The sequence below is a fragment of the Meles meles genome, chromosome 3 (genome assembly GCF_922984935.1).
Source record: "Meles meles chromosome 3, mMelMel3.1 paternal haplotype, whole genome shotgun sequence".
Lineage (NCBI taxonomy): Eukaryota > Metazoa > Chordata > Mammalia > Carnivora > Mustelidae > Meles > Meles meles.
In genome coordinates, this window is record NC_060068.1 from 87404933 (window position 1) to 88462534 (window position 1057602).

The window sequence follows — 1057602 nt, forward strand, 5'->3', positions numbered from 1 at the left end:
CCAGGCCTCCCTAGACTTGCCACATCAAGAGAATAGTGTGGTCAGAAGCCAGCAGGATCAGATAAAGCTATCTCCTATGTCTTACAATGCTGCAGCTGGCACGGAGGCAGTTCAACATAATGCATGGAGCAAACTTGCTTCAAATCCTTGCTGAGAGTATTCTCTTGGACAAGCTAGTTAATATACCTAAACCTTGACTTCCTTACTTTTTAACGAAAAAATACAAACACCTTACAGAGATGAGACAAAGGTATAAAGTATATTTAGATACAGTTTCTAAAACGCAGAATTTATTCAGTTAATGGTGACACATAGGAAGGTAGATGAAAAATAGGGACTGTAATCCAAAACTCTTACACAAACACCCTTCTTCCCATTATACCATTATCTCCATTTGTTACTGGCTTTTTCAGGGAAATTAGGGAAGACTGACAGGCTAGATAATAGTTCATATTTTCACCATGTTTCTTTGTGGTTTTGTATGATACTCATATTAGAGAAGTAGGCTTATACACACAGAGGTCAACTTCATGACATATTTGAAGATTTTTTTTTAAGATTTTTTATTTCTTTATGTAACAGAGAGATCACAAGTAGGCAGAGAGGCAGGCAGAGAGAGAGAGGGAAGTAGGCTCCCTGCTGTGCAGAGAGCCCAATGTGGGGCTCGATCCCAGGACCCTGAGATCATGACCTGAGCAGAAGGGAGAGGCTTTAACCCACTGAGCCACCCAGGCGCCCTGACCTATTTGAAGATTAAAGGGGATAAGGAATAAAATATAATATATAAGATTAAAGGGGATAGGGAATAAAATATACATAAGATACATAAAATATAATATATGAAGTTTGAGAACACTCAGAAATAAGTACATAACAATGTGTATCTGGATGGGGAGTGAAACCACATTAACTACTATGAGAACCAAAAACAGATATTGTAAAAAAACTATCTATCAATATCCTTCATGAACAGAGACATAAAAACCCTTAATAAAACATGAACAAACTGCACTAATAATATATAATAGAGTAATATATCATCACCACATGGGATTAACCCCAGGAAGGAAAATGTGGTTCAACATTTGAGAATCAATCAGTATAGTTCACTGTCAGCAAACTAAATAAGAAAAACCATATCATCATCTGAATAGATGCAGAAATAGAACTGATAAAATTTTACATCCATTCATGATAAAAACTCTCAGCAAACTAAGAATTGGAAGGAACTTCCTCATATTCACAAAGGATATCTATGGGAAACCTACAGCTAACAACATACTTAATGTTGAAAGAATGAATGTTTTTTTGACTGATGTTGGGAACAAAGCAAGAAGGTTCACTCTTACTATCCCTATTCAACATTTTACTATAGGTCCTAGCCAGAGCAATAAAGAAAGAACAATAAAACAAAAGAAATAAAAGGCATCCATATTGCAGTGGAATAAAGAAAACTGCCTGTATATCCAGAAAATATGATTCTCTACACAGGAAAATCTTCAGAACTGACACACACAAAAACAGGCTATTAGAACTAATAAGTGAATTTATTTAGCAAGGTCTCAGGAGAAAAGACTAGTATTTTCTAAAAGTTATCATTTCCATACACAAAAAAAAGAATTATAAATTGATATCAATTATAAATTGAAAAAATTTTAAATGGATTTATAAAAAGACCTAAGTAAATGGAGAGCAAAAACATGTTCAGAAAATTGAAGATCCAGTATTGCTAAGATGCCAATTCTCCCCAAATTAAGATACAGCTTCATGACAAACACAGTGAAAATCCAGAAGGACTTTTTTGAAGAAATTGACAAGGCCATTCTAAAAGTTATATATGAAAAAGAAAAAGATCTGAAAAAGCCAAAACATTTTTGAAAATATAAGGGAAAAGGTGGATGTTTTAGCGAATCTAACTTGTCCTTTGTGTCTCCTTTACTCTCACAAGATTACAACACTCCCAACACTTCTGACAAAATATATGTGGGTTTTCTCCACACCGAGCAATTCTTGGCAACACTAGCTGGGTATCGTATAATTTAATTCAATTCCAACACCATCTACTTGGGAGATAGCATCAGATCCCACAGGTTAAGAGCTCAGTCCCACAAGATGACACCACCTCCTGCCTTCCACTTCAGATGTCAATCACAAGTCACCTATATATATTACTGACCAGACATAAAGTAGGTTCCCACAATTAATTCCTTGAGTTCAATAATTTGCTATTAATTATCAAAATCTTGAACAACCCAAGTGAATATCAACTGGAAGGTAGATCAGTTGTGGTACATGTATATATTGGAACACTACTTGGTCATAAAAAAGGAACAAACTATAATACATAAAACAACTTGGATGAATCTCATAAACATTACTTTATGTGAAAGGAGCAAGAGACAAAAGGCTCCTATTTTTATGACATTGTACCAACCTAGCATATAAGAAATTCCACCACCTCTTTTCTCTACACCTCCTCATTTTTGCCCCTTCTTTGCCAACCTGGTCTGTAGCAACAGAATATCCAAGTTCCAACTTCAGACTCTTTGAAGCCAGAAAGACTTACAGTGAGACCCCTTCTCACTTGACCATCTCCATGGAGGCTGAACAAGTGAGTTCTCTCTGGGCTCTCAACATCACACCCAGTGGTAAGCCTGCTGAGAGAGGGAAGCAGATCCACACCAACTGCATTAGAGCCTGCTACTTGCCCACCAAAAGCCATTCTCCCTTCCTCTTAGTAACAGACACCTATGTAGTTAGACACTACGATGTGCCCAGCTCAAAAACCACATTTACAAACCTCCCTTACGGATATAGGCAGGCCGTGAGATTTCAGGAGAAGTTACTGGGGAATGTTTCAGGGAAAGACCCTGAAAAGAAGTTGATTACAAATACTTTTACCTACCTCCTTTCCTTCTTCCTCGTGTTTGCAAGGCAGAAGTGATGGATGGAATTCCAACAGCCATCTCCTGACAGTGAGGTGACCTTGAATACGAAAGGCATGCAATAAGGATGGAGGAACAAAAAAGACAGAAGCAGCCTGGGTTCCTAATGATGATGGAATCACTATATTAGTCCTGGACTGCTTGGTTCTGTTTTACATAAAAGGGACAAAAAGAGTCTTATTTTGTTTAAACCATCATTATTTTGACTCTGTTAATAGCAGTCAAAAGCAATTCCTAAATAACTCAATGATCTACTTAACTTTATAAAATGATACTGAAAACTAGAAAGTTAAAAATAAAAAATTGTTGATAGCTTGATTTTTCCCTTGGTTTAACTTTCTGAGAATAATTTGAAGATTTCATAGATGAATTCTATTACTTTAATTCACTAATGTTTGCTCTTTCTTTCAGTTAAACTGTACATGGATAGAAATGTACAAGTTATAAGTCACACTACTCTGTGTGCCCAGAACTGTAGGAAAATAGTATCCAGCCCTGTTACTCATTCCAAATCAGGACTAAGTTACCTTACCTACCAAATTACTAACTGCCTATCCTCTTATATTAATACTCAATGAACTCAAAGAGCATCAAAACACCTGTGTAATTTTACATTTTGTAGATGCAGATTTATTTGGACTCTAAAGAATTCAGAAAATTCTCTTTTGATAATCAAAAACATCATTAAATGTACAAAACAGGTATAAGAGCTGCGAGTTCTAAAACCTTAATAATAATAATAATAATAATAATAATAATAATAATAATAATAATGTAAAGCCCCAGATGAGAGAAAAGACTAGAGAGAACTGCTGACTAAAATGGTTAAACGCAGGTTTATCGGGGCGCCTGGGTGGCTCAGTGGTTAAACATCAGCTTCCCCCTCAGATCATGATCTCAGGGTCCGGTCCTGGGATCTAGCTCTGTGTCAGGCTCCCTGCTCAATGGGGAGTCTGCTTCTCCATCTCCTTCTGTTCCTTCCCCAGCTCATGTCCTCTTTCTGTCATTCTCTCTCTTAAATAAATTTTTAAAATGTTTAAAAGCAGATTTATAAAAAGAATAGCTAGACTAAATGATAAAATATAAGAATAATAATTATAAAAAACCCTTTTCGGGTTATAAAATAGAAAAGGACCAGCAGCTGGTGTGACTGACTGCCCATGAGTCTAAACCCTTGTGGCCTCATTTCTGTTTAAAACAGCCCCCTTCGCACCAGTTCACAAATCCTCCATTCACACCACCTCATACACCATCTTGGGTGAGCCAACGGGAGACTGCAAGAACTATAAACAGAGGGCATAATAAACAAGATCACAGGCACTGCCAGGTACAGGATTTAAGGCAGAACAGTTCATCTACACTGGGCTCCTAATCTAATCTTACCCTCATTTGAGTTTCCTTCACCCCCACAATGTTTTCTAACAGGGAGTTTCAAACCAGTGTGGGGAAAAACAAAAGTGACAAGTTTTTGTGGGGTACACTTCCAGTTGAAAGGAAGCCACTGTACACTCACACAAAGGATGAGAGATGGAGCACTCCCAAGGGAGCCACATCAAGGATGATCCCCAAACAACTGCACACATCAAGGTGTCTGTGCTGTTTATGCCATTAGGTAACAAAGTTGAGAGGAACAAAGAATCACTTCAATCACACTTGAATTTCAGCTCAGAAACTTAATCTGAGGAAAACTAAAAGCTCATTCACACCATGGAGAGCAGTGACTTTGGCTTGGTAGTGTGCAAAGAATCAAGATTCCAGCATCTGAAGGCTTGGACATGAATCCCTACAATTTTCTTATTCAACCTTAGGTTAGTCACTTAACCTCCTTGAGTTTCAGTTTCTTCATCAGGAAATTATGTTGATAATGCATTTATTCCAGGATGAGGTGAAAAACAATGACCTATAGGAGCTCAGTATATCCTGATTCCTTTATCACTTCTCTATATTCCCATAACCTCAGCCTGTAACCATAACCAAGAAATCACCCCGTAGGGCAAACCTGGCCTAAAAATATGTTTTTGCTGCAAACTGTGTATGTGTATTTTTTTTTAGATTTTTATTTATTTATTTGACAGACAGAGATCACAAGTAGGCAGAGAGGCAGGCAGAGAGAGAGGGAGCAGGGTAGAAGCAGGCTCCCCACTGAGCCGAGAGCCCGACGCGGGACTCGATCCCAGGACCCTGGGATCATGACCCCAGCCTAAGGCAGCGGCTCAACCCACTGAGCCACCCAGGTGCCCCTGTGTATGTGTATGTTTTTAAGGCATCACGATTAAATGCTTTTTCAGATTTTATTTAAAGTTCAGATAGTAAACACATAGTGTTTCAGGTGTATAATGTAGTAATTCAATACTTACATACAGCACCCAGCGCTCATCACAAACACTCTCCTTAATCCCCATCACCTATTTCACCCATCCCCCCCTTTTCTGGTAACCATCAGTTTGTTCTCTGTAGTTAAGACTCTGTTCCTCAGTTTACCTCCCTCTTTTCCCCCCATGATCATTTGTTTTGTTTCTTAAGTTCCACATATGAGTGAAATCAAATGGTATTTGTCTTTCTCTGACTGACTTATTTTGCTTAGCATAATGCTCTATAGCTCCATTCACATCATTGCAAATGAAAAAATTTCATTCTTTTCATGGCTGAGTCATGTTCCATCATGTGTGTGCACATGCACACACACATGCACCACTTCTTCTTTATTCATTTATCAGTCAATGGACATTTGGGCTCTTTCCATAATTTGGTTATTGTTGATAAGGCTGCTATATAAATATTGAGGTGCATGTATCCCTTTGAATTTGAATTTTTTGTCCTTTGAGTAAATACCCAGTAGTGCAATTGCTGGATCATGGGGTCATTCTAACTTTTTGAAGAACCTCCATACTGTTTTCTAGTTCATGACAATATGGTACTGGCACAAGAACAGACGCAGAGATCAATAAAACAGAAAACCCAGAAATGAACCCACAACTAAATATTTTTCTAAAACTACTATTTTAGTTTATCTTAAAAAATCATAATGGTAACACTGGGCCCGCATTCCTCCATGGCCACATGACTGCTGGAGTTGACTGTTTATACAGTGCCTCTACTACACAGCTCATTGACTTCCTAACCCAACCATGTTCATTGCGATGAGTTAACTGCCTGACAATACAAACATCTGAATCTGCCAGAAGTGGTAGCAATCACAAAGGTGTCATTTCAAACCACCATCCTTGCTGCCCTCTACCACATCACAGGCTCCTTTGGTACCCTAGTATGGTAGAGAAATTAAACATGCCATTTGAGCTTATTCTACTCACTGATGGATCAATACACTGCATGTGAAATGGAAAGTTTAGTCAATTACATGAAACCAAGTAATGAGGGAGGGAGGCCAAGAAGACACAGCCAGAGAGACAAAGAGACAGACACAACACAAACACACACACACACACACACACACACACACACACTCCCAACCCAAGATAAACTGACCAGACTCAGTTAAGTTCATTTGTTCCCCTTTATAAATTCAATGAAATGAATTTGTGGGAATATACAAAAGTATAAAGCATGCACTTTAATTCTACAAGTGTTAATGTTTAAATGTATTTCTTTATTCTAAGGTAATTTGAGTCAGCTTACTCTTACATGTAAAGTCAAATATTAAATTACTTATCAAATAACTAGCTAATGGGAACAAACTGAGGAGAGCATGGAGAAAAAGGCACTCTCATATTGCAGGTCAGAGTACAAAATGGTACAATACCTACAAAGGGGAATTTGGGAATACCTACTAAAACTCCAAACGAATTTACCATTTAGATCCCAAAGAACCCACTTCTAGGAATCTATTTTGAAAATACCCCTGTGTGAGTGGGAAATAACATATGCATAGGTGTATTAAGTATCTGTTGCTGCATTATAAATATGGCAACCAACCATCCTGGTTTGTACAGGACTGTGGGGTTTACTGAAACTCAGAACTTTCAGCGCTAAAACTAAAACAGACCCACAAAAACTGGGACTGCTGGTAATCCTGGAAACAAACTACTCTAAAATTTAGAAAACATAGACAATAAGCTCCTTGACAAAGGTCTTGGCAATAATTTTTTTAATCTAACACCAAAAGCAAAAGTAACAAAAGCAAAATAAACAAGCAGGACTACATCACAACATCTTCTGCACAGCAAAAGAAACCATCCACAAAATGAGAAGGCAACCTACCAAATAGGAGAAAATATTTATGAATCATATATCTTATGAGGGATTAATACGCAATCCAAAACATATAAATTCATACAATTCCATAGAGAAAAAAACACAAAAAATCTAATTAAAAAATGAGAAGATCTGAATAGACATTTTCCCAAAGAAGACAGAGAAATGGCCAACAGACATATGAAAAGATGCTCAACATTATTAATCATCAGGGAAATGCAAACCAAAACCACCATGAGATATCACCTCAGACCATGGCCATCCTAAAAAAAAAAAAAAGACATATCAAGCACTGGTGAGACTGTGGAGGAAGGGGAACACTTGTACAATACTTATAGGAAGGCAAACTGGTACAGCCACTGTGCAAAAGAGTATGCAAGTTCCCCAAAAAATTAAAAAAAGAACTAGCATATGATCCGACAATTCCACTTCTAGGTATGTGTACAAAGGAAAAAAAACCACAAACTCAAAAAAGATAGCTGCACCAACCCCCACATGTGCAATGCAGCATTATTTACAACAGTCAAGACATGGATAAATAAAGAAAACGTGGTATATATATACAATAGAAGACTACTCAGCCACAAAAAGAATGAAATCTTGCCATTTGCAATAAAATGGATAGACCTTGAGGGTATTATGCTAAGTAAAATAAGTAAGAGAGAAACAAACACTGTTGTGTAATCCAAAACAAACCAAAAAAAGCAAATGCACAAATAACAACAAAAAATAAGCTCAAGAGGGAGCAGCCAACTATATAAACCAATTAACAAAATCAAAGAAACACATCAACAATAATACAATAATAGTAGGGGACTTTAACACTCCCCTCACTGAAATGGGCAGATCATCCAAGCAAAAGATCAACAAGGAAATAAAGGCCTTAAATGACACACTGGACCAGATGGACATCACTGATATATTCAGAACATTTCATCCCAAAGCAACAGAATACACATTCTTCTCTAGTGCACATGGAACATTCTCCAGAATAGATCACATCCTGGGTCCTAAATCAGGTCTCAACTGGTATCAAAAGATTGGGATCGTTCCCTGCACATTTTCAGACCACAATGCTCTGAAGCTAGAACTCAACCACAAGAGGAAATTCGGAAAGAACCCAAATACATGGAGGCTAAACAGCATCCTGCTAAAAAATGAACGGGTCAACCAGGAAATTAAGGAAGAATTGAAAAAATTCATGGAAACAAATGATAACAAAAACACAATGGTTCAAAATCTATGGGACACAGCAAAGGCAGTCCTGAGAGGAAAATATATAGCTGTACAAGCCTTTCTCAAGAAATAAGAAAGGTCTCAAGTACACAACCTAACCCTACACCTAAAGGAGCTGGAGAAAGAACAAGAAAGAAACCCTAAACCCAGCAGGAGAAGAGAAATCATAAAGATCAGAGCAAAAATCAATGAAATAGAAACAAAAAAGAAAAAAAAGAAAAAATCAATGAAACTAGGAGCTGGTTCTTTGAAAGAATCAATAAGATTGATAAACCCCTGGCCAGACTTATCAAAAAGAAAAAAGAAAGGACCCAAATCAATAAAATCATGAATGAAAGAGGAGAGACCACAACTAACACCAAGGAAATACAGACAATTATAAGAACATACTATGAGCAACTCTATGCCAACAAATTTGACAATCTGGAAGAAATGGATGTATTCCTAGAGACATAGAAACTACCACAACTGAAACAGGAAGAAATAGAAAACCTGAACAGGCCCATAACCAATAAGGAGATTGAAACAGTCATCAAAAATCTCCAAACAAACAAAAGCCCAGGGCCAGACGGCTTCCCAGGGGAATTCTACCAAACATTTAAAGAAGAACTAATTCCTATTCTCCTTAAACTGTTCCACAAAGTAGAAATGGAAGGAACATTTCCAACCTCATTTTATGAGGCAAGCATCACCTTGATCCCAAAACCAGACAAGGATTCCATCAAAAAAGAGAACTACAGACCAAAATCCTTGATGAACACAGATGCAAAAATTCTCACCAAAATACTAGCCAGTAGGATTCAACAGTACATTAAAAGGATTATTCACGACGATCAAGTGGGATTTATTCCAGGGCTGCAAGGTTGGTTCAACATCCGCAAATCCATCAATGTGATACAACACATTAATAAAAAAAAGAACAAGAACCATATGATACTCTCAATAGATGCTGAAAAAGCATTTGACAAAGTACAGCATCCCTTCCTGATCAAAACTCTTCAAAGTGTAGGGATAGAGGGCGCATACCTCAATATTATCAAAGCCATCTATGAAAAACCCACCGCAGATATCATTCTCAATGGAGAAAAACTGAAAGCTTTTCTGCTAAGGTCAGGAACACGGCAGGGATGTCCATTATCACCACTGCTATTCAACATAGTACTAGAAGTCCTAGCCTCAGCAATCAGACAACAAAAACAAATGAAAGGCATCCAAATCGGCAAAGAAGAAGTCAAACCATCACTCTTCGCAGATGATATGATACTATATTGGAAAACCCAAAAGACTCCACTCCAAAACTGCTAGAACTTGTACAGGAATTCAGTAAAGTGTCAGGATATAAAATCAATGCACAGAAATCAGTTGCATTTCTCTACACCAACAACAGGACAGAAGAAAGAGAAATGAAGGAGTCAATCCCATTTACAATTGCACCCAAAACTATAAGATACCTAGGAATAAACCTAACCAAAGAGGCTAAGAATCTATATGCAGAAAACTATAAAGTACTCATGAAAGAAATTGAGGAAGACACAAAGAAATGGAAAAATCTTCCATGCTCCTGGATTGGAAGAATAAATATTGTGAAAATGTCTATGCTACCTAAAGCAATCTACACATTTAATGCAATCTCTATCAAAACACCATCCATTTTTTTCAAAGAAATGGAACAAATAATCCTCAAATTTATATGGAACCAGAAAAGACCTCGAATAGCCAAAGGAATACTGAAAAAGAAAGCCAAAGTTGGTGGCATCACAATTCCGGACTTCAAGCTCTATTACAAAGCTGTCATCATCAAGACAGCATAGTACTGGCACAAAGACAGACACATAGATCAATGGAACAGAATAGAGAGCCCAGAAAAAGACCCTCAACTCTATGGTCAACTCATCTTCGACAAAGCAGGAAAGAATGTCCAATGGAAAAAAGACAGCCTCTTCAATAAATGGTGCTGGGAAAGTTGGACAGCCACTTGCAGAAAAATGAAATTGGACCACTTCCTTACACCACACACAAAAATAGACTTAAAATGGATGAAGGACCTTAATGTGAGATAGGAATCCATCAATATCCTTGAGGAGAATGCAGGCAGCAACCTCTTCGACCTCAGCCGCAGCAACGTCTTCCTAGGAACATCGGCAAAGGCAAGGGAAGCAAGGGCAAAAATGAACTATTGGGATTTCATCAAGATCAAAAGCTTTTGCACAGCAAAGGAAACAGTTAACAAAACCAAAAGACAACTGACAGAATGGGAGAAGATATTTGCAAACGACATATCAGATAAAGGGCTAGTATCCAAAATCTATAAGGAACTTAGCAAACTCAACACCCAAAGAACAATTAATCCAATCAAGAAATGGGCAGAGGATATGAATAGACATTTCTGCAAAGAAGACATCCAGATGGCCAACAGACACAAAAGAAAGTGCTCCACATCACTCGGCATCAGGGAAATACAAATCAAAACCACAATGAGATACCACCTCACACCAGTCAGAATGGCTAAAATTAACAAGTCAGGAAATGACAGATGCTGGCGAGGATGCGGAGAAAGGGGAACCCTCCTACACTGTTGGTGGGAATGCAAGCTGGTGCAACCACTCTGGAAAACAGCATGGAGGTTCCTCAAAATGTTGAAAATAGAACTACCCTATGACCCAGCAATTGCACTACTGGGTATTTACCCTAAAGATACAAACGTAGTGGTCCGAAGGGGCACGTGCACCCGAATGTTTATAGCAGCAATGTCCACAATAGCCAAACTATGGAAAGAACCTAGATGTCCATCAACAGATGAATGGATAAAGAAGATGTGGTATATATACACAATGGAATACTATGCAGCCATCAAATGAAATGAAATCTTGCCATTTGTGATGACATGGATGGGACTAGAGGGTATCATGTTCAGTGAAATAAGTCAATCGGAGAAAGACAACTATCATATGATATCCCTGGAAGTGGAGATGCAACATGGGGGGATTAGGGGGATAGGAGAAGAATAAATGAAACAAGATGGGATTGGGAGGGAGACAAACCATAAGTGACTCTTAACCTCACAAAACAAACTGAGGGTTGCTGGGAGAGGGGGGTTGGGCGAGGGGGGGTTATGGATATTGGGGAGGGTATGTGCTATGGTGAGTGCTGTGAAGTATATAAACCTGGCGATTCACAGACCTGTACCCCTAGGGTAAAAAATACATTATATGTTTATAAAAAAATAAATAAATAAGCTCAAAGATACAGAGTACAGATTGGTGGTTGCCAGAGGCAGGGATGTGGGGGTGGGAGGAATGGGTAAAGGGAGTCAAAAGATACAAACTTCCAGTTACAAAATAAGGAAATCAGGGGCATTTATACACAGCATGGCAACTGTAATGTGTATCTTTAATGTTAGTATTACTGTACTACATATTTGAAAATCGTTAAGAGTATACTGTAAAAGTTCTTATCATAAGAAAAAAATGTGGAACTATGGAGGGTGATGGACATTAACTAAATTTGTTATGTGATCATTTTGCAACCCATACAGATATCAAATCATTACGCTGTACATCTGAAACTAATATAATGTTAGATGTCAGTTTGACCTCAATAAAGAAAGAACAAAGGAACTATCAGGGCTAAAACCAGAACAGCCTCAGGCAAACGAGGCTGTTGGTCATCCTAGTAACAAAATGCCCTAAAACAATATTTTTTTTTCTCTTTTTTGAGCTTGCAGTTCCTGTGCGTCAGGAAACCAGGACCAGTTTCGCTGGACCTCAGCTTCACAGCCTCTCAGAAGGCTGCAATCCAAGTGTCAGAGAGGGGAGAGGTCTCCTCTGAATGTTCAATTACAGGAGGACTCACTTCGAAGCTCACTTGTGTGGTGACAGGCAGAATTCACTTTCTCAGGGCTGTTGGAATAAAGGTTTCAGCTACATGCTGGCTGTGGGCCAAAGACCACCCCCAGTTCCTTTCCACGAGGACCTCTACAGCATGGCAACTTGTTTCATCCAAACCAACAGAAGAGAGTTTTCTAGCAAAACGTGAAGTCAGAAAAAAATTTTTGACCCAGTCACAAAAGTGACAGCCCTTCAACGTTGTCATATTCCAGTGGTTAGAAGGGGAGGGACTTACATAGTACCAGGAGGTAGAAATCACCTGGAACTAGCGAAGACTCTGACCCCTCAACTAAGTGGATCTAACATATCTGTGTTCTATTTCAAATCTTCTCAACTCCCACCCCTTACTCTAGCTAACACCACAGTAGAAGCCCCAGATAGTGATCAACTTGACACAGGTGTAACCTGGCTGTGCTCTGCTTCGAGCCTGTGATGGTGGGCGATACAGATCATGGTATTTTGAGGGTAACAGATGGACAGCAGTAGAATGCTTCCTGACATTAAAAAAAAAAAAAAGGTAAGAGCTGGCAGACAGAAAGTTGAAATCAGAAGCCATAACAGAAAAATCATGGCCCTCCACCAGGGTTCCAGTTCAATCAGTTCATAGACCCAGAGCCCACTGACTGAAGGTGAGGCAGTTTTCCTTGAAAAACAGTCCAAGTTTATTACAAGTATATATAGTAAACATTACCTCCATCCTTCCCCAAAGTGACCTGTGACCACTTCTCAGAGTAACTGTACAGGAGAAAGGAAAACACAGAGATGTTTTGACCTTACATTGCTACCAAGAAATCATAAATGTCACTTACTACTATTCTCTGGTTAGAAAATAAAGTATGGAGGGGCGCCTGGGTGGCTCAGTGGATTAAGCCTCTGCCTTTGGCTCAGGTCATGATCTCAGGGTCCTGGGATCAAGCCCCACATTGGGCTCTCTCATCAGCAGGGAGGCTGCTTCCTCTTCTCTCTCTCTCTCTCTGCCTACTTGTGGTCTCTCTCTCTGTGTCAAATAAGTAAATAAAATCTTAAAAAAAAAAAAAGAAAGTATGGGTAACAGGTGATAAATGAAATTCTGGTCCAAATCCACCTCACAGTAGACTCATTAGTTATTTCTCCAGTAACTGAGTTTATAATTGGGATGAACTTAGAGGATGGAAACCCTCGAACTACTTCCCTGAATTCTGAAGTTAGAGCCTTTATAAGGGCAAAGATCATTGTGACATTTATCATTCTTAACAGCAAAGCACAATCAGGCAACACCCATTTTCTTCCTGGGCATCATTTGAGATGAGGCTGAAAATCCTAAACACAGAATGTGTCCTCTGGGCACACTGGGCAGGTCTCCAGCCCCCTAAGTAAGTCTTCCACCCCTTATTCTATCTTTGAAAAGAAGAGGGGAGATGATTTAACAGGCCATTATACTCTCTAAACCACCCATCAGAGGATTTTTTTTAGCCTGAGCTAGATACTCTCACTCACAAGATGACCATAAACCACAAGTGGTATACCTAGAAGAATGCAGAGCAGGCCCCAGGGTACTAACTAGCAGGACAGAGCCAGGGATTGCCTTCAATGAAAGCCCATTTATTAGCCCACACAGCAATTCAGCACTGACTTTTCCCCAGGGACACTTCAAGTACAAGGGATGAGATCCACAGTAGCCAAGTATGGGAGCTAACCTGGTTTAAAATCCTCAGTCCCCAAAGGAGCCAATATCCCTGTAACAAGTCCCTAGACATAGCTTTCATCACCCCTACAGGACACCCATTACACAAGTCACCACACTTAGGAAAGCCCAAAGCATGGTCTCCCTAGCAGGAATTTATGGTTCTTTGCAGTTCCTCCCACTCCAGATACAATTCCCCACTCAAGGGTCATGTTTATCCTTAGCAATATGGTAGAGTTTGCATAAAGAGGTTGCCGAAGCAACAGAGAGACACAGTTAACCAAAGGGCAAATTCTTCTGCAGAAGAAAAAGGTTTGTTTACCGTTAGCCCACCCATCCTTCCATGAAAGAGTCCATAGATTCTGTTCTTCAGGAAGGAGCTACTGTAGCTACAGGTATTCCAATGTCTTTGGGGGAACTGCACACAGAGTCACAGATGGAGGGAGAGGAATTCCAGAACCAACTTTATTTCCTCCACTTGTTTTTCTGCAACAAGCTCTACTTGAAGTATGAGATCAATTTGGGTTTTTGTTTGGTTTGTTGTGGTTTTCGTTTTTTTTTTTTTGAACTGATGGATTATTTGTTTCAAATAGGAAGGCTACTGTAGCAAACTCCAGCCAAATCTTAGGGCTTCATGGGAAAGCCAGAGACTGAGGTGCTTGGGATTATTAATTCAGGACATCCACATTGCCTACTCTCTACTATGCCTTCAGATCACAGGGCAGGACAGTCTCACATAGGGTCCAGAAAGTCACCTGTCAAGCCACCTGGTAGGTTCACCCTGGGTGGGTAATCAGGAGCAGTTCTCCTTAACCTCTGGGATCTCCACTAGCTCCCATGTGGGCCTGCATGCTTAATGATTCATGTCCCGGGGCTCAAGGACCTCTCACCTGCAGGGGTTCCTCTGTCAGGCCCCTGAGCCCAAAGGCCCCTTCTAACTCTCTGCTCCTTTTTGTAGTGTACCCTCTTTCCCTCTCCCAGATTTTATGACTCGGCTCCATTCCATGTCCCCTGGGATGGAGCTGGAGATAGTTCTGGGTCCATATGGATGAAGGGCAGAATGAAGGTCAAACATTTATTTACACAGCAGTCAAATCATTTTCTTAATGAGAGTGAGTGGCTCCATAAAAATCTCCTGTTCCATTTGGCTCAAAGGATCTCTGTTTTCTCCCCGTTTAAGTTACATTAAGAACAGGTCCTCTTCTGTCCTCTTAGCCTCATGGATGCCATACCCCAGGGGATGGGGGAGAGGCAAAGAATTTATTCCACACATAAATGCTTCCAACTTTCCAGAAGCCTGCTTGGTTTGTCCCAAGAAACTGAACATCCACAGAAAAAGTTTCTGCCTGAAAGAAGATCTCACCTTCTCCCAAGGGTGTACAGCAGGCAAACTCTTCATGGAGACCCATGTTGTCATCTTCAGGCTCTGCTCTGTCCTCCTTGTGGCCAAAATCTCCCCATGCAGCTTGCAGCCTGCCACCAGCCGAATGGAGAAAACTCAGTTCTTTTCTCTTGCAGCAAGTCAATACGTGTCCTTAATGATTCTAGTGGTACTTTGGTCAACTGTCCAGAGAGCCAAAAACAGGCTCTGTGGGGAGAGTGGGGAGCTGGCATCTATGGCCAAGGAGCGTTGTCCAGTGATTCCTTAATGACTTTGTTTAGTGGGAGATGAAATATAGGGCAAAGTCCGAGACAACAGAGGGGGTTGCTAGGGAAAGAGAACAGATGTTGTAGGAGATACTCTTTCATGTTTCCTGTGCACCAGAAATCTGCAGATATATGTTGGCAGGGGTACAATCAGAGAGCAGAGGGAGGCTGGGGTTTACACATCTGGAAGTCATTTGGCAGGGGCAGAGTTCAAACGCTTTCTGCTTCAGCTGCTCTTAGACATACCTTGCCATGCAGGCCATTGCGGAGTGAGGGGCCAGCCGTTCCCAGACTCCCTCTGGCCTCACTATGGTGGAAGTCCTAAGCTGGTGGGTTTTCCTCTGTATCAGTTCATTCACACAGAAAGCTGAAATAATTATAAAAAGAGAGAAGGGGACCAGGGAGGGAGGGAAGCAAAGAAGAGAATGCACCACAACTGAGAGAAGCCTGGCTGGAAATCAAGAAACAAAATGTACTTGGACCAAATCCAGTGCATGAGTTAACTTGAGAGCAAAGAACACCATTAAGGGGGGAAGAAGGGAGGGGCTTCTCTGCAGCATAGTGACACCCAGGGATCATGCTCACACCACATTTACTTTTCTCAGAAATCCCTGTACATTTTTGCCTTCACTGATTTTAGGAATGTACAGGACTCTCTTGATCCTGAAGGAATTACTCCCTTTGAAAGGATTTATGGGATTCTGTAAAAGAGAAAGCAAGGTCTCTGAGGGCTTGGTCATCACCCCCACTGACCTCCAGCCTCCTGCTGCCACCCTGAGATACAGCCCTCCCTCTCAGAAGGGGGCAAGGTCAGCTCGGGTGTTTCGCTTCCCTCAGAGGAGAACATATCTTTGGGGTGAAATTGTGTCCCAGCTCAAAGTTCCTGCCATGTTCAGCTCTGCAGACCATACTGCCTGCAGCTGCTGGCAGGTTTAGCTTGGGACTTCGCACAGCCCTGTGTGGTGAGCAGAACTGGCAAGGGTGGGGGCATGGTAATGAGTTTAAAGGCTCTGGGGCATCCCCAGGTTGGCTAATGCAGCCCAAGACCTCAGAAGGATCAGTCCACCAGGAGAGACAACAGAGTACTTGAAAAGATGAGTAACAAAATACAACCAAATATAATAAATGCCAAGTGTGAGATAAAACGCATTCAGACAGATCTTCTCATAATCCTCACCCCCTCAAACCTGCTTAACTTCCTGTACCCACTAATTTGATGGATATCTCTGTCATCCCCACAGTTCTGCCCAAGACAGAAATGTTCACTTAAACCCCTCCATCATCCTATGTGTCCAATTTGGCCCCAGGTCCTGCTGATGCTATGTTCGTCCCATCTTTCGAACATGTCCACCCCCGAATCCCAGCTACCCTGAACCATGGTAGCTGCCACCAAATTGGTCTTCCTTCTGCCAGTCTTGACCCTTGAGTCTATTCTCTGAATTCCTTCCTGAAATATAAATTTGAGTGTGTCCTTTCTCTAAACAGCTCAGTGATTCTCCACAGCTTTGGGGTCAATGTTCAGCCTCCTAAACGTGAGATATAAAATCTTCACGATCTGGGCGCCTGGGTGGCTCAGTGGGTTAAGCCACTGCCTTCGGCTCAGGTCATGATCTCGGGGTCCTGGGATCGAGTCCCGCGTCGGGCTCTCTGCTCAGCAGGGAGCCTGCTTCCCTCTCTCTCTCTGCCTGCCTCTCTATCTACTTGTGATCTCTCTCTGTCAAATAAATAAATAAAATCTTTTAAAAAAAAAAATCTTCACGATCTGGTTTTTGTCCAGCCTTCCAAACCTCATCTTCAGGGGTTTGCTGGTAAATGTTGAATAACGAGACCTCCAGATACACCATGTGTTATCTTCTAGACACACTTTCCCTAGAACAACAAGGAACTTCTACCAACCTCCTGCTCATACCCTAATCTCTCCTCCACCTGGACTTCTGCATATAATTCTCTCTCTCTGCCCAGAAGGACCTTCTTCCTTCCTCCCTAGTCATCCTTCAAGACATATCTCCTCCCAAGAAGTCACCCCCTAACAAGCACAGTGGCCATGAAAATGCTGCACTGTAATTGTGTGCTGTAGGGGCTGCTGCTTGAGCCAGGCACCAGTGAGAACAGGCACTATCCTTATCTTTGCACCCATACTGCCTTACACTGTGCCTGGCACACAGTAGCTACTTAGGAATCACTGAATCAAAGATTGCAAACAGTGCTAGTTCTTAATTCACTACTTAACTCTACCCTCTTGTACAAAGAACGTAAGTGCTATAGGCCTTCCATGGCTCTGAGGACTACATAATCAGAGTAGCTAGAGAAGACTTCTTAGAGTAGATTTGCCAGATTTAGCAAACTAAAATATAGGATGTCCAGTTAAATTTGAGTTTGACTTCAACAATGAGTAATTTTTTTAGTATAAGTATATCCCATACAATATCTGATAAATATTTACAGTAACAAAATATTTATTTATCTGAAGTGCACATTTAACTGGGTGTCCTGTAGTTTATCTGGCAAGCCTATCTTTTGAGGAAGCTGCATCTGAGCAAGAACTTGATAAATGAGTCAGATTTAGAGAGGACAAAGAGAGGGGGGGGCTGGTTCTTCTCATTGGAGACTGGCAGGAAGGGCCATGTGCAAAGAGCACAGAGAATGGAAAGATGCAAAGAATTTTCAGATTGGTCTGGCAAGAGGATGAGGTCTGTGCTGACGAAGGATGAGAACACAAAAATGGACACTGAAATTGAAGTGACCTGAGAGGGAAGAAATATAATTATTCAGACACTTGTTCAGAGTTTTTAAGTCGTGACCTGGCCCAGAGGTGACTGGAAGAAAGGACGGGAAGAATGGGCAGATTACTAAATGGAGCAGGGGGTTGGAATAAAAGGGAGGATCTAAGGAATCCTCGAAGACTGAGGAATCAGGAGAAGAAAACAGACTAGAATGGGCAAGCAAGGAGGATGAGCTTCATTTACACAAAGTGACTTCAGTGTAACAGTAAAGTGCGCAACAGAGTTGGAGATGGGGTGCTAGGGCCTCGATGTGACAATGACAGTGGAGTGACGGGGATGGTTTGCAAGGGCTCTCCGTCACTTACATGACACAGAAACCTATCCCAGGCAGCACAGGAGAACCCTAACATGCTGCTGTGTTCAAGACTCCACATTCCAGAGCTTCTCAAGAGTCCTCCAGGCCACCGAGGGGATGTCTCACTCTTCGGCTTCCTGACAGAATGATTGATGTCGTTCACCATAAGACATTCCTAAGATGGAAAGGAGCATTTTTCCAGTAAGTCACCTAAATGTGTTGTTAAACCCAAATGTAATTGTGTTCAAATCCAATCCTGAACAGGGCCAAGTACTTACGTACATGAAACTGGCAGAGGCACAGTCTGTAGAAATAATAGATATGAAAGTGCTTTGAAAATTATAATGTACTATACAAGAATATTACTATGCACACAAACAGAATATATCACAGATAACTGAAAATAAATGCCCAGACATTTAAAATTACGTCTTGTACTGCCAAACATCTGGATATCGCAAGACAATCAAATCCAACTCTTTCCTTGACATTCCCTATGTCCTTTCATCTTTTTCATAAATACAAGTTACCACCATCCATCATATTCTATAAGCAATACCTTATTTTGTGTTTTCTCTGACCACCCACCAAAGAGTACAAGCCTGGAGGGCAAAAATTGGTATCTTTACTTTTTTTTTTTTTTTAGAGATTTTATTTATTTATTTGACAGACAGATATCACAAGTAGGCAGAGAGGCAGGCAGAGAGAGAGGAAGGGAAGCAGGCTCCCTGCTGAGCAGAGAGCCCGATCCCAGGACCCTGAGATCATGACCTGAGCTGAAGGCAGCGGCTTAACCAAATTAGCCACCCAGGCGCCCAGTATCTTTACTTTTCAAAGGGATGGCTACATCTGCATACAAACATCTGGGTAGCTCAAAACTGACCTGAAAATACAAATATGGGGAAAAACAAAAACAAAAAAAAAAAACCACTCCAAATAGCAACAGCCATTGTTCCATAAGTGGGCATCCAATGTCATGCAGGCATATTAAGAGACATGGTCCACCTGGGTGGCTCAGTGGGTTAGGCCGCTGCCTTCGGCTCGGGTCGTGATCTCGGGGTCCTGGGATCGAGTCCCTCATCGGGCTCTCTGCTCGGCGGAGAGCCTGTTCCCTTCCTCTCTCTCTGCCTGCCTCTCTTGTGATTTCTCTCTGTCAAATAAATAAAATCTTTAAAAAAAAAAAAAAAAAGAGACATGGTCCATGTGAACAACTTGATTGTCTTCCCAATAAGACAATTGTAGGCCAGTGCCTAGGTCCTTCCTGATAGAGGGTAGTATAGGAATGCTGGGTGACCCACGAGAGTTAATTTCCCTCCTTGCTAAGCTGGGCTCTTTGGTATTTCCTCTCATACCCCAAGAGGCCTCAGAGCCTCACCCCACCCCCACTGAGGATTGACTCATCAAAGATACCATGTGGACCATGCTTTTCTCATCGTCCTGGGATAGTGTGTTTGTCTCCAACAACAGAAAAGAGCTGTATTTGAATTCAGATTCCAGAAACCAGCATGTCTACTTGAGCCTGTGGTTCTTTTTGCACAGTTCAGTCCCTTGTCTCTGGAGCAATCCTAACTGCCATAGAGTATTGACTGAACACCGCCTTGCACATGCTGTTCTACAGAGCAAATGGAAGAGAAAGGATTCCTGCTCAGCTTCCCAGCATGAAGTGGCAACCCCGATGTAGACAAACACAAGAAGTACACAGCAGCTCAAGCTCAGATGAGCCTTGAAAGACATCCAGCTGCACTCTTCAACCCAGCTGGTATGTGTCCTGGTTAAATAACGGAACAGACTGGCAAGTCCTGGAGAACCCAGTGCTAAAGTCCAAAAAACTGTCATGTTTCTTGAGTCTGCTTGCCCTCCCTGGGAAGCAGGAGGCTGGGGGAAAAAGAATTCGGTAGCAGGATGTCAGAAAAGATGGAGGTGTCCTAAGTGAGATAGACCCTACTAAAGAGCTGACTCTTTCTTAGAGTCTAGTGCCAAGGAGATGGATGGAAATTAGCAGGGACAGGAGGGCCCCAAGGCCCACAGGGGGCAAACGAGAGAACCTGAGGAAGTCACGGGAGGGAGCACCTGAACTCCCAACAAGTCACAGTGATAAGAAACCTGCTGCCCTTCGCTCCATTCTTCGATTGACTACTCTGTGTCCTCTCTCATCCGTGTCGGTCATACGGCCACCCACAAGGAGGCTAGAGAGGAGGCTCCCCTGCTGTCTCCTTCTAACACAGGGGACTGCCTCCTGCAAGTCCTCCCCTTCTCTGTAAGGCCACCAGCCTCACAGAGCCTATCAACCCTTCCTCTTTTCCATGTTCGTCCTCAGTTGATTCATTGCAGTATTCCTTGGCCTCCTAATTACTGCCAGACATGAAGCTGATGGGTCAGGCTTTACAGACACTATTACTGCCAGATCCTCTTCCTTTCATTGTCTGGAAGCCTGTCTCCTTTTAAACCCTAATCCTTTTTGCCATGTTTGACCTAGTTTCCATTATTTTATATTTTTCCATATTAAGTTAAATAAGCCACTTGTCAACCTGCATATGTCTTACTGGATCCAGTTTTTCTTTTGTGACTCAAATGAATGCCTGATGGAGGAAAAAAAAAAATTATCCTGGCCAGTACTAGAGATTTATCCACTTTCTTAACTTACAGCATAAAGGACTAGATGGAAACCCCTTTTAAAAATTCTGGTGATATTCCTTAAGAAGGCAAAGCTTTGTTATTATTCATTACCCACCTACTCTCTGCTGTCTTCAGACAGACCAATATGTTTAAATATATAAAAAATATGAAGCATGTGTGGATAAAACCCTCCTTACAACTGTTAAATCTAGCCATTCCTGAATAAAAAGTGCTAACAGTTGATGAATGTGCTTCACGGATAAGGAAGAAGGAGTAAGTGAACAAGAGAAGAAAGAAAGAATGAGGAATGAAGAGTTGAACAACAATAATTAGACACTCATTTAAAAGGCATAATTAATCCCCCTTCTTATCTTAAGCCTCAGATAACTGCATGTGAGGCTAGGCAAAAGCCTAAGAAGCATGTTGTGGAAAATATTTCTTGAAACATACATGGCATGACCACAGGTACGCAGGGAAAAAGACGTGTTTCCTGATAAATAATGCATGGACTGGTCCACTGCCCCTTTCTGGGCGTACTTCACAAGGAATCATACGTACTGGATCTGTACCACAAAACCTTTGCACCAAATCAAACTTTTAAAGGCTCTCAGTATTGCTTTAATATTCTCCATCTTGCTTATCCATCATAGAGGGAGACATTAGGACTACTTAGGGGTGTTCTCAGGTACTATTTTTAGTCTGTTTTTCTTCTCCAAAATCAAACAGTCTTACAGCTGACAAACTGTAACCGGAGAGCAGTGGGATTCTCAGGGATTGTTCCCAGAAATACTCATGTCAGTGTGGCTTTATAATCCTGGTAAGGAGTGATAACTGCCTTGCCCTGAGTCGTGGAACTTGCATTGTGCAATCCAGAGATGACATTTGGGAAAAGTGAGAAATAAGCAAATTGATTAATTTTGACCTGCCGAGATGACAAGCTGATGCTTATCCAAACCTCACTGAATGACAGATTCTATTTTTTTGTGTCTTCCTCAATTTCTTTCATGAGTACTTTATAATTTTCTGTGTATAGATTCTTAGTCTCTTTGGTTAGGTTTATTCCTAGGTATCTTATAGTTTTGGGTGCAATTGTAAATGGGATTGACTCCTTAATTTCTCTTTCTTCAGTCTTGTTGTTGGTGTACAGAAATGCAACTGATTTCTGGGCATTGATTTTATATCCTGACACTTTACTGAATTCCTGTACAAGTTCTAGCAGTTTTGGAGTGGAGTCTTTTGGGTTTTCCACATAGAGTATCATATCATCTGCGAAGAGTGATAGTTTGACTTCTTCTTTACCAATTTGGATGCCTTTAATTTCTTTTTGTTGTCTGATTGCTGAGGCTAGGACTTCTAGTACTATGTTGAATAGCAGTGGTGATAACGGACATCCCTGCCGTGTTCCTGACCTTAGCAGAAAAGCTTTCAGTTTTTCTCCGTTGAGAATGATATTTGCGGTGGGTTTTTCATAGATGGCTTTGATAATATTGAGGTATGTGCCCTCTATCCCTACACTTTGAAGAGTTTTGATCAGGAAGGGATGCTGTACTTTGTCAAATGCTTTTTCAGCATCTATGGAGAGTATGACAGATTCTATTTTAAAAGAATATTTTTATGAATATTCTTTTAAAGATTTATTTATTTTATTTTTTAGAGAGAGAAAGAAAGGGTGGGGGTAGAGGGAAAGAGGGAGAGAGAGAATCTCAAGCAGACTCCCTGCTGAGAGTGGAGCATGATGCTGGGCTTGATCCCGGGACGCAGAGGTAATGACCTAAGCCGGAATCAAGAGTTGGACACTTAACCAACTGAGCCACCCAGGCATCCCTAAAAGAATATTTTTAAATTATTGATAAAATACCAATACTAAAAAATAAAATAAATAACAGGAATAGCTGTGACAAAAATATGCTATGCACTTTTTATGCATTATTTTAACACAGCTATCTATCAGGCAGGTATTATTATGATGTACATTTTATAGATGGAAACCTCAGGTTTAGTTAACTAACCAATGTCAGAGGAAATTAGGTAGATGTGCACAGGTCCATCTGATCCCTGAGCCCATGCTCTTAGGTACAATGCTTTAAAATACATTTACAATAGAATTTTTTCTAATTAGATATGTAAAAAGGATAGCGAAACAAATTACAATCACATTCACTCACAGACAACTTGACAAAATCTCTTCTACATGTATCCTACATATCCCCACAATTTAGCAAAAAAAGGGAGATCATTCTTAACATATTGTTGTATAAGCTTTGTATTTTCATTTGAAATACTGTGTGGAGGTCTTTCATGTCATTATGCTTCTACCACATTGTATCTAACGACTGTTTTTCATTGTTATCCCTATACCATAATGTATAATCAGTCCTCCCTTGGGACATTGTGGTTCTTATACAGAGTGATGAAATAAATATCCTAATAACTGACTTCTTACACATGTTTTTACATCCATAAGATAAATTCCTAGAAACAAAGTATAGGTTTATCACATATTGCCCAATTACCTTCAGAAGTGCAAATTTTCATTCTTACCAGCAATGTATTAAAGAGTGTCCTCTTTCCCATGCCAGCACTGGGTGTTAGCATTTTATATCTCTGCCAATTTTAAATGGGAAATAATAAAATCTCATTGATCTTTTATTTGCTCTGCCTTAATTAGCACTAGGACAGGGCATTTTTCATGTCCTTGGTATTTGTATTAGTGCTTTTGTCAAATATCTACTCCTGTCCATCATGATTTTCTTTCAGGGCTCATTAAATAGTAATCATTTGCCAAAATAATGTATTAAATATATTTCTTCCAATTTTTGCATTTTCTAAATATTTTTCAATTGCAGAGAACTTAAAATTTTTCTTTTCTTCTTTGGTCTTTGTCATCATCATCATTCATAAAAAGAATCTCTACCTTAAGGTTATAAAAATATCTAAGTTTTCTTATACCTCTAAGTATTTTTTTAACATTTCAATATTTAGTTTATCTAGAATTTCTTGGTGTAAGATATATTTTATTTCTTATAATTTATTAAATCAAATGTCCAAGCACCATTTACAAAACAATCTATAAATTCATAATTCATTTGTAATTATTGATTTTATACCAAAACTTTATATATACTTATGTTCATTTCTAGCATTATTGGTCTATTTCATAGACCTATTTCCTTCTAATTCCTATGCTACTATTATCTATTTTAGTTATTACAGATTTAAAGCCATATTAATGTCTCAGGGGGCAATTTTCCCATCATTATTACAACTATTTATTCTTTCAAATGCATTTAATAATTATTCTGTCAGTTCCCCCTCCAAACATAAATGACATTATTGTTAGAACTGTGTTAAATCATTAGAATAATTTGGAAGGAACTGATAGCCTTACAATCTGAGTAAATTGTTCCTTCTAGGAACAAGGAAGGCATGTCCACTTATTCAACTTTTTTTATTTTTATTTTTTTAAAGATTTTTACTTATTTATTTGACAGACAGATATCACAAGTAGGCAGAGAGGCAGGCAGAGAGAGGGGAAAGCAGGCTCCCCGCTGAGCAGAGAGCCCGATGTGGGGCTCTGTCCCAGGACCCTGGGATCATGACCTGAGCTGAAGGCAGAGGCTTTAACCCACTGAGCCACCCAGGTGCCTGTCCTGAGTGGTGGAATTCACCACTCACTTTTATTTTTCTCAATAAAGCATTCACTTTCTTCATATATAACATGTGCCATTTTATGAATAAAACTATCTTCTTCCTGTTATATTTTACAACTATGATGAAACTCATACAACTGGAATCCAAGTGGTCCTCATTTTGACGAGGGTAAAGCTGATACGCAGTCACCCTCTTCATGTGCAACACAACAGGATATATTAGAGGCAGCAGTTAGTCCCCATGACACTGTCTCCAGGCCATATCCCTAAAGATGTGTCCACGATTCCCCATCGCTACCACCACCAACGTGCTCATGGCACTAGTGACTTTGCGGACTTTGCCTAGGCCGTTTGTATAACTTCCAAACTGACACTCCTGATTTCACATTTCACTCTGTAATCTATTCTTTGAATTTCAAAAATAAACAAATCATACCACTCCCCAGCTTAATTCTCTGCAGGGAACTCTTAAATCCAAAATCCAGGGCTCTACAAGACCTTGACCCTATGTGCCTTTCCAACCACACCTCCCTGCGCTCCCTTCTCAGCGTGCTCCACCACTCTTGCCTTCGTTCAGCAGCCACTACCATCCCTCTGCCTCGAGTGCTTCTTCCAGAGGGCTGTTCCTTCTGACCACTCAAAGCTTACCTTAAGGGTCACCTGCTCAACGAGATCTTCCCTGATCATCCAATTTAAAGTAGATGCCATGACTCTTATCATATCTTCCTGCTTTATTTTTGTAAAAACAATGATCATGAAATTTTAATTTGTGTATTATGTATCATATCCTCTCAGTCTGTCTCCCCCATCTCCATCTTGGAGGCAAAGTCTTAAAATAGTCATAATTTCTGTCTTGAACACTACTGGATTGCAAGGGACTAGTTAAGTACCTGGTACATAGCAGATGCTCAATAAAAATCTGTGGAACAAATGAATAATTGAACAAACTCACATTTTTCTGGGTCATGGTGAGCACCATTTGGTGGAAGCAGCATGCATTTTACAACAAAGAAGATCTGTGTTTGCATCTCAGTCCTAGTCCTTGTGAGTTCCTGGGGAAAATACCCAGTCTTAGAATATTGGTTTTTTCAGTCATAAAACAGGGAGATTAGTAATATTCTATGCAAAATCTATACATTATAGAACTTGACAATTTAATAAGAAAACACTAGTATAAACACTAGTACAATTCCTAGCACATAAAATGCACTCAAGATAGGTTTGTTCTTTTGCCCATTCCTGAACTACTTTGACTTACCAACTAGCATGTTAACCTATGTCGTACCTGGGAAACTGAGAAATTTAGTGCCCAGAGAGTCTCAATATTAGGTTAAATCAGACTTTCAAAGTAGGTACAAAACAGGAAGCGCTGACATCTGAGATAGGTCTTTGCTGCAGTTTGCTTTCTGAAATTCAGGAGGAACAGACATTTCAACAAATTATTCCCTAGCCTAAACTACAACATACAATCAAAGACAAGGACAGTCAAACAAGTCAACAACAAATTTCGTTTTGCTACAAATCAGCACAATTAGGGTATTTGATTTTAAAGCCAAATTAGGGGAAAATATTCATTGCTCAGATGCCATATAGCACATGGGAACTATAAAAGGGGGCATTAAATACTCTCCAGAGGAGGATCCAAAATTCAAATAAATCGATGATTATGGTTTCCTAAAGCAATTTCGCTGAATTTCCATGAGCTACCAATATCAGGGGAGTACATAAATTACATAAGACTATAAAGTCTGACACAGTAAAAGTGGTCCATTCTGAAAAAGGAAATGAATTCTTTGACCTTGACTATCAAAACACCACCACTGATTTTTTTTTTTTGCACTTTCCTTTGGAGTTTACACTTGAAAAGCCAGTTCATTCTGTTTCCTCTTTTGTTTATATTTTTGGGGTTTGGCCCCATGGACACAATGTAGTTTCCTAAATCTCGGGAAGTGTAGGCTTGTCATAGAGAAGGCAAACAATCCCTGTTCATGGTACCCTTCCAATCATGAGCAGCCCTTCTTAAAACCAGGACTCACTCCATTTGAAATACTACCTGGAAAGTAGTAGGCACAAAATTATAGGTCATAGCCTATAATGAAGAGGTTATATGAGCCTTAAAACAAACAAACAAACAAACAAACAAAAAAACGCAGCATATGCTTTCCCAAGAAGTTCTAGAAGAGAACCAGCCAGCACCAAGAAAGAGGAGTATCAGCCAAGCATAACAACTGAGAGTGCAGATTCCAGACCATAGTGCTGAGTTTGAATCCCTGTTCTACAGCTTACTAGCTGTGTGAACCTTGGCAAGTTATTTTTCCCTTCTGTGCCTCAGTCTTCTTGTCTGTAAAATGAGGAAGATAATAGTGCCCACATTACACAGTTTTAATGAGTTAGGATTTTCAGGGAACTCGGTAAAGCTAATTAAAGGCCTTCTATACCCAGTTACAACTCAAGGGAGAAGTTTCATGTCTCTGTTCTGTGAATTTGAGTTCTTAGTGAGATGAGAGGAGCCCCTTCCACAGCCTTAGTGGAGTGATAAACAGGGACTCTATTCACATCCCACATTGTTCCTCCTTTGTCCCACAAGGTAGAAGAGGTAAACATGAGTCATCCATTCACTTTTATCAGTGAAAAAATGACATCAGTGAAATGAATAAAAATCCAGTTCCACTCAACTTAAAAATCAAAGAAGGATACAGTAATTAAACCCTGGCCCTTGGGTTTCCAGGCCTCCACATCACTTCCTACAGGTGTCATAATAAACTGTGACCTATTGTCAGGGCAAAGATGCTGAAGGTAAGTATCCACTGCATGGGCAAGTATAAAATATCAAAATTTCCTCCTTCAGAGGGCCCACACAGAGTCAAAAGTAGTAAGACAACACCGTTCTAATACTCCCCAAAATATAAAGCTGGAGCATGAAAAAAAAAAAAAAAAAAAAAAACCTTGAAACTCTTTAGAGGGCCAATCTAACTGTGCCCCATATCTTACTACTCACTACCATGCTGCCTCCTCACCTTTGCCCCCTGAGCACTAGATGATCTCTTTGAAATCTGAAAATAACTTGCGTTCCCTGCCACGAGAGGAGCCCATCTTCTGAGAAAAAAATTTAAGTAAAGGGTTTGTTTGTTTGTTTTTTAAACCATGAAATGGGAGTGATTTTAAAACTAAGGTTTTTAAGGGGAAGAAGAACCTAATCTGGATGCTAACCAAAGAGGGCTCTTCACAGGTATTGGGCAGCCAGATAAGCTATGGGTCTCCCTAAGAACCAGTGCACTCTTCTTAACTAGAGGATAATTCAGGAAAGTGAGAACTAAGACAGCAAGAGCCCATTCATCACAACTATAATAATGAATAGCCATAATGACAATGAAAGGAGAAAGCAGAGAAAATAAAATGTTTCAAGATGGAGAGGTGGTTAGGAAAACTGCATACTGATCATTTTTCTTTCAGAAACACCACTGAGAAAAATTAAGTCTTTAACCTTTGATGGCTTCCTGCAGCTAAGCCACAGAAATCTAATTGAGAGACTCAGGTCCATAGAAATCCACTGTCTGCTCTGGCTTCAGAATCATATTATTATAAGCCTTTGACTTGATTACTGTAAGAAACAGTATTGAATTATTGCTACAGCACCATTATAAAGACTGTACATCCAAATGATGCTTTTCTAGTCTTTGTTTACTAGTCTTTCCCCATTACCTCCAGCAAAGAGATGACGGAGATACCTCAGGGGACACTGTATTCTGTTTGGTTCTGGGTTTTTTCCAAATGTATTTTGTATTTCCATTGTAGAAAAGACACAGAATTGAGTGCCTGTATAATAGACAAGAGGACAATTGCTTTTGGGATAGCACTGTAATATTACCAGTATTACAATACACCTTTTTTTTTTTCCCCTTTTTATTTTTTATTTTTTTTTTTTTTTCAGCGTAACAGTATTCATTCTTTTTGCACAACACCCAGTGCTCCATGCAAAACGTGCCCTCCCCATCACCCACCACCTGTTCCAATACACCTTTTTAATCTTTGGGTTTAGGAAAGATGTTGCAACCATATAGCCTCTCACAATGATGTACTTGCGTGCATCTTATATTGCCCACTGCACATTCAGAGACAGTGCAAGTATATTGTTCCATTGCTCCCAACGTTTGGCTCTAGCAGTATCTGCACAGAACAAGCCCCAGCTAAGAACTGGGTCTCCAGGTAGCTTTATACTTTTTCATTTTCTAGCTAGTGGCAGGTATGAACAATTTGACAAAGCCAACAGGCTTTCAGAGGAGGAAGAGGCAGCTAAGATGTAATCTCAAAACTCCCTCTATACTTTATTCAGTGTTGACTTAAACCTCTGTCTCTTGTTCATCAGGAAAATCCCCATGACAAACATCATCTCATCTGGTGGCCTTCACTAGCTCTCTCAGAACAGAAAGAAGGGCCGCCATCTTCTCCTGCCCAAGCAACTCCCTTTACACAAAGCTTTCTCACATTCATCACTTCCAACTCCAATGACCTCTCTGCAACTCTGCCTTCCCAGTTTGGTTTTGAAAACCTAGCACCAACCCTCGTGCCTGGCTCTCAGGAAATGTTCTCTGAATAAATGAATGGATGAATGAATGAATCAACCAAGGATTACAATTAAATGGTTGGGAAGCCTCAGGAACATGAGATGGTGACATCTGTTAGGAGTACAATTCTCTCTTTAGGTATGCAGTTGACCCTACAATCACAAAAACAGGACTTCCAAGAGAACATGGCAATTTTTGAATAACCAAAATATCCAGTATTGGTTGTATCAGCTTCATCGTTTATAGCATGCAGTTTACATAGCCTGTGGGGATAAAATTTAGTAGCCACTATGTCAGTTCAAGGAAATAATAATGACAGTGCTGCTGATGATAACGAAATCACCAGTAAGGGGCAATACAGATTAATTTACCATAAAGAGTAGCAGTAAGAGTAGGTTTTATTTTTGGTGATGGTCTTGTTTTGGGGTTAGGGAGTAGGTTCACAGGTGTTCATTATCCTATTAAAAATACTGAACTACACATATCTTGAACCAAAGATTATAATCAATAATTAACAAAAATCCTGTGTTAAAACAGAATAAAAAGTAAAGAGAATGAACTTCTTACAATGTATAATTCTCAACCTATTATTATAATTATTTATCTTTGGATAGCACTTCAAGTTAAATAGCACTGAGTGTTCTACTTCATGGAATGATTTAGATTTTTGTCTAAAGTTTAATGAAATCGTTTGTTAATATGGAAAGTGGTAGAGAGTGCTCAATATCCATAAGTGAGTTGAGCATATAAGACTTTAATTATAAGACGATGTTCTGTTTTAGGGGACTCTATAGACTCATGACCTATTTGTATCTACCCAATAAACTATGTTAGAAATAAATTAATAAATAAAAACAACAGGGTTCTATGATATTCAGACACAAAGCTCAAAAGGACTTGTGAAAATCAATTCAATCCTTATATTCCTTCATTCATGAGCAATGCCCTTAGTTGTCATAAAAACTAATCCTGGTTAAAGTTCAATTCAGAGGACAGAATTCAATTAACCAATTTTCCAACAACAATAAAAAGAATAAAAACCAAGTGATAACTTTACACTTGCATAAGGTTTTACTGTTTCCATGATATTTGTTACCAATGCTAGGATCATTCATCACGCAGTCAGGAGAGCAGAGCACCCAGGATGAGGTGGATAAATATACATTAGTTTCAGTAATCATGTTGACAAAGCCATCCACAGTGCTATGCATCATTCACTCAGGACTCTGCATGATATCTGACCAGAAACACTTCATTTTATGGCCTACTTAACACTTACCTTCAGAGAGCAACACAATTAATAGGGATGAAGTTAGAATTGAAGTAGAGGGAACAGTCTACCCTGAGAGGCTATAATGGTGCCTAAGAGCCAACTAGCTCCAGGTACAGAGCCAACCTTGAACACAAGAGGATTTTTAATCATGAAGAAACTCCCATTTTGCTATGTTATTCTAGTGACCTCTGGGTCACTTAAAATGTGAGTTACAAAAGACTATCATTCCTGTTGCCTTTACAACAACTGCTCTAAAGGTGAGTCTCCTGAATTGTAACCTGTCATGCATAGACATTAGAGGAACTGTAATGTCACAGAATATGGGTTAAGGAAAAGGCTTTATCAAAGAAAGTGGCAGCTGGCACAGCCAGGTTCAGCAAGAGAAGAGGAGAGGAGGTGGGATCACCCTTTGCCCTCTGAAGAGTGGCTGGCAGGACACCCTACTAGACAAGCAGTATGGCTTATGGTCCAGTAAAGGAACACAAGGCCCTTTCCTCTGTATCTCTGTTAAGGACATGCAGGAGAAAGGGGCCTTATTATAGGAAATGCAGAGAGATTCCTGTTGCTAGGTGGGCTGTGTTTATTTTTTATTTATTTTTTTACTTTGATATAACTGGTGTTTTGTTTTTTTTTTCAGTCTTCCAAGATTCATTGTTTATGCACCACACCCAATACTCCATGCAATACGTGCCCTCCTTAATACCCACCACCAGGCTCACCCAAACCCCCACAACCCTCCCCTCCAAAACCCTCAGTTTGTCTGTCAGAGTCCACAGTCTCTCATGGTTTGTCTCCCCCTCTGATTTCCCCCAACTCACTTCTCTTCTCCATCTCCCAATGTCCTCTGCGTTATTCCTTATGCTTCACAAGTAAGTGAAACCATATAACTGAGCTGTGTTTAGATGCTGTTACCATATTTGTCCAGAAAAGCCAGCCACCCAGCATCCAGAGATCTTGAGGCCCATGTGGGATTACAGGCCTCCCTGTTGGAAAAAAGCCACCCGTCATATGAGAAGCTGAACTTGGGCACATCTCCTCCTGGCAGAGGGCAGTCCCTAGGACCAGCTGAATCACTGTTGAAGCAACGCAGAGAAGGCATCTATGATTGTTTGCAGATACCTGTTACTTGTATCACAGTATGACCCGTGAGTCTACAAAAGACTGTGAAATAAAATTATGCTAACCTGAATCTTCTGCTTCCCTGTGTCTTGACTTGCCTGTATTAGAATGATTGTTAACACCCAATGCCAAATAAGCATTCTGTATCTTCCTGTAAGAAGAGGACATCCCTACCTAGGTTCCTTTCTTTTCTTAGAAATATTTCTCTACAAAACAATTCTAAATCCTTGGCTTCCTTTAATTTTATAATCCTATTATACTAAGACCAATGAAAGGAAAAAATACAACTAAGGTATCGATCATGTTTGTCATCAGAGCTCCTGAACTGCACACTGCCTCTCCCTCTGCAGGTACCAGATTCTTGGGTTGCCCACCTGGGACTCACCCTCAGGGTGCTTTTGCCAATAAAATGTACTTGTTTCCTGCCCTATCCTGTAACAATAAAGGGTGATTCAATATACAGATAAATCAACCCTCTTAAGGTTTTTCACGATCTAGTGTGCAGTGCAATGAATGATTAAGGAGTGATGGAAATTCTGGGCACTCAGAGAGGATACTCTTGTCAGGGAAGGCTTCCGTGTTCCTTACTTTCTGCCTGTGGTCCTTTTTACACTTGACTTCAGCCTGACTTGCTGTCAGCCAGGAGGCTGGACTGTAATAGCTAATGAGCCTTCAGGTAACATTGTTGGAGTCCTTTGGTTAAGTTCACACCAGCTTTTTGTCTTGATCTCTATATTCCGGTTCCTCCATTTTCTACTTTGTCATTATTAATTGGATATGTTATTGCTGTAGACCAGAAATTTCCTTTATAGAATGAGGTTCTGTGTAAATAAATAAGTAATACACACACATTTTGAGTGTTGCTTCCTAAAAGTTAGTTTTTTGTGTACATGAATCTCCAAAATGGAGCTCCAGTCTCAAGTTCTTGTTGATCAGCTATTAAATACTTGGTTTGCTATTAACAATGCCAAAACAGTGTACTGAACCTGGAACCCAAAAATATGTTTGATTCCTGATCCTGCGTTTGGTTTTCTTCCCTATGTCTCCTCTTTCCTCTATTGTTTCTCCATACTGGAAAAGAGTGGAGTATCATAAGAAAAGAAATGCAAAAGGTGCACACCACAGGAAATCACCACTGTGCTATATTCTTGGCAACCCTTCATGGTCAGGGAAAAAGTTCTTTTAAGAAAAAAGGAAATAGCATACTGAAATAATTTATTAACTGATTAAGTACCAAGATAAGTATGATTCAAGTCTCATTAACAAACCAACTTCTTGCCAACCCTTCAAATCTCTTTTATGAGACCTTTAAATTCCTTACATTAAGTTTCCTAAGGTCTAAAACAGATTGCCTAAACTTGAGACCAAATCAAGAAAATTCTCCCAAGTATTCCCAAGCCCTCTGGGTGATGGCCTGACAGCTGGGCATGGGCAGGACGCAGGAAGTGCAGTGTGTACTACGGGGTACGCACTGAGGAACATCTGCAGCCTTGGAGAACCAAGCAGGTACCTGTCTAGGTTTCCTGTGGTCTCCAGGAGCTGCGAACTGGACTAAATCACACCGTGTTTCAGCTGCAGCAAAAGAAGTAAATGGAAGCGGTACAATTCCAATAACAAGCAGGGGACACTTTTGACATAAAAGAGGTTATCCTGAGAACACCATTAATAGGCTAGAAGACAGATAACAAACCTTTCTCATAGGCGAAGAAGGCTTGAAGCTCTCAGTTCATCTAGGTCTTCTGATTCCCTTCTCTATAGTGGGCATGTGAGACCCCTTCATAATATATATGAATGCATAAATGCACAAAGAAATGGCCAAATAAATGACACTCCTGTTACTGTTTCAGAACCACTAGAGGACACAATTAGAAACTGCAGCATAAACCCCAGGTCTTCTGCTTGTCAAAATGCTTCTCAGTTGCTTTTACTTCTTTGGTTTTTTTTTTTTTGTTTTTTTGGTTTTTGGGGGTTTTTTGCTTTTACTTCTTTGTTGTTTTTTTTTTTTTTAAAGATTTTATTTATTTATTTGACAGACCACAAGTAGGGAGAGAGGCAGGCAGAGAGAGAGGAGGAAGCAGGCTCACTGCTGAGCAGAGAGCCTGATGCGGGGCTTGATCCCAGGACTCTGGGACCATGACCTGAGCCGAAGGCAGAGGCTTAACCCACTGAGCCACCCAGGCGCCCCCTTTTACTTCTTTGTTAATCAGTCTCTGGCTGGTTCAAGATTTGCTATCATAGAATGAGATTCTTTCTTTTGTTTTTTTAAGTATCAAATTAAAAATTCAAATCCTTTGTGATGTCCTTCTCTGAGATCTATAATGATATTTTTTCTTCTCACATACTATGCCATTCAATTCTGATAGAAGATACAGGGGATCTTTTCTCATTTAAAAAAAAATCATCAAAATACCTGAATATTTTAAGTATGACTGTGTGATGAACTGTCCTAAATAAACCACTTAGACTTCCCTTGTGCTATAGGACTTGACACCAAAATCGAATATCCCAGTATACAAAAGTATAATATGTATCAGAAATAGTCCACCTGCCTGTCTCTAGCCTGTCTCCCCCATCACTCTCCCTTCACACACCCCAAACAAAACATTTCCCTTTACACAACTTCTTAGATGGACACACAGGTATCTCTGCAAAAGAGAGGCTAAAAACTACTACCCTAAATATAATTCAATTTTAAAGTCTAATTGTAGATATGTAATTCTTGCAGATACTTAAAAATAATAAAAACGATTGGTTATACTGCTCAGATGGTTAAAAATAAAATGGTTATACTATACGACTATAGGCTCAGATTCTGCCAACATGTTGAGATCATTGTCCTTAGAGTTACATACTCTCATTAAATAATTTTTCCCTAAGCAGGAACCAGTTGCTTTCTCATCACGAATTGTATTTCCAGCTGAGTCAATGTCTCTGTAGCATTAATTAGCTGGGAGAAATCACAGCTACAGTTTTCATACCAACTTGTATTGCTTTCCCCAGCTATGGTAAAAATCTAGTTTTCCCAGGCCTCCTGCCTTGTGGATAGTGGGAAATGTTAGTTATGCTTACATGGAAGTTGATGAAAATTGTATGAGAAGTAGAAAAATATATGTATGTATGTATATACACACGTGTGTTTATTACTCTATCTACAGCCCTCATCTGGTTGTAGAGAAAGCAGGTTTCTTTTCCTTTCAAAATGATCCACATTTTGTTACCAGGCCTTATCTAAATACAAATTACAAGACAACCTAGACCTTCCCTTTTCATTTCCTGTATATCCTCCCTTGAATAATTTCTGAACTCAACTCCTGATCTGCCACACAGTGGCTTTGAGACAATTGACATGTTACTTAACTTCTCAGAACCCCTCTTGAGAATGGAGATATTAACATCATCTGATTTGGAGAGTTGCTATGGGGACAAAATAAGGGAACATCCATGTAAAGTTCTGGATGCTTCTACTCATTTGTGTTAGATAATTTTCCACTCCTGCCTTTATTCAGGAGTAACATTATTTGGACGATTATATGAAACCCTCCCTTCAAAGCACAAGCTTGAAAAAAAATCAGCTTTTCATCTCTCTGTCCATCAGTAAATGATACTCTAGACACACACAGAATGCACAAACATGAAAACATTCACTTTTAATAACAGTACTAGTGGCAGTTAGTGGTATCAAGGGAGTCACATAAAAGACACTATGTTTTAAAGTAAGGGGTTATTTTCCAAGTATTAACTTACCAACTTTCTACACACCAAGTTCCCACAGCAGTCAAGAACATCTGAGACACTGCTAGCCTCAAGTTTCCCCTAATGGGGCACTAACTATTTTCAAATAAAGGCCTCTAGTGTGCAAGCTGTCTATGTAGAATGCGAGTACATTAAGTAATAGTAAACTTAACCCATCATTCTGATGTCTACAATGTCATGCTTCAGAAGAGTCCAGGAAAGATCTGGTTGGGACTAAAAATATTTGAAATCCAATAAAAATATTTAATATTTGAATTACAAGAGTATCAATCACTGAACACCTCCTCTCAAAAAACAAATACAACACAATTCTATCACTGCTCCCCATTACATTTACTTTTCCTGAAATGATTACATCTTTAATACACATGCTCACACAAATAACCATCACACATGTGCACTCCACTCCTGTGATACAAAGTATTTTCTTGTGAAAGGCTCTTTAATTTTGTGTTTCCTTCTTTATTTGCAACCTGTTTTTAGGACTTTAAAATGAGGTGTTTTACCAGCGCCACCTTGTGGTAATCAGCCACTTTTAATTCATCAACCCACTGTCTCTTCCCCCACCTTTTCTGTTTTGTGTTTGTTTTTTGTTTTTTTCATTTGTATTCATTTGTCATTCATCAGCGTTGGTGTTACTGAATATAGGATTTCATCAAAACAAAGTAAGCCATTAAAAATACTAACAAAAAGCATAATGTGAGCAGAACAGCAGAACCCATACACTTAAAAACATGCCACTCTTCAGGGCAAGAAATGTAGCTATAAATCAGAGATTTATGAAGAAGAAGAGGGAGAGATGGAGGAATCCCAAATGGGTTTTAAAGGGAAGGCTAACCTGATTTAAGGTATTTTGGCTACTTCTCTTCATATATCCACCACATTTTTGCCCATTGCCAATCTGAGAGCCAAGCAGCTTAGAACAGCAAGCAAATGCTTCCCAGCCACAAACAATAGAATATTAAAGCCATTGATATTCTTCTCACAGCAGCGGGAGCCAAAGCCAGGTGCTAAAGGAATCAATTGTTTATGAAAAAATAATCAAATATTCCTGCCTTCTTTCCTTCCTCCTCATTTCAGCTTCCTCTCACATAACTACCAGCATCCCTTCTCCCAAGGGCCAGAGTGCTACTTGGGGAAAATAATAATGTATGACTTTTTTTTCCCCCTAAAACACTTCAGCACTAAAAATTTACACCTTTATTAAAGAGCTTTTACACCCAGTAGCAGGTGTGACCAGCTGGCCATCAAAACAGGTAATACATGTACTTTTTGGGGTTTTGATCATTAAATCCAATGAAAACTTCATCCAGCCTCTGAAAGCCCTTGATTCTTTCAACTCTGAAACAGATCATGATGTGGATCCACCTGATGAAAAGGAGTAGAGATAAGACTTGAGAATTATGGCCAGAGAATATCCACTCATGAGTCTACCTAAGGGCATCCAGGCTGCAGAAGGAGCTTCCCTGAGCAGAGAGGCCCAAGGGTGACCTTCTGATTTAAAGGTCAAAGTCAGATATATGCATGTATGTGCACACATAGGCACACACGGGAACACATATGAAGACTCACACACAGGGACAATCACCCAGTCCACTGGCATAATAGGGTTCAACCCCACTCCTTACACGGACCTTCTATGGAAAGTCGTGTCTTTCCTATGGCTTCTAGAGCCTCAGACCTGGAAACAGAGTCCAGGGAGGGAAGCATGCAGTAGGAGACTCAAAAGTCAAGTTGTCAAGTTTGTGTAAAATAAAACTAAAAGAAGAGAAATTTTGTCTACTGGAGATATTAGTTAACAGAAAGAAATCTTAGCATCAGCAGATGCTAAGCCAGGGTGAAATACTGGGAGGAGTCATGGACCGGACTCTGAGGAGGGAGAGATAATTAGAGCAGCGAAAGGAAGCTCTGAGTGGGCCACTGTAATCACCAAATCCAACGTATTATTCCATGAGTGCAGAGCCCTGGAGGCCTGCCAAAATCAGACATGCATCCTAGCTGACCTTTCCAGGTCTCAGTGACTCCCAACCAGACTGAAGACTGTGACTGAGGAATGAATTCCTTTTCCTTCCTGGTGACCCCACATTACTTTCCAGTAAGTTCTCCCACAATACAATTGTTCCTTTATCTGCACAGGAAGGGTATTTGTGATTCCTTCTGGAAACCGGAGCACTGTGGGTGCCAGGCTCACTGTCTTGGCTGCTGGCTCAGAGTCTGACCATACACAGACCTGGAAGGAAGCCCAATCATGTGTGGGCTGTGATGCAACAGCCCAGCTCACCTCCAGGCTAAGTGGGGGTTTTAACTCTCTAGGACCCAGTAGCCTGTTAGTGACCAACAAGTAGAAGTCACTGTAACTCCAATGGTATAAAAATTATAGCCCCAGGCCAAATTAGGTCTGCCACTGTGTTTATAAATAAAGCTTTATTGGAACACAGCTATGTTCATTCATCTCAGTATTTTCTATGGCAGAGCTGAACAGCTACAAGAACAACCACTGGCCTCTAAAACCTACATTACACTATTAGGGCCTCTACAGGGAAAGTTTGCCAACCTCCACTTTAAAAGAAAGATCCTCAAAAGAAGGCAATGTGGTATACCACAGAGATCAGGAGATGGGGACTCCAAAGGCTAGTTCATAGTCCTGGCTCTGCTGAAACTATCTGGGTGTCTAGTTCTCAGTAACCCTGAATGCCTCTGCTAAGCTGAAAAAGACACAACAATTCTGTAATTTATGCATTTAGTAATGCACAGCATTTCAGATGGCCAATTTTACTGCACATTTTCCAAAAAATGTCATTTTTCTATTTGTAATCCAAGGATTGTGATATTTAAAATCATTATGTTGGAATCTATACCTTGTGCTTAAAAGGGAAATATATACACATGAGCACACATATACACACACACCAGGGAAAGCCATCCAGCCCACAGATATAAGAACAGGGTTTCCCACCCAAGCTCCTTAAACTGACCTTCTATGGGAAAGGCATGTGGCTTTCAGGGTCTCATCACTTACTCAAAGAAAGCTGCTGTGTGTCTAGGGCCTCACCATCTGTAAAGCTGTGATCAAAACATCACTATCAGTTACCACCTAAGGCACAGCTGTAGAATTATGGAGAAGTGTTATTACATAACTTAACAACTGTCTGAGTCTGTCTCCTGACTAAAGGAATAAGAATCCCTAATTCACAAAACATTTCATACTTTATAGCACATTTATATAAAATTCAGTTGATGCTATCCTATTTATTTGTACTCCATACCATCTGGCTACTTTGAGACTTGCAAATAGTCTCCAAACACCTCTCAAGCTAAGAAAAACATAATATAGTGAAGCTGGTTTTAAATCAGGGCTCTGACTTAGTCTGGGCTTTCTTCAAAAGCAGAGCATCTGAAATGGCATCTGAAATGCTGTGCATTACTAAAAGACAAGATCATTATTTAGGAAGTGATTCCAAGGTACAGAAGCAAAGGACAAGGCAGACTGAAACAGGGAGGGGAAGGGAAGCCAATCCAAGGACCTTTATTGATATAGTGACTGCTATGGGCAATTATGGCTAATCCACCTCCTGGGATGCTTTGAATTGCCTTGTAGAATGAGCCCCCAGGTGTTCCTGCAGAATATGCAGACTTGGTAGTGTTCATCCAGCAATTACCATCATTGGCACATAGGATTTAGTTCACTCCCACTTCGAGTGTGAGCATGGGGCAGAATGAGTGGCCTGGCCGCTGCAAACAGAATCACTGGAGAAGTCCCAGGTCAGAAAGCAAGACTTATGTGGAGCAGGTGAGACAAGGAGCGGATGGGTCACAAGTATACACAGTTGTCACAGCAACAGCTGGAGTCAAAAGGCAGGCTGGGATGCCTGAGTGGTGTAGCTGATTAAGCATCAGACTCTTGGTTTTGGCTCAGGGCATGATCTCAGGGTGATGAAATCAAGCCCCAGGTCAGGCTCCACACTCAGCATGGAGTCTGCCTAAAACTCTCTCTCTTTCTCCCTCTGCCCCTCCCCACACTGCACACACACTCTCACTCTCTCAGAAAAAAAAAAAAAAAAAAAAAGTAGGCTAAGGGGAAAGAGGCAAGATGGTGGAAGTGTAGAGGACCTCATTTCATCCCTTGACTTCAGCTAGATATCTACCAAAACATTCTGAACACCTATTAATTCAACTCAAAATGTAAGAAAACAATTGCTGGAATTCTACAAATAGAGAAGTGACGACTTTCTGCAAGGTAGAAGAAGCAGAGAAGTGAGTCTGATGGGGTGTATCAGAAGATAAACAGCAGTGGGGGGAGCCTCCAGAACCCAGCTACCAGAAAGTGATAGAGCCCCAGAACTTTTAGAATTCTGCTCCAGTGAAACACATCCCTGACTCAAAGGTGCTCAAGTGGTGAAGTAGGGCAGAATCCTAGGCAGGACATTATGGCCTCAGGATCCCTCAGGTCACAGAAAGAATGGGGGGTTCCTGAGCCAGCAGAGTTCCCAAACATCACAGCAGGGAAGCCAACTGCAAACAGCAAGTCCAGGAGTGGGCTTTCACCTTGGTGTTGCTAGAAACTACAAACCATGGCATAATTGGGTGACCACTCTCCCTGCAGGGGTCCTTCAAAGGGCAGAAACGTGGTGACCCTCCTACCTCCCCTGGGAGGGAGCAACTATATGAGAACAAGCTAAGCAATCTGGAAGAAACGGATGCATTCCTAGAGACTTATAAACTACCAAATTTGAAACAGGAAGAAATAGAAAACCTGAACTGACCCATCACCAGCAAGAAAACTGAAGCAACAATCAAAAATCTCCCAACAAACAAGAGTCAGAGCTGGATAGCATCCCAGGGGAATTCTACCAAACATTAAAGAAACATTAATACCTATTCTTCTGAAACTGTTCCAAAAAATAGAAATGGAATGAAAACTCCCAACCTCATTTTATGAGGCCAGAATTACCTTGATCCCAAAACCAGACAAAGACCCCACCAAAAAGAAAAATTACAGACCAATATTCCTTACAAACATGGATGCCAAAATTCTCACCAAGATACTAGTCAACAAGATCCAACCATACATCAGAAGGATTATTCACCACAACCAGGTGGGATTTATTCCTGGACTGCAAGGCTGGTTCAATATCTGCAAATCAATCAATATGATAAATCACATTAACAAAAGAAAGGACAAGAACCATATATGATCCTTTCAATTGATACAGAAAAATCATTTGACAAAGTACAGCATCCTTTCTTGATTCAAAGTCTCCGCAGTGTAGGCATAGAGGGAACATGCCTCAATATCATAAAAGCCATCTATGAAAAGCCCATAGCAAATATCAGTCTCAATGGGGAAAAACTGAGAGCTTTACTCCCAAGATCAGGAACACAACACAGATGCCCATTCTTACCATGGTTGTTCAATATAGTACTAGATGTCCTCGCCTCAGCAATCAGACAACAAATATTAATAAAAGGCATTCAAATTACCAAAGAAGAAGTCAAACTCTCATTCTTTGCAGACAACATGATACTCTATGTGGAAAACCCAAAAGACTCCACCCCAAAATTGCTAGAATTCATACAGGAATTCAGCAAAGTGGAAGGGTATAAAATCAATGCACAGAAATCAGTTGCATTCCTATACACTAACAATGAGAAAGAAGAAAGAGAAATTAAGGAGTTGATCCCATTTACAACTGCACCCAAACCATACGATACCTAGGCATAACCCTAACCAAAGAGGCAAAGGATCTCAAAAAACTATAGAACACTCACAAAACAAACTGAGAAAGACACAAAGAAATGGGAAACCGTTCCATGCTCAACAAATATTGTTAAAATGTCTACACTACCTAGAGCAATCTATGCATTCAATGCAATCCCTATCAAAATATCATCAACTTTTTTCACAGAGCTGGAACAAATAATCCTAAAGTTTGTATGGAACCAGAAATGACCCCAAATTAGCCAAAGGAATCTTGAAAATGAAAACCAAAGCTGGTAGCATCACAATTCCAGACTTCAAGCTCTGTTACAAAGCTGTCATCATCAAGACAGTATGGTACTGGCATAAAAACAGACACATAGATCAGTGGAACAGAACAGAGAACCCAGAAATGGACCCTCAGCTCTATTGTCAACTGAATTTCGACAAAGCAGGAAAGAATGTCCAATGGAAAAAAGACAGTCTCTTCAACAAATGGTGTTGAGAAAATTGGACAGCCACATGCAGAAGAATGAAACTGGACTATTTCCTTACACCATTCACAAAAATAGACTCAAAATGGATGAAAGACCTAAATGTGAAAAAGGAATCCATCAAAATCCTAGAGGAGAACACAGGCAGCAACCTCTGTGACCTCCGCCTCAACAACTTCTTCCTAAACACATCATCAAAGGGAAGGGAAACAAAGGCAAAAATGAACCACTGGGACTTCATCAAGATAAAAAGCTTTTGCAAGCAAAGGAAACAGTCAATAAAATCAAAGGACAACCATCAGAATAGAAGTATTTGCAATGTCTTATCAGATAAAGGACTAGTATCTAAAATCTACAAAGAACTTATCAAACTGAACACCCAAACAACAAATAATCCAGTTAAGAAATGGGCAGAAGACATGAACAGACATTTCTGCAAAGAAGACAGCCAGATGGCCAACAGACACATAAGAAAGTGCTCCACATCACTCGGCATCAGGGAAATATAAATCAAAACCACAGTGAGATACCACCTCACACCAGTCAGAATGGCTAAAATTAACAAGTCATGAAATGACAGATGCTGGCAAGGATGTGGAGAAAGGGGAACCCTCCTACACTGTTGGTGGGAATGCAAGCTGGTGCAACCACTCTGGAAAACAGCATGGAGGTTCCTCAACAAGTTGAAAATAGAGCTACCTTATGACCCAGGAATCACACTACTGGGTATTTACCCTAAAGATACAAATGCAGCGACCCAAAGGGGCACATGCACCCGAATGTTTATAGCAGCAATGTCCACAATAGCCAAACTATGGGGAAAGAACCTAGATGACCATCAACAGATGAATGGATAAAGAAGAGGTGGTACATATATACAATGGAATACTATGCAGCCATCAAAAGAAATGAAATCTTGCCATTTGTGATGACATGGATGGAACTAGAGGGTATTATGCTTAGCAAAATAAGTCAATCAGAGAAAGAAAACTATCATATGATCTCCCTGATATGAGGAAGTGGAGATGCAATGTGGGAAGTTTGGGGGGTAGGAAAAGAATAAATGAAACAAGATGGGATCAGGAGGGAGACAAACTGTAAGAGACTCTTACTGTCACAAAACAAACTGAGGGTGACCGGGGGGAGGGGGTTAGGAAGAGGGTGCTGGGGTTATGGACATTGGGGAGGGTATGTGATATAATGAGTGCTGTGAAGTGTGTAAACCTGGCGATTCACAGACCTGTACCCCTGGGGCTAATAATACATTATATGTTTATTAAAAAATTTAAAAATTTATATAAAAAAAACACAATGAGATACCACCTCACACCAGTCAGAATGGCTAAAATTAATAAGTCAGGAAAAAACAGATGCTGGAGAGGATATGGAGAAAGGGGAACCCTCCTACACTGCTGGTGGGAATGCAAGAGGGTTCCCCCTCTATTTTCAACTCAAGAAGCTGCAAATAGAGCCACCCTTGATCCAGCATTGCACTACTGGTTACAATATTCCAAAGATACAAACGTAATGATTTGAAGGGCACCTGCATGCCAGTGTTTATAACTGCAATGTCCACAATAGCCAAACTATCAAAAGAGCTGAGATGTCCTTCAAACAGTTGAATAAAGAAAATGTAAGATATGTATGTGTGTGTGTGTGTGTGTGTGTGTGTGTATACATACATACATACACACATACAAAATGGAATATTATTCAGCCATCAGAAAGGATAAATACTATTTACTTTGAGGTGGATGGAACTAGAGGGTATTATGCTGAGTGAAATAAGTCAATCAGAGAAAAACAATTATCATACAGTTTCAGTCATATGTGGAATATAAGAAACAACGAAGATCATAGGGGAAGGGAGGAAAAACTGAATGGGAAGAAATCAGAAAGGGAGACAAACCACAAGAGACTCTTAACTATAGGAAACAAACTGAGGGTTGGTGGAGGGGTGGTGGGTGGGAGGATGGGGTAACTGGGGGATGGGCATTAAGGAAAGCACATGATGTAATGAGCACTAGGTGTTACATGCCACTGATGAATCATTGAACTCTACCTCTGAAACTAATAATACACTACATGTTAAATAATTAAATTTAAATTTTAAAAACTAGTAAGAGGGGCACCTGGGTGGCTCAATGGGTTGGGTCTCTGCCTTCGGCTCAGGTCATGATCCCAAGGTCCTGGGATCAAGCCCCACATCAGGCTCTCTGCTCAGCGGGGAGCCTGCTTCCTCCTCTCTCTCTGCCTGTCTCTCTGCCTACTTGTGCTCTTTGTCTGTCAAATAAATAAATAAAATTAAAAAAAAAACTTTTAAAAACTAGTGAGAAAGAAAAATATGCTATAAAAGTTTCATGGTGAAAACACTTCATATCTCTGTTTTAAAACCTTGATACTGGGGCACCTGGGTGGCTCAGTGGGTTAAAGCCTCTGCCTTCAGCTCAGGTCATGATTCCAGGGTCCTGGGATTGAGCCCCACATCAGGCTCTCTGCTTTGCAGGGAGCCTGCTTCCTCCTCTCTCTCTGGCTGCCTCTGCCTACTTGTGATCTCTGTCTGTGAAATAAATATTTTTTAAAAAAAGAATAAAAGTTATAAAAAGTAGGCCAAGAGGATATAACAGCACAAGAAGTGACCATACAGTATGTAATATTTAAATTCTACTACCCCATCCTCTTAACACACCATCAATTAAGTTAGCATGATCACAATATTCCTTCATGCAAAATCAGAAGAACATCTGCCCCACACTAGACGTGAAATAAAGAGATGAAGACACTATGCTTGTGTTTAAGGAGAGTTCCATTTTAAAGGAGGATATGACTCTGAAAAGAAGTTATTTTAATGCATTCAGATTAATACCACCAGTTAATACGCAAACACAGATCCTCCAACGTCTATTGGATGGGGAGCAAGGAATGGATGTCAATACAAGGGAGGTCTTCTTGGGGATTAAGGAGTGCACTTATGATGAGCCATCGGTGAGGTATGGGATTGTTGAATCACTATACTGTACCCTTGAAACTAACATAACACTATACAGGAATTTAAAATGAATTTTTAAAAAAGGGGGATAAGTCTTCAGAAAGAGGGTGAGGCCCAAGAGATTTCAAAGAACAAATAAGAGTTTTTCAGGAAGTAGAACAAAATTAAAGAATGAATCATCTATGCAGAGTCACAGTAGTTAAAGTGAGAACGAGTGCAGGAAAATAGGAGGACTTTAGAAAGGATGACATCTAGGTAACATGAGGGGAAATGGTCAACCATAAAGAGGCAGCAGGGCCCAGACCACGAAACCCCGGGTCCCATCTTACACACCTTGAACTCCATTCTACTGGCAAGAGTGGGAACATGTTAAGATTGTGAAAAAGGAATGGAGTTATTCAATTTGTTTTTAACGAGAAAGGTAACTCCAATAACATCAAGGAAGGGAGTTTCTATCATCTCAAAGGAACTTCAGCAGTAAATTAAACTCTGTGTATCCTGATGATCCCAGATTAAAATAATTCAGCTCCGTCAAACATGCCAATTCATAGAACACACAATAACTTATTTTTCTGTAAATATACAGAACATTATGGCTAAACTTAACACAAGACTGAATGAAAACAGCTGCAAGCCTTCATCAAAGCAGAGACATTTGTGAGAGGGTAGGTCCATTATTTATTATTTAATGCTCACAGCACTATAATGTAAGCCTAGAAATAATTTAAACTACTGGTCATTTCCCTGGCCCTTAGCTTCGGCAAAGCAACATGAATATTCTAGGAAGATTAATGACAGGACTCAGTGCAGAAATACAGGTTTTTCCCATGGTGTTGACAAGAAAATCAGCCACCATAAACAATGGGCATCTAATACACAAAGTTGACTTCCTCAATTTAAATTCAGCAAAACAGCAGAGTAGTTCTAATGCTCCTTCTCTGAATCTGTATGCCAAATACAAGAGGCAGAGTTATAATAATGAAGAGGAAGACAATGAAAAGGAGATCAAACATGAAGGAACAGACTCAGAGACAAGAGAAAAAAACTTGAGAGGACCAAAGACCGTTCTGTGCTTCAGTTTCCACACTGCCTAGAATGAGCAAGTACCCTATCTCTCTCTCCACCAAACTGTGACAATAAGTGATGTCGATGCTGAGTGGCTACAAATCAGACAATTCCAAAGAGGCATCCAGAGACCATCAGCTTATGTTGAAGCCTCCACCCCTCCTTTAATCAAGCCCTTCAATTCATTTTGGAGTCATGGCCCAAGCCAGCAGTCTGGTAAGACTTACAGACCCTTTCCTATTTCCATTTTCTAATGTAGTTGAAAGCATAAAATTATATTGAAAGGCAATTACCAAAATAGTAAGAACAAATTTTGTGATACACTAGTATATGTGCTTCTCTATCAGTTCATTAAATATCAAGATCTAATGGTGACTCTGACAACTAGCATAACTTCAGTGTAGTTATACCTGTAACACTGTGAGGCGATATCAGTAATTTCTACTGGTGACCAACTTTTATGTGCTGCTAATACTGTTTTGATCGTTGCCTAGTAATAGCTGAGGCATACGCTAAAGTTACGTTGGGGGCTGATAAAACTGAAGATGTAATTCATGAATCCTCAGTTAAGTCTGCTAGCCACACTTCTGATGGTGTGGCCTCTGTTTCAATCCTTTTCCTGGAAAAAAAGCAACTTCAATTTCAAAGAAGTCCTCACACCTCCATACGATAGAAGTTGTGATTTTTTAAACAAATGACTGAAAACAGGTATAATAACTAAAAGCTACCACAACATTAGTTACTTAGGAATATTTGCTTTTGATAAAACACAACCCCATCCTCACATATTTGATCTAGAACAGCACCCGTATACCCATATGTAAAAGACTGTGTATTCAGGCCACAAACAATGCGTTAAGCACATAAGAATTTAGAGAGCTGTGTTTTAACACAACCAACATCTGTTTTGAAAAAATATACTATCCCAAGTACAAGGTACAGACTTTGGCTTCTTTCTACAACCGTGAACAAATGAACTCAGTTCTCTCATCTGTAAGATGGGAGTTAGAATTATACTGATTTGATAGGATTACTGTGAAAGGTGAAATGAGCTAAAGAAGTGTTTTTCTACACAGTGGGTTGTAAATCATTAAGCAAGACATAAAGTCCATTAGCATGTCATAATCAGCATTTTTAAAGTGAAATAGAATAAAATGGGAAATCGCAAAGAGTATCACATATGGTAAAATTGTTTTATGAAAATTTTATTCCAAGTATATAGGTCTAACTCCAGCTATACATCACTTTTTTAATAGTGAATAATAAAGGTTTTTTTTTTAAATTAATTTATTTATTTTTATTTGCTTATTTACAGCATAACAGTGTTTATTGTTTTGGCATCACACCCAGTGCTCCATGCAGTACGTGCCCTCCCTATTACCCACCACCTGGTTCCTCAACCTCCCACCCCACCCCACCCCCTCCCGCCGCCCCTTCATAACCCTCTGGTTGTTTTTCAGAGTCCATAGTCTCTCATGGTTCATCTCCCCTTCCAGTTTCCCTCAACTCCCTCTCCTCTCCATCTCCCCATGTCCTCCATGTTATTTGTTATGCTCCACAAATAAGTGAGACCATATGATACTTGACTCTCTCTGCTTGACTTATTTCGCTCAGCATAATTTCTTCCAGTCCTGTCCATGTTGCTACAAAAGTTGGGTATTCGTCCTTTCTGATGGAGGCATAATACTCCATTGTGTATATGGACCACATCTTTAAAGGTTTTTTTTTAAAGATTTATTTATTTGGCAGAGAGAGATCACAAGTTGGCAGAGAAGCAGGCAGAGAGAGAGAGAGAGAGAAGCAGGCTCCCTGCTGAGCAGAGACCCGATGTGGGGCTCGATCCCAGGACCCTGAGATCATGACCTGAGCCAAAGGCAGAGGCTTTAACCCACTGAGCCACCCAGGCACCCTAAAGGTATTTTTTAATATTAAAATAAAACATAAAAAACATGTAGTAGAAGAAATGGCACTCAGCAAACTACTGCTAGTGGTAACAGTAAATCACCAGTGCCCCAAGGTCCAGAGTCACAAATTGAAAGCCACTCCTTTCAAGAGGCTACTTAAAGACCTGGCTTGCTAGGAACGTATGAGACCATCAATTGGTTGGTCTGCAGAGGGATCAGACAAGCCCTGACAAGGAGAGAGGAAAAAATAAAAACGGGACTCTAGAAAAACAGGATAGAATTTTATTTAGCTTACTTCAAAGATCATTTTACCTTCTCTGGTAATAAGTAACCATATGACCTCACACAAGTTATTTAACTTCTCTGGACCTCAGCTTTCTAAACATAAAGGTAATAGTTGTTATCTCATAGGGTCATCATGAGAATTCAATCAGTTAAATGTAAAAGGTAACATTTTACAAATGTAACATTCACTCAGTGAAAATTAGGTATCATTACATTGCTAGTATTATTACAGGACTCAGAACAGAAAAAACTACAATTTGCAACCATTTTTCTACTCCCTCTCCTTAGCTTGAAATGATTTTTATCTTTTATTGTTATTCCTACAGCAAACAGACTTTTTTTAAACCAAATAAAAGGCTGCAAACAACTTCATTTTTAGGAAGTCTTTTATATACTACCACCTACGTTCTTCTTTTCTCTGAGATCTAAGTTATTTTTCCAGAGTTATTTTTTATTTTTGTCTTGTGTGGCTGACAGAGGGGGTGTGTGTATAAATGTTCAATTTCATCATATGCTGAAATTTTATCAGGAGATCTAAGGTGCTAATCCCAGCTTTCTGGATGCACTACTTCTTGCTTTCACGTGGAAAATACCATATGGAATTCATATGACCCGTGCAAGGGCAGTTGAGCTTCTTTAATATTCACAGATATATTGGCCCCTGGATTAAATCTGGGATTTAATATACCAGACACCAATCCTTTCACGTGGAAAATACCATATGGAATTCATATGACCCGTGCAAGGGCAGTTGAGCTTCTTTAATATTCACAGATATATTGGCCCCTGGATTAAATCTGGGATTTAATATACCAGACACCAATCCCCTGACAGAGGCTGCACCCGACCAGAAACAGACTTTCTAGATGACCATTGAGTTTCTAAATCACTTCACATACTTTTTGTCCAGCCACAGAGCAAGTAAATGGTGGAATAATTCAGAACCTGAGGTATCAGGGGAAAACATGCCCTCCAGAGAGGAAGTAGCTCTCCAAGGCTCCATTTCTTCTTTGCCCTCCCCTTGCCTAGAAGTGTCTTTTAAAATTGTGAGGCATGCACCATCTTTCCACTCCCAATCCTGTCCTTTTCAGAATTGCCAGCCAAAAAGAACACCACTCATGCGACGTCCCATCCAAATCCCTATGCTCTGTGTCTCCTGGAAGTCTCCAGAGGTAAACATTTCGGATCCAAAGTAAATAAATTGCCTATGGGCTGGGCAGAATCTCATGAGAATAAGTAACTGCAAACAAAAGCAGAGCCAAGAAAAATGGACAATAGCAGAAAGGGTTTTTCCCAACTTTTCAATATGAAAATTCTCTGAAATGAAAGCTGACAGACTAGTATAACCAGTATCTGTATGCCTACCACCCAGATGCAACACCTATTTCTATTTTGGCATTTTTTATGGATGTGTGTATCCGCTCAACTGTGTGTGGGGGAGGGGGTGCATTTGTGTGTGTTTTGAATCATTGGAAAGTTCCTGATATCCTGATAATTCACCCCTAAATATTTCGGCATGCCTCTTCTCACAATGGCATTCTCCTCTGTATTCCCCTATTGATAGAATAATAACACCTAAGCAAATCAAGAGGAATACCATAATATTTAATATTAGCCCACATTCCAATCTCCATCCTCATCCTGAGAATTAAAGCACTGCATTTGATTGCTATAGCTCTTTCAGCTCTTTTAATACAGAGCAGTCCTCCTACCTCTTATTTCAATGATGGTGGCTTTTGCATGTGTCCAGCCTATGTCTAGCAGGACAGCAAACAGAACTTTCCGTCACCCTCCGCAGAGTGGAGGACAAAAGTCCCAGCTCCTTTCCCCCACCACACTTCACCCTTAGTCACATCTCTGCGGCCACACCGGCCTCCGTGCTGCTCCCAACATGTTAACATGCCCAGCTCGACATCTGGCTCCTGAAGGGGACTGCTTTCCTCCCACAAATCTCAAGACGTGCTCTCCAACCTTGTGCAGGTCTTTGCTCAATAAAACCTATCTTGAACATCTTAATTACAACTGTAAACCATCTTCCCCACCTTATTTTTTTATTCACAGTGTCTTTCACCATCCAACTTTCTAGGCATTGTGTTTCTTTTGCTGGGTCACTTATCTCACCACCTGGAATGTACCCTCCTCCAAGTGATATGCTCACTGCTGCATCCCTGCTCCTATATGAGGGTTGGGCTCTAGTCGGTCAACAAGTATTTATTAAGACCCGCTACTATGCTCCAGACACTGGCAGAGCAACAGTACCTGCTCAAAGCTGGCCCAGCCTGACTCTCTAGTCCCCGATACCCCAGAGCAGCAGCAAACCCACTGCCCAGCATTCAGAATGGCTTCTGAGAAGTTAGGTGAAGCCCTGGGGCCATGCACAATTCCGGAGCCCTGGCATTTGCTTGAAGGTAGGACTGACCCTACATCTCACTCCTATTGTCCCAGTGACTCCCTCATGAATCCCATGGCTTCCAGTGCAGGTCTCTGACAATTCTCCTGGGCCTAACAACTCCTCAATCTGTTCCAGTAAAAGCGTCCACAGCAAACTTGCTTATACCCACCCCAAAGGACCACTTCACTGGTTCCAGTCACCCACCCTCACACTTATCCTCCTCGAAGCCATTGCAGTGATCTAAGACACAGTCATGGCCGAATCATTACCTCAGCTCAAAATATGTAACTGACATTCCGCCTTGCCCAGGATTAAACATTAGCACCTAGACTGATGTACACACAAGACCCTTCTTATTCCAACTACCACCTCTCCCATCTTGATCTCCTGCCATGCCCTACCTCACATTTGACACCACTAAGTTATTTTTAGTAGTTTCTGGAATATCCACGCTCTGTAGGTGAACGTGAACACTCTCTTCCGTTTATACTCACATGGAGCATTTTGCCTAAAAAGAAAATCACTTTAACGTTAACACCCTCCCATTAGTAGCGTCTGCCTGCCAGCTAGATCTCGCTGCAGGCCTGGAACCCATGCCCCATGAAGGGGTGTTGGCCTTTGCATTTTCCTATCCAGAGAGGTTTTGGTAAAACACTAGGTGTTTAATAAATGTGTACGACTTACTCTAAGGAGCTACTTTGCCCTGGGCAGAGCTGTGTGTTTAGGGCCTCAAGGATCAGAGTTAGTGACCCCGATCTTCCCTATTCTGATTTTATGGCTCAGGCCTAGAGTTAATGGTAAATGTCCTCATTGTTTCCGTTTACTGAAACATTATGTAAACCCAGCATCAGGCGGCTGTTTGGCGACAAACAACTCTGCATTCCAGAGCACGCTGACCCTGTGGCCAGTTTGCATTGTTTGCTTTTCACTAACAAAGAGGCTCTCATTTAAACTTCTGAAAGTTAAACCACATTATGTTCATTCCATCTTGTTCTCCCTCATAAAAATGTATGTGTGTGTGCGCGCCCGCGTGTGTGAAAGAGAGCGACAGACAAAGCTAGAATGCCGTGAAATTAGCGTGGCAGCTATGCTTCAAGCTAACTCTGTGCCCTGACCCGAAAGGACTGAATAAAACACGTGGGATGAGGCGCCAGGTCCAAAGGCACCACGGTCAGTTGTCACTAGACTTAGCAGACTGCCTGCTTCCAAAGTATTAACAAACATGGACCGCTTACCAGTTATCCACTCCATTTTATTTCCCTCTGAGAGTCATTACCTTCTTCACCCACCTGAGTCCACAAAATTGCATGTGCCTAACATTCTGGTCATGGATAATAAAGAGCAGTGTCAGGATTTCTCTAAGGAGATGAGACTAATTTTCCACAAACTAAGAATCTTTTATATGGTAAATATGCTTCTGTCATTTCTATTTACAATATATGCACAAAGCTACAGTATCACTTAATATTATTATTTAGAAATTTGCAACCATTATCCTACTCCACAGAAGAATGGGCATCCCTGGTTCTGTGCGGTGAGGCAGTACACAAGGACTCAAAGTCTCCTCGCATACTCATGCTCAGACTTTACGGACTTCAGGCTGAAGGTGAGTAAGCATTTCCGGCAGGGTCTTGAGACTCCTTCCCCTGGCTGTTAGCATTGTTTCACTTTGTCTGGTTTAAAACAAAACCAGCTGAATCTCCTCCAAGTTCCAGTTTTGGTCAGATCTCAGGAGACAGCCTGTCTGGTTGTTTAAAAACAAATATCTGCCTGCACATCCACCCCAACCTGATATCATGGCAGATTCCTGATGCCTTGTGACCCCACCTGGGTCCCCACTTGTGGTGGAGGGAGGGGTAAGGACATTAAGTGCTGTGATCTCCACAACTGAGGTTACGAAAGTACAAACAAGAAGGCCTGTGAACAGACAGTGAGGCTACAGAGCCAGTTACATTCTTACACAACCTGTCTCTGCCACCACAAACCCATGTTGTCTTCTCCTTTCCCTGGTTTACTCATGAACGTCTCCTTTCATGGCCTCAAAGCACATCCAATTGTCTGCCACTGATCAGGGGGTGCATACAGTAGGCTTGCCCCTGATCAGTTTCCTGAAAAGACAGGAGAGAACAAGATGAGGGGACTCTTCACTCCCAAGGAGTTTATAACACAGAGGTGGAGACAAAAAAACACACCAACATGAGAAACAGAATAGTGATATGGGATTATTGTATTGTAGACACAAAGAAGGGGACTTTTGCTCACTAGGTTTTTCTGCAATGAGTGAGATCATTCTTAGAATGGCATGTAAGACCTGTCCATCAAGGGGACAGAGGAGGGAGGATTGGACTCAGTGCGTGAAATAATCCACTTTCAAAACATTTAGCATTTTGGAATTCAATTACATTGACTTCAAATATTGTTCAAGGAATTACAATTTGACTTTTTTAATTCAGTGAAAAACTCCCTGTCAAATTTACCATTTAAAATCTTTGCTTAAGTGTTTAAGAATATATATATATTATTAACATAAGCTTTTCTCCTCTCAAATCTGTGCCAATCTCCCTAAATCTTCCGAACTATCTTCCTGCATTTCTCTTCTACCAGGAAATACAAATTCTAATGCTAATGCTAATCTCCAAATACTGATGTAACAGGGTTATATGGTAATTAATATTATAAACAACTCAGTAAAGAGGGAATTAGCTGTGGTAGGAAGAGCTTGGGTACCAGAGAAAGGAGGCTTTAATTTGAATGTGCCCCTTTCTCATTATGTGAACTTGGAAAAGAATAATAATCCTTATCTCATAGGTTTTTTTCCTTTGATCTAATAAGTTTTTTAATAGGAAAAAGTATTAATGTACCTAAAAGATCTAGCACAGTGTTACATACACTATTTTATACTGCCTTATATAATCTGGGAATTAGACAGAAATCATTAAAAACCATATAATTTCTGTTTTCAAAAGTCAGTGTTTTCAAAAACACAAGAAACAACAAGTGTTGGTAAAGATGAAGAGAAGGGGAAAAAAAAAAAAGCCCTGTTGCACTGTTGGTGGGAATGCAAACTGGTGCAGCCACTGTGGAAAACAGTATGGAGGTTACTCAAAAAATGAAAAATCAGGGGCACCTGGGTGGCTCAGTGGGTTAAAGCCTCTGCCTTCGGCTCAGGTCATGATCTCAGGGTCCTGGGATCGAGCCCCACATCGGGCTCTCTGCTTGTCAGGGAGCCCGCTTCCTCCTCTCTCTCTGCCTGCCTCTCTGCCTACTTGTGATCTTTGTCTGTCAAATAAATAAATCTTAAAAAAAAAAAAAAGAAAGAAAGAAAAATCAAATTGTCATATGATCCAGTAATTTCACTACTAGGTATTAATCAAAGACTTAAAAAACACTAATTCATTGAGAGATGAATGGATAAAGAAGACGTGGTATAGATACATGATGGAACAGTACTCAACTATAAACAAAAGAATAAAATCTTGTGATTTGCAACAACACAAAAAGATCTAGAGGGTATAATACTAAGCAAAATAAGTCAGTCAGAAAAAGACAAATACAGTATGATTTCATTCAAATGTGGAATTTGAGGAACAAAATACACAAAGAAAAAAAGAGAGAAAAAACAAAAACCAGACTCTTTTTTTTTTAAGATTTTATTTATTTATTTGACAGAGATCAGAAGTAGGCAGAGAAGCAGGGAGAGAGAGAGAGGAGGAAGCAGGCTCCCTGCTGAGCAGAGAGCCCAATGTTGGGCTTGATCCCAGGACCCTGGGATCATGACCTGAGCTGAAGGCAGAGGCTTTAACCCACTGAGCCACCCAGGTACCCCCAAAAACCAGACTCTTAACTATGAGAACAAACTGATGGTTGCCAGAGGGGAGGTAGGTGGGGGGATGGAGGATATAGGTGATGGGAATTAAGAGTATACTTACCCCGATGAGCACTGAGTGATGTACACAATTGCTGAACCACTAGGTTGTACATCAGAAATTAATATAACACTGCAAGTTAACTATACTGGAAATAACATTTTTTAAGACTTTATTTATTTGTTAGAGAGAGAGAGAGAGTGCTTCCAAGCAGGTAGAGTGGCAGGCCAAGACAGAGAGAGAAGCGGGCTCCCCACCAAGCAAGGAGCCCGATGCAGGACTAGATCCCAGGACCTAGGATCATGACCTGAGTCAAAGGCAACAGTTTAACCCACTGAGCCACCCAGGCTCTCTAGAAATAACATTTTTTTAAGTGAATAAGTATTTGTTGATAACTATACTGTCTTTAAAGATGAAACTGTGCTCTCAGGTCTCTCCCAGAGATTTTTGATAACCAGAACACCAGCAATGGAACAGCTTCATCAAAGTTGAGTATGGTTTGCTGAGTAATAGCTTGGAAGAGGAATTTGTGTTTGATGGAGGTTTAAATTAGGAGGATTATGTGCAGACAAAAAATGGAGAGAACATGAGGACAAAATGAGTGAGACTGGAAGAACAGGAAAAAGCTGGAGACAAGAGAAATCAAATCCATCAACTCAAATAAACCCTCGAGTCCCAGTGAAGAGAGCATGGTACAGTGGAAAACTCACAGATTCGTCAATAAGCTGCTTCCAAATTCCTGGTCAGCCTCTGGTAGCTGTGTGGCCCTAGGCAAGGCACATGACCCTTCTGAACTTCTACATCTTCACAGAAAAATCTTTGAATAATACCTAACTAGCATGAAAGATTAGAGATGATCTGTGTAGAAGTGCATGACACAGTACCTTGTCCACAGGTATGTCTAATAAATGCCCTATTGTTACCTCTTAGTCATCATTCGCTATTGTAATCCCCTAGAACCAATGTGAAACAGATCCCTAAGAAATTAAAACCAGCCAACTGTCCAGCCAAAACAGATGCAGATACTGAGCTAGAAACACACACTTGACAAGAATAAAAACTTTTTGTAGCCATAGCAAGATTAAGCAAGGGGAAAAAAAAGATAATATTGGAATATTATGGAAAAATGTTTTTGTTTTGTTTTGTTTTGTTTTAAATATTTTATTGATTTGACAGACAGAAATCACAAGCAGGCAGAGAGGCAGGCAGAGAGAGAGGAGGAAGCAGGCTTCCCGCTGAGCAGAGAGCCCGATGCGGGGCTCGATCCCAGGACCCTGAGATCATGACCTGAGCCGAAGGCAGAGGCTTTAACCCACTGAGCCACCCAGGCGCCCCGGAAAAATGTTTTGATATACCCACAAGGGATAAGTTTTGGTGGACTTGGTAGTATCAGGAAACCAGAGTCCACCAGTTATGTCTTATCACCCTTGGTAAGTGCAGCCATGTTCCAAAGCAGAAGTGTCCAAAGGAACCACAGATAAAAAAAAAAAGCCGGGCTACCAAATTAAAATTACAGACATCCGAGGTGCCTAGGTAGCTCAGTGGGTTAAAGCCTCTGCCTTGGGCTCAGGTCATGATCCCAGGGTCCTGGGATAGAGCCCCACATCGGGCTCTCTGCTCAGCCAGGAGCCTGATTCCTCTACTCTCTCTGACTGCTTCTCTGCCTATTTGTGATCTCTGTCTGTCAAATAAATAAATAAAATCTTAAAAAAAAAAAAAAAGCTTATAAAATTACAGACATCCAATGAAGAAATTCATTATGTACTGGATATAACAGCAGCAGATGACACCCTTTCTATGGAGAAGATTAATATGCTGACTTGAGAGGTGGGATTCTGGCACTGGAAAGGGGTGTCCAGGTGGAGCCAGTGAAATTCTCCTCCTCCCAGAGTTCCTCCATGATGGCCCATGGTACAACAGTGGTCAAGAGCATAAGGACGGCACTCAGAGACTGACTTGAAGACCAGGAAAAGAAGTAAAACTGTAACAACTGGGACCCACAACATTCCTTAAGAATTTCTCTGCAAAAGTTTCACTTCTGCAGTGGCTGAGGAGTGGGATCACTTCAAGAAAGACACCCTGTTCTTGGGTCCTGGATGCCAGATTCTGGACAGCAGCATTACCCTACAACACACAGGAAAACAAGAGCGGAAACCATCAGGTTTAGAATCACTTAAAGTACGAATATCATGTCCTAAATCCTGCAAAATAAGAATAAATATATCATATGTACCAATAATACAAGGCTCCCTGCATTCGCAGAAAAGCTCTACTGTATTCAGCCTACAAATGTATATTCTAGCTATAAGGAGTTTTGAACATGTAACGGACAGTAATTATCTTCTTGGAATTCAGTAGTTTTTTGAGGCAATGTTACAAATGGCCCAGCTCTCATAACACAAACCAAACAAACATGAACTCTAAGCCGAGAACTTCAGTCGGCTGCCTTCTGATTCTGATCACATATGTTAAATTAAACAAGGAAGCCATTAGACTGAGGTGGCTTTAAACCTTTAGTCGCCTAGTGAGCGAACCCAAACCTAAGCCTGTAAATGCCTCAAGGTTAAGAACCTGAAACCTAAGGATAAGCAATCACAACAAACAGCCACGTAGGCCTCCCAAGCAAGGCAACCACTTACGCTACAGCCGAATCAAATCATTCCTTTGCTTACTTCCCAGTCTTCCCTTTGAGAGTCTTTCCTCTGACTCCTAACTACTCTAGCGTGACTCTGCCCAATTAGAAACCCTGTTTACTCAAGCTAACAATTTAATATGTCTCAGTTTATCTTTTAGCACATTCAAACTCAGTCCTGAATACCCTCCTATCTTACGGTCATGTCCTCTGACATTTAAAAAGGGAAATGTCTTAGAGACCATCCGGCCCACCCCACCCACTCTCACCCTGTGACCATTTAAAATAAGGAAACCAAAACTCAGGGAGGCTGAGGGATGTCCAAGATCATAATGATTTTAATGTTTATCCTTCCTTCTGTGAATGCTAAACAAATCATTTTAATGAGACTTAACAGTATCCACATAGATCACTCCTCCCAGCACGTATGAGTGAACAATGTTACCCCATCGTGATTGACAGAAAAAGTGAAATGAAAGTTAAATGACGTGTCATGCTTTCTCACATGAGAAACCTATTTTGTGGAAGGTAGCCACAAACGAACAATGTGGATGTTCATACCAGACCAGGGATAATTCAGAAACAGAAAGTATGTCCAGTTATATGAAGCTTATAATGATAGCCCTCCAAGTAACTCACAGAGAAGCATTTTTTAAATTATCATTTTTATAGAGCTGTATTTTTAAAATAACTTTGAAAATATTTCACCAAAATGATTATTTCACAAAATGTCTGGAAGTCTGAAAATTGAGCAGAGCTTCCTCTAATTCCCCTTCTCCCTCTCTGAGCCACCACCATCAGTCTGCACTCGACTCTGGTTCCACTGGCCCAGCATGAGTCTGCAAAACCCACCATTTTGGTGCTCACCCTGTTGACCTCTGGACAGAATCACTCTGGTCTGTTCTTATGTCCTTTTGCCACAAACAAGTACGTCCCTGTCTGAAGCTCACTGGTCCTTTTGTGTGCCTTGAAAAGACCTACTTTCACATCCTCTATATGCCAACAGCAAATGGACTCCACATTGCAACATAAACCCTACCCAAACCCATACAAAAGAGTGGCCCATCCAAGCCCCTACAAGCATCAATTTATTAAATGGGTGCACGAAACCAACATGGGAATAAATCAGCCTGGGTGCTGTCAGTGAATTCAGCTTTCCATATAAAATTCTTCACACACTGGCCAAATGTAAGCCCACTCCTAGCTCCCACCAACGTATATATTTAAGATCATCCCACGGAGGACCACTTCTTCCATACAATGCACCTCAGAGATTTGGATGATTCACCCACAGCCTGAATAATCCTGGAGATCAGCTGATAGAATAGCAATGGTGGGCTACCTGAGGGGTACCTGGCTGGCTCAGTTGGTAGAGCATGCAACTCTTGATCTCAGGGTTGTGAGTTCCAAGTCCTAGGCTGGAAGTAAAAATTACTTAAAAAATTTTTTTTAAAAATTAATATTTTATTTTTTTGTGAGAGAGAGAATACACGCAGGGAGAAGGAGAAGCAGGCTCCCCACTGAGCCGGGAGCCTGAGGTGGGGCTCAATCCCAGGACCCCAAGATCATGACCGGAGCCAAAGACAGATGCTTATCCAACTGAGCCATCCATGTGCCCCCAGAAGTAAAAAATAAAAATTTTGAAAAAATAAAAAACAGCCACTTGAAGGCTGCCAAATTAGGCCCTGCTCCCAGAATCTTCCCCACATGTGTTGGGTCCTGCCCTGAATTCAGCCCCATGAGTGCAGCCACACAAAACATCAATCCCAACTCTTCTGCTGTTCCTTCCTTACCATCGCAAATTGCCCCGCCCCCTGCTTGCCATTTATGTCTCTTGCTTCTCCTATTTCAGAAGCAGAAAGGTCTCTTTCCTTTCCAAACTGCTTATTCTTCAGCTCCCACACATAATCTTGGTTGTATCAGTCCCTTGCCTCTTCAGTCTACCATTCTGTACTTAAATACTCCCTTCTGAGTATCACCAAATGGTGCTTGTGTCTCCCATTACCCTAACACTCCCATTTACTCCTCCAGAGCACCATGCTTTAGCAGCCTCTTTTCTGTTCTGCACATCATCGCCAAACTTTCAAAGGAACAGTCTAGATTTCCTTACCACTTCCACATGCTTGAACCAAAAAAATGCAACCGAGCAGCAGGTATGGAGACATGTGGCTGAGTGCACCTGAAGCAAACTGATATGGGCAGCACCCCACCTCCCACCATAGCCCTGATACAGGGGCTCCAGCTAACATCCAGCCCAAGAGAAATGAGCGCCCTGGGTGGCCCCATCACTTAGGTTTGGAATTTGGAATTTTCATGTGAAAGCTAATAATGCTGAAATGGTAGCAATTTATTTGAATTTTAAATATTGAGGAACAGGGGTGCCTGGGTGACTCAGTGGATTAAAGCCTCTGCCTTCGGCTCAGGTCATGATCCCAAGGTCCTGGGATTGAGCCCCACATCGGGCTCTCTGCTCAGCAGGGAGCCTGCTTCCCCTCTCTCTCTCTCTCTCTCTCTCTCTCTATCTGCCTCTGCCTACTTGTGATCTCTGTCTGTCAAATAAATAAATAAAATCTTTAATAAATAAATACTGAGGAACAAGTAAAATACCTCTTCAGGTTGCACTCCACCTATGGCCCTGAAATTTGCAAACTATTCTTTGAAACCTTTGGCTTCTTTCACCTGACTTTCCAAAACCAGTTTTCTTAACACTCATCAGCGACCACTCAGCTACCATATACAAGGGCCTTTTCAACCCCCTTTCCTGAACCCTGGGGGAGGGGGGGGTGCGGGCATGTTTTATCACAAACCCCTTGTTAAACTGCCATAACTAAGATTCTTGCCTCCACCGTCTCCTCATTGTTCTGTCTTGTCTCCTCTTGGGCTTATCTTGCTTGATCGTTTTCTTTTTGGCTTTTTCAAAAACCTCTAATTGCAAAGATCTTCTAGCATCTAGGCTTCAACTAATCGCACTACAGAGCTCCCCACAAAAATCTTTAGCTTCTCTCATTAACTCCATTCTCAAACTTCTTTTTTTTTTTTTAAGATTTTATTTTTTATTTATTTATTTGACAGAGAGAGAGATCACAAGTAGACAGAGAGGCAGGCAGAGAGAGAGAGAGAGAGGGAAGCAGGCTCCCTGCTGAGCAGAGAGCCCGATGTGGGACTCGATCCCAGGACCCTGAGATCATGACCTGAGCCGAAGACAGCGGCTTAACCCACTGAGCCACCCAGGGGCCCCCATTCTCAAACTTCTATGTACTGGATTCAAGAACCCCCAAAACACCCTGTGCTGACTGAAACTCTTCTTCAGTACCAATCCACCAAATCCACTGATTCCCTCTCTTCCCTCTTAGCCAGCCAGCCTCAAAACTTCACCCACTGCTTCCTCTCCTCTGACACCCAATCAGCCATCTTTCTCTTCTGTGCCCTTTGCAAAACGTTTCATGCATCTCTCTTCTCCTCCTTCTTTCCTCCTGGACTCTCATTAGCTCTCAGCTGGACGACTAATCCCAGAACCTGAAAACCTACCTCCTTCACTGCTTCACTTCCACTGTGGTGCCAGATTCATGTTCCTGAAGGCCTCCAGTCCTGACACTCCTCTGCTCACAACTAAATGGCTCCCCACCACTGACAGAACTGGAACTCAAGACTCTCTGCCAGCTGACCCTCTCCCCCCACCCACCCTACCCCCACCGGGTCAGCCTCTCTGCCTTCCACTCCCTTTCAAAGGCCAAGCATTTCAACCAAACTGCCTTCTGTTTCCTAAACACACTTCACTCTTTTTGCTTAAGCTGCTCACAGTTCTCCCCTCCATCAAAATCCTAAATGGCAAACAAAGCACTTTTTTTTTAAAGATTTTATTTATTTATTTGACAGAGAGAGATCACAAGTAGATAGAAAGGCAGGCAGAGAGAGAGAAAGAGAGGGAAGCAGGCTCCCTGCCGAGCAGAGAGCCCGATGCGGGACTCGATCCCAGGACCCTGAGATCATGACCTGAGCCCAAGGCAGCGGCTTAACCTACTGAGCCACCCAGGCGCCCACAAACAAAGCACTTTTTAAAGGTCCCAAATGCCTCCTGACTAGTGCAATCCTTCTCTTCTCTGAAACCTTATAATCCTGTATCTATTTCTCTGGTGTGACTTATCACACTACAGCCTCCATTAGTGCTCACGGTTGCAGGTGTTGTTTCCAAGACAGTGGGGTCCTAGATGTGGCAGGCTTCGGTCTAATTGGCCTTGGACTCCTCACCACACTAGCACAGTATTGTCCCTCGATGTATTTGAGGACCAGACGACTGAGCCAATCATCTGTCTGCACTGGTGATAACAATCACACCACAGGTTCGCACCACCTGGGACTGAGTCTAGTCATAGGAGAAAGTGAGGTGGACTTGTCTTGAAGGCTGAGACAATCTTGGAATTAGAGTGATATATTTGTTGCAACGGAGTTACAGGTGCGACACTGCCCATTTAAGCTTGACAATGTTTCACGTCAAATGAACTTTCGCTGCTATTTCCAATCCTCCTTCCAATCTGATATTACAGCTACTGCTTAGTCACCAGGACAGCAAGCTCCTTTGCGTCAAAACCACCCTCCTCAAAAATACCCCCACCCTTCCACCCCTGGTACTCTATCCATTGTATCACGTTACACTTTCCTCCACCAAGATTCAGCCCTAGCATCTGATCCACAATGCTATCTGGCCTACAAAGCTTCATTTCATTCTCCTTCAAAATAACTGTGGTATGTTTTCAACGGAAACCGGAATACAGCACACATGGTTAAAAATAATTCAAGCAAACAAAAGTTCTGAATGAAACGTCTCCTTCCCAAAACCATAGTTCCTTGGCTGAGGAGTTTCTCAGTCTCCTAAAGGGCAGCCACTATATCATTTTTTGAGATACCCTTCCAGAAGTTTTCCCTCTCCTGGAAATACACACAAAATATATAATAACTTTTTTAGAGGAACAGAAGAACACAACGCACACTCTTGTGCAACTTGATTTTTGTTCTTAGCACATTCAGGAGCTTGTAAATCTAAGTTAATACATGCGAAGCCCTTAGAACGGTTCCTGGCCCACAGCAAGGGCTAAATAACTTTCAGGTGGAGTATATCAGGGGCCATCCCAGCACTCAAAGAGTTTCTACCAATAAGACCCCAGAAGCATACAAATAAAGGCTGGGGGTTTCACTGGACAAGAGCTCAGGGGTGCTCTTCCCCCTCACCTCCCCAGAGGCAGGCTCCCTGCAGACTTGGCTATTACCTCTCCCCTTTGTGTGGCATTTGGAGGAAAAGGCCGCCCCAGAGCTCACACTTCCTAACTAAAATCACACCTAACTCTCACTGATCGCTAAGTCTAAACAATACACCGTGGAGTAAAAACAAAACACGTTCTTGCACTTTACTTTGATTACACGGTAAGGAAGGATACATTCAGCCAGATATGATTAGTTTTGTGGCATCAGCTCCCCAAAAATTCTGCCTGAGCTGGCTCAGCTCTGCACTAGGTCCCAGAGTGTTTCTAGAAGGTAAGCTGGAGTCCCTTGCCTTAGGCTCCGGTCCCAACCCTTCCTGTGTCCCCTAATAAGAGCAGAACTCACAGGAGGTGTGAAATCAGACCTTACTCCAGCAAGGGCAAGGCCACGTGTCCCGGCGGCTTTGGGAGATGACCGCAGAGTCCCTGTCACTCCTCATGAGCAGTTTCAGGTCAGAGAGCCTGGAAAGCTCTGACGAACACGCCAGTTTTCGCCATCTTCAGCTCCCTCACCCGCAGGCCCGCAGCACTTCCGGCTCATTTGCATACCTGATGAGCCTTTCACCGCCCAGGATCTTTCCGCAGCCTACCCAGAATGCACCTTGCCGGCCTGGGCACCGAGTGGGGGAGAGGGGCAGGGGCCATGGGAGCTGGACTGGCAAGGGCTCCGTGAATATTGGCGTTTGGGGCAGGGGTGGAATTTGGGAGAGCTTGTGACTGCAATTAAAGGGAAGTTGGCAACTTAAACACTGCTCCTTAACAGTTAGTTGAGTGTCCATTAAATTTAAGCCCTCCCCCCACCAGACTTCTTTGCAAGTACCTGTACACCTGTGGGCTCGTGGACACACGTGCACACATTAACAGGATCCACTCAGAAACTGAAAAGGGGAGAAGGAGAAAGAGAAGGAAAAACAGTGGCATCCTGAGGCGCACAGGGGAAGAAACATGAGAGGCTTGACCCCTTCATGTTACTTTACTGAGAGGCTTATGTGGGGTGAGGGACTGGGTCAAAACAAGGTCTGTCTTAAGACACCTGTTCTTGCCACCGACTCTCCCAAACGTTTCCCAAAGCCTTAGAGCACCCGATACACGTACCCACATAAGTGCACATACATAGGGAAAATGAGCCTTCTTTTTTAACAGCTGCAGCTTCTTAATGGAATGGACTTTCCACTGAGCCTGTCATATAAACTAACCCATGGCCTCTGTCAGAGAGAATATTAAAAATCCTGGAAGAAGTTGAATAAATAGGGCATAGCTTACCTAAAGTGGCACTTGGCCTGGCCACCTGGGTCAATAGAGGTTCAGAGTCTTACTGAGTGACCTCAACTGTTGTGGACCAGAACAAAGAGAAAATTTTCTGAGCAAAATAATAATCAGGTCAGCCTCCTAGAGCCTTAGGAGTGAACACAAAACCAAGGGTCAAAAGGACAGGACAGTGTCAGACCAAACCCAAGAGGAAGGCCCAGGATGCACTTTCACAGTGTGTCAAGGCTGGAATGTAGGCTGAGCCTTGTGCTGAAGGCAAACTGACCTAGTCCCCTGTGCACAGATGTGAGAGAAAGAGGAGTGGGATGTAAGTTTAGGGAAGGGATCAGACACTCTCTCCAGGGAAGGATAGATGACAACTCCATGCAGCTGTCTGGAAAGTTCAGGGCTGTTGAGCTGTTCCAGTGACTTTAGGGAATTAAGATGTTTGGAGTAGGAGTCCCAGACAAAACTCTGAATTTAGTCTGGCTTCCAGTTGCTCAGACCAAAAACCTTCGTGTCATTCTTGACACATATCTGCTCCATTCCCAATGCTCCCGCCAACATCCAGTCTATCAGGAAATTCTATCAGCCTTATTTTCTCAATATATCCATTTCTGCCCATTTCCCACCATGTCTGCTGCTATCTATCACCCCTGGTCCAAGTCATTATTATCTCTCACCTTGATTACTAAAATAACCTTCCTAGGGTTTTTGTTTCTATCCTTGCTCGCCTATAGTCCACACAGCAGCCAGAGCAATAATTTGGTAAGTGATGAATTACTAAGTTCTCCACCTGAAACTAATACTACACTGTATGCTGACTAACTGGAATTGAAATAAAAACTTGGAATAAAGGGAGAGTGCATGATGAGATAGGCGCTAACTAACAAATCATTGAACACTACACCAAATGTATGTAATGATATACTACATGTTGGCTAATTGAATTTCAGCAAAAAAATAAATAAAAACTTGAAGGAAGAAAAATAAATATTTATTTGAGCAGCATAAATAAATTAAATGCAAGTCAACTTCTCTGCTGAAAATCCTGTGCTAGCTTCCCTTCTCACTTACAGGAAAACCAAAGTCCTTCCTCTGCTTTACAAGGACCTCTAGAGAGTGGCCCCATGGCCACGAGGCCCTCAACCTCCTCCTCCTTACAGCCTTACTCAGTGCAGCCACACTGGCCTCCTCATCCACCTGGAACTGACCAGGACCGCTCCCACCTCAGGGACCTGCTCAAATGCAGTTCCCTCTGCCTGGAAATGTCCTCCCCAGATATATTCATGATTCATCCCTTCAGCTCCTTCAGGTTTTTTTTTTTTTTTCAAATATCGACTTCTCATAAAGCTCTACCCCATTTAAAATTATAAGTGCATACAAATTCCCCTTAAGCCATTCTATTTCTTTTCATACAATTTATCATTTTTATGTTCTAATAAGCACATTTTCATATATTGAACATATTTATTACACTTCCTGTCTTTCCCCACACAAAAATGAAAAGTTCCGTGAACACAGTGAGTTTTACATAATTTGTTAACTCATGAATTCTTTGAGCCTACTAGATGGTCAAGATATAGATGATTCTCAACACAAATCTTCTAAATAAACAAATACAGTCATTTAGGTCAAAAGCCACTGAAGGGTTCCTTTGCCAGACCAGGAGCTCCTCTATGAAAAGAAATGTGGCATCCATCCATTCACACGTGTGATAATTATTTATTGAGCACCTAATCTATACCAAGCACTATGCTGGAGAGTCTAAAATACAATGGTGAACAAAACATGTACATGCTCTTGCCTTCATGGAACTTACAAATTAGTGCCTAGAGACAGATACTCAACAAGTAACTGCACAAATGAGATCATTACTACCGACATAGTGTACCATTAAAATAGTCCAGGAAAAGCTTTATGTTTTGTACTAGGTTGGTGGTAGAAGAGGTGGAAAAAGCTAAGCAGATTAAAGATTATTTAGTAAAGAAAACGTAATGGGAGATAGAAATGTATTAGGTGGAGTTGGAGAGAATATATAACAAAGGTAAGTCCCAAAGCTCTGGTTTAAGTAACTGAGTGGATGAAAGTGCCCTTTGCCAGAGTAGTGTAGTCAGCTAAATAATGGTCCACCAAAGATATCCATGTTCTAATCTCCGAAATTTGTAAATGCTATCTTACCTGGAAAAAGGACATTTGCAGGTATGATTAATTTAAGGATCTTAGGAAGAGGAGATTATTCTGGATTATCTGGCTGGGCCCTACATGCACTCACATGTAATCACATGTATCCTTATAACACATGTATTACTATAAGAGGGAGATCAGAAGATATGCAAACACACACACACACACAAGGCAGTATGAAGATGGAACCAAGAGAAATTTGAAGATGCTGACATTGAAGATTGGAGTGATGGGATCACAAGCCTACTGTGATGATTAATTCCATGTGCCCACTTAACTGGGACACAGGGTGTCCACACATTTGGTCACACACCATTGTGGGTGTGTCTGTGAGAGTATTTCTGGATGAGATTAACATTTGAATTGCAAGACTGAGTAAAACAGATTGCTTCCCTAATGTGAGTGAGCCTCAGTCAGTCAACTGAAGACCCGAGGAGAACAAAACGCTTAGTAAGAGGGAATTCCTCCAGCCTGACTGACTGAACTAAGACATTTGTCTTTTCCTGCCCTCACACTGGAGCTGCCATGCCACCACTGGTCCTCCTCAGTCTCTAGCTTGCAGATCTTATAACTTCTCACTCTCCATAGTTGCGTACGCCAGTTCCTTGTTTAAAAAAAAAAAACCCACACACCTAAAAAACCCTAATTAATACACCAAGGAATGCTGGAAGCCATCAGAAACTGGAAGGGTCAAGAAACAGATTCACCTTGATTTCAGCCCAGTGAAACTGGTTTTAGATTTCTGGCCTCCGGGACTCTAAGACTATAAATGGATACTACTTTAAGCCAATCTCACTGCAGTCAGTTGTTACAAAAGCCACAGGACACTGATGCAATGGGAATCACTATAAGAGGAGATGTGGGACGGGAGGGCATCAGAATTAGGTTTGGAACATGAAATCTGGGATGCCAATCACACACCTAGGGGAGAGGCAGGCCAAATCAGGATTTGGAATGCAGGTATGGAACTGATGGAATGGTCTGAGCAGGTGTATAAACCCCGGAGCCCACGGACTGGAAAGCATAAGAAGCCAAGTAAAAGGAAGGACAGCTGAGTGCCACATCCTGAGGCAGTCTCAACAGTGAGAGGTCAGGAAGGAGGATAGCCTGAGAAGGAAGCAGGAGAGCATGGGGCCTTGGAGACCAACAGAGGTGAGAGTTTTTGAATTATATGGTCCTCAGCTCTGGAGCAGAACCCAGTGTGGAGGAGATTTAAGAGTGAATGGTCAATGAGGCAGAAACAGCCTGTGTGGACAATTGATCCTTAAAGTATGCTTGGTTTGGAAAGTAAATAAAGAGAGCAGATGGATGCCAGGAATTTTGGGCCCTGGGACGATTTTTTTGTCCTTATTTTAAATAGGAGAGTTTCGGGCATCAGGGCATCAGGTGTGCCTTGGTAAATTACCTGAGAGAATAGAAACAATTGGAAACGCAAATGAAGGTGAGGTTGCTGGCTGAAGCCTGAGAAAGCTGAAAGGGAAGCACACACAGAGAGCAGGTCTTTTTTTTTTTTTTTTTTTCTTTTCAGCATAACAGTATTCATTGTTTTTGCACCACACCCAGTGCTCCATACAATACGTGCCCTCCCTGTTACCCACCACCTGGTTCCCCCAACCTCCCACCCCCCCCCCCTTCAAAACCCTCAGGTTGTTTTTCAGAGTCCATAGTCCAGAGAGCAGGTCTTAATCTGGGCTGTCATCTAGGATTTCCTGAGGATAATTTTAAAATCTTACTGCCTAGCCTGCACCCAAGACAAACGGCATCAGATTTCCTGAGTTAGGACCCAGACATCAGTTGCTGTGCATGCTTCCCAGGTGATTCCAAGAAGTAGACCAGGGGCTTCAGAGCACACCCGGAAATCAAGGCCTTGAGTCCAAGGAGGATCAGGCACAGGTTGGAGGTTTGCTGGGTGTTAGTGAGGGAGTTGCCAACTTCACCGTTATATTTTCAAAATTCAAGACAAGGTCATGTGCTAAGTATGTCCTAAGCGTATAATGGAATAAGAGAAGACTGAGAGCCAAAGAAAAGGAAAATAAGATGACTTAGTTCATACTGAGAGTGGAAAAGGGAAGATGACCTCTAATTGGGGAAATGTGGCAAGAGCACTGGAAAGGGCTGTGAACTTAGAGCTATACCAATCCATCCACCCATCCATCCATCCGTCATTTGTCGGAAAGACACCAAACTAGGCAGTAAGGATAAAACATAAGCAAGACACTGTCATCACAGATTTTACAATTCAGTGAGAAAGTAGACATATACGTAAAGAGAAGATTCAGGAACTTTACTCCGTCAAAGGGATAGTGGGGACCATAACCCTTATGGGGACAGGAGGCATCTCCTCCCATCACAATACATGGCACACAAGAGGCCCTAAGCCATGTTCATTGTACTCCCAGAACTTGACTGTTGTGGGGAAAGGGAGGGCATGAAATTGACATGAAACGACAATTCAGCTTTTATTCTCCAGACATGACAAAAGCAGCTGCAAAACCTAATGACCTATCAGCAGCATAGTGTCACGTGGCATCTGCAAACAGGAGAAAGTCTCAGAGCTCTCAGAAGGGGCGTCAAAGCAGAAGTCAACACGGAATTTTCTACATGGTAATCTCCATGTGAAATTCAGAAAGTGGTCACTAGGTGGCAGGATTAACATTTGCAAAATAACTTGCCAAGTGTAGGAAATAATCAGATACCAGTTGGTGCCCAAAACCAAACTTCCTGGCCCGCCCAGGGAGTTTCCTCTGCCAGTGTGACCAGAAAGGAGAAGAACAGTAAAAACCGGTTGTTTTGGGTCACTGTTTAATGTAAACTGATTAACCTATGGTTATTTAGTCTCCTGTCTCTTTGGCCTCTAGAACTATGTTGTCCAATAAAGTAGACACTAGTCACATGGACCTCTTTGAGCACCTGAAGAGTGACTAGTGCAAATGAGAAACTAATATTTAATTTTGTTTTCTTTAATTCATGGAAATATAAAAGCTGATATTCTATTTCAATTATTGAAAAACTTTCAATTATGCTTGAAACAACTTGGGTATGTCCATCCCAAGTTGAATCCTTTTCAACTACAAATTTTCCGAAATCTAAATACAGACCAAGAATTTCCAATCAGAATGTACTGTGAAATTGAGATCTGGTATAAGTGTAAAATATACATCATGAAAAATAAAAGGTCTCATAAATAGAAATAAAAATAAAATATCTCATAAATATTTTACACTGACTACAATGATTTTTACATTGCATGGAATTAAATATAATATTTTGATATATTAGATGAAAACGCATGACCAAAATCAACTTCACATAGTATTTATTTTTAATGTAGGTGTCTTAGCCTGCTGTAACAGAATACCATCAACTAACTCGTTTGTTTAAACAACATCTACTTCTCACAGCTCTGGAAGCTGGAAGTCTAAAATCAAGGTGTGACAGATTCAGTGTCTGGTGAGGCTCCTCTTTCTGTATGGAGACAGCTACCTTCTTACTCTATTTTCACCTAGTGCAGAGAGACATCATCTCTCTTGTGTCCCTTAAAAGGGCACAAATCACATCACAGCCTCCACCCTCATGACCTAATGACTTCTCCAAAGCCCCACCTACAAATGCTATCAAATTGGAAATTCAGTCTTTAATACATAAATTTTGAAGAGACATAAACATGCAGTCCATAACAGTGGGCTACAAGAAAATTAAAAATTTCTTAGGTGGTTCCCATTGTTTCTCAGGAGGATGTGTCAAGTTCCCCTATGCAATAGAGCTTTTGTTAACATAACATGGGGGACTGGGAGAACATAGGACAGGAAACTAGGCTAAGGAATGAGGTTGAGCTGGGTGGGGGGCTTCACAAAGCAGTAGGCTGGCATTCCCCTACCTTGACACACTCTTAAGCATGACACCCTGACCAAATGGGGTTTTTGTTTTGTTTTGTTTTTTGTTTTTTGTTTTTTGTTTCATTTCTAGCCCAAAGAGACAGAAGATCCAAGTCCTGGGGAGACAAGGTGGCTGGGAATGGTCTTTCAAAATTCACCCAGAGCTTTTTCTGTATACAGTCCCCCACTTCTAAAGCTAGAGCCCTCTCTGTTCTCAGGGCACTGGTCTCAGTTCAGATCCTGTCCTAAGAGAGGTTTTTCAAAAGGGGTAGGGGGAGCAGAGAAGAGAGTTCAAAGGTTTCTTCAAAGCATTGGGAAAAGCTCGTTGTTCTGATGGTTTTTTCTCTTCTTCAGATTTCCCTGTCACCTTCCCTCTCCTGTTTTATCTCTAGTGTCAGACTCCTTAGGTTCAAACCCTACACATCCCCGAATGACTCTGAACAATTTATTTAGCTTCCTTCTGTTTCTTTACCCAGAAAAGACTACTCAGAGTGTACTCATAAAGATTAAATGAAAAAATATCTGTGAAGTACTTAAAACAGTACCTGGGCATAATAAATACTATGCAGTAGATATTATTATTTTCTCATAGCTTTTTTTCAACTTCCTCATAAAGGTGATAAAGAGTTGGCATTCTAAATCACAATTAAAAAAAAAAAAAAGCCTAAAAAGCAAAAATACTTCCAATCCCAATTTTGCAGTTGAGAGTATAAAGAAAAAAGTTACAAGCCAACAAAAAGTACATCTATTCTGCAACTGTGAACCATGGTCAGGCTGTTTTCCTGGTAGACTTCTAGGTGGAATAGGCCACCTCCAGCCCTGGGAAGCACCCAGATCCTCAGGTATCCAGATTTCTGCTCCATTTCCTGCAGAAAAAAACAGCCTGATGCTCATCATCATCAGCTTGTGCAGAGCAAACCTGTCACAGGTCTTAATGGCGGTGGTAGCTCAGTCATTTGTATTAGCACATTTTGACATGACAGCTGACTTCTCCAGACACTACAAAATTGTACTGCCCCTGCTCAGGCTCTACACCTTTCTCAGAAAAACCACAGCTTGGGATAGCTCTAAGACAATTCCAGCACTGACTCTGACATTATTGGCTCATACGAAGCAAACACTGTTTGTCATTTGTTTGGTTTATTTCTGGCTCCCGAATACTTACCATGCATACGTTTCAAATCTACAAGTCAGCCTCACTTTACACAGCAGATATGGGCATAGTTAAATTTTGAAAAATCAGGTCATCCAAAAATGCACTAGATTTGGCTACAGTTTGAAGGAGGGTGTCCTGCAGTCACAGATAAACTGAGTCCTTTGTTAAAAGAAATCTATTTCATGAGTGTAAGAAATTTCAAAGTGTTACAAATGGTAGATTTTTTAAAAATGAATTAAACTATGTTTAGAAAGTGAAAAGGAAGTTTTAGAATTTCCTCTTTCTCCTTCCTTTTTGGGGGGGAGGGGAGCGCTGTTTTTTAATAGACCTTCAATGCAAGGGAACTGCGTTCCAAAGAGGAAGGCTATGTTAGAACTGAAGCTATAATCACAATTTTCCCATTCCCAGCCACTGTTGATTGCATCTCCATGTAAAGATTTTTTTTTCCCTCTAACCTTGTTGTTTATTTATGGTTGATCTTACCACAATCTATGTTTATCTAGGAATACAAAACTGATTTTCTCTCTCCTGTTGAAAATCCCAAGACCAGTTCTTGGCTTCCTGTTTTCTTCCCCACAGGTTCCACATGCTTGCATCTCATTTGAAATAGGAAAAGCCTAAAAAAGAAAGGAAAAGCCTAAAGCTAAATGGGTACCATCTTGGAGGTAAATTGCCTATCATGTTGATCAATGTCAGGGCTCAGGGACAGGGTGTATCTCAGGTATTCGGGGCCCTCTACTCCCTGACTTCCCTCCAGCTAGGCACAAGCCTCTGGCCAGGCTCAGCTGACCACTGGGTCCCAGCCCTGGAAATGGAGGAAGCTCAAGCCTTTTCCTTTGTCACCATGCTGGCTGCTGACCTGATCAGGCATCTGGGCAACCCCACAGGGGCTTGGAAGAATGCGGACCTAGGGAGAGAAAACACATGGGTGCGGCCTGGGCTTTCCAGAGACAAAGACATGATGATCCTTCAGAAAAAAAGATTCTGAAGAGCAAGGGATACATGGGGTGCTAGGATGATGAAAAGCCGTAACTAAAGACGAGGCTCAAAAATAGAAAGAAAAGATAAAAATCCAAGAGGAAGAAAAGTTTGAGATAAAGATAATTGAAACAAGAACTGAACACCAACAAAACAGACAAACTTTATAAGAAAAAGGTTTTCAGAAAGGAAATACAAGAGAAGTGGAGTGGGAGCCAGGCGTGGAAGTAAGAGCTCCTGTAGGGGACGTAAAGGAAAAGGACCAAGAGGCGTTTCCCTGAGCAGAGTCCAGGGGAACTGCGGGGCTTTGACTCACTCGCTCTCTGCACTGATGAATTCCTGCGACTTGGTTTGGTTTTGTCTGGTTTTGTAGGTCACAGCCCCTGGTAACTTGGTACACACTTAAAAACCTGATTATTTTTCCGCATTTTGAAATAAAGCACTCCAAATGCAAATTGTCCCAGGATAGCAAATCTTCCCTCAAAACCAAAAACCTTCAATATGTTCCAACTATACAAGACCTAAGAGAGACCTACTTGGAGTATAATTAGGGTGTCTATTTGGGACAAACAGTGACTCTCTGGTGAAGTAAAAGGGGACAGAGATTGGTTCCAACCCCACCATGTTCTGTAGCTTTGGGCACTTTTTGGAGAACCAAGCTGTTGCTTTAAAATAGAGAGAAGCTGGTGTGTGAGATTCATGCCATCTCTACAAATGTGTTTGCAAGACATGTGCCAGTGTTCAGATGTTGCCACAAGAAAAGCTCTCTGTGCAGAATTTCAACCTTCTATTTCTAGTCCCTCAGCTCTTCCCCAAAGCCTTTCATCCTCTACCCAGGCCCCCCCCCCCCCAACCCCCATGCTGGCCAATTGCTCAAGAACTCCTGTGACTGGAGAAAGCCTCCTTCACAGGAGGTGGCTGAGTAAGCAGAGATTGGGCAGGCCAATCTGGTGAGCCCCCTTAATTAGCTTCTTTGTATAAATATTTCCCCCTGTCCCTACTTACCAATCAGGAGCCATGATGTGTCCCAATCACAACAATGATTTGGGCCTGGGGCAGCCACCTCCTGCTCCATCATGAAAGAGGACTATTTACAGTCGCCTTTGCAGTCAGTTCATCTCCTTAGCAGTGGAAAGTCACTACAGCTCACAGTAGTCACTGGTTGTGAGCAAGGAAGCCCTTGGTGGTCAATAGCATTGGGCCTTCAGCAGCCCCGGCAGTGGCTCAGAGCTGTAGATTATGCACAATTAAGAAAATGCATCTGTGTGAAGCAAGAAGCAGCCCACAGGCCTGGGGACCAAGTCAGCATGTCCTTGGCATTTACTAGGTCCAGATGTCTTTATCTTCTGGGCAGGAAGTCAGGGTCTGTCCAGATGGCATCTTGATTGCCTTCAGCCCAGCTGATTAAATTTCTAGGGCTGACATCTCTTCCAAATACACTCTCCATCCTCTGAAAATGTGGTTGTCGAATAAGTGCCAGAAGAATCCCTGCACACAGCAGCAAACCGGGAGGCCTTGAATTGGAACCTGAGTGTCTGGAACGCAGACACTGTGCAAACTCCCTGCCACATGGCTGTGGTTCTGGAATTCTTCCTGTTGCGAGCAAGGGAGTTTCTGGAAAGCCAATGTAGTGAGGGGCAAGATCACAACTCTGGGATCAGACAGAGCCCATTAGGAGTCATGGATCCTCCACACTCTGACCTGTGAGCTGGAGCCTATCTCTAAACCACTCTGGCCTCAGTTTATTGGCCTATAAATCTACAATAACAACAAGACCTTCCTTGACAAGTTTTTTTGAAAATTTTTTTGAGATAATGCATGTCAAGTGCCTACAAGATTACCTGGCTTCTTCCTAATAAGGTTTCCTTGCATATATTTTCTAAGAAGCCTTCCTTAGTTTTGTTCCTAGCCTTATTTTGCCTTCAGAGAACCTGCTTCTTAGAAATGGAGAGCTGAATGGGGGTGACGAACCAGCCTGGGCACCACATATGCCTTTTGTTAGAAATAATAAATTATGGGTGCCAGGTGACTCTGTCGATTAAGGGTCTACCTTCAGCTCAGGTCATGATCTCAGGGTCCTGGGACTAAGCCCTATGTTAGGCTCCCTGCTTAGTGGGGAGCCTGTTTCTCCCTTTCCCTCTGTCCTTCTCCCTACTTGTCTTCCTCTCTCTCCCTCTCTCAAATAAATAAATAAAATCTTTTAAAAAAAAACAAATAAATTATTCTCTGTAGTCCTTTACAGGTTACCCTGCATAAGCACACTTGAGAGGTAAGCAGGACAGATGTTAGTTCTCTTTTATAGAAGAAGGCAAGACTCTGAGAGGCTAATGACTTGTCCAAGGTCACATAGGTGCTGAGTCTGAAGACAGAAACCCATAAAGGCTGCTAAACTCCTGTCTGCTGCTAATCACCCCCTGAGGAAGTCAGTGTTCCACATGGTGCAGAGGAACGAACAAAAGCTCCAGGCTCCCCTCAAACCACCACCATTCTGCCCCCAACAAATATCTCCCCTCATACCAATGGGACTTTCCTGGGCTTCACTAGAATGAAGAAAGGGTGCCATCCTGCCATTTACAGAAATTGTCTTGCCTCTCTGCTAGTTCAGCAAGTGCTCTCCTCTTGTACTGCACTGTAAAGGGCTATGAAAATTTAATCTAATATGATGCTCACAGAAAAAAAAACCTGACAAGAGACAGGATGTGAAAAATGTTCCAAAAGGGCTAAAATAAATGGTTTGATAATAATATGAATAATCCCAGCTCTTGGGAATGTCAGGTTCATGTTGTTCTTTTATATTCTTAAATTTCAAAAAAAATGACAGGGTTGGATTAGGTTATTTTAAAGCTTATTATTAGTTTTGAAATTTCTGATATTAATATACCACTGTAAGGACCACTTTATTTCAGAGTTAAGGGTTTATCTCAGAATCCCAATTCCCAGTCCTATTCTCTAGTTCCTGTATCCCAGTGCCTGTTAATATATTCATTTAAAGCTTGAGAGAAAAACCCCAACGACACTTTTAACATTTATGCCCTTATAAAACATACCAGATGAAAAAAAAGTTAGTAAATGGCACTGATCTTATGGTTAATTGGAAGTTAAAACTTGACAAATATTCCTACATGTTACACATATTTCCAGAACCATATATGTGTAACCAGGTGTCCATAGATAATAATGAAGCCTTGATTTGGGGAAACATCCTTTTTAAAAATATCCTTTTTTAAATGGTTATAAACTTCAAATGCTATAATTTTTAAATCCAGTTTAAGTGGTTATAAGTCCAGGGAGTTGCTATTTTTGCTATGAGTCATCTCACAAAGGGGTAAATTCTGGGGCAGGAAACGCAAACTGTCCCTGGATTAGGCAAGAAGAACTCCCCCTTTCTCTGAATACAAAGGCCAAGGAGGCCTGAGCTCTGAGATGTGAAAAGGCCTGGGGTAATTTTGTGGAGGAGAAGGGATGCCCCAAGAACTTGGGTCCACAGGCCATGTGAGGATATGGTGTCTGCTTGGTTAAGATGGTGACAACAGAACCATCAAACACGGAGCAGAGGAACAGGCAGTTCTGGAGCAAGAGAATCAAGGGCAGCATGGCAAAGCCATCAACACAAATGATCTTGAACTTGAGCACATGATAAGAAGAGCCATGTCTCCTCTCCAGGTGGGGAAGGGGCTCTGTTTAGCCTGGGGACATCACACGAGCCACCAATCAAAAGGCAAAGGCATAGAGCGTGACAAGAACTGAGGGCTCTGTTCTAATGTGCCCATAAGGCAGAACACCAGGAAGCCCCGAGAGAGTGGTGGGGAGAATTTTAGGAGGGCTTCACCTCTGAGCTTCATCGCTGTAAACATTAATAGTTTAGTAACAAACAAATATGGAGAAATATAATGATAAGACATTAAATTGATCATAAGGAGCATTAGAATATTCAAGTTGAAGTAGAATTTTAGATGCAAGTTGATTAAGCATCTGGGGGTGGGAGAGGAAACAGGGGGAAGGTCAGGCATGACCCAAAAGCAGAACAAAAACTAAATGTACAAAAGAAAAAAAAAAAGAAAGACAGGACAGTTGTACACCGCCTGGTGCCCATGAGCTGTACATGGAAATTAAACGTCTAGTTCTTTGCTAAAGGTGGAAGACAGAAGCATATTTGGGTTTGCAAATCCCTGAAAAAAGTCATATTAGCCTTTGGGTTGTAGATAAGAAAGGGCTTAAAGAAGCAAACAAGTTATCCTTGGATCCCAAGTCACTCCCCAGACTATCATCAAATGGAAACACAAGAAAGTGAGGTCATGGGCCTCTCAGACATGAAAGAGGACAGTTCTGGGAAGTCACCCATGGGGTGACCTCTGACCCAATGGATGAACACATGGGAACATGGGGGAATAAACGAACAATAATTGCCCTGGTTACTTGTCTGTAGAAATAAATGAGTTTCTAACGCCTTTTCTTACCTTCTCCTTTCTCTTTCAATATCTCTACAAGAACTGGCTCTTAAAATAAGGGACAGCAGTTCCATCCCATAATGGCTCTGTGAATTGGTTGGAATCATAGCAGTCGTGATGTCCACCACTCCAGGCAAACCTCTCTCTGTTTTCTGTTTGCTAAGAAGGCGCAAGCCCACCTGGAGTAAGAAAGAGTCATTTTCAACAAACAGCAAGTGGGAGTCCATTTTATTGGCTCAAGCCAATCAATTATATAAGTAAAATGGAAACCACTGTTTTGAAATAGACAAATTAGATTTTTAGATGAAGAAGTGCCTTACAGATAAGCTAGTCCAACAACTCCATCATTTGACAGATGGGGACATTAAGACACAGAAGTACGTTCCCAGTGACACACGAGTTGATAGCAAAGCTAGAACAAGAATTCAAGTCACTGCTTTCCTTAGGAGATTTGGAAAACATTCAGATAGACCGTAAGGGATTCAGCTGCGTGCAGCTATGGTCAGGTTGGAGGAACTAGAGAGTTTTAAACCTGGGAAGGTTATGATTCAGAGACATCTTAACTACTGTCAAGTAACAAAGGACCAGCAATAAAGGCTTGAACTTACTCTGCTGGCCTGAGGAAAGGAGGAGCATTGGAGGGAAGTCAGAGGGAAGACTTCAGTGCTTTGGTGGTTTAGGTTTTAAACAGTCTAAATTTGCCAAGATAATTTGTTGGGGGATAGTAAATTTTCTGTCACATGAAGCATTTCAGAGTAGACTGGGAGGTAATGTAGTGTCTATGTTTTGTCTATGGAAAGGGGTGGGGCAAGGGGTGTGGAGGGAAGAATTCAGGCATGAAAATCATTTGGATGGGGTGACCTTTAAGAGCCTGTGATTCTTTACAACCTGGTACCAAATAAGGGTTTCATTCTTCCTTTGAACTCTAAAACCTATCTTCCCATTTGTTTGCAATAGTTTAAATTTTAATCTATTTTGTATTTCAGGGTATTATGCCCTGAATATTTGATTTGAATGCTGTGGCAGAAGGTCACTCATATTCATTTATTTTCTTTTACTCTTATACACTTGCAGTGAGTCTTTTGAATCATTATGCAAATGTATGCAAATCGTATGCAAATAGCACGGCCTCAGAAAATGACAAAATCCTATGGCCTTAACTGAGCCATCAAACCTTTCTTTAAAGAGAAAAATAATACACTTTTTCCATGTCTCTGGGCAGGAGACAATTTCCTGATGGTGATATTTACATGACATTGGAATTGGTTAATCAGAGGAGTAACACATTCCTTGTATTTACATAGGAGTTAAAGTTTAAGAAAGTATTTTCACAGCTACGATCCCATTTGATCCTCATAATTAGCCTGTGAAGGCAGGAGAACAGGAACTGGAATTCCTGTTCTATTTTTTAGATGGGAAATAGACACAGACAAGTGACATGACTTGCCCAAGTTCACTTGGTTGGTCATCAGCGGACTCGAGGCCGAAAACTATGCTCCTTCAAAACCAGAGCGCTTGCCATGCACCGAGATACATGCCTTTAAGGTGAGGTGGGCTGTCATCCAGTTTGCTTGCACTGTGTCTTACCAAAACCATCTTCAGAGCCTCTTCTGTCGATGAGAATGGCATTTGAGGCGTGAGATGAGAAAAGCCTAAATATTTGTAGTAGCCCTCGCACGGTGCCTAGGCCACAGTTTCTCCAACCCCCTCTGCTTTTCCTTGTCTGGCCTGACATCTCCGACATTTCCAGATGAAGCACTGTCTTCATCCCAACCAGTCTTCACTCTTTCAGGAAACAAAATTCTTCCTTAAATTACAGAACGTAAGAGCACAGTCTCCACCATGAGACTGTGTGTCTCAAGCCGTCGTCCTCCATTTCCTAGTTACGTGGCCTTGGAGAAGTCATTTAATTTCTCCAAGCATGAGTTTTTACATCTATAAAGAGGAAGAAATAACAGCACCTCTATGGTAGGACATGGGATAAAGATATAAACGCAAAAAAACAGCACCCTGCCTGGAGTCTGACATAGAACAGGGGCTCAATAAATAACAGCTCCTGGGATTCTTGATGAACAGTTGTGATGAAGTAGTGGAAGCAGCCTCTCAAGTCATTCTGAGCTCTGCTGCGAAGAACCGGGCTCTGGGAAATGGACTGGGAGAACCGTAATGCCAAGCAGCCCCTCTAATGTCTGGAGGGAGCTCAATTCGGCCCAGTGAGGAATGGCTGAACTTCGACTTTCTTTAATCACTCCCCCATCTTGTGCCATGATGAGGGCAACTGCAATCCTGCTTGAAGCTATTTCTAAGAAGAGGTAGAACCAAGGCTGACATCCTTAACCCTGGTCTCCCTGCCGGACTGCCCCATTTACAGCAGGGTTCCCTACTTCCCCAGGTTGGAAGGGGAAAAAGGGGGGATTCCGTTCCACCTGAGCTGCTGTATTCAGCCTGAATCACAGGTCAAAGGATGGATGTGTCATCCTCCCATACTGAGACAGGAGCAACCAGGAGGCCTAGGCAGTAGTGGAGAGGGGCCTTGTTCCCTCCTGCCCCAGTGGCCACCTCCAGCAGGCCCCGCCTCAGAACCTGATCCTTCCCTCTGCCCCCCTGGCATGCCGCAGCGCCTCTCCATGGCGCTCACCTAGGACAGCTAATGAAACAGCTTCCTTTGTGAGGCCAGCTTCCTGCTTCTATGGCCTCTCTTGTAGAAAGGGACCAGAAGCTGTTGGAGTTAGCCAAACCATTGAAGCTGGCCTAAGTCAATAAAAACCATCACACTGAGAGTGTGTGACATGCGCCAGAGGGGTGTTCAATTGATTCATGCTTGCCAGGAAATGCCCTGGACCATTTTGGGCTGGGTTCTCAGCTATTTTTGGCAAAGATCGGTGGTATGCAAAAGGAACTTCCTTTTTTTTTTTTAGCACAGACCTAGCAAAAACTGAGCAATCAACAGCATTTCTTGTTCCCTTATCACCCTTCTGAGCATCTCTCAGCCTGCTGAAATACTGAGGCCACTATACTTGGATACCGTTTCTCCACTCCAGGCACTGGATAAGCCCACCAAGCTGGGGTGGCCTCATTCTGATGATGGCTTCCCATGCCAGCTGCTTCCTATTGGCAGTGGTGTTTTCTGCCAGCTGTAAAGCCATCACCTCCTTGAATCAGATGTGCACTGAGGTGAGTCTGAACTGTGTCTTTATCTAGATTAAACTGCCTGGAAATTGTGAGATTCGACAGTCCTATCTGAGCCTTAGCCTCTCAATACCCACTGTCTTTAAAAGGGTGACACAGGGGGCGCCTGGATGGCTCAGTGGATTAAGCCGCTGCCTTTGGCTCAGGTCATGGTCTCGGAGTCCTGGGACCAAGCCCAGCATGAGGCTTTCTGCTTGGCAGGGAGCCTGCTTCCCCCCCTCTCTCTGCCTGCCTCTCTGCCTACTTGTGATCTCTGTCTGTCAAATAAATAAATAAAATCTTTTTAAAAAGGTGGGGGTGGGGTGCCTGGGTGGCTCAGTGGGTTAAGCCTCTGCCTTCGGCTCAGGTCATGATCCCAGAGTCCTGGGATCGAGCCCCGCATCAGGCTCTCTGCTTGGCAGGGAGCCTGCTTCCTCCCTTCTCTCTCTCTGCCTGCCTCTCTGCCTACTTGTGATCTCTGTCTGTCAAATAAATAAATAAATAAATTTTTAAAAAGGTGGGGGGTGACATGGCGGGCAGTGGTTTTTCTTTAGAGTGAAGAAGGAGACATAGAGCTCTGCAAGGGGATGATCTGGGAGCTTCTTCACTGGAAGAAGTAAGGGTTTTCCTCCTCTGCAAACATTTCCCTCAAAAGGATCCTAACTGGAACATAAGATACTAACAGGGGCTCAGAGCAAAGGGCAGCCCTCCAAACGTGCGTCTAGCTTGGAGGTGCTGTTTGTCCTACATCCTAGCATACGGCCACTGCCACAAACCACTTTCTGATGTCCTGGAGATTGGTGAAGATGGCCTGTGCCAGGTTTTAGAGCATATAAAGATCACTCTGAATGAGTCCGGCTTTCTCATCACATCAGACAGCCCTCCATCTGTTTTGTTAACCCACAGGAGTAATACTGGAGAATAGAGCCAGATTGTATCTTCTGTTTTGCTCCATTAGAATATTTACCAACTTGTGGGAAGTTCTTGAAGAAGGTAGTGAGAGACATAAAGGAGAAGGGCCTGTCTCTTGCCAACTTCTAAAGTGCTTCAACCTCTCTCCCCCTGAGGAACTTCTCATGATTCTGGAGACCAGAAGTCAAAGATCCACGTGCTGGCAGGGTTACTTTCTTCTGAGACTTCTCTTATGAGCCTGTAGACAGCCACCTTCTCCCTGTGTCTCCACATCGTCTGGCCTTTGACGTATCTGTGTCCTGCTGTATTCTTTTCCTAAGGACGCAAGTCATATTGTATTAGGGCCTATCCTAAACATTTCATTTTAACTAAATTACTCCTTTAAAGACTTTCTTTCCAAATAAAGTCACATTCTGAGGTACTTGGGTTAAGACATATGAATGTGGGGGCAACACAAATCAGCCCATAAAAGAAGGGGTCAAGGAAGAGGTATTTATCAACCCCAGAAGACTACCTCCTCATCATTCAAGTTGGAAGGCCAATTACACACAGGCACGTAGAGGACATGATAAAAGGGTCGGAGTGGGGACACCACCTCCTCAGTGACAACATCCTCAGGTAGGACAGTATCACAATCAAATTCAAGCTCATGGCGAAGCAAGCTATCTAAAATGTCCCCCTCTTAAGCCTACCAGCTCAACTCTTAAATCCCTGCATTGCTGCAAATCCCATGCAGCCCTCCAGAGGCTTGGCAGCCCTGAAGGGAGCCCTGGGAGATTCTGGAAAGCCTGTGGAAATACTGTACCACTCTCACTTCCTCCTGAGAACACTAGATTTCTGAGTTGTCAGTTTCTTTTTGCAACTGGCCCCGGCTTTGGCAGAGGAGAGGAAAGAGCAGCCGGGCGAACTCCTAGGCCTTGTGTTACCTATTCCATGGGCCCCCGACACTCAGGTGGCACAAGTGTTGCTGAGGGTCCCAGGATCTCCGGGCCTGGCCCTATGCTGCAGCAAGAGCTTTAGCTTTTGGTTAAGTCAGGTGAGGCTGAAACCTTTCGATACAACAACCTCCTGCAACTCTCCCTTCGAAAGGACTGATTTTCAACGCTTTGGAACCAACGCAATTAACACTGGATCTATACCTTCCTTTATATCCTCTCTTACATATGAGTTCTTGGTAAGAGGATTAGCAGGCTGTTTCCTGAGCTGTCACTCTATGAGACTACTGGCAAGTTGCTAGGGTACAAAGATGAAGGAGGGTTTGGTCCCAAGGTAAGGAACTTCTGGACTGCTGGCAAGTGGAATAAAAGTGGGAGTGGTGGGAGAGGAAGCTTTGGGTTGAAGGCTTTGGTTTTTTTCAAGTGCAGGTCACCCAATTTGCCCTGCTCCCCCCCTCACCTTACGTTCCTCTTTTGTTCTCCCCTCCAGTTTAAGCAGAATTAACCATGTCCTGTATATGTACTCCTGTGGTGGCCATTAGCTCATCAGGCCCTAATCTGAAAACAAGGCTTTTGTTTTGCTTTGAGTTTAGTAAACCTCTTATTGGAGTAAAACATACATGCAGAAGGTTCCCCAGTCCTAAGTGTATAGCTCCCTGAGTTTTCACCCAAGAGAGCACATCCATGTGACCAACACATAGATCAAGAAATACATATTCTCTGAAGTCCCTTCATGCCTCTTTTCCAGTCACCAGCCCCCCAGGGGCATCCAGTACTCTAACTTCTATGACCAAAAAATGATTTTGCCTCTTCATGAATTTTATATACAGGAGACCACATGGTATGTACTCTTTCGTGCCTGACTTCTTTTGTTCAGCATTAAACATGTGACATTTACCAAAGATGCTGCATAGAGCATTCATTTGTTTTTTTAATCACATACTGTCTATTTTGTATTAGTGTGTTGTGGTATTCTCTTATATTAGAGAACCACTATTTATTTATTCATTCAGCTGTTAATGGCCATTTGCCTTGTTTTTGATTTCTTGGCTATTGTAAATGCTGCTACCTTGGACATTTATATCTATGTCTCTAGAAAACAGATGTGCAAATCTTGATTAGGTATATACCTGGGTGGGGATGTATTTGGTCATAGGGTATACATGTATTTAATTTCAGTAGATATTGCCAAAAGATTTTCCAAAGGGTTGGTACCCATATATACTCACTGGCAATGTGTATGAGTTCTGATTGCTCTGTATCCCAGGAGCCTCACTATTGTTTAAGAATGTTTACCATTCTGATGGATAGTGAGTAGTGTATTTACTAGGATTTAATTTTCATTTTCCTGATGATTAAAGTCAGTACATTTTCAACTTCATTGGCCAAAGACATATCCTTAAGTATGTGTGTATATGTGTGTGTGGGTGAGAAGTGCTTCTTCTAGTCTTTTGCCCATTTTTCCCTTGGGTTATTGGTCTTCCTTAAATTGATTTGTTAGGGCTCTTTAAGTATTGTAGATTAAGTCCTTCATCAGATTGCAAATATCCTTTCCCACTCCATGGCTTGCCTTTCCACTTTCCTAGTGGTATCTTCTGATGAACAGAAGTTCTCGATTTTAATGTAGGTTAATTTGTTATTGTTCCTTTATTTTCAGTGCATTTCTGTCCTGTTTAAGAAATTTCTGCCTACCCCAAGGCCATAAAGATATATCCTATGTTTTTTAGAAGTATGCCTTGTATTTATTTCTTGTTTTTTTCTTTTTTAATATTTTATTTATTTGACAGAGAGAAATCACAACTAGGCAGAGGCAGGCAGAGAGAGAGGAAGAAGCAGGCTCCCTATGGAGCAGAGAGCCCAATGTGGGGCTCAATCCCAGGACCCTGGGATCATGACCTGAGCTGAAGGCAGAGGCCTTAACCCACTGAGTCACCTAGGCGCCCCGTGCCTTGTATTTATTTCTGTTGCTTGGTTTCATATTTACATCTATGGCCCACACTGAATTAAAATATTTCAAATATTTTATTTCAATGTTTCAAACCTAGACAAGTTCTAAAAATACAATGAACATCCATAAACACTTCATGTGGAATCTTCCATTGTTATATTCTACACGTTCTGTGTGAGTGTGTGAGTGTGTGTGTGTGTGTATGTGTGTGCATATATCATAAGTAACAAAATTAGAGTCATAACCAGGTATTTGGAGGCTGACAAATGTGCAAAGCATAACTAGAATAAGTGTTCTGTGATCTGAATTCTGATAACAGTTTAGATGAACTCTTGAATAATTACTTTGAAGCGTAGACATGCCTCTTCATTTCAAATGAACTCATCTTGGCTACCCTGTCCCCTCAAAACTATGGTAGAAGGCAGTCCTTCCATCCTAGGGAGGGGTGGAGAGTGCTTAGTAGAACTTCTTTTTAGGAGAACTCCAAGTTCACAAGTTCGCACATACAAAGGCTTCTGAAGAGTTGTCAGCAATACCATGATGTTGTGATGACCCAGCGAAAGGACCTCCTCTTGTGAGTGCTCAGCCTACATTATCTCATTAATCCTTATGGCTGCCCGGCAAACAAGGTTATCCCCCATCTATAGCTGGGGAAAAAGAAGGCTCAGAGAACACAATTCAGTGGTTGAGAGCTAGAATTTGTCCACAAGACAAATAGAAAATGAACTGCATATAATTGGGATGCCCTTTGCCTGGAGGTGTCAGGAAGACAACCAAATTTTAGGACTCTGCCCTCCTGGGAATATTTTGTTTTATTTTCAGAGCAACTGTTACCCTGGGATTTGATGCAGTCACACTGCTATCTCTCGGTAGAGGAGTGAAAAATGGAGGGAAGGTCTGCGTTTGGCACCCCAGACTCCTCGTGCAGGGGGAAGCTGGCCACTGTGTGTGCCGAATGCAGACAAGACATTCATTGGAAAGGTGGGAGTTGGCACCTGGGGAAACTCAAAGTGTTCAAAATTAGAATATTTCAACACTTTCGACAAGAGAAAATAAAGTGGGATAGCAGGAAGTTAGAGCTACAGAAGAAGGCAGCAAAATAAGATCTTGATTGAAAAAATGTGTGTGGGTGAGAATACTGGGAGGGAAAGGGATGGCAAACACGGATGTAGCCCTTGGAAGTCCTGCTCTGTGGAAAAGGCCCAGCTCCGACAGGACGCTAGAGGCAGAGTGGGTGGTACAGGTCCCAGTGCACATGGGGTCCTGAGTAAATGCCCCACGTCTGAGTAGCGGGGGAGGCCTGGGACGGCAGCTCTGAAGGCCCCATGGCCTTGCACAGCCCTGCCAGTGGCAGGAGTTCCCAGCAGCAAGCAACCCATCTGCCATGGAACCAGCCATAGCAGGAGTGAGGAGGTCATTTGCCACAGTGACCTCACACTGAGGGCTAGAGAAGGAGAGCTGGTTTCATGAGAAGTGCTCACACAGAACTCAGAGGAACCACAGGGGCTGCACGAGCAATGAGGTGTCTGCCTGGAGAAGCACTGAGCACGTGTCCTTGGTGGCCAGCCCCATCCAGGGGCAGAAGGGCCATAGCCTCACCGTATTCCCTTTCTGCCTCCTGCTCCATCCCTCTCTCTTGCATTGTCCTACAGTCCCGGAATCCTGCGCTCTGCTAATCACACTCTCACAAAGTTTCGACATGGATCCTGACAGCGAAAAAGACACAACTTCATTCACATAGTATTTCTACCAAAAATGTATAACCCGAATCAAATCAGGAGGAAAGATACGACCCCAAGCGAGGGACATTCTGTAAGATACGAGGCTATAAATAAATAAAATAAAGATGAAATAAATAAATTTCATATAAATAAAATAAGATGAAATAAAAATAAAATAAAAAAAAATATATATCTCAATGCTATGAGAGACAACAAAAGGCTAAGGAATTGTCTCGGAACAAAGGAGCCTAAAGAGCCATGAAAACTAAATGCAATTTGTGAACTTGGATTAGAAAAACAAAATTACTCTGAAGGACAATATTAGGACAATTGCCAAAATGTGAATACAAACTCTATGTTGGACAATAATATCGTATCAACGTTCAATAGTCTGAATTTGGTAATGGCACTTTGGTTACAGAAGAGATGTCCTTGTTTTTTTGTGTTCTTTTTGTTTGTTTGTTTGTTTTCCCTAAAGATTTTATTTATTTATTTGGCAGAGATCACAAGTAGACAGAGAGGCAGGCAGAGAGAGAGAGAGAGAGAGAGAGAGGCAGGCTCCCTGCTGAGCAGAGAGCCCGATGCGGGACTCAATCCCAGGGTTCTGGGATCATGACCTGAGCCAAAGGCAGAGGCTTTAACCCACTGAGCCACCCAGGCATCCCAGAGATGTCCTTGTTCTCAGAAAATTTAGGGGTAAAGGGACATGACATCTGCAATTTACTATCAACAAAAAAGAGAATGAGAAAAGTGAGTGTGTGTGTGTGTGTGTGTGTGTACTTCCTGCTTTAAAAAATACAATAGTCCTAGCACCAGGCTTGCTCAGTTGGGAAAGCCTGTGACTCTTGATCTTAGGGTTGTGAGTTTGAGCCCCACTGTGGCTATAGAGACTACTTAAAAATAAAATCTTTAAAAAATATATGATAGATTGCAAATGATTTAACACTGCTTGAGTGATTGCAGAGCATGGGGTGCTCTGAGCCACCATCCATATAGTAACTGTGATCGCACAGTAGTGTGAATATGAAAGCCAAAGGGGGAGGGGTGAGTGTGTGTATGTAGCTTAGGACATTCTCCAAAATGTGCTTGTTTTTTAAATTCTCTTATAAGCTGAGATTCTTGTCATTTGCCTCTTTCTCCCGGGAATCAAAGGCAGAGAGTTCATGGTGGCTCGTACCTAAGTAGAGATTAATGTCTGACACAGACAGGCTCATGCCGGGTTTCTCAATACTCTGTGGTGTGTCATCCATTGGTTCTCAGTTTTTCACTGGGCTGAAACTGAGCTTTTTCATTCATCTGCCTTTGAATTTGCTAGAAGCTCCCTCAGGCCACTGGCTCAGTAGAGCTCCTGCTGGATCCTCAACTTTTTGAATGATATTATTGTAGTCAAGTGCTCAGCAAAGCAAAGAAGTGGACTGATTTAGGTGTCATGGGCCCTTCTATATTCAGGAGAGGGAGGGACATACCAGCATGGCACCTTTTGCTGAAGGAACAGACGAATCAAGGAATGGAGTCCCTTTCTTTAAGTGTTATGTGACATCAGTTATGCCAGTGGAGACCAGAAAAGCTATTCCAAACCTTAGCAGCTACTGGGTCTAGCAACCTGTGTTCTTCCCACCACTCCACTAAATCTAAGTTTTAAATGCAAAATGTGCGTTTCAAGGACATTAGGTGGATCTGTGGCAGTGCCTACAGGACTTTGGGTCTCTAAAATGGGTCTGAAGAATGAATTGCAAGGAAATAGAAATACCAGCATTTTCATCAGTGTCATTTATAACATTATCACTACATAGAAGAAAACTGGTGATTTCCTGTAGATGAGCACGGTCACTCCACATACAAAAATGAGCACCACTACACAGAAGCTGGAATTGAGCAGAAAGCAATGAAAATAGTGACATCTCTACAACATCAGGCTTCACAGTGAAGGAGAATGTGCTCAGTTTTCTGTTTCCAACAAAGTGGGACTGTTTGCAAGTCAGTTTGAGGACAGCTGATGAGCTACAGTCTGCAGACTGGGGCTGTCTCAGGGGGGTCTCTGGTAGGACCACTGTGTGGTGAGGGCACAGGCAGGTGTGAAAGAGTGGGTGGAATTGCATGCAGTCCGACGTGAGGCGAGAGATGCCCCCAGGTACACTTTTCTGCAAATCATTTCTTTCTTTCCCGGGAGCCTCCTCGTGCAAAATAAACTCCATCATAGGTTCAGCCTGCCCCATGTCCCTTCATCCTAAGACATCATCCAGATAAATTATGACCAACCCCTTCCCACTTTCACTTAGTTGTTCCAAGATTTGTGAGGCAGGGCATCTAACAAGCAGCGATGAGCAGAATTCAAAATACTTGGCTCCCATGGAACCTAGGAAGAGGCAATCCTCTGAACTTAACATGCATGGCTGTTCCCCAATGCTGGGGTCTGGTATCTGTAGCTTGTGGTCCAAAGATCCAGAAATGAGTCATGCTTCAAAGTTGCATGGTCTCATGACCTATGGGCTATGCCACACTGCTAGTTTGTTTAAATTGTGTGTTAAAGAAAAAAAATTTTTCTGATGTAGTGCTCAATGATTCATTAGTTGCATATAACACCCAGTGCTCATCACATCACGTGCCCTCCTTAAATATTAAGAAAATTTCTAAGCAGATACAGAAGTCATTAGTTACAAAGAATGTCCATGAATATATATCTACATTCAACAACCATCAATATTTTGCCTACTGATTTCATCTAACCATTCCTCCCTTCCTTTTTGCCCTGAGCATTTTAAAGGAAATCCCCAACATCAAGTCATGTTATCCAGAAATACTTCAAAAGGCTTCTCAAAAGAATGTGAACATTGCACTTATAATTAACAAAATTCACAATTCCTTAAGATCTTCTAATTTCCCAGCCTCAAGATTTTCTTGATAGCCCAAAAAATGTCTTTTCCTAATGCGTTATTTGAATCAGAAAAGGTAGCATAAAATATGCAACATAATACCTACCATATACCATGTACTACGTACCATATATGACCATTCTGTACCTGGCTTTTTACCCTGACAGCATAGCTGGATATCACTCCATGTCCGCATGTGGGGATCTTCCTCATTCTGTCTTCATCTGCAGAAGCTTCCGTCTTGTGAATGTACTGTATTTCATTCAACAAGTCCTGTATTGATGAATAAGCTGGTTACTGCCCATCTTTTAGTATCACAAAAATTACAAAATTACAAAAATGACGAAAGCAAATCATCTTTTGCATGAGCCACGGTGTGTCTTTGCAGGTATCTATTTGGTAAAGGTCACTAGAAGTGAGATTGCTGCTCAAAGGATAAATGTAATTTTGCTAGTCGATCAAATTACCAACTCTGTTAGGGATTTACACTGTTTTTCTCATCAGAAAGAAGCCAACAACACATATAACTGTGAAAATTTAGGTCTCACGGGAGTTCCTGACACGCTACCAAATACAACAGAATTTTTGGAATTTGGCTTTAATTTCTTACCTACACTTGAAAATACAACTTTCAGCAGACTTGTAGATCTGATCTTCTTGGACTTAACCAGGTATGTATCTGAGTTCCTCGTCTGTATTTGATGTTTTACTTATGTAATAACACAACTTGCATTCAAATTGTTTCCAGGATCTTCTTTTGGGAGTGCAGGGACACTCTATCCTTCATGTTTACTCTTTCCCAGGAAATGTTTTTATGCAGGTGAAATGTAATATTTTAAAAAACCCAGTCAGTAGAGAGAAAAGTGGATTATTTTCAAAATAGATTGCATCAGCAGTGTTAAGAAGTTCTAAGGAATACTGATAAAAAAAAAACACTGAAAACAAGTCTGTATTAAATCAGATACCATAGTTTATATTGGGTAATGACATTTTAAGAAAAATTTACAGGAGAAACACATAAGCTACTAACCCCCCCTCCCCCCCCCCCCCCCCCCCCCGCAGATTGAGAAAAGATTTCCATTTAATTTTAGAAGCAGAATCAGGATTCCAAATGCTGAATCAGTGTTCGTGAATCAGTGGGCAGAAGTATCACAAGAAAAAAAGGGAAGAAACCAGAAGGGAAATAGAGCATGCACGAGTGCGCGTGTCCATGCCTGTGTGTTTGTGTGTGCGTGTGTCTGTGTGTGTGTGTAAGATGGGAAAGGGCTTTCCACGTGGATGGGGTCTACACCCCTTGTAGCAGCTCTGTTTCTTTGGTGTCTCAACCCGAGCTTCTCCAGAGTGGCAGAGCCTTCATATCCCCAAGACTATTTCATCTTTATAACCGCCCCTGGAAGGTAGGCATGCTGAATATTACGTAACTCATGTTCAATGAGGAAATGGAGGCTCAGGGAGACTCTGTGAGTTTGCTTAGGGTCACAGAGTAAGTGAACTAGGACTCTGCTCTCCTGACTCCCAGTCTAGATTCCCCCAGAGAACCTCAAGCCACCTCCACGGCCAAGATTCCACCAGCTGCCTTGCAATACCTCACTGATACAAAGCCTTGCCTTTTCAGACAGGGACAGAGATCATTCTACTATCTACCCTTTGTGCCCTTGAGATATTTACTTTCCCTCTACCTTACCATTTCTCAATTTTAGATGAAATGAGTTTGACCACATTTCTGAGGAATGCATGGGGCCAGGACAGTTTGTCCAGCTAGAACACTCTAGGTTTCCTCTTCTGTTATTTTCAAATGGTGATACAGATAGGACCTCATACTTTCTAAACTCCCTCTCTCCGTATCTCCCCAGCCCCTGCCTCTTACGGGGCCACCAGTCAGACACTATTTTTTATTACTTTAAAGAGCCACTTTTTTTTTTTTTTTTTTTAGCTCTATCAACATGTTTTCTGTTTTGTTTTTTTTTCTTTGCTCATTCTTCCATCTCACTTTTCAGACTTTCTCTTGGAACAATTTCCCTTTTTTCCTGAGGTACATAACAATTTCTTTAGTGAAAGTCTGTTAGTAGTCAACTCCCTTGGTTTTTGTTTTTCCAAAATTGTCTTTATTTCACTCTGATTCTTGAAAGACAGTATCTCCTGACAAGATTCCAAGTTGGTAGTTATTTTTTTCAGCCCACTGGTGCTGCCGTTCCATTCTCCCCTGGCTGCTGCTAGATAGTCATCTGTCTGTGTAATCACCGTACACATGCAGGTAATCTTTCCTATCTAGGTGTTTCCAGTAGTTTCTCTTCGTCTTTGGCACTCTGTAATATCAGTGGTACACTGAGTAAATCACTGGGCTTCTTGAATCCGCAAATGGTGTCTTTCATCAATTCTAAAATATTCTGGCTGTTGTTTGTTTGAAACTTGGCCTGCTCCCATTCACTCTTTCATCGTCTCTGGATGTCTGATTTGATTTATACTGCATCTTCTCATCCACCCTTCATATATGTCAATATGGCCTTCTTGTTTTCCACCTCTTTGGTGTTTTGGACTATATTCTAAGTAATTTTCTCACATCTACTTTTAGTCCATTAGTTCTTCCTCAGCTTTGTCTAATCTCTTGGGTAAACTGTCCTTGGTTTTTCAATTTCAGTAACTTCCTACTTCAGCAAATTTCAATGACTTCATTTTATAAATATATCACATCAGTTTTAATAAGTTTTTCCTTCATCATATGATTGGTTTACACTGTTTCCTTTAAACATATCAAACACATGTTTGATAGAAATATATGCATTATATATTCTGATAATATATATCAGGTATATCACATATTCTTTATAAATCATATATATATGTTATGAGATGTACCTCTTAATTCCAGTATCAGCTGTTTGTTTTAACCTGATTCTGTAGAACATTTTTTAAAAGGATTTATTTATTTGCTTAAGAGAGAGAGCATGAGCAGGAGGGACAGAAGGACAGGGAGAGAGAACTTCAAGCAGAGTCATGCTGAGCACAGAGCCTGACACAGGGACTCTATGCCATGACCCTGAGGTCACAACCTGAGCAGAAACCAAGAGTCTGATGCTTAACCGACTGCACCACGCAGGCCCTTCTGTAGAACATTTTTTTTTTAACTGACTTTGACTAACTAATTCCCTTATGTCTTCAGTGAAATGTTACTTTGAGCTCATTTATCAATTGAAACTTGATGCAAATCTTTGTTTAAAATACTTTCCTGGAATTACACAATGGCATTATGGCTATAGAAAATAAGCCTATATTTTTTGGAGATGCATAATAAAATATGTACAGGATATCTAGGATCTGATTTAAAATAATTCAGGAGGGAGAGGTGGAAACAGAAGAAGCAAAGAAGTGTATGTGGCCAAATCTCAAGCACCTTTGCCGCTGTGTGATAGATGTATGAAAGTTTATTGTACTATGATCTTGACTTTTGTGTAAATTTGAAAGTTTTCCATATTAAAAATTAATTAAGTAGGTATATAACTCCCAAAGTAATTTCCATTTACTTCTTCCCATTACCTGAAGTCACTATAATCCTGGAGTCGCTTGAAACTCAATTTTCTACACGGGCTTCTTTTGGGTGGCTCACAGACGGAGCATCAACTCAGGCCACAATCTTCAGGAGTGGAAGCTTGTAGTTCGAGAATCTCAGAAGAGACTTCTCTCATTATTGCTGTTCCATCCAGAGCTATGGCCAAGAAAAACACATATCCTCAAGATCACCCTCTATGAACATTTTTTTTAAGATCATCCACTGAAAGAATCCTTTTTGAGGGTCTTGGTCTTGATAGGTTTTTGATAGGACCTCCTACTCTGCTTGGACCTTTGTCTCCTGCCATGGTGCATGTGGCTTATCACAACTCAGTCTCTAGGCCATCAAAGACTGGCAGACCTTGGCAGATATGACAAAGCTAGCTCCAAGGCTCACTTGCTCCTAGGGATTCCAACTTTTTTTAAGGAAATCAGAATTCTAAGGAATTTCCTTCTTGATCTCCAGGGGAGTTGTGTGTGTGTGTGTGTGTGTACATGCACGTACATGCCCACACCCATGTGTGCATGCATAATCCAGTATTTTCAGGTGTAATACCAGGATGAAAACTCTACTATTCCATATTTCTATGGAGCATTTTCATATGTATCATTTGACTAACAACTGTTCCTCAAAGTACTCACCATTGCTATACTTTATAGGTAAAACAAAAGAGGTTGAGATAAGTTGTGATTTGCCTAGAATGAGATACATATACTACTTATCATGTTTTATATTATACATTATATATAACATACTGTATATTACTTAAAATAGTAAATGGTTGGATTTTGCCTAGAATCAAACCATTAACTCTTCCCTAAAGTCCAAACACAAACCTTGAAGAGTTCCATCCAAAGGGGCAAGGTATCCGGAAAAAAAATTCTAAATCAGAGTTTTCAGAATTGAGGCTAGACATTAATTCACAGATGATCTGTTGGTACTTAAGAAAGTTTTTAATGTTTTATTTCAAGTAACAACATATAGTGTTTTTACTAAACACAAAAGATGGTCCTGTTAATATAGGTCACCGTGACAGAGTTTTTCTTTTTTCCAACTAATTATTGTTAAATACTATTACCTTTTCAAGGTGCCAGATTAACTGGGTACATGAAGATACTTTTCAAAACCATCATCAATTGAACACAATTGTGCTGACTGGAAATCCTCTGATATTCATGGCAGAAACCTCTCTTAACGGGCCCACGTCACTGCAGCATCTTTTCCTAATCCAAACAGGAATATCCAGTCTCGAGTTTATCCCAAGTCAGAATCTGGAAAACTTGGAAAGCTTATATCTTGGAAGCAACCATATTTCCTCCATTAAGTTCCCAGAAAACTTCCCAACCCAGAATCTGAAAGTTCTGGATTTTCAGAATAATGCTATACACTACCTCTCTAGTGAAGACTTGCATGCTCTGGAGAAGACCACCAACCTAAGCCTTAATTTCAATGGCAATGACATTAAAGGCATTGAGACTGGAGCTTTCCGTTCAAAAATCTTCCAAAGTTTGAATTTTGGAGGGACTCTTAACTTGTCTGTTGTATTAAAAGGTCTACAGAACTCTACTACTCAGTCTCTCTGGCTGGGGTCATATGAGGACACGGATGACGAAGACCTTACTTCAGCCATGTTTGACGGACTTTGTGAAATGTCTGTTGAAAGCATCAATCTGCAGAAGCAATATATCTCTGATATCTCATCTGCTACATTTCGGTGCTTCACTCAACTCCAAGAATTGGATCTGACAGCAAATCACTTAAATGAGCTCCCCTCTGGGATCAAGGGGATGAAGGCTCTCAAGAAATTAGTTCTCAATGTAAACGGATTTGACCAATTGTGTCATATCAGGGCTGCTAGTTTTCCATCCCTTCTAGACCTCTCTATCAAAGGCAACAAGAGGAAACTCGACCTCGGTGCCGGCTGTTTGGAAAAACTAGAAAATCTTCAGAAACTTGATTTAAGCCACAGTGATATAGAGGCTTCTGACTGCTGCAATCTTCAACTCAAAAACCTGTCCCACTTACAATACCTAAACCTCAGCTACAATGAGCCTCTTGGACTCCAGAGTCAGGCGTTCAAAGAATGTCCTCGGCTAGAAGGTCTAGATTTGGCATTTACCCGCTGGTATGTTAAGGGTCCACAAAGTCCTTTCCAAAACCTCCATATCCTACAGGTTCTGAATCTTTCTCACTGTCTCCTGGATACCAGCAATCAGCATCTTCTAACAGGTCTGGTGGATCTCCGCCATCTAAATTTACAGGGGAATCACTTTCAAGACGGGAGTATCTCAAAGACCAACCTACTTCAGACTTTGAGGAGCTTGGAGATTCTTATTTTATCCTCCTGTGACCTCCTCTCCATAGACAAGCAAGCATTCCAGAGCCTTGGAAAATTGAGTCATGTTGACTTAAGCTACAACAACCTGATGGGTAATAGTATTGATGCTCTTAGTCATCTTCAGGGAATCTACCTCAATATGGCTGCCAATAACATCCATGTCATCCCATCTCATCTCCTCCCCACCTTGTCCCAGCAGAGCACCATTAATTTAAGTCACAATCCCCTGGACTGCACTTGTTCAAATATTCATTTTATAACATGGTACAAAGAAAACCTACAGAAATTTGAGGCCTCGGAGGACACCAAGTGCATAAACCCCCCATCTTTAAAGGGAGTTAAGCTGTCTGATGTCAAACTGTCTTGTGGGATTACGGCCATGGGCATTTTCTTTCTCGTAGTGTTTTTATTCTTGATTGCCATTCTGCTCATTTTTTCAGTTAAATTCCTTCTGAGGTGGAAATACCAGCACATTTAATGCTGAACGCTTCTAGAGATGTCAAGTCAATATGTTTATGAAAATGCCCTAAGTAATGGAAGAGTTGTCTGTTCCTTTTCAGCCTGGCAGACTTCTCGGACTGGTTCCTATAGCTGAGCAAGGATTCACTGTGCTTCTCTGAGTCCTAGAGCTAATGAACCTTCCTGGAACTTCAACGGACTAGGGCTAGGGGGCCCAACAACAGCTGTGAGAGACCCAGAGCCATTTCTTCACGAGGAAGGTGGTTGGAGGAACTGTGGCAGGGAAAGGCCAGGAGAGGAATGCACAGGAAGCCATCTCCCTTCTGGTTGTGGACACCCCTCGAAGCAGCTCCTACCATAACTCTAAGAGGAAATCAACTCCTCCAATTAGGTAGTGCAGACAGCCCACCCAAACTCTGTCTCCCACAGCTTGGACATTGTGCTTGGCTCAATCCTCAGTAAGGCATATTTACTTGAAAAATGTGTTGAGGATAAAGTCTCGAAGCTTACTTTAAATGGAAAAGGGGATACACAGCGAATTTAAAAGAAGAGGCTGAGAAATGAATCTGACCTAAAATCGACTTCACTGATCTCTTTAATCCTTGGGTCTCTAAGGCCTCTACAAAGCAGCTAGGGTGCAAATAGCTACCAAAAAAAAAAAAAAAAAAAATGCACCCCCTATTAGCCCCCCAGCCCCCAACATCTAGTTTTGCTCCATTGGCTGCCCTCTCTTCAGAACACCAGAGGCTCCTTCTACCTATCTGGGGCGCTTGCTCTTATGTTATAAATCCTACCTTACACATGGGCTGTGGTCCAAATGCTCTTCTCATTCGGATGTCTGATCCTTAGAAGCTTCATTCCCACAGGAGCTATGAAATAAATAGTGCTGGGGCGCCTGGGTGGCTCAGTGGGTTAAAGCCTCTGCCTTCAGCTCAGGTCATGATCCCAGGGTCCTGGGATCGAGCCCCACATTGAGCTCTCTGCCTGGTAGGGAGCCTGCATCCTCCTGTCTCTCTGCCTGCCTCTCTGCCTACTTGTGATCTCTGTCTGTCAAATAAAAAAAATAAAAAATAAATAAAAAAAAAAAAAAAAGAAAGAAAGAAATAGTGCTTCGGTTCCCAGACCAGCTCTCAAAACTATTCACCTGGGACAGCAATCAAGACAGCACATTTACATTGAAAACCAGTGGAAAAAAGTTTAGTTGTAGGCTAGCCTTCCAGAACAATAAGCTGGCTTACTGAGCTTCCGGTGAGGGTTGGGGTGTCAGCAATGGTTATACCAGTGGAAAAGAGAGGACAATACTGTTGAATGTCGAGAGGGAGAGAGGACAGGGAAGAGGAAAGTGTTTTGACTTGAGCCTTACAAGGTACAAAGGGTCATTCTCACGTACGGCTTGATCTTCCGTAGTCTTCCTGGTAGACAAGAGCTGGAACCTGTTGCCCTCAGGTGTTACATTTATATGGTCTTAAGTTCCGTAACTAATTTTAGGCTAGAGATGGTAACATAGAGTTACAAAAATCTGATTGGCTATCAAAATAACATTGATTAACGTTCATATCCAATGGGAATTTATTACCCCTTCAGATGAGGGCACAAGAGTGTGACACAGTAACAGAGTAGAAACTTGGGGAGCAAGCTCTCTTTACCTCTGTATCCCTGAGAACCGCAGGAAAGACAGGAAATGCTGACGAAATGCCACAAACCTTTACTGCAAATGCTCTGTTAGCCGTAGGGGTTTTTTTTTTGGTGCAGTTCTGCATGGGAGGCCCAGGTTTCTCAGAAGTTCTCCTGGGTGCAAAACTTAAGGGGGAAACCAAAAAATTCAGTAAGCAAGACAAAAACATTTTAATGCAGTATTTTAAAAACTTCAATGAAACAAATACATGGTAAATAAAATATCAACATTTTAAAAAACAGGATCCATAATAATAGTCCCATGCTGAACCATATTAGAGCCTGAGGCAAAAGGAAAAATCTGAGCCTGACTTTGTTTAAAATTTTGATATTTTGCTCATGGTTGATATTTTGCATCAGTTTTTTAATTTAATGTTGCATGAAATATTATCTTCATTACTGAGTTCTTTGGTGCCCCCTTAAATTATCACCCAGGGTGGGTGTCTCACTGGCATTACCCTGTTGTCACACTGAGCAATGTTAAGAAGTAGGGATTCCCAACTAACTCCCAGGCCACAGTTTACCCAGGGTCTACGGGTGGGCATGCTATCTCAGTTTTACTCAGAAGTGTCTGTCCCCTGACTTTCTGGAAGTAGGCCAAAGTGTCCAAGAACTTACACCTTGTTCCCCATCCTCAGGTAACTTCCAACTCCTGGGCTCACAGGCATCCTTCCTTCAAAGCCAAGAGAGGTGGCAGAGATGAATGGGTACCTTATCCCCCTGAGCTCTAGGGAACCTTGACCTGACCAGCGAGGGCAGGCTGAGTACCACTCTGCTGATGAAATGAAACATCACACAATTATCTGCTTTAATTATCTCAAATATCAGCGTTTGGGAAAACAGATGCCTGAAAAGGAAGCTTTCCTCAGCGTTCCTGAGGGAGCATTGGAGATGCTGTCATTTAAACATGTGTGTGGAAAGAGAAAGTAAGGGCCAGAAATATGAGGAGATTGGGCCTCAGCTGTCATCTACCTTTCTTTCTTCCCTGGCTAGGATGGTGGGGCACCATTCTTAGAAGACCAGTTCGAGCCACCGTGGGTTGGTATTGATTGGCCTTGAGTTTGGCAGTGACCAAGGCCTTTTTTCACTGAGTCGTGGGCTCAGGAGGGACCTGACACAGAAGTGGATGTGGCTGCCTTGGCCAGGATCCGTTGGTGTGCAGAGTGGGGGCTATTCTGGGGGCTTCCTAACAGCTGCCACAGGGAAGTCTCCTCATTCTAGGGACCTAGAAGCAAGGTTAGTTTAAGAGTTCAGGCAACCAACTTTCTCAAGTCAAGAGAGAGCACCCCTGCCGACTCCAGCAGCCTATGTGGCCCGCTGTCGCGCTGGAGCCATTCACCTTTGACAAGTCAAGCGGGAAGGGAGCAGGACACACAGCCAATTTGTTTCATTGATTGTGTTCATTTGCTTGTAGCAAATTAGCTGATCAGCTCTGGAAACACTGGGAGATTTTCCTGGTAGTCACTGTGAAGATGCAAACAGCATGCTCCCTGTTTCCTCCCTCCCTCCCTTCTTTCTCTTTCCTTTTTCTTTCTTTGTGGTTTCTTACCTTCTTTCCTGTTCTCCTTCCCTCACTTCGCTTCCTTCCTTTTTTGCTGGTTTCATGCTTTCCTTCCTCCCTTCATCCACAACACAGAGTATGGAAGTACAGGCTCTCTGAATCCAGTCTAAGACAGAACCAAGCCACTGAGTTCCCTGTGCATTCTAGCAAATTCGGGCTCTTCAGGATTTAAGCTGCAGACAGGAAATGCTAACTGCTGACTTACCATTCCATAGCCACACTGTCCTCCACAGTAGTTCATGTGGAACAACTAAAACACAGTATTCTGTTTGGGATATCCGTGATGCACATTGCATCACATGAAAGACAGTGGGGTCCTAAGGCCCAGCAAAATGTAATTGCCCATCTTGCTTTCATCTAAATCAGGCACGGGCCCCTTCCATGTCATGCAACTTGCTATTCCATAACTGCACGCTGATCTAAGGCTTTGTGACAGCTCCTCTGTTTTAAGCAACAGTAAATTTATCCTGCAAAGTCAGAAAGGGAGCTTTTTTGATAGCTGCTGTCAATTTTATTGCTTTATCCTGGTTACTAGGATAGAATCTGAAGACATGGTGTGTTTATTGGTTTTATGTATCGCATGTTGTTACTGCTCTGACAAGCTACTCCTATAAAAATGTGTTATTATTGCATGTTGTAGCTCAGTGAGCTGACCCTGCATTTCAAAGTGTACTGAAGCAAATAGCATTGAAGTCCATAAAAGCTGACTGGCCTCCATCACAGAGGGCTCTTTGTGTGAGCTGCAACTCCCACTGTCTGGTGGCAAATTATACCTTTCCCGTGAGCCAGGGGCCATCATTGCTAACCAAACACAGCACAGACCCAAACACAGGCAGTATCTGTAGAATTCCCAGGCAGGAAACTCTCATCTCATTCCTACCCATCCAATTCACCACTAAGTATCATTTGCAATTTTGAAGTTTACAAAGTACAAGATAAATGGCTTTTAAATATTTTTTGTATAAGATGCAAACAGGGCAGCTACCATGGTTTTCTCGCTTGTATGCTGAAGAAAAAGTTAACTTGAGACATAGCAAGAAAGAATGTCATGAGTTCTAAGCAAGTCACAACTAGGATCCTGGGTGTTTAACCAGAATCAATTGCCTAGGAAGTTAAGAGCTAGAATGTTTCATAGGGGGAAGGTGAGGTTACCTTGAAGGCTTCAAAGAATGGGCCAGCCAGGTATGGCTCCCAGATATTTGTTTATGGCCAGAATCATCTGGGGGATTACTTACCAAACAGATTCTTCTGCCTAACCCCTAGATGCTGGAATTGTGTTAGACTGGGTATGACTCTAGACCCTAGGCCAAATGATTTCATGCATGCAATATATCCTTCCCTAATCTTACATTCATCAATAAAGAGCTGAGTCACACGTTAGGCTCCATGAATCAAATGAATTGAAGAATTGCTCAATGTTCTCCAAAAGGAAATTTTGTAACATAACAGGAATAAGGGACTAAGGAGCCTTCAAATCCAAGGGTGAGACATCCCAGGGCATGCAACCCATTATTCTCTTGCTACAATTGCCGGGCCACAAGACTCTGCTGCTAAACTCTGGTGCTCCCCTACTCCCTCCACCCGCACTCCCATTCCATCCCTTCTACTTACAGTATGACATCATTTATTGAATAATGCTGGTCTTGAGAAAAGAAAGAACTAATCTATAGATTATTTTAAAAAGTCATTACTGTTCATGAAAAATTAAACAGGGAATTTCAATGAACTCTCATCTCCCCAAATTGAGATATTCTCTAAGCATGTGACTGTTCAAGACAAGACATTAGATCCCACAAGAGTTGGCAGAGGACAGAGGCCACCAGAGTATCCATCCGTCTCCTCCTTTTTCTTGTATGTTCGTTCAACAGCTTGGGTCTCCCTTTTTTTGCTTTCTCATATCTTTGGAAACAACCTAAATATTCAATAATAGATAAGTGACTTAATAAATCCGATGATGTGAACAAACTGGGAGATGTTATACATTCTTGGGTGGGATAGGAACATTGGAAACTTGTTGGTATGACTAGGAGTTAGAGAAATACAACTTAAAATGAGATAAAGTTTTATATCTATTAGTCAAGCAAAAAGAAAGAGCTGAATAATAGCATCGGTAGGGATGTGGGGTTATAGGAACTATGTGCATGGCTTATGGATATAGATGGGTGAAGTTATTCAAGAACCCTGTGACAACAATTAGTCAAGGTAAATATGTGACCCACACATTCTGCGAGGGTGTATTTCCCAAGAAAATCTCACATTTCCACGATATTTAGTGCGGCATTATTTATGGAGGAGGATGTTCAAAGCAGTTTGAGTGTTCATTACCAGGAGAATGGGTAGGTACACGTGGAAGATTCCCACCATGGGTATTATACAGTCATCGGGAACAGTGGGTTAGATATAGCTATGGCCATGTGTTGGAACCTTAAACACATGGTGTTAGGGGAGGTCATCCATAGGACATGACTACTGGTTGACCCATGAGCTGGACCTGCGCCATCAGAGGCTCCACACACCCTCCCCTTCTTGGAATGGACATTCTACCCATCATTCCCACAATGTGAGCTGGTTTGAAGGAGCAGTCTGGAGGGAGCCACGTGCTGTTGATCTGGACGGTACATGTACCTGAATCCTGTTAAGAGGTCTGTATAGACTTTAAATATTCTGGCACATGGGTGCAGAGATCTGTCTGTGGTCACCCAACACAGGCCTCATATGCAAGTTTCCTTGTTTATTAAACCTGCCACCTACCAACCTGGACTGACCTGCCTCTTCCTTTTGCCTCTCCTTCCTCTTCCGGGACAGGGGCCAGTTTGTGAACCAAGCAGAGAGCTTGACGGGAAAAAAACAAGGCCCAAATGACACATTAACACAATCATTTTTAGACATTAAAAATACATGGATACAAAACCATATCTGTTTTGTAAGAACACAAGAAGATAAACCATTTAATTCACATGGCTGCCTAGGGGGTGAAGGAAGTGTAGGGATAGATTCAATGAACTCTGGCATAAACTGGCTGAGAACTGGAGAACAAGACGACCTCAATCGTCTGCATCTGAGGCTCCCTGCCATGAAGGAAAGCAATACAGCATGTCCATAAAATGAAATGCCATGCAGCCATTGTGAACAATATTGCAGAAGCATATTTATAGATATTGAAATACATTTGTGATTTAATACTCAACCAGAGAGGTCGGGCAACATCATGTCCCCTGTTACTTCAGTTTTTTGAAAAAAATTAAAAGCCTATAGAAATTGAAGAATGACAGAACACCTGGTGGGATTGCAGCAATCCCTTTTTCTTCATCTCTGTACTTCAAATCTGCCTCCTATGACCATGGTAGGCACGGAAAAGGAGTTTTGTCATGAAGAAAGACTTCTGTTGTTTCTACAAACAACAGCAAGAAGAATAGAGAGGTCACTGGTTGTGAGAATTTACGGGAACTAGAAAAGGCTCTGTGTGTTTCCTTGAGGTCAGGGAGCCGTAGTTGTTCTAAGGACGCCCGCGTGGACGGAGCAGGGGCCTGAGGAGCTGGGGCTCGCACTACAGGCCAGCACCACCCTGCAGGATGTGGGCAGGTATCTGCAGGAATCACCCTAGTCCCCCAAAGAGTCAATCTGTCTGCAGCCTGGGAACGGCACTTCACGGCACTGTGTAACATGGTGTATGTATTCCAGAGGGACAGAATTTTCAGGCAAAGGATTTTTACTTAGACAGGTTAGGGCTGGAAGTTATGGTGTTGGCAGGCTGACATAGGAAGCCCCAGTCAATGCATCACGCTTGCTTCAGGCCCCACGATCATCTTCATCCTTTGCCTCCTGGCTACTGACAGCCGTCTCCAGGCAGTGTTAATGAAACAGGAGCTGAGCATTTGTTACAGGCTTTCAGTGGCACCATAGTAATAGACGTTCTGCAAAGCTGTGGGCGGCAAGACCTAGTAACCATAGACAGCAGATCTTTCTTTTCTCAACATCAGAACAGGCTTGACTGGCACATCATGGAGGACAAAGGGAAGTCAAGTTTGGGGAGTTTGGGAAGGCACGGTTCCGGAAACAGGTGGGATGTCGTTGCGTGTTTTTCCTTGAGGACTGGTGCTGAGATCCCAGCCCGTGGCCCAAGGAGTCTGAACTGCCAGAGAACTTGAATCTGAGCCAGACTGACTGACTTTCAAAAGGCAAAAAGGAATGAAACCGAGGTTCAACAAAGCCGTGGTCATTTCTAGCTTTTGTAGATAGACAAGACATGGAGAATATTCATGGGCATACACCTGGGAAAAAAGAGGACTAACACAACTCACTGCTTTTAGAATGGGTTAAAACCATACTGGTAGGTGGGAAATTAAATTTAGAGAGCTGCCCTACCCTTGAGTTGCTTCATTACTGGCCTGTATGGAAGGAAGCAGATTTCTGTAGTTAATATTAAGCTACACTTCTTCATGTTACATTTTGTGTTGTGAACCGAAAATGCTAGATGGGAAATTACCAACTGATTAATTAGAATTAATAAAGGAGCCCTATTACAGAGAATGATTAGTTGCCTTGGCTTGAGGTCTCCCACCAATCACCAAACGTGTAATTTTGCCCCGTATGATTTTTCTGCATGTAGAGAGACAATGAGATGGCTTCGAGCATTCACAGAGGAGCCCAGACCTGAATGCAACCACATGACACCTGGAGATGTTTAGAAAGGTCTGGAGCTTTAGAACCAGGGAAAAAAAAAAAACCCGGATGCTAATATAGACTCTCTTTACAGCGTGATATTAAATGAATGACATCATCCGTCTGGGGCTATTTCCTCATCTGTAAAATAGGGATGCTGCTACCATCTGGGTTGGGGCTCAAATGACACGGAAGATGAAAAGTATCTTGCCCAGCACTATGCATGCACACACACACACACACACACACACACACACACACACACACACAATAAATGTTAGGCTGCTTCTTTCATTTCTGGTGGTTTCAGTGACTTTGATTACGAGGAGGGAGAAAGGAAGAGAGGAAATGAACGAAGACGGCAAAATGAAATTGATGAAGGAAGGTTTCCAGAGAACTGAAGGAGCTGGTGTCCCCGAGAAGGAGACCGTATGGAGACAGTGACTGTGGTGTGGAAGCTGTCAAGTTCTGCAGGCAACAAATAAGGTTGGTAGAAAACATAGGAAGTCGTTATAGGAAGACTTAATCTTTAAGAAGAAAGCATTTGTGTAAGTAAAAAAAAAAAAAAAAATTAGGGGTACTGAGGTGGCTCAGTCAGTTAAATGTCTGCCTTTAGCTCAGGTCATGATCTCAGGGTCCTCGGATCAAGTCCTGCATTAGACTCCCTGCTCAGTGGGGAGTCTACATCTCCCCCTCCCTCTGCCTCTCCACCTGCTTGCTCTTGCTCTCTCCCCCTCCTCAAATAAATAAAATTAAAAAAAAATTAGTAAACCATTTTCCTCCATAAAAAGCCATCTGCAAAGCTGCATACTTCCCATAATATACAATTATATTCAGTAACATTTTAGAGTTGTATGTATACACATAAGGAAAGAACATATTAGTCATTATCTTTTCATGCTAAATTTTTATTTCAATGTTATGCAACTGCATAAGTATAAATATTTGTTCAATATACAACAATTAGGACATCCATAGGGAACTTCTTAGAGAAAATAAGACTGCAAACACTTTATTGCACAGATCCTAACAGACTTTGAAGCTGGTCAACCTACAGCTGGGAGTTCTACTGAGGAGCACATCTTACAATCACAGGAGACTGACCAGAGAGAACACATGAGAATTCCTACCAGCTGATTGGAGAGGTTTACAACAACAAACAGGTATTACATGAATGCAACCTGAAGTACTCTTTACTCATCCAAAATGCAAAAACATATTTGGCAAAAATGATAATACACTATACAAAATATACATAAAAATATCATTTGTAAACGAGCAGCTAGTTGTGCTTTAAAGGAAACTGGACAGTTAAAAAGCAAAGGCTGTAAACCATGAACTACCTCCCCGATAGATCTGTCGAGGTGTCTGGATACAGAAGACTGGGTTATGACAACCACCAAACACAGATATGAATTATAAATGTTGAGACCACTTTGGAAACCCATTTGAGTTCTTTTACAATACTTGTTTCGTCTACAATTTCACGACGGAGCGATGGGGAAGAGCTGAAACTACATGGGGGAAAAATCAGGGGCAAGGAGGAGACTTTTTTATTTATTTTTTTTTCCATTGCCATCTCATTGTACAATAAAGGACAACCAAGCAGTCTGTTAAGTTATGCCTTTGTTTTTGGAGCAGGGTTTACAGCCTTGCTAAATAATTTACAATCCAGAGGCTGTGCTTAGGGGAACAATTTTATAGCTTGAAGATACTAAGACATCCGAGGGGGTTTGGGTGCTGAATTAGTATTTATTGGTAATATTTTTTTCTCTTAAAAAACAAAACAAAACAAAACAAAATCCTGCTATGGATCCCAAACATCTTATAAAGACTTATCTGTGTGTGTTTTCCTTTAGTGCCTTTAGTACTTAGGTCAGCAAATGTCGTCTTACAATACAAAACAAGCCACCAGGACAACTGCAACGAAAACAAACAAAAAACCCCCTCAGCACTAAAATGATTTGACGAATTCTACATATTCCATGGTATACAAAATTTAAATAAGGCTTAGCAAAAGTAAAAAGGACACATTCAAGCACCAAATAGCTCCAACGAGTCTTTTTTTTTAATTAAAAAAATGCTGCTCTTTATTAATACAGTATTTTTTTTTTTTGCATACAAATAAAGAGATCGTGTTATGTAATGTATGGAGCTACTCGATGCATCAGAAATGAATGTGAAACCCAGGAACTTGCTAAAAACAGCAAGCTTCATCTACAACATAAGGCCCCAGCTATGTATTAAAATGTATCTGATGTCCTGATTATTCATTAATATATATGCTATGATGCCAAAATCCACCCCCTTTTTCCCCTCAAAAAAGCAAAATTTAAAACCTCTTCCAATGCCTGATCCTTCTTACTCGATGTAAGCACTGTTAGATTCGTGTGCGGCCAGTAATTTTCCTTTTTGTTCAAGAGCAGGGCTGGTGCAAAAGTCCTATGAAATGTGTGCTTCTTGGACTAGTGACTCATAGCATAAAGGCCTGAGTTTAAGAGCGTGGAAAGAAAAAGAAGGGAAAGTAAGAGCAATAAAGTTGACGTGTGTTTATAGCCCACACTCCAGCGAGGGTGAAGACCCCACACATACACTCACAGACAAGGACAACTGGCCTTTCAGACAGTTGGACCCAGGATCAGAACGTCCACTGGGATGGCTGAGCAGTGACAATGGTTAGCTCCCTTGGTTCCGGCCGTTCCTAACAGAGGAAAGCTTCCAAATGCGGTGATAAGAGTAGTTCTTGCTTTCGGATCTGGAAACACAGGTAGCCAGATACAGTACTACCAAAATCTCTCCTGAAAAGTACACACAAAAACTCACGATCTACTGTATCTAGGACTTTCTTCCATCTTTAACTCTACTTAGAATGCTTTAACTTAGAAAAATGTAGTCTTGAAATATTCTCTTAAACCACAGACCAAAACATGTGGGTGGGTGCGTACATACACAAACAGGAGTGTAGCTCTACTTTTCCATACACCCAATTTTAACCGTTTTGCTTCATTACTATGTTATGATTAAGTGGTAAAGCAAAAATCTTAACTGGGAAAAAAACAAACAAAACAAAGCTGTGGTAAACAACGCAATCACAGCAGCAAGGTACCGACTCAGTCCCAAACCAAACACATCGCTAGGTATTTACAGAGAAAATCTTTTTCCTCAGCAACCCTCAACTGTAAAGGTTATTCCGTTGTTGTTGTTTGTACAAACACTATCTGGTAACAGTTTTACCGGTAACGATCGGGAAGGCAATTGGAAGAAGGTCCCCTCTTTCTTTCCGACTTTCTCTCCCTCTCCCCGTCCGCAGTGAGGCTCCAGGCTCTGCCTGGCGGGCGTGGCCACACAGTGCTGGTTTCGAAAGGTAGTCAAGACTCAGGTACACATTCAGGTCGGGTTTCCCCAGTCCGGCCTGGGGCCTGCCCCACTACAAGGCCTTTTTGTGAGGGCTGCTACGCACACTCTCTTTCCCCCGCCTCTGCCGGACCACAAAGTCCTTCTCGGAAGAAAGGGCAATGGGCCGGTCAGGGTTTGGAGCTGGGGACGCCTTGGTGACTTCTCTGCCCGGGTTCTGTTTCCGAGTCTGAGGGGGCTGGGCTGGGACAGGCTCTTTCCCTTTGGTTTCTCCTACCGTGGCAGTCACTGACAGGGCCCTGTCCCGGTGGCCGGCACCCCCCGCCACACTCGGGCCAGGGTGGTGCAATTCCAGAGTGACGGTGGGGCTCCGAAAAGATGGCAAGGAGTCACTCTTGGTCATGTGGGTTCTACCATCCCCTCCAGGCAGGGCCTTAGCTGCAGCCTTGGCGGAAGACGCGTCACTGCCACTCGTGGTGGCCTCTCGCACCCCCGGTCTGGCTTCGGGAAAGCTGGAGGAGTAACTCAGAGACTTCTCCTGGAGGGTAGTGGATCGCAAAGAGCTCTGCCCAGTGGCCGAGGGTGACCGCTTCATGCCACTGGGCTTGCCTGCCTCACTCAGTGGCTTCTGGGCACTCAGCCCTTTCTCCTTGGCCTCTGGCAAGCCCTTCCCGACAGCAGCTGCTGGCCTCTCTATGCCTTTTGGCCTGGCCTCGCCGGGTGCCAGGGGAAGGCTGGCCTCAGGCTTCCCGCTCTCTGTGGCGACATAAAGTGCTTCAGTGCATTTCTTACCCTCAGACTTCCTGTCAGTGGTAGTGGCGGCCGGTGAACTTGGACTCGCGTCTGTCTGTCTGCACAGAGGTGGGCAATCTTTCACAGTGGATGGTTTGGGGTGCTTTGGAGACAGGTTTTGCTTTTCACTGACAGTGGCGGGTTTCTGGTCTACCAACTCATCACCTCCTGGGCGTCCTTGCCATGGCAGGAGCGTGGGCTTCTCTAGCCCCTCTGGGGGATGCCCACCACTGGTGCGTTTCAGCCTGGTGTCTAGAAGACCCCCTTCGGCCTGCAGCGGGACTGAAGGTCCACCTCCTCCCTGGCCCATCGCATCGCAAGCTGTGTTCTGGGAGCCTGGGAGGGCAGGGAACGCATCCAAGACACCCTTGCTGCAGCCCTTCCCCTCTCGGCTGGGGCCAGCAGGGGGCTGAGCACCAGGCTCTCTGCCCACTGCAGGCCCACTGCTCGGCTTCTGGGAGGAGAGGGCCCTGTCTGGGTGCTTCGACTTTGGAGGGCTCGGGTCAGGGCCAGGCCTGGGCTTGTGGCTGCTGCTTTCACTGTGCGCTGTGGTCGGCTTGGAAGGGCCTTGGAGGCCCAGGCCGGGATCTGCAGCACAGGGCTTGCCACCGGGCTCTCCGCCCAAGCAGTGGCTCAGCGAGCTGCTCTGCGGCCGACCCGCCAGGCCATGCAGTTCTTTGGTGACTGGGACTGGCTGAGAGCTACCGCTGACGGGTTTTTGCGGAGGCTGTTCCTTCCCTTCCAGCTCCTTGGGACTGTCTCTCAGCAAGGCAGGGAAACCAGAGAGGAGGTCTCCTTTCCCATTCTCAGGGCCAGGAGGCGGCTGGGACCGCCGGGCAGGAGGGGCTTCTGGCTGGGGCTCCGTGCCTCCTCTTCCTCTGCCCAGCTCCCTTTCAGAAGTCCCTGCTGAAGGCAAATGAGAGTCCTCCCTCACCAGCGGCCTCACCTCCATGCGGCCATCTCTGTGGCTTGCTTTGCCACAAGGCCCCCATGCTTTCTCTGTGGGGTGGGGCTGTGTGTAGCAGTCAGGGCGGGGCCTTCCCCCAGAGGGGAGGTTTCTGGAATCGTCACTGGTTTTAGCAGCTTCTGGAGGACACAGCTCGGTGGAGGGGTCTCTTCGGGAGTCAACCCTCACAGCAGACCGCTCGCTTCTGGCTGCAGAAGGGCCCCTTTCAGAGGATTCCTTCCCGCTCAGCTTCTCTCTCGAGGGGGTACTTTCAGGGGGCAGCAGGCTGCGGGACCTGGATGGGTCGGTGCTGTGGGGGTTCTGCCCCAGGAAGGGAAGGAGTTTAATGTCGGGGCTGTGGTCTTGGTGTTTGCTGGGGCCCCCCTCCTTCTGCTGGGGATTGCTTTCCATGACCGTCACTGGGCTCCTGGTAGCATGGGAAGCTTTCCTGTCCCGCTTTAGGTCTGGCTCGGGCAAGGAAGCTGCTGGTGAATTCTGGAGAGCCCTGCTAGAGGACGGGAACCGGGACTCCAGCAGGTAGGACTTACTCATCCTGAAGCTGGCAGGGGAAGGCTCCCTCTGACCTGCTGTGTCACCCTTCATGCCCCCGCTGCTGGGGAGAGCTGGTGGCACAGAGGGCCCCACATCACTGGCTGGGCTGGGGCTCTGTGCGGGCTCCGGGGACAGCAGCTCTGTCTTAGAGGCCTGAGGTCCAGACAGGAGCGCAATATCCAAAGTGCCCTCAATTGGCTTCAGGCAGGACACGGACCTACCTTCCATCTTATACTCAGAGGGGCTTTTGCGGACAGGTGACTCGGGAGCGACCAAGCCCGGCTTTTCCCCTCCACCATCCACCCGGCCAGTGAGGGCCTTGAGAGGGACAAAAGAAACAGCACTGATCTGAGCCGGGTGGGCACTGCTGATGAACGCTCGGCTCTCAGAGGCCGGCAGGGCCTCCGGCTGTCCACCCACAGCCCGGACTGGGTTCCCAGGCAGGCTCTCGTGGGCACTAGAGGTCATCTTGGGCTTGAGCACAGAGCACAGGCTGTCATCTTTGTCTTCAAGTGACACTTTCTTTCGGAGGTAATCGATGTTGGCCAGTTTGCTGTCTAACTTTTCACATCGGAGACAATCCTTGGCCTGGGAGGCCTTCTCCACGTTCTCCCCCTTCGTGGAGCTGGACCTGTCCGTGGAGTGACAGAGACTGTCCTGGAGGGTGCTGGCAGCAGAGGTGCGCTTGAAGTCACAGATGCCCTGGCTGTGGTCCCCGGGTGCCAGGACATGGCCCGTTGCTGCCCCTTCTGAGGTCACCCCCTCACTGACCCGAATGCTGGCCTGCTTGTGAAGAGCCCCCTTCAGTAGACTGCCCAGGGACTGGGTCTCCTGCAAGGCCCCTTTGTTTTCAAAATGGTTTGACCTTTCTAAGGCCTTTGGGTATATTTTCTTCTCTCTCTCTTCCAGCCTCAAAGTCGAGAGGTTTTCTAAATCACTACCAAGTCCATGGGATTTCTGGTGGGGTTCCTGTTTCTCCAGGAACCCATCCGGTTTCTTCACTACCACCTTGGCCTTCAGCTTCTCCCGGTCCAGCTCATCCACAGACTCCTGTCTCCCCAGCTTCCGGGAGACAGGGCGCTTCAGGCAGCCTTGCTCAACGGGCCTGGCGCGGCTGAGTGAGGGCGCGTCACACACGTTCTCCTCCAAGCTCTGCAAGGTCACTTCCCGCTGAGGCTGTTCCCGCTGCACTTCCTCCTGGGTCACCTCCAGGCTGTGCTTGCGGGAACACAGGTGCTTTTTGTCACTGCCATAGGAGGGGGAGAGCTTCTCCTCCGACTGCACGCGCTTGAGCAGTGGGGACCTTGGGGGCTCTGCGCTCTTCGGCCTCACAATATGTCTGACGATGGTGGGTGGGGAGTGCATTTTGCTGGGGAAGGCTTGAGCGATCTTGGAATTGCCAAGCGAGTGTCCCAGCAGAGGGGATGGTGACCGCTGGGGGGAGGTGGGCTGTGGCGTTGGAGAGGGGGTCCGGGCCAGTGGGGAGAGGGGGATGCTACCAGCTGACTTGCGCCTTCCTGACCGGTAGCGCTGTCCGCTGAGTTTGGGGGCCAGACCATGAAGGGTACTGGGTCGGATGTGTCCTGACCCTGCTGGGGAATTGGGGGCACTAGAGCTTGGGGAGCTGCTCTGGGAAGAATTAGTACCTGTGGGTAGAAAACAGAAAGCCATGAGCAATGGACTCCTTCCCTTTTCTTGCCATGCTTCCAACCCAAACTCTTTCGATCAGCTCAGATAAAGGTCAGCAAATTGTCTCAGCATTTAACTCGAATGAATACATGCTTTTCAGATAAATCTTCCCCACATCAGGGTCCAGCCCAGTACTTCCTGCCTTAATGTTCTAAACAACCACATCTCACGACTGCCCTATAAATCCTGTTCGCTACCATCCACATCCTCAACCATCTTTCATTAACCTGGAATAAGCCTTCTGTCCCTCAGGAGCTCACATGGTGATTCTGACCACTCCTCTCAACTCTCCCTTGCTGTGTAGGCCAGGAGACTAGCTCACCTGATGGGAAGTCGGGAGTGGAGCGATAGCTGGGTGTGGGGGACCGGGGAGACAAGCTGTGCGTGGGGGAACCCGGGAGGCTCTCCCCTGATGACAGGGACCGGTTCAAGCAGGAGAAACTTCGGCTGGTGTGGAGCAAAGGAGAAGGCTGCTTGGCTAGTTTTTTGAAAAGGGATCTTCTCCTGGAGTGAAAACCGGAGACAACAGGTTAGATTCTACATTTGGGGCCTCGCCGTCCCCCACAACACCTGTGTAGTCAGTTCACACCTCGGCAGCAGGGACGCCGGTCCAGGGGCAGATCCTACCCTAAGGTGCAGGTTCCCACTTTCAAATTAAAAACCTTATGACTTAGAAAGGAAGAGTCTTTGATGGTATACCGTGGAAGCTCTCCCAATTCCAAATACTTCAGGCAGAGCTGAGAAAAAAGGAAAAATATAAAATACATACGACATATACTCATTTCTTTATTTGTCAGGTTTATGAGGAGGGCGTTCTTGACCTGAAAGCTTCTGAGCATGTACCCTCAGATACAATGACACAATTTAATTAAGAGGTAATACCAAGTAAATCTCTGAAAGAAAAACCATTATCTTAGATAGAGAATTCTTTAATGGTGATACGCTGGGCAGCGGCTTTATCTAGGAGAGGCTGTTTGCCGTGCTTATACCACAGTGGGCTCTTGAAAATTCCTAATGACAATGTAGGCTGCACATTAACATAGAAAAAGCGAGAAAGGTGAACTGAAGCTTATTGTGTCAGCAGGGCACCAGACGCTACGCTGTAGCAGAAGCAAATGTGTATTTAGTGCTCAAAAAGCGTATCTTAAAGCAAGGGGGAAAAAAAAGCTTCTAATGGCTTAGAAATGCAAGTGGCTCTAGAAAGTTCTTTTACCTTTGCCATTATGCAAGCTTCACTCACCCCCACGGTGAGCTTAAGCACAAGTTTAAACACCGTTACCCCTTAGAAAAAGTGTGTTCTGTCTGACTTAAAGCACAATCCAGATACAAAGCACACGTTAAAAAATATATAAATCATTCATTTATCTAATATCTAATAGACTACACATCTCAGAACTGGTGTGTTTAATTTTAGTCAAAGCAGTAAATGTAGCTGGGTTAAATAATGACATCATCTCATGCAGTTCATAAGGAAGAACAGCAACCGTGCTCCCCTGTCCTTGCCGCACTTGGCTGAGAAGCCACTTTCTACTCCTTGAGCTGTTTCTTCTATCTGTCTGCACATTGCACCCGGAATCTCTCTTTTTTTTTTTAAAGATTTTATTTATTTATTTGACAGAGAGAGAGAGATCACAAGTAAGCAGAGGGCAGGCAGAAGAAAGGGGGAAGCGTGCTCCCTGCTGAGCAGAGAGCCCAATGTGGGGCTCGATCCCAGGACCCTGAGACCATGACCTGAGCCAAAGGCAGAGGCTTATTAACCCACTAAGCCACCCAGGTGCCCCGCACCCGGAATCTCTTTATACCATGTTTTCGTTTCTCAGTTTTAGAAACTATCTATTGACTTCCCAGCACAAAAGATGAGGATTAAGCTCTTTCCCAAGCACCCTTCCGCCTTCTGACCAAATACACTTCCCTTTTTCTATTCCTCCCTCTACAGCTAAACCAAAACTTTCAGTTAGAGAAAAGGGTGGTCTTTTTTCCTCTCTATTTTTATATTATAAATACTGTCCGCAGCTGGGCTAGGCAAAGCATGATTCCCACTTCCTTTCTTGTATGCTTTTGTCTTTCCTGGAATTAATAAGCATTCTTTTTTCATTTGCTTATTTTCCCACATTTATATCACTAAAAATCCTCTTAATACAATCAGACACATTAGATCTAAGTAGGTAAAGGAGGGATTCTGCTGTGACATCACTCAGGGAGTCCATCCAGAGAGCTGACTAGGGAGAAATGTCCCCACGGCAAGCACACACCATGCTTCCAACCCAAACTCTTTTGCCAGTGTGAGCAGAGGGCACAAAAACACTCACAGTGCCTCCCAGATAGCAAATGTGTACCCCAGTTAGATCTTCAGGCAGTAAAACAAAACCTCTTTATTTTTAGGCTTACTTGGATGCTTTTAAGATATAGTTATTTCCAAATATCTGCCATTTAAAAAATAGCAATTGTATATTTTCAGGTAATGTAAAGGCTATTACTAAATGTAGACTTAATGCTAAAAACTGTCTGAAGATCTAACGCCTTAAATCCAACTTACCTGAAATGAAGTCTAGAGGCTTAAGAAACAGCAAATGGCTTTTCATGGTACTCACACAGTTAAAAAACAAAACAAAACAAAAACCAAACCAATCTGAATTCTCCTACAATGTAACTCTGTAAATCTTTTCATTGTGAAAAATAATGTTATTATTTTCTGTGAACTTTAATATATAAATATCTGAACCACAGCATGAAATTTCTCACAGAGCAATGGATCTTTCTCACATAGAAGTGTTTAAATTAAGTAAGGAGTAACTTTCCTCCAACAAGGGTCTATACCAAAATCACAAAAAATACTGCTTTAACTAACCTTTCTAGACTTTCTTTCTTCTTAGATTTCTTGCTCCGCCTCACCATCCGGCTCTTATAGCTGTTTCTCCTGGCTGGTCCCGTTTTGATTGATGTGTTTTCAAACGGGGTAGTAGTGATTGACACCTTATTTCCACTCTATAAAAAAAAGTCAGGTGGTATTAAAGGGAAATTCTGGGAGGAAACAAGATTTGGAACTGGGCGGAGATTCAAAGACAAATAAAGATACCTAAAGATATACGTCCAAAAGCTTTCCATTTCTAAGTAACCCTTTAATAAAGCAGGGACATCCTAATAGAACACAAAGGGTAGATAGCAAAATGACAGGTTGCTTTAAGAGGGCAGGCTCTGGACTCCACAGATATGAGTTCAAATCCAAGTCCTGTGACTGCAGGAGGTTGCTTCTCCTCTCTGGGCCTCAAACACCTGCCCTATCTACCAGCGGAATCAGACCTATCTCACAGGGGCTCATGTGAGGACTCCACAGGGTGGAGTTAAGAAAGGCTTCAGCACCAAGTGTGACATGTGGAAAGCACTCTATAAATAAGTTACCTTCATCCATAGGGATGGAGTATAAATGTGCCCAGGGGCTGTCTGTTCTTGGTTGATTTATTTTACTTTTTTCTCATTTTTTGTGTTTTTCCTTTGACCTAGAAATCAGAGACTAGAAAAACTGAAAGAGACTTTTATTTTTAAGTATTTTAAAAGATTTCTTTTCTGTCACCCTAAGACTTGGCAGCTTGCAGAACTGGAAAGTTGATGCCAGTGAGTATAAAACGGCCTCTCTTTAACCAGGTAATGCATGCACCAGGTAACTCCTGGTGGATTTCTGGGTATTTCACTCACTGCTGGAACAGAGCTTGCTGGGAAGGCCCTGAGGTTAGAGAGGAGAGTGGAGTCAGAAGCCGGGCTGAGGGGTGCCAAGGGCAGATGGTAGGACTGATTCCCTTCACTCCCACATCAATGACCTCTTCTTGAATTTCTTTATAACTGGGGGAGAACCATACCCTTTCAAAGCCACAGATGGCCCTGATTACCTTGAAAAGACAAGAAGTATAAGGAAAAGGCTCTTTTCCAAGGCCTATGCCTGGGAAACACCTAGCAATTCAGCTCTAAGTGATAGGAGAGTTGAGTATGGTGGGGTCAGGGGACTCAACCAAGGAGGACTGACTGCTTTCATGTTAACATCTACTCCGCCACTCCAATTTGGGAAGTAATACATGATATTATGAGAAGTAATTGTAAAGTATAAGTAAAAATAAAAATCACGGAGAAACCTATCACTCAGATAACACTGATAATATTTCAGCATATTTCTTGATCTCTTTTCAGGCACGTATAAATTATGCATGTATACGGACATACTTCAGAAATGATTTTAATCTTAGTTAATCTAATATTTAGCTTTATGTTGTTTTTCCATCTCACATTATGTAACTTGGAAAATGTTCCCTGCATCATTGAATGTTCATTGAGAACATAATTTTTATTGGCTGTATAAATAATATTCCACGAGATGGGTGAATCAAAACTTATTTCCATACTTTTCTTCTTTTCAATTCTTTTAAGGGTTGTCATAAATACCGCTATCTATAAACCACTTTTTTTTTTTTTTTAAGAATTTATTTGTTTATTTGACAGATAGAAATAACAAGTAGGCAGAGAGGCAGGCAGAGAGAGAGAAGGGGAAGCAAGCTCCCTGCTGAGCAGAGAGTCTGATGTGGGGCTCGATCCCAGGACCCTGGGATCATGACCTGAGCTGAAAGCAGAGGCTTTAACCCACTGAGCCACCCAGGTGCCCCTATAAACCACTTGTTTTAATCTCTGTCATTTTCCTTAGATTACATAATTAGAGTCAATGTAGCAAATCAAAGGGTCTTCCCAAACTTTTTAAAGACTCTTGGTACAAACTAATACACTATTTTCCAGAAAGTTTATTTCAACAGCTATATTTGTGGGCAGCACATATATACCTTTTTTTTTTTTTTTTTTTTTTTTTTCAGATTTATTTGAGAGATAGTCGGATGCTTAACTTACTGAGCCACCCAAGCACCCCCATAAATACATTTCTTACCACAGGTTTGTCAGAACTGAATATTAACATTAAACAAATTCCTAATTTTATACAAATAAGCAGTATCAAGTTTTCATCTTCCTTCTTTGATGGTGTCTCATTTATTTTGGTCATTTCTATCTCTTCAGGAGATAATCTGTCCAGGTCTTATATCCATTTTAGAATGAGCAAGTCTTAGTATTTTGACTGATTTGTAGAGTTTTTGTATATTTAAGACCTGTATTCCCATACCTAATGTCCTAATTTAAACATAAATAAATAAATAAATTATATATATATAGATATATACACACACACGGGAAATAGGATTTGAACTTAAACGAAAGGAAAAAAAATTATTCGGAAAGACTAAACTATATGTTCTGCATGCAAATGCCAAAACTTTAAGAATAGCCCTTTATCTGATGGTAAAGACTGACAGTCTATTTCTTGTTTCCAAAGAGCATTCATCTTCTACGTATGAAAGGCCTACCAATGCAGGTTGTTTAGAACAGGATCTTCCCTTCACAATTGTGGGAGGTCCTGCGAAAATATGAGTCTGTCCTGCATGCCTTAGGTGAATGAAAAGAGCAACCAGGATGGCTGGAGTTCATCTTTCAACCCTTTTCCATATTCACATACAGACAGGACAGAGAGCCTTCGTGACCACTGAGGCTCTCCTAGTACGCAAGTCACTGAACCTGAGTCCAGTTCTACCCTTCCTAACATAATTCACCATCACCTTTCCTATCTTTATCTACAAGCAGTTAACAATGCCATACAGCCTTTTTAAAGTGCATCTTCAGCATTAAAGTGTTTTTCACATAAATTCTCTTGCTTTCTTTTCACCACCAAGCCAGATGGGCTGTTTTTTTTTTTTTTTAAAATAATACATATCATATATTTAAATTATATATATTTAATATATTATATACAACATATATTTGTATATAATAATGCAAATATTTTACAATATTTTACCATTGCACCTGGTGAGGTGGGAAAGAATTATTATCCTTGCATGAAAGATGAGGAAAATAGATTCAGGGAAACTGAGGTTTCTTCTTCCCAAGGTCAAGAGCCTAGCGGAAGAGCTCTGGCTCTCTGACCCTCATCGCCTGTGCCACCCGTCATGGGCATGGCACGCCCTGGTCCTTCACCTCTCTTGCTCCCTGCAGAGCATGGCTTATATTTAATGGATGGTGGTGAGGGAACCAGGTACTGGATTAATACAGGGAATGATCAAGACATCAGACTGCCAAGAAGAAAATAAAGAGATATAAAAATAGCATGAACATTTTAAGAAATAAACATAAGTGATAAGCATATTCATCAGAAAATAGTTATGACCATGGTTTTTAAATCAGAGCACATCACTGAGCTCTCTACAAAATGTTCCCTTCCCCTATAAAAGCCAGCTCTGCTTTTCTCTTCCTTGTTTCTATATATGACTTGTTCCAGGGGACCGTTTGCTTGACTGATGTAAATACACTGAGAGAATTTCCCTAAGGAGGAATTACAGACACAGAAGATACAGACTCCAAATATTTCACCAGGAGCATTAATGACAACAAAAATGGTAAACGAATAGAAAAACATTTTCCGCCAACAAGGTTAGGAATCGTAAAGCCTGCCACCTGGTGGATGCATTGGCCACACGGAGGGCTGTCTAAGCTGAGCGCAATTTGTCTTACTGGGTCAGTTCATCCTCAATACTTTCTTCCGAAGAACGAGTGAACTTTTCTAAGAGAAATTCTGTGGTACTTGTTTAAAAAACAACAAAAAAGGGGCCAGCAGACTGTTAAATGTTCAATTTGTTTACTTTTCCTATTAACTATTTGTGTAATTGTGCATGGTGGGAGGGAAATTGCTTTAAGCTGGCTGAACTCAATACAACAGCAGGCTAAGTGAGCTCTTCCTCTCAGTCTGGCTCCACATGAGCTTATCAGTTGGCCTTGGATAGCTTACTGAGGTAGACTATTTTTATATTCCTTTCTCTGCCTCACACACACGGGGACTGTTGCACGTTCTGTAGGTCAATGTCTTTGCTCTGCTTCACATCCTCTACAATCCAGCTCCAAACAACCTGCACACCCCAACCCATATACAAACCCAGGCTCTTGCCATGCTTGTTTACTCACATACCTCAAGCATGTTGAGTTTTCTTGCCCTTCTGTCTGCACGCACTCCCTTCCCATACACTAACTCTCCACCCGTAACCTCCAACTCTTCCTCCCTGTCTACCCTTGTTTAAGCTATCTCTCCTTTGGACTTTGGGTCATAGTCACAGTCTGTGCTTTTGACTGCAGACTGATATTGGACTGTTTTTCCAGTCTGCATTACTGGCAATCAGAGAATGTCAGGTATAGGGCACTCTGGTTGGACTAATGCGACACGCGTGCTTTGACACCACACGGCAGGATGCAAACCCTCTTCTGCTCCCTCTTCGCAGGTAACCTCGGACTAACATTCTCAGCTGACATTCTCCTGCTTTAATTCCTTCATCTGTGAAGTGGGCACACACTGTTATTTACAGCACCTACCTCCCAGGGTGTAAGGATTATGGGAGTTTGTCTGTTACCTGTTATTCCCACAGCCCTCTGCTGTATGACCCTTCAGGACATAACACAATGCTCTGCACATTTTCCGGGCTCATGAATAGGTAGGGAGGGTAATAATGATGCTATCTGATGGTCTTCATTTTACTATCTAAAAGTTCCCCAGAGTTCATAGAAAAGAAATTTCTGAAGCAGGGGCTGATGAAGTTTTAGGGCTTCTCTTAAGCACTGGGCATTTAAACTAATGCTATCCTGAAAAAGGAACCTGGTTGAATTGGGAGTTTCCTGATTAGGCAGGTAAAGCCAGACACATTGTTATGTGCCTCAACAGGGACTTCACCCAGGACAGCAGCGGATGGAGAAAGATTTTATTGCTTTGGCGAAGTTCTCTGAGAAGGCTAACCTGAAAGCTGAAGGGAGGTGATTAACTCCTGGTGGCAGGAGAGCGGGGGAGGCAAAGGTGAAGGAGCACACTCTAAGGGAGTCAGAGAGCCAGTGGGGCGCTGAACTGGAGAAGCACAGGATTCTGTAATCCCACGGATCTACCATGTGAAATGACTGCCGACCTAAGTCCCTGCTCCCCCAGCAGGTTTGCCTGCAAGTCGTGAGGGGCAATGAGACCAAAGGTAAAGACGTTAAATGGAAAATGCTTCTCGCGTTCGCATTCCAAAAGCTAAGTAAGTACTCTATGAGCATTTCTAAACAGACACATGGCAGCCCCCACCTTTGTCTAAGGGCGCCGCGACATTTCCCGAAGTAGCCTGCAAGTATAAACCGTCAAGGAAGCAGCATCCAAGGGACCAAAACAGAGCTGCTACCCTGGTGCTCCACGAGCGACGGCATGAGGGAGCCCAGCGTGGGTATCCCTCACTTCACGCTTTGTCCAAGAACCGCTGCTTAAATTTGGAAGAAAGCTGCATGATTACACAGTTCACTGGGAAGATAATTAAATCCCTTGTATCCTTTTTGTTTCATTACACTGGTTGCTCCTCTCCAGTGCTTCCTTTATGAACCAGAGGCAGGATCCTCCAGTTGGCTCTGTGACAGAGATGCCAGGGCTCTCCAACACGCTGCGGGTGTGTGTATGCAATTTCAGAGCCACTCTGACTAGATCCAGGAACGAAGGTGCTCCATGACCAGGGGAGGACACACTGTTACAAATGGGACTGGATTCTGCCAAGAGGCTTTGCCAGAGACCTTCAGGAGAAATATATATTCAAATTCCACAGAAACAGGTTTTAAAAATCCTGAATCATATCAAATATAAAACAAATTATGAAAATCATCAAATGTCTCAGCCAAGGAAACAAATGCATATTTTCTAAAGATATATATATACACACACACACATTTATATATATATGTATATGTGCATATACATATTTGTTCATTATTTCTTGTGATTTTATGAGCAGATACATGAAATGATATGAAGATATGCTGTGGCTGGAGCCATGTGGCACATAACACAACGCTGTTATAAAGAAGGCAGAAAGCCAAACTATGTTACCATTTCAAATCCCTTTGACCTTCTTTTAAATGCTAATGCCAAGATCTGAAAAAGCTCTAGCAGGATGAATAACAACTGAGAGAACCTCACCTGTAAAACACAGACTTACTATATGAAACAAAAGGTGAGCTCCTAGAGAAGAGCAACAAGCATTTTAGAGATAGATAAACAACACCTCTGTCTCTGCCTGCCTGCTTCTTCGGTGGAGAGGTTTCTATATGGGATATGTAGACAGTGGGGTGGGGGGGCCCGAAAGAACTTCCCTGGGCTCTTCCTCACAAAGGGTGGATCTGTGAGCCAGCAATGGGGCAGCCTTGGACCACAGGAGCAGGTACTGTGACGGAAGCTGCTGGTCAGACTCAGGAGTCTGTATATCCCTTCTAGAATTTTGCCCTGTAGAGCCCGAAGTCATTTCAGGGGACTTTCACAGCCAAAGGACCTTCAAGTCAGCAACACCGCTGTGCCTCCCATTTCTTGGACATTTATTAGGAGTGAGTTATTGCACACTAGGTGGATAAAGAATATTATCAAGGATAGAGGAAGAAACGAAAAAACTCGGGTCTTACCCGCCATGTCTTCTGTTCTGTTCAGTAGGCACATTTAAAAGTGGAGCCTAACTCGAGCCATTTAATGTTGAATGGTGAACTGAATGGCATGTATACCAAAGACAAGAGTCAAGACATTAACAGGAGCAGAAGTGTGGTACTTGGGTCCTCCCACGGTAACTTTTGGACAGCAGGCAAAGGAGAACCCCGTTGTTCACCTCAACACCACCGTTACTGGGTACCCACCTATATCCAGGTACGGGGTGCATGCTGAGATTATGTGGAAAGCTTTAAGAGTTAAGATCTGCCCTGCAGGGCTCTGTCGGATTTGCTATGTGTTCAGCACGACCTTCAGCTGATTTCCAACACTGCCTATGGCCCTGCAGCGTTCTCTCAATATTGAGTCCTATCTCTCCAGTGATCAATACATGCATTTGTGAGAAAGCTGGCTAGTGTTAGGGGAAAATCTGTAGGAATTTATGACGGCAACGTCAGGCCCCAACCCCTCAGACTTCAGTTTTGAGCCCAAGACCCAAATTTGATTAATAATGTGAATTAATCAAATGGCAATAACTTTCTTAAAATCTGCTACTTTACAACGGACCTTGGGAAATGCCTGCTATTAACTACTCTTAAAACCTAGGCCAGACCCTTAATTTTTTGAAGAATATATTCCTATTAGCTGTGGGAATGACAGGAAAGGAGAAAAGTCATTAAACTGCCCTTATTTTTGGGAGGCTTAGCACACCCACTTCTCTGTAGTGCCTCTTAGATTTCTGATTTTCTTTCATGTTTCAATTCAATGAAATTTCTCTGTGATGTCTCTCTACTCATAGAATATTCTCTGAGAAAGTATGACAGCCCTCCCTCTAAGTTAAACTTTACGTGCTTCCATACATCTCCTGCATCTCCCATACTTCCCAAGGGCAAGGACTATAACAATTCCTGTGTTATCAACAGCTACCATCTACATCCGGCACTGGCCTCAGAGCACGTATTCTGAAAACCGTCTAAATACACATTATTTAAATAGCACATACGAATTTATGCTCTGTCTCTCAACACGCTATAGGTTATTTGAAGCTACGGCTCACACCTCTCTTTTTAGAAGTCCCTTACAGACCCCTTGGTGCTCAAAAAGCAAGAGGTCATCCATAAATCTGTGGATCTGTAAAATAATCCTCCAATTAGAGACTGCATTTCTGATCACAGACTTCTTTTTCTGAACGGATTTTACAGGCAAACACAAACTTCATCTTTGTTTTTATAAGACCCATATTTGGAGCTCTAACTTTATATCCTACAGCCAGCAGGTGACACGGCAAGTAACTCAACAGAAATGAGAGGATCAGTGTAGATTTCCTCCCTCCTCTCATCTCCACGCTTCTTGTGATCTTAACTCTACAAGCTTTATTCAGCTTACATTCGAAACAGAAAATGATTTACGTTCAAATTCATTTGTATGGGGGGGGGGGAGGCCTAATGATTGCTACCACCCCTCCTCCATTACTACCTATTTCTATCATTTATTGTATATGTGCTTATTTTCACAATTCTTTTTTTTAAAGATTTATTTATTTATTTGAGAGTGAGCAAACGTGCACATGGTGGGGGGAGGGGGAGACAGAGAGGGAGAGAGAGAATCTCAGACTCCCTGATGAGCACAGAACCAGACGTGGGGCTCGATCTCGTGACCCTGAGATCACGACCTGAGCTGAAACCAAGTGTGCGATGCTTAACTAACTGAGCCACCCAGAGGTCCCTGTATTCACAATTCCATCTTCCAAAGGAAATTCAACTACTAGAATGAACCTTCGTATCTGACCTCATAGTTTAATACCACTTTATCTTCCATTGTACTAGAATAAAACTTACTTAATGTTCCTGAAGAAAATCACCCTTAGGATAGGTGATTTCCAAACAGATTTTACTATGTGAGGTTCATAAAATGGGAAACAAACAAACAAAAAACCTTTTGTTATCTGTGATTTAGAATAAGAAGTTCAGTTAGGAAGTGACTGGGCAGATATAAGAACATGGTTTTCATGATATAAATAACCAGAGAATTCATATTCTCTTCTCCTTTATCTTAAAACTTAGGCTATTAAATAGCTTTCTCAGTGATAAGACTGAGTGTGTACCACAGAGAAGAACTATAGAACTTAAGGAGAGAATTCTTGGTGCCAGTTCTTTCTGATGACCTGCTTTCCCTGTATGGCATGGACATAAAAAGATAATACCTTTAGCAAGAGCTCTATAACTTCCGTGTGGACAAGTCCATGCACCGGTTCTCCATTGATGTGTGTGATCAGATCCCCAGCCTTCAGTCCTGCCTGGCATGCTGGACTTCCTTCTTCTACATTCTAAAGTCCAAGAACAGAGTACACATTCATAAGCCAACAAATGGCAACCCTAACATCTGCTGTTTCTTTTGGGAGAATATTCTGAGTTTATCAGCAAATGATCCTAAGCTCCTAAGAGGAAATCAAGAAGGCATGGTTATTATTCCTTTTCTGTCATCATCCTAAAATAGGACCATTCCTTACAAAATTTCAGGTGAGTGGAGAAGGTAGTTTTGTTTTAAAATAAAAGAAGACCAGAAAAAAGATTATCAAAACAAAACAAAACAAAACCAAAAAGCCCCAAAAAAGAAAAGTGGCAAGAGGACAATCTTTGACAATTTCCACCAGCTTGTTATGCAGAGTGGACAAACAGGAAAAATGGACAGAATTATGAGAAAGTACTAATTTTTGTTAAATTCAATGCCCCCCACCCCATAAAGGGAAAGGGCATGAACAGGTCCCAAACATCAGTTTAATGGAAAAAAAGCTCGCAGATAGGCGTCCCAACTTATTTGTTTTCCAGGATGGGTGGGAGTGGAAACGAAGGAGGATGAGAGGCTGATGGTCTTACCCAAACAATATGGTGCACCGTGTAGATGTCGCTGTCTCCCACATACACCCGGATGGCTCGGATAGTAAAACCATAGTTCTTCCCGGAACTGTGGATCACAACAGGCTGATGGGGACTGGCAGATGCTGCTGAAGAATCTCGGCTGGGAGAGGAGTCTCGTGAGGAAGAAGGGTCCGAGGAAAGGGAATGGGGGGACATTGGACTTCCCAGTGGAGAAACTGCAAACATATCTGCAACAAAGGAGCCAGGCGTCAAAGCTGACCCTGATCACACAGACGTCCGTGCAGTCAACCCACGACGCACATGCTTCCTGCCACAGTACTCCTGCCATGGCTAAGAGCTTGGCTACAAGACCAACCCATTCATGTCTCATAAAGAAATAATATAAACAGACTTATCTAACTAGCATGGCTTTCTGAACAGAGGCTATAAAGAGAACTTCAAAAGTATCTTTATTTTAACTCATTTTTCAATGAATTCTCTGGTTATAATTCTTAATTCTTTACTCTAATTAAAACACACCCAAAACCTAGCTCCTACCTGGCTGTGATAGTTCTAGTTAGCACGTTTTATTTTAATTATAGAAACAAATCACAGATGCACAAATTTCAAGTATGCCTTTACACAGAGAATATTGTGTGGCCCAGAGTAAGAGATCCTTGGGCTCCAAATCTTGCCCTCAACAACTTGAACGTGGTTCTTCTCAAACATGCATGGTTAGGAAAGCCATTTATCAACGCCCCAGTTGCTTTCTACAGTATTACTGAGCTAGTACTCATGAAGTGATTTTGATCAAGCAACAGGGCAATGTCAATTTCTCAAAAAATCACTCCTTGTTACTCTGACTACAACTGATTATCTTCATGTTACCTACAATTCTAACAACGATTGAGAGGATAATGCAGGTGAAATAGAGAAATTTTAACAACAACTTTGTTCACTTTTCACAATACCAATTCTACTCTGTTCTTGTTTAAGAAGCAAACACACTTCTAATTTAATTGTTGCCATCGCTGTTCCATCTATATGAATCTAAACAGATCTTAACTGGTCACGTGAAACTGGGTGTGTGTTTGACAAGAACAATCTAGAGAAGACACTGAGGTTGCAGGCGTGAGCCCCAAGGGAGCCAGGTGACTAAGCCCCAGGGCTGCTGAAGCCTCACTACATGCTCTGAGTCCCCTGTGGACACAGAGAGCTCAAACTATCCACACTATCATTTCTTCCCGTTCTTAGGTCTGGCCAAAGTAGAACAAAGCTAAGTGCCTCACTACCATGCTCCTTCATTTTGTGACTGCACGTGGCATCTTGCTTCTCTTTTGCTGGCTACCTTTTCTCTAAAGGTCAAAAGACCAGGTGAGGAGACACACACCGGTGGGCAGTGAACTTTGAACCATGCAAGCAGGAATGGGACAGAGTGAACACACACACACATTGAAACTGCTGGAAAGCCAAGTCCCCGATCCCTTCCCTCCCAAATGGAACAGCTGCTCTACTTGACCAAAATTTGGGCCTTCTCAGCACTTTTCGAAAGCGGACTTACCTTCCCCCCGACAGCTGCTCGGGGGCCACTGCCTTTGGGTTATGAACAGTCATTCAAACAAACTAGGTGTTTGTTTTATGGTACTAAAGAGGATGTCTCCCAGCAAAGAGTATGCTAGAGGGAGCAGTACGCCCACGGGAGCATTTGTTTCTGTCAAATTTCTTTCTGCACAAACAGGAAAATTTTGAAACAAGAAATTTTGAAAATATCAATGATTCCTTTTAGACATGGTCTGTATTCTTCCCAATGCAAGCCGTCTGCAACAGAATTCACTTGCTACTTGCACTCCCTTGCCGCCATTGGAACGGTAAGTCACCAACACTAGGGTGTGTATTTCATCTTTTCCAGTGGAATTGCTGTGGACTTGATGATTTGTGGAGGCAAAACCCAGTTATGGAAAAATACTGCAATTCCACAAAACTGTAATTAAGCTCTGTTTTCCAATACACGGAAGAAAATGATTTGACTGCCAGTAGGAGGAAGCATAGCTCAACAGACAGCGTTGGGAAAAAGTAGAACTTCAGTGCTGTCTGTGACTCTCTGCATCCCCGGAAATGAAAAACTTACATCCTCCACGTCTATTTCCTTATTAAGTAGATGAGGAAAAACTATACTTAGCTTTCCAACACAGATGCTATAAGCAGCTCAGTAAAGTATATAAATGATGTCCCATCTCAGAGGAGGTAAATTTACTACTGAACGTGGGGAGAGGGGAGCAGAACAGGAAAGAAAACAAATATAAGAAGGAAGGCATTGTGGGAAGGAAGCCTGCCTCATCTCCCGATGCAGAAAGAAGCCAGAAGAAATCAGCGACACATGCTGTTTTGGAGGCCCGGAGCTCCTGCAGGGAGAAGCTCCCGGGACGGCTGGGTCAACCAGCTACCACTCACTATTGCCTCTAGCCATCTTGCATCCCCATCAGCATTCCGAACCCGAACCCCCGGGAAGGAGGGGCACATGCGCACATCACACAATTTCATGCGAGTAGATGTCTCTCTACCTCCTGGGATCATGAGGGACAGAGCACTGGCAGAAAGGGACTTTGTGACTTTCCCCGAGATTTTCTTTTTTTCTGTGCTTTCTAATCGCTGCCGGGCCACGTGAGAAGCGGGTTCACTGGATGGCTTTGCGGAATTATCTGTACTGTCCACACACTCGCTTCGTCCATTTATCTGATCCAAGTGCTCTGAAAAACTGCCAACTGCACAAAGAAGAAGGGATAAACACATTCAGGGAAATCTGGGACCGGAGAGGTGGGGAAAGGGGAAGAGAGAGGGAAGGAAGAACAAACTGGGAAACGTCCTCCCCTGTGGCTCACGGGCCTTATGGTGTCAGGCAAACATTATAGACATGACCAGTTGGAGAAAGGGGACATGGAAGAGAGGGAGAGGAAAGTGGCGTCCATTCAGGTGTCACCCTACCTGTCCACGAGCCTGCTCATTCTCAGCCCGTGACTCCCCTTACCTAGAAGACTCATTCCTTTCTAGAATCTCTATCTTACAACCCTTGTAGTGACAACTCCTCCTCATTCCCAACCCATGGAAGGCCAGGCTAGAAACCAGCACCACCTTATCAACACCAGGACCGTCCCCTGTCTAATATGATTATCCTGTGATATTAGTGATCAACCTTAGCAATGCTCTTAATAATGTGGACATTGCTGCTTTGTGGTACGTGGACATCACCTCACGTCCTCATGGAGACTTATGCCTGTGTCACCTCGTACCATCTTCCCAGGACACGCCTATATGAGGCCCACACTTTAACTGACAGAAGAGTGTCGGAGCTGTCACCTTGGACTTCTCATGCCATGTGCCCCCTTACACTCTCCACTCTGCAAACCTCACAGGATGACAAAGCCTATGACCCACTATGCTACTTATTCAGTGGCTCACGACATCCTCCTGGCTTTTCCGCTGGGCAGTGTCATTGGGTCTGTCCTGAAGTTAGGGGACCCGTGGTAAGACCCCTTCTCCTCTAAGGTTGCTGTGCCTTCTTTATTTTTGATTATTAACCCTTAAGAGACACTGGAGGTGTTCTTTCTGTCTCCTTGTTTTTAGTTAAAAAATTAGGACTCCCCTCAAGAGGGGATCTCAAGGGAATATAACCATGTAGGAGGCGACAGAAATGGAAAATCACTGATGTCTGTCTGGGCAACCGCACACCAAGAGTAAAAGTTTCTGAGCAAAGTCACATGTGGAGTTCCCGCAGAGAAAAGGTGAACAGCCTCCCCTTCTGGTTCTTCCTACTCTTGCTTTTGCAGACTACCAGTTTTCTTTCTTCTTTAAAAATCACTGGTAGTTTATCTTTGTCTATCCAGAAAAAGCAATGCTTATCTCATTTTGACTTCTAAATGCTGTGTTACAAGGCCTCCCCCACCCTGTGCTTTAAAAACCATCAAGACGATCATCACCTTAAGGTTTGCAATCCATGCAGAGAATCTGACACAAATGACCATTACAAATGACCCTTTGAAAGACCAGTTGACAGGTTTTAAAGGACACGACACTCTTGGCCGAGGAAAGGGTTAGGTTGGATAAGGCTTAGCTCACATTGCTGTTCTGCTGCTGACCGTACCCCTCAAAGGCATAGCTCGAGTTTGGCCTTTGTGCACAGAAGGGGCACCCGCCCTAGAGGTGGGGTCCTCACTAAGGGAAGCTGGGATCTGGCAGAGTGCTGTGGGTGCAGGGAAAGATTCAGCCATCCATGTGACATCCACGTGACCTACAGAGGAGGACAATCCTAAGGGACGGATCAGCAGCCTTCCTGTTCCCATCCACCCAACACAACCTCACTCAAGTCCATCTACTCTGTGCTCTCTAAATAAAGGAATCAACAGCTCAAGGACTTGACAAATACTGTGTCACGAACCAAACACCTCATCTCAAAAACCGTAAGCTTCCTTTCGGGTAAGTCACACGCTCTCCTCCTTGCTAATCTGGGCGGGTGGGATCCCTGACGAATGCAAAATGAAAAGCTGAATCTCTTCACAGCGAATAATACACCCAAGACCTCAGGACTTTTACTTCTCACCCATTCAAAAGCAATGTAGTCACAAAGGAAAACAAAGAGGTGTAAAGCTCTACTTCCCTGAGCGTCTGCAGGTGAATGTATGGCATTCTTTTCTGTCATCCCTCCCTCCTGCATCCACCACCTCATTGCATAGCCCTGGATATAAGCGTGCACTTCTGTTCTGCCAGTGGTGGATAATGTCACCTTAATGTTCTGTAAATGTCAAGGGTTCCTTCTTTTTGATGGTGGAGCAATATAAAAATCAACAAATTTAATTTTACTACAGTCACGGTTTTCAGATTTCCTAATTACCCTTGGCCATGAGCAGATCAGCTCATCTCTCTATTCTGTACAGCCCCCAAGGTCTTTGATTATTTTTAGTGTGTATATGGGGGAGACAGAAAGGTGGTTTGAATCAATTAATCAAAATGCATGGCAGGACCTAGCAGTTTTTTTTTTTTTTTTTAATTATGAAAGTAATCAATCAACTGCTTAGACACCATTTCCCTCCCTTTCCCTCCGACACTGCTGATGGGGACCAGGGCACGGAGACTAAGCGATCTACTGTATTAAAAAAAAAATTTAAATGGAGCTAAGTACACTCTCTTCAGAGCATGATCATAAACTAGGGAACAGAGACCTTAGTAACCAGAAATATAAAATACTGAGATAATTCCATTTGGCTTGACTACCAACACGAACAAAAAAGAATTAAGAATCCTGGACCACTAGGTTGTGTCTACACTACTTCTACATCGCTATTCCCTTGGCTTTATAAAAAGTAAAGATAAGGGGAATTATACTACATGGCAACAGAACTGAGGGGAAGAGGGAGAAAGAAAGAAAAAAAAAACACGTTATTTTTCTCTATGATAAACCAGAAGCACATGAAAAGATCCACAGAAGCAAACTTTTCAGCAAGGCTGAAATAAACCTAAGCTGTAAAATGTGTGTTTTCTTGAAATGATTTTAAAAAGAGTTATGCTGGGAATATTCAGTTAGATTAAAAAGAAGTTCATAAAAATTCTTGGAATCATTCATGGTTATCAATACAGCATATTGAATATAGCTTAATGAAAACATTTATCATAGCAACCCTAAGCCATATCCATGTTTCATTTAAAAAAAAAAGCATAAATGCACACTTCTCTGTGGAAGGATATGCTGTGTAAACAGTTATTGTAAACCAAGTAATATTTTAAGTACTCTTGGCTGGGTCTGAGGGAAATGCAAGTTTGATCACCTAATGACACAGTAAGCCTTTTAAAAAATCCTTTGAAGATACTGTCTCTGCTGTCAGGAATGTTATGTTACACAAAAGTGACACTGTAAAGCACTCTCCGAGAAAAGCCCGATCCCCCTGGACTGCCTCACCAACAGTGACCCATGTCTGTGGAGTTTTGGTAGGACTGGGACAGTAACTTGTACCTGCAGCGGGATCCTTTCATATGTGCATGAAACACCAATTTGAATTGTGTTGGTATTTCTCACTCTCTCCTCCCCTCTTTGTCCTAGATGCATGGAGATCACCTGGGAATCTCACAGCATGAGCATCTTGCTGTGCTAAGAGTCTAGTGTGGATATATGGAAGTTAACTGACACAACATGGCCCCATGACCAAAACCAACTCTTTCCAAGAAACCACCACCCACTGCAACACTGGAAGGAAAGCTGCCTTAGTAGTGTACCTTCTGGGCGACTGAAGCCATGTTTGAGGGTAATTTTGAACATGTCGCTGTCTGGTACAGTTCCTGACTCCCAACTTTGACTTACACACCACTGTGCGAGACCCGCTTTTGCATCAACAGAGAACACAACATGGTCCTAGGGTGTCCTGACTGCCATCCGAGAACCCCATCGAAGCCCAGCTGTGAAAGCGAAGGTGGGCTCTTGGGCCAAACTGAAGTGAGGAGGGTTCACTCTCTGGCCATGTGGTCGGGAGGGGTGACCTCAGTTCATAAGAGCCGATGTCCCCGAGTCCTAGACGTGGGGCCGAGGAGGGAGCAGAGTGGCACAGAACAGCCTTCGTCACCACCTAGGGTGGCCGCCTGGGATTCCGACCCTGGCTCTGACCCCTCCAGCTGGTGGATACTGGCAGGCAGCACGCCCAGGTGCTTACCCGACAGTGTGGAGCTGCTGATGGTACTGGCTGGCGTGGTGACCTCGGGCTCCTCCTGAGTGCACTCTGCAGGAGGAAGGGATGGCTTTTCTGGCTCCTCGTGCAGGTCTCTGGGGCAGGGAGCAGCTTCATCTTTCTCTGCCTCTGTTGAAATAGCCAGTTTGGGAAGTGGGCCAGAACTGAGTTTATGTCTGTTGCTTTCAGTATCTGAAGAGTTGGATGTGGATAACTGTTGCCTTAATTAAAAACAAAACAGAGGCATGTATGCATACACACTAGGAAACTGCGTTCGAGGAGACTCTGGGAAGAAATGAGGTAAAAATGGAACTGAGGGCAGGCTAACCAACGCGCGTCTAGTGCAGTGGTTCTTACAGCATGATCTCTGGACTGGCCGCAACAGCATCCCCTGGACCTTAGGCCGAAGGCACATTCCTGGCCTCCATCCCCAATCTAGGGGAGCAGACATGCTGGGATGGGCCCGGCCATCTGTGTTCTCACAGGGTTTCCAGGAGATTCCGATGCCCACTCAGCCTGAAGAACCACTGCACTAGCAGCGACTGCTTACGACCCCTCTTAACAGGCGTTTCACGTACATTTCAGAATATTCCGAACTCCAGCTGAACGTCTCTGTGGAAGGCAACACAGTGCTTTTGGTCTTGTCTCCGGGGTCTTCCTTCTCTTCTCCGGAATTCTGAGTTATTCGGTCTATGCTGCTGAAAACCTGTGAGGCCAAGCGTTGGGGTTTATCACGACCTTCTCAAAAGAGCTTGTCAGAAAAACCCCAAACTTGGGGAGAAAATCTGAGAGTACGACTAAAGATTCAACTGGGACCGTGTATTCAGAAGGTACTTTCCGATGCTATTTACATGAGTCCTGAGATGAATGGGCCGTGGATCTATTTTTTTCTCCTTGGAGTGGGGAGTTAAGAAGTCATCACCCTTCCGCACTATCTCATTACGGACTTTGCATCTGCAAACACAGTCCACAGATGCTTTGGGGTTTCTAAGCCCCGGGATCAATGCACATCTTAGATGACTTTTTAACCATGAAGTCTATCAGAAAAAGAAAATCACAGAGAAAAAGATTTAACGACCAACAGTCAGGAGCAGGGAGGAGAGAAATGAATTGGAATTGAGTGTGAAGAGAAGAATAAATTACCTGGTTCAAGATGTGTGTGTGGGGGAAGGCAGTGCACGTTTGGTTCTGAGTCAGAGGGGTTTGTCTGGATTATAAATCACATGCATACATGGGCAGCTTCCTAAGATGGGACCAGTGTTTCTGAAGGGGAGCGGAGCTTAGGGAGACCTGAGATCTCTGCTGTCCCACACAAAAGATGGAAAGAAAAATCGGGAGCAGAAAGCCCAGGGCAGGAAGCACTCCCCACCATGCAACACAGCCCCTTGCTGCTTTCATAGGAGTGGCGCTTAGATGGCATATCGTGTACTGTGGTGAGGCCCAGGGTGACTAATGCAAAGGAAACAGCGGGAAGGGAACAGAGTTTAGGGCCCAGCTTCGATGGGCCAGAGCACAGGCACGGGGGAAAGCCTGTCCTCAGGGTAAGCAAAACTTCAGTTCTGGCTCTGGGCAGGCTGGCCAGCAGACCCTGCAAGGAGACCCCTACCTCCCCATGGCCCTCCTTTAAACAGTGAAGGCAGTGCTGGCCCATTTTCAGATATGCTCTATCTAGTAGTCATGTACAAAAACACACAATTCATAAGCCCTACATGGTACAGAAGATTTGAGCAATCATGGCGCAAAACGCCATGGCAACAGGGATTGCATAGTTACTGAAAAGCGCAAAAGGGAGAAGGGGCCCCTCCAGATGCCCTTCCATTTTCCTAGGGTCCTGTCTGGTATCAGGACTGTCTGATTTCTTTGTGAGTGGTAAGAATTTTTTCACGTTACCACTCAGTAAGAAGCATCCTTGTCAGACATTGATTTTATTACCTTCTCCCGTTTCCAAAACTCTAGCTTGGTTTTATCTGGCCTCTGTCATGTAACTTACATTTTCTATTACTGACTACAAGACTTTCCCATTCCACAGCAACTACCCCAAGGGTCCTAGCTGATGTCAAGGACTCTGACTGCTCCCTTGTGTTGTATTCTTGTGATAGTAGGAGGGGGCTGTGTACACAAGGACTCTAGCTCAACGTTCTTCATTGAAGCATCAGAGAAGTGGGGGATTCCTCTACTGCCTGGCACTGCACTAGACTCCGTCCTGCAGGGCGAGGTCTGCATATATATGGCTATGGTGTTCTCTGAAGATAGTACTCCAAGTCCAAATCTGGGCCTCCAAAAAAAACCATACCCATCTCTGGAGAGTGTAACAAGCTGGTAGGAACTCTGGATTATCAGGATGGTGGGGGTCAATCACTTTTCCGAAACTCCAAGGAGTTTTAAGTATAGGAGACCCCAAGCCACAAAACACTGTAGGTGGTTTTTATGATCTTGTCCAGCTGTTTAGGGATGCCCACTATCGGGTCTGAGGGAGATTCTCTGGGAAGACCCCGCATGTTTATGCCACATTTCACTTACTTTTGAAAACCTGTGTGAACAGGAGGAAAACTGCCTTATTTCCACATTAAAGTCTTCATCATTCGTGTCATCCTCTTCCTCTGTCTCCATGTGATGATACTTCTCTGACCGAGCTGCAGGGAAATGTTTGGGCATGGTTCCAATTACTCAGCATTTCAGCTTTTACTTTAGCCTTTACAGTAATTAGGAGCTCCTATATCAAAGAACTCACAGGTTCAAGACTGGAGGGTTCTACCCTAAGTGGAGACAATTTTCTACAAAGTAAAGGTCAAACAATGTTTTATATCAGATAATTCACATACTATCAAAATAACTTGTGTCATCCTCGGATTCCAGCTGGGGAATAAATTCTGCCTTCTGTCTCAGCAAACTGTTCCAGTCTAAAGAGCGGAAGAATCGATGCTGTTTGACTTCATAAGCACCACCTTGGGGCGGGGAGGGAGGGAAAGGACAGAGGGGGAGATGTTAAACTACCCTCCAAGCAAAGCTTTTAAGAACCCCCACTCCACCCCCCAATTTAGCAACAGAAAAATCAAAGAATCATGGAAATCTTACTTTGTCATTCTATAACCAACACGCCCCATAAAAGAATCTCTTCCCCATGATTTCTCAGCAGAGGATTTGATTTTGCTAACAGCAGTTGTTACAGCACACGTTTTCTTTGTTAATTTTTCCATGACTTCCCCCATTTTTCAAAGGTTAATGATGCGGCCACTTTAAACCACATTATGTTGAACCTGGGGATGTGGACGCACATCGGCCCAAAGGAGACTTGCTCAGTACAAAACCAAAGAAATTCTAACAAAGTGCAAAATGTGTTCACAGCAATATTTCCCCTGGAGGCGAGGTTAATACAGATGAATTTTTCCTAAAAAGTATATAATGGTTTCCATTTAATTTTACTGGCTTGTTCGTTAACATAGGCAGGATTTTGATGCTGTGGGTTACAGATTTTTAGGTAAGAAACTGGTAAACCTGTTTGATAGATTTATAAAGGATGGGATGAAAAGCAGGCACAATTCTTTTTTTTTTTTTTTTAAGATTTCATTTATTTATTTGACAGAGAGAGAGAGATCACAAGTAGGCAGAGAGGCAGGTAGACAGGAGGAAGTAGGCTCCCTGCTGAGCAGAGAGCCCCTGTGGGGCTCGATCCCAGGACCCTGAGATCATGACCTGAGCTGAAGGCAGAGGCTTAACCCACTGAGCCACCCAGGCGCCCCAAGCAGGCACAATTCTTAAGTTTAGGCTTTTTTTTTTTTTTCCAAGTCAGCATGACTATGCAATTCAGTAAAATGTTTTTAATTCATTCCACAGTTTTATTTTATTATTTTAAAAAGTATCTCTCTTAAAAAAGCATTTTATTTATTTATTTGAAAGAGAGAGAGAGAGGGAAGGGGAGATAGACCACAAACCATGAAGGGAAGCAGAAGAGGAAGCAGACGCCCTGCTGAGCCGGGAGACCAATGTGGGACTTGATCCCAGGACTCTGGGATCATGACCTGAGCCAAAGGCAGGTGCTTAACCAAATGAGCCACCGGGGCATCCCTCAGTTCATAAAAGAGGATTTGGAAGGGGAAGCCCCACCAAATATCATACCCTACCCCAGGAAAGAGAAGAAGGCCCACAGTCATAGTGTGAGCATCTGGCTCTCGCCTGCCCGTCCGCTCAGCCTCCCGCCCCCCCACACTGTTGAAGAGGGAGGGAAGAAAACTCTATCCTGAAAAAACACCAGGAAGAGAGATTTCACACAAGACTAACAGAGGTTCTAATCGCCTCCCTGCCAGGAGACACCCTGTAGGGGTGACTTAAATGCCTCTTTCATGCCCTTGTCACCATGTTTCCCACCCTGTCCTCTGCGCAGTATGAGAAAAGAAGAGGAAAAATGCAAAGTGAAGGAGAAACGGCTCTGGGTATTGGGATGGGGGAGCTGTCTACGTGGTTCAGAGATGGGGCCGTGTAGCACAGGGGGCAGGTCAGGGCCCCAAACCCAGCCAGGACCAATGAGTGTATGGAGAACAATGGAGAGAAAAAAGCAAAGTGGGAAAATCACCCCAAGAAATGAAGAAGAGATTTTTTTGTTACTAACCATTCCCCGTGTTTCCAACACAACACCGAAGTCTGACCTTCACCACAGCGGCAGTAACGCGAGCAACTCCGGTGGGAGGGCTGACTTGGACAAGGACTGCACTGCATGCTAGAGGCATCTAGTTTCCTTTCATTAAATCACTGAAAGCAACCCCGCAAAGTAGGCATTGTGTCAACTCCATGTGTGGATGGGGAAACAACGTGTAAGGGAGAAAGCACACGGGACCACGAGTGCCTATTAAGTAAAGCGTGGAGAGGCTGAGCTGAAGTCTGTTTAAAAAATGGCCAGGCCCGTCCTCAGGGTCATAATGCCAACACGCCCACACCAAGCTGCCAGACACACTCTCTTCCAGCATTCTTATCTCAGAGAAGCTGAAAGATCTTCAACATCTATCCAGCTCCCTCACTGTGCCTACGACACTAAGGTCCACAGGGTCAAGCCCTACTGAGCGGCGTACCACATACCACGCTGCAAGGACTCTCACTTCCACTCCTGCTCACGGGGACACACTGATGACAGAGGATACTTCGAGGTGGCTCAGCTTTACTAAGAGAAGCACAATTCTCTAGATCCAAGGGCTCACAGGGCACTTCCAGACCGTAGCGGAGGACTGGGGTTCTGATCCCTCTTCCCGGCACTCTTTGGAACCCAAGTTGGGGAGGACACTCACTTCATCTCTGTGGATGACGACAAGGGGTCCTCCCTACAGGTCACAGCCCACAGGTAACCCAGCTCACATTTCTCACCCTTTGGCCTTTGTGCCACACCCCCTACCCCCTCCCCCCCGCGCCCCCCCCCCCCCCCCGCCCAGAAGAGGTTCCCTGACCATGGAGTCCTGTTTCTCGTGCACTTTTGCCGAGATGAGGAACAAAAGAATTAAAAGGACACACTGGAGAGAAATGACCTCTGGTCTAAGCTGCTGGGGCAATGCAGATGATGGCATTGTGAGCCTGAAAAAAATGATCGAGCACCAAAACTCATGCAGGGGACAGTGCTCACTGTAAGGATTCACCATGCAGGGAAGTACAGGGAACAGTTATGTCTGGAGCTCCTGTGATGCACTACATTAATGTACCTGGTCGCTTCATGACCGTGTTCGCCTTCAGTCCTCGCAATCATCCTGCGAGGGGTATGGTAACATGCCCATTTTCTTAGATTAGGAAACTGTGACCTAGATCATGAAGAAACTACTCTAGATCCCTCAGCTGGTACACGGTAGGGAGTCAGTCACCTCTGAGCAGCTATAAAGTCCAACAAAACAGGCTGCCGCTCAATAGCTCACAAGTTCAAAAGTCTAGTTCAAGTAGGACAAGTTTCCAAATTCTAAGTTATGCTTCGCACTAATGTTCTCCTTTGCGTTTTTCTCTCCTTTCATGGAAGTTTCTTAAACATCCATTATGTTCTTCACACTCCTTTTCTTAGCCTCTCTAGTCTCTCGGGCAAATGTGAATTCACACATTTTCACGGTGCATTATTTTGCCCGCTAAATATGCATTAAATCCAAAATGCTGTCACTGGAAGCAGCACGGCAGACCTAGGGGATTCTCAGCCTCATTCTCCGGGCCCTACTGGGATCTGTCATGTTGGACCCGCCTGTTTGGCAAGTGCTTTCTGAAACACTAAGAGCTTGGGCAGGGTCTTTTAAATGTCTCTTTTGAGCTTCTGCTAGGAGATTCGCATCTCTAATTGTCAAGCCTTGAAAAGAACACAAGTAGCTGTCAGGGAGAAAATGCACAGATGATAACTCACAGCAAATAATAAGAAAGATGGGCAAGGGGGCGCCTGGTGGCTCAGTGGGTTAGGCCGCTGCCTTCGGCTCAGGTCATGATCTCGGGGTCCTGGGATCGAGTCCCACGTCGGGCTTTCTGCTCAGTGGGGAGCCTGCTTCCCTCTCTCTCTCTCTCTCTCTCTCTGCCTGCCTCTCTGCCTGCTTGTGATCTCTGTCTGTCAAATAAATAAAATCTTTAAAAAAATAATAATAATAATAAAAAAAAGAAAGATGGGCACGCTGACCAGCATCATAGCCCTGTTTTGTTGAAGTCAAGATTCCCGGTCTTCTCAGAGGAGGGAAACAGGCAGAAGACTCAGTGGGAAAACTCTCCACAACCCAACAACACTGAAGAGAAGCGGGCTCTTGGGAAGGCACGTGTCAATTCTATTGTTATCTTTGGTCATATCTCAGGACAACGCTTCTCCAGGACAGCTGAGTAGGACACGGACATTGATATTTGTGTTGTTGCAGGACAAGATGGAAATGCCACTGCTTCTCCTATTTGGGTCAAGTGAGTAAAAAATCACACCTCAAAACTCTGCCCCCGTGAGAGCTTGACATGGACTCTTTGACTGCTACTCCCCTCCCTGGGGCCAGAAAGCAAATGTGACTGCAGATCACAGCAGGTAGGGAGGAACAACTTTGCTAGTTGCTTCAGACAAAAGGAATACCAAATAGGGTGGAAAGAAATATATTCTGTTCAAAGAGTTCAATCAGCTCAAAGGTAGGGGCAGCACCACCATTGCTGGATCTCAGACATCCACAGGGGAAAGTACCACATTGTACGGGCAGGAAATTAAAATGACAGTACCAGTGGCAGCAGTGTCTGACCTGGTGCCAAGAGCCAGAATGGGTGATCTTTCATCCTCATGGGAATCCTGTTAGGTGGTACTTCTCTAAGCTCCATTTTACAGATGAGGAAATGAGGCACAGAAAGGGAAGCATCCTGCCCACAGTCACACAGCAGGGATTTAAACTCAGGGAATCTGACTGTGGAGTTTGTGCCCTTAATCGCCACTCTTCGCCAAAGACCCTCTCATCCACTGCAAAAGGCATACAGGCACATGGTACTCCAAAAGGAGGCTCAACTCAAAAATGTTTTCCAAAGCGAGGCCAGAGTTTCAGTCTTCTTTGATTCACTAATGCAGTCAACGAGATTTTTCTGTACAAAGCAAAATAGTAAATACTTTGGGCTTTGTGGGTCATACAGTTTGAGGATTCAACTCTGCCACTGTACTATGAAGGCAGCTACAGACAATGTGTGTGAATGGCACTGCTGTGTTTCCATAAAACTTTATTTACAAGGTAAGAATATGATCTATGGGTTTCAATGCATCATCATCAACTCTAGTAGCACAGCATACTTAAGCAAGAATGCAGCCCTCCATCTGGGGGATGCTGTGGGCAAACATGGATAGTAACATGTGTATTTGGAGGAGCTATTGGAAAAATTGAGGGAGAGAATGATTTGTTCAGCATTTTCTGATATTTCTATTATAATGAAGTAGAATGAAACAGCTCAGAATAAATATTCCATTAAGTCAACAATTTTCATTGCTGAAAATTATGGATACTATCCACAGTGTGCGTGCGTGCGTGTGTGTGTGTGTGTGGTGTTTATATTTATATTTTAATATTTAGCCCTATCTAGATAATACTGGGCCAGACTGGAACTCTATATTGGGATCTCTGTCTATTCTGAATATAAGGAAGAGGAGAAGCAGAAAAAAACTCTGAGTAGAACAGTTGGGGAAAAAATAAACAGCAAGAAATAAATCTATATTATCTCCTTAATCTTGAAAGCCAATGGTTTTAATCCTCTTTCTTGGGCTATGGTGCTGATCACCATGATGAGAGAGCATGGTTCAACCCCAGACACTCATTTCTAGTAATTAATTAGTTCAAGTACTGATAACCCATTTCAAAGTCTATAAATAGTTAACGGGCTGGGTCAAATCTTTCTGGGAATATATATGTATTTTTTAAAAAATCCAAACAAAAAAGCTCTACATCTCAAATCCTCTGTTTTAATTTATTTAAGATGCATATTTTTCAGGATAGAAGAGTTCCGTTATGCGCCCTCAGAGTTTTTCTTCCAGACCAATTTTATTTATTGAAACAAATTAAGAATAACTTTTGCGGGTGCCTGGGTGGCTCAGTTGGTTAAGCGACTGCCTTCAGCTCAGGTCACTATCCCAGAGTCCCAGGATCGAGTCCCGTATGGGGCTCCTTGCTTAATAGGGAGTCTGCTTCTCCCGCTGACCTCTCTCCTCTCATGATTTCTCTCATTCTCTCTCTCTCTCAAATAATAACAAAATCTTAAAAAAAAAAAAAAGAATAACTTTTGCTTTGCAAAAAAAAAGACGAAAACAAGAAAAACAAAAATCAAAGACAAAGAACCACCAGCCTTCCTGGTGTACATACTACACTGAATCAGAAAAAAATCCAAAATATTATTGTTATGATGTGTTGTAGTCATGTTCTACATCAACAGATGTTTCTTATGCAAAAAAAAACCAAAAAACCCCCACAAACAAAGACCTCTGAGTGCTCCACAAAGACATTATTTTTTGCATATTAGCACAATTAAAACATATGTGCTCTAACCTGTTCCCAGTCTCTCCAGGGGATTCTGCCTAAGAAGCAAGGTAATCAGATCCTGGGCATCAGGGGGCGGTGCCTCGTCCTTCTCTGGCCAGTTGATCTCATCTGGAAGGGAGATAGGTCATTTACATCTTTATTGTTCAAATGGCAGTCTGGGTCCCAATAGCCTGGAGGTTGCCTGGGAGTCTGTTACAGAAACAGAAGTTCAGGCTCCATCCCAGACTGAATCAGAACCCCCATTTTAACAGGATCGTCAGTTGATTTCTGGGCCCAGTCAAGTTTGAGCAGCATTGTTTCATGAGACATGAACCAGCATAGCTTACAACAAGGGAGAAAAGATTTCAATAAGCAGTATCTTCCATTTATTTGCTTTTTTGAGTCTTCAATTTTTTTTTTCTTTTTAGCAGACTTGGCTCAAAACAAATTATTCCTTCTAGTTATTAAGAGGACTTAATATGGTAAAAACTCTTAACACCTTTGTTTTAGATGGTCGCTCTTCCAGGCAATCAAGAGAGTATGATTTTTCTTTCTTAGTATTCTCAAATGTGAATTTGGCCCTGGCCTTAGAGCTCTACAGCTTCCAGAAGCACAAATTAATTTTGCAAAAATAACTATTTCTAGAGACAAACGAAAGGCCAAAGTGTTAAGCTTGAAGACAAAAAAATCCAAAGTAATCATGGTAATAATGGAAGTATTTAAAGTCTGTCATAAATATTAGAATATGTTTTACATTCCATAGGAGTTTGCCTGAAGATAAGGTGCGCATGCTTGTGTGTATGGAAATGCAATAAAAACATGAGTTATTTCTGTGTGAGCCTGCCTCCAGCTTCCTCCGCTGCAGTTTAAATCTGATTTGGAAAATAAAACATGAATATGCATCTGAGCCGTAAGGCATGGAGAACAAAGCCAGCATTTGCTGCTTGTGTTAATTAAACAGTTGATTCCTCTTGCCATTCAGGCCTTGGTCTATCAGAAAACAACCTAGTTATAAATCCATAACAGCTCAGATATTGTAGAAAAGGGTTATACACTGCAGGCAACCCACAAATCTACTTTGTTAAAGTTTACAAATATGCCTGGCTTGCAAAGTCAACGATAGAGTATAACGCCATGATTAAGGGACTCCTCATACCACCACAAATTTTCTCTCTCTTTCCACTGATAGACCTTGTAGTACAGTCCAAAAGGTGGTTGAGTGGGTGATGCGGGTGTTAGCGATAACTGATAAACTTTGAGGAGGAGAGGCCTTTCTGATCTATGCTTCGGGGAAATTTATAAAAACAGCAGGTAGGGTAGTAATAGAGCCTATTTAATTATCATTTAGTTTTGCCACAAGCTGCATAACAATAGTGAGGGTCAGCATGCAGGTTAAGATCTAAAGGTTATTGAATTTTAAATGAAAGATGAACAGCTGTTACAGAAATAACATTACACCATAACAACCACCAATGAAATCATTAACAATCTGTGGATTAAATTTGCTTCCTTCCCATTCTCATTATTTATTATTTGGTAGACATTTGTTTTAGGGTTTATTACATTTTTGTTAATTTCTTCATTGTGTCATTAGCCATTTTCCCCCATTTATGTAAATGTTACCCACATTAACCTTTTCTTCCCTGGTGCAACTTTTCTATTATAGAAAGGAAGACTGGACGGCAATGAAATAATTTACAAATCCCACGTGAATTTCTTTTGCAGAAAAGCACACATAAAAACTGGTCACACTGCTAGTACACTTCCAAATTCCATGTTAATGAAACTTCCTCAGATCAATTTTCAACACAAATTGATCCCCTGAGATTTGTGAAAGTCAGTTATGTGCTATGATGAGTGAGTTCTTTTAACGTGTTGGCTAAACTGTCTGATAAAGGTTAACATTTTAGTAGTTAAAATGGCAATACTCCACAGAATTGCATGAAATAGCTGTTTCCCAACAGCCGCTTGAAGAGAATGCCTGATGATATTTACCACTGATGACTTGTCCAAATAGCTCTTCTGGAGTATCCCCGAAGAATGGCACGCATCCAACCAGAAATTCATAGAGGATAATCCCCATGGCCCACCAGTCCACTGGCTTCCCATAGCCCTGCCTCAGAATCACTTCTGGTGCAATGTATTCAGGTGTGCCACAGACCTAAAAGATGATTGCAGTATTAGAATAATTGGAATATTAGACATGAATTAAAATGAGCAAGATGGCTACACACCAATTATTTTGCCCAGAGTGCACCTGCTCAACCACAGAGAACCAAACGGACGAAGAACTTAGGAACAGCAATTACAAGTCAGTATCCGTAACACCAAAGGCAATGAAATATTTAAACAGCAAAAAAGGGAAATTTAAAATGCTGCTGCAATGTTAAACTATGTGTAATGAGTAATTTTGAATTGAAGGTTTGATGCTATTTGGTGGTTTCACTTATTTCACAGAATTAAAAACATTTTTAATCCTCAAAGTTAATATAATGATACATGTTTAATCAGTCACCACCACAGACAGTTTTAGTATTTATATGACCAAAATAGAGTCACATCCTGGTTACTTCAGAAAAGCATGACAGTTGAGATGTGTTTACCTTAAGTAACTTTACAATGAACAGATTGTGGGCACATGGTAATGAGGCATGCTTAAAGGGAAATGGGCCATGGCTCGGATTTTAGCACCCGTGATTGTACAATGCATCATGAGTTTCATGAGTACTCTGCTGAGACTCCTGAATTCCTTACAAAAACAGTTTTCCATTTGTCTCTCTCACATTCTCACTTGTATGCAATTACATCGTTCGTCTTGCTAATAGACCATAATGCTGGGGGAGGAATGTGGAGGAACGGACAGTTCAAAGAGGCCCAGGGAGAAAAATGGAAGCAATTTGCACTTTATTAAACGTAAGGCTCAACCAGACATCTAAACGCCCAGTCCTAATGCAGACCTGGCTTACACAAGTTGATTCTGAATGTCAGTGGCAATATCGTACTTTCTCTTTTTCTCTCTCTAGCTGAGTTGCAGCCAAGCCTACCTGTTTGTCCAGGAACTCTCGAGCATCCTTCTCGATATGACCCTCATAAAGATTGGTAGTCATGCTCATTAGTCCCACCTTGGATAATCCAAAATCTGTCAGCTTTATGTGCCCCATGGAGGTGACCAGCAAACTATGAAGCAAAAGGACACATATAACACTTACTTTGAAGTTCTTTCCTTTCTTTTTACATTTTCTCATTTTCTTGGCAATTTGTAAGACTATTTACTGTAGAGGTATCAATCTTATTTATTTAGAAAGAGGGGAAAGGCAGAGGGGCAGAGAGAGAGAGAGGATCTTAAGCGTGGAGCCCAACATGGGGCTCAACCTCACGACCCTGAGATCATGACCCAACTGGAAATCAAGACAATTGGGACACTTAACCGACTGAGCCACCCAGGTGCCAGAGGTATCAGTCTCAATATAAAACCTAGCCTAGGGGATGCCTGGGTGGCTCAGTGGGTTAAGCCTCTGCCTTCCACTCAGGTCATGATCCCAGGGTCCTGGGATCAAGCCCCACATCAGGCTCTCTGCTCTGCGGGGAGTCTGCTTCCTCCTCTCTCTCTCTCTGCCTGCCTCTCTGCCCACTTGTGATCTCTGTCAAATAAATAAAATTTAAAAAAAAAGAGCCCAGCCTGGGAAGAGATGGGGTCCCATTAACATATTACATATGTGTATCTGGCTCATGAGTGTAATTCACAAGGGAGGGCCAGACACCTAGCCTGGCTAATCTTTGTTGAAGTAGCCACATACAATATCATATTATAATAAACTTAGAAAAATTCAAGCATGGGACTCTGATATCCTTCTATTTTCAGAATAATAAAATAGAAAAGTGTTCTCAATAATCCCACGCCATACAACAGAAACTAAGATAAGCAACCATCTGTGATTTAAGTGACACATAAGATAAAGAACTTGGACAGAAAAATGAACTACTGTTCAAGATTTCAACTTGTGGATCAATTATAAATTTCTGCTCATTAAGCACAAAATGCAGATTTCTTATATAATGCAAAGAATTCACATGTGACGGTTTTATGAATTTAATCTTTAAAAATTTTCATTTTCAAAGGAAAAATCAGAATTTTAATTAATTAAAACATTAAAGGAATAGAGGATGTGAAAAGAGAAAAAACAGCTATTAGAAGGAAATAGTCCGTATTCTAACAGTTGTTTTTGTTAGGTAATGCTGTGAATGAATTTTTTCATGTTTTTCTGTACTTCAAAATTTTCTGGAATGAGCATGAGTTAATTGTAAATCATAAAATTTTCAGCACGCTTAGAATCTTTACTTATTAACATGTAATGCCTTTAGAGATGTATGAAATTAGGAGAGAAAGCATAAAACATTTAGTAAATGGTGTCAAGATGAATAACTTAGTCATTTGGGGGGAAAAAGTCTATCTGTATCTCAAATCAGACATTTAAATAAACGTCACAAAGATTAAAAATTAAATTCAGTATTAAATGTGAGATAGAATATAATACCAAGTATATCATTGTGGCATAGGGAAGGAATAGGAATAGGAAGGAATAGGAATAATACCAAAGGCAGAAACTATCCAGAAAAAAACTTGTAGCACATTTCTAGAAGCTATTCAAAACTGAACATAACAAAAAACTTGAAAAATTTTAACTAATCCTGGCTTTGTATCATCTTTTTCTTTTGTTCCTTATAAGCTATTATTATAAGCACCAAAGCCTTTAAATTATTATATAAATATTATCATATAAACTGCCAAAATCTCATTTGGGAACATTACAGGAGAACTTCAAACCGTGCAAAGCAACATTAAAAGAAAACATTTTTAGAGACAGTGGACAACTTTTTGTTTAGTGTGGAAAAAGAGATGTGTTTCCTCAGTGTACATACTTGTCTGGTTTCAAATCCCTGTGTACAATTCCATAATTATGTAGATATTCCAAGGCCAAGACCGTCTCGGCAAAGTACATCCTGGCCATATCAACAGGGAGAGGCCCCATGTTCTTCATTAATGTAGCACAGTCACCTCCTATAATACCCAAGCACAAGATTTAGCAGGTGGAGTTATCAGCTAGGATTGAAGAAGACCATCAGTTCAGATTAAAGACCTTCAAAGCAGAATGCCCTCTATCCCGAGACACAGCATTTCAAATTCCTAAGTGGAGACTGGAGACCATGCACAGAGTAATCACGTCTCTAATTAAGATGTGGTGTGGGGGAAGAAAAACAAAGTTTTGTTTGTTTGTTTGTTTTTTTAAGCAGGAGTCCTCCCAAGAGAGCAGACTTGCTCTGAAGAGGAACTGAAATTTGAAGAACAAAATACACCAGCATAAAGCTTGGGTTCTGGAATCAGGCTACTGAGTTCAAATCCTACCCCTGACTCTTATAGGCAGGTAGATCTTAGTCAAACTAGACCTGGTTCTTTCCTCTAATATTGGGATATAAGACCGTCATCCCTTTTCAGACTATTGTGAGGACTAAATGAGGTAATCTATGTAAAGAACTTAGGATATTGCTAATATTTATTAAACACGTGACAAATGTCAGTTATGGTAAACACAACTAAGGTTAAATAAAGCCCGGTGCTGGTGTGGGGGGGAAAAAAAACTGGGTGGAAATCAGTTAAGCTATGCTTGTGTCCACAAGGAAAGTATCTAGTAAGTCTCCCCCCTTCTCGGGTTTCAGTTCACTCATCTGCAAAATGAAAAGGTTGAACTAAATGATATTTAACCTTTCTTCGAGTTTTATAGTTTTGGGGTTCTGCTCCTATAAGTTTTAGAGCTTAAATTAGATGCTCTGCAGATGGTTTTGGCTCTTTCTGATACATTCCTTTTAATAACCTAGTTTACATCAATAAGTCAGGCCCAAAATGCAGAAATTGAATGTAAAATGGAAGGAAATAAGAATATTTAAAAGGTAAGCCATAAATGTCAAAAAAAAAAAAAGCTAAATTTTCTTGACTTGTATGTTCTTTTCCCCTAATTCATTTTTAATTTCATATCATAGACCAAAAAAGGATGTATTTTTAATTCATCCTTTAAGAAGATCAATTGTAATGAATGATTTTATGCTGTGTGATAAAAGTAAGTAGGAAAAAAATCCCATCACCTACATTCTAACTTTAATGACCAATTGAGAGGAGGTAGTTAGGATTAAAAGCTATTAAAAAAGAAAAACAACCTTCTTCCAAATAGCACTAATTTTCTCTTTGTTATAGTAGAGCAGGCACTTTACAAGCAATTATCAGAAGATGATGACTGGGAATACAGCCATCTCATTGCCTGGCTTCAGTTCCTAGGCGGCTACAACCATTCCGCAGCCCAACAGGGAAGGCCTCCACCGCACAAAGGAGCCAGTGGTTTCTGGGTACAGGTGTCATGTTCTCTGTGTCAGACACTGATTTACCTTCCACGTATTCCATGACCATGCATAAGTGGCGCCTCGTTTCAAAGGAGCAGTACATGCTGACGACAAAGGGGTTCTCTGCGAAAGTCAGGATATCCCGTTCCACGAAGGCCTGCTGGATCTGGTTTCGGAGGATGAGGTTCTGTTTGTTAATCTTCTTCATAGCAAACCTCTGCCGGGATTCCTTATGCCGCACAAAGTAGACTGCCCTGAAAAGGAGCACAAGAGTTGGGGTTCATGGGAAGTGATGATGCTTCTGGATACAGTAAACCATGTGGTGGCCAGCTTTCCTTTTCTTCTTCTTTTTTTTTTTTGCATTCACATGGCCGCTGGAATTCAGCTCACACACACTATCCTAGCAGCTACATACATCCCCCTCCAGACCAAAATCTTATGGCTACATTTATTTATTTCTTAATCTTTCGCTAAATGTCATTGGTCACACATAAGGCATCAAATTCATCTTCACCACAAGGACAGAAATGGACAGTCTCCAGAATGAGCTATTTTCCAAGAGCTAACCGATATTTTCAGTTCTTCCACAAACAAAGCAAAATTCAATATATAAGTCAGAGCAGGAAAAGAATTTTAAAAAGGACATATACAACCATGAGCTATATCCTTTCAAGCATTAGATATATGTTAGGTATTTTTTCTAGACTGACTAAAGCGGTAATTTTCTATATGGTACCCTTGGGATCTGCAAAAAGGACCAAAGCTTCTTAGGGTAGGTGGTTTCCAACTTGAGGGTAATTTACTCCCCATGGAATTCCAGATAAATAAGTATGTAATAGGTCATGTGAGGCTGTCCTGAAATGGAGAGTTGTAGATTTCCTCACTACACACATCAGTATGATTTACACCTATGGCTGTTTCAACAGAAAATGCATTTCCCAACATAAAAGGAAGCCAATAATATACTCGTCCATCCGACCCACGGCCAAGGTGACAGCCAACTTTACTGTAAAATGAGGAGGCTGCACTCACGCACATACTCTAGAGAACCAATTCTGGCTGGGTAAAGACAATGGACTCTTCGAAGCTTGATGTGGAAGAAACCAGTCAAGAGGAGGAGGAGGCTTAAAACCTCACCTGGCAATGATGAGCAACAAGGAAAATATCTTCAACTGGCTCATTTTCTCCTAAGTTACTCCTCACTTGTCATTATTGTGGAACAGATGTGAGCTCTCAGGTTAGGAAATGTTCAAATAAATAATAATTTACCTAAACAGCAATCACTCACAGTAAAGGATGTCTAACGTCTGTATCCCAGAACAAGGGGTTATCTGATCTGAGATGCATATTGCTCTGTTCATTTTCACTGCTCATGAAAACTGAATGCAAGGAGGACTATGACCCTCTAAGTCCCTGCTGAACCAATCCCCCAGAGTAAAATCCACTTACATAAATCTGAAGTATATTCAATCTCAGTTTAACTGATATTCACATGTTCCTCTCAACTGTTCAACTAGAAATTCATTTTTCTTTCAACTCTGTATGTTTGCCTTTTCACTGTATCCATCTTTCTCCTTTACTTGCAAAATCATATTTTTGGGGGTCTCTGTTTAAACATTACCTTTTTTTTGGCCTTTTTTTTTTGCCCCCCTGCCCCAATATTTCTTTGGTCTTCTCTTCTTTCCTTCACTGTATAAAAAAATCTCTTTTACCCACACTTTATATAACCAACTCAAGGAAGAATCTAGTGCTGTTATTTCCACTGTACCACAAACGGACAGGGGAGCTGGCCAGCTGGGTGGCCAACACTTTCCACACAGGCTAGCAGTCTTCTTCAGGATGTCAAACGCTGGGGCTCTCACCACCTGGGTTTATTCCTACACCTGTTTTTCTGGTGAGGCTTGATATCAGGATTAACTAATTTAAACAAATATTTAAACCGATGAAACAGGAATGTGAAAAGGAAAAACTCTGTTGTTTATTAAAAAAAAAAATGGAGGGGCGCCTGGGTGGCTCAGTGGGTTAAGCCGCTGCCTTCGGCTCAGGTCATGGTCTCAGGGTCCTGGGATCGAGTCCCGCATCGGGCTCTCTGCTCCGCAGGGAGCCTGCTTCCCCCTCTCTCTCTGTCTGCTGCTCTACTTGTGATCTCTCTCTCTCTGTGTCAAATAAATAAATAAAATATTTAAAAAAAAAAAAAATGGAATGCTTTGGAAAGTACTGATGGATATGTTAAATGTGAGTTACTAAATAAAAATCCTATTGATTTAGTATGGGTGAGAAGGTTTTCAAAAAGTGGGAAAAATAATAGAGTCTAGATTCCTACATGCAGACTGCTTCAAGTTCCTGCTTCATATTTAAAGTAGCGAAAAGTGGAAACAAAAACAATGTATTAGAAAGATGGTTTATATAGGCTGTCCTGAAAAGGCCTTATATCAGAGGACTACTAAAATTATATATATATATATAGGGGCGCCTGGGTGGCTCAGTGGGTTAAGCCGCTGCCTTCGGCTCAGGTCATGATCTCAGGGTCCTAGGATCGAGTCCCGCATCGGGCTCTCTGCTTGGCAGAGAGCCTGCTGCCCTCTCTCTCTCTGCCTGCCTCTCTGTCTACTTGTGATCTCTCTCTGTCAAATAAATAAATAAAAAAAATCTTGAAAAAAAAATTTAAAATTATATATATACACACACATATGTGTGTTTGTGTGTGTGATTATCATTTCTTTTTTGAAGAGAGAATGTACATGAGTGGTGGGTGGGAGGGGTGGAGAGGGAGGGAGAGAGAGAGAGAAACCCAGCACAGATCCTGACATGGGGCTGGATCTCACAACCTATAAGATTTTGACCTGAGCCAAAATCAAGAGTCGGATGCTTAACTGATTGAGCAACCCAGGCACGTCTGAATTTATATATATATTTAGATTACACTGAAATGTTTAATTTCCAGATGTATCTGAAATTAAAAGTATGTTTAAAGTTAACACCTTTTTTTTTAAATGATTTCTGACTCTGACCAATTTAATTAACCAACCGACTACTACTTCTTTCTGGATCAAAGACTTTTATACTATTTTTCTTTTTCCAAATACTGATTGGATAAAATCAAGATCCCCCGAAAACCTTGAGCTTCTCCTAAATCAGATGTTGGAAGGTGGACAGACAGATATAAAGGGAGCATAGAAAATAACCTGACTTACTCAGAAACAGAAGACAAACACTGGGGAACAAATATTGTTACGAAGAGGAATTTCTGAAACAGAGAATTTACCTTTTAAAATGAAATTTAGAATTTGAAATGTTGAAAAAAACAGTATCTTTACATAAGCGCTTGCCTACTACCCAGTCACATGGAATACAGCTCACATTCTCTCTCTCTCTCTGAATATTTCACACCGAGTAGATGTTGCACTGAGGACCCTCCAGACATGATACTAGGAACCTCACTTGTAGACTGTCAGAGGGCTGCCATGGGATTTTCAATCAACTATCAGTGTTTCTTTCGTAGAAAACTGCTCAGCAGTATGTCTGAGAACAACAGGAAGTGGGGAAGGAAGAACAGCCTTCCGCTATTTAATGAAAGAACAAAGGAGAAAGAGGCTTCGGGCCCAGTTTGACTGGCATCCGGACGAGATTTCCCAGGGGCGCTCTGTGAATGAGGAAGGACCCACACCTTTATTCTCAGACTTGCAATTTATAAAACCTCAAGACTTTTTGCTTTGCCTTACTAGGATGTGCTTAATATCATCAGTCAATGCCTAGGGAAATTTACCTACACCCACAGAAATTAATCCTGTAGGTAGCTTGAGACATCACTGCCCGGGGACGCTCATATCTTCATCAAGTTGCAAGAGTCAACTAGGCTTCTTAATTAGAATCTGCTGTAGCTACTTATCTCTTTGTTTTATGTTCTTGTTTTTACAGTTCTTTACTGCCTTAGGAATAGTCTTCTTAATGCTGAAATCTGGTTGTTGAGCAGTAATTGTCCTCTCTTGTGTACACCTTCCCTTCTCTCCTGAAAGCTGATGTTCCAAACTGACTTAATTCAGCAGAGAGAGGGTGAGAGAGATTGAAACAGAGAGACAGACAGAAGCTGGCTGACAGACATCTAACACTGCTAAGCATAGCTGTACACTATCCAAGGTTATAAAACTGGATTGAACTGACTCAGCCCCTCATTTCTCTGCACTTTGGCCTGAAAGAAAGGCTGCTTTCTTTCAAAAGGCTGCTTCTGTCTCTCTTTTCCTACACTGATCTGCCTGGTAAATAGTAGAACCAAAGGGCGGGGGGATGATGCACGGAGCCGGGTACCTATCCTCTCTCAGTCAAGCTTTTTTTCACTCCAGGCAGAAGTGAGGAGTGGGAGGGTAGAGAGAGATGGAATCAAAAGCTGATGGGATCTAGAACAGAATGAATTGGTCCTTTCTGGAATGTGAGTGTCTCATGCATATAAAATAATGCGTAAACCCGAAAGCCCAGGACACGAATCCGTGCGAGCAAATCTGTACATGCGAACAAGAGTGCACGTGTTAGGGGAAAGGCTGTAGGGAGAGAGCCGTAGCCACCAACCTACACACATGGGCATAAATGACCCCATCTTTTAAGGCGTCAAAGAGAACGATGTGCAGCAAAGCTAGAAACTAAGAGCAAAGTGGGACAGAAATGTTGTGCCTTTCAAATTTAATTTTTTTAAAAAATTAAGTCAGTTTTACTCTTTGACTCTGAAAACATCCAAAGCTGTCGTTTAAAAGTCCAGGTGGAATCAAGAAAAGACGGCTCCAAGTTGCAACAGCAGCACCTGGAGAAGGGAGGAACACTGCTTGGAATCAGCACACCTGTGACCAGCCGTGCCTCTGAGCCCCTCTTGCCCCATGTCTAGGCGGAAATAACATCAACAGCACACGGGGCTCTTTCGAGAAGAAAGCATATATAAACCAGCGCTCCGTGTCCGGAACACGTTCAGCGGAGGAGACTGGATGATATCAAATTAGCAGACTGGGTTTACAACATGAACTGTCACTAAGTATGATGTTGAGAAAACCCTGATATGTTATTTAGCTCCTTCTAATGACAGGGTTAGTTTCCAGCACAGGCAATTTTCACCAAGTTGCAGAATCAAGGTCACTTGAAGCCACCAGGGTGAATGGCGGACTTTATTTTATTTTTTTAACTTTTTAGAGCATTCTTTTTTTTTTTTAAGATTTTTATATTTATTTATTTGAGAGATCGAGAGTGAGAGAGCATGAGAGGAGAGAGGTCGCGGGAGAAGCAGATTCCCTGCTGAGCAGGGAGCCCAGTGTGGGACTCGATCCTGGGACTGTAGGATCATGACCTGAGCAGTTGTCTAACCAACTGAGCCACCCAGGGAATGGCGGACTTTAACGCAAAAGCCAAGGAAACCTCCAACAGCCTCAGTTCATCCATCCAGAGAAGCATCCCCATGTTCAGCTAGGTCCCGTAAGCCTGCCGTCAGCATCCTGACTGGGGAGACCAATGGGTTTAGTGCCATTTGAATTTTAAATTAAAAAGAATTAAAACGAAGGAGAAATCTGTCAGAAATGTAATGGGAGATTAAATCTGAGGAGAGCAAAAGAGGGAAAGAAGTTTTGGCTGCTGGGCAGAAGTTCCCGCAGGCAGCTTGTCAGCCCATTAATGACTTGGCCTGCATCCGGGCTGTTTACCGATTCACAGCTTGTTTAACTTCTTGTATATTCCCAACCAGTCCCCGAAGTGTGATATACCTCATCTACGAGACAGAGCTTTAATTGCACTACAAATGAGTTTACTCAACCAATTAGAACTCCAAATACTGCTAAGATATATGCCCAAATTTGATAAAAGTGGTGCTTCACAGATCATCTTATTCTAGAATTCCACTGCCAATAAAATCTATCAGTGCTCCAGCCCAGAGACCCATTAAATCAAAGCCCCGTTTTTTTTTCCCTAATGAAGGAAGAAATCCTCGGAGGATCTCAAGAACCAATGCGAACTACAACCAAGTAAGAAACAAACAAAACTCACAAACGACTGTATGCTAAATCAATTTTCTTAGGGGATAAAGTTTCCATGAGGCCCTTGAATGAAAGACAATGTTATGAAAACAGGACATCAGAAAACATTTACAAGCCACATCAAGAAATATACCATTTGACATAATCCTGGAAATAAATCAGCGAACCACAGAAAGGACTCACAACTATTTAAGTTCTTCACGAAGTTAATGGTGTGGAAAATATTAGCGACCAAAAAAAAGTCACAAGGAGAAACATCCCTTGTGGCATAACAAAAATCACTTTATCTCATCTGCTCATCTGTGTGATAAATGGCAATAAATGTCTATGGGATTGTTTATTGCTCTCCATATACAGATGGAATTGAGATTAATACTTAATTAAACTAGAGCTCTTGGGCTGTCTAAAACGGATCAGGACATCGGATGTGTATTAATTACCCTTCCTGTTTCTTAGTAACTCAGCAGGATCTTGTCACCACTGACCCTTCCTACGCCCTGAGAGGAAAACCCTGTGTCTCTAAATATGAAGCAAGAAGGGGGCATTGTTAATGTGACCAGATTAGAACACAGACTTCAGCTGAAAAGCAAACCAAAATGCTGGTATAATATAAAGACTGAGGGAAATATACTGCTTTAAATTTTCAAGCAGTCTTCTCATTTAAGTACTTCTCTTACCAGACTGACAGGCGGTCAGAGAGGAAGTACCAGCTAACTCTTAAGTAGTGATGCTATACATGAATTTACATGTTTTCAGAGATACAGATTATATATATGTCCAGATAAAAACGTGTGTATGCATATATCCGACCAAGAATCAGGTATTTCTGCACCCAAAGGGCACAATAAAGGAAGCGGAAACAGGAATATATAAAAATTTACCTTTACTTTATAAAGTCTCCTTCTCCATACCTCTAAAATAACTCCAGGTCACTTGATAGGCTTTCTTGATGAAGTATCTAAATGAAAAACGATTTGGGCTGCATATTATACCCACCAGTGGAGGAGCAGTGAACTGAAAACTCAAGTCCCTAATGACATCTATTTGGCCTAGGATAAATGCGAAGAATATATTACTCAGGTGTGTTAAAATACAATAGAGAGCTTTCTTGAATTACTCACCCATAGGCTCCATTGCTAATCAATTTAATCGTTTCAAAATCACTTTCCCGAGGTTTCCTTTGAAGTTTCAGGGAAGCATTAGAGCTCTTGGAAACAAAATAAGGAAGTTAGAAGAGAGTTGAGAATTCAAGAAAATGGTTTTAATTGTACCACAAATAACATTTGCATTCTATGCTCTGGCGTTGAATCTGTTGAAGGGCAGTATTCGAGCCAAAGGAAGCTGGCACACAGCTTTCAAGTTCAGTTCCGCAGGGCGGTGCTGAGAGACTGCCTCTCATGACGGAGCCTCAGTCTAGTTTAAGTGAACCCCCATTTCTGGGAGACGAAGGCACCAAGCTTTTGAAAATTTCTAATTTGGAGGCGCCAGGGTGGTTCAGTAGGTTAAGCCTCTGCCTTCAGCTAAGGTCATGATCTCATGGTCCTGGGACTGAGCCCCAAATTGGGCTCCCTGCTCAGTGGGGAGCCTGCTTCCCTCCTTCTGTCCCTCTCTCTGCTCATACTCTTTCTCTCTCACTCAAAAAAATAAAATCTTTTTAAAAAATTTCCAACTTGAATGTACCTCTGTAAACTATTCAAGTTAGCCTTATCCTAGTCTTTTCAAGTTTTGAGATTAAGCCCAAAACATCAAACCTTAACTCTAGTTTCATTCAGAACAGAAAGGGGCCACTGTGGCTCTACATGGAAGGACAGATGGTGCAGCATCTCCGTCCCTGATCAGAGGATGTCTGTCCTTCCTGTGGCAGCCCTTCTTATTTGGAAAAGGTAATCAGCAACAATGTAGACAATGTGTGCCTCTCCTGACTTTCACACCATTAGTCTTACCATGGTTTAGATATCTATTCTCAAAAACACATTTCTTTAAAAAGTTGAGTTCAAAGGGTAATAGTAAGTAAAATGGGTTCGTTTTGAAAATATTCTTTCATACTCCACGTATCTTAGGACTGAGAGGATGAGCATGGACAGCCTCTTTGCTCCTTCTGCAGAGCCCAGAGTTCTTTCCTGTAATTGTGGAAGAAACCCCCTGAGTCTGAGGTGTTTGTCACCCTCCCCCACTGGATGCTGTCATCGGTTGACACACTGTCCCATTTATCGAAGGAAGACCTGGGTACCCAGCTTCCCACCTTCCTCTATGCTTCTCTTACTATCCTGGGTGACTTCAGGGGCCATGCAGTGGCCTCTGGGCTACTTGTGTTGCTCAACCAAACCACTCTTCTTCTTCTCTATTTCACCTAGATTTCTGGCCATGGCCCCTGGGTCTAGTCATCACTGCTAATGCCCTATCTCAGAGGACACAATTCAAGACTGGAACCACTCACTTGTTCCACCATTCCATTCTGATGGGGTCCTGCAGCTTTGGGCTCAAAGATCCTGTTCAAGGCCCACCTGTCTCATTAACTCTTCCCCACCCAGGTGACCTCATTCATGCCCATGGATGATTCCTACGCCATTCAAACTCCACCAAAAACCCTCCAAGTGCCGGGAGATCCCACGCCATGTATACGGATGCTAGTGTGATGGCTCTTCTTGAATGTCCCCCAAAAACTTAAGTCTACACTTATTCAAAATTATAATAATTATGATAAAGTTAACAAAACAACTATCATTTATTTAGCATGTAGTAGTGTTGCTGATCTAACCATTTCATATAAATTATCTCATTTACTATTTTGTCACCTTTTATATTTATTTTACAGAAGAGGAAACTGAGGCACAGAGAAGATGCCCACAGCTAGTGAGAGATACAGCCAGCTTTCAAATCCAGACCATCTTACTCTAGAGCCTAGGTTCTTAGCCCCCAAGCTACACAGCTGCCTCTCTTTCCTGACCACCCCCAACTCACTTCAGCCTGGTTCTCCTTCTGGTGTTCACGATTAGGGACAATGGCACCAATATCCCAGAACTCAAGCTTCTTGAGTGGCGTCTCCATGGTCACCCCATCTGCCCCCCTCGCCCCATCTGTGATCTATACTGCCTTTGTAAGATTGTTTTTAAGCTGTAACTCTGACTGGGTCATCTTGCTGTCCATCTGTCTCCACTCCACAAACACATGCATTTCTTCCCAAGTTCAACAGCTTCCCACCATTCTTTGAAACAAAAGATTTGACAAAGATGAACAGTAAGGACCTCTATGTCTGGTTTTTGCTCCCAGCTCTCCAGTCTCTATGCTCTCCTTGCCTTTACCCTCAGATGCACTCTGATCCCTTGTGGCACAGTCTTTCTGCAGGATGTCCCCTGGGCCTGGAATGTTGCCTCCACGCCCTTCTCATCCTAGTAACTTCTCATACCACAGCTCCTGGGCCATTTCCTCAGGAGATCTTTTTGGACTGGCAAGACTAAGGTCACTCTCTGTCAATGTTATGTTTTAGTAGCATAGGGCCCTTTTTCTTTGTACATCTTATTGGAGTTTATCATTCTTATTTTTTATGCATGGTTTCTTTTTATTAAACTCTCTTTGGAAAGAGGGGCTAAATTTATATGCTTACTGCCTTGCACATAGAAGCACAATACATGTTTATGGAAGAAATAAAGTTATTGACACACTGCAAATCTCCAGAAGCTGATAAACAGAAAAACCAACACCATATTTCATCAAGAAAGATACTTACACTCACTGATTCATCTGTTTCTGGTGTTTCTGCTGTCCCACTATCATAGTTTCCCAACTGAGCCATTTCTAAATTAAAAAACAAAACAAAACAAGGTTTAAGAGAATAGGACAATTTCAACCAGACAAGAAGTAACTTCTTCAATACTTAAAAAAAAAAAAAAAAAATTACTCTATACTTCAATGTACCCATGGGAAAATCTTAAATCAAAAACGGCAAGACCTGATAACTGACATTCTGGAAATTGTTCAGAACATGCCCTTCCCTGGAACCCCATTTCTCATGAACACCTAGATCCTAGGTACTTCAGAGCTGGGCCTCTGCTTCAGCTAGCAGGACTGACTGGCCAACACAAACTTAGGGTTGGGGGACAGGGGTGTGTGTGTGTAATGACTGTGCTTATCATTGGGTTCTCAAGAGAGGCACGTCTTCCCAGGCTCAGACAGGCACCGAAGATGCACTGACTCCAGCTCAGAGATGATCCTTAACTTGAGGTTGAATATTCCTCGTTCTGTTCCTTCACAGCCACTGAGCGATATCCCCTGCCTAGTACATGAAGAATTTGCAATTTGTCACAAACGAAGTAGTAGTTGTTGAGAGGGGCTAGACAACAAAAAGACTCAGCACACCACCATGATCAGCACTTCCTAGGGACCTTTTACCCACAGGCTTTCCTCTCTGTAAAATGGGAACAATGTATTCATATCTGAGAGTTTCTTGTAAGTATGATACAGGATATTCATGTAGGGCTCTTAGCATGTTGACTAACAAAAGTGAAGTGTTCTCTTAATATTGATGGTTATTTATGATTATTAGTTACATCCTATAAGTTAGTCAATCCTGGGCTGGAATGCCACATGCCTGACACCAGCTTAAGTACTATCCTGGTGGTCTACTTAAGAGACAAAAGCAAAATAAAATTTAAAAAAAAAAGGAAAAAAGAAAAAACGGCATTTAACTGCTCAGTCTACAATGGAATGCGTCCCTGAGTCTATATAAGTAAACGAAGAAGCCTAATTCATTTAATTGTTCATTTTAATTTTTATTTTTAAAGAAAAAAAAGGTGTTTAATTAAAAAGAACATGAAGGAATTCTCTCCAAAATGTTGACGGGGAGTTAGTTATCTATGAGTGGTAAAATCATAGGAACTTACATTTTCTAATTTTTCAAAATTGAACATGTATACTAAGTTATATATATAGTAACTTATGCAAAAGTTATAGTTTTTAGTTACCTATTTTTGTATGCATCTAAAAGTAGTCCTTAGACTCTCATTTCATGTATTCATATTATTATAAATATTATCATCCTTTTCGGGAGAGATTACCCATAAAAGATATGAAGCAAAACAACACTGGAGTGTTGTCTTTGGATAAAAATGAACAAACCCCAGAATCTAAAATAACTGAAGACTGACACTAACTTTCCTAATTTACCAGTAGGGGAAATTAAAAAATAAAAATGAGCTCAGTACAAACCAGGTGATTTCTTAGTGTCACTCAAGCGATGTCAACTTCCTGTATGATGGGCACTTTAGATTGGGGGAATGGGAGGTGGGCGCAAATGTATTCACTTTCAGGGACTCTCAAGGATAAGATGGATTTTAATATCATTTAAATAAAAGAGCAACAGTACCTAAAATTTATTACGCATTACTGCATCTTGGGGGGAGAGATGAACTCCTATAATCCTAAAAACAACTCTACAAATAGGTCCCATTTCCCTGGTTTTACAGAAAGAATACTGAGGCACAAAGGCTCATCAGCTGTAGGGTCAAAGGTCGTGGCCCACAGGGCTGGGGCCAGGGTATAGACCTGAGCTTTTCCACTCTCCACCCTCACCCCCAACCTTCAAAGGTCTTTTAGTGTATATGTTGACAAGAAGGGGTAATAAATGTAGATGAGAGTCTAAATAATGGCATATTAAGGGGTAACAAAGAGATTAAAAATCACCGTCAGATCGGAATCAAGAATATGAAGCACCAAGAGTTAAAAACATGACTCCCAGCGATAAATCTGTATCACTAAACTAAAAACTTGTCCAAGATCACTATTAAGATTTTTTTTTAGAGTCTCTATAAAGGCATATAAATGGGCCTCAGATGGTTCACCCACCAAAGTTCAGCCCATAGTGATCTTTACTGCCGGGTTAAGAAAACTGCAAAGAGCCCACTCCCTCTACAGTTCAAGGGCTGAACCAACCTCAACTCTACCAGCGTGAACAGTCACTCTAATATACTTTGACAGCCTCCCCACTCCAATTATTTTCATAAAAAAAAAAAACAAATTAAAAGATGGCTGCTTAAAATAGGATTTCTGCTAAATAACTATTATCTGGGAAATACATATTATTTGCAAGCAGTGAGTAGTAATGGAATGGAACCAGGAGTCAGCTTTTGAAGCAGGAAGCTAAGGCATCGTTTTGCAATGCCTGAAGAGATTTTTAAAACTCATCTAAATACCATTAAACATCTGCCCTTTTTATTTCATTGATTTAAACCATTTCTGAAGACTCATGATTCAAAAAGGTAAAGATGGTAATTTAAAAGCCATGGGGAAAAAATCTCTCCCCAGGGAACTTTTCAGGAAAAGCAGCCACCAGCCTCTGATAAGTGATGAATCTGATGTGGTATTGCTTTCAGGACAATATAAATTTATCTGGCATTATCTCCCAGGAATGCATGCATCATTTCACTGGAAGCAAAGATCCGATGGCCGTAAGAGCAAACAAAGCGGGGGAAACAGGAGAGCAGGGCAGAGAGCAGCAGGTTCCCGGGCTTTAGATGGGAAAATATCTGTGCCAACAGTTACCATCATTACAAACAATTTAGCAAGATAAACGCTGTTTGCAAATTCAATTTTATGAACCAGGAAGGGGATTTCGAATGAAGGAGTCTTTGATTGCTTTTGACTCTTTCTAGGCGGTATGTAACTTAAGTGTTTTAAAGGTTAATCCAAATAATAGAGAGCAGGAAAGGGTTGGGGGGCAGAGGAGTAGTTTACTGGTATTAGATTTTTTTTTTAATTTTTATTTATTTATTTGACAGATAGAGATCACAAGTAGAGAGGCAGGCAGAGAGAGAGAGAGGAGGAAGCAGGCTCCCCGCCAAGGAGCCCGATGCGGGGCTTGATCCCAGGACCCTGGGATCATGACCTGAGCGAAAGGCAGAGGTTTTAACCCACTGAGCCACCCAGGCGCCCCTACTGGTATTAGATTTTTAAAAAACCACTAACAAGATGCTTAGTCTTCTGTGTATTTAATAACATCAGACCTATAAGCTTTCAGAAGCATTTCCCCCACACAGGCCTTCCTGTATATTACCATTGTTCACAATTTTTATTACATGCAAAAATCTACCTACCAACACTGTGCCTCATCTAAATCTATCATCAGTTGCATTACTCCCCAATTACTTTAAATGTCACTTTTAAATTAATTATAATTAATTTCTTTAGCAACATCTTCAAAATTAAAAGTACACTTGAGAAGAACCCTACTGAGCTTTGCAAGAGAAAAAGTACTCAGAGAAGGCTGTAATCTGAGCTCTCTCAGGACTCTGTGGCATTGTCAGGCTGACAGGCCTCTGGGATTTCAAGGCTTAGCCCCACGCTCTAGGTAGAACACAAAATGGGTCAGGTTCACCCACTCTTTGGGACTCAGCGTACTGAGTTGTGAACCCCATAGTGAAGGGTTGCTTTCTTTCTTCAAAGCACAACTGGCTCCCCAAATTTGTACTTTTCAACAGACAGAGCTAAATCATGTGGAAAAAGTAAAGACTTGCTTGTCTGATGTCCTAGGGCACAGTCAAGTGAAAGGTCAGCCCAACCAAGGTACGTACCTTCCAAAGGATCCTTATTGAGCCCCAGCTGGCTAATGATGTACCTGGGAATGTCGGTTTTAATACCCTGTCCTTCTTTTGCATGGCCTTCTGCTGCTTCCAATAGGTAGTAAAATTCTTCAGGATCAAATTCCTAGCAGAAGACAAACACAGATGTATACTTATTTGAGCCAAAATTCTCTGAGGTTTTATTACATAAATTCCTCTCACAATAAAATTTGCTCAATATACACAGTTGCGGGTTATTTATGCAGGAAGGAAGCAAATGACTTTTAAAAAGTACACAATTCTTATTTCATATTTGAAGCTTTCATATTCTAAGGCAAAACATGCATGTCCTTGGTAACTCAAAGAGGAACCACTTCCAATTTCCTTATAATGCAACCTTGAAGATATCCTACTGCTATCTTATTGAAAATGAACATGTCTAAAATTCAAATAATGCTTTTTTTAGTAAAATTTTTAAATCCAAAATCTCATCCAGAAGATTCAGTTTCTCTCTTTGCAAAAACAGCCTCAAAAGGAGTAATGCTAGAATCCATTCTCAAAGGTTTTGCAGGAAACTCCAATAGTACAAAAGGGTGCAAAAGTGTTTTTTTAAAATATCAAAATTACCACTTTTTATCAGTATGTTCTAAAATTAAGTTAATATTCATGGAATGTGAAGATTAAGAAAGACAAAATTATAAAATTAATGCTATTACCTGTGTCTATTTTTAAAATTTGGTAGCACATTTTGCCTATGTATTTTATTCTCTTTGGTTGCTACTTCTAGGATGTAATAAAAATCTTTAGAGCTCCATCACTCTAAATGGATGTCATGGGTTTACTTGTTATATACAATTATGTTTGCAGATTTAAACCACAGAGGCTATTTTTAGTTAAATTTCCTAGATTTTATCCCCTCAAGATGTTTCCCGTTTTGATTAATACCCCAACTAGACAACTTTAGAATATCAGCATTTCAGCTAAGAATCACTCAAGGGTTTCTAAAGGCCATGAAAAAAAAAAATCTCGCTGCAAATGGAGGAAAATCAAAACCAACGTATACACTCAGCGCCCTTTTTAGAAACCTACAATGACACAAAGCACAGGCCTGAAACAGCAGGCCTAAGACCACTGGTTGGAAAACAACCTCTCAAACTCTGAAGCTCCAGTTTCATTTGAGCTTTAATAGTGCTGAGAAGAGTAACATTTTCAATTCTACTCTTAAGTTCACCTGTTTCTATCCCTGAGAGGTTATACTTTTACTTTTTCACTTCTGGTAAGGAGGGATTACTGAAAAAATTCATTTCCTCTTTTAAGGCAAGATCTTCTGTTAGCATATCTGTGGCTGTCCAGAGAAACAAGTTTTAATGCTAAATGCTATTTTTTCCCCAAATGAAACAAATGCAGAAAATACAAGCATGTGGTGCATAATTCAAAAAAAGTACAATGGGATACGTAGTACAAAATGAGACTTCCTTCTGCCTGCATTTGCCAGTCACACGGTTCTCCCGGAGTATTTGTTCCCCTTTATCCTTCCAGAGACAATGCCAAATGGTGCTTTTCAATCTGTGGTTCTAAGGGTCCTGGCCACTGATGGAAACACCTACTCCACCATGCCCCTCCCCGTTTCCCAAGATTTCCCCTCTCCCATGACTCCCATTGGTATATATTTATGGGGCTTGTGAACATTTCACTATTATAAAAAGCTATGCATGTTAATCAAAATAAGGTCAAAACCCTAGCAATACCACCCTATATGTATATGTGTGAATGTATAATTGTGAAAAGCCATACTGCATGGAGTGTTACCAAACTTTAATGGCTAGTAGAACTTAAAAGTGAGTACTGATACTATGGTAAGCCCCTTAAAACTAGTCTTATCTTCAAAGCTTCATATTTGTTCATAGCGTGGACTGAAATTTCAGCCAAAATTACGTGAAACAAAAATTTTAAAGTAGGAAAATGACCAAGGACAATATAATGGACAAAATGAACTCATCTCTGAAAGTTCCTCTTCTTCTAGTCTATATGGGACGCTACTATACTCTCCCAAGTGGGTTGCTGCCGAGCATCTGTTTCTAACCTGCCACATTTTAAGAACAAATACTAGTAACTGCAGGTTATGATAAACCCTCTCTCTGATTTCCCTCTCTCTGCATCTTGCCAACTCCAAAAAAGTGAGGCCCAGCAAGTGTTTTAAATGAGCTGTCACACAGTAATGGTGCTGAGATAAGATTAAGCCCATTAGTTCATGATGATATTTCCATTTTGAACAGAATGTGATATGATTATCATTCAATACAGCACAAGTCCTAGAATTTTTACTTAAAACCAGAAAACAAAATCACATGGGGATTTGCTCATAAACATTCACAAGTTGTAGCTCCTGTGGACTCTTTCCATTTAACTCTGGTCTTTGAAGCCAAATGAAGCTGGAGGTTTCTGATGGTCACTGCTTTCCCACAGTTAACAATAAATAATGAAGTTCCCTCTAGGGGCAACTTACCAGGCACTCCAATAACCGAGCTGGGCGGGCAATAACAATTAGGATCTTTCGAACTAGTTGTTTAATAAATGCTAATTCTCCACTTTCTGAACGATCATGAGCCTGTGAGAAAGCAACGAAGAGAAAGGTGAGACAGGGTTGCTCTACGAAATGGAAAAGAAAATCAGCCAAGTACACTAACTAGATAATTGCAAATATTTGAAAATTAAGTGATTTAGAAAATACTTTTCAAGGATTGATAAGCGAACATTATCGCTTCACAAATGGACACCATTAAACTTCTTTATCTACAAAATGGCTATATTATCTAAATTTCAACTGTAAAACTTTGATTTATTCTGTGTTAAAAATCAAACATTGAAAGTCTCAATGTGAACCATGAATGATGGAGAGATTAACAGATTATGACACATTAAGCCCATGGTACACGTGGAGTGAGGGGCAGATAAGGAGCCTTGATTTGCCAGATTTTGCAAAATGAAGTATGAAATGGCTAATATAGTGAAGGTCTGCTTTTGTTATTGTCGGCATTTAACACATCTATGTTATGAAATAGTTTTACATGTGTACCACAATTAGCCTATAAATTCACTATGTTACAATGTGAAAGAAGTGTGCATTGCTTACTTCAAATGTTAGGGGATAACATTTATACTCAGACACACACATACGAATTTGGTTTCATATATTGAATAAATAATACCTTAGGCACTCAACTCAGTAAAATTTAACTGACTTTCCATCTTTTTAAATTTTATGTTACATGCTGTCTCATCAAGCACAAAAAATATCCTGAGACTAAAACTCAGTTTGAATCATTTAAATTTTCAATGATATTTTCTGAAGAAATGAGGTAAATCTGCATCAAGGCAGTCATAAAACCAAAGCTGTACAAGTTTAAACATGTAAACTTTTATGGCGACTCACTTTAAGGCTGTCATAGTTTTTAAATTGTGACGATTTACTTTCCCCTAAGAACTAAAAAAACACACATCGAGAAGATGCTGGTCCAATAGAACATAATTTCACAGACATACTAATAAACATTTAAAATCATTCTTGGAGGTGCTTTATTCTAAGAACCAACCCTCTCATGAAAAGAAGTGGCAGACTAAATCTGTGAAAAATGATTAAACTTAGTGGTAACCGGTCTACGAATTTTAAGCCATCAAATCAAAGGCAACTTTCCAAAATGTAGGTACAGGAAACATATATAGGTTAAAGCAAAAGAACTAACATTTCAAAGAAAAAACAAAACAAAACAACACAGGGGAAAATGACCGCTGGTGAATAATTGTGGAACAGAATGTGTTCAAAGAAAACCAACTTGTAGCAACAACTACAGGTCCTAGCAATCAGTTGGGTTGTTAAGACATGTATAAGGAGTTATACATAATATTTAAACTGCCTTAAGTTTTCTTTCCAATTTTTGTTTTATACCAAAGAAAGATAACGAATGCCAAGAAGCATGGTTATATGCCTTCTTTATAGGTTCTTCTTAATCAAAACTAAACAGATGAAACAAAAAAGCCACCTAACTTCGTGATTGACAATGTGGGCTACATACAGAATTTCCTCTTACTGTACTAATTACTGCTTTACAAATTCAGGAATATAAAGAAAGTCTAAAAAGCCTGAATGTGTTTTGCTGAACTCTTCAAAGAGAAAAAAGAATTCTGTATCTTAAAAAATCTTTATTTAGTTTAGATTACACAAATTCCATTTTAAAAACTGTAAAAATAATCAGTTCATTCCTACTTCTTACTTCTCAGAATTATCACCTGTAACTAAGGCCAAAACACACAATGGGTAATGTTAACTCAAACAACATTTTATCTACTAACAGTATTGGGAAGGGAATTTTGTTAAGACAACACCAAACAAAATCACACAGTTAGCACGAGAAGAGATAGAGTTTCCAGGCTGCCAACAGCAAGCGCCAACACTAATGGATACCCTGTGTTTGTATTTTAAGTGTTGGCTGCTATAAAAAATACTGAGACCCATATTTGAGTAGGTTATAGTTTCCTATGTATAGTATTTTCGTTGGCAAATACACCTAAGAGAGAAAACACAGGGAGACATAAAAGCATTCATCTGGAATTGACCTAGACCTGGGGACTTTAAAAAGACATCAGTTAAATCGAGCTGCCTGGGTCTGCAAAAAACTGACAATGGGGAAAGTGGCCAGGAGATACCCTGCAGGCAAACAATGCCACAGCTGGGAAGTGACAACAATTGCATCCTGGGGAAGGCAAAGGCAATTCCCACAATAAGACTCCATCTAAAAGGCACAAGTTCCACTGTGACTGTTTAGCTCCAAACCCTGGAAGGACACTATTAATGTGATTCTGAAGACTGTTTGAATTTTCCCACAAGGACTGACTGAAGGAAATGTTTATCTGTGAAGATAAATAAGAAATTCCTATTCATAACAAAAACTTGCTCTTCATACCACAAATATACATGCTTCTCTGCTGAAAAGACAATTTTTCCTAATAACCAACAATTAATTAATTAACGAATTACTTTTTTTTTTTTTTTGGAGGAAGAGAGAGAGCGAGCGCATGTGAGGGGCAGGGAGAGGGAGAAAGAATCTTAAGCAGGCTCCCAACCTGCTTGGAGTCCGGCGTGGAGGCCAACACAGGGCTTCATCTCAGGACCCTGAGATCATTACCTTAGCTGAAATTAGGAGTTGGACGCTTAACCAACCGAGCCACCCAGGTAACCTCAAAATCAACAATTTTTGTCTCTTATATGGTGCATTCACATGATTTTTGAAAGTTATGAATTTTTAAAAAAATAACTGCCATGAAACAATCTGCCGGGTCTGTTAAACAGAAATAAAATTCAGTGTGTTTTGGGGGGGGTGTTAAAGATTTTATTTATTTGTTTTAGAGATACAGAGAAAGAGAGATATGAGCAGGAGGGAGGAGCAGAAGGAGATGAACAAGCAGACTCCACGCTGAGGCAGAGCCCAGTGTGGGGCTGACCCCACAACCCCAAGATCAGGATCTGAGCTGAAATCAATAGTTGGATGGCCAACTGACTGAGCCATCCAGGAACCCCACTGGAGGCAGATTTCAAAGCAAATCACTCTGGACATTGATTCTATCCTTTTCAGAGAAAGCCTCTGAAGGATTGAAAAACGCAGGACTGAACTAGTGATTTTAGTAATATTCTGGGACATATATGTAGAATTACAGGAGTATCTCACAGAGGCTGACTATACAGATACTCTTTTACCCGCTTCTTCTGTTTAAAAATGCACTATTTGGGGCACCTGGGTGGTTCAGTTGGTTAAGCATCTGCCTTCAGATCAAGTCATGATTTTAGGGGGTTGGGATCGAGTCCCGCATCGGGCTCCCTGCTCAGCAGGGACTCTGCTTCTCCCTCTGAGCCCCTTCTCCTTTCAAAGAGCCCTCTCATGCTGTTTAAGTGAAACCCCAAAACAGATCATTACAAAATGCATTGTGCTCAATGGGCCATGTTAGGGTTTTCACTTGTAGGCGGAATGGAGCCACTGAAGACTCTTAGATAGATGTTCTTACAGACTCACAGGAGCAAGAATGTGGGGGTTAGGATTACCACCTTGGTGGAGAGATACTCAGCAGCCAGGCAGACATATGAATTTGAAATCTAAGAGAGAGCTGCTGATCTGAGATGCAGAATGGAAGCCATTAGAGTTCATGGGTCTTTAAGATAGCCAACAAGATATCTCCAGAGGGCAGGAGCCGTGGGCCACCAATCAGATATGGGAAAGCTAACTTCTAGAAAACACAACGTGGAAGAGCACGTTGTGCAGAGAAGAAATAGAGTACCAAGAATAAGAATATCTTGAAAGGAGGGGGAGGGGTTAGCAAGAGAGAAAGGGAAACCTTTAGTATTGCTAAATCTAATAATATTCAGTTAAACAGGCTGCTCTGAGAAAATGTGTGGTGGATAGGACAGTAAGGAGGAGAATGGACTTCAGTGAGTTCAGTGAGAGGAGGTCAGAAGCCACTCATTCCAGAAGCGTTCTCCTATGAGCTAGACGTTATTCTAGATGCACAAAACAGACAAAATCCCTGCCCACACAGCCACTATAGCCAATGCTGCAGGCAGTCCCTGAGCCATCAGTCTGCGATGACATGAGTAAAATTATTGAGAGTAAGCACTTAGCAGCTCTTATATTTTTACATTGCTTATACATCCAAATGCACGATCATTTTCCTATAAATTTATTTTCATTTTAATATGCGGAAGAATAGGCGCAAGACAAATTGGAAATGAACGCCAAAACCCAAAAACAACGTAATTACCAGCCCTAAAATATGGTGAGAAACACTGCCTTAATGGACCATGATAGGCTGAAATATGAGGAATGGGAACAGAGTACAGAAAACTCTGTCGGGATGTTGGGATGGGAAAGAAAAGAAAAATAGTGGCTGGCGGTCAGAGAGAGATCTCTCCAGAACTAAACTCAGTCGGGGCAAAGACAGATGAATTTCCAGAAAACTAGGATGCTAGTATTTTCCTTCAGGTCCATGCAATTATTTACATATTCATGCTTAGAGAAAAACACGTACAATCATGCCGACACGGCATAGCTTCTGCCCTATGAGGTAGAGAAATACAAGATACCTGAATATATAGGCTAACCAGGTTTTACTTATAGGTTGTGGCTGATCAATTTCAGTCAGAAGAGCAATATATACACTAATTGCATTCTACCATACACATTCCTTCCTGTCCTGGTTGTTATTGGGAGCTAAGCATTCAAGGGGTTGGCTCAGGCAGGCCCTGTGTTTATCTGTCTTTTGGAAATTGGATATTTCGTTAGAAGAGGAACTGACACTAATGAAAATATAAGTTACCATTTACTACCCAATACCACGTGCAGGTCAATTAATAGGACACAGGCCTGGAAGAAGCCAGCCGTTTTCCATTTAGCTTTTTCAGATATTAGGACTAGATAGCATCCTCAAATAACACATATGAACTCAGGCAATTTATAACTTTGTGGTTGGGGGTAGGGAGAAAAATCACTGTCTCAAAATCCTTCACAATCCACTTATCCCAGAGCCACAGATGGTTGGATCCCGAGGTTCCTATAAAGGTTATTTCATTAAGTTTCTATTACTATAAATGATGGCGACAATCAATTTATAGCAAGTAGCAATCAGTTTTTTCTTCTTTTTCGCTTCCCTCTGAACATGAACTCTATCTCACGGTTGAAACGTGTAAGCAAATGCACTCGTGAAATTTCTCTTTTTTCAGGGGAAAAGCAAAACGAATCAGAAAACTTTACATGGTATGTGGTTCATACCTCTTGTAGCAATTTATCTAATTTGTGCTGTAATTCAAGGAAGTATCGTGAGGTGATGAGACCCTGGTGGGATTTATCCAAGCAATCTCGAGCCAGTTCAATAATCTGGTGGTGAGTGAAACTGAGCACTCCATCTGCTAGAGGAAGAACGTGGTCAGGGGAGTAGCTGGTGATGATTTCCTTCAGACGTTCTTCCATCTGAGCCGTAGCCTAGTTAGAGAAGACGTGCACACACAGATGAAATACAACAAAACACACACACGGACAATCATCACATTTATCTAGCATTTTCAGAGGCCTCCACAAATTATGAAACAGATTTCTCAAAACTAATGGTGTATACACAATATCATTATATATTTGCCAAAACCCACAGAATACACCGCCAGGTATCAACCTTAAATGTTAACTATGGACTTGGGGTGATTATGATGTGTCAAGGCAGGTTCATCGATTGTTAATAAATGGACTGCTCTCATGGGGGATATTCATGGGGGGAGGGTATTTGGATGGGTGTGCTGGAATGGGGACGGTGGTTGGGGGGGACATGGTCGGGGGTATATGGCAATTCTTCGTACTTTCAGTTCAACTGCACTGTGAACCTAAAACTGCTCTAAAAAATAGTCTGTTTTTTAAAAAAAAAATTTTTATTTAAATTCAATTATCAAATACTGTATGTTAGTTTCAGAGGTAGAATTCAGTGATTTATCAGTTGGGTATAACACCTAATGCTCATTTAAAGTTTTTTTTTTTTTTTTTGTTTTTTGTTTTTTTTTTTAAAGCAGCAACAGCAGCCTTATCTCATGGAAGAAAGATGTGAAGTAAAGGGAAACTGACTATCCAAGGGTGATAATGATTTTTTTCCTATCCTATCAAATATAAAATGGTCTATGTCAGCTTCTTCAAATAAGCCAAACAATACTGTGCATTGTTATGTTTTCATTTTAAATCTTGGGCTTTCTTTCACATGGATGTTCAACAATATCCAGTTAAATTTTTACCTATTCAAAACTCAAGGACTGTTGCTGGAATTCCACAGGGTGGGCCAAGAGTCATTTTGTTCAGTAGGTTTAAATGCACCAGGAATATCCTTACCCTTCTCTCAAAAAGCTACATCTTGTACAAGAGGCCACGGAGATTCCTTGGGTACATCTATCAAAAATTTCCTTTGCAACTTTGATTTCATTCTCTGTGATGCCCTAGTGTCTAATCAGTTTCCCCTGGTTATATTAATTGTCTATGCAGAGAGGGCTGCCCTCTGCCTCCTGCTCCTCTCTAAAATCCCAACCAGCACTGACTATGAAGAGTCAGGACCTATTTCCCTGGTGACAAGGGACAGATAATTAATAGCTAAGACGGCTTTAATCAATGACATCAATGTTGGGTTCACTACAAATAATAAGTACTCTACTTGTGATTTATGAAACCAGAGATTTCCTTTCGTTTTCTTGCCTAGGGCTACACCAAGTAGCTGGGGAGGAATAGGAACACAATGGAGAGGTTGTCTTCTCCTGACTGTGCAGGAGCACTAGGGGAAAGGTCGTGCAAGCCAGGGACGGGGAGCGTCAAACAGCAGCTTTCCGCAGCTGGGGCGTCTGTCAGCAACTCTTCAGGAAGTCTTTTCAGGCTCAGTGTGAATTCCCTTTGCCATTCTATTGGGAAACATTGCAATTGCACCTTCCCTTCTAAATTAATAGGGTTAGACATATAATTGCTGAAGACATAGGAAGTCACAGAAAAGAAAAATGAGGTTTTTTGGGGTTGTTTTGTTTTTTAAGGAAAAAAGACGCTCATCACATATCACTCTCCAGGCTTCTTAGGAAGGAAAAGGATTGCCCTTGACGCTATACAGCAGGCCCAGACCATGGGCAGGGGAGCATGTGGGTGCTGAGGCTCCCTCTCCCTGTGGCACCCCACCAGGCCCACCCAGTGGGTTGGGCAGCCATCAGGATTTGCTTTAGAGAGAGTTCAGCACACAGAGAGTGTGGCTAGTGCTCAGCCTTTTAAAGAAAAATTGTTCAGTAATTTTTACCTTTCTTAGAAGCTGTGGTGCTGTTCTATACAGGTCTAACCCATTACTATGGGATTGGCCCATGCCTTCCCATAACAAACCACCTTATGGACGCTATACCCATATTGCCCGTTGGTTTAGATGCTAGGCATCTTCAATTCAGTTCATTACCTTTGGGAACCTCTCTTTGTAGACATGGTTCATCATAATTATTTCATGGTCACAGCAGGCGGGAGAACGTCCAGGGCTGCAAGCAAAGCAAATTACCCTTTGAAACTTGCCTCAGCATGAAATGAAAATAAGCTTTTTATTTATAAACAACTGGTTAGATCAAAGTACTATGCAACCTTTGCAAGAAAAGAATATTAGGTAATAAACTACAAAATCAGTCATTAGTGCATACATAAATACCCACAAACAGTGACACCCTGAATAGGATTCAAAAAGGAAGCTCTAGAAATGGAATACCATGAAATAATGAGAGCTACAATATAAAGGAGTTCAGAAACGTTCTTAAATTGAGATTATATTCTGTATGTAGAATGCATTTCTATTGTTCTGGAAACCAATTAATGAATTGCAATATAAAACAAAACAGATCGTTCCAAACAGCAACACCGAGGACACACTGAACAGTGCAATTTCACACTTTTTCCCGACACCTGCGCTCTGCCACGTGCCACTGAAGAGGTCTGACGGTCCTCCACGGCACAGGTGTCGCCACTGAAATCCATTTTCTAGCCTTGCAAAGATCTCTCTGGGGTGCTGAAGTCAGCACCACGTACAATATGAAACAGAGGCTTGGAACTGTTGTGTGCTCTTCTTCCTTTCAATAGTAGGTTCATGTTTCCTCCTAGTGTTACAGAGTTGGGCAACCTCAGTGAGGATGGTGTTTACCTTCCTGGGAGAATACAGCCTGTACTAGATACCCAAGGAACTCCTCTCATAAAACCATAAAATGGGCACCCATATGGTAAAACACAATGTCCCTAAATGAATTCATAACATTGATCTTTTTTTTTGAAAATGTATTTTTTTTTAAAGGTTTTATTTATTTATTTGACAGAGAGAGATCACAAGTAGGCAGAGAGAGGAGGAAGCAGGCTCCCTGCTGAGCAGAGAGCCCGATGCAGGGCTCGATCCCAGGACCCTGAGATCACGACCTGAGCCAAAGGCAGAGGCTTAACCCACTGAGCCACCCAGGCGCCCCTAACATTGACCTTTTATTCCCTAACTCAAAATAACAACACACTGCCAAATCATTCAGTGTGGGTACATTAACTATCAGTTTATTATCCTAAATATCTCAGCCAGGAGCACCTGGCTGGCTCAGTGAATAGTGCATGAGACTCTTGGGCTTGGGGTCGTGAGTTTGAGCCTCATGTTCGGTATAGAGTTTACTTAAAAAAAAAAAAGAAGTACAAAGGGGAAAACCCTAATCGGTAAACTTTGATATTCAACTGAATACCTGACAAACTATTTTTACAGTAAAATCTTCAACAGGAAAGTATACCAATTCTACAGCTGCAAGATTCATACTGTGGAGATGGACTGCTTCGATCATCCTGCAGAGAAGGGCCTGCTGCCCCAGCATTGGGACTGAAGAAGCCATCAGCCACCAGTCCCTTTAAAGACGGCCTCAGCTGCAGTCACCTCACCCAGGCCAAGTCCTTCCCAGGGTACCGCACTCAGCAACTGAGGTAGGGATAAAAAGTAAGGGCCATTTGGCAGAGAGGGATACCTCTGATGGGTCACGCCACACCCAGAGCTCCCTGTGGAGTCAGCTGTGTGGCACCTAGAGTTCTTTCTGCTCAAGTCAACTTGCTGGCCTTCCTCACATGGGATAAATCCTAAGCACCCCCTAATAAATATCCTGAACACAAATCTGTTTTAGAGTCTACATCCTAAAAAAAAAACCAAAAACAACAAAACCCCCAAACAAAAACCTGTAAAACACATCAATCTATCTCTATATATTTCTGGCCCTACTCAGTGTCAAAATTGAAGGGACATAAATTCCTAATAATTTATTCATTAGCTTGGAAAAAGTAAAAACTTTGAAGGGAAGAAAGATGAAAAATATAAATGAACTTTTATAATGTGGAATCTGAAGGAAAGTCCTTTTTTTTTTTTTTTTTTGCTGTCCTTCCTTTTTAGCCAAGCTTACTCATCTTAAAATAAGAACACTAAGTGCTCCTGCACCACAATTAGATTGACTTGAAATTTCCAATGCAAGAAGGTTTTACAGGAGGTCCCTTTAGTCCATCGTGATTATTGCTACTACCCCAAATTACAAATTGAGAGAAATTAAAAGAAAAACAGAGGGCCGCCTGGGTGGCTCAGTCATTAAGCATCTGCCTTTGGCTCAGGTCATGATCTTAGGGTCTTGGGATCTAGACCTGCATTGGGCTCCCTGCTTAGCGGAGGGCCTGGTTCTCCCTCTCCCACTCCCCCTGCTTATGTTCCCCTCTTGCTGTGTCTCTGTCAAAAAAATAAATAATATCTTTTAAAAAATAGGAAAAAAAAAGAAAAATAGTAAGATGCCTTTCAGTGGTAACTACCAATATCACGTAGAGATTGGAAAAAATCACACGGTATTTGGGGTAGTGCAAAAATCAATTCACACACAGATGAATTAGAGGAACAAACGACTTCCCTCGAAATGGTTAAAAACAGATAATCCAATTAAGTAACAATTTTCAATCAGGTCCACCTACCTCAGACTTCGGGAGCGGGGGCGCATAGGCGTGTTCCTGCATCTGTTTTCTGTGGCAATGCTTTCGGTAGTACAAAAATGTTTCGACAGGAAGTGCAATTCATCTGGCGTTGGTTGGTAGGGTAACTGATGCAGCTTCTCCTGGGAGGAAGAGGAGGACTACAACAAAACCACAGGGAGGTTAGAGGACCAGAGAGAAAGTGAATTTAAATTCAAGTGAATTCACAATCAAAGCAGTGAACCTGGGTGACATCACCATTTTATAGTTTCCCTTTCACATTACAATTATAATAATTAGTGTCTAAATGTGTACCCTAACTGCTTTCTCTGTGAGGTCAAAATGCCTACCATATTTCATCTCATTTGTCTATAAGACCATTTCCCAAAAGATAGTTTCCTCTCTTGCAGAAAATCCAGGCTCTGAAAATGGGGAGGACTTGCTCAAAGCCAAGGCAAGAAAGGGCTACCTGGACAATCTGGGTGCATGAAATGACAGATTAGTTCTCAACTGAGTATGGTACCCTTGCTTGGACCACTGCTCACAATTAAACACTGTGGCTTTCCGGTGAGTAACATAAAATGACTTTTATGATGTGTGATCATAAATAACATAATGAGATCTTCCTTTACAAGGCATGCTGTCTGTCGATACATTGATATGTGCCTTGGGTGAAAAGGGGATGAGATGAAGCTACTTTTCTCACTAATGCCATTGTTTTACAATTTTGAATTTTTTTTCTTCCTTTTTTCCTTTGGTTAAGACTCGCTCTTCTCTCTCTCTCTTTCTCTTTTTATTAACATACAATGTATTATTTGCTTCAGAAGTACAGGTCTGTGAATCATCAGTCTTCCACAATTCACAGCACTCGCCATAGCGTATATCCCCTCCCCTCTTCTCCCTTGTTAAAGCAGCTGCAGTGTTGGTGAGTTTTTTAAATTCCTTGCGTATAGATTTGCTTTTTGAAAACTGTCACTTCATACTTAGAGAAAGGTAACATAGAAAAAATGAATAACTAAATAACACTGTTTTTTAATCAATCTGACAAACAGAACTATAAAGCAAGCAGACTTTTCTTTTTGTTTTTACTGGGAGGTAAGCTCTATAAGCAATTCTAACAAAAGAGACTGAGAAATTTTTGAGCAAGAGAAACATGATTAGAATAAGCAAATTTGTAAAGTTAACACTCATCCAAAATCTCAGTTTTAACAGTTTTTTTTAAAGCTGTCATTAGTTTAACAATAAATGCACTTCATAAACACTGAAGCATCACAATGCAGTAACACTAGAAATTAATGACTAAAGCTTAAAAATACCCTCATACCTTGAAATTATAAAACACCTTATAAGTCCATACAGAGACAAAGAGGAAATTTATAGTGTAATGAGATTGTTTTATAAGCCATAAAAATGAAAACGCTACTGGAAAAACTTATGAGTTAAACCAAATCTCTATTCAGAAGATTATAAGCACAGTCTTAAACATTTTTTGCTGGGGAAAAAAACAAATAAAACACAAATTAATTCAACTCAAGCAATCAGGAAAAGAATAATAAAATCACTGAAAGCAGGAGAGAAGCCTTAATGATCAAAGTGAAGATAAGGAAATTAGCTAATAAAAAAATGTAAGTAAGAATCTGTACACAGGTCTCAGAGGAAAACCAATGTCCACAGTTCTGTATCCAGGACTGCAAAACCCTAAAACTCTGGGCGCCTGGGTGGCTCAGTGGTTTAAGCCGCTGCCTTCGGCTCAGGTCATGATCTCGGGGTCCTGGGATCGAGTCCCGCATCGGGCTCTCTGCTCGGCAGGGAGCCTGCTTCCCTCTCACTCTCTCTGCCTGCCTCTCTGCCTGCTTGTGATCTCTGTCAAATAAATAAATAAAATCTTAAAAAAAAAAAACAAAAACCCTAAAACTCTGAAGTTTATTCCTAAGACTACAGGAATCCCTTCTCTTGGCCCAGCATCAACTGAGCTCATGGAAAGCTATTTAAAATATGCATTCAATCCACTTAGTGGGAATGTTAATTCAGGCTTCTGTAGAAATATTGATATATTTGATTGTGAGCCGCTGGCCCAGGTGTTGCTGGGCTGTCGGGTACGATACAAGGATCCCGTTACCTTTCGAAAATATGAAAATTAATTCCCAAACACACTGGGCTCTAGAGTTTCACGTAAAGTATCAGGGGCCTGCAGTGACATGGAAATGACAGCAAGTGACTTCAGAAGGGTAGCTTCCCTCTCTGGAGGGAAGGAGCAGAAAGGGACTGGGGTGGGGACAGCGTTTTACTTGTACCTTTAACATTTATTAAACAAAATAACAATTTATTTTAAAAACAGCCCTAGCAAATGTCACAAAATGTTATCAAGTGTGGAAAATTCTGTGGTTCTGCCATATATGCAGCCACAGAACAAAACCGCCAGGTTTAGCAACAGGGAATAAGGCAAAATGAATGATGCAATGGTGTTAAATGTTCCAACCTTAACACTAGTAAAGAAGCGAGGAGGCAAGGACTCCTCTGGGGAGAGAGCCTCCTTCATCTCAGTTGGAACAAGCAAGGTACAAATGGGAGGAGGGTGATAACCTATGCAAGTGACAAAGGATGGGTATATGGCATTGGGGACAATTGCAGGCCAGCAAAATGGCCCCAGGGATTCAAAAGGTACCAAAATAGGGCCCCAAAAGGGAGATGATATTGGACAATTGAAAAATCCAAGGTTAGGTTTTAGCAAAGATCAGGGACTCACTCAGTGGAGAACTTTCGAAATCAGTGAGAGAGGCAGGACAGCAGAGGTGCCGGCTTGCCCCAAGACCACACACCATACTTCAAACCACCTCCACTGGTCAAGGCATCCTGGGAGTCCCAGTTGGAGGAGAGCTTCAGTAATTGGTCTGGGAGTTTCCAATAAACTGTGTCTGATTACTTTACACTTCTAGCATATTCTCTACGTGTGGTGTCAGGTCTCCTCACCCAACTGGTCTGCACATAACTTTTGATAGCATCATAAATCAAACCCATATTCACAGAGTAGAGGGTTACATAAAAAAGCTGTACAAGACTTCCCCAAACCTGTTCTGAATAATGATATCATTTAATCTCTCCAGATAACCATTTTGCAACAGACAATACTCACATGAATGCATAATTTCCTACTTCTTATTAAATGTAGTATCATTTAATAGTCATACTTCACATATGTATAGGTATTTATATTCTTATTTCCATTTCCTCAGCAGAAAATAATTAATCTGTTAAGAAATATGGGGGAATGTCCTCCTCCTGCTGCAGTTCCATATTACTTATTTTGAAATTAAAAATTATGACTGCAATATTGTCTTGGAAAAGTTCCCCACTGATTAATCTTAATGGAAAAATCTGGAGTTGAAAGAAGTTGCAAAACCAAATATGTTCTGGAGGGACTGATTAACTTCCTATGACCAAATCTTTTCAATGTTAGAATATAGCATTTTTAACACTTGCCAAAGGTACAGTTGCCATATATCCAAAGGATAAAGATGTGATGTTTACATTTCAGTAGTAGTAGTGCTGGAATTCAGCAAACAACACAATTACCTGCCAAACTTAAGTTGTATGTTCCAAGTGTTTGTAATTTTGTGTTCTGTATGTTTACTTTTAAAAAATAACTAAAATGCATTTTGATTGGCTTCATGACTAACAGTTAACCCACAAAATGAAAACTGGAGAGTGCCTCAGGTAAGATTTAGAAAAGAAGAAAATGAGGGGAGTCTGGCTGGCTTAGTCAGTGGAACACGTGACTCTTGATTTCAGGGTAATGAGTTCAAGCTCCACAGTGGACACAGTGATGAACTTAAAAATAAAATATATCTTTAAAAAAAAAGAAAGAAAAGAAGAAAATGTAACTACTAAGCAGTTTGGGCAAATTTTGCCCCACTATGTAAAGGACAAGAACCCAAAAAGCCTGAGAGAAATGAAAAGTAGCTTTTCAAATTTTCATTCATTATATTTATCGACAATCAATAGGGAGAATAGATAACTGAACTTTTTATATGTGGAGCACCTACACTACACACACTTAGCAGTTCTTTGCATCTTTTGGCACAAAGTAATTTGAAAGCTAAAATTTTAGAGGTGCCTGGATGGCTCAGTTGGTTAAGTGTCTGCCTTTAGCTCCGGTCATGATCCCAGGGTTCTGGGATGGAGCCCTGCGTTGGCTCCCTGCTCAATGGGGAGTTAGCTTCTGCCTGCCACTCTGCCTGCTGTGCTCTCCTTCTCTCTATCCCCCTGTCAGATAAATAAATAAAATCTTGAAAGAAAATTTTATTTTGAAGGAAAAAGTAGGAACATGAGGTCAAAAATTGTATGTACCATCTGCTCCAAGTGCTCCAGAAAATTCACATTATATTGTGTCTGGAATTCTGGAAACACATAATATAAGGCAGCAATGATACCAGTTAGTTTATAAACAATGATAGTGTCCCTTCTTTTTTTAAAAAAGCATTTATTTGAGAGAGAGGGAGCAAGGCAGTGGGGGTGGGGGTGGGGTGGGTGGGAGGAGAAAGAGAATCTCCAGCAGACTCCCTGCTGAGTGAGGAGCCTGCTGCAGGGCTCCATCCCACAACCCTGAGATCCTGAGATCATGACCTGAGCCGAAATCAAGAGTTGGACGCTTAACTTACGGGGCTGTCCAGGTGCCCCAGTTGTAATGTCTTTTCAATATAAGTACGTGCTGAATGTACGTGCTTAGCACAGAGCTGGAGCCTGTGAAAAACTAGCAGCACCAGCCCAGTGAAACAATGGATGAATAACCCTACACAATAAACCACAGACTTTCACAAAATGAAGATGGAAATGGACCAGAAGGAAATCTAAAATCATCAGGTCCACATTTCTGGCTTGTCCAAGGGCATTCAGGCCATTCCATTAGGTATGTATTGAACACCTACAATAGACCTGGGGTTTCTAAATGACCTTCAGCTTCCGAAGCTCTGCAGAGACAGATACCCCACAACACCACTAATTTAAACTGAGAAAGCATCTATCTAAACTTACTGAATTGTTTCCATTCGTTGCTAGAGCTCGTGTTGAAATGTTACAGTTTAGGGCAAGAGCATCCTTTCTTTATCCTATTTCCATGGCTTCATTTTGTCTCTTTGTCTTAACTTACTACAAAATTCTTTTAATCTCTCCTTAAAAAGATGTCTTACCTAGGAGGTACAGATTTAAGGCTTGCCGTTTTTTTTTTTGTTTTTTGTTTTTTTTTATTTGAAGGAAAAAAAGAAAGAAACAAAACAGCAAAAACAAATAAATAAACAAAAAATCCCTGCATCTAAGCCACACAAGAGGAAAAAAAAAGACCCGGGCCATCAAAGTTTAATGGCGTTTTCAGTACTGATATCACTGGTGTGGAACCAAAGCAATAAAACCAGATTGCATTTTCCCCCTCCACCCCCACCCCCCGAACTACGCCAAATGGTATTAAAACAAAAGCTCCCAATCTCCTCCAAACTTGTGATCCTGGGACTTAACTCAATTTATGCACCATAGTTTAAAAGCTTGCAGCAAAGAGTATGTCCTTTTTACATCTGTCAGTTCCTCATGTGATGAGGAACCTATTCAGCGTGACAGACATGCCGAATTTATCTCCCCCTTCCTACCAGGAAACACCCAGAGAAAACACGTGCGGTGCCAGAGAGCCGTGTGATTGTGAGGAAGAGGAGAACAGTTCAGTACTTACAGAGACTGTGGAGCTGGGTGTGTTTGTCCCATAGCCAGAGGAGGGGAGAGAAGCCAAGGACCAGCGGCGTCCATCAGTCCTATTGAGAGAGGGAGATTAGCTTTGGCCAATGCTGGAGCACTGTTACAGGGGAACCCCAGGGAAACCGAGCATTTTTAGTCAAACAAATGATACAAATACGGTCAGTGAAGATGTGGAAATGTTCAGCACGGGCCAGAGTAAACAAACATTATACAGCAGGTTGACTTTTATTTAAACTGAATCGATATAGCCAAACAAGTAGAAAGTGAATGGGTTGATCCATATTATTGATCTCTCCCTAACACACTTTGACAAAATGAATACTGGGGATAATTACAATGGTCAGACTCAGCAGATTCAAATGAATAAAAACAGAAAGGGAGGAGGAAAAAATACTTGTGTCTGGAGGCTGATCACTGAGGTCATGGGTCTCTGGAAGGGCCTGAATTCCAGCAAGGTCTAAGAGCCTGTGGAGACTTCAATTACATCCTAAAAACTCTCCACTTATTTTCAAGGGAGCTGTCCTCCTCCTCACACCTAGGGAGGGGATTAGTGGGGCTCAGGGCTGGTTCAAGTCTTAAGTAGCAAAAAACTTTCACACTAAAATAATGACTGACCGTACGGACAGAATCTCTAAGACTTACTATCTTCTGACAGGACCTGGCTTCAAGTGTTACAACACAAGTCCCTTGCAGAGTTCTGAGTAGGTAGCCCCGCTCTGGCCCAGGACAGCAGGGGCAGAAAGAATATTCTCCACTAGTTAAGAAGCTAATGAGAAGAGTACAAGTGTCTGCTCCAGTCATAGAGGCAAAACTGTCAGGAGTCCTTAAAGAGAGTGATTTTCTCTCCAAATGGTCAAAGGGTAGCTTCCGGAGTAGATTCTGGTTAAGAGTTAGGGTCTTTACAAGGGTCTCCAATGACTGAATGAAATAGTAGAGACAATACTGTTGCAGGGACCAGAAAGCAAACTTTCTGAACTCTTGAGTGTTCCAGAGTCATTATTATTTATCCTGTTTTAAGTAAGACTGTGACTTCAACATCATCTACCCCTGTGAGAACAAATAGATGCGCCTTTGCCAAGGGAAAAACAGGAAAAACACACATTATAAAGGCCTATACTGCATTCTTTAGATGTAGTCTATCCTATATAGACTTCTTATAATTTACCTGTACTCATTTACTATGTGAGAGATAAGAGGGGGCAAATTTACCACAGACACATTCACAGGAAGTTGAGGTCAGGGGATTCAATAGCATTAGACTTGAATTTGAGAAATGTCACAATTAGATGTTTCTGTAAAAAAACTGATATTTGAGACTAAATAACAGTCAAGGGAAAATATAATCACAGGCTACCTTGGATGTTGCCTCCAATAAATGCAAATGGTCCTCAAAGACAAAATGGAGAAATTCAAGTGGACAAATCACAGAAATACTACAATGTTAAAATTTGAGTAAAATTTACCTGTCATTTCTGTGACCATGATTGGAGTACAATTGGATCGTTTGTTTTTTAAAAAAAAGAAGCAAAACAAAATATTTGTAAATATGCCAGATATAAGGAATGGGAACAATTAAGTCATATGTTCTTTAAAAATATTTTTAAACAATTAAAAATGTTAAAGATTTATGATAAAATAATTGTAAGAACATGTTTCTAAAGACATCAATTAAATGGACACAGGTTAGTTTTATTTTATTTGGCTGCTTATTGAAAACTTAAAAATCCATACTGTACTTTACATTTTAAACACCTCCAATTTTTAGAAGTAAAAAAAAAAAAAAAGGGGGTGGGGGATATGATTTTTTCTAAAGGATTATTCAGTCCATTTAATAGCAATTATCAGAAACTAGTCTCTGGAAAGAACGCAGGCACGATTTCCCCCATTGTGACTTTGTTTTGTGATTCATTAACTCTCCTTTCCCTCAGGTATCAATGAATATATTTCACATGAATGAACAATTGCAAGGAAAGACACAATCTTACTAGTTTTGAAACATAAATTACATTTGCTTACTCTGGAAAACACCCAACTAAAAGATGTTTAAACAAGAAAGTGCAGCCATGGACCAGAAGTAATTTATGTCTCATGAAGTTCCCCAAGTTCTTGGTATCTATTTACTCAAATGGAGCACAAAGGACCATTGCATTTTCATTACCATGACAACCACATATCAGAAGTTAGTATACATGCTATATACTGTACTTAAGAGAGAGCATGCCCTTTTTTTCAAGAAAGCTATCACACAAGTGCAATTTAGATCCTGCTAACAATGTTGTCTTTTCTTTGCAGAAGCTACCAATAAAATATTATTGGAAGACAGACTACATTGCAGCCGAAGCAATAAGGCTTTTCTGAAGTGATTTTTTTGGGGTGGGGTGTGGTGGAAATCTCTCAGTGTTAAACTAAGTGAGAAAGAACGAAGAGAAAAACATCTGATGGGAACACAGAATACAAAAGACTTTGCAAAAAACATCATTTCAACACTACTGAAAAAATTCATATTAATACTGTATATAACAAAGAAAAAGTGGAAAGTCCCAGTATCAACCTGGCTCTTGTAATTGTAGAAAGAGGAAGAAGATTGATTTGTTTTGTTGTAACAGTCACTTGGCATGACATCTTCTATATTCTGATTGATACTGGAACATGTTGAACTACACCAGGTGCTCAACCAGTGTCCAATGACCTGAACTCAGCAGCTAAGTCTGTTCTAGTAATTTGCTTGTGGAAATATATTCTGAGGAATATGGAATAAGGAATAAGGAACAATGAAGCCACTAGGAAACACCATGGCATGCAGTCAGGGCTCTGTGTTTTCAATATAAGTAAAAGCAGTAAGTAATGGGTCAATTCCAACAACTTCTGGGAATGGCAGAACGTTATTGCCTCCATCTTAAGCCAAAGAAAAAACGTTAATTCTGTTATCAGACTATAAATCTGTATCACAGTTCTTAGGAAAGTAAAAATATGCTTCTTTGCTCCTGATGAAACTTATTATGCTATAATGCTCATTTTCATCCTTTTTAACTCATTAGTAAAAAATTAGCTTGATAATTTTACTCTTATGGATGTATTAGATAGCAAGTGAGTGCCATCCTATTTTCCAGTCTGAAATTAAACTATTCCATTACAGGGGATGTCTAGTGGGGGGCGTATTATCACATACTGGTATATATAAGGTATATGTGTATACACACACACACACACCCCACACACAAAACGGTATAAGATAAGAAAACATTAATAAGCCTGATCTTTATCCCTTCACTCAAGAATAATTTTAAAAACAGGGCAATCTCTTCTCTGTTGGACTAAATATACAAAATAACAACATGTGAGAGTCTCATAATGATATTACTTCTTAAAGTCTCAAAAATGCACACCAGAATTGAATGGAATAGAGACCCATGAGTGGTCTTTCCATGCTTCCTGAATAAAAATGAACTTTAGAAAGGTGGAGAGAGACACCAGATGTTAAATAAAAACACATCAATTTTAGTTTTTATAGCAAATGCAGGGTTCTGTTTACTTGAATAAAAGTTTAAAAAGATGATCACTCATGCCTCAATCTAAATTAATATTTTTTGAAGAGTGTGGAGGGAGTTCCATCTGGAAATTCATGCAAAATGAACTACAGGTCTCCTGTGATAATCTTCTGTCATGGTTTATGGTTTATTGGTCAAAAATTAACATGCCTGTGGGTTATATACCTTTTTAAATAGCAGGGAAACCAGATTCATCTATCCTCCAGTCACCCACTTAATTATCAGATTCTCTTCATTTTTATAAATCTGGCAGGATTAAGAGACTATGATTTCTGTCATGTTTAAATGCACACTATAATGAGATTTGCATTTTTCTTATTAAAGTAATTAAACACATTCTTTTAAGAGGTGTGTTTTAAAGACTGCGGTGGGTTCTTGTTTATCCATTTTTGTAAGATTTTCATTTCCACTTAGATGAGTAGCACTATCATGAATTAATATTTACTGGGTGAACATAGGCTTTGTGGGACCAGTTAATTTTCACCTTTTCTTTATAGTGCTTAGAACAAGTTCCTAAAAGAAGAGAAGTTGAACTGGGGAAAAAGTCAGGGTGGGAGTCTCAAGTTCCTTAGAGAGCCTGTCTTATGGTTCTGGTGTCCTGGCCACGACGGAGAACAGGTACTTTCCACACACAGGCACCTGCCATATGGTGGGGGATGTGTAATATTTACAAGGGATATCAGTTACAGAGAATTTGGGAAATAGTGCCAACAGGTCCTCTTCTTTGGATGTAGTAATGTAAATACGTTACGTGCTGACAAACAGCAGTGGGGACATTGCAGGTTTTGCTGGTCAGGAACACGTGTTAAAACAAATCTATTTTTTTTTTAACCTACACGTATGTCTTTATTAAGTGCTATGTTAATCCACTTCCTGGTATAGTTAGGTGTGTGAGGAAAATGAGCAAGTGTGCTGGGCATATCCACCATAAATGAATTTACCCTGAATATTCAGCTACCCGGCTGAAGGGGCTTTTTGTTTTCTGTTTTTCCCGGAGCAGGAGGGGCCAGGGTGTATGAGAGGGGTGACAGAACCCAGGAGGGTGAAGGTTGGAATCAGACAGGGAGATGTACACTGATTCCACATATGGAATACAGAAAATGTAGCTGTGTAGACTCCTCTGACTTGGAGAAGTCACAGAAGAAGATCCAGAACCTACAAGATTTGACGTTATGGCACAGGCCTATGGTCCTCCTAATTCACAACAAGATTTCCTTGTGGCTCAATGACCCAGAGAGAACACATGTATCTTCAGCACTTGGTATCAAATTCTAACTAAGATATGAACAGAAAACATAAAATATCCTATAGCCCATGCGTGGCTTTATCTCAAAGGGATCACAAATTGGCGGCTTCATGCTCTCCAGTAAAGACACATCTTAGAGTTCATACCCTCTGATCTCAAGAAGGTCATTAAAAAAAAAAAAAGTATTTCAATAACAACAGTAACAGTTGCACCAGGACACAGACATGAGTCAAGTCCTTGTAACATAAGCTCGGATAGTTCCGTAAAAATCTGCTGAACCTCAAGCATGTACAAGGCAATGCTTACACACACACACACACCACACATAATGGTATAAGTAAGATAAGAAAACATTAATAAGCCTGATCTTTATCCCTTCACTCAAGAATAATTTTAAAAACAGGGCATTCTCTTCCCTGTTGGACTAAATATACAAAATAACAATATGTGAGAGTCTCACACCTTAAGAGAGAAAAAAGGAAACCATCATCTCTCGCTCTCACTGGGAGCCCAGTGTCTAGGGAAGGACCAAGAGAGGTACATGGAACTCTAACCCGAGTCAAAAATTATTATTAAACTGTTAAAGCACGAGTGTTTTCAACAAAGTTGGGTGGCGGTCTGAAGCTATCTTTGGGCAGGGAGCTTCAGAGGCCATATATAATACGCGGGATCTCAGAGGCAGAAGGCAGGGGAACAGGGGGGAATAAGGAAGAGGGGATTCAGGAGACACGATTCTCGACATAACACTTTACTATTTGACCCACAGAAAGTCCTCACCTCCGTGCAAATGAGAAATGGGCTGAGGCACTGGGGGAGAAATTTCTTGGACTATCTTGAGGGCTGTTTCCTGTAAAGAGAAAGAGGGAAAAAAAATCATAACATGATTTTATTTTTGTAACATTATCCACATCCAGGATCGTCTTCTTTCTAGTAATGCGTTTCTGTACATTCTTATCCCACATTCATCTCTTCAAAAACGCTTCAGTTTTCCTTGGAGCGGGGGCTGGGAGTGGGGGGGGGGGGAGTGAGGGAATGGGCTTGAGTCCCAGCACAGTGCTCTGAGGGTGCAAGATATATGAATAAGCACATCCATCCACCACCAAGCAGCAGTCTCCCAGGGATTAATAACCTAAACATTTCAGTCCTAAAGAATAATGTATATATCAATGCCTTGCTTCTCAGTCTTCTAGATGTTAACATCTGAAGTGACAGGATAGCTGTGGAGGTCTATGCTTCACCTGGTGGTGGGGGTGGGGCGTTCTATTGTGGGAAGCAGCCTCAGGATTTTTTATTTATGGAAACCAAGTACACGTCTGAGTTCTCAAAAATACATCCTTGCATTCCAGAATCCATGTTTTAAAAGCGGAAATATCAGTACGCATCATAAAATAACTGGGAAGAACCCAGTCATTTGGACCTATTTCTCCAATGACCCAGATCTAGCTCCTAACACTATTTTCTTCAACACCCCCCCCCCCCACCCCAGTTCGAAGCATCTGGGCTGTGACTGGCCAGGCAGACGTTCAAAGCCACCACCCCACAAAGGCTTTTTTCTCAGAGGGTGTTTTCCTTGCATCCCACGGAGGCGGGTGAGCACAGACCGCTCGCTGCAAAGAGCACAGCTCCTTGGGGGCTTGTTACTTCCTCCATCAGAACACCCAACCTGCTGCTGGTCATTGTGAATGTGTGGTAGGCAGCTGGTGAGGGGCAGCTCAGGACAGCCCAGATTACCCGGCTTCCCTCCGCATGTTTAATTAGACTGGCAGAATTATCTGAGGACCAGAGGGAACTGTATGTAGCTGGTTTAAAGGAGGAGGTGAGGAAAGGTTGCAGGCTAGCCTTATACTGTCTTGAAACATGGAGAATAAATAAGGAAGCTGTGTTTAATTCCTACCAGCCAGCCAGTTCCCACATTACTGATTTCAGAAACGTAAGTGACAACTGTGGTAAGGTGTGAGGAATACAAGACTGCATGTTCAAGTCAGTACCTAGCTGCAAACAATGCATCACCTGCGTGCAAATAAGAAGAGACCAACCCATTAAGGGGATACGTTTAGTGTTACCTTGAGGACTTCTGGGTTGGTTACATCTCTACTGAAATTTTTCGATTAACTTAAGGTTGCAAATTTTATAGAGATGTCTTCAACAGATGCCATTAACTTTATGAGACAGCACAATTAAAGCCATTTGACTAGGAAGCAATGAAAAGCCTGTTTCTTTATGGACAGAGAATCTAGAAGAACTTTTCCCTCTGTTGTAATGAAATTTATCATGTCTCTGCATCTGTTGTTCCTCGGGCCCCTGGAGAAATGGATTCTGCTTTTGCCATCCAGTAATCCAGGACTCTCTTTGTCCATTTATCCACACGGCTAAATTAAGTTCCATCAACTTTTCCCAACAGCCTTCATTCCCACCACCCTGCCTTCTCCCATCTTAGCTTATACATCACTCTTCATAGCCTTAAAAGATCTTGAAAAACTCAAGATAGCTAAAAATTCTTGTTTCTGAAAGGGAGATGAATCTAATGCCAGAAATCTTAGTGTGGATTTTGTTTATTTGGAAAACGTGTTCACTTTGCTCACATCCCATATAGAGCAAACTACCAGTAAGTTATCAGGAAAACCAGAAGAATTGATTGTTGGAAGACACAGTACGATCAGTTTAGCAATTCTTGCTACTGAAATCACTGAGAATAAATAATAAGATCCACGAAACTTAATACCAAATTCTTAGCTCCAAGTTCTTTGTAAAGTGAACAGTGTATCTGGAGATTATAATGAGATCAACTAGAACTAGAGAGAGCTTATTACCTATTTTCATCACTCTGAAGAAGGGAGAAACAGGGAGTTAACTTAAAACCTTTTTCACTTTTAGAGATTTCAATGACTGGTCCCCAAGAAGCCATGCAACATCTTATAATACATGGCAACTGATCCCTTTGAAGATGAACAGGCTGAGACAAAGATATATAGAGGTAGGTTAATTTAACTCTGCTCTTAATGAAAACAAAACAAAACAAAACAAAACCAAGGCTACCATTAACCATTTCTAATCTTTGGGTTTTTGCCTCTCCATTTTGTGCTGCCTTTCTAAGCCCATCGATTAAAAATGTTTCTCATCCACTCCTACATTGCTATAAAATCAAACCCAATTCCCACATTTTTAACTTCAAGACTACAGGGCCATCTGCAAAATCTTGTTCCTAACAGATCTTTCCTCCTGTTTCATGGCAGATCTACAGCCAGGTTTAAACGCCAACGTGTGTATACACGCACACCCCTCCCCCCACCCCTGCCTATCACAAAGGTTCTTCAATGGAGTGGGATATTAGAGAAAATGATGGTGGCCTGAACTAGAATCCCTGAGAATTCATTACAGACAAGAGATTACAGCTTAACTTGAGGACAGTTTTGCAAGCTCAACAGAAGAATGGAAGAACCTCAGGAAGGGGACAGAAACCACCCAAACAGCAGGATGATACAGTAGGGATAGATACTCTGGCAGCAGGAGATTCAGACTGGTATAGCCAGTAAGCTGTGAGCTATGTTTACTGGTATTAAGCAGGGGAGGGCCTTATGAGACATCAGCAGGCAAGAGAGATGCTAGAAATTTTAATCTGGCATGAACCTGTTGGGTGGACAGATGAGTAGCCAAAGAACGGAAGTTTAGGAGCAGAGATTAGGACATGAAAGGCCAATAGAAAAAACATCTTTGTGAGCAAACCAAGCATAATTAGTGATGCAGTAGAAATGAAGTGATGAAAATATTACAGTTTACAAGTGACCAACATTTGGAAATTTTGAGAGAGAAGTGGAATGGTTGTGATAGGACAGGAAAAGGGTGGATGAGTGTAGATTTTTATGTTATTACAGAATATTCCTCCATCTTCCTTAGGGAGAGGAAAAAGATTAGAATATTAGATGGGTGGGAGTTAATCTTCATTTCTGTTTTTGTTGTGTTTTGTTTTTAGAGAGCATGGGACAGAGCGAGAGTGAGAGCAACAGCGAGAAAGAGAGAGAGAGAAGAGAGAGAGAGAGAGAGAATCTTAAGCAGGTTCCACATCCAGCAGGACCCAGGACCCTTGAGATCATGACCTGAGCAGAAATCAAGAGCCAGACGCTTAACCACCTAAGACACCAAGGCACCGCTGGTAGTCAATCTTTGAAGTCTGTGATCTTATTTGAAAGAAAAATTGATTTCTATGTTACCTACTCAAGTCTCTGAGGCCTGAAGGACATACTTTTGTTATACAGTGAAGAAAATACCACTCATTTAGAACAGATTAAATTAAAAAGCACACCTTATATATGTATTCTTAAGAAATGAGGATCAGGGGCGCCTGGGTGGCTCAGTGGGTTAAAGCCTCTGCCTTCAGCTCAGGTCATGATCCCAGAGTCCTGGGATCGAGCCCCGCATCGGGTTCTCTGCTCAGCAGGGAGCCTGCTTCCTCTTCTCTCTCTCTGCCTGCCTCTCTGCCTACTTGAAATCTCTGTCTGTCAAATAAATAAATAAAATCTTTAAAAAAAAAAAAAAAAGAAATGAGGACCAGGCTGCTGTGGACATGCCCAGCAAGCCTCCAGGATGAGAAAGCAAGACGGACTGAAACCAGAGTCCTATACATGACCTTCACTCCTCACAGCACTGCTCCCTGAATTCATCCACCCATCTGCAAAGCAATACCTGAGAGACTTTCCAATGAAAACTGGTGCCAGTTAATTCTCTGCCCATATGTGCAGCCCTTGCTTATAACTCAAATCCTGCTGCTCCCAGGGATTTGCTGGCTCTTGGATCTTTGAGTGCTAGGACACTTCATAGTCCACTGTCTGAAAAACATCACTGCTGATGTTTTTGACCTGGTAAAGCAAACCTTAGCAGTGGTCAGGCATTTGGTAGGTAATTAATGCTAGGGTCCCGGGGGTGGGGTTGGGGGGGGGGAGGACTAGCACAGCCAGTATACAAGCAATATAACAAAATGGGACTTTACCTCACGGCTCTGCACAGGGTGCCTCATTTTCAAGGCAGTTATGGTTTAGAAAGTGATTTCCAGATTAATTAAATTGTTTGATTGCTTTGTAATTAGGTTGGAGAAGTCCTGTGTCTTTACCACAGAGAAACAAGTTGCAAATCTTTTTAAAAGGCATATGCTGTACCCACCACAGATTATTAATGTGCTTTTAATAGCTGTCTGTTCACACAATGATAGTTTCTGGTTGCCTTGATTTTCTATCAGGACTGAGGGAATCCAAGAAATAATGATAATTGCTATCTGAAACTCCTGGTGGATCAAAGAGTAAGCCCCCCATTTGAATCCTTGTTGTCATTACTTGACGATCAGCTTAAATGACTTGTGGCGTTTTACGCTGTAACACTCAATACCATGGTTCCTGTCGCTTTGTAGGAGACTCTGAGTAACATACTGCCATTGCTTTAGAGTTTAAGCCCAAATCTGCAAGGATCAAACCTAGCATCTCCTTCCAAGATGAATTTCAGCAGATAAGATGGGCACAAGAGCAGTTAGGCAGGAACCTCAGGGTGAGTGAGCTTGCAAAGACAGTAGTTCCCAACACCTGACCCTTCTGACTCTACCCTAACAGACCCAGCTAATACAAGAAAAGTTAAGTCTTCCTTTCACTTAGCTGTCTCAGCAACTGGCTCCTCTCCAGATACGATTGTGGAATATTAATTAAAGCTGGGCAGCTGTTTAGAGTCTAAGTGGACACAGAAAAACCTTGATTGGCCTTCTTTGGAATTGTCTCTGGGCAGGCTGTGAGGGGTCTAGAGCAAGCCAATGAGTAGAAGTAGGCTCATCTGCCTGGGTTTTCAAGTAAATACAAGATTACAGACAATGAACCAAAATTGGCATAAAATCTGGGCTCTCTGAACTTGTTTTGGTTTTCCCTGTCCCTCATTGCTTACTGATACTTCCAGCAGCCAGGACCACTGATTCATTCCTTCAACAAATATTTATCAATCCTCCACACCATGTAGAGGGCAATAAGATTTTTTTTTTTTTTTTAAGATTTTATTCATTCATTCGACAGACGGAGATCACAAGTAGACAGAGAGGCAGGCAGAGAGAGAGAGAGTGGGAAGCAGGCTCCCTGCCGAGCAGAGAGCCCGACGCGGGACTCGATCCCAGGACCCTGAGATCACGACCTGAGCCGAAGGCAGCGGCTTAACCCACTGAGCCACCCAGGCGCCCCGGGCAATAAGATTTTACTTACATTTTAGAAAGATCCATCTGGTGTTCTGTGGCCTATTGGCTGTAAGCAGGTGTGAGTGGAAGCAGGGAGATTGGTTAGGAGGCTACGAGCTCAGACAAGCTAAGGAATGATACTCCGGGTGGGGTGACTTAAGAGCTCAGGTACTTTCTGGCACTAGAATGAATAGGATTGGCTAAAAAAACTGGGCTGAGGGGAATGGTAAGGGAAAGAGAAGAAACTAAGAGGACTCCTAGATTCTAAGACTAAGCCAATGAGTAAGATGGTGGCATTAACTGAGACAGGGAAGACCAAGGGGAGGATAGGGTTTGGGAGTGTGAGACAGAACTAAGAACCTAACTCCATTATCTGGGTGGGTATTAGGCTCTTTCACTTACAGAGACACCACCTCAAATAATTTCAAATATATCAAAATGTACTCATATGCCACTTTATATGCAATTATATATAACAATGTTATACTTAGTTGCATTTCTCATGTAACATTTATATTAATTATGTAAAAATTCTTTTATAATTGTTACTGTACTTGAGAGGAGGTAACATTTTTCTGCTCACATTTTTTAATGCCTAACAGACTGAATTATCCTGATCTGAGTCAGACACTCAAACCACTCAAGAGTGCTAGTGAAGGGTTTGTAGAGAAGGAAAATTCTACAGGCTAAATATTGCAGATTGAGTAATGATAATTTCAAACACTCTGTCTGTGTCACCACAGGTAAAACTAAATGGAATTTAACAACACATACTCTCTTCCCTTTCTCTCTTCCTCTAATTGTTATTTCTAAATATTTGATGGGAGGATAAGCCTTAGTTATACATGTAGATACACACAAAGTGTATTTTGAATTCTCAGTGCCCAACCTAGTCCCTAAGATATAGAAAACTAGAAACATACTGTTTTTTAAACCCAATAATTATGTATTAAGATTTTTTTTGTTCGCAGCTTTGAGCTACGTACTACAACAGATTAAGTGCTGAACAAGACCCAAAGAGCTAAAAATCTGATAGAGGCCGCTAACTCTAGATATCATCCAGCTCTAAACTCATCTTGCAAAACCAATTCTGGATCCAAATTCATGTGAAAAAGAACTTTTCTTAAGCCAACGCTCTTAAATGTATCAAAATTACTTACTAAAAATGAACTCTCAATGACAATACCATATGGAGAATGTACTGTGTCACAGCAGACTCTTGACAAATGGACACAGAATGCTTTCTAAGGAATGACGGATGAGGCTGGAGGTGGAAAACATGTAGGGAGTAAAAGAGAGATCCAATAACAGGTCAATTTCTATGTCGTAAGACTCCCAATGATGCCTATTGTCTCCATTTCATGAAGCTGGTCCTCTGGAATTTGTGTACTCTATTTGAAATGCTGTGGCATTGACACGAATCCCTTGGAGATGTGTTATAATGGGTTCTTGAGAATGTTTTAGCTTTTCATTGACCCTTCCTTATTACTCTGAATTGATGTCACATCTCAAGGTGATACCGAGTAAAGACCGGTGAATGTCAAGAATGATGAAGAAAGTTGATTTTTAGTTGTGTATTTTCCTCCCATCTATAGTAATTCATCTCCCCACAATAGAGAAGAGATTATTTTTAGTCTTTGTTTAAAGTTGCTGAGTAGCATTGGTGAGGTCAAGGAAGGGTAAGTTAATAACATAGCCATGGTAACAGATATTCCTAACTTTCATGCAATTTTATGAAACTCGATGCATTCCTTCATCTTAGATAATTAATTAGTATCTGAATCAGGATAAAAGACTAAGTTAAAGAATGTAACCTACGGTGCACACTTTCTTTTTCTGGCATACACGAAGGGATCTCAATTCTTTAACATAATTAGATACAAAGAATTTCCCTTTTAACTTAGAAGAGTAGGGTGGGTGCCATCAGGAAATTGGTTCTTCTCAGACTGTTTGCTTCAAATGCTCAGTAATTTCTAGTCAAAGAGCAAGTATTTAAATGACATGGTGCATATCCATATACCTTGCTAAATATAATCTGAATGTAATCTCTATTATATATAAATCTGAATGTATCTTTATTATAAAAATCTCTATTACTTTTTCCTTTCAGTTCTTCATAGTTTAAAAAAAAATACATTTTCTACTTAAGGTGGTCCCATTTAACAAATACTAAATGTTCCTTTGGCTGCTGGTACACCAGTATTCTGTCTGAAAGAAGCAAAATACATACATTTTTTCTTTTAATAGTTACCTAATCATTTTCAGTGAGTAACTCCAGAAACAGGTTCAGACTTAAAAGAATCAAAGACATTCAATTCTATTGCTTCATTATAAAATAATATGCTATGTGCCAAGTATCTAACAATTCAGAATTGTGACTCTGAGTTCCCATAATCCATACTGATGTTGGAAATTCCCTGGCCCTGAGACTTTGCTCTAATATTTTTCTTTCACTCTTCTCTTTAATGTCCTTATATCAATAAACAGTTCTCATCTGCAGTGCATAAGAGAATCACCTGGGAAGCTTTAAAAATGCTGATATCCAGGCCCTAACATGCCCCTTTTTAAATGAAGTGATTGTAATATGCTAGGACTCAGAAGCATGACCTTAGAATTTGCTTGTATACAATAAATCAAATTCGAAACTTCCACTCGTCCCTCAGACCACTTAACCAGGAAGTCTGGATTTTTTTTTCACTTCCCCATGTCATGCTATAATGCAACTTTCCTCCTTGTCTCAGGTACAATAATAGTTCAATTTTCCTTTTACAAATTCACTTCATGTGACCTCCAAGTATTGTCAAAATAGGACTAATGCTTGAAATTCCTCCCCTATCAATCCAAACAAAGAGTATCCTACCATGTGAACATGCTGGAAATTCCACCTGCCTGCAGGTGTTCTCTAAGGTTAATCAAATAAATGATATACTTCCTTTACCTAGTCCTACTGCTACCCTTCACTTCATTATTCTCACTCTATTATTTCCTCTATACTCACTTCGTTACTTCCACAATTTCTCCCTTTTTTCAAACAGGGTGTAACATCCCACCCAAGCTTAGCTGTGTATCACTCCTATATTCCTAAATTAAGACTAAAAGTCTCTGTAAAAGGAAAACATAAGAAAAAAAATTCATTGGCCATAATCATTGTGGTTTTGTTTTTTTTTTTGTCTTTTAAAGGTTTTATTTATTTATTGGCAGTGAGAGACACAGCGAGAGAGGGAACACATGCAGGGGGAGTGGGAGAGGGAAAAGCAGGTTTCCTACCGAGCAGGGAGCATGATGCCAGGCTCAATCCCAGGACTCTGGGACCATGATCTGAGCTGAAGGCAGATGCTTAACAACTGAGCCACCCAGGCACCTCCATTGACCATAATCTTGCTTACACTTTTACTATTAAGGCTTAATCTTTTGATTATTCAAACTTAAACACCAGTTTTCATTTCAATCACCACCTAACAGTATATGAGTGAAATATTTGCCTTAAGACTGTGTATTCCCTGCTTTCATTTTCTCATAGGCAGAATGCCCAGTATTTGATTCATGTAGTACCGGAATTTTAAAAATTATTAGGACAGTTAAAATCAATTCACGGGGCCTCAAGGCAACATGTGATTATCAGAAGGAAAAATAACATCACTCTAATTATTCCAATTATTCCTTCTTACAAAAAAACAGGACCTGGGTGGCTCAGTTGGTTAAGCATCTGACTCTTGGTTTCAGGTAAGGTCATGATCTTAGGGTCATGAGATCGAGCCCCGTGTGGGGCTCCAGGCTCAGCATAGAGTCTGCTTGAGATTCTATCTTTCCCTCTCCTTCTGCCCGTCACCCATCTCACGGGAGTATGTGCGTGCTTTCTCTCTCTCTCTCTCAAGATAATAAATAAATCTTTAAAAAATTTAGAAAACAAACAAACATGATTTGTTTTTTTCCATGACAGAGATGTGCCCATTCAGGTCCTTATTCTATTTATGTTCTATACATGTCTCCATGGCATTTTCAGCATACAATCCTAAATTATGATGGATGGGGTGAGGGGGCTTGTTTCAAACCACACACAACCCTGAGATTCTCTGCACAAATACCAACTTTTAGAAAATCACTAACTTCAGGAGCCACAACTATTAATTACAATGTGTTGAACCCTTCAGGTATGTTCACGGGTACTGAGGTAGGAAATAAAGTTATGACTACTCTTCCTGAACAGCATGACTAGGTCTCTACGGCCCTCTGAAAGAAAAATTAGGTACATAACAGGTACAAATTTTAATCACATATTAAATCATATGACAAATAGTTATGTAACTAAATTTCAATACCAGAAATTGTAAAGCTCCTAGAAGAAAACAGGGAAAAGCTCCTTGACATGAGTTTGACAACAATTTTTAGAATACGACACAACATCAACAAAATCAAAAAGAAGTAAGACTGCATCAAACTTTTTAAAACACTTCTACAGGGGCGCCTGGGTGGCTCAGTGGGTTAAGCCACTGCCTTTGGCTCAGGTCATGATCTCAGGGTCCTGGGATCGAGTCCCGCATCGGGCTCTCTGCTCAGCAGCGAGCCTGCTTCCCCCTCTCTCTCTCTCTGCCTGCCTCTCTGTCTACTTGTGATCTCTCTCTGTCAAATAAATAAATAAAATCTTAAAAAAAAAATAAAACACTTCTACAAAGCAAAAGAAACAGCACAACGAAAAAGCAACCTCTCAAATGGAAGAAAATATCTGCAAACCACCCATCTGGTAATACATAAGGAGCTCATACAACTCAATAACAAAAATAACAAAAAAAAATTTTTAATGTGCAAATACCTGAGACATTTTTCCAAAAAAGATGTATAGATGATCAAGAGAGAAATGAAAAAAAAAAAATGCTCAACATCACTAATCATCAGAGAAATACAAACCAAAATCATAATGACCAGGGAAATACATACCAAAATCATAATGATATCACCTTACATCTATCAGAATAACTATTATCAAAAAGACAAGAGACCACAAATGTTGGCAAGGATGTGGAGAAAAAGAAACCTTCATGCATAAGTGGTGGGAATGTAAACTGATGCAGCCACTATGGAAAACAGGACAAAGATTCCTCAAAAAATCAAAAATAGAATTATCACATGAAACAAAAATTCCACCTTTGGGTACTTCTCAAAAGATAATGAAATCACTACTTGTAGGTATTTACCCAAAGTTAACGAAATCACTATCTCTGCACCCCATGCTCACTGTAGCTTTACGTACAACAACCAACATATGGTAACAACCTAAGTGTCCCCTGATGAATGAGACAACTGTGGTATATACATAAAGGAATATTATTCAATCATAAAAAAGGATGCCCTGTTGTAATAACACAGATGGAACTTGAGGGTCTTATGCTAGGAGAAATAAGCCAGGGAAAGACAGATACTGTATTTTCTCACTTATATGTCGAGTCTAAAAATCCCGAGTTCATAAGAGCAGAGCGTCGAATGGTGGCTGCCCGGGACTGGGGGAAATGGTGAGATGTTGTTCAAAAGGTACCCATTGTATGTAGCAGGTGAGTTCTGATAATTTAATATAAAGTATAGTGACTGTAATTTACATATTGCAATACAAACTTGAAAGTTTAGGGAACAGATCTTAAATACTACCACGACGCACACAAAAATGATAATTACGTGAGGGGATGACAGTATGAACTAACCTTATTGTGGCAGTCATTTTACAATACATATGTGCATCAAACCAACATGTTGTATATGTCATATATGTTAACGATCAATAATGTCTCCATAAAGCTTGGGGGGGGGGGAGCCATTATATGCTGGGTATGTCATTAGATCCATTAAGTATAAGATAATTGATACTGGTGGCTTCCTTCAAGTGATGTTGGCGGTGATGATGGATGAAATGGAATATTAGCAATTCTGGAGACTGTGTTTGAGACTAGAGCTCTGTGTTCTAGAATACCTGAGGGCCAATCACTTTCTGTGTGAGGTGAAGCGTGACAGTAAGGCAGACCAGTGCCTAGGAGCTCAACAGGAAAATATCGACATGACAGACTCTTGGTAGCCTTTGGAGGAAGTCAGATGAGTCAGACCATCCCTGATCACAATGCTCTCTCCCATTAGACAAGGAAGAAAGATGGAACAGAACATAATAAGATACTGCACTCATGTGGTATAAATAAAACGAGGGAACCATGAATTCAGAAGAGGGATGGATGGCCACACAGAGGCAACCTCTGATCTGAACCTCCAGGGAAAATGGTAGATGAAAGACTGAAAGGAAAGGAGACTTTTAAAGCAGAGGAAACTGAACAAGCAAAGGGACAGAGTAGCAAAAGAGAATAGCCTATTTTTACCTACTTTAGTTTTACTACAAAAGCAATTACACAGACACAGTAAAAAACAAAACAAAACAAACAAATGGTTCAAGAAGGGACACAATAAAGACTAAAAATTTCTCCTAAAGTCTGACTTCCATTCACTGATTCATTCAGACATTTACTATGATCTCATGCATCATGTAAGGCAGCAGGATCTGGGCTCCTGTGCCCACATCCCAATCCCCAATTCTACTCTTCAGGTGCAACCTCTTTCAATAGGGTATGGTTCTATCCAGAGATACATATAGATGTGCAAGCATGTACTATGAATAAAAAAAAAAATCTCAAAAGAATACTATGCCATTTATTTGTGTATGTATAGTTTTAAATTTGCTTTTTTCTTCATCATCTATCTACATCTTTCTGTACCACCACACTGAAATCTGTCATCATCTTTATCATCAAATAAAATTCCAGTATGCCATAATTTACTTCGTTTCCTATTAATGGATATTAGACTGATGTCAATGCTTTGAAGATTCAGTATCTTGTAAATACTTTCTGGAGGAGGTCACTCAGAGGATGTGACCTCCACTTGACCCGGAAGGGACCCAGGTAATCGGAGGCTGCAGACCCCCTCCCTGGTCCATGGAATGTATACTCTGCTCACTGTTCCCATAGGGGAAGGTCTTCCAAGGACGGAGCCTTGAGAGAGAGCTGGGCTAAATACATGACTGAACCCAGTTAAGTCTTCTATGTAAACTTGTAAGATTCTGGTCACGAGGCACAGACCTGCTCCCCTGGAGGCCCCTCAAGGCTTCCTTATAAATAAGTTCCCTTGCTCTTAAAGCTGCTACTGGCCAATCTGGAGTGTGAGTGATCCTGAGGATTTTTTAAAATATGTTAACTCTCTGTTTCATTCTCTACAAACTACCTGGCTCAAACTTTCTTCTTCCGAACTGTTAGGTTAGTCTTTTTTTTTTTTTTTTAATTGATTTGTTCTGTTTTTGTATTTTTACACTGAGGCAATTCTGTCAATGCACTGAAGATGTTCCTTCCATTTGTTCTTATCTTTTTATGTTGGTTATGTTATTTTTCCAAGGAGAAATTTTTGTTTAATCAAATTTATATCAACCATTGTCCTTTATGACTTTAGGTCTTATATCTTGTTTTAGGCCTTCTCCACTTCCAAATTCTTCCCTCAATGCAGCCATGCTTTCTTCTAGTACTTTTATGGTTTCTTGTTAATCAAGTTTTCTTCTGTATCTACACGGGATTTATTTGGTGTATGGATGGAGATAGCAGTCCAGTTTATTTCTTTTCTAAATGACTAATCAGCAGATTCAAGACCATTTATTGGCCTTAATAATCTATGTTTTCCCCAATGATTTAAGCAAGGCACATTTAAGGAATGCCAAGTCACTTGATGTCTTAGAAGCAAAGCTGTAGGAATTAAGGCAGGGCAGGGCGGTGAATGGTGGGAGGCACAAAGAATGAATGAACATCAAACTAGAAAAACCTGCTGGCCAGGTGGGACTATCCTTTAAGACAGTATTCCAGGTGATTCTGCACCTGGCTGGAACCCTGGAGTCCCTATTTTTGTCGAGTACCCCAGGCAATTCTTGGGCACACTAGAGTTTCAGAATCCTAACTTCAGAACAGTGATTCTTAACCTTGGATTCACATTAAAATAGTCCAAGGGATAGTAAAACAAACAAACGAAAACCCTCAGTGACCAAGTCACACCTCAGTCCAATTAAATCAGAATGGGGACCTTGGTTGGGGCAAGATTATTTTTAAAGCTTTCCAGGTGATTCTGATGTGCATTCAAGTCTGAAAAACACTGCTTTAGATTCTGCTAAAGCCAGTGAATTTTACAGATTAAGTTGTTCTCTAACTGTACTAAGTATTAAAAATCCCCTGGGGAGCTTTTAAAAAAGATATATACTGATGCCAGGTCAGATACATGGAGTTTCTTATTTAATTGGTCTGGGACCTGGTATTTTTTTAAGCTCTGCTGGTGATTCGAATGTGCAGCGAGACTTCAGAATTCATAGAACTATAATTCTCAACCGTAGAGTGTATCAGAATCACCTTGAGAATCAGACCACAGATCACTGGGCACCACCCCCACAATTACTTAATTAGTAAGTATGGGTTGGCTCCTTAGACTCTGTATTTATAACTAGTTCCTGGAGCTGCTGATCTGGGATCACACGTGGGTACCACTACACTCATGTATGTCAGGACAAACGATGAACGTTGCTTTAAAGATATAATTACATTTACGTATTTAAAAAAAACACACACAAAACATTTCAACAAAGAGAAATGTGATTGAGGTAGACACAGGCAGTGAGAGCAGGTCAAAAGAGGGAACCTAGTCCTTACTCCGCTGCAGATGCCCTGCACCAGGGCCTGGGGCCAGGATGAAGCACCAGAGGTCAAACAAATTTCAGAGGGAAACTAAGACTTAGCACGGAGGTTGGCACAGAAGATGCTGGGTGGCCAGGTACAATGACATTGCTAAAAGTGAGAATGAACAGAACTGTGATAATCAGCTTGCCTACTGAGTAACAGTTGGAGCTGAGGTGCTGCTGGGACATGTTCAGATGGAGAAAGCTCCGGCAAATAGAAATATGCATCTGTGTTCTGACGAAATGTCCAGGCCCAGGATAGAACTGGAGGAAAAATCAGCACATGCGTGAAGTACCAGGTCTTGGGAAAGGACTGCTTGTCACAGGTAAAAGGGTGACAAAGGATGTAACACAAGGCGAGTCCAGTAGTTAAGATGGATGAGGGCACAGAAAGGAGCCAATGGGAAGGATGGAATATTGAAGAAAGAATTAGACGAAGTAATGGAATGGAAATTACCAAGAGGTAGGAAATGGTTCCTGATATTAAATCCTCCAGGAAGCTCAGGTCGAATAGTAATATTTTACAAAGAAATCACTGATCTGACCACTCGGAGATGATGGTTTTAGTGGAGCAGGACGACGGGAGTAGCGTCATGCTTCTCATTTATGTCATCAGTGAACGCTGGCCAACATTGGACCTGACTAGTTTCCCAAGGGAAATGGAGTAGGACTTGCTGGCTCGACTTCACGGAGACATAAAATAAACATAATAACAACATCTGCACTTGGTTATTAATTTAATCAACTTATAATTTTAAAAGAAATTTTAAATGTTATAATAGCTCATAATTTCACAGAATGATTTAAAAACCTCCTATTAAAAATGTGCTCTCAGGTGGAAAATGGCTGAGATAATGCCTAAGTGAGGGGTAAGCTTTTGCATTTTATGCTATGAAGCTACAGCAGGACAAAACCCTTTCCTCTGTTATAGGCCAGAGGATTTACAATTTTTCAATCTTAGCACAGGCCCATTTTCCTTAGGATATTTCTAATTAACATCTTCTTAACTAGAAAATGGAGGAGTTCTGCTAAATGGTTTTGTAATGTTTTCCAACAGCAATTAACTCAGATCACCCCTCCTCCCCCAAAAAACCCCATTTTTATTTAAAAACACAAGTCATAAAAAAGCATTCTGATATTCATGCAGATTCCAGGCTGCTCTGTGGCAGACGCATGTGTCTCCAGGTGAAGTTAGGTAGAACGCAGAAGCATATGCCCATCACCACGGAGGGGCTGAGTAAGGATAAACCAGACTGAGGGGATAACTTTAGTACTGCTCCTAATATTGGAAAATGCTAAACATAAAACTGTGTAACTGCTTCGAACTGAAGGCAGATGGTGAGGGTGGAAGCAATATGCACGTGGGATTTTGCTGGTGAAATGCTGAAAATCCACAGTAGAGGAACTGCTCCATTTTAAAATAACTTTTAAAAACCTGACTCTAAAGGTAACATGTGTTGATGTTGGAAGAGCTGGAAAACGAACTATAAAAATGAAACTGGTAATCCTTTTAACGTAGTGTGGTATTTTTCTTTAGCCCATTTTTGGATAGTGTGTGCACATACATGCATACTTTTATTTTATTTTCTTAAGTCATCTCTGCACCCCACATGGGGTTTGAACTTGCAAGCCTGAGATCAAGGTGCATGCTCCACTGACTGAGCCAGCCAGGCACCCCGCAAACGTACTTTTAAATAGAATCACAGGGGTGACTAGGTGGCTCAGCTCGTTAAGACGCTGTGTTCAGCAGAGGCTGTGCTCCTGGGGTCCTGGGATGGTCCCCTGCTTCCGGCTCTCTGCTCAGTAGCGAGTCTGCTTCTCCCTCTGACCTCTCCCCCTCATACTTTCCCTCTCTCAAGTAAATAAATAAATAAAATCTTTAAAAACATAGGATCATAAACCATATTCAGTTTTTGTATCCTGTTCCTTACAATTAGGTTGTAATCACAATTTTCCTATGCCATTACATTTTTTTTTGCTATGGTTTTTTAATGGCTACACATTATTCATCACACAGATGGACTACAATTTAAGCATCACTCCTCTTACTGTACAATGTTTCGGCTGTTGCCCATTTTTGTGCTATTATAAATAATGCTGCAATTAATATCCTTAAATATGTATTTCTGAGTACTTTTCTGATTAATTCCTTAAATTATATTTCATGAAGTGCAAATAATAGTTCAAGTGATGGAAACTATTTTTAGTGCTCTTGACAAAATACCACTCTGCTTTCTAAAAAGATTATAAATTTATATTAATATACTGAGCATTACTATCTCACTACACCATCACCAGAAATGAATATTACCATGCGTTGCTTTTTAATATTTGCAAATCAGGTAAAACTGGTATTTCATTATTTCAATTTGCATTTCTTTGATTAGCATGAGGTCGGACTTTTCATTCATTTCTACTTCTTCCTTTGTGAGTGTTCTGTTCATGTCCTTTGCCTATTTAGTGGGACATTAGAATTTTTTCTTTCATTCAAGAGTGTTTCTTATGACTTAATAATACTAAACTTCTGCTCATTATATTTGTTAGACATATATTCTTAGTTACTAGTGTTTTAATTTTTTACGGTGGTTTTAACTTACAGAATTATAAGTTTTTAATATACTCATATTACCCATCTTTTCCTTAGCTATTTCTTCGACTTTTTCATGTGAAGAAATTATTTCCTCATCCTGAATAACTACATATTCTTTTTACTTTTTAGGGTTTGATTTTTACATATCATTTAACAGCGGGATGACAATCCTTTTTGCATATAGCATGAAGGGAGTCCACCTCCTGTATTTCCATACAGATAGCCAATCTTTCCACTACCACTAGCTGGTTAAACTCTGTCTTTCTCAGGGCTGTGTGATGTTTTCCTCACCATATCATTATCAATCCCTGGCAATTTTTATTTCACGTGTGATCAACTGCTTGCACTGTCCTCACCCTAGATGGTGTCTGCTAAACTCAGGTAGTCAGGTCCAACTCCCTGACTTCATGTGGCCAACGGTAACTACACAGTCTTCCGGATATATTTGTCATTATGTCCAGTAACCAGAGTGAGTATTTGCATTCTTATGCTCACCCAGTATCTTCTGACTGGTCTTTCTAGAGAAAAGGAATTTCCCACATCAGGACCACTGCCTCCCCAGGACAGATGCCACCATCCATGTTTCCACTTTCTTTGCAATGAGGGCGTAGCTGAGGCTTTGCCAATTAAGTCTCAACTCAACGTTGGCTTGAAAGAAAACACTATGAGGAAGCAGGCGACTAACTAATTTTCATCGCAAGAGTGGTGGCAGGGGCATACCTCTTGGGAGTGGTGGCAGCAGCGTTTGAGTTTCTGGAATTCAGGGATCAGGGCCAGGAGTTGCTATGCACAGTACCACATGGTCTATGCATTTTTCCAGGCGATGTGGACTTCAATGCTCTCTCTTTCATCCTTCTGAAAATTATCTGAGCTACCTAATACATCTTAATAAATTCCTCCGCTCTTCAACTACAGAGTGAACATGTTGCTTGCCATGAGACAGCTACACACACAATTACACTATCAGGAGCATTTGGATTAGAGTTGCTGTAGAACTGTGATTTAACATGGGGAGATTATAGGTTTTCGCTTTTTCTCCAATGAACAGGACATGTCTTTCCATTATTCAAAAACAGTTTTGCTTTCAAATCAAGTTTTATTGCTTCTACAGAGCCATCTTTTTCAAGTCTCTTTTGGTCACTTCAAAGGCATGGTATTTATGCCATTTCTTTGGTGGAAAAGGGGGTATGGGAAAAGAGTGGAATGCTAACATGAATTGATCCCTTTCTTTCACGATCATTTCTGACTGGTTATAGCTGATAATATCCAATATTAATTTCTACATATTCATCTTGTATATAATCTACTTAGTGAATACTTTCATTAATTTTCGTACTTACACACTTAATTCTCTTGCATATTCTAGGTTATATTTGTCATCTGAATATAACAAACCTTACCAGCTCTTATAGATTTTGTTTTAGTTTTATGTGTTGCTTGACTCTAGAGTAAAGTTAAATAATAATGGGGAGAAATTTTAATAAAATGCTGCTAGTATTTTGGTGAGGTAAGACTGGCTATTTGAATTAGATGTGTCTTCCTGTATTATGCAACTCTGTGTGTTCTCATTTTCTAAAACATTTTCAGCAAGAATAGATGTTTACTTTTATGAAGTGCTCTTTCAACATCTATTCAGATAAACATTTGACCCGCTGCTTTGATGTATTAGTATCACTCACAACATTAAATCAATCAGCATTCTTGGGATGAACCTTAGTAGTTTATAGTAAATAACTCTCACAGAGTTCTATTACAACTCCCACATTTATATTTCAAAGTGAGGTGTGGTGGTAGTTTTCTTACTCTGTGTTAGAGTATTTTCTTCTCTTCCTCTGTGACATACAAGGAAATCACTGCTTTTCATGCTAGTACGTTTATTTTAAATGTTTAAAAAACGTACCTGAAAGTCTATCTTGCTAATGAAGACATTCAAAAGGAGTAAGTATAACACTTGTTCTTTGCCTCACTCCCCAAAGTTAGCCGAGAAACCTGGCGTATGTGTGCTTTGGCCGTATCTCCACCTTTCATTTTGGCTGATGGGAGTTCCAAATCTATCCTGTTGTTAGTGAATCATTATTTACACTGTTACACTTCCAAACTATCTTTTCAAACTTTTAGTATGCTCAACATACTACTTTTATACCCCATCTTTCCAAGTCTTTAGTTCTTTCACTCTTAGATACCTATCTTTAAGTGAGTTCCTCAGAAAAGACTTATGAAAAGTGTATTTTATGTGACCTCCGATGAATGATAATGCGTTCATACATACACACATCAAATAGAGTTCTGTGGCCACAACATCATTATCTGGCAATTTGTGGAAGGAAGTCTGACGCCAGAATAAATTTTATACCTTTGTAAGCAATCGATTTATTCTTTTCTGTTCAGAAGTATACTGGTGTTTTTCTTTCAGTGCTTAAAAAATCAGAAAGTCACAGGACTATATCCAGGGCAGCGATAAATTTTTGTTTCTTGTTTTTGTTACTTGGTCTCTCTTCCAACACAACAAGTCTTCATTAAAGTATCTTTGATTATTGCTTTTGTTTCATTCTTCTGGTTCCCCACCAGAAAAATATATTGTTATAAATTAATTAACAAACCCTCAGTTTATCTGAGGTTGATGTTTAAAACTATTAAGTGTAGTTCCTCAGGTATAATAGACAAAGATAAGGCTGTTGGGAGAACAATGGATGTAAAACAGCTTTCTTGGGGTAGGAGGAGACTGCTAAATATTTTGCTTGTTGGCTGAGGTACAACGTGTCTGACGTCAGGATATGCAGCACAGGAAAGTGAAATTCACCATCTTGTGGAAATGTTCTGTCTCTGCCCATCAGGCTCTTAAGACCATTTCTGAGGTCCAGCCATGTGTTGAATGTATTTGAATCATGAGATTCTATATTATATGTAAGGTTAATTCTTCCTAAGCACGTGACCAGTCTTTGGCAAACACTTACTCCTGTGTTACTGCAGTTTTACAAACTGGGGATGGTGGGACGTTACGGGCGTTTCAGTGAAAAGCACGATTAGCTCACAAACACGGAAGTTTTAAGGCAGCCACTTACTGTGAGGTATGTTCATGTCAAAGATTCAAATTTAGGTCTTGTAACTTCTACCTTTGCTAGTAAAGACTATTTGCGGAAATGAAATGTTAAGCAGGAGTCAGGTAAGACAGGCATATAATCATGACAGAAATAGTTAAGGCCTCACATCACCACAAGAAATGAACATCCATCATTTATGTCAACAATAAGTACGGGAGAAGTGAAATATGCCAGCTTCACAAAGCTCCTGACAAAGCAGACTGCGACTGCTTATGGGAAATTTGTTGCAGGGGAACTATGTACATCTCTTGATGTTAAAAATCTGCCTGGGTCTCCAGAGAAGGGAGAAGAAATTACATTTGGCCTTTCTCTTCTGAAAATCAAAACTGTCAAATGAAATGACTTGTGATAAGCTTCAAACCCACATTTCCTACCGAAATAAGGACACAAAAGCACCGAATATGATCCCACTCAAATTTTTTTTTTCTTTTCAATTTCAAGGATGTTAGAATGTGTCCATTCCCATGCCAAATTACTGATCCTACAAGGAAGAGGGCTTTTATCAATCAAGGAGCTTGCTTCACGTCCTACATTTGGCCAATTTAAAATATTTTACATATGCCAACAATGAAGTGGGGTTTGTTCTTTGCCTGAGATCCATCTATCTCTTTCTCTCACACACACAAACACAGACAACCGTGTACACACGCACATGAGATTGGTCCCTCATTCTCAAATCTTCAAAACTAAATTCATACCCTTAATGATCAGGGGGTCACTTTGGTAACTACCATAGTGTTCCAGAACTTGTCCACATGGGCAAAATAAAGCTTTCCTGAATGCTCTAGTTTACAGACATACCACAAACTGAGATGTAACTGCCACTCCAGTAAACACAGGGATGGCTTTCAGACTGTGACTGGGAGGCCCAGGCCACAGGACAACCAGTTTTCCCAACCAAAGTACTTCCAGATGGAATATCCATCTTCAGATGATATCCATGACCATGTCCAGGACATGCTTGTGGGTCATTCAGGCATGCTGCCCCCTATCTTAAGTCTGTAGGGTCCAGTCTACTCTCTTATCCTAAATCCTTTCCTTATTATTTTAGATGCTGAGAAACCATTTTTCATCAGCCCCTAGAATACTAGAAACATGTATCCAGTGAAAGACATAAGGCCAGTATGAATTAATCTTGATAAATAACATGGTGCAAGGGAAAAAACTCCTTTAAAATGGAAGAACAGGAAATATGGAGTTACAGCCTCCGAATAAATATTAAAAAAGAAAATTAGAATAAATACATATAATCCAATCTCCACCTTTAACAGAAAAGGAAATTAAAGGCAAGTGAAGATAAGAGAACTGTTCAAAGTCATCCATGATTAATAACAACACACCACAGAACTAAAAGAAAATTAATCTGAAATATAACTTCTTTATATCTACTGAAAAAAGGTACATGTAATTAAATGCTGCTTTTTCATTCACTAACAACTGAGACCATAATAGATGGACCAGTCTGGAATGTTTATGCTTTGGGGGAAATTCTCAGGTGTACCTGTATTAGAGATTCTGTGCCAAAAAGGAGGATGTTGACAGGATAGTCAATTAAGATAATTAAGATATGCACAGTTTTTATAAAAAGGAAACCTGCCTTCTCTCAGTCACTTGTTGACTAGGTAGGTGTGATTTTCCTGCTGACCCTCCTTCACTGGGTTTAGTCATGTGGGGTCTTGTTAGGATACTGCTGACACCTTTGTCTCTTGACCAATAGTTACTCTTTCCATGTATTAAAGCAACTTAATTCATTCCTAATATAATCTGAAATTGTTCTCTATCCTCAAAACACACCATACATGGTAACTATAATAACAAGATGCCTATAAATCTACGTGTTTATTGAGAAGTGAGCTTCCCCCACTCCACTTCAGGTGGGAGACCCAAGCTCTTTCACAGAGTAGTACAGAAGAAACATAAATGAAGAAAACTGCTGATCTAGAACCTGTGTCAGGCCCCAGAGAGGAAAATGAATCAAAGCTAACTCTGGGGATGTTCCTGGTCTTCCCCAATCCCTCCAAAAGACAACTTCAGGGTCCTACCACAGGGTCCTGCTGGAAAGGGTGCCAGAGGCAGTAACTGGGAAATTGGGTGTCAGACCTAGCTCTGATACCAACAAGCCACGTGACTTGGAACACACAGCTGCACTTGGTCTCAGTTTCCTACAATGGTTCTAAAATACACACGTGGGCATGCACACACGTATACACAGTAAATCTTCCACTCAGGCAAATGGTGACTCTCCAGCCCAAAATGTGACAAAGGGGAACCTTCTCTGGTTGAAGCAAAGGTGAAGTAGGGGGCTATGAACCTCACTCCTAAATAACTAAATAACCCTTCTACTCCCGATCCCTGAGGCAGGCCCTCTGGAACTGTTGTGGTTCTCATCCACTGGAATTGACTTTTAATTTTTTACTTTTATTTTAATTGATTGATTGATGAGAGAGAGTGTGAGCGTGGCGAGGGGAGGGAGAGGGAGAGAGAATCCCAAGCAGACTCTGCACTGAGCTGACCTGGGGCTCGATCTCATGACTCTGAGATCATGACTGGAGTTGAAACCTAGAGTCAGACACCTAATGGACTGCACCACCCAGGTGCCCCTGGAATGGACTCTTAAAACAAATGCCGTTTGTTTCCCAAAGCAGCTCTAAACCAGACTAAGTACACAGCTGAGGGATCTCCAAAGGCTGGAATGCTGAAAGGGGAACATCACAGACTATGACACCTGTACTGCAATGGGGACTGTGACAATGACGTCACATTCTACTGTCAGCAGCCCACCTGAAGGCTGCAACAAGCCTGTGTTCTAACTTGCTTTGTATTTTCATACCATGGTATCCCATCATTTTAACATTATGGATGCAGATTGGTCACAAAAAACACCTGAAAACTTTGTGAAAACCTCTCACCGCTGGGGCACTTTATAATACTGCAAACAAAGTCACATTTAAGCGATCGTATGAGGTGGCATGGGCAAGTTCTGTTATTTAAACTTTTATATATAAGGAAGTTGAGGTATAGTGATTTGCCCAAGGGAGCAACACTGATACATGGTAGAGATGAGCTAAAATCCTGATCTGAACCCCGAGGCGCAACGTTTATTACACACACCATTTAGTCTTTCATCAGTTGTTAAAGATCTCCAAATAAAAAGGGTTCGGTGGCAGGATCAGGGTGACATAGCAGGTTTCTACACTAGAGTCTAGTAAGTCCTCGGTGTCTGGGAAAGTGGGGGCACGGGGTGAAGTGTGAACAGCTGGGCAGCTTTGTGCTATGGTTCCCCCTTCATTGACTTCCCTAACTTCACCAGGTCACCATGATGTCACTGGGGACAGAGTTCCTGGAAGTTCAGCATGTTAGCTATTGTTTCACCTGGAGAGAACACACTTGAGATGTACTTAGATATGTGTAAAGTTATTCCGGTGCCTACACAACACATTCCTGATGTTTATTAAATGCTGTTTGCAGCAAGCATTAAAGAGCATTTCCTGTAGGGCCTCAAAAATCTACAGCGGACAATAACGAATGGCCGGACAACACAAGCACAAGACAAGAGGAGGCCAGCACTTTAAAGAGGCCCCTCCCAGAGTTGGCTGCGAAACGAATCAGAGTTGGTCACAAAGAATGATGTGTAACGTTATTCACGGTGACATTACTTATAGGAACAAAAAAACAGGAAGCCAGTCGAAATATTCATTAGGGGAAGGCAACTATGGCATGTTCATAAAATGGGAGTATTCTGGACTTTTTGAAACCAAGTATTTGGAAAAAAAACCCCACATTTAACGATACATAAAAATCTCAAAGAAAGAAAAATGATCTAGATACAAAATTGTATCTATGATCCCATGGGTCACACACAGGTCTAGACAAATTATGTGTATATATAAAAATTTATATTTTATGCATGAATTTATGTATATACAAGCGTCATAAAAATTATAATAGATATACATACATAAACTAAACATATTTAGACAAATACACCCAAATGTTAAGAGTAGCGAATTCTGAGTTGTGGCTAAGAACACAGATGATTTTCGTATTCTTCTTAAATTTTCTGGTATTTTACAAATTTTCTACAATAAACATGCACAGCTTTTGCAAACAGGGAGAAAAAGGGTTTTAAAGACATTCTTAAAAAACATAAAATATTTCTTTTTTTAAAAGCAAAGATCATCTCTCTTCCCTAAAACTGTATGACTGTGCTTGTATGTATGCTCTTCTAAATTTTTTCCACCTCTCTCTTCCCGGGCATAGGGATGCCAAATCTGCTATCAACTCCAATGCAAGAGTGTTGATGGGCTCTCCTTCCCCATAGCTGAACCCCCTAAACTTGTGATGGTTGCCAGAGTATACATATCCCTTAACATTTCATGACAAGCTCTATAATTACCCACTGTTACCCCTACCATAAAAGCTTAGAACTTGAAAAGCCTGCAATTTGCCTGGCTTTCTGGAGAAGTACTTGCATACTGCTGTAACAAACACAAAAAATGTTCATTAAAGCATCCTTAAAGCTGAAATTATAATTATGCCAGAGTCAGTAAGTTCAAAGACAGAGATGGCATTACTGTGCATGTTTAAGCAAATGCTCTTTAGCACAGGTACTCAAATTTAAAATGCAGGCTTACAAACCTCCCTTACTTAAGGCTATCTGATAGGTTCAGGCCATTTAGGTTATGCTGAGTGTGCTGCCTTCTACCAAGGGCGCTGCCACTGAGTGCAGATAGCTGGCTCATCCCATACTAAAGGGACCCCAGTCTCAAATTCTTTTGTCTCTACGGAATGGGCTATTTTCCTGTGATACAAATCCAGACACTCTCACTAGCTAATCGGCTGAAGAAGACAGTCTGTCCATACCCATAATGAGGGATTTTAACTGAAGCTCAGAGATCATGTGGGGGTACACTGGTACAGAGCATGCCAGGAACACTGTAGTACAAGAAAAACCCAAGTTACTGTGACAATCACTAAAGCTGTCCAGTCTGAGAGCATCAAGTTCTGAAAATCTGGAGGATGAAGATAGCAGGGATTCAAGCAAGGATTTTAAATGCACCTTTTGACCTTTTTACGTTTTAGGTGATCATTTCTTTACCGTCTGTATGAACATAAAAGCAACCCTAGACCTAAGGCAATCTCTTCTTTTTCAATGGGTACATAAAAAAGACTCTTTTTAGCCTATATATATATATATATATATATATTTTTGTATATATGAATATATAAACTTCTAGACATTTAGAAGACCTAAGGACACATGTCATTTATCTGTTTTCAAATAGTGAAATATGTAATTACCACAGTGTGAGATTTAAATCCAAAAATGTCTAATCCAAAGGTAAACACTGTTGATAATCAGTTATTTTAATTTCTAGTTGTAATATTTATGAAATACGGAATTAAAGACTTTTCTCCCTCACCAACTTTCAAGAAAATAGGCTATTTTGGGACCTTTGTTTCTCAAGAATCCTCTTCCTTCTAAAATTTGCAAAAATCTCTTTTCTTACAGCAAAAATAACTTCAAGAAATTCCAATGTCTATTATCTACAGATTTCCTTCGTTTTTGTGAAACACTGCCTTGTGTGACTGCTCTGTGGATCTGGAAGGTGGGCTAAGAGCCCCTTAGCATCCAAACTATCCAGCAGTTATGAAAGGCGGGAGCTCCCTCTCAGCATTTAGCCAGGGTTGAGACAGATTATATCATGGATGAGGTAAATGAAAGATTTGCTAAAACTACTTTCAAAATAAAATCTGTGGGGATTTCTACCTATTTAGATTATTTCAGAGGACTTTCTCTTTGTGGGGAAAACAAATCTTCCATCTGGAGACTATGCTGCATTTTTGGTCATCAGAGTAAAATGAAGCTTTGTCCATTTCTTTATGAAGATACATTTATTCTTTGAACAAATATTTGTTAAGTGCCTGTTAAAGACGGAGGACTTGCTATTAAAACTTACCATTCCCTCTTTCTGGGCACTCTGTCTTCTCTTAAATTCTGAGATTCTACTTTCTTCTCTTTCCCTCCTTTCTTTCCGGTTGCTGCCTCTCCATTTCCAGCTGGCGACTTGTCCTCTTGGAACCTCTAAATGTTGGCATGGTAGACTCAGCACCCCCACCTTGCCAGGTTTGGTCTTCTTTTCACTCCCAAACTCTTGCCTCACTGATTTCATTCCCTCCCAAGGTTTTACATACCACTAATGAATGAATGGCTTCCAAACTGGTATCGCCAGTACGGACTCAACCTCTGAGTTTCAGACCCATGAAACAACTGCTCCTTTACATCACTTAAATGTATCATGGGCATCTTAAACCCAGTATGCAACAAAGCGAACTCTTCAGGATTAGCTCAGATCTGTTCTTTCCGCCCCCTCCCTCTTGGGAAATGCCCCTTCTGTTCATCCATATCCTCAGCAAGATACCCGCATGCCATCTTTGATCAATTCCCTCTCACCCCACAGCTAACATACCACTAAATAATGTCAGTTCTAACTTGAAAAGCAGGTAATTAAGATCCAGTAGTACTTTAGCAACTAAACCAAGGCAAAGAAAATCCAGTTAATGTGTAAACACCAAAAGTTTTAAAATTTTGATTAAAAAAAGGAAGAGCCGTCCCCAGTGGATGAGAGTGTCAAACCTTCCTAAGTGGCTGCCATGTTCTATTAAAAACAAAAACAGGGGCGCCTGGGTGGCTCAGTGGGTTAAAGCCTCTGCCTTCATCTCAGGTCATGATCCCAGGGTCCTGGGATAGAGCCCCGCATCGGGCTCTCTACTCCACAGGGAGCCTGCTTCCTCCTCTCTCTCTGCCTGCCTCTCTGCCTAGTTGTGATTTCTTTCTGTCAAATAAATAAAATATTTAAAAAAAACAAAAAACAAAAAACAAAAACAAAACCCACAAAAAACTATTATCACTTTTGTTGACACAGGGAAGGTTTAAAATAAATTTAAAAGGGAGCTTCACCAAAGCTTCAATTTATAATTGAAGGAGAAAATAAAAAGCTAAATCAAAGGTCATTCAGATTAAATTCTACATTTAGAGTTTAGGGATACAAGAAAGATGTCAATTGTTAAATTAATGCTAGGAAACGAGTACATATATACATTACAGTCTTCTTAAAGGACCAAAATGACAAACTGAGGTCACAGGGCAGATGATCTGCATGAAGGAATTAAGAAATACTAATGATGCTGATATATACCCCCGACTAGTGATTCAACACAAAGCAATACCCAAAACTAGGAAAATACACTGACTGACGTCAGTCCACCTGATTTTATCATACTTTTCCTTAAGCAGGAAGGGCAGTATGTGTCATTACTCAAGCCAACAATTGACAATTACACAAAGGCTAAGAATTATAAAACTCTGAATGCAGCATGGAATAAGAAAGGTAGTATTCTCTATAACTCAGAGAAACTGATTTTTTAAATACTTGAAGTCACAGAATAGATGCATTGTGATATTATATAGCTTAGACAAACACTCAATTAGGAAATCTGGTCTTGGGCCCTCTGAAGATTTTAATCAAAACAGACAATTCCAATGTGATGTTTCATTTTGAGCTCCACAAAATGAAATTCTGAGGACATCAGATGCTCTGGATTAAACACAAGGTTTTAGAACTTTAAGTTGGTTGAGATCTGCTTATAATTGGAAAAAAAGGCAATGAGTGACCTATCGGAGATTCCTCTTGAGTAAAAAAACAAAAACAAAAACAAAAACACAGTTTCTACCATTTTAAAGAAAACAGTTGGTGCACCTGGGTGGCTCAGTGGGTTAAAGCCTCTGCCTTCAGCTCAGGTCATGACCCCAGGGTCCTGGGATCGAGCCCGACATCGGGCTCTCTGCTCAGTGGGGAGCCTGCTTCCCTTCCTCTCTCTCTGCCTGCCTCTCTATCTACATGTGATCTCTGTCAAATAAATAAAAGTAGTTATAGGGGAGTACCACAAAAGAATTTCCATTAGAGCTCACAATCAATTTGTATGACTCTGTGGGCACATAATTTTGCTCTGTCCTATTCCCCAAATACAAAGAAGCAAGGGAAATATCCATCTTCTATCATCATGTCTGTTTGGCCAAAGGAGGTGAATGCCTTGATGAATGAAAATGTTTACTGGAGATCTACAATGCCAATATAAACAGTTTGGCAAACATCATTCCGAGTATGGGAAATCTGCTGAAGGTTTTTGAATGACAGTAACAAAAGAAATGAAACAGATGTATTATCACACTTGGGGCTGTGTCCCTAGTCTCACCTTACCTAAGGATAAATTTTTCACTGATACCTAAAGATCACTAATCTCTAAGTCGTTCCCACCAGTCAGCTAAAATTCATAAGAAACAATTTTCCCTCTGTCTGTGTGCAACATACAAACCTGGTACCATATATATCAGAGAAGAAATACGTAAGTGTATTCAGAAAAGCTCCTTTTGCTCAAAAACACACTCTGCTTGGGAAAACCATCATCCATAGAATAGAAGGTAAAGAAACATTTGACTGATACTAAATTTGTCAAGCAGGAGAAACTGTGAGGTCAGAGTAGACAATTTTTAGAGCAAGAACAACTTTGTTTAAAAAAAAAAATGATATGGGGCGCCTGGGTGGCTCAGTGGTTTGGGCCTCTGCCTTCGGCTCAGGTCATGATCTCAGGGTCCTGGGATCGAGCCCCACATCCGGCTCTCTGCTCCGCGGAGAGCCTGCTTCCTCCTCTCTCTGCCTGCCTCTCTGCCTACTTGTGACCTCTCTCTCTGTCAAATAAATAAATAAAAATTTAAAAAAAAAATGATATCCTATAGCAACTAGGCACAAGGACAACAAAAATAGAAGAAATCAGAAGGAAAAGACCGGGCCACAGAAAAATTTAAAGTAAGGAAAAAAAAAAAAACACCTTATATTATCAGAGCACTAATAAAAAAAAAGTCAAATCAAGAATGCCTATCAGTGGTAAGAGAAAAAACTAATAAAACATAAAAATATAGGGGCGCCTGGGTGGCTCAGTGGATTTAGCCACTGCCTTCGGCTCAGGTCATGATCTCAGGGTCCTGAGATCGAGCCCCACGTCGGGCTCTCTGCTCCGCAGGGAGCCTGCTTCCTCCTCTCTCTGCCTACCTCTCTGCCTACTTGTGATCTCTCTCTCTGTCAAATAAATAAAATAAAATCTTTAAAAAAAAACCATAAAAACATAAAAGCTAATAAAACATACCCATTAAAAATACCCAAGTAAGATATTCACCTTACACATGTTAGAATGGCTAGTATCAAAAAGAGATAGTCAATATTCCTGTTGGGAGGAATGTAAATTTGTGCAGCCATTATAGAGAACAGAATGGAGGTTCCTCAAAAAAATTAAAATCAGAAATAGTACATGAGGGGAGAAGAGTCAAGATGGCGGAGAAACAGCAGACTAAGATGACATCAGGTCACAGGAGTTCAGCTAGATAATTATCAAACCATTCTGAACACCTACAAACCCAACAGGAGATTGAAGAGAAGAAGAGCAGCAATTCTAGAAACAGAAAATCAATCACTTTCTTAAAGGCAGGATGTGCAGAGAAGTGAATCTGAAGTGACAGGAAGATACTGGGGGAGGGGGGCACAAAATGAGAACTTTTAGAAGTTTGCTCCACTGAGGGACATCACTGCAGAGGCTAAATGGGGGTGGAGCCCTTGCAAGGAGACCTGGTCTCAGGTCCCGTGGGGTCACAGAAGGATCCTTCTCACAGGTCAGGTCTTGACTTGAACAATGAATACCATGAAATGATACCGATCCGCCATCTCCATCCTGCTAGCTCTTAGGTAAAAAATTACTAGAGCTCAATAGATCTATCAAGTCTTCACTATTTCCCATTATTCTCTCCACCCCCCACTAGACATTTCTGTAGTAAAAGCAAAGGCAAATTCTCATCAGCCCAAGTTAAACAGATCAGTCAAAAATTCTAAAAGGCAAAGAAGGAAGCAGGATGGCAGAGTAGCAGCAGACTGAAACAGCATTAGGTCCTAGAAGTTCAGCTAAATAGTTACAAATTATTCTGAACACCTACAAACTCAACAGGAGATAGAAGAGAAGAAGAGCAGCAGTTCTAGGAACAGAAAATCGACCACTTTCTGGAAGGTAGGATATATGGAGAAGTGAATCCAAAGCAACGGGAAGATAGACTGCGGGAGGAGGGGCCAGCTCCTGGCAAGCAGTGTAGCAGCGGAGCACAAAATCAGAACTTTTAGAAGTCTGCTCCACTGAGGGACATCGCTCTAGAGGCTAAGCAGGGGGTGAAGCCCTTGTGGGGACAGTGTGGTCTCAGGTCCCAAGGGGTCACAGAAGGATCGAGGTGTCTGAGTGTAGCAGAGCTCACAGGTATCAAAGCAGGGAAGCCGACTGTAGAGATGGAGCTGAGGAGTGAGCTCTCAGCTTGGGGATACCTTAAACTGTGATCCGTGGCATAGCGGGCCACTGCTCTTTGAGCAGGGACCCCACAAGTGGCAGATCCAGGGAGAAGCCACCTTCTTCTGTGGGAAGAGCAGCTTGGCAGGAATCTGCTGGGTTTGGAGACTCCAAATGGGCCCGTGTGCCAGAGACAGAAACCCTCGGTCACAGGCTGGACCAGCTTGGAGCGTGGCTGGAGACCAGGGAGAAAATAGTGATTGACAGCTTTTCTCCATGGGTGCACTGAAGAATGGGGCCCCAAGCTCTCAGTATCTCCAGGCTGGAGATTGGGAGGTCACGGGTCGCCACTTTCATTCTGGTCCTCCTGAACCCTACGGAAAGCATTCGGGGAACAAAAGGTCCCAGGAACTAACCTGAGCAGATTCTGCAGCCTGGCCCCTGGCAAGGGTGGTGCAATTCCACCTCGGGCAAAGACATTTGAGAATCACTGCAACAGGCCCCTCCCACAGAAAATCAGCAAGAACATCAAGACAAGACCAAGCTCACTGATCAAGGAAAACAGTGGAATTCCATAGGAGGGGAAAGCAAAGCTTGAAATTCATGGCTTTCTCCCCCTGATTCTTTATTCTTGCAAAGTTAATTTTTTTAATTTTATTTTTTTCTTTTCCTAATTTTATTAACTTTTCCTCTTTCCATATTTCTTAACTAGTTTATCTTAACAATACCTTTCTAGAAAAAAATTTTAAGCCTTCATTATTATAGTCAATTTTATCCTTCATTGTATCTAACTTTATTTTTTTGTATACACATAGGGGTTTTCTTTTTTCTAAGGAATTTTGGGATACAATTTCTTCTAATAGACCAAAATACACCCTAAATCTAACACAGGGCTTTGTTCAGTGTCCAGGCTGAGTAAATTCTCTCCACTTTTTTTTCATTCTTGTTCCAACGAATTATCTTATCAATTCCTTTTTAGAATTTTGTTTAATTTTCATCTTTACAGTCATATTTTATCACTTCATCATATTTACCCTTATTTTTGTGTATATATATATATATATATATATATATATATATATATATAAAAGTTTTTCTTTCCTTAAAATTTTGGGAGGTAGTTTCTTCTAGGAGACCAAAATACACCACAAACAAGTGGGTGGCCCTGTTCTATTTACCAGTCTAGTACATACATATATTTTTAAAAATTTTAAAAATTTCTTTTTACCCCCTTTCTTCTCCCACCGATTTGAGGTCTCTTCTGATTTGGTTAGTGTGCATTTTTCTGGGGTCTTTGCCACCCTTTAGTATTTTATTCTCTCATTCATATATTCTTATCTGGATAAAATGACAAGGCTGAAAAAAACTCACCACAAAAAAAAGAACAAGAGGCAGTACTGAAGGCTAGGGACCCAATCGATATGGACATTGGTAATAGGTAAGATCTAGAGTTCAGAATGATGATTTTGAGGTGCTAGCTGGGCTCGAAAAAGGAACGGAAGATATTAGAGAAACCTTGTCCGGAGAAATAAAAGCCCTTTCTGGAGAAATAAAAGAACTAAAATCTAACCAAGCTGAAATTTAAAAAATCTATTAATGAGATGCAATCAGAAATAGAGGCTCTTACTGCAAGGATAAATGAGGCAGAAGAGAGAATTAGTGATACAGAACACCAAATGACAGAGAATAAAAGAGCTGAGCAAAAGAGAGACAAACAACTACTGGACCACGAGGTGAGAATTCGAGAGACAAGTGATACCATAAAACTAAACAATATTAGAATAATTGGGATACCAGAAGAAGAAGAAAGAGAGAGGGGGGCAGAGGTATATTGGAATGAATTGTAGTAGAGAATTTCCCTAATATGGCAAAGGGAACAAGCATCAAAATCCAGGAGGAACAGAGAACCGCCCCCTCAAAATCAATAAAAATAGGTCCACACCGCATCATCTAATAGTAAAACTTACAAGTCTTAGTGACAAAAAGAAAGTCCTGAAAGCTGCGCGGCATAGGAAGTCTGTAACATAATGGTAAAAATATTAGATTGGCAGCAGACTTATCCACAGAGACCTGGCAGGCCAGAAAGAACTGGCATGATATATTCAGAGCACTAAATGAGAAAAACATGCAGCCAAGAATGCTATATCCAGCTAGGCTACTTTGAAAATAGAAGGAGAGGGGTGCCTAGGTGGCTAAGTGGGTTAAGCCTCTGCCTTCAGCTCAGGTCACGGTCTCAGAGTCCTGGGATCTAGTCCCGCATCAGGCTCTCTGCCTAACAGGGAGCCTGCTTCCCCACCCCTCTCTCTCTGCCTGCCTCTCTGCCTACTTGTGCCCTCTCTCTCTGTCAAATAAATAAATAAAATCTTAAAAAGAAAGAAAGAAAGAAAGAAAATAGAAGGAGAGGTAAAAAGCTTCCAGGACAAACAAAAACTAAAAGAATTTGTAAACACCAAACCAGCCCTACAGGAAATATTGAAAGGGGTCCTCTAAGCAAAGAGAGAGCCTAAAAGCAGTAGAACAGAAAGGAACAGAGACAATATACAGTAAGAGTCACTTTACAGGCAATACAATGACACTAAATTCATATCTTTCGATAGTTACTCTGAATGTAAAATGGGCTAAATGCCCCAATCAAAAGACACAGGGTATCAGAATGGAAAAAAAAAAAAAACCCAAACACAAAACCCATTGATATGATGTCTAGAAGAAACTCATTTTAGACCCAAAGACACCTCCAGATTTAAAGTGAGGAGGTGGAAAACAATTTGCCATGCTAATGGACATCAAAAGAAAGCTGGGGTGGCAATCCTTATATCACATCAATTAGATTTGAAGCCAAAGACTATATAACAAGAGATGAGGAAGGGCACTATATCATACTCAAAAGGTCTGTCCAACAAGAAGATCTAACAATGTTAAATATTTATGCCCCTAACATGGGAGCAGCCAACTATATAAACCAATTAATAACAAAAATAAAGAAACACATCAACAATAATATAATAATGGTAGGGGACTTTAACACCCCCCCCCTCACTTAAATGGACAGATCATCCAAGCAAAGATCAACAAGGAAATGAAGGCCTTAAATGACACACTGGACCAGACAGACATCACAGATATATTCCGAACACTCCAATCCAAAGCAGCAGAATACACATTCTTGTCGAGTGCACATGGAACATTCTACAGAATAGATCACACCCTGGGTCACAAATCAGGTCTCAACTGGTACCAAAAGACTGGGATCATTCCCTGCATATTTTCAGACCACAATGCTCTGAAGCTAGAACTCAATCACAAGAGGAAAGTTGGAAAGAACTCAAATACATGGAGGCTAAAGAGCATCCTACTAAAGAAAGAATGGGTCAACCAGGAAATTAAAAAAGAATTGAAAAAATTCATGGAAACAAATGATAATGAAAACACAACGGTTCAAAATCTGTGGGACACAGCAAAGGCGGTCCTGAAAGGAAAGGATATAGTGATACAAGTCTTTCTCAAGAAACAAGAAAGGTCAGGTCTCAAGTACACAACCTAACCCTATACCTAAAGGAGCTGGAGAAAGAATAACAAAGAAACCCTAAACCCAGCAGAAGAGAAATAATAAACATTAGAGCAGAAGTCAATGAAATAGAAAACAAACAAACAAAAACCAATAGAACAAATCAATGAAACTAGGAGATCGTTCTTTGAGAGAATAAATAAGATTGATAAACCCCTGGCCAGACTTATCAAAAGGAAAAGAGAAAGGACCCAAATTAATAAAATCATGAATGAAAGAGGAGAGATCACAACCAACACCAAAGAAATACAAACACTTATAAGAACATATTATGAGCAACTATACGCCAGCAAATTTGACAATCTGGAAGAAATGGATGCATTCCTGGAGACATATAAACTACCAAAACTGAACCAGGAAGAAATAGAAAACCTGAACAGACCCATAACCAGTAAGGAGATTGAAACAGTCATCAAAAATCTCCCAAAAAACAAGAGCCCAGGGCCAGACGACATCCTAGGGGAATCCTACCAAACATTTTAAGAAGAATTAATACCTATTCTCCTGAAACTGTTCCAAAAATACAAATGGAAGGAAAACTTCCAAACTCATTTTATGAGGCCAGCATTACCTTGATCCCAAAACCAAAGACCCCACCAAAAAGGAGAATTATAGACCAATATCCTTGATGAACATAGATGTGAAAATTCTCACCAAAATACTAGCCAATAGGATCCAACAGTACATTAAAAGGATTATTCACCACAACCAAGTGGGATTTATTCCAGGGATGCAAGGTTGGTTCAACATCCGCAAATCAATCGATGTGATACATTACATTAATAAAAGAAAGAACAAGAACCGTATGATACTCTCAATAGATGCTGAAAAAGCATTTGACAAAGTACAGCATCCTTTCTTGATATAAACTCTTCAAAGTGTAGGGACAGAGGGTACATACCTCAATATCATCAAAGCCATCTAGGAAAAACCCACAGTGAATATTATTTACAATGGAGAAAAACTGAGAGCTTTTCTGCTAAGGTCAGGAACAGGGCAGGGATGTCCATTATCACCACTGCTATTCAACATAGTACTAGAAGTCCTAGCCTCAGCAATCAGGCAACAAAAAGAAATTAAAAGCATCCAAATTGGCAAGAAAAAGTCAAACTATCACTCTTTGCATTTGATATGATACTTTATGTGGAAAACCCAAAAAACTCCACTCCAAATCTGCTACAATTTTTATAGGAATTCAGTAAAGTATCAGGATATAAAATCAATGCACAGAAATCAGTTGCATTTCTATACACCAACAGCAAGACAGAAGAAAGAGAAATTAAGGAGTCAATTCCATTTACAGTTGCACCCAAAAATCAAGATACCTGGGAATAAATCTAACCAAAGAGGCAAAGAACCTGTACTCAGAAAACTATAAAGTACTCATGAAAGAAACTGAGGAAGACACAAAGAAATGGAAAAATGTTCCATGGTCATGGATTGGAAGAACAAATATTATGAAAATGACTATGCGGGGCGCCTGGGTGGCTCAGTGGTTTAAGCTGCTGCCTTCAGCTCAGGTCATGATCTCGGGGTCCTGGGATCGAGTCCCGCGTCGGGCTCTCTGCTTGGCGGGGAGCCTGCTTCCTCCTCTCTCTCTCTGCCTGCTTCTCTCCCTACTTGTGATCTCTATCTGTCAAATAAATAAATAAAATTAAAAAAAAAAAAAAGAAAAAGAAAATGACTATGCTACCTAAAGCAATCTACACGTTTAATGCAATTCCTATCAAAATACTGTCCATTTTTTTCCAAAGAAATGGAACAAATAATCCTAAAATTTATATGGAACCAGAAGAGACTTCAAATAGCCAGAGGAATGTTGAAAAAGAAAGCCAAAGTTGGTGGCATCACAATTCCAGACTTCAAGCTCTACTACAAAGCTGTCATCACCAAGACAGCATGGTACTGGCACAAAAACAGACACATACATCAATGGAACACAATGGAGAGCCCAGAAATGGACCCTCAACTCTATGGTCAACTAATCTTTGACAAAACAGGAAAGAATGTCCAATGGATAAAAGACAGCCTCTTCAACAAATGGTGTTGGAAATACTGGACAGCCACATGCAGAAAAATGAAACTGGTCCATTTCCTTAACACCACACAGGAAAATAGACTCAAGATGGATGAAAGACCTCAATGTGAGACAGGAATCCATCAAAATCCTTGAGGAAAACACAAGTGGCAACTCTTCAACCTCAGCCACAGCAACTTCTTCCTAGAAACATCACCCAAGGCAAGGGAAGCAGGGGCAAAAATGAACTATTGGGACTTCATCAAGATCAAAAGCTTTTGCACAGCAAAGTAAACAATCAACAAAACCAAAAGGCAACTGACAGAATGGCAAAAGATATTTGCAAATGACATATCAGATAAAGGGCTAGTACCCAAAATCTATAAAGAGCTTATCAAACTCAACACCCAAAGAAAAAATAATCCAATCAAGAAATGGGCAGAAGACATGAACAGACATTTCTGCAAAGAAGACATCCAGATGGCCAAAAGACACATGAAAAAGTGCTCCGCATCACTTGGGATCAGGGAAATACAAATCAAAACTGCAATGAGATATCACCTCACACCAGTCAGAATGGCTAAAATTAACAATTCAGGAAACGACAGATGCTCGTGAGGATGCGGAGAAAGGGGAACCCTCCTACACTGTTGGTGGGAATGCAAGCTGGTGCAGCCACTCTGGAAAACAGCATGGAGGTTCCTCAAAAAGTTGAAAAATCTACCCTATGACCCAGCAATCACACTACTGGGTATTTACCCTAAAGATACAAATGCAGTGATCTGAAGGGGCATGTGCACCTGAATGTTCATAGCAGCAATGCTCACAAGAGCCAAACTATGGGAAGAACCTAGATGGCCAACTACAGAGGAATGGATAAATAAGATGTGGTATATATATACAATGGAATACTATGCAGTCATCCAAAGAAATGAAATCTTGCCATTTGCAACAATGTGGATGGAACTAGAGGGTATTATGCTGAGCGAAATAAGTCAATCAGAGAAAGAAAGTTATCATATGCTCTCCCTGATATGAGGAATTTGAGAGGCAAAGTGGGGAGTTTGGGGGGTTGGGAAGGAAAACATGAAACAAGATGGGACCAGGGAGGGAGACAAACCATAAGAGACTCTTAATCTCACAAAACAAACCAAGGGTTGCTGGGGAAAGGGTGGCAATGGAGAGGGCTCTTGGGTTATGGACATTGAGGAAGGAAGGTGCTAATGATGAGTGCTGTGAAGTGTGTAAGCCTCACGATTCACAGACCTACACCCCTGGGGCAAATAATATATTATATGTTAATAAAAAAAATGATAGTGTTAAAAAAAAAAAGAAAAATAGAACATGATTTTGCAATTCCACTTCTTGGTGTCTATCTGAAGGAAACAAAGTCACTAAGAAGATCCGTGTAGTCCATGTTCACTGCAGCATTATTTATAATAGCTAAAACATAGAAACAACCTAAGTGTCCATCAAGAGATGGATACATAAAGAAAATGTGGTATACATATAATTACAGGAATACTAATCAGCCATTAAAAGAAGAAGGAAATTCTGTAAGTGCAACAACATGAATGAATAAGGAGATTATGCTAAGTGAAATAATTCAGAGAAATACAAAAGGTCCATCTTACAACTGTAAGATAAATTCCAGGATGTAATGTTAACTAAACCCACCTTGCTGTATAAAACTGTACTATATATTTAAAGCTTCTAAAAGAGTAAATCCTAGAAGTTCTCATCATAAGAAAAAATGTATCACCTTGAGGCACCTGGGTGGTTCAATCAGTTAGGTGTCTCCCTTCAGCTCACATATGACCCCAGGGTCCTGGGATTGAGTCCCGCATCGGGCTCCTCGCTCAGCAAAGAGTCTCCTTCTCCCTCTGTTCCTCACCTTGCTCATGCACTCTTTCTCTCTCTCAAATAAATAAATAAAATCTTAAAAAAAAAAAAGTGAAACCTATATGAGGGTATGGATGTTCACTAAACTTACTTCCCAATAGATGCAAATCCAAATCATTATGTTGTACATCAGAAACTAATGTCAATTATTTCTCAATTAAATCGGAAAAAATACTATGATATTGTTTGGCTTATATTGGTGGAAGCTGAAACTCTATACCATGAGCACTGGCAAGGGTGCACTAACACAGAAACTTCAACACTCACATGTACACATATACACATGTGCACACACATGGACAAGAAATAAAACAAAATGTTAGCAAGCGGTTGTGTAACTTGACAGGATATTCCTATCTTCCATGACATTTCTCCTCTTTCCTACAAACTATCAGTTTTCACTGTTATAATCAGAATATTCCATTTTATTTTTTAGCCACACCAGCCTGGAAGATCAGAGTCATGGACATGTGGCCTGTTGAATTTCTTAGGAGATTTTACCACTTCTTCTTTAAAATGGCACCGCATCATGTGGACGTTGGTAAGCCGATTAAGGACTTGGTTGGCACTCAGCGCCCACATTTCAGGTTTTGCTAAATCCGTTATTGCCCAGCTACACATTCCAAGCTTAGGGTTCCCATTCTCGGCACAGTGTGTAGAGACGAAGTTCCCCACCAACATTGGGGATGCTCTCAGGGACACCTCTGGCACCCTGGAACCCTTGCTCCCCCTGCTCTACCCCAGATTATCTTCTCTGAACTCCACTCCACAGTGTTTATTTTTTCCCTGTCTCTATCTCATTGCCTGACTACTCACTTCCAATTCTTTGCATCAGCAATGCCTATCTGCAGAAACCATTGCGTGTACCCCCGTCCCATTCAGAGTCTCGCCTAATGAATGAGAACACCAATACACCGCAAATGCACGTTGTAAAGTGGGCTCACCCCTTCTCACGTGGGGCTCAAGAAGAAACTCCAAAACAAGTCCCAAAGAGGAAGGTTCTCACCATTTTCTGAACTAAGAAAAACCCTACTGAAAAAAATACCCACGGTATCTCATAGTTTCTCCCTTAATGCCTGCACTGGGTCATTAAGCCCACGCCTCCTGGCCCCCAAGAGGTGGAGAAGAAGGAAGATGATGAAACGTGAACCACAATGTCCACAGGGACTAGTCACACGAGTGGGACGTGCAATGTATGTTGTGCTGCCCAACCCCCATGCACCCATCCCAGTGCTGTTCCGTGTGTTCTTAGTTTCTCTGTGAAATAGAAGCTCTCCAGTTCTCTGATTATTTCTGCCTCTGTGGGCCCCATTTAGTTCAGTTACAGCTTTGAAAAAGGGCCTGGTGAACAATGCGGCAACAAATAACCCGGTGACTCATCCTTCAGACATGAGGTACTTCATTATTATAAAATAATTTATGAAACTTTTTCCAACAACATACTAACCTAACCTTAGGGATATTTCCTGTCTGTAACAATTCCTACCATTGTCCAATAGGAACGTGAGACTCCTTTCCATCTTTCCTTCCAAAAACATTCTTATAAACGAATCTCAACAGTTACCTGCAAATTCCTGGTAAGAACAACTTCTGAAGACACAAAAGGTTAGGTATTTTGGAAGGGGGCAACGTGTGCTCTTAGGACTTAAAAGGCCTGGAGTCACTACCCAATCAGATAAGCCTTTTCAAAGAAAAAATGTGCTCTGGCTGATGGCAGGCAAAGTTAGAGACCTGAAGCATGAGAAGGACTGGCTGTGCCAGCGGAGGCTTGCAGGGAGAGGACCGTGGCCTCCAGAGGGTGAAAGCAGCCTCTGGCCAATGGTCAAGATGAGACAGGGATCTCATTCCTCTACCTGGAGGGATGTGAATCTGTTCACAACCTCCACAAGCTTGGAAGCAGATTCTTTCCTCGTCTCCAGATAAGAGCCCAGTCCAATCGACACTCTGATTTTGGACTTATGATACTCTAAGCAGAAACACTGGGTGAGGGGGTTCCTTGGGACCTAGGAACTTGGGATTTTCCACCTTTCTCTGATTTTGGCCTTCTGATAGCTTGAGAATCCCCTGAGCTCAAGCAAGTCAAGTGTACTCAGACATCTGCCCCATAGAAGCATAAAATTAATACATGGATACTGTTTTAAGCCAGTATATTTTTGGTAATTTATTACACTACAACAGAAAACTAAGGTGGGTATTGTTTTGTTTTCTTTATTGGCTTATTTTTAGAGCCTTATTTTAGTATAAAACCACTGTATGCTAATTTCCCTACCTACCTAGTCCCCAAAGATTAACAGTGCTAAGTCTCTCTTTTCTCCTTCCAAAATTGCCTATGAATATGCATGATATACAAGTGTGCCTATATGCATCTACGCTGTCTAAAACACACACACATAGAAAATTACACAGTGTATTTTTTCACTTAACCACTATCTTGAGCATCAATCTAATATCAGAATATGAAAGTCTCTCTCTCTCTCTCTCTTTGTAACAACCATGCAGTCCTGGACTGTATGTCTGAATCATTTTCTACAAAACCAGTCCCCTACCGAAGGACACTTTAAATGATGAAATGGCAATAACTTCACTTTCCATCTGCTATTTACTAGTCACTAGCCTTGTTATTTTCTGTTATTCTGCGAGAATCTCACTAGATGACTTCCTAGAGATGAACTGGCTGAGCCAAAGGGTAAATGCAGTTGTGGTTTTCACCAACAGGGCAAACCGCTACAACCAAAATGGTAGCACCAGTCACATCACTGATACTGATGTCACATGGCGGGGCTTCTTTCTCTACTCTTGCTGTCTTTGGAGTCTGTCAGTTTTATAAAGTTTTTGACAATGTGTCAGGTGAATGATACTCTACTGTGGCTCACGTTTCTCTCACGATTGCAATGAATCATTTCATACTTTTGGGGGGACATTTTGATCTGTTTTCTATGATGTGCAATTGACATCTTGGGTGCATTCGCCATTTTCCTATCAATTTATACAAGCTCTTTGTGCCTGTGTTAAGGCAATCAGATACTTATCTATTTATGGGCATAAAATGATTTCTCACACTTTGTTTCCTTTTGATTTTATTTACTAAAGAGAAATCATCATGTTGGGGAGATACACTAGTCTTTTCCTTTGGGGCTTCTGGATTAAATTTCATGCTTAAAATCTTCCCAGAACCAGGAGTCTGTGATTTTTCTGCCTTTGTTTTTTTTAATGGGACTCCTATTCACTGCTCTTTTAGGAATCCCTTACTCTCAACAAACACTATTTTGTTTGTAGAGATAAGATCCAGAATACTATGCTGGGCTCTCTTTCCTTAGAGCCCTACTGACACATCCGCACAAGTGAATTCACATTCTCATCTCTAACAATTCATTTGACAGGGGATTAATTCATGTGTCAGCGATGAGTGGCCTGATTCACATAAGCCTGACCTAAAAATAAATAAATAAATAAAAAAGTCTAACTTTATCTTTGGGTCAGTAAGCACTGAAAGATGGTGGGTTTTCTTTCTCTTGTGTTTTGTAAAGACATTTGGGAATTCTCTCTGGCATTCTTTGTCTCAAACACATGACACAGAAGATAGCAACGGGAAGGAAGAGGTGATGAGGCAAGGTGAGTGGGCAGGCATTTACCATCATCAAGACAGGAGGACTGGTCTTTATTTAATTTACATTTTCCTCCTCTTATTATATATAAATAGGAAACTACCAGACTGTGATAAATACCATGTCTCACAAATTAAGTCTGACAGAGTTCTACAGGTTCTGAGCAAATAAAAACCTGTTGGCTCTTCGACCTGAGGGAAAATGCTGTCAGAACCTGACAGACAGGCTTCTCTCTGCCCACTCCTCTGATTATGTCTGAAGAGAAAAGAATTCAAGCTAAGTCTACATAGAGAAAAAGAAAAATAATTAAAAGGATCATTAAAGTCTTCACCACATTTTCTCTACTCTTAATATTAGCAGTGAAGAAAATCACAGCAATAAAAGACTCATCAACAGGCACATAAACTAGGGTACAATTCCTACAGAACACTACAGAGAGGAGTAGGATTGAAGTTTTTAATCACTACTGAATTGCACATAAGAAATAAAATTCAAGATACACTTAGCACTTGTATATATTGCCACAACTCTTCAGGATGAATGTAAAGAAACAATTCCAGGGGCATCTGGGTAGCTCAGGCGCTTGAGCGTCCAACTCTTGACTTCAGCTCAGGCCATGATCTCAGGGTCATGAGAACAAGCCCTGCGTCAGGCCCCACGCTGGGTGTGTAGTCTGACTGAGATTCTCTCTCTCCTTCTCCCTCTGCCCTCACCTACCACCCTACATGTGCATTTGTTCTCTCTCTAAAAAAATAAGACTGCGACTCTTTTTTTTTTTTCAAGATTTTATTTATTTATCTATTTGACAGAGAGAGAGAGACAGCACACAAGCAGGCAGAGAGGCTGGCAGAGAGAGAAGTAGGCTCCCTACCGAGCAAGGAGCCCGATGCAGGACTCGATCCCAGGACCCTGAGATCATGACCCGAGCTGAAGGCAGCAAGCGGCTCAACCGACTGAGCCACCCGGGTGCCCCAAGACTGCAACTCTTAAAAAAAAAAAAAAAAAAGATAGAATTCCAGCCCCAAGTAGGTATTTGGCCTTGTTTGCCCCTCTGTCACCTTTCACTGTTCTGATGATAATTAAATATACATCTCCACGTTATAAACGGTAATGACAGAAGTAGCTGGGTGGTCATCAAGGAGCTGTGGAAATCCACTATTACCAACTGCTTCCCCCTCCCCCAGCAATATCTCCCTCACACCTTCTCAGAGGTAATTACTACCATGAAATCTGTCTTTAAAAGGATTATGTTTTCCTTTAGGCTCTTAAAAGAAATGTATATACATGTTTAAGAGTATATGTGTGTATCCCTAAACAAAATACTCTTTATAGCTTCATGCTAACCTTACATGAATGGTTTCAACCAACTTTTTTTTGCAAGTTGGCTTTTGCTGTCCAACACTCTCTCAGAGTTGCGTCCCCTGCAGACAGGCGTGGTGTTAATACTTCCTTTGTGCACAGTGTTCTGTGATGACTATGCCACAACTCATTTACCCATTTTTCAATCGAAAGCTACTTAGATGGCTTCAGATGTTTAGCTATTACAGTGTGGCTATGAAGAGTCTAGATCATGTCCTCTTGTGTATATGTGCAAGAGTTTCTCTCAAGTTCTACCTGAGAACGGTATTTCTGAACTTCAGGTGGTGGTCTTGCTTTAGTATCATAATTTTATCAACTCTTGTTTTACCTTTTTTGCTTGGCCATCTTTTATTTATAACTAAAGAGAAAATAAAGTTTTGTTCCAAAGGGGCAACTGTCTGTCTCTCTCTCTCTCTCTCTCTCTCTCGTTTCTTCTCCCCAAACCTGTTATTGTTAACTCCCAATCTCAATTTGAAAGCAACCCCTGAGCAAAAGGATTGCCTTCAGGAAAGAGTCAGAGCCCTATTTTTAAATAGGAAATGAGTATCATCTGAAAGCCCAATGGTGTTAGAGCTTCTCAGAGTACAATGACTTAGGGCTTACTCATCCATCCTTTCCACCCGTCATCCTTCACAATTCTCAAGACAGCTTCTCAAAACACAGATCCTCCTCAAATCCTTGAAGGGCAATCAAAATCCAAATCCCTTGTACTCTCTTTCACCTCTTTTTCCACCTTCATGTTTCCTTACAATCCAACAAGCATGCCTCACTCCAGCCACACTGGTAATTCCCCTTCTCTCACCCCATTTCTACAAGCCCAAGTCTTGCTTGGCTTTCAGCATCCTGACTAAGTGACTCCTTCAAACTCTCCCATACTTTCCTGGTTGGAATTAACCCTTCTCTTCCTTGCAACATCATGGATAATTAAAAATAACAAAAAAACCACAAAACCAAAAAAAAAAAAAAACAAAACAAAACAAAAAACCAAACCCCAACATTCGCAGTAATCTTCACCACACATTTTTTTTTTTTTAACAATAAGTTTTTTGTTTTTGTTTTTGTTTTTTTTTTATGTAGCTATTTTTTTTTATTTGTTTATTTACAGCATAACAGTGTTCATTGTTTTGGACCACACATTTTTTTTAATATAGCTATACCTTGCTTATAATTGGTACTTGAGGCCAAGGACTCATATCTTAATCTTCACTGTCCTTATAATGATTATAGGTGTAATAAATAAGTTATATCTGCCATTTCCAGGCAAAACCTGAGATAAACTCCTGCACACATACTAGAGAAGATACATCCTAGACTGTTACTAGCAGCATTATTTCTAACAGAATGTAAGTAATGGGGAAGTTCAACTTTAGGGAGAATAAATGCTGAATGGTTCTGAAGGAGGTTAAGACATGTGGCCTCAAAATATGGCATCCTGCCCAACAGTGTTTTAAGCTGAAGAAATAGGAGAAATGGCATGTGTAGGAAGGTTCTGTGAATCTGCACCTGAAGCAAAGGAGCGTCTTGATTCCTGAAAACAATGGACAGAGGATTGTGAATGTACAGCTCTTGCTCAATTTGCCCTGGTTTACTAGAGTTAGCTCATTTCTGCCCAGTCCTTGCACAACTTTTCACTCTGCCTCAAACCTACCATCAATTCACTCAGGTCAACCGTGTCTCTGGGTTTCCATTCCCTCATGAAGGCTCCTGCGTTACAGAAATCTTCATTAAATAAATGTGTTTGCTCTTCTCTTGTTAATCTGTCTTGGGTTAGGAGGTTCCCAGTGGAGAACTGAAAAGCGCAGGGAAAAAGGTATTTTTCCTTCCCTAGAGTTCTGAATACTGATCCTCTTCATGTGAACTAACACATCTGTATTCCCCAGAAATAATCCCAACACAGAAACCTGTCTTGCATGATCTACAGATTTAGAAATGGAGAAATCAATAGCTGAAAAAGGATTCCATATAAAAAAAAAAAATTCTCAATTTCAGTGTCCAAACACTCTGAAAGAGAGGATGAGGTTTGGGCTAACTTATCAGAAAGAACAAAGTACTGATAAAACAAAAGGAAAACCAAGATAAGTGGGAAAGACACACCTGAATTTCAAAAAGCTTGGATTATTTTAAGAACCAGCAAGAAAGAGGAAGACACAACTCAAGAAAGGGTAAGTCTTTACCTGCATGAGCAGAGAGAGGTGAGTGTGGTCGAGGCAATGCTGGTGATTGTCCATTGCCTATCAAGCTTTTCCGGTTGCTTGTTCGGCAACTGTGAAAAGGAAAAACAAAATCAAAGTTTTAAAAAGCACATATAACGTCACTAATGCCCAGGTATATTCAATATACACAGATACTAGAGGTTCAGCAACCTATCTGCTCAGGCTGTGGCTTAAAGCTTTGCAAGTTAATATGCACTCACTAATATTTGAGGGGTGCCTGCCCCCTGAATATTAGAAAATATAATGTATTCATATTGCATAACACCATCAATATGTTTCACCACCAGTGAAGTTGTAATTAAATGCCTTCTTTCTGCTCCCGACTGCAAGTAGGTGACACGCTATACACCCAAGTGATAAATTAATGATTCAAACCCCAGGTAGCATCTCTGTTGACATGAAATTTCTAATACAAAATTACATGCAGTGAAGCGCAATGACATTCATCTTACAATGATGCACTAATTAAAAATCTAATTATTTAGACAAATTTCCTATTTGTGCCTTTTGTCAATAGAGCAGCCGATGCCCAAGATGTATTTCACTATTGATTCATTTTTCATCTTGAATACTCCATTCAAATTCCTCATGAAGGTAAATATTTTGGAATCATAAAAATGGACCCTAGTTGGTCTTACAATAATAGCGAAAGCCTTTTGCCAAAGGCACACTACCTACTCTTATTATCCTGGGGACCCACTCAATAGAAACAACCTGCTACATTCGGGCAAAGGGCAACTACTTTTTCCTGTTTCTGCCTGGACCAAGTTATAAAATACGTATTTGGATTTGCAGATAACTCTCACAAGCAGCAAAGAATAAGACAGACACGAAACTGACTGATGATGATGCGAAAATTATCTCCCCTTCATGTACTTTTCCTTCAGTGCAGACTGGCACTGCATTCTCTATTAGCAGTAAAGCAGTGAGAAAAAGAGGAGTAAAAGCCAGCAGGTTACCTCACCGAATTGACCTATAATAAGGTTCAGGGCACTGTCATTCTATCCTCCTACACTTGGGCTGCCCTCAACTACCACTGAAGGTTTATCATAATCTCTTCTTGAATTCAGAATATACCTGTTATAACAGGTGCTTCAAAGAGAAGTTTTCACCTGACTTCTAAATTAGATACCATGGACATATTTGAGAGTTTGCACAGAATATTTGAAAGGAACATTTCTCAATATTCAAATAATACATTTAAAGACTCAACTCAATTTCTTTCAGCAATATTGACTTGGGAACCAATCCTCTCCCTTAAAAGTTCGCTGCTTATTATCATTTGTCAACATTCCCTTATTTATATTTTGTTAAGGTCAGGCTGCATCATTTTATTTTCCTTACTGGAACAATCAACCTCCCTTAGCATTTCTGTGAGTGTAATTAAGATCATGTTTAGTCAGCCTTAAAGAACTGTTGATTAAGAATAGACCCTTGATACTTAATTATAAAGGTGGATTGTGATACTATCAACTCATCTATCAAGAACTATATATGACCTATTAAATTCAAAATTCATAATCATTAAATCAGATAGTATGATTGTTTTAAAAAGATACTTTATAATTTATTTAGGTTAATTCAAATTGATGTCTTCTTTCATTCCAATATAGGAATAGTAAATATATCTACTTGTTAATGTTAATAAAGGAATTACAAATGACAGATTTATACCCTGGAAATCTCAGCCAAGTTATTTGTTAATTTAACCAAATTAACTGAAATATGAGTTAACTGCTAGAAAGATAGCTATATTATTTTTTACATTTAGTATTTGATCTAAATCACTTATGAAGATTTTCTCTTGACATTCAATTACTAATGTTTATATACATAAATAAAATTTTCAGTAAGAAATGTAAATCAGTAGAAATAGTAACCTAATGAGGGATACTGGTGAAACATAAGAACTTAAAATCTAAAAAATGATATTTCTTGAAGAAACCCTTAAAAAATTGAATCTTCCCAACAAACATATGGAATGACTAGTACACCTCTATGGGCAAAATAAATAGACAATGATTTAAATTTAAAACAAAGAAAAAGAAAAGAAATTTTCAAAATTATGTCAGTTACTTAAAGCCTACCAAGAAAAGGCAGGAAAGTTCTGATTTTAAAAATGTGACTAAAAAAAAAAAAATCACAAAGAAATCTCTCAATAAAACCTGGAAATAGAATACACTTGTTTGCTTACTGTAAAAAATTTTAAAATACAAAGTATAAAAATATGATAAGTTTATATTACATTCATCCTTTGTTTGCCCTACTCTCTAAAAAGACAGTCATCTTTACAAACTAATGATTATGAATGCAATTTAGAGCAAAAGCAAAAAGGATTCTTCATCTATGAATATGGGAACAAGGAAAAAGTTAAAAACAAGGCACAAGGAACATTTTATACAAAACCTTAAATAATCAGAGGCATATCTTATTGACAAATGCTACAAACAATCAAAGTTGAAACGGTCTTCTCTAACCTCTCTATGATCTTGAGCATGAAGGTAGAGACAGTATTAAAATTAAATAGACTTGAATCTCTCAACAATCAAACAGGAAACTTTTCATCATGAAATATAAAACCAGACTTTATAAAAATACAGATTCCTATGTATAAAATCTCCATACTCATGAAATAGTGTCTTGGCCTCACAAATAAATTTATTTATTGCTAAAATCCTTAGGGTAAAGAGGAATTTTATACTGTATTTAACCCCCAAAATATCTAATTCTTGATATATATATAGTAATATTATATTTAATATATGTGTATATGTTACATATGTAAATATATATGTACACATATGTATGTATATATGTACACACATATATACATATGTGTATATACCTATATATGTAATATATATGTAATATCTCTCTAGATATAGTATATATGTGTTTTATATATATACACTATATATATGTTTTATATATATATACTATATATATATATCTCAAATGTAATATAGTGCTTTTAAAATCCTGGGGTCCTGGCACCTGGGTGGCTCAGTTGGTTAGGCAACTGCCTTTGGCTCGGGTCATGATCCTGGAGGCCAGGACTGAGTCCCACATCGGGCTCCTTGCTCGGCAGGGATTCTGCTTCTCCCTCTGACCTCTCCCCTCTCATGCTCTCTCTCTCTCTCATTCTCCCTCTCTCAAACAGGTAACTAAATAAAATCTTTAAAAAAAAAAAATACTGGGGTCCTCTGTGATATTCTGCAGACAATTTTCCACAGGTGGGGGAGATTGGCATTCATCCAATCTCAATGCAGCTTGCTTCCAATATCTCTGACATCACCTCATTTTATTGCTCTAGGTACCTGGCTCCCAATGAATGAATTAAAATCTGGTTTTAGGGGCACCTGAGTGGCTCAGTCAGTTGTGCCCGACTCTTGAGCTCAACTCAGGTCTTGATCTCAGGGCCGTGAGTTCAAGCCCTACACTGAGCTCCACGCTGGGGGTGGAGCCTAGTTAAAAAAAAATCTGATTTTAACCCATAATAAAACAATTCTTAGTTGGCAGGACCCATGAGTGTTCACTACCTACACCGCCACTGCACCTGGCACTGCCACAGTGATGACACGGGTACAAAACGCTGATTGGACCTCTGGCGTCATCATTTATTCCTCCAGGTTGTCCTGCAGGTGTAAGGAGTGGCTCAAGGCATCCAAGCACGAAACAAGCTCCCCACACGGCGGTGACTACGCCACACTCATTTAATACATAAAGTGAAGAAAGAGGAGATAGATACGCTGCCCCATGGACAAAATCCAGGTTCATTCCTTATCCCCAGCATGACTGAGTCCATTCAGCCTCGCTTGCTTTTTCTTTTTCTTTTTTTTTTTTTTTTAATTTGACAGAGAGAGAGATCACAAGTAGGCAGAGAGGCAGGCAGAGAGAGAGAGGAGGAAGCAGGCTCCCTGCGGAGCAGAGAGCCTGATGCGGGGCTCGATCCCAGGACCCTGAGATCATGACCTGAGCCGAAGGCAGCGGCTTAATCCACTGAGCCACCCAGGCGCCCCTCGCTTGCTTTTTCTCAAGCAGGGTCATCCCAGGAAAAAACAGGGGATGTCCTGCCAAGTAAGATAGGAACTACCATTTCTACCGCAGCAGAAAACTCAGCTTGTTTAAAACTGATCCTCATCTAAGCTTGTAGAATTGTCCCCAGTTTTTGGCCTTTGGAACAAAGGTCATCGGATTGCAGAATTCAAACTGAAGAACGGTCTTACCCTCAAGTTTTAGCTCTGCATCCCATAGTGCATTCTCTCCCCTCCACCCTTCAGAAAGAAATGGAAGCTCTTCCCCTTGACTCTGCTTGGACGTGGGAGCCAAACGCAGGAATCCCCAAAGAGGCACATTCACCTCTTTGGTTCTCCACCTAAAGCAACACAGGGAGGCATGCCACCCCTGCGGCACATGTGCACTTTGTGCCATCAGTTTGGAAGGTGACACAACGACACCAGATTCTTGCAAAATCGGAACTGAGCCCAAGCAGCAGCCAGAGACAACCTGAGACCAAGGCAAACAGTAGACCAGGATAGAGAATGATGATGCCAAGAAAGTGCTTCTCTTTATTTCACTCCTTTGGTTCCTCCACCCACGCATGAACTATACACACGCAACACGCACACAGTACAACAAATACTGCTGACCGTGGACCTGGGATCTGAGAAGAACGGGAAGTGGAAAGACAATGGAAGTACTTCAGGGTGGGTGGGGCTGGGAGGCAAGGCAGGGAGAGACAGATTGACCTGGAGGAACTTCACAGCTAGATGGGCACGGGGTGTGGACATACTGTAGGGTAACCCCAGGCCAGCACAAAAAAGTGTTTTGTCTGCCTGGTTTTTGGCTCTGGCAGGTAAAGTGAGGATTGCACAGGGCACCCCTCCTGCTCCGAGTTCACTGTTCCCATCACAAAGCATTCTACAAGGAGCTGGTCCATTTCCTAATGAACACCAACAGAGCCTCCCACTTGCCTAGAAGATAAAGAGACAGATCCTGTATCTTATTTTTATTTATTTTTTCAAAGTTTTCCCCATTTATTTGAGAGAGAGAGAACACGCAGAGGGAGAGCAAGAGAGAGAGAGGAGACACTCCACTGAGCAGGGAGCCCAATGCAGGGCTCAATCCCAGGACCCTGTGATCATGACCTGAGTCGAAGGCAGATGCCCAATCGAATGAGCCACCCAGGCGCCCTGAGACAGGGCCTGCATTTTATCATCTAAGTCAGGCCTGACTCAAAAGTGAGGTCAGAGTGGTATGTGGGCTGCCTTGCAAAGGAGAGGACAGAAATGTGGTATACATATTTTGGGTTCTTTATCTGTGCAGGTTGTCCTTATGCTGAGGGTTCCAATGAAGGGCTTGGTGCAAACCTTTCACATCTGAATCTGTCACACCTCTCCTGTCCAAAGAACCTGTTAATTATCCCCAACCAGGAGTATAAAAGTCGAAGGCCCACCAGACTATAGCCTTTTGCAACTGTTCTGAGCTGAGCTCCAGCTTCATTTTAAATTACATTCATTTTGAGACATGAATACTCATCACGTCTGACCACAGTAAGACACACAGCAGAGGGTAAACCCCAACAGGCAGTAATTTCTAACATTCCGAGCTGATTTGAGAGGCCAAAGCTCAGGATGACGTAGGAACAGCCATGACTGAGGGGCAGTGATCATGCAGTGGACTGCATGGGGAGGGCCCCAGGAACTCAGATGTTAGGCTGTAATTTATTAGTTCATCTTGATGAAAAATCGGATAAATATGCACAGTAGACCAATTAAAGACCAAAGCTTTACTGGATGTGAACATCTGTTATTCTGAATACCTTAATAGAATCAGAACATTTGAATATTCCTTCAATGAAAAGGAAAGCTCCAGAGGAGGAAAGTGGGCATGACTGGGAGACAAACGGTCCAGCTCATGGGGTTCAGCTGACTACATGTTATAAACCAGGCCGGCTTCAGTTTCCCTCGCTGTACAAGGAACGGGCTACACCAAGGGAGAAAGAGAGTGATACATTTATTTTCCTTTTGTCGAAGATGTTTTAAGAATAGAGAAAATATAGAAAAATAATAATCTCCACCACTTGGCATGAAGAACTATATCATTTTGTTCTATTTGTTCCTAATCACATAGTAGAGATAGGGGGAAGTGTACCCTTGGACATGCAAACCAATCAATATTTTCCACTCCCCAACCAGAGAGCTACTAAAAATTGTAGCTTATATCTTTTTTGGAACTTGACCATGCACACATGCATCCGATAAACAACACCTCTGTACATGTTCAGTTTCACCAGTGGTTTCCCATACCGGGAAGAAATGACAAAGATGGGGGACTGCACAAAAGGGATGAATGGCTTGCCTTTCAATGGCTCGTTAGGCTTTATACAGTAGGACCCCCTAGGACACCCCCCCCCCCCCCCGCCCAGGGACTACCTGATTCTCTAAGAATGGACAGCTTCCATGGTCTTTCTATTGACTGGACTATTTTAAAACTCTGTAGGGGGAGAAGTTAAATCGTAGAAAACTGGTAGTAAGGCAGGGATTCTTGTTCACAAAATGCAAATGAGTTTTGTATGGTATAGACATAACTCATAATCTCCATGGAGAGATGATCCTGAACACTTAATAGCACTGTCCTACAAGATATTAACCAGTTCTGCACCTACCAGCAAATTCATGTCATCACTCCTATTATGTGTGTGTGTTTCACAATCCTTTAATCTTTTTAATAGGTTACTGCTACCCTCATTAATTAGTAACAAATAAAATCTTTTACATACGGTCATTTTATATTTCCAGGACAGTCATGTTTTTTGACTTTTGTATAAATTACACTTTAGCTCATACTATAAATTGTAGGTATTCTACAACTTACTTTTTTCACTCAACATGTATTTTTGAGATTTAACCATGGCAACATAAATATATGGGTCTAATGCATTCCTTTTTTAGATTATTCACTTGAAGCAAATTTTAGAATTCTTAAAACACACTGAAATTATATATATCATGGACATTTCTCTTTTTCCTTTTCTGCAACACGAAAAGATCACTTCTATGTGTTCACAAATCAGAATGCAAAAGCCTTGGGAAGTATCTTTGAGGCTGTATTTTGAAAGAAAAATTATATTAAGCACCATAAAGCAAATCTTCCTTAAAATTTGTGGACACCTTCTCCCAAATCCTGCTTATCCCTTCAGAGGCTGCTCTGTCCCCATCTTCACTTCTGCCTTCATACTATTGTCTTATCCCAGAAGATTTACGTCCTTCTGATGTAAATCAGTCCTCCTAGGCTCTCAGTAATTCATTCAACAAATTACTTTTTGAGTCCCTAATACATGCTAGATATACTCTAACTAGTAAAAATCCCTGCTACCCTCCAGGGGCTTCCTTTCTGGAGAAAGAAGCAGACTGTAAACACAGTAAATGAGTACAATTTATACTATACTATGGGAGATGGTGAGGACATTTATGGTGAGAGAGATGACGATGGAGGAAAAGAACGTAGGAAGTAGGACAGGAAGTGGGGAGTGCTGATGTGGGCCATGGCAGTTGTACAGAAGTGGTCAGGAAAGGCCTCTTGGAGGGGTGAGGAGTGAATGAGACCAGAAGGAGGAGGCAACCAGCATTCACAAAGAGAAGCAAAGGCCCTGAGACAGGAGCTGAGTGAGCCAGCAGCAAGCGGCCAAAGAGATAGTGGAGAGAGGGCAGGGATAGATCTGTAGCAGCTTGCGAGGCCAGAGTGTGAAGTCTCACTTTCTAGCCCAGGTGAAAAGGGATCGTGCTGGAAGGTTCCGAACACAATGTGACTTTTGTCTAAAGAGGAAGGTTCAGGCTACTAGATTGAAGTAACCAAAGGAGGAAGTCAGGAGGCCAGTTAGGAAGTTAAGCTGATGTGCTCATCAACTCCTGTGATTATAGTTTACAATATTTTATTCAAAAAACTAACTTTTATCAAAAATGGCTCCCAAACTCAATGCAAGCATGAGGCCAGTCCATGCTGTCCTGTATAGCACCAAACAACAGGAGAAAGAGCCAGTGCCCATCGTATGGGGACAACCAAGCCTGAGAGCTACCAGCCTCAGCGTAATTGCACCAACATCATGACCTAGTTCCCACAGCCATTCAGGGAGTGTAATAATGACGACAACTGATGTTATCGGCTGGATACTCAAACTTAACTTTTCCATTAGTGGAAAAACTCTTTTTTCAAGGCATTAATTATAATGGAAATGAATAGCTGTTCACACTGTTTTTACCTATGAGCAAAAAATTGGGGCTGATTACATACCTAGAAGGCATAGGTCTCCCAAGCTTTAAAAAATTCTCAGGAAAATCAACAAGAAAAAATATATATTACTGTATCCAGTACTTCTTGGACATATATCTAATCCTTTAAGATAACCCGTAATGAAGTCTGGCCCAATTTTCTGTCTTCATAGAGGAAGAGAGGATATTAGAAGACACTATTTGGTGTAACAGATAGCAATGGAATGTCCTTTCCCACCAACAAACTACAATGAGAGATAAGAACATGAAGAAAACATTCTCCAAGTGTTTCAAGTATAAATGAGATAAGAATAATTCACAGATAACTGACTTCTAAGGGCAGAATCTGAAAGACAGGTACAAAACAAAATGTGTTGCTGTTTCAAGTGTGACACAGAATCCCAATCAGCTCTGAGAACTATTTCCATAAATAATAAGCACTAGAATTTGATAGCATATACCATGCATGGCAAATTGTCCTTCCATTTCACAGGTTTTCTCTAAATAATCCCTTCATCTCAGAGATCTGTCTGGCATAAAATATTCTTACATCCTCTTTCTTTTTAGCCCATTTTCTGACTGTCTGAAAACAAGACATAGCAACGCAGCTATTTCTACATGGCTGACACAGTGAGCTCTAATGTTGTATGTGGGCCACTCAGCTGATGGGGGCTGACATTCACCACACAGTTTCAGAGGGATCCTGGTAAGTAGAGTACCCAGCCTGGAGTCACTCATTTGTTCAGTAAACATAACTGGGTATTCTATATGGAGGTTATAATCTAGGAGGGGGGATGAGTTCCTTGACACCAAACATTGCATTTTATATACTAGCGAATCTCTTTGGGTACCCAGAATGCAGAAAATAAAAATGATTTCAGTAAAGATTCAGTAAGTATTTTTGAATGATTAATCCTTAGTTAATTAACTTTAATCACTCAAAAATATTTACTGAATCTTTGCTGAAGATGTTTCCAGTCTTTAAGAAGTTCATCATTTAACTTGGAGGACATAGTGTCGCTTGTAAGATTCAACTGATACAAGATGATACAATATAGTCTAATACTACCTCATTGATCAAAGCCATGCATAACTGAGAAAACACAAAAAACTGATGGGACTGTGGGGCTGAATCTATGGCATGACACATCTTACTAGAACAACCTATATAACACGTTGTTTTGAATAAAATTACAATGGGATCATCAGTGGAATTAAAAGAGGCTTAACATGATGCTCAAAGTCAAAGAGGAGCTGGTAGCGATAGGGGTATTTATAGAAGCAGGGTGCGCTGAACTGCTAAAAATGTTAGATGTAAAAAGTAATTCAAGTGGGGGGGAGAACCCAAGAAAAAAATTTTAGTGCAATTTATCTGCAACAAAATCTAGGAGGTAATTAGCCCATATGGCCCTCAGAAATCCCCAGACTTCCACATATCTGAATAAGGACGGCTGAGGGCTAGGAAAGTCAACAATGAGAGACACAGATGACTTGTGAACTTATGATTCCTCAGGGAGGACACAAAAGCTCAAACCCTACATGGAAGACACAAAGTAAAGACTGTTCCTATCTGGGATGAGGGTGTGAAGAGAATGTTGGGAGGGCAAGGCAATTAATTTTGATCTAGGAGTTGAAAGACATGTGCTGTATCTTGGGAAACTGCTCCAAGAGTGATCTGGCCAAAACACTATGGAGTCACTCAAATCTATGGTGTCATCTATCCTGCAAAGCTGAAGAGCTGCTATCACCTGGCTGGGCCCACCTATGGCTAGGCTATCAGAGTGGCAAAGAGATACAGATTGGGGCGGGGGGGTGGGGGGGGGGGCTGGCCCTGGTTCCATAACTGGGTGAAGGGCCAGGGTCAAATACGTTTGAGACTCACACAAGCCTTTGGTTGTTCCCAGGGCAGCTGCAGACAGGGACCAAAGGTTAAGTCTACAGACCTACTGGGGAGTTAAGAAAGAATAAACAAAATACAAATACAAAACAATGTTTCCCTAAACTTCCGCTTCGTGTGTGTGTGTGTGTGTGTGTGTGTGTTGCAGCAGAGTGGGGTGGGCTAATTTGTGACTTAAATATTTTTTAAGTTCCCATGTTTCATACTCAGTATGGATGAAAGTTATGACTTGATACATTTTTTTCCTAAGGAGCAGAAAACCAAGTGCAAAGTCCAACTACAAAAGTTACTGTTAATCAATTTAATTTAATAACATTGAACTATTCTTAGTTGGCCAAAGATGAGGAAATAAATTTTTACAAAGCTTTAGAAAGCGTCAGCAGTACCAAACCAGAGTAAACTCATCACATTAAATCCAATGTTCTGATCTGCCTTTCTAGAAAGACCACAATAAAGTTTTACTATGAACTTCTTTCTCCAGTAGCTACTGGTCTCTAACTTTTTTTTTTAAAAGATTTTATTTATTCATTTGACAGACAGAGATCACAAGTAGGCAGAGAGGCAGGCAGAGAGGCAGGCAGAGAGAGAGGAAGGGAAGCAGGCTCCCTGCTGAGCAGAGAGCCGGATGCGGAGCTCTATCCCAGGACCCTGGGATCATGACCTGAGCTGAAGGCAGAGGGTTTAACCTACTGAGCCACCCAGGTGCCCCGGTCTCTAACTTTTATCACTTTTAAGAAATGCTCCACACCCTTAGAAAGCTCAATGGTTAAGATTTTCTTACTTCCAAATTTTGCTCGGGCATACACGGAAGAGCTGAACTGTTGTACGTAATACTGTTTTACCCACTCCAGACTTCTCCATCCAGAAATGAAATCTCAGCTTCACTTGCTACACCCAGACACTTTTAATTTGGTGGATATATTTTAGTCTGGTAGGGTAATTTAGCTACAGAGCTAAACACTACCCATAAAAAATCAAAGGCTCTGTTCCTTCTTCCTGGTTCAGAGGATCTTGGGGCTGCTCGATGCCGACCCACCGAAGGGAGGCGAGTTTGCTTCTGTAAACACCCGATCTTTCATGACACTCAACAGAAATGTATGTCAGACATGGGATGAGCAGCACGACCATTTAACACCACTCCAGGTCTAAAGCATTCTGCATTTACCATGATTTGGCAGACCGGCCTGCCCACAAGTGCACCGTGAACCGTCCCCGAGTCCACGTGCCTCCAGTCAGAACACAAATGGGCACACGTGTAAGGCCGACAGCAGAGCTCCACTTTGTTCTCTCCGTGAGGAAAAGTCATGCGGCACAAAGTCATTATCTTTCCGTTCAGTATGTTTTGTTGCTAGCTGTGCCTAATTCCGTATCTTGCAAAATGACATTCTGTTAATGACAGGAATGTCAAAACTGTGGTAATGGGCAGGAGTAGAAGAAAACGTTTCCTAGATGGAGAAACAACAGGAAAACTGCCAAATGGATGTGAACATTAGTTGTGTGTTCATCCCATACTTAAAGCACTCACACCCGCCCCTATTTGTTCCCCACAGAGGAGAAGGATGGAGCCCTCGAAGGAGGGAAGAATAGCCTACCTTGGTGAAAAGGGGGGTGGGGTGGGGCGGGGCGTGGGAGGGTGGGAATCAAAGCATATTTTCCTTTAATTAACTGGACAAATGTCTTTTTTCACCCCCCCCCATTTGTATTCATTGATGTTTTCTTAGCGGGCCTCTCATTTTGCAAAGATGAAACTGGCCACAAGGCATGGATTCTCTTGGTCAAGACAGGAGGGCTAGAGAGATACCAGACGATGCTGACTGGTGAGTCTGTTGCCCAGTATTCAGTGTGGGTAGCAAATTCACCTTGCTCTTGCCATTTGTGGGCTGAGCAATAGAAGAGTAGCTCTAGAAGATGACGTGCTGTCTGCCAAGGCAGCATGACCAAGTAGTGGTAAACGGGGCCAAGGACGGGAGGTCAGGTGGCTCTTACATGCAGGGGACTGTCAAAGTCGGAACTCTGCATTAGACAGAGAAATACATTTAACTACTACTTACATGGGTGTATAAAAATTCTATCCCATAGAGAGAGAAAAAGCTAGATCTTTTTTAGATTTCATGGCATGCTATAAAATGTAAGGACTTGCACTTGGTAGATCGGTTTTCCAATTCCAACCCTCTTAAGCCCCACTTCACCATCTTGTAGAATAGGGATAAGAATACGAACTACCTCAGACGGCTGGGTGGAGATTAAACGAGATAATGCATATAAAGAAACTGTCATCACGGCACACGGCACACAGCAAATGCTTCATAAACAGGAGTTGTCCGAATAAGACGTTTTGGTCTCTCTCTCTCTCTTGCATATGTTCTTTCACACCTCGATGTTTTAGTACCTACAGTGCAGCACTGAGGCTTTCCCTCAAGGATCTAAGGACAAGAGGCATTAAGATTACCCACAGAATTAACTTCTAAGGGCAGGACAATGAATTACGTAAAAGGTAAAGAGGCTAGATCTAAGGTGACAGGACTTGGTGATAGCAAATGAAAATACTAACAGTTACAGAAAAAATGGAGCAACACAAAAGTTTATCCGTTGGCTTTTAGAAACACAGAGAAACAAAAGCTGTGGAATCACAAGTTCAAGTGTCAATCCAAGCACTGACCAAGGGCTTCAAACTGGCAATGCCAAGGTGGAGGGATATTTAAGGGGCCCCACCCATTCACTGTTTCAGACCGAATGTCAAAACCACGTGCATCGGTCCCCCTTTGCCCAGTGCCATCCATCCTTTCAACCACGTAGTGACCATCCTCCCCAAGCAACCTTCTGGCTAGCTTCATGAAGAGGTATGCCCAAACGTGAACAAAAACTAGCAATAACTGTAACTGCTAACTTTGACAACTGTTGACTACGTGCCAAGAAACAGTTTAATTTTCATGACAATCCTGTGAGGTGGGACTTCTTTTTATCACTATTTAGCAGTGAAAACTGAAGAACTGAGAGGTCTGGAGGTTTCTCCGACAAGATCACACGAGTAGTATGAGGCAGAACGGGAATCAAATCCAGAAGCCTGCCGTCAGAACCTGTGCTTGCAGTTATCTTGTGCAAGTGTCTATAAGACAGAGAAAAAGAACTCTGAGGGGTCTAAGCTCAATAATGACTGTAGTTATTTATTTATTTTCAAGATTTTATTTTTTATCTGTCGGGGAGAGAGAGAGAACTCACAAGCAGGGAGAGCTGAATGCAGAGGGAGAAGCAGGTTCCCTGCTGAGCAAGGAGCCAGATGTGGGACTCGACTCCAGGACCTTGGGATCATGACTTAAACCGAAGGCAGACGCTTAAGCGGCGGAGCCACCCAGGTGTCCCAGTAATGACTATGTTTATCCTTGTAAATTAGTATCTCAGCATTCTGGTTCTGTGCATCCAACAGTGAGCTTGGTAACTACAGATCCATGCCAAAGAGATGGAGGGGATCCTGGTGGTACCAGGTCTTTGCGCCTATAACCTAATGTTCAGAGATACAGAGGGGACATCAAGCCATCAAGCTTCACACCAGATCATGAGTTTTCTGGAGGCAGCAAGCCTGACCTAGATGGATGATGTTCCCAAACGGGGCATATTCTGGGATGTGCTTGTATGGAGTGTTCAGGCTCACACAGACAAGTCAGATGTCATCCTGTGGACATTTCCATCTCCACGGGGTAGCGTCAAGGATCCAAAGGCAAATGACCCGACTCACAGATAACCCAAGGCAAACAGGCACTCCTGCCTTGGCCCTCTCCGAACCAGCTGGGCTAGACAGACACAACTGGAGAACAGAATTGTGCTTAAGCATGTATGAATCATATTTTTTTGTTCCATTGTTTCTTAACAGATTTCAAAATTAAATCTGAACTTCTGGATCATGCTCCCTTTAATATTTTTTTTTCTTTCCCTCTTTCTAGATGTCTGACTCAGTATTAGGGAATAAAGAAATCAGATTTCTGATGTGAAGCATGTCTGTGAGCGCGCGCTTTGGAGAAAAGGATTGATGGCACGCACTGTAATAGGCATCAGAAAGTGACTTTGGCCAGCAGAAGGTGCAAAGTGTTTCATAAGCTATACTGACTGTGCTATTGAGACAAACTTTTTTATAACTTGAAATATTTACAAAATGAGACATCTCAAAATAAAACAAACTCATTATAAAAGGTACATATATTTACAACTTCTATAGACTTGTGACCCCAATTCTTAGATTTTTTGGTGGCATTTATTCTTTCAAGGTGTCATCCCTTTAGTCCGGCATCTTCACCCATTCTTGCTGCCGAAAGACCTCTAAGACTTTCAGAATGTGTGAGAATGTGTCTGTGTGGAAAGAGCCTTCAGGGAACTGTGAGTTGTTATAACTATGGCAGGAGTTTAGACAGGTTGGAGCACCCCGAAAGCATCAGTTACTAAGTTAAAGTTGAAGGCTGGTTTTACTCACCTCGAGGTTGCTGGCATGCCTCTCACAGGCACGGCCACCCATTTCTCCTAGGGCCAGCCTGTGCTCAAAGAGGTGACCTCATTCGTCCCTAGCCTGGGGTTTGGCCCTTATAAGTAAGTACCCTGAGCTCCAAGAGTAACACACCAACTCCACCTCTTCACCATATCCACCAGGCAACCAACCCAAACTCATTCTGCATTCCCTGCAGTGACTCACACAGTTCCTGTTCATTGTGTTCCTGGATTCCTGTTTATTAAAGTTAGGGAATCTGACCTTCACATGACAACACTTCTAAGTAGAAATTCAATGCTATAGAGAGAAAGCACCCTACTGTGTAAAATGTCCACACTGAAAAGGATCCTTACAGACTTGCCCACATGACACTAAATTGCATATCAAGACAAGAATTATGATAGTTGAACTTACTGAAAACAAGTCAGTGACCCGATGAAAGAATGAATGTGAAATCTTTCACTGGCTACTTTTGCTTCTAATTTTTCTAAAGATCGTGTTGAAAGAACATAATACATATGAAAACAACAACACAGCTAAACAATCTTCAAAATAAAAGTTGTCAATAGCTACCATGTGAGCCATTCCTTTGGCTTTGTGGTCACATCGTATTTTCATTCACAGTATAATCATAAACTTACAGGGCTCACTTATATAACACAGAGTTTTCCGCCTGGGTCTTCATATATTAGCGACACTGTTAACAGGAGGCCCCGAAGTTTCTGAAATCATACTATTATGTAGTAAGGAGCAAAAACCCTTTGAACCATTAGCTAATCTGCCTCATGGACAGTACATCAAAAATATGAGGCTGTAGTCTTCAAATGATAGAAAATCATTTCTCATTTTACTTAAAAAAATTACACAAACACCTTCGTTATGTATTTTTTCATCTGAAAGTTTCAATATTTTAAAACAATGTAAAAGAAAGCAGATGAGCGGTTAGCAACAGGTCATGTCACCTTTCTACAAACTGGAGACCTAGAGAGCACCTGGTGATAAATTCTCGTAAGATAGAGTTGTCTTCTAACCCCCTCCAAGGATAGAACTATGAAAATTGTTTTCTTGTTTTGACTCCTTTTTTCTCATGGGCAGCTCTACTGTTCCACCAGAAATCCCCCCACATTTTGTAAAGAATGTGTCTGCTTCAGGCAAAGGGAGGACTGGTACCAGAACTCAAGAGATGTGCCTATGATTTTGCAATCAGGAAATCTGGGGAGGGAGACATTTCCCAGAGTTTTAAAATAGCCCCATTGTTTAGTTAAGCCACACTGTGTATCTGAAGACCAAAAGAAAAGAAAGAAAAAAAAAAACAAAAAAAAACCAAACCCAAAGGAAATAAAATGAAACAAATTAACATATAATCATCTAAATTAGAAATGCAACTGTTGGAAGTTTCAATATCCAGATAGGTAAATTGTTCGAATCATAGTCAGGGCATTTTCTCAAGTGAGTACAAGAGACAATAAAGATATCTAGGAAGGAAATAATTTGATAATTGATAAACATGAAGTAGGGAATGAGAAGGTAACAGAGGTCCCGGGAAGACTATTTAATAATACATCATTAAACTAAAACATATAATTCTATTCATAAGATATTTTTAAAATTATTCTATTTCAGCAAACGCCAGCAGAACCAATAATTAATGTGTGTGTTCTAGTTAAAACAAACAAACAAAAACAACAACAACAAAAAAAACCCAAGAGCAAAAGAATCGGCAACATGTCTGGCACCATAGTTAGGAAGAATTAATGGCACATCAATTATGAATGATAACTCCCCCAAATCCTCCTGGCCCTCACTGCCACAGTCTTGCTTCAGAGATGAGTCATTTTTCAACTGTGAAAACTTCCTCTTAGAGAAAGAACTTTGATTAGTTTTCTACCTCCTCTTGCAAGATATGATTTTACTTCAACAAGATTAATCTCTAACTCATCTATGAAAAAGTTAATCAATTTGTATAGAAATGAAGAAAGGTACTTCCCCATCTTTTTAAAATGTTTGTTAAAAATTGATAAGATTCAGGAATAGAAATAGAGTTGGCAACTTTTCTTAGGAAAGCTCCTTTTTTGGTCATTCTGTCCTCCAAATGCTTTTTATGTACTAAATGAAAAATCTATTTTTAAAAATCTCCCCCACAATAAAGACCTAGTTCTGTCTGACTCACGGCAGCCTGAAATGCAGTGATGAAAAAGTCCAGAACTGAGCAAAGTAAGGGTGGTCTGAGGTGGCTCCAGGACCAAGGCTGGCCCATGACGGTCCCTCCCCTGGGGACAGAGGAGCTGGAACTTTGCAAAAAGATCCATGTGCTCCTCTACTCACTGCTCTCCTTTTAAGATCACTTGATAATCACCTAGAATTAACTGCCTCTTCTCTGGGGAAGGTTTTCTGTTTCTAATCAAGCCATTTTTACCATTCACTCTCCCCCACTATGCACATCCCTTTTTGGCCCTTTTTCTGAGATGGCAGAGAACTAATAGTGACGGTCAGTCTCTTCTCCTAAAAAACCTGAATGAAAAAGTGCAGTAAGCGAGGCTATGACTGTAAGATGGGATGTTATTCCAAAAGTGCTTGCAAAGACATAGGTGAAAAGCAAACCAAGGGTCCAAAACCCGAGATCAAACATGTTTAAAATACATGAAAAGGCAAAGAAAATGGATGGGAAGGAATTGTCCATCAACAATAATGGTGATTACTCCTCAGCGCAGGAATGTGGAAGTCTAAGTGTGTGTCCTTGTGTTTAGTTTTCACAACACTGCAACCTGGATTCTGTAACCTCTTAATCTGGAAAAATATGCGTGTGATGTGAGAATTAAAGCAGATGCCTTTTCAACACTGCTGGCCATGATTCTCGAGGGGAACGGAGGGAGATAGAAAGGGACCACGGACGTGTCCTGTGACAGGATACTTTACTGAGATATTTATTTGTGGTATTCCTTCCCCTGGAGGAGGATGTGAAGTATAAAGAAGAAAAAATCCTTGCAGCCAGAGTCTGGCTCCTGGGACTTAGAGGGCCTATTGTGGGGAGTTTTGGTTTCAGGAGTGGGAGCGGAAGTCTGGAGGGAGCCATGGAGCTGAATCTCTACCCAGGTCCCTCCCTGAGGAATGAGGAGCCTGTGAGCCCCGTTGCTTCAGGGAATGGAAGGGGTGGAACTGTCCAAGCCTAGAAGAGGACCTGGGCATTCCTGAGATGGGGAGAAGGCAGAAGTGCCTGGTTGTGTGTCTGACTTGTGAGTGGCCGGGACCTGTGTCTCCTCCTTTCCAATGCAGGGCTCCAGGAGGTACAAGATGGCAGGCCCTGGGGGATAAAGGGGAGCAGGACAGAATTAAGAACAGGAGTCATGCTTGCTTGGCCAGTATCAGCTACAGATGTTTATGCCCACCACAGGCATCCAGGAATACCACACCCCAGCTTAGAACACGCCTCATCATCCCACGTAGGGTTTGACTGTAAATAACTCAGATGAGCCGGAAGCAACTATGGGTTTCCACATCACCGGACCAGATCAGAAAGGCTACACCAAGCAGCTTTAGTATGGCAGAGAGTGTGCTGATGACTACATGAATATTCACTTACCTCTGGACTCATCAAGTTGTATACATTAAATAGGTACAGCTTTTTCTAGGTCAACTATACCTCAATAAAGTGATTTTTTAAAAAGAAAGCATCTAGAGAAGCAAAACACAAAAAAACAAAAAACAAACCAAACCAACGTACCAGATCTCCTCGGTTGTGATATAGCAGCCAACATTAACTCACTCACCGCAACCCAGCATACCAGGGAAGTTCTCTTTCAGTAAATCATCAACAAATATCATTTCAGTATTTTAGCAAAACTCATCTTTCCTCAGAACCTGATTTAAAACATGAAACCAGAAACCAAGCACAGAATGGTGACCAGAGAGTTTGCTAATGGAAGGAATCGTTGGCACCCTTTAATTACAATCGAATTGCTTCTGGTTGTGGAAGCACAGCGGTGCTCATCAAAGCCAGGGCAGGACGATTCTAATAGTTATTAATGACACGGGAGACGCAGTCAGACTTTAGCAGCTGACTCTGGTCAACTTGACTAATAGCAAAGCCAAAAGGGAAAAGGTCTCCTTGACTTAAAATGCCAATGAAAACACCACATACAACCCTGGAGTTGCAGAGATTTGAAAGCAAAAGCAGGTAATCTCACTGGTTGCCTCTCAACTAGTAGTCCATCAGACCTTCAAGGGAACCTTCCTGTTCATCAATTAACCCCGTCAGTTACAAAAATTTGCTCCATCAGTGAAGACTACCCTTTTAGAATATCCACGTAGAACACACTTTTGCAGAGTGGTAGACAAAATCAGCTATTCTATAACAATAAACAACTCTACATACCTCAACTTTTTCGCAGCATTTCCTGTGAAATATCATCACTCCTTTTGGAGCTTTAATTACTAAATGTATATTCAGGTGGTAATTACCATATTGCATTGGAATATCAAGTGTCTCACATTCAAGGGCAGAACACTTACAAAGTCGAAGCAGAAGCTTTGTGTCACATGTTAAGAAAGCTCCCAGTGTTGGGGTTACTTATATGGAGGAGTCATCTGTTATCACATGCCCCTGGTCCTCTCTACAGAACGTGTAGCTATAGAACAGATGGGGGGAAAAGCCTGAATTAGGAATCCGGCAGCACAGGGAGAACAGGGAGACCTTGTGGTTTTAGAATCATTGTTACACAGCTCCCTGTTGCCACTCTGTCCCATACCCCACTCAAATGCCCACAAGTACCACTTGGCAGGGACCTCATCCATTTTCCTGGTTGCAGAAGTGCCATGCTTGCGTGGTGACAGCATTTCAATCATAACAGGTCAGAGCTTAGAAAGGATCTGCAGCTTCTCAATACTTGGCTTAAAGACAGTTTAGCAGAAAACATCTGAATAGGGACTAAAGAACAATTCCAAATTCTCTAGGTGAGGCCTGTGATGACACCACAACAAAAGAAATAAGCCTTTTAGGCAGGTAGTTTTAAGCAAAGAGAGGGTACCAAGCCAGGTAAGATATTTTATACTCAAGTCACGGCCAACTGGCTTATGCTCTAATCTCTTGTTTGAAATGTGGTCTGGTATGAAGAGTAAGCTGCCATGAAGGCCTCTTTCATTGAGAACCAAACAGATAAGCAGGGTTACACCCATGATGAAGTGTAATACAGTGTAGAAACCTGCTCATGGTCTTCATTGTTTATACGGATCTCCAGATGGACGGTGTATGGAGATGTAGATTCACAGTGTCACAGTATCGGACAAACTGACTCCTTCCGCTGAAACTTGAACTTACTCTGCTCATCACAGACAACAGTTGCAAAAGCAAAGATAAAGGTGACCACGGCAACGAGCAAATGAACGCAAGCAGACTGTCTCGCACAGTAGAATCAAAGTTAATCGGCTATCACACTGAAAAATCTAGATCGTTTTAACGTAACAAAATTCATAGCGTACCACACACCACTGCTTCCACACTGTCATTCTGTGTAGCTAGCTCTCAGTTACTTTAGAATTGGGTGTTCCACTTAGTACTCTGAGCAGAAGCTCTGGTTCTTAGCCTAAAAGCACAGAACGTTTTCGGCAATATAAACCATGCCCATGTTGTAATGAATCTCAACAAATGAGTTCAGTCAGATCCTAACTTTTTTCTCTACCTGGTCTCCTCCAAGTATCACAAGTTATCAGTTACAACCTGAAAAAAGCACAAAGAAATTAAAATTCATTAGTTAGCAGGGAACCAAATTCCGCTTGGTTATTTTCATGTAAATAGGTGCCACTTTCTAAAAAGTGCTATCAAGTCAGCAAGAGTTTTTTTGTTTTCGTTTTTTTTTAAAGAGTGAATTATTCACAGGAAGAAGTAATTAACAGAGAGGAAAGAGATGGGTTTCAAACTGAATACTATTCTATCATCAAATGCTGGCTTTCATTTATTTCCTCTATACATTAAGTATGATCATTCATGGCTAACCTGTGAGTCTGTAAATAGAGTTAGACCAGGGCAAAAAGTGTTTGTTTTTTTTTTTTTAATTCTAAGATGAAACAGTCATCTCAAATAATGCTAAATTGAGGTTTATCTTGTTTAATGTGCAAATAATGGCATATAATATCTAATACTTTGAGGTACAATACTGGACATGAAAGAAAGAGCAATAAATCTGAGCTACCCTATGTTTATAGGTTTCTAATTGCCACACATATGTATATTCCTTTGTACTTAATAAAATACATAAGATAAGACACATCACTTTCCTTTTCTGGAGTTCAGAATTCTGTTATTCTCTATAAAGCCTCTCATATATGCACAAACGTTGATGGTACACCATTTCAGACCCTGACATATATGATGTGTTAAACAGGCGACCCTTCACTTCAAATGGAATTTAGAAGTGGCCTTCCTCTAAAATGCGTCCTCGCAGCTCTCCTACAGGAGACTGTCAACTCCATGTGGGCAAGCACAGATCTTACTCTACCTGTGCCCCTACTGACCTGGCACAAAGTCATCCTGGACTAAACCTCGCCAGATACACGAACCCAAGAATAAGCTAATAAAAATGAGAAAAGCAAAATTCTACTGAAAATGGGACAGGGGAAAGTGTGCTCATAATAAACCATGGCCTAATAAATCTTCCTTTTTTAAAATAGTCAAAGTTCCCATTTTAGTTTCTCCTCCAATCTTCATTAGAAAGCAGTGATTGGTTGTGGGGGGGTGGGGGGCAGGATCTGCTGAGAACCATACAAGGTCAGACCATGCCTGGTCTTCAAGGGTCGATCTAAAAGGGATTACATGTGCCACAGAAGAACTGATGGGACAGATACAGGTAACCACGAAAATTCTAAAAGAACCTTAGGCTAAGGGGTTAAAGTAGCAACTGAGCAAGAGTTTCTGGAAAGGGGACAGATGGCTTTTGACAAATAAGCACACCTTCAACGCAAGTGACAGAAGTAGGTCATGATGAGTAAGTGAATTTTCCACTGACTCATTTCCACACGTATCATGGGCAGCAAAGGATACCAGTGATCTAATGCTCCGCCAGGAAGAGCTATACAAATTCATTCTCAAATGAAAGAAGCTACAATTAAAGTTGACGTGGCATGGAGAACCACCATCCTAATCCATAAACAGTCCCACGGGCAGTAGGGTCAAGAGGCCTGACAACAGATACGCACTTAACAAAAATCTCTGTGTATTCAGAAAATCTGGTAAGAGTTTAGGGACATGAGAATAAGGTGATTCCTCCTCTTTCTCCAGCTAACAGATCGATGCAATCTGGTTTAATGGGGCTGCACTAATTAACATATATTCGACAAATTTCACTAAGTCTGCCCACAGCTTTTCAGTTTTCAGCTTTGAATGCCAACAACCTCTATTTTAGGTCTGGCAGGGGAAAAAAAAAACCCGGGTAAATTATTTTTTAAATACAAATTCATTTATTTTAGTGCAAATGGAGCATACCACTGTAAATGTCAAATAGTCACCATCCATTATGGTAATAGGGTCTGGCCAATCTTACCAACTTATTCAAAGTTCATTGCATGAATGATCAGAGCTCTCAGTCCCTAGACAGAAGTTAAAATATGTCCTTATTAAAAAATTCTAAGGCAATAAATCAGGTTAAAAAGGTGGCAAGAGATGACCCCCCTCTGCCATCTACTCCGGGAAACGCCCAGTGCTTTCTGCTCTGGCAGACGGACTGAACTGATCATTTCTGTCTGGGGAGAACACACCAGGATGGGGTTGTACTATGAAGACGGATGGCCTCCATTCTCCCGGAACTTACATTCAAATCAGTCTGTTGAAATGCATGTGTTTTACTCTAGTGGGCGATTATCCACAGATAAAAGTAAATGCTTTCCCTCACACAGGAAAAACTACCATCCCCAATGGGAAAGATTCCACCCAACGGACATGGGATTTATTTTTTCCAGGAGAGTTAATGAGTATGGAGTTCTCATTCATATTTGAAAAAAAGTAGCCCAATATTTTCAGCCAGTTCTGAAGCACCAGTTGCAACTATAGGAAAAATAATTTTCATTTTAAATATTGACTGGCATGGGACCGACATTCCTAACCTTGGCCTCTTTAGCACAAAGCTCTACTGAACCAAGATACCAAGTAAAAATAGAGCGACTGAGACACCCAAGGCTCTATAAAATGAAACACTGTAAGGAAGTGACAGGAGGACAAAAGACAGGAAAGTGCTGAGGCCAAGAAAATTTATAAAACATTAGGTGCCCCAAGTATATAAACCTCATGTGGTTTTAATGTTTCAAACTAAAGCCACTTGAAACTCCAATAGAATGGAGGGGTTTAAAACCACAGTCTCATTACTGTATATGAAATAGGTCTTCTTCCAAATATCACCTCTAGGATTTTAATGATTTGCCTCAGAAGTGCTGTGGAATGATGGTTGACAGAAATGAAGAGCTATTTTTTTCCCCCGATTTAAGATGTCACTCAGACGATCTATTTCTGCCACTGGGGTTATGGGGGACCTCTCCAAGAACCAAACTGATGAATATGTCATTTTACAACAGCTATCCAATAACCATCCGATGGTCAACTCTGAGCTTTCACTCAGTACTAACCTGGTTCTGGCCAAAGTTTACAAGGACAACAACCTTAAACCATCAAATAATGCCCGAGATCATAAAAGAAATGAGATAGTGAATAGAGGTATCGTATCATGGAATTACTAAATTAATTATGGAGATTTTATATCATATTGCCCTGAAAAATTATTTGTTTAATGAAGATCTAAAAAAATGTGAAAGAGTGGGCTCCGGGATGGCTTAGTAGATAAGCGTCTGCCTTCAGTTCAGTCATGATCCCGGAGCCCCAGGATCAGGATAGAGCCCTCGTTGGGCTCCCTGCTTAGTGGGGTGTCTGCTTCTCCCTCTGCCCCTCACCCCACTCCCGTGCTTGCTCTCTCTCAAATAAATAAAAACAATCTTTTAAAAAAAATGCGGGAAAGTGATATTTATCCACAGGTATATGAAACATTTAGGTAATAAAAAATATGTACTTAATTGGGAATCTGGATTTACAATTCTCTACACATTCTTAAATCTATGTACCATTTCACACTTAATTGTGAAATCATAGTGAATTTCAAATCATAACAGGTCTACATTTTTTAATTTAAACAAATTTCATTACATGAAATTCTGCAGTAAATAAATGAGTGAAGTTTGAAATGTACAAAAATGTCTAAGCCGGGGTGCCTGGGTGACTCAGTCATTGGGCGTCTGCCTTTGGCTCAGGTCACAACCCGGGGTTCTGGGATCGAGCCCCGTATTGGACTCCCTCCCTCCCTCCCTCCCACTTCCCGTTTGTGTTCCCTCTCTCACTGTCTTTCTCTCTGTCAAGTAAATAAATAAAATCTTTTAAAAAAAGTTTAAAAAAATGTCTAAGTCTCCAATTCAGATTAACATTGTATAGACCCATACCTAGCACAAACAGCCATTTCAATGATGTGATTAACATCAGATTATAAATTCAGCAAGAATGAACTTCTGTTTCACTTTTTCCTACCCTTTTCCCATATAAGCAAACATGCTTTCTTTCTAAAACCACCATTCTGTCCACCATAGTTTTCCTCTTTGTGGATCCAGAAATCATGCTGCCAAGAGAGGACTTCTAAACAGAAAATACTTTCTGTTCAAGAGAAAGAAGGCAAAAAAGCAAAACATCAAAACCCAACAGTCAAAAACCACTATGACTATGCTACAGAACTCTGCAAGTCCAGTTTCTTACTCACATCCTATCATCTCTTTCTGTCCTGATTTCTTTTTCCTTAGAGACAGAATATACATAGATGGTAAGGTTCTTCACTATATTTTTACCTACAAGGAAAACAGCGCATACCACAAAAGTTTAACAGCTGCAGGACTCTATGCCCAATGATGGTTAAATCCTCATTACTCCCAAGTAAAAGAAAGTACCCAAATTTATCCAAGTAAAAGAAAACACACATACCTATGGAAGAGGTTAGGTATATGGTTCACTACTTTAATCGTGTGCAAATCCTCTCCCTCCTCACCTCCATTTCACTTGGGAACACAGAGGGCAGGAAAGACTAGATTCTGTCCCCGGGTCCAGGCAGCCCTAAACACTAAAGACTCCCAGAACAGTAATATTTGACAGTCATCAACTTTGATGCTCTTCATTCATTGTTATGTGGATAACTCTCTATCCTCAGCCTGGAACTCTTTCCTACGTTCCAGACCCTTGCATCCAAGAGTTAGCTGTACACCTCTACTTGAGTATGTAAAGGAGCTCACCAAAATTATCACCTTGTCTCAACCTGTCCTGCTTCCAGTGCTCCAGTCTCATCCTTCCTCACTTGAACCATCCAACTGGTCTACCAGTCCTGAGGATTCCATCTCCTTTCATGCTCACGGCCACTAAATCCGTGACCGTCTTATCACCAGCATCTCTGGCTTCGAAGCCTGGTGTCCTCCTTGCCCCATTCCAATTCCTCCTCCACTGTCAGGAATCTTTCCAATGGGCAAATAGGATCTTATCACTCACTGCCCTAGGTAAAGCCCTCCATCGACCCCTCCCACCAACAGAGTTAATTCCAGGCCTCTAGCACTCTAACACAACCTCTTCGAATCTCACTCCAAGGGCTCTGTGCCTGGAATATTCTCCTCCACCATATACCGGCACCTCTCTCAGTCACCAACCTGGTTTATCTCCCTGGTAACCCACTGCTATGTGGCCCTGGGATGCTCTCAAAACCATTTCTATTCCCTCGTGACCCTCCACACCATGGCTAAGAGAGGCAACCACAGACACACGACGGCACACAACGCTGCAAGTTCCTGTGAATCTTTGCATCTATCCTCGCTCCCCCGCCATACCCCGGAACCACCCCTACCACAATTCTCATGAAACTGCAAGCTTTCAAAAGGGCAGAAACCATCTATCTCCTTTACCTCTCCCGCCCCAGCACAATGCCCGACATAAGGAAGGTGTTTGGCTAGCATTTACTAAATTCACGAATAAACAGGTGCACAGGGTAGAGGGCAGACGGCACACAACTGTAATCCCAAGCCGCATCCCCCAAATGACATCGCCCGTGCTTTAGGCAGATCTTCTTAAACTCAGAGGCGGCTATAACAACAGGTCCTCCACTAAGGGGTGGCTTCCAGGAAGTAAGGATGTTGTCTCTCCGAAGTGCTTAAAACAAATGAGCCTAACACACTGACGTGCACCGGGGGATGCGTACAGGATATGGGATATGGCCAGAGTTGACTTTGCTTCCGCTGCACAGCTTGGACTCGGAAGAGAATAAAACACTTATTCATGAGCTACTGGTCAAGAGAGAGAGATTTTACTTTGTGTTTGTAATAACTATATATTCTGATGAGTTCTGTGTTACAAATAAATGTGAATGGTGGTCAAGCCATCTATCTTAGTACAACATTAAAGTAAAAAATTGCTGTCTTCTATGCTAATTATCTGAATTGTATCATTAAATATGCAGATAATAAATATCCTTATACATCTTCAAGTAATAACTCTGATAATTTACAATAATTACATAAACCTTCCTTCCTGATGAATACAACTTTTAATAGTCGTATGTAAAAACACTATAATAGAACATATTATAGTTATTCTATCTTCCATATTTAACATGATATATTTGGACTTTCTCACAAATAAAGGTAACTGGTGAATTTAAACCTGATTTTTTTTTAAACCACAGTAAGTTTCATTTTCATTTGCCTTCTGCATTAAAATATAGGGGAAGCCAAAGGTAAGGAGGGAGGGAGTCTTTGCCATCCACATCTAGGTCAGTTCCATGTGTCACTAAAAAATGATGGATTGTTTTTTTCATCTTTTCAGAAGAGAATTCTGTGGTCTCCAGTATTATAGGAGGGAAAAATGTGCCTAAGGGGCTATGATTTACAATGATTCTGTTTCATGCTGATTAGCATAAACGACCGTGATAGAAAATTGCATGCAAACCCTAGAAGAGTCAATAAAAGATATTGATCCATAGCAGCAACTAAGGGAGGAGAAACTGCTTATAGCCTAGGTTTCAAGCTTCCCATCTAATTTGGTAGAGCTCTTTTAACCTGAGAATGATTCTATGTTTACAAAGCATTCTTATGGATGCATGAATTACCTTTCACAAGCAGATGGACAAATCAAATCTCAACACTTTGCTTTACTCATAGGTCTTTTAGGCTCAAAGTCTGTATCCAGATTAACATGGATGCATTTATAAGGCAACTGCAAAGCCAAAAAAAATCCCATTAGAGGTTAATATCATGAGATGATGTTTTAACAGTCAAATGGCATGACATTTAAGAGCATTTGTAGTTCCCTCTCTCCCCGCCCCCAAATTTTCCTCCCCCAAATGCCCAGGTGAAGTAGGTAGGCAGGCAATGAGAAGCAATGGCTTCCATTCTCTGAAAGGATTAGGATAAATTCTGCTTGCCCCTCCTCTTATTTAGAACATATTCAGACTTTCGTCATTAAAACAAAAACTCTAGGGAAAAAAGATGACTTTAAGGTTACAAACGAGAAGGGCTGTATCAATTTTATTCTTTAACTTCTCTTTACTTCAATGATCTTATTTTCCAGCTGGGCAATGTAATTCAAGCCTGGGAAGCAAGCAGGGGCAGCATGTGATTTCTGCACATTCATGGCAGTAGTTAATTAGGGGAGTGCATGTGGTTATGACAAAGAGTTGATGATGCTCTGACGGCACGACACTGAGGGCAACACGCTCCTCCACCGTAAGGACACAGCTTACTAGACAAGAAGAAGGGGACACAGCCACATTCCCACAAGGCCTGGCCTTTGGGTCCTTCCAAAGGCAATGGTCAGGGTGACAAGTGCCTCAACCACTGTCATCTTCCTATTGTTTGTTTTAATATACTCCTGGGCTTTACTAGCAATAGGCACAGTGAAATAAGTAATGCAAATCCAGCACGTTTTTCACTTCTTACTTCTCAGCCAGGTGAATCACATTTACATATACATACATATATATCTCTGTGTGTGTATAATGGAATATACAATACAGAATATGCATAAGTTCTCTTTAGGACATCTGCTGAACCAGCCAGCTCACTACAATCCTCAATTTCCACACAGGAATGTTTTTTTTAAAGATTTTATTTATTTATTTAACAGAGAGAGATCACAGTAGGCAGAGAGGCAGGCAGAGAGACAGGGGGAAGCAGGCTCCCCGCTGTGCAGAGAGACCAATGCAGGGCTCGATCCCAGGACCCTGAGACCATGACTTGAGCTGAAGGCAGAGACTTTAATCACTGAGCCACCCAGGTGTCCCACACAGGGAATTTTTAATTGAACACTAGCTTTGCTCTATTCAGCTTAGCCCCATAAACTTCATAATACCATCTAAAGGTGGCTTTTAGGTGATTCTATGTGTTCATTAATATCACACTTGTACCAAAAGGCAGATACTACTATGTATCGCTGGTAATTTATGAGGCAGTCAAACACTAGATGAGGGAGAGCAAAAAAATCAAACTCAAAAAAAGCTGTGGGTACCCAATGTCACAACACAGAGACTCAATCTTATTTCAAACACAAATCAGATGAAATAAAGATGGAAATGTCTAGTATATTAGACAAAATTTTCAAACCTTGATAAAAGCACACCTTGGAATGTGTCTTAACAGCAATTTGCATTTAGCAATGTTTCACATTCGAACATTAAATGTGCTGAAGAGGAAAAAGTAAATAAAAAATATCCAAATGCTTTCTTAAAATAATGATAACAATATAGAACAAGTTCAATGCAATTAAAAAAAAAAATAACAACAGGAGTGCTTTGTCCCTGTAATGTAACTTTTATCCTATACCTTGCCCCTGCTGCCCCCCTCCCTCCATTTTCCAAGTCCCACAGCAGGAATGTTTATTCTTCTAGAAGCTTTTCATCCTTAACCATATGCAATGTTCATTCCAGACTTAAATGTGGCGATGCTGTACCCTCCCTTCCTTTATCTTTTGCTAGGGAAAATGTGGAATGCCAAGACTGCCAATCTAGCAATAACACACCATGCAACAGGAGAGTCACAAACTTGGAAGGAATCGCAAGTAGACATAAAAGCTACTTGGCATTATATATCAAGATTCATAAACATATGCACATCACTTTGGCCTAGAAATCTCTATTCTGGGAATTTATCCTAAGGAAATAGTTCCAAAAGACAGAAAAGGCTATATGCATGAATGTGCTCACTGTGGAGTGCTTTCATTCAATAAACCTTGATCAACTGTCTATTACGTGCCAGGTACCATGCTGGCATAAAGTCTCTGCCTTAAGACATTCAACATCAGCTGGGAATTCAGATAAGTATTCAGAAAATTATAACACGTTGGGATAAATGCTAACAGGCCTGTACAGAAGCACTAGAAACACTGAAATGCATTGGAAAGAAGAGCAAAGAGTCAAGAAGGACTTTGCAAAATTGGAAGTAATGCTGTTACCATCTCTTCACAGTATTTTCTTTTTTTTTTTAGAGACACAGTTCATGTTAAAGTACTGAAAAAATTATTATTACTCTGAAAAAAACATTCCTCAGTACTTTTAAAATAAAAAAAACAACGAGCACCCATCATTGCCCTTAACAGCTTTCTGAAAGCCCCGCCATCTTTCTCTCCACCATGTGTGAGAGTTGGCGTGCACCCACCCATCACCAAGTCTAACTGGGTACATTTGATCAGTCTGTTCCCCGTCTTAGTCTTCTCCTAGACACCAAGGCGTCCCTAATCAAAACTGCTGAGAACTCCCAGTTCATTTTGCTTAAAATACAAAACAAAATAAACCAAAAAAAAAAAAAAAAAAATCTAATCACTCCCTTGAGAACTTCCTGTTTGAAATGGCCCAATCATTCAAGTCACAAAACTGCTGCTTTGCTAAGGAGGGCCTTTGCTAAACATGGTATTTGTAATTTGTAGCAATTTGTTAACACCTTCAGGAATGAAAAGAATTCCAGTTTGGGGGAAGGTTTTGAAGAAGTATAGATTGGACACAACTAGTAAGAGAGTGAGAAATAACCCAAACCGAACGGGGACACGTTGCTCTCTACTTAGAATGATGTAGTATTTACACTTGGATTAGAGCAAATTCTATTCCTGCAACCTGCACGCCACCCAGTTCAAGTCCGGACATGCTATATATCAGGGCGTGGGAGTTGTGGAGAGACCTCCCTCAACGAGTTCTGTCCTGTGTCATGGCTCAAGGCTTTGGCCATATTCCAGAGGTGGATAGGGGCTTTGGAAGGAACGTTAGAGAAGGCCACACCAGAACCATCTTTCAAGAGGGCCTCCAGAGAAAGCCTGAATCAATGGGAAGACTAAAGGCAAGGCAAGACTACCGTTTTCCGAGAGCCTGCACTTGCTAGGCACTGCTATAGGCCCAGGCTGGGCAAATGCCCCTGGAAAGGACCAGACAGCAGACATTTTTGGCTTTGCAGGCCAGAGTCTTATGTTACAACTACTGGATTCTCCTCCTGCCACACAAGTAGCCACAGTTAATCCCTAAATGAATTGATATGGCTGAGTTCTAACAGCTTTATGTACAAAGACAGGCCAGACTGCACCCAGAGGCTGTAGTTTGTCTACCCTACGTGCCTGTACCTCATATAAGGCACAAAAGGTGTGCTGTTTATTTTCCTAGTTAAGCATGAGGAAACCAAGTATCCAAAGTAAGGTGACCTGCCAGGCCACATGTCTATTTTGTTAAGGAGTCTGGATTCCGACCAAGGTACGACTAAAGTCTGAGTCTGAACTCTCTATTTTGAAAAGGTTCTCTTAGGTTAAAAAGAGATAAAGAAGTTCATGTTGAATGAAAGAAAAAAAAAGACAAGTCAAAATCCTTCTTCTTGCTTAACATTAACCAATCTATGCCCACCTATGACAAAATATGGAGGACAGCAAAAATGCTGGTAAATAGGGATATAATTGAAACACTCTTCCCAAAAGAAGCTTCTGGAATACTCAGTACTGAAACCCTTCATACCAGAAGGAAAAAGGAACCAAATTCTGTATTATAATGCATCAAACCATTGTAAAGCTCTAATGAAGTCACTCTCCCAGAACTGTAACACTTCCAGAGAGGACTCTGGAAAAACTATCCCATTGCTATTCATATATTCCCTAATTCATCCACTTCAGGTACAGACAGCACACTACAAAAGTGCTTAAAAAAATGGATGTGGCATTTGTCCTTTAGGAATTTCTACAGAGTTGGAGGCAACAAAGAAACACTAAACAGTTAATCATCACCTGCTGATCTGAAAAGCCACCTGAGTACGTAAAGAAATTATGTAAGGGTGATGGGTCCAGCTCAGTGCCCGGAACTCGAGGAAGAAGAGGCAATGAAAATGAGGGCATGGTTGCTTCTATGTGAACCTTATTCAAGGTTCTTGCTCTTTTTATTCCTCCTGAGAAATACAAGATTCTAGTTCCACCACGGTTGTCCTCATTTGGAACCTGAAGACCAGGATTCAAGACCATTCAGGATTCAAGACCAGCTTGAAAGTCTGATGCCTAAATATGTTTCCTCATCTTACAGTAAAAGGGTTTGACTACATGTTTCTGAAAGTCTTTTCCAAGTTAAGTCTTTTCCAAGTTAAGCCTTTGTTGATGGATTTGTCGAACATAATTCAGTATGTCAACAATCAAAAAGGAAATAAGAACCTGGACCCAACTTAGATGCCCACATATTTTAATTCATGACATAGGGTTCTTTAAATCCTCATAGTAAGAAAAAGTTTCAATTATTAAAACTATCTCTGTTAAAAAGCAGAAAGTATATCACTTAGAGAGTTGCACTATTATTTCTGAAAATTAAATGATGATTTTCCCCAAAGGACAGAGGGGAAAGGAAGATGTGGAGCAGATGGATTCTTTGTTCCCCTATGGAGAAAAAACATTTCTACACCTTGCAAAAATATATTAATTGGCCTGCCATCTGGCAAGCCTGCTCACATACATAAGGGATAAAGTTTAGAACTTGAGGTTTAACATTTAAGCCTGTGGGGAGATGGTAATTGGAATCTTTCTGAGTTAGCATTAGTATTTTTAAAGGGAACACTTCAAGAGAGATTCTGAATATGAGGAGAGAAAAACAAGAGCTAAAAAGTAAGAGCATCCAAGGTGACATCACTGGTGTCAGGGGCTGGGCCCTCACACCGCACACCGGGGAGCCAGCCACGGCCATGGCCATGGGCACGTAAGGGAAGCCTGTGTATTAGCTCAGTGGCTTCCAGAATGGGGTTTCCAACGCTTCCACACAACTTCATAGATAATGCCCACACACCTTCTTATAGGTTAGAATTATTTTTCAAATTTTCTGGAAATTATAACACTGTAAAGCTGCGTATTTAAAAGAATCTCTCTCTCTCTCTCTCTCTCTTTTAATTTATTTGTCAGAGAGAGAGGGAGTGCACAAGCAAGAGCGGCAGGCAGGAGAAGCAGGTTGCCCAGTGAGCAGGGAGCCCAGAGCGGGACTCGATCCCGGGACTTGAACCCAGGACCCTGGGACCATGACCTGAGCCAAAGGTGGACACTTGACTGACTGAGCCACCCACATGTCCCTAAAACATTTCTTTAAGGGAAAAAATCTGCTCATAAGACAGTAGATACAAAACATGAGTTTTGTGGTATGTATATACACATATGCACACACATGCACTCAGAAAAAGAACTCGGAAGGATAACCTCAGCATCCCTTGTGTTTAAATTTCCCTTTAAAAGCTACATACATTCCACTGAAATTAAAATGTACTAAAAACACTGGTAAGATATGATAAATTACTTTATAAAGTAATTCAAGGATCTTACATTTATCTTTTATAAAATGTATGTTTTGATCTGTCTTCATTCATATCGGAAAACTCCAGGATTCCTTCTGGATCTCTGTGTTTATTTTTCCACAACCATAATCTGTCATAAACTTCATACCTTCCAAATCTTCCACCTCATGGCCCTCACTAAACAACGCCAGGTTACTTTAAACAAGTCTGACTAGCAGGAAATAGTTAATCTGGTTTCTTAGAACTTCTTCCCCTATGCTGGCTCAAAGGAGCTATTACACATTAATAATACACCACACGAATGAGGTAGTTTACGCTTTTCTTTTAAGTATCTCATGATGCGTTTTCCTGGTACCTCCTGGATAGTACCAACCAAGTAATCAAACTATGTGTTAATCATCTTCCTCATGAAAATGATTTCTAAAAAGGATTACAGAATGTAACATGGTATCCTGGATGGCATCCTGGCACAGAAGAAGGATATTAGGGGAAAAAAAACAAGTGCAGGCTTAATTACATATGGAAACTAATTTTTTAAAAAGGGAAAGATGGGGACAGGAAAACAAAACACCTTACTCTAATCCTATATTAGTGTTGTCAAACAATTAAAAAACACCAAAAACTTTCTGAGGGGCTAGAAATCATGGTGGTAGTTACATGACTATTTGTCAAAATTCATGGAGCTGCAAACCTAAAAGGAATGATTTTACTATTTGTAAATTCTATCTCAACAAACCTTACTAAAACAAAACACCCCTATCTCCCTGGAGTTGATTTTTCCAGAGCAAGTGAATACAACTGGTAAACTTTATATCAGTAGGAATCTGAAGAAGGCTTGGGCCTGGGTTAGTGGCCATGAAGAAAAGCATCTGGAACAACTGAAAAAGCACCTGAAGGGGCTACTTCTTCCATTCTGTCCTCAGGGAAGGGCAGCCATTCCTCAAAAACAGCTCACATACTGTACCACTGAGAGCCACAAAATGGCCAGTGAAGGATTCTCTGGTTTAGAGAATTCTGGATACAGTATTTGTGCCTTCCGCATGTTACAGATTACTTACACTTTATTCCTTTACAATTGTGGTATGGATAACAAAGCAGTCACTTCTTAGTTCTTTAAATACAGTGGCTTTCTCAAGGGAAAGATGTATTTAGGTGAATGCCACCAACTCATCTCCTTTTCTTAAAAAGGGTACTTAGGGGGGCACCTGGATGGCTCAGTGGGTTAAAAGCCTCTGCCTTTGGCCCAGGTCATAATCCCAAGGTCCTAGGATAGAACCCCGAATCATCAGGCTCTCTGTTCAGCAGGGAGCCTGCTTCCCTCTCTCTCTGCCTGCCTCTCTGCCTACTCATGATCTCTGTCTCTCAAATAAATAATAAATAAAATCTTTTAAAAAAGGAAAAAAAAAAAGGTAGTTAGGGGCGGCTGGGTGGCTCAGTCATTAAGCCTCTCTCTGCCTTTGGCTCAGGTCATGATCCCGGGGTTCTGGAATCCAGCCCCACAAGTCATCGGGGAGTCTGCTTCTCCCTCTGCCCCTTCCCTGATTCTGCTCTCTCTCTCTCTCTCACAAAAATAAACAAAATCTTTAAAATAAAAATAAAAAATAAAAAGACAGCATTAGCATAGTTAAAAGGAATTATTGTATTTTGTTTTAAATTAAGAAGCCTATAGGAAATTTATCCCTAAAAGCTCAACAGATTTTTTTTTTTTTAATTCATACGGTGCTCTCATTTAGGACGTAAGACCTTTTGTCCTTCTATGAAATGACCTATATGCATTATTACAAGATCAGTGATTCTGAGATATATCCCCATAATACATCCATTCATGTGAATGGAAAGGATTTTATAATATAAAGAGTGAAATCTCAGAAAAGTAGGCATGGGGTGCAGAGAAGTGTTATTCATTCAAAAGGCCTGTTCAGAGCTATACCATAAGTAAAACCTCAATTTTAAAAGCACACGCCCACTTAAATACCATTATAAACTCTGATACTTTAAGATGAGGAAATTACAGGAGAATACATATACAATTTCCATTACTGGGAGAGAGAATCACCAGGTGGCATTTTAAAACAAAGTAAAACCTACTTCTATTTTTCACTCTCTTCGCTCAGACAGCAGGTGGCATTTCTATAGCAAAGATCAAAATTATCAGGGCTCATTCCACACATAGCCTCAAATTGCCAGGAGGCTTCTGTACTATAAAACCCAAAATCTTATTTGTAATAATAAGAATATAGTTAGAATATTTTGAGAGCTCTATGTCTGTTGGAGACAGGATAGTACAGTTAAGTTTCTATCTAGATTTCCCTCTTAGTACTGTTGAGATTTGGGTACAGTTAACTAATCCCTTTAAGCCTCAACTGTTTCATCTGTATAATAGACACTATAGATCGGATTAAGTGAGACAACATATATCCAACTGCCTCAACAAATATTCTTCCTCTCCCTCTTCTTTTGCTGATGTTGGTCTATCTCCTACCGGTCATTACACGGTACTGTAATTAACCTGGCTTATATGGCTTTCTAACCCCACTAGAAAAGGATCATGCCATATACATCTTTGTTTCCCAGGTGATAACCATGGCCCTGATCATATAAGAGCTACTCAATAAATATCTGTATATAAATAAGTAAATGAGGCAATGCAACAAACCCCCAGCCTCCCTTGCAGAGAAGTCAAATGTCGACAAACTGAGTTATTGGCTTATCAGGATTCCGAAGGTGATTTCAGGCTATCCGCAAGCCGCAAAGCAAGAAAAGGATCACACAGAGATGTGTAACTCATAAATAACCCCTCCAAGTATTTTTAAATGAAAACAATGTCCCACGCTCAGCGGTTAATCCCCCAGCTCTAAGCCTCTGGTTGCTCTGTTTTTAGGTCCAGTTTATAATCATTTGACTCCTCTTTAGTGCTGTTAATTAAAAACTGAAAGAGGAACCACATGGCCTGGAGTACCTGGGGCATCCCATCCCAATCCAGCCCCTAAGACACCCTAAGGAACTCAGTCTATGACTAGAAGGCTAAAACAAAACAAGCAAAATAAAAGCAACATCATTTGAGTCTAATATGCCTTAACATAGAATTCAAGATATATACACACCTGGAACTTCCCAACAAAGTCCATAAATGTTGGGCCATGAATCCCCTCCAAACATGTTAGTTTCTTATTAAATAGATTTGAAATCAAACCTGTTAAGTGGCTGAAGAAACAGCTACAAGCCACTGCCTGCGGGACACACCTAAAAGAATGGAAGGTCTGAAAAGCCAAGCTTGTTTCTTCGGCTTTGGGCTGGGCATGCCACTCACACGGGAACCAGAAAACTGGCTTAAAATGAGAGCTATAATCTTTCTGGAACAATAGGTCATGACGAGCTTCCTTAATGCCAAAATAAGTGTTTGGAGGTGACTTCTGCTAACTGAAAGAAAGTGTAAAGGGCATATATATTTACTCTGGCTTGAATACAACATTTTTGAATATGCTTATTACTGCCAAGAGTCAGAACCCTTTTCCTCATGGATTTTAAACTCGGACCCATTCCACGGAATGTGTTTCCTAGAAATGGCATCAAAAGGTTGCATCGTATTAATATCTAAACAGCTCAACTGTCTGTACCTTTTGACTCTCAAATCACCCTTGGTCTGGTGTGAGAAGGTAAACTAATTTGAAGGTTAATTCTCATAAGGTAGACAAACCACAACTTCTATTATTTAAAAAACTTCTTTTAAGAAGCCAACAAATGATAGGTCATCAATCATAATTTCAAGAAAACTCATCTACCTACCTAGAAGGCATCACGGCAATGATGATGCTGATAAAATGACATCAAAAGGACCAGGCTCTAAGAACTGGTCTGAAGAGAGCAGAACTCTTGAGCCTGGATTCTTTTTTTTTTTTTTAAGATTTTATTTATTTATTTGAGAGACAGAGATCACAAGCAGGCAGAGAGGTAGGCAGAGAGAGAGGGGGAGGCAGGCTCCCTGCCGACCGGAGGACCACGACCAAAGCCAAAGGCAGAGGCCCAAACCCACTGAGCCACCCAGGCACCCCTTGAGTCTGGATTCTTATGTTAAGAAGGTTTATACAAACCACTATTAATTTCTCACTTTAAAAATCTTAGATGTGCAAAGCTAACTCATCTGAAATTGATCAGGGAAAAAACAACTACTGAAAAAGATCACTACATACAAATTTTATAGGTCACAGAGTAAAAATCATGACAAGTTTTATCCCTTACTAAGTCTCTGGGTCCAGACATCTAACCCCAAATACCAAATCCTAAAACACACAGGAAATTATAATTTTAAGCACAGAAGTTCATTTTGCAGAATCCATAAAAAGAACTATGACCTAAAACACCCCTGAACAATCCCATACTCTCCCTGTTCCAATATTAGCCACTATGGCCATTTGAGATCTAAGATTTAAAACTTTCTTTGCTTAAACATGCATCATTTATGGAAAATGCAAATTCATCATCAACGATTCGAACTGCCAAGTTAGGTGAGTGTGCCTATCAGCTGTTTTGCCACCTGTGTGCCCTTTGGAGTGGTTGAGCAAGCATAAGCTAATTTTACAACGAACTATATTTTGGATTAGCACATAATTTGTGTTTATTTGGATGGGTACTCAAATGGAGAATACCAAGTGGATAAAATTAATCCTTACCTGGGGAAAAAAAAAAACCTATCTGACATGGCTTCAAAAGCTCTAGGGCTCCTTGTCCAACCGAGGTAAAGACTTGGAAAAGTCTTTGATTTTGTATCCGAAGTCTTGAGATTAGTTAAATGAAAGTAGTATTTTTACAGGAATTTTATCTCAAGTTTCAAGATCAACAAGCCATTCCAAATCAGATGTAAAAAATAACATTACATAATAGTCACTTAAAGGCTATTGTTTTACAGTAACAAAGGTTTCATTTACCATATTTCCTAGAGTGCTTTATTCAGCAGGCAGATTTTCCCATGCCAAATACCCTGTTTTCTCTTAAACCCTCCATATATCTATAAAAGTAAAACATTTATTATGATTTCCAATTTAAAGATCCCCCTCATATGTATTTTAAAAGGTATGAATGTCAAAGGGACACAGGTGATTTTTATGCAAGCTCTGGGTTCAGTGATTTTCTTCTAATTTATAGCTAAGAATTCTGGCAATGGCTAGACAATATTCTAAGTGACTCAAGAGAGAAACGCAGTAAGGTCAAAGTCAGGGTCCTGAGACATCAACATGCACTGTAATGTTTAAAATTAGAATAAAGCATACCAAGACAGCTTCAGCAGATACTCATAAAGCAAAATGAGCCTGCTGAACCCATCAGTTTCCTTCGTTCTCTGATTCTATGAACCTAAGAGCAAGTGTCATCAGTTCCCCATTCCTCCACCCAGGTGATTCACTCACGACCTAATACATTATCTCCCGAAAAGATCTGGAATTTGAACTGCCATGTCATGTTAGAAAGTTTCCAGGGAAGTGGAGCTGATTCTTACCTTGGAAGAGCAAAAGCATACTTGAGGAGCTCGGAACACAAATGGCAGTTGGGTGACCATGTGCCAAGACCTGGATTTTTGCCTGTATGTTTGTCTGCAATTACAGTTTCCTAAGAGATCCCAGACTGTAACCCAATCTGAGCCATGGATAAATCTAAGATCACAAAGTCAGTGGAATGTACAAAGTCCCAGAGTTCTGTAACAACCCGAGCAACGTGAAGCTTAAGAGAGAAGCATGAATGACTGCCCCTTCTCCTTACCAGTCTGTTTTACCTTCAAATGCTGATCAAAGCCTAAATTCTCTGCTCAGGCCTTTAAAAAAAAACAAAAGGAAACAACACAGCAGTATGATGTTTCAGGCTGATACTGGTATCATTACCTTCCCTAATAAGCATGTCCAATGGCGATTAGTGTAGCTAAACCCTCCTACAGATCCTCTCATACTATTAATAAGATTTAAGGGCAACATTTTCAGAATTTACAACCAAGCTCACAAGGGAACTTCCTAATTACCAAGACAGAGGAAAAGAAAATAAAGAATCAGCACGGCAATTGTTAATGACCACGGAAATGTCTATTTAGAGATCCCAAGTATCACAAAAACCAAACTTGCTACTTTAGAATCAAGACTTCTACTGATAGAGACTGTGCCTCTAATAAATGGATTTGTACACACCCTGCGCCCACTTTCATCCAGGTAGCCCCAGGATCATTTTAATATCTTGACTCTAACACTTAACTTTCAAAGGGATTACTCAGTTACCATGACGTCACTCCCAAATGACTAGGTTACATGTAGAAAAGACAGCTCAGATTAAGAGTTCGCGCATGCTTACTCACACAAGAGATGGGTGTGTATGGGGGTGAAGGGGGGGCAGTTCAGGGCTTCCGGTCTTAATCTCCCTGAGAAACCAGACTACTTCCACTTCAACCAATACAAGGAATCGTCTCCCAAATTATTTAGAAGGAGGTCTATTCCCAGTTTTCTCCTCTATGACCCATTTCCACACAGGGACTCAAGTGATTCCTTAACTCCAACATCTGTCAGTTTTCAGCCCAGAAAGCAGATGGTCTCTGTCTTGAGGCTTATGATCCTCTTGTTTTAAAGATACAACCTGGGCTTTTGTTTTAAAGATACAACCTGGGCTTCTGATAACTGGATCTATGTGTAAAGAGAAGCAAGAAAAGCCATAAAACATATAATGTTCTACCCTGTCACTGTAAACTTAGTGAGACACACACACACACTCTCTCTTCCCGGTGTTGACAAGTTCTAGTAATCGATAGCCCATGCCTGGCCATGGAGCAGGCTCCACATTCTAACGGCTTATTTTTAAAGAACTCCTTCTAAAATCCCCCTTTTGCAGTTTCTCACACATACTCCCTTTTCGTGTCTTTCCTTCTCTCTCCTTTCTCCCTCCCTCTTAACCCTTGAGAGACCTACCTATTCTAGGAGCCAAACAATTCATAATCTCTTATGGAAAGCTTCACACTAAGGAATAAAAACAACATTATCACCATGTGTGTGTGTTCCTGTTCATGTCCTCTGTCCCTGGGAAGCTTTAATGGGCTACAGGATACACAAGGAGTCTGGAAGAATGTGCTGCTTTGGTCTAGGGTGGCCAGGCTCTGCCCAGACAACACTGAGGCACCTGCTGGAAGTTCTTGGCCTGGGTCTCAGCTTTCTCCTCTTCCCTCAGAGTACCCCTTACTAGGCTGGGGGAGGGGGACCAGGGAGTGAAGGTTTCACGGAGAAGTACCAATGCCAGAGTTAACCATGAGAGGAGGACTGAAGGGTGAGTCCTGCAGTGACAGGCAGGCCTATCCTGCCTGCAGAAAACAGAGTCTGGAGCTTGAAGAAAGGAGAGGGATGAAAGGAAGCAGGTAGGAAACAGGCCTGGGCAGAGCACAGAGTGGGAGGAAATGGGTACAGAGACTCGGGGAGGGGCCTGAGAGCCTGAGAGGAGGCCAGCAGTGAGGCCCGCGGAACAGGCTGGGAGAGCAGGACTCAAACTCAGGGGATACAGGGCTGGTGGGCAGGGGAGGGGGCAAGTATCCAGATACCCTCGGAGCCAGGATTCTGAACCAGAGCTCTTCCAGAGCTCTTAGAAAGAGAGACTCTGAAGGCTATGGACAAAGCCTGAGCTTCCAGGCCAGTGGTGAAAAGTTTGAAACTGTCATTGCCTGTTTGGGCGGTGAGGCAGACAATAAAGTGAGCAACAGTGAGTAAGGGGATATGATTCAGGGAGGAGAGCTGACAGCCCAGTTGTGAATGTGCAGGAGCTGGGACACAATGACGTAGTCACTGTCATTGAGCTGTAGTCAGCTCCCCACAGAGAGTGGTTACCACCCATGGTCTGCCATCCCTCACTTCAGGGCTGGTGCCAGGCTCCTCGGCCTCACCCCCCCCCCCCTTGCCCCCACTATCCCACAGTTCACGCTGAGGTCATCCCTGCCTTCCCTGTCGTCCTGGAGTGTCAGGGCTGCCCGGACTCCTCTTGGGATCTCTCTGAGAACACTGTGTGGCTTCCTTTTTACCAGACTCTCCTCCAGGCCTCCTGGCCTGTGCCTGCCTGCATCTCGGCCCACTCCTTAAATGGGGTCTCCTTAGTTCTCCCACGGATGAACTTAACCTACTTCTCATATGGTCCTAATGATGATGCTCAAACTTATTATTTCTGGTCCAGCCTCTCTGGGGCCCTGAACTCTCACATCCAACAGCCTGCCTGGGGGCTCTTTCCTTCCTGCCTCTGAGCGTTTGCCCTTCCCAGATGCCTACCCAAAGTACTTCCCACTGATGGCTCTTTCCCATCTTTTAGGTCTCCTGTTCAATGATACTTGCTGACCACATTATCTAAAGTAGCCCCCCCATACTGTGACTTTCTTCTCAACACCTGCTTATAGCCTTTGGAACACTGACCACCACTGGGCAACTGACTTATTTAGATGCTTGTTTATTTGCAAGGCCCAAACACTCAGTCTTGTTCACCATTAGAGCCCTTGCCCAGCTCGGGATATTGGTGTTATGAATCTTGGCTGAGTGAAAGAATGAAGGCTCCATGGGATTCAGTCTACATCAGATGCTCAACAAATGGAGATTAACTGGGCTTCTGGGGATCAAAGGAATGAGTACAAGTTCTGTCTTCCCTTCCCCCACTCTTGCATGTACAGGGAGCTCATTCATCTCCCTGGTCCCCCAGGGCAAAATCCCCAGGGCCACTGGGGAATGTTTCCTTGTCTCTCAGAGCCAATGGCTCATCAACTTTGATCACCTTTATATCTTCAGGGTCTCTCAAAGCCACAGTCTTACCATACTCCTTGGTCAGACTTGCAAAACCCTTTAGACAGGCTCCTGCAATAATGTATTAATTGGTTTCCAAGTATCCCCCTTCCCTCCCAGACCTAAAAGCTCCAGCGCGGCCAGACATGCCTTCTCCCTTTGAGTAAACACCAAGAAAGCGCCCACAAATATCAAGGGCCTCAACTCTCGTCCTTGGCCTCATCGCCCACTACCCATCCCCTCATTGTAATAATAGAAATAGCGTGAATACTTATGATTTGCAGAGTTTTTATGTGCTCGTTGTTGTGTTAGGTGTTTTACACATATGAACATATTTTACTCTTTGTAACAATCCTGTAAGTAATTTACTTGTCCCTTTTTATAGATGGAGCAACTGAAGTCCAATGAACTTCCCTGATCTCATTCAAACCCAGGGGAACTGGCTTTAGGTCAATCCTCTTCACCATCACGGTATATTATACTGCCTCTTCAAACTTCCTGCATCAGCAATACTGGGTTATGCTTCGAGTTTTTTATGCTCCACCAACACTGAGCTATGTGTAGTCTCTTGAACTCTGCTGTTAGGGCCACTATGCTTTTGTACACACCATTTCTTTTGCCCTTTGGGAGGCCCTGTCCTTCTGTCTGACAAATACCAAACTATGCTTTCAAACCTTCCTGAGGTCCTGCCTTTTCTATGTGGTCTTTTGGCTCCTGGAGACCAAAGTCTGGTCTACCCAGTGACCACTCCTAAAACTTACAGGTACCTTACAAATACGTCTCTATTGAGCTGGTTTGCAATGATTCATTCCCATGTCTTCACTGAGGGCAATCCTATGACTCACCTCTGGGCCACAGTGCTCAGGCTCACAACAGATGCTCAATAAATGTGATTTAATTGGACTTTCCATAGAAGGGGTGAGTACGAATGCCACAATACCCAACGTGTCAGGACAAGAGACAAGTGTATTCTCCATTCTTTTTAAAAGACATGCATTCATGAACAAAACGAAAACTCACGCAACACTACAGATGTTTTGGAAAAGAGGATGCAGCATACCTAAAGATTTGATACATTCTGGCCATCGCAGCAGTGAGTTTAAGATCCCTGATGTCCCTGCTATTCAGGGCAACCACTGAGTAACAGGAATTCAGAAACACACACACACACACACACACACACACACACACACCCAAAACCAACTTTTATCCCATGGGTTCTCGGCAAAACACATTAGGAAACTTGCTCCAACTGATGAACTGAGTCACAAGCTGCCCACTGGCGTGGATAATGATGCTTGATTTAGTTGTCACTGAGATTTGGATATTGTCACGTATGCTCAATGAAAGTATGACAGATTTCTGACCATTAAGGTTAAAAACCAAACATCCCCTAGAATCTCTAAATTGTGTTTTAGCAACACTAAAGTTGTACCTCAAAACTAAGCTGCGATATTTATAGACCAACAAGTAGTCCTTTCCTTACATATGTGATGTAAGTAATAAAGAAGCTTAAAAAAAAGGGGAGAAACTTGATCTTCTTCCCTCCCCCCACAAAATTTTTAATCCAAAGGAAGAAAAATGTTATAAAGCTCAGGGGTAACATACAGCAGCCCAGGATTTCTGTCTCCCGAGCAGCAGATGAATGACTCTACTCAGTCGACCTTACAGAAATAATCGAGGGGCAGAGGAGACAAAGCCAGGCATGAAAAACAAACAAACAACAACAACAACAACAACAAAACACACACACACAAAAATCTGTTTCCTGTTCAAGAGGAGTGATGAGATGGGACATCTCTGCCTTCTACCTGATCTAAGCAAGGACAACTCCAAGTTTCTCACTTTGGTAGTTCACCTTATTCAGAGGACATGCTTCAAAACCCCCAGTAGATGCCTAAAACTGCAGACAGTATTGAGCCCTACATATACACTGTTTTTTCCTATACATAGATATGGATGATAAAATGTAATTCATAAATTGGGCATAGTAAGAGATTAACAACAATAACTAATAATAAAATAGATTATAACAACATACTGTAAAGCAGTTAGTTGAATACGGCCTCTCTCTGCCTCTTGTGATGATGTGAGATAAAATGTGTGTGTGATGAGATGCAGCACAGTGAATGACGTAGGCGCTGTGACCTGGTCTCAGGCCACTATCTTCGGCTTCTGGACTATGGCTGACCACAGGTAACGGGGACTGCAGAAAGTGAAATCACAGATTGGTGGGGGACTACTGTAATTAAGGATTCTGTTAGCTGAAGGTTTTCTGCAGATATCTTTCATTGAGTTGATGAAATTCCCCTCTGTGCTTGGTGTTGAGAGTTTTTGTCATGAGTGAGTACTAGATCCTATGGAGTACTTTTGCCCCATATACTAATCTGATCATGTGATGATCCTTACTTAGCTTATTTCTGTGACAGATTATATTGATTGATTTTCTAGTGCTGAACCATCTTTGCATACCTGGTATAAACTGATCATGATGTCTGTTTTCATTCATTGCTGGATTTGATTTGTTAATAATTTGTTGACAGAACATATGAGGTTTTCTTCCATACAAATATTCCCTAGAAGTATTCGTGAAATTTATTTCATGAAATTTCATTCATGAAATTTAAATGACAGCAAGGCAAGAGAAAGGATATTTTGAAAGGTTTAAGACTTTATAGAGTATTTATAGATGTTTTCCTAAAATTAAAAGAAGAAAATTTCCTTTTAAATAAAGAATATATGATAAAAATAAATAAATAAATAAATAAATAAATAAACTGTTTCCAACAGAATGTGTAAGCTTTCCAGCAAAACATCAGACCAAGTCAGTGTGCCTCCAGCCAACCTGCTGTCTGCCACAGTCAAGACAAAAAACAATGAAGGGAACAGTAAATTGCCTTTGGGATACAGAACAAGGATTGTCATCAGTTCAATACTGTGTAAAAATCTAGGCCTGAGATTAGGTCTCTATGATCAGATTGTCTCTCTAAGAACCCGGAGAGTTAAAAGTTATAGGCCCAGGAAGGCCCAGTTGGAAAAGAAACTTTCAAACTTTTCCTGTAACAGAGTAAGGCAACAAACCAGTACCACGCTGAACCGGCAAGGCAAATGCAATGGAACCAACCAAAAGGGCTTCCATGATGAAAATGTCTACCATGATATAGACTTAAGGGAAGAATGTGAAACCCTTCCATCTCTCCTTTTGTCTAAATGGTACACATATCCTACCCCAAAAAGCTCTGAGATGTTCATTCACATGCTCAAGGTGGGATTTACTCTTTGAAGGACACAAGAAGCTGATATTAAAGAAAAGGTTAAGATGAAGTCCTCCAAATTACAATGTGAATCAGAACAAGTGGCTAGGAAAAAAAAAAAAGGAAAATGAATGATCTGATGGACAAAGTCAGCAAGTATGCAGAAAAGAAGCTGGGTTTGGGCAGGAGAGATATTCCCAGGGCTAGGGCTCACACACCTGAGGGTGCGGGATAGGTGTCCTCACCTGGACACTGGGTACAGTCACAGTGAGACTGCCAAAAGGACAACTTGAGGATGGCAAGGTCCTTTTGAAAGGACAGACTTAGGGAACTTGATCAGCCAGGTGCGGAATGGGGTTAAAGTGGGGTTGGAGGAGGAGACAGCATTTAGAGCAGTGAAGGGAGGTCACAGAATGGGAAGAGTCCCACTGTAAGCATATGCTACACACCCTCAGGGAAGGACACAGAGCCGGAATTGATCACTGTATAATGAGAGAATGCAACAGCTACATACACCGCCCTGGATAGGAAGACAGTTGTCCTTCAAGTTTCCAGATCCACATAATAAATATAAAGCAGTGCTGGTTCTTTGAGACCAATAATAAGTAGATGTGCACAGAGATGATCTTCAGGAAACCTATCTCCAAACTCTAAGAATCCTGGAAATCCCCAGTCACAAAGGCTGGGACAACCTCCACTAATAGAAGGGAGGGAAGAAAATCCACCCCCTTTTCTGTTTCACTGAACTGGAAAAAAACCGGGTCCATGACTTGGGGAATGGGGAAAGGCCTCCCACACTCTCCCACTTTGCCAGGAAGAGCCTAAGTTACTTCAGTTCTGAAGAAGGAACTTAGGACTTGGGCTCTCTGCCAGTTTGAGTGGTCTGAATTGCAGTGTTCTGGATTGGAATGACCTGGACTGGAAAGTGAGGGTCAGACTAGCCTGAGAATTCTCTCAGTAATATTATCAACAGGTAGACAGGGCAAAGAAAGGCTCCAAGCCTTTCTTTGGAGAAACACAGGTGTAACGCCAGAGCAGGCTGATCTCTTTGTGAAGTGGCCTCAACTGGAAGTAGAGACCGCATCACAGCCAGGACTACACGACTCAAATCTTTAGGGGCCCCTGACAAACTTGAAAGGCAAGACGTTATAGAATGTACTGCCACGAAAGTTGTGGTCTTATTCATAGATAGCATTATCTCTTTAGCTAATTAGTTTTTTTATTTTTATTAGCATTTATTTTGCTGGTGGGGCATGGATGACACATCTTGAATAAAAATGACAACACCAAAACATCAGGTCTCTAAATACAGAGCAGAACAAGAAAAGCCTAGTTAACCTTACTTAAATCGAGACTCTAACATGGTTTCGAGGGATCAACATTGTTCAAGTTGTATTAAAGGTAAGTGTGACTTTAAAGTATACTCAGGATCAGACAAAGGTGTGTGCGTGTGTGTGCGCGCGCGCCTACAAATAGGGGACATCAGAATATTCCGGGATGCTGCTGAAATCTATGAAACACCAAGGGAAGATTCAGAAGGAAAATTTACTGAGTTTTCCGAAGTATGAGGTATCTGCATTCCTGCTCCACAAAGTTATAGGCATAACAAAGAGAATACACCATTTTCTGGTGATCTTTCAACACTGGAGCACAGAGATTATGAAGCTCCCAATCTAATAGGCAGTATCCTGTTTATGTGAGCGCACCATTGCTCTTAAACGTGCTCGCAGGGACGTGCGAGTCCAGTTGCAAAGAAAAATGAAGAACCTAGAGTTAGGCAACTCAGAAGGCAGGCCCCTCTAAAAACCACCATAATGCCACCTTTCTGTGCTGGACACAATGGGGAGAGAAGAGAAACACTCCCCTTCAAAATCCTATTCTCTCAATCTGAGTGTCAGCAGCTAACTCTGAACTGCCTTTCACTTCTTGCCACCAGCTTTAAGCAGATTTTAAAATTCTCTTGTCCTCCACTGATTCTGTCAAATACGTTAACAAAATGAAAAGGCCAGCCTGTATTAGGAATAAATGTCAGCAAACCAGTTAAAAAAAAAAAAAAAGGCAAAGTTATGCAGACCTGTCTCTTTTAAGCAGACAACACGAAACAGGCTAACTGGAGCTATCTTTGCATTGCACATCTGCATCTTATAAAGGTCAAATATTTAATAGGAAGGAACATCTATCTGAAAGGCTCTACAAAGGGAAGCAGAAGCCTCCAGTGCCGGAGTGAGGGAAAGGGATGGATCTGATCAGATCAGAGACAAAGTATCTCTTCTCCTCCCTTTTCCTTCCCCCTCCACTCACTACTCACGCCCTTCTCACCCACATTTCAAAAGAACAACTGGAGAAGCACCAAGTAGGATTACCCAGGAAATCCGCAAGGATGACAGACAGAACACCTGAAACAGGGCCCCCCTGGCAGGGTAGAAACTTTTCGAACTGTCGCCCAGTAAACAAACCCCAGCTGCTAAGGGGCTTGGGCAGCGTGGCTGCCGCCAAAGCCAACACGTTCCCTCTCCAGGCAAAGTATCGCCGCGTTGTTGTTTTTTACCTTTGTGTTCGCCGAAGCCTGTTCCCACTCCTCAAATGAGGCAAAGTAAAGTTTGAGAGCACAGTCCAAAAATTGGGGTCAGACATATCCATTTCTTTCTCTCTTCAATTCACTGCGGGTTCAAGGCCATAAGGCCAAACCAGGGAGGGGGCGGTAAAACGGAAAAATAAAATAAAATAAAAGACGAAAAGAAGAAGAAAAATATCCCAATGATCTACTCGCTCCCTCCAGAGGAAACGTGCTGTGAACTGTGATCTCAGAACTTGGAGCCTGTCTGAAAAGTACCCGTCCTAGCCTTTAATTAACGCACAGCCATTTCTCCCAGGTTCAGGAAACTTATTTCCTCCTGGGTTTGCCCTCTCCTGGCCAGCCCTGGGCAGCTATAAACAGTAATTACAAGAGTTGGGCCGTGCGTTCTGCACAAAATGCTGTCTGTGTGTGATTCAGTCCAAGGTACTTTGTCATCTGTTTGGCAGATACCATTTGCAGCTCCTGCGGGGGGGTGGTGGTGTTGGGGGGGGGGGGGGCGGGATGACTATTTTAAGTCTCTGGTTCCGGGAGGCTGTTGCTTATCAGCAAACCATTCAACATCCGAACATGCCCAGTGCCGAGTTTCCTTTTGGTATCTACATACAAGGAAAAGAACTGAAATACAAAAAGCGCCTCTTCTCCCCTTTTGCAAAAGAAAAAAAAAAAAAAAAGGAAACTTACAAGCACTTTTAGAAAACTGGCCTATAGGCGGACTAGAACAGGACACCTTTGTGCGGCCTGAGGGCCGGGCGCTGGTTGCGGAGGGGAGGAGGCTCCCGACCCGCAGACACTCCCCCGGGAGCGGGGCCTCATGGGAAAGGGGGCCGGCGGGGGTGGGGGGCTCCCGAGCGCGAGCCCCGGAGCAGCCCGGACCCCGGCATCCTCTGCCCCCGCGCGCCGCGCCCCGCGCCCCCCGCTCGCGGCCCCAGATGGATCGTTCCCCCCAAATAAATAAATAAATCCCGCCGCGGCCCGCACCCGGGGAGGCGAGCGCGGCGCACACCTGAAGGCTGGTCTGTGATTCACGGCAGAATGGATCACCATGAAAACACTCCTAGGAAGTGAGTAATGACTCTTTACCCGGACGCCGTTTGCAGGAAAAGCACGCCGATGGGATGCCACACTCACCCAAAACCTCAGTCAACTATATTTATGAGTTTACATTCATTGGATGAATTACGACAGGCACACCTGTTTGGCTTCGTGGACTGCAGACACCGCCAGGGAATGGTGAGCTACTACCTGTGAAGACACTACTTGGCATTTATTTAACAAATGCTCGATTATTTCCCTTCCACGTGTGTTCAGACTTGAGGGAATGAAAGGCAAGGTTGAATCCATGTTTCTGTCGTTCATCTTGAAGAAAGCATGGAATTCAAATAACTTCCCAAACTGACAAATGCTTGTGTGAAAGTCTATGAAGGAAAAAAAAAAAAAAATAGAATTTAAATTAGCTGCCTTAAGTCTGGCATAACAGGGTGAGAGCTACTAAATTTCATAAGATTTTAATAAAAAAATCTCATAAAAAATGGTTTAGTTCACCTACTAAATACTGGAAACAAACTTGCTTACAGAAATATGAGAGTGGAGGGGGAGGTCAGCTGACAAAGGGAGGGGGTAAACAAGAACAGAAGTGTACTTTGGGATCCTCTCTAATTCTTATGACTCCCGAAATATTTTCACCCCAAGGACTCTAGAAATTTCTGATAATCATTATTTTACAATTCCTTATTACACATTACCTCCTGAAATTCTCACTGAGCCTCCTCAGATCCTTGGTATCTACTAAGACAATCAAAAGAAGCAATTTTTCCTCAATTTAACAAGTAACAAAATATACTTCACCAGACACTTAGGAACTTGCTTTTCAGTATGTTTTGTTCCATACTAAGCCATTTCTTCTCCCCCCCACCCTGCCACCTTTTAAAAAAGTTTTTAAGTTCTTAAAAGGGGTATTTCTTAAAGTCTGACAGAAAAACAGTACTACCCATGTTCCTGCGTTGTTTGTCAACCTCATTCCTTGGACACGTGAGGGTGCATAATTCTTTGTTCTGGGGGTTGTCTTGTACATCAGAGGACCTTTAGCAGCACGCCTGACCTCTACCCACTAGATGCCAGTTGCGACAATCAAAAATGTCTACAGACATTGCCAAGTATTTCTTAGGGGGCAAAATCATCCCTGGCTGAGAACTATTACTACCTTAAACAAAGCATCCCTCTGAGAAAGGTGGTTCAGAGCACTGGTGAAGAGCAAAAAACTTGGGTCTGAATTCTGGATCCAATAGTTAACTATGAATTAAGACAAGTCACTTAATCTCTGTCCATTTCCCCCATTTGGGGGGGGGGGCACATGATAGGACCAACCTTTAAGAGATCAACATACATAAGTGAGATGACATATATAAGCGCCTATAAGCAGTATTGAGGAACACACTGCACATAATGTCTGCAGTACACAGAAATTAAAAGAATGCAATGCTGAGGCATGTAGGAATAGAGCAGAGGACACCGCACACCATGTCCTCTACTTTCATGGTGACCAGAATGTGCCTCCACTGAGGTGTAAACAAACTGTTTACTAGTCTGTGAGTTCCTCGAGGCTGCGGTCATGTTTTACTGATTTTTCTACTTCCAAGATCCAACAGTTCCCGATTTATATAAGCAGTTAGTAAATACTTTTTGAATGGAGACACTTCAGATGCTTGGGCTTCTCTCAAAATGCCCTAAAATTATCGATATTAGCAGGTCAACTGACTTTTGTCAAAGAATCTTAACTTCTTATGAATCCCACGAACATACTTTTAAGTTCTAAAGAATTTCTCCCATTGACTAATTTTTATCTATAATCCGTAACTGAAAACAGAAGTCCTATAATTCCTCATGTCACAACCAAAAAGAGAAACTCTCTTTGGATCCCACCCACTACCTGCATCCCCAAAGGTAAGCCCAGGGGGATTTTGTGTGCTGAGTTAATAGGTACTCGAGTTTAAGAGGGAAAATTACATAGTAGAGACTGCCCAGAGAAGAACATCAGGATGGCGAAAGGAGACATGAAAGTGTGCTATCTACATCACATGGTGAAGAAACTGTGTTCAAAGTGCAAAAAGAGAAAATTTGAGAAGCTTGACAGTGGTCTTTGAATACTGAAATAACTATGACATGGAAGAGTCTTCGGATCCAAAGATGAAAAGGGCTGATAGGCCAAGAGAGGATGTCCTATAAAAGTGTCTAAGTAGAGGTAACTTGAAGGAGATGCAGTGCACAGAATTCAGGTTCTGGATGGTTCCAAGAACTAATGACTCTGTAGCTCCCAAATCCTATATTCTCCTTCTTCTAGAAAAGCCCTTTCATTTGGGCAATACCCATTAACAATGATAACTAAAATGGGTAAATGAGTACATAAAACGTTTTGTCTTCTTTTGATTGAATGATAAAGATCCTGGTCTGTGAGCAGATGTCATTACCGTCTCCACTCTGTACCTTCTGGGGAATCCGTCCTGCAGATTTTCAAAGGGATAGGTAAAAACACATTTTTAAAAACTACGTATACTTAAACATGTGTTTTGCACTTAGGTGGCTTGGGAAAATTGGGGTTGTATCCAAAATGAAAAAATAAAAATAGGTAAAGTACGTGAGGAGCCAGAAATGAACTACTTAACACAGTGAAAGTGGCTGATACATTCCCACATTCGTTTAAGATAAGAGTAGGTGTGACACCCAAGTGTAACTTGTCTTCTAACCTGTTTGACTTGATTTGGGAACCTATGATTCAGAAGCTAATGCAGTTAGCAAACACAAGAATTAAAATTGTCAGAACTACTGACATTTTCCTACAGAGAAATAATTATACGGGCTACAACTATAGTTTGGTTGCAAGTACAGTGAAACTGGCTACTGAACTAAGGAAATTGAGATTACTGGAAATTCTTAAGACTACAACTGGTCTAAGTCAACATACAGATATTCAAGATTTTCTACTTTATTGCACAATAACTGAGCCTATACAGTAATGGACAAGCTTTGTGATCCACAATGCTCACTCATTTAATCAGATGATATTATGAGCCATTGTTTTTATAAGAAAGGTAAATGACAAAGAAAAATAAGCTTCTCACGCTACTGAAATGCTGGCTTAGAATGAAATGAGTAATTAAGAATGGGTCAAATTCTTCATTGTTCACCGCCCTCCTATATACAAAGAAGTCCCGTGTTCTTTTCACTTACTTGAATTCTCCCATCCACTTGGTACCCTCTGCCTCATGCCCACTCAATAGGGTTTCCTCCCACCCTCCACAGAACAGCAGATAATAATCCCCGGGACCTTCCTTGAACTTCAACACTGTGGGAGACTAATGCAGGTGTGCAGCCCGGGAATCCGTCAGCTCCCTGCACTGACATTCTGGCTACACGGCCAATTCCAATGAGAAGACACCAGGAAAAGTGGTGTTGATACCAAGTTCCCAATATATTCTACCTAATCTTGGCCTCCTCTGGGCATTGTGCTATAAACTAACTTTGATCTCCATCCAACCCCGTTTTTCGAGCACCTTGAAGTGACTACTTCCCTAATACTGTTCATACTTACGGGTCTGCCTTGTTCACCTTCTAAATGCTGCATTGCGAATTGAAGGGCAGAAGTGTGAGCAGCAAACTGCCCGACCTCAATAAGTCGTCCTTGTAATCATGGCACATATTGAGAAATAAAGCTTAAAGGCTGAGCTAGAGATGTGAAGAAAGTTGCATCAAAGTGGAGTAGGTTGAAAGAAAGCTCTACTAGTGTTATTAAACTTTTTTTTTTCTCACATTACTAAACTATGAAAGAAGATAAAAGAGATAAATGAAAATTATCATGGAGGGATAAATGTGAATGCCCAATAATAGGAGATGGATAATAAGGAGGTTACATCATCCTTGGAATATGAAAAAATATTAAACAATATCACAAGGTAGATTTACATTTATAGAGTGAGGAGATAAAACAACAGAAACACAATTAAACTGATTTCTATTTCTTGACAGGTTGAGCAGAGAACTGCGTGATCCCAAGGGCTGGCTGAAGGATAAGACCCGAGAGAGCAAAGGACAGGGTGGAGACTAACTAGAATGGGAAGAGAACATAACATTGTCCTCAGGTACTTCCTGGACTCTAGGAGAATCATTGGCTCAGGAATGTAGCAAATGACCAGTAACTTTAAAAAAAACCCAAGGAGAGAACAGATCAATACAGACCATAGAGTACTTAACCCCCATAATGGTGACTCCTTGATGGGTAGGATAGAAAAGTGGAGTAGAACATGCGTGATGACAGTCCAGCATACAGGACCAGGTTGGGTTGCACGATCACTGTTTGCAAGCACGTCACCCTAACTCTCTGCCCTCTGGTTTACCAGCAAGCAAAGGTTCTGGGAGAAGCTGCAGAGTCAGGCTGACAGAGCTCTACCCGCTGTGACAGGAAGTGGACAGAAAATGTCTATCACCCTTATGGGGCTGCTGCAAGAGTCATCCTACCAGGAGAAGACAGGGAACCAGAGAAGACTGTGTCACTCCATTCTAAACCAGCTGTCTGCAAGATCCGCCAATAAGTGACATAGAGTCATAGCCTCTAACAGAACTAAGCAATCCAGTTTGGGAGCAGAGAACATGGCTTGGAGATCAGACACCTCATTTGGCAAATGGGAAGACTAAGTCCTGTCTTTAAGACCGAACTTCTTGCCACTTGTTCTAGGCAGGCTTCCTTGAGGTTCCCTATCCCTACTGTTGAGTATCCCTCTTCTGGCCTCTGCTCCTGAGAGCTTCTGTAGGGAAAATGTTCTCCCACTGTATCAAAATCAAAATTTGTTTGCAGATCAATCCCCATCAGAATAAGAGCCCCTTGAGGGAAGAGCTCTATCCCCTTCATCTTTCAATCCTCAATACAACCATTTGGATGAGTGTTGAGAGAAGGGAGAAAAGGAAAAAGATTTGCTCAGGGTTAAAATGATACTTGATAGCAAAGTCAGGTACAGAATCCTGATATTTTGGAGAAAATTTTTTAACTTTTTTAAAAAGTTAATTTTTTAAAAAATTAATTTTTAACTTTTTTAAAAAAAAGTTTTAAAAAGCTTTTTTTTTATCTAGTCCTCCTGAATTTCATGACTCCATTGTTGCACCTATTAGGCAGGTCTATTGTCTCAGATTTCAAAATCTCAGAAAATAGAGACCGCGCATAAATAGTTTTATGTATGTACACATATACATACAATTAATTTACATGAAGTAGTAACTGCTTTTTGCTTGTAACAGTGACCCCCAGATTGTAATCATTGCATTAGTCTCTCAATCTGGAATTAACTTCAAGGACATGGAGTTTCTTGATCCAGAAGCCTGGGTCTAAGGTTCATCATTTCTTCTCCAGTTCCTGAGCATGAATTACAGTGCAATTATCACAAGTGTCAATTTGGTTTAAGTGGGTCAGGGTAGTTATATTTAGCCCTTTGGTAGCCGGCACTAAGACCTTTCTGTAATGTAAGATTAAAGCTAATTTATCAGTTCTCCTTTTCTTGAATATTTTTCCAGGTCAGACATCTAAAGTTATGGAAAATTTTGCCACTAAAATAAGAGATAAGGTTTCCATCAAAGTACCACATAGGGAGTATATATAGACCAAGGTAGAAACAATGTGCTTCTGCTAACAGTAAGAATTTTAGTCGATTAAGCAAGTTGATTCACATTATTCCACAAATCAGAGGCTGTTATTTTAGGGAAGACACAAAATATTTTAGCTAAGGAGTTCTCAGGAAAGCCTCTAGTAAGTTAGGTCATTTTCATTACCAACAAAGATTTTTAAAGAAACACTAATTCACAGAATAAATAAATGTTTAGAATGAAAAGTGTTCAGTCTAACTTTCTTGTAGAAATGCAATCAAAGCATCAATTAAATATTTTTACCTGTTTAATTGGCAAAGTTGAAAAAAAGATACCATCAGTGGTGGTGAGAGCATGAGAACATAAGTTCTACTAACTACTGGAAAAGCTATCTGGAGAACGAAAACACACACACACACACACACACCTGACACGTATATCACCTATACACAGACACACAGACATAAATGTACGTGTCTGCTACATATGTATACATATAATACACACATACAAATAGACATTTTAACCATAACTGACATCTTGGAACTTACACGAATACAACCAACTGTATACACAAACATTTATGCATATGGAAATTAATCTCAGAATTCCTTATAAAAGCACAGTATGGGTGACAAAAACTAATGGTACAACATGTTAACAAATGTAATTTTATTAGGGCAAATGCTCGTAAATACCAAAAGAGCCATAAAATAAAATACTATGAAACCAATAAGAATAGAATAATAGATTCCAGTGATATCCAGATTTAATCCCTGGAGCCTGTGAATATGTTACCTAATATGTCAAGAGGAATTTTGAAGATGTGATTAAATTAAGGGTCTTGAGATAGAGAGATTTTCCTAAATTATGAAGGTGGGCCCTAAATGTAATGTCTTTATAAGAGCGACACAGAGGGAGATTCAACTGTAGAAGAAGGCACTGTGACACAAGCAAGATGCTCTGCTGCTGGCTTTGACGATGGACGAAGGAATGAAAGGAATGTGTAGAATTCAGCTCATGAAAGAAGCTGGAAAAGTCAAGAAAACATATTCTACCTTACTGTTTCTGGAGGGAGCTCAGCCCTGCAGACACCTTGATTTTAGCCCAGTAAGACTGATTTTAGACTTCTGGCCATTAGAACTCTAGGAGAATAAATATATGTTGTTTGAAACCATATAGCTTGTCATAATTTGTTACAGAAGCCATAGGAAACCAAGACCACGTTTATAAAGTATACATTATGGGAAATGCTCCTGAAATGTGTTTAAAAACAAAATGGAGCAGTTAGGATATAACTTGTTTATAATATACATGAAACTATATGAATACAAAAGTGAACTAAACAAAGTATTTTTCATAGCCATCTATAAGTGTGGAATTATGGTTGATTTTATTCCTTTATACATATGTGTGTGTGTGTTCTTTTTTTTTTTTTCAAAGATTATTTATTTATTTATTTGGACAGAGAGAGATCACAAGTAGGCAGAGAGGCAGGCAGAGAGAGTGAGAGGAAAGCAGGCTCCCTGCTGAGCAGAGAGCCCGATGCGGGACTCGATCCCAGGACCCTGAGACCATGACCCGAGCCCAAGGCAGCGGCTTAAACCACTGAGCCACCCAGGCGCCCCATGTGTGTATTCTTTTTTACAGTAAATCCTATTATTTTTAATTAGGAAGAAAAAACCTCCAATCCCAGAAGCCATATATCTGACGGTCCTTTTACCATGACCTGAAAGTTCATGTTCCTACGAATTTTAGATTACTGTGAAGTTTACAACCTTTAAACGATGTGCCTTTACATGGACATTTTCATAAAACTGGACTGGCATCTTTTGACAAAATAAAATGCAAATGTAAAAGCTCTAAAAACCTTAGAAATACTAACATTGCTTTAAAAATGAAGTCTTTCCTACTCCCGGGAATTTCAGAATATAAAAATGAAAGATAACTGCTTCTACACATAAATCCTTACCTGTCTATGGCAACTGGGCAAATGGGTATTTTCAAAACTGACTGGGTTATAAATTCATACAGGGCTGTGTTTTGAATATATATGTTGTTATTTGCAGACTGGTCAGGCTGTGCATTTTATGTGACCAATTCTGAATTCCAGAATTATTTCAGTGTGCTGTACATGAAGACTTTCTTCTTTCATTGTTCAGAACATTTACTTTTTTTAAAAAAAAAAAAAAGATTTATTTGAAAGAGAGAGACGGGCAGAGGGAGAAGCTGTTCTTTACTGAACAGGGAGCCCAATGGAGGGCTTCATCCCAGGACCCTGGGATCATGACCTGAGCCAAAGGCAGACGCTTAACTGACTGAGCCACCCAGACGCCCCCAAAATCATTTACTTTTGACAAAGCAAGCTCCATTTTAATATTGGCCAACTCGTATGCAGTAAAAAAAAAAAAAGATGGTCCTAACTTCAAAATATTATATTATCTGTAATTTGGGATTACCTCTCCCCTCTCCCCAGCAAACACAAACTTGTTATTTCCCATGATGCTAGATAGTTTAGATTTTACTGTTTTTACTTAGCTGGATTATGAGGACTGAAAGGCATAGACAAAGTTTCTGGTACCAACTAAAGAAACATTCTTTGAACCAATGTATTAAAAGACACATCACAGAAGATAACTATATTAAAGTTAATAGTTATAAAAATAAACTTTCAAAAAGAAGTTATTCCAGGTTTAAGAGCTATAGCAACAGTCAATCATGTCATCCAATATAGTGGCAGTTGGGTGATAGATGAGTGATCTCCACAGGTGGCTTTCAGCTCATGAAGCACGTGCAGAATTATAAAGAATGCTAATACACGAATGACTAAAAGCAAGCCAAGGCCAGACCAGATGACATGTACATTGCAGAAATAGAAAACTCAAGAGAGTAGAAAAAAACCGACTTAAAGGTAACAATAATACACCAGTTGGGAACATAAGAAATTGGGAGAAAAGTCAATTAAGTTCTCACTATCCATAAAGTTAAAAAAAAAAAAAAAAGAGCGCAGATTTTCACGTTGTACGGGGCTGTCTGGCCAAGGCCTCCATTATCTCTTGCTTGGATTCATAAAATGTCCTCCTGCTCCCCACTCCCAACTGTTACTCCAAAACCGCCAGCCCTAACGTGTACACACAGTCATTTGACCCTCCCTCTCTCCCTTGAAAGAAAATTCAGTGGTTCCTGCACTGTTCTAGCAATATTCCTTCAAGAACAGTTTCTGTCCCACCATCATTGAATTACCGGCGTGCAGATTTGTGGAGGCTTCTCCACACCCACAGACTGCGGATTTCTGGGCACAAAGCCCAGGAATCTGCATTCCACCCAAGTGCCAGGGGGGTGGAGGTCTTCTGCACATTAGAGTTTGAGAGGTTCGTCATAGGAAAAAACAAAACATCTTTAAATGGAGTACTTTATAAATACAGAGACTTACTGCTTTTGCCTCATACTTTGACACATGTCCCTTTGTGGTTTATGCTCCAATAATAAAAAAGTATGTACTTGTCAGAAAAAGTGAATTACTTTCAGCTCCCCAGATGCAGGAGCTGCTCCATACCTCACTGCCTCATTGCCTTTGCACATCCTGTTCCCAGTTCCTAGAATTTCCATCTCCTCTGCCTGGAAAACTTCTGCTCATCTTTCAAGTGAGAGATGAAAGGTCACCTCCCCAGCTAAGTCAGTCTGACCTTCTCTTGAAGACAGAGGTTTCCCTCCTGGATCTCGAATGAACTTTATACATATACATGCCTCTTTTAGAGCATTTTACTAGAGCACAATTGTCTACAGGTCTAATTCTCCACGAGGCTTTAAGCACTCTGAGTACAAGGATAGTTTCTATTCATCTGTGTAGGTCTCTAAGTACATCAGAGATACCCAGCAGACTTCATGGATACAGACACATTATACTGTAAGGTTAAACACACACACACACACACACACACACACACGGTATTTATTTTTTCTATTTATCTAACTTCTTCTTAGAAGCCCTAGGGGGATGTTTCCAAAAACCATGTTGCCTTTTGTCAATTGGTTGGATGGCTTTTCTTTTAAGGCGCTGTCATTTAAGGACAAACTTCATGATTATTAATAAAAAGAACAATGAAAATTTAAGACTGATTTTTAGGCAGATCTTAAGGGCTCATTAAGAAATGAACCAAACAAACACTATTAGCTTTTATAATCCATCACAAGTATGGCTTAAGTCAAGTGTTACTTTGTCGCCTCTGAAAAGATAACTAAAAATGCAGAGTGACCTTTTTCCAAGGCTGGAAACTCAACCCTCCTGGGGACAGCATCAACATGTGTGCCCCTGCCTCCACACACCCTCCTCACCCACTGCAGTGAACACATGACAATTTTGAGTACCAAGGCCAGAGTGTTCAAGGTCTGCAACCTGTTGGCCACCACCTCAGAGTCCCAGCCTAAGCTCTGGTGTGTCAACCTGTTCAGCAAAACTCTCCCTCCCATTCAGGAGGAACAGACAGCCAATCTGTTTCTTCTCCTAGCGCCTCTCCTTCTCTCTTGCAAATGCCCATTTCTACATCTTGATCTTGCTTGTATACCACAGTCAACCCATCCCATCTAGGGGTCTAAGAATTAACCTTTTTTGTTTGTTTTTTAGGACAGCATGGGGGAGGGGCAGAGGGAGAGGGGCAGAGAGGATCCCAAGCAAGCACCACACTCAGCGAGCAGCCTGACCCAGGGCTTGATCCTATGACCCTGAGATCACAACCTGAGCCAAAAATCAAGAGTTGGATGCTGAACCAACTGAGCCACCCAGGTGTCCCTACAAATTAACATTTTTATTGATAATGTTGAAGATCTTACTATCTGGCAGGGTTTATATATGAAAGGGAATTGAAAGTTTTAGAGAAAGGTACAAGGAGGAGGGCAGAGTTCACTCATGACTGTAGGAGCCTGTTTAGTGAATGACGTCAATCTGAATCTGGAGATAGGCTCCTCAAGAGCAATGGCCACTAAGTCAACTCCCCACCCCTCTTCACTAGAGAAAAATGGAAGTGAAGCTGTAAAACCCTGCAGTTAGAGGGTTCTCAGGCCCTGATGCAGATACTCCTGTATGACTTTTCACGCACATGTCAAGGGTAGATGGCTTATTTACTAATTATGCAGCCACCAGAAATGATCATCACAAATTATATAACAGCATAGTAATACATTACATGGAAAAAAGTATTTCAGAAGTAGCCTAACTATGGTATGACTCCCATCTCACAAAGCACATATGCATACTTGAAAGGATTTGTATGTATCATGGGAAACTGGAAAGAATTCATCCTAAGTGATTTAGTTTACTCTTTCATTTCTGTTATTTTTGTTTTAATATATATTAAAGCACATCATATGTGTTAACAGTATTTCCTGGTCTTTAGGTATCTTGCTTCATTATCACATCAAATTGCTTTCATGCCAACTCATCTTCCAGCTCCCCGCGAACAACACTGCTTGATACGAAAACACACAGAAAAGGTAGTAGGGCCCAGGCTGTCTCTGGTGGACACTCAGAGAGGGACAACTTCAATTGTTCAAAAATAGTGGACAATAAACTGCTGGGGGCTCCAAGATAAACATAATCATCAATGAGCATTTTGGGTGGCATGGTGACAACATCAAGGCCCTTTCTCTCACCTTCGAAAGAATCATTTCTTTTATTTATCCTTTGTTAGTGCCTAGTACCATAGCTTTAAAATCATTAGTGTGGAGTTCATGGTTCAGAAAAATTGGTTCAGTGATTCTGTTCCAGAAATGGGAAGAGGTATGCTTCAGTGAGCTGCCAGGTATCTGCAGGATACCTAAAAACAACACATTATTTGTTATTGTCAGCTTTAATGGGGAGCAAAGCCTACTGCGTTTGACTTACATAACTGCAGAGCTCTGGTCTCCCAAATTACAAAGGACATTTTAGGGGGTGCTTATAAAACATAAAACAGGCAATGGAAGTTCTGGCTGGGTCTAATATCCTTCAGTCAACATATGGTCTATGGGTTAAGCCCATCCGTTAATGTAAGTATCCAAACAAAGACAATTTTGGAGGGTAAGGGGAAAAGAAGTCTTTGTAGTGTTTCATAAATATAAGTCATGATATAAATCACCAAAATTTTTTTTTTTCAATGAGCTGCTTCTAAGAAAAGCAAATAAAAGAACAGGTGGAAAACAATAAACAAATGAACAGACCAGAGCATGGAACCCAAACAGCCATCTTTCATAGACGCACACTAAGTGTGAGGAAAATGTCATGCCTAGAATCTGTAACATACCTCTCCTACCCAGCTTACTACTTAGAAGTAAATTAGGGCATAAATGCTTCTTTGAGTAGAGTTGGAATTTAAGGCCCTGTATTTCAGTCATGTCTTAGAAGCTTTCACTGACACAATTTCAAATCATGCTTATTTTTTTTTTCATCCAAAGAACCAGCATTTCAGGGGGGAATAACTAAATCATAACATGCTATACTCCTAGAAAATCCCAGTAAATAAAAAAAAATAAATAACATGTTTCCCCAATGAATTTACAACTAATCTACATGTCGGATTCCAGGAAACTCTAGAACAGATTCCTACCTAGAAGTTTCCAAGACCAGTTAAGTAATTAAAAAAAAAAAGAAGACGACGACGAAGAATCTCAGAGACTAATATGGCCAGATAAATTTATCAAGAAGTGAGAGATGAAGTAATAGAGAATAGTTGTGGTCATATGGCTCTTTAAATTTGGGTATGAAAACTGACTTCATAAATAGAATACACTTCTAATGAAAGTTTATTTCTGATTTCAGAACAACTAATTGAGTTTCCAAGGCCATATAAAAATTTGTATCAATTTCTTGGTTAAGAAAGAATGAGTAAAACATGAGTAAGAGAAATCCCCTGATAACCTATAAATTTCATCTTATGTAATTATTTTAACTTCCTGTCACTGTGAAGCTTCCCTGGAGCTGTCAACACCTGGCAAACCTGAAGTTTGAATTTCACTTCTTCTACATCTCCCTATGAAAGCTGTGGGGGCTTGCTGGAGAGGAAAAAACAAACAAACAAAACAAACAAAAACAGCCCTAAGGGAGACATCTAGAATAAAGTTACAAAAGCAAAATTCTCAGTGTGTGTGTGTGTGTGTGTGTAGTCTTTGACTATTCTGTGATTGACTATTGATAAAAAAAAATACTAACAGAAATGGGACAGGGGATACAAGTATCATTTTATTTTATTTTTTATTTTTTTAAAAGATTTATTTATTTGACAGACAAGATCACAAGTAGGCAGAGAGGCAGGCAGAGAGAAGAAGGGAAGCAGGCTCCCCGCTGAGCAGAGAGCCTGATGCAGGGCTTGATCCCAGGACCCTGAGATCATGACCTAAGCCGAAGGCAGAGGCTTAACCCACTTAGCCACACGGGTGCCCCCAAGTATCATTTTAAAAAGGGATTTAAGATAGTCTAAAAATTCTTTCCTGTTTCAACAGAAAATATTGATCATGTTTTACTTATTCTAGAAAAAATATTTCCTTCTTCCTTGGTTGAAACAACTTTGCCTAGTGTGAATATTTATTTAATTGCATACTGTTGTTTATCTGCAACTATATTTCTTTCCTCAGAAGAGTTGGTTTCAAAATGTCAGTGGGGGAAAACAGTAACAATTTACCATATAAAATAACATTTTTCACAGAGCTACACCTTGTGTGTCAATATAGCTTTTGGCTAGACCCATACATGGAATTGCTGCTGTGCCTCCATTCCCAAATACCACAGACTCGGCTCAATTTGCTTGAATAATTCTGGGTCGCCACATACTTCCATAGAACAGTGAGAACTTTAACTTATCAAAGACTGGACAAAATCACTCTGAAGACAAATTTTCTCCCCAAATGTTCTTACTGTTACAATTTTTTTTTTTATAAAAATAACTGGCTTCCTTATAGAAAAATAAACAGCCCAAAGCAAATGATGCACAAGAAAGTGTGAGGAAAGACAGAGATGGTTTAAAGGTGCTTCCGAGAATTGAAAAGAGGCAAAATTCAGGAACAATTTTTAAATGTCAAGGTTCTAGGGATCTTACCTTTCCAAGCCCCATCTGACATAGTGTCAAACATTCCCGCATCTCACATTAAGCCTTTTCTCCTGTGAAACATGGTGTGAGTATTTTCTGTTTGCTGCATTTCTAAGCAATCATCACACATACTTGGGAATTCTTATGAGATGAAAAGATCTAAAATAGAAACTGTCTCCAAAAGTTTCATTTTTGTGATTGTTAAATTTAATGATTAACAGAGTTGATGTTATGTTTTCAGACAAATATCTTGTTTCCTCTTATAAAGCTGTGAGCCAACAACCTGATTCCAGGCAGGTTAAATGTAAAAATAATATATGTTTTCATGGATAATGGCACAAAATATGGTACAAATTTTGCTTCTGTGGCTTTCCTTTTGTTTTTTTTGTGTGTGTGTGTGGTTTTTTTTTTTTTTTTTTGGAACCAAAATGTCTTCCCCTTTGCAGACTCAAATTGGTCATAGTTCTATGAGTGTCCCCTTATGCAGAGAGCGTGGGGTGTATATGTGGTGGCAGTGCCACAGAGCGGCTGACGACAGGGACCGGAGCCACTGCCCAGCTTGTGATCACAGCATCAGTACTTAGTAGTTACGGGATGTTGGGTAAGTTAGTCAACCTCTCAGTGCCTTAGTGTCCAATTCTGCAAAATTAGAATTATAATTACCTCATATGACTGTTGCTAGGATTATGCTCGTATTTTTTTTTTAATGCCGAAAGCACTGCCTGGCATTTTAAAAGTATTAATCAAGCCACTGTTACTTCACAACCAACAGATGAAGTGCATCTGAAAGAACCACTCATTTTCCCCAGCAAAGCTGCTCATCCACAGGGAGCTGTCTTGAAGAAATGGACAGACCCCACATTTTGGGCAGACATCAAGACAAACCAACTCCTCTAGATCAATGTTCTTAGTTCTTTCTTTTCCTTCCCACAGATTCTTCTCCGGAATAGGGGCAGGGGTGGTCCCAATGGTAAGGATAACCCCATCTGTGTTAAGGGTCAATGAAGAGGAATAGAATCACAAAGATTAAAGACCTCTCCCCAGAACAAATAATAGAGTCACTTCCCTCTAGTGGCTGAGATACAAAATTACAACGTCCCAGCCAAGTGTAATTCTTGAGATGTGTTGTAATGGAAATAATTCAGAGGACGGTAAAGTGAAAAGCCAATTTTAAGCCAGTGGAGATTAAGATACAGAATAACAAACCACTGAGGCTTTTTTAAAAAAAAATAAATACTAGACATTTTCACGGTTTCATAATTATTAACCTTAACATCACAAAAAGAACAATTTTAATTAAAAGTAACCCCACCATAAGTATTTAATACCTACTTCAGTGTCCTCTAAGTACAGCCAGTGTAGTCCACATGATAAATAGCTTTCTCCTTCTCTAAGTTTTTTAACAGATGAGGCTCATTACTTTACATAATCATCCCCAAAACTAGGACACCGCTCCCACTGTCGCTTTGCAGTGAAATATTAATCCTACCAAACCAAATATTTGACATGATCTGTTGGGCTTGGAGTATTTTCCTTAAACCATTAACTTCTCATGGGTATGGGGAGACAGGAAAAAAAAAAAGAAAAAAAAAGGAAAAGACATCTTTCATTACAGTTGTGTTACATGAGGAATATATAACAAAGGCAACCGGATTTTCCTTAAGAGTGCTGAAATTACTTCTTAGCAGTTTATGTTCTGAGCCGTTTCAGACACTCAGACACCCAGCTCTTCTGAAACACTCTGATTTTAAAATCCCATTGCACGTGATTCATCAGCATCCACTTTGGGCTGTATACGGAAGAAGGAAGGTTACAACAAAAACACTGCAAAAGGGGCTCATTTTTCATTTATAAATTCATGTAAGAAAGCTAAAAAAAAAAAAAAATCACCTACAAGACACAGAAGATATTCCTAAAACAAAGCTCTCCTGTTTTTCCTTTCACAGAAGCCACATACACACATTTGACTTTTAAAAACCGCTGATCTAAAATACACCCATTAGAAAGCGTATTTTCTTCTTTCATGCTCTTAAATACACAAACCTCAAGAAATATTTTCTCTAGCACATAAAGTACCATGACGAATCTAATAAATCTACATAATTTCATACTCACTTAAGATACTGGGAGGTGTATAATAGTACACACATGCATATTTGTGCGCAACAAAACACAGTGTGGGAGAAGAAAGAATATGGGTGTTCAGCATTTCTATTTGATGGGGTGGCAATTCATCTAAGGATTGATCTTCTCTTGGCATTGGGACCAACAGGACTAGATGTGAGCAGGGTGAAAAACTGATAGGCCCGTTTACAAATTCGCTTTCTGTAATAAAGGTCAATTATTTCTCTGTTTAGAGGCCTATGATCCTTACAAAATGAAACATACTTTTGTCATGTGATCCAGCAGGCGCCCTCCTTGGAATTTACCCAAAGGAGCTGAAAATTTACATCCTCACAAACACCTGCATACAGATGTTTATAGCAGCTTTGTTCATCACCGCCAAAACTTGGGAGCAATCGAGATGTCCATCAGTAGGTGAACAGATAAGCAAACTGTGCTCCAATCAGACAAGGGAATATTACTCAGGACTACAAAGAAATTAGCTATTAAGCCATGAAAAGACATGGATGAACTTTAAGTGCATATGACTAAGTCAAAGGAGCTAATTTGAAAAGGCTACATATGGTGTGATCCAAACTAAATGACATTGTAGAGAAGGCCCAACTATGGAGTCAGTAAATAGATCAGTGGTTGCCAAGGAGTGCGGAAAAGGGATGAATAGGCAGCAAACGGGAATTATGGGGCAGTGAAAATACTATGTATGATACTATCATGACGGTTATCTGTCACTGTACTTTCATGCAGACTCACAGAACATACAACTCCAAGAGTGAATCCTCACACTAACTATGGACTTCAAGTGACTAACCTGTGTCAGTGTAGGCTCACCCACGGGAACCAACATGCCACCGTGGTGGTGAATACTTAGGAGCGTATGTATATGTGTGGTCAGGGTGGGGTATATGGGAAATCTCTGTACCATCCACTCACTATGAAACTAAATGTGCTCTATGAAAAATTAAGTCAACTGAAAATAAAAAGTTAAAAAACAAAAAACAAAAACAAACCAACTTTATATTTTGGGGCACCTGGCCAGCTCAGTCAGGGGAGCATTCAACTCTTGCTTCATCTTGAGGTCATGAGTTCGAGCCCCATGTTGGCTGTAGAGATTACTTTACATAAAATAAAATAAAAATTTTAAAACTTTGCATTTTTTTTGCTATGATTTTTATTTTTATTTTTTTTTCTTTTTCTTCATTTTATTTATTTTTTCAGTGTAACAGTATTCATTCTTTTTGCACAACACCCAGTGCTCCATGCAAAACGTGCCCTTCCCATTACCCACCACCTGTTCCCCCAACCTCCCACCCCTGACCCTTCAAAACCCTCAGGTTGTTTTTCAGAGTACATAGTCTCTTATGGTTCGCCTCCCCTCCCCAATGTCCATAGCCCGCTCCCCCTCTCCCAATCCCACCTCCCCCCAGCAACCCCCAGTTTGTTTTGTGAGATTAAGAGTCATTTATGGTTTGTCTCCCTCCCAATCCCATCTTGTTTCATTTACTCTTCTCCTATCCCCCTACCCCCCCATGTTGCTTCTCCATGTCCTCATATCAGGGAGATCATATGATAGTTGTCTTTCTCCGATTGACTTATTTCACTAAGCATGATACGCTCTAGTTCCATCCACGTCGTCGCAAATGGCATGATTTCATTTCTTGCATTTCAGGTGACTGGTAAATTATTCTTTAATGAAATGAAACCAAACCACTAAACTGCTCTGCCTGCAAAAATGAAGCTCAGCTTGGGCTCAGCCACCCTCTCGAGCCTCAGCACTGAACATTTGCCTTCCACCACCACTGTGCTCCCCAGGAACTGTGACTCCTTCGTAACCACAACATTGCTCCTGAGCCTCCTGAGCTATTCCTGCCATGGCCTTTGCCCAGGACTGGCTTCCCTGCTAGCTCCTCTTCTCTTCCTGATTGACATCTTTTCATCCTTCTACAGCCAAAGAGCATCTCCTCTGGGAGCTCCCCATTGAAATTGAATCAGACAGAATTAATCCTCTCTCCCCTTGTCTGTTATTGTATTACAGTTAACTGTTTTCGTGTCTGTCTTCCCTGAGGGAAGGTCATGGGTCATCCATCGTGGTAGCCCAGCCTCTTCTGTGGGGTCATTCCTGGCAATCAATACATGTTTGTAGGATGAATGAGTGGTTCTACGATGTGTCCGTGGTTTCAAATCTCATTTAGAAGTAGGTGGGGCCCAAGTCATAAGTGAAACCTGAGTGTCCCGTGTTACTGGACCACGTACTAGAGTTTTCACCAGCACGTTAAATACACTGCTCATTTTCTCTCTAACTCAGCTTGTCTCTAGCTCCCTCCCCATCTTCCACACCCTTATTCTGCCTCCCACATCTTATCCTTCCTCCAAGCCTGGCCTCCTGTCATAGGTACCCTAAAGGACTTTACCATCTACACAGACATGTGCAGGTAAGCTATGGGCTGAAGGAAGACAAAAGCTAAGTCATTAAGTCACACAAGGCCTACTGCTCACATAAGGCTGCACTAAAGATAAACCTGATTCAGCAATGGGAATTATCAAAATGGAGAGTACTCATATGTTACACAATGAGCAAGAGCCCCAAATTTCCCAGAAGGGTCATCAAGAGCCCCCATGTGGCTGGTATCACAAGGGTCTTTATCCTTTGTCTTGTGTCTCTTCTGGTATGTGCTACTTACCTTCCACGCACTGCTCTCCTCACCACAGACCCCTGAACTCCACGGCCTGTGCCCAGGGCAGCACTGACCTCAGCATCACTCTCAAGGGGAATATTCCCCTGCTGGAAACTCTGTGATCTCACTTCTGTGAAGCCATTCCTCCCTTCCTCCTCCGGATCCCTGGCCACGTGACCTGCAGCTCCCCAGCACACATCCGGATCTGCAGTATCTCAGACATTCACCCCAAGGCCACTTCCCACCAGTTAATTTCATCCAGTCCCATGACCTTATGTCAGGCCCTAAATCTGCTCCTCTGGGCCTAAACTTCCTTGGGAATTCCAGAGTCCACATGGGTATCACAGAGGCCTCTCCAACTTGACATGAACAAAACTGAACTCATGATTTTCTGGCACAAGCTGTTCCTCCCCAAGCTGTCCCCACCTTGGGAAACAGACCTACCATCTACTCTGTTACTCCAGCCAGCAATCTAGAAACTCATCTTGATTTTGTTCTTTGCCTCAAACCCCTTCCTTCCAACTCATTCCCTCATAAGTCCTATGCATTTTCCCTTCAGAGCAGCCAGAATCTAACCACTTCTTTCCAAATCCCCTAGCCCAGGCCTCCCCTATCTCTCATTCTGGACTACCCCCTCAACTACAAAACTGAGGGCAAGCCACCCACTACACAACAGCCAGAGGAAATTTTAACAACCACAAATCAGGGGCACCTGGGTGGCATACTTGGCTAAGGGTCCAGCTCTTGGTTTCTGCTCAGGTCCTGATCTCAGGGTCATGGGATCAAGCCCCATGCTGGGCTACAAGCTCAGCACAGAGTCTGCTTGAGATTCTCTATCCCTCTTCCTCTGCCCCTCCCACTCATTCTCTAATAAATAAATATATCTTTTTTTTTTGTAAAGATTTTATTTATTTTTTTGTCACAGAGAGAGACAGCGAGAGCTAGCACAGGCAGACAGAGTGGCAGGCAGAGACAGAGAGAGAAGCAGGCTCCCCGCCGAGCACAGAGCCGGATGCGGGACTCGATCCCAGGACGCTGGGATCATGACCTGAGCCGAAGGCAGCCGCTTAACCAACTGAGCCACCCAGGCGTCCCTAAATATATCTTTTTTAAAAAGCAGATCAATTTCACATTATTCTCTTATCTCAAAGTCTCAAGTGCTTCCCCCTCGGGCTTAGGGAAAAGCGAATCCCTGCCTCTGACCCTTGCAGCCCTTCACACCTGGTCCTGCCCATCTCCCATCACATCACACCATCTCATCCACATGCTCTCTCCTTGCCCACGCGGCTCTTCTCTAGGCTGCTCTTGCCCTGCTCGTCTTTCCCCTTGAAATGCCTTTGCTTTGGTTTTCTCATGGCTGGTATCTTCTGCTCATTTAGGTCCAGCTTGCATGTCGCTCCCTCAGAGAAAAAGAAACCATCAGACCATCCTGCTGAATTTCACTGCAAAACACTTATTACCCTTCAGGGTTTTCCTGGCTTGTTTCATGGTAGTTCCTCTTTCCTCCCATCCCCTACCCCACTAGGATGAAGCTTCATGAGAGCAGAGACCTCTGTCCTCAGACTCTAGAACACAGCCTCACCAGCAGCTGATGCTCAGAATGAGCGAGCGTTGTGTGAATGGAGGTCAGACGCATGCCTGGGTCTCCCTGTGTCACCCTGAACATTTTTTGGCCAAAACACTTTGAGAAGCATTGCTCAGGATTTCTCTGCTTTCTTTTTAGAGTTACTGATAGTCTATACCCTGTGCCCATCGGCTGATGTCGTAAGTTGCCTCACCATACTTCTCCAGGATCCCTACCTTTAAGAAGACTTCACAGAAGGCCTTCTGCCAGACCCCCTGCTGTTACAACATAGCACAGTAAATCTAAGCCCACCTGCTCCTCCTCAGCTTGACAGCTACTGTTGACTCATCACCTTCTCTGTGCCTTGAAGTCAGTCATCATCAACATGCAAAGATATGTGTGTGAACTTTCCCGTTAAATAGACGAGGAAACTGGGATCCAGAGATCCTATATAACTTGTCCCAAGTCCCTTAAAGCCAATGACAAAGGCATATGTCCCTCACAAATGGCAGGGCACAACATCTCACAGGGAGGGCTAGATACACTGAAGTGAATGATAGTCTCTTCACCTTTAAATCAGCATCCCAAATCCCAGCTTCTGTCAAAATCGAGAATGCTGGGATCCCGAGTCATACATTCAGGTTTCTGGAACAAAGCTAACCGGTGTCCATCTTTTACCATGGAGAGGAAGCACTACAAAAGTGAGTGACATCGGCTAAGGCCTATAGAACAAAACCTCCACGGTGACTTTACTCAGGGTCTCAGCCACAAATGTTGCTACCAAGCTCAAACTATCCACTAGTGACATTTCACAGCCTTATAACCAAGAAGCTACAACAGACGCTCAGAAGGAAGGCTCACTGGCAGCAAAGGGACAGAACTCTAAACTATGTAGCTACCCCTGTGAAATGAAGTCAGGGACACAAAGCAACGTCACCACTGAACTCCTTAAACAAAAATGCTATATAAATGCTGTGTGCCCAAGAAAAGCTCAAATTCTCTGATGAACGGGGCAGCCTTCCTCGTTACATAGCTTAATGTACTTTAGATCAATATTAAAATTAGATCTAACTAGACAACGAGGCCTCTAGGTTGGGCCAGTGAATCATCCGCCGAAGGGCATCACACTCCAGCGGTGTCGCAGGCTCCTTCAAACGAACCGCAGATAGGCACTTTAATGAGGGAGAAAAGAGAAGCAAACGTAACTAGTCAAATCAGATCCTACAGGAGGGAAAGCACGTTAAGTGATGGGCTGATATCTGCCGCCAAAATATCAGCTAGGGGGAACAAAAGGCTGTCAAAGCAAGACGCTGGAACGAAGCCAAGACAGCCCAGGGTTTGGGCTTCAGCAGCAACGTGACATTCTCAAGAGGAACATGAGTTTTGTTTCCAATGTCAGCTCTCTAAGTGATTTTTTATTGATGTCATATTTTTAGGACTTGCTAGTTCTCCCTGACGACCAGCAGGAGATTCCAATAGACTGTCATGATGACTTCAGATATACACGCTGAGATAAATAAGAAATTTTCCGTCATCCTTAAACACTCTTTTATGACATAACTTCCCTACCTATCTATGCAGGTAACAGTGTCCAGACACACTCCTATCCCTCGACTACATCTCTGAGTGACCCTCCAAGTAAGAAAATTCACCAAACCTTTACTAAGATCAAATTCAGCCTCATTAAGTAAAGAAACATGGAGAGGTTCAAGGTGAACACGAACAAGGACACACACACACACAGACAGACAGATACAACAGTTCAAAACGGGACAAGGCCAGTGATGGTAAAGGAAAAAGAACATTACACCTGTTTCAGGCTGCAAAGCCCCAGGGCTTTTCTCTACCAAGAGAAAGGGGGTCCTGACCTTACTGCTTTCTCATTGGTGAGACTCTGGACAAGTAACTTAATCTCTGTAAATTTTCATTTTCTCATCTGTACAACGGGAATAACACCACTGAGTAACTCTACCCATCCTACCTATTCCCACCAACTGGAGGCCTCAAATCATTTGGGGCTGCCTCAAACCATTACCCAGAAATAAATAACGGGATAAAGGTCAAATAAACAAACAGGAAAAATGACCTCCTTGGGTTTTTATGAGGAACTAATTAACATGTGTGTGTGAGATGTGCCCCTAAGCTGGATGGCACTTCACAATTACGGAGCCAAACTGAGCTTGGCAGAGACGCCGAGTATTTAATGTTCCTCCAGAAGCAATACCACTATACAGCCCTCAGAATCAAAGTAGGTCAGAGAGTCTCTTGTAAAAATGAAATCCCAAAATTAAATGGGGCAAAATAAGCCTGGCCCTAGACTTCCTTATCCCTCAACACCCAAATCAGTTTATCAATTTATAGTATAGGGTGATAGAATGAGTGCTCTCTAGGTACAACAAACTACAATGGCTTTTTTTTTTTTTTTTAATATCTAAAGCTTCCGGAAAATTTCTGTCAAAATAAATTCAATGCAACTAGCCAGGTCAGGGACACAGTTTCCAGTGGCAAGTCGATGGCACAGGTGCTGCCCGCAGAACGTACTGCTGATTGACCACAGTTTCTAGTCACTAAGCCTCTCACAGAGCCTCAAAATCCTTCCCTGCATGGAGGTCTGAGTCCATCTTGCAGAAGAGTAGTCAGAATGAAGCGTCTCTCGCTAGCCATCCTTGGAGCACAGAAATGAGCAGCTGACTTCTCGTCAAATGTTTTCCAAAGTGGAAATTTCTACTTTGAGCCGATAATTTCCAATGAATAAAAAAGCATCAAGATTAAATTCATTCATGAGATCAATATATTCAGCCATTTGAGGTAACATTCTCCAAGTATTTCATGCTAGGAGGCTTAAAAATAGGCAAAGCTATTCAAAGTCACACGCTGTACTACATTATGAGGTACATGGAAAAGGCAGCCATTTGTAAAAATTTTGCCTTTCAGGTTTTTATGGCCAAATGATCCCTCCCACAGTCCACTGCATGGAGCTTGGGGATCTGAGTCCAGTGCTATTTTTCTTTAGGATAGTTCTGTTCTTTCTTGAGAAAAAAACACAAAACAAAACAAAACAAAAAAACAATGGGCTGCAGTTCATCTCCACAAGTAAAACAAAGGCCTTGGTTACTGTTAGAATTCCTCAGGCTCCTTACCAGCATCAAAAGCAGGAGGAGCTCTTCTGCCCAGTTTCTGGGGCATTTCTAGGAGAGCAAGAGGCTATGTGCCCAAACTGGAACTGCAGATGATTCCGGTATCTCCAAATCTCCAAATGTAGGCTTAGTCCACAGTTAACTGGACTGAAGATACCTCAGTTCTAAGTTGCCACTCAACATGCCTCCCCAAGGCTAATTGCTATTCCCTGAATTGTCAACTACTCACTGTTTTTTGTCCCAAGTATAGACCCAAACCACGGGAACAATGAGCGAGGTGGATTTTGCACGGCATCTGCCTCGCCACCCGCAGTTGGAAACATTCTTGGTGTCTGATGATACCACCCACACCTTCACCCACATCATGCAAGAAGTCCTGGCAACGCTTCCCAGCTCTGGGACCCATCTCCAGCAGCACACTTTATGGTTCCACTTGGCTGTTTCAATATCATATTCAGACATCACATTATAAACATGGTTAAAATGAAATTACTCTCTTGAAAATGGGTTTTCCTTCTAACCTCACTTTTTCTGAGACAACACACTTCCTCTGATCTATATGACGCTTCCATCCTTCCACAAGGTCTACCGACTCATCTTTCCTAACACCCTCTGCCTTCTTCCTTCCCCTTTTCAAGGCTGTCCTTCTGGTCTACCCTGTGTTTGCCCTTTCCTGCACTGTGCTTCATCTACCCTATTCATGCCACGGGCCAAAATCTCACAAACTACCAAGTTCATCAGCCCAATGTCTTGGTTAAAAACCTCAGACACATCTCACATGGAAAAAAAAATGCAAGGTTTGTAAGTGGCATGTGAGACAGTCCACAGTTTGCTCCCCACCTCTCTTTCCTAGGAAATCCCTTCTATGCAAAGTCTAGTCTTACTCAAGCTTTCAGGCAAGCTGGTTAATTCCTCACCCCTGACCATGTGTGTCTCCACCATTCCTTCCATTCCTACTCCCATGTTCATCCCTCAAGACCTACCTTCCTCTCCTCTCCCGTAGTCCCTTACCAACCTTCATAGGCACTCCTTCTATATTCCTAAATCCCCCCGCTGCACCAATTAGGTGGCCTTTGTAACAAAAGCTTTTTTTAAAAATTTTCAGGTATTTTGGTTTTATTGTTACTAAAAACCAAAATAAGTTCCAAGAAAAGCAGAACATCTCTTCTTGATATCTTCTTCCATATTAGTATAACAAACATAGGTGGTTCTTTGCCAACTAGTTGATATGCTACAACTTATAGTTTTGAGATGATTCCTAAGGACTGATTTTTAAAACACAGAATAAACCAGAGTACATTTTAGGTTTTTGCCTTCACTGAGTAAACCTTACTCTCATTATTCTAACTCGCCCACTGCCACCCAACTCTGGAAGCTCTTAAGAAATTACCCTTTTTGGAGGGAAGGGGAGAACAGAAGAGTTTATTTTACTTTACTGAAATGATAATTTTTGATTTTAACACTATGCTAAAAGGAACACAATAATTCCAAAGTGTTCATTCATAACCAAACTCACAAACTTAAACACAGAATAAAACAGTGCCTCAAAATAAGCAAGCAATATAAAAACTGATGTGTGATTTCATAGCAGCGCTACACAACAGATTCAAACTGGAAAATAAAATCTACTCCGAAGCTCCGAAGAAGTAGAAAATAGAAATGAAAATGCTATAGGAGACAGGAGAAACAGAGTTCCAAGTGCCAAGTTCAAATCCTCAGTAGTCACTGCCATTGTATCAAAATGCCACTGAAATATACCTAATTAGGCAAACACTGAAAAAACAATAAATTACATTTTCTCTTCAGATTTCTTCAGTGCTGTTTTCACAGAAGAATATAGCATCACATGGAATCTCACTTATTCCTGTAGGTCTGGTGATTTATCATCTTTTTTCCCCCCTCTGGAAAGACACAAGGCCAGTGTAAGCTCAGAGTATAACCTGATGGGTCATGAAGGTGAAGAACAGGGACTCTGTTCATGAAGCTGTTATGAGGTGTCTGAGTCCAGACACTGCCGAGAGCCGGAATAAACAAAGCCACGCATAGAGGCACATTTCCCCCCACCCCCAAATGCCTACAGCTCTTGCTGTGATCAATAAATTAGACAATTTTAAATGTTCTGGAGTCTGCAGTCACTCTCTGCTTTCTGTCTTTTCTCTTTCAAGAGATATGTTCAATCCAGGGATCATGTGGGTGATCTACAAAATGCCTCACATTAAAAAGGAATCCCAGAGTCATCAAGATGAGGCTGTCCATCTCAGATCCCCGAGGCTAACCTCACGTATCATCCAATGCCACATAATGCTGGGGCTTGTTCAAGCTCTCAGTCTGCTGGTCTCTGTGCTGTTTACAAAATTTAGCTCCTTTTATACCTTCCATCATCGATATAAGGATACAGATGCAAAGGAGTGGAGGAAGGTGGTCAGTGGCCATTGAAAGAATCAAACGAGTGTTCGGTTATCCATACTGTGCTTCACACTGAGCGAACCAGGAAGCCCATATGAACCAGGTAATGCTGTAAGTTCTACAGAGTTGGTATGTACAGACAGGATAAACCAAAGCCCATTATAATCACTGCATGCAAGATATCCAGATCTATACCATGGGGATGCTAACTGTTGAGATCCTCCTGTAAGATGCCACAGGTTCCAAGATGCCACAGGTTCCAGGGATTCTCTCCCACACCCTGGATCCTGGGTGAGCCTACAGAGTCCCCTGTATTGAATACACCGCTGTGTTCTCCTAATTGAGGAGGGAGCAGCACAGGAGCACACTGCCCTATTTATTGCTATCACACTTCGGTCAAGCTGTTTCCTTGTCTGAATCCCACTGACTTTCATCTCCCCCAGCACACATCTGGCTCTCAGAAGCAAAATGACTGAAAGAATCAGGGGACATGAGTCCTCCTCATTGGGATAAATTCAGGGGAGTAGTGGTACAGGCCATGATACCTAGAGTGTGCGCCTGTGGCAGGAGATTTTTAATAGCTCCTAGGGAGAAAGAGTGAACCTCAGCAGGTATCTTCCAGGAGCGGGTAAGGGCCCCAGAGGACTGGAATTGTATTTCATTACATGGTTTTCCTCTGCAGCTTCACAGAGGCTAACACAGACCCCATTGCCTGTAACAGGCCAGGAGGCCTACCAGCCCATGGAAACCACAGAGACCACGGCTCCAGATGATGGGGCTAATAGTCAACGAGAGAGCGAGGGATTCTCGCTGCCATGCAAATACAGACACATAGACACACACATGGTTCAAGGGCATCCAAAATCTGGAAGCCACTTAAAACAGCCACTTAAAGAGGAAATGAGTCCCTTGGACTGTGGGCGTCATCTTCCTGGGAGGATGCCTTTGGGGACCCGCCTCTCATAGGTCTGTCTCTCAAGAACACTTATGAGCAGCGTGCACTGTTCACCACATTCACCGGCCCTCGTTTCATGGAGGAGGAGGACACCCAGGTCAAAACAGCGCTGGGCTAGGAATCGGCAAAGCTGGTTCGCATGGCATGACTCCCTCAGTCCTTGGGCTCCTTCTTCACCAACACCGAGGTCAAAGTCCTCACCACACAGCTCTGAGAGGGTCATCTGAGAGTCACGACTGAAGTAAAAGAATGTACAGTTTAACCTTATATTTTGTTCCTGTGGCTGCTATAACTAATGAACACAAAGTCTGTGGTTTAAAGCAACAAAAATGTTTTCTCTCACACTTGTAGAGGCCAGAAGTCTGAAGTCAGTATCACTAGACCCAAATCAACCTATCAGCAGGCTCTGCTCCTTCCAGAGGCACTGGGGGGAAATCTGTTCCTTGCCTCTTCCAGCTTCTCTGTGTGGCCCATCCCTCTGCCTCACTCTTACAAGGATTCTTGTGATTGGATTTAGGACCCACAGGGATAATCCAGCATAATCTCTTCATCTCAAAATCCTTAAATTAATCACATCTGCAAAGACCCTTTTTCCATTAAGATAACATTGACAGGTTTCCCGAATTAGGTTCTGATCTCTTCCGGGCCACCATTCAACTCTCTACACCCACCAATTACACTGAGTGTTCATGTACAATGCCTGCCCCACATTCTTTTCTTGTTCCTTATCATCTCAGCTAGAACAGAAATTCGTGGAGGATAAGACCTCTTCTACTCTGTAAGTCCCATGAAGGCTTTTAACGTATTCTGTACAGAATAAATGGCTATTTGTTCCTTTAGAAAAATAAAACCTCCGTTCTCCTTAATTTTCCGTTCCCAACAAGAGTATGCAGGTAAAAATTCCAACATAATGTCAAGTGCTTCATCTGTTCTTTCTAAAATAGCCAGCCCGTCTGCTGAGAGTAGCTGGAGAAGAGAGAACTGCCAAGTACCTGGCCTAGGGTGTCATCCATGCTGTACTGTTTGTAAGAGTTTCAAATGTCACCAGAATCCAAAGACAGGAGGACGGCTAGATGTGACAACTGCGATGAAATCCAGACAAATGAGTGAGGAAATCCCGCAGCTCGATTCATCTCCATGTTAAGAAAAGAAAAGCAGCAGGTAATCTGAAAGAGCTTGAAGGAGGCTCAAGATGGGGGTAAACTCACTCAGGTTTTCAACAGCTGTTTGCTGGGGAGGTTCTATGTTTCCGACACTAGGGACCCAATGGTGAACGGGTTAGATGAACAGCAAATAAATGTTACATATTGAATGGGGATATGCACCACGATGCAGGAAATATAACGAAGCAGGAAAGGGAGATGGTGGGGCTGGGGGCGGGGAGGCCCTCTGTGGCAGGGATGTTTAGTTCAGATATTGAGGAAGTGAAGGAGAGATGAGGTGACTGGTGATCACGATCCACCACTTTTCCTGCGCAGCTAGAACTTGTTGGGTTGGAAAATGGAGAAATGCTAGAACACAAAAACAAACAAACAAAAACCCTAAGACAGTCATATCAAAATGACCCAGTAGTCGGCCTGAAAGAATTTCCACTGATGAATTCTGAGACAACCGGACCAGCAAAAAGGGCAATGATGGTCATGGGTCATTACACACCAAATATGTATTTGTTTTCTGTTTTATGCTTTAAAAAATACATGAATCCATAGTAATACTCCCAACAGTGGGAGGAGAAGGAGGAGAAAAGTTCTTCTTTAACTGAAAAACAGCAGCCAATAACAAACAAAAAACTGTCATTTGACAAATGGCAAGATGTTAACTTACTCAAGGTCATCAATGAATGCAAAAACCATTGGGTGAAAGCTTGAGAAGAAGACAATTATTCACGCGGACTCTTAATGTCACTCCAGAGATTACTTAATAAAGCAAAAACATGGTATCACAAGGGAAAAATCTGGCAGACGTGGGATTCTGGGCTTCCAAATGTGATGTTTTTGGGAAGACAACATCGTCTGTTCCTGCCAAATATGTTTAACCTGAATCTAGTGAAGAGGAAACCACCAGATAAAGTGAAATTGTGGGACAGTCAACACAATATTTACGATATGCTTGAAAAGTGTCAACATTATAAAGAGAACACCTCCTACCCCCACCCCAACCCCCCAGCCATTCTAAACAGGTAAAACTGTTATAATTTAAAGGAGATCAAAGAGATATGGCAACTAAATGGAATATATAATCTTTACTAGGATCCTGGATTTAAAAATACAACTATAAAGAACTTTTTAGGGACAACTAGAGAAATGTGGTATGGGCTGCCTACCAGATAACACTGTAATCATGCTCAACTTGATAGTATAATAATGACATGATGATACTATGCCTATGAAGGAGAATGTACTTGTTCTTCAGAGATAAATGTTGAAGGATTTAACGGCATAGTGAATGTCTGCAAAGTACTCCCAGATGGTTCAGCAAAAGAAAAAAAAAATAAATCTACCTAGGGGCTAAGAGGGAAGGAGGCAGAAAGATAAAGCAAATGTGGCAAGTGTGAATTGGTGAATCAAGAGGAATAAGGGCATTCACTGTACTATCTTTCCAACTTGTTTTTGTAGGTCTGCGTTTGTAAAAATGTTTAAAGGTAAAAGGACAGGGCGGAGTATTTCAGGACCAGGGGGCAATGTGTGCTGATACAAACACAGTTGGGACGGCCCAGAAAAAGCAGAGCTCAATGTGGCCAGAAGGAAATGAGTGAGAGGCAGCAGGAAGGCAACTCATGGAAGATGGGAGGGTGGCCATTGGAAGGCTTTGAGCAGAGGAGTGACTTACCCTGCGGAGATCACTCAGAGAGCTGGCTGAAGCACAGCCCTTAGCAGAGCCCAGGCTGAACTGAAGCATGATGTTAGGAAGCTACTATAAACATCCAAGGAGAAGTGACAGTGGCTCAGACTAAGGGGGCATTAAAGAAGGAGTAAGCAGAGCAGACTGCAAAGAATCAAGAGGACTTTCTGATGGAGGATTCATTCACATGCTGCCATATACACGCACTGGGAAAAGGTGGGGGGTGGAAGGACAATTAAAGATGATTTTGACTCGGAACTTGGTTAAGATTGAGCCAAATACATATTTTATTTAAAGAGAAAAGAAAAAAATTCTGACACCACTCCTGGAAAAACAATGTTAGGTCACGTTGGTATAACGCCATCAAAGTTGGGTGTTTTTCTTTTTTTTTTTAAGATTTTATTTATTTATTTGACAGAGAGCGATAACAAGTAGGCAGAGAGGCAGGCAGAGAGAGACGGGGAAGCAGGCTCCCCGCCAAGCAGAGAGCCCGATGCAGGGCTTGATCCCAGGCCCCTGAGATCATGACCTGAGCTGAAGGCAGAGGCTTAACCCACTGAGCCACCCAGGCGCCCCTCCACCAAAGTTTTTATTAACTGGATCAGGTAATAATTCAACAAAGCATATTGTCATGGGGATAGCCGTAAAAAGCCTAAGAAGCCATGAAATTTAGCTCATCTCCTATTCACTCGAGATCATTAGTACAGTTATCCCAGTTTCATAATATCTCATCACTCACTGTCATGTTGGAATATGCAATATCCTTCATACAAGGGTGGGGTTCTGTAGCTCAGTTTCAACACTGTGTTTCCAAGAACAATACGAAGCTAATAATAATAAAATAGAACACTCATCTTGGAACTTTTCACAAATGCTACCTAATTAATTCTCACAACACCTCCAAGAAGTATTATTATCCTCATGTTACTGCCGGAGAAACTTGAGAATTTTTTTATTCTGCATTTGTATTCACTTACTGAGACACCTTTGTATTATCAACACCATCTTCTGCTTTCAAGGAATATCACAACTGCATTCTCTTAACAACAGGGTGGGTGTTAATGGCTGCAGCAACATTTTAAGTACAGGAAATAGGTTTTAAAAAATTATGTGAATTCTCTTTTTTCTAGTCTAAAAGCAATACAGAAACTAAAGAAAATATCGAGTCAAACCGCCACTCCCCCAGCCACACACAAACACACACACACACACACACACACACACACACAAAGTAATTTCTTCATCTGCCCCAAGATGACTTTGTAAATAAGAGATAGCTGCTAAAACTCCCAAGAGTAACTTTTAAATATTATAATTTATATTCTAGATATATTCTAAAGCCAAAATTCAAAAGTTGTTCCCACCCAGTATTTGGTCCAGAAAGACTGTAATAATGACTGCTCCTGAATGGTAGGGTCACACAAGCATTTAATGCGGAATGCCACAGAGCAAGTCCTGGCTCCCTTCACATTGCGGGGGGGGCTCCTTCTTCAAGCCTGAGGAGGTATGGCTTTTAGTACAGCTCCAAGGGCCTAAGACCCTCAGAGCAATGCAGAGACAGCTGTCAGCCCCCAGGCAAAGCAGGCCAGTGCTGGTTGAGGGAACCTGGCACAGACTGCTCAGGTTAGAGCAGCAGCAAGTAACAGAGCCGCTGGGGTACACAGCCTGACTATCAAGTGAAACCAGTTTAACCCTCATTGCACGATCTAGGCTCTGCCTAAAATCAATTTTTTATACAGAGGGAGAAAAGGGCAGCCCAACTCAAAACATACTCCCCAATCCCATAACCACACTCTCAACAGAGGACTGAGAAATGTACTTATGTAGTGACCCAGGCAGAAAAACTCCAAATGGAGTAATGAAATCAACTCTCCTGTGAATAGAATATTCTACTCAGAAGGCAAATTTCACATGACTGCCGACTCCAGGGTATTGAAGGAGAACATAGACAGTTACCTCCATGCTGCTGAGTGAGAATGCGGGCTCTCCCACCAGATGCTTCAGTTTGAACCCCATCAGGCCGCCTTCTTGACACAGGTAGGTGGGTATAATTTGTTGCCCACACTTGGGAGGGTTTGAAAGTCAGGGAAGGCCCTTTCAAGAACCACCCTGGGAGAACAGGCATAAATGGAACAGAACCAGGGCAAACCAAGATGTGTGTTGACTGCATGTGACTTTGTTTCTCTGTGCCTCCATTTTCACGTTTGTAGAATGACAACAGCAGCCTTGCCTCCCAGGCACATCGTGACAACTGCATGAACTCATCTCTGTGAGGGACTAAGAACAGCCCTGGGTATGCAGCAAGCTCCTGACAAATGAGAACTAAGGTAACAGTGAGGCAAATATCTAAGTTAGTCATGTGGGCCTCTCAACCAAGTCCTTAAACCGGAGAGCAGAGCACATGAAAACATAAACACTTAACCAAAACCTGAGAATCATCATGACAGAAATGAATGCTCTGGAAGGCTGTCCCGGGGGGGCAGCACAGGCAGACGCCTGCAAATGTGCGAGCACAGGTTAGGAAAGGACGCATGCGTTCCCAGGACGCCAGTGAACTTGAGACTTCTGCCTGCTGTCTGACCTCACAGGACTTTGCGCCTTAGGCTCAGTAACTTTGTAACAGGTAAGTTTACGGTATCAGTTTAAAATGAAATGAAATGAAATAAAACAAAATAACGTGTTCTAGAAAAAGAAGCTCGAAGGAAAACTCCCAAAGCATCTTTCTGCAGTAAGCTTATTAATCACCCTTCCCTGTTCCCGCACATGAGTCTACTCCCAAGCCATCCCCTCTTGGCCTACCTCACACACATCACCTCATTCTTTTTTTTTTTTTTTTCTAAAGATTTATTTATTTGACAGAGAGAGATCATGAGTAAGCAGAGAGGCAGGCAGAGAGAGAGGAGGAAGCAGGCTCCCCGCTGAGCAGAGAGCCTGATGTGGGGCTCGATCCCAGGACCCTGAGATCATGACCTGAGCTGAAGGCAGAGGCTTAACCCACTGAGCCACCCAGGTGCCTGCATCACCTCATTCTTGCCTCTTTGGATTCTTACAAGCAACAGAAGCTTCCAGCAGGTGGCAGAGGCAGAAAGTGGGGTGGGGCCCAGGGAAGTACGTAACCAACCGGTCCACACTCCCCCTGCCCCTAGGCTCCGATGCCAGCCTTCCCCATCTCTACCCGGACCCACACCCACAGGAGCAGCGGAGCGTTCACGATCCAGCTCAGCTCTGCTGAGCAGAGTCGGTCCTTGGACTGTGTGCACTAAACAGAGTCAGTTTTACGTAGCAATTCTGAAATAAAATTCAAGTACGCATAAGGCAATTCATTAAACCATCACATTCACAAAAGCACAGGAACTGGAATCCGTACAGGACAAAAAAATTGCCATCTGGTACCAGCTTCTTCCGATTTGCTCAATGTTCTCCATCAAGTGAAAGTGGAGAAACCAAAATTAAAAAGAAATGGTCCTGCTCATACTATCAAGTCAATGAAACAAGAAGGGTTTAGGTGTCATGTCCTTATGCTTCCAGGTTCCCCAGGTAAAGGAGACACAAAATCGTAACATACCACCACTTATTGGGTAAATACTTGTTATGTCTCCCTCTTACCATGGCCACAAATGAAGGGCATTCAGGAAGCTGTGGGATGCCAGGAACCTTCACGGCAGCAACAGGACAAATGGACAAGCTCTTAGCAAAACGAGATTAGGTGACATTGGTCCCCGATGCCCTCTTTTATGACAGCATCATCTACCTTTCCTTTGAGTGATGTATCCTCTTTGGCGTGGGATCCAACACGACTTCGAGATTGTTTTCTCGATCTCAAGGCCCAGTCTGATATACTCTGGGGTTCACCTCTCTTTGATAATGCCGGTCTCCTCTGGCCTTGAACTTTACTTCATTTATAACTGATACCTGGTCAGTTTTTACATGCTGATGTCTATCATTTAGTATTTACGAAAGAATCAAAATGTACGCCCTACCTCTCCCAAGTGTCAACACCATTCTCAAAGTGCACATACTAGGGACACCTGGGTGGCTCAGTGGGTTAAGCCTCTGCCTTCGGCTCAGGTCATGATCTCAGGGTCCTGGGATTGAACCCCGCATCGGGCTCTCTGCTCAGCGGGGAGTCTGCTTCCTCCTCTCTCTCTGCCTGCCTCTCTGTCTACTTGTGATCTCTCTCTGTCAAATAAATAAATAAAATCTTTTTTTTTAAAAAGTGCACATACTACAGAAGCATAGGCCATGTTTTGAGGACAGGTTAAAAACATCAGCATAGCCTTGAGCCCCAAGGATAATGGTCATTTCTCCAGCAGTACATATTTAAGGAGCCTCTACGATGTGTGTCAGGCACTATTTTAGACTTTGAGGATACTTCTGTGAAGAAAAAGAGACAAAACACATTGTCCTTGTGGGATGTGTAGCACAGCGGCGATAGTCTTCTTGGAAACAAGTCCTGAATCCTACCAGCAATGTGGCCTGTGTCACTGTAGTCACAGCTGATATAGGGCGATGGGGGCTCAGGGGAATCTAAGAAGAAATGGAATATGTGCTTTGTTGCTGACTCTAGTAGAGTTGACTGTGTGTCTATGACCTGAGACTCTAGGAACCAAATGGAGAGGTAAACTAGGGGTGGAAGAAGTCCAACAGGAGGAGTGTACTAAGTGCCATGGAAGCACCAAGGGAGGCTGTCCACCAAGAAGCTGGGGCATGAAATGGAGGCACAGAAGAACATGCTCGATCACAACAGAAATGCAGCTGCTAAGTAAAGGCAGCCAGCCACCAGCTACTTACTGAGTCCTACTGAGGACAAGGCAGGCTAAGTGCCAAGAAAGACATGGAGAATGTAAAATGAGGCAGCTTCCCTTAGAATCTTGCGACATGATCAGAGTCGAGATTAGGAGCGCACACGGGTCATATCCAAATTGCTCATGAGACACCGACGTCATCCTTATATGACCAGCCACTCAACTGTCAACAATTTATGAAATACTGAGGATTACGGAAATTCTGAGTCGCTCTGATTGGCTCAGACGGGGGAAAGGTAAGGCATGCAGAAATTCCAGTCAAGGTTTTTAAGATGTTCTCTTGTCATGTTTGTACTAATAAACCAATATTTGGGCTATATATATATATATTTTTTAGCTCATTGACAAATTGTGTATTTTTGATCTCTCTCCAGCCCTGCTGGAAGACAACAAAGGTGTCAGAATTTCAGGGCAGAAGGGACTTTGGGAATTGTGTGGTGCTACTGCTCTGCTGGCTGTAGGAAATGACTTCTGCATCCTTCCAGCTAAGTGGGAAGCTGGCTTTTCTGGGAGACTTCCAGCGGCACGAAACTGAAGGGTTAATGAGGCAGCCCACTGCCCATGAGCCTACAGCCCCTCAAACTACCTTGTGGTCTCCATGCAATGGTGCAAGGTTCCACACCCAAGATGGACTAAGCTCAACTTAAACTTCATTTAGCATCAGAGTTGCCCTAGAATCTGCAGATGTCTTGTTTCTGGGCAACCTTCAGGAAGCCTGAGCTGGAACACTAACTCCCATCTCAGCATAGTCTGCCTCCAGGGCTTTACTCTGAAAGGAACAGAATCTTCCATTGCCATATTTAGAAACTGTGTGTCAGCACCTCAAAAGGGCACATACACTGTGAACGCTCCCCACCTCCACTCTCCCCCCAGACATGCAAACACTACTCACAAAAACAGAACAGAGAAGAAACCTGATCCATCACAATCAAGGAAAGAAAAATCCGTGCAGGGGTAGAATAAATCCTGTTTGGTGGTAATAGCATGAACATATTTGGAATCTCTCCATTCATACAAGACTATTATTTGGGGGCACACCATGAAAGATGCCCAGTCCCAAGCTGACAACCAGGTATCACAACCTAGAGATGTCTCCGGGTGTTCAAGGTCAGACTCAGGGTGATGACTTTCCTCCCTCCCCAACTCTGCTCTCTTGAGGTCCATTCATTTAATGCTAGAAATCTCAGTGCCCATCATTTAGTTGAAATTATTTACTGAAGACCGATCATGGGTGACTTTCTTTCATCAACTTTTCTTTTTTTTTTTTTTAAAGATTTTATTTATTTATTTGACAGTGAGAGAGAGAGATCACAAGTAGGCAGAGAGGCAGGCAGAGAGAAAGAGAGAGGGAAGCAGGCTCCCTGCCAAGCAGAGAGCAGAGAGCCCGATGTGGGACTCGATCCCAGGACCCTGAGATCATGACCTGAGCCGAAGGCAGCGGCTTAACCCACTGAGCCACCCAGGTGCCCTCATCAACTTTTCTGATCAAGATTGCTAACTAGTGAGCAAACTCATTTTCCCGAATACAAGTAAGCTGTACTTTCCAGCCTTTCTTGTCCGTAGGTTTAGTCAGAACAGTAGATCCTGGGCAATACCATATGAATAGAACTGATGAGTGCCATCTTCATGTCTGGCAGTTCACCACCTCCCATGCCCCTTCCCATTTCACCAGCTGGAAGCTGATGCCCAGGGCAAACTTGATGGCATGTGCTAAAGAGGCCCCTGGATCCCTAAATCACCATGTGGAGCAGTGAAGTCTCTCATGCTCTTGGTCTGGGAGTGAAAACACAAGCCATCGTATGTGAGTCATTCTCTATTTGGTGGTTCATGTGTGAGCTGTGATTTAACTAATACACCTTTTCCTTCCAATCTGCTCATTTATTCATTCTTTGATAAACATTTCTGAAACACTTACTACATTCCAGGCACTGAGAGAAGCACCAGGGAAATAAAAATGACAAAGAGAGGTCACAGGTCTACCTAAACCAGATAATTAAAATTCAATATAAATGATCTCAGAGCACTATGTATCTTAAGTTGGTCACAGTGGAAAAATACGAGACTTCATTCTGAATCCTTGGCTAGCAAAGCTGGTTTATCTCTATGTGTATTAGCGCCCTCACCTGTAAACAGAAGCATTATCCCTTTCGGTCTTACAATGGTGGATTACATTGAATGAGATCATGTATATGAAAGCATTTAGTCAACTATAAAGTACTTAGCACATGCGAATTAAATTCATGGCACTGGTCTTAATCCATGACTTGTTACTCATGAAGTATTGTACCAGCATCCTCATTGGAGTTTCCAGCTGAAATCCCATCCGTTCTTAATACCCATAAAGGGTATTAAGGGTAAATGTTCACTTTTCTTAGTCTGAGCTCGCATTGGTCCTTTCCTGATTCAGAACTCTGGAATGCTTACAAGATGGAAGTCAAACTTTTTAGCTCAGTTTTCATGCTCCCAAATTAATTTTTAAGTCCATATCAAGCTCCTTACAACTCCTGCTTCTCTTCTCCTTTGTCCATCTTAAGTTCCAGCTACACACGGCATGTCTACAGAATACCACACTTGCATACCTCCTTCACTGTTTTATGTTCTGCCTGCTTTTGTCCTTTACCACGATCTCTCCCCCCACTGAAACACCAAGATTTTTCAAGGTCCAGTTCAAGTATCACCAGGTCCAATACATCTTTCTCCAAAAGCCTCTTTCAACCTCCTCCTCTTCCATACTGCCAACAGCATTCGTCTCAGACTCTTTTCTCCCCTACTACTGATCGCACCTGCATTTTGAATAGCTTATTGTCTTGAAAAAGGAAAAAGAAAAGGGAATGTGAGCATTTAATGAAGACATGTTACACTGAAGAAAAAATTCAGAAGAGAGTCCAATTACTTTCGGTTGGATCACCAAAAGGAGACAAATTATAAGCGCAGAAAAATTCTCTGGATTGTCAGAGAACTATTCCCATGCTTTAGGATCTATTATATTCAGAGAGCATATATTATATGCTTTATGAAAGCTATTACATGGAACTTTCATGTTGAAAGTCACTTTTACAATAAATATAATCCTATCAGCAGAAGAGTAGAACCAAAGTTCAAAGTCATTAATTCATTTCCCCAGTCAATTCTTCTTCACAAATTTTTAGTTCAGTCTTACTTTAGAAAATAAGAGAAACAAATAGGTTAAATTGACCCAGTGATAGGAAATGGCCATGAATTTTTTTCATTCATTTGAGTATGTGCAGAAAAAGGTATTCAGTAACAAAAGATAATTTAAGTCACTCTTCCCATCAACTGAGAATTTCATTCCACTTTCTCTCTTAGGATTAAAAAAAAGGTTGGGGGGTGGTGGCTGGGTATTGCAGAGGATATGTGTATCCTCTAATTAAGTATGGAGAGACCCACTCTAACCAGACACTGAATTCATGAAAATATTAATAGAACATAGATATTACACATATAATGTGAACAGCACTTTCTACCATGAATTCTTCTAACAAACTGGGCTAAAACACAAGTAGAGCTCCTGGGAGATCTTTCTTGAAAGAAAAGAGAAGAATTAATTTACATCAGCCTGTGAATGAGAAGGCGGAGATGTAGTTGGGAGTTCTAAAAGAGATGAAAATTTCTAATCCTTTTAGACAATTTAAACATTTTGTCCTGTAAATAACAGGATGGATATAAAATAATTTCTGGCAACCCACATTACAATACTTTAATCTGAATTGGGAAATACCTTCTAGAAACTGTAATAAGTTGTACTGTAAGAGACAGGTCAAAATTTGTCTAATCCAGCAGATCGTCTCCTAAGAAAGCGAGAGGAAGAACTACCATACACACAAGAGTAAACAACTAATCTCCAGGCGTGAAGTGAAATATAGTTAAGATGAGCTAACTGGGAGAAGCATCGTACATTTTCCAGGTGCTCCCGTAAATCATCAAGCAAACAACTCAGTCAGTTTTCCTTACGCTGTTGCCTTGCTCTGTTAACACTAAGATGACAGTTAGGAAAGGATGGTGAATTGTGTATTGCAGAGTCACAGGTGTTCCAATATGTGTTGTGGGGTCTGGGGGAGGGAAGGCAGAGACAAAGCAGCCACAGGCCGGGCCGGCACTGGAACGCGCTTACCTCCAGAAGTGGAAAGCGAAGAGAGGACTACAGGGGCTGCCTGGGCTGGATGGGGTTGGACTCAGGCTCCTTGGAGTGAGACTGAAAGTTAAAATAATGTCATTCCAATTGGGGAAATGATGGCAGTAAAAATAGCAACGCTCATTTAAGGGACTGTGCTCCCTTTAGGCCAGAATCACTGTGGCATGCCTATCAATATCCCAAGGTAATCAGCTCACCCCTTGCCATTTTCCAGCTCTGAAATAGAGAACAAGGGCAATGCTTCCTGCGGAAACTGACAGCCTCAAAGCTACCGCTGCCATTTGCATTTATGCCTTTTCTTTGTCACAGAGCAACTTAGCAGGTACCTTCTGTGATGTCTACAAAGAAAATCTCATCCTCTTTTACTCACTATATTCTGATCAACAATCAATGGTAAATCAGTAGAGCTAGAGGGAAGTAGTTATCAGACAACAGAATTCAAGTTAAATACTATAGTTTTTAAAAAGGCAAAGCAGCAAACATTTCCAAATAGGAAGATATGTTTTTAAGCGCTTTGCAGTGAACAACACCCAACATCATTTTCTGTAATTCTCAAGGGCAATGGTAAAAACTGTTTCTTACATTTATAATATGTAACGTGAAAATTTCTTACACATACTACTATAAATTATTTTACTTTCTAGAGAGGTTTTTTTTAAATTTCATCTGTCAAAGGACCATTATAATCTCCACCCCTACCAACCTATCCAAACCATCCAGCCCATTCACCAGCCAGATCTCAAATATTCATCACGGGATGGTGAGCCAACATTGCCTTTATCTTTTTACCTTTTGGCCTCCTATATCTCCTTTTTTAGGGAAGAGATAAAACTTAAATTTGTCAGATATCCCACTCAAAAATTTTGTCAATGGATATATCAAAGTCTGGATCTAATACTAGTCAATTCCCAATTATTTTTACACGCCAAAAACAAAATTAGAAATAGCCAGGTACTCTGGTACCCACTCTTTGGCTGAAGTGAGCAGGAGAAATTCCCACCACAGTGCAATGAGATTCTTTAAGAACGTTCCTCTCTACTGGCCATGACCCTACCACCGTACTTGGATGTTTGCCTGTCTTAGAGAAGGAGTCCTGGATTGGAGCTGTATGTTGTCTGATTCTAGCTGGTTGTGCCCTTTACTGAACAGAGAAATGGCAACGGTGGCTAAAATCAGAGTTGGGCTTATCAAATTCTCAGTTCCATCCTTGTTTCCCATTATATGGATAATTGAGACTTGGCTGTATTTGTCTTAAACTGAAAGAAAAAATTACTCCTCCAAATGCTCCCACTTATTAATAAAATGTCTCCACAAAGTTGTTTTCGTTTTTGTTTTTTTAAATCTTTTAAAACCATTTGCCAGTTTGGTGCCAATACTTAGTAAACTAAGGAATGGATTTCCTTATACACTCAGGGCACGTTCAAAAGCCACTGCTCTTAAACATGCTGTACTTGAACTTAGCAGCTCATTGGAAAACTCTCAGGAATGTCTACTGATACAGACATTATTTAACCTCAGTACAATCTTATCTGTCCCTTTGGGTCCGAAAATAGGCATACATAGGCGCTGAAGCCATGCCATGGCGCCAAGCTGAGAAAGGGATCATACATGTTCCCAAGTGTCTATTTCTATCCTTAAACCAATTTCTATCCTTAAATTGAAAAAAAGAAAAAGAAAAAAAGCAACTTACTTTCTCAGAAACTGTAAAGCCACATATATGCTATCTACACATCAGAAATTCCTGAATAAATTAATGATCCATTAACTTCTGAAATACTTATGCATCCGGTATCTCATACCCAGAAATTTCAGTTTTCAAAACAGGAATCAGAAAGTGATTCCTGTCATTGCTAAGTCAGATGGAAAAGTCTGAATTGTATCTACAGAGTAGAAAACATGCTGGTGTCATAGCCCACAGCCGCAGTGCCTACAGAACACACTCTCCTCAAAGGGAAATAGTTTTGTCTGTGGAAGAACGTTCAAGAACTACTCCAAGTAGTTGGTGTGTTATAAGGTCCCCAAATAATTAAAATAATACACATATTAAATCTGCATTTAATAAAATCAGTAATTTTGAAGACTTCCCATTAGAATATTTCTCTGCAGTGGTTAGAAAATGAATTTACTCAGAGACTGCAGAATTTGCTTTCTCCATGAATGAATGTAAAATTAACTGTGTCTACCTAAGAGGGATTTTACATTTCAAGGTAAGCAAAATGTTCACAGTAAATTTTATGCTAACACTACAGTGACATTTAATAGTGATCCCTAGTCTACCATGTCAAGCTCCTTGAATGGAGGAGTAATCGATTTTAAATGTGCAGTAACATTCAGAGGCTAGACCCAGGGGGTATGACCTGATCCAACACAAAATCCAGGGAACCCCCTGGGTTTAGCTGATCCATATGCGCTGGGTCATCATTGACAACGTCATAAAATCTGTGGCCTACCTCGGACTCTTAAATTATGGGTAGGACATTTGATACAACTGAGCTTATGTAGTAAGAAGTTCCTCTCAAGTGTGTCCTCTTAAAGTGGACAAGATGCTAAAAACAAAAGAACAAGGCATAATGTGGAAGGATGTATACTACTAAGTTTGAAAAAACGAGTAAGTGGAACAACCAGAAACAGAGGTGAAAAAATGCTGGGGTTCATACCCTGGGTCTTGAACTATAAAAACACTGGCATCTGAGCTGTGCATTTCCAGAATGCCAAAGAGAGGTGCCTTAAGTAGAAGAATGAGTGCATGCCACTGAGATGTGCCATGAGGACGGTGAGGGCTGAACGCCAGGATGGAGTTAGAGAAGGGCACAGGGCAATGGGCAATAGGTAAATGTGGCTTGTATGTCCATTATGAAAAATGCCACAACTAGCAAGAGGGTTCTAAGAGCCCTCTAACTTTTTCTAAGCAAGTACTTGTTAATAAAAAAATCAGTGTAAAATTTGAGAGCAAAGACCGACTAGAAAAGTATTCACATCACTTCAGAAATGTAGTGTTTTTACTAATTTTTTAATTACAGAGTAATTTCCCTTATATGATGCATATTCAGGATTTAAGAGGAATAACCAATACTCAGAACTGGGCACACTACTCTCTTCCTGCAGGTTCTTCCTGGAAGAAATCCAGCACAAAATGACTGGGATTGTATGAATTTCAGCTAAAATGTAATTTTCTATCTTCACTGGAAGTTAGAAAAAGGGGTATCTCTCTGGTATCTCACCAGATTTACATGTGACTGTTTATTATTTTCAGCGTGCCAAGCACAGACTAACTCACAGTTCCTGCATCTTTGACTAACAGATTTAAAATAAAAATTTGCTGACACTTCCTGCATCACAGATGTTTAACTTCTGCGCCACAAATGAGATGTGGGCATTTTCACGGGGCGACATCAAATCAGAAGGCAGTCAGATGAGTTAACGGGTTAAAAAAAAAAAAAAAAAAAACACCAGCTAAGCAAACACAGATCCTCAACTAGGTAAACACTGCATATGCAGTGGCTGGAGACTGCAGAGAGGACTCAAAATGCACTCCAGTTCATTAATATTCTGTTGCACAAATAAAACATGGATCACATCTAATGAACGTTACAAATAACCCTTCTCTTGTACTCTAATCCATTGTCACGGCTCCTGTTATTCAATGCAGACAGAGGCCTTTCTTGAGAAAAAGGCAGCATGGGGATAAACAAACAGTGAGAGAGAAGAAAAAGACAGCTACACCACGGCCTGCTGAGGCATTCTTTCACAATGAGCTGTTAAGATGTTTCCAGCACTGAGGTTTAGAACTTTACATACGCAGCCAGCAGCCACGCTTCTCCTGACTGCAGTGCAAAATGCAGGGTCTGTCTCTCCCCCTCCGCTGAAAACCAAAAGCCATGCATTTAAGACATGTTCCTCCACCTCACACTGCGGTGCTCTAAGGCTGGCAGTACAAACAAATGCTAAAGAGCCGTTGGTTGCAGGAAAGCGGAGTACCATGCAGAAAGCATTAAAATATTAAAGACAGACAATACTTACTCCAAGGTCAGCCCCGGAATCTGCAGCCTTTCCCGCTGGGCTTTCATGCTTGTTGTGTGTTACCACACTGTATTGTAACCATGACACACATTCCCTGCCAGCGTCCCGGTGATGACAGAGAGCCAAAACGAACCTCTAGAAAGGACTGGACTAACAATCTCTCTAGGGGGAGGGGGATCCTGCAAGTTTGGGTCCTTCCACCTCTAGCCGTAATCAAGAGACGTCAGCTGCCTTCCTCAGGTTAACAGCGGAGCACACTGCACTGCTTTCCTTAAGGGAATGAGGCTTTCAGCTCTGCATATCAAGTAATTGGTTTCTGATTTTTTTTTTTTTTTAAAACAAAGTCGCTCCACTCACAGACCCAGTTTTCACCTCAGTGAAATGAAAAGTCCTTCATCATACAGGCTGGAAAAAAATATATACATAAAGCAACAGTATCATACTTGGGAAAGAGTTTATCTAGCCAACCTCAACTATTTCCCACCTCCCAGGGATGCTCTCGAATAGAATCAGGCCACCCGGAGAAGTTCCGTTGACTCTTCCGTTGGTGGAGTTAACAAAATCACTCAGGTGCCACGGGAAAGACACGGGGAATGGTGCCGAATGAAAACAATTAGATTTTTTTTCTATATAAGGCAATCATCAGAAAGAGGAATAAACTAACTGCATTAATTTGGGGGATGTTGAACTCTGATGTGAAGCAAACCCTTGTATGAACAGGCAAAACCCTATGATGGGAAATACCAACTGGAAATGCAAGAGATAGGAACTTGTATTTTTATTTTTTGAAGTGATTTTTAAGAACACCACGGTGCTACATACTTTACAAAAGCAATCAAATATGAATAGGGAAGCAAAGGGAGAACGTACATTTTAGAAGCCGGAAAGTTTCATCCTGTATTTATTCAAATAACACAATTTTGCACAGTACTCCTAACTGGGGACTAAGTGTACTTCCATTGTTGTGTATGAAGAACATATCTGACTCATTTCTTCTGATGCATTTTAAAATGTTTTAAAATTCAGTAACCACCGGTCTGCTGAGAAGTACTTGATCAAGTTAAATTTTATTTTAGCAAGAATTCTCATTCTCAAGCACTGCTGCTGGTCCACACAGCCAATCTGTGATCAAACAAACGTGTTTGAGTAGTTACTTTTAAAAAACTATGAAGTCAAATTTCATCATTTCACAGACGAAGAAACTGAAAGCATACAACTGGTGACAGTGCTAGGGTTAGCTGCTGGAGTATTTATTCCCCTATCCCAAAGGCCTTCACTTGCAGGGGTGCCATGTGCAGTTGTTCAGGTTGTGCCCTTCACAAAGGGGCTGAGCAGAGGGGCGGGGGGGTGGCGGGGGGAGTGAAGGCTGAAGTCCAGTCTGCTTCCCACCCTGCCAAACCTGTTGCATGGCTCTGGGCTGCTTCCACCACCTTCCCCCCCACCCCGCCATTTTAAACAAAATTACCCTCAACTTTGCATCCATCTAGAGGGTCACCTGTTTCTAATTGTACAAAGGTTCGTGTGGGCTAGAGAAGATTCATAAAATATTCCCAGAACCCTTCTCTAAGACCTAACCCGCCAACATGCTCCAGGGTATTTGTTAACTAGGTAGCAACTTCTCCTACTGTGTGGGCTCACAGAGAACTAACCATATCGACTTTTCAGTGGTAGCAAATCCATACTGGGAACATAGACATTGTGTAGTGACCATAGGGAGGCCATTTTAACTAATATGAAAAGCATAACAATAAGAAATGATAAAGATATAATAAAAGGGGGATCAACTTTGCTCAGTAAAGTTAGGGAAAGCATGAAAGGAAGCATGGCAAAGGTAGGGTTATGATTAAAAAAAAAAAGGAAAGGAAGAATTCCACTCTGCGTCCCTAAAAGCTAAATTTTCTAAATTTTTTATTTTCTTAAAATAAACTACTTTAAGAATCACATTAGAGGGGTGCCTGGGTGGCTTAGTCGTTAAGCGTCTGCCTTCAGCTCAGGTCGTGATCCCAGGGTCCTGGGATGGAGCCCCACATTGGGCTCCCTGCTCAGCAGGAAGACTGCTTCTCCCTCTCCCACTCCCTCTGCTTACGTTCTGTTCTCTCTCTCACTGTGTCTCTCTCTGTCAAATGAATAAGTGAAATCTTTAAAAAAAAAAAAAAAGAATCACATTAGAATTTTATTCAAAAGACTTCTCTACACATATCTTAAGTGAATTTTAGTTCCACATTGTCAATGGACAACAAAATAATTTCCCTTGAATTTCTTTTTAATACCCTTATTTTAAAATATCCAAGCCCAAACTCCCCATCCTCCTCTCTGTGCCAAATAAATTTCCATGCAATGTAAAATATCCAGACTCTCACCATTCTTTCCCCCTGAACCACTCTGATCCAAGGAATGTCCTGCCTGGCTGGATGATTAGAATTTTCTTCTCACTGATCTCTCCACTTCCTCCCTGGCACTCTCTATGTTTTGTTGGATACACAAATTCCAGAGTGATTTTTTCCAGAATATCACTCCTGTGTTCAAAACACCCCAACAGTTTCCCTCTCACTCTAAGTCTAAAAATCTAGGAAACTTAGCTGAAAAGCCCCACAAAATCAAGCATGAATAGGAGTGACAATGGTAATGTACTAGAACACACCTGAAGTTTAAGGCCATGAGTTCAAGGAGAGAAGGGAGAAAGGAGGTAAGAAAAGAGTGAAGAAGATGGAGGGAGCGAGGGAAGGAAGGAATGAAGGACAGATGGAAAGAAGGAGAGGGAGGGAGAGGGGAGGGAATCAGCCAGTCAGGACGCCCTTTGGAAGATGCGAGGGAACTACCCCATTCATTGTGAAAGCTGGAAAAGGGAAAAAAAAAATTACCACTTATCCTGATTTCCCCTATGGACTGCACCTCATGGATAAGGAAATGCTTCTCTTTATTCCAACAGGTAAATAAAGAAAGAGTGCTCCAATTAGAGTACCATTTCTCAAACCCTAATAAATGATTGGATCTAAGCCATGATCATGATGACTGAGTGTTCTGTGCCTCTTGGTGCCTACTGAAAAAGCCACATCACCACAGGATACAATCAAGCTTCTACAGCAAAGTGTCGATTACAGTATACACAGGGACAGACAGACGTGGTCAGCAAAAACTAGACTGGAAAAAGTGAAAACCACAATAAATGACCGGGTATCTTAAACCAAAATGTTCAAGTGGGGACGTGAAAGAGATGGAGGGGTTAAATAAGAAGAGAAAAATCCATTAATGGCAGCCTATGAACCTGTGTGGGTCCTGATACCAAACAAACACATAATCAAACACTTGGAAATAATCAGTGTAACAGACACACACACACTGACTGGGTATGTGGTAATATTAACTATTTGAAGAGAATATTGGCATCAGGATCACTTTTCATTTCTCATCTTTCAGAGATACATATAAAAATATTTATAGGTTAAATAAAGTATGCTTTGCTTCAAAATAATCTAGGGAGGGAGACAAGATATATTAATTAGTAAAAGTAGTGTTACTATTAAATCTGGGTAATGGGCATATGAAGGGTTTGCTACACTGTTCTCTATAGTACCTGCCTGAAATTTAGCATAATGAAAAAACTGGAGAGTTCTCACCATGCCCACAAAGCTCCATGTGACATGTAGACCCCCACCCTTCCTGGCCTCTGTCCTTGCAACTCCACTCCTCACTACCCTTCTGGTACCCCAAACCCAATTCCATCTCACGGCCTCTGCACTGACTGCTCTGTCTGCCGCCAACTCTAGTTCCCTGAGTCATCCGAACATCCCGTAAAATGGCTTTTACGACCTCCCTGACCAGGCTTGAAGTTGCAAGCCTCGCTTCCACCAACTGTTTCCTTCTCTTTCTGATGTATTTCTCTTCTCGGCACCTGTGACTTGAGACATATTTTAAATTCATTTATTGTCTCTCCTCTACAGGCCTGTGGGTTCCAAGAAGTAAGTGTGTTCTAACTCCAGTGCCAAGAACAGCCCATTCAGATATTTAATAAATGTCTCCTGACATTAAAATACACTATGAAGGGGCGCCTAGGTGGCTCAGTGGGTTAAAGCCTCTGCCTTCAGCTCAGGTCATGATCTCAGGGTCCTGGGATCGAGCCCCACATCGGGCTCTCTGCTCAGTGGGGAGCCTGCTTCCCTTCCTCTCTCTCTGCCTGCCTCTCTGCCTACTTGTGATCTCTGTCTGTCAAATAAATAAATAAATAAATAAATAAATAAATAAATAAATAAAATGTTAAAAAAAATAAATAAAATACACTATGAAGCTGAAGTAATTGAAACAGTATGGTACTGGCACAAAAACAGACACACAGATGAAGAGAACAGAACAGAGAGCCCAAAAATAAACCCACGCTTATATGGTTAATTAATCTAAGACCAAAGAGGCAAAAATATGCATGGGGAAAAGCAGTCTCTTTAACAAATGCTGCCAGGAACACTGGACAGCAACATGCACAAGAATGAAACAGGATCAGTTTCTGTCTCCAAACATGAACATAAATTCAAAATAATGAAAGACCTAAATATGAGACCAGAAATCATAAAATCCCTAGAAGAAAACGGTGACAGTAATTTCTTTGACACTGGCAACATTTTTCTAGATATATTTCCTCAGACAAGGGTAACAAAAGCAAAATTAAGCTATTGGGATTAACCAAAAGATTTGGACAGTGAAAGAAACCATTAACAAAATGAAAAGGCAACCTACTGAATGTGAGAAAAAATTTGCAAATGATATATGTGATAAGGGAAAAGAACTCATAGAACAAATAATCTGATTAAAAATATGGGCAGAGGAGGGGCGCCTGGGTGGCTCAGTCAGTTAAGCGTCTGCTTTCGGATCAGGTCATGATCCCCGGGTCCTGGGATCGAGCCCCACATCAGGAGGCTCCTTGCTCAGTAGGGAGCCTGCTTCTCACTCCATCCCCTCACTCCCCCTGCTTGTGCACATGCACATGGACTCTCTGACACATAAATAAAAACTTTTTTAAAAAATGTAGTGTGTATGTCTGTGTTCATACACACATACACGCGGGAATATTACTCAGCCCTAAAAAAGCACGAGATCTTGCCATTTTAAAAAACATGGATTGGCTTAGAAGATACAAGGCTAGGTGAAATGATACAAAGAAAGACAAATGCCATATGATTTCATTCATAGGTGAAATTAAAGGAATAGATGGAAAAACAAGAGAAAAACAAAACAAAACAAAATTTTAAATACAGAGAACTGGTAATGGCCAAAGAGGGGATTGGTGTGGGGTGGGCAAAAATGATAAAGGGGATTAAGAGCAGACGTATCTTGATGAGCAGTGCACAATGTACAGAATCATTGAATTGCTACATTGTACACCTGAAACTAATATAACACTGTATGTTAACTATACCTCAATAAAAAAAGAAAAAAAATCTGAAAAATGAATGAATGAGTCTCCCTATATTGGTACAATTGCCAACTAAGGGCACTCACCCTCCTTCTTCTTACAATGACAGCTCTTCACAGTGTTTGATAACTAACCAAACAGTACCAGCAGCTCAGAGAGTGGCATCCAAGAAAGTGGAGAGTCAGGATTTGTTCAGCCACCACAGAAAGACCCAGAAAGACCCCTACTGGCTGGAAAGTACACAGCAAGTACTAGGTGCACACTCATTTGTGTGCAGAGGAGGAACCTAAGGGAACTCCTAGAGCAGTGTGCTATGTTTTGGTGGAATATGGAGAGACACTGTTGAAAATACACTGGAATGACTGAGAAGACATCTACACAACAAGGCTGAAGTTAAGCAGCTTTCTACTGCTACAAGGAGGGAACACCACTGTGCCCTTAATGGTGGAAACATGGGTTCTAAAGAAATCCACTGGCATAGTTTAAGGCTGGGTGGTTCTACACACACTCTAGAATGGCAGTTCTCAACCAGGGATGGAAATGTCTCCAGACATGTTTGGTTGTCACAACCAGAGAGGAAAGGGGCACAGAGGCCAGGGTTGTTGCAAAACATCTTACCATGCACAAAGACAGCCCCCACACCAGAATGATCCAAGCACAAGTGAATAGTGTGGCTCTAGAAACTGCTATAAAGTTAAGGGTCAATTTCTGTAGGACTCGCAGCGTCATTCACCAGATTGAAACATTTTGGTTCTGATTTCATTGGACTTAGTTTAGGGAAAAGAAAAAAAAAAAGAAAAGAGAGCAGGCATTGTTCACTTCTCACCCCGTTTCCTCTCTCAGCAATACTGCCAACCTAAGTGTCTGTGGCTGCCTCTGTTCCTGTTTTCAGGGGGAAAAACTTTTTATAGCCAGAGCCCCAGAAGTATCTGTAAGTCACAGAAACCTAATTAACATTGTCTCCTGGCCACACTCAGCCAGCAACCTAGATAGGGAATTTTGCAAAGCAAGGTGTACGAAATCCTAAGGCAAGAGCATCATTCTCCCTGAATGTTCAATTATTTATACATCCTTAAAAGCTGTGCGTGGTTGAGGAAAACTTTCAGGAAAGATGTATGTTACCTCTTTTCATCACTCCAGTAAAAATTAAAGCATGTTATGAACATTTTCACTCTCTTAATAGCCAATATTACTCATTTCATCCATTTCATCCAGCACTATATGTGGTGCCAGAATACAGGACCCATTTGTGGAATCCATTTAAGCTGGAGAAACAAAGTAAGGACACAGATGGAATCATTTCAGATAAGGATGGGTACTGCTCAGGTGTCAGCACAGGTGGTATGAGGGTCAGTGACCCGGGAGTACACAGTGCCCTTAGATCAGGGTGGGGAAAACAGAGTGATGTGTGAGTTTCAATGGCGGGATGCGAAGGGTGAGGAGACGGCACCAGAGAACGACAGGCAGAGAGAACAGCAATTGCAAAGCCTCCGAACTGGGAGCTGGGAACAAGGTTAAGTCATTTAGTGGTCATGAAGGTCCTGTGTCTGATATGCAGAAATGCAACACATTGTTACTGAGCATTTACATAAACCATGGCATTACAGGATATGCAGAGATGAATCACACCTACGTCTGGTTCTTAGGGAATGATAACGTTCAGTGTAGCAAGAGGAAGAACAGAATAAAAGTTCAAGGAGGAACAAGTTTTATGTCCTATGGGCCAAGGAGATAAGGAATCTGGTCTCAATGTTAAAGGTATCTTTAATAAGCGGAACTAACTCTTCAAGCAGGCCTTTGTGAGACACAGCTAATGGCTTCTAAAGATTCTCCAGCACTTCATAGAGCAACTTCAGACAACACCACGACGGCGTCTATGTGTGTTCATTCACTGAGGAACCAAGGTTACGTGTCTCCACTGAGCACGATACTAGCGAAGCTAGTTGAGTAAGAGAGGACCCTGTCCTAGGGGGCCTTGACGCATGAAGATCAGGGCAGAGGCATCTTCCACTCCTTGACCCATTCCTCTCTCCTGCCCTCTCCTGTTCTTGTTCCTTCCCTCCCAAATGTAAGACCCTTTTTCAACAGAGACAGTTCATCACTGTCATCTACATAAGTGGCTGAAGATAGCTTAAGATATAAAAGCTACCCAAATCTACCATCTATACACACTTTCTCAAGAAATGACTGGAGGACGCACTGCCCCTCCACAAGGAAGCAAACCATGTCAGAGAAATGCGGGAGATGGAAGGGCGATGCACGGAGACGAGTGAGGGAAGGAGCAGGATGGTGGTCATGATGGCGAGAGAAGATTCCCTGGAAAACAGCCGTGTGTCAGACCCGGAGAGCGCACAGTCTGGCTGGGAAGGCAACGCTGGCGACGCGCTGAGGAAGAGGCTCCAGGGCGGGGGACTTACAGGTGAGCTGGTGCGGCGGGTAACGTGCCAAGTGCACACAGAGGTTTTACAGTTGTATAAAGAGTATGGGGAAGGATTCACGTGGGCTGCATAAAGTCTGAGGGGAGGAACAACACAGAAATTATTTACTCCAAGAGAAACACAGGTATAAAAGAGGGAGAAGAGAATCAGTGGCAAGGAAGGGAAGGAGAAAGAGGAGACAAGGAGGGAGGAGAAGAAAAAGCAAATTAAAATATTAAGAATATTATATATATTTAATATATAAAATATTAAAATATTACAATAAATACATACAATAATAAATAAAATAAATAAACAATACATACATACACACACACACACACACACACACACACACACACACACAACAGTGGTAGCAAAGTAATGACCCCTCTGAAGATGGCCTAATCCCCAGAATCTGTGTCCTGTGCAAGGCAAAAGGGACCTCGCTGATGTAATTACATTAGGGTCTTCTGATGAGGAGATTGCTCTGGATTATCTACAAAAGTTCCAATGTAATCACAAGGGTCCTTAGACAGGAAAAAGAGGAAGCAAAGGAGTCAGAGTCAGAGACACAACTGGAGGGAGATCTGAGCCATGCAGCCAGGAGCCAGGAACATGGGTAGCTTCTAGAAGCCGCAAAAGGAAAGGCACAGATTTCCCTCCGAGAACATGCAGAAAGAATGCAACCTTTGATTTTAGCCTCCTAGGATCCAGTTCAGACCTCTGAGATGACATGTGTTGTTTTAAGACACCACGTTCATGGTACTTTGTCACAGAAGCAATAGGAACCCAGTGCGTACATAATCCTAAGATGAATGCTGAATATTGTTTTAGTCAAAAACATTGTATCATAACAGTGGTGTAACTATTTTTGGCAAGTTGGTGGGTAGAAAAAAGGAGGTAGAAGAGGTTGAATAAGAGCTACGTTTCCGTGTTCCACATTAGGAAGTCAATATATAATGTCCAGATTGATAAAGAGAGCAACAAAACTGCATAGTTCTGAAATATGAAGAACATCATTTAAAGAAAGAGTTCTGAGAGTTGAAGCTGTTCTCTCAGGGAACCAGGCCTGGACAGTGGGAAGAGTGAGGTAGATTTCTACAGTTTTTCACAAGCCTCAGAGTACTATTTAATTTTTAAAACTATGTATGTACATTATCCGATAAGAATAAAATTGAAAGAAAAGATGAGCTATTGTAGATAGCAGTAATCCCTTGCTATATCTCTGGATTTCATCTGATTCACCTTTACCGAAACATTGTTTCATTTCCTGCGCTTACCATCTATTATGGAAACAACATGGCCAAGAGCAGAGTTGAGAGTGAATGAAATTGCTTGAGCCCTGGACCAAGCCATGCTTGAAGCCAGACACTGAATCTTTTCAGGGATATGATCCAACAAGTCCCTTTTCTTAGGCCAACGTAGGTTGGATATTCTGTCACTTGAGATACTGAAGATTACCAAGCAGTACCATAAGGAAATTTTGTCAGGTATACAAATAATTCTATAAATGTAAACATTCTTATTCCCGTAATATAAGAAAATTAAAAAGCTAAACAAAGTGACAGATCCTTAAGTCCTAACTATAAAATGCACTGTAACAGTAATACTACCTATAATGGCCAGAACCTACAACTACCCAAATGCCCATCGACAAGAGAACAGCTATAAATACCGCAGCACATTAAGTAAAAGAATGCCACACAGCAATGAGCATAAATGACCTATAAGTACATAGCAGTATAGATGAATCTTACAAGCATAATGTTGAGGAAAACAAAGTTTAACTACCCTGTGGGAATGTAAAATGATGTCATCAGTGTGGAAAACAGCATGGTGATGCCTCAAAAAACAAAACAGAATCATCCTATGATTCAGCAATTCCACGTCCGTGTATATATACAAAAGAAATGAAAGCAGAGACTTGGACAAGTACATGGGCACCCATGTTCGTAGTGCCGTTATTCACAGAAGCCAAAGTTAGAAGCAATGCAGGTGTCCAACAAAAAACCAACAGGTAAGCAAAGTATGATCTATACACAAAAGGGAAGGAAACTTTGACATATGCTATAACATGGATGCAGTTTTAGACATTATGTTAAGAGAAACAACCCAGCCACAAAAGAATACTGTCGGATTTCATTAAAATGTGGTACTAGAAGAGCCAGATTCGTAGATGGAAAGTAGTATGGTGCTTGCTAGGGGCTAGGGAGAAGGGAAAATGGGGAGTTACTGTTAACAGGCATGGAGTCTCCCTGTTTGGAAAGATGAGTAAGTTTTGTGGGTATACAGTGATGATGGCTATACAAGAAAGTTAAGGTACTTTATGCCATAGTACCATTTACTTAAAAATGGTACCTTTTAGGGATGCGTGAGTGGTAACAGTTGGTTGAGTGTCCGACTCTTGGTTTCAGCTCAAGTCGTGATCTTGGGATCATGGGATTGAGCCTTGCACAGGGCTCCCCGCTCAGCATGGAACTTGCTTGGAATTCTCACTGCCTCGGTCTCTGCCCTTACCCCACCCCTCTAATAAATAAATAAATCTTTAAAAAGAATGGTACATTTTATATTACATATATTTAACTACAATTTAACCAAAAAAGAAAAAGTGTACCTATCCTATGATTCTATTTATATGAAGTTCAAAATCAGGCAAAACCAATCTATTCCTCTGGAAGTCAGCACAGTGGCTGTGGGGATAGGTGGGCAGCATCGGGGAGGGAATGACAGAAAGTATGAGGACTTCTGAGGTAGAAATCATGTGCTGTTTCTTGAGCTAGTGCTGGTGACATGGATGTGTGCACTTTGTGAAAATTCCTCAAACTTGTGAATTTGGAGATCCCTTCAAGTCTCAGGCTGCATCTTTCATAAAAGCAAAAAAAAAATCTCTTTCCGAGGCTTTACAGCTCTCTCACATACTTTTCAAACACACTTCCTATTTTTGGAAAGTTATTTATACCCAGCATCATTCCAGACAGGACTTGAGACAATACATATAAGAATACACACATAGCTTACTAAATCATTATTTGTTAAATTTACAAACGAAGCAACGTTTAAAAAAGGAAATTAAATCAGAACCAGAAAAAAGAATTGAAAATGGAATAAGATGACAAATCCAGGGGAAAATATGCAGAAAATACAGCACCCTCAAGTACGGGGTGAATTTTACAGAGCTACCTGGGACTGAGACAATTAATTATTTCTCTCACATTATATATTTTCTAAGTGACTGAGGCAGGATTTTAAGTCAAATTTTCTGACCCAACTACTTTATGTTATTACAGTTTACCACATCTTTCCAGATCATAAAGTACAGACACTGACTTTTTTGACCAAGTGATTCCAGGAACATTTTTCTAGATAAGATACCCAACACATTAGATTAACACCAAAATTTGATTTTTCAGAGTATTTTTGGAAAACATAGTGCATAAAGTCAGATCCATGTTAGTTACATCACCCAGAAGGTAAGCTGGAGGTACTTGTTTAAAAAAAATAAATAAATAAAAACTTTGCCAAAAGTGGACAACGCACAAAAATATCAGGGTACGTTACAGAGGCTTTGTGAGAAAGCTGCACAAGCTACCAGGGTACGCTCTAGAGGAGGTAATGGATACAAAACTTCTTCTATTTCCTTTAAAAAAAAAAAAAATGGTCTGTACACTTGATACACAAAGACTGGGACCCTGCGTCCCCTACAAATACAGAGCTCTCTCTACAAAATATAGATAATTTTGCTCCCCATAACAGTGGGGGAGGCACAGGGAAGAAGATGAGATCTATGTTCTGAAAAACAAAGGCACCATCAGTACTGAGAGGTAAGGGGCACCGGGAGGGGCTATACGAGAGTGGTAGGAGGCTGGGGACCCCAAAGTGGGGCCTCTGAGGTCAGTGTCTGTGAGGGGATGGGGTTCCCTAGTGTCTTTGGTAGGGGCTGAAGGCACCCTGGGTAGGGATGGGGATCGCACAGGAGTCTTACAAATAGAAACCGGGCCGGGAGGGTGGGGGAATGAAGGTAACTTCAGCAACACCATGACTGTCCCCTGGTTTTTGTACAGCTTATAAGGACTATGGATAGTCCTCAGCATTTTGCATTTTTGTCAATGGTTGAAATACATGTGGCCTGATTAGCAGAATTCTTCATTAGAGAAAGGCCCTCTAGACCTATTAAAGCATCCCAATGATACCTGATTTTTAATATTTTTTTCAATTGTCAAGGTGTGATTATGCAACTAAGATACTTTGCGTAGTTGAAGTTCTGTAATTTTTATAAATAGATGCAATGTCTCTCCACTTCCCGATTCTCACTGACCCCTCAAGGCAGATTGGCATCTGTTAATTCGGTCGGCCTCCAGGCACTAGCCCAACTGGGTCCCTCACAGTGGATTCCCATTCTGAATCTTTCATTTAAGAGACATCTGTGGTGTGCATTAAGGATGAGAAGTGTCCCTTAGAGAAAAAGGACAGAAATTAGACAGCACTTCTGAGGCTAGGAAAGGAAAAGATGTCTTCATTGATCCAGAGACGGTATCTTAAGAATAAGCCACAGCAAAGGATTCCTTTTTAAAAAATCTGGGACCAAGAGTAGCCGTCTGTACCAGAATTAGAGGCACCTAAAAGAAGTAATGCGAAGATTCACAGATAAAAACCTTGCCTTTAAAACAGGACAGGGAGAACTGTAAATTTGAAGCAGTTAAAAAAAAAAAATCCAGATGACCAGCAGCAGATTTTAAACATGAAAACCATATGCAAGAGCTTAATTAAGTCCTTTATGGAAATATTATCATCAGCATTTATGGACACCGAGTTTTGAAACCTGGGGGAGACAATGTGTAAAGAAAAGGCACAAAGGTTTGCATCACCACTGAAGGTCTATATTCTTCTCTTAACAAATGCTCACCCATCTAAGATTGCTTTCCATAACATATCTTGCAAATTCCAAGTCAAATACACTCTTTGGTTATTATAAAATGCTAAGGTGACTTGACAATCGGTAACAGATGATCCATATATGTGTATTTCTCTGCCTTTCAAAATCATGTTAGCAGAGAAACAAAAAATTATAAAATCATGCTAATAAAGTACTAGAATTCCATGGCTGGGTGTAAATGCATGCTATGGAGATTTTTAAAAAAGGAATCCTTTTTAAAGAAATGTTGTTTCTTCGTATTACATGTTTGGAAACCATAATTCCTTTCATCAACATTTACTGAATACCTACTACAGGCAAAAAATACCAGAATAAAGAAAATTAGTATTTCTTAGCTTCATTACAAAATGTTTTCTTGGCTTAAAAATAGAATTTTGTGGAAAAAGACATTTATTGGCTATATTCTGGGGAAGAGAGGGAGAAAGGCACATGTTGGCCCGAACTTACTTGCCTTAACAACGGACTTTTAAATTGATTTGCATCCTGATATTCAAAATTCTAGTAAGCAATAAAAGGGGTCAACCAGAAGACTGTAAAGACTCAGGTTGGCTTTGTAATCAGCTCATCTGATTGAATTTTTTAAATCAGCAAATGAGAAAATGAGGCCTTACCCCTATCTGTTTTGATGAGTTAAGCAATGCAAAGAAACTTACATTCTGTTGTTGATGTGGTATTATCACATCTTTGTCAGTGTGTATTTTTAAAGGTTTTTGAGAAGGGTATATCTTGTCTCATTTCCCTCCTTCTCACTTATTTTTTCTGCAACTTATAACACTGTACCCCAGGTACAAAGAACTCTGGCCTGTTTGGCATCATGACCCCCAAAATAAAACTAAACAACAGAATACAGTCCAAAACACAAGTTTAACTTTTTGGTAACATGAAAATCTTTTTCCAATTCCTATATCTTCCAGAAACTGCTAAATAATATTATGTTTCAGTGCAAATATAGAGCCCTTTCAGGACCACTAGGTATTGCTGAAATAAGCATCTTATAAAGTCTCGAGAGCAATAAGCTTTCCAAGAATATCAACTGATCACTGAGGTTGATGTGGAGATGGGTCACCTGAAAACACAAAATATATTCTATAAAAACATGCTGAAAAATGTGCTACAAACTACTGATTTTATCCTGAGCAAGCTTTGAATTTTAACAACTGTAGCATTTGGGTTGATCATTATTATCTTCTCAAGAACTTCTAATATCTTTTTCTTTTAGCCAATAATTTTTAGGAGACTATTGTTTCAAAAACTTCTGAAAACATATTAATTACTAGTATTGTAGGAAAAGGCTTAACACCTGTGTAAATTTAAATACTGGCATTCTTATCCGCATTTTACAAGTGAGGAGGGGCAGGTGTAGAGGTAGTAATTAAATTGTCCAGGGTCACCCATCTACAAAAAGAACAGAACCCTTAATAGTATGCTTTGGGTAATTTACTGAGATTGCTTTCTCTTGTCTAATGAAGGATCGATTTGACGAATGTTCCTTAAGTATTGAAAGGTGGGGTGGGAAGATATAGTCTGTATTTATAGCATGTAAAATTCAATACAGATCCATTCAAATCCTAATTAACTTATTTTTATTTACTTCACCTAATAAGGATAATATTGTGTTAAAATGCCTGCCCCCTTTCAAAAAAACAAGGACCTCTTAGAACAGTATACTCAGCATTTCTGGTTTTTAGGACTGCTGAAGGACATCATTTGTTTTTAAACTAAACGGTAGGTATACTTGTGAGGGGCGCCATCACATTTTAGTCATCTCCTGGCACACACTCTGTCCCATGGCAGTTACTCAAAGTTTGTTGATCTGAATTGAGAATTTTCCTATTTCCAAAGTAATTATCTTCATTCTCCAGTGGCATATTTGTTTCTAGCCCCCATTTTTTCCATATCAACCACTTACCACAATACTTATTTTTTGTCCCCAATATTATTCCCCTTAATAGGATTATGTGTAAACATGTTATACATTTTGAATTATTCCATTTGGCCTTTTTTTTTTTTTTGTAACATCTAAAGTCTGTTCCCTGATTAGCACTCTAAGATTTTAAATATACATAAAGGATCTATGATGGCAACTGCTTGAAATACCCTATGATGAAACAGAACAGCAAATTTTACCCGAGAAAAAATATGCCTTTCTTCTACCTTACTAAATTAAAATACTGAACTCAACTCAACTATCATTTATGCTCCTGACCTCCCAATCTAAAGTAGACCCACAATTACCCTCACCTAGAACATTCTGCTCCTTTCCTTCAGAGCATCTTTAAAAATCAGGATATATTTTAAATAAAATGTATTAATATAAATCCCAAGAGAGCAAGGGTCATGCCTTTTCTGTTTACCATTTTATACTAAATTCTTAATTAGCATAATGTTCACACATAGGAAGTATTCAATAAATACAGGACAGAACAAAGAGTTAATTAATACTTAATAAAATCATTACAAGTATAAGCACAGGGGGTGAAGGCATCAAATTCAACTGAGGGAATATTTCTAGAAGGCTTAGTTACCATCACTGACTGGAGTAATCAGGATTATTCTGGGCTATCTTGAGAAGTTCAACATACTACCTGCTATTCAACTCCACGCCAGCCAGTGATATGTACAGCATCATCTACAAAGCGCAATTGTAGGGGCACCTGAGTGGCTCAGTGGGTTAAAGCCTCTGCCTTCGGCTCAGGTCATGATCTCAGGGTCCTGGGATCGAGCCCCGCATCAGGCTCTCTGCTCAGCGGGGAGCCTGCTTCCTCCTCTCTCTCTGCCTGCCTCTCTGCCTACTTGTGATCTCTGTCAAATAAATATATAAAATTAAAAAAAAAAAGGCGCAATTGTAGCCATGTGACTTGGAAACAGCTTCAGAGGAAAGCTGAGAGCTACTCTGGGAGACAAAGATCCTGAAGTGCTTTGCTCTGCCCTGGACCAGGGATGGGGGTGCAGTGGGGTCAGTAGAGGCAACAAGTAGACTTTGGGTCTCAGGGAGTGGGAAAGGAGAAGTCTAAAGCTACAAGTTTTGATAATTCTGTCATCATGCCAAACAGCTGACAACTAGTCAAGAAAGATCTCTGGTGACCGAATACTGGTAAGGTCTTACCCTTTTCACAGAAAACCTGAAACCTGGAATCACACTGGAAGGATTTCTTATCATCCCCACATTCCAATGGAACTTAGTCTTTGGTTCCTTGACAAATAATCCAGTTCACAGTATGACAAGGATTGTCATCTTCAACTTTCCTTTTCTGTCTGCTCAGTCAACTTGGGAAATCAGTCTTTGAGCATTTAAGTGATCTAAGCTGGCAGTCTCCTTCATGAGCTGACCCTCTTCTCTACCAATGTGGGACTCAGAATGGGATGGGATGTGTTACAGTTGCCTTATGTGCCAGAGGGACAGTCACTTTATAAAAGAAGCCTGTCATTCAGATAGTCCATTTTCCTTTCTATCTTGCAGGGGAAAGAAATTTTAAAAACAAAACAGAAAGCCCACACTGCACAGATAATTGAGTATTAATGTATTTTCACCAGGTTCAGTTCCAACATTCGTCCAGACATCAGAGGTACTACCTTAGAAACAGGGGATTCTTGAGACCCAACCCTATGATATGAAATGCTCCCATGAAATCCCATGGGAGTTCATGAACTAAAACTAAACTCCTATGAACTAAATTAAAATTCAACTTTCTTTTCCTATGGGACGCAACCAGGTTGGGTATCATGCCCAAGCTTTAAGGGTTATTCTGTCTCCTGTCATAGAAAATACTCCGCAGGATTGGCAAGGGTTATGGCAGAAAAGAGTATGCCCTGTAGAAGTCTCACCAGAATAATTCTTCCAGAAAGAAAAGACTGCAGGGCAAAGTGAAATTGAGCAGTAAAGCGAGTGGGAGGCTAGCTTCCAGTATCTAGATGGTGAAATAGAAAGCTTAAAATGCTCAATATCCCTAAGTAATCAAAGAATAGGGTTAACCCATCCCCTTGTGATTTCTATGTAAGTACAGACTTGAAATTCGATGCACTTTATGAGAAAAGGCAGAGGAGAGAGATGTTCATACATTTTTCTTTGTGTGGAGATGGATACAGTATGGGGATTTGAAGCAAGTTTGCGTTCCTCTATTTCAACGTTCCCGTGACAGGTCGGGATCAAGCAGAAACTCAGGTCTGGTCCAAACCCTACAGGGACCATAAAAGTCACCCAGGAAAAAAAAATATATCTATTTTCCAGGTCCTCCTTCTTCTAGGGAAGAAACAACAATAAAGAATTCAGAGGTGAAAAGAATTAGTATGTCATAAAAAAAATAGGAAAGAAAAATAAAATACTCTCACATTGACTATCCCTGGGAGAATTTACTCGCATACTTAAATTTATGCAGCAAGTTACCAGGAGCCTCATAAATACTGGACCCATAATCAAACTGTAATCATTCATTTTATTTACATTTCATTAGGGGGCACTAAGGTAATGATCTTCGAAAGATTTCACTTGCAGCCAAGGAAAGAGGAAGTGGATGTCCTGCAGGGTAGGGGAGGAGAGTGCCTAAGAAGGGGATGTCGTTTGTCCCAAGGGCACAGAATTACTAAAACTTTAAAAAGTGACCATGTGCTTTATGCATCTCCCACGCGTCATCGCATTCTCTATTATTTCTACTCCCTGCGTTACATGAGAGGGAAGACCTGCATCTGTCTGACTTGAAGAACTCAGACTGAACTTGGAGCAGGACGTGAGAAACAAACAAACTTCCGTGAAATAGAGGCTGCAACAGTAATTTCCTAGACAGCCGGAATATTCACCATATATATTACCACCTGTCATTTACTCTGGGCAAAATGCATGACAACCTTTCAGGCACTTCCAAAGCAATTTGAATAGCTGCACCAAAGGACGGAGCAGCGATACACTGAATAAAACATCCTGTGCCCCCATCCTTCCTTTGAAGGCTGTCGGCCATACATTTTGAATAACCTGAAATGAAGATCAAAAGGGGACAGGAGCCATTTATTTATTTATTTTACCAGAGGCGATGACTGAAAAGAAGGTAAAATTAAGGATTAAAAGAAGTTCACATTTAGGCAAACATCAAGACTCTGTTCCCAAGATTCATAAAGTGCAATGATCTCATCTAAGTCACAAAGCCAAGAATGACACAGCGGTAGAACACAAAGCCACAGGACCAGAAAGAGCTCAAGGAAAAGAAAGTCTGGCGTTCCTTCCTTTGACTCTTCCCCTCTGCAGCCCCCTGTGTGCCCACCTTCCGCAGGCGCAGCTCCTCCCAAATTCCGGTCATGAGCATCACCATGATTCTCTTCAACACATCAGCCTCAGAGCGGCTCCTTCCTCCTGCGGGGATTCCCTGGGTACCGTTCATGTCTCCCCTCTTTCCTCAAGCTCGTTGTCAAGATAGGAGGAATGTGATGGAACTCAAGATGGGCAAGTGGAAAAAGAGAGGCTGCCTCGTCTTTCAACTATTCCACCTAACATGTAGACGTTAGTTGGGTATAAGCCTCATAAGCTAGCTTTTTATACAGACATTAAAGAAAACTAATGGAAGGATTAAAAAAAAATTGTCACACACTTTCACTCTCAACCTCCTGTGCAATTTCAGTGGAATCACTTAAAAACCTAATAGCACTAGGTAACTGATTCGCTGTAACAGATAATTATACTAATACGATTCTGTATAACTACCTGAACAATTAACTAAACGTGATCTCAACTTCTCAGAGCAGGAAACTGTTCCTACAGCTGAGGAAGGGGCTGCTCCTGCCCTCCCTGTGTGGCCTGGGATCTGGGGCACTTTTGTCTCTGTGGAGCTGCCCCACACACCAGTTGTAAGGTGCCAGGAACTCTGAATGCTTCTGCGGGGCTCAGGGATTAGGACCTGAGGGGTTCTGGATTACTCGCAAGACAACCTTTCTGAGAGTATGTGTTAAGTTGGATTCTGTGGGGCAGCCCAGGAACTCACCATCACATATAACATAGCTTCCCTGGGGAAACAGGTTCACAGGTTTTCAACAACTCATGTAGATCTGAACTGGTGAAAAAGAGCTCATCTGAGAACCTATAGCTGTTCATGAAAACAACCAACAGAAAAAGAGGCTCTCGGTCACTCAAAGACTTTGTCTCCAAGGTTTTGTGTTTGGCTCTTGAATTCAGTGGGAACTTGAGCCACTGACTCAAGTCTCTGTAACACTAGGTTTTGCTCATCTGTAACATGGAGGTAAAAACACCATGCTTAGTGACCAGGAGGCAGTCAACAGATGTTCATGCTTTCTTTCCCCATAGAAAAGTTGTGTAAGCTTTTTTGCCGATGATATGGTAGGCAGAACTCTAAAATGACCTCTAGGAGCTTAAACTATCACATAATCCCCTCCTGTCCACTCTGACAGGTAGACCTGTGAAGATGATGGAACATTATTCCCATGAAGTGGTTACTAATCAGCTAACTCTGTTATTCAGAAGACGACAGTGGGTGAATGGACCTGACCTAATCAGGTAAATCCCTTAAGAGACGGTGAAGCATCAGAGAAATGCTTCGACCTGCCTTGAAGACAGTGAAAGCCACTGTGAGCTTACCACTGCGAGGAACCAAATTCTGCCAAACATGTGAGCTGGGAAGAGAACCCAGCTGAGCCCTGTCCTGACTTCTGATCTACAGCATTGTGTGATAATAAATGGGTGTTGTTTTAAGCCATTAAGTTTATGGTAATTTATTACACAGCAATAGAAAACTGAAAGAGAACACAGCTATAAATTTATGTGTTTCTATAACTCTAGGGAAAAGAGGCATCAGAAATAACAAAGTACACACATATTAGAAGAAGAAAGAGAGGGAGGAGAAAGATTTGAGATGTATTGTGCTACACACTCTGGCAGATACTGAACAAATGTTAACTCTTATGAAGAAAGAGTTTTATTTAGAAAGTTCTAGTGCCTTCTATTACTCTCATATAAAGTTTCTACTTCAAGCCCAATTACCACCAACTTAATAAAAGTTTTTACTTCGTTATCATGATAGAAATCTTTTTTAAATTTTTCTAATTTTTATTATGTTATGTTAGTCACCATACAGTACGTCATTAGTTTTAGATGTAGTGGTCCATGATTCATTGTTTGCATATAACACCTGGTGCTCCACGCAATACGTACCCTCCTTATTACCCTTCACCAGGCTCCTGATAGAATCTTTTAACCAGCAAAAGGATGTAATCAAAACATGGTTTTAAAGTATTTCATTTTATTCATTTTTTTTTTTTAGATTTTATTTATTTAATTTGAGAGAGAGAAAGAGCATGCAAGAGAGAACATGAGCGGGGGGAGGAAGAGGGAGAAGCAAACTCTCCACCGAGCAGGGAGTCTGATGTGGGACTTGATCGCAGGACCCTGGGATCATGACCTGAGCTGAAGACACACTTAAGCGACTGAGCCACCAGGTGCCTTGAAGAATTTCATTTATATATATATATATTTATTTATTTATTTTAAGGACACTGAGAATGACCCAGTAGTAGGTGATTATGACCTTGGAAGAACTATACAAAATCAAACAGCACTTATCACATAGGCCATTCAGAACCAATTTTTTTCTACTGGTGGAATAAGAATAAAAGAAACACATTTTTTTAGAAATAGAGGAGACATAAATCCATATGACAATGCAGAAAGCGGCTGGCTACACCAAAAACATTCAGAATAATCTATGAATTATAAACTATTTTTAAGTGGCAAAAATCAGAAAATGCCCACATCATGTTTTGATAGAAATTGTACACATAAACTTTAATAAATTTATGGAGGAAAAAGTGGGGAGAGCGTTGCCTATATTTTTAAAGGTCTCGACGTCTATGCAAGACATGTAAAATTAACATCCCAAGAATACTTGAGTCCCTGAAAACTGAAAGTGACTTTCCAGAGAAGACCAGTGAATGTAAAACACATCTGTGTGACTTCAAAATGAAATTTCCATCATTTATCATGTTCTAACTCTGATTCTAAAAAAAAAAAAAAAAAAAAAAAAGCACAAGCACCAACCACAGACATAAAACATTCTGAAATGCTTCCATAGGGAAAAGACAGCAGTTTTTCTGTAAGCACATATTTCCCAGTACTGTAATTGGTAGTCCAGTATTTCAGGAGATAGAATGGAAATATTCAAATAAATAATCAAAAAAAATTTTAAGTACTTTTACTAATGATACTTGCTTAAAGACAAAAAAACTCTAGGTAGTGAATTCACTGTGCCATTCCATTAAGCAAATGAGCCTTTTGGAATTTGCTAGTATCTTAATTTGACATAAATATATTTCAACTGTTAGGCTACAGATTCCACAAAATGATGACAAGAACTATTTAGGGACCCAAAAGATCCCTACAGTCACTCCTTATTTTTTAAAAGCAGTAACAACTTTAGGTAACAAGAATCTTTAAATAGTCCTTATTCTCAGAAACTAACCTCTGCATTTTCATGTTTGGTAACTATTTCTTCAAAACTCTGCATGTTATCCACTGTGTGAAAAGCCATGTTTTACAAGAAATGCTAGCCACATTTATAAGTGCTTGCTCTGAGCTAGCACGGGACATGCATTACCATACTCAATTCTACCAGGTATACATTCATCAAACTCATTTCATTAATAAGAAAATTAAGACCTACCAAAGATTATTTAACTTATCCAAAGTTAGGTTGTGTGGTACATGATAGAACTGGGATGGTCAATCTCCAAAGCCAAAATAAGTAAATTATCTTTAACTGTCTTTCATAAGTAACTGTAATGAAACAGAGGCATGATTATGTATCATGGGTATTTTACCATTACAGGGAGAAATCAATGGAAACTTTTTGTACATATATATATATGCCCATAATCTAACAATTTCAGATTTACAAGGTAACAACATACTTGCTTTCTATCATACGTAGACACACCCTCATGAGTATCAACAATGATACCTCAAACTCATAAAAGATACTGGCTACTTAATTATACCTAAATAAACTCTTAATTTGCTAATCAGATGATGTTTATATTAATCTCTAGGTCTAAAAGAATCTGCCATAATTAATCCAAGACCAAAAACAAAGTCATGAAGAAATTTAACTGATAACAAAGTTATCTCTAACACTCTTCTCAAACAAGCTCAATTTCCAGCGTAGTGATAAAATATATGGACCACAAACTTGTATAGAGGACAGACTGGAAAACAGAAAATAATAACTACAGTCTCATGAAAGTGGCTCAGAATCATGATGTGAAAACTTATTTTTTTTACCAACTTACATAGTCTTCTAGTATAATTTTCATTACACAAATCCACATTCTCTTCTGCTAAAGAAAAATACCATAGTAATAAAATGTTTTATACACACATCTAGAAAATATGTTTATAATGGAGACAACAAAAGTTGTAACTCACATACAAAAAATACAAACTGATTAAAATACTAACCCCAGAGACATAACAGCAAACATATGAGTAGATATTTCCCAGAAAAGAACATCTAAATAGCAAACTAAATGAAAAGATAATAAAATGTTTTGTTAGTTAAAAGTGAATTAAACTAACAATAAAGTATCACTTTACACGTCAAGTGGCAGACTATAAACTGTGTCAAAATACCTATTATTGGCAGATTATGGAAAAAATGTGGCTTCTCAAATTGTTAGCTAGTGGAAATACATGCATACATTATTTCTTCTGTCAGATTCAATTTGGGTATTTTCTAATAACCTGTCCTCCATGTTACTAATAGTGTCTTCTGCTGTGTCTGTTCTTCTATTAAAACTGCCCATGGAATCCTTAATTTCAGATACTGTATTTTTCAATTATCAATTTTTCTACTTGCTGCTTTTTCTCCCCCACAAATTTTAATTCTCTGGTGAAATTTTCCAATTTTTCTTTTTCTTTGTTTTTTTTTTTTTTTACATTTTTTTAAGTCCCTAAACTGTAACTTAAATCTCTGGGATAGCCCTTATGGGCATTCAAATGCTGTGTGGTGGGTCTTTGCCCCAACTCCTCTCTAAACTCATGTCTGGAACATAGAAGTTAGCATTCTCACTGTAAAACCAACCAAGACAATGTTCCTTATATTAAAAGGGAATAGTCCATTAAATTTAGGCAATTTAGTCATCTCTGGAAGCCACTGTCTCTTTCTGGATGGCAAGCAACCCTCGAATATGATGAAGGGAAGGCATTATGTGATAAAATTACCATGTAACTTAAAAGAAATTTAGCTATATTCCCTTTTAAGTGTAATATTTCTTACATCACAGAGTATGTTTCACACTAACACTCTACATTTATCTTAGACACTAGCAGCATTCCAGGAACAAACCACCTACCATGACTATTATGTGATGCTTACTTGGGAACAGGAAATATTGGAAAAGACCAATACCGGGAAAAAACAACTGCTATCCAAACGTGATATAATTTTGTCTCTAGAAAGCCAAACGTAATCAATTAAAAAACTACTGGAGTTAAAAAAAAAAAAAAGTTAAGTAGCTTGGATAGATCCCACATATATAAAATCCAATAGTTCCACTACCAGTAAAAAAAAAGAAAAGAAAAAAGAAAATATGACTTATTAACAAGCCCTACTCACATAAAATTAATTAAATGAAAATACTCCAGAATGAATGGTTCCCAGAGGGGAAGTGGGTGAAACAGGTGAAGGGGATTAAGAATACACTTACTTTTTTTTTTTTTTTAAGATTTTGTTTATTTATTTGGCAGACAGAGATCACAAGTAGGCAGAGAGGCAGGCAGAGAGAGAGAGGAAAGCAGGCTCCCGCTGAGCAGAGAGCCAGATGCGGGGCTTGATCCCAACATGCTGAGATCATGACCTGAGCAGGAGGCAGACTCTTAACCCACTAAGCCACCCAGGCGTCCCAAGAATATACTTAACTTGGTGAGTGCTGGGTGGAGTGTGGAATTGCTGAATCACTATAATGTATGCCTGAAATAATCTAACACTGTATGTTAACTCTACTGGATTTAAAATAAACTTTCAAATAAATAAATAAATAAATACTCCAAGATATCTTAAGGAGAAATATATGTGATCTGTTAAAAAAACAAAACAAAACAAAACAAAAAACCAAAAAAAAAAAACCATTTTAGAAAGAGAGATAGCAGAGTCATTAAATTAATAAATGTTTCTAAAAGGATAAAACATAGCTTAAGATGACACTTTCTTCTAAATGAAACGTACGCTTTTAATATTTCACTTCAGGAACTGTGGCCTTGTAGGTGAACCCCAAACATGATTCTAATATTTATCTAGAAAAAAAAATGAATAGATGAACTTTATCACTTAAAAGTCTGCAAAACAAGAGCAAATATGGAAATATATGTCTACAGTTATCAAATATAGTATAGTCCTAGTTAAAAAAATATGGATAATAGGGAAAAGATAAGGCGTATATTAAATATAAGACGCAACAAATCAGTAGGGAGAAAATTATTTAGTAATGGCAGGAGGGAGTAACTGATTAGCAAAATGGGAAGAAAACTGTAACCTACTGTGTAATAAAATAAATTACAAACACATTTAGACAACATTTATTTTGTGCTTCTAGATGTCAGACACTGGTAGGTACCAGAGATGCCAAGAAGAAAAGACAGTGACAGTCTAAGAAACAAAGGAGCAGATAAGGAAGTTCACAGAGGCCCCCAGTCCCATCTAGCCGGAAGTACTTATCATCCTAAATTGAATGAGCATTAGAAAACTCGTAAAGTACCATGTGTGCCTTATTCCCTGCCCCCCACCCAAATGCCTTCACACACAAATGCACAGTGCCTGACACAAAACAGGTGCTCACATTTTTATGGAATAAAAAGATACAGGGTGCTTGGGTGGCTCAGTGGGTTAAGCCTCTGCCTTTGGCTCAGGTAATGATCTCAGGGTCCTGGGATCAAGCCCCGCATCGAACTCTCTGCTCAGCAGGGAGCCTGCTTCCCCCTCTCTGTCTCTGCCTGCCTCTCTGCCTACTTGCAATCTCTCTCTCTGTCAAATAATAAAATCTTAAAAAAAAAGATACAAAAGATGCTACAAAATAATAGGACTGCTTTTCTGTGTATATTTCCTGTATAAAAGCATGGGTTCTTATCCTTCCACTTCCAATGTTGGAAAACCTACTGTAATTTGTCACTTGCTTAAAGATGAGAATGTATTTTTCACGTTTCTTAATTTATGCCAAATTCTGTCCCGAGGAGGAAAATGGTAAAAGAGGTGGTCAAGGTACAGGCAACTGAGTAGGGAAAAAATGGTTTAAAGTACTTCTGAGAAGCAAAGAAGATACTGCTAAGGATCATGAGCTCAAGACCACCCTAAACATTTCAGTATTACAACTTTCTAAAAGCAAAGGCTGGTAGCAGAGGTGCTCAGAGATAAAGATTACCTATGAAAAAGAAATTGTCAGAAAAAGAAAAAAAAAACTTTCCCTAAGAAGAAAAGAAAAAAAGGAAAGACTTTTCATTGAGTTACATTCCAAAGGCATTTTACTGTACAAGTTTAACACACCCGCATGAGGCTTAACATACACCAGGAGCTGCTCAAGTGCTCTTAGAAATATTATTTCATTCAATCTTTATAATAACCCATGATTCAGGTGCCATTATGACGTTCTTCCATAGATGAAGATACAGAGGACAAGAGATGTTAAGCAATCTGACCAAGGGTATGTAACTATGAAGTGGCAAAGCCAGGATTTAAATTCAGGCTGTTAAAAATAAGTTTCCATTGACAGAATTCATCCCAAATGCACGGCCACCAAGTTAACATGTTCCTCTTTTAAGATGGGGATAACAGAACATTCAGAAATAAAGGGAGGAGTCTAAGCAGTGAGGAAGACCTGAATATGAATTCTCTATCCATTAAAAGCTGTGACACCCTGGACAAGTTAAATAACATTTCAGCACTTTGGTTTTCACATCAGTTAAATGAAGACCAAACAACTGAACCTCAGAAGTAAGGACTGAGAGAAAAATATCTACAGAGGAGCACCTGGCGGTGGGGGACCACCGAGCTCTGGACAAATTGCAGCAAACGTGGCAACGGCTGCATGAGCACTGAGGGTCACAGGGCATCCTGAGCTGGCCACGCTCACGGTGGGGGTCCCCCAGGACAGAGAGGGAAGAAAGCACAGAACTGGAAAGATGGTTCCAAGAATTTAAAGGGACTGAGGGTTAAATAGGTAGGAAAAGGGCACAAAGGGCAGATTCAGTGGGTAGCAAAGACGTTTGCAAGGTTACAATATAATTGGCCTCCACAGGCACCTTGGAAGATGCTACTTCCCCTTCCAAAAGTGCTAATAATGGTACGAGTACATCACCTTCTACGGGAAAACATGGCATTGCACAGTATCAAAATCTAATGATGAAACCGAGACATGAGGAAGTCTCTTCTTAGTCTCCTCTGCATGGAAAATGAATAAAAAAAAATCAGAAAGGGATACTCTGAATCCCTTTCTTACAGTACTACCTGTACCACTAGGAACTGGCAAAAATTTATTGGCGCCTAGCATGTTCCAAGCACTGTGCAGAGCATTTCTGATACATTATCTCACCGAATCCTCATAATGTTCTCATTTCCATCATCCTCATTGTAACAGAGGCAAAGTAACATAGCTACAGAGTAGAATTGGGCCGGAGAAGGTAACGCCACCAACTGAAAAAAAGCCCAGGATTTTATTTGTTTATAAAGGTTTATTTATTTATTTATTTTTCAGACCAAGAGCAAGCACAAGCAGGGGACACGCAGGCAGAGGGAGAAGCAGGCTCCCTGCTGAGGAAGGAGCCTGACAGGGCAACTGATCCCAGGACAGAGCCACCCAGGAGTCCCCCCAAAAGCCTATGATTTTAACGAGAGTAGCTACTACTTCTAAATACAGAGATTTGGGGGGACCCTCTTCAGAGAAAATATGAAATCACTAACTAAAGAGTACCATTTCTCCTCCCAGAGCAGAGGTCCACCACCTTTTGACTCATTAACACATGGCTGGCCGATATTCGTCCCCACTGTCCTTGGGTCCTTCCTTTGTTGCCAGGTTCATAATCTGCAGTAAGTAATACAGCTAAAAGCAAGGCTGGGTTTTGTATAAGAAACAACCAAGCCAAAACAAAACAAAACAAAAAACCCAAAACAAAACAAGCAAACAAAAAAACCCCCACAAAGCTTAGGTGCAAATACTTATTTTGGTAAAAAACAGAAAGACAAGAATTAATTGAACCCAGGCTCACCTATTTCAAGTACAAATATTAAGTCAACCTACTTAAAAATCAAGTCACATCCATGAATACACTAAAACTAATTTGTACCAATTTTGGCCCTTCGTGTATTCTATACCAGTGCTCCTCCTCAAACTGGAGACTAAAAATGATTGTTAGGAGATGAATGTTAATGCAGTATAAAAAATTTTGTTGACATTTCACTGAGAGTCTTAAAAAAATATGAACTCTGGAATGACTATCCTCTAAATTCAGACTGCTCCATGATTTCAGTGCCATGTTTCCATCTGTGGTAACGATCAAGTTGGCCCTGTATTACTATTTCAATTTTCCCGAGCTAATGAGAAAAAAACCAGAGGACTCAAGATACAAATAAGGCGAGGGCTAAATGATATCATGGAGCACTGAGGAACTATCGAGAAAGGCTGTCAGGAAAGTCACAGCAGAACTGAGCTCCATACTGCATATGATAAATATGTCAATTCAAAAAACAAACAAATGAAGGAAGCAGGTAGCATACCAGCCAAGAGTGATTTTGTTTTAGCCAAATAGCATCATTAATCAGTAATATCAGGAGCACCTGTGTGACTCAGTTAAGCATCTGCCTTTGCTGGGGTCATGATCTCGGTCCTGGGATCTAGCCCCGAGTACCACTCCCTGCTCAGCAGGCAGTCTGCTTCTCCCTCTCCCTCTGTCCCTGCCCCCTGCTCATGCTCTCTCTCTGTCTCAAGTAAATAAATAAAAATCTTTTAAAAAAATAGGTAATATTAAATCAATACTATTATTGTAAATGCCACTCTTTTTTTCTTTTTTAAGATTTTGTTTATTTTAAGATTTTGTTTGACAGACAGAGACACAAGTAGGCAGAGAAGCAGCCAGAGAGAGAGAGGAAGGGAAGCACAGAGCCTGATGTGGGGCTCGATCCCAGGACCCTGGGATCATGACCTGAGCTGAAGGCAGAGGCTTTAACCCACTGAGCCACCCAGGCGGCCCTGTAAATGTCACTCTTGGTGGTTTTGTTATATTAGTTTTAATTTGTTTTAGTTGCAGTGTTAACAGTAAATCTGAGTTTGTATCTGGCTTTTTTCTTCATATATAACAAAGTATCATTAAACTATACTTACATAACATTGTAGCTGTGAAAACATTTCTTTTTTATGGAAGCTTACACATCCTTTAAAGTAAAGGAATATGTCTAAATACTGCATCTCAAATTGCAGCTGATCCTTGAACACCACAGGTTTGAACTTCATGGGGTCATTTATACACAGATTTTTCTGGATAAATACAGTACGATACTGGAAATACATTCCCTCTATGATTTTCTTAACATTTTTTTTCTCTAGTTCACTTCAAGAGTACAGAACAAATATACGAAATATATATTAATCTATTGTTTATTTTACGGGTAAGGCTTCTGGTCTATGGCAGACCATGTGGAGATAATTCTTGGGGGTGTCATAAGTTCTATGTGGATTTGTGACTGCCCAGGCATTGGTGCCCCTAACTTATGCATTTTTAAATGGTCAACTCTACATTGATTTGTACTGAAATCCGTGAGCAGTTTCCCACACACTGCTGCCCTGCTCTTGCATACTCCACGCAGAGCAAGTGTGACGCAAAGCATCTTACCACAAGATGCTTAACACGGGAAGGGAAAAATGAAACAAGATGGGATCAGGAGGGAGACAAACATAAGAGACTCTTAATCTCAGGAAACAAACTGAGGGTTACTAGGGGGTGGGAGGGTAGGGATAGGGTGGCTGGGTGATGTACACTGGGGAGGGTATGTGCTGTGGTGAGTGCTGTGAAGTGTGTAAGCCTAATGATTCACAGACCTGTACCCCTGGGGCAAATAATACATTATATGTTAGTAAAAATAATTGAAAGAAAGAAAGAAAGGAAGGAACTAGCTTAACACGTAGTTAGACAGAAACTGTGACTTCTGGCATCCAAGGAGGCATGGGAGAGTCCTGTGAAAGCTACAGGAAACACACACAGGTTCCCACACAACGTTAGCGATTTCAGAAAGCTGTCAGGTGTCCAGACTGAAAACACTTTGTTGGAAAATAAGTATAGTTTAGAGGAGGTGCTTTATTCTTTTTAATTAGTAAGCAACATGCAACCAGGAAAGAAAGAGTGGGGATGAAAAAATTGAAACTACTGGGATCACCAAAAGGGATCAGGAACAACTAATAGGTTTGGGTGGGAAATATTTGCTCAAATAAAGGTATACACAATTCAAAACCTCACAAGCTCATTTTCAGAGAGTCAAATTTAAAAAATACCTAATCATCACTGAAATATTTTTATCAGAAACTTTTCTACATAAGAGGAGCACGAAAGTACAATGCAGGCAGAGCAAATTATCAGAACTATGAGTACTAAGTCTACTCCAGTTAGAGATATGGGCACAATCTATGGGTGGCTAAACGTGGTAATAAACGATAATGAACTTCAGATAAGCAAAAGCCACCTTAGGCTTTGCAAAAGCCAAAGGATTTCTGGCTTCCCGGTGTCTATGGGTTTCAAAATATGACCTCTGTACAGATGAGAATTAAAGGATACATCTATCCAATTAGAAATACCGATGAAGAGTTGTGTTTACAGGTTGCGAAAAAACTACTAGGTAATATTTTGAAAACCCCAACACAGCATTTTGTTGAAATTTATTCAGCCAAGTGCAGACTTTGAATAAATGAAAGGACTTAATTGCTAAATTTCATGGTGTGTCATAGAGAAAAATATCAAATTTCACTCTACCAAAGATTAATAGAAAAATCATACTAAAAACTCCAAATTATTTACATAGCTTAAATAGATATCAAAGATTGCAGACATGCTCTGAGGAACACAACTAATCATCAACCCACGACCCATGCACAGCTAATTACCACTCAATATGGAGAAAACCTTCACCACCTATTCAGTTTATAATGTGGCCCTCACATCAAGGTTTTGTCATTTTTGGTCTTAATAAGAACCAGTCATGCAGGGAATTTAATTCAAAGTGCAAGCACAGTTTTAACATTAAGTTTATTTCATCTCCTTTTTTTCTCCACTTTTTCCTTTTTACTTTCAGAAGAAAGCAAACTGTGTTAATTCCTGAAATACACAACCTACAAGGGTGGCCTAGAGTTCTCTACCATCTCCACTTGTGAAATCCAACTCTCCAGCTAGAATGAAATAATAAAACCAAAGTCTTCTACAGAAAGGGCATCTTATGAAATCGCCGTTTGAGTAAGCAAACTAGAGGTTAACACAAGACATTCATATTTTGGCTTGGCCTCCTCTCTCGAAGCCCAGGAATTCCAATGAAAAAGCCAATCTCATCTAGAACTGACGAAGTTTTTGTCATCTTTCCTAGGAAAGGTGGAAGAGCTTTCCATGATCAACACTGCCTAGCTACTCATCTCTAGAAACCTCTCAAATAATTCCAACTGAAGTTTGACAGACTTAACTACGAAAAAGTCCTCTTGGTTAAGACTTTATGAACAGCAATTCAGAATGGACAGGTAATGGAAGATAGTCCATATTTTCTATTTCTTACCAGCTAGGTTATCTTTTGGAGATGACATCCGTATCACCACCACCTCCAAAAAAAGAATGCTGGATACACACCTGTTTTTATAGCATTTCCATATTTTCCTGACAATAACGTGACTTCATAGTTCCTTCCATGCACAACACAGGTTTGAACTGTATGGTTCCTCTTATATGTGGATTTTTTTTTTATAAATATAGTACAATACCATAAAATGTATTTTCTCTACCTTAGGATTTTCTTATTAACAGCCTATTTTCCCTAGCTTACTTTATTAGAAGAATATACCAATATGTGTTAATTCGCTGTATATATTATGGGTTAGGCTTCTCATCAGCATTAGGCGGTCAGTAGTTCAATTTGGGGAGTAGTCGGGGCACTTGAGTGGCTCAGTGGGTTAAGCCTCTGCTTTCAACTCAGGTCATGATCTCAGGGTCCTGGGATCGAGGCCCGCATCGGGCTCTCTGCTCAGCAGGGAGCCTGTTTCCTCCCCTCTCTCTCAGCCTGCCTCTCTGCGTACTTGTGATCTATCTCTGTCAAATAAATAAAATCTTAAAAAAAAAAAAGAATCGGGGCGCCTGGGTGGCTCAGTGGGTTAAAGCCTCTGCCTTCGGCTCAGGTCATGATCCCAGGGTCCTGGGATCGAGTACCTCCATCGGGCTCTCTGTTCAGCAGGGAGTCTGCTTCCTCCCTCTCTCTGTCTGCCTCTCTGCCTACTTGTGATCTCTGTCTGTCAAATAAATGAATAAAATCTTTAAAAAAAAAAAAGAATCAATTTGGGGAGTAGTCAAAATTTATACTCGGATTTGTGACTGCATAGGGAGTCAGCACCCTTAAACACCTTGCATTGTTTAAGGGTCAACTGTACTTTAAAAAGTGGCAAGGAGCGCCTGGGTGGCTCAGTCAGTTAGACATCCAACTCTTAATTTTGGCTCAGGTCATGATCTCATGGTCCTGGGATCGAGCCCCACATGGGGCTCCATGCTCAGCGGGGATTCTGCTTAAGATCCTCTCCCTCTCCTTCTGCCGGTCCCCTTAACTTGTGAGCATGAACGTGGTCTCTCTCACTCTCAAATAAATAAACACATATTTTTAAAAAGTGGCGATACATCATCAGGTGTCTATATTCCCGTACTGGTTGGAATTTCAGTGGGCAACTGAGTCCTGCATTTGAGAAATTGAATGGCTTCCCTTTTCTATAGTATCTTAATATATACAATCTTTCCGGGCAGCAACACAACTTTCAGTGGACTCTGAATATTTTCAGTGATGGAGGCCAGGGACAGAGAGTATGGATGAATGAAATACAAATAATTTTTTTTTTAATTTTTAATTTATTTGGCAGAGAGAGATCAGAAGTAGGCAGAGAACTATGGGGAGCCTGCTTCCTTCTCTCTCTGCCTGTCTCTCGCCTACTTGTGATTTCTGTCTGTCAAATAAATAAATAAAATCTTAAAAAAAAAAAAAAAGAAGTAGGCAGAGAGGTAGGCAGAGAGAGAGGAGGAAGCAGGCTCCCCGCTGAGCAGAGAGCCCGATGCGGGACTGATCCCAGGACCCTGAGATCATGACCTGAGCTGAAGGCAGAGACTTAACCCACTGAGCCACCCAGGTGCCCCAAAATACAAATAATTTTTAAAGCTTCTAGATTGCTAGAAGCTTTACAATCTACGAGCTTTACAAGATAACAACTAGAAATTAATAAATGAAAAACAGCATAATGTCATGCCCAATCTGTTTTTTATTTTTGTTCAGCTGCTAACTAGAGTAACTTCATCAGGAATGCGTTAAGAAAACTGTGAATCAGAGTTAGCTAGGCTCCTTTTTACCAACCTCGGCACTCCCCACTCTTCCAGTCAATCAATCAATCAAGGAAAGAACACATTTATCCAAAACCAGGGCAGAAATTCCTCTCCTACCATAAAGAATTAGGATCCTGGGTGGCTCAGTGGGTTAAAGCCTTTGCCTTCGGCTCAGCTCACGATCCCAGGGTCCTGGGATAGAGCCTCACATCGGGCTCCCTGCTCAGCAGGGTGCCTGCTTCCCTTCCTCTCTCTCTCTGCCTGGTTCTCTGCCTACTTGTGTGTCTGTCAAATAAATAAATAAAATCTTAAAAAAAAGAAAAAAAAAAGAATTAGGATCCTGATATGTGCCCAAAAGGCAAACACACAATTGATAAAATCAACAGCTTGAGAGGAAAATGGGGTAATAAGGATATGAGGTTAGGAGTGAACTTTCAAACACTCTGCTAAATGTATGAAACCTGATAAAAATAAGGGAAAACATGCTCAGCGAGAAAATGAGACATTTTATATACTTCAAGTATAAAAGGAGAGCATTAGTTGTCTTAAAAGTACCTCAGGCAGGGGGCGACTCTGCTTTCGGCTCGGGTCGTGATCCCAGCATCCTGGGATCGAATCCTGGATTAAGTCCCACATTGGTCTCTCTGCTCAGCTGGAGCCTGCTTTCCCCTCTCTCTCTCTGCCTCTCTGCCTACTTGTGATCTCTCTGTCAGATAAATAAATAAAATCTTTAAAAAAAAAAAAGGTACCTCAGGCAGGAGGTACTTTTTAGGGTCTCACATCACTGTGACTTGCACACTGAGAAAATGACTTGGCCTTGTTAGAGATAAAGTTCTAAGCAGCAGTGTTTCCCCAAAATCCGGATCTCCATGAAAATCTTCATCTTTAAGGGCTAGCTGTGAATCCAGAGTTGCAGAGAAACATGAAGAGTTCAAGAAGGCTGAGGACAGCTATGGCAAAACCTTGATTTATCCCACGAAGCTGCACAAAGTATGTCTTGCCTACAGCACCAGGTGCTGAATCTTAGTCCTGCCCCAGCAGCTGGGTAAATGCCCATCATCCCTCCTCTCTGGCCGCCCCTATACGGTCCTAAAGCAGCCTCACCCATCTTGGCTTCCTCCCTATTCACTGCCTTGTATAGGACAATCAGATGCTAAAAGGATCGGGAACCCACCTATGAAAGCAATTCTCTACTTTCTTGCTTCATACATTCCTCAAGAAGTCAAATATATGTTGTCAGGCAATTTTTCATTCCTTAAACGATTAAAAAAAAGTTTCAAACTTTCTAATTATTGCTCACACACCCCTCACTGATACACTCCCAGTCTGTCCACATCCTTTCAGTTTTGTCCTTTTTGTTCACTATCAACGACACACACCACTGACCCAAGGAGAGTCCATGTCTGATTGAAGCTAAATATTAGTCCGTTTTGGAAAGTCAAATAATTTTCCCTGGTGTCAGCTGTATTAACTGTATGAGAGCTACACTTCTTATCACTGATAAGGCACGTTCTTTTCTGTTTTCAATTCAACTTTCTAAAACAATGGTAAAAAGCAATGAAATGCTCACATCAGTGTTGTACTGCCAAGACAGGGATGCTGCTGAAAGTCAATGTTGGCTGGCAGAAAATGGGTATGACTAACACTGTCTACACCATTAGGAAACAGAGTTCTGAGTAAATAAGGGAGCAGTTAAGCAGGATACAGTTTCACAATCTTCTCTTTGACTTCATATAGAAGGTGCCTTAGGGGGAAAAAATGTCATGGGGCACAACAGATTAGTCCTTCTTTAGGTCTTGGGAAGAAATTCTCCTTTCTTCCTTTTCCTTGGACCAGTCTTTTCTTCCTGAGATACTGTGCACTCTATAGGGCAGTGATTCGGGTTCCTATGGAGAAGATCTCTGGATCAGTTAGGATTAGGCATAGCTGTAACTGCATATGACTGGTAACCCACATATGTGGCTTAAACAGAACAGCTTACTGCTTTCTCATGTGAAAGAGGTTCAGGAGCCCAGAATCCAGTGTTGGGAGTGGCTGACGACCAGATGGTCAGACTCAAGCAACTTGTACCTTCCAGTTCAACCATCCTTAGTAGGTAACTCTATCCTAATGGTCTCCTCGGGGACCAATACGGGTGCAGGAGCTCTAGCCAACACAGATGCATTCCACACTGGAAGGAGGAAGTAAAAGAAAAAGGATTCCCACAAACTGTGTATCTCTTGAGCAACTTTAACTTAGATCTCCCCGGTCAAAATGTAATACCACCGTAACTCTATCTAGCTGTGAGGTAAGAAGTCTTGTTAGGCATAGTCACTTAATTGAGCACATTACCACTGTAGCATAAATCACAGTTTTATCTGTGAACCAAAACCGAATCATGGATACTGTGCACACAGCTGGATATCTCTGTCAGTGTCTCTGCCAGTTTTCATTGTGGGCATGAGCCTTGTCTTGAGGGACTCCTTGAAGCACCTGAAGGTCCAACCTTGTTCACTAGACATCACTGCCAAGGATGGCAGTCCCCAAGTAGGGAAGAGCACACTGGTTCCGCGTGTCCTTTGGCATCTTCCCCCAAGCACCCTGACACGGCAGGGAGAAAGCCATCAGTGCCTCCAGGCCTGCCCAGATGCCTACCCCCAGCTCATCTCAACAACATACAAGGCAGTACTCTAAAGGTACATCCTGAAAGTTAAGACACCAGATCACAATCATCAGAGAAACAATGTGATAAACCGTGAGAGGTTTCCAGGTCCATCCACAGAGGATCACTTCACAAGTAATGGAGCAGAAATAGCAAAAATAGTATCATTTGCCATCATCTAAAGTGGAACTGATTGGATTTCAACAGATGACTCTAATGAGGTGTAGAGGAGAGCCTGGACAGAAAGAAAAAGGAAGAGCAAGGACCAACTCCTACTTCCTGCTGACTTTGTTCTCTGCTGAGTACACCCTTCGAATGCTCTCTCCCGAACAAGTAACTTGTCTTTGTTTCTCCAGTCAGAGGAGTCCAGAAAAAAGGAGGGGGACATTGCACAGACTACAACAAGCTCGAACTGGATAGCACTTACTGGCTGGGGGAATCTGCCTTCCACATTTGAGCAGGAGGAATAAGAACAGAGGGGCTTTTTGAATTGAACTGCACACCTCAGAAAATACTTAGTCCTAACCCTCAGTACCTGTGAATGAGACCTTTATTTGGAAATGGTGTCTTTGCCGATATCATAAGGGTGAATCCTAACCCAATGACTATGCCCCTATGAAAGGGGAAGACTTGGACACAGGAAGAGTCATGCACACAGGGGAAATGCCAGGTAACGTTGGAAGCCAAGATCAAGGTGATGCATGTACAAGCCAGGGAGCGCCAGAGTGTCAGCCAACCACACGGATCTGGGAGAAAGACCTGGAACAGATCCTCTCTCATAGACTTCATGAGGAATCAACCCCACAGATCCCTTCATCCCTTACTTCTAGCTCCTGGAACTATGAGATAAGAAGTTTCTATTGTTTAAGCCATCAAGTTTGTTTGCAGCACTGGGTGATGGCCACCCCAGCACACTCATACATGGTATGAGTATATGACTGGTAACCCACATATGTGGCTTAAACAGAATAGCTTACTGCTTTCTCATGTGAAAGAGGTTCGTTCAGGAGCCCAGAATCCAGTGTTGGGAGTGGTGACGACCAGATGGTCAGACTCAAGCAACTTGTACCTTCCAGTTCAACCATCCTTAGTAGGTAACTCTATCCTAATGGTCTCCTCGGGGACCAATACGGGTGCAGGAGCTCTAGCCAACACAGATGCATTCCACACTGGAAATCCTTTTTCTTTTACTTCCTCCTTCACATCCACTCACCTCTGTGAGCCTGGGGCAAAGCTCCCTTTCTCTCAAGCGTCCACACCTCAAGCTACTTGTCAAGGGCCACCATTTTCCATGACCATCATTTATGTAACTGAGGCTCCAGGGATGCATGTTCTGCATGTTCTACAGGGTGGTTCAGGACTGTTCACCAAGACAGTGTGAGAATGAGGGGTAACCACAGGACCCTCCACCCTAACATGGATCACCTACCACTATGACTGAGACAATGAGAAGTCAGACACTGCACAATTGGATATCTATGTGTCAGAGTCTGCTGACACTATACCAAGAACTATACCAAGAGGTAACTGCCAAAGGCTTCTGCAAAGACAGAAATATCTGAGTCAAAGAAAGAAATGAGAGCAAAGGACCATGCACAGAAGGCCCTATTATCACTTCTTGTGATGAACAGGTTCACATATGAAAATGTATTCTCTTTGTCAATTTCTCTCAAACATGTTTCTCTGCTTCCATAACACCTCTCCTTTCTCTCTCTCTCTCCTGGCCTTTCTGTCATAGCATGGGGCTGGAAGACATTGGAAATGGAAGAGGCTGAAAAAGCTGGTGAAGAAAGCTAAACCTTTTAATAAATAGAAGTGAACTGGAGGAAGTCTCACTTCTATGCATATCCACTCTCTTTTATGGTTTTTAATGAAAAATATAGGAAGGGAATAGTATAATATACCCACCTGGTTATCAACAACTATTCAACTTGACATGTCAAAATAAATACTGTTGAGGCCCCTGCTCCCACTCCACGATCTTGGTTCCCTTCCTTCCCTGAAGAGGTAACCACCATCACAAATTTGGTCTTTATTATTCTCATACACGCTTTTACACGCTATACTTCTACCACAAAAACAACCCACCTAAAATGCTGGTGTTCTTTGGCCACATACCCACTTGTTCCCTTTTTTTCCCCCTCTCTTTTCTTTCTTTCTCCCATCTATCAGAAGAATAATTATCGGATAAATGTATTCAAAAGGATGGCAGTAATAATCACAAAGAGCGATTTTTATTCCTATCAACGAATATCTATTTTATTCACTTGTGTTGACTTGTTCCCTCCCCCACAAATCTGTGATATAAGGAAATCAAGCCAGAACAGGGAAGTACACTTTGAATAGGTGTCTATTTCTCGCACTCAATTCAGATTGGTAAACGGAAGTGGCCATCACTTACGCTTAAAATTCTCCTGGAGGAAAAAAACCGAATGGATAAATTAGAAGTTAGGATAGTATTAAATTTATATTGCACTTTTTAAATTTTTTAATTTATGTATTTTAGAGAGAGAGAGAACGCGCAAGCAGAGGAGGAGGAAAAAGAATTCCAAGCAGACTCTGTGCTGAATGCAGAGCCTGACCTGGGCTCATTCCCAGGACTCTGAGGTCACGACCCAAGCTGAAATCAACAGTTGGACACTGAATCGAGTGAGCAAACCAGGCGCCCCTTGTACTTCTTGACACAGAGGACTAGAAAAACACTGAAATATTAATCAGCAACTATTTCATCACTTTTACCTGTTGTCATAAAAGACTTAAATGCAAACAATGAAATAACACTGCACTAGACACAAATAAATTAAGCTGACAAGTCAACATCTACCATCATATTTGGAGCATATCATGTTCTTTTTTTTTTTTTTTAAGATTTTATTTATTTATTTGACAGACAGAGATCACAAGTAGGCAGAGAGGCAGGCAGAGAGAGGGAGAGGGGGAGAAGCAGGCTCCCTGCTGAGCAGAGAGCCCGATGCAGGACTCGATCCCAGGACTCTGGGATCATGACCTGAGCCGAAGGCAGCGGCTTAACCCACTGAGCCACCCAGGTGCCCCAGCACATCATGTTCTTTTTAAAAAAAGGATTTTATTAATATTTATTTGAGAGAAAGAAAGCACAAGTGGAGGGAGGGGCAGAGGGAGAGGGACAAGCAGACTCCTTGCTGAGCATGGAGCCGGACTTGGGGCTCGATCCCACAACCCCATGATCACAACCTCAGACAAAGTCAGATTCCTAACTGACGGAGCCACCAAGGCACCCGGAGGAGCTCAGCACATTCTTATTAGAAGCTGGAACAACTTAATGTAGGAGTTCAGGAATTGCTCAGTCAACTAAGGGGTTAGTCAATGAGAGTGTTAAGCAGCGGGAGAAACAAGGGATTTAAAAACACACAAAACAGTATCTACAAATATTTGTGGCACAACTCTGACATGCCAGTCATGGTTCTAGACACCAAGGATACAGCAGGGACCCAAACCTCCTGGCCCTAGGGAGCCTCCACTCTAGCAGGACAACGTGTACAAAGGTACTCTAATGATATGTCCTGAGCAACTCTGGGAAACCCCCCCTAATCAATGAATCACTCCACAGACCACAACTTGGCTAAGGAAGGCTGCAGTGCTGGTTTTGAGGGAAATCTTAAAAAGCCCCAAGTGTTAGAGCAACACAAAGAAAAACCATTCTACTCCCTAAATGAATATGTCATCTCTTTGTTGACTACGGGAACCTATTAAAATGTGTTGTGGGAAGTGATATTTCTGCACATAAAAACTAAAAGCTTCCTTGAACCTAAACAAATACTGCCAACAGCTGCAGGAAAAATGTGAGCGTTTTTGAGTTTTCTGAAATGAATTACAGAAAGTAAGGAAATGCCTCAGTACCTAAACAAGCATACATGACCATGAGTAACAGCCCAGCTCGTGGCTCTCCTGACTCTTCCGCTCAAAGGCACAGCAAATGGGCCCACATTTGAGCAGAGTACTCAGCTCACCTATGACTGGTCAAAGCTCCAGAAAGTACTTCCCTGCCGGAAGCACCAACTCTTCATAAATTAGCATAACCAAGAATCAATCATCATCAAGTAATGAGGAGTTTAAAAAGAGCCTGAAGAGAAAGAGACAAAAATGCTTTCAGGGACTATCTTTACATGGTGAGATTATGGATGAAAACTTCTATTCTTCATACTTCTCTACTTTTCTACAAGGAAAGAATAAGAAAAAAGGATAAATGCTTTATGATCTGAGAACTTTCACAGCAAAATAAAATGCTATTCCATTTCTTAAATGCTAGGAGCCTCTAACACTGTAGACACCTAAAGGAAAAATTATTTAATGCATCAAAAGACACAAGTGAAAGCTACGTTCGCTGCTTTTTAAACTGTCTTTCCTTTAAGTGATAAGATAAGGGGTAATTTCAAATGCATCTTCTCCCGGCTGTATTTTCTAGTTTTACGATGGTCACCTGTCTGACTAATAGTAAGTATTATTTTCTATAAAGACCAGTTGGCTATAACTTATTAAGATATGACAAATTATACATTATTACTCAAGAAATGGACAATAGGAATACACATATCAGTTTCAGCCATAGAACAGTTCTTGGAAATGCCTCCAGGTTTGAATTCTTTCCCTCTTTACAAGGACCCAGGGAAGCTCAGAGAGATTACAAAGCACCAACTCTTCATAAATTAGCTATCTCCATGGAACAGCAGTCCCCCGTCTTCCGCCATCACTGCTCTGTCAACATATCAACACCATGTCTGATGAGTCACTGACAGGAGATGGCAACAGGGAGAAAATGGAACAGGAAGGTCTGGTTCTCAGGCCTCTATCACATTACATACATACATTGCAGGATTGACGTGTTTTCTGATGATAGAAAAACAACCGAACTCAGGGCCAGTTCCCTCTTGATGACAGGTTTTTAAAGCTCATCTTCGAGCTTGCTTCTGCTCTGAACCCCATTTCCCAATCATTGGACAGTGGGTGATGAAGGCGGAGAACAATTTGTTACATCTCTGAATGCCTCCAGTGACAAGGCCAGATTCCATCAGTCTTCCAACCAACGGTCTGAAATATACAGTACTGGGCTCTTAGGTTAAGGTCAGTGCTCAGGGTCGCAAACACGAGCAGAATAATTTCTACAGGGACAACAAAAAAGAGCCAGGGCTCTCCCCTCCTCAACAGAGTCACTTACAGAGAAGCAGGATGGCAGTGGCCCCAAGGCAGAGGAATCTTGGGGTTTCTGGTGGGTGCAGATTCAGGATACAGGACTAGCAAGCCAAAAACGAGAAGAGAGCCTGAAGTATGTGAACTGCAGCCTCACTAGGTACCTACAGTCCTCAGAGCACTTCGTCACTGGCCCGTTTCCTTTCTTTTTCAGGCAGGTCTCCCAATGGCTGGCTAGAGAGATTTTTTCCAGCCTTCATTTTTAAGGCTTCTGCTGCCAACACCTGTCTCAATTGTCATTGGCTGACCCCTAAAGATGGGCATGAGATTCCTCAATATTAACGGACCCCAAGAGAACAATTCTTTCTGTCAGGCTCACATTGGGTACGAAAGCCTTCAACTACCTGGCATTTCTTTTAATCAGTTATACTGCTTTGGGGCTCATTTCACAAAGCCATCTGGCTTTGCAAATATCAATGCAAAGACTATGAAAAAACCCACTTTTTATTGTGGCCCTGCAATGGGGAGCAATCTACTTCAAAGTATGTTAAGCTCCAAGGGTTCTGGTGTGGAAATAGCTGGCTAAGATTCTTCATTGTTCAGACATCCAAGGAGCCTGGCCCTCTAGAAGATAAAAGGATTCTTCTGAAAGCACCATGTAAAGGAAAATATTTGTTCAGTCACAGTGTCCCTACAAATGTGATCTTATGCTCCATGGCTGGGTGTCTAAGAAGATGAAAATGAAGGGGCCTTAACAGATCTGTGGAGACCCGGTCAGATAAATTAAAGGTTGGGGGACATGTGCTATCCTAAATTGGAGAATGCTGAGGTGCCCTCCTTCCTGTGAATATTCTACTCATTCTTACAACATGTTCCATACCTCAGGATGGCATTAAGGAGAAATGCTTTTTTTTTTTTTTCTACTACTGAATACAGGTGCAATTATATATATATGTATTTTTTTCAACTGCAATTATATTTAAAATATCTTTATATTCTACTGCTTTGAGAGGTTCACTTTTGAAGTTTTCTATTCATAAATTTCAATAGTCCTACCCCTCTCTAAGAGATTGTAAGCTGGCCTCAGAAAAATCCTATAGCAGAAGAAGGTACCAATGGAGGTGGTTCTTTTTTTTTTTTTTTTTTCCTTTTTCCAAATAGCTATTCCATTCATTAGAATTTGAATGGTAGCAGAAATGACAACAGAAAACTCAAGGAGACTGACATTCCAACATTTAGATGTACAAAAATATCGTGGGGACTAATAACGGGGTCAGATTTAACGTGTCATTTTAAAAGTCATCCTGTGACATAACTTAAATTGGAAGTTAGATGCAGCTGGCAGTACGTGTTCCCCAGCTCATAAGAGGTTTCCCCAAAGCAGCAGCTTTCCTCTTTAAGGCACAGAGAAGAAGGGTCATTGACTACTGACCCAGGGGCTTGACCTGCATAATGGAGCAGTCTCAACACAGTTCTCAAGGGTGAAATGCCCTGACAGCAGAAGGGACAGGTGCTTACGTCACACTCACAGCTGATTTATAATTTCTGCCACCAGCCCAGGGACAGGGTGGGAGCTCACTCCTAAAGACATAAATCTTCTCTGATGTTACTACACTTTACTAGCAACAGACCTGTTTAAAATTGAAGCAATATGGAAGTCTCACACTTTACACTGGATCTGTTGCATCAATATTTTCTTCCACCTCCCATGTGTGGAAGGTTTAACATATTCTAGCAGTAGACTAAAGCAAAATAAAGATGAGAAACTGGTGATACTCTACTTGGAGATCATTTCAGACAGTGCCAAACCCATGAAAGTGATATTCCGTGAGGGTAAGATTTTAACAAGAACAAGAGGATCGGATTAAATTACTCCAATGGTATGTGAGGTTACATTCTGCCTTGGTCACTTGGAGGCAACCTTGGCAAATCTTAAAGTGAAAATCTGCACAAAATATTTACCTTGATTCAGGTTTAATTTCTAGTTTAAGATTTTTCCATTGTTTGAAAGTACAATATCACATAAGGTGTTCTGTTTCAATGTGATCTAGATTAAGAATGCCTATTAGTTAAGGTGGGTTCCGGTTTACCTCATCTCATTAGGTCCAGGAATGATATCTGCAGGCTTCGGGAATATTGCTTCGAACCCAATACCTGCGATGCTCTGGGATCTATGTCGCTGTTTTTTAGGGCAGCACAGGAGTACTATCACTGGCTTCACATCTTTTTATCAAGTGCAGGGATTCCAAGTAACCCTGGTCAGTTCATTGAAATCAGCAGAGGTGATGTACTCAATACAGTGTTGCAGATGTGGGGGATTGTCCTCCTCATTCTTCCTGTCCTGTGAGCACCACTCTGATTTTTCTGGTTCTTGTGTCCTCCCCATGTCGGATTTTAAGGCCCCTACTCAGAGTGGCTTTGTGAACACACTGTTGATATACTGTGGGAACTGTGGTTTTTCTGGCTTCAAGAAAAAAACTGATAAACAGTCATTCCAACCCCTGACCAGAGATGGTGGTTTATGTTTGTTGTTTATGCGGTTTATTTATGATGGTTGTTTATGTGTGTTTGACAAACACAGAGAAGGGTTCTCTATACTATTTTATTTATCCGTTTATTTATTTAAAGATTTTATTTGTCAGAGAGAGAGAGAGTGAGTCCGCAAAAGCAGAGGGAACAGCAGAGACAGAGGGAGAAGCAAGCTCTCCACTGAGCAGAGAGCCCAATGTGGGGTTCGATCCCAGGACTCTGGGATCATGACCTGGGCCAAAGGCAGACGCTTAACCGCCTGAGCCACCCAGGTGTCCCTCTCTATCCTATATTAAACAAATTTTCCTAAGCCTCTAGGATCAGGCCGCCCTAGAGCTACTTGAAGTCTTAACTATTTGACATTAGTTTTGAAAACAATTCCTTTATTATTAACCTTATCATACCCTTACTTACTGTTTTTGTTTTGTTTTGTTTTTACTATGCTTTTCAGTTCCTGCAATAGCCTGCATATATTTAAAAACAAATTTGTCGGGGCCCCTAGGTGGCTCAGTTGTTAAGTGCCTGCCTTCGGCTCAGGTCATGATCCCAGTGTCCTGAGATTGAGCCCCCAACGGGCTCCCTGGTCAGCGGGAAGCCAGTTTCTCCCTCTCCCACTCACCATGCTTGTGTTCCCTCTCTTGCTGTGTCTCTCTCTGTCAAATAAATAAATAAATAAAAATCTTAAATAAAAAACAAATTTGTCTTGGGGCGCCTGGGTGGCTCAGTGGTTAAAGCCTCTGCCTTCGGCTCAGGTCATGATCTCGGGGTCCTGAGATCGAGCCCCGCATCGGGCTCTCTGCTTGGCAGGGAGCCTGCTTCCCCCCTCTCTCTCTGCCTGCTTCTCTGCCTACTTGTGATCTTTGTCTGTCAAATAAATAAATAAAATCTTTAAAAAAAAAAAAAAAACAAATTTGTCTTAAAATTAACAATGTAGAATTTATATCCATGATTTAAATATTTAAAATATAGTCCAGTGATATCTTTTTAAGTTTACATTTATCAACTGCCAGTGTTGATCCTGATTAAAACTTGAGGACAGGAAACAGAATCTGAGTGGATTAAAATACAGTCTCTTTGGCAACACCAGAAACATGATAAGCCTTTTATTTAGCACTGTTTATATCACTTGTTACCTATGACAGAACAAGATCCGGGGCTTGGGGCTTTTGGTAGGCTCAGCTTGTTCAATGGCTTCTAAGTACCATTTCCTCTGTCACTGAAATTTCCGCTAGAGCACTGCAGAAGAAATTCCTTCAGTTTGGTTTATCTGACATGAACAGCTCTACCCCCCCACACCCTGTTGAAAGCATCCTTGAGCTTTAGCACAAAACAAAAATAAACAAATCCATTCTGAAACCAGCCAAATGTTCCCTACCCCAATCATGGCTGCCAGTTATATTCCTGAAAGAGTCTGGTTGACCTTTAGTGGAAAGTAATATTAGAGGCCAGAAGGCAGGGACATGAAGTGCCTGCAGGATGGTACTGGGTCTATGAACTGGATGGCAGCTGGGAGCTAACTGTTCATTACCTTTAGAACAGAAGAGAAAAATTCCACTTGGCTATCTATGATTTAATAAAGATTCAAAGTTCACATAGACGGTTTAAATTTAACTCTAACTAAACTAAGTCCTTTTTTTGGTCTCAGTGTGAATAATTTAAATGAATTCCCTCTCTCTTTTCTAAATTACTGCCTTTAATATTCATACACATGCCCAAAATTGCCATACCAATTAATTTATTTGAATTATAATACCATTAAAAGTACGAAGAATCTCATTTTTTTAAAACATAATTGTTTTTTGTCCAAGTATTTCATTCAATAATAATCACAATACATTAATTATTTTACCATTTCATTTTTGGCTACAGAACAAATGGTTTTTTCTAATTACTTAATGAAACATGGGCGGACTCTACATGGGGAAGTCCCTTTGCTTTCATAAGCAAAATACAGACCTTGTATGTGTTTGTATATATATTTATCTGTAAGACAACATTACTATTATTTTTATCACATGCAGTTTTAGTGTTTAGCTATAATATTTCAAATCCCCTTAGAAAAATACGAAGTTATTTAGTGTTTTAATATTATAAGTAAAGTTTTCAAAAAAGCAACTGAGAATATCAGTGAACACAATTAAGTTATTATCACAGTAACATAAAGTTGAGAAGTATCAAAAACATGTAAAATATTAGACAACTTTACCCAAAATTTCAGGTGTGACAGTTTCTTAGGTCAAGATTATTTAAGGTTAGAAGAATGAAATCATAAAAGATTGCAAGATACATGGTTTGTTATGTCCGTCTACAGTTCTTTCTTTACATTATTTAGATAGCCATCAACCAATCCAAGTCTGAGTATATTTTATAGTTTGGCACATAAACAGAAATACAAAGTATTACAACATCACAGTCACTGAGGGCATTCATTACTCTAGCTTTAATGCAATAATCTAATTTTTTGATAGATTTCAACATGTCATTCCTGTAACCCCCATTTCTCCATTTTGAGGTAATTGTACAATTATCACAGACACAAAGTAAAATCACATTTAAAGAATCAAAAGTCACAAAAGAAATAGGTCCTCAGTTTATCAATAAATTACTATTTTCCAATTAGTAATACCAAGTGAAGAGATCCCCAAACTGAGAATTACTAATTTAATTCTATTTATTATATATTGTTATATGACCTTTTATATTCAAGACATTTAAGATAAAATTCTCCAACTTTAAGTTTTAAATCTAAGTATGGAAAAAACAAATGGCTAAAAACAACAATGAAAACTATGAGAAGACCAGTGAAGGACAACTTACCAGACATTACAACTCCCTAGAAAGCCACTGCATTCAAAACAGAACGGTGTTGGCACAGAAACGGATAGGGATCAGAATACAGAGTCCAGAAATAGATTCAAATATATATGGCATCCTTATATGTGGCAAGATAACATTTCAATCCCATGATAAAGGTTCTTGTAATAACTACAAACTAATAAAGACAGAATCCTACTTTGTATCATGTACAAAACTTAAAAATTGCAGTCAGATTTGAAGGTTTTAAAAACTGGGGAGAAAATGGAGGAAAATATTTACATGACCTCAAGATACACACACCACCCTGAACAAAACATTATATCAGAAGCAATAAAGAAAAAGACAGACATATTTGATTAAATAATAATTAACAATTTTCATGTGGCAAAAGACATCCCACACAGAGAGAAGAACGATAAAGATATATTTGCACACATATAATCAGGAATAACATTTCTAAAACACAGTAACTCTCAGAAAATACAGAAGAAACACATTACCAAGCAGAAAAATGGACAGTGGAAATGAAGATGAAGTGAAGAAAAGAGAAATTCATATGGATGATACACATATGAAAATATTCTCAACATCAACAGTAGTGGAAAAAAAAGGTAAATGAATGATCAGGGACGATTAGATTGGTAAGAATTAAAAGGAGCCATGACATCTAATGCTGATGAGAATGTGGGAAATGGGCACTCTTACGCATAAATATCATTTGCTATTCCTCTGAGGAAAATAATTAGCTTTATCTGTTAAAATTAAAAATACACATACCGTTTGACCAAGCAATTCCACTTCTGGGAATCTATCCTATAGAAGAAAAAAAAAAAGGACCAGTATGTAAGGACACAGGTACAAAGATGTTTACTGCAGCATTGTTTGTTGTGTGGCAGAGGAAGAGGGGGGCTTGGAAATCGCATAACGCTCAGTGATGGGAGAAGCAGTTCAATGAAATGTGATATATCTATAATATGCAATTATTTAAAAGAACAGGATAAATTGGTAGATGCTAACTTGGAGGTAATGAAAGCAAACTGGTAAGGCGAGAAAAGCAAACTGAGGTGCCATAATCCCATTCTTAAAATGGCAGCCACAGCAGCAACAGAACAGCATGTGTGAGGCACTCACATGCACATGAAGGAAGGCATGGAGGAATACAGACCAGACTGACACCTACCTACGGCTCGAAGTGTTAACAGGGATTAGAAGGGAGAAGGATTACTCACTTTCTCTTAGTGTATTTCTGTGCTAAGGGCACCATGATACTCTTAAAATTTTCAAAAATATATTTAAGAAACAACTATTAACTCTTATTAGTGGTAGTAGAGCCGTATTTCCAGACATTCATCCTCAGTAAAACAGTAGCAAATAACTATTCCTTTCTTTGATTATGCCAGTCAACACAGTATTCATGTTTAATTGCTTGCCCAGTCACCATTCCATCTCTCTCCCATATGTCTGTTAGCATGTGGTTTGGGTGGGTCAGACTCCCAGGGACACCTGAATGGTCTAAGGTAATTCTGTAGACAAGAAACACAATTGGAGCCGCTTCTACAATTTCAATTTTCTAGTAGTCACATTTTAAAAAATTAAAAAAAAAAAAACAAAACACATGGAAGTATTTCCAATCACGTACTTGCATTCTAACTCAATAAATCCCCAAATATTACTGTTTCAACATATACTTAACATACAAAATTATTAATTAGCTATTCCACATTCTTATTTCTTTTCTCAATTTAGACAAGCTGTATTTCAAGAGCTCAATAGCCACATGTGGCTAGTAGCTACTGTACTGGATAGCATGAGTCCAAGTTAATGGAAGAATCGTTTTAATGTTACCATATTCAAGGGGGACATATAATTTAAAATGGTACACTTAAAAAAAACAACAACTCATCATGACAGAAGAAGAAATATCTTCTTGTGACGAGAATGAATAAGAAAAAAAGAACCCTGAAAACTACTAGCAGCCATGTGTGACCTATGAAGGAAAGCTCAAATGGGATGAAGGAGAAAATGGGTCCTGTGTCAACACTGAACCTTGGGATCAACCCCTGCCAGAAGCCTGGCCCATTTAGTTACATGAGCTGGTAAAGTTCATTTATTTTTTTCAGCCACTTTCAGTGAATTTTTCTTTATGATCTGCAATCAAAAGTATCCCAACTGAAGGGCGCCTGGGTGGTTTAGTCGGTTAAGCATCTGCCTCCAGCTCAGGTCATAATCCCAGGGTCCTGGGATCGAGTCCTGCATCAGGGTCCCTGCTCAGCGGGGAGCCTGCTTCTTCCTCTACCCTTGCCTCCCTGTTCTTGATCTCTCTCTCTCTCTCACTCTCTTTCTCAAATAAATAAATAAAACCATAAAAAAAAGTATTCCAATTGATACTCATCTATGGCCAACGCCATATAAACAAATAACTTTTTCTTAAGCAAATTAACTGAGATGTTCAACACTTCTTCTATTTATCTGCAGTCAAGCCATGTTTTTGTTAAACTAGCTTTATTTGGTAACATTTTTAGATATTTTCTGGAAATATGCCTGAAGATTTCCACAGACTAATTCCTCATCATCCAGAATAACTGTCCATGGTTACTACCCAACAGAGTAGTTCTCCTCAAGACAATACAGACAAGAGGAGCCAAAGAAACCTATCAGTTTCACTCTCACTCTACTCTCTTTTCTAGTCCTTCCTCCCCAGACCAACTAAGTTGGTTCCCCAACTTGAGCACTATTGACATTTTGGGGAGATAAGACTTTGCTGGGGAATGTGATTTCCCTGAACATTGTAGAATGTTTAGCAGCATCCCACTAGATAATAAAAGAAATCCCACTCTCCCAGTAGTTGCAACAATCAAAAATGTCACTAGGCATTGTCAAATATCCTCTTTGTGGACAAAAATTGCCCCTGGCTGAGAACTACTGTTCTAGATCAACCACCAGTTCAAGTGCACAAGTAACCTTCATTGTTCTGTTAGACTGAGTCACTGCAGAAAATATTAAAGTTTGTTCCCTGTATCACAAGCTTTCCATAAACACATGAGGTTCTAGAATCCCATCTGTTCATGTCTTCCTCCTCCCTTTCCAACTACGCTGACCCTGAGCTTTCCATTATATTCTTCTTTCCAGAAGAAATGCACCTACTTCCCTCTAACTTCAGCTTGAAATAATTACTTGACTGGTTTCCAGAACAAACCACCCAACCATTTTTCTTGGGCTTCTCTGAGGGGATTTTTCTTATAAAATATTTGCTCGCTCATTTATAGTCATTCATTCCTCAATTAAGACTCTGCCAACTATGCCACCCAGCTCCTCCATCAGTCCATGTTGGCGGGCAACTCCACCCCTGTCTCTTCACACTGTAATAACTCACATTTTATCCTTCCTAATCCATCTCTAAGACTACAGTTTCACTGTAACCACCACTGGAAAACTTCACAGCTTCTCAAACTGATCTACAAAGTTAATTCAATTCCAGTAAAAAAATCTCAATAGGTTTTTGTTTTTGCAGAAATTGACCAACTGATTCAAAAATTAAAGAACCTAGAATAGCCAATACAATTTAGGGGAAAAAAAATCAAGATGGAGAACACTATCTAATATTTAAACTTAGTATAAAGCCACAATAATCAAAACAATGTGGTATTGGTATAAAGACAAATAGGTCAATGAGAAAGAATGTAGCCTATAAAAAGACACATACAAATAAAGACAACTGATTTCCAAGAAGGATAAAAAACAACTCAGGGGAGAAAGATGATTTGTTCAACAAATGGTGCTAGAACAATTAGATACCTACATACAGGAACATGAACGTCAATCCATATTTCACCCATACATAAACTGAACTCAAAATGGATCACTTAAATTCATGACTGTAAAATTCAGAACTACAAACATTCTAGAAAATCAACAGGAGAAAAGCTTTGTGATCTGGATGAGGCCAGGAGGGTTAACCACGTTCATTTAAAGGAAAAACTGATGACACAGACTTCATCAAAGTTAAAAACATTTGTTCTTCCCTCAATGCTGTAAAGAGACTGGAAACACAAGTCACAAGTTAGGAGAGAATTTACCAGTCATGCATCACAGTGTTATCCACAATGGCCAAAAACTATCAGCAACCCTAATGTCCATGAACAAATGGATGGATAATCAAACTATGGATAATCAAACTGTACGCATTCAATACGACATTACTTAGCAATAAAAATTCATAGATGAATCTCCTAATAACTAAGCTGAGTGGAAACGAAACAGAACAAAAAACGGTACAAACAGTATTGTTGCATTTATTGAAAATTTTAGAAAATGCAAACTAACCTTTAGGGATGGAAAATACTAAGAATTGCCTGATTTGGCATGGTGGTGGGGGTGGGGGCAGCGGTGGAGGGAGTCCTAACAGACCAGTAAGAGGAAACTTCTGGGCAAGACTGTTTCATTCCCTTGATGCGGTGGTGGTTTCACAGGTATATGACAAAGTTTATGAAATTGTGCACTTTAAGTGCAGTTTATTGCATGCGAATTGCTCTTGCATAAAGCTGTTTGTTTCGTTTTCCTTTTTAAAGGTGTTGACAGGGGTGGGGCACCGTTAGCTGTTGGGGAAAACATTAGCTGCTAGATCACGTAGGGCTCTACTGCCCTTAGCGCAGGTGAAACTAGGTCATGCTACATGGAATTTCATGAGAAGAAGCTTTTCTGGTGTGTTTTGCGTGCTTGTTTCATACTGTTTTAAATTCTGCTGTGGAGTAATACAAATGAAATCCATTTCGTTGGGTACTTAACATCATACAGCTTAGGTGATGTTAAATGGGAGCCTCCAGGTATGTGCTGGACAGAGAGAGATCTGACAGAGCCTTAAGAAGTCCACTACCTTTACTGTAACTCCCCTTTTAAGTTATCTCCCCAAACAACAGCCACCATGACTGTGCCTCCTGTGGTTTTCAAGATACGTCTGACCAACATCTCTCAGAAAAAGGGAAAGAAAAATGAGAATAAACCAAGTGGCCTGAATTCTCAAAGATAATAATTAAGTAACATGCTTTAACCAGATGTTTGATGACAGTGTTTTTCCCTGCAATTCTATCAGAATCAAGTGCATTTACATACAAATTGATAATACCTTGGAATCCCACCTGAAAAAAAACAAAAACAAAAACAAAAACCAACCCTGTTCCCCTAAGACATAAAACCCATGTACTGATCTATTAATTCCTTTTCGGTATATGATGTCAAGTGCGTTTAAAAAATTATACTCTATTGCCTCCAAATGCTTCTTTAATCCACAAGGAGTGGTTTTAGCATTTAAACTAATCTATCTTAGACATAAAAAAACCTTCTGCTTATTCTCCCAGATAATTGATTCTTGATTTGTTAAGATACTAAACACTATGCTTTATACCCTGAAATGCCAAACCCCTGGTGATCTCACTCATGTGCCCCATGCAGAGCAAATACCACTTCATGCCTCAGCACAGAGGCCACGGGGAGCTAAGAAAAGAACCTCCCCCGCTTTGTCCTGCTGCCAGCTCAGAGGGATGGTCCCCACTGTCCCCGCATTAAACATTACCCTTTGCTCCACAGCAGCTACAGAAGGAAGTCATATGGTGCCAACTTCTCAAAGCAAATACCCCTTTCAGTTCTTGGAACATGAAAATAAACCCAAAAGATAAGCTCTGCTCAAAGCTGGCCTAAGGAAAGGTACAGACCACCCCCAACAGTCACATGAAAAGACAGTGCTGGAAAATCAGGGTTTAGTAAGAGATTGGCACCCAGGGCTAATGGCATTCCTGTGTTAATCCCATCGATCTGGATGACAAACCGAAGTTAGAAATCACTTTTCCTATACAACAAAAGAGCACAAGGCATACGCCAAAGTAATATTTCCTAACAGAACAAGAACACTTTTCACAGAAACATCTACAAAATATGCAAATATTTCTTGAAAGATTTTATAGTTGTAGAATAAAGGCATTTCAAAATCTTTCCCTCAATATAATATGCATATTTGAATTTATTATGATTACAAACTTCATTTAAAAAAATAAAAATTTAGCCTTTTTTGGTAGCTCAAATGGATGTCACCTAGTTCCATATGCAAGTAAAATTCATAGAACAGGTGTGCCTGGGTGGCTCAGTGGGTTAAAGCCCCTGCCTTTGGCTCAGGTCATGATCCCAGGGTCCTGGGATCGAGCCCCACATCGGGCTCTCTGCTCAGCAGGGAGCCTGCTTCCTCCCCTCTCTCTGTGATCTCTGTCTACTTGTGATCTCTGTCTGTCAAATAAATAAATAAAATCTTTAAAAAAATTTTTTTAAAAATTCATAGAACATACTTAAGGAAACTCTTCCCCCTCATTAGAGAACTCTCTGCATAGAATTCCTTATGGTACTACTCAAAAGTTACCTGGGTGGCGTAAGAGGTAAAGCAGAGCCCAGAAGGCCATGGGAAGAGATGTGTCCAGCTGCTGGCATGTTCTATCGTCTCATCTTATGTTCCACAACCTGAGCGTGCAGAGGCCCCCTAACTCATCCAAGGAGAGGGGACTTTATCGAACAAAATGTGAGAAGTCAATGCACGTGTATTCAGATGAAAGAAACGACCCACCAGGATTCTCAGAGGGTGAGAACCCTATTGCAGAAAAACAAAGAGGGAACCCTCAAATAACTTCTCCCCATGTGGAGGTTGGACAGTCTGCTGCCACAGAGAGTAAAAGGGCAGGGAGCTGAATTCTCCGGCATCAGGAATAGCTGAGGAAACAGAAGAGATTCTAAGGAGAAACATCAAGACACACGTGCGATCTTGCAGCTACCACCCACCTCTCCGAGATCCCCCTCAGAGGGCCTGACTCACTACCACACCACAGGGTACTGAGGACAACAGAGGACTTGGCCACTTGGCTCATGTCTCACGGAATAATGGACAGCACTTACTGCAGCTGGGACTGCTACACCACACCAGCCAGGCTCTCCCCAGTCTCCAGATTAGTCCGACTAAACCTTGGTCCCTGGCAGTTCTGGGGTGTACCTCAAGACCTTCCCTTTGGTTGCAGTTCTAAGTGTGAAACTCAAGAATAGTTGGGGTTAAGCTTTCCAAAATGTTCCAAGAAACCAGGACAAGCATGGTGAAGGTGGGCGTCTACCATTTATTTGATCCACACTGTGGAAGCCAATGCTAAAACTCCTGTCTTCCAGAACAAAGCACACCCATTTCCTTGCTGATTATGTCTTTCCAACTCAAGCACACTCTTAAAAAGGAAAGGCTGCTTTCCAATAGGTAGGAACCCTAAATTCTGGTCACAGTTCACAGTCAAGGAACTAGCCTAAGCACGAGGAAATCTCAAATCCTTTGTGTTGTTAGTTCCACACTTCTTAAATAAAGGTACGTCCAGTCAGAGTTCTGTTCAAGTTTCTTCCAGGTATGAAATTCTGACTAAAATTTTTGGTATGGAATAAATAATAGCCTGCTTCATTTTCTTCAACACCTGTCTACCCCAAAACACAATTTTAAGAACTGAACTGTATAGTATGCTGGGGAAAAGGATAGGCAGGTCTAGGGTGAGGGCTTATTCTGAAAGAGGGGCCACTGAGCACACAGAGTTCCCTCATAGCCTGATGACACAGAGCCAGAACATGTGTGGAGTCCGTCCCCACAGCACACTTAGAAACCTCCTGTTACCAGGTTTGACCATCATGGGATGCAAGGGAAAGATCTACCCAAGGCTATGGGGCCAAACGCCCTCTTAAAAAGCTCACCATTGACAAAAGCTGGGAAAAACCCCAGCTCCTCAGAAAATGCTCTGCAAATGATCTGGCTTTAAAGGAATTTTCCCAGCCTGCTTTGCAGTCTTTGGTCTAACTCTAGAGAACGAAAATAAGGGATGGGGGAGGGGATGGCACAAGAAGGGCTTAACTGCCGGTACTCTTTATTTTACAGAACACGTACACAGTACTTAAAGTAGACCACACACTGTTGTGAACACTTTACAAATATTAGCTGATTTAATTCTCAAGACACTCCCCATTTTACAAATGAGGAAACAAAGACACCTAGAGGCTCATGACCTTCTGAAGGTCATCGCACTAGTTAAATGGCAGAAGTAGGATTGAAACCCAGGCAGTGTGTGTGGCTCCTCAGTCCATGCTCTGAAATGCCCGCTGAGGAACAGACCTGAAAAGGTGGCTTTTAGTGAGAAACCAGAGGCAACCACCCACTGGCCTCAGGGGGTTGCTGTACAAACCTACACAAGCCTTGCAGAGTGAGGAGTGCTCACTGAAAAACTCCCCAAATTCCTGTTTGATTCAGTTTTGTTAAAGAGTTATTCTGGCAAAGATGAAGTAGAGAACTTATCCTCTGGCCTTAGAGGTATCCAGAAATCCACTTTGCCACCATACACACCCTGAAGCTCTAACAACACTTCTCAACATGGGGGGTGGGGGGCATTTTAGGCTCACACAGAGAACAGGGTGAAGGTCTGACAGCCTCCACCCCAACACACCCAGATTCTAATCTGCACTCCCAGGTGTGTTTGGAAATGCACGTGTATTTTGAGAACCCTCCCTAGGTGACCTAGCCCTTCTTGCCTCGGAGCAAAATTAAGGTTTTCCTACAATTTTCTAAGGTAAGAAGATCAATCCTACTTTGCTTCTACCTGGCAGGTCTCCTCCAGCTCACTTCAGGGAAGATGAGGATAGGCATAATAAAGGATGCTGCAAACACATGCCAAATACCAAGCCAGCTCTTCGATGAATATATAAATGCAATTGACATTCTTTCACAGGCTGCAATCCTTTCTTTACTCTCAGGATATATTACACCATTCTCTTTTGATATAAACATGCCACTTTAAATGCTAATTCAGATGCAACACTCAATTTCTTCTTCGTTTTGTTTCTGGGTTTCTAACATTAAAAATAACATTGAACTTCCACTGGGCTTTGACAAGAGATATTGTGAGTTTTTGCTTCCATAGATATGGGTGTGGGAGGGAAGAAAGTACTAAAAAGGAAGCTAATTTATTTTAAAACGCATCCAAATCACAAGTGTGGTTTACACAGCCTTTGGTGTGCTTGAATTAAGTCCTTTCCCTCCATTTCAGGAAATGTTGCCCTCACCTTGCTGAAAAACTCACAAAAATCTAATTCAACTCCATTGTGAAATGAAGGTGATTCCCTCTCCTTGCAGTCTAGACTGAAACTACCTGTTTCACTCAAACTATTTTTCTAAACAGTTCGTCAAGGGAGTACACTCTGGCTGAAATACAACCAGTGGGAAAATAAGCCTTCTTTTCGAAAACCAGACATTTCTACACATGCCAAGTACATTGTCCCAAGCCTACTGAATTACACAGAGGGCCACTTTCCAGCTGGTCTCAAAACGAGAAATTCCGGGGCACCTGGGTGGCTCAGTGGGTTAAGACACTGCCTTCAGCTCAGGTCATGGTCTCAGGGTCCTGGGATCGAGCCCCACAGCAGGCTCCCTGCTATGCAGGAAGCCTGCTTCTCCCTCTCTCATTCCTCGTGCTTGTGTTCCCTCTCTCGCCGTGTTTCTCTCTGTCAAATAAATAAATAAAATCTTAAAAAAAAAAAAAATACAAGAAATTCCAACCTAACCCTGTACCTTCAGTTCAATATATCTATAGTGAGACAAGCCACTTTCTACGTCCAGCAGGCCCAGTTCCACCCAGAACCCTCCGACAACCCTCAGGATCCTCTGCCTCCATTGTCCTGACCACCCTCTGACAACACTCTCTCTCTGCTGCTGACTCATCTTCCATCCGTTTCCTGCCCCTGCCCCAGAGAGACAAAATTAGAAAGAAGGGAAGTCAGTCTGCCACTCATTCCTACGTTCATTAACTTACACATGGGCCAAAACAGTTCTTGAAGGCTGCTCCCCTATCTGGTGGCCTCCTGTCCCACCCGCCCAGCAGACGCATTCCAGTAAGGAACAGTTTGCCTCCGTGCTAAACTCAGCACAGTGACCTGCGGCCCAAAACTATGCACGAGTCCATGAGACACCGAAGAGAAAACATCTCTGAGCTCCAACTGAATGGATTTCTGGTGAGAGGACGTCTGGCACTGTGGCAGATATATTTAAGATGCCTGTCTTCTCTGTACATGGGGAGGTGGGTTTCCTAGGAGACCTGAAACAGCTGGATGCCAGCAGACAGCTAGCCACGGGTACCATACCCACCCCTGCTAGCCCCCAGCCGCCTCCAGAACACGGAGATAGCAGACGGAAAGCATGAATGGAGAGGGGACAAGACTCCAGGGAGAGGAACAATTACTGGATACAACAAGTACTGTTGCTACGTCAAGAAATTAAAATAAGGGGCGCCTGGGTGGCTCAGTGGGTTAAAGCCTCTGCCTTTGGCTCAGGTCATGATCCCAGGGTCCTGGGATTGAGCCCCACATCGGGCCCTCTGCTCAGCAGGGAGCCTGCTTCCTCCTCTCTCTGCCTGCCTCTCTGCCTACTTGTGATCTCTCTCTGTCTGTCAAATAAATAAATAAAATCTTAAAAAAAAAAAAGAAATTAAAATAAGCCAAGACTCCTAAGATGTCTTTTAGGCATCTCAATTCTCCCAATGATTGCTGGGCATGCAGAAACACACTTTTTCAGGACCTCTGTGCACACCAGGAGCAGCATCTGCTTGGGTTTCAACTGCTGGATGCTGCTTTAGAAGGTGTCTAGCCAAAGACCTGGCCAAGTGTCAAGTCACTGATTCTACTCTAATCAAGTGGTAACTATTCACATAGTTTTATGAATTCTACACCAACCCGGCTCCATAAAATGGTGCCCTCTAAGCTCATGATTAAAAGACATATAAAAAACACTATTTAAGTAGCAAGGAGAATTTCCTTGCTAAGAATAGATAGTGCAGTTTCCTTCTTTGTGTAAAGACATCTAACAGATAGCTGGAAAACAACGGAGGAGGAGAGAGACTGGCCTCCAGCCCACTTCTGGCACCTCTCCCTGGAGGAATTCTATGAAAAAAGAGGTTCTCTCTCTCTGCCTGGGAGAAATGTTTATTCAGACAATTAACAAAACACAAAGGGGTCCTTTAAAAATAAAATGTAGCTGCCTGGGCCACCCTGGCCTCACTCCTTACCACTTATCTTGGGTTTTTAGCACCTTCTCTGTCAGAAAACAAACAATTCCCAGTCTTGCCACTTGCACTGAAATGTCATTTCAGAGCCCAAGATCTAACTATGGGTAAAGACTAGATAAGGGACCCAAAACACCATGAGCACTTACATCAATACGGACAGTTTAGATTCGTTGTCATTAGGAAAATAAGAAGAATGTCAAGAGAGCCTATGTATTGCACACTGAATTTAAAGCAAGAAAGATCGGCATGAGCCAACCAGACATGGAATCACTATGAGTCCTCAATACACTGTGACAGGAACTCAGAGCAAAAGCAGGACAGTTCACTCTGCTGGGAGGCTCACTGTCTGGCTCGGGGAGACAGACGTTGTGGGTCATGTCCCAACACCCATACTCTGTATGTGACCATACCGGGCACCTTGTGATAGATAAAGATTAGTCAGTCACTTCTCTTAAAGGGCTGAAAATTCAAGACAACAAATCTAATTCTGCAGCTAAATGTCATAATATCCCATTTCAGATATCATCTCATGTGCCTCCTTCCTCCACGAGTACCAAAATTTATTACGATGCTTTGGCATTAACTAGTAAGATACCTGCTACAGCAGATATTCCAGCAACTGTAAAACAGACAAAAAAAAAAAAAAAAAACACACACACACACACAAAAAAACAAGAGTAAAACAAAAATAAATACAGATTTGGTACAACCTTTTATTCAAAACAGGTAAAATTTACCTAATTTTTCCCTTCAAATCATTGTTAAGTCTCCATACATATCTGGATAAAACAGTCTGAAATCTTACCTTCATATAATTACTGAGTATTTTAAATAAAATAGTTCAAGAATATCAAAACGTAGAGGGTATACTATAAATATCCATGTACCTACCACATTAATTATACACATGAAACCCCTGTAGCGTCCTCTCGAATCCCGTTTCTTTCATTGCCTCCACTGATAAGCTTAACTGTAAATTTGTTGCCCATGCATGTTTTTATATTTTTACTGCACATGTTTGCATTCACCAACAAATGTTTTATTTTGCATATTTTAAAATTTTATCATGTAAGTACTTTCTTGTATATGCAATTTGCTTTTAGCTTTTGTTCTGCACATTTTTGATACTATTATGTGTTAATACTTATGTTCCAGTTCATTCATTCTACCTGCTATGTAGTATTTCACTGAATGATTATATCATGATTTATTCAAAGGGTCTCCAGTTTTTGACAGGTAGCTGAGAGGAGAAAGAGCAGAGAATATCACAACTTTAGTTCCAAACAGAATGAGACGGTAAGTGCTGGAAGGATCTAGGATCAAGTCTTAGCATGCGGCTACTCTTGAAAGGAGGAAGACAACTAGCTGAAGTTCAGCTATCCAAGCAGTCAGTGTGGAGAGGACATCTGGGACTCTTAACTTGATAAAGGACTGAGAAAACCTCTGGTAAACTGATCTGGAGTCACTTGGTTATTTAGTAACAACTTTCCTGGAAAGCAGTTCCTTTGACTTCTCCTCCGTTGCCCCTTTGCACCATACAAAAAAAGTCACAATCATTCCCTTTGCAACCTTTTAAAACATATATGAAACAACACAGATTTCAAGATTTCTTGAGAAAATGATCACATTTTACAAATTACTGAGGAAATGGATTATCTTCTGGACAGAAGACATTTTGGTTTTTTTTTTTATACTTTAAGATAGTAATAAAAAGAAAACCCTATTTTCTGTGATCTTTTGTGAGAGCTTTAACTTTTACGTATATAAAACATGTTTTTGTGATTCCAGACATAAAAATTATCTGTAAGACAATACTAGATCTTTTAAAAAATCTGATAAATCCCTAAGTGCTTGAATGATGACAATGCATTTTAAAAATATCATCCTTCAAGACATACAAAGTTGAGGCCCCAGGTATAACAAAATCAGGCACCTTCTTCCAGGAGCACAGCCTTTCTGAAGGCACACCCCCCCCCACCTCTCCACGCCCACCCCATCCTACTCCCAACACATTCCGTAACACCACTTTATAACTATAAGCAATTGAGGAATCCATCACCCTGTGTAGTTGCTTACTGTTAACATGGAAACAAGATTCAACAGAACAGCGGGATCAAATCCTCAATCTCTCTGGGAAAAGATACTAAAAGATCTGAAAACACTTATGCCAGAGGCATTTAACCAGTAAATACAAGGATAAGTATTAACAAGTTTTAATAACCAGGAACAGTTACGTTGGCAAGCGTGACTTGTGCCCTTCTTCATTAGATTTTTCATTAGATTTGTATTAAATCACTCTAGCAATTATTTTTAAAAATATTTTCTTTTTGGGGAGCCTGGGTGGCTCAGTGGGTTAAGTCTCTGCCTTCTGCTCAGGTCAAGCCCCACATCGGGCTCTCTGCTCAGCAGGGAGCCTGCTTCCCCCTCTCTCTCTGCCTGCCTCTCTGCCTGTTTGTGATCTCTCTCTGTGTGTCAAATAAATAAATAAAATCTTAAAAAAAAAAATTCTTTTTCTCCAAGTCATAGAACTGCATGAGGAAATTAATTACCAACGTTCTATATGGGGGTCAATGAAAATGCTGAGTGGTGTCAAGTCCCAGAATATCTCTATCATACACCATTAATTCGACTGGGAATATTTAATAAAAAATACAAAAGAGCATCTTCGTGTTTTTTTACTTGGAATATTAATTTCCACAGAATTCACTAAAAAAGGAAAAGGTAGATTTATATTGATGTACATGCTATGTTTTACTTCCATTATCTGATTGATGTATCAATTGACTTTTATTAAGGATGAGATTTTTTTTTAAGATCTTATTTATTTATTTGACAGGCAGAGATCACAAGTAGGCAGAGAGGAAGCCAGAGAGAGAGAGAGAGGTGGAAGCAGACTCCCTCCTGAGCAGAGAGCCCGATGCGGGGCCCGATCCCAGGATCCTGGGATCATGACCTGAGCCAAAGGCAGAGGCTTTAACCCACTGAGCCACCCAGGTGCTCCAAGGATGAGATTTTGAATGACTAAAATGTAATTCTATGTTTCTCTTAAGTTTTCAAAGCATGGGTGTCAAAGAAACTTATGCCGTCACCCTTTTTATTCATGAAAGATTCTATGCTCCCAAGTCAAGAAATTTAAGTGTATCTTCTATTTTCTCCCACCAACCCACAGTTATCAGCTAACATTAACAGACTTACACAAGGAGATGTGAGATAAGGAGATACTACAAAAGGAGATGTGGCCCTTAAATAGATATGGGGAATCTAATTTGTAATTAACACAACCTTAATAAAAATTTACAGGAAACATACTAACTCAAAAACTAAAAGAAAAAAAAAGTAACCTATTATAAAAGCAAAAAGAAAATCTGACTGAAATTCTGAACTTTTCAAATGAAGCATTAAAGACAAGCCTAGGATAATTTAAGCGTTAAATAAAGGTACAAGGGAAAAGAAATTTTCTTCCTAATAAGGTATTTCATGTAGTTTTACTTTGGGTTTTCTTATTTATTTTTCATCTTGATTAGAAATACCAAAATGTTTGGACTTTTCCAGGTCTAGGAGAGAGTCCTTTTCATGATTCAGAAGAAGCCCAGTTTTTTATTCTAAAGGCATTTCCTATGGCCAACTTTTAGGCCATTAACCTCTAGCACACACAGATGAAAGCTGGAAGTCCCCGAAAATTTATCCAGACACAGTCTTCAAAAACAATGATCCCATATCCTCCAGGCAGCCTAAAGCTGTAAAACGTTAAGAACCAAAATAGATAGTATTGAAATGTTCATAGCAGATAAAATTTTGGTTCTCAGATGCAAAAGCTAACATAATCCAAAAACTGGTAAACAAAATGAATACTATCTTCCAACAATTACCATATACAATTCTAACACTCCAAGTTGAGATATGCAACAACCTACTTGAAATATTATACTTTTCTGTAAAAAGGACATTGCCTATCCACTAAATTCTGTAATGTAGATACCAAATCCCAGTATTTCTAGATCAGCCCTTACACAACACTGGTTGGTAACAAATCTACCCTAAGTTTAGTGGAACACAGAAGGTAATTAATTTCCTTCTGCAACTTGCTAATGGTAAAACAAAACAAAAACAAAAGAAACAATGATTTATGCAAATATATTATTGGCCTTCAAAACAAAAGGTTGGAACAAACTATGAAGAAATCAAGTTGAAGTTCATAAATCTGCTATTTTTTAAAATAAGACCATGACATGAGTCAATGCAATAAGATCCAGATCTAACAGAAAGTTCAGCTGACTTAAATTCTTCATCATCATGGCAAAAGTTTATCATTTCCTTTGCATAAAATCCATAGCATAAAAAACAATCACCGATTTCTGGAACATACAGGAGAAAACTAATTCTTGACTCGGATCCATTTATACCATCTGCAGACCAAATAATGTGTTTGCTTGATTACCTAAGAGAATTTTTTTTAAAATTAAAATTGTCCCCGGAATAAGTAAGCATTTTGGCTTACAATGCCCATAAGGACAAAATCTAGAAAGTTTCTTCAGCTTATCCTGAAATCATGAATATGTGACATTTATAAGTAAATGCAAAGTGTCTGTTTCCTCAATTCAGATGATTATCATTAATCCTCCATTTGCCCGAAAATCCTAACGAGTTGGAGAATAACCACATTACAAACTGTACAACATAGTAATAATAAGGAAACAAAATTAGGCTACTTACAAACTTCCTCTTCTAGGGAGACTGAGCTCCTTCTGCAAAAGAAAAACAAAACAAAACATCCACATGAGAGGTCACATTAACCTTAGCCTAGTAAGGCACCAAACACATAGCCTAATTCTTCATTATGCTTGATTAGCATTTTCCACAAGGAGAAGATTTTAACGTCATGATTTTAGGCTAGATCCCTTCCTACACTGTTCTCTTTACATGCTGTGTTGAAATTACAAACATAGTTCATCTAAATTCCAAAACAGAAAAGGCACTAAGCCTCTCAAAGCAAGGACAATAGGATACTAAGTTGAGCTCCATGGCCCTAAAATTGAGCTTCGGGAAAACTGGAGGAACCAAAGGACTTATCCAAAGAGGAAAGGGATAGAAGGAGGAGCAGAAATTTTGCAGGATTATAGTTAAATGAGAGGTGAAATGAGAAAAAAAAAAAAAAAAAAAAAAAGAGCAGTGAAATCCAGCTATTCACCCCCAACAGAAATAAACTCATACAAGACACTGTGCCTACCAAAGATTACACATTATTATGATTTTCTTAAATAAAGCCAAAGATTTTTTTCTGGTTTCATTTCTTAACATAAATGCAGTTTAGGACTTTGGTTATTTAAAAGTAGGTTAATGAATCTCTCGAAAGGTAACCAGACAGCAACAATTAATAGAGTGCTTTAAAGTCTTCAAAAGGGTGCTCTCACACTAATCACAAATTAAGATCACTATCCACCTAACTATAGGGGAGACTGTGAAAACAAACAAACAAACAAAAAAGCCAACCAACCAAACAAAAAGGGATACAGAAATATCTTCAACCAGGAATGGAGATTTCAGAAGCCTTGGTCCTCAGCAATGATTACGTGATAACAATAATTAAGGAATAGGAAGCCATGAGTCATCAGGCTATTTAAACAAACAAACAAACAAAAGAAAACCAGTATAAATTTGAAAGACTTGACAAAATTTAGTTTTTCATTCCTATAATTACCTTTTTTTTTTTCTTTCTTTTTTTGCCTTCCAAAAGCTGTTTTGAAAGGTGTTTCCCCCTTGGCTTCAAATTCACCTTTCCTGTCCTCTATTTTTATTGGATCCTTAAATGTCTGTCACAGACAGTGACCGCAGATCTTACTTCTAAACACCACAATTTATCCCAGCACAGCTTACAGAACATGGCCTTGAAAGGAGCAGACCAAGGGGAGGACGTTGCTTTAAATGTAACATGCCTTACTTATTAACTGGCAAATGTATTCCCATACAGTTATAACAATCCTATCACTGTTTAATTACAAGAAGAAACAAGGAAACCATTTTAGAAGCAGGAGCTCTTTCTCCTCTCAAGGGCCTCAAGGTTCAGGGATGAAACACTGTATTTTTGTTTTGTTTCGCTTTTTTTTCCAATCCTTGATTATCTCCAAGAAATTACAGGGCTTGCTCAACTTGGATGCTTGATTGTGAAACCTAAGTGTACCTTCATTTACTAAAACCCCTAAGGACAAGATGAAAAGTCTCTGGCCAAGCCTGTTTTCCTTGTGAACTGAGATGTAAATGGAAAACCAATGAGCAAGTCTATCTTTGGTGATGACAAGCACTGAGACGTGTATTGTTTGCAGGTTAAAAAGAGAAAAGAAGGAAGAAAAGAACAACTCCCTGGAAGCAATCGTTCACGGGTCCGTGTCTGTTAGAAAGGAATTATGGAAGCCCGCTGCACAGCGAAGGCCTAGAGCTCGAGAAAGGAAGCACTGTGGTCCTGTGAGCTGATCTGACAACAGCCCAGCAAGAAAAGGAGGCAGGGCTGATGGGTTATCATTGATAACAGAGTCAGTCAGACGTTATTTCAACTCCATATGCAAATAGATCACTCAGGATATGAGAGGCAAAGGGCCAAATGAATGATCCCCAAATAGTTCAATCAATCACAGGCTACCAAATGACCCAACCGTAAGCTGGCTGCTCTGCTCTGAGAAAAAAAGAAAAAAACAAGAAACTGCTGAAACAGCAAGATAAGGGAAAAAAAAAAACCAACTCTGTTTTTAATCAGAAGTCTTTCCAATAGGTCTAGCATCTAGCATGATGAGCTCCAAGCAAGGAGAAGGTCATGGTGTGTAACCTGGTGCTGCTGCTCCACAGGATGGCCGCCGAGGCTCCAGGACGAGGGGCAGAGGACATTTAATCGGCCACCGTCAACTGACCTGAAGCTTCCACGCTAACCAAGCTGAAGGAGCTAATCCACCTAACGGTCTGAATGTCAGACTCGGCACTGGAAACTCAATTTGGGAGCAAATTGGAATCAGATGTGATGGTAATAAAGTGAGAGAAATGAATGCACTGTGGCCAAGACCTTGTGAACAGTGGCTGCAAAAGGCGGCGGATTCCAGGAGGGCCCAGCGATTGCAGATGGAGCAAGGGGTGGCTCACACGTGGGGACCACACGCTGATCGATCCGCGGCCCGCAGAAGTCAGTGAGCGGCAGCAAGGCATTTACTGCCAAAGCCTCTGTGGTACATTGTGCACATGTCTTCATTTTATTTTCTTAATGTCAGGTGAAGGGCACTAACACATACTTAGATAATTAGGTAAGACATAAGGTATTGGTCCGAGTCATAAACCAAAGCTTCTGCTTAGGAGATCTGGAACGCACGTTAATAATTTAGCATCAGGTAAAGATTAGGGGAGGGAAGAAGTGTGGGACAAAGAGAGTAAAGGTCAGGAAGTATCTGCCTGAACTAAACAATATGGGACTATTAATCACCACAGGATTAAAGACACTCCTAAGAGTACATTCAAGAACATTAAAATTTTTTTTAAAGATTTTATTTATTTGACAGAGAGATAGAGGACACAAGTCGGCAGAACAGCAGACAGAGGGAGAGGGAGAAGCAGGCTTCCTGCTGAGCAGGGAGACCAATGTGGGGCTCGATTCCAGGACCCTGGGATCACGCTCTGAGCTGAAGGCAGACACTTAACCGACTGAGCCATCCAGAAGCCCCAAGAATATTAACATTTTTTAAATGGTTTTCATCGATTCTGATTTCTCAGTGACGTCTACATCTTTTTAGAATTGCTGTGTATCATTATTTGCTGACAGTATGATTTCCTTTGCCCCCCCCCTTTCTAAAAGTGCTAACTAGCTTAAATGCATTCTGAAAATAAGGGTGAAGCTAAGGTAATTTTGTCTGAGAACACTGTGACCTTCTTGTGATTCCTGGATAAGAGTGAGGACAAACAAGGGTCCCTCAAACCCAGTAAGAGAATTCTAGGAGAGTTCGGGAACAAAAGAGCCCTAACAAATGATTTAGCTTCTTTCCCCCACCCGGCCCCCCTCCACCCCTTGTCAACCTTGGGCACAAAAGAAGAAAATAACTTGTTTTATTCATGAAGGCAAGAGAGAAAACTGCAATGTTTCATATGTATAGACAATTTCCACAATGGTAATTTTAGAAGAATGTACAATTTAATATGGGGTTTTTTTTAAGGTTTTATTTATTTATTTGACAGAGAGAGACACAGTGAGAGAGGGAACACAGCAGGGGGAGTGAGAGAGGGAGAAGCAGGCTTCCCGCTGAGCAGGAAGCCCGATGTGGGGCTTGATCCCAGGACCCCGGAATCATAATCTGAGCAGAAGGCAGACGCTTAGCCGACTGAGCCACCCAGGCGCCCCTATTTGATATTTTTAATAGTTATACATACACAATTAGAACAATATGGCCACATATGTTTAGGGAATCTTTGAGCTATTCTTTTTAACTGATGGGTCATTCTGTGATTTAAAAGAAAGGAGATGTGATTATATCACAAATAATATATGTTGGAGCACCTAGGTGGTTCCAAGAGTTAAGACTATGCCTTTAGCTCAGGTCATGATCTCAGGGTCCTGGGATCAAGCCCCGCATCGGGCTCTCTGCTCAGCGGGGAGCCTGCCCCCTTCTTTCTCTGTCTGCCTTTCTGCCTAGTTATGATCTCTCTCTCTGTCAAATAAATAAATAAAAGCTTTAAAATAGGGGCGCCTGGGTGGCTCAGTGGGTTAAAGCCTCTGCCTTTCGCTCAGGTCATGATCCCAGGGTCCTGGAATCGAGCCCCGCATTGGGCTCTCTGCTTGGCAGGGAGCCTGTTTCCTCCTTTCTCTCTCTCTGCCTGCCTCTCTCCCTACTTGTGATCTCTATCTGTCAAATAAATAAAATCTAAAAAAAAAAAAAAATTAAAAAAAAGCTTTAAAAAAAATATATATATGTATATACATATATGTGTGTGTGTGTATATGTGTGTGTGTGTGTGTGTGTGTGTGTGTGTGTGTGTGTGTGTATTTAACCTTCTCTCTAAGAGGTGGAGCTTAATTCTCTTTCCCCTGAGATTGGCTGGATTTAGTGACTCACTTGCAAAACTAGAATAGGGAAAGGGAAAAATAACAACTTTTCAGTGGAAAAACCTGACAGACAAGGTCTTAACCAAGTGATCCAGGTTAACACCACCTCCTGAGTTATGTTGCTCTCATGTGCTCCTGATACGATGTTATGGGAAGGGGCTTCACCTCTGGTTTTCTTGCTAAAAATCTTTAAGTCCAGTCTAATCATGAAAACACATAAGGCAAACCCTAGTTGAGGGTCGTTCTACAGAACACCTGACCAGTCCTCTTTAAAACTGTCAGGATTTTTAAAAACAGGGAACATTTCAGAAACTGTCAGAGATTAAAGGAGGAGGGAGAGATGACTAAATGTAATCTACGTAGGATCCTGAGCTAGTTTCTGGATCATAAAAAGGGGGAAACCTGCTAATATCCAAATAGAGTCTGAGTTTTGTTAATAGTAGTATACCAGTGTTAATTTCATAGTATTGACAAATGTATTCAGACTGTAAAAGATATTAATAGGTGGATGGGTGCCTCGGTGGCTCAGTCAGTTAAGCATCTGCCTTGGCTCAGATCATGATCTCTGGGTCCTGGGATCAAGTCAGGGTCCCTGCTCAGTGGGAGATCTTCTTCTTCCTTTGCTTCTCTGCTTGGGCTCTCTTTCTCTCAAATAAATAAATAAAATATTAAAGAAAAAAAAATAGAAAAGGAAACATATTAACACAGTGGAAAAGTATACAGAAATTCTCTCAAGTCTTAAAACTTTCCTATAAATATAAAATTATTTCAAAAAAAATTTTAAAAGTTCTTTCTCACACAGGAGAACAGAGAGAGGTAGGGAGAAAGTAAAACTGGTGGGAAGGATGGACAGGATGAACAAATCAATATCCAAATAGTCTAAGATTATTTTTTTTAAGGATTTTATTTATTTATTTGACAGACAGAGATCACAAGTAGGCAGAGAGGCAGGCAGAGAGAGAGGAGGAAGCAGGCTCCCTGCCGAGCAGAGAGCCCGATGCGGGACTCGATCCCAGGACCCTGAGATCATGACCTGAGCCGCAGGCAGAGGCTTTAACCCACTGAGCCACCCAGGCGCCCAGTCTAAGATTATTTTAAGGAGACGTTTAGCCCCAATTTTTTTAGGAGATTATACAAGTCATCCTTGGAGAGAAGACTTGGTTAGGTCCATCCATGAAGATGGTGAGAAGCAGTCAGATTTGAGAGACATTTTTATAGAATCCATAAAAGAACTATGTGTGGAATAAGAGATGAATCAAGGAAGCTTTCTGCCTAAGCAAATACAGTTTGCGGGCAGAAGAGTTTTGTTTGGACATGTTTCATCCAAGATGACTCTAAGGATTCCAAATAGAAATTTCCAAATAGGTGGCTAGATTTCTGCGAGCCTGGTTTCAGGAAAGAGGTCAGAGCTGGGAAAAGACTTCGGAGTTATTACCCTACACAGGGTATGTAAAGCCCTGGGCTGGCTGAGACAGGAAAAGAACAGGAAGAAAGAGGCACACCCTTATGCATCATCATGGGCACCTCAGCATTTCAAATCATCAAGGACGGAGAATCATGCTACGTGTTGTTAAATGGTGCATTGCACAATGCAGCAACTAGGGTTCTTAACAACCAAGAAATCGAGAAAGGCGACAAGTAGAAAAAAATCTACTGGGTAGATACCAGCTCTCACACAGGTGACAGGATGGTAGCACAGACAAGATCAGAAAAAAGAACAAAATCCAGGAAATTAAAGCCCAGGCAACATGGCCACACTCAGGACATCCCCACAACTGAACACTGAACTCAAGCCCAAGCTCCAAGAAGTGAAACTTAACTGCCTGTGCACCTTTCCCTCATCACTCCTAGTGGGTTTTTCCCCTCCTTTGAAAGTGTTAGTATGATCATACCTGGGTCTCTGCTTCAGTTGTCATGGAACAGAGGAGAATACTAGATCCCTTCACCAGCACAGTGGGAGAAATAGTCATTAGTAAACTCACCATGTCATTGAGAGTTACAACTATTCTATATTTACAGACAAACTGTTAATTTAGGGAGAGAGTTCAAAGAGTCAAGATATGCAGGACAATACATCAGGCACTCTTTGGGGCATTTAAGTGACACCTGGGTGGCTCAGTCAGTGAAGCCTCCACCTTCGGCTCAGGTCATGATCTTGGGGTCCTGGGATCGAGTCCTGCATCAGGCTCCTTGCTCAGCAGGGAGTCTGCTTCTGCCTCTGCCTGCCACTCCCCTGCTTGTGTGCTTGTGTTCTCTCTCTCTCTTTCTCTCTTTCTCGGTCTCTGACAAATAAGATCTTAAAAAAAAAAAAGCAAGCTGGGGAAACACATACGCACACAAGAAAAGAGATACCAGGTATGAGACTATGCAGTTTTACCTGAACATGTAAACACTAAGAGTGGACAGAAGATAAAAGGGGAGGAGATAATTCAGCTCAGGCAGTGGGTCTGAATGCAGCTGGTGACACATTAATATCATCCAGGGAGCTTTTAAAAATAACAATGTCTGAACTCCACCCCTGGAGGTCGAGAAGGAGAGCGATCTGTGTAAGTTATTTAGTGGAGGTTAGTGCTTATTTATTTATTTATTTGTTTAGAGAGCGAGAGAGCTATGGGGGGGGCAAAGAGAGAGAGAGAATTTTAAGCAGGCTCCACACTGGGGAATGGGCTCGAACTCGGCACCCTGAGATCACGACCCGAGTGGAAACCAGGAGTCATACTCTTACCCAACCAAGTCACCCAGGTGTCTCAATACTTTTAAGTTCCCTTAAGAACAATGAATATGCATAAATCTTTTGCCTTTGGATTTTTTTCTTTATGGAATATTAGTTTTCTTGCCATCACTACAATAGTGAACTTTCAGGTTTTCAGTTATTTCCTTTGCAAGTGGGAAGTACTGGAGGCCAAGGAGAGGTACCCTCAGTGGAACTCCCTCTACCTGGGAGGGTGTAAAATAAGCAAGGAGTACAGAGTCCTCTGGGAACTGGTCCTCCCAGAGAAGGGATTTGGGCCCCATTTTTCTGGCCTCTGTTTCTAAGGGTCACTTGTGAAGACAGAAGCACAGGTCAGGCAAGTTCACACCACAGAACAAGATCTTGCATGACACTTCGGTTAGAATCAGAGCAGTGGTCAACAGCAGCTTATGTACAAACAACGCTTGAAAACCCAGTGAACGGCCCGTAAAAGTAATTGGTTTTCTGCGTTAAAAGCCTGTACTGTGCAGCTAGAAAAGCAGCAGGTCGACCTCCAAAGATCTGCCTGGACATTCACACCATGTAACCTGCAAAACGTCACTAAAATCCCTCAGTGGGAATGTGAGATCAGCGCAGAATCCCAAAGGATCTCCCCTTTCTCCCAGGTTCTATTTCATTCTATTTTTGTATCTATAAACACTTAAATGCATTTATTTGCAGTTGTAAAGCTCAGCACAATCAACCATAAAAGGTATGCACAAAACACTTGCTGGGTTTTCATAGCCATTTTCCTTGATCAAAAACCACATCCTCACTTTCTTTTAATAAGAAAGTGGCTACCATCTTGCTTTCTTGCCAGGCTGGCTTTTTTTCTGCCATGAACCCAAGTCATCAGCTATTGTCCTCATGACTTGGCATTAGGCACAGAGGCTCTTTCCATAGACAAAAAGTTTCTTAAGTCACAATATGGCTATCTGTCTCTTTCGGTTTTAGAAGCTCTTATCAAAAACTCAATCTAAGAATTTTACAACATCATCACCCGGCTATCTGCCAGGACCCTAAGGCCTTCCCACTGAAAGCCCGGGGGAGACTAGTAATTGCCTCATGGTCACAAAGCCAGGACATGCTGGCAACAGAATCTGAACCAGTGTCATCCAGTTCCAATTTGTTTCCCGACAACGCACTGTGAAAATGTCAGATGGGGCACAGTGGAGATGTGAGCCACTGAGATGGGTTCTGAATGAGTACATGTGCAGAGAGCACTGGAATCAATAACCAAAGAGGGCAGCCTTTCCTCTAGAGAGTAAGAAAGGTACAGGTTGTGAACAGGTAGGTCTATAATTTCAGAAAAGCATAAATCACAATCTTTGGCCAAGGGTGAAGCCCAGGGGCTTGTGGAGGGACCAAAGCAAGCAAAGGGAGTTCCTTTATTCTAGCACACACTTTTTAATAAGGGCCACTGTGGGGGGGTGCTGTGCCAGGCTCTGGGGAGAAAGGATTCCCTTTGCTACAAATTTTAATGCTGAAAAACATGAAAGAGAGACCTTTTAAAATTGTGCAACAGGACCAAGGGAGGAGGTGATCAGTTTTCTGTAAGGAGGGTCAGTACTGCTTATCGCCCCAGGATGCTACCTGTTATTTGTGATAACAAAACCTGGTGGAACTCACACTACTCTCAACCCCCAGGCTTAGCTCAGGTTCAGTGAAGCTAATGACAAAGTTCATCTGCTTTGGCAGAGATGGCATGTGATTCAATCTGGGAAAACAAGATGCAAAACAATGTGTGTTTCCAGGATCCTGGGAGAGAACTCCTTCTCTTTTCCAAGAGAGCTAGCAGGAACTTAACTTGTGGGTTCTGTTCCTTGCGGTTCAAATATTCTCAAGTGACACACTACTTTCGTCTGGTTCTTCTTTAGCCGCAACTGGGAATTGGCACCCACAGAAGCGGGTGAGAAAAGGGGTATTCCTGAAAAATCAAGAGATGTAGCAAGGCCGGGTGGAGTGAAGGAGTACACAGCTCTTAGTAAATTCAGAAGGGCTGGAACTGAAGGTAGAAAGAAAAAGCCAGCGGGACAAGAATATGGAGGCAGAGACAGGGTCAAGTCACAAAGTTTTTGGAAGGGGCTGCCTTTTTGCTAGTGGCAATGAGGAGTTCCAGTAACACTTTATTGGTTGTTTTTTTTTTTTTTAAGATTTTATTTATTTGAGAGAAAGAGAGAAACAGTGAGTACAAACTGGGGGGAGGGACGGAGGGAGAGGGAGAAGCAGACTCCCTGCTGAGCAGGGAGCCAGGCACTGCGCTTGATCATAGGACCCCCAGATCAGGACTGAGCCTTAGGCAGACACTTAACCAACTGAGCCGCCCAGACACCCCTATAACATTTTAAATAGGAGGGAAAAAATGGTGAAGTTTGCACATTAAAAAAGATAACTCTGCCATCAGGGTGTCAGATGGCTTATTAAGGACAAACAGGAAAGGAATTAGGTGGTTTATGAAGTTGTCTGGAAAGCATGGTGGAGTAGGGACCAAGGAAGAGGCAGAGAGGAGCAGATTCAAGACAGAAATGTGCACAGGATCTATAAGGTGTTGAGAATAAATGTTTAACTAACGGGAAGGTTTAGAACCCTAAGGAGCTAAGGGCAGGGTGCCATGCAGAGCTTAGGGAAAAGGGCCATCCCAAAGCACAGAGAACCTTTCAGAAGTTAAATAAAAGAAATCTGAATGGATGAGGGGATAGAAAAACCATTTAAGTTAGACCACAGGGTGCCTGATGGGCAGGAACATGAGATAAAGTTCCAGAGTAACGTAGGAGCAAGGGTCAATATCCTGGGTCTTTCTTACATGAAAGTTACACATCAATCATCACAAACCCCTTTTCTGCTTTATGGTTTATACACACAGGGCAGAAGTGGTTTTCCTTTACTACACTCATTGGCCTCCCTCCACTTAAGAATAGCAGCTCCCATCTACCGTGTGCTGATGTACGCTATCTCATTTCATCTTCACCACCATTTCCATTTTACAGAACTGAGACAGAGACAGGTTAAGTAGCTTACACAAGGTCACAGAGCTGGTAAATGTCTTAGCCTGTCTTTGAATACACATCAGCCAGAGTCCAGAGCAGTTTAATTATTTTTCATCCCCAAGGAAGACTTGTTCTGCCTGCACTGGGACCCTGTCTCGTGGAGGCTATCAGGGTGTCCTCGCAGTTGATAACATACTGGCAATTACTCTCAGAAAGGGGTTCTACTGATTTCTGAAGCTCTTTCTAAGCAAATTTCACACAAATTATTTCTTACAGACTGTATTTGAAGCAAAGCCTTGAAAACACATTACCTTTAACACAGACCTTTTAAAGTAGAAAAAAAGCGTAACAAGTCAAATATCCAGCTAACCCCAAGTAAATGAGCAAACGAAACAAGCTTCCTTTCCCAGCCATTTACGATGGTTCCTGATGGTTCGTAACACGTTACACCTTTGACTTAAAAAAAATCAAGCTTGGGAATCAGATATTTGTAGCCATATTGCCTTCCAACTTAGTATTATGTATGGGAAATCTACTTCGAAGTCAGATTTTCCACTTCCTACATGGGTTGCTGAATAATAGCTGGTACTTACATGAGTGACATCTCTGGTTTACTGAGTGTTTACTAGATAGTAAAGTGAAGGGCAACTTATTTCCTCATGGTTAGTAGCTTCCAGCACAGTCAAATTTTACTTTATGTGCTTATTTTGTTCTCTAAAAACAAAGGATAATTTCTTTCAAGAGAAAGCGTGTCCTTTCTGAAATTAAAGAAACTCCTTTAGATCTAATTAGAAGAGTCAGTCCTTTGCAACAAAAGAAGCTAAATAAGTAAACATACTAGATCAGCTAAACTTTAGGCTAAAAAAATCTCTATTTAAGCTAATAGCAAATTTAAGCTATTTAAGCTAATTGTATACTCCATAATGATTAAATGGAGAAGATTTAGACCCACATACATGTATATTCTACTCTAAATCAACGTTAAAAAGCATCCTTAAAAATTTCCCTTACCTTGTCTAGGACTCAGTCTCTTGAATTCTTACAGGAGGATACGACAACTGATGTCCTAAAGTGTTGAGAAGCTGAATGAGAACACAGGTCCTGCATTAAGCCCGGGTCTCAGACACAAGAGCACCCTAAACGTCAGCTATTATTATGTGAGCAGGCTTCTCACATTGGATGAAGCACCCAGGGCACAAGGGAAGAACTCCGAGAAAACAGAAATGGGGGGAAATCAAAGAGAGGCACAGAAGACGCCTCCTCCTCTCTCTCAGTGTGAAACCTGGCCACTGTTCTGGGAACCACCTGGAAGATTCGAAGCGAATCCGGCTTCAGTGAAATCATGCACTGTTACTAATCATCAGAAAAATGCCTATAACAGGAGATCAAACACAAAGGCTAGATATGTAGAATTTTAATTGCCTTTAAGACAGTGCGAGTTTAGAGACCCTTCAGGGCTATAAAATTAAGGTCACTGTGGACAAGTTTTGTGATTTTTCTTTTTTCCCTGAGAAGAGTCTTATCGAAGATCTTGATAAATACGCGTATCGGCCCTGCCACTTAACTATGTTTCTTGCTACTCGGGAAAGCCTGTGACCTACAGTGAGCTTAGATAAAAAGGCAACACCGCACAGCTGTGCCCCACAAGGCTTGGCAATTTTTTCAGTTCTTCCATCCATTACCCACAAATTACAGTAAATTCAAAATATTGATCTGCACACCCCCCATGGGAAGAAAGTTACCATCGACTTTTATTGCTTATTGTTGGGTACAATTCCCTGGAATCAATAAAAGCTACAATGTTCATAAGCTTCTAAAAAGCTAGTTAATACACTGGATATGAGACACCTCTTAGGATCAGTATAAATCTATAGGATTCTTCAATAGAACAGTGAGTGGCTGGCAAACATCTTCAATGTTCAAAAGCTTTATTTGATTTTAAAATCTTCTCATTACCCAGGAAAATGTATCTGTGACTGGGAATAAACATTAAGCAATTAGAGAGAACCCCACTTAATGGATCTTCACTTTCCTCTTTTGGTTCCCTTGCATTCCCACACTGATGTCAATGTCCAATCCAGAGGCAATTATTAACAGTTGTGATCATTTTTTAGAAAGTATAGCTTAACATCGACTTAAGATAAGCTTTCTGGACAGTAGCTTCCAGGTTCGATCAAAGAAGGCCAGTTTGCCCATAAACAATATTTCAACTGCCCCTAATTCAAAGAATCAATATCCTTTTATGAACCAATTTTTAAAAATCAGGTAATAATTCACAAGTTCCATTAAAATTACAGACAACCATAATACAAAAAGAAAAGGGCTTTTTATAGAACCAGGAACCAGAATTGGATGAGACTATTTGACCAGTGATATAGAATTTATTCAGCTGAGATTAATCATTTTTATTTACTAAGGGCCCCTTAGAGTTTATCTAGCAGTCACTCTTCTGAAAGCCCATTTTAGTGTAGAAATTTACTGGCAAATCAGCTCCAGGGAGCTCTTCAAGTGCTGTATGAAGCTAATACCCACAAGCCTGCTTTCTTCTGACACTCTTCTCCATCTAAATGCAAAAGACGACACTTAAAATGTACATATAAAATGTACAGAGGTGATGGAAGATTAATGACACACATATTCAAATAATCAATAATGTGACTTAAGCCTTTAATGGTACTGAAATTTATTGTAAGGAGGTCACAGAATAAAATAAACAATTGGCTTGCGGGGGATATATCTTTTACTTAATAAGTAATAGGTCCTATTTGTTAAAGGGCACGGTAGCTGACTTTTAAGATTATTTTCCTCAATGTGTCATTTCAAGTAACAGTACCTGGAAGATGCTGGAATTGGGAGCCCCAAGACTGACGAACACGAGTTAAGGTATCTCCCTTTTCCTACTTCGCACCTCCCCCAGCAAAACCACCAGGAAAATCAGCAGTGCTCCGCCTGCCGCCACGATGCCACCCATCAGCTCTGCCCTGGTAAGTGCCAGGCGCTGTGCTCCATGTTTTCTCATACACGATCTCACTGGAGACTCACTTCAGCCCCTCAATTACAGACATTACCACCCCTTCTTCTGATGGGAAACCGAGATTTGGAAGAGTTACACTGTGATCTGCTCAAGGTCAGAGGACTCAGGCAAAGGACAGGGCTGAGGGACCCTGTTTCCATACTGTATCAGCCGTGGGCGCTCATCTGGCAAACATTTTTATGGGAGAAATAATAAATCCTTATTTATTTAAACTGCTCTTAGTTTTCTGTTATTTGCAGCTAAATACATTCCTGGTAACTGTCCAAAAACAGTTCATACCGAACTTTTCAAGTCACTTTTGGAGCAGGGTATCTAAAGGCACACTAAGCATCAAGACGACCCTGGCACCACCGATTATGAGCATTAGAAGGGCTGATGTTTGGTACCCAAAGAAAATGACCAAATGTTCCTGAAATTAAGAGTAGATTCTCTGAGAAACAAACTTTGACAACATTGATTACAGACTGTCGATGTGGTTCCTTTTTTCAAAACAGATTTGAGAGGGTTGCACAGTGTGTGTTAATGACTTTGAAGTTAACTAAAGAGATTCCAAATTTAATGGCATCACATTTGTGACAGTTAATTAGCAGAAAATATTACAGTGCAGTGAAGTTTTTGCCTTTTTTTTTTTTTTAAAGCATCAAAAGCAATAAAAGGTTTTGGGTTTTTAATTGCTTCTTCCCAAAGACTGAATTCTGTTCTAATGCAAAGATAGAATGAGTCCTCCTCTCAAAGTCAAAAGATCCCTTGTGATGTTTTTGGATCTCAAGGACTACAAAATAAGTGGATGTACAAATTTGAGACCTAAGAAAGTTTTTGTAAGGTGGCCTTCTCATTTTTGTTGACTGAAAAAATAAAGCAATTTCCAAGTAGTAAGATTTTTCCTTTATAATATGTGAATGTCGCCATTTGTAATTCCGGGTGAACGAAAGTGGTTTTCACTTTGGTTTTTATTATACTAATTAGGTTCTTCCTTTGAAAAATCAGAAGCATAATAGATCTTACTGTACTGATATACTTACTATATCACACGGAAGCTCCGTGTCCTCATGATGGATTACACTGTATTACCTTGGAAACCTGAAAGTGACGGTTAATTTTGGACTCACTGTCTTCTGAATGAAAGGAAGCAACAATATCAGTAAAAGCTGAGAAAACCTGTGTAGGATATTGAAACAGTCGCATGTTTTTCTCATTGAAACTACAGTAATTAAAAAAAAAAAAAACAACAAAAAAACAACTGAGGATACCAAACAATATTATGAACAAAGACAGGGAATCAACTTTAGATCCTTAAAGAATACAAAGTCACAGACAGTTAAACTATCTTTCAAAGCCACACTATCTAAACAAGCTGATGAATTTACACTAATGCTTTTAAAGGGTTTTATCACTTTTAAAAGCTAGTTAAAAAAAAAAGAAGAAGAAGAACAGAAAAAGTAAACTTAGGGCGCCTGGGTAGCTCAGTGGGTTAAGCCTCTGCCTTTGGCTCTGGTTATGATCTCAGGGATCCTGCTTTCCCCTCTCCCTCTGCCTGCCTCTCTGCCTACTTGTGATCCCTCTCTCTCTGTCAAATGAACAAATAAATAAATCTTTAAAAAAAAGAAAGAAAAAGTAAACTTAATTACACTGAATTGAACAATTTATCGAAAAAATAATAATACCTAAGTGAAACAGACTGTTAAGAAATTAGATCTTTTTTTATCCAGATGTATTTAACATAGAACTTTGCTTAAATTTAAGGTGTGCAACATACTGATTTGATACATTATGTTGCAATATGGTTGCTCCATTCTACTGTGTCCCATAATTATTATCTCTTCTAGTGGTAGGAACAATTAAGAATTTTTTCTTAAAAGATTTTATTTATTTGACAGAGATCACAAGTAGGCTGAGAGGCAGGCAGAGTAGGGAGGGGGAAGCAGGCTCCCCGCTGAGCAGACAGCTGAGAGCCCAATGAGGGGCTTGATCCAAGGACGCTGAGATCCTGACCTGAGCCCAAGGCAGAGGTTTTAACCCACTGAGCCACCCAGGCACCCAGTAGGAACAATTAAGATCTGGTCTTTTAGCAAGCTCCCTGTGGACATACAGTTTTATGGTCTACAAGCACTGAACTATACATTAGATGCCCAGGATTTATTTATCTACTAGTTTCAGGTATGGATTCTTGAACCACATCTCTTCACACCCCCAGCCCTGGTAACCACCATGCTTCTGTTTCTTTGAGTTTGGGTTTTCAGAGATTTCACATAGAAGAGATTATAAGTCTCTTTTAAAGAAAGAATGTAAATACAAAAATCTTCTGTACTAAATATTACACACTAATTGAATAAAGTTGATTACCCACACATGCCTAGGTCCCACCAGTATGAATGTGTTTAACTGGCAGAGCCTCAGAGAGGCAGCCAGGCAAGGTGGCTCAGAATATTTGGCTTAGAAGGGAAGTCTGGGTGACTCAGTGGGTTAAGTGTCTGCCTCTTGGTTTCAGCTCAGGTCATGATCTCAGGATCCTGGGATCAAGCTTCGCATTGAGCCCCTTATTATACTGGGCTCCCCTCTCTGTGGGGAGGCTGCTTGTCTCCCTCTCCCTCTGCTCCACTCCCAGTTCTCTCTGTCTCAAATAAATAAATCTGAAAGAAAGAAAGAAAAAGAGAGAGAGAGAGAAAGGAAGGAAGAAAGAAAGAAAGAAAGTGAACTAGTTTAGGAGTATGGACTTGGGCAAAGTATTTAACTTCTCTGTGGCTCTCTTCTCTCACTGGAAATTATAGGTAATAATAGGTGGTGTTATTGGAGCCTCAATTGTGAGGATTCAATGAAATAATACACATAAAGTACCTAGGAAAGTGATTGGCATACATCGACAATGCTAATATTAGGTTATTATTCTATTTTAAATATTCATGTGCAAATCTGACATTGCAACCTTAAGGTTTTGCAATTTAAAAGTATAAAGTGTTCATCTACATAATAGGTACTTATGCTGATGTATCTTCTGCGCACCAAAGGACAGATGAAAACCAGTAATAAATTTAAATATTCTCTAAGCCTGCTCAAATGAAAGCTTAAAGAATCTATCTTTGCATTTCTTATTGATAGTCTCAGGTGCTTCCAGATGAGCTCTGCTCCTTTAAAACTAAACCAAAACAGATTACCTCACAGTTGTAAATGCTCTTTGTCAAGTATGAAGTCCATCTCAATGGAAACCAAACTTCCTAAAAAAGCCAGATTCCATTTTTATCCCCCCACATGCTAAACAAGTCGGCATATGTTCCAAGCATTCTATTGTGCATATCTTAAGCAGACCTTTTTTAGCATGTGTGGGTTTCATTAAATCACAAGTGAGAAGGTATTTCTTACTCTGACCGGGAATAAGGCTAGATTTGTTGTCTACTCTGCATTCTGTATTTTTCTTAGTCTACCTTTCATCAATAAATAACAGTGTTGCTTTAACTAGAAAGTGTGGAAAATTCTGATTGAATTTTCCACTTCAAAGTACACAAAATCATTTCATCTAACATGCTGTGTTGGAAAATCTATGCTCCATTCTGACCTCCTGTTGCAGTCTATTTCAAGTGTTGGTGATGCACCGTGTCACACTGCATGGCTGGTGAAGGAGAGTAAACATATTGACTGAGAAATGTTTTGAAAAACCCCTATTCCACATAGATCCCAGCTACTGTCAAAAATCACAAAAATGTTTGCATTCTGTCTGTGCAAGAGCATGACCGAGCTTTAGGAGAAATTCCCACAATAAATAAAAGCAGCTACCTGCATAACTCTCCATCTAAACAAGATGGTGCTGGGCTTGGGGCGAGGGGGAGTAGGGGTTGGGGCTAAGGTTTGGCCCAAATAATATGCTCAGAGGTGTCTAAGAGAAGACGTTATTAACGGTGCCCTTCCTTTAACCTATTTGCAAGGTTAAAATAAAATTTAGCAGAAGAGATTACCACCACTACTGAGAAGGCACAACTCAGCCGGCAGGCAAGGAGCACACCGAAGGAAAGGTAATATATTGATTGACCTTTCCTTCCAATTGCAGTCCAGGCAGCTAGCTGTCTTTTTTCATTTGGAGGGATATGACAGCTGACCTAGCTTATTTTCTTGGACTAGCAAACTAGGGCAGTCCTTGGACAAGTTAGGCAGCCAAGACCAGAATACCCTACAATGACATAGCACTACAACACTAACACTGTTGTAAGTGGGAAGCCCTAAACAACAAGACTGTCATCAGATAGCCTTTCCTCCAAAAATGAAAGCTTCCTTATCAGGAAGCAGTGGCGAGGAGGTTTTCCAGGTTACAGAATGGCAGTCATATGAATTATTCACAGTCCTTGGAATAAAGAGCAAGAGGGTCCCCCTAACTTCACATTTCCCAGTGAATGTGGTTAATGGGTATCACTTGACAAGAAAAACTCAAAAGTTTCTGGAAGACAGGCTCTGTATTCACTTAAGCTGGAGAAGCACATCATCAAATACAGGGCAGAGCGTTTACTTGCTGCAAGATTTTTCCCATTACTAGCATTTTACCTAACCAGAGCAAGGGGCACGATCAACAGCGCTCTGCAAAATAATGGGTTCACAGAACACTTTGAGGGGGGACTCTATTTAAGGCAGGCACACGGAACATGCTTTGAGAAATGCAGGCTTAACCGAGCCCTCTTTTTAGTGCAACGTTAGGATGACCATAGGAAAGGCAGAGACCAAATTACTGTCATGTAATATGCCAGTCACTGCAGTCAGGAGCTCTGAATTTCACAGTCTTGTATCGCACTATGATGAACCCTCCAGGTGACCTATGCTGTAATTCAATCAAGTGTCCCCTACTACACCTGGCAAGACTGCACAACTAATTCAAGAGGAGACTGCAAACAAGAGCTACACAAATACTGGTGCATCACAGTGATCAGATCTCTAAGAAATGAAACACAAAGCATAAGAACACTACTATTCCATAGGCCTAGAGTACATGTGCCAGACAAATCCCGTAAGTAAAAACCATTACTACATCCATGTGTTTATAACAGCAATGGAATAACAGAGCTGGGCCCCTATTTATCAATGGGCAAGACTTCTCTTTGTTCTCTTTGCACTACTGGCCCATTTCCTGATCTCCTTGAACAAATTTCCTATTTCTGAGACTTGGATTTCCACTTCGGATGTAGACAATCATAAGAGACCATTACTATCAACAGTATGAATGAAAATATGAAGAAAAACAAAAAATGAAAAGTAGAGGTTTGGCTGTTTCCCTCCTGTCCTGCCATTCTACCATGGTTGAGAGTTAGCTGTGGGCCTCCTGCTTCAAGAGTTTATCAGTTTTTGGAATTTGCTTTTCTTTTTAGGCTTACTTGTGCCCTTAGCTTTTTAAATTATTTTTTGTTAAGCTACAGCATTGTAGCTGTTTTTGATTGTTGAAGTAACGGCAACATCGTCATTGTCTATATTCTTGTCATTGTCTACATTCCCAAGTAGAAAAGGAAGACTGAGAAATAGGAGATTTTACTTCTTTGTGAGTCCCTAATTTTGAGGACGTCAAACTTTTTGAATAAGTCAGTAGAAACTGAGGTAAATAATATTTATGTCTGGAAAAAGCGTGTATCTTCAATGTCACACCACTTGATCAAGGGTGCTGAATCATTCCGCTCTCCAGTAGAGCTGGGTCTGGGCATGGCTGTGACCCATAGATAAGAAGAGAAACAGGCAGTGCACACAGATACACAGATAACCAAGATCTGGATGTTATCAGACCAAGACTCAAAAAGAACTATGCTAAAGGATAGAGTAGTAAACATGCGTGACAACATGAACATGCAGGAAACATAGGAAAGTTCTGTACAGAGGTAAAAACTGCAGTAATAATGAAGAACAAAAGGGGAGACTGAGACTGAAAGACAGGACACCAGAATGAAATGGACTTATCAGCTGACTGGGCAAAACAAATTAAGTTTAAGGAGAAGCAGAGCAAAACAAAACCAAAGGCCAAGAGGAGTATCTAAGACCCATGTGACAATATAAAACAGCTTACATAGGTATACATGGAGTCCTAGAAGGAGAAGAGAGAAAATGAGCTAGAAGATATATTTCTTTGAAAAGATACAGGCCTAGAACTTTCAAAAAAAAAAAAAAAATGATGGAAGGCATCCATCCACATATCCAAGAGGCTCAGTGAATCCTGAGCAGAATAAATATAAAGAAAGTCATCCTTGGGCACATCACAGTTAAATTTTTTCAGGCAGGAAGTAGGTAAATGTGTGTGTGGGAATGTCAAGGGAATGCCCCCCCCCCAATTAATGTAGAAATGTTAACAGAGTTAGCTAGATAAGCAATCCAGCTACCATAACGATATCCTGGTCCGTGAGCATTAGCCAGTGAGTGTGTCTGAGCTGTTGAGAACGCTCTTCCCAAGTATTGTTAAGAAACACACTCCTTCCAAAACCTTACCAGGAGCCACAGAATCCCCAGTGTCAAGGTAAGAGTAGTCTGGTTAAATGTCTACATTACTTTTTCAGAGTTGCTATTTATGTTTCGATCTGTTTTTTCTTTTGCCTGAGGGATGGGGGATAGAGAGGCACACAGGATATAGAAATCCTTGAAGGCAAAGGGATGATTTCAGTAATTCCTCATAAATCTAGAGCCAAATTGGGTACCCTGAACTTAACCCATTTTGTAATCTTTTCAGCTCTAAATTAAAAGGATTTCCTATATCCGTCCTGCAAATAAATTGCTAATCTCATTTTGGCCAATTACCTGTTATACACATCTTTGGCAAGCACAACTCTGAATAGTCTGAGAAAAGTTCACAAATGTAATTCAGGACTTTTTTTAAAGCCCTATGGCTGGCGGGGGGGGGGGTTGCTGGGGAATCCACCTAAGGACAAAAGAGGCTGAGCTACAACCAATCAAGGCACCTATGCATGCTTAACCTTTGCCAACTAGAAAAAAAAATGGAGAAAGATCACGACCTAAGAACTTATGTTTGAGAAGAGGGATGGGCCAAACTAAATACTTTTTCCTCCTTCATGTTTTGTCACAACATGTAAGCAGACTTGAAGTAGAAATTCTAGCAACTGAAATTCTAAAAGCCACAATGATTGTGATCTTTATAGGCTTGTTCTTTTTACCTATGTTTTGAAGCTCAATCCCATCCTTTTCTTAAAAATCAGAGGCAAATAAAACCAAATACCATTTACTGGGTAATAAATCAAATGTTGGAATGCAGTACGGGGAAAGACATAAAACTTCAACAACAAAAAAATAGAAATTTAAAACATTCTGAAAACTGCAACAAGGGGATCCTCTGGGGTGTTCGTAATGCTGGGTTTTTTTGTGTATTGGGGGAGGGGGCTGTTACGTGGGTATACTCAGTGCGTAAAAGTTCACAGACAACTGCACATTTTGGTTTTGTGTTATTCTTACAGAAGAAGAATCAGTGTCTAAGATCTGTGGGACAATATCAAGCTTAAAATACATGTTATATCGCAGTAAAAATATGTTTTTAGAAGACTAGGTAGGAATTCTTCAAAAGGCAGCAGGCTGTAATCACCTTCAAATCCAGGCACTAAATCCCAGTGCCTAACTACAAAACGGAGAGCAAGCATATGCTACTGGAACTGAATTCCAACAGACACGTTTTAGTATTGTAATTCTAAATGCTTTAGTACCGGATTTATAGAACACTATATGGAGAAGTAGTAATGGGAATCCACTTCCCTTAGAATTCTTGTATGTGTCTAAGTAGAGAGATGTTAGCCTTAAAAAAAAAATGGGGTGCCTTTTGCTGATTTTTTGATTGAATCATTAGGAGTGTGGAACTCTGTAAAAGCCAGAATCCTTATAAATTAGGATAAACACACTTAGGAACCATAGGAGAATGAACATTTTACAGACGGCTTTGCAGCAATACAGAGATTCAAAGCAGTGGTGTTATCAGGTGGAAGAGAGTGGCATGGAGGCCAAAGACTGTATCCGATGCTTGAGGCAAAAACAACATTACTTTTTTTTTTTTTTTTTAAGATTTTATTTATTTATTTGACACAGAGAGAGATCACAAGTAGGCAGAGAGGCAGGCAGAGAGAGAGGAGGAACAGTCTCCCTGCGGAGCAGAGAGCCCGATGCGGGGCTCGATCCCAGGACCCTGAGATCATGACCTGAGCCGAAGGCAGCGGCTCAATCCACTGAGCCACCCAGGCGCCCCAAAAACAACATTACTTTAAGGATAGTGGCTGCCTTCCTTGTGACCCTGAGAAATACTGGCTGGTACAGGGCGTCTCCTAGGAAAGAGGCACAGTCCCACTTTATAAAGACGGTGGTGGCAAGGCAGATACCATGGAGGCTATGCACAGGGAGTAAGTGCGTGTGAGTCCTGGCTTCACCTTGAACTAGCTTTGTGACCTTGGACAAGTTAGTTAACCTCTCTGCTCTCTGTGCCGTCCTGCCAAAGGCAGTGAACAATTCTGCACAGATTGCCAGGCGGAAGATCACTGTATAAGCATGGTCCCAAAATTCATGAGATTCTACGTAGCCATGAAAAAAAGGGAATTAATCATTTGTCACGTGGGAAAACATTATTCTTTGAGTGTGATGTTTACTGTCATAGCTGTGCTCTGTCAACTGGTACATGGAGTCCACAGGAGTTGAGAATGACCACCAAAGAGTTAAAAAACTAGGAGGGGAGAGATGAAAATACCATTGATCCTCCCATTGGAGGGTCTTCCTTATGATCCAAACCATAACAGCCTTTACCTATCTATTTATGTCTAACTGACGTCTGCTGCCCAGTCTGTTATATGCTGTAACAGCAGGGGGTTGCCTGAAATTCACTGACAGACATCCCTGCTTTCCTTCATGAGTTGTCTACGGCCCTTGGCTCATTTTAACACAAGCCACTAGCTGTGGTAAAATCAATGGAGGGTGGTTTTGTTTTGTTCTGTTTTGTTTTCCCTATTCTTTAGAAACACCCATAGCTGTAGCAACTTTTTGGAACGTTTTATATTTCTATTGTTTTGGCTTTTAAAGGCTTATAGGTTTCGTGGTGTCGTTTTTCAGCCTTGTAACTTAGTGCCCTGTAAAAATGACAGAAGTTTTTGTGTAGCAGGGTTGCCCATCCCCTTCTGTATCTTGATCTGCGAGCTCGCTGCACGGGATTGTTCAGTCTGTGGAAATTCACCCTGCTGTACACTTCTGAATAGATATTTCACATAAAAAGTACTATATACATGGACACCCCAAGCACACACTATTAAAAAAAAAAACCCCACTTTATCCACAAATTTGGAAGTGCCCAGCATGTGCCAAGGGCACCATGTATGGGAAAGTGTCTACTCGTCCCTCAGCACTTCAGCTGTGTCCCTCATGAGACAGCCAGACTTCATGCTGCAGAACAGGGACTCCAAGCCAGGTTGACTGCGTTTGAATGCTGGCTTCTGTGTCACCAGCTGCCTGATCTTGTGCAGGAGACTTAACTCCATCATGCTTCAGTTTCCTCGCCTGCAGCGTGACGCTCATAGTACCACTAGCCTCTTCGGGCTGCTGAGAGGAAAGAAGTCGGTCCGGTGTGCAAAGCATAGGGAACCACGCTGGCACATGCCTGATTGCGTGTTAGCTCTTCCACAATCTGTAGCCGTGATACTCCCCTCACACAAGGCTGCTCCCACTTCTGCAGCATGAAGCCTCCCTCGTACCCTATCTCCTGGCCTATCTAATTTTGCAGATTCAAGTGCAGAGGATGGGACAGAGGTAATCATATCGCTCAGCCTGGAGCATATGCTTGTTACCCATCGGCTTATTTACAATACTTTCTACTTCGGTGCCCCTCTCCCCTGCACTCTTTCCCTGACTCCAAGCTACCCTCCTAATGTCCCGGATGGATATTCAGCTATTTGCATCAGCTCCTGGAAAATGTCAATTATATGGTGTACATCTATTTTTTTTTTAAGTAGACTCCATGCCCAGTGTGGAATCCAACATGGGGCTTGAATGCACAACCCCAAGATCAAGACACGGAATGAAATCAAGAGTCGGACACTTAACTGATAGAGCCACCCAGGCGCCCCTGGTGTGCATGTACTTTTAACTGATGACAGAAGTGTAGTACAACAGAACTGAATTTCTAAACTTGTTTTCACACAGTGACAAGTTTTCAGCTCTGTCCTCATTGCTGCATGTCTCTGGGCTGCTGCTTCTACCTGCTGGAAGTTTCAGGAAGGCATCCACCCACCCTATTTTCCCAGCCATTCTCTCAACTGTCTACACTCACAATACCCCTGAACTTTCTGGAGAAACAACAGTGCGGCAAGAGGCATCTGTGCACACGTTCTTGGCAGAGGCCACTTTTTCCAGATGGAGATATCAGGGTCAGAGGGCAGACCATGCCCAGTTTAACTAAGAGCTGCCAGTTTACTCCCACAAACAGCCTTATCACTCTGTGGAATGGCTGCACCAGACATTTTAGTCTAACAACCTTCTTCATGAGGGAGACAGTGTTATTCCCCCAGTGTACTGCTGAGGAAAGAGGAGACTTGTCAGTCTCATAGCTAGTACACGTCTGCCTGATCCCAAAGTCTCTGCATCCAACCTCATGGACAGTCACATCAAGGGCATACCTTCCACATCACCCTCATGTCACACTCCCCCCATTCCCATACGGCAGACAGTTTTCCTATGTGCATTACGGAGCGCTGACCTCTGCATTCATGCTGTTTACAATGTCCTGTTCCTCCTTCAAGAACCAGATGAAAACTCATGAGCTCTAGGAAATCTTTTCTGACTGCCGCTCACAGATTTCCCTCAGTTCAAAATCGATACCCAATACCGCACTGATACTGTTAACCATACAGTCTGCTATTGTCTTGGGTTTATCTGTTTGCTAATTTTATTACATTCTTGAAAGTAAGCACCCAGTCCTGCAAGTTCTATTCCTCAAGCCTAACTGCTGAGTGCACTCATAAGTAGAACAGAGTTTTAACAATGCAGACATTTTACCTCAAAAAATCATCTAGTCCTAACCCCATATTTTACAAAATAAGAGGAAAATTCTCGTAGAATAATTATTAACTAGTAACCTTGATAACACTAACTGTAATTTAAAAGGAGAGCTCCAATTTATTCCTTAACTGGCTGTGTGGGAAAAACTTTTCATCCATTATCTCATTTACTCATCAGAACAAGCCGGTAAGATGGATATTATTTTATTCCCCCATTTTCAGATAAGGAAACTGAGGCTTTCCTTGGATGAGTTAAGTGACTGGCCCAAAGTCATAGCTAGTAAGTTTCAGATATGGATTCGTGTCCCTTTTAACTGGGGTCAAAGGTAATTTGTGGATGGCTGATGTCAAAACAAATGAACGAAACCATAAACAGCCTAAAAATTTTTATTTTATTTTATTTTATTTATTTGACAGAGATCACAAGTAGGCAGAGAGGCAGGCAAAGAGAGAGGAGAAAGCAAGCTCCCCGCGGGCAGAAAGACTGATGTGGGGCCTGATCCCAGGACCCTGGGATCATGACCTGAGCTGAAGGCAGAGGCTTTAACCCACTGAGCCACCCAGGCACCCCAGCCTCAAAAATTTCTGATAGAAATCTACCACCTCCAAAAGCCTTGTTTAATTTTTTTTTAACATAATACAACACTTTACGTGACTAAAATACTCTAAGAAATTATGGCAACTGGTCTTCCCAATTCCTTCCCCCTCTTCCAACATCCTTAAATAGAGTAACAAGTACTACAACCTCCCAAAAAGAAATTATTCTTTAACACTTGAAATTCCTGGGACTGGAAAGGTGTTAATTACCATCCAGAAACTCAATGCATAATAAAGCTCAAAATTGTAGGCATTTTTAAAACCAAACCCCCTAGTGCTCAAAAATCATCAACCTATATTCTTCTGCTATTACAGACAGGAACGCAATGCCTTGGTTTCCACTGCCATCATTCCACTTCATCTCTGCAACCGAGAACACTGGTCATCATAGCTTCTTGTCCTCTCTGAGCAGTGGGTTTCTAAGGTCTCAAAGACATTTACTCTTCAGATAGGTAAAAAATGAAAAAAAGGGATCAATCCTAAAATGTTTACGGTCATGAGAAAAGAAGACCATCTGCTCTGAGAGAGCTCTGGGCTGATTTTCCCGGCAGGGGAGCCCAGTTTTTATAAACCTTATTCTCATTAGAAAAGGTAGAAAAATAGCTGGGAATTACTAGAAAGGATTTTCAGGACCTGGAGCCGACTAAAACAATGTAGTTTAGAATTATGTTCGGGTTTCCGGTAGTTGGATAGTCAGTGCAAGCAGGACATTTGGTTTGTTTTTAAAGGAAGATAGAATGTGACAATACCTTCTGGTTTTGAAATTTATTAGATGCTGTGCCTCCCACTATTTACTCTCACATGCTCCAATTTTAAGTACAGTCTTTATGAACCTATTTATTCTGGATCAGCAAAGCTTCTGATGGAAAATGACAGCTCATCTAGCATAAATCTTCATCATCCTTTTGTGGGGAAATGCCGGAGGATTTGAAAAGTAATCCTCTGTACTCTCCTGTGTTCTTTCCTTGTGGACCTCCCGTCTCCCCACATCGCGTCCCTGATGGTTCCATATCAAATTGATTTTTATTTAACAGAGGCCTTTACCAGCTCCACAAATAACTGCTCTGTGGTCTTTGAACTATTATTCCTATTGCCCATTTTGCTTCATTCTTTGTTCATTTACTGTGTTCCAGCATTCATACGGGGGGACAGACAGGTGAGCATATTCTCAAAGCGAAAGCCTATTTAGAAATTCCCAGTGGACAAGCTTAGCCAATCAGAGGCACATTACTTACCTTTGATTTCTTCCTAACCCTTTACTCTTATTCAAATAAAAGAGATTTAAAAGCTTGTTTTCCTATACTTAAAGCACAAAAGGCTTTCTAAGACTAAGGGAAAAAAAAAAAAATCCAGGCTACAGAAAAAAAAAAAAAAAAGCCAACTTCTTGAGCAGACAATGAGCCCCTGGTTCATCAATATGTCTGGTCCATATTTTCCCCATAGCTTTAATGTAATTCTGTTCTAAAAATTAACTTCCACTGAAGACAGTGATAGAAGACTGCCTAATAATAATGCTTTGCAAGTAATGAGGAATGATGTCATCGGTGGAGGGATTTTAGGATTGAGAAATGCCATTCAAAAATCTCAGACTAAATGGTGAAGTGATGTTATAAATAGCCTTAAGGGAAAAGAAAAATAATTGCTTAATTTGATTAAGAGAACATTTCATATATTCTCATTTAAATAGATGAGAAAATCTAGAGCCATGAAGGCTCTGTGTTAAGTGGCTACCAAGAGCTGGTTGATGGCAAAACTCACCGTACAACCCAGTCCAGTTTATTCTTCCATCACTCCATATTGCTACGGGGAAACTAAACATTTCTACCTGATCACACTTCTTTTGAGATTACACAACACTGACTCAGAACAAAATCAATGCCCTTGGAAGATCTGGCAGCTGGTTTACCATAAATTGTTTCTGACCCCCACAACACGGGCACCTATAATTTGCAAGAGTTCTTTACTACAGCTCGGGTTATTGAATTGAAAATGATACAGTGCAGATTCTAAAGCAATGTGCTTCTAATGAAAGGTCACCGGCTACACAGATGCACATTTCCATTTGCTATTTATTGTCCAAGTAACATATCCACACAGCTAACAGTGGCTTCCCCTTTCACTTCTCAATGTTAGAAAAGATTTTTAGGCCCTTCTAAAATTTCTAGTTCTGCAGTGTTCTGGGGAGAAAAGGAGCGGACCTTTAAAACCTGCTTGGTCGGTGAACTCTAATGGAAATTAGAGTCACTTTGTGATACTGATGAGCTAATGTAGTTTCATTAATTATATCAAACGCACTTCTCTGGTAGCGGGTGTTGATGATGGGGAGGATATATATGTACAAGGGAAGGAGTCAAATGGGAATTTTCTGTACTTTTTCCTCAATTTTTGCTGTGAACCTATTTACTTTAAAAATAATATCTAGTAAAAAGAAATAAAAACTTAAATATACAAAAGCAAAAAAATAAAATAAAATAAAATAAAATAAAACCTGCTTGGTAACAGGGCTGAACCTATTCACATGCACATTAAAGCACCAGATAACTTCTCTACAGGAACTTAATGACTTAAAGTCTTTCTGAAAAACAAAACAGAGCAAAACAAACAAACAAAAAAAACCAAAATATGATCCTTGCTCAAAACAAAACAAAAAGGCCCTCACTACCATTAAAAGAAAATCCACTAACTCACAGTGTGATTTACACTGCATGGCAAGGCACAGTATTTCTGAAAATGCCAAGGAAGAATGAAATGAATACATGAAAAACAAAGAGGAACCAAAGTATATGCTAAGTGGAGTCCTTAGAACACCACTGACCAGGAAGTCCCGGCCGTGCACAACGTGATGCTTCAGTGCCTCATTAGTTAAACCTCTTAGGTCTGGCCCAAGAAAGACCCGGTCTACACGGATCTATGTTCTACTCCAGCAAAATGCACATCTTACATAATGCAACCGTCCAGCTTCTTCAAAGCTGGTTTATTTCTACCCCTCACACATCAAGAAGACTTCCATGACTTCATCACAAGAATTATGAGTCCAAATGAATTGTCTGGAGGAGCCTGTGGAGAGGGTACCCTAGGCCCTTAATACGTGTAACAAAGGGTTATGACATCTGGAGTCCACTTCTGAATATTCACCATGGGTAGTGTAATTTTAGGTATGGTTAAAATCATCCCCTATACATAGTCAGTGGCCCTGACCACAATTTACTCCCCTCAGAGTGGTCAGCTAGGCTTAGATAAGAGGTATCAACATTTTAGTCCACACTGGAGAGTTTGCCAAATGGCATCATGTAAGAGGTTTTCATTGCTGAACTCAAAATCAGTGGCTTCCTGATGGGCATAATGGATGGTACACACAGGTTGTCACTATTGAAACTCGTGGTGTTTAAGGTAAGTGGGCAAAATCCATCTAGAATGAAGAAATCCATTCTTCACCCTTGCACGGGCAGGGCTTACGAATGCAGGGAAGCCTGTAACTTGTACCTGCACGACTGACACAGGAGGACCAAATGCACAATGGCCTCCTGTCCAAGAGGTGACTTAGAGGAGCTCTGTTGCTTGATGCCCACTACAGAGGTGAGAGAATCCTGCCTACCAGAAGTTGTCAGGTCATTGACCTTGAGTGGAACTTTTCCAAAAAGATCCGGCTGGAGCCATTAAAGGGCCAGAGAGCAGGGATTTCACTGGGTTTAGAGGACAGGCAGCTGCAGGAATGCTTTGTGCCTATCTGTTCACACGTGTGTGTTCAGTGAAAGTCCATGTACAGCAGCACAGCCCGTGACTAACTTGAGGTGTACGGGATTAGCAAGCCCTTACCCAAACCTCACCCACTCTTTGGTGCCTACTGCTATCTATCAAACCTGAGAGTTGAGCATGACCCAATGTTTCTTGGCCTTTTGACTACGACCAAGTGAAGAGCTGAGCATGACTGCATTGCCCTAAGACTGTTCTCAACACATACATAACACACGGCTGCGGCCCTGGAGCCCATCTCACCAAGCTGTAAGGTGTCAGGAGTTGTACAAGTCGGAACGCAGCCGTTATTATGACTGTAGAATATCTAAATGTGGAGTTAAATACATTATATTGAAATCAACCATAAAAGAGACTCAAAACTGACTCACTTCCTAATGAGGCTGCTCTGTTTCACTACAGCTGATGTCAGTTTCATCGGTATGGGAGACGAACCACGTAACAGTGCTCTCCGAGGCATCTCTTTCCCGCTGTGAGGTCACGTATCACAGTGGGTCTTGAAACTGGCTGCAGAGGGAGTAGCCCCAGAAACCGGCAAATGCTGCCGAACAGGGTTCTGTTTTTCTCAGGGCTGGTTGTTAAACCAGAACTCCTCTGGTATGGATGGCCTTGAATTCCTAGAGCAGACTTTGCTTCCTCCGAGACCTTCAATTACACCAGCACATATAAAAACCCACAGCCTCCTTTTGCACAGAGGAACCACCATGCACATGTGCCGCCTGGGGCGACGGGACACACTCACTTTTGAAGCAGCTGGGTCCACTAGTCTCTGCCGATGTCGGGCTGAGTTGAAATGGCTCTTCGGAGGCTGCCCTTCCTGACAGTGAATGGAAGATGGGGTGTGAACAAGAGACGGGAAGGGGAGAAGGCGGGGCATGGGATGATGGGAAATGGTCAGAAAAGGGAGAGGGACAGCGTTTAACGGCACTGTACTTGTTTCTTTCAGCTGATACCCAACAATAAAAACACGACGTTTTCCCCCACAGAAGCACATGCCACGTTCAAGTCCTAAGTTCTTTTGTTAAAAACGGCCTTATATACAATAAATAATAAGGTTATGAACACAGTCCAGCATCCAGACATTTCCCATCAAACCTTCGTTCTTCCCTTATCTGATACTGTCTCATTATATTTTAAGGATACTAGGAGAACTGGAACCCGGTTTCCCTGAACATGAAGTCAATCTTCCTGGAACAGCAAAAGGCATTCAAGGAGCACTCTTAAGAGTTAGACTTGGGGGGCGCCTGGGTGGCTCAGTGGGTTAAGCCGCTGCCTTCGGCTCAGGTCATGATCTCAGGGTCCTGGGATCGAGCCCTGCATCGGGCTCTCTGCTCCGCGGGGAGCCTGCTTCCCTCTCACTCTCTCTGCCTGCCTGTCTACTTGTGATCTCTCTCTGTCAAATAAATAAATAAAATCTTAAAAAAAAAAAAAAAGAGTTAGACTTGGCACCCATGATTCACCAAAATGACACAGGAATCATACAGTCTTCCTCAAAAACATGAAACATCTCCCATCTCTCTGCATCATCCTGGCAGAATTCCTGGTGCCTGGCAGCCACCAAAATTTCTGTCCCTGAATGCAATTACATTTTACTGGCCCCAATAGAGACCAAACATTAATTTAATAATTTAATCTATGTAGAAGGGTGGTCTTTCCTTTGACCAGTCTTATTAACACTCCTGTATTCCTGTATATATAGAGGACACACGGATCCCACAGAAAGACTCAACACTTCCCCATTGCTTATTCCATGCCAAACACATACACCAAATAAAAATTCCAAGAAATTATATTTTAAAGGGAAAATTTAGAATAGGGGTCCACATAAATCGTACAGAGTTTCGCTTCTCCATTCTTTCAAGAATTTAAGAAGCAAACATGATTGAGCATCAACTTCAGTGATGGGGAGACGAAAGCAACAGAGAGAAGGTCTCAAAAAATCCCTGGTTCCAGGGAGAGACACAGGGAGCAGAACACCCTTCCCATGAGTGTTAGTGTCAAATCAGCTCTGTTCACAGAGCAGAGCACAAGGCCTTCTACTTAAGTGAGAATGCAGTGTCTCTATTACAATACTTCAGAATTCTTTTTCTTCTAGGAATAACAGCTCTATTACTTTTAACATGTGGATCAATCACATCCACTTGAAATGCCCACAACTACTACTTCAGTGTCCAAAGTATAATGCTTACCTTTCAAAAAGGAAATGTCATTAAGTAGCAGACCGCAAGTCAGAATTATGTTTTCCCTAGTAACTGCTCTGCCAACATGCATTCTTTCCCTACTCTCTTCTGAAAGAATCCAAGGAAATAGTTTTAGATCTCAGCTGACCTAGAAAATGTACCAGGGTTTTAACAGCAAAAATGATGCTCAATAATGCATTGAATATTTGACAAAAAACAAAAAACTGAGTATGACTTCTCACTCAAAACAATCAATAGTTTCGCAGGAGAAATAGCTTTATGATTTTTTTTTTAAAGATTTTACTTATTATTTGAGAGTGAGCTAGAGAGAAAGGGGGAAAGAGCATGGGGTGGGGTCAGAGGGAAAGGAGGAAGCAGGCTCCCCTCTGAGCAGAGAGCCTTACCACACAAGACCCAATCCTAGGACCCTGGGATCATGACCTGAGCCAAAGGCAGAAGCTTAACGGACTGAGCCACCCAGGTACCCCTAACTCTTTGTTTTTTAAGTCACGAAATCATTTATTCAGCTGGATTTGAAAATTCTCCTTTAAATTTAACGGCTTATCAAAAAGTGGTTTTAAGGTTTTTTTCTTCCTAAAAAAAGTCATTTGATAGAAACAAATAAATAGCCTCATTAATATATCTGGAGATCTATCTGCCCTTATTAACCTCCCTATGAAATGATTACAACTGATTTAAGAGTTCCAATGCATAGTGCCAGGCTTCCACTTATGAGGAAAAAAATTAATCCTGGCGTTAAATATACAATTACAGTCAATGTGCAAATTAACTAAATCCTAGGCCTGCAGTTTATTGCTCTTCTTCTCACTGCAAGGTGAAAATGTTTTGTTTTGTTTTTTTTTTTTTAATTAGCTAATTGCACCATGAGCTCAGCAGGGGGAAGATGTTGATATTAAAACTAGAATCTGAATCTTAAACTCCCTCCCCTGTGGAAGGCCAGTTGAAAGAGAGTAAACACATCCTGCCAGGAGGGGGGTGGTGGGGAAGACAGGTTTTTGAAGGCTGGTTTCCATTTTATCTCATTTATCATCAAGTACAATGGATCTGTGACAATGGTCTGCTTGCCATGAACAAATACGTGTATGAAATAATCAATACATTTATACAGATTCTAGTAATACATCTTAATAGAAACCAAAGGACAGTCTGGAGGATTGATGTCATTTTAATGGATTCCATATGGAGAGAAAATAAAGGAATTGTGAATAGCTCACACCAAGTTTTTCCTTCCTATGACTCATATCTTAAAACTAATCTTAATTTTCAACAGAATAGTCGCATTGTATTCTACCACAGCGGAGGGGGGGGGTTAGTCATGGTCAGTTATTCACATATTCTAGAATCAGTTGGATACGGAGACTTTGTGGAAAGACATACATAGCTAGGTACTGGTTAAAACTTTTGAGAAGAATTTAACACATTAGAAGCTAGAAACCTCTGCTTCTTCACTTTAGGGAGACCTTCATTTAAAAGTGTGTTCTTCTCTTTTTCCAGTCTTGTTATCGGCCAGATGTCCTGACACAACCAGGGGAAGTACAAACAATGCACCGTGGAGCACAAGCAGTTGTATAAAGTCAATTATGAAATACTTGACATTTTTAAAAAAGCAAACAGGGCTCTTATTAACGGTAATGCAGGAAACCAACATCTTATATGAAAAAAAAAAGAATTGTACATATAGTTTTCCCTGCTCAAGAAAAACAGGGAATTACATCATTCAGGCTAACGTTAAAGACAGAATATGTGACTTCATTTTCTTTTCCCAAACTTTTAATCCCAAGAAGCTATTTTTCCTCTGAAATGACAGCCTTTAGACTCTGGTATCTGTCATTCCAGACTGAGACATCAGTCTCTGGGTAGCATTTACCTCCTGGCTAATTCCATCAACATCAGCAAAGTAACAGATTGGACCTGGGTGGCTCAGGGGGCTCTCCACGGAGCAGCTTATTTGCATATGTAAATAGGGGCTCTTTACCACCAGGGAAGGAGCAGGAGAAAGAGGGCTGGAAGCCTCACCATCAGTTTTGTGGAAACAGAAGTACATTATATTGCTCAGGTCAACTTAAACAAAGTCTTTTTGCAGTGATAACCACATTAATAAAAGGAGTGGCCCTGGGTTATATAAATAAACTATTAAAAAATAACAAAGGAAGTACTGACATGTGCATAATCTGTAAACTTAATGAGACATATTTCATCTCTGTGCTAAATGCTTTCATCAAGCCTTCTCCTGTTAAGTCAGTCATTTTAGAAATTATAAACATCCCTTAGCACTGTAGATCATACTTTTTAAAGAAATTATTGTTCCCTAAACATTACAGATCCAATAACATTGTACGTTAGCCTAATTTGCACCATACAAATGCACTGAAAAGAATACTCTGTGGAAAACAATTTATCAGGCATGAAATAATGCCTGATAATGGGCGTCCGGTGAATTTAGTGGCTGGCATCTGATTGCTAAAGTAACTAGTTCTTTACGTCATGTATAAGGTACTCTATCGCAAAATTAGAGCCACAAGAAAAGTTTTAAACCCAGTGTATTTGTAAGTTTGGCATTAATCCCATTATTGTAAAAAAAAAAAAAAAAATCTATCGTTGGACACTTGCAGCCTAGATTTTTTTTTAAGATTTTATTTATTTATTTGACAGAGGTCACAAGTAGGCAGAGAGGCAGGCAGAGAGAGAGGAGGAAGCAGGTTCCCTGCAATCCCAGGACCCGGGATCATAACCCAAGCCGAAGGCAGAGGCTTTAACCCACTGAGCCACCCAGGCACCCCCCAGTCTAGATATTTTTATATAAGATAACAACCAAAATGAACATAATGGTTTCACGGGCTCCAGACAACTTCTTAAAAGTCCATTCAAAACAATTTCAACTCTAGAAAGAATCACATGCATTCTCAGGTAATAAAATTTTTCTCTCAACTCAGAGACATCCTTCTGTCTGTGATGAGTGTATTTTATTCCCAAGTGAAGCTCTTCCTAAACACTTGACTAAAATGCAACGCCCCTGCAAAAAGTCACTAGTAAAGGAGCCCCTTCATGTCTATCAAGCAATCCAGGACCACACAAAGTCAAGAAACTTCCTGAAAATAGACGGATTCAAAGAATCCACAAGCTAGGGAGATTTAACAATTACCAAGCATATCAAAATCAGGATCAAAAACCCAAATGAACATGCAAGAAATGTGCCATTTAGACGTGAGAGCACATTTTCAATGAGGACATGGTACAATTCTAAAATCTATGGAACTAATCCCTCTATACTTTATGAAAACCTCCGTAAGTAATAACCTTGTAAAGATGAAAGTACATCACTTGTTTGTCTTTCAAACTTTTGGCTAGAGTTAAGAGTCACCAAAATAGGGTAGTGGAAGGGATACTCTCACCTGGGAAAGCAAACTCTAACACCATGGCTAACTTTTGTCACCGCAATGCTCAGCGAGAAATGTATTTCCCATCATTCAGCAACACAGGACGATACCGCCAGCAGTGTGCTCTATTTGCTCATCTAGTCTAGTTTCTTTTTAAACAAAGGCCCGTCTCTAGCTATCACATCTGAGGGATTTGACCTATGGTTCAAAACCACAGCAAGGAAGTGGTTCTTAGACTGTAAGACAGGGATATTTAGACCATGATGCTTTAGGTTGTGTCCCAAACTTCAATCATGCACTTAGTAATTTTCCCATATCCATGTACTTTTTCTATTACATCTACTATGTATGTTATTCTTTCAATTATTTTGAAAGACAGCTCCATTATTTAAAAATAAAATACTTCAATTTTTAATGATGACCTATCTTGAAATCTTGGCTTTGTTGTTCCAGTTACATTTTTTTTTTTTTAGAATTTTATTTATTTACTGGAGAGAGAGAGAGCACAGGCTGAGGTGGGGAGACAGACATACAGGCTCCCTGAGGGGACTCAATCCTAGGGCCCCAGGATCATGACCTGAGCCAAAGGCAGATGCTTCACCACATGAGTCACCTGGGCACCCCAGTTACATTTTTTCTAATATATATTAAGATAACTATATTGAACACGACATAAAAATATCCGTGTACTGTTTATACTCATCTGTGTGCAACCTTGTGTGCTCAAGCAGCAGGGAGCAGCCCAGGCTCTGCAGGGGTTATCTGGAGGGCAGGGTGGGTGGTGACTGCAAATGAGCATTTACAACTCTACCCTAACATCTCCCCCTCAAACCTAACTACTCTGAGATGTTAAGCAAATTGCAAAACTGCGAATTTTACAAGTCCATGAACCAATTCTTGACCTCCGTCCCCCAAATCTGCTCTCCTCAGTGGACCTCATCTCCATCTTCCCTTATCTCTGACATTCACCCAACTGCTCTACCCAATGACCTAGCATCAACCTTCCTGTCTCATTCGTAATCTCAGTTCGCATGGGCCAGATACCAACCCCCACACACCCATATTTAATCCATCAGCAAATCCTATCGGTTTTCATTTCATAACGTATTTCAAATTCAACTCTTCTTACTTTTACCAATACCCACCTCATCCACGCTGCTTATCTATATCATCTGCAGGGCTGCCATAAGAAATTACCACAAAATGGGTGGCTTAAACATACTTACTTTCTCACAGTTCTGGAAGCCCCTAGTCTGAGATCAAGCAAGTTGTTTCCTTCTGAGGGCCTTGAGGGAAGGAGCTGTCACAGCTTCACTCCTTGACCTCTAGATGGCCCTCTTCTTCCTGTGTCTCTGAATGCTATCTTTTCTCCAGGCAGGTCTGGATAATTTCCCCTTATTATAAGGACACCGGTTACACTGGATCAGGGGCCACTCTAACAACTTCCTTTTAAGTTGATCACCTCTGTAAGGCCCTGTCTCCAAACATTTGCATTCAAATTCATTCAAATTCAAATTGCATTCTGAAATACAGGGGCTAAGGCTTCCACGTACTTGGAGGCAGACAATTCAACACACACCACCATCCAAGTCATCCAGAATCCAGCAACACCGCACATCCCTTCTGCTATTTTTGCTGTTGTAGGGTCTATGCTCCCAGCAGCAGACAAAACCACCTTGTACAATACATGCGATATTCCTTTTCTCCGAGCCCTCCAGTGTATTTCCCTTCTACTCACCGCAAGTCCTTCAAGGGTCTATGAAGTCCGGGCCTGGGTACTTGTCTGGATCCAACGCTCCCGGCCCCGTCCCAACCCCCACTCCACTCTGACCACACCGGTCTCTGTGCTGTTTCCTGAGCTCTTCAAGCACATTCCCAACTCATGTTCCCTGTGATTCCCTTCACTAGAAAACAGTCCTATGAGTATTGTTGCAAAGCATGCCCATTCACTGCATTCAGGAATGCTCAAATGTCCCTTCCCCTAAAAGACCACCCCCATCCCTCCCTTTCCCCATCTCCTCCTTTACTTCCTAAAAGTTACTACTCTGTGATATTATATTATGCATGCATGTGTTCATCTTTTTTTCCCTCTAAGTCTCACAAGGCTGAGTTTGGTCTCATTTATTCTCTGCCTGGCATGTGATGGATGCTGGATAAATAATTATCAAACCAACGAATGAAGCAAATTTATATACATGACGCACAATTATACCAGCTCATTTATACCCAACGTTTCAGTGGGGTTCCTGCAGCAAAAAAGAGTGCATAACTCAGACGAGGTGGTTTGAGACAAAATTATTTACAAAGAAGTAAGAGGAGTAGGGCTCCTTCCTCACCCCTAGGCCAGAAGAGGCAAAGGGAGGGAGCTGCTTCCAGGAAGTGTAGGACAGAGCTATATAGAGGGTCACCGACAAGTGCCCTTACATTCATAAGACCATTTAGCTAGCCTGGGCTAAGGCCACAGGAAGGGAACCAGAGAATGGCTTCTATTGTATTCTTTATTTCCCCTCCTTGCTTCCAAAGCTCCTGCTCACTGGGCCTAACCCAACCTGACAACAAAAGTTGTGGAGCCCTTTGATGCAAATCTGTAGGGGAGATGGGTAGTGGAAAGAGCAGAAGAAAGAAAAAAAGAAAGGGAGGGAGGGAAAGAAAGAAAGGATGAGAGAAAGAAAGAAAGAAGAGGAGGAAGGAAGGAAGAAAGGAAAGAAAGAAAAGAAAAGAAAAAAGGAAAGGAAAGAAAGGAAGGAAGGGAGGAAGGAAGGAAAGGAAAGAAAATGGAGAAGTAGGGAGGGAGAAGACAGAGGAGGTAAAAGGAAGAGAAGTGGGGCAAGGGAGAGAGTAGGAGAGAAAGGGAGAGTGGAGAAGAAGAGGACAAAGAGAGAAAGGCAGAGAGGTACAAACTGATTTGGAAGTCAAAAAGAAGCTACAAAGTAACCCTAGGGCAACTGAGCCCCAGTTAACACCAGTAAGCACAGGGACTGCTTCCCTTCTCTCTTCCCTGCCCAGTCCTGACTCTGAAACAGCACTTATTGTTCCCCTGGTGCTAGGGGCACCAGGGTGGCTTAGTTGGTTAAGCATCTGCCTTGGGCTCAGGTCATGATCCCTGGGTTCTGGGATCGAGTCCCATGTCGGGCTCCCTGCTCAGTGGGAGTCTGCTTCTCCCCCTGCACCTCCCCCTCCTTGTGCTCTCTTTTTCTCTCCCTCATAAATAAAAATAAAATCTTTAAGAAATTTTTTAAAAATTCCCCTGCTGAATATAATCTGACAAAAGTTTAGTATCCGATGTATATAAAGAACTTAGGCAACACAACACCCCAAAACAATTAAACCCAATTAAAAAATGGACAGAAGACATGAATAGACATTTCTCCACAGAAGACATACACACAAGAAAAGACACCCAACATCACTTATCATTGGGGAAATACAAATTAAAACCACAATGAGACATCACCTCACATCTGTCAGAAAGGCTAAAATCAGAAACACAAGAAAGAACAAGCATTGGCAAGGATGTGAAGAAAAAGGAACCCTCATATACTCTTGGTGGGAGTGCAAATCAGCACAGCCACCATGGGAAACAGTATAGAGTTTCCTCAAAAAGTTAAAAATTAAACTACTATATGATCCAGTAACCCCACTACTGGGTAATTTACCCAAAGAACACAAAAACACTAATGGAAAAAGACATATACCCCTATGTTTAGGGCAGCGATATTTACAAAGTCAAAATATGGAAGCAGCCAAAGTATCCACTAATAGATAAATGCATAAAAAAGACGTGATCTCTCTCTCTCTCTCTCTCTCTCTCTCTCTCACACACACACACACACACACACACACACACACACACACACACACACGGTGGAATATTACTCAGCCATAAAAAAGAACGAAATCTTATCATTTCCAACAACATGGATGGATCTAGAGAGTGTAATGCTAAGTGAAATAAGTCAGAGAAAGTCAGATACCATATGATTTCACTCACAGGTGGAATTTAAGCTACAGAACAAATGAACAAAGGAAAAAGAGACAAACCCAAAAACAGACTTTTCATTACGAAGAACAAATGGATGGTTGCCAGAGGGACGGGGAAAATAGGTAGAGGGGATTAAGGATAAGCACACGCAGCCTGATGAGCACTGAGTCACGTATACAATCGTTGAATCACTATACTGAACACGTGAAACTAAGATAACACTGTATGTTAACTATACTGGAATTAGGAAAAAGACCACTACCCATTAAAAAAAATTTGCCCTTGCTGAACTGCTTACAGTCCACGTATTAGCACCAAATCACTACGGACATGCCTGCGTGTTTGAAGGGAGCAGAGACAAAAAATTTAAGCAGGGAATCCAAGTGGTACTTTTCTTCTCTGGCTCTTGCTTCCCAGAAATACTGAAGAGGTGAACTCGGTATTATCTGTAAAGCACCACGTATCCAACGGCAGGGTTTTGCTTTTGTCAACGGGTTTTACATGCATGTGGTATTCTGAGGTCTGCAGTCTCAAGCCAGAAGAAAATCCTGGGATTGGATTCCTGAGGAAATGCTTACTTTGAATTCAAAATCACTTCCCAGCCCAAGCCCACTTCAGTTTGCCTTTTAAAGTTATTCAAGCTTAGGAAAGGAGAAAAGCCAGTCTGTACTGAGTCCCCTAACATTCCTTACGGAAGGGGGCTCTGGCACGCCGAGGGCCAGTCTCCTCCCAACCCGGACGGGTGACAGAAGTCGGTCCCAGTCACTGAGCCCTGCTGGACCTCAGCACCCACACCTGTCACCAAGTGTGATGCATCTGAATGTCTGAAATGGCAAGATTATCTAGGAATGTGAGCTCAGGATGGTACAGATCAAAAATATACAAGAGGCCTTGTTCGAAAAACAAATAAATTCAATTACTGGGCTCCTGTCATAGTTCAGATTTCTTGTAGGCTGCGTGGTATGTGTGTTTTGGGAATCACAGTATTGACATGCTATTTAGAAATGTTTACGTTTACTGCTGTTCATAGAGGAATGTCTGGGTCTCTGCCTGGGTATTCTACCCATCCGTCAATGATCCTTTGTTAGAGCATTTTAGAACATTATATATTGATTCAAATTAATGAATTTTATGTCAACGACCAGTTAACATATTTTACCACAGACAATAAGTTTATGGATGTAATTACTGTCTTGAGCTCCAAAAACACAGCACAATTATCCCGCAGCACATATGTCAACCCGCTTAAGTCACTGCAATTTAGAAAAAAAATCTAATGCTATCACACGCCACACATTTTTTAATGAGAAAAATTACAAGACACCTAAATTAAGAGAACCGATTCTCCACAGGGAAATCTGGGGGGAAAAAATTTAAAGGTAAACCAATTTTCTGAAGGCAAAATAAAATTTTCAACATAGCTCTGAGTTGTACCCAAAGCAAATTATTGCCAGCAAGTAATATGGCTCTGATAATTAGCCTTGATTGGGGTTTAAATTAAGCAGGGGGATGCACCGGACTTCTCAAAGCTATCTTGATTTGTTTTGTCTGTTCTGGCGGGATGGGGAGAACGGCCAGGGGCCCAGGCATGAGAAAGCAACCCGGCGTTGCAGACTGAGGTCCGATGGAATTCCACTGACCTGTCTGGCAGTTGCTTACCTCAAAGATTCATACACGAAACAGATTAAGGGCCTACACACCCACCCCAATCATAATTACAACACTGAACACCTGATCTAACACTGCTAACCCGTAACATAATGACAATTGCATCTTTTACCCAAGCGTCCTCGCTACAAATCCTTGAGTGGGGATATGAATAAAAGGTCATTCTTGTCACTCCCTCTCATTAAGGCGGCTTTGGATGCTTTAAGACATGAACTTTTAAACAGATACAAATAGATGGATCCTCAAGTTCAAGTCACAGTGCTGTAATTCCAACCTCTCCTCTGTAATCTGAACCATCTTTGATCTGGAGAGTATTGAAAAACACGCATTTTCACTTCTTTACTCATAGTTCCTTGCTGTGCTCTGGCCTGTGAGGTGCATAAAGCAGATGTGAAAGGCATTCTGTCACAGTGAAGAAGAAGGTCTGAAACACCCACAGGATTGTACCTGTTAAATGGAACAACAGCTGCCTCCACAGGGTATGAGAAGAAATAAGGGATGCGACACCTTCAGCACATGCCTGGCATGAGTTAGCGATAAATGCTGGCCACTCAAGGTACTGTGAGGACCCGCGGTAACTGTGTAGTGCCTCTAACATCCATGCAGCTCACTTCTAGTTAAAACTTGATGTAACTGATTCTGTGAGTACTTTGAGTATTTTCTCCATTTGTGAGTAAGCAAAGCAAGAGAGCTCAGACGCCAGAGTTCCAGGCTTTGGGGAGACCACGGATGACTCATACTCCCTGTCTTCATGCAAAGAAATCCTATAGGCTGACAGCAGACGATGCCTACCTCCAGTGACCTCAGATAAGGCCAATCTTGAGCTCACTAACCTCTTTGGAAATAACTGAGCAGTGACGAGAGAAGAGAAGCAGATGGCTTCCTGGCCTGCTTTCCGAGCACCAGACTCAGGCACTGTATCTGGGGCCCCCATCCATCATGTGTCCTGCCTGCACTCTAAAAGCAATGTCTATCCCCAGTGACACAGTGACTTTCCCATGCTTTGAGGGCACTTCCACTCTGATTGTCCCAGACACCCACGGGAATGCAAAAGAGGAAGGAAACATGCTAAACAATCCATGACCAAGTTTGGATTTTTTTTTTTTTTTTTAAACAGTCAGACGATGGGAAGTGGTGGGAGGGAAGGGCTGAAGCACGGGGCAGACAACCAGGGCAGATGACAGAAAGACAGAAGCCTCAGAGGAAGTGTTTGTGGGAGAAAAACAAGAAAGGCCGTGGATTGGGGGTGGGCGGAACTCCAGCAAAAAAAGGAAAAGGTGTTCTCTGCCAAGAAAAATGTGCTAATCTTATGCAGCTGAAACAGATATTTAAAGAAACATTGTAAGGCTTTTGTCTTTAACTCCTTAACACTTAATCCCAAGGGAATACTTTCCTTAAACACTCCTGCAGGAGGAAGGGGGTACTCCATTACTGAGAGCCACGAGCGACCGCTATCCAAATGAGGAACCTCTCTCCTTGCACAAGCATTATGACAACAAAAAACCAGCATAGTGTATTTTATTGTCTCAGTCAAACTTCAAGGTCCATAGACAAGAACAAATATTCTTGTGAACCTGAGTTTCTAAATACTTAACAGTTACACTTGCTGTGTGCAAAGCTCTGTTGGGCATGCCGTATATTGATTACGTTATTCCTCATAACAATTCTACAAATTGGGCAGTGTGAGTATCCCCATTTTACAGACAACAACATAATGCATGAAGAAGTTTTTAAAAATGTGCCAGAAGGCACAGAGCTGCTAAGAAGCGGGGCTGGGATTCAAAGGCAGACAGACAGGTCACACAGACTGTGCTCTCAATCCCTACCTCCAAGGAACCTCTCACGGGTCACAGTCCATCAGTAACTAGATGTTATCAGAGCACTTATTCAAAGAAGTACGGATTAATCAGTTCGAAATTTTTTTTAAGTTCAGTGACCTCAAGTAGTCTGAGATGGTTTGTAAACGACTCACAAATACCTCCTAAAACCAAAACCTTACTGCTCAATGGTTAAGTCCAATTCTAGGACAGTCTTAAAAGCATGTGCCCTGCAGTCTTAGCGGCGTCCCGGTTTCCAGGGTAAAGAGCCCATATGCAGGGCAGCACAGTAGTCTCCCTACAACCACTGAGGCCACTCACACTCAGAGCATGTTAGATGCTTACAGAACATGCTGTCCCCATTAGATAGTCTCCTCCTTGTATTTAAATCATTCATTCCATGTGATATCACACTCAGTGACTAGCCTTCACGTGGCTCCCAGTGGCTACATTTAATCCATTCCTTAGTATCAATGCTTCCTAATTATCTCTGAATTTCATAAAAATAAATGGTAAGATAAAAATTCCCCTTAGAAAACTGTAATGTAGTCTAAAGATGTCAATGAATTAAAAGTTAGCCAAGAGAAAGCTTTCTAGTTTGGTCCTATTGCTGTGTGAGGAAGAGGGTTTATTGGGAAGGTACCAAGTTTGGGGAAGAGGGGAGGGGAAAAAAGGACGAAGCAGCTAGGAGAGAGAACCAAGAATCGGGGAAGCCACTGACCTGTGTCTTAAATAAAGGTATGATGCCAACATCAAATCCATTATTCTGCTACTTAAATGTAGCACAGTTTCAAGGAATACCAAAATGCCAAAAACAGAATGGTAATTACCAATATGGAGAGGAAAATAAGAAATTTTAGTGTACATCTAATAGTGATCACAAAAGGTTATGAAAAAGAAGTTGTATGTAATTCTCTAGCTGCAAGGCAACAAATTAAGAACTGTTGTAATATTGGTATGAGTTAACAACATACTCGAAGTCCCCACCAATGCAGTTAGAGAAAGATGAAACAAATAATGGGGACACTATTATAATTGCAGCTGACAGAATATTTCTACTAATATAGACATTATTTGTTGAATGACTAAAGGAGCTCAAAAGAGATTTTAGATATAAGACCACACACAGAATAAACAGTATTTAGGGGCACCTGGGTGGCTCAGTGAGTTAAAGTCTCTGCCTTTGGCTCAGGTCATGATCCCAGGGTCCTGGGACCGATCCCTGCATCGGGCTTTCTGCTCAATGGGGAGTCTGCCTCTCTGCCTACCTGTGATCTCTGTCAAATAAATAAATAAAATCTTCAAAAAACCCAACAACAACAATATTTGTATATACCAGCAATAACCAACCAGAAAACATAAAAGGGGAAAAAAAAGAATTCATGATAGCAACAAAGCCACAGGGTATCTAGAATGTATCTATTGTGACACCTGGGTGGCTCAGTCAGTTAAGCATCTGCCTTAGGCTCAGGTCATGATCCCGGGATCCTGGGATTGAGCCCCACATCGGGCTCTCTGCTCTGCAGGGAGTCTGCTTCTCCCTCTCCCGCTCCCCCTGCTTGTGTTCTCTCTTTCTCTCTCTAATAAATAAAATCTTAAAAAAAAATACATCCATTAAAAGATTAAATAATATATAAGTGGCCAAAAGGTAAATGAAAAGATGCTCAACATCACTAATCATCAAGGGAATGCAACCCAAAACTACAATAAGATATTAACTCATAATTCTTAGAAAGGCTATTATCAAAAATAAAAGAGATAAGTGTTGGCAAGGATGTCGACAAAAGTGACTCCTTGTATATACCATTGGTGGGAATGCCAACTGGGGCGGTCACTATGGAAAACTTCTGGAAGTTCCCCCAGAAATTTAAAATAGAACTACTATATGACCTGGGAGATATATCCACAGAAAAGAAAATCACCAACTCACAAAGGATCTGTACTCTCATGTTCACTGAGTACTATTTACAATACCCAAAACATGGACACTATCTAAGTGTTTAGTGACAGATGAAAGGACGAAGAAAACGTGGAATGGAATATTACTGAGCCATAAAAAATAGACATCGTGCCATTTCCTACAACACAGGTGGACCTTGAGGGCATTAGGCTAAGTAAAATAAATTAGACATAAAGACAAATATTGTATAATATACATGTATATGGAATCCAAAACAAACAAACAAACTCATAGATAACAGAGAACAGTTTGGTAGTTGCCAGAGGTAAGGGGTGAGGGGGTGGTCAAAAATGGGTAAAGGTGGTCAGAAGGTACAAACTTCCAGTTAAAAGATAAGTAAGTTCTGGGGATGTAAGGTACAGCATAGAGACTACCATAACACCACCATATTGTATATTTGAAAGTTCCTAACAGATTAGATCTTACAAGTTCTCATCACACACAAAAAAAGAAACCACGTGAGGTGATAGATGTTAAGTAAATTTGTGGTGATCGTTTCATAACATAAACATATATCAAATTATTACATGGGGGCGCCTGGGTGGCTCAGTGGGTTAAGCCTCTGTCTTTGGCTCAAGTCATGATCCCAGGGTCCTGGGATCGAGCCTCGCATCGGGCTCTCTGCTCAGCAGGGAACCTGCTTCCTCCTCTCTCTCTGCCTGCCTCTCTGCCTACTTCTGCTCTCTCTCTCTCTGTCAAATAAATAAATAAAATATTAAAAAAAATCATTACGTGGTATCCCTTAAATTAATACAATGTTACTTACCAGTAGAATAAATGTCCAGAAAACATTGTAAAACAAAACAAAGCAAAAAGATAAACAAGATCTATACAGTGAAAACTGTAAAAACAGTGTAATGGGTATAAACGAATACCGGAACTAAAGGAGACATAAGTCACATATAGATGGGAAGACCCGTAGATACCCCAATTAATATGAAGAGCCATTGGCATTCTAAAAAAATTCTAAGTCAATTTTTTTTGGTGGAATTAGACAAATTGTTTCTAAAATTCACTTCAAAGCCTGAATAATAAAAATATCCAAATCCATTCTGAATAAAAGAAGCCCCAAAATAAAGGACTTACCCTACAGAAGTCAAGCTTTATTTTAAAACTGTACTAATGAATCATGTGGTGCTCACTACAGAATAAACAAACAGATTGGGGCAACTAAAGAACCCAAAAACAGACCCTTGCACAGATGGGAATGTAGTAAAAATAGAGACAGAGTACCCGACGAAGAAAAGATAGACTAATTCAGTAAACGATACAGTAAAAACTCACTTTCCACCTGGAAAAATATATGAATTAATCCATACCACAAACCATACTTTTAAAAAAATCAGATGAATGAGAAAGTTAATGTCAAAATCTGACTTTAAATATTTTACAAGAAAAAGTGAAGCGGGAGATATTTTTAAATCTATGAATAAGTACATATATTCCTCAACAGGTATAGAAGGTAAAACTCATGAAAAAATATCAATAAACTGGACTTCACTGGGGCACCTGGGTGGCTCAGTGGGCTGCCTTCAGCTCAGGTCATGATTCCAGAGTCCTGGGATCAAGTCCCGCATCCGGCTCTCTGCTCGGCAGGGAGCCTGCTTCCTCCTCTCTCTCTGCCTGCCTCTCTGTCTACTTGTGATCTCTATCAAATAAATAAATAAAATCTTTTAAAAAATAAAAAATAACTTGGACTTCATCATAGCTGTAGTCTTCTATAGGACAGAATGATGTCTTAAGTTTTAAAGGTGCAAACTGAAACAAGATATTCTTAATGCATAAAATAGAGGAGTTAATAAAAAAAAATAGTGGGCAAAAGATAGGACCTAACATATTAGAGAAGGTGAAACCCAAAAAAGGCCACTAGACATATGAAAAGATATATAACCTCTTTTAGTGTAATTCTTTAAAAAAAAAAAAGAGCCAAATAATCACTTTTCACTCATGAGAAAAGCAAAAGTCAAAGAAGTCTCAAAACAGCAGGTGCAGTGAATATGAAAGAAAAGAAAGTCTCCATGTGTGCACTTGTTCAAGCACACAGACAAAAGTCGCAGCAGTATCTATTCAAAGTGAAAATATGTATCTAATAGAAACCAGTAATTTTGCTTCTTGGCACATGCCCTTAGATCATCCTTACATACAGGAAGCAAGAAATCCATACACAGATGTCCACTGAAGCATTCTTGTAACAGGAAACTTAGAAACAACTGACATGTCTATTATTAAGGGAAAGGATAGAAAAAACTGTGGCCTATTCCTAAAATGAAATGCTAGTATTTAAAATGGATGAACTAAACCTATGTGAATCAACCTAAATCTATCAAAAAAAAAAAAAAAGAGTGAAAAAAAGTTGCAAAATAATAGATGAGGAAAAAAAAACCAACTCAACCTAACACACCAAATTTACGAGGGGGGTTACTTTTGGGAAGGACGGTAGATAAAGAAACAAAATCCTGGGAAGGAGTTTTCAGTCATGTTATGGATGTTTTAACATTATTTTTTGTTATAATGTTCAATTATAACTATTAATTATAAATATTAAATTAATATTAATATTAAATATTAATTATAAACATAACTATTTTCTGAAAAAAGAACAAAATGTACACGTCTTAATTCTAGATGTCTGGTATAGAAGTGCTATATCGTTCTGTACTCTTTTCAGTGTTTTAGGAACTTTTCCTTTTTTTTTAAAAGAGCACAGATGATTGCTGGTCATGTAACCGTGACTCTTGTCTAGGTCAGTATTTAAAACAAGGACATTCCAATTTCATACAAAGCACAATCCAAAGATCTTCCTACGATAGTATGGGCATAAGGACTGTCTTTGTGTGATGCACAGCCTTTGATTCATAATCAGATAAAAAGAAAATCAGATTTAAAATCAGAAAGGCAATCAGTCAGTACGTGTCTTCCTGATAAAGACAACACACAGGAATTTCTAATCTTTTCTTCCAGACAGCACTGACATTGACTGGCACATGTGAGGGCAATTAATAACCCTTCAAAACTGAGATTGATATCTTACTTTTCCTTATGTTCAAGTGGAAACAGTAAGATAAAATAGCACAGAACTTTGAGAAACTACCACACAAAAGGATTTATCCCTTCCAATTCTAGGTGAGGGTCAAAGAGTGACCTCCTGCACTTTCCCACCCTGAGCATCAAGGGCTACCTCTGATCCTTCTTGTCGTGAGGGCCTCACCCCCACTACACATGCAGCAGGCACCACACCTGGCTTGCACCATGTCCCTGACAGTTGTCCCACATCCTTCCCGATTTCAGTCTCTGCTGTAGTGCGATTCAGAGCAAGTTCAGACTCACCTGATGCTGACAGTGTTCATCTCAAACACACACAGACACGCACTGTGTATTTTTCTAATTCTGCCCCAGACACTTTCTAAGATCATGGTAGCATGTAGGGCCCAGAGTGAGAAGGAGCTGATTCCTCAGGGACAACCTTCAATCAATGAGGCACAAGGGCTGGTGGTAGGTAAATACTCCAGCTTCCTGAAAGAGTCCTTCAAATGGAAGGTTCCTAGAGAGCTTCTTCCAATGAGTATCTTAGGCGGTCCCCATGGAATGACACTTCCAGTGCCCATCACTACAATCTTAGATTGGCTTTCCTTCCACGTGCCTCCTATATGCCCTCACAACCTTGTATACAGCTCTGCTCAACAGGGAAGTCAAATAAAGAGAACCATCTAGTCCAGCTCCGAATGGCTTTTTTCTAATTCCTGAGTTCTACTCTTTTTTAAATATTTAAGTGCCAAAGAACGTATATACTATAGACACAGAAATAAACAAGGTAAGCCCTCAGTCATCAAGGAACTTCCACTCTTGCAAGGGAGAACACACATACATATAGACACACACACATGCATGGACACACACACAGAATGAATGTGACAGGAGCCAATGTCAAGGCACATAAGAGATGACCATGTCCTGAAGCAGGAGTGGTTGCCTCTGTCCATGGAGTGCTTCCAGTCCACACGTATTATCTTTTCCAACACTGGTAGGCAGCCTCGAAATGGTTCCCAGTGATCTCAGTGCCTAGTAAGCATACCATTTTCAAATCACTTCCCCCTGTGTGTGGAGCTTAGTGATTCTTTCCTCAAGATTAGAGTCTGACGGGGCGCCTGGGAGGCTCAGTGGGTTAAGTCTCTGCCTTCGGCCCAGGTCATGGCCGCAGGGTCCTGGGATTGAGCTCCACATCGGGCTCTCTGCTCAGCAGAGAGCCTGCTTCCTCCTCTCTCTCTGCCTGCCTCTCTGCCTACCTATGATCTCTCTCTCTGTCAAATAAATTAAAAAAAAAAAAATTAGAGTCTGACAAAAGTGATGAGGTGTCACTTCTGAGGTTAGGTTACAGAATACTGTGACTCCTGTCGTGTTGTCCTCTCTTGTTCTCTCACTTGCTTACTCCGATGGAAGTGAGCTGTCATGCTGGGAGCTGCCCTATGGGGAGGGTCATGTCACAAGGAGCAGGAGATGGTCTCCCAGCAACACTCAGTTAGGAATGGAGACCCTTGCTCCAAGAGCCCCCAAGGAGCTCAATCTTACCAACAACCACTTAGTGACCAGAAGCAGGTCCACCTCTAGTCTAACTTTAAGCAACCGTGGCTCTAGCCAGTATCCTGATTTTAGTCTTATGAGAGATCGGGAGACAGATCGCCCAGCGAAGCTGCCCCTGAATTTTCAGTCACAAAAACTACAATGTGATGTTTGTTCGAAGAAGCTACATTTTGGGAAGATGTGTTATCCAGCTATGGCTAAACAACACACAAACCAAGCACAATTAAAAGTCACCACTGATATGGATATAGTCTAGACAGAGCAGTATCTAGAGCAGGAACTAGAGTTAGAGCATGCCTGATGTCTAGTTCCTACCCATACTCATTAAATAAGCATTTACTATGTGCTAGACCGTGTGGACACCAAGTTAACTTTAAAAAGATACTGTCCCTGCCTTCTTGGAAAAAGGCAAGCTTGCAAAATTTCTGGTAAACCTATTTATGTAACTTCACTAGCTTATTTTAAACTAGGACTTGTTATAAATGTTTAATTTCTGCTGACTCTGTAGGCAGTTTATTAAATATATAATTGAGTGCCTTGGCTATATTAATGCACTTTGTGCTCACTGCAATATACCTAAGGGTCTGTTCCATCTGCTCAAAACATAAGATATATATTTAGAAAAGAGGTCTGATTTTCTCCTCTGCAGAAATTCTTACAGGAATCAGGCCTTTTCCTTCCATTCATTCAAAAAACTATTCCCACAGGCAGAAAAGCCCGTGAAGCAGTGAGCTGGAAAATTTTATGTCCAAACACTCTGTATCATTTTCCAAATTGACTCCTTGGAAGTCTACACTCTCCTCTAAGTCTCTAATGAGACTCAGGAACCACTGTGCACACTCAGGACAAACATTTAAACATTTCTTAACAATATTACACACGTGAGACCTTCATCTGTTGTGACGGAAACTTTTCTCCTTCACGTGACACCAACTAGAAGGAACAAACTGATAAAAGTAGGAGCAGTCTCTTGCTTATCCATAAAACATTTCTTGAGTCCTATTTGTTTATTTTTAAAAATCCCACCAGCTTTCTCCCAGCATCACAAACAGGTGAGGGAATACTTAAAAGAAATAACGACCATTTGGACAAAAGAGAAAAAGAAAGATAAGGGGAAATGATTTTTCAGTGAAAAATTTACACAGACACAGGCACACTCAGATCTCTCAAACCACATGACTAGAAAAAGTTAAGCTTATCCTAGGATTATCTCTTAGAACGTGACAGACATTATTATACCGGTCATGCAGCCTTATCAAACACGCTTAGTGCCTTTTTATCCCTATAGTCCTCTGTAACCAGCCATGGCTTTCAGGGACATTAACCTGCACCAGAAGTGATGCCCTGCCACTCCACCAGTCTGGGAGTAAGGACATGGAACAAAGGAACCAGAGTGGGGTGAGCAGGGGGAGGGGAGATCACAGAAGAACTTAACACTTACTAACCATCCTTTTAGAGTTGCTGTGGGCATCAACCAGAAGACACCACCCTCCATGACATTGTTAAGAAGAGGACGTCACCCAGGTTTGTTTTTCAATTTTAAATGTGGCGGTCCTGTACTCTTCATCTCATCACAGTTTCCGCACGTCCCTGTCCTCACTCACCAGCAGGAACATAATGGGAATTCTGTTTAGGGAGGGAAAGTCATTTATACTTTATTAGGGTGTACTCTGTAGAATACCAAGAGATATCCGTGCAACTTTTGTAAACTTACCGCACACAACTGAGCTTTGCACATCTAGGCTGCAACCATACTCTCATAGAAAGGATTTAACTGTGTTTCTAATTGGGGGGTGGGGAGATGTAGTGCTGATTAATGGTTGTCAGCTAGGCAAAATGTCTTTTAGCACACTCCCTCTCACCAAATCACTCCAGAGTAAGGAAGGACCAGACCATGGTAAAGGGGTTAAGCACAAGCTGTAGCGGCAAAGAAATACAGGTTTATATCCACACAGACCAGCCTGATGATGTCCCAGCACTTTACCGAGTGTGTCTGTGCTTCATTTTCCTCTTCCATAAAATGGCATTAACAATGCCTAGCCAGGTCATTTTGAGAATTAGGGCTAATATACATACAGCGTCGAGCAGAACATCTAATATTTAGTAGGCATCCATTACACTATGGAAGAGTATTATTATTATTACGTATTTCCAAAATATTCCACCACACTGAGCCCAATAATACTAGAATGATTAATGGAACTTGTGATGCCTTAAAATAACAGGAGCTTAGCTAGTGTCAGATAACTTCAGTGGATCCACAATAGGGGGATCAGAGCAGGTGATCCTCCAGAAGCTAGTTCAAAATCAACAAAGCAGTCAAATCAGTTACCACTTGGCAAATCTGTCACCAGTCAAAAGGAATGGTAGAGACAGAAACTGTTCTTACAAAGAATTTTGGCCCCATTAACTACTGCTCACCTTCAAAAGGAAATCTGCACCAAGACACTGCTAGGAGAAAGAGAGACCCAACAGAGAGGAGGGGAGCGCACACTATAATAATCCAGTGATATGTGGTGCTAATAAAAACAAAAAGGGTTTTAGATATGTAGCACAGGTTTTTAACACATTAAGAGAATGGTGACTCTTAAGAGTCATTTCCCAAGAAATGAAAGAGACAGCAAGCTGGAACAGTATCTCACACAAATTAAACTGTCCTCTAAGAGCAATGGCCAACACAAAAAGAATGCATTAGAGGCTACTTGCAGCATCCTCCCGGCTCACGCCATGAGTGTTAAATTTTGCGTAACAAAAATTTGTAAGGAACGAACGAGTTGGTTCAAATTGCCTGGCAGCCTACTCAATTATACAGTGGCCCCTGCCTGCTCTTCTATTAAACCCTACTTAAGACGATGCTGTATTAGACTCCTTTTCTCTACTCCTGGCCTTTCTGCAGAGACTTTACGTAGGTAGATAGCAAGATAAGTAGGTAAGATTATGGTTCTTATACATGAAAAAATAGGGCCAAGATGGAATACTTTGCTGAAGTCTCTCATTTGTTTTTACAATTATTTTAAACCATCCTAAATTACAGAAGATGGAGATGACCATCTATTGGGAAATGTAAGGCATGCATTAAGGAGAGACACTACCTCTATGGGCAAGAGAAACTCCTCATTTCAAGAGAAGATTCTTCCCCCTTGGGATGCAATTTTACAAGGTGTTTGTTTGTTTGTTTGTTTGTTTTTAAGAGGCTTAAAATGCTTTCTTTATATACATATACATACACACACACGCACACACAAACACACACACACATTTTGAGGGCCTAGGTTTGAAAAGGGTCACAAACACAAGGTTCAAAGGTTATGGTTATGTTCTGTTTAGGGTTTCCAATAAAAATGGAATTTGAATACCCTTAAAGCATGACATATATTCTCAGTTTAGCCACAGTCTCCACCACTCCCTATTATGCCCCCTAGCTGGCTTTACACATGTATCTTATGCCTCTAGCCTCTGAGGATATTTTTGTTGGCCTTCACAGTCTTAAAACATTAAATGAAATAGTTAATAGATATTTATTCAAAATCCAGAAAATGATAGGGGGCAACAACATGGGACAGGCTTTTGCAATTAAGTTAAATCACAAGATTCACTCAAGGATCTTAACAAACGTTCTGAAATGGGATCCTTTGTTAAGCAAGCACGACTTTCTTATTTAAAAAGTTAATATACTCAGTATAACCACACAAAGGGACTCAAGCATTTGCTATGCATAGGAGGGTAGAGTGATCAGACTATGAATACAAACACTTTGATTCTGATATTCACTATTTTGATAACTTGAGTTCAGTCACTTTATTTCCCTGCAACTGAGTGTTCTTAGCTGAAAGATGAAGGAATTAAGCTAGATTAGATCTAAGGTTTCTCTCTTAGACTTAAAATTCTGTGCTTCTCTCATTCTCAGTATCTCAGACATTAGCTTTTGAAGAAAAGGGGACACTTCCCTTTCAGAAAAGCTTGAAACCTGGACCCCGGAGAACTCACAGCAACAAGGAAAGGCAAATCAGGCAAATTCTTTACCTGGAATTCTGCAGTGAGTCAGAGGATGTGCAGGGACAAGTATCTGAAATTTATCATCTTTATTCTGGCTGATGTAACCACTACAAATAATGGCCTCATGCCTATGAGGTAATATGCTCTTTGCCAAAGACCTCATTAACAATTGAAAGGACATTGAGAGATTCTCCTTTATTTCACACAGAACTTTTTTACTCTTTCCTTTCTAAGTTTCCTATTCTGATTATAAAAACACATAAAATTAAACACACACACACACACACACACACACACACACACAATAAGTTTAAAAGAGAATGGGTCAAAAACTCAGTTAAGATCACCTGGAACCTAGCCCTTGACAACAACCAGCTTTACTGGTCATTTACTATGTCTGACCACATATTTGGGATCTAACAGGGAATAAGATAATTTTCTTCATTTCACGAAGCTTAAGACTCCTGAGGTGGAGACAGACAAGAGAACAGACAATTGAGATGTGGTCTGATGGGGACCTTACCCAGGCTTGGGGGTTCAGAGTGGAAAACTGCTGCTCTGGGCAAAAGTGCGTCCAAGTAAACTCAAGAAAGAGGAGGGCATGAGTGAATGAGAAAGGACAGGGGAAGAAAAGACAGAGGTGGGGCAGAAGAAAAGGGAGAAGGCCAAGAGGAAGAGAGGGAGGGCAAGAGAGAGGGAAGGGTAGGTGAGAGGAGAGCAGAGATGGGGAGGGAAGCAAGAGGGCGAAGAAGGTGGGGAAATTCATGCAGCAGAGGAAGAGGAAGGGGGGAGATTGCTCCAAGCAGAGGGCAGAGATCTGGGTTCCTCCTGCTTCCTCCACTTCCCACTGGGGCATCAGGCCAATGGAGCAAATCTGGCACACCTCCACAGACCCCTCACCATCATCATCAACTCCACAAGAAGGCTTCGTGGTCCACCTCTGGACCCAAATTTAGACACAACACCACCGTGACTACATCACAATTCACAGATGCCCAAAAGAACCAAGGAAACCCAGAACAAGGACACCCCCAATCACCCCAAATACAGTCACTGAGTCCAAAAGCTTTCTCATTTCGCAGAGGCAGTGACCCTCACCCAAACTCCACCCTGTCTACTGACTATGTGAAGAGAACACGAAGTTGGGGAGGGCAGCGTGAACGTCAACTGCCTCCACGTGTCTGAGGCAGCTTTCTGCCCTGAGCACGCCAGCCTTCTAAGCAGCCTTCCCTTCACTCGGGTGAACAAACGCCACTGTGGACCTAGGTGTGGTTGGCCAGAGCATCTGTGGAACTGAACCTTCCCATTGTGGGCACAGCATCTCATAAAGAGAACACTGCATAAGGTCAATGTCCCGAAAAGGAGAAAAAAACCTCAGAAGAAAAGACAGAAAAGAAACAGAGGATGAAAAGAAAAAAAAAATCACTAGCCAGGATTTCCGGTTCCATATGCCCCAATCCTCACATAGCTCCATTGGAAAGCCGACAGATGTGAACAATTATTTAGAGCAGAAATGGCAAAGGCAGTAACAATACGAGGCTTCGTGCTGATGTGCCACATCAGCTATTTATCACTGTCAAAACATTTAGGATAAAATTACAATAACTTAGGCGAACTTATCACTGGTGAAGTCAAGCCTAGGAATTCTTTACTTGCTAAATAAATAACCACCTGCTTTTGAGAGGTTAGCAGAGTAAGAGCACAAACCACTAATCCTTCAAAGAAGAAAATATTTTATCATTTTTATTGCAAATGTCACCGAAATAAATTTTCATTCCTTAATAATCACACTTTTGCACTTCCTCTAACCTCTCCATCAACAAAACCCTCATACGTTAAAACCTATTGACGTTGTAAAATAAAATTAAGACATCTTTGTAGAGGAAAAATGCGAAATAGCTTAGGGGGAAACACAGTCAATCTATTCTGGCGTAAAAATAAAAATATCTAAATATTTAAAAGGAAAAATAGCTATCTTAAGCAAATAACTAAATGAAAACTACAAAATAGGGTGATTTCTGTCTCAGGTAACAAAATACCCAATTCAAAATGGCTGCAACAAAATGAAGGAGTCGCCCAGTGGTGTGTGCCAAGCCCAGCGAGAGGATTTGCTTCAGACCAGCTTTGACTCAGCAGCTTCCATTGTTAAGGACCTGGTTTACTTTGAACCCCTTGGTCCTGCTTTTTCAAGTCATTGCCATTTCCTACAGCAGGCTTTCTTCATACACCCAAAATATTTTTCAGTTACTCTTGAGGCTATGTACTTCCTAATTAATGTCCAACAAGAGAAAGAGACTCTTGGCATCAGTCTACCCAGTAAAGGGACAGAAGTCCACTCTGTCAGACTCAGTGTGATCTACATGCCATCCCCACCATCACTGTGGTCTGAGGGTCTGAGGGAGAGAAGATGCTCATCAGCCCCATCTACACCACCTGCCCGCCTACACCATCCACCTGCCTCCATCTGGACCCAAGTCAGCATGTCCAAAACCACATGGATTTCATCAAATGGCAATCAGGGGGTACAGGGAAGGAAGCAAAGGGGGATTGGATGCCAGGGAATTATTCAGCCTCAGAGAACCACATCTTCTAAGCAGATCTCAATTTGGTTAAGTCAAGCAAGTCATAAGCTCCAACTCAGTTATTTTTCATAATAAAAGTAATATGTGATCTCCAAAGGTCCTTGGTTGTCTTTACTCCTATTTTCCAAGAACTAAAATTACCCTAAATAGCAAGTACAATTTAAAATCTCTTTTTTTGCCTTATTCACTTCTGTTTATTAGCACAGGTCTCCACGTGTCAACTAGTTTTCAAAATCTTTCCAGGCTTTAAGAGAATGGTCCAGGGATTTTTTTTAAACCATGGTATACCTCTTCTGATACAATTACATCATTTGTAAGTTACAATTCTGGACGAGCTCTATTTTCTCTGGGACCCAAGTCATCAATAAACTAGCTGCCCTTCCAAAGACCAAGCCCTCTTGCCTCTTAGGGCAGTGGACATTATTCACACTGCCTTCCATGAAAAACTATTCAGAACTAATATTGAGGCCTACTGTTGCAAAAATACAATAGAGCTTTAGCTCTTCAAGGCCACTGGAGAAGTACGGATGAGGGAACGCATTACTGTCTCATACCAGCTTACAACCTTTACATGGACATACTACCACCCCACCTCTGACCCTCCATATTATCCTAGATACAACTTCTACTGAGCCAGTCATGGTAGATGATAATTATCAGTTGGGCTATTTGTCTGACCCACTTCAGGGAAGCAAAAAAATCAGGACCATTAGAAATGTGCTCAAAGCACCTGGATTTGAATCTAGGCCTCTAGGCTTTGAAGCCAGGCTCTGCCATTTGTTAACTAAAAGAATTCTGAGACTTGGGAAGGCTAGTTCACTCACCAGTTTTGACCTCTGGAAACTGATATCCACCCAGCCTTTCTCAAGGGGGCCACTGGAAAGGTAAAATGAGCGGATCCACGTAAAGCACTCAGAAAACTGCCCAGCTCAATTAATGCTATGTTTATGCCAATTACCACAGCTGGTCCAAGAGCACAGAATAGGACCCAGTTAATACTGTTGATATCACTCTTTTTTATGCATTAATTTGGTCCTTCATAAAGTGTTTCTAAAGCTTAGCAATGCTAAATGGATCTGAGTTATTTTCTAGGTCCTTCTCTCTTCTCATGCCTCATACTTCCACTGGATGATTCATCCACTACTATGGCTTCATCCATCACCCACAGGATAATGCCACCTATATATCTATCTCTACGACATTATTGTCCTTATCTCTCCAAGCTCATGCACGCCATCTTGTCTATTAGATATCTCCCCTTGAATATGAGGAACTTAATATAAACAGAACAGAACATCAGAAGAGAAATGAACAGAAATCAAATGCCAACCTCCATCATTGATGCCACGTTTCTGATAACCCCATCACTGGGTAAACGTCCTCTATGTGCCTCTATGGCATCCTGTTGTATATTCCCTTTGTTCAACCATCCATCCTTCCATCCACAGAGCATCTACTCTGTGATCAGCTAACCATCATAACACACAAAACTCGGCATTCAATTGTCTACTTACTAGTCTGCCTTCTCTCCTTCTGGGTCATAAACTCCCAGAAGATGACAGGAATTGGATCTTGTTGGTCCTTGTATCACGAGCTTTGCATAAAATAAAAACACAAGATAAAAAACCTGGTGGGTGAGGGAATGAATGTTCCCATGAAACTGGACCGATGATGAAGAGCTAAAAACATGTTCCATAAATGGTATGTTAATAGTAGAAACAGAAGAAAGAAGGTACTAGAAGAATGTAGCTGATCACTGTTTTCAGTGTATATATAAAATCCCAAAGACACTTTCTCAAATCAAATCAACATTCTTACACTATGTCCAAAGCCAGACTATTTTTCATAAAGATAGAAAGATTATATGTGTGCCTGAAGGTTTAAAAGGTCATAGTCTATAACTGTGAAAACTGAGGGGAATAAATTGTGGAAAGCAGAAACCAATACCTCATGACCAACATATACCCCCAAGTGCTCAAACACACACACACACACACACACACACGCACGCACGCACACACACCCTTGGCTGGGACCAGCTGTTAATGATGAATGCCAGACTTCACACCACTTTTCAGCTGAGAACAACTTAAGGAAAGCATCTCACAATGACAGGAAGGACTACAATAGTGAGAGACACCCTCCTGGTGTGAGGGGGCAGGAAATGATGCAGCCACTGTCACCACCACAACCACCACCGCTCCCTACCCCAGCATAGCCACTTGAAACACATGTGAGGGCCCAGAAAGAAAAAGAGGCTCAAAACTGAGATGACTCCTAAACCGGGGTGTTCAGTCACAATAATTTGTGCCACTCCTTTCTGCTCTAACCATGGGCACAGATGTACCCTGGCTCTATTTTATATCCAAATCCCCGTGAACGTATATTATCTTCCCAGAACAACTTATCCTACTTGCAAATTACAGAACCTATAAAAGCACAAAGAGAATGGACCCATTTTCTCAAGGTTCCCAGAAGGTACCAGAAAGCTTCATTCAAACCATCAATGGTACTACTCTGTGAGGACCCCAGACTGAAGAAAAGATTTTACTGAAGCCTGTGTTTCTTCTTACACACATAACACTGGCTAGTCAGCTTCTCACGTACGGAAGGCCTCAGCAGAAAAAGTTAGTGCCAGCACCAGCAGGAAGATGGGTGGGAGGGCTCTGGACACAGCTAGGAAAATTATTCTCCCCCTCTGATATAGGTGAAGTGACCATAGCTCAGGAAAAAAAGGATTCCTGAAGGCACTAAGTGTTCAAGGAAAGCGAAGTTGGAGAGCATACTGAATGACAGAGAAACTGCCTTGCTGACATGCCATGTTCTTTTAGAGTGCCTGACAGATGAAAGGTGGCCAGTGACGGCCTTGAAAATGCAGGTGAATGGACAGTACAGGAGAAAAGGTGTGCTGTTTCAGGACCACAAATGTGACAGCCGTCCAAAAAGACAAGTGCTGTGACATCAACACTCCATCTCATGGAAGCCTTATAAATACCACAAACTAAAAACTCAGGATTTTCTGGGACGAAACAAAATAAGGTGATTTTTGAATTCACACCCACTTCACCCAGAGTAGATTTAAATATAAACAGCTATAGATAAGGCAATGACATATGTAAATGCAGATACACAGACACACACACAAGAACTCCTTTAAGGGCTGCATTTCAAATTACTGTGATTGGTTAAAGGTGTCTAGGCTAGTGTGGCATTAGAGATGCAAAGTTTCATTCATGAAATTTTAAATAATGGTGATAAGATTTATCTAGACGTACAAGCGGAACCTAAATACAAACCACATGAATAATAGAATGTGCATGAATTTTGAATGCTTATTTTTCAGAAGAAAACAAAGAACTGAACGTGTGAGTTCTCAGAGTCTCTAAGTGTAGCCTGTATTTGCATTTCAATGGCTTGCAAGGTAAGCTCTGTGAAATTGGTCAAATGTATAGACTCTCATCTCTCCTCCATCCCCAATCAGTCAATTAGCTACTAGAGAAAGTGGCATACAGATGTGAAAATCCAGCATCTCAGAATCTATTTCAGCTGATACAGATCAAAGTAATTTCGAAGCAAGGATGTTGGGGACAGAGACCTTCCACAGAGCAAATTCTGGTTAGGAAGCATGCAAAACCAGGAGCTAATGGCTAATGGGGCCAGGGAACACACACACACACACAGAAATGGAATAGACCAGGCAGCTCACAACAAAATTTGTACAGAAGGGAAGAAAAGGCAAAATCTATAGACTGAGAGCCAACACATCAAAACATTTTTCCAGTAGGTAAAAAGGTAAGTGTAGCAATTTTGTCCATTTAAAACAAAGGGATTTCAGATGTCAGCTCTGCTGTCCTGCAGCTACACTGCACCCAAACCATGAACCCTAAGGGTCAATCTCCCCTTATTAGCATTTTTCATTCTTCCCATTACAAGACTTTACTGGCACCATATGAGCTACTCTTTGCCCTTTACAAATTCCCCTATTCCACACGTTTATGCTCACAGGAGTAGAAGTATAACACACACCTATTACATATTAGAATGTTATCAATGTGCCTTTCAATCGCAGCACTTCTGGACTTTCGTTTTCTATGTTCTACTCCTTTGTCTTTCCTTTCAATAAAGACAGAGATTTTAGAAATCCAGAAGTGAGCCCAAAGTGCAGGGTGTTATGCTTGGCTCATAGGAGGCATTCAAGAACTAGGAAAAGATACCTGAATTTAAAGAAATGGTGACAATTTGTGGACAGTAAAAATAATGGAGCTCCTTTTACTAAGTGCCCACCCAACCAGCCATGGTTTGTACTACAGGCTGAATGTCTGTGGCCCCTCTCCCTGCCAGTGCAAATTCATACGGTGAAGCCCTAATGTGATTGACTTGGAAATATGGCCTTCAGGAAATTATTAGGGTGAGACTAGGTCATGAAAGTGGGGCCCTAGTAATGGGATTAATGCCCTTAAAAAAAGAAAAAAGCAAGAGACATGAGATTTGTCTCCACCATGTGAGGACAGAGCCAGGAGGTAGCCATCTGAAAGCCAGGAAGAGGGCTCTCACCAGATATGCAATCTGTAGCACCTTAACCTCGACATTCCCAGGCTCCAGAAGTGTGAAGAATGTTTGTTGTTTAAGACCCCTGTCCATATGATTTTGTTATAGCAGCCTGAACTAAGACAACTAGATATTTACCTACCTTTGCTGTAGTCCACTAATAATCCTGCTTGGTAAATGTTAGTATCCTTACATTATAGGAAAACACACACACACACCAAGGCACATAAAAATTTTAACCTGCTCCAGAGTCACACAACTGGGATGTGGCAAGTGACATAGTCCAAGGGAAGCAGAGAAAGAGAGAAGTTCAGCTATCTAGAAATACAGTAATAATGGCCATGATCATGCACTGTGTTCTTGCTACCTGCTTGATACTTTCCAAAGTAATTTACATACGTCCATCTTAATTATTTTTACAGCATTCCTGGGAGGCGAGTAGTATTCCCATTTTATGGATAGCAAAACTGAAGCTTAGAAGAGAGCAGTATGCCCAGAATAATCAAGGCAACAGGTGCTGGATCAACACCCCCACTGAAGTCTAACAGCCTTCAACACCACTGCTCTTACACTTGTAACCACAACACGAGCTCATCCCCTGTATTGTCACCACTGCCACCATAACTCTGGGTCCCAAACCCAAATAAAACTAGCACTTACAACAATCAGCATTAGTCTCGTGTTTGCAAGTCTACATGTTGACTATGAGCCTGCCAGTCTTGACTCCTGGCTCCAGGTTTCTGTAGGGTCCATTCCACGAGCATTTGCTCTGGGATCCAGTGGCTACTCAAGGCATGTTCTTCTCACAGAAAATCACCAAAGTGCAATAAGGTGAATCCAACTCTACAAACTTATTTCAAGCCTCTGCTTGTGACACATTGGCTGACAGCTCACTGGACCCAGCAGGTCACATAGCTGAGCCCAAAGTCAACCGACAGGAAGTAAGCTATGCCCACCATGAAGCCATGAGGCCTGGGGAGGGGAGTGAATATATACAGAGGAGTAAAAAATTAAGAGAGTAGTTGTATCCACCACACTCACCAAATTCAATTCGTATTTACCATATCTTTTAGTTAGACTATTCAACAGTTAATGGGCAAAGAATCTGTGAGCTCAATAATTTATATTTAAAGTTCTAATGAAAAAGTGTAAACAGTCAAATCCATGGTATTATTCCACCTTCACCTTCAGAACAATACTAAAATTGAATGAATAGATAACTGGAAAATACAAAAGTACCACCTCTCATCAGGAAAAAGTATCATTATGATAAAAATCCTATAAAATGAATTTCTCGACGTGGCTGATATCTAACAATAAGCACTAAGCTAAAATAATCCATTAAAAAACACTTAAGTTTTTTTTACAGTCATTGCCTGCTCATTGCAACACATTCTACCTCTTATTCCTAAGAGGGTTCAGTTTTTACCAATGTGATTTCATGTCTTTGTGTGTACATACACAAATTGGCAACAGTGTGTCAGAAAATTGATAAAATTGTACACATGCCATCTGTCTTTCTTGGTTGAACCCCTTGTCTACAATTACAGCTATTCCATTCAAAGGGAACAAAAATCTTGGCTGAATTTGATGTAATCTCACTCAGGTTTTAAATTTACTCAGTTTCAAGCAATATGGTACCAACCTCATCATCTTCATTTAAGAATGAATTGCTTTTTCCATTACAGCCTCTAGTTTGAGATGTTTCTTTTTGCCTTTTCAAAATTGTATTGAAATGAGACTGGTAGGCAAGTCGTCAAAGTTGGAAGCAATTTACAAAAATACGTGCACACACAAAACCACAAGAACACACCAAAAAACCCTACATCTTCAAAATTGGATACATTATTTTCAAGATCCGACACTACAGCATGAAACGACTCTGCTCTTAGTATAACTATAACCAGTCCTGCAAAAGAAGTGTTAAAATACACATAATAGTAATTCTTGGAAGCTATTCTAAGAGAAACCTATTAGTCTGTGAGAAATTGCCCTCTCTTCCTATTCATAATGTACTTCGATTAATTATTTAAAGCAGATGACTTCAGAATCTATAACTGGCCTTGACCTGTGTGTGGAAGCAAGCCTAAACCCATACGTCCAGTAGCTTAACCGAACATCTCTGCCTACAAGGTGCTTCCATTATATATGCACAGAATTAGTCATCCTCTCACCATCTCGATCATTTTTATTTCTGGCCCCTAGTGGTTGCTGGTCCTGTGGTCTGAAACCTGGAGGTCACCTGCAGCTTCTCCCGGCTCTTTCCCCACCCATCCCAAGAGGTCACCATGCCTTAATTGTACCGAGCTGCCTCTTCTCTAGTCCTGCAGCCACAGACTCGGGAGCAGCGGTGGCACGGCTCACTTCCTCGCTCCTAACCTCCTCGCCACCTCCGGCCTCTCCTGGGGCACCCTCCATTCACACGTGACACAACAGGTGACAGCGGCACAAGACTGCTGTGCCCTGCTTACGATCTTTCAGCGGCTTCCTATTGTTGGGGGATCCTGTCCAGATCCCTCAACAAAACATAGCTCTTGGGCCTCCAGCTGGTCCCTTCCTCCCTCTCACAGGCACCACCTGTAGCTCCTTCCAAAGAGCGGGCGTACCCCATGTGGTTACCCCATCTTGGCATGTACAGCTGCTTCCCTGGCCTGGAACCTACTTCCTGCCTCACCCGCGCCTCGTCATCCATCACCACTTGGCGGCAACCTCCCCACCTGCACAAAGCCTTCTGCCTCCCATGGCACAGCCTGGCACTGTTGCCGTGCCCCCCTCCCCTGCACTGTGACAGATGTGGGACCCGGCGCTGGCTGTTGCCAGGACTGCTGTGCGAAGCCCCTCGCAGGTGGGCGCCGTATCCCATTCCTGTTATGCTGCTGGAGCCGGCGATGAAAAGGCCAATGGTGTATACCTAACACACAACACTCAGTTGTCTGACACCCGTCTGGTCAAAATATGCTGCTGCTGCTGCTGCTGCTATCATCATGATGATTATACATCTGTTGAAAGAAAGGCAAAGAATGGAGTTCTATCCCTGACTGCGTGAATTGAGAGCGTCTGCGTTCACAATCTAAGGGTAGTAAGTGTCTGAGAACTCAAGCGAGGGCACTACAGAAGATCTATAGCAAGAGCTCCAAATCACACGTGTTTGTTATCGGCTGCATTAGGATAATGCTTCAAGGGACAAAGCTACCTCTTACCACACCTGAGGTGGTTTCTAGACGTAAAGCACAGGGCATGCACCAGCAATTTAAAAAAAATGTAAAAATGGAACTGGACAGCAGCAGTGCCCTGGGTCCTGGTTAACGGGTCCCGGGTTAATGGTCTAGGGCTGCCTCCAGCCACCCCAATCTAGTAACTGCTCCCTGAAGGTGGGTTTGTTAATGCTCTCACATTACTACCATTGCCATTACCTAGGAAGTCGAGAAACAAATACAAGGAGGACATCCACCTCCACCTTCTTCTCCATAAAAACAAACCCACGTCTTGCTGGAAGAAAGGAAGCCAGAGCTGCCACATACGCCTTTTTAGAGACTGTCAAACTTTGCATTTGGAGATACAGAAGAGGGAGGTTCCATGCCTCTGGGTTCCTTGGACATGTGATCCCCCTGGAGCAGTAGGTCTCAAGCCCAGCTGTGCCACCGAGAGGTGCTAATTCAGTCCTTGGGGACTGCATCTGGGTCTCAGGCCTTAGAGGCTCCACAGGTGGTTCAAAAGGACAGCCTCCTTTGAACCACTGTCCTAACGTCTGGAACCATGTATCATATTAGAACTGATTTACCTTTTTCAAGTTCACAAAGACACAAAATAAACAACAATCTTTGAGAGCTTTTCATTGATCTTAGTGAGGGGTATAAAACAACTTCTTAGACAACAAAGCAAAAAAAAAAAAATCATAAAGAGGCTCTCAAATCCCACTTTGGCTGATTATACAAGTAATACATGCTTACTATAGAACAGTTAAAGAAAAATTCTTAGATCCTGCCATCAAGATATAATTAACCTTTTAGTGCTTTTCTTCCTGTTATCTTACATGAAAAAAAAACAAAAACAAAAACAGGTTCCTAATATATGTGAGGTAAGAATTATTTTTTTCCATTTCTTTCCACCACCCCCAACTTCTCCTCTCTGCCTCATACAGACTAATGTGTGGGTAGATGCTACACATTTTTATAGACTTATACAACCTTTGTATACACTTTGCTTTTTCACTTCGCATTTTTGTTATCAGCTTTTTCCCTATCATGAAACATTCGTCAAACGCATGATTTTAATGGCAATGTTGTCTTCTAACATGTATGTCTCCAAAGTCATTTGCCAACCTCCATACTTTATGGTTGCTTCCAAGACAGACACATGGTTTCAAAGACTTTTTAAAAAGCTCTACCGTTGCTCATAGTTTATTTGCAATTCAAGTTTCAAGTAAAATCAAACACCCTATTCTCATTACACTCTGGTGTCAACAATAAAATGACTGGTGGCTGCATGAATATTGAACTTTCTAATTTCAGGTAATTCAGTTTTTAGAGTTAACCTAGTTCATTGATTAACGGGTTTTTTAGTCTCCTTTTGTCTTCTTCTAAAATTATTCTTTAGATAATTTCAGTGCTCTAAGGGCAAGATTATTAAATTTTCAGGTCTTATCTACTTTGAAAAACCTTTTCTGGCAACTTAAGATTTCTCAAAGATATAATACAAAAAAACCACACAAGTCCTCAAAGCGGGAACTAAGAACCCAACAGTGGAGAACTGGTGGCTACATTTATCTCAAAAGTTACTGCAGCTGAGTGTGCAACCGTTCTGACCAGCTGAGACAAAACTGGCAAGACAGAGCCAGCTCCCAGTACCTGATTCGAAGAAGCAAACTGGTTCACGTGCAGGAAGAACCACTGTGAGTAGCGAATGCTAAGCTAATTTACCATGCGGGCCTAATGCAAGAGACGACGCATATCGTAAGGGCCAGGACTTCAAGGGGAGCTTTCCAGAAAGCACAGAGATGGACAATCACAGCCACTTCTTCTAGCAACTCTCACTAAGAGCCAAGGACATGATGTGAAGTTGTAAGTCTGTCAAAGGACTTCCAGGGGAGCAGAGATGGACAGTCAGACTGTGACAGGGCAGAGCTAAGGGAAGCTAGGGGACAAATGGGAAGAGATCTCTTGGGATGTTCACACCCCCACTTCTCTGAGCCCGGATCTGAGGAGTAGAGCAATTCAGAACTGAGATTGCTTGCAGGATCTCAAGTGCAGGTGTCCTGCATTACTGATTCAAAGAAGACCATATGCTTCAGACACTAAAGTGGAAGGGGAGGAACATTCTCCCAAGAGGATCCGCAGCCCGACTAGAAAGAAGACATCATTACATATAAGTGGGAAACGGTTGAGGGCCAGGGCTTTTCACAAAAGATCAGCTTTGAATCCGTTTAAATGCTTGAACTCAGTTCAGGCTCCAGAGATCTGCACTAGGAAAACTGATCATTTTGACCATGGCTGGCAAAATGCTGCCAAATCGAGCGAGGAGCACATCATTACATGCCATACTATGCGTACTTCCATCGCCCATCCAGACCTAGGCCCGAACCTGTACCCGGCCTTGGAGTCTGCCTACATGGACAACAGGTATGGGATCACTTGCCCCTCTGCCTTCTGACTGTGTTTTGCCAATGGGGAGCACCTTCAAGAGTGCGGAAGGAAGGAGGACAATAAAGTTGCAATGTCCCCTTGGCCCCTCCCTGCAGAATCTCCATGGACTGGCTATGTAGCTTCACCTAAGGCGCCTGTCACTTGCCTTCTCTGTCTGGACCTTCTGCAACTGCTCCCTCCCTCACTCCTTCAGGCCTATGAAGATGATGGCTTCCTGTTGCTCCTACCCTCTGGGACTGCACCATCCCTTAAATTTCACCTATACCTTGCCTATGCCTTTTACACCTTCCCTTTCATTAAACTGTTCTCAAATTATCCAATTTATGCATGCCATCTTTTTACTGCCTGGACCCTGCCTGATATCCACATTCAACTCTTTAAAATCACACTATGCAAGGCTTTGTCTGATATGCACATTTAAGTATTTAAAATCACACTATGTAAGGCTCTGTGGCAATAGAGAGGCAAGTGTGCTAAGGTTAACTTATTAAGTACTGTGTGCCAGGTGCAGTATTTACATGATTTACAATCTCCTCCAATCTTCAAATACCTTAATATTTCTATTTTACAGATGTGGTTAAGCATTGTGTCTAAAGTTACAGAGCTATTCATTGTCACTGAACACACATCCTACTCTAAAACTACGAATCTTCAATGGGTTTATAATTTCAGTCTAAGACATTCAAATCATTTTGTAACAATGCACCATGCAATAGGATTAGGTATGCAAATAAAATAGATGATAACTATTACAAAGTCCAGAATGGACTGTAGTAATTTTGGGAAATTTCATCAAAGAATGAGAATTTACTGTGGTCCCTAATGAGCAGCAAGAATTTGGGCAAAATAGGGGCGCCTGGGTGGCTCAGTGGGTTAAAGCCTCTGACTTCAGCTCAGGTCATGATCTCAGGGTCCTGGGATCGAGCCCCACATCAGGCTCTCTGCTCCGCGGGGAAACTGCTTCCTCCTCTCTCTCTGCCTAGTTGTGATTTCTGTCAAATAAAATATTTAAAAAAAAAAGAATTTGGGCAAAATAAGGAGAGAGCATTTTAGGTAAAGGGGATCTAGGGATCTATGACACCTGGAGAGGGGATGATGGGATAAGGTTTTGGAAGGCAAATAGTTGGCAAAGAAACCCAAAAAGTAGACAGAAGCTAAATTAAAAAGAGTCAGGTATGTTTTAACTCTATCCAGAGGTAGATAATAAGTCACACAGGAATTTTAAACATGCGGTTGGTGTGGGGATCCAGGCTGACAACCAGCATAGACTGGACAAGAGCCTGGACACAAAGGGATATGAGACATTTCAGAAATTCAGAGGTAAAATAGTGTAGCCCTAGACACTGGACATATTTTTATGGTAGAATTATTAAGGCTTAGGGACAGCAGGTAACAGATGGAGAAATCAAAGGTGGGAACAAGATGACTTGAAAAATTATTTCATTGACAAAAAAAGAGATGACAATTTTCTGGTTTATCAGCTATATCAGAGAATAAGAAGGTGCAAAAGAAGAGCCAGTATTCAAATTCGTCCATTTTACATGGTTACAAAAAGGTGTTAAGAAAAAACAATTATTTAAGCACAAAATAGAAATTTGAGGGAATATAAGCTTTTGAGGGCATCCCATCCTTACCCTCTGTGAATCTGGAAACCACACCATTTTATTTCCATCTCAGACACAGAAAGTGAACTCCTTCAACAGCTAAGAAATACCACTTTAAATATGGCCACCCGGTCTAATTAATTAGGTATTTGCAACTACCAAAAGTTCATTTACCATCAGGGCACCTGGGTGGCTCAATCAGTTAGGAGTCCTACTCTTGATTTCAGCTCTGATTATGATCTCAGGACTTCAGGATCAAGCCCTACGCCAAGCTCCATGCTAGGGGAGCCTGCTTAGGAGTCTTTCTCTCCCTCTCTCTCTTCCTCTGCCTTTGCCCCTCCCCCTGCTTGTGCACTCTCTCTCTTAAAAAAACAAATTAATTTACCATCTTGATTCTTCCTGTCCCAAAAAAAGCCTCTTTGCCTTTCTGGAACTTTGAAGAACAGAAGTTCTTTATGCCAAACTATTATTATTGTAAGTTTTTATTAAATTAATCCTCTAACTAGAGTTCTGACACGTAACTACACAGAATCTTAAGGACAGAGTAAGGTCCCACACAACAATACTGTGATGGAATTTTGGGTCAAGTGTAAACACATCCAAATCACTTTAAAGTTGATATAGAAGACATATTGAGGCATTATGATTTGAATGGCCCACATTTAAGTATTGAGGAAAACAGAGGTAGCTGGATACCCACTGAGAACAGAAGAGCCTGCCTGCTTCTTTGCTTACTAAAATTAGTTTGAGACAATGGCCAGTGGAAAATCAGAGCCTAGACCAAAGTAATAATGTTAGCTTTTTGTTGTTGCTTCACTTAAGGCTGGGAGACAAAGGCACGTAAAAACAAAACAAAACAAATCAAAAAAGAAACCTAACACAAATCTGGAAGTCTAAAGTCAAAAGATTTAGTCATTAACTAAGGGAAAAAAAAATTTCATGCTAGCTGCATGTGATTATCTGGAAGTGGATTGAAATGCCAATACATAACTGGGGAGGAGGGAAATCAACAGATGATAGCAGGCAGAGCAAAATACCACAGCAGGACAGGAAAGGAATCCTATGACATCTCTCTGGGAGATTACTCCCTCTTTTAGTGATTTGTTGCTACTTTAATGACGTCTGTCCATCTTTCTCCAGCCTTGGGAGCTATCACGTTAGGGATAGGGATACTTTCATTAAAACAAATAAAATGGAAACATGTAACAAAAATCACTGAAACAATTAATTTCCCTGACATTTAAAAAATATGATCTGTGTATGAGGAATATTAGCCCTGAAAGGAGCCAGTTATCCTTTGATGAATGAGACCTGTCTAGAAATTCAAATTGCCCCAAGTCCAAGGTCTGCCCAAGCCCATCCATCCGTAGAATTTCCCATGTTTTGAGACGCAATGTGAAAACTTTCCCAGGTTCTAACAGTGGAAGCCATTGGGGCCTCTTTCCCCCATTCTCATTTCAAAGGCAGTGATTGAAGTGCTATCAGCAGTACAGGAAATATTAATAGAGTCCATGGAAAAGATGGAGAAGTGAGTCACTTAAGATGAACAACTCAGTTGTGTTGCCCTTTTATGAGGAGTCAGTCCTTGAGAAATTGTATGTTCTCACTAAAAAATTTCTCAAAGACCAGATTTTAAAAATACCACTAGTATTCCTGTGTTTTAAGAGCTAGGGGTACTGAAATTCTGTAAGTAGGTCCTAAACACATACCGCATTATTTTACACTGAACACATACTACATTATTATAAAAATACACTTTATGGAATTAGAATATTTGTGTGCTCCAGATTTTTGACTGGGCTTTTTGTTATCTAAAGAACTGGCCTGTTTGACAAAGCGTGCCTCTATTCAGTGTGGCACACCAACTCACTCTTATCATTATATAAAATCCTATAGCCCTGTCAAAATGATCCCTGTAAATAAATAATGTTTACTATCTTTGCTGCTGATTCTTCTAACTTAAAAACAAACTCCAATAGCATACATGGAGTAAAGATGTAACCATTTCATCTTACTAGTTATGACACAGTGTCATAAAAATAAAAATTATCCCTTGCTATTCACCAACATATTGTCTATTATGTGCTAGTGTATTTATTATATAGCCATTAACTTTTTAGGCCTCATTTATACCTACCTCCTACTTAGTACACTCAAAGGTCTCGTTCTGAAATATTTTACATAAAAATAAATGGACACTGAGGGTACAGGGCTTGCTCAAGACTACCTCACAAACAAAGGGTCAGAATCATGAATACAAAAGGTGTAGGTTTCATGCTTGCTTCCCTACTACAGATGTATCTCAGTGACATGCTGAAATATTTCAAATAGTGTATATTTGAAAATTAATGTTTAAATTCACTAGGTGGCGTTACTCTCATGAACTCCACAGTGACATCTTTTGTAATACAAATTCTTAAATTTTATATTTTATAAATAGATTCCTTATATAGCAGTTTCTTTAAAAAACTACTCTATGTAAGAGATGTCTTTTAAAAAATATATTAGATATAATGGGAGTAAAAAAAATAAAAAAAAAAAAGCTTTGTTTGAGCCAAAGTTAAGTTGTAGCTATGAGGGTGGCAGAACTTTGAGACACTTTCATATTGTTACTTCTCACAGAATGAAGACTTGTATCTCATTCATAAAAGAAATCAGACATTCTCTATCTATTGTGTAGCTTATGGGAGATGTAGTTAAAATATGTTGAGTATGACAACAATCTAGCATCCAAGTATTATATCAATGAATTATGCTTCCTTTGTTTTGCTGCAAATGTTTTCAACAAGAGGGTATCTCCAGTATTTTAAATAACCACAACCATTATTTATTTCTAAAATTAAAAGTTCTGTGAGATCTCTACCCCTCAAAAGCACCGTGTGTTTCAACCATGTCCTCTGAAGTTTTGAGAATATATATTACAGAAATAAACCATAAAAAGGAGCTTCTGATCAACCATACATTAAGCAATTACCCAAAATGCATTAAAGGAAAGAGAAAACTTAGCTGAACTGTCACTTATTAATAAGCTGAACCACGAGGGAGCTTAACAGTTTATCATCTTTCTAACAAAGAGACTTTCCATATTTAGCCACTGACCCCAAAGAGGACATGGAGCCCCAGGAACAGCTGTGCATTACCAGAACTTTATAGATGTGATGAAAACAAAGAAAAGGAAATCCACAGCAGTGACTAACCATACTGTACATTCAAAACAATGACCACAGTGAAAATCATTAAAGAGGCAAGTCTGTTTACTTAGGCTGGGAACAATACATGACATTTAACCCCAATTTCTTTAATCCCTCTTTTGTTTACCTGCAAATAATCCCCTAATTTACCCACAATATTATGATATGAATAATAACAGTATTAGTAATGGACACTTGGAACAAAAAATGCAGACAACTAGACCAGCTAGAAGTCAACGCCTATTAAGGACTATCTGGAAGCATTCCTAAATGTGCTATATATTCTGTACGGTCAAGCATGCATTTGATATTTTTTTTCAAAAATAATGAATGAGAGTTTAACAATGGCTACTCACTAGATTCTTTCAGGAAAAAAAATACCACTTATACACAAGAGAAAGAGTTATCAAAGAGTTAAACATACTAATTCTGAACATACTTAGGTTTTGGCTTCCTTAAACTTACAAATCGCTAAGCAGATGTTTTTTTTCAAGTTGTCTGATTTGCCAAGTTTTGACTTGGAATACATTTGTACACTAAAGTCGGAGTAATTTAATTAGAGAAACTTGGGCACAAAAATCAAGGCAGTAAGATGGGGATCTTTCCCCGTCTCAATGTAAACAAATTACAGTCAACTTTGATTGAGCTGCCAGTAGAAACTTTCATCTCCCTGTCAGGAGAAAACTCTCAGCAGCTGCACACATCTGCAAGGCCATCAGACAGATGCTGCTGCCGCTTGGAGGTTGATCCTGACACAAAACTGAGTCCTGCGTTCCCAGAACTGAACGGAGTTGCCACCCTCGACAGACTTCCCAGACACTTGACAGAATGCCAAATTGGCTCCTCAGCTGTCACCACCAGCCACGATTTAACTATTCTTGAACAACCGGCAGAAAAACAACCCACAAAGTATCAGACTAAAAGTCCTATCCATTGTCTCTGACAAAAGACCCTTTCTCACTGAGCCCTGTGATGTGTCACTGAACCCTGTTAACCAGAGACTTAGCGTATCCCATTGCCAAGGGGATACGAGGAACCGTGCACATTATCTGTGCCCAGTAAAGGAACGAAAAGGGAACTTTGAAATCCTCAACGGCAGACCACTCAGGATGCTACATTGCAAGAACGGAAGGATCTCCTACCTGGAGCCCTCTTCGTCTTAGAATGCTGGACTCATCCATCTCCCCCTCCGCTTTCTCTGAGCCTCACAACAGTCTAGCCATGCTGTACTACCTCTACTTGAGCACGCTAATTCAGAGCCCGGCAGCTGCTGAACACTTACATCACGCTCTAGCTGATTGGAGCCCGGAGTCAGCTGGTCCCGCTTAGTTATGCACTCCAGCAACTTCGGAGATCACGGAGGCTTGCAGTTCGGGGCGAGAGCGCAGCAAGTGGGCTCAGGTACCTAATGCACTGAGCCAGGCGGGGGAGGGCTCTGGCAATTAGGCAGGAAGCCGTGGGGTCCCTGTTTTTCCTTCTCCTTCAAAACGCGGGCTCTGGCATTCCGGACAACCAGTAAATGGCTTTCGGCAGGAGCTCTGGGTCAAGCCCCTTCTGAAGCAACTAGAAGGTCAGAATGGCTAAGTAAATCAGTGGTGACAGACACCTAGGCAAAAGGCAGCGACTGATTGGGACGGTGAAAAACTAGGGCACAGCTGGTCAGCCAAGCAGCACCACCATGCCTGCCACTCATCTTTTCTGATGGCATTAAAGAAAAAAATGTAGCAGAACACGCACGCTGCCTGGAAACCCTGCAAACAGAGGGCTCTGGGTGGCTGCTCTTCCAGCCTTGGCAGAACTCTTTCCACCTCCCAGTGTGAAAGCCAATTCATTTACATAAATACCTTGCCAGGAGATTCCTGGCCCTCAGATAGATACATTTTAGATATTCATGTCCCTCCTGGTAGTAACTTAGTTTTGTTGATACCTGACCAAAATATAAAAGGCAGAAGGAATCGAAAGAGCCATCATTAGGTGGAATATTAACCTATTTACAGTCTATAAGCAGCTTAAAAAAAAAAAAAAAAAAAAGATTCCCATCATGTGCAATTTCACAGTCTGTTTCGGCTTGTTTACTCTGCTCATCCTCATCTTATTTCAATTCAAAGCAACCAAGAGATGAATATTAAGTTTTCATTACTGGCCTGGCACAGGAGTAACAACATACAATACTACCAATTTATAACAAATTATTCCCCCTTGATTTCCATTGTAGAGATATTTAAATTGCGATTACAGTTCGGTTCTGAGGAGGCAGATTCTAGGACTCTCTGTGATTTGTCTGAAAACCACATTCTCCTTTGCTCTATCCATTAGACAGCCTCTTTCTTGAAAGAAAGGAGGTAAGACAGGCATAACATTTTCTTAAAAATCCACATTTCCTGGGTTTTACCTAATCCAGATATCAGATTTCTTAATGTGGGGCTGGGGGGGGGGGGGGCTGTCTAAAGGTTCCTTACCCATCCACCTGCTATTACACTAGCTTTCTGTCTCTTTCTGGCTGTCAACACACTATTAGGAGTGCTATCAATTGATTAGATTATGTCATTAAAAATAGCTTGGGGATTTATGAATCTAACCACTGAGGAAAATTGATTGCATTTTATGTTCCCCAACAGTGTCTGCATAAGCCTTCAGACATAGAGAGAAACCCTGTCAAGAAACAGTAGCACTAGCAGAAACATCAGCAAAGACGGGTATCGGGGTGTTCTTCGTCTTCCGTGTGCTCATTTGATACCGCTCAAGGAAGGAAGCCCTGGGGAGGTTTTAGTTCTTTCTCACATATGCAGAAGTAGTACAATCTCTAGAAGCAAAGAAACAGCACCTAAGTGATCCCTGGGCAAGCCAAAGGGGACCAACGAATTCTAGCACAAACAATTCTTTAAAAAAAAAAAATTTTTTTTTAAACTATATGTGTGGGGTGCCTGGGTGGCTCAGTGGGTTAAAGCCTCTGTCTTGGGCTCAGGTCATGATCCCAGGGTCCTAGGATTGAGCCCTGCATCAGGCTCTCTGCTTGGCGAGAAGCCTCCTTCCCTTCCTCTTTCTCTGCCTGCCTCTCTGCCTGCTTGTGATTTCCGTCTGTCAAATAAATAAATAAAATCTTAAAAAAACAAAACAACAAAAAAAAACCTATATGCATTTGTTTACATGAAAGGACACAACAAAAATAAAAACAAAAGGGGAACAGCCTAAAGAAAAAGGTTCAGAGCCAGGAGAGTAAGGTCAGCTTGCTATCTGTGGGGGATATGCAAAGCTGGTGGAAAGAGATACCCATTCTTGACAGGCCCACCTGTACTTTTATCTTTTCCCGCAAAAGGGAGACCTTTTCCTTCAATGAAAACAAAAGGTATGACAGCTGTTGACCTTTCTCCCTCAAGTCACCCTCCTGAGAAGGGCACGAACGGTTGCTGAAATCTGAAGGCCCATCTTAGACAAAGCGCCCTGGCAGCAGGTGAGAACACATTTACCAGCTTAGACTATCACTGTCATCTGTACACAGAAGCATAAGGAAGCCCTAGCTGGTTTTAGGCAAAGAAAAAAAAATCATGACCTAAGAAGCTGAACTTCCAAAATCAAAAGCCAAGCCTGGTGTCCTTACACATGCTTGTGCTCTGAATACTGGGATCCTCATTATGCTGGTCTGTCTAGAAAAAGTGGGGTCTAGTGGAGGGTACCGAGTTTTCAATACAGAGAAGGAAGGGAAAAGATTTTTTCCCTTGAAATAAAGATCACAGGTTGCCAGGAGGAAGGAAAAAAAAAAAAAAAGGTAGCGCCCAGAAGTACCTGTTCTGTGACCAGTTGGGTAAACTAGCTGGAAATGCTTTCTCAAGACATTTCGAGGACACACTGTCAAACAGTCAAAAAGATGTGTATCTCAGGTAAGTGGACTCTATGCGTCCCAGGCTCTGTGGCAGCTAGAGAGGTTTGGTGGGTGGGAGTGATAAAAAGGAATTTGGTTGGGGGGGGGGAGACAAAGTATCCTTCTTAACAAAAGAATATTTTGAGATAAAAATCTAGTTTAGTATTCAACCATTAACTAAGTCTAAGATGAAGATTATGACCATTGCAGCATCAAATCTCGTATGAAAAAATATCGATTACCTGTCAAAATGTATCACTTTGAGAAGTTTTAAAGAAATAAAACCAGCCAGAGGCAAAAACATTTGGGACAAAAATGAAAGGCTGCTGAAAAATAACATCAAGCAATAATGACTTAGCAGAGGGAATAGTAAAAGGAAAATTGCTACATTTACCCTTTGCTACATATTTTCTCATCAAGATAAGCCATGTGTTAAAATGCAATAAAAACTTCAAATGGTGACACTATTCACAGGTAATAATTACGATCTAGCTTAATTTCCATTAATAAACTCATTTTTCCAGCAATTTTATGCCTTCGTGAATATGTTCACAATATCATGATTCAATTAAAAAAAAAACAACTTCAATGTTTAATGCATTACATATGTCTTCAAATAAAATTTCTTAGGCTTTATCATCAATTGTTATCTAAACCTGGGGGCTCCATGGTACTTGATTTTTCTAAAAAGTATTTGTAAGGATACACACCATGCACACTCTATCACAGGCGAAATTTACTTCAAAGAACACTCAAAATCCATGGATGCTATAATATGGGTAAAATTTAAATTTTAATTGTTATTACAATAAATGATTCGCAGAAACAAAAAGAATTCTAAATCCTGAGAAAAACGTGGGTGGGGGTTGGCTGGAGGAAGCATGTGGTTACACACATTTTCAACAAAGGGGTAAATTGACATTTTGTAATTACTGTCCGCAGTTATGTTTGGTATAAAGATACAGGTTTGCCATCTGATTTACCTGGTCAGGTATTTTTCACAAATTTAAAAAGAAGTTAACCTCTCTTCATTGGTTCCACATTGGTTACCCTAAAGTAAGCATTCGTTCTGATCCTACACCCACTCTTCAGCAACTGAATGGTCACTGAGGAGCTGCTGTGGGCAACACTTTGAGGAGTGTTGTTTTGTTTTGTTTTTTAAAAACACAAACAAAGATACGGGTAAATTTCCAGACTTAACCCCGCCCACCGCCACCCACTGACCTAATCCACTCCCTACCAGCAGCTCTCAGTCTTGGCTCCTGGACCACCCACCTACAAGCCAAGGAAGCCTAGATTGGAGGGAATTGTGAGAATGGTTTCCTGGCAGAGGAGAAGGTTTCTCCCTCCCCCTCACGCACAGGGAGAAGAGTCAGAAGAACGCCACTGTTACCTGTCCCTCACCCCACCAGTAAGAGTTGTCAGTATACACTGAATGTGATCTCTAGACCATCACCACCATCCATGGTGAGACCGCCCCATCATGTGTATTCTTACACACGCGTGGCAGCAATCACTATTTCAGATCAAGCAACGTAGACAAACAGTCACAAAATGCATTTACCACTCTACATTGTCTGTTACTTTCAAACAACAGACCAAGGATTCATAAATGTCTGTTATTTATGTTCACTGATCAGGTAAGTCTTATGTGGCCAAGGGACAAATCTTCCATTCACCATTTGATTACTTTTCCCACTCAGAAGTTCAATGCCAACAGCCAATTAATGTGTTGTACTTAAGAAAAGGAAATAAAAGGATCATAAAAACTTAAAGGAGAAACAGACAATTCTGGAGAATGCATGTAAGTATCCATTACTGGGAATATAATCATACTGCAAGGTAAGTGGTAAAGAGAACATCAGATGCCAATGACCAAGGTTACCATGAGATTTGTTAAAAAATACATTTCTGTATTTACATTGAAACTCCTCAATTATTTGCACTGTATTTTTCTCCATATTTTACTTCTAAATATTAACAGCCAGCATTTATTGACGATACAGGGTATGCCGAGCCCTGTTCTAAGTACTGTATAAAGTTTATCTCATTTAATCCTCACACAAACTCTATGAATTAAGATTTAATCCCCATTTTACAGAGGAGCAAACTGACCCTCAAAGAAATCAAGCAACTTCCTAAGGCCACACAGTCAAAGAAAGGCAGACAGAACCAAAAAGCTGACTCTTCCAGTTTTGGTTGCTAACCACCCTATTGCCTGTTAGGGTTTAAACCAAGGGAAAAAAGAGCTTTCCAGATGAAAGGAACACATGAAAGGTGTCAGGTATTTTTAAGTTCCTAAGGAAAAATTACCACATTCTAAGTTGTCAGTGGTCAAAACACACCAGAGAGAGCATAAAGAATTCCAGATTCCATGGGCCACATGTCTCCAAAAAAGCAAAGAAGCAGGGTCTCCAGTTTCAGGACAGAAGCTAGAGCGCCCCCCCCCACCTCCCAGCCCCCCCCCCAACCCCCGCCCTGGGGCACAGGAGGCAGAAGGGAGCCAGAGACAAGTGAGGGAGGATAGTCTCTACTTTCTTCTTCGCTGTCTCTGGGCCTCCAAGGACTCCCTCAGAGTGTCAACAACCTCACCTTTCTGGCTGCTCTGAAACAATTCAATTCCAAATAAAGTGTCTTTTTTTTTTTTTAATCAACATGTAAATTACATAAAACCAAAGGTACCCTTTCCAGTTGTTGTGCCAGACATGCTACACATCCCCATTCACCTGTGGGGCTTTTGGCAATTCCTCATTTCCCAGTCTCATCTTCTCTGGAATTTACCACTGAAGGCACTCCTTAAATGACTCTAGCCTTTCAGGTGAAATGACTCAGGGAGAGGCTGCTTGCCCTGTTCTCAAGAGCACTGAGTGTTCTCCCTTCGTTTTCTGGAAGTCATGACTCTCCAGAGTCCGTAGGAGAAAGCCCCTGGTACAGAGAGCTGTCCCTCTCCAGGCTATGCTGAAGAGGAACCCAGTAACTTAGGGCAAGTCCCTCAACTTCCCTGGGCTTCAGTTTCTATGACAGAAAATGAAGACATGACTATGGACTTCACCAGGAAGCTGGGGAAGAGGAGGAGGCCACTTGCTGGGAAACTGATACCACTGCCCTTCAGGTGAGAGCAGTCCACTCCGGACACCTGGTCCCTCCCTTCTGGCCCCAGAGCCATGTCTCCACACTCTCCTTCCTCTTCCATATCTTGCAGGCCACATCAGCCTACAGAGTACCTACATCAGGTACTTCTCAGCCACTCTCTGACTGCAAGGCTCCTTTGCCTGCCCAGGAACACAGGAGAGGCAGAAGACAGAGCTCAGTTTCCGAGCAGTTGTTTCTCATCCCCATCCTCCAAGTCAAAGCAGTGAGCATGCTGACACCAGGGGTGGGCTGAAGTGTGGGGCCGGAAACACACACCAAGGTCTGCACTCTAACTCTGAAGAAAGGTTATGTACTTGGCTCTAGTTGGCATTCATCTTCATTCCAGCCTAATATTAATACTGTAATAGGACAATATTATTGTCAAAGGTATTACTGTCTCGTCTTTAGAAATATCCGTTATTCCTTAAAGTAACATACAAGTGAACCCAATGTTTATCACCTGTGTCATCAATGCCCTAAAGTAAAAAGACACTTGGAGACAGGTTCCATTCTATTTAAAGTTCCAGGAGATCTTATACTCAGGAGGCAACACTGAAACCATCAATTACCTTGTCCTGTGTTTTAAAATAGTCATTTGAAATTTTAAAGGAACGTTCTAATCTCTAAGGTCAACAAAGGTAAAGAAAGACTTCATACTGTATGTCTTTTTCTCCCCAAAGAAAAGTGCTCAAACCTGTCGGGAAGAGGACTAAAACAAAGGACAGGCTGCCTGCCTTCCAGAGAAAGATGGAATTTTTCTGATTCAAAGGAAAAGGGAGGGATCTAACACCTTCCCACATACGAGACACCGCAGTCTGAATTTGTCCAAGGAGTAGCATTTTCTCAAACACATGTTTCATTTAGCAGAAATTGCAGGTGGGGGTCACTAGCAAGCATATGTCTATGAAATATGCTGCATCCCACGCTTCCTCCATTTAGCTCCATTTGCCATCCCGCCTGTAATCCTGAAGACTCTTTAAATGTATGCGACTGGCGATTTCTACCATGTAACATGCATGATTTCGCTTCAGGCTTTTCACCAGAAAGCTATATTGTCTTGACGTTTGCATCACCTTTTTTTATCTAATTATTTCTGGCATATTACCCATCAAATCACTACTGACAATATGACAGGAATCATGGTATTGAAAAAATTACATCCTAGGAGGAAATAATAAAATATAAATCACATACATAATTTTCTTTTGAACGTTTTAACAATGACATCCTCATATACATATGAAATATAGCAGACTATCCCCATAAATGTTCTAACATCAATCACGGCAGGGAAAATATTCTCTAGTTTGCGAACACACGGATCCAACAAAATATAGCATTTCTAATAAAACTGGGTAATACAACTTCATTTTTTTCATACGAGAGCATTTATGAAGATCTGACAATTGGAAATAGCTCCAATATTTTTTTTCAATTATGTCCCTTCATCTCTAAATGATACACAGCTAACACTGGGATCGTGAGCTAGCAGTTAGTGAACTCCTATATTCCATATTAATAGATCTATCAAGATCAGAGTAGATGAGTGAAGTAACTTTGGCAGTCCTGCCGCTACAGGATGCCTACCAACTGCACGAACTTTAGAAATGACTAAGTCAATAGGTACATACAGAAGTAGGAACACTCCTGGTCAACTAAGTATTTTATGAGCGTCTGAAAAAAGAGTCCTAAAATAGCATGCTAAATAAAATGAGGGTAGGATTGCATACCTGCGGTAGTCAATCACTCTTCCTACTTAGGTATGTTTATCCCGACATGCTTACAATACAGATGGGAAGAGCCGCATGCAAGGGAATTGTTTTAAGCCCTACAAAATCATGTCTAGAGCCTTACTCTACCTTGAGATGCCAGTGTTCATTAATTCTGAGGTTCTGACTGGGAACCTCTTTAAGATCTTGCTGGCATTAGGCACCCAGAGCCAAACAATTTTGGTGAGTCTTTCACAAATACTTAGGAGCTAAGTAAGTCTAAGAGGTACATACAAAACGGATTTTAAAAAACAACTCGGCCTCTTTCAGGCAGGCGGATGTAAGTCAGACACTGCCCTTGAAACCTGTTTCTGACTCCAGTGATACCCACATAGAGCTGGCTTTTCTTTCCATCACCCTGCACTAACATGTCATTCAATTCGGAAGTGAACAGACATGGGGCGGCTGCTAGCACTCTTTTTTGGATAATGCCAAGTAGAACTCCTTGGGACTCAGCCATGTAACACAGCAACAAGACAGAACACTGTTTCTCTACAGAGTTCGAACTCTGTCTTCTAGCTTCCCTTAAATGTGCTCTTCAGAGAAACACAAAACGTGCTCCAGAGTCTAGCTCATTAATCCTCATCAGTGTCTTGTAAAGTAGCAAGGCAAGAGACTGGTCCAATTTACCAACAAGTGAAGTAAGGCAGTGAGGTTAAAAATAGAGTCCAAGGTCATGAAAACAGTTGAAAAACAAACAAAACAAAAAACAGAGCAAACAAAAGAATTCAGGCTTCTGGGTCAGGTGCAAGGACCCAGACATCAGCCATGTCCCCAAATTCTTCCCTCTTTCCTCATCTGCCTTCACTGTCCATCCCACCAACATTTTAACAGGAATTCAAGGGCAAGGGCTCACCTGCCAAACCTTCAGATAGATACACAAACAAATAAACTCATGTGTGCATACCCATGCATTGATATGCATACAGAGGGAGAAACAGAAGCACTAAATGAAGGTCATACCAAGGATAAATTCGTTAGGGACGGGTCACATTAAGCACTGTCCCATTACCCAGTAGTAATGTCTATCTAGTTCAGCAAAACAAAGTTGAAAACAGTATTTCAACTGCACAAGTCACAGATAAACTGTTTTAGTTTTTTAATGGTTAAATGTCTCTTTATACTCCAAGAACATATAGTCGTGTATTAATATTCAAAATACCATGTGATACTTGGGATTATGTCACACATTTAGTCCATGACTCTATCCAAAGACCTTGAAGAACAGCCTGTTTCTCCTTTCTCCTTCTTTTAGCTCAAGAAAAATAAACACTTGTCAAAAAAAAAAAAAAAAAAAGAATACACACTTGTCTAGCTTTCTTAATATTTCAAAATTATAAATATAACTAATTTCTATTATACAACATTTGTAGTATACCAGACCACCATAAAGTCCTATATAATTTTTTTAAAGATTTTATTTATTTATTTGACACAGAGAAAGAGGGAGATTGAGAGAGAGCACAAGCAAGGGAAATGGCAGGCAGAGGCAGAGGAAGAAGCAGGCTGCCCACTCAGCAGGGAGCCCAATGTGGCACTCCATCCCAGGACCCTGGGATCATGACCTGAGCCCAAGGCAGATGCGCTCCAAGTCCTACCTAATAGTCTTATCTAATGTTAATGAACGGTGGTACATTACTTTTTTTTTTTTATACACCAAACTATTCATCACTTTTATACATAAAGCACCTGGAAACAGCTATTAAAACTGTCTTTAAAGTAGTTCTCCAAGTAAGACCAAGGAAAGGCTTTAACAAAAATTAATATTCCCCAAAAAAGGACAATAAGTGTTTGAAAACTTTGATCTTGCTGATAGCTGATTTCTTAGACTTAGTTTCTTCTGAGTCTATGTAAGAATGCAGCTCTAGCACATTATCCTTAAAAATTAAGGAGATCTATCTCAAGTTTTACAGACTGATAAAAAGTCACTACGTTCTGTTTGAAATCCACCGCGCGGGGCGCCTGGATGGCTCAGTGGGTTAAGCCGCTGTCTTCAGCTCAGGTCATGATCTCAGGGTCCTGGGATCGAGTCCCGCATCAGGCTCTCTGCTCAGCAGCGAGCCTGCTTCCCTCTCTCTCTCTGCCTGCCTCTCTATCTACTTGTGATCTCTCTCTGTCAAATAAATAAATAAAATCTTTAAAAAAAAAAATCCACCGTGCTTTCATTTATATTCATTAATCTTAATGATATCATTAATGCACAATGTGTTTCATAGAAACTAATTGTATTTTTCCAGAATCAAACATTAACAATTATGCCTCCCATTATCACCTAATAAAATAAAATTTAAAAAGTCTCAAGCACATCAGTGAATATTTTGGAATGGTAACTAATTTGCATTTTTAATGCTACAATAAATTGACCAGATTATCATCAATTAGATAAATTAATATTCTGTAAGTAAGACCATAGGGAATTATTCTGTTAGAAATTGACAACTCCTGACACTCATTTCCTTGAGCCTTTTTGAATACAGGCTTAGCCCTTCTTTGTCCTCTTATCTAAAGCTGGCCTTTGTGACTCTAGCTAATACCACACAACAGAACCTATTCCTCTGTAATTTTATATATTTATCATTGCTTTAAAAAAAAAAAAAAAAGGAGATTAGGAAATCTGTGCTCTTCAAGTAAAGGAGAAATATCTACCTGGGCAATAAAAGTGCCCTGAGTCAGAAGTGTGTGAATCAATTTGTTTACACCTTGTATTACTATACACATTTTTTATCCCCTTGATTCAAAAGCCAATTGCTAAACATCTACAATGAGCCAGGCATTATGATGAATGCTGAGAACGGGAAAGACAGACTCAGTCCTTCCAGAATGCAATCAGGGATCCCAAGACACAAGTACCAAAGAAGGATGAGCTCAAAGAGTAGCTGGAGAATAAGGGAGGTTTCCAAATATATCCACTCATTAGAATCACTGGAAGAATTTTTTTTTTTTCAGATTTTATTTATTTGTTTGAGAGAATGAGAGAGTAGGGGGAGGGGCAGAGGGAGAGGAAAAGAATCACCAGCGGACTCCGTGCTAAGCAGGGAGCCCCACACAGGGCTCAGCCTCACAACCCTGAGATCATGACCTGAGCTGAAAGTTGAACTGACTGAGCCAACCAAGCACCCCTGCACGAAATTTTATAAATTTCAAAATATAAAGCCACCCCCAATCTCCTAAATCACAACCCCCCAGGGTGGGCCACAGGCATCAGCAGTTTCTGAAGCTCCCCAGGTGATTCCACTGTGCAGAGAGGTTTGACACCCCTGGTCGGAAGGGCATAGGGGTACTAAGCCCAGAAGTCAGAGCGACCTTCTTACTACAGAATTCCTGTCATCTTCCCCATGCGTGATTACCAAACTTGAGAAAGGGGCCAGGGGACCCAGTGATGGAAAACAGTAAGGGAAGGGAAGGATGAATTCCTGTGGTTATAAAAGAATAGGATTTTCATCTCTTTTCACCAAAGACAAGCATTTTCATGGAAAGACAAGGCACTTTTTGCACAATATTCCTCTAAAATTGAAGTTCAGTGAACTGGATAAGTCCTTTCGGTCTTGGCCTTACTAAACACATTACATGACTCAATTATTAAAAGCAAACAGGATCCTTCAGCTTTTCCTTTTGAGGTTTCTCGGTGAAGATTTCATAGCTCGCCTGACAACTCTGAATGCCTATCACCCCTTCCTCTGAGACAGGAGAAAAGGACATCTGTGAAAAGCTCTTTCATTGTATTCTTTAACTGTCCACTGAAGAAAACTAGCTATAATAGCCAGTACATATCCTGAATGTTTTACCTATTGACAAATATTATTAGACCAGATCTGATTTCATTTTGTAAAACAGTACACGGAGATTCCTTACTCTAAGCCATCAGTAAAAATACAGACTTCTTTAGGGAAAATAAATAATAAGAATACTGTACCGTACAGGAAAGGAGGATTTTCTCTTAATCCTTGTTTTCCGAAATACGGTTTTAGAAACATGTCACCTATTTCGCTACTCAGTTTTTAGAGGGCATACTTGCATTTAAGAACTGAGAATGTCACTTCCTTTACATGCTTCTGAAGAATGCACCTTTCACCGTCTTTGAGTATAAAAACCGCAACTAATAGATTTAGCACAGAGTTACTCATTTAGCTGTAGTATTTAATTGCACATGCAATGGAGTTTCTAATAATGCATCCCAGTAGCATGACGTCAATTTCTTCAAGAAGTTGCATGCACCACGTTCCATTAAAATCCTTTTCTTTTTTTAAGTTACTGGAAGGCACTGCCCTAGCTATTGAGGTGCATTTCCAGGAAAAATAATAATAATAATAATTATTATATATATATATATATATATATATATATCTCAAAGATACCAAAACATCTACCATACATTATTCTCTAAAACTCAAGATACTACCAAGACTACATATTCTCTAACTTGCAGCAGTGATCTGCAGCCCAAGTGTTGTCGGGAAAAAAATCTCCATGTGACATGATAAAGCATTTTTATTTCAGCCAGATATTAGCTTTTAAAAAGTTCTTCCTGACAGTTTCCTAACAACTAGAAGATTAGTTGTAAGTCAGCCAATTGTTTTTTTCCACTTGACTTAGTGAACCACCTTGCATGTAGGGTATACCTTTCCCTTACATGCATTATGGATGCAACTTTTTAAAGTCCTCAACCTATTTGCTTCCATCCGTTGCAAAAGAGATTTGCTGGTGTGCCACCTACTGGACAAAATACCATTTACATCAGTGTTCTTTACCTTGTTTCTTTGAGCTTTTAAAACCTTAGATTCTCTCTGTTAATGGAGACGAAGATCCAAGGAACTATTTTTAGAGGGTAATCTAATGAGAAACTGAGTTTGCCCCACCAACAGTACTCTAGGTGGTAATGTTGTAAATGATACTTATGGGAGGATTGGCCTCTTCTACACACCTATGGCTGCTCATCATACTTGATGAAGCACAAGGAAGGCAACCAAGGGTCATGAAAGCATTCAAGGTCATCATCCAAACAAGCAAGGACGATGCTTGCTTGAGACCTGAGTGAAAGTGATCGCCTCTCCAAAAAGCTGATGATCTATAAGGAATCCACCCCAAACTGACTGCAAAGAGTAACAGATTCTCAGCTTTCTAAGTATGTTGTAACCTCAGTGAGGTATGCACTCATCATAGACAGTTACTTTGATTTCACAGTTTGTTACTAGGCTAGGTAACATCCTAAAACTCTGAAAAGTATCTGGAGACCCTCCTTGCCTGAGGTTCCAGAAGCGGCAAGAGAGAGGAGATGAGGAAAGGTACCAGGTAAGCACCACTGTCTGTTCCTGTAAAGCTGCCCCTAGAAACCCATCTCTCCCCTTAACCCCCAGAGGCCTGGATCAGGCGGAATCTACGAAGCATTCAACACCACTCTCTACATCTCCAAGAGAATTAAACCTTCTAGACTCTTCTGATCCCATTGCCGTCCAAGGGAACATTCCCTTCTGGTAACAATGGAAGCGTGCACTATGCCTATAAGATGTGTATCTACCCCTCTGTCCTTCACTACTAGCTACTGTTTGCTACTGTTTGCCATGGACTCCTCTTTCTGAGTCAAGCTGCCAGAAATGGAAATTCTGGTTTCAGAACTAGAACCAACCACTTCTTCTCAGTAGGTGAAAGATCTACAAGATGCCAGTCAACCAGCAGTTTTATAAGGCAGGTAACTATCTCCTGCTTTGCTCATTCAGATCGTTTGTAAGCAGAAATATATAGCAATGTTGCCAGGCTCAGACATTTTGTTCAGAAGCAGTACATGGAGGCAACCCCTTCCTTCGTTTTTCTTTTCGGGAGGAAATATGGCTGAAAAATAAAAAGCACAAGAATGGCAACTGAGCAACTGGAATCCATTCTAGGTTCTGACACTTAGCTCTTGATTGCCCTTGGGAAAGTCATTCAATAAATTGCTTCCTGCAATTTGTTTTAGTTTCCTTAAAGGAAAAGACACCTCCCCATTTTTACCCTCCATTTATACCCTGATGTTTAATTTTTTCAATCCTACAGAAAATGTAAAAGAATGCAACAAATACACTTACACTCTTCACCTTTCAACAATTACAAACATTTTTCTGTGCTTTCTTTTGCTCTAAGTATCTGTGAAACTACAATTCAGACAAAAATGGGATTTTTGACTTCAGAGAAAATGCTTTAGGTAAAAAGCTCCCCACCAGAAGGTGGCAAATGGTCAGTAACTATATATTCAGATTCCCAAGAGTATTTTTATCAGGAAATTTGATTTCTTTAAAAACTCTTAGAACAACACAGAGTTGTCATTAACATTTTCCAGGAGATGCTTCAGTGAGGAGGGTCAGTCTCAGATGAACCCCAGAATCACTCCATTTCCAAGCTGGAAATCGTCTCAAACCTTTCCCTTCAGAAAGCTGAGAACTGAGATCCAGGGAGGCTGCTTCACCTTGTCTTTGCTATAAATAATACACTTCACTGCAAGAGAGGTGGGGATGTAGGAAGACAATGAGAACACCAGGAGGAAGGGGATTGAAGGGAGTATGGGAGGTAGCCAGGCATGGTCAAGGGCAGCAGCTCCCTAAACCCACTGACATTCACCCGCAACCATGCAGCATTACCACGCTCCAAGGGCAATGGAGGAGAGCAGCCTTTTGGAGCAAACCAGAACCGGCTTTTCCCAAACTCTCAGAATTCCCCTCTCCAGCCTCAGCCTTACATTCCCCTATTTCAAACGCCTGACCCTGCTTCAGGTGTCGCAAGCATCTCTGGTTTTCCTCTTTATAGATTAGGCCGTTAACGTGTCCTCTGACTAGCTACTGAACACGGCTCTACCAGGGCAAAGATGTGACCATGGCAAATGAAGTTTTACCATGTGTGGCTCTGCAGGACAACCTCCTCTCTAAGCAAGAAGAGGCAGAGACCCTCCTGAGGTTACACAAGCCCAGTTTTAGGTTTCCTGAGCCGTGTTTCAAGGCTTTGTGCTAGAGATGGGATTTCCTCTGTTATTTTGGCGTTCTGCTCCAGAAATACAAATCCTTTTGTTTACAAAATTATCCATGGCCACTTTCAAAACTCCTCAATCAATAAGAATAATCCAGCCGCAGAATATTAATTTTTAGTAATATGTCTTCTATCGATCGTTTCTTGGCATTCTTCCTGGTCTGGTGTGGTTCGGAGCTCAGCTTGGCACCCACCAGCTTTCTCGTCATGATACGGTTGGACGGCGTTCCAACGCAGAGGGCACCACCGTCCATCTGGCCTTCACGGGTCTTTTATTTTTTGTTTCCTGTTCTCTGCCTCTTGACTCAAATGCAGACCGAGACTGTGGCTGAGGAGCAGTTTACAACCAGCCATCAGCGGCTTCATTTGCAAAATGAGAGCGCTCCTGAACTCCCTTGTAAAATACTTTGAGGGGCTTTGATAAATTACAGCATAGGTACACAGTTATGGTATCGATTCCTAAAGCCACCAGGTTCTTGGTCAGTCCCTGTTGCATTCACAGCTATCTTTTTAATATCTTTCCTCCTCTCTTGGAAAAGTGTCCAAAAATTTGACAGGTAGCATTATTTAAAGATGTGCAATGCCTTCATCAATCGAGACGAAGGAAACAGGTCTTTTTATACCTTTTAATGTGTCCATCTACCTCCCTGACAAAGTGACACAGGCACCCACCGCACAACTAAATCAAGATGCGGACCAGACTGAATACTTTTTTGATGTGACTGAATTCTAAGACGCATACATTAACAGATGTTAACCTACCCAGAATATGCTGTGTGTTCTATCAAGGCTTCAGAAATACTCTGAAGCTTGCCCTAGAGCTGACAGGCATCCAAATTATTTGAATAAACAAAGGAAAGGTGGTAGGACAGCGGGGGTGGGGGGCAGAGCTGGAAGGACAAACACTTTCATTCTTTCTTTCTTTCTTTTTTTTTTTCCTGAACATTTCCTGGATCTTTTTTTCATTTAAACTTCCAATGTGTTTGGACAAGTCTGTCTTATTTCTCACATTGAAAATATACCCAGAGACCAAGAATATAGCTGCTATTTATCACTCCCACTCTAAAACGTTTAGGAAAAAAAAAAAAAAAAGAATGCAGATGCAGAGTAAGATGTTATATTTTACTAATTCTCCAACAGCCAGGGTTTGTGCCATAGCCAGGCTGGGAACCGGCCCTCCTCCCCACCACTCCTCGCAAGCAGAGGCAAAAGGCAGTAGAGCATTGCTGACATCTCTCTCCAGCGCTGAGGGACCAACTGTCAGAGAGTCCTGGTGGTAGGAGCGAGAAGCCAACATGAACCATTCTGCCAGGCAGATTCTCTGGGCCTCTACCCAGATCCTGGGCGTGCATGGCCCTCCTCTATGCACAAAGTCACCACCTGGAAAGCCAGTAAGGTTTTCCCTCTGATTAGTTACTCTCAGAAGGACAGAGAGAGCAGAAACACAGTGGTTCTACCCAAAGACAGCAGCATCCTCTAATTCCTGATTTCAGAGGAAAGCCTTTTAAAAGGGGGACTTGGCAAGAAAACCTTCCCATTCCATCCCTTCTCCCTCTCTTTTCCTCTCAAGTTCAACCACACACTAGATTATTAACTCCTCTGCATAGCCACTATGCTATCACAGTCAGTAAAGAACAGTGAGGGTAGAAGGAGGGCGGAAGGGGAGACAAAGGGCATTGGGAGAGAAGAGCAGAAAGTATTCTCTCTGGATTAACTAGCCCATCCACTCGATACAGATTTCCCCAGCTATCCTATGAAATTTTTCATAAGCCATGAAAGCGTAAAGCAAAGAAGCAATTACCACTAATTTATATGGAGAACCTTTTGAGCACGTCCAGACCCAAGAAAACAACCTCCCAGGCTTTTCTGATAACTTAGGACACATCATGCTCAAAGATGCCCAAGATAAAGCACAGATGTTCACAGACACAGTTCAAAACCATGGCAGCCTGATGCTGAGAGGCTGAGAGTAATTCCCGCGGGGAGGAGCCTGGCAACGTCACTCTCAAGGCTAGGGGGGTTGTGTGTGTGTTTGCACTGCCTCTGTAAAAACTTGGGGCAAAACACTGAACCCTATTCTGGCTCTTCAGCATTTTTCCCAACATGAAAACCCTCTTCAGATTTCTTTTGGCACTAATTCAGGTTCTTCACAAAAATGAAGTGAGATTTTGAAAAGCAGGGGATACCTGCACCAGGAATATCTAAACAGAGAACAGGCAGCCAGAAGCACAATTTCCAGTGACAAGTGAGGCTTGGGTGATGCTCCCATTCATCTTTTTGGTCATGTTAACTAGCTATTTACTTGTTCATCCACCACTTCTTCATGTTTCTGGGTACACAGCTGAATACATTGCCTAGTCTCTCTTGGACTTGGGTATGGTTACAAGACCAAGTTCCAGGCAATGGACTAGCAAGTAGATGTGATTCCTCTCCATCTCCTATCTGGGATCTGGGCGTTAACACTTAGAAAGAACAGAAGCATGGCAGAACCTTTGTCAGCCTGAGGTCCTGATGGTTTACGGGGAAGGGAAGCTACCTCTGCCAAAATGGCCTGGAAGTGAGGGAGAAATAAATATCCATCATTTATACACGTAAATAATAACAATATTGAAGAAATTTCTAAATCAGCCAAAACTGAGTGTGCTTGTTATGACATTTATTTACTGTAACACAACTCTCTTAAATCATCCTGATTAAACACTGGGAGAAAACTTACCTCACCAACAACTACAAATCAGCCTCCCACTAAAAATAAACGCAGTGCAAGCGTTCTCACAGCGGATGTCACATAGGTCAGAGCTGCAGGGCTTTCAGAGTCATCTGAGAGCCCACACCCTGGGGACCACTCGAGCAATTTATACAATGGTACATCCATGTGAGGAAATAGTGTGTCATCATTAAAAAGGGCACAGGAGACTTTTCTGTGCTAATGTGAGATATCTTCACATTAAATTCAAAAGTAAAGTCAAAGCAGTTCCCAAAAATTCCAAAAAATTTTAGTTGTATACGTTTAGGGAGACATACATTATTTTTTCCCACAACTAACAAGAAACAATTGGTAACGATTACCTTTGGGGAGACAGACAAAGAGAAGTATATCATTTTTTTCTTACCTTTTCATATTCTTGGTATTTTCTAATACTGGATATGTATGGCTTTTTATAAAAATGTCAACGGCAGGGGTGGGGGGTGTGCCTGAGTGGCTCAGTGGGTTAAAGCCTCTGCCATCGGCTCAGGTCATGATCCTAGGGTCCTGGGATCGAGCCCCACATGGGGCTCTCTGCTCAGCCTGCTTCCCTTCTTCTTTCTCTGCCTGCCTCTCTGCCTACTTGTGATCTCTGTCCATCAAATAAATAAATAAATAAAATCTTTGAAAAAAATATATCAACAGGGATAGCAACACTGTGGGCTATTAATTTTTTTCAAAGATCCCTATATTTTAAAAAATATGTGTATTACCATTAAAATGTAAATCAGCAGCATGAAAGAAGGGTCACGTCAGAGGCATGAATGAGTGTCCCCTCCTCCCGGGCAGATCAACTCCCAAGTGAGGACACTAGGAGACTGTTGCTGAGTGATGGCCAATTAGAACTACATAATTCTGAATTTGTATTGGTGTCATGAGTGACCATGAGGTTCCCCTACTTATACGGGTATAAGTAAATGACTCTCCTGTTTATTAGGAAAATAACATGTGGCAAGAGCATTTCTGATTAGTGATCACTGAAGAAATGCTTGAAGAGCCCGTTCCACATAAGCTCACTCCCAGATGAATTCAGGCGCCATTCTCTGATTTCAAAGTTCTTCGTCTAAATGCCACATTTTATGGGGCGGGGCGAGGGGAGCAAACACTTCAGTTTGAAACCGTGGAGAGAGGCACCAAGGGAAAAAAAAAACGCAGAGTGAAGGGGACATTTCTTGGCATACAGGTAAGCTCTGGTGAGGCTGTACTCAGAAAGGCTCCCTCCTAACCGCAGAAGAGATTCTGCGTCTCATTTTAAAAAATACCCTTCAGAAAATGGAGTCTACCTTCAATGTGCACATTTCTCAGTGAAGTGCATAAAGGCATCTTACGATGCAGAGTCTAGCTCATCTCTTTTGCTTGAGTTTCATTTCCACCATAGCAGAGAAAAAGGCTGACCTGGGACACAGGCACCACAGCCAACAGAATGCACATGCTCGCTGAGCTGTTGGATATTTTGTTTAAATCAACTGAACACAATTCCACCAGAACACAGAAGTTAAGGCAGAGAGAATGTGTGTTTAAATATTCTGACATAAATGGTTTGTTCCACAGTATCAAGAACCACAACCAAATATAGGGCAAAGAGGATGCTGTTAGTAAAGGAGAGGTTTCTGGAGAAACTTGTGGGTGCTCGCCTGGATCTAGGACATCAGAGGACATAAAGACACAGCTCTACCAGCCTCCCCAGTATCCAAGGTTTCATTGGGAAACAGGTCAAAAAAAAAAATTACAACTAGTCAAACCCTCCAACATAATAATATTTTAAAAAACAGAACACTCCCCTGTACTTGATTTCATGTCTACATTGTAATTACCTTTAAAGTACTCTGAACCAGGAAACAACATCATTGAATTTGGGGCCATATACTTGCTATAATCGTTAAAGAGAGTTGCACAAAATGAACTCAGAGCTGCACCAACCACAGCACCCGCCAAGAACCAGGAAAGCCAGCGCGTCTAACACATCATCTCCTAGGTCTCCTCGGCAGCAAAACCCAGGAGCCCTTGTGAGCAACTTTTTAAAAAATATAACTAGCAGGAAACCAGGAAACCTCAAGCCACATGTTAAAGCAGTGTTCCACACAACAAAATTTCACTAGATAAAACACAAATGAATAATTCAAGTCTCTGGCTTTGCGAGTTATAGACTGCAGAAGGACCCAGCAAAAGGGTGTATTGGATATTTCAACTTCATAGTTGCCTGTGGAGTTTAAAACACACGTAGACGCAGAAGAAAGGGTGAGAGGAGGCACTCATGACAAAGCCAGGCAGCCACACTAACATCACCCTTGAGGCTACAGTCAAGTGTTCTCTATGCTAGCCGCAAGGCACAGGGAGGTGGATGCTGCCATCTAGAGGTATCTAGGGATATCGCCTTTGATAGCAGGCCAGCCAACACAAAAGGGCTGAGGGCCCGGGAAGCAGAGGACTTGACAGGCTTAGGGAAGAAGCTGCCAGAGAGACACGTTCTTCCAGGAATCAGGTGCCCCCTTGTCTGAGGGGAGGGAACACAAGGAGGAAATGCTGGACAGACAGAGAGGCTTCAGCTCCACAATTCCCATGAGCATAAGGATGTACAATCCTCTGTGATGGCAAATTGGGGCACGAGCAACTAGAAGAACGAGAGGGAAGAGAACACATGAATAAAAGATGGGCACCAACGGTCAGAGGTGGCCCCTGGGACAAAGGGCTGGCACCCGCTGAGACGTAAACACCTTCAGACTTCCACTCTCAGAGTTCCAAACTACAGAAAAGGAAAAAAGGCAGAAAGAAACTGAAGGGGAAAATTAAAAAATCAGACAGGTAACCAGCCCGAGACTGACATCGTGGGGGAAACAATAGACCTGAGTAATAAAGGATGCCTATAAGCTACCACAAGTTACTAGGAGACATGAAAAGAAAATCTATATTTAGAGAAAACAGGTAAAGAATGGTTGTATAGTATACATGATTTTTATCCCTACCTTTTTTTTTTTTTAAGATTTTATTTATTTGACAGACAGAGATCACAAGCAGGCAGAGAGAGAGGAGAAAGCAGGCTTCCCACGAAGCAGAGAGCCCGATGTGGGGCTCAATCCCAGGACCCTGGGATCATGACCTGAGTTGAAGGCAGAGGCTTTAACCCACTGAGTCACCCAGGCGCCCCTATCCCCACCTTTTAAGAAAAATGTTTAAATGCTCTCTGGAAATTTATCAACTTATGATACGAAAATAAACTCTTCTTTTTAGAATAAAAAAATGAAGAACACAGAAGTCATCTAATCCTGAATTTCCTAATTGATCTACCCGATCTAAGACTCTGGGGATGAAAAGGTAAATAAAGACCTAGCAGACCAAAGATGTGGCTTCATTTGCCCTGATATTGGATTCCTAACCTTCCCCTCTTAATGAAGAGCTATCAGCACTGACAGGCTTAGGTGACGGTTGTAATTCAGATGCATGACTGTCACATCCTTCTGCCTTGTGGGACAGGCTATAAGCTCAGGACATTAGTGAGAACTGTTGCCACCAGCAACTTCAGCTGCTTCCAGTTAATTTCATATCAAATTCAGATTTGCTTAAAATACCAGAGAAGTGGGGACTATTCATTCCTGCTCCAGCCTCTGCCGGCTCTGACAGGGCGAGGAATCGGAGGCTTGTCAGGCTTGATGGATGAAGGGAATTATTGCTCGTGCGCTGTCAGTGCCCATCCCCCTTTGAGCATGTCCTTTGCCTTTAGCACAAGGGGCAGAGGATGTTTTGAATGATTCAGAGAAACAACAGTTTGTGAAAAACCCCTCGAGCCAGCAAAGGTGCAGGCACTAACTTTTCACTTCTTTTGTTGGCTCTTCTGATGCCACCAAGGAAAAGTTGCTATAGCAGAGGACATCTCTATAGGTACTTTGGTAGTTGGTAGTGTGATGTGTGGGCAACATCTGGATTTCACAACTTCGAGCTAGGTAATGCAGTCAGTGCCTTCATGAAATCAAAGAAGGAGCCCCTGAGGTTGGCCAAGGAGGAGCTTCTACACATGTAGAGGGAATGCCGACGTCACATTCCCAGCTCCTGTCTCTGGAACAGCCTTTGGAGACCTGCTACCGGCAGGATCCAGTTTCTTAGGCCGGTGGCAGCCATCACTGGGAAGCCCCACTCCAGAGAGCAGCAAGGTCCAGGGTTCTGGGTCACACCACTCCACTAGAACTTGGCACATTCAAGTCTCAGCAAATGGTGTCCCAACATGGCACAGTACATAGGCCAGGAGACTGACATGGAAGCCTGACAAGAGAATAAATGATTTCTCTCCCCACTGCAACTATGGATTTATAAAAAAGAGCAGATGTGTAATATTTTCACAAGGGATGACTTTTTTCCCTCTCACTGGTTTTCAAAGAAAATGAAGAAGTTATTTCCAGAGATAGAAAAAAAAATGTTAAAATGAGGGACAGTCTTTTAAATGTAACTGTAAATAAATGTAACTACAAGAGTTAGGATGCTCTCCTACCAGCTCTACTAGATGTTAAAAATAGCATGAAACTAAAGGAATTCAATTATATGATATAATACAAGAAGACAAAGCAAAGGAACAGAACAGAGCCAAGAAATAGACCCATAATGTGCTTGGGAATTTAGCTCATGCTGAAAGTGGTATTAAAAATCAGAGGGGAAGGGAAACGGTTTGGTAGTAGTGCTGGGAAAACTAGCTAGCCACTGGGAAAAAGAGTAGTAGGATGGACTGCTCTTCTACTCCTCAACAAAAATAAGCTCCAAATAGATTACAGATATAAACACTGAAAATTAACCCATAAAAGAAAATAGGAGATAAATTGTTAGAATCTGTGAAGAAGAAATACCTTTCTAGGCATGACATGAGACCCAGAGCCATTCAAAATGAGTTAATATGGACAAACCTCTGGCAGAACTGACAGAAGGGGGCAAAGCATGAGACAGAAGACACAAATAAATAATTTTTAAAAGATCATTTACTTATTTATTTTTGAGAGAGAGAAAGAGAACATGCTTATGAGTAGGGGAAGGAGAGGAGAAGGAGAGGGACAGACTGACACCCCACTGAGTGTGGAGCCTGACATGGGGCTCGATCTCCTGACCCTGAGATCATGACCTGAGCCAAAGTCAAGAGTCAGATGCTTAAGAGACTGAGCCACCCAGGTGCCCCTCCACTAAACGATAATGAGAATGGGAAAGGAATCAAAACTGCAGCTTCCGCACAATAAACATAATTTTCAAACACAATAAACAGATCCACTAAACTACAAAACAGGTAACATTCAGAACAGTCAAGAAATCAAGCCATTGTTACACAAACTCTTCCAAAGATTAGAAAAAGAAGGAACTTTCCCTGTGCTAGATACAACTGCTATTTAGTAGGTATTTCTTCTCCCCTACTGATGCTGGATTCAATCCTGCGGCTTGCTTTCCCCAAAAGACAACAGTGTCACTGTGGCCATTTCAAGCCTAATCCTTAAGCATGGATTCCGCTCACCCCTCTAGAAGTTTCCAACTTCCAGCACGAGAATACCATTCTACAGACAAGTGTTCCCCTTCATCCTGGGTCCCACAGTAATCCCTGCAGAGCAGACATGACCCTGACTTACAGATTAGATTTAAGCCAAGCCAACCCAACATTCACCACCTAAAGCAGCTACCCCTGGCAACCCACAGACCCACAGCAAGAAATAAATACTCCTGACAGATGCCACTGAGAAACTGTGGCTTATTATCCAGCATTATGGTTGGAATAAGGGAATGGCTGATACATTCCTAATTCACTTTGTTGAGCTAACATAACCTAACAAAGGCAATACAAGAAAGGAAAACTATAAGCTAATACCATTAATACACACGAATGACAAAATCATAAATAAAATACTAGTAAACTGACTGTACAAATGTATTTTTAAAAGTTATTTGTCATGACAATGTGACATTTTTTCAAAAACATCATATCAATAACAATCAACAATGGGAAAAAAAAGCGAGATACTTAAAAAAAAAAAAAAATTCTTCACCTGATAAAGAGCTTCTAAAAAAGAAAACCAACAAAGCATTCATCATACTTAAATGAAATATTCAAAATACTCTTTGTGTTTAAGAACAAGACAAGAATGCATGTGATCACTTCTTTTCCACATGTCTGGACATCCTGGTTAGTGATTTAAGACTTTTAAAAGAAAATAAAATCTATGAAGACTGGAAAAGGAAGAAATAAAGCTGTTATTATCTGCAGATCATCATTGCCTATATTGCCTACAAAAACTCCCATCCCCAAATCTACAGATATGCAAAAAATCAGTAAGAATTAGCAAGGTTGATTAATTTAAAAATATGCAAAAGCCAGTTCAATTTCTAGACATTAGCAAGCAGGTGTACATGTTTATTTTTAAAGGATGTTACTTAAAATTCCTAAGAGTGCATCTAATAAAGGATATACAAATTCAGTCTGTAGATAAGAACATTTAAAAAGCCCTAAGTAAACAAAGCAATATACCATGCTCTAGAATAATAAAACTCAGTCATAAAACTATCAATTTCCCAAATTGATCTCGGGATTTAACGTAATTCTAATCAAAATCTAATTAGCTCGAAGAACTTCACAAGTAAATTTATACAGAAGATAAACATGCCAAAACAGCCAATACTCTTATAGAACAATGACATAAAGAACTTTTCTTGACCAGTTAATAATAAGACTTGTTATCAAGTTAAAGAAATAAAGAAAGTGTGGTATAGGCACAAAAATAGACAAACAGAACCAGTTACAAGAAAGAGAAGCCCAGAAATAGAGAAATACACAAAGAAAGCCTAGTACTTAGTAGTTAGTTCTGATGTATGTTATGTTGTATCCCTGAATTGTTACAACAAATGCTGTCAGGATTAACTATTCTCATTTTACTAATGAAGACACCAGGGCTCAATGAAGTTAAGTGACAATTGCCTGAAATTACAGAGCCAGGTAACTAGAATTCAGTCCTAAGTTTCCCAAGCCCACACATGTCAATCTTTTCCATCATCTACTATCTTTTAACATTTGTAAATAAACCAAGACAAAGGGCCTGTATACTAAGGATAACAGCAGCTTCCAAATGCTGAAAAAGTCCTTAGCAAAAAATAGGTAAAACATAGCATCTGCCGGCAGAATTATGCAGAGGTCGTTACAAGAGGCGTTTAAAAGAAACATACTTCCCTTCGGAGGACATCACACCAGATCCACACTGTGAGTTTACGTCAATTGAGAAGGGTATGGATGCTTCAAGTCCTACAGAATTAGGGTCAGGGTTCCTCAAGAGTTGTGCTAATTTATGTGAGTCACAACTGGGAGGGGAAAAAACCCACACGCACTCCAATTACAAGAGAAACACTCATATCAAAATTCTTTTTTTTTTTTAAAGATTTATTTATTTATTTATTTATTTATTTATTTGACAGAGAAAGAGAGAGAAAGATCACAAGTAGGCAGAAAGGCAGGCAGAAAGAGAGGGAGAAGCAGGCTCCCCGCTGAGCAGAGAGCCTGATGCGGGGCTCAATCCCAGGACCCTGAGATCATGACCTGAGCTGAAGGGAGAGGCTTAACCCATTGAGCTACCCAGGTGCCCCTACTCATATCAAAACTCTTGAGAGAAAAAAATATATACTCAAAACTTTGAAGAGCTATAGAGACCAAAACTGTCTCTTCAGGTAGATATGGTCCTAAAATAACCAGGGAAACACATATATAACGCTCTACATATGTAAGAAGTATTGGCGATTTTAAATCAACAAAAGAAATGCTATTTTTAAAAGAACTTTAAGAGAAGATAAATTAGGAACACTATGTCCCATAAAGTTTGTTTCCAAACAGCCATAATTCCTTGGTTGGACTCTCAAATACTTAGTTTAGTTATGTGAAATTCCTATTAAAATGTTTTATGTTCTGAGCTCACTTAAGAGCTTGATTTTTCTAGTCATTTATGCTTAGCTTTTACGAATACAGAGAATCATGCTTTAAATAAAAATGAAATACAAGAAAAATGGTATTTTAAAGAATGGAAATCAAATTAAAATCTAAATTGCAAATCATCTAACATGTATAAGAAAGCTAAATTAGAACTCCAAGAAATGCTGAAAGGAAATATATTTTTAAGGGTCATAAACCAAACGATAATATTAATTGCAATAAGAAGGCTTATTTAAATGAAAAGCCCAAAACTAAGGATTTCATAAGCAATGCTCCTAATTTGTATGCTTAACATGCTAACATTTGTTTCTGTCTTTTACATAGCTAACCAATTAGACCATATTTCTAAAGAACCAATTTTATTTGCTGGCAATTATTTGTTATCTTAGCTATAATTCTGCAGCTTTTCAAGCAACAAATGAATGAATGTCTTACATCTGGAGAAGAAAATACAAAAAGTGATGGTATGATGTCTGAATACATGCAATTACTGGTATGTTACATTCTAATTAGCATAATTAGCTTTGAAACAGTTCTCACAGTAACTGTCAACATTTGTGTCGATTTAGTGGCAGTTAATGACATGTGTAGCAAAGATTTGCTATTCCTTTCACTGACAAGTAAAATAAAATAATCCCTTCCCAAAGAGAAAAGGCAGCCTCACTGAGCATTCAAAACATCATTTAATCAACAAAACTCTGCAGTAGCAGGTTTAAGAAGGAAGGCCTTACAGTTTATTCCAAGAATCTACAAAGTGGAATATGGACACCTCAGGGGTACATATAATCAAATGAAATTTAGGGGGAAAATTGTATCGGTTGCCATTTCCTGTGTTTCTTCTTTTTTGTTGACTTTAGTACATTTCCTAAGTTGATATTCAGGCTGATGCTCAGCCAAAACACACCAGTTCTGATGGCTAAAATACCTCCTTAGAGGTTGGCAAACAGTCACTGCCTCAAGCATTCTGTGTATACTTCATCTCCCCCCATCTTCATCCCTGGAACACTTGGGACTTGTCCATGTCATGGCAGCTAAATGGTTAAAGTTGGCAAATGGAGCTGCCTCCAGACCCCTGCTAAACCCCTACAGTATGTTCTATCAGTTTCTTACTAAAGATACACAGGTCTGTTAAATTGTTTTTTTAACACCACCTCTAAGTACATGTAAATCATTTTAAAATATATTCACATAGTAGGGACACACATTCAGTGATGGAGTGAGTCAGCAAAAATATCTGAAGCCTGCCAGGCATTCTCTTCATTACATCTGCACAAATGATAGCAAAATGTGTCCATGGCAAGAAGTGTTGGCAAAATCAACTGCATCTTAAAATAGATGCTGGTATACCAAAGATCCAGATATAAAGGCACTGCACTAAGTATACAAAATGTTAACTCAGGAGTGCCTGGGTGGCTCAGTTGGTTAAGTGGCTGCCTTTGGCTCACGTCATGATCCCAGGCCCAGAGTCAGGTTCCCTACTCAGCAGGGAGTCTGCTTCTCCCTCTCCCTTTGCCTCTCCCCGCATTGTGCTTGCATGCTCGCTCGCTCTCTCTCTTTTGCTTTATTTAAAAAAGAAAAAAAAAAAAAGACTATACATGAAGACCAAGATTCTGGTAAGTCTTTCATATAATCTAGTGAGGAAAATGGGAAAAAAAAAAAAAAGTAGTTGGGGTTTCCTTTCTCTGGTTGCCCTTTTACTTTTGTTTACTTGACAATATCATCCCTAAAAGTTTACTTCATGTTGAAAATGCCAAACTACAGGGGCAGCTGGGTGGCTTAGTTGGTTTAGTGTCTGCCTTCAGCTCAGGTCATGGTCTTGGGAGTCCTGGGATCGAGCTCCACATCAGACTCCCTGCTCAGTGGGGAGTCTGCTTCTCCCTGTCCCTCTGCCCCTTCCCCTGCTTGCGTGCGTATTCTCTCTCTAAAATAAATAAATCTTTTAAAAAATGCCAATTTACACTTTCTCTTAACTTTAAATTTCAAACAAACTTCATGTATTACAAATTATCCTAGAGAAAATGGAGCAGACCTGCAGTTATCTGAACATAATCAGAGACAAACTTATCTTTACCCGGCCAGTTCCATCACTTCTTTAAATCATAAACTTCAGATAAGCATTCAAGAAAACTTATGTTCCCTTGTTTAATAAATATGTGAACTTACTACTTTTGAACAAGATGGTACCAGTTAACATTATTGTGCTCTTCCGATATACTCCCTGGTTCCAACAACGACCACAGAAGATGGGTATGGTTAATACTCCCATTTTTCAGAGTCACAGGAAGGTTATGCTCCTTGGCCAACAGTACACAACTATTAAGTAGTAAACTCTAGATTCCAACCTAGGCAGCCTGGCTCCTGAGCTCATGCTCTTAAACATTAAACTGCCCACAGTAATTAAATTCTAAATCAAGGGCTTGTAAAAAGTGAACACAATTTAGATTAAAGGACACTGTAATACACAATCTCTCTAAGCAAGGGTAGAGGGGTGATCTAAGGTTTGTTCCATCCATAAAATTCTCCAATTCTAGAATTCATTTTCAGAAACAAGGCTCAGAGAAGTGCTATGGGCATACCCAACACAAGCTCCTATTTCATTTCGTGTTATTTCTGAGAGCCCATCCCATGAGATATTCTACACTCATGTCTTAATCAGCTGCAGGTCATTATCCTGGGCCTTTTAGGAAATCAGACCATTTGGGGAAGAGGAAGAGGGAAGGCGGGGAAGGCAAGCAAAGAGACCCTTACAGTCCCATATGACAAATGCTTTGGTTCAGATATGCATAACTGAAAGAAGACTGGGGTGGGGAGACATGTCAAGGAGGGCTCCTGGAAGAGAAAGTCCATGCGCTTAAGTATAGATCAGCAGTGGTCAGACAAAAAGAGGAACTATGCATAGAAGCACTTAAATATGAAGAACTGATAGCCTTCCATCACATGAGTCTGTCAATAGAACGGATGTTTTCCAGAAAATAAAGGAGACAGGTAAGTTCCTTAAAGTTTAACTAATGAGTTTTTGATCAGAGCTATATAAAAAATGGACAAAATGATATCGTTGATTCATATTATTTACGAGGTTGTGTAAATAACCTACTTTTTTAATTCCTAGACACTACTTGTGTCTAGGAATAAAAAAAAAAAAAAGACATACACTTACACAAACCATTGCCCTGAACAATCAAGTATTTAAGAGATCACTAACAGCTGAGCTAATGTTGCACATGCCCCACTCTTCCCTTAAAAACAAATTAGCAGTATCAGTTCATAAAGAAAAGCTTTAACTCAGTAAGCCATTATTACCATCTAGCCATGAATCCAGCAAAACTGAAGACTTACTTCCTTTTGGCTAAAATCTCTGCAGATAACAGACTTTGCGTCTGGGAGATCGCCTAAGTAAAAAGGACATTCTTCCTACAAACAGACAGATGGTGGTGGTCTTCCAGGGTTCAGATTAAACCAGAAACTATTCTGTCACTGATAGCCATGAGCCTCTGGGTTTTCATGTGGTCCCTTGCCCTCCCTGACTATTCCAGAAACATTATACTAAGAAAAAAATGTCGCTATTCATGCTACGCCGTCCACTTTTATCCACTACTCCTACCCCATTCCACTATGTACGTAATGCCATTACACCTTGAAGTTTGCCTGACGATACTTGCTGGAGGTCTGCAGCCCACTCACTCTTTTTCACAAGTCTCATTTCAGCTAGCTTTGAAGCTCCTTTTAAAAAGCCTATGTGGGGGCGCCTGGGTGGCTCAGCGGGTTAAAGCCTCTGCCTTCGGCTCAGGTCATGATCCCAGGGTCCTGGGATCGAGCCCCGCATCGGGCTCTCTGCTTGGCTGGGAGCCTGCTTCCTCCTCTCTCTCTCTGCCTGCCTTTCTGCCTACTTGCCTACTTGTAATCTCTATCTGTCAAATAAATAAATCTTTAAAAAAAATAAAAAATAAAAATAAAAAGCCTATGTGTCACATATTTTTCATGTAAGGTTTTTAAAATTTTGAGTAGCGTTGACACACAATATTATATTAGTTTCCAGCTTATGACATGGTGATTTAACTTCTGAATACATTATACCATGCTCACAAGTGTAGCACCCAACAGCTACCACAAAACACTAACTCTATTTATCAACTATATTTCCTATGCTGTGCCTTTTAGTCCCAGAACTTACTCATTCCATAACTAGAAGCCTGTATCTCCCACTCCCCTTCACCCATGTTGCCCCTCCCCCCCAACTCCCAGAACTCTGGCAACCATCACTTTGTTCCCTGTATTTGTACGTCTGATTCTGCTTTTTGTTTATTCCTTTGTTCTAGTTTTTAGACTCCACAAATGACTGTTTCATTTTGCATAATACCCTACAGATCCATCCACACTGTCACAAATGGGAAGATCCCACCCTTTGTATGGCTGACTGGGTGTGGTGGGGGGTGCTTCTGGATCTTGGCTATTGTAAATAATGTGGCTATAAGCATATGGATATGGGTGGAATGGTATCTTTTGGAATTAGTGTTTTCATTTTCTTTGGATAAACAGCCAGTAGTGGAATTGCTAGGTCATATGGTATTTCAATTACTAATTTTTGGAGGAACTTCCATACTGTTTTCCAGAGTGGTTGCACCAATTTATATTCCCACCAACAGCACATGAGGGTTCCTTTTTCTCTACATCCTCACCAACACTCTATTACCTTCTTGTATTACCTTTTTGACTTTAGCCATTCTGTCAGATGTGAGATGATCTCACTGTAGTTTTGATTTGCATTTCCCCAATGATGAGTGATGATCTTGAGCACATTTTCATGTGTCTGTTGGCCATCTGTGCATCTCCTTTGGAAAAATGTCTATTCAGGTCCTCCACCCATTTTTAATCACAGTATTTGTACTGGTTTCATTTTTGTGTTGTTTTGGTTTGGTTTGATTTGGGGGTTTTTTGGTGTTAAGCTCTTAAGTATTTTGGGAATTAATCCTTTATCGGATAAATCATTTGCCAGTATCTTTTCCCATTCAAAAGGTTGCTTTTTTGTTTTTTTTTGATGGTTTCCTTCACTGTATAAAAGCTTTTTATTTTGACGTAGTCCTAAAGGTTCATTTTTGCTTTTCTTCCCTTTGCCTCGGTAGACATAGCTAGGAAACTCGCTACAGCCAATGTCAAAGACATTGCTCCTTTTATTCTCTTCTGGAATTCTTATGGTTTGGGGTCTCACATTTAGGTCTTTAACACATTTTGAGTTTATTTGGTGTATGGTGTAAGAAAGTTTGATCCAGTTTCATTCTTTGGCATGTAGCTGTCCAGTTTTCCCAGCACCATTTGTTAAGGAGACTGTCCTTTCCCCCATTATATATTCTTCCCTCTTTTGTCTTAGATTAACTGACCAAAGTAGCATGGGTTTACTTCCAGGCTTTCTGTTCTGTTTGATTCATCTACATGTTTCAATTGTGTGCTGGTACCACACAATTTTGGTTACTACAGTTTTGTCGTGTATCTAGAAATCTGGAACCATGAGCCCTCCAGCTTTTTTCTTCCTTCTCAAGATTGCTTTGGTTATTTGGGGTGTTTTGTGATTCCATATGGATGTTAGTATAATTTGTTCTAGTTCTGTTAAAGGGGAAAAAAAGCTATTGGTATTTTGAGAGGCTTGCATTGAATCTGTAGATTGCTTTGGGGAGTACAGACATTTTACCAATATTAATTCTTCCAATCCATGAAATAGCTTTCTAATTTTTTAAGTTTCTTCAATTTCTTTCATCAATGTCTTACAGTTTTTACCTCTTTGGTTGTGTTTATTCCTATGTATTTCATTATTCTTGGTGCAATTATGAATGATATTGTTTTAATTCCCCTTTATGTGACTTTGTTATTAGGATATAAAAATGCTACCAACATCTGGGTATTAATTTTATATCCTGCAACTTTACTAAATTCATTTATTTCTTCTAACATTTTCTTGGTGGAGTCTTTAGAGTTTTCTAGGTATAATATCGTGTCATCTGCAGATAGTGACAGTTTAACTTCTTCCTTAGCAATGTGGATGACTCTTTTCTTTTCCTGTCTGATTGTTATAGCTAGGACTTCCAGCACTATGCTGAAAAGAAGTGGTGAGAGTGGACATCCTTATCTTGTTCTTGCCCTTATAGAAAAAACTCTCAAGTTTTTCACCACTGAGTATGATGTTAACTGTTGACTTTTCATATATGGCCATTATTATGTTGCAGTATGTCCCCTCTAAACCCACTCTGATGGAAGCTTTTTTTTTTTTGAATTGTGTCAAATGCTTTTTCTGCATCTGTTAAGATGATGATCTAATTTTTATCCTTTGTTTTGTTGATGTGATGCATCATGGTGATTGATTTGGCAATATTCAACTGCCCTTGTTTCCCAAGAATTCAGGAATTAATCCTTTTAATGTATTGCTGAATGTGGTTTGCTTTTTTTTTTTTTTTTGAGGGTTTTTACATCTATGTTCATCAGGAATATTGGCCTATAGTTTTCTTTTTCTTGGTGTCTTTGCCTAGTTTTGGTATCATATAATGTTGGCCTCGTAGAATGTGTTTGGAAGCTTTCATTCTATTTTTTCCTCATATAGAGTACTAATTGTATAACAGGAACTCAATTAATAGTCAATTAACTAATAAACATAATGAGATATACACTGATTCAGAATCCAATGCTAGTTTGACACTTCATGCCAATGAAATAAATGAACTCTCACCAATAACTATTCATTGCACTAACCACGAACTAAGTCTAAAAAAATACAGTAGGAAAAGCATCAAAACATGCAGGCTTTTCCAGAACCACAAAACCCAAAAGTTTCTTAAGCCTATTAAGTACAATGATAATTTTTCATTTTTTTTCCAGGAAAAGAAATGTTCCATCCCCATGTCCTCCCTCCCACAAACCACCGTCTAATTACTATGGGCTTGTTGTTTTTCCAGGGTGACAGCATCCTTTGACAATGAGGCAGCAAATAATCAAGTGCTCAGGTTTTGCCAGGGGAGCAAAGGGACATGCTGTGTCACGCCAGGAGTCCATAACAGTGGCACCCGTCCACTGGTGCATCAAGGGTCCCTGCCACCATGGCAGCCAAAACTGCTTCATTGCCTTCACGTGGATTACCTCCCCAGACACAGAGGTCAATCAAATCATTGAGAGCCGATAATTCAACTAGTCTGGGCTCCAGGAAGCCGAATGAAGGAGCCTCAGAAAACCCAAGGTTCTTTTAATTAAGATCTCCTAAACGTTTATTAGTAAACAACCATCATCTAAGCACTAAATATGTATCAGGCACTGCCCCGGGTGCTAAAATTACTGTAGGGGCTCAGATAGCTGAGGGGCCACGACCTGGCATTCCCTGGGTCATCTCATACTGCTTGGTGAACAGGTGAACCAGCTTCTAAACAGGTACACCAGCTGGGTAAGAGGGTAATAAAATGAAACCGAAGTTTTAACATACACACACACTGATATATACACATATGTATGGTATTACTACTGTTAATTAATTTAAATCCCCTCTATGATGATAAGAAATTAAAACAGGGCACACATATCTACTCTTTCAATCCCCCAAGATATTTCTGGTCACCATTCACATTCCATTGATACTCAAATGCCTTTGATAACATCCAGTCCCTAACTGGCCAGTGCATTCAGGCATGCCCCCTTCAGACAGCCGCTTTGGCAGGTACCCCATCCTTCCCAGGAAGGACAAAACAGAAGGAAGGTAAGGACTGTTTTCTAATCTTTGCAAATGTCAGGAAGAGAAAAGTGAGAGGGGAAGTTTTAGGTGACGACTTCCAGCTGCAATTTCATTTTAGGGGAAAAACCTACCCTCCCCTGCCCCCCGCCCTCACCTGCCAGATCCATAGTATTTCAGTCATTAACACACTGAATCAAAATGAACTCAGTGTATTTTTTTCTGCTAATTATTCTCACGGCGTCCAAGCATGTTCAGAGTAAGGAGGCACAGATCTGGGCAGGAGTTGGGATTATGACAAGGATTTTATAGTTTGATTTTCACCTGATCTTTGATTTACAGACTCATGTTAAACCAGCTGCCATGTGGATGGGCCCAGGTGAACCTATAATGAGATTTATCTTCATGGATTAGGCCTGACCTATAATAATCTGCTCAGGGCTCCCTATGGCTATTTCAGCACTGAGTTATGAAAATTCCTCCCTTCACTATAAACAGAACCTAGCTCAGAGGGTAATAACTAGGAGACGTATTACTCCTGGAGTACAAGCACTCTTGAGACTCTGATTATAATGTCCACAGCTGAAGGCACTATTTCACAATTGAGATTACTACTTTCCAGATGAAAAAAATTCTGAACTACAGAATAATGCCTTCAGCTACATATACTGTAATCACACTCGGGAGCTCTTATGTCCCAAGAGCAACACAGGTTACCAACAGTTGGTATGGGAAGCTGATTTAGGGAATGGAGGGAAGAAGTTGCAGGAAGAAGCTTAGATAACCCTAACTTCCTATCTGCTTTATCCAGAGGCTTAGGAGTAAGAGTTCAACATGTCCAATAACCTTATTAACTTCACTAAAAAACTAACAAATTTAAAAGAATAATTATTTCATGTAGTAAACTAGCAAAGTTGTTTTTTTGTTTTGTTGTTGTTGCTGTTGTTTTAAGAAGACAATACTGACTACTGGCCGTGGTGTAGTGAGATGCACTTTCTTAATATAAAAATATATAAATCTGAACAGTGTTCATAGAAGCAATATTTAGCAGAAGTACAGAGACCTTCCATAGTGCTCATACCCTTTGTCACAGTGATTCCACTCCAAGAAGTTACCCTAAAAACAGAGAGGTGAACAAGGAGTTATAAAAGCCTGCTCATCACCATTATCTGCAATAGGAACAACTAAATAACCTAAAATGAAATAACCTAAAACTAAAACTAAATAACCTAAATGGAGAAATTTTGAGAAATCCACAGAATGGAATATGATGCAGTCTGTAAACTGAGTCACGACGGCTAAAGAGAATGAGAACTCATAGTTGTATTCTACAACTTTTGTTAAGCAATTTATCCAAGGGCATTCAAATTGTTCCTGCATCAATATTTAACAGATACTCTTTCAGAGTTAACTAATTGGACTTCGGCTCAGGTTTTTGTTTTTGAGCTATAAGGCTAATGAAGTATTGATATAATATTAAATGACTGCAAATAAAGTCTGTGCCCTAAATAAATGCTGACATTATGCCAGTGCATTCTGAATGAATTAAAAAGGAAAAATGCACTTTTGCATACGTTTAGTGAATTTTCCCTGACTCTTCATCATGCATTTGTGCAAATGGAAAAGATGAATATTCATCAAGGCTCTTTGAATTTATTACAGTTAAAACAGTTTGGTCTTAATATTTATAGTACATCATGAAACATAATTTTTTCATTAAAAGAAATGGATACTATGTCAAAAGAGGGCCACTGAAGAAACATAAAATTACACCACTGAACCTAATATTAAAAGTTGAAAAACATTATTTGAAAGCACGTCTCCCCTTCAAAAATGTTAGCTGTTCTAGAAAGTATCTTCCAGTGTGTCGGGTAATATTGAGTCAAAATGAGGAAGCAAGAAATAAGCTGGTTTACCATCACACAGGAAAGACAGAAAGATTACACTACTGCTCTTAGCAGGTGATCTGAGAGAATGGGCTCATTTCCCTCCCTTCTAACAACAGCACCTCCACTAAGCTGACAACCCCAAGGAAGCACTGTTCTGATAAACACCAGGTACATCAACACCAGCATTTCCTAGGAAACAAGCAACGGGCAAAGGACTGCCCATGAGATGCTTCATGGGATCCTCACAAAACTTTACAAGGTTACTACAATCATTACCCCTCTTCACAGATGAATAAACCAAGGCTTACACGGCTCTTAAGTGCTAGAGAGTGGAGTTGATCTCTTTTTTTTTTTTTTTTTAATTTTTATTTCTTTGACAGAGAGAAATCACAACTAGGCAGAGAGGCAGGCAGAGAGAGAGGAGGAAGCAGGCTCCCTGCCAAGCAGAGAGCCCGATGCGGGGCTCGATCCCAGGACCCTGGGACCATGACCTAAGCTGAAGGCAGAGGCTTTAACCCACTGAGCCACCCAGGCGCCCCTGGAGCTGATCTCTTAATCGGTTTGCTCCCCAACCCCAATGCCCTTTTTCCAACTTAACCACTAAAGTTTAACTCTTGAATATAGTTTCCACAGTGAATTGATCTCTGGCTTGAAGATGAGCTTCTCGATTAAACTAAACCTAAAACGTTAACCACAGATTAAAAATAAGCCAACAAAAATAAACAGGAGTCCATTCTAGGGCCCTAAGAATGTACAGATAGGAAATAACATTTGTTTATGCATCCATCAAGTCTTCAATGGGCAGTTACTATGTGTCACCACTACTCTGGGCCTTGGGAAGACAGCTGGAGAAACAGGAAAAATCCCTCTACTGTCATGAATTTTTCATGACAATGGTTAATAAATATGTAATACAATAATAAACTAAATTGTGTGGTATACTGAAAGAGGATGAAGCTATGGAGAAAAGTGGGGTGTGCGGTCTGCAGTGTGGGGAGCAGTTTCAAACAAGATGGTCAAGGAGGACCTCAACAAGAAAAAACATGATAGGGTAAGGTCCACACACCACGCAGATGAAGCTCATGATTCAAATCAAAGAGAAAGTTGGAGAAAAACACTGTCAACTGATTTTCACTGTGTTTCTACCATCTATCCCTGACTCCAAAGTACAAAAGAAGGGAGGATTTTACATGATGGCCACATACACTGTATTTAAACTTTAATCATCGAGGCTTACCACCTTATTTTCCTACAGAAAAATAAGTTACCATGGGTCCTGCTTTTGTCTCTTGAAATTTCCATCTTTCTTGCCAGAAAGCAGCATCTGTATAAATCCCCCTGCTTCTGACAACTCTGACTTCTTTGATAAACTACCCATGTGTGTGGGGAGGGACAGAAAGATGGAAGGAGCAAATGGAGAAATGAGTTTTCCCCTCTTCAGATTAATGTATATGAAGTATACATCTGACACTTCATCAGCACTCCCGGCTGGTGTCCCAGCAGGCGGATACTGGCTGAGCATGGATTCTGCCAGCTACCAGGCTACTTAGGATGAATTGGCAAGATGCCATTTATCTGAAATGCCCAATGTGTCTGGAAGAGGGAGCACAACGACATTTAGCACTGCCAAGGAAAACTAGATACTTCAGGCTAGGAATTAATCTCCTCCTTGAGAAGGTAGTTAGCATTACCCTCAAGCTTGCCTATGGCATTTAAATCACTATAGGTCATGCAGTTACTAAAATTCATACCTACCAAGCCACAAGGCCTTCATTTATATCTTACTAACATATGGATACCTCTCAGGTGGAGAGTCATACTTTTCTGAAATGTTTGTTGGTGTGTTGAACAGGAAATGCTGTTTTATCGAGTGTAATGCTGTCATGTGGACATTTTGATTTCTGTTTTTCCAATTTTTCCATACATGAAGACACATATTACTTCAACTTAGTTCTTCAGTGAGCCAACAGAACATTTAAGTCAATGTGACCACATCATGACTGCTTACAAGCATATTCATTGAATTTCCTTGAAGGTGGACAGGGGTCCTCTCTTCACTATTTTGTCATTGTATTTTTTGAGGGGCCGATGTAGAACTATACAAGATTTGGTCCATTACACAGACTTCATGACTAATTACGAATTTAAGATACACACAGAACAAAAACAAGGAGGATTTAGATGGATAGTCTTATTAGGCCACCCATTATGGCACAGAGAACCACATCATCACTCTCACCTTGCAAGCAGAGTCATCTTTCACTTTGTAGGAATAATTATTAATTGTAATTAATTATTATTAATAATAATTATTTGTTCCATCAACAATATTTATTGAACATTTCCTGTGTGCAAGGAGTTGTGACAGGAACAGTGAGGAGTACAAATCAGAGGAGACAGGAATTCTGCCCTCAAGGAGCTTGCCGTCTAACAGGAAGAGTGACTTAAAGTTTTAAGACGGGGCAGTGGAGTTGAACATAGTGGCCTGGTGAGAGGGTCAGAGTGAAGCAGTTTCCACAGTTCAGGGCACCACGTGACACAACATTTGTTTATAAGGAAAAGAAAAAAAGGAGAAGCTCTAATTTAAGTGGGCATTTCCATCTCTCAACCAACATTCTCTATCACTATAGAGATAGTTAATTGTAATCAGTAAGGTAATTTAGATGTAATCCAATCTAAGAAATATGAAACACATTAATGGTCTGCAAAGGGTACCAAAAGTAGAAAAAGTCATTAGTCTGAACTGGGCGATATACTGAAATTAGTGATATGGCCCAGAAAGCTGGGCAGCTAGCAGAACAACAAGGAAATCAAGATGGCGCTCTGCCTATCAGCTCTCCTCCAGCTGTTACTGCTCTTACTAGGACAGAATGTGGGGCGGGGCAGGAGAAGAGTTGGTCAAACAGTCTGCAAATAGTTTTCCTTCGACTAGCATCAGGAAGTAATGAAGTCTCTGAAGGAAAGACAATGAGTTAAACCTTCACTGTCAAGTCAAAGATTAACTGCAGTCTGGCTTTCATACTCAAGCTTACCCAAAATATGTTACTAACAGAAGTAGTAATATTGCTAACAATTGAGACTTGCTACGTGCCAGGTACTATTTTAAGCTTGCTGCCTATGAGATTTTAGCACTTTCTCTAGTTTTGCTCTCAAGCAAACAGTATAAAAACTCACAGGACTGATAAGTTCATAATTAAATGACTCTTCAGTAAGAATTTCATCGGACATATTTTGAGGAATACTCTTTTGTGTTTTCTATTAATAGTTCTCTTTATCTTTTTAACTTATTCCCAATTATCTTAGGTCACCTGACATGTGTTTTACCATGAATGAATTAATTTCTATTTCTGAGTATGGGACTACCATTATTAGATGAGATATATATTCCTTTGTTTTATTCAGAATAATTTATTTGCCAAGCAACAATAGCAACATTTGCTATTCAACACATAGGACTGCTATCTGAGTGTGAAGAGTAATTCTGCAGTGACCCAAAAAGCACCTCTCTTAAAAAAGTAATAATAATAATCATCATCATCATCATCATCATCATCACTAATTGTGAGGCATTTCCCTCTTTTTTAAAAAGTAAATGCTTTCAGTAAAATTAGCTTTCAATAAAATTCCCCACGAAGAAAATGTAACATTGAATTTGGGAATGGGATGATGGCAAATGGTAACTACCATCATTTTAACTGTACCTTGAAATACAAGTCCTAAAATTTTCAAGAGAGGAAAACAATGAACTTCAGTTCAAAGACCATAGTCAATCTTGAAGTCAAAATATTCCTGAAACTTTTTTAGGAATAATTTTTCACTATCTTCACAATCTTTATTATTCTACAAGTAAAATCAGGAGATTCAAAAATTGATTTCAAGGAACTGCTTAAATACTTCTTTTCATCTTGCAGGTGCGTTGAGTTGATAAAACAGGAGAAACTAAATGATTTGCCCAAGTTTATACAGCTATCTAGTGATAAAAGTAAGACTTTTGTCAGAGATCTGACTTAAATCAAATCTTAAGTCAGAGATCTGACGTAAATCAAATCTCTCTGCATTACTGAATGATTCTCAAATATCCAACTTATTACTAATGCATAAAATTATAAGGCACCATAATGCACTAATATATTATTTGCATCTCCATCAGTAAAAGATATTTAAAAATCTATTCCCAAAACATACAACCCTACCACCAAAAATTAACTTGTAGAGACTTCTAGGCCATGCCAAAGGTTGAAGGAGAGAAGGAACAGACCCAGAAGAAAACAAAATTCTAGGAAGCATCGTGTTTGAAAATAAAGATCAACACTGGAAGAAATGAACAAGGAATGCAAGAGGCCAAGCTGCAAACAAATACGCACACATGGATGCCATGGGCCAACAGGTAAATGTGCAGAGAGCCCTGAGGTGGGAGTAACAACCAGTTTCAATTACCACAAAAAAAGAAGGGTCCAGGCCAAAATTATCAATGGACAGGCAATCTAGGGGAAATTTTTGATGAGAAAAAATAAGTTTTCATGGCCTGAAATTTACCTTCCCACAGAATGCTTACTGATGGCAAGATTAAAAGTCTAATTCCAGTGGAGACATCAACACCATGACTATGTGTGTGTGCGGGGGGGGGGGGGGGGGGTGTGGAATTAACAACACAGTGAGGGGCAGATGGACATGATGGGTCTGCAGAAGGTAAGCCCTGAAAGGACACATCACCACCCATGCCCTATTCTGGCCTGGAATGCAAAATGTGAACCTCACCAAGAGGAAACAATCAGACACATCAGGCACGTGTAATATGAGAAACATCCCATTCCTTAAAATTGGGAGGGAGAGGATAGTCTTCAAAAATGTCTACATCATAAAAGGCAAAGGAAGGCTGTAGAAAAAAAAATCCAGATTAGTAAAGACAAAATAGATATGACAATTAAATGCAGTATGTGACCCTAGACTGAATCCTACACTGGAGGAGAAATGCTAAACAGGACACGATTGAGCCAATTGATAAAAATTAAATACAGAATGGCTCGAGTCACCATAAATTTACCAATGTTCCTAACTGTAATAACAAAAGGCCATGAGAGTCACAGCTTAATCTCAAATAGTTGAAACAATTATCTGAGTGTGTGTACACAGATATGTATAACACCTATGTATATACCTACCTCAGCGTATATCCAAGAAGAAAGAAAAAACAAATTTGGCAAGAAATTAATAACTGGATCAATATGTTCTATGTATTTTTCATATTCTTCCAACTTTTTGGTAAAGCTGACATTATTTTCAAATGAAGTATTTAAGAAAAAAAAGCTCAGAGATATTTTCATTTCTTTGGAGGGAGGACAGGAAACAGTCGAGGTGTCAGAAACACTACAGATTAGGCTGGGAGTGTGGAGAAGAGACTTGGAAAAAATTAGCACGCTCCGTGCAAAAAATGTCACATTGCTTAATGCTAAATGTGGTTAAGTTCAAACCTAGTTAAACTCAATAAACTGAAAATAGTCCCTATGGTGGTGGGGAGAGGACACCGCGTCGATGCACCGCGGACCCCCGCAGAGGACACTCACCAGGCTGGCGGTGAGCGATGGTGCCGACTGGCCCAGGGCCTGGCTGCGCATGCGCACGAGGTTGGATGTCTCCGCAGAGGCTGGCCAAGCCTGCCCGGCTACAGGGTTTGGAAGAAGGTACCTCCCTGTTGGGGTGAAAGAGAAGACAGGGTAAGTGGCAGGCAGAACATCACCATTTCTGTGACGACTGCAGGTCCTTTCTTGGCCATCCTTCTATACTGCTTCTGTCATTCTCTTTATATTTATTCATCGGAACCAGAGGAATATTGTTTTAATTAAGTCAGGGGATCCAGTCCCAAGTACTGACCCTGATTTCCCACATTAACCCAAGGAAACCTCTCCAGCTCCAGCATGGGCAGCTTTCAGCAAGGGCAGGATACAGCATCTCCTGACCCCTGCCTATCCCACAGGAAACTGTGGAGCACACAGAGCATACACACAAAGCACCCTCAGCATCACAGAAGTAAGTCTGTACTTACAAATGGACTTCTTAAATATTTAATATGAAAAATGATCTCAGGATCAATGAGGAAAGAGTTGACAGAGTAGAGCTCATGACCAACTAAAGGAAGAACTAGAATTCTCTCAAGGTGAAATGGAGCTGGTGCCTCATTCTCGAAGCTTCCCTCTCTGAAAACTGGTGGTCATCCAATCAGGCCCCCAGGACACACGTGGTATCCATTCACGTACGTCAGTGACATCAGTGTCAGACGAGGTTCACCGAGCAAGTTATATCAACCCTGAAATCTAATATAGCTCTATGTCTTTAACAGTCAAACAGGTGAACCAATTCACATTACGTTACTTCCTCAGCACAAGGACTGAACTAGATACCAACACACAGAAAATAAGTTCCCTTGACTTCAGGAAGTTAGGATGGACGTGAATATTCATGCAGTAATGGAGCTCAGCTAAAGTAGAAAACATTTGATTTTCCTGTTTCGCATGAATACTAGCACAATGACTGGCCATAGTAGGTGCTCATTAAGTATCCCATGAATGATTAAAGAATAAGTGGGAGCTTCTTTTCCCAAAAGACACATTGGCAAAGAGAAAAGATGGCAGGCAACCCACAGAACCTCATTCAAGGTTTTTTTTTGCGGGGGGGGGGGGTGTGCTGTTCCAGCCAGATACCTCTCAGAAACATGAGGGACTGCAGCACATGTGGCTGGGTGCCCTGCAGCAGAAGCAACATCTGGATCTCCTCCAACAGACCTGTTCCTTGTAAAAGAGCCTCACTCTCTTACTTCAGGCAACAAGCATATCCCACTGTTTAATAACTGTTGCCATAGATTAACTGATTTACTAGCAGTGTGCATGGTAACCACTGGCACTACCAAAGAACAGGAGTGAGCTACCGCTCCCATCACTGTCCACATGACAAGGTCTAATGCTTTCATCCCAGTGCTTTCGGAAGTTTATGTTTTAATTGCAAAGCACACAATTTCTTATTTTGCCAAATTGCTCTTTTGCTGTATTATAGAGTGAAAGCACACACTCTACAGAAAACGAGATTTGCTTTTAAAATCTTCACCTTGCCTCGGTGACAAATGGGGAAGGAAGTTAGCCAACCTTTCCCTGCCTTGGTTTTTCCACTACTAAAATGGGGAGAATGGGACTATGTAAATTGTTGAGGGGATTAAAGAATTTTCTAAGTAAAGCACTGAGTAAACCTTAGCTACTTAGCCCTACGAGTAGTAAAAATGGTAAGTATCTTTTTCTCTTGGGTTTGGTTCCTTTTTATTTATAAGCAGGAAGTGTAAGCATATATATAAAGGAAAAAAGTCACCTATAATCACACCAGGGAAAACCACTATTAACATTTCAGTGATTTTCTACCAGGCTTTCTTTCTGTTACTTCCATTTTCTTGCAAAATGGAATCATACTGATTTTTGTTACCTGCTCTCCCCAACCCCACATAATAGATGACGACCTTTTCCAAACAAATACGTATAGGAAATGCCAATTAAATGAAGCATAAACTCTATCACTGAAAATTCAAATATATGGGTAATCTCTGTGATTCTGGCCAACACCTCAAAAACATTCACCTCTATTTTTATGCAGGAAAGGTCACAGAATTGGAAGTCCAAAATTTTTTTTTCCTGGCCTTTTTAAAAATATGAATTAAGGGGTGCCTGGGTGACTCAGTGGGTTAAGCCTCTGCCTTTGGCTCAGGTCATGATCCCAGGGTCCTGGGATAGAGCCCCACATCGGGCTCTCTGCTCGGCAGAGAGTCTGCTTCCCTCCTCTTTCTGCCTGCCTCTCTGACTACTTGTGACCTCTCTCTCCATCAAATAAATAAATAAAATCTTTTAAAAAAATATGAATTAAAAGCTGGACTAAGAGGGCCTTTGGGTAATCCACTCCCTTTAGATCCAAAAGCAGGACATTAATAAAGAAAGACAGGAAAACTATAGACTGCATTTAAGAAAACTAAAATCAGTATTACATGAATAAATGATTTAATATAGAAATAACTTCGAAGGACATAATTTGTTAAAAATACACCAATCTCCAGTAATCAGAATCCATAGATTTTTTTTCTTCTGATCCCTTCTATTTCATTTCCTAATATTTTATGTTTCTATTTTCTTTGTTCATATTTCAGAAAGAAGCCTGAGAGAAGGTACAGAGGCTATGTGATGTAAAGGTTTACATCATGGAGAAAATTTACTTTGGCCTCACCACTGTTCTGCCCCAGAATCTTCATTTTAAAGAAAACCAAGGGTAGATACAAAAACAGTTGAAGAATTTAATGTAGCAATGGAAAAATTTAGAAGGCAAACATTTCAGTTAACTGGATAATTCTATATATCAGTCCTTTATTTCCTTTTAGTAGAAAGTAATTCTTAGGCTATCTCTCTATGACCCTCCCTGGGTGAAAAAATAGGTATCTATTTCTTTATCCCTAGTATCAGGTACAGTACCTGGCCCTTAGTAAGTGCTCAATAAATGTGAGCAGAATGGAAACAGGGACAGTTCTCGAATAAATCTTCGGTGTAGGAAATTCATATGCTAGGATCCTTGCTCAGGGAATCCAGTCCCACCTTGGATGGGAAGTCAGACTCAGAACAAGCACTGAGGGAGGAGGGGGGTGGACACAAGTGACAGAACCACTTCCCTTCCCTCCATACAGTTTCATTAGCTCTCACAGGGCACTCGAAAGCAAGCGAAGACCACAGCTAACAGGACCCCTATGTGTCCTCTCCTCCAAAGTCATTGCTGACCACCACCGTACATTTTATGTGCTACAGTACCATGTCTAAGTCTCATGTTGGCAACAAGGCCTGACATGTGCATTATCAAAGGAAAACCAAGTGCAACACTAAAGTGGTAAGGACAGATTTTAATCAGTAGTAATAATTACAAACGGAAAAAAAGGACTCCAGTGTGGATTGAACTCACCTTCAATTTGTACATAATCACTGAGTGTTTTCATAAGAGAAAGAGGGAGTAGGGCAGGGAGCCAGTGGGGGCTCAGTCGAGTCAGGGGAGTGAAAAATGACACAAGGTCCTGCAGTGTAACTGCGACCAGGCCAGCTCTGTCTGCCAGCTGACAATTACCAAATTCAGACTCTATCCTCCCACAGAGGCTGGGAGAAAGAGACCCGATCTGTTCGCCCCAACAGAAAAAAATTTTGACAGCCCCGAGTTTTCTCAAGCAGGCCCTTTAAGAGAGTGAGGGTCAGGCTAAGAAGGTTGCCTCGAGCTGTTAGAACCTATGCTAGTGTTTGTTTGTGACTTTACTGACCAAGTCTGAGGCCTGGTTGAGAAGGAGGCTCAGAGGAACCTGGTTAGACTTTGGTCAAGGACAGACTCTCTGTCAGGCTTCCATTCTTTTATTTTGTCACCAGACCCAAACCCAAAGGAGACATTTTGATGTTCAATAATTGATCAGTTCTGAAATTCAGTTTGAACTAAGTTTTTCAACTTAGTCCCTATATTTACCTCATACAGTCTTCAAACCCAACAGGGTATAAAACAGTGAAAGTTGCCAGTCATGTTACAATTGATACCTAACTGCTGAGTGCCAACTCTGACCCCCCACCCAGCACCGACTGCATCCCTTATTCATGAACTTCCCCAAGTCTGTTTCCTCAGCTGGGCAACAGGGGTAAACTTACGGGGTGTTCCTAAAATCTAAAAAGAAAAAACATCATACAGTGGACATTCAGTAACAACAACTTAAAAAATGAGAAACACAAAAAGCTTTCCATGACACTATATGATAAGGGGAGAAAGAAATAGACTTTCGTGAAGCCAGTGGAAAAATAATTAAATTAGGAAACACACACACATATACAATGAAATATTTATTATCCTATCACTGGTTAGATTCTAGATGTCATTATTCTTGCATGAGTCTTATCCTTAGGAATCACATGAATGTTACAAATGAATGGTCTGTTAGCATAACACATGGGAGGTTTTTATTCCTGCCTAGACCCCCATTAGTGTTAATAGGGAAAAGAGAACAACAGATGGATTTAAGGCAGTCATTAGAAGGCACTAACATCGTGCCATACTTGGTAGTGACTTCATCGGACTTTATATAAATTTGCTTTCTGATGACTACCAAGAGCCTCTAAAAAGTGTGTTGCGGTTGTATTCATGCATCATTTGCTGCCTACAATTTAAGAAAATTAGCATCTGTCAACTGCATTATTCAGCTGCACAGGGTGGAAATTAATGGATAATACCATTCTTAATTTCTTGTACAAGAGGTGAGCTTGCCTACCAATCTGGCTGCTTTATTTTAATAGCAAATTGAGCTTGCTGTTACAGCTGGAACTGTGGTCAGCTCTGTGCTCTCTGGAAACACATTTATAAAATTCTGATATGTTTATTATAGCATTTATTACATATATTCCACTGATATAACTAGAAATTGAGAGGCAATAAATAGAGGTCCATATCAAAGCTGAAATCAGTTGGCCAGATTGACGTAAAAACTTGTCAGGCTTCCATTATGGAGGTAGGAGTTGCTTAAATGGGCTTTTTATATTGGTTATTGTTACTGTTTTGGTAATGGGGACTCTATTTAACAGAGTGGAAGATATGCAGCCTTTTAAGATTATATAGTAAAATAAGAAGATTACTGAGCCTAGACCCAGACTGCACCTTGGTTCTATAAAGGCACATATGGTCTCTTTAATGGGGTGTGCTTTCCTTTGTTTCCACCCTGTATCCCCAGAAACAAGAAGACCTCATAAATGCATGCTTTCAAAAATGAAATACATGCTTTCAAAGCCCCCCAAAGCATGAAGTATCCCTCTGAAGTAGCAAAATACCAGGTCAGCAATAATTTTAGCAGAATGGCTATATAAAGAATTAAATACAGCCTCTGGAGAACTACTTTATCATCGGGGAATAACGGTACCTGACTAGATTTAAAAGCTTCCAGTAAAAAAGTTCCTTATCACCTGAAGGGCAACACAGATTTAGCAGTCAATCCACAGTCTTACACTTTGGGTGAGTTCTCTTGGACTACAAACAAGCTATCCAAGGGAAAATAAGACCTAGTAACTACTAACAGAGCTGTCTTCAGATAGGGCTTCGGGCACTCGGTTACACATAAAACTCTGAAAAAGGTTGTTTATCCGTCTAAGGCACCAACCAGGAACAAAAGGAAGTTGAGGGAGCGGCTGTGTTGTTCCCCATGGTTGCGGTGAGGTGGGGCTCAATCCCACCTCTGGGTATACAGAGAGAAGAACTAAAAGCAGGGACCTGAACAGGTATGTGGACACCAAGTTCACAGAGGCATTACCCACAAGAGCCAGAAGGTGGAAGCAAACCAAACCTCCACTGAGAGAGGAGTTGACTGAGAGATGTTGTATATACATACAATGAAGTACGGTTCAGCCTTAAAAAGGAATGAAATTCTGACACACACCACAACACGGGTGGACTTCCAAGACAAGCTTAATAAAATAAGGCAGACACAGAAGGACAAATCTTGTATGACCCCATTTACAAGAGGTTCCTGGAATGGCCAATTTCACTGAGACAGAAAGTAAAATCATGGATACTGGGGGCTGGGGAGGGAGGGGAGGAGACCTACTGTTTACTGGGTACAGGCTTTCAGTCTGGGAAGATGACGAAGTTCTAGAGATGGATGGCGGCGACAGTTGCATGATGTAGTCAATGTACTTAATGCTGCTGACTTGAGCACTTAAAAATGGCTAAAGTGGTGATTTTTGTTATGTACATCTTAAAATACACACACACACATGCAAGCGCATGCGCGCACACACACACACAACCACCTTCACTTGCTTAGCTAAAACTATGCACCTTCCTGAGAAAAAAATAAGTCTCTTACACTGTCTAGGAGGCATCTACATTAAACTATAGCAGCACGTGCTCCTGCAAATTACACATAAATAACTTGAGCACTTGGAATCATTTACGAATCAGAGGAACTGAGTTTTTCCCAGAGCACTCCCGGATTTAGAAATGGAGAAAGGTTAAAGGCCAGGAGAAGTCACTGGCTGAAGCCGGGGAGAACGCATGAGTCAGCAGCCGCTGTCCTCAAGTCTACTCCATCATCCTCAAGATGTTCTTCTCTGCTCCACTGCTCACTCCCAAACATTGGTTTCCTCATCATAGTGACTGTCATCCTCCCAGCAATTAGAGTCTCCCTTTATTCATCTTCAGCTGCTACTACAACACAGAGATATGGTTCCTTCCATCTTCCCTCTCACATGGGTGACTGACTTCCAATTTCTTGTCCCACTGCAAAAGAATAACTATACCTAGAGAGCATGGGCAATGCTGCTAAATCATTCTTCTTAATGGCACAAATAAATATAATTTGAGAAACCAACAGACCTGTGACCAGAGAGCGAAGTTCACTGACTCCTATACTGAGCTGCTAGTCTCGCCTTAAAAGGAGAAAAAAAGGGAGGGGAGTGTTTTTACTTGCACAAGTCAAGTCCAAAGTATAGCCTTGACCCTAAGCCTTAAAGACATCACTGGCTCCTATACAGGGATCTCTAACTGACAGGGGAACTGAACGCTGAATGTAGAGAGCGTGCATGCCTTCTGAGAGGCTGGTCGTCAAAGCATGGGATGCCATCTGGACACCAAGGTCTGAACCCAACTAACATCACGATGCAGCTCTCTCCAAACCTCGGTTCTGCTGCATGATTCAAATGCGACGGAGATACCCTGTCGCACTATGTAGAATACTATCATCAGCATTCTGTATTTAACAAAGGATAGCAAGGCCACGATATGAACCACGAGGGCCTGGTGAGAAAGTTTACAGGACACTTTAGAAGAAAGCTGCAGCAAGCAGAGCAGGCAGCAGAAAGTAATAGTGCACTGAGCCCAGACACAGGTTTCAGGGAGTCGCAAAGGGCCAGTTTCGCACCATGAGAGTACTAGGGACTGTGGACAAGTAACAGCATCCTTACGTCTACATTAGAGAAGCCAAAGCCTTTGGACAAACCATCGCTGGCTGCCACTGCCACTATCAACTACAGCTGAAGTTTCAAATCCAAAGTAACTTTAGTTGTGGGCAATACAGTAACATGATTCAAAGGTACCCTCTTCACCCTCAATCACAGACAGCCACCATGTTGCCCTTGGCATTTTATGATAAAATGGGAAAAATGCCAACACACTGTACATTTTTAAATGGCTCAACCTCAATCCATACTTAGCAATATATTTGTTCTTTTTCCTTTCTTTTGTTTTCCCTTAGGTTTCTCTTTAGAAGGCAGTATTTCTTCTCATCCACCCAGATGACCACTCTCAAACTCTAATATGGGAAGATACCAGGATCAAATGAATACAGGAAACAGAACTTGGTAAACTGCAGTATTTCTATTATTACAGGTACTCACAACACCCGGCAAATTCTCCCACTCTGCAGTGAGACCCAGCCCTAGCTAGCAAATCCCTGCAGCAGCTCCATCCCCAAAATGTCTCCATTCAGATGATCACTATCTGAATTTAAAATTCTTATAAAAAAAAAAAAATAACACGATGCTTTTGCCCTAAGCGCTAGCTGTATAGACCAAAGGCTAATGGGACAACTTAAAACTGATTTTTAAAACAAGTATTAAACAGAGCCTACTCTAATGAGAACGTGGTCACAAGAATCCGACACCAAGTGGTATGGCTTGGAATGGCTGTCTGTGTGAGGGTACCCAGGAGCATGGTAGTGGCCGTGTCTAGGCAACGCTGGGCATAGGTCAGAGTTAACATCTGCAATCTGGCCTCCCTCCATCCACGTATTGAAATATAATTCAGCAGAATGAATTGCTAGACATGCCTAACCCCCTGGGAAATGACAGATATTGATGAATGCTGTTGGGAAGATATATGGAAGGAAACGGCAAATAAATAGAACCATTTTTTCTCAGAGTCATTTTGCGGATATGTGGAGCAGCTGTTAAACTACTTGTCAAGCTCGCCGTTCTCCCTTCCTCTTGCTCCTTCCCCTTCCCCATCTGCCTCCAGACCTTTCTAAAACCCCCAGGAGGACTAGAATCTTGTATGCTTCAAAACACCAACCAAATGAGTAGGAGTCATCCCCACCTCCTCTGTCACACTCTGACTTCCCAATCCAGTAATATGTCCAATTCTTCCCAAAATATCTTTCCATCTAAGCATGTTCACTGCCCTCCTCTGGATCCTGGAAATAGGCTCCATGTTTAAACTCATCAAAGTATTGAATTCAAGTCCATCACCATTTAGCCCCAGTCACGAGGCTGAAAGCCAAGATTCACCGCCTATGACCATGTGGTAGCTGCGTGACCTTGGCCTGACTGCTTACTCTCCTACGCCCCAGTTTCCAGCAGATGGAGCAAGCCCACACTGTGGCTGTGGGGACTAATCGAGAATGTGAACAGAGAGCCTCTCAGACCATCGGGCAAAGAGGAGTCCCAGGATAAACAATGACTTAACCCCTCTTCTTTCCAGTGCAGAACTCCTCTTCCCACCAGGGAACTCCTCCTCGGCATCATCCTCAGAGAGGATCAAATTCTCTCCAGCGCAGGGCACTTCGGGAAGAACTGGTTCTCATTCCTTCATCAAATGAACTCAGGAGCCTAGAGGGAGAAACCAGTCACACACAGGTTTGCATCCTGGTTTCCCTATTTACTAGCTAGAGAACCCTGGATACATTACTTTTCCTCTCTGAGCTCTCTTTTCCGATCTCTAGTGAGGATGACGGTAAGTAACACGTGTCAAGTCCCCAGCATAGTGTGAAACACACAATTTGTGTTCAGTGGTGTTTTAGGTCCCCCTCCAGGATGCTTTACTCAACATGCCATCATGGGCATTGAACTCATACCCCAAGGCACTGCTAGCCCTCCTCTTCCCCATCATACCACCTGTTCCTATGTGGCTCCATGCACAGAGGCCCATTTATTGTAATACACACCACACCATGCTCTCTCCAGTGTAAACTCTGTCACCTGGGGCTGAACCTCATATGTGTTTGCAGCCTTATGTCACATCCCAGATAACAAAGCTACCAAATTTTTACATGATCACATACTTAATGTCTGTGTATAGTAATTCTCTACTCCATCTCTCATTTGTATTTCTACCAGGGTTCATATTTTTCCATTACTGTGTGGTTCCACATTGCCTAGAAAAATACTCAAATTTGGTTCAATCATTAGCTCTGTAACAATAAGGGCAAAGACTCAGCAGCCTTACTGGTTACCTTTCTTGGCTTTGACTTTCACTTCTAAAACTCATCTCCAAAGAAGTCCAACACCTCCATGAAACACTGTATCCTTTCAGAGTAAACTGAATGGCCTCAAAACATTAGATGACAATTAGTACTTACCATCTTGCTTTGGGAGAAATTATGACTCCTACACAATTACATTCTTTTGCACAGTAGGATGCTTTAATTGGCACACCCAAATGTCCCTGGCAGCTCTGGGATGCTAAACACTTCTGACAACTGCCCTACATCTAAACACTTATGTCAGAGGCCAAGGAGGAGCTAGCCATCAGGAGCTCTACAAGAGAAACAAGAAGAACAAAGGCAGCCACAAGGGGATAAAACAAACTCTATGTCACAATCCAAGCAGAAATCTCCAGACAAGTCTGAATTTCCCAGTAAGTTCTGTTTACCTAAGAAAACTTTTATATACACAGTCTAAGTCACCTAACAATGTACTTCCACATATATTTATTTGGAACAGTTTCTAGTTCCGAGCTGACATTTATGCCAAACAGATTTCAAATTCTTCCTCCTCAATAACCATGTCTACACTTTCTGAAGAAACTAGTATTTTTGTCTTCGGAGATGTTTGTTGATACTGGTTAATGAGTAAGCAAAAAATCTAGAACACAACGTGTGAAATGATTCTTCAAAACATACCATCTAGTAGACCTCCCCCTTGGGATTCTGAAAGGTAGTTTGTTAAAGACCCCATTTCCAGGGACTGAGACCTCCACCAGGGAGTGCATAGCCTCCTCTCATTCCTCTCTTAGTAGTAAAGTTAATGTCCCTCCTACCTGGTTTAAAAGCAACAAAATCTAAGGAATGATGTTATCCAAACTACATTCGATACCCTGAATTAAGCTCCAGCAAATCACTAAGTGCTTTCCAAAACCTAACACAACACTGCCCTTGTTTTTAAGAAGAGAAAAATTAAAGCCAGGATCATCCTCCTGATTGCCTTAGCACTGCTTAGAAATTAATGAGAGGCATAGGGTGGGAATTCACCCCCTCATTTCTGGTCTATTCCTTAGTCACTGAGTTCTTCTGAAAGCTTAGAGGGCATTAAGCAGCCTTGAACTCCAGGGTCAGTTCTTCATGTTTTGAAGTAACAGTATCACTAGACTAGTCAACATTCCTTTTTAAAGAATTCAGCCATGATTACAGGGAAATCAGTGTGCTCATTGCTGAAGTAGAGGAAGGTAGCCATTTGGTTGTTCCAGTCACCCTCCAAATAACCATCTCTCAAGACTGACATTCTGATCATTTTCTTCTAACAGTTCTATTAAATGCATTTCATCTTCCATGACATGAATCCACAGGAGAGGACTATGACTGCTGAAAGGATGGCAACAAGGTTGTATACAGCCTTGCATATATCAAAGAGGGTATCGTGTACCAGGTCTGCTTGGTTGTCCACAAAGACAGGCCTGTCTCTGAGTTGACTAACCAACCAGAGGGTCAAAGAAAACATAAGAAAAGAATATTGTAATGATATCTATGTGCAAGCCCTCTAAAAACTCTTGTCTTTCTCCCATGCATGTCCCTATGAGACAATAGGTCTGAGAAGGCCTAGGTACAAAACCAGTCCAGTCTCTACTGAAAGACATTGCAAATAAAAATATAAGATGCCTAAATACATTTGAATTCAGATAAATCTGAATACATATGCCCCAAATTTTATATTGGACTAAGTATACTAAATATGTTATTAGTTGTTTATCTGGTATGATTAATTGGGTGTCATGCATTTTTGTCTGGCAATTCTATTTACTGAGCACTTAATATGTGCACTGCAGGAAACTTGGCTTTGAGGATACAAGGGAAAGTTCCTGGAGGAATTTATCAGCTAGTAAAAGGGATGATTGGTATACCAAAATAGAAAATGCAAAGTGGCCCATCCTCTGAGAAGAGGGCAGTGTAAGCAATGGAGGAGGAAGGAGGCAGCTCAAGTAGGGCTGCTGAAGAATCAGCAAGTGATATGAAGAGGTGTTTGGAATGGGATTTGAATGTTGCGGAAGATGGTGAGTTTCACTTCCCTGTTTTGTACACCTAAGTAGGCATCTCATTGCTGTGTTTTTTTGTTTTTTTAAGATTCCATTTATTTATTTGAGAGAGAGAGAGAGAGAGCACAAGCAGGGGGAGGGGCAGAGGGAGAAGCAGACTCCCTGCTGGGCAGGGAGCAGGACACAGGGCTGGATCCCAACACCCTTGGATCATGACCTGAGCTGAAGGCAGATGCTTAACAACTGAGCACTCAGGCATCCCTTATTGCTGTGAGTCTATATATGTATTTGGGATATATCATTTTCCCTTTTTTAATAAATTATTTATATATGCTGCTGCCGCCAAAACCTAGCGTAATGGAGCACAGCAGAACAAAGAAATGCTTTAGCACTGACATTCCTGGAAACCAAAGCAAACACAGTGGGTGACCCAACTCTCACTACTTAGCCAAAGAAAGAATTCAAATTTATCAGACTAATTTAACTCATTTTCCTTGTTCTGAGCCCAGAGAAATTTGCCTCAAAGTTTTGAAAAGTGAAAAGAAGGGCCATCTGTACTCCAATGTTCATAGCAGCAATGGCCACGGTCGCCAAACTGTGGAAAGAACCAAGATGCCCTTCAACGGATGAATGGATAAGGAAGATGTGGTCCATATACATGATGGAGTATTATGCCTCCATCAGAAAGGATGAATACCCAACTTTTGTAGCAACATGGACGGGACTGGAAGAGATTATGCTGAGTGAAATAAGTCAAGCAGAGAGAGTCAAGTATCATATGGTTTCACTTATTTGTGGAGCATAACAAATGACATGGAGGACATTGGGAGATGGAAAGGAGAAGGGAGTTGAGGGGAATTGGAAGGGGAGGTGAACTATGAGAGACTATGGACTCTGAAAAAGAACCTGAGGGTTTTGAAGGGGCGGGTGATGGGAGGTTGGGGGAACCAGGTGGTGGGTAATAAGGAGGGCACGTATTGCATGAAGCACTGAGTGTTGTGCAAAAACAATAAATACTGTTACGCTGAAAAAATAAATAAATAAAAATTTAAAAAAAAAAAGGCCACTGATTGACAAACATAATTGTTCCTGCCCTCTATAGTGAAAAACGGCAAAACTAGAGGCACATCCTACATTATGGGACAGTAAGTAATGATAGAGGGCACACAGCCATGAACACATGCATACATGTCAACACGTCCCGTGTTAAGGTCCGTTATTTTACATACATACATTTCACAGGGACTTGGATGCTGGGAACTCTGTCACCTTATGCAAGATCCTTCAAGCCTAATCCGGTTCAGGGTTCATCATTTAAGGTGGGAATGATTCCACCTGTGTTCTTGTTCAGAAAAAAGGGAACCAGACATTTCCGTAAAACTGCACGTTCTTGTTAAAAGTTTCACCCGCAGCAGTGAAAAAGTCAGCAATGGGTTAAAAGCAAAGCAGCGACTGACCCTCTAGCTCTCCCTTCTGGCGCTGGTGTGAGGCAGTGCACCTGACACAGTCAGAGAACTGAGAAATGATCTGGCTAGGCGGACTCAGGAAAATAAATGTGGCTCTGACAATATGCGTTGATTAAGTACTTGAATGACAATGGAACATGACAATGACAAATGCAGGCTACCACCACCAGAGTCATTAATATAGCAGAAACACTAATTTTTATAAATCTTTAAACTTCCCGGTTGGTGGCATTTGCATTTCTTTGCCTACTCTTTCCACTGCAAAGTTGACATCCAGTCAGCTTCGTTTTCCATTTCCACCCAGGAAGTTAAGAACAAGGTCTACATTCTTAATCTCTGATTAGCCACTGAAAACGAGCTTTGAACAAGAGATGGATAGGTTTCAGCGGCCGATGACAGGACGTCATTGGACTGCTCCTCTAGAGAAGACAGTATTTCTGTGAGAAGAGAGAAAAGGAAGGGAAACTAGTCTCTGCAAAGACGTCCTCCCGCCACCCATCTTGGTAGCTAAAATTATTTACTACTCAAGCTCGAAGGGACTTGGAGACTGTCTAATCCAATCCACTCATTTTACAGATGATTAAATTAAGAACCAGAAACCAAGACATGCCTCACGTAGAGCTGTACATGTGACTAGAATCTGGGCCTCTGATCCCCATTTCATGATTCCTATCACATCCTGTAACAGCAGTGTACAGCATATCAAGATGCTAACTCCACCCAGCCAACCCACTTGCGTTCCATCTTTAAACCCTATTCAGTGTAACCCACGTATCCCATTCTCTTCCTGACACACGTCTCCCCTAATCATGACTGCATCACACCCAACTACCAAGTGTTATCCAGAGGGTTCCAGCACACAAGCAGTGAGCACCCTGCATGCACCTCTGTAGAGATGCAGTATGGTTTCACTGTACAAGAAAACATCCCAGGAGAGCCACTGACCCACATGCAGCTGCATGGAGGCACTCCAGAGTGGTATGAAATCTCCCTGGCCTTCCCCAACCTTCTTGCCCCCTCCCTAGTAATACCAGGAGGGCTCTGTGTGGGATTTAACAGGCAATGCTGATCTTCTATTATTTCAATTTGTATTTCATATTCTTTTTTTTATTTATTTTCTCAGCGTAACAGTATTCATTGTTTTTGCACAACACCCAGTGCTCCATGCAATACGTGCCCTCCCTATTACCCACCACCTGATCCCCCAACCTCCCACCCCCAACCCTTCAAAACTCTCAGGTTGTTTTTCAGAGTCCATAGTCTCTTATGGTTCGCCTCCCCTTCCAATTTTTTTTTTTATAAACATATAATGTATTTTTATCCCCAGGGGTACAGGTCTGTGAATCGCCAGGTTTACACACTTCACAGCACTCACGATAGCACTTACCCTCCCCAATGTCCATAACCCCCTCCCCCTCTCCCAACCCCACCTCCCCCCAGCAACCCCCAGTTTGTTTTGTGAGATTAAGAGTCATTTATGGCTTGCCTCCCTCCCAATCCCATCTTGTTTCATTTATTCTTCTCCTATCCCCCTAACCCCCCATGTTGCATCTCCATGTCCTCATATCAGGGAGATCATATGATAGTTGTCTTTCTCCGATTGACTTACTTCACTAACCATGATACCCTCTAGTTCCATCCACGTCGTTGCAAATGGCAAGATTTCATTTCTTTTGATGGCTGCATAGTATTCCATTGTGTATATATACCACATCTTCTTTATCTATTCATCTGTTGATGGACATCTAGGGTCTTTCCATAGTTTGGCTATTGCAGACATTGCTGCTATAAACATTCGGGTACACGTGCCCCTTCGGATCACTGCGTTTGTATCTTTAGGGTAAATACCCAGTAGTGCAATTGCTGGGTCATAGGGTAGCTCTATTTTCAACATTTTGAGGAACCTCCATGCTGTTTTCCAGAGTGGTTGCACCAGCTTGCATTCCCACCAACAGTGTAGGAGGGTTCCCCTCTCTCCGCATCCTCGCCAGCATCTGTCATTTCCTGACTTGTTAATTTTAGCCCTTCTGACTGGTGTGAGGTGATATCTCATTGTGGTTTTGATTTGTATTTCCCTGATGCCGAGTGACGTGGAGCACTTTTTCATGTGTCTGTTGGCCATCTGGATGTCTTCTTTGCAGAAATGTCTGTTCATGTCCTCTGCCCATTTCTTGATTGGATTGTTTGTTCTTTGGGTGTTGAGTTTGCTAAGTTCCTTATAAATTTTGGATACTAGTCCTTTATCTGATATGTCGTTTGCAAATATCTTCTCCCATTCTGTCAGTTGTCTTTTGGTTTTGTTAACTGTTTCCTTTGCTGTGCAAAAGCTTTTGATCTTGATGAAATCCCAATAGTTCATTTTTGCCCTTACTTCCCTTGCCTTTGCCGATGTTCCTAGGAAGATGTTGATGCGGTTGAGGTCGAAGAGGTTGCTGCCTGCATTCTCCTCAAGGATTTTGATGGATTCCTTTCTCACATTGAGGGCCTTCATCCATTTGGAGTCTATTTTCGTGTGTGGTGTAAGGAAGTGGTCCAATTTCATTTTTCTGCATGTGGCTGTCCAATTTTCCCAGCACCATTTATTGAAGAGGCTGTCTTTTTTCCATTGGACATTCTTTCCTGCTTTGTCGAAGATTAGTTGACCATAGAGTTGAGGGCCTATTTCTGGGCTCTCTATTCTGTTCCATTGATCTATGTGTCTGTTTTTGTGCCAGTACCATGCTGTCTTGATGATGACAGCCTTGTAATAGAGCTTGAAGTCCGGAATTGTGATGCCACCAACTTTGGCTTTCTTTTTCAATATTCCTTTGGCTATTCGAGGTCTTTTCTGGTTCCATATAAATTTTAGGATTATTTGTTCCATTTCTTTGAAAAAAATGGATGGTATTTTGATAGGGATTGCATTAAATGTGTAGATTGCTTTAGGTAGCAGAGACATTTTCACAATATTTATTCTTCCAATGCAGGAGCATGGAACATTTTTCCATTTCTTTGTGTCTTCCTCAATTTCTTTCATGAGTACTTTATAGTTTTCTGCGTATAGATTCTTTGCCTCTTTGGTTAGGTTTATTCCTAGGTATCTTATAGTTTTGGGTGCAATTGTAAATGGGATTGACTCCTTCATTTCTCTTTCTTCTGTCTTGTTGTTGGTGTACAGAAATGCAACTGATTTCTGTGCATTGATTTTATATCGTGACACTTTACTGAATTCCTGTACAAGTTCTAGCACTTTTGGAGTGGAGTCTTTGGGATTTTCCACATATAGTATCTTATCATCTGCGAAGAGTGATAGTTTGACTTCTTCTTTGCCGATTTGGATGCCTTTAATTTCTTTTTGTTGTCTGATTGCTGAGGCTAGGACTTCTAGTACTATGTTGAATAGCAGTGGTGATAATGGACATCCCTGCCGTGTTCCTAACCTTAGCGGAAAAGCTTTCAGTTTTTCTCCACTGAGAATGATATTTGTGGTGGGTTTTTCATAGAAGGCTTTGATAATATTGAGGTATGTGACCTCTATCCCTACACTTTGAAGAGTTTTGATCAGGAAGGGATGCTGTACTTTGTCAAATGCTTTTTCAGCATCTATTGAGAGTATCATATGGTTCTTGTTCTTTCTTTTATTAATGTGTTGTATCACATTGATGGATTTGCGGATGTTGAACCAACCTTGCAGCCCTGGAATAAATCCCACTTGATCGTGGTGAATAATCCTTTTAATGTACTGTCGAATCCTAGTGGCTAGTATTTTGGTGAGAATTTTCGCATCTGTGTTCATCAAGGATATTGGTCTGTAGTTCTCTTTTTTGGTGGGATCCTTGTCTCGTTTGGGGATCAAGGTGATGCTGGCCTCATAAAATGAGTTTGGAAGTTTTCCTTCCATTTCTATTTTTTGGAACAGTTTCAGGAGAATAGGAATTAGTTCTTCTTTAAATGTTTGGTAGAATTCCCCTGGGAAGCCGTCTGGCCCTGGGCTTTTGTTTCTTTGGAGATTTTTGAGGACTGTTTCAATCTCCTTACTGGTTATGGGCCTGTTCAGGTTTTCTATTTCTTCCTGGTTCAGTTGTGGTAGTTTCTATGTCTCTAGGAATGCATCCATTTCTTCCAGATTGTCAAATTTGTTGGCGTAGAGTTGCTCATAGTATGTTCTTATAATTGTCTGTATTTCCTTGGTGTTAGTTGTGATCTCTCCTCTTTCACTCATGATTTTATTTATTTGGGTCCTTTCTCTTTTCTTTTTGATGAGTCTGGCCAGGGGTTTATCAATCTTATTGATTCTTTCAAAGAACCAGCTCCTAGTTTCATTGATTTTTTCTATTGTTTTTTTGGTTTCTATTTCATTGATTTCTGCTCTGATCTTTATGATTTCTCTTCTCCTGCTGGGTTTAGGGTTTCTTTCTTGTTCTTTCTCCAGCTCCTTTAGGTGTAGGGTTAGGTTGTGTACTTGAGACCTTTCTTGTTTCTTGAGAAAGGCTTGTACCGCTCTATATTTTCCTCTCAGGACTGCCTTTGCTGTGTCCCACAGATTTTGAACCGTTGTGTTTTCATTATCACTTGTTTCCATGAATTTTTTCAATTCTTCTTTAATTTCCCGGTTGACCCATTCATTCTTTAGAAGGATGCTGTTTAGTCTCCATGTATTTGGGTTCTTTCCAGCTTTCCTCTTGTGACTTAGTTCTAGCTTCAGAGCATTGTGGTCTGAAAATATGCAGGGAATGATCCCAATCTTTTGATACCGGTTGAGACCTGATTTAGGACCCAGGATGTGATCTATTCTGGAGAAGGTTCCATGTGCACTAGAGAAGAATGTGTATTCTGTTGCTTTGGGATGAAATGTTCTGAATATATCTGTGATGTCCATGTGGTCCAGTGTGTCATTTAAGGCCTTTATTTCCTTGTTGATCTTTTGCTTGGATGATCTGTCCATTTCAGTGAGGGGAGTGTTAAAGTCCCCAACTATTATTGTATTATTATTGATGTGTTTCTTTGATTTTGTTATTAATTGGTTGATATAGTTGGCTGCTCCCACGTTAGGGGCATAGATATTTAAAATGGTTAGATCTTCTTGTTGGACAGACCCTTTGTGTATGATATAGTGTCCTGTATTTCATATTCTTAACCATAGTATAACCAATTCAACTTTTGTGGCTTCCTCACATATATGGTGACGTGTCACAGGGACTTAAAACCATTTCATCTTTTACAAATGATGCATATAAGGAACTGAGAGGATAAGCTTGGAACCTGCACACTTTTCAGAACCTCAAAGTAGACAGACAACTCATAAAGGATAAGAAAACCATGTCCAGCCATGCAGGTTTCAGTCTACCCTATCTGGAACAAAAGAGAATTTCAGGGATGTACACAAATACAAAACCAGTGGAGAGGGAAAAAAAAAAAAAAAGTGATTATGTCCATTCAAAAAATCAAAAATCAACTCCTTGATAAAAATGCCCCCAACACCCCCCAAAAAGATCAACTTTCTATTCTAAAGCAAATTTGAAGAACAAACTACTTGAATCTTTGATATATGGATTCAATAAATTCAGGTTTCTCCCAAGAAGAACCAAAGCCTATTATTTATAGAACCACAGTAGAACACAAGAAATATGGGGGAGACATTAAGAGAGCAAGAAAGAGATTGGAAGGGGGAAGGAGGAAGTCTAGCGCTTTGTGGTTCTTGATGTTCATCTACCTTTCATTTTTTTTTCTGTAAAGTTTCTTCATTAGCTTGATACAGAGAGCCCTCTTATCTATTTAGACACACACAGCTTTAAAAATAATACCAGCAAAAACTCGGAAGACACTCTTCCTTGGTGTACTTCAAAGAAGTTCAGGTACAACATTTGATCTGCCACACCACCACACCCAGGAGAAGATCGAGCAGGTGAACTTACTTTGCAAGTGAGAATGGTTCAGTCCTAGTATTTGGCTGATTTTCCTACCCTAACAACCTTCAAATTCTGAATCAACAATGATTTAAAGCCCAAGTTACTTTTTGCTCTGCAGAAGGCACCTCAAAAAGCTTAAGAGAAATGGAGTCTTCTTCCCTTTTTTTTTTTTTTTTAGATTTCATTTATTTATTTGACAGACAGACAGATCACAAGTAGGCAGAGAGGCAGGCAGGGAGAGAGGGGGAAGCAGGCTCCCTGCTGAGCAGAGAGCCCAATTCTTCGGGGCTCTATCCCAAGACCCTGGGATCATGACCTGAGCCGAAGGCAGAGGCTTTAACCCACTGAGACATCCAGGCACCCTGAAATGGAGTCTTCTATCAATATCTTAATTACTACTCAGAACTAATTTTTTAAGTCCTTCGAACTCAATCTGATACGAAACCCATCAAATGGCTATCTGATGAGCCAACTCTGCTGACATAACATGGCTCCCAGCCTTCTCTGGAGCTCAAACCCCTCAAAGCTAACAGTCTCACCTCTCATCTGACTCCTGGTATCAGAAAACCATGTCAGGATTCTTCAAGCCCTCATGTAGACTCATCCCATAATTAATTCTCCCAACATGCCTGACATCATCACCTCTTGGGAAGGCTTCCATGGTACCGAAGACCTGGAAGAACTATTACAGTTTCAAGTAGGTCTCTGCAACCTGGTTCTGAATAAGGTGGCCACATGGCGGTTCCTAAGCAACAGGTGACCAGGGGCCTGGGAACCACCTGATGATCACCGTTAGGGGGAAGCCATGACTCCTGAGCCACAGCAGAAGGCTCCCTGACAGAGGGCCACTGGGAAGCAGCATCTGCCAAGGGAACTGGCCAACAGCTGCAGGCCCCATTAAGTAGAAGTCTCTGGAGGTTTTCCTACTCTGACAAGGAGAAATCATACAACAAAAATACACCACGAGAATCATCTTCTAATTAGAGCACCTGGATACCAACAAAATATCCAGATATAAATGGACATGGGAGTGGTGAAGACAGCAGTGGTTTTAATCAACCAGGAAGAAGATGCTAAAGGAGTTGCCTCTTAATTGCCTAGCAACCCAGAAGAATGGGTAGACTTCCTCCAGTTTCATTAACAACTGTTGATGAACTACACAACTTTACAAGTTCTAAAACAAAACAGTAAACCAACCTAAAACAATGCCTGCTCCCAATTATATACCTTCAACCTGGAGATTTTTTTAAACATTAACAAATAGCAAAACAAACAGAAACAAACATTTTTTTTTAAATAAAGATTTTCAAACATTGACAAATAGCAAAACAAACAGGCTTTTAAACCAATGCAACCTTAAGTGAGAATTATCTGTGGATCTGGGGTTTTCTCCCTGGTGGCCAAGAGCCAAGAACCCAAACTGAAAGCATCACAAGAGAGCATCATTTACATCGACTGTAAATGTCTTTGCCCTTTAAGAGTTAAAAATTTTGCCAGATTTCAAAATATTAACATTTCATTCATCCTTCAGGACCTGGTTAAGTCCAACTCATCCCACCCCATGCTTAGTCCCCAAAAAACCACATGCCCAGGTCCCCACTTACAGTCCTCCTTTCAAGCTCCCTTTGACTCTACCGCTGAGCAATTCCACTAAACGCACCAGAAGTTCACTCATTCTTATACAGCTTGGCTCCACTCTCCCCCACCACTGTCTTAAACAACCCTCAACCAGGCCTCTCTGCTATGTTCTGTGGAAATACTATTCCCGGTACACCCATTTCCATAGTGTCTTAACCTTTTCCTCAAACATGCAGATAGCCCTCACTTTTAATTCATGACCTCAGACCTTAAATCAGTTGTCAATGCTTCCAAGCAATTCTATTATATTTATAGCTCTCCTCCTGTTCTCCAAGACCCTATGACTTTCTTCCCTACTCTATGCCCATATGACCCTCCTGACCGCTACCCGGGGTCTCCTAACACATTGACAAAGGTGAAGCCACCAAATCTATTAAACTACCTACTTTTTATTAAGCAAATTAATTGAAAACAGTGATACGGAAAGGAGACATCTAAATACAGAACTTCTTACTCTCAAGATATGTGTAGATTCACATGTAGTAGGAAGAAACAATACACAGAGATTCCAGGTACATTCTACCCAGTCTTCCTCACTGGTAACACCCTGTAAGACTACAGGGTACTATAATCACCAGTAGAATGACACCAACACAGTCAAGATCTAGAACATGTCTATCACCAGAGGACCCCTCATGTCGCCCATTTATAGTCATACTTACTTCCCTCCCACCTCTCCCTCCTTAAGTCCTGGCAACCACTCACCAGTTCTCAACTTCTACAACTGTGTCATTTCAAGAATGGCATACATAAATAGAATTAAACAGCATGCTTTTTTATGCAGTCTAATTTCCTGGAGATTTACCAAGCTGTCATCCCCATCAACAGTTCATTCCTTTTTAGTGCTGAATAGTATTCCATGACATAGCTGTACCTAGACTACCAAATTTTGCATCCTTTTGCTCCTCCTTCCTCCTATCTCAAGGGAGGAAGTGCCCCTTCACCTATAAAAAAGCCAACATGTGCTGCAGATACATTGCTGGATTCCTCCCAAAGCACTTCCCTTTGGCTATCATCACTTTCTTCGGTAGCACACCAACACCTGACAAACACGCTCACGTGGACCCACATTAAGAGGTCTCCTCTGAACCCTCATACCTTTCCAGCTCCCACCCACATCTCTAGTCCCCCTCCCAGCACTACTTCTCAAAAGAGCTTTCTACACTCAACTATCAACCAATTACCTACCTCTCATCCCTTAACTATCATTTGCTCTTAAACCACTCCATTCTAGCTTCTTTCCACACCTCCCTACCCTCCCCAAAGTAACCAGTGACCTACTGTTGAATCAAAAGACAATGTTTTATCATCATCTTCCTCTCCGAGATGGAGCTAATCCTCTCTTTCCCAAAATACACTTCTCTCCCTTTCTGTGATTCCACAGTCCTATCTGACATACCCAGTCAGCAAGTCTTACAGGTATCCAAACTTAACATACTGAAAACTGAATTTATCCCATTTTTGTTACTAAAACATACTTTTCTCTCAGGCCAAGCGCCATGTTGCCCCTGCCTCTTGTGTAGTTGTGTACAGAGGCAACGGTCCAGCAAGGACCATACTAGTGGCCCCCACACCAGCACCAGGCTGACATGTGGCTGTGACCACTTGACAGAATCTGGACAGCAAGAATGTGAATGGACAGCAAGAATGTGTCTTTTCCAGGCTAGGACTTTTAAGAAGTTGGAAAGCTTCCACCTCTGTTTTTCTACTTCTCTCAGCCGGAAGCATAGCATCTTATGGCCACAAGGAAGAAAAAACCAGAAAATGAAAGGGGCGTGGGTCCCTGACTCACCATGAGGAGGAAGACAGCTGCCTGCTAACCAGCAACATGTGCATGAGCAAGAAATAAGTGAGTACTGTGCTAAGCTGTTGGTACGCTCTGGTTTACTCATTACAGCTTTCTAATACCCATCATTTTATCTAGGCATTCTTTTGATGGAATTATGAAAACAAAGAAATCTAGGGCATCAAAGAGAAGATTCAGAAGCACTACGTACTAAATATCAAGGCTACCCAACAAAAAGTCTTATTTTATGTAAATTCACTTTAATCTCAATTCTTTGTCTTGCCCACCAAGCTAAGGAGGCATCTAGGATGAGAAACCCATAAAGCTCTATGCAACACTGAAACACAAAGGCCTCCAGGTTAATTTCAAAGAAAAAAAATGTTTTCTAGGATTGAGCTGTTTGTTTTTCCCTTTCCCTCTTGAGGTAAAATCCCCTCTGAAATGGTTTTCAAATTTTTTCAGATGTCATTCCAAACCAATTACCATAGTCCAAGAAAGAAAAATGTCTCAATATTCCCTCCCCTCCCCGCACCCCCCCCAGGACAGAAGACTGGATCCTAACTGTGTTAGAAATTCTAGTTCATGCTATCTACAAAGTTGGTTTATTACTATTGGATTCAACTTACAAACACATACAGATTCTTCTTTGTTTTACATTCCAAACGTGATGTTTTGAAAAACACGACTTTCTTCAGTAGGAAAAGGATCATGTCTTTTCTGACTATTAGGGCTCCGACATACATCCCAGTTGTGAAATTCAGGACCAGGATTCAGGGCATTCCTTTGCCTGTCAAGAAGCCAGGACGCAAGATCCTTCTCTCAAGAAGATGATCTCTCCTTCACTGTTCAGCTTCCTTACGGTGAATTGTCAGGCACCTTACCACATATTTCTGACTTAACTTAGAGGTCTGTACCATGATTAGAATAATCCTCCTCTTACTCATTAGGGGGCTCCAAAGCTCAGTCAGTGTTTACAGGATGATTCTAGGTGCCTATTTAGCAAGTTGCAGGCCACGAAGAGGGAAAACACCATTCACCTCCCCCAAAAAAGATTTTTTACCTTTTTTTTTTTTTTCCTTCAGGCAGGGTTGCACAGAGTAAGCTCTGGGTTTTTTGCTTAAATGTTAGGCCTATGAAAAAGATACTGATTTTTTTTCCCCTTTAATTTATTACCTTTAAGTAATCCCAAATTTAGTTAGGGAAGAAAACACCAAAAAGTTCAGCTATGGTTATCAGTGCATGGTTGGAGGTAAGGGCTTCTCAGACTTTTTCCTTCCCCTTTGTTTTCTAATTTGTCTACCTTAAACAGATATATCACTGTTATAATTAAAAAATAGTCACATGCAAATATTCTTATTGTAAAGCACTGTCTAAACTAAAGAGGGCAATTATGACAAATGGAATCATTGGTCCCAATTCTTTGCTCCCCTGCAGTAGGGTTATACACATGCACCTTTGTCAAGATAGCGCATGGGTAGAGCATGTTTCTGCCCCTTGACTCTGGGCTTAACAATGTGACTTGTCTGGCCGATAGAAAATTAGCAGACGTAATGCCCAAGAGGCTTGAAATGTGCCAGAGCTGGCAAATATGCAGTCTCATGCTCCTGTCTTTTACCAGAACATGATGCCTTGGGGTAGCTGCTGGTCCAGGAAAGCAGAGAGACACAGAGCAAATCTGGCCTCAAACAGCACCCTAGACCCAATCCCAGCAGAGGTCAGACTAAATTATCCAAAACCCAGCTTACCTGCGGCCATGTGAATGAGAACAAAACACTAGTCTGCCAATGAAATTTTGTATTTATACAATATTATTGTCACCAACTGATAAACCAAGTATTGCCCCCCACCACCACACACACACAAAACAAACCTCAGTGGCAAAAAAATGTCTCGTGCATTGAGTTGCAGGGTGTGAAAAAATACCATAGCATCCTTCATGTGCCCATTAACAAGGAACCCAGTCAACCACCATCCCAGTATGAGAAAACTCCTTAGCAGAGAGGAATTGTTTTCCTCCTCCTTTTTAAGCATACAATTATTTAATCACGTTTACAGCAAGTCCTATGAAGCAAGCAATGCCTTGAGACCATTCAACAATGGGGTTTCATACAAAAACATATTGTGAGCCTCCGACAATGTTAACACCTATCTTCTACAACATGATATTTAATGTTTACAGTTGTCTTCCATTTTATGTATGTACCATGATATGTTTAGCCAGTATCTTCTACAGGATATTCAGATGACATGCAATTTTAATTATTATAAATGGTCCTGATCTAAATATAACTAGTGTTATTTCTCTGCACACATTCACAACTATTTCCTTGCAATGAAATCTGAGCAAAGGAATGGCTAGGTTAACAAATGTGCCAACATTATGGGTTTTACTATAGATTAATTGCATGGTTTTAATTTACTTTTGTAATTAAGGGTCAAAGATCCCTACGGATTGAGTCAGCCCTGGATTCCAAATGAGCATAAACTCTCCCACCTAGGAGTCATTCCAGTTAATCCTGCCAGAGTTTACTAAGGACCTTCTGTATTAGGCATAGTGCAGTGGTTACAAGGATGGACTCTGGAGTCACAAAACTCAGTTTCAAGTCTTGGCTTGCTGTTTGTGAACACCTCGATCTTGTGCCATTCATTCGAACTATCTGTTCCTCAGTGTTTTCATCTGGAATCTGGGATAAGACTGCCTCCCTCACAAATAGATAAATATGTTTAAGAACTAAGTCAGTCAATAAATGTAATTCCCTGCAAACAGTACAAGCCACATCATAAGCTCTTGAAGTTAGCTGTCACTATTATTAGTGATAAGACGATGAAAACATCACACATCTTCCTCCCAGAGAGCTGGGTTTAATGAAACTTGTCAAGGATAATTGGGTTACAAGTTTCAAGCCATAGGCCTTCACAAAAAAAAATTTGTTTCAAAGAAAGCAGTAGAAAATTGCCAAAGAAAAGACTTTTAGATTAAAACAAGGCTAAGCAAGAGGAAGATGGCTGGTCTTTACATACAAAATCTATCAGGCACAGACTTCTGATGGCAAAACCAGTTTACCTTAATTAAGTTTAGCAACAAGTATGTTCCAAGGTAAGATCACATGTGATTATTCATAGTTGCCTCCAACTAGTGGGAACTATGTTTCTTAAATATCAGAAATGAGATTTTCTTTCTGCTCCAACTGGACACCAGGATACTGCCTGACACAAAGTAGAAACAAAGTGGATACGGGATCCAAACTGATGCTCAGAAGCCCAAGTTCTCCATCAACTGCAATTCAATTTATGCTGCACATAATACTAATAGCCACCCATCAGTGGCTAAGTGCTTCGCATAAATTCTTTCATTAAATCCTCAGTTAAACTATTTAGAGGACCAATTAGAATGTTTTCTTCATATTCCAATAAAACTTACAAGCAACTATTTTTAAAACCAAACTGATGCTCATGAGATTCTTTTAAGCTCTTTCTCTAAGGACTAATAAACATTTTTGAAAGTCATCTGCCATAACATTTAATCATCTAAAATAACTGTAGAGCACACTAAATTTTTTAAGAGTAGAAATGCCAGAGCTATTGAAATTATGAAATGGGAATCAATTATAGAATTTTTTTTTTAAGCTGTAAGCCAAATTTCATAATTCAGGTCATGTATCTGCATCAACATCTAGATCCCTGCATTGTTTTAAAGTTTTAAGTCAACTCCTTCAGCAGAAATTGGAGAAAATCATTACTGCCCTACTTTTGGTCAAAAATAGTTTAACCAAAGTAAGTAAATTTCCTAAGTGAAATTAGTAAGCAAAGGGATGAGTATTTTAACTGTTAACATTTAATCCCCCCACCTACAACATAAAGGTGGGTCTACCTAATTTTTAGCAACTCCCTGAAAAAAAGCAAATAGTCTGAATCTATAAATGAAAAGCAAAGAAAAACTGCCCAACAAGCATTAAAAGAACATCAATAAAACTCAGTCATGAACATTTACTTAAATTTAGTGAAGTACAGCAGTTTTGTTTTGTTTTTTGTTGTTTGTTTGTTTTTTTGATGATTTTCTTCCCTTTGGTCTGAGGTCAGTTTCACCTTGCATTCCAGCAGTATGCCACAATGGGTCAAATGTTCTAGATTCTACTGAGCCTAATGTCAGAATCATTTTTGTTCCCAGAATTTCGTCTCCAGAAAGTCAAAATCCACAATTCTCCAAAAAAATGTAAATAACTCAACTTATTTACAGACCACTGAAGAACAGGCAGAGAAGACCATCACATACTGAGAAAACTTTGCTTTGGGGTTTAAAAAACATTTTCTGCAAGGTTATTTATATTTAGAGGAAAAAGCACTCAAAATGAAATAGAAATTTAACCTTCAGTGACTTAAAGTCTAATAACATGAAAATTTATATGGTGAGTTATTAAAAATGCTTAAAAATTACCTTAAGTTGGCTACCTTTCAAGTCAATACAAGTGATTTGTGAGTTCTCTGTATCTGAAAAGTTTAATTTTTTACAACATGATGAAAAAGTGCATGAAAGGAAAAAAAGGATGAGAGCTTTGAAGAGATGCTTCACAGAAGATAAGTGAACATCTAACAGGCACATGAAAAGACGTTCAACATCATTTAGTCGTCAAGAAAATACAAATTAAATCCACAGTGTGACAGGACTGTCTACCCATTAAAATGGCTAAAATTAAAAAGGCTGGCAATACCACAAGTTGGCAACGATGCAGAGCAATTAGATTGCTCATCTGTTGCTGGTGGGAATGTAAAGACAGTACAATTTTGGAAACAGTTTGGCAGTTTCTTATGAAGTTCAATATACACTACAGATACATGCACCAACATAGATGAATCTTAAAAACATACTGAGTGAGAGACGCCAGACACAAAGAACATGTACTGTTTGACTCCATTCATATCAGTTTGTTTTTTTTTTCTTAAGCTTTTCTTTATTTGACAGAGAGAGAGAGAGAGAGAGAGCACAAGCAGGCCGAGCGGCAGGCAGAGGGAAAGGGAGAAGCAGGCTCTCTGCCAAGCAGGGAGCCCGATGCAGGGCTCGACCCCAGGACCCCGGGACCACAACTTGAGCCAAAGGCAACCCCCCAACTGACTGGGCCACCCAGGTGCTCCCCATTCACGTTAAATTTTTAAGATGAAGCTAAGCTGCAGTGACGAAAAGCAGATCTCTGGTTGCCTGGGGCCAAGAAAGGAGGATTGGGGGTAAGAATGACGCAATCGGGGCCAAGGAACCATTCTGTATCTGGACTGTAGGGGTGGCTATGTGACAGCATACGTTTGTCAAAATCCATACACTTGGACACTTAAAATGAGTCCATTTTATTGTATGTAAATTTTATTTCAATAAGAAACTTCATTTGTAAAATCCTCAATTTTACTGCTGTCTGGATTGGATCAGCTTTTACCAAACAGTGTGTAGAGGGGCGGGTGGGTTTTCACACATGGGACCGGGCACCTGTCAGCCCCTGCTTGTGGGTCCTCCTCTGCCACATCCGTTCCTCAGGACTCACCTGTCAGAGCCCCTCCCAGGCTGCCCCGCCGCAGCTCTCGACCATCCTCGCTCAGCTGTCTTTTAAACTTCAATGACTTTGCAGGGCCAGAATTCACATCTGGGTTGCTGCATTTCCGAAATGGCATGGGTGGCGGGGAGAGTATGTGGTCAAGCTGCGGAGAGAAAGAAAGGGCGTCACTCACTGAGGATTACTCTCAAGACACCCAGCATGCAACACCAATCGGTCCCAGGCTCCTCTTTTCTTAGCCTTCTCTAAGTCCCTCCCACCCAAGCCTGCTGCCCATCTGGTTACTTTCGGCAATTCAGGGTTTCACTGTTGTGTCCTATATCTGAAAAACATTCTGGCTTACTGCAAAATCTCAATAGCAATGATTTTTAAGCTGTGGGTCACAACAAACTAGTGGGTCATGAAATCAAGTTTAGCAGATCTAAGCAGTATTTTTATTTTAATACAGTAGAAGTTGCTAGAGTCTAATGAAGGAAAGAAAGGTACTGTTTCATGAAATGTCTGATAAAGCTATTTTTGCACGTGTCCTGAGTCACTGGGTCAAATATATGTCTTTCCATGGGCAATGATTCCTCTAAAAAAATGAATAATATTGTTCTATAGAGAATCAATAGATAACTGCTTTAGTTGTTCACAAAAGAAAATCCACAAGCTTCTGGAGCTCACAAATATGTGCAGGGAAGGGCAATTTCTAAGCACCACGGCCCTGAATGCAAATCAATACATCCCTCTATCACTTGATCACTTTTTAAAAGAAAACCTGTCCTAAGAATCAGAGAAACTAAAACCACTTCAAGCAACAGCTTTCTACAAAAGAATCCCTTATTTCAAGATCTGTCTTCCTTTTCTACAAAAACCTTTCATATTTGAATAGGGCCATATTTTCTAAAATGTTTACCTTCGAAGTACAGACACATATATATGAGTTTAGATGGTTATTAAGGACAAAAACGTTCACATGCATGTATCTGTCTCCAGACAGTTATTAAGAACAAGAAAGAATTACAAAAGGTATTCTTGGAAATTCCACATGCCACAGAAAAAAAACACCTTGTAGAAATTTAAATTCAGACAAGACTTCAGTAGCACTGCTCAAATGTGGGCATTTCTAAGGATGCTTCATTGAGTCTTGTTTTGTTTTGTCTTCCTGGGCAGAGAGAAGGATATCTGGTTATACCTGTCAGCATTTTTTCAGATTAGGACTATCAAGGATATATTTTATAGGAAAGTGAAATTTAGGGGCAAAATCATTCACTTGTCTTTGTACTGAAGCATATTCAAAACCACCGCACAAAAAGAAATTTAACCCTGCCTGTGGATAACTCCTCCCAAGCTCACTGATGTGGAACAGACCTCACTGGCTCAGCTATTACAAGATGTCAACTCTCCCCCAAGCTCACTGCATTCATTAGTAACCAGGAACAGCTGGATTTCAGGCACTTGTCAGTAGGTACCACCCCAACTCCATTGTCCATCAGTTATTTACTGTATTTCATTGTCAGTATTCTTGTGAGAGGTCCCCAAAAACCTTGCAGTGTATCCAAGCCAGATCAGTAGGGAAAAGGGATACCAGATTGCTCTCTTGGAAGCTATCTGTTGAGTCCGCTGTTCATTACAACCGTGTCCTACTTAGGAGGACCTCCAAGAAGGAATTGTATCTAATTTTAGACACCTTGGCCTTAAACCTTATGGACACCAAATTGGAGCAAGGGAACCCTGGTCAGTGACCCATCAGCTACTGAAAGATGCAATCAGTGGTTCAAGTGTAGTCCGATCATTACACAACGTAGAGGTTATTTTGCTTTCTTCTTGGCTCCATTTTAAGCCCTTACCCCAGTTGGTTTTGGGTTTTGGGTTTTGTTTTGTTTTCGTTTTCCCTGCCAATTTTAAAAATATTTTTTATTTTAAAGTAGGGTCCATACCCAACGTGGGGCTCAAATTCACAGCCCTGACATCAAGAGTCATGTGCTCTACCGAATGAGGCAGCCAGGCACCCCTCTTTCCGATTCTTTTTTCTAACTTGAAAAATTTCAGAATAAAATTTGTAATGACAAAAAAGTTTTAAGGACAGTACAACGAGTGCCCTTATGCCCATGACCCCTAGTGAATAGTTAACCTTTTGCCATACTGCTTTTGCTCTCTCTTTTTCCACCATCCCAAACATTAGAGACTTCCTTGCAGACCTCATGGACCTTCCCCTCTCAAAACGTCAGCATGCCTTTGTTAAGAACAAGGACATTCTCTTCAATTCTCCTACCCTGTATTATTTGTAACCTTTTAAGATGTCTCAAATCTTATGTTATCAACTTAAATTATAAATAGTAGGGAAAGGGTAAAATAAAATGATATCATATAGACGTACTGGTAGAAATTTGCTCTTTTGCATTAAAAGGAAAAATTGCATCCACAAGGTGGCAATGTGCCACAGACATTCAACAAAACATTCCTTATTAGCTGGCTACTGGGTCCTCTAAATGCGCCAAGAACCCCTCAGAGTATCTGAGTGACTTCAACTCTATTCCGCTTAGTTATCTCCTCCTAATTACTAGTGGCATCTGCGTCAAATACAAATATTTATTGTTTAAGGTTCATCAATTTCTGCTACTTATTTTTCACCTGAAGTTAAATTTTTCAGCTTGCAGAATTATAATTACTCTCTCTGGGGAGGACTGTTATATCACCAATTAACAGAGGGTGGAAAAATAAGCAGAGGAAAGATAATTCCTAAATAAGAATGATGTGATTTCCTTACCTATTTCCAACGAAGCCCTCTAAGACAAAATGAATGCTGAGGAAGAAGGAAATCAAGGATAAAGTGTAAGAAAACAAAAAAAGAAAATCCGTTTCATCACATAGAGAGGCACAAGCTCTTAGTCCGTAAGTCAGCATTTTTAATCAGAATCATAACCCCAAGAGGGGAGAGTATTATTTTAAATCTGGGAAAATGGAGTCAGTGAACTGTGAGGGCTGTAAATGTTTCAAACAAAATACAAGGAGAAAAACCTGTAAGCATAGGGCCATGTTCCAGGATCCCATTTCCTTCTTCACATCAAATCACAGGCCCAACAGGGCTCTCTCTAAATAGATCATTTTTCCAAATTTGCTGGGTTGTCAGTGCCTCTACTTTTCTTTCTACAATTAGTCAAAGCTTCTCAAAATGGCCCACTGCAGCCCTGCAATTTACTTTTCATTTTTTGTCCTGATTCAAACACTCATGCTCCATTTACAAACATTTCAGCACACCCTAGAGCTTATGGTAGACATCAAACCTATCACTTTGGATGCTGCCCTTTAAATGATTCCGGTTTAATGTTTGCTAACTTTTCCAAACTCCTGAGGTCTGCATAATACAGGCAGTTCAACCAATGACAAAGCTTGTCCTGAAACTTCCAGTGATGTGTAAGGGCATCTAAGCCTGAACTTGGCATGCTTGCTTCACACACTTCAAATTCTCCTCACCAAGCAGATCATGGACTGCTAGAGGGCCAGCCCTACTGCCTTGTCACATGCTTACCTCGCCCGCTGCCAGCCACAGAGTGGCCCTGATCAACACACATTTTCCAGAAATGCATCCTCACTTCATTCACCAATAGCAAATACCAATTCGTGGTGGACTCCATTTGCTCCCAGTTTCCTAGGTCAGTTTTCTTAACCTCCTGTAGTTCCAAGAGCCACAAAATTTTGATGTCAGACTGACACGGAGGAAGTGTTCCACCAATTACGTGGAAACAGCTGGAGCTGTTTATCACACCAAACACGGAAGCATCTTAGAGAACAAGAGGTGTACACACACTATTATACAACTGCTTCAAGTCTAAGGTATTGGGGCCAATGTTTCCAAAATTCTCAGTCCTACAGAAAAGCTAGTCAGCAGAATTCCACGTCTGCGTTTTCTTTCTTTATCACATCCATCCTCTGTGGGTCGTTTTACAGCGATCGTGCTGAGGAAAGCAAGAACCCACCACGAACGCACCGTGATTTCGTCCAGCGGCGAAAAGCACAGGTAAAGGCACATCCCTGAGCAGTCGCCACCTTACTTTGATGTCTCCTCTTACCCCACCCCCACTATCTCCACGGGGGTTCTTCTTCCATGGCTATATCCCCCAGGAATAGTATCATCTCCTTTTAAAAGGGCACTTCCTAACTTTCAATTAACATTCAACTTGCACCTTTTGAACTATTTTCCCAGAACTACCCTTCTAGACACGTTCATGCACGAGCCCATGAGTTCTCCAGTCTATAGCTTCTAAATAATAGCAATGATTGTGTGAACATAAAGGTATGTTCATTTTCCATTTTCAGTCAACTGCAACTCCCTTCTCTAGCTACTCAAGTCACAAACCTTACAGTTTATTCGGAACTTCTGTTTTCACCCCTATTCAGTCAGCAAATGCTCTCAGTCAACCTCCAAAATACATATATCTTGAATCCAATCACTTCCCCACTTCTTCTGTTACTGCTCTTACCCCTGCTGTCCAGATCTCCCTGCTGCCGCTCCTGCCTAAGCACAGCAGTCAGGGACCCTTCTAAAGCACAAGCCAGATGGTCCACAACCTCTGCTGGAGTCCCGCACAGCTTCCCTTCAGCCAGAACAAAACCCAGAATCATGGCAATGCCCTACAGGTCCTACCACCTCTACCCACAAGTCTCTGATCCCAGCTACTATGACTCCGGTCAATCTACCTTGGTGTGTTGCTGGACCTCTGGTGCCCTGGGCATTTTATCACCCAGCACAATAGCCCTGACCACAGCCTCTGTCAGGAACTCACTCCAGTATTAGCTCCCACGATCCCCTCTCCCATCAGCCCCTCTCCATCCTTCTGGTCCCTATTCAAACATTACTCTTCCAGGGGGCTCTCTCCCACAGCCTTGTGTAAACAGCATGCCTACCACTTCATTCCCTTCCTTACTTTTCTTCCTAGTATCTATCACCCCCTGTTAGATCTTTTATATCAGTTTATTGTCCTTTTTTTTTTAAGATTTTATTTATTTGACAGAAATAGATCACAAGTAGGCAGAGAGGCAGGCAGACAGAGGAGGAGGAAGCAGGCTCCCTGCTGAGCAGAGAGCTCGATGTGTGGCTCAATCCCAGGACCCTGAGATCATGACCTGAGCCAAAGGCAGAGGCTTTAGCCCACTGAGCCACCCAGGCGCCCCCAGTTTATTGTCCTTCTTCCACTAGATCCTAAGTTGCATGAAATTACACACTAGTCTGTTCCATTTGTCCACCACTCTACATAAAAGGCACCATGTTAATATTGGTTGAAAGAACAAACGAATGGCAATCTCTAGTATTTGGTTTAAAATACAAAAGCAAAAGAAAGAACACATGCAATTAAGGGTTTTTATTGCTGGAAAAGGCTGAACAAAATTATATTAAATGTTACTCAAGGTGAAAATGCTCAATTGAGTCTTGAGCATTTTGACAAAATTGAATGTTTCGTGTATGAAAAAGACCCTGAGGTTATAGCAAATGCCATCTTTTTAAAGAATCTTTCCTATATACAAACTAACATGCTAATTTTTTAACACTGCTATCTCTGAAGGTGATTCCTAAATAATGAATTATTCGACCCCTTAACTAGATCCTAACTAGCATATTCAATTGTGTCTATCAATCCATGTCTTTCCCTATACTCCTTTCTCCTTTCTGTAATTCCTCGCTCATTCCCAAGATGTGGCACATGCATTTTAAAGACCCATCCAGAATGCATATGCCCTAAGGCCAAAGTTCATTAGTTCACCAGGATCATCAATGTCACCTGCATACACAATGAGGCTCACCAGTAAAGTCTTTATGCTAAAAAAAGAAAAAAGAGAAAGAGACTGACTAGTACCATGGGGTTATGAAGACAACGTTCAGTTATTCTGTTTCTTGATATTGAATACTCTAAAACACCAAAGGTATGAAAATGAATAATTAAAAAATTGCACAGTCTATGCCCATAATCTTAATTAAGTGTGCTCTACTGCCTCTGTACAATAAGGAATCCAATGAGCAACCTGAAACGACTTTATTTCGAAACAGGATTTTATTTACTTTTAAACCAAAACCTATAAACAACATTTTAAAATTTGGTAGACTAGAGTTCCATCGTTAAGACAGTCATTACTGCATTCCTACTAATTTCGTGGTGGTTAGAAACGCCAACACTTTCTAACTAATTAAGACAATTAACTATTTCTATGCCCATTTCCTCATCCACAAAATGTTAGTAATACTACTACCTATATCCTGAGGTTATTGTGGATATTACACGAATTCATATATACACTTAGAACAATGCAGAGAACATAGAAAGTGCACATTAAACGTTCGCCGGGGTGGTTATTAAAATTGTCATATAGGAAGTCACCCCATTCACAAACGTCTCTGCATGGGTACTTCATCACAAATGGCTTGGAAGGAAATTAAACGGATTACAATTTTACTGAGTTGTCTTATTTTTCTTTATGGCTCAAAGAAGAACTTGGCTTGAACTGTTTTACAATTATTTCCGGCTGTTACTTTCATGCTATAGGGGGTTCAACTTGCAGGAGGCTGAGCTATATGGAAGTAAGGAGCCTCGCCCAAATGTGAACTGTTAGGTGCAGTATCACAGGGTCATGCCTTGGCCAAGCTACTTGACTCCTCTCTGAAGGACGGGCCTCAGAGGTAGGGAGGATATGGGTGGACGATGCATGAAAAGGGCTTGGCACATGTGAGCACTCACTAACTAATAATATTGGTGGTAATTGTCACTAGAGCTGAGCTCACGTTCCCTTAGCCTGTTGACTGGCAAAGCATATGCCTCTCCACCTGACCCTTCTGAGTGGCATCTCTCAGGCATTCTTCCCATTCTTCCCCCTAATTCTACACTACTCCAGAAGAGAAAAAAACATTTAACATGCTCACCATTGCATGAAGAATATGCAACCTCCCTTTCTCCGGCATCCTAAATTCTAACTACAGAGACTGAGTCAGACACTGACAGGGCTATAATCTTGGCTTACCAGATTTACTGTAAGGGCTCATTTAATTGACTTTGCTGACATTCCCTTTGGATTATGCCACCCAGAATGCATGCTTCCATTTAAGGATACTATAAGAAACAACCATGTGAATCCAGCCATGCTGTTGGACAAACAAGGAGGAACTTCCATTACATAGTATCTTCCTTGTCAAGGTACGCCACTGGGAACAAAAGGAGACAAAAATCCCCACCCACCAGAAGCTTCGTTCTAGTTGGGGAGAGAGAAACCTAGAGAAAATGCTGTCCATTCTCCGGAGTACAATCAGGCATGTTTCTGCTGGGCGATGGTCTTGATTTTACCCTGGGAACCCCACAAAACACAGAACTCCTGTTCAACCACCAGAAATCACGGGGCATGTCTGCACGGCCCACTGCCACCAAGTGCGGCCAGTCCCATCTTCACTGAGACGTCCCAGGTCTGCCTGTGGCACCAACCTCACACTGGATTTCGCCTTCCCTGAGCTGGAGACTGAATGCTTGTGTCCTCCGCCCCCAGATTCTTATGTTGAACACTAGCCCCCAGGGAGACAGTATTTGCAGGGAGGGCCTTTGGGAAGTGATCAGGTCATGAAAGTGGAATCCCCCTGAATGGGATTAGCACCTTATAAAAAATACCTCACAGAGTTCTCTTGCTCCCTCTGTCGTGTGAAGACACAGCTACGACTTCTATGAACCAGGAAGCTAAGCCCTCCCCAGACAGTGAATCTGACAGCAGCATGCATTTGAACTTACCGTCCTCCAGAACTCCAAGAAATGAATGGTTGTTTCTAAGTCACCCAGCCTATGGTACAGTGTTATGGTAGGCTAGACTAACTACAATACCCTCTACAGCCTGGTTCTCAGGTCATGGTAATTTTGCTACCGAGGGGACATTTGGCAATGTCTGGAGTCATTTTTTGTTTTCACAATTTAAAGGGAGCAGAGGATGCTGCAGGTATCTACTGGCTAGAGACCACAGATGCTACTAAACACAGGACAAGGCACAGAAAAGCCCCAACCAGAAAGAATTACCCAGCATAAAATGTCCATCATGTCACTTGTAACAAATGCTATTCTGTACTCACTTTTCATTTGTGTATCTTCACCTATTTTTAAGTTATTCATCTTGCTGAGTTATGTGTTATTTCAGGTCATCTTAAAACCTTCTAAGAACAAGAAAAGGGACAGAGGGAGAGCACAGATGGAATCTTAGCAAAAACTGATCACGTCAACGAGTCTGTTAAGCAAATAATTTCCAGAGCCACATTAATTTACCCAACCTACTTAGCTGTTTATTGCAATTCAGTTTCTCCAATGAACATCATGTTTTGAAAAATAATACATCAATCAAATGTATTTAAGCTGAGAGATGTACCAGATACCAGGATCATATTCCATCTTCGGTTTTTAATTAATTCTTTGAATCACGAACTTCAATTAGCAAAATGAAAAGTGTTTCAGAAACATCCTAAAATACATTTATTAGATCAAACTACAATGGCTTTCACCTAAACAGAGCTGCACCACTGGTTTCATTCCTTATGAGAATTGATTTTCTTTCTTCCCTTCTGAGAGAAATATGTAAATTAGTACTTTGATACCACTATCTCACTTTTGTCTGTCAACTCAACTTCAAGAAAGTCAATTCCTTTGCTTATGAATGGCTCTAAACACACACACACACAACACACACACGCCCCACCAGCAAACAATATTATCACGATCCCAAGAAGAGAGCTCCACACAGCAGGCATTTAACTGTGATGTTTACATTAAGCAGTAAGTTCAATAGTCTACAGATAAAAAAAGAAAAAGAAAGAAAAGAAAAGCTAATATTATGCTAGTTTTTTTTTTTTTTAAAAAAAAACATAGGGATTTTCAGTTTCGTTGAGAACCATGACATTGGGGACAGCACCGGGAATATGCTGATTCGACTTCACATATGCATCACCTGTTTTCCTGTCACTTTAATATTCTTGATCTTTTTCTGACCTTTCTATAGGGATTTGATCCATGTCTGCAATTATTTACTTATCTGAAGTCATTAAATTCCCCTGGTACCATCGCATCTCCATCAGTGATCTAACTCAATTCCCAGACCACACTTAACAAAGCAGGAAGAGGGGCGCCTGGGTGGCTCAGTGGGTTAAGCTGCTGCCTTCGGCTCAGGTCATGATCTCAGGGTCCTGGGATCGAGTCCCACATCGGGCTCTCTGCTCAGCAGGGAGCCTGCTTCCCCCTCTCTCTCTGCCTGCCTCTCTGACTACTTGTGATCTCTGTCTGTCAAATAAATAAATATTATATTAAAAAAAAAAACAAAGCAGGAAGAGAATACAGTCAGTCCTCTGAGCACATCTATTCTCCATTTCAAGTCAGAGGGGGACATGCTCACCACTCCACACAACTTTCCCTTCAGGCAGAGGGAGGAGCCCCCCAAGTAGGTAGTGTTATTATTCCCATTTTACCAATAAGGACCTATATTCAGCAAAATTAGCTCCTCCAGACTGATCTGCTGCTTAGGCAGTACAAAAGGAATGAAGCCCAAGATTGCTTCCCCAAAGCCCCTGTTTGTTCCACTGTTCCCAAAGGTCTCCTAGAGAGCCCCGAGAGAGGAGCTCACAGTGGTGAAACACAGCAAACTCCCAAAAGTTCCCTTGAATTTTCTCTTCTGTCTCTGGTACAAGACGACTCCCTAGAGGAGAACAACCTTAGAGTTTGATGTCAACCAGTCTGAATGCTCCAGTTCGAGCCTAGCTGGCAATCTATACAAGTGGTTTCTAGGGCTTCTACGGCTGAAATCCTGAATCCTGAAGCCAGAGTTACAGAATCACAAAATATGAGCAGCAGACCTAAAAAGGACCTAAAAATCACCTCTAGTCTAATTTCCCACTTTTTGGAAGACCGAGGCGCAGACAAGTCAACTGCCCAGGTTTAAAAAGGTAACTAGTGCATGAATATAGGCCAGAACCCAAACTTTCAGACCTACCATCCATTACCTCTCACACCGTGCTGCTCTCTTACTGACTTCGCTTCCTGCCACCTGACATATATTCCCCATTCTGTTATAAGTGACTTGTAGGGTTTTCTAGGGGCTTTTATTCATACATGCTCTATTAACTCAGGGTTGTTTTAAATATTTTTTTAGCCAAATGTCTACTATGGGCTGGGCACTGTGCAAAGGGCTGAAAAACCAAGAACAGAATGGATAGAGTCACCTTCCTCAGGAGACCTTTACCCAAGTGCAGCAGACAGACACAAAAACCCAACCATAAAACATGACAGATGCAAGGATGGAATGAGGTATGTATGAGGGGCTAGAGTGGCTTTGAGCACAGCTATGGTGTGGTACCTAATCAATTTCTTGTCCATGTTGGTTGAAAATGCTGGTATTACTCTGCCCGAAATGCAGTGAGGAGAGGGGGACTTGTATGTACTTGCATAGACTATGGTCTCCTCAGATACTTAGAAGCCAGTCCAGGAGCACAGAGCGATGTGTAAACACTTGCTCACTATGTGTTTGGACTGGCACACTTTTCCAACTCAACCACCATGTCCTAAGGCTTAGGAGATACAGAGCTGAATTTTCCCCACCATCCACACCACATCATGACTGGAGCTTTTCTGAGCCTCATCACCTATCCTTCTTGAGGCATCAACTGCTCACCAGGGGCTAGGTGCTCTAGGAGTAGTTCGGAGCATCACTTCCCATTTCCTGAGAGGACCAGAAAACTGAGGAGAGGAAGATGACACTGGTTTGAGGCAAGCCCACAGCCAGGAAAACACTCAGCCACTTGGCCATAGAAAAGGGACTTGATGATCATTTCATCTATAAAATAAGGATAATTCTATTTCCCTCACAGGATTTCTGTGGATTAAATTAATTGATTATTATATAAAGTTCCTAGCAAGAGGTAATACTTGAATGTTTCTTCTCTTCCCCTTTCCTTATCTTACCCTAGTTCATTTTGTCAGAACCATTTTTTTAAAAAATCATCAAGAACTAGAACTTCATTTTAAATAACATCTATTCAAGCTAAAAATAAACTTTATATAAGTTTGAGAAAAAAACTTCAAAATATGCTCTCTTTGTAGAATAATGTTTAAGCTCTTTAGCTGAACAAACATATGAATGAATATTCATTTCATGTTTTTACATTAAGAGGGAAAACGGGATGTTTGAGAGAGTCTACACAGATAGCAGTAGCAAACCCAACTCTGACCCAAGAGGCAAAATACACATTCTTAAGAAAAGTATTCCTAAGAATCCTGAGGCATGAGTCCTCAGAAATCATCAGGTCTCATCTGGTGAAATGGAAATCATTTAGAAGGACAAGAACAACTGTCACTGAGAAACTGGCAAATAGTGGGGAACTCAAATGAGGCTCAGAGGATGACGGGATGGTAAGGGTCATGCTAACTATTTTTACCAGCTTTATTTCTTCTTCAAGAGGGAAAAAAAATAACCCGGGAACATGAGGGAAAAGAGAGAAAAAGAAAGGACTGAGGGAGAAAGGAAGGGAGAGGAAGCTGGAAACAGGCATTAAGTGATGTCACAAGAGCTTTGGGGAAGTTACTCCCCTGTAGGCCCCCATCCTCCCATCATTCCCCCTCTGCTAGGGGCTGTGTCCCACAAAGAGCGTAAGATCAGTCTTCTCTCTTAGAAAAAGGAGCAAATAACAAACAACCACAAGAAATTTTTTAAAATGTATTAAGTATCAATAAACACATTCTGTTACTATAAACTAATACATGCCAAGACCTTCAGTCAGTTGCTCTTTGTTACTCCCAGATTACTATCTGACTAGGTCCCCGCCCTGACGTTTACCCTGTTTCCCTGGACTGAGTCTCTCCTTCTCAAATGCTAGTCTCCCTGATGTGTGCTCTCCCTGATGCGTGCTCTCCTGATATGAGGTCTGGGGGTTGTCTTGTGCCCAGTGCTTTGCCTTGACTGGCTATTACCTCTGAAACACAGCCTGCCAGGGACTAGATCCCTCCATGGTGCTGGCTCTCAGTGCTGCTTGCCTGCCTATGGCCTGACCAACTGAAGGACCTCTGCCCTACCTATGCTGGGAGCCACACGCTGGACTTAGGACTTGCTTTACAAGTTTAAGTAATGGGCTAATAGCCCAGATTTCCTTAGTCCAGTTCACACCTTCTCAGTGCTCAATCCAAAGACACTGTCCACCACCTAAACTCCCAGTCCTCAAGAGTCAGGCCAGGTGTAACCTGCCAGCCCCCCAGGAGGGACATGAACTAAAGCTCCCAATATGGGAAAGAGAAAATGCCACAGAAAGACATATAAGAGGAAGAAGGGAAGGGGTGGGCAATGCAACAAGAGACACAGGAAGGAGAGGCTTGGTATATTCTGCAGAAAATGTATCTATCTTAACTTTTCTTCCTCTTCTACCGTTCACTTGGGTCGGAAATAACTTGATCTCTTGGATACTATGATTCCTGGTCACACCGTCCTCTGAAACTCAGAGCGGCCAAACAACCATCACTGGAACCTCCTGACGTGTTTCTACCTACTCTTCACAAAAAGAAGAGGGGCGCCTCTGCTCTGATTCCCACCTTACTTTCCAGGAAGAAAACTCTTCTCCAGGTTACATCAGTGAATAACAGATCAAGATGTTCCCAACAACCAGATGAAATCAAACAAAGATTCTGCCTTTGGATACAGGTTCCCAACTCTACTAAAGGAGGTATTCATCCAAAGCCACAGGGTAACAACAACAAACAGCAGATAATTTACTTCTGAGACTCCCTTGGGCTCTCAAAACAACCCCCAAGGATTGGGTGGAGTTCCATAAATAAGATCCAGGCAACAACCAAGAACTAAAAAGGTGTAAGATTCATCAGGTTGCCTTTTTTTTTTTTTTTAATGGCACCTGGAAGCAGTAATTCTAAGACTGTTATTTAAAATACAGCCAATGTTAGCCAATCAAAAGAAGCAATTCTGTGTCCCTTCCCACCAAAGAGCAAAAACAAAACCAGCCAAAACTCAAGAAATCCAAAGAAGCACCTGGCAAGTGCCAGCCAGGGCTTACCTAGGAAAGTATGCACACACTGCTATCTGACCATGTCTGAAATGGACTTGGCAGATGAACCTAGGAAGCAACTTCACAGTCTGACCGACCCTGGTTCCCACATCTCGAGTCTTTATTTTTCCCTTCCTGCTGGAGACTCACAGGTGAAAGGGAGAAGAACTCTGCATTGAAGACATGTGGATCTAAAGGCTGGAATAAAGGACATGCTAAGTTAGGGCAGCTTTCAAGTTCAAGCTGCCATCTACCTGAGAATGGAGCAATCCACTCCGCAGGGAGAGACTGTCCTTCCTCCCAAAAACTCTGTGGCTCTTGTATCACCTTCCTTCATTAAAAGTTCCTACACATAGGTGTAGAGAGATGCATATGGGAAGAACCGTGTGCTTACCTCACTGAAACTACACGGTTATGTACAAACTGCCGCTCAAGTAACCTCTCCTTTCCCTGACAGGTATGTGCGTGTAAATGGATGGGAAGATGCATGTGGGAATAGAACTATTCTTACCTCAATGAAACGACACGGTGTATAATGTGTATTTTGGGTAACACCTTCTTCCGTGAAGATGTGTTTGCAAATCTGTGTTAGAAGCAGCTGGGAATCCCCGCGTGTGTAACTCACTGAAGTTGCAAAGCAGACACACCTTCTTTCAAGTAAACTCTTCTTGCGCTAAGATGTATTTGTAAAGTTAGGTACAGAAGCCTATGGGGATAGCCGCATGCTGAACACGTGGAAAACCCACCACGTATAAACTTTGGGGAGGAACATCTATGGCTTTTATATGGTGAATTAAATTTCTTCTCCTTCCATGGGGATTTTAACCAATGAATTCCTCCACGTAAGTGTTTATCTAAAGATTAACAAAAGCCAGCTCACCACCCATGAAAGCACAGTGGTCATTCACAAGGCCATGCCCACCGGACTCGTCTGGTCAGCGAAACACATACCACCCCCACCACCACCCATATGCTGCTATCCCTGCTCCCGGAACCAGGCTGCCTCCCCACCAGGGCTGTGAGTTTCATCTTTCAATGTCATATATTCCCTTAATGCTTCCAGTCACTGCCTACTGCCTAGGACCCATTCTCACCAAGATCAAACCACCACAGCCCTCGAGGTCCATTCCCGATGTTTACCACTCATTGATATCTCAGGGATCCGCAAACTAAAGCCCACACACGCCAAATAAAACTGTACTGGACCACTGCCACGCTTCATTGACAGACTGTCCACACTCCACCTTCCACAGCAGAGTTGAGCAGTCGCCACAGAAACCATATGGCCCACAAAACCTACAACATTTGCTCTCTGGCCCTCTACCAAACAAGTTTGCCAGCGCCTGATTTCTTCAATACATTTTACCAAGCATCTACTACGTGCCAAGTACGGTCTGTGCCCTGAGAAGAGAACAGGGAGCACAGCCAAGTTCCCTCCTTCAGCGGGTAATACGGTTGTGAGGAAGCAGCAGCAGGACAGGGGACAGAGAAGAACGGCCACTCTACAGTGTGGGTAATTAGATGAGGTCTCACTGAAAGAGGCCCACAGCCACAGAGATCTGAAGGACAGAGAGGAGGGGCTCCATCAGCGACCAAAGTGAGAATGAGTTCAGCATGCTGGTGTAAAAGTAAGCGAGGTGGCTAGACCATGTCCCCTTTCTCTGCCGTCTCCATCCACCAGTCCCTCCTCCAGTGAGGCACAGCATCTGATACATGCCCGGCACCATCCTAACTGCTTTAAGCATTCATCTCATTTAATCTCTAAAACCACCTTACAATGTCCCCATTTTATAGGTAAGGAAACTGAGGCTTAGGGAGCTTAAGTGACTTGTGACTTAGCCAAGGTATCAGAGCTAGGAACCAATAATGACAGTTTCACCTTGTTTCTTCTGTTTCTTTTAAGAGTTTACGTTGGACTTTAATGCTTTGCTCACAAGTGATTAGTCCTAAAACCACTGTCTACCAACATGCACACTTTGATTCCCAGAGGCGTAGGAACCATAGATAATCAAGACTTTTGAGGGCTTAACCACCAGGATTTCCCAAGCGTTCCCAATATAGGTATGCAGATGAATCCCTAGTGTAGCCCTCAATATCTACTACTACTAAGAAACCCAACAATCATTCACAACAAAGTTCCAAAGCAAAATGCACTAGACAGGACAGAGAACACTTCATAAATGCAACCAACAAAAAACACAATGGGAAAAGAGGCAAGACTGACTGAAGTTAACTTGCCCTGCTCAAAGGAAAAAAATTACAAAAAATGCTTTGCTAATTTCTCTATTTTCACATTTATGCAAGAAAACAATCCCATTCTCCGTTAATATGCCTGTTGCCCGAATCCTAATCTCTTATCTCCTCCTCCAAAACTGAGCAAAAGGCTTGACATAGTCAAACTGTCACAGAAATAAACATCTACTTACTGCGGAAGATATTATCAAATAACAAGTAACCCAAGGAGTTAAGAGATGTGTCACAGAGAAGGAATGAAAGGAAAAGTGAAATAAGGTTAAAATGCGTCCATACATGGAAAACGACAGGAGGATGAAGTGTGTGAAAAATGCCCGGGAGCTGGGTGAGGAGGGGCCCCGTCATCTTTTAGGTCCTATTGCTATTCCTTTCTGATAGAGCCTCCTCTGTTTTACCCAAGAATTCCTGCCCCCAAGATGTTTAGAGGTCAAGGTAAATAAAGAAGAATGGCCTCAACTCTAACAACTAGAGAAAGGTGTGGTTCAACAGGTCAGAGGGAGGCAGCAAAGTCAAAATTAACTGGAAGGGAAATACAATTTTATTTTTTTGTTATTTATAAATGGTATTTCACTCAAAATGGGAAGTTATGTACCATCTCCCCATTTCCCAAATGATTTGGAATATAGGAAAAAACAGGAAAGTCAACTCTCAGAATTATTTTTGGAAAACCCCAAAATGACTTTATACAAGCCACCCCATGTAATTAAGTGATGGCATATTTTACTTCACAATAAAGCACCTTTTATCAGTATAGTAATTAAAACCATGAGTGAAAGTATCAATAATTGAAGACTTCAGTGAGCAAGAAGCAATCAAAGTAAAACCTTTTCAGGATTCTTACATTTCAGAATTTTGTGTAGTTACAATACCGCCCTACCAAAAGTTAACCATCAGTAATGATATATAACGAAGTGAGAAAAAAAATGTCAAGGAAGGGAGATGAAAAGAACCTATGAACAGTCCACGTGGAATGACGCAGTTCCTAACACAAAAGGCCTGCAGGTAGCTGAATACCTGTCACCGTCATGAAGTCAGAAGGCAAACCTGAGTCACAGCATCCTCAAGGTGACCTTGATCCTCCTGCTCCCTGGCAGGCCTTCCTTACAGCCCTGGCTGCAACCACACTAATGACCCTGAGCACAAATGCCCAGCTAGGCCACTCCTGAATTACTAAGAGAACTTCCAGATGTTAAGAAACATCCTAACATTGCTGAGTCCGGCTTTGTGTTCTTTCATTCTTTCAGCTAAATTTCGGAGATAATTTCTTACACAGGAGATAACTCAACGTCAAGCATCCTCTGGCCTGAGTGTGTGTGGGAGGGTATATGCCGTATGTGTGACCTCGTGCAATGAACTTCACGCTGACTCAGACGGCCCAGACAGAAGGAAGAGGACTCCAGCATATTTGACCAAGTACAGCATTCCTTAGATCCTACACGTAGGTTTTGTTGTTCATGGTATTCAAGTAGAGAATATAAGCTTCCTCGCTATCTTGATCTTTTGCCAACAGTCTGTCGTATATTACGTGTGAAAACCAGTTTCATTTCTTTTTTTTTTTTTTTTAGATTTTATTTATTTATTTGACAGAGAGAGAGATCACAAGTAGGCAGAGAGGCAGGCAGAGAGAGAGGAGGAAGCAGGCTCCCCGCGGAGCAGAGAGCCTGATGTGGGGCTCGATCCCAGGACCCTGAGATCATGACCTGAGCCGAAGGCAGTGGCTTAATCCACTGAGCCACCCAGGCACCCCCAGTTTCATTTCTTTATCACACATCTGTGATAGGCCTTTCACCCTAGCATGACTCAGAAAACTGGAAGAACAGCAAAGCAAGGAATGGACCACTGTTAACAGTACTGGAACGCAGGACTGTGGATGACTACTTAAATCTTTCCTTATCCGTATTCTAACTGTGTCCCAGAAAGAGTTGAAGTCTCTAGTAGAGGAACTCTGGTAGGGATTCTCCCCTGACACTGAATACCCACTGCCAATTTCAACAGCCAAATAGTTACTGTTGCCTTTCCACTTCTGTTCAGAAATTACATTTGATTCTCTGGGCCATTTACTCTTTTACTCAGCAATAATTCAGTAAGAGCCCAGAGTTAAACTACAGCTCCAGTCGTGAGTGTGTGAGTTCGACAGCAGGCTGGGAGGCACAAGAAAGCCAAGCCTGCCCGCGTGCGTACACACACACACAGAGCAACAGACAGAATGTACGGTTACAAAAATCTCCCCGTCTCCTGGCCTTGTACATCTCCTGCCTCTTTCCTAGTTGGCGGGTGTAACTCGCGGGGAGTTACTTAGCAGGGAGCTATTACTAAACATTCCAAGGTTTAACTTCTGAGAAGAGGTTAAGTAAGCCACACACCCTGGATGACGACTAGAATGGAAGGGAGGGGTAACGGATCAACAGCCAGGTAAGGTTAAAATACGAAGGTGCATTTTGCATCTGTGTTCATCAAGGATATTGGTCTGTAGTTCTCTTTTTTGGTGGGATCCTTGTCTCGTTTGGGGATCAAGGTGATGCTGGCCTCATAAAATGAGTTTGGAAGTTTTCCTTCCATTTCTATTTTTTGGAACAGTTTCAGGAGAATAGGAATTAGTTCTTCTTTAAATGTTTGGTAGAATTCCCCTGGGAAGCCGTCTGGCCCTGGGCTTTTGTTTCTTTGGAGATTTTTGAGGACTGTTTCAATCTCCTTACTGGTTATGGGCCTGTTCAGGTTTTCTATTTCTTCCTGGTTCAGTTGTGGTAGTTTCTATGTCTCTAGGAATGCATCCATTTCTTCCAGATTGTCAAATTTGTTGGCGTAGAGTTGCTCATAGTATGTTCTTATAATTGTCTGTATTTCCTTGGTGTTAGTTGTGATCTCTCCTCTTTCATTCATGATTTTATTTATTTGGGTCCTTTCTCTTTTCTTTTTGATAAGTCTGGCCAGGGGTTTATCAATCTTACTGATTCTTTCAAAGAACCAGCTCCTAGTTTTGTTGATTTGTTCTATTGTTTTTTGGGTTTCTATTTCATTGATTTCTGCTCTGATCTTTATGATTTCTCTTCTCCTGCTGGGTTTAGGGTTTCTTTCTTGTTCTTTCTCCAGCTCCTTTAGGTGTAGGGTGAGGTTGTGTACTTGAGACCTTTCTTGTTTTTTGAGAAAGGCTTGTACCACTATATATTTTCCTCTCAGGACTGCTTTTGTATTTACCCTAAAGATACAAACGTAGTGATCCGAAGGGGCACGTGCACACGAATGTTTATAGCAGCAATGTCTACAATAGCCAAACTATGGAAAGAACCTAGATGTCCATCAACAGATGAATGGATAAAGAAGATGTGGTATATATACACATGGGAATACTATGCAGCCATCAAAAGAAATGAAATCTTGCCATTTGCGACAACATGGATGGAACTAGAGGGTATCATGCTTAGTGAAATAAGTCAACTGGAGAAAGACAACTATCATATGATCTCCCTGATATGAGGACATGGAGATGCAACATGGGGGGTTAGGGGGATAGGAGAAGAATAAATGTAACAAGATGGGATTGGTAGGGAGACAAACCATAAGTGACTCTTAATTTCACAAAACAAACTGAGGGTTGCTGGGGGGAGGGGGGTTGGAGAGGGGGAGGGGGGTTACGGACATTGGGGAGGGTATGTGCTATGGTGAGTGCTGTGAAGTGTGTAAACCTGGCGATTCACAGACCTGTACCCCTGGGGATAAAAATACATTATATGTTTATAAAAAAAATAAGAAATAAATAAAAAATTAAAAAAAAAAAATACGAAGGTGCTGGGGCACCTGAGCAGCTCAGCCAGTGGGCATTTGACTCCTGATTTCAGCTCAGATCATGATCTCAGGGTTGTAGGATCAGGTCCCATGTCCGGCTCAGTGCTGACTCTGCTTGAGATTCTCCATACCTCTGCCCCTCCCCCTGCACTCTCTCTAATAAGTAAAGAAAATCTTTAACAACAACAACAACAAAATACAAAGGTGCTGAGGCCTGCACTTGAGTCCACTTCAACAGAAAGCAAGCAGTAGACATGTGAAAATTATCTTCTCCAGATCCCCCAAATCCCACTGTTCTCTCCTCCAGGATTAAAAGTTCCATATCACCCTACCGGGTGGATAATGGAAAGCTCAGATCAGAAGCACTGAAAAAAATAAAGGTCATCATTGATTTCTTTTGCCTTGATAAAAAGAAAGGCAGTGTCTCACCTATGAAAGAAATGGTTTCCAATTTCATTCCAACGGTCTCTATTGAGCGTTTACTCTCTGTGAAGGTTCTACGGAATCGGGGGCCTGAGTGCTATCAGGAACATCTCACTGTAGAAAGTGACTCAAGCTTTGATGAGCTGAACATACATTAATGAATCCTACAAAAATTACACCTCCTCTCCCCAAATACACGTACAAACATAAAAGTTTTGTAGTAATTTCAAGCCATTCATAAATCCTCAGGGCCAATGACTCCTAGGGTAAGCACTGTATGATCTACTAGGAGAGAAAAACATGCAGAATTTTATTTAATAAATTTACTACATGATATGTACCATTAGATATTAACCTTTTCTTCCAAGCATCTAAAAGCCGACCTGTCTTCTGTCTTCTCAAGTACCAGTTACTGCAGAAGACAAAATACATATACAGATGTAAGTAACATTTACTTATGTATAAGTAACATTTATGGAAAGGTAGCCTTTACTAGTATTTCTGGCATCGCTTTTTATAGGAACAACAACTGAACTGAAATAAAACTTGCATGAAAACTAAATTTCTAAAACCTGAGTTTTTAACCTCATTCTTCTACTAAGTCTAGTTATTTTGTATGATTAATTCTGAATATTAAACATTTTCTGTAGTTGCAAGATAGCAAGCTGAGCACTTGTCATTAGTTTCAATGGTTTAAATAATTTTTGCCTATGATATTGGAAGAAAAAAAGATTCACCTGAATTTTTCTTTTTTTAAATAGGCTCAGTTTTTCTATATAAACTATTTATGCTGTCAAAAGGGAAACATGAATGACAACTGAATTAGACACCAGGGGTGTTTTAAAAAATTTCTCTTGTCGTCTCCAGGATCTTCCAAGAGCCAAGTTCTTAGATCCAACCCAGAGCATGTTCTTTAGGGTGGAGCAAGGCATGCTAACAGGGTGGGTCTGGTGGAAGAACTGAGAACTCACTAGAACAAAGAGACAAACAACGTCATTGCAAGGGGTGGGGAGAGAGTGAGGACACGGCTGGATAACGGGACAGAAATAGACACGAACTGAAGTACTTTCCAGCATCTAGGACTGTGCTGCCCAATATAGCAGCCACTAGCCGCAATTTAGATTTAAACAAAAAATTTAGTTCCTCAGTTGCACTAGCCTCATTTCAAGAGCTTAAAAGCCACCTATGAATGACTACCCTAGGTGACACTGCCGAGTAGAGAACGCTGCCACCCTCTCAGCAAGTTCTAATGGACAGCACCATTCCAGAAAGCGCCAACTGAGAAAACACTGAGAACCTTAGTGTTAACCGGAATATATACAGTTTCACAAATGAACTCTTTTCAGCTAAGTTCTTACAATTAAGCAGGAACATGAATTGATACAAAGCAGACACAACAGTTAATATTAAGAATTTTTAGTGCCACAGAAAACTGGTCCCACATCACACGATAAAATCCCTAACATTCTGGACTCCATCTGAGATTCAAGTGGCTCCGGAGCGGCCAAGCCAGTGGAAGGTTTGTGGGTTATTCCTCCTTATGAGCCAATAATAACATTTACTGTGTTCCTAATACTCTGTATATGCCCTTCGGAGAAAGAGAGTGCTAAAATAATAAGACATGTTTTAGGCTTCAGGAATCAGTGGAGAGGGACAGGGAAAAAAATGTTTGATATGTATCTATGATTCATGTATTTCTAGCCCACATATTTTCCATAGCCACATATCAAAGTCATGCTGCATTTAATCTTAAGCATTTAGGGAAAGGCATAACATTTTTGCTATGAGGTATCATTTTGCTTTTCATTCAAATTTTATCTTTTCCAGAGACTCATTTTCATTACGTGCCTCCTAATTCCTTTTGGCTCATGGGTGGAGATTAGGTCAACATGAAAACAGGACCTTTTTTGGAAAGCCCAACTTTCTTCAAATGAAAAATCAAAGAGTGGACAAATCATCTAAATTTGTTTCTCCTTTTTGTTCTCTAAGGTCTATGATTCTATTGGTTGCTCAGAATGCTCTAAAAAATGGAAAAAGCTTTTAAGCTGGGAAACTGGGGAATTATAAAACACACAAAGGAACTACAGAAGAGTTACACAACATGTGTGACTAAACAGAAGTTAACATGGTGACAGCTTTTCATTTAGAAAAGGTGACATAATGGAGAAATGAGAAACTCAGTTTGAGCCATTTTTTAAAAAAGAAAGCCAAGAGCAATGCTCTTATGATGAAGTTTCTTTTTTGTCACAAAAGGGTTCAAGAGGGACACCTGGCTGGCTCAGTTGGTAGAGCATGTGACTCTTGGTCTCAGGATCATGAGTTTGAGTCCCACGTTGGGTGCAAAGATTTTTTTTTTAAAGGGTTCATAAAGGAAGTAATTGATTCATTAAATACCGAAGGAACTATTTGTATTACCTTATGAGAGTAACTTCCAAGATTTGGATCACATATGTAAGACATTCTAGATTGTTATCCACTAGGCATACGAGAAAAACATTTCACAGAGTAATAACGTAGCCTCATTTCAATGTATATGTTCAGCTATTCCCTATTATAATTTTAAAATGCAGTTATGACCTATTAGGCTAATTTTATGACTTACTTATGAATTTCAACCTACAGGTTAAAAAATACTTCTTTAAGAGATAAGAATTTCTATTGTGGGAATTTGTAAATGGTTGACCTGAAGGAGCCATATTTGTACAAATAGGAGCAAAAAATGTGTGTGTGTGATAGAGAACAGGTGGAAAAATGGGTTTAATACAATATCTTATAAGTGAATTTCTACGTTTGCCAGATAAGAGGAAACCACTTTTGTTGTTGAAACAAAAAGTGGGGTAGATGTGCCTGGCAGGTGATACAGCAAATCCGGACTTGGCAGGCCGGCCACGGCTATTTACGAAGCATAAAAACGTAAACCTAATGAAATGAAGGCTTGGATGTGATAGTAAGAAAAGGCAGAGGAAGAGACTATTGGGGAATGGCAGGACTTCCCAATGGGAAGAGCAAAAAGGATTTTCCCATTTTTAAACACAAGATGACAAGCTTTCGGAACCGAATGACAGAAATACCAAAGGAAAGATGTAGGCGGGGCGGAGACAGAAGACAGCTCATCAACTCTCTCCACAAGCCACACTGGTCCCATTTGATATGCTTCTTTTGCACATGAGCTAGAATGGGCCGTGGCTAAACACCCAAAGTGGAAAGGGACAAGCTCTCTGTCCCCACACCCCAACACATCCAGATGCCAAGCCCATCTACAGAGTCTGTATGCATCCAGTTTTTTGTTCAGTGAGTCAAAAAATGTCTACCTCTCACAGACCAGGCACCAGAGGGACGGAGCTCACTAGGCATAGCCCCCACCTGTAAGACACCATAGTAAAAAAATCAGCTTCCTAGATAATGACAGCACGAAGTGGGAAGAACTCCATGTGCACACACAGCGCTCCCGGAACAAACAGCATTGGGTGAACAGTTGTGTTTGGGTCAGCAAAGGCTTCCAAGAAGAGGAAGCTTTTCTATCAGGGGCCACAGCATAGACAAACCAGGTTAGCGGAAAAGTGCCTGGTATGTAGGAGGAATGAGGGCTACAGAAGAGCCAGAAGACGGGGTGGGGAGAAAAAACCAAGATAGGAAGTGGCTGCTGGAAAAGCGGGGGGGGGGGGGGGGGGGGGGGGGGGTGGTGGCTACCAGTATGCCAATGATCTTGCATGCCCTGGTGACAATGGCAGGCTGCATCGTGAAGGCACCAGGAAACCAAACATGCTTCAGACAGAAAAGAGAACAAATCAAGCCCATACTTTAAAAAGCCAACACAAGCAACCATCTAAGAGGGGAAGTGGATGGTCCAAGAGGCCATGGCAGGGTTGGGGGGCAGCAAGGAAGTCTGTTGACAAAGCAGGGCCTGGGGGAGAACAGCAGCAGCAGGAGCAGGAAAGAGTAGGCAGGCAGAGGTTGTGAAAGTAAAATGGCACACATGTGTGTCCCTGTCAGCGAGGAAGGTAAAGGACAATGGGAACTCACAGATCCCTACGGGGCTCTTACTTGGGGGGTTGGGGAGCGGGGGGGGGGGGGCAGCTTGGGAGCAAAGATAAGAAAACTGGTGTTAAACGAGTTGAACTGAGTGAGGTTGCCTCTGGGACACTCTAATGGACTATGTCAAGAAAGCACCTCCAGCTGTGAGCAACTGGAGAGGCATGGGGTAGAAGCAATCCCTCTGGGAGCTGGCAATACAGAAGTAAATGAAATGAGAAGACAAAGAAGAGGCCACCAAGAGCTAGGTGGGGAGATGACTAGAAGCCCGGGAACCAGAGGAAAAGCTAACTTTTTTTTTACTGAGAAGAGTTGGGAAAAACAAAGACAAAAACAGGACAAGGTGGTTCTTTAAAGAACAAGGTTAAATGCCACAGGGAAGCTGAGTAAAATGCACGGCACATTTTTTCCCCTATGTATGTTTTAGAAATGAGCAGTTCTAACCGAACCAAATAATAACAAGTGAAGGCTGTTACAGAAAGAAAAACTGATAGGTTACCATCTCACCGGATGCTCTGGAACCAGGAATCGAGCAAACTCCCAAGAAAGGTGATGCAATTAAACTATCATGACACATTAACTGAAACACCTTGTTCTATATGCAAACGCCTGACAGATACACCCCGGAGGCTCTGCAGATAACAGCTGCTCTGATATCTGGATACTGCAAAGCTGCACCAGTGCTGCTTTCTCGTAAAGCATGTCATGATGACTCCGAAGTGTTATTAGGCCACTGGGTCTCTCTTCAGGAGCGCCAAAATGCCTCTAAACAACAATTACTCACCTGGGGCACATCCACAGTGTTTGTCCACAAAGGAAAACATAACTTCCGCAGTAACTGTCAGAGGTGGGCTAATGCATATTTTAAGGAGTATGTTTAACTACATTATACTGCTCAAAACACACTAGATTAAAGTTCCAGTACCTATTTAGAGTAGGAGGCGAGACCTGTTTCTGTTGTCAATATCATGAGAATCTTCAAAGACAACATGCTATTCTGGTCCCAGACTTCATCTTCTAAAATGTGCTTAAACGTCTTTGCCTTTTGGGCGCCTGGGTCGCTCCATCAGTTAGGCATGGGGCTCTTCATTTCAACGCAGGTCATGATCGCAGGGTCATGCGATCAAGTCTGCTTCAGATTCTCTCTCTCTCTCTGCCCCTCCTGCTGCCTCTCTCAAATGAAGAAATAAATCTTAAAAAAAAAAAAAATTTTTTTTTTTGAAGGGGTCGATGGATACATAAAGTAAAACAGCCTATTGTTCACCCATGATAACTTGGTTAAGCAGGGGGACAAAACACAAGCAGTAAGCACAGTTTGTATGTGCATTCACATAACAGCCAGCTTCCAAATCTGCATTTTACTCAGAGACTTTGAAAGGTATCTGTAAGTTGGGCTACATTGATCTTAACTGATGAATGCAAGGAAAATGTTCTACCTTAACTACTGCTCAGAATGCCTTTAAATTACCAATGATCAGCAATCCATCATCAGCAAATATGCTTATGTCAAATGCCCTTATAATGAGCTATCACATTTTCAAATATTTTCCTCCATTACCTGGTCTGGAGATTAACACAACGCGTACAATTTACAGAGAGGAGCGGGAATGAATTACCGGGTCTTGGTTTAAAGGAGCAAACCCCATCCTGAACAGAAGGTGAGGGGAGAGGGAAAGGAATGTATAAATTGAGAAAAGAATGACTTATTCATCTTCATCAATACTTGACACCATCATCATTTGGCCTCTAAAAAAAAAAAAGATGTTTTAATTTGCTGGGAAGAATACATTTCTTCAGGGAGGAGATTTGGGGATTTGACCATGAATAATAATGAAGTTTCCTTCATATGTAAAATTGAGCTCCAGTCTTTCAGTCCAAATGAGATTCTGAAAGTTGCAGGTGGAGGGCAAGGGATTCGAGTTACTTATGCAAGCCCATGTAGGCACCCTTCATCCATATCAACCAGATCTACATTTCCCTCTCCAATTAACATTAAGACAAAAGGAAAATAAAATAAAACCATCTCATATGTACTGGCCAGTCTGTAGCAACAACCCTAGGTTCAAAGACCCACCACCGCTCACAAAGCTGCTCAGGCCCTGCCTAGAATGTCCCCCTCCCTTGCAGGAAATTCAGCCATCACCGCAGCCCTCCCATCACTGCCCCTCTCCTTTGGTAAATGCAAAACATTCTCTTGGCACCAGCCGTTTGCAATAAATCATTCTGACTTATGCCAAAGCTGGAAACTCAGCACTGATTAATTTTCAGGAAGTTCTGATACTCATTATAGGTTATGGACAGTGACAATATTTCTCTAATGCCATTATTTGTTCTCTGTACCTCAGAAAGCTGAGAGAAAGCAATGATATGGCTGACCTTTTGTGGCTTCCTAATCATGACTGCTTCCCACAGGGGAAAAATGTGAAGAGAGTCCCAAAGCATTATGCAAGTCAGGTAGAGAACGAGAGTCTGAGCAAAGCAGACTTAGAAGAAGAGGCCCTCAATAGGCAGCATCGAAGTGATGGATAAATCGATAGAGAATGATTAAAACACCGCTCTGCGGAGGGCCTGCATAGGTCACATACGTTTCATTATGAAAAAAAACGATGTTATAGGCAGACTGAATGCCTGGCCATGCAGGGCAACATGTACCAAATGGTTTATGGGGAGAATTCCTAGGAACAGAGCTCGTCAACACCATCATTTCTTGAAGTTCACTCAAATCTCCTTGCTTTAAATGAAATTCCTGATTTCCTTGGTGACTTTACTTTCACCACTTATTTCCTTGGTAATTTAGCCATCCACATTCACACCCGATTTCTTTTTCTTTTTCTTTTTTTTTTAAAGATTTTATTCATTTATTTGACAGAGAGAGAGATCACAAGTAGGCAGAGAGGCAGGCAGAGAGAAAGGAGGAAGCAGGCTCCCTGTGGAGCAGAGAGCCCGATGCGGGGCTCGATCCCAGGACCCTGAGATCATGACCTGAGCCGAAGGCAGCGGCCTAATCCACTGAGCCACCCAGGCGCCCCTCACACCCGATTTCTAATGTACTCCTTCATTTAACAGGTACACCTCCCCCCCACTCGCCCCACACCCAGCACCAGTAAAGATCCTACCATTCTTACTCGGACTGCAGCACGAATTCCATAACTAGTATCTTCAACTGCACAATCATTGGACTCAGTGGAATAGAACATGCACTCATCTTCTCCTTCTCTTTCAATGGGTCAGTTAAGGGCTGCTCCCTTTCTTTCTCTTTCCATAAAGCAGATTTAAAAGCTAAATATTGTATTTTTTGTTTCAGTTACCTTGACTCAGAGTATGGTACTGTGTTTATGAAACAGAAGAAAAACTACAAAAAGGCAAGTGGGGCAGCAGGAAACCCAGGAGCCATGGTGCACTCAACAAGCCCCTCTCTGTCCTCCTCTCATGGCTCAGCCTTTCCACCCCTCCTCTGCACCCAAATAATGGGGCGTGACTTCCATTTTAGACATTTCTATGTATCACCTACTGCTGTAAAGAAAGCCATCATGACTTCTGTTAAGGAGTATTTTGCCAATTCCTCCCAACAGAAAATGAGCTTTCTTCAACCTCTTTTCTGTATTTTACTTGAAAGTAAAGTAAAAATGGACCCAGTAAAAGTCTTCTGATGGAGGTGTCATCTGTTACCTATTTCTACAGACTTATCCCAATGAGTTCATTGAACTAAACTCTTGCAATATTCAAAAGGAATCTAATCTCTAACAGCCATGACTTTCCCATCCTTCAAAGAAATAGTATATTCAGAAATTTAAGCTTCATCATCCAAAATGCAATGGAAACCTACCAAAGGATTATAGCAAAGATATTAAAATATTCAAGTGTATATAATACATATACACATACAAACATAAATGCATAGATCAACACATGTGACCTACATGTGTGTGCGCACACACGTGTGTGTGTCATATGCTAGTACTGTTTGAAAGCTCTGTTCACACTAAGCAAATTCAAGATATGCTATTCCAAAGTTCTTTCAGAAGCCACCCTAGAACACTCGTAGCTTGGATGTACTTTAATATCTTTCCTTGGAGAATTCAAAGGTATCTTTATTTTTCATGAAAATTTACATACTCCTAAAACTTCAGCACACACTAAAAGAAGAACTAATTTTAGCTTATTGATTTATAGAACTCAGAAAGGTTCCCCATCTTTCCTAGTGCTCATGAACATGATCAAAGTAGTTCTGTGCCAGTAATACTTCTGTTACATGAAGAAAATCACAGTAACCATTCATTTCAAATGTTTCCAATGTTTCACTGTACTTTCTACCTGTTATCTCATGTAATCCTCATGAAACAAACCAAGCAGGTGGTGTTATCCTCCATTTTACAGCTTCAAATTTTGAGTTCTGTGGTCAGAAAACCAACAATAGCTTCAAACATGAGCTTAATTCAGGGCACCACAGGCAAACACCACACATGAAGCAGTGCAAATTCTGCCATTCTGTATCTAATGAGGACACCCATTTTAGCAGCAAAGAAACAGAAAAAGAAAGATGACATCCCCTTCCTTCCCCACTCACCTAACTAAAAAAACACCCACATAATGTTTCCAGCACAACTAGCTACCCTCACAGCAAATACATTGTCTAGGCAATTGGTGATGACATATTGTGTTTTCCTCTGTTACTGTCTTACTGTGAAGCCATCGGTTGGCTCAACCTACGATTTCCTCAAATAAATGTTTCCACAGTGGGGGGCCTGGGTGGCTCAGGGGGTTAAGGCCTTTGCCTTTCGCTCAGGTCATGATCCCAGGGTCCTGGGATCGAGCCCCACATCGGGCTCTCTGCTTGGCAGGGAACCTGCTTCCTCCTCTCTCTCTCTCTGCCTGCCTCTCTCCCTGCTTGTGATCTCTGTCTGTCAAATAAATAAATAAAATCTTTAAAAAAAAAAAAAAAAAGGTTTCCACAGTGTACTGAACTTGGAAATAATACTTTGTACTGCCTTTACCCTCTTCCTCCTCTACCAAGTGCAAGTGGTCTGCAGACATGACACTATAAAGAACTTGGGGTGTGGGGAGGAGACAACCTATCTATTAGGAAGTAACCTAAAGAAGCCTATGCAAGTATTTTCTACACTGTGGGTCATGACCCACCAGTGGAATTGATTTATCAAGTCATGAGCATTTTAAAGACACCAAAATACATGCAATAGGAAAAAATCAAAATATACTACACACACTAAGGTAAAAAACTATTTTGTGAAACTCTGTTTCAGCAACATGGTATAATCGATTAGGTGTGTATCTGTAGCATGTGTACTAGGCTGTGATATAAAATATGTATCTTAGTGTAGGTTAGCAGAGTTCTTTGACTCCTCTCTCCTCTACCTCTCACATACAACTAAGAAACTCTGCTGAGATTACCTGGCAAATATATTCTGACCTCTACAACCCCCACACCTCAACCACCCTCCACCATACAACTTCCCAGGTAAGCATTTCTCACCAGAACTATTACAACAGCCTCTAAACTGACCTCTGTTGTCATGCCCCACCCCCCAAATGCAGATCTGACCCCACTCACTGATCACACTCTCCAACTTAAAGCCTTTCAGTGCCTACGCAATCAAATCAAAGCCTCTCAGCATGGCATACAAGGTGCTCTGCAAACCAACCCCAAACACCTTACAAATTCATCTCCTACAATTCCAGTCTCTGTCATCACTCAGTAGGAACCCCCAAGCAGCTATCGCATCCTGTGTAACCTAGCTGTTCTCTGCTCAGGCTCTTTGCCTGCAGCCCCACTGGGAGGCCTTCTCTTCCAGGGTCTTCCTGGAATCCTGGAACAGAGTCAAACACGACCTGTAAAATCGATGTCTGTATAATCTCTTTCCCATGAAAATTAGATTCCCAGTGTGCCTGTCTCTTCCACTAGGCATGAAGGATTTTATCTACCTCTTCAGGTCTTTACTCAAATGTCACCTTCTCACAGTGAGAGCTTCCCTGCCTTCCCTGACCACCTTATCTAAATTTATACCCTATCATTGCTTCCCCACCTCCTTCCCAGCTCTCTCCACTGGCTTTTCTTTCCTTATCACTCACCACTGTCTAACTCATGTTTAAGTACATGAACATACATAATGAGTTAGTTACATTACATGTTACATGTATGCATATGTGTGTGCATACACATTACATGCTGTGTATACATATTACACATGCACATGCCTGGACAACGTTAGTATACAATAATATTTTTAACCTAATACTTTGTTTAGTATCTGTCTCCACATATAGGAATGCCAGCTCCATTTTATGTCTTCTATTACTGCAATATTCTAATGCATGCTACATAAAGAGGCACTTGATAAATACTTGTTTAATGAATAAATAAGCAAATACCATCAAGATCAGAGGTTGCAACTCAACTCAACTTTGAGTCTCCAAAGTTATGGCCACTGTGGAGTTGGTATACAATAAGTGCTTCTATTTAAAAAGTAAAAAGAGAAACTCTTACAAGCTATAGTGTCTATTTTGCTGCATACTCATTTCCTTTTAGTAGAATGGGAATACAAAGAAATACAAGGCTAGAGAGACCATTTAACTGATTGAAAGGAAAGTGGAAATTTTAGAGTATCACCATACTTTGTATATGGGCAGGGCATCTAAAATATGTTTAGGAATCTGTTGTCTTTTCAAAGTGGATACTATAAAAAAAAAAAAAATACATTCCCTAAAGTGCCATAAACACATAAAGCTTAAAATGTTCCAATATGCTTATTTTCAGCACTCCTATTGGTTGACATTAGAACCATTAAAACTCTAAAGACATCTTATTCTTTGGGGGGAATAAGTCTTTCATATGCTACTAAGTCATGGGCACATCCAATCTTTATAATCATTTTTAAAAATCAGATTAAGAATGTAAGGAGAATGATAAAACATGCATATGTTCTTGAAGCCTACAACTACAGCTCATACACGGGCTACAGCAATTTCTGTTAAAACACAAATTTGTGACCAACCCTTGAAACTAGAAAAGAAATATGAAGCCACTTAAAAAATATTCCTTCCAATCAAATGAAAGATTAATATAGATGTTCTAATAAGAAAAGTGTATCACTTCATCCTTACAACATAAATTAACACTGGCAGAAACTTAAAAAGAAAAATCGTAAAATTCTGTAACAGAAAACTAGCACTATTTCTTAAATATGACATAATATTTCATTAAGAACAAGGTGGACTTGGATGAAAAATAAGGAAACAACCACTTTTCAGTGTTCTAAAAAGCAAATGGAACTTTCAAAGAGAAACAAATGCATGGTTAGAAGCCTACAGAGGAACCACTGAAGGTAACACGATGTGAAAGGTTTTTACATTTCTTAAGTCACAGGCTCCAGTTACTAAGTTAGGGCAAGAATGACCTACCCAAATCCCTAACTCATCATTAGCAGTCAGAACTCCACCTGGATAGATGACTGTATCTGAGTTTAAAACTTGCTTTGACTATGACCTCATCAACCAGGGTGACAGTCCAATACACAAAACCCTGCCCTGGGTTTCTGTGCTCCACACCTTACAAGTGTATTTTTAAAACAACATCTTAAAACCAAATATCAAGAATTAAACATGGATATAACTGCTGTAAAAGCAAACAGAAAGGGATGAACAAGAACTCTTTCCTCTCCCAGGAAGAAAAACAATACCTTACTTGTTAAGGTGAGGCAATGTTTCTCATTTCTTTTTTAAAGATTTTATTTATTTATTTGAGAGAGAGAGAGAGAGTGAGAGAGAGCACGGGAGAGGAGAAGGTCAGGGGAGAAGCAGACTCCCCATGGAGCTGGGAGCCAAATGCGGGACTTGATCCCGGTACCTGAGCCGAAGGCAGTTGCTTAACCAGCTGAGTCACCCAGGTGCCCAATGCTTCTCATTTCTAACCACATTTGCTTGGAAAATAAAATAATTCTATTAAAAGTGACAATTTCTACATATATTCATTTACATAATAATATATATTTTATATGTATTACACATATATATGTATTTTATATCCTTTAGTCAAACTTTGAAAATCTCCCTGCTTACCTTCAGCCCACATCACCAGAAATATCCTAGTCATGTATCTGGCAAAGGCAGAAGGCGGGGAGGTATACCAGCAATAGCTTCCAGAATAGTATGCTCAGTGTAAATTTGACCATCACCAAATGTTTTTCCCAAAGTTGTTTTCTTGTTGTTGTTGCTGGTGTTGTCTTTTAAATAGGAGACTAAGAGAAGTCAGCTTCATAAAGCATAATGTAATCAAAATCCAACGTGATTTTAAGTAATTTGGTCTTTCCTCTTTAATGACCTGTTTTAAAGTGAGAAAAGTATTATGTAGTCATCTCATTAAAAAAGAAAAATGAAAAACAGTTTGAAATCATTCCTGGAAAAAGCACACAAGTATCACCTTTGAAGATTCCCATTTGCTCGGAGTTGCCCGGCCACAAAGAAAGCTCAATTTTTTCATAAGGGATTAAGCATGTCTCCTTATCAAATTCTTTATACTTCTACGCATCATCAAAAATGAAGAATATTTAGCCTTTTTCTTCTCGCTAAGGTTCTCCAACATTTTAAAAAATTCTAGAAGGAAGTACTCGAAAGGGCAGAGTCAGCAGTGCCACGGCTAAACCTCCTTCTAGCAACTGCAGTGAACAGCGCTGCCCTTTTCCCCCCACAGTGAAAGTAACTCTGCTCTGGGCTGTTCCTCATCCACTCAATACATCAAGCTTAATAGGAGCTGGAGTCAAGAATTCTATAAGAGATCTCATCGTGTTTAACAAGACTGTCTGAATAACCAATGGAACAAACCATCTTTTAAAACTTAGAAATAGATCAACCAACATCTGAGACAGAGGCTTCCATGAACACATATCTTAGAGGAAGACACAGCTGACTAAAAATGGTGTCCAGCTAATTCCCCGGCACCACCTCTCACAACTTCTCGTTTGATGTCACCCAAGTTCAGAAAGAAGTGACTGTTCGTAGTACCTCCAAAAACCAAGCCTGCTGAAAACAAAATGTTCTGTCAGAATCAGGAAAGTATCCACTGCATGATAAGATGGAGATATACTCACACCTCTGCTCACAGCACATCGTCACTTGACTTTATTAATAGATTTTCTTTATAAAGCTGGGACGTTGCTTCCTAATTTCTCTCTCTCTCTCTCCCTCTCTAATATTTTATTTACTCTCTCTTTAATATTTTATTTATTTATTTGACAGAGAGAGAGAGAGAGAGAGAGAGCACACAAGCGGGGAGCAGCAGGCAGAGGGAGAAACAGACTCCCCATTGAGTAGGGAGCCCAACGTAGGGCTGGATCCCAGGACCCCAGGATCATGACCTGGAAAAGGTCAGATGCCCAAGTGACTGAGCCACCCAGGCACCCCACTTTCTAATTTTTCTACCACCTCTCTGACCCATGCACATCCCTTTTCAGCTAAAATAGATGGCAGCTGTCCTTTCCTGTGCCTCAGATACTGATCTGGGATATAAGGAGGGCACTACTCCCTGAATATCTCCCCTTGCTACTTCAAGTGTGAAAAATCCCTAAACATAAAGCTCTCTCCATTCAGAATGGCACTACAAATCCCAGAAAACTATTTAGCAACTAGGGACAATGGTATGTTGAGCATCAAAATTGATGAGCTGCAGCCAGTATGTCTCACAGCCAAATCGCAGCCTGCACTCACCAGTCATTTGACAAATACTCATTGAGTTCCCACCATGTGCCAAGGACTGTTCTGTGTGCTTGAGACATTAGTGGAAAACAGAGACAAAGACCTCCGCTCTCACAGAATTTATATTCCAATAAGGGAGGTAGAAAATAAAAACAAATATCTTCAGCTATATAATTTGGTAGACAATGAAAAGCACCACATCGGTAAGAACAAAAAAACAGAGGGCGGTAAATGGGGTTGAGAAGGGAGGGGAGGGGCAGCAGTTTTAAGTAGTGTGGTCAGTGTAAGGCTCAAAGAGAAGATCACATTTAGTGAAGACTGGAAGGGGATTAGCCTCCTGGACATCCAGAGGAAGAACTTCTAACAGAGGCTGACAGGTGTCATAGAAGAGGTAGAGGCAATGGCCTGTCTGGCACAAACAAGAGTAACAAGGAAGCCACATGGGTGGAGAGGAGTGGAGGGAGGGAGGGCAAAACAGGAGTCGGTAAGGTCTGAGAAGTAAGGGGGCCCCCGTAAGGTGTAAGGACTTCAGCTTTCACTCTAAACGCAACATAGAGGGCGCATGGGTAGCTCAGTGGGCTAAGCCTCTGCCTTCAGCTCAGGTCATGATCCCAGCGTCCTGGGATCAAGTCCCGCATCAGGATCTCTGCTCAATGGGGAGCCTGCTTCCTCCTCTCGCTCTCTGTGCTTACCTCTCTGCCTGCATGTGATCTCTGTCTGTCATATAAATAAATAAAATCTTAAAAAAAAATAAATGCAACACAGAGCAACTGTAGAATTTGGCGCAGCAAAGTAGGTTGACCTGACTTACATTTTGAAAGGATCACTCCAGTTGCTCTGTTGGGCATACACCATAGTGGGCAGTGATGGCAGCAGGGAGACCATTCAGCAACCACAGAAGTACAGAGAGTGAGAGACAACACTGACTCAGACCCAGGTACGGTAGTGAAGAAAGTGAGGAGACAACAGATCCTGAATATACCTGAAGGCAAACCCAAAAGAACTGTCCAATGGCCCGGACATGGCATAGAAGAGGATAAACTGTCAAGGACAATTTCAACATAGCCAGAGCAACTGGCAAGGGGCAGCAGCCATGGACCGAGACAGAAAGGAGTTGTAGAACAGGATCAAGAACCAGATAAAAAGCTTGATTTGGGACACACTGACTTGGAGATGCCACATTCAAACAGATAGAGAAGCAGCTGGAAAGGCACACACAGAGCGTGGGAGAGGTCAGGACTAGAGATGTAAATTTAGAGCCCATGAGTATATGGGTGGTAACCATCATACCACATAGGGCCATACAGGATAGATTAAAAATAGACAAGAGGAATGAGAGTCTACTATGGGACATTTCAACATTAAGAGGTCAGAGAAAAAAGAACCATTAAAGGAGAGTAACAAGGAGCAACCAGTGAGGTACAAAGACCACCAAGAGTCTCAAATGTCCTAGAGGGCAAGTAAGGACTATATGTGACCACCCCCCCCACAAAAAAGGACTTTGACGTGCCGCATGACATCTGAGAAATGACCACTGTAGCTAAAGGAGCCCTGGAGGCAAGGGATAACCTCCATAAGATAGTCTCTATGAAGTAAGAGAATGAAAGCCTACTGGTCTGGTTTCGAGAGACTAGGAGAAGAATGAATTTGAGGCCATGAATCAAAATAACTTTTTGGAGGCGGCTGCTCAATTCAGCAATGACACTGTGAACACCTGGTAGGAAAGCAGGAATTTAGGGAGAAGGTTTATGGAAATGCAACAAGTAACAGCATGCTTGTGCGCAGCTTGTGCAGTAGAGGGGAGAACTGGTAAGGTAATTTTTTTTTTAGGTAGTTTCTTTTTTAAATTGAGATGTAATTGACATATAACATTGTGCAGTTTAAGGTGCACATTATGTTGATTTGATACATTTACACACTGCAGTATGATTATAGCCATTGTATTACCTAACACCTCTATCATGACACATAGTTATTTCTTCTTTGTGGTAAGTAAAATGAAGATCTAATCTCCTGGCAAGTCGAAGTTTAGAATATAATATTATTGACTGTAATCACTAAGAGGTGGATTAGATTCTCAAAAACTTATTTATCTATTAGTTGCAAGTTTGTACTTTTAACCAACTACTCCTCAATACCCTCAATGGCCATGGTTGGTTTCTTCTGACTAGGTGAGAGGAGACAGGATGGGGGCACTAAGAAAGGGACTGGCCTTAGACATGAGCATGTTAGTTACTTAGGACCATTCTCTGACTAGCATGAATGGTTACCTAAGCAACAAGCAGGAAGAGAAAGGATATGAATATAGACACTGGGTAGAGGAAGGCTCTCTTCTTTTTCAATTTTCTTACCAATGTAGGGAGCAAGTTCATCATGTAAGAATAAAGATGGAAGGAAAGATATTTAAAATCTGAGGAAACAGGGGATCAGAAAAAGTCACTCTAAAAAAAAGCCATCTTCATTATTAAATAAGAAAATATAACATTCAATTATTCAACTCAACAAGCTAAAAGATCATCAAACAAACCTAAGGGAAGCAAAAGAAAGAATCCCTAAAAAGATAAAACAGAAATTAAGGGATTAGAATAGAACCAGCAGAACGACTGGTTCTTTGAAAAGATCAATAAAATATACAAACCTCTCACAAAGCTCAACAAGAGGGAAAATGCAATTATACAACACTGGAAATAAGAAAATGAATATAAGCCAAAGAGAAAAAGGAAATGTAATATAAGTATAAGGGAATACATATTATTTTATGCTGAAAATTTGAAAAGCTAGATGAAAAGAAAGGATTCCTAAGAAAATATAAATTGTCCAAATTGACTCGAGAACCAGACCCTGAACAATTCAATAACTGTACATGAATAGACAATGCTGACAATGATTTTACAGGGGAGCACTATCAAACCTTTACAAGACAGAATTTTTACGCTTTTTAAAATGTTATATGATATAGGGAAAAAAATCAAAGAAAGCTTCCCATTTCATTTTATAAAACCCAGCATAAACTGAACACAGAAACTCCAAAAAATAGTTGAAGAAATATAAATCCGTCTTATTCATAAGTATAAATCAAAAATCCTAACATAATTATCAAATCACATACAGTTATAATGTGATATTGTTAGATGCCAAAATTGCATTTGGAAAAAAAAAATTTAAAAATCGTTTTTTTGTTTTTTTTTTTAAAGATTTTTTTTATTTATTTATTTGACAGCAAAGATCACAAGTAGGCAGAGAGGCAGGCAGAGAGAGAGAGGAGGAAGCAGGCTGTCCACAGAGCAGAGAGCCCGATGCGGGGCTCGATCCCAGAACCCTGGGATCATGACCTGAGCCGAAGGCAGAGGCTTTAACCCACTGAGCCACCCAGGTGCCCCATCTTTTTTTTTTTTTTTTTTTAAGATTTCATTCATTTATTTGACAGGCAGAGATCACAAGTAGGCAGAGAGAGAGAGAGAGAGGTCGAAGCAGGCTCCCTGCTGAGCAGAGAGCCCGATGAGAGGCTCCATCCCAGGACCCTGGGATCATGACCCGAGCCGAAGGCAGAGGCTTTAACACACTGAGCCACCAGGTACCCCCAAAAAATCATTCTTAATAAGATGTTTTAGTAGACTCACATTAAACATCTTTCACTAGCCAGTATCTGAGATCCTGTTTCACAATTAACTTCCAAAGTCCTTCCCAGTAGCCTCAGAAGCACATAATCAGTGCTCAAAACATATCAGCTAGTTATTACCACTGTGTTAAAACAATACGTCTGCTCCTATCACTAATATTTAATATCTCACTATAAAGTTAACTATTCCCTGTCCTCAGGGGAGTTAACTATAGCCAATACTTAAAAAAAACTTAAGCATAAATTCAGGCAGGTTGACAACAAACCTTTCTACAATGAAACACAAATTCTCTAAGGAAAAAACGTCTGTTTTAATTGCATTTTAACAATGTAGTACATCTTGATATGCACCCTAATTTCAATGATTGAGGAAAAACAAATTTATACAACACTAAATGGTTAGGCAAAAATATTTTGTCAGCTCACCTTGTAAAAGGTATACAATTATGTATAACCCACCGAACATTTGGTCTTAATATTTACACAGCTGATAGTTTATAAATAACATATTCTTCAGCTTAAGGAGGAAAAGAAAACTTTAAAAACTTGCCAGCTGTACTTTACACTGATTTCCCACTGGGAAGAAAGCTCATTAGGTATTGAATTAGTTGGTTTATAGTTCCTCCAAAAAAAAAAGTTACTTACATCCTCACTTGAAACTCTGGAGGTTTGAGAAAGCCTTTTAAATCGCCAAGCAAAAGGAAGTAACCGAGGTGGTACCTTCTTGGTTTTAGTCAACTCTAGTGCAAGGCAAGCTGATGACATTCACTATACTCGGATCCCTAGCTTCCCAGAGGAAGAGAGTTCCCAAACACATGCAGTTCACTTCCATAACTCACTACAACCATCCTGTATTTGAAAGATCCACTGCTTTTCCTCCAGAGGATTCAGGAAATTCGTTGTTTCTTAGAAAATGCCAGGATTTAACAGGATGTAACTGTACTTGCTGTGAAAGATGTAAAGAGGAGGCAGTTCAGAGCCAGTGAGTTGAGCACGTGAAAGCCAAAGGTATTAAGAACAAAACAAGGTTACTCCTTAAAAAAGCTAAGTTTTTTTGAAGAACTCGACTAGAAGTCAAACAAGAAGCATGGAAGAAAAACTGAACAGCACAGAGAGAGACCATGAAGGAACAAGACTTCATATACAGGATATATGCAGAGGAAGAGGAAATGAGGATAACAAGGCATTACAGTAACAATCAAGGTCAAATTACATTACAGTAATCAAGGTCAAATTGAGGAGATTAGAAAAGCATGCAAAGCCCAAACAAGGGTTTTTCTTGAAACCATGAAACTGTGTTACTACCAAACACGACAAACTGTAATAGCGATCTCTAAGTTTGTTCACCAGGCTTACTGCCCTTTTCTCTGCAAACATGGCCACTGGGAGACACAGCGGCTATGTTTGTGTCATGTGACTTTGCCAGAGCCAGCAGCCCGGAGGTTGTCCCCTCCATACACTGAGTCAGTCAAGTTCTCAGTGGTCTGCCTCTGTCAGGCACCTGAACTGGTCCTAGGCCCTGGAATTCAGTAGATTTCTAAAGAGCCTTTAGTAAGAAAAGCCCGAACTAAACTAACAAAATACCAGCATGCAGAAGAGGCCTTGTGTCTGATTTAATGGGCAAGACGACTTGTAATTTGATAATCCATATTTAATGGTAAACCTTAAGGTACTTCCAAAAATACCCTTCAATATGTCCCCTTTCATTTTGCTTATGCTTTATTATCCTGGCAAAGCAAAGAAAAAATTGGTTTTAAACATGCATATCACACCTTATAAACCCCACAGATACTGAAGAGAGTCTTTCAAAGGAGATATTTTTAAAGCATACATGATGTGAGCCTCTGTGCAATGGCCAAGAGCAACAAAACATTGTCACAGCCAAAATGAAATCCCTCATGTCCCAGCAAGAGCTCGGGGGTGCGGGAAGGCTAACAGCTGTGTGGAGGTGGTGGGAACCAGGCCTGGACTCCAAACTCACATGGCTTCTTTCAACCTTAATAGGGCTAAGCCTAACTGGGAATGACTGAGAGGACTCCTACCTGAGGACTAGCCCAGTGATAATGGGTGGAGGTAATAATCTTCTAGAAACCTTTCATAAATATGAACATAAAGGAGATTCGATGTAGCCTCCACAACACCAAACTGAGGCCAAGGACACACACACATACAAAATACCTCAGGCTGAAATGCTTGGAAGAATTTCCTAACGTGGAGATCTTTTAAATGCCTAGCAACCTCCCCAGGGAAATAGCAGAGAAAGTCACTGAGAGTGGAGCGAGAAATTCATTTCTGAAAGCCTCTTTTCCAACTTGGGAAGTTTAACTCTGTGCCTTTGTAATCCCCAGAGGCAGCTTGGCTGAGGCTGCTCTGGGTGTAACCATATGTCAAAACTAATACATTGGATATGCTACTCACCCACAGTTTGTCAGAAAATAGTCAAAACTAAAAGTGCCAAAGGAGTCTTCTCTTTATGGATAGGAGTGTAAGGTGTGATTTCATAACATTAAAAATACTTTGTCCTTTACCTAGATAAGACAATTATTTAAACAGGCTATGTTTAAAAGAGCAAAGAAATAGGCATTTTTCTTCTTCTGGCGGGGGGGGGGGGGGGTGTGCTCTGTGGGGGCAGGAATGTTGGCCACCTTTCTTTAACAGCAATTTAACCAAAAGTGAATCCTTCTCTCCATCCTCCCTTATCTGGCTGCACAGTCCTGATCAAATCCTGAGTCCTCCTCCTTCAGGACTCAGCTTAGGATTCAGTCCAAACTCCACTAGGAAAACCCTCCCTCCTAAGGTTCAAGGCCCCATGGAAATCTTTACTTCCCTCTAGCTGAGTGCTTGTCACCTAGGATGTGATGGCCCAGCTCCCCCTCTACACACCAGAGAGGCAAAAGAGAAAAACAAAACAAACAGACCAAGAGAAAGAACAAAGAAGCAAGACGCTCCCTCTACCGCAGGCTGGTTTAAGAGGCAGGGGAACGTGTGGAGAAATCCAGGTGGAGGAAAAGTACACTAGGGACAAATAACAATGTTCCCAGTAGAAATTATTTTTTATACTGGGCTGCTTGGTACAAAACTTAAGACAACACTAACACAGATTTTCTCCAAAGGCATTGGCCTCGCTAAAGAAAAACTCAATAGAAGCAAATTCAACCCATTTTCTGATGGTTTCTATAATTTCACATTATAGAAAGAATACTCAGATATAATTAGTGTTTTTACCTTCCAGAAATGTCACAACTTCCTTTATCTTTTTAGCAAAAATCTTCCTGAGCAATTATTACCAAGACATTAGTTCTCCCCAGTTTGATCTATAACATTTAGTACAACCCCAATTAAAATCCAACCAAATTATTTTGTGGATTCTGACAAAATGATTTTATTTATGAGAGAAAGAGAGAGAGCGTGAGTGAGCACACATGAGTTGGGGGGAGGGGTAGAGGGAGAAGCAGACTTCCTGTTGAGCAGGGAGCCAGATGCTGGGCTCAATTCAGGACCCTGAAATCATGACCTGAGCTGAAGGCAGATGCTTAATGGACTTAGCCACAAGGTGCCCCCTGACAAAGTGATTTTAAAGTTTTTATGGAGAGACAAAACATCCAGAATAGTCAATACAATTTTAAGAGAAGCACAAACTTGGAAGACTGATACTACCTGACTTCAAGACTTACTATGAAGATACAGTCATCAAGACCATATGGTTCTGGGGAAAGAACACACGGACAGTTTCATGCAACAGGACAGAGAAGACCCGACAGACCCACATAAATAGTCAATTAACCTTTGACAAAGGAACAAACACAACATAATGGAGCAAAGACAGTATTTTCAAAAAATGATGGTGGAACATCTACATGCAAAAAAGCCAATCTAGATGCAGACCTTACAACCTTCACAAAAATTAACTCAAAGCAGACCTTAGACTTAAATATTAAACAGAAAACTATAAAACTCTTAGAACATAAGAGAAAACCTAAATGACCTTAGGTATGGAAATGGCTTTTTAAATTTAATACTAACGTGTGATTCATGAAAGAAATGAGAGATCAGCTGGACTTGACTACAATTAAAAACTTCTGCTCTGTGGATGACAGTGTAAAGGGCATGAGAAGATAAGCTACCATCTATGACAAAGTATTTACAAAAGACAAATCTGATTAAAGACTGTTATCCAAAATATACAAAGAACTCAGAAAACTCAACACTAAAAAAACAAACTACCCAACTAAAAATTTAGTCAAAAAGCTGGACAGATATCTCACCAAATAAGCTATAGATATATAAGAAATAAGCATACGAAAGGATACTCCCTATCATATGCCATCCAGAAAACATAAATTAAAACAAAATGGGGTGCCATATACACCCATTAGAATAGCCAAAATCTGAAGGACTGAAAATACCAAATTCTGGCAAGGATGAGGAGAAACAGGAGTTATCATTCATTGCTGGTAGGAATGCAAACTGGCCAAGCCACTTGGGAAGACAGTTTGGTAGTTTCTTAGAAAACTAACATACTTCTACCGTAGGATCCAACAATCACATTCCCTGGTACTTAAACCAAGGAGTTGAAAACTTATGTCCCCACAAGGACCTGTAGATAGCTATTTATAGCAGCTCTTTGCATAACTGCCAAAACTTGGAAGCTACCAAGATGTCCTTCAGTAGGGTAAATGGATACTACAGTATGGAGTATTGTTTGGGATTAAATAGAAAATAGCTATCAAGCCATGAAAAGACGAAAAAGAACCTCAAATGCACATTGCTAAGTGAAAAAAGCCAATCGGAAGAGCCTATATTGTATGATTCCAGCCACGACATTCTGGAAAAAGCTAAACTATAGGGACAGTAAAAAGATCAGTGGTTGCCAGAAGCTGAGATGATGGGGGTGGGATAAACAGATGGAACACAGGGTTTTTAGGGCAGTTAAACTACTCTGCATGAATGATAACGATGGATGCCATTATACATTTGTTCAAATGTGTACAAAATTCTACAGAATGTACAAAATCAGTAGTGAAACTTAAGGCAAACCATGGATTTGGGGTGATCATGATGTCATGTGTCAATGTGGATTTATCAGTGGTAACAAACATACCACTCTGGTAGGGGATACAGACAGTGGAAGAGAATGTGCATATGTACGGGCAGGGACTATATAGGGAATCGCTGTGCCTGCCTTCCCATTCTTTTGTGAACTACAAACTTCTCTCTCTAAAAAAAAAAAAAGGTAACAAAAAAAATCACCCTGAGTAATGGTTTTCTTCTAGAATATTCAAAGAGTATTCCTTGGAACTCTTTTTCTTTCAGACTTCAATAGAAGTAAACTGAGTCCAAGTTAAATCCATTTAGGAAACAAGTCAAATAGAAATAATATAGGCTTAAAATCTTTACCATATTCATTGGAGAAGTGAATCTCTTAGGAGGATCCAGTATTTTCCCAAATTCATTTTTTTATTTAAATTCAATTAATAAACATATAATGTATTATTTGTTTCAGGGGTACAGGTCTGTGACTCATCAGTCTTATATAGTACCTAGGGTTCACGGCACAATGCACACCCTCCCCAGCCACTCCATCCCTCCACCCCCAGCAACCGTCATTTTATGAAGAAGACTCTTCTCCCACAGTACTTTTCAGGACTCTGTTCCATAAACGTACTTTGAAAAAACTTGGATTATATACAAAGGGTCTAAAATGGGAGCTATCAATGGGTTAAATTCTGAAACAAAGCTGCCAGGTCACACCTATGCTCTGTTCCTTATAACAGGTATCTGGCACTTTCATACACTGCTAGGAGGGGTTTAAGTTGGTATAGGCACTTTGAAGAAACTTATTAGCACTGATTCCTAAGGTCGAACTTACACGTTACCGTATAGCCAACTCCTAGATATATAAATGCAATTGTCATGAAAAACCACGTGTAAGAGGACCCATAGCAGCAGGATTCACAGTGAGTCCACACTGAAAACAACATAAGTTGTTAATGGCAGAAGGGATAAATCAATGATAGTATCATCACACAATGGGTGTGATGTCAGGAAAATGCTCCCTTCCCAAAAGTCCACATCCTAATCCCTGGAACCTGTGACTACTACCTTCCATGGCAAAAGGATGTTGCAGGGGTGATTAACTAAATTAAGGATACTGAGATGGGGAGAAGATCTAAGTGGGCCCTAATTGTAATCACACATGTTCTTCTAAGAGGTAGGCCGAGGGAAACTGGAGGACAGAAGAGCTAAAGTGAAGAGGAAGCCAATGAGTGACATGCTTTGACAATGGAGAAAGTAGCCTCAGGCCAAGGAATCCGGGTGGCCATGAGAAGCAGGAGAAGACAAGGAAACAGATTCTCCCCTCAGAGCCTACAAAACGGAGTTCCGCCAGCATGGTGACTTTAGCCCAAAATGCAAACTTCTGACCAGCAAAACTGTAACAAGAATAAAGTTGGGTGGTTTAAAAGTGCTTTGTGATACTTAGTGACAACAGTAACGGGAAATTGATGCGATGGGATACTATACAGAAAAGGGAAAGAATACACAACTGTTACACATAACAACAGGCAGGGCTCTCACAGGCATCCCATTTGGAAATCGAAACAAGACCCAACGGGGCATAGTTTAAGATGGCATTTCTATCGAGTTCAGAAGCAGGTCAAACTCATGCATAGGGTTAGAGGTCAGAACAGCAGTTTTTTCTGTGAAGTGGCAGGGACTTGAAAGGATGCCCAGGAGCATCTAGAAGAGGGATCTCTTCCTTAAGACAGGTTGTGGTTACATGGATATAATGCACTCTGAGAAAATTCGCCAAATTATACACATGTAATGTGTATAATTTTCTATCCAAATATTAGACATCAACAGAGGTTTTTTGTGGTTATTTTAAATTGTATTGTTTTTTTTCTTTTTCATCATTAGATCCAAATGACTCATAAAATAAATCCCTCTAGGGGAAGTCCCGGTAGTAAGCAATCCAGAGCTTGGCCATTCTCACTCTGTGAGGGTAAAAAACAAAGATAAGGAGGTCACCAACTATACCCACACAGTCGATAAGGAAACCGGAAGAATCAGGTCCTCGACAAACAAAAATAAATCAATAATTCTAACAAAAGATTATGTTTATGCAAATAAAAAGAGCCTAGAGTGACAATTCCTGTTTTCCAACAATTCCATCTAATATTTTATACTAACAAAGTTATATTAAGAATTTAGTAAAGAAGCCCCAGTGTATCCACTGGGCTAGGGAAGATGGGCATGTGTCTGTAGTATCATATCCAGGGAAAAAAAGATGGAAAAAGACAACAATCGGTGAGAAAAGGCCTGCCCAGCTAACAGTTGAGATGCCACCACAGGGTCCTTCTCTCTTATACTCTAATCAAGTGCAAGATTAATAAAAGTATTTAATACTCTGACCTTGACATGTTACCTATTAGAAAACATAACCAACACCATATATATCATGATAGAGTTTAGAAGAAACATATACTATTTCTCTAATATATATATATAATATACACACACTCCAACCATTGCCTCCTCTGGCATATCAGATCAGAATGAATCTCAATGCAAAGTCACATAGTTTCTAGGACAAAGTGAATAAATCCAGTAGAGACGGGGAAGAAGTTAAACTTGAAGCACTACAAGAAGGACCAAAGCAGAGATGAGTCACACCAGTTCCAGAGAGGTCAGGCAAGTCCTGACTTTAACAAGGTACAGAGGGAAGCAACAGACAGTAGACCCTTTTCTTCCTTTATATTATTGGAGCCAAGGGTATGAAGGTATCTGGTGACTGGCTGGAAAAGCTAAGAGTCGGCCCTACAGTTCCAAGAGTTTGCAGTCTACATGCCTGTATGGTACCAAAATTTGGCAGAATGCTTCATTTTCTCAGGCTTAAGACCATCTTACTGTAACACCTACATGTATTAGAAGAGGCTCAGAAATGTTGAGAATCACAAAGTTAGTATGTCACCAATTGGAGATTCCAACACCCTGGTAATTCTCTTTACCCCACATGTGGTCACTGGTGAATCTGTTTCACCATTAACACAGTGATACTGGAGTAGGCTTAATACTGTACTCCAATCCAAAATTCAGATATCGAATGAACACTACAACTCAATCCCACTGAACTCTTAATTTCACTAGATTTTCACTGAAATCATATAATTACATAAAGAATGAGTTTTATAGTAGACTCAGTAGGAAATGGAGAGATCAATAGTCAGAATGTCAATATGGCTTTGAAAATGCATTTTGATGCCTCACTGTCCCTGAAGGTAACATGGTCAAACTCAAATGTACATTCTCTGTTACCTGAAGGCAGAACAATGAAGGATTTTGAAGCTTTGGGAAATTGAGAATCTAGGGAAAAAAACCTGAAAGAAAGCAAAATGTCAACAGCTAAATCTGGGTGGTGTCTGTGATATTCTTGGTGCCTTTCTGAAACGGTGGAAAGTGTCAATTTTAACAGAAGGAAAAATTAAAGAATTTCACAGAAAATTTCTATGAAACAGTCACCTGTAAAAAAAGTTTTGGGTGCTTTTAGGAAAAAAAAAAAAACAGTAACAGACATTAAAGAAGTCTAGCTTTGAAAAACAAAGTCCTAACAGATAAAATTATATGCTTTCTACTGGTGCAGCCCCATAATTATCTTTCAATGTAAATTCTTATTAATACCTCCTCCATTTTCACGTCATTTTAAAATTTCAGCATTTTTAAATGTGTTTTTCCCCAGAAAATTTCTGTTTTCTCAAACACATGCTACCACCGCAGGAAATAAATTCATTCCTAGTCAGAGAAAATGCATGAAAACTGAAACTCAATTCTTTGGGATGTTATCATTACTGTTTTAAATGATTAATGGCTAACAAATGGGTTTACAACAGAAAACCCATCTAAGACCTGAACAAGCAAATCTGAAGCTTACTGTAACTAGAGGGAAATGACTGTTTACCCCTTATAAACAGAAGGCCAAGTTTAGGCAACGCAGAAAGCCAACCACAAACTCAGTCCTAATAAGGTGCTCAGAACAGCATACACTGGCTACCACATACCAGACACTACTGTCCTTTTCATGGACAACGCAGCCAAAGTCCAGAGTTCAAGCAGCTCACTGAAGTTATTTACATATGATGAGTTCCAACAAAAGATTCTTTGTGTCATTATGCAATCCCACCTTCACCAATAAAATTCAACATCACCCAGAGCTCCCTGAGACTCTGAGAGTCCCATTCACAGTGTCATGCCATCTTTTAGCCACCCAGACAGTCATACCCAAGCCGCTTCGTGAATCAGGAAAATTCAGGACAGGGCACCTGCCTGGGTGGGTGGCTCAGTCGGGTAAGCATCTGCCTCCAGCTCAGGTCATGATCCCAGAGTCCTGGGATGGAGCCCCATGTCCAGGCTCCCTGCTCAGTAGGGAGTCTGCTTCTCCCTCTCCCTCTGCCCCTCTCCCCTACTCATTTACATGCACTCTCTCTCTCTCTCTCTCAAATAAATAAAATAATTTTTAAAAAGAAAGAAAGGAAAACAAAGAAAATGCAGGCTCAGTCAGGAGAGCATGCAACTTCTAATCTCAGGGTTGTGAGTTCAAGCCCGACCCTGGGAGTAGAGATTTCCTTTTTTAAGATTTTATTTTTAAGAAACAAAGAAAATGCAGTTCAGAGTTCAGTGTGACCCAAGCCAGTGGTTAAGCCAAGACATTTATCTCATTTTTCATCTCTCTAAGTCTTACACTCTTTTCCACAAATCATAAAAGCAAACATGCTAGCTACAGGGGCCACAGAGTATAATAAAACTAGGACAAGTTGTGCACAGCTGGATTTGACTCTTACTTGGTAGTTTTGTGAACTTAGAAAAGTTATTTCTTTGATTTCCAGTCTTCTCATATTAAACGCATCTATAGGCACCATCCCCTTCCCTGTAAAGTCCAGAGTAGATGTGTGAAAGATCTGGTACTCATGGATACTCAAATGGTAGCGGTTATTATTACCCATGCCAACACGGGCTCTCACCTTGCCATAACTATTTCATTAGGCAGTATTAAATGCATGCTGGCCCAAGAAATCAATCCTTTGAAGTTCATACAGAGAGTTCAAATACTTCACAGTAAAGAGTTTGAAAGGCACTGCTCTTTACCACAGCATAGGCCCTTCATGTTTATCACTCCAGGGTCTAAACATTTTTCCAGTTATGGGATGAATTCTATCTCCTCCATCAATTTCCTATGTTGAAATTCTAGTCCCAGTACCTCAGACTGTGACTGTATTTGGAGACACGGTCTTCAATGAGGCAATTAAAATTAAATGAAGTCACTGGAGAAGTGTATACCCAATCTAAGGAGACAAAGACATAAGCATAGAGAACAAACCATCACGTGAAGACACAGAAGAAGATGGTCACCTACAACCCAAAGAGAAAGGCCCTCAGAATAAAATCAACCCTGCCAACACCGTGATCTTGGACTTCCAGCCTCCAGAACTGTGAGGAAACAAATGTCTCTTGTTAGCGCCACCAAGACCCTGATATTTTGTTGTGACTGCCCCAGAAGACTGATATACACCCATCAAGTGCCATCCTCCCCCAATGCAGCCCAACCCAGGTACAGAGGACACACAGCTGTGACCATCACTACCACACAAGGTGCCTGGAAACTGGCACAAATGAGTGCTAAGGAAGAACCTGTTGTATGCTAGTCCGTCCGGCATTTCCAGTCCACAACAGGATCAACCTTTTCTATCAATTTCAACAACAGTGGCTATTTCACAGGACTCCATGAGGAGGAACCGGAATTCAGGAGTAGAAGAGCTCTGGCCCTCTACTGGGCTCTCTTCAGTTGGAAGCCTCCCTATAGGGAAACAGGGTTGGGCCCAGAAAATGGAGCTGTACTGCTCCACATCCAGGAGCACCACAAATCTTTCAGAATTAGGGCAAGTATTTTTTTTTAAGATCTTATTTAGTTATTTGAGAGAGAGAGAGAGAGAGAGAGAGAGAGAAAGAACATGCACGAGTGGATGAGGGGGGTACAGGGGAGAAGTAGCTTCCCTGCTGAGCAGGGAGCCAGACGTGGGGGTCGATCCCAGGATCCTGAGATCATAACCTGAGCCAAAGGCAGATGCTTAACCGACTGAGCCACCCAGAGCAGTATACTTTCAAGTAAAAGTTAACAGTAGTTAGAAAGTGCTATCCTGCCATTTGTAATACCATGAATGGACCTACAGGGTATTACGCAAAGTGAAGTAAGTCAGACTGAGTAAGACCCAAACCATATGATTTTACTTACATGTGGGATCTAAAAAACAAAACAACAAGCAAAACAGAAACAGACTCCTAGATACTGGGAACAAACTGGCGGTTGCCAGAGGGGTGGGGGGTGGAGATATGGAAGGGAGCAGAGGTGAAGAGAATGAAGAGATATGGTATTCCAGTTATAAAATAAGACATGGGGATGTAGTGTACAGCATAGGGAATAGAGTCAGTAATACTGTAACAGCTTTGTATGGTGACAGATGGCTACCAGACTTATTGTGGTAATTACCTCATAATGTATATAAATATCGAAGCACTCCGTCGTATACCTGAAATGAACACAATACTTCGTCAATTCTTCAATAAAAAGTTTTTAAAGTAAAACAAAAAAATTAGTTTTCAAAGACTAGCACTGCATTTGCAGTTTCTTGACTTACATCAGATTACAAAGAAACTGTATTATTACCACTATTATTTTTAGACGTTCAGATAAGGCCTAAGAGTAAAGTTTCTTGTGCTCAAAGCATTTTCTCAACACAGTAATTCAGCTATGGCTATTTATAAATCTCAGTTAAACGCTGCTGGATTGTCCCCAGAGACCTAAATCCCCTTTTTATACAATGGCAATTATTCAAAATGCCTGTCTGAAGAAAGAAATGGACTAACTAAAGATGAAGAATGTTTATGAAACACTGGTTTGAGGGCTCCATCTCATCATGTTAAACAACAAAGTTAGTATTTCTCTGTTCCACCATTAGAACACGCATTTTCCTAGAAAATTCTACATTTTGGCAGAGTAGCATTCAGTAAAAAGAAGTTAATAGACAACAATCATGACAATTAACGTTCCTTAAAAGAATATACAGAATGGGAGCACCTGGGTGGCTCAGTGGGTTAAGGCTCTGGCTTTGGCTCAAGTCATGATCTCAGGGTCCTGGGATCAAGTCCCACATCAAGCTCTCTGCTCAGCAAGGAGCCTGCTCCCCACCCTACTCCCCTGCCTGCCTCTCTGCCTACTTGTGATCTCTCTCTCTCTGTCAAATAAATAAAATCTTTAAAAAGAAAAAAGAAAAAGAGGGCCACCTGGGTGGCTCAGTGGGTTAAGCCTCTGCCTTCAGCTCAGGTCATGATCCCGGGGTCCTGGGATCGAGCCCCACATCAGGCTCTCTGCTCAGCAGGGAGCCTGCTTTCCCCTCTCCCTCTCTGCCTGCCTCTCTGCCTACTTGGGATCTCTGTCAAATAAATAAATAAAATCTTTAAAAAAAAAAAGAATATACAGAATGACCTGTTTTATTAACCTCAAATGCTACTTCTTTTTTATAATAAATTTAAATTTCAAATTACAACCCTCCCCTCCCCCCATTTCACAAGGTATTACGAATAAGGGGTGTGTTTGGGCTTGGCTCTGCCCTCCAACTCATCTTGGCATACTTACTGAGTCCTCTCTGTCCCAAGCACAGGATTACAGTCATCATTACAGGTGTGAATTACATCATGAAGTTCTCTCCGCTACCCAAAAGTCCCTTGTACTGTTAAAGATAAATAAAAATTCTGGGAACAGTAGAGCACTATTTCTCAGAGAAGTCTCTGGTATCACAGGGGATTGGCTATTAACAATGCAGATTCCTAGGCTACAGCTAGAGCTCCTAATCTCAGGACAACATCCAGATTATCTTCATTATTAATCAATTTCCCAAATGATTCTTTTTTTTTTAATAAAGATTTTATTTGACAGAGAAAGACACAGTGAGAGGGGGAACACAAGTAGGGGGAGCGGGAGAAGGAGAAGCAGGAGAGCAGAGAGCCCGATGCGGGACTCAATCCCAGAACCCTGGGATCATGACCTGAGCTAAAGGCAGACACTTAATGATTGAGCCACCCAGGCACCCCTGATTCTTATACTCAGTACAGTTTAAGACCCAAAGCAATGTATAGTACACGCTACTGGCGTGGGGCTTTGGCCTCTGGTACGACCATTTATAACTTATACGACCACGGGGAAGTTACTACACCTCACTTTCCCACCTATATTCTAGGGACAACAGTACCTACCCCTGAGAGGTGCCAGAAGAGGACACAAAATCATCTATACAAAGCCTTCAACATGCTGCCTAACCCACAGCACATACTGAAAAATGTGGATTGTTAAAATTACAATATACAAAAGGACTTTGAATTTATTGATTAATTTTGGTTGAGTCACTGATTAACACATTAAAACAAAGTGAATATTCTAAGGGAACCATGGAAACATGTCTTCTGATTATAAGTCACAAGGTTCTGAGAGCTCAGATTTTAAATAATGTTTAATGGTAAATGCCAGGCATATGGCTCTAAGAACACATGCTGCAAGCGGAATTCTGTAGTCAACAAGGTTTTCATTTCACAGCATCTTAAATGGAGGTGTCAGAGCAGACTCAGGGGAACCTGAAACCATTCCTGTGAAACATTATTTGACTTCGCCATCCAAAATCACACCACAGCATTACCCTGTATAATTACATATTTGGCTCAGATTTTGTTTTTTATCATTTATATCTTTTGTTTTCATCTTTAAAAACATTCCTATGTACTAGTAGAGCAGAGATTAGAAACACACCTGGGACTTTTGTAGAACTAAAGCAGCACATGTATTTAATTATGGTGAGGTTTCTGTCATTATCATTCTAAACATGTTCACGCTATACCCATTAAAAACAGAAAAAAAGGAAGCTATGGGGAAATGCAGACAGCACACAGTAAGTTTAATCTTTAGATGATCTCAAATGAATCTGTGCAAGCAGAATTCCAAATTACTGCACGTAAATAAAAAACGTGAAATCTGCCCCTCCAATATCCATTCTCCAGAAACAGTTTTTGGAACATGTTGGAAGGGAGCCCCATCCAGGACTTAGGTCCCCAGAGAACCGATAATGTCTATGCTGTGTAGTTTGTGTGGCTTGGGGGACACAAAATACTCACAGCTTGATCCCAGATTAGGAAACCCAGAAAAACCCTCATGCTAGTTGAGTGATCCATCCTCTAAAGGACCTGGTACCGTAAAATATATGAAACTTCTGACTGTCTACTTCAAGGACAATAAGCTCCAAATTCTTATGCACAAGAAGAGACAAAAGATATGTAAGAATAAAGCAGAAGCGCAGGAACACTGGTGATCTGTGACAGGGATTTCATAAGAGGGTAAGGAGAGAAGGGAGCATCAGGGAGGAGGGGGAAAGCTGGAACAGCAGCTGCAGGGAATACAAAGTCTAGACTATAGCTCAGAACCTATTACTTAACAGTTATATCTTAAATGTCCTGACTAAGTCTTTGTATACCTTACCTCATGTAGTCTTTGTAGTTGTTACAATTCCCACTTCTTAATTAAGGCTGAACTAAGCCTGAACACTTTGCACTTAGTAAGTGCTCTGTACTACAGCTATTTTTCTGATCGACAAATGAATCAACCCAACTGAGTGTACTTTCAGAAGAACGACTTTGACATTCAAAACAGACATGGCAAGGGTGCTTAGGTACCTCAATCGGTTAAGTGTCTGCCTTTGGCTCAGGTCACGATGCCAGAGACCAGGAGCCAAACCCCACACTAGGCTCCCTGCTCAGTGGAGACCCTGCTTCTCCCTCTGACCCTCCCCTCTCTCATGCACTCTGTCTCAAGTAAACAAAATCTTAAAAAATAAAAAAATTTAAAATATATATATATATATTTATAACAGACATGACATAATAAAGACATATAAATGGTTACAAGAAAAAAAAAATCAGGTACACAAATCTGTATCTTACTTATCAACTCAGGATCACACTAGCCCAGGAAGAAAACTGTAAAAGTAAGGTATATTTTGAACCATCTGTGAATTAATCTTTTAAAAGTTTTTAACTTGAGGGGCATCTGGACAGCTGAGTCATCTAAGCAGCCAGCTCTTGATTTCGGCTTAGGTCCTAGTCTCAGGGTCCTGGGATTGAACCCCATGTCAGGCTCCATGCTCAGAAGGGTATCTGCCTAAGATTCTCTCTCCCCACCCCAACCAATATATAAATCTTTAAAAGAAAAAAAAAGTGTTTAACTTGAAAAGTCCATGTTTTTGGTAAAGCTGAATCCTCTGAAAAGTGAAAACTAGTATTTTCAAGGCATTTTCACATATATAATTTTTTTTTTAACAACAACCTATTAGGTAAGTATGCCCACCACAGCCATCTGGTAAGATAAGGAAAGTTAAGCAACTGAAAAAAGTAAGTTAAGCAACTGGCTCAAGGCTGTGAAATCCCAGCATTAGGACTTGACCTATTCCTTCCAATTCAAATCTATTTCTTATTCCATCACTTATGTTGGTTTTACTGAAGATCAAGTTCTAAAAAAAGAAAAAAAAAAAAGTCAAAGTTTTCTTTAAAATGAAGCCCTAACTAAAGAAACATCTAAATTCAAATATTGGTAGCTTTCAGTCCTGACGAAACTCAAGATGAGAAAATCAAGGTCTAATGGACTACAGGAAACTAGACAAGTAAACGCACATTTCCTTGCCTTGGTGTGAGATCCAGACCAGCATGAAAATCAGTGAGGGAAACAGAAACCTAGTTCTGAGAGGTTCTGTGAACAGAGACACAGGGATGTACCTTGCTAATTAAAAAATGGAAGAGAAGAAAAACAACACAAATGAAAACACAACCAGGTCCTACAAGACATGCAACATGCGTGCCACCAACTCAGAATGTACTTGAGATACATTTGCAGGAAAGCCAGCTGTGTGACGCATCTCCAGTGTCATCTGCATCCAACCTACGCAGGAACAGCCAAGTCGGAGTCAGCGACTACCATTCACACTTCATCACCATCTGCTCAAATGTTAAAATACGCAGTAGCAGTGACTTCAGTAATACTCATCATTAGCAATGATAATCAATACCTCAGTAATTATATTGGGCACCTGGGTGGCTCAGTCGTTAAGCCTCTGCCTTTGGCGGGCATCATGATCCCAGGGTCCTTACATTGGGCTCCCTGCTCAGCAAGAAGCCTGCTTCTCCCTCTCCCATTCCCCCTGCTTGTGTTCCCTCTCTCGCTGTGTCTCTGTCAGATAAATAAATAAAATCTTAGAAAACAAAAAAAAAGGTATGTTTACAGAGACAAAAACAAAACAAAACAAAAAACCCACACACATTGAGCAATTCACTTAAGGGAGAAAAAAAAAGTATCTCAACATGCTATCCAGAAATCCTAATGCAGAGATGACATATATCTACGTTATAGCCCCATTTCATTCAGGCAAAGCACATGTTGGGAGCCTTACTTCCCATCACAACAGATGAACATGTAGATGCAGAAGGCTACAGGGAGAAGGCATTTCCACGCAGGACAATCTTTAGGAAAAATCAACTAGAAAGGCACACTTCTCAATGGTCTAAATTGCTAAATCGTCTACACGAGAATTGCACTGAGAAGTTTAAAAAGAAAAATAAAGTAATAAATACGTTAACTTTTTTTTTGAGATTTTATTTATTTATTTGACAGAGAGATCACAAATAGGCAGAGCTGCAGGCAGAGAGAGGGGGGAAAGCCGGCTGCCCGCCAAGCAGAGAGCCCAATGTGGGGCTCGATCCCAGGACCCCGAGACCATAACCCGAGCCGAAGGCAGAGGCCCAACCCACTGAGCCACCCAGGAGCCCCCTATGTTAACTATTAATAAAGCCTTCCAATAAGCAATTTCTTTCTACTTCAATGTGACCTTTCGGCTGATAAAATTCTAATAGGCTGCCCAAATTTGACAAGTTATAACAACATTAACACAGAAGTCAAACCACATACACATAGCGCACCAAAATCTAAGGCTTAGGGTATTTCACCAAGATTAAATAAAGTATCAACTAGAAAAAAAGACAATTTGCAGGGGTTGCAATGGTGAGAGAGGAACTATCGGAATTTTCCATCATGAAACAGCAGACAAATTTCTATAAACCAACTTGGTGCTAACAAATGCAAAGGTAATAAAATTCTGCTTTTTAAACTACAATTCGTTATTCTCTGTGCTGCCACTAGAGCAAACACAAAACTACCTGCTTCCATTTTAGCCCTAACAAGGGAGGGAAAGAGGAAGTGGCTGTAGGGCCACAGCTGTAGAGGCAAAAAGAATCATCTGGAGGAGAGCAGCCAGTGAAGGAGAAGAAAACCAGGAACCGGTAAGGTTGCAGGAGACAGAAGATGAAGGGTGGGTGTGTGAGGGCGGACAAAGCAGCACAGAAGGTGAGAGAACAAAGGAGGAGAGGCGTCAGGACACCACCACCCAGGGAACGGGAATGAAATGGTACAGCAGAGCTGCAGTGAGCCGGTGAGCCCGATTTCGTTGATGGTCTGCAGAATATCCAACTACACGCTCCACGCTTGCACTTTACATCGTCAGGGCTGTGTTAATGACTGTCCACTGGCAGAGGGAGAGCAACAGGGCATCTGCTGGAGTTCAGGCCACATACTCGAGACTGGACTGGGAGGCAAGGACAGGCTGTGAGAGGGATGACAGACTGTGAAACAAAGGCAAAGCCCGAGGTTTAGAGGTTTTCAAGGAGAAATGGCAGAGTACATAAGTAGAAGGGTAGGAAGTGGTGGTCAAATCAAGGAAAACTTGTAACAAATTCCGGAGGTGTGTACAGTTATTACTGTGGGCCTGGCCTGGGACAGCAGTTCTCCAACACGTTGGTCTCAGTCACTTAGCTAATGGACCTCAATAACAATCACGCCATGAGTATGGTGAAGTCGAAAATGCCCAATTCTTATTTACCACCCTAAACTGAAACCAATGTCAATTCAAGATGTCCCAAGGACCGCATAATGCTGGATGAAGAGTAGCCATTCTACATAGAAGGTTTCATCAGCACAATCACCAGTGGACCCACTCACACTTCCACAATAGGGATAAGGTTATTAAAGTAAAAACAACTCCATCAAAAGCTCTATGGCCTGCCTTGTCTTCAAAGTCACCATCTCAAAATAGGGCTGGATAAGAAACTCTTTAACTATATTTTCTTCTTTCGCAACTCAAACAAGTATACGAAGAAGGCCCATAAAGGGTCCACAGCTGGGATGAAGTAATCATACACAGGGCCAGAGAGGGGAGCAATGAGGTATCTTTCAGAACATTCTAGTAATAGGAGAAAAGGGAGTTTGAAAATTAATAGCTAATGGCATGTGACATTTTAGCTCAAGGGCAGGAAGCAATAACCAGAAGAAAACCACAGCAAGTACTTCCGACTTGCTGTGGTTTTCTAAACAGATTTCCATGGCTTCTCAACAAAGGTTACGTGGTGTCTGAAATATGAGAAACACAAAAAATAATCTCGTTCCCAGATATTCATCCTCAGTAAGAGTACTAAACACATTATACTGACAAAATATCCCAAATATTTCTTTATTCCTTATCTAATCCTCAAATGAGTGATCCTGTAAAGCAGACAAAACGGGATTCACAAGTCTCAGTTCACAAATGAAGAAAGCTACATGACTCGTCTAAGGTCACATGCCCAGTTAGTGGAGGAACAGGAAGAGTGTTTCCCTAAATCAGAGCTTTTCCATCATCCCACGCAGATTAATTATTACTTATAATGATTAATGCAACCACAAGGATTCTGAGTGCCCTAGAAAGTTTCCACATCACATTTCCATATCACATATCCATTCGACAATATACCTAAAGCTTTCCAAAAGAGGTCAATTCCCGGTGTACCCAAATCATGTGAAAAAACAACCCAAAAGAGCTACGTTCCTACACAGTCAGATCTAGAGAATGTAATTTGAGATCCTGTTACCCCTTGTAATACTTATGCTTACCATGTGGATAGCACTGTTCAGTATACTACACTAGCAGACACTGTACCTTTTAATGATTGTTAGGATAAAAAGTGAACTATTTAATTAGAAACATAGAGCTAAGGTTACATAGTCACTGGAGATGTTATTCATCAACTTCAGGGACAAGCACCTTGAAGGTCACTACCATGGGTGGACAAGGGCAGGCTTAGAATTCCCAACAAGTTTGAAGCCGCTGCATTTTTAAGATCAAGGTGGGTCAAACCAACAGACAGGTGCTGAGCTGAAGTTCTGCCGGCAAAAAGAAACAGGTAGGTTTTGCAAGGAAAGCAAAAGAAGCGACAGAGAAGCCTCTGAGAATGGAAAAGCTCAATGAGAAAGAATAAGAAATTTCAGTCAAGAGAAGTGACAAAAGTAGACAAGGCAGGGGCACCTGGGTGGCTCCATCAGTTAAGTGTCTGACTAAATCTCAGCATTGGGAGTTTAAGCCCTGTATTGGGTTCCATGCTGGGTGTGGAGCCTACATAAAGGAAGGAAGGAAGGAAGGAATTAAGGAAGGAAAAGAGAGAGAAAAAGAGAGAGAGATTAAGAAAAGAAAAGAGAAGAAAAAAGAATAGAGTAGACTGAGGCAGAGCCATCCCCATGGAGCTCAGGAAACCCAAGTGCTTCAAGGAGACCAACCTTCCTCTCTGGGAGTAAACAATCCTGACTAGGGTACAAACTGAATCTGGCACTGGTCTCCCTCTAACAGCTCACAAGATTATTTCAGCAGAGACCTAAGATAAAATGATGAAGCAACTATGAGATCAGATAGCCTGAAGAAAAGAATACTAAGTAACAATTAATGGTCTTCACGAATATGAAGCATTTTTATGAAGATCAAAGTAACCAACTGTCTTCATTTTCACTAAAGCTTAAATTGCAAAAAAGGAAACTGCTTAAGCAGAGCAGTTACTGGCTCTTAAGACACTGTTACTAAGAGACTCTCAGATCCTCCTTTCAATTTTTTTCCCCCCAGTGATAGGATAAACGTTGAAATGCCTGAAAAGCCAGGGAGTTCTTTTGTGGTTTTACTCTGATGAGGAAAGGTTAGGGACATTAATTTAAATGTAGACCTTTTGAGCCAAATTTTGCAAAATGTTCCTCTTCAGTTAATTTTTGCAAAATGTTCCTCTCCAGCCCCATTTCCTACACACGGGAATGACTGCCATGGGCAGGTCCTTACTGGATCTGTACCACTAGCCATGGTGGCCAGTCATGGTCCAAGAAACATTGTTTCCCACCTCTCCCATCCCCTAGTAAGAGCCCAGAATGTCACCCTAGTCCTCAGATGGGGAAATCACTGCCCTGAATGGGAATCGTTTTTCCATCAGGTGGTCTATTGCAGTACAGCAATCTGCTTTTCTGTCTCATTCCAGAAGCACTAGGAAAGATTCTGCAATACTTGCCAACCATGTAAGAGAGAATGTGGAAAGACTGGTAGTTTTCTTGTCTGAGGGAAAAGAATAAAGACCCAAACTTGCTCTGAAACCATGAACAGAACTGGTTCCAGAGAGTGCTTCAGGAAGTGTAATGGCCAAAACATTCCTAAGGTTTCATCACACCTATACGAGTAAGTGTGTCAAAGTTGTAGGCACCCTTACCAAAGAGCCCAGTGTCGCTGCTAATGTAGAGCAGTCTGGAAAAATAGGTCATCACCTTTGGTCTACCTGGCAGAGATGTGCTCTAAGGCAAAGACACCTGGACCTTGTGGGAACTGTGCTTAAAAACAAATATGGAGCGAGCATGACCTTAGGAGGATTCTGAGTCACACTGCATTAATCTCTAAAGCAAGCCAAAGGTTTACTCAACAGAGGAAAAATTTGACAATTCTCATGGACCTAAGACTTGGCTATAAAGAGAGTTAGAGAACTTATGCAATAGGCTCACAATGTAATGTTCTGTGCTATACATACACCCCTGGAAAACGGCCACATCACCCTCACATAGGACGGAAAATATCAACTGAATTGATGATCAATGTCTTTTTTAAAGTCAAGGTTATCCTGTTAAAACAAAAAAAACAAAAAAAAAAACAAAAAAACAGCTCCTAGAAAATAAGGAAGTTATGAAACCAAACAACTTCAGATAGGTAACTGAAGTCAGCAGTCAGGATTTCTGCCAATCCTCTAAAAACATTTTTTTTTCAAATAAGATTCTGTGCGCCCTTGATTTTAAGCCTTATAAATGGCAACCAATTTAAAACCACTAAAAAGGCTAGCTAAATAAGTGTAAAATATGATGGCTATATTTTAAATTTTGTATAAATATTTCCCATATAAGGTGCACAATTACATATTTGGCAATACCAGACACATACATGCTATCCTTTCTGCCCACAGAGCTCACAAGCTCCCACAAGGTTGTGGGGAGGGTGCAGAGGCGGTTTGAAATGCAGTAGGGAGAAACTGGAACATACCAAGCAATTTTTTTTTTTTTTAAAGCAGAAATGTAGGGATGGGAGTGGAAAAGAAAAACAAAGGCACAGAGCTGACTGCAGGCTGATGAAGAAGCAGTCTGACTCGGGGCATATAGCTGGAATTCGGCTACTGTGAACCATGCTGTTCTCAAGTTCCACTCTGCCCTCAGAGCTAAGTGAGGAAAATCTTGTCCTCGCAAGGGACAGCTGAGAAATATTAACGCAAGACTTTCCTTGAAATCTTAATAAAATAAGCTTCACTTCTATGACAAATTTTTTATCTCACTTTTCAATCTCCACATTAGTAAATTCTTTGGAATCTTCAGCTTGCTTACCTAGAAAAAAGGTTTCTCTCAAAATGTCATGTCCTTCTGAAAGCGTACGCCACTGTAATGAAGCCAAACAATAAGAGTAACAGTAAGGAGTCATGGCTAACATTGGCTGAATGCAGATTACTGTGGAACGGGTCTAAATACTTAAATACATCAATTCAGTTCATCTTCTGTCTACCCTGTGAGGTTTAGTATTGTTACTATCTCCATTTTATGGATACAGAGCTTGATGTTTAGAAAGGTTAATGCTAGTCTAAGGTCACAAAACTATTATCAGGGCCAAGGTTCTGAGTTAGGGGTTTGACTCCAGCACCAGTTTTTTTGTCTTTTTTTTTTTTTAGTTCTAACCCAATGTGGGGCTTGAACGCAAGATCCCAAGACCAAGAGTCGCACAGTCCACTGACTGAGCCAGCCAGGTACCCCAACAGTGTCGATATTCTGAACCTGCACGCTCCGATGGCATCAACCATCACTCTTCCCTCTAGAGCAAAGTTGAGCAGAAAGCACACCATTCTTCTGTAGTAACAGACACAGTGGGGAAAACTCTCTCCTAAACATGGCTCCCCCACGATGAAACAAAGGGCAAAATTATGGTGAATTTGTAGAAATATGTAGTCAATCATTACCAATCTGTGGGGGGACTTTTCTTCCCTATCTACTCTTATGTTATTAATGGTTTAAGAAAAAGTTCTCTAGAAAGTAGTTAAGAGCCAAGTGATCGACATCTTTGCATCCCCTGAAACAACTATGCAAACGTTTTACTTCTGAACACCTCTATCCTGCTTTTAGCTCCTTGTTTTATCTTCCTGGGTCCTTCAAAATTTGACAGATTATCTTTGTAGAATGCATGTGGCCATGTGTGCAATTACTTTGTTAAGTACACGTGCCCAAGCCCACACCCATCTGTTCCTGTTCTTACCCCATACGAGCTACCAGAATCCTAGAGGCCAGCCAGCATCCTGCCCGTTTACCTCCCATGAGGGCCCAGCAGGTGCTGGCTGACCACCACCAAAGGCTGACTCTCTGCAACGAGTCTCATGGCCCAGAAACTGACCCCCTTCATGACCCTTCCTCTTCTGCATAAGCCTTCAAAAATTACTAGACCTCACTCTTTCCAAGAACACTGGGATAAAAAATGCAAACTCCTCCTGCTTTTAACTGACAAAGCAACTGTTACGTTTTCTATGTGTGACTAATTAGACATGTGACTGGCAACTAGACCTTTAGGAAATTTTTCAGCCCTGACTTTTAACCAAATATTTATGTATAAAACATACAGTCACACACACACACACACACACACACACACACACACATCCCCATTCATTCCAAAGCAATTTATGCACCTGATTTCCAAACACATTTAATTGAACTTACTGTTGCTTCAAATGAAATTTCTACTTAATGTAAATGTGTATGAATTATTAACTAGTGCTCTTTGAGAATAGAACCTAAAAAAGATGGAAAAAAAAAAAAAAAACCTCCTGCCATACTGGAAGATTCAAGAAGTGACTACGTTTTCCTGCAACAACCATACAATAGACTCCTTTCCTCCATTTTTTTTTCCTTTCCCCCAATTTCATTGTCCACATTCACGTGCCAGGGGCAGGCTGGCATGGATGGATATGCAGGAAGAGAGCCCTATTTGGATAGAAAGATCCTTCAATGGCCTCTGCAGAACACAGCACTGCCTGGGCTTTCCTCGACGGGAAAAAACATGCTGACCTTCCTTAAATATCCACTCACCCTATTATGCCCTTTAAAAACAGGCTGCCACGTTATAAAGTAGTGAAACCTCTTCTCCAAAATCTAAAAGATGAGAGTCTACAACACCTAAGACTCATATGCCCCGATTCCCAAGGCAAAATCCCTATCTCCCCAGCACCAAACCTTTGCCCTCCATTCCAATTTTTCTTTCATCATGAATAGCATGTTTTGGTGCCAGGACAATGTGAACACCAGATTCTGCATTATTCCAGCTCCACTTCAGAGTGCCAAGGGGAAAACTGAGGTTTAACCTGTACCCAGGGGTTACCTCAGAGCTAGAGAGAGAGCCGGAAGACGTGTCACAGGGGTCTAGCTTACCCTGAGACAAGGCAAGCCCTTCTCAGGGGAGTCCCTGGAGATACACAACCTTAAGGATACCAAGGAGGACCATGTGCATCTACCTAGAACTAACTTTAAGGAGTGCACAGGTGACCATGGAAATCTGCTCCAGAAATGCTGGTGTATCAACTTAGTCATCTTTGGGACACTCTTCTTTCCTTCCTATTGGTGACTCATCAGCCTTGATGCTTACTAAAAGGCTTGAAGTCTGGTCAAATAACAGAGAAGAGGATCGTCCATGTGACAATAGTCTGAAGACAGATGTTTACTCTATCAGGTCAATAGACTAGACGCTAGCTTAACCTGGGAAATACGGTCACATGTACCTTTCCAACACAAGTGGTTAAGAGGGAGCAGAAAGCATGAAAGGGTCCAAAATACCCTAACAATTGTTCAAGGAAGAAACAGTAAAGAGGCATTCAAATCTTGGTTCTTATCTTGATGGTAGTTTTGCTTTAACCTACATAATACCAAAGGGCTAAAATCCATAGCTACAGATGGGGAAAGTTAAGGAATTTATTTTTTTTTTAAATAGCATCCAAAATGGTGCCGATAAAACCCTGGAGAAAAAGGAGCTTGCGTTTTAGGACAGTGAGTTAGCTGTTCATCCATTAGAAGGCAGTGAACACCCATTTCTATCGTGCGGAATCTTGTTTTCTGACTGAGGTAAGTGCTGGGTCTCCTGTATCAAACACCCCTTTCCTCCAATGACCCACCATGTCTCCCATCAACTTCCATTCCATCTGGGGCTTCCTGTGACTACTAGCCAACAGACCAGCAAAAGAATAATCTAGAATTCAACAAACAGCCTCTTCAAAGGTCCACCTTTGAGGAAGTAAAATCCAGATTTCTTTCAGCTTACTTAGGCCATTATTTGCCCCCTACCTCCCTTCACCTCTTCAAATGATCATTATTATCAAGTAGGTTATTACTACACAGCACTCTTTTGCTCAGGCCATAATAACAATTCATAACATCTATTCCCTCATTACTCTATGCCAGCCACACTACTGAACTTACAACTACATGTGTGTGAATATATGATCTAATTTAACAATTCTAAGAGATAGGTCTGAACCATTTCCTCTGTTTCCAGTTCTAAGGCTAGCCAAACAGGTCTGGAATTTGAACCAGGTCTGACTCCAAAGCCCTAAGTAACCCGAAACCATCTTCATTTTTAGCTTATCTCTTGATGCAATACACTGCTATCAGCATAAGCACTGACATAACATCTTTTATCTGTGACATTTACTGTCTAGGTGATTCCCCACATTGTCTTTCGGGGACTCACAAGCATATGAAAGCACTTAAAATTTTTTAACTGGGATTAATGAAACTGTGGATGAAGTTAACCTCAGTGCCCCCCTGGTTTAAGCACCCAGCACATTAGGCCAGGCATGTCCTGACACATTCTAACCAATTTCTGGGGTGTGGGTCCATCCACGACACCTCTAGGCCCTGATCCAAGGCACAGTCTTACAACTCTGTCCTTGTGGAAGTTTCACCACGGGGACTGCCAAGAGACCTATTCAACCCGGATGCTTTCATATAGTCATGGAGCAAGTGTATTTATGATCTGCAATAAGACCTAAACATCTGTGTACACATTAAAGCAGTTAACACACACCCGCATGCTAGAATGTCCAGCTGTCCCATGCTCTTGCTTAATTCTGAGTTACCAGTCACTTAACTGATGGTCCAGCTGTCATCACCCAGCCCCAAAATGATCCTGAATTGAAAAGTTCATGACAGTAATGGCATGGGCCTGTGGGGGGCGGGGTGTGTGAAAGGAGAATGCCAATAAGAGGAGAGATAATGCAGGAAAACAGTGACAACTGAAAACTTTGCTCTTGTTGTCCCTTAATGAAGAAGCAGTCAGGGAGAAGAGAGAAGATGACAGGGGTCTAGGAGGGTCAGCATTAAATAACTGCACTTGTCACCACCACAGTCCATTCCCTGAACACCCAGACCCTCCCTGCAATTCTCTGTTGTCAGCCAAGCTGCACTTTCAGTATGAGAAGCACAAATACAAAGCATTTGGGGCCAAAGAAGCACGTTGAGGATTAAGCCTGCGCTTGAGCAAGAGAAGGGCAGAGCTCAGGTGAAATCCTGAGGATTTCCTTCAGCGCTTCTTCACCATCAGTGTGCTCAGAGTCACGGGCCAAGCAAGCTTGCTTTAAAGGTGGGTCACAGACTCCCACCCCTTCTGGATGCTGATCCAGTCACTCTGAACTGGGACCCAGGGGTCCACACCTCAGTGGGCCCCAGGTGACCTGAGCAGGTGGCTCTGGCCACACACCAACTTGAGTCATCCCTGCCTGGCATCTGGGGAAGCACTTCTAGACAAAGAGCTGGAAAAGGAGTCGAGTCCTTACTGTGTTACTCAGAAACTACTGGACCTGGGGCAAGTCCTTTCACCTCTCTGGATCTTTTGCAACTTCCAATATGTGAGAAGATGGGAAATGATCTCTCAGGGTCCCTTCTAACCTCAGAATACTATGATTGTGGGAAGTACTTTACAGAGTAAAGGAGGTGGTACAATTCAGGTGTGCTTCGTGAACTCTCAAAGTTAGCGCCTTTGGTATACTTATTTATGAGTCTGAGTACGGGAAGAGAAGTAGAACTGGATTTAGGAGTATCAGGTTGGTAGTAGTTCATGGAAATAAATATATACCCTGCCATAGCCCCCCTTTGTGGGCAGAAGCAAGCAGCCCTTGCGTGATAGGTCAGATGCTGGCTGCCACACAGAAGGGTGTCAGCAAGCACCCCACGTGGCAGGGAGGTCCGTGCCCTTGGGCTCCTCAGAGCAGTTTGCTCCCATGCACACTTGCTCCAACTCAAGGGGGACTCCCTTCTGCAGGAAAGGCTCCTCAAAGTTCCTTCCAGTGAAAAGAACATTCATCCGACCTACCAGGACATCACTGCAGTCTTAGTTTGTTCCTACTTCAGATATGGGTTTGGGGGCAGGGCGCAGGGGTAGATTCACATCACAGAGAACGAAGGAAAATGTCTCCTGCTTCAGCATGAGTGTAACAACAGAAAGAGATTTCCCCCCAGAAGTAAAGTGCTTGTTCACTACTCTCTGTGAAATCACAGCTTGTTTGTTCAGTAAATAAAGCGTCTGAATTAATAGGGGATTTAAAGAAGCTAGAAGGGAAAGGCCTTGCCCTAAATCAGATCTGTGGTTAGCACCAACTCTCAGTGAGAAGCTGAACTGACATTCTCCTTCACTGTTTAATTACTAAGGGAGGGGGCGCTGGCAGCAGGCACGGAGGGGACTGTCAATGAGGCTCGGGGGGACCCTGGAGGACAATGAATGACAGCAAGGAAGACAGGTTTAGCAACTGCTGCCTGGCTTTTCCCTTATTTCCTTCCAAGACAACCAAATAAATTACGAACCCGTGAATCCTATAAAAAATAAATAAATAAATAAAGTCAACAGAACTCTGCCTCAATTGAGTGTAGCTTTCCAGGATGAGAAAAGTCAGGAAACAGGAAGTGGAACGTGACCCAGGCTCACAACAAGTGTACCCCAGCCTTTCCCCAGCTCACCCTTCCAAGCAGGTGTACCATTTTTAAGTTATGCCAGAGGCCCAATGCAAACAATTAAAACTGGTTCCCTGTTAAGGATGTAAAGTTATCCCTCCTTCCTCAAGGTGTACATCACCAGTCTTCACCAAAGGGGGAGTGAAGATCTAATTTATAACCATGCAATTCATAAACTTAAGCATAAGAGAAAAATACTAACTAATATCACATGTAACGTAAAGGAAAAAGTCTGCATTGAGCTTAGTGATTCCAAATCTAGACTCTGGAGGATGATGAATTCCACCATCAGCCCAACAGAGTTAGTCAAAGGGAGAGACGTAAATGATGGTTCCGCCTGGAGTTGGCCCAAATAGCTGCTGCACGAATTCTCTGGAAGGCGTCCATGCTCAGAAGTGCAGAGTTATTTGTCTCCCTGACCTTGGAAAGCCTAGAACCTTACCAAAAAGCCTGCAGGTTCCACCCCTCTGGAATAGCTGGGACGGTGTTAACTATGGATGTTTTCACATAGCAGCTTTACTCTAGGACAAGCAAGTTCATCAAATTTAAGCAGTAAGGAAGGAAGAGAGGTAAGAGGTCATGGCAAGGGGAAAGAGGACGGCTTACCAAGCCTCCTCTTTGGTGGAGGATACCCATAAAGAAGAGAAGCTGTTTAGAAGCTCAGGGAGAAAGGAACCCAGAGCTGGCCAATGTTCACACCTGCTACCATGAATGCTTCCAGAATAGTGCTCCTGAATTATCTTTCTGAACATAAATTGTTCTCAGTTTCTGCCAGAGGCCAAGCGGTTGTCCCAACTTGGGGCATATCCTGTTGATCATTACATCTGGGCACTTATATTTCCTAAAGAGGATTGACAACTGTCTCCTCCCTACCTGCACCCCCCACCACCACCACTGCAACTTCAACCTCTTCCCTCACCCCTCTCCTGAACAATCGCCAATTCCACATCATTTTCCTGTCTCCACTGTCATGGTAATCTTTCTAAAACCTAATCTGACCATGGCACAGCAATCTTCCATTTTCCAGCACTCCCAATCCCCACAGAACATGGTTCTCAAACTCCGGAAGACTTCGTCATCTGATGTGCCTGGTCCTAGCCCCCCCACCAAAGAATCTGACCTGAGGGGAAGGCAGAGAGATACGGGTCCAGGAAGCTCCATTTTCAACTTCATCAGGTGACTCTGACAGAATGACACCACAAGAGCCCCGACCTGAAGTTCAAACTGCAGCCTTCCCATTCACATCCCCTGGTCCATGCCCCTCCCTCCTCCTTCAAACCTCTACAGATGCATTCTCAAATCTCCACTTCCCCCAAATGTGCCTGGCTAACTCCCACCCACCCTTCCAGATGGGACCAAGCATCCCTTCCAGAAGAGCATCTCCCTAGACATGCAGTGCTCCTCCAGGCATCCCAAGCTCCCTGTCACTCCCAAGCTAAAGTAACAGACCACATTGCATTCCCATCTCTCCTACTAGCCTCAGAGCTGCAGCTAACATTTTTTTAATCACCACTGCTGCTCTGACACATAGTGGGTTCTGAATAAATGTTGCTGACTGTATTTTGAATCAACGAACAAATGCAGATGCTCTGAGTAAATCCACACTGGGGAGCTGGCAGCGTTTCCCCTCAGACGATGTTTCATTATCCCAGAACAATACATGAAAAGAGAGGTTAGAGATGGAGAGGAGAAGCGCCAAGGGAGTGAAATTCATCCAGGGATCATCAGGACAGACTTTACAATGCAGTTTCTGGTGACTACATGTTTCCTGCCATTGTAACTCGGGGATCCTTTACAAGGCTGTAATTTTCAAATCATGCTGCAAGCTAACTACTTTTATGCAAATCTCTCTCAATAAATACTACTGCTGAAGATGACATGGGCACTTGTTTGCCATCATAAAGGCCAAAAACCCAGAAAATACCACTTCTTCAACTTCTAATTTTCATTCAGATTATCTGTGCCAGAACTCTCCGTGGTTGCAAAAATGGTGGGAGGCGGCTCTCCATCCACGTCCATTGGGGAACATGGCGATCGGCGCTTCCTACAAAGTATACAGACCCCTCAAAGCTGCTCCCCCACTAAATGACCTTCAAAAAGGAGATGTTTTATGAACAAACTCTTTAGCTCAATTCCCAATACCGGATGATGAATCGATATGTAATTTTCTTGACAGAACTATTATTCGCCTCCTTGTTTATATTTCTTAAAGTATGAAAGAGACTTCTCTAGGTGTCTGGCAAGTTAAACTCCCTTAGCAATTACCTTTAGAATTTACTTCGTCGGCCAGGCAATTCTCACATGCTGACATCGTGCGGATAAGAAGCTGAAAGGAAAACACTTTAAATGTGAAAAAGACGCGCTTCTTGGGGGAGCCACCACGTGGGTTAGGGCAGCCTGGTGCCAATTAAGAAAAAAACTTCCCTCTCAGCAAGTGCTGTGATTGGTTTATGATCCCAGCTTTTCAAAAATCAAGTATTTATTGTCTCGTGTTGCTCGCTATTAAGACCTTCCCTTCCAGCTTTATGATGAATTAATATTCCCAGGCCTGAAGTGATTCTGAGATTTCACTAACCTCATCTGGATATTAAGATTGTTTCATAGCCTTGTGAATAAAGAGCTTTGGGGGAACCTCAACAATCAGGGATTTCTAAGGCCTGTGAAAGGAAGGGAGGCAAATACATAGGCGAAATGAGTTCATTTCCCCAAGTGTCTAATTGGTCACCATTAGTGGCCACAAGGGACATGCAACTTACTTCTCTCTACAGTGTGGCCAGTGTTGGTGTTAGAAATCTCCCTCTTTGCAACTGACAGGCACTGGTTTCAGCTCTGTCCTCTGTGGTAATACCACCTATTCCTCGGTCCACACCCCTGCCTCTATTTGGAGACAGCAATGGTGTCTCCCCTGACTGGACGGTAACAACTCATTCCTTTAAGTGCCCCTCACCCTGCCATGCTTTAATCTCTGCTTGTATTTCGGTAACCTTGTGCCAAAAAAAGCATTCTTGTGTGTGGCAAGAATCAATGAATACTTCGTATGACATCAGATCCACAAAGAACAGGGAAAAATCTCTCCCTTGTGAAGGCCCTTATTTCCATGAACACACTTCAAGATGGCCCTAGGAGTTTTGTTTAAAAAAAAAAAAAATCCAACCTACTGACTCATGTAGTGCCTCCATTCAGTTAAAATGTTAAAGACATTTTTACATGTGATGTTGTAAAGTGGTGACTACTTTATTCGTCACACACATACGCAGCTGGTTTTCTGAACATCGGAACAAGATGTAATATTTATTGTCTATTCAATTTCAGCCCGTTAGATTTAGCTGTGTTCCAGTGCACTCACCAGCCCTTTTTGCTTACGTCCAACAGCAGATGTGATGAAAATCCCCTGACGTTCTGGACCAAGTCATTAAGAAGCCCAGAGTCTCCCCTCTTGAGAGGCCACAAGACATCACTCCCATTACCCAACACTCTCAGAGAAGAGACACTCAGTGACTTAGGACTTTGTACCTGAGACTTCTGGAGAGCATTCACGAAGGCCTTTCTAAAACTCAGGAAAACAACAATTTTGTACCATGGTAACTGAGGAATTTCTTCAAAAAAGTAGGTTTCATAGGCAATGGCTGGCTCAAAACACACTGGTTCCCAAGGGCAAGCTCCCTCCTTCCCTATGACTACTATAGCGAACATCTGTCCTCCTGTTGGCTCTCCCATTTCTGAGTTTTCCTAGGATGGAGGGTGCTGTGGAGAAAGAACTTGGTGGCTATGTGCGAACCTCACCTTCTTCTAAGGAAGGCAAAAGGATGCTAAATATAGGCAAAGTCTCCCAAAACCCAGGCAGCTAGAACATGGGCAACATCCCAAAGCTCAGCCAACAGCTGCCTAGTGCGGACTTCAAGTTGCAGGAAACAGCACGGAAAGCAAAGGCAATTCAGACTGCATCCTGGCAGCTGAGTCCGGGCTCCAGCAGCAGCCCTGACCACCTACCAGCAGGAGCCCTGGTGGCAGTTTTCTCACGGCTCCTTTCCTTCAGCACAGGCTGACTGTGTTTTCACATCTGGCCTCCTCTGGGGTCTGCCATTTGAGGACCAGCTCCCTAAGTTTTCCCTTTAAGATGCCCAATATCCTTTTAGTAAGACCCATTTGTACTGCAGTTATTCAGAGCCGGATCCTGGTGTTCCCAACCCAGGACTCATGACTTTTAAGAGCTGCGTCATCTCCTCATTCAGCAGACCGGAATTCTCCTGGAAACCATACCAACATGGCGGAATCCACCCCTTTCTTACACCTTTCAGAAACCAGACCCCACTATCCCTACTTCCAGCACCATTCTCATTCCCTAGAAGTTCTGAAAGATGGGAGAACTCTATTTTCAGCAATTCCATCTAAAGATTTTCCTGGGATGCTGGAATGCAATTCATCCAAAACAGAAAATCTGAACTCATTATGATCAAAAAGGCATTTGCATCCGATCTTTTCACTCATCTTACGTCTCTAATCCCTCTAAGGTTTGTAGCTACCCTTCCAGATTATCCTATCATTCTCTCTAATAAGGAAGCAAAAGCTAATGAGAAATTTCATATTATTTCTTCTCTGTAATCCATGCAGACATGCCAAGAAATGGTCTTCTATCTCTGCCTTTGTCCCAAGAGTCCAAAAACTCTCCTGCAACAAACTAAGCAGGTAGTTGGCTTCTAGTTATATTTGAATGGAAACCAATTACTCTCTTAGGACCTACTACCTCTCCCCTCCTCAAAAAAAAAAAAACAAAAAAACTGCTCATTCCACTTTGTTCCAGCACAGGTTAATAAATTTCATTTTCAAGTTTAGACTCAAAATCCCCACAAAATATACCCATTTATGTGCTTAAGGCAACATAGAGTCTATGACTTGATCAATCAGCACATTCTTGTCAAGTTTTAACTTTCACATTATATGTCCAAGTTCTCTATTGGGGAAACAAAGCTGAATAAATATGCTTGCATCTCATGTATTTTTCAGACTTTACATAACCTAGAGAGCCTTATACTATATAATGCAATTTTAAAATTTTTAACTAAATATAAAAATGCAAGGTATAGTTTCATGTAGATGACCACTTTATTATGCTAATGAAGAGAAAGGCTGGAAAGCTATCAAAGAAGCTTAAACTTTCAATTGCTATTTCAATTTGCTCTAAACTACTTTCTCTACAGATCTTAAAAAATCACCAGTATTATAGTTGCAACAGATAAAAATATAGTACTTCATGTCTCAGAAAAGCACAATGATTTCTTAGCATGTTAAGTAGAAATGTTTCTTCAAAATTAAGGTACAATAAATGCTTTTTGAAACTCTAACACCCCCCCCCAAAAAGAACCAGGTTGTTAGCCTAGCAATCTACAAAAATAAGCAAAAATAAGTTAACCAACAGCTGAGAAACTGTTAGCAGATATTTCAAATCCATAAAACTGACAAAAGATTGTTTTCGACAATACATAAGAAGCCTTCACAAATCAACAAAAGATAGATAAGTACAGCAGTAAAATGAGCAGAAGATGTGAACCAGGAGTTGACATTTGATGGCAAGCTCAGACAGGAAGTCAGAGAAAAGCTCATTAAAAACAGGAGTTACTACTTTACATCAAACAGGCAAATATCAGGAAGCTGAAAGATACTGGGTGCAGCCAGGAACAGGGACGAGGAAGACCTCACATAACTGGCAGGAGAAGTGCACACGACGTGACCAGTGTATGAGCACTCAGGCACTATTTAAGTACAATGACGGATACAATTATCCCATGACCCAACAGGTCTGCTCCTGTACTCAAGTCCCATGGAAATTCTCACAGAGATCTATAAGGCAACATGGATGGGAATGGTCACTGGAGCCTTGTTTATAGTGGTAGAGAAAGGGAGCAAGACTATACCCCACCCCAGGGTCCAGGAGAAGCCATGTTCTGAAAAAACTGGCCTGGCCACTGCTTGCTTTGCTAACGAATGGCACTTCTTCCAAGGTGGCACGTGCAAGGACCTAAGGAGGTAGGAAGGTGTGTTCCACGGCACATGAAAAAAGCCCCAGGAAAAGACCACCATGCCATCTAGCTAATAAGCAGCAAGAAGATAACGCTGAACGTGGTCAGGAGGCAACCCAAGTACCCACTGATGAGACAGTGCACTTAAGTAAAATGCAGCCCACAAACAGTTAAGAGATCAAGACACCATGTACTTAAACTTAACTGGAAATGGTCTTAGATACACTGGATGGAGTGAAAAAAGTAGGAAGCATCTGACATACATTGTAAGATGTATTCTTTCTCTTTCTTCTTTCCATTATCCTTAGGAACAGATAATATTTAAAAATGCAAATAATATAAATAAAAGCAATACAAAATAGAATACAGAAATAAACTCACATAAATACTTATTTTATAACAGCTCATTCAAATAGGTGACTGTCTATAGGAGAGGGGAGAACATAAAAACTGAATATAAGGTAAAAGGATAGGGAGGGCAAAAGGAAGGATAATCACCCAACAAAATTTTCAACTTACAAAAAGAAGATCATAGATCCCAAGGGCAATGCTTACGGATGGTTTTTGTTCGAGAATAGGAAAGGGAGCTAGGAAGTCAATTACATTTCATCAGTTGCATCCAACATTGAATGAATATGGTTTGGAACCATAGCAACACCAGATATTACACAAAATATACTGTATGTTTACATTAAACAAAATCAAGTCACTGAACAAAGATTTGAAAGAATTAGAATGTTCACATACATCTTTGGTGAGTCTCTAGCTCAGCTAAAAATGGGAGAAATTAAAATGGGTTTGCCAATGTAAGATATTGACCATTACAAGATGCTTCTAAAAATTGAACAGCATTTTTTTCCAAATTTTTAATGACATTAAGTACCTTGTTGAGTCAGTCATGCTTAACACAATCTAAGCTAATGAAATACACACTCTTGAAAGAGTTGAATCAGCTTTATTTTCAGAATTAAATTAAGAAATTAAGTTGGACACTGTGTAAGATCCACTGGACCTAATTCTTTGAAAAAAGTTCAATTTAACCTCTCCTAATCCTTGCTCAGTCGTGGATGTTACATGGTTTTGTAGTGGTGTGGCAGGGAAGAAAATTATTATTCCAACAACCACATTCCTCCATCAAGGTACTTTTTCAAAGCTGTGACAGACTTTGATAGACCGGGTGTCACAAAAGCCATTCACAGACCCATCTTCCTTGTCATCCTGCAGTAAGATTTTCTAGAAAGTCTTGCAACTAGAAATAAGCATGGGATCCACCTCCAACCAGGAAGACAATCACACGATTTACTGGATAGGTCTTAGAGAGAAATTCTTACAAAGGGGCATATTTAGCTGGGAGGGCCTCTTTTGCCCTTAGCCCGTGCCCCATCTTCCCACTGGAGTACAGGGGCAATGCCTGAAGTGCGGCAGGATGATAAAAACCACACCCCAAAGACAGTGGCATGGGAAGACTGGGTCTCCACCCTTGTGTCCTTGAGCAGTCATACCTGCCCCAGACTATTTCCAGGTTTCTTAGTAAGTGAAATCAGCAAACTGTATACTGTGGAAGCCACTACTAGTTGAGTTTTAGCTCAACGCATTCCTGATACAGCAGCAATGGAAAAAAAAAAAAACACACACACACACAAAACTGTGCAGCAATGTAGAAAAATGTAAGTGAATATTAAGTGGAAAAGACTATGAGATGGCATGTTCACCATAAAAGCAATGATAAAAAAAATACTAATGTGTTTGGTGAAAGATTTAATAGCCACATACAATGTATCAGAGAAGGAGGCCTACATATGGGACAAGTGATAATAATTTTCCTTTCCGGGGCACCTGGGTGGCTCAGTTGGTTAAGCAACTGCCTTAGGCTCAGGTCATGATCGAGGCCCCAGCTCCATGGGGAGTCTGCTTCTCCCTCTGACCTTCTCCCCTCTCGTGTTCTTTTTCACTCTCCCTCCCTCAAATAAATTAAAAATAATAAATAATAATAATTTCCCTTTCCATAGTGGGACACTTAAGAGCGAAATGGGGCACTATTAATAATTACGCTGACACGAGTGTGAATGGACACTGACCTAAGCAAGCTGTAAGACATGAGTCAGGTTTTTGGTTTGTTCAAAAATTTTCAAATAACAGCTTTATCTCGCCTTATTACGAAAGAGCAAAAAAAAAAAAAATCATGTTTCCTTCTCTAACCAAGCTCCTAACTGTATCCGTTCATCTTCTTTGTAACAGATTTTGTCCTTGTCCTTATAAGGAAATCAGCAACAGTTCAGGTGAGACACTCTGCCTGCAATCCTCAGGGAAAAGAAAGCCTCTTGCTTATTAGCCTTTTTCTATACACCTTCAATAAAAAGTAGTTTTTCTGAGAATTTCTTCAGTTGAAACTTCCTTTTAAACTAGAATATTCTATTTAAAATAGGATCACATAGCTCATGTTCATAAAGTAGCATCACTAAGTAGCTTCCATAATCCTGGCTTACTGTAACAAGCTCTGTAAGAACTGACCTACTAATAAAGACAAACATCAGGGGTTGGTAGATTTTTAACAAACTACAACCACTATAGTGAACATTAGAATATTTTCATTACATGCTTCTAAAACCTAAGACGTATACATTACCAAGCAGTGGTGATTTGTACCCAAGGAGAAAAATTGACAGAGCTATGACTAATTCAAAGTAACAGTAACTCCAAAAGCCATTTGTAGTTGACCTTGGAGTGTTTGTTCTTATGCTTCCTTTTTGAGTAAGATCAGGACACAGAGAACTGTCAACTTCTGTAATAGCCTCACAAAAATCTTAACCACGTAGTGCAGAAGGTTAATTGCCACACCTTCCCTGAGAATCACCCTAATTCTGCCCTGTAAACTAACACATCTTGGGCAAGGCATTATCAAGCCCTGCACGTCCCAGCAGTAACCTGGCTTCTCAGGCTCATCTCTTCTTATCACTTTTCCCCACGCCAAAAAGCTGGACAAACATTCAAGTTCAAGTTGAGAGATAAGCTTTGTCCTCCAATTCTGCCTTTACCTCCTTTTCTCCTGGTGAGCTTCTAGTCTTCATTCAAGGGGCAACTCAAATGTCATGCTCTTTCAGATGCCAGCACCCCCTGACCCAGGTCAGAAGTGTAATTCTTTCCTCCTGACTCCCCACTGTACTAGCTCGCTTACTGTAGAAACAGTTCCCATTGGCGCTTACAGGGTCCTCCAGACCCTCAACAATTTCCTTGTTTCCAGTCTGGAAACTGTGGACAATCACTTCCAACACCCTCCTGAGCCAAGAGCCCCAAGTCCACACTCTCCTCACCTGTGAGGCTTCCCAGCCCAGTGAGCTGCCAGCCTGGGCTCTCTCCTTCCTTTCTGGTCTTTGCTCCCATGCCCACCCACACTGCTGAATCCAGGGGGGAAAATCTCCAAGTCCCTGCACCAGCCTGCCATCCTCTATGTTCCATCTCCACCAGCTCCCTCCCTTGGCCACGTTCCCAACCCTGACCTCACCCCAAACAGCCCCCATCATGCTTTAGACACACCATCTCAAAGGACACAAAGAACCATCTGAAACCCGGTAACCTTCACTATCCCTGTTGATCTCCTCTCCTTTTAAATCACCAAGAATTTGTGCCCCGTCTCCGTACCAGTAAGCTGAAGCACATTTCTCAGTTGCTAGTATGCTGGTGGTATCCCAGTCGCAGGGCACACCTTGCTAGAAATTATTTGAGAACACTCCCCATGTGCCTCTGAGACCAGCTTCTCTAAGAACTAAGCCTGAGATGTGACCAATACTGGATGAAAGGAATGCTGCTTCTGTGATTTTCCTCTAGCTGAATTCCTGCCCAGGCACCAGACTAACAATCAGGCCAGGCTCTTACACTACGGATGCTGTATTCTTGCTATACCCCCTAAGCAAAGGATTCTTAGAGCTTTGCATGCTTGCCCCATTCTTTCTTTCCCTCTGCAAGTCTAGGGTAGCTTCCAGACTTCTCCCCCGCCCCACCCCCAGATTCCTCCACTGTGTACCACAAGAGCTCTGCTGGTACCACTGTTGCTAATTCGCTCGGCAACCAGCAGCTGGAGATCTACTGGGCCAAGGCTAGGTGTCCTCCTAACCCTGGCTTCTTATTTCTACTACCTTTGAATGTTAAACAAATCGTATTTTACAAGCATGGACAGTTTTTTTGAGACATTAAGTATGATGTCCTGGCAATTCTCTCAAGCAAAATTATACCAAACCAATAACCATTAACATTTCCATGCTACCTATGTTTCAGGCACCGTGCCAAGCCTTTTACATGAATTAACATTCAGGCTCCACCACCATCCTGTGGGACTGGTACTCTTACTGACCCTGTTTTACAGAAGACAGCTCTCTACTGGGGGACCCAACGAGGGTGAGTGGTCAAGTTGCTAAGTTGCCCCTAAGATCCCTAGCCTTAGTATCTCCCAAAACCCACTCCAGTCCTTTCTTAACCAGGTACAAATTACCAACCTCAGCAGAAAAGCCATCGTCAGACCTTTGTTAAAAAGGGTGAGAAACACCTGGACATTGGATTCCCAACATCTCGTGTACTTGTCACAGTCAAGAGAATGTCAAACCAAATAATTAAAAGCAGGCAATACTAATGCCCAGAACAGCAATAAAGGAGACTTTTTCAGGATAAAGACGAGACCAAAAAAATCCCTTCAGACCTTAGAGTTATTGACAGTAAGCTTCCTGACAATGGGTCGTGATATCTATTTACAGAATATAAAGCTGAAAATAAAAAGTGTAAATGCAGATCTCTCCTTGAGCCCTGAATTAGGTTGACAACAAAATAAAATTGCTTCAAACTAGCACAACCTTGATGTTGCTCTGAATGGTTTGGCATTTGGGGCAAAGGCAAGGGCTAACTCACTGATCTCATGGAATCCCATCCTCCTCATTTGAATTCAAGTGTTAAGAGTTTCCTTAATACACAGTGAATAGGAAGTGATTCAGTCAATTAAGCAATCTCAAGTTCAATACAGGAGGAAAAAATTAAGTCACTGACTGTTAAAGCCAACTTCAAAATTCAATTCTGTGAAATGCCAGGCTCTGTGTTGATAAACAGTGACACTGACCCTTAACGTTTTCATCTATAATGCACAGGTGAAAATGAATTGCATTTTGGGAATGTGGGTATCAAACTCAACCACCACTTCCTAGAGACGCTATTAGCATCAACAACCCCATTTCACAGACCAAAGTCCTAGGTGAGTAGGTAATGTTCCCAAGATTTCAGTCTGGGCAGTAAAATGAGGAATAAAATCGACCCACACTGATGGGGTGATGTGGGAACACCACATCAACGAGGACAGAGAGAAACTATATGAGAACTTGAGATAAAGTTCTCTCCGGGCTGCAGACCAAGGGTCACTGTTTTACATGATGTTGCCAGTGGCACTGGGGGTCCAGTGCAGGCCACATAACATCACGAAAAGAAGGAAGTGCAAGGGCCAAGAGAAAAGTGCTAAGAAGCAAAGATCATCATGTAGCCTAAAATGGGACTTAATTCTGGGAAGGAAGGAAAGAAGGAGGGAAGGAAGAAAGGGAGGGAGGGAGGGAAGGAGGGGACAGGGACAGCAATGGAAAGGAAGGGAAAGGAAAAAGGCAAAGGGAAGAGAAGGGAAGGGAAGGGAAGGAAAGGAAAGGAAAGGGAAGGGAAGGAAAGGGAAGGGAAGGGAAGGGAAGGGAAGGGAAGGGAAGGGAAGGGAAGGGAAGACATAACTGAGAAGATCTCCCACAGAAGAGAAAGACATTGGCAGTAACACCACAGCTGTCTATGCAGAATAAGTTTACTATTTCCAAATGGACTAATTAGCCAGGTACAAAAGAGAAAAACCATCTGAATGAAAAGCAACTAATGAATGGAAATTCCTAAACATTTCCTTCTACCACTCCTGTATCTAAGTCTTCACCATGGGTAGGGGGACTAGACACCCAACCCACTACCCGTATCAGTTTATTTTTGTTAGTAAAAAGTGAAGCCATTCATAATTACCCAGGATGGGCATGCACAGGTATGGTCAAACTTTGCACGAACCACACCATCTCATGACCCCTGGCATACCCTCCTCCCCTTAACAGAAAAGATGGTGCTGTCCCTTCCCCCCACCCCTCCCTGAGCCTCAGGCTGCCCCTACTCATTCTGCCGCTGTCCATCTATATGGCACCTGTCTCCCTGGGCTACCCCTTGCCATCACGCAGGACCCTGGTGAACAGACCTACTGCCCCAAGCAACCCAGCTTTTATTCTTAGCCCAGCAGTTGCCACACTGCATGATCAATGTCTGTTCACTCCACTGGCTCCCTTACTAGGTATGCCAAAAACTTGACACTGCATTTCATTTGCAAGCTGTGATTTTAAAATGGCCCCACATTTACTGGTACTATTAATTCATGGAGAAACCATCTTAAAAACTTTTCAAGTCACAGGTACATGAGTTCTAGGGGCTTCTCTATCCATCTGTGGTCTTACAAATATTGTGGGAAAAAAAAACAGCAGTCCTTGAAAAGAAGAGACACTAAAGTGGTTTTGTGTTTATTTCTATTAGAGGAGACACTCCAGCCAATTTCTCTCCTAAATTAGCTTTCCTTGCCATAATGGAGTCAACGTGATAACATTGTCCCAAAGGCTGTACATTTTAAGTCACATAAAAACCAAATGTGCAGGCATGAATATTCCATTTTATTTTTGACACGCTGCACAATTCATTTGGTGTGATTTCGGCAATTTCTACCAGACTACAAAGTTCCATATGAAACAATCATACAGAATACAGATTACCAGATCAAACATGGGCAACAAGAACGATACATACTTTTCCTAGCTGGTTGGGGGGGGAGGGGGTCTGTGGAGATAAATGTAATTACTATCTCAGACATTTCAAAGTCATCCAGAATAAAAATACGAGCCAAGTTCTGAAAGTACAGCCAAAAGCACATATGTAAATGCCTTGGCAAACAGAAGCCTAATAGAAGCTTCTTGAGGGCAGGAATATACTGAATGACTTCTCAAGCTAGGGCAGTCCTGGCTACAAATTAGAATAAGTGAAGTATTTTCATTTTTAAGAACTTACTACTGGCCTAGGGACCTGACCCTGGAGCAATAAAAAATTAGAACTTCAGAGCATAGGGGCACCTGGCTGGTTCAGTCAGAAGAGTGAGCAGCTCTTGATCTTGGGGGTTCTGAGTTCAAGCCCCATGTTGGGTGTAGGAATTACTTAAATAAAACATACTTTTAAAAACTTCAAAGGGTAAAACCCAGGCATCGGTATTTTTTAAGAGCCTCCAAGGGGCTGCATAACTTTTGTGAGAACTATTCCTCCACTTCCCACAGGTTTTCCCAGAACCAGAGACAATAGTAAGGAACATTTTTTAATATTTCCTGTATGCTAGGCACAATTCTAGGAATGGATATGAACTCATTCAATACTCATAATAACCGTACAGAATAGATACTAATATACTATCCACCACAGTGTACCAATGGGGAAAAAAGAGGATCCAGAAGGTTAAATATTTTGCCCCATTTTCTACAAATAATAATGTCAAGAAAATGTAATTCAAACCTCAGCAGTCTGTCTGCAACTCAGCTCTCTTAAAGACTCTATTGTTCAAATAGTGGCATTAAAGAACAAGCCCAAGGGTCTTAGGCAGGTTTCTCCATAGCTGATAGGATTTGGGGCATGGGAATTAGGCAGATCACCAGACTGAGGCATGAGAAGAATTGTGCTTCAACATGCTATTAATACTGGAGCAAATCAAGGACAGTTAGAACCACACAACCTATAGCAGATTACTTTCCTTGTTCATTATGTAATCTAAAGCCAAACAGAATTTGGGGGCAGTTGTGCAGCAAAGCTGGTATGAGTCTTCCCACTGGATTCAGGCAGTGCCACCTACTAAAGGATACAGCACAGGCAACTGCCTCCCTCTCTCCTGTACCAACAGCCTCTCTCCTCGAACATTCCTATCAGTGTATAAGCATGCTCTAACAGCTACTAAGAAAAGAAAACTGCCTGCTTGCTGGCCCCACTTGTCCTCACCTCATTTCTCTGCCTCCTTTCACAAGAAACTCCTCAAAACAACGTTCTATATATATTGCATCCAATTATGCTCCCATTCCTCTTGTATCAGTTTTCAAAAACACTTGGCCAGTAGCTCTTCAAATATTGTTCTGTCCTATTTTCCCTTTTCCCTACTTTTAAACCCCAGTTACATGCACATTAAGACCTTTCCACTATATTCCATAGAGCTCTTCAGCTTCTTTCTCTGCTTCAGTCTAAAGACAGCCATATGACTCATCTTTCATTCAACTTTTTTTTTAAGATTTTATTTTTTATTTAATTGACAGAAATCACAAGCAGGCAGAGAGGCAGGCTGAGAGAGAGAGAGAGAGAGAGAGAGAGAGAGAAGGAAGCGGGCTCCCCGCCGAGCAGAGAGCCAGATGCGGGCCTAGATCCCAGGACCCTGGGATCATGACCTGAGCCGAAGGCGGAGGCTTTAACCCACTGAGCCACCCAGGCACCCCTCATTCAACTTTTTAAAAACTGACTGTTCCCTACCCGTTACTTTTTTTAAGACTTTTTAAGAGTTTGGGTTCATAGAAAAATTGAGAGATATCCCATATACCCATCCCACACGTGCACAGCCTTCCCATTATCAACATCCCCCACCAGAGTGGTACATCTCTTCCAAATGATGAATCTCCACTGATACATCAATGTCATCCAAATTCTATTAGGGTTCCAAGGGGCATGAGGGTTGACTCTTGGTATTAATCATTCTAGGTCCAGATAACAGGTACATGTCATTACACATTTATTAGAGTATCATACACTGTAGTCTCATTAGCCTAAAAATCCTGTGTTCCACTCCACCTGTTCATCTCTCCCTCCCCAATACCTCAGGCAATCATAGTTTTTTGTCTGTCTGTTTGTTTGTTTTTACTGCTTCCATCTTTTTGTCTTTCCTAGATGTCATGTACTTAGAATCATACAACACATAAGATTTTCAGATTGGCTTCTTTCACTTACTAATATGCATTTAAGGCTCCTCCATGTCTTTTTGTGACTTGATAAGTAGTTTCTTTTCAATGCTGAGTAATAGTTCATATTACAGTTTTTTAATCTATCATCTACTTAAGTGCATCTTGGCTGCTTCCAAGTTTTGGCAATTATGAATTAAGCTGCAATAAACATCCAAGCGCACAGTTTTCTGTGGGCGTAAGTTTAATTCCTTTGTATAAGGAATTATACCAAGAAATGTGAAGGGGCACCTGGGTGGCTTGGTCAGTTAAGCGTCTGCCTTCAGCTTAGGTCATGATCCTAGGTCCTGGAATCGAGCCCTGTTTGGGGCTCCTTGCTCAATAGGGAGCCTACTTCTCCCTCTGCCTGCTGCTCCCCTTGTTTGTGCACTCTCTCTGACAAAATCTTCAAAAAATTTTTTTGAAAAAAAAATACCAAAGAATGCAATTGCTGGATCATATGTTCAGAATATGGTTAACTTTCAAGTAAATTTAATCTTCCATTACACTCATTACATTCTGTATTTTGATTATTTCATTTTCTGGCTCTAACACTTCCATTTGTTCTTATAACTTCTAGTTTTCTAACATAATTCTCATCTCCTCTTTTAGTTTCTTGAACATACTGATAGTTATTTTTAAGTTTGTAATCATTTTCTGCTTTACCTGTCAATCACTTTCCCCTGTCCCCTTGGTTTTTTAGAAAAGTCTTATTGGCTTTTCCTTTTTCTTTTCTTCATTTCTCTGCTCACCTCCTTCATGGCATCATTCAGTCCCATGTCTTTAAATGCCTCCTATATGTGAATGACTTCCAAATTAATATTCCCAGCTGTAACCTCTCCCCTTAACTTCAAATTCTTGTTTCTCACTGCCTACTAGATATATGTACACTTGACTGTCTCATAAGCCTATCACCAAAGTTACTATGTTCAAAATCAAATTCGATTTTATTACCTTCTCTTCTGGCAATGTTCCACATCAGGGTAAATGGCAATTCTACTTTTCATCGCTTTAGAGGTATCCTTGTCTCCTTTCTTCCTTACTCCCTATATCCAAATCCCTCAGCAAATCCTTGGATTTATCTGCAAAAGATCCCAAGGATGCCACCACCTGTCACCACCCTTGCTTCGACCACCAGCCTGGTCTAAGCACCGTCCTCTCTCACCTATAGTACTGACGTTCCTTTGCAGCTGGTTTCGTCCTGTTTCTACTCTGGCTTCCCACAATCTACTACCTTAGTAGCCTGATCTTGGCCTTAAGACTTAAGAACTATCAGTCACTCCTTTGCTTGAAAATCTCCCATCAGGCTTTATTCTCAACCAATATAAAAAGCAAAATTCTTAAAGTGGTGCTGAAGTCCCCATATGATCTTCCCGGTTATCTCTCTTAGCTCATCTCCTACTTCCCTGCCTCGTGCTCACTGCACTACAGCCACAGGGGCCTCCTTGCCGTTCCTGAACAAGCCAGAAGTCAGACATGCTCTCAGTGCAGGACTTTGCATTTTCTGTTCCCCCCATCTTAAATATCCTATCCCCTGACAGCCACATGACTCGGTCCCTCACTTCCTTTGGGTATTTTTCCAATGTCATCTTCTTTTTTTTTTTTTTTTAAGATTTTATTTATTTATTTGACAGAGATCACAAGTAGATAGAGAGGCAGGCAGAGAGAGAGAGAGGGAAGCAGGCTCCCTGCTGAGCAGAGAGCCCGATGCGGGACTCGATCCCAGGACCCCGAGATCATGACCTGAGCCGAAGGCAGCGGCTTAACCCACTGAGCCACCCAGGCGCCCCCCAATGTCATCTTCTAACAGAGACTTCACAGCAGTGACCGAAGAATAAGAAGAGCAGCTCCTCCCAACACTTCTCCTCCCCCTGACCCAGCTTCATTCTCCTCCATAGCTGCTTTCACCATTTGGCATTATCATGTGTTTATATTACTCAACTGTCTCCCTCTACTAGATTTCAAGCTTCATGAAAGCAGGAATTACATCTGTTTTGTTCACTGCTGAGAAATCAGAGCTTGGCAGGTGGTACTCAGATAACTGTTTGAAGGAGGAAATAATGAAGAACAAGTTAAATGACTCATTTGTACCTGCCTGACTTATATAAACAGATGAAGACCATTCCTAAATGGATGCATCTCTTTGAGGATTTTTGACTTAAATCGTAAAAAATCCACCAATACCAAAGTAGCATACAACCCAAGTACAAACACATAATACTGAGAGCCCATCAATGAAAGATCAAAATTATTGATGAATCCATCACTAAATATCTCTGAGAGATCAAATAGTTTTAAAAAGCACATTCTACAGTTAATGATCTACAATCTCCTAGATTTTTTTTCCCAATTTCTTTTCATTATCTTTAAACACATGGAAGCAATAAAAGGCATCCAGCAAGCTCAGCACTCTAATTACTTGACTATAGCCCTTTTCAAAAACCACTGCCCCTTTAATTTTAAAATAAACTTTTAATATGCCCAAAGTTCAAAATATTAAGTGCTCTTGAACACATTATGAAATGCCTAAAGAACTAAAATTCTTGATTGTATTACAATATTTAATTAGGAAAAGAGAAGAATTCTGTAATTAAGGTAACTTACATGATAGAACTGTGAAATGAAGAGTTTGAAATGAAATGATTTGACAGCCTCTAAAGAGGTCTTTCTGCTCACAACTTTTCATTGCCTGTGTTTTCCCTTCCTGAAATTGAAACCTGTAGCTTAATTAATTAACCATTATGTCTCACACACAGCCAACCAAAGTTTCAAAGACAGAAAAACAAAATGCTAGGGCAATAACAGTCTCAAGAATGATTTGGAAAAAAACAAAAAACAAAAACCCAAACCACTATGATTAGATTATGAAAAGCTCACCTAACACTAAATTATAAGTTCTATGATGGGAGAGAGTTTTGCTGGGCAGAGAGCGGCAGATTTCTATGAGGGCAGAGATATTCTTCACTGTTAGATCCCTGAAGCCTAGAATAGTACATGATACATTTTAAGTGCTCATAAAAAGAAAAAAAAAATTGAAGGTCAAATAGTACCCGGAGTAGAACGCACAGTATAGGGCAAACCTACCTGTTCTGCTTACCACCAGCACTGAAAAAATATCACCTATAAGTGCATGACTCCCTCTGGTTTGGTTAGCACTCAAAAAGTGTATTTTCGGCGGGGGGCGGGGCGGGGGCGGCGAAGGAAACTTATAAAAGAGAGTATTATTACTTACTGCTCTTGCTTTCCAGATAAAAACTTGGTAGACCTAAAATTGACACAGACTCTTAAATTCCATTTGGCTAAATATTTGAGAACACACCCTTCGGTTACAAATATTAAGAGATTCTTTGTGTAGTCTATTTGATTTCCCAATTTATTAAGGACAAATACAGGTGTCTACTTTGGCTTTATTTGAATTTTCTTTTTCGGTCCAACCTCTTGCTGGAGGGAATGTTAAGTCTATCTCCAATGGGATACACCAAATGCATATAAGATCCAGGGTCTGGATAGGCATACTTGAAGATCCTTAGATTGGGTATGGTGACACACATTATAGCTGCTGACCAAATATACATTTTCCTTTCTTTCTCACCAGCTGAGTCCAGATTTATTTCAGAATAGCAACAAGCCCAGCTAACAAAAAAAAAAAAAAAAAGAAAGAAAGAAAGAAAGAAAAGAAAAAAGAAATCTACACTCTCTGGACTCCTTTGCGACAAGGAATGGCCATGTAACATTTCTGTCTAGTGACATGAATAAATAAGTATTTAGGTGGGTTTCCAGTCCAGCAGACAGCAGGAGTGTGTGCTATCCCTACCTGCTTCATCCTGTCTGCAGTGTAAACTAATATTGAGAGCAGATCAGCCATCCTAAGTCCCTGAGGGGTCATGCCCCCACCTAGGATGGCTGATGGGAAGTTGAGAAAGGTCTGGATCCCTGTAGGAACATGGAAGTCACCATATCAGGTGCATATTGCCTACGTCCCTGGCTTTATCATTCAGGGACAAAAAGAAAAACTCTATTAAGTTAAAGCCACTGTTTCCTTGTTGTATCTCTTGACACTCAGTTGAATCCTCACTGATACAGTTACTAGTGGGGACTAAAAGACCATATAATATAGCTCTTGGTAGGGCCTTCCTTAACCTTACTAATATCTGATTTTTCCCATTTTGGTCAGGCAATAGTCCTAAGACATGACTCATCTGGTGCTAAGAGAAATTCAACTGCTAAGAAGATAGTCTTTTACTGAATTAAGTTAAAAAAAAAAAAAATCATGTTGGAGTTGGGAACTCAAAGCACCACCAATCAAAAGTCTGAATTATAACATTTAATGGTATCTCCCTTTTCTTAACAAAATAGTCAACAAAAAAATTCACAAACTATTTGCTGCCATCAAAAAACAACTGAATTTCAAAAATTAAAATTCTCCCAAAGCCTGCAAAAACCATTGACTTATAACACAAAAATGTTTCCTACACCACCATCAGCAAGTCTGACCAGCTTTACAATTTTCAGCTACACAAATTTTCAGTTGCTGTAGACAACACAATGATGTTTCACTAAACACTCAAAGACATTCTTTAAGTAAGTCCTGGTCACTCTGAGGCAGGAGAGGATCTGAGGCTTGGCTTTTACCATCTCACAGCCGTCTTTGGTCTGGGAGAATCAAGGGGCCACTGCTCATGGACATCAGACTCCACAGTGACTCCCAAACCCTGGGCAATGCACAATGAAGAACCACATTTCTGTCTTCAGAAGCACAGTCCCATATGCCAAGGCCATCCTTCCATCTGTTCCCACCCAAACACCTCCTGCTGACCCTGTAAGACCCAGAACCAACGCATCATCCCCTGTGTGGAAGTTACCCCAAGGTGTTGCACTTATACCTCTACTACAGCATGCTCTACACAGCATCATCATCTCTTTGTTATTATTTATAGACTATAGATGGGTCATGAAGACCATGTTTTATCGTTGTATGCTTCGAGTCTATGAAAAACATGGAACTATAACTGATCACAGTTTGCGGAATGACTAAATGATTAATGGTTACATGATCGCATTCACTATTACCAATATCATAGGAAAATCAATCAAAATTTAAGTTATAACTTAAAGGATAAATATAAAGCTAAGTGCACTGTAAATAGAATCTATAAAGGAAAATAAAGAGTTGTTTTGCTTATTATTTGGCCTAGACATCTTTTAATCCTGCCATCAGGGCCACCTCAAGCTCAAGAAGCATGTTAGCATTTGTTTGCACATCCCTGGTCTGATGAGGTTACAGCATCCAGATGAAAAAGATGCTATCTGGCAGTGTGGTAGACCACAGATAACAAATTAGGAATCAATGACCCGAGTTCAAGTCCCAGCCTGGCTACTCCCCAGCTACCAGATATTCAGTGCTTTCCCACCTACCTTACAGGCTGCTGTGATGGAAAAATTCCTTATTTGTTGCTGCCACTCTGAGCCAGAGCACAGTGTCTGGCCCCTAAAGGGTATGCAACTGTCCGAGAATGAATGACCCAGAGAAGACAGTGCCTAGACTGAAAGACCAGGCTTTTTCCTACCACACCCTACAGGCTCTTAATGTTTTTTCCACAAAAGACCACTTTTCTGCAAGTTCAGTTTAAAAATTCAGTTCCTAGTTCTTTCATTACAGTGTTTTCTTGAAGGACTATATGCTAGTTGTTGCCTTGACAATTCCACTTGCTTAGGTTTAATTTGATATTGATTTAACAAGAGGGGGGGGAACCCATAGCCATTCTACAATTAACAGTTAAACTTACATAAAATCTGGTTGGAAATAGGCCAGTCTTTGTGAGTCTTTGTTTTCTCCAGAATGAAACTACATTCCTTTTTAATCTAGACAGGCCCACGTAAAAGGTTTAGCTGGAAAATCAAGGGTAGAGTCACAGTTATGACTAAAAACTGAAGATTTCACCTATATATTTTCATAATGCAAATTTAAAAAGTGGAAAAACATAGTTGGTATTCCCTATCCTTCAGCTCTATATATACACTGTACATACTCTAATTAATACTGATCTTCAGATGTGATGAACTGATTTGGAAGTGGCAGACCCTGCAGCAGCACCTTGCACTGAAAAACGCAAACACATCATCCAAATCTTACTAGTGCCCGTCAAATAAACGCTTATATGCAGGTTCAGGTTCTAAATAGGTATGCAATCCCACTTTGTATAGTTTAACACAAACTCACTCCCCTATACAAGAGCACTATAAAGGATTTTAACAAAGTATCCTTCAACTTTTTAACCTTCCTCTTTTATTTTCTGGTTTGCTTTCTCCCGTGGGGGTGTTTTCCTTTGTTTAACTGTTTCTATGGTTGATCACATTTGGGAGAGAACTAAAGAACCTACACACCCATCAGTAAGCAAGGCACACTTTCCCATCATCTTCATGGTTAACAAGGAAAATGACAGGCAGCAAAGGAGGAAGAAAGAGCATATAGAAATAAGCAGAACTCCAGCTGAATGGAAATTAAACTTCCCTTGCTGATAGTACTTACACATGCATCTTTCATTCAGGACCATACATTTATAAAAGCAAAATTCGATTAACTGGAAATGTATACGGGGAATTATACTACAAATACCGATTTAACTTTGTTATAAAATGCTGAAGAAAAATATTGCTACTGAATCGGGGAGAAATAGATTATCAGCACATTAACACAGAATATGCAATTTCTTCTTCAGGCAGTATTAGGGTAGCATTATATTTCTTTTATGAGGATACAATCAGAATATTAAGGGGTATCTGGGCATTGTCCAACTGCCATCAGTCCGCAGACTGCTAACCTATTAGAGACGCTGAAAATACTCTCCTTGGTGACAAGGCACTATTCTCTGTTAAGACAGTGATAATTTTTATCTATGCTTGTCACCCAGTAAACTAGATAGGCTATTGATTTAGGTTGGACATTCAAATACCAAAACAATAAAGAACAGTGAAAAGAATCAGTCATTAATAAAAGGCAAAGAGACATCAGTTTCATGCAGGTGATCTGCAATCAGTCTATAAAGTAGGAATTATTTATAAAACCTCTGGAACGAACATTTTTCTTGGAACATTTTTCTTTTAAGTTTCTTCCCTTTATGAATCTTCTTAGAAATATGGTGAACAATGTTTACAACTGCAAAAATAAACCCATGAAATCAGGAGATATTGGGCACTACTGGGAAAAATAAGGTATGTGGGGTTTCAAAATATAATTTTGCTTAGGAAAAATGAAACCAATATACCCAATATTTGAACTTACATGCATTATATAACCAAGAATTAGGTCTCACAAGTATAAACGAAAGCATTTTTTCCTTTCCAAAACACTGGAAAAGGAAAACATTTCATTTAGTAATTCATAAAATGTACGCAGGCCTAACACTTCAGTACTTTAAAAGTCAGAGGTATTCTTTTTTCATAAACCCCAGTCACATAAGCAAGAAGATGCACTTGCAATGCAAAAAGCAATTCTTTTAGCCAATAAAACAGACTATCTGAGAACGGCCTCTCCATTTCATGGAAAAAAACCAGTGAACCTCATCAAGTGAGGTTATCAGAGTTTCTTCAAACCAATCTAGAATCCCACCCACATTGTCTTCTCATCAATATTCCTCCATGCTTCTTCGTCCCCAATTACAAAAGACCAGATAACCCTGTGACTGATAGGTGATATGCACAAGCTTATTTTCCATTGTTAAACAGAGTTAACATACTGAGAAAGCGATTTCAATTACTGAATAAATGGAAAAGGGTTAAGCGGAATATGATGAAACAGGATTTAACAACATTCTCAAACCTCATCAGTTTCTGAGGAAAATATGCTAGAGAAGACAAATCTTAGAAAAGGTAATGTACATATAGCATTCACACTGCAGGGTTATTTTTTAAAAAAAATGAAAGAAACCCCCTGAGTAATAGTTGATATGCAGCAGCTATTATTAAGTACAAAGCAGAAAGATCTCTGTGCTCAAATGGCCCCTTGTCCAGAGAGAGGTCTCACCGCCACACTTTGGACCATTAGTGGCCACCTCCAGCAAGCCTGCCCTTCTTGCCTCTGATAAGCCATGGGTACCAGTTTCACCCTTACCCCATTCTTGATTCATCTCCTACAGAATGCCATTTCCAGGTTGAGCATCCAACTCTTGGTATTGGCTCAAGTTGTGATCTCAAGGTCAGAGGACCGAAACCACCTTGCTGAGTGAGGAAAGAGCTTAGGACTCTCTCTCTCTCCCTCTACCCCTCCCCACCCAGACCGCTCTCTCTCTAAAATAAATTAACCTTTTTTTAAAAAATGCCATTCCCAGCTTTCATACGCCACTAGTGAATTACTAAAGCCATTACATTTCTAAGGGCTTAAACTGCCAACAAATATTTTCCAAATTAAAAAAAAAAGGACTTAACTGCTAATGGGTGTGTGTGTGAGTGTAAACACAATGTTAGTTCTGAATCATGCCACTCTTTGCACTCAGCACAGGGCCTACCACACTTCAGGTGTGCTGGCCTGTGTATGGATAAGCCAATTCCACAGCATGAATATTAATACACAGGGGCTTTCCTCTGCATCAGGACACTTGACCATAGAATAACCACAAAGCAATCATCCTGTTTCTCAAATTGGGGTATAAGCTCCTTGAGAGAGAAAGTACTCAGCTTTTTTTGCGTGCCCTCTCAGTGTACCCTCACTTGAGGGTTTGCGGCAGGGCAGGCTGGAGCCAATCTAGGACTGGCTTTCTTGAAAAATAAACTTGGGACCAGAGGTGGCCCTGACATAAAGATTATTGGGTTGTGGCGAATTTTCTTAGAAATGGAGTCTCTTAACATCCAGGTTATTGCTCACTGCTCCTCGAGGTAACTTCCAGTTCCTAAAATGGTCTCTTTATCTTGTTATTGACTGGGAATGAAGTTCCTGGGTTCTGGGCTCAGCTGGGCCACCCCCCAGCTGCACTACTTGAATAAATCACTTTTACTTCCCTGTCCTTCAGCTCCCTCTGCTACGAAATGCTGAAGCCTATTCTTCTGTCAAAGTTCCAGGACTTCTAAATTTAAGATCTATTTTTCAAGTGCAGCAATCTTCTAACGAAAGCATTAATACCCTAACGCTGAAGATGGTTTTGAAGCGTTTAACAACAAAGTTCTAAGACTTCAATTTCAGTGCAATATGTCTGAGCTAATTCAAAGGAGTGAGAGCGTGTCTACCTCACAATGTTACCGTGTGTGGTGAAGGTTAAATCAAGTAACGAATATAAAACATTTAGCTCAACGCCTAGCATTTACTAAAGCACTCAATAAGTACTAGCCATTATTATTGTTATTGAAAGAAATATAATCAGAACTCTATAGATTTTCATCAAAACCCATAATATCAATGTAATTAGTTGACAGAACTGAGTATGTTTAGAAATTTCTTCAAAAAAAGGAAATAAATGAAAGGAAATTGTCAAGTATTCACTCAGTCACTAAACATCTTACAATCGAGAGAAAGCACATCTTAGCAATCCGAATTTCCATATCTAATTTTGTAGGATTCTCTCATCTCCCTGCAGAATCTTGTTTCCTGCTTTAAAAAAAAAAAAATTCCAAATAAAGCCAACTAACCAGCAAAATGAAAGTTTATCTGTTCTAATAAAATGGTATGTTGATACAGTAATTGTTATTCTTTCCTCTAACCTCATTTCTACCTTTGCTATTTAATTGGTACCAAAAAAAAAAAGAAAAATCTACAATTAAACCTTTCATTTCTTCCCCCCTATCTTATCTGTCCATATGAACCTTTCCTCCCCCCTTCATCTCTTCTCTGGATCGAGTGTCGCAAGGCAGCATGTCCTACAGCGCTGTCCTCAAGGCCCCTCCCTGTCTCTCCTCTGACCACCCCATCACCTGGGTCCTGGGTCCTCCGTCCCTTCACAAAGCTCCCTGAGAGATTATCTATCCCACAGCAAGGAGTTCCTTAGAATCAAACCACCTCTGGTTGCCTTTTTAACAACAGTAAGGGTATTAGAAGTTTAATGGACACTAGTCTCCCTTCTGGATGTCTAATAGAGAAATATCCTTTACTTGTTTTTTTAATACTAGTATTTTATTAAACCTTACCTCCCAGAGAGGTCTCCCATGACTGCTCCACGTCAAGTCCCCATATTCTTTCGTACATAGCACACTGTTTCCTTCCTAACATTTACCACAACATTATTTATGTAATGTTTGCCTCCTTGACCAGACCACAAGCCCCATGAGGAAAGGGACTTTATTCATTCATCAACGTATGCCAATGATCTAGCACAACGTCTCATAGAACACACAGTATTCACTATGTATGTACTGAATCAGTCGATGGCATCTGAGAGGCTTCCATGCTTTGGTCAGGACCTACAGGGGAAAAAAACACAACAGATATGGCCCTCTGTAATGGAACTTACAATTTAGGACCAATTTTATTTGGGAAGGTTAGAATTTCACAAACTTACTAATTTTTTTGGAGAAACAAGAAACACTAACCAGATAAAAAATACACAAAAGGCATGGTATACATTACAAGCTACCCAACAGGAAAGGAATCACGACTGGAAGAGATGGAGCAACCGACACAGCCATCAGAGAAAGTCACACGCATGAAGTGGGACTTGTGCTGGTGTTTGGTGGAAGGATTAAATCGGGGCTGGAAAAGAGAGCAGATGGCATTCCACAGTGAGATGAAGCTGGCAGAGCACATGTAAGGAAGGAGACGTGAATAAGCCTGGCCTGTGCAGAAATGACATGCAGACTCATGCCACTGAGGGGGGTGGGGGGGGCGGGAAGCAGATGACAAAGGGCCAGATTAGGAGCCCGGATCACAATAAAGGGGTCATTATATTTGATGCCTCAGTCAAGAAAACCTTCCCAGCTTCGGTGGGGAGTAGGATGTTGGCACTGGGACACGAGCCTACCAATGACAGTCAACTAGGTGCCAAACAAAGGACTAGAAACAAGAACCCAACAAAGACTTGTTGATCACGAGGGTAGCAATACTGAGAACAGAGATATAACAAATACTGAAATCTGCAAGTTCCCACAGTGGCCACCTCAATGTTAGAAAAGCAGACTAAAAGCAAAAAGGAAGAAATTACTGGGTTTTAGTGGGATTTCCAGTTACATGTATTCTGGCCCCAGACCAATATATACTACAAGTGTAGGAGGTGAGAACGATATAGTACCATTAATGACACATGCTAAGTCCTTATACCAACTGCTAATGCTTAACACTAGTTTGGTGAGGTTGATTGTAAGCATGAACTATTGAAAATCTATGATGAACCTAGCACAGCTCTGCCCCTTCTAATAACCATATAGCTTTCTACATGAACTGCTCTCTAAAGATGTGCTAAAGAACAGAGCCACATGGCCTCTCAAAGGGATCAGGATCCCCTCCCCAACAGGACAAAGCTGGTACTCAGAACAGAGAAGCAAGCAGTGGTAGCACTAAAATGAAAGTTTTCCTTGAATAAATTTTTAAAAGAATCTCAAGTGAAAGGTAATACTAGTTTATGCACAAATCTCCAAAACCAAACATAGTATTGGAAGGGAAGGGAAGGGCAAGGGGAAGGAGGAGTCGAAGGGGAAAGGGGAAAGGAGAAAAGGAAGGGGAAAGGGACAGGAGAAGGGGAAGGGAAGGGAGGAAAACAATCAGAGAACAAGACTCTTAGGACCTACTATGATCAAAGAACTATCTGTCGAAAAATAGGAGAACTATATCTTTATCTCTAGCTTGCATTCAAGATTGAATTCTATTTCTTGGGCAACATGGATATTTAGGTAGATAAATGGGTATTTATGGATATTTGCTGTATTTTTCTGTATGTCTTAGTCAGAAATAAAGACAAAATTAACTGTAACTGCTTTGTCAACAAACCAGTTATATTACTTTACTACTCTGATTCAGCTAACAGAGAGCAACCATTTTTATAAAGTTTGCAGCAAGAGAAATAATCTAAGCTGATGGCTTATTTTCAAGCTTGAAAACTATTTAGATGTGTTTTTTACATTGTACTGTATCTTTGTAGCTAAGGAAATACACACAAAGCAAACTAGAAGAACAGGGGGAGCTAAGAAAGTGATACTATCTTTGCTGTTTCATCAATCATCAGTACACCTATTTATGCAATCCTGATTTTATTTCTGACATTCTACAGGGTGACATGGAACAACGAACACATCCTTCTTGTAGTTTACATCCCAGCATTACTTAGACCTCATTTTTTCATTTTGTCTTCCAGGACAGAAAGGATTCCAAGCTGAAGAACCAGTTACAGCGTATGCTACCATCCCAGCCTTGAAACAAAGAATATAGCCTCTCCAATCCATTATTTATCTTTAAAATGGGATTTTTGCAGGGTGTCAAACACAGCAATATAATTGCAGTAAGCAAACTACTAAAATAACCACCAACAATCACCACTTCCCATTCATGCCCTTGTGGGATTCATCCCCTTAAATGTGGGCTGGACCTGGTGACTGGCTCCTCATGAACAGAATATAGCAAATATTATGGGCATCACTTCAAAGATCATGTCAGAGAAAGACTGGGACTTGCAACCCCAGTGGAGAAGTCCCAGGTAGAGAGGAACTGAGGGAATTCTTACGCCAATGGTCAGTGAGGAAGCAAGGCTCTCAGTCCAACAACCACCAGGAACTGAATTCTGCCAACAAGTCCGTGGACAAGCTGGGAAGCGGCTGCCCTCCCAGCTGAGGATTCTAGTGAGACCACAGGCCTGGCGGACACCTCAACTATAATCTTACAAAAAAAAACTGGCACCCAGCTAAGCCACAGTCAGATTCCTGTTCACCAGAAACTGAAAGATAATAAATGTTTAAATTTTAAGCTGCTGATTTAGGGATCAACAGTTGCAGAACAATAGGTAACACAATAATGTAAATGCAATTTATAAAATAATATCTTATTTAAAGTTTTAAAAAATTCTATCTGGGCCCATAGTAAAGTGGATTTTTAAAAAAAAAAAAAACCCTTTTAAGACCCTCCTTGTTTTAAATAAAAGTAAGCAGTTGAGTCAGCATTTCCTAACAGCATCTATGCCCAAGTACTGTCTGTAACTCGTATGGCAGCCAAGTGGATTAATTCAGTATTTGAGCCAGGGCCTCCAGGAAACATTGCATCCCAAAAGCAAGGAACGCCTTATGCTTCCAACTGGAGAGAGTGCGCATACATGTAGAACACCACATTCTTTATATTCTTTTTGAAATCCAAAGTATAAACCTATTACTTAAAATTAGGAAAGTAGAGCCAAATTACCCAGCTAAAAAAAAAGCAATTTTAAGTGGAAAAATGAAACAAAAAGGTATTCTAAAATGTAGTCTTTTAATTTCGACTGGCCCAATTCATACAACTCTTGCTCTAAGATTTTTGCTTTAAGAATTAATTCTGCAAGTATTACTATACTGCAAATAATGTACAAAGCAACTTCATTTTAGACACATTGGTAAATCAAGCACACTAAATTCATCCCACTAGATGACAATTCAAATACTGAAACACAGAAGGAAAATAAAATATCTGACAAGGCTCTCAATTTAAAAGTATCTCATCTCATTTAAAAGTATCTCAAGATACAGTTCAATCAAGCACCAATTTCTTCTTCTGAAGGCTGTTAGCCTCCAATGAAATATTAAAATTAATAAGACCATTTTCTTCAGAGATTTGTATAAAAAACTCAGTAGGAATGCCACAGATAGGATATAATCATTTAATTTTTTAAAAGAAAAGGAAGTTACACCACCAAAGCATTACTGCCTTTATCTGCTACCCTTAAATATATACCCCTAAGGCACTTTCAGTATAAAAAACAAAATATAAACTGTGAAGGAGACCTAACACAGAGTGGAGGAATGGGTGAGCCTAGTGGTGGGTATTATGGAGGGCATGTATTGCATGAAGCACTGAGTGTGGTGCATAAACAATGAATTTTGAAACACTGAAAAAATAAATGAATGAATGAATGAATAAAATTTCACTTGGCGGGGGAGGCGGGGGGTGGGGGGGAAGAGACCTAACACAGGCCCACTGTGTTATTTTCTTGCTTTTGCTGGACTGTACTCATGAGCATCTTGTATATTTAAATCTTTTTTCACCAAATATTTTCTCTGCTCAGCTGAATCTCTGCCACGCCAAGTTCAACTTTCCCAGATCTTCTTGTTCTAATCATAGCACAGCAAACTCTGGTAAAAATAACTAAGTAAGGATGCCTTAAAATGTTATGGTCCTATAACAAAAAGTAGTTTCAGAATTAAAACCTTCAGAAATATTATGGCCAAAGTCACACATTGCCACCAAGTCTGAAACAGCATGTGTATACTAAGTGCAATTCATTCTCTCCCTCTCCCGCTCTCTCTCTCACACAAACACTCACACACACACTTGGGCTAAAAGACAGACATTTCTCCTCAAATTTCAGATCAATATGCAAATGTCTTACCAGATGTAATTAAGGTGAAGTTATAAGGCTTAGCTCCAATTCCTACCTTGACCTGTGTATTCATTAAGTTGAACTAAAAAATTCAGCCTTTTCCCTTCGTGTTTAAGACTTCAAAGGCAGAGGCATGAAAAATGAAGGGTCCAGTAAATTCTCAAGAAGCAAGTATAGCCCACCAGTGGCAAGAGACACAGGAGTTAGCCATGTGGGAGTATATAACGGACCTTCACTTCCTGTGCTACATTAAGGGGGAGCCTGAAATCTGTCATCCCTGTGCTATTTGAATTTTGCTTGGTTACACAGACACTAAGTTTTCAAACTATAAACCACTGACACCAGTTAGAATATTTCAGGGCTTTTTAGCTTTTTTTTTTTTTTTTTCTTATTTAAAACTCTGTAGATAGTTTCAGATAATGTTTCTTTTACGAATTGGTTAGCCTATGCAAAACACATGTGATAACTTTCAAACTTCAGTTTCGTAAAAAAAAAAAAAAATTAAGTATCAATTTTAAAAAATCCATAGGAACAAAAGCTAAGTCATTCAGTAAAAATGTTTTATTAGCTATTTTGAAATCAGATACTGAACTCAAGGACGGAGAAGTCACTTGGGAATGGGAGGAGAGGGTCAATCAGAGGTCTGAATTACTTGTTTTGGAGAGGGCTCTTACAACTCACCAATTCTTTAAAGATTTAATGATTTGTTAAAGAAGTACAAAATACTTCAACGATGTCCCAGTAAGTGATCCTGGAACCAAACTTTTGAAAAACATCCAAGTTTGGGGCGCCTGGGTGGCTCAGTGGGTTAAAGCCTCTGCCTTCGGCTCAGGTCATGATCCCAGGGTCCTGGGATCGAGCCCCACATCGGGCTCTCTGCTCCGCAGGGAGCCTGCTTCCTCCTCTCTCTCTGCCTGCCTCTCTGCCTAGTTGGATTTCTCTCTGTCGAATAAATAAAATATTAAAAAAAAAAAAAAAAAAAAAAAGAAAAACATCCAAGTTTTTTTAGAAGAGAATGGGGACACAGGTTATAAGAGGCAGCTTACTTGGCCAGGGATTCAATATATAAAGATCATTTAGAAATGTGTTTAGGAAGCACTTACATTTATAATCCCAAACCTTAGTCCTACAATGGCAGTTAGGCATGCTGAAAAAAAAATTAATTGATATTATATTACATTTGCAAGCAGAGGGCAAATATCCAAGGTTGAAATTAGTAAGAATGACTTAGACAAACAGCTTACTTAGACACCTTACTTAAAGGTTCTATTAAAAGTCATTTAAATTTTCAATCACATTGATAATGACAAGTTTTAAATGTTACAGGCTTTAAGCCTAGACAGTATGAAGAAGTGTAACGTCCATCTTGACTCTGACATTTGCTTCTAGGGCAGCTGGTTGGGGCCACAGTATTCTCGAGTTATTTGGCCTCTTCGTATAGTTGTGATAAATGGTTTCATCACGTTATCACATGATCAATGGTTTTGTGGCCCTGCTGACATCACCCAATGAAGCTAAGGAATAAGCAAAACAAGAAATGGAGTTAAATGGAAAATAAAGGATGGAATGATTTTCTAATACTTGGTGTTCAAACAGATAAAGTAATTAATATTACCTCTATGAACACAGATAATGAACATGATATTCTCTAAAGTAGTAATACTAGCTTTCTGGAAAATTCTAGTGGATTTACACTTTATCACAATGTTTTTGCTATTTCTACATAAGCAAAAGTGACAAGTGGTGGTACAGAACGTTACTTTTTTAAAGGGAACAATTGAAGAGAATTTCTGGCACTTAGAGATGCTCATAGCCTCTGCCCTGAAAGAAAAGGAGGATTATAATCAGAGTCCATAATTGAGATTTTTAAAATACGGTGCTGTAACAACTCAACTTCTGATGTCTGCCTCTAACCAATGGCAACCCTACAAATGTTCGGCTCAAAAACCTGTCAAAATGATTTATCACAGAACATTTTAAAAAGTATATCCTTTATCAATGATTAATGACCAAAAAGATCACACATCCCAATATTTGACGGAATGGCAGAAAAAAAGATTTTTAAGATTTATCCACGGCATGTTCTGGAGGGAATGAATACGAAACAATGGAAAGCAGGAGGATATACAAAAAAGGTACATGGTTTCGACTGTTAGCACAGGCCTTAGAATCTCCATGCCATCAACCCCATTTCCAGAACATTTAACCTGTTAGAATACAATCAAAGCATTAACCATATAGAACAAAAATACAACTATTTTAAGCCTTACAAGAATTAAAAAAAAAAAAAACTGCAAAGTATTTTAAAACTCAAGTTGGAGAAATATCAAATCTGTGAACAACATCCTACCACAGGAGGAGGAAAGGGGAAGAAAGATGGAAAAGACTAGCATTTGAAAAACAAAACAAAGATGATCAACATTTGAAAAGTGAAAAATTCAAAGCATTACAAACAATTACAAACACTAACAGAGAATTCCAACCAGTTCCAAATTATTATTAGAAAATCATGTAGCTTTAGTCTTAATTTGCTCTTACGTTTTTAACAATAAAGGGGCAGCTAAGCAAGTATTATAAGAGTGCTTTCAAGACATTTAACTATGGGGGGGGGGGGGCGGTGTATCCAAGCCTCTTCTTACATGCAGACATTTACATAGTGAGCTAAAACAGACAACAGCCTCTCTAAGCAAGTTTCACTGGCTAGGACAGTGAACACATGTAATTGAAAATCATCAAACCAAAATAAGTAATATGCAATTCTCAACTGCCCAACATCACTCCCAGCTCACTGTTCCTCATATTCAAGCAGCGCTGGCCTAGCCACGCTCTCTCCTCATCAGTACGAGACTCTAACTGGCCTGTTTTCCCTTCCACCTGACAGTCCAAAAGAACGAAATTTAGGAAACCACATTTTACATAATAGTCTACAGAGTCAGTGTGCCTACAGATACAAAAGATAAGGAGTAAGAGAAACTTAGACCTTAATCCAAATTTTTCTGATAACCCAGACAAATGATCCAAAGTATGGCTTCTCATCTCTCTGGGCCTCAGTTTTATCATCTATAACACGAAAGAACTGAGTGGAAAGTGGTTCTAATGTTTCCTGGTCACATTTTTAATTAAATCTCCAGCATATCCTCCTATCAAAGAAAAAAAAAAATAGACACATGCCCAATATTCAATATTCAATAATTAAGTATGGGAAGGAGGGTCACCATCTGTCTCCCTGAAAAACACCCATCAACCCCACATCCAATCCCCATTCTGGAGGTCTTCTAAGGTCCCACCAGTTCCCATACAGTGTCATCAGTGTACTACCTCTTGATAAATTACCCCCCGAAATGAAAAGATTGGGCCACCCCCACTGCACTGGAAGTCAAAGCCTGGCTGTAATATGGTCAAATACATTTGGAAGAGCTAGGAATTATCCTATACATGGCCTCTTACTCAATTTCAATTAAAAAGAAGTCTGCTTGGGCCACCTGGGTGGCTGAGTGGGTTAAGCCTCTGCCTTTGGCTGGGGTCATGATCTCAGGGTCCTGGGATCGAGCCCCACATCAGGCTTTCTGCTCAGCGGGAAGCCTGCTTCCCCTCTCTCTCTGCCTGCCTCTCTGCCTACTTGTGATCTCTCTCTGTCAAATAAATAAACAAAACCTTAAAAAAAAAAGAAGAAGAAGAAGAAGTCTGCTACTTCAAATGTAGCTCTCCAAAACAAAGAACACTAACTCATTAGAACTGCACCTTCCTGCCTAACTCCAGATCTATACTGTCAGGTACGGTCACTTTGGATTCTACCATCTATAGCTTGACTAACCCCACCTGTAGACCTTGACAGTCAACCCTACCCAGTGAAATATCCCCATTCTGGAACAGTAATAATTCCACAAAGTTCCGTCAGAGAAGTTCAACCCATAAATTCAATAAATTCAATAGAACTAATGAGATTTGTCTCTCAATAATATGAAGAAATGAGGCAACTAGAGTAAGAGGGTGGGAATGTGTGAACAGAGACCACCCACAGAAAATACTGTGATTGACACACAAAAAAATGTTCTTAAATAAAAATTTCCATCCTTTCCTCGACCTATATGCAAACTGGCAAAAAGCCAATAATCACCTAATATCCCTTAAATATATTCCCTAGAGAAATGAAGGTCTGATCAGTAGATCTCTATTATATAACACTCTTTGCTTCTATCCCAACAATATAAGAGCTATTGGTATTATTCATACATGTTTCTAATGGAATCTTAGTACCTCCTTTGAAATCTGAAAAAAAGTCAAACTGAGGTTTTCCCCAACAGTTTATTAACTACCAAGACACTGTAAATACTGAAAATCAAAGTGCACAGCTTAAAAAAAAAAGGGGGCTTCTAAATGAACACTTTTATTTATGCAAAGGACTCTAGAATACAGAACACAGTAACTCATGGAAAATACTGAGTATTACAAATCTTGGTAGAAATTCATTTTATATTTCTGAAAGTTATTTGAGTCTCTTGAATATGATAAAATCAAGCCATGTTCTTCTTTCTTTCCCATTAAATCCCTTAGAAACACCAGCAACAATTTAGGAATGTAAATGGATTTTCCACTTGTATTTATACTTAATGATGACTTAAACAGAAGGAATACAGCTTAATTCTTTTTGGAAATAGATTGAGCCCATAGGAATAGGGTTTAAAAAAAAAGGAAACGAAACGAAAAATTATTTTGACACGCAAAACAAAAAGAATGTCAAAAGGAAAAAACTGATTTAAAAACAACAACAAGTACAACAAAATAACAGAAAACAATAACAACAACAAAACAGCTAAAGTCAAAGAGAAATTTCAAAACATAGCAGCTCGATGCCTGGTCCAAAGATGACAGACTATGGGGTACAAGTCCTCTGCATAAGGGCAAATTAAATACTGAGGAACACTCCTCAAAGTCCACAAATATCCATTTGGTTTCATTTCAATTTTTTTTATTCTCACTCCTTTTGATTCCTTGAATCTCACTGCTCTTACTACCTTGAACTTTACCTGTGACTCTAATGTTCAGAAACAAACTCTGTTAAATAGGAGACGTGGATATCATAACACACCGTGTCGCAAAGGGCACATCAATAGCTCTGACAGATAATACCTCAATAATAAGTTCTGCAAAGACTTCCTAAGTCAGCATTCCTGGAAGTCCAAATACTATGTCTGCCAAGGACATATGCTTCCCCTGACATTTTAGGACTAAACCCTATCAAGTAGATTTTTTTTTATGTCTATCCTGCAAATACTTCTCATATTTAATTCTACAGTACCAGATACGTGCCCCAAGCAAAAACCATTTTTCTCCTAGAACACAAATCTCTGAAGAAGCCTGTGTCAGCCATATGCATATATGTATATATATAAAATATATATTTTTAGGGGCGCCTGGGTGGCTCAGTGGTTTAAGCCGCTGCCTTCAGCTCAGGTCATGATCTCGGGGTCCTGGGATCGAGTTCCGCATGGGGCTCTCCGCTTGGCGGGGAGCCTGCTTCCCTCTCACTCTCTCTGCCTGCCTCTTTGCCTATTGTGATCTCTCTCTGTCAAATAAATAAATAAAATCTTTAAAAAAAAAAAAGCTTTAAAAAAAAATATATATTTAACTAATCATTCAGTCCAGTGAAAGAGAAAGTGGTACTTGTTCAGAAATCTACATTTACATGATGGGTTACATGTACAACTACAGGTCCAATTTTTTTTTATAAAGATTTTATTTATTTATTTGACAGAGAGAGATACAAGTAGGCAGAGAGGCAGGCAGAGAGAGTGAGAGGGAAACAGGCCCCCTGCCGAGCAGAAAGCCCGATGCAGGACTTGATCCCAGGACCCTGAGATCATGACCTGAGCTGGAGGCAGTGGCCTAAACCACTGAGCCACCCAGGCGCCCCTACAGGTCCAATTTTTAACTAAGGACATAGTGCTGTTTCTTTCCAGCTTTCTAGCTACATGAGCAGTAACAACATAGAAACAACGGAATACTCCAAGTACTGTTAATGCCATGTCCATCCTAAACTCCCAGGGGTGGGAGGGGGAAGGGCGAGGGGAGCAGACACTCTAAGAGACACTGCATTGCAATTTACAACAAGTATTTGACTAAGTGCTCTGCCACTGGTTCTGTCTGAGTACTCTCAGAATTGACTATTCTCAGAATGTATAACTATGGGTAATAACAACAAAATTCTATCTAGTGATTTTTTATTCTTTTATAGATATGGAGGGGTGCCTGGGTGGCGGGCAAGGAGTTTGCTTAAGATTCTCTCTCTCAGGGCACCTGGGTGGCTCAGTGGGTTAGAGCCTCTGCCTTCGGCTCAGGTCATGGTCCCAGGGTTCTGGGATCGGGCCCCACATCGAGCTCTCTGCTCAGCAGGGAGCCTGCTTCCTCCTCTCCCTCTCCCTGCCTCTCTGCCTACTTGTGATCTCTGTCTGTCAGATAGATAAATAAAATCTTTAGGGAAAAAAAAAAAAGATTCTCTCTCTCCTTCAGCCCCTCCCCACCTCCCTATCTTGGGAAGGGGGGGAATGGAGGAGAAAAAAACTATGAGGAAAAAAAAACAAAGAATGCTTGGGGCATGAGGGAAGGGAAGGCAGAATAAACATATATCTTGTTTTGTAACTGTCACTTGGGAACAAAGTAAATATATTATGTAAGTGCAAACTGAAGTTAAAATTTAAAAATTACTGTGCCTGTAGTTAATAATAATATATTGTTCATTTAAAAAATTTAAGAGTAGGGACACTTGAGTGGCTTAGTTGGTTAAGAACCCAACTCATGATTTCAGCTTAAATCATGATCTTAGGGTTGTGGAACGGAGCACCACATGGGGCTCCACAAAAGACATGGAGCCTGCTTAAAATTCTCTCCATCTTCCCCTCTCCCTTCTCTCTCCCCCTCTCTAAAATAAAAAAATCAATAGAAGAGTAAAAACTTATGTGTTCTTAATACAATAAACAAAAATTCTTTAAAAATAAGAGAAAAAAATAATCATTATCCTGCCTTTTTAACTGGAATTGGACAAGACCCAAATGATTGATATTTTACTTAACAGAAATATTTTAGCTAATATTAAATATTAATAAGAATTACAAATTTAGACTTTGACCATTTTGCAAACTTTAATAATGGATTCAGTCATCATTAAAAGCTACTAACATCATACAGAGACAAATACTACATTATCTCCAGATGGCAGGTGATTTCCTAGAAGGTATTCTTGTGCAAAGAAAAATAAAGAAATAAAACCCTGATTCTGCTCAGGTCTTTGGATCTGCCAAATTGTAAGAAATACAGGGGAAAGAGGAAGCTGTTAAATGACACCAAGGAGATACAACTGGCGATTTATGAGCCATGGGAAACTGCATAAAAGATGAATGCGAGGGGCACCTGGGTGACTTAGTGGGTTAAGTCTCTGCCTTCAGCTCAGGTCATGATCCCAGGGTCCTGGGATCTAGCCCCACATCGGGCTCTCTACTCAGCAGGGAGTCTGCTTCCCTTCCTCTCTCTCTCTGCCTGCCTCTCTGCCTACTTGTCATCTCTGTCAAATAAATAAATAAAATCTAAAAAAAAAAAAAAAGATGAATGCTACTGTTTCTTCAACACACTGCAATAAATTAAGACACAAGAGTGGGAGGTGTGAGAGGCAAGATGGCAGAAGAAGAGGGGACCTCATTTCATCTGGTCCTTTGAATTTAACTATATAACTATCAAATCATTCTGAACACCTGTGAATTCAACCTGAGATGTAAGAATTGCTGGGATTCAACAAAAAGAAAAGAAACCACTATTTGCAACATAGGAGTCAAGGAGATGTGAACATGAGGGGATATATCAGAATATAAACAGTGGGGGTAGGGAGCCTCTGTAAGCCAGCTACCAGAAAGTGATATAGCCCCAGAGTGCAAAATTGGAATCTTTAGAAATTTGCTCCAGTGAGAGACATCCCTACCTCAAAAGGGCTCAGGTGGCGAAGTGAGGAAGAATATTAGGTGAGACAGTGTGACCTCAGTATCCCTGGGGTCACAAAAGGAACACAGAGCCTGAGTCAGCAGAGTTCTCAGTACTGGAGCAGGGAAACCGACTACAGCCAGCGAGCCCGTGAGCAGGCACTCAGCTCAGTGTGCAATAAAACGCAAATCGCAGAACGATCAGACGACTGTTCTCCATGTGGGGGCCCTACAAAGGGCAAAAACGCAGTGCAGAAAGCCTTCAGGGAACAAAGGGCACACAGAGCAACCCTAAGCAGCTTACACTGAGCCAGGAGTCCTGGCAAGGGGTGGTGCAACTCTACCAGAGCAAAGACACCTGAGAATCAGCGCAGCAAACGCCTGCCCCAGAAGACCAGCTGTATCATCAGGGGAATACTAAGTTTACTAAGCACACAGAACTGCACAACTCCAGAGCTAGGGGTAAACAATATATAGAAGAACAAGTTTTTTCTCAGGTTTCTTTTAGCTTTCAGTTTAAAATTTTCCTTTTTTCTCTTTTTCCTTTTCAACTAGTTTCTTATTTTACTAACTCTTTGTTTTTAACTTTTATTTTTACATTTACGTTCGACAGATATCTTCTTCATTTCCGGCTTCCTTTCACAGTATTCAATTTTATTTTTATGTATATATGTAAGTTTTGCTTTCTTTACAATTTTGGGATTTAGTGTATCCTAACAAACAGACCAAAGTACACCCAGGACCAAGTGACCAAGTGGATCACACTGTTTTGTCCACCTGTGAGATTATATTATCTTTTTTCCTTTTTTCTTTGTTCTCCTTTATGGTTTGTGACCTCTTCAGATTTGCCTAGTGTATATTTCACTTGGGTTGTGGTTGATATTTTTTATTTTGTTCTCTTGTTCACCCATTCTTCTCTGGGCAAAATGACTAGAAGGAGGAATTCACAACAAAAGAAAGAACCAGAGGTAATACTCTGCCACAGATCTAATCTATATGAATATTAGTAAAATGTCAGAGCTGGAACTCAGGATAACAATTATAAAGTTGCCAAATGGGCTTATAAAAAGGATAAGACACTAGAGAATCTCTTAGTGCAAAATACAATCTAATCAGGCCAAAATTAAAAATGCTTTAACTGAGATGCAGTCTAAAATGGAAGTGCTAACAACTAGGGTAAAAAAGGCAGAGGAGTCAGTGACATAGAAGACAAGATGACAGAAAGGAAGCAAGCTGAGGAAAAGAGAGAAAAACAACTAATGGATTGGGGGGGAGGCTTCGAGAAATTAGCAATACCATAAAGCCATAAAATATTACAACTACTGAGGTCCCAGAGGAAAAACAAAGAGATGAACAGAAGGTGTATTTCAACCAATCATAGCTAAGAACTTCCCTTATCTGGGAAAGGAAACAGGCATTCAAGTCCAGGAGGCAGAGAGAAATCCCCTCAAAATCAGTAAAAATAGATCAACACCCCAACATATAATTGTGAAGCTCACAAATTTCAGATAAAGAGGCAATCCTGAAAGCAGCTTAAGCAGCTCCTTAACATACAGGTACAGGAGCACTAAACTGGCAGCAGACCTATCCACAGACACCTGGCAGGCCAGAAAGGGCTGGCATGATATTTCCAGGGTATTAAATGAGCAAAACATGCAGCCAAAAATACTTTACCCAGCAAGGCTGGCATTCAGACTGGAAGGAGAGATACAGACCTTCCAGGACAAACAACAACAACAACAACAAAATAATCTGTGATCACTGAACCATCTGTGGGAGAAGTATTAAAGAGAAACCCCAAAAGTAACATAGATTAGAAAGAAACAGTGACTATCTACATAAGCAAGGACTTCACAGGTAATACAATGGCACTGAATTCCTCTCTTTCAATAGTGCTAATGGACTTCAAAAGGAGACTGGCGTAGCAACCCTTATAACAGACACATGAGATTTTAAACCAAAGACTGTAATAAAGAGATGAAAAGAAACACTATATCATACTTAAAGGGTCTATCCAACAAGAAGATCTAACAACTGTAAATACTTATGCTAACTTGGGAGCCACCAATTATATAAATAAATTATTAACAAAATTGAAGAAACACATCAATAATAAGACAATAATAGTAGGGGATTTTAACACCCCATTCACAGCTATGGACAAATCATCTAAGCAATGATCAACAAGAAAACAGGGCTCTGAATGACACACGAACAAGGTGGACTTCACAGATAGACAGAGAACATTCCATCCTAAACCAACAGAATACACATTCTTGTTAAGTGCATATGGAACGTTCTCCAGAACAGATCACATACTGGGTCACAAATCAGGTCTCAACTAGTACTAAAAGACTGATCATTCCCTATATATTTTCAGACCACAATGCTTTGAAACTGAAACCCAATCACAAGAGCAAATTTGGAAGGAACTCATTACTTGGAGGCTAAATAGCATTATATTAAAGAATAAATGGGTCAACCAGGAAGTTAAAGAGGCATTCTTAAAAATTCATGGAAACCAATGAAAATGAAAACACAACTCTTCAAAACTTTCAGGATACAGCAAAGGCGGTAACAAGAGGAAAACATATGAGTATAAACCTTTCTCAAGAAACCAGAAAAATTTCAAATATACAAGCTATCCTTACACCTAAAGGAGCTGGAGAAAGAACAGCAAAGAGATCCTAAACCAAGCAGGAGATGAGAAATAACTAAGATCAGAGCAGAAATCAATGAAACAGAAACCAAAGGAACAGAACAGATCAACAAAACTAGAACCTGGTTCTTTGAAGGAATAATAAGATTGATAAACCCCTAGCCAGACATATCAAAAAGAAAAGAGAAAGGTCCCAAGTTAAAAAGTCATGAATGAAAGAGGAGAGAGTATGACCGACACCAAGGATATACAAACAATAATAAGAACATATTATGAGCAACTACACACCAACAAATTAAGCAATCTGGAAGAAATGGATGCATTCAGGGAAACTTATGAACTACTATAACTGAAACACAAAGAGATAGAAAACCTCAACAGACCCATCATCAGCAGGGAAATTGAAGCAGTAATCAAAAATCTCCCAGCAAACAAGAGTCCAGGGCTGGATGGCTGCCCAGGGGAATTCTACCCATCATTTCAAAAAAGAACTAATACCTATTCTTCTGAAGCTGTTTCAAAAAATAGAAATGGAAGGAAAACTTCCAAACTCATTTTATGAGGCCAGCATCACCTTGATCACAAAACCAAAGACCCCACCAAAAAGGAGAATTATAGACCAATAATCCTGATGCACATGGATGTTAAAATTCTCACCAAAATACTAGCCAATAGGATCCAACAGTACATTAAAAAGATTATTCACCACAACCAGGTGGGATTTACTTCTGGGCTACAAGGGTGGTTCAACATCCACAAATCAATCAACGTGATACATCACTTTAACAAAAGAAAGAACAAGAACCGTAGGATCCTCTCAGTTGATGCAGAAAAAGCAATTGACAAAGTACAGCATCCTTTCTTGGTTAAAACTCTCCACTGTGTATGGATCAAGGGAACATACCTCAATATCATAAAAGCCCAAGGGGAATATCATTCTCAGTGGGGAAAAACTGAGAGCTTTTCCCCTAAGATCAGAAACACAACAGGGATCCCCACTCTCATCATGGTTGTTCAACACTATACTAGAATTCCTAGCCTCAGCAATCAGACAACAAAAATAAATAAAAGGCATTCAAATTGGCAAAGAAGTCAAACTCTCACTCTTTGCAGATGACATGATACTTTAAGACTCCACCCCAAAATTGTTAGAACTCATACAGGAATTCAGCAATGTGGCAGGATAGACAATCAATGCATAGAAATCAGCTGCATTTCTGTACACTAACAATGAGACTGAAGAAAGAGAAATTAAGGAACTGATCCCATTTACAATTGCACCAAAAACTGTTAAGATACCTAGGAATAAACCTAACCAAAGAGGTAAAGGATCTATACTCTAAATACTTAAATACTCTAAAAACTATAAAACACTTATGCAAGAAATTGAAGAAGACACAAAGAAATGGGAAAACATCCCATGCTCATAGATTGGAAGAATAAACATTGTTAAAATGTCTATGCTACTCAGAGCCATCCACATTCATGGAACCCCTATCAAAAACCATCAACACTTTTCACAGAATACACCTAGAATTTGTATGGAAAAGACTAAATAGCCAAAGGAATATTGAAAAAGAAAACTGAAGCTGAAGGCATTACAATTCCAGACTTCAAGTTCTATTACAAAGCTGTAATCATTAAGACAGTATGGTACTAGCACAAAAACAGATACATAGATCAATGGAACAGAAAAGAGAGCCCAGAAATGGACCCTCTCAACGCTATGGTTAACTGATCTTTTGACAAAGCGGGAAAGAAGATCTAATGAAAAAAAGACAGTCTTTTCAACAAGTGGTGTTGGGAAAATTGGACAGTCACATGAAGAATGAAACTGGGCCATTTTCCTACACCATATACAAAGATAAACTCAAAATGGATGAAAGACCTAAATGTGAGACCAGGAATCCACCAAAATCTTAGAGGAGAACACGGATGGCAATCCCTTTGACCTCATCCTCAGCAACTTCTTGCTAGACACCTCTCCGAAGGCAAGGGAAACAAAAGCAAAAATGAACTACTGAGACTTCATCAAGATAAAAATCTCTTGCACAGCAAAGGAAACAGTCAACAGAAGCAAAAGATAACCAACAAAATGGGAGACGATATTTGCAAATGACATCAGATAAAGGGCTAGTATCCAAAATCTATAAAGAAATTATCAAATTCAATACCCAAAGAATAACCCAATCAAGAAATGTAAAGAAGACATGGACAGACATTTCTGCAAAGAAGACATCCACATGTGGCCAACAGACACATGAAAAAGTGCTCAACATCACTCGGCATCAGGGAAATACAAATCAAAACCACAATGAGATACCACCTCACACCAGTCAGAATGGCTAAAATTAACAAGTCAGGAAACAACAGATGTTGGCAGGAATGTGGAGAAGGGGGAATCCTCTCACACAGCTGGTGCGAATGTAAGCTGGTGCAGCCACTCTGGAAAACAGTATGGAGGTTCAAAAATAGAGCTACCCTATGATCCAGCAATTGCACTACTGGGTATTTACCCCAAAGATACAAAGGCAGTGATCCGAAGGGATACCTGCACCCAAATGTTTATAGTAGCAATATCCACAATAGCCAAAATATGGAAAGAGCCCAGATGTCCATCAACAAATGTATGAATAATATGTGTGTGGTGTACACACACACACACATATTATTCAGCCATCAGAAAGGATAAATACTTAACCATTTACATCGACCTGGATGGAACTGTGCTAAGGAAAATAAGTCAGTGAAAGGCAATTAGCACATGGTTCCACTCATATGTGGAATATAAGAAAAGCGATCATTGGGAAAGGGAGGGAAAACTAAACAGGAAGGAATCAGAGAAGGAGACAAGCCATGAGATATGCTGGACTCTAGGAAACAAACTGAAGGTTGCTGGATGGAAGCCGGTGAGGGGATGGATAATTGGGTGATGGGTACTAAGGAGGGCACGTGATAGGATGAGCACTGGGTGTTATATACAACTGATGAATTCCTGATCTCTAGCTCTGAAACTAATAATGTACTATATGTCAGCTAATTGAATTAAATTTTTAAAAAAGATATGGAATAGGAAACTAAAAATTATAAAAAATACTTTTGAAAATGTATCAATCATTTGCAATGTACAAATGTTATCTGAATCTGTGTGCCTATGAATATTTTGTGACAACTGGGGAAAGTGAGCAACCACTAGGTAATTATGAAACAATTACTGTTCAGTCTTTTTTAGATGTGATGATACTGTGCTTATGTTGAAAAAGCGTTACCTTTTAGAGAGTTACAGAATTTTTCATGGGTGTAATGAAATGATGCTTGGAAAGGTGGGAAGTGGGCAGGGACTGAGCAAACAAGAATGACCATGAGTTGTTAATGGCAGCTGGATCACTGTCCTCTCTATTTTTGTCTCGATTTGAAATTTACCATTTATTTTTATTTTTTGAATATTTCAGAGGGAGAGAAAGACTGAGACCAAAACCACACATACATGCACCAGTTGGGGGAGGAGTAGAAGGAGAGAATCCTCAAGCAGACTCCCTGCTGATCCCGGGCCTGTAGTCATCACAGGGTTTGAGGTCACAGGCCTCAGATCATGACTTGACCTAAATCAAGAGTCAGACACTTAACTGAGTAACCCACCCCAGTGCCCCTTGGGTGCGTGTTTTGTTTTGTTTTGTTTTTAACATGAACTGCCTCTTACTAGCAGTCCCCAAGGACCACTCCCCTCCTTAAAGAGGGATGATGGCTCCTAAGACATCATTCTCTCCAGCCAGGTTTTCCTTGTCTCTGTGATTTTTCCTTTCCTCTTTCTTCCCTTCTCCCAATCTTCCACCTCATGGAGCTCCTTGGGGTTCAAGCCAGGACCCTTGTCATCTCTGCACCTTCTCTTTAGCAACATATCTATTCTTATGCTATTCGGCATCATTTATATGCTAGGGACTGCAAATTTCTCTCTCAAACCAGAGGCTCCCCTCTGAGCTCTAAGTTCACAAACCCAATTATCTACAAAACTTTGGTGCCTGGATTTTTAGGAAGCACCCTAAATGCATACAAAAACAGGACCTTAAAGTCCCCCAGAAGTGTTGTTCCTCTTCACCATCTTGGTAAATGGCACACAACGGCTCCAACTGAAAACTCAAGTATTGTCTTTGATTTTTGCCTCTGCTTCACACTCAACCCACTCTTGTAAGACCAGTTTTTTTTACTGAGTCCCTTCTTCTCCATCTCCTGTGTCACCCACCTTCCCCCAGGAAGCTCAAAGGCCTCCTCATGGGCCTCCTAGGTTCATGACCCCCCACACACACACGATTTGCCACCCAGCATCCACAGTAATGTTTTCAAGACCAATCTGAACACATGACCCCAAAATGTGAAATGTACCAGTGCCTTCTTCCATAACTTGAATGAATCCTAAATCCTAAATTGCAGAGTGAATCCTCTGCAATTTACCATTTCTACTCATCATCAAGGTGCAGAACAATCTACGGTACTAGTTGCAAGACCTGTGACTTTTTCACCAGTAGAAGTCTTCAGATCTCATCATTTTGGTATCTTGGAAATATCACCCTCATTACTACCTTGCAACTACAATTATTAAACCCACCACTACAGCTTGTCAGTCAATAATTTAATAAAGCTAAATTTTTTCTGTGTTATATGTGTAAACAGTTTTGATACCAGTATTTCAATATAATTAGTTTACTTTGTAATCCTTATTTTGTTTTGTGCATTTCAAGTCTTGCAAGGGTCCACAGCCTAGTGATGTAAGGAAAGAGTAAGAGGTAGAAGAGATCCACCCCGGTAGGGAAAAGCATTCATTCACTGAGTTGCTTCGAAGTGGCAGCATATTGTGACAATAAAAAGGGGACAGAACTTTTTGGTCATTTTTAGTTTTTTTGTGGTTGTTGTTTTTTTTAATTCTCTCCAGATCACATATCCTCATTTGCCTAAGTGAATCACTCCATCACTCCTTCCTTGGAACCCGACTGATCTCACCAGACCGCCTGCCAATGGAGCTCATGACACATACACAAAAGTTTCAAGAATCCCTGAGTAGGAGCTAAAACTAATTAGATATCTAATTTTTAAGTCTCTGATATGGAAACAAAAATCCCTTAAAAAATTAAACAAGAGAACAAGAAAATGCATAGTTATGTAATAAAGTCTTAAAATAAAAAATAGTTTCTGGGGCGCCTGGGTGGCTCAGTGGATTAAGCCGCTGCCTTCGGCTCAGGTCATGATCTCAGGGTCCTGGGATCGAGCCCCGCATCGGGCTCTCTGCTCCGCGGGGACCCTGCTTCCTCCTCTCTCTCTCTGCGTGCCTCTCTGCCTACTTGTGATCTCTCTGTGTCAAATAAATAAATAAAAATCTAAAAAAAAAAAAATAGTTTCAAGATATAAGAAGATTGCTAATATACCCCATTAAGTATCACTTACTAAAATGGACAGGAAAGGATCAATATGGTAAAACCTATATGGAACTCCTACAAGTCAGTAAGAAAAAGACTCTATTAAAATAAATAAACAAGTTAGAGGGGAATAAAAACTAATAAACTGCCCACACTTATGATTTTAATATTAATCAACTTTAATATTAGTAATTATAATCTCAATACTGTTACCACCAAAATTTTATTACTTTTATTATGAAATATTATTTTATTTTCATATAATTTTACATAATTTTATGTAACATATATAATTTATCTTATATAATTATTTATTTTAATTAAAAGCTGGGTGAAAAGAAATGAGGTTTAGGGATCATGGCCTAAAGGATATGAACACACCTCTTCTTTTTCTATTGTGCATCTAGATTAGACCAGATCCACAGAGAAGCAGTTCTGGTCTCATCACTTAGTGTTCCAAGTGCCACCACTGAGTGTATCAAACCTACACTCCAGTCCCTTACACACCTGCTTTCACTGAATTCACTCTTGTGGAATTCCATCACTGGGGATGCATTCCATACACTGGGGAGCATTATAATAAACATGCCCATGAAATTCAGCCCTGTGTCTCCTCTAAATGAGAGGAGTTAAGTGACTTGGGAACAGTTCCTGCCCAGGCTTAGCATCCCAAGGTCACAGGGTTTCGTCTGACGTAAGGGGCTACACTTACTTCCAGTAGTGGTTTTTATCCTTCCATGTGAAGTACTGTCATATGTGCCCCCGAAAACCTGATGGAAGTCACGACTCCTTCTTGATATGCACAGACTACCCTCTGGTTACAATTTCAGGGAGCTGAGAGACCTCTCCCCAGGCTCCAGAAGAAGAAACCCCATCTTATGGACCAAGTTTCCTTTCCCCAAGTTCTGTGTTCACATGGGCTGCTAACAAGTTTGATTTCCAACACCCACCTTCACCCAGCAGACAGTTCATCTTGGTGTACATTTGCAATACTGAATACCTGCCACAGTTCACAACCCTATACTCATTTCTACCCCAAACTTTGATTGTTTTGCTGAAGTTCACATATCCTAGGAAAGTGGGTCTTTTTTTCAGTGGGGGAAGAAGACAAAGGTAGGAAAAGTTTAAACAAAAATCACACTAATTACACAACTTAGTGTGATAGTCATTAATGTGACTGACCACGTATTTCTAGTTTTTTCCTTTTCCAGGTACACAATAGCACTGCATGTTCTGCTTACAAGCCACCAAACAAGTTCTAGAAAGGAGATGGGAGCAGAAGTGAGATGTGTCATTTACAGATCAGCCAACCTTAACTGCTTGGGGAGACCTCTGAGCTCTTTTCCTCTTGGCACCATTACAAGCAAGCCTGGCAAGAGAGACTGCTAAGGCTGTTCCCCCATGGCCCTGCAATTGATTTTTGGTGCTTTTAAGCTAGAGAGACTGGGTGGTGTTTCCATCTGCAGCAAAGCCCGTCTAAACGGACAGAGGATCAAGAGAACCTATAGACCTCTCACTCAGGAACCTAGACCCCAGGGTTTTCAAAGACAACAGTAGGATGGCAGAGATTGCATCCTGGTGGCAGGCTGGGATTTTCAGCAGGTCTGGTGCTAGCTGGAGCACTGCTAGGGCAGGCCTGTCAGGGGCCTACTGACAGGGAGCCTCAAGAGAACTGTCTAGGATAGGGAAGCAGACAGGCTCAGGCTGGGTTTCAGAAGCATGGGCTTGGTTGTACTGACTCGGCACCTGGTAAGAGACGGGGGCCATCACTCAGGCCCTCCCTGGGCCCAGCCCGGTGTCCTCTCGCCTACGGCGAGGTAGCTGCCACAGAGGGACAAACGGCTTCCATCAAACATGGCTCATCTGGTCATCACTGCTAAGAAAACTACAGGGAATGCGCTTCTAATCACTGAGCACTTCTTGTGATTATTTTGCACCTGGTGTGTTCCTAAAAAGCACATGGGGGGGGGGGCCTTTAATGTCATTTCACAACATGTGCACATTTTTTTTCCTAAGAAATCAGAGCTAAAGAGAAAAATGATGCGGATTTTTTTGTTTTTGTTTCATTTTTAAAAAATGAGGCCAATAGGGCGTCTGGGTGGCTCAGTCAGTTAAGCCTTCGGCTCAGGTATGATCCCAGGGTCTTGGGATCAAGACCCGAGTCCGGAGCAGGAAGCCTGCTTCTCCCTCTCCCTCTGCCTTTCCCTACTTGTGCACACTCCCTCTCTCTGGTGTGTCAAATAAATAAATCTTAAAAAAAAAAAAAAAAGAGGCCAAGTCTGCGTTTAATTTTCAAAAAATTCAAAACATACCACCCTAGGATTTGAGGTTCTGTGCACTATAGATAGCAAGGCCACAGATTAGGCTTTTTAGCATTCTCCTAGGCAACGCAAGGAAGCAACGGGATCGCTTACATGGAGACCAACCTTCATAAAAACAGACTGGTTACCCTAAAGCAACACAACTCGTAGCACCCAGACCAGGGAGAAATTTCTCCCCTGTGTCCTCATAATGAGGCCACTGGGTAACATGAGCCTTACCGTCAATAAGGGTTTCAAGGGACTTTTCTCAGGGGTGTGCCTTGGTGAAAGCTGACAGCCTGCAACCAAAGGACCATTAAGAACAACCAATTCCATGGGTCTAAAGTTGGTTTTCAGAAATTGAACAGTCTGGTGAGCTGAAGTGATTCAGCCACAAATTTAAGTTTATCTGAAAGAATTAGAGGGGACCTGAGTGGCTCAGTTGGTTAAGCGGCTACCTTCCGCTCAGGTCATGTCCCAGAATCCTGGGATCGAGTCCCGCATTGGGCTCCTTCCTCTTCCTCTGTCCCCCACTCGTGTACTCTTTCTCTCACTCTCAATCTCAAATAAATAAATAAAACCTTAAAAAGAATTAGAGACGCATGTATTGACAAATTTCAGTAAGACAGATACCTTGATTGGAAAAACAAATGTTAACAACCTAGCCTCCAATTAACACTTAAGGGAAGTACTTAAATTCCATGAAACTGTATTTGAAAATTATTAAAATTCTAACATTTTCACCATCAGAATCCAATAGGCTGTCAGAGGGATCTTTGGAAACTGGCAACACCACCCAAAATACAATTGGATATAGAATAAAGTAGAGCAAATGATGTGCAAATAAGGCTCAGGGATAAAATATTTTTAATTACAAAAATTGGACTGACTGCATATTCTTCAAGTAATTCTCTGTAACTATCAGTCTCCCTGTCTAACACGATATCATCAAATGGCTATTAATTCCTAGTTCTAGTCCCCACTAAGTACCTGGTAGAGAACTTATACTTCAGTTCCCTCCAAACACAAATATGTGATGTGTTAGGGCAGCGCCAGCCCTGAACAGAAGGCCTGCTCACCTTTGTGGAGCAGTGAGCGGCAGAAGTAGCTACTATGGAAAATAGTCGCTGAGGAAATGGCAGGGCCAGATTTCCCTCAAAAGCTAACTTGAAGATCTCTTCCCTCACATGGAGAAATAGAGATCCAAGACTCCAGGTTTCTCAAAAGAAGGTACTTGAATCCCGAATGGTGCATGATAGACAATATGCATAGGTAAACCTCAGAGTGAACAGAGGACATGAAAAACATCCATTTTATACTAGTTAGTGGTCATTTAACAGTTTTTGTAAGTATTATATATAGGATAGGATGCAAAATATATGTTGGTTATGGAAGCAAAGAATAGAAGACCCTGTCAAAGAGAATCCTGCTGCTTTCAAGTATACTGACAAACCCCAGAAATTAGCATTCATGATCACGAATACAGGAAATCTGAAGAGAATGCAAAGAAAACCAGTATTATTTATTGATTAATACAAAGAATTCCAATTCATTTGTAACCCAAGGATTTAGTTATTCATAAAAATGTTTATTATTTATATGTAGCATATAAAATATATATATATAACACATATAAATTTTAAAAAATACTTAACATACACCTACATGTAAAATACACTTCATTTTACACTTACCACCATGTCAGTAAGGGGACAACCACTATGTTGTCCCCCCACTAATACGAACCTCATTTCTACTAATGGTACCAATGTTATCACTGGGATTGGTATTTTTAAAAATACCCCCAAGGGAGCCTGGGTGGCTCAGTTGGTTAAGCAACTGCCTTCGGCTCAGGTCATAATCCCGGAGTCCTGGGATCGAGTCCCACATCGGGCTTCCTGCTCCATGGGAAGTCTGCTTCTCCTTCTAACCTTCTCCCCTCTTATGCTCTCTCTCTCACTCTCTCTCAAATAAATAAATAAAATCTTTAAAAAAAAAAAAAAAGAGAGAGTGTATCACTCTCATACTTTAAGAAATAAAAAATAAAAATAAATAAAAATAAAAATACCCCCAAGATCTCTACCACTCCAGTAGAGCTAACTTTATACTTAGTTTCTGCATACAAATAGGAAACTGTGAGGGCAAGTATAACAAAGCACTACAAAATAGTGGCTTCAACAACAGAAAGGTATTCTCTCTCAATTCTGGTGACTGTTAGTCTGAGAGAGGGCAGCAAAGCCAGGCTCTCTCCAGAAGCACCAGGGAAGGGCATGCTCCAGGCCTCTCTCCTAGCTTCTGTCATGAGTCTGGCTCCATAACACCCAACCATCACCAAATAGCTTTTAGCTTCCTGTCTGGCGTTACACTTTAGAGCACATGATTGGGGGCGTGGGGAAGGAGGTTTACTATACATGGAAAACCGGAGAACTACCTATCATGAAAAAGTCATTACATGAATCTTCATGTTTGTTCTCCTAACTCGGGTCTCCCACACTCACTGAGACACTCGGTCCTCTCGTGGCTTCTCTCCTCCATGTGTGTACGTGTTCATTTTCTCCTCAGCAAGACTGCACACTGAGACACGGTATTCCGATTTATAAATACAAGTGTATATAAAACAAGGAAACTCTAAATTCCAGAATGTTTTTCATTGAAGGCCCCACTTCAATGCTTTACATAAAGTAACTCCTTACCCGGCCCCGCCTCAATTCCCAGATTTTATTCTTTAGAAAGGACCCTGGGTCCTTATTACAGTCTATTAGATTTGACCCACGAATCTAATTTAATCATTTGCTTGCAGGTCTGTGGCAGATTAAAAGCCACAAATTAAAAGGGAGGGGGGAGGAAGATATTATAGAAATGCTACAGAAGGTACCTGGGTGACTTCAGCTCAGGTCTTGATCCCAGGATCCTGGGATCGAGCCCCACATCAGGCTCTCTGCTCAGCAGGGAGCCTGCTTCCCCTCTCTCTCTAGGCCTGCCTCTCTGCCTACTTGTGATCTCTCTTTCAAAAAAATTAATAAAATCTTGAAAAAAAAGATATATTCTAAAAAGAAAGAAAGAAAGAAAAGAAATGCTATAGAAATACAGAAGAACAAAGCTGAGCAGTCTGTACACTAAGCAAGAGGACGAAAGCCCTGCATGCCTTCCCACGTGCTCCTCAATGCAGCCCAGCACAGTTACTACATCTATAAAGCTACCTCGGAGTGGGCACTCAATGACTGAACCAACCTTAGGAATCTAAAAGAAGCAGAAATTTAGAGAGATTACTCTCTGGAACCACTTCTTTTTTTTCCCCTTTAAGTTCTGATTCTCTCTACAGAGGTCAACTGAGCTATATGAGAAAATAGAGATCCTAGAATAACACTCAACAGCCCAAATTTATATTTATATTTATTTATACACACACACATACATACACACACATGGATAAAAACTAGTTTATGAGGTCTGCCAGGTACAATTTTAAAGCATCTTTAGAGGAAATGATTTAACACATGCATAACTCAGTATTTAGTCTAAATTTCAGTATCTGCTCTTAAGTGCTTACAGATTTGTTTTATCACCTATATTAAACTCCACTCAGAACTTTGTTCAGGTGCGAATGTTGTATCAAAGTCTCTTTTTCAGGACAGAACAGGAATAAACGTCAGTCCAGGTCCTCCCCAAACCACCAAAATAACCAAATCCCAATTACTACTGTTACTCACTGAACGTGCAAAGCCATTTGCTGTTCCTCGATGCATTCCTGGAAACAGGATGCAGATTTAGGATAATGCTGGAGGGGAAAAAAGACTGTTCTGAGGGTCCATGAACTCTTTACAACCAGTTGTGGTTCAATGGCACTGCATTCTGATGGCCAAAGTTTACAACAACCTTGAGCATTTCTCCAAACTGGCTACACTCAGATCAGTGAGGGACTTAAGCCATAGCCAGGATCCATCCCAGCAGAAAGGATTTAACTGGTCTGCGGTATGGCTGGGTAATTTTTTTTCACCCTCAAACTCAAACGACAGCCAGGGACAAGAACGACAATCCTTAATTTGTCCTTTCTCGACCATCAAGATCATACCTGAAGAGTTAAAAAATGGACACTCAATCCTCCAACCCATTCTGAAAAAGCTCACCATTCCACCCATGTTACTTGTAAGTCAATAATTAATTCAAGTGTTTCAAAATAAAAATACACTCCTCTTCAAATGCAAGTATTAAAGACTCAAACGCATTCCTCATGGTTGATTGAAACTAGTAACCACCAACTTTTTATTAAGTCGTTAGTAACATTACTCCACACATTCTCTGTCATCCAGCACCTGCCCCCGACCCCACCAAGAGCCCAGGACGAGTGAGCAGACAGTTCTCATTTGCGTGACAAAGTCTCCTAGTGTCTCTGGGAACATGAACTTAGGCCTAGAGCAACGAATGACAGACAGGCAGAGAGCAGAGCTACATCTGCGGCCCAACACCCTGAAGCTTTCTTTGAAATTCTTTCCCTGAGATAAACAGGGAAATGAATGCCCAGGTGGAAATGGTTCAGAACGTTAAATATGAAACGTTCTAAGTAATTTGCTAAAACTTGAAGGGATTAAGACAGCTGGGATTGGCAAGAAAAAGGTTTACAGAGGGAAAGGCCAATCCACAGGTGGGCGTGTGAGTCTGAGCTCTGCGGGGTTTATCACAGAGCTGAGCACACAGCTATCAGAAGCAGGACCCCGCTGGAGAAGTGTTTCCGCCCACTTTCACCTTTAAGTTTATATCAAAACCATCAGTGTCAAAACCAGAATTTTGACCAGCCTTCTGAAGAATCTGGGGGGAGGGAGAGCCTATGTTTCTATGCCAAGTATGTTTTTATCTGAAGGGATTCCGGTAAGAAGCACAGACCTCTCATGCATCACTCCCCCGGCCCCCATGTTGGTGGTTATCCATGCAAACACACAGCCCCAGTAGGCTTTTTAATCTCTAGAAGAAATCCTCAGCTCACTCCACTGTCAAAACACACAGAGATGACTTAGAGTAACAACACTGAATACCACTATGCAGGTCTTCTCTATCAACATGAGCATTGTTTGTGGCCCTAATATAATCCTGCTTTTCACATTTTCCCCTCTGTGTTAGATGCTTCTAGGTAATCAGACTATATACTGTAGGGACACTGTTGAGGACATTGTACACTCAACATTCAAGGTTTCCGTGCTATGAGAACATTTTTCAGACCTCGATACCTGGAAAGACTCCACTTTGCCTGAGTAACTGGTTTTATTGTGCCTTTACAATGCTGACTGACAGATCAATGTTTCTTTCTTAGCCTAGGCTGCTGGAATGCTATGAAATCCAGAATTAAATTTCGGCCCTCTTCCAGCAATGCCGTAGACCCGCTGTCATACATTTTTGTATGCTAAACCATTTCATCACTTTTAGTATTTTCCCCTTCTACCTTCAATTTGCCTTTTGCTCCAAAGTCCTGATCTATTAACTTCTACATCTAAGCACATATAAAAATTCCCCCAAGAGCTACAGGAAGAAATCCAACCTGACCACATTTTGATGTAACTGTACACAATCAACATGTGATTTTAACTCAACAGATACACAGCAATTTCCCCACCTTTGATCTACAGTCAAGAATTCTGTTTCATAGCTCTGTGTTCTACATTTTTTAAAAAGATGCACAGATAGTACTGTAACCAAGGGAAACTCAAGAATACTTAATAAATCTAAAAAAAAAGAATATTTAATAAATCTGTCCAAATTTCCAGCAAATCTCCAAAAGCATAGCATAAATCACTGATGCTGTAATGATGATAGGAACTCAACGTCACGTGGCTCGATGGGCAAAGAACAAAGTTTCATAGAAGCAGCTTTAAATCTTCCTACTTCAGCTTTTTTTGTCAATCAACATTGTATTTTACTCTATACAATTATTTTGTGTAACTAACACTAAAATTATAATGATACATGGTTAGAAGAAAAATGGTTATCACTAACACAGGTCACAGCTGCCCAAATTGTTTATGCTTAATTATTTGCAGCCATGAATCTAAAAACTGATGAACACACTGCTCTATCCAACCTGCTCTCAATGCAGGTTGTCAGGGACTTCCATCCTGGTGAAGGCTCCCAGTCTTGGCCTCCTTCAGCCTTATAGCATCACTGGATATGGCTGATGACCTCCTCTTCCTCCTCCTCCTCCTCCTCCTCCTCCTCAAAACACCATCTCTACTTGGTTTCCAGGATGCCAATGGTTTTTGTCTTCAATCTCTTCTTTAGCAAAGCATTCTTGGCTCCTTTACTACTCATTCCTCATGTCCTTGACCTCTAAGTTCCGAAGTTCGCCAGGATTTGGCTTTCTTCCATCTATGCTAACTCCCTGAGTAATCCTGTTGGTTCTAGAACCTTAAGTATCATGAATGACTCCCCAAATGTGCTTCCCTAGGCTGCTGTCTTTCCTCACCTCCACAATCATTTATCTATCTCTTCATATTGCCAGTTACACGTTCGATAGAAATCTCAACCCTACTCTGGAAAGGACATAATACCCTCTGTACTATACATCAGAGCATTTTAAGTACTGATGACATCTATTTCCCTAATAAGAGAAAGACCAAAGCATCTGTCTTATTAGAAACAAGAACCACCACTTACAGTCTTCAAATCATTATTGTCCTTTAACTGTTATAAATTTAGCAATGCACTCCTGAAACAATCTGCAGATGTTTCAGCAGACAATTTACAGAACATTCTAAGCAGGCATGACTGTCCTCAATTGCTTATTGACACTGAATTTTACATGTTATTTATATGCACACTAACAGTGAAACGGGTGAGTACTGCACTCTATCCCAGCAGCACAGTGAGAACCATCAATATTATGTGGAATCCGTGACTCTTTTACAAAAATCCACCAAGACAGCAGATACCAGATGCCAGCCCGCACATCTCCCTGTGTATGAGGGCTTGCATGATGATCCACTGGATATCAGGATCTCTTCTAATTACTTTATGGATCAAAAAAAAAAAAAAAAATTCACTCAGGGAACTTCTGTGTGGAACCTTCGCCTGCCCCTTAGAAGTTGAGGGCTCCCAGGGACCCAGAGTAGCATAAAGCACAAACCTCAGCAACAGACTAGAAAGTGGGAATAACCGCCAACATGGAAAGCCAGAGAATGCATCCTTGTTCAGTGGACACTGTTGGCCCCCAGGCTACCCACAAACCTAGGAGATGACAGAACTCTGCTTAGCTTTCCATCTCAAGCTGTGTGCTGTATCAGGCCAGGTACTCTATGCGGGTAGAAAGCAGGTTGTTAGGCTGGCTGTCCTGTTGGTTGTCCTTCTACCATCTTTCCCACTCAGTGAATGGCACCCCATCCTTCCAGTTGACCTGGTCAAAAACAGTGGGCTCATCTTCAACTCCTAGCTCCTAGAAGGCCACTTCTAGTCTATAAGCAAATCCCTTCTATGGTCAATGAACATCCAAGACCTGCTGGCTTCTCACTTCCACCACCAGGAGCCTCGTCCAAGCACTACCTTCTCTCACCTGGATTACATCAATCACTTCTTCACTAGTCCAGTGGGTTTCTACTGCAGCTACCCAACAATCTACTACCCACCATGAAGCCAGTGATCCTGTTAAAAATTAAACTGTTTCACTCATTCTTCTACTCAAAACCCCCCAATGACCACCCAAGTGACAAACACAAACAATTTTTTTTAATTATAAAGGGCTTAGCAGGTATCACGATGGGGCCTTGTCCCTCATCCCCAGCCTCTGCCTCTCATCTCTGATTGTCTCTATCATGCACTCGCTCTACTACAAACACCTTGACCCCCTTACCATTCCTTCAATTCTCTGAGGATGTTCTACCTCAGGGCCTTTGTCCTGGCTGTTGCCTCTGTATGGGTGTTTCTTCTCCCCACATATATACCCCCAGATACACACATGGCTGAATACATTACTTTATTTTGTATTTAAATAACCTTCTCAGCCAGGTCTTCCCTAACGACCCCTCAGAAACTCCAACACTGCTTGCCCCCATATCCCAATGCCCCTGATTCCCTTTCATTTTCCTTTCTCCTTACGGCATCCTACATTCTAACTGGGGTCCACAAGCAACGGACTATGGGCCTCATCTAGCCCACTGTCTGATTCTGTAAATTAGTTTGTTGGAACACAGCCTAGCCATTCACCTATGTGTAACCTACAGCAGCTTTCATACTACAATGGCAGTCAAGCAGTTGTGACAGAAATTGCCTGGCCCACAAGGCCTAGAAGATCTACCATCTGGCCCCTAAGTTTGCAGATGCTCCTTCTAACACTAGTTTAATATATTGTTGTTCTCCCCTCCATGCAAGAGATCATGGACTTTTATCTGTTTATTACTGTATTTCCAGGGCCACTAACAGTGCCTGGTATAGGAGGTGCTCAATAAGTATTTTTTGAGTAGATTGAGGAAGAAATTAATGAATAATGGATTGATACAGTTCATTTCAGAAGGACACACTGGCGACTTCTCGTTAAACTGTCTTTGAAATGCACAGAAAAAAATATATCTGTCACATAAAGTACAGTGTAATAATTATAGATGCTCGGGTAACCGTCACCTAAGAAGTAGGATATGGCTCATATCATTTCAGTCCAAAACACTGTCTCTCAAAAATCCAAAGTTAACTAAAATACAATGTGGAATTACACATAACAGATTACATTCACCTAACAGAGAGCCATGGATTAGTCTGCATGCTCTTCAATACTGTTCAAAAGTGTCTCCCTTCTCACACAGTAGCACACTTCAGGACAAAGGGAGAAGAGGAAAAATTCCGGACCCTCACTGTGAAGGTTCAGGCCCTTTCAGTTAAGCTGTCTTCCAGGAAGGCTTTGGCACTTTAATATAACCATCCCCTCTTATCTGGGATCCCGAATCCAATTCCATTCTAAAATGAATACTACACCACTTAGGATCCTTTTATTTATGTAAGCCTCTGACTTCATTTTTCTTAAGCATTTGTGATCCCTCAGAGCAAAAAATTAAGACAGTCACCTTCAACTTCTCCTTATATTTCACTTCCATTATTAACTAGACTGCTGCTGGTGCCCAGAGAATTCAGAGGAAAACAAAAACAAAAACAAGAACAAAAAACAATTTATTTAGAAACAATTCCGACTTAACTGCTGTGTCAATTCCTATCCATGTCTCCCTTCCTCTGAATAAAGGGGGACATTTGCATTAAAAACAGTATCTCTCTTACTTAGAATGCACCTGCTCAAGCTGATTAAACCCCAAGCAGGGTCATAATCCTCTACTTTTGAGATCACTACCACTCTAACAAAATGAGTTATCACTTCTATTGAGACATAAGGTGGGGGAAAAAGGTAAAACCGGAATTGTCCTCCTATGGGGTAGAAGAAAAGCATGAACAAAGAGGCAGGAAGAAAGGATTCGGAGAAATAAGTACCAACAATATTTTCTCGTCAAATCCACAGAAATGTGAAGTCACATTTTACAGATAATTAACATTCCTGAAAAGAAATTATTGCCCACGGAGCTAAATTCTTCTGTGTTACCAGAAATGCTATATACGAGTTTTGTTTTTTCCAAGGGTCATCAATCAGTTAAGGCTGTCAGCTATAATACCCAGTAGTACAGATTGATCTGCCTATTTCTAATTTCATAGCATAACTTCATTACCCTTAATAAAGGGTAAGTCCTATGAAACTTTATTCAAATTGTACTTTTAGGATTAGTTACAGGCAAATACCATATGGTTTTAAGCTGGAAGAAAATAAGTATTGCAGAGTTCCACCTATTTCCTCCATTCATAAACATACATACCCAATATAATCACTTCATAATAAAAGTGCTAGAGAAAAGGACAAGCTATCCAGTTGATATTCTGCCAAGACTTCATCTTATATAGATAAGTGTAATTGGATAGGATCTTCCCTACTATTTCAGTAACGGTGTGCTAAATTCCAGGGGAACCCTTAAATATTGCCCCTCTCCTCATTCTACCAAAAGGAGAAAACAGTAAGAACCTAAATAATTCCTGCAATTTAGGACCTATATTTAAAATACTGAAATTCTGGTATCATGTGTTAGGCTAACATCACCCCTTTTGTTTTCTTTATTGAAGGGCACAAGGATATACATTGTGGTGGTAAGAATTTACAAATCTTTTCTAACAAAAAAGTGACCTCAATAAAGATACTTATCATTAAAAAAATAAACACATTCATTTTGCTTCTCTCCAAATACCATAATGATGCTTTGCTTGTGTAATAAACAGATATGCTGAGAGTTACCTGGTAAAATATATACAAAGTTAATGAAATTTAAAATATTCACCAGAATGGAATCTTCTGAGAATATGCATAGAATTGTCTTAGTCACATTGAACCAGTTGGGGGGAAAATAAGTTTATTTCCCTCAGCAAACCTACTTAGGCATATACATCAGCGTCCTATATAGATTTGCAAGCACACACCTGGACCCCTGTACATGAACAGAACGACATATCTATTAGGAGAAAAGGGTATATGCAGCTCAACAAAATTCTGCAGGATCCTGCAGGCATTGATATTCTAACATGAATTTTTATGAGTTGTCAGGAAGGAAAAGTCTTGCTAATGAAAGGTTGGTAAGACATGACAGCTCCGGGGAATTGACAAGCATACCCTAGAGCTCCGATCGCCAAGCCCCTGCTCTGCAGGTGGCACAGTCTTAGTTCAGAATCTGGTGAGCCCCTGTTCCTCCAAAGCAGGAACCCCATCAAGTCCCAGGTGAAAAACCTTCTACTACAGGTATTCCTATAAAAGTTACTCTCACCTAACGGTGACACTGTTTGAGGATCAAATCACTAACAAATGACAACAAAAATATAAAGTGTAACTCTCTTCCTCCGTGGATTTCTTGCCACTATTTTCGTTACCTTCACCACCCCTCCCATGGGTCACATGCCTGCCTCGGGGGGACAGGACGGCATTCAGGGAGCTGCTAAGAAGGCAATGTTACATTCATAAAAGGTACTGTGGCTGTACAAAGTCCTTTCGCTGGCTGAGGAGGCCACAGAAAGGCAATGATGTCCTAGAAAGGCAGACAGGTAGCCTCCCTTCTCTATTTCATCTCTCCGCACACTCCCAAAATAACCATCAGTTCAGCAAAATTTAAAAGAAAAAAAAATCCTTCTCTTTTCATTACATGTTCACCAGCAACTCACACACCTCTAAAGGAAATGAAAAGCATTATCATTCTAATGGGCACTACATGTGTTAATGGTTGCTTTGCAGTTTGAGGATCCACTCAACAATTATCAAGGTAAACATCCAAAGTCACATCCAGTTAACTGGAGGTCTTTTTTTTTTTTTTAATTTATTTATTTTTTCAGTGTAACAGTATTCATTGTTTTTGCACAACACGCAGTGTTCCATGCAATACGTGCCCTCCCTATTACCCACCACCTGTTCCCCAACCTCCCACCCCTGACCCTTCAAAACCCTCAGGTTGTTTTTCAGAGTCCATAGTCTCTTATGGTTAGCCTACTGGAGGTCTTTTAAACCCCGTTATTTCTCAGTCCTTTCTCAATATGGAGAAAAAGTATTTATTTCTGTAAACAAAGACATTCAAGTTGGTTCAAAAGTTAACTTGTAGTGAGGACATGAATTTGCATTCAAACACACATGCACACACACCATGGAATCTTCAAATTACAAAATATTCATGAACAATGCAAAAAGGAGAGCCAACTAATAAAATCCTTTGTTACTCTGAAGACACAGGTTAGTGCCCTTTATGCAAAGCTCTTGGGTCAAACGTGAAAGTCAGTAAAAATCCAAGTATCACAAGATAAACAGTTGAATGGCAACCCAGGAGTTAAAATCATGCCAGTCACTAATTAGAAAACCAGGTAGCAACGACTTGAGTTCTCTGTAACCCATTTCCTCAGCAGTAGGAGGAGGCTACAGCCCTGGACCTCGGGGACTTCCAGGGAGAATGAAAAGGATGATCCATGCAAAGCATCTAGCACAGCTCCTGCTCATAAAGGACCTCAGTAAATGCCACCGAGCAGTTAGCATCGCCTTTCTCTGGGAGCCAATGGGAGCAAAGCCCGTGGTTCTATACCAACCGCTGGCTACTCACAGAACCACCTGGCAGCCTTTAAGAGACACAAGCCCACAGAATCAGGATCTCCTAGTCGAATGCAGACATGTCAAAGCTCTACAGGGGAATCAAATGTGCTCAAAGCGGAGACCAAAAATACCATCACTGCACCAACTTCCCTATTCAACCACAAGTGCCTGCAAGACAGGCTCCCTATTTTGTTTATTGTGCTCCTGGATTTCCCAAACATTGTCTTTCTCTCTAAGTTTGGTGTTTTATTTTTGGTTAGTGATCAATGGCCCTTCACGTCTAGGCTTATGTAGTACACTCGCCTGACAGTTGCCAGTACTATGCGGGGAGAGGGCACGCTACAGAGGGAGGATGAACATCCTCAGCAACTAAGCAAAGGGAAAAGAACCACGGCATCTGAACTGGTGATCTACTGTGTGTTCCGTTTTACCCACAAACTTGGTTACTTAGAAGAACCACAGGGTCCTTCCACTTTACAATCCTAGGAGCCACGAATTCAGGGAGGCTCAGCAATTCCATTCTATATTTTTTTTTTTTCACATTTTGTAAGTAACTGTCAAAATAAATTGGTCCATCTGTTTAGGCACAACTTAAAAAAAAAAAAAAGCTCCAGTCTGCTTTTACTAACCCCCCCAGTGGGGAAGAACACTGGTTTCAGTATGAGACAAATAGCAAGCACGTTATTTCTGTGAGCTTCACTTTCAGTAACCGTGAGACAGCGATATCCCTACCTTCCTCACAAGGCTGAAGGCAGAATTTTAACAAGTAATGTATGCAAATCACCAACGCAGTGCCCAGCACATAGTAGGCCTTCAAAAAAGTCTAGGATGAACTGCATTATCAACATCAAGATCGTCGTGGAACACCACTCCCAATGAACAGCATCAGAAATCCCGAGTATTCTAACGAGTTCTTGCTTTGGGTTATGTCTCAAGGTAACCTAAGTGCCTCATATTCAAATTTAATGTTTCCTTTTACCTTTAGGAAGAAATGCAGTCCATGAAATCATTAATGACAGCTTTGAGGTTCTCCTTTCAGTCCAGATGTGAATGCGCAAGGTGTCTATTCTCAAGGTTCAGCCTCTCTGGTGGAAGCCATTTTTTCCTGACTTTGTATGTTTTTATAGCGTGTTATTACACAGATAATTGAGCACTGCAATTCAGCAACCAATTGTGGATAAGAGCCGCCAGCAAAGCTGTCAGGGAAATTAATTAGTAAAAGGAAAGAAAGGAGCAGTACTTACCATCTATTTACACAAGGAAGTCTCGGTCTTCGTTCCTGAACCTGTTTTTACATATATGTTTAAACGTTTGCCCTTTCAGAGGATGGAGATGCAGCGCCCATATCCAAAGACACAGAAGTCCCTGCCCAAGCCTCATCTTGGGAGCTTGGGAAAGCAAGGCCCTTCTTCCCCAGGGCCTCACAACACTTGTCGATCCCGAAAGGAAGTGCTTCACCTCCAGGGAGTTCTTGGGCTTCCCCCTCTCCTGGATCAGCCCTCTCAGGACTTCCACATGGAGGAAACCAGGGGCTCCAAATCAGTGGGCTCAGATGTTCAGCCCGGCTGCACTGGTCTTATTCCAGGCAGTTCTGCCTAATTCGTGACAACTGGCTAGCCAGCAGTGCCAGACTTCTAGAAACTAATTCTGACATAAAACCGGAACACGAAACACTTAAAACTGTTTTCAAAAGTGTTTTTTTAATCATCCCTTCTTTGAATTCTACTCCAAATTGTTCACCGTGCTATGGGGACAGAGAATAAATGAGACATTCCCATGCCACAGCACCCACAATCCTCAAGGCAAGGTGAGGAGACTCCAGCTTGGTGTTCCTCTAGCCCAAGTCTCTCAGGGCTGCCCCTCATCACAGAGCTTCAACTTCTCTTCCGCTGCACAGTCAACTGCCCTCCACGCATTCATTCACTCAAAGATGTCCTGCACACTGGGATGCAGCTGCCGTGAGGACAAAGATGAACCAGACAGGGGCTCCACTCTCACAAAGCTAGTGGTCTGGGGAGGGGTGAAGACACTACAATTCCACAAGCTCAGTGCGTTGACAGACCTATGGGTGATGATGGATGTAAGAAGCCACTGGGTCAGAGCGGGGCGGGGGCAGGGTGCCAAGAGAGGGAGGGAAGGAAGCACAAGACCTTTGAGCGGAAAGAAACCAAGTTCTAGGGACCTTATCTGCCTGGATTGTCATAGTTAAATTTTTAGTCAAATTATACCAATGGCAGGGTCACAATTTTAAGTTTATGGGGCTGTAATACTTGAAGGCCTCATGCAACTGGCTAGACACTCACTGGGGCCTCACAGACTGCTTTCACAAGTATTTTTCCTGAAGGAAGAGTCTTGACGCGCTGGGCCACAGAAGAGAGAACAGAGCTCAAAGCAGGTTCATTTGGGAGCTCAATGTTACTTGCAAAATCACAACCGCTCCTATCATCCCACCTTGGTCTGTCCATTTTAAGTGGCACCACCTCCAATAAGTTTTCCCCACTCACGCTATGCACATTTTCTCCAGTACCCCTTGATGCCTTGCTTTCTAACTTAGTGTGGCTTTTGGAAGCAACCACCACATCACACATGACCCCCACATCAGTAGATCAGAATCACTCACTTTCTGGTGAGGGAGTTTTCTCCCGTGCTTGCAGAATCCTGAAGCAGACATTAAGTCCCCGGAGTTTTATAGAGAGTGGGTTTTATCCTCAGGAGGTTCACTTCCCTCTCCACCTCCAACACTGGGAACTAGCTACCTGACGGGTCTGGAGAAATTACCTTATAAAAATCACAGATCTGCCTTATAAAACCAGCTAGCCTAGGGAGGCTGAGGTGTTAAAATGAGTTCTCACGGTTCGGAAGTCTCAAATGCTCCTAGATCCAGGGTTACCATGGCCACAGTTCAAGTTCTCAGTTAAAGCAAGAGCCCTACTCTGACACATACCATGCATGATTCCTTCCAGACACCAAGAGGTTAAGAGCTTCTCCTTCAAGTTCCCCAAGTGCATGTTGAGAAGAAAAAAAAAGGAAAAGATTAAGGGAGTGTCTGAAATTCTAGCTGAGCCAAAGACATCATTGCTCTAAACTTGGCAAATTTTAAATCATGAGTAATCGAAAGATATCCTAAAGCAAGGAAAGTACTATCTTCAAAGATAGTATCCAAAATGGCTTACCTGGTCAATTCTTACCCAACATACTTTCTCCTGAACTTTGCCCTCACCAACAAAACACAAAGTTCCTTACCACAGTGACTAAAACACTATGTGTCATAAACATTGCTTCATTATCTAGGGAAAGATTAATCTTTGAAAAAGTAATCTTGATTAGAAAGTTATGAAGCTATAAATAAAGTGGTATTAAGGAAAATACAACCATCCTGGTAGTATTTTGTATGAGCAATTTTAAATTACACAGGCACAATGAATTAACCATAAACATATGGAAACACCAACCTACAAACTCCTCTTCCTTCTCAATATTATTATTTCTGAAGAGAAGAATAAAAGACTTTTCTGAGACCCCACAACTATACTTAGTGAACAGACCTGTTAGAGCAAATCACTTTAATGGTACAACTTGCTCCTCTTTCACATTCAAGGACCAGGAAAACGCTCTTTCAGGAAAATCCCATCATTAGATTCTGTACTTCCTTCCCTCCCCCCACCCACCTTCAGTTTGAATCACATTCTCACTTGTTCATAGCACGCTGTGCACATTCAAGTCAACTCCCTCCATGTATGCTCCGTCTCCTTAACCAACTGCGTGTTGCTTTAGGCAGGACCAGATTTTTTACAAATTTCTTTTGCGTATGCTTTCCTTCCCTCCCACCTGCCAACTCCCACAGAACTTTCCAAGAAGTGAATTAATACCTATGGACCTGACAAAGAGAAACAATGGGCACCTGCACACCAGCTCCGACCCAGCGGAAAAAGGGTTAGAGGCAGGTTTGGTGCCATGCAGGAACCCTACACCTCACCTCCAAGGTCACCTTCACCAGTACCTAATCTCAAAACAACATGCTAAGGGAACACTGCGACATCGAAGGACCCTGTGTCCACCCACCGAGCCCTCTAGTATTTCCTCCCCTTCTGTCCTCCCAAAGTACAGGCCAAAAGGCAATGGAAAGAGAGGCACCAGCCCTGTACTTGGATAATACTAGATACTTAGCTCCAGCCTACAAGTTTACATTAAAACGAGCCCCCGCACGCCCCAGAAACCACCACTGTAACAGCCCTGAGTTTTGTTTTTTTTTTTAAGATTTTATTTATTTATTTGACAGACAGAGATCACAAGTAGGCAGAGAAGCAGGCAGAGAGAGAGGAGGAAGCAGGCTCCCTGCTGAGTAGAGAACCCGATGCAGGGTTCAATCCCAGGACCCTGGAATCATGACCTGAGCTGAAGGCAGAGGCTTTAACCCACTGAGCCACCCAGACGCTCCAGGCCCGAGTTTTCTAATACATCCTAATTGAGCAACTGTTTTACCCACAAATGGAAAGCTACCCCTCACACCAAAAGTCAAATCAGTCTGACTGCCAAAGATTGAAAAAAAAACAACTGTAATGGTAATTCTGTTATATAATCTGCCACTTTTCATCTAAGCCCACAGAGAGAGCAGCAGCAATAATTAAATTTACATCCTTAGATGTCCTTAAGTGTCAAAATAAATTCCTAAGAACTGCAGGTAATAGTATCTGAACAATTCCACACAGTGCCCAAGTGATCACAGAATTTTCCTGAGTATAAAGTGAGCACCCCCTGACATTTCTCAGTAGAACTGACACCTATCATTATGAAATCACACGGTAACCTGTATTTATCATTTTTTAACAATCTGTGTTTTGGTTTCCCTTTAATTACCGCTGACAATCTCTGAAGGGACACGGTGAGGCTCTGACGGAGCCATCTCCACTGGGGGAACTTAGCTGTAAGCAACGTTGACGGGTCCTTCACCACCTCTTTGCAAGAACCAATTGCACTAATTCCACCAATAGCTTTAACTCCATCCTGAGAGGAGGGTAGACAGATGGGAGAGAGAAAGCAAGCAGCTCTCAACATGATGAGTAAGAACACCCTCTACTCAGAATGATGTAGCTATCCTTCCTCAGTCTCGGCAAAGCTGGGTTCAGAAAACAAAGACTCCCTGAAAACACTTACTTGTTTTTTTTTAACAAATAAGTTCCCCAGTGGAAGGAGGGTATGTGGCAATCATTTAAAACCTCATCTATATACAAAGGATAAATCTTGTTATGGGAATTAACCTACAAAGAAAAAGCTAGGGGAAATTTAATAGTGTCCGCTGCTGAGGGAGAGAGGGACCACGCAAACAAGAACATCATTTGCCCTACACCAAAATTTTATTGACAAAGAAAACATGTTTTGGACAAATGCCTCCCAGTTTTAATTTTTTCCATTAATACTACTTGGTTTATTTAAAAGTTGTTCTGATGGGTTTTCTGAGGTAATCACCTTCATCCTTAAATTCTTGGCCTTCATAGGTCTCCCCCAGCAGAAATGAACTGAAAACTGCCAGTGGACATTTTGCTTGGGGTTCAAATGAATTGCCCCCACATGTGAAGGAGTCCTGAGCATCCCTGAAGGTGTCCTTAGGACAAAGGAGAGTGACTGTCACACCTGCAGGAGGAGCCCCAGAGCTGCCATATGGCCAGAGTACAGGCTGAGTTGTGAGTTCCCTCTCCCCTGACTCACCTGGGCCGGAGAAAACCTGGCAGGACTGGGCCCAGACCATCCCTGTGCAGATGCTGAGAACTAACCCCAATAATTCCTTGTGCCACCAGCATCTACCTTCAGAAGCTGCTCTATTACCCCCAACACTAAAGGGAAAAGAGGCTTGCCCCAGTATCCCATTTATTCTGGGCCTTCATAATGCTTTTGCAGGCTCATCTAGATACCCAATCACCCTTGAAAATGACATCTCTGTAGGACTTCACACTCCAAGTTCCAAACAACAGACTTTCAAACAAATTTATAAAACCACCCTGATTGCTCAAGCTAGAGATATTAGCCTCTGCTCTTAAAAAATAAAATAAATACAAGTCAACACATTGGTCAAAAACAAAATTCTCTTTACTGTGATTTAACTTCATGAACTGTAGTCGACTACAGAGGCTGGGCGGCTAGGAGCTAGAACAGTGCAGGAGAGCCCTAGCCGCCTGCTAGAGCGGACACCATACAAATCTTCCAAATTGAAGAATTTTTTAAAATCAAAAATTGCTGGTCTAGACATGGGAATGATAGACTGGTGGGTGACATGCCATGTGGCCCAGAGAGATTAATTCTGGGCAGCAAGAAAATTTCAAACCCAAGTCTTTTCTGTCTAGAGCCTACAGTAAAATAAAAAGCAGATTCTGCCACTGATGAAGGATTTGCAGACAGCGCTCTAAAGGAAAAGACCCAGTTTGGCAGTCAGAGTCTCCAGGAGCTAATACTAAAAGACCATCCTTTATAATTTCACCTACAACAATCACTTCTTTTTTAGTTTTTGTTTGAGAGAAACAAAAATAGAGAGAGGATACTAGCAGGGGGAGGGGCAGAGGGAGAGAGAGAGAGAATCCCAGGCAGACACCTGTTCAGCACAGAGCCCTAAGTGAGACTTAATCCCATAATTCTGGGATCATGACTGGAGCTAAAAATCAAGAGTTGAAAGCTTAATCGACTGAGCCACTCAGATGCCCCAGAACAATCACTTCTGATGCATACAACAGTATGCTAAAGCATCAAACAAAATGCAAAACTGACCCTGTTATCCAGAGTTAAACTCCTCTACAGGGGTTGGGAGTTAAAAGATAGTACCCTCTCTTTCTTTGGAAGACTGACAGAAACATACCAAGTCATTCTAAAAGTTGAATAAAAATGAAACATGGACCTTTTTTTTTCCTGTATGTTTAATTAAGTCAGCATAATCTGAAAGGAAGAACCTATGAGTAAATGTCTTTGTGAGAATTCCTTTCAAGAATATATGCCTATGCACAAATCAGAAAACACAGCAACTAAGTCTGTCAAAAGAAAGATGTGAATAAATCGTTCTAGAACAAATTATATACTGATGAGAACTTTAAAATTCCAATGTTTCTGTAGTAAGAGGGAACAAAAAGTTGGAGCTGCAAAGGACCTCTTGTTTAAACACATGTGAAAATCACAGAGGCTGTAATCCACCTACTAAGAAGTCAAGACAGAGTTCAGGCTCCCAATCCGTCCGCCAATACTCAGCCACTGCTCATAAAATTACCAGAATTCCTGCAACTCATTTCCACTGACAGCAGCATTTTCCTAAGCACCAGTGAGTACAGCCCAGTATCACTGTTAATGTTTTAAGGCTGGTTATCAATATTTCATCAGAAATTAAAATAATTCCTTTAAACATGTGGCCAATAACGGCTTACTGCTACAAGTGCAATTGTGATGAACAACCAAAAATTATCCTAGCAGAATGCAGTTTCCCAAAGCCAACCAGAAAATAAAAATTGGTTTATAGTTTAAATTCCTCATTTGTAGAAACTCACTCGGCCCATTAACTGATGACCTAAAACTCCAGATCAGAGCTTTAAATCTTAGCCCTGACCTTAAGTTCTACAGACAGACTCTTCAGCCAAACTCTTCACGCCAAAGGCACAGAAACCTATCTGCTAAGTATGTCTTTTCATTAATGATTATTCATTTATTCTTGGTCACATCATCTAAGGTTCTGTGCTAGGTTCTTGGATACAGAGAGATCAAGAGGCTGGGACCTTAAGGAATGCAGGGTATATAACGTCAAGAAGGTCACTTAGCCACAGCTACAGCATGGTAGTGTGGACCAACTGAATTATTAAATTTTAAAGGACTTTGGTAAGAGTTCAATGAATAAATGCATGTAGAGCCCTCAGAATGATGTCTTGACACACACTATGCCTCAAATGCAATTTTGTGCAATATATTATTGTCCACTGAACCCCATGCACTATTCGTGGAGCAGGGATTTGACTTGATAGGATGCTGTTCCCACTCAGAGGAGCTCACAATCTAATGGAGGAGAGACATTAATTATCAACAATAGCACAAAACAACTGTACAAAATGGGAAGGAGAAATAAAATAAAGTATCAGAAAAGGCTATGCAAACTGTAAAGTCCTGTACAAATATTAGAACAGTAAATACAAGATCTGGCATAACCCAGGAAAAAAGAGATGCAGCACAACCCTCAGAAAAAGAACTTCTGCTATCTTCCACTTTTTAATTTAAGTACAGTTGAGGCACGCGTTACATTAGTCTCAGGTATACAACATAGTGAGCGATCTTCAACTCTTAAAGCTAAAAAAGATACCTACTCTCATGAACAGTGCATGCACTTTTATCCTCACCCTCTACCTCCTCTTACACACTTTTACATCTTCAATGGTTTTCAAAGATGATTGATGCCCAAAGTGAGAGTGAGAGCCCTAAAGCACGACAAGATGTCAAATCATTAAAAGAAAGTAAAGAAAAAAGCACCTTGTTCACAGAACAGTAAGGCAGGAAAACCACACCAGGACATTACAGGGGAAAAGAGAAAACAGAAAGTGAGAACAAAGAGAGCTTCTGAGTTTTTGGTGAATCACACAATTTCGTAACCAAAAAAGGCTTTCCCCCCAAACATTCTATTCAATTGAAGGTTTACTACAATCTTCCAACTAATGTAGTTTGTTATGTTCTTTTTAAAATTCCAACAGCCACAATTCACAAGGGGAATAAAGAAAAAATGCCAAAATGTCAAATTGCTTCTCTCCAGGTATAACTCCTCCCAAGCTGGTCTTATTCACCAATTTTAAAACTGTTACCCTCAGCTTGCTTCAGGTGGAAATGTTCCAATTTCCTCCTGAAAATAAGTGACGTTGACTTTTTAATAAAATTAAGAGAGTTCCAACTTGTAATTTCCATTGTATCTCTTCTTCAAATAGTGATTTTTGCACTACGTCTAAAAGCCATCCATCACCGCAGATTAAAAGTAGTCCTAAAAGGTCTTAGAACCACTCTGACCCTATTTCTCTTACTAGCCAGCAGTCAACAGCTTATGAGGATAACTTACTCAATGTATTTAGAACAAAACACCAAGAAATTCCAAAGACATTAAGTGGCACATTAAATTTACAAAAGTAGTATTTCAAAGAATAGATAAGTAAGTTAAACGACCCATACACAGAGCAAAGAGAAGGCAGTCTTTCCTGATTTGACTGTAGCTTTCTGATGCTCACACAATAATCTAAACTAAAGCTGTACCAACTTAACCCCAAGCTTCTACTCACTAGTCACAAGAGAGCCACAAAAATGAAAGGACCGCCTTTTCTTGAGTCTTCCTGATAGGTGCTCTACTCATATAAGAGGAGTATGAAGTTATCTTTTGGTCAAACTTTTTAAGGATGACTTCCCTCCGAACAAGTAAATCTCAGGCTGCCCTTCTGTGTGGAGCAACTCTCCCCTCCTCCCTTTGGCTGCACCAGAGGGAGAATCCCCACAGCTGCCCTCTTAAAACAAGCCTGAGGGGATGAGGACTTCACGTAAGCCTCAAACCATATCAATTAAGCTTCGGGGATTTCAGCTAAGCATTCCAGCTAAAGCTAAAGGAGTAACAAAGCAGATTTTCTGAGTTTATGTTACATGTGTAGGAGCTAGACACCCTAACAGAAATGATTTATTCATTAAAAAAAAGTTGTTTGTGAAAATAATCCTTGAACCTTTATATACAAAATAGATTTCATCACCGCTGCATCCCATTTCAACACCTTAATGTAGCTTAGGTAGCAATGACTGCCCCAAGAAACAATTTTAAATTTGTAACTTCTGTAATCGAAGTCCCAATGACATATACAGTGATCTAAGATTTTAACCAATTCTAACCCAATTTTACTTTCCTTCCACCAATGATGCACTGGAGCCCTTCCTACTGGGCAAAAGGTATACCCATCTCTGCCTAAAGGAATGCCTAAAAACAAATGTCAATACCAGAAGCCGGAGATATGATGGTATTCTTTTCAAAACAAGCAGAGAAAGGCACAAAATCATGAGCCAGGAGTGAACTACACACCTACCTTCTCAGCTTATTAAAAAGGAACTGACCAAGTTCTAAGGCAGAGGTCAAAAGACCCACACCTGACATGAGTTTATTAATGTATATTCTACTACCCGAACTAAACAAGCTGCACCTGTGAGCTTGCCCTCCACTGAAAACACCAGTAAATTACAAATTCAAGAATAATAAAATTAAATTTTCATTTTCCACACGATAGCCTATGAAATTAGTTAAGAAAAGAAAGCCAATTTGTCAGTATTTCCACCCTCCCTCCCACATCCCTACCTCCCCCCGGCCCCCAATATCAGTACAAACCATTTGGGCTGAAAGGTTCAGTGGAAATAAGTACCATAATCAAAATTATATCGACTGTGTCCAAGAAAGGAATTGATGGGCTGGCAAAAGAGTACAAGCTCTGGGTACAAATTCATAGGCTGTCTCACAGACACATGTGAGACAGTTATGAATTCAAATCATTAAATAAGCCGTGAATGCTCTTCATTAAGAGAAGTGGGAGGGTCCACCAGAAACTGCACAGGAATTCTATACATTGAAGTGTGACTCTATTGTATGTGTGCCGCTGACCACGGTCCTGAAACAACATTTCGCCTTCCGGGGAACGGTTTCTCACCTATCTATCCTTCCCAGGGATTATGAACACGGTGAGAGTGTGCAGAGACAGACAGGCACAGAGAGGGAAAGAGACAAGTATACAGAAGATGCTGAGGATAAGACTTCTGCTGAATCTTATGCTTTAATCCAAAACAACAGTACCAGATTTTTTTAAAAATCAGACAAAATATTGGAAACATAAGAGTACAAGAATCTCTGGGGGCGCCTGGGTGGCTCAGTGGGTTAAAGCCTCTGCCTTCAGCTCAGGTCATGATCCCAGAGTCCTGGGATCGAGCCCCGCATCGGGCTCTCTGCTTCACAGGGAGCCTGCTTTCTCCTCTCTCTGCCTGCCTCTCTGCCTGCTTGTGATTTCTATCTGTCAAATGAATAAATAAAATCTTAAAAAAAAAAAAAGAGTACAAGAATCTCTTAATTGAACAATGCAAAGTTATATAAATAGCAACCTGAACAGGCTTGTAGGGCAGTGCATGAGGTTGGTGAGAGGGAAACAAACCGCCGTCCCTGCACCAGCATGAGTTATAAGGTAAGTGCTCCGAGATTATTTTTATTTTTGGCTTAAAGGGTGACAGGCTTACACTGCCCCCAAAGGGTTAAAACAAAAGGGGGTGGGGTGAGCACAATATACATACACGAATTCCTGCACTTTTAAAAGTACTATCACACTTCTGAAAGATTTCCTTTCTGGGGCACCTGGGTGGCACAGAGGGTTAAGCCTCTGCCTTCAGCTCAGGTTATGATCTCAGGGTCCTAGGATCGAGCACCCCATCGGGCTCTCTGCTCAGCAGGGAGTCCATTTCCCCTCTCTCTACCTGCTTCTCTGCCTGCTTGTGATCTCTCTCTCTGTGTCAAATAAATGAAAGATTTCCTTTCTGCAAAACTGGGGTGACCCCTTGAACACCTGCCTTGTCCCACCTGACCCTAATGCTTATGTGAACCAAAGACAGCTTCCAGAAAATCATCTGATGTGTCTTGTCACTCTCTTCTGAGTCTCCAAATCATTAGCTACAATGTTTAAGTTCACGGTCATCTCACCAGCCTCTCCACCAGGCTGACTAAATCCCTGGGCACAGCAAGTAATTTACATATGCATAGAGTCTCCTAGGATATTATTTAATAAATGACCACTAAGAGGAGGTTCCATGAGTAAAAGAGAGATAGTATTTTAATAGAAGGGTTAATGAACCATATACCATAAAGTTTTCCTGTTAGTACATTATAAGAAATGCTCTATGAAATTAAAAGTGATAACTATGTTATATATCTACCTACTCATGAATGAAAGGGCCTGCCAATAAAACATGCTGGTAGCATAATTCACCAGAGAAAGGAACTCTAGGCTTCTAATTATTCCTGGTATGGCGTGCACAGTGTGCATAAACCAGCTCTTCCATACTCGGTAGTAAGAACAAATGCCATTATGGAATGCATACTATGTGCCAGGCATCATGCTGGGTACTCTAGAAAACATCTCATTAAGTCTCAGGACAACCCTCTGCAATAAACATTGTCATGCCCAGTTTACAGATGAGGAAACAGTTTCAGCATTAATAACCTTTCCAAAGTCACACAACCCATTACTGGCTGAACTAGTGTCATTAGTCTGTACCCTCAGACACTACGGACCCTAGAGCAGAGAAAAACTGGCCTGGCTGCTAGACCTGACAGGAGGAAAGAGAGGAGCACAAGCCCTTTCCAGACAACACTACAGACTATAATAATGTGTTTATAAATGGCATGGGGTTTCTTCCATCTAAAAATTGTAATCATCTTTTCTGAGATAGAAATGTGCATGCATACACACACACCACACTCAACTTTCTCTAGTGCCAGGCCACCTGGTTATGGATCCTCCTCATTGTGATAAATTTTCTTTTCTTTTCTTTTTTTTAAGAGTTTATTCACTTATTTTCCAGAGAGAGAGTGAGCACAAACAGAGGAGCAATAGGCAGGACCCTGGGATCATGACCTGAGCTGAAGGCAGACGCTTAACGGACTGAGCCACCCAGGTGTCCCTGTGAGAAATTTTGTAACAAGCTCTTTCTACAGTTTGTCATGTTTGCACCCCACATTATAGTTCTTCCATCCCCTTCCTCAAAGGGACAAACTGAGAAACAACTGGATTCATTCATACATTGTGTAGATTACGTAGCTTTGTCATTGACTAAAACAGTGGCAAAATATAAATACTTGACTTTTCCCTAGAATACCTCAGACCAGAGGTGGAAAGGGCAAAATCCTTAGTTCTCTGATGCTGACCCTTCCTTCTCCAGAAAAATAAAAGCAAACAAGCTAGATTCTCATAACGTGTAGTAGCTCACAAACACCACACTTCCCACCAACAGGGAAGCTCATACAATCTCAGGGCAATTTCACCTTGTATTCACCTTGGGTAAATGTTTTCCTACAATTTACTGTGGAAATGAATGACTGCAAGCCCCTCTTCTCAGTCACCATTCCCATTAATAAAGTTTTTCCTCGGGGTGCCTGAGTGGCTCAGTGGGTTAAGCCGCTGCCTTCGGCTCAGGTCATGATCTCAGGGTCCTGGGATTGAGTCCCGCATCGGGCTCTCTGCTCGGCGGCGAGCCTGCTTCTGTCTCTCTTTCTCTGCCTGCCTTTCTGTCTACTTGTGATCTCTCTCTGTCAAATAAATAAATAAAATTTAAAAAAAAAATAAAGTTTTTCCTCCAAGAAAATAATAGGCTTAAGGCAACATGACAGTGAAAAGGAGCACTGATAATCATACTACAATAATCTCTGGAAGAGAGCTAAATTCTTTTTCTAGGATATTTCCCATGTGTTTACCTGGAGAACCTGAACTACCAGGAATGAGCCCCTGTTCCAGGTACACACCATTTATCAAGATGCCTTCTTCTAGGTCATCAGCTCCAACCCTGGAACATTTAAACAGACTACATGAGCAGTTCCCAAGAGCTAGGCTTTCAGGCTTCCCGCCTTCCGAAAACACAAATCTTATCAAACCACTTTCTTGATTCAGTCCTTCAATGGCTCCCAGTACCCTTGGAATGAAGTCCACAAGGTTCTGGACAACTCGCTGCATCTCTCTCAAGCATCATCAGGAGGGATGCTATGCTCCCTCCTCCATGCCAAATGACCCACAGACCTACCATATTCTCTCTGGCTTCACAGCCTCCTGCTCTCTGCATTGCTCTGACCCCTTCCCTCCTCCCAGCTATTTCGAACTCATCCATTAGGTCTCAGCTCAAATATCGCCACCTCAGTGAGGCACTCCTCACCTCCCACATTAAACGAGTTACAGGATACAGACATACTCCCTCACAGTCTGCTCCTCTGTACCCATTTACCAACTGCGAAACCAACTAAAAATTGTATGTTTAGGGACTATCTCCCACAACTACACTAGAAGCTCCGTGAGCTCCAAGCTATCTCTGTCTCATCCACTCTCAGGCCCTTAAAGCTGAAGCCAATGCTTCGTAAGAATCTCATGCAATACTTACTGCTTGACTGATTGTCTGAACTAATGGCTCTCTTGCTGAAATTGTGAGTCAAAAAAGGAAACTAAATATTAAATGCACCAAGATTTATACACTACTTTTGTTCAAATTATGTAGCTGCTGTGATTAATAAAATACAAACCCAAGAAAAGCTTTACTGAAGGGGCCTGGGTGCCTCAGTCAGTTAAGTGGCTGCCTTTGGTTCAGGTCATGAGCTTGGGGTCCTAGGATAGATCCCTGAGCCAGGCTTTGCACTCAGCAGGAAGTCAGCTTCTCCCTCTCCCTCTGTTCCCCAACTCTGCCGCCCCCCCATGCTCATTCGTGCACGCAAGCACGCTCTCTCTGAAAAAAATAAAATCTTAAAAAAGTGGGGGGGGGGGAGCTTTACTGAATCCATGGCTGTTTTTGCTATTTATTTTCTTAACTAATCAACACGAGAAATTCATCTGCTGCATCACTATGACATGCACACCCCAAGTATTACTAAAAGCAGTACTCAAACTCAAACACTAATTAATAGAACAGTTCAGAGATGTCCCATTACCATGCTTACTTAACACAGGAAACTGTTTCCCAACGTATGTCAACAAAACAAGCCCTTCAGTGTTGCAGAGTATAAATGAGCTGCTTTATATCAAGCTGAAAATCCTTTCAACCACTAAGCCTTTTTTTCAGCCATTCTAAGAATCCTTCAAAGTTTCAAGTTCTAATATACACAGTGAAAAGCAGACTTAATACACAAGTCCCTTCAAAGGTATTTTGAATAGAACCTCAGTGATTTGGTTTTACCTGGATCTTGGGACGCCTGGGTGGCTCAGTCAGTTGAGGGTCGGACTCTTGATTTCAGCTTAAGTCATGATCTCAGGATTGTGAGATTCAGCCCCATATCAGACTCTGTGTTGGACATGGAGCTTGCATGAAAGTGTCTCCCTGTCCCTCTGCTATGTTCCCCACTTCTCCCTTTCTCTTTAAAAAAAATAAAACAAAACAACCTGGATCCATGAGATATTTTTGATAAGAGATCTAGAGGTCTGAGCATAACTCCCAACAGACTAAAATAAGTGGATACACATACAGTCACCCTTCAATCAAATGCACAATGATTTTCAAAGATGCCATTTTTTCCTTATTCATTCAACATATATTCACTGCATCCCTACTAATGTATTAGACATACTGTGCTAGGCATACAAAGCAAAATCCCTGTCATCGAGGAGTTCAGTGAAACAGCAAAATAGCACCTAAGTATTTCACTAGTGTCCTCAACAGTTGCTTTGAGAAATGACCGAGCAGAGTGCCCAGAAGTCTGAGACATGTGATCAGAGAACAGTCCTCCAATCTAGATCACCATAGACTAATAGAGCCCACTACCCCTCAAAACGTACAGACTCCAAATGCAAAGGCTTCAGAAAGCAGCAGAGGGAGTTTATTAAACCAAATGACATGAGCTATCTCTAACTCTCCAGTGTTTCAAGTACAAAAGAACTATAGGGGTGCCTGGGTGGCTCAGTGGGTTAAAGCCTCTGCCTTCAGCTCAGGTCATGGTCTCAGGGTCCTAGGATCAAGCCCCACATCGGGCTCTCTGCTCAGCAGGAAGCCTGCTCCCCCTTCTCTCTCTGCCTGCCTCTCTGCCTACTTGTGATCTGTGTCTGTCAGACAAATAAATAAAATATTTAAAAAAAAAAAGAAGAACTATAGTCAATGCCTTGTCAAATCATTGTTTTTAAGCACCAAAAGCATAAAGGACTGATTTAAGTCTGTAACACTTAGTAAGTTCACACACATACTGAAAGTAAGATAAAATACAAAATACTATAAGACACTACTAGATATAGTCAAATCAGCTTTCACAAGGTTGCCACAAAAATTAGCACCACAATTACACACTACATATTTGAATTTCACTGTTCTTTAACAAGTTACAGAGTACATTACTGTAAAAAGAAAAAACACACTTTGGAAAGCACTGACTCTCCCAAGCTAGACGTAACAATTTCAAAAACTAAATGAGCCTCTTCCCATTTTATGGGTTGCACTTAAGCCTTTTAATGCTTTATACTCAGGGCCTTGCTGTAGCATAACTAACATTACACTAACTTTGCCCTGCCATAATACAACCTGATACAAATAAAATCTGTTTCCCAGCTTATGCTAATAAAATCAGAATAACCTGAACAGACACAGCCTCAGGTCTCTCAAAGCAGCAGATTATTTATGTATAAATAAAAATAACAAGCCAGCCCAAGTTTGTAATTTCATGTCACAAAATTTTCATCACAAGTTAACCTGAAAAATTAATATTTACTTAGCACTTAATACTCTATGTTAGATACTGTGCTAGGATTAAATTAAACGGCATGTATAAAATGCCTAACTCTATCATTATTGTTCCCATTTAACGGTGCAAAAACCAGGGCTCACATGAGTTGATTGGTCCACAATCCCACATCTAGTTAATGTGACAGCGTTGGGATGCAAACCCAGGTCTTCCCACTAAACTTAGTGTTTGTAACCTAACTAAACCCTCTGGAACGGTGTTTGTATCTATGTGCATTTTCTTAGGAACACATGGAGAGCTTACATTAGATTCTCAAAGAAGCCCATGATCCCCACATAAGTTAAAAAAAAATCACTGCACCAGGGGCGCCTGGGTGACTCAGTGGGTTAAAGCCTCTGCTTTCGGGTCGGGTCATGATCCCAGGCTCCTGGGATCGAGCCCCGCATGGGGCTCTCTGCTCGGCGGGGAGACTGCTTCCTCCCTTCCTCTCTGCCTGCTTGTGAGCTCTGTCTGTCAAATCAATCAATCAATCAATCAATCAATCAATCTTAAAAAAAAAAAAAAAAAAACACTGCACTATATGATCACCTGTAGGGGGATAAAAAAACAAAACAAGAAACGCACCACACTGGACATCAAGGCCTTTCACCAAGACTACCACTTTTGTACTCCTAAGAAGGTAAAAACTCCACAGTTACAGTTGCACTTTAAAATCCTCAGCGCAAGTCAAGATTTCCACTCCTGGATAATTTCCAGCAACCCCTGCCACAGAGTAAGTTACACAATAAATTGTAATACTGTATCAGTTTACATCCAGTTCTGAGATTTCACAAATACTGACCAAATTTATTTAGTCATTGCACTTTCCAAAATATGTTTCCATCAACCAAGCCTCACTGCATTGCCTGTGAAATAAGCTATCATTATATCCACTTCCGAGAAAGTCAAACACTGTCACCCTAAGGCCAGGCAATAAATCAGTTACAGAATCAGGATCCAAAGTGAGAAGTTACCTACTCCCACCACCCCCAAGATACGCGAGACCATGTCATTTACCCCAGAGCACCCTCTCCTAGCTACAGAGAAAACAGTGGGCATCTTTTCTACTAATGACAACATTAAATGAGATCCAGTAGTAAATCAATGAGTTAGGGCATACCCCTAGCTGCCCAACGACAAGTGTGCTCCTCTTGAAAGCTGAGGCAGATATCACAGGGTAAACACCTGGCACATGCCTGGTATCTTCAAAATGAGACAAAGCCACTGAGCGACCCTGACAGCCCTGTGGTAGGTATGGCACTCAGCTTAACTCCCAGCATCCTGTCCCTAGGATCAATCTTAATGATACAGCCATCCTAAATTCCTGATCAGCAAAAACAAACAAACAAAAAAACCCACATTTATTAAAAAAAACAAAACAAAAACAAAAACAAAACCCACATTTATGTGGAAATTAATTTTATCTTGAAGCTAACTGGTTCAAATCCCTCATTCTACAAATAAAACTGAAAGTCAGAGGAATGCACAATTCACCCACGGCCTCACAACTCAAGAGCAGAGAGACAGTTGTAGAAAGCAGGTCTCCAGACACCTGTCCAGGATCCTTACAATCCTCCTGGGCATTGAGAAATCAGTTAGGGTTACTGGCAGAAGGCTGGCCATTGACATGACAGCGAGGACTTCACTCCCCCACCTTGTGCCAGATCCACTCTCTGCGTCCAGACTGAGATCCCCGGGGCCCAATGTCAGGACACTGACCTCAACTTGCATATTCTGGGAGACAAGGACAATTACTTATTAAAGCTAACCCCACCGGAGAGGAGAAAAATAGGATTCTGGCACTGAAGAATTAACTTCACAAGGAGTCTATGTTAGGATGATGTTTTATTTATAACCCTGCCTGACCAAGATGACTTCCGCACAACCACCATTCCAAACAAACAATCTTTTTTTTTTTTAAGACTTTATTTATTTGACAGAGATCGCAAGTAGGCAGAGAGGCAGGCGGGGGGGGGGGGGGGGGGGGGGGAGCAAGCTCCCCGCTGAGCAGAGAGCCCGATGCGGGGCTCATCCCAGGACCGTGAGATCATGACCTGAGCTGAAGGCAGAGGCTTAACCCACTGAGCCACCCAGGCGCCCCCCAAGCAAACAATCTTAAAGATAATGAAGAAGCCGTGCTTTCTAAGCGTGTGCCAAAGGCCGAAAAAACAAACAAACAACAAACAACAAACAAAAAAAAAAGCGAAAAACAAGGAAAGCAGTGGAGAGCACACCAAAGTCATATGTTCAACGTGTCGGGGCGCAACCAACAAGTTTTGGAAGAACATTCTTCCAAGAAACCAGGATGGACAGAGTCCCCCTCCTCCGCCCTCGCAGAAAATGGGAGGTTCTCTATCCAGTTTGGCAACCCGCGCGCATCTGGACACCCGGGAACAACCCGAATGGGCGCTGCAGGCGGGCAGGTCAGCGCGCCGGACGGAAAGCTGAGAGTCCCCCTCCCTCAGGAGACCGACGCTGCGCGTACCAACCAAAACCACCCGCAGAGGATCCCGGGGGCCGGCGTCACTGACAGCCTCCGCGCAACTCCGCGGTGCGGCTCGCACTCGTCTGCCAGGACCCACACACAGTCTCTTCCCCTCACACTCATCTCCTCACCACACTCCCCTCCGCCCGACAGCTGCGGCGGGAAGCAACGCCCACTTCGGAAAATGAGCTCTTAGTTGCCGGGACAAGCTCGGCGTCCAGATCACACCCGTACCCAGACCCACCGTAGCAGATACGGACAGTGAGTTCGCAGCTTTGACATCTTGGAAAGCACACTCTCAGAGAGCATCTGAAGACACACGAGCGGAGGTAACAGCCACGGGTAGTCAATAGCCCATCGGGAGGCTCCTAACTGCCATCACCCCGGCCTCCCGGCAGAGCACCTGGGATCCCTCTCCGTCCCCATGCTCCGGGTGCGCCCTGCCACTAGCCGCGCGCGGGGCGCAAAGCTGAGGTCTCCCGATAGCCGGGACCCGGCGGCGAGCGGGGGAAGGAGGAACTCACCTCCTCGTCCTGCTCCTCCTGGGATGCGCTGCTGCCCCGGGGCGCGGGTAGCGCGGTTCCTCCGGAGAGCTGCGGCGGCGGCGGACAGACTCCAAGCTCAAGCACCACGCGCGCGGGAGCCCACGCGGCCGGCGGCCGGGCTCTTACGGCGCCGCCCGGCGGCGGCGGCGGCTGCCGCTCGCGGGAGAAGCCGCCGGGCTCCCCTTCCTCCGACAGAGTTTCTGAGCCCGAGGAGGACTCGGCCGAGGAAGCGCCTGGAGAGGACGCGGCGGCCACCGCAGGGGCGGGAGCTCCGGGGCTGTGGCCGCTGCAGCCGCGAGGCACCGGCTCCGGCGCCTCCGAAACTTTCTCCCCCATTTCCCTCTCCGGCCCAAAGTGCGGCCCGGGGGACCGCGGGGACGCGGCGCGCACTCAGCGTCTCCAGGGAAAGCTGCGGGCTGCGCGGCTCCGGGTCGCTCTCGCTGACGCTCCCGGGCTGCGAGGAGCCCCGCCGGCGACTACATGGCCGCGGCACGGCCGCCGGAGCCCGCCGCCAACTTACCAGCCGCCCAGACTTGGCGGCCGACGGGGGCTGCCGCGCGCGGGGACAGGCCAGCTCGAGTCCGCGCTCTACGTTCCACAACCCGTGTGCGCCGCGCCCGCGCCGCGGGGACTGCGGCTTCGCCAGCAAAACCTGCCTCCGGGCAGGAGCGGGGCCGGCGGAGGAGACGGGCAGTCCCGGGAACCAATGGCGCGGCAGGCGCGCCGGTGGGCGGAGGCTGCGGCGCCCTCGGCCGCACGGGCGTCAGGTAGGGGAGGCGTGGCCGAGGCTCGGACTACTGGATCCCGCCCGAGCGCTTGGGGCCCCGGAGACTCCGGAGACAAGGAGGGGGGTCCCTGGAGGGTGGGAGTGGAAGCGGGCTTCGAAGCCAAAGCCTGGGATTGCGAACTTGGCGGGAGAGCGGCTGTCCGTCCTTGGAATGCCTTGGAGAGACGGCTGAGGGGGCGGTGAGACCTTGGAGAAGAACCGGACTTCGTCTGGAAAAAGTAAAATCGAGGAAACTGACCAGAAGAAAAAGTAGTAGGGCTTTAAGAGTAAAAGGAAACACGGTCACGCATCCACACGCATGCTGGAGGAGAAAGAGGGAAACTTCGTCCCATACTGAGATCTAAACCGACCTATTAACCAATCTGGGATTCTCCCTTTAAACTCCTTGGGCCTCAGTTTCCTCAACTGGAAATGTAGATATTAATATTTGTCTTGTCAAGCTATAAGCTGAACATTATCTATCATATATATATATATATATATATATATATATATATATATATATATTTCTGCCTCAGCAGCGTGCCTGCTGTTTTCCAATGACAATTTTCCTTATTTCTGTGTATAAACAAAAAGTTTAAGCCAAGGACTTGTACCTTTGAAAGAAAAGAACAAATAATTCCCCTATATTTAATTGGGAACAAGAATGTGCCCAGGCCTAAACAAAGTTGAATTAGAAAGGGCTCTGTGGCCCTAACCATTGCCTGTCTCTCCACATCAGCTAAGTAGAGCATGAAAAGAGTTTGCAGTTTCAGTTTAGTTTTTCCTATCCCTGGATTGTAAACCAGCAGGAAGCAAGACCAAGTGCTTCATTTTCCTTACCCCTAAGAATTAGGAGAAAAAACTTTCACCAAAGGCACCAGACTCACCTTAATGTCCTTCCCCGGACTGGAAAATGCACCACCCTTCTGGGTGACTGAGTGACTTACATTTCTTGGAAGCCAGCACTCAGTTTAGCAGTGGGAAATAAATGATTCCTCTCTTGCTTTCAGCTCCAGCCCTATTCTGAGATCTGGCACTGTGACCTGGGTTATAAATTCAACCTGATTAAAATCCACAGACACTGACTGGTTGTGTGCCAGGTGCTTGCAGGAGATACAAAGATGAATAAGGCAGGTCCCCTGCCCTTGAGGAGCTTATGGTCAGACAAGAGATTGATGCTGCATAATATAGCTCCATTATGAATTTTTTAAAGCTGTGGTAGTGCTACAAGAACAATGTGTCATGGGAGAAGGGGGGAGAGTTACAGAAAAACAGTTAACAGGTCCTCAAGAATCTTAGATTTCTCTTTATCAGAACAGTTTTGCCAAAGGTCCTTAAGAACTGAAGGACTGGAGTTGAAAGCCCCTTCAGCTAATGAGCGCTTTTATGCTATCACAGTATTTACAAGTGCTACATCACACAAAGTGCTTCATTATACTGGACAGCAAGCTTTGTCCTGATCAGTTTCCTCCCCCCAGGATGAAGGGGAAGGAAAGATGGCATGAATCTATTGCCATAGACAGCCGTATACTGCAAAGCGGGCTTTGGCTGTCAGGCATATATTGTGACACTTCGGGATTATCTGCGGGGATGTGAATACCTGCTGAGGCAAAAGGACAATTCTAGTGCCTTGACTAAGTTGTGACAGCAAGGCTGAAGAGAGAGCACAGTGGGGCGGTCAGAATGCAGTCCTGGGCCTCACAATTGCTTTTCTAGTCAGGAGTACTGGTCTTTATCTGAACCCCTATGTGGCTGATTCGACAGAGCCAAAGTGAAATCAGGACTTAAGCAAACCATTCACATGAAAGCAAAGGAGAGGTTGCTTTTCAGTGCATCGGAAAAGAAGAGGCAATGACATGATCTGAATTACTAACAGGAGAAACGGTAATAGCAATTCTTGCTTGAGCCCTAGGCATTGTCTATAGGTGGTCTCATTTAACCCTGGCAACAATCTTATAAGACAGACTCAATTAGCCCCACTTTATAGATGAAGAAACTGACGATTTGCAAAGTCAAATAACTTTGCCAAAGGTCACACAGCAAGCGAGATATAGAACTGTGGTTTGAACCCACTGGTCCTCTTCTGAGGCGCTGTTAAACATTCCAGTATAATGCTATTCAGAACACACCACTTTTTCAAGCACATATTTACATGCTACATTACAAATATCCACAGAGCAGGAATACTGTTGTCTTGATTCAGTATGTAAAAGAATAGGAAAGGATACTTGGAGAACAGATTCCCCCCCCCCCCCCCCCCCCGCCGACCCGCACCCCACAAACATTTGTCAGGCACTTACAATGTTTTTAAATACTTTACAAATATTAACTTTGTAATCCTTATGCCCTGTGAGGTAGCCACTATTATTCGTCTCATATTACAAATATGAAATGTGTGAAAACTATGGCATAGAAAACTTATGTAATTTGCCCAAAGTCACACAGCTGTCAAGTGACGGAGCTTGACAAAAATTTGAAGAGTTTTGCCTCAGCGTTCATGCTCTTAGACTCTACTGATCGAAATCAAATACTAGATCAGTATTTAACTTTTTAAACCTTAACCCTGCACAAGAAATATAGTTTACAACTCACGACACATATAAATACAACTACAAATAAAATTCCATGAAATAATACCTATCCTAAGTTCCCAGAAGCAATGCAGTTTGCAGTCTAAAATTTTATTGTATTTCATTGAAAATAAAAATGTTAGTTGCGATCACCTAAATATATTTCACACTCCACCCTGACACATGCAGTCGAAAGCAGTGTACCCAGTCATCCCCAGAGCTGACCCACGAGGAAAGTATGACTATGGTACAGGCTGAGAGTTTCCAGACCAGAACTAGGCAAACTCAAAGGATGATTCTATAAATAGAAGGTGATCAGAAGGTCAGACTAGTTCCTCAAAAATATCACAATAGACCTATGGACAAATGCTGATGTTTGGCCAAACCACTGGAACAAAATCAGTTTTGATTTATTAAAACCCTGTGGTTTTCTTGTCTGATAAATTATAATCATCTTCCTCAGTGTCAAGGGAAGTACCCCCAACAAAAGGACTTCTCATAGATGTCCCTACTGTTAGGTATAAAAGTATGACTTTTTTCCTGTATTGTCACTGTGGCAAGAGCCAGAAAAATAAAAATGACTTAGTCATAGCTCTTGGGAAGCACTGGTGTAGCTTTGTATGACAGACCCAGACCAGCCTACAGATGAGGAAGTACAAGGCGATCGGTGTCCATACATTGTATGAGACAGGCTCCCAAGTGCTTGGTTCAAAGACAGGAACCTTGGGCACTTGAATAAGTGATCACTGTGTTCAGTGATGAAACACTTGCCTTAGTTTTCTATGTTTTTCTCCTAAGTAGCTGGAGATATTGTCTCTGAGGGTCTCTGTTGTCTCTGCCAGTCTCTTTCTGTGGGTGAGGCCAAGTGTGAATGACTCTCTGTGAGGGAGGATGTTGGAGGAAAAATCATCACATCCTTAGTCCATTCCCATTGCTTTGACCTGCCTCCTAAAGATTAGGTTTACAATTTAATAAAATTGAATTCAGTTGTCTTTCCGTCTTACCTACATGAAATTAGAGCATCATCAACTCCAAACAAACATTTGTGCAAAATTACAAGTAAATATGTTCCTCTTTAATAGATCATCATGTTATCTTTAGACTATGAAGATGATGATATTACACTTTCGGCAGGTTTCTTAACTATCATTATTAATGATAGGTTTGCCTGCTCCCCCTTGACCAATGAAAAGCAATTTCAGGACAAAGTAAACATCAATGAAAAGATGGTCATTTAAGTGGCCTAGACTGCGGTTTCTGATTTAAGCCAGAAGGTGCAGCATAGTACAGCCCATGGCTGTTTCTGACCACCCAGCTGGGAGGAAAAGCTCCCACAGCTTCTCAGGCTTTTGTCTGTATCTAAGGCTCCAGGAGAGGAAGGGTTACAGGACAAGGTTCCAGAAGATAAGTAGAAGAATTTTTAAATGATAGTTGAAAAGGACAAGGGAGGAAGAGTAGTAATGTGACTTGCAGCTGTTGGCGTCTCTGACCTAGAGGTTGAGAAGGATGGGAAATTAAGCTATGTTAGCAAGTTAAAATAAGCCTACCGCAGATCTAAGGGGGTGGGGGGGAGGCTGCTGATCTGATCTCTTAGATCAAGATTCCTCTGTGAGTTGTACGAGAAATACATCAGATCAGGATGCAAGCATGAGAACAAAGGATGCTGATTCCCTGGCCCCAATGAAGGTATAGGAATCAACATTTTTAAGCCCCATTCCAAGGGAGTGTCAAGTATACTAAAGCTTGAAGATTACTGAAGATGTTCCTAATTTGGAAATCAAGGAGCCATTTTATTGGGCAAATATGTATGGCTCATAGAAGGTGACTGGAATGAGCCTGACTGACAGTGAGGGCAGCTCTTTGAACCACTTTGTTCCTATTCTCCTGGAATACAACTACCTTTGGGAGACCAAGACAACTTAGCATCTGGACAGGAATATGCATATTCTGAAAACAGTGGGAAAAACTGAGCTAATGCACAAAAAGAATTGAGGATAATGTTCCCTTGAGGATTCTGTTTAAACAAAATTCAAAATGGTGACCTATTTCCCATGGAAGATTCCAATCTCTTGCACTTGTCTTTCCAAGACGGACAAGATGGATAGTCACATCTGGGATTTTTTTGTTATGCTTTCAGCATGAAATGTTCTTTTATTATCACTCTTCATTTTTCAAAAAGATTTATTCAGTACTCTTTGCCTGTTTAGGAAACAGAAAACAAGCAAACACATTTACTCATTTTTATTCATTATCATGGTTTGCTTTCAGAGTCAAATGGTTCTGTTTCCCATTTTCAATTCACAGAGCAATTTCCTTGACTCTGTCTACACTGCTTGGCAAGTAGTTCCTTCCACCACCAACTCTAACTAATTAGAAAATAAAATGATGCTGAATAGTTACCTAGGAAGTGGCAACTCCTTCCATCGCCGTGGGCCAGTCTGCAACCCTAAGGGCAATTTTTAAGGGTTTTTTTGTACTTGAAGAAATAGGGTCTTCTAGTCCTTTTCTCCTCAAAGTGTGGTTTGCCAATAAGCTGATAAATAATAACTCCAATAACTCTAATAAAAGGAGTTTATTACAAATGCAGAATCTCAGTCCCTACCGCAAGCCTGCTCTATCAGAATCTTAACAGATTTGTGGGGACTTCATAGCCACATTAAGAGTAGCAAAGGACTGTTTGGTTCTCAAATGTGGCTGCATATTGGAATTACTCATGGAACTTTAAAATACACTGGTGTCTCATCCCCAAGATTTTCTGACAAGTGGTTTGGTTGAGGCTTAGACATTGTGATTTAGCAAGTTCCCTAGATAGGAATGGATCATTTTAGGACCAAGGCAGGAAATACAAGATGAGCCTGGAAAAATTCAGGGTACCACAAATTAAGGAATGTTTGGAAAAAGGTAGGACCTTGTCAGAACAACACAGGTACCACCATGAAGGAGTTCCCAATGGCTACAGGTAGACCCATCTGAGCAACAAAATATATCATGATAGTTCTGGACTTTAAACTATAGAATAAAATAAATAGCCACAGGTCCAAACTCCTATAAATAATGAAATAAAAACTTAAATGTAAGAACAAAGATAGTGCTTCCTCACAATAGAGTTCCAATTAACAAATGTAGAACAGAAGAGGGAAGTAGAGCATCACCAAAAGGCAGACACCAAAGAAATAACTGCTGCAGGTAAGACTTAAAGACGTGTGCTCAAGGAGCACCTGGATGGCTCAGCTGGTTAAGTGCTTCAGCTCAGCTGATGATCTCACGGGTCCTAGGATCAAGCCCTGCATCCGGCTCTCTGCTTGGCAGGGAGCCTGCTTCCACCTCTTTCTCTCTGCCTGCTTCTCTGCCTACTTGTGATCTCTGTCTGTCAAATAAATAAATAAAATCTTTTAAAAAAAGAAAGAAAGAAAGAAAATATTAAAAAGCAAGAGTCCCTAGGTGAATCTGATGGCAGACAAAATTGAGAACGACTATTCCGCCCTCAACAGCCACATTCCTTCCTCCTCCCTTTCTCCTTAGTCAAAGAAAAGTATTTTTTCCTATTTTGACCTCATCAAGTGGACTGGTTTGAGGTAGTTGAGATAAGGGGCAACATGGTAAGTAACAGCATCAATGTTATGCCCAGGAAAATGTCCATGGTTGGTGCCATGGGGACCATACACTTGGAGCATAAACATAATAAGAGACATATTTAGTATCTGACTGCCCTATATCCATTCTGCCTCCTTTTGGGAAGAACATCCCAATTCATTTGTAAGAAATTATCTATTTCCGTCTGAGCAGCTTTGATGGTCTTAATGCTGGAGTGGGATATCCTTGGACTTTGAATCTTGAGAAGAATATTTTAAGACAGTGGTGTCTGGACAAAGCTCTCAGTTGTCTCCCATTAACTAGCTCTAGGACTGCTGTGGGTCCAGCACTCTTCCAAGCTTTATTCTCTGGTTTTTCCTTTGATTGCCTGAATTAACAAAAAAACTTCCTTCTGAATGAATTAGCTAAAACAAGCTATTGCTTGCCATCAAGAAACTGTAAAAAATACAGGTGTGCTGACCCAAATCCTCTGGTCACCCAGTCCAGGTGGGAAGAAGAGATCTGAATGCCACGGGAAAGCTGGGAGTGATACTGGACTTTGCTGCTTCCAGCAGATCTCAGGAAACCATTCATGCTTCAGCTGTAAGTAGGGATCTCGATTACTGGAGGTTAAGATGTTTGAGAAAAATAGTGACATGGTAGAAAAAAAAATATTTCCAGCTATGGCAGAAATAGATCCTAACACCACAATATGTCAGAATTGTCCATCTCTCTTCCTACTAGGATTTGAAGGTCTTGAGGGCTAAAGAATGTTATTTACCCAGCATGTTATTTGTGCCAACACCTAGAACCACATCTGACATAGAAAAGTTCATGATAAATTTTTGAGTGAGTGCATAAGGACTGCTGCTATCACATGACTTTAAACAACTTTTACTAAAATTCTATGTTTACAGTTTGCTCAAAGACTTGTACAGTTTGATTAAAAAGAACCCAAAACATTTTAGAGGGGGGAAAATCTATTTATGTAATAAGCCGGCTTCATTCCTAACAAGTCCCTCTTATTAATTAAAACAATAATTGCATTAAAATCTTCAGCTCAAACCACAATTACTGTCATGCTCAGTGAAGGTTCTTCCCAACTACCTGCCTTCCTAAAACAGCCCAACTAATTAGAACTACCTGCACGTGGTGTCAATAGGGTGGGACAAACATTTGACAAACCCTTGTGATTTCTTACTGGGCCGGCCTGTTGGCAAAGCAGAAAAGGCTACTGTAAGCTACAAGAACCCAAGGATACCACTCGCAATACTAGTCAGGGTACGAAGAACCTGTGCCCTTGTTTATAGAAAATTCTATTCTAGTGGAAACCCCATTCCTGTCTAAGAATATTAGGACCCTTTATAACACTTAGCCATGTTGCAAAATTAATACAAAGGAACTGTTTGGGCAGGAAGGAAGATGACATGAAATCATGGGACATGTCAACATGTGAAAGTCAAAGTTCTTAGAAGCCAGCCAGAGAGAGCCTGGGTGGCTACGTCATTTGAGTGTCTGCCTTCGGCTCAGGTCATGGTCTTGGGGTCTTGGGATCGAGGCCAGCATCAAGGTCCTTACTCAGCCGGGAACCTGCTTCTCCCCCTGCTATGTGTTCTCCATGACGAATGAGTGAATGAATGAATGAATCTTAAAAAAAAAAAAAAAAAAAAAAAAGAAGATGGCAGCCAGAGAATCCATTCTATCTGGTTAAGGTAGGAAGTGACTTATTAAAAGATCTTTGAATGCTCAAAGAATCTTTGGGAGAACTGAAGAAGCAAGCTCTGGGGTGAGCTTGCAGGAACAGTCCCCAGAATCTCACTGTACAATTGGCTGTAAAGGGAGTCGCTGCTCCTGATGATTTCCGAACCACATGGCCCTCCCACCATCTGTGCCTGGGAAGTGAATGCCCTGCCTCCAACCTGCTTCCTCACATAAATCACTTCTGTATCTTTCTCGGTCTGTGCACTTGATTAGCAGAGCCTAAGTCACATGACTGTAACCTAGAGGCAAAAGAAACTGAGAAATGTGGGAGCTGTGCTTTCTATCTTGGGAAGATGGGATTCACACCATGAGGAACCATCATGATGTAGGAAGAGTGTCAAAAGATTTGGCTAACAGGGTAAACTAGAATGATTTCAACTTGAAAAGTCTCCAGCTCTTGGTTAATTGTACTAATCTGCCCCCCGCACAATGTTTCCAGCCGTCAGGTAAAATGGGCGTGACTATCAGTTTCAGGATGCCTGCTCCACACATCAGTCCTTTCCGTAATTATCTCATGAAGGAAAAGAATTATCATACACTGAGCACATTCTATGTGTCAGACACTGTACCAAATGCTTTAGAAGCATGATTTTTAAAAATCTCTTCAATAAGCCCAATTTAAGGGTACAATTCCCATTTTTACAGGTAAAGAAATTAGTGCTGGGATATGAAATATTGTTTCTCAAGGTCACACAGCTAGGTGGAGCTAGGATTTAAAAATCCAAGGTCTTTCTCAAATTAAGCTCTTTCTACTAATACTGGGTTCCTAACCAGCGCATTCGTGGGCCTTTCAACGGTAGTACTGGCTTCAGGAGCTCTTGTAATTGCGACTGTGCAATGCTCTGGGGAGGTCACCTAGAGCTTTTATTAGATTTCCAAAGGGGTATATGATCCTCAAGCACTACTACCCAAAGTTGTAGTAGACCAGTTTATGATCATAAACCTGTTGTTACAGGAGCGGAGGGAACATTCCAACTATTTGTTGATTTTTTATCTTAACATTTATTGATTATGGTATCATTTTGCAATATGAGATTCAAGTTTAAAATTTGAGTCAGGAGCCCTATTCCTTGGGTGGATACATGTCAGTGTAGAAAGGAGTAGGGGTTAAAATCCAATGAGATAATTTCTCTCTCCAAGATGAGAAAGAGCTGAGTAAAATAGGAACATTATTTTTCACTTAACTACTGAAGTCCTAGCTGTACATCAGAAGGTCTAGCATCTATTTGTGACTTTGTCCCTAACTCCATTTATCAGAGACTCCATCACCTGTGTGATGGGGTAATATGATACCTGCCATCATTTCCTCCATCACAATGTTATGAGATTGTTTTGGAAGTACTTTCATTTCCCCAACAGAAAAGCATTATAGATCTGTATATATACCTGTTATGACTTCTTTGAAGGGAAGAAAAGCACCTCAGAGAAAACTTGGCTTACAGCTTCCAGGACTGAATGATTTCTGAGCCTCTCGGGCATCCATATACAGGATGTTCTTTGGGGAGAACAACTTGTTTATTTCTTCGTTTTACATTTCTAGTGGGTTGCTTCTTCCCCCTTTCCATTTATTGTGGGTTGTATTTTTTTTTTAATAAAAAAAAATCCAATAGAAATAGTCTCTTAAATTGTGTTAGCTAGCTAGAATGTTGCTTTAGATGGTTCATTATGTCTTGCTGTCAACATGCATGTTATTGTACAGAATACAAAAGCTTTACTTTAGGGGTGCCTGGGTGGCTCAGTGGGTTAAAGCCTCTGCCTTTGGGGGCGCCTGGGTGGCTCAATGGGTTAAAGTCTCTGCCTTCGGCTCAGGTCATGATCTCAGAGTCCTGGGATCAAGCCCGGCATCAGGCTCTCTGCTCAATAGGGGGCCTGCTTCCCCCTCTCTCTCTGCCTGCCTCTCTGCCTGCTTGTGATTTCTCTCTGTCAAATAAATAAAATATTTTTTAAAAATAAATAAATAAATAAAGCCTCTGCCTTTGGCTCGGGTCGTGATCCCGGGGTCCTGGGATTGAGCCCCATGTTGTCAGGCTCTCTGCTCGGCGGGGAGCCTGCTTCCTCCTCTCTTTCTGTCTCTGCCTGCCTCTCTGCCTACTTGTGATCTCTGTCAGGTAAATAAATAAAATCTTAAAAAAAAAAAAAAAGCTTTCCTCTAGAAACAAGGTAACAATTGTATTAAAACAGAAAGATGCAAAGAAGAGAGTTAGCCTGGTCCCCTAGTAGAAGTAGCAGTATACAAAACACAGAAGGTCTAAACGTAACATTTTATGAATAGGGTCAGGCATCTGAGTGTGAAATTTTCCCTTATTTGCTATCTACTCCCCAAGCAATCAGTTTTTTAAATGGCGTTTCAGAAAGGTAATGAATATCTACTAATACCAAATATAAGCTAATATGAAAGCTGGGTAATAGGTCATAAATAAAAACATTGAGTGATTTCCACAGCTCAGCTTGTTCATACTAATGGAAATATAGATTATCAACGAGGGAAGTCAAGAGCTCATCTCAAATAGGGTGAAAGGCCAGATACCACGAGGTTCAATTATTGGTTGTTGTTCTTGCTGTTATTGTTGTGTTGTGTGTTTTGTTGGCTCGTTTGAGTGGTCTTCCTATAGAAAAACATGAAGAATTCACAACTATGGTGATATCTAATACAAGGATTCAACATATGATATTTATTTAGCACGTAGCAGGGAGAAGGGACAAAGGAGAAATTTTAAAAAGAGACTTTGCTTGATGCTTTCTTCCAATGATTGTAGCTTGTAATTTCAAAATATAATCTTGCATATGAAATTGTTGGGATGAAGATTAATTGTACTTATTCAATTAGGTGCCTAATGTAGGAGCAGGAGCTACCTCCCTAGGAGTTAGAGAATTCTTCCCATTTCCACGGGCACAGGAAACCTGGGCAGCATTCTGTTGTCTCTGTTGGAAGCACACGACGTTGGCTCCAGCTCTCACGCCCCTTCCATAGCCAGGTGCTCATCAAGTCTTGTTGATTCTTCCTTCCCATAACTCTCCCATTCATCCCTTATTTCCCATGTTAAATTCTGCTTCCCTGCCTACGGTGCTTATGACCTTGAGATTACTCCAACTGCCCTTTAAATGACCTCCTAGCTTATAGTTCAGCCCTTCCAATTTACCTTATATCCCTATGCCAGACTCATCTTCCAGAAAAATTGCTATGATCACTCCACTCTCCTGCAGGTCAATAAGATATATGCCAAAATTCTTAGCCCAACATGCAAGGCCCATCTCTTTCCAGGTTCACCTTTCTCCGTAGACCTTAAATTCATGCCAAACTGGCTTATTCACTGTGTGTGCCCCAGACTCTACTCCCAATTCTATGCATCTAGAAGCTTATTTATCCTTCTTTTCACACATTTAAATCTGACAACTACTCAAATATATATCTGCCCAAATTCGACTAAAATCTAGTCTCCCTCATGGCAATTTTAAAACATTTCCTCCAATTCTTGACAATTCTCCCCTATCCTCAAATTTGGGTTGACTTTGAAGGATTTGCCTTTAACCAATGGAACATAACAAAAGGAATGGAATGCTGCATATCTTCTAAAGCTCAGTGAGAAATAGCCCATACACCTCCGCTCTGTCTTGGAATACTTGCCCTAGGGGCCGCCAGGCACCAAGTAAGAAGTCCAAAAACCCTGAGACTCCCATGCTGGAGAGACCACATACATACACTCTGGTTGACAGCCCACCTGAGTTCCATTGAAATTACTGGTCAAGGAAGACATCTTGGATATTTACTCCCACAACCTTCCAATGACTGCCCCAGTCAACAACCTAGGAAAGAATTCGCCCCACCAAGCCCTGCTTAAATTCCTGATCCCCAAATCAGAAGCAAAATAAATGGGTGCTTTAAGCCACTATGTTTGGGGATTATTTGTCACACAATAACAGTAACTATAATGTTCCAATAAATTCTTTATCTGACCCCTATCCTGGGATCACCTCCCACTCCTTTAAATTCCAAGGATTTATTCTCTATCCTCATTCATTCAGGAAGCACTGAGGCATCTACTAAGTGATAGACACTGTGCTGAATGCAGGGGAGGTAACAGGTTTTGAGAAAGAGAGTATCTGTGCTCTCAAGGTATTTATAGTCTGGTAGAGGTGGACAAGAACACAGGCAATTATACCACATGATGTCCACAGTAAGTATGTGAGCACATGTTTTGTGCCAAGCACTGTATCACAGAGAGATAAGTTTGGATATACTGATTTTTATAGGCTGTGGCACATCGATACAAAATTATTCTAGAGATAATTGAGTATGTAAGTCTGGGGTTCTGAAGAGAGAAGTGAAGTGGAGATTTAGGTTTGAGGGTCAAAAGCACGTCGATAATAGTGAAAACCAAGAATGTGGATGAGCTGCCCCAGGGACAGGGGTAGAAAAGTCAGCCCAGAGAGGAGTGCAAAGGAATGGTGTCCTTCAAAGGAAGAGAAGGATCAGAGGAAAAGCAAGGAAACCAAAGCTTATGGATCCTCCAAATCAAGGTAAATAACCATTTCAAAGAGCAGGGAGGAGTCATGTGAGCCAAATGCTGCAGAGGCCAAATAAGAAAAAACATAACACTCAAATAGAAAATCAGAATGTCTCTGATGCCCATTTCACTGTAGTCTTGGGTTGTTATTTGAGAACACTTCTAGATATTAAGGTCTCTCTAAAGTTATAAGCTCTTTGTGGATATGAATTATTTGTGTTGCAAACTTAAATTTCACATTGTTACAAGATTTAGATTGTAAAGTGAAAACTCCTTTTTGTTAACTGAAATGAACGCAGTCCCCATTTCTGCTGATGGCAGATTTATCCTCCGCTATGGTGGATAGAATCCTAAGAATGCCAGACATCTCCTACAGTCATTCCTCCTCTACCACCCAGCAGCCATAGTAGAAAAGGAGCTGCTTCACAGTTTCATGGTACAAATTCTCTAAATTTACACCAAAAGAAGAAAACACCGTTATATACTTCTTATTATGTCACAATACAAAATCAGGGCATAGAATGTCATACACAAAGTCAAATTTTCTGTATCTCTTCCAAACCCATTCTCTCGTAAGAGCTTTAAGAGCTCTTGAAAATCAAAAAATGTTTTGGCTTTCAGATGATTTTCTTTGCTCTGGACTTTAATAACTTTCTTGAAAGTGCAAATTACTTTATTCTACACTGCATTTGCCATTTCCTCCAATGAATACCATTGATACCATGAGAAGAAAGCAAGACTAAGATTTTCCAGGAACAAAACAAAACATCAGATAATATTTCAAAGGATTTATCCAGTTATATTGGTTATACATAGTAAGTGATCAAATCATATAAAATATTGCTGATGACTTTTTGTTACAACAAAGGCAACTTTGTTGGCCTAACGTTTGCTAGCATTTGTAAATTTGGGTTTCCAAGTTCAATCCTTAAAGGATTTTTTATTCCATTAATAGGACTTAAACTATAAACATTTAAACTATAAATAGTGTCAACTGTCAGAGTACTATCGGTGGTTATGACTTTGCTGCCCCCCAAAATGATGTCCCATAGGCATTAGGAAATGAGAAATAAAGATTAGTATGTTTTCCTTGTAATTATGCATCTTTATATGAAAGTAAACCTATTAAAACATATAAGCACAAATATTTACTAATATTACTAATCACTCTTTTAAAATTAGACATATAATTAGGATGCAATTTAAAGGAATATAAGATTCTTTACACAGTTTTGTCCTCCTTTCTCATAATCTTTGTGGTTAATCATTGTTCAGTTTAATTCTGGGTTTATCCTGAGTTTAGACAAAATTAACTAATTCTTTACCTTCCCAAGAATCAAACCTCAAACTTCTGGATGACTTTCCCCAATTGGCACACCTTGGGCTATTTCAGATTAAGGAATATTCCTGTAACTGCCTGTTTTTCCAGGCTACTGCTAAAGCAATTTTCCACGAGTTCCCTCTTCTTTTTAAAGCATATCCTTGTTCTTTTTCTGTTCTGTTCTTTTTTCAGAAATCTTAGTGGAAACAGCGAGAGAGAGAGAACATAGAGAGAGACATGTACTACCTCTTCAGTTACACCGTGGGAGCTGTGGGACAATCTCTTCCTCAAACCAGAAAAGAGTTCTCCATCTTACCACCTCCCCAGCCCCCTCTCTTGTAAGGAAGCCTGACTCTTTCTTCCAACTAGCAGTCAATGCTGAATCACGATTTCATATGTAAAGCTCCTTCCAAAACAGGCTAGGGTTACAAAGCAAAGCTCATCAAACATTTCCTTTTCTACTTAGAGTTTACAATTGCTAAAAAGAAAGAGATAAAATGTTATCACCTTAGCTGGGCTAACTTTCCACTGGCAGAAAAGCAAAGCAATAATTTCAAGGGAGTATACATGCCCGTGACAACACTTTTGTTTTTATTTTTACAAGGATGAGAAAGTACAGAGGTTAATTAGAAGGTAAGCTCCAATCAAATCTTAGGTGGGGACCTGAAAATATAGCAAAGTTGAGAAAATGAATAAATGGAGGGAGAACTAGATAAGAAAACAGAAATGTACTAAGGGGGGGGGGGGGGAAGAATACAAGAAGACTGCATTTGTTTGCTTCCAAGAGAAACTGAAGCACTTACAGTCAATCAGGCAGAAAGAAGGAAGCATATGGATGATTTAAAAAACAGAACTAGGGAAATACTGGTCCTTTGGTTGGAAAAAATAATTTTGTTGTAATATTTACAGTGAGAGAAATGACTTAACAGCCAGTGTGCCTATTTTGTTGGGTCTCTTGTAGGTAATTAATACAGAGTTGCTGAATAACCAAAAGTGAGGAAGGAGGTTCTCGGAGGAAGCCTAAGTGTGGGGATGAGGAAGGAGGGGACAAATTTCTGTGCAGAGATAATTCTGCTGGATGACAAGAAAAGGGAGCACTGTTACTGATAGCTGACCTATGAGGCGCTGAAACATTTTAGGGATGTGTTTACAGCTGTAGTCTCCCTCGCAGGGCTCCAAGTGGGTGGGGGTATGGCATACCACACTCTAAAAGGCCTCTCACAGACTTTCTGGAGGACGACTGGGAACACTCTCTCTCCTCACACAAGCCACCCCCTTCACTCTTTTCTCTTGCTAGTTTCAGAGCTAAAAACACAACATGAAGACACAGAACATTTTCTACAGATTATAGAGCAAAATCATCTTTCAGCTCTTTTCGGCATTTCCTCTTTTTCCCATGAATGGAGAGTCAGAGGTGACACTTGTTTATCTGGGAAACGCAGCACTCGCTTCCGCTACTTCAGACAGGCTGCTGCCAGAGAATCCATTCAATGGACGACTCCTGGGCTTTCAGGCAAAACCTCAAGTTTACTAAACTCAAATTAAGAACAATGTGTTTACTTGAGAACGGCATGTTTCAAAGATGTTGGTTTTTGCCTCCTGTCCATCTTCTCATACTTTCTTAATTAATTACAGAGTTAAAAATTTGACAAGAAACCCCTGAAAAATCTGTTACAAATGGTTATTTTCCTATTGTGCCTTCTGCAACAAAAATATCCTGGGCTACATGCTTTAAAATATTCCCCTGGGGAATCGGGATTTGAAGGTTGTTGGGAAAACAGGATTGGCCATGTATTGATAATTTTTGAAGCTGGGTGATGAGATGACAAAACTCATTATTCTATTCTGTTTTCTTAATTAGATAAAATGTGCATACAAATACATTCACAATGACAGTATGTATAATACCAAAGCAGGCAGAAATAATTGGATTATTTAATCATAGAGAATGGCTAAAAAATTATAAATGATAGTATATTCACAAAGTAAACTATCATATGGCAACCAAAGAAAAATGTCAATAATGAGGGCGCCTGGGTGGCTCAGTGGGTTGGGCCGCTGCCTTCGGCTCAGGTCATGATCTCAGGGTCCAGGAATCGAGTCCTGCATCGGGCTCTCTGCTCGGTGGGGAGCCTGCTTTCCCCTCTCTCTCTGCCTGCCTCTCTGTCTACTTGTGATCTCTCTCTGTCAAATAAATAAATAAAATCTTTAAAAAAGAAAAATGTCTAATGAATATTATTAGTGACATGGAATAATGCTCACAATTTGCTAAGTGAAAAATCCGAGTGACAGTGAATATGTATAGTATAACATCAATTTTTTTAAATATAAATGGGTGCAACGACGTGGATGGAACTAGAGGGCATCATGCTTAGTGAAATAAGTCAATTGGAGAAAGACAACTATCATATGATCTCCCTGATATGAGGACATGGAGATGCAACATGGGGGGTTAGGGGGATAGGAGAAGAATAAATGAAACAAGATGGGATTGGGAGGGAGACAAACCATAAGTGACTCTTAATCTCACAAAACAAACTGAGGGTTGCTGGAGGAGGGGGGGGGGGGTTGGGAAAGGGGGAGGGGCGTTATGGACATTGGGGAGGGTATGTGCTATGGAGAGTGCTGTGAAGTGTGTAAACCTGGCGATTCACAGACCTGTACCCCTGGGGATAAAAATACATTATATGTTTATAAAAAAATAAAAAATAAATAAAAAATTAAAAAAATAAAAATAAAATATAAATGGGGTAAAATTTGCCAGGCTGACCCAATTTTAATATTTGTCCTAACAAAATAATCAGAAACCTTAAAAATAAACATAAAAACATTATGTATACAGATACTCATTATAGTTTATTATAATAAAAAAACAGGAGAGAGTTTAAAAATGGGTCAATTTCCTATATATTAACTAAATAGAATTTAAATAGAACGTTGAGGGGTACCTGGGTGGCTCAGTCCGTTGAGTGTCTGACTCTTGGTTTAGGCTAGGTCACAATTTCATGGGTCCTGAGCTGAACTCCACCCTCGCCCACACCCCAACCTCTCTCACATCCCCCTACCCCCGTGTTGGCACCCGGCTCAGCCAGGCCTCTGCTTGATGATTCTCTCCCTCTGCTCCTCTCCCCACTCACACACTCACTCACTCCCTCTCTCTCTCTCTCTTGCTTCCCCTCTCTAAAATAAATAAATAAATAAATCTTTTTTAAAAAAAGAAATAAAAAATAAAATAAAAATTTATCAATTTAAAGTGAAATATCTATTTAGTGAAAAAATATAAAGTCACATTGTTTGGAGAATACTTAATGAATTAGAAAATGTTTTTAAACTGATGTCAAGTTAAATAGCACATTACCAAACTCTATATAGCATAGTCCATGTTTATTGGAAAAATGAATCAAATCTACATATACCTTGGTAATAAAGAATTTTAAAATTTCAAGTGTAGGGCCAACAGCTGAAGCAGAAGGAAATTTTCTGGGTTATAGTTACTCTTAGATTAGGATTAAGTCACAGATTAAAAATTTACAGCACTCCTACTGATTTCTAAGTTCTTTTCTAAATCACACTAGGACAATTAAGTTAGGCTTTCTGATCCATGCTTTTAAAGCAGAATTTCTCTTTGGCACTATGATAGATCAAGAATTCCCTTTATTACTCTCTCGGTCTCTGTCCCCAGTCCTCAGTCCCAGGCTGAAGTATGTCCTGATGTATGATGTTTGGGTGACCTACTCTAAATGTCCAATTCTTTCTTGAGCCCCACATCTGCTACTTCCAGGTGAGGCACCCTGCCAATCTTTGTCTCCAGGATTGTCAAGACAGACCCCCAGACCTAGCTCTGGGGCTTAACACCCATGACCCATCCTCAACTCACAAATGGCAGATACTTTTAGGTAGGCATTTCCTTTTCCTGCCTGTGTGTAAAGATTGGCAATGGACCCAGGTGGGTCAGTAAAAAAGGGTCACTTTTACATTAAATCCCTCCCTGTCTTCATATTTGTATAGCATGGGAATTTTAATATTGTGTTTAGACAGCTCCATGCTCATTCCCTTGGGACAGGAGAATCTAAAGCAAGATTATAGCCCAATTACTTATGCTTTTACTAACATTGCTCTGCATACATGCTCACTAAATAACTTTCCATCCTTGCTCGTAGGAAGGTATGGTTACAGCAAATGATCTGAATAATATGATACATCTGGGAATCATTGGGATTCCTAAAATTCCCTCTACACACACACACCATTCCTAAAATTTCCCTCTACACACACACACACACACACACACTATTGTAATATAAAAATAGTGTCTAAAAAAACCAACACACACAAAAAAAGAACCTCCACACAAAAGACAGATAATCATGTCAAAAAATGGGCAGGGGCGCCTGGGTGGCTCAGTGGGTTAAGTTGCTGCCTTCAGCTGAGGTCATGATCTCAGTGTCCTGGGATCAAGCCCCGCATCAGGCTCTCTGCTCAGTGGGGAGCCTGCTTCCTCCTTATCTCTGTCTGCTGCTCTTCCGACTTGCAATCTCTCTCTTTCTGTGTCAAGTAAATAAATAAAATCTTAAAAACAAAAATGGGCAGAAGACATGAACAGACACTTCTCCAATGAAGACATACAAATGGCTAACAAACACATGAAAAAATGTTCATCACTGGGGCACCTGGGTGGCTTAGTCATTAAGCATCTGCCTTCGGCTCAGGTCATGATCCCAGGGTCCTGGGATTGAGCCCCGCATAGGGCTGCTCAGCGGGAAGCCTGATTCTCCCTCTCCCACTCCCCCTGCTTGTGTTTCTTCTCTCACTGTGTCTCTCCCTGTCAAATAATAAATAAAATCTTAAAAAAGGAATGTTCGTCATCACTAGTCATCAAGGAGATTCAAATCAAAACCACATTGAGATACCACCTGACACCAGTTAGAATGGCTAAAGTTAACAAGACAGTAAACAACGTGTGTTTGAGAGGATGTGGAGAAAGGGGAACCCTCTTACACTGTTGGTGGGAATGCAAGTTGGTGCAGCCACTTTGGAGAACAGTGTGGAGATTCCTTAAGAAATTAAAAATAGAGCTTCCCTATGACCCTGCAATTGCACTACTGGGTATATACCCCAAAGATACAGATGTAGTGAAAAGAAGGGCCATCTGTATCCCAATGTTCATAGCAGTAATGGCCACAGTCGCCAAACTGTGGAAAGAACCAAGATCCCCTTCAACAGACGAATGGATAAGGAAGATGTGGTCCATATACACTACGGAGTATTATGCCTCCATCAGAAAGGATGAACACCCAACTTTTGTATCAATGTGGATGGAACTGGAAGAGATTATGCTGAGTGAAATAAGTCAAGTAGGGAGAGTCAATTATCATATAGTTTCACTTACTTGTGAAGCATAAGAAATAACACGGAGGACATGGGGAGATGGAGAGGAGAAGGGAGTTGGAGGAAATTGGAGAGGGAGATGAACTATGAGAGACTATGGGCTCTGAAAAACAATTTGATGGTTAGGGGGTAGGGGGTGGGAGGTTGGTTGGGTGAGCCTGGTGGTGGGTATTATGGAGGGCATGTATTGAATGGAACACTGGGTGTGGTGCATAAACAATGAATTCTGGTACACTGAAAAGAAATTTAAAAAATAAATAAAATTTAAAAAAAAATTACCTCCAATAGAAAACTGACTACAAGGCATAAAGAGATAACACATGAGAGCCCAAAAGGCTAACATATATAAAAAGGAATATTTTGTCTTTCCAGTGATTAAAGAAAGACAAATTAACACACAGTGAAATATATTGTTTACCTATCAATTTAGTATTTTATTTTTATTTTTTTAACATTTTATTTATTTATTTTTGCAAAAGAGAGCAAACATGAGCAGGAGTTTGTGGGGGTAGGGGTAGAAGGAGAAGCAGGCTCCCCACTGAGCAGGGAGTCCAACATGGGGCTCTATCCCACGACCCTGGGATCATGACCTGATCCAGAGGCAGATGCCCAACCAACTGAGCCATGCAGGTGCCCTCAATTTCATATTTTAAAATAATGACAATATTCAACTACAGCAAGAGAGGAGTACCATAGGTAATATCATGTGCTGGAGGTGATGTAAAGAAATCTTTCTAGAAAGCAATTCAGTAGTATGCATCAAGAAACTATGTAGGGTTTGTTTTCTTTAACCCAGTAATCTAATTCCTAGGAATCTGATACCAAGAAATACCAGCAATATTGCAAAGATTTAAGTGCAAGCTTTCTCATTATAGTATTATTTATAATGGCAAGGAATCAGATGCAGTCTAGTTGTGTAATAATAAGAGATTGGAAATTGTGGTGCATTTATATTATGGAATATTATGTAGCCATAAAAGGAATCGTATTTGTTGGCTAACCTCTACTCATCCTTTATCTTCTTTGTTCTTCCAGAAAGTTTTCCCAGTTAGGTATTACTCTCAAATTTTCTCTTCCCACATTGTGACACTTACCTTATTCCATTACAGTTGCTTTTTAATTGCCTGTCTTCTCATTCAACTACAAAGTCCAAGAGGGCAAGGCCATGTTTATTTTCTTCTTTACTATATCCCCAGTGCCTGGGAAAATACATGACATATCATAAGCACTTGATAAATAGTTGTTAAATAAATACCAAAAAAATTCAAGGAAATTCTCGTGATAAAATTTTAGATGAAAAAAATAGGATACAAAACTACATAAAAAATCTGATCCAAACTTAGAAGAAGATAAAGAAGGAGGAGAAATTTTATCTCCGTAGACAGATACAAAGAAGAAGAAACACAACTGCTTATCCTTGGGTGGTATCTGGGTGGCAAGAATATAAGTAATTCTGTATTTTAAACTTCCATATTTTCCAAATTATCTGTAATGCACACATATGTATTACTTTTGCAAATGTACAAAATTTTTCTACTTCTCAATATAAAATAAAGAGTAAAAGATTTCCAGAAATAAATTTCAATATATTTCTAATTCCCCAGTTGTTTTTAGTTTTTTCCTACCCTTACTTTACTTTCTCTTTTTGAAAGAAAGAACAAATCTCTACGATTAATGTATTTTTTAAAAAACAAGTGGAATGGGAGTAATTGTTTTTTCTAGTCTCCTGGGAGATGTGTGTGTGTGTGTGTGTGTGTGTGTGTGTGCGCGCCACTAGAATTTTCTAGGTCTGAAACTAAACTCTGTTATCACTGATAATGACTGTTCTTGCCACTTCCTCAGACTGGGTGTGTTTAGAAGCCCGCCCTACAAATATTATTGGGTGAGCAGTTATGCACTCCACCTTCTAGCTCACTGTTTCCCAGCGTGCAGGAGTTGTCCCAGTTGCTCTGGTTTCCAGTTTTTAAAAGGCACCAACACAACAATTTATCGGGAGAATGAAACATCGAAAGCTGGGATAGCTAAATATTCACGCTACTCTTTGAAAATGGTACAAAGACAACTATCCCCCCTAAAACATGTAGGTATAGATGAGTTGAAGTTTAATTTCCTACTTTTTATAATAGTATGAACTATAATTTATGATGCCCTTGACGGTGTTTTTTTTTTTTTTATTCCAGTATTTCTACACAACACCAAACACTTGTTCAGCTGCCACAAATGACAAAGGGGACTTTTGAAGGTCAAAAACTACTTCAAGAGAAATAAAATGATGGGATGGGATAAAGACATGTGTCTGAAGATGAAGAGAGAAAAAGCATGTAGGTAAAAGAACACCATCCTGACCCATTACTAATTTGAGTCTTTCCAGAAGGAAGTCACTAACTCCAACCTCCTTATAATATTTGATGTGTGAGGCAGTTCTCCGCCCCCCACTCCTAACACCCAAAGAACCACAGCCAAAGCTTCCTCCAGACTCCACCAGCCCTTCATTTGCCAGTCTTCCAAACTCTGCATGCCTGCAGGTAACCTCAGAGATGAATCGATAGAATGGAACTGGGACCTATGCAATGTGTCAGCATGAGCCCAGCATGTTCTAGAAAGTACAGGGAAGAATGCTCAATAATTCCTGGGAGCTCAGCAGTCCTGGGACAACTGGGTTTGTGCAGCTGTGTGGTCTGTGCAATGAAGCCACTCCCATGATAATATCTGGCTCCGTTCCATAGACCCCAAGTGCTTATGCCTGCTTCAGAACTGGGTGCTGTAGTTCAAACTACTATAACATTATATGATCAAGAGATACAACACCATGAATTAGGAAAAGAGACTGTGTGGGTGGGGAATAGTTCAGATACTTTGCTCACAGGAGTGATCTTAACAACTTTATTGTACTTTCTTTTTTTTTTTTTTTTTAAAGATTTTATTTATTTATTTGACAGAGAGAGATCACAAGTAGACAGAGAGGCAGGCAGAGAGAGAGAGAGGGAAGCAGGCTCGCTGCTGAGCAGAGAGCCCGATGCGGGACTCGATCCCAGGACCCTGAGATCATGACCTGAGCCGAAGGCAGCGGCTTAACCCACTGAGCCACCCAGGCGCCCTTTATTGTACTTTCTATATCACTCTCTTTGAGACTTACTAAGTATATTATTAGCACCTTTTGGAGGACAGTATCAAAACTCTTAAAATAAAAACAAGCATTGATTAATCTGACCCAGGAAATGCTCTTCTAGAAAATTATTCTAAGGAAAGAATCAGCACACAAATACTCATGTACAAGGATATTCACCAAAGTGTTGTTTGTAATAACAAAGTATGGGAAACAACCTATGAAGCTTGATTAAACAAATATGGGATATAGATACAGCAAAATACTATTGATCATTAAATACTACAATGTGGTTATATTTATTATTAATTTAGAAAGAGGCTGAAATTTAGGCTAAAAACAGGATGCACAGTCTGATCCCATTAATATTAAATGTATACACAGAAAAGAGTCTAGAAGGTTCTATACCAAAATAATAGCGATTTATGTCTGGAAGTATCATGGATAAATATAACGCCCTTCTTTGTATTTCCATATAGATTAAATGAAGTATAAGGTAAAGCAAATTAAAAAAAAGAATCCACCCTGGCTTTTAAGACATTGTATTATCATTCTAATAAAAATCTTCCTAACAGTCTAATATCCCAGTTTTCTATGTAACAACCTGTTCATATCTGCACCGAGATGCATTATGGTCCAGTGCTTAAGTTTGAACTAAGTGGTAGATGTACAAATATGGCACAGTTTCTTTTCTAACTTACTGGCACTGGCAACTCAGGCAATCATTCTGACTAAAACCTGAATTAAATCAGTCCAAATGGCATTAGCACCTTACCTCCATGCTGTCAGAACATGCCCATAATCTTCTAACCGCAATCTGGCAACTTCGTGGATGAATAGTTCTATTCATCAGAAGACTCTTATTCAGGGATTAAATATACATGGCATGGCCATCACCACTACCTCCTCTCATAACCATGGCAGACATCATTAATCACACTTTGTCCTGTGAACCCAGATGTGGCCTCAAAATCTTTTCCAACACAACTGTGCTCCAGGCAGCCCCTATCAATCATTTGTTTCAACTCAAGTTGAAACCTATTAGCCATATCTGCTCTGATTACTCTGGCTGGAGCATTATTATTCCTTTGACCAGTTCCCAGGACTATGGAGTTGAGAGGCATGACCACTTTCTTTCTTTAATGGTCTCTCTCCCCCTTCAAGTGTTTAGAACTTATAAAGATGTCGCTGACATAGGTTAATTCTCTAAGCAGCAAGTTTTAAAAAGCCTCCATCCCCAAACCACATAAAAGAACCATCTCTTTTCAAGATCTTCAAGATTTAGAGGATGAAATAGAATCCTTGCCTCCTCATGGTGACTATATTTATACTCCATGGAAAGTAATAGAACATGGTAAACACAACTATTAAAAGAAAGTAGAACCTGGAAAGGAGTGGGGCAGACTAAAAAGGAAACAGTTGACTTACATGAAATCACAGCAATAAAGGAATAATTTTTGTATTCTCTATCTATAAAAAGCATACTTCTTTCAAAAATTTTATCTGAGGAAGGCACTGTGAAATCTTACATAGGGAACTTCCACATGTGAAACAGACAAATTCCAGCCTTAGAGAAATAATCACTGGAAAGGGGTGTTTGGGTGGCTCAGTTTGTTGGGCAGCTGCTTTCAGCTGAGGTCATGATCCCAGGGTCCTGGAATCGAGCACTGGGCTCCCTGCTCAGTGCAGAGTCTGGTTTTCCCTCTCCCTCTGCCTCTGCCTGCCATTCTGACTACTCGTGCTCTCTCTCTCTCTCTGTCTCTCTGTCAAATACATAAATAAAATCTTTTTTTAAAATTAAAAAAAAATCATTAAAAAAAGAAATAATCACTTGGGAGCCTAGATCATTATGGCCGATTAGTCACATATTTCTAACTCCCAGTCTCAAATCACAAGAAACAAACTAACACACACACACACACACACACACACACACACACAATCAGCCCTGGAAAAGTAGAAATAGTGTGTTTTCAGTACTCCAGAAATTTTGAAGAAATTTAAAAAAACAAAGATGATGTGATCATGCTGGTAGAGGAAACCACAGACCAAATCATGCGGACAAAATATAACTAAGAGAGTGGGAATGGTTTAAGAGGAACTCCAGAATGGAAAAAATAATAAGGCAGAGGCAAAACATCAAAGAAGTAATGTAAGAAAAGTTCCCAAAGCTGAATAAAGGTACATGTTTTCAGACTGAAAGAACCCACAGAATGCTAAGCAGAATTAAATAGATATATCTTGATAAAATTATAGAATACCAAGGATCAAGAGAAAGTTCCCAGAGACAGAGAGAGAGAAGATGACTTAGAACTTGGAATGAGGGGATGCCTGGGTGGCTCAGTCCCTTAAGTGTCTGCCTTCAGCTCAGGTCATGATCCCAGGATCCTGGGATGGAGTCCCTCATCGGGCTCAATGCTCTTCAGGGAGCCTGCTTATCCGTCTGCCTGCCACTCCTCACTGTTTGCGCTCGTTCTTGCTCTCTCTCTGACAAATAAAATCTTGAAGAAAAGAAAAGAACTGAGAATGAAAATTGATTGGGTATCCATACTGCCATTAGAAACACAGAATTCTAAAACAAAACAAAACAAAACAAAAAAACAACACTAAGACACTAGGAAATCTCAATTTTATGGGGAAGTATTTTGAATGCCGTATTTTGTTCCTAAAAAATTAAAATTCAAGTTATAGGATAACAAGAAAATGACAATTTTAAGTGCAAGTAGCTCTTGTTGCATTAAAGAATTTATAAGGGGATTAAAGTTTTAAAATGTTGAGGCAGTTGGGAAACCGTATTTTAATCTGAAGGAAAGAAGGATTTTGATTGCTTTTGAAATAATTCTCAAGAGAACATTCAACAAAACAGCTAAAGATGTACATTTTAAAAAAGAAAAGAATGGAGCAAACATACATTTTTCAACAAATGGTGCTAGAACTAGACTTTCATATGTAAAAAAATGAATCTTGATACAGACCTTATACCTTACACGAAAAGTAACTCAAAATAGATCATATACCTAAATGTAAAAGGTAAAAGTCTAAAACTCCTAGAACAAGAAGAAGGTGAACGTGGTTATAGCAATGACTTTTTAGATACAGTAACAAAGGCATGATCCATGAAAACAACAAATGATAAAGTGGATTTCATTAAAATGTAAAATTTCTGCTCAGTGAAAGACAATGTCAAGAGAATGAGAAGACAACCACAGACTGGGAGAAAATATTTACAAAAGACACATCTGATAATGGACTATTACACAAAATGTACAACGAACACTTAAGACTCAACAACAAAAAAACCCAATGGAATTAAGAAATGAGCCAAAGACCCAAACAGTCACCTCACCAAAAAAGATATACAGATGGAAAATAAGCATATTATTAGATGCTTATAATAATAATGAATACCACTGGGTGGCCCAGTGGGTTAAAGGCTCTGCCTTTGGCTCAGATCATGGTCCCAGGGTCCTGGGATCGAGCCCCGCATCGGGCTCTCTGCTCAGCAGGGAGCCTGCTTCCTCCCTTCTCTCTCTCTCTCTCTGCCTTTGTGCCTACTTGTGATCTCTTTGTGTCAAGTAAATAAAATCTTTAAAAAAAATAATAATGATGAATACAGTTATCTTTGTATAGCTATGTATAGTTATAATAATAAGCATATTAAAATATGCTCCACATCATATGCCATCAGGAAAATACAAATGAAAACAACAAGATATCATTACATACTTCTTAGCTGGCGAAAATCCAGAGTAGTAACAACATCAAATGCTGGTCAGATTGTGGAGCACCAGGAACTCTCATTCACTGCTGGTAAAAATGCAAAATGGTGAGCTCTTTGGAAGAAAGTTTGATGGTTTCTTAAAAAACTAAATAATTCTTACCATATGATCCAGCAATCGCACCTCTTGATATTTACCCCCCAAAAAAGTTGAAAACTTACATCCGCACAAAGACCTATGTATGAATGTTTGTTATAGCTTTATTCATAACTGCCAAATCTTGGAAGTTACCAAGATGTCTTTCAGTACCCAGGTAAATGCACAAGCCAACTTTGGTACATCCAGGCAAAGGAATGTGCTAAAAAGAAGGGAGCTATCAAGCCATGAAAAGATATAGAGGAAACTTAAATGAATGTTACTAAGTAAAAAAAGCCAATCTGGAAAGGTTTCATACTATACAACTCAAACAATATGACATTCTGAAAAAAGCAAGACTTCATTAAAATATCAGAGATAATTAAAACATGTTAAAATATCAGATAGTTAAAATAACAGAGGGGATGCAGAGGCAGACCACAGAGGATTTTTAGGGCAGTGAAACTACTGTGCGCAATACTACAAGGATGGATACAGGTCATTATACATTTGTCTGAAGTCACAGCATATACGACACCAAGAGCAAAACCTTGTGCAGACTGTAAACTCCGGTGATTGTGTGTCAGTGTAGACCCACCAATTGTAACAGACCATGCTGCTCTGGTAGACCTGTTGACAATAGGGGAGGTTATGTATGTGTGGGGCCGGGGTATATGGGAAATCTCTGTTTTATCTATCTACCTATCTATCAGGCTCCATGTCCAGCATGGACATGCAAGGCTTGAACTCAGAACCTTGAGATCAACACCGAAGCTGAGATTAAGAGGGGGACACTTAACTGACTGAGCCACCCAAGTGCCCCTGTACCTTCCTCTTAATTTTGCTGTGACATAAAACTGCCCTAAGTGAAGTCTTTATATATATTATCTATATTTAACATATATACACAATTTTATAATGCAATATATAATGCCATATATAACATTATATACATCATACATAATGCAGATAGACTACACTATATGTATTTATTACAAAATACAAAAGGAAAGAAAAGGAAAAAGGAAAGAAAAAAGAAAAAGAATGAAAGAAAAAGGGAAAAAGTGAGCTGAGGATAACTTTGTATTCAGTAGCTTACTTATAGGCAGCAAAAAATGATTACCTTCTGGTATCTTTTTAGTGACTTATGTGAAATGATCCAGTTTTGAAGTCTACTTTCTTATAAGTGGAAATTTGGGTTTTATATTCTCAGCTAATATGGCAAGTGCTCTACCCTTGTTCCCCTTTACATGGTGAGGGCAAAGGGCAAACAAACAGATCTACTTCCCGAAAGATTCCTCATTGTCCCCAGAAGAATAGTTAGTTTCCTATAAGGCTGTATGAGGTCCCCTTTCACTTGTGGAATCAGGGACAGGAAAGGGATTGTCTGTCCTATACAGCAGTAGAGCACTGATTTCCTTGGATAACCACAGAGAATGGTTGCTTCTGTGTCACCCGTATCCTCAAGTACACAGTGTGTTTACCTCCATCTTTCACTTCTAGTAGTTTCCTGCCTCCAAAATACATAAACAGGACAGTCCAAAGGAGTCATGAGATCATTCTCTGGTAAAAATGATAATGGCTAGCTTTGTGACCACAGTGTTTCACATCATTCTGATTTAACCCTCCCAAACAGCCCTGTGAGGGAGGGGGGACAAATACTATTATTTATTATTTTACAGAAGAATAATTCAAGGCTCGGAGCATTTTATGAAACATCCAAGAATATTCAGCAAGTAAGTCAATCTGTCTGGCTTAGTGAGTGCCTCCTGTGTATCATAGTGTTCTGAACAGGGTCCAAAAGGCGGGTAAGTCCCTCCGTCGTGAATGTGGGAGCTTGCAAAGGGAGACAGGTGGTAAACATGTGTCTTAAGCAGGTGTCATTCCGTTGGTGCTGCTATAACAAAATACCACAGACTGGGTGGCTCCTAAACAACTCAAATTTACTTCTCACAGTTCTGGAGACTGGAAGTAAGAAAGTCAGGGTGAATGATGGTGCCTGTGTTTTCGGGGGAGGGAGCGTCCTCTTCCAGATCAAAGATGACTCTCCGTGCCCTCATCAAGTAGAAGGGGCAAGGGATCTCTCTGGAACCACTTTAGTAAAGGCACTAATCCCACCCATTGGGGCTCCACCCTCATGATTCAAGCACCTCCCAAGGTCCCCACCTCCTAGCACCATTATCTTTGCGGGTTACAATTTCAGTGTATGATTTTGGAGGTGGGGCACAAACATTCATATCACAACAGCAAGTATACAAAAGATAAGGTCAGGTACTGGTAATTGCCATGGAGATAAGAAAGAAGCAACACTGCCCAGAACTTGGACTGTGCTGCGAGGGATGGGAGCAGCTGCTGTAGCTCTGGTGGAGTTGAGGAAGTTCTTTCTGTGAATTGAGTCCTGAATGTTGAGAAGGAAGCAGGCGTGTGAACTGAAAGAATAGCAATCCTAGCAGAAGAACAAACACCTTAAGACAGCAGTGAACTTGGGATGTTAGAGAGTAGGATAAAGGATCAATGTACATGGGGTATGGTGAGCAAAATGGCGGTTAGGGGGAAATGAGGTCTGAGAGGTAGGTAGGGGTCAATCACGTAGGGCTTTGTAGGCCACAGTAAGGAGTCCGGGTTTTAGTCCAAGTGTAATGGAAGTTTCTGGGTTTTTGTTTTGTTTTAAGATTTTATTCATTTATCTGACAGAGAGAGAGATCACAATTAGGCGGAGAGGCAGGCAGAAAAAGAGGAGGAAGCAGGCCTCCGCCGAGCAGAAAGCTTGATGTGGGGCTCAATCCCAGGACTCTGGGATCATGACCCGAGCTGAAGGCAGAGGCCTAACCCACTGAACCACCCAGGCACCTTTTAGGGTTTTTAAAAACACCTTTATTAAGGTATATATTACATATCACAAAATTCACCAATTTCAACTATGTAGTTCAATGATTTCTAGTAACTTCAACTGAAGAACACAACCATCCCCATAAAGCAATTTTATTTTAATTTTATTTCATTTAAGATTTCATTTATTTATTTGACAGAGAGAGACAGTGAGAGGAGGAATACAAGCCGGGGAGAGGGAGAGAGAGTGGGAGAAGCAGGCTTCCCATTGAGCAGGGAGCCCCATGTGGGGCTCAATCCCGGGACCCTGGGATCATGACCTGAGCCAAAGGCAGACGCTTAATGGCTGAGCCACCCAGGCACCCCAGCATAAAGAAACTTTAGAATGTTCTCATCTTCCTAATATGATCCTTCACGCTCACTTACAGTTATTCCCTAGTCCTACCTTTAGTCCCATACAAGTCCAAATCTATTTAAATTTGCCTTTTCTGGCCATTGCATATAAAGGGAAACATAGAATATCTAGTCTCTTGTATCTGGCTTCTTTCACTTGGCATAATATTTTTGAGGCTCCATGTCAGTAGTTCATTCCTTTTTATTGCTGAATAGTGTTCCATTGTATGGAAGTATCATCACCATTTGTTTATGTATTCACCTGCTGATGAGTAGGTAGGTTGTTCTAGTTTCTAGCTACTATGAATGATGGTGCTACGAACAGTTGCATGCAAGTCTTTGAGTGGACATCTGTGTTCATCCCTTTTGGGTAGATACCTAGAAGTAGAATTGCTGGGTGATGTGGTAGTTTCACATGTAGCATTTTGAGAAACTGCCCAACTCTTTCCAGAGTGGCTGCACCATTTTATATTCCTGACCACAGTGCATGAGGGTTCCGATTTCTCCACAAACTCAACAAGAACACACGTGTTCTTGTGTGTCTCATTTATGAGAGACGCTCTACTGGATGCAAAATGGTATTTCATCGTAGGCTTCTCCTGCATTTCCTTAATGACTGAAGATGCTGAGCATCTTTTCATGCCCTTATTGCCAATGGAGAAGTTGTAAGCAAGGGAAATATATGATATTATGTATATGTTAAAGCTCAATGTGTTTGCTAAATGGTAACTAGGCTATAGGCAAAAAGTTAGTTAGGAGATGATTGCAGTAATCCAGAGAGAGACAACGGTGTCTTAGAATCGGGTGATAATAGTGGAGGCAGAAAGGAGTATGAATACATATACATTGTGGAGGCAGAGCCAACAGAGTTGACGAATGGATTAGATATGGGGTGTGGGTATGCAGGAAAGAGAGCTATTTCACTGAACAACTGTGTAGGTAGTAGTGTCATTTCTAAGACCATTTTTTTTTTTTTTGACAGAGAGAGATCACTAGTAGGCAGAGAGGCAGGCAGAGAGAGAGGGGAAGCAGGCTCCCTGCTGAGCGGAGAGCCCGATGTGGGGCTCGATCCCAGGACCCTGAGATCATGACCTGAGCCGAAGGCAGAGGCTTAACCCACTGAGCCACCCAGGCGCCCCCTAGTAGTGCCATTTCTTATCAGGAGGGAGGATTATGGAGAAGCAAATACGGTGATTATACTGGGGGTTGGTGATTAATACTTAATTTAATTACATTACATTTTTGGTGTTTACTAAATATCCACAAGGGAATGTTGAGTGTATAGTTGTATATGAGGGTTTGGAGCTCAGAATGGAGCTTTAGGTTGGAGACATAAATTTGAGAGTCATTGACATATGGCTAGCATTTAAAGCCTTGGACCTAAGGACAGACTGTGGAGAAAAAGGGAACAAAGAATGAAATCTAGAGGCATTTCAAAAGAGTCACTTATAGAGATCAGAAGGTAAGGTTGACATTTTGGAAATTAGGACTGGGATAAAAATAGGCTGAAGGAAACATCTAGAAATATGTTCAGTCGACTACTGACTCTATACCATGTTGTCCAAAATAGTAGTCCCTAGCCACATGTAGCTAGTTGAGCATTTAAAACGTGGCTTCTTGAAATGAGATGTGTAAATGTATAAAGTACACCATGAGTTTCAAAGAATAGAAAAAATGTAAAATCTCACTAGTAATGTTTGTATATATTCCATGTTTAAATAATATTTTGGATATATTGGGTTAAGTAAAACTATCATTAAAATTAATTTCACCTGTTTCTTTGCAACAATGTGGCTACTAGAAAATTTGAAATTGCATATGTTATTCACATTCCACTTCTCTTTCTCTTTCTATTTCTACTAGGCTAGTCTAGAATGTTCTGCTCATAGTCTTATTCTGGTTTTCCAGAAAAAAATCACTGTGCCCTATTACAGTACTCTCAAATTTATGTGAGAATTTCCTAGGTATTTACTCCAAATATTTCTTAAGGCACAGGTCATGTCCACAATATACAGAAAAGTGCTAACATGGTGCATATTTTAGCTAAGTGTTTATGTTGTGCAGATAAACCTGTATTTTAGCAAAGACAGTGCCACATGGATCATTTGATCCTCGCTAAACTGGGAAAATGTTATAATGGAGGTATCATATCCTTGATATTTGTGAGGCTTAAGAAGTCCTTGGTGACTATGGAGGAATTTCAATCAAATAAATCCCTTCTTCCATCTGGTGATATACAACTTGATTAAATGAAGAGAAAGTTAATTATTTAATAAGGTCACAATATAATTTAAAATTACTTAATTTTTTTCCTTTTCTTTATCAACTATGGAATTCTTAACATGCCACAAAAATCAGTTACACCACACCCTCTTCCCATAAATAATATATCAAGAGTTTCTTTTTAGAAATAGAAATTTCCCTTTGGTTAGAAATCAGAGATAAACTCTGCAGATGTAATTTGGCAAACTTTCCCCACTTTTTCATCTGCCTCCAATGAAGAAGGTCATTTGAACAGGGAAGTTCCCTCAAGGGGTAGAGCTACACAGTTTTTCATGTTTTACAAAATGGATAACAAGTCCAATTTTATACAGACCTGTATGAGAATTTTTGTGATCTCAACAGAGAGCTTTCCCTAATGTTCATGATTAAAAGACCTCATCAAGAGGTATAATAATAGTCCCTCCATCTAGTTCAACAGTCCCTTGATCTAGTCCCTTCATCAACCAAACGATCGGTTGTCTGTTCCACAGGAGTGAATTTTCTTTGTGGCAAAACTTTGTGTAGGTTTTTTCTTGTAGCATGGTTTTCCTTTCTCGAAAAAGTTTCCATGCAGTTTGCCTGGCTGTATTGGCAGAGCATGCTAAATACACTTTGATCCTCACTGGGTATCTCCAAGAAAACACATGTTGTAAAAGGCTTTTGAAATTATTGGGGTGTCTAGAGGCTTAGTCAGCTAAGCAGCAGACTCTCAGTTTTGGCACGATCTCAGGGTTGTGAGAATGATCCCCAGGTCGGGCCCTGCACTCAGCGTGGAGTCTTGCTTCAGATTCTTTCTCCCTCTCTCTCAAGCTCACACAGAAGCTCGCTCACTCTCTCTCAAATAAATAAATTATTTAAAAAAAAAAAAAAAGACTATTGAAATTGTCAAGAGACTAGGGAGTCTGGTCTTGCTATGCCATTCACTCCTCATGTGATTCAAGGACTATTATCCAACCTCTCCAGGCTTTGGCTTCCTCACCAGCACAATGAAGGCATCATACTAGATCAGAAGCTCTTAAATACACTTCAGCATATAGAAAGGGCTTGTTAAAACACAAGCTGCCCAGCCCTTCCCCCAGGGTTTTGGATCCAACAGGTCTCAGTTGGGCTTTGAGAATTTGCATTTCTGATCAATTCCAAGGTCTGCCGCAATATTGCTAGTTCAGGGACTGCCCTGAGGATGACTCACCATCTCTGCCATGTTCCTTGTAGCTCAGCTTCCTAGGATTTTGTATGTGTTGAGTGCCTGTCTGCTGGTTGGCTTGCTTAAGGCAAAAGCTCTAAAGATCACAGACAGTCAGTTAACTCTAAAATAGACTTTAATAAAGCAAAACTGTCATCAGAAATTCAGGCATCTCTAATTTTTAAAAAAATGGAAACTAAATTATTTTATTAGCATTCTGAAATTATGTATAAAAACAAACTTTGAGTTTGGGGAGAAGATAAGTCAGTATTAATTTCTTTTCTCAATGTACCAATTACTTCTTATCCATCTAGCCATCACATTTTAGCTGAAATATAAAATTGGGAAAACATGTAGACAAACCGCTTAATCACTCCCTGCATGAAATTCTCTGATGTGAGAGGTTTTTTCCCTTGGGTCACTTCAGCATTATACAATCACATTTTATTTCTCATTTCTGTTGCAGGAAAGCTCACAATCAAAAAGATTATTTAAAATAGTGTGCCACAAAGCCATACTTATTAACTCAAATATTTGCAATGGGAATGAGCCAGGTAATGTGTTCTGGTGTTTAAGCAATAAACCAGAGAATATGCTTTTCCTACATTTGATCCAGAATCTAGTTTTGGTACAATGGAGATGCTTTGAGATGTCCTAAATAATGATCGAAAACCAGGAATTATGCTAATTAAAAATTAGCATTATTAATCTGCTAGGGATTGCTCGTTATAGCTGGAGAAATAATGTGCTCTCATTTAATTTCTGTTTCTCTATTTGTGAAATAGGAATAGCAGTTTTCCTTGTACACAAGTGTTTATCGAGGGCATAAATAATTTTAGGCAATATTATTTCCCCAAGTTGTTGAATGGAAAATGCTGGACTGCCTATTAGAGCGACAGTCCAGCTTCTGAAGATGCAGGCACCTGTGAAGGTAAAGGAAGGAAGGTGTCACCAGCCTCTCCAGCCAGCTGGAATGAGCATGGCAGCCAGCTCATCTCACTTCCAATTCTTAAGCAATAATGATTACCAGCATCAGAAATAGTCCAAAAGTGCCTCTTTGAATGGATTTAAAACACAGTTTTCAAGGCTGGTCAGGGCCCAGTGCTAATAGGAATGAAAGCTGATACATCATTTCTGGAAAGCAATCTGGCAGGAATCATCACAACTTGTAGCAATTCACTTTTTTTTTTTTTTTTAAACTCAGTAACCCCCTTTCTAGGAATCCATTCCCAGGAAATATCAGAGACACGGACAAAGATAAGTATGCACACAGAGTTACTGGAGGGCTATTAGTAACACAGAATAAAAAAAAAACATCCTGGGGCACCTGGGTGGCTCAGTGGATTAAAGCCTCTGCCTTCCGCTCAGGTCATGATCCCAGGGTCCTGGGATCGAGCCCCACATTGGGCTCTCTGCTCAGGGGGGAGCCTGCTTCCTCCTCTCTCTCTGCCTGCTTCTCTGCCTACTTGTGATCTCTGTCTGTCAAATAAATAAATAAATAATCTTTAATTTTAAAAAAATAAAGACAAGAAAACATCCTAAGTCACCAATAACAGAGGGATAAGTTAAATGAGTCACCAGAATTTCTTCCAAATTAGTTTGGGAGAACATTCAGTGACATAGGAAAATGGTCTTGCTATAATGTTAGTGGGAGGAAAAGTCCTGATGAAGACCCATTAAAAACATGCAATTTAGGTTGGAATGTGTTGTGTCAGCTTGGTTAAGCTGGGAACTGTGGGTCCCAGAATTCGATTTCTGTTCCCTATATGGGTTGGAGCTAGCCAAAGCAAGAACTTGTGTGAGATTTAGAAGGCAAACACGACAAAGCTGCCATTGCTTTCTGAAGCATTTGTGGTCACATGTAACAAAGGACAGATTGAGAGATGTCTAGTAGCTTCTAGCTCTTCTCCCCTCAACATTCAGCACTTCTTGCTCCTTGCTCTTGCAGACCAATCAACAGTGGTCTCAGACCCAGAACAAGAGGCTTGCCTGTAGATCCACAGAGGACAAAGTCACACAGAAACAACTCCTTTCTGGAGACTTCCCTGTGATCTCACTTTGTGACATTTGTTTCTTCTTGCTCCTATACCTGAATTGCCACAAATTTAGTGGCTTTAAACCACACAGATTTATTCTCTTATAGATGCAGAGGCCAGACATCCAAAATCAGTTTCACAAAGCTAAAGCCAGTAAGTTTGCAGGACTGGTTCCTTCTGCAGGCTCTAGGGGAGAATCTGTTTCCTTGCCTTTTCCTCGCCTTTTCTGGAGGATTCCCACATCCCTTGGCTCATGACCCCTTCCTCACTTTGCTCTAACTGTCATCACATTTGCTACTATTGTGGTCAAATCTCCTCCTCCTTCCCTCTTATAAGGACACCTATTCCCACACAGAGCCCACTTGGATAATCCAAGATAATGTCCTTGGCTTCTGAGTTGACTGATTAATGACTCCTGTCTTCTTCCCACCTCCCCATCATGGACCTTCACTTCTCTCCTCCCACAATCATGTAAGGTCCAATTCCTATAATAAATCCTGTAGCATAGTGGCTCTGCTCCCCTGTTTGAACTCAAACTGATAAAAATCTGAATGATGCATAACATGTATGTCCATGTATAGATATAGATAGATAGACAGACAGACTGGAGGAAAATACATCAATATCTTAACAGTACTAACCTCTGGGTGGCAGGAATATAATTGCATAGAGAAAGATGCTGAAGATATAAGAGAGATGGGGAAGCCCTGAGGAATGAGATCCAGGGCATTCAAGGGCACTGGCTTAGCTAGGAGGAGAGACAATGTCGTGAAAGGAAGCAGGACAGGACAAGAGTGGAAACAGGAGCGTTTTTGGGTTTGGTGGCAGGAAGTTAAGGAATTTCCTTCTCATGGCCTCTATTTTCTCTGTGGGCTGGAAGGTGGATTTACATGCTAAGATGTGGGGGAAGTGGCCAAGTCTGAACTCTGAGGAGAGAAAGGAACATTTGGAACCGTGCTTGGGCAGAATGGGAGAGTGGCTGGAGCACTGTGGGGAGAGCTCAGCTGAGCAGTACCAGTGGGCCTTGGTCAGTGATTTTTTTCTAGTTTCATTAAACAGCCAGGGTGCAGGGAAGAGAAGGCACATCAAAGGACCTCTCAATGTTGGGGTTTCCTGAGCAGCTGAAAAGAAAAGACAAGAAGGCAAGGGAGTTAATGATCTCCAGTGCAATTTCTCTTCTGGGTCACCATGCTTTAGAGGAGGAAGTAGAAGCGTGGGAAGTTGGTGGGATACACTCAAAGCCAAAGAACTGGCAAGGGCAGAGATGGAACTAAACCCAGGTCTCCTGATGGAAGAACGGTGTAGTTCTCCCACAGCAAAGCTGGCGGCTGCTCTAAGTGTGGCCAGGAGGTGTAAGGTGGTGCCTGCTGATGGAAATCGAGATTCCTAGGCTTTGGACCAAGGATTTAACAAGTGCTCTCAGTGACTGTGAAACATAATGAAGTTTGTGAATTGCTGGGATAATTCATCCCAGAGTCCCTGTCTTGTGAAGAGAACACAACAGCAAAATAGTGGCAGGGAGAGCAGGGAGGTAGACAAGTTGGCACCCAGTGAAGATCAACAGACACCACGCACTGAGCAGGTCTGCAGGGGTGCAGAGGGATTATGTTAACAGTGAGCAAGACATGAGAAAAACCAAAGACAACTCCCAGTTTTTGCCACAGCATTTTCCTTCTTCTGGTGTCCAAATATTATTTGTGCTTCTGAGTAACATCTAGGGACATTCACCATCCTCTCAGCTTTCCTACTGACTATAAATAGCATTTATAATAGGAAAACAGCATGGAAGCTCTTTAAAAAGTTGAAAATAGGGGCGCCTGGGTGGCTCAGTGGTTTAAGCTGCTGCCTTCGGCTCAGGTCATGATCTCAGGGTCCTGGGATCGAGTCCCACATCGGGCTCTCTGCTCAGCAGGGAGCCTGCTTCCCTCTCACTCTCTCTGTCTGCCTCTCTGCCTACTTACGATCTCTCTCTGTCAAATAAATAAATAAAATCTTAAAAAAAAAAAAAGTTGAAAATAGAGCTACCCTACCACCCAGAAATCACACTACTGGGTATTTGCCCTCAAGATACAAATGTAGTGATCTGAAAGGACACGTGCACCCAAATGTTTATAGCAGCAATGTCCACAATAGCCAAACTATGGAAAGAACCTAGATGCCCATCAACAGATGAGTGGATAAAGAAGGTGTGATATATATAGACAATGGAATACTATGCAGCCATCAAAAGAAATGAAATCTTGCCATTTGCGATGATGTGGATGGAACTAGAGGGTATTATGCTAAGTGAAATAAGTCAGGCAGAGAAAGACAATTATCAAGTAATATCTCTGATATGAGGAATTTGAGAGGCAGGGCAGGGGGTTGTGGGGGTAGGGAAGGAAAAAAATGAGACAAGATGGGATTAGGAGGACAACAAACCATAAGAAACTCTTAATCTCACAAACAAACTGAGGGTTTCTGAGGGGCTGAGGGGGGAGGAGAGGGTGGTTGGGTTATGGACATTGGGGAGGTATGTGTTACGGTGAGTGCTGTGAAATGTGTAAGCCTGACGATTCACAGACCCGTACCCCTGTGTTAATAAAAATAATTTAAAAAAAGGAAATGGAACCACCACAGACTCAACAGGCTCAAACTCCAGACTTGGGGTTGACATAGGCAGGGCTTCTTAACTTGCATGTTGACAGAAAGGAAGTGTTGTGTGGCCTTAGCTAGCAGAGAGACTGTAACGCTATTCCCTATCATAGGATATCCACATCCAAATCCCACACCAACTGGTAACAAGAACAGATAAGCCTTTTGGAGGGAGAAGCTTCATGGGATCTGCATTCTAAGATCTAAGCTAGAGGTTGATTTCATGCAGCAGAGATTTGAATGGAAAAGCTGTCTTCTGTCTACTGGGAATTTATCAAAGATGTATATAATCAGGGGTGCCTGGGTGGCTCAGTTGTTAAGCCTCTGCCTTCAGCTCAGGTCATGATCCCAGGGTCCTGAGACCGAGCCCCACATTGGACTCTCTGCTCAGCGGGAGCATGCTTCTCTCTCTGCCTCTGCCTACCACTCTGCTTGCTTGTGCTCTCTCTCTCTGTGACAAATAAATAAATAAAATCTTTACAGAAAAAAAAGAAAGAATAGGAGATATTCCTTCTTCATCTGTATTTTCCTTAAAAAAAAAAAAAAAAGATGCTCACCTTTCCTTCATCCCTTTATTCACCAGTCACCCAATCCGTTCAGGGAATGATCTGTCTATCCATCAGTTCTTTCTATGCCCCACTGTGCTTGCCTAAGTTTAGGTCACCAGCTTCCCTTCCCTGCTTTATAGAATCAGCCTCCCTTTGGTCTTCCTGCCTCCAGCCTTGGCCCTTCAAGTTATCCTCCAGGGCACTGCCAGAATCTTCTATTTAACATACAAATCTGATCTTGTCCTACTCATCCATTGCCTTCAAATTAAAGTGGGAACTCCTTATCTGAATGGGGAGCCTTAAGGCTCTCGATGGTCAGACCCCTGCTTACCTTTCCAGCCTCATTCCTTCCTTGCCCTAAGCTCCTCTCCCTAATCCCACATGGGAAGCACTGACCCAACCTTCTTGACCCTTCCCCTCGAGTATCCCAGCATTTGTGAGTGATGTTTCCCCTGCAAAGAACACTCCCTCTCGGCTTCTTGGTTTTCTCTGTTTTACTGTCATTTGTTCCTTAAGCCCCTGCCCCGGCAAGATTCTTGCAGGAAACCATCCCTGACTACCTCCAAATACATCTCACATTTTTAAGTTAATGAAATTGAATGATAACAGGATACTACCTTGACAAACATAGTACAAGTTTTACCAATTTATATTTTTAAATAGAACTACAAAACTGTGGAGAAATTTTCCAGGTTATTTTGGAAGATGAACTTTCTAAAAACCGTGCTATTTAACGTAACTTTGAGAATTTTTAGCCTTTCTGGATTAAGTAACCTTTCTCTGTGATCCAATAGTACCCCACCACCACCTGCACACCCCATCACAGTTTTATCTTTGTCTGACCGCCTCGGACTGTGAAATCCTTGGGGACAAGGACATTGCTGTCAATGTTGCATTTCCAGTGCCTGGCAGAGTGCTGACTGTAACCTACATGAGACTGAGCAAGAAGTGACTGAAGGGCAACAACCCTAAGCTAACTCCTAACCTACTTCCACCTGGGAAGCTGTTAAATGGTGTTGCACAACAATTGTCCCAGACTCCCCATTGCTGAGCAATGACAAAAGCATTTACAGTTAGACCTGTAAGTAGAATACAACTCTTTGCCTTCCTAGCTTTTTAAAAAATGCCCCACCCAAAGTCATAGGGCTGAGAAAGAAAATGTCACAGAGAGAACATGTGGAGGGCCCTTGTAAGAAAGACTTGAAGCCTTCCCTCCCAAGGTGAAGCAACAGAGTCTAGTAAATCTCTGGGGCCAGTAGTAAGAGACCTGCAGCAAGGAGGGCATCCCCAAACCCAGCATGAAAAGACACCACATATATGTACAACTACATTACAGGAAAATAACCCAGTCTGGGCCAGAACTCCTCTGTCACAAAGGTTAAAAAAGGATTACCAAGAGACACCTGGGTGGTTCAGTTGGTTCAGACAGATGCCTATCTTCTGTTCAGGTCATGATCCCAGGGTCCTAGGATCCAGACCGGCATTGAGCCCCACATCAGGCTTCCTGCTCAGCAGAGAGCCTGCTTTCCCTCTGCCCCTCCCCCGTTCATGCTCTTTCTCTCATTCTCTCTCTCTCAAATAAATATACAAAATCTTAAAAAAAAAAAAAAAGATGACCAATTTCTTTGGTGAGGAGAAATTAGAGGCTTATCTCAGACTCACTGCGGATCCTTTGTTGTTTGTGTACTATAGGATGAATTAGTAAATACACAGTTCTCATTTACGGATTCAGTTATTCTCAACAGAGCTTTGTGTTAAACAACCACTAGTCTTCATTATCATAGATACCCTAGACCTAAGGATTTCTGCCAGATAATGAGAATCAAAATTCTCACCTTCGGAATGCACAAAACCATGTAAGCAGCTCCCCCGTCTCCTGCCCTCCGCCCCCATGCATCCTCACCCCACATCCCTTCAAGATTGCGTCTTATTAGGGCTTACTTTTATCTCACTGTGTGACATGCACAATTAACTGGCACTGAAGATTTGCTCAATGAATGAGTGAAGGAAGGAAATATACCTGCTCTATGCCAAGATTTCAGGTTCCACACCTTAACATTTTATACCTTGTACCACTTTCTCCATCACAAACATAATCTTATAAATGGATTTCATGTATTTCTGTTATATTAACAGCTAGATGTAGCTCTCATGCCAAAGACTGTATTTGCTCCTGTCATTAATCTTTCTCTGGCTTCTGAGCTAGAAAAGTCATAATGATGGGAGTTGTCATAATGAACCCAAAACAGTAATTGTAATAAGAAAATGGAGGGAGAAAATTGAAAAGGAAAATGTCTCTCCCACAGCACCACAGATAAATGACCATATTCTCTCCCAATTTCAAGTCTGCACAGTTGTATTTGTTCTTGTCAAGATCATTAGGTACCAAAAGACCATTTGACATTAGTGGGAATGTTTTTTTTAATAGGAGTAATATATTGTTGTAAAAAAAAAATACCTCTTCCTTCGGTAGGTTCCTGTCTAATTCACAAAATTTTAAGAGTTAAAACACATATAAAATACTTAATAAAGAGTTTATATGAATGAGACATGAAGGACAAACCTGCTTCAACCAAATTTCTGAAACCTAGATAAGCAATTACTCCTAATAAAGCAATCACGGGTTTGAATGAGAACAGGGTTAGTGCTAACTTAGTTAAATAGTAATTTGGGGATTTAAAAGACTTTTTCCACAGCTCTGTTCTCCTCTTAAAAAAAAAGTTTTCAAAATCATCCCCAGTCATTTTGATAAGTTACATCTTCCTGCCATCCTGCAGCATTTAACATACGATGAGAATCACTAGTGAATATAGAGAAATTTATAAGACTGCTAAATCATCCTGACACCCTCTGGTCCTGATGAATCTGGTAATGAGCTCCACAATGAGATCCCAGACAAATTAAATAATTAAACGCTTGATTCAGAGGAAAAAGGCCTCTTCCGAATTGCCAAGAACTTAGCTTAGAATGATAGCTCTAGGCACTCTGGCCACTTAGCAACGATGCTGTAAGAAGGCATTACTTATATTAAACTGATACTAATTTCAAATTATCTTCTCCCACACTGCCCACGTCTTTGCCCTGATGTTCAACCTCCCTCCAGGCAAGTTAAGTTGATGACGACGAAGAACCCTGATCTTGTCCCCAGAATTTATTTGAAAGCGTCAAACAGACATTCTTTATGTTTTTTTTTAAAGATTTTATTTATTTATTTGACAGACAGAGATCACAAGTAGACAGAGAGGTAGGCAGAGAGAGAGGAGGAAGCAGGCTCCCTGCCAAGCAGAGAGCCCGATGCAGGGCTCTATCCCAGGACCCTGGGATCATGACCTGAGCCGAAGGCAGAGGCTTTAACCCACTGAGCCACTCAGGGGCCCCCAAACAGACATTCTTAAAAGAGAGAAATTATCTCTTCCAGTCTCTTTCTTCCTCTTTTCCCCAGTTTCTCTCAAGTGACATACATTCAAACCAGCTCTTAGACAAAAATATGAAATAAAAAAATAGTGGGTTAAGCCTAGATTCTCAATCCTGGCTGCACACTGGAATTCTCCAGGCAGCTCTTTAAATTGTGCCATGCCCAGCCCCCATCCCAGGCCAATTATGTCGAAGTCTGGGGCTGGATCGAGGTATCTGCACGTGAAGGTTTCCAAGAGAGTCCAGTGTGTAGCCAGGGCTGAGACTCTAGGAGAGCTGAGCCAGGTTGATGAGGTGTCCCTTGTGTCTCCAAAAAGGCGGTTAGCTTTGGACCCCTGACCAGGTGCAGTATGGGGCCTGGAGATGGGAGTCTCTTGTAACCTAGGGCATAAAAGAAACACAAGGGTAATTTATATCTAAGAAATCATCTATGGCAGGACTTTCCCTTGGCTTAATAAAAAGACTTCGGAAATTTTTGCCTAGCGCCAGTATAGGGACTTTTAGTATCAAATAAAGGAACAGGTGGAATCAAATAAAAGTATAATGAACCCAGCGTACCCCTACACCAACTTTTTCAACAAGTAAATAGTTTCTCTCTTCAGAGAGATCTCTAGAGACCTCAGTGACTGAAGGTAGTCAGTCAGTGCAAAAAAACATAAGAATCTCCTGGGGAATATAAGTCAGTCTCTTCTTCACAAGGACAAAGGGAAGAAAAATTTTACCCAACTTGGATGAGATGATGCTTCGCTGCTACATCACCACAGGCTGCTGTCCCCACCCAGTGTGACTTTACTGACACCACAGCACTGCAGGGTTAGAGGACTACTCATGTGGCAGAGGCCTGGAAGCAAGAGAGCACCTTCCGGTAGCCAAAACTGACTTCATGGAGGGAGTTCAAGATGGCTTTTTCAAGGACTTGCCTCTACGCTAGAGTGAGACTGCTTATTGGGCTCGGGACCCAGGAAGCCTACTGTATGATCATCATGCTGGCTAAAGCTACAGGACATGGTCAGGTTGTATCTGTCTTACCAGCAGTGGCCACAGAAGGCCCAACATTGTTATGGCCAGTTGGAGCTTCTGGATTCCTACTTTTAAGTGTTTGTTATGTTAAAACTTCTAACCCCAGTTCATAGGAATGAACAAGATTTTCCCCACGTTTTAAATTTTATTTATTATTATTATTATTATTGCCATAAAATATAAGAGCTTTGAGGGTAGGGTCATTGCCTTTAAATTTTCTGCAAACATTTAAGAACAAAATCCTTTCACGTGTGGGAGATTTTATCTCCCTGCCTCTACTAATTTTAAGATATCTGAGTGGGTTCTAAGTTTTCTTTTTTGGGGGGGGGTCCTAAGTTTTTTGATTTTGCCATTAACCAATACATTGGCCAGGGTGTTACTTTTTATGAAAATACCCATAGTTAGCAGGTTAATTTGTACAGACTTTCTAAAAGACAATTTCTGCAATATTGCTCAAAAATTCGATTTAAAAAATATGTATCCGGGGAACCTGGGTGGCTCAGTGGGTTAACTGGCTGCTTTTGGTTCAGGTCATGATCCCAGGGTTCTGGGACCGAGCCCCACATCGGACTCCTTGCTCAGCAGGGAGCCTGCTTCTCTCTCTGCCTACTGCTCCCCCTGCTTGTTCTCTTTCTCCCTCTCTGTCGCTGATAAATAAAGTCTTTAAAATATATAGACCCTTTTACCCAGAATTCCTACTTCTAAAAATGTCCAAAGGCAGCAAATATACAAAAAAGCATATGTGCCAAGATGAGCTATAAAGATGTCCACTGCAGTGTTTTTTATAATAGGAAAAAGGTTGGAAATAATCTAAATGAAGAAAGATTGTTTAAGCGTATTACAGCACATCCGTAATGATCCTTGGAGTCGCAGCATTCCTTGGTGGTGACTCGGGGCAACTGGGCAAAGGGTAGGGAAGGAAAAAAGCCAATGGGAGCCTGAGTGGGTAGGGCCCTGGATCTCACATTCCTGCTTTAATCTCGAAAGCTACAATTTTAACTGTTTCTTTTGGGAAATTAGTTCTGTAGCCAAAAATCATTGTAAGCAGAGTATTATTGAAATAGAAAGTAGTAAAAAGGGGCGCCTGGGTAGCTCAGTGGGTTAAACCTCTGCCTCCGGCTCAGGTCATGATCTCAGGGTCCTAGGATCGAGTCCCACATCGGGTTCTCTGCTCAGCATGGAGCCTGCTTCCCTTCCTCTCTCTCTCCCTGCCTCTCTGCCTACTTGTGATCTCTGTCAAATAAACAAATAAAATCTTTAAAAAAAAAAAAAAAAAAAAAAAAAGAAAGTAGTAAAAAAAAAATACCGTATAAAGTGGGAAAAGACTGCAAAACTACTTCCATTTAGTCTCATTTCTTTTAATATGTGTATGTATACCTACACATGAAAAAACACATACATGGAAAGATACCACGTAACAATGAACATGTTATCCTTCGGGGTAATCAGAAAAAAGTTATTTTTAACTTATATTTTTGTTCAGAGGCACCTGGCTGGCTCGAGTTGGTAGAGCACGTGACTCTTGATCTCAAGATCATGAGTCTGAACCCCATGTTGGGCAGAGAGATTACTTTAAAAATAAAATAAGTCAAAAATCTTTTTCTATGTGATTCTCAATGACTTTTCAAATTTTTCAATCATTAGGATGCCAAAATCAACTCAATAGCTAATTCTTTACCTGAAGACTAACTTTCACACAAGAATCTTTAAGCTGGGGGTAGCACCTGGGTAGCTCAGTAGGTTAAGCCTCTGCCTTCGGCTCGGGGCATGATCTCAGGGTCCTGGGATGGAGCCCCGCATAGGGCTCTCTGCTCAGCAGGGAGCCTGCTTCCCCCTCTCTCTCTGCCTGCCTCTCTGCCTACTTGTGATCTCTGTCAAATAAATAAATAAAATTTAAAAAAAAAAAAAGAATCTTCAGACTGTTCTATCCATTTTAGGGACGTAGAAACAGAGGAGTGAAATAACACTGTGAATTACTGCCAAATTGAGAGGTCATCATGGGTCCCTTAGTTTCCTTTTCAAGTCGTTTCAGGTGTTACCACAGACCCCGTTAGTTTTTCAAAGTAGAATAAATGCGTTCGTAGAGAGAGCAAAAAACATATGTTTACACAGTAAAAACATTAAATTCTTACGTATTTTGTATTCATGAAATTATAATAGTGAAGACATGTTAATGAAAAGTTACCATAAGCCAAGACAGATGGCGAGGTGAGTGGAAACCAGCAGGGAGTTTAAGGTGGGCCTTTGTGAGAGCAGAGGACCAGCAGCTTGATCAGTACGTCACGCATACTGTGGCACTGAATTCAAGTATAAATGGAAATGGTGATGGTGATGGTATTGCTAACAAGTATGGAGAGATTTCAGTGTTCTGGGCACTGATTTTTTTTTTTTTTTTTTTAAGAGAGAGGAAGAGTGAATGAGGGCGACCAGGGGAAAGAACAGAGGGAGAGGGACAGACGGACTCCATGCTGAGTAGGGAGCCCCATGGGGGACTCAATCTCAGGACCCTGAGATCATGACCTGAGCCAAAATCAAGGGTAGGACTCCTAACCAACTGAGTCACACAGGTGCCCGGGAGCTCCATTCTAAGCACTTTACATGTATTAGCTCTTAATCCTGACAATACCCTTGTTATGGAACTTGGACTGGGTCCTGACAGAAGAACAAAGCGGCACTCACAGACTTTGGAGGACCAGAGGTTTATTAAAACACTGGCAGGCTCAGAGGAGAATGGTCTCTAAAGGTCTGAGCCCTGAGAACAGACAAAGGGGGTAATTTATATACTTCTATTGCCCCATACAAGGCACTTTTACACGCAGGAAGCAGGGCAGAGAGAAGAACCTGGAAGAGCCCCAAGGTAGTGGCTGGGACTCCTTTACTGACTCGGTCTGCCATCTCAGATTTTCCTTTATCACCCTTATGAGGTAGGAACTACGAATAGCCCCATTTTCCTGAAGAAGAAACTGAGGAACAGAGAATACACAATGGGCATTGCTGCCAGGACTTGAAATGCTTCCTTCATTTCATCATCACCCCCACCCCCGAATCTGAAATGACAAATGAGACAATTTTCTCCTCCTGAAAGTTAAAAACAGTCTGTGGTTTGCACACACAGAGGCACGATGACAAAAGACTTCTGGGGCCCGGAGACCTGAGTTCAAATTCTGGATATGATGCTTTTGCTCTCAGAGCCTCAGTTCCCTCATCTATAAAGGAGGTTAATAATTCTCGCTCTACCAGGTTCTATGAATAAGAATTCCTCTATAGGGGCGCCTGGGTGGCTCAGTGGTTAAGCCTCTGCCTTCAGCTCAGGTCATGGTTTCAGGGTCCTGGGATGGAGCCCCGCATTGGGCTCTCTGCTCAGCAGGGGGCCTGCTTCCCCCTTTCTCTCTGCCTTCCTCTCTGCCTACTTGTGATCTCTGTCAAATAAATAAATAAAATCTTTCAATTAAAAAAAAAAGAATTCCTCTATAAGAATCTTGGCCTAGTGTGTGCTGCATGTGGCTAGAGAATAAACGGAAGTTCATTATGCTATTAAGGCAAGAAGATGAAGCAAGTGAGGAAACTTAATCGAATAACATTTTTAATTATTTTACTACTAAAAAACCCACTTGAGCAAATGGACCTAGGAATAAGCATGCTCTTACGGTGTTTATGTAATTTATTATCTAAACCAGGGGACTTTAGAGAAGAAGAGGGCCCTATTAACAATTTATCTGGGGTAACAGGTAGAAACCGACTGTCCCAGGCAAACAGGGATGTGGAGTCCACCTACCAGCAGCCAGAGGTGTGAGCCCATAGCTATAGGACCTTCTCTGGACCCTCACCTGGTCCATAAGCCCCTGCTTCAGGATGGTCATTAAGCTAAGGAATAATAAACATCCATGAGAAAATCCCTAGGCTGTGTGCCGGCAATATGCAGGAGATTTTAAGTTTATGTGGCCTCCTGCTGAGATGAACTCTGTTCTTTTTTTTTTTTTTTTAAGATTTTATTTACTTGACAGAGAGAGATAGAGCAAAAGAGGGAACACAAGCAAGGGGAGTAGAAGAGGGAGAAGCAGGCTTCCCACTGAGCAGGGATCCCGATGTGGGGCTTGAACCAGGATCCTAGGACCATGACCTGAGCTGCAGGCAGATGCTTAAGCAACTGAGCCACCCAGGAGCCCCAAGATGAACTCTGTTCTTAAGAATTATCTGGAAACACCAGTTCCCAGGTAGGACATAAGCTTCATTCAGTATGCCATTCTGTCATATGATCACACTGCTCTGTGATCTTTGAAGATGAAGACTGTACAGACTTATAATCAAACCCGAGGCACACCCTCCTTCAGGAGGCTCTGCTGACCTCCCATGACTGTGCCCCGCACCTGAACTATACATTCTGAAAGTCATGCACCTCTTGAAATGACATGGTACTTGGCTGGCATACAGCACACTCAGTCAAAGCAAGGGTACAGGCTATGAGGGTTTGCTGGGATTCTTCTATCCTATTCCTTCATTTCAGACCTGGAAATCTCAAGTGGCTTAACTTAGCCAAGGCTACACAGCTTGCCTGCTGCAGAAGAACCAGAACCCAGGGCTGCACTCCAAGCAGGCAATGCTTTCTATGATTTTTTAGCTGCTTCCCTGAAAAATAGCTCTACCAGCATAAAGCACAATATAGCAATTCCAAAAATCACACAGTATTTCAGACTTGTCAGGGTTATTAGCAGGAACTGAATATTCTCCCACTGTAGTCTATAGCATCCTTATTATTAGATGTATTTTTCAGCTCTTATTGGGAGAAAATTAAAATCAGATTTATTTTGATGCTTTAAATTCTCTACATTGGTCAGGTAATAAGGAGGTTAAATAATGTGTGTGCTGTAGGGGCCCAATCATAGACACAGTCTCTAAGTTGGGACATTTATTTCCCAACATTGACATAGATGGGAATATATAATAAATAAAAAATGAGGTATCCCAAGTCAGGGTGAGAAGACCAAAAATGAAAAACTGATATTCATTATTCTGGTAGTTGGGGATTCCAGTCCAAGCTTATAAATGAAAATCAACCTAAGTTCATTGGTTTCTACTATTTAAAGTTTACATTTTCCTGTCCTTTGTATCTAGTATGGTGATTGAGGATAGAGGAGATTGGGGGTGAAAGAGGACTGAATGAAAGCTGGTCACCAGGTCAATGGGAATACCGAAGACACACATTTTAAAAGAAAAGATAAAAGTACCCTGCTTCAAATATACCTTCTGGGGAAGTCAGAGAAGAGATGGTTTAACTGGAAAATGAGGAAATAGGAACATCAACAAATAGATTTCTTTGCAAGACAGTGGGTTCTGAGATATTCTTGATCTTGCCTTGCTGATCTTTTCTTTATCTGACAAAAGAAGTTCTAAATTCTTTTGACTCTTCTTAAACTGGATTTAAAACACTCATTGAGCTAGTGCAATTAGTCAAGAAAAAGAAATAAAAGACTTCCTGATTGGAAAAGGAGAACTAGTTCTACCAGCACGTGACGTGATCTTATATATAAAAGATCCTTAAGAATCTGTCAAAAATACTATTAGAACTAATAAAAAAAAGTTCAGCAAGGTTGCAGGATACAGCATCAATATTCAAAAATTATATATTATGGGGGTGCCTGGGTGGCTCAGTGGGTTAAAGCCTTTGCATTCAGCTCAGGTCATAATCCCAGGGTCCTGGAATCAAGCCCTGCATCGGGCTCTCTGCTCAGCAGGGAGCCTGCTTCCACCTCTCTCTCTGCCTATGTCTCTGCCTACTTGTGATCTCTGTCTGTCAAATAAATAAATAAAATCTTTTAAAAATATATATCTACATATATAATATAAATGGATATATTTATATATCCTGGGCTCAAGTCCACAAGATATATGATTTGCAAATATTTTCTCTCAGTTTTCTTTTATTTTCTTGGTGAAGAAAACACAAAAGTTTTAAATTTTGATGAAGTCTCATCAAAAATTAATTGTACAGTAGTACTCCCTTATCTGAGAGGGATGCATCCCAAGACTCCCATTCCAAGACTGCCTGAAACTGCAGATAATACCAAACCTTATATACACCAAACATACAAACCTATGATAAAATTTAATTTATAAATTAGGCACAGTGAGAGTTTAGCAAAAATAAAATAGAATAATTATAACAATATATTGTGATAAAAATGGCTTCCCTAAAAACACTGTACTATATATGGCTTCTCTAAAAACACTGTACTATATATACTCTTCTTGTGATGATGTGAAATAATATCTACCTTATTATATGAAGTGAGGTGAATGACACTGACTTTATGATGCAGTGTTACAATACTACTGACCTTCCGACAATAGGTAAGGAGGAGGACCACCTGCTTCTGGACTGCAGCTGATTCCAGAAAATAAACTTCAGATAAAGGGAAGAGTAAGATTTCTATAAACTTGCAGTGAACAATCCATAAATGAAATTAAGATCACAATTACAATTCTAATAGTATCAAAAAGAACAAAATACTTCAGAATATATTTAACAAAAGAAATGCAAGATTTATACACTGAAAACTATAAAATGATGTTGAAAAAAACTAAATAAGACCTAAATAAATGAAAAGATATCCCAACTTCATGACTCTAAAGACATAATATTAGATCAATACTGCATCTAGCGATCTACAGATTCAGCGCACTCCCTATCAAAATCCTTAACGAACTGATCATAAAGTCCACATGAAAATGCAAAAAACCCAGAAGAGTCAAATCAATTTTGAAGGAAAAAAAAAAAAGGACAAAGGCGGAAGACTCACATTTCCCAATTTCAACATTTACAACAAAGCCGCAATAATCAAGAAAGTGTGGTCCTGACAGGACAGACATGTAGATCAATGGAATCTATATTAAAGTCCATTTATGGTACAACTAAATTTTTTTTGAAGATTTATTTATTTGAAGTGGGGGCAGAGGGAGAGAGAGTATCCCAAGAAGACTCCCCACTGAGCATGGAGCCCGATGCAGGCCTCGATCCTATGACCTGAGATCATGAGCCAAAATCAAGAGTTAACCAACTGAGTCACCCAGGTCCCCATGGTAAATTAATTTTGCATAATGGTGTCAGACAATTCAGTGGAAGAAAGAATAGTCTTTTCAACAAATGATACTGGTATAACTGGATATTCACATATAACAATGAAGTCAGATTTCTATTTTATACTCTGTACAAAAATTAACTGAAAAGGGATCATAGGCCCATATGTAAAAACTAAAACTATACAATGCTTAGAAAGAAAATAACAGTAAATTTTCATGATCTCGGATTAGGCAATGGTTTTTGAGCTACCACACCAAAAGCCAAACAACAAAAGGAAAAATTAGGTAAAGGAGACTTCATCAAAATTTAAAACTTTTGTGCTTTCTTCACCAAGAAAGCAAAACAACCCAGGAAATATTTGCAAACCAAATATCTTGTAGACTTGTACCCAGAATATGTAAAGAGCTCCTATAAGTCAACAATAAAAAGACACCTCGGGGCTACCTGGGTAGCTCAGTGGGTTAAAGCCTCTGCCTTCAGCTCAGGTCATGATCTCAGGGTCCTGGGATCGAGCCCCACATTGGGCTCTCTGCTCAGCAGGGAGCCTGCTTCCCCCCCACCACTTCTCTCTGCCTGCCTTTCTGCCAACTTGTGATCTTTCTGTGTGTCAAATAAATAAATAAATAAATCTTTTTTTTTAAAAAAAGAGAGGCATAACAAATAACATGGAGGACATGGGGAGATGGAGAGGAGAGGGAGTTGAGGGAAACTGGAAGGGGAGATGAACCATGAGAGACTATGGACTCTGAAAAACAACCAGAGGGTTTTGAAGGGGCGGGGGGGTGGGAGGTTGAGGAACCAGGTGGTGGGTAATAGGGAGGGCACGTACTGCACAGAGCACTGGGTGTGATGCCAAAACAATGAACACTGTTATGCTGTAAATAAACAAATAAACAAATTAAAAAAAAAAAAAGAGAGAGAGAGACAACTCAATTTACAAATGAGTAAAGGTTTTGAACAGACATGTCTCCAAAGACGATATACAAATGATCAATAAGCAAATGAAGAGATGATCAACCATTAGAAACCATTAAGAAAACAAAAATTAAAACTATAATGAAGGGACAAAGGGAAGTGATAAGTTATTGGTTGGGTATTTTCTGTTTGGAATGATGAAAAAGTTCTGGAAATGAACGATGATGATGGTTGCTCAACATTGTCAATGTATTTAATGCCACCGAACTGTACACTTAAAAATAGTTAGAATGGCATATTTTATGTTACATATATTTTACCATGATAAAATGAACAGCCATGCAGAGGTGTTACATCACAACCAGTGAATGGTCATAATTAAAAAGTAGTAACAAATGCTAGTGAGGATGTAAAGATATTGGAGGCCTTATAGACCATTGTAGGAATCTAAAATGGTATAACCACTTTGAAAAATAGTTTAGCAGGTTCTACAAGTAGCTGAACATGCAGTTACCATATTACCAACAATACCACTCTTAGATATATACCTTAGAGAATTTCCACATGGTGTGGAAATGTACATGAGTATTCATGGAAACATTTTTCATAATAGCTAAAAAGTGGAAACAATGTGATATCTATCAATTAATGAATGGATACACAAAATGTGGTATAGCCATGCAATGGAATGTTATTCAGCCATAAAAAATAATGTGGTACCGATACATGCTACAACATGAAAACATTATGCTAAATAAAAGAAGCCAGTCACAAAAGACCACATAGTGTATGATTGCATTTATATGAAATGTCTAGAATAGGCAAATCCATAGAGACCAAAAGTAAATTAGCAGTTGCCAGGGGCTGGAGGAGGGAGGAATGGAAAGTGATAGCTGCCCAGTAAATGAGAGATAATGATAGCACAGTTTGTAAATATGTAAATTATATTTCAATAAAGCTGTTATTTTTTTATTATTATCATCAAGTGGAGTGCTGAGTAGGCATGACACTCCTCAGAGTTTAACACCCTATAATTATGATCCTGCTAAGTGCATTGAAAGCAAATATTTTGGGGTTAGAAAAATCGTACAACTGACATAGCCCTTTCTCTGCCAGAGGCCACTGTTCATCATTTCCAAGTGATTCACATCCTTCTGCTCTGATCTCTTGTTCCATGTAAGAAGGCTCAGCTGAAAGAATGGGAACATATAAGCATCTGCAAATTCCTTTGCGATATGTCAAGAAAACATTAATGATTATTCATGTGACTCATTGCTTTACTCATCTTTGGCCTTGGCAATGGCAGAAAGCCACATACCAGGGGAAATGAAGCCAAGAGAGAAATAGTTTTCATTAGTCTACTATAGCCAGAGAGAAGTGGGTGCAATCTTACACTGCACAGAGTGTACATTCAATGTCCAAAGAGCCAAATACAGAGAATTCTGGGAAATGGATCCCCCTGACAGAGATGCACACAGTTCTAGAAAGATTTGAATTGTAAGCACCTTGGTTCTTGGGGAAAGCCTCCACCATACACCAAATGTAACTGCAGTCTGCTATGTGTATAAAAGACAATAAAACGTATCTCATTGAACTAAGCAAACTTGGGCCAAAAAATGAAGTAACAATGGACTTTATGCCCTTGAGTAGAAACTGTGATGTTAAGCATTATATGCCACTTCAGATATTTTCTTAAGAATATTTTTAAATAAATAGAACCTAAATGATGTCTTTATTGGAGAGAGGTAACAAGTACAGGTCAAGTTGAAGAGTTTAAAGAACTCTCTTTGGATCTGCCTCCTCAGGCAAGGGCAACAAAAGCAAAAATAAACATAGGTAAACCCAGCTAAAAAGCTTTTCTGTAGTGAAGAAAATCATCAAGGAAATGAAAAGGCAATTACTGAATGGGAGAATATATTTCTAGATGATACATCCAATATGGGGTTAATATCCAAAATACATGAAGAGCTTACACAACTCAGGACCAACAAATCTGACTAACAAATGGGCAGAGGATGTGAATAGACATTTTCCAAAGACATACAGATGGCCAACAGACACATGAAAAGATGCTCACCAGCACTAAATATCAGGGAAATGCAATTCAAAACTGCAACAAGGTATCACCTCACATCTGTCAGAATGGCTATTATCAAAAAGATAAGACATACCAAGTGTTGGGGAGGATGCCAAGAAAGGAGAACCCTAGAACACCGTTGGTGGAAATGTAAATTGGTGTAGCAAATATGCAAAACAGTATGGAGGTTCCTCAAAAAATTAAAAATAGAAATACCATATGATCCAGCAATTCCACTTCATCTGTGTTCATCTGAAGAAAATAAAAGACACTCATTTGAAAAGATACAGCACCCAACATTGTTTATAATAGCTAAGATACAGAAACAACCTAAGTGTCCACTGATAAATAAATACACTACGAAGATGTGCCATGTACACACACGTACACACACACACACACACGGTAGAATATTACTCATCCATTAAAAAAAGAATGAAATCCTATCACTTGCAACAACACAGATGGAACGAAATTGTATTATATTAAGTGAAATAAATCAGAGAAAGACAAATACTGTATGATTTCACTTATACATGGAATCTAAAAAACAAAATAAGCAAAACAGAGACAAACTCATAAGTAAGAGGGCAAACTGGTAGTTGCTAGAAGGGGGAGCAGGTAGGATGATGCATGAAATAAGGGTATGCAGAGACGCAACCTTCCAGTTATCAAAGACGTAAGTCACAGGGATGTAAAATACAGCATAAGGAATATAGACAAAAGTATCATACTAACTTTGTATGGTGACAGATGGTAACTAGACTTAGCATGGTGATCACTTTGTAATATATATAAATGTCAAATCCCTATTTGAACACCTGAAACTAGTACAATACCATAAATCAACTACACTTCAGTTTAAAAAAGAGTTTAAAACACTCGAGGGGCACCTGGGTGGCTCAGTGGGTTAAGCTTCTGTCTTTGGCTCAGGTCATGGTCCCAAGGTCCTGGGATTGAGCCCGCATCAGGCTCTCTGCTCAGGGAGCCTGCTTTTCCCCTTTCTCTCTGCCTGCCTCTCTGCCTACTTGTGATCTGTCTGTCAAATAAATAAATAAAATCTTTTTTTAAAAAAGAGTTTAAAGCACTCGAGCTATAACTTTGGGCAAACGACTTAAACTCTCCTAGCATCAATTTCCTTTTTTACAACATGAGGATAAAGGAGCTTTGACCCCATAGGGTTACCATGAAGACTAAAGGAGGTACGGGGCAGGGGACTTCCTGAGGGCTCATCCTGGCATATGACAAGCCACGCAGTGAGAATGGAGCTCTCTGGAGTGACAGCTGTTTCACTGGAGCTGGGACAGTGACGGTGCCTCCTACTAGCGTCTCCAGTACCCCAGAAGCCCCAGTCTCCACCACCATCTTTGTTCTTTGACTTTCATTGTACTGCTGATGCCACTTCTGTCATCTAAGCTCATTGTGATCACAGATCGATCTCCTAACCTGCGTGTCTTTCTGCTACATACTGGATCAAAGTTAGATACCAGCCCTGACTGAGAGCCCAGTCGCCATGCCTGTTCCGTGTTATCTCCCACTACCTCCAAAATAGAAATCACTTGATTCATGTTACTTTAGAAATTGTATTATGCAAGTAATAAAACTTAATACTTACTTGCATCAAATTAATTTCCCTCTTGTCTGTCCCAAATACCAGGTTTTGTCTGGCCCCACTTGTTTTAACATAAGTTTTATTTTAGAAATTATCAGACAAGAAAATGTGCTTCTTTCTTTCTGATGTGCAATTGGATGCCTGCTAGCACACGCACAGGCTCAGGTAATCGTCACCATGATCAAGACATGGAATGGTTCCAGCACCCTGGAAAGCTCCCCTTATTGTCTGTCACCCCTTCTTTCTGCCACCTCCCTTGACTAACCTTCTGTTTAGCTGACCTCACTACCTAGAATGTTCACACTCCTCTTCTAAGTTATATGGCAATCATCTTTCAAGTTATCACACAAATTCCAGGGGTCTGTGAAACTCTCTGATTATGTTCACTCACCGCTCAGGGATCCAACTATTCTCCCATTTATTTACTCATTCATACATGTAGTCAACAAACACTTATGAAGCAATTACTGTGTGATGGACACAACATTAGGCGTAGGGAACACAAAGACGGGTCAAAGAAGCTTCCTTCCCTGAAGAGGTATAGAGAGGTAATCAGTGATTTTTGATCGATGTGCTACATACAGCAGGAATGGTTTGTGCATGGGGTACAGCGAGAAAAGGGATCCAGGTGACAAGGTTTAAACTGTGTCTTCAGAGCAAGTTAGTGTTCTATGAGCAAGGGACTTCATATAAGCAACAAGGACAATTCCGTTTGTGGGGCCTGATAATGCCATTTGGGGTCCTTGATTAAAAAAGAATGCCACTTCAGGGTGCCTGGGTGGCTCAGTAGGTTAAGCGACTGCCTTTAGCTCAGGTAATGGTCCTGGAGTCCTGGGATCGAGTCCTGCATCAGGCTCCCTGGTCTGCAGGGAGTTCTTCTCCCTCTGACCCTCCCCCCACCCCATGCTTGCTCTCTCTGTCTCTATCTCATTCTCTCTCAAATAAATAACTAAAATCTTAAAAAAAAAGAATGCAACTTCACAAATACACATTAGACAAAATTTTAAAGATTCAAAAGCTGATAAATACCACAAACACTGCAAATTCTAGAAGAGCAGCACTCTGTTCTTTTGCTAACAGCAAAAATTATTATTAGTGAATCAACTGCCTGAACCACTTCAATGATACTTTGATACTATGATACTTTCCCCCATATATTTTGGCTCCTTTGCCCGATTTTCTATTATCTGCAGAGAGATGGGGAAGACAATTCAGTCTTTCCTGTGGCATGGGTGAGAGACATCTGTTTTTTGTTACTAATGGTTTTAGAAATTTCTTTTCATCTTGTAACTTTGTTATCAGTCATGCCTCATCTCTAACTTCCTCTCCAGCTTCTGGCTCAAGCAGAGGAAAGCATAAGAGGCCCCCCATCCCCTGATAGTGACCCTGGGTTTGGTGTACAATATGCAAGGAAGAGCCTGAGTCATACTGTCCCCAACCCATCAACTTCAGCTCTTCTACTGGGGGTCCAAGACAGAGCCCAGATGCTCAATGATGTTGCCACAGAGAAGCTGTCATTGAGTTCTGGGCAGAAGGAGAAAGAGGGTCCGCAGCACAATGGCTCTGCCTAGAGTCCCAGAACTACCACCCCAGGGGGCAAGAGTACTCCTTGGTTCAGGCCCCTAGCTAGGCTGCTCCTTCCTCCCTGAATCCTGAAGATCATTCCAGGCTTTGGAAGGTACATGTGCAAATGAGTTGCTGAAGCATAAACCTCTTGTCATCATTGCAAATCTGCCTTTGTGCAAAGCAAGGGTTTTAAAATAGCAGGGCATATTCAGGGAACTGAAAATTGTCTAGTACTGCTTGGAGGAGAGCTGAGAAGTATGAACTTGATTCTTGAGGCAAAGGGAAGCAGAAAGGGTTTCGAAGCATGTAAAAAAAAGTGGTCAGATGTGTGGCTTTAGAAAAGATGATCAGAGGATAAATTAGGGGAAAGTCTGGAGAAGGTGAGTTTAACAGGCCAGGAAAGGAATGACAAGACCCAACAGAAGCAGGAGCAGGATTGGAAATGTAGTAACATTAACAGTATTATGAACATCAATGCAAAGTGACATTTACTGACCACCATGCCATGTCCTTTTAGGTGTCTTAACTTACTCAGTCCTCTCAGATCCTCAGAAAACAGATGAGGAAACTGAGACCCAGATTAAGTGACTTGTACGAAGTCACTAAGGGATAGGGATTAGGACCCAAAGTGACTGTGTCCAGAGCCATGGAAAATGATGGCTGATTAGATCTGGGGGAAGGAGAAGACAAAAAGGAATACTGGAAAAGAAAGAAGTTAAGGTGGGCAAGAGGCTATAAACTGAATTGGGAACTGTCCCCTCCCACCCTGCCTTCTTTTGATTCTTACAGCGAATAATTTATATCATTCTCTAAATGTTTCACAGGCCTCACCTCTGGCATGAGAGAAATCTATTTTGATTTCTGTTTAAATGTATTGCCTTTCCAACCAAATCAAAAACTACCTGAGTACAGCATTATTTAGTCTATGTATCATACACTCAAGCAACAATTATTAGATGTCTACTGTGAACCAGACCCTGGGCTAGACACCAGGAATGTAAAGATGAACGTGACAAAATACCTTTCCTCTGTGGCCCAGGGGGAGTGACAGATAAAGATTTTGATGTGATGTCACAGAGCAACCTAGAGTTCTAAACAATGTGATCTGAGAGCACATGCAGTGAGCTCATCTATATTCACCTGGGGAGGTCATGAAAGGACTCAAGAGCAGTGATTTGTAAACCAGGGATCAGTGTACCCACAGGAGTTCATTCAGTGGCTATGTTGTGGATGGACCTTCCAGCCTGATGCAGAGGCCAGAGATGTTAGACGTTCTTGCCACAAGACAAGATGTGCAGAAGAAACCTGGAAGTATACAGTTGGAGACTGATAGCAGGTTACTCTGAAAAGTACCATTCATGGCCAGTTTGTACTTACTTGGCTGCCTGGCTAACTGAGGCCTGGAATGATTCAACCAGGTGTTGGGAACAGGAGGTGTGGCTTCCTGGGATAGCTTGTAAATCCTTACATGCTTGGCCTTTTCAATGGGACTTTACTGCTCTTCCCGTCAAGGGTTGGGTATATTTCTCCATTATCTGAATCTGGGCATGGCCATATAACTAGCTTTGGCAAGCGGGTCATTAGCAAATGTGATGCAAGCAGAAGCTTGAAAACTGCTTGCATGTTGTAGTTTACATCTGTTGCTGTTCTCTGGGAACTCTTTCACCACCGTGTGAACAAGCCCAAGCTAGCTTTCTGGATGATGAGAGACCTAATGGACAGAGGCTCTGTCCCAGACATTCCTAAATCAATTGGCCTCAGCAAAGCTGACCTAGGTAAGAAGTGCCCATAAAACTCACAGGATACTGAGAAATTATCAATGTTTATTGCTTTAAATCACTAAGTTGTAGAGTGGTTTGTTACACAGCAAAAGCTAACTGATATACTGTCCTACTTACTCTCTTCCTCACAATCCTAATCAGGATAATAGACATCAGATAGGAATCATTCACTTGGATTCTGTCCTTGGGCTCTGGGGAGGTAAGCCACTGAATCCTTATGATTAAAAGAAAACAAATCTTCTAAATCTGGATGCCACACTTCTTACCCTTTGGTTCTAGAATTCCAATACTCCTATAAGTTATGAGTGAGTACAAGGACTCTGCTGGACTATTTACCAGCTCTCTTGCCTCCCTAACCATACTTGTTCTGGTGATGCTGAGTCTGATGCAGGTTCAGACGTGAAATAGCAAAGGACCTCACCTCATGTTCTAACTATGAGGAGGAAGGAGTCTTGCTCCCCTCTCCAATCTTTATTGAAAAATTGTGGAGTAATATTAAGGGACGGATTTTTCCACTTCAAGGGGAAAAATTCTGGGTTGTTATCAGTCCATAAGCCTATACTGCACTGGCTATTCTACAAAAATAAACTAACATTCTCTTACTCAGATGATTCCATCTGAGTAAAGCTTAGAAATTCCTGCTTTGTTTTCAACATAGGTAAGTTCATATGTTACTTTGACTAATTAATTTGAAATATTTTGGGAAAGAATTGAAAGGGGTTTCACAACAAATAATTCCCCTGGAGGGAAAAGTTAGGAACTCAGCTATGGGATGAAATGAATGTGAAACTTATCATTGTCAATCACTCCACTCCACATCCCACCTTCTGAGAAATGAGAAGAGATAAAAATGAAAGATGGTAGCTTATGATAGTTGAAACTTCACTTTTTTTTTAAAGATTTTATTTATCTATTTGTCAGAGAGAGAGAGCACAAGCATGGGGAGCAGCAGACAGAGAGAGAAGCAGGTTCTGTGCTGAGCAAGGAGCCTGTTGTAATGCTAGATCCCAGGACCCTGGGATCATGACCTGAGCCGAAGGCAGATGCTTCACCACCCAGACGTCCCAACAGTTGAAACTTTTTTTAATAATAAAATGGACTTGAGGCAAAAATAAAGATATTTCTTAAATTTGCCTAAATACAGAGGGTAAAGACAGGGCTACGAGAGGGACGTAACCTGCATACCTAGCTCAGGGTATGGGACTTCTGGGTGGACCAGTATGAATCCAATTTGCGTGAGCACAAGGAATACCTAGATTAAGGCTCTCAGGAAGAGACAGAGGAAGAACTGGTGTTTTAGGATTCACCCTCATTCTAGCATTCTTTTCCCCAACTTCACACAGGGAAGGCCATTCATAACTCCAAACTTCAAATGTCACCTCTTTTAGAAGCCTTCCTGACCAAAAGAGAATTCATAATTAATTTGTGCTTCTATTTTTGTGCCGATCAGCCTACTTTATAATGTACATTCTCACCTATACTTCTTTGACTAAACAGGATGTTTCAGATTGTAAGGGATGGTTGGGGTGGGGGATGAACAGAGAGTGCATCTAGCAAAGCAACTGTCATACAAGAAATACAAAATGAATATTTGTTCAATTAATGAAATGAGACATCAATTAACGAAGAGGGGTGTTTTTAAATAAGTGGGTAGAAAAGATACAGATGTAGTGAAAAGAAGGGCCATCTGTACCCCAATGTTCATAGCAGCAATGGCCACGGTTGCCAAACTGTGGAAAGAACCAATATGCCCTTCAATGGACAAATGGATAAGGAAGATATGGTCCATATACACAATGGAGTATTATGCCTCCATCAGAAAGAATGAATACCCAACCTTTGCATCAACATGGATGGGTCTGGAAGAGATTATGCTGAGTGAAATAAGTCAAGCAGAGAGAGTCAATTATCATATGGTTTCACTTATGTGTGGAGCATAAGAAATAACATGGAGGACATGGGGAGATGGAGAGGAGAAGGGCGTTGAGGGAAATTGGAGGGGGAGATGAACCATGAGAGACTATGGACTCTGAAAAACAATCTGAGGGTTTTGAAGGCGCGGGGGGTGGGAGGTTGGGAGAGCCTGGTGAGAGCACGGAGAGCACATATTGCATGGAGCACTGGGTGTGGTGCATAAACAATGAATTCTGTTACACTGAAAAGAAAATAATTTTTTTTTTAAAAGTGGGTAGAGCCACTCAAATATTCTTTGGAACAGATACTAGGAAATTTTTCCAAGTTTCTCAGTAGATGGAATAAACAGAAGTTACCCAATAATCTAAGACCCTGCTTTTCAAAGTATGGTCCATGTACCAGTGCCATCAGCATGATCTACGAGTTTGTTGCAAATACATAATCACAGGTTCCACTCCAGATCTGTTAAACCAGAATCTTGATTTAAACAAGATCCTCAAGTGATTCACATGAACATTAATGAGTAAGAATGATAATCTAAGATAGTGGCTTTTATAGTTGGCACTAGATTGGAATCACCTGGAAAGTTTTCTTTCTTTTTCAAAATTTTACCTCCAGTATAGTTTCCAGTGTACAACAGAATGACTCAAAAATTGTATACATCACTTAGGGTTCATAATGATAAGTGTACTACTTATTTATTTATTTGAGAGAGAGAAAGCACAAGCAGGAGGGACAAAGGGAGAAGGAGAGAGAATCTGAAGTAGACTCCATGCTGGGCATGGATCCCAATGTAGGGCTTGATTTCATGACCCTGAGGTCCTGACCTGAGCCAAAACCAAGAGTCAGACGTTTAACAAACTGAGTTACCCAGTTGCCTCATAATAAGTGTTCTTTTAATCCCCTTCACCTACTTCATGCATTCTCCCACCAATTTGTTCTCTATAGTTAGCAGCCTGTCTTTTGATTTATCATTAAGTTGTTTTGTTTCTTACAAAGAATTCCACATGAGAGAATTCATACAGTATTTGCTTTCTCTGACTGAATTATTTCATTTAGCATTATACTCTCTAGATTCATCTATGTTGCTATGTTGCTGAACATGGCAAGACATCATTCGTATTGACGACTGAGTAATATTCTGTTGTCTATAGTCCATATCTTCTATAACCATTCATCCATCGATGAACACTTGGGCTACTTCCATAATTTGGCTATTGTAAATAATATTTCAATAAATAAACCCGGGGTACATCTATCTTTTTGAATTAGTATCTTTGTACTCTTTGGATAAATATTCCAGTAGAGGAATTACAGGATCCTGCTCACGTAGAAGATTTAATGCACTACTATTTTCTAGGTCCCATCTCTAGAGATTCTAATTTGAATAATCCAGACTTCTCTCTGATCAAGATGAGGTTAATAGAGACCTAATTTATCCTCCTGCCTTAAATGGCAGAACAAAAACAGCATATGTGAAATGATGACTTTCAGACTATATTAGTTATGTCTGACTGAATAGATACCCCTAAATCTGCCAGCTTAATAAAACCATACATTTATTACCCCACAGTTTTAGTGTGTCAGGAATCCAGTGTTTCAGGAATCCAGGCATGGCTTAACTATTACCAAATTACCACAAATTACTAATATCAAGAATGAGTCTCTAGCTCAGGGTTTTTCCTGAGGCTGCACCTGAGGAGTCAGCCAGTGCTGTGGTCTCATCTGAATGCTGGACTGCGGAAGGATCTACTGCTAAGCTCACCCAAGTTGTTGTTGGCAGGATTCTGTTCCTTGTGGACAGCTGGACTTAGGGCCGTCATTACTCTCTGGTTGTTGGCCAGAGGCTACCCTCAGTTCTTTGCCATTGAGACCACTCCAACATGACAGCTTGCTTCATCAAAGCAAGCAAGAGTCTGCAAGCTAGAAGGAAGTCACAGTTTTCTGTAACTTTCTGTAGTCATAGGAATGGCATCCAATTTTACTTGCCATATCCTTTGATGGGTCACTAGATCTCACCCACACTCAAGAAAAGAGGGATACATGAAATACGAATACCAGAAGGCAGAGATCACTGAAGGCCAGCCCAGACACTGCCTACCATATAGGCATTCAATAACAGTTATCAAGGGACTGTAATTTCTAACAGAAGGGAAATAAACAGGGTAAGTTGAACAACTGTTTAGCTTACTACCAGGAAACAGGTCCAAGCTACGGTGCTTGAAAGGGGAAATCAAACAGGGTCCAGTGCACTCTACGAGGTGAAGATACAGAGACAATAGTTCAGGATGTTAAGGCAGTAGGAATGTATGAGACAGAGTACTGACTGAACAAAGAAAAAAACTCAGAAAATTTACTGGGGGGGGGTCCCCTGGAGTCTTTGCCTGAGTACTAATTTGTGCATGTCTGAGCAGAAACTACAAGAATCCAGGAAAATTACCATCAGAAATATACTAAACGCTTCTCTGGACTTGCTCTAATAAAATTTAAAAGCAAAGGATATCTCTAACATTCTAAACTAGTTCCAGGTAGATTACTCAGGTGCCAGAACAAAATCTAACTCTATTTGAAGGAATACAACAAAATCCAGCAATCAAAAATGTAAAATTCACAACATCTAGCATCCAATAACAAATGAGCAGGCATGCAAAGAAGTAAGAAAATAAGACCTAAAACCAGGACGGAACTGAATTAATAGAAACAGACTCAGAAATGACAGAGAGTGGAAGTAGCAAACAAGTATCTAAAAAAAAAAAATACTGGAACACCTATTATAAATATTCTCCACACGTTTAAAAAGGTAAAGGAAAACATGACCATGATGTGGGAAAAAATGGAAGATAGAGAAAGACCCAAAGACTCAAGGAAAGAAAACATGAAATAAAAAACAGATTGTGTAGATTAAGACTAGACACTGAAGAGGAAAGTTCAATGATTATTAAGGCACAATAATAAAATATCCAAAATGAAACAAAACAACTGGAAAAAGATGAAAAGAGCAGCCATGACCTGGGACACAGTGTCAAGTGGGCTAATTTCTATGCAATTGTAATCTCAGAAAAAAAGAGGGAGGGAACAATTTTTAAGGAAATAATGGTCAAATTTTTCCAAATTTGATGAATTCTATAAACTCACAGATTCAGGAACTCAAATGAATTAGAGCAGAATAAGCACGAAAAAAGAGGTACATTGTAATTAAGCTATTAAAGCCAGTGATAAAGAAAAAAAATTTTAAAGCAGGGGGAAAAGATACTGCATGTAAAAAGGAATAATGATAGGAATTTTAGCAAGCTTCTCCACAGAATCTATGCAAATCAGAAGACAATGGAAAGTCATCTTTAAAGTATGAAAGGAAAAAAGCAGTGATCTAAAATTTTTTAACCATAAAAAAACTTCCAAACTTGAGGGCAAACTAAAGATATTTCAGACAAACAATGCTCCCTGCCAGCCAACATGAATTATAAGCAATGCAACAGGAAGTTCTTCAGGCAGAAGGAAAATGATAGCAGATGGAAATGCATAAAGGAATAAAGAGAGCCAGAAATGGTAAATATGTCGATAAGAAGACATTTTTCTTTAAAAAAAATTTTTTTAAGTAATTGTTTAACATAAAAATATCAATATATTCTGAAAATGTAAATTATACATACAAGTAAGTAAAATTTATAATAATATCACAAAAGACAAGAAACCAGGAATTAAGGTACCCATTGTAAAGGTTTTATACCATATGCTGATCTAAGTATAACCTGTGAGGAGAGACCTCTTCCTCATTCTGTTCTCTCACAGTAGGAGAATGATATAAGAATGGTGACACAGAACCCAGAGGAGAAGGGAAGTTGGGGCCCCAGACCTCAGTAATGAGAGAGTGGTGATGATTTGGGTGAAAGACGCTACTATTGCTGTCTGTATCTTGCTTTTTCTCTAGGAGCGCCTAGAGCAATAGGTTTCTCACAATTTAAAAAAAAAATCATTATTTTTGTCACATATGCATGAGAAAGAACTGCCTTAACTTTTATGAAAAACACCTGAAAAAAAAAATCAAAGGAACCCAGGGATGAAAATGAAGGACAGACAAATCTGCATTCATTAATTGAACCCAATATTAATTTTACTTAATGGTAAAACAAGCCAGTTTGTATAAATCTAAAAGCTTCTTTGAATTCATATATTTTAAAGAAAAAGACTATTAAAAAGAGAACCCTGCAACATCACCACGTTTCTCAAATGAGATGATGTGTGGCTGTCCTGCTTTGCCACTGCATGGGATGGAGACTGAGCACAACAAGGCTGATGGTCCAGCAATCACAGAATTAGGAATCTTCACTCCTTAGGGCCCACATGAGGAGGGTACATCTGTCAGGAGCCAGGGATTCACAGTCTGGGTCTGCACTTTTTTAAAAAAGCCTGGGAAAAAGGGTCTAGAGGACAGTTACGAGCAAATTAAGGAGACTGAAATTAGGATCTATGAGGGATGCTTTATAAAGGGTTGGAGGTAATTCTGCATGAAAAAGAAAAAGAGTGACTAGCTGTCTTCAAATAAATTAAGAGTAATTACCAATATATAATTAACAGTACAGCTCCTTCCCATTATATGAGATAGAAACAAGCCGGAATGAGTTTAAATTGCAACAGTGAAGTTTGAACATGGAGGGAAGAACTTATTGACCAGAAGGGTGAGTGAGCACGCAGAAAAATCTAAAATATTTTTCTTAAAAATATTAAGTTCTTAATAATTGACTTAATTATTATTAATTAATAATATATTAAGTTCTTAATATATTCTTTTTTTAAGATTTTATTTATTTATTTGACAGACAGAGATCACAAGTAGGCAGAGAGGCAGGCAGAGAGAGAGGAAGGAAAGCAGGCTCCCCGCTACGCAGGGAGCCCGATATGGGGCTCGATCCCAGGACCCCGGGATCATGACCGAAGCTGAAGGCAGAGGCTTTAACCCACTGAGCTACCCAGGTGCCCCTATTCTTTTTTTTTTTTAAAGATTTTATTTATTTGGGCGCCTGGGTGGCTCAGTGGATTAAGCCACTGCCTTCGGCTCAGGTCATGATCTCAGGGTCCTGGGATCGAGCCCCGCATCAGGCTCTCTGCTCCACGGGGAGCCTGCTTCCTCCTCTCTCTCTGCCTGCCTCTCTGCCTACTTGTGTTCTCTCTCTCTGTCAAATAAATAAATAAAATCTTTAAAAAAAAAAAAAAAAAAAAAAAAAAAGATTTTATTTATTTGACAGCGATCACAAGCAGGCAGAGAGGCAGGCAGAGAGAGAGGGGGGAAGCAGGATCCCTGCTAAGCAGAGAGCCCGATGCGGGGCTCGATCCCAGGACCCTGAGATCATAACCTGAGCCAAAGGCAGAGGCCTAACCCACTGAGCCACCCAGGCGCCCCAGTTCTTAATATATTCTTAAAATATTTTAAGTGAAGCTCTGTCTTCCTAACACATGTGGTGACAGATAGTGTAAATTTCATCCAGCTGATCTTTAAAGTCATGTGCATGAAACAGCTGTAAGGTAAGTGATTTGTTAATGAATTAATTGAACTCAGTAAACATTTTGCAGCTTTGGGGAAATTTCACCCAAATAAAGAAAAGCATAGAAGTCCTATTGTCTGATCTTGTTCTGAAGTAATTTATAGTATAAAATTAGAGTAACAATGTCCTTCTGATGGTGAACTCGTTCTTATGGGATCAGACAGCAGACAGAACTCCGCCTAATTTCACAGGTCCTTATGGTGAGACTACAGAGATTTACCCAAATTACTCAACGCCTTGACTCCTCGGTGAATCACTGTTTTCTACCACCTACAAAACAAGTTGCCTGAGCCTAAACTAAGGTTTAGGACAGGTGAAAATGAAGATGAAGTTGAGGATTGTGATACATGCATGAACTGTTTTTCTAGAAAGCTAGTCACCAAATGATTAAGGCAGTGGTTCTTCAGGTGTGTTTTCCAGTCCAGTATGAGCCTCTCCTGGGAACCTGTTGGAAATGCAAATTCTTGGGTCCTACCCAAATCCTACTAAATAAGAAATTCTGCAGGTGGAGCCCAGCACCTTGGGTTTTAATAACCCCTCCTGGTGATTCTGATACACATTAAGATTTGATAACCCTTGGGGCGCCTGGGTGGCTCAGTGGTTTAGGCCGCTGCCTTCGGCTCAGGTCATGATCTCAGGGTCCTAGGATCGAGTCCCGCATCGGGCTCTCTGCTCGGCGGGGAGCCTGCTTCCCTCTCACTCTCTCTGCCTGCCTCTCTGCCTACTTGTGATCTCTCTCTGTCAAATAAATAAATAAAATCTTTAAAAAAAAAAAAAAGATTTGATAACCCTTGGCTTAAAGGAATGATTTATAATTATTCCCAGCTGAGCCCAACCTAAATTTCAACATCTGGTGACTGGTGTTAACTTGTGAAACTTATGGGTCTCTAGCTTCATGAATTGAAATGTACAGGAGTTTCAAGTTTCCTACATGAAGGAGAGACAGATGGAAGATGTCTTGCCTGGATTGTAGGCGGGGTACTTATTCAATACCTACTAACTGGGAAAAAAAAAAAAGCAGAAGCTTTGCATATAATAGAATGCACAAGTATTTGTTGATTATTTAATTCAGTCTAGTCCTTCTGCCTAATCAACTGGTTTGGATCCCCAAAGGAGTGGGGAGGGCTAGGAGCTGAACGATCTAAACATCAAAACAAAACAAAACAAAATGAAAGCTGTCTTGGAACTTGGAGCATCAGCCACTGCCTCAGGCCCAGGTAGAAAAGTAGAAGTCAGCCCTGTTCCACACTGGAGACTAGACATTTCTAAGGACACAAAGCAGCTCCCAGGGAACCTGGCTTTGCGTAGTTCAAAAGTGTTCTCCAAGAAGGCAGCAGCAGTAAAAATCATGGTAAGGACACAGACCTAGCAATGGGCAGACAGAGCTGCTGTCATTTGAATATCAATATGACTGTATCTCTTTATCATAGATCGGGATGGTCCCGATCGGGAATGAGGGCCCAATATAATATATAAAGCAAAATTAAACTCAGCCAGGAAAAATGAAAAAAAGCTTGTGACCCAGTTTCTCTTCAGGGTGTTAGAGAGCAACTTAAAGCCTTGGCAAGCTTGGTCTAGGTGCTTTCAGATTCAAAGCAGTGCAGTGATTATCAGGCTCAATAGCTAGCTATCTGTTGATGTCAATGGTCTGGGAATTATACACCACTAGAAAAATCAATTCCTATAAAGCTTTTTAAATGGGGAAAACCACAGGAGCTTCTGTACAAACAGTAGAACAGAGAACACTGAAGCTGAGAGACCTCAGGTCTATCTTGAACTGGTGGTCAACATGTATGTATTGCTTTTAAACTGTGGCGGCCACTAATTCATACTAAAAATATTTATTGGGTACCTACCATGCATCAGGAATGGTGCTAGACACTGGGAATCATTGGAATCAGACAGACTACGGTCAGGTACTCTAGAACTGCTCTGTTCAATATGGCAGCCCCTAGCCACATGTGGTTATTCAAATTCAATTCCTTAGTCCCATGCACCATATTCCAAGTATTCAGTGTGGCTAGCAACTACCGTTTTGGTCAGCACAGGTACAAGATACAAAGTAACAGAGGGGGAGCGTCCCACTGTCTGTCCTCCCAAGTCTCACTGCTGGGGTTTTCCTTTCCCACTTCCAACTCCCCCAGGGTATCAAAGCCCTCTTTGAGGGCTGGTGCTATTACACGCATCCTGCACCACAGTATTGGCAGAAGGTATCTGTGTGGATCATTTTAACCTGGTCTCAGAAGAATCTTGAGGCAGATGCAGGCCTTCTTTTGCCGAGTAGACCACAGGCAATGTGGCACACACTCTTTCCAATTCCACTGTTATGGTATAAATTCTGGCTATTGTATAAAGCCTGCCCCTTTTGAGTCTCAAAAAAAATCTATTGCAGAAGTTAAAAAGAAACCTGGAACATTAACAGTCTCTTGCTTTTTCTCTTGCTCCTTTTTCTCCCTACAGCAATGTAGATGACCCTGCCTGAGAGGGAGGAAAATCACTTGCAAGGACAAGAGGAAAACAAAAGCAAAAAGATTAATATTTCAAGGTATTATCTTGCCACATCAAAACGTAGAAAACATGACTCTTGCCTCCAAGCGGCCTATATAACTGGAAAAACATGAAAAAATGGGGAAATTCATGAAAAGTTAATAACCATAAAGAGTAGAGTAACAATATTAAACAGAAATGACAGAGGTGTCACTCGATCTACATGATGAACACTCGAGGGCTTATAGACCCTAAGTATGACTTTTCACAGAAGGGTGAGTTCTGAGCTGCACAGATTCAGATGGGTAAAAGGGAGAAGAGGTGGAATTTCAGATGGAGAAACATAATAAGCAGAAGTGTGAATGTGGAGTTCAAGTGTTTCAGGCAAAAGGAATCTAAGAGTTTGACTGTCATGCCGCATATGGGGAGTGAAATAAGCCTGCAAGGGTAGGCTGAGAGACTATTGCAGGAAACCCTGAATGCTGGGCTGAAGGGTTTGGTCACATCTCACAGAGGGATGGGGATGTCCTTGAACTGTGTGCATAGGGAAGGGATATAGCTAGAGCAGCACAATGACAATGAATGAAACATTGAACCCTAGCAGCAGCATTTGGCTATCTGGATATACTGAAGCTGAGGCAAGCGGGAGACAGGAGGGTGGGGAGGGGGCTACTATAGGGATGTGGGCATGAAGTGACCCAGGCCTAGAAGAGGGTGGGTGACAGAGGAATGAAAAAGAATCAATGAGCATGAGTAGCATGCTGAAGTGAAAATCAACAAGGCTTTGATTCTTTGGAGCTGAGGGAGAAAGAAAAGTCAAATATACTATTAACTTGGGCAAATTACTTAGCATCTATAAAATAGTGATAATAGCTGTATTTTACAGGTTTGCCCTGTGAATTAATAAAAAGACCTTTGTCAAATACAAGAAGTCGCTGGCATACAGATGCAATTTAAATCTGTTATTTGAAACTGAGACAGCCCAGAGCTGCCCTCCTCATTCCAGCAGCCAGGGCCTCAGGGAAGGAGAGCCAGCTGGAAAGGCAAGACTGACATATCCTCTTTTCTTCAAGGTCTGGGAGACATTATACTCTCAGGTGAGGACCACTGGACTGTAACAGAACTTTCCAGAATATACTGGGGCCCTCTGCTCTATTTTCAAGCATATGCCACATTTCAGGTCTCTAGAAGCTATCTAAGGTCCCTCCCACAACAAATAAAGGATCATAGCTCAAAACCCTGATGTGCTTGTGTCTTTTTTAAAGATTCACTTATTTGAGAAAGGGACAGTGAGCAAGAAGAGGTACAAAGGGAGAGAATCTCAAGCAGTCTCCCCACTGAGTATAGAGCCTGATGTGGAGCTCCATCTCACAACTCTTAGATCATGACCTGAGCAGAGACCAAGAGCTGGACGCTCAACTGACTGAGCCACCCAGGCATTCCTGCTTATGTCTTTAACTGTCTCAAACATCTAGTCTCATTGTTTAAGCCACCTTGCCAACTGCTTTCCCTGTCTCTAATCATTTCTAGTAAAATACTGTTTACGTCTCTACCTGGTCCACAAAACCTTGTTTAACATGGAATATTGTTGCATATGCCTTAGATTTACAACAGAAATAGTAAAAGTTGCTGCTACCATGCTTGTTATCATTTTTTAAGTAAGAGAAAAGGAAGAAAGGAGAAAAGGAAAAATGAGTAGGAAATTATTCTATTTATGTTGAGTGCTAGTGCTTGAGGAAAGGCTCGGTAAATTAGTGGTGCATAAAGGGGCGGGAGATTTTTGTAAAACTTGTGAAGAAAACCTCCTGAGCACTTTCAAATACTCTAGAAATTGTAGGTCTTGAGTCTTTATTATGTTGAATTTAACTTCAAATCTCTGCCCATCATTTTTACTTGAAACAGGTATATATAAGTAGGCTGTGAGGATACAGATATCGATGTCTGTGTGTGTATGTGTGTGTGTACCTGGAAGCATACATCTACACACACATGTAGGAATGTATATACTTATAAAGGGACATAAGAAGGGAAAGAGGATAATATGGCTGAAGGGGGTAACTTTAAATCAAGAAAAGGGGAAGGAGTTAGGAAGAACGTATGTGTATGGAAGAAGAAATGAGTTAGTTTATGAAGAGCAAAAAGAGAAAGGAAAAAGAAAAGAGAGACATAAGCCTGCCACCAGGAGGTGTTGGGCATTAGTCTAGTAAATGAGACCCACACACAGGGGCAGTGCAGCTGTGCAGAGCCAAGAAGAAAAACATCATTGGACTAATTATATGAATGGTCCAAGTCTAAGCTGGTAACTTGGGAGAGTATCTCTGTTCTGGAACCTAAAGAGTCAACACACATTTTAAGTTGGATTATAAACAATGAGTAACTTTCTTCCAAAGTATCCAGTGTCTCTTCCTGCCCTGGCTGGACAGAAAGTATCACTGAGGCCCCACCTAGAGCATGATGCCCTGATTTACTTATTTCCTTGGCCCCATTAAAATATTCCTATCTGCTGTCCCCTAAGTTCAAAACAGTGTCCTAAGTGATGGTTTGTTAAACTTACCCATACAAGTGTGAATGGGAATATGAATGAGTCAATTTACAGTAGCACTTATGACTCTAGATGATTTTCTAGAAATAATCATTTAGGCTCCAAAGGTGTCTTGGCCAAGTTGACAGACTAGTTGGGAACACAGGGTTGAATAGGGAAGTTCTTTTTGTGTGACTTCTGAGGTCACATGGTATGAAACTCACATTCAGTGCAAAAAGAAGAGGTAGAGAAGAAGTTTCCTTTTACCTTCCATAGGCTACTGCCAAGGGACAGGGTCAGAAAAATGAGAGATATCTGCAGAAGTGGGGATACTTTGGCTTTTCTCCATTTAATTCTCAGAGAATCACGGTAGGGCTCCTGGTAAGCTCTTGGACAGGGGTGACAAACTGCCACAGTTTGGCCAGGAATGAAAGTCTCCAAGGATGTGGAACATTCAGGATGAGGACCTGGAGAGTCCTAGGCAAACTGAGTGATGGGTCATCCTAATAATCCTTCTCACAGGTCAGGTCTTAACTTGAACAATGAATACCATGAAATGATACCGATCCGCCATCTCCATCCTGCTAGCTCTTAGGTAAAGAATTACTAGAGCTCAATAGATCCTATCAAGTCTACACTATTTCCCATTATTCTCTCCACCCCCACTAGACATTTCTGTAGTAAAAGCAAAGGCAAATTCTCATCAGCCCAAGTTAAACAGATCAGTCAAAAATTCTAAAAGGCAAAGAAGGAAGCAGGATGGCAGAGGAGTAGCAGACTGAAACAGCATTAGGTCCTAGAAGTTCAGCTAAATAGTTACAAATTATTCTGAACACCTACAAACTCAACAGGAGATAGAAGAGAAGAAGAGCAGCAGTTCTAGGAACAGAAAATCGACCACTTTCTGGAAGGTAGGACATATGGAGAAATGAATCCGAAGCAACGGGAAGATAGACTGCGGGAGGAGGGGCCAGCTCCTGGCAAGCAGTGTAGCAGCGGAGCACAAAATCAGAACTTTTAGAAGTCTGCTCCACTGAAGGACATCGCTCTAGAGGCCAAGTGGGGAGTGAAGACCTTGTGGAGACAGTGTGGTCTCAGGTCCCAAGGGATCATAGAAGGATTGGGGGTGTCTGAGTGTAGCAGAGCTCGCAGGTATCAGAGTGGGGAAGCCAGCTGCAGAGATGGAGCCAGGGAGTGAGCTCTCAGCTCAGAGTTACCTTAAACTGTGATCCACGGCACAGTCAGGCCACTGCTCTTTGAGCAGGGACCCCACAAGTGGCAGATCCGGGGAGACTCACCTTCCTCCTCTGGGAGGAGTGGCAGGGGAGCCACTCCTCCCAGAGGGTTTGGAGACTCCAAACAGGGCTGTACACCAGAGACAGAAACTCCCAGTCACAGGCCAGGTGAGCACTGAGTGCAGCGAAAGACCAGGAAGATGGGAGTGATTGACTGCTTTTCTCTGAGGGCACACTGAGGAGTAACGCCACGAGCTCTTGGCTCCTCTGGGCCGGAGATTGGGAGTCCACCATTTTTATTTCTGTCCTCCAAAGCTGTATAGAAGGTGTTCAGGGAACAAAAGCTCCTGAACACAAACCTGAGCAGATTACTTAGCCTGGCCCCTGGCAAGGGCAGTGCAATTCCACTTCAGGCAAAGACTCTTGAGAATCACTGCAACAGGCTTCATGCCCAGATATCAGCAAGAACATCCAGCCAAGACCAACCTCACCAATCAAGGAGAATAGTGACACTCCAGACCTAGGGGAAAGCAACGCATAGAATTAATGGCATTTTTCCCATGATCCTTTAGTCTTGCAAAGTGAATTCATTTTAACTTCATTTTTTTCTTCTATTTTTTAACTTTTCCTCTTTTCTCTTTTAACATTTTTAAACTATTTTACTATTATCTCTCTAAAAATTCTTCTAAAATTTTCATTGTTATAGTCATTTTTATCCCTTCATTATATATAATCTTAGTTTTGTATACATATAGGACTTATTTTTCTTTAAAATTTTGGGATACAATTTCTTCTAATAGATCAAAATATACCCTACATCTAGCACATGCCTTTGTTCTAGTCTCCAGTCTGATCACATTCTCTCCTCTTTTGATTTTTTTTTCTTTTTTCAACCAACTTATCAATTCCTTTTTTAGAATCTTTTTTTAATTTTCATCTCTTTACAGTCATATTCCATCACTTCATCGTGTTTACCCTTATTTTTCTGTATATATAAGTTTTTCTTTCTTTAAATTTTGGGAGGTAGTTTCTTCTCAGAGACCAGAATACACCAAAATAAACTGGGTGGCTCTGTTCTATTTACCAGCCTAATATATATATATATAATATATATATAATATATATATATATATATATATTTTATATATTTTTAATCTTTTTAAAATCTATATATCTTTTTTTTATCTTTATTTTCCCCCTTTTCTCCCACCCCGCCCCCCATTTTTGGTCTCTTCTGATTTGGTTAGCAAATATTTTTCTGGGGTCTTTGCCACCCTTTCAGTCTTTTATTCTCTCATTCATATATTCATATCTGGATTTTAAAAAAAAAGAACAAGAGGCAGTACCGACAGATAGGGAATTAATCAACACGGACATTGGCAATATGTCAGAACTAGAGTTCAGAATGGTGATTATCAAGGCACTAGCTGGGCTCGAAAAAGGTACAGAAGATATTAGAGAATCCCTTTCTGGAGAAATAAAAGCCCTTTCTGGAGAAATAAAAGAAATAAAATCTAACCAAGTTGAAATTTAAAAAGCTATTAATGAGGTGCAATCAAAAATGGAAACTCTTACTTCTAGGATAAATGAGACAGAAGAGAGAATTAGTGGTATAGAAGATCAAATGACTGAGAATAAGCTGAGCAAAAGAGAGACAAACAATTACTGGACCATGAGGGAAGAATTCGAGACATAAGTGATACCATAAGATGAAACAATATTAGAATAATTGGGATTCCAGAAGAAGAAGAGAGAGGGAGGAAGAAGGTATATTGGAACAAAGTATAGTAGAGAAGTTCCCTAATATGGCAAAGGGAACAAGCATCAAAATCTAGGAGGCACAGAAAACCCCCCTCAAAATCAATAAAAATAGGTCCACACCCTGTCATCTAATAGTAAAACTTACAAGTCTTGGTGACAAAGAGAAAATCCTGAAAGCAGCTGGGGACAAGAAGTCTGTAACATACAATGGAAAAAATATTAGATTGGCAGCAGACTTATCCATAGAGACCTGGCAGACCAGAAAGAACTGACATGATATATTCAGAGCCCTAAATGTGAAAAAACATGCAACCAAGAATACTATATCCAGCTAGACTGTCACTGAAAATAGAAGGAGAGATAAAAACCTTCCTGGACAAACAAAAATTAAAAGAATTTGCAAACACCACACTAGCCCTATAGGAAGTATTGAAAGGGGTCCTCTAAGCAAAGAGAGAGCCTAAAAGTAGTAGAACAGAAAGGAACAGAGACAATATACAGTAACAGTCACCTTACAGGTAATACAATGGCACTAAATTCCTATCTTTCAATAGTTACCCTGAATGTAAATGGGCTAAATGCCCTAATCAAAAAACACAGGGTATCAGAATGGATAAAAAACCCAAAACCCATTAATATGCTATCTACAAGAAACTCATTTTAGAGCCAAAGACATCTCCAGATTTGAAGTGAGGGGTGGAAAACAATTTACTATGATAATGATCATCAAAAGAAAGCTGGGGTGGCAATCCTTGTATCAGATTAATTATATTTTAAGCCAAAGACTATAATAAGAGATGGGGAAGGACACTATATCATACTTAAAGGGCCTGTCCAACAAGAAGATCTAACAATTGTAAATATCTATGCCCCTAACATGGGAGCAGCCAATTATATAAAGCAATTAATAACAAAATCAAAGAAACACATCAACAATAATACAGTAATAGTATTGGTTAGAGGGGACCAATAGAGTATCGGTTAGAGGGGACTTTAACACCCCACTCACTGAAATGGACAGATCATCCAAGCAAAAGATCAACAAGGAAATAAATACTTTAAATGACACACTGGACCAGATGGACATCACAGATATATTCAGAACATTCCATCCCAAAGCAACAGAATACACGTTCTTACCTAGTGCACATGGAACATTCTCCAGAATAGATCACATCCTGGGTCACAAACCAGGTCTCAACCAGTACCAGAAATTGGGATCATTCCATGCATATTTTCAGACCACAATGCTCTGAAGCTAGAACTCAATCACAAGAGGAAAGCTGGAAAGAACTCAAATACACAGAGGCTAAAGAGCATCCTACTAGGGGTACCTGGGTGGTTCAGTGGGTTAAGCCTCTGCTTTGGCTCAGGTCATGATCTCAGGGTACTGGGATTGAGCCCTGCATTGGGCTCTCTGCTCAGCAGGGAGCCTGTTTCCCCCCATCCCTCTTTCTGCCTCTCTGCCTGTTTGTAATCTCTCTCTCTCTGTCAAATAAATAAATAAAATATTTTTAAAAAAGAAAAAGAGCATCCTACTAAAGAATGAATGGGTCAACCAGGAAATAAAAGAATAACTGAAAAAATTCATGAAAACAAATGAAAATGAAAACACAATTGTTCCAAATCGGTGGGACAGAGCAAAAGCGGTCCTCAGAGGAAAGTATATAGCAATACAAGCCTTTCTCAAGAAACAAGAAAGGTCTGAAGTACACAACCTAACCCTACACCTAAAGGAGCTGGGGAAAGAACAGCAAAGAAAGCTAAAACCCAGCAAAAGAAGAGAAATCATAAAGATCAGAGCAGAAATCAATGAAATAGAAACCAAAGGAACAGTAGATCAAATCAACGAAACTAGGAGCTGGTTCTTTGAAAGAATTAATAAGATTGATAAACCCCTGGCAAGACTTATCAAAAAGAAAAGAGAAAGGATTCAAATAAATAAAATCATGAATGAAAGAGGAGAGATCACAACCAACACCAAAGAAATACAAACAATTATGAGAACATATTATGAGCAACTCTACACCAACAAATTTGACAATTTGGAAGAAATGGATGCATTCCTAGAGAGTATAAACTACCACAACTGAACCAGGAAGAAATAGAAAACCTGAACAGACCCATAACCAGTAAGGAGATTGAAGCAGTCATCCAAAATTTCCCAACAAACAAGAGCCCAGGGCCAGACGGCTTCCCAGGAGAATCATACCAAACATTTAAAGAATTAAATGTTTTTAATTCTTTTAAATTTAAAGAATTAAATTAAATTAAATTTTCCTGAAACTGTTCCAAAAAATAGAAATGGAATGAAAACTTCTACACTCATTTTATGAGGCCAGCATTACCTTGATCCCTAAATCAGACAAAGATCCCACCAAAAAGGAGAATTAAGACCAATATCCTTGATGAACAGCGATGCAAAAATTCTCACCAAAATACTAGCCAATAGGATCCAACAGTACATTAAAAGGATTATTCACCACGACCAAGTGGGATTTATTCCTGGGCTGCAAGGTTGATTCAACATCCACACATCAATCAATGTGATACAATACATTAATAAAAGAAAGAACAAGAACCATATGATAGTCTCAATAGATGCTGAAAAAGCATCTGACTAAGTACAGCATCCTTTCATGATCAGAACTCTTCAAAGTGTAGGGATAGAAGGTACATACCTCAATATCATCAAAGCCATCTATGAAAAACCCACAGCGAATATCATTCTCAATGAGGGGAGAACTGAGAGCTTTTCAGCTAAGGTCAGGAACACAGCAGGGATGTCCACTATCGCCACTGCTATTCAACATAGTACTAGAAGTCCTAGTCTCTACAATCAAGTCCTAGTCTCTGCAATCAGACAACAAAAGAAATAAAAGGCATCTGAATCAGCAAAGAAGAAGTCAAACTTTCACTCTGCAGATGATATACTTTATGTAGAAAACCCAAAAGACCCCAATCCAAAACTGCTAGAACTCATACAGGAATTCAGTAAAGTGTCAGGATATAAAACCAATGCACAGAAATCAGCTGCATTTCTATACACCAACAACACAACAGAAGAAAGAGAAATTAAAGAGTTGATCCCATTTGCAATTGCTCCCAAAACCATAAGATTCCTAGGAATAAACCTAGCCAAAGAGGCAAAGAATCTGTACTTAGAAAACTATAAAGTACTCATGAAAGAAATTGAGGAAGACACAAAGAAATGGAAAAATGTTCCATGCTCATGGATTGGAAGAATATTGTGAAAATGTCTATGCTATCTAAAGCAATCTACACATTTAATGTAATCCCTATCAAAATGCCATCAATTTTTGTCAAAGAAATAGAACAAATAATCCTAAAATTTATGTGGAAAAAGAAAAGATCTTAAATAGCCAGAGGAATGTTGATGGCAGCTCCTTCCTAGAAACATTGCCAAAGGCAAGGGAAGCAAGGGCAAAAATGAACTATTGGGACTTCATCAAGATCAAAAGCTTTTGCACAGCAAAGGAAACAGTCAACAAAACCAAAAGACAACCAACAGAATAGGAGAAGATATTTGCAAATGACATATCAGATAAAGGCTAGTATCCAAAATCTATAAAGAACTTAACAAACTCAATACCCAAAGAACAAATAATCCAATCAAGAAATGGGCAGAAGACATGAACTGACATTTCTGCAAAAAAGACATCCAGATGGCCAACAGACACATGAAAAAGTGCTCCATATCACTGGGTATCAGGAAAATACAAATCAAAACCACAATAAAATATCACCTCACACCAGTCAGAATGCCTAAAATTAACAAGTCAGGAAATGATAGATGTTGGCGAGGATGCGGAGAAAGGGGAACCTTCCTACACTGTCGGTGGGAATGCATGCTGGTGCAGCCACTCTGGAAAACAGCATGGAGGTTCCTCAAAAAGTTGAAAATGGAGCTACCCTATGACCCAACAATTGCACTACTCAGTATTTTCCCTAAAGATACAAATGCAGGGATCCAAAGGAGCACGTGCACCCGAATGTTTATAGCAACAATGTCCACAATAGCCAAACTATGGAAAGAACCTAGATGTCCATCAACAGATGAATGGATAAAGATGTGGTATATATACACAATGAAATGCTATGCAGCCATCAAAAGAAATGAAACCTTGCCATTTGCAATGACATGGATGGAACTAGAGGGTATTATGCTGAACAAAATAAGTCAATCAGAGAAAGACAATTATCATATTATCTCCCTGATATGAGGAATTTGAGGAGGGGGGCTTGGAGAGTAGGGAAGGATAAAATGAAACAAGATGGGATCAGGAGGGAGATAAACCATAAAACACTGTGAATCTCACAAACAAACTGAGGGTTGCTGGGGGGTAGGGAGGTAGGGAGAAGGTGGTTGGGTTATTGGACATTGGGAAGGGTATGTGCTATGGTGAGTGCTGTGAAATGTGTAAGCCTGATGATTCACAGACCTGTACCCCTGAGGTAAATAATACATTATATGTTAATAAAAATAACTAAATAAAAAAATAATAATTAAAAAAAATTCTAAAAGGCCACAAAGCATCCCACACATTTGAGAGTAGTATCCGTGAGCCTTAGAAGTTCTAAGTCTCTGGGGTTAGTTCCAGCATTAATAGTTTGGGTCTGAAGTCCCAAAAGTTCCTTTTCGCTTTTGTTTCCTTTGCTTTGGAGACATATCTTGAAAGAAGTTGCTGTGGCTGATATCGAAGAGGTTACTGCCTATGTTCTCCTCTAGGATTCTGATGGATTCCTGTCTCACGTTGAGGTCTTTTATCCATTTCGAGTTTATCTTTGTGTACGGTGTAAGAGAATAGTCGAGTTTCATTCTTCTACATATCGCTGTCCAGTTTTCCCAGCACCATTTATTGAAGAGACTGTCTTTTTTCCATTGTATATTTTTTCCTGTTTTGTCGAGGATTATTTGACCATAGAGTTGAGGGTCCATATCTGGGCTCTCCACTCTGTTCCACTGGTCTATGTGTCTGTTTTTATGCCACTACCACACTGTCTTGGTGATCACAGCTTTGTAGTAAAGCTTGAAATCGGGTAACGTGATGCCGCCAGTTTTGTTTTTCTTTTTCAACATTTCCTTAGCAATTCGGGGTCTTTTCTGATTCCATACAAATTTTAGGATTATTTGCTCCAGCTCTTTGAAAAATACCGGTGGAATTTTGATCGGAATGGCATTAAAAGTATAGATTGCTCTAGGCAGTATAGACATTTTAACAATGTTTATTCTTCCAATCCAAGAGCATGGAATGGCCTTCCATCTTTTTGTGTCTTCTTCAGTTTCTTTCATGAGTGTTCTGTAGTTCCTCGAGTACAGGTCCTTTACCTCTTTGGTTATGTTTATTCCCAGGTATCTTATGGTTCTTGGTGCTATAGTAAATGGAATCGATTCTCTAATTTCCCTTTCTGTATTTTCATTGTTAGTGTATAAGAAAGCCACTGATTTCTGTACATTGACTTTGTATCCTGCCACGTTACTGAATTGCTGTATGAGTTCTAGTAGTTTGGGGGTGGAGTCTTTGGGATTTTCCATATAAAGAATCATGTCATCTGCGAAGAGAGAGAGTTTGACTTCTTCCTTGCCAATTTGGATACCTTTTATTTCTCTTTGTTGTCTGATTGCCGTTGCTGGAACTTCTAATACTATGTTGAACAAGAGTGGTGAGAGTGGGCATCCTTGTTGTGTTCCTGATCTCAACGGGAAGGCTGCAAGCTTTTTCCCATTGAGGATGATATTTGCTGTGGGTCTTTCATAGATAGATTTTATGAAGTTCAGGAATGTTCCCTCTATCCCTATACTTTGAAGCATTTTAATCAGGAACGGATGCTGGATTTTGTCAAATGCTTTTTCTGCATCAATTGAGAGGACCATGTGGTTCTTCTCTCTTCTCTTATTGATTTGTTCTATCACATTGATTGATTTGCGAATGTTGAACCAACCTTGTAACCCAGGGATGAATCCCACCTGGTCATGGTGGATAATCTTTTTAATGTGCTGCTGGATCCTGTTTGCTAGGATCTTGTTGAGAATCTTAGCATCCATATTCATCAGTGATATTGGTCTGAAATTCTCCTTTTTGGTAGGGTCTTTGCCTGGTTTGGGGATCAGGGTAATGCTGGCTTCATAAAAAGAGTCTGGAAGTTTTCCTTCTGCTTCAATTTTTTGAAACAGCTTCAGGAGAATTGGTGTTATTTCTTCTTTGAAAGTTTGGTAGAATTCCCCAGGGAATCCGTCAGGTCCTGGGCTCTTGTTTTTTGGGAGGTTTTTGATCACTGCTTCAATCTCATTACTAGATATCGGTCTATTCAGGTTGTTAATTTCTTCCTGGTTCAATGTTGGGAGTTTATAGTGTTCCAGGAATGCATCCATTTCATCTAGGTTGCTTAGCTTATTGGCATATAACTGTTGGTAATAATTTCTGATGATTGTTTCTATTTCCTTGGTGTTAGTTGTGATCTCTCCCTTTTCATTCATAATTTTATTAATTTGGGCTTTCTCTCTTTTCTTTTGGATTAGTGTGGCCAATGGTTTATCGATCTTATTGATTCTTCCAAAAAACCAGCTTCTAGTTTCATTGATACGTTCTACTGTATCTCTGGTTTCTACCTCATTGATCCCTGCTCTAATCTTGATTATTTCCCTTCTTGTGTGTGGAGTTGGTTTGATTTGTTCTTGATTCTCCAGTTCTTTAAGGTGTAGAGACAGCTGGTGTATTCTGGATTTTTCAATTTTTTTGAGGGAGGCTTTGATGGCTATGTATTTCCCCCTTAGAACCGCCTTTGCTGTATCCCATAGGTTTTGGACCGAAGTGTCTTCATTCTCATTGGTTTCCATGAATTGTTTAAGTTCATCTTTGATCTCCTGGTTGATCCAAGCATTCTTAAGCAAGGTGGTCTTTAGCTTCCAGGTGTTTGAGTTCCTTCTGAACTTTTCCTTGTGATTGAGTTCCAGTTTCAAAGCATTGTGATCTGAGAATATGCAGGACTTCATCAAGATCAAAAGCTTCTGCACAGCAAAGGAAACAGTCAACAAAACAAAGAGGCAACCCACGGAATGGGAGAAGATACTTGCAAATGACAGTACAGACAAAAGGTTGATATCCAGGATCTATAAGAACTCCTCAAACTCAACACACACAAAACATATAATCATATCAAAAAATGGGCAGAAGATATGAACAGACACTTCTCCAATGAAGACACACAAATGGCTATCAGACACATGAAAAAATGTTCATCATCACTAGCCATCAGGGAGATTCAAATCAAAACTACATTGAGATACCACCTGACACTAGTTAGAATGACCAAAATTAGCAAGACAGGAAAACAACGTGTGTTGGAGAGGATGTGGAGAAAGGGGAACCCTCTTACACTGTTGGTGGGAATGCAAGTTGGTGCAGCCACTTTGGAGAACAGTGTGGAGATTCCTCAAGAAATTAAAAATAGAGCTTCCCTATGACCCTGCAATTGCACTGCTGGGTATCTACCCCAAAGATACAGATGTAGTGAAAAGAAGGGCCATCTGTACCCCAATGTTTATTGCAGCAATGGCCACGGTCGCCAAACTATGGAAAGAACCAAGATGCCCTTCAACGGATGAATGGATAAGGAAGATGTGGTACATATACACAATGGAGTATTATGCCTCCATCAGAAAGGATTAATACCCAACTTTTCTAGCAACATGGACGGGACTGGAAGAGATCATGCTGAGCGAAATAAGTCAAGCAGAAAGAGTCAAGTATCATATGGTCTCACTTATTTGTGGAGCATAACAAAGAACACGGTGGACATGGGGAGATGGAGAGGAGAGGGAGTTGAGGGAAACTGGAAGGGGAGATGAACGGGAGACTATGGACTCTGTAAAACAATCTGAGGGTTATGAAGGGGTGGGGGGTGGGAGGTTGAGGAACCAGGTGGTGGGTAATAGGGAGGGCACGTACTGCATGGAGCACTGGGTGTGGTGCAAAAACAATGAACACTGTTATGCTGAAAATAAACAAATTAAAAAAAAGAGTTTGGGTCTGTGAAGTCCAAGACTGGCCCTGGGCCAAATTATAATGTACCTATTTGAGGTGTTCAAGTCCATTACTATCTTCTTTCCAACAGGACTGGAGCGCTTCACAACCTTTGTTTCTCATAGTGAAACCTGTGCCCAGGTTCCTAACTGCTCTTGACATTGGAGCTCTTAGGCTGGCATTGACAGGGGCTGCTGTTTCAGGGTGAGATTCTTATGAACTAACTGTAGGAATTAATGTGGATAGTAAAATCTGAAGTCTTAGTCTTACTTCTCTCTAATATTTGTTTAGACTTGAAAGATGATGTTGAGAGCAAAGAGCAGGAGAATGAAGAAGTGGTCTGAACAAGGAGTAAAACCAAAAAGGAGGAAATTTGAAATAGAGAAACATAAAATTTTGACTTTGGTCCAAAAAAGTCATTGATTTCAAGGACTATTATTAAAATCTCCCCAAAGCAAAACATTTTATGGACATTGATAGAGCAACTTCAATGTCTGGGACAGGAAATGGATGAGTGAATAGGGTACATCTTATAGAATTTATTGTATCTTTGTGTGTAATTATAAAAAATAATGTAGCAGCATGGGAATATTTTAGTATTTTAGCATGTTAGTCTTTAAAGTGGAAATATAATCTAGGTTATATTGAAAACCATGTAAAATTTATAGAAGCTTATGAGTGGGTACTAAAAAAGTATATGGATAATTGAAAATTGCAGATGTGGGCATAGAAAGATCCTGGGTTAGTTATTTCATATTTATCTATCCTCATAATATTGTTTGTACAGTGAACATTTTGATAAATCAATTGGACAGCAAAGGATAGGGGAAAAGAAATGCTTATTTATAAAGCACTGATTAACTATAAGCTCAGAAAAAGTCAAATGACAAAACTATGAGACTAATGTTTAAAAAAACTGATGAAGTTAGACTTCATCACTAGAAAATTAAGCCAGATCCAACAGAAACTGTAGTCTCTTCATACTGTACACTAATTCGACTACCTCCAGAATACTCTGTTTAGCTCTGGATAACTTACTTTGTGGGAGACATTGATAAACTACAGCACACTAAAAGAAGGGCAACTATAAGATTTGGAAAGACCTGAAAAGAATAGTAAATGACAATAAGTTTTAGAAACCTTGGAATTCTAACTTAGGAAAGATAAGGCTGAGGGGGTGTGCATCTGTAGGATTGTTATTATAAATGTTGCATTAGGTTTGTGTAAGTTTAGAGAGAAGAAATAGAATTTTAAAAAAAAGAAACTTTAGGGAAGCAGTTCACTAGCTAAAATAAGAAGGAACTTTCTTTTTTTATTTAAATTTATTTATTTCACAGACAAATCACAAGGAGGCAGAGAGGCAGGCAAAGAGAGAGAGCGGGAAGCAGGCTCTCTGCTGAGCAGAGAGCCCAATGCGGGGCTCAATCTCAGGACCCTGAGATCATGACCTGAGCTGAAGGCAGAGGCATTAATCCACTGAGCCACCCAGGCGCCCCTAAGGAGGAACTTTCTAATAAGAACTGGCCAACAATGCAATGAACTATTTCAAAAGGTTATAAAATTCTTGTTACAGAAAACATTTAAGTAAAAACAAGCAAAGAGCACCAATGTTTGTTGTGAGGTTGTTCTGGATGGTTCCTAAATACCCACTGGAACTTTAGATGGTATGTTTCTATCAAACTTGAGAATGAGAACTATTTGCTATGTTTCTACAATTCGTCAGGTATAGACATGAGACAGGTCAAGTCTTCCCTTACATATCCTCATTCAATTTGGAGACATAAAATGTAATCAGAATAAAGCCAGATAAGAAGAAATAGATTTTATCAGTTCCCATCGGATTGTGTAAGAATATCCTCTGAGTTTGTTTTAAAATTCCATTGCTCAACATCCATTTGATTACTCTCAACCTCATTACTTTGGGCCACTTTGCAATTTCATTCTTGACCTTTAATCAAATCACCAAGGGAAGAGTTAAAATAAGTAACTTCTATAAGCCAGGCACCATACTACATATTACATATATAATTGTCTTAATCTTCCAACGTTATAAGGGAAGAATTATCATACCCATTTTATAGTTAAGTAGAGATTTGCTTATAATTAAGAAAGACATACACAAGATCCTATAGCAAATGCCAGAGCTAGACCTCAAACTCAGGGTCTAGGTTATCCCAAAGCTCTGCTTAATCACCCTGTGGCTTTATCTTTCCCAAATCAAACCACTAGAGATGGGAATTCACCCATAAGCAACTACAATCTTATCTCTGGGCAAGACCCTGCTCATTATTTCATTTGTTTTGTTTTTGGAAACTGAGCTTGTTCCCAGAAGAGGACCTAAATAGAGTTGCTTGTTCTTTGAATGAGAATGTTCAAGCCAGTAACTTCCTTTCAAGGTCACTGGTTTCACAGCTCGGGTTGAAAGGATAATAGCCCCCAAAGATATCCACATGGCAAGGCAGAACAGAGTTTTCAAATGTGATTAAATTAAGGAGTTTGGGGGTGCCTGGGTGGCTCAGTGGGTTAAAGCCTCTGCCTTCGGCTCAGGTCATAATCCCAGAGTCCTGGGATCGAGCCCCGCATTGGGTTCTCTGCTCAGCAGGGAGCCTGCTTCCTTGCCTCTCTGCCTACTTGAAATCTCTCTCTGTCAAATAAATAAATAAAATCTTAAAAAAAAATTAAGGAGTTTGAGTTGGGGAACCATCTTGGATCATCTGAGTAGGCCAAATTTCATCACAAATATACTTAGAAGAAGGAAATAGGAAGGTTAGAGCCAGAGAAGCCACCATGTATGATGGAAGAGGGGGAGGGAGAGAGATTTGAAGATGCTATACTGGTGGCTTTGAAGATGAAGGGATCATGAGGCAAGAAATGCAGGTGGTCTTTAGAAGCTAGCAAAAGCAAAGGGATGGATTCTCCACGAGGAACTCAGCCCTACTGATACTTTGATCTTTAGGTTTTCTTTACTTCCAAAGACTATAAATTTGTATTGCTGTAAGCCACTGGGTTTGTGGTAATTTGTTACAGCAACAATAGGAAACCACGGCCTAGAATATTCTATTTGAATGAAGAGAAATTACCATATTGGAGAACATCTTGACAGCTGGAGAATTACGAACTTTTCTGCCTGCTGATGACAGACCTAAGATGGCTGTGAGTGTCTCTTGAAGGCCCAAGACCCAGGCAAGAGTGGAGTGGAAGGGACTGTAGGAGGGAGGGAGAGAGGGAAGGCAAGGAGGAGGGGGCAATCAAGAGAAAAGGAGAAATAAAAGAGTGAATGTAAAGAAGAGACAAAGAACAAGGTACAGTGGATAATGAGCAGTACCTTGCCACTAACTTGTGTCCGACTAAGAAAGACATACAGGTTCTGGAATGAATCTATAATGTCAAAGTTAACATTTTCATAGAACAGGTATTCTATTATCACAAAGAATGTCAATTTGATTCCAATTGCTGAAAGGGAGGTTTTAAGTTGTTTCTGAGCCTCTGGGATTCACTCCAGTGTTATCTTCTGTTCACATGACAAGCCTAAGAGGAAAAGAGGGGAGATCAGAAAGCCATGCCATGGGCAGGGATTACCACGAGCTCCGAGGAGAGAAGGAAAGCACTACCTTTCGTTGACAGCCCACACAGGGGGAGTGCGCAGCATTCCTGCTCTGTTCCTTTTCAAGAAGCTGTCCTCATGGAGCGCCTGGGTGGCTCAGTGGATTAAAGCCTCTGCCTTCGGCTCAGGTCATGATCCCAGGGTCCTGGGATGGAGCCCTGCATTGGGCTCTCTGCTCAGCAGGGAGCCTGCTTCCTCCTCTCTCCCTGCCTGCTTCTCTGCCTACTTGTGATCTCCGTCTGTCAAATAAATAAACAAAATCTTTAAACAAAAAAACAAACAAAAAAAAAGGACGCTGTCCTCAAGCTGTCCTAACAAGTACCTGATCCTATCCCTGCTTGGCTTTTCACAAAGCCGGACCTGAGGAGCACCCTGCCAGGGTGATTTTTTGTGTACTCACAGGCAATAAGCAGCTCTAAGCATCTACCGGACCAGCTGGATTTGTACCTGAGCGCTCTATAACATGGTAACTGGTGTCTTGCTGTAAGGTCTGCCTCGCTTACCAAAGAAGGTGAACTTGGTTTGAGTGGCTACAACCAAAAGCTGAACAACATGCTACACTTGATTCTACATGAACACTAACTGTAAAACTAGCTAACATACATTTGGGCTGCTGAGAAACCATGGAAGCTTTCCAGATACAGACCCTAGCAGATTTTTTTTCCATTAAAACTTCTCAAGGATCATCTAATGTAGTGCCTTGATCAAAAGTCAGCTCAGACATTATTTAGCTGTGTTACTTTGCATAAATGACTGTATTTCTCCATACCCCAGTTTCCTTGCCTACATCCCTGTTTGTGGGGGCCTCTTTGAGTCTATGGATATGCAGTGTCCTGTTCCCTGTTGGCATTTCGATGGCACTCTCCCTGCCCCTCTGTTAGAGGGTACATTTTTCCTATGTCATTTGGAATGAAAAGCTCTCTTCAATGCCAGGTAACATAGATGCTCTAAAAATGACATTCATTTGAGAGTTCCTGCCTCCTTCATCTATTCTCCATTTAAAAATGGCTCATCATTTTTGTACATCCAAAAGTCATCAGTTGTGATCTTTGGTTTGGACACTCTCAAAGCAGGGAAAGGAAAAAAAAAAACAAAACACAATCAAAACAAAGTGATTGGAGAACCAGACCCCAACAATTAATAGCAACAAAAGTCTATGTCACACTGTAACTGAGTTCCTCCTACAAACATTAGTTCTTTCCTTCAATGACTACTTACTTGTTCATGAGAGCATCCTATGTCCCAAGGCCCATCCTAGGCACCTGGGACACAGGGATGAACAAAACAGACAAAGCTCCTGCCTTTAAGGAAATTACATTCTAGAGATGGAGACACACACTAAGTAAAAAGCACAAAACAGAACAACAATGCTGAGTAGAAAGCTAGAGAGAGATGAAGTAGAGAGAGGCGGGCATGGGTCACGCTGCTCTGGGTGGGCACCATGAGTGATAACAGAAATCACAAAATACCACCCCTGTCATAAGTTTACAGTCTGGACAAGAGGCAGAACACCAGAGAATTACATTTAGGGACCCAAACAAGTTGTGTTTGGTTTATGGTTTGAGTTAAACTCTAAAAGGATTTGGGCTGGGCTGGGAAATTAAAGAAATCGTAGCGAAAAAGAGAAACAAAAAACAGAACACCCATCAGAAAGTTCTTAGCATCACCATGTAGATCAGGAACAGGAGGTACACTGTGGGGGAAAAAAAAAGAAAAGAAAAGAAACAGCTATTCCCCTGATGACTTTCCAGGTGTAGGAGCCCACATTCCCTTCTGAACTGGGGCCCAGGCCTGTGAGTCGCAGTCCGAAGAGGAAAGCCTGATTTCTGCTTCCTCTTCCCTAACACGCTTGACCCCATCTCTCCTGCAGAACCACAGGGAGGACTGATGAAGTAATGTCTCCAAAGGGGTTAGTGCTCCGCGGACTCTTCTGGCAAAATGCAGATTATAACCTGGTGAGGTCACACAATCTAGAATGGAAATCCTGGAGCTAAACTATTCAAAACATAACATCAAATACATAATCTCTCCCTAATCAGACAGTTCAGAGTACATATGATGTGGCCGGTTTTCCTGCCTTTCCCTAACCACTTAAAAACACCCTAACCTTTGGCCACAAGTATGTGGGTTTTGGGATGCCATATGGAAAAAAATACAGCTGACTTTTTTTGTGAGCTGTGCAATGGCGTTCCAAAGTAAATCAGGACACACGTATATCAGGCCTGTTCATTTCCTTGGCTATGTGTTTGGCCAGATGATGTCAATACTTAATTTGCCATAACTCTAGTCCAGCTGGCAAGCCGCATCTGCACAAATCATAGGATTTTAGGGATGGAGAGGAGCGGCATGAACCAGGAAAGGAAGTAAGGAACACCAAGAGAGAGAAACCTGACTTTCAACAGAGACTCAACACATCAGCTCATCTTAAAACTTTAGTTGATCATCAAAAGGAAAACCTCTTGGGAGAGCTGTGAGGAGTATTATTCAGTAGAGGCCTTCAAAATACATTTCAGACATAAAATTCCAGAGCACTACTAAAGGACAATTAAATCACATCCCTCACCTCTCCTTTCTAAACTTATTGTCTTATGAATCTGAGGTCATACAGTGCTGTTGGAAGTGCCAGACTTACACATGGGAAAACAACCACAAATATATATGTGTACGTGCATTATTCTTTTCTGATATTATACCTTCACTTTTGAAATTTAGGATATGCAAATCCATATATATCTAAGTAAACTAGTACCATCCATAATAACGCACTGCTCTGAAACAATCATAGAAATCATTTGGAAAATAGCCTCCCATGTTTTTAGATGCCATCTACATTTTTAGTAAACTTGGGATCGTATTTTCTGTTTTGTAAGGGGCTTTTTTTTTTTCTATAATTTTGAAAGAGAACGGAAATTACATCTGATGTGACTGGTTTCTTGAAAGGACATCTTGAAGTCTGACCTCCTAAAAATAAGTTTTCAAATATTAATGTCATGAATGCCCAGGAGAAACAAGGAAATCCCTGAGCTCACCACAGAACAGACAATGCACAGGTAGTGGCTAGAATATAGGACTTTTTCTGTATAATCTAGGACTGCAGCAAAGTTGAGGTGAGGGAAGTCAACAAAAAACAAATAGATATGATGCTGATAAGAGGAAACATCAAAAACATAAGGATATGGAAACCAAAACAAGGGAAAAATAAAGAACATCTGAACATTAACCAAAACAAAAATAACATGACTATTATATTGTCAAACACAGTAACCCTTAAGGCAAAAACCATTATTAGAGATAAGGAGGGATACCTTATTATAAAATGTTCAATTCACCAGAAGGAAAAACTGCTTTAAATTTGTATGCATATAATAACATGGTGTTAAAATATATAAAGCAAAAATTTAAAGTACTTCAAGGGGCAATAGATGAATCCACAACCAGACTGGGAGATTTTAAAATACTTTGAGAATAAATTAGTTGGCTCATTTATTCATTTAAGCTCTCTTGTGTATCCTTATTCAGCAAGAACTCTGTTATATGATTGCTGTGAGTGGAATATATTCTCTATAGGAAAAAGTATTCTAAGTGATAATAAAACCATTCGGTCTTTGTTCAAGGCAAAGAAATTAAAGTGAGGCCCAAGTTCTATATGAAATCTTAAGGTTTCTCACCCATCCTCTACTTAAACAATATCGACCGAGAGATTTTTAGAAGGGTTGGGGAAAGACTACCTGCCTGGAATGTCATGGAGATAATTTTCCACATCAGCCTACTTATAGACTTAGAGGACTATCTCTGTTAAAAAAAAAAAAATCCTAATATGTCTTTAGCAGTAGTAAGCCACTCTGTTACAATGAGGTGACCAATAGATCCGAAACTGGATTATTATCTGAGATATACCTGTCCATCCCATCGAGCTGGATTGACTGGTCTTACTTCTTTGTGTGTGTTTCTCAAGTACCCCTCGGTGATAATAATTTACTTCCTTCTAACAATCATTACAGAGCTTACAATATTCAATTAACAGTTAATCTGTCCCATTTTCCTGTTTTTTTTTTTCTATTCCACTTATTGAAAACCACTATATGACAGTTCAGTTGCATTCTGAATCACCTGCCTTTTTTTTTAAAGAGATATTTATTTATTTATTTATTTATTTATTTATCAGAGAGAGAGAGAGAGAGAGAGAGAAAACAAGTAGACAGAGTGACAGGCAGACACAGAGGGAGAAGCAGACTCTCCGCTGAGCAAGGAGCCAGATGTGGGACTTGATCCCAGGACCCTGGGATCATGACCTGAGCCAAAGGCAGCGACTTAACCAACTGAGCCACCCAGGTGTCCCCTGAATCACCTGCTTAATCACACTTGTTGCTCCTGATGCTCTAGCTCCGATTACACCATTTTTTGCTTTAGGAATCAAGAATTATTTTACTATTGACAATGGGCCAACAAGAATATGGACTTTTGTCTTATCTTGGCAAGAGCGTACCGTTTCTTATCTTAACCCAAAAGACAAATATTCAAAACACTTCAACTTTATGGTTATACTTGTAACTTTTTACTTTTGTAGGTATGTGTATCACTCATACTGCATGGACAGTACGGTTCATTCTGAGCATTGTTTTAAATGTTCCAGTACTGAGATGAATATAGACTCCTGGCAGCTAGGCAGAGTGCTGGCAGTCTATCACCCTCCATGTAATGCAGGTCTCTAAATAGAGTCTGGACAAATCTGTGCAGTTGTTCCTGCCAAGTCTTTCTACCATGACTGTTACCATCACTCCATGGTCCTGATTTTCAGCCAACAATACATTTATTTAAGTCTGCTAAATTAAAATTGAGGAACAGGCTTTTTGCTTATCTGCCAGATAAGCAGCAAGGGTTACTCATGGAAACCCAGTCAGAGGAAATCTTCCTACAAAATACCTGCCCGTGGGGTACAGATCCTGTTTAAATAGAAAAGCTCCTATAACAAGGATCATCAACTCTAGCCTCTATAATTTTTAGTACCCAAGCTCTCTAGAATATCTTTTTACAAAGCTAATATACTCTTTTCTCAATTTCTCTAAACCCAAACTATGGATAAATATTTCTGCATTCTCTCATTTGGTTCTTTACCCAAAAGCCAGTCCGATCACCACAGAGAAGGAAAGGGTTTATTTCGCTCTAGTAAGTTGGATGCATTTCCCCTGATGATGGTTAACACTCTTCGCTAGGCTAGGTCTCGTCTTTGATCTGTTGACACAATTGATCTTGAATTTCTATTGGTTCTGATGCATCTTGTTTTGAGATTTCTCTCACAAAGCTTTGTTTAATTCTCACTTGCTTGTCGTTTTATGTCTGGCCTTTGAACCCTCAGAGGGGCTTGATTTCTACCCCTCCCTCTTCTTTCATCCTCTTTCTCTTATTTTTTAAAGCTGATTTAGCATGATCTGCATGTTGTGTTTGGAAATAACGTGCAGTGGGAGGAGGGAGCCGCATTAGTGAAACAGCAGTGGTGTATTCACAACTTCATTCCATTTAAAAATGTCTACCTTATTCTCGGAGAGTCTTTGGAGTGCACCCGGGCAGGGCGGTTTCGTATGTTCCATAAGAACAAGCAAACCAGTCACTTAATGCTGCGGTTCATTTCTGCTGTCTTTATTGTAGCCTGAGCCTCAAAGATGGCTGCTGTCCATGCATGGTGCTACTAAAACTTTCCTTCTGCAGAGTAAAATAAGGCCTTGCCTTCATATAACACTTCAAATTTCAGATCTGTGTGGGACCTCACATGATCTTCAGCACAACCAGGCACACTGATAGGACAGGAATGGACATGCAAGCTGACAGAGGGCACTGGGAACCTCCAGGAACGGAGAAGAGTCTCTCTAAGGCCCAAACCCTCTTCTTTTATTTCCTCTTCAGCAGAAATGGAAGGCAAAGTGTTCCCTTTGCCAAACAGAACCGAAGGCTGGCTGAAATGAAGATGCCAATGTGAAAAAATGCCTGCCTGGAGCCCTGTATACTGTCATGGGTTTAGAAACTACGCTTCTCTAGTGGGGAGCAGAAAGTTGAGCCCTCTCCCTTGCTGCAGTAAACAAATAATGATGAGGAAGAGGCCGTAAGTTAGATGCACATTCCCAGGGTTTTGATCGGCAATTAGCCAAGTGACTATCATCAAGGTTAATGGGCTTCCCTTGGTTAAATTTCCATCCATTGGAAATCATTGGAAATAGATCCTTCGGGTCAACGAAGCCCTTCTAGGGTTTCTGCTGTTATCCAGAAGGCCCAGTTTCATAGCCCACCTCTGGCTTGGCTTAACTGATGGATTAGCACCAGAGTCTACATTACTCAGAGAGAGGGTCTATTTCCTGGGCCAGCATGTCAACACCAAGCACTAAGGAGAGTTCATCAACAGGCCAGGTAGGATAGACTGAAAGGAGCTGCCACACGGTGGTGCAAAGCAGAGCACAGCTTCTGGGAACAGCAGGGTAGGGAAAGGGAGCCAGCTATGGGGGTGGATGAAACGCATGAAGGTGCCATGAAAAATCACCTGTCTACTAAAATTACAGCAAAACAGCATGCTGGTGAATTTAAGGAATACTAAATGCAGATGGGGATTTACTTTTTTTTTTTTTTAGCACCTGCTGTCAGTAAACATTAGACCAGAAACATCAGCAAACATTGATTAAGCATATTGCCTTAATAAAACTTCAGGCAAAAGAAGAAAGTAGTTCAGCCGCCCCAAAGCCCAGAAGACAAATTACTCTTGGTACAGCAATTAGAATGGGGGAAATTGCTGTACCTTTTTGAAAAAGCACTCGGAGCTTGGTTCTGTAGACAATCTAATAATAGCTGATATGACTTTAGAGAAAACACTAGCACTCCTATCATGCTTTGTAATTTTTTTAAAGTACTTCAGGTATATAAAATACCACATGACCAAAACTATGACAGTCAGTCTATTTCTAAGCTATAGCTCAGACTGATGCTTTAAACTAGTTTCCTTCAAGAAATATGTGTATAATAAGTGAAATAAGAAAGACTTTAGGGACCCGGCATTCCCTCTACTTCCTGTAGCAATGTTCATCCTGAGCTGGGTTTTCTGTCAATTTTCCTCCTGCAGGTCGATAACATGAATGTTTCACAAGCAACTTGAAAATGCATTAGTCATTTTGGGATCCATTTCTTCAGTGTTCTTGCTGGTCCTTCTGACTGTGCAGCGGCAGTTGGGCTGTGAGCACAAAATAATGTTCCTGGGTGAGAGGACCTATGTGTGCTCTGCAGCAGTGACCACAAGTAAATTCTAGTTTTCTGCCAGTTTAAACACAGCAGGCTGAGTGAGGGGTGAAGCCACGTAAGTTTCTGTGTGTGTGTACCTGTGTATTGGACACTTAGCTGCAAATGCATACACTGCAAAAAAAAAAAAAAATGCACACACTGCTACTTCTCTTTGTATTGCTTCTTTCCTTGAAATGGAAGGGAAATGAAACTTTTATTTACTGTGTATTCATTATGTCAGGCTCTGTGCTGGGCCTGATGATAGTCTAGTGCTTAGGCACATGGCCTTTGAAGTCAGACTGCTCGGGTCAAAACCCTGGGTCTGTAGTCACCAGTCAGGTAACACTAGACAGGGGGCACCTGGGTGGCTCAGTGGATTAAGCCGCTGCCTTCGGCTCAGGTCATGATCTCAGGGTCCTGGGATCGAGCCCCGCATCGGGCTCTCTGCTCCGCAGGGAGCCTGCTTCCTCCTCTCTCTCTGCCTGCCTCTCTGCCTACTTGTGATCTCTGTCAAATAAATAAATAAAATCTTTAAAAAAAAAAAAAAAGGTAACACTAGACAAGAATGTAACCCCTCCAAGCTTCCTTTTTCTTGCCTACTAAGCATATTAATAGAACTTATTTCAAAGTGTAATTGGAAGGATTCAGTAAGTATAAACTGCTTAGCACATGGCAATTTGCAATAGATGAGATACTATAACATCTCATTTAGCACAATAATTGTCCTATGAGGTACGGGCATTATATATCTATTTTATAGATGTGAGCACAGAAGCTAAGGAAAATGAACTCAATTCCTTACAATTTTAAAACTTGCCATGATGTCTCCTATGAAACAAATTAAAAGAACGAACAACTATATTCATTAGGGGAATGCTAGCTGCTCTAACAAATAAAACTCAAGTTTGCAAAAGCCCACACACAGAAAAAATCATTTCTCTCATGTAACACTTTAAGGTGGCTTCCCAGTTGGTAAATAACTCTCCTCCCCATCATGATTCATACATCCAGCTTTCTTCCATTTGGAAGTTCTGCCACCCCCTAGAACCTTAAAGCCACTCATGTCCAGTGAGCACAAGGGGAAAGAAAACATGGAAAAGGTATACCGACTTCTTAAATTTCTGGACTCAGAGTAATCCAGGACTTCTGCTGGCATTCCATGGGTAAGAACCAAATAAACGGCCACACCCAGGTGCAGAGAGTGTTGGGAAGGACTGTCCCTAGCCAGGCAGCTGCTTCGAGTGACAGCTTTATCCTGTGGTGGGGGAATACAGTGTCAATATAATATAGCATTCATTCCTTGCTGCCACTAGGTCAAAGGATAGCATGCATCTTGAAGCACGAGGCACATTATTTGATTTAGAGAGTTTGTTTTATTCCCCTCCTATTCCACACAATTTCTCCAAATCAAAACTTCACTCCTCTTCTACCTAGCATTGTCCTTATCTCTTACCAAAGGAATTTTAGATCTCTTTCAGGGTCTTAAACGACTATCTACATCGGTCAAGGTAATTGTGCTATGCTAAGTCTGATGGAGAAAAGAGCAGGAGGAATCTGGCCAATTCAAGTGATAGCCTGAAGCTCATTGTTTTGTTATGCAAGGGCTTTCCTGGGCTTCAAATATTGATAAGGGCTGTGAAATGAGCCCATCTTTTAAAAAAATCAAAGCCCTGTGTTGGTAGTGAACAAAAGGGGTTCTGCATTGAACAGCTAGTGTTAACGCACAGAAAAACCATACTAAATGCCTGCAAGTAGAATTCAGTTAAATGAATAATTAAACAAGACCACACACATAATCAATGACCCCTGTTTCAGTTATCTATCACTGTGTAAGGTACCACTTCAGAATGGTGAATTTAACCACAACCATTTTATTACCCTCATGATTCAATGAGTTGACTGGGCTCATCCGGGCAGTTCTGCTCTGCGTGATGTTAGCAAGGCTGCAGTCATCTGGTAGCATGATTAGGCTGGATCCTCCAAGTTGGAGCCTTCATAAGAAGTGGTGCCGTGGTGGGGACAGCTGGAAGACTGGGTACGGTTGGGTCACTGGGACAGTTGGCTTGGAATTCCCATGGAATTCCCTTTCTATGTGGCCTCTCCATGAGATCTCTATGGTAGGGTAGCCACATCTCTAATATGGCAGCCCAGGATTCCCAAAAGCATAGAAGTAGAAGTTGCCAAGTCTACCTAAGACTTTGTCCCAGGACTAGCATAAATTCATTTCTGCCAAATTCTACGGTTAAAGTGAGGCAAAGATCCAGCCCAGGTTCAATGGGCTGGAAACATAAAATGGTATATACTATAAGGTGTGGTCCTCTGGGTACCATTTAAGGGGTTTTTACCAAATTCCTAGCTCAACAATAAGAATAAGCACCATGCCAGACCCAAGCGCAGTCAGCATGGCCTGATGAGAAATTTGACATACTAGGCCTCTCATCCTTTTTTTTTTTCCCCTGTTTATTCTTTCCTGGGAGTCTGTTTTACAGGGGAGTATTGTCATTCCACGGCGTTCCTAACCTCAGAGTGAGCAAAGGCCAAGAGCGGCAGTCTGAGTTGTGATCAAACTTAATTCCATCTTTAGATGGTTCTCTCACTGTTCTACTTTCAGATCATGAAGACATGGCATGAACAGATCGGAGGAAAGTAGAACTGGAGATGAGGAGGGGCAGACAGCCAATCATCCTATAACAAATGGGGTAGCGGTGGAGCCAAGGGCCATGGGCAGATATTAGAGGCTGGGATGCCTGTGAAATCTATGTAAGAATTGATGATTTGGGGATCTCATTTAAATACAGTGGAAATATAAGAAACATTTGTAATGTACAATCCATAGGATTTGATGACCAGTGGCTTTAAGAAGGAAGGGAGAAGAACTTGAATGTGGGAGCTTGAGTGGCAGGATGAGTGAGTTCCATCAGATACCAAGAAAGGAAAGAGAGTAGGAGGAGTGTTGGGATAAACGATGGAGATTTCACTTTTGAACACATAGAATTTGAGCTGTTTGTAGGAGATGTACTGAAGTTGAACAGTGGGCAATTGGATATACATTTCTGTGGTGGGTATTTGTTTTTCCTTTCTTTTCCTTTCCCTTTCCTCCTTATTTATTCCCATTGCCCATGTTTCCTGCTTTGTATAGGGGGAAATTCCCCACGGGAGAGTCCCAATGAGAGACAGTCCACATCCCAATATAAAATCTTAAAGGGCCAGATTTTGTTTTCTCAGCCCTCTTGTAGCTAGGATATGTACCCCTGAGGCAGGTTTGACCAATCAGTTGCACCCATCCCAGACTATGAATTAGGAATGAGTAACTTAAAGAAACAAGAACAATGGGGCACCTGGGTGGCTCAGTGGGCTAAGGCTCTGCCTTTGGCTCAGGTCATGATCTCAGGGTCCTGGGACTGAGCCCTGTATCGGGCTCTCTGCTCAGCAGGGAGCCTGCTTCCCCCCGACCCCCCACCTGCCTCTCTGCCTACTTGTGATCTCTCTCTCTGTCAAATAAATAAAAATCTTAGAAAAGAAAAAAAAAAAGAAACAAGGACAATGGAGTCTTCATTCTGCAGGCAGCAACACATCCACTTTCTAGGAAAAATGGTCCCTGGTAGTGCAAACTATGGTATCCAGTGCTTGGGACAGCAGGGACCCTTCTAGACTCATGACACTGCTTAACTTTGGCTTCCCTTTCTTCTAGCCCATTTGCCAGGTTTTGCTTTTTAAGTTTTGCAAAAATTCTGGGAGCTACACGATATATTTTTGATAATTTACATTTTGCTTGAGTAAGCCTCTGTAGCTTGCAGCTCAGATCCCTAACCAGCTTATAATCTCGAACCTGAAGCAGGAACTGGGGATTCATCAGAGAAAAGATGGCGGTAGAAGCTGCAGGGGTGAATGAGATTGTCCAGGGTCCACAGACAAAGTGTCAGGGTGAAAAAAAAGAAGTGGGTCAAGGACAGGGCCCTGAGGAATAGTTACATGAAAAGGCTGGGCAGGGCAGAAAGCCAGCACTGTGCCCCTGAAGGTAGTCACTTCAAGGACTATCTTCCTTTGCCAGTTTCCCCAGAGTGAGACCATCTAGGGCACAGTGGATTCAGGTGTCGGGTGTATTTAGGACTCAGAGTCCCACTAATAGAACAGATCTGTTGGAATGACAGGTCAGAGAAACCATGAAAACCATCAAGGGCAATGGACAGAATTGGAAGCACAAGGCCGACATCAGCTGTCAGGCAAGGCGCAACCAGGGACCTGGAAAGGCAGAAAGGCTGAGGCACAGCTATAAGGTAGAGGCTCAGGGACGTCTGGAGTCCAGAGTTAGGGAGAATACACTGGAAGACATACTAAGGAGGCTGCTCTCAGGCAGAAGCTGTTTGCCATCCTGTCCTTTCACACTTGAGACCACCTGCTCCAGGGTACATGGTCCTGGCCTTAAAGGTCTGTCTGTATAGCCAGAGAACAAGTAAGAGCCCCACAGGGCATGGAATTCATCACTGAAGAGGAGGAGGAGTGCTGGGCTTCCTGGGAAGTTCTCACTCCAGGCAGCAAAATGACTGGGTGGTTTAAATTATGAAAAGGTTTTATGCAAATCAGAACCAAATAAGACGTGGCTTTTCTGGATGGGAGTTCATTCCTGGCATCAAGAGCTACTAAGGGTGGGGAGCCCTAGTGGCCAGGCCCTCCCCACACTCCGCTGTCTGCTGCAATCCCTGCCTCTCCTGCTGAGCGGTGCTGTGTTATGTGGGAGGCACAGATTCCTTCCTAGCTGATACTACCTGATTTCGCCCAGCAGTACACACCTTGGGCTTTAACTCAATGTCTAAGTCTTTCCAATGAGGCTGAAGCATCTCCCAGTATTTAATGTCTCTTGTCTTTCCCCAGAGTCACCCACTAAACATTTACAGATGCAAGTAATGTGTAGGTGACCTAGATGGCTTATATACAGAAATCAACACGAAACTTTTATGCCTAAACTTCAGACCAATCCTTACCATAGGACGTTGTGTGTTTTCCTTACCACAGCTTTTTCTTCTTTGCTCTAGTGCTCTTCAGAAAAGAGCTAGGACACTGAAATGTGAAGAGGTAACAGCACGGGGTGACTTCAGTTATCTGATGTCTCTGAGGCCTGGCCAGTCGACTTGTCCTCAAGAAGATATGGAAGCTTCAGACACAGCTGCTACTTCACGAATGATTTTGTGATCCTGGTGGCCACTGTAATGGCTTAAATGGCATTTTAATTAGCTGCTTTAAATGGCTTTGCATTTTTACTAAAGGTAGTATTTTCATTTAAAAATATGGATCACTGGTGTTTCCTTTTAAAGGATGGCTATGTTTAGGACACCGGAAAATGAGTATGTATTCGTAGAGGTTTTAATCATTTCTGTATCTCAGATTGATTTTTGGAATATGAATGCTTCAATACTTTTGTGGGTTTGGTGGTGTCATATCAAGACTTATTATATTTTTCCTGGTTTTAAAATACTGTTAATTCTTCCACAAGCTTCCCATAGCTCCAGTTTATTTCTGGTACCTACAACAAGTCCACCAGCTGTGTTTATGATTATACACAGTTTTAGAAAGGAGACTTGACTTAGTACATTGTGTGCTGGAAAGAAAAAAAGTCATTACCCTGGATATGCATTTCCCTTCCTGCCTACAATGCTTCTGCCAAAACCACCGGCCATGGCCTTCATGGAATGTCTTTTCACACAGCATTGCTTCTCAACAAGGAAATCACTTCACAGCACATGAATTGTGCCAATGTGTCTGTACTTGTGGAATTCACTGGTCTCATTGTGTTTCCCACCATCTCCAGGCAGGTGGCTTAGTAGAATAGCGGAATGGCCTTTTGAAAACTCGGTTACAGCACCTGCTAGCTGGATGACATTATCTTGCGGGGCTGGGTCAATGTTCTCCAAGAGGATAGACATGTTCTATATAAATGTCTAATTATATTATTTTGTCCTACAGACACAATTTACAGGTCCAGGAATTAGGGATAGAATTAGGGATGGAAATTGGCACCTTTCAGTACTACCCCCAAAAGATTGATGAGCAAAAGTTTTGTTTTCTGTCCCTACAATTTTACGCTCTGCTGCTGGTCTAGACATTTTCATTTCAATAGGAGGAAGATTTCCACCAAGAGGCACAATGATGATTCCACTGAACTAGAAGTGAAGACTGCCACCCAGTTACTCTGGCCTCCTTGTGCCTCTCAATCAACAGCAAAAAAGCAAGTTACAGTGCTGGCTGGGATGACGGATCCTGACGACCAAGGAGCAAGTGGACAGCTACTCCACAATGGAGGTAAGGAAGAGTGCTTGAATACAGGAGATCCCTTGGGATATCTCTTAGTGTTACCATGTGCTGTGACAAAAGTCAACGGAAAGCTGTAACAACCCTACCCAAGAAGGACTTCTAAAGGCACAGATTCTTCAGGAATGAAGTTTTGGGTCATCCCATCAAGCAAAGAACTATAACCAAATGAGGTGCTCACTGAGAGTGAAGATAATGTAGAATGGGTAGTAAAAGACAATTTTCTTTTTTTTTTTTTTAATATTTTATTTATTTATTTGACAGAGAGAGAGATCACAAGTAGGCAGAGAGGCAGGCAGAGAGAGAGGGAGAAACAGGCTCCCCACTGAGCAGACAGCCCGATGCGGGGCTCGATCCCAGGACCCTGAGATCATGACCTGAGCTGAAGGCAGAGGCTTAAACCACTGAGCCACCCAGGCGCCCCAAGACAATTTTCTAAATATTAGCTACAACTATGTGATTAGTTGCAGAAACAAGGACTGTAACTGTTATGAGTATTTATATATTTATGAATATATTTGTGTGTACACATATTGTTGATATAGCAAATATCTCTGCCGCCTTTCTTCTCCTATCCCCTTACTATGTAACATAAGATACAGTGACTTTACAGCATAGTATTTAATAATTGCTAACTTTACATCATAATATTTCAGTTACAGTATATCAAAGAGAAAATAAACATCACCAAGGACTATGTATCATTTTCTGGGGAAAGGGTTAGTGCATTTTTGATTGCATGCAAGATAATTGTGTTGTGTGAAGCCTAAGTTTGACCCTATAATTTTCTTTATATAGAGATTAAACATGATTTAAGGAGATGAATATGGGTGCTCAATTGACAAAAGGTGGACTTGAGATGGTATATGCATCAGCGTGGCTGGACCATGGTGCTCAGATATTTGGCCAAACATTATTCCGGGTGCTTCTGTGAGCATATTTTTGGATGAGATTAACATTTAAGCTGGCAGACTTTGAGTAAAGCAAATTGCCCCTCAACATGTGGGTGAGCCTCTACCAATCAGTTAAAGGCCTGAATAAAACAAAAGACTAACCCTGAGCAAGAGGGAAGTCTGCAGCAGATTCCTTTGGATTTGATCTACAACACTGACTCTTTCCTGGGTCTCCAGTTGGCTGGTCCATTCTGCAGATTTTAGACTAGCCATCTTCCATAATTTTGCAAGCCAAATTTCTAAAACAAATAAATATCCTATGGTTTTGTTTCTCTGGAGAACTCTAATATACCAGATGGTTAGGTTACTTGTTAATGGCTGCCATGAGTGCTTGAGTTTAGCATGATGTATTAACAGGATAGGCAGACTTTTGGTTCTGAAACATGGTAGACCTATTTAACCAACCCTGAATCTTGATACACATTCACAGAAATGATATATAAAATACAATATACCAAACTTAATACTGAAAAATACTGATCTTAAAAATAATTACCAAGACGGCAGCATAGAGAAACAAAATTATAAAAAGTAGAACTAGAAATTAATAGACGCAAGGGATAGGGCACCTGGGTGGCTCAGTCATTTAAATGTCTACCTTTGGCTCAGGTCATGATCCCAGGGTTCTGGAATCAGGTCCTGTGTCCAGCTCCCTGCCCAGCAGGGAGTCTTCTCCCTCTACCTACCACGCCTCCTGCTTGTGTTCTCTCTCCCCCTCTCTCTGTCAAACAAATAAACAAAATCTTTAAAAAAATAGATACAAGGGTAGCATGAAAAGTCCACTTATGTCGAACACAAGTTCCAGAATAAAAGTCTAGAGCCAAGACTGGCAAACTTTTAAAAAGTGTAGATCTTTTAGACTTTGTAGGCCATGTAATCTCTGTCACAGGTACTCAACACTGCAGTTCTAGTACAAAAGCAGCCAAAAACAATAGGTAAGCAAATGGGTATAGCTGTGTTCCAATAAAACTTTATTTGCAAACACAGGCAGCAGCCAGATTTGCTCATGAACCATAGTTTACTGACCAGTGGTCGAAAGATAATGGATAAAAGCCAATATGTCAGATAAGAGTCAATAATCTTGATCTTTTTGAAGTTTTAAACTCTTGATCTTTAGGCTGAATAAGTGTATTGAGTCTCAAGCAAATTAAATATAAAAAAATTTAAATAAAGTACACTGAATCGCATTGTAATGAAATTTCAGAATTCAAGGATCAAGGGAAAAACTTTATAAACAACCAGGGAGAACAGAGTATCTGCAATAGAACAGCTGATAGCACATTTCTCATCACTAACACATAGAATCCAAAAAACAAAAGGATCAAATCAGAGAGCTGAGGGAAAATAACAGACAACCCACAATTCTATACCCAAAGGAAATATCATTCAAGAGTGAGGCTAAAGTAAAGATATTTTGAAACAAATACCAAAAAAAGTTTACAATTCACATACCCTCAGGGAAAAGGCCAGGGAAAAGTGTACTTCAGAGAGAACAAAAGTGATCCCAAAAAGAAGGAGTTGGGTGCAATGATGACAAGAGCTCCATTTTCAATGGGCAAATTAAATATGCTTTAATAATAATAAATGATTTTGAAGTTCTTAAAAATAAGATGGAACCACAATACTGGGCAAAAGTAATTTAGATTTTAAGTCAGGTATGAAAGGTAAAAATTTTAAAGAAAAAAAACCTCACAAGAATATAAATGAAATGTTTAACTTCCAAAACCAGTAAAAGGATTAAAAGTTAAGTCTTTTTAAGTTGCAATTCAATAGGAGTCAGAAAAGGAAACAGAGGAAAAAAAGTCAAAGAATAATACATGGAAAACACAAAAAAGCAGGCAGGAATCAATTCAAATATACAAGAATTTGTATCAAATACAGATGGGTTAAGCTTCTCTGTTTAAAAGGCAGGAGTACTCAGGTTATATTTAAAATATATATATAATTAAATCCAATTATGAACTATGAAAAAGAGTCACACCTAGAACTTAACAACACCGAAAGTTCAAAAAGATGGAAATGGTATACTAAGAAAATATAATAGAAAAGGCTGATAACAAAGCTGTTGTCAGACAAAATAAATTTTAAGGCAATAACATTAGGGATAAAATAGGACATTAAGTTCCGATAAAAGAAAAAAAATAAATAAAATGTTAAAAAATTTAATTAATATACATCTAACAACATAGTCTCAATATACACAAAGGGAATTGAGGCTGAATTACCAGGAGATGGTGCTATGGACAGATGGCTGTGTCCCCTCAAAATGTCCAGGTTGAAACCCTCAGTGCGATGCTTTTGGAGGTGGCACCTTTGGGAGATAATTAGGTTTAGAAGAGGCCATGAGTAGGGTGTGCTTGACGGGATTAGCACCCTTAGATCAGAAAGCGAGCTCTCTTTCTCTCTTCGCCTTGTGTATGTACTGCAAGAAGGCAACCACCGCAAACAGAGAAAGGGCCCTCACCAAACAGTGCACTGCCCGCACCTCAATCTTAGGACTTCCCAACCTCCAGAACAATGACACATGAATATGGGTTGTTTAAGACACCCAGTCTGTGCTATTTTGTAATAGCAGCCTGAATGGAGACAGATGGGGGGAGCTAATTATTTCAGAAAGACTTTCAGTTGATACAGCATTTTTGTGGGATCACTGTTGGTCAGAGTTTAATTTTCTTCAGTTGAGGAAGGGTGCTAGGAAACTTATTGTTAAAGCATGACCAAAAATAAAATGTATTCATGGTCTATGATTTGTACACATGTATTTTTTTTCATGCAATCACCACCTGTATTCCCCTTGTTGCTTGTTCCCTTGTTACATTACCAACCAAAGACTGCATATGGCCTTCATTTATATTTGGCTTATATTTATCTGCAAAGGAAAACTAGCTGATAAAGTAAAGAAGGCAAAAATTGATGAATGAGGGATTGATTGGGGGGGAAAATGCCATGAGGAGTCAGGAGGGGATGAGACATATCTCAGGTAGCAAGGTTGGCTTTGAACAGGTAGGAGAACAGCTTATTCATGAGAGGAAGGGGGAGGATGCATATGTACACAGAGAAGTTTATTTATAGAATGGGGTGGGGCAATCCATTGAGGGCATTCCCACTTGTCAAACCATATTTGCAAGTTATTCAGAGAATAGAAACTCCAAGAGGGCAGATACTTGTCTATCTTGTCACCATTACAACCTCAATACCTAAACAGGGCCAGGTATATATAAATTCACAGTAATTATTGGTTAACACATTAACAGAGCTGTTGGGTGTTAGGAAAAGACAGAACAGAGAACTTGGGAAAGTGAGCAAGTTAGCCATCAGTGGGTGATAGGGTTTTGCAGATGAGCCAAGAACTGAATAGATATCTCAAATCAAACTTTGGTGGCAGGATGGGGGCCAGGAGCACAGGGACGGAGCATCTGAGAACAACAGGAATCAAAATCTTAAAGCCAGAGGGGCTGAGGGAGCACTTAACCCAAAGCCAACCATGTTAACCAGCAGCTAGTGAGGTTGTCCCATAAAGCCAGTGAAACATGAAGCAGGCAGGGCTTAGTCGAGCCCAGAGAAATCTGCAGAGGGTGTGTTAAGTCAGTCATTGGAGTCTGGGATTCCAGGCTGAGACAGTATCTTCCTCCCATGTACCGATCTGAATTAGTATTCAACAACCTTTCTTTTTTAATATTCTGTATTGAATCATTAAGACTTGTCCTTATACCTCTCCATTTCCAAGATTACAGAGGATCTGTAAAAAATTTGTAAAAAAACACCTACAGATGTTTTTACGTTGGTGTTTTTATGTTGATGGCTCCCTTTGAAGGGAATCACCTAAAGCCTTTCCTGAAATGAAGAAATACCTCATTCTCTGCAGTACTGCCACTAACGAATCATTTCTGAGGCAGACTAACTCGTGGGATGATTTTCCCAGATGTCTACTTCTCCCTCTCTTTAATGAGCAATTTCGAAGAGTGAGATTCTTGTAACTTATCAGAAAGAAGTATGTCATTTTGGACAGGTTTAGAATCTAAAAACATCTTCATTTTCATTTTTTCTCAGACCCTGAGATATCCAGTTTCGTGTTGCTACCCAATGGTCACATTTCAACTGCTTTTCTTGAATGCTTAACTTTTTACAAAATTAGGTATTTCCCTGATAGAACACCCTGCATCAGAATAAGGCATTATAGAACCTGACAAATCTAAGAGAAATGACTATTTTTGACCTACAAACAAGTTTATAATTGGCTTCTTGTTAAGAAGTAAACAGGAGTAAGCCATCTTTTTTAGAAACAGATGTTAGTTTTCAAAAAAATCACATTAGTTTCTGATTAACAGCTGAACACTTTTTAGAGGCAGTATCAGTTTTAGCAACAGGATAGATTTGGACAACTGGCATTGTCTTTGTCAAAATACACAGTTACAATAAATAGAAGGGACCCAAAATAGCCCAAGGAATCAAAAATAATCCATTTTTCTTATGTATCTAAAGTGTCCTCAAATTATATCATCTTGATGGATTTATCCTCAAAATGGCTCTCTCCATACGGTGGGAAAGATGCCCCCCAGTAGATCCAGGTTTACACTGTGTTTTAGCTTCCAATCCAGTAAAAAGAAGGAGACAACCCCCCACCCCCAACATCCATAGCAATCACTGAAAATATTATGGCCCCCTTGAGTCACATGTTCTTTCAGACAATTCACTAGACCCAGGGATTCTGAGTCAACTGATGGGCCAATCCAAGCCTGTCCCCTCCCTTCTTACCCCCACCCCCTAAAGGAGAAAGGTAAAGCTACATGACAGCCCGTTTCCAAAGGCTAAAGGTGCTGAGCAGACAAGAAAAAAAAAAATGTAATAAATCTATATCTCATTCTTTCCAGAGACCTCTCAGGGCAAGGGATCTAGTATCAGACAGACATGCACCATTCCCTATTATCAGACAGACATGCACCATTCCCTAGCTTGGGCAAGTTACCTAACTCCTATGAGGCTCATTTTTTCTCATTCATATCAAACTTGTAGAGCTGTTGCAAGGTTGAAGATCATCTATGTAAAGCTCCCTTGCTCCTTCTGTCTGTGTGCGTGCCTGTCTGATTACCATGTCCCCAAGGGGATCCCCTCAAACTCCAGTCCTCAGCCTATAGTGAGGAAGACAGCGTTCACCTGCACCCACCCTCTTCCCTACAACCCCAACTCCTGGAGCTGTCCCCTGGCTGACTGGAAATTTTACCACTTTTGTGGGTCCTCATTCAATTGGGTAGACTTCCCCACCCCACTCTTGATGTCTTAGTCTGTGCCACTGCTCTAACAAAATGCCACAGATTGGGTGCCTTACAGACAACAGAAGTTCATTTTTTTCAGAACAGCTGGAAGCTACAACTAATTACGCTCTTTGAAGCTGGGCAGCAAGACCTTGCTTACAGGGGCATCTGTTGGGTGACTTGTCACGTCTGCTACATCCTCTAAGATTCTGTTTAAGAGGAAATTTCTCAAGCATTAAAGTCAGCTCTCAAAATAGGCACCCTGATTCCCATAGGTAGATGGGAAAGACTGGGGGCAGGAGACCATTCTTGATCACATCACAAAGATACTGCCTACTCAGTCATTAGAGCCAGCCTTACCTAACATTTATCTAACATTCCATAAACTGGAAGATTAGGGCCAGGCCAGTGGCCTCAGAGAAACCAATACCTAAGAGTACATACAGTGTCGTACAACTAACTCTAACTAATTGACTACAATTAAGTGTCATACAATTAACTATTAACTAAAGTGCCATATAATTAACTATTAACTAATAACTATACCTATTTTACAGATTAAGAAACTGAGGCCCAGTAAGGATAGTTAACCAAAGATGCTCACTGAGTAAATAGGGCTCTGAGTAATCCAAGCCTCTTGACCTCTGAAGTGCGCATTCTTTCTATTGGCCATTAGGGGACTACGTAAAACATTTTCCAGGAAGTTTTTCAACCAGGATGGTTTTAAAGTATTTTGTGTTTAACTAGATGAATTTCTGGCTGATCAGAATGCTTGGCTCCCTGAAAGTACCCATCCCAAAAGAAGTGAGGCTTTGGAAAAAGGAGATTCTTACTCTCTCACAATGCTAGACAAGAGTTCTGCATGAAAACTATTCAAAGTGAGCTCTCTTTTATAAAAATAGCTAACACAGGCTGGTTAACTCTTGATAACTAATCCCTTTCCAACTTTGAAGACTCATTCTTGGTCTTGTCTCCCTCTGCCAAGCAGCGTTAGAGTTTCAAGTGACCTTGGCCATAACATTGAACAGTGTTTGTCTGTGAAGGCCCTATTAACCTGAAGCCTCTGATCCTTGAATTGTTATTCACACCATATCCACCCTGCCTTTGTGTGACAACTTAATGTACATATGGGGACAGCAAGGTCCAAACATTACTTATTAAAACAAGTAAGCTAGAATTACTACAGGACCAGTATCAAAAACACCACACGCACAAAAATAGTCCTTATTTCCCTTGTTTATACTTAAGGGAGTCTGACACCCTTCCTTGTGGGAAAGAGCTCTTGAAGACACGCTGGTCCCACCCGTGCCTCAGGAAGGGGAGACAGGGGAGCAAAGCACTGGGCTAATAAGGACAGAGACCTCTGTGTTCGGTATTTGAAGAAGACAAAGAGAACAGGAAATGTTTAACTGCATTACTTATTGCTTTATTATTATTCTTGTTTAATACCAGTAATGTCACTGTGGTCATGTACCTTCAATGCTGAAACCCACAGTTTGAGAGGCTTAACTTCTTGTTACAAAACAAACATGTGTAAGCGTCTCAGGAACTGGGAGATGTGATCTGAAACTTAACACCAAGCTGCTCGATGCATAGATTATTGGGAAAAGGAAAAGGCAGGCGGTTTACATGAATGTGTTTTTTTTTTTTTTCTTCCCTAGAACCACATTGATCCCCATCTTAAAAGGCAAATTAAAGAGTGAACGGATATAGTCTAAGTGAAGTTAACTAAAATTAAGTTACTCATCCAAAGTAGGTTGCACTGAACTGAGGCTTTGGGGCCAAGAGAAACCAGGGTCAGGGATACTTGTGTTATCCGGTTGTGTTTTGTTTTGTTTTAATACAAGCTGCTCCTTTTGGAAAGGCGGGTTTGGAAGGTAATGGCTCTCTAGGCAGAGCACACTACACCTTCAGCTCCAGGGCTCTGAGCAGCCGGCATGCGGCATAGCTGATCGCTGTCATAGTCAGCACACGGGATTGCCTGTCACTGTCACTCTGGCTCAGTTAAGATGGAGCTGGGGCTGGTGCCAGCAAGATCTCTTCCATCCGTAATACCCACCTTCTGCATGAGACTCAGCTCTCTCCTGGAAAAGCATCCCTCATTTTAAAACTTCTCATACAGAAATTCAGAAAACCTCACGAACTAAAGGTAGAAGTTTAGTGAACAACTGGCGCAAACAGCCTTTTAATCACGATTCAGGTCAGCTAACAGGACTGTGCTAGAAACCCCAGGAACCCCTTCACATGCCCCAGCCATGAGCCCTTCTATTCCCTCCAAAGCAATGACCAGTCTGATTTTTAGAGAGGGCTTTTTTGGTTCCCTTAGAGTTTTTTGCCCAAGTGATAAAAACTATGGTTTAGTCTTGCCTAGTAAAAAGAAAAGGTGTATTTTAAGTCTCTTCAAACCTGCAAATACCCCCTCAATCCTTTTCTTTTCCTTATAACTTAACCGTCGAAGAGCTCACGACATTTTGCCAGTAGAATTTGCCTCATCTGGATTTGGCTGACAGCTCCCTGTTGCCACAGTCTGATATGTTCTCCTGCCCTTGGGATTGCCCACAAAAGAGAAGTTGTGTTCTCTCTAGTGCTTGAGTGAAACAAGTCTGGAAACCAAAATTTCTTCCTTCTTTCTCCCAAGCCCCTGAGGAAGGGCCCTCCTTCCAAGACACAGTCAGCCTCCCTGGGCACCTCACCCCTTTCATGCTTTTGGAAGTTCATTCTCTTCCCAGCTCATCCCACTGCCTGAAGTGCCCTGTCTGCTTCCTCCACCTAGAAACCCACTCCATAGTCCTCAGGGCCCAATTCAAAAGTCACATGTCACTCACAACTCGGTGAAGTCTTCCCACAAGCCCTTGGCGAAATACGTCCCCAGGTCCCAGACATGTTCTCTCTCCTCCTATCACAGCACTTGTTAACACCACGTGGTAACTGCCTGAACCCAGGGCTCTCTCCACACCCACTGTCCCCACCCCATCCCTGCTCCTTGAAAGCAGCAACCTTATCTTGAGGAAGCAGATATGAGGTGCAGCCAACAGCCCTGGATCTATCGAACAGTCCCCCACCTCCCTGTGGTCCACAGACAGGCACTCTCTCCCAAGGACCCTCCTTCCTTTTCTGGTGCCTGCAAGGTGTTCTGCTCTTCAGCAACTCATTTGTTTCCAAACACACGGCATGCTTCCCTGCCTTCAACTCCCTCTTCTCTTGAGAAGGATCACTACCCTTATCCCATCTGAAGTCGGCTTCGAACTTGGCATTCCAAGTTCGAACATTCCGAACACCACCCCTCCCCTGCCTGCCTTGTAGCTCAGCACAACAGCAATGGAATGCCACCATGCTTTGGTCACACCAACAAACGACACAAGTAACACTGAAGACACAAGCCCCAATCACAGCCATCCTCGGGCAAGCTGGGCAAGCCGTGAGGGACGTATTCCCTTACCATTCTATTAAAACTCTTTCTCACCTTCCAAATCTGGCTTCAAAAATCACTGCCTACGAACTCTCTCTGATTAACTTGACCCAGTTCTCTTAATCTCTCTACTCAATGAGCCTTCATTAATTATGTACCTAGAGATTTTACTCTATTCATGTGCTCTCACTATATTATTCTATGAATATGCTTTCATTTCTTTCTGTTTGCTGAAAGAAGATCTCAATGCATAGTATTTTTGAAACCCCTGTAACCATGTGAGCTCACACTTCTGCACAGAAGACAGACCCAGTAAGTGCCACTTACTGAGAGACCTACATGACTATACAGGTAACTGGACACTTATAATTCACAAGTACGAAAACTGAAAGAGCTGAGGGAGAAAAGATAAAATTTCTAGCCTTTCTGATGAACATTTTATTCAAAACGTCTTTTTCTTTTCCTGAACGGTACTCTTTATTTTTCTCACCAACCCACTGAAATTTGCTAACCTGCCAATCTCCAGAGCTCTTTAAATAAAGAAGTGTTGATAAAGTTTTGACTGTTCAAAGAATCCAGAGTCCTAAATATAATCAAGTATATTACTCTGAGTACTGGTATAGCTACTTGGCATCACTGTCAGTAAATGCTCCTGAGTGAACCTGTAGAGTTTTCACGAATTTTTCCCACAGTCCCCTATGATACAGTAACTGCTCCTCTAAAGCAATGAGCCCTCCTAATAATGCTGTGAGTCAAATACGAACTATCTGATTAATTACTTTTTACTTTCTAAAAGGAGTATCTTTCAGGTCCTGGACTTACATGTCTATGATAGTTTAGAGTAAATGTTGATATTTAAGACATTTGGCCAAATTTGGACTGAAGAAACTTGTTTTATCTTCTGAGAAGAAGTAGGTTTTCAGAAGACTCAAGTCACCTATTCATTTACCTAAAGGTTTATTAAAAACAAACAAACAAACACACAAACAAACTAAGCAGGATGTGTGTGTGTGTGTGAGTGTGTGTGTGTACAAAATATGTTCAAATTGGATTACTTAGAGTAGAATCCTTTAAAGTAAACTGAGGGAAGGACATCACACATTCTAGAGAACAGGAAGTTCCTTGGGATCTTTGCTCATACATTTTTTTCAGTCAATAAGTTGGAAAGATCTAGATGCTTTACAGAAAAGATATAAGGTAAGATTAACAGTATGTGAACACATTTGCCACTGTGCACACATTTTGGTATTTAAATCATTCATTAGTAAATACATAATTAGATTTGACCTACTACTTTTAGAAAGAATTACAGTCTTGATTACACTTACCAAGGTAAACATATTTTGTTTATTCAAAGTAAATTTAAGTATTTAAATTGAAAGGTATTTCTTAAAATAAATGAGTGGTTAACTTTGATCAAATGAATGAAAGAATTGATCACACTATTTCTAGTATGATCTCTCAGTAGCCTGGGCCCCTAGCAACTAGAAGGCTGCAGCCCTTGGGCTCTCCTATTCATCCCTGACAAGTTTTCTAAACACCCTTCCTTCCTTCTGTCCTCTCTCTTCTTCCAAAGGTAGTGACTAGTTCGGTCATTCTGATTTCCAGTGGCAACCATAGCTTCCCCTTCCTCCCCCAGGAAATCTTATTCCCCAAGCTAATCTCTTTTCTCCCTCTTTCTACTCTCCCTAAAATAATCAGTCTGACCCTTGTAGTTCTAGGTTCTTCTATGGAGGAAATAACAAGTTCAGAAAATCCTAAAAATTTATATCTGTAACTTACGAAAAGCAGAAACATTTACAGTTTCTTTCTAGGCCTGATCGTCCACTATGATAGCCACTAGATATACAAGGCTACTTAAAAGTAAATTTAAATAAATGAAATGAAATGAAATTTAAATTCCAGTTCCTGGGTTTCCCAAGCCCTATTTTAAGGGCTTAATTGCCACAGCTAAGGTATTGGATGACATACAAAATTCCCATCATCAAAGAAAGTTCTATTGGGCAGAGTGCTATTACGGGTCCCTTCTCTGAAGGAGAGCTCTAAAGACCTTCTCTCTTGCTGAGGATGTCATCCACCTTCAGGCTTCACCAGACCTCCTCCCAATGGTGTGTTCAGGTTGGACAGACATCCTGTTTCGGAATTAAGTGGACCAGATATGTCTCATCGTGAGGCCCATCGTAAGTGCCTCATATGAATGAATGTTAGGGGAACTCTTGTACCCACCACCGACTTAAGGAAATGGGCAAGCCTGAAGGAGTTTCGTCTTCTTCAAGAAGGTAAGCACAGACCAGGGAAGGGACACTGAAGCAACAGAGGGAACATATTAAAGATTCAAAGACATGGTACTCTATCTCTTCTTAGGAGAGGAAATTTAGAATTCCAGTAAAACCTCACCATGTGCAATACTTAATGGTGTGTAAACGAATAGGTAAAGAATGGAAGCCACAATGACAAGAACCCTGCAGTGAAAATGCAAAAATCCTGTTTCAAGTGTAAATTGCCAACCATTTAAAAAATCACAGCTCTCAAAAAGGAGCCAGGCACACCTGTAAAGCACGGGTGGGGGGGGGGGGGGCTGGAAGCATCCTACTAACGCAGATGACTTTTCCATCTCACCCTCAGGCTGGGCGGTCCTTGCAAGTCTGTCTTCATCACCTGGCCATCTCCAGCCCAGCACAGAGCCGGATACACCACGGGCGCCACGACAGTGGTGCTGACTGCTTCACAGTCACAGTGGTGCTGACTGTTTCTATCTTGGCTCCTTCCTTCTACTGTCCTCCTCCCAATGATTGTGGATGCAAACACAGGATTGCTGAGCCAAGTCCTGGGTCTTGTTCGCTTTCATTAACTTCATTGTTTTTCTATTTGCTCAATTTCCCACAAAACCTTCCCTGACTCTTCCTGTAGTTCTAACAGCTCTCCGGAACCATTCAATGTTCTTCTTCACTGGGTCACCCTTACCTGACGTCTGTTGGTTCCATTTCTTCCTGGGCAGCCTCTCCCCTGACATCCCCTGTTTTTGTCTAGTCAGAGCTGGTTCACATCCAGGCTACTGTGAATGGTTGCCTGGGGTGTTTCTTTCGCTGGTTTCCTGGGACCCATTTCCTGGACTCTCACCCTGTCCTCTCCTGATTTACTTCCTTATTTTACTACAGCACATTCTCTAGCTGTTTTTTTGTGTTTTTTTTTTTTTTTTAACACGCGGATAATGGAATTTAAGTGTCTGAAAATGTCTCTACACTTAAATTTTATTGGTAATTTAGTAGTGTTAATTTTAGGCCGATTGTCACTTTCACTTGGATTTGAAGGTCTTGCTCCAGCACCTTCAAGATTTCTCTACTGCTGATGAGAAGCCTGATGTCATTTTAACACCCGATCTTTTGTACGTGACCTGCTTTTTTCCTTCTTTAATATACACTGATGTGGATCTTTTTGAAATTATTATTATTCTTTGGGCAGTGAACTTGATGGACAGTCTATATCTATAGTCCTTCAGGCCTGGAAATTGTTTCATATTTTTTATATGAAATTGGTTGAAAATGTGAATAGAACAAAGTGGCTTGACTTTCCCATAAGTAAGAGGGAATTATTTCCTGCCTTTGGACTCCAACTGAAACATCCGCTCTTCCCCAGTCCTGAGCTTACCAGCCTTTGGCTTGGAACTCCGCCATTGGTTTTCCCGGTTCTCAGGTCTTCAGACTCACCCTGGAACTACACCATTGGTTCTTTTGGGTTTCCAGTTAGCTAACTCACCCTGAAGATCTTGAGACTCTCCCACATCTATGAGGGTGTGAACTACTTCCTTAAAAGTCATCTCTTCAGGGGTGCCTGGGTGGCTCAGTGCGTTGAGGCCTCTGCCTTCGGCTGGGGTCATGATCCCAGTGTCCTGGGATCCAGCCCCGCATTGGGCTCTCTGCTCAGCAGGGAGCCTGCTTCCTCCTCTCTGTGATCTCTGTCTGTCAAATAAATAAAATCTTTGAAAAAAAAAGTCATCTCTTCATACACACACAGTCTATTGGTTCCGTTTCTCTGGAGACATCTGATCAATACAATTGCTCCTGTGTGAGGGAGAGACCGTAAAATGCTGCTTTGGAAAACCCTGGCTCTGGGTAGGGCTTGTTGACTGGAGAGTTTCACTGTCCATATTTGTAGTTCTTTCTTTCTTTTTTTTTTTTTAAGATTTTATTTATTTATATGACAGAGAGAAATCACAAGGAGGCAGAGGGGCAGGCGGTGGGGTGTAGGGCGGGGGTTGGGGGGGGAAGCAGGCTCCCCACTGAGCAGAGAGCCTGACCGGGGCTTGATCCCAGGACCCTAAGACCACAACCTGAGCAGAGGGCAGAGGCTTAATCCACTGAGCCACCCAGGTGCCCTGTAGTTCTTTCTTCTGAATCTTCAATCTCCCCAAGGAAGCACCTTCTAATCTTCTGCCTCAGGAAGTATAAATGTGGTGGATGGGTGAAGGAAGAGCCAGAGGGTCTGAGAATTCAGTGTTTTCGGTAGTGGCTGTTCAGGGTACAGAAAGCCCTGAGAGTCCAGCTGTTCATTCTCAGCTGGCACTGTGAACATCTGGACACTGCAAGACACTTGGGCTCTGATGCGCCAAAGGCATCCATTGCAGTTAGTAAAGGAACTGTTCTCCTACGCATTAAAAATAGCACCGTGTACCATCCTTGGAAGAACTGAAAGAATAGCCCCTCATACTCTTCTCTATAGGACTTAATATTCTTGCAGAACCGCACAAGAGAAAGGCTGATAACAAATGCATGTCAAGACTCTCAGACCTCTCTCCTGGTTTTCAGCCCCACAGCTCACCCCCCTTATTACAAGTCCTACAGCTAATGGGGTTCTGCACAGGACATGCTAACCCCTCTGTAGACACTTAGATTGAAGCCTCTTGAATCTTCTTAATTTTTTTAAGATTCTTATTTATTTGAGACAGAGAGAGCATGAGCGGGGGGAAGAACAGAGGCAGAAGGAGAAGATATATATATATATATATATTCTTTATATCTTCATTATATATATAATGTATTTTATATATATTACATAAATATAATTACTTCTTTATCCACTTATCCATCAATGGATAATTAGGTTGTTTCCTAATACCACCGTGGGTCACTCATGTGGACCTGAAGTTTTCCAAAGCCTCAAGATTTTAATAATGGACAATAAAGAGAGCAACATACAGCCAGACTGAAAGATCTTTCTAAATTCAGCACCAGCTTTGTAAAAAAAAAAAATTGTAGCTCAGTTACTTTATGCATATATAAAAATATTTGTAAATCTTAACAACTACAACTTCTATTTTTATTGGTAGAGTACTGCAGCTTGTTTGAATACACAATTATGAATTATGCATGTATACAACCAATTCCAAATACATTTCTGCTCCATAGTTTCCTAATTTAGAAAGAACATTGTTATTGCTATGATTCTGTGCCTTAACAAAATTTGTATTTGTATTATGACTACAAAAACAAATCATGTTCTCTTCAGCGTTAAGTCTTTGAACTGTATTTAGAAATGAAATTTACTATGATGTCAGATATTCCAAATTCAACACAATGAACTTACAAAAAGCTTTACTTTGATGCCATTAATTTTATGGAAAAAAATGAAGCCTTATTGATAGTAAAGGATTTTGTCTGAAGCATCTGATGTCATGGGCATAAAACAGGCATAAGTTTTCCATTCACAAATTCTTTCTTTGCTAATGGACACAACACATTGTCAGTCATTGCTTCATTTGTTTTGTATGTGCACAAGGAATTTGCAATTAAAAATAAGAGAAATTAATTTAGAACAACAGTCATTTTATCCAAGGAAAAGTCATACTTCACAAAGTGATGTATAAACATACTTTCTGCAGCTATACATGTTTAATTGTCTTTAAACATGGTATTCTTAGAATAACTACCAACTTTTCAAGTAGATTCTGACAGATCTTCAGCAAATTTGTGTCTGTTTTTCAGTGGACAAAGATGTCACCACTGACTCCATGGTGAATGGCAACAATTTTTTTGCTCACATCACATGGTTGATTTTTTTTTTTTTTGAGAAACCAAAATTCAGTTTTTGATTCTTCATTAGACATGTGCACTTAAAAAGCTCATTGCTTAGACAAAATTGGGGCATAAGGAACTCCAAAAGCCCACTCTTCTATACAAGCAATAGAAGACCTGACAACAACATAACCAAAATTTTTGAATCACTGGAAATTAATTGTTGGGTCCTAAATCAAAGGAGCAAGACTGATAAAGTGAAGGTCAAGCAAAGCTTTATTTCGCGCCAGCACTGAGAATCAAACGGACCATTCTGGGCTGCCTCTTACAGAGAGGGCGACCCCTCCCTGCCTTACAGACTAACTTTTATAGAGCAAAGGCCATGTGGTTGAGCCTGGCACATACAGGTGGCCAATGAGATTGTAACACACAGAGAAAGCTGCACAGTCATGCTAGGTTACACACGGGTGGCCAAATGAATTACAATTCACCCCTATTTGATATTTGATAGGCTATTTGAACTAGCCTATCACCTTGGTCAGAACTGGTGCCCAAAGGGAGACAGTATGCGTGCCTCACTGATTGGATGTCTCTACCTGGCCCGACTAATCCCTGCATCCAGGCTCTGTTATCTCTACCTGACCTGACCCACCCTTGTATTTGGGCTCAGTTATCTGGGACTGGTCTCCATATTTTACTGGTTTCCTGGACTTGCTTTTCCCCTGGTGGGGGGGGGGGGGCAGGGTCAGTTTAAATTTTACTGCATAAACAACCAAATCACTGTTTAATCCGATGGAATTGCTCTGGCTAAATAGGCCCTTACACTAACCAACAGCTTACAGCAACCCGGAAGTGCTTATTCAAGAAAAACGGCTGAATCTCAGTAAGAACGGTGAGGCCTGTGGCATCTTAACTTACTTTGTTCCTGTTTCCTAATCCCTAGCTCAACAGTAGCCTTGAAAATAACATTCTACCTTCCTGGTAACAGTGGAACAGAGAGCAGATAGGCATCAGTTGCAAATTGTCCTTAGTTGATCTAGCTGGTGGCTCTCCGAAGGGGCTTCTCAAAAGGTGACTGACCTGACTGGTACTCTCATCTTGTGCTAAAAAGCTAAGGGTCAGGACTCTGCGGAAAATATTTATAGGCCAATGTTGTAGTCACTGCTGCCTAATTCAATAAGTAACCACTGGAGCAAACAACAGATGAACCAAAAAAACTTGGGAGGAAAGTCTTGGAATGAATTGTTAGGGCAGTCAGAACCACACACAACATTTATCAATTAAGTTTACTGTCTCCTATGGGTACAATACATGGCAACTCCCCCCAAATTACAACAGTAACACTAGAGATCACTGAAAGAAATATAAGAACAATAAAAATGTTTGAAATATTCTGAGAATTACCAAAATGTGACCCAGACACTCAAAGTGAACAAAGGCTGTTAGGAAAATGGTGCCAATTGGGGGGAGGTGGGATTGGGAGAGGGGGAGTGGGCTATGGACATTGGGGAGGGGAGGCGAACCATAAGAGACTATGTACTCTGAAAAACAACCTGAGGGTTTTGAAGGGTCAGGGGTGGGAGGTTGGGGCAACCTGAGGGTTTTGAAGGGTCAGGGGTGGGAGGTTGGGGGAACAGGTGGTGGGTAATGGGGAGGGCACGTTTTGCATGGAGCACGGGGTGTTGTGCAAAAAGAATGAATACTGTTACACTGAAAAAAATAAATAAAATGGAAAATGGTGCCAATGGACTTACTCAAAGCAGGGTTGCCACAACTCTTCATTTTGTAACAAATGCAATTATCTGCAGAGTGAATAAAGTTCCGCCTATACAAACAATTATGTATACCTACTGGAGGCAGTAAGTACAGATGTGTTGGAAACAGTGAGAGAACTAGAAGTGGAGCCTGAACATGGGACTGAATTACTGCGATCTCATGCTACAACTTTAATAGGTGAGGACTGGCTTCTTATGGGTGAGCAAACAAAGTCATTTCTTGAAGTGGAATCTACTCCTGGCAAGATGCTGTGAAGATTACTGAAATGACAACAAAGGATATAGAATATTCATAAACTTAGTTGAGAAAGCAGCAGGAGGGTTTGAAAGGATTGACTCCAATCCTGAAAGAATCTGAAAATGCTACGGAACAGCATCACAAGCTACAGAGAAATCATTTGTGAAAGGTAGAGTCTACTGACATGGCGAACTTCACTCTTCTCTTAAGAAGTTGCCACAGTGACCCCAGGCTTCAGCAACCATTCTCTGATCACTCAGCAGCTGTCAACACTGAGGCAAGACCCTCAACCAACTAAGATAACAACTTGGTGAAAGCTCAGAATATAGTTCACAATTTTTAATAATATTTTTTTCCTAGATTTTATTCATTTATCTTAGAGAAAGGAAGAAAAAGCAAGCATGAGTAAGAGGGAGAAGCAAGATCCCCCTGGGCAGGGAGCACAATGGGCTCAATCCCAGGACCCCAGAATCATGACCTGAGCCAATGGTAGATGCTTAACTGACTGAGCCACCCAGGCACCCCAATAATAAAGCATTTTCAAGTTAAGGTATGTACATTTTTTTTAGACATAGTGTTACTTCACACTGAATAGAGTATGCCAGAGTATATGTAAACATAACTTTTTTTTTTTTTTAAAGATTTATTTATTTATTTATTTGACAGAGAGAGAGGTCACAAGTAGGCAGAGAGGCAGGCAGAGAGAGAGGAGGAAGCAGGCTCCCTGCAGAGCAGAGAGCCCGATGCGGGGCTCGATCCCAGGACCGTGAGATCATGACCCGAGCCGAAGGTAGCGGCTTAACCCACTGAGCCACCCAGGTGCCCCCCTAAACATAACTTTTATATGCACTAGGAAACCAAAAAATTTATATGATTCACTTTGTTGGAATATTCACTTTACTGCAGTAGTCTGGAATTGAACTTGCAATACCTCTGAGGTGCGCCTGTACATGAATGTTCATAGCTGCATTATTTATAATAGCCCCCAAATGGAAAAATACAAATATCCATTAACTAATGAGTGGATAACAAAATGTGGTATACCTATACAGTGAATTATTATTCAACTATAAAAAGGTGTGAAGGACTGATACCTACTACAATAGGGATGAACTTGAAAAAAACATTATCCTAAGTAAAAGAAGCCAGACATAAAATCCCTCGTATTCTGTGACTCTACTTAAAATATCCAGAATAGACAAATCCATGAAAACACAGAGTAGATGGATGGTTGCCAGACAATAGAAGGAGAGGGAAAATATGGAAGTGACTACTCACAGATACAGGGTTTCTTTTTGGAGTGATAGAAATGTTCCAGAATCAGATAATGGTCATGGTTGCACAACACTGTGTGTATACAAAAAAACCACTGAATTTGGCACTTTAAATTTGTTGGGATGGTGAGTTTTCTGTGGATTTTTATCTCATAACAATAAACCTCATGTCATGGGGCACCTGGGTGGCTCAGTGGGTTAAAGCCTCTGCCTTCGGCTCAGGTCATGATCCCAGGGCCCTGGGATTGAGCCCCACATCGGGCTCTCTGCTCAGCGGGGAGCCTGCTTCCCTTCCTCTCTCTGCCTGCCTCTCTGTCTACTTGTCATCTCTGTTAAATAAATAAATAAAATCTAAAATAAATAAATAAATAAATAAACCTCATGTCATGACAAGATTTTTTTGCAAAATAAAAGGTGTTGCCAAGCAATAAAATAAACTAACGTTGGTTTGTATCTTATAATAAATCAGAGGAATGTTGCAACAAGAGCATTCTAACAATCTTCTCTGTATGCCCTGTGGCAGGATCATTCAGCCTATTTTCTGGAGTATTTTGTGGTACAACCCATAACTTTCTCAATTTTCCACTGACCCTCGCGCCAAGTGGCCTGGAGGCCTTGAACTTTGCTGCTAGAGGCTTTGACATACTGGCTGGTGCATTACTATTCAGCTAAAGAACAATGCCAATCACTTTCATCACCACCACAGGCTTGTTAGTTGGCCTAACTAAGCAAGTTGGCCTTCACTACTTGCATTCCCAAGCCCTTGATTTTATCAATAAATGTCCTGCTTGCTGTCCTTGAAAGGGAAATGTTAGATGACACTGTATCTAAAAAAGTTCAGGAAAAGAGAGGTTATTGCTGGTCATCCTTAGATTTAACTGTGTGTTAAAACAAGAGTTCTGTTCAGCACAGGGATATCTCACACACTACTAGATAAGACCTGGGCAGAAGCTGGATGTGCAAAGTGGAGGTCTACCCAACTCATCCCGGCTTATTTAACACCATTATTAATAATAAGATTCTGTTGCAAACAAAAACAAAAATCCTGGAACGCAACCTAAATAAAAAGGGATGTTAGGAAAAGCAGTTAATCTGGACTTCCCAATCAAATCAGGACCTATGTCATGTGAACTCTCCTGCAAGCCTATGCACGGTAAGTGGCACAGAAATTGGGTTCTACAGAGATCTGACATGGAGATCATGTCTGGCCTCTGAAAGGTTTGTGTTTGGGGCTATCATGTAATTGTAACAGGTAAAGACAGGGAGAAAAGACAATCAGGAAGAACTGAAAAAGGAGCACAAAGTACATTTAGAAGGAAACAAACAGAACTTCCTCCAGGGTTTATCTATTACTGATTATTTATCAAAGTCATATTTTAGTTTGATTTTCTGTATTTCCCATATTTTAAGGCTATCTGTATACTAACTATGCTTAAAATCTATACTGCTGTCATTATCTGTCTAATGGTCTAGTGCCTTTTTTTCCAAATGATAAGGAGAAGAACAAAAAAAAAAAAAAAGAATTAGACATCTTACAAAAGCAGGGGTGCTTTCTCTACCTTCTAATAAACATTTAAATTCCCCCCCAAATACTAAACAAATGAATAACTGTCAATGGTAAATGATAATATTTATGACCTTTAAAACCCCTGAAAAACACTTACTTCTTGAAACAAACAAAAAACAAACAGAAAAAACAACCCATTCCATGAGGTTAAATCAATGATTTAGCACCAGTTCCGATGAAGTATCACAGTGAAAGAAGCTCAGACTGAGTGTGCTCCAGGTACTTCCCCCACCTTGTCCCTGTGACAACTGCATCTGGCTTTCTCAACTGCCACGACTCCATTATAGAAAGTGCTAAGTGCCCAGAGCCTTTTACCTTCCTCCTCCCTGCAGATGTCTCCAGAGCCTTCACTACCACAGAGACACAAAGTAGCTGTTACGTTTACCAGATCCATTTATTATGACTGTGGTTTCAGGCTACAGTCTAAAAGTTACTGCTACAATTTGGCATTTCCAATTTTTTTCCAGAAATATATGCAAACAACCACTTTTTATAATTTTTATAATTTGGGTAAATACAATTCAGCTTCCAGAACAAGAGTAGTCACATCATCTTTTGTCCTCTAAATTATCCATTGGGTATCACTCTTTGAGGAAAGCAGTCTCCTGGAGGAGTGAAAGTGTTTTAGCAACTATCACACTTACAGGAAGAAATATTTTGGACATAAAGGTATGGTTTGTGTGTATTTCAGTTGGTTGGTTGTATTCTTTGCAGCAGGGAACTATTATGGATCCCAAACATTTTTCATCTGCTATTCAGCCAACTGATTTTCATGGAGATGACAAATCTTTGGAAGATAAATTTAGAATACGGGAAGAGCTTCCTAATTAGAAGATCTGAGCTGAAATCAGTATTTTAAACTTTGACACTAAGATGACCTTTTTCAAGTATGAAAGAAATGGAGGAACTGTATGTTCTATCTACACAATCTTGAAGCACTCACTTGCTTAGGCCATTTCTGAGGGAGAAAAATTCTATTAAATCAATTGCTATGTTTCTTTAGATCAGAACATGAAATAGAAGCTTTTGTCCCAGCAAAGAGGTAAGACTTAGAATGCTATTGTCAAGAAAATTAGTATGTATCAGCAAGGAAGTTAAAAAATTAAAAGATAAATATTTATTTTGAAAGTTAGAAGTGATCTATATAAAACAGTTCAGAGTTAGTAAAGCTCTGCGTTTAGCCCGAGACACTTGGAGCCCCATGTCAGACTTCTGCTCCAGGTAGCAGCCAGCAACTGACTAGAAGGAACTTCTAGTTCTTCTTCAACTTGGAAGACTTCTATTTTTTTATTGTTTAAGAAAAACTTAATATAAAAATAAGATTTATGAAAAGAGGGTCACGAAAAGTTGAACAGTTTCTTCCAGGAGAAAACAGATTGGCTGTTTATAAGAATAAGACTTGCTATTCTCATGGATGAAATCTCAGCCTGAAATTATGCACAAGGTTATGGCTGCAGACAGCCATGGGCTAAGTTACTGCACTACCATGAGTCAAGGTCAAGCTGAGAGTGGAGCACTCTGGACTATGTCAGGGGTTAGAGCTCTTTCCTCAGAAAACTGAGAGAAGGCAGGTTTCAACGGAGCATTTTCTAAAAGAAGGAGGGGATATTTTTCTCAATAGGTAAACCCAAAGGCAGAATTATTCTCTATTAGCTGAGGTCCATTGGATATCTCTAATCCTCTCTGCAAATGTATTTCTCCTGCTTTCTTATTCTGTGAGCTCTTAGGAGCCAAGTGCCAAGGACCAAGGCCTGGGGCTCACATGCATGCCTGGGGTACAAATGCCTAAAGACCACAAAGGGTAAGGGAGAGGAAATGTTGGTGCCTGTCTCCTGGATCAGTCACCAACTAGACACCCTCTTTTTTTTTTTTTTTTTTAAGATTCTATTTATTTATTTCACAGAGATCGCAAGTAGGCAGAGAGGTAGGCGGGGGGGGGGGGGGGGGGCAGGCTCCCTGCCCAGCAGAGAGCCTGATGTGGGGCTCCATCCCAGGACCCTGCGATCATGACCTGGGCCAAAGGCAGAAGCTTAACCCACTGAGCCACCCAGGCGCCCCCCTCCCCCCAACTAGACACCCTCTTTAGTGCTACCAACCTTGAAGGGGCTGCTGAGTCCTCTGGGGTTTTCTTAAAGCTAAATACAGTGGAATTCCCATGGTTGGTATGGAGATCCAGGCCTACAAAACCCCAGCTTTTCAAGCTTGGCCAAAGCTACGTTTTCAGTTTTGCATTAGAAAGAAGGAGAATTTAAACCTCAATTAAACCTTGAAGTGCTTCAACACTTAGCATTTGGAGTCTGATTTTTAATCAAGGCCACTAGAATTAATGCCATCCCATTCTTGGTTTGCAGCTGTGATCACGGATGAATGGGAGCCAGAAACACACACCTGCGACAAGTCCCTGTAATAAGACTGAGCATCTTTTCCTTTCAGAAACGGCCAAGGAGATACCTGTTCTCCCCTGCTAGGGCTCCACACTGATTCCCTGAACAGCCCATCTTGAGAAAAGCATAGCAATTTGAAAAGGTGAGATTACATAGGCATAAACGCAAATCAGTGCCATATGTTGAAGGGCCTTTGTTATTTATGTCTGAACCAGATGCTTCTATCCCCTACATTATATTTGCAATCAATCATTTTTAGCCCTTTCTCCTGATGCAATGTCAATTTAATAAAAGAATTGTGCTTCCTTTTTTCTTCATGACTATGAAAGCTCTCATGACCAAATAACCTCACTATTTCATCTCAGAAAGGTTCCCCTTGGAATTAATTACTTTGAAATCAAAGTATTCCTGAACACACAGCTCCTTTTGCAAACATCATTGGCACTTCTTCCTAACAGATCATCTTGCATAAGTGAATCGAACTTTCGCCATGATGTCACTGAGACAAATTAGAGCAATAAAAGTACACGGTGAACCATTACAAGGTACCATGGACAACCACTCCAAGCCAGTTTTGAAATGTCATTATTACTTTACATTGTAAAATGGATTTTAAAATATCCTACTATGGAATTAAACCTGAGATTTGAAAATGGACATCGGAGATTTATGAAATCTGCCTTGAGCATAACATACATCATCAGCATTGTGTGGAGATATTACTTACCATTCTTTAAAAAAATATTATTGAAGTATATACATATATGGCTTTTTTTGAAAGTTTAGAGATAACTGAATCTCAAATAAGGCAACTCTGAAATACTAAAGCCCTTCCCCAGAACTATCCCCTAAACACATCTCCTGTTATTTTGTTTTCTGCCTAATTCTTCCTTTCTCTACACACCATCCTGGCATGTCCCTCTTTCACTGTTTTCTAATGAAAACCTATCTTTATGGTTTTTCCTTTGGGGAAAAAATGGTCAAATACCCATAAAATTGACCATTTAAACCATTTTTAAGCTTATAGATCCATGGCATAAAGTATGTTGCCACTGTATTTAGCATCACCATCATCCATTCCCAGAACTTTTTCATTTTCTCCAACTGATACTCAGTGCCCATTAAACACAAACCTCCCCCATTCTCCCTCCCCCCTCAACCCCCCGCAACCATCATTTTACTTTCTGTCTCTAAGAATCGGACTCCTCTAGGTACCTGATATAAGTAGAATCATACAAAGATAAATAATCTTTCTGTGACTGGCTTATTTCACTTAGCATCATGTCTTCAAGGTACATGCATGTTGTAGCTTAAGTCAGAAGTTCCTTCCTTCTTGAGGCTGAATATTCCATTGTATGTACATACCACATTTAACATGTCCATTCATTCATTAGTACACACTTGTGTTGCTTCTACCTTTTGGCTCTTGTCAATAATGCTACTGCAAGCGTGTTGTGCAAATGTCAATTTGAATCCCTGTTTTCATTTGAGTATCTGCCTAGAAGTGGAATTGCTTCATCATGCAATGATTGTATTTTGAATTTTTCAAGGAATCACCATACTGTTTTCCACAGGGGCTTCTCCATTTCACATTCCCACCAGCAAAGCACAAGGGTTCCAATTTCTCCATATTCTTGTCAATACTTGTTTTCTGTTGTTATTTTTTATAATAGCCATTCTAATGTGTATGAAGTACAAGCTCAATTGTGGTTTTGATTTGCATTCACTAATGACTAGAGATGTTGCACATCTTTTCATGTGCTTATTGGCCATTTGTACATCTTCTCTGGAGAAATGTCCATTCAAGTTGTCTATTTTTAAATCTTTTTTTTTTCTTGTAGCTGAATTGTAGTTCTTTATATATCATGGATATTGCCCCTTATCAGATATGACTTGTGAATTTTTCCTCCCATTCTGTAATGTCTTCATTCATGATATGTTCCATTGATATAGAAAACTTCCTAATTTTGATGAGATCCAACTTACTTATTTTTACTTCTGTTTTCTGGTGCTTTTGATATCATATCAAAGAAACCCTTACCAAATCCAATGTAAAAATTTTCCCCCACTTTCATCTAAAGAATTTTAGAGTTTTAGTCCTACAAATAGGTCTTTGGTCCATTTCAAATTAATTTTTGTATATGCTATAAGGTAAGAATCCAACTTCACTTTTTTCTTGAGGATTTCCTGGTCTTAATTATTTCTCTTCACCCCACTCAGCCTGGGCACCAAATTCAGACACTCTGTATTCTTTTCCTTCCCCATTGATTCTCTACTTTCTTGACCTGTACACAATGTTTCAATTCTATGAAAACCTGCTTATATCTGCTTTTTGTCTTAGAGTATGATTTTCTCAAAGGAAGGGAAAGAGTTTTGTGCTTTTATAGTACTCAAAACAGAACTCTTTCTTCATAAATGCTTTTGATCATGGTGATTGTCTCAATCAGGGTTCAGTAGCAGCAAACGACTCTAGCTATCTTAAGTAGAAACAGATTTAATAGAGGGCCATAGATGTTTACAAATTCACAAGAAAGCCTAGAGTAGTGGGGGTAAGGCTGGGCCTCCAAGAACCACGCTGCAGATTCAACCATCAAGGAAGTTGTTTGTTCTGTCTTGAAGGTAGGGACTCACAAGGCTCCAAATGAACTTCTGACTTCCTAAACAGCACCCTCACTTGATCTAGGAATCAGGAATCTGTCACTGCTGCTGCAACTGGATCTCTAAGATTATAGGAATGCCCATCAGATCTGATCCCACCCACCCACCCACCCCCGCAAAAAAAAAGATACTCCATAATCTACCTACCAACACCCATGAAGCCAGTGACTGGGCACTGGAATCTTGCTGCAGAGAAACCCAATGCCTCCCCACCTGTGTATACCAGCAAAATATTGCAAAAACAGAAGAAATCTTTCCAATCTGTCCAATACATCACTTGTGCCTTTCAAACCTCATTTGGGTACATCTAGTTGAAGAAACCTAAATCTATTCAAGAATCTTAAATGTAAGGGTGTTGAGACAAATGCCAGTTATAGCTTCCAGCCTCTGAAGAATAGAAAAGCAAACTAGAAGAATGAGAAGTTGGGTGCACTCCCCCATGTGTGAGATAGGAATCCATCAAAATCCTTGAGGAGAACACAGGCAGCAACCTCTTCCGACCTCAGCCACAGCAGCTTCTTCCTAGAAACATTGCCCAAGGCAAGGGAAGCAAGGGCAAAAATGAACTACTGGGATTTCATCAAGATCAAAAGCTTTTGCACAGCAAAGGAAACTGTCAACAGAACCAAAAGATAACCGACAGAATGGGAGAAGATATTTGCAAATGACATATCAGATAAAGGCTAATATCCAAAATCTATGAAGAACTTATCAAACTTAATACCCAAAGAACAAAGAATCCAATCAAGAAATGGGCAGAAGACATGAACAGACACTTCTCCAAAGACAGACAAATGGACAAGAGACACAGGGAAAAGTGCTCAACATCATCCAGCATCAGGGAAATACAAATCAAAACCACAGTGAGATACCACCTCATACCAGTCAGAATGGCCAAAATTAACAAGCCAGAAAATGACAGATGTTGGTGAGGATGTGGAGGAAAGGGAATCCTTCTACACTGTTGATGGGAATGTAAACTGGTGCAGGCACTCTGGAAAACAGTATGGGGGTTCCTCAAAAAGTTAAATGAGTTAAAAAAAGTTAAAAAAAAGTTAAAATAGAGCCACCCTACGACCCAGCAATCGCATTACTGGGTATTTACCCTAAAGATATAACTGTAGTGATCTGAATGGGCACGTGCACCCTAATGTTTACAGCAGCAATGTCCACAATAGCCAAACTATGAAAGGGCCTAGATGTCCATCAACAGATGAATGGATAAAGAAGATGTGGCATATATACACGATGGAATACTGTGCAGCCATCAAAAAACCCCCAAAATCTTGCCATTTTCAATGACGTGGATGGAACTAGGGGGTACGATGCTAAGCAAAATAAGTAAGTCAGAAAAGGACAATTATCATATGATCTCTCTGATATGAGGAATTTGAGAGGCAGGGAAGTGGGTTGGAGGGAAAGGAAGGGAAAAAATGGAACAAGACGGGACTGGGAAAGGAGACAAACCATAAGACACTCTTAATCTCAGGAAATAAACTGAGGGTTGCTAGGGGGCAGAGGGTGTAGGGATAGGATGGCTGGGTGATGGACATCGGGCAGGGTATGGGCTATGGGGAGTGCTGTGAATTGTGTAAGACTGATGATTCACAGACCTGTACCCCTGAAGCAAATAATACATTACATATTAATAAAAACAAAACAAAACCTCTCACGTGGATAAAGGAGCAAGGGTCTTTTTAGATAGCAGAAAAAGCAAGAGTCTGCAAAACTATCTTAAAAGGCTGAGGTTCATTCTAATTGGATCGGATTGGGTCACATGCATCTCTTGAAACAATCATTGCAGCTGAGAAAAGAGATGCAGTCATTAGCTTAAACCATGATCGTACATCCCACCTCTAAAATTTGGGATAAAACCTTCCCCCAAATCCCACAACAGGCTGCACAGACCAAGGATGGAAGGTGGATTTCCCACCTCCAAAGTCAGAGACCATAGCCACAAAAAGAATTGAGCTAAGGTCTTTCTACCTAACTTCCCCTTTTAACCCCAGAACAGTGCCTGGTGAGTACAGACTGTTTAAGGCAAGAATAAATGTGTGATATGTGAGTATTACCTCATCTTCCGTGGGGGTGTGTGTATGTGTGTGTTCCCCTACTCTAGCTCAACAACTTCTACGGTACAGAAAAGCTTCTGAAAAATTCTTACCTGATACACACTGAGTATTTCTTTAACCACATGTCCTTCATTTTCTGTACATCTGAGCTCTGACTGAGAAAGTGAGAGTCAGTTGAGTTACTCTGGAGCAATCTAATTGTTTCTGAAGAAATCGGATGCAACTGAGTTGCTTGTTGACATGTTCAAGGGCAACTGAATATGTCTGATAGAGTTGGGAGCAACAGAATTGCATTTGCAAATCTCTTCTCACCACTCAGCTGGGTTTAAAAATTATGGCATAACTCCATGGCATGCAACAATTGTAACCTTTGTTCTCTGCATTCAAGCCACCCTAGGGAAGGCCCTTTTAAAGAATTTTTGACCAGTAATATTATTCTATTTTCTAGTCATCAAAAATAAATCTGAATGTTCTTCTAATGGCTATAAAGAAAGCTGGAGAGAGTTTTTCCTCAACAAACAGCTATTTAACTGAGGGGAACTATGGTCCTAAGCGCCAAACTAGAAGTCTAGTGGAGGGTGCAAATTGCAAGCCTACAGTTAGACAAACAGTCCCTCCAGAAGAGCAACAATGAGCTTACAGAAGGCTTGCTCTGAGAGGTTTCTCCCGTGGATTTAATTAAGGATAAGGAGTATATCCTTCAGGATCTCGCCTCAAACACAGTTCAATTCAGAGAATTGTACTTTCGTGTGTTATGAAGCTGATGGTGAATCAGATCTACACTGAATTAAGTAAATTTACCTAAGTGGGTTTTCAGTTCTTTGGTTTTACCCACCTGACTTTGAAGATCCCATGAATTTCACCCTGACTTTTGTTCCTGCTATTATTATTTCTAACTCTTTCAAGTTTTACAACAAATAACTGAATCCAAATAGGGAACAGAAAATGTGAGGGTTACAGAATCTTGTTACCCTATTTAGTTGCCATAGCAACCGTGGAGTGGGCAGCTTGCCTTTGGCACACAAGTGCAGCATCTCCAACAGTGTTTCTCAGAACCTTCATCCCTTGGGTAAATTTTCATCTCCCAATCCCAGTGGCCCATGCTCTCCCTCTCCCCATTTACTAAACTATGCTCTTAAATGATTCATACATTCTATACAAAACTAATGATGGCTTAAAATGCTATACCACCTTGCATATTTGAATTTTGTTAAGTATCAGAGCTCTAAGCTCATTAAACATTAATGATAGAATCCCAGACCCCAGCCATGACGGAAGCAAGGCTGTGATGTAATACTGTCCTTCTTGACCTTGCTATTGGTCAGTGGGTGAGTTCAGTTGTGCACTAATGATGTGAGGAGTTTCTTATATGTTTATTACACTTCATTTTAAAAAGAAACCCATGGGACACCTGAGAGGCTCAGTGGGTTGAGCTGCTGCCTTCGGCTCAGGTCATTATCCTAGGATCCTGGGATCAAGTCCCACATCGGGGTCCTAGCTCAGTGGGGAGTTTGCTTCTCTCTCTGCCTCTGCCTGCCACTCTGCCTGCTTGTGCACGCTCTCTCTCTTTCTGACAAATAAATAAATAAAATCTTAAAAAAAGAAAAAGAAACTCAGCAGAGATATGAGATATGAGTAGTTCTGCATTAATGCTGAGGTGGGGAGAAGTACTCAGATTTCAGAGATTTCAGAAGTAAAATCAATAAAAGTTGATAATTGGTAGAATGGGAGCAAGAAACACAGGCATCAGTGTTTGGGATGTCAGGTTGATACTATTGGTATTGGGGCATCTGGGTGGCTCAGTCAGCTCATCTGACTCTTGGTTTCAGCTCAGGTCATGCATGATCTCATGGGTCCTGGGATCAAGCTCCCATGGAAGGGTTCCATGCTCAGCAGGGAGTCTGCTTGAAGATTCTCTCCTTGTGCACTGCCCCCATGCTCTAAGAAAAATTAATACATCTTTTTGAAAAAAAATATGAGATTTATGGAGGAAGGATATTGTAGAAAGAACTGATTCGCAGGGAAGACAATGAACTTTATTTTTTAACATGTTGAGCTTAAGCCATTGAGCCAATACAACAGACAGCTTGAAATAAGGGTTAATATCTTAGGAGAGAGGGGCGCCGGGGTGGCTCCGTGGGTTAAAGCCTCTGCCTTCGGCTCAGGTCATTATCCCAGGGTCCTGGGATTGAGCCCCGCATCAGGCTCTCTGCTCAGCAGGGAGCCTGCTTTCCTCTCTCCCTCTCTCTCTGCCTACTTGTGATCTCCCTCTCTGTCAAATAAATAAATAAAATATTTTTTAAAAAATATCTTAGGAGAGAAGATGAGCCTAAAAATAGATAGAGATCACTCACATATGAGTGGTAAATGAAGCCAGGTCCATTCAAAGTTAGCCAGAAGGACGTATTCGAATGTACACTTTGAGAAGTAGGACAAAGTTTGACCCATGGAGAGCATCAATATATTATATAGTCAATAGACTAACAGATGGATATGTATTATTATATAGTACCTATATCTGCCTATCTACAGAGAGACAGAAAATGTGTAGGGGAATGCCGTCACAGAGAAGACCAGAGGAGGTGATCTGTAAGACCAGGTAAAGCAATAAAAAATCAACATAAAATATCATAAAAAATCAACGATTCTGGCAAGATCTCAAGATGCTTTGGTGGGATAGCATGTCATGAAAAAATTTCTTGGGGTGCCTGGGTGGCACAGTCAGTTAAGTAACCAACTCTTGTTTTCTTCTGAGGTCACAACCTCACGGTCATAAGATCAAGCCCTGTGTAGGACTCCAGGCTCAACATTCGGCTTGAGTTTTTTTCTCCTTCTCCCTCTGCCCTTTCCTCTGCTCTCTAAAATATGTAAATAAATCATTTTTTTAAAAAAACCATCACTCCTTCTCTACCTGAAGAATTAAAGAAATGGATTAAAGCTGCCATAGAATCAAAATTTTTAACAATCAATGCAGTAGGGGCACTGACCCATCAGAATGGGCCATCAACCAACCAGTCAGCAGGAATGCCAGGACATCATCAACCTGCAAAGTCATACCATCATATTCTGGCTGATGACACAGCCCTCAAGACTTTCACTTATTACCACTGAGGCACAGTATCGGATAGAAGTTAGGAGGTTTCAGATCCCTTCTTAATGGATTTTATCCCTGGTTCTACTACTTTATAGCTTTGTAATGTTGGAATGGTTACTAATCTTTCTGTGTCTCAGTGTCCTTATCTATAGCGTGAAGATGATCACAGAACCATAAAACACAGTTTTTAGAACAATACCGGCACATTAAAATGACTAATAGATGTTAGTTGCCAATATTATTTCTGAATAACTTAGCTTTGAGCAGCTCTGCTTCCCTATACCTACTGAGTATAGGGAAGTCTCACTTCTTTAGACATGTTGAATCCATACGGGCAGGCAATGATGCATTCACGCAACCATGATCTCCTCCTGGAAAAACTCCTAAATTCAATTAGCATCTTCGGTTCAGCTAAACAAACTGGAAAAAATCCCAACTGCATCAGATACTTTATTTAGATGATTTCAATGAAGGAGGGAAAAAAATCTCTGAAATGAAACCAAAAACTCACAACAGACACATTTCATGGTTGAAACTGTAAGAATTTGAAAAGCATTTGCTTTTTTGGAGCAAGGTTTGGAGGATTTGACTAAAATGCTATTTGAGAAAGAGGATTTGGAAGGAAGAGACTTTATTTGTGGTACAACTGTTTCATCTCCACATCCTGACATGGATTTTTGCCTGAGTACTTGCTTCAATTCTGTTTACAGTGACCATTATTTTGTGGGAAAATAAAAGGGGCTCTTAAATCAAAAAGGGGGAAAAAAGTAGAGAAGACATGTTTGAATGAATAAAGAGGAAATCATGAAATATTGTCTGTGGCTTTCCAAAAAGTCTGCTCAACTGTACCATATTCTATAACTTGTAAAAACCCACAGAAATGAAATATCTGAGAAACAGCAGTGGTGGGCCAGCTTAGAAGAAGCAGTTTCTTTTGGATGATACAGAAGTTGATTAAAAACAGAAATTTCCACGATTCCTTCCAGAAGAGGGTGGGCAGGCTGAGAGAAGAGCCTAGTGGGCTCACCATACTTAAAGGAGGCTGTCTCACATATCACCCTCCCAGGCTGCCTACCCCTTATCACTCAATATTAAATGGTCCTCTGTATTGTTCTCCAGTCTCTCCCTTCATTTTTCTTTAGAGCATTTCTCTCTGTTAAAATTGCTACGTGGATTGTTTACTTTCTTGCTTATCATCTTTTTCCCCACTTGAATGTAATTCCATGAGGGCAGGGACAGTTTTGCTTCTTATCGTATCTCCAATTCCTAGAACATCCAGAACAAATGCTCAATAATTTGTGTCGAATGCATGAGTTAGTGAACAAATGAATGCAGTTGCTATAGTGACCGTTTTGCATGAACTACTGTGTCAATTCAGTGTCCTATATACATTATGGACTGAATTGGTCACATGGTCAGCTGATAGGTATTTTGACCACATTAAGCAGTCAAATCGATAAAAAAATGATGCACCCAGGAATTTCATTCAAAGCAGTTTTGACATGCCCTGACAGTAGCTCTAATTTTGACAGAGAGGTTTCAAAGCGTTCTCTTGGTATCTCTATTCAATAATTTTCTTTTCTAATGGGTTGCTTCCAAAGCCATGGCTAATAGAAGGACAAACAATATAGTACATTGCACAACAATTAAATTGTTGAGGCCAAATGGTTGATCCGGGTAAGTCAAATCAAATCAAGGGCTTGGGGACCATGGAGCAATTGACCTTGATGTGGTCAGTATATTGACCCTTGAATCACCCCATTTAGAGTGAGGACAGGGCTCATGACACTAGACGGTGCTCTCTGCATCCATATTTTAAATGAGTAAGAAGGACTTTGTGGAGCTTAAAAATGCTGAATCTTAGTGAGTGCTTAAGAAGTATACAGCTATCATTTATTTTAGGAAGAAAGGAGAGAGGCAGGGAAGAGGGTCAACGGGTTGGGAGGCAGTAAAACACGCACGCACACCACCCATCTAAAAAAAAAAAAAGTCAAAACTCAATTCCCTAAAATCCAAAGCACTTAAAATGAAAATAAAACAGTGCCTCCCAAGTATATATTACCAGCAAGAACATACAAATGAGGGGCCAGGTCAGTGTCCTGAGGGTTTTTATTTGGAAGAAATATAAACTTTATCTAGCAGTTAGCTTCAGCATTGGAAAAGTTCTCTTGAAAACATTTTGCCAAATGCACTGAGTTAGATAAGCGAGACAAAGTCTCTTATTATGAAGAAAATGTGAACTATTTTGTTTGCTTGATGTCAACTCTTAGTGCTCATAAATGGGGCATTTCAAAGCCATGTAGGCAAAGCCTTTCCAAAAGTCTTGAGAGGGTTTTGTTCATATAATAACAATGATGATTTCTTATGGTTCTTTATTGGCAAAACAAAAAACTCTGTCAAGGAGAAAAAAGAGATATTCTTCCATGGGTTGGATTGTATAGAGTCAAAGCCAGCTCTATCCAGGTTGCTGGGAAAAAAGTCAGTATCCAGGACTAAAAACAAAAGTTGGGTGTGGGGGTGGGGAGGGGAGAATTGATTTGTGAACTGAGTAGTTCATGCAGCTCAGTGCCATGAGGAAGGACTGCTGGGGGTGGGGGGGGTGGGCATGTTCTAAACGGAACTCATTTCCATGCTTTAGAGGTATTTGATGATGAAATAGTTAATAAATTATCATTTCCATAATATATGCGAGGCTCTGTACTAAATATTTTTTTAAAGATTTTATTTATTTATTTATTTGACAGAGAGAGCACAAGTAGGCAGAGCAGCAGGCAGAAGGAGAGGGAGAAGCAGGATCTCCACTGAGCAGAGAGAGCCCAATGCAGGGCTTGATCCCAGGACCCTAGGATCATGACCTGAGCCGAAGGCAGCTGCTTAACCGACTGAGCCACCCAGGCGACCCTGTACTAAATATTTTATGTCAAGTATTTGGTTCTGGCCTCCCCACAATCCCATGTGATCCAGACTATCTTTCCTATTTTACAGATGGGGATACTATGCTCCAAGTCAAACAGCCAGGAACAAGAAGAACTTAGCTGCTGGTTGTAAAACCCATGTTTTCATGCCTTAGGTAGTCAGTACATCAAGCAAACATCACCAGAAAGCATCAGAACCTGGCCAGTGGGCAAGAATGGCTCTTCCGGAACTCTGGAAGAAACCAGTTCCCCACAAGCCTTCATTGCCTGGCTCCCTGGAGAGGGCAGGACAGGAACAGGACAACAGAGCTCTGGCCAACTTAGGCAAAACCAGAACTCCAGTTGGGTGCCAGGAGACTTAGCCCTTTATAAAAGGGTTTGATTTTGTTTCCACAGCAGCTATAGACACATTCTCCTATTTCCAGCACGGTAATGGATTCAGACCTACCGAGAAAGGGAATAGTCGATTCTGACCGGTAACGATTTGACTGGAAACTGAAGGGGAGAGGGAAATCGAGGTGGTCGTGCTCGGATGTCACCATGCCCTTCGTCTAGATTTCTTTGATGAGATTCACCAGAGGACAGTTTGGAGACCAGAATGCTAAGTACAGTGGCAAGGAAAGCCCATGGCTCTCCCAGATGTAAAGACTTGGAAGAAGAAAAAGAGAAGAAAGGAGGGAGAAGGGGAAGCAGAAGAGACTGAGAAGAAAGGCAAAACTAAAACGACAAATGAGCAACGTTGACCTGAGTGAGCAGCCTCGAGAGAGTGGGTCTGCATCAGGAGGACCAGTTAGATAAGCGGGCCATTGGGAGGGCTGTGGACTCCACTCACCGTTTCATCCGTTTACATGAAAATCAAAGATAATCTGTTTGGCAGGAAACAAACAAACCAATCAACCCTCTAGGTCTCTGAGTGCACTTGGATTTGGGCCGCCCTGCCCCACCTGCATATAAATGATTTCTGAGCCATGTGAACCCCTCACTTCATAATGCGTGCGGCAGGGGAACAAATGAATATCAAATGGGAAAAGGCAGGAGAACTCCACACGGTGTGTCAGGAGACCAGGGGAAGTAAAACATAACATGGTAATGAAGTGATTGAAAGATTGTTAAGACAGTCCGTGTAGAAGATAAAATATGGTCTCAATGTGATTGCCTGATTCCCTGGCAGACAATACGCCGGGTGAACTTCTCCCTTTCAGAATAAAGCAATCTTGCCCTCAGACAAGAACAATCTCTCTGTGTATTGCAGAGGAAGTGAAAAGTGGCACTTTGGATAAGGGATTCAAAGTGCCTGTCAGACGTGTTCACACAGCCTGCCGTCCTTCCCAGGCTCCGGATGCCTGCTGAGAGAGCTCTCTCTTGGCTGTTCCAACTGATGCAGCCTGTGAAACGGGCGATGCAAATACGAAGCTTCCGGGAACTGACCAAAAGACCAGCTATTCTTAGGGAAACAAAGAAACAGTCTGGGTTCTATTGTAGCCCATCTGCATGGAGTGTATCCCGTGTTTGACTGTTTCTGCACAGAAGCCCAGCCACACACTGTTCCAGCCTGGATGTGGCATTCTCTCTCGAAAAATGCAGTGTCTTGGTACTTAAGTGGGGTTTGACGGATGGTGAAATTGAGTGTGAATTTCAGGCAGGCCATTTCCTTTGACTACTTCAGGGAAATGCTGTAATGAGAAGAGGTTTTTAAAACCAAAGAGAAAGGCTTGGTCATTAAGTCTAATGAATGGCTGAATGCCACAGAAGGCATTCACAGATTTTGGCCATAATTATATTATTATTTATACATTTCCATAATAAGAACTCATTTCCAAGGGAGCACAGATTGCTTTATAAATGCAAGTTCCTTAATCTTTGGAGTATTCCTAAGCTACAGATTGGGCATTAGTTTTATTAGCTCCATTTAGCAATAGAGAAAATGAAGCTTAAGAAAGGCTAAGCTTCTAGCTTCCCATCACTGACCAAATGAAGATGTAAATTCAGGATGGAACGCATGCCCCTGCCTTCCAGTCCAGGGCTGTTTCCATTTCACTAGTACAAACAGGAGACACACAAAAATGTCTTCTTGTGACTATAAGATGGGATTTAGACTCTAAGGGCAGAGCCAAGGGTAAAGATGGAGGATATGAATCTATAGCTCTCCACAACATGGCTTTTATGATCTTTCTGCTGCACACTCTGGCCCCCAGGGTCATGAAAATAGGGAGGTGGTAGCTCATTGGTCGTGAATGCAAAGGTTTTCTCTGCAGCTGGAAGCAAGTATCACAGTGGAAATTCCCAAAGTCCCTTCCCCTGTGTTGTTCTGGGTTAAGGGTCTAGGCCCTTGGCTCTTAGGTCAATCATTTATCTCCTGCCTAAGGGTGGCCCAAAGCCTGGAGCAGCCCACTAACACCAGCATCACTTGGGAGCCTGTTAGAAACAGAGAACCCCAGGGGCTCCTGCCTGGCTCAGTTGGTACAGTGTACAACTCTTGATTTCGGGGTTAGGAGTTTGAGCCCCACACTGGGTGTGGAGTTTACTTAAGTGAAAAAAAATAAAATCTCTAATAAAAGAAAAGAAATACAGAATCCCAGGCCCCACCTCAGCCCAAAGGAATTAGTTTCTGCTTTTTACAAGATCACCTGGTGATCCGTGTGCACAGTGAAGTCTGAGACTCATTCTTCACAGTGGCTAAGTGTACAGACTGGATTTAAAGCATCTAAATAGAGTCCCTGGTCCTGCATTTAAACCACCCACGTAACCCCAGGTATGTCCATTCATTCTGTGAAATTTCAGACAGTGAAACTGTCTACATCAGGGGCACCCCGGTGGTTCAGTCGGTTAAATGGCTGCCTACAGCTCAGATCATGATCCCAGAGTCCTGGGATCGAGTCCCACATCAGGCTCCCTGCGGAGAGCCTGGTTCTCCCTCTGCCTGCCGCTCCCTTTGCTTGTGCTCTGTCTCTCTCTCTCTGTCAAATAAATAAAATCTTAAAAAAAAAACAAACCTCTACATCAGAGGATTATTATGAGGATTAAATGAGAGAATCCTTTGTTTTAAGGACTACTAGAGACAATGCACAGAACGTATTAAGAACAACACCTACCACACAGCAAATACTCAATCCATGGTACTTTCAGGCCCCTCCCTTGTCATTCATCCTAACGTGATTCAACATGGTAAAACAGTTGGAGCTACAGCACACTGATTTGCTCCAGCCCCTCCCCCATGTCTTTAGGAACACCCTCCATTTCATAATCCATACACTGTCATCAATCTTTCCTCCAACCAACTCCCTGCCTGTTTCCCAGTCCAACTCCCAAATTTCTGTTTGGGAGGGAGCAGTGTCCATGTCAGGGCTGCCTGAAGGGGCACAGGATCCTCCAAGAGCTGACCCAGTCTCTGCCCCATGATACAGATACAATCTCAGCCACCCCAGCTCCCACCAGGATCCTGAATGCCATTCAGGAAAATGACTATAAATAGAACAGTGGGACAGCCCTGCTACCCAGAGTTCTGTGGCACAGTCACCCTCAAAGCCTTGTATTGTCCGGAAGGTTTGGAGGCTAAACTGGTTTGTGACTAGACAAGGAGATAATGGGATGAAACAGACTCCCTACTGTTCTGCTGACCTTTGTTTAGCACACAGAAGTTTTGTATAAAACAAACACACTACCAGAATGGATTCTGCCAACTAGGTAAAGGCCAACCTAGATTGGTCTGTTCATTCAAGATGGCCCTTTAGCTATTAGAGGATTACAGGAAGAGGCCCACTTTTATCCATAAACCCCGAATTACCTGACACAACAGGCATTCATTAAGTAGCTGTCCTAGAGGCCAGTTCCTCCCCTGGCCCCCAGCGCTATCCAGAAGAGAAGACAGGGAGCATGCAGGAGAGCCCCCCACTCCTCTCTAGTCAGAGGGAACCACATCTCAAATCCTTAAGTTTCATTTGCCAACCAGAACATATTATTCAGGAACCCCAAATTAGAATTTCTGAATGTAATATCTGAATTTTGGTATTTTTTCCCCCTTCCCTCCACAGACTCGGGAAAAAGACCAGAGACTTCAGGGTCAAGGTCTGAAATTAGCTGCTGTCAATAATGAGAAAAAGACTCCATGAAGCAGTTAACTGTCTGCTAACCGGGGAACCAGCTGGAAATAGGACACTTCAGAACTGACAAGTAGTCTATGTTTTTAAGTAGGGGAGATCCAGCAATGTGAGGGGCTTCTCCCCCACGTCACAAACCGATGGATTGCGGGGTGTTGCTGCTAGCCATCCCCTTTCCTCTCGGCGGTTTATGGACCCCACAAATACACCGGTGACATCCCCTTCCCTCTCGGCGGTGGAAGTGGAGTGGGTGGAACCCAGGGCTGCTACGGAAGACCCACTCAAGGTTTACACCTGAGACGTCCCACATCACGTGGGCACCACGGATTAGCCTCCAGGTGTGGACTCTGCAAACTGGGACTTGTCATTAGTGGTCACACACATTTAGAGCTGGGAGAGGATGTAACAGGAAGAAACAGGCCTCCTGCTGTTCTCCTGACATTTATTCCACGGAAGTGGGGTGCATGTTTATTTCAACGTAAAACAGCTGTCACATAAACACAGCCGGCAGTAAAGAAGAAAAACAAGAACCGAGTGACTAAGGGAAGAGAAAAATGACAACGACTGAAATATTTACCAGGTGAACAACACACACACACACCAAACACACACGGGCAGAGAATGTGTTATTTTAGTTTTGAAACATTTCATTTGGTAAGGTCCTGGTAATAAAAGATAGGAATCACATAAATCACTGGGCTTTGGCTTTCTTAAGGGAAACCAGAGCTGGTGAAAGTGCTACGTTGACAGCTTTACAGGTAGAAAATGCAAAAAGCAGCTGGTTTGGGGGTCTCGGCCCATTTCTGCAAACTGAATCACTGCTCATGACTTATCATGGTGGGGCCGACATCTCCATTCTCCACTTGTGAAAAAATCTGGGTGCCACTTAAACCTTAGCCAGGCCGCGGGGAGCCAAGCAGCAAGCTTCTAACGGCAATTTCTAATTACTGTTCTGGATGCAAAGCGGGATGGTATAGATCACTGCTGGCTTCCATGGGCGCTCATGAGCGCTCTCCTCCTCCCCGGCGAGAAGGAGCCTGGACAGGCCAGGTGGGATATAAACCAGTCATTGAACCCAAGTCCATCTTCCAGGTCCTGCCCGTCTTATCCCGTCCCTCACCTCAAGCACTTGTCAGTTTCCCTGGCTGCACTGGTGAAAACGCTAATTGCTAAGACCCCTCCTATCTCCTGAGTTTATGATTCTGTACATCTGGAAGGGAGACGGTGGGGAGGATTGGAAATTTGCATTTCTAACGGGTTCCCAAGTGATGCAGATGCTGCCGGTCCAGAGATGAGGATTGAAGAACTTTTATATGAAGGTAAGGTGGAAGATGGAATCTTTCACTGAAAATTTGGTTCTATCTTCACTATTTAAGACTGAACTGCCTTTGGGGCGCCTGGGTGGCTCAGTCAGTTAAGTGGCTGTCTTCGGCTCGGGTCATGATCCCAGGGTCCTTGGATCAAGCCCCGCATCGGGCTCCCTGCTGAGCAGGGAGCCTGGTTCTCCCTCCTACTTGTACTCTCTATCTCTCTATCAAATAAATAAATAAAATCTTAAAAAAAAAAAAAAAGACTGAACTGCTTTTGATACCCAGGGGAAAACTTGATGCTGAAACAGTCCCTTAGGCCTTGAGCTGACAGGAGGAGACCTGTTCCTTGATGAGAAAGACAGAAATATCTTGGACCTGGTGCCTGTACTGTGGCACATCACCTTGGAATATCAAGTCACAGGGGGCCAGATTCTCCCATTACCTGCCTAAACCTGCAGGGAAGCCTCATATCATGAGATGCTATGCAATTTCTTCAAACCAGTACTGTTCAAATTATTTAGAAAAAAAGATCAAGGCAGACTGTGCAATGTAATTGAACGAGGACAAAATCTCGTTCTTCTTGAATATTTCCCCATCCGCCTCTGTGGCAGGTTGCCAAAACTATAGAACCTTCTGGAAAATGATCTCATCTTACGGATCCACATCACCCCTGAATTCAACCCGCGGCTCTCAGTGATCTGAAACTTCATACAGCAGATAGGAACCTGAGCTTTTTTGCTCATTACCGGAAGCATTAACTACTTTTTGTCATGGAAAAACACTGGGATATATCACAAGAATTACTGGGTACTCCACAAGCCTAGAGCTTCTAAGTCTCTTTGAGATGTGGTATTTGCTTGCCAGCTCAGGGACTCACTCCCACATGCTAGCCTCCAACTGTGTGTTTCATCAAAATGATAAATTACAACATATCCTGGAGCTTTGAGTTTGAAAGAACTACAGTTAAAGCCTCACATGCTAAGAGTTGGCGCAGCTGGGCTGACTCAGATTCCAGGTGCCACACCAGCCCCTGCACGAACTGGCCATGGGCTCTTGCTCCGGTCATCCAGTCCTTCTGAACCCCAGCTTTCCTGTCTGTACCCAGACCGTTCCCCTGACTGGCAGGAACATCACTGTTTTTCAAGGCAGCTGGTTCCATTGTTGCTCAGCTTGTTCCAAAGTCAAAAGGTTCTTCTGCAATTTGTGCCCAAATGTGATGCTCTTTCTCGGCTGTTCACTTTCCCTAGTTGTGCCCTCCAGAAAAACCACAGAAAAGCCTCCCCCCTCTCACACAGCCTCCATGTCCCCTTTAAAACTTATCTAGTGGGCGCCTGGGTGACTCAATGGGTTAAAGCCTCTGCCTTCGGCTCAGGTCATGATCCCAGGGTCCTGGGATCAAGGCCCGCATCGGACTCGCCGCTCGGCGGGGAGCCTGCTTCCCCCTCTCTCTGCCTGCCTCTCTGCCTACGTGTGATCTCTGTCTGTCAAATAAATAAATAAAGTCTTTTAAAAAAATAAAAAATAAATAAAACTTCCCTAGCGTTCCCATAACAGACCACCCAAAAATGTACTACGGCTCTCAACAAATAGAGGAGATTTTCAATAAATGCAAGTTAAATAAATGAATAAGTGAATGGAGGGGTGAGCGCTAGGGTGAGCACAGGTATTAGCCTTCCCACCCTCTCAAGTCTGTCAACAATGCTCTTTACATGAGGTGCCAGACCTGGGCTAAGTACAGCTGCTAAGTACTGTTGACTTTTGACAGTCACTACATTAACACTTGCGGTTTGAACTATTCATGATGACTCTAAAGGCCCACATCTTATAGTAATTTGTCCTTTGGTTATGGCAAAAAAAAAAAAAAAAGAAAGAAAAGAAAAAATCTGGATTGATATCTGGTTGATATGACATTTAAGTCATTTAAACCGCTTAGTCCATGGATGCGCCTAGCTGATACTCCAATATTCAAATCTCAATTTGACTTTGATAATGTGTGTGTGGCATAGGGCAAAAGATATTCTATCATAGTATCAGAAATTCTGGGAACTTGCGAGGATTTTAGGCCACATTTTCTCAAATAATAATGGTAAAAGATTTTCCAAATGGATTAACAAAGAATCCTGTGAACTGACAATTTCTCATTATCTGATGCCTCTGACAATGGTGGAACTGAGCTCTCCTTCAGCCTTCTTTTCTTAGCTGGGTCATACCATCGGATCACATAGGGATTTCCATTTTATTTGAGAGAGAGAGAGATAGGGAGATTGAGCATGAGCAGGAAGGGCAGAGGGAGAGGGAGAGAATCTCATGTGTAGAACCCAGCACAGGGCTTGATCCCACGGCCTCGAGATCACAACCTAAGCCAAAAGCAAGAGTTGGGCACTTAACCAACTGAGCCACCCAGGTGCCCTAAGGATTTTGTATATGCACTGTCGTCGGCATGGTCTCCCTTTTGCTTTGTACATGCCTACTACGTTTCGAAAAAGTAGACTCATCTGGGGCTCCTGGAGGCTGGCTCAGTAGGGGGAGCATGTGACTCTTGATCTTGGGGTTGTGAGTTCGAGACCCACATTGGATGTACAGGTTACTTTCAAAATAAAATCTTTAAAAAAAAAAAAAGGAGACTCATCTGTTTAAAAGAGAGATAGACTGATTACACTATTGGGTTCAGAGGAAGACGGCACCTAGGTGGACGTTTCTTCTCAATTATACGTGTCAGGAAACTTTACTATTTCAGAGTGGTCATGGCCATTCAAGTTCGTAAGTCTGATACAGACAAAACTCCTGAAAAATTGATATATAACCTAAAATGCCATTTTAAATTTCTAGTGAGGTCTATGGTGCTATAGTGACAACAATACTTGTGTCCAATATGAAAGGGATCTCTTGTAAAGATGAGGGAAGCCTAATTAGTAATTAAAAGTTTGCTCAATTGAGCACAGAATCTAAACCAAGGCAACTGAATGTTCTGAATGCATATAAATATAGTATAAAATATTCCTCCCTAGTACTTAAGTATGCATGTCTACTAAATACTGCCTTTCTCCCATGGTCTGGGTAAACATGACAAATCCTTGTTCTCCAATTTCTCTTTATCTAGATTCTAAGCAGACTACTCACCTCCTCTAAATCTATTCTTTCTCTAAACAGAAGAAAACACGATGGCTTAGGTTATAATTTTCTCAAGTTAGATTCCAGGCTTGAAGATATTCTCCCAGCTATCGTGATAGTAGTAGAAGGCTCTGCAGTCCTACATTGGCTCTGCATTTGAAAACTCTCTTTGAACGGAAGACCGTTCATCTATTTTAGTTTTCCAATTATTTAATGATTTGAATAGACAATGCATGAACATGGTAAGATATTTCCTTCCAAAGGATATTTTTTTAAAAACGTATGGTGAAAATTTCTCTCCCCTTCCTGATCCCCCTCTCTACTGTTATCAATCTCTTGTGTAGCATTCAAAGAAAATCCATACATTCTCTTCCTTCATATTACAAGAATGGCAGGAAGCCACATGTATTGTTTTGTTCCCTCTTATAGAATTACATTATTCCTTTTAACAGCTGCAGAGAATTCTGTCACATGGACGTATGGTGTTCAAATAGTCCCAGTAACAACATACATTTAGATTCCAGTCTTTGTCATCACAAACAATGCTGCAATGAATGACTTTTATTAAATTTTAATTTAAAAATTTAATTGTATATTTTATATTTATATTTATAAATATATAAATACATTAAAATATAAACATATTTATATTTTTATATTTATATTTTAAAACATAAATGTATTTATTAAATAATAAATCTTTAACATTTCACACCCGTGTATCTCTGGAAATATTTCTACATCTGAAATGACATTTTTACTATAATTAATATTGCCTTATATGTCCCCTTAGCATTGATACAATTTCTATTCCTACCACAATTTATGAGGGTGCCTATTCCCATACATTCACCATGGGATGGAGCCAGTGAGTTCATTAGTCATCAATTGCTGCATAACAAATTACCATAACACCTAATAGCTTAAAACAACATGTATTTTTTCAGTTTCTGTGAGACAGAAGTTTAAGAGGAATACATCCTAATGGTTCTGCCTCACTGTTTCTCACTACGTTGTTGGCCAATACTACAGTCATCTCAAGGCTTCATGGGGCTGGACGATCCAATTCCAAAGTATGTCACTGAGGGGCTATGGACAGAAAGCCTCGGTTCCTTGTTGACTGTTGGCTTACAGGATACTCAATTTCTGCCATCTCCATTTCTACCCAGGGCTCCTTGAGTGTCTTCAAGACATACCAGTTGGCCCAGAGCAAGGGATCCAAGAGAGAGCATAAGCAGGAAACTGCCATGTCTTTCATGACCTAGTCTCAGAAGTCCCAAACCATCATGTCTAGTGTATTTGGCTCATTACAAGGGACTATGTCCAGTGGACACCAGAGGGACTATGCCCAGTGGACACCAGACTTTCCTTGGAGGGAGGAAAATTAAGTTCCCTCTCTTGAAGAGGAGTATCAAAGAGCTTGTGGTTATATTTTAAAACCAAAAGAATAAGTTATCAATCTTTTTTTGTTCTTGCCCATATGATAGGTGGAAATGATATCTACTATGGCATTAATGTGCACTTTCTTATTAAGAGTGAGACAGTATTTTTTTTATAAACATATAATGTATTATTAGCCCCAGGGGTACAGGTCTGTGAATCACCAGGTTTACACACTTCACAGCACTCACCATAGTACATACCCTCCCCAATGTCCATAACCCCACCACCCTCTCCATATCCCCCTCCCCCCAGAAACCCTCAGTTTGTTTTGTGAGATTGAGAGTCTCTTATGCTTTGTCTCCCTTCCGATCCCATCTCGTTTCATTCATTCTTTTCCTACCCCCCAAACCCCCAATGTTGCATCTCCACTTCCTCATATCAGGGAGATCATATGATAGTTGAGACAGTATTTTTAATAGCTTCACTGCAGTCTGACTGATAAAGGCCTGCACATATGTAAGGTGTACAATTTGAGGAGTTCGGACAGATGCGGATACCACCTCATCAACATCGCACATAATAGATACAGCCAACATCTTCCAAAACAAAATTGACAGATCTTAGCTAGAATAACTAAGAGAAAAGAGGGAGAGTCTCAAATTAAGAAAATCATAAATGAAAGTGAAGACATTATTACTGATACCAGAGTAATAAAAGGGGTCATCGGGGACCACTATGAAGAGTTACATGCCAACACACTGGAAAACCTGGAGAAAATGGATAAATTCCTGTATACACAAAACCTACTCAAACTGAATCATGAAGAAATAGAAAATCTCCACACACTAATAATGAGTAAGGAGACTGATCAGTAATTAAAAACCTCCCAGCAAAGAGAAGCCCAGGGCCAGTTTCACTACGAAATTCTGACTTGTTTAAGATCACTCATATGTTCTTTCTGCAAATTTTCTCTCCTAACCTTTGTTGAATTTTCACTGGGGTTTTGGTGTTTGTCTACAGATATACATTGTAACTTCTTTTTCTGTTTGTTGATTTCCTTTGTGCAGGGAATTTTTTTATGGCATGCCCACATCTTTTATGGAATTAAATTGTTCAAATGCATCTTATCTGGAATGTCTTAGAAAGACCTTTCCTCTGAGATTTTTTTTTTAATTCCACCATGCTTTTTTCTGTATGTTTATGGCTTATTTCTTTTATGTTCAAATCTTTGATCCACCTAAAATGTATTTTGATACAAAGTGTCAGCGAGTGAAACAAATCTTATTTATTATTTTTTTTCCAGAGACTGACTACCTTTTTTCACCAATATCACTTATTGAATACGCATTATTTTCTCTTTATATCACTTAGTGTCCTGCCAGGAAATCTGAAAGCACTCTAGAGATTTCAAGCAGAGGGAATTTAATGCAATGAATTAGTGACAAAGACATTGGACGGGCTAAAGGAGCAAAGGGAAAAGGGATATTACTCTGTGGCCGCAAAGCTCCAGGGCTCTGGGCTGGAAACTACCAGCTGATGCTCATTGTGGAACGGCTGGCCGCACAGTCATTTCTGGTTTTGTAATCTCAAGGCAAACACTGAGCAGGAACCCAGAAACTCTAATGATGTTGCTGAATACTCTACCAGCCTCTCTAACACTGGTGAAACCAAAATTGCCCATCATTGATGGGATTAACCGTAGCCAAAAAAGGCACTGGACCAAAAAAAAAAAAAAATCCTTGTCATGTGAATTTTACCTCCATTAAAGAAAAAAACCCAGGCAAAAAAAAAAAAAAAGGCACTGGAAGCAGCAACATAATCCCTTCCTTCACTTGCCTCTTAACCCCGACCAGTGTTAACACGTTCGCAGAACTGAACCAAAAGAAAATGATTAAGGGAGTCTGGGCAGTGGCTTCCAGCCCGCACCTTTGTAACGCGTGAGAGCAGGGAAGGTTAAGAAAGGAGCAGAGGGCTAACAACCAGCCCACCCACTGATTTGAAAAGCCACATTTATTACAGAATAAATTTCTCCATGGGTGAGGGTCTATTTCTAAGACTTTCTATTTTTTTTCCATTAGTCTATTTAAGGTTCAGTGTCACTCTGGTTTTTTTTTTTTTAAAGATTTTATTTATTTATTTGACAGAGAGAGAGATCACAAGTAGGCAGAGAGGCAGGCAGAGAGAGAGGAGGAAGCAGGCTCCCCGCGGAGCAGAGAGCCCAATGTGGGGCTCGATCCCAGGACCCTGAGATCATGACCTAAGCCGAAGGCAGCGGCTTAATCCACTCAGCCACCCAGGTGCCCCATTGAAGATTACGTTTCCATTTCTGGTAGGGACAGTCTCCTCTCATTATTTTTCCTTTTTAGAATTTTCCTAGCTTTCCTGGGTTGTTTGCTCTTCCACATAAAATTTAGAATTAGCCTGCCTACTTCCAAAAAACTCCAGTTTATATTTTATTGAAAGTATATTATAATTTTAGCACTTCTTAGGGAGAATCAATACCTTTATGGCCATAAAACTCAGTCAATATATATATTCAGTCAATATATGGTTCGCTTGCTCCACTGTCCTGTTGGGATCTTCACTAGTGTTGAAAGTTTTCTTTCTATACATCTTGCACATTTCTTGTTAAGTTTATTCATAAGTATTTTGTGTATTTTGTATTTGCTGTTGGGATCTCCTGTTCCGATCGATTATTGTTTGCATATGTGAAAGCTCTTGGTTTCCATATGTGATTGTTGTTCAGTTATCTTTGTTCAGAATTCCCTGATAGTATCAGCATTTCAATGTACTCTCCCTCGGATTTTTGAGGCAAATAGTTATGCTTTCCACTAATAACTATAATAACTGTAATTTCATGTCCTCTATTTCAACTTTTAAACCAGTCGTTTCTTTCTCTTCTCTAATTGTGCCAAAGAATATCACCAGACTGTGAAAAATTGTACAAGTGATAGTGTGTCCTTTCCTTGTTCTCAATTTCAATAGGAATGCTTCCACTCTGTTGTGCTTAACGCTGGGTTTTCCATAATAGAATATCAGTTGATCCTCATTTTGTCAAAACTCTTTTTTTTAATGGACAATGGGTGTTCAATATTCTCAAAAACCTTTAAACACTCATAAACATAATCCTATGATTTTTCTATTTATATCAATGAAAGTGAAATACATTAATAAATATGCAAATACTGAAACAGACTTGTATTTATGTAATAAATTCCTCATGGAATCTATTACATAAATGAGGAATAAATTTCTCATGGAATCATTCCAATGATTCCATTGTATGAGTCTTTTAGCACTTTTTTTTTTTAGTGTTCTTTCATTTTATTTATTTTTTTCAGCGTAACAGTATTCATTGTTTTTGCACAACACCCAGTGCTCCATGCAAAACGTGCCCTCCCTATTACCCACCACCTGTTCCCCCAACCTCCCACCCCTGACCCTTCAAAACCCTCAGGTTGTTTTTCAGAGTCCATAGTCTCTTATGGTTCGCCTCCCCTCCCCAATGTCCATAGCCCCCTCCCCCTCTCCCAGTCCCACCTCCCCCCAGCAAACCCCAGTTTGTTTTGTGAGATTAAGAGTCATTTATGGTTTGTCTCCCTCCCAATCCCATCTTGTTTCATTTATTCTTCTCCTATCCCCCTAAACCCCCCATGTTGCTTCTCCATGTCCTCATATCAGGGAGATCATATGATAGTTGTCTTTCTCCGATTGACTTATTTCACTAAGCATGATACGCTCTAGTTCCATCCACGTCGTTGCAAATGGCAAGATTTCATTTCTTTTGATGGCTGCATAGTATTCCATTGTGTATATATACCACATCTTCTTTATCCATTCATCTGTTGATGGACATCTAGGTTCTTTCCATAGTCTGGCTATTGTAGACATTGCTGCTATAAACATTCGGGTACACGTGCCCCTTCGGATCACTATGTTTGTATCTTTAGGGTAAATACCCAGTAGTGCAATTGCTGGGTCATAGGGTAGCTCTATTTTCAACATTTTGAGGAACCTCCATGCTGTTTTCCAGAGTGGTTGGACCAGCTTGCATTCCCACCAACAGTGGAGGAGGGTTCCCCTTTCTCCACATCCTCTCCAGCATCTGTCATTTCCTGACTTGTTAATTTTAGCCATTCTGACTGGTGTGAGGTGATATCTCATTGTGGTTTTGATTTGTATTTCCCTGATGCCGAGTGACGTGGAGCACTTTTTCATGTGTCTGTTGGCCATCTGGATGTCTTCTTTGCAGAAATGTCTGTTCATGTCCTCTGCCCATTTCTTGATTGGATTGTTTGTTCTTTGGGTGTTGAGTTTGCTAAGTTCCTTATAGATTTTGGATACTAGCCCTTTATCTGATATGTCGTTTGCAAATATCTTCTCCCATTCTGTCAGTTGTCTTTTGGTTTTGTTAACTGTTTCCTTTGCTGTGCAAAAGCTTTTGATCTTGATGAAGTCCCAATAGTTCATTTTTGCCCTTGCTTCCCTTGCCTTTGCCGTTGTTCCTAGGAAGATGTTGCTATGGCTGAGGTCGAAGAGGTTGCTGCCTGCATTCTCCTCAAGGATTTTGATGGATTCCTTTCTCACATTGAGGTCCTTCATCCATTTGGAGTCTATTTTCGTGTGTGGCGTAAGGAAGTAGTCCAATTTCATTTTTCTGCATGTGGCTGTCCAATTTTCCCAGCACCATTTATTGAAGAGGCTATCTTTTTTCCATTGGACATTCTTTCCTGCTTTGTCGAAGATTAGTTGACCATAGAGTTGAGGGTCTTTTAGCACTTTTAAGTACTTTTTAGCACTTTTTGTCACGAGGAAGGCCGGTCTGTAGATTTGTGTGTTTGTATGTGTTGATACATGTATGTTCTTTGACCTTATCCATTTTAAGTTGATTTTTACTAGCTTCGCCCTCAGATAGTGACCTCGCTGCCAGTTTCCTCAGGGGTTCCTTACACTGGCCTCCTATATGGCCATTATGATGAAACTAATCTCTTATACATAAATATTGGACTTGATGGTTATTTCTGATAATTTCTTTCTTTTTCTTAAGATTTTATTTATTTGACAGAGAAAGAAAGATCTCAAGTAGGCAGAAAGGCAAGCAAAGAGAGAGAGGGAAGCAGGCTCCCTGCTGAGCAGAGAGCCCAATGCAGGGCTCAATCCCAGGACCCTGAGATCATGACCTGAGCCGAAGGCAGAGGCTTAACCCACTGAGCCACCCAGATGCCCCTATTCCTGATAATTTCATCTTAAAGCTTCATTTTATTGCACCAACCTACCAATATCTTTTTGATTTCTGATCTTCCTCCTCATGTTCTATTCTGTGACTTACAGACACATTTGGGAAAAAATGAAATAAAGACACATTTGGCAGATGGGTCAAAAGCCATTTAACTAACTAGCCTGTCACCTCTCACTTGTGAGAAAACACAGAAGGAAATTAGAATCAGGTAATGCCCCTCTATCCCATAAAAGAAGGAAAGATAGGAAACACTTCCTAGGGCCATGTCACATGACCAACTGACCCATCAAGGCTGCCTGCTACCAAGAAAGAGGGGGCTCCAGAGGCAGGGAGTTTAGAGAATTTCTAAGGTCACTGCTTTGGTTTCTATTTTTTATTGTGTATGTTTTTTTTTTTTTCTTTCATAGTCAGATGGCAAAAATCTTGTAGTATACTGGGACTGAGAGCAGTAAGTATGAGGTCATTTATGATTGCTCACTTCAGTCCTGACTTAGAGCTTCAAACACTCATAACTTTTAGGGTCAGAAATCAGGAGCCAGCCTGTCAGAAGCCATTTGCCATATCTGTTCAAGATTCCTACCCTAGATGATAGCAGAAGAAAACATGATTCCAAGGGATGTTTCACTGGCTGAGAAACAATGAGGAGCTCATTTTGGAAGCTATCACTGGATACAATAAATGTGACTTTTCATTTCCAGTAGACCCATTCTTTCACACTCTCCCTACACTGCCAAAGCTGTTAAAAATAATAATAATGACCAACCAGTTATTTTGCCTATCTACAACAAGGCCTGAACACACATTTAGAATTATTTATTCTTGGTGAATCGATACTTCTGTCATTATATAATGATCCTTGACTGCTAGTAATAATCCTTGTTCTCAAGTCTGCCTTGTCTGATATTAGCAAAGACCCTCCAGTTCTTTTTGTTATTGTTTACAGAATATATCTTTTTCTATCACTTTAATTTTAATTTATCTATATCTTTACATAAGTTTTATATTAAGGTGTAAAACTTAGGCAAAGACTCTTCTCTTTTTTTTTCCTGTGAATATCCAAGATCCAATGTCATTGTTGAAAAGGCTATATTTCTTTCATTAAATTGCTACTGATATTTCATCGAAGTCAGTTGGGCATATTTATGTGAGTCTGTTTACAATCTCTCTGTTCTGTGGGTCTATCCTTCCACCAACACCACACAATCTCAGTTACCATAGTTATATAAACCTTGAAGTCATGTGGACTATTTGCTCTCATTTTATTCTTTTCCAAAATTGTTTTACCTATTCTAATTTCTTTTCCATTCCATATTAATTTTAGAATAATTTTGTCTATATTTACCAAAAATGTTTTTCTGGACTACTGATAGACATCGTGTGAAATCTGTGTATCAGTTTGAGTAGAACTGACATCTTTATTATGTTGATTCTTCCAATCCCCAAACATGGTACAGCCCTCCATTTATGTAGAGTCCTAATACATATATACGATTAGTTTTAGTAAAAACTCCCCATTGTCCATAATGATCGTAGTAATTTATACTCCCGCCAGCAATGTAAGAGAATTCTCATTCCTCCACATCCTCATCAACACTTTTTTATTTTGGCCATTCTGATGGGTGTGTAGTGGTGTTGCATTGTGGTTTTGCATTTCCTTAATGACTCATTCATTGCACATTATTTTTAATGTATACTGTTATGTTTTTATGTTTTTTCCAGTTTTGTTGGTATATAATTGTCACATAGCACTGTGCAGTTTTAAGGTATACAGTGTAATGATTTGATATATGTAGACATTATGAAATGATGACCACAATCATCACCTCACATATTCACTATTTTTTCCTTGTGATCAGAACTTTTAAGATCTATTCTCTCAGCAGCTTTCAATCATACAGTACCGTAGGTTAACAATAGGCATCACTTTGTAAAGTACATCCCCAGAACATATTTATCTTATAAGGAAGTTTGTACCTTTTGGCCACCTTCCCATTTCCTCAGCCCCCAGCTCCCTCTTCTCCCCCACCACCCCTGGCCACCACATATCTGATCTCTGTTTCTAGGAGTTTGGTTTTTTAGATGCAACATATAAATAAGATCATACAGTATCTGTCTTTCTCTGACTTATTTCACTTAAGTAATGCCCTCAAGGTCCATCCAAGTTGTTGCAAATAGCAGGATTTCTTTTTTTTTCAAGATTTTATTTATTTATTTGACAGAGAAACTGAGAGAGCACAAGCAGGCAGAGCAGCAGAGGGAGAGGGAGAAGCAGGCTCCCCACTGAGCAGGGAGCCCGACATGGGGCTTGATCCCAAAACCCTGGGATCACAACCCGAGCTGAAGGCAGTTGCTTAACCAACTGAGCCACCCAGACACCCCAGGATTTCCTTCTTTTTGTGATTGACTATTATTCCATGAGTGTATATATATGTGTGTATCTCACATTTTCTTTATTTATTCATCCATTAATGGACACTTCGGTTGTTTCAATGTCTTGGCTATTGTGAATAATGCTGCAAGGATTATGGGAGTACAGTACTTTCAACTTTTTGAGGAAACTTCACACTGTTTTCCGGAGTGACTACACCCATTTACACTCCCACCAACAGTGGGTTAGAGTTCCAGTTTCACCATATCCCTGCCAACACTTGTTACTTCCCATCTTTTTGATGATAGCCATTCTAACAGGTCTGAGGGGATATCTTGTTGTGATTTTGATTTGCATTATCCCTAATGATTAGAGATGTTTCCCGAGAAATTTTTGTTGTTCTTGGGGTAGAACAGAGAAAAGTATGTCTTCTCCATCTACCTAGAAGGGAAAATCCTTGTTTTGCTTTTTTTAGTTTGGATTTGATTCGGTTTAGTCTGGACTTTAATGGCACAGATGATGCACAATTACCTGCATGTTTTTGCCACCTTGCAGAGGAAGCCTTAATTAAACTTTCTGGTGATTATATATAAGGTGCCGATAGCCTGTTTAGGAAATACTGAAATCAATAGATGATGAGTCTTTTCCACGTTTATTCTGTTCATATCAGAATGAATTGCATTCACATATTCCTCAATTGCTTATTAAAAGATTATATATAAGCCACTGTGCTTTGTTCTGGGTGTACAATGAATGAACAAGGTATTGTTTCTGCTCTCAAGAAGTTCATGGTCTTGTAGGTCAAACAGAAAAGTAAAGTGATATTTTAATTGCATTGTATTAATTACTATAAAAAGGATAAGCCCATAGGAGGGCTAAGGAGCCACAAAAGACTTTATAGATTTTAAAAAGCAACAACAAAGAAACCAAATTTAACTTAAAAATAAGGACTTTTTGTGAAAGGGTATTGAATATAAGCAGAGTCAGTGAAGCAGCTAGAGAAACAGGTTTATGGAACCAAATCAAGGCAGTTTTGGAGAGTTTGGAAATTGAAATTGGAGCCCAGGCAGTGTCTCTGAACCAGAGCAGTCCCATCAGAGCCCTGCCAGAGGCAGGAGGAATTCCGCTTTCTTTCACCTGGCACTATTTATACGAGACTCAAAGTCCACAAAGAAAGCAGGTGATCAACCAGCTTAGGTCCCAGTTCGTCTACCTGATTATACTGGGGTCATGAGACAAAGAGCTAACTCCCTATAAGTTCTGTGATAGGAGCAGACATTTTGTTTTACCATCCAACCAAGGATACACAAAGGAAAAAAGGGCTAATTATCCAGAAAGCAATGAGGTTGCTAAAAAAAGGCTGAATGCAGCTAAAACTGAAAAAAGTCCATGGTAACAGGTAAGCTGAACCTGATTCATGGGGAAGACTTAGCTAGTCCTGGAGTGGCGAAAAAAGTATATTTAAGGCAGAATGGCGGACATGTGTAAAGTCTGGGAGGAGAGAAAGCATGATCAATTTAGACAACTGAAGCAGGTCCAAATGGCTGGGGCACAGAGTTGGAGAGATGGTGGGCAGGTATAAAGAGGCTAAGAATAGGAAAATAGGAGCAAGATGATACTGCATCTTCAAGACGAGGGAAGAGCTCAGAGTTCACTCCTAAGGATGAGGGAGACGTTAAAATGTTTTATGTAGAGTTATGACATTTCATTTGTGAGAGATGGCTTTGGCCATTGTGATAATCAGGGAAAGATGAAAGGAGCCTGAGCCAGGATGATACTGAGTGGCTCCAGAGATGTGATTAATTAGATTTAGGGAAGGAGGGGGTGAGGAAAAAGGAGGAGGAAGTATGATTCCCATGTTTTCGGCTTAAGTTTCTGCATGGATAATAATGCCACACACAGAGAAAGGGAATTAAGGTGGGGGAAATGAGTTTGGTGTTGGACATACTGTGTTTAAAACAGATTGTTGAATATATGGTTTTGAAAGTAAAAAATGAGACTTAGGCAGAAGATTTAGGTTAGGTGTTCATCATTATAGAAGCCAGAGTGATAAAGGAAACACCCGTGGAACACTGTGCAGAGTGAGAAGTGGTGAGACCTTAGGACGGAACCCTCACAGCATCAACACTGAAGGACTGAGCTGGAGAAAACCAGTAGCCAAAGAGAATCATGAGGAAGACCAGGGAGGTAAAAGGGCAAACGGAGGAGTGGTGTCAGGGAAGCCTGCATAGGGGACCGGTTCAGCACGAGGAAATGGCCGATGGTGTCAGATGGCAAATAAAGTAAGAGGAGAGAAGTGTCCACTGGATTTGTCAACGAGGAGGGGGAGGGTGTGGAAGAAGTTTCCACTGAGTGGTGGCAGCAGTGGCCAGACTGCCGGGGACCAAGGAGCAAGGAAGGGTGAAGATGTAGAGACAGCACAGCTCACCCGCCCTCTGTCCTACCGCACGTGAAAATCACCTGCAGAGCTCTGGCGACTCACTGACGCCCGGGCTCACCTGTGCAAATTGAGATCTGATTAGATCAGAGTGAATTTACATGGTGCATTAGTTTTCTCTTGCTGCTGTAACAAATGACCATAAACTTAATGGCTTGAAACAACACAAATTTCTCTCACAATTCTGTAGGTCAGAAGTCTGATATGGGTCTCATCGGGCTAAAAATCAAGGTGTCGGCAGAGCTCTGTTGCTTTCTACAGACTTCAAAGAAAACCTATTTTTTGCCTTTTCCAGCTCTGAGAGGAAACCCCCTTGTTCCTCTTCAAAACCAGCAACACTGTGTCTCTGTTCTTTCCTTCCATAGTTATCAGCCCCTCTTATTCTCTTCCTCTGACTCCTTTTCCACTTTGAAAGACCCTCAGGATTCCATGTAATCCATTTTAATCCCAGGAAAGGCAACAGCACGTGGGGATTAGAACATGGCCATCTCTGGGAGGCTGTGATTCAAACTGCCACACATATGTAAAACTGTCAACACCCCTGGTGATTTTCCTGAGCAGCCAGGATAAGCAACACTAGAAGAAGAAAGAGGATGATAATGGAGTTAATAGTTTTTTGTTTTTATCTTACTTTTTTTAATAGGGTTTGCCAAGGTTGAAATAAAGAAGACAATTCATTTCAACTCCTAGCTCCTTTTTTCCAGTGGAGTCTCAACAGCAAAATCATTAGAGAAGAACAATTTTTCCTGGACACCTTTTAAAGATACCCAGAGCTGACTCTTTTCCCCTCCTTCGCTTACTCAAAACATGACATGTTCTGTGAAGCTTCCAAACCCATAGTTATAATTAAAAAGATGAGCAAAAGATATGCAGTCGCATGCTTGAGGTGAGGCTGAAGATAGCCAAACCTAGATTTATAGAAAATGAGCTTTTCAGAGACAGAAACTGAAGAGGCTAATCTGAAATGAAGCACCACCACCACCACCACCCCCCTCAGCAGCCTGGGGTGCTTCAGACCAGTCTTTTGTCAGCACTGGGGACTCAGAAATGAAAGAGTGCACATATCCAAATGCCAAGACTGCCATATTGCACAGGGAAGGCGAGCATGTGTTTTGGTTGGAAGGGGAAAGAGTGTTCAATTAATCCCGAAATGTTTGCAAAAACAAATGATGGGCAAAAAGAAAACTAAACTTGAAAGGAGTGTGATTTCTTTATGAAAGACCCATCTCCCCCAGTCTGGCAGCCATAAAATAAACACGTCAGCCCGCCAGGCCAGAGCAGATAATTAGGAATGAACAGCAACACGTGAGCCGATTCCGGGAAAACCAACGCAATGTGGCAGATGGGCAGGCCTCCGTGGTCCACCACGCCGGGTGTGAGGGAGGCTGGGCCAGGCCTCCCCGGGGTCTTCCCAGGGCCCTGGGACCGGCCATTTCCCCTTTCCCTGGGGCCATAACAGGAAGGCACACATTCAGTCTGTGTGTCTGACCCCACCTCCACTCCTGCCCGCAAACCAGGCCCAGGGTAATTCAGCCCTGGAGGGATCCCGCAGGCCTGTCAAAGTGAGGGGTGTCCTGCCTTCTCTTCAGACACTTTTCCCATTCTAGGCTCTCCCAAGATTGCGAAGGATTTGAGGGCTGGTCTTGCCGGGACCCCTTAACTACAGAGGAGAAAGAGCCACGCACAAAATATATGTATTCTGCTTAAGCAATTGCCTCATCGTGACATTTTTTTTAAATGGGTATTTACGTAATTTGGTTAAGGCTCAATGCTGATCTACGCAGAGCAAAGGCTGGGGTTCCCAAGGGCACCTCCACTCCCTGTGGTGGCGTCTGGGTCGTGATATAACCGCACCTGTGGCCGGACTTGAGCCTGCCTGACAGAAAAGCACCAGCCTGACGACAGCAGTATGGTCACTTCCCTGAGGCGGGCCACTTAATGATGGCTCTGCATCGACCCCACAGAAGATTTGATTTGCGCGGTTAAAAAAGACGCCGTCAACCGCCAGTCTGAGGTGAACATGTTGGAACTGATGCAGCCAAAGAGAAGGAGGGCCAAATATTCCGAGGCATCCACACTCCGGCCCACACTCTACCCCCTCCCTTTTTTTCCTGAGGAATACAGATGGGCTGGAATTTGACACACAGACAGTGGTGGGTCTGTATCCTGCTGCTCCCTCTCCCCCACCTCCCCCAACCCCCCGCACTTTCCTCTCACCCCTTCCAGCACTCACTCAGCTCCAAGCCTCAGAGGCCATAAAACCAGCGCTCACCACTAGGCAGAGGCGCCTTCCTGTTCGACTCTGGGCCTTGCCAGCTTTGCTCCTCCCAGGGAAGAACTTCGGCATAGAAGACAAGGTATCCTGCGTGACCCATTTTGGTGGGAAAGTCTCCTGCCAGGTCCCTACTTCTGTTGGCAGACAGCATCTCCCTGCCCAGGGGGCTCCAGGAGGGGGGCTGTCTGCAAGTCTTGGCACCCCTCTGACTGAGATGGTCTAGTTTGTCATTGGGTTATATTGCTTCTAGACTTTTCTCTACGCATTTTCACATACCTAAAAAGAGGTTTGTGTACGGGTCAGCTGCCTGTCTGTGCTTCCCTTGGGCTGCTCCTCTATCGATGGGCACCTTGTCAGCTCCACCAATGGAAGGCACTGGTGGGAGATCAGAGGGCAGGAGCCAGGAATAAGGCCCCGTCCACTTCCTACAGCATCTCCTACAGCATCTGACCCCCATGGGACAGGCCCACCATAGAGGCTCTGATTCTGAAGGCCTGTCTTATCTCCTAAGCTCTCTAGCAGACAGATGGCACCAGCTTCCCACTGTCACTAGTCACTGGAAAAGCTCCACATCTTTTATTTGTTCCTCTGTTCTTCCACTTCACAGAGCCAATCCCCTGTATTAGATTCACTTATAAAATCATCTGAGCCATTTCTAAGGGCATAGTTCAGTGATGTCCAGTCTATTCACCTTCCTTTAGATTCCTTCTATTAAAAAAAAAAAAAAAAACTAGAGACATTTCTACTTTCCCAATTGATGTAGCTCATGATGGAGCGGTTTTATGAAACAAACTCTCATAACAAAATTCCGGTTTGGGTTGCTTACCGGTTAGAACATGAATGTAGTGCTGATCTCCTCACAAACAGAAGGGCTATGTGGCATGCAGCGGCAACACCTGCCTTAAATTATCGCCTGAAGTTCACCTGGGATAATATGCCAGTTAAGACCAGGATTTGGGGAATCCAGTAACTCCCGCCCACAACTGGCGTAAGCTGTCGGCTGGCCTCCTGCTTCCAAAGATGCAAAGAGCTTATAAAAGCCAACTATGAGCTCGGGCACAGGTACAGAACAACTGAGCTACTTAGGTGTATTTAAAAGAATCTCTTATTTCTAGTAGCCACATGGGTGAACATTTGGCTCCAAACCTAATTGCATGGGTTGCAGAATCACACTGTCAGCTGAACATAAAAGCTACCCATGTCTCATATGTTCATGTCAGAGTATATTTGAGAATGACTGGGCTCCTGACCCTTGAGAGGGGACATTCGGATGAGCTGATACACTTTGAACCTTGAACCAGAAAACCCGCCCGAACTTCCCTGTCCTCCAGAGGCCATCCATTGTCCCTTGTCTGTGCAAACAAGATTTCCCCTACTTAAAGTCTCTGTAATATAATGATCTTACCCCAGGAAGCTTCTTGCGATGGGATACTAGCCTCCTCAAGACCCACTCCTACTAGTTCTTTCTGCCTCTGGAGTCATAGATGGGATCAAATTCTATAGTATTCTAGAAGCACATTCCCAAGGAGCATTCTGGGGAAAGGCATTTTATACACCACAGGAAAAGTAAGATCCTGCTCATTCTTAAGAGCAGGGACCTGGAGAACAACTGTGCAGATTCTAAAGATGACAGACAAAGAAGAAAACATTGCATTAGATGAAGCTGAAATTGTCAATAAGGACACACTTAACTCAAGATTCCAGACATCCTGCTCTGAATCATGCAGCTGAAAACAGTTCCAACAGTTTCTTTGAGTGGTTGACTGAAACTTAGATGCAGCTGCCTACATGTGGTTACATTGGGATGCCCCATCTTCCCTGGTACAATGAGCTTTGCATGTTTGTCAGAGCCAGTGTCCATGGGTTTAGGGAATGCCTCATTTATCAACATGGTATTTCATACATTCTGAGCAAGTAGTACATTTCACAGCAAAAGAAATGCAGTGAGGATTTCACACCCATGGAATTAATTCACTGACCTTACCTCAGTTGCCCAGAAGGAGCTGGCCAGACAGAATGGCTTGGTACAGACCCAGTTAGAGTGCCAGATGGAGAGACAACACCCACTGAGCTGGGTACTATCCTGTAGGACACAATCTATGCCTAAACTGCAATAAATGGCTGGTGCTCTTTTTCCTGCAGCCAAGTCACATGGGCTGGAGGACCGAGGGCTGAGGACTGGTCCTGTTCACTATTATATTCATTATAGTCATATTCAGTTCTACTTCCCATCCCTGCAATCTTGGGAGTTTTTCCCAAGACTTCCATAGGGAAGAGGAAGGGGAGACTGCCGTCTACCTATTTGGATTTATCCGTGCCACTGGATCAACAGACAGAGGATGGGGTTGATTTCAATTCCTAAGGGGGATGGGGCTGCTACTACACGGTGGAGGCAAAGAAGCATCATTGGAGCCCAGAGGATAATCTCACACACCCCTTAGAGCTTCCAAATAAAAATCAACAGAAGAATACAGCAATCCAATAAAGGCATGGCCACTAAAGACTCAGAACCTCTAGGAACCGTGGTTTTAGTCATGCCAGCAGGCCAAGAACCCTGATCAGATAGAGTGCTGGCTAAGGGCAAGGCAACAGGGGATGGGTGGTGAAAGAATGATAAATATTAACTGTGACAAATATCAACTGTGGTCCCTGACCAGTTCTAGAAATGATGACTCTAGCAGTTACAAATATTTTGTTATGTTTCTTTCTTTCATTTTCTCCTGTTTTTTTTTTAAAGGATAAGTGTTCATGATCTTTAACTTCACAATTAAGTTGATAAGCCATGAGACTGTGAAAAGCCACATCCATACCTTTGGGAAAGATCATCTTGACTGGAAAATATGTGCTTGCCACAGATGACAAGTGATGGGACTTGGCCTGTCCCCTTGATGATAGGGTGAGAACTTTGGTTGATAGGACATGTGCCTCAAGTCAGGCAGAAAAGAATGGACACCAGGTGACAAAAGAAATATAGGTCAAGGCTGTGTGCTTCGCATCCACTCTCTGTTCCTCTTTAGCTCTACTCTGTACTTCAGGAACTACAGCATTTCTCGGGCTCTCTTTCCTCCTGGTTCCCGAGGAGAAATGACCAGCAGGTGGAGACAGGAGAAGACTGGAGCAGAGAACATGGCCTTTCTCCCCCTCACTCTGCTTCCACTGGCATCTCTGGTAGCGGTTGCAATTCCTCCCTGGCTTCAGACCTCCAGGGAAGTGACCTAGCACCTGGGCTCTGCTAATACTCTCTTCACTTTGTGTCTCCAATGTAGAGGAGCTTTTCAGCTTTGTAAGAGATTCCCTCTCTTTTAAATATTCACAGGGCTTTATATCTTGCTGGTTGGACCATAACTGATATGGTCCATATTATGTTATATACATTATATCATGAATATTATGTTATATAAGTAAGCTCTATATTGTTCAACCCCTTGTTATTTAACCCTACAGTGTATCAAGGACAACCTTGTATTTTAAGACCAATAGATCTAACACACTTTTTAAAAAATAATTTACATACCATAATAATGCATCTTTTTAAAATATATAATTCAGTGGCTTTTACTATATTGCCCACAAAGCATACCTAATTCCAGAATATTTTCATTACTGTCCTAAGAAATCCTGGATTCATCAGTAGTCATTCCCCATTTCCTTCCTTCTCCCTGATCCCTGGAAATGAACGTTCTACTTCCTGTCTCTGTAGATTTCCCTATTCTGGACATCTCATATAAATGGAATCATGCAATACGTGGTCTTTTGTGTCTGGCTTTTTTCACTTAGTATAAGGTTTTCAAAGTTCTTATGTATTGTAGCATGAATCAATGCTTCCGTTCCTTTTTATGGCTGAGTTATATTCCATCGTTTGCATGTGTATACCACCTTTTGCTTATCCATTTATCAGCTGATGGGCCTTTGAGCTATTTTTACTTTTCAGCTATTAAGAATAACACTACCATGTGCACTAGAGAAGAATCAAAATCACAGTGAGATACCACCTCATACCAGTCAGAATGGCTAAAATTGACCAGTTAGGAAACAACAGGTGTTGGTGAGGATGCAGAGAAAGGAGAACCCTCCTACACTGTTGGTGGGAATGCAAGCCGGTGCAGACACTCTGGAAAACAATATGGAGGTTCCTCATAAAGTTGAAAATAGAGCTACCCCACGAACCAGCAATTGCACTACTGGGTATTTACCCTAAAGATGCAAATGTAGTGATCTAAAGGGGCACGTGCACCTGAATGTTTATAGCAGTAATGTCCACAATACCCAAACTATGGAAAGAGCCTAGATGTCCATCAACAGACGAATGGATGAAGCTGTGGGGTGTGTGTGTGTGTGTATGTTTGTGTGTATATACTATGCAGCCTTCAAAAGAAATGAAATCTTGCCATTTGCAACGACATGGATGGAACTAAAGGGTATTATGCTGAGAGAAATAAGTCAATCCGAGAAAGACAATTATCATATGAGCTCTCTGATATGAGGAATTTGAGAGGCAGGGTGGGGGGTGGTGAGGGGTGGGGAGGAAAAAATGAAAGAAGATGGAACCAGGGAAGGAGAAAAGCCATAAGAGACTCTTAATCTCAGGAAACAAACTGAGGGTTCCTGGGTGGTTGGAGGGGAGGGATAGGGTGGCTGGGTTATGGACATGGTTGGGGGCTATGTGCTATGGTGAGTGCTATGAAATGTGTAAGCCTGACGATTCACAGACCTGTGCCCCTGAAGCACAATAATACATAATATGTTAATTAAAAAATTAAAAAAAGAATAACTCTACCATGATATTCATATTCAAGAGTCTATGTGAACATACGTTTTAGTGCTCTGGGTTATATCCTGCTGGGTCATGAGGTAACTGTTCAACTTTCTGACGAACTATCAAGTGTTTTCCAAAGCAGCTGTACCATTTCACATTTCTCATTCATTCTTTGAAATAGCTATATAACATCCCACAATATAGCAATATTAATATTCTATGATGAATATAACACTTCCCCTCTTAAATACAATCATATTTTCTCCATTTTTCATGATTATAATTAATTATGATCATTCATGAACACATAATTTTGTATAACTCCACAAGTATCAGGACCCTTGCACATGACATGGCTGGGTCAATTTAATTTTTTGCTTTAAAAAGTTTTTGTTATCCAAATTTTTGCTTTTTAACTTACTGTTTCAATTTTTGCTTTGAAATATGCCACTGTGCCACCAAAAGTTTGCTACTAATCTACACTTGCACAACAGTGTATGAGAAAGTGAAATTTTCCCATACGCCTGCTAATACTGGATATGTTTTCATTTTTGCTAATCTGATAGGGACAAACTTTGTCTTATTGTTTTAATTGCCTTGCTCTGATTGCAAAGGAGTGGGAGTCACAGCTTTTTCAAGTACTCATATATTTATTGCCCAAACATAAATAGCTAGATTGGGTAATTTCTAAGGTGCCTGCAGCTGTGAAATTTGACTTGTGTGATTTATCCTCTGGCAAGAAATGATGGTTATGACAATGCCAGCTGAAGTCAAAGCTGGCTTTATGGACATTCGATTGTTTAATTCTATTTCCTAGGTGCTGGGAAGGGCCCTCATGCTCACCAACATCCTCCCACAGGATGTCCACTAATAGAGCCACGCCCTTTTATATTTAGCCCAAGAAAACACACCAGTGCCTCCAGGAGAGCCACAAGTTAGCACATGGGGATTGGAGAAAGTTTTGCTCAAAATTAGTCAACTGATATTTGCGAGGGCAAAAGGTCATAGAAAAAAGAACCTGGAAGACTACAGGACAGAATTTACCTACTTCACATTTTTACCAAAAGTCACCTGTTCCCCAGACTGTGTTGTAATGAAATGGGCCTTGAATATAGAGTCAGAGGATTTCAGGTGCTGTCCTGACTCACACACTCATGTCAGGTCTTGGGTCACTTCCATGCTTTACTTTTCTAGTCTACTAAGTGGCAATATTCTCTATTAAACCAAATAATTACAAAGCTCAAATAAGAAAATGCAATGAAAAAAAAAATACACTGTTCTTCCTCTAAGGCAGCAAGAGCTACGAGTTCTCTCCCATAGAGGGGGCCACAGAAACAGCACAGCTGGGCAGCAGTCAGACACAAGGGCCTGGAAGCTGTACTCCTCCACTTGGCCAAAACCCCAAAATGACTCTTCTGAGAAGCACACAGGTGAGAAGAGCCACATTCTACCATGCTGACCCATTCCAGAATTTAACACACTTGGCTGAGGTCTCTGTGCAAGGCCTTTCTTCATCTCCTAAAAAGATAAAGATGGTGACTAAGGGACCCAGATGGGCTTCGTTTATGTTTTACTAATTTCTCAGGTTATCATATCCCACTGTGTCTCCTCTGCTGTTGCTCTTATTTGACAAACTCTTCCTTGTAAATTGAATTAAGTGGTGGCTGAACACCTAGCAGCCTGGACCTTGCCGTGTGCCCAGAGAGTCAGCCATCCACCCAGAGTCTATGCTTTCCAATTCCTAATTTAAAAATGTGATAGGAAGCCCCTAGGGCTTATATCTCCTATCCCCTTGACATCTAGATGTGACCACATAATGAGTCTTTACCCAGAGAGAGAGTGTGAGTTTGAATCATGTGTGTGATTTCCTGAATAGATTTTGTTTGGGTTTTTAAGATTTTATTTATTTACTTGACAGAGAGAGAGAGAGAGAGAGAGAGAGACTACAAGCATGGGGAGTGGCAGGCAGAGGGAGAGGGAGAAACAGGCTCCCCACTAAGCAAAGAGTCCAACGAGGGGCTCAATCCCAGGACCCTGGGATCATGACCTGAGCCGAAGGCAGATGCTTAACCAACTGAACCATGCAGGCGCCCCTCCTGAAAAGAGGTTTTGAAAAGTGGGAGTACCTGCTTCACATTCCCTTTTATCTTCTGCCAGCTGGATACAGATGATCGCGTGACTGAGAGAATGGTTAAATCACACAGTGGGAGGAATCTTGGTCCCCGGGTAATCATGATGAGGGAAACTGGCTGGCCTTGACTATTATTTAAGTGAGAAATTAAATTCTACTGTTTAATTTTGAAGTCTGTTTGTTCCAGCAGCTACCATGACTTTAACATCCTGCCTGAAAACATTTCGCCAACATGACCATTTGAATAAACAAGGTACTCACAAACCTCATGACACTCCCAATAGACATCTTCATTACAGCCTAGAATTCTCTTCGAACAGAAAGCTCATTAAATTACCCTCATGTCACAGGACAGCTCCATTCTGCTACAACCAGCAATTCTTGGCTTGTGCTTTGAAAATCTCTGAAGCATAAGAAACAGATGTTTTACAACAAAAACTTACAACAAATATGTTGATTGTATGTTACCAAAAATTATCTGGAAGTGTGCAAGATTCAAAGAAATACTTAAGAATAAGATCAGTCTCATCCAGGAGCCTACAATTTTTAAATGGGAAGGCACGATGTTTATACATAGAACTCTACTTCAAGACAGTATGTCTGGATCTTACCAGGAATAGCTGCCCTAAGACTTTTAAAGAGGGTGAGATCATTTTTATTTGGGGGCAGTAAGGGAAAACTTCATGGAGGAAAAAGGATTTGAGCTGTGGCTCAAGGTTGGTGGAATTAAGAGGTAGAGTCATGGACAGAGGCCAAGGGAAATTAAACTGGCAAGGTAAGTTACCGTTATATGCTAGACATCTAGAAGGTCTTGAATGGCAGCCTGAGGAAGTTAGACATCATTATAAAAGCAACAAGAAGCTGGTTATTTTAGATTCCCCCTGAAGTCCTAAAATGTTAAAGCTAAATATGTGACTTACCCATAGCAAAAGCCATGGCAGCTGCCTGTTCTTTTCAGAAATATACTCCAAGCCTGCTCTGTTCTCCTGTGGCCTACTTTCATAGTCCTTAAATTTCAGTAATTCAAATGCCACCTTCACAGTTTCATTCCATTCCCATGAACCATTTACATATCCATTAATTATTTCGGGCTACTTCTAATTTCTTTCCAAGCAAAAAATATCTGTGAAATTCAGAGTAGACATACTGCTAGGTAAAATCTTTTCTAATGTATCATCAAATAAATGTATGCCTATTAAAAGTTTTAAAGTGTTGTTCTGTTTGCCACCTCCATACTCTCAGTTCCTACTAGTGGTTGATAGGTGGCACCTGGAAATCCTGTCAGTGGTCCTCAGACTTCTGTCCTCTGTTGGCAGCATGTCCCTTGGTTCAGAATTCTGCCATCTATACAGAAATGTCCCGAGAGCCCTTGCTTCTGACCAGAATGCTCAGGAGGCAGGCGAGCTGCAGCGAGAGAATCACAGGCACCCACGGGCCCTCCACCCCCACCAGGTCTCCTCGTCCTAAATCCGGGGGAGAAGCAGGGACCTAAGTGCATCCCAGAGCAAGCGACAAAGTTTTAATTTGCTGTCCCTTGAGCTTGGTCCTTGCTAAGAGATCTCCTCTGATGAATTTGACTCTGACGACAGGCCCCATGCTGGCGCCCGTCCAAGCGGCCTGCGGGCTTTCATTGTCCTCGTCGGCTTCAGTGAAGGGCATCTCACTTTGTTCCACTCGCTGAGGTGCACAGATCCAGCGCCCGCATTAATAACACTGCAGGCCTGGCCGTTCGATCTTCATCAGCGGCCGCGCACCGCTCGCTGCACGGCGGATGAGAAGCTGCCTGAGCTGCCAGGGAGATGAGCTCTTCATTACCCAGGTCAGCAGCAGGGCCAAGGCACCAAACGAACACCGGGAAATCACATTAGCCGGGCAAATCTCTCTCGTCACTCCAACAGGGGCGGGGTGGGGGGAGGGGGCGGAAGAAAGAGACCTTGAAGACCTACATCACGTTGAAATTTTTACCAAGGTCACAGGAGCGAAAGGCAAGGGCAGGAGCCCTCCGGCGGAGTCCAGTGTTCCCCCAGCCTCCCTCATCTGTGCTCCACCTTCATGATTTTTGCCATTTCTGCCTAATACCTGTAACTCTGTTTATTTACTATTTTCCTTAAATCAACTGTAAATGATTTGTTTTTATTTAGCCCCAGTCTAAGCAATAATAACCATGAAATTGGAGCTCAGACGGGCTAGTTATACTTTTTTTCTAATGTACATTAACATTGGGGTATTTCTTTAATAATTAAAATTAGGATATTGATATTAAAATAAGGAATGTTGATCCAGGTATCATCTAAAATTATCTTATATGCTGTTTGTTAGATGCAAAGCATACTACGTTTTGGAAAACACGGGTCTAATCTATTCTTCCATCTCAGAACAGAATCACCTGTGAGTTAAATGAGGCAAATCAGTCCTAGGCCATTCTCAAGGTTCTCTGGATAGGGTCCCCAAAATTCAGAGGGTACTGATGCCTGTAGGTACCAGTGCCATTGAGAAGTTCCTTCTTACAGGTTCCCTAAATCTCTAGCTGACTGGAAGTCTGTTTCCTCATATTTTAAGCTATAGTTGATAGTGGTAGAACTAGAAATTCTAGACCCCTGAACAAATGGTTCTAGAAATAGTCATCTACTCTAATGCAGTGATTCCTAGGTGCCATGCCAGAAACCAGCTTGGAGCTAAAGGCTCCAAGTTCAGAGATGGGCATGCCCACATTTTAGAGATGGACAATAAAGGAAATAAGCAAGCCAAAAAGGAAAAAAGGAACATGAACAGGCAAGTAGACCAAACAACCATATTGTAGGGTAGAGGTCAGCAAACTTTTTTTCTACAAAAAGGCAGACAGTAAATATTTTAGGCTTTCCAGAATGGATGGTTTCTGACAAAACTATGCACCTCTGCTGTTGCAATGTGACAGTAGCTATAAACCGTACATACATATAATGGCATGTTTGTGTCCAGTAAAACTTTATATAAAAACAGGCAGTGATCATTGTTTGCTGATCTCCATTTTAGTATATTCTCAGTCAGTGTAGAGCACAACCTTCCCTGGTGTAGCAGCTGTCAGGGTCCTCCAGGGTAACAAAACCTATAGGATTTTACTTAATAGAAAGATAGATAGATGGATAGATCCATTTGTTATAAGAAATTGAGCTGAGGGGCGCCTGGGTGGCTCAGTGGGTTAAAGCCTCTGCCTTCGGCTCAGGTCATGATCCCAGGGTCCTAGGATCGAGCCCCGCATCAGGCTCTCTGCTCCGCATGGAGCCTGCTTCCTCCTCTCTCTCTGCCTGCCTCTCTGCCTAGTTGTGATTTCTCTCTGTCAAATAAATAAAATATTAAAAAAAAAAAGAAAGAAATTGAGCCGAGTAACTATGGAAATGGCAAGGCCCATGATCTGCAGCATAAGTCAGAGATCCAGAGAATTAATGACTGAGTTTCATCAGAGTCTGAAGACCTGAGAACCAGAAGAGCCAATGGTGTAGCTCTGTTCTGCAGACTGGCAAGCTTGAGACCCAGAAGAGCCAATGCTTCAGTTGGAGTCTGAGGGCAGGGGGAAAAAACCATGTCCCATTCCAAAGACAGTTAGCCAAGAATAATTCTCTCTTTCTTGGGGGAGGGTCTCCCTGTTCAGTCTATTCATGCCTGCAACTGATTGAATAAGGCCCGCCCACATTGGGAAGTCCAATCTGCTTTGCTCAGTCTACAGATTTAAATGTTAATCCCCTCCAAAAACATGCTCACAGAAACACCCAAAATAATATTTGGCCAAATATCTCAGCATCCATGGCCCAATCAAGTTGACACATGAAATGAACCATCACCCCTGGTAAGGTTCTGTCCTTGGTCCTAGGGCTGGAAGCTGTCAGATAAGGGTGAAGTCCCAAATTTACAGAGGAGGCAGAGCTGAGAGACAAGACAGATATGAGAGACGTTTTTTAAATGCTGAGGTCCTGAGGTTAATGTAGTGACACAGCCTAGGTTGGAGCCCTTGTTTGACTTCAAGGCCTATGCTTTGTCTATTATATGACACTTTATTGATTAATACAGTGAGTCCAAATGAGAGTGTCCAGGAAACTAAAGTTGCACAGCCTAGAGGAGACTTTAGGGCTATGGGGGGGAACTGATGAGAAACTCTGGAAAATAAACTGTTTTGTATTATTCCATAAGTAGAAATTGGATCAACTAGAAGTCACAAGGAGATAAATTTAAGGGGCACCCGGGTGGCTCAGTTGATTGAGTGTCTGCCTTCAGCTCAGGTCGTGGTCCCAGAATCCTGGGATCGAACCCCACATGGTGCTCCCTGCTTGGCAGGGAGCCTGCTTCTCCCTCGCCCTCTCTACCTGCCGCTCCCCCTGCTTGTGCACTCTCTCTCTCTATTAAAAATCTTTAAAAAATATATATTTTTTAATGGTAGCAGGAGAGGGATCCAAAATGGAATGGACTTCTTTCCTAGGTGGGTAAGATAACCATCACTGGAAGTATGCAAGCACATGGTGAACAGGTCAAAGATGTGGAACACTGAGTATGAAATTTAATTCTGGTGTCTGTAATCCTTCCTTATGCTAAGACTCTATGATCCTAAGAAGACAGGACTTTGACAGAACCTCTGAACCTTGGCCTGGTTCCTGGCTCTTTGTCCCAGAGTTCTGCTCACCCAGAGCAGCTAAAGTTTCTCACCAAAAACAGGTGTCCCTTGGAGATGCCCCCATGGCTAGCCTGCCTTCACTCTCTGGGGCTCACATTTAGTGCACTGGCCCTGTTCCCTTCTGCCCTGAGAGCTTATAGAAATCATGTTTCAACACAACTTTTCCTTTGTACACTCTACTACAGGGCCTGACTCACATGCTTCAGGGGGATACTCAGATACCAGAGTCAAAGGGAAAGCAAGTGTCATGGAGCAGGAGGCCAAAGTAGGCACACTTCTGTGGTAACTTCCTGGCCAGGAGCCCCCCATGAAGCTCATAGCATTCATTCTTCAGCAGACCTCACTGCCCTTTTCAAGGATGATTGCATGTTCCTTGAAGCAGACTGGGGAGAGAGGCCACACTTCGAGTCAGAGCGTGGAAAGCCCCTGAGAAGGAGAGAGACAGGAGGGCTGTCGCAGGGACTGGTGGGTGAGAGGTGCAGGCCCTCAGCAGAGCTGAGTGGGAGCGTGAGGGGGCGAGGGAGGTGGGTTACTGTGACACAGTGGCTGAAGGCTCTCCGGAGGCGGGTGCCCTAGGGTGAGAGTGTGAGGAACACATGTCTTCAGAGTCTAAAGGGATTTTTGCCTGCAGGGCTCTAATGCCTCCCCAGAATGAGAAAACTGCAAAGCAAAGCCTCTCTTCTTTCCTGTGAGAATCAAACTCTTCACGCACTGCCTCACCATATCTCAGTAATGCAGGAAGAGCTACCCCTGTGGAATCAAGAGAGAGGGCTTCAGGTTCAGCTGTGCGGGAGGCCAGCTGTGTAACCACAGAAGACACTAGAAAACTCTGGATTCAAGGCACAAACGCACCAGGGAGCAGTTGGGCCTCCCCTGCCCATGGCAGCTATGACAGGTACCCTTGTGCCCACAGGGCCTAATGCACATCAGTCCTCTGGAGGGCTGCTTATTGTTACTGCCAATGAGACACGTATTTTCACGTCAGTACTTCACTTACAAAACAAAATTAGGAAGACAAGTTCAGGCCAGGGCCAGGCTCAGGCAGAGGTGATTCTGCACGCCACCACCGGAGGTTTGGGCCCATATCCCCCCCTCAGTATCTGTTCCCAGGAAACAACCACTGCTCCTCTACAGTGAGGGACCTTAGCGGTAGGAGATGGGTCTCTGATGGTCCCGAGACAGGGAGAGGAAGAGAGCAGGATTCAGGCTGGATTCATCTGCACCAGGGAAGGGACACACAGGGACCTGGCACAAAGAATTGGAGAAGAGTCGCTTGGGATTCTGGGGGAACATATGGAACCAGGCTCTGGAGAGTGTGGCCAACCCCATAATTCCTTCCTGGAAAGGAACCGCCAATATTCCAGGTGCTCTGTTTCAAAAGGCCCGATTTAATGACCATAAATGAGACTCTTCTAAACAGCCATCTGTTGCCCACCTTCTGCAAATATTTAATTCTATTCACATTCTATTCACAAAGGAAATGGTGACTCAGAGCTGTTTGCCCACCATGAATCTGTCCGATGGAATGATTAATGAATCCTAAATGTCAGGCACACAAAGACGGCTGGGACCACGGGGACACCTGAGAGACCTGCCCTCTCAAGGGGTAACTGGTGAGGAGCCATCGCTTTCCCTCTCTCTCTGTCCTTCAGCTCCTCTTCTCCAAATGTGAGGGATGGGGCAGCACTTCTCTCCTGGAAGGCTTCCTTACTGACAGCACATCAGGAAAAGAAACAGGAAAGAAGTGAGGAAGGCTGCCCTCCACCCTTCCCCCAGGAAGTCCAAGGCCTTCAACTCATGGCTTTCCCCAGGCCCTCCCCGTCTCCTTCCCGAAAACCTGGCTTTCCAAAAGTTAAACCCCATTTTCCCAGACCTCTTCCCACCTCATCCAAGGCAGAGCAAGCACAGTATATGGCAGCCGCCTCGCCACCTCTGAACTCCTGATTTAAATGCTGCTTACCTCAACCATGTCACGACACTGCAACTTCCAGATAACTGTAATTATCAGTATTATTATAGGGAGCCAATGTGTCTTCCAGATGCCCATTCAGAGCATATCGCACAAATTGGGGGGGTCTCACCTAGCACAGCGTTTCTAACAATTATAAGGAAGATACATTTTCTTGGGTTTTGGGATCTCTCTATGAATTTTCCCAACCAGTGAGCCATTATTTATTTATTTATTAAAGATTGTATTTATTCATTTGACAGAGAGATCACAAGTAGGCAGAGAGGCAGGCAGAGAGAGAGGGGGAAGCAGGCTCCCCGCTGAGCAGAGAGCCCGATGCGGGGCTCGATCCCAGGACCCTGAGACCGTGACCTGAGCCAAAGGCAGAGGCTTACCCCACTGAGCCACCCAGGCGCCCAGTAAGCTATTATTTAAATAACAATGTGTTCATACTCCTGACTCTTGCATTTTCTCACTTCACAGTACATGCTGGAACTGCTCCATCTTAGACTGATAGCAGCAAACCTATAGCTCTGCTTCAGGGTGTTAATGGCCGCAGAATATTCCACTGTATACTGTCATTTGTTCCACCAGTTTCATATGCATGGGTCTCTAGGCTGTTCCAGACTTTTGTTATTTTGTACAATGCCACAGTGAGTGTGTATGTGTGTGTGTATATTTCAGCACACGGTCAAGTCTATCCATAAGGATAAATTCCTAGAATTTATCTGGGTCGAAGTGTATGTTCCTCTAACTTTTTTTTTAATATTTTATTTATTTATTTTGACACAGAGAGAGACAATGAGAGAGTGAGAGAGAGAAAAGAAGCAGAGGGAGGGGGAGAGGGAGAAGCATGCCTCGCGCCGGGCAGGGAGCCCGATGTGGGGCTTGATCCCAGAACCTTGGGATCATGACCTGAGCTGAAGGCAGACACTTAACAACTGAGCCACCCAGGTGCCCCCTCTAACATTTTTATAGATAAATACAGCAAGGTAGAGTATAAATCATAATTATAAATCTTACTGATGGCTTAGAGAACTGAACTGCAGAAATGAACACATGAAAAGTATCAATCCTTTGGAAAGACCTCTGTATACATTCCTCACATCTTTTTATTTAACCTAGACATTTCAGTTTTACAAGATTCTGTGTTCTAGGTGGCCTCTATTTTGGGCGGTTGAATATAATTTTCTGAAAAAACTGGAATATTTGAGGTAGGAAAATTGGCAGGCTAATAAAAAGATAACAGAGCACTGAGAGATCAGCTTCTACTTAGCTATTCTCTGGTCTTTTCTTCCCCACTCAGTCTGTGCCTGGCTCGATATAGATCCTCAGAAAACTATCTGATGAATTAATAAACGAGTGTACAAATGAATGTATAATATAACAATGAACATTAGCTTAAGGATCCAAGATCAGTGTTTTAGGGTTGGCCATTCTCACCTCCTCTTAGCTGTACCCTGGTGAGTAAGGAGCCTTTAAATCTATTAGACTCAGTTTTGACACTTTATGTGTGGATCTATAGGCTTCTGACTTTCATTTCAAAAATCAATTATATGTTGACAGACTCAGTAGCCAAGAATGATAAGCTCATGTCTGCATACTGGTATATTCTGGAGTCAGAAGCAGAGCACTCAGTTCCTAAAGACTGCATGACCTAGCAGAAACGAATCTGGAAATCGGTGAGGCTCTGAGGAGGAGTTCTGGCTTGGCCTGCCATCCAACACAGAACACACAGAACAAGGAGACCATGGCTGTGGCAAGTGCCAGTCCTTCTTCTCTTGGACTGAAACACAGGGCGCTCTAAACCTAAAATTTGTTAGAAATAGAATTATTAGGGGTACCTGGGTGGCTCAGCTGGTTAAGCATCTGCCTTCAGCTCAGGTTGTGATCCCAGGGTCCTGGGATTGAGCCCTGCATCCAGCTCCATGCTCAGCAGGGAGCCTGCTTCTCCCTCTCCCTCTATGCATTCTCTCTCATTCTCATGCTCTCTCTCAAGTAAATAAGTAAAATCTTATATTAAAGAAAAGAAATCAAATTATTAAATATGAAGATGACTAATAACCATGGGACTTTAAAGTCATTGAGCTACTCCCAAGTTTCAGTGAAATGGGGATAAAGGTATCCATATTATGGTAAAGTCAATGCAGGCATTATATTCATATATACAAAACAAATGTAGTTAGTATCTTTTTTCCCCCTATATCTGCTCTGATTCTTCTTAGCACCGCCAAATGAGGAGCAAAAAGAAGGAAGGAAGGAAGTCTGACTCTAAGCAGACTCGAAATACTTCTTAGGATTACATTTCTCTCACTTAAAAAAACCTAAAGGCACACAGCCCAAGGTTGTAGCTCCATGAAATCACCAGGGATCTAGGCTTCCCTTATGTTTTCTGAGCATGCTTCTATGCTCCAGATAACCTCAAGTTACAGGATGGCAGCTGGAGCTCCAGTCCATTGTGTCCAGCTTCCAAGCAACAGAAAGAAGGACAGGGAATATCTCCCTGAAGGGTTGGTTTCCCTTAAAAAGCCATCCCAGAAGTTTCACTCAAACATTTGGTCACACTTCATTGTCCATAATTTAGTTTTATGGTCATACCTAACTGCAATATAATCTTTCAATGGGGTGCATTTCTGCCTCCAAATTGGAATTCTGAAAACAGAGAGGGGTGCCTGGGTGGTTCAGTAAGTTAAGCACCCAACTCTCGATTTTGGCTCAGGTCATGATCTCAGAGTTGTGAGACTGACCCCCATATCGGGCTCCACGCTGAGCATGGAGCCTGCTTAAGATTCTCTTTCTCTCCCTCTCCCTCCATCCCTTCCCATGTCCCTCACTCTCACTCTCTTAGAAAAGAAAAGAAAAGAAAAGAAAAGAAAAGAAAAAAGAAACAAAGAAATTAATAGTAGGGAGATAGCCAGTCATCTCCACACTAAACTACAAAAACAACCGCATCCATTTTATCCTGTTCAGGGCTCCAAAGTTCTCCCTCAGGTTTTCTCTCTGCCCCTCTCTGATCTGTGGCTTGGCAACCCCAGGTGAGGTTCATTCTATAAGTGAGTCTTCATGGGGCCCAAGAGAATATCTCAGCAAGATCTCTTTGGCTACCAACTTGTACCTCAAGAGAAAGAACAGTGGTCCCCCACCCATAAAAACACTCGCATATCCCCCCAGACTCCAGCCAGAGGAAGCAAGATCAGGACCCACATATTTCTAGCACCTCGGTCCCCTATTTCATCCCCTCTTCCTCCCACAACCCCCAAGGATGGAAGGAATAGGGTTTTCACTTTCTCTTCCTTTCTATCCTTGACTTTCCAGTGTCGTATCCCAAAAACCCCATTTCTCAGCTCGAACAGGGGAGAGAATGGCTGCTAGGCACTGTGGGGAGAAAAACTGAAATGCAGTGGCTTAATATTTTGAAAACATTATCACTGTCACACCTACATTCTTTTTTATTTCTTGAGCACACGGTAAGCATACAGTCCCTTTAATGACTAACAGATTGTCATGGGCATCAAAAGGAGGTAAAACATGGAACTCTCTTGCCACAGTGTGTGGTGTATTGTATATGCTTAGTCGATGTTAGCCCTTACTGTTGTTATTATTATTTAAATAACATCACTCAGTCTGCCTCGGTCCTCCTCTGTCCTTTTTTTTTTTTTTAATATTTTATTTATTTGACAGAGAGAAATCACAACTAGGCAGAGAGGCAGGCAGAGAGAGGGGGAAGCAGGCTCCCTGCTGGGCAGAGAGCCCAACACGGGGCTCGATCCCAGGACCCTGGGATCATGACCTGAGCCGAAGGCAGAGGCTTTAACCCACTGAGCCACCCAGGCGCCCCCTCCTCTGTCCTTTTTATCTCCCCCGAATGAACACACAACAGGCATGGCTTCATCTCACAGTAATGTCATCACGCTCCCTCACAGATTTTCTGTTTGCTTTGTTTTAAACCCCATTTTCTAGAAACAGGAGGCATTTTTTCCTAGGGAAGGGAAGAACTACTCAGAGACCTAGCTCCTAATCACCTTTGTTACTGGACGCCACATAGCTGTGAGCGAACTGCTGTTCTTTAGGGAAGGGGGCTAATTGGAAGAGAAAAGATTGATGAAGGTCAGTGTGGATGGCGATGGAGAATTATGGCTGGAGGCTGGGTCAGCTGAAGTCAGGCCTCACAGAACCGCACCTCATCTTGCAACTCTAAATTATTCCTTACCCCTCGTAACCCCCCACACGCTGTTGTTTGTGTAACAACAGCTCAAGAGAGCATGCGTGAAGCAAGGCAAGATGAGAATTGATCTATTGACAGTCAATCAGGAGATTGGCTTCAAGATTCTGAGAGGCAGTTGCCCGAGGCTCTGGGCTGGAATTGCACTTAGATCTGAAAAAGAGGCAGGATGAAAACAAGGGTGTACACTTGGTTTATTTGGGTGTCTTTGGGGGTCAGAGTCCACCAGGTGCCTAGCATTTCCTAGTGTTGAAGAGGAAAGTCCCAGAGACCTGGAGCTCTAAATGAGCGCACTGCTTTAATGTAGGGAAAATACAAATGTGCACATTTATGAAGAATTATGGTTCCGTTCCTTTTAAGTACAGCACAGAAATGTAAACAGCTATTTTCAATAGCTCCAGAAAATGTCACCACCAGGACCTAGCCCTGATGGGGCAAACATTTCTCACACGTGAAACCAGAGGGAATTTCCAGGTTGCAGAAGATAAGCAGGGACACTGAGGCAGGAGGTGATGGGCGGGGTTTAGGACAGGAGAGTGGTGCTATGGGGTCCAGTAGAATCTGGGAATGGGGCCCTCTTATCTCTCACACAAGAAGCTGCAGTAGGCCTAGTCACCCAAATCCAGAAGGATTTGTGTTGATTTTGCATTTCAGTATTCCTGGTGGGAAAGAACTCTGATGGTCAGCCATGACATTTGTCTGCTTTGGGGGAAAAGAGGAGGAGGGCATGGATATTGGTGGAACTGGAACCAACACAGGAGACAGGTCAGGGGATGGATTTGGGAAATGCCAGATGGTTTTCTATGGTTTCCTAGTTGATGCTAAAATATATTTACTAGTAACAGATAAAGAAAGACCACTTATACCTATCCTCTCATTCAATCCACACAGCAATAAAATGAAGCAGCTAATATTATCATCATTTTACAGATGAGGAAATTGAGGCACAGAGAAGATTAACGTGATCAATTTACCTAGAATTATACTTTGCCTACATGGTAAAGTTAAGATTTGAACCCAGGGAGTCTGACTGCAGGCCATCACAAGTACAGTACTGGTTGTACCAAAAATCCCAACGGTAAAATTTATAAATCAGGGAACTGATCCTTTTAACATTAACTGTGAAGTACCATATTAGCATAAATTTCCATAAGGTAATTTTCAGTTAATTACAGAATTTTCAGTTCTACTCAGAGCTGTCCTTCAATAAGTAAGTTAATTTTTTCTACATTTTAAAATAATTACCTATGATTTGTATCATTAGCTCAGATCTATCTTTTCGTTTTCAAAAGCCAGGAAGTAAGTTCAGAACAACCCAAGAATGATGAGTTACCCTGATATTGTACTCTGAGCTCTGAATGTATTTTGAGATTTCCCTCCAGACAGCCTGGATTGCGGTCCCCCATAGTGCCTAGCACAGAGCCTGGTCCCTGCACAGTGATGGTGGACTGAAGAGAGAACAGAAGCGGAGGGAGCTGTATACTCATTTTCACTCATTCCTTCTCAAAGCTACCTTCTATTAGCTGTCGTTCCAAGAAATTTTAGTCTTATTGCCAGAAATAAAAATAGCCTCAGCTATTTTGTGTTCATATTTTACAACTCATTTTGAGAATTAATATTTTATAAGGAAATTATTTTGATTCTAAATGTGACTTTTAAAAGGTTTATGGTATTCTTAAGTGTAACTTTTATTATGCCTTGGGGCCAGTGGTTTTTCTAGAGGAATATACTGGAGTTATTGACGTATGGTACCCCTTGTGAATTTCCCTTCATGTTCTGAGGCTGAAACAAGAGAAATTATTTCTGTACATAATTCACTCCCTTCTTTCCACCTCTACCCCTCCTTTTCCCTCGCTGCCTTTTTTTTTCTTTCAGTGCAAAGTAAATAAAATAACCACTCTTACCAATGGAAGAATTAAAACAAAATAAAACACAACAAACAAAACAGGTTGTATTTGCACCAAGCGAGAGTTAAAAGAATGGGCAGATACTCATCAAGACATGGGAAACCGGAGATGAAAACCTGTACTCTCAGTTCTGCCCAGGGCTAATGTCCTTCCCTCTTTACCAGTGTTTTCCTTCTATCTTCCCTGGTCTGCACAAATGACTGGTCTTTTCTACCTCCCCTTTGATGGAGTGGCAGGCATTGATCTTCCGTTGAAGTGGCTACCTGATGCTTTTCTGGAAGATCTAGAAAGCTAAAGGCTGCAAGTAAGACTGATGATACTCAAGTCCCTGTTTCAGTTAGTGAATGATGCCTAACAAAGCACCCCCAAACTCGTGGCTTAAAACAAAAACTATTGATTATCTCTCGTGGTCTGTGGATCAGATGGGGGTCCTGGCAGACCTAAGCCAAGTTTGGCTGATCTTAGCTGGGCTTTCTCCTGGATCTGTGATCAGCTGGCAGGCCAGCTGTCTAAATGGCCTTGTATGAGACAACTCTGCTCCCTCCCATGTGCGTCTCACAGCCTTCTTGCAGGCCAGCCCAGGAGTCCAAGAAGGAAAGAGGGAAATGCATGTATTTTTCAAGCTTCTGTGGGCATCAGACTTGTGAGCATCCTGTTGGCCAAGCGAAGTCACATGGCTAAGCCTGGAATTAAAGTAGGAAGGGACCAGGGGCTATGAGGCAGAGAGCCTGATAGTAGGAAACCAATCTACCACAATTCCCAAATTAAAACTTGAACCTGAACAAAAAAGGACATTCTTCCTCTTCTCCTTCTTCTTCTCTTTCTTCTTCTTCTTCTCTTTCTTCTTCTTCAAAGTAGACTCCATGCCAAGTGTGGAGCCCAGTGCAGGGCTTGAGCTCACAACCCTGGGACCAAGACCTCAGCTGAGATCAAGTGTTGGACACTTAACCTACATCAGGACCACCCACCCAAGTGCCCCAGAAAGTGATATTATGAAAATGAAATAAAGTCAAACTTCATTATTGACACATTCCATATTTGCAAATTTGCCTACCTGCAAAGACTAATTTGTAACTTCAAAATCAACATTTGGGGCAATTACGCAGTCATTCCTACACAAGTAAAGCGGTAAAAACTGTGAGTTGCCCAGTGCACACATTCCCTCTGCTGAGATGGTTCAAGATGATGCTCTGCCTCCTTATTTCAGCTCTGCAAGCAAGTGCAGTTTTCATAGTACACTTGACCCTTAAAGAACACAGATTTGAACTGTGTGGTCCACTTAAATGTAAATTTTTTTTCAGTGAATACAGCACCGTAAATGTATTTTCTCTTCCTTATGATTTTCTTAACAATTTCTTCTCTCTAGCTGAATTTAATGTAAGAATACAGGATATAATACATAGAACATACATATGTTGAATGACTGCTTATGTTATCTGTAAGGCTTCCAATCAACAGTAAGCTTTAAGTAGTAAAGTTTTGGGGGAGTCAAAAGTTACATGGAGTTTTCAGGTGCAATGGAGGAGGGAGGTCAGTGCTGGAATCCCCACATGTTTAAGAGTTAACTGTAGGTTTAATGCCACATTTTTTGCAATTTTTTGATTTCCCTATTTAAAATGGCCCCCAGGTATAATGTCAAAGGGCCATCCGGTGTTCCTGAGCACAAGGAGCCTGGAATGTGCCCAAAGGAGAAAATGAGTATGTTGGAGAAGCTTCATACAGGCACAAGTTACAGTGCTGTTGGCCATGAGCTCAATGTTAGCAAGTCAATAATATATACTAAATAAGGGTTCTTTAAACAGACAGACATCTAAAACAAGGTTATGCATTGATTGATTGATGAAAATGTTGTGACCAGAGGCTCACAAGAACTTAACCCCATATTTCTCCAGGAGCAATGGTTCCGTTTTCACTAATTCAGTGCCTGCAATGATTTTACAGAACATGATTACCTCAAGAAATGAGAACCAACTGTGTTTCTGTTCATTTTCAGCATTACCGTTTTAAAAGAGACTTTTAAATAACAAAATCTCTATTCTTATCTCTCTCTATAACTGCACACTTGTAAAACACAAAACATAAGCAACATTTGCACATAAATACCAACTTAGCCTTCCAGAAAACAACCTTGTGTTCTAGGCAGAACATTTATAAGAATAAGAATGCACTAGTTGGTGAAGGGACACGTATCAGTGAGATTCCCAGTGACATGCAACACATGACGACTGAGCCCCTCCTATGACTTACTCTAGCCAAGGCTTAGTTCTTCAGTAAACGGATGAGAACTCTGAAAGTACAATAAAGATTCCAGAGAGTGAAATAGGATTCAAATGTGTTTATGAGCCTTTGAATGAAAATACTGAACAAGAAATGTATAAACATAAAATTATTCATATAATGAAAGCCAGGAAAACCAGGATTCAGTAGGAACACAATTTTCAGGAATGCATCTCTTACTGGAAGATCAAAAGCATTTTGTGTTGTTAGAGTACACGGGATCCCCAAAGAGCTTTCAGCCCCAAATTTAAGCTTCAGTGTTGGGCATGGTGAAGAAGTCAGATAGCACTGTGTTTAAAAGCTCAGTCTCTACCATCAGCCAGACCAGGGTCTGGGTCCATGCTCTCCCCATCCGTGGCTAGGTGATAGGGTAAAAGACACTCCCTCTGGGGGGGGGTTCCAGTTTCTTCATTTGTAAGAGTAATAATATGAATAATCAGACATTTTATGAGTGCCGACTAGGATTCTGGCACCCTGCTGGGAGCTCTCCATCCATCACCTTATTTGATCCTCACGCTCCCTTAGGAGGTAGATGTTATCGCTGTTTCCCAATGTATGCATGAGAAAATGGTGGCCAGGAGAAGATGAGCAATTTTGCTAAGAATTAAGAGTTAGCAGAGCTGGAATTTGATCCTAGGCATCTGACATCTATCGCTTCATGTTGTGTGTAAATTAAATGAGATAATGCATATAAAATACTCAGCACAGTGCCAGGTGTCTAACAAGCATATCTAATAAATTTTTTTAAAGATCCCTTTAAATAAGAGTGCTCCGCCCTTCCTCCACTACAACCAAAAGACTTGCAGTTTGCAGAGGGTTTGCGTAGCAACTGCATATGCTGAATTCTATTTCATGTGGAAGCACCATAGGAAAAAATCTTACCTCACCAGGGAAAGCATTACAAATAACCCCCTGGAGAAATTTCTATTTGTCTTCATGAATGGAAGGTAATAAATATAAGTTGGGAGATCAGATTCAAGATTTGTGTTTTAACAATCACTCCCACTAAGGCCAGAAGTTCCACTGGTTTATCTCAACCCTTCTTGTATTTATTTATTTAATCTATCTGATATTGTTAACTTATTTTCTGTCCCAATCTCAGATGTAACTATACTGTTTTTAAGGAAAACATTTTAAGTACAAAGTGAAGCCAGCTGTATAAGCCAGCCTTCTGGTAGGCCAAAACAAAACACACTTTAATATCTCCTGGGTTTCCATTTCCTGGGGTACAAAAAGAACTAGAGAGAACATGAAAGTATCTGGAGTACGTGTTCACTTACATAACTTTATTTCCCATTTTAATAGCTGTTTTATCAAATTATCACAATCACTTTTCATGTAGTTGTGCACATTAAGGTTGCACAGACAAAGGTATGAGCAAGAATTACTGAATGTCCTGTCACCTTTAACAAACAGGATCACTCCTCACTCTGTCTCCTGCCCCTTACTAGACCTTCATAGGATCCTGACAACTCAAGCAACCCACGAGGTGGGGGAATACATGGAAGAAGCAAAAGGACAGGGCACCTGGGTGGCTCAGTCAGTTAAGTGTCTGCCTTCAGTTCAGATCATGGTATTGGGGTCCTGGGACCGAGCCCATAGCAGGCTCTCTGCTCGGTGGGGAGTCTGCTTCCCCCTCTACTCTGTCCCTTCCCTGGTCTGTGCTCTCTCCCGCTCACTCCCTCTCTCAAATAAATAACTACAATCTTAAAAAAGAAAGAAAGAAAGAAAGAAAGAAAGAAAGAAAGAAAGAAAGAAAGAAAGAAAGAAAGAAAGAAAAGAAAAGAAACAAAAAGGACAGAAAGTACTCCCTCATCATGATTGGGAATCATGTGTTAGCTGAGAAAGTCTGAATTATTCAGTATACTCTGAGTCTTAAAGAACCTTCTGCCACTACTAACAAGACTAACATAGATTAATATCTGCAAATATGAAACACTTGCCAGTGTATACTGTTCAGTGAGAAAACGCAAGCACGTGGATACTACCTTACGAACTGAATGACAGAGTTGTATATGCACAGATTAGTGATCAAGAAGGACACAAAATAATTAGCAAGGGTAGATTCCTCAGGGTGGGGGTACTATTTATTTTTCAACTGAAAATTTTTTAAAGATTTTACTTATTTATTTGACAGAGAGAGAGAGATCACAAGTAGGCAGAGAGGCAGGCAGAGGGGGAGGGAGAAACAGGCTTCCTGTGGAAGACAGAGAGCCCGACTTGGGGCTCGATCCCAGGACCCTGAGATCAAGACCTGAGCCAAAGGCAGAAGCTTTAACCCACTGAGCCACCCAGGCACCCCTGAATTTTTATTATAAAGAATGTTTAGGCAATCAGTTGGGAGCTGGAGGCTCTACCTTGAGCTACACTGACCTCCCATCTGGGTGATCTATTCTCCCCAAACAGGGAAGAGCAGAAACCTAAGGAAAGGGGGTACTTAGGACAAAAGAAGAGAATTCTAGAAAAAGTTCTGAGAAGTTGGTTCCCCAAATTGACATTCATGACCTCCCCTTATTATTTTCCTCCTGTGTAACTGTCCCCTTCACCTGTTAGTACAAAGAATGCAAGATGGAACCCATGTAAAAATTGTACCTAACAAGTAAGAAACAAACCTAACAAATGATAAGCAGATTTTTAAAAACTATTCAGAAAGAGAATCACTTCAGAAAAGAGAATAATATTTCAAGTACTTCACTCTATTTTCAAAGAAAGAGAAATTAAGTGCACTGGGGAGAGACAGAGAGAAAAGAGAAGAAACCAAAGAATGAAAAATTAGAGTATGAAAGAGTAGAAACTAGCACTGGAAGAAAATTAAGATAACAATACAAGCATGGAATCAAAATCATACAAGCAGTGGCAAGAATAGATAATACTGAAAAGACAGGGATATTGAGATGGCGATAGAGCTTAAGAAATGTATATTAAAAAATGAAAAAAGGGGCACCTGGATGGCCAGTGGGTTAAGCATCTGACAGGTCATGATCCCAGGGTCCTGCTTGTCCTCCTCCTCTCCCTCTGCCCTTTCCCCTGCTCATGCTCGCTTGCTCCCTCTCTCCCAAATAAACACAAATCTTTAACAAATGAAAAAGAATTTTTAAAAATCGAAGATAAGATGATAGGCTTGAGAGAAAAGTGAGGTAGTTTGGGTTCATCATGCACATAACTGATTTTCCTATAGTGGGGGACAGAACAAATACACTAAGATAACAGAAAGGAAGGACATGAAGACATGAAGGAAGACATGATGTCACTGATTAAGATCTGCAGAAAACTAAATTTTTGTTAAAGGAAAATACAGTCTCAAATTTCAATCATATGGGCACTCAGGAATTAAAAGTGTATTGCCCCCCACCTGGGTGGCTCAGTGGGTTAAGCCGCTGCCTTCGGCTCAAGTCATGATCTCAGGGTCCTGGGATCGAGTCCCGCATCAGGCTCTCTGCTCAGCAGGGAGCCTGCTTCCCTCTCTCTCTCTGCCTGCCTCTCTGCCTACTTGTGATCTCTCTCTGTCAAATCAATAAATAAAATCTTTTAAAAAAAAAAAAAAGTGTATTGTCCCAAAGGAGAAAATGGCTGACCTCAGCCTTCTCCATACCAGTAATGAATGCCAGAAATTGCTGGAACTATATCTACAGAATTCTAATAAGAAAAATATATGGCCCAAGAAATATATCTTTTGTGTTTAAAGATAGCAGATAGTTTTAATAATGCAAAAAATCTAATAATATAGCACTTCTGATCCCTTCTTTAAAAAGAAAAGAAAAAAACATAACAAAATACAGCTAACCTAAAGACATATAGAAAATGTTTATAGTCATGCCATGAACAGGGAAGCCATGGACAGAAAGACTGTTGGTTACCACTGACTGCTTAATTATGTTTCCAGAGCTCAGTGCTTTGTAAAAATTATAAATCTGGGCAATACAAAAAAGTTATAAAAAATAAGATGAGGGGAAGTTAGAAAGAAGTATGAAATATGTATTTCCCTATTCTTAGAGGTAAAAACTGTCCAACGTTGATAAAACAAGAAACAGAGATTTAACTATATCAAAGTTTCAAATATTATTATTAGAAGTGTTATTACTTCTAATAAATAAAAGAGAAAAAAACAAAACAAAGAATGTACAGAATACCAAAAAACCCCCAAACTAAGCAACAATATACAGAGAATATAGATATACTATAACCAAATAAATAGTGTAATAAAATGAAATGCAACAAATACATGGTCCCAAAAATAAATGTAAATGAGATAAATCTATATAATAAAAGAAAAGACTATCAGTCTGGACTAGCAAAATGCATCTATTTATGGTGAAAGTAAAAAATAAGCTTCGATAAAAAAAGTTGTGATATATTCATATAATAGGCTATCTGGCAGTCATTAAGAAAGAAGTAGATGTATAAAAAATAATGTGGAAATAAGTCCAATATAAATTAACAGAAAAGTATGTTAGAGGGGTGCTTGGGTGGCTCAGTTGGTTAAGTGTTCATCTCTTGATCTCAGCTCAGGTCTTGATCTCAGGGCCCAGTGTGGAGCCCAGTTGAAAAAAAGGAAAAGTATTGTAAGAATGATGCATAATGCTATTCCATCTGTATCTGGCAAAAGATATATGTTGTACAAACACATATATATGCATTTGCCCACACGTATACACCATGCATAAGAATTTGCCTATGTGTATATATTCAGTGTTACAGCAATGGAGGAGATGGGCCAGCACCCAGTCTACCCCAGAGGGAGTATTTTATCCTGGACATTGTTTAGAATTGCTGGTACATAGCATTAATAAAAAAACAGACTGACTTCTAGGTTTCGTTATTTTTTGCAATCCTCTTCTAACAACACGTTTCCTGACTGCCTGCACCTGGGGTAAACCATTCCAATCCTGTCCTGGTGTGCCTTGTCCTGGTGTGCCAGTGTGTGTGTGTAAGGCATGTGCAATGAAAGACAATGTGTGTCTCTGTGTGTTAATAGCTAGAATGATACACAATACACAGCCAATAGCAGTCACACCAGGAGTAGAATTGGAAGATGTATGAAGAGCAAACATCTTATAAACTTCTCTGTACCACAAGAGCATTTAAAAATGAAAAAGCATCTTTTTTTATTTTTTTAAGATTTTATTTATTTATTTGACGGAGAGATAGAGAGATAGAGAGTACAACTAGGCAGAGAGGCAGGCAGAGGGAGAAGCAGACTCCCCGCTGAGCAGGGAGCCCAATGCAGGACTCGATCCCAGGACCTTGGGATCATGACCCGAGGCGAAGGCAGCCGCTTAACTGACTGAGCCACCCAGGCACCCCGAAAATACATCTTTTTAGAATAGAGTTTGAATCAATAAGAAAAAGAAGTGTCCAAAAGAGTTGGCCCCGGGAAGGAGGGACTGTCCTTGCATGTTCAATTTAGTTTGGTGCACCTGCCAGATACAGCAAAACTGAATACCCTTTGGATGACATCAAATAAAAGAAAACATACTGGTTCACCCACGTTCCAATATCGACCCCAGGGCCTGACACTCACAAGACATCCAATAAAAGTTTGTGGAGAGAACAAAAAAAAATTAATTGGGTCAATGTCTCCTGGCAGTGAATTTCAGGAATGCATCAGATGATGAGTGACGCTCGCAAAGACAGGCGTATGGAAGTTAGGAAAGAACACTGGCAGGAGGACCCTTTGCTGTATCAACTCTCAGGACTTTGAAAAGCAGAACACTCGATCTTCAGTCCTGCGAGACCTTTCTTTTGGAAGCTCAAAAGCATTGGTATGCTGTTTCCTGGAAGCCCAAATTAATATACAGATGGTGCCTGGAGGATGGAGTGAAAGTGATGGGAAGCATGTCCCTTAGACTGTGTCTTTCAAGTGACAGATGTGTCAAGTGGCCTTTAGTAATCACTAGGTCGCAGACAACTATCAGCTGAGTCTCTCACGAGTGTATGACATGCCATTTGTTGCTTCTGTTGTTTAAAGAGTCATCCATTCTCTTTAGACACTCAGGGAGCTGATGGCAGAGTAGATGTTGCATTTATATGTTTAAGGACTCATTTACTCATTCTTGTTGGAAAAACAGAGCAGGTTCTTTTTCTTCTACACTAATGAGAGTTTGCACAAAAAGCCAGATTCACAGCATGCATTAAACCCAAGACAACGTTCCCTCTGCCTCTCCTTCTCCCCAGACCCAGTGGGGAGGGATGGGAAGGGTCCTTAGATAAAGTGGAGAGTTCAGAGTTACAATTTCCCACCACACTGGGCAGAATTCTGCTCATACAGATTCTAAACAGGGGCAGTGGGGCGATCCCAACATTTTCCAGCATTCCAGCAGGTGTGAGAGCAGTAGCAGGGACACAGGGCTCTTCTCATTCCTTAGGCTGATCCTGGGGGAGGCGAAATGGCAAATTACCCATTTGGCACCAGCTCAGTTCTGTCCTAAATCTTGATTAGTGACACTTTCAAATACAGGTTTACAAGGCATTATGTACAGCGAGAGGACAATGGTACAGTGAAATGTCCATCACAGCATTGACACTTCACTCAAACTGTAGTATTCCTATCCATGTGCATCAACCAAGCTCATAGCTAAGGCTACCCGCTTTCCCTGCTCTACAGGACAGACTGGTGATAAAAGAATGTCTCATCTCACAGTGACATTTCTTGGAGGGAACCAGGCCCTAGGGGAGATTATTCCAGAAGCTCCTACCATAATAATTGCTGATTATGGGTATTTATGGACGTAATTTATATTTGGATACAGAGTGGAGGCTGGCAACAGTGGTGATAGCAGACAGAACTTCAAATCTACTCATGCACTTGGAAACCTTCTCACCCTTCATGGACCTGTGTTGATGCAGTTTTCTCTAGATAGGCCTCTCCATTATCTCTTCTTATTTCCCACACAGGGATTGCAGAATGCTTCAGACTAGAGTGTTCAGGATGTGAGTAAACTTTGTTTACTAAAGAATGAGATCTTTACCATTGATGTTTCAAGTCATCAGTGCTTTTCTCTGCACATGGTGGATATAAATGGGCACAGGGAAGTCTGGGCATCTGGTTCTCTCTTTCTCTTTTCTTCTTCATACTCTCTCATCTGCTTCATTTTCTATCCTCTGATGTGGCTGATGGGTAGTTGAGTGGTTCAGGTTTCAGAAGAGGGAGATGTTCCCCTTTGACCATCAGGCTAAGCCAAGACTTCTTTACTGAGGTTTCTGGCATGACACCCTATCACAGTAAATGAGAGTTTGCATTCTTTTGCCATTGTGTTCTGTAAGTTCACAGGGAAAGTGGGTCACTTAAATATAGGACCATGAGTGCCCCAATCATAGTGCTTCACATGGCGCCATCCACAGAGTAAGAACTCAAATATTTGTTGAATTGAGAGTGTTTGAAGTCTAGTAATAGGTGAAAAATGAGAGTGACCTTGGTGAAAGTGACCTTGACTTCCACAATGAGGAGGCATCAGGAGTGGTTGCATCAAGGAGAATCCTTCGGAAGTCCTACCTTGAGTAAAGGTTAATCATTTTGATGAAATGGATTCTGGTGACATATAAGACATTCTAGTCACTAAAAGCTCCTCTGTGTATGTGTTTTACAAAGTGTGGTTGATACATGTTGCCCCCATAGATATGTATGAGGATTTAATTTGTATACAAGCAAATGTTTTATTGTAACTACACTGAAATTATTTCATGTTAATTAGTTTAAATGTAAGTTATATACCAAAAATATGATTGCAGAGATATCACTGATTAGGACCAGATTTAGGTAAGTATTTATGTTGTAATTGAGTTGAGTTCAGTCAATAGTAGTCTAGGTGACATAACGTTAAAATGACGGAGACGAGCATATAAAAGACTGACGTGAGAGGAACACTGCCTACATCCTTCTCAGTCCATTAACAGGTATATGCTGCTTTGGAAGACCTGGCCAAGAGCAGTACATCGGAGACTTATTATGGTCAACTAATACACTAACATATAAAATTCCTTGAAGGGCTTTTAAAAATCACCAATATTCAGTAGCTCTACTGCACAATTTTGAGGCTAAGTTTACTTAGCCTTAGTCAGCTGTGCTAAGTGACCTAGAGGGGTAACACCGAGCATGGGGTAATTGCAGATCTTCCCAGAGGGCTGGCTTTGAAACCTCTGAGCCTTTCCAGGAACCAGGGGCAGATATTATGTGGGTTCGGGGCTTGTGTGGAACTGGCTTGCCTTGTTTTGAACCTTGGCTAGACCCCTAATCTGGGACTTGGTTCTCACTTTTTAAGAGAACTGGCGATGTGATGGCAAAGAAATATTTTTTCAAAGGAACGCAATCTAGAACTGTGACAAGTGGAATGATAGCAGTAAAATGAAGTCAGCTAAAGCACAGAAAGCACCAAGCAGCCACTCTGCCCTGAGAATCTGAGGAGGCGAAATTGAGTGGCTTTACTGGCAGATGGCAAGCCTCCAGGGCTGGCCTGGCACTCACCAAGCCTGAAAAAGACAGCCCTCATGGTTTATCCAACCTCATGACAATGTTGTGGCAAAGCGACAATAATGTGAGAAGATAAGATGCTAATGGCAGTGAGACATAATGTCACACTGCGGGGGAATCAATGGGAGATTCCTGTAGAAATCCTAGTACCAAGCTAACATCAAAGGTAAGACAGGAATTTCCGAAAGTTCTGGGATTGAGGGTATAGCCAGGAATGGAAACTCATCCCAAATACCAGTCAGTCAGCGGATACCTGCATTTGTGTCATTCCCCAGCCCCATTCTGGACAAAGCAGACTCTGGGTGACTGCAGGCACATATACTGTTGTATCTGTGTCAAGAAAAGGTGCTACCAAGAAATGCCAACTAGAGCCGGACTTAGGGAAGAAATTTCTGGAGGATACTCAAATGAAAGAGGCAGGAAGAAGAAGGGGCAGGGCAGAAGAGCAGTAGCCGAGGCAGTAGAAACCTGCAGATGAAGGCTGGATACCCAGCACATGAGAGTCACTTGAGCAGGGAGCCAGGACCCACAGTAGAGGAGCACACCCAGCTGCCCATGACAGAACCATGGTCCGGACCTCTGGGAGTCCTGACCACGCGCCTGCTGAGATATTTGCTATCCCTCTACTTCCAGCGACCTTCACAGTTCACCTCCACTCTAGAGCATGGCTGTGACACTCAGACTTGAGGAAGCCTAATTAATATACAGGGGCCCAAAACAGCAAGGCTGTGAAGCCATGAGATCAGGGTCAGGTGTCACAGATGGGACTATCAGGGATGGGAAAGTGGCTAGGAGTCAGGATACTGCTGATGTTAATGATAGTTCTTTTTTTTTTTTTAAGATTTTATTTATTTATTTGACAGATAGAGATCACAAGTAGGGAGAGAGGCAGGCAGAGAGAGAGAGGGGAGGAAGCAGGCTCCCTGCCAAGCAGAGAGCCCGATGCGGGGCTCGATCCCAGGACCCTGGGATCATGACCTGAGCAAAGGCAGAGGCTTTAACCCACTGAGCCACCCAGGCGCCCCTAATGATAGTTCTAATGGATGAGTTAAGACAGGTGGTCCAAAGTTATAAACAAGGAGATTCCCAGGGACAGGGTGAAATAAAGAGAACAAATTTGAAGCATTAGCTCCAAGGAAGACTTCAGCAGCCACAACCAAGTAAGTAACTGTGGTAACTCCTCTGATAAAGCTCACTTCAGACATGATGGCCTCTCTGAAAGCCTTTGGTGAACCACCCTCCAGGGCTTGGTTGGGTGCCCGTCCTGTGTGTTCCTCCAGCTTTCTGTTCTTACCCCTTTCACGACACTGACCGCACTGAATCACCTTGTGGTGGTGTATTCTCCTGTCTCTGTGTGAGGACAGGAGTTTTTCTAACACCCACTGGAGGAGACAGAGAAAATAGCAGGGGGGGGGGGGCAGGCAGGAGAGAGATTAAGTGAATTGAACGAACTCATAAAATTCCAACACAGCCAAATCACTTGGCGATCCCAAAGGACATGTTATCACAGGGTTCCAACTACAGTTCAAAAATTAGCTCATGCTTGCGGATGTTTTGGGAGTAACTTATGGTGCAAGAAGTGTCCCTCCACTGAATCCAATTTCACCCCTCACTGTATTAGTTTGAACTCTTCTTTGTCTTTCCACAAAGCTTCACCCTCCTTCTCCTTTGGGGCCATTGTGTGCTTGACATGAAAAATGTCCTGTAGAAAATGTAATCACTAATTACATCAATGAAAAAATTCAACTCTCAGATGTGAAATGATTAACCACAGAAAAACCACTTTTCAATAATCATTTTCCAGTCTTCTCTTTTCACTAGAATTGGTTTTCTGCCTGTGCAGTGGACTTTTCTGGACTTCCTTAATGCTTGTGCCCATCAACAAGTCACAATAAAAATCCTCTCAGAAAGCTGGCCCTCCTGTAGGAGAAAAAGTCCGAACTACACGTCACCTAACCGACTTTTCTTCCCTGGCTTCTCTTCCAAATAAGGGCACAACTTCAAGTGCCACTTCATTTAAGCTCCGAAATCTTTTGGACTTCTAAACTCTCCCTAGATTTTCTTCCCATCCTACCCTCTTACCCTTTCATCTCTGCCTTCTGAGTTCCCCCATACATTGCTTTGCTGTGAGAGGTGGGAATGTGGCAGAAGGGTGACCCCGTCATGTTTCTAGGGCCTCTCCCATCTCTCCCAGTGTCCTCCAAGGCCCACCATCTCTCTGTCCCTCAGACAGGTAGAAAGCCCTGCTGTGGGCCCTGACTTGTGCTAAAACTGAGGTGAGGGCAAAGACCAGTCAGGTGTAGGCTGTTAGGCCTCTGGGTCTCCACCTGGAAAATGGCCTTCCATTCAAGTCCCAGCTCCCATGTCACCAATGTCACCAACAATCATCCTGCAAAACTAGTGAATGCCGGTTCTGCCTCTTAAGCCATCAGGTGGCAGCCATACTATTCACGGGAGCCCTGGCCTTTGGGTCTGGATCCCAGGAGGAGGAAGGGAACATACAACAGGTGTTGATGACAGTTACCTGATGTCCGTCAGTCAAGGTTAAGATTGCTTCCGTCAGAGGGACACCTGGGTGGCTCAGTCAGTTAAGTGTCTGCCTTCGGCTCAGATCATGATCCCAGGGTCCTGGAATCGAGTCCTGCATCAGGCTGCCTTCTCAGCGGGGAGCCTGCTTCTTCCTCTCCCTCTTCCTGCTGCTCTGCCACCTCTACTCTCTATCTCTGTGTCAAATAAATAAAACCTTTTAAAAAAATCTAAAGACTGCTTCCATCAGCACTACCACAAAATAAAGGCAGTGGTCAAGGAACAAGTTGTCTTGAAGCTGACATACCTTAAAGGATGCAAAAAGAGGAAAAGTATGATTGAACCAAAAATTGTGACACATAGCTCGGTTGCCAAAGAGCCTGATGAGTGCCTTCAGACAAGGAGAGAGCAACAGCATGACTAGCCTTTCCCTTCCCTCTCTCCTCTCCCCAACCCAATGGTGCTGTTTCCCGTTTGCTTGCCTGAGCTCCAGCTAGGGGTCTGCGGTGCAGCTCTAGGTCTGCCTGTGTGCTGTCAGCCTGTGGCTCTGATGACGGTGGCAGCGAACAAGCAGCACCCTTCGCAAGAGCGAAGGTGACTAAGGGAGCCCACCTGAAGAAGTGCACTGTGGAGGGTGCTTTCATACAGCATGACAGTGGCATAAACTTATTTGTTCACAGAACACGAGACGCAGAGGTAGACAGTTCCAGCACTGCCACAGTGGCTCAGTTAGACCATCCTTTTCTCATTCCTCCGTGGAGCCTTCCCCAACTTCTCCTCCAAGTCCTGCTTCTCATGGCCACCAGCTCTCAGCCCCAGGATCTCACAGCAGAAAATCCAGAACAGGAAGAAAGGGAGGGGGGTGGAGGGAGAGTTGTCCTCACATACCTCTCTCTTTTACCAAAGAGAAAAATCTTTCCGGCAAATTTCCCTTAACATCTCCAAGGCCCAAACTGTGTCCTTGGATCATCTTTAGCCGCAAAGGAGTCTGGAAAAGTGATCCTCTGGTGCTTTTGGTCTTTGATGGGGGAGAAGGGCTTTGCCAGCACTCAAGAAGCAAGCTAAGAGTATTTGTGGGGTGGAGTCAGTCATTAGCAATATCTGGCCCCACTCTCACCTCAGATGGCTCTTATCACCTCTGGGTCCCCTCCTGCCTTGTAGCCGGCTGACTCCGTAGACTGGACCTCTGTGCTGTATCACACCCCAAATTCAATCTCTCTGTGCCCTGCAGTGGTACCACATCCCAGAGGGCAGGCTGTCTGACGACGAAGTGGCTGTCACACCAACGGGCACTCTCAGCCTCTGCTCATCCTAGGCGGCCAGGGGACCACGGGGAGAGACAGGGACCCGGGACCGGTAAGACTGACGCAGCCAAACAGAACAGCTGCAGCAAAGGAACTTGGAGCCACCCCTCCCAGAGGGCAACCTCATATCATCACCAGCCACCGCTGAAGGTCTTTTTCACTGAGGCCAGCACCAAAGGCAGGGTTGTAGTGTTGAAGAAGCAGGAGTCTGCACGCTACGGATGTGAATTAGAACCTCAACGCTGCCACCTACTGGCGATGTGATGTTGGGCAAGTTACACGAAGCCTCTAAGGCTTCGTTCCCTGAGCTACAGAATGGGGTCAACACTGAACCCACTGGCAAGGTCCGTGGAGGAGAATGAGTGCGCTAAACCTCATAAAGCTCCAGGCACAGTACCTGGCACCGACTGAGGGATCTTAAGCGACAAAATCATCCGTTCCCATTATGCTGCCCTACGTGTTTCACTCGGTCACGATCCAGAACTCTTGGTCAGGAAGAGCGCAGGCTCTGGAGCCTGACTGCCTGGGCTCAGATGCAGGCTCCGTCAGAGCTCTGTGACCCAAAGCCAGTCACTTAACATCTCTGTGCCTCATTTTTATTATCAGAAGAGTGAGTCACGGTCAGGGCCTGTTTCTCTGGTGAGTAGGAGACTCAAGTGGAACAACAGCGGCAACGCACCGGGAACAGCTCACGCACAGAGTACGCAAGCGAGCCTACATATGGTAGCGTAGGAACAATGACATTTTTTGTCCACGCTGTTCAAGAGTAGAAGGCAAGAAAGGTGTTTAAGGAAAGACATTATCAAATGGCTGACATGAGAGTTAGAGCCTTACAGGGTCAAGCTTCCTTTATCAAGACAGTTTTCCAGCACCACTGCATCTCACTTGGCAGAGGGCAATCTCACACTCCTTGCCAGTGACCAAGGAAGTCTTTGTGACAAAGGCCAGATGAGGGTATGATGAGGGCCAGACAGAACGAGGCCAGACCGGCTGAGTTCAAGTCCTTGCGCTGCCTTTCCTGACTGCACAAACTAGGGCAGATTATTGAATTTCCCTTGGCCTCAGTTTCCTCTACCTGTAAAATGGAGGTCATAAAACCTACTTCCAAGCATTGCTGTGAAGAACAGCCCTGGTGCCCTTATTGCATGGAGCACTGCGTGTAATATGGAAGCAATGAATCATGGAACCCTACATCAGAAACTAACGATGTACTGTACGGGACTAACATAACATTAAAAAAAAAAAAGAACAGCCCTGGTTCATACTCAAAAAATACTATCAACTATCGCTATTAGAAGCTTAATTAACAGACAATGATTTAAGTGGCCTCATTACTATTGTCCCCACTTTATAAACAAGCAAACCAAAGCAGCCAGTTGTTGGTGGGTCTTCTGGAGCTCAGTCTCCTGTTTTACTGCTTATCCCATTAAATTCCACTCTGATTGTAAGATTGATTTTTGGTGTGTGGGTACTGCTCCTGGGTGATTTTATTTTCCCCTGGTACATTTTAGAAACAAGGGGGTCGGTATTCCTGGCCAACTCACCCACCATTTCAGACTTGCTAGACTCCCTTCGATTTTCTCCATTAAAATAAAAGTGCAGTACTCAGAATGGGATGGCACCTTGGAAAATTTCCCCAACAAAGTGAGACCTAATTATGGAAAATAGTAGCAGGTCTTCGAGATAGACCTAGAGACAGAAAACAGTGATGTCACCACTTCCCGACCCCATACTGACTCTTCCAAACTTAACCAGCCAAGTAAAGAACAGAAAGAGGAGAAGGTAGCAACAGCCCCCTGTTTTATTACAGTAATTAGAGCACATGGCCAAAGGTCACACAGCAGCTTACATCTAAATTTCAAAAGGAATTCCCACCAGCTGGGCATTATACGCAACTAATAATCATTGAACACTACATCAGAAACTAATGATGTATTATACAGTGGCTAACTGAGCATAATAAAAAATAAAAGAACAGAAAAAAAGAAGAAAGGAAAGAAAGAAACAAAATATAAAGTTTAAAAAAATAAAAACAAAATTAAAAAAAAAAAAAGGAACTCCTGCTAGGAAAATATATCTTTTCCTCCCTGACACTCTAGAATCTCTTGATCTATCTCTGCTGCTTCTGGAACTTACAGTTCAGATCCATCATCAGGCACCTTCCAGGAGACAAAAAAAGTGGCTTTCATGTTTCAGACACAGTAACTTGTTCATTCCTCTATCTGAACACGTGAACAGCTGCCAGAATCACACATCCTGCCAGCTGAGATGCGAGCGTCAAACCCAGGATGATCATTGCTCTCAGGGAACCCAGGGGAGGGATGTCAACTGCTCTCACTTGCTCCTTTCCAGAGCCTACAAAAACTCAGGTGAAGAACCCGACTCTCCATGATCAGCTAAGTGCGAATTCAAGGCCAAGCAGCACTGGTCCTTCCTCCAGAGCTCACAGTAATCATCTTTTTTTTTTTTTTTTTATTTGACAGAGAGAGATCACAAGTAGATAGAGAGGCAGGCAGAGAGAGAGAGAGAGGGAAGCAGGCTCCCTGCTGAGCAGAGAGCCCGATGTGGGACTCGATCCCAGGACCCCGAGATCATGACCTGAGCCGAAGGCAGCGGCTTAACCCACTGAGCCACCCAGGCGCCCCACAGTAATCATCTTATCTGAAAGCTCGGAGGGGTTCACAGAAGCTAATGAGAGCACAGTAATAATAAAACGCAGCCATTTATAGTACACTTACCTAAGCAGCAGGAAGCATGCTAAGTGCTTTCTATACATCGTTTGATTTATATCCAATCTCAACCTATGAAGAAGATTCTCATGTATTTCTGAGAAAGCTAAGGGTTATAGAGCAAAAGTCACTTGCCCAAGGTGGCACAACCAGTAAAAGGCAGGGGTGGGATCTGAATGAGGGTCTGCTTTACCTCCAAAGCCCGTGATTTAGCCACTATGGTGTAACTCCTAAGACATGGCATCCACCCTAGATGTCACACATTCTCTTCAGAAGATAGCTGGAGATTCATTCTCATTCAACAGATATTTATCAAGCACCTACAATATGTCAGCTACTGTACTGCATACAGGAAGCTTATGGCCTACTAAAGTCAGATAAGAAATTACAGTCAATGAATGGTGTGTCCTGTGAAAACAGACAACAGAACCCTCAAATAGGCGTCAGGAAATCTCGGAATAAAAGAAGCAGGTGCTGACTTTCCATCTAGAGCTCTGGAACACTAGCAAACCGAACAGATAAACCTAGAGAGGGCTAATTACTCTGCAAAGTTCCTGGGCCTCTGGGGCTGAGGGTCGGGGTGGGGGTTTGCCTTCCAGGTTCCCATAGATCCCAGCAGCTGCAAGGAGAGCAACCAGATTCTCCCAGGTTCCAGGGAAAGAGCTTAATGAGGACTGCAGATTTGAGGTCGAGGTGCAGCTATGGGTAGCAGTGTGTTCCCGACATGTGGGCCCAGACTGCTTCAGTGGATTCCAGTGTGGGATCCTCATCACAAGCCAACAAGCAAGCTGAGACAGCATACAGGACACCAGCCCAGAGTGAGCACAAATCTAGGTGCCTCCTAAGTACCACTACACTGTGACCTCCCCCAACAGGAACAGCCTTGCCTTGCTGGCAGGGTAGAAATACTTGCATATGACTGAGCTTAAGCCCAAGTCAACTGAGAAATTCCTGTGTTTCACTGAGTCAACCTGGCCATGATTATTAGACTGAGCTTCCTGCATCAGTCACCACAGTGCCTGGAGGGAGAAACTCAGTACAGCCACAGGAAGATTCAAAACTCTACATTTCTGTACATGAGAAGTGAGAACCCAACTCCAAGGACTAAGAGCAGTAGCTGGCTAAGTGTGGATGGCAGCCCGGACTTAGAAGGGGGAGAGGAGCTGGGAAGAAGGAAGTGGTTTTAAGTCATATTTCAGAGACAGTATTTAGGGGACACTGCAATGGGTTAGACTTCCAAAAAATGCGATATTATAGATTGAATTATGTTTCCAAGTAGTTCATATGCAAAAGTCCCCAGTACCTCAGAATGTGCCCTTCCTTGGAAATAGGGTCATGGCTGATATAATAGTTAGGACAATGTCACACTGGAGTAAGGTGGGCCCCTACTTCAATACAACTAGTGTCTTCATAAGAAGACAACCTTGGGTGGGGGAAGAAAAGAAGGAGAAGAAGAAGACAACCTGGTGATGCCAGAGATATGGGAAGAATGCCATTAAACATGACTGAAATGCCAAAGATGTTCAACAAACTACAGAGGCTAGAGAGAGGTACAGAACTGACAGGGAGTAGGAACTCCTGTGCCCTTCAAGGTCTTCCTAGCTGGACTAAGAATCAAACTGACATGAGACAGATTAACAGGGGGAAATCAGATTTAATAGCCTATGTATGGGAAATCCACACAGACATGGAAATTCCAAAGACAGCCAGGCAAAATGAGTTTATTCTGAAGTAAGGACAAAAAGGTGGGGGTCCGGGACATCGGAGGGAAGGAATGTAATTCACAGGACAATAAGAAGAATTGCTGATGCGATGCTTGTCCTGCCAGACAGAGGAGCCTCTCAGACACAATTTATCTCTGCTAATAACTCTTATTCTGGGAAAGACCCTCAGTTTAGATTCTTTTACGTAGTTAAGGGCAAAATTTTCTCTTTAGCCCACAGGATCTCAAAACAATCTTCATGCAAGAATGGCCCATCTTGCGGCAGCCTGCCTTGGGCCCTACAGATCGTCCCTCCAGCCCTTGGAAGGCAGCAACCCCATGGACATCTTAATCTTGGCCTTCAAGAGCCTCTAGAACTGTGAGAAAAAATTCTGTTGTTTAAGCACTGGGTACAGCACACCTAGCAAACCAATACAACAGGAAGGCACAATTTTCTTCATTCGTGACACATTTCCTAAGTGCCCAGTAGGGCCACAGAAGGCGTACAGTGCTCTGAAGGATACAAGGCTTGACACTGCCCATGACCACTATTTCCATGTCAGGGACCATAGACTCATAAATCCTCCTCCAGTCACAAGAGGCTACTGATAGGAATCCCTGCATCTCTGGTCAAGGCTCCTTCTGGAAGCCTGAGTTCTTCCCAGGCTCCTGAAGGTGGAAGCCTCATTGCCACACAGACCCACTGTCTCACACTCACATTGCCTGGTCCCAGTCCAAGACCTAAGTCCCTCTGATTGTTTATGTTCTGTACTGACTCTATGTTCATTTTTCCTGACCCACTCTCCTCTCATGAAACTGACTCCCAAGTTGTCCTAGAAGACACAATCCATGAAAGACAAATCCCCCAATCCTCACCTCTTCACTCCTCACTCTGCCTCTTTGTGTTAATTGAAAACTCACTCTGACCTGAGAACACCCCTTTCCTTTCAACCTGATTTTGTCCTTTACCCCCACAGCCCAGTGTTTCAAAGTGAAAGGGGTGTATGAGGAGGACAATATTTCTCCTGATGGAAAACTAAGCCTCATTCTTCACTCTCTCACTCCCACTCTTCTAGAAGCCCATGTCACCACATTCTATGGGAGGCCTGGACCCCGGTCTGCTCTTCATCTCCACTCTTGTGGCCTCGCAAACACCTTGTTTCTGGGATGGGAGAAAGCTTGTTTTGACCCATCTTCTTTGGCCATTGTGTAGTCCAGGATCTTAGTTCATAAATATTCAAAACATCTTTTTCTCTCAAGATGCTCTCACTGTCTTGATATTCAGATCCTATTCTGATATTACGAAGCAGAACCTGGCCAGCTTCTCTCTCTTTTCTCTCTTCTTTCTGATCTTTCCCATGCAAAGGAACCTCTAAGGAATGCTCACAGGAAGAGTGCCTTTAGGGGTTTCCTGCCCCAGCACCCCACTGGGGACAGTAAGGGGGCAGGTGGAGGTGACAAAAAGTGGGGCATAAGAAGTTGTTCAGAACTTTACTGGGAGAAAAATGTAGAGAGATGAGATGTGAAGCTATTGGCCTATGTTCTTTTTGTTGCTTCTGTCCCCTACCTCTCTTCCTCCCCTAACGCTGGTGCCCAAAGAGTCCTCCTCTCCAATTGTGCAATCTACTCCTATCCCCCAGCACTGTCTAACTACACTGGCCTTCTTTCAGTCGTCAGGCTTTCCAAGCCCTTCCCCACCCGTGCTCTCCACCAGTCTGTCCCATGGCCTGCTTACACACGCTTCCTAAGGTTTCCCGGCCTACAAACAGAGCTAACATGGGAAATTCCTCTGTGCCTACCTTTGGCCCCACAGTTCTCTGTGTTGGCACTGAGAGGATTTCCTGCAGACCTGCATCCTTTGCTTGTTGCTGTCTTTCACCTTAGCTGGTGTGTCAACTCCATGAAGGCAAAACCCACATGGGCTGTGTTTCCTCTCTCATTTGCAGGAATTAGCCCAGCGCCTGGCATTTAGTGAGGACGTGTTAAATGAAATAATCAGTGGACCCCAGCTTATTGCCCATGTAACTTCTTTGATGGAGCAAAAGGAAGAGTGAAGTTTGCTCTGTTGATGTGGGTAATGTTTCCACAACATCTGTTTATAGTACCCTATGGAGCATTTTGCTTTAACAAGCCCCAGAATTTACATCTCCAAAAAACACAAGTGGTTACTAGTGACATTAACCTATCAGTGAGCAACCTTTTCTGCTCAGCCTTTCTAAATGTAATATGATGAGAAACTTTATTCAGTCCTATGGGGCACAGGGAGTGGTGTGTATTTTTTTACCATTGAGATGACGTATTTTATTGATAAGGCAAATTTCAATGGACAATGGGCATTACTTTTCAGCCACTGAGATGCTAATGTGAGCAGCAATTCATAGATATCTGTGATATCATAAGAAACACATATGTGGTCTTTGTTGGTTCTGACACAGAGCTTAAACCGTCAGAATTTCCTGAGTGGTAAAGATAATAGGAGCATCTCATGTTTTCATAACAAGCCATTTTCAACCCTACCTGAGTTTATACTAATGAGATGACTCTTGATGGGCTCCTAGATGGCTTAGGAAAGGGCTGTTGGCCTGAGGAACTTAGTCTGTGACCAGAGGGTTAGAGCTTTGGGGAGGGGGGTGTCTGGGAGGAGGAGTGCCAACCCCACCTCTGGGGAGGATAAAGTGGCTAGAGATTGAGTTCAATTACCAGTGGCCAAAGATTTCATGAATCATGCCTATGTAATAAAACCTCCATTAAAAACAAACAAACAAACAAACACCCAAACAATGGGGTTTAGAGAATTCCCAAGGTGGTGAACACATCAAGGTACTGGGAAGGGATGCATCTGAACAGGGCAAGGGAGCTCTATCCCCCTTCCCCCATCCCTTCCCCTACACACCTCTTCTATTTTTCCATTCCTGAATTGTACCCTTTATAATAAACAGGCAAGTGAAGAACTTTCCTGAGTTCTGTGAGGCATTCTCACAAATTATCAAACCTAAGGAGGGAGCTATGGGTACCCCCAGAATTTATAGCTGCTTGGTCATAAGTACTAGTGACAGTCCATGGCTTGTGACAGGCATCTGAAGCGGGGGCAGTCTTGTGGGACTGAGCATTCAGCCTGTGTGATGTGGCATTAACTCCAAGCACAGTCAGAATGTAATGGAACTGCGGGACACAGCGGGCGTCAGAGAGCTGATGTGGTTACAGCAGACACCACGCATTTCATGTCAGAAGTGTTGGGAGTCAAAGCAGTTCAACATCTCATCCTTTCCCCCAAGTGTACATCGGACTTCACAGTCATGATATCCAAAGTAAGACAAACACACCCCAAAGGTATATGATGTTATTCAGAGAGTTAAAGGACGAATATATTAGAGTGTCTGGGGTCTTTTTGCCTTGTCCATTAAAATATACATTATGTAAGTATATAATAGAACATATGTGTTATACATACATTTAGAGAAAGATATAAAAAAGATATAGATAGATACAGATCAGTGGGATATCTATTTAAACTTTCTACTAACAGGAGGACCTGCTGAAAAATATTGGAGGCTACTGATGTCACATTCCCAAATTCATTAAGTGACTTCATCCTTGAAAGAACAGTGGCAAAGTCCCTTTGACCTACACTTAAGAGATGAAGCTCAAAGGTGAATGGATGGGTCCCATGTCACACAGGGTACTGGGGACACAGCTTGGGCTGGAATATGTTCATGCCATTCCATAACATGTCCTGACTCACCGCCTATTGTGTCAGGCTCTGTAGCAGGGAACAGGGCATAAACAGACAATTAAGATATGCTCCCTGTCCAGTACCTATACGCACTCTCCTCAGTTTGCGTCACCCACTGCCACCAGGATGGAATCTCCTCTCTGGTCAAACTGTGGGACTCAGAGCAACTCTGTGGCTCCTGCCAGTTTCCTGGGGATTTCCTCTCTGCTCCTGGCCTGCCTTTCTGACCCAGCCCTCCCTTCTTCATGGAGCGCAAGAATCTGAGAATCAGTGGTTCTGCCTGGGGTGATTCTAGGGACATGGTGGATGGTGTGTGGGGCCCTCTGGGGCTCCGCAGCATTGGAATGGGCCCCTGCGGCGTGGAGAAGAGGAATGGACTCCGAGGCTGGAGTCCTGTGGGATAGGGCAGCTCCCTTAAGGCCTCAGCAGGAGGCAAGAGTAAGAATAAGGCTGGGACGTCAGGGAGTCTGGGCTGGGGGCCACACAGAGAAGTCTCTCCGCTGAAGGCTGAAGGCACAACTGTGTCAGGGGCATAAGTGGATGGGGATAGGGACTCAGTCATGAGAATCAAGGCTCGTGGCAGAGCTCATGTCCCCTGAACAGCTACCACAGGAACTGAGCAGGGACCTGTTTACTGGAAGTGGAATCAGAGGCAGGAGCTTACTAACCAGGAATGAAGCAAGAACCCGGTTATTAGAGCTGAAACACACAGTCACAGGGTATTTCGTAACAATGCTGGCTTATTAAAACCCCAGCTAGGCACCGAGAATAACTTCGAATTCCCTCTCCTCAAAATGGGGCACTTTCATTGACAATGCTACCATGGAAAAGGGGAAGTGAGGCTATTCTGACAACTAACACAGATGCCATAGGTCCACCGGTACGCATGGCTGCAGAGCTTCACGGCAGGGTGCAAACAGGACTCTGCCTTAAGTAACACCATCACCTTCAACAACTCCATTCACAGCTTATCTGTAACTAACTCTTAGTAACCCTTTGTTATGGACGGAATTGTGTCCTCTCAAAAGCCTTATGGTGAAGCCCCAATCCCCAGTGTGCCTGTATTTTGAGATGGGGCCTTTAAAGAAGACATTCAGGTCAAACGGAAGGGTGGTGTTCTAATCAGTAGGTCAGGAGAGGAAGAGACACCAGGAGTGTGCACATGTAGGGAGGAAAGGCCACGTGAGAGCACAGAGAGAAGACAGCCAACTGCAAGTCAAGGAGAGGACCTTACAAAAACCCAAACCTGCTGACATCTTGATCTTGGACTTCCAGCCTCCAAAATTATAAGGAATAAATTTCTCTTGTTAAAAAAGGTGGGGAGGGTGCCTAGTGGTGCCTGGGTGGCTCAGTGAGTTAAAGCCTCTGCTTTCAGCTCAGGTCATGGTCTCAGGGTCCTGGGATCGAGCCTCCCATCAGGCTCTCTGCTCAGCAGGGATACTGCTTTCCCCCACCCCTCTGCCTGCCTCTCTGCCTACTTGTGATCTCTCTGTCAAAATAAATAAATAAATTTTTTAAAAAAAAAGGTAGGGAGGTACTTTTAAGAGCCTGGGGTGGGGAAGAAACTAGAAATAATGAATCAGAGGTTAAGTAAGCATGTCACCTTTCTTCATTCATTAGGTCAACGTTTATCAAGGGCTTCCTCTGCACTGGCAATTATGCTAGGTACTAGGGGTGACAGTGAATAAGGTGACTGACCCTGCTCTTGCACAGCTTTCTGTACTGAGGAGCACAAACAAGGGAGGAATATGTTAGGCTATTTCATGTGGTGAGAGGGGATGTGGCAGTGATCAGGGATTTTTGTGCTTCTACAATCAAGAGGCAAAGATGCAAGCATATCCAAGCAAATTCAAGAATTCAAAGATAGACACTATCGGAAAGGAATCTGGAAGAAAGAGAGGAAGAATATGGAGGGGAGAGAGGGGATAACTAATGCATCAAGGCACTCCGGGATTCAGAAAGGGAGCAAGTTCTAGAGCCTACTCTCTTTGTATGGTATTTGGTTTACTAGCAGGAAATACAGCTGTACTCAAGCGCTGGTATCTTAACAAAGAATGATATGTTTCTAGAAAGGTTGTGAGTTGACTGTGCCCACTGTCTAATGGAAAACTTGGCATCTGGAGTTGGATGAGCTGGTTCTGGGTCCCAGTTCTACCGCATTGCCAGCCAAGTGAGGTTGGGCAAATCATTTCACTGCTTTTATCCCTGGATTTGTTTGTTTCTTTCCCCCTAAGACCTCAGATGGACAGAATCTGGTTCATCATAACCCCTGGTTCATGACCTATTCCCATCATTAGCCCAGCATATTGCAAAGATTCACTCATATTGTTGCATGCAGGTGATATATTTTAAACTGCTGTATGATATCCAGTATGTGAATCCATGTATAGATCAATGATCTATGTCAGAGTTTAAGACCTTATCAGTGGGGAAAGGAGAAATTCAACTAAAGAGAACTAGACAATAAAAGAATTTTCCATATGGAACAAGATAAGAAAGAATCTCTAAATGATCCCATATATAAAAAATTAACCCCAGATGAATTAATGTCTTACATGTCAAAAATGATTGAAACTTATAGAAGAAAATTTAGGATATTTTAGACCCTAGAGTAAGGAAAGATTTCTTAAAGAATATACATCCAGCATTGATTCTTAAATAAAAAGATTCATAAATTTGAATATATTAAAGCTAAGATTGTTTTCATCAAGAAACAGCTTCAATTTCCTCATTTACAAAATGGGAATGACAATACCTTATAGAAATCTAACAAGATAAAATTAAATAACACATAATAAATACTGAGCACAGATCCTAGCCCCTAGAATATACTAAATGATAACTATCATTATTATTTTCAAACAACAATGCTACTATGTATCAAACAATACCAAGTAATATGACAAGACATATTTAAACACAGTAAGCCATATGAGGGCAAATATTTAATATCACAGTGATGGTTTAAAGAGAGAGATAATAATATAAAATACATTTATCAGAGACCTATAGTCAGATAATCAACAAATATTTACTAAGTATTCATGCCAGACCCCATACCAGGAGCTGGTTAATTTATACTAACCACCACTAATTTTTCTGCCACAATCTAATACACATACAACTTTCACACATGTATCTGTGACCAGAACAGAGACATGACCCCCACATATTTTGATAATCTATATACAGCACTACAGAAAAAAGACAGGAAAAGAAACAATCCAAAATGGTAGATAAGTATACTCTCATTCGTTTTGGGTTGTGTGCAAATAAACAAAAGCCTCAAATCAATCTGACCCAACAATACAGAAGCAGGTCCAGAAGGAAGTAAATAAGTAAGACAGTCTTCAGGAACTGACTAATCAGCAACACAATAATGATAAAGATTATCTCCATTTCTCCATTATATCCAGAATCGTTTTTGCGGTTCTGGATACAGAAGTACAGATAGATTTCAATTTGCCTGATGGCTGTTCTGGAATGTACAAAGCCTTAACTAAAGAAGAGAAAGCCATGGTATGAAAACCTGGCCCAGGAGCGCCTGGGTGGCTCAATGGGTCATGATCGAAGAGTCCTGAGATCAAGCCCCACATCGGGCTCTCTGCTTAGTGGGGAGCCTGCTTCCTCCTCTCTCTCTCTCTCTCTCTGCCTGTCTCTCTACCTACTTGTGATCTTTCTCTCTGTGTCAAATAAATCAATAAAATCTTTAAAAAAAAAAAAAAACCTGGTTCAGGAGGTTTGAAGGTTACTCAGTACCTGTTCTGCCTCTCCATTTTCTAGGATTGTACCACCTCACACTCTTCATACATCGTATCTTCCTTGTTGGGTTTTCTCCTACCAGGAGAGGACAACATAAGCTTCTAACAATAGCGAATTATGTCAAACTAGACTTTTTCATATAATTTGCCTAATAATGCATTCAGTAAACATTAACTTATGGACTTCTGAGGTGTCCACAATTATTCAACTCTCACAAGTTAGATGTGCTTTAAAATCGGGGCGCCTGGGTGGCTCAGTAGGCTAAGCCTCTGCCTTCAGCACAGGTCATGATCTCAGGATCCTGGGATCAAGCCCCACATCTGGCTCTCTGCTCAGGAGGGAGCCTGCTTCCCCCTCTCTCTCTGCCTACTTGTGATCTCTCTCTCTGTCAAATAAATAAATAAAATCTTTTAAAAAATTGCTTTAAAATCTACCAAAGAATAGGAAAAGGACCTTCATGAAACGAGAATTCACATCTAATGAACCAGAAAAAACAAACAAACAAAACCAAATGGCCTCTGGAATTCGATTCTCTGGCAAATCATCCTGATATGATTTACTGAGGCTGACATGGTTTTGGAAACTGCCTTTTAAGACAAAAAGGAAGAGAGGAAAGTTACTACCTACCACAACATGTTGTTTTTCCCAAAAGGTGATGAGTTTACTCCATGTCTAGGACCAATCCAATAATTTGCAGAATACTCCTTTCTCTTTCCAGGAATGTGCTGAGAGCAAGAGTGATATACTGAGTGTGGTGTAGGAAATGGGAAGGAGATGAGACCAAAAGGGACAGCCTGGGTTCCAGTTCTGGTCTATCACTAACTAGCTGTGCGAATCTGGCCTTAAGAGGTGAGTTTCTGTTTTGTCATTGTGTCAATAATGTTTTCAGAAACACGTTAAAGTTTATAACACAAACTTATATTTATTTCCAATGGGATCATGAGCTCCTTGCGGGCAGGAAATATGCCTGAATCACATTTGTATACTTCACCATTCCTAGCTCAGAGCTATCATTAGGTTCTCAATAAATGTTGATTTTTAAAAACAGCTGTCATGAAGTAAGAAGAAAACAAAAGCCAGAAATAAAGGTTCAAGATACCTGCTGGTTGACATGTTGCACCTGACATCTAAAAAAGAATGGTGGCAGTTAAAAGCAAAAGGAATGTACTCTATAAAACTATCTGCCCAATGAAGCATTGAAAATCACAAACTCTTTCTGGCTACTGTCTGTCCACTGTTTTACATTTAGATATGAAAGCTAGTCAGGCTAGGCTGAGAATAAAGGATGGCAAACAAACAAATTTCAACAGGCTTAGAATAGTTTCCAAGATGAGAAATTCTCTTGGCCTTTTTCCATGTTGGTTCTCATCCCTCTTCCTGGGAGTTATTCCTCTGCAATGTTCCCCATGATTGGTTAAAAAAAGGAGTAACTGGGGCTGGCTCAGCTCAGTGTCTCCCTTCTTCCCCCTGGGAGTCACTTTCCAAAGGTGATCTGCAAGGGAGGGATAGAGTGAATGGGGAAAGGGAAAAGACAGGCATGGGGAAGGAGAAAGAAACTGGAAGACTTAAGCAAACACGGTGGTGAGCAGAGCCAGTGAAAATAAAAAGTTCTAAAAACAGAAGTGTCCAATATCCAATTTTTTCTAATTTTGGGAAAATCACTTGTCATGTGATATGGCAATGTAACCAGCTTCAGTACATATGGTCCTTAAAACAAGAAGTCCAGGGTGCCTGGGTGGCTCAGTGGGTTGAGCCACTGCCTTCGGCTCAAGTCATGATCTCAGGGTCCTGGGATTGAGGCCCGCATTGGACTCTCTGCTCAGTGGGGAGTCTGCTTCCCTCTCTCTCTCTCTCTGCCTGCCTCTCTGCCTACTTGTGATCTCTCTGTCAAATAAATAAATAAAATTAAAAAAAAAAAAAAAACAGCAAGAAGGCCATAGCACATCATGGCCTACATGCATGGCTGCCTTGGAGAACTGAAGAAGAAAGAGCTATGCCCATACAGGGAATATGATGTGCAGAAAGGACAGTGTGTAGAGGAGGAAAGATGAAAAGATTTCAAGAAAGAATTCAACAGTAGCCAGACCATGAAGGTGGAGGAGAAACATAAGGCTATCTACAACTCTGGGAAATACAGGGACGCAATGGCCTTCCCCACAATGAGATCAAGGCTCAAGTCACTCTATTAGACTGCCAACTGGGAAAGTGGCTCCAAAAACCTGGGGAAACTGGATACTCAGGCAGCTGACATCTGGGTTCTAAATCTCTCGGTCATCTTACTCTGGCCTAAAATTTTAGATAAGGCTGGAGAAGGTGAAAGGTGGAAGAGGAGAGTAGGGAGACAGATAAAGAAAAGACGTTCTTTCTTGTCTTCTATTTCAGGTGTCAGAAAGTGAAGCCAGAGAGCTAGCTGTTTGTGCCCCCTGGAAAGGAGAGTGTTAAAACCCACGTCAGACTTAGGAGGCAACAGTCAAACCATTCTTCCTTCAGATTAAGTCAGAGAATGAAGAGGTTTCTTAGAAATCTGGATTTTTTAAAAATCACCTTGCAGGGCACCTGGGTGGCTCAGTCGGTTAAGTGTTTGGCTTTCGTTCAGTTCATGATCCCAGGATCCTGGGATCTAGCCCCACATTAGGGTCCCTGCTCAGTCTGCTTCCCCCTCTGCCTCTGTTCCTGCTTTCTCTCACTCACTCTCTCTCTCAAATAAATAAATAAAAATCTTTTTAAAAAGTGAAATAAAATTTAAAAATTTTTAAATTTTAAAAATCACTTGACCTGAATTATTGGGATACTGTCCCACATCTCCACTTCATCTATGGGTTCATGCTATACAATAATTCTCCAAGTCTATTCCTTACCTCATGGGAGTCAGGAAATAGTCCGTATATATAATAGCACTCATTTATTTATTATTTTTTAAGATTTTATTTATTTAGGTGAGAAAGAGAGAGCACAAGCGAGGGGAGGGGCAGAGGGAAAGGGACAAGTAGACTCCCTGCTAAGGCTGAGCACGGAGCACTACACAGGGCTTGATCCCATGACTCTGAGATCATGACATGAGCTGAAGTTAGACAATTAACCGACTGAGCCACCTAGGCATCCTGCATTCATTTTTTATTTTATGTTAAAAAATATCTCAGTGGCAGGACATCTGGGTGGCTCAGTCGGTTAAATATCTGCCTTGGCCTTAGGTCGTGATCTCAGGGTCCTGGGATGGAATCCCCCATGGAGGGGGGGGGTTTCCCCTGCTCAGCGGGGAGCCTGCTTCTCCTTCTCCCTCTGCCTATCCCCACCCCACTAGTGTTCGCTAGCTCTCTCACCAATAAACAAGATCTTAAAAAAAAATTTTTTTTTCAGTGGCCTTGAAGATGATAACATATGAAAAGGAGATTTAGCCAGCATTGTTTAGCACAATCCTGTGATAGCTGTTGGCCAAGCTGGCTCCTTCAAGGGCAGCCTACTGCATGCTGAAGGAAAGCAGAACATGGGTGTTCTGCCCTCTGAGGATCCGCAGTCCAGCGGAGTCCAGGGTCCATCAGAGAAGTCACTCACCCACTGTAGACCCAGGATGACTGAAGGAACTTGCCAAGTCTCAGACCGCCTCTACTCCTCTGACCAGCAGTGTAGACTGCCAGCAAACACCGCACTTTTTTTTTCTCCCACCCTGATGAAGAGAGACTAGGAATCACTGCTATCTTACCCTGGTTCCCTGAGCGGCTTTTTTTTTAGCCCATCTCATCTTTTCCTGGTTTTGTTCAATTTTCTGCAAGCTTTTCTATCTGGCTCACTTATCTCCCTTGATCCCTCAGAACCCTCTCCCCTAATTGCATTTACTAGTGGTGACATTTTCCCTCAGAGAGTGGAGCGGAAGCGCCAGGACCCACCCCACTAACTCCAGAGCCCCTCTGCCCCCACTGCCTGGCTTTTTAGGTCAGTGGAGACTTCCCAGGCCTACCACTTTTTTCTTTAGCTTTTTAATTTCTGGCTGCTGGGTTTTCTTTTTTTAATTACATGCAGAGCTATATTTCACACAACAGAAGCCAACGCAGTTTTCAGGTGAGTTGGTGTTCTGTGGCAGAATCCCATCATTTCTACTCCCTCATCAAAGCAGGACTAAGTTTAACTCACTGTATATATGAGAATGGAAAGTGTCAGTCAATGTCGTATCGTGGAAAAGGCGCTGAACTAGGGGCCAAGGGGACAGTACAGGGCCGGGCCCCACAACTTAAACTGCACATGACCTTTGGCAAGTCACCTAACCTCTCTGACTTCAAAAGATTACGCCTCCAAGCCTTCCTGATAACAGAGGTGGCAGGATCAAATGTGTGCATTGCTGTAAGCAAATCTTACAAACTGTAAAGTGTTGTTCAGCCTGCTGAGAACTGTGTCAGGCATGAGAACACACAGCCAGTGTTCCTTTCTGAATAAACATACGAGCTCCGCCAGAGTGAGGGCTGGGCTGGCTCTCACTTATTACTTATTCCCAGTGCTTGGCACATAGAAGGAAAGAAGTGAGGGAGGGAGGGAGGGAGGAAGGAAGTATCAGGTCCTTCCGTGTATCTGTGAAGTGTGCTAGTGGAAAGAACTATATAGCTGAACTATCACCATGTCTTTCCCGAATTTGCATCTATGAAATGAGCCCCATGTGTGCAAAAAAGTGAAAACACTGAGCTAGACCAGGGAGGTTTCTGCTTATAGCTCAACAGCAGAAATCCTGACGTGGCGTGACCTCACAGGCATGGCTCACTCAGGTAAGCCAATGTTACAACAGTGGTAGCCAACATTTTTACAATGCTTTAGAGTTTATCAAGCATTTTTGGGTACCTGAACTTATTCTGATCGTCAAAATACCATGTAGCTAGGTGACTCTGATTTTTCCTATTTTCCAGATGAGGAAACTGGGACTCACAGAAGTGCAGAAAATGACAGCAAATCCCAAGGTCAGTAAGTGGCAGACTAGAATTTGGAGACAGTTTCTCTACGGCAGGGACCTTTCAGCTGCTAGTGAGGAGAGTGATGAGGGTGTGGCTGGTGGTGAGCTGACAGCCTGGACAGCAGCCAAAACTAGTCTGATTCCCTCTTTACTGCATTACAATGACTTTTATCTTAAATCCTTAGAGAGCACAGATGCTCCCCGGCTAAAATAAGGACTGACATTCTTTTTCAAGTAAAATACACAAGTGGCAAATAAACACACTTTTAAACAACTGACTTCATAAATAATCCATTAATTGCAAACAACAGGCATGGTGTGCCATCTACCCCTACCAAGTTAGCAACAAGAGAACTGAGATTGCTGGGTATGCAGCAAAGATGGTGTTTACATTTAACCATGTGCCGTTATATACTGCTACAACCATTTGGAAGCTTCTGGGCCCTAAATCAGAAGCCACGAAACTGCTCACACTCTCCGAACCAGTGATCTTACATTTCAGAATCTGTCCTAAGGAAATAATATGAAATAGAGAGAGAAAAAAATATCTTCCTGAGACCTGGTTGTTGGATTCTCCCTTGGGGAGCAATGACATATCACTGTATTTTTTCAATCAATTGTCTCTTCGAGCTACATCCAGTTGGTTCCTATTAACTGGTTCCAGAAATATCATAATTATTTTCAAAACTCACACATAAAGATAGCGAATATAAATATTAATAACCTCCCCATCCTTCCTCCATAGTTGATCCCGATTGCTCTTTCCCATACTCTGTCTTTCCATCCCCTTCCCTCTCCACTGCCCCTGGCCCAAGAAACAAACTCAAAGCTCAGGTCAAATCAAACTTCTCATAGTTGACCAGAGGGACCATGACTACACACACTGTTAACTTTCAGGAGCCTCAGAATTGCCTGAAAAGTGGTTCAAATGTGGACTGTGGACACATGCCCTCTCCCACAAACTTTCTCATTGGGCAGGTCCTACGGGAAGCCTGCGAATGTGCATTTCTAACAAGTTCCAGGTGATGCAGATGCTGCCGGCCAGAGACCACACTTAGAGAACACGGGGGTTAAGCAGTCGTCTTGCCTTGCGTGACTTGCCCTCTGCTTCTCCATGCAAAAATCTTGCCAGCCCTCAAGCCCCAACTCCTCCTAGTTCCGCAGCCATCTCCAATCCCACCAAGCTGAACTAATTACTTGTCCCCCGTGCTGCTTTGGGAAGAGATGAGCGCCTATTACACTGTGTAATGAGAGGTAGCTGGATGGTCGCTGCCAGCTCGCTGCTAATTGTGAGTGCCTGGAGGGCCGGTCCACCGCCCCGGCATCTCCACACCACCGGCACAAGGCTTGGCACCTGCCAGCCAGCCTCGTCTGAAACGCTGACCCTAGTCCTTGCTGCCTCCTTGGACAGGAAGTTATGGTTTAACGCTGTTCCTAGAGGACCCATTAAGCATACTGAATGGCTATTTTTTGAAAAACCACAATTAGCCATCATAGCAAAAGAAACATGAGCAGAGTTTATTAGTTTGCCAGGCTAGTAAATATCATCTTGCTTTGCTCTCTAAACTCCCTAATGAAGAGAGCAGCTCTCAGGCAAATAAATAAAACATTAGGTTGACAACACACAGCACATCACAAGCACAGTTCACTAATTTGCTCATTGCTGAAGGACATCAGCTGCCTTCAGGATAATCTCTATAAACACACTGCCCAGGCTCCCCTTCTCCTAGATAAATAGTATCAAGCCACGGTTTTGCATTTCTCAATATTGTATACGTATTTTATTTCAATAACTGTCTTTTAATAGCAAGATAGCCATCTAAATCAAATGAAAGCTATTTTTCAGTAATTGTCCTAAAAGCCAATTCCTTTCCTGGAAAAACACCCTTTCGACTCACAAGTGGCTAGGCTGAACAGTATTCTCAGAATATTAATGTGAGCTTAAGCTATTAAAATGTCATGGCTAACCTTTTTAAAACGTAATTAAATTAAAATAATAGTATGTGGAACTGTTTTACTGGAAAGAACAGCTCTTTTTCAGATAACCTGTTGGAAGCCTCATAGCGAACACATTGAAGCCACGGTAGGAAAGAGGTTTTGCAGGCAGACAAAGAGAGCCCGGCTTTCCTCGTGTTGTGATTAACTTTTAGTTGTTAGTATTAGAGTTAATTATTGTATCATGCTGGAGGGCAGGGACAATTTACTCCCCAGCACCTCCTGGACTTAATCAACAAACTAGCAAGACGATCAATGCTATTAGGCCTCATGTCCTTGTAATACATTTTTCCAAATAAAAAAGATAAAATCCAAGGACAGAGCCCTAAGGAGGTAGGCAAGCTGCTCCGAAGGCCTCCCTTAACTCTATCGGGCTTAACTCCCTTCCTGAAGGCTGGATCTGCTGGGCAGGAGGGTTTATTCCCCTGAGGCCTCATTCTCTTGCAAGCAAAGTTCAAGCCAGTCCACACTGGGTTGGAGGAAATCGCATCTGAAAACTCCCTTACCTCTTGGTAACTGGCCCTGCTAGGCTTTAGACAGGGCCTTTGTGCTCTTATCCTGTGTGTGGAAAAGGTTGTTACCCTCAAGACATTGTACTTACTTTTTCCTACGCAAAAATGACTTTCTGTTTCTTTATTTGGTAATTTTCACTTGGGTCTAGAGAACAACTTTTTAAAAGAGAGAAACTGGCAATGATATAGAACAGGCTGGCAAATACCACAAAATACCATGTCTTAGTTTCAAATCTACTTCTTCAGAGGACCCCAAAACATTATGAGGAGGTAGGATGGGCAGGACGCGTGGGCACACAAAATAAGGAGGGCGCTACCATGACGAAGTTAGAGGGATTGCAGACAGGAGCGGCGAGGTCCAGGTGACAGTAGTAGCCAGTCTGGGGGCCACTGAAAGCAGAACTAAGACAGTCTTTGGCTCCTAAGTTATCTATGCTGAATAATTAAAGATGACTGCCTTTCTGCACGAATACCTAGATTTCTACATAGTCCACTCATGTATTTACCCACGCGTTCACTCAACACAGACGTGTCTGTCGAGGATCTACTTTGTGCCAGGTGCTGAGCTGAACATGTTCCCAGTGTGAGTCATGCAACTTCAGTCTCTCGGTAGTTCACACACACCCCAACTTGAGCAAAACTGTGTATATAACAAAGTTGAGGATCTGTGTTGACCTCGTATCTTCCAAAAGATGTCATCACCCCAGAAGTGCAATACATTTCAATTCACACTCCACTGGGGAGAACACATCATATGGCCACACCTATCTGCAAAGGAAGCTGGGCAATGTGTCTTCATTCCACGCCCAGGGAAAATTCAGGGATTCTCTTACCAGTTGAAAGAAGAGAAAAACCAATCATTGCTATCCTAAGTAAGCGCTTTTATAACACAAGCTTTGGTGTCCTAATCATAAGGAGAAATTCTGATGAGCCAAGAATTTTGAGTATTTCTATACTACAGTGAGATGGAGGGGTGGCCAGGGGCCAAGAGCCATGTGGGCAGATTCTTCAATCAGGATTTGATCCTACTTCAAGGTCACGGCCTCAGAGTCAGGCACAGGTTTGAGGGCCCTTGAGGAGTGACAACTGAACTACACAGGCATCACCACTCACACAAACTTCAGAAAAGAGAGAGAGTGCTCTGTCCTATTCAGAGCGTAGTATGTGGACCTTTTTAAAGTTTGAAAACAGAAGCACACCCTGCAGAATTATCTCTGATTTACATTTTGCTAATAGAACACTTTTTGGGGATCAAGGAGGAAAAACTTCTCCTCTACCTTCTTAGATTCAGTATGAGGGGACAAAAAAATTAAACTGACACGAGACAGATGAGCAAGAGAAAAGACAAAGTTTATTCACTTACCCAAGTGGGAGCTCGCAAAGAAAGTGGCTCAAAGAAGTGGTTAGAAGTTAGAGCTTATATATATCTTAATAAGAACAGTGGCAGAGGATTTCATGGGACAATAAAAAGTAAGGAATGACTGAGAAATATATGGGGAAACTAGTAACAGGGAAGGCTTGTCTCCCTAAAGTCTGTTTCTGCATCTAGCCCTGACTTCTCATCTCCTTCCCTCTAATGCAGGCAGCCCCCCTTAAAGGGGGATTTGCTATGGTTGAATTCTTTTGGAAGGCTGTGCTTGCCGGCAAGTGAGGGGCATGCAGAAAAAAACCTCTTCCAGAATTCGTTGATTTTCAAATGTTTTCGGTTCAAAATAATCCTTATGCCACAGCAGCATATCCTGGACCCCTTCAATACACCCAAACTGTATAGAATCAATGAGAAAGAAAGAAAGAGGAGGGGGGCAGAAGGAAGAGAGAAAGCAAGGAAGGAAGGAGGGAAGGAAGAAAATTTAAAGGAAAGATGGAAGGAAGGCAGGGACTGCCTATAATAAAATGTTTTTCAGGCAATAGATGAATTTCAGGGGGAAAAATTATATTCACATTTCCAAAATGAATGTATCATTTTTAACAAAACAATATGTGGGCAAAGACTTCAGTAACATTCCAGATTCAACTGGTAAGATTTCGTACTCAGTGTGAGTCATCTTCTGCCTGCCGTGTCCCTGACCTGAATGTATTGCCACAAGCCTTGGATGAATGGCCCTGATTTGTGCTTAGTGCTGTGCAGCAAGACCTGCAAAATTTGAGAAAGTTTTGAAGAAATACTTGGAGAAGCAAAGAAAGCCAAGGAGGAGAGCCAAGGCCCTGGAAGAGAGGATTTTCATGTACTCAGAGCAGCTAACACTCCAGGACTAGGAAGGAGTGCTTTAGCCAGCCTAGATCCTAAATGAGAGTTTTTTACTCACATGTAGGTGTTTCACTATGTTTCCGTTACATTTTAGGACATTGGTTAGGAACTTGGAATTGATGCATAACACAGGATAATTTTCCCCTTCCAAATAATAGGAAATAGGCTCTGGTTAGCATTTTCAGGGCAGAAGATCTGATTTTTAATAAATTTTTTAAAAGATTTTATTTACTTATTTGACAGAGATCACAAGTAGGTAGAGAGGCAGGCAGAGAGGAGGAAGCAGAGAGCAGCCTACATCGGGCTCTCTGTTGAGCAGAGAGCCCGATGTAGGGCTCAATTCCAGGACCCTGAGACCAGGACCTGAGCCGAAGGCAGAGGCTAAACCGACTGAGCCACCCAGACACCCCAGAAGATCTGATTTTTAGATGTGGGTGACTGATGTTAAGTGAAAGGTGCCTGTATTTTAGAGACTGGATGGGAAGTGACGCCCGGTGGCTCTTCACTTACTCGACATGTATTCAGTGGACACCGCCTAAGGACAGTGAGCCAGGCATTGTGCTTGAGGGCTGAGGAGAGAGTGGAGAAGAAGCCAGCAGCCCTGTTGTGCCGAGCCTCCAGCCTCGGGATGTGGTCAGAGCCAGTGGACGCTGCAGGAACGGGTGGGATGGTGCACTTCTAATCCAGCCCCAAGAGCGAGAGAGGGATGAGTAAAAGTTCACATGGCTAAAAGGAGTGAGGAGGCCAGAGAGAGGGACTAGCCCATGCAGAAGTCCACAGACAGGGAGCAAGGCAGCTAAACCTGGCTGCACCATGGAGCCCCAGAGGCCAAGCAGAGCAGGTCTCCCCATTGCAGCACCCCCCTGTGAAGGAAGTCAGAAGTGCCCGGCTCCTCTCTGTGGCTCCGCCCACATGCTTCTGGTGGCCATCTTCATCTCAAACTCCCACAGGGACCAAGCTGAATGGGCCCTAAGACCTTGCTTCCTGATCTATAAAATGGGATAATAAAGTTCATCTTACAGAGTTACTGTGCATATTGAACGGGTTAATACAAGTAAAATGCTTAGACCGGGCCCTAGCATATTTTCAGTGCTACAGTACTGTTGATGCTATTGTTATTAGCCAGAGGCCCTATAAACGTGTCACAGTGAAGCTACAGGTTCCCTGAGCTCAGGCTAGGGATATGAAGACAGAAGTTTCCTCTCTTTCTTTCTCTCTCCCCCTCTCCTCAACCCTCCCCCGTCTCTCTCTCTCCTCTTCTTGTCCCCCCACCTCCTCTTCTCCTCCACACATAACTAAGGCATATTTTTGGACACCGCCCCCTCATTGGTGCAACGAGACTGCATCCTACACAGATTTCATTTAAGCAAACCCAAAAATGCCCACCTGGCTGGATGAGACTGCGGAGAACGATTTAAATGCTACCAGTTAGTCCCCTGCTCCTCTCAAAGAGCACAGGCCCCAAAATGAGCTCCACGGGAACAGGAATACATGCCCTCCCCTTTGAGAAGGATCATCTCCCAGTCCAGTCTAAGTACCCCGAAGCATACCTTGCAAGTGACTTAAGGGGACTGTCCAGCCCAATTTGGACCACATGCAGTCTGCGCCCTCCACACTGCCTTTAGAACCCAACCCTTCCTAAGAAGAAGCAGCCCAGCACTTCTGTTCTTCTGTTGGTTTAGCACTGAGTACGTTTGAATGTGAATCGTTAAAAATCTTTAAGGCTTTCTGAGAGTAGGTCTTTACTTTCAACAGTTTAAGTCACCCCCAAGCATAGCCTGAGGAGTAGGATTAAAGCCTCCCAGATGCAGACAGACCTAATGAGGGGCTGTGATTCCCTACCTGGGCTGCCCCCACCTTTTCCCTCCCCCTCCCCCTTCAGAGGTAAAATCGGCTTCCTCTCCGCCTCAAGCAGGGCTAAAAAGAGATCACCAATGCTGCGGTTTGTCACATGGAAGCCACAGCAGCCCAGGCACACAGAGCCAGAGCTTGGAAAATAGATGCTCTTGGTTCTCAAGTCCGCATGCCCAGTGCCCCTCTAGAAGCTCAGGCAGGTATGTTCTCCCCGCTGGGTTTAATTTCAAAATCCAGTGCAATCACTGAGAAATGAGAGCTATTTGCTCTTTGAGCTATGCACAATTTTCATCAGCAGCCTCTGGTGGCTTCAGTCTCGGGCAGTCTTTTACCACCTTTTCCTCGTCCTCCTTCTACAGACCCATATTCCGGGGAAATGGTTTTTCTAATGGCCTGCGGACGCCTGCCCGTGTCTGGAGGCTTTGAGCCCCAAGTCCAGCGACTAGAACTTCTCTCCCCAGGCAGCGGGACAGAGAGAGCTGTGGTCTCACGTTTCAGTTGGATTCTGCCTTCCCTCAGACTCTGGAAATCTGATCCTCCCTTTTGTCTCTCCAGCACATTTCTATATGGAAAGATAAACACAACAATGCAACAGTGTGCACGGAACTGATTCTCAGCAAGCCCTGAGTTGAAGGTGTAATTACAGCTGGAAGCTGGCAGCTTTGGGGGGAAAGGAAAGCAAAAGGAGAAACATTCTCTATAAAACGTTCCCATCTTTATTTTTACCATGGCGTTCACGTCTTATTTTCCATCACGCAGGGAAGCAAGTGTACACTCAGGTACACAAAAAATACTCCTCTATGCACATGCACAAGTGCACAACCTACCCACAGAGCAGTGTTTTAGAGATCCTTGGTCTTTGATGTTGTTCTTTTCAGCAAATGGACGGTAAGAGTGGTTTTCCTCCTTACTCTGCTGCTCCTAAACTCAGGAAAGAGATGAGCAAAAACAGCATGAAACCTGAACCAGCTCACGCAGAAGGACTCCTGAGAACAGGATCTTCCAAATGGAAACTCCAGTTAGCTGCAGTGTCCTCCAAATCTCATCGCTTAAATTGTGATTCCAAAAAGGAAATCCCTTATGGCCCCACAAGCACATACCTTCCGTTGTCCACATTATTTATGGAAAAACCAGTCCTGCTGAATATTTTGGACACAGAAGTGATGCTTTCAAAATGAGATTTGCCAACACAGCCCCTTTCCCCCAAACAGTAAGAATCAGCAGAATATCCCTATGAGTCCTCTCAATTTATTCTTCATCGTAAGCCGGGGGGAGAGGAGGTCGGCTGAGTGAGATCCCAGGCGGCACACAGGCACTAACCTAATCCCATTCAAAGGCAAATGAGATCAGAGTGTGAGCCCCAGACTTCTAAATTAGTGGGCCAGCTCTGAGACTCAGGGGTTCTTATGAGGCAGGGTGACAAGGACAGCAAAGCCACAAAGAGCCAAGCCTCATGAAGTGTCCAGGCTGGGTGGGGCCCAGGAGGTGACAACAGTGCTCCAAGGCAAAGACTGGACCACACATCTGTTCACAGCAGGGTATGCACGTTAAACACAAAGAAGTATGTGTGTGAGTCTTGCTTGAAAAAGCAGGAGGGCAAAAAAACAAAATAAAAATAAAAGAAGCAGGAGAGCAATGAGGTTTTAAGTGAATGCTACAGCGTTGACCAAACCCGCCCACCCGATTTCCTGTAGGCTCCCCAAAGGAAGAGGATCCAATTAAGCATGAAATAAGGCCTCAATCATACACAACAGCCTCACCTGGAATACGGCTCACCTCCTATGCCCTTCCCACCACGCCAGATTTGGGGGTGGAAACTTTGGCCACTCCAACATTTGGAGATTAAAAAACTATCTCCTTGCCTGGGTGTTCACTTGCTCTCTGCTGGCCTTCCTGGAGTGGGTGGAAGGGATTAGGACTGCCTTCTGTTTGGGAGGGGCCCTCGGGAAGGCTTCCAGGGGTCAGAGCGCAGCCCTGGGGAAGGGAGCAGACATGGCTGATCCAGACCTGCTCTGGCTGAGTCTTCAGGAAAAAAAGAGGACATCACGTTGCTGAGTTTCTACACTGTCAGCTCAGATCCCCCGCGGGAGAAGAGATGAGTGCGAGGCAGATGACCACCCACGAGAGTGCTTTTGGCTGGGATGAGCTTGGTGCCTGTGAGAGGCAGGAAGACATGCAAATCAGGCCTGAGTCAGGGAACCCCTAAGCTCAGGGGAGCCCTGGAATCCTGGAAGGCCCTCCCATACAGCAGCCGTCTTTCTTTTAGGGGGCTCAGAATCCACGGGATGGCACCACTCTGCTGTCAGCAGAGAGTGACCTAGGAGGCGAGACCCCTAATTATCTCTAGTTTCACCTCTGCCTGCTTTTCCCGAAGCAAACCCTGGCATTCAGCACATACACATGCACAGGCACACCTATATGGCCAATTTTGTAATGACACAAAAATGTCACATGATGGTGCCCTTGAAGACACAATGATACCATTGAAGTCTAGGTGGTAACAGAAAGAACATGGCTTTTTGAAGCCATCCTGATCTTGGTTCCGTCCTTTATGAATTATGTGGCCTTAGCCAAATCACTTTTTGTCTCTTCAAAATGGACCAAGAAATGCCACCCAGTATTTCTGAAGGGATTAGAGAGATAACCTATAGAAAGCACGAGGAGGGGGGTACATGGCAGACCCCTAGCAAAAGATCAGATCAACAGTAACAGCCTAGTTAGCTATGGAGAGCCTCTGGCTTGTAAACAACTAACAAGGCAGCAAGGGATGGGATGCTTGGGTGGCTAAGTCAGTTAACCATCTGCCTTCAGCTCAGGTCATGATCCCAGGGTCCTGGGATCAAGCCCTGCATCAGACTCCTTGCTCGGTGGGGAGCCTGCGTCTCCCTCTGCCTGCCATTCCTCCTGCTTATGCTTTTTCTCTTTCACTTGCTCGCTCTGTGTCAAATAAATAAAATCTTAAAAAAAAAATGGAGCAAAGGAATTAAACTGAACAGAGTAGGCCTGGAACCACAGCAAAGTGGGCTCAAGACACTGGGCCAGTAAGAGTGTAAAAGGGGACCTCCTCACAGAGGACCTGACTCAGCTACTTTGGAAAACGGGCCAGGCGATGACCCATAGCCAGACCTGGTTTCAAGGGTGTGTGGCCTGAGCAGTCACAACAGCCCACACTCAGTCTAGGTTCTGCCATCATTGTCCTGAAACTCTTAATAATTTCTGAACAGCGATCCCAGCAAACTATGCAGCCAGCCCTGCTCCTATTTACTGAGACTGATGGGGTTTTAACAACTGTCTCTTCAGAGGCAGCTCACTCCTCAGAAGCCTCCTGAGCTGCTCAGACCCTTGACACTCCTCTGATATCCCAGTCTGTGGGCACACTAGACACATTAGAAGGTTCTCCTTCTCAACTCCAGACCTCCTAATCCATATGACCCACCCCAGCTTCTCTGTGGATAACTGAGTGGGTACTACATCCGCCCCAGGCCATTGCTCTTAATATAAAGGTCATATTCCCCTCCACGAAAACCTTTTCCAGAATTCAAGAAGTCTACCTGGCAAAGACCATCCCTGTGTCCAGCCCCATCTGCCTTCCATTCAAGCAGCACTTACTAAGTACCTACGATATACGCAGTGCTCAGCTGGGCAGGATGAGTCCTGTCTTCTTGGCAGCAGGCAAATCCCACCCAGAACTGACAGGAACTGAGCTAAAGGAGCCATGTTCCCCAGGACCTAGAGTGAGTAGAACTTCATGCAATTTGACCTGAGAAATGTTCTCCTGGGACAAAGAGCACGTTCTGGGAACAGGGGTGAGAGCACGGAGGTAGGGCTGTGTTCTCTCTGACTCCAGCAGCCGGTGAGACGCTGCCCACCCCATCCTATTTCCCCGTCGGCTGTGAAGAAGTATCCTGCCTACTCTGAGCTGCATGACTGTTGGGGTCCTGCATCACTGGCCACAATCCTCCAGGACACCAGTCTCATGGTTGGGGTGGGCTGGACTCACTTTCCCTGAGAGAAAGCGTTTGGGGTGGCCAAAGAGCCCTCAGTGTCCGGAGGCACAGGAACAGGAAAAATCAGAGAAGAACTTGAAGAAACTAGTCTGCAGAGAGGTGGGAGAGTGGGTAGTGGGCACAGGGCTGAGAGGCAGGTTTCTGCTGACTAATCTCTCTTCCCTCCTCTGCAAGAGGCCCTCTTCTGTGAGGAGCCAGAGACCCAAAGGAGAGAAGGTCCCAGGAGTGGGTCCAGAGGGGATGCCAAGAAAAGACTCCCCATTCATCAGAATCAGCGAGCTGTAAGCCATGAGCAGTGAGAGTAAAAATAACTGCATCCTTCTCAGGAGGGAGACCAGAAATAGCGACAGAAGGACCTACTCTTCCAAATCAGCTCTGAGCTGGGTTTTTGGCTTTAAAAAACAAACAAAAAAAACGTGATGGAAGGGGGCACCTGGGTGGCTCAGCTGGTTGAGTGTAACTCTTGGTTTCAGCTCAGGTCATGATATCAGGGTCTTGAAATCAAGCCCCATGTGAGGCTCTGTGCTCAGCACAGAGTCTGCTTGTCCATCTCCCTCTTCTCCTTTTCCTCTCTTTCTCTCAAATAACCCAAATCTTTTTTAAAATGTGATAGAAGTTTATTGACCGCACTGCAAGGGAGCAGCAGGCAGGACAGCAAAGGAGACACTGTCTGCCAGGAGGTAGTGATGGGGGCTATAGTTACCTGGGGGAGTCAGGAAGAACGAGAAAGTATGGAATTTTCCTCCTTTAGTAACTCCGTCTGGGTGTAAGTAGCCCATTGGTCAGTTAGGGCTTATGGCTTTGAGCCTGTCTGTAGTCAGCCCAGTGGTCACTGGGCACCCTTCTGTCTTACTCAGGTTTCCACTGCTCAAGCCTGTTGCCTAAAGGCGGCCTCTAAGCTCCCTCCAACAGACTCTGGCATTGACAAATGGCAACGACAAACCTCTGGCATTCGGGCAGATGTCTCGTTCAGAAGCTGCTTCATGCTGGACAGGGGTACACTGTGCCTCCCTAAACTTGTTGGCTCATCAGGGGTTCTGTGCAGTTACAGACCAGAGCATAGCTATTATAACAACATGATGATAGGCAATTTGGGTGAGACTCCTTGGTGTCCAGGTCCACAGGATTTAGAATGAGGGGACCCTCCAATGGTATGGGCTGGGATCCTTGTTGTATCATTCACTGGATCATGGGATCATTCATATGTGGAATTATTGGGTTCTAGAGGAGAAAAATTTAAAAAGAGATTAAAGAGAGGGGGACCAGTAATTAGTAGTATGAGTACTGAAGCCAGGGGTCCTAAGAAGGGAAGAAGCCGTGATAGCCACGACCAGGTTTCTTTCCAGGAAAACCATCCTTGTGTTGCACTGTGCCAGAGGGAGGAAGACACTCAGATGCACAGGCCCATATTTTGCCTGTAGATCAAGATGGTGGCTGGATCCACGGAAACAAAGGAAAAAAAGGAGAGGTTCCAAAAGAAGCAAGGAGGCTAAGAGTCAGCCAGTATCAGGGACATGTCCCAACTGAGTCCATACCATGAGCATGTTCACTCTGGACGAGCTGCTGCTGCCACAGGTACCACACTTTGGGAACGGAGACCTCGGGGCAGACAGAGCAAGAGAGGAGAGGAAAGAGGTCCCTCACCCTCACGGGAACAGGCAGACCAACCTGCTCACCCTTATACTTTCAGACCACAGCAGGGAGCTCACCTGGTCAGAGATCTTCAGTTGTCTGAAGACTACTAGGGTTAGACCACCAAAGGGAGAAAAAGGAAAGGGAAGGCAGGGTCCCTCCAAAGGGCAAGAGGGGAAGGCTCTCACCCTTCTGGGCAAGGGCAGGGTAGCAAGTCTTCCCTGGGAATTTGGATCTTCATCAAGGACTAAACTCAACTGGAGGTCGTCAGTTCCCCAAGGAGTACTAGAGTTGGTCAATTGAAAAAGAGTCCCAAGAAATCCCTGGAGAATCCAGGAGAAGTCTCAACCCGGCAGAAATTCCCCATATGGGCCAGCAAATGTGGGGTGAGCCGACTGGGTGGAGGCTGGTGGTGTGGGCGGTGAAAGAATTCACCCAAGGCAGAATGGAGGACATAGAAGCCTACTGAATGCACTGCAAGGCAGCGGCAGGCAAGATGCAAAGGGGAGACGGTCTGCTGGTTTGTGGTATTTTTAAGAATTCATGCTCCATTGTAATAAATGTAAAAAAACGTTCACTCTCTCTTACAAATTTCAAATAAAGTAAATATATCAACTTCAATTAAGTAAAAGGCGTAATGGTGCTCTAAGCATGTGGGGTTTTTTTTTTAAGATTTTATTTATTTATTTGACAGACAGAGATCACAAGTAGGCAGAGGTGCAGGCAGAGAGATACGGGGAAGCAGGCTCCCCGCTGAGCAGAGAGCCCAATGTGAGGCTCGATCCCAGGACCCGGGGATCATAACCTGAACCGAAGGCAGAGGCTTTAACCCACTGAGCCACCCAGGTGCCCCGAAGCATGTGCTTTTTGGACAAATCTTGTTACTTCTCCCTCTCTCCCAGTTTCCAACCCCCATTCCCACCCCCAATGGCCTCAGATTCTAATAAGACCTGAAATGGGGATGTTCACTTTGGTCCCTGTTTGGAAATGTTTATTATAAACTTATCTTCTACTGTGACCTTCTTAACTCTCTGTCTTATTCCCCTTGGATCTTCTTAAGTCTTCTTTGGGTGTCTGGCTTCTCAGAGGAGTGGGGCTCAGGAAGGTAAGAGAGGTTAGTCAGCAGGAATCCATATCCCACAGGTGCTGTCTCCATGCTTAGTACATGGCCTGTGATGAAGTCTATGTTCAGTACATGTTGATAAATGATTGTATGTGTGAACGGACGGATGGATGGGTAGAAGTCAGGAATGCCAGATCTACTCTCCTCTAGGGCCAAAGTTAATTTTGTGCTGTATCCTTGAACTTTGTGGGATCGTAGTCTGGGATAAAGTGAGAAGAGTGAACTACTTCTGGGAAGAAGGCAGGTCCTCAAAGAGGACAGGTAAGATTTTACCAATCTAGTTTTCTATACTTACTGGGAACATCTAACTTCTTAGGCCTCACTATTCCCACCTGGACAAAGCCCCTGTCTTTGGGCAGCCAGAAGTTGCTAGGCACAAAGCAGGCCAGATAGATACCCAGAGGGCTCCCAACCTCCACACACAGGGAAACCCAGGATCGCAGAGAAGGAAAAGGAGACAGACTGGGGCTCACACTGACACAGAAGAGAACATCTTGATAAACAGGAAGGGATATAGAGCTGTAGTGTATACGATCAAGAAGAGAATGAACTAAAAAAGAAAACCCTTGTTGAGGGAAGGGTAAAGGTAGCAGCTGAGAGCTCTTTGGGGGACTTTGAATGACACGGAAAGTCAATAAATTTGAATGTTGATATCTAGAGAACAAAACCTTGACCAGGGAGAGGTGTGTTTAATTTCATGCTACGAAGAAGTTTCTAAAAACCAGGGCTGTGCCACAATGGAATGTTCAAGTCTATCACTGTTGAGAGATATTATGACTAAGTTTCCTTTCAGTGGAAGAATTGAAACAAGAAGCCGTATGCTCATCTGTCTGAGCTGTCATGTGAGGGATTTCTGAGGTGGAGGAAGGTGGGGCCAGAAGATTGAAGGCTTTTCCATGACTCATTTGTTCAGGTGAGGTAGACTTAACCCCCTCCCCACACCCCACACTGAGACTCTGAAATCAAGTTTTTATCCAAGGGTCTGAATACCAACTCAATTGCCCACTTAGAATTTATTGATCTCCAAATTTCTAAGTTTATTGATAGAAAATCCTGCTATTCTCCCCCAGGCGGCATGCAGCCCTGAATGGGAGCTAGCCTCCTTTCCCCATAAATGGTCAGACTCTCCAAAGGATAGTACAAAGCTTCACTTACAATATTCTCCTCAAACTTTGGATTTGTTTCTCTGGTTTTCTCTCCTTCTGTGTCCACAGCCTCACACCTGAAGTGATTACCAGCGAGTGTTTTTGGAAAGCTTCTCCCCTCAGTCCCTGTGCTCTAGGTCATCCCAGGAGGACCAGAAGCGCTCTTTCAGCTCATCTCTGGAAGATACCTCACAATAGTGTCCCTGCCTTGTGGTCGCCAAGCACTTTTAAGGAAGTGGTGCATAACCAGTATCACTAGGCAATGTGCTGAGGAACACCGCACCCCCTTCTCTCACCAACCTGGTGTCATACTCCTCAGCCCCTCTGCCACCACCATGCTGGGCTCTGAGCAGGGCATAGGCTCACTGCCAAGCGTGCCAGCATGTCTGTGCCCAGTGCCAACCCAATCCAACCCCTTACCCTTTACCATCTCAAGTGTGTAAAGAACATGGAACACTAGAAATTTCTAATTCCCCTTTACGCATCCACTCTAGCCACATTGAATACAAGGAATGCATGCACGTGAATTAGATGCCAGGAACTGTTCAGAGGGATCCAAAGTCCACTTTCAAACTATACCCTGAAACTGACTCTTGGTTGCCAACGTCATCAAAATAGGCCAGGTGACCAGGCCACGTGCGTCAAACCTGGTAAGTGCTTGGGAAGTACTCAGAGTGATGACAGCTGCACTGCTGAGTGACTCTGAGCACAGACTCAGGACTCAGGAGAAGTGACTGGGTGCCATTTCTTCATCCATCAGTGAAGAAGTTGGTCTTGATTTCTAGGGCTCTACCATATCTAAAGCAACACAATTTTCTCACTGACAGGGACATTCCTCCCGAATATCTTCTCTTTCAGATGAAGAAATATCTGCCCTGGGAGGTACACTGACTTGACCAAGCTCACAAGGAACATTACAGCCTGGACTTCTGCCTCCTGATCCTCACTCCCTTGAACAATTCCAAATCAGGTATCATCCACCCTGGACCTTGGGACGCAGAAGGCTCTAGATATTAGAGGAGAAACACAACAAAGGGTAAAAGGAGCCTGCCATCCACTCCTTGGCTCCCTGTGGCAAAGGTTAATGCTGTTGGCATACAGCCCTTCACCGTCCTTCCATCTTCCACCACAACACACTCCCACCCCTCAGAGCTAAAAGTGCAGCCCAGGGCCAAGCAAGCCCCGCAGAACATCTCTGCCTGAGACTGTGCATAGATCTGGGGCAACAAACACCAGAGAACGACTTAATTCTGAATTCAGTGCTGCTATAATCCTGGTGAGGTGTATGCATTTCAGGGGACAATGTGAGCTGTCTTGGCGCCCTCCCACCAGTAGGACAATCAAGGGTTCCCTAAACAACTCTCAGAGAATAATTATGACCTCCCATTGATAACTAAGACTATTCAGCCCCTTGTGTGTTGATGGCCCTGTCCTGCTAACAAGGTAAAGGAAATAGAAGACAGGGGAGTCAGGTCTGGAGTTCCAAACTAAAAGCCACACGTGCAGTACCCTAGTTTAACAGGGCTCCCTAAGTGAAAGTAATTCATGGCTACCTGGCAAGGGTCATGTGATAAAGTTTTGGCAAATGCTATTAAGTTTCAAGAATATAAAAGGGAAATGTTAGGGGTGCCTGGGTGGTTCAGTCGGTCAAGCAGCCAACTCTTGATTTTGGTTTAGGTCATGAACTCAGGGTCCTGGGATGGGAGTCCCGTGCTCAATGGGGAGTCTGCTTAAGGATTCTCTCTCTCCTTCTCCCTTATCCCCTCCCCCTGCTCGCTTGCTCTCACTCTCTTTCTCTCTTTCTCTAAAATAAACAAATCTTTTAAGAAAGGGAAATATTGGATGCTTGGAACAGTTACGCTGGAGGAACTATGTTAAAGAGTTTTAATTTGCAGAAAGATCCTTTCTTCGTAGGGTTGTTTGTGCCATTAACTTTGATGATCTAATTCACCTTCAGATTTTCCATGATCCACGCCAAAGCTGAAAATAGTCACATGTGCAGTGAACATTTTCAAGATAGAAATAATTTGAAACACAGCCTGCTTATTGCTCTGAATGATTTACAAATTACTCTATGTGAAGACCACCACATGAGACTTCCAAATGCTTTCCCAGGTGTCAACAGGTAACAAGTCAGGCTGATATAAGCGACTGGCTAGGTCCACATTTCAAGAACTCAGCATCCTGAAATGTCGGCAGGACTCAGCAAGACAAGAACTTTGTGTGTGTTTAGTATACATGCTAATAAAATTATTCCACAGTGGTCACCCCTAGAACTTCTCCAAATCCTACTGCCAGAAGCAATAATGTAAGTTTTAGAATCCAAATGGCAAAGACATCCTTAGTTTATGCCAATTATCTAATAAGCTACACGGAATCACAGCTATTCCAATTTTATCAAGGGTTTTCTTCTAAGCCTTGTCTGTTTGCAAAATAGAAATGAGACTATGCACAACAAAAGAACAATGGATTATCACAATAGAAAGGGACCTCAGAGCTCATTAACCCAGTTTCCTACATCATTTTATAGAGACGTAAACTGATTCTCTAAGTCACATCCCTCTACTTTTAAGCAGAGCCTGAGACAAGGATTCAGGCACACATACTTTATTAAAAGGAGTGCTCTTTGGGGCACGTGGGTGGCTCAGTTGGTTAAATCTGTGACTCTTGATATTGACTCAAGTCATGATCTCATGGTCTTGGGATTGAGCCCTCAATCGGGCTCCCTGGTCAAGAGGGAGTCTGCCTCTCCTTCAGCCCCTCCCTCTGCTTTCTCTCTCTCTCATTCTCTCTCTCTCTTAAATAAATAGATTTTTTTTTTAAAAAAAAGAGTGCTCTTCAAGGAATGCCTATGAGGGAACAAGTGAAGCAGTACTGGAAAGAGGAAAGGGCTAAGCGAAGATGTGACCTCAGGCTCCAGCTATGGGCCTCCCCTACAATGGAGGTATCTGATGTCCTATCAGCAATGGATAATGCTCTAGAGAAAGGAGCAGCTATGAGCTGCCTATGTTAGGAGGCAATGCTCCCAGCAGCTGGGGGGGTGGGCTCATTGGCCCAACAATGGGGACCTGGGCGGTGCTCACCACAGCCCCAGAGAAGTGTCCAAATGAAACTGTCTGCAGGTAATGTCTCTATATAAATATATCAATAAATGTCTGTATTTCTCTATATAAATGTAGAGAGAATGACAGAGACAGAGAGAGAAACTGGGTGGGGAAACAGAGACTGAGAGACAAAAAGAGACAGAGAGACAGAAGACAGGTAGGTTAAAATGGGCCATGTACAAGGGGACGTAACAAAGAAGCATACACCGTGAGTGATACCGACACTTGGTAGAACAAAATCACTGAGGGGAGGATGAGGAGACTCAGCCCCCCGAGAACGGAGCAACACACAGAAAGGGCTGTGCTAATGGCAGAGTTCTAAAATGAACCACAGGCTCTTCCTACTGGGGCAGAGCTTTATAGGCAAGACCAGGGAGTTGAGAATCCAAGAAAGTTATTTATCCATGAGAAGAGGAGAGATATTGAGGCGTGAAGCCAGCTATAGACAGAAGGAGGAAACCCAGCAGTCAGTAGACAGTGTGCAGAGAAGCAGGAAGCTGACAAAGGGCAGGGAGCAAAGAACAACAGCCCAAGGTCATGAGTGAGATCCTGCCAAGTGACAGAGCTCTTGACAGGGAGATGGGACTAGAATGCCAGGAGACTGGGGACAGCCTTCAGAAGTCAGCGGCGGGGGCTGTGAGGTAGGATACCACACCAGTCACTGCAGACTTGGCTGCCATGCAGTCCTGATCTGGTAGAAGGGGATCCAAGAGGGGAGGGTGAGGCAGAAGGAGGACAGAAGCCCTCTGTGAGTACCAGGTTCCAGGAGACCCAGCAGCCGTCACTCTTCCTGGGGAGGGTTTCTTTTGTCCCCTCCCCATGCACCCAGAATGAAGAGCAGCCTGAGGCTGCAGGCAGCTAGGTGAAGCGGGGGAGGTACAGGAAAGGTGGACGGCAGGGTCAGTGGTCCCCCTGAGGCAGAAGCCAGGTCTCAGCCGTGGCCTGCGACAAGAAACCTATTTAGGGAATGGAGCTTTGCAGTCACTGAAAGTTTGAACCTGAATCTCTAGGGCATCGGGGCAGCCCCTCTTGTTATCCAAGCCTGTGTTTGCTGAATGCGCAAACATTCATGAGTAGGGATCTCAAGAATGATTAAAAAGAGCAAAGCACCTATGGGAAAAACACACTATTAATCTTGAAAGTTCTCTTCCATTTTTTTATGGCTGCTCTTCTCCAATAAAACATCACATTGTGGTTTTGTTTATTTTAGCATATTACAGTTTTGATAAAGCCCCAAATCCTTACATCAAATATATTCTTCAATGTCAAAAGGGCATACAAAGAAATGTTTCCTAATGAAAGATTTATCTTTTATCTGACAGTTATGATTTAACTGGTTCTGATCTCTTCATCTTCTTTTCCATTTAAAAAAAAAAAAAGTTGAACAAAATTACCTTTCTTGGTATAACGGCCCCTTCTAAAACCTGACTGCTTTGTCATTACCTCTGTAATCTCCCTTGGAGATCATGGGCTATTCATTTTCTCCCTGACTCCAATTTGCCTTTTGATATTTTTCTTTGGTCTGTTCAAACAGTCCCCCAATTGCCCAGCTCATCAGAGCAAGGCCTCAGCACAAGCAAGAGCCTACTGCCACCACGTGTCACCCATGGAGTGTCACCCAGGGCTCCACCAGCTCTAGGGCCCCTCGGTGCACAGCAGAGGGGCTTTGAAAATGGTCTAAGCTCCTCTCATTAAAGCTTTCTCTAGCTCTTATCCCTGAGACATCTTTCATCTCCACATCATGGCAGAGGCTGAAGCTTCATAGCCCTAGAAAAAAAAAATGAGCTACTGAGACCTTTTTCAAAAAGGAAAACCTGAGAAAAAGAAAGGTTGCAAATATTACCTGGATGCTCAGGGCCCCATGCACACCCCTGATGGGGCTCCCTACATGAAGGGGCCTGGGTGAGGGGTGAGAGAGCCTGAAATGAAGCCGGCGCAGAGCTGTGTGTGCCTAGAGTATGTCTTCTCCTATCTGCACCAGACCAACATCTTTGAGTGGGCAGCAGCTCTGGGATCTCATGGGCCATTTCTTCCAGGTGTTAAGTTGGGCCAATGGGTGATTATATCTTTGTTGTGGCTTCTGATTGTGTTGAGTCGTCGCTGTTTTCTTCCTTTAATTTAACCTGTGCGATTTCATCTCTGTCGTCCTCCATGGAAAGCATGGCAGCCCCTGGCACAGCCCTGGTCCAGAGGAAGCACTGAGTACACCCAACTCTCACCCTCTCTCTTTCTCTCTCTCTGCCCCTCCTCTTAAATATCTCCTTAAAAAAAAAAAAAAAAAAATCTTATCAACTGTGTTTAATCAGCAATGTGGATCCAACTGTGCTGGCTTAGTCCTTACCAGATTTTGAATGCACAATCACGTCCCAACTCATTAATGACAAGAAAGCTGAGCTGTCAAGCATGGCTTCCACTCCAGGAAAGGGGTCTGTGTGAGAGCAAAGTCCAGGATCCACACAAAAGCTGAGTTGGCTTTTTCTTTTCTTTTAAGCTTTATTGATCTCGGGAAGAGCTGAAGGCTTGATAGAAGAAAGGTGGGAATCAGCTCCACATACTAATTTATGTATTATTTATGGACTTAAGCCTACACTCACCGCAATATGGAAAGCGGAAGCAGTCCGAGAGAGCTACACACAGTTCCAACGCCAGGAGCAAGTCACACTGGAAGTGGGCAGTCTCACAGGGGGAGAATGGCTTCCTGGGATCCAGTCAGACAGCACCACATCCACAGGAGACGTGGGGAAAGTTCCTAGACCCCTATAGCCTTCAGTTTTCTTGTCACTAAAGTGGGCAGAAACTGACTCTCGGGGTTGTGATCATTTAGTGGTCTAAGGAAAAGACACAGTTCAAAGTGGTTACAAACACGTGTTGTAGGCATCCTGCGTGTCCAACTCCAACATGTCTTGTCACAAAACTGTCCCCTTCCCTGAGCCCAGGCCCATGGGAAGAGGCAACCTGTGCTGGGGCAGGGACCTCAGAAAGGGCAGATCAAGGTCATAGAGAATGCCAAGAATGACTTTGGACCTTCGGAGAAAGGTAGCAGTGAAGGGCCCTCCCATCCTTCATCCAAGGCATCCTAGGAAGAAAGACCTGCTCCACTCATCCAGGGCACGGCTCCCTCACACGCTCTCAGACTCTTTCCTAAAAACAAACAGCACCCAATCCAGTATTTCTCCTAACAACAGCCTCAAAGTAACGGCCAGTCGGCCTTCCACAGGCAGCAAGGAGCATGCAGGTCTCCAGGCCACCCACTCCCGTCCTGCTTTCCTGCTGTCACCAGAGCCAGGGCTGAAATCTCTTTCCCCCATCCTGAGATGCCCATCCAGCCTTCACCGTCCAGTACTCTCGGTCTTCTGGGGGAAGACAGATGATTTCAATGTCACGTTTAGCTGAGGATGCCCACCCACAACACGGGTTTCCAAGAAAGTGGCTCATTCGCATGTTCTCTCTCCCTCCGCAGCCATCCCCTGGATGCCAAGGTTCTCAGGAGCTCTGTCAGAATTAGTTCATGTGGCAAGAATCCTCTAGCCCTTTTGGTCCCCTGCTATCTGCCCCCTCTGAGGGCAAGCTTTTTCTTTCATTGTTTTGTAACAACCAAGGACAGCTATTGATTGTATTCAGAGAGCAGAGCCCTCATCGATCCTGCCAGCTCCCCTTCCAACCCTTCCCCTCACCCACTTTGCCATCCCTTCCCCAGGGCTTCCCCTCCTTCTCCTCCCCCTGCCCAGAGGACAGAGCTGCCTCCTGCATTTTATGACACTGACTTCATCTCTCATGCAAAACACAAATTAAATCTTCAGCGGGACATTTTACTGCAAATTTAACATTTATGGAACACTTCTATGTACAACAAACACCCTGCTAGATATTTTCCACCTCTTACTCATTTATTTCTCACAAGCATTTGGTACAGGTACAATCTCCATTTCACGAATGAGAAACAGACTTGAAGAGGCTCATCTAAGGGCACGTGGCTTGCAGGCAGCAGAGTATGAATCTGAATCCCTACCCACCGGATCCAGTGCTCCTTAGAGCTCGTACCCCCTACCATCACTTCCACGTGAGTGTTCCACATATTTGATGAGCACAGACTATGCCAGGAATTCCTAGCAGCTCTTAGCACACCTCATAAAATAATTCTTTTCATCCTCACAGAAACCCTGTGAGGAAGGTATCATTCTTATCCCCATTTCATAGATGCGGAAACTGAGACATCGTGAGTTCAAGTATCTTGCCCAAAGGCCTACAGCTGGTCCGTGGCAGGACAGGGATGTAAACCCAGGTAGTCTGAGACCCTTCAGACTACCTGGCTCCTGGCCAGCCCAGCTCCTCCCAGAAGGGAATTCTCTCTGTCCCAGAACCCTACAGCCAGCAGAGGGCCAGCAGGGTGGATGGGGCAAGACAGGAGTTAGTGGGACTGGGGCTTCCTAAGGTGCTCTGCTCTGGGAAGACTTAGCAGCTGGGGTCAGCAGGACCAGGGAGGGTTCAAGTCCGGGCCGCCCGCTTGTATGTCATACTCCCAACCCCGCCACAGATGTCCCACCTCCTGGACGCAAGTAGCCACATCTCACCTTAAAGATATATTCTCTTGAACCCTAGAGATGTTTCTGGGACTGAGAGCCCCCTGTTGAAATGCAAACGCAGCATAGGTGACAATTTGTCAGAGTCATTGTCCGCCCTCAGCTACCACTGTGCATGGCCCAAAAACAGCTCTGCCTGAGGGGTAGCCGGACCTCTGGTGCCCTTAAGGTGCCCTGACCCAGGAACAAAGCAGCCCAGGGAGCTGGTCTTTGAGCCAAGATTTTGAGGATGTGTCCTTTACACCTTCCCAGTCCTCAATACTGGCCCAATAGTTTGAAAGCATGTGAAGGCCTGACCTCCTGAGATTAGCTGAAGGAGCTCTCATCGCTGCAGGGTGTGCTGGGGCAGGGACCTCAGAAAGGGCAGATCAAGGTCATAGAGAATGCCAAGAATGACTTTGGACCTTCAGAGAAAGGAAGCTGTGTAGAGGCGCCAAAATGCCTAGGAAGGAAGACAGTGATTACTGCACCTACAAGCATTAATTCAGGTCCTACCATGAACGAATTCATACAGTGATCAAAACACTTGGTCCGGGGGCGCCTGGGTGGCTCAGTGGATTGGGCCGCTGCCTTCGGCTCAGGTCATGATCTCAGGGTCCTGGGATCGAGCCCCGCATCGGGCTCTCTGCTCCGCAGGGAGCCTGCTTCCTCCTCTCTCTCTGCCTGCCTCTCTGCCTACTTGTGATCTCTCTCTCTGTCAAATAAATAAATAAAATCTTTAAAAAAAAAAAAAAAAACACTTGGTCCTTGGCCTCATGGTGCTCTTGCTTCACTTAAGCTTTTGACTGGCTCCCAGCATTATATTTAAATTGATCCGAAGTTGCAATGTTTGTTTCTCTTGTTTGAAGGCTTCGTAGCGAAACAGTACCAAAAAACAGCAAATAATAACATTCTTAAAGTCCACATTCCCACCATGCAGAATTAGTGATTCTGCCTGCTGTCTCTTTCCTTGTGAGAGTCTCATTCCCCAACGTGCATTCTCACCCCAAACCTTCACCTCCCAGAGAATCACTACCACGACTTTAGGGGACACCTTCCAGTCCATCTTTTTCTACAATTTTACATTCACGAGCCTTTATTTTCTGCTCCTGGTTTAAAAGTTTCGCAATTTCCATTCTTTCAGGGATTCACTTTTAGATTTTGTTTTTCACTTTTAGATTTTAAAATGCATACTTAACTATATATTTTCCCAACTAAAATAACTGACTTATTTGATTATCTGTATCCCACCTCACAAACCTTAGCTTGGCTTTAACTTCTCTTCCAAATGAACCCAGCCTCAAGCCTTTGCTGTATTTACAACCAGAATTTTCGTTATGTTTTGCTTAAACAAACACATAAAGTATCATCTTCCTCTTGCATCCCATGCCTTCCCTCCAGGTCCATTTGCATCCCTGCTTTACGACATCCTGTATTAGTTTCCTGCATCTGCAGGTGGCCAATTCTCAAACTTCTTTTAGGTTCTAAAATGTCCTAGCTTTGCCCTAACTCTTAAAAATACCACTTTCCTGTGTTAAATAGTCTATAATTTACTTTACAATGTTTCAGCAAGATGGTACGACATCTATCTATGAATGTATGCTGGTTTTAATCTGTGGTCCTGGTTGGTTAAGATTAGCAGTATCCTAATCAATAATAAACACTCCAAGAATGGTTCACTTGAATCTCAAAGAGTCCATTGAAGACTCCCTCCCCTGAGGCAACTTTCATAGGCCCTGGAAATGCTGCTATCTAAAATCACACAGAGATCATGAAATGAGCATAATTTTACAGAAAAAAAAAATTATTGTTGCAGTAATTGGGGGGTCAAGCTATATGGATCAGTTAGAAATATTGTACAGATATCTCCTCCTGCTCCTGCATGGGTAGCGTGTAGAACTGGGCTGGCCCAACAGCTCACCTCCCTGCAGAGCAGTGGTCTCCCTTTTGCCCTTGTTCTACTATTTAATAGAAAATGCTGTCATTTGATCCAGCAGGAATACCCTACTTCTACAATATTGTCACATCTGCCTCTAGGGAGTGTTTTATGCAAGGCATTGGGAGATATGCCTAAAGGCATTTCTATCTCCCAATAGAATTTCCTTTATTTTCTAAAAAACAGGTTTAAGACTGTTTTATTTTTATTTTTATACCTGCTTACCAAAAATGTTTGTGAGTACAGCAGAATTTGATCTGAGACTTGCTTTCGTTATAAGATTCTACTTGGTGGCAAGATTATGCAGAAGAGAACCTCACTTGCCACTAATCACTGGAGGTCCTCAAGATTCATCAAAAGAACAAGGCAGTGATTGGAGTGCCTGGGTGGTTCAGGCAGTTAAGCATGTGCCTCTTGATTGTTTTGTGAGAGCCTGTATAAGATTTTCTTTTTCCCTGTTCCTCTGCCCTTCCCCTCCCTCTTTCTCTCCTTCCCTTTTAAAACAAAACAAAATAAAACAAGACAATGACTGACAATGTCTGAATATTGAATAGGCTTAGATTAGTTCTTAACAGCTGAGTATGAAATTTTAGGTTCCTATTTACGAGTAGTAGCCATTGTGTTCTGACAGCTATGATAAGAAGTCTGCTATAAGTGTGATGTCCACAGCCTTGTAGATAATTCTTGTGAATTTAGGATTTTATATTCAACCATTCTACCACAATGGAATCTACAGAAGGACTTTTTTTTTTCTTTTTAAATTCTTCTTGGAATTTTGACTTCTTTCTAGAACACTATCCCTTCATATTTAGAAAATATTCAGCCATTGCCTCTTTGAATCTTGGCTTCCAAATCTCTAATTCTCTCTTTATCTATGTCTAAACTAATTTATAACCTATTTATTGAGTTTTTTATTTCTAGGAGTCTATTTCTCATTTTTAAGATTTCTGCTTGGCTCCTTTTAATTTGACTTTGAATAACTGTTTTTAGGCATTTCCATATCTATGATGTAGGAATAATGTCTCTTAGCACGTGTTCAATTTGACCCTTTGATTCAGAAGTCATCATATTAATTCTTCAGTATAACTAGGAATCAGATCCAAAGCAGCTTTCTTTTAGAAGAGTATGACAGTAGAAGTATGAGGAAGACATCCAGAATCCGTTTAACATTAGAAAGACCAGAACCAGGAGTGAGACAACATCAATGTAGGAATCTGAAAGGTTTCGTCTGCATGGAGAAACCATTTTACAGACACTTTACAATTACATTGTGCTCTCTAATAACCCATTTAACATCATAGGTGGAGGATGGCTCTAAACTCGTGAAAGAAAACTATGCCAAAAAGCAGAGGTGTTTGATCCTGAGAGATAGTTATTAAGGGACTATTTGATCCAAATAAACCAGAAACACAAAGCAGCTGGATACCTAATACCAGGGCAAGCTTGGAGAGACTCAGAGGCCAGCCAGCAGGGAAACTGCTAATTGAAAATAGACAATCATGGGGTTTTTAAGCAGACTGGTGAAATCATGCTGTTACTTTATTTTTCTTTCTTTTTCCACTTTTTTACAGAATTGAAGACACAGAGATTTTCAGTTGGTCGCGAACACCGGAAAGGTTAAATCAGGCCATCCCTCTCATTAGCAGTCTATACTGAAAAAAAAATTTATGGTTCTGACAAAGAAGTACTGGGAGTTTACAAGACTAGAAGTCTTGCAATTACCAAAACAAAACAAAAAGAAACAAACAAACAAGCAAAAAAAAAAAAAAAAAACCCCAAAACAAAGTGTGGAAGAGGGGGAAAAAATGAATGCCATAAGGACTAACATTTACTAAGGCCCTCAGGACAAACAGCGTTAATACTAATGAAAACCAGTTAAGCATTTCTCCTGAATCTCACCAAAATCCCCCAGAGCAAATGCCCACATTGCAGATTCCTGGTTTTCCACCCGGAGTGTTCCATCCAGTAGGTCTGGAATGGGATCCAGGAACGTGCATATTAGCAAGCACCCCAGATGGTTTTGGTATAAATTGTCACAAAACACACTTTGAAAAACATTAAGTTGTGGAATAAATTATATCTTAGGTGATGCTACTATTTCAATATAGCATTAAAATGTGATTGAGCTTTTTAATAGAATGATTACTGATCAGTGAATGTTCACACTTAGCTATTTGCATGAAATTTTTTTCACCAAGGGACCCCTGGGTGGCTCAGTTGGTTAAGCGTCTGCCTTCAGCTCAGGTCACGATCTCAGGGTCCTGGGATCAAGCCCTGCATAGGGCTCCCTGCTCAGTAGGGAGCCTGCTTCTCCCTCTTCTTCTGCCCACTACTCTGCCTGCTTGTGCTCTCTCTATCAAATAAATGAATAAAATCTTTTTTAAAAATTCCTTTTTCTTTCACCGAAACACAAAAAATAAAGAATGGAAAACTATAGGGATGAGTGGTTGGCTCAGTCGGTTAAGTGTCTGCCTTTGGCTCAGGTCCTGACCTCAGGATCCTGGGATCAAGTCCTGCTCAGTGGGGAGTCTGCTTCTTCCTTTGCCTGCCACTCCCCCTGCTTATGCTCTCTGACAAATAAATTTAAAAATCTTAAAAAAAAAAAAAAAAAGGAAAAGAAAACCATGCTAACTACGATCATTGGTTACCTACACCAATGAGGAGGGCATCATATAAAGAAGTACCTCCAGCTGAGAAGCTCTGACACCATGGTTATCAGCCCTGAATGCACACTAGAATTGTCTAGGACATTTATTAAAAATACCAGGCTCCATCCCAAACCAATTAAATCTGAACATCCGGGGTGGAGCCCAAGTACCAGCAATTTCATAAAGCTCACCAAGCAATTCTAAAGGCAGCCAAGGTCAAGAACCATGGGCTCTATGGAGAACGGAGCGGCTAGTCCTGCAAAACCCATCCCGGGAAGCAAAGGCAAACGTTACTGCCTGTTTCTCAAATGCCATTCAGGCTGAACCTTAGAAATAATTGGGCATCTGGTAGAAAGACTAGTGTTTCAGAGTGTCCCCTGAAAGCAAGCTGCTGTGCAATTCACAAACATGGATTTTGTGGGTAGTGGCTCTTCCTGAAATAACAGAGGACAGGTACCTTCAGTTCCAACATCCTATGGCTTCTGAGTAGGAAGTGTCTGCTCTGTCCTCAGTCGAATATTGAGGCAGTTGAAAATTAGCTCCATCGTCATCATCGATCAAGCAGTATTCTTCAAAGTCTCTATTCATGAGGAAAGGGCCGTCACCACTCAGCAGATTAACAGAGTACTTTAGCGATTAGCTAGTGTTTTCCATCAGGTTAGCAAAATGCTTTATAGATGGAGTAGGGTCAGGCCATACCCTTGATACTGACAAAAGAAGTCTCCCACAGCTTCTCTCACCACTGTCCACCCTCAGTCTGGGGAGGCAGGAAATGGCCCCACAGGGGCTCTATGTGCTCTATTCTTTCTATCCCCTCTGACATTCTGAGGAGAGGTTAAGTACTGCTTTTTTACTTGATGACAATATTCAAGGTCTCCTTCTCAATTTTGCTTTTCTATATGGAACAAGCTCCATATCTTAACCCCTTGGACTTCCTAAAGTACCTCACAACTGCAGAGGCATTTTTAGAGGTGTCCTCTGTACCCTCCATCTTCTTCAGGAATAGCACATCCAGCAAGCAGTGCCACTCTAGCCGTCATCCAGACAGTGGTGTGCCTTGGGTAGGTGCCATGTGAAGGTGGGCAGCTGGCAACAGAAAAACCAGGGACTCCTCTGCTCTTGCTCTGAATTCTCCAGCACCAGATCTCTCATTCTTTGCCAGCTTGGTGGAAGGAGCCTTGCTACAAGTCCATTTCTTGTTGCCCCTCACAATTCCACCACAGGAAGCAGCTCAGTGTCATGGCATCAGGGAGGGGTATGTCCGAGCCCAGGAATCTGGACACAAGGGAGTGTTATAGGCCCATCTTATACACACTCGACCTTGGTCAAGCTGTTTAACCTCTCTGAGCTTCTGTTTCCTATTCTGTGAGACAGAAATAAAACATCCATCCTGCCTTCCTTAATAGATGGTTTTGAGAATAAAGTGGGGTAATAGATTTGAAAGTGCTCTATAAATTGCAAAGCCTGATATAACTCCAAAGTTTTATCATTAGACCGTGTGTGATCCATGCACCCCAGAATTCCATTCTTCATGACAAAGAAAGCTGTCAACATCAAATGCACAACTGAAGGGTCCCTCCGGGACACACAACAAGCCCTCCTTCCTTCTGTCTGAATTGCTGATGGGGATAGATATTCCCAGGGCATAGAAAATTTTGTTAGCCTTGGTCCCCTGAGAGCTGTCACAGAAAATATGACAAGGAAGCCTAGAGAAAGATAAAGGAATTAAGGGACATCAAAGAAAGGGGTTTTGTTTTAGCAGAGACCTTTTTCCATAAAGGTCTTTAAGCCAGAATGGGCTTTTTCAGTGTCCCCGGATGGTTTACATTGTGGCCCAGTGTGATGACCACACTGATCTCTGATGGCCTCACATTTTCTGAGGAGCCTAAATTATAAAAAAAGGCCATCAAGCTTCCAAATTTTTACACTGCATTTGGTCACCCAGATACACATCAGAGATCAAGCATTCCACCAACGTCAAGAACAGAACCATGTACATTCTTACCACATAGTTTCATAGCCAACGAAATGTGAATTCTCTCGCCACACAGAGGATAGGTTAGAGGCCTTATCCCTGTCCAAAGAATAAGCTGGTGAACAGTCAGATAGGATGGAGCTGTGTTCCTGAGAATGAATGTCGCGTTAAATGTAAAAGGTTCAGAAAAAAATAATGATGTGGAAAATGTATACAGTACAAATACACTTGTAAAATATTGATAGAATGAGGGGAGAAGTGACTGTTAAAGGCTCCAACCCAGTTGTTCTAAGAAGCTTGTTATTTAGTGACATCTAGTGGTGTCAGCTAGAAAAGCCTCCACGGATGTTATTTCGAGGTTGGCAAAACAATGAAGCCACCAAACTTGCCTCTCCGTGGAAACGGTATTTTTACAATTCTCCTTTTTACTTGCCCATCCCCCATAGAACATGACTTGAGAATCCACATCCAATGGCACCAAACGATGACAAAAGTAACAGAGAATAGGCCATCATTGGGTCCGTTGTATTGTTCATATTTTATGAACTGCTGCTTAACACAGCCGACTTCCTAAAGATGCGATAGAGGATTTTAGCAATAAGAACATGGGCCTTGTGGGCCAATAATCCAAGAAACAGTGCCTGGCGTAGGTCTTCTTCGGCAGACAGTATGCTAAAGACACATGGCTCCAACAACCTCTTACAAAGAACGAACAACACATTCCCTCTTTTTCCCCCAAAGGTTTATTTATTTATTTGAGGGAGAGAGGGAGGAAGTGGAGGGAGGGGCAGAGGGCGAGGGAGAAAATCTCAAGCAGACTCCTCAATGAGCGTGGAGCCTGACGTAAGGCTTGAACCCGTGACCCTGAGATCCTGACCTGAGCTGAAATCAAGTCAGACACTTAACTGACTGAGCCACCCAGATGCCCCAAACATATTCCCCTTTAAAAAGACTTTTAAGGGCGCCTGGGTGGCTCAGTGGGTTAAAGCCTCTGCCTTCGGCTCAGGTCATGATCTCAGGGTCCTGGGATCGAGCCCCGCATCGGGCTCTCTGCTCCGCAGGGAGCCTGTTTCCTCCTCTCTCTCTGCCTGCCTCTCTGCCTAGTTGTGATTTCTCTCTGTCAAATAAATAAAATATTTAAAAAAATAATAATAAAAAAATAAAAATAAAAAGACTTTTAAAAGATGTTGTTCATCCAGAAATAGTAGCTGTTCTCCCAACTGCCCATTGGACTTACTGTTTCTATTCTCTTATTTCATCTGGTCCTGGGTAACATAAATTCCATCTTACAGGTCGAGCATATTCCTTAACACTGAAGTAGCAAGAGAATATCTTTCCAATGTGTCTTTGAAAACTTAAAGTGTGCAAATGGCCACCAGCTTCAGCTTCTAGGACACCTATTCCTATGAGGGCTTTATTACCAAGAAGCCAGAGAAGGTCTCTGTATAAATCAGCAGTGACAGGAACAAGGGTCATTTCAAGTAAAAGATAAAACTCCGAAGGGATTTGCCTCAAGTAGAGGAAAACAGCAGATGCTTTACTGCCCACTCTCAGCCCTTTCTTAGAATTCTCCTGGGATTTGGCATGAGTACTCCTTCCTTCATTCATTCATTCACTCAACAAATAATTCAAGACTAAGATCAGTAAAGAAGAGAAAGGAGACTTTTATGAAATTTTCATGTCTTTGTCATTTAATTTATTGGATGAGGTATCTTTTATATCAAATTAAAAGTGTAATTCGAGCTGGAATACCCGTATAATGTTTCTGTCCCTTATATCCCATTCCTGCAATAAACCACCCTCAAAGGACAGCGTGCCCTAGATGTCATTTAGGCTGATTCAGGTTCTTGGGAGAGCCCCCTAGTGTTGAGGAGCCATACCTGCACCAAGCAGAGCTCCCTGCAACCAGATTCAGACTACAGCCAAGACCTAGGGAAGACCTGGAGAGCTGTCTGCCAAATCAGGGGTGGGAGGGAGAAGCAGCAGGCATGGCTGGAGGGTGGGGAACCCTGCCATCTCCAGCACACACAACTTCAGGGCCAAGAGCCTCACTGGAGCTCACAGATGGACAGATTGCTACCCACAGACTCACAGAAGGAGGGAGGCAGTTACGCATTTAGCTGTCAGTGGGCATATTCCTCCCAACCTTGGCTCTATGGCTCTATAACCATTAGGAAAAGCAGCAGGAGAACTGGCTAGCTATTTGTCTGAAATATCTGTATGGCATGCTCTGGGATTCCATGCAGGTATCTGTTCGAATGATTCTTCCTCCCAATGGCCTTTCCTGCCCATCTATCTCGAGACTCATGCCCAGTGTTCACTGCCAGAGTTCTGTCCTGATCTTCAGACTCATGGATGTGCTGCAGGCATTTTGTCCTCAATACACTCAAAACAGGGCTCGTCCAGACTTGCTTCTCCTCCCCCTGGGCTCCCCATCCCAATTACTGACATTGTCACTATCTGGACAACCAAGCGGATATTCTGGTCTCCTCTCATCTTTGACCCATTCTCTCTCCCTGCCCCCTGCCCCAACCTCCTCCCTCCTGTGCCCTCCACATCCAGGTAGCTTATTCCTCTAACGTGTCCCTCTGTTCCTGCCTTAGGGCAAGCCCCTAAACCCTTGTGTTTCTCACTGGGCTACTGAAACCACCCCCTACCTTCAGGCGTGCTTCCTGCAATTCATTAACTACACCAAAGCCAGAGCAGTCTGGTCCCATCTCATGGCCCTCCTACCTACTAAATTTCCTGAGTCCCCATCATGTACAGGACAGAATCCAAGTTTCTCCATGACTTAGATCCTAGGGGCTCATCCCTCATTCCCCTCCCATACTCACGGTGTTTCCCATACAGACAAGTAGTCACACGTTTGGAACCTTCCACCCTCTGCTACGTCTTGATACCATCACACATCCTGTTCCTTCTAACCAGGGTGCCCATCTTCCCAGACTTCCATTCTCCTCTGAGCCTCCTTTCCCATAGATTTTGTTGCTCCTTCCTCTGAGTTTTCATAAAACTTGGTTTTATCTCTATTCAACAACTATTTCATATCCTTCTCATTATACTTTTGTTCCCCATATGTCTCCTCCAGTTGACTATAAAATCCTCAAGGGATGGAATGATACTTTTATTATTCTTTGTCTCTCCAGCATTTGGCATAGTACCAAGCACAGACTTAATGGCTTTATAAGTGTTTGTTGAATGACTAAAAAGTGTAAGGCATCCGTTCAATCAATAACATGGAGAGATTTTTCAAGAGTCAGAGTAGTAAAAGGCCTGTGAAAACCATTTTGTTCTCCCAGGGGCTTCATTATTCAAGTATCTCTTCACTACTCTTCTTCTTCCCTAACAGAAACCGATCCCCTTCAAGGAAATATGCCTCCCCCCATGCAGCTTGTATGGGGCATCTGACCTCATTCCCAGCTCCACAATGCCACAAAGGTAATATCATTCCCACTCCTTCCTAGTGATTGGCTCCACAAAGGCATATGGCTGAATTTGGACAAGTCTGACATTAGAAAAGATTTTCCGGGCTTTTTCTCAAACTTTCAAAAGCAACCCTTGTTCTCTTGCTCTAGACATGGCCAAACACGACCAGCCCAGGAAGGTCACCCATAGAGGCCAGCAAAGCCAAGAGTATCTTAGAAAAATGGAGCAAGAGCTGCTGGATTAAGCCAGCATTGAAGTCTGCCCCATCTTTGGACCTTGACTGACATAGTCCCATAAACATCTTTCTTTTTTAAGTCCTCTTGTGGTCTCTATGCTATGGCTTTACTCATAATAAAATTATCTCACCTGAAACATGTCCTCAAATAATACATATATATGTACATTTGGAAAAATGCCACTTAATCTCTGAGGCCCTGATCGACTCTTCACAACTAAACCATATTCACACCCAGCATCCCATCTGACTCTGAAATAGAGTACAGGTTAAGGGAAATTGGCAGAGCAACCCGTGTCAGCTCCAGCTGCTCAAACAACAAAAAGCCAGCTGACAGATCTGGTCACATTTGGACAAAGCTTGTCTACTGGCTGGCCTCCTAGCAATTACAGGCATGTCAGAACTGAGGCAGGAGCAAATTCTCATCACTGTTCAGTGCCCTCTGCTTTCTGCCCTGGCTTCACGATGACAGTTTATTGATACGTCCATTGTCTTCTTGACTGTTTGTCTTTAAAAAGAGATTTAACCCTGAAATAATAATATTAATGGTTCTTAATCATCAAAGGAAGAGTTGACAGAGTTATCAAGCTAAACCTGGAAGCTACGAGAATAAAAGCAAGCAAATATGGGCCCCCAATTCAGAATGGTCTTGGCTGAGTCAAATTGACTGCCTGGATCAGGATTCACTCAGGAAAATGAAACCCTCGGGGAGGTTTTGAGGATAAAAATCTAATGCAGGGCACTGGGTATAGAGGCAGTAAAAAAGCTAAATAAAAGGGAAAGGGTGTGGTGGGGCTGAAGGAGAACCAAGGAGAAGAGAGTTGTACCCAAAGAAAGACATCCAAAAAGATGGCTCCCTTCCTCCTCCAGACTTTCTGTCTCATTCTGGGAGAGCATTGACAGATCCAACAGGGAGAAAGTGTAGTCTACAGGCTTCAAGCTCCCGTGGAAGAGAGAATATGGAAGGGGGAGTGTGGCCCTTCCCGACCCATGTCCTTAAGAATTACATCAAGAATGACAAAATAGCATAAGAATGTTCAAGACCATTTCCTGTGTTTGTGCACAGGAATCATAAGGTCCAAGTAGAGGAGCTCAGACTGATAAGGAGGCAGGGCGGGGATGGGGGGCAAATCACACAGGTCAACATCTGCAGAGGGGGAAGCCAGAGCACATTACTCCCTACTAGGCAGACATACAGATGCATGGAGCTCAAAGGAACAATCAAGAGTTGCTCACTGTTCCCCTTATACTGCTGGCTAGTCCACACACAGGCATGTCTTCCTTCCGTTTTCTGTGGCATGCTTTTCATCCTTTCCCCACTCCCATCACTCACGTTTTTTTTTAAGATTTATTTATTCATTTTAGAGGGAAAGAGAGTGCAAGCATGGGGAGGGGCAGAGAGAAATCCAAGCTGACTCTGTGTAGAGCAGGAAGCCCTATGTGGGGCTCGATCCCAAAACCCTGCAATCATGAATTGAGCAGAAACCAAGGGGTGGATGTTCAACTAACTGCGCCACCCTGGCGCCCCACCCCTCACCTTTTTTTTCTTTTTGTAAACAAATCCTATGAGGCCTCTCTAGTATGCCCATCTATAGAGCTAGAAGGGCAGTGTTGGGTGGTTTGATCCTTCCCAGCAAATAAGTCAAATAAATCTACTTGTCACTATCAGCATTCTTACAAGAGCACAGAGTGCTAACCGAGTCTGAATTTTCCTCTCATTTTCCTGAGCACATCTTCCAACAAGTAAGAGGGGAATATCCCGGAGGAAGTTTCGCAGACCTGATATGGAAAGATGCCAGCTTGCTACAAACCACATCTCTTGTTCCAGAATGTGCTTCTCTGAGGTGCCCGGAACCCATCTCCATGAAAAGTCTTGCTCATCCCCATCCTCACACTAACACCATGTCCCTGGTCAGCAGTGAGTTCCAAAGAAAGAACACCCTCTTTTCCTGCTTCCTGCACAAAAGCTTGGGGATTTAAGCCAAAGCACTAAAGTCGTACCGTTCAAGGATCATCATCAAGGAACGGGACGCTAAAGATAATGTGTGGGAGGTTATGATTATTTCATTCAACTCCCTCATCTCTTCGAGAGGCCAACAGTGAATAAAGATTTTAAAATGCAAGCATGATACCTTTGTGCTTATTTCACCTCTGAGCACTAAGGATACAACCTAGTAGAAAACAAAACCCCACTTAGTCAGCCTCCTACATTCCCAATCCTGGAGTGCCTGTCCAGGTGCATCCCAACAGATGGGAGGGCATGGGGATCATGAAGCAGCAAATGGCAGATGTGTGACCGCATGACAAAGCATCATGAATCATGAACTCCATTTAGGTATCTTTGTCCAGCTACACATCCACTGTTCTCACAACAACTCCTCGAAAGGGGAGGTAGAGGGGGACAGAACCGCATGCACAGGGGTGCACATGCTTTCCCTGCAAAGCAAAATCGACCAGCACCTGCACAATACCTTTTTAAGAAGAGTAAAAAGGCCATTTGACATAATCAGCTCTTGCAAGTTGTCTGAAACTTCCAGGATTCGTGACATCATTTAAAGGCCCCAAAATGTTCTGACCGACCTAAGGCATCCTAGTAAGCAAGAGAAACACACTCAAGGATAATACTGTTCATCGGGTAAACTTTGGTGATTATGGAGGGCTAGCCATCTCTAACAAGGATTTATTTGGATTTTTTTTCAAATATAAATGAAATTAACTTTATTATAGAAATCATTCTGAGGATTTCTAGGGAAGACAAATACATTTTTTTTAAAGATTTTATTTATTTATTTGACAGACAGAGGTCACAAGTAGGCAGAGAGGCAGGCAGAGAGAGAGGAAGGGAAGCAGGCTCCCCGCTGAGCAGAGAGCCCGATACGGGGCTTGATCCCAGGACCCTGGGATCATGACCTGTGCTGAAGGCAGAGGATTTAACCCACTGAGCCACCCAGGCGCCCCAAATACTTACATTTTGACATAAAACAAATTGGATTTTATCAAAGACACACTCTACCTTTTAGCTATCAACTTTTTTCTTCCCTGAATTTATATCTTACCCTTTTTGCACATAAACTTCATCTGTTAACAACCTTTGGAAAACCAACAGATATTCTTACATAAATCTAGTGCATGTTGTTCCAGGTTTAATTATATGCAAAGGAATGATACAAACTTGGAACATCAGTCCATAAACTATGAACAGATGGGTAGAAGTATTTGATATAGCTTGATAAAACTCTTAAATTCGTGGCAAAGCTTGTTGATCATGGTTTCCTTTTTTTTTTTAAACAACTCCATGACCAACACAGATCCACAGATTATTTGGTAGATCCAACACTATTTATTTCCTCCTGGTCGGAGAGCAGCGTCTTCTCGAGCGCATAAGGGACTCCAGGGAAATGTCTTGGCAGCAGCAAGATGCAGTTTAACAGAGTGGGCATGAACAGGGATTTGGATTTCTGCCTTTTCCTCTTAGTGCTGTGGAACCTTGGGCAGTTGACTTAATCTTTCTGGTCTCAGTTTCCTGACCTTTAAATCGAAATGTTAATTAACAGGAAGAATTCCAAGATGGCCCCAAGATCCATACTCCCTCTGTACATGCCCTGTATAATCTCCAGGAATGTGAATATGATGGATTTCATTCCCATGACTGGGTTATGTGATATGGCACAGCTGACTTTAAGAAAGGGTGATTACCTTGGTGAGCCTGGTTTAATCAGGTGAGTGCTTTAAAAACAGCATTTTCTCCAGCTGGTCAGAGGATGAAGTCAAAGATACATATTTTTGCTAGCCTGGAAGAAGAAGCCACAACCATGTTCTGAAATGCCTATAAGGGCCTGTGGCAAAGAATTCAGCTGCCTTGAGTACTGAGAGGAGGCCTAGCTGACAGCCAGCTAGAACATGAGCATCTTCGCCCCATAAGCCATCAACTGAATTCGACAAACAACCTGAACAAGCCTCAAAGAAGATTGCTCCCTAGAATCTCTAGAGAAGACCACAGCCCTGCTGTCACCTTGATTTCAGGCTTATAAGACCCTGAGCAGAAGACCCACACGTGTGGTGCCCAGACTTCTGATCAATAGAAGTGTCAGAAGATAAATGGGTGTTATTTTAAGCTGACAACTTTGTGATTATTTGTTACGTGTCAAGTGGAAGCTGACACAAGAACCAATTCTGTAAGGTTTGGGTGAGGGGGAAAATGGATATAAGGCACTTAGCACAGTTTCTCACGCACAGCAAATGCTCAGGAAACATGACTATCATCACTGACGGGTCCAGCAGCGCACAGAGAAAAGACAAAACTTTGTGCCTTTAAATTCTGATTTTGGATAAATTACTTAATACCTCGGAGTCTCAGTTTCCCCGTTAATAAAATGAAACTGTAGAGCTCAATAATAATACTGGTATATTCACAAGTGGTAGTTCATTTAATTGTTCCAGTAGCCTAGGAAGGTAACGTAATTATTATCACTTTATTTATTTATTTATTTACTTACTTATTTAGTAGGCTCCATGCCCAGTGTGGAGCCCAGCATGGGGCTGGAACTCACGGCCCTGAGATCAACACCTGAGCTGAGATCAAGAGTCACACGCTCAACCGACTGAGCCACCCAGACCCTCCTTTTCTCTTGAAATATTTTTAAGTATATTATCACTTTAGAAACAAGGACACGAGATTTAGAGAACTTAAATGGCCCACCTAAGATCACACCTAATGACAGCAGAGCAAGCTCTCAAACATGGGCTTTCTAAGTCTTTGCTCCTTCCAACTAACTACCCTTTATTCTGGCAAAGAAGCCTTGTCTCTCTGAAGGTGTGATTTTTCAGGATTTGCCACAGGTTGTTGCTCTCAATGGCAAGACTGATCACACTAAATGCATCAGTCCTCTTTTTTTTTTAATAATTTTTTTTATATTTTTATAAACATATAATGTATTATTAGCCCCAGGGGTACAGGTCTGTAAATCGCCAGGTTTACACACTTCACAGCACTCACCATAGCACATACCCTCCCCAATGTCCATAACCCCACCACCCTCTCCATACCCCCCTCCCCCCAGCAACCCTCAGTTTGTTTTGTGAGATTAAGAGTCTCTTATGGTTTGTCTGCCTCCTGATCCCATCTTGTTTCATTTATTCTTTTCCTACCCCCCAACCCCCCCACGTTGCATCTCCACTTCCTCATATCAGGGAGATCATATGATAGTTGTCTTTCTCGAATTGCATCAGTCCTCTTTTTGTGAGCCAACATCCATCTGACCACAAGGTGATAGTGTTCTCTTGAGAAACAGAACAAATAGGAAGGGCACCCTTACTACTGGTTATATATTTATAAATAAATAAATATATATATACACACACAGAGAGAGAGAGAGAGAGAGAGAGAGAGAGAGAGAGAGAAGAGAGTTGACTTTAAGAATTAGCCTATCCAATTATGGAGGTCCGAGTCCAAAATCTGCAGGGTAGGTCAGCATGCTGAAGAACTAGGGAAGAGTTAATGCTGCAGCTTCAATCCAAATCCGGTTTGGAGCTGACTTCTTTCTTCCTCAGGGAATTTCAGGCTTGTCCTTAAGACCATCAACTGAGTGGATGAGGCTCACTCATATTATAGAAGATAATCTTCTTTCCTCAAAGTCTGCTGATTAAAATGTTAATCTCATCCAAAGAATACTTTCACAGCAACATCCAGATATGTTTGACCAAATATCTAGGTACCATGGGCCTAGACAAGTTGACATAAAATTAATCTTTGCACATAGTCAATACCCTGTATATTACAATTCGCTTTGACTTTTGCTTATTTATTTTCTCCAGTTATGCTGTGGAGTCCTCACATGGAAGAAGCAGAAATGAAGTTGGAGGAGACAACTCTAAAGGGAGGGAGGTCTTGAGCTATTTCCCACACTGATTATATAAAGATGTTGACTGAGCACAGACTCCCAGTTCTTTACACTGGTGACCAGTTTCTAACAACCCACAAAGTAACAATTACAAAGATCTGCCTCCTTGGAAACTGTGGACATCTGCACATATATTTTCAGATAATTATCATCTTATATCCCTTCCAAAGAAGGAATAAAAGGATAGAAGGAGGCAGGGAAATAGAGTTAGTGAAAATCATAAAGGGTAGTAAGCTGCTTTCTGTTGCATTCAGAAATACCATTAACTCTAACACTTGTTTAAATTTTTCATGTAATTCAAAATTAACCTGCACAATGAAGCCTCCAGGCAGAAGCACCTCAGCCTCAATGGTCCCCCAGGTGGTAAAACCATCACCTTCAACCCTCCTGCCTCATCCCCACACCAGGTCTGAATCTTGCTAATTAAGTAACTTCTTCCCTCCAGCTTCCTCACAGCCAGCATTTACTAAGCCCCTTTTGGAAACTGGCAGGGTGTGAGAGCTGCCGGAGACATGAGAAGTTCAGAATAAGGTTCCCAATTTCAAAATGCTTCTCAGTGAATTTCAAAATACCTGCAACCTACATGTGATGGTTAATCTTTTGGGGACTGGCCTGGACCACAGTGTCCACATACTTATTCAAACATTACTCTGGATGCTTCTGTGAAGGTGGTTTTTGAATGAGTTTCACATTTAAATCAGTGGACTCTGAGTGAAGCAGATTGCATCCCTAGTGTGGGTGGGCCTCATCTAATCAGCTGAAGGTCTGCATAGAACAAAAAGACTGATCTCTCCCAAGCAAAAAGGAGTAGATGACTTTGGACTTCACCCGCAACACTGGCTCTTCTCCTGGCCTGCAGCCTGGAGACTTAGGACTCACCAGACTCCGTAACCACATGAGGCAATTCCTGAAAACAAATCTCCCTCACTCTCTCTCTCCACAAACATGCATACCACACACAACCCTACTGGTTCTGTTTCTCTAGAGAACTAATATAACCCTCAAGGTGACTGTAGAAGTATGATATGTCACAGGTCTACTTAGAAGGGACAGGAGGTCTTCTATGGAGGAGAGACTGGCAGAGAGGAGAGGAGAGGGTTTTCAGAGATTAAAGACCAGGGTTCTGCCTCAGAGAAAAGAGGGGATTGAAACAGGCCAAGAAAAGCAGAAAGCCATGGGGGAAGGGGGAATGGAACTGAAACCATAAGAACAGCTTCTAGATTCTGAGCTCTGCCTCATACCAGGCACCTTGCCCAGGGCTTTACATTTGTTATTTTATTCAATCCATACAAAAACCCAAGGTATGGCCCAAACCCCAAATACTGATAACACCAGATTCTGGTGAGGCTGTGGATCAAGAGGAATTTTCATTCATTGCTGGAAAGAAAACAAAATGGTATAGCTACTTTGGAAAGGAGTCGGGCACTCTCTTACAAAGCTCAACATAGACTTCCTATATTTTCCAGCAATCATGCTCCTAGATACTCGCCCAAATGATGTGAAAACTGATGTACATAAAAATGTACACACGACTATGCTATCTAGAGCAAACTACATGTTTAATGCAATCCCTATCAAAATACCATCAACCTTTTTCAAAAAAATTGAACAAATAATCTTTAAATTTGTATGGAACCAGAAAAGACCCCAAACAGCCAGAGGAATGTTGAAAAAGAAAACTAAAGTTGGTGGCATCACAATTCCAGACTTCAAGCTCTATTACAAAGCTGTCATCATCAAGACAGCAGGGTACTGGCTAAAAACAGACACATAGATCAATGGAACACAATAAAGAGCCCAGAAATGGACCCTCAACTCTATGGCCAACTCATCTTTGACAAAGCAGGAAAGAATGTCCAATGGAAAAAAGACAGTCTCTTCAACAAATGGTGCTGGGAAAACTGGACGGCCACATGCAGAAAAATGAAACCGGACCATTTCCTTATACCACATACAAAAATAGGGAGGACAGGTGTCTGAAAAGTTTACACACTATATGATTCCAACTATATGACTTTCTGGAAAAGGCAAAACTATGGAGATGGTCAAGAGATCAGTAGCTGTGAGGGGGGCGGGCAGCAGGGAGGGATGACAACATGAAGCACAAGTGAGTTTTAGGGGTGTGACACAGCTCTGTATGATACTGCGATGATGGATATATACATGCATTTGTCAAGACCCACAGAACTGTACAACATAAGTGGGGAGAGAAGGAGGTACATGAAAACCCATTGTACTTTCTGTACAGTTTTTCTGTGAACCTAAAACTGCTCTTTAAAAAGTCTATTAACAAGAAAAGAAAAGAAAAGAAAAGAAAAACTCTATTCGATGGGTGTTATTCCCATGTTACAGGTAAGGAAACTGAGGCACAGAGAGGTAAATAACTAGGATGACCCAACACAACTCAGCAACAGCAGCTCCACCAAGCATAGCCAAGAGCTACTGCGATCGCTGGCACTTCCTACTAAGGATGAAGGGGCTGAGCCGTTCGCCATCCGTTCACATACAAGCCCTCTGTGTCCCCACAACAGCCACCAGCAATTCATGTATGCCCTTTCATAAGTCTTCTTTATGTCAGCCTTTCTCCACTTAATAGTTCTTACACATATTTCCCTCTCTGTCTCCATCTCTGAAGCCAGCACAGGGCCAATAAAGATCTGCCAAATGGCCTTAAAATTACAAGGGCCCTAAAATGGTCCACCCATCCAAGGCTGAAAGAGCCTACGAACTTGCTAGAAATGCAAATTCATGAGCCTGACCCCCAGACACAGTGATATTGGAACTCCAGGTACCTGCCATCTGTGTTTAAAAGCCCGCCAGTAATTATTCTGAGTAAAATACTCCATTAAAAAAATAAGTACATACTATATTATTCCATGTCTATAAAATTCTAAAAAATGCAAACTAATCTATAGTAACTGAAAGCCTGGGGATGGGAAAGGAGTTAGTGGATATGTTCATTTTCTTGAGTTTGGTGATTATTTCACAGATCAATACATGTCAAAACCTGTCAAACAGTACACCTTAAGTATGTGTACTTTATTGTGTCAATTATATATGAAAAAATTTGTTAGAAGTTGTCTCTGTGGAGTGCCTGGGTGGCTCAGTTGGTTAAGCATCTGCCTTTGGCTCAGGTCATAATCCCAGAGTCTGGAGATTGAGCCCCACATGGGGATCCCTGCTCAGTGGGGAATCTGCTTCTCCCTCTCCCTCTTGCTCCCCCAGCTTGTGCTCTATTATTAAAAATAAATAAATAAATAAATCTTTAAAAAAAAAAAAAAAGCCCACCAGGGAATTCCGACGCATGCAAGCACTGGAGAACCACTCAGCAAGGAAGCAGAGGAAAGGGCACTTGCCATGTCTGAGAGTGCTGGCGGTGGGGGGAGGAGGGTTGATTTGGTACTTCTGAGTCTTCAGGTTTCCATGCTAGAGGAAGTCCATAGCAACTGAAAGGTTTCAAAGTAGGTAGATAGGTAAGGTTGGTAGGTATGTAGATAGGAAAAAAGGGAGGGAGGGTGGGAGGAAAGGAAAGAATGGAAAAGAAACACCACGGGTCTCCTGACTGAGGTCTTCTGACCTCTTTTTACTGCTCTCCCCCACACTAACTCCTGGTTTCTGGATTAGCCAACAGAAGGACCTTCAGTCGCTGACAGAACATGCTATGCCTGTTTCCTCCCTTCCGACCTCTGCTGGAGTACTCCTCCCACTCGAGCCTCCTCCTCAATTCCTCCCACGCAGACCCTCTGCAGCCTCCCCCGCTATCCTCCGTGCACAGGGCCTGCCTTGTCCCACGGACTTCTACAAAGCTCCCGCACTGTGTAATGTTCATTGAATAAATAGATGGGCAACAGTCAAGGGAGGAAATGGTCATGGAAAAGGGAGAAAGGGGGTCAGTCTTGTCATTTCTGTCCCCTCCTCGCCCCCTTCCCACTGCTGCCCAGGATACAAGAAATCCTGACGCTAGGCATCAGTCCTTTGGCAAACTTCTGCCAAAGCCTAGGCCTCTTTGCTTTTGGGGCTGTATCCCCAAACTGAAGTTAGGCAGTCTTGTGGGCTCCCCAGGCATGGGCACACTCAGGGAACAGAGGCACCAGGCCTGCAGGACAGAGTGCTCTGGCCATGGATCAGGCATGACAGTCTCGCTCCTCACCTAAGAGAGATGCTCACACCCATCTGTCTTCAATCCCTGAATTCTTTCCCCACCACACCCACAGACCTCTTCATACACCACACACAATCACTTGTCTTGCACGCTTGTAAATTAGAGAACCCTTCATCGAATTCTAAAGTCCTCAGCACAATAAATTAACCCACATCTACCAGGTGGGCAGCTCCAGCATCCCCTGAAACATAAAGACTATAAAATATAAGAAACGACCCGGAGACGAGCATCTCAGTGCTCATATTCACTTCAGCAAGAGACCGTTTCTTGCCTCGGCTTTCGCCTGATTCATCTGTCACCTAATTCTGATGTCCATCCAGGCGTTAAATGGATTTAGGCCTTTTAACCTAAAGCCTTCTGCCACCTCATTTATTATACCTAGAAACCAAGTGCAGAGTGGGGTTTACTAAGTATTTGTCACAGATGATGCTGACTTTAGGGTGTGCACCTGTGGGGGTGCTGGGATGCTCAGAGACAGCTGGGCTTTGTAGGAAGCCTGTACCCTGGGTCCTTCTACTGGGCATCCCTGCCCCACACAGCTCCCGCCTGTCGAGAGCTGAGAAAAGCTGAAGGCAGGGCACACTCAGGAGCTTGGGCTTTTTAGCAAAAACTGTTTGCTGCCCTTTGTATTAGAAAACATGTTAGGAAGTGAGTGCCTATGTGGGTGTAGGAGAGAATAGAGAGAGGGAGTGTGGCAGACTGTCTTGCTGCTGCACCCAACTCATAGCCAGACACCCTGGGCATCCCCAGGCCGAGCCGCCAGGGTTCTGCAGTTAGGCCTGGCACTATTCATTCTGACGTGACTACCTATCAGCCATTTCCATTTGTCTATTTATAAAATGGATATTTTTACACTTAAAAAAACCTAGGAGGCCGGGTGCCTGGGTGGCTCAGTTGGTTAAGCCTCTGCCTTCGGCTCAGGTCATGATCTCAGGGTCCTGGGATCAAGCCCTGCATAGGGCTCTCTGCTCAGCAGGGAGCCTGCTTCCCCATCTTTCTCTCTCTCTCTCTGTCAAATAAATAAATTAAATCTTTAAAAAAAAACACAAGCAATTAAGTCCTATTGTATGGTGACTAACATAACACAATAAAAAAATAAAATAAAAACATTTAAAAAATAAATAAGAGTACAAGATAAAAAAGGTCAATCAGAAAAACAAAACCTAAGGATTTCACATCCAGTCAAACAGTAAATTACTGTTTCCGTTAACTTTCTCCCTGGATTTCACATGTAATCTAATCTGTTTCAGAAAACGCTTCTCTTCATTTACACCCACTCACTCAGTCTGGCGTTTGTTAAGCATCTACGGATAAATCAAGTACTGAACCACCGCCCCTAGGGGATCTGCCCTTCTGAGTCTGCTGGGAATGAAAGAACTAGTTACTGTCATCAGAACCTTCTACCGGGCAGGGAGAAAGACGGAAAGACCAGGCAGTAAAGGAAAGAAATTGAAAACTAGAACAAAGTAGCATCAGCTCCAAGCAAAGAAGAACTCTTTGGACTGTGCTTTGCCTTTTTATGCTACAAGGTAGGGTGGGACCAGAAGCTGTGTGTGGAGCCCAGTTTCCAGATTCTGCAGGTGGGGGGATGACAGGGCTGGAGGAGAGACTTAAGGCAGAGAAGAGGCCACCTGAGGACAGGTGACTAAAGCAGAGGAAGACCAGAGGTCCACCACGTGGCCTCCCTCCCTATAACTTTTCCCTACCTGCCACACACACCTGTTCTTGGTCTCTCCCTCCCAGGGTTCCCTCAGCAGGACTCTCTTCCCTGCTTCCATGTCTGTAAGCATTAAAAATGGGGGTCACCCTTACAGGATGTGGTTTTATGGACTATTTCAGCTGTATATAAATATATACATATAAATGTATATAAATAAATGTATCCATGCAACCCTTACTAAAATATTTATTTCTTCAGACACTTTGAGTCAACTTCTTTGGAACCTAATGATTTCTTTTACAACCATCCAGAATCTCAGAAAAGTTCCAGATTCATAAAGACTCAGATATGGGGCACCCACAGAAGGCTAATTAATATTTAGGCACCTGCTCAAATAACAGCCTGCAAGAATTTGTTCAACGCCTCCTAGTAGGGATGGGGAATGGCTGAAATTCTGTGTATAAATGCTATATAGGTCTCTATGGCCAAATTAAGGGATTTATTGTGTGTTCTAAACACTACAATTGATCTCATATTGGAATCGCCTATTTTTCTGTAATTTTTCCCTTGAACTGTTTTGAGCTGGTCCTACACAATCACAAAGGATCTGGTCACTCAAAACCATTCTCCCCAACTTTTTTTCACATTATCCACCCATAGAAAATGAGAATATTTGTATGGTAGGCTAAGGTAATCTGGGGGAGATTTGGAACATAACTCTTTGGAACTTGGTGTCAATTAAAAAAAAAAAACCCTCGTTATATTTTCTTTGTTTTATATAAAATCATGATGAGAAGATTTGAAATATTAGGGAAGATGTTAAATACTGAACTTGAATTAAACTTCTCCCAACATTTTTTGATAGATTTTAATAAGAACCTTGAGCTTATTTCCATGAAGGTAGCAAACTAAAGTTCTTGTATCATATCCTAAGGCTAAAATGGCTACACACAGTTCTTAATCAAGAATTCTCAGATGCTTGGGTGGCTCAGTCAGTTAAGTGTCTGCCTTCAGCTCAGGTCATGATCCCATGGTCCTGGGATCCAGACTGGCACTGGGCTCCCTTCTCAGTGGGGAGCCTGCTTCTCCCTCTGCCCCTCCTCCCACTCATGGGATCTCTCTCCTCTCTCTCAAAAACGAAAAAATAAAATCTTAAAAAAAAAAGTCTCAATGATGACCCTTCAAATTCGTGAGTCACGTAAGTGAGAAACTTTGTTCCCATAACTATAATGTAAATTTTAAAACCATTTTTATCACCTTTGAAAAATTCACAACAGTGAAGATTACCCTTTAAAAAAAATCTAACCACTCTTCTTTCTTTTCATTGGCAACATAATACTGAAATGTATTTAATGATGGGAATGGATTTTTAATCCAATGAAATCTTCACATCAAGTATTCCAAAAATAATGGTAACACTCTAACTTGGAGGGCAGGAAAGTCATCCTTCAAGGCCAATCAGCTGCAAAACAGACAAGGGAGCCATCATCTGTGTGGTAGGCTGAATACCGAATTCCCAGATGTGTCTCTGTTGCAATCCCCAGAGTCTGTGACTATGTTACTTCATATGGCAAAAGGAATCTCCCGAATGTGGTTAAAATGAAGGATCTTCAGCTGGAAGGATGATCCTGGTCATGTATGTGAACTTAATGTAATCCCAAGGGTCCTTACAAGGAAAAGCAGGAGGAAGGAAAGCTGGAGTCAGAGAAGACGTGACAATAGAAATGGAGGGTAGAGTCAGAGAGAGATCTGAAAATGCCACGCTGTTGGAGGAAGGGGTTGTGAGCCAAGGAAGGCAAGGGGCCTCTAGAAGTTGGAAAAGATCAGGAAACAGGTTGTCCCCTAGAGCCTCCAGAAGGAATGCAATCCTGCCAGCATCTTGACATGGGTCCGGTGAAACCCATCTCAGACTTTGCACCTCTAGAACAGGAAGATAATAAATCTCTGCTATTATTTAAGCCCCTACATTTGTGGCCATGTGTCAGAACAACAACAGAAAACTGAAACATGTATGTAAACTAATGCTGAGCCAGGACCTGGAGCCACGCCCACAAGGAAACTTACCCAACCTCTGCACCTCCCCTACCTCCGACCACCTATTTCTAGGGCATCAGAAACACAAATTCTCCAACAGCTCCATAGGCCCTTGTCCACAACATGCGTATTCTGCAGCTGGCTGCCAAATTAGGTCTCTGGGCAGTGGAAGTCTGCTTTCACACAGCACATCAACCTAGACTTCTGAGTGCTGCATGTTGCTCCTCATGCTGGCCACCCAATGGGACCACAGGGCAACCGCAAGAACCTGCTCCCCTTGAGCTGCCCCCCATGAGGGCTCCAAAGCTCCTGTCCCTGCAGGTCCTGCCCCACTTCCTCATGGCAGGCCGTAACAATACCTTTCAGCACACATGTGACCATTTGTGACATCTTGGGATCCTGGTGGCAACTATTGGGAATCTCCAACTTCCGTCGTCGTTACCAAGTCTGGTACAGAGCAGTACACCATGGTTTCTCCACTTCCAGTTTCTCAGCAGAACTGGATCTAGACGCCAGGCAATGATCAGCAGGCAGATAAAAGAGCCGCTGGTGCAAGGTGTGTGCACCAGGATCCCTGAACATACACAGACTCGGCTCAAGGGCTATTTAAAGGAGACTAAATCCATACAAATGATAAATTACAGATACATACCATTTTAGGAAGAAAAATCATTCAACCAATACTTTACTGGGTCTACACATGGTACAATGTTGGCTCTATTTAGTCACTAAATATACATGGCAACTTTTCAAAAAAACATGAATTAGGGTACTGTTTCCTGTCTTTTTAAAAGTGCAGGCTTGAAACACTAGCATATAGCAAGAATTCTATTTTTTTTCCTAGTTCATCTGCCTTAAATTGAGCAACTAGGCCTAGGCTATTGGTAATGCCTGATGAATAGTCTGAAGAGAAAGGCAGCTTACCCAGGTAATTTATCTCATCAGGTCACGGGCTGAGTCCTATAGGAATGTGACCCATTATTTTATAGGCATAGCACACCTTTTGCACTGAATACAAATCTAAATTACAAATCAAGCATCGACACTAACCACATTACAATTTACAGGAAATGATACACAATTCTGAAGCATGATTTGAAATAAATACAAACACATATTTTAAATAGATACAAATACTGTTTGTATTTAAAATAAACGATAGAGTCATCCAACTTGGCGAGGAGGAAAATTTTACCACTGGTATTGTTTAGAATTACTGGTACAGGTGCTAATAAAAAGCAAACTGGATTCTAGTCAGTTTTATTATTAAAATAAAATTATTATTATTAAACTTCTCTTTTAATTCTTATTAAACTTCTCTTTTGCTTATCTCTAGGGGATACTGTTCTCCACCCTTTGGTAGTAACAGCCTCAAATCCTTTTTAAAATGAGGCAAATATAAATGAAAGAATGTAAGCATACCTAGGAACTAAATCTACTTAAAAGAGATATTTAGAAACCTCCGAATACCAGTGCCTACAGGAAATATTAAAACCACCCTAATACATCTATAACCCGTTACTGCATAATCTTCCTTCCATTTTTCTGTTTCGCTTTAGGAAGAGGCAGTTGGCTCACCTCCCAGTCAGGACTGAACAGCCCCACTTCCTCAGAGTTTTGGCAGAGCCCTTACAATGCTGGCTGTACATGAACTCGTTTCACACTTGGGCGACGGCTCCAGTCCTGCCCCCAGAAGAGGATCCCATGAGCACAAACTCCCACGTATTAGCTTTCAACCCAGATGAAGACAGTAAGAATCTCTTTCTAAACTCTTCACCTTTTTCAAGGATGGCAAATTTAGATATATAAGGCTAGGCCAGTAATGCAAATGAGTAAGACAATCAGGAGCTATTGGTACCACACAAACTTGAGCCATGAAAGGATGTGCATTTTATTTTTCTTAAGATTTTATTTATTTATTATTTATTTGACACAGAGAGAGAGATCACAAGTAGGCAGAGAGACAGGCAGAGAGAGGGGGAAGCAGGCTCCCAGCCAAGAAGAGATCCCAATATGGGGCTCGATCCCAGGACCCTGAGATCATGACCTGAGCTGAAGGCAGAGGCATAACCCACTGAGCCACCTAGACACCCAGGATGTGCGTTTTAAAAGTTCATAATCACGGGGCAGCTGGGTGGCTCTGTCAGTAAAGCATCATGCTACTGCTTTCAGCCAGGATCATGATCTTGGGGTCACGTGATCAAGGCCCAGATGAGTTCCCTGGCTCAGCAGGGAGTCTGCTTCTCTCCCTTTCCCTCTGTCCATCCCCCCCAATCATGTGTACGTGCACTCACTTGCTCTCTCAAATAAATAAATAAATCTTTAAAAGAAAAAATACAAGAAAAAGTTCTTGATCTCAAGGACACAGTGGTGGTGGTGGTGGTGATACTGTGTTGTGTTTCAGTATGTTTTGGAGGGTTGGTTTTTGTTTAGTGGAATTTTGTTTTGAGTTTGTTTTGTTTCACTGTTTTTAGCTTTTGCTTGTTTGGGACCTTGATTTTTGTCTGTTTAATTTTATTTCTCCATTGAAAGAAGTAATTTTCTTAATGGGTGGGGCACTCTAATAAAATTAGGAGATATACTCAGAAATTTCAGGAGACCCCTGTATATAAGAATATTTAAGCCATTTGAACATTTATTTAGACTTATTTCAACCATTCTAAGAACATCACTATTCTAGGATTTTCTTAATGATAGTCATTAAGAGAAAAAGATTCTACAACATCCTGAAGTAGAACATTCTAATCAAGAAAAAAATGAGACTCTGAGACAATGCTTACTTATTCTATATTTACTTTACTTGAAGTTTTTATTTCCACCTGGCCTTAGAGATATTTAGGAAAGTGTTTTATGATGCCTATTACTTGTGGGAGTTTCTGTTTTATTAATTTTTAATCTTTGTAAAATGTATTTACTTTAAGATCTATTTTAGATGATTTTGATAATATTTTTATGGTTCCTTGCAAAGACTACATATAAGAGTAACCCCTATTCGTGATGCTGTTCAGATTATCTTTCTATATTACTTCTAACATTACTTGCTTTGTATATTTTGAAGCAATATTATTTGGTTCATAAGAGTTCATTATAGTTATATATATATTTTTTTTTTAAGATTTTATTTATTTATTTGACAGACAGAGATCACAAGTAGGCAGAGAGGCAGGCAGAGAGAGAGAAAGGGAAGCAGGCTCCCTGCTGAGCAGAGAGCCCAATGCAGGGCTTGATCCCAAGACCCCGGGATCATGACCTGAGCCGAAGGCAGAGGCTTTAACCCACTGAGCCACCCAGGCACCCCGATAGTTATATATTTTTGACAGTAATTTGTTTTATTAACATAGAAGACCCCGTAATCTTATTTAATCTCATTTAATTGGCTCCTTAAATTCTATCTTATTATATCTCCATTATCACCTGCTTTTAATTTGTTCAATTATCCGATATATCTCCTCTTATCCTTTTACATTTAATCACTTGCTTCACTTTGTTTTAGGTCTACTGCTTTTCGATAGCATAAGGTTGGATTCTGCTTCCTGACTCAGTATGAAACTCTACTTCTTTTAATGAGGATATTTTATCCCATTTATATTTATCATTGCAACTGAGCTGGTTGTTCTTATTTTTATCACAGTAGTCAATGCCTTCTCAGTGCTAATTTAGTTTTAAGTCTTTAACTATATTGATTCTTCTTTTTTTTTTTTTCTGTTCTATGTTTGTTCAGTTGGTTTTGATTTATATGCTCCAGAGTTCTGGATATTAGTTTGTTTCTTATTGCATTAAATAATCTACTACCTCTGTAAATAATTCTTTCACCTATATTTCTCTGTCAGAACCAAGAAAATATTTTTTTTTCAGTTGCTTCTTTTTGAGATAAGAAATGAAGCACATTCCTTCTTCCATTCTTTCAGGTTCTTTTATTAATATCATATGGACTTTAAAAGCTGGATTATTGGGGCACCTGGGTGGCTCAGTGGGTTAAAGCCTCTGTCTTCAGCTCAGGTCATAATCCCAGGGTCCTGGGATCAAGCCCCGCATCAGGCTCTCTGCTCGGCAGGGAGCCTGCTTCCCTTCCTCTCTCTGCCTGCCTCTCTGCCTACTTGTGGCCTCTATCTGTCAAATAAATAAATAAAACCTTTAAAAAAATAAATAAATAAAACCTGGATTATTGTTAATTTCATATTATATGTCCCCTTTAAAAAAGATTGTGGGACACTTAATTCAGCTTTTTTTCTTTTCTCACCTCAATTCTGCTTTTGCTGCCTTCAAGTAATTGTGAATTCTGCAAAGGCATTCCAGCTGTGAGCAATCCTCTTTCTATTCATCTAGCTGCCTTTTTATCTTATAAGGCTGCCTTTTCACTGCAATTCTTTTTCACTTCTGGCTTTCTCTCTTGATGCACAGAGGTCAAGTCCTCTTGAACTATTTCAAGATTGTCAAGAAGCCTTATGAAATTTTCTTCTGAGTTGCGTGGGAGATGATTTTTAAAGGTATGCTTTTCCTCTGAGTTGTCCAGGTCCTATACCCTTTCCTTGGCTCCACACAATTTTTTTCAGGCTCCATGTCATTGTTTTCTCTTCTTTGAATGAAACCTCTATCTAGCCTTAGAGTTTGTCAATGGAGAGTGTGATATGCCAATCTCCCAGGCTAATTCTTGATTTTGTATGGGTTTTCGTCTAATTGATCACCGATCTGTTGCAGAGGTATCGACTTCATACCTCTTCTTCCTTCTTCTCTCATACTGGAACCAATGGAGTACATGAGAGACTGGAATTCCCAACATGCACTTCTCTGCTCCTAAACTAATGCTCTATTCACACACACACACACACACACATATACACATACTTCACGCTCAGATAGTTTTTGAGATTTTCAGGCTCTGCCTAGATATACAAAGTTAGGAAAAGAGATACATACTCTTCCAGCCTCCAAGAGGCAGACATAAAAATTATAACGGATCATTTTCAAATTATATAGGACCTAAGTTCATATAGACAGAGGATAAAGGAAGGTGGGATATATAATACCTCCTGACATTTTTTTTTTTAAAAAACCATCTGCTTTGGAAACAACTCTAAAGCTTGAGGAGTTTTTCCTAGTCAAAACCCATCTGCTTTATGATTACTGTCAATCCCTCCCAGATTCTGTTACCAGGTTGCGTAGTTTGGGTTGGGGGAGTAAATGGTCATATTATACAGGATATTTGTGATTATTTTAGTAAGAAATAAACCATAAGTCTCTTTAAGTATTTATTGGCTTTCCTACAAACACAGCCCCTGAAAGGTTACAGGGTATCGTTTCGATATCAAGATCCAAGGTTCTAAACACACACACACACACACACACACACGCACACAGGCACACATGCACACACACACACACACACACACACACACACACACACACTCTCTCTTGCTGCCAAGCTGTTCAAGATTCCCTTCTATCTAATTTTGATGTCAATGATGCAAAAAATCTCTGGAAATCCATCAAAAAAGCTTCTGCCAAAAAAAAATCTTTGGAAGTCACTCAAAGATATTTCTGCCATCAGGTGCTTCGATTTACTCATATATCACAGTGGCCATCCATATGCTGGGAAGTTCACGGGGTGATACCTAACTTTCAAACTCAGATCCTAAGTCCACCAGCCAAGGAAACACAAGTGCTTAAGCTTGCCTGCCATGTGCCATCCTGTTCCCTCCTTCCCCCCAGGAAAGGGATGCTGGCAGATGGTCGTTCTCACAGGCAAAATCATGGTCTTGTTGTATTAAAAACTCATCATCCCTATGCCCACCCCCATCCCCAGAGGATAGTAGGCTGCCACCAAATGCTGGATGCTCCAGAACATGACACCATATGGTTGTCCCCATAGCCAGAGGCTTAGTAAATGGCGCTAAATTGCAGACAATTCAAAGAGATGCCTTTGTTTGCTGCTGAGACCTTAGTCTTGCCAAAAATCACTGCCTGCCCCTGAAAGCCCAGAGAAAAGATGGCCAATTCGGTGGAGGAGTGCAACTCCATTACTTGTGCTCCCAAACGCCCAAGGAAAGGGTGAATGAGGGTCCCAGCAGAGTCAAACCTCCCTCCCCGACACATCAACCATGAAGGTCCCAATAACCCTCCGGTGCAAGCAATCTCAGGAGCAAAGGAGGAAAAAAGCCAGACTTGAAACCCCCAGAGCAGACCCAACCTCAACACCTTCCCTAGAACCATCCTGATGTCTCACTAGCACCTCACTCAAGGGTGTGCAATCACTGACCCAGGCTCAGGTACAGCATCCCCTCTGCGGCTCTCTGCCCTTGGAACCCCCGTCTCCTCTCAAGCAGCGGGCAGTAACATGGCCTTGCCCAAAGAGCCTCCATCAGAGACTCAATTAACTTTGTCTTCCTTCCTTGCCTTTATTTTATTAAAAAAATTTTTTTTGTTGTCTGGAAAGAGATCTCAAGCTGTTTGGCCCGTTGAGCGATCTGAGTTTCTGCAGATTTTTAAATACGGCTAATAAAACAGAACCCAAAGAATTACAGCCACCATTATGAGAGGTATGATTAAACTGTCTGGGCATGATTTGATTCCATTATATAAGAGCATGAGAGAAAAGGATTAAACCATCATCTTTATCACCCTTGGGGAGAAAAAGCACATTTCCCTGCACACCAAAGACCACACCTCCGCTCACAGAGAAATTAAAATCCATTCATGGTTGTTAACAATCAATGAGCTGGCCACTACCAGCGCATTTGGGGAAAAGTTGATAACTGTGCCTGTGACGACGGTAATTTACATTAATATGGACCATGAAGCTAAAAATGAAGATTAAACAGTGAAACGGAAACGTGGAAACCAGAAGAGAAGAACTTTCTCAGGTTGTGCAACCTACAGGAGGGCTCACGGCACCCACCAGCTTGAGGAATCAGTGGGGTGGCCCAGGGGACAGGAGATTTGAGTGCTCTGCAAACACTGTCCTCTTCCAGCTTTACTTATGGGCTGCCTGGTGCCTGCAGACTTCATGAGAGGGTACTTGGTGCACAGTGGCTCCTGCAGGGATGTCCAGGGTCCCTATGGCTCCATCATCAGTTGTTGGGGTGTTGCAATTTTCTCTTCTGACAAGCTTACTTAACCAAGAGCAATGGCAGAGGTAACACTTTGTAAATTTCCAAAAATCCTGGGTCCTCCCATGGGAGGCTGTCCCCATTATCCACTGCAAGTTAGGGAGGAGAAATGACTTGCTTATTTGGAAGTTTTTATTGTTCTTTCCCTGGCTTACCTCCAGTCCACACCCCCAACACTCGTAACCTACCCTACCCACCTGCCTCTTTCTCTCTCCCCGTGCCCCATTCACTTTGTCTTCAGACACATATGATTCCAACACACTGGGAGTAGGTGAAATTTTATATGAAAGGAATTCGAGCACTTGAAATTTAGAGAGCATTTTGGTTTGGGTTGGTCAATAAGAGGTTTTAATTATTCTGATTTTATTAGTCATTTATGTCTAATTCCTTAGTCATCCATGGCACACAGATTTAAGGAGACATAAAGAGGGGCGACTGGGTGACTCGGTTGGTTAGGCATCTGCCTTGGGCTCAGGTCATGATCCCAGGATTCTGGGATCTAGCCCCACATCAGGCTCCCTGCTGAGCTAAATTGTTTTTCAATCTCCCTCTGCCTGAGACTTCCCCTATTTGTGCTCTTTCTATTAAATAAAAATCTTTTTTAAAAAAAGACATAAAGACTATATGTACAGTGACTCCACTAAAATTGAAACTAAGCCTGCTTTCATAATGCAGCAGAAAAAGCCTTGTACTGGAAGCTGAAAACATAGAGCATACTCCTTGGTCTGTCACTACACATTTACATGGTCCTGGAGGAGTCATTTGCACTTCTTGGGCATTGGTTTTCTCATCAATGACACTCACTTAACCTTTGGGGTCAAGGACACCTCTGAGAATCTGATGGAGCTACAGACCCTCTTCCCAGAACACAGAACTTCGCACACAGTTTCACGATTCCCAAAAAAAGTTCCCCACAAAAGCCTACGTAGGGCTTCACATGTCTAAGTGAACCACAGACCAGGAAGCCCTAGACAGGAGCACCTCACCAGCCACTCTTAGCCACTCCAAAAACCTGGGAGCAGCAGATAATGCTAAAGCATTTACTTTAGGAGAAGAGGGGAAGGAAGGAAAGAAGGAAAAGCAAAGGAAAAAAGAATGAGAAGGAAAAAGAAGTTCTCTTTCCAGTAACTTGAAAAACACTTACAAATTGAGTCTGAAAATGAACACTTAACTGAATTAAATGCAATATAATTAAATTTCATGTTATAAAAGAAAACGTGATATAAAGTTTTAACTCATTTAAAAATATACCCTCTGGAGAACAATAAAATGACTCATTTTAAATAAGATAAAGAAATGAAAATGGAAGCAAAAAAAAAATTTACCATAACTAAATGATGATCTCAAAATAGGATTTAAATACTTGGAATTGTATGATAATCAAATTAATCTTTACATTTTTTTAATGATCTGGTTTCTGTGACTTGATTCTTAAATCTTCTGCGAAAATAAGCCTCATCTACAGATGATTTTAGTTCTATGAAAACACACCGCTACCCCCATTTTTGAAAATGCAATCTTAACGACTCCATATAGGTATTCAATCTAAAAGATGTAATTACCTTTAGGTGAATGTCTTGAGCCAAGCCACAAGCAGAAAATATAGCCACTTACGAATATTATGTGAACACTGAGCCGGAGAAGCCATGAACTCAACAGAGGGGGCACTGGGCTCCAGTCGTGGAGATGGGGAGCCAAGCAAGTCCCTTGCCCTGTCTGGCCCTCAGTTCTTTCTTCTGCAAAATAAAGGTGTTGAGCCTGATTTAGGAGGTGCTCATGTAAGGCCTGACCACGTTTCTGCAAAATAAAGGTGTTGAGCCTGATTTAGGAGGTGCTCATGTAAGGCCTGACCACGTTTCTCTGACTCCAAAACCAATGTTCTCTGAAGGACTGCGATAGCCACTTCTGGTTCCTAGAAAGAAAGAAAGTCACCTGGTTGATGGATGCCATGCCCTCCTATCATCCAAATCTGGCACCTTCTTCTGAGGATGTCAAAAGAGGAGGAGATTCTGGTGCCATGTTTAAAATGCCACCGAAGCACGTTTGACACACTTCACGCTTTAACATACAGAACATCGCGTAGCCGTTAACTCTCAAGATTTATTCTTCTTTTTACTACTTATATGTTATGCTACTTAATTTTTCTAATTTTCAGGCTGGCTCAGGTGCAATAATGAAATTCTAGGTCAAGGATAATTTTTACACATGATAAACAGGCTGGAAGAACAGTGTCTTTCCAAAAAATGAATTATTCACCTGATGGTTCCTAGTTTCTTAATATTCTCATTACAGCCTGTCTCCTCCTGCCAGAACAGGACTTGCTCTGGAATTTGGACCTTCATGTGGGCACCGTCCCCATCTGTGGGTTTTGGAATGAGCAGAGGAGCTCTGCCTTTCATCTGCCATGAATGGGCCTCCGTCACCGGAGCGAAGCTTTCATCAGCGAGCCTTGCTGGAAACCTTCCTATGTGAGCACGAGCCTGCCAGACATTCGTATCAAAAATCCACAGGCTTTATTTAACTCTCCCTGGAAGGAGGTATAAAGGTTACAAAATAATGAGGAAGAGCTCTATTGAGCAGGGACCCAAGAGTCACAACCTCTTTGTTAAAACTGACAAAAGAGGTGGGAGATAAACTCTATGAGGAATGGAATCGGGGCGATTTAACCTGTCGAAGGGGAAGCTGGAAGGGAACAAAATCACAGGACTCATACATATGAAGAGATATTATAATAGAGGATGCTCTCTGGACTCCTCGGACGGAAGGTAAGAAATAGGCTTTAATAGCAACAAAAGGGTTTGCAGGTATTTAAGCATGTCGGAAAGAACAGACAGTAAGAGAGAAAAGCTGAGTTCTAATCCCTGCTCCTCCCTTAGCCAGCTACTAGCCCGGGGAGCCCTGTTTTCTGGGAAATGGGAATGGGATTGCCACTACCCCACATGGCACTGGACGAGTAACATTAGAGTGAAAAAGAATGTGAAGCACAAAATCGCCCTAAGAAAGTAAAGAGCTTCAGCACAAGGTCAGGAATTGTTATCTCCGTTTTGGCGAACCATAGTGAGGGGCTGCTGGTCACTGTCAACAGTAGGGCCCTGATGTACCTGGTAACCTCATGGGGTAGAGCATCTTTAGCTCTGCACATGGTTATTTCTCAAGAACCAAACAGATAGTGTGTGTCCATGTTGTGTTTACACATGTGTATTTGTAGACAAACAGGATCCTGATAAGGTCACTTTTCAACTTCTCTGGTGGAGGCTAGTTTAGGCCTAAAGTCATAGTAACACTGTAAGAAATGCTGAAGTGTATGAGAGGTTACCTTGGCATATAGGTCTTATTAATAAATAGTGATATCCAGAACTCTCTCACAAGGGAGCTTTCCCAGTCCTTACTAACGCCACTAAAACATAATATCCCAGCAGCTGGTATTATTTTATATTTGGAAAACCCAAAAGAACCCATGGAAAAGGGGCGCCTGGGTGGCTCAGTGGGTTAAAGCCTCTGCCTTCAGCTCAGGTCATGGTCTCAGGGTACTGGGATCGAGCCCCGCATTAGGCTCTCTGCTCAGCTGGGAGTCTGCTTCCTCCTCTCTCTCTGCCTGCCTCTCCGCCTACTTTTGATCTCTCTCTGTCAAATAAATAAATTAAAAATTTAAAAAAAAGAACCCATGGGAAAGCAATTATATAGAAGAATAAAACAGCAGATTATAAAATCAATGTCCCAAAATTAGTGGGATTTATATATACAAAGAAGAACCAGTTAGAATGAGAGAGAATGCCCCATTTATGATATCAAAATATGTATGTGCCAACTTAATAAGAAATGCCCAAAATCTTTATGAGGGAAAGTACAAAGCAGTCCTCTATGTCCCAAAAGTCGCCTTGAAAGAGTATAGAAATAGAGCATGTTTTGGCATATCAGTTATCGTGAAGGCAATATATAAACTGAACACAATTCCAATATAAAATATCACTAGAATTTTTGTCTGGCACAAAGTAAGTGTACTACAAAGTTCATTTGGAAGAAGAATAAACAATAATGGCCAGGGAGAGAAAACCTAAAAAAAGAAAAACAACGTGAAAACAGGGAACTAGCTTATATAAAATAAAGCCTCTATAAGTCAATAAAAACAGTGTGGCACTGGGACATGACTAGAGAAACCAATAGAACAGAATAGAAAATCCAGACCTAGGCCTAACTGCACATGGAAATTTCATATACAATAATGGAAGCATCTTAAGTCAGAGAGGAAAGATTCATGCTAACAGTGTGAGGGGCTGGCTACATGAAAAAAGATAAAATTAGACCCATTTTTCACAATACACATTATGATAAAATCCAAATAGATTAGAGATTTACAGATAAAACATAAACCTATATAAGTACCTTAAGAAAACACAGGTAAATAGCTCCAGATTTAGAGAGAAGGGCAAGTTTTCTCATTACAGCTCAAATCCATAGAAAAGGTTAATAAATTTGATAACATAATAACCAAAAACTTTTATAGTGGTCAAAACACCATAAACAAAGTCAAATACCAAAAGGTGAATTGGGCAAAACTATTTATTGCTAAGATCACAAAATACTAGTATCTTTAAGAAAGAAAGAACTTCTGAGAACACAACAACAACGTCCAAGAACCCTGAGAGAAAAACCGGTAAGGCAGTGCCAGTGAAAATGTCAGAATAAGAAATGGCAGGAGTGCACTCCTCCGTGAGAGCAAATAAAACACTGGCAAAGAACGGTCAGAATCAACTTTTTCTGGAACTCTGGAAATGAACCAGTAGATGGCTACAATTTGGGGGGCACTCAATCAACAAAAAGGGCTGAATCTCAGCAAGAACAGTGAGCTCTGGGGCATTTTAACTTACTCTAGTCCCCTTGCCTGCCCTCAGCTCAACAGTTGCCTTGAAAGTAACAGCCCAAAGTCCCAGTACCTATGGGGTTCCAGAGAGAGCAGAACCGTTCTCATTTGCAAAGAATTGTCCTTGGTGATCTATCTAATGCTTCCATGGAAGTTTTGCTCAAAGAGCATGTTTTTGTTTTCTTTTTTGAAGATTTTATTTATTTTGGGGGGGCTCAAGCAGGGGTAGGGGAATGGTGAGGGAGAGGGAGAAGCAGACTCCCCACTGATGGGGAGCCCGATACGGTACTCAATCCCAGGACCCTGAGATCATGACCTGAGCTGAAGTCAGATCCTTAACTGACTGAGCCACCCAGGTGCCCCCAAAGGGGCCTGTTTTATCTCCCCTAACTGGAACACACCCAGCACTATAACCATTACCCAAAGTGCATTTGTCAAAAACATTTATAATGCTATAAAAACATTTACAATTTACAATTGGAACAGACAGTAGATTAAAAAGCATGGCGGGGGGGGAGGGGGAGGGGAGCCTGTCTGGCTGAGTCAAAAAGCTGTGACTCTTGATCTTGGGGTCATGAGTTGGAACCCCATGTTGGAGGTGGAGATTACTTAAATAAATAAAAACTTGTCTAAAATTTTGAAAAATAAAAAGCATGGAGGAAACACTGGGAAATATTACCCTTGGGGCATAAGAGCTCGGAAAAGTTCCAGTGTATTCCGATAACCTGGAAAGCCACAGCCACAAAAACAGGACTGTGCGTGTGTTCAGGAAAGACCTGAGAAGACCTTCCATCCTCACCCCTGGCTGATCCAGACTCTGCACACACAGGAAGTGAAGACTAAAGCAGGGTTACAAACTGCATGGCTAAGGACTGAAGGTTCACCCCAACACACACAGAGCCCCAGGCAAAAACTCAGAGATATGTGATTTCCAAACACTGAAGGAAACCTGTGTCCACTCATTGCCTGACCAGGAGGCTAACAGAACAGAAACTTCAAGGGTCAAAAATGACAAAAATACAGACTTAAACTCTGGCTCAGAAAATCCCCTAAAAAACAAACATTAAAAGCAAGCAGAAACAACTGACCATGGGGAAGATGGAGAATCTTGTTTCCAAAGTCACACATTACAATGCTCAACCTGTCCACTTTTCATCTAAACATTGTGAGATATGGAAGGAATCAAGAAAATATGGTCCATACCTGGGGGAGGGGGAGGGACACTCAATAGAAACCATCTCTGTGGTAGCCCGGACACTGGAGTTACTAGGAAAAGATTATGAGTCAGCTGTTTTACATGTGTTCAAAAGCTAAAGGATATCGTGAGGACAGAGTCCGACCAAAAGGAGAATATTAATAAAGAGAGAAATTATTAAAAGGAACCAAACAGAAATTAAGGAGCTGAAAAGTACAATAACTGGAATTGAAACTTGACTACTTAAAGGTAGGTCAATTGAAATTATGCAGTCTGAGAAAATAAAAGAAAGAGAATGAAGAAAAATGAAAAAAAAAAAATCTAAGAAACCTGCTGGACACCAGCAATCATATCAGCAGATACACTATGGAAGTCCCAGAAAAAGAAGAGAGAGAAAAGGGAAAGAGAATAATCAAAGAAATGAAAGTAAAAAAAATAATAATAATTGGCAAAGCCCCCCCAAATCTCTTAGCCTCAAACAAAAGATTTTCACCAAATGCCCTGTATTACTTAGAGATTTACTGTCACCATTTCCCCATAGTTAGGAAAAGTATGGCCACGAAGAATTATTGCTTTGAAAAACCACACTAGAACTTAAGCCCTTTCTTCTAGAAATAATATAGAATCACTGCCAAGAGCTCATTAAGTTCTTTCCTTTTGACATCATCTTCTGTTCTTGTGGACAGGAAAAAATTCTGTCATGCCCCAGCCAGGGGTGGAAAAATACCACCAGGAGGGTTCAGCTCTCAGAGCAAGTGTTCTCAGCTGATCACCAAAGCAGATGATCACCCAAAACACAGGAACCCACCACGTGCTGCCATCGCTACAGGACAGCAAGCCAACTGGCTGCACAGGTCAGTCTAAGGACATCTTTTGATCTTGGGAACCCTGGAGGGGTTGTTGCACTGTACTGACTGTTTCCTTTCTTCTCTGCATGGACAGAGCCCATGAGGGCTGTGGTACCACATGACTCTCGCCACAGTATGTATTGTTGAAGCCTCTCAGACTGTTGATCATCTGATTACATTCCTGAGAGACTGGCGCTTGGAGATGTGGCATCGCTTCCCATACAAAGAGCTGCCCCACTGAAGCAGCACACATCCGGGAGGGTGCAACTCTGTGGATACCCCAGAGTGGGGGGCTCCCCTCGGGGTCCGTAGAAAGCCTTCCCCCAGCTGCAAGGAGATGGGCTCCGCACGCCTGGTCTCTTCTCCCCTGAGAAGGTTTTCTGACAGCTTCTTAGCAATCACAGACCTTTTTGACTCTTTCTAATTCAACACTGTAAAGACCCTTTCTCTAGAAATCAGGTTGAGTTCAGAAGGGCTGGAGACAGGTGGGAAGGTTACGTGAATCCTAAAGCTGAATGCTTTTCTCATTTTAGAAGACTACTTTCTTTTTTTTTTTTTTTAAGATTTCATTTATTTATTGGACAGAGAGAGATCACAAGTAGGCAGAAAGGCAGGCAGAGAGAGTGAGAGGGAAGCAGGCTTCCTGCCGAGCAGAGAGCCCGACGCAGGACTCGATCCCAGGACCCCGAGACCACGACCCGAGCCAAAGGCAGCGGCCCAAACCACTGAGCCACCCAGGCACCCCATTAGTTCCTCTTAAAAACAATTATTTTTCTTTTTTAAATGGTGTTACCTCTGGAAAATCCTAGAATGAGGTGGGGGTGTGACTGTATGACCAGGTTAGGGTTGAATCACACCTGATGCACAATTATATGCTCTGCCCCACCCCCAGGGGGCTGGGACATGAAACAGAGACTGCCCATTTACTTGACTTGCTGTGCAAACTTGGGCAGCAGTACCTCTCCAGGCCCTGGTTTCTCACTTGAAAGTAGGGAAGAATGAGAGTATTTACCTGATGATATTGAGGAATGGCACACACTAAGCATTTTATGAGTATTTTTTTATTGTTGTTGTTATAATAACAATTATTATTAGACTTAGTGAGCACCCTGAATAAGAACATTAGGTCTAATTCTCCAGGGTGTGGTCCCAGCACATAATAGGTGCTCAATAAATATTGAGTGGGAGGTTGAATGAATGAATAAATGGAAAACTATTTAAATGAGGAAGCAGCAGTAGTAAGAATAAGAATGAAACCCAGGGTCCCACTGAGTGTAGGTTGGGACCTTCCTAGATCTTTCTGGATAGATATTCACTGATGCTTGTATGTCCAGTGCAAAAGGAATATGGGTAAATAGGAACAGGGGACAATGGTGAGACTCCATGTTTTTGTTTAAATGTTTATGTATTTATTTCTTTGATGGGGGAGAGAAAGAATCTCAAGCAGACTCGGTGCTGATCAGAGAGCCCAACACGGGGCTTGATCTCATCACCCCAAGATCATGACCTGAGCCGAAACCAAGAGTTGGACCCTTAATCAACTGAGCCACCCAGACACCCTGTGAGACTCCATGTTTTATATCTGTTGATGTAGGTATTATATACATGTATTGATTCGTAAATCTGATGCAGAAAAAGCTGTGATGTCTGCCAGCCGCAGAGAGACATGGCAACTACTGGAGAGTCTGGAGACATAACGGAGATCCCAGGAACCCTGAAGGGGATTTTGGAAGCCACAGCTACTGAGAGCTACAGGTGCTATAATGGAAGCTACTGCTACTGGTCACATTGCCACCAGAAGAGTTGCCTCAGAAAGAAGTTGAAAATCACTGAGGACCAGAGAAGAAACTGCTGAGACATGCTTTCACTGGGACAGCCTTGCCAAGAGCCACCGTGGATCCCACATCAGGAGTCACATACCCGGTGACAGGTAGGGAGACTGCTGTGCTTCTGGTTCTGGGCATCTCTGCCTTGCAATCCTTGACTTTCTGGTAGGGAGTAGGGACTGTGAGTGTTCCAGTGTCTTCCCTTAAAGAAAGAGACTGGTGGACACAAGGCCAGTCCAGTAACACAGAGCTTAGGTTCTCAGTGAAAGAGGTGTATCCCTGTCCCTGCTGTTGTACCCCATGGTAGGAGAAGGAAATCTCCTGATTACCACTAACTATGTAATCCCTTACTTGTATGCACTATTTTTCTCCTTAGGAATTAAAATGATGGTACTACAAATCAGGGAAATTTGTTATAAGATATATATTCCTTTTTCTTTTTTTCTTCTTTCTTTTTTTTTTTTTTTTTTTTTTTTGCCAGCAGCTCACTCAGTAAGCATGGGCAAGTTACTGAACTTTGCCTTCTTCTAACATGGTTTTTCCCATCTATGAGGTCAGGCTCCCTTCCCATTAAATATGGATGGTGTTGATCTCTACCTGCTGACTCTCCCCTTTGTGTTGGTGTTTTATATTCATGGAACCCAGCAAGGAACAAAACACAGAATTCAGCACAGAGCTTCTGTTCATTGGTTTTCATTCAAAATTCAACAGGTAGATAGAACTCCCGCATAAGAAAAGGACGAGGCAAGTAATGCTATACGGTAATGCCTCGGGAGGCAAGTAATGCTATACGGTAATGATGCTTGGATGCAGGCTGCCAGGGACTCAGAGGGCCAAAGGCTGAGCTTTTCAAAGAAAGAGAGTCTGAAGATGTGAACAGTGTATGCCAAGGTCACACTAAGTGAGTTCTGCTGCCCCCCGAAGTCAGTGGCGTGTGAGCTCTGCAAACACAATCAGCTCCCATTTGCCTGGAACCAGGCTGGTATTTTTGTGCTCCTCTGCAGATGGGGATGAATGGTACTACTGCATCTGGCTAATGGATCCAAAAACCAACAGCATAACATCAAGTACTTCATGTGCAAAGATGATGCAAAGTACTGTCCAAAAGTACAAAGGTACTAAGCAAGCTCCTCGCCCTCGAAGAGCTGACCAGATTGTTGATGAAACAGACCTACTAAAAATAAAAGATGGAATTAAACAATTCCATCAGATAGGTGTTAAGGACTGGTATCCACTAAAAGGACAGAAGGATTTACAGACAGAAAGACCCGATGGGGTGCTTGGAGGGTTTGGTAGCAAGCTGGGGTTTTGGCTGGAGCTTGCATACTGGATTGAGTCTGGGTCAGTGGAGAGGAAGAAGAAGAGCAGGGGTGTGTGGGAGCCAGCTCACACCATCTCGTGAGAGCTGCCGGTTACCTTTTTCAGGAATACTGCCAGACAGCCGTTAAACACAGCCATGACTAAAAATTAAATTATAAAAATCTTAAAATTAAATAAATTACACCTTATAAATGTATATTTATATTATTTAGTACTATAGTGGATAATATAGTATCAATACATAATTGAACATTATCTAAATAAACACTCAGAACTCACTGCTTCCTCATTATTTTACTGCATTTTACTGTAATTTATGCTGCTCAGGATATTAACATCTATGGTATCTATATGGTGGACATGCTATGTAACCATACATAGCATTACTATATACTATATACATAATATATATTTTCTAATATTATATAATGTGGCTATGGCACAGCTCTTCCAAATTTCTTTCATGCTGGGAGCATTTACATAGCAGAAATCTGCAAATGCTAAGATTTATTGCTTTGTTGGTTGTTTGGACTTAAGAAAGTAATGGAAAAATCTTAATACCACAGATTCAACTTCAAAAGATACCATGTTTGGGGGGGTGGTGCCTGGCTGGCTCAGTCAGAAGAGCAAGGGACTCTAGATCTTGAGGTTTTGAGTTTGAGCCCCACGTTGGGTGTAGAGATTACTTAAAAATAAAATCTTAAAAAAAAAAATCATGTTGGTAGTTGATGCATCATGAATGGTACCAAAGACTTGAAGAAATCTTCTAGTATTTGAAAATTGTTATGTGATTCAGCAAAGTCCCTCATGCCATTGATGATCAATAACATTCTAAAATACCTATTTATGTAAAAAAATATGTCAACCAATACAGCAGAACTGCAGTGAGAAAGCCAGTTATGAAACATTTACTAGCAGACCACTGGAGGAAGGCCACATCGTAAAGAAGTAACAGCATGTGTAAAACAGCAGAAGCTGAAACACTCATAGCGAACGGGATAGATAATGTGGTGTGATAGGAATAATGTGAGCTATAGTCCCAGGTTCAAATCCCAGTTCTGCTATTTACTAACTAGGTGAATTGAGGGGGCTGCAAAACATTAATGAGCCTAAGTGTTGTCACAAGTAAGATGATAAAGCCAACCATATCATGCTGTTATGAGAATTAGGAAGAATATAGTTTTAAATGTCTTAGATAGTGCCTGGAGGTGCCTGGCTGTCTCCGTCAGCTGAGTGTCTGTCTGGCTCAGGTCATGATTCCAGCATCCTGGGATCAAGCCTCTCATTGGGATCCCTGCTCAGCAGCGAGTATGCTTCTCCCTCTCCTTCTGCGCCGCCCCTGCTTGTGTGTGTGTGATCTCTCTATCTCTCTCTCAAATAAATAAATAAATAAAACCTTCACACCAGTCAGAATGGCTAAAATTAACCAGTCAGGAAACGATGGGTGTTGGTGAGGATGCAGAGAAAGGGGAACCCTCCTACACTGTTGGTGGGAATGCAAGCTGGTACAGCCACTCTGGAAAACGGCATGGAGTTTCCTCAAAAAGTTGAAAATAGAGTTACCCTATGACCCAGCAATTGCACTACTGGGTAATGTAGTGATCTGAAGGGGCATGTGTGCCCGACCGTTTATAGCAGCAATGTCCACAATAGCCAAACTATGGAAAGAACCTAGATGTCCATCAACAGATAAGTGAATAAAGAAGATATGGTGTATACATATATGATGGACTACTATGCAGCCATCAAAAGAAATGAACTCTTGTCATTTGCAATGATGTGGATGGAACTAGAGGATATTATGCTGAGCAAAATAAGTCAATCAGAGAAAGACAATTATCCTATGATCTCTCTGATACGAGGAATTTGAGAGGCAGGGCAGGGGTTCGTGGGGGGAAGGGAGGGAAAAAAATGAAACAACATTGGACCAGGGAGGGAGACAAACCATAGGAGACTCTTAATCTCAGGAAACAAACTGAGGATTGCTAGAGGGGAGGGAGGTCGGGGGAATGGGGTGGCTGGGTGATGGACATTGGGGAGGTTATGTGCTATGGTGAGTGCTGTGAATTGTGTAAGACTGATGATTCACAGACCTGTACCCCTGAAGCAAATAATATGTTAAAAATATGTTAAAAATAAAATAAATGTTAAAAATGAAATAATGTTGAAAATAAAATAAAATAGGGGCGACTGTGTGGCTCAGTGGGTTAAGCCTCTGCCTTCGGCTCGGGTAATGATCTCAGGGTCCTGGAATCGAGCCGCACAGAGCAGAGCCAGTTTCCCCCCTCTCTCTCTCTCTGCTTGGCTCTCTGCCTACTTGTGATCTCTCCCTCTCTGTCAAATAAATAAATAAAATCTTTTAAAAAATAAATAATAAAGAATAAAATGAAATAAAATAAAATAAATGTCTCAGTGGCTGATGCATATCCCACACTTAATACAGATACTAATTTATTGTAAAATATTGTAAAACCCACAGAAAATAATTTGAACAATGGGTTTATTTATTTAAGGGGTGGGTGGAAGCATCATGTCTTGATTTCCAGGCAAGGAATGTGGAATTTACTGCATAAACATGGGTGGGTCCCTGAAGGTTTCCTAACAGGTCAGAAGGTGCACCATGGGACAATGGAGATGGCAGTGGTTTGCTCCAACCCTTCCTTCTACGGGGACATCTAGTGTAGTGCTGAACGGAAGCTCAGTTATGTACAGAACAGTGCCACACAGCTACTGGAAAATCCCAAATGCCTTCTGAATAAAAGATTAAATCACATTTAATATAATTTTGGTCTTAGTATAAATCAGCATGCTCTAATTCTTTAAAAATGTATAACGCATATCTAGTAGTGATAGTAATGCCCAATTAAGCAAGAACACCAAACCCACCCTCCATATTTGACCTTCCTGTTGGTCTTTCACTGAATTGATTGCCAAAACCTGTGGTTCTACTTCCTCGGCATCTATCTGCTATGAACTTTCCCCATGGTCTTGTCTTAGGTCAATGATTCACAGCCTTGACCTCAGACTGGAATCACCAAGACAGTATTAATAAAACTGGGCCAGTGTCTGGGTCCTGCTTCCAGAGACTGTGGTTTAGTTCATGTGAGGTGGGGTTTGAACACAGATATTCTGAAAGCTCCCAGGGACTCTACCACGCACCCATGCCTTAGTTTATGCCCTGTTCCTCATCTGAATCACTGCATGAGACAACACTTGCCTCCAGTGTTGACTTCTTCAAATCCCTCTTCACCCTGCTTTCATAACGGTCTCTCAAAAACACTCATCATGCCACTCTTGCCTGAGAATTTTCCAGTATCTCCTCAGTTCCTACCCAATAAAGCCCAAGCTCATTGACACCAACCTTCTTTAACCACATACACACAAGCTCCAGTGAAAGGGTTATGACAACTCCGTGGGATAAAACTTGAACCAAAGTGGGGCACCTGGTTGGCTCAGTGGGTTAAGGCCTCTGCTTTCGGCTCAGGTCGTGATCTCAGGGTGCTGGGATCGAGCCCCGCATGGGGTTCTCTGCTCAGCGGGGAGCCTGCTTCCTCCTCTCTCTCTGCCTGCCTCTGCCTACTTGTGATCTCTCTCTGTCAAATAAATAAATAAAATCTTAAAAAAAAAAAACTTGAACCAAAGTGACCCAGCCTAGGAAAGATGTTGCAAATTCAGATGTTTAAAAACATTTCCTAAACTCTTTGTTCAAATACCCAGCCCCATGTAGCTGCTGTGCTTTCCTGAATGCCACAAAGAGTTTGGGGAGGGGAAAGAAGTCCAAGCACAGAAATAGCTCTCAGCCCCCAGGGCCAATGGCAAAGTGTGAGGAGACAGTGGCAAGGAGAGGTCAGCAGAGTTCCGGAGAGCCTGCTCGGTTCAACTTCTGACTCCCAACACATTATCTGATTTCTCTCCATTTATGGACTGAATGGTGCCTCTCCCCCAACTTGAAGTCTTAACCCCCCAGGACCTCAGAATACAACTCATTTTTGAGATAAGATCTTTAGAGAGATAATCCAGTCAAAATAAGGTCATTAGGGTGGGTGCTAATTCAATATGACTGGTATCTTTACAGAAAGGGGACATCAGAAGGCAGGCCCACTAACAGGAGAATACCGTGTGAAGACAGAGGCAGAGATCAGGGTGATGGGTCAACAAGACAAAGAATGCCCGACACTGCAGCAAACCACCAAAACTTAGGGGAGAGGCTGGGAACAGATTCTCCCTCACATCCCTCGGAAGGCGCCAACCCTGCCAACACCTTATCTTGGACTTTTGACCCCACAACTCGGAGACAATAAATTTCTGTTGTTCAAACCACCCAGTTTGTGGTATTTTGTGGTGGCCAACCAAGCAAAGTAACACAACTCCCAAATCAGCTTCTTGATCTACCCCTGCCTATCTCGCCAACCACATCCCACCTCTCACGCCCAGGCTTTGTAACACGGCCATATCAATCGACTTCAGGTTCTCCAGATAAAGCAGGTTCTGAGCCTCTGGGCCTGTGCCCATGCTGCTATCTCCACGTGGAGTGACCACTACCAGCCCCCTTTCACCTGGAGGGTACCCACGAGTCCCGCAAGGCTCAGTTCAAACCTCTCTTCTTCTGTTTCCCTGGTCACTGTGCTCTTCTCCCTCTCCGAACTTCCACAGGATCAGCCACTCGTCCTCAGATGTACCACTTCTGCTGTTTGGACCCAACATCTCTTCACACAGTCTCAGCTCCGCCTCTTACTCCAGCCACTGGTGCAGCTACTAGTGTCAACCCCACGTCAACCAGCCGCACACAGGTGTGATCTGACCACCCCTCTACTCGGCACACAACACTTGCCCCTCCCTGCCTGGCCCAGGCCTTCTCTGATGCCAAGAATGGAACCCACAGAAATCCACTAGACACATGCACAGACCAAATGGAAGAAATACTCTGGAACTACCCAAGGATAAAGTTGCCCTTTTCATCCCCTGGGCGGGATGTTCTGAATAACTTTTCATCAAGGTCCTTAGAAGTTCCAGTGAACTGAGTGCCAGTGGCTGTGGCAGTGGCCAACTCCACAAGCATCCCTGTGTTCTGGATTTCTCTCCTTCCTTGTTTCACTCCCTTCATCCCTCCCTTTCTACTGCTCCCTTGAATCATTTCCAAATAAACTGCCTATAGGCATGTGTCTTGCCTCTGGCTCCATGGTCAGAGAAAGTCAAGCTAAGACATTGTGCTTATTTTGTATTGGATTACACCACATGAAATTGCCAAGATTTGACTGTTCTTGGCTTACAAAAATGGCAATTTCATATGGTCTGACTAATGACTATTTGTTTGTATTTAGGTCTTTTCCAGCTGAACATAAGCTTCTTGAGGTCAGGAGTGTATCAGGCATTTCCCATCCCCATCATCAACTACTGTGGCTGATACCCAGTGGTCCCTCCATAAATGTCAAATGAGTATGTAGTGATCTTCCAGATGTAGGTAAGGAAAAGATTAAGGAAGGATTCTTCCTTAAGTTGACCCCTACTTCACATTTTACACCAAATTAAATTAATATGAATGAAAGATTTAAATATAAAAAAGAACTTTTTTTTAAATACTAAGAAAAAAATGTGTAGCCTCGTGGTGGAGAGAGTTACTCAAACCAAAATTCCAAGATGGAGCAAGAAGGGTTCCACTAGCAGAAGTACAGAGTGCTAGAATGCATCTAAGTCAAGCTAGGGGCTTCTAAGGAAGAGACCTCAAACCTGACCTCTGAAAGGGCCACAAGAAGGGTGTTCCAGGTAGAGGAAAGAGACTGTGCAAAGGCACGGAGATGAGAAAATGGAAAAAATGAAAGCAATGGTGTTGAAGCTCTCCATGTAGATACTAACTGATCCATGGGGACTAAAATACCTCGCTTTGGGGAAGGGATGCCAAGTCTTACACAAACAGCAGCTGTCTCAACATCACTCATCATCAAGGAAATACAAATCAAAACCACGAAGAGATAGAAGAAAAGAACCTGTCAGAAGGGCTAAAATCAACAACACAAGAAACAACAGGTGTTGGCGAGGATGCAAAGAAAGGGGAATTCTCTGGGCACCTGGGTGGCTCAGTGGGCTAAGCCTCTGCCTTTGGCTCAGGTCATGGTCTCAGGGTCCTGGGATCAAGCCCCACATCAGGCTCTCTGCTCAGCGGAGAGCCTGCTTCTTCCTCTCTCTCTGCCTGGCTCTCTGCCTACTTGTGATCTCTCTCTGTCATACAGTTACCTGTATGCTAACTCCCTAAAATTTAAATTTAAAAAAATACGCAAGTGGGGCGCCTGGGTGGCTCAGTGGATTGAGCCGCTGCCTTCGGCTCAGGTCATGATCTCAGGGTCCTAGGATCAATCCCCGCATCGGGCTCTCTGCTCCGCAGGGAGCCTGCTTCCTCCTCTCTCTCTGCCTGCCTCTCTGCCTACTTGTGATCTCTCTCTCTGTCAAATGAATAAATAAAATCTTTAAAAAAAAATACGCAAGTTATTAAATAAATAAATTATAAAAAAGTAAAACTTAAAATAAAACAAAAACAAAACCAGCAGCTGTTTTCTTGGGGCAGGAGCTCAGAGTTAGACTCTGCCCATGCTCCCTTGATGGGGGTGGAGTGGGATCTCTGTGTGAGGTAAATAGTTGCTGGATGTCCGGGGTCATTGTGATCTCAGACCACACACCAGCACCGGCTTCGACAAGTAACAGGAAAACTGGCCAGGTCCACTCATGAAGGTGCATCCTGACTCCACAGCTGGATCCTGCACCACATATACATTTATAGATCCTCTCCATTCTCTTTTGAGGTCTTGACAGAGAACTGCTTACTTGGTAATTCACCCCACGGTGGATGACACCCCCGGAGCTGCTCAAATTACATGACCCAGCCTGGCTGAGAAATGGGATCTCACACGGAGCCAAAGAACAGAGCATAAAGCAGGTTCACGCTTTATTTTTCAGTCTAGAATTAAGCTAATTAGAGACTCTGGGCACTGTGTTTTATGGCCTGTGATAATCAAAACCTTTCCCCTACATAAAATCCAGTGTTTATATCATGTTTACCCTAATGGATTGTTCTTCACAATAAAAAGAGGGCTCTCTGCAACTTGGTAACTGAAGATAACTTTTAAAATTTTCCTGTTCCAAGAATCGGGCAAATTGAATCCATTTACTTCATTTTATAATAAGCAGGATTTCACCATATATCTTTAGAATCCACTTTATTTAATGAAGTATGCATTTTGCCATGAAATCCTTGGAAACAAGAGAAAGTGAAGTGACTAAACACTAAAGCATTCTAAAGAGGGCCAACCAGTATATGCCATGTTCTGTTCAAAAACAGGAGTAATTGAATACGAATCCCGGTAAGAGATTTTATGGGAAGCTCGTCATTTGTCACTTGTAATAATGAGGAAAAGTCACTTAGCTTCAGAAACTTGGTCTGTCACTAGAGGGTAGGCATAACAATGCCCATGCTCTTTAAACCATCTATTTCAAAACACCTGTCTTCGGTCACTTATCTACTTTTTTCAGACATCTGATAGGATAAATTGGAAGAAACTGATCAAATAATATCATCAGTAATATGCCCAGGGAATGTCTATAGTCATATATTCCCCAAATTACAACAGTGTGTTATTTATGACTCGTGTCAAAAATGCCTTGGGACTTTTGCTCCTCAATTCCACAGCAGTTTATTGTCCCAAAATTGTTCCCCTGTTTTATACCAAGATCCACAGCAATAAAGCAAGACATCAGAAAAATCAGCATTTGATATCCACAGCTTAGCATTCTCTGCGACCTGGGACAACCGGGAGATCAAAGAAAGGGTCTCAGTGACCTTGCTGTAGCTGCAAATCACTGTGATCTGAATTATAATGGTCTCCCTTCCAATAATACATTACAGACTCCGTGTACTTAGGCGTCCTCAGGACTTCTCAGTAGGAACCAAAAATATTCCAGCACACACCACATTTTTCTTATCACACAGCTTCCATCAATACATTCATGATCTCTTTTAAAACACATAATAAAGGGCACACCTATGCATTGTGCTCACATTTACCCACAAGTGCTCAGATAGATACATAAGCCAATAAATCCTAAATAACTAAATAAAAGAACTAAAATTCTTATTCAAGGGGAGAATGCACGGCTATTCAAGTTCAAGATCTCTCCTAATAGAAACTGAATGAGAAACCAAACAAAAGCAAGCTAGTGGAGGTCAGCTGCGAAGGTCAGGGAGATGAAGGGGCGGCCATAGCAGCCAGTAGCAGGTGATGCCAAAAGGAGACCCACTGAGACCCTTCGCATTAGCTGAGAATGAGTCCCCAGACCATCAGGGGTCCCAATATTCAAACAAGTCTCTATAGGATAGGATTCCTCCATAAAAAGCAATAAAATACCAAGAGAAACACAATGCCCTTTCAGACCCACGTAAAGAACAACAAAGCCACATTGAAATGTCATTGCCCATTGCGGGGAGTCCTGCTGGGGACCTCGCCAGACCCCAGGGTTTCCATCCTGCCCCAAACACAGAGGCCTTCCCCCAGTTTTCTTACAACCTGAATGATTCACTCACAGCAGGAATAAGTCAGGTTTTTCCCTCAGGACGACTACAGAGTATTAGAAGCCATGATTATAAAAATGATGGCTAACGGGTCCAGGGTGCCAACGGGATACTAGGCACTGTGCTAAGTGTTGTTTCTATCAGAGCTCATTTCATCTACACCTCAACCGAATGAGACACATGCTATTGTGATCCCACTCTCACTGATGAGAATCTTACCTGTAATGAGTTAGACACTTCAGCAAGGGTCTGTACTGTACTGTTCACAGGCATGTTCTCACTTCATTGAACCCCTGCATCTTTGTCCCGCCATCCAGTGAGGTGGCTCCCTTGGAAACACACTTGTGCCACCTGATTCTGTCCGTTGAGCCAGTCAAAACCCCAAATTCGACCTGAGAATAAGGGGAGCTCAAAGCTGATTGCTGAGTCTTACCGGCAGACCGAAAAGAAGAGTCGCAGTTTCCCACTGCCAAGATCCCAGCAGCTCTGGAGCCCATGAGGGATCTTCCAGCAAGCTCGCTTTTTCCTGAACGAGACTGGGTTTTTCTGCTCCTTGCTGCAATCTCCCTGCCTCTGATGGGGGGAGACAAGAAAGCGCTCTGTACCTCCGGGAAGACCTTACCCCCTGCACCTGGGCGCCTTCACCAGCTGGAGCCAAGAGGGAGCCTCCAAACTCGGCAGGCCCCCTGCGACAACTCCCACCCTGGCTACCACCCCCTGCCTTGGGGCCACAGGTCCTTTCTCCTGCTACAGCAGCCACCACAAGAAGCCCAGGACCCCAAAGCACCTGGAACTCCCTTTACAGACCCTGTCACCCGCTGTCACTCACCACCGCCCCCCCCCCCACCTCCGAACTCTCCACCTGCTGAATCACATAACAGTCCTCAGTGAAATCTCGGCTGTTCTCAGCCTCCTCCAGGACCATTTCCTTTACCTCTTGCTCTGACTAAAACCTGAGGAGACCACTTCTCCTGCAGCCCTTCTAAATGACAGCCGTTATCCCTCTCACACTCCTTAAACTCCTGGGCTGCGGATGGATTAGCTGTCCTAGGATCCTCACTGCCACTTCTCGACCTTTCTTCTTCCCACATCCTCCAATCTCAGCTTTGATCTTATGCCATCACCCTGTTCCCACCCACTACCCCTCCTGGTTACAGTCATCTACCGAGGCCCAACATCACCCCTCATTCCTCTAAGATTTTTGCTCTTGGCTCACAGTCCCTTTCTCCAACAGTACTCTCTTCAAAATCCTTGGTGATTTTAATATCTTTAAGGATGACCTTACCAAGAGGCTGTCTTTTCATGTCCTAAAGCTTTTGTCCTCCACTCCTCCTCAGTCACTCATTCCTAAGGTTATACCCTAGACCCTGTCATTTCCAATAATGGTATCCCATCCATAACATTGATTTCAAGAATGTCATTCATATTTCCACTGCTTATTCAATATCCCCACTTGTCTTATGGCCGTCTCAAACTTGGCAACACCATCCTTCCAGGCATGTGGACCATTTTTCTCATACCCCACATCCAGTCTGTCAAGAAATCCCAGTGGATCTACTTTCAAAATATTTCCAGAATCCTGGGCATCTAGGTGGCTCAGTCAGTTAAGCTTCTGACTCTTGATTTCCGCTCAGGTCTTGATCTCAGGGTCGTAAGATCAAGCCCCGCATCAGGCTTCAAGCTGAGCATGGAGCCTGCTTGAGAGTTCCTCTCCCTCTCCCTCTGCCCCTCCCTCCTGTTCACACTTGCTCTCCTGTGCACTCTCTCTCTCATAAAAAAGAAAGAAAAAAAAAAAACCAACAGCCACATACTTCAGGTTATGGCCTTCTTTCCTCAAAAGCTCTCTGCCGGTTTTTCTGTCACATTTAAAGTAAAAACCAAAGTCTTTACAGTGATGTAAAGACCTTAGACATGAGGGCACCCTAGCACTTCTCGGACCTCCTTCCTAGCTGTACCACTTTATTTATTCTTCTGACCTCCTTGCTATTTTCTCCAACATACCAGACCCACTTCTGCCTCGCTCATTCTCTCACCTCAAGTCAGAATGTTTTCTTGCAGCTGGTTTTACCCTACTCCCCTCTCTCCTTCTGGGTCCCTACTCGGATCACCTCATTGAGGGTTTCCCTAACCACTCCACTTAAAATTACAACCCCTCTACACCCTCTCTCCCCACCCTGTCCCCTTTTCTTGCTTTTTTCCTTCATGACACTTACTGTCCTCTTTATGCTATAAACCTTACTTCTTTCTTTAGTGTCTGCCTCCACCCGGTGGAATGCCAACTCCACAGAGGCACGGGTTTTTGTGTTTCTTTTTGCTAAGTCTCCAACACACAGGGCATAGTAAATACTCAATAAAAATTTCTGAATCAGCGAACAAATAGATTTAGGCAGATGAGGCCATCTCTCAAAGGCCACAGAGCAAGTAAGTGGCGGAACCAGGACCTGAGTACACGTTTACCCAAGGCCATGGGCTCCACACTGATGAGCCACCCAGTCTCACGGAACGAATGCCCAGGCTGGCTCACGAAGAGACACAGTCACAAAAGTTAAATCCTCACGAGACAAGTTTGCTGTGCCCTTATTTTAAAGATTAAGGATAAACAAGAGACTGCTTGGCATTGTTTAAATCAGGGCAAACTTTGCAAAAGGCCGAATAAGTATTTCAGGCCTTCAGGTTACTTGGTCTCTCTCAACCGCTCATCTCTGCTATTGCAACACAAAGGCAGACTCAGAAAATACACAGACAGAGAGGCACAGCTGTGTGCCAACAGAACTCTACAAAAAAACAGATCATAGACTAGATTTGATCCATGCGCCATAATTTGCTAACCGTGGTTCAAATCTGTAAAAACGCAATTAGGCTGAGTGTGTCCTTATGTTCCAAGTCCTAGGCCATTACAGGAAGTCGTGGGAAGTGAAATGTGCATGGACTTCAACTGAAGCCAGTTCTGGGTTCAAATTCCAGCCCTGCCACGTGGACCTGGACCCACTACCCAACCCCTTTGGAATTCATAGTGCTCACCCTTCTCTGTGGTGAGGCATGAATGAAAGGACATGCATACAGCAGCCACTAAATTGCATGCCATAGCTGTTCAGGAGTGACTGTTAGGGTTAGCGGACGGCTCCTCTCGGTCCTGCTACACTGCACATGCCCTGGGGCACAGGTATGGCGCTTCATTCTGAGTTCCTCTTGGCACCTAATTCTGGCCTGCAGATGTCAGTACTGAGCATTTTGCGAAAGTGAACAAGGACATAATCTGTAATTACAAAAACCTGTTTGCCTCCTCTTTATTTTTTTTTTAAGATTTTTATTTATTTGACAGATCACAAGTAGTCAGAGAGGCAGACAGAGAGAGAGAGGAGGAAGCAGGCTCCCCGCTGAGCAGAGAGCCCGATGCGGGGCTGGATTCCAGGACCCTGAGACCTAACCTGAGCCGAAGGCAGAGGCTTTAACCCACTGAGCCACCCAGGTGCCCCGCCTCCTCTTTATTCACAGCTACTAGCCACATGGAAAGAGCCATGTGTGGGGCAGTAACGTCAGGAGAGGTTACATGTGATCTGCTGGAGAGGCTTTTTATTCAAACCTGGCTTTTACATGGACACATGAATATTCTAAAAGTTTCACTCTGTTGTTTCTGAGAAAACATACATTGGTGACATCAGAATGATAAAGTGGGCAGAGGTTCTCAAACTTGAGCAAACATCAGAATCACCTCTTGGGCCTGTTAAAACACCGACTATGGGTGCACCCCCCTCCCCGAGTTCCTGTTTCAATGCCCCTGGGGTCAAGTGCATGCATCTATGCTTGTAGCCGTTTCCCCGGGGGGGGGGGGGGGGGGGCAGAGGGGTCACACTCTGAGACCCTCTGCTCAAGACACTGACTTCTGAGTGTAGTCCTAGAGCCAGTAGCAGCAGCTCCAGGGACCTGGGAGGAACACAGAGCCTCAGACTTCCTCCCAGACCTCCTCAGGCAGAAGTGGCATTCTGACAAGAGCCACATGTAGTTCCCACGCACGTGGCAGCTGGCCCTGCTCAAGACCTCCAGAGCCCTTGGGGTGCCTGTGTGGCTCAGTAGGTTAAGCCTCTGCCTTTGGCTCAGGTCATGATCCCAGGGTCCTGGCATGGAGCCACGCATAGGCCTCTCTGCTCAGCAGGGAGCCTGCTTCCCCTTCTCTCTCTGCTTCCCTCTCTGCCTACTTGTGATCTCTGTCTGTCAAATAAATAAATAAGTAAAATCTTTAAAAAAAAAAAAAAAAAAGACCTCCAGAGCCCTCAGCCCCAACACTTCAAGATGCTCCCCACATACGTGCCATCCAGGAGCTCCCCTCCACATCCTGGCCCTGTAACGCTGAGGCCTGGGCCCAGGGGACAGAAGGAAGGAGATCTTGTCCATGATTTGGAGAACCTCAGCCACAGCCTCTCAGGGTCAAGCAGCAGGAAAACTCTTTTCTCCGCAGTGAGGAGCTCCCTTCTCCATACAACAGTGCTCAGAGTTACATCATCCTGACCACACAGGCAGAGGGCTGGACCCCATTCTGGGGGGGAGCCCCCAACAACTCCACCCCGGGGGTCCTTCCTAGAAATACTCAGTCTGCAAAGCTGGGCAAACAGAATACAAGCCAGCCAAACTGAAGGTCTTCAGGACGTTTCAGAGACAAAGACCAGCATGACCTCCACCTCTTAATTTCATCCCAGAGTCCCTGTGATGAGAGGAATTATTCAGGCCAGGTGCCAAACACAGTTTCAAGGGCTTACAGGGCTCACGCAGGCCACACCAGGATCTTGACCACCATGCAACAAGGCCATCCAGCCTCTGCACCGACACACTCCATCCCTACAGGCCAGCAAGACCCCTGGGAGAGTAAGTGCAGCCCTCTCACCCCTGCCTCGGCTTGCCTCTCCGCCCTTCCCACTGCACGGAGTGCCCAGTGCAAAGGATCCCACGCCAGCCTACAGGGGATGAGCATGTCGAACCGCAGTTCCTTTCCCTGGAAGAGGAACGAAGACAGGAAAACAGACATCACAAACAAACACACAAACTGGGTTTCAGCTCATTAGAAGGGTTGTTTTTCCCTATTTCTCTACAAAGATGTGTTTCTCCACAGTCCTTGCAAAGTATGGACACCAGGGCGCCTGGCTGGCTCCATCGGTGGAGCATACAACTCTTGATCCCAGGGCTGTGGGTTCAATCCCATCCCACAAAGAAATGAGTGGTATTGACTGGCCTCCAGAACACTGTCAAGAAAGGGACGATATGCTGAATGTTTGAAGAGAAGTCAACTTTATAACTGGGAAAAATGAAACAAAATAATAACATTCAAGTGAATAAGCAGGTATCATCCTTTCATAAGTTGCTCTAATTGTGGTTAAAAATTAAAAAAAAAAAGTCCTACCCTGTACAAACCCCAACACTTGTGAGGAGTTTACTGTGGGTCAGGCAAGCAAGCTGGACCTCCCTGGTTTCACACTGCCCCCTGAAGCAGCAGGGCCTGATTTCACTCACAGCAATGCTCACATCCAGCATGTGGGCTTTTCTACACCGACAACCAGTTCTCCAATACTCCAGCACCAACTGGGTGGGTGTCCCACAAATCAGCTCTACTCTGACACGAGCTACCAGGAGTCAACACCAGACCCCACGAGTGTAAGGGCTCTCTCCCACAAACTGCAAGTTGCAAATATCAGGCACCCAGGGTACCCACTCTCTGTCTGACACAGCTACAAAGTTGATGCTCCCACACCACCTCATTCCAGGTCCAATGATTTGCTAGCACAGCTCACAGAACTCAGGAAGACACTTATTTTAATATCAGCAGTTTATTATGGAGACAAAGGAAGAGCCAGATGAAGAATCCGAGCCCCACTGTTTAAATATATTTATGGGGGGTTCAATATATTCAGTGGTATGACTAAATCATTGGCACTAGTGACTGAACTCAACCCCCAGCCCCTCTCCCCACCCAGAGGTCGGGAGGTAGGGTAAAACTGCCAGCCCTCCATTCAAGACTTGGTCTTTCTGTGGCCTGACCCCCATCCTGAAACTATCTAGGGGCCCATGAAGAGTCCTTCCACTAGAATCAAAGACAATTGAGCACTCTCGGTTTTTTTGGTTTTTTGGTTTTTTTAGTTATGCATGCTGTTCACTGGAGAAATAAAGTTCAGAGAGATTAAGTAGTTGCCTAAGGTCCCACAGTTAGTTGCTGGAGTCTGGATTTGAACTCAAGTTTGTCTCATCTCAAAGTCAGCAAGTGCTCACAGGCTCCTTCTCTCCTTGCGCAAGGGCCAACCCTTGAACACTCTTTTCACTCCGGAAAATACAAGGGTTTTTGGAGTTCTATGCCAGGAACCTGGGACAAAGACTAAATAGTTTTCTACAATATCACAAATGGCTATCATTCCCTTCTTTGTACAAATAGGAAATCTAAAACTCAGAGAGTTTCATTAACTTGCAAAAAGTCATACAGCTAGGAAGCTGGGTAGGTTCCTTTGAGCCTATATGCTTAATCATTAGTGTATACCACCTTCCAACCTTAAGGTGTAATGAGGCACCCCCCTTGAGAAAAAAAATAAACACAGTGATGGCAAGAATATCCAAATGCTTCTGAAAATATTGGAGGTGTCACATTACCTTTGAGTAAAGGTAACCCATGTGTAACAATGACAACATATACCCATCTTTTGGAGGTCCAAATGGCTCACGCACTGTTTGGATAAATGGGGAGGCAGTCACTCCCATCGCTAGGAAGGAAAGCAAAACTCTGTCTCAGCTCAACCGCAGGCCATCACGACTGCCAGCTGCAAAAACATGGCACTTGGTCATGGCCCAAGTGTTAGCGTTGACCTGCTCTACCATGTGCATCAGCCCAGACTGAAAGCACAAGGAGACTTCCTGCTTCTCAGTCTTCCTACCTATGGCACTCCTTCCTCACCCGTCAGAACAACAGAAGGCCTTGTGTCGTGTTGGGGGGAAAGCAGCATACACACAAACAGACGAAGCCTGAGAGGAGCTTGGCTTCACCTACAAGTGTGGGATGAGATATATTAAAGAACTCTGCTTACATTGGTTTCAAAAGGGAAGAGGCAGTTGGTTTTTATTACAAAACCAAAGGATGATTTAACGTATGTTGGAGAGTTGGCAGCTTTGTCACAGAGAGAATCATCTTTTTGTAAATGCTAACCCTCAAAACTTTAAGTCAGCCATAATTCAGTGGTGGGGGTAGGAGGGGAGGATAGGATCAATGCCATTCAGGTATAAAGTACCGAAAACACCCAAAGTCCCAAGCATACAAGATAAAGCGAAGGGTAGGGGAAGTACAAATGGGAGTATTATTAGAAAGAAAAGCCAGGTCAGTGTTTAACACTGGCTACGGGGTGCCTGGCTGGCTCAGTCGGGGGAGCGTGCAACTCTTGATCTCAGTGTTGTGAGTTCAAGCCCCACAATGGCTGTGGAGATTACTTAAAAATAAAATCTTAAGGGTGCCTGGGTGGCTCAGTGGGTTAAGCCTCTGCCTTTGGCTCAGGTCATGATCTCAGGGTCCTGGGATCGAGCCCCACATCGGGTACTCTGCACGACGGGGAGCCTGCTTCCCCCCTCTCTCTGTCTGCCTCCCTGCCTACTTGTGATCTCTCTCTCTCTGCCAAATAATAAATAAAATATTTTAAAAAATTAAAAAATAAAAGAAAATAATAAATAAATAAAACTGGCCTCAAAGCAAGTCATATAAGGCAAATTAAGCAGAAATGGACTGAAATGTCTTATTGACACAAAACAGAGGAAATTGGAGTTATGAACTGATTTGATTTAACAATAAATAGCACTTATTGAGAATGTACTGATCAAAAAGAAATAAAATAAAATAAAAATTAAAAAAAAAAAAGAATGTACTGATCACCAAACTAGGTATTATTCTTATTTTATGACTGGGGAAACCTGAGGCTTAAAGAAGTTGAATAAGCTTCAGCAGATGCTACAGATGATATAAAGCAGAGCCTTGATCCAAATCAAGGTGGAGCTGAATCCAAAGTCCGTCAATTATTTAAGACTACATTGAAAATGGCTAGAAATTTTTCAGGACTACAAATTGGGAAGTGGCATCCCATTTGAGGTACGCCTAGAAAGGTCTGGAGCGACCTCTGCTGGTGACCTGCCCAACATCTTTTCCCCCTTCCCTCCTTCCTGTTCAAACCTCAATTATGTTATATACTTAATCATCAAATTTGCAGCTCCCAAGGGAAGAGTCCTGATTAAAATAAGAAAATCCCTGATGGATGTTCTCCCAGCCACTGTTACTGGTCTGTGAGTGAGCACGACTTAGGCGACCCGTTATACTGAAGGGAGGGGGCTATATATAATATAGGGGAGATACTCTTCTCCCTCCTCAGGAAAAAATAAGGAAGTGCATTGTCCTTTGGCTAACTGGCAGCCATATTGTAGCCATGAAGAAAACCAGATGAAGACAAAGCCAAGTCCCCATGAATGGCATTGTAGCAAGATGGGGGTTAAAATAAAACCTGGATCTGTACAAAAAACCCACTGAGCTGCTCACTTAACAAATATTTGGAAGTGTCATACTTCTGAACTTCTTATTGTATGAAGTAAAATGTGTCTTTATTTTTAACTAATTTGAGGCACAGTTGCTGCTGGCATTTAAAAGCCCTCTAACTGGCTAATGGCTCCCTGCCCCCATCATCCTCTTTAAAGCTTACCAAGTAGCCATGTTCCACAATTAGAGATTTAGTCCTTTCAATATTTGTGTTCCTTAACTGGTAATAGGTAAATAACTATATAATCTTAGAAAAGGAAATATTTTTCTTCTCTTTTTTTTTTTGGATCTCATGTATCTATATGAGAGAGAGAGAGCAAGGGAGCAAGGGAAGGGCTGGAGGGAGAAGGAGAAGCTGACTGCTCTCTCAGCAGGGAGACTGCTGTGAGGCTTAATCCCAGGACCCTGAGACTACGCCCTGGGCCAAAAGCATCAGATGCTTAACCTACTGAGTCACCCAGGTGCCCCAGGATTATTTTTCTTAATACTGCACAAAAGGAAATGATTTACAAAGGAAAATATTAATACATTTATCCACACAGAAAGTTAAAACTTTTTAACAAGAGATACATAACTAAACTTCAAAGGGAAACAACAAAATGAAGAATGATTTTTCTGCACACAACACAAAGAGTATCCTTTCTGTATAAAAAGCTCTGCAAAGGGACACCTGGGTGGCTCAGTCATTGGGCGTCTGCCTTCAGCTCGGGTCATGATCCCAGGGTCCTGGGATTGAGCCCCGCACCAGACTCCCTGCTCAGTGGGGAGCCTGCTTCTCCCTGTCCCACTCCCTCTGCTTGTGTTCCCTTTCTCGCTGTGTCTCTATCAAATAAATAAATAAAATCTTAAAAAAAAAAAAAGCTCTGCAAATAGATGAAAATCTCAAGAGAAAATGAGCAAAGGATATGAACAAGCAATGACCACTAAATATATTTTTAATGTTCAATTTTACTCATATTCAAGGAAATATAAATTAAAATAAAATAGTATATTCATCTACCAGATCTAAATTGACTATTTTCCCGTAATAAGGACTATGTCATTAAGGAAAGAACTTCCTTCTGATGGTGCCTACCAGCTGAGGCTCCGGGGCTCGCTCACTCTGCAGCAGACTAGACTGGGCTGGTTATCAGGGCAGAGGCAGGGGTAGAGAGAGTAGAAACACATGGGCTTTTCAAGGCCCCACCTCAGAACTGACACGCCATTATTTCCACCACCTTCTATTGGGCAAATAGCATCACAAGGCCAGGAAACAGTGAGGGGAAACCAACATTGCCTCTTGATGGGGGGGGGGGGGGGTTGCAAAATCATACTACAGAAGTTCTGAATACACAGAGAGACGAAGAATTGGGGCCAATTTTCAATCAATCTGTCACAAACATGTCCTACATTATCCCAATTATGCTTTGAAAAAATTAAGTATATCTATAATAGAGAATATATGTTTTTAATGTTTGTGATATGTGGCCAGATAGACCATCCACAGAAATCTATTCTCAACTGCACAAGCACCACACAGAAGAGAATATAGAAATGGCCAGTAAGACTATGAAAACAAACACCACAGCACTAGCCGCCACAGAAGTGCAAATTCACACCATGATGAGACTCCATTACTTACCCACTGGCATGGAGAAAATTAAGATGAACAAAGCTTTAAAACCTGACAACACCGCAGATTCACGAGGTGTGGAGTTGCTGGGACTCATATACCACTGGTAGGAATGTAAATGGGTAGATAACCACAATGGGAATTGTCCGTATCAACTCCAATGAATACAGACACCCCTGGGGGCCAGCAATTCCACTCCTAGATATATCCCCCAAAGCAAGGCACATACACACGTGAAAGAAGATATTTAAGAATATTCACAGAAGCAGGGGCACCTGGGTGGCTCAGGGAATTAAAACCTCTGCCTTTGGCTCAGGTCATGATCCCAGAGTCCTGGGATCCAGCCCTGCATCGGGCTCTCTGCTCAGCCGGGAGCCTGCTTCCTCCTCTCTCTCTGCCTGCCTCTCTGCCTACTTGTGATCTCTGTCAAATAAATATACAAAATCTTTTAAAAAAACTATTAAAAAAATATTCACAGAAGCATACTTAGAGTAGCCAAAATCAACCCAAATGTTCATCAACAAGAGAATGAATAAGTTGTGAGGGTTTTTCACCCCCAAATGGAATGCCATTACAAGGGAAAAGAAAAAACACTACTAGAAATAACATGGATAACCCTAACGGACATACCGCTAAACAAATGAAACTAGACCCCACAAAAGCATATATACCTTACAATGCCATTGACCCCGGGGAAAACCAAGCTGCGGTCACAAAAATCAGAAGACCAGTTACCTTGGACAACAGGATGATCCGAAAGTGGCACTAGCTGCTGCTAACGAACTGATCCGGGTTGGGGCTTTCCCTCGGAAGACTTGAGGCGATACACTTAAAACGTGGGTATTTTTCTGTATGTCCGTTATACTTCAGTCACACTATTTACCAAAGAAGGGTAAAAAAAAGTAGATACGTTGGAAACGTTCGCTATTAAAATGCACATGCCTCTCCGGGGAGACCTCTCGTGGTAACCCATCACCGAGGGCCCCACTGAGAGCACCTGGCCTGGCGGGGCGGAGAGCCCAGTGAGAGGTTGCAGCACTGGCAGGTCCGAGAGGCCCGGTGGCTGGAAGGGCGCCCACCAGCAGGCAGCCCTCACCAAGCGCCCCAGCAACGCCCCGCGCCAACAGCAGGCCCTCGTGCAGCGCGCAGCGCGAAACCAGGTGGGCCTTTGGCCGAAAGGCGGTTCCTTGTGACCCCGCCCCTTCCGGTCCTGCGCGCCAGCTCCGCAGAGCGAGCCGCCTTCGTGATCTTCTTGGCTTTTCGCGCGCTCAGCCCGGCAGAGCAAAGCCCCGCCGCCTGGTTCAATGCGAGTCCCCGCAAAATTGTCACAAGTGACAGCAAGTTTAAAGGGACCCAGATGGAGCGGAGAAGTGAGTTGGGGGAAATCGGAGGGGGAGACAACCATGAGAGACTGTGGACTCTGAGAAACAAACTGAGGGTTTTGGAGGGGAGGGGGATGGGGGGGATGGGTGAGCCTGGTGGTGGTGGGTATTAAGGAGGGCACCTGTTGCATGGAGCACTGGGTGTGGTGCATACACAATGACTCTTGAATACTGAAAAAAAATTAAAAAATAATAATAAATAAAGGGACCCAGGTGAACCCAGCTGAAAGAGCTTTCTTACAGCTCTCTTCTGCTAACCCTTCTCCACTTCAACTTCAATTTCCTAGTCATGGAATGCCTCCTTGTCAACACATTTTTAGGATTTTCTCACCGATAAAAGGGAGATCCGTGGTGCTTGGGCTTGGGCTGCCTAAGGGACACTGGGGACAAGCTGCCAGGATCGAAGGAAGACTATAACTAAAAAGAGTTCATTCAGGACTTCGCGTTCAGGCAGATGATTAACTCATATCACTGTCTTTCCATAACAGCTGGGAAGTTCATCCAGACTTGGCTCAAGGATTTTAAAATGTGCGGCAGTTTGCCCCAAAGGGATCTTAAAATATCTATGATTTTTAACCAGCATAATATTTGAGTGTGTCTGGTCTCTGTCAACATAGGTTAATAATAAAGTTGATTTACTAAATATAGCAAAGTAGGGCACTGTTGTCTGCAAAATAGCACTCATAATAATCAAAGGAACACTCTAACTCTAAAATGAATAATACATTATATCTTAATTGAATTTAAATAACGTTAAATTTAAAAATAATAATCAAAGGAACATAGAGAGAAAATGATAGGAAACTAATTTGCAAGGTAGAAAAGCAAATACTATGCCCTTTCTGGACCGATTAAGCCTGTTGAAGAACAAACTGGTTTGCATTTTAACCACAAGAATCTATTCTCCTTGTAGCCATGCATGACTAAGTCCTGGGAAATGTAAATAAAAATCAGGAACCATTTGCCAAGTAGAAATTTGAGAGTTATTTTGACCTCGTGTCACACACCATGTAAGCCAACCAATGCCCCAGCTAAATCCTAACACAAATAGGAAAATGCACACATTTTTTATAGGCCAAAGTCAGAGTAACTTCCAAGAAATAACGCTGATGACTCTACTCACCTCCTGACACAATGCCAGGACTACCCACATGGCAAAGGAAGGACCATGGTTGGAAAGTCCTGCTACCCTCACTAATAATTTTGAGATATGGGGTGCCTGGGTGACTCAGTGGGTTAAAGCCTCTGCCTTCCACTCAGGTCATGATCGCAGGGTCCTTGGATCGAGCCCTGCATTGGGCTCTCTGCTCAGTGGGGAGTCTGCTTCCCCCTCTCTGTCTGCCTGCCTCTCTGCCTACTAGTGATCTCTGTCAAATAAATAAATAAAATCTTTAAAAAATAATGCTGAGAGATCCAATGTCCCAAATAGGCAGCATGACCAACCTTTTAGCCTCCCAGATAACCTCAAAGATATTAAATTCTAGATTCCATCTACCAGTTCAAGGAAAACATATGTTCTCCTTCCATCCCATGATACCTGTGTTTATCAAGAGCTGTAACTGGGCCCAAGGCCAGACTGAGCAGGTTTGTTGAATGGAAATAACCTAATACAACGGCTGGAGATGGAAAGAAAACAGGAAAGACATACGAAAGCCACTGAGCAGATGTCTGAAGAGTCCAGTACTACTTTAATTTCCAGAAGATGATTAAGTTTCACGCACACACAGCAGTTCAGACCTGCTGCTTGAATCTTCGGTCACTCGCCCATCACCGTGCCCAGACCATCAGCTGTGAGGGGAACATGGTGATCAGGAACTGTGCACATTCCCCGGCTGTGAGGGGATCAAAGCCTAGAGGGAACACCTGTGTGTGAACATCCACGGGAAAATATGTTGGACGAGCAAGTGTGTAAGTGCTACAGAAGAAGGAACACAGTGCTGGAACTCACCTCACTAAGGGCCTCCGACGAGTACGGCTGATGGCCGTTCAAAGGTGGCAGGCCCCAAAGCCTGGAACCTGGAAATGCCACCTTATAAGGAAGAAAGGCCTCTGCAGATGGGATTGAGTTAAGGATCTGGACATGGAGTGGTCATCCTGGGTGATACTAATGAGCCAAACTCTGATCACAAGCATCTTTCCAAGAAGGAGGGAGATTCGGGCCAGACACTTGGAAGAGGAGGCCGTGTGAGGACAGAAGAGATTGGATGAAGCAGCCCCAAGCCTTGGAATGTCAGGAGCCACCGAAAGTTGGAGAAGTGAAGGAAGAGTTTCCCCCCAGAGCCTCCAGGGTGCAGCCCTGCCAGCACCCTGACTGGGACTCTGGCCTTCAGACACAGGAGAGAACATAATTCTTTTGTTTTAAGCCGCTAAATTTGTGTCAGTTTGGTCCACAGAAATAGGAAACTAACACATCAAGAAGTGGGAAAGACTTTAGAGGGGGAAAAAAAATGCATGTGCTGAGACATAGAGGGTGTGGAGATGCAAGTGGAGAAGGCAATGGTAAAATGCAAAATGGTGAGAACAGCCTCAGGCTGGATTATGGAGGGCCCTGATGTTTCTGTTAAAATTTTACCTCGACATTTATTCATGGTGAATGAGAGGGAGCTCTTGCAGGGTTTTAAGTCATTTACATTTTAAATTTACACTTTACAAAGGTCTGTCCACACCGTGGAAACCTTCCCTCACCAGCCCCACATCCAGTGTACTGGACAATCCTATGGACTCTGTATTCTATCCACATTCTTACTTCGATCCCTGCAGCCACAGCTAGCATGCTGATCCAAGTCCCTGGGTTCACTTCTGGATTTTGAAATAGCCTAATAGCCTCCTCACTTCTCTCCACACCCGCCCCCCCCCCCCGTCTCTGTCTCTTTCTCTCTCTCTATATATATATATAATTGAATGGTCTTTGACCCAGTAACAATAAGCTCATTAAATAAATCTATAGTAAAGAGATAGAGCTGGGTACCTGGGTGGCTCAGTCGGTTAAGCATCTGCTGAGATCAAGTCCAGCATCAGGGTCCCTGCTCAGTGTGGAATCTGCTTCTCTCTCTGCCCCTCCCTCCCACCCTTCCCCTGCTCATGCTCACTCTTTCACTCTCTCACTCTCTCTCAAAAAAAAAAAAAAATTAATTAAAAAAAGAGAGAGCTGTAGGAAAAGACACTAGGTAGATGATAGATACACCAATATTATTGATAAAGATAGAGACATACATTTGTGGGACAATTAAGTAAAATAGCATAAAAAATGTCTAGTAATGAAAGAATGCTTCATTACATTGTGAAATATTATTCAATCATAAGATATTTTCACTCATATACACAAAACAGTAATTAAATGAAAGTGATTAATGGCCTATTTTAACCTATCAATTAGAAGATACATTTAAATGATACCTAATTAGGCAAAAGTGTAGGGTATGTTAGTATTTTTTTTTTTTTTAAAGATTTTATTTATTTGACAGAGAGAAATCACAGAGAGGCAGGCAGAGAGAGAGGAAGGGAAGCAGGCTCTCCGCCGAGCAGAGAGCCCAATGCGGGACTCGATCCCAGGACCCTGAGATCATGACCCGAGCCGAAGGCAGCGGCTTAACCCACTGAGCCACCCAGGTGCCCCTGCTAGTATTTTAAATAGGCACAATCTTTTTTTTTTAAGATTTATTTATTTATTTGACAGAGAGAGCGCGCACAAGTAGGCATAGCGGGAGGCAGAGGGAAAGAGGAGAAGCAGGCTCTCTACTGAGCAGGGAGCCTGATGTGGGGCTCGATCCCAGGACCCTGGGATCACGACCTGAGGCAAAGGCAGCCGCTTAACCAAATGAGCCACCTAGGCACCCTGGTACAATCTCTTTCAAGGACAACTTGGCACTAAGTATAAAATGTCTGGCCCAGCAATAGTATGCTAGGATTTATCCTAAGAATAAAAGGAGAGATGAACGAAAGAGTCATTTCTATGAATGCTAAAAATGTTGATTAATTTTTTTCCTGTAAAAGGAAAAAGCATGACCAACTTAAATTTACAACAATGTAAAAAAAAATTTACAACAATGTGTAGTTACGTAAATATATTATGATATATTCTGGTACATTCATGTAATGGATTACAATGCAGCCCTTTAAAATGTGCTAAAGAAGAGGGGCCCCTGGGTGGCTCAGTGTGTTAAAGCCTCTGCCTTCGGCTCGGGTCATGGTCCCAGGGTTCTGGGATTGAGCCTCGCGTCGGGCTCTCTGCTCAGCAGGGAGCCTGCTTCCCTTCCTCTCTCTCTGCCTGCCTCTCTGCCTACTTGTGATGTCTGTCTGTTAAATAAATAAATAAAATTTTAAAAAATATATATCAACAACTATCTGTTAGGCATCGTCTATCATATGGGGCACTAAGTATAACCCTTTACAAATGTTATTTCTAATTCTTACCAAAACCCTGTGAGACAGATAACATTATCCTCCACTTAACAAAAGAGGACACAGTGTCATTGGCTCCTGTGATTTGTACGCCTGTTACATTTACAATAATTAGACTTCTTAGGTTCTGCTAAGTTGGATCTATCTAAGTTGGATCTGAAACATCTTCTGGGCTCACAGAATATGAGCTGGACTGACCTTAGTAATATGCTTCTACTTTAATCCTCTGACTCTATAGCTGACAAAACTGGGCTCATTTGGTTTATTTTGAAATGGACTTAAACCCATAAATCCCAAAGAAGTACAGGACAATAAAATGTATGTGAACTGGGAGGTCTTGACTATGGCTCTTAAGCCTCCCCCCAAATAACATGCAAGAAAAGGCTGAGAGAGTTGGAGAGAGCTTTGTGCAAATGGCAAAACCACTCTGGATTCTAGGATCAGAGAGAAACAATTTATGTTTCTGAGCATCAATACCTTCGACTGACCTTGCTGCTGAATGCTTATTGTGATTTCTGTGCTACAGCACATTCCAAGTTCAAAGTAAGATGGATATATCTTAGCAATACGAGCTGGAGAAAAATCGATTTTTATGATAAATGGTGTGATGCTTGTCTTGTCTGGGGGCTGTGTGGGCAGCCCCGTCGGAGCCCAGCATATCTACTTCTGAAAGGCCACTGCTTTTGGAGCATCATAACAGGATTGCTACCTTGGAAAGTTTTAGACCAAGCTGCAGTGCGCACAGAAAGAAAGAGTATCTAAACCGTTCAACTATAATGTCTGCTATTGTCTGAATGTGACCTCCTCCATATTTGTATGTTGAAACCCTACCCCCCACCCAAGATGATGGTATTAGGCAGTGGGACTTATGCCAGGAGAGTGGAGCGCTCATGAGTGGGATTAGTACCCTTATAAAACAAGCTCCAGAGAGACATCGCCTCTTCTACCAAGCAAAGATATCATGAGAAGGTATCTGCTAAGAACCAGGAAAAGGGCCTACACCCAACCATGTTGCCATCTTGATCTTGGACTTGCCAACCTCCAGAACTATGAGAAATAAATGTCTGTTTTTATGAGCCAAACTGTCCATGCTATTTTGTTATACCAGCCTAAGCAGATTGAGACAACATCCGAGGGAGCTTGGAATGGAGGAGGCCCAATGCACTGGCCATTGAAGAAGTGGATTTGGACTTGGAGAAATGGGATTGGAGGGGATAGGGAGCAGATGATATTCCAAGTTGAGAAGGCCAGAGCACAGGAAAAGGGACCAAGTCATGGAGAGCAGAGTTTGACTAGAGCATAGGGTGTATATTCAAAGAAGGAAAAGGGAGCATGGGATGTAAGAAGGATAGGGCCTGCATTAGGAAGGGACTTTTCAGTGGAAGGAACTGAAACCCAATTCAAATATGCTGAGTCAAAAAAGAAGGGAATTTATTGGGCTCTCATAACTGGAACACCCAGGGCTGCTGCTAGACTCAGGTAAGATTGGATCCAAGCACTAAAAAGACCCTCCATTTGTCCCTGTCCCCTTCCCTCAGCTGTACTCACCAATGGGTGCTGGCCGACTCCCTCAAGGTGGTCAACGAAAAACCAGCAGCAGTTACAGGGACACATCCCCTCATCTGAAACTCAGGTGGGGGAGCGTCTCCCTCACCTAGAGCAGTAGCTCAGTCTGATTGGCCTTGTGCAAGACACTTCCTAACCTCTCCCTGAGCCAGTCGCTGGGTGCCTGTAAATGGGGAACAGTGGTGGGCCAGGCCTGAGTTATCCGCCCACCCTACTGCCACAGAAAAGGGCCTGTACCCAGAAGATGGAAGATGAGGAGAGGGAAGGCAAAAGTAACAGTTAACACAGTCTACCACAAGGCTACGTCGTGGAGGACCTCGGAAGTCAGTGTCGGAGGTTGGCACTATATTGTTTAGACAATAGCAGGGACAGTGACTTCTGTCTTCCAGCAGAGAAGATGACTGATCAGAAATGAGAGTTACAAAAAGGAGTCCAGTGACAGTGCGTGGGGTGGACTGCAGGGGTCAGGCATGAGGGAGGGTCCCTCCAGCTCCAGGGGCTCACATCTGAATTTGACCCCCTAGGGAGACCAAGGGTAGGTCCTTGCTCTGGTAGAATAGGGAAGAGCAAAGCACTAGGAGAGGACGGTTCTTGTGTCTTTATCCTGACAACCAAATAGCGACAGCACCAGAGCAAGGGGGATGGGGTAGGGTGGGGGCCTGTGAAAAAGACCAGGGTTTCATGTTTTCTCTGCAAGCCTGTGACCCTCACAAAGCTTGTCTCAGACTGAACATCGGAGGGGAGGTGGAATGCGGAATGAACTTGCCCGGGGGCGTCAGATAGGGGCTCAGGGTGACAAAGACATTAACTTGGTATGTGCATGGAATAAGATCCAGAAGGCTGCACAGAAACTGTCAGCACTGATTCACAGAGAAGGGAGAGAACTTTCACTTTATAACAGCAACATTTTGATGTTGTATAAAATAAGCAGGTTTCCATTTGTAATAACAGTATCCATGGGCATTGTGTCAATGTTGTGTATACATGGCAAAAACGTACCTTGTAAAGGAAAGGCATTGGAATTTTTTGTACCTTGAGTTGGTGACTTGGGACACAACAGGTTTGCTCTGGATGGAGATGAAGAGGGTACAGTGGGGGGCACGTGGGGGGCATGGTTAGTTCTCTCGAGGGCCTCAGGAAGCTTCCACTGAGAAGCTGCTCGTGCTTAGACTTGAAAGAGGATGGAGCGTTGACCAGACCAACAACAATCAGAGGAACAGACATTGGAGGCTAAGGGAACAGGGCAGAGGAGTGAGGGCAGAGGAGTCTGGAAGGTCTAGAAAGGCAACTTGGAGCAGGAGGTAGGGGCCAGCTCAGTCATCCCACCTGCGTACCAACCCCCCCCCATTCCCCTCCCTCCCCCCACATGGGACTTTGCTCTGAGAACAAGAGGGAGCCATTGATAGGCTCCATGCAAAGGCAGGAGTGGTGTTGAGTTTGGCAAGACCACTGCGTGCAAAGGTTAGAGAGAGGGGTGAGACAGGAAGCTCCTGGGGGAGGGTGTTGAGGGCCTGAACGAAGGCGGCGGCCATGAGGATGTAAATTTCTCACATCTAAGAGCAAGGTTCACACGCTGAGCAGGACATGGGGGATGTGGGAGTTAGGGCTACTGGTTGCCATTTTCCGGTCTGAGCTGCTGCTGGATGATGGTCCATGGAAAGAGGAGAGCTTTCTTTTTTTCCTTTTTTTAAAGATTTTATTTATTTGAGAGAGAAAAGAGATCTCAGGACTCTGGGATCATGACCTGAGCCGAAGGCAGAGGCGCTTAACTGACTGAGCCACCCACATGCCCAGAGGAGAGCTTTCTTAAGGTCAAATCCATGGTTCTACGATCTTTATCATTATTCACCAGCATTCACTTTTTTTCCCTATTAGGTTAGTTTCATCCACTTTGCATCTACCTTCTGATGACTCGATCATCCCCATTGATACTGGAGTGGCCATTCAGTGGTAGCACATTACCCTGTCACCTGCACCCTTCTCTGAGCTTTTAGAGAATGTCCAGCTGCTCCTCCCCAGGACACTCTTGCCATTTCCCACACGTGCTACACCATGGTCCTAGCTTGATCCCAGGACCCCAGGATAATGACCCAAGCCAAATGCAGTTGCTTAACCAACTGAGCCACCCAGGACCACCCCTGCCCCCCCATCCCGGCCCCGGACACTCTTTTATCAGCCTGGTGAAGGGAGTGTGCTCTAGTTCTCTCGAGGAACATAGTTAGGGTCCCTTTTCTGGCCTCACCAAATGGTCTTTTCTGACACTCCCAGCTCCCTGCACCCCGGAGCCTTTCTCAGCACTCCATTCGGGCAGCTCTGCTTTGCACCTGGTTAACTATAGGTCACCACTCTGCCTCTTTCTCAGAGAGTAAGCGAGCCACCTGTGAGGACTGGCCCAGATGTCTTTGCCAGGAGGGACTCCCCTATCAATAATTCCCCTCGCCCTCTATCTTATGTCCTCCACAGCCCCGGTTCAAACCTCCACACTACAGCCACACACAAGCCCCCAGAGGCAGCAGACACTTTAGGACTTAGTTCCTACAGTTCTTTCAGCGAGTACAACATTTCCTCTGTGCCCTGGAGCTGTGCTCCACTCTGACTCTGGTTCTGGTCTAGAGCAAATCTTGGTGGGGCAGACCTTAAGGAAGACGGAACTCTCTTATGAGGCCAGGCCTGCCTAAGTGCCTAGCCGTTTCCCACGGGTACCTACACCATAGTCTGAGAGAGCATGAAGCGGAGCGTATGTCCCTTACCAAAAGGCATTTGCTCAGCAATTTCGAACTTAGATACCATCTGAAAATTGCTCAAGAATGCTTAAGAATTTAGCCATTACTTATGAGCATTCCCTCATGCCTCTGGCCCTCGCCTTTCCTGCCCTCCTGACCTTCATCTCCCTCCCCCAGCCAAGGGCATTAACAGACGTGCCTCCAGACCACCATTCTAGTGGACTTGTCAGGAAAACCAGAACCCAACATCCTGCTTAGAACACGAAGCGAGGGGGGTGGGGGGGGCATGGGGGGTGTTGGGCTCCATGGAGCCCGAGAGCATACTCAGTCATTTTAAAAGCTTGTTATTTTTGAGGCCCCAAGCTCAAGAAATGAATTCAGAAAGAAAATGAAAAAAATAACAAGACAGATAGCCAGAGTGCTTCCTCCGCTAACAAAGGCCCTCAGCTGAAACCAATTTGGACAGCTCAGCTCCGTCTCGGCTCATGAACTCCGGTTTACCTCAGAGAAGCCCTGCAGTGCACACATGCGTGCGTACACGCACACACGGCAGACCGGGTTGAGAGCTGCTCGGCCTGAAAGAAGCAAAGGAAACTTGCTCCTTTTATTTAGGTGATAATCTCTGTGGTTTTGATTTTGGTAGCTTAACATCTTCTGAAGATGTCTTAGGTCATCCTGGGCCTAAAAGATGGGTTTTTAGGAGACACTTCAGGATACTGGACCTCAGGAGAAAATAGGAAAATTACAGAACCAGCTCCTGGTGCCTTTGTTTACACTAGCCACTTACCCTTTGAAATACCTCATCTCACAAATGGCCTTTATTTTTTCAAACCCAGGAATGAAGAATTTGAAATCCTGAAATATCTGAAGTGCCCCAACCCAGAGCTCCTCACCAGAGGTGCCTGCCTGAATCTGAATTTCCTGAGAAGAAAATGGCTTGCCAGCTCCTGGGGAAGATTCAGCTAGCCTTTCAGCTAGCCTCTATTATCAGAGGAAGCAAAGAAGGTAAGGAAAGGCACGCTCTCTCCCTGACTGCCTTCAGACCCCAGCCAGTATCCACCTTCTCCTTCAGACTTTCTGAAAAATCAAATGAGTCCTCTAGAATTTCACAATCCCTGCACACATTAACTCCCTGTCCTGACCTGGGGCACAGCCTTGCTCGCTCAGTGATACCTGCTGTCCATCCAAGCAGCTTGGATGCTTTCTGTAAACAAGGAACACTCCTTCCCCTCCAGGCCATGACAGAAATGAGGTAGAGAAAAATTTCATTCTAATATTAAGCGAGAAAAGCAAAAGTCCAGAGCTGTGTGTATGATAAGCTACTAACTGTATAAAACAGGAAGAAAATAAACTCATTTGCTTGCATAGAAATAAAATATCTCTGGGGCTGCCAGGTAGCAAAATCAGTTGGGCATCTGACTCTTGGTTTCAGCTCACGTCTAATCTCGGGGTCATGAGATCAAGCCCCACGTTGGGCTCTGTGCTCAGTTGGCTTATGATTATCTCTTCCTCTACCCCTCTGTACCTCCTCCACTCTCTCTCTCTCAAATAAATAAATAAATCTTGGAAGGAAGGAAGAAAGGAAGGAAAAAGAGAGAGAGAGAGTATCTTTGGAAAGAAACACAAGAAACAAATTATACGATCTCTGAGGAAGGAAATTATATCCTTTTGTGGCCTTTGAATTTTGAAAGACTGCATTTCCTGTTCAAAATGGGGTAACTAAAACACAAATTAAAAACACATATTTATTTTTTAAATATTTCAATTCCCCCAGAATTTCAAGGTAGAGTAGGCAAGGTTGGCCTAATAATAGTGTACTTGTGGGGGAGAGTATTCTTCTAAAGACTGCAACCCAAGGAAGGTTAAATATTGGGACCATGCTTCTTTGGGAACATGTGGAACCAGAGGTGGAAAAAAACAGTGTTGTACTAAATAGTAACAGTGCCAGTGTGGAAGTGAAATGTCTTAGACCTCCAGGAGCATTCCTGAATTCACAAAATCATGGGAGTGTCACTGGACTTTTTGATACAAAATGGGGACAAGAACATGGCTCATGGGGGTGCCAGGGTGGCTCAGTGGGTTAAAGCTTCTCCCTTCGGCTCGGGCCATGATCTCAGGGTCCTGGGATTGAGCCCCGCATCGGGCTCTCTGCTCAGCGGGGAGCCTGCTTCCTCCTCTCTCTCTGCCTGCCTCTCTGCCTACTTGTGATCTGTCAGTCAAATAAATAAATAAAATATTTAAAAAAAAAAAAAAAAGAACAAGGCTCATGAAGGGACTCGTATGGGGTCAAACTGAGACAGCACACTTGGATGGAGAAGACAGTTAAGAAGGTCAGGAAAAAAAAAAAGTCAGAAATTCACAGAAGTCACAAAGAAAGTATAGGATACAGAGCAGAGATTTGACCCAAGTCCACCTCCCAAGAGCAACCCAAACCCCGATACAGAACTATGTACTTACACTGAAAATAAGTTTATCCTGGAAGGAAACTTGCTCCTGGACCCACAGGCAGCACCCCTGCCGACTCATACAGAGCCTTTGTGTGATCAAGCAAATGGTACTCCTTCCTCAAGACACCTTCCTTGTATCTGCCAGAAAATTGTCAAGTCTATGATGACTGCTCTTTGAAGGGCAGCCCTTCCTGGTGTGTAATCCGCAGCGTGTTAAATCACTGGAGCTGCAGAGGACAACTCTGAGTAGGGGCAGGGAACCTGCAGGGCCACGTCTGTGGATCTCAGACGGAGGCAGGATTGCCTGTCTACACACATGCACGCGTGCACACATGCACCCACTCCAAATCTTAATGAGTGATTCATATTTCAAAACACTGTTTTGTGAAAAAAAAGTTCCTTAAATAAGCTTTGATTTTTAGGTCAAAATGTGACTTGTTATTCCTGTATTTTATGTCTATATTTTACTGTGCCCTGAGATTTAATTTGTGCCCAATTTGTCATGGCTCAAGAAATGTTGGGAACTCATGGTTGAAAGACTCAGCGTTACAGGAGCAGAGGCCTTCCACTTCCTAAGTATGATGTGCTTCACGGAGAAGGTCCTCTGCAGGTCAGCTTCATCTGTGATATTAGGTGATGCAATAAATTATTGTTTTAGGGATCAAATATGGATAACAACTTTCTCAACACACAGAAAAGGTTCTCAAATTCTAATCTGCATAAGAATAACCAGAGAAGTATGTTAAAATTCTATTCCCCACCTCTTCCATCCCAACTACAGTCACCATCCTGACTCAGTGGGTCTGGAGTTCTATTAAATACCTGAGCCAGGACTCAGCTACGACACAATCCTCAATCTCTTGTGTGAACACAGAGGAGACTTGCCAAATAGGAACAGTATCCGTGATCTCTTCTGTTACCAGTGACTTTTAAATACATTAGCAATAATCACATGACTCCCTTAGGTTCTTGAAGCAAATAAAGCAAAAGTGCAGGAAAGTCAAAATTGCCTCTGATGTCTTCCTTCCATTGGGTCCCAGATGAAGAAATTGACTTGCATTCAGGAGCTCTCCTAAATGAGAAATAAATATCACTAAGGAGAATCCCAGCAAGCGTGCACCACACAGAGAATGAGACTCACCCAGGAGGCAACAGATCAGGGTCTCCCAATTTACACCAGCAGAGGAGTAAGGAGCGCATGATTCTGTGACAGAAGAGGAAGCCCTCGTGCTATTAAATACTTACATAATATTAAATACTTACATAAATACTTAATATAAAGCCCTCATGCTATTAAATACTTACATAAATACTTACATAATTAAATACGTACATATCACATATCACATATTGTGATACTTCTTGGCTTGGTGTTAAACAAAGTACTAAGTACGTTTAAGTTGCTCTAGAGCGTCTTTCTTCTTTTGCCCTTTCTCCTCCCCACCATCTCGGCCCTGAAACACATGCCCACGAGGAAAGGGACAGGAAATCAACACATATGGACTGAAGTGTACCTACCCACCCTGTGAAATAGGTAGTCCTGTTACCACTCTGCAAATATGGGAACAGAGCACAGAGATTAAACGCCTTGCTGCAGTCACACAGGGGGACAAATCGGGGCTAGGACTCACAGGCTGCTCTGGCTGGCATCCTAAGCCTTCGTTCGCGATGCCCTGGAGCATTTGTGCTGTGCACTCTGCCAGGCACAAAATAATGGTAACTAACACACGGGGCAATAGCACGGTTTGTTCTCAGTTTCTTAAGGCGTGTGCCCAAACACTCCTTCTCTACTCGCTTTCCTCAAATCTCATCTATTTCTCATGGCTTTAAATTCTATCTATATATAGTCATCAACTTTCAAATTTATATTGTCAGCCCAGATCTCATCCCTGAGCTTCGGAGATGTATCCCTAAGCAACACATCCATGACTTCTTGGGGTCTGAAATGGAATATGTCAAACACTGAACTGTTTATTTACAGTCCCTCCCTCTCTAGCAAAATCTTTTTCCTTCCTCGTTCTTCACCATTTTTCTTCACCATTTCGCTTACTGGTACTGCCTTCGAGGGGACTCCTCTGAACAATGAGCATTGCCCTGAATTCCTTCACCCTCCCACACAAGATACATTAGCATCTTGAGACCCACCTCCAAATTGTAACTAAAAATCTAACTACTACCAACTCTCCTCTCCTTTACCATCCAGCTATACAGATATGCATCTGTGGTTCTTATTTCTCAACTGCAGTGTCACGGTCAGAAACTTCAGGAGCCACTCATTGCCCATCAGATTAAGGCGTCTACCAACGTCTTTGATCTCACCCTCCCTCATCTCTCCATCTTGGTTCCTTCCGTACCTGGAGTTCTGAACTCTTTCCCACCTTGGAGCCAGAGTATTTGCTGTTGCCTCCACCTGAAATGTTTTTCTCCATACCTTTCCCATAGCTGTCTCAGTTTAAATGTAGATCCTCAGAGAGGCCTCCCCTGACCACACTATGTAAACTGTGTCCCATACATACTTATTTTTCTCTAATACCTTTCCATTGACTTATTTATCATCGTTTTTTCCATTAGACTAAAAGCTTTGCAAGGACAGGAATGATTGACATAAAGGATCATTCCCTACACCCCCCTTTCATCTAACTCAAAGAGCTCCAGAGGAAAGAAGAGGAATTAAGGACTATCTGTAGCAAAATAGTAAGGTTGAGTGCTGTAATAGGTAGAATTGCATCCCCCAGAAAGATATGTTCATTTCCTGATCCCTGGAACCTGTGGACATGACCTTAGTCACAAATAGGGCTGCTGCAGATATAACCAGTTAAGATGAGGTCATACTGGACCTCATCTTAATCCAATATGACTAGTGTCCTTATGAGAGACTGGGGACACAGAGAGAATGCCAGGTGACAACAGAACAGTGACTGGAGTGCTGTATGCTTCAGCCAAGGAAGCCAAGGACTGCCAGCAGCTCCAGGAGCTACAAGGCAGACCTGGGACATATTATCCCCTGAAGCCTGCAGAGACAGCATGGTGCTGCCAACACCTTGGACTTCCAGCCTCAGAAATGGAACTCTGAGAGGCTGAACTTTTGTTGCTTTAAGCCACCCAGGTTTGTGGTGGTCGTCTCTCACTTGAGGCAAATGAGGAGAGGATAATAATTTCTAAAGTAAAATGTAGCTCTAAGTTTTGTGGATTTTACGAAGAGTAATTAGTCAGAAGTGAAGTTAGGCCCAATATAGGATTTGGAGAATGTGGAGATGATTTTTAACGTGGGTTTTCTTCCCCAAAGGTAAAAACTCTCACCCAAACTCTGATATCTCATCCGAACCAATGTTACCCCAGCCCCTGAAGCAGAAAATAAGACATATTTAATTCTTCAAGCAATTAAATTGCTCATTAAACTTTTGCCACCTGGCCTGAAAGAACAGAAAATCTTATTAGAGTGAGGTTTGAAGATGTTCTCATTGTTTAATAGTTGTAGTACTTTTAAAAGTCAGGTACTGATAATGAAGTTACATCGGCCTTTTAGGACGTCTCTGAACACAAATTGCATTAACTCGAAGTCTCAGTTGGTTCATCAACAGTAATGGAATTATTACTGCCAGAAGCCATGATTCCACGGAAATGAAAATTCTATCTTTCCAAATACTACAAACAGTGATGCTTGGCAGTCCTGTACGCATTAAATCAGAAAACTTACCTTTTTATCTGAATTTTTGAGATGGGTTTTAATGTAAGCAGCATTTTGGAGGGGAAAAAAAAAACTATTCAAATTTTAATTTAAAATGGTCATTAAATATTGGATAGGAAATTACTGATGGTCAAGTATTGGGTCATTCAAGCCCTGTCCAGACTCATTGCTTACCCCTGGTGAACGTGGGGCTACTCACGTCCTTCCTGAGTTTTGGGATCATCATCCATTAAAGAGCAAAAAGGGAAGAACTAAATCATTTCCCAAATCTTTTCAAGCTCTAAAATAATGTTGTGTGTGGACATTTCCTTATTCCTCTGCAGCGTATTTATACTGGCTCAGGATTTCCTAGTTAGGCTTTCATCCGTTTCTGAGCCAATCAAAATCTAACTGATCTCAGTGCCCACACCTGCTGAACAAGGCAGCCAGATGTTGTGACTGGAGGGAGACTTGTTGAGGCCGCCTCCTGTCACTGGGACCCCACAGACAATTGTGCAGTCCGTTTATGGCACAAGAATGCCCAGCCCAGGAGACAAGGAGACTGAAATCGTCCAAGCTCCATTTGCCAAGCCAAGCACCTGTGAGTTTGCATCAGTCAGGGGCTGCTCCTTTTCCTAATCCACACCAAAGGGGCTTGGAGCAGCCCTGATTATCACCTCCCTGGACTACATAGTTTCTGTGGAGAAGCTGCCAGATTCCTTTCTTGTTTCAGAGAAAGCAGCTATAGAATATAATTATTATTGCTAATAATTTATGACTGTTTATTATCATTTATTCTTACAAACTGATAAAGAGCCTATATGCACATGAAACTAGAGAACTAGGACACCAAACAGACTGGCTATAGAATTTCAAAATTCTAGTCATCCTTTTATCACTATCCTCTACACATGACAACAATCTAAGTTGCTAGTTGCAGCTTAGTCAGTTTCATAATGTTTTATAATCACATGATCCTGACAAGGGTGTATCTCAGTTGAGCCCCTATCCAAGTTTCTGATACTAGCTAGCTCTCACACCTCCCAGTCAGTAGGAGCTTAAAGTGAGGATGAGGACAACAAAGATAAAAGCATGCACCACAGATTCAGTTCATGTGATAATGTGAGACCTCTCCCATGACCCCCACCACACCAGGTCTGTTCCTGGACCACTTGGACTCAGGATGCCTGACCCTGGAGGTACAGGAGATCCATTGGGTCCAAGCTCCTGGCTGAGTGGCTTCATGGAATTGTTAAGCAAAGGAGATTTTATGATCTATCAGGAAATCAGTCTTTGCAAATACTACCTCCTTCATTGGTTGTCACTGGCCACACTGCACTTGGGAACAGTCCAAAGAGCCTGGAATAAAGCCTCCATCCTTCCAGATCTTGCCTTTCTTCCTCTCTTAAAGAGGCCCTAAGATGGATTTACTGTGAAAATAATAAAGTTTAAGCCTCAAGATTCCTTGCTTGCATAGATGCTAAGACTTTTAATCAATTTTTGTAGAGAATACACAGAATCAGCAAAAGTATGCAACCAAGTAAGTAGATTAAAAAGGCTAACAGCAGGGGCACCTGGGTGGCTCAGTGGGTTAAGCCTCTGCCTTCGGCTCAGGTCATGATCTCAGGGTCCTGGGATTGAGCCCCGCATCAGGCTCTATGCTCAGCAGGGAGCCTGCTTCCCTCTCTCTCTCTCTCTCTCTGCCTGCCTCTCTGTCTACTTGTGATCTCTCTGTCAAATAAATAAATAAAATCTTAAAAAAAAAAAAAAGCTAACAGCAGACTTCCCACTTTTATGTACTTATATTACCTTTACATTTTAACATGTAAGACAAACATGAAAGATATTTTAAAAATGACTTAAATTGAACTTCTGGAGTGGTAAAATACAGTATCTGAGATTATTGCTTTTATTTTTAAAATTTTTTAAAAGATTTTGACAGAGAAAGAGAGAGAGCAAGCACACACACAAGCAGGCAGAAGGCAGGCAGGAGAGGGAGAAGCAGGTTCCTGCTGAGCAAGGAGCCTAATCGGGGTTCAATCCCAGGACTCTGGGATCATGACCTGAGCCAAAGGCAGACGCTTAACCAAATGAGCCACCCAGCTGCCCCTGAGATTACTTTTTATTTATTTATTTATTAGATTTTATTTATTTATTTGACAGACAGAGATCACAAGCAGGCAGAGAGGCAGACAGAGAGATAGGAGGAAGCAGGCTCCCTGCCAAGCAGAGAGCCCGATGCGGGGCTCGAACCCAGGACCCTGGGATCATGACCCGAGCTGAAGGCAGAGGCTTTAACCCACTGAGCCACCCAGGTGCCCCGAGATTACTTTTTAAAAGATATACTTAGGGGCCCCTTGGTGGCACAGTTGCTTAAGCATCCAACTCCTGCTTTCAGCTCAGGCTGTGATTTCAGGGTCATGGGATCAAGCCCCAGGTTGGGCTCGGTGCTTGGGGCGAGTCTACTTGAGTTTCTCTCTCCGTCTCCCAATCCCACCTGCGCTCTCTCAAATCTTTTAAAAAAAAGATAGGCAAAATGAACAAATTAGACTCTACAGAAGAAAATATTAATCTGAGAGAGTAAGAGAACTTTCCAAAGTGACACACACATACACACAAAACTGAAAAAAAAAGAGATTGAGTAAGCTGTGGGACAACTTTGAGTGACAATATGCGTTAATGGGATACTACAAAGGGGGAGGAGAAAGGAAACGTGAGGAAGTAATAGTTGGAAATTTTCTAAATTTAACAAAAACTCAAAACATACACACCCATGCAGCTCAGGGAACGAAACACACTGAAACACACACACACACAAAACAAGACCTATCAAATTAAATAAAACTGATTTAGGGAGTAAATCTTAAAAGTGGTCACAAGAAGGGGTGACTGCCTGCCTCAGTCAGAAGAGCATGTGACTCTCTTTTTTAATCTTAAGCAGGCTCCATACCCAATACAGAACCTGATGCAGGGCTCAATCTCATGATGCTGAGATCATGACCTGAGACAAAATCAAGTCGGACACTTAACTGAGCCACCCAGGGGCCCCTAGAGCATGTGACTCTTAATCCTGGGATCATGAGCTTGAGCCCCACATTGGGTGGAGAGATTACTTAAAAATAAATAAACTTATTTGTCTGGGTGGCTCAGTTGGTTAAATGTTTGCCTTCAGCTTGGGTCATGATCCCAGAGTAGTGGGATGGAGTCCCACATCAGGCTGCTTGGCAGGGAGTCTGCTTCTCCCTCTCCCTCTGCCACTCCCCCTGCTTGAAAACTCTGTCAAATTAATAAAATCTTGAAAAAATAAACAAACTTGGGGGGAAAAAGTGGTCACAAGGAAAAACACACTTTCTTAGTAGAGGAAGAGTAGTAAAGATAGCAGATCCATTTGCAACAACATGGATGGAGTTAGAATATATCATGCTAAGTAAAATAAATCAGTTAAAGACAAATACCGTATGATTCTACTCATATGTGGAATTTAAGAAATAAAACAGATGAACATATGGGTAGGTGGAAAAAGAGAAACAAGCCATAAGAGACTCTGAACCATGGAGAACAAACTAAGTGTTGGTGGAGGGAGGTGAGTAGGGATGGGCTAGATAGGTGATGGTTATTAAGGAGGGCACTTCGTACAATGAGCACTAGGTGATATATCCTGAAACCAATATTGGAATGTCAACTAACTAGAATTTAAATAAAAATTTGAGGGGGTGGGGAAGAGATAGCAGATCTCTTGTTGGAAACAAAGTAAACCAGTGGAGCCACACTTTTCAAGTACTGAAAGGAGAAGTCCCTGAGTGGCTCAGTCAGTTAAGCTCCAGCTCTTGGTTTTGGCTCAGGTGATGATCTCATGGGTCAGGCTGCCCATTCAGTGGGGAGTCTGCTTATCTCCCTTGCCCTCTGCCCCTTCCACACTCATGCCCTCTTCTAACAAATCTTAAAAATTAAATTAGGGGCGCCTGGGTGGCTCAGTGGGTTAAAGCCTCTGCCTTCGGCTCAGGTCATGATCCCAGGGTCCTGGGATCAAGCCCCACATCGGGCTCTCTGCTCTGCGGGGAGCCTGCTTCCTCCTCTCTCTCTGCCTACCTCTCTGCCTAGTTCTCTCTGTCAAATAAATAAAATATTTTTTTTTAATTAAAAAATTAAAGTACCAAAAGGGGAAAAAAGAAGTCAACGTGGAAGACTATTTGCAGCAAAGTATCTTTCAAATACTAAGTTGAAATAAAAACTTTAGCCTGAAGGTGAAAGAATCCATTACCAACAAACCTCAACTATAAGAAATGTTAAAGAATGTCTTCAGGCAGAAGAAAAATAGAACCAAGCAGAAATCTGGATCTACACAAAGAAATGAAGAACTTCTTAAATTGTAAATATATGGATAAACAGACGAGACTTTTTCCTTCATCAAAATGTCTTTAAAACTGTTCAAGCAAAAATAGTTAACACTGTAGTATGAGGACTTTAACAAATAGAAGTAAAACGTATGACAAAAATAAGACGAGAATGCCTGGGTGGCTCAGTCGGTTAAGTGTCTGCCTTTGGCTGAGGTCATGATCCCAGGGTCTTGGGATCAAGTCCCACTTCGGGCTCCTTGCTCAGCGAGGAGCCTGCTTCTTCCTCTGACTGCTGCTTCCCCTGCTTGTGCTCTGACAAATAATTTTTTTTTAAATAGCACAAAATGGGAATAGGAAAAATATTGCTATAAAGGTCTTACACTACAAATGAAGTAGTTTATTACTTAAAACAAGAATGTGATAAGTGAAAAATCATACACAACAGGGGTACCTGGGTGGCTTAGTTGGTTAAGCATCTGCCTTTGGCTCAGGTCATGATCTCTAGGTCCTGGGATTGAGCCCCATGTTGGTTTCCCTGTTCAGTGGGGGATCTGCGTCTACGTGTCCTTCTGCCACCCCCCAACCACCGCCAAAACTCATGCTTGTTCTTGCTTGCTCTTTCTCAAAAAAAAAAATTAAAAAAATAAAAAATTTATACACAATAAACCCTAAAATCACTTAAAATTTAAAACAAAGTATTATAGCCAAGAAGCCAACAAAGAGGAGGAAATGGAATAATAAAAACGAATATTCAAAAAAAGGCAGATAAAGAGAAAAAAGGAGATAAAACTCAAGATTTAAATACGATGACATCAATATTCACATTCAATGTAGCTGGTCTTAATACTCCCAACTATGGCATAGGTTGGCCGACTGGATTTTTAAAAAAAAAAAAAAGGCAAAACCAAACTGTATGCTGCCCACAAGATGGACACTTTAAGTATTAATACACCGACAAGTCTCAAGTAAAAGGATAAGAAACGGTAATACTATGTTAATATGGGTGGTTTTTTTTTTTAAGTTTTTAACTGGACTGCTAGTATTAACATATGATTTTAAAGCAAAGAATATTACCAGGAATTAAAGAGTAACTAAAAAAAGATATGTCAATTCAACATAAGGACAAAACAATCTTAAACATTTATGAACTATTAACAGAGTTTCATAATAGGTAAGCAAAACCCATCAGAACTAAAATGAAAAACAGACAAAGTCCACAATCTACCTGGGGATTTCAAGACCCCAACATTAAATGGTAGCAACAATAGACAGAACATCAGTAAGGATATACAAAACTTGAACGCCACCATCAGCCAACATGACCTAATTGGCAATCCAGATTATTTCCCTCAACAGAGCCAGAAGATACATTTTTTTCAGGTGAATATGGAACACTTCCAAAGATGTATCTTGATACATAAAGCAACTCTTGGAAAATTTTTTAAAAGGAATCAAATTATACAAACTTTTTACTAACCAATATGGAATTGGGTTAGAAATCAGCAACAAAGATCTTTGGACACTAAATATTTGGACACTAAATAACACACACTGAAAGTAACCCATCAAAGACAATGCCAAATGGAGAATTACGAAGTGTTTTGAACTGAAGGAAAACAAAGACACAACATTATCAAAACTTGTTAGAGCAGTGCTTAGAAGGAAATTAATAGCATTAAAATAACCAGTATCAGGAAAGAAGGCCTGAAGTCAGTGACTTCAGCTCACACTTTAAACTAGAAAAAGAACAAACTATATCTGAAATAAGCAGAAATAAAAAAGAGCAGAAACTGGTGAAATAAAAAGCAGAAAAACAGAGGAAAGGATGATGGAAACAAAATCGGATTTGATTCCTTTTAAATCAATAAAATTGATTTTTAAAAAGACATGTTAACATTAGGACTGAGAGAGAATATCACCATGTAGCTTACTTTATTAAAATACAAGGGAATTTCCAATTTTCTGCCAATAGATTTGACAACAAATTCCTTTGAAGATGCACAACACCAAAGCTTACTCGAAAGATTAAGTAACATGAATAGCCCTAAATCTACTTTTAACATTGATTTGTAGTATAAGAAGGAAATTCTGGACTCAGGTTGGCTTTATTAGTAAATTCTACCTAACACTATGGAAGAAGTAATGACAATATGATACCCAGTCCTTCAGAAAACTAAAGAGAAGAAAGTCAACACTTTCCCACTGAACCTATTAGGCCAGCATGACCCTCATAAACCCAAGTCAAAGACATGACAAAACCCTGGAAGAGCTTACGACCGCTTTTCAGTTATTTTTTAAAAAGCCATATATATGTAAGTGTCTCAGAAACACATGAAATTACTACTCAACAGTGGCAAGATTTGAAGATTTTCTTTTTATTAAAAATATAGCAACACAATAGCAGCATCATTTGATAAATCTTTACTAGTACCACTTGGAAGTAGTCCTACTCACATAAATATACACCACCTAATGCAGCATCTTTACATTTTAAACTCTTCCCCTAATAATCCATAGCATCATGTAAAGAACACTACTGTTAAGATTCAGGAGAGTAATAGTTAACTATGAAACTGAACTACTTACACAACTACACAATACACCCAAATGTCCTCTTCTGTGGAAATCGGGGAGCTCTGTAGATTGTTTCCAACAGTCTGTTGCCTGCCATGCAACCTCAGATTGGTAGAATTCCATCCCTTCAACTCTAATTCCTTCAGTATGATTTTCATAAATTTGGCTTGCATATATAGTCAATTAATTATCTAGCAAATAAAAGTGACTCAGGAGTGGAGAAAACTATATTATTCCATTCTAATCCCAGGAAAATAAATCTTAGCAGTAAAATATGTGAAGTTTCCCAAAGGTTGGCAATTTTCAAAATTAAAATGTTATCCAGATACAAAGTAAATTTAAAAAAACAGTCAATGAACTAAAATACTGCTTTTAAAAACAATATATTAAGAAACATTATATTAAATATAAACTAATAGTTATAATAAAGTTAGTTGCTAGGAACTATAAAAATACCTTAAAATAGAATGGAAAGAAATCTAGTTATTACTTACTACCAACCTGAATAGGGACCAAAAGTCATAATAGCTCCAGCTTTTATTTTTAAAATAATGTTATCAATCTTCAGGCAGAATCACCAGTAGAAGATTTAAGAAAAACAAGTACATCCACAAACCCAAAAATAAGTAGGGAAGTCAATTTTATTTTAAAAGACTTTATTACATTATACTGGACTACTGCTTCCAGAAATATAATTTAGCCCTTTTAAGAGCACTAACTTTTGAAATCTGAAAATAAACAATTTTAAATGAACATTACACTAAATAAACACTAAATACTAAAAAATACTAAGTATGTAAGTAGTGAAAATTAAAAAAATATCTCAACACATTAAGAACATACTTTGTGGAAATGACTACTTCATAACCCACCCAGTTAAAACCAGACAGTTATCTTTTAGTGAAAATATAGTGGCCCACTGAAATGTTAAGTTACTCAATGCATCCCTCCAAAAGGACTCATTTTAATAATTAATTCAACTACTAAAAAAAAAGATTTAAATCAAATCGTATTATTTCTAATAGATTTTTAAATGTTTAAAAGCCTGTTACTACCTATTGTAATCCTTTAAATTAGTATCTTCAGAGTTGACTTGGATTAAGGGGTTTTTTTTAAGTTTTAAGATAAAGACAGCAACATATATATAGGAATGAATGAGGTCCTAGAAATAACTAATATCACAAATGAAGTTACTTTCTTCACAAAAAAGAAAGGATTCTAAATGAGTTCTTATTTTTGACCATTTCAAAATTTAAGCCTCAGATATTTCTGAAGACCAACATAGTATATATAGAACCTCTTGAATATAAGATTCTGAACAAAATCACAAGCTGATTAGTGTTTCAATTATAAATTAATTGGATTAGATGGAGAATAATAAGGAGACAACTGCAGAAGTTGTGGATTTATACTTGTTTTCACGTATGAAAATAGCCAGCTTATTATGAAGGCTCATCTTAATATAAATAATTCATCTCATTGCTGAAAAGAAAGAACAAGAGGATCAACAGACTTTGTCTAAAATGATGAATAGCAACACAATTAAGGAACAGAATCTATTCTCTGTATAATCAGGCTAAAAGAGATAATTATAGAATGGATCAAGTATAAAACGCCTGTCTTCTTGGCCTTACCTCAAGTTTTCCTGACAACATCTACCTGGATTAAAAAAAGAACAGCCTTAAAGAAAAAACAAAATGCCTTGCAAGAAAATAACAAATAAATGGAAACCTACCTGGCTCCTATAAGTGAACAACAAGAAAGTCTCTCTCTCTCTCACACACACGCACGCATGCACACTCACACTCACTCCAATACCTCCAGGCCCTAGAAAGTTTTGCTTCCATAAGTCCATTTAAGAACATTTTTTCACTTTCTCTGGATCTCTTGTATTCCTATTCATATCCAACTTTAACAAATTGGAGTCTTCCAAAAGCATCATCATCGTTTTAAAGCTGAATATCACCAACAGGAAAAATAATTAGCAGCAAGAACCAAAATAAGTTTGTCAACTGTCAACACAGGGAACATTAGGAGTCCAGAGTACAAGAAATAGCTCAAACTTTAAATGATGATTTTATAGACACCACACATTCAGTCTCCAAGTTGAAATAATCTCTATGCCAACTAAAACAAGATAAACATAATAAACTAAGATGCTATTTTGAAATGCATAAACAAGTACTTTCCTCTAAAATACTTAGCTTTATTAGAGAAATGGTACTAAAAATAACAAAGATTCAAACATTTGCTCTATTCTACTTACATATTATAAATAAGACAGCTGTTGGTGCAAGACACCCACTCCTTCGCAATCTTTCCATATGCACCCAAGCATTCTTGTATCAGAATAAGCTGTTTACCAGCCAACCGTATGTGGCTGAATGATTAAAATGACCATCTATACTTTACATAGTAAAGCATTTTCAAAAATTTTAATGTACACAGTGACAAAAAGGAAAAAAAAAAACAGTTATTCTGAACACATGACGAGTAATTAAGCAGCTTCATAATCAAACCAGGCTTCATTGCAATAAGGGCAATTCTTTCCATTTGCTACCAAATACTTAAGTTTCAATAGTATTAACATTACAAGAAAACTCAAGTTGAAACCAAGTAACTGATGTGCTACTCAGCTTCTTAAATCTGTAAGTAACTCTTCCCATGAGGTAAGGCAACGGAGTAATTTGATTGTATTAGGTTGCATTAAAATAATGATACTTGATTTTTTTAATAACATGCTAATTAAAAGGTAGAACTTTTAGGGGAACAAAATAATAATGAAAAGATATCTGAAACTATGAGTTATGGCTTTGGGGGAAAATATTAGCAATGTTGTTTTCCTACTTGCATACTTCCTGCAGAAAGTGGACCTAAGAGTAACGAATGACCTATATTTTAAACTCAAGTAAACATATCCTTAAAACAAATAACCTCATGTGTTCTCTTTTACATAGAATTTCTGCACATCATTTACGAGAAGATGATTAAGAGGTAATAATTAAGGCCATCCAATGGAGACAACAAAAGTGTTTGCTTGATTTAAGTAAAGAACGAACGTGCTTCATTTTCAATTATCACAGTATATAACTGATGGTCCCAAAACTGCATTGTTGTTTTAAGCTCTAAAGTCATTCTTGAAAACAGGACTTCCCTCATGTTAGGTGAACTACATAAGAAGCTCTTCTGACGTACCACTTGCACCCTTCTCTATGGGAGTGAGTGGAATATCCATCTACGTTCCATATGAACTGAGAATGACTAGCACATATAAAATTCTAGAAAACAGCATACCACATTGTAGAAGGCACTAAAGCTTCAGCTTGTGCTCCCATAGCCCATTTTGAAAACCCAGTTTTCTTTTTATAATGGCACCTTTGCCACCTATAGCTGACAACACACACTGCAGTATTATTTGTAATAAGCTTGGAAATGTCAAGAAAGTTCAAAAAGAAATGCTTACTCTGTGGGGAGACCCAATGATTCTAAACACTGAATACTAATACACTATTATTAGTATTCAACATGGGTGCTCTTCCTTTTGAGAGAGAACAGGAGCATGCATTGTCAGTCAGTTGTTTGTTAATCCACTTATTTAAGCAACTTTAGTCTGTAAAACTATTTTAACAAAAAAAATCTGTTGTCCTAAACAGTGAGCAAAAGAAAACACAATAGTGAGAATTTAACACAATCACCGTAAATCCTGTGAAGTAAATGTTAAAACATACTCTGCACTTACAAGGATGTATATATATTTCCACCGATTTCAAGCACATCATCAAATCTGTATATATTGAAATTAAAAAAAAAAAAGTAAAACAATACAAAATTCAGCAACTACCATTTTTAAAAGGAGCCTCCAATGCTTATCTCCAGTTTTTAAGGATGGTACAAATTTGGATCTTTGATGTCCCATTTATTTGTAATGGTTCTTGGCAAACACTAACAAACCACATGACAAGTGTGTCAGCCACCATGGAAATGCACAGATTCTAGAAGATGAGGAGTTTAGGTAACACCTGTTATTTTCACGATGTCCATGCTTTATTTTCTTACTCCAGACAAGATGGCCACACAGTCACCTAACAACTAGAAAAGCTGTTAGTTTGTATCTTTATGCTCAACTGGATTTCTTCACTGTTTAACATCTTGTTGAGAGATTTAAAAGCTTTGGATTTTATTCCACGTGTGTTTTGAGGTGCATTTGTCAGTCCTATACTGCTTCCGTTTTGGTAGAGAGGTTTTCTTCATTTGGCTGACAATTTCCATTTTGCTGTACTTTGTTTTCCTCAGTCCTTGGTGCATCCTTGTCATCTACTTCTTTGCCCACGCTCGACTCTGGTTCTTTATTGTGTTCCTTCTCCTACAATAAATATGAAGCCACACATTTAATATTTTTCTCAAGAATTGCCTGCTGTATCTGGTTATGGCTAACATACGTATTTCTGTGAACTTAGTAAAAGCGGGTATTTTCTGTCATTACCTTATCATATAAAGAAGATGTGCAAACATGTATCAGTGTGTCCTCCAAACTGTAAATTAAATGAGAATAAAATAGTCTAAAAGAAAGTCTAGGAAGTGTTCAGTAAACGTTACTGAATTGAAAAAATGGAAGAGATCTGCTGAAAGAGTTAAACAGCTCCCAAAGATGCCAGGATAGATCTGTAATCTGGATACCAAAAAAGCAAAATTTAGAGGATGTAGAGAAAGAAATCACTATTTGTCCTAGCAAAGACTGCTCAAGAACAGTGCAATTCTGTCCTAAGCTTAAAGGAGAATTAAATGAGAACATACAGAACAATGTCTGACATCAGACACACAGAAATGCTCAAGAGACATTATCAATGTTACTGACAATGATGATAAAGCCCTACCAATGAGAGTAAATAAAATTATAAGATGAAAGCTCCAAAACTCATAACTGATTTCCAAATACAAATACACTTACTGACATAACAAAGCAATTAATGTAATTCATAAGTAAATATTTATCCCAAAAAATACCCTTACTTGGTGGAATTTGGTTTTCCATTAATATTCTAATCCAATAAATCTAATTTCAGTGTACATTACACAAAACCAATGACGACAGAACTTTTGTCAGTTTTGCTGGAACAAATCTATTTCAAGAATATATATGTATTTTGAGGAAAATACCCTCAACCAGAAATCTCTGTATAAAATCAAATACCTTATCATATATTGTTCCACATATAATACACATGTTATGTACTAACAGTCTTTATTGTATGCCATTCTAGGACTCCCTAAAGTAAGGGAAGCATATGAGTTTCAGTTAGCTCTTACCTCATCCCTTCAAAAATCCAGCTTAAAAAAGTTACCAATTGAATAAATATTAAAAGATACCACAGCCCTCAAAAAGGTTTTGGTCTAAATCTAGTCCTATGTAAAAAAAAAAACAAAAACAAAAACAAAAAAACTCAATTATTAATTATTCAAAGCCTAAATAATGAATGACTGCTACTTACTTTAAGTGAAGTATTGTTCTTCTCCAACTTTTCCTTTCCATCTCGGTCATTAGAACTCTTTCTTGCAGAGCTTGATCGTTCTCTCTCTCTTCTTTCACTAATATGGTCCCTTTCTTTTTCTCTCTTTTTATCCTTCTTATTTCTGCTATAAGAAGTGATAATATGCCAGTTAACGTCTAAGAAATTAAAGACCTACTATGTCATTGACAAAACAGTCTTCTCTAACACTAATGCACTGTAAGTAAGCCCATCAGTAATCTGGTCTGACCAAGTAACATAAACAGTCCTATAGCCCCACCTGCTCCACTCCGTACCACAATTAATTTTTTAAAGATGCCCAAGTCTTTTTGCAGAGACCACCATGTGTTCATATAAATCACGATTTCGTATTTTCAATTTATTTGTTCAAGGTTTATTTATCAACTGTAATGAGATTAAAATAAAACCAAATACACAGGTTTTTTACCCACCTTTCCAAAGCAAAAAATGAGTAAGCAGAAAGGAACGAAAAGGACAAAGAATTAGAGGCATCTCCCAGGGAGGACTGAATGACTGGATACCAGCAAAACTTGGAATTTCAAAATAAGCAGTGCTACTGCCATTGTCATTCACCATTACAAACACGTCGCACCAATTCAAGATCAAAAGTTGAGAAGACTACAAGAACAAGTTTCATTGATAAAATCAATACACCCTCAGAATTAGAGAACAAAATGTATTTCCAATCGGAAACATAAGACTTTCTACCTTTTTTTTTTTTTTGAAGATTTTATTTATTTATTTGACAGAGAGAGATCACAAATAGGCAGAGAGGCAGGCAGAGAGAGAGAGAGAGAGGAGGAAGCAGGCTCCCCGCTGAGCAGAGAGCCCGATGCAGGGCTTGATCCCAGGACCCTGGACTCATGACCTGAGCTGGAGGCAGATGCTTTAACCCACTGAGTCACCCAGGCGCCCTAAGACTTTCTACTTTTAACAAGTTGGCCTTAATGTGGAATTTTAAGCTTTTTACTCTTATTAATGAATAATTCACAAATAAAGACAAAGACCAAGAAAACAAATAAAGACAATGGGCAAGGGGCACCTGGGTGGCTCAGTGGGTTAAGCCTCTGCCTTCAGCTCAGGTCATGATCCCAGGGTCCTGGGATCAAGCCCCGTATCGGGCTCTCTGCTCAGCGGGGAGCCTGCTTCCTCCCTTCTCTCTTTCTCTGCCTGCCGCCTCTCTGCCTACTTGTGATCTGCCAAAAAAATAAATAAAATCTTAAAAAAAAAAAAAAAAAAAGACACTGGGCAAGCAGAACTAAGTACATATAAAAATTTAGTATAAGAGGGCGCCTAGATGGCTCAGTGGGTTAAGCCGCTGCTTTCAGCTCAGGTCATGATCTCAGGGTCCTGGGATCGAGTCCCACATCAGGCTCTCTGCTCAGCGGAGAGCCTGCTTCCCTTCCTCTCTCTCTGCCTGCCTCTCTTGTGATTTCTCTCTGTCAAATAAATAAATAAAATCTTTAAAAAAAAAAAATTTTAGTATAAGAAAGGTGGCATCTGAAATCACTGAGGAAAAGATGGGTCTTACAACTGGATTATTATTTGGTAAGTGATAAAACTCAATCAATATCTCGTAACTCATTCCACAATATAAAAATAGGTCCAAATGGATGAGAAACCTAAATTTTTAAAATAAAATACAAATGCTAGAAGAAAACATGGGTAAATTCCTGTAAGATTTTTTTTTTTAATGACAATTAAATTCAGGTACAATAAAAGACTGATAAATTTGCCTACATAAACCTTTGCAAGGAAAAAAAATACATTACCATATTCAAAAGAAAAATGACATTTACAACATATGTGTGCATCTTTCTACATAATTTTTAAATGTCAAGGGAACAATCACATCAAACTGAATAAAAGTCTTAGGAGTAAATTTAACCAAGGAGTCAAAAAATTTGCTGAAAAAGATGAGGACAAATAAATAGAAAGACATCCATGTTTACGGATTGAAAGACTTAAATATTGTTAAAATGGCAAGAGTATCCAAAGCCACCTAGAGACTGAATGCAATCTCTATCAAAATCCCATTGCTGTTGTTGCAGAAATACAAAAACCCACCCGAAAATGCATACAGAATCTTTAAGGACATCAAACAGCCAAAACAATCTTAAAAAGAATAAAGATTGAAGGCACAGCATTCCCAACTTACTATACAAAGGTACAGTAATCAAAACAGTACAATATTACATAAGGACAGAAAATAAACCAGTGGAATAGACCAGAAAACCCAGAAATAAACTCCCACATAAATGGTTCAAATGATTTCTGACAAGGATGCCAAGACCCATTCAATGGGGAAAGGACAATCTTTTCAACAAATGACATCGGGAAAATTGGATACCCACATGTACAAGAATAAAGTTGGACCATTATCTTAAACTATATTAAAAAGTTAACTCAAAACAGATTGAAGACCTAAATTTATATGTTAAGACTATAAAATTCTTAGAAGAAAAAACAGAAGATCTTCATGACATTGCATTTACCAATGATTTCCTGGATAAGATGCCAAAAGCACAGGCATTGAAAGGAAAAAATAGATAAATCTGACTACATCAAAATTAAGAGCTTTTGTGAACCAAATAGTATCAGGAAAATGAGAAGGCAACCCACAAAACAGGAGAGAATATTTGCAAATCATGTCTCTGGTACAAGAATATAAAGAATTTAAAGAACTCTCACAACTTAATAAAATACAAATAACCCAATTTGGAAATGGGCAGAAAACTTCAAAAGACATGTCCCCTAAAATATATAAATGATCGATAAAGCACACAAAAAGATGCTCAACAGGGGTGCCTGGGTGGATCAGTGGGTTAAAGCTTCCGCCTTCAGCTCAGGTCATGATCCTAAGATCCTGGGATAGAGCCCGGCATCGGGCTTTCTGCTCAGCAAGAGGGAGCCTGCTTCCCCCTCTCTCTGCCTGCCTCTCTGCCTACTTGTGATCTCTGTCAAATAAATAAATAAATAAAATCTTTAAAAAAAAAAAAGATGCTCAACATCACTATTCATTAGAAAAACACAAACCAAAACTACAAGATACCATTATACACTCAGCAGAATGGCTATAATCAGAGGCAGACAATAACAAGTGTTGGTGAGCATGCAGAGAAACTGGGAGTGCTAGCACAATGCTGGTGGGAAGGTCGAATGACAGAGGCACTTGGGAAAACAGTCTGGCAGTTTCTAAAAAGATAAGGAGAGGGGCACCTAGTTGGTTCACTTGGTAGAGCAGGCAACTAGCTCTACCCTGAGATTACTTAGAAACTTATAAGTAAATAAGTAAATAAATTAATTCGCTGCTCCACATACTGATTAAAAAAAAAAAGATAAAGAGACAGTACCATAAGACTTAGCAATTACCAATCCTTAGGCACGTGCTCCAAAGAAAGGAAAACAAGTGCCTACACAAAAACTTGTAAATGAATGTTCATGGAAGCATTACACATAATAACTAAAAAATAGAAAAATACTAGAAGTTCATTAACCATGGTTTCATCCATTCAATGGAATATTATTCACACAAGGAATAAGATATCGATACATGCTCCAACACGAACCTTGAAAACATTACATTTACTATAATACAAATACAGATACAACTACGCATATTGCTTGAGTCCATATACCAATGTCCAGAACAGGCAAATCCACAGGGTAAGTTAGACTAGGGACTTCCAGGAGCTAGTAGGGAGTAAGTCTTATGGGTACAGGTTTTCAAGTGAAAAAGTATTCTGGAATTAAGGAGCAGTGATGGTTGACGATACTGTGAACCTCATAAAAACCAGTGAATTGCATATTTAAAGTGAATTTTATGACATGTGGATTATTTCTCAATTCCGAAAAAAACCAAAAACAAAAACAAAACACCTAAGGAGTGCCTGGGTGGCTCAGTCGGTTAAGCATCTGCCTTCAGCTCAGATCATGATCCCAGGGTCTTGGGATCGAGTCCTTCAAGGGGCACCCTACTCCACAGGGAGCCTACTTCTCCCTCTCCCTCTGCCTGTCTCTCCCCCGCTTGTGTGCTCTCTGCCAAATAAATAAATAAAATCTTTTAAATCTATAAATAAATAAACCCAAGGTGTAGTTGTGGCTAGGTAGTCTCTCTCTCTCTCTCTCTCTCACACACACATACACACACAATATATACATAATGTATGCTATCTTTCGTGAAAGAAGGAGTTATTCTAATCAATGTATCTGCTCAATTTTGCAAAAAGAAACACAGGAAGGATAAAAACAATCGATTACTTACAGAAGGTGAATGGGGAGCAATGCACAACAAACAGGCAAAAAGTAACTTTGTGAACACATCTTTTTATCTAATTTGAGTTCATAACTGAAAAGTTTTATCTTTCATGAGCAAAGTTTAAAAATATGTATGTGGCCCACAACTACAGTATCATATGCCGTCCATTATCCTCACCTCAAAACAACGCAAATAAACATAAGACCCCTACTGAGAAACATGCTCTTGTTTACACACTGACAAAGGTTTTTATAAATTCCTCTTTTCTACACCTAGAAAACCAGGGAAAACCAACCGAAAAACTATGCCCATTCATTAAGGTAGTGGAATGAAAAATAAATACACAGAATGCAATAACCTTCCTTTGTAGCACAAACCCAACCAGCATAGAGAGGACATAATGAAAGAAAAGACCTCATTAACAAGGGCAACAACAAAAAAAGATCTAGGAATAAACTTAGAAGATGCATAAAATCTGTACAAAACAAACACTGAAACATTTTTTTTTTTTAAATGTTTGACAGAGAGAGAGAGAAAGAGATATCACAAGTAGGCAGAGAGGCAGGCAGAGAGAGAAACAGAGAGGGAAGCAGGCCCCCTGCTAAGCAGAGAGCCCAATGTGGGACTCCATCCCAGGACCCCGAGATCATGACCTGAGCCAAAGGCAGAGACTTAACCCACTGAGCCACCCAGGCACCCACACTGAAACATTCTTAAAACAACGCTATGGATGGTTTAAGGAAGTGAAAAACAGTCAGTATAGAAAGACTCACCATCACAAAGCTTCATTTATTAAAAAAACTGATTTATCAACTTCCCCTAAGTTAATTTTATTTCTAGATTTTATTCCAGATTTTTTTCTAGAACCTAAACAAATGACTCTTATTTTCAGACTCCAGAGTGCTAACCATTACACAATGGAACCTGACTCTCATTTTCAAATGGAAAAAAAAAAAAAAAACAACAGGTAAGAATTGTCAGAAATGCTCAAAAAACAGCAGTCGAAGTGTGGGGGAGGATCAGGCTGACTAAATGTTAAAAAAATACTACACAATCTGAGTAATAAAAAGCCTGGAGCACTGGTACACGATAATCAGTCAAACCAACCCAGCAGCAGCAAGAGCCCAGAAATAGACCCATACACAGAAAGAATATTTAGTACCTGAAAAGGCAATATAACAAATCAAAGTTAGAAAAACTGAGTTCTTAATAAATGATACTGATCAAAAGAAAAGCATATGAAATAAAATGGAAAAAAAAAAGATATAAATAAATAAAAATTAAAAAAAGAAAAAAAAAGAAAAGCATATGGAAAAATAAAATTGGACCCACAAGCCATACTATACATACAGATGACCTCCTCCTAATGGATCAAAGATTTTAATGCAGAAAGTAAAACCATAAAAGTGTAAGAAGAAATAATGGAAGACATTCAATTATAATCTTAGAATAGAAAAGACCTAATCTGATGTGACTCAAAATCCAGAAGGCATAAAATAAAAAATTTGAGGGGCACCTGACTGGCTCAGTCAGTAGGACATGTGACCCTCAATCTTAGGGTTTTGAGTCTGAGGCTCCACACTGGTTTTACAGTCTACTTTAAAGAAAAAAAAAAAAAAAAAAGAAAGAAAGAAAAGAAAAAACTTGGGTAATTATAAAAAAATCAAAATCCTTTTTAAAATCAAGTCTCATAGTATTTTCTGAAAAGAAATGACAAAGTAGGAATGACGCCTCATATCAAATCACTATCTCCCTAATACGGGGTGCATGGCTGGCTCAGAAGAGGATGCAACTTCTCGATCTCAGGGTTTTGAGTTCGAGCACCATGTTGGGGGTAGAGCTTATTAAAAACAAAAACACAAAACAAAAATAAAAACAAAACTTAAAAAAAAAAATCACTCTAATATAGAAAGAGCCCCTGGAAGTAAGAAAATTCTAAAAACAAACAAAAAAACAAAAAGCAGACCCCACAAAAAATGGCCAAAGTATACCAACAATTCACAGAAAAGGAAATACAAATATATGATGAGAAGGTCACCTTCACTCTTCAGAGAAATACAACTAAAATTACTGATTATATACTGATACAATTTCTCATCTATCAGACAGTCAAAAACCCACAACTATAGTAACATAATACAGTGCAGCTGACAGAAAACAGACACTCTCATACACAGCCAGCTGACATGCAAACTGCAGCCAATCTATATGGAGGGCAATAAAGAAACACCTGTCCAAATTATAAACACACTTAACCTGTGACACAACAATACCACTTTTGGAATTTTCCCACATAACCTGCACACAATGAAGTTAAGTCCAAAGGTATTCACTACAGTACGGTCTAATTTCTAATACAGGAAAATTAAGCAAACCCATACCACTGCAGGCTGGTTAAATAAACCAAAGTATTGCCACACAATGAAGTCCATGCAGTTCTAAAAAAGAATAAAGCAGCACTCGCTGATGAATATGTAAAGGTCTCCGGGCTGTTGACTGACAAAAAGCAAGGGCACAAGTGTTCTTTTGTGCTACCTTCTGGATAAGAAATATGAAAAGAAACTATAAATTTCAATGTTGTAATCTCTACACAAAACCAGAAGGATAAACAATACAAAAAAAATGAAGTCACTACTTATGGACACAGAGTAGATGAGTGCATAGGTGAACTGATGTATTACTTTTTATAGTGTTGGGATTTCTGAACATGCAAATGTGTAACATATTACTCTTTCAAAATAAAAAGTTTAAAAATAGATCAAAAAGAAAATTTTCTTCCCCCGCTCCATCCTTGGATTTAGTACACACTTTCAACCTACCTCCTAGGAGATGGAGACCTAGAAGATTTCCTTTTTATAGTTTTTGATGTTCTTGGTGATCTGGAAGAACTCCTGCTCCTCCTCCTACGCCTTTCCCTGAAAATCAAAAATATATCATTTAAAAATGCAGCAATTTTAATAAAGCGCAATTCAAATACACAAAAACTAAAGGGTCCTTAAGACTCTCTAGTTAACAGTAGTCTTCAAAGACCAGTTTAAACTCATGTCCTTTAAAGAACATGTCCCTTTTTTTTTTTTTTAAAGATTCACTGATTGATTGATTTGACAGAGAGAAACACAGTAAGAGAGGGAACACAAGCAGGGGGAATGGGAGAGGGAGAAGCAGGATTTCTGGCTGGCAGGGAGTCTGATGCAGGGCTCATTCCCAGGACCCTGAGATCATGACCTGAGCTGAAGGCAGATGCCTAACGGCTGAGCCACCCAGGTCCCCAAGAACATGTTCTATTATCTAATATTACTGCAGGTCAAATTTTGAACCATAAATTTTACAGACATGAAAATATGTTCTAAGATTTCATAACAGAAAAGGGAGAAGACTCCTTTTCATCTGGTTTATTTGAATACTAATTTCCTGAATGGAAAAAAATATCAATGGATATTTCAGATTCTCTCAAGTTAAGTATGTTCTTCTCCACCATCTAAAATATGCTCTGCTTATCCAGATCCTTTGGCCTGCATCTAAATCCTTGCTGCCCCACTGTGGATTATTTTATAAAAGATTAAGTTGGCTTCCAAAATGTGAACTTCCCAAATTCAAGCATTTAGAATGTCTCTAAAAAATCATTTACATTAATCTGTTTTACAGAGAAATTGTTTTATCCAACTTCCTACCATTTTATTGCTCTATTCATTTAAACCGAATGAACAAGTTGCTTAGACAGAAGTAAAATAGTTAAAACCTGGGGTGGCTTAAATATGAAATAAAAAATAACCACTGAATTGATTAACAGTGTTTAGTATTATTAAAAACTATTTTGTTTAACATGTTACCAAATGACTTCATTTATAAGCGTGGTCAACTGAGAAACAATAAATTTCAAGATGTCCATAATTCAGGGATGAGGTAGGAGGACATACTTACTATGATTAATGTGTCCAATCATCTCCCAAGGAGCTCTAATAATTAGTGGCCATATAGGTGAAAGAACCAAAACCCTAGAATCCAAGTTCTCCACACCACCCTCAGTAAGAATATTCTAGGCTAGGGGTGCCTGAGTGGCTCACTGGGTTAAGTCTCTGCCTTCGGCTCAGGTCATGATCCTGGGATCCTGGGATTGAGCCACATCGGGCTACCTGCTCTGTGGGGAGCCTGCTTCCCCAGGCCCCCACCTGCCTCTCTGCCTAATTGTGATCGCTCTCTCTTTCTCTGTCAAATAAATAAATAAATAATATTCTAAGCTAAAGAAGCATTTTGCCTACATTTTTCATTATAAAATAAATATTAGATAATGCTCAGATGTGGTAGATACAATATATGTCAAGACCAAAATAGCCAAAAACCTTGAAAACAGCATCAATTCCAATTTTACCTCAAGATCTCTCCTCCATTACCCAATTTTATTCGAAAACACCCCAAAATTATACTTCCTGACTAATGTGAAAATTAGGTAAAGATATTCCATTCATTCAACGCCATTCTGTAACAGCTCAGTCTAAGTACCATAAATACTTATTTCATAGCATGAGAATATCACTGTATCTTAGACTTTATTTACACACAAAATGGTTCCACTGTGACCAGTTTTGACTGTTTAACTTTGTTCAGGAAGCACTATGTACAGGTAAACATCTAGTAACTAACAGCTGATGATAATGAGAGCTAAGTCTGGACAGACTGAATCCAGAACACCAATTAGGTGATAAAGAGGCAGTCAGGGGTAGTAAAAGGAACTGTAGTTGGTTACACTTAGATTTAAATTTTAGTTCCACCACTTACTAGCTGCATGACTAGGGCCATATTACTTAACCTGAGTTTCAGTTTTACCAACTGAAAAATGGGGTTAATAGCTAAGCTTGATAGCACTGTTATGAGGATTTAGGATGATACCTATAAGTACCACGCACAATCTCCTGCACATATTCAGTGTCAATATTTTCTCCTTTCTCCTCACTAGCTTTATTGCTTGTTACTGAAAACACTGTGAAAGTTGTGTAAGTATCGAAATTTTCTTTAAAATGTAGGTTAGAGGAAAATGTTGAAAATAAAATGCCACATACTCTGAGCCATGAAAATGTTTCCTGTTTACTAAACAAATCAGAGCACATGAAAAACAGAAAAATGCTAAAAGATGACAAATTATAACTCTTCACCAAGCTCTTATGAAAGCACAAAACATACCAAACTTCTGAATCTTTAGAAACTAATGTTAGTTAGCCTTTCTTTTCCAGGCCCCAGAGGGGAATATTTAGGAATATATTTAGGAATGAATGCAAACATCTGAACTTCCTTAAATGTCAAGCAACTTAAAATGGCCCCCGACAAAACTAAATATTTCAAAGTCATCCACAAAAAGTAAATCCAACTGAATTTAGAAGGAACCAAAACAGTTTTGTGTTACGAAGGGCAATAACTAAATGATCGCATAAACACAAAAGAAGGTGTGACAGACAATCAGTAAAATCACTGTGCAGCAAAAGAATAGTTGCAAGGCTTGGGGCGCCTGGGTGGCTCAGTGGGTTAAAGCCTCTGCCTTCGGCTCGGGTCATGATCCCAGGGTCCTGGGATCGAGCCCCACATCGGGCTCTCTGCTCAGCAGGGAGCCTGCTTCCTCCTCTCTCTCTACCTGCCTCTCTGCCTACTTGTGATCTCTGTCAAATAAATAAATAAATAAATCTTAAAAAAAAAAAAAAAAGAATAGTTGCAAGGCTTGACTGAGGTCCACAGCAAAGAGGCTAAGTTAATTCTTCAGTTTCTGGTTCAATGTGCTGAAATACAACAGCAGTCTGTTTACATACACTATTACTTTCAACTTTATGCTTCTGAGGTAGTTTCTTAAAGCAGGTACCAAATTCTGATTAGAGAATTCTCAATTAAACTTAATCTCTTAAAAAGAAGAGAAAGAACTACCGTATTTCTAATATGGAAGTGCAGGGCTGATGGAAACCTCCCCTAAGCCGTGGTATTATCACACTTGGAAACCATGATAATCATAGTCTTCTCACAGACTTACTCTGACAATTAAGTAAGGCTAGTCATAAAAAACTGTGCCGAGAAAATCTGGCATTTGGTAAACCATTCAACAAACGCCTGGAATTATCTTCTATTACCTAACCAAAGACTGGTATATTTTTTTTTTTGTAAATATTTTATTTATTTATTTGACAGAGAGAAAGCGATCACAAGTAGGCAGAGAGGCAGAGAGAGAGAGAGGAGGAAGCAGGCTCCCTGCCGAGCAGAGAGCCCAACGCGGGGCTCGATCCCAGGACTCTGGGATCATGACCCAAGCCGAAGGTAGAGGCTTTAACCCACTGAGCAACCCAGGTGCCCCCAAAGACTGGTATATTAAGAACAAGCTACTAGAACACAAAGTTAGAAAAACAGGAAATATGCATTCATCTCCAATCACCTTCTATGAAAAACCAAGTTTAAAAGTCATAAAACTTGCTAAAATGGGTGTTTTGTTTAGTATTTTTAAGATCTATTTTTAAAAAAATTAGAACTCCCATTTACTCAGTTACTGTATCATGTGGTGTAATAGATACAGGTTTAGATAATCTTGAATCAAGGAAGGTCTAGGTCTTCTTTTTGCAGCTGTTACTATGGCAACCTGCTGCCACCTGGTGGCAGTGTACTTACTAATAGACGGAACAGTCATAAGAAAAAAGGAAAATCTTAACATTGACAAATCAAGGAAAACCAAAATTTTCAAGTCATGCACTCAACAAAACAGAGCAGTAAAAACAAATGAAATTTTAATAAGCATTCTGAATACTAAAATTTACCAAGAGGTTAAAAAGAAGGGCAGGTGAAAGAAAAAAGAAAACCTTGTCTTTGCCATCTCATCCTCCAAGAAACTAAGCAGCAGCAGCCATTGTTTTATATCAGGGATTACAAAGGATAATTAAAACTTTTTAAATTATCCAATTATCTATCATCTCTTCCACCTCATAGAGTCAATACTGTGGCAAGTGCTCTACTAGAGAAATGTTTATTCTGCAATTAAAGGGCAATGTGCCGGTATTATTGTACTGTTTCCACTTATGTAGATAACCTCTTCCCCCTTGGTTAATATTCACATTCTCATTTGTTATCAGTAAACCCCTTCATAAGAATTTTAAGCATTATCAAACCTGCTGGAACTACGAGATCTTCTTGATGCATTGTAACTTCTGGGTGGTGTTCTGGATTTTTTATCCTTCTTTCTTTTGTCATCTATCTCTTTGGATCTGTCCTTGTCTCGTTCCTTTTCTTTGTCCTGTTCCTTGTCCTTGTCTCGCTCCTTGTCATGTTCTTTTTCCCGCTCTCTCTCTCTGTCCTTTTCCTTGTCTTTATCCCGGTCCTTCTCCCGTTCTTTATCCCGGTCTTTGTTTTTACCCCGTTCCTTTTCTTTTTCACGTTCCTTCTCCCTGTCTCTCTCTTTTTCCCTTTCCTTTTCTCTATCTTTTTCTTTCACTCTTTCCTTTTCCTTGATCTTTTCTCGGGTGTCTTTTCTCTTGTCCCTTTAAAAACAAAAATAAATAAATGAATTCAGAACTAAAATTATTCTGCTCCCCAAAGAGGACCTCCCTTTCTTCAACAAAACAACTTATACTAGCTTATAATACATAATTTCTATATAACCCAGGTGTATATGAGGCTGTTAGAAGAAACAGTTACCCAGTTATAATTACATATTTTAGAATGAGTCATTCTGATCATCAGATTCAAATCAATGGCAATCAATATTAATCACTACTAAAGCAATAAAAAAATTAAATGTCTCTCATTAAAAACCTAAACCACAATAATTTTTTAACAAATGAAGCCATGAGAAAAATTACCGCTAATTTCCCCAAGACTTACCGTGAATGTGAACGACTCCTTGATTTCCGTCTCTCCCTTGATTTAGAGCGTTTTTTATGTGGGCTCTTAGATCTACGTCTATCTTTTTGTCTTGAACGTGATCTATTATGGGATCTACTCCTAAAGAAAAACAAGTTGTTAGAATGTCAAAACTTACTCTTATAATTTTAATTTTTTAAAATTTAAGATGTCTTTCAAGTAAGAAAATTTTAAAACCGATCCCAACAATAATCAGTATTTTAAAATTCTCTATTACATAATGCCTCAGTTAGATTATTGGCAATAAATTATTATTAGCAACTTTACCAAACAGTTCATTTTCAGAATACAGAGAAAGAAATTACGTTATTTTCTTTGAGACTGAAGTTATTATTTTCAAGTGTCGCTTTCCCGTGCTAATTATTGTATGCCTGTTACTATATGACTTCTCCCACAGAACAAGTTTTTATACTATAAATTAAACTCTTAACTTGCATGTAATTGAACTGCTTATGGTGATACTTTGACAAACAGTGGTTCTCTGGCTCAAGAGTTTCTCTAACTGGCAGTGTGATGTCTGTCCTAACATATATTAAGAATGTATAAGGAGGGGGGGGGGTGGGAGGTTGAGGAACCAGGTGGTGGGTAATAGGGAGGGCACGTACTGCATGGAGCACTGGGTGTGGTGCAAAACCAATGAACATGTTACGTTGAAAATAAAGAAAAAAAAAAAAGAATGTATAAGGAAGCACAGTACTAATTACGCTGCTAGTATGACAGGAAAATAAACATTACTCATGAGTTGAAGCTACAGATAATTAAATGCTGGATTTGCAAGACCTCTTGATTTTATAACTACATAAACATAGCTATTAAAAGAAACCTTTTTTTCTTTTTAAATATTTTACTTATTTATCTGATATGTAATGAGAGTAAGAGAGAGAAAGGGTGTACAAGCTCTGGTAACAGCAGGCAGAGGGAGAGGCAGACTCCCTGCCAAGCAGGGAGCCTGATGTGGGCCTCAATCCCATAACTCCAGGATCATGACCTGAACCGAGGGCAGACTCCCCTTAACAGACGGAGCCACTCAGGCACTGCCCCCGCCTTTTTAAGATTTTATTTGAATGTGAGCACAATAGGGGGAGGGAGGGGTTGAGGAGAGGAAGAAGCAGACTCAAGGAGCCCAATGTGGGGCTCAAACCCAGGACTCTGAGATCATGACTTGAGCCAAAAGCACACGCTTAACCAACTGAGCCACCCAGGTGCCCCCAAAAAAACCTTTATGACTGGAATTCTTGCAGGAAAAATAATGGTTACTCCAATTCTGAAATTCTCTAGGCTCCTTATTCCCACTGAAATACTGCAATTTATCTGAAATTGCACTATTTCACAAAATAGTGAAATATTGTAATTTTTATCCTAGTAACTATTTATTAAAATATAACAAAACTGAATGCACATAAATAACCAAGTGACAAGACTCACCAGCTCTGGAGCAAAACAATCTGGCTCTGACACTCAGCTCTGCCACATACTAGCTGTGAGAACTCTGGCTACTCGCTTACCCTCGCTAAGCCTAGTTTCTTCATCTACAAAGTTGGAGAATCAGACCTACATCGCCTAGGGGTGTCATGAGGACTGAATCAGATGATGCATGAAGGACTGCCTAGCTGTGTCAGGCACAGAGTAAATGTTCAAAATTCTTAATTTTCAAGACCATCAGCATTAACAATTAACATAAATGAAAACTTTAAGTTACAGCTTTATTCCAAGGAGATCAAATGAACTTCCACAAGTATGCTTTATATAATTAAAATTCATCTTGATAGTCATGTTTTCATGAGTTAAGTTAAAGCAAAGATCTATAAAAGAAATACATACAGTTAAATGCTTGTGGTATGCTAAGAAGCCAGAAAAACCTCAAGACAATTTTCAATGAATAATGAAATCCTATTTTTTTAAACACATTTTTCAGTACTTAAAATGTTTCCCAACAGCTAATTTTCAACTGAACCACTTATCTATTTTATGGCTTTAAAAATTATACATTTATCTGGTATTTAAAATACCATATTTTTAATACAGAAAGATAAGCCAGTTTGCTGAAATCTTTAATAACTCAAGAGATAAAGGGTCGTGTGCTAGGTATTAAGGCAAAACTGCAAAACTTAAGCCATTTTTAATCCATTTACAGACATCCACATGAGGGGAATGTTTTATAAGGCCTTTGCTTCTATGTACTTAATAGAAAGTCTTTACATTTTTGTTCTAGTTAACCTTGCTAAAAATATACATAGTAATTTTGTTTTCCTCAAATACTGCTTTCAAACCTTAATTAAGCAAAGAAACACCTTTTAAAAAATTAAGTATCGCCTTAGCAAGAATTAATTTTAAAAACACTGATCATGTGGATTCCCACCTTACCCTATAGGTCCTCAGAGTTTCAAAGTCCCAAGAGTAATTATTATATTTTAATTTTGACATTAAAAACTTTCATGTCCCTATTTCATCCACTAATCACCTCCAAACAAGTGTTCTGATTAGGAATGCAAAAAGCTTCAAGTCAAGAGCAAATCTAATCCAGCCAAAGAGAAAGACTTGAGTTATCATCAGGAGATCTCATTTCAGCATAATGTGCAAAACCACATTTATAAATTAAACTGTAAATACAGGGCAACTTACCATCAGGTCTCATCAAAGTTCAACTCTAAGTCTGCTGTTTCCCATTAAAGTACTATAAAATGTCTTATAGTTCCCATGCTGGTCTGTCAAGGTTACGTAACTTTAAAATATAATAATTACAGTACTACCCACCTTTTCTAACACTGCCCTTTGAAAAAAAACACATATATAAAAATTTGAGCAAAGTCAAAATACATCTCCCTGGTCCTAGCCAAGGTCATAGTGACAAGAAACCCCTTCCTGCTTCCTACCATACAAGGGGAACGAACAGGGAAAGGACAGGGGCTGGAGGGAGGCTCCAGAAGCATCTGAAAATGTTGAGAAAGTAGAAGAGGGTAAGCCTTCAAGAGTAAAGGCTCCTAAAACTCACACTCCTGATAATAAGTCTAGTGGGGCAGAGCCAGAGCTGAGGGGAAGTTCCTTACATACCAAGATCCTTAAGTCAAATATTTTCAGAGATTTCAAGGGATTTTTTTCCCCCTTAAAAAGAACCTTTATTCTTTTTTATTTCTTTATGAACTCAGTAAAGGCTACATGTGTTTCTGTACATGTGTAAAAATTAGTATAGTATAAATTTACTTTAGTAAATTTAAACTTTAATAAATTTACTTTAGTATATTTATACTGTATTAGTATAAATTTAGTGTAATATAAATTTAGATACTACATAAATATATGAGAGTGTTACATGTATGTGTGTGTATGCCAAAGGCAAGTAATTTCTAATGCTATGTACATAGACAAACCTTCAGGAGAACACTCTTATGACTTAAGAACAGTAACTAACAAGTTTCATTTTAGACTGAAAAATCCTTCCCCTATTAACCCTTGGAAAGGGAAAATATCCAAATATACTTAAAATGATAAAAGCAAGCACCTTAAAGCAGAGAGTTAAGTAAATTTGCTCCAACAGATAAATCTTCACAGAGATTATTAAGGAAACTGATGCTAATCATGTTTTCCTTTTTTCCAGCCTTAGAAAACCAGTAAGGTATTAGATTTAGAGCACAGCTCTTATAATCAACACAAAATGAGATTCAGGTCACTGGTCTCTTTCCTTCTCAGAAAAGAAGTAATTACTCTTGAGCTCAATTTTTTATTTCTTTTATCTCCTTTACCTTCACTTACCTGCAGAAATATCCACAATCTAGTACCACTGCTTTAATACTACTTTCCTTCTCCAACTCAGGCTTCTGTGGCTCTGACCTCTTCCCTGTACATGTAACAACTTCCTTCACTTGGATCTGAACTTGCCTTACTGGATCACCTTAGGGGAGGGGGGAGACGGTAAAACCATATCCCAAAAGAGACCATACAAACTAAGAATTATGGAGAAGTATACACCAATAAACAACTAGAAGTATAGCTTACTAGAGTCAAACAAAGAATACCACTTTTTCCTTTCTCACTGCTTCAATTTCCCTGGTATCATAGAAAAATAGACTAAAGTGAGCTTGCTGATGAGGTTCAACATACAATATACTGGTTCCCTTTTCTCCTCTCAAACCTGCCTCCTTCTCTAATACCACCACACACGCCATGCACACACACGCACAGAGACTGTTCCCTACCTCTTCTCTTTAGACTTAAGCATGTGTGTGCATATTAACATGCAATTAGGATCCACTATATACAGTCTCACACTTCAGTAACACCTCCCTCCATATCTTAGAGAAGACAATAAAATTTTTCACTTCGAACATGATTCTTAGGGCACTTCCAAATCAAAATATTGTTGCAAGTTCACATTCAGACTAAGTACAACAGAACAGATTTTTTATTATTATTATTTTTTAAAGATTTTATTTATTTGACACAGAGAGAGCATTAGCAGGGGGAAGAAGAAGCAGGCTCCCCACTGAGCAGGGAGCCCAAGATGCAGGCCTCGATCCCAGGACCCTAAGCCAAAGGCAGACACTTAATCAACGAGCCACCCAGGCACCCCCTTAACAGATTTTTTTTTTAAAAGAAAATTAAAATGACAGAACTATGTTCCAAAGTAAGACAAACAGAACAGAAACAGAACTTTAGCATAATACAATAGTTGAAGCTAAAGCTGCAAAGTTACTGCTGTGTTTCAGGTCCAAAGTGGGTGCAGAAGAGGCTCTTATCATTGAGAATATCAAAGATTTAATAAAGCACCTCATTTGACTCATGGCACTAGAGACGGGTAGGTACTGGAATCCAAGATATGAGGTGCTACTCCCTAAGTCTTGAGGAGACTTGGGGGCGGGAAGGAGGGGGCAGGGAGCTGCTACTTCAACAATATTTCAGCATCATCACACATATATGTTCCTTTTTCTCAGGAAAAAGAAGGAAAAGTTTCTGCCAGTTCTGTATTAAGACTAGTTTATTCTTAGAAGAGTAAGAAAAAGAGCACCTTAAGACGAAAACCAACTTCTAAAAGTGAAAATTAATTGAGATAATAAAAATTAGATAAAATTTCATTTTCCACTACATTATTATAATTAAAGCAACATTTAACGATAAGCATAATTCCTCGTGAACTCCACTGAAGTTTCTAAATTCTGATATGTAAACAAAAACTCAGAAAATCTTAACAATCTTAAATACAAGACCAAAAATTTTAAATAAGATAGCAGAAATTCTCACCTGTGTTTTGACTGTGATCTCTTTCGTCTAGAATGGGATTTTGAGCTAGACCTGGATTTTGAACGAGTATGGGAACGAGATCGACCGCCTTTTCTTTCATTGCTCTTTCCAGACTCTGGGAGGAAAAAACCACTTTGCAGTGTAAGCTCAGAACAATTAAAGATCCCAGTTAATAATCAGGCACAAGTGGAATGTACCACATATAGTGCAAGGGGCCTACTCTCTGTACATCCTCCTCCTGTGCAATTATCCTTCAGAAACATCCAAGAAAGTCATTGCATAAACTCGTTGAGTGCAGCCACCCTGCAGCAGTACATATAAACCAGATGATTATAAACAGCTGTTCGTAATATTTTGTTGCTGCCATAATGTACGATTATAACATGTCTGTAATTCCTAGGACAGTGATTTTAAATCTTCTCTCCATTTATTTTGCTAGCAGTGAAGCTTAAATTCTGAGTGCAAATGTAGAAAATTTGCTCAACTGTAAACAACCTAGACATTTTTAGATTGAATTTTTAACTTTCAGTAAGCAACATAAAAGTCTGAATAGGTGTTCCTTTACCTTGCTAAAATGGTCTTTGTGTTTTGCTAATCATGGGCTCTTTCTTATTTTTAAAATGAAACCACTGAAGGAAAGTGAGCTTGCTTGATTATGACATTTTAATTGTATTTATTCTTAGTTTTAGCCTCACAATAACATTTATACTTTGCTTTAAGCCAATCAGTTGTGAGCACTGACTTTGCTACAAAAACATAAAGAAATGATTAACTCAAGCTAATGTGCCTCAATTCAGTATCACGGGAAAACACAACATTTGTGCTAACCAGTTCTTTGACCTTTGACACTAGTAAGTCACTTACTCTTTCTCGAGTTTCAGTCTTCTTGTTTGTAAAATGGAGGGACTAAACAAGATAACTTCTAAAATTCCTTCCAGTTCTACGGTTCTATGTGACCTATGTAACAACACTGTGACCTTACCTGGTTCAATGGCTGCTGAGATAAAGGACTGAGCCTCTCGTACTCGCTTCATTACTTCTTCTAACTCCTTAGCTGCAGCCTGAGGTGTCATCTCAGGGGGTTTTACTATTGCATTGTTGGAGTGATTAATTCTAAATTAAAAATATTAGCATATCACAAATACACACCATATTTTACAAAACATGAAACAAATGTTTATGATACACTTATTTATAAATCTGAGGACATGTCGAAAGCACATTAAGAATGATACAGCTAAATACAGAATAATCAAAACCAACATCAAAACCCTCATTACCACCCATCTTTATCTCTTGCTACCAGAGCCAAAAGGAGAGAAGAAAAACTGAACCCTAGCTGACTCCTTAACAACTTGAATATATCCAAACAATTTAGAAATGTAATAAATTAAAATCCTGACATCGGTATTAAAATGCATCATTTCTCATCTTGGAGTATAAGATTTCACTGATATCTCTACACACTGGGAGAATGCAGGAGAGGTTGTATATGTACACAATTTTAATTAACCCTGAACCATGGGTGAGTCAGATACAGCTTCAAATCTGAGAGACACCTGATAAAACTCTTCCCTATCAGGTCAGAAGGGGTTTCTCTGACGCACATAAATGATCTAGTGAGTCTCACTTTACCCCCTTCACACTAAGACAAGCATTCACTAAAAAGAGGTATTTCATCCCTCCATAGCTGAATCCTGATCAAGCTATACAACTAAATTACCTATGAAATTTAGATAAAACTGTTGCCTTAATAATCTGCAAGAAATAGAATTTCTGATCTTGAGTATATAAAGTCTATACCAATTTTTCATTTTGCAAACAAGGATATGAGAAAATATTAAAACTCAAAATGTATGATTTAAAACACTTCTGAGTACTTAATATTATTTTCCTCCTGGGATTCTGGATTTACCAAAATTGATTACTCTAAGTTCATTTCATATGTTCAACCATCCATCAGTCTAGTCCTAACCCAAACCCAATCTGTTTTATTAGAGCTTATGAGAAAAGACTTATAACCATTATATAGGGTATATAATGTTAACATCAAATTAGATCTTATAAAATAGAAAATATGTCTTCAAATACAACTTTAAAGGCTAAAATGGTAACTTAATGTATTCCATTTATACTTAACACAAAGTCTTCCTTTCCACAAATTGCCAATTACTATTAAAAAGAAAAAAAAAAGCCTTAATTACATCAGAAATACTTTAAGTTTTTCCAAAATCATTAAAATTTCTTTGTTTAGGGTTTCTTACTTCAGTGGCCTGTCTCCAAACATAACTCCATTAAAAGCAAGGGCCCTTGGTACAGAATTTTGGTCTGCAAATTCCACAAAAGCAAACCGAGTTGGCTGAGTCTCATCACCTGCCATCCGCACAAACTTCACTTCTCCAACTTGTTTAAAAAATTCAAGTAGTTGATCAGCTGTTGTTGTCTGAAGAAACAAAGTTATGCTTTAATAAAGTATATTCTTTTTTAAAAATTAGGTAAATATTTGTCAATTGCTATCATTTTGAAGAAGGGGTAAAGAGTAAGAGGACCTACCACTCAGCTTTTCCTTAAATTAGTTACCTGGGAATTCAAATTGCCAACATAGACTGTTCTCCTAATTTCATCAATTTTGGAAGGATCCACATTTCCCATAAGTGGTGGCTGTGGTATCTCTCCAAGCGTTGCAATGTTGGGGTCTAGTGCTGCTGCTGGTATAGCTCCCAAACTGCTAAGGGAAACACCCAACTATAAATTTAAAAAAAGAAAGAACACATACTTCCTGTTAGTACTGAAGATTACTATTCTTCAACCTTAAAAAAGAAAATGATCAACTCTACAAGAATGGAAGGTGACTATGGAGTCCTAACTTTAAGCCAGGTATATGTCTGAATTATTGAGGAGGAGGTCACCGTAGTTCGGCATGTAATTAGAAATATAACATAATTCTTAACTATCTGGGTATTTTAATTACTTTCACACTTGAAACTAAAAATGAACAGTCAATTCTCATTATTACAGCACTTACGTCCTATGAAGTTGCTGTATGAATATTACGCCAATTTCACAGATAAAGAAAAAGACTTATGGAGGTTAAATAAATTTCACCAAGCTACTCAGCTGCCAAGTGGTAAAAGCAAGGTACTACCACGCACAGTCTAAAACTGAAACAGGGACAAAGTTTACCTAAGAAAAGAAACTGAACTTATATATACTTTGATGGGAAGAGGACAAAAGCTTTGAATGATCTTTCATAACATTACTAAATTCAGTTTTTAGTTCAAGGGTTAAGGAATATATTTTTAATGTGAACTTAAACTAGGAAAGACAGAAGATCTCAAAATTTGAAAATAGAAGATTTTGCAGAATTAATGAGAAGAGATTTCAAGGGGAAAAAAATTACAACTTTCATTTCCATTTATGAGATTTAAGAAAAGTTGGGGCACTGGGGCGCCTGGGTGGCCCAGTGAGTTAAGCATCCTACTCCATTTCAGCTCAGGGTTGTGAGATGGAGCCCTGTGTCAGGCTCTGCGCTGGGCATGGTGACTGCTTAACATTCTCTGTCTGCCCCTCCCAATCCCTCCTTCTCTCCCCCAGTCCAAATAAAGAAAGAAAATTTTGAGCACTGACTACATAATGCTACAAAACTAAGATTAAACAAATACTACATAAAAACACTTTCTAAAGGTGAAAGCATAAGTTGATGAAACAAGTATCACTTACACTGTCATAACGGCCTGTGTATTTTCTTTTTAAAATGTCAAATTATGTCTTACCCTGCTTAAAGCTAACCAATGGTTTCTAATTACCTTTTGAATAAAATTCAAATTCCTTTCCATGGCCTAAAAGTCCTATAATCAGTATGCTATCTATCCCTCTAGTATCTCAAAATATACTACCACCACCCCCATTTCCTAAGCTTCAACTATACTGACTGCCACTCTGTACTTTGAAGACCAAGTTTTTCCCACGTTATAGCTTTTGCTTGGAATTTGTCAAAAAACTCTTCCTCATCTTCTGCCAGTCAAATCCTTCAAGCATCAGGTTACCCGTCCCCTCCAAGAGGCTTTCCCTGACTTTATATAAAGCTTCACTTTCTAACACCTGTTTTTTTTTTTTTTCATAGTATTTACTATAATCTGTGGTATCTTGCTATTAACAGATCTTGGATTTGTCGCTCAGCACCACCATTTCAAGTTATCCTAAAGTTGTATAAAATATTTTAATTCAAATGGGTGAGTGATGGGAGTCAAGGCTATCACCCTCTGAGCCTAGTTTTTCTCCATTTTTTTTTTAATATTTTATTTATTTGACAGAGAGAAATCACAAAAGGCAGAGAGGCAGGCAGAGAGAGAGGAGGAAGCAGGCTCCCTGTGGAGCAGAGAGCCCGATGCGGGGCTCGATCCCAGGACCCTGGGATCATGATCTGAGCCGAAGGCAGAGGCTTTAACCCACTGAGCCACCCAGGCGCCCCACATGTTTTGCTTATGTATTGACCCTCCTTTATCCCTCTCCCACACCTTATCCTGTACACAGATGTTTGAATTTTGAATTTTTCTTTACTGTACAAAAGAATTATTATATCCCATTAAGTTAAATCACAAATATGACTCTATTAATTCTTAGGGTTTTTTGTTTGTTTTTGGTTTTTTTATTTCTTAGTTCTGAATGGATTTAAAGTATTCAACAAATCTTTTCAGGCACTCCTAGTTGTCAATCGCTTTGACCTGCAAACTGTCTCCACTGGGACATTAGACACAGACACACACAGACAGACACACACACACACACACACACACACACACACACACGGAATGGGTTTTTCCAAATTATCTAATCCAACCTCGTTTCTCAAACTTAAGATTATTCAGCTTTTTTAGAAACTTTTTTCCTCTCTCCTTTTTACTATACCATTCTGCTATACCTATGCTATTTAATATGGTGCTCACTAACCCCATATAGCTATCTGAATTTTAATTAAAATTCAGGGACACATTTCAAGTGCTCAATAGGCACGTGTTACAGTGGCTATGACACCTGATAGTACAAAGACATTTTCAGCAGAACAGAAAGTTCTACTGAATGCCGATGCTCTGTAACAATACAATTACCTTTGTTTTGATTACTCTACTTTCTAGCCCTGGTCTAAAAATTAGTTAACTAAACATTATTTAGTTACCCTGTTGGTCCTCAATGGATTAAAAAGATTACCTAGGCTCCTGATGTAACACTTTTGCCTTCTGACATAGAAACCATGGCCTCCTGAAAACGAAATGTTCTAAGCAAAAGATGAGTAAGTACAAAAGCTGTAAGGCAAAAATATGCTTGGCATGTCTAAGAAACAACAAAGCCAATATGGCTGAAATAAAGTTAAGCCAGGAAAACAGGTAGGAAAAATGTCAGAGACGTAAGCAGGAGCCAAGTCACAGTGGGCCACCTGTCCCATTTTCTATTCAAATTGTTCATAAATTAAATTTCAAAATAATAGATATCTACAGATGAATTTAGAGAAAACCATTTCCCCTCAAGGTAACAAATTAAATAAAAACATTATGCTGTTGCTAAATAAACCATAAGAATTGTCAAGATAGCAAGATAATACTTTCTGAAAAAAAGATAGTGATCCCGGAATTAAATGTTAAAATATACCAAAATATAACCCAAATAAAATTTTCTAGAAAATTTATAAAAAGCTTAACTCAAACGATCAGATGTTGAATTAAAAAGTATTCTCCTGGGAAACACCTGGGTGGCTCAGTTGGTTAAGCTGCTGCCTCCGGCTCAGGTCATGACCCTGGGGTCCTGGGATCAAGTTTCGCATCGGGATCCTTGCTGAGCAGGGAGCCTGCTTCTTTCTCTGCCTCTGCCTGTCACTCTGCCTGCTTATGCTCTCTCTCTGACAAATAAGTAAATAAATAAAATTTAAAAAAACAAACAAACAAGTATTTTCCTGGGATGCCTGGGTGGCTCATTCCACTCAGGTCACGATCTTAGGATCATGAGATCAAGCCCTGTGTCAGAGCTCCTCACTCAGCCAGGAGTCTGCTTGAGATTCTCTCCCCCTCTGCCCCTTCCCCCACTCATGTTCTTTCTCTCTCTAAAATAAATAAATACATCTTTAAAATAAAAGGAGGGGATACCTATATGGCTCAGTTAGTTAAGCATCCAACTCTTGATTTGGGCTCAAGTAATGATCTTGGGGTTGGGAGATCGAGCCCCAACCCAGCCACCATCCTGAGTGTGAAACTTGCTTAAGATTCTCTTTCCATGTCCCTCTGCCCCTCCTCTCTTTCCACCCCTCCCAAAATAAATAAATAAATACATAAAAATAAAAAACATCCCCCTGACCAAAAATAAATAAATAAATAAAAATAAAAAGCCTTTTCCCACCAGTAATCGCAATGCAGGTCTCCAGTAGTACAATGCTATGTAAAGAAACGACCCAAAATTCTGCACCTCAAAGTTTCACAGACCACTTTTAAAGCAAATCATGCTGTTGTTTTTTTTTTTAAAGATTTTATTTATTTATTTGACAGACAAAGATCACAAGCAGACATAGAAGCAGGCAGAGAGAGAGAGGAGGAAGCAGGCTCCCCGCTGAGCAGAGAGCCCGATGCGGGGCTCGATCCCAGGACCCTGGGATCATGACCTGAGCCAAAGGCAGAGGCTTTAACCCACTGAGCCACCCAAGCGCCCCACAGACCACTTTTATAACTTTACTAAATGAACTTCCATCAAAGGGGCACATGGCTGGCTTAATCAGTAGAGCATGAGACCCTTGTTCTCTAGATGAGTCGACCCCTATAGTGGGAGAACTTACTTTAAAAAAAAGGTGGGGTGGGGAGGGCTGGCTGGCTCAGTTGGTAGAGCATGCAACTCTTGATCTCAGGGTTGTGAGTTCAAGCTCCACACTAGGTGTGGAGATTACTTAAAAGTAAAATCTTTAAAAAGGAAAATCAGAAAGAAAAAAAGTGTTTCTTTAAATAAATGCTTATTTATTTTTTAAGATTTTTATTCAATTACTTGACACACAGAGAAGGAGAGCGCACAACCAGGAGGAATGGCAGGCTGAGAGAGAGGGAGAAGCAGACTCCCTGTTGAGCAAGGAGCCCAACGCGGGGCTCGATCCCAGGACCCTGTGATCATGACGTGAGCAGGAGGCAGACACCCAACCAAGTGAGATGCCCCAAAAAAACATACTTTAAAAAAATTAACTACTATCATAAAGTCAGTATTAGTTCACTCCCTAAACAGTCCCAACACCACAAAGCTAAGACATACCACAGAATTAAGGTGAGCTTTATATTTTTGTCTTGCATTCATTTCTGAAGAAAAATGACCCTTCTCTAAAACAAATATGATAAGAGCTCAGTAACAGCAAAATCTTTATTTACCGCTCTTGGAAATCACAAAGGAGGTATTAAATTCCTATTTAACTCTACGCAGTTAATGAAAACATATTTTTACCATGTTTTTACCTTGTTACATTTTCTCAGTATCAGACAAATGTTTCTCTGAGATATTTTTCTTCTGTTACAAAGCTGTGATTTGTTTTATTTTACTTCAATAGATTTAGTTGAACTGGGAAATATAGTTACCTAGATTTTCCAATTCCCCATGCAATCTAAAATGCTGGATTTTCAATAACTGTTTCTCTAATGAATAATCTATTTTAGTTCTCAAATTTAAATGAATGCCCTATTACTTCAGAAGTATTTCCAAAAGTCAGTTTAAGTCAGTGATAACGTGGTGGGGTTGGGGTGAGCGGTTAAGTAGACATTCTGAATCCTTTTCAATTAAAAAAAGGAAAAAAGATTAAAAACAAGTAATTTTCTAAGCTCTTTATTCAAATGATTACACAATTCAACATAAATCTCTTTCAGAAGAAGGTGTGGAATACTTACTGTAGTCAAGGGATTTGGGGTCGGTATGGGAAGCAAGCCTGCACCAGGCATTAAACTTGTCATGGTTGGAGCAGGAGCCAATAAAGAGAGGGCTTTGGATTCCTCTGGAATTTTACCTGCAGAGGCAAGTTCCAAACATTATGGAAAGCAGAAACACCACACAAACTTTACACTATGATTTTACAATTACCTTTGCACTTAAAAAATAATAATAATAAATGAATCTATCTATCAGATCTGTACAAAGAAATAAATAAGAACTTAAGTCTTTCCTTTTATCCTGCTCTACTAGGAAAAATAAAAGTGAGCAAAACTTCAAAGACTAACAATCTCATTAATGGAATATTATTTTAAAAACTGAATAATGTAGACAATTATTTAACACTTTGAGCTATGGGTCACCTGTACTGGAAACTTAATGTTCATGAACCAAACGATATCAAGCATGGACGCTTTCCCAGGACGGTGTTTTCGCGGTGATCGAAAGTTGTGTTACACATGACAACCGTTCGTGTTGGCTGCATCACTAATAGCACACAGAACATCAGATACAGAAAAGAAGAACATTTTTTAAAGTTTAATCCCCAGAAATGGCAAATAACCAAATTAGTCAAAAAAAAGAAAAAGAAAAAACAAATATGTGCGAATTGAAATTTGTTCCTTAATGAGTGCCCCTATCCTGCTTACTAAACTACCTACCAGTGATGTAAACAGTTTTGATAACCTTCCAATAAATTCCATTAAATTTCAAGTAGACAGAAAAAAACAAAAGCCTACTCCATGTAATCAGCTTCAATTTAAAAGGAAGCTTACACCCATCCAGTTAAAAAGACATCTCACCAACTAGGTCAGAGATGCTTAAAAATCCAATTCCAAAGAACATGCCTTGGAAAACTACTAAAATTTGTGAAAATCACTAACAGAAGTTCCCTTTTCTCAGGAAACTTCTTAAAGTCCTGATTTTTAGAACCAATTTATTATGTATACTTATCTGAAGAGGGATGGTTAATGCCTAAATGTCTTGCTTATAAACATCTAAATTGCCTAATAAAAATAATGACAGTAACACTAATCTTAGACACTAAAAAGAAAGAAAAAATCGCTACAACTAAAAACTGAAAATTTTACTCCAAAATAAAGTTCATCAATTTGCCATATTTAATTACTAAACTCTAATCAATTAATTTTGATATGAACTGCAACTTCCACACATTTTCCCTGTGTCCTCTTTCTTACTGCCCCTGTTAAAATTATTTCTTAAAAAGCTGTCTACATATATCTATTTTAAAAGAACTACTTATAGTTATGTGGTAGTTGGCTATACATTTCCGTTATGGAGTCCTCAAAAATAATTTAAAACACAGTGTACAAAATCACACTAAATTGAAAGTAGCATATAGAGTAGTTTTCAAAAGCACCATGCTGGATTTTAGAAGTAAAAGTTCTACTTAAAACAACCAAATGTGGAGGGATAAATCTCTAAACAATATTATCTGAATATACCTCTAAACATGGATGGAATTCAAGACAGCTTTTAAATTTTGCTTTAAATAATAGTTACACCTTACTTACAGGAACAGAAAAATTACATATGATTAGCTTCAACAAAGGTCTACTTTTTCCTAAATTTTGCAACATCTAAGTCTATATTAATTGACTAATTTCAAAAACAGTTGTTTTATAATTTCAGTGTAAATTCTGCACAAGCACAGATTTTTTTTAACATGCATAAATAAAAGGTAGGTAGGCCTTACTAAAGACATCAAATAACAGTAATTTATTTTATATTTATTGTTATTGGTATTAATACACGTATCTATATACCCACCTATACATACTAAGCTATTTAAATTGCTACCAGACCCATTTTATCTGTTATAAATAGGTGTTATTTTTAATGCTTATAAAACCTGAAAACATCTTGATAAATTGACTGAGGTCCTGTCGTGTAAACCTTATGCTTTGTCACCCTAATTTATGCATCCAAAAAACAAGAGTTTCTATTCATTAATGCCCTCAATTTAAGATTACTTGTCAATTAAATAAGCAAAACTGCCCACAGAAGACAGTGTAGAAAGCCTACACAAAATAAAAAGTATTCAACACAGGCCAAAAGATGAATACTTAATATTATACTTTCACTTTTGGCTTAAAAAAAAATATCAATAGGTCTTCTGACTCTCACTGCCTCTCACAGTAGTAATAAACTATTAGAAATATTGTCTAACTGTAAGCACATTTTTTCTTATTCTAATGACCATTAAAGATCCTTTAAGAAAAAAGTTCTGTTGCTTAACTCCCAAGACAGAATTCTATCAAATTTACCCTCCAAATACTACCAGAGTATATACAAAAATATAAAACAAGCATTTAAGCATTTTTCCCAAACTATACTTCTCAAAGACAACTGAGAGAAAAAAACATATCTCAGAGTATTAAAATTAAAGTGCTAGCCCTAATCTCAAAATCCATTTAGAAGCTAGTAACACCTGAAAATTTTTCAAAAAATTCAAGCAGAGAAATACACACACCAAGTTAAGTTTTCAACAAGTTTCTCAAATATCCATTCCCCACACAGGCAAGCAAAAGTCTTTGTAAGTCAAGGAAATAAGTTCTTTCCTATAATAACTCAAAAAAGTAAATGTCTCTGCTTGTCCTCTACCCCTAGATTGTTCTAAGAAATGTACTTATTCTCCTTGAGGATTTTGTATGCCTAAAATTCTAGAGGCGGGGAAAGGATGAAAATTAGAAGCTATCAGTTGGTTTTTATGAAAGATGAAGATTTGGGAGAAAAATTCAAAAAATGTTGCAATGAGGTCAGAAAATGTTCCTAAGAATTCTATTAGTGTTTTAGTGTTTCCAGAACAAAATGTACTGTGCAGTCTATAAACACCAATTAAGGCTCACACTGAGCTTCAAAACACTGTATCCTAGTTTACTATGAAAACTTATTTCATTCTAAGATTGAGCTCTGCTAATCATCTCCCAATATAATCTGCAAAGCAATGTTATGAACCCTTAATGGAATACCATTTACAAAGAACTGGAAAACCAGCTCACAAGTTATAAGTGAAAGAGATTTAACAAAACAAAAACAAAAACGAAAACAAAAAAAGGGACAAAATAAAGAAAAAGAAATGAAATTAAAGTAAAACAATAAAAAACAGAGACAGGGCGTCCATCTTCTGCGGTTCAGACTCCGATCTCATTTCCCCAATGAAGGTTTCACTTGACGGCAGGTTTAGTGGCATGGCAAACAATGCCTAACTCAGGCAAGTGTAACAGGTCTGCCTTGGCCAGTCTAGTCATCTAATAATGCACAAATATCACATAGAGAAAACATACAAAACCAAATTAATAGTCAAAATCCATCTACCAGAAAATGTGGACATAAAGTTACGACTGATGATTAGGCTTGACACCCTTGTTATGTTTGACCTTATCTTTTTCTAAGTGTTAACATTTACAAAAAAGAAATCTGAGATGCACGCAACAACAAAAAGAGGTCATACCTGGACAAGTATAATGAGAGCATATTTTACTTTGAAATGGCATGTTTTATTAACAAAAGCTAATAATATGTATAAAACTTTTACACATCAAACATTACTTTATACAGCTTTGGGTCTTGTTACAAAACTGCATTACAAAAAAACAGCAAATTGAAAGAAAATGAAAAAACTTAAAACTGTTTCTATGGTTTTCTCATTTCTTTCATAATGCTGTTTCTATAACATCAAAGAAAGGATGCATCAGTGAAGTAAACAGAAGAATGCTTACAGCACCCCATCTCCTCTAACAGAACTTACTCCACTGGAACTCTTTCCTTTAGTTTATTTCAAACTCACTTTGCTTTCTTTTTTAGTTTAATAACACATTATTACCTTGCTTGCAGTGCATAATCATATCTTTAACAGCTCACTATAAAATTCCTCAGATTCTATAAGGTTATTCTGTGGTATTTAGTTAAATTAATGAAAATTATGTATCTCAATGTTTCTCCAATACCAATTATTTTATCAGTGTTCTAAAATACTTACAACTAATCTGAAATTAAATATGTGCTTAAACTTTCATGTTCTAAACTAGAGAACCTCTTAAAATGTTAATATTAAAAATATTCAAGAGCTTTGATAATGTGTATTTACTAAACTCAATTAAATAAAACAGACAAAAAAGAGAACCTCTACATGCCCATAACCTTGAACACTTAATGACAAATCATGGCTTGGGCTTCTCAAATATATGAAAAATTCTATGGAAATGCAGCAAGGTTCCAACAAAGCAACACTGATAAAAATTCTCCCTTCCAATTTAGTAATGAGCTTGTACTGCTGGTGGCATAGTTTTGTGACAGGATTAATATTCCCATTTAATAAACCTTCTGATTTCTTTTTCCCCATGTAGTTTACCTGGTGTGAAACTGGTATCAACTTGGTATGCAGAACTAAACCATTTACCAGCTTTCTCACCTTGCTCTCCAATTCTGGGCTGACTGTCCCCTTACAGATCAATAGGTAAGGACAATTCAGCGAATAATTAACTTTAATCCATTTTTATTCCACCTACTCCATTCTAACACCCAGGCATGGGAAAAATACTTTCAAATTCATCTGAAAAAAAAAAAAAAAAAATCCAGAATGTCCTATTCTGGGACTTCAAAACCAACAAATGGTTTCTACTGTATCTACTGTTCTACTGTAATGTTTTTGACATCCCAGAATAGGCATTCTGAAATAAGCATCAAACTTTGAAAGTGTAGCACTGTGTACCATATATCAAGTTATTTTAATATTAGCCTGGTTTCTAACAGAGGCTTTAAAACATTACATATGAAAGCTCCTTAAATTGTTTCAGGTGTATTTTTTATGTTGAAAAACAGTTACCACTATCCACCAGGGAAAACATATTTTAAGGACATTTAAATTATAATAACCTGTTCTAAAATCCACTGGTATGTACACATACCAGTGTACTCTAATATAAAATTAACTACACACCAGAACTGTCAAATTCAGCACAGTCTATTATATGTGAATGGCTCTGTAAGTAAAAATAACTAAAAATTAAGTATTAGTAATAATTAGTTCTTAAAGCAGGTTAAGCCTTAAAATTTATTTAATAGACTATAAGGCTTTTGGCCTTGTTCCCATCTTCAACAATATTTCCTTAATGGAAGCTTTAGAAAATTACTTTCCATGATTTTTCTTCAATTACCCATCCTACCCCCCAAGAAAAGCAAGCCATTGAAAGAAAAAAAATAAATTCCAGTTGCATAGCAATCACAATAAATATGGAATAATGGTCTCAATGAGAAGGTGAATTACCTTAAGAGGATACTTTAGAGATTAAATTACGAGCATTTTTCTTATATACATAATACCACTTAACCCCAATTTGGCAAAAATGCAGTTTTTATTTATGTGATATCATTAGTATTGTATATATAGAGGCAAATGCTCACTTATTTATACGTTTAAAATAATTTCCCGTACCAATTTTATATTTTAATTTCAGAAAGCTTTCTTTACAACTCGCGAATTGACTACAGAAAGCTAAAGCAAATCAGAATTCATGATTTTTTAAAAATGTCTGGCTATTAAAAAAAAAATGTTTGGCTATTAAATCTCAAGCATACGTAAATAATAAATTATCAATTATAATATATTTTATTATTAGGTAAAAATCCTTTCCTTCTCCAAATTTCATTCTTACACACACATACACAACAATGTACTGTCTACCTACCAATTTCTAGGAAAACCAAAAGTAGGAACACACAGGACAGAGATTAAAATAGAAAAAAACACGTGAGATACCAACCTTCTGCACAGGGTACAACTATCAGAGCTCTGTCAATAAAAACCGTGTTAGTTAGATGCTGGGCCACGCCAACACTTGATGGATCACGAAACTTAACATAACATACTTTGGAAGAAAAAGCAAGAGGAGCGTTGCTGCAAGATAAAAAGAAAAACAATTGGACTAATAAACATTTGGTTGGTTTTGTCATTTTCATCTGAAATTTCTCTTATATTTTCATATAATCTTAATCAAGACAAGAATTTTTATTGCTAAAGATCATTAAAACACATTAAAGAAGTTTTATGTTTTCAAGTTTTTATTGAAATTCCAGTTAGTTAATATACAGTTACCATTAGTTTATTCCCTATAGTTAAGAGTCTGTTTCTTGGTTTGCCTCCTCTTTCTCCCTACATTTCTTTGCTCATTTGTTCTGTTTCTTAAATTCCAGTGACGTCATATGGTATTTGTCTTTCTGACTTACTTTGCATAGTATGATAGTCTCTAACTCCATGCCATTAAAAATGGTTAAGATTTCATTTTTTTTAATAGCTGAGTAATATTCCATTGTATATATACACATCTTCTTTATCCATTCACTAGTCAATGGACATTTGGGCTGTTTCCATATTTTGGCTATAAACTTCGGGGCGCTTGTATCCGTTTGAATTAGTATTTTTGTATTCTTTGGGTAAATACCTACTAGTGCAATTGCTGGGTAGAAGGACAGTCTATTTTTTTTTTTTTAATTTAAGATTTTTATTTATTTGACAGACAGAGATCACGAGCAGGCAGAGAGACAGGCAGAGAGAGAAAGGGGGAGGTAGGCAGACTCCCCACTGAGCAGATAGCCCAATGCCGGGCTCCAACCCAGGACCCTGACATCATGACCCAAGCTGAAGGCAGAAGCTTTAACCCACTGAGCCACTCCAAGTGCCCCTGGACAGTTCTATTTTTAACCTCTTGAGAAACCTCCAATTTTCCAGAATGGTTCTACCAAGCAAGTCTTTTCATGGTGATTTGTCTGCAAAAGTTGACAACATCTAGGAAGGCCTATCGTCTTATTTGTAAAAACTGGAAATGTAAAAATTGACGAGTTCTTAGCCCAAAATGTGAAAACAGCAGATTTAACTCAAAAATGTTCAACCAGTCTATCATCAATAGACAAAATCACTTTATAAAAGTCCCAATCCTCATGACTCCAAATTCTGTAACCACTTTCAACCCTTCCCAATGCAACTCCCCAGGTTTTAGATCACTAAAAACCTCACCAGAGTCTTACAAATAGGTTAACACAGAATTAAAATTAAGGTCTTTCACATGTAGTCACATGTAGTAGAGACTGATTTACGCTAGGCAACACTGTGATTTTCCAAAGATTCTACAAACAAAATATTATGTATTTCATATGCAAAAGAACATACTCTTCTAAATCATATGAGATTCAGTTTAACCTAGGTAGACCTATAGTAAAAAAACAAAAACAAAACAAAAAAACACACAGCAGACAAAAGCAGTTTTTTATAATATAAATGCATCTTGTCAGTCTGTAGAATATACTATATTCACCGATGATCATTTTGTCAATCTGTGCAAGATTATTTTCAATTAAAGTTAAAATTGTCTTTAGCAAGGAAAAAAACCTCCCATTCAAACTAAATACATACCTAATAAAGAACATATACAACTCCTTTAAAGCATTAAGATTTTTTCACACTAAGAAAGAAGTGAGATCATCTGAAAAATATCTTTGCCTGTGCAGTAACAATAATCTAGTTTACAAAATAGATCAAGAAGAAAGTTGACCATAATCCTAGCCCTAGTAAATGGCAAAGGTGGAACTTAAAGTTTAATTATCTAAATCTAATAATCTCATGCAATCTTCATCATTCAACTAATCAAGAATTTTATAAGCAGGGGTGCCTGGGTGGCTCTGTGGGTTGAGCCTCTGCCTTTGGCTTGGGTCATGGTCTCAGGGTCCTGGGATCAAGTCCTGCATCGGTCTCTCTGCTCAGCAGGGAGCCTGCTTCCCGCCGCCTCTCTGCCTACTTGTGATCTCTGTCAAATAAATAAATAAATAAATCTTTAAAAAAAAATTTTTTAAAGAATTTTATAAGCATTTTAGGGGCGCCTGGGTGGCTCAGTGGGTTAAAGCCTCTGCCTTCGGCTCAGGTCATGATCTTAAGGTCCTAGGACCAGCCCCACGCGTTGGACTCTCTGCTCAGCGGGGAGCCTGCTTCCCCCCCACTCTCTCTGCCTGCCTCTCTGCCCACTTGTGATCTCTCTGTCAAATAAATAAATAAAATCTTAAAAAAAAAAAAAGAATTTTGTAAGCATTTTAGGGGTGCCTGGGTGGCTTGGTCGGTTAAGTGTCCGACTCTTGACTTGTCTTGATTTGGTCATGATCTCAGGGTTGTGAAATGGAGCCCCAGGTCAGGCTCTGCACTAGCTTTGAAGCCTGCTTAAGATCCTCTCCCTCCCTCTCTACTAAAGAAAAAAAAAAAATTTTAAGCATTTTAATGTGCTACTTAATTGGCAATTCCAAATATTAGCCATTTTTAAAATAAAAAATCCTTCACATAAGACAACTAATCCACCTTGATAATGGTTAAACATACATGTTTATGCCATTACCCAAACACTGTGATAATAAAACATATTACACTTAAAACTTGAAACTATTTATGTTATTATTAACATATAACTAGTCAGGCTAATAAAAGATGACAAAATGTCTTTCTCACCTAACACAACTCAATTCACGTCTGCCTAAGGCTATCCAATTCAGGCTTCAACAGGCCCACTCCAGCGATGCCAACTCCACACCACCCCACACAAATATTTGAGTCAAGCACTTTATGAATTTGTCACTGGGTAAAAACCAGTCGCATCCACACTTAACTCACCTTTACATTACCAAATCTCCAATTTAGGCCTCTCTTGAGCTTTAGACTCCCAGATCCAAGTGTCTGCTGGAATATTACACCTTGATGGTCACAGGCCCCACCCCCAAAAAGTTACTAAGTCTAAAATTCACCATCCTTCTTCCTCACCAAACCTGGTCTTTGTCTTAGACTTTACCTCTCAGTTAAAAATACCACCGCATTACTCAAGTCACAAATCTAGGAGTCATTAAATGTAACCATCATTACTACCACTCACTACAGACTTCCAAATCTCTTCTGGCTACATGGTAAAATTCCACTTCGTTGTTCCTTGAAGTCAGGTGTACCCAAGGAACTGGTTTTGGCCAATTAAATATGAGCAGAACTGACATTCAGGAGCTTTCAGGGTCACTGCTTGGTTCTCTTCTTCTGCCACAGTGCCCAGCCACCATTTAAGAAATGGGTGGCCACTACATCAGCTTCATCCTAAAGTCAATGACCACAATGAATAGAGTTCCCTACTTCACAAGCTTAGCATAAGAAATAATGTTTCTACAAAACTACTAAGATGCAAGGGTATTTTGATCTTTGACCCTTCCCTTTTCATTCAATTGGTCATTAAATCCTATGAAGACTGCATTCCAAATATTTGTCACATTAATTATTTTATCATCCTCACTATAAAGACCTTAATTCAGGCCCTCATCATTTCTCTCCCAGATTATTACAATGGCTCCTAACCAATCACAGTGACTCCAATCCAAACTCCTTAATAATGGTCTTTCAAAGAAGCTGCCAGAGTGATCCTTCAAAACTATAAATTATGTCATGTCATTCCACTGCTTACATTTCCTTAAAGACACCCCTTCTGTTCCTGTTTTACCATCTAAATGCTCTCCAAAATCCAGGCATTAGAAATTCTTGTGGTTTCTACAACATATTCAGAGTATCTGGGCCATCTTTGTGCATGTTGTTCCATTTGCCTAGAATATCCTACCTCCCTTTCGAGTAGAAATTTCACTTTTCTCCAAGACTCAAGTTTCCAAGTCTTCTGGAAAGCTGCTTTAAGTTTTCAAAGTGAGTAAGTACCTCTCCTCTACGTGTTACCAGGACATTTTATAGACTTTTAGCATAGCATTATCAGTTTTCTTAGGTGAAACCCACAACAGATTTTAGAAGCCTCTAGCACAACTGATTTGCTACATGACACAAGGGTCCATTTTACTGACCAACCAACAACCTATAATTTGGGTGGCTTGATCAAATCAACTTAAAACAAGATTCTCTCTCGGGCTGAAAAGTCACTTAGACTCAAGGCTTGGGCCAGATGCCAAAATAGTACAAAATAAGTCTGCAAAGAATATAGAGCAGATACACAGAAACAAACTAAGCAGTCAATAAAGCCTCTGAGAAGAAGCAGACAGTTGCCTTGAATGGTGATTATCTTCCTGGTTCCCAGTCCCAACTCCCATGAGGCCTACTTGTACTACTGTCTTAATTTCAATTTAGGAAAATATCCACCTTTTTAATAATTTTATCTCTTCTTGAGGTAAGACTGGGTAGCGCTGTTTGTCTTTTGAAACCAGCCCCCCACCCCAAAAAAAAAACCCTATAATTACAATCAGCTACTAAAGCCCTAGCAAGGGGTGCCTGGGTGGCTCAGTGGGTTCAAGCCTCTGCCTTCGGCTTAGGTCATGATCCCAGAATCCTGGGATGGAGCCCTCCCATCAGGGTCTCTGCTCAGCAGGAAGCCTGCTTCCCTTCCTCTCTCTCTCTGCCTGCCTCTCTGCCTACTTGTGATCTCTGTCAAATAAATAAATAAAATCTTAAAAAAAAAAAAAAAAGCCCTAGCAAATACAAGTATACTCTCTTTAAGCACTGAAATCTTCAAGAGCCTAAACAAACCACATTGAAACTACACTCCCTAAATACATCCTTTTGTGAAAGAATGGAAACCTAAATAATCACTGTGGAAAACTAAAAACACTTTTCCAATACCCCCACTTAAAACCCACACCATTTCAAATTTAAAACATCCAGAGGAAAAGGAAATATGAGACTGGATGGTAAAGCAACTTCATGTTATAATAGACTATCAAGATTTGAGAAGCCCAGAACTGGCTGACAGACTGATCGGTGCAGACCAAACAACCTAATAGGAGTACGGACACTAGACATAGCTACACCACTGTTTTGACGAATTTTCTTTATCTTCATCTCCAATTACCTTTCTTAAAATACGGAATAGAGATCAACTTATATTTAATACTTTTATTTTGAACATTATATCTAAAATACAATACAGTGGCAAGCCTAAATATGGAAGATGAATTTCTTAACAAATGTATTTTTTTAAAAGAATTTATTTATTTGAAAGACAGAGATCACAAGTGGGGGGGGGAGGGGCCCCCTGCTGAGCAAAGAGCCAAATGCGATGCGAGGCAGATCCCAGGACTCTTGAGATCATGACCTGAGCTGAAGACAGAGGCTTAACCCACTGAGCCGCCCCGGCGCCCCAACAAATGTATTTTTATTTATAAATCAGTGTTCCCAAATTTCATATTTACAGCTTTTGTTCTAATATATCTAATGTTTAAATAGATTTACTTTTTAAATTAAATAGAATTATCAATATTAAGTGTAATTTTGACATAGTCTTCATCCTTTTTAAAAGGATGTTACATATTCCAAATGCTTCTAAGGAAAGTAGCAGTAGCCAAATAAAGCAAATTTTACTTCCACCTCATTTGTTGAATCAAATTTTGTTTCTTTTTTCAAATATAAAACGGTCTACAACCGTTTTTCAAGAAAAAAATCAGAATTTCTGACTAGGAGTTTACCGCAGAAATTACAGAACCAACTTTTTGAGCATCAGTTAAATTTGCTAGGCTCTAACTGGTTATTTTGTTTTTCATTAAACACAGTGATGGCACAGTACAATCTTTTTTAAAAAGTCAAGCAGTACTAATATATCCAGTCTTTTATTGTAGGATCTATCAAAAAAGATGTAATCCAAAGCATGGACAAAGTACATAGACTCACATATAAAAATATTAACTGACACACAATTTATAACGGTTTCTCAGAAGGATTCTAGTGTACTTTGGATGGCATGATTTTGCCTTATGTTAAGATTTTCTTATGAATTACTGATCCTTGCCCACCAAATGCCAGAAGGTGCTCCCATCAGTGCAATCAAAAAAACACATTTTCAAATGTTTCCAGCTAAAACCAACTGACTTAAAACACCAAAACAAAAGAACCAATATAGGCAATGACAGAATTTGAAAAACACACTTATGACATAATTACAGCCTTTAAAATGTTATTACTATAAGACAAAGCAATATGAAAAAATAATTATATGTTGAATGAAAAAAGTTCACCATCAGTGTATAAATCCTTTGATTATGCTACATTAAAATAAGCACATAAAAAGGACTGTAGGAAATCTATGGAAATGGAGAGAGAATCGTTAAGTGGTGTTCCTTTTTCTCTATTTCTCATAAAATGGTTATACTGGTTCTATTAATTTTTTTAATGAAGTAAATAAGTAGTTGACAGATTCTTCCTTATTAATCCTTTGAAGACCAGAGAAATGAAAACCAGCAAGCAAAAAAAATCCAGGTGTTAATGTGAGAAATGGTGTTAGAAATCAGGATAGGATTACCCTTTGGGGTTTAGTCACCTAAAAAGGGACACTGGGACAACACTAGGGTACAAATGAGCCTGATGTGGGTGCTGATTACACAGGTGTGTTCACTTTGTGGAAATTCATCAAGCCGTATTTTTATTCATATACTTTTCTGTCGGTACAGTACACCTAAAAAAAAAGAAATGACTAAGAAACTACAAAAGTTTCTTACTGCTATAAAAAGGTTTTCACGTATGGTATTCATCTGTCGTGCTCCAAGTGAAAGCAAAAATTCTGGGTATTTATCATCCAATAGCACAAGAAAAGAATTTTTAACATGTATAATGAATGTTCACACTAATTACCTATGTTTAAAAACTAAAACTGAATCACACCCTCATTCCAAAAGAGTTAAATTTAAAATCTGAACTTTCCTATTAGCAAAGGAATTCTTAAAATCTTAATGAGAAACAAGAACTCTATTTCCAGGGCGCCTGGGTGGCTCAGTGGTTTAAGCTGCTGCCTTTGGCTCAGGTCATGATCTCAGGGTCCTGGGATCGAGTCCCGCATCGGGCTCTCTGCTCTGCAGGGAGCCTGCTTCCCTCTCACTCTCTCTGCCTGCCTCTCTGCCTACTTGTGATCTCTCTCTGTCAAATAAATAAATAAAATTGGGCGCCTGGGTGGCTCAGTGGATTAAGCCGCTGCCTTCAGCTCAGGTCATGATCTCAGGGTCCTGGGATCGAGCCTCGCATCGGGCTCTCTGCTCTGCAGGAGCCTGCTTCCTCCTCTCTCTCTGCCTGCCTCTCTGCCTACTTGTGATCTCTCTCTCTGTCAAATAAATAAATAAAATCTTTTAAAAAAAATAAATAAATAAATAAAATAAAATAAATAAATAAAATTTAAAAAAAAAAAAACTCTATTTCCAAATTCAAAACAAATGAAATTCTACTCAGCTTCCAAACATTAATCATAAAGTACAGGGGCACCTGGGTGGCTCAGTGGGTGAAGCCTCTGCCTTCGGCTCAGGTCATAATCTCAGGGTCCTGGGATGGAGCCCCACATCGGGGTTCTCTGCTCAGCAGGGAGCCTGCTTCCCCCCTCTCTCTGCCTGCCTCTCTGCCTACTTGTTATCTCTCTCTGTCAAATAAATAAAATCTTTTTTAAAATTTTAAAAAAAAATCATAAAGTACTGTTTTCAAGACATTGCAAAACAGTTATCTGTCCTCAATTACAACTACTACTATTGCACTGTTATCCATTTCAGCTCAAATTTGTAAATACATCTTTAACATAAAAACCAGGTTACAACAACTTCATTATAGAGAAGAAAACACACTGTTAGTAAAGCATGGCAATATTTTTGAAAAACAGTAATAAGGGACTACACTTAAGGAAAAACTGATCAAGAATTTTGCAGGGCCCATATATGCTATGTTTACGTACAATTTTGCAAAATGAATTACAGTTTGTGACACACTAACTCCACCATGTTTAAGTAAATAGCTTTTTATTCTCTTTGACTTTTAAACTCTAAGTAATATCTGATTTCAAAAAACAGCCCATTACTAAGTGTCACATAATGACCGTCAGTATATTGCCACCCATACCCTGGTTTTAACTATGAAAGTGGTATTATGTTGGCATTGAATAATATTATGTAATATATTTCTACCTATGAGACACATTATTACCACAACCTTGAAAGCAAGGTTAGTTTACGAAGATTCATATACAAAATATTTTACTGCTTGATTCCAATTCTTAAGGGTACAGCACTCTTCCAAACACTTCTCAATTATTAAAAAAAGTTCTGAATGCTGAAATGAAGAGACAGCAGAAAGCATTTGCAAAAGTAAGATATTCAAACTATAAATGCCATTGCTGATCAATAAATACGTATATGCACGTGCTTACGAAGTATTCTTGACAAAAAAGTATTATCTTAATCTAATCATGTAGAAACAATCTATATAACCCCAGATTAAGAATCATTTTACAAAACAAACTATGAGACAAAATGTCAATGTCATGAAAGATTTTTTAAAAGGTGACAGGGGACTGTTCTGGATTAAAGGAGGTAACAACCAAATAAAATGGGTGGTTTCTGATTATATTTTGGATGAAAAAAAGAAGAAAAAAAACACGATTATAATAATTGGGAAAATTTAAACATGAACTACTTGTTATACATTATCAATGTTAAATTTCTAAAACATGTTAACAGTATTATGTTAATGTAGAACAATGTACCTGTTCTGAAGAGATACATACTTAACAGTCCTGGTGTCTGCAACTACTTTGAAAAGGATAGGAAGAAAGAGGGAGTTTAAGTGTAGCTTAAGATAGCTAGGGAGACAGAACTCAACTGGCAAGAAAGGAATACAGATGAAGGAAACGTGGGTGTTATTCTTTTCAACTGTTTTGTATATATTACATATTTCAAAACAAAAAGGAGAGGGAAAAAACTTCAAAAAATTTAAAAATCCAAATACCAACCTTTACCAGTATCTATGCTGTGGCAATGCGATATACTTACAGACAGAAACCGAAAGAAAAAGAGGTCTATATGCATCATTATGAAATAAACGAAAAAGTCAAATACTTTTTTTTGGGGGAGGGGGAGAAATCCTGGGCAACTACTAGCCCTCCCTTCAAAGAATTTTGACACAACGAAAAAAGGCTGAGGATTTTAAGATTCTAAACTCTACTTTAAAAAAAAGTGCGAGTAATAATGTGAACAACCCAAAACCCCTTACAAATTTTGAGATTAGTACCATAGAAGGGAAATCTTACTTCAAAATACAGTACTTAAAGAAGTGGCCGCGAGCTACATGTAGACTTTTAAATAGAGACAGACTTTCAAAGCTTCCAACAGGGATAATCCTGCATGGACTAATTCTTTTTATGAAAGGCTTAGGACAGAGTGACCTTCAAAGCGGAAATTTTAATCCGCGGTCAAAAGGGCGAATGACATGATCTTTAACAACATGGATGGGCTCGGTCAGATTAGCCAAGATGATGCTAAATTTGTGAACACCGCCCTGGGGAACAAATACAGCCTCAATCCCAACCTGCCATGAGCCGCAGGCTTTCAAATCAGTAACAACGGCCTGACACTAAGGCCCTAACAAGTGGACAGTTTCCTCCGCGCGGTCTCCGCGATTTTCACATTGCAAAAACGCTTAACAGGCGTTTGCCATGAGGACTATTCCGGGCCCACCTGCGGCCATCTTAAGTTCGGGAAGAAAAAGGAAACGGGGAAGGCACCGAATACGAGGAGCCGACCGAGACCAGAAATCCGGGACGCACGAAAAAAAACTTCTCCAAATTTTTTCTAAAGGCTCGATGCATAAATTAATCCCCAGTGTAACTAACAAGGAGAGCAGGACCTCGGCCCCCTACTCCCCCACCTCCCCACCCCGCGCCCGGTGCCCTAATCAAACATGGGCACCAAGGTAAGCCCGGGCAGTCACGTGACGGGCACCGCGCGCCCCCGCCCGCGCTCTCCCCAACGCCTCAGTGCCCGAGGTCTCTATGGCGCCCGCGCCCCTCCCCCAGCCGAGATCGAGCACTTACTCTGGGGGGTAAAGCCGCAGCTCCTCGATTTCTCCTAGGAAGGAAAAAAGAGTCCGCATCTGCTCGCTGGTCACCGCCGACGACAGATTGGTCACCTGAATCACCGCCGTAGGGGTAAGGCCGAAGCCTAAAGCCAAACCGAAGCCGCCGCCGCTGTTCATACCGACCCGCTGCTGCTGTCCTCCGCTCCCCAACGTCTACGACGCGTCAGCGACGGAGCCGGGAAAGCGAAAAACGCGCGGCCGCGAGCGCGCTCCCGCTGGCGAATTCACGGCGGCGGGCAGGTCTAGCCGCCCATTCCACAACTCCCCTGCTCCCAGGGCTGCGCGCGCCGGCCGGAAGCGTCGCTCAGGCAACCCGGCGGGTTAGTGGAGGCTGTAGCCTGGGGTTCCAGAGTCTTTGAGCCGTATGTAGCGCCTGTTAGTCTTCTCGTTAGGATATTTATCGATTTTCTTCCCCCGCTTCGAATGAATCAAATTTCAGTACTCCTAAAAATGTAGGAGACTCAGATCTTTCCGTTCTTAAATCTAGGTAGAACTGGGGAACCAAGAAGCCTGGCCTGCTGGTGCGGGGTTGGGAAGGAGGAAGGACTCTTAGGCAGTACAGATGAATGCTTGACCAAACCGTAGCGCGTCGTGATCACACGCAGGCCGCTGCCCCGCCCCAACTATTGAAAACATTGGCCGGCGTCCTAATTAAAAAAGAAAGAAAAAAGAAAAATTTAGAAAACGTTTAAGTTCTGATTGAATTAAGAAAGGAGGCAGTGAGGTGAAAGCTATGCGGTCGTTGTTTATAACTTGTCATTCACTCATATCGCAGGTACTAATATTTATTGAGCCTTACTTTCCAGACACCGTTAGACAAGGGCACGTAAAAGACGGTTACAGACGGTCCACATAGAACTTGCAACTCAGGGGCACGTGGTTATCTCAGTGGGTTGAGACTCTGCCTTCGGCTCAGGTCATGATCTCCCAGTCCTGGGATCGAGCCCCACATCAGGCTCCCTGCTCAGTGGGGAGCCTGCTTCCCCCTCTCTCTGTCTGCCTCTCTGCCTACTTGTGATCTTTGTCTGTCAAATAAATAAAAATCTTTAAAAAAAAAAAAAAACCCTCTCAACCCAATGACAGATAACGAAATATGTGCTCCCAGGCAGCTGCTCCCAAAATTCATCCCCAGAACCTTGCTGAAGGTCCTGGAGGCCCTTTGGATGGGTCCGCAAGGCCAAAACAATTTTCAGTATAACGCTAAGACTCTCTTGACTTTCCTCACTTTGTTGGCATTTGCACTCGTGGTGTAAAAGCATACTAGATTAAGCTGCTGCTCCTCAGGAGGAAACAAGGCAGTGGTGCCAAACTGCACTAATAGTGGTATTTTGTATTCTTACCTCCTTGCAATCATAGCATACAAAATTTAAGATTGTTTCAACATGCTAATCTAAGAATGTCCTTGGCAAAGGGGGCAAAAATTACTAATTTCATTAACTATTAAAAATAATTTCATTAACCCTAGCATACACATCTTTTTAATCTGTGGAGAGAAATGGCAAGTACTTAATGTTGCATGCCCAAGTAAAATGGCTGTCTCCAGAAAAAGCACTTGTGTGATTGAGTATTCACACAAAAACACAAGTTTTGTGAAACTTGTATACACCTCCCCTTAAGCTACAGCATTACAGTACTTTTCCGCTAAAAAATACCAGTGATATTAACATGTGTGGTTTTTGACATTACATAATGCAATATGTGAACATTTGAAAGGTCTCTACAACTCAGCCATCAACTATTTCCAAAATAGCCAAGGCTATTACAAAATCAAAATGAATCATCAAAGTGAGAGATAGACTCATGGATTTTAATGTAGCAGAATACAAAAAGTTAATTGATACAGTTTCAGATTCAGTCCACATTGCAACTGAACTCTTAAGAAATACCGTATGTCAAGTTGGTGTGGTATCAAAGAAGAATATCTAGAATTATCTAGAAGGGCTATGAAAATAGTTTTTCCTTTTCCAACTCCTTATCTGTGTGAGACCAGATTTTCTTCATATGTTTCAATCAAAATATAACACAACAGACTGAATGCACAGATAAGAGATTCCAGCTGTTTTCTATTAAGCCAGACAATAAAGAGGCTTGAAAAATGTAAAACAATGCCACTCTTCTCAAAATTCTTTTTTTTTAAGATTTTATTTATTTATTTGACAGACAGAGATCACAAGTATGCAGAGAGGCAGACAGAGAGGCAAGGCAGAGAGAGAGGAGGGGAAGCAGGCTCCCTGATCAGCAGAGAGCTGGATGTGGGGTCGATCCCAGGACCCTGAGATCATGACCTGAGCCGAAGGCAGAGGCTTAACCCACTGAGCCACCCAGGCACCTCAAAATTCTTTTTTGGGAAACATCATTTTATCATAAAAATACATCATTTACATTAATTTTAGTAGGTTCTAAAATGCTAAGTTTTGGGACGCCTGGGTGACTCAGTGGGTTAAAGCCTCTTCCTTCGGCTCAGGTCATGATCTCAGGGTCCTGAGATCGGGTCTCGCATCCGGCTCTCTGCTCAGCAGGGAGACTGCTTCCCTCTCTCTCTCTGCCTCTCTGCCTACTTGTGATCTCTTTCTGTCAAATAAATAAAATCTTTAAAAAATTTTTAAAAACCAAAATACTAAGTTTCTAATTTCTAATGTGGTAAATATGGATAGCTATCCTATAAGTCTCTCAGGATCCTCAATATTTTCTAAGTGTATAAAGGGGTCCTAAGTGAAATATGAGAACTACTAAGAGAAGGATAAGCACAGACAAACCTGGGAGGATATAGGAGGGCCACTTAAACTTAGTCCTAATGGAAGACTTTCCTAGAAGGGATGTTGCTTGTGCTGAATCTTAAACAAACAGGAATTAGGCTGGGGGAGAGTGGGGGGGGGGCAATGTAGGGCATTCTAGGGTGAGCATGCAGAATATACAGATGCAGACAGGTTTGGGAGTCCAAGTGAGGTTCAGAATATTCAAAATTTATTCCTGCTAGACCAAAGAATGATTTGAAATGCATGAAAAAGAATAAGCATTGATGAAAGGTGATGTTTGTCATGGTAAGAGGTTACTTTATTATACACTTTATATACTATTGAGACCTATTGAAGACCTTTGAGCAGGAGAATGACCATGAGGAGGTTCATGTTTCAGAATGATCGTTGTCACTGAGACATGAAGATACATTAAAAAGGGTGTGACTAGGGAAGCATGGGTGGCTCAGTCAGTTAAGCACCTGCTTGCAGCTCAGGTCTTGATCCTGGGGTCCTGGGGTGGAGCCTAACAGCAGGCTCGCTTCTTCCTCTCCTCTGCCCCTCCCTCCTGCTTGTGCTCTTGCTCTCTCTCTTTCTCAAATGAAGAAAAAAATCTTAAAAAAAAAAAAAAGGTGGACACTAGAGGCAAAAGAACTGGATCAAAGGGTAAAGTGGTGGTAATGACAGAAAACAAGGAATAGTCCCAATCTGGGGAAGGACTGACCCACTTGAAAATAAAATGAATAAAGGCCATATACTTATATACCTGGAAAAAATATCAATGGATACACACTCAGCTTTAGACACAATTACAGGTGGTTTGGTTTTTGGTTTTTTGGTCCTCCTGAAGCCCAGCCATGGATCCCTAGAATTAACAGTCACAAGTTCAGAATAGCAGTCCTCAGACTTCAGTATACATCAAAGTCACCTAGAGGGAATGTTAAAACAGACTGCTGGCTTCCTCCCAAGTAGGTCTGGAGTGGGGCCTGAAAATTTAATTTTCTAACAAGTTCCTAAGTGCTGCTGTTGGTGGTTATCTGAGAACCCCACTTTCAGAACCCCTGGTATAGGAGGTCATAAAAGTAGTACGCCGTACATTTACCACTACTGTTGATGGTAAGGCAGATGGAGGAATTTGTTTCTGGCCTGAGGGATTGTGTAGTGGTGCCATAATTTAGGACCAAAAATAGGAAGGAAAGGCAGCTTTTTGAAGAATGAGCAAAAAAATATTGAGGTCCATTATGGACAAGTTTCTGAAATGAAGTTGAGAGAAAATAGAATTAAGATACAACATGTTACTTAAGCTTGAAAGTAGATGGAGTTATGCCAGGCAAATATGTAGAGGAAGTACAGCGGGTAATGTTAAAGGGATAAAAACAACAACCAAAACCAGTATCAAGCCAGGAGGTGAAGGGGAGGTGGAATAGTCACCAAAGTTAAGGGAGGAAAAAATCCTAATAAGGAAAAAGTGAGGTGTGAAGAGGAAAGAATGCTGAAAAGTATCACATTCTGTAGAGATGACAAAATCAGGGACAAAATGTGCCCATTGGTAGATACAATGTGACTGTTGAGACAAAGGCTACATGAACCGTTTAGAGAAGCCAAGTGCACAGCCATCACTTACCTTCTTTGATTCCTCTGTGAATCTTCCAGCAAAACATCCCAACCTGTCCTAGCCCTGCCACTTTGGCCAATGACAAAGTGCTCCACCCAGGGAGCATTTTCAGATACGCTTTAGACATCCAACCTTTATACCATGTTCTGTCTCCAACCTCATGACCCCCATGTGCAGATATTTCTTCATCCCTTAGGCCTCTTGGTTACATCTGCCTACCAATACCTTCTAAAACAGGAAGACAAGCACTGACAAACTTACAGTGCAGAGAGGGCTGTTCACAGTTTAGGTTCAGGACCATAACAGTAAACCAGAAACCAAAAATATGAAAGATAAACTCCAACAAAGAAATTAACAACAATAAAAAAGAAAGATATACATTAAAATCATACTCAATTGTTGGATCTAGAACCTGGAATTGCGCTCTGGAGGAAACGGTTTTAGGAGGCCAGCCACAGGAAGAAAGTGTTTGATCTGTGAAGCTTCGGAGAGGAGTGTGGGTTGTGCTTATAAGAGGGTGTGATGCCTTTGATCTTATTTTGCTTTTTGAACAAATGAGATTTCCAACAAATCTACTCTACAGAATTTTAAAGGAAATTTTGACAGAGAATAATTTAGAAGTAACTTCAAATAAGGAAAGATCTCTAAGTAGCCCTATCTTTGAAGGAGGAGTGCTGATTGTACACTGAGTGTAACAAGAAAGCACTGGGAGGAAGGTAAATAACGAGAAAGAATCAGAAGCGGAGTGAGAGATTTGCATGCATAGATGCACTACGTGTGTGTACATATGTATTCATATGTAGAGTGTTTTGAAATAGGACTCCTCCAGAAATGTAGCGGAAACACTTAGTCTTTCCTGTGTTTAACCCTATCACCCTCTCCTTTCAGAATCCAGAACTCTCCATCAGTTCATGATGTCTCTAGTGGGCTGATTCTGAAAACTTATCATTTGGCATAATTTTTTTAATTACTAAAAAGTTATTCTAGGGGGCCTGGGTGGTTCAGTGGGTTAAAGCCTCTGCCTTGGCTCAGGTCAAGATCCCAGGGTCCTGGGATTGAGCCCCACATTGGGCTCTCTGCTCCACGGGGAGCCTGCTTCCTCCTCTCTCTTTCTCTGCCTACTTGTGATCTCTGTCTGTCAAATAAGTAAATAAAATCTTTTTAAAAAAAAGTTATTCTAGATAGCTTAAACAGAAGGGGAAAAGTATAGGCAATGATGGCGAGGTTATTTCATGAAGTGGAAGAAATAATTGCACAATCAAATCTTTGGAAGAAGTATGACTAGGACATATTTAACATAGACTTTGGTACTCTAAGAAATCAGAAAATATGTATGAAGACAACTAAGATATTCAATAAAATTTTGGAAAGAATTGTACATAGAAATCTTAGGATAAGGAATTGACCAGCGCACTCGTGGGAACTTTAGCAGGAAACATTCATAGACCATCTCAAGAGTGTTGCCAAGCGGCACCCGGGAGGCTCAGTTGGTTAAGTGCCTGACTCCTGGTTTTGCCTCAGGTCTGATCTCACGAGACCCTGCCTCTGGCCCCTGCTGAGCAGGGAGTCTCCTGACTTCCAGGACTGCTACCCCACCCACTCCCCACCCTGCTGTGTGCTGTCTTTCTCTCTCTCTCTCTTAAACATTTTTTTTCAGAGTGTTGCGGTGGTTCCTGGGTGGCTCAGTGGGTCGAGCGTCTGCCTTCAGCTCAGGTCATGTTCTGGCATAGTGCTCTCTCTGCTCGATGGGAGCCTGCTTCTCCCTCTCCCTCTGCCTGCTGGTCCCCTTGCTTGGGCACATGCACTCTCTCTCCCTCTCTACCAAATAAAGAAATAAAATCTTTAAAAAAAAAAAAAAAGAGTGTTGCCAATAAGGTAAATCAACTCCAGTGATTACCCAGCTTTTGGCAATCACTGCTCTGCTTTTCTGGAAATTATATACAAATGTAGTTATACAATACATGTTTTTTGAGGTTCATGCATATTGGAGCATGTATCAATAGTTTTATTTCTTTTAGTGCCAAATAGCAGAGTGTTGTATGAATAGTCAATATTTTATTGATTTGCTCAACAGTTGATGGACATTTGGCTTGTTTCCAGTTTGGGGCTATTATGAATAAAGCTACTGTGAACATTCACGTGTAAGTCTCATTTCTTTTGGGTAGAGATCTAGGAGTAGAAGAACTGACTCATAAGGTCAGTTTGCTCAACTTTTTAAGAAACTGGCAAACTGTTTTCCAAAGAGGCTATACCATTTTACTTGCCTGTTGGCAATATATGAGAGTTAGAAATGCTCCATATCTTTCTCAACAGTTAGTATTATCTACCTTTTTGATTACAGCCATTCTAGTGTGTTTGTATTGGTATCTCATCATGGTTTTAATTTTGATTTCTCTAATACTAATAATGTTAAACAACTTACGATGAGCTCATTAGTCATTCACGTATCTTCTCTCGTGATACATCTATTCAAATATTCAAATCTTTAATCATTTTAATGAGATAATTTTCCTCTTTTCAAAGAGTTGAAGGTGTTTTTATGATTCTGGATACAAATCTATTATCAGACATGGCTCACAAATATTTCTTCTTCATCTGTAACTTCTGTTTTCATTTTTTAATAGTGTCTGTTTTTTGTTTTTTTGTGGGGTTTTTGGCTAAAGTTTTATTTATTTGACAGAGAGAGAGCAAGAGAGCAGAAGCAGAGGGAGCTGTGGAGAGAGAAGGAGAAGCTGGCTCCCCACTGAGCAGGGAGCCTCAAACAACACTGGGCACGATCCCAGCACCCTGGGATCACAACCTGGAAGGTAAATGCTTAACTGACCGAGCCACCCAGATGTCCTTTAAGTGTCTTCTAAAGAATAAAAGGTTTTTATTTTTATGAAAACCAAATTATCAATGTTTTATTTTTTATGTTTTTATTGTCACATCTAATAAATCTTTGCCTCACCCAAGGTCACAAAAATTTTCTTTTTCTCTTTTCTTTTTTTTTTTTTTTAAAGTGAGCTCTATACCAAACATGGGGTTTGAACTCATGACCCAAAATCAAGAGTTCCATACTCTACCAACTAAGCCAGCCAGGCACACAAAGATTTTCTCCTGTTTTGTTTTTGTTTTTGTTTTTCTGGAAACTTTTAGTTTTACCTCTTACATTTATGTATCTGATCCATCCTTAGTTATTATTTCATCTTGTATTAGGTAAGGGTCATTGTTCTTTTCACTGTTCCTCCTTTGCCTCTTCTCCTCCTTCTCTTTTTCTTTTTTATACGATATCAAATTGTTTTAGCACCATTTGCTGAAAGGACTATACATTCTGTTGCACTATCTGAGCACCTTTGTCAGAATTCAGTTGACCATAATTTGAGGGATTTATTTTTGGACTCGAAATTCTGTTCTACTCGTCTATATACAACACTGTCTTAATTACTGTATTCATATTAAGTTTTGAAATTGAGTAGTGTGAGCAACCCAAATTTCTTCTTCTTTTCCAAAAATCTTTTAACTATTCTATGTCCTTTTCACTTCCTTGTAAACTTTAGGATCAGCCTGTACATTTCTAAAAAAAAACAAAAACAAAAACCTGCTAGGATTGTGATAAGGATTGCACTGACTCTGTATGTCAGTTTTGGAGGAATGGTCATTTTAATGATCCCGAGATTTCCATTCCATGAATCTAGAATTTCTCTCCATTTATTTAGATCTTTGTCACTTTCTCTCAGCAGTGTTCTTCTTTTTAATATCCTACTTCTTTTAAAATGTATTTCAAAGTATTTTATTCTTTTTGATGTTATTGTAAATAGATTGGTTTTCTTAATTTCATTTTTGAGGTGCCCGGCTAGCTCAGTCGGTAGAGCATGAGTCTTAATTTCATTTTTGGATTGTTCTTTGCTGGTATATAGATACAAAATTATTTTTATATGTTCTTCTTGTATCTTGAGACCTTGCTAAACTAGTTCTAATAGGTTTTATTGTTGATTACTCTCAAATTTTCTTTCTTTCTTTCTTTTTTTTGAGGATTTTATTTATTTGTCAGAGAGAGAGAAAGAGAGAGCACAGGCAGGGGAGGTGGATGGCAGAGGGAGAAGCAGGCTCACTGCTAGACAAGGAGCCAGATGTGGGGCTTGATCCTAGAACCCTAGGATCATAACTTGAGCCAAAGGCAGACGCTTAAAGAACTGAGCCACACAGGCATCCCAACTCTCAGTTTTCTATGTACAAGATCATGCCATCTGTTAATAAGAGCAATTTTATTTCTTTTTCTTTTTCCTTCTAAGATGTATGTCTCTATTTTTTCTTTTCTTAATGCTCTCACTAGAGCCTCAAGTACAATGTTGAGTAGAATTGATGAGAACAGACATCCCTGTCTTATTTCTGATCCTTGGAAGAAACCAGCAGTCATTCACTATCAAGTATGAGGTTAGTTGGGTTTTATTAAGAGACTATTTTTTTTTAAGATTTTATTTATTTATTTGACAGAGAGAGAGATCACAAGTAGGTAGAGAGGCAGGCAGAGAGAGAGGAGGAAGCAGGCTCCCTGCGGAGCAGAGAGCCCGATGCGGGGCTCGATCCCAGGACCCTGAGATCATGACCTGAGCCGAAGGCAGTGGCTTAATCCACTGAGCCACCCAGGCGCCCCAAGAGACTCTTTATTATGTGAGGAAAATTCTATTACATTCCTAGATTGTTGAGAGTTTTCATCATGAACGGATGCTGGATTTTTTAAATGCTTTTTCTCCATCTACTGAGATGATCAGTAGAGAACTAAATTCCCTTGGTCATGTTATGTAATCCTTTTTGTATGTTGATAGATTTGCCATATTAATATTTTGTTAAGGATTTTTTTTTAAATGAAGGATATTGGCTTTTAGTTTTCTTTTTTCACAATGTGTTTATCTGGCTGGCTGTGATGTCAAGGTAATATTGGCCTTGTTGCATGAATTGGGAAGTATTCCTTCTTTTTCTATTTTGTGAAGGAGTTACGTAGGAATGACATTGTTTCTTCTTTAATTAGAATTCACCTGTGACACCATCTGCCCCTGGGATTTTCTTTCTTTCCTTTTCTTTTATTTCCTTTCCTTCCTTCCTTTCTTCCTTTCTTAATTTCTTATTGAAGAATAGTTAACATACAATGTTACATTAGTTCAGACTTTTCTTTATGGGAATATTGTTCATTACCTAGTTAAATTTTTATATCTTATAGGTCTACTCAGCTGTTCTACCTCTTAAAATAGTTATGTTAGTTTTTGTCTTTTGGGGAATTTATCCATTTCATCTAAGTTTTATCATTTGTTTATCAAAAGGCATTCAAATAATGTTTGCATCCTTTCAATTTCTGAAAAGTCAGTACTAGTATTCTCTCTTTCAATCCTAATATTGGTAATTTATGCCTTCTCATTTTTATTTGTCAGTCTTCATGAAGGTTTATCAGTTTTGTTCATCTTTTCAAAGAAGCATCTTTTAGTTTTATTTATTTTCTCTAATTTGTTTCTTTTTCTTGTTTTATAGATTTCCATACTGATTTTATCATTTTCTCACTTCTGCCTGCTTTGTGATTGATCTGCTCTTATTTTCTGGTTTCTTAAAGCAGAAGCTTATGTTATTGATTTGAGACTTTCTGTTTTCTGATATTACCATTTAGGGCTATATATTTTCCTCTAAGCACTGTAGGGAATGCTCTTTATTAGAGATTTCAGAAAAGCTATTCAGAGCTAATGTCTCACCAGAGGCACTAGACTATAAATTTCTTTTTGTTAACTGATTTATAATTTAATTGTTGTGGTTGGAAAACACATTACTAATGATTTCAATTCTTTTAAATTTATTGAGACATGTTTTACAGCTTAACATACGTCCGTCCTGGAAATTGTTCTATGAGTGCTTGAAAATGTGTATTCTGTTGTAGTTGCATAGAATGCTCTGTAAATGTCACTTAGGTCAGGTTGGTTGATCATGCTATCAAGGCTTTTATATGCTGACATAACATGCTCTGCGGGATCCTGGTAGCAGAGAAGCTATCCATGCTGCAGAGCATGGTGGTGGACGTCCTTGTACCCTGTAGGAGCTGGACTCTGGGGACACCATGTACTCTCCGTACAGAAGCTGTGCTTTAAGCATAGGAATCAGCAATGGAAATTAACAAGGGAAATCCTTTCCTGTTGCAGTAATTATTCATTGCTCTCTACTAAAATAGTTTAGAATTGTGCCATCTGGCAAAGAAAAGATATTTAAAAGACTCAATTTAAATACTATTTAAGCAGTATCTTAAATAGCATTTTTTTCCCAGAGCTGACAATCAAAAGTGAATTTCTAGCCAAGAGACAATAAAAATGTCTCTCCTATAGTTTGTGGCCATTAATGTCCCTGCTCAGTTTTTTGTTTTTATTTTTTGCTTTCAACTCTTACTTTTTGACTTGTTTCCTAAGTGTTGCCCTTTTGTGTGTCTTGTCCGATAGTCAACCATGGACTTCAAAACAGGAAGATTTCTGACCCTCACCAACGGACTTATGGGTTTAGGAATACATTCAAAGTTCAGGAATGTATTGAGTTTTTACTTCTTACCAGCCCCTCTCAGGTCTGTCCTGCACCTGCTTGCAGCTGACCAGGCAGGCAGAGATGTGTGCAGAGCTCATCTAGCTTCTCTATAGCTCTCTCAGTGCCAGGATGTGTCCCTGTTACATTTCTTGCTAGCCACTCCCCCAACTAGAACCATAACCTAAGGTTAGCAGAATGGTGGACCCCACCTATTCATTTCTTAGCATATTTGCCACTTTTGTTGACCACACTACTGGGTGGTATTTTCTGCTCTTTGATACAAATCAACTCATCGATCTGTCAGTAAAGATGCTGCTTTCCACAGCCAACCTGCACGTGGTAGAACATCATTGCCAGTGGAGCAAGGGGAAGGATGGGAATAGGAACAGCTCCAGCCAAGGACCCCACAGACTCACACTGCCCTTACAATTGAGCAGATTTCATTAAAAAGCACTTCTCATTTTCTTTGCCTTTAGTCAATTTTCCAGAGCCTTGAAATGGCTGGTTCTGACTATTTTGTTTAGTTCTTTGTGGGAAAGAGCATTTGCCAACTTCTTCATCCCACTATGGCCAGAAGTCCCTGCCAGTACACTTTATGGTTTTTTTGGGTTTTTTGGAAGATTTTATTTATTTGACAGAGAGATCACAAGTAGGCAGAGAGGCAGGCAGAGGGGGAGCAGGCTCCCTGCTGTGCAGAAAGCCAGATGGGCTTGATCACAGGAACCTGAGATCATGACCTGAGCCAAGGCTTAACCCATTGAGCCACCCAGGCGCCCCCCGACAGTACACATTGAAAAGGACATTTATACACTTTGAAAAGGAATAATTTCATGGTAAACAACTGCCGTTACTGTGAGGCTCCTAAGGAAGTAGCAGTCACATGACCAGGCTCTAAACATTTCTTGCATTACAGACCAAATTGCCCATAAGTTACAAATGAAGAAATTAAAGTGCAGAGAGATTTGCTCAGAAAACATGTGTTGAACACTGACTTAATGTCAGACCTATTCTAGGGGCTGAGGACACAGTAGTGAAAAAAATAATCCCTACCCTCTTGCTAACATTGCTGTGAATTACATTCTGGAGACAAAGAAACTTGTCCAAGTTCACCCAACCAATGAATGATGATTCCAGTCTGTTTGATTCCCAAGCTCTTCTTACTTCTCCACATGGCCCCTTATCTTAGTCTGTTTAACTGCTATAACACAAGATCTCAGACTGGGTATTTTTTTTTAAAGATTTTATTTATTTATTTGACAGAGAGAGATCACAAGTAGATAGAGAGGCAGGCAGAGAGAGAGAAAGAGGGAAGCAGGCTCCTGCTGAGCAGAGAGCCCGATGTGGGACTCGATCCCAGGACCCCAAGATCATGACCTGAGCCGAAGGCAGTGGCTTAACCCCCTGAGCCACCCAGGCGCCCTCAGACTGGGTATTTTATTTTATTTTATTTTTTAAAGATTTTTATTTATTTGTCAGAGAGAGAGAGAGAGAGAGAGCGAGAGCGAGCACAGGCAGACAGAGCGGCAGGCAGAGACAGAGAGAGAAGCAGGCTCCCCACTGAGCAAGGAGCCCGATGCGGGACTCGATCCCAGGACCCTGAGATCATGACCTGAGCCGAAGGCAGCCGCTTAACCAACTGAGCCACCCAGGCGTCCCCAGACTGGGTATTTTAAACAACAAAGTTATTTCTCACGGTTCTGGACATTGGGAAGTCTAAGATAAAGGTGCCATCAGATTCAGTGTCTAGTGAAGATCTGCTTCTTGGGTCACAGATGACCATCTTCTTGCTGTGTGTTCACATGGTGGAAGAGCAAGGTAGCTCCCCAAGGTCCTTTTTATAATTCCATTTATGAGGGTTCTGCCCTCATGACCTAAGCACCTACCATCACATCGAGGGTTGGGGTTTCAACATATAAACTTGGGAGGTCGGGGACACAAACATTCAGTTCCTAGCACTCCTCAGCCACAACTTAACTATGAATAATGCCTTTCAGTGTAAAGTGAAGTTTCAACAGTTTTACCTTGTTTATTCTTTATTAGAAACTTGTAAGTAGAAATTTTAGGGAAGGCTAAATTGAAGCATAAGAGGAGTGTTTAAAAACAACAACAACAAAAGCATACCAATGGGGCACCAGGCGGGCTTAGTCAGAGGACTGTGCAACTCTTGATCCCTAGGTCATCAGTGGGAGCCCCATGCTGGGTGTAGATATTACTTGAATTAAGTAAGTAAGTAAATAAATAAACGTTTTTTTAAAAAGCATACCAAGACTTAAACATAGTCTTTCTAATACCCAAGTATTTCCATTATTTGTTAAACCATAGCATTTCATAAGAAAAACCTTGAAAATGGGATCACCTATACTTTCTTATTTTGATGAAAAAACTTTTTTTTGTGTGATGAAACTTTTGAATACATGCACACAATTAAAAATACAACAGTTACAAAAGGGTTAAAAATCTCTCCAAATCCCCGTTTCCCAGCCACCCAGTCTCCCTCTCCTGGGAGAATAAATTGTGCTGTTTGATTCACACCCCTCTTGGCCTAACACTCAATTCGGTGCCTAATTAGGTTTTAACAAAAATACTTAAAGGAACCACATACAACACAGTGTTAAGACCAATATAAAGGAAGGTAGATTTTTAAAAAATTATTATTAAAACATGTTGTGGCTCCTGGATGGCTCAGTTGGTTAAGTGTCTGCCTTTGGCTCAGATCATGATCCCAGGGTCCTGGAATCGAGCCCCGCATCAGGCTCCCTGCTCAATAGAGTCTACTTCTCCCTCTCCCTCTCACTCTCCCCCCAACTTGTGCTTTCTCCCTCGCTCACCTTTTCTCTTTCAAATGAATAAATAAAATCTTTTAAAAAATAAAATAAGTTAAAATAAAACAATACATCTTTATTTCTTAGTCATTCTATATATGTAACATGGGTGCCAGCCAATTCTGCTCATTGAGGTCCACACTGAATATAAATATAAACTGATACGCAAAATAGAATAAGGATGATTTCTTAGCCCAGTATAGAGTATGGTCTTCTAATAACTGAAACAAATAGAAGAAAAAGCTTTTCTTGACCTATTCCAGTAAGTTTTTGAGGTAATGTCAAAGAAACATTCATTAAAACACCTAAGGAATAAACATTCTTATCTAATTAATTCCTAAACGGCTTCATAGAAATATCTGTAAATTTTAAGAGCAGAAGTTTTACACTCTTCCCCTGGTGACTATTTAGATCTAATTGTCATTTTTGACAACTTAACAGAAGAATAAAAGTTGAAGCAGAATTTTCCACTCAAAGCTCTTCACTCTACCTTCAAGAATGAGAAGTGTTGCTAGAGGTGGATTCAGTATAATGAAACGTTTAGTGTGAGAAGCAGAAGAGTCAAAATTTGTTCTTCTTTGTCTGTTTCTATTCCATTTTTAAAAAGGATTTATTTGAGAGAGAAAGCACACATGAGCAGGTGTACTGAGCCACCCTGGAGCCCTACTTGCATTCTATTTTTTTTTTAAGATTTTATTTATTATTTATTTATTTATTTGACAGAGAAAGCGAGAGAGCACAAGCAGGCAGAGCAGCAGTGGGAGAGGGAGAAGCAGACTCCCCTGATGTGGGGGAGCCTGATGCGGGGCTTGATCCCAGGACTCTGGGATCATGACCTGAGCCGAAGGCAGACACTTAACGATTGAGCCACCCAGGTGCCCCACTTGCATTCTATTTTTTAAAAGAAATCTTCTTGGACACTGTCTCTTTCTAGTGTTCTCTTGGAATTCCATGTAACTAGCATGTGACTTGACCTCGGGCCACTTTCTTGGTGAATGGGTGGCCCAGCTGATTCTTTCTTCAGTCTAGTTCAGCTTGTCTCAGTAGGTGATAACACATTTGTCTGAACTTGCTCCCTTCACATAGATCTCTCTGGGGGACTTCATGGATTGGTAGGGGCCTGGGAGGCAGGGGGGAGGACTGTAGCAACAATGGGAAACTCACCAAAGGCTCAAAATATTTGAATTCCATATCCTGATACTCACTTTCCTCCCTCTTTCTTTCTTTCATCCTGGAGACAAAACTAATAACTAACTTCTTTATGTTTAAAGGTTAAAAAAAAAAAAAGATGTCTGGGTGGCTCAATCAGTTAAGTGTCCAATTCTTGGTTTTGGCTCAGGTCATGATCTTAGGATCATTATCTCAGGATCCTGAGATGTTGCCCCATGTCTCTGGCTCCAAGCTCAGTGGGGTGTCTGACTGTCCCTCTCCCTCCCCCTCTGCCCTTCCCCTGTGCTCTCTCACAAATAAATAAATAAATAGTAAATAAAATCTTCCCCAAAAATATAAATTTAAAAGTAAAAGTTAAAAAAAAAGTTCTTAAAGTCTCAGTATTTAATAAAGGCCACATTTTGGAAAATATCAATGGCATTTATGGAATATCCCTTACGGATCTGGTATGAGGCTAGGCATTTCACAAGTGATATCTCACAAGGTAAGTTAAGAGATATCAAGTTAAAGAGTGCCTGGGTGGTTTAGTGGGTTAAGCCTCTGTCTTTGGCTCCGGTCATGGTCTCGGGGTCCTGGGATCGAGCCCCACATCAGGCTCTCTGCTCAGCAGGGAGCCTGCTTCCCCCTCTCTGTCTCTGCCTGCCTCTCTGCCTACTTGTGATCTCTCTCTCTCTCTCTCTCTCTGTCAAATAAATAAATAATCTAAAAATAAAAAATAAAAAAATTTAAAAAACAAAACATTGTCAGTGACCAGTTTTTCCTATTTATTTACTTATGTATTTATTTATTTTTTAAATAGTCTCCACACTGAGCATGGAGCCCACTGCAGGGCTTGAACTCACAACCAGGAGATGGGAGACCTAAGCTGAGATCAAGAGTGGGAAGTTTGGGGCGCCTGGGTGGCTCAGTGGGTTAAGCCTCTGCCTTCAGCTCAGGTCATGATCTCAGGTTTCTGGGCTCAAGCCCCGCATCTGGCTCTCTGCTAAGCCAGGAGCCTGTTTTCCCCTGTCCCCCACCTGCTTCTCTGCCTAGTAGTGATCTCTCTCTATCAAAAAAAAAAAGTTGGGGGGCACCTGGGTGGCTCAGTGGGTTAAAGCCTCTGCCTTCAGCTCAGGTCATGATCTCGGGGTCCTGGGATCGAGCCCCCGCATCGGGCTCTTTGCTCAGCAGGGAGCCTGCTTCCTCCTCTCTCTCTCTGCCTGCCTCTCCGCCTACTTGTAATTTCTGTCTTTCAAATAAATAAATAAAGTCCTTAAAAAAAAAAAAAAAAAAAAAAGTTGGAATTTTAAGCAACTAAGTCACGCAGGCATTCCCTCTCTCTGAACTTTAAGGATTTACTAAGAAAGCCACCTGAAAGCAAAAAAAAAAAAAAAAAAAAAGGAAAAAAAGTTTAAAAAAAAGAAAGCCACCTAAAATGGAGTTTATTTTACTTGGTTGGGAGGAAAGGTTTTTTTGTTTGTTTGTTTGTCTTTAACATTTTATGTATTTGATAGAGAGAGACACAGCGAAAGAGGGAACACAAGCAGGGGTACTGGGAGAGGGAAAAGCAGACCTCCCGCCAAGCAGGGAGCCCCACGTAGGGCTCAATTCCCAGACCCTGGGATCATGACCTGAGCCAAAGCCACTTAAGGACTGAGCCACCAGGTGCCCCCTCCCCTTTTTTTAGATTTTAAGTACACATTTAATTAACAGTTTAAAAATTATATATTCAGATTTTTAATTTCTTCTTGGTCTAGTATTACTAATATGTGTGTGCTTGTGCATGTGCGTGTATGTGCGTGTGTGTGTGTGTGTTGTGAGAGTTCAAACATCTCAAACTTTGCAAATTTAGTGGCATAAAGTTCTTAATATCCCTTGATGATCTTTTTAATACTTGAAAGATCCATAATGCATGGCCCCTTTCTCCTTTCTAAAATACCTTTTTTTTTTTTTAAGATTTTATTTATTTATTTGACAGAGAGAGATCACAAGTAGGCAGAGAGGCAGGCAGAGAGAGAGGAGGAAGCAGGCTCCCTGTGGAGCAGAGAGCCCAATGCGGGGCTCGATCCCAGGACCCTGAGATCATGACCTGAGCCGAAGGCAGCGGCTTAATCCACTGAGCCACCCAGGCGCCCTAAATACCTTTTTCTTCCATGATCAATCTCAGAAGAATGTTGTCAATGTTATGTTGTCAAATGTATTTGGTGGGGCACCTGGTTGGCTCAGTTGGTTAAATGTCTACATTCAGCGTAGGTCACGGTCTCAGGGTGCTGGGACTGAGCCCCATGTCAGGCTCCCTGCTCAGTAGGGAGTCTGTTTCTCCTTCTCCCTCTGCCCCTCCCTCCCCTCATGTTCTCTCTCTCTCAAATAAATAAAATCTTTATGAAAAATGTATTTGGTTTTGTTTGTTTGAAGTAGGCTCCATACCCTGTGTGGAGCTCAATGCTTGAACTCAACGCTGAGATTAATGCTTAACCAACTGAGCAACCCAGGTGCCCCTAATTGTTTTCTATTGAATTAATGATCCAGATGTTCTGATTTCCTTTCTCTTCCTTTAGGTTTAACTTGCAGCCATCTACAAGAAAGGAAGACAGTCCTCACCAGAAACTGAATTGGTTAGTATTGTGACCTTGGATTTCCAGCTCCAGAACTTCGAGAGATAAATTTCTGTTTAAAGTTCAATTACCAGGGGTGCCTGGGTGGCTCAGTGGGTTGAAGCCTCTGCCTTCAGCTCAGGTCATGATCTCAGGGTCCTGGGATAGAGCCCCCATTGGGCTGTCTGCTCAGCGGGGAGCCTGCTTCCCCCCCCCCCACCTGCCTCTCTGCCTACTTGTGATCTCTGTCTGTCAAATAAATAAAATCTTAAAAAAAAATTCAATTACCAGTCTGTGGTATTTTTGTTTTATGGATAAAGACACTTGACATATAAAGAGCTAGATTAAAAAAGCAAAAACAGATAAATGCCCTCAGTTCTTTTTTGTTTTGTTTTTTAAGATTTTATTTATTTGTCAGAGAGAGAGGCCAAGTCAAGGGAGCAGCAGGCAGAGAGAGAAGCAGGCTCCCCACTGAGCAAGGAGCCCGATGTGGGACTTGATCAGGACCCTGGGATCATGACCTGAGCCAAAGGCAGTTGCTTAACTGACTGAGCCACCCAGGTGTCCCTAAATGTCTTCAGATCTTAAAGGGAAAAGACAATCAATAGATATCAACCCTGAAATGACATATATATTGAAATTATCAAAAAATGTTTTTACCAGCTATTATAACGATATACCATGAGTTAAAGGCGAAGGCTCTTGAAATGAATGAAAAGATAGTTCTTAGCAGAGAAATAGAAAACAAAATATAGAAATAAATAGATATTTTGGAACTGAAAATACAACATTTGGAGTAGAAAACTCACTCATTAGCAGAATAAGCAACAAAGGAAAGAGTCACCACTTGATAACAGGAAAAGAACTGATCCAGTTGTTAGCAGATTTGATGTCTGGTGAGGGGCTATTTGTTGTTTCACAGACCCACCTCCTCACTAAAACCTCACACGGCAATAAGGGGACAAGGGAGGTTTCTTCAGCCTCTTTTATAAGAGCATTACTTCCTGAAGGCCCCACTTCATGATACCATCACCTTGGGAGTTAGGATTTCTACATATGAATTGAGAGGGGAACATCACTATTCAGCCTATCACATCATGTAATTTTGGGTTGTATACTAGATGTTTTGAATCTAGTACTGTGAGTTGTGAGAGCTTGGATCCTATTAAAACCCTGTGAAGAATGTCTGCATACATACGTATATATAATCTGTATTTGGACTTCAAGTTCTGTCTCACTTTCTATGAGTCATGGTTCCAATGTGAGTTCACTTTTCAAAACTTTTGGTGTGCTGCTTTAGAGCTGTCTCATGTTGCTTGTCCCTCTCAGAGGTGGGTTGGCACTGGGGTGGTGGTTTTTGTTGTAATTCAGTTTTTAGATCTTTTGCTATCCTGCCAACAAGAAACAAAAAATGAATAAGTCTGATCATAAGGGACTCACCATTTATTAGTTCAGTAAACTTGTTTAAAATATTTTGCTTGGGGCGCCTGGGTGGTTCAGTTGGTTAAGTGTCTGCCGTCTACTCAGGTCACGATCCCAGGGTCCTGGGATTGAGCCTCACATCCAGCTCCCTGCTCAGCAGGCAGTCTGCTTCTCCCTCTCCCTCTACCACTCCTCCTGCTTGTGCTCTCTCTCTCTCTCTCTCTAATAAATAAACAAAATCTTTTTTTTTTAGATTTTATTTATTTATTTGACAGAGATCACAAGTAGGCAGAGAGGCAGGCAGAGAGGAAGGGAAGCAGGCTCCCTGCAGAGCGGAGAGCCCAATGCGGGGCTCGATCCCAGGACCCTGGAATCATAACCTGAGCTGAAAGCAGAGGCTTAACCCACTGAGCCACCCAGGCATGCCAAATAAACAAAATCTTAAAAATAAATAAAATATAACATTTTGCTAAGAAAATATTTTTACATTTGAAAAATCATCTACCAAAGTGAATGATAGTACGGAACACTTGGAATATGTTTTACCAATGATACACTGGTAAGTAGTTGTCACTGTCTCTCTCATTGCTGTATTATTAGAGAACATAAAAATAAAGATGAGGGGCACCTGGGTGGCTCACTGGGTTAAAGCCTCTGCCTTCGGCTCAGGTCGTGATTTCAGGGTCCTGGGATGGAGTCCCACATCGGGCTCTCTGCTCAGCGGGGAGCCTGCTTCCTCCTCTCTCTCTCTCTCTCTCTCTCTGCCTGCCTCCCTGCCTACTTGTAAAATAAATAAAATATTTTAAAAAAATAAAAATGAAAATAGACTCCATGTACTCTAGATGCCTGGGAAGGTTATATCTATCATACAGACATGCTGATCACTATGCCAGAGATGGAATAGGGCCACAGTTTGATTCAACACAGGTATCCAACCTGAGACTTCATAGAATCAGGTTAGTATTTAGCTGGGTTCAAGGATATTTGAAACACAAACCAAATCAGACTGCCTTTTTTTTTTTTATCATTTAGAAACTGCCTCAGGGATCTGTATTACAAATAATCAGGCCAGAAAGGACCTGTGATCTAGTGAAAAATCTAGGGAAAAACAACTTCCAGTGACATATGGCAGAACCCCTCAGGCTTATAATTAGACAGTAATAAACCAAAGGTCACCTTATGTTTCACAGAGGGTGTTTGTACAAACATTCAAGATGATCAAGTTGAATTCCAAAATGGACATATTGATTACCTTACAGATAAACTAAAAATATAAAAAATATTGGATAAGGTGAGAAAAACCATTTAGTTTGGAAAATAACATTTTTACATATTAAATTCAAAAGCATATTTACAGAAATATTTTAATCCTTTTCAAAAGAGCTACCTTAAATATCATATCTGGTTTCCAATTCTATGTACTGCCTGCTTTCATTTTTGTTTTTTAAATAATCATATGTTCCGAGTGTATATTTTTGTCAAATTTTGCGATGGTTATTTCATATAGATGTTTAATACTAAGTTATTGTGTTCTTTTCATTTAAGTATTCTGATTTTCAAGTATTACATTTTTTTTTAAGATTTTATTTATTTATTTGACAGAGAGAGATCACAAGTAGGCAGAGAGGCAGGCAGAGGGAGAGGAGGAAGCAGGCTCCCTGCGGAGCAGAGAGCCCAATGCGGGGCTCGATCCCAGGACCCTGAGATCATGACCTGAGCCGAAGGCAGCGGCTTAATCCATTGAGCCACCCAGGCGCCCCTCAAGTTTTTTTTGTTATCAAAAAAATACATTTGAATTTAATATCAAAAAAGAGCTTGGCAACTTGCAAGTGTATAATACAGTATAATTAACTATAATCACCGCGCTGTACATTAGATCTCCACAAGTTATTCATGTGAAAACTGGAAGTTTATACCCTTTCACCAACATCTCCCCACTTCCCACACTCCCTCAACCCCTGGTAAGCACCACCCTACTCTCTATTTCTAGGTTTTTGGCTTTTTTAGATGCTACATGTAAATGAAATCATACAGTATTTGTCTTTTTCTGATTTAACTTAGCACCATGCCCTCAAGGTCCACCCATTTTGTCACAAACTGTAGTGTTTTCTTCTTTCTCATGTCTGAATAACATACATATATCTCACATCGTCACCCATTTCTCCATTAACAGACACGTTATTTCTCTATCTTGGCTATTGTGAATAATGCTGCAATGAACATGGGAATGCAGACATCTTTTGAAGATCCTGATTTCATTTCTTTTGGGTATACACCCAGGAGTGGAATTGTTAGAGCATAGGGTACTTCTATTTTTAACTTGTTGAGGCTTCTCCATACTCTTTTCCTCAGCGGCTGCACCAGTTTACAATCCCATCACCATGTACAAGGTTCCCGTTTCTCCACTACCTTGCCAGCGTTAATAATCTGTTTTCTTGTTAATGACTGCCATTCTGACAGGTGTAGGGTTAATATCTCATTGTGGTTTTGATTTGCCTTTTCTGGATGATGACTGAAGTAAAGCAACTTTTTATGTACCTGTTTGGCCATTAGGATTTCTTTGGAGAAATGTCCGTTCAGTTCCTGGGCCCATTTTTTAATCAAATTATATTTTTTGGTTTTGCTTGTTTTTGCTATTGAGTTGTGTGAATTCCCTGTATATTTTGGATATGTGGTTTAACAAACATTTTCAGATAAATGATTTACAAATATTTTCTCCCAGTACATAGGTTGCCTTTTCATTTGGTTAACCATTTCTTTTGTTGTGCGAAAGCTTTTTCATTTCAGGTAGTCCCACTTGTTTATTATTTATTTTGTTGCTTGTCCCTTAGGTGTCAGGTCCAAAAAAGCCATTTTTCATTCTGCTGATGTGGTATATCATTTTTTGATTTGCATAGTTTGAACTATTTTTACTTCCCAGGGATAAATGCTATTTGGTCATGGTCTGGGATCCCTTTAATGTTCTGTTGAGTCCAGTTTGCTAATTTTGGGGGATCTTTGCATCTATGTTCATCGGGGATATTGGTCTGTAATTAATGATCTTGTCATATTACATCCTTGTTTGGTTTTGGTATCAGGGTAATGTTGACATTGCAAAATGAGTTTGAGAGTGTTGCCCTCTCTTCCATTTTTTGGAATAGATTGAGAAGGATTGGTATTCTTTTTTTTTTTTTTTTTTTTTTTTTTTTTTAAGTTTATTTATTTGACAGATAGAGATTACAAGTAGGCAGAGAGGCAGGCAGAGAGAGAGGAGGAAGCAGGCTCCCCGCTAAGCAGAGAGCCCGATGCGGGGCTCGATCCCAGCACCCCGGGATCATGACCTGAGCTGAAGGCAGAGGCTTTAACCCGCTGAGCCACCCAGGCGCCCCAGGATTGGTATTCTTTAAATGTTTGGTAGACTTTTCCAGTGAAATCACTTGGTCTGGGTTTTATGTATTAGAAATAATTTTATATTATTGATTCAGTCTCTTTGCTCGTTGTGGGTCTGTTCAGATGTTCTGCTTCTTCCTGATTCAGTCTTGGTAGGTTTTAAGTTTCTAAAAATGTATCTTTTTTCTAGGTTATCATTTGTTAGTGCATGTTCCTTATAGTCTCTTAAGATCCGTCATATTCCCTTGGCACCAGTTATAATAGCTCGTCTTTCATTTCTGATTTTAATCATTGGAGTTTTCCCTCTTTTTTTCTTAATCTAGCTAAATATTTGTCACTTCTGCTTACCTTTTAGGAAAAAAACAGCCCTTGGTTTCACTGATATTTTTTACTTTTATTTTTTAAAGATTTTGTTTATTTGACAGAGAGAGAACAAGAGAGCACAGGCACAGGGAACAGCAGAGGGAGATGAAGAGGGAGAGGAAAAGGCAGGCTCCCTGCTGAGCAAGACCCTGGGATCATGACCTGAGCCAAAGGCAGATGCTTAACCAACTGAACCACCCAGGCATCCCTATTTTTTTTTTTTCTCCCTGCTTTTCTGGTCTCTATTTCATTTATTTCTGCATTAAAAAAAAAAAAATCTTTCTTCTGCTTACTTTGGGCTAGTCCTTCTTTTTCTAGTATCTTGATGTATAAAGTTAGGTGGTTTATTTGACATCTTTCTCTTTTCTTAATATAGGCATTTATGGCTATAAACTTCCCACTTAGAACTGCTTTTGCAGCATCCAGTAGGTTCTGTGTGTTGTTTTCACATTTTTGTTTTGTCAAGTGATCTGCATTCTTTGGGGTCCATTACTAGTACTGTACTCTTTTCCTTTGGTGGAGTTATGTTTCCCCAATTCTTCATGATCCTTATAGCCTTGTGTAGTTGTCTGTGTGTTTGAAGAAACAGTTCCCTTTTCTAGACTTTATGGACTCACTTGAATTAAAGAAGACGTCCACTTGTAGGTGTAAGTACACTGTCACCCTGGATATGAGGCACAGAGTTCCAAATGCACAAATGTATAGTGGCACTAGGTCTAGGGGGACAAAGGAGGACATAATGTCTTTTTTTTTTTTTTTTGAAGATTTTATTTGAAAGCAAGCAAGCTTGCAAGAGCACGAGTTGAGGGGAGGAGCAGAGGAAGACATAGACTCTCTGCTAAGCAGGGAGTCCAACACAGGGCTCAATCCCAGGACCCTGAAATCATGACCTGAGCCAAAGGCAGACATCTAACCAACTGAGCCACCTAGACACTCCCACCCCTGCTGACTTCTTTTAAATCTTCAGGTCTCTGTAAGGGTTCACCTGATGACTCTCAACTGATGATTGGATTGACCTATCAGCCAAGATGTTCCCAGTCTTCTTTGGCCATACCCCCACCAGGTCAGTCTCAACATAAGGGCACAACCCAATAAGACACACTTCTCACCTTTAAATCACTGAAAAACGTATAGAATTTTACTGAAAGCTTTTCAGGAATGAAGAAGGGGTTTACATTACACACTGCTGCAAAAACATAGTATCTTTGAATATCCACCCTCCCTGCAAAATTCCCTCTACATACATTAGTGGCCCAAATACCATTATGAAGACTCTAGCTTTCTCCACACCACCCCCTTCCCTCAGCCCGACCCTAGTGCTTTCCCTCAGCATCTCTTGATCCTTTTTTTTGTACCAGTAACAAATCTAATCTGGTCATCTTGTAATTCAATCTTTGCTGCCATTTTGGATGTTTGTTGAGGTGGGGAAGGAGGGAACAGGAAAGTACAAGGAAAGGAGGACAAAGACATGCAGGGAAAAATAGTAATGGCTTTTGGTTTGCTCTGAACAATTAATGCTTGGGTTGCCATTTATTTTTAAAATTATAAGCATGTTATATCTTTCAATTTTACAATTTCTGATATTTTTCTCAAATAAAATATTTTAAACAAAAAAAAATCTCCCTCTCCCTTATAAAAGAGAAAGTTATTCTTGGTATCTTAAAGAGACCCAAGTGAGACTACACTTAAAATTTATAAGCATGAGCTTGAGTGTCTTTGTCCACTGCACCTCTGTGTTTAAGTGGGTCTTGATTGAATAGAACTCACCGCTGCTTCCAGAGTCTTCCATTAGGCCACTCTCCACATGAATCCTGTAGGGCAGGCAAAGGCCCCACTTGGCTTTCTCCGCCTCTTCTTTGAACTGCTGCATGCAGTCCAAAAAAGCCATCACTGTCTGGTCAAATTTGACATGCGAGCAAGTTTTCTGTCCTGCGATACAGAACAATGGCAGCTCAATGGGGTCATCTGTTAAAGACTTCAGATAGGACCGGTTTCCACAGGGGATGAGTTGATACCTCTGAAACTCCAGCCCTATCTTATTGGACAGGGTAAGGAGCAGCAAGGCTGTCTGGCCCCAGGCCATGTTAATCTCCTTCCAGTTCACAGGGGTGGTGGGGAGACAGCCCAATCTGAAGCTGTTGATGATGCCCACAGGACCATCATGCCTGATCTCAAAGGTGGCACTGAAGACACTGGTCTTCTTCAGCCGGCCCCACTGGATCTGGGCGTGTCTCAGCTGGTTCTTCATTGCTCTTCAGCTCGTTCTGCAGTTCCCGTTGCTGCCATTGCAAGTAACTGTAGTCCCTCCAGTACTGCTCATCCTGCTGGTCCAGCATCTTGGTCTCTGCCCAGGCTGCCTCAAGATCTTCTGCTATTCTTTCTTGGTTCTTCTCCACCTCCTTCAGCTCCTGGACCAGCCTTGCCTCCTCCAGCTCCAGGTCCTCCAGCTCTTCCTGCAGGGTCTTTGTCTCCTCCTCACGTATCCTCCCCATCCAATATTTGTAGCTCTGGTTCTCGGATTCTATAATGAGTTGGATGTCTACCTGTTCTAAAAATTTGTCAGTACAGTCCTCACAAAGCAGGTGGTCCATATCTTTTTCACCAGTGAGGATGTCAAAAATGTCCCTAATAGTCTTCTGGATGTTAGTGAGTGTTCTTGCAGAGTCCAACTTTCCAAGCAAGATGAACTTGTTAGAACTGTTCCCTTGACACCTTGCCATCGCCAGGGTGGGTAGAACAGGAGGCACCATCCTGCAGCTTTTCACTGTCTGTCTCTGCCTTGGCGGGAGGGCCATGCTCCAGGGTTTCTCCTGGCTCCTGCTGAGCTGAAGTGAATGTGGAAGCTGCAGATTCTTGGGTGGTCTCAGGATCCAAGGTCCCCATGAACTGATCCAACTTCATGGGCTGCCAGAAGCCCTGGCAGATGAAGCGCATGGAAGACATGGTGGAGGCCTTGGCTCTTACTCTATTTGCAAGTTTCCTCTGGCTCGACATAATGTCTTTTTGCTCCACTGTTGAGATTCACAGCAACTGTGTGGTCCTTGTGAGCACTATGGTGGGTTTGTAGTGGCTGCAAGGGCTGCTGGGGTCCTTAGCAGTGCCTCCAGATCCAGTGGCTAGGGACTAGGCCAAGCAGTGGTGGTGGCCAGAGCTGGTGGTGTGTACACACTTGGCTGCATGTGCCAGCGGCAGGTGCCTATGTAATGGTGGGGTCCTGTTGCAGACACACACATAATGGCAGTGGCTAGGTAAGGAACTAGGGCCAAGGCCAACTACAGGCTCAGTGGAAGTTGCAAGGGCCCTGTCTGTTGGCATGCTTTTCCCTATCTGCGTGACCTCCTCTGGCTTTGCACATTGTGGTTGTGGTCAGTTACAGGGCTTGGGTCAGGGGTGCATAAGGACACAACTGGAGGGGATAGCTATAGATCAACAGACAGGTCAGGGCCTGATCCACACCCACAAGCAACTGTCAGTGCCCTGGTTATTGATCTGTTCTCTCTTGTCTGCACAGTCTTCCCCTGAGCATATACACTGCATTGGAGGCTGGTGACAAATGCCAGGTTAGCAGCATGCAAGGGCAAAGCTAGAGGGGCAAGTAAGGAGGTGCATGGTAATAGGTTTTAGCTGCCATTGTCTAGGCTTGCGTCTTCACTTGCAAAGCTGTGGGGTCCTGAGCTGGTTACCACTGTGGCTCCCACGTTCTGTAGAGCGTACATGGAGTGGAACATCTCAGACAGTTGGTATAGAAAGCAAATATCTGTGGGACAAAAGCTAGTAAAATCTGAAGGGTGTCCCCAGTGAATGTACTGGCTGTTACTTTCTTCAGTGGTGAAATATGCTGAGTTTGTCCGCAGAGCAGGTGGTGAACCACAATGACTCCTGCTGTGTGGCTGCTACTGGTAGCACCTATTTTTTATTCCTTGTTCCTAGCCATCTCTATATCTCAGCTTTGCCCATCTAGGTGGAATGAAACCACAGTGGGACCTTCATGGAATGCCCCAAAAGGCTGGGGAAGCTGGATGCTCACCCCACTCTTCCTTTCCTGGTGAGAGGAACTCTTTATAGCTAGGATATTTCCTCTTGACCCTGAGCAAAGCTGACTGGGGGGATGGGATGATGCCAGAGAAATGAAGTTGTCTTCCTTTTCATCTTATGCAGTTTTTTTTGGGTCTTTTGTTCCAATGTGTTGCTAAAATTTCTTCAGTAGACTCCAGAGCTGTTTTTGTTCATGGATAGCTAATTGTTGATCTTTGAGGAAGGATGTAGTTGGGCTCTCCTACCTCACCATTTGGGGCTAAAATGCCTGCTTTCAAACTTATTTACAAGTTGGTGTTAGCCAAATATTTGCTATCGTATTTGAGAATGACCTGAGATCACTTTTCCCCTTAAAATTTAGACAGACAACATAACAATTACAACAAATTTTGATAATAGGGCAAAAACATTCCATAAAGCTATCACTCCAGTTTTATATAAGACTTCTGGAATAGCAACCATAAGGTACCTCAATTTTTATAAACTGCCTTTTCCACTTAACATTGTATTTATCATAATCATTTTCTTATTTTGTCTCCCTATATTTCTAGTTATCATTTTAAAAATTTATACAGTAGATGAAGTACCTGCTTTATTTAATCAATTATTCTCATATTATTGCTTATTTGGGTTGCTACCTGTTTTTGCTTTTACATATAGTACTTCCATGGACACCAAAATAACCTGGTAAGTCTTGGTGACATCAGTAATCCCATTTTTGTTTAATGACAATTCAAAAAACAGTATTTTAATTTGTACCATTTCTTTCATATTTAGTAGAATTTAATGCAAACTAGACAATATAGGCTTATAGAAATTGCCTGTAATTAAATAATACCCTGCTTATTTCTACGGTTACAGAAAGCTTTTTTCTGGATTTTCAAAGTGATAGAAAAATTTAGTAAATTTTTTTGGTTATTGACCAAAGTTAAAAATGCCCACAGAGGGGCATCTGGGTGGCTCAGTCGTTAAGCATCTGCCTTCTCCTCAGGTCATGATCCCGGAATTCCGGGATCAAGCCCCACATCAGGAAGGCTGCTTCTACCTCTCCCTCTCCCACTGCTTGTGTTCCCTCTCTCACTGTATCTCTGTCAAATAAACAAAATCTTAAAAAAAAAAAAAAATGCCCACAGACTATCAAATACAAATAAGCAAATATTTGATTTTTTTCTAAGGTACTAAGCCAGTAGAATCCTTCCCTCTTTTTAAAAGTTTCAATAAATTGGTTTTTGCCAATATATTTCATAACATAATAAGTGCTTCATAAAAGAAATTTTTAGCTCAGTAGTAGTATATACAAAGCTATAGCACAAATAATTATATTTGGAATGGAAGATTATATACAGCTATGTGCCATTTTCCTAACACAGTAGTGAGAATGTATTAAAAAATATTGAAGTAGGGGCGCCTGTGTGGCTCAGTGGGTTAAAGCCTCTGCCTTCGGCTCAGGTCATGATCCCAGGGTCCTGGGATCGAGCACTGTATTGGGCTCTCTGCTTAGCAGGGAGCCTGGTTCCTCCTCTCTCTCTCTCTGCCTGCCTCTCTGCCCACTTGTGATCTATATCTGTCAAATAAATAAATAAAATCTTAAAAAAATATATTGAGGTAGAAAAGCTGATGTTCTATAACCTTACATCTGTACAACTGCCTGATACATTGAAAAATAATACTTGAAAAACTTTACCTGTTAAATGAAATTCATTTTTAAACCATGACTAGGATGATTGAAATAGCAATGTTTTTGTCTTTGTTCCTAGAGCTAACGAACATGCTGTTGGGTGTGAAGAAACTGAGGATGGAGAGCAGATGGGATTTTTGGCAAAGAGTAGGCAAGTCTGACTGTCGGCAGCAGGAGCTGGCTAATGCTCTAGCATACGGTGCTGATAATACCTCAATCAATTAAAGAAATGCCATCCAGGTTTTGTCAGTCAGAAGACATCTTAACTACTTTTTCTTAAAGCCATGAACAGCTTCATTATAACCTCCTATGGGGCCAAGGAAAAATTTAGGATTCACTTGTGACAGTTGGCTGCTGTCAGTTTTTCAGTGAATGTATGTTCATGCCTGGAAATGTTGCTAATGTGAAATGTTGCCATTTGTATGATACTATGTCACCATCTGAACAGCACATGCATAATTTATTCATCATCCACAAATATTTATTGAACTCAACTGCTGAGTGCTTTAATATGTACATAACAAACCTTTTGTTTTCAAAGCTGAGTATACTGCAAGTCAGCATGGGGTTCCTGTGAATTCCTATTCCTTCTGTACCTCTCTTCAAGGCATTTATCACTTTCTTTTTATACCTTCTCTCTCAAGAGTAAAAACCAAAGTGATCCTTACAATGGCCTAATCCCCACACAACTTCCTTTATATATCTGACCTCTTGACCTCTCCTGTCTGTCTCTTTCCCTCTCTCTCTCTATGACTCCTTTCAGATAAAGTGTACTCCTTGTATACAACTATCATCATGACTTTATTGGCTACATATTATTTTTTTATTTATCATTAAACAGGCAGCTTCCAATCTTTTTCTTTTTCCCATTATTTTTCCCTGAGTAGCAGGTGGGCATTTTTAAATGCTCCAAACAGAGCAAATGCAAATCAGAATTTATTATTCCCAATTTCAATTAATGGCACCACCACCTGTCTTCCAACCACAGCCAGAACCTGGAAATAACCCTTAATTCCTCCTCCTGAAGTGCCTCGACCCCCACCCCTCACCCCCGCCACCGTCTGCATCCTATTACCCTGGCACTTCTTAACTATATAGATTCCCTTCCATAAATGTCCTTTTCCAATACCTTGGCCGGTACCAATGTCATCTTTATTCTCCGTTTTACAAGAACCTTTTAATTGTATGCTAATTCTAAGCTTATTTTCCTCTAAGCCTAGCCAGTGCTACCCCATCCATTTTCCATACAACACAGTGATCTTTTTAAAGTTCAAATCAAATCATTTATTTTTTTTTAAGATTTTATTTATTTGACAGAGTGAGAGAGATCACAAGTAGGCAGAGAGGCAGGCAGAGAGAGAGGGGGAGGCAGGCTCCCCGGTGAGCATAGAGCCTGATGTGGGGCTTGATCCCAGGACCCCGAGATCATGACCTGAGCGGAAAGCAGAGGCCTAACCCACTGAGCCACCCAGGCACCCCAGAAATCAAATCATTTATGTCACTGTTGTCCTTAGAATAAAATCCTTTGCATGGTATTCAGAGGTCCTGCTTGTCATCCATCCTTTTCAGATGACATTCTGGAAGCTTTCAGGTCTGATGGCAGGGAATGGGGTGTTTTCCCTATTACCAAATCTAACAATTCCCACTAGAGCCAATATAAATCAAGAGGGTCTGATCCAAGTGAGTGGAGTGGGGTCTGGGAGACGGTCTTCGGAACTGTTGTAGGCACAAAGCCAAGGAAAGTTTTAGGCTCTTGGATAGATCCTGGTCTAGCTCTGTTGGGTAGAATTAGAGGAGTCATGGGGAGCAAAAGTAGAAAATGAATATGCCAGTTGCATTTGATTTCTATCACTGTGACTACAAACTTAGCAGTTTAAAACTACGTGTATATTATCCCAAAGTTCCTGTAGGTCAGGAATCTAGGCCTGGCTTTGGGGGAACCTCTGTTCAGGGTCCCACAGGTTGTACTCAATGCACTTGGGCTGCATCCTTATCAGAGCTTGGGGTCCTCTTCCAAGCTCATTCAGGTTGTCAGCAGAATTCAGTTCCTTGCAGTTGTGTAACTGAGGCCCTCAGCTCCTACAGGTTGGTTCTCTCCATAGACAGTCCACAATATGACTGCCCCTTCAAGTTCAACAGGAGAACATCTTTCTTGATTCAAGTCTTTTAGACAAGGCCTGTGTCTGCCTTTCTGCCTAACGTTCTCTCAAAATATCTACTTCTGTATCTCCTCCATTTTATTATCCCTCCCTCTCTGATACTAGCTATGAAAATACATTATGAACGGGAATTTTTCTCTTTTTATACTTACGTTTTTTTTGTTTTTTTTTTTAATAACTTGAGGGTCTCTTGTCATCCATTAACTTATTTACTAGTCACGATTACTATCCCTATTCCTCAGACTGGGAAATAAGGCACAGAAATGTTAAAGAACTTCCCTAAGTTCACACAAACAGTCCTAGCTAATTGGATCTGGAATTCAGGACAGCTTGGGAGGGGCCATTGGGTAGCCTACCTACAAGTAACAATGAATGAAAAAGAAGGCAGGAGGAGGAGTGGCTGGAGGCAGACGTTGATTTTCTCTGCGGGAGGTGGATATGTGGGTGCCAGGAGAGGGGCTATTGACAGTAATGTCAATCTGGGATTTCCTCTGAAATGTCACTAAATCTCACAGATGCCTGCCATTCAAATACGATCTACATGACAGAGACCATGAGATCACATCTAGTGTGAGGCTCTTGTTACAGTGGAGGAACTATGAAGGCCACCCCTTTGGAATTAAAGAGGGACTGAATGAAGGACAAAACTCAGTGCATTTTTTCAATGACTTATAAGGATGCCATAAACCTACTCTGAAATGCATGTGAAAAAATAAAAGTCTGCTTATACCTAGGGCAGTTTTGAAAACAGGAGTAAAGAGGCAAGACTTATCCCATAAGACAAAGATTCTCTCTCAGTGTTATCTCCAGACCATAAGCATCAAGCATCACCTGGGAACATGGCTGGAAACAGAAATTCCTGGGCACAGACCTGCTTCAATCAAGCGCCTTGTGGGTGCGGCCGGACACAGGCTCCTGGTGACTCTAAGGGAGCAGAGCTGAGGGTCACTGCTTTAAGAGATCAAGATAGATACACATTTTTACTTATAAAAGAAACAGCACAAAAAAGCAAATACAGAAAAATGTTAATGGAAAATCAAGATGATGGGTGTTTTATTATAAAATTTTCAAATTTGGTTAAAAAAAATGACACCTAGGAACAAGAAAACAGGCCAAGAGAACACCATGGAAAGCTCAAACATGGATGCATAGTTACTTGATATATAATAAACATCACACTGCAGATCAACAGAAAAAAGTAAATTTCTTGAACCTTATGGAGAAAACATGGAGTTTGATTCCCAGTGTGTGCCATATACAGTGGTGGACTCTAGATGGAGTAAAATCTAAATATTAATAGTAACTGTATCTAGCTAATAGAAGTCAATGTGGGAAAATAGTTTATTGACTCAGATATGGAGAAGACTCAAGAACAATGAAGCATAAATGATAGATTGTTAAACTTTTTTTTTTTAAACAAAGGAAATCATAAACAAAAGTAAACAGACTGTGGACTGGGATACTGGTGGTGTCTAAAAAACAATTGGAGAGTATTATCTGGAATAGACAAGGAACTCCTACAAATTGGCCTTGAAAACATCAGAAAAAAGAGGAAAGGAAATAGGAAAATTACAGAATGGTAAACCTTACTGGCTAAACAAGTGTATGTACTTGTCAAATACCCCAGTAATCAAAGGAACAGAAAATAAAACTATGTCAAAATGCATTATATTCATTAAACATGCAGAAGTTATCAAGTCACATAAAACTAACTGCAGATACATGGTGAATGAGATTCGCATGTAGCCAATGAAAGTGTAAACTAGTGCGGACTTCCTGGGAATTACTTCACAATGCTTTCTGCAATCAATAGTATCTGGGACCTGGCAATTGCACTTGTAGGTATGTAGTCTAGAGAAATTTTCAGAGCTTCAAAAAATGACATACATGAGGATACTCACCACTGTGGTATTTATGAAAGCAAGGGGGTGAAGTAGAGACATCACAGGTGTTCATCACTAGAAAAATGGCTGAGTCAAACAGTGGATTCACACATCACAGAAATCAACAGCCTGTTGCATTTGTTCAATAAAAAATATCAACACTATTCTTTTGTTGTTGTTATTTATTTGACAGAGAGAGGGAGAGTGCATGCACAAGCAGGCTCCCCACTGAGCAAGGAGCCTGATGTGGGACTCCAGGACCCTGGGATCAGGACCTGAGCTGACGGAAGATGCTTAACCAATTGAGCCAATCAGGTGCCCCAACACCACTCTTTTTATAATCATTTTCACCCTATAAATTCAACTTAGATTTTACTATAAGAACTTAAAATTGACCAGTATGTATAATTTCTTTTAGAAAAAATGGAATTCTCTTCTCACTTGTAGAGATCATTTAGTATTTTACAACCACATTCTTACTTTGGATCAACACTAATTGTACTACCTTTGCTACACTGTATCTGGTTTTGGTCATTATTCCTTGGATCCCAAATCTACTTTTGAGATTTCTCATTTTGTTCCAATATATTCCTTGATTTTGGTTCAAATATATACTTCTCTTCTGCTGAAGCTCAGTGGGAGATTAATTTTGAGGCCTTGAATTTCTGAAACTCTATTTTGCCCTCTGACATGAAAGACTTTAAATATCCCTACATCCAAAGTGGGTCATTAAACTTCTGATTTTGTTCACTTTGCAAGTAACTGCCTTCACATTTTGGAACATAAGATCCTTTTTTTGGAAAAAAAATTTTTAAAAAGTTTATTTATTTATTTGAGAGAGAGAGCATGAGAGCCGAGAAGATCGGAGGGAGAAGCAGACTCCCCAGGGTTCTGGGAGCCCGATGTAGGACTTGATACTGGGACTCCAGAATCATGACCTGAGCCGAAGGCAGTTGCTTAACCAATTGAGCCACCCAAGCACCCTCTTTTTGGAACTTTTATTTATTTATTTTTTTATGTTTATTCAACAGAGAGAGATCACAAGTAGGCAGACAGGCAGGCAGAGAGAGAGGAAAGCAGGCTGCTTGCTGAGCAGAGAGCCTGATGCAGGGCTCGATCCCAGGACCCTGGGATCATGACCTGAGCTGAAGACAGAGGCTTTAACCCACTGAGCCACCCAGGCGCCCCTTTTTGGAACTTTTAAAAATGTTCTTTATACCTATCTGAAACTTCGTGAAGACATATATGCTGTGCATGTTTATAGTTTTTACTTGGCCACGAATGGACCCATTTGGTCTGAAGACCTATGCTGTGCTTCAGGTCTAGGACACTTCCTTGAGGTTTTGAAATCCACCCTCACCCCCTTCACTGTATGCCCACAGCCTTCTTTCTCCTTTAGAACTCCTATTAGATCCATGTTGGAACACAAGACTTTCTTTTCATGTCTCATTTCTCACTATTTTTAATTCATTTGCATCACATTTTATGGAATCCTAATCCAAAGAACTCACAGATTTGCTCTTTGGGATATCCTTCCTATTCTTTAGCACAACTAGTGAATTTGTGACAAATTCTACTTCCCATTATAGAGATATTTAAATGCTTCCCTAATAGTTGATCTTGCAAATTAAATAGTCTCATTTACCCCTGAGAAGATACCATTTCAAAATAATGATTTAACTATTGGTACTTCTGTTTGAGGACACTTTTCATGGTATTGCTTTTCTTCAAATGCTCAGTAACTACTGTTCTCATCTTAATGTGAACTTGTATGAGAATGTTATTTGCTTACTGCAAATCATTTTCCCTGATGGGCAAAAGGAAGGACAGGACATTGGGTAAGCCTGATAGAATGGTTTGTACTGGTTTTCCCTTCTAATATAATCACTCACATACATCATCTGCATAGTGCTTGGGATAAAAAGGGTGGTAATTATAACCAACCTCTTATGATGCAGTACTCCCAGCAGTTATCTAAAACTTCTTGATCTTTTATTCTGTCTCTACTTTTGAAGCATCCCTGAAGCCAGATTCACCTTTTAGGTAGAATTCTCTGGCCCTATCTGTCCTAGGATTTCAAAGAATTCCTTAAAATTTATCTATCCAGTGCACTTTCATTTCTCCAAACTCTGGAGATTAAATAATACTTTTACCTACCATAGTATGAAATAATCCTCTTCTCTGTCACGTCTATGGGTGTGGATGTGAGGAGCTTGAAGGATGTACCAGCTTGAACAATGTACTCTGTGACAGCTTGGTTCCTCCTGTTCTTGGGAAATTGAATGCTCAAGCCTGTGCTTGGTTCCTCCTATTCTTGGGAAACTGAATGCTCTTGAAGGATGATCCAAATGTGAAAGATGTTTTTTATATACATTCTGGGATAGCATCAGTTCTCAGAGTATTAGTTTTTGCTTTTCATGAAGATGAGAAGCCTTCCACATCATCAATCCTAAAAATCCACGGTCTGTGCATTAATTTTTCTTCAATGCTTAGTTTAGTTTTCTTTAGTTTTTCTGACAAGGAAGTTCATTGGGAAGACAACACATTAAAGAAAAAAGATCCTTCTAAAGCTGTGCCTTGGAGGAAAAAAATTGATTAGATTTAAGGAACATCAGTTCAGGAAAAATATGTATAGACTTTAACATGTTTTCAAGCAAAATAAAAATAGCTCTATTGAATAATGGTGGAGGGTGGTATAATTTTACACTGTGGACTTCATCCTTTACTGATGATATGTGAGCTTTTCATATCCTGTAATTAGATTAAGGGCTGATTAAGAAGCTAGATGGGCCACACAAAATCCCAAAGGAGATCATAATTGTCTCTAATTGTTTTATGAAAAGGAAATTATCAGCAGAATTATTTTTTCTCCAGTCTTTTTCCCAACAATCCTAGAGAAAGGTTTTAGGACTAACTTAATTGTTCTTTAAAATAAAAGCAGAGGAGATTCTACTGAGGTGTTTTTCCTAAAAAGATTCTCAGTTTAGAATGCAAATTGTTTCACAAAGAATGCATAGTCCTAAAAAAAGAAAAATAAGATAGCATTGTCTTTTAAGTTTTCCAAAATTGTAAATGACCATGCTGACTATCCCCTGGGATTAAAAATTTCTGCAGAAGTAAAGAAACTGCAGCTGTAGGTACAAAATAGACAACATTTTCTGAACTATTAAGCATGGGTGGCTCATTCTATTAAACATCTGACTCTTGATTTCCACTCAGGTCATGATCTCAGGGTTGTGAGATTGAGTCCTGTGTCAGGTTCCACAGAGCATGGAGTCTGCTTAAGATTCTGTCTCTTTGGGTGCCTGGGTGGCTCACTCAGTTAAGTGTCTACCTTTAGCTCAGGTCATGATCTTAAGGTCCTGGGATCAAACCCTGCACTGTGCTCCCTGCTCAGTGGGGAGCCTGCTTCTCCCTCTCCCTCTGTCCCTGTTCGTGTGCTTTCTCTCTCAAATAAATAAAATCTTTTTTTTTTTTAATATTTTATTTATTTGACAGAGAGAAATCACAACTAGGCAGAGAGGCAGGCAGAGAGAGAGAGAGGAGGAAGCAGGCTCCCCCAGAGCAGAGAGTCTGATGCGGGGCTCGATCCTAGGCCCCTGGGATCATGACCTGAGCTGAAGGCAGAGGCTTTAACCCACTGAGCCACCCAGGTGCCCCATCAAATAAATAAAATCTTAAAAAAAATTAAGAAAAAAAAGAAAAAGATTCTCTCTCTGCCTTGCCTTCCTCTCACCAGATGGGTAGGGGCACCTGGCTGGCTTAGCAGGTAGAGCATGAGACTCTTGATCTCAGGGTAATGAATTCAAGCCCTACTTTAGGCATGGAGCTTACAAGAAAGAAAGAAAGAAAGAGAGAAAGAAACAAATAGGGACGCCTGGGTGGCTCAGTCAGTTGAGCTGCTGCCTTCGGCTCAGGTCGTGATCTTGGGAGTCCTGGGATGGAGTCGCACATTGGGCTCCTTGCTTGGTGGAGAGCCTGCTTCTCTCTCTGCCTCTGCCTGTCACTCTGCCTACTTGTGTGCTCTCTCTCTTTCTGACAAATAAATAAAAATAAAAAATCTTAAAAAAAGAAAAGAAAAGAAAGAAACAAACAAGGGGAATCCCTAAAAGTTGGAGCAGGCTGCTCATATAATCTACATTACCTTTAAAAGACAAGTGGTATTTTATTCCCTTGTGCATCAACTATGTGTATTAATATTTTTGATGAAACAAAAAATTATTTTGATTTCAGTCTATTTCATAAGAAATCTATTTACTATACATTAAACCAAAAGAATAAGCTAACAGAATTTCAACAGAAGTAACGAAAAAAATAGCCTTTGAAATAGATTTGACTTCTCACCAATCTTGAACTAACTGGAAAACATTTCCCATTCCAATGGCTTCCTTTAGAAGTCAAAAAACAGCAATTTAAGGTAAACTACACTTCCTCCATACTCAGAAACACAAGGGTTTAAAGTGCCAAAAAATTTGTTGTGTATCTTTCTATGACAGTTTTTCTCACCCTGAATTTCATAAAATAAATTACACAACTTTAAACAGCATAAGTTTACTACCTATTCACTGTGTTACTTTAAGCATTCCAAAAAAGGACAAAAATTTGTAAAGTTTTACAAATGCTGATAAAAATATTACATAGCTGCTAATGGGATTTTCTTTTAAGCACAAGTTAATACTAATAAGTTTAGTTCTGTTTATGCCAACTTTTTTTTTTTCCTAAGATTTTATTTATTTATTTGACAGACAGAGATCACAAGTAGGCAGAGAGGCAGAGAGAGAGTTGGGGGGAAGCAGGCTCCCTGCTGAGCAGAGAGCCCAATGCAGGGCTTGATCCCAGGACCCTGGGATCATGATCTGAGCCAAAGACAGAGGCTTAACCCACTGAGCCACCCAGGCTCCCCTATGCCAACATATATGTTTAAAGAATTTCTCAGGGGCACCTGGGGGACTCAGGGGGTTAAGCCTCTGCCTTAGGCTCAGGTCATGATATCAGGGTTCTGGGATGGAGCCCCACATTGGGCTCTATGCTCAGGAGGGAGCCTGGTTTGCTCTCTGCCTACTTGTGATCTCTCTCTCTGTCAAATAAATAAACAAAAATCTTAAAAAAAAAAAAAATTCAGTGTCACCTGCCTGCCTCCATCAGTGGAGCATGGGACTCTTGATCTTGGGGTTTTAAGTTTGAGCCCCACGTTGGGTGTAGAGATTACTTAAAAATAAAGTCTTAAGAAAGTGTTTTTCTTTTTCAAGCATAAGACAACTTCAAGTCCAAAGAGGTCAGAAAAGTATTTACATAATAAATATGTAAGAAATTTTAGAATTTTATGGATTTAGATGAACTGATGATTCCCTCATGAATCAGCACAAAACATTAGTTTGTATAAAGAAGTCTATACAGAATAAATTATTCTGAACAATACTGTTTAACAGTTTAAAATTTTAAGGTGGTCAATCTTAAACACTATCACTAAAAATGAGATAGTTTTGATTGTGATGGTTTGCTGCATAATATTTAAATAATGTCAGTTTTGAGTATAGGCCTTGACTATTAATTACTCAACAATATGTAAACTAAAAAGTCTTCTTCATTTTCTCAGAAGATTTAATTTTCCACTCCAATTTTAAAACCTTATCATTGCCAACCAAAACAAAAATTCTAACAGAGTTCTTACTTCATTTTAGTTTTCCAATATTTTAGAAGAAAATTATGGGTATTTAATTAAAGTGCAAAACATTTTGCTATTAATTTTTTGTTATATAATCTATCATGTTATTTCCCTTGGTAACTAACTTTCTTACTCAACTATATGTGTTATAAGAATAATAAAAAAATTTTTTTTAACTAACTAAAGGAGAATAAAACACTAGTGCATGTAATACTTGGTACATTTGTAATATATCAATATAATGCGTAGACAGTTAACGTTAGATCACTAATGAATCATTTTTTGTGGCTAATTTCCTTTTCCAAAATTATCTCTGTGTATCTGATGAGAGATAAGGTAGTTGAAAATGTCACCATTATATCTATTTTATGTATTCCTTATTAAAAACAGAATGTGACTGAAAAATTGTCTGAAATAAAAATAAGTGTGCCAAAATTAGTATTTTAAAATAAGCTATGAATAAAGGGAACACCGAGGCTTGTCTTAAGAAGCTGTTTGTCATTATTTTTTTTAGAGATTACAACACGCATACAGTAAATGAATTTTATCAAAATACAGCACATTTCTTCTACTATATCCATAAAAATCAATTCCTATGTAAATAGTACTGAAAAACAACTAAAATGAGTTAAAATTTACAAAGAGTTGTTAAAGGGTTTCAATCAATATTATTAAAACTATACAGTACAATAACCAAATGATAACATCTCGAAAGAAGTGCAATATTTGAGTTCACATATTTTGAAAATTACTGCCTATTTATTCTGACTAGCAAGAAGGAACGGGTCCAACTTTTTTTGCAAAAATAATGTAAATTGCCATTTTTGCTAGTCCTATAAAAGTCTTAATTAAAACAAGGTTGAAGAACAAAGCATAACAGATTAAAAATTCCAAAATTATATTTCTTAGTAATTAAAAATGAAGTGCAATAACTGAATATTGCTCTAATGAAAGGCTCCAGGCTAGCCTTGACTAAAAACAGTTATTGGTCTTCTGTGGCACTTTTTTCTGGTCCAAATAACCATGCATTAATTCTTACCATTGCATGTTACTCAAATTTTATTGAATTACAAAGACAGAACAGAAACAAATAAAATTAATGGTTTGGATAAACAAATTAATAAACAACTATGAAATATTTGTTACACTAATGAGGAACAAAGGCAGCTGGTGGTAAAACACTATTCTATTACACGGATACACTTAGAAACCCTTTAAAGACTCTGAAGTGTTGAGTTCACATTTAATGTTACCTTTAGGAACAG

General features: G+C 41.2%; 4 protein-coding genes and 1 long non-coding RNA gene across 21 annotated transcripts; 2 read left to right on the forward strand and 3 right to left on the reverse strand.

The window, feature by feature from the left end:
- Positions 1–79088: 79088 nt before the first annotated feature.
- CD180 (CD180 molecule) lies at positions 79089–94967 on the forward strand. 3 transcript variants are annotated; one of them, XM_046001231.1, is made up of 3 exons: positions 79089–79290; positions 88178–88344; positions 92308–94967. In XM_046001231.1, exons 1-3 carry the CDS (start codon positions 79198–79200, stop codon positions 94034–94036), a joined length of 1989 nt encoding a protein of 662 aa, XP_045857187.1. In that variant the 5' UTR covers positions 79089–79197; the 3' UTR covers positions 94037–94967. The 3 variants fall into 3 exon arrangements, with proteins under 3 accessions (XP_045857187.1, XP_045857188.1, XP_045857186.1); XM_046001232.1 differs by having other exon boundaries at positions 79187–79290; positions 88215–88344; XM_046001230.1 differs by lacking the exon at positions 79089–79290 and having other exon boundaries at positions 88013–88344.
- A 7840-nt stretch (positions 94968–102807) lies between these two features.
- MAST4 (microtubule associated serine/threonine kinase family member 4) lies at positions 102808–661319 on the reverse strand. Of its 12 annotated transcripts, XM_045999065.1 has the most exons (31): positions 660708–661319; positions 516906–517059; positions 488899–489023; positions 377734–377765; positions 362693–362728; positions 225963–226051; positions 181117–181186; positions 177009–177017; positions 175523–175601; positions 169810–169967; positions 167264–167339; positions 165082–165291; positions 159774–159875; positions 157280–157412; positions 153442–153509; positions 150836–150921; positions 143755–143963; positions 142240–142378; positions 140364–140496; positions 139315–139480; positions 137347–137448; positions 131185–131307; positions 130883–130995; positions 128941–129068; positions 128348–128583; positions 124217–124417; positions 121674–121903; positions 121001–121123; positions 112096–112232; positions 109570–109751; positions 102808–109204 (listed from the first exon to the last, which is right to left on the reverse strand). In XM_045999065.1, the coding sequence occupies exons 1-31, from the start codon at positions 661062–661064 to the stop codon at positions 105342–105344; spliced, it is 7869 nt and encodes a 2622-aa protein (XP_045855021.1). In that variant the 5' UTR covers positions 661065–661319; the 3' UTR covers positions 102808–105341. The 12 variants fall into 12 exon arrangements, with proteins under 12 accessions (XP_045855021.1, XP_045855024.1, XP_045855023.1 ...); XM_045999068.1 differs by lacking the exon at positions 362693–362728; XM_045999067.1 differs by lacking the exon at positions 177009–177017.
- LOC123938090 lies at positions 273917–280975 on the forward strand. The gene is made up of 3 exons (XR_006817672.1): positions 273917–274304; positions 278094–278206; positions 280604–280975. It is a non-coding gene; the product is annotated as an uncharacterized LOC123938090 (long non-coding RNA).
- A 310038-nt stretch (positions 661320–971357) lies between the features above and the next one.
- On the reverse strand, positions 971358–1018585 carry SREK1 (splicing regulatory glutamic acid and lysine rich protein 1). 4 transcript variants are annotated; one of them, XM_045998715.1, is made up of 12 exons: positions 1018274–1018585; positions 1008200–1008333; positions 1002377–1002492; positions 997056–997220; positions 996740–996918; positions 995458–995588; positions 994476–994590; positions 989202–989321; positions 988490–988858; positions 984179–984274; positions 977063–977207; positions 971358–975936 (listed from the first exon to the last, which is right to left on the reverse strand). In XM_045998715.1, the coding sequence occupies exons 1-12, from the start codon at positions 1018432–1018434 to the stop codon at positions 975787–975789; spliced, it is 1881 nt and encodes a 626-aa protein (XP_045854671.1). In that variant the 5' UTR covers positions 1018435–1018585; the 3' UTR covers positions 971358–975786. The 4 variants fall into 4 exon arrangements, with proteins under 4 accessions (XP_045854671.1, XP_045854672.1, XP_045854673.1 ...); XM_045998716.1 differs by having other exon boundaries at positions 977063–977204; positions 1018274–1018441; XM_045998717.1 differs by lacking the exons at positions 1008200–1008333; positions 1018274–1018585 and adding an exon at positions 1002779–1005681.
- Positions 1018586–1041901: 23316 nt separating this feature from the next.
- LOC123937903 (beclin-2-like) lies at positions 1041902–1045932 on the reverse strand. Its single transcript, XM_045998719.1, is given in 3 exon segments — positions 1041902–1043165; positions 1043167–1043619; positions 1043621–1045932. Coding segments are annotated over 3 exon segments (1347 nt in total). The 5' UTR covers positions 1043912–1045932; the 3' UTR covers positions 1041902–1042562.
- Between the last annotated feature and the right edge of the window lie 11670 nt (positions 1045933–1057602).

Excerpts from the sequence above, each read along its gene's own strand:
- MAST4 (XM_045999065.1), bottom strand. The coding sequence starts at position 661,064 with ATGGGGGAGAAAGTTTCGGAGGCGCCGGAGCCGGTGCCTCGCGGCTGC. Across the intron at positions 128,584-128,940 it reads AGTTCGGAATATTCTGAAAT|GCAACAGTTATCCACATCCA; the intron begins GTACGTGAAACG and ends TTTTTAATTAAG. Across the intron at positions 109,752-112,095 it reads AAGAAAGAAAGTCTAGAAAG|GAGAAGATCCCTTTTCAAAA; the intron begins GTTAGTTAAAGC and ends TTTTCACTCCAG.
- CD180 (XM_046001230.1), top strand. The coding sequence starts at position 88,013 with ATGACGAAAGCAAATCATCTTTTGCATGAGCCACGGTGTGTCTTTGCA. Across the intron at positions 88,345-92,307 it reads ATCTTCTTGGACTTAACCAG|GTGCCAGATTAACTGGGTAC; the intron begins GTATGTATCTGA and ends TACCTTTTCAAG.
- SREK1 (XM_045998715.1), bottom strand. The coding sequence starts at position 1,018,434 with ATGAACAGCGGCGGCGGCTTCGGTTTGGCTTTAGGCTTCGGCCTTACC. Across the intron at positions 997,221-1,002,376 it reads CCCCAAATCCCTTGACTACA|TTGGGTGTTTCCCTTAGCAG; the intron begins GTAAGTATTCCA and ends TTAAATTTATAG. Across the intron at positions 996,919-997,055 it reads TTGGCAATTTGAATTCCCAG|ACAACAACAGCTGATCAACT; the intron begins GTAACTAATTTA and ends TTGTTTCTTCAG.